Source organism: Harmonia axyridis, chromosome 3 (assembly GCF_914767665.1).
Source record: "Harmonia axyridis chromosome 3, icHarAxyr1.1, whole genome shotgun sequence".
Lineage (NCBI taxonomy): Eukaryota > Metazoa > Arthropoda > Insecta > Coleoptera > Coccinellidae > Harmonia > Harmonia axyridis.
The window spans coordinates 40,663,982-41,641,599 of NC_059503.1; the positions used below are offsets into that span (position 1 = coordinate 40,663,982).

At 35.1% G+C, this 977,618-nt stretch overlaps 16 protein-coding genes, 9 long non-coding RNA genes and 1 pseudogene across 41 annotated transcripts; 13 read left to right on the forward strand and 13 right to left on the reverse strand.

The window, feature by feature from the left end:
• The first annotated feature begins 11,416 nt into the window (after nucleotides 1–11,416).
• On the forward strand, nucleotides 11,417–23,314 carry LOC123675890 (WD repeat-containing protein 46). Its single transcript, XM_045611446.1, has 9 exons — nucleotides 11,417–11,538; nucleotides 11,570–11,587; nucleotides 11,713–12,050; nucleotides 17,641–18,043; nucleotides 18,154–18,389; nucleotides 20,636–20,803; nucleotides 20,868–21,189; nucleotides 22,989–23,099; nucleotides 23,156–23,314. The coding sequence occupies exons 2-9, from the start codon at nucleotides 11,579–11,581 to the stop codon at nucleotides 23,234–23,236; spliced, it is 1,668 nt and encodes a 555-aa protein (XP_045467402.1). The 5' UTR covers nucleotides 11,417–11,538; nucleotides 11,570–11,578; the 3' UTR covers nucleotides 23,237–23,314.
• A 3,521-nt stretch (nucleotides 23,315–26,835) lies between these two features.
• On the reverse strand, nucleotides 26,836–27,783 carry LOC123675313. Its single transcript, XM_045610662.1, has one exon. The coding sequence runs from the start codon at nucleotides 27,781–27,783 to the stop codon at nucleotides 26,836–26,838; it is 948 nt and encodes a 315-aa protein (XP_045466618.1).
• A 3,389-nt stretch (nucleotides 27,784–31,172) lies between these two features.
• LOC123675219 lies at nucleotides 31,173–44,315 on the forward strand. Of its 3 annotated transcripts, none has more exons than XR_006746768.1 (5): nucleotides 31,173–34,798; nucleotides 42,016–42,233; nucleotides 43,858–44,031; nucleotides 44,107–44,190; nucleotides 44,246–44,315. It is a non-coding gene; the product is annotated as an uncharacterized LOC123675219 (long non-coding RNA). The 3 variants fall into 3 exon arrangements; XR_006746769.1 differs by having other exon boundaries at nucleotides 44,250–44,292; XR_006746767.1 differs by lacking the exons at nucleotides 42,016–42,233; nucleotides 43,858–44,031; nucleotides 44,107–44,190; nucleotides 44,246–44,315 and adding an exon at nucleotides 38,197–38,587.
• Nucleotides 38,739–80,375, reverse strand: LOC123675218 (replication factor C subunit 2). Its single transcript, XM_045610541.1, has 7 exons — nucleotides 80,087–80,375; nucleotides 79,921–80,032; nucleotides 79,656–79,864; nucleotides 62,529–62,724; nucleotides 39,163–39,372; nucleotides 38,987–39,100; nucleotides 38,739–38,934 (listed from the first exon to the last, which is right to left on the reverse strand). Exons 1-7 carry the CDS (start codon nucleotides 80,191–80,193, stop codon nucleotides 38,833–38,835), a joined length of 1,050 nt encoding a protein of 349 aa, XP_045466497.1. The 5' UTR covers nucleotides 80,194–80,375; the 3' UTR covers nucleotides 38,739–38,832.
• Nucleotides 80,376–88,070: 7,695 nt separating this feature from the next.
• Nucleotides 88,071–239,494, reverse strand: LOC123674492 (serine/threonine-protein kinase 33-like). 3 transcript variants are annotated; one of them, XM_045609379.1, is made up of 7 exons: nucleotides 239,392–239,494; nucleotides 239,091–239,297; nucleotides 204,161–204,398; nucleotides 181,314–181,646; nucleotides 150,084–150,254; nucleotides 98,939–99,264; nucleotides 88,071–88,276 (listed from the first exon to the last, which is right to left on the reverse strand). In XM_045609379.1, exons 1-7 carry the CDS (start codon nucleotides 239,431–239,433, stop codon nucleotides 88,151–88,153), a joined length of 1,443 nt encoding a protein of 480 aa, XP_045465335.1. In that variant the 5' UTR covers nucleotides 239,434–239,494; the 3' UTR covers nucleotides 88,071–88,150. The 3 variants fall into 3 exon arrangements, with proteins under 3 accessions (XP_045465335.1, XP_045465336.1, XP_045465337.1); XM_045609380.1 differs by having other exon boundaries at nucleotides 239,424–239,478; XM_045609381.1 differs by lacking the exon at nucleotides 181,314–181,646.
• On the forward strand, nucleotides 186,930–188,078 carry LOC123674494. The gene is made up of 3 exons (XR_006746664.1): nucleotides 186,930–187,190; nucleotides 187,298–187,515; nucleotides 187,565–188,078. It is a non-coding gene; the product is annotated as an uncharacterized LOC123674494 (long non-coding RNA).
• LOC123674493 lies at nucleotides 236,394–237,470 on the forward strand. The gene is made up of 2 exons (XM_045609383.1): nucleotides 236,394–236,501; nucleotides 236,834–237,470. Exon 2 carries the CDS (start codon nucleotides 236,847–236,849, stop codon nucleotides 237,453–237,455), a length of 609 nt encoding a protein of 202 aa, XP_045465339.1. The 5' UTR covers nucleotides 236,394–236,501; nucleotides 236,834–236,846; the 3' UTR covers nucleotides 237,456–237,470.
• Nucleotides 239,495–253,366: 13,872 nt separating the features above from the next.
• Nucleotides 253,367–254,745, forward strand: LOC123676127. Its single transcript, XM_045611843.1, has 2 exons — nucleotides 253,367–253,597; nucleotides 253,724–254,745. Exons 1-2 carry the CDS (start codon nucleotides 253,492–253,494, stop codon nucleotides 254,647–254,649), a joined length of 1,032 nt encoding a protein of 343 aa, XP_045467799.1. The 5' UTR covers nucleotides 253,367–253,491; the 3' UTR covers nucleotides 254,650–254,745.
• LOC123675315 lies at nucleotides 254,652–257,047 on the reverse strand. The gene is made up of 3 exons (XM_045610663.1): nucleotides 256,881–257,047; nucleotides 256,373–256,754; nucleotides 254,652–254,658 (listed from the first exon to the last, which is right to left on the reverse strand). Exons 1-3 carry the CDS (start codon nucleotides 256,984–256,986, stop codon nucleotides 254,652–254,654), a joined length of 495 nt encoding a protein of 164 aa, XP_045466619.1. The 5' UTR covers nucleotides 256,987–257,047.
• Nucleotides 257,048–263,382: 6,335 nt separating this feature from the next.
• LOC123676494 (RING finger protein 207-like) lies at nucleotides 263,383–568,393 on the reverse strand. Of its 4 annotated transcripts, none has more exons than XM_045612399.1 (13): nucleotides 568,192–568,393; nucleotides 567,950–568,138; nucleotides 534,317–534,465; nucleotides 483,396–483,499; nucleotides 416,499–416,678; nucleotides 406,769–406,973; nucleotides 358,651–358,792; nucleotides 349,266–349,378; nucleotides 348,600–348,825; nucleotides 347,371–347,693; nucleotides 334,432–334,824; nucleotides 321,410–321,618; nucleotides 263,383–263,986 (listed from the first exon to the last, which is right to left on the reverse strand). In XM_045612399.1, the coding sequence occupies exons 2-13, from the start codon at nucleotides 568,120–568,122 to the stop codon at nucleotides 263,639–263,641; spliced, it is 2,565 nt and encodes an 854-aa protein (XP_045468355.1). In that variant the 5' UTR covers nucleotides 568,123–568,138; nucleotides 568,192–568,393; the 3' UTR covers nucleotides 263,383–263,638. The 4 variants fall into 4 exon arrangements, with proteins under 4 accessions (XP_045468355.1, XP_045468356.1, XP_045468357.1 ...); XM_045612402.1 differs by having other exon boundaries at nucleotides 263,827–263,986; nucleotides 321,457–321,618; XM_045612400.1 differs by lacking the exons at nucleotides 567,950–568,138; nucleotides 568,192–568,393 and adding an exon at nucleotides 563,584–563,715.
• LOC123676495 lies at nucleotides 335,825–336,618 on the forward strand (annotated as a pseudogene).
• Nucleotides 432,250–435,231, reverse strand: LOC123676497. Its single transcript, XR_006746953.1, has 2 exons — nucleotides 435,023–435,231; nucleotides 432,250–433,157 (listed from the first exon to the last, which is right to left on the reverse strand). It is a non-coding gene; the product is annotated as an uncharacterized LOC123676497 (long non-coding RNA).
• Nucleotides 480,284–480,931, reverse strand: LOC123676498. The gene is made up of 2 exons (XR_006746954.1): nucleotides 480,822–480,931; nucleotides 480,284–480,772 (listed from the first exon to the last, which is right to left on the reverse strand). It is a non-coding gene; the product is annotated as an uncharacterized LOC123676498 (long non-coding RNA).
• LOC123676496 lies at nucleotides 530,386–534,308 on the forward strand. 2 transcript variants are annotated; one of them, XR_006746951.1, is made up of 3 exons: nucleotides 530,386–530,686; nucleotides 530,770–531,337; nucleotides 534,176–534,308. It is a non-coding gene; the product is annotated as an uncharacterized LOC123676496 (long non-coding RNA). The 2 variants fall into 2 exon arrangements; XR_006746952.1 differs by having other exon boundaries at nucleotides 530,770–531,002; nucleotides 534,176–534,298.
• A 50,028-nt stretch (nucleotides 568,394–618,421) lies between the features above and the next one.
• Nucleotides 618,422–634,270, reverse strand: LOC123675800 (probable 18S rRNA (guanine-N(7))-methyltransferase). Its single transcript, XM_045611321.1, has 6 exons — nucleotides 634,071–634,270; nucleotides 633,858–633,895; nucleotides 633,622–633,800; nucleotides 628,482–628,675; nucleotides 627,959–628,160; nucleotides 618,422–618,648 (listed from the first exon to the last, which is right to left on the reverse strand). Exons 1-6 carry the CDS (start codon nucleotides 634,104–634,106, stop codon nucleotides 618,485–618,487), a joined length of 813 nt encoding a protein of 270 aa, XP_045467277.1. The 5' UTR covers nucleotides 634,107–634,270; the 3' UTR covers nucleotides 618,422–618,484.
• A 5,392-nt stretch (nucleotides 634,271–639,662) lies between these two features.
• Nucleotides 639,663–640,791, forward strand: LOC123674817. The gene is made up of 2 exons (XM_045609907.1): nucleotides 639,663–639,871; nucleotides 639,926–640,791. Exons 1-2 carry the CDS (start codon nucleotides 639,778–639,780, stop codon nucleotides 640,390–640,392), a joined length of 561 nt encoding a protein of 186 aa, XP_045465863.1. The 5' UTR covers nucleotides 639,663–639,777; the 3' UTR covers nucleotides 640,393–640,791.
• A 3,923-nt stretch (nucleotides 640,792–644,714) lies between these two features.
• On the reverse strand, nucleotides 644,715–649,246 carry LOC123676292. Of its 8 annotated transcripts, none has more exons than XM_045612107.1 (4): nucleotides 648,182–649,246; nucleotides 647,267–647,434; nucleotides 645,826–645,920; nucleotides 644,715–644,822 (listed from the first exon to the last, which is right to left on the reverse strand). In XM_045612107.1, the coding sequence occupies exons 1-4, from the start codon at nucleotides 648,639–648,641 to the stop codon at nucleotides 644,715–644,717; spliced, it is 831 nt and encodes a 276-aa protein (XP_045468063.1). In that variant the 5' UTR covers nucleotides 648,642–649,246. The 8 variants fall into 8 exon arrangements, 3 of the variants coding, with proteins under 3 accessions (XP_045468063.1, XP_045468060.1, XP_045468062.1); XR_006746908.1 differs by adding an exon at nucleotides 646,677–646,732 and having other exon boundaries at nucleotides 644,739–644,822; nucleotides 647,267–649,243; XR_006746907.1 differs by adding an exon at nucleotides 646,677–646,732 and having other exon boundaries at nucleotides 644,739–645,759; nucleotides 647,267–649,243.
• Nucleotides 649,247–652,070: 2,824 nt separating this feature from the next.
• LOC123675843 lies at nucleotides 652,071–654,147 on the forward strand. Its single transcript, XR_006746817.1, has 3 exons — nucleotides 652,071–653,020; nucleotides 653,102–653,310; nucleotides 653,418–654,147. It is a non-coding gene; the product is annotated as an uncharacterized LOC123675843 (long non-coding RNA).
• An 18-nt stretch (nucleotides 654,148–654,165) lies between these two features.
• On the reverse strand, nucleotides 654,166–661,668 carry LOC123675844. The gene is made up of 2 exons (XR_006746818.1): nucleotides 661,003–661,668; nucleotides 654,166–656,224 (listed from the first exon to the last, which is right to left on the reverse strand). It is a non-coding gene; the product is annotated as an uncharacterized LOC123675844 (long non-coding RNA).
• A 5,000-nt stretch (nucleotides 661,669–666,668) lies between these two features.
• On the forward strand, nucleotides 666,669–790,195 carry LOC123676673 (lysophospholipid acyltransferase 5). Of its 2 annotated transcripts, none has more exons than XM_045612773.1 (7): nucleotides 666,669–667,083; nucleotides 714,721–714,951; nucleotides 721,560–721,637; nucleotides 721,690–721,886; nucleotides 746,838–747,078; nucleotides 780,095–780,387; nucleotides 789,788–790,195. In XM_045612773.1, the coding sequence occupies exons 1-7, from the start codon at nucleotides 666,981–666,983 to the stop codon at nucleotides 790,049–790,051; spliced, it is 1,407 nt and encodes a 468-aa protein (XP_045468729.1). In that variant the 5' UTR covers nucleotides 666,669–666,980; the 3' UTR covers nucleotides 790,052–790,195. The 2 variants fall into 2 exon arrangements, with proteins under 2 accessions (XP_045468729.1, XP_045468728.1); XM_045612772.1 differs by having other exon boundaries at nucleotides 666,670–667,083; nucleotides 746,835–747,078.
• LOC123676674 lies at nucleotides 743,089–743,578 on the reverse strand. The gene is made up of 2 exons (XR_006746992.1): nucleotides 743,489–743,578; nucleotides 743,089–743,434 (listed from the first exon to the last, which is right to left on the reverse strand). It is a non-coding gene; the product is annotated as an uncharacterized LOC123676674 (long non-coding RNA).
• Nucleotides 755,215–760,187, forward strand: LOC123676672. Its single transcript, XM_045612771.1, has one exon. The coding sequence runs from the start codon at nucleotides 756,390–756,392 to the stop codon at nucleotides 760,113–760,115; it is 3,726 nt and encodes a 1,241-aa protein (XP_045468727.1). The 5' UTR covers nucleotides 755,215–756,389; the 3' UTR covers nucleotides 760,116–760,187.
• Nucleotides 790,196–808,723: 18,528 nt separating the features above from the next.
• Nucleotides 808,724–903,481, forward strand: LOC123674666 (GDP-Man:Man(3)GlcNAc(2)-PP-Dol alpha-1,2-mannosyltransferase). Its single transcript, XM_045609630.1, has 7 exons — nucleotides 808,724–808,908; nucleotides 808,961–809,188; nucleotides 811,545–811,777; nucleotides 827,422–827,639; nucleotides 859,444–859,722; nucleotides 879,303–879,586; nucleotides 903,228–903,481. Exons 1-7 carry the CDS (start codon nucleotides 808,883–808,885, stop codon nucleotides 903,409–903,411), a joined length of 1,452 nt encoding a protein of 483 aa, XP_045465586.1. The 5' UTR covers nucleotides 808,724–808,882; the 3' UTR covers nucleotides 903,412–903,481.
• LOC123674667 lies at nucleotides 812,555–813,289 on the forward strand. The gene is made up of 2 exons (XM_045609631.1): nucleotides 812,555–812,937; nucleotides 812,971–813,289. The coding sequence occupies exons 1-2, from the start codon at nucleotides 812,777–812,779 to the stop codon at nucleotides 813,269–813,271; spliced, it is 462 nt and encodes a 153-aa protein (XP_045465587.1). The 5' UTR covers nucleotides 812,555–812,776; the 3' UTR covers nucleotides 813,272–813,289.
• On the reverse strand, nucleotides 865,783–866,312 carry LOC123674668. The gene is made up of 3 exons (XR_006746688.1): nucleotides 866,174–866,312; nucleotides 865,986–866,080; nucleotides 865,783–865,921 (listed from the first exon to the last, which is right to left on the reverse strand). It is a non-coding gene; the product is annotated as an uncharacterized LOC123674668 (long non-coding RNA).
• Nucleotides 903,482–911,959: 8,478 nt separating the features above from the next.
• On the reverse strand, nucleotides 911,960–912,919 carry LOC123675316. The gene has a single exon (XM_045610665.1). It carries the CDS (start codon nucleotides 912,917–912,919, stop codon nucleotides 911,960–911,962), a length of 960 nt encoding a protein of 319 aa, XP_045466621.1.
• Nucleotides 912,920–977,618: the final 64,699 nt, after the last annotated feature.

Below are 977,618 nucleotides of genomic sequence, written 5' to 3' on the forward strand. Positions count from 1 at the left end.
CGTTATAACCGGAAATGCTGATTTTATGGTGTTCTTTCAGCCAAGTTTCGGAAAGGAGACATATATCGATGTTGTTTTCATAGATGTAAAGATCAAAATTACCCTTATTTGAGAGAATTGAACGGCAATTCCACTGTAGTATTTTAATTTCGTTATTGTTCATGGAGGAATTTTTTAAGTTCTGAATCTATGAAGCTTCTGCAGGAGTTTTCGTTGAAATTTGTGAAAGAACCGCTGAACTCTTTAATTATTGAAAGAACTATTTCGTTGATTAATCCAGAGAGAGAATTTAATACTGAATCTATTGATTCAATTGAATTTTCTTTGCTAGTTGAATTCAGACACACCATTGCCCTGTGAATTTTTGACTTCTTCTTGGAGGTCATCAACCTTTTTAATTAGCTTTGGTACAAGTCTAATCCCCATCAAACAGTCTTCACAGAGGAATCTCAGGGTTCTCTTTCCTTTTAGGGCCATAACTTTTAATTCACTGGCATTAAGGCCGGAGCATTCAATGTTAGCATGAACTGGGCGCTCAAAGCTATCACATTGTAGAAAAGGATTTTTATCATTAATATTGCATTTAAAACATGACATTATGGAATATTTTTCTGGTACGCCACTGGTCCCACAAACTTAATCGCCGAGAACAACGTTTTATGGGTAATCACTATCTTATCCTTCAACACCGATTTCTCCTTTTTTCACCCTTCCTTGAATGTTTATTATCAGAACAAACAATAATCCAATGAATAAAATTCAAAATGAATTTTGGATCGAGTGGAAGGCAAAACTTTTGCGCGACTTTTGTTATCAAACTCAATTTTAAATCAATGGATAAACCTTTATTTATTTTAGTTAATGTAAGAGAACATTCGACACATGTATAGGTATACTCTGTTAATCGATATTTGTTTGGGAAATAATTTTTGACTAACAATTAATAATAAATAACATACTTCATTATTAATAATTAATTGATAATTGAACAATTCTGTTCATTTAATCATTTCTTCCATCCATAACTTCGATAATTCGAGTAAAAAAGCTCTCACCAGTTGACGATAATTGTTTTTTACAATGTTTACACATCAACATAATTTCTCTTGAACTATCGGTTTCGAAACGAAAAACGAATCAAAACCTCACCAAGTCAAATCCACCAAATCTGGGAACAACGGAGATTCGAAAAAAGAAGAACAATAATCTACCTCCAATTCAAATATTTCGAGGAGCGAACGAAATGCTGTCAGCTGTACGCTCGCGCGACACTTTGAATATGTTCAATTCAATTCTGTTCAATTTGAAAACTTGACCAGTTACAGAAATTCAGACGGTTTTCAAAATCACTTTCGGTAAGCGCCTGGTGCATCTGAATGCGGTAGACATGATACTTATTCTTTTTGAGGATTCTTTGAACTGAACGCTCACTTTTACTACAGGCTACACCAGGCTCCCTTTGGCTTGAGTGTGGATTTTCACACAAAATCTCTACAAATCTGTTTAAAAGCCTCCGAAAACTCAACTCATTTGGATGTCTTCTTTCGGGATATTCGTCTAAATTTTGCAGTTTTTTCTAAATAAGATCCGTACCGTTGGAAAAATATACCTAATATTTTGCATCATGATAGAGGTATTGAAGAGCATTGAAAATATGCAAAAATATAAGGGGTGTTCCATTTGAAAAATCACTCATTTGTTGAATAATTTCATTTGGGAACACCCTGTATATCAGAAAATAATTTCCAGAGATGCAGAATCGAAAGTACAAAACTAAATTTCTAAAACGTCTGGTTTGGCAGCTATGGAAGCCTAACACACTATTCCAGGACCCTGTATATATTTAGTATTCTGTGGTATGGTATACAGGGTGGCCACTTTTTCAATGGGATTGTATTTGTATTGGTAACTTTTAAACCATAACAGTTAGAAGGTCGGTCAACTGGAGAAAAAGTTGCATGCATAGAAGCATTATCAAGCAGTTCTAACAAATCGAGATTATCAGGGCCGGTTATTGAGATATCATAAGAAAAGTGAATTCTATCAATTTGATTTTTCTTTTTTTCCCACTTTATTTCAAATATTATCAAAAAATGTTACAGCAATTTTTTATTCGACAGTAAATTGTTCGCAATTTGACGTAATCAGATTTCGTATCCAACGTTTCGTGCTCTCTGGGCCACCCTCAACCTCATCTCTTTCAATACGGACCTGTATATTTTATAACACTTTTCGAAATAACTTTCAACGCTGAATTCAACGATATATCATATAATGTCATTCAAAGTTGATTTTCAGGTGATTTTGACCCTTATCCAAATTTCTTTGGTCCGAATAAAAAGTTGCTGTAACATTTTTTGATAATATTTGAAATAAAGTGGGAAAAAAGAAAAATCGAAATGACAGAATTTACTTTTCTTATGATATCTCAATAACCGGCCCTGATAATCTCGATTTGTTTGAACTGCTTGATAATGCTTCTATGCATGCAACTTTTTCTCCATTTGACCGACCTTCTAACTTCTTACTCTTATGGTTTAAATGTTACCAATACAATCCCATTGAAAAAGTGGCCACCCTGTATACGGGCGAGTTCGGAAAGTCAGCGCCGACGCTGACTGAACAATGCGTTCGTAAACTATCGATGTTTCAGCGTACGATGGATTCATCGGCAGTGTGACCATCTATAATAGATTTCAGGCCACCCATGGTAGATAAATTTTTATAGTAGATTATAGTAGATTTCTGCTTTGTTTATCTGTTAGGTACTAGCATAATATAAGGAATGGATAGTGAGCATAGACCTATAATAACATAGTTATTATAGGTCTATGATAGTAAGCCAACCGCCGTTTGGCGGCAAGGAACTGTTCACCACAGAATACTAAATATATAAGAAGTGCTAACCACAGAATACTAAATATATAAGAAGTGCTAACGCCGTGTTAAATCAAGGCAACAATATGGCCGATATTTTGTCCGCCATCACTAAGTGTTATATGGCGGGAAAATTTGAATATGAATGTATGACAATTCATTGAAATTGTTGGAATATTATTAGTATTTATTTTAGGTTATGTTGTTATAATTTCGAATTAAAACAAAAAAATATCATTGAAAAGTTTCATTTATCAAAGGAAATTTACATATTTGCTTAAAATAATAATTATTTATAAAAATCATTACATAATATACATTATATTGGGAGATTTACACTATACCTGACTGAAAAAAAAATACCTACATATTTATACCTACTTTATAAAATTATATCTGATGAACAACTGAATTGATACATTTCTGAAGCAATATTCAAATTTCTACACATACATGAAAGATAAAAATCTTCAGTTGGTTTGATCTATCTTCCTGCGTTACAGTGGTCATTTCGTAATTCACTTTAATTATCACAGGACTTCTTTGGTACTTCATTTTCAGCTCATTTGGAGGTTGTAGGTGAATATGAAAAAAAAAAGATTATAAATAGCGATCAATTAGTAGGTAATTCATTTTAATTTGATATGATAATTCTGGATCACGTAGATGGTTATTGTTAGAATCATTAATATTTTCCACACAAGAAACATTTGGGGAAGTTCTACAATCATAGGGCTGATGATTATAAATTTGATACTTCAGTAAATGCCGAGGAACAGAATTTAACTTTAATATAGTTGGTTCTGAAGGATTATTATAATCACAAGTAAGGGTCTCAGATATATTAGAGCATTGAAATACAATATGAGGAAAAATCCGTTCTTATTTTGTTCTAAATTTATTTTCTCATGGATTACCTGACCTTACCTTACCTGAAACCTAAAACACAACTTGTAATAAATAAGTAACAATAAAAACTACTTTATCTGTTCATTGCCACCATACAAGAATTACAAATACAAACACAATTTATTGTTGGTTATAAAATCATATTGAAAAACTCGAACGCTGATTGGCTTATTATGAGAATAAAATTTTTACATCGTGATATGTATGCATGATGTATACCGTGTATTCTGAGTGTATGTGACGTCACATCTGTTGCCAATGCTAGCACTAGCGGTTTCACCCCCCTGCTGTTCACCAAGGGTCTATTTACTATTTACTATTTATTTATGACATGTAGAGATACAAGCATAAAAATGCACCATCTATATTACATGGTAAGTCACAACAGCAGAAATTTACAAATAAGTATATAACATAGGACGTATTTTATACAAACTATTTCATTACATTACAAGATAAAAAATTCCCTCAAGTCGTAAATTGTTTCCTTGAGTAACAAATTTTTCACCTTCCCTTTAAATTGAGCGAATGGAAGCGTTTTAAATTCTTGAGGGAGTCTATTGTAAAGTTTAACCGCAGTGTAGTTTGGACCTTGTTGGGTCCTCTTTATCCTGGAGTGAGGTATCACCAGTGAGCTTTTTCCTCGAGTGTTATATTCATGGTAATTTGAGCCCGCTGGATACTGCTTCAGATGTTGGTGCACATAGCTCACTGAGGCAAGTATATAGGCAGATGTTATGGTGAGCAAGCCCTCCCTTTTAAATACCTCCCGACAGCTTTCTGTACTTTTCATACTGAAAAGTACTCGAATGGCCTTCTTTTGTTGTAGCAGGACTCTTGAAGCATCGCTGCACTGTCCCCAAATTATTATTCCATATAGGGCCTGACTATAGAAACTAGAAAAATATGTGAGTCTTGCCGTCTCCAAATCTGATATCTGCTTCACCCGCCTTATCATGAATATCGCGGTTGACAATTTTTTACACAAGTTATCTATGTGTAATCCCCAACTAAGAGATGACTGGAATTCAAGACCAAGGTAAGTCAATGAACAACTATCACGAGCGTTGTTGTGAAAAATTATCTTTTGTGTTTTCTCCTCATTCATTTGTAGACCGTTTACTTGGAACCAGTTTTTGGCAGAAATTATCGCCCTATCTGTTCTGTCTTCAAGATCTTTCCTTGACTTTGATCTATTCATTAGTCCAGTATCGTCCGCATAGCAAATTATTTTTTCGGTTGCGACGTTGTCATAAATGTCGTTCATATAGAGTATGAACAATATAGGCCCTAATATAGAGCCTTGCGGTACACCAACCTTCAACTACAACACTCGCGAGATGTTATTTCCCCATTTGGTGGCCTGAAATCTATTTGTCAGAAAAGACTTGAATATTGCATAAGCCTTTCCCCTGATGCCGCAACTCTGTAATTTTTGGAGCAGAGATTCATGACAAACACTGTCGAAAGCCTTACTCAGATCCAGGCATGCCAACTCCACAATCTCTCCGCGGTTGAAAGCCTCCAGAACAACCTCCAACACATCAATCATTGCGGTGACCGTAGACTTCCCACGTCGAAAACCATGTTGCGCCTCATGCAGAATATTCTCCTTCGCAATGAAGTCCACCAGTCTATTCTTCAATACAAGTTCGAATACCTTTGAGAACATCGGTAGTATAGATATCGGCCTGTAATTTCCACACTCAGACGAATCCCCTTTTTTAAAAATGGGGGTTATTAGGGCAATTTTTAGTTTATCAGGAAAAACTTCTTGTTCTATACACGCGTTAAAAATTTTACTCAAAGGTGCCTTTATACAGGGTGTTTCCTAAACATGCGGCAAAAATTCAGGGGGTTGTTCCTTGGACTATTCTAAGAATATTTTGTCCTTTGATGATTTTTGAAAAACCTATTTGTTTCGAAGATATAGGGGAAACAAAATTTCAGATAATAACATTTTATTATGAAAAATTACATGAAAATGAATTTCCATCAGCAAGTCCATAAATGAAATGCATGTCAGTCATCTCGGTGTTTGTATAGCGATTCATAATAGTCAAAGATAAAATGTTAATTGCTAATACATCACAAAACGAATTCAAATGAAAACCGTGTTTAATCTGTATTCCTTTACCATCTGCACTTATCAATTTTTAGTCAAAAAACTGGCCGTTTTAGTAATTGGAATGTTGTTAAACAAATTTAAAAATAAATTGTACCTACTTAGTAAACACAGTGCGGTACGCATTTTTATTTAAACTATTATTAATTTTAAAAATATGAAAAATGTTGTTCGCCCTGTATCTTCGAAACAAAGAGGTTTTTCAAAAATCATCCAAGGACAAAACATGCTTAAAATAGTCCAAGGAACAACCCCCTGAATTTTTGCCGCATGTTTAGGAAACACCCTGTATATGTGATGATCTTTTTCATTATTGTAACTGACATACCATATATGTCTTTGCTATTTTTATTTTTCAAGCTCAAAACTATTTTTTCCATCTCTTCTTCTGTGACTGGAGCCAGGTACATAGATTTAAATGTTTTTGAACCGATTTTTTGGAGGGATTCGTTCGGAGAACTCATTTGTGTTGAAACTCCATCTTTCGCCCGACTTCCGATGGATGCAAAGAAATGGTTCAAAGCTTCTGCGGTTATGTTTTCTTCAACAGCTACTGGTTTTAGTTTTTTATTGGTTTCTTTACGTATTATGCTCCATATTGTTTTATATTTATCAGAAGCCCTTTGGATTCTATTGGCATTCCTTTTCCTGACGTTCTGTGTTATCAATTCCCTCAATCTCTTTCTGAGCTGGATATATGCATTTCTGCTTTCGGCGTCGTTTTTTATTTTCATAATGGTTTCCATGGCATCCATTCTATTTTTTAACTCTTGAATTTCCTTTGTTTTTTTATAGTTCTTCTTTCTGACTATGACCACTTGTTTTTCAGGGAAGGATCGTTCATAAATTTTCATAATTTCTTCATGGAAATTACCAAAATAAACTTCAGCATCATCGGAGTGTAAATGCTCCCAATCTAGAAACGGTGAGTATTTTTCCCATTTATTGGTCTAACGATCCTATACTCATTTTGTTTTTCAGATTCACCAATCTCAGGAATCTTCAAGATTTGTGCGCGATGGTCCGACAAGTGTGGTTCACAAGTGACGTGTTGGCATACCTCCTTTGAGACGTTTGTGAACATATTGTCGATACACGTACTTGAGCAGCTGTTTTCTCTGGAGGGAAGTTCAAAAATGTACTTCATATTAAAAGTCTCAAATATACTCATTAGTTTATTTCTGTCCCTCGACGGCTTTATGAGGTCTATATTAAAATCTCCCGAGAATATAATTCTATCTTCGGAGTAATTATTGTAGCAGTTTTCAAGTACTTCATTCAGAACAGAAAAGAAATAGTCAATATCAGACGATGGTGGCCTATAGATCTGTATAAGAGTCAGTCTAAGTTTAGGAAATCGCACAGCTGCTATTTCCGTCACCTTTTCTATAGCTAGACGTGATAGATCCAGAAGTTCTTTGTACTGTAAATCATCTCTTACTATTATTGCTGCCCCACCATGACAAGATGATGTTCGACAGAACTTACCGGCGATATTGTATCCAGGTATATAAATCCTTTCAATCAAGTCCTGCGATAGCCAATGTTCAGAGAGCGCTGCTATATCTACTTTTTGTTCGTGCAAGAAGTCTGAAAAGATTTCAATTTTATTTCGCAACGACTGAATATTCAAGTTCGTCAAAGTCAGGTATCGTGACAACAAGGTTTCATCTGGTGGATGCGCTACTCCCTCGAAAAAATGTGAAACGTCTGATGGTTACACCATTCGGCCAATTCTCGCTCATGTATAACTTCTCTTTCAGATCAAAGTCCCCACCTATTTTGAAGGACAGGCTTTTTGCATCTTGTCTTGCACTGAGTCTTTCGATAATAAAGTTGCGTCCTGGAAACACTAATTCAAGATGTTTTTTTATTGCTTCTTCCGTAGTATGCAACTGCACCCTGCCAACGTGAACCCATATTCTCTGCTCAGTACCGGAGAAAGCATCAGGGTCGGTTTGTGTTTGTCTCGTTCCTTTTATGAATTTGGGGAGGTTCTGCTTGTCCTTTGTTGGTTTTCTGAGTGGAACGATTTTAGTGCCATCTGTCGATTCTTCTTGGCTGATACTACCTTCATTCTTTTGATTTGATATTTTATTGACTGATAGCGAACAGATGTCTTCCGATTCATTTGTACCTCGTTTGTTTTTAAAGGATACAGGTTTCTTCCACATTGTCCCCTGACTTGAAATTGTGTTCGCTGATGTCACTTGTCCCGATGGAAGCGGTGATTTGTTTATTCTCGCTCCCTTGGATTGAATAGAATTTTTTCTATAAGAGTCAAATTTTTCCAAAAGGTCTACTTGTTTTTTTAATATGGAAATCTTGTCACTCAGTTCGGTGATCAGGATATCTTTCTGTTCGATGATTAAATTAAGGTATTTAGATTCTTCCTCTGATTGTTTACTATCATCGTTTTCTCCTATTTTACTCATGTTCATTTCCTCACAACATAATTCTTTCAACGACTTTTCATAGAGAGATTCATTCAAGTTTGTACTTACGCTACTGTAGTTGGATTTGTCGTGTTACGGGTTGCATATATCGAACACTATTGACTACCCAAAGTGAATAAGTAACTCGATAACAGATGGCGCGGAATCATGAGCTATAGATGGCGCAGAATTAATACGATAATTCATTCAGTGGCGTGGTTGAAAAGGGGTCGCATGACATTGCCAACAATTTTTGTTATTATTAAGTTACCACTACATTTGAATATTCGAATAATTGCGTTTTGCATTACGATAAAAGTTTGAATGATCACTTAACTCACTATTCAGGAATAATTAAAACAAATTGATAGATACAATTGAATTAAAATTATTCGAATAATAGTAGAAAGTAGTTTTCATCCGAAGAAATATGAATAGAATTGGGATATAATCAATGAAAAAAATATAAAAAGTGAATATAAGATTCAAACATATGAATTTAGCAATAAAGAGTTCTAATAATAATAATATAAGATTCTACATTCGAAATGTAATGCCGTCTTTTTAATCGTTTGCAGAGTTTTTTCATTTGAAATCTTGCTTTCCTGTTCCCTATGCATTGTGATCTATATAGGGGCGGTGGAAGAGATACTGGAAATTGTTCTGCATCGCAAGACAAGAAAATTCCTTCTAACAAAATTCAGTGAGGAAATGAATAAATTAAATTGCAAAAAAAGACTAAATATCCTTATTTTATAATCTCAAACTTGCAATTTTCTAATCCAGCTTGATGAATCAACATAAGCTAAAAACGATGCACTTATTTACCATTAGTTCGATTTATAATGAGAATTTTCACAAATAATTACTACCTATTTCAACAAAATTGAAAAATAATACAAAGGATGAATAAGAATATTCCTATTCGTAATATAAGACGCTATGATTGTTTTCCAACAATAACGCAAAGAATGTTGATCAAAAAAGTTTTGAGGCAATAGGTCCCTTCTCAAATGCTGGATAAATAACAGATTTAGAAGAGATCTCGCAGAACTGATGTTAACCAGAGAGTTTAAATTAAACACGGATAACAACGATTCTGATTTGAAAAATCATTTTCAGTTCTTTCTTCGTTAATGGTTGAGCTTGGATTTAATAAAGTAGCTTATTTACTTTTTAAAAAACTGCACAGCACTTAGAGTGGCTATTTGCTTATATGTATAGAAGAACTAAAATTCCATCTGTCTCTACCAATTCTTGAACTTTTCTTTATAAAATTTCTTTTATTTGACATTGAAACTGAATTTTCCAATTATCAAGTTTTTTCCTTCATTTTTACCAAAAAAGATTTATTACTAGGAAACCTCTAATATTTCAAGCTTCTGATCTATATAAAAAATCCATTGATATGTTCAATCCACAAACTACAACCCGAAAATATTCATTTCAATTTTAAATATAAGGTAAATATAAAAATAAAACATGATTTTATTTATTTTCCACATAATTGAGATATTTCAATATAATTTGGTTGTTCAAGGTGTACTTTTCTTCAAATATTCATAAAAACATGGGCTGATATTTCGGTCAGAAAAAATTATTACAGACGAATAATAAAATACATAACTCGAAGAATCGTAAAAGGTTGGGAAAAAATGATCGAAACCAACTGTCATAAGCTAAATATAGCTTTTGATAAATTTCATTGGAACTTACGACATTAGGAAATTAATGTTAATAGGAACATACCTATTCTCACTAAATCTGTAACAAAACAATATCAATCGAATATTCTTACAAAAATACATTCAATTGCAATATCGCTATTCCGGAAAATGGAGTTTATTCCATTCATTAATCCTGAAAAAACCTAGAGATGCCATTTCATGACGACTGGACGTGATTAGTGATTTAATGATAACTTGTAGCATTGTACTTGTTTATCCATAGTCTATGTTTATCCATGTTTATATATATAGTATATGTTTATCCATAGTCTATGTTATCCAATGTCTATGTGTTTATCACAACACAAATACCATAGAGTAAGAACATACTAGTTCTATGACATATACTCGCCACTGGCGTAAATGCTTATTACCTCGCATATTACAGAGCAGAAGAAATATCGAAATATAGAAATCTTCTGACCAATCTATTTCAAATATTTCAGTTCTTCAAAATAACACCGATTTTTTCAGAGGGCTCCACTTTACGGACCAATTTTTGACAGTAAAATTCGAGTAAAACGTGAGTACAACTAGATAGCGCTCAACATCAACAAAATCGAAAAAAGCACTACACTGGCTTACTATCCTTTCCTTATACTATGGTCTTAGTTCTTAGGACTGGAGCATCAATCCACCATTATTTAATTATTGATTATTCTACATTTAACGGTTGTGTATTTGAATAATATTGAATTGTGGTGAAAGCTCTTTTACTGGAATTATAGAAGTAATGTATGAAAGAAATCATTGAATGAACAAAATTGTTCAATCATCAATTAATTATTAATAATGATGTATGTTATTTATTATTAATTGTTATTAAAAAAATATTCACAGAACAAATATAATTGTATGAAAAGATTGTTCAAGGAAATTGTTTACATAAAACAATAAAACATATATTTTTCAAATAATTATGTATTTGCTTTTTGATGCAATAAATAAATATATTTTTATGTGAGAAAATAAAATAGATTAACCTAATTATTTATTTGAACTGTCGTTGAAATAGCATAAGAAAATAACATCACGCCATGCAGACAATTATAGTTTTCTTATATTAATTCACAGACATTGAAACCATTATTTCGTTGAAAAAGCGTTCGTAAACTCAACGTAAATCTGTAATTCAGCATAAAATGCAGCGCTCTTTCTCCAACATTTTGCTGGTACAGAGCTGTCAAGCGCATCTCTTTCGGCGCGTTCGACAGCGCTGACTTTCCGAACTCGCCTCACCATGAATTCGGCCCACTCTGATTACAAAAGACATGCCCATTGTAAAGAATAGAAGAAGAAGATAAAGCAAACTTGAAATCTATGGGCAAAGAAGGTTAATCTGTCTTACCCATAGATAAGTTTGTCTATGGTCTTACCCACATACAATATCTAACCTACAAGCTAAAAGCATTTGTTCCAAATAAAGTTCGTCGTGAATAGATTCAATAATTTTTCTTATTGTTATATTTTCATCAAAGATTAATCCCTAATCTTTGATTTTCATCATGGGAAAGGTAACAAATAATAATTCGCTCAATAATATTTCCATTTGTGTTAAAAAAGGATAGTTTTTTCAAGAATCATATTAAACAGTGTTATTTACGTTTATATATGTATATATATATATATTTGTTTTCAGCTTAAGAGATACTTCCCAGATAACGATAGCGGTACAAATCAAGATGTAGTCGTTCACAAGGCAAATTTGAATAAAATTCATGTCCAAAAAAATAAATTTAAGTCTAATGCAAGAAGTTCGAATGAAACAAAAAAGAAACCTAATCCAAACCCAAAATATAAAGGGCGTATCCCTATTCCAGATGCAGTGTTGAAAAAATATGATAAAGGAGAAGGAGTTGATCAATCCAGCATCAAAACTAAGGTACATAGGAATAAAATTGAACGCAAGGAGCAGAATATAAAATTTGCCACTGAATTGGCAGCAAGAACAGAAATATTGTTAACAGAACAAGCAGGGTATGTATTGCAAATTGTTGTAAACCTTAGAATAAAAAACATAGATATAGGGATTCGGTAAGCCATTACTAACAAATAAAATAACAGATGTAGTTAATTTAAAATATTTTTCAGGCCATAACCTATTATACCATATTTGTCTCAATTCATAGGTTTTTCCTAAAAAAGCACACTTCTAATGTCCCATTGTGATTGAATGTTTTGTAATAATTTGTATGTAATTTGTAATTGGTAATTAACGTAAAACGGAATATATATATATATATATATATATAGTCAATAGAATTTTCTTTATTTGGAAGTGTCAGGTTTTTAATGAAGTTATTTATTTAATATAAAAAAAAAATATATAATTATACGTTTCGGAGAGACTCTCCTTCTTCAGTAAAAATGATTCATTTGATAGTTTACAATATAAAATATGAATTAAAATTGAACCTGTAAAAAAACACAAACATTTAAAATAGTATACACAATAATTTACTTCACAAAATAAGTTAATTAAAATAAATGTATCTCACCTTCAATTTCTCGTCAATTTACAATATTGGAACGTGAATGTCAAAGTCAGTCTTCTTTGGTATGTGTCACGTTTTAGGTCTTGTCTTCTTCTTTTTGTTGTGTCGGTTTTTTAAGGAGTGGTACATAAAATTGACTGAGTTGTTTTACGTCTTGTCTATCATTTACTGTTTTTTCCAAGTTTGATTGTATGTGTATCATCTCCCATATTTCTCTCTGTCTTCGTCTTGGCTCTATTGTTAGTATTTTTGTCTCGTCATAGTCGAATTCATGTTTTTTTGTCTTTTTATGTTTGTTTAGTGTAGTAAAAAGACAAAAAAACATGAATTCGACTATGACGAGACAAAAATACTAACAATAGAGCCAAGACGAAGACAGAGAGAAATATGGGAGATGATACACATACAATCAAACTTGGAAAAAACAGTAAATGATAGACAAGACGTAAAACAACTCAGTCAATTTTATGTACCACTCTTCGAAAAACCGACACAACAAAAAGAAGAAGACAAGACCTAAAACGTGACACATACCAAAGAAGACTGACTTTGACATTCACGTTCCAATATTGTAAATTGACGAGAAATTGAAGGTGAGATACATTTATTTTAATTAACTTATTTTGTGAAGTAAATTATTGTGTATACTATTTTAAATGTTTGTGTTTTTTTACAGGTTCAATTTTAATTCATATTTTATATTGTAAACTATCAAATGAATCATTTTTACTGAAGAAGGAGAGTCTCTCCGAAACGTATAATTATATATTTTTTTTTATATTAAATAAATAACTTCATTAAAAACCTGACACTTCCAAATAAAGAAAATTCTATTGACTATTGAAAAGCAGGTAAATAACATAATCAAAATATATATATATATATATATATATATATATATTATAAGTATTTTTTCTTGTATATGTATAAATATAATACATACAGGGTTTTTCAAGTTCGACGGCCTATTAGACATTTTTGGAGAATTTGAAATCTGAAAATTCGGAATATGATATTGTTCATGATGTCCTATTCAGCTAAAATATTTTTGAAGCTTCGGCAGTTCCGGTTATACAAGAAATGAAAAAAATTTTGTTTTCATTTTATGTCTTAAATATTATCAAGATTTCTATTTTCAATTACTCCTTCCAGAAATTATTGCGTTAGTCCTTATATTTTTCATAATATTCAGAAAAAATCGAAAAAAAGAGAGAATTTCTTTAGTCACAATTAAGTGAATTATTTTTACTGGGAATATCCTATGCATATACCCGATTATCTTTCTCGAACTAGAATGATGTAGGAATATCGTGCATATCTTGAACTTGAGAAATATCATCACAGGGTGTTTCAAATATTGTGCCAAAAATTGTGAACAAAATTTGATCATAACTTTCGATTTTCAAATTAGAACCCTATTTTTTTGTGATTTCATTGGATTCTACGGTAAAAAATAAGGGTAGTGTCCAAACATGATTATGCTCCTAAATTCAATAATTCCAGAGTTATTCGAGATTTTATGAATTTATGTATACGTAGGGTCAATTTCATTGAATCTGTTTCTAGAGTGCGTTTCAAAGTAGTATTCTATGATCAGAGAAATCAATAGCGTATTCGACTGCACCAGTTCGAATTAATTCGAGCTAATTATGTCACTTACCTCTACAAAAATTCGAATTAATTTGCACTGGTGCAGCCAGTCAAATACGCTATTAATTATGCAATTATTTCTAAGTGACAGGTGTATTCATTATTAAAGCTGGTAGATAATTCTACCTACCGGCGAACTTCGTATTTCGTAAAAGGCAATGAATGTCATTTTAACTTTAAATCAGGATTTTTATGTTATACAATGAATATTAAAATTTTATTAAGTTCAGTTATTTCAAGAATATTATATAATTAAAAAAATTGTCTCAGCCAAGTTTCAACCCTAAATGTGGAGTGGTAAAATTTAAAAAGTGGAATATATTCTTGTTCTATTTAATGAAATGATGTAACCAGTGGCTAAGTACAATTAAAATCAAACATTTAATGCAAACTAAAAATTAATAAAATATTTATAATTTTAATGGGAGGGATGTACAGGGTGGGCAAATTTCGATGTTTTAGCACTACAACTTTTGAACCAGAGGAGATAGACAAAATCTGATACCCACTTCTCGATCTCTTTTTCTGAGAAACTAAAAAGGGTAGTTTTCGTTTTTGGCCACCTTCTTTTGTTTTCGAGTTATAAGCGAAAATTGGAAAAATGGCGAAATCGAAAAACAGTTATATCTCCGCTAATACTCATGATAGAGCTCTGAAATTAAAACATTATACAAGCACTTTTTTACGTAGAATCCAGTGGCGTGCTTGTATTTTCAAAAGAGTTTTTAATTACGAAGCTATGACCCAAAGTTATGTTTTTTTAAATGGGAACACTAGATTTTTGTGCCATTTTCTGAAAGCTTAATTTTTCCTGATTTCAAAAATATATAACATCGTATGATTCGGATCAATATAAATAATAGAAAATGGCCAAAAACCTCTTTTCACCTAAGAGTCTCAATATTTCTATGGTTTCAACTGTTGATGAACACAGAAAACTTGAGCTTTCTATAACAAGAGCAGTATCCTTCCGTCAATCTGATTATTTTTATGCTTTTCACTTATTTCTACAAAATTCGAATCTAGATATGTTTTATAAATTTTTTATCTAAAAATTGATTTGGAAATAACGGAGAAACCACAAGATCGAATTTTTCAATCGACAGAGTTGTAATGAGATGCATGTATCAGGAGATTATTTACATAGGTCTCCAGAATCAATACGCACAAGTACCAATCCATTTTAAACAGCATATGAAACAATGCATATCTGATTGAACTCAACATTTTAATTACGAAGGGACAAACAAGAAATAATATTTTACCTAATAATGACAACAATTGCACAATGCACAGTCGACACCTCTTCTAGATATTTCAATAGATGAATATTTGAAACTGTGTTCAAGCTACCTAGGAACCTTTTTCCAAGTTCGTTTATCTTTTCGAAACTATTTGTATAAAATGAATATAGATTCGAATTTTGTAGAAATAAGTGAAAAGCATAGAAATAATCAGATTGACGGAAGGACACTGCTCTTGTTATAGGAAGGCTCATCAACAGTTGAAACCATAGAAATATTGAGACTCTTAAGGAAAAAAAGGTTTTTGACCATTTTCTGTTATTCATTTTGATACGAATCATACGATGTTATATATTTTTGAAATCAGAAAAAATTAAGCTTTCAGAAAATGGCACAAAAATCTAGTGTTCCCATTTAAAAAAACATAACTTTGGGTCATAGCTTCGTAATTAAAAACCCTTTTAAAAATACAAGCACTCCACTGGATTCTACGTAAAAAAGTGCCTGTATAATGTTTTAATTTCAGAGCTCTATCATCAGTATTAGCGGAGATATAAATGTTTTTCGATATCGCCATTTTTCCAATTTTCGCTTATAACTCGAAAACAAAAGAAGGTGGCCAAAAATGAATACTACCCTTGTTAGTTTCTCAGAAAAAGAGATCGAGAAGTGGGTATCAGATTTTGTCTATCTCCTCTGGTTCAAAAGTTGTAGTGCTAAAACATCGAAATTTGCCCACCCTGTACTTGATGGGCTGTAAAAAAAAAAAATTTTATATTTGAATTCCGTTTTGTTAGGAATAAACGCAAATCTCCCCGTTTTATGATGTTCAGTCTACTTTTTTTATCAAGGGAAATGATATAAAAAGGAATTTTCCACTTCCCAGGATATTTTACGGGTATTTCTGCTTGCAGCCAAAACGTGATACCCTTCTTTAAATTTCACTTCCAATTCCTTATTAGTACTACTCAAGTAGCTCCTTTTGTAGTGTCACATTCACCACTTCTGTTTCATCAAATGGATTTGTTATCCATTTCGCCTGAACATGTCAGGAACTCCATCTGCTGCCACCGAAATAATCATTTCAGTGAATAGAATGGACACCTCAAAAAAATCACTAACTATATTAAATACTGATTCGTCTTTGGTATCCGTCTCCAGCAGCTCTTCATAGATTTCCTCCTCCATTCCATATTGAACATATGCCATAATAATGCTTCATCACCTGTGAAAGTTGGCTTGAAAAATGTATTGCAGGAAATTACACAAGATGACAAGATGTTTTCCATATCAGAGCTTATTTCATCAAGACATGTTGTACTAAATATCGCATGAGCAAGCTCTTACAGAAATAACGAAAAATTTTGTTTTGAGAAGTATTATTTTACTTACATTGTGTATAAATCCAAGCCAACATTTTCATCTTTACAATTGAAACGTGGACTAATTTTTTTTTCACACCACTGTGTACCCTTGTCAAGTCCTCCGTGACCCCTGGGGTTAACATGTACCACTTTATGAATCACAATTAAATATTACATCTCCATTCTATCATATAATTTCAACCTTATCTTTCTATAGCTATTTGTATAGACTTCAAATTCTATACTTTGGGGGTTCCTGAAAGCACGGTATAATGATATTTTCTGTTTAACTAGCTGGCTTGAATTCTCCAAGTCTTGATTGATTACAGATACAAAAAACTTTTCTTCTTCGCAAAACATTTCCAAATCTATCATTTCTTCAAGATTGAATGAATTATTCTATTACACCTGTAAAACAAATCAAACACAACAAATTCCTACGATCTAATGGCTTTCCCAAATATTGTGGAAATTGTCACAATCAAATCAGTTTAGTCCATTTTTGGTTCATCATAGATTTTCAAACATCAAATTAATTAGTAAACAAAGTTTTGTGAAACCCATTATATGCCTTTAAAAAAAATAATTAGATTATCGCGTACAGGCTCTAAAGCCTCTGCGAATAATGTTTATGATACAATAAACTACATTATTATTATTATTATTATTTGACCTCATAAATTTTAATACATGCACCTTTATGATTTAAGTCTTTCAAGATCAAAAACTTTTTACGCTCACTAAAGGTATCCAAATAACAAATTCCAAAATCAATAAATAGTATCCATTCATTGTATAAAACAAAATTTTTCAGATATCTGGAAGTGGATCCTGGCGAAACCACAGCACTTATTTCACAGAAGCAAATAGCAGAAAATGTTGATATTACATCTCAATGCAAACAATTTGATCTCAAATTGCAATTTGGACCTTATAGAGCTAAGTATACCAGAAATGGGAGACATTTACTTTTGGGAGGCAGAAAAGGACATGTGGCTGCATTTGATTGGGTCACTAAGAAATTACACTGTGAGCTCAATGTCATGGAATCTGTTCATGATGTATGTTTTCTGCACATAGAAACCATGTTTGCTGTTGCTCAGAAAAATTGGGTATATATTTATGATAATCAGGGAGTAGAGCTACACTGTATCAAGAGGTTGAATAAAGTTTCTAGAATGGAGTTTCTACCATATCACTTCCTATTAGCTACTTGTGTAAGTATATGCATTATTTGAACTATACATCGCTAAACTCATTTATAGATTTTGATTGAATTAGATCAGGTTCCCAGTATGATTTTCTTAATATAATATATATTTTTCAGAGTGATGAGGGATATCTCAGCTGGTTAGATGTTTCGATGGGAACATTAGTTAATCAGTTCAATTCAAATTTAGGAAAATTGTCTGTTATGACTCAAAATCCTTGGAATGCTGTTCTCTGTGTAGGACATTCAAAAGGAGTAGTTTCTATGTGGTCCCCTAACTCAAGAGAACCTCTTGCCAAAATATTGTGTCATGGATCTCCAATTTTAGGATTAGATGTAGATCCTAGAGGAAGGTAAGAAATTGATTTTTATTTAATATAAGGATATATGCCAGACATGTGGGTACCAATTAAAAGCAATTATAATAATTCACTATCAATAATTATATGGTATGTCATCATACACATATGACAATTTTGTCCATAATTCAAAATCTAAAAAATTTTAATTATGGACAAAATTGTGAAAATTATCTTTCTCACTAATGCTGAATAACTCACTTGATTGAAATTGTATTCATAATCGATCGTTACATTGTAAAGCCTTTTATATAATTAATATGAAACTTTTATAGCAGAATTTATCCACCCCATACAAGAATATTTGATATTTTAAATGTATGTTTCAATGGAAAATTCTTTTTGAGCAGTTGGTCCTTGAATAGATCGCTCTATCATTTAGTCTTTCATTCTGTGCTACCGTCCAGCCGACCATAAACATGATAACCTTTGAAGAGAACAACAATTGAAATCTTTAGGGTACATTCTAATCTCGGTTCATTAATAGGTGAAATTCTATTAGGGGTTCTGCAAATATTGTTGGAACTTAGTTCTCTTGATACCATAGAACCTCTGGGACTAGGAGTATAGTTGGAACACAAAAAAGATCGGTTAATCCAAAAAGCCAATATTTATTACAATAAATCCACATGTTGTAAAAAAAAAATTAAGATTATCAGTCACCAAAGCATAAAACCGTACAAGATGTGCGACAAAACTCTATCTGGAAGTAAACTGAATTAAAACGATGATATTCGTAAGGAACATAATAAATAGTAAACAACGGCGCTACGAGCGGTAATCGAATATATTTGTAACAATCCCTCCAATTTCATCTTTGATGTGCATAGGTTCTATCTCTATCCTGTTACTACTTCTGTTATCACATCTATAATTGGTAGCCTATCTTTTTTAAAATCTGTGTTAAAGTTTTGGCCTAAATGAAGAACTTTTGTGGTTATTTCAATATCAGTTTTATTTGTCACCCATCCCCAAGATTTCTTTTTGATAAAAGATTTCATCATACCTAATACTCGATCCGAAGACAGCTTGATAGATTGACTGAGTGCACCAGCTTCTAGGTAATTACTGAGAACATAAAGACAATAGCATATATCAGTGATCTCCTTCCATAGCTTGGTGATATGGTCATCACAGTTTAATGATTGATCAACAATCATTCCTAAAAGCTTGAATAGGAGGAGTAGGATCTGTTTAGATTTTTTCCTATGTACAGGAATAATATCTGCAGTCTTACTCTTATTAGAAGAATAGCTCCGTCATCGTTCGGCAAAACACGCACGCACCACTTGCTCCTTGGTCACGTTATCTATCAACCGATCGCACCTTACACCGCACGCTTCTCACCGGTGTGGATTTGCCGAATGCAGTAAATTTTATGTTAGAAAAGAGCGCTCACGCTCAATTTTGAAAATTCTATTACGAAATATTTGTCTTACTTAAATTTTAACATTAAAAATTATGTGAATTTAATGTTTTAATGACTATATTCATACGCCATAAGGTTTGAAGTGCTTTCCAGTCAGGTGCGTCTCACTCCAAGGATTGGCGCTATGCCTGGAACATGCCAAAACCAAACTGTCAAATTAAACGTAAACAAACCACCATTCAACAGTTGTTTCGTACTTTATGCAAAGCTTAGAACATTAATAAGAGGAACGGAAATCGCCTTGTAATTGATGCATTTGTTTTTATGCCAACATTCATCACTCCTTGTCTGACGGGACAATAACGCATAGCGTAACATAATTTGATTTACATATTTCAAAATTATCAATTCATGCTTAAAAATAGTTTTCAATGTGATTCATTCATGAAAATTCTTTCATGTTTCAAGAGGATCAATGATTTTCTCAGTTTAATGATTTAGCTATTGTGGATTGTGTTGGATTCCTGATAAAGCATTCAACAATCAAATCAGGATTATCCACGCCAATGCTCGCACACACAATCGGCTAGCTCGATTGTGATTGGTGACACTAAACCTCCATCACTCTTGTATTCGGGATCAAGCACAAATGTTTTTTCTCTGTTCCTTCTATCTATATTCTAAGATGCGAAGTAACGGTCTTCTTTTTTACTCACAGATGTCATTGCGTCAGGGAAAAGGGGAAGGTAGTGCAAGGGTTTGACGCTCTGCATACTGGAGCAGTAAAAATGCAGACTGGTACTGTTTAGGCAATAACCTTGGGTTTTTAAAATTTCATCATTTTTATCTTACATCATATCTCATTTTTTAGGTACATGGCAACATCAGATAGTAATCGTGAATTGAAATTATGGGATATCAGGCAGTTGAAGGGACCAATCCGTAAAACATATAGACTATCATCGTGTGCTACCAACTTAGCATTTTCCCAAACCGACATGTTGGCTCTTGGTATGGGAAATTTTGTTGAAATATATAGGTAAGTGGAAATAAATAACATGAAATTCTAGTATAAAGAATAAAATGTTGTCTAATTTTCTCAGGAATTTTACTGACTTGAATATATACATGAAAAACCAATTCAATTTTCCCGTGGGAAATATATCATTTTGTCCTTACGAAGATGTTCTCGGGGTTACAACTACAAAAGGTTTTTCAAGTATGCTTATTCCTGGGTCTGGAGAAGCCAACTTTGATGCATTCGAGGCCAATCCCTTCCAAAGTAAATCGCAGAGAAGAGAAGCAGAAGTTAAAGCACTGCTTGAGAAAATTCAACCTGAACTAATTACATTGGATCCTACTGTTATCAGTGAAATTAATGTCCCAACATTAAAGGAGAAGATAGAAGAAAGGTCAAAACTTTTGGTAAGATTACTATGTTTATAATTTTATCAGCTATAGCAATCATCTCTCCACAACACGTTATTTTCAATCCTTTTATCTTTCAAGAATTTCGCATATTTGAGTGAGCATTTTTCGAGGAAAAATTTTCAAATTATAGATAAAAGAATTTTTTCATAAAAGTGATGGCAGCTTCCATTACTATTTTATATGTTTTATATTTCGCTTATAACTCGAAAACAAATGAAGGAAGGTAGCCAAAAATGGATACTACTTTTGTTAGTTTCTCAAAATAAGAAAACGAGAATGGGGTATCACATTTGGTCTATCTCCTCTGGTTTAAAAGGTGTAGTGCTAAAACGTGTAAATTTGCCCACCCTGTACAGTATAGAGTAGATGATAAGGTGCAATGATTCAAGGTTCTAGTCGTTGTGATCAAAAGATGCGACTTTTTTCGATAACCTCAATCTTCACAGAATAGGCGACACATCTATTAAAATAGATAATTGCTCCAAGAATACTTCTTGTTCTTTTTCCGGATTGCAGAGGGATGTAGCATCTATGTTCCGTTGTTGCTCGCTTACGAATCAACTTTGTTATTTTCCTATAGCTAGCTCTGATTGTATTTTTTCGTCTAGATATTGGGTTAGCTACAATTTGACAAATTTTCAGTTGGGAGGAAATGACTGACTCCCGGACTAATAGCATTCATGGTTTTCTCAACTTTTCTCTTCATTGTTATTGGGGTTTCTGCCATTCGGACTTGAGAGGGAAAACCACTACTTGGCTCCTCAGTTTAAAACGAAATTCTTCTTATAGATCATCGAGTTTTATAGGGTTCTCACATAATTTCTTCAAATAATAACATACATTGTAGTGAATCAATATTTTTAATTTGCGAAAGAAAAAAATTTTTTTGGTAACTTCGGTTTTCGCAAAAAAATTGATGTTATGGTATTCCTACAAAGCACTGATGTAAAGGACAAGTACGCACTTCCTTTCAACAAGAGTTGAAAACTCAGAGGAAAGAAAAGATAGAAATGCCCTTAAAAGTAAATAGCGTTGTATTGTAATCAATATCAACAGTATGATGATAAAGTGAGATAGGAAAACAACAAACCTGCAAAATTGACAACTAGAGGTACAGTAAACATTCCAGTGGCGTAGTCAATTATTCCTTAATTTATTTTCCTCTGGAAAAATAGATCACGAGAAAGAAAGTGTTGTTCCCTCTTAATTTCTTATGGTCTTTATTCTCACATCTGGTATAAGTATTTCTCAATATGATCAGGTATTGGTCAACTACTCTTTGTTCAGAAAGTCCAAGTTCGTTGTAGGTCCGGTGAAATTTTCTGAACATTAATTGTCGATAGTGGATTTTATCCTCTTACATTTCTTTGTAACTCCATACTAAATACGCATGATTATTTCATTTATAAAGTTTGCCCATTCCTTGTGTTTTTTTGGAAGATATGCCTGGGTGAGTCGTAGTTGCACTTGCAGTTGGAAAAATTTGTGTTATTCTTCTCCTATAATATTGAATTTGTGGAGTCGTAATGTTTTATTTAACAGAATTCCTACCTCATTAGCACTCTGCCAGCTCCAAAGACTTCCTGATGAATCTCAGATAGCGGCTTTATGTTTCTATCCCTTGAATTAACCATCATTCATAGATTCCTTCATGTCGTGGAGGAGACGACCTTTAATCACTTTTTATGATCCGCAGAACAATACTGCATACTATTCATATATCAAATGCTTTTTATTTTCTTTGTTAATATTTAGTTTAGTTTATAGCCATTCAAAAGATTTTTTTTTTACAGTTCATTAAACCTCCAGTTGTAGAATATGAACCTAGAAGAAAGGCAAGAGGAAAGGGCGGTAGCGCCAAAATTGCGCAAAACAAAAAAATCATAAAGGAACAGGCCATGAAGGTGTGTATATATGAGTGTTTTCTATTATTTCTATTAATATGGATAAATATTTTCAGGATTTCATTAAAGAGAGGAAGAACAGTGTTACCATATTAAAAAAAGGAAAAAAGAAAGTGGATATTTTGGATCGATTTTGATCAAATTAATATAATGTGTTAACTTATTGGTCATTTTTGGAGATTTTGTATATAGTGTATATAAAATGATGATTTTAATCTGAAGGACTTTCATTTTCACTCTTTTCAAAAATAAAATGATAACAGTAAAAACAGTCGAAATCAGTATAACTAATGGAGATAGAGAGAGATTTGTTATATTTCAATCTGATCATGCTGAATACATGAGAAAAAGGTTATGTGCTACTAAGCTCAAGAACCGATAAAGCTAATTTGTATCAATAATAATGTTTATTCACCAAAGTAAACATAATAACATATTATTATATTATTATTATTAGGCATTCATCAATTTTTAATGAAAATCATATTGAAGCAATCAAATAATCATCTGTTTTCTCAATCAATCGCAGCAAGTAGTTACATTAGACTTGACAGGTCCAGAAAAAGTGGAATTTAGTGGCTTAATTCTCAAATAAACTAGTCTAATCTGTTTGTTGGGTATTTTCTCAACTTTATGTTATGATAAAAACGCTATTTGTTAACGAATAATATATTCCCTTCTGTGGTTACATGTATATGCTTATGCTAGTGGACTGTATAATAGACTGAATGACTTGCGTTCCCGCATAGACTCGCAGGGTGTCAAGTGGGGTTGGTTGCACATGGCCGCACAGTTTCTAGAAAAGTGTATGAAACCCATAGGCGGAGCATGATAAGGGTTCAAACTGATTATATTAATTCTAAACATACCGCCCACCTTGAAAGCTTCATCTTTCAAAACAAATGAAAATGTTATCAAATTCATACATATTCAAAATATATACATACATACATAAGGTCATTAATAAACATGGTTAAATAAACAATTTGTACAATGGAAAGAAAAATTTTGATAATGCTTTTGTCAAAGTCAATTTTCTTCCATGGGTAAAGGACATAGTTTTTGGACTGCACGTTTAACTACACCTTTACTTGTTTTCACATTCACTACTCGCACAATGTGGTCTTTGCCAGGAAAAAGTTCGGTTATTCTGCCTAGTTGCCATTTTAATGGTGGAGTATTCTCGTCCCGCATTAGTACCAGAGCACCTTCCTTGATAGTGCTAGGTCCCTGTGTCTTCCATTTGATTCGTTGTTGTTAATTTGCGAGGTATTCTGTGGACCAACGAGTCCAAAAATGCTGCATAATTTGAGTAAGAAGTTGATATCTGCTTGAATTTTTGTTTCTCATATCTTCTTGCGGTAACGATGCGAATGAATCACCAATAAGGAAATGACCAGGTGTTAAGGCATGAAGATCATCAGAATTGTCTGACAAAGGAGATATAGGACGGGAATTTAAACAACATTCAACTTGAACAACCACTGTTTCAAATTCTTCATAAGACAGAATGCGATTTCCTACGACTCTTTTCAAATGAAATTTTTAGCTGATTTCACAGACCTCCAAAATGTGGAGACCTTGCAGGTATAAAGTGCCAGTTGATACCTTCTTGTGCTAGGTAATTCGTGATATTTTGTTTCATTTGAGCGTTATTGATGAATTCAGTAAATGTTTGTATTTCATTTGCGGTTCCAACAAAATTAGTTCCGTTATCGCTGTAAATATCGGAGCATCTACCACGTCTAGCAAAAAATCTTTTAAGACAATTCATGAAAGAATGTGTCGTGAGATCAGATACGACTTCTAAATGTACTGCTCACGTTACAAAACATATGAAGACACACATGTAAGCCTTTACTATTTTGCAACCTCTGAGTTTACCTGATTTGATTTCGAATGGACCGGCGAAGTCAGTACCGCATATGTTGAAAACTTGAGTAGGAGTGACGCGGGATGCAGGTAAATCTCCCATAATTTGTTGGTACGTTTTTGGTTTGACTCGAAAGTATGTCATGCATTTTCTCAATATATTTTTCACTGAAATTGGCCATAAACGAGTTCGTAAGATAGCTAGTAAGGCCTGCGGACCTACATGTAAATGTTTGTAATGTTCGTGTCGAATAATAAGATCAGTTAAAGGATGATTTTTGGGAAGTATTATTGGGTGTTTCTGGTTATCAGCAATATTCTCGTTATTTAATCGACCCCCAACTCTGATGATATCATTTTTGTCGATGAATGGGTTTAGCGAAACTGGATTTGTTTAACGTATGTTCCTTCTTCAATAATTGTATTTCCTGCTTAAATTCATGTGATTGAGCTATTCTAATGAGTAAGTTAAATGATTTTTCGAGTTCATCGACATTAAGGTTTCCTAAAACTCTCTCAGTTCCATTGATTTTAGATAGTGAATTTGTTTTAAAACGCAAAATATGAGCTACTACTCGTTGTAATTTCAAAAATGATGAGTATAATTTAAAAATGTCTTTGTTCGCTGTTTTGTCAGATATGAGATAATGCATGAAACGTATGAGTGATTACCCTTCGGCGTTCTGGTAGAATGGTAGATCTTTAATGTTCTGAGGAAAATGATTAGACCAGGTTGATTGATTTTGCTTTAGAAAAGCATACCACCATAGACAATTTTGATTTAACTCATTCGCATTATTACCTCTGCTAATAATTAATATCTGCAGGATTCATATTTCCACTACAATGTCTCCATATGCGTTAAGGTCTGTATTTCTGAAATGCGATTCGAAATGAATGGTTTCCATTCTCTGGATACACTGGAAATCCAGCCTAATACGATTGTATAATCTGTATAGTAAAATATATCATCTATGGGTAATTTTAAAACCTTTTTGATTTTATCAGACAATTGACTTATCAAGAGTGCACCAGAAAGCTTCAATTTAGATATGGTAATTTGTTTCAGTGGTGCCACTCTGGATTTTGCGCAATAATAATTGAGTGTAATAATTTCCTTCCATATCTTTCGATCTTACATAGATGGCACCTCCGTAAGCCTTTTCAGATGCATCAGAAAAACAATGCAGTTGAATGCTTTTAGAATGCGGATGCGAAACTGTCTTGATATTTTTATTTTATTGATGTCATTGATATTCTGGTAAAAATTATTCCATGTATATGTCTTCTGGAACCGTGGAACCGATTCGTCCCAGTCTAGCTTGATTTGCCAAAGTTGTTGCATGATCATTTTAGCCTTTACTACTATCGGTCCGAGTGGGTCAAATATTTGTGCTATTGTCGAAAGAATTATCCTCTTGGTAACTCTCCTTTGTTCACACTTTTTATTTATTGCGTATTCAAGTTCGTCACTGTCGGAATTCCATGTTATTCCGAGTGTTTTAGCCATTTATTTGCTTTTGGATATGAAATGAGTGATGTCTTGCTGATGTGATTCATGATTATCATTTAATACTTCTTGTTTGTTGGACATCCATTTTCTTAAAACGAAACCATATTCGCCTAATATTTCAATTAAATCTGCCCTTGCCTGCTTGACCTCTTGAACGCTGTTTCCCCCCGATAAAAGGTCATCTACGTAGAAATCGTTCAAGATCATGTTACTGGCTACTGGATAGTTTTTTCTTTTATCTAATCCAACCTGTTGTAAACTCCTTATGACGAGAAATGCTGCTGGTGACGTTCCGTAAGTGACGGTATTGAGCACATATGTATCAATCGGTTTACTGGGTTCAGCCCGCCATTATATTCTTTGCAGATCTCTTTGCTCCTCTTGGACATACACCTGGCGATACATTTTGCAAATGTCCGCTGAGATCACGATATTATGTTGCCGGAATCTAATTAAAATTGTGAAAAGATCATCCTGCAATGTTGGTCCAACATGAAGACAATCATTTAAACTGATTCCTGTATCTGTTTTGCAAGAACCGTCAAACACAATATGTAATTTTGTTGTCTCGCTACCATCCTTGAAGACTCCATGATGTGGCAAATAAAATACGTTTCTTTCGTTGTGATTTTCTTTGTTTTGAGCTAATTTTTTCATATGTCCCAACTCGATATATTCGTTCATGAATTCCGTGTATTGTTTTTTGAAATTTTCGTTTTTTCTGAATATCGCTTCTAACATGTCAAATCGCCGCACTGCAGTTTCATAGGAACTGCCAAGTTCCGATATTTTCTCCCTTGTGGGTAATGTTACCGAGAATCGTCCATCCTCTTCCCGTTTGGTAGATTGAATAAAATTTATTTCGCATTCCCTTTCTTCTTTATTTAGCCTTGGTCTATTGTCGTAATCCTCCATAACCCAAAATTTTTCCAATTGCTGTCCAATGGAATCCGTGGATAAATTACATACCGATACCTCGTCATAATTGGGCTTGGGCGTTGAAAATAAGGATCCCGAAATTATCCATCCCAATTTAGTTTTTTGCATAATAGGATGACCCCTTTGAAAGCGTATTTGTCCCACACACAACAAATCATAAAATACAGTTACCCCAAGTAGCATTTGTATTGGAGCCGGTACATTAAATGAATTGTCAGCTAATGTTAAATTATCGGGAATTTTCAGTTCATTAATGTTTAATTTCTTGATAGGTAAATTGTCTGTGATTTTATCCAAAACAACAAATGTGGTATTTAACTTGAAATGATTGAATTTGGATTTTATTGAACCCTGCGTCATATACGTTGAATTTGTTAATGTTTCATTAATACCAGAAATTGACGAATTGATCTTTTGTTTCGGCCAATGTAATATATTGCACATATCTGATGTTATAAAGTTCTTCATTGAACCTGCACTATCCAGTAAAACTCTCACTTCATGTGGTTGATTGTATTTATCAATTGCGTATACAAGTGCTGTTGAAAGAAGTATTTGAGATTGATTAAATGAACAATGAGTAGATATTGATGATTCTGTTTTTTCCCTTTGGTGGCTTGTAGATGCCTGATCCGCATGAAGGTTTGATTGATTGTCGTTCGATTCTAGATGATTGCTTCGATTAGAATATTTCCTCTCAAAAGATTCTGAATGTAACAATGTATAATGCTTTCTTCCGCACTTTTTGCAGCCGCTTGCATGACAATCAGGACTAAAATGATTTAAACGTAAACAATTGATACATAGTTTGAGTTGTTTGACCTCGTAATGTTTTGATGGTAAGTCAATGAATTTTTGGCATTGATAAAGGTAATGTGCCTGTTTGCAGAAAGGACAAGGGTTCGATTGATTTGTTGAAAGAAATGATTTCGAGAAGTTGTTTTTATTTGTACGCAATTTATATCCTTGTTCTCATGAATTAATGCCTTTGCTTGTTTACAGGATGAAATTGTTTCTAGAATTTGACATCTCTGCGCTAAGAAACCATACAACTGTTCCATCTCTGGGTAAGGTATTTGAAACTATTGTTTTTTCCCATTCCATTTTGGTACTCGGGTCAAATTTATTTGAAATCATATATATGAGAAGTGCATCCCATGATTCAGTTGGTAGATCTAATGACTTTAATGCACGTAAATTCTTTTTGACATCATCCGATAACTTTCGAAGTAAGGTTAATGAATCTTTGGTAAGAGGCTCTAATTCGAAAAGTGATCTAATATGCTTGTGTACAATGAGGCGTTCATTTTCAAATCGTTCTTGTAAAAGTTTCCATGCTGTTTCATAATTTTTATCACATATTTCTAGTGAATGAATAATTTGCGCAGCTTCATCTTTAAGACATGATTGTAAATAATGAAATTTCTGTATATTGCTTGAAGTAGTACTTGTGTGTATTAAAATTAAAGATTTTAATGTATCTCTGAATTGAATCCATTGATCATATGCTCCATTGAAATGTGGTAATTCTAAGGTGGGTAATTTGTACTTGAAACTAATGGTACATGCTCTGATATTGGTTGATTGTTCACCGTTGTTTTTGCATTATGTTGCGTTGAATTAGAGAGTATTTCTTTTGCTCTTGAAACTGTATCATAAAATGAGTCCTCAAATGTTTGCCTTTCATTAGAATCTAATTCTCTTTCATCAATAACTTCAATTTGCGATTGGATTGATTCGAAAACGTCCCATAATTCCTCACATTTTAGAAGTCTGTCGGGTAATTCAGTTATTTTTTTATCTGATATGTTGTTCAAAAATGTTGTAAATCGAGTAAGTTGCGCTTTGATTACACCACGTTTGTTTCTTAACTCTAATGTTGAGTCCATCGTGAAATATGATAGAATTTGAGAATTTTAAAATGCGAAAATATGTAAATGAAGTTGAACGTTGTACAAATGTATGTGAATATAAGGAAGTAGGATTGATAAGGATTTGGTGCTCAACTTGCTGATCTTTTGTACCGCTTTCGTGCTTGTATCAAAAGAGACCTGACTTGACTCGCTGAAGTGGCTTCTCTCTTCTTTCCTAAGTCGACGATGTACGATGTTCCGGTTCCTTCGCTCGTGTTAATAATTGTTGAAAATGATATTTGCGATGTTTCACTTCAGTGACGGCTCGTGCCCTCGACATGTGGGTCGGCCACACACACACACACACACACACACACACACACACACACACACACACACACACGTATATATATATATATATAAATATATATAAATTTTCCCACACCCCTTATCATACTTATAACTATATAAATAAATATATATAAACAAATAGATTTCCACGTCACCCAAGAGGACGCGTTGGTTTTTTGTTTTTAATGGGAACCTCACCTAGAATAGCCCTATTATAACCCAATATAAAAATGTAGTTCTCAAATCAATGAAAACTGAAATAAAATGAAACTCTTGAAAAAACAGAAATAATAAAATATTCAATTATCAACATAAAATATATATTTGAATAAACATAGAGAAAACCTCTCACGAAAACATATAAATAAATGTATAAAATATAAAAAAATCTTATAAAGACCACAAAAAATATTGTGGAAATGACCGCATGTATTCTGGTCGAAAATGTATGAGCTTGCGTACCCTTTATTCATTTTTCAGATCAAATCAATTCGATGATCTTTCTTTGTCGCGAAGTCATCAATTATTTTCTCGAAAAAAAATGTTTCCTCTGGCTAGTTCTTTAACTAAACCTCTTTCGATTGATATCAGTGCCAGGTTATTTAAACGGTCTTGAGACATCATGTTCCTACTAAAGATTTTATTCTTTTGAGCGCTGAAAAACTTCTTTCTACTGACGCGGATGTTGGTGGCAGGGACAAAATCATACAAAATAACTTATATAATTCAGGAACATCGGAAACAATATTATTTGAGAAAATGAATTCCGTAATACCATTCAGCATATTTGAATTGCCGAAGATAGCATTGTCCCAGTACATGATCAGAAAATCAATACCTAACTACTATCGAACGGCATAAATAAGTTCTTTTCTGATTAAGACGTTATATCCCATAATCAACCATTCATTTGAATATATTAATTATATTTTCATGATCTGAAAATGAATAGCTACTATCGAACGGCATAAATAAGTTCTTTTCTGATTAAGACATAATGTCTCATAATTAACCATTCATTTAATTATCAAATATTTGAAATAAACTGTGAAAAGTTGCTGCTTGACGCTCTGCGATAGGATAACCGGCCAGCCGACCCTGTGTATTGGGAAGCGACCTAACATCGAGTTGTTGTGTCGTTCTACTGAGTGGACGTATTCTGGGCGTATGTCGTAGTATCTTTTCCTTTACGTAGCGCTCTCGGTAGCGCTGGTTCCGCCATCGGCTCTTGGCCGACCTAACGTGATGAGATGCTTTCAGTGACATTCCAGGAGTTGCAATTGTATAATTGTAACATTTGTGTTACATTTCAGACCTAATGTTACGGTGTTACGTACAATTCTGGAATAACTTGTTTGGGGTGATGTTACGAAAAGTAACCATTTACGATTGTGGTTTGTTACAATTTATGAAAGGGAATAACAACGCTGGATGCTTTGGAAATCGAATATTAGGTGGGTCCGAAAGAAAATATTGGCCGGTATAAGTTATATTTTCCTGTTCTGAGTGGAAATATTCATTACCGAGGGAATTTGGATATCGAAATCGATAACTCCGATTGAGTTTGAATGAATTGAATATCTAGAACTATTTTCTATTTCCCGATAATTTTTGGGTCGGTCCGGCCGACCCTGACGAGCCGTCACTGTTTCACTTCACTTTCGTTTGCTGCTTGAATCCCGACCAAATATGCGGCTCGAAGGATCAAATTTGTTGGGTATTTTCTCAACTTTATGTTACGATAAAAACGCTATTTGTTAACGAATAATATATTCACTTCTGTGGTTACATTTACATGTATATGCTTATGCTAGTTGACTGTATAATAGACTGAATGACTTGCGTTCCCGCATAGACTCGCAGGGTGTCAAGTGCTTTCAAGTGGGGTTGGTTGCACATGGCCCCACAGTTTCTAGAAAAGTCTATGAAACCCATAGGCGGAGCATGATAAGGGTTCAAACTGATTATATTAATTCTAAACACTGTTTGTGCATCACCTTTCATCGTAATCATCTGCAAGGAAGATGGAAGTAAATAAACTGAAGTTCCCCAATAGGTGATATTGAATTTTCTTGAAATATAAAATTTTTTTATGGTGTAAAATCATTGCCTTTGGGCAATCAGGAATCATAATGATACTTTTCTTTTAGTTAATGAGTATTATAATAATAATATTCGCATGATTTGACAAGCGTAAACATCTCACTCACCCTTTTTTTTAAATGATACTCCCTGTAATTGTTTTGGCAACTATTCATATTACACCCTATATATTTACTTATTTTTATTGAAATACACATTTGATATATGTAGGGGAGACTGGGGAGGGTTGATACACGTTCAAATTTTCCGCCTCGGTTCTTCAAAGAAGGCGTAATCACGTGCAGTGCCTCTATGAGTGTGGAAAATGTGTCAGTTGAAATCTAGCAACGATCGCCTCACGAGTGTTTTTTTTTTAGCTCAAAGTGTGTTTTCTACATATTTGATGTAGGAATTTGCATAACAAACGTAAGGCTTTATCTCTTTATCAACAAAAACTAACGAAATTCATTACTTTATTCTTGATGCACATTGCATTTAGAACATAGGTGCTCCTAGTACAGATCTTCAATCGAATATCATAATATGTTCACGTCCTATATTTTCTAAATTTTTGTCATAGGGAGTAAATCTCTCCTCAAAAGAGAAGTTTTAAACAGAAATGAATAAACAAAAAAAGGGGGTTTGATGACTTGGATCCTGAGGACGCAGAAAATGAAAAAGATCCATGTTCTAATGAAAGCCGAAAATAATTAGTTGCAGTAGATACAAGCTGGATCGTCATCTTCATCAGAAAATGGTGTGCCATTCAGCCTGTGCAAGTATCAGTAGTAAAATAGAAATGTTTACTTTCGAATATAGGAATTAGGTAGTGTTATGATAAAAAAAGATTGATTTATTATTATTGCTTCTTCCTTATTTCTTATTGTATCAAGCCTACCATCTACAGAGAGTTTTGAGACACTTTGCACCGACAATTTCAAGAACTCATAATCAAGGTTGAAATTTCTATTTTCAGTTATTAAATGTTGCTGAACGTTCAAGCGAAGTTCTTGAATTTCACTGTGACATAAATGGATTGGTAAATGTTAAACATACATTTTTTATTAACAATTTTATAAAAAATGTATCAACCCTCCCCAGTCTCCCCTACATATAAAGAGATAACTCCTGAAGATCTAAAAAACCGATCGTTATAAAATTGTATCAAAAATAAGCCGCATTTCACTCAGAAAGAGATGGTACCGTTTGTCGAAGAAATACCGACAAGCTTGATGAAGTGCAAAAAACTCGTGAAAATAGGGGTAATAACACATGCGGCCACTTTGAACATACCAACAGACATGGTATGGCGTTTGAAGCGTAAACACGTATTGTAACTGCTCCGCTTAGTTTCGAATATTATTGAAGTATTTCCAAAGGGGACTTCCATTTGAGTTTCTCAAGTTTCTGACTAAAATGGGTGGTACAAGACGAAACCCTAAGACCGAAGACACACTGAATATCAGTGGTAGAATGGCCGAAATGGAAACCAAATTCCAAAAAGGACTAGACAAACTGCGTAAGGACTACATTGAGTAGACCTCCTCCACGCCGAAACAAGAAAATCCAGCAGATTTTGAAGAAAAGCTGAAACAATTCGAAAACAAAATCAAGGAAGAAATAAAAAATTTGAAGAATGAAATACAATTGATTCATTCCAGAGTGCAGAAGGCTGAACAAAACTTCGAAAAAATTGTTAACGAAAACAACCGTAGGAAAATAATATTGAGGGGCATTCCTGAGAAGGAAAATACGAAGGAAATGACAGGGGAATTGTTAAATATATTCAACAATTACATGAATCTGAACATTCAAAGAACTGAAGTAGTCACCTGTCATCGTCTCCAAAAAAAACGATAACAAACAGAAGGAAAACAAACCGTCACCAGTTGTTGTAGAATTTGTCACCCAGTGGCGGCGAGATGAAGTCTTCTACAATAAAAGACGACTAAAGGATCCAATTTCTCGATCACCGAAGTGCTGAAGAGGAAAGAAATCCAACTCTTCCAGAAGGCGCGAGAGATTTTTGGGAGGAACTCCTGGACAAATAGGGGTAAAGTCTTTATATACCATTATAACAAAAAAATACATGTTCTTGAGGAAAGTCAGTTGCATTTATTTAATTGACAGCGGAGTGGAAGCCTGAACTGTTTATTTGTTTCTCAAATTTTTTTTTAAACTGAGTTTTTTGTATTTTTTGTTGTAAAACTGCGTCTGTGTTCGCTTTTTTTTCTATTTCTGGTTATTTTTTTTTTCTTTTTTTCACACACGGTGAACAATTGAAGCAACTAAACTTCACCGCAAACGAATCATTTGAATCAACAGAATCATAAAATAGTACCTACAATAATTCTTCCTATTACATATTAATGAAAAATCACAACTCCAAACTTGAACATATTAATATAGGGTCTTTACTTCCAAGTCTTGAGGATTTTAAACAGTTCATTACCACAAATGATTTTGACTTTGTAGGAGTATCGGAAACTTGGCTCAGTGACAGTGACAAACTACGAGGACATCAAAATTAACGGTTATGAGAGTATATATCAAAGCAAACATGGTAGAGGTGGAGGCGTGGGATTGGTTGTTAAAAATTGCTATAATTTTACGAGAATAGAAAATGAATATACTAAAAACTCCAACTTTGAGCAAGTTTGGATACATATTAGCGTCGATAAGGCAGATTTCATTCTGGGTTGTATATATAAACCTCCACACTACAACCAGTCTGCCTTTTTTAAGAGACTTCGATGATATTTTGGCCTCGTTCGCACCTTTCTATGACATATGACAGAATTTGTCACCGAAGGATGTTATCACTTTTCCGACTAGAATAACTTCAAAAACTGAAACTTTAATTGATTTCATCATCCTATCTGACAATATAGAAATTGTCAAATGTGACACTATACCGTCAATGTTTTCAGATCACGAATTTATCTTCTGTGAGTTTCAGTCGCCCGCTGTGAGAAAGGAAGTAGTATACAGGGAATGTAGAAGTTATAATGATATCAACATACATCAGTTCGACCAAGATTTGCACTCCATTCCATGGCGCAACATTTACGATATTGATAATGCCGATGGTAAGGTTGATTTCATAAATGAGAATATAAACATACTGCTTGACTTACATGCACCGAAAAAAACGATTAGACTATCAAAACCGAAAAAACAACCTTGGCTTGAAAATGTTAATTATTTAATGAAACGACGCGATAAGGCTTTGAGTAAATATAAAAAGCACCGAACTGAAGAAAATCGAGCCTATTATAAATCTATGAGAAACTTAACTTCCTCAACAATTGAACAGGAAAGAAAAGCTTTTCTACGAGAAAAATTATCAGTCAATAATAACTTCTGGCGAGATCTAAGGTACTTTTGCGGTAATTCTAAAGGGGCCCACGCACGGTTACCAGGCAGTTTGAGAAACCCTAATGGGGTAAACCAGGCATTTGTTTCGTCAATTCCAGATAGTCTGATTGATCTGAGCGATATCATAAGATTCTATTCCCAAAATAGAAAAGAATCGCTGAACTCCTTGCTCAGTCTCAGAACAGTCTCGGAAATTGATGTGCTCAAAATTATTTCACAAATAAAATCCAAGGCGTGTGGTGTTGATGACATCAATATCTATGTGCTGAATTTGTGCACTCCTTTCATCCACCCATATATCACTCACCTCATAAACTATTGCATTACTAACTCGGTATACCCGACAGAATGGAAAAAACCTTAGTAATCCCCAAACCAAAAATAGCTTCTCCTAAAGACTACAGTGACCTGAGGCCTATAAGCATCTTACCTTGTCTGTCGAAAATACTGGAGAAAATAATTTATGAACAACTAATAAAACACATCACAAACAACAGTATTCTTCCTGAAACGCAATCCGGCTTTCGTAAATTTCACAATTGCTCTACTACACTTGCTGATATTACGGACGATATTCTTCGTGCTACTGATTGCAACAAACTCAGTCTACTTGTTTTCCTGGACTATAGCAGAGCCTTCGACACCCTCAATCGTCCACTATTACTAGCAATACTCCACTATATAGGCCTTGACGAAGACGCGGTTTCATTTTTCGACAGTTACTTTGATGGTAGAACTCAGAGAGTTATGATAGACGGGGAATTATCTGAAGAACTGTCAGTGACGAGAGGAGTTGCTCATGGATCCATACTGGGAGCAATTCTATCTGTGGTGTATACTTCTAGGCAGGCTGACTCTTTCAGCAGGTGTAAGGACCATTTCAATGCCGATGATACACAAGTACTAATATCCTTCGACAAAGATGAAACTAATGGGGCTTGTATTTTGTTGAACTCTGAGCTTGGAAAACTTGTAGAATATTCCTCCCTGCACCACCTCCATCTCAAACACGAGAAGTGTGGTGCCAAAAACTACGTGGAACAAGCACGATTATAGACATAAAAATTAGAGATAAAAGTATAAAAATTGAAAACAGCAAACGTAACTTGGGACTCATATTGGACAATAAACTCAGATTTGATGATCACATCTCGAGCTGCATACGTCGCGCCTATTTTAAGATGAGAATGCTGTACCGTTATCGTCATGATATACCACAGAAACAAAAAAAGTTACTACGTGACTATCTTATTTTGTCTACATTTAACTTTGGGGACGTGGTGTATAGAGATTGCTCAACCGAAATTACTAAAAGTAGAATTCAAAAAGTTCAAAATTCTTGTTTACGATTCATATATGGAATCAGAAAATATGAAAGGATCACATACAGGCTGAGGGAGATAGGGTGGTTGAATATGAATTTCCGGAGTAAGATACATTCGGCATGTTTCTACCATAATGTCGTGATGAATAAACTACCTTGCTACCTACATCGAAAAATAATTTATAGGACCGATGTTCACAATATTAATGTGAGAAATAATGGTCTTATCACTCCACCTATTCATAAAACAAGTATTTTTGAGAGGAGCTTTACTTAAAATATAGCCAAGATCTACAACTCTCTTCCTTTCAGCCTTAAGCTCCTGAATATAAAAAATTTCAAGGTGAGCGCTTTCCGATACTACCTCAATGAACAGAATAAATAATGATTTTTCTTTCTGCTGTTTCCTAAGTCTTGTGTGTTTTTTCCTTTTTAAAATAGTGAACACAGAACGCCTTCAAGTAAATATGTATACATGATTTTTTTTGGTTGAGTTTGAGCAGGATATGCATGCGTGCATGACTGGACTCCGCCTTTTTTCACAATCAAGCTACAACTTCACTACTATATCTTTGTTCTTCTATTTGTGGAAATAAAGTTCATTATTATTATTATATAATTATGATTACGGCATGCTTGAACATAGCCATATTTATATTATTTCTTACCTTACATTAAAGTTTTGTTGATCTTGTGATTAGTTTGGGCTTAGTACGCAAATTCTAGGGAAGGCTAGCAATATTTTGTATGCCAGATTCTCGGCATCGCGAGGTGTATATATACATGAAAACCGAGTTCCATCCATACCTAATGACAAGATAGATAAAATGTTGACGGCTTTCAATTCCATACATCCTAGATTGCAATTCACTGTTGAAGTTGAAAGTTGTGGACACTCTTTCCTTGTTACGCTAATGATAAGAAGGGTGTCATCTTGTGTTCAATTGGTACAGTAAACCGACATCTTCTAACATGGTCCTTAATTTTAACTCTCAGCATACTTTCTCTCAAAAGCTTAATATTATTGATAATTTAAAACGTAGAGTACTCATCCGCGAGATACTTCACGAAGAAAATCTAAAAAAGGTAACAGATATTCTAAGAGCAAACGACTATCCATTAAGTTTGTAAAGAAAAATTCTTAGCAATGAGAATTCTTGCTCTAATACATTGACTAATGACAGCAGCAATTTTTTTTATAAAATACCTTATATCGAGAATGTTTCTGAACAGATCCGGAAACTGCTCAAAACAGATCAAATTGATATTGTTTAAAAACCTGAAAATACTGAGGGCAACGATTCCATTCAGTACTGAAGACTAGGACCCCGAAGGACGTCTTGACAGACGTAATATACAGGATTCCATGGTTGACCTGTACAAGGAAATACATAGGACAGACGGGACGTTACTTAAAAACTCGGCTATCGGAACATAAAAGAGATATGATGAATAGCATAAACCCAATGAAATCTAAAAAAAACTGTACAGCTTTGGCAGAATATAGTAGAGATTCTTTGCATATTTTTAACTTTAATGAAGCGGAGGTCATTGGAAAGCAGAAAAATTTGAGAAAGAGATTGTTACTTGAAATGATTGAAATCAAGAATGACTCGAATATTGTTAATAGAAGAACTGACGTTGTAAATTTTCAACATTAAGACTGCTGAAAATGGTTCTACGTATACATATGCATTAATGCCAATACATTCAACCTGACTTCAACCATGCTAGATCATATCCTTCACCCTTTTGAGTGCCCACGCATATTTTTCGATTTTTCAGGGTACATTTTTATAATAATAAGGTCCGCGAAGGGGTCCATAACCCACCCCCCCCCTGTATCCGCCCCTGACGAACGGCGAACGGGAGGCGATGCTAAACATGCTTCGACCGACGAACAATCGATTCGATTTGAGCGGCGAACAATCGTTGTTTCAAACATCAAGAACTACCCAAGGATGAACATGGAAGCCATACCGCCTCTTTACCAGCAAAAGATTGGACATTAACCATACGGGCCAGAAGTGAAGGGGATTAATCACTCTCACCAGATGGAGAAACTATTATGGATGAATAGTTTCAACAGAGAAATCTCTGAAGATGTTTGTAAGCGATAGGCCAGGCGAAAAAATGATTATATCAGCATTACATTAAATCTATTCACTTCAAATTACATTGTATTTCATTCAAATATCTGTAAAGACTATTGAACCAAAAATAATATTATGAAAATTTTGAAAGTTCCATCGATTGAATTAAATTTTTCTTCTCTGTGAATGTAATATGTAGTTAAATTTGGGTGATTTGATTTTTTTGATTTGCGCTCAAAGAAACTTGAAAAATTTCAATGACCACGAATTACCAGTTTGATAAGAGAGTATTATTTGAATTTTTAGGGAAAAAGAAACATGTTTAAAATTAATGACTTTTAGCAGCAGAACATAATCTGGCTAGTAATCCAGACATTTGGATCAAAGTACATAATCCATCTGCAATTCTCATATGAGTCGTGCCAATTTCCTGTAAAAATTATAAGAATAAGTCATTGATATTGTATTTAGTAGATACTCACTTTTATGAAAGATAATTTGAGAGCTTCTTCCAAGTCCATTGTTTTTGTTACTTTGAAAATATTTTTTATTATATCTTCTGCTGCATAACCTAAACCCCATAAGTGTTCAATCACCTTAAAACATTTAAAATTCATGAGACATTGGTGTACAAGAAAGGAAATATAGAATAAATTACCTTATATGCTCTTCTTATATCACCCTCTTTGCAATTTATCAACATATCTTTGATGAGCATGGGATGGGGCTCATCACAAACTTTAAAAACATTTTGAGAATTAACAATTTCAAAACCATTATGTGTTGACTGAAGATTATTTAACGCCTGCCTCATATCACCCTGAGCTGTGAACACTATAGCTTCCAGACCATCTTGTGTATAATTGACCTTGAAATTAATTAATTCAGAAAATAAAAATGAAGAATTGATGATACTATTGTTTCTGCTATGACGGTGGCTCACGAAACATATGCTAAAATTCCATAGCGGGAGTGTAAATTTCTCAACATTTTCGCCCGATTATTTTAGGCGATAATGCAATAATCATTTTGCCCAAATGTCTATAATTTTCAAAAAAGCATAATAATACATCACAATACGTCACAATGTAATTTGCGATATCCCCAAACAGATGATTTTAGATTTTGGGTGTTGATATGAAAAACATACATAAACATAATACAATATATAGATAGATAGATATTTTTATTTCAATAATTGAAAACAACTTCATATTACAAAAATGAAACAAGTCGATTTACCTCAGCTAACTACGAAAATTAAAAAATTCTTCAATATCATAAGGTTCACAATTCATTATAAGTTTATATATCTCCTTTCTGAATACATTATAAACCTGAATATTTTGCAATTTTTTTGGTAACACGTTAAAAACTTTTATTGCCATATACAGGTTGTCCCGGGAAGAATGCGACAAAGTGATACCATAAAACAATGTCATCATGGAGGATTCGTATCAAGAGGTTTCAATCGTCTGAGAGCCTCCGTTTGGGATATACAGGGTGATTTTCGTCGTATGAGTGAAATTTCAAATTTCAATAACTCTTTAACTAATGGACCGAATAATTTCAAATTTTGAAGTTTTGTCGCCCTTTACTATCCCTTTCCTTCAATATTTCTGAAATCGAGTAAATCAGATCCGGACTAGGAAAATTTCAGACTTTTCCTATTTTCGTGAATATTGGATCACCCTGTACGTGAACATCATGATTTTTTTCGTTTTCGTAACCACAAAGAATCAATTCATAATAAAAATTCTAAATCTCTGCTTGGCACGGTCATACAGGGTATACAATAAACATTTCCTTATGAGTGAAATTTTTTTAGTTCAATAACTCTTCTACTAATTCACAGAATAATTTCAATATTTGAAGTTTCGTCACACTTTACTATCACCTTCCTTCAATATTTCTGAAATCGAATAAATCAGACCCGGATTAGGAAACTTTTAGACTTTTTCTATTTTCGTGAATATTGAATCCCGTTAATATCATGATTTTTCTCGTTTTCGTAACCACAAAGAATTAATTCATAATTCTAAGTTTCCTGCTTGGCGCCGTCATACAGGATGATCAGTAAATATTCCCTTATGAGCGGAATTTTGCATTTATGAGAATTTTTAGGAACATAATTTTGTTCGTTAGAAAATATTCCATTGGAACATTGTGGAGCTAATGCCTACTAACCCAAAAAAAGTGCACGAATATATTTGATTGAGGCTTTTGAAAGCAGATGGATTGGCAGAGTGGAATTGTGGCTTGGCCTCCTCGATCCATTTTTCTGACACCATTGGATTATTTATTATGAGAAGGACTATGCGGACTAAAAGTAGGAAGCAACTGCTACAAAGAATTATTGATGTTCAAGAATGTATTGAAATGGAGGGATACCATTCTGAATAATTTCAGCTGAACTGAAAATATTCTATTTATTTTGTTTTTGATTAATTGTTTCAAATATTTTCAATTTATTTTCTGTTTATTCTTAATCCAGTTTGTGGATTAAAAATTAGGAAAGGTATTCGTAAAGGCTGAAAAAACTGCAATTTTTGAAATTCTACCGATAAATTCAAGATATCATGAATTAAAAAATTTCTCTCATAAGGAAATGTTTATTGATCGCCCTGTATGACGGTGCCAAGCAGAGATTTAGAATTTTTATTATGAATTAATTCTTTGTGGTTACGAAAATGAAAAAAATCATGATATCAACGTACAGGGTGATTCAATATTCACGAAAATAGAAAAAGTCTAAAATTTTCCTAGTCCGAATCTGATTTATTTGATTTCAGAAATTTTGAAGGTAGGCGATAGTAAAGGGTGACGAAACTTCAAAAATTGAAATTATTCGTTGAATTAGTAGAAGAGTTATTGAACTGAAAAAATTTCACTCATAAGGAAATGTTTATTGTACACCCTGTATGACCGTGCCAAGCAGAGATTTAGAATTTTTATTATGAATTGATTCTTTGTGGTTACGAAAACGAAAAAAAATCACGATGTTCCCGTACAGGGTGATCCAATATTCACGAAAATAGGAAAAGTCTGAAATTTTTCTAGTTCGGATCTGATTTACTCGATTTCAGAAATATTGAGGGAAAGTGATAGTAAAGGGCGACAAAACTTCAAAATTTGAAATTATTCGGTCGATTAGTTAAAGCGTTATTGAATTGTGATATTTCACGCATACGATAAAAATCACCCTGTATATCCCAAACGAAGGCACTCAGGCGATTGAAACCTTTTGATACAAGACCTACATGATGGCCTTTATTCATGGTATCCGTTTGTCGCATTTTTCCCGGGACACCCTGTATAATTGATGCTTCTCAAAACAAGTTAAAGTATGATCCGGAAAGAACCAAGGAAACATACGTCTTGTATTATTGTGGTTTTTGTACTTGAAAAAATAGTCATTATGCTTATGAAGGAATAACATTAATCGATATATATATATATATTTTTTATATATATATATATATATTTTTTTTTTTTCTTTTTCACCATTTAGGGTATGGCTGTTCATGGAAATGCCGGGTTAGGTTCACCAAGGCATTCTCTCATTCACTGGTTAAGAACCCGCGTATTATACGTGTTGTCCACAAGATGACCTCTCGTTGTGCATCGCTGATTAACCTTTCTTCCAGTCCAAGGCGGTTAGTATTTTCAACCAAGTGCTTCTCAACAAGACCGTTCGTAGTGATTATAAGTGGTATAATTGAAGTGCTGGTGAGTTTATACAGGGTGGCCACTTTTTCAATGGGATTGTATTGGTAACTTTTAAACCATAAGAGTTAGAAGGTCGGTCAAATGGACAAAAAGTTGCATGCATAGAAGCATTATCAAGCAGTTCAAACAAATCGAGATTATCAGGGCCGGTTTTCGAGATATCATAAGAAAAGTAAATTATGCCATTTTGATTTTTCTTTTTTTCCCACTTCATTTCAAATATCATCAAAAAATGTCACAGGAATTTTTTATTTGACAATAAATTATCCTCAATTTGACGTAATCAGATTTCGTATCCAACGTTTCGTACTCTCTGGGCCACCCTCAACCTCATTTTTTTCAATACGGACCTGCATATTTTATGACATTTTTCGAAATAACTTTTAACGCTGAATTCAACGATATATCATACAATGTCATTCAAAGTAGATTTTCAGGTGATTTTGACCCTTATCCAATTTTTTACGGGTCGGATCTGTATTACCTTCATTTAGTTCAATTAACAACATGCAATATGCAATAAATTTCGATAAGAAAATCAACTTACCCATCTTGAACTGAATGAAACATATTAGAATTAAAGCAAAAAACCAGTATACTGGTTTCTTGGTTCTTCTTTTATAATAATCATTTGAATATTTCAATTCATAATAATTAAACGAAAGTATCATTTAATGAAAGAAAAATCAAATGATTATTCGAAAGTAAATGAAAATTAATGAAGTAAGTGTTCGAAATGTCCGCCATTTTGTAAAATGCACTTTACGGTTCTGGAACCCATACTTCTTATACATTTGCTTGTTTGGTCTCCTTGAATACCTTCTAAAACATTCTCAAGTTTCTCGCGAGGTATCACTATTGTTGTATTTGTCATTTGTTCCGTTGAAACAAATTACAGAATCGAAATTTATTTTGAGAGCATTACGATATAATTTTTGCAAGGCTTGGTATTCAAATTTAAAATCATTGTATTCGCGTCTCTTGACTATTTTATTAAGAGCAGTTTTTGAAAAATTCCATTGACTGGCCTCAGTTCTCGATTTTTTTTCTGGGTTCGATTGAATTTGGGTCAGAACATTGATATCGTTAATAGACTTGTTTTTTCTTACATACACACCATTAATTTTGGATGAGGGTCAAAATCTCCTGAAAATCAACTTTGAATGACATTGTATGATATATCGTTGAATTCAGCGTTAAAAGTTATTTCGAAAAATGTCATAAAATATCCAGGTCCGTATTGAAAAAAATGGGGTTGAGGGTGGCCCAGAGAGTACGAAACGTTGGATACGAAATCTTATTACGTCAAATTGAGAATAATTTACTGTCGAATAAAAAATTCCTGAAACATTTTTTGATAATATTTGAAATAAAGTGGGAAAAAAAGAAAAATCAAAATGACAGAATTTACTTTTCTTATGATATCTCAATAACCGGCCCTGATAATCTCGATTTGTTTGAAATGCTTGATAATGCTTCTATGCATGCAACTTTTTGTCCATTTGACCGACCTCCTAACTCTTATGGTTTAAAAGTTACCAATACAATCCCATTGAAAAAGTGGCCACCCTGTATATTTATTTGAGTTCAAATGCTAAGTCGTGATATTTTGTTATTTTTTCAGTATAAGCTCTCTCAGCATTGTCGTCCGCCGGGATAGTGACATCGATTATGGTGGCTCTGTTCCCCGCCTTTTCGAAGATAACTATGTCAGGTCTATTGTGTGGAACAGATCTATCAGTGATGAGTGGAGAGTCCCAATATAGCTTCAGTTTATCATTCTCAAGTAGTTCCTGGGGTGAGTATTCATGGATTTTCTTGAAACTCTTTATTAATCCTGTTTTGATGGCTATGGCTTGGTGGTATACTTTAGCCATGGCATTGTGACGGTCTGTATATTCCCTGGGTGCAAGCACTGGACAGGAGGACGTAACGTGTTGTACTGTTTCAGTTGCACGTGAGCATTTCCTGCATTTATCTGTGAATATGTTCTTACCCACTATATTTTTCAGATAGGCTCTGGTGGGGACCACCTGATCCTGAATGGCCGCCAATCTGCCCTCCGTTTCCGGGAAGAGGTATTCAGCCTTAAGGTAAGAAACTGATTTTTCTTTGTTAAATGTATTTCGTCTCAGGGCAGTAGGATACCTGCCATGGAGTGCTTTACCGTGCCATTCTTCGGACAGACTTGTTATTGTGGAAGGCTCAGCTGGTTGATTAGTTGAGGCCCTGTTCAATGGTGTGATGTTTTCATCCACTTTGAAGAGGGTTTTGAAGAAAGTGGTGTTCTTCTTGAGGAAGTATTGCCTCATTTCTGTAACTGCTTTGTAGTGGGCTGTTTTGATGTTTTGCAGTCCTCTCCCTCCGTCATTTCTAGGAATGTATAATCTGTTTACAGATGCACGTGGGTGATGTATTCCATGTTTTGTTAATAGTGCTCTCACTTGGATGTCAATAGCTTTCAAATCGGTAGGTGACCACTTGATAACTCCGAAGGAGTAAGTTAGAACGGGCATCGCCCACGTATTTATGGATGTGAACATGGCTCTGGCATTTAATTTGCTTTGTAGAACTTTTTTATTCTAGTGAGAAATTTGTTCTTGAATGTGGTCTTTGCCTCTGTGGTGTTTATGTCTAATCCTTATATATATATATATATATATATATATATATAGACCAGGAATTGTTAATATTTTTTTCTTCTTGAAAAGAGTTCTACAACTCTCTCGATATTTTTTACCATTAATTACTCTGATCGCCCATTTTTATTTCAAGAAGATTCTATTCATGACACTGAAATTACCCCAAAATTAGGTGCTGTATGTTGATAACGACTGAAAATTGGCAAAGTATATCGTCCTCAGCACATCATCATCAACCATTCTCTTCAAAACATTCAGTGTATAAATCACTGAGTTCAACTTTTTACCTAGCTGTTCGACATGATCCTTCCATTTCAAATTTCTATCAACTGCAATCCCCAAGAAAGACACCACCTCCTTGACGTTGACATCACCATCTTTGCAACTCAGAGCGTTAGGAAATACTTGTGTACATCTATTCGTACAGAAGTAGGTGCAAACAGTCTTCTGCATATTCAAGATTAGCTTGTTTTCACAACACCAGCTGCTTATCTCATCCAATAAGAATATTGAAAAAGAAATATCCAATAGATCCATGATTACAGATCAGTTACAATAATTAATTGAAAAACGCTGCAAATCGCTAAGGGTTGAAAATTGGTATTTGGAAACGAATTTTTAAGGAAATCATCTGTCGAGTTAAATAAATAATAAGGTATCCGCTTATCTGAAAACCGCATTTTTGAGAAAATTGGGTTACCAAGAAAAGTGAACAACCATAAGTGCTTTCCAGTCAGGTGCGTGTCACCCCAGGGCTCGGCGAAGTAGAGCCTCACCACTGTGACCATCTTTCAAAAAGCGAATCCACTTCGACGATGACAGAAATCTACTAAAATTTAATATCAGCTTTGCGCATGCTCAAAAGCTCAGAGGTCTCCGCATATTTGTAGGCTATAAGTGAACTGTAGTTACTGTCAAATTTTTTTTTATTTTGCTCCTACTCTAATCTATATATTTGGGGAACATGAACGATATTTTTTTTCCAATTTTCAAACTGTTCAAATATCTATCACAAATAAATCTTAATCTGGACTGAAACCAAGGCTTAGATACAGTGACTTGATAAAACAATCAAGTTTTTGTAGGCTCAGATTGCAAATAGTACCATCTCAGACCTAACAGTCAAGCAAGCAGGGACGCCACCAGACATTTTGGTGCCACGGCAAAATAAAATTTCGCTTCCCCGCTTTGTCTAATTTATTTGGATTTTCTTTGAAGGAGCTTTTGTTATTCCTTTCAGGCATCTCTTCATATTAATCAAAGTACGTTTTGTCGATTTCATCAAAATAAGTCCTGAATTGTTTAAATGTACGTCTCTCTACATTAAAAAAAACTTGAAATCTCGGACTAGGTGCATTTTAAAACCTATAAAGTATCTATCAAAAATTTACATGGACTGTCAATTAAACATTAAATATAAGAAAGAAAAAATGCATACATATAAGTTCATATACAAAACGAAACAACTATCACAAACTTTGCAGATCAGCCACACCATCAAAAAACTCCCCCACACTATAAACTCGCCCTGCATCAACAATCTCCTGTTAGAATACTTAAATTTGGCCGAATGAAACCCTCGAATGCTTAATGGCAATGCGTTGTATAGATTGATGCCGTTAGACACGAAACACCTTACCCATAGTGTGGTATTTCCACTAAAAAAATTTTATGTCAAAAAGTATGTATTGTTTAAACTGAGTTTGCGCCCCTAGAATTTGGCACCCCGGCACAATGTCCGGTTTGCCGGTAGCCCTGCAAGCAAGGCAGAAATCTACCAAAATCTACTATGAGAAATTTATCTACCAAAAACGGCCTGATATCTACTCAAAAAGTAGAATTCTACTATAGGTGGTCAAACTGAGCCTCACGCTCTCGCTGTGACTGAAACGCGCCAAAACCAAACTGTCAACAGCTGTCTCGTACTTTAGGCGAAGTAACGGTCTTCTTTCTCTCTCACACCAGTCAGGGCTCGACGCCCCGCAAATGCGGGGAGTTTGTCAGGGGAAAGGGAAAGGCTCGGGGAAAGGTAACGCGAGGGCTCGACGTTTACTGGAACCATAGAGATAGAATAAAGAGAAGATATGAGCTGTTATCGTGCTAGAAGAAGCGTGACCAGTAGGCGGGGCTAATTCTATTACTAAAATTGGAGAAAGATCAGGTTCGGATTAAGTAAACTTTCAATGAAGGAATACAAAAATGAGCCGTGTTCATCACTTTTTGAACAGTTTGTTCATAAACAATTTATTGTTTCAAATAATATACAACATATCCTGCCATATAAATTATAATATATTTAGAGTATGGTGAAGATGGATATGCAGATATGCAAAAATTGTGAATACAGAGATCGGTTCACTACTATGAAATGTTATTGGTCAAAAGTTGACTGAGATCTAAAGGGTGTTTTTTTTACAGCTATAGAACTTTAAATTGCAATAAAACAACGATGAATTATTCGATTGCGGCAGTTTTGTTTGTTTTGACGTAGTCATTCAACCAGAAGTGCGCTTCTCATCGCTTCATCAAACAAAATAAAAAGGACGTAGTGCGCGATACGTATTCTGCACAGAAACATTATTTTCGAAATAAAATTGCACTATTTGCAAGCGTTGTTCAGGCGTGAGTCTATTCATGATGAATTGCCAAACCAAACTGAGAATAAATCACTTGACAGCTGTTAAATCGGTCGCCATCTTGAACAGTAATGCCAACTTATAGTTATATACCTCGAAAAAAACACCCGTTACATCCAAAATGGCGAAGTGGTACCGCTTTAAGTCACGTGATGTCGTATTCCCTCTATTCTATCTCAATGACTGGAACCAACGAGATAGAATAGAGGGGAGACGACATCACGTGACTTAATAACGGCACCACTCCGCCATTTTGGATGTAGATCCAGTGTGACCAGATTTAGTAGAAATCTACTTTTTTAGTAGATTTTTCGCATTTTCATGGAGTTTTTAGTAGGAAGAAATCTTTTGGTAGATTTTAGTAGATTTTGGTAGTTTTAAAAAATATAACCGAGACGGTTGGGAATATGGAAATTCGGATGTCTAGACTGTTCCTATGAATCAATTCATTGTTCATTCTCATTGAGGTTCTACATTCTACGTGTTTCTAGAAGAACGTACCTACTTAAACATAATAAAATCATAAAACTTCTTTGGTGGCTGTCGGCTGAGAATAAATACGAAGAATGATGGAATATCCGAAGGGTGTCTCATTAAAAACAGATGGTGTGTAAACTTCCGTTGAAAATATACCATTATCTCACATTTGGTATTCTATTCAGTAGAAACAAAAAGTCTAACTGGAATTTCATCGACAAATTTGGGTGGCTGCATATTTCAGATTTCGAATGCCAAATGCAAGAGAATAATTTCGGCTGAAAACAAAAAATAGAAACAGCATTATTAAAAAATGCTAAAGAAGGACTTAAAGAGATAGGTGATTGTTGTTGTTTTCAACCTACAAAAAATATCCTCGATTCGATAGATAGTGAAAATTTATATATGGATGTTAAAGACGATGATTTGACTGCAGATTGCTACTGATTTTTCAATTATTTTTTTATGTTCAACTGTAGTATTTCATTTCTTTATTTAATGTTATTTTTATCCGAAAGATTTTAGTTTTTATTTCTATTTATATCCTTTTGTTTATTTAAATATATAAATTTGTTCGTTTATATTTGCTATTTTGATCCTATTTGTTTTTGTTCCGTTTTTTTTTCCTTTTTTTTGTCGTTTAAATTTTGAAATATAATCTTGTTCGATTTTCGACTCTGTACGCATCTGTACTGTTTATCCTATTCATGAAGTTAAATTTAACCAAAAGAGACAGTTAAATAAAGTGTATTCTGAATAATGTTTAAATCTAATGCAGCGGAATCTGTGAAATTTTGTCAAAAATATGTTAGTAGATTTTTAGTAGATTTCTGAACGGTGTTGGTAGATTTTTAGTGGATTTCTGCGGCAAGTTTAGTAGATTCACCATATTTCAATCTGGTCACGCTGTGTAGATCTCAGTCAACTTTTGACCAATAACATTTCATAGGTTTGCATGAGTAGTGAACAGATCCATATCCACAATTTTTGCATATCTGCTTATCCATATGCAGGATTTGTTGTATATTATTTGAAACAAAAAATTGTTTGTGAACAATGTTTAGACTGTTTAGAAAGTGATGAACACGGTTTATTCATGTATTCCCTCATTGCTTTGAATAATAAAAAAAGGCCTGCAATATCCTTCTGAAGAATTCTTCAGTATCTGCATGAAAATAGAGAAAACATTAAAAAATTATGTTTTCTCTGTTGGTTTCAACATCTACCTTGATACCTTGTGCAATAGGATATTGAATGAATTTATAAATAAAAATGTATAATATTATCAGATTGGGTGATACATAGTTCAAACTAATTTGTTTTCAACAATCACTGATATTTAATAATGAAAAGTATTATTCATAAATATTTAAATGTAAGAATGGCGCATTCAACAAAAAATGAAGAAAATGAAACTGTTAGTGTAACAAATTTCTCATAAATAACAAAATTGTTATAAAGAATCCCTGGTGTAATACAAAATCTATACATAAAGTCAAATTTTAAAATTTTTCCAATATAAATATAATTTTTTTTAAAATTTCACAAGGCTGCTTGTTACAATTGTTACAAAACCCTACATCTGATTGAAAGTTTAATTAATCCGACCCTGAGCTTGCTCAAATTTTAGTAATAGAATTAGCCCTACCTTATTCTGGTCACGTTTTTTTCTAGCACGGTAACAGCTCATAGCGTCTCCTCTCTATTCTATCTCGATGACTGGAACAGTACAAATGCGCACTGGTACGCTTCGGAGCTGTACCGAGGAGCTCCGAACGGTGGCTGGAAAGCACCTCATGTACATAAAGTATAGAAAATTCAAACATTACATGCCTCTCAATTCATTTTATAAAGAACACTTTTACCTATAGACATATGTAGAAGTGTTGAGAAAGTAACCAGCGAAAAAGATTCGGCAGAATGTACTTGTTTGAATAAGCGATGTCGGTGGCTAGGAAAGTTAATAAAGGGGGCGCTTTCGTCTTAGTCTAGTTCGAGATGAGCATACATATTTTGTCTACGAATTGAGTGGACGATGCTGGATTCTAATTGATTGATGAAGTGTATTTTCAGTTGAATAGATAAAACATACCTGATAACAAATAAGGAAGTACATATCACAGGTAGGTAGGAAAATAATCTATTATGTTAGAAGTGTTGACAAGGTATCCAGAGGAAAAGGATAAATAGGAGGCGCTAGTGTAGCTAGACGGTAACCAATCCAAGAATGCGAACATACTTTCATCCTTGTTTACTTCTTGATTTATCTCTATCAGTGCTTCATGACTATAATTTTCTGCTCAGTACTATGTACGATAATAGCGCTTTATACGATAATTTCAGAGTAACTAACATTTGAGCTAGAGTGTCCGTGTAAACTGAAAATTTAATGAAACTGTTGAAATGATGATTGCTTTAGGGAATGGAGAGGGAAAGCGTCGAGCCCTCGCGTTACCTTCCAGCTGTAGAACGCTGGTTTGTTCACGTTTTATGTGACAGTATCGTTTTGGCGAGTTTCAGTCAAATCGAGGGCATGAGGCTCTAGTGCGTCGAGCCCTGGGGTGACACGCACCTGACTGGAAAGCACTTTTATATGTACGATTATTTGGAACACGCTATACGATATTTTAGGCTTGTCGACCTGAGAACACTAGTGATGTAAGTAGTTGTTACGTAGTATTCGTTTTTTAGGCTCCTAAAGGGTAAGGAATTCAATCGTTTGCAAGTTTTGAAGAATCTCGAGGTTTGCTTCGGAAGTAAAGACTACGAGGCGAATAATTTTATGGAATACTTCGCCTCAACTCGAGATGCAGTAAAATGGCAGCTTGAATCCATACCAAGAGAAAAATGGCATAATTGAAGAAATACAGTTAGGATCGACTATTATCAGATGGGTTCGGGAAAAAAATGTACATTCTAAATTTATTCAGATTCCTTCATTCTTACGAAAATTCATTTGATTCAAAATAGAAAAAAAAAAACAGACGTTAGAAACTTTTCTCATAAGCGGGTCACATTCATTGAGCCAAATTTTGATATTTTCCTCATTTTGGTTGGCCAAATCAAAATTAACTATCAATACGATTGTTTAGAATTAATATAATCAGTTTGAACCCTTATCATACTCCGCCTACTCATAGATTTTTCTAGAAACTGTAGGGCCGTGTGCAACCAACCCCACTTGAAACCACTTGACACTCTGCGAGTCTATGCAGGATTGCAAGTTATTCAGTCCATTATACAGTCCACTAGCATAAGCACATATATGTAACCATCAGAAGTGAATATAATTATGTAAATTGCACAGAAGAGTAGCTTTTTTAAAAAAGTTTATTTCAGCACAATTACAAAGTATGAGTATTCTCTAGTATAAAACCAAAAAGAACATGACTACAGGGTTGCATTGCTACAGTATTTAAAGTAGGAGGGTTTGATAAGTTTACATGATGTGTTTAAATAGGGATATTACAATCTGTTGAATGATTAACATTTTGGTAAACAATTTCATCTTAAGGGACGGTGTTTTTTTTGGGGTGACAATATTTATGTTAGGCTTGTGGGTTTGATTTGTTTATCAGGAAATGCGTCTGGCGTTTTTATCTTGTGGTGTTTACATTAGAAAAGTTTATGTAGTTAAATATTTGATGATTCATGCAAACCGATCTGTAACAATCTTGCAGTCCTTATTGGGTCCAGTTGTTCATGAGGTTGGTATGTAATTATATATTATTCGTTAACAAATAGCGTTTTTATCGTAACATAAAGTTGAGAAAATACCCAACAACGATGGTTATCCAAATATGATATCGGATAAATTATGGAACATAGGCATGGGAAAGTTATTTCATTTGTTTATTTCCATATTCTTCCCAAACAAAAATTCTGCATATTAGATCGGGAATGGTATACAGATAATTCATGACGAATTTTCATTTCATTTGAAATAGAATTTAAAATAGATAGAACCCGTTCATCTGAAGCTGAAAATATAAGAGCTATTAGCAATATTAGCATGCAATTTATAGCGCATCGATCCTTCGTACTCAGGAAAGGATTCAAATTTAAAAAAAAAATCAGTTGTTATATCACAACATCGCATTGATCCTCCATGCGAAGGATTACGATCCATTAATTTTGACGGCAAAAAAATGGACTCAAATTTTTAGGAAATTATTTACGTACAAAAATCAGTTGTTATATCGCATGCTCAGGATTACGATCCATTTTGAAGGCATAAAAGTAGTCAAATTTCAACAAATTCTAATTTCCAAACTAATCAGAATCAAGAAATTTCAAAACAATAATAAGTAGTACTGTACTTGAATATTCCCTCATAATCATCTACCAATTCAACTGAAATGTTAATTCTTGTTGTTCATAAACATAATCACGTTCCCATATACTGAGAGATACATTGGGATTGAATGAATATCTGCAAAACAAATTATACATGATTAAAAAAGCTAATAGTTGTCATCACCATTAGAATGACCATGCACTAATTAGATTCTTCTTGTTTTCCTGTAGAAATAAAATTTGATAACTTGGTGTGAGAGGAACTGAAGGGAATCTGATTCATAACGGAGCAACGTGCCGGAATTATCAAATTGTGGGTAGTATTGAAGAATATGATAATTATTTTCGAATTTATACCTATACGATGGTCGATTATTGTTTTCACGAAATAATGATTTTACCGCTTTTGAAATGTTTATTTGTTTTTTTTATGAATAATTTCAAAATATATAGTCACATTCCCCATGTCATCAATTCTTTTGCGAAAAACGGAAAGTTACCTAATTTTTTTTCATGCGCAAATTGAAAATAGTCACTCCCATCTAGATTATTGTTTAAGGAAATTATGAGAAAACCCCCTACAATTCGGTGATTCGTAAGAAAAATTATTCATTATTTGATTTTGAACTGAGCAGTGACGTGGTAGTGTTTCCTCTTAATGGTTTTTTCTCGGTATCGATTGGGGTGAGCGATTCAGAGGAACCTGAATGTGGATGGAATGTAGGATGACTTCGTCCGTGTTGTGTCGTCAACCGTTGCAGACTATACTACGTCCAAGATTGTTGGGGAATGTTTCATTTAGGCCCTGGATTGACGTCGATATTCGTAGTATGATCCGACATAAACGAAGATTAAGGCAGTTATATGAGATGTAGGACACAGGATGCTTATGATGAAAACCGAAAATATTCTAACAATATGTCGGCAGCAATCGATGATGCCAAGAGGCGTTTCGGGAACGGAATAGTGTCATCTGGGAGTAGGAAAAAATTCCTCAAGTATTTCCGCTTCTTCTTCAAAACCAAGACATCTACACGATGGTGAGATTTCCGATAGCCCTGGGAGTTCAGCTGATGAAGTCTTTCGCTTCTTCCTTCACAGATGAACCGGTCAGACTATATCTAGATGTCAGGTGTGAACGTTGTCCGTTCGATTTGAATTAGGTTCAGTTCACTCCTGAATCTATAATGAACCATCGATATGATCGATTGATATGACCAACTTCTTATTAGAGAGAAACATTCTTCCTGACGCTCAGTATGAAGTTATTTACTTGGTCGCTTTGTCATCACCAACTTGCCGCAGTATAAATCAGTGGACCAAAGTAATATTCCCAGTGACATCATATACCTCGACTTTTCAAAGGCTTTCGACCTTTCTTCATGGAAGCCTCCTTTGCAAGCTGAGCATTTTGGAGTCAGAGGACATTTGTTGGGGTGGATTGAGGTTTTTCTTCAGGGAAGGAGTTTCTCTTATAGGGTGTTTAACAGTTTCTCTTCGCCTAAACCAGTGACCAACTGTGTGCCCTTCTGGATCCTCTCCTCTTCTTGGTCTACACTGCCGAGGACCTAGGATTAACCATCACCTGATTTTAGGTGGTCTCTTCATTTGATTGTTGAATAGACTAAGGAAATTTCGAGCTTTCGAACATGGTCAGTAAGTTGGATAATACTCCAGTGCCGAGTAACAATCTGACTAAGAAATCTCTGAAAATGCCTACAGCAGTTGTAGGCGATATGTCAGGTGAAAAACCAATAACGCTGCGGCTACTAATTTGAGACTAACAGTTTGAAGTGGGGCACATAAAGTTTACCTATTCAGCGCTCCCCAGCCCCTCTGAGAAGCCATCACTTTTCTTGATGAGTGACGCAATCTCAAACGTTCTTCTAATTTTCCGTCTTTTTCTACCACATGCAAGGATTCAGATACGTTTCACATTATTCAATTCTAACACGTAGTAAACCATAGAGAAGCTGTTTGAACATTTGGCAATGCAGCTTGTTCCGTCCGAACTCGAGCTCTTGTAGGGACTGACCAATATAAATTATGTCAGCTTATTCTGTAAACGTTTACACAAACCAGTCACTACACCGATACGGGGAGACAGAGTTTTTGCTGAGGTTTTTATTTGTTCTCTGGAATCATACGTTGAAATGTATGATGTCCTGTTACATTTCCTCTGCTAATACTGAGATTCATCGGCACATATGCTTGATTGTTTGAAATAATTTGTATTGCTCTTTCTCAAAAGATAATGTTATATATATATATATATATATATATATATATATAATTCGTAAGAAAATTATTGATCGCAATATATCTAATAGATAAGAATGTTAGGATGTTTCGATCTATTATATATATATATATATATATATATATATATATATATATATATATATATATCGGTTTTATTGCCTATGATCGTAAAAAGTGAGTTATTTAATATTTATTTCAGAACATGTTATGTATATATATATATATATATATTTATATATATATATATATACATAACATATATATATATATATATATATATATTTTGATCATATTATTTACCTGCTTTTCAATAGTCAATAGTATTTTCTTTATTTGGAAGTGTCAGGTTTTTAATGAAGTTGTTTATTTCATATAAAAAAATATATAATTATACGTTTCGGAGAGACTCTCCTTCTTCAGTAAAAATGATTCATCTGATTGTTTACAATATAAAAAATTAATTAAAATTGAGCCTGTAAAAAAACACAAACATTTAAAATAGTATACACAATAGTTTACTTCACAAAATAAGTTAATTAAAATAAATGTATCCCACCTTTTTTTACAGGCTCAATTTTAATTAATTTTTTATATTGTAAACAATCAGATGAATCATTTTTACTGAAGAAGGAGAGTCTCTCCGAAACGTATAATTATATATTTTTTTATATGAAATAAACAACCTAACCTGACACAAAAACCTGACACTTCCAAATAAAGAAAATACTATTGACTATGACTATATATATATATATATATATATATATATACATAACATGTTCCGAAATAAATATTAAATAACTCACTTTTTACGATCATAGGCAATAAAACCGATTTCAGAGAGGAAGGCGAAATTGTGAGAAATATCAGTTAGGATCGACTATCATCACATGGGTCCGGAAAAAAAGTATATTCTGAATTTATTCAGATTCCTTCTTACTTACGAAAATTTATTTGATTCTACATCGTATTCAGTGATATAATAAAAAAAATCAAAACAGACGTAACGAAACTTTTCACATAAGCGGGCCACATTCATTGAGCTAAATATTAATTTTGCTCAATTTGGTTGGCCAAATCAAAATTAACAATCAATATGACGGTAATCCAAATATGATATTGGATAAAGGGAATGGGAAATGGGAAAATGAAAAAACGTTTATGGATCAATTTTTAGTACCTACTCGAAAACTAGAAGTTCTTTATTTCAAACGATTGAAATCGCTAGATAAAAGACAAAATTTGACAATTTACGTATAGAGTAATAATATTTATTAGTTAAAATCCGTTCGTTTGAAGCTTTTCTGGGAAAATATGAGAGAGTAAAAAATCAGTTGTTATATCACTTTAGCGCATTGATTCTTCATACTCAGGATTACGATCCATTAATTTTGAAGGCTGTAAAAAGGACTCAATTTTTTTTCGAAAATTCTCATTTTCAGAAATTGAATATATGTACCTACTCACAAAAATCAGTTGTTATATCACAATATCACATTGATTCTCCATGCGCAGGATTACGATCCATTAATTTTAAAGGCAAAAAAGGACTCACATCTTTTGAAAATACTCATTTTCAGAAATTGACTACGTACAAAAATCCGTTGTTATATCGCAATATCGCATTGATTGTCCTTGCTCAGGATTACGATCCATTCATTTTGAAGGCAATAAAAGGTTCTCAAATTCCAAAAAGATCTCATTTTCAGGAATTGACTAACATAGTAGTACCATAGTATAAGGAAAGGATAGTAAGCCAACCGCCGTTTGACGGCAAGGAAATAGTCACCAGGGGTCGCTACTGTAGTTGGATTTGGAGAAGTAACTCGATAATAGATAGCGCTGAATCATGAGCTATAGATGGCGCAGAAATAATACAATAATTCATACAGTGGCGTGGTTGAAAAGGGGTCGCATGACATTGCCAACAATTTTTATGTTATTATTAAGTTACCACTACATTTGAATATTCGAATATTCATTGAATATTTATTCGAATAATTGCGTTTTACATTACGATAAAAGTATGAATGATCACGTAACTCTCTATTCAGGAATAATTAAAACAAATTGATAGATACTATTGAATTAAAATTATTCATACAATAGTAGAAAGGGGTTTTCATCCGAAGAAATATGAATAGAATTGGGATATTATCAATGAAAAAAATTTAAAATTGAATATAAGATTCAAACATATGAATTTAGCAGTAAAGAGTTCTTTCTAATAATAATATAAGATTCCGCATTCGAAAATATTCATTTCAATTTTAAATATAAGGTAAATATAAAAATAAAACATGATTTTATTTATTTTCAACATAATTGAGATATTTCAATATAATTTGGTTGTTCAAGGTGTGCTTTTCTTCAAATATTCATAAAAACATGGGCTGATATTTCGGTCAGAAAAAATTATTACAGTCGAATAATAAAATACATAACTCGAAGAATCGTAAAAGGTTGGGAAAAAATGATCGAAACCAACTGTCATAGCTTTTGAGAAATTTCATTGGAACTTACGACATTAGGAACTTAATGTTGATAGAAACTTTACCTATTCTCACTCAATCTATAACAAAATAATATCAATCGAATATTCTTCAAATGCATTCAATTGCAATATCGATATTCCGGAAAATGGAGTTTATTCCATTCATAAATCCTGAAAAACCCTAGAGATATCATTTCATGACGACTGGACGTGATTAGTGTTTTCATGATAACTTGTAGCATTGTACTTTTTTATCACAAATACACGCCACTGGCGTAAATGCTTATTACAGAGCTGAAAAAATATCAAAATATAGAAATCTTCTGACCACTCTATTTCAAATATTTTAGTTCTTCAAAATAACACCGATTTTTTCAGAGGGCTCCACTTTACGGACCAATTTTCATAGACCTATAATAACATGGACTGGGCGTTAGAGAGAGACCATTGATATCGGTGTATTGTGACAAGGATGAAAGTTTAAAGGCATAACATTGGTTTTCTGAACTGATTGTATGTGTTTTCTTGTGGTGATTACTAATTTTTAAACAATTTTCTGAGTGTTTGTTGGTGTTCTGGTGCTTATCTTAGTACTAATGAACAATTTTAAGTAACTCTGCTTCGTGTGTAGCTTATAATTGTGTTGTTATATCCAAAAAAGGGTTGGACGTGACATTTCATAGGTAAGAAAACAAGAAGGGATTTTTCGTTTATTTTATTGAATATTTTCACAGGTTTCCGAGAAATTAAATTGAATGGGTGATGGAAATATGGAGTAAAGACAAAAAACCTTCTGCCACAACCGTAATATGTAGTAATCACTTCAAAACATAGGACTAATATGTCAATCTCTATATGGAACCAAAGTTTTGAAGAAAGGAGCCATACAATTTTGATTTTGAGAACATGTGTTACTATAATAATAATGAATACTATACAGCAAATTCCTGCTCTTCATAGATACGGAGTTATGAATTTTTGACCATTTTATTCCAGTTTCGAAGCCCTGATTCGAATCTCTTCGTCGGATGTTAATCATAATTTTTTTTATATTGATATTTATTATATGTTTTTTTTTCATATGTGCTTGCATATTTGATGATAAAAGGTAATATAATAAATCCATGTATAAAATTTGCAGTACTTTTTTAAACCGTTAGAGTAGAGGAAGATGTATACTTTTGGAACGTAAGACTGAATTTGTCCTTTGATAGGAAAAATATGGCACTTCCATCCCAATAACACTCACTATTTCATTTCCTCAGTCTATTCCTAAAAATATTTGGGCTATTTTTTCAGAAGATAACATATAAAATTTTAAAAATTTCATAAATTTTCTGTAGTGTTTTTACTTATCACAAATTTTGAATTTCCCAAAGCTCAGTTACACTTCTAGCTACATTATATCGAATATTAATTTAATTATCTATAATATTATTGATATACTGAACTATCTAAAAACTCTGGAATAGAAATTAAAAAATATTTTCTTTCAGGTAGCAATCAATAAAATTCACCTTTTTCTGAAAGAAATTTTAGATAACATGAAAATCTGTACCATACAATTCTTAAATGTGATTCATTTAACTATTTCAATACTGTTCTCATCCGAATAACTCAATATTTCTTTGTAAAAAAAATTAAAAGCGCGTTATTCCCATAGCCATATTAAGCTATTTCATTACTATTTCCATCCGAATAACTCAATATTTCTCATTAAAAAAATTAAAAACGCTTCATTCCCATAGCCATTTAGCTATTTCAATAATCAACTAATGCGAAAAACTCGATATTTCTCCAAAAAAAATTAAAAACGCGCTATTCCCTTAGTGAATTCGCCTTTTCTGCCTTTCTACTTCCATCCTTCACAACACCTCTCTCTCTTCGATAGTCCGCAGAGCGAAGCAAGTAGAAGCCACGTGAGGGCCAGTCCATGTTATTATAGGTCTATGCCAATTTTTGACAGTAAAATTTGAGTAAAACGTGAGTACAACTAGAAGGCGCTCAACATCAACAAAATCGAAAAAAGCACTACACTGGCTTACTATCCTTTCCTTATACTATGGTAGTACTGAACTTCAATATTTCCATATAATTATCAACAGTTCAACTGAAATGTTAATTCTTGTTGTGCATGAACATAATCTCGTTCCCATACACTGAAAGATAAATTGGTATTGAATGAATATTTACAAAACAGATTATGCACGATTAAAAAACTAATAGTTGTCATCATAATAAGAATGACCATGCACTAATAAGATTCTTCTTGTTTTCCTGTAGAAATCAAATTTGATAATTTTACATGATACTCCCAACAACCAAGAGAGTAATAGGGTCAAAATAAATAGATCCTTGAATCTCTTGTTACCCATATCGAAAAGAATTGACAGCTAACTAAACTGAATAAAGGTATGAACAGACCGACGGCGACGCGGGAGCGGGTAATAAACTTCTGCGGTATGGAAATCAACGACGTTGAGCAGTAAAACTTCTTCCTCCGAAAAACTGTAATTTTCATACATAATTTTAGATTCATACTAATAATCGTGTCTCATTATTTTACCGCAGTCCCGCGTCGGTCGTTCATACCTTCAAGCGTTGGAAAAGGAACGAACAAGCTCGAAATCTTTCTATTTACCTAATACCGTTTACGACTCTAACTGAGAACTGATTCATAACGCAGCAACGTTGTCGGAATTATCAAATTGTAAGTAGTATTGAAGAAAATGATAATTATTTGCGAATTTATACACTAGGGGCAGCACTATACGACGATCGATTATTCTTTTCATTACAAAGTGATTTTAGCTCTTTTGAAATGTTTGTTTGTAGTTTTTTTTTACGAATAATTTTAAAATATATCAGTGATAGTTACCAATTTTTGTTTGTTTTTTTCATTCGCAAATTAAAAATAGCCAGTCCCTCACTTTCATATCATTGTTTGAAGAAATTATCAGAAAACCCCATACAAATCGTTGATCTGCAAGAATAGTTATTCCCTTTTAAGTTTTGAACTGAGCAGTCAAGTGGTATCATTTCCTCTTCAGGATGAGAGGTGTTTTCTCTTCGCAATCGGGGGTAGACAGACGGGATACGGGAAGATAGCCAACAAAAAAAACCATCTGAAGGTTAAGGTAGTACGGGGAAGGGGAAAAGGCCATGTGCACAAAGAGGTTGATTAAAAACATAGAACCTTGTGTAGAGAGCACACAGAACAACGAACTATTACTTTATCCATTTCATCAAAGGGCATGGATCCTTCGGAACCTACACCAAAAGAGTAGGAAAGTCCCCAGAAGACAAATGTAGGAAATGCAGATTCCAAGAAAACGAGTACCATGTGTGTAGAAGGTAGAGGAAGGAAAGATTAGAGGTAAAAAGAGCACTGGGTTTCTTTCCCTCGGTAGACGTAGTGATAGAGAGAATGTCGGAGAACACGGGTGCTGGAAAGTATTATATTATATACTACCTATACAGTGTGTTTCATTTTATACCGGACAAACCTTTATAGTCATGTAGATGACACCGGGATAATCATTTTTGCCTTATGACATATACCTCGTTTTCGAAGCATAAGTGAGATACAGGGTGTGCAACGTCATTTCTGACCAATATTCTATTGCGTGTGGTCAGTAATGTATAACCTTTGAAGTTACGGTTTTTAATCAAATCAGAGTATTTTTGAGTGCTCAATTCAGAAAAGGTAAAGAACCTTGAAAAAAAATCAAAATGGCAGAAAACCTTCAACGTTTGATTTTTTTTTCCTCGGTGACATTCCTGATGGTAGTATAAAAATATAATAACAATAATATTATAATTCATTGATCCTGTTGGACCCAATGTTGGGTATAGGACAAGTCATTCTTATTATCATAAAATTTTGCTGTAATTTCAATGAATCTCTTTAGGGAGTCGAACTCTCGACCTCTCGAGGTATTACCCAGAATGTAAATTTGAACTGATCCAACAATATCAATTACTCAATATTGAGATATGTTTTTATCATTGGAAACTAAGACAGATCTAGCATAATATTGAAATCATAAAATCAAAACTTAGAAATGAAATAGCAGAAGATATATTTTTTCTTTCTCTGTTAGACAAAATAAATTTTACAATTTCAAATTCCAACAAAAAATATATAAGCAAATGAGCAAATTCAATAACTTAATGAATGTGCAAGTGCCTTCCCATCTCAAGTCCACACCTGACAAGTGGATTATGAATTGTTCTGATTTCTCCATACCCAATAATGTAGAGTGTTTTCTTAGCTTGGGTCATCACTAATCAGTTTAATCTTCCTTACACCAACTATTATGTATGTATTTATGACTTCCCATGTAATTTTGATGGGTTAACATTGTGAGATCTTTGTAAATTTACATTGATTACTATACAAATAAACAATAAACAACTCAATACCGGTGATGAACATAATTGTTGACTGTGAGAGAGTTATCGGTAGACATGATTTTGAGAATAGAGATTCAGTCAGGGGAAGAGTTGTTAACAGTATCATAAATTTTTTAAATTCGAACCAATATTCCAAATCTTTCAGTCTCTCCTTGTATCGGGATATGAGAGATGCTCGAGCGTTCCTCTCGAACAACAAAGTTGATTTAGAAAATGAAATTCAATTTGATCACCTAGGAAAAAAAATTCAAACGTTGAAAGTTTTCCGCCATTTTGATTATTTTTTCAAGGTTCTTTACCTTTTCTGAATGGAGCACTCAAAAATACTATGATTTGATCAAAAATTGTATTTCAAAGGTTATACATAACTGACCACATTCAATAAAATATTGGTCAGAAATGACGTTTTACACTCTGTATTTCGCTTATACTTCGAAAACGAGGTATATGTCATAAGGCAAAAATTATTCTCCCGGTGTCATCTACATGACTATATATGTTTGTCCGGTATAAAATGAAACACCCTGTATATATCACGGGGATAATAAAGAGGAAGATAGGGAAAGAGAGAGAAGGGGGATTGAGGAAACATGAAAAATGTAAATTTTTATTTATTCATTTTAGATGTAAATATTAATTCATTATTTTATCTTTACTAACGTGAACCGTTTACATCCGCAGTGTTGGTCTTAATTTGAAGGAGCGTTTTGAGAGAGGTAGCTGTTGTTTTACCGTTCTGTCGCATTAGGTGGAAGAAGGTGTATTCAGAAAAGGGTGATTACTCGAACGGATCCAATATGGTATCCATTTCCGGGTAAGTCACCTGAACACAGAGAAGGGAGGTTTAGTGAGTGGGAGCTTCACACAAACCGGCAGCATTGGACCCGCTCAACTGCCGGAAAGGCTAGTAGCAGTTCCTCCCCACCTCTTAAGCAAAATAAAAGGATAATCAGTTTGTCTGAGGAATGAGATGGAAAACAACTATGATTTGATCTGGTTTATCATTCGTATCTTCTACCACAGTAAACTAGAAACAGAGCCACCAATAACAACTTTAATAAGTAGGACTTACATTTTCCTTTTGACAAATCTGCAACGTTCTAGCTAATACTTGAGCATCTGATAATTTGGAATACCTCAGAACAGCACATCTTGATTGTATGGGTTCTATAACTTTCTCACTATAATTGCAAGCTAGAGCAAATCTTGTTGTATTACTGTAAATCTCCATGGTTCGCCTCAATGCTTGCTGAGCCCCATCTGTCATACTGGGCAGTAGAAAAACATTTATGTCATGGTTGTATATCATGCGTTAGTAAGTAAGTTGTACAAATTTTTTTACAGTGTGATTTGTTCATAGAAAGTCAAATGGTAATGATGGCTAGAAGAAATCTTATCTGCCAGAATGTCTAGAATATTTATTTTAAGTATCAGAGTGTTTGTTCTGTTAGTTCCAGAATGGTATAATATTAGTATCAGTGTTTCTATTTTAAGCAACTTTGAAAGCCCTATTACTCTCTATATCCTCAACAGCATCTACTTTAAGTGAGCCAAATGATTTGATAGCAAATTTTAGAGGCTTTCAATAATGATAGTTGATATTCAAATCAGTTGTGCTGTACCCGAAGATGACTAGTGAGAAAATTCTCAATGAAATATTTCCTGAGAGATAGAAAAATAGAAGAAAAACAACAGAACGACCCACTGGTCGTTCTGTTGTTTCTCTTCTATTTTTCCTAGTTAGGTCTCCAATTTGAACTCCACTTGATTTATTTCTCTGGGGAATGATGATTAGAATAAATGAAATTTATACTAAGTATAGTCTAATGGAAACATTTTGAAATGGATGCCATTTGGCTCTAACACTGCCACTAACAGATTCTGAAAATTGAAATTAATATTTAGTCTTAAACATTCCACTATATTTTAATTGGAAGGAGGGAAACTTTATGGATGCACAGTATATACAGGGTCTTTATGAATGATTGTAACATCGTAGTTGCCTATGAAATATTCTTTGTTGCGTTTAACTAATACTGGCAACATTTCTATATGATGAAATCATTTGAAACATCTCTGTATTTAAATATATAGTTCAAAAGGAACCAAATTTCAGGACTTTCTTTCTTCTTACACCACGAAAAGATAATTTTTGAATACTCATGCACACTTGTCTACTAAATTAGATAAGCTGAGTTTGATCAAATGTATTGTGATTGTTAGAAAAGCAGAGATTTTCTTGACTACACAAAAAATTTAATGGAAGAAAAATCATCAAGCAGCTCCTGAAGTATGGCATTTTTCTTAGTGAATATAACTCTGTAGATAACATGCAGAAATAAGCAAAAAGATAAAAAAAAATATGCTCATATTACCCCTCTGCCTGAAAAATTATGATGGTTACAGCCAAAATTTCCTACAATATGGGTAACATCTGAAAGTACCAGAAGGCTGGCGCTTCTGTTGTATTCTGCAGATATCTTTCATTGTGTAAGATCATGTTCTGATATCTTCTGATAGATGAGTTCATATGAAACAGTCTAGTGATAGAAAGAATCATTTTGTTCTGTTATATACAAACACGAGAAATAATTGTGATTCTAATGGCTTGGGTTTCTAAAATTAAACAAATCAAACAAGTTTTATCTGAGTTTGGATCGGGTGTTTCGATGAATGATCGGAGTCAATTTAGCTGTACTTATGATCACTTATGTTTCTTTCAATAAAGAGATTTACTGGGCAGAGGGTCAATACAATTATTTATATATTTCTCAAACTAAAAATTTTAACACACCTACAAATTTGACACTCTTAAAGAAATTAAGGTAAACATGATGATAGATCCTATGACCTTGAACCAAAACGGAAAATCAGGTAATTTAAATATTTCATAGATTATTCTCTTCATGTAATTTTTGTTCAATAAAACGTTCAATTCAGTTAAGTTTCCTTGTATATAAATTCCATAATACCTGATTATACATAGAAACTCTTAAAATTTCACAAATATGTTATTTCCATAGTAACCACAACATCGATTATAATAATACAAAAACTAACCATACCGCCAAATAGGGTCGGCATGAGTAATTCTGGCGCCTGAAGCAAAGAATTTTTTGGCGCCCCTGAAGAAAAAGCATCAATAGCAACATGACCTCCATCATAACCACTTTAACCCCTCCCCAAAAAAAAAGCACCTACTCTGATGATAATACAGAACTTTCTTCTTCCGATGTATGACATCGGAACCTTACAATGGTGAGTAACAAAAATTGAATTCTAGTGAATGAAAAATATTGCTGTTGTTTTAATATACAGGGTGATTCACCGCGATGGCCTATTAGAAATTCATAGAAAACTAAGCATAATTTTGTGCTGAAAATTTGAATGTTGGAGTTGAAGACAATGATCTCCCTCTCTAAAATATTTTCAGATCTCTACAACTTCCGGTTATAACGTAAACAGACTACTACTTTCTTAATAGGCACACCCAATATATTATAAGCATCATTAGATAGTTCATTTAATGACAATTTCAGCAAAATGTGCCATGACTTGGGTAAAAAAAATCAACAGTTCGTGAGTTAATGGGGTTATTATGAAAAAAAATGGGGGCGAAGAAGACTTGCCATTTTTGAATATTTCTATTCATTTTGAAATAATCTTTTAGATTTATGATCCTGTCAATACGTACTATTATAAGACTGTTCGCAGTTTGGGCCAAAAATGTATAGGGTGTTTATGAAAAGATCATAAACTTGGACAACTCAAATTCATCAACAGCCGCAAAGAGAGGGGCAAAACCGAATGCCAATAATAAATGGCTTGTACCCAACTATAATAAAGTAAGTCGTTGTCCATTGATAATTCTGGATGAACTAATGATGAAAAGAGGTGAAAACATCAACATTGGTGCAGATAGGTCATTTCTGACAGTAAATCCTAACTGGAGAAATCAAAAAACCCTTGGTTGGTACAAAAATATGCCAATAGGAGTGCAGAAAATTGGTAAATGGACCAAAAAATCTGCAGAATTGACAAAAGTAGAAGTATCAGAACAAGAACATATTAGAACGGGACATGGTAATAGCCATTCTATCAAACCCTAGCTACATTTAGATGAACAACATCAAAAAATACAATAGTTAGTTATTCTTATACCTATTATTATAAAGTCACCGTTCTAATAATAGGTGATAACTATGACTATTCCCTTCAAAAATTTTCAACCAATCATATTAACCCTTATGATACAAATCACTTAGCAATGAACCAATATTTTCAAATATCAATGCAGCGTGAAAATATCCGGGTATTTGCACGTGTGTTTTAGGTGAATATTTTGGTGACGTTTTAAACTATCGATACTTATTGGTATCCTAAGATTCATAGAAAACCTGGTGTGTCTACTTATACCTGTAAAACTTTCAACAAAACGGGAAATTTTTCAGATTTATACCTACTTGATTTCGAGAGATCGCGTCTGTTTCAGGTGGCGCATACATCATTTATATTTGACATTTCTCGCGATTCTTAACTCTTGAGACCTTTGAGAATAATAATATTTCATATTTTATGCTGGTGACAATCTTTTATACTCTGGATAGGCCAAAAGCCGTCTATCATCGAACTGAATGGTAATTTCTCTTATTCAGTATAGTAATGAGTTCATTACAGTTCTTAAAATGGTGCTGTAATGAACTCATTACAGCATCGTTTTCAGTTATATTTTTCGTTTTGTGGTTGTCTCTACTGACTGAATTCTGGTGGTGTTAAATCGATTTCGCCAGACATAATCCACGAATTTAATGCGTATTTGTGAATTATTTCATAATTCGAAACGTACCATTCATATTCAAATTCCGTAATCTGTCAATTTTCGTAACAGTCACACCAACTGCCAAGATACAATACAAAAAGCCACTAGCATATATAATCTGAATTTTTCATTGAATTTCGACAATATTTCACAAAACTTGACTGAAATAGAGAAAATATAGTCTAATACTCGTTGCAGAAGGCAATTCCAACACTCTTGCATTCGTGTTGGAATAGGAGCCCATTCTGCAACTTGATTTAGAATATATTATTATTGTTAAAGTTTGCAGTGTCTCAAATCATTATTTCATTTTTAAACACCGCCAGACAGATTGCAGGAATTTAAACAATTCTGAAGAGGGCCACCTTACAGAACTCTTGTAAGCAGAACACCAATGCAACAGGTGGAATATACCTATAGTGTTAAGATGACGTCGAGTGACAACGAAAAGTATGATTGCTCCGCGAAAAAGTCGAATTCTGTTGAATCAATTACGAATTTATGCAATCATTGCAATAAAAAAGTTGTAGATGCATTGTGTTGTGTGAAGTGCAAAGTACTTCTAGAAAAAATAAAGGTTATGGGTGATAAACCGATTAAAAAATCGGATGAACACAAAGATTCATGTTCCTTTGACAGCTAACGCAGAAACTCCGTTAGCGAATTATGTGTCAGAATATGTGTCAATGTCACTGTCAGAAAATCTGTCACTGTCAGATAAAGTGGTAAACAAAAACAATCCGAAAACAAATGATTCCGCCAACAATTGTTGAAGCCTCAGGAGAGAAATTTCAGTGGAAAATGGTGAATAATAAGAGGTCAAATGAAAGAAAAAATGTTGACAACTCTACTGTAAACATTCCAAGGAGAAAACCCAGGGACTGTATTCTCGACAAGTGATCTTTCAAAACGAATACGTACAGTGCATCCCATTTTGGGTGAGACTGCCAGGTTTCTCGCTTGTTATTTAAGATAGAGCCTTGCGGTTTTCACGTTCCTGTCCTACTTTTTCGTGAAACTCAAGTTGGTCTAATCAGATTGTGCATAACTGTTTCCGTTCAAAAGATACAGGGTGATTTTGGAAAGTGATACTTTTCGGACCCCTTCTTTATCTCCGAAGTTATTAGAAATAATGCTGAGGTGAAAACTACTTCTGAATCAGAATTCTGCGTAGAATCCAGTGGCGTACTCATTATTTTTTTTCGGGGTATGGTTTAGAAGATTCAACACAAACTTATGTTTTTTTAAATGGAACACTATGTGTATCATTACTTCGTTGAATTCGTTATTTTTTTCCCTTCAAAATGATATATGACACTATGTAGGTAGGATGTTCAGAAATGTTAAAAAAACACTAAAACATCAAATAATAATGATTTTTTGTTAATGGGCAATGGATTTCCCATAGAAAAGAAGAATCAATAATGATAACATTAATTTATAGCGATGACAGCTAGATCAGATTGGTTTTTTCCCTCCAATGCCTACTTGATAAAACAATGCTCCTAAATGCATAGTAGCCATAATAACAACAAGGATGTTTGTGTCATCAATGACCTACTACTTTTAAAAATCGAAAGTAAAAATCCTCTTATTGAAACATAGAAAAATCATGGCCCATTTACAAAAAAATCATCATTATTTGACGTTTTAGTGTTTTTTTAACATTTCTGAACATCCTACCTACATAGTATCATATATCATTTTGAAGGGAAAAAAATAACGAATTCAACGAAGTAATGATATATAGGGTGTTCCATTAAAAAAATATAGGTTTGTGTTGAATCTTCAAAACCATAGCCCGAAAAAATATATGGAGTACGCCACTGGATTCTACGCAGAATTCTGATTCAGACGTAGTTTTCAGCTCAACATTATTTCTAATAATTTCGGAGATAAAGAAGGGGTCCGAAAAGTATCAATTTCCAAAATCACCCTGTATCTCTAGAACGGAAACAGTTATGCAAAATCTGATTAGACCAACTTAAGTTTCACGAAAAAGTAGGACAGGAACGTGAAAACCGCAAGGCTCTTTCTTAAATAACAAGCGAGAAAGAAACCTGGCTGTCTCACCCAAAATGGGATGCACTGTACATTCAGTGTTCAGAGTACTGAAAGAACGTATACGTTTTGAAAGATCACTTGTCGAGAATACGGTCCCAGACAAAGTATAACCTGTACGGCAAATGACAAAAACAATTGGTGTTGGCCGTTACGTTAATACACACTGTATGTTGATTTTTATTTTCATGAAACCATTTATAATGGATGCGCAATCGGTAAACACGACCGTATCAGACAGTAGAAGAGTTATTAAGAAATAATGAAAAAAAGTTTCAAATTTTGTTTGTGTACGTTGTTTTCCCGAGTATTTACTAGTTTTCTAGGTGTTTATCAACTGTGAAAATTTCGAAAGTTTAACCAGGTACTGTATATGGTTCTCTTCTACAGAGTGTTGTTATTTGATTCCTATTCACCATCAAGGTAGGAAAACACTTTTGAAAGCAGAATATTCATCGTTCAATTTCTTTTTCTCACGTTCCTCTTGATATCATTCCGATAAGAAATAACAACATGAGCTTCTGCGCCAACTGTTCTAAACAATTTACGTCTGGAGACCGACGAGTTCAGTGCGACTGCTGCAAGCAGCATCTGCACGTCGCATGCACGGACCTTCCTCAAGATGACCGTATCACCCGGAACAAGATAAAATGCATTAAGATCGTATGCAATAAATGTTCTACGAAATTCGATCAATTGTCGGATATAAGAACACTTATTGAATCCTTAAAAACTGATTTTATTAGTAGAGTTGGTACTTTGGAACAGGAGATTCGAGACGTTAATAAAAAGATCGAGAATCTTAATAATATCAATAATTTTCATTCTTCAAAGATGACCGAGGCTGCGGTGTCGGAATCTATTGAGCGAATTCGACGCGGCAAAAATATTATTTTGTGTGGTGTGCCGGTCGTCGAGGGATCTGAACAGGAGCTTAAGCGGGCCGATGCGGATGCGGTTGACGCTGTTTTGAGGGCTGTGGACTCTACAGCCGTGCCACGGCAGATCATTCGGTTGGGAAGAACTTCCTCTGGGGAGCGTCCGCCACTTATGAAGGTGATTTTGGGAGACGAGATGGAGGTCAGAGATGTGCTGCGCAAAAAGGGCAGGATACTAAAGTATCCAGAGCTGCGTAGTGTCAAGATAACAGATGACAAAACGCCCTTTCAATTGAAACACCTTGGGGAACTCAGGGAGGAGATGCAGCGCCGTTCTACTGCTGGCGAATGCGATCTCACCATAAAATACGTTCGAGGATCCCCTGAAATAGTAAAGTCCACGATTCCAAAAAAGTAGTTCATGGATTTTGTAACTGGCGTCTTTTGTATACGAACTTGGCTTCCCTTTTGGCAAAATTTGATGATTTCGTATTAACTGTTGAGGACATTAGACCGTCTTTCATTTTCATATGTGAAACTTGGCTCAGTCCTAGAATTCCTGATTCCCTAGTTGACATCAATGGATACACTATCTTCCGTTCTGATAGAATGAACCGCGCTGGTGGAGGGGTGTGCGTTTATATTAAATCTGAGCTTCTCATTTCGTTCTCGGTCACGCCGCTTTGCCTTGAGTGTCCCAACATCGACACATTAGCGTTAAAATTGAGATCGGGTTCTTTCTCTATAACACTTGCTTGTATATATAGACCCCCACATTCTTCCAGAGTGGATGACCAGATTTTGTGTGAGAATATCTCTCAATTGGCTGCCACTACACCCAATTTAGTTCTGGCTGGAGACTTTAACTTTCCACAGATAAAATGGCCACTGATCGATTCAGCTGATCCTCATAGCTCTGCAACAAATTTCTCCGATATGAAAATGAATTCCAACTTAATTCAAATCGTAACAATACCAACTCGCTTCAGACAAAACCAGATGCCTTCAACTCTTGATTTGATCTTCGCCAGTGACGAGCAGCTTCTGACGGCTCCTCAGTTCCACCCTCCTGTTGCCAGGTCCGACCATGTGGTTTTGACTACTTCCATCCAGGTCAACATTAGCCCGCCAACTAAAGCTAAGATGCTCTCCTATAAAGTGACAGATTTTGAGGCTGTTTCTGGGGATCTGAGTGCGGTGAACTGGGATCTCTCATTCGCCGATAAGAATCCTGACGCAATGTGGGACACATTTCACGAACTGGTCTCATCATCTATATCCAGACATACAATAGTCAAAACAAGACTTCACAACCAATGCAAGCCCTGGATTGATAGTGGTCATTTAAGACTGATCAAACACAAGAACAGTCTTTGGAGGCGTTTCCGTCGCAGTCACAGTCCGGAGGATTACAGAGCTCACAGGGAATTTTCCAACCATCTGTCTTCCAGTTTGAAGCTTGTCCGACGGAGATACGAGGAGTCCGTTGTTGATGGTGAAAACAAAAAGCGGTTGTTCAAACATGTAAGGAACGCACTCAACTCTAAGGTTGCTACTCCACTTCTGCGGCGACCTGATGGATCCACCTGCGCTGATAACGTGGAGGTTGGTGAGTTGTTGGGTATGCACTTCACTTCCGTATTTACCAACGAGCCTAACGATGATGTTTTGCCCCCCATTCTGACCCAGTGAGTTGGCGAAACGCTCCAGTGTTTGAATTTCGACCCGTCAACTGTCGAATCATATATCAACCGTCTCGATTCTTCAACTTCACCTGGTTTGGATGGAATTACTGCGTCCTTTCTGAAAAGCTGTAGCTCTATCGTATCTGCCCCTCTCAGCAGGATCATGACATCATCTATGCAGAGTGGTGTTTTACCTGCATCTTGGCTCGTCGCAAGCATCACACCTATATTCAAGAAAGGTGACAAATTAGACCCTAATAACTATCGTCCGATAAGCCTTGTCTCTGTCGCTGCCAAGCTGATGGAGGCAATGATTAGCCAACACATGACCGAGTTCCTGCTGACAAACAACGTAATCCCTAGAGAGCAGCATGGCTTCGTCCCTGGTCGATCGGTAATAACTAACCTGTTACAGTGCGTGAATGACTGGTCTGCTGCGATCGATTGTGGAAGATCTGTGGATGTAATATATTTGGACTTTTCTAAGGCTTTCGACCGTGTGCCGCGCCGCAGACTTTTACAGAAGCTTGAACATTCCGGTATTCGGGGTAGGCTGCTTCGCTGGATTTCTGCATTTTTGAGCGGTCGATCTTTTCGTGTTCGGGTTGGTGGCGCTTATTCGTCTGGTCGGTCGGTTTTGAGTGGTGTTCCTCAGTGATCCGTACTTGGCCCACTGTTGTTTCTGGTGTACACCGCTGACATCCCTTGCCTTCTGAGGTCGCCGAGTTCTTTCTTCGCTTGATGACGCCAAAATATATGCTGACCCCTGCACTGGTTTTCTACAACTTCAACGTGATCTGGACGAGTTGCGGAGCTGGTGTCGAACCTGGTTGCTCCCTTTGAATATTGCGAAGTGTGTCGTTTTGCATATCGGTAGGTCAAACCCAAAACTCCAGTATAGAATTGATGATATCCTCCTATCCAGTGTCGATTCCCATGTTGATTTGGCAGTGATGGTGACGAGTGATTTGACCTGGTCCAGTCATATAGCTTCGGTGTGCAGACGGGCTAATTCATCCATATACCTTCTGCGTAAATCTTTCTCCCGGTTGTCATTCTCCACGGCGGTCAAACTATACACAACCTACATCAGACCAATTTTGGAGTTCGCGGGTCCAGTGTGGAGTGCCGGGCTAGTGCTCGATCGTCATTTGCTGGAGTCCGTTCAGCGATCTGCCACACGTATGTCGTTCGGCCGGGTAAGGCCTTCGTACGAGCAGCGACTGGCCATCGCAAACCTCGACACTTTCGAACGGCGCAAGCTTCGTGGCGACCTCATTATGACTTTTCGCATTCTTAACAATTTCATCAACGCTGATTTATGCTCCATTTTCTCACTGAACTGTGATACTCGGTTACGCGGTCACAACCTGAAGCTGAAGAAGGAACGATTCAATTCCACTGCGAGGAGAAATTTCCTCCCCAATAGGGTTTTTGAGTACTGGAATTCCCTTCCGCCAAGTGTTGTGAATGCTCCATCTATAAACAGTTTTAAAAATCGATATGACGATATTTAGTTTTTTTTTTATCACGCTGGAATATCTTTGCTTTCATCATTGTTCTTTATTTTTCTTGTTTTTCTTTTCCTACATATTTCGGTTGTTTCTATATGTCTGTTAAACACTGCTATGTACTTCTCTTGTGCCCAACTGCTTGTATGACTGTAATGCTCTTTATGTATATTGAATCTCACAGGACCATGTCCTTGATTCAAATCTAATTATAATAATAATAATAATAATAATAATGGTAAGATCAAGGAGCCATAAAGAAAAAATGGTTATACATTGGAAGAATTGCAGAGAATGATATAACAGAATCAGACATAAAAAAAGAATAACATTTTATCGATTATCTCGAGAACTATTTATTTGCCAGTGCTCTTATTGGAAATATAGCATGAAAACATCATAACGAATCACTATACGAAATATTATCAAAATTGGGGAGGGGGCTTTAAAAAAACTTTCTATTTGATCTTCCCCGTTTCGAAACTATCGAGATAAAGAAATTAGAAACTAAAGGTGTCAACTCTGCATTCAGTATTGGATTACCCGATAATGATCTATATGGAGAATTAAATAACCAACAATTCTGGCCGTGCGGAGTACTATTACGAATTTTTTCCGGAAACCACCGAATCCATTCATGAAAATGTAGAAAAAAGTAAAACCATCTGTCTCTTTAGCAAAATATTCAATCAATTGGGATCTCCTCCTTAAACTAGAACACGCCCTACAGAAACATCAAGTCAATATATTTTGCTTGATGGAACATTGAAAATTAGTGGAGGAACTTATAAGCTACATCCCTGAAGGGTTCTCTATAGGATCATCTTATTGTAGAGAAAAGGTGCACCATGGTGCCTGTGCCATAATAGTTGGAAAAGAGTTACATTCCACGCATCGTACTGATCTTGCTTCTTTTACAGTTCCAGGTTCCTTTGAGTGCTGTTCTACCCAACTAGATATTGATCATAACAGACTTCTCATTATCTGTATTTAGCGACCAAATTCCTTGCCTACAAGCGATATTAAGGTACTCTTTGAACAATTAAGTAAATTATTGGATCAACGTATCTTTGAAAATGTGAACTTTTTGGTAGCAGGTGACTTTAACATTGATATCCTTTCTCCTTCATTTGAGACTTCCATGTTTATGTCAATTCTGGAGACTTGTAATCTCAAAGTCTCCACTAGATCACCTACTCGTATTACCTTGCACACTGCAACATGTATTGATAACATCATAACAAATATTGAAGGAACAACAACAGTTATTGAGGAACATCTTTCGGACCACTCTGGTTTGAAATTCAAATTTCATAATGAAAGGGCACCAGGAGACAGTGTACTCAAAAAAAAGATCACAGTTTTCAATGACAAAATCATACAAATTTTAATGAACAGCTCAAGAGATGTGACTGGTCAGATATTTATAACTGCCCCCAGAATAATCCTGATGAAATATGGAATGCTATGTCGAATTCTATAGTTTCTATATTCTACAGAGCTTTTCCATTCAAAACTATAAACATTTGTCAGAGGAGGAGATTTAGAACCACTCAGGAGATTGAAGAAAAGAAAAAATTACTAGATATTCTGTTCATATTATCCAGATTCAATACAAATATGTTAAACAAATATAAACAAGTCAAACTCAGCTATGATATGGCTCTGGAAAATAACAAAAAATCTTTCTACAGAAATATAATTGAAAATGCCATGAATAAGTCTAGAGCAGTTTGGAGGATCATTAAAGAAAGAAACGAGAGTTCCAATGCTCCAGTGAATACTTACCCTGCTCTCTGAAGTAATTACCGAAATATGTTCGAGTTAGCTGATGAATTTAATAAGTTCTTCACCACTTCATCTCTGAGCAAGTCAGATAACACCGCAAATTTGAATCTACCTACTGAACGAGTATCCAATGCTCGTCCTGCAAACATGGAGCTTGAACAAGGTAACATCCAAGTTAGTTCCAATACTAATCTTCTAGGAATTTCGATAGATCAGCTGGGGTTTACACTGTGAAGCCTTGGTTCCTCGCCTTAATTCAGTCATCTATACTATGAAAGCCCTCAGAAGTCAAATCGATGAAGCCACATTGAAGACAGCCTACTATGCCAACTTCCAGTCAATACTGAGCTATGGAATTGTTTTCTGGGGGAACTCCTCTAACTCAGAACAAGTTTTTATCACTCAGAAGGTAGCCCTTAGGGTGATGTTTTGGTTGGAGTATAGAGAGACCTGCAGAGGCATCTTCAGAGACAACAACATACTCACACTTCCAGGACTTTTCATATACCGAATTATATTATTTTTCAAAAGAACATCCATTATTTTGAAGAATACAAAAATGTAAATGTTAGAACTAGAAGAATATGCCAGTACTTTTTTCCCGCCCATAAGCACAATTTAAGTGAACAAAGCACATTATATATGGCAATTAAATTGTACAATTATTTGCCTGTCACAATTAAGAGTATATCTGATCTCCGAGCGTTTAGAAAGAGTATATTTCTTATGATCATTAAGTGTGAACCATATTCATTAACTGAATTCAAGACCTTCTGTACTTCATATTCATTGTAGATGGATCTTTTTGGTAATGATTATTATTTATGTATAATGTGTATGAACTTTGACTTGTTTTCACCTTATTGTTGTTTGATAATAATTCTGAAAATAAACACATCTATCTATCTATATCTCAAAAAGTCTGAGACAAAATCGAATAATAATAATGTAGTTTATTGTAGCATAAACATTAATCGCAGAGGCTTTAGAGCCTGTACGCTCTAACCTCTAATAAGTACACACACCAGGGATTCTATGCATCTTAATTCATCCATAATTAATAATTTTCTGTTTTGTATCATTTCTGCCCTACAATTAAATTTGAGTGAAAGTTTTTCGGAGAATAGTCCTTCATATCCTCCTCGTGCTTGCCAAATTATTGAATATTTGGCAAGCACTCAAACTATAACTACTTAGACTATTCCCCTCAAAAAATTTTAACCAATCATATAAACGCATATGATAATAATCTTTAAGCAACGAATCAATATTTTTGAATATCAATAAAGCTTGAAAATATCCAGGTACTTGTGCTTTAGATGAATATTTTTGTGACGTTTTAAACCATCGAAAACATTCGGGATGATTGTCAAAGTGATTTTATTCATTTAAATTGCAGATAGTATTCGAACAATAAATTGAGTGAAATTTTTCTCAGGAAATAGTCCTTCATATACCCCTCGAGCTTGCCAAATTATCAAATATTCTACCTTCTACACTACAGTCGGAAAAATATTTGGTATTGGAGTATTTGGCAAGCATTCAAGATATAACTACTGTATATTCATTCTGAATAGGACTGTTACAGATACAATTAGAGATGTTTATCTTGAATTTGGTAATTAAATTGCATTTTTGGAGATGATCAAACAGATCACATGAAACTAAGTAGGTGAATTTTGAAAATTCATCCACTTGGATGAATTTTCCCACTTGAAGATGTTTATGGAGACTCTTCAAAAGGAATACTTATGGAAACTTGATTATTCTATTATTATAGATTTATGAATATATCCTTGATTTATACAATGTAAATTTTCAAACTGAAATGTGATTATGAATATATGGATGCTTGTTAGCGAGAGGAAGAATTTCTTTGTTTAATTATTTCCTTTTAAAGAACTACAAACCAAGCGCGTAAAATACTCAAATAAATGTTCTTAAACGAATATTTGTTTCCATATAAAAAAATATATCTTTCAGGAATAAACTTAGTTCTGGAGTCGATGGCATTGCTATAACTGTTATTAAATCCACACTCGACGAGATTATCACTACACTGACCTTCATTGTCAATAGTTCAATAAAATCCAGTATTTTCCCAGATTGTCTGAAGCTGGTCAAGCCCATTTTTAAGAAAGGAGATAGATCTGAAGTTGAAAACTATGGATGAATCTCATTGCTACCAAGCTTTTCCAAGGTTCTAGAGGAGGTGATTGCAAGAAGACTGACTAGCTTTCAGAAGCAAATAACGTCCAATTCCCAACACGGTTTTATACAGGGTAAATCAACAAAGACTGCTATACAGTTTCCTTCACAATATATACCTAGCTCTTGAAAATGGCAATACCACTACTGGTCTATTCCTGGATCTATTTAAAGCCTTCGACTCACTCTGTCACAAATACATACTAAAAAAGCTGGAGGCTTATGGAATAAGAGGACCAGGATTGAATTGGTTTCGATCTTAGTTGGCTAACAGACGACAAATGACCACACTAACAAGAGATGGTGATACTGAAATGTCTGATATAATAAATGTGAAACTTGGAATACCACAAGGTATTGGGACCAATACTCTTTGTTCTGTTTACTAACAATTTTGATGACATCAAAAAAGATATTATAAATAAATAAATAATAAAAAAATAAAAAAGATATGGAGAATGTTGAAACTGTCACATATGCTGATGACACAAATATTACTATTGAGGCCAAATCATTCCTGGATGCTGTTACAAAATCAAATTTGGTTATGGGTCAAGCAAGTCACTGGTTCAGGACTAATGGATTATTACTGAACAAGGAGAAAACAGTAGCTGTACAGGGTGGGCAAATTTCGATGTTTTAGCACTACAACTTTTGAACCAGATGAGATAGACAAAATCTGATACCCTATTCTCGGTCTCTTTTTCTGAGAAACTAAGGAGAGTAGTATTAATTTTTGGCCACCTTCTTTTATTTTCGAGTTATAAGCGAAAATTGGAAAAATGGCGAAATTGAAAAACATTTATATCTCCGCTAATACTGATGATAGAGCTCTGAAATTAAAACATTATACAGGCACTTTTTTACGTAGAATCCAGTGGCGTGCTCGTATTTTCAAAAGGGTTTTTAATTACGAAGCTATGACCCAAAGTTATGTTTTTTCGAATGGGAACACTAGATTTTTGTGCCATTTTCTGAAAGCTCAATTTTTCCTGATTTCAAAAATATATAACATCGTATGATTCGTATTAAAATAAATAACAGAAAATGGTCAAAAACCTTTTTTTACTCAAGACTTTCAATATTTCTACGGTTTCAACTGGTGATGAGCATAGAAAAATTGAGCTTTCTATAACAAGAGCAGTGTCCTTCTGCCAATCTGATTATTTCTATGCTTTTCACTTATTCCTACAAAATTCGAATCTATATTTATTTTATACAAATAGTTTCGAAAAGATAAACAAACTTGGAAAAAGTTTCCTAGGTAGCTTGAACACACTTTCAAATATTCATCTATTGAAATATCGAGAAGAGGTCTCGACTGTGCTTTGTGCAATTGTTGTCATTATTAGGTTAAATATTATTTCTTGTTTGTCCCTTCGTAATTAAATTGTTGAGTTCAATCATATATGCATTGTTTCATACGCTGTTTAAAATGGATTGGTACTTGTGCGTATTGATTCTGGAGACCTATGTAAATAATCTCCTGATACATGCAACTTAATACAACTCTTTCGATTGAAAAATTCGATTTTGTGGTTTCTCCGTTATTTCCAAATCAATTTTTAGATAAAAAATTTATAAAACATATCTTGATTCGAATTTTGTAGAAATAAGTGAAAATCATAGAAATAATCAGATTGACAGAAGGACACTGCTCTTGTTACAGAAAGCTCAATTTTTCTGTGTTCATCAACAGTTGAAACCATAGAAATATTGAAACTCTTAGGTGAAAAGAGGTTTTTGGCCATTTTCTATTATTTATATTGATCCGAATCATACAATGTTATATATTTTTGAAATCAGGAAGAATTAAGCTTTCAGAAAATGGCACAAAAATCTAGTGTTCCCATTTGAAAAACATAACTTTGGGTGGTCATAGCTTCGTAATTAAAAACCCTTTTGAAAATACGAGCACGCCACTGGATTCTACGTAAAAAAGTGCCTGTATAATGTTTTAATTTCAGAGCTCTATCATCAGTATTAGCGGAGATATAAATGTTTTTCGATATCGCCATTTTTCCAATTTTCGCTTAGAACTCGAAAACAAAAGAAGGTGGCCAAAAATGAATACTAAACTTCTTATTTTCTCAGAAAAAGAGACCGAGAATGGGGTATCAGATTTTGTCTTTCTCATCTGGTTTAAAAGTTGTAGTGCTAAAACATCGAAATTTGCCCACCCTATACAATTCAAAATGAGGTACTCTAGTTTTATTATACCTGAAACAATAAACTTAGAGTCAACCACCATAAAATTGTGTCCATCTACAAAGTTTTTTTGGAATTCACTTGGATGACACATTAAGTTGGTTGAAACATATAGACTAGTTATGTAGATCATTAACCTCTGTGTGCTTTTCCATGGGAGTGTTGTAGAAGTACTAAGATTTTTCTACAATGAAAACGTTATAGTATGGAGTTTTTAAATCAAGAATTCGTTATGGGATTGTATTTTATGGAACATCAAGGAGACTCAGTGACATCATGATTCTGCAGAAGCGAGTACTAAGGCTCATGCTCAAGATAAATACTACTGAATCATGTAGAGGCAAATTCAAGAACAATCGTATTCTTACAGTACCAGCCATCCATATTCAAGAGTGTCTCTTAGACCTTCATAAAAATAGAAAGTATTTATCAGTTCCCAACCTAGAATCCATAATACACGAGCATTGAAGATATTCTACCCAAAACACCATCTATCTTCCACAGAGAAAAGTGCAGAATATTGTAGTATCAAATACATCAATAGATTGCCATTAACACTTAGGAGAGAACTGAACTTCAGGGTATTCAAGTAGAATATATTTTCTCATCTTCTGGAATTGAAACCATATTCAGTTGAAGGATTAATGAACTTTCTAGTGTTTTGACCATATTTTGTTCATGTTTCACTTTGTGAAATTTCATGATTTTGAAATGAAGGGTATTATTATAATGAGAACTCCCAGAAAGACAAACTTTTCAAGAAGTTGATTACAAACTCAGCTCTAAATTGAAAGATAGTCGAATATAATATTGAAAAACTATTCAATTTCATTATCAACATTTTAATGAAGGATAAAGTATGAATTATAGTTCCTGTAAAGTGAAAAGATTTTCAAAAACCCTGATGTCTTTACTCAGATTTGCTGTACAACAGTAAAAATATTAATTATTAAACAAGAACAGATAGATATGTCATAGGATCTATGTAGACTTTTACCAAAATTTCGTTAAGATGAAGCCAAAACTATTTAAAATTCATACCTGTCTACTTCATCCAAAATAACAATCTTATGTCGTCCAGGGGGAAGAGTTACTTTTTGTTGAGCAAACATTTTCACTTTATTTCTGATAATATCGATTCCTCTATCATTTGATGCATTCAATTCCAAAACTGCATCTCTGAATGAATTTCCTAATAATATTTTGGCAAGACATAATATGGTTGTTGTTTTACCAACTCCTGGAGGACCCTGGTCACAAGTCATCAAATCAATAATTGTAATTAATTCAAGTTCCTTCAACTTACAGCAACAATAATATTCGGAACATTTCCTTTTTTAGCGAAAATCGAAAGTCTATGGACTGTATCTTCGTTTCCCACTATTTCCTGAAAGGTTTGCGGTCTATATTTTTCTATCCTAAAATCAATAATTTGAATAATGATTATTGCTTATTTGATTATGTCGTATTACCATGGAACGGTTTTGTTTTTTCTTATATCAGCAGAGGAACTTGAACTAGTACTTGGTTGATCGTCGGTTAAAACAATGTCCATTTCTTCCGTTTCAGTTGTTGACATTTTTTATTATGATTTCTCAATACTTTTATATCCCAACGTAATATAACAAGATCGATAAACGATAAAAATGTTTGATTACAATTTTATTGGTGAGGTTATATTATTTTATTTTTTGCGGGAAAAATTGTAATCATAAGAACTAAGAAGCATAGATTAGATATTAACAACTTTATTTTATTTCAACTCGTGTAAACTTCTCCACTGGATAAGTGCTTATATGTATTCCTGGAAAATCTCCAGATTAGTTCGATTACTATCTCTCTTATTTAGATTAGTTAATATTATATTTAAATTTCAGAGCAGTAAATAGGCAAATCAACATAAGCGCTACGTCATCTGGTGACAATCAGAGTAACTGAAAATCTTGACATAGTTCCATAGAAATAGAATATAACTAGAATGCTAACCCGTAAACAAAAAGTGTTGCAAAAAGTTGAAGATGGATTATATAGTTGATTTATTTAAATTAGTTAAGTATTTTAGGACAACTTGTACATTTATTTTTAGGAAATGAATACTATAATTCATAATACCGGTTTTGAATTGTATTACATGCTTTGATCAGTTCTCTGAAAATATACTCAGTTTTCACTGTGATATCTCTAAAATATTCAAGATGAGCTGTGTAAAGTATTGTTTGATTCACCTGAAACATGGGAAAAAAATTGTCACAAAGCATCAGCAGAGTGGGAAGGTATGTTTTTTTAAATAAAATGAGTAGATGGATTTGATTCGTTTTATTAATTTATTTATTACAGATAAGGAATACAACAGACTATTTAAAGTCCACTACTGCATTTACAAATATCTACATAATTCGAGGTTTTATTATATCAAACTTAATCATGATAAGTCATGATTGAGATGTCATATTTGATTTAATTTATTTATGAAATATCGACATTTGTATTGATTCAGGTTTGTAGTTTGTTAGAGTTATTAATTGTTACTTATTGTAAATACTTCTTCCGTTACAGTTATTAAAACTACATCAATACATATTGTTTTAATCTGGATATCTTCGCCAAAGATAGCCCCACATTGTAAGTCTTTGAATTCGAGACTATAAATCAATACAAATGTCGATATTTCATAAATAAATAAAATCAAATATGACATCTCAATCATGACTTATCATGATTAAGTTTGACATCAATATTCAAACTTACAGATATAATAATCAAAAGAAGAAAAACGATTTCATTGAACCCAATTCAAAAATGAGAGTTCGAATGAAATGAAAAAAAAAACAATAAGATATAGTATAAAAAATTGAAGAAAACAAGAGAAAGTAAACATACTTACTTAAATATGGCGGAAGAGAGAAGAGAAGGTCGTGTCTGATGCGCTCTGCAAATATTGTCGCAGAAATGTGGTAAAACCAGTAAAATGTGCAAAATGTGAAAGCACATATCATCCATCGTGCATTTCGCGAATGAAAGGTGCCGGAAGTAGTGCTGAAACAGCCCTAATTTGTTGCAATTCAGAAAAAGACGACGAAAAAGTGTCAGAAGATTTTGTTATCAGTACTACAAACTTCATTCCAACAGAGACGAAAAAGGTGATAACAATTGATTCAACGAAATTGGAGTTAATTATGAAGATCATTCAGGAACTAGAAGATAAAAATCAAATTTTGAGTGAGAATAATCAATTACTCAGATATAAAAATGCAATATTGGAAAAAAATTTATCAGAATATAAACGTGATTCAGAGCAGGCTCTGAAAAAAACATATAAGGGGTTGTCCATTAATCACGTGATGCTTGAAAGGGGGGGAGGGGTTTGATAAAAATCACGAAAATATCACAAGCGGGAGGGGGGGTGTAGTAAGATATCACGTGTATTTATTTTTTCGTCCAACGCGCGATTTGTAAACAAATATTAAGCGGCACGGCGCGGCGTGTAGTGACCTTGACTACATTAAATATATTCATATACTAGTACAATACATGTTTTTCCTATGATTACACTCTTCGTTTATTATCATTGCAACCTAGTGTAGACATTTTTACTCGCTCTGCTCGCCGAAGGGGCTCCGCCCCTTGGACCCCGTCACTATGCCGGTAGATCCTTCACTGGGTATCCGTCTAGAAAATAAAAGATTTTTTTCGGAAACCTTGTATCGTTAGCTGATTTCAGACGATTCACTCGGTATACTATGCTGATTCTAGGGTGGAATTCAATATAATTTTTTTTCCTAGAACATACCGTTTGGCCCTTGCTCACATGAAAATATTTGATGCAAATAACTTTCCATGTTGACAAATCAAGGGCGGTCCTAGCCTTAAATTTTGAGGGGGTTCGCCGTTATGGGCTCTGAGTATTTCTATGGGACAAAATCCCAGATTATACCGATATCAAGCCTTACCTCTCAAAAATATTTATATTTAGATGTTCATATGAATTTTTATATAAGGCGTACAACTTTGCGTCCGCCGTTTTGCAATAGATGGCTGTAACGGTAAGTGGTAGTAGAAATAAATATATCGTAGATGTCATACAATAAGTTTAGGTATTTGTGAACATAACGCCATTGACATGTTAGTCGATTTGTGTCTGCATCATAAAGTAATTCACGATTAACCATGTTAGCTTACGAGCCAAATTCTCCTCATTTGCGGGAGGTTTCAATTTTCTACTAAAATATGAAAAAATCCGCGGCTGAGGTTCATCGAATGCTTTCAAATACCTATAGTGAGAACGATATTGGTGGAAGAAGGTACCAACGATATTGTTTATGTCTAGGTTTAGTTATTTTCTGGTACATCTGTAAAATGGCTTGTTCCGTTCGATTAAATAAATAAATGGAAGAGTGGTTTCAACGCTTCAAGAATGGTGAATTTGATGTCGAAGACCAGCATCGCGGTGGAAGAGAGAAGTTTTTTGAAGATGCAGAATTGAAGGCAATAATTGATCAAGACTCATGTCAAACGCAACAATAATTGTAGGATCAATAGGAGTGACACTAAAAGCCATTTCAAAACGCCTGAAAGTCATAGGAATGACTCAGAAACAAGTAAATTGGGTGCGGTACGAGTTGAAGCCGCGAGGTATTTGAAGGGCTCTTATTTACTTGTGAACAGCTGCTTGCAAGACAAAGACGGAAGGGGTTTCTGCATCGGATTGGGACTGGAGACGAAAAATGGGTTCATTACGTTAATCCCAAGCGCATAAATCATGAGGATATCCCGACCATGCTTCCACATCGACGGCCAAACCGAAGATTCACGGTTCTAAGTTTATGCTCAGTATTTGGTGGGACCAGCTCGGCGTAGTGTATTATGACTGAAAGAATCACAGGCGATCGTTATCGAACGCAATTAATGCGTTTATACCGAGCATTGAAAAACAAACCGGGACTTGAAAATAGGCAGATTTTATGTCTAGGGAGGATAGATATCGAGCATTCCTGAGTTTGTCTAAGGTAGCCGAGACAAAAGGGATAGGATAAGCATCCTTGACTGTAACTTTATTCAACTTACGATAATCGACACAGAAACGATACGTATTATCTTTCTTCTTCACCAACAATATAGGCGAAGACCACGGGCTATTGGAGGCTTCCACAACATCATCGGCAATAAATTTCTCTAGTTCCTTATCGATGTGAGCCTGCATTACTGGATTCACAGGATAATGCCTTTGTTTAGTTGGAGGCGAGTCAGTTTCGATGACGTGTTCAACGAAGTTAGTACACCCTAGTTTATCTCCCATCCTTTCGAAAGCCTCAGAGATCACCAACTGTAGCTGACGAGCCTGTGATACAGACAAATCTGTATTGGTTTGTAAAGCACTTACGGGTGCCAATACAGGGTCACACTCAAAAGTGAAATGCCATCCACCCCTGCGCAGATCTGGGACGATACCCATGAGCTTCCAGAAATCAGCTCCCAATATCAAAGTATGCGGTAGAGAGGGAACAACCAACACACTCAAAATTCTCACCTTCCCCTGTAACTCGAAGAGAACACTTACAGAGCCCTGCAAAAGACATTTTTCTCCATTAGCTACCATACAACTGATTGGTTATCATTCATTCCACGGTAACCCCAGACTCTTGAGAATACTCCAACCCTTCTTACCAATAATAGTACGAGAAGCACGGGAATCTAAAAGTCCCAACATTTTTACGTGCAGAAAAGTGACCTCCAAGTATGGACGCTCATCCCCAACTGTGTTGGACAAAATAAAATCTAAGACAGCCTTTTGACTGTCCCAAATCCCACTCCCTTGGGTTTGGTCAATCGGAACAGATATCGGAACGTTGGAGGGAAGTAGCCGATTACCTACTGCCTCCGCGGTCCGTTTCCCTGACTCTCACTTCACTTAGGACAATTTTTAACGGTAAATCCACTCAAGCCACACCGATAACAATAATAACTGGTCTGGGCTTGCGGACAAGCTGCTTTTAAATGACCAACTTCCTGACAGTTCCAACAAACTAGAGCCGAAGCACCTTTAACCGTAGGTGCAATGGAACTATAAGAGGGTGAATTTTCCGACACATAAGCGAGATCTGTCTCAATCCATTTCTTATTTCTAGGTGGTGGACTATATTTATCTATTGCTTCCTTACGAATCTCTAATTTGCGACACAAACCCAATAACTCTTTCACTGAGTTGACCGATACCAAACCTAACTGACTTTGAGAAAAGTAAGAGTTAGAATGTTATTCATCAGAACCTGTACCCTAAGCTTCTCCTTAACCGGAATAGTGAGTTTATTGAACATATATTGCATTCGAGCGATATAGATACCGATGGGTTCATCCACCCCTTGCGTTCGGCGCTTTATCTGTTCGAACAATTCCTCATCATAATTAGGAGATTGAAATTGTTCCCTTAAAGCCTTCACCATTTCAGACCACGATTTTATCTCTTTTCTGACCGATAGATACCATTGATGGGCGTCATCAACGAAAAAATCCCCTGCGGAGCAAAGAAGTTCTGCCTTGGAGACACTACAAGTTACACAAAGCTCTTTAACTTCGTCTAAGAAGGCACTTAATGACAACGTATTCTTTTTTCCACTGAACTTCAGATTCCACTTGTAGACAGGACCGACCTGACATCTTTTTGCCTTGAAGAGGAAGAGTAATGATTCGTTTTATCCAAAATATCATCTTCATCAGAATCTGAGGACGACTCGCATGAGGAATTGACATAGATATGTCACCCGGTATGACAGAACTCTGTCGCCTTTGATACCTCTTTGCTTTTCTGTTCAAATCTGCCTGCATATTTAGTAATTGCGCACAAATATTGGATTTCAATGAAATCTCTTCAGGGGTCTGAGGCATGGACCTATTTATTCTGCCTAAGCAGTGACTGATTTTAGATGACAATTTAAGGAATCGAGAATCTACTTTATCCCCATCGAAATGTTCGATAGCAGATTGCATGGTGTTAATCTTATCACTCACATAAGCACTATCCTCACCAAACTTAAAAGGATAATCAGGGTAACTGAGAGATGATCCTTTTCTTTCATATTTAAGAATATTCCTAAGGGTCTTGCGCATTTCAGCAACAGTAGTGGGGTTGGTAATACCTCGAAACCCTAACTCATAAGTTAACTCATCTCTTTCTAACCGATTAATCTCCATCTCATTATCCATCATAGACAAGATAAACAGAAGAAAGGTCAAAAAAAAAGAGAAAGATACAATAAAACGATATCCGGTACGATAATCGAAACGATGATTGTAACGATAAATGAAAACGAGAATCGAGATTACGAAAACGAGAAACGATATTCCAAAGCGAAAAACGATAAGAATTGAATTCAGTCGATAATTAATCGGAACGATAATCTGTAACAGTAGCAGCACTATAGGGCCTCACGTTGGGCGCCAAAATTTGTAACCTCAAAATTTTGTTATCTCAAAATTGAGGGTTTTACCTGAACTGAGGTATACTTAGGTATACGCGGCTTGCCTCAGTGGAGACGGGGGGGATTCTTCAAGATGGTAAGATATAATAGTTAATAAAATGGGCGCCAGGTAAATTTCTTCCCGAAAATACCCGCTAGTCAGAACAAACAAAGATTCATTGATCTAATAAAAAAACTAGTGATCACCAACAACTCTAAAATTTACCAAAAGAGTGTAATGATAGAAAGGTTCATACAAGTAGCACAAGATACAGCTGCTAATTGGCGTTGATAAGAAATAAAAGCAAATTGGTCGCAATTGAACGATAAGGAGGGGGTCACTGATACACAACAGTGAGAAAGAGGAAATGAAATTGAGGAAATCAAATATCAACCGCGTCGCTTGAGCTCAGGCGCATGCGCGTAGTATGGTAACAATTTATGCGGAATTATTCTTTACAAAAAAAAAAAAAAAATACGTTCAATCTGTACCCTACAAATGAAATAATCGTCGGTATATATAGGCGATATGTTGCCAGACAATGAGGATTGTAATCCTACTAATGATCTAATAATGATAAGTTTCTCTATAATATTTGCATGAAAAATAACCTTACTTGTAAATATGAAATATGAAAATAACCTAAATTGTAAATGGTATATCGACAAAGGTAACGAAATAATCTTATGTTTATGAAACTGAAACTCTTCGCAGTTTGAACCTGCGTGGTGATAAAGTTCTTCACAAATAGTATATCAGTAGAAAATAATTAGGAATAGGTAAGTTTCATAAAAACATATATTTCAACAGTCCAGAACTTGCGTTAAAATCCTCAATAGTCCTCAACTTGATGGTTCTCCTCCCAGGAACTACTCTACTCTATACTTCCCCAATCTCCTCGATTCCAAGTTGGCTGTCCCTTGAAATCGATCTCCAGAGTTGTAGATAACTCAGCGAAAATCTCACAGGACTACGCAGAAACGTGGTGCTCCACCAAGACGTTATGACACAATGACAATGACGTTCCACTAATACCCTGTAGATAAGGAGTGCAAATGAGGTTTCGACAAAGTTAAAGGGTTTAATCTTTATCACGTAGAATAAAAATTGACCAATATCAAACAATAAAAAGAACGAGGAACTTTTCAATACATACCCAGTTGTTCAGGGGCAGTCAATGAGACTTCTTTTCCCCTGAGTGGAATTTTTCAGTGAATTCCAACCAAATTTTACCAAATGCAATACGTCAATAACTATTAAAAAGGAAATAGTGAAAAGCATTGCAGAAAGTGTATACCACGAAACATACCTGATTGACGGAAATTCCAAATTCCAATTCACCACATGCAATTAGAGCAGTAGAATATTCAAATAAGTTTCCTTCGAGAAAAACACGGAAAATACCAGTCACTCCAAAACGAAAAAAAGGCTTGGGTTGTGAATAATGCACAAAATACGATAACCGAAATAAATCCCATAATGGATGACTCTAAGTCAAGAAATCGAGAAATCGCAAAAAATACCATCAGCTCCTAACCAAAATTTTCCATAATCACAGAGTACCTGGCCCGTCAATTTTTCTCACTCGAATAATTATGATCGACAGTTGACACCAGTAGCGCTAATGCACGCAGTACGAAACATAAACAATAACATTAACCTATAAATTACGGAAAATTACAAAACAAATTTGAGCACGTAACAAAGTAGAAAGTAGATATAATACTATGCCAAGGGCGGCCCTAGCCTAGCCATAAATTTTGCGAGGAAACAACGTTATGGGCTTCAAGTTTTTTGATGGAACCATTTATTTTCTCTCTGCTTGAAATGCATATTAAGATGCATAGGTATTAGATGGTTCCATTTTGGGGGGGAGGGGGTTGGGGTTTGGTAATGCCTCCCGTGACCCCACCCCTCCTTGGGACCGCGCTTGTACTATACTACATACAAATGTTCATACTGAATTGGGTGTAGGTCTGCGTTATGAAATCAAAATTCATATTTAGTTTTCATTTTATTTTTTATTGAGTCACATAACAGAATGTTTCATCTAGATCTTTAGATTAGCTTAATTTCACTTATTATGTATTGGTCAAGGGATTGGATGGTCTTTTCAAAGGAATTGGTTTATCACCACTATATGAATGCATTCTTATTGTCCTCGTCTCTGCCATTGACACCCAATCACTCTCTTCTCCCATAGGAGCCTTCAAAAATATAATTATTAGAAGTTTCTTACGAGATTAGGTTAATGTTCGTTGAAACAAAAATATTATTTTGAAAATAAACAATGTCATGTTGAAACATCGAAAATGAAAGCCTTAACGAACTCAAGATCTTTGTCTCTGCTTTTTCATATTAGTATTTACCCGCAAATTCATATATCAATCAAATCAACAATCACATATTCAAATGTGATTGTTGATTTGATTTGATTAACCTTATATACAAGTTTTTAATTCATGATTAAATCAACATTTAAATAAAATTAAAGATATACAATATTTCTATGAATGTATTATGTACCTGAAAGGGCCAAAAAAGGTTATTTTTACAAAAGGCTCAATATTTTTTCTTGTAGACAAAATATTAGCAGCGAATTCTGCGAAGGAAGATATTGTACACAGATTTTAGAAGAGCTTTAAGAGCTGTATCTAGATACAAAAAAAAATTTTTTTCGTTATTCCTATTCTTCGTCGCGGCGAGAATTTTGAAATTTTATATTTTAGAAGTTTGGGGGATCATCACCAGGTTCAAATCATGAATTAGGGTCAGTTGCATCATTTGTCTAAACATTGATTAAAATTTATACATTGATTCATTTCTGATTTCTCTTGAGAAATCATAGAGTAATCAACGTTTGAATTTTTAATCAATGTTTAGGCAAATGGTGCAACTGGCCCTTAGAATTCCGTTCAACACCAACTGCAGGAAGGAGTACGCACAAAAAATAGATAAAAGCAGTTTCTGGTCTTACGACGAGAGTACCAAGAAGCTTTACCAGACCATGGTAAAGCTATCAGAACCACTTTCGAATTTTCAATTTTTTTTGGTCACGATTTCAGGCTAATTTTAGCCAATTAGCCGATTCAAGGCTAATTTATTACCCAATTCAAACGTTTTTTGCTCTCGGAGAAATCGCGGGTTCTGCTAGTTTAACGTTAAGAAATAGAACCACCCAGCTAATTGATTTCTGAGGGACAATATTTTTCCATTACTTACTGAGGAATCAAGTCAGATCAGTAGGACATTTTCGTTAAGTAACAGAACGTAGAAGTGAAATAAAAGGAGAGATAGCTTTGTTGATTAATGATTAATTATATCATTTTTGTTTTGGTAGAAAACTAATTAGGTTAGAAGTTATGAGCAAAAAACCGAAAAAAGTCCGAAAATGTTGAGGTTCTTTGGTCCTCCTCAAGTTAACATAGGGTCCTTGTGTTCGATAACTTGACATTGTCATCTCACATCACATTTTCAAGATTTTTTGGAATGATAAAGAAAATAATCGAATGATTTCAGTTTGAGATGTACAAGAAGTATCTAGTTTAGTTCGTATTTCAGTAATATTGACTGATTCCTTTTGATATTTTATCCGCCCTGAACAAAAACATGGTTGATTACTTGAAATTATCTATTGCAGATATTGTTTATTTCAAGTTTTCTAAGATTTGTGTTGTTTCAGCTGGCAAATAGTTAGGGAGCTTTTGTCATTCATTTTAGATACTTACAATGATTACTTGTTTCGAACAAATATAGTATAGGATAACTCATAGTAAACTGAATACAGCAAAACAGTTGCATTACATTTGTTTCGGTAATGAAGGCGAACCTAGAAAGGTAAAAAAGGCTATCCGTGGTTTCTCTGGCTTTGGTTTCGTCAAGGGTTCAAATTCATACGAGGAAAAATTAGTGGACGTCAAGAAGGAGTTCAATTACACGATTTAATATAGCCATTTGCTACATTTTCGATAGACGTTCATTTTGAAACTGAGGATTCAGCTTATCGCATTTGTTGGTACTCAACAGATATTGAAGGTGATGTGACTGAAGACGAAGAAGACGAAAGTGATGACGTCGCTGTAAAGAAAACTAACGAAAGCAGTATGAAAAAAATACTAAGAAGAGAAATATAAGACACAATAAAAGAGACGAACATAGATCCTCGAGTCCTACAGTTCAACACAGACGAAGAAAACCCGATGCGTTTTTTTTTGACGTTCAGAGATATCGAAGATAGTATATAAACTTTTGACGGGAAAGACATGCAAAGAGGTGAATTCATGATTTTGAAAAAATTGCATAAATTACAAGTTAGAATGAACTCCAAAAATTGATTTTTGATAAGAAGAGCCGTAGAGGGTTGGCAAAGCTTTTTTTTCAATCTGAACGAGGTATCACAACGTGGGCGATACTGTGAACTTATGATCGAAGAATTCGAAGTTGAAGCAAGCAGTGCACAAATTCATAAGTTGCTGATGACGAGAACGAAAAAACATGATGAAAGTATATTTTGGTAACAAGAGAATTAGTTAACAGTGCGAATATTGAAAATGAAGCTTTAATCCAGTACATCATAGGAGGCTCACTGTTTGAGAGCAATATATGCGTCTTATATGATTAACTTTTTTATTGAATTTTATATTGACAATCGTAGATAGAAATCAGTAGATTTCAGGCCTTTTTCATCGTTTTTTTTTGACTTTCTTGATTTCTGATTATATCATTTGGTACTAATTCAGCTTTCATTTTGGAATCATTAATAGGTAATTTTGATCTCAAAATTCTGCTACATAACAACTGAGAGGGTGAATATTTCAACTTCGCAACTGGGGCATTTCTATTATTCAATAAATATCTATAATTCAAGATATCTTTTCGATTCTTAACTTTTCTTCAACATATTTTTCACGATGCCAACTGCTTTTTCTGCTTAATCGTTTGACTGCGGATGATGGGGACTTGACGTTATCACATTAAAATTCCAATCACATGCAAATTGTTTGAATTAAAAACTATTGAACGGCACATTGTCAGCAATGAAATCTTTTGGTATACCGAAACAAGCAAATGTAGTAAATCGGAAATTTGGAAATTATTGAAATTATCGTAGTAAATCGAAAATTTGGAATTTATTGAAACTATTGAAATTATTGGGATATTTATTCAGAAAGAATATACGTTAAATTCAAAAGAGCGATCGCGACTTGTGATCTTATCTTAGAAGCAGGATGTTTTATTTCTCAATTATTGCTTTTCTTAGTTATCGTCTCACTCCGTTGGTGAAATCGATATATTTTTCACGGATAAGAAAAATAATTTAGATACGGGGAAATCTTGAATTATCTCAGTTCGATACATGCGACGAACCGTTAGGATCGTTCCCAGATGACACAGCAAAAAGTTCGTTAGAAAAAATCGAAGTATGGTTCTTGCTGAGATCGACAGAAAAATCTAGTTTGAAGTCGAGGTGGGGTCGGTTGACGAAAAATTGAAGAAGGATAAAAAATTTTCTAACCAATGATCCAATTGGCATGGTAACTTGGGCAATTGTTGGGGCGGTCTAAGATAAGTACGATGTTACGATTTTGTTGAGGTCGAAAGAAGAAGTCAGTTTCGCTTAGGGTCTCTTATTGAGAAGGGTTGAGAATTCGAACGTCGGTCGCGAAACCGGACTTAGAGCAAAACAATTTTTTTCAAGATCAGAATAATATTTAATGAGGATAAATTGAATAATGAGTTTTCGAGATTTTAAGTATTCAAGAAAAGGGATTATTTTGGCTCTGAGAAAGAAAGAATTAGGTCAGAAATAGTAAAACAGGGATTATTTATTTTGGGATGAAGTTTTAGAATTTGTTTTGGTATAAATTAGATTAGCTCGGAGTGCGCGAATCGGGAGTGGAGTTATTAAAAAGGAATTTCACGTTTCGAGTGGAAAGTTTGTAGAATTTAAACTAGGTTTAGGCAGGGCCTAATTATTCACCTAGCACCGCGGGATAAGGGCAAGTTAACAATCTTTTGGCTATTTAATTTTTATTTTTATTCGATGATTTTTGAATACTTTTTTCGATGAAAATAAGTTTATTTGAGTAGTCCCGATTCTCCCAAGTTCAAAGTTGGTTATTTTGTTTCTTGTTTGAATAATAGATTATTCGAGACATTTTTTTCAATCATTAAGTTTTGGCCGTTGAGCCAGAAATATTAACATTTCGTGGATATTGTAATTTTGGATATTTTTATTTTTCTTTATTATATTTAAGTGTAAAATTTTAATCGACTTTTATTAACCCAGAATACTAATCCTGTCCCTAGAGAAAGAAAGTCAATTAAAAAGACCTGTCCATTGAAGCGACGGGCCGGACTCACACATAACATCTTTGTGAAATTTACATAATTATTTATTCTCCGAGACCTCTGGAAAGCCGCTCTTCCAGGGGTTGAAAGAACATCTCAACCGGAGATAAGTGAACGTTGGTCAACATTCCCTGACCAACCCGTTCATGACACAAATATTTTTTTGCACTTTGAGATGATTGTCGAAGCAGTTTTATTATTTATTAGAGAAACTTCGATCCATCTTGAATAATAGTCAACTAAAACAAAATAATTTTTACCAGCCCATTCTGCAATATCTGTACCCACTTTGAAAAACGGTATGTTAGGAATTTTATGGCTTAACAAAGTTTCCCGTTTTTTTGATCTCATGAATTTATTACATATAGAACAATTTAAAACTGAATTCTTCAAATCACTAGTTATAGCTGGCCAATAGAAAAAATTTTGAACAATTCCATTCATTTTCTTGAATCCTGTATGTGTTTCATGTAATAATTCCAAAACAAATTTTCGTAACTTTTTTGGAACTATTAATCTTATCATAATATAAGAAGTTTTCACTGATTTCAATTTCATCCTTAATTTTGAAAAAATTACTGATCTCATTGAATGTTTGTGTTGGTTTTTTAGGCCACCCTGTCTTACAATATTCAATTATTAGTTTCAAACTTTCGTCATCAAGTGTGTCGATCATTTTTTGATTAGATATTTTTAATTCCTTTTTGCCAATACAATGAACTACATCTTTCATTGAGTCATCGGGTTGTTCTTTGATGTGGACTCCACATCTCGAGAGAATATCTGCGATGAAAATTTTTTTACCAGGAACATAATTGAGGGTAAACTGGTAAGACATCAGTTTTAATCTCAGCCTTCTCAAAGTATTGTTCTGAACCTTACATAATGGTTTCAAAATTAACGAAACTAATGGCATGTGATCTGAATTAATAATAATACTTTCGTGGCCATAAATGTAATTATGAAATTTTGAGCATGAAAAAGTTATCACTAGTAATTCCTTGGCTACTTGTGGATATTCTGATTCAGCATCATTCAAACTTCGAGATGAAAAACACACAGGTCGATTATTTTGTAAGAGACAACATCCTAAAGCATCTTTGGATGCATCACATTGTATGATTATGGGTAATATGGGATCAAAGGGAACTAATACCTCATAACTACATATTATTTTCTTTATTTCGTCAAGTGCTTCAGTGTGTGCACACGTCCATACCCCTGCATTATTTTTTTTTAAGGTCACGTAGAGGTGACATAATACTAGATAGATTAGGAATAAACATTCTCAAATAGTTAATCATTCCCATAATTCTCTGCAATTCTATTTTATTTTCTGAATTTTGAATTTTTTTTATAATTTCAACTTTCGAAGGATCTGGGAGCATGCGATTTTCATTAAATATGAATCCCAAGTATTTTATTTGTTGTAAATAATATTTGAATTTATCAGGTTTGAATGTAATATTGAATTCGCGAGCTCTTTTCAAAACTACTTTGATAATATCATCGTTTTCTTCTTTAGTATCAGTCGCTATGCAAATATCGCTTCGATCATTTAATTGGTCGTCTAGGAATGGTATCTGCAGGTCTTCATGTATCCGTACGTTGCTGGTTCATTTACGGCTCGTCACAGTATCGTATTCTGCACGACTAGAAGTCTCTGCAGGTGCGTCTTTGCGGGGTATCCCCACGCCTGGCGTGCGTAAGGGTTGACCGCCGAATGGTGGACTTGAAGAGAAGAAGCTTGTTGGAAAGAGACATTTTGCTGCTTTTGTAAAGTAGCGGTCGCAACACTGCCGCTGCTGCCTTTCCCTTGGTCACAGCTGATGTGACGTGTTGATTTCAAGTGAGTTTCTTGTCAAGTATCACTCACAGATACTTGACTTCGTTTTTCCATTCGATCCTCTTACCGAACATTACGACGTGTCCTTTGGGATCTTTTTTCATTCTGCTGAAAAAACGGCTTCGGTCTTTTCTGGGTTTACTTCAATTCTCCATTGAGCAGACCACGGTTGAAGTCTGTAGATGGCTTCTTGTAGGTATTTCGTTGGCATTTCGGGACACCAAGAACTGGCAAGAATGGCGGTGTCGTCAGCGTACAGTGCCATGGAGGTTTTCACTGGTTTTGGCATGTCGGATACATATATTGTTATCAATATTGGAAATAACAGAGATCCTTGCGGAACTCCGGCTAAAAGAGACCTCTCTGAAGACAGTACTCCGTCAACTCTGGCTCTAAACTTGCAAGAATGCTTGTAAGAACTAAGCGTTAGACCATGGAGAGTGATAAACCTGCTGCAAGCAGTTTGTATAGCAGTCCTTTCTGCCATACTTTATCAAACACTTTGGCTATATCCAAGAACACAGCCCCTGTGACTTGTTTGTGGTTATATCCATCCGTGATTTGTTCCACTACTCGGAGCACTTGTTGCACAGTGGAGTGTTGGCTTTGAAAACCGAACTTTTTCAACTGTATGATCTTCCCTTCTTCCGTTATTGTCTTCAATCTTTTCAAAATGAACGCTTCTGTAATCTTCCCTACGCACGAGAGAAGACTGATCGGACGGTAGTTCCCACCTTGCGGTTGACGTCTTCAATGTGGTCCAAATCCGCATCGGTGTAGCTACAGCTGCATCGTCTTTCGAGGTTATCTGCGAAAGCTTCAGCCTTTCTTCTAGACTGTATACCATTCCTTGCAAACCGTGAATCGGTGGGGTTGGTTCCCTATGTGAGCGCAGTGTTTTGGCCATCTGCCAAATACTGTTGTCTTCTGTGGAAAGAGAAATTAGTTTCTCTTCCCAACAATCATTCCGGACATTTCTGAGATCCTCCTTGAGTCTAGCGTTGAGCTGATTGAACAATCGACGGTCCTCAGGGCTGAGTGTGTTCTGAGCGTCGCCTCGCTGTGTGCTTCTCCTTGATGAGCTTTTTGATATCCTTTGGGGTCGAGTTCTTCTGACTAGGCAAAGAAATAATTCGTGACGTCCAATGACGTTTTGATGTTCTTCGTTAAGACCTCGACCGCTGAGTCCAGTTCCTTGGAGTGATATATGAGTTTGAATGGGCCCATATTTGTCGTCATCTAGTGCTTGAAAATCTGCCAATCTATCCATGACTTTTTTTTTTCGGAGGATCCTCATCGAATTCATCTCTAAGATGAACCAAAAAAGGATTATGATCGGAACTCAGCTCAGATATGGCTGTGATTTGATAGGATGGCCTTAAACATCGCGATGTCCAATACATCCGGGTGATCTATCGGCCCGTAGTGAGTTGGCTCATTCGGTGCGGTAACGATTTCTTGGTAGTTGTCCGCAAAATCGTTCAGAGTTCTTCCGCTAGTATTGGTGGTTCTACTATGCCATGCTGGATATCTGGCATTCAGATCACCTGCCATCATTGTCGGAGTTCTGGGATCAAAAATACGCCTCAAGTCCTCTTTGAGTAGTTTTCGACCTGGTCTATTATAAGCGCCAATCAGTCTTATGTCACCAGAGTTGGTGTACACAGTAATTGCGTTGGCTTCCAAATGCTCAGGTAAATCTATTTCCGAGTGAGCAATGGACTTCTTGATCAAGATGGCTGTTCCACCTTTTCTCTCGTCATTTCTGTCCTTACGATAAGTCTGGTAGTTGCAGATTTTAAGAGAGAGGCATGGTTTGAAGTGGGTTTCACACACCAGTGCTACCTCCACCTCATGTCTATTCAAGAAGTCTTCGAACTCGTCCTTTTTATTGGTGATACCGTCTGCATTGCAGACAGCTATCTCCAGTGATTTGGATCTTCTTTTTCCCCCCATTTCTATTCCAGTAATTCAATCATCTGGGACATCATGGTCTATAATGTGGCCATAGTTTCCTGGATTTCCCCCTTTTTTAGGGTTTTCTTTTTGGGCACTTCCTTCGCTGTCTTTTTTGTTTTGACCTCTACCAGATTCCTTTCTTTCATGGTCGTATCAGTTGATGAATCGTTGAATGCTCTTCACGAAACCCAAACTGGTGATCTGGAATTATTTTCTTTTCTTCTACGAAATCTGTCAGTCTTTTATGGAATAATTTCTCTACCACTTTACTAATTGCCGATAATAGGCTTATGGGTCGATAATTAATTGGGTCTTTTTTGTATTTTCCCTTCTTCCAAATTAATATTGTATCCGCCGTTTTCCATTTGTTTGGATAATATCCGGTTTTCAGTACGAATCTGGCTATTTCAACGATTTCATCTCGAGCTTCTGCTGGTAAGTTTTTAATTGCTGGATTGAGTATTCCGTCTATTCTGGGTGCTTTCCTATTTTTAATGTTTTGATAAGTTCTTCAATTTCTTCTTTAGTCACTTCTGTTGAATCTTCTTCCATTTCGTTGTGATCGTGTGTTATATTTCCGTGTATTTCGACTGATTCTGCAAACATTTCTGCCTTTTCTTCATTTGTGATAGCTACTTGTTTTCCCTTCTTCAATGCTGGTATCTTCGCTTTCGTTTTTCTTCCAGTTAGTGCTGTCGTCATTTTTCACAGTGATTGGTCTCCCGTATCTAGTTCTTCTAACTTCTCGTCCCAGTCTTCGTTGAACACTTGTCTGACTCTGTTTTTCACATCGTTCAGCAGTTTCTTCAGTATGTATGTATCGCTGATATATTTTTCATTAATGCTATGTCCAGTATGTCCATCGTACCTGTGGTTTCGTGGATATGAGTGGGATCTTCTGGCCCTAGTACTAACAGATTACATTTGTCTGCTATAGCTCTCAGTTAAGTTCCTTGGAGATTTGTGTTTCTGCTATTCCAATCAGGATGCTTCGCATTTAAGTCTCCCGCAATTATCGAGTTTTTTTTTATTTCGTGAGAAGTTATTTATATCGGCTTCGTCTAATCCATTGTTTGGGGAACGGTACACAGAGTAATTGTTTATTTCACCTGTTTTCGCCTCAACATTTACCCCTTTTTCTTCGATATTTGCACTTAGAACTTCTGGTAGTTCGTGATGTTCGAGATTCCTCTTTTCACTAAAACGGCTGTACCTCCTCCTCTACCTTGTTCTCTGTCCTTTCAATACACTTCATAATTTCTTATTTTCATTTATTTGGTTGGCTTCAAATGGGTTTCACCCAAGAAAAGAGTTAATTCCTGTCTTTTTTGGAAGACTGAATTTGCTTTCCAGTTCGCAATTGCAAAATCTTTGTGAATGTCCATATGGTTGGCATCGGTAGCACTAGATTACTTTCGACCTTACCCTCAGACTCTCTACTTGGATTGAAATTCCGCAGCATTCTTTCAACTTTGTGAATATTCGCTTGTATGCTTTTTCTATTTGGACAAGCACTAAGGGGATGGGATGTCCTTTCTTTCATCCTCGTTATTTTCGTAACAGGATAACCCTGATTAGCTAGGTCAATCTATATTACTTCCTCGGTGGATTTTAATAATACTCCACGGAGGATTACTTTTAATTTCTTTTCACTTTTGAATCCGAACGTGTGAAATTGTTCATCTCCTTCTTTTAATATTCTATATAGTGCCCTGGAGTCATTTTCGCTTTTAGGTTCGATCTGAACCCCCTGCGCTACTAGTTTTATTTTTTTACACTTAACTTGTTCTTTTTTGATCTCCTTGTTTACTTTATTCCATCTTCTTTTATTTATTAGAATCAACTGTGCGATTCTTTCACTCTTTATATTTTTTATTGTTTTCCCATTTTCATCAATGTTTTTGGATCTTGCTTCTTTTGGTGTGTCGTTTTCTTTATTTGCCTTCTCTTTTGTGTCCATCTTCGTTTCTTTCGTAGTAATTCCTTATCGTCGTCAATTTTCATCTCATCCTCACCGAGTATTTCGAATGAGTTCGACGTTTAAACTGTATTTATCTTTTCTTCTTGGGGGGACTTTGGGGTCGTTTTTTTGTTGGCTGGTACGCCTACTGCTTCCTCTAATTTGTCTTCATTTTTCCTGACATTATTTTCCTCTTTTCTCACATGTCTTTGCAATTGTCCACATAAATCCTCAATATCCACTCTGTTCTTGAGCAAATAATTGCCCAAGGCCACAAAATCCTGAATGGTTTTATCCATTTCAGATAACCACTCACCTTATCACTTTTTTAAATCGCTCAGAAACTTATTCACTCGTAATAATAGATAATGATAGGTCATTACCACTAATCACCTCACTTTCTCTTCAGATAGGGGGATTACATGGTCATGCGCACTAGTAACTACGTCTTACTCTCACAAGTTTTCGCCGCTGAATAAATTTGCAGTAGAACGGTTATATTTATATCCCAAGCTATCCCTATCTTCTGAGGGATGTATAGCCCACGACGTTATCTCTTGGATAAGCAAAGTGTCACTATGTTCGGTTACTCATGAACATTATTCATTAATGAGAAATCGTGCACATTAAAAGGGATTTTAAATGGATGATTTCGTGTACGTTAAACTGTGTTGTTACTATTATTGAAAAAATATATAAAATTGTATCTAGGACAAGCATACACAGGCTGGTGAGAATAATATTCAAACCTACCATTATTTCATCTCTCCATTCCTTCATCATGTCCATCATATTATTTCCTCTTCCACTTCCTCCGGCCAACCATTTAGAATCTAACATTTCCGCTGACGTGATTCTATAGGCCGGATCTTTTTTGAGTGCTTGCTTTATGAGTTCCACTGCGTCAGTAGAAATTTTCGAAAGCGGGTAGGTGACTTCATCTTTCATTATTTTTCGTGCTAATTCCTTCTCATTGGAAGAGAAAAATGGGTAAACGCCATAAAGCAACAGGTATATAATTACTCCGATTGCCCAAACATCGCACTGATGACTGTATGATCCAGATAGCATTTCTGGGGCTGAAAATTATTAATTACTCTTTGAACAAATTGAAGCAATACTTATAAAGCAAAAATAATTTGAAGAAGTTTTCAGGGTTACGGTAATCTTGCTAATTTTGTTTTTCGACTCAATTACTACAAGAATGCGAAATGGATTCAGGGAGACCGAGTGAGTCGTCCCAAATTTCCAAGGTAAATACTTGTGATTATACAGGGTGTTCCTAAATTGAACGTACAAACGAAAAGGGGAGATTCCTTAAGTGAGTTTAAGAAAAAAAGTCCCATGAACATGGGGTCGCAAACGTTTCGTTTTCGAGATACAGAGTGTTGAAGTTTGATTTTTTTTCAAGTTTTTTTCTCATAGTATCTACACTTTACACGATATTCAACTGAAATTTGGCATAGATATTACATTTGAGAGTTCTCACCACGTGACATGGTAATTTCGATAGAAGATCTACAGGGTGATATTTTTTCTGGAACACTGCCACCTGTTCTTCTGCAGAACTTTTTTTTTGTGAGCAACTGTCAATTTGAAAAAATGTCAAAAGAAGCTTTGTTCTTATACTAAACTTTTCGGTCTCTTGTAGTTTTGTCGTATCTACCAACGATTTCGAGAAAAAAAATTTTGAACGATTCTCTTGAAATCCTCGTGAAAATCCAAATTATGATAGGAAGGCCACTTTGTAAGCTGTGGTGAATGAATTCAGTGTCAGTTTTTATGGAAATTTTCCTGATCTGTAGCGATGATTCATAAATATTCGATAAACTCGTATAATCAACACAAAAATGTATTACAACAAGAAACGTAAAACTAAAAAAAAAATCATAACAAGAAAACTAAGTAACCGCAAAAAAATAAATAGCCACAAATGCAACCACCTTCACTTTTTAAAAAAACAAACGTTCAATAATTTGATGTGTCAAAACTGGCACTGAATTCATTCAACACAGATTACAAACTGGCCTTCCTATCATAGTTACGAGGATTTCGAGAGAATCGTTGAAAATTTTTTTTCTCGAAATCGTTAGTAGATACGACAAAACTACAAGAGACCGAAAAGTTTAGTATAAGAACAAAGCTTCTTTTTACATTTTTTCAAATTGACAGTTGCTCACCAAAAAAAAGTTCTGCAGAAGAACAGGTGGCAGTGTTCCAGAAAAAATATCACCCTGTAGATCTTCTATCGAAATTGCCATGTCACGTGGTGAGAACTCTCAAATGTAATATCTATGCCAAATTTCAGTTGAATATCGTGTAAAGTGTAGATACTATGAGAAAAAAACTTGAAAAAAAATCAAACTTCAACACTCTGTATCTCGAAAACGAAACGTTTGCGACCCCATGTTTATAGGACTTTTTTTTCTTAAACTCACTTAAGGAATCTTTCCTTTTCGTTTGTACGTTCAATTTAGGAACACCCTGTATAGATTTTTTAATAAATCAGCAACATTTTTCTAGTCATTCCTATTAGGATAAATTATACATAATTAAATAAGTAAAGCGACCTGTTCCAGGCCTAAGTAAATGTCTTGTGTTTATGGGTGAGTTCGAAAAATAAAATTGGGGGTTTCAAAAATACATGGTATGAAAAATACGATTGGCTTCGGCTTGCTGGGAGGATTCAAAACTTTGAATAAATTATTTTCTGTCCGTGCATTTGTAATGATATTGAAAGTAGATTAGTTTTTCTTGGTAAGTACAAATAAAATTGATCTATTTGGTTGCTTTTGTTGTGAATAAAAAAATCGAAGAAATCACGTTTTATGCACGTGTGTGGGGTTTTTGAGAGAGATTCTGTATCATAAATTGTTTTTCTTGGAATTATTACATTTCTTCATTTTGCTAAATGTGAATGATAAATTTTTTATATCCCTGAAGATGGTCGAAATAATCGACCGACAGCTAGAATAAATAGATAGTGCTAAATTGTTGGATTATTATACCCGATATTTCCTTACAATTAAAGTAGTTATAATCGATATTCTTGCATGGTCATGGTACTGATTCACTTAATGATCTCATCATTGAATTAAAGAAAACAGTGTTAATTCTGAAGAACTGCGGTTGAAATATAAGTGATGTTGAAATGATCACTCACATACTGTCTAGCATGCCAATACTATTTCAAACGGTGGCTACATCAATTGATATTTATTTCTGTCAAAATTAAAACAATTTTACATTGCATTTCGTGAAATATAAGCTTTAACAAAAATACAAATTGATTCAAGATGGTTGAAGTGAATGTTATGTAACATCAAACCTAATTGAATAAATGGAAAAAAGATAACTTAATTGAGTACATAATTTTCGAAAAGTTACCAGAAAGTGCCAAAATTGGTTGACTAGTGTTGGTGGCCCGCTCCAAATTAAGGAAAGGGAAAAATTTAAGAATGGAAAATTCACGAGACAAAAAATTGGAAAACTCCTTGGACAGGAAGCATACCAGGATGAATCAAACTCTGAGCGAGGAACTAATTACCCAATTAGAAAAATATGAGAAAGACCAATAATTAATAATTCATTTAATGAGAATGGAAGATGCTAGAAGAAGTCAGGTTATATCAGAAAATAACAAAAAAAGATAACACAAATTTTAAACAAATGTACAGTCGTACAGGTTGGGCAAATTCCGATGTTTTAGCACTACAACTTTTAAACTACTTTAATATTATCTCAATTGTGATCTTGAAATGTACTACGAATGGTTGTGCTACAATAAACTAAGTATTAATATAGATAGATAAAACCGTGTATATGTTGGTCAATAAAAAAAAAACAAAATAACCTGTGATATAAACATTATAATTAATAGGATAAAAATCAAGTCTGTGATGAAATTTAGATATTTGGGTCTAATTCTAGATAATAATTATAATAATAAAAACATTTATTCTTCTACAAGATCGCTCCAATTAAAATAAACTTTCTGAAGTATGCAATGTGCAACTGGAGAACGAACATCGAACTCTCTACGGCAAACATAACTACTAAAGAGATTCCAATAACTAGGGGAATTTTCCAAGGAGATTCATTGAGTCCCTTATGGTTCTATTTGGCGCTGAACCCCCTTTCTAAATAACTGAATGCTACTGAAAAAGGTTTCAATGTCGAAGGAAATACAAATACTATTGCACTCAATCATTCGCTATACATGGATGACCTAAACTTATAACAGGCAACAAAAACCACTTGCAAATTATGGTCAAACCGGTGAAAAATTTTTCGAAAGACGTGGGGATGAAATTCGGATTGGACAAGTGTCGTACGATTAGCGTAGTGCGTGGAAAAATCCAAGATGAACCGATAGCTCTCTCCAATGGACAGGAGATAGAAGCAATGAAATCGGACGATCTTTATAAATACCTAGGAATGAAACAAAACCGCCGAATAAACCATCAAAGAATGAAGGAAGACTTAACAACTGAGTTCATTAGGAGAATCAACAAAATTTTAAAAACAAACCTCAACAGCAAGAACATGACGAGAGCCATCAACACATATGCATGTTCAATTCTTACATACTCTTTCGTTATCATTCCATGGAGCAAAACAGATATGGAAAACCTGCAATGCAAAATGAGAACCTTGATGACGAAAGCACACAAGCACCATCCAAAAAGTAGCATTGAGAGGACGACACTGCCGAGGAATAAAGGAGGCAGAGGTCTGTTAGACATCATGGAACTTGCCCATGGTCAAATTGAATGCCTACGAACATACTTCAAAGACAAATCAGGCACGCCAGAGATCTAAAAAGTACTGTGTGAAGCAGACGAATCAACACCTTTACAACTGCACAATGAGCAATTGTCATACAACCACCAGACAATCCAAGAAAAACTGCAAAGTTGGAGAGAAAAGCACCTACATGGACGACATTTCAACGAGGTAAACTAGGATCATGTCGATAATAATAATAATAATTTTTTTTTTTTAATAATTTTTTTATACATGTTATAACTACAGAAACACATGTACAAATATTTGCCATTAAAATATTATATGGCCTGTCAAAAAAGATGATAAATATATACACAAATATATAGATATACTACCATAAAATGCAAAAGACGTGAACACAGCAATAAATATATAACACTCAATGACAAACAATCAGTTTAAAAATTCGGTCAAGTTATAAATCGTGTTTTCTAAAAGCAAATTCTTCACCTTTCTAATGAACGCAGAAAGATTCGACGTTTTTATATCATTGGGAAGCTTATTGTAAAGTTTTAAGCAGGTATGATTTGGACCTTGTTGCGTTTTCTTTATTCTCGAGTACGGAAGAGCATAATTATTTTTTTCCCGGGTATTGCAGTTATGATAGAAAGAATTTTTTGGGAATTTGTTCCGGTGTTGGTGAACATATTTAACGCAGGTAAGTATAAAATATGATGTGATGGTAAGTATTCTCTCCCTCTTGAAAATTTCTCTACAGCTGTCTGTGGTCTTCATCTGATATATAGCCCTTATGGCACTTTTCTGCTTCAACAGAATTTTTTGAGAATCTGCACATTGCCCCCAAAGCAGAATACCATATGTAGCCACACTGTGGAAACTTGAATAATAAGTCAGCTTCGCGATTTTGGTGTCTGTTATTTGACTCATTCTTCTGATTAGGAAGATAGAAGTAGACAATTTTTTGCATATGTTGTCTATATGCTTGCTCCAGTTTAATGACGGTTGGAATTCGAGTCCCAAATATAATAACGATGAATCAGTTTGCTCTCCGTTTGTGAGCACCAGCTTCTGAGTTTTGTTCGAATTCAGTAATCCATTGGCAGAAAACCACTTTTGTGCGTCTACTTCACTAACACTCGTTCTGTCATTGAGATCACTTCTACTGTATGACCTATTCAGAATCACTATATCATCAGCATAACTGCTGCTCATACCAGAATTTATGTTGTAAAATATGTCATTCATAAACAATATGAAAAATATCGTACCCAAAATTGATCCCTGGGGGACACCACACTCCACTTTACTGACTGGTACCGATTCGTCAAATAGGATTGAATAAGTTTGTGTATCAATCCTCGTATACCATAATAATGGAGTTTCTCCAGCAGTAGTTCGTGACAGACACTATCGAACGCTTTACTTAGGTCTACAGATGTCATTTCTACTTCTTCTGAATCATTGTATGCATCTAATATTGTATCGAGAACCTCAAGCATTGCAGTTATTGTAGACCTATACTGCCTGAAGCCATGTTGAGCCGTGTGAAGTAGTGAATTATTTTCGAAGTAGTCGACCAGGCGTTTCCTCAGTGCTATTTCAAACACCTTCGAAAATACCGGCAGCACAGAAATTGGTCTGTAATTCGAGTGGTCTTCAGTATCTCCCCCTTTGTGAAGTGGTGTCACAATTGCGATTTTAAGTTCTGCTGGAAAAACTCCTTGAATGAAGCAATCATTAACAATTTTGCAGAACGGTGTTTTGATATACGGAATGATGCATTTCAATAACTGAATTGTCATTCCGTAGTAATCTTTAGCTGTTTTATTCTTCATTTTCATTATTGAATCGACTATTTCATCTTCGGTCACCGGAGAAAGATACATGGAATCTGGATTATTCAATTTACTTCTGTGAAGCAGACTAGATGATTCTTGCAAGTTCGGTCCAACACTTCTTGCCATTTCTCTGCCTATATTAGTGAAGTATTTATTCATTTCATCTGCTGTCACAACTTCATCTGATGAACTCGAGTTATTTTTCTTCTGTGTTTGCTGTTTTATCAGCTTCCACATGACCTGGGTCTTATTCTCGGCTTCTTCAATTTGTTTTGAATTTTTTGTTCTAACAGAGTCATTTATCACTCTCTTCAGCTTGGTTTTCAACATTCTACAGAGTTTTTCACTGTTTTCATCTCTCTTTCTATCAGCAATAATCTTCGCAGCTTCCAGTTTGTTTTTCAGATCTTTTATTCCTTTAGATGATTTGTATTTTTTATGTTTATTCATTTTAATTTTTTTTCAGGAAAAGAGATATTGAAAATATGCATCAGTTTTCTGTGGAATATATTATATTGAGTCTTCGCGTCCTCGGCATACACAAGGGTCCAATCTTCATCACACATTTTTTGTATGAAGAGGTGAGTATTTTTGTCATTTATCGGTCTGACTGCCTCAAAAGTTTCTTTTTCAGGATTAAAGTGAGTGCACGAGATCTTCAGAATTTGGGCAAAGTGGTCTGACAGATGAGGTTCATATGTGAAAGCCGTGGAATCTTCAGCAGACACATATTATCTATACAACTTGTTGAACTTTTTGTTTCATGTGACGGATCAGAAAACATGTAATTCATATTAAACGATTTGAAGAGCTCGATTGTTTTACTTTTCTCTTTAGTTTGCGCTCGAAAGTTCACGTTGTAGTCACCTGCGAACACAAGATGATCCCTAGGAAACTTCTGTAGGCATATTTCAAGAGCCTGATTCATGATTCTTTCAAAAGTTTCAAAATCACCTGATGGTGGTCGGTACACGGCCACGACCGTCAAGTTTCTTTTCGCTATTCTAACAGCCGTCATCTCTATTATTCTATCCACCGACAAATCTTTTATTTCACTTAACTCTTTGAATGGGATATCATTCCTCAAAATAATAGCTGCACCGCCATGTCTCGATGATCTCCGGCAATAAGCACTTGCCACGACATAGTTTTCTATGAAAAGTCTATCAAGTATACCGGAGGAGAGCCAATGTTCTGTTATGCACCCAATATTCACGTTCTGGTCATTTAGGAAATGAGTAAAGTTGTCAATTTTATTACCTAAAGATTGTACATTAATGTTGGCAATAGTCAAAAATATTTTATCTGTTTTTGTCAAACATGAATCGACCTGTTCAAACTTTTTCATTGGTTCAGTTAATTTGCTATCAGTTTATTTCTGTTGTAGCGGAAAAAATTATACCTTCTTACCACAACTCCCCTGGGCCAGATGTCATGTTGGGTCAAATTTTCCAAAATTTTAAAACTGAAACCTACTTTAAAAGATTTATTTTTACTTTGGTTAGTTTCATGTTTCTTTATTTCTTCTATTAAAAAAGTTTCATTATTAAACTGATTTTCTAAAAATTTCCGTATGTTTTCTTCCGTCGTGTTCCTGTTTACATTGCCAACGTATAGCCAAGCAAGACGTTCAGCTCCTTTGAACTCTTCCCCATCATCCCTGCTGCCTGTAATTATTTGACCACCTGTAGATTTTCTTTCGTTAGTTCTTCTTCTGCGCTTTTCATTGCTTCTCAGATACGTGGCACCATCTATATCCACTTCCCCCAATTTTTCATCGATCTTATCGATATTGCTGGTTGTTACAGAAGTTTGCTTGACCTCTGGATCGCATATGTTGACCGGTTGTGTTATTATTGGGTCTCTGATTTTATCCTTTTTCTTACTTGTTACAGATTTCACCTTATTCGTTACAGGTTTCTCCATATTAGCATGATTGTTTGTTTTGACATTCAACAATGGCGCCTCTTAAGACACTTGCGATATGGATTGTTTTGAACTTTTTTTCCCATTCTCAAACTGGAGTGTATCTAAAAGACCTATATGTTTTTTGAGTAGATCTATTTTATCCCGAAGTTCCGAAATAAGGATATCTTTCTGTTGGATAATAATTTCCAGGTATTTTGAACTGTCTTTTTTCGCCTCTTCCTCTCCCATGTCAACTCTGTCACAACTAACATCCGTATTGAGTTCAGCCAATTTCACGCCTTCATCGTCATTTAATTCCTTTGTTATTGATATTTCATACAAGGATTCATTTATGTTTGATAGTCTTTTCTTAAGAGTATTAATTTCTTCATTTTGGCTCTCATATGCACAAAGTTTCTTGTTCAGGTCCTCACAGCAGATTACCACACCCTCAGAGCTTACGTATGTACCACAACTGGGGTGATATGAAGACGAACATTTTCCACAAACAATATACACTTTCACATCTTTTGAGCACTTTTTACAACTCACTCCAGAAACAACATTACTTCTTGACGCCATCTTGTAATCATTGTCGACATTGAAGCGTCGAACTATTGGCTCACATCAGGTGAGATGTATCCTGAAACGGAAGGATTTCTTTTAGCCATCCAAGATCAAGTGATCTCAACAAGAAATTACTGCAAGCATATCATAAAGAATCGAACTATTACTGACGATCGATGCCGTTATGGGTGTCCAACGAATGAGACAATCCAACATATCACGGGAGGATGTCAAATGTTTGCAGGAAATGAATATAAAGAGAGACACGATGCAGTAGGAAAGATACTACACCAAGAAATGGCAACTAAATTAACACTAATTAATTCTGAAAAAGTGCCATACTACAAATACCGACCGGAAACCATCCTGGAAAACGAACGCTATAAACTGTACTGGGATCGCACAGTTTTGACTGATAAAACAGTCCCTCACAACAGACCAAATATATTGCTAGTTGATAAACATCAAAAGGCAGCAATACTCATCGACGTAGCAATACCCAATAACAACAACATGCGTCAAAAAGAGGTCGAAAAAATTTCAAAATATAGGAACCTCGAATTTCAGATAAAGCGCCAGTGGGGAATGATATCAACGAGAACTATTCCAATTATCATCTCAACAACAGGAATAGTACCCAAAAATCTCAAGAGAAATATCAAGCAACTAGGACTTAGTGAGTATATATGTTATATAATGCAAAAAGCTTTTCTTTTAGGTACTGCAAGGACGGTGAGAAAATTCCTAGGAAGCGAAGGACAGGTCCAAGAATCGCGTGTAAGAGGACCAGAAGTTCGACGAAAACCAGAGGGACCACAAGGACCGGACACGACCGAGCTCTGCCCTTCTGATATTTTAAATATCTGGGATTGAGTGAATGTTCCTCTTAGCGAGGAGTGAGAAGCCGACGCGACGGCGAGGAGAAATCCTACGCGTATAGGCAGAAGTCGGGGACATATATTCATCATCAATGTTTACAGATACATGACTTAAACAAAAAGAGATAATAAGTTAAGTTGGAGGTCTCAAATAGAATATCTATCAAAAAAGATATCTCCAATGGTAGGAGCTGTGAAAAGATGTACTTATCTATTAGACAACTCATCAAGAGAATTACTTTAAAGAAGTTTCATAGAATCTCAACTGAGATATTCAATTCCCAGTTCGGGAAATGCTCCAAGATATTTATTAGAGAAAATTCAGAAATTACAGAACAAGTCTATTAAGTTTATCTACAATTTGGACTTCTTTACACCAACGGCTCAACTGTATTCTGGTACTTCGATATTAAACCTAAATGAACTGAAAGAAATGGAACAGACGAAATTGGTTTACAAAATGAAGAATAATTTATTGAGAACACAAGTCACGTAATGAAAAGCATGATTATAACGTCAGAAGTAAAAATGAAATGAGTAAAATATGCAAGAACATGTATCGGACAGAATTATTCAATGTTTCGGGCTGCTGATGTTTTCAATTCTATTCCTGTGGAAATAACAATCAGTGGTAATATTGGAAAAATGTGCCATGACCTCAAGGAGTTTCTTAAACTTCGATAATTTCTTTATATAATATTATTGTATATGGAGAATCAATGTTTTTTTTTGTTTATAAAGGCTGATATGAATTATATTTGAGAAATATTGATATGAATTATATTTGAGAAATACTGTTGTTTATGAAAAATATAATGTAAATGTAGGCTCTGATACCAGCTTTTAGCTGTTTAAGGGTCAGGAATAAATAAATAAATGAATAAACGAGAGAAGATAGATAAAATCTGGTACCCCCTCTCGGTCTCTTTTTCTGAGAAACTAGTGAGGTAGTATTCATTTTTGGCCAACTTCTTTTGTTTTCGAGTTATAGAAAAACATTTATATCTCCGCTAATACTGATGATAGAGCTCTGAAATCAAAACATCCTAGAGGCAGTTTTTTACGTAGAATGCAATGGCGCTTTTCGAAAGAGTTTTTAATTACAAAGCTATGATCCAAAGTTATGTTTTTTCAAATGGGAAAACTAGATTTCTGTGTCATTTTTGGAAAGCTCAATTTTTCTGTTTTCAGAAATATATATCATCGTATGGTTTGTATCGAAATAAATAATAGAAAATGGTCAAAAACCTTTTTTCATCTGAGAGTCCCAATATTTCTATGATATCAACTCTTGATGTACACAGAAAAATTGAGCTTCCTATAACAAGAGAAGTGTCCTTCCGTCAATCTGATTATTTCTATGATTTTTACTAATTTCTCGAAAACAAAAGAAGTTGGTCAAAACTGAATACTACCCTTGTTAGTTTCTCAGAAAAAGAGACCGAGAAGGGGTATCAGATTTTGTCTATCTTCTCTGGTGTGAAAGTTGTAGTGCTAAAACATCGAAATTTGCCCACCCGGTACGACTGTACAGGGTGGGCAAATTTCGCTGTTTTAGCACTACAACACGATCTCGGACGTGGAAAAGGGGAAGGTAACGCGAGGGCTCGAGGCCCTATACGCTCTGTTAGTGTGACGTCACACACCGCCATTTTTGGTTCTCATTCGAGTATTCGGAATCCAAACAAATAAATTGTCATTCAAATTAGTACGGTGTCGTTGAATGAATTGGCTTATTTTCATAAATAAAAGTATTTGAGGAACGATTTCAGTATTAATTGATAGACAGAAGGAACGAGGTTAATACCAGTAAGTTTGAATCCTGTATCATTCCCCAGATTTTGTAAAAAGCCCTGTTCATTAGTTGAACTTACTGGTATTAATCTCGTGCCTTCTGTCTATCAATTAATAGTGAAATCGTTCCTTAAATAATCTTATTTATTAAAATAAGCAAATTTCTTCAACGACAATGAACTAATTTGAGTGTTTGGATTCCGAACACTGACAGGAGAACTAAAATGGCGGTGTGTGACGTCATCACTAATAAAGCGTATTGCCCCTGTTTACTGGAACAGTACAAGTGCGCTTCGGTACGCTTCGGATCTGTACCGAGGAGCTCCTAACTGTGGCTGGAAAGCACTATAATAACATGGACTGGGCGTTATGGGGCCCACAGACGAGCAACTTAGTCGCCAACCAAGTTGACAACTTCTCAAGTTGACGAATAAGTTGCTCGTGTGTGGGCGTGTTGGTGGTTGATAATCCAAGTTGCCAACTTAGTTGTCATTTTGGTTGACGTATAGGTGGAAGATTAGTTGACTAGGCTTTTCGAAAACAAGGTTTCTTGTTAAATGTTAGGAATAATTTCCCAGCAGATATATTAATTGACTTGGTTGTAACAAATTTGCCAATTTTTGTACAGGATAGAATTAATCGTTCAGATGTAAATACTTTTGAGATATTATTGAGTGAGTTACGAAAGTAAGAAGGCTTAACAAAAAATGCGAAAATGAACAAACCTACTGAACAAATTTCTGCAAAAAAAAAGAACCTATAGCATTCGTAACTTCAGGTGAAAAGAAACCATGTTCATTTTGTGATAGGAGTGGTTATCCAGGCAGATTTCATCCAGAGGCTTTATGTCGCCTAAAAAAAAGAAATAATAATTCTAGACAAGACAACATATCTGGAAACATAAGAACAGTGAACAATGTTGGGGTGCTGGATACATTGAATGAGACTATATCCAATAAAAAAACTAGATCTGCAGCCATTGATTGAATTGAAGGAGTTTCTGAATAATAATGAATTTTGTGGAATTTATGATTCAGGCTCGAATGTTACTTTTCTGAATTCGAAAAGTTTGAATTCCGTGATTGAACATATGCGCCTGTAACTATTTGTAAATCTCGACTAACAATTTATAATTTGAAATAGAAAGGATATCGGGTGTGTAGTCAAACTTGAACAATTTTATCTCTTTATTGCTTCAGCCAAGCTTTCGGACAATAACTTGTCCTTCTTTAGGACTACTGAAAATAACATAAAGTTGTAAAAAACACACAGAAATCAATACAGCATAACTTACATCAATATGAGTCTTAAATGTTAAAATTATTACAATGTTCATATATAATATGTAATTTGGCAGGAATAACTATATTTTACTCAATCTTAACAACAGAATCAAACTAGTCAAATCTTAAAAGACATATGAACGAATAATGTCAAAGGTTAAAAACATAGAAAAAACACAAAGACAAGAGACACAGAGAGGAACGACAACAGAGGACGAGTGACGTCACACAATGAGGAATCATAAGGCATTTTATAGTGAGGGAATCATCTGTAATGCATAATCATCTAATTTGACTCATATTAATCAATTGAACGATGTTGCAATCAAGGGAATTAATACCATTAAAATCTGAGTAGATATTTAAATTTGTTTCATGGCTCATGATTTCAACCGCCTCTAAAAACTCTCGTTTATATTTGTTTCGCTCAGATCTTAAGCACCTAGCCTCTGAGAACTTCATAGTATGTCCCGTTTCATGTTTTTAGATAATCCGGTGGTTTGTCTCCCTTTTTTCACATTTTCACGTTGTAAAATACCCAATGATGGAATATTTTCAACTGAAATTTACACCATCTGTTTTTAATGCCATACCTTCGTAGATTCACCGTTTGCGGTTGTTCTCAGCCAACGGACACCAAAGGAGTTTTATGATTTTATTATGTTTGCGGAGATTTTTCTAGAATCACGCAGAACCTCAATGAACAACGAATTGATTCTTGGATGAAAGTCTAGGCATCCCAATTCCCAACCAAATTAAAAAAAGAATATGAAAAATTTAAACATTGTGCTTTTCTAAAGTGGGGGTAAACGACCCTCCATGAGTCAATTCTAGTTACGCCACTGCTGGAGATCGTTTCAGTCATCTCGGAGCTCAGGGAACGCCCTTATTTTGTCTGAGCGCCCACGAGCCTTCAGAAATATACGACGTGAGACTCGTGTGTGTCAAGTAGCTGGATATCAAGTCAAGCAATAAATATCTCATATCAATTCAAGTCAAGTTCAAGTATGTATGTAATATTTCACGATCTTGATTTTCAAGTCAAGTAGTTGGTTAAAATATCAAGCTATTTGGTTTGATGAATCCCAAACTGAGTTGTGATCTTTCGAATTATTTCGCCTGGTGCTTCAATATATATTTTTTTGTTGATATTTTTGGGCGCCCCTACGGACCTTGCGCCCGTGGCAAGTGCCACCTTTGCCACGTCCTAGAAACGGCACTGCTTCTAGAAATGGGTGAAGGGCTTTTACCGAACTACTGTTTCGTCGAAATTTTGCAGTTTTTTTTGAATAAGATCCGTACCGTTGGAAAAATATCCCTAATATCATGATGGAGGATTTGAAGAGCATTGAAAATATGCAAAAATATAAGGGGTGTTTCATTTAAAAAATCACTCATTTGTTGAATAATTTTATTTGGGAACACCCTGTATATCAGAAAACAACAATAACAATAACAATAGTTTATTAATCCTGTAAAACAAACGAGTGCATAGGACAAGTCAGTGAAAAACATAATCAAACAGTTTCAAATGAGTCACAGAGATAATCATTTACACAATAATAAAATTTTTTCAACATCAATGCTTTAACAACTTTCTTAAATCTATTTACATTAAGAGATTTTATAGAATTTGGCAAATGGTTATACAATGTGATACACTGATACAATGGCGATTTTTCAAATTTACTGGTTTTATGCTTAGGGATAAATAATATTCCCTCATTCCTTGTATGGTAACCATGAAAACTAGATAATTTTTTTATTTTATTTTCACTCTCCTTAGTATAGGTAAGACATTTGAGAACGAAAATTGAAGGCAATGTAAGAATATCATTTTCTAGGAATAAAGTCTTGCAAGAAGTGCGTGAACCCACTCTAAAAATCATGCGCAAGATTCTCTTCTGCAATATAAAAACTCTACTGGCTCCAGAAGAGTTCCCCCACAGAAGAATATTGTAAGACAAGTGGGTATAAACAAGGCTGTAGTAAACATTAAGTAGTGACCCTAGAGTTAAGGAATCTCTGACTCTACAAATTGCAAAGAAAGAACTATTAAGCTTTTTGCACAGAACATCAACGTGCAAACCCCACCCCAAATTTTCGTCAATGTGGATGACCAGAAACTTAGTGCAATTTTTTGCAGTGATGGTAGCATCCAGATGACGAATGACCAAACTACGATCACTTTCACCGATCGAAAAATGTATAACAACGGTTTTGTCAACATTGACCATCAAATTATTGGTACGACACCACGTTACAAAACATCCCAGTAAAAGCTCGCACAATCCATGCAGCTCCCGAAATGTGGGGGCCGAGATGGCCACTGAGGTGTCATCAGCAAATAGAGCCAATTTGATTTTATCCACCGATGACAGTAGACCATGATAGGTACACAAGTTAACCACCATTTCCCTTAAATTTACCGGTAGGTCATTGACAAATATTAAAAACAGATCCTTGAGGTACTCCCATACCTAACTCATGCTCACTAGACAAATGATCCTGAACCCTCACACACATAGATCTACCCTGCAGATAAGTGCGGAGCCAGTCCAAAAATATTCCCCTGAAACCTAGATTATAGCATTTATCAATAATAAATCCAAAAGGCAGACTATCAAAAGCTCGAGACAAGTCAAAAAATATACCAGCGACAAATAAGCCAGTGTCGAGGCATTCGTAAACAAATTCAATAAAATGAATCGCTGCCGTCTGTGTCGACCGGCCAGAGATGCAGAATCGAAAGTACAAAGGAGATGCTTTTCAACTAAATTTCTAAAACGTCTGGTTTGGCAGCTATGGCAGCCTTACACACTATTGCAGGACCCTGTATAAATACAAGGAACCGTCAGGATGCGATGTTCAATAAAGAGCGGCCTGCAGGAGGAAAGTGTGCTGACATTGAAAATCATATGCATTATTCTTTTTTGAGCTATAAATATTCTGTTTACGTCGATAGAAGCTTCCCATAATAAGATGTTTTATTGTAAACTAGCTGAACCGGCGAACTTCGTACCGCCCTATAATCAAGAAATATCTGTTACCTTTTTATCTGAATTAAGTTAATTTCTTCATTAAGTATTGCTGTTGGTATATTAATAAATCAAAATTATTCCAAAAACTAAGTGTTTAATACTCTAATGCTTTATGATACACAATATTCTTAGTTTTATTTTCTGGCGCCTATATGAATAGTGTTGTTGCTGCAGGCGTCTTATCGGCTTTGATAACTATTTTGTAGTTATCAGATGGCATGCGATCTAATGCGATCTTGAATAATACAACCAATGCGTTGTGTTGTGAAAAATAATTGGAGCTGTTCCACAACTGGTCTTTTCACAGAATTGTTGTGTGCACAACTCTGATCGACTTGTCTTGCTGAATCGCTCATGCAATAAATTTGTAAAAATTTATAGTCACTATCCGTGATTGGCAATAAGGAACCTGTTCGATGATATATTTGTGTTTGAATCTGCAAGGGTAAACATTCCTGTATTACATATACATATTGTAAAGTGAATTGTATTGTGAAGTGAATTGTTCAAACCACCAAGTGACTCTCAAAATACTTTGTTAGCACAATCATTTCCCCATCAACTTTTTTAACACAATTACTTCTGGCTACTTAAAGCAATTCACAGAGCTACATATGTACTCTAAGATATTTCAAATGATACACCAATACAATTGAAAACTGTCAACAATAGTGGTAAAAGTTTTATTTGTTTCTCATTTGTAAACGTCAGTTTCCAAAAACACAATATTAATCAAGAAAGTTTATTTTATCAAGTCACTAACTTGTAAAACTGACAGTTGACTTGCAAAATTTTTACAAGTTAGTTGTATTATTTACATTAGAAAATTTTGTTTTATCGTCATATATGTTGAAAATCATGGTACAATTGTTATTTCCAGTAACACAGATTTTTGATGATGAAAGAGTTGATACTGATGATGATGAACCATCTGTTGACTCAGAAACTGCTGAACACGAGGACTGCAGAACATTTGTACTCTCCGTACTACCAAATAATTTGCTAGACATTTCGATTTTTTTGTTGACCGAATCATCTACATAACTCATCGCAATTTCGGTGCTCTTCCACCCTCCTGCACGCTTTAGTGCTAAAATATCTCCACCCGAATCCGCAACCATAGTGGCTCCAGTTCTGCGGAAAGAGTGGCCGGAGTATAACTCTGGGTCTTTCAAACCTAAATATTTCGCTATTTGCTTTGGGATACCACCAATAGTGTGCTGGCCAGCATTGAGGGAAATGCACTTTCCATGTCGGTATGTCACATCGACAACATCCAAAAATCCCAAATATTGTTACAATTTTCGCCAGCAACCACTGGTCATCAGGAGCATGTAAAAGAAATTGTTCAGCCTCTTCTTTACTTAATACCTTGGCCTTTTTTGGCGTATAACGCTCATTTTTTCGTTTCAGAAACGCTATTAACTTTTGAAATCTGCAAATGACAACTAAACGTCATATTTTTCAATAAATTTTCAGAGGAAAACAAACCTGCGAACAGGTGCATTTTCTTTCATTTCCAAGCAGCTTTTCAGCATAGACCATTTCCCCCATAAAGTATTAGGGCTGAATCTAGCTGATAGTTGATTCAAGTAGACCAACAAAACATCTTCAGTTACCCCAATCACACTATTTTTGTTTTGCCACTTTTTGAAGTCGTCGTATTCTCGCTCGTACCTTGAAGCTGATTTTGCAGGTAATAAACTTGAAGCTACACTACTGGCTGCCTCAATAATTTCTTTTGGTACATTCATTCTCGTTTTCGCCAAAACAAATGTAAAGAAAAATAAACAGACATGTTCATGGCAACGCTTCCATAGCTTACATAGACTTATGTCTATGATAGCTTACGACACTTGAGACAAATTATTTAGATTTTTTTGGAATTTATCTAACCTTTTTACAAATGAGAAACAAATAAAATATAAAACAATACACGCGAGGTAACGGGTTTTACAGGCTCAAGGAGGTAACTGACTCGCCTGCGGCTCGTCAATTATATCCTCCATTCGCCAGTAAAAAACCCTCTTAGCTTGCTAGTAATGTTATATACTATTTCAATACATTTACTTTAAAATTTGGCATAAAATTTTCTTGAATAACTTTCGTACCGCCAAATTATGTCATTTGAAAGCAATTATTGTATTGCTGGATATTATATGAAAAATGTCTGGAATCAGGCCCATTTCCGGAAACCTATAAATGTAATGGCTTTGGTGGCGGTACCAACGGCGCGGCGTCAGTTTGACTTGACCGTTCGAACAACACAATGCAGGGGCTTTATTTTTGAACTTAAATGCCTTGCAAAATTGACAAACAACGTTCATTGGTCCAATAGCAACGATATGAAGTGTACTGTAGTCAATTTCTTTGTTATAATTAAATGCAGCTCTATAGGGGTTGAACGTGTGGCGGCTTCTCATAAAGCTCCACATAGCAACAGTAAACAAAGCACTCGGTGGCCTAGAGGTTAAGAGTGTAGACTCACTCACCGGGATGCGACAAGGTGCCGGGTTCGAGTCCCGGCGGCTCCCGATAATAATAAATTCCCCAAGCGCCTGTGACACAGCACACACAAATATACCAAAGTCACACTGATGAGTCCGGTGTGTGTGCCAGGGACGAAACGCATAAGTAGGCATATGTGAAATCCTACAAAGGCAACACTTCTATTTTGTTGGTTCCGGTTCCATCGATTCCGTTCAACTTCATTCCGCGTTTCACGTTGCTCATCAGTTTGACTTGCTCTTGTATTTCTTTGACTTGCAGCATTACGGGTTCTGCGAATTGAGTTTGTACGTCTAATTGCCGCCATTTTCAGAAACAAAAATTCAACTGAAAATAAAAGAAAAACTATAGTGCCTATTCTTTTGTAAAAGTATGAAAATGGTCTATCAAAACTTTCCAACACTATATTAATTTTACTAACCTTGTTGAACGAACACTTCAGAAAAAACACACACTACAAAATATCCTCTACAAACCAATGTGAAAAGTACACTGAGAAATGGTAAATGAATTATGTAGGTATTCTGTTATTACAAGATTAACAAAGCAAAGAACGAACTATGGGATAATAAATGCCGAGAAATAGATACATACATAGGAGGAAGGAAATCTACGGAAGTGTGGAAGTTTATAAAAAATGTAAAATCGACAGGAAAGGAAAAATGCAACATGAGCGTCATCCGACAACAACAATGGATACAGCACTATACAGAATTACTGCAAGAACGACGTCCACAATACGAAGAAATGGAAAACCCAGTAAGCGTCCAAGGTGAGAACATCGAAATTGATTTGAAATTGGTGGTGGAAAATATAAAAGGTCTTAAAGTGGGTAGATCCTGCGGACCAGAAGGAGTATATGCAGAGCTCATCAAGAACGGCACCAAAAAACTTTTCCATTTGCTTGCTACAATATTCAACCGATACATCAACGGGGAAGATGTTCCAGATACTCGGAAAGTGGCTTATTTATCTTCAATCCATAAAAAAGGGAGAAATGACGTATGCTCGAACTACAGAGGCATATCAGTTACAAGTACGCTTAGTAGACTGTACGGAAGAATATTAAGAACCCTTATTGAAAAAGAATTTGACGAAGAGGAGGAGCAATGCGGTTTCAGTGCTGGGAGGTCTTGTACCGACAATGTATTTTGTATGAAACAAATAATTGAAAAAAGAAGTTCAGTAAACCTAGCAACACATATTTTATTCGTAGATCTAACCAAGGCTTATGACTCAATACCTTGGTGTAGACTATGGGAAACACTACAGAACACAAATATAAACCCGACTTTGATTGGAACATTGAAAAATCTATATTATGGATCAACATCTAAAATTAAAAATAGGGAACAGATTGTCACTTCCATTTTATGTAAATAAGGGATTACGACAGGGATGCACTATATTACTCACTTTATTTAAAATCTATATAAAGCATGCTTTAATGCAATGGAAACGAAAATGTTCTGGGATGGGCATACCTTTGAATGATACGAACATCTACACCCTACAGTTTGCGAATGATCAGGTAATAATCGCAGGAGACCAAGAAGATCTACAATACATGACACGTAAACTGAAAAATACATATGAGTATTGGGGATTAGAAATGAATCTAGAAAAGACTAAATATCTTTGTATTGGAGACCAATTGAGTGAACTGGATATTGGTACAGAAAGCATACAACCTTGCAAAGAATACAAGTATTTGGGAGTGAAGTTCGACACAAGCGGTACAAATGACAATGAGATAAGATCACGAGTAACAGAGGCAAGAAAAGTGATTGGCTGTTTAAATGGAATACCCTGGAGCAAAAAAATAGCCAGATCACGAAAGTTCAACATCTAAAATACAATGATCAAAAGCCAATTAACGTATGGATCTGAGACATGGAGACTGACAGAAAGAAATAAGAGGAGGATAGAGGCTGCAGAGATGGATGCGTTGAGGATATCGGCTAGAATATCTAGAATGCAAAGAATAAGAAACCAGGAAGTACGTAATCAAATGGGAGTAGAAGGCACAATCATGGATGATATAGAGAGAAAACAGCTGATCTGGTATGGACATGTTCAACGAATGGGACAATCACGACTGCCAAAAATGACAATGGAGTGGATACCAAATATGAGAAGACGAAGAGGGAGACCAAGAAAGAACTGGATGGAGGGAATACGAAAAGCAATGAGAGATCGAAACTTACAAGCAGGGCAATGGGAAGATCGAAAACAATGGATTCTAGGCATCGGACAACGTCGTCGCACGTTTTAAACCGATATATATATATATATATATATATATATATATATATATATATATATATATATATATATATATACAGGGTGTTTCATCATAAACTGGACAAACATATATATTCGTGTAGAGGACATCGGGAGAATCATTTTTGCCTTATACAATATATCCCGTTTTCGACGCATAAGCGAGATACAGGGTGTTAAACGTCAATTTTGAGCAAGATTCTTATGGGTGTGGTCAGTTTTGTATAACACTCATAGAAACGGTTTTTGGTCAAATCTCAGTATTTTTGGGTCCTCCATTCAGAAAAGTTGATGAAATCCGAAAAAAGGATTACAAAATGGCGGAAAACCTGCAACGCTCCTAATTTTTTTTTCCGGTGGTCAAATTGAATTTTAGTTTCTGAATGAACACAATTTTCTAAGAATTTCTGTGCAAAAATTTTTTCAAAAATCGAACACAAATTTTTTTTTACATGTCTACAGCGATAAAAAAATTTCACCCGAAATGGATGAAATTTTGTACAATTGTACTCCTTCAATTATCAATCACGAATATGAAAACAGAATTGCAAAATATCAAACGGTTTCGTTACTACAGCCATTCAAATGTTTCGTTCAAACCTCCAAAAAAAATTTAGAATGGCTTCTTAGAGTCAAAATTATTAAATTATTCCTATTTCCAAAAATTCCGGATGCTAAAATGTATTTATACAAAAAAAAAAATTCGGTGAAACTTAGTTGGGAGTCGAACCCTCGATTCCAACGTAAGTATTAATGAAGAAATTAAGACAGTTCTAAGGATATTAATATTCGTTGCTAAGCAACGGAAGTTTGCCAAACTTCAAAACATTTTATGAAACAGTACGCAAATTACGTGAAGAAGGAAGTTTACACCGGAAAAAGAAGGAAACAATAAGAACAAACGATGATCGCATCCTTAATTTAGTAGGAGATAACCCAATGATTTCAACAATAACTCTTTCGAACCACCCTTCAGTGAATAAAAGTAAAACTACTGTTTGGAGAGTACTCAAAAGGAACAGCTTCCATTCGTTCCATTTCCAACTCTGCCAAACTTTAGAAGACGGTGATTTTCATAGAAGAAAAGAATTCTGTCAGTTTATTTTGAGAAGAGTACGTGGAAATAGGGATTTTCTCCATCAAATTTTATTTACGGATGAAGCTACTTTTCATAGGGATGGTTTCTTCAACAGAAAAAATAATATTTTATGGCATAGAGAAAATCCGCATGCCACGGTATCAAAAAATAACCAGAGGAGGTTTTCAGTTAATGTTTGGGCGGGAATAAAAGATAAATTCATTATCGGACCATACATTCTTCCTCAAACATTGACTGGAAACGGCTATTATCACTTCCTGACGGAGATTCTGCCAGATCTTGAAGATATTCCGCTGAGTCAGATTCAGGGCATTTGGTACCAGCATGATGGTTGCCCTACCCACACAACTCGAGATGTAAGAGGGTATCTAGATGAAGAATACCCACGCCGATGGATTGGCCGAGTAGGACCTATCGCATGGCCTCCTCGTTCGCCGGATCTCACACTACTTGATTTTTATTTCTGGGGACATCTCAAAAGTCTTGTTTATGATAAGAGAGCTCCATTAAACTCAAAGGAGGAACTTATTCAACGAATTGAATCAGCTGCCGAGGAGATCCGACAAAACCCCGAAATGATACGTTCAGCGGTCGATAGTGTTGCGAAAAGGGCGAGAATGTGTATTCTTAAAAATGGAAACATCTTCGAAAACGATTTATAAATTGATTTTTCCACTAATCTTCTTTTTGTGTTTATAAAATGTAGAATTATTAGTAAAAAATTCAGGTTTATTCCTTGAATAATTCGTTTAATAATAAGCATGAACCATGACATTTTTTCCAAAAGAGAATATTTCATTTTCGTTTCCAAACAAATTCGTGTCACGATACTTGCGAAATTTAATTCAGTGAAATTCAAATAACCAGTAGAATTCTATGAGCTACGAAATTCCGTTGCTTAGCAACGAATATTAATATCCTTAGAACTGTCTTAATTTCTTCATTAATACTTACGTTGGAATCGAGGGTTCGACTCCCAACTAAGTTTCATCGAATTTTTTTTTTTTGTATAAATACATTTTAGCATCCGGAATTTTTGGAAATAGGAATAATTTAATAATTTTGACTCTAAGAAGCCATTCTAAATTTTTTTTGGAGGTTTGAACGAAACATTTGAATGGCTGTAGTAACGAAACCGTTTGATATTTTGCAATTCTGTTTTCATATTCGTGATTGATAATTGAAGGAGTACAATTGTACAAAATTTCATCCATTTCGGGTGAAATTTTTTTATCGCTGTAGACATGTAAAAAAAATTTTTGCACAGAAATTCTTAGAAAATTGTGTTCATTCAGAAACTAAAATTCAATTTGACCACCGGAAAAAAAAATTAGGGACGTTGCAGGTTTTCCGCCATTTTGTAATTCTTTTTTCGGATTTCATCAACTTTTCTGAATAGAGGACCCAAAAATACTGAGATTTGACCAAAAACCGTTTCTTTGAGTGTTATACAAAACTGACCACACCCATAAGAATCTTGCTCAAAATTGACGTTTAACACCCTGTATCTCGCTTATGCGTCGAAAACGGGATATATTGTATAAGGCAAAAATGATTCTCCCGATGTCCTCTACACGAATATATATGTTTGTCCAGTTTATGATGAAACACCCTGTATATATATATATATATATATATATATATATATATAACCTGGTCGAGACCCTTAGAAAAGCAACTTATATATATATATATATATATATAATGGATAAGAATGTTGGGATGTTTCGATCTAGGAAATTCAGTGATACACTTAGATCGAAACATCCCAACATTCTTATCCATTAGATATATTGCGATCAATAATTTTCTTACGAATTATATATATATATATATATATATATATATATATATATAATTATCGTCCTATAAGCATTCAAACCAATTTTTCAAGATCTTCGAAAAAATGTTGTTCGGCAGATTATTGAATTTCTTCAAGAAATTCAATATCATCAATGAAAGACAGCACGGTTACGTCAAAGACAGAAACACGGAGACTGCAATGTTTGAGGTTTTTGAGAATATCATCGACTCCTTTGAGGATGAATCTATTCCATTGGGCATATTTATAGATTTCTCAAAAGCTTTCGATTCAGTTGTACATGAAGTTTTACTTACTAAGTTAGAAAATTATGGCATTAGAGATAAACAACTTGATCTTCTCAGAAGTTATTTGAAGGATCGATTACAGATAGTTTCGGTGTCTATTGATGGAAAAACATATCGCTCATCGAGTGTCACTACAAATCAGGGTGTTCCGCAGGGAAGCATTCTTGGACCCTTTTGTTTTTAACTTATCTCAATGATCTGCCTAATGTCATTCCCTGTTGGCAAGAATTCTTCACCAATTTTGTAGACGATACTAATGTCTTGATAAAGGCCAAATCTTCAGATTCATTGAAGATTCTTGCCAAGATATCATTTTCTTAATAGATGAGTGGTGAGTGCTCATAATTTGCAGATCAACACTACAAAGACCAACCGAATTTTGTTTTTTCATTGCCGTTCTCGATCTGTTGACTTTAGTGCTTTTTCCCCTGGGGTACTTACTAAACAGACCAAGTTTTTGGGCCTAACTCTCGACTCACAGCTAAGTTGGCAGCCACAAACGGAGAATGTAGTTGTCAGACTTAGATAAGTGATTTATGCTCTAAGGGTATTGAAAAATGGCACTTCGAAATCGTTTCTGATGGCTGTTTATCTGTCTTTAAGTTCTGACAGAAATAGAAATCCCATCAAATTTGTATGAAAAAATCAGAAGGTCGGCAGGCGTTCTGGAGTTTTGGCCAAAAAAAGATGCACTGAAAAACCAAATTGTGTTTTCTTTCGGCCATAACTCCAGAAAGCCTGAAGCTATCGCTTTGCGACCTTCATGTTTTTTTATGCAAATTTGATGGATCTTCTGTTTCTGTTGAGAAAATCCTATCATTACATTTGAAATTCCGGAGTAAAATGAACAAAACAATGAATTTCTGACTTAGCAACCCCTATCGAAAGCACCAAAAACAAATTTATAATGAGTATATTTTGTCCTCAATCAACAAGATATTATCTTTCAGACGAGATCTAATTTGCTCAAAAATGTTGAGCCGAACTGAAGTTACAGGCATTTCAATCAGTCAGATTTCTCCCTTTCCCCTACCCTTATTTGATGTCGTAAAATCGAAAGTGACAATTCAAAAAGATAGAGAATTTTCCAAGGATTACAGTGATGATATTTTTTCTTCAATATCATATGGAACATTTTCGAGTTAAATCCATTTTTCTACTCGACGATAGCTATTACGCCACCTAGCGGTAGAGGTATGAACTTCAAAATAATTTCCAGTGTGTTTTCTTGTACAAATCATAATCTTGTTTTAATTGGAAATTCAAAATACAATATTATCCGAGTAGAGTTTCAAACTGAAAGGTATTATCATATATATATAAGTATCGGGTCAAAACGTTCTACGAAGTCTTCCGATTTCTAATCGCCATTATCATCAACTACAAAAAACAACTACAAAAAGTCTTTTTCAATATTATTGATTTTCATTTTTGTAGTTAGTTATCCTGAAAAATTTGCCCTGCCATTGACTGTTCTGAATGTGTTTCTATCATGTTGGATGTGTAATCTCAACTTATCGAATTCGATTACTCAATTTGAAAAAACGGTACCTAGTTATTTATAAATTATCTTGAATATTTTTCTGTAGTTTTTTATTTTTTAGATTGAATAACTAACCGTAATAGAGCATCGCAATCACACCAATGGTGGAACAGCCTGTATGAAAAAATTGTCCCAATTTATTTCATAAAATATGAGCCATTTTATAATTATGATTTTCCAACAAAGCTTATTAATTTTAGTGTTATCAAAATAAACTAGGAAATATTTTGCAGACGTGCCTTATCGGCATTGGAAACAGGCCTGATTGAAAAAAAAAAATTTTTGTTCATTCATTTACACATTTTTTGTACAACCTATGTATTTAGAAACAACTAGATAATGTAGCTCTGATGGTTCCTAATGATACTATGAAAATTTCAGCCCTTCACCGTAAAGAACATCGCCATCACGCCAATGGTGGAACAGCCTGTATGAAAGAACTGTCTCATTTCAATTCATAAGATATAAGCCATCGTTTGATTCCTATGATTCTCCAACAAAGCTCAATAATTTTTGTGTTAGCAAAATAAAATAGGATATATTTTGCAGACGTGCCTTATCGGCAACAGAAACAGGCCTGATTTTATTCAAACGATTAATTTCATAATTGTCTATTTTATTGCCTTCCGTTCCCAGAGTATGCATAATGAACATTGAATTAGGTAATTGAATACTTCGTTAGACTCGAATAACAATGTTAGATAATGTTAAGGGGTATAAACGTTAAATAAATTTTCGACGTCTTATGATGTTTCTTCCGATAAGTGAAAAAAATTCGATCAGGAATTTTTGTGGATACATTTATATTTCGGGATTCTAAAAATACATGCCCGGATGAAATGAACCCGTTTCGCATCTCGGAGAAAAAATCCTAAAATAATTTGTGCACTCGGGTCTACCAATTACAAAGAACGGTAATAAAATCATCAAACGTGTCGACAGGCAACAGAAACAGCGGACAGCCGTATTTACATCTGAAATGCAGTTGAAATATTTTTATCTATACTCAGGGCCGTCGCTAGCCAAACTGCCACCCTAGGCAGAGACCCATTTAGCTGCCCTAATGCCTGCCACTCACGAGGCATTTTCTCGAGCATTTGGCAGCCAGCCACCTAAATGCCTAGATTCAAAATGACAGCCAGGCACCTACATCCTGGCTTCCACCCTCGAGAGGTTGTAAAACATCGGACCCTTTTAAGGTTTATGAGTTTATTATCGCTTTCAAGATGAGTACATTTCTTGCACTACCAGCACGTCTATGTCCGAGGTTTATTATTTTCCTTCATCTATCCGCTTTGTAACTTGAATTGGCATAGATATTCCAAATAAAAATTTTCATCTTGTGATATGCTAATTTTGAATGCAAATCTACAAGGTGATATTTTTTCTGGAACGCTTCTTTTCTCCAGAACTATTTTTTTGTGAACCCGAAACTCTGATCCAGAACTTTACTTTTTGGTTTGTTGTGGTTTTGTCGTATCCGTTATTCAAATTATTATAAACATCCAGTTAGTAAGCGGTGATAAATAAATTCATTATACTTATTTACCCTCTCTGTAGCAAAGATCAATAAAGATTCGATAAACTGATATAAGAAACATCCCTTATCTCGAAAACATAGCGTTTGCGGGCTCATGTTTATGAAACGTTTTATTATAAAAATTATCCAAGGAATCTCTCATTTTCCTTCGTAACTGCATTTTATTGAATCCCAGTATAAGGTAGTAATCGAATTGGTAATAAAATAAATTATACTGAGTAATTTGGTTCGAACTTATCAAACCTCATTTTCTCACATTACAGGCATGAGTACAAGTTGTTGCAAAAATAATTTTTTTCGATTAGGCTTTCAAATTGGTGAAAATACTAATTGACTAGGAACACTACCTTCAAATGCGACATTTCATGGAAGAAAGATCCCTTCATGAAAAGAGACAAATTTTGGAATGCCAGACAAAGCCTGAAAGTAAATATCCAAACCCTCTAATTGGATTATTATTTTCAATAATAATCCTTTGGTACCGGTAAAAGAGAGTACATACCTGTTTAAACTAGCCTGGAATTTTTTTTTTACGTATCGAATGAAGAATCCGAAAGTCGTATCAAAAAATATGTCTGAAAATATAAATGTTATTATCTAATTTGAAATGAAATTAGCTGAAATATAAGTTTTTATACTGAAGGGGTTTTCCGAAAAGAGCTTTCATTTTGATATTGAAGAAAACGAGTTTATTTTAAGAGAAAATAATGAATGTTTATTTCAATGTAGAGAAAGATACTCGGAAAGATATGCCAATAACGATGGAAAACGATATTAGCCGAATAGAAATTTACATCTACTCTTTCATTCTGTAATTTTCCTTCGGAATATTCTACTAGTTCCCCATAGGCTTTATTTTTGATATTCCCTTTTGCGTATGATGAACTTTTTACTTTCCATCGACAGGTTTCCTGCCTATATATTTCGATGAAACCTATAAAAAATTCTTCAATTTTGCACAAGAATTTGGTACGCTACGAAGTTCCGGCGGTACCTAAATTGCCAGCTGTCTGTGACCATCTGAAGTCCGACCCGGATACTCAATAAAACAACCTCTTGAGTGGCAGGTTTCGATGGCACCCTGGGATGGCAGTCAGTGTAGACTGGCTGCCATTTGGAATCTAGGCATTTAGGTGCCTGGCTGCCAAATGCTCGAGAAAATGCCTCGTGAGTGGCGGGCGTAACAGAAGCTAACTCTGCAGAATGTTGAAAATTAATATTGGATAATCGGGGTCCAGCGCCTGCTCAAGCTTTTCTACCGCCCAGGCAAAAATGCAAATCGTAACCCTTTCGGGTTTGGGATTTTGTGCTAAGCAAAAGAAGGGGGGACAATTATTTTAAATTCGAATAGATGTCACTGATATTCACGATGCAAAGATGTTTAAGATTAGTAATTTCGATAAAAAAATTTAAATTAAAAAAAAATATTTAATTCGTTCTTCCAGATTTCCTAGAAATAATAGATAACGCCGCCCTCCATTATTTGCCGCCCCTCTAGAGTAGGCCCTGCAGTTTCAGGTTTTAGAAAAAGTTGAGGATGAACCATTAATTAATCCGAATGCGCCCACGCCCAACAATTCATTTTTTCTACCTTCATGCAAAAAGCAAAATTTCATTGAACTATATTTAGTGGAAAAAGAAGTTCTTTATTGCACTAGTGCAATAAAATTTTTATTGCACTCATCTGTCATTCTACTTCAACGTGCTGTCACCAATTGTTCATTCAGTTTCAACATTGAGGGTAAAAATAAAGTTTGAGTTAAATTGTTCGTAACGTATTAGTTCCTGTTTCAATGCAAATCGATATTAATAATAAAGTATTCAAGTTGCGCTCTTCATTTTCCAACACCTAGTGCAGCACCTCAATAAATCATTTTTTGCTTTTTGCATGAACGTAGAAAAAATGTTGTATGCAACTCGTGCAAAAATTGTTTATTGCACTCGAAGTGAAATTGTCCGACGAGGCCGTCAGGCCGAGTTGGACAACATAAACATTCACTTTTTGCACTTGTTGCATAAATAACTATATAATTTGATATAAAATGAAAATTGTTATAAAATAATGGAATGTGATATGAAATAATAAAACTCTTATATTTCTTAAGAAGGATCAGTTGGAAGTGATGGAATGGAGTAGTTTTCTTATATTTTGCATTCCATTCTTAGGAATCAACATTCTGATTAGGGAATTGAAAAGAAAATAATCCAGAACCCCAAGTGGCAATGAAATTCGGCAACGTGAAGCGAACGCCGACAAGCCTGATGGGTTGTTATTGTATTTTTTTTAAGAACAATAACTCGTAAACACTACTATGAAGGAATCACGCCACATCTGGATATTTATGAGTATGCATAATGAACCTTTGATGGTTTTCGATGTCAATTAAATTTGTCGGGATTCCTTCCTGTTGTTGCTGCCTGAATTAAATTCAATTTGTACTTTGAATTACTACACATGTGATTTTTGTTCATCGAGCTTGAAATGCCGCCCTTGAATTTTGCCGCCCTAGGCGACCGCCTATCCTGCCTACCCCCTAGCGACGGCCCTGCCTATACTGAATTGAAGATAGAAACTCGTCAAGATGGAAATTCTTCGGAGTAATAATAAAGAAATTGAGAAATTTATAACATTCATCAATATATTATATCTAAATCATTCTTATCTTTGAAATCCTGAAAGTAGAATCACATCAATATATGAATATGACGTGCAATTCCGGATTTCAAAAATTTCATCAAAGGTTGTTTAAAATATCAGGTCAAACACTGTAAAAAAATTACAGATTATATATTTATTTCTATGAAACCACTTCACAGAACTATTTTCGGACTTAATTTCGTGAAAACCTGTGAGAGATAACAGGTTTCGGTGGTGCTCCAAGATTATTCGATTTATTCAGAGTGTTTTATGGTAAGATAATTTCATTTTCTGTTCTATGTTATTTACAAACTTCCACATTTTTTGATCGTACATAATTTGTATTGATTCTTTTAGGTATTATCTGTTGATGTTGCTTTAATATGAATTATATTGTTTATTTTGAATCCTCGTTACCTCCGTTTTTAATTGATTCAGGCCTGGAGCTCTGCATATGTTTCTTGAGATAATCTCGAGCACATTCTAAAGGGAGCCATACCCGATCTGACTTAATGTTAATTTTCACCTGTGTTTTTGATCCTCTGTTTTCTTTTATCCTATTCTCATCCTAGGCCCACCTTGTATGTTTATTTGAGTCTCACCGATCGGCCTCGGCTAAGTGAAGCGTGTATCCTTTGTTTTTTTATTATTCAAAGTTCGATTATCCTAATAATGTCCAGCCAGCAAAGCAATAATTCCCATCCGCTTCGGAGTAAGACAGGTGTAGCGGAGTCCCAAACCGCTGGTTCATCGAATCAGTTGGACATGGTTTTCTCCAGATTGTCTATCCTCGACGGTATCGCTGGAGATATTGCTGAAAGTAAGCAGGCACAGAAAGAACTTTCAGATAAACTGAGCAGCTGTGTAAGAAGTGTAGAGGCACATGGAAAAATGTTGAATCATTGCAGCAATGTAGTGGTGAGCTCATTGTCCTTAAAGCTTCCCATTCAGTTTTGAGGGAGGTATTAAATACAGAAAGGAAATCCCTTCGATAATAATCAAAATACCGTCCTCAAAAAATTGAGGTCTAACTTGATTACGTTGCCACTCATTTATACGAATCTTGCTTCTCTGAAGTCCAAATTCGATGCGTCATCTGTCCTCGCTTGTGATCGTCAACCTGTTTGGTTTTCTTCCGAGTTTTCGTCTGTTGGGATCAACTAACGCATGATTTTGTTGGAGCTGCGTCGGTGAACGTGTTAAAGAATGGGTTCGACATCTGGTGGACAAGAGTTCTTGAATAAAGTCAAATATATTTTCATATATCGGATGTTTCAATTTGTGTTGTTTTTCCTGAATTGTTTTGGTGTTATTTTTCCACATTAGTTTTTATTTTGTTAAGAATTTTATAGTTTTATACTCAACTCTGTATCCAATATAATAATAATAATAAATTTATTAAAATAAAAATAGTTGCAAGACATCTATCATTCATATACAGGGAGTCCCGGGAAGAATGCGACAAACAGATACTCTGAATGAGGGTCATCATAGATAACTCGTATCAAGAGGTTTCAATCGCCTGACTCTGAGACCCTTAGTTTTAGATATACAGGGTGATGTTCATCTCATGAATTAAATTTGACAGTTCGATAACTCTTTAACTAATCGACCGAATAATTTCAAATTTTGAAGTTTTATCACCTTTTACTAGCGCATTACTTCATTATTTATGAAAATCGAATAAATCAGATCCAGACTAAGAAAATTTCAGACATTTTCTATTTTCGTGAATATTGGATTACCCTGCACGTGAACAGTATGATTTTTTTCTGTTTCTGTAACCACAAAGAATAAATTCATAATGACCATTCTAAATCTCTGTTTGGCACGGTCATATAGGGCGATCAATAAACATTCACTAAAGAGTGAAAATTTTCATAAATCCTATAAATTAAATTCCGACTAGGAAAATTTCAGACATTTCTATTTTTGTGGATATTGGATCACCCTGTATGTTAATATCATGATTATTATTAAGGGAAGGCATTCGTGAAGGGCGACAAAACTGCAATTTTCGAAATAATTCTACCGATAAATTCAAGATTTCTGGACCTATGAATTTTGTTTCATAAGGGAATGTTTATTGATCACCCTGTATCACCATGCCAAGCAGAGATTTAAAATTTTTATTATAAATTGAGTCTTTGTGGTTGAGAAAACGAAAAAGAAATTATTATATTAACGTACAGCTTGCTCCAATATTCACAAAAAGAGGAAAAGTCTGAAATTTTCCTATTACAGAGATCTGATTTATATGATTTCAGAAATATTGAAGGAAGGCGGTAGTAAAGGGTGATTAAACTTCAAAAATTGAAATTATTCGGTGGATTATTTGAATAATTATTGAACTGAAGAAATTTCACTCATAAAGGAATGTTTATTGATCACTCTGTAATGTATGACCGTGTCAAGCAGAGATTTAGAATTTTTATCATGAATTATTTCTTTGTGCTCACTAAAACAAGCAACAAACATAAAGTTGACGTACAGTGTGATCCAATATTCACAAAACTAGGAAAAGTCTGAAATTTTCCTAGTTCGGATCTAATTTACTCGATTTCAGCAATAAGGGAGGCGTTAGTAAAGGGTGACAAAAGATTAGTTAAAGAGTTATCGAACTGTCAAATTTAATTCATGAGATGAACATCACCCTGTATATCTCAAAGTAAGGGTCTCAGAGTCAGGCGATTGAAACCTCTTGATACGAGTTATCTATGATGACCTTCATTCAGAGTATCTGTTTGTCGCATTCTTCCCGGGACTCCCTGTATATGAATGATAGATGTCTTGCAACTATTTTTATTTGAATAAATTTATTATTATTATTATATTGGATACAGAGTTGAGTATAAAACTATGAAATTCTTAACAAAATAAAAACTAATGTGAAAAAATAACACCAAAACAATTCAGGAAAAACAACACAAATTGAAACATCCGATATATGAAAGAAAAAAAGAGTGATTGAACTGTGAAATTTCACACATAATAATAATAATTAACCGACGAATAAACCATCAAAGAATGAAGGAAGACTTAACAACTGAGTTCATTAGGAGAATCAACAAAATTTTGAAAACAAACCTCAACAGCAAGAACATGACGAGAGCTATCAATACATATGCATGTTCAATTCTTACATAGGTACTCTTTCGGTATTATTCCATGGACCAAAACAGATATGGAAAACCTTCAACGCAAAATGAGAACCTTGATGACGAAAGCACACAAGCACCATCCGAAAAGTAGCATTGAGAGGACGACACTGCCAAAGAATAAAGGAGGCAGAGGTCTGCTAGACATCATGGAACTTGCTCATTGTCAAATTGAATGCCTACGAACATACTTCAAAGACAAATCAGGCACGTCAGAGATCTACAAAGTACTGTGTGAAGCAGACGAATCAACACCTTTACAACTGCACAAAGAGCAATTGTCATACAACCACCAGACAATCCAAGAAAAACTGCAAAGATGGAGAGAAAAGCCCCTTCATGGACGACATTTCAACGAGGTGAACCAGGATCATGTCGACATTGAAGCGTCGAACTATTGGCTCACATCAGGTGCGATGTATCCAGAAACGGAAGGATTTCTTTTAGCCATCCAAGATCAAGTGATCTCAACAAAAAATTACTGCAAACATATCATAAAGGATCGAACTATTACTGACGATCGATGCCGTTATGGGTGTCCAACGAACGAGACAATCCAACATATCACGGGAGGATGTCAAATGTTTGCAGGAAATGAATATAAAGAGAGACACGATGCAGTAGGAAAGATACTACACCAAGAAATGGCAACTAAATTAACACTAATTAATTCTGAAAAAGTGCCATACTACAAGTACCGACCGGAAACCATCCTGGAAAACGAACGCTATAAACTGTACTGGGATCGTACAGTTTTGACTGATAAAACAGTCCCTCACAACAGGCCAGATATATTGCTAGTTGATAAACAACAAAAGGCAGCAATACTCATCGACGTAGCAATACCTAATAACAACAACATGCGTCAAAAAGAGGTCGAAAAAATTTCAAAATATAGGGACCTCGAATTTCAGATAAAGCGCCAGTGGGGAATGATATCAACGAGAACTATTCCAATTATCATCTCAACAACAGGAATAGTACCCAAAAATCTCAAGAGAAATATCAAGCAACTAGGACTTAGTGAGTATATATGTAATATAATGCAAAAAGCTGTTCTTTTAGGTACTGCAAGGACGGTGAGAAAATTCCTAGGAAGCGAAGGACAGGTCCAAGGATCGCGTGTAAGAGGACATGAAGTTCGACGAGAACCAGGTGGACCACAAGGACCGGACACGACCGAGCTCTGCCCTTCTGATATTTTAAATATCTGGGATTGAGTGAATGTTCCTCTTAGCGAGGAGTGAGAAGCCGACGGCGCACAGTGGGGCAAGATACCCAGAAAGTTGGCAAAAAATCAAAAAATTAAAATCAGTATCGAGGATTTTTTTTGTTTAGAATACGTAGTAAACAATCCTACGGATTAGATAATACCCTTATTTCAGCGACCGAACTTTTCAATGACTTGTTAGTTGGCTATTATTTTCACTGTATCAAAATATTTTATAAGCTGTTTACTTTAGTTCATTGTGTACTCAACTTTTGAATAGTTAGTTTGTTATTATTTCGTAATAATTCTTGAAAACCAAATATGTAAGCTTCAACCTCAGGTAAGTGACGACAATTTTACTATTTGAATGTTATAATATTCTTAAATATAGTAGGTCAATGAGGCATTTTTAAATAAGATGTACAAGTGTCGAAATTTTTGCATGTCACGCATATATTTTGGACTTATTGTTATGGAGCTCCACCAGATACCGCTTTCATTTTATATTCAATCGAAAGCTTGAAGAGTCCTCTTTGAAATATACTTGTCTTTGTTTGCCTTTTGTTGCCTTTTAACTCAATAGGACATCAATTTTATGAGTAGTTTTGATACATAATGGTAATGCAACGTAACCCGCCCCGAACTCCATATCTACATCTAGCTTGTTTATATTTATTTGTTTAATTCATTTGTATGTTGAGAAAGTTGTATGGAATAAAAAATTAAGTCTTATGTACTAATAATAATAATTAGCAGCCCAAAATGTGGCCCGAAAAATATTTTAATTTAAGAAAGGTATCGATACCACGATTTAAAATATGTTTTCAATCGAAGGAACTGAGTGAAGTCTACAGTTCACGAACTAATAAGTGTCTTTTCGTTTCCCTTATAGGATCATGTCTTCTGCACTATTACCTATTGGACAGTTGAGTGAGGAAGCTCAGGAAGCACAGAATAAGGATTTCAAAAGATACATAATTGCAGAAAGTGTAGTAGATCCAAAAGAAATGAAGATATTTTGAACTAATTTTTGATTAGTAGCGATCCAGTAATTACAAGCAAAAGGAAAATGAAAAAAAGAAACAAGAAAAAATTCCAAGGGAAGCTTTGCAATTGTTGAAAGTTTCATCCCCATTTGATTCATCATCAGAAGAAGAGGAGGAAGAACAAATTTATAATGATACCAATTCTGATTTCTAAATAATCAAAATTCAAAATATGTATCAAAGTTGTTTTTTTCGTTTTTCATTGGAGAAAATGATTCATTAAAATTCTTAATTTTTAGTTGTCCCGAATTCTTTTCTGCCTGAAATCGAACCTCTACCCGTGGTTTTTTTACAATTTTATTTCTTAATGGGCTTCATTGTACCTTATAAATGAATAAATAAATCATTTCGTAATTTAAAAACAGTTTTCTGATTTTTTGCCAACATTCTGGGTATCTTGCCCCACTGTGCGGCGAGGAGAAATCCTACGCGTATAGGCAAAAGTCGGAATTATAATAATAGGGTTTATTATTTTAACATGAACATCACCCAATATATACCAAACAAAGGCTCTCAGGAGATTGAAACCTCTTGATGCGAGTCCTTCATGATGTCCTCAATTCATGGTATCTATTTGTCGCATTCTTACCGGGACAGCCAGTATAATCTAATATTTCATGGTTGGAATCGCAAAATGTTCGAAAATATCTTATTTCAAGAGACTAAAATAACTTATACCTGGTAGTAAATGTACTAAGAGAGCATATAATGCACAAAAATCTTAAAATACATAATATAAATATTTTGTTCCATAAATCCTGAAATAGATGGCAGCCAAAGGAAATCAAGGAAAACCGTTGGTGGATTATCATAGCGATTCCACCATTTCCGTAAGTGCAGAAGATATAGGTTTCATGCATTACGAGGAAAGAGAGAATTGTCAAAACCAATGTAAGTTTTTCATGCAATTAATAATTGCCCATTTCCTTGATTTTAGCTGACTAGAGAAGTATCAACGAGTGATACGTAAGAGACTAGATGAGAGATGCTAGAGAAATTTTAGAGTTATTACAAAAAACCCCCTTTTGAGAAATTAGAGATCTGAGAGAGGAGAAATTGTCGACAATAGAGAGAGTACAATAGAGAGAGTAGAGAAGAGAATTTTAGAGTATGAGAAAACCCAGGTATATAAAAATTAATCCATGTTACAGAGGTAATTAGAGTGATGAGAATATTTTGATTAAATTTTAGAGATTGAGAGTATGAAAAACCCAGTTAAATAAAAATTAATTCATGTTACAGAGTTAATTAGAGTTATGAGAATATTTTTGAGGTTAAATTTTAGAGATTTTGGAGTACGAGAAAACCCAGCTATATTTAAAATTTATTCATGTCACAGAGGTAATTAGAGATATGAGAATATTTTTGAGGTTAAATTTTAGAATTTGAGAAAACCCAGGTATTCAAAAATTAATTCATTTTACAGAGGTAATTAGAGTTGAAAGAATAATTTTTTGGGGTTAAATTCTAGAGTATGGGAAAACCCAGGTATTTAAAATTGATCCATGTTACAGAACAGAATTCAAATTTTAAGATCTGGATGGACAGTCTATGATCAGAGCTTTTTGACAAACTATTTGTTGGACGTCATAGTGCCAAGTACGAGTAACCAAACTTTTTCAGAGGCCAACAAATCCAAGAGAAGTAATTGAGTATGAGACATTATTATAAACAGAATTGAGGAGAATTATTAAAAGGAAACTTTCAATATCCGAAACCCTGTTGAAGTAAGTAGAGGTTTGAGGTTCTCCAGGAAGTGCAAGTCAAATGCGACACACACTTCAGGTAAGAGCATGTGAGGTGTGATTGAGCTAACTGTTCAAAAGATAAGATCTGCACTTTATCAGGCTGTATTACCAGTCATATCCAAGTTACGAGATGCAGATCTGACCAGGAGACAGACCCTAAACCAAGAAGGTAATTTAGATGAGATCAAGAACTTCATCAGAGAGACCAGAGAGATTGGAGGTTGAGAAGAGGTCTGAAATTGAAGAGGAGATTCCAAAAGTTCAACGGGTACATAAATAAAAATCCTTCCGTTGTAACAAAGAAAGACACTGGTCAACTGATTGAAATTTGAGGCAACAGAGTAAGTAAGTGATACTGCTTCGGTTGTGGGACAATCAAGTAAGAGGATTGCATTAACAATGGTGGCACGAACGAAACGTTCAAATTTAGAGGATCAAGTAAAGGTAGGTTGAACAAGCCAAGTTTCAACACTAAGAGACGAAGCCATGTAAACCAGAGGAGAATGAGAGAGAGTAAGAGATTCAACAAAGAGGGTCGCTCCAAGGCAAGAAGGGTTGGAAGTATAGAACATAGAGAAACTGAAACAGGTAAACTTGATCCAATCATTAATTTCTTTGCAGATTCTGGAGCAACAGACCATATCGTAAATGGTTTTCTGATTCTGAGAAACTTTGAGAGATGTCAAAATATGAGTATAGAGAGCGAATAAAACGAGATAGCAGTCATTGTAATCGATGAGGACAATTCCAAATCCTAAGAGTTTACAATAAGGTTAATAATGAGATTGTGTTAGAGAGTCAAGCAACGATAAGCGAAGAAGATGAGATGAGCTTGCAATCGCAGACACATTCCAATAACGAGTTATTAGGTTCGGAGGGAGAACCGAAATCTGCGATTGGGAGGGAGAAAGAGTAAGATCTCATCTTTTCACCTAAAGAGAAAGTTCACAAGTTTCAACTGACAAAACAGATGAAACACAATCTGAGCAACAAGAAAAATTGGGATTGCAGTCATATCAGTAGAGAGGTAATTTAGATCGATAACTTGGAATAAATTCAAAACTTAAAACGTGAAGTATGTATCATATCGACAATGGAGAAATTACACTTTAAAGAGACAGAATGAAAGCTGAGAAACAACCAGTTGACACACACTAGCACGATGGGACTTATTAAACCACCATCTCATCCAGGTCAGTAAAGATTAATTAATGTCTACATAGAAGACTATTGGAGACTTGCTAAAGCATATTCATTAAAACAGAAGATGAGTTGGCTGAAGCATTAAAGAAATTCTTAATATCAACAAGAAACTTGTTGGAGAAAAATGAGTAGGTATATTATATCAGGTCAGATCAAGGTACAGATTTACCGAAAGGAAATTCCCAGAAGTACTGAGTAGAGAAAATATAGAGAACGAGAGAGCGGAGAGGTTTAACTCAATGATCCAAAAGAAGGTTTGTACATACATGTTTGATTCCAGACTACCTAAGAGTATGTGGGAGATTGATGTTGATGCATTCATAGATGTGTACAACAGAACACACAAGTCTATCAGATATCAAACACCATTGACAAAGTTTGCACCAAATGCAAAATGCCACTTTGATCAAATTGACAGATGTGGATGTATTGGATGTATTTGTAAGTATTATTATGTATTGTGATGTTCGCATACATTAAGATTCCAAAACCCCGCTTGAAATTTGGAGAATGTGCCCTGAAAGATGTCCCAGTGGGTTATACCGTGGATACTTGACGTAGCATTCAAGCTCGGAAAAAGTACTTTGAATCTCAACATGTGAGATTTAACAAGAAACTTGCCTACAAAGATGTTTATAGAAATAAACAACTTGATGACACTAGAGAAAAATTAGAGACCCAGGAAAATATAATTGACTGCTATTGGATGAAAAACTCGAAAGAGCCAAAATAAGGGAACTGTCGATAAAAAGGCCAGTACCCTGCTACACTTAGAGAAAACTGTAGAGGACGTGAGCTATGCAAGGTTTTTAATTACTCAGAATGGTATTTTAGAAAGTGGGCTGAACGACCTCGGTCGATTGCCTTTGGATAACTAGTTATCAATAAAGATCAGCTATTAATATTATTATTTTAGGTAAATAAGAGAAAACCGATAAAGAAGAAGATGTGAGGCTTTGTCTTATTTCTTCATTAAATAGAGAACCAAAAATTTGGAGGAAGCTATAAAAGAAGAAATTGATTCCATGATACAAAATAAGGTTTGGATCTTCAAATATCTGTAAAACTGGCTACCATTACAGACCCAAAATGGTATTCGAGAGAAAATTAGAGGCAAATGGTCTTATACGATACAAAGTAAGATTAGTCATACGAGGCTTTAAGGTCAAAAATATCTATGACACTAGACTTCCAGTAATTAGAGCTACATTTGCAATAATCAATAAGTATGATTTACATGCTTGTCAATCAGAAGTAAAAATCTGCCTTTTTTAAATGGCACTATAGAGGAGATCTATATGGAGATTCTTGATGGAGTAGACATTGACAATGAAATCAAACGATCTTATGTATATAAACTCCAGAAAGCCCTATATGGAGTGAAGATAAGTCCAAAGAGATGTAATAAGAGATTCACTGAAGAGATCTAGAAACTTGGTTCAGAGAATGATATACATGGACCTTGTTTATATACTTGGAGGAGAAATTATATAAATATAAAGAGAAACCGAGAAGAGAGGTATATAAATCGATCAATAAAATTATACCATTAATATGTTAGAGAGATTAGATATGAATGACTACAATGCTCAAAATACTCCTATGGTAACCAGACAGGTAGAAAACAGGATTAAGAGAAATCAATCGGAGAATCTACAAGATAACTCAGATAAACTAGAGATGAAAAGAGTTCCGTATAGAGATGAGAAGAGTTCCTTATAGAGATGAAAAGAGTTCCTTATAGAGAAGCGATTGGTAGCTTGATGTATCCATCAAATGGTAGACACGACGTTTGCTGTTAACTGTTTAACGAGAAAACAAATGAAGCCGATCGAAGCTGATTGGAAAGGTGTAAAGAGAATCTTCAGGTATTTGAAAGGTACTGTGAATTTAAGTCTTAAATTCACCGCTCAAACTTAATACTTAGAGGCATTTACCGATGCAACATTTAGAGACCTTACCGACTTTTCATCAACTGAAAAGTATGTTATTAGATTGTTTGAAGATGTAATAGCTTGGAGAAGCCATAAACAAACATATGTCACATTGTCCACTTGTCAAGCCGAACATCTAATGAGTGATGCTTGTCAAGAATTAATATCTCTTGATAAGGCACTTAGATTTGTGGTAGGAAAACTGATGTTTCCTATAACAGTCTGGTGTGATAACAAATCCGCTGGAGACTGCACCAAGAAAGATGGTAGTCACAAACTAAAAGTATTTGATGATCATTTAGAGGTAATAAATGACGACCTACTACATAGAGAGAAATCTGGACTTAGAAGACATATGGTTAAAACACATGGTGATTTCAAACAATGTGTTGAGTATAAGAGAACCACAGTGAGGTGGACTCCAACGAAAGAGAATGTGTCAGAGATACCATCAGACGGTCATAAGAGATTAACTCAAAAACTAATGATTTAATAATCTTGGAATACTAACTCATTGAATTTTTGTTTTCAGAGTATTTCTAGAGACTAGAGTATAAACTAATTGAGTTCTGTTTATAGATTAGACTTAGAGTGGAGAATGCTGCTTGTAGTTCGATGAAGGGAGGGAGTGTTAGAATATTACTTCATCCGAACAAATTTCGAGAGAGACAACCAACCCTACACTTGAAGTTTTACTTCAACGTCGTACGGTGGCGCTGCGAGTCTGCACGTGGCGCGGCCATCGAGAGAGAAAACAAGAATAGATCTTCGATGATCGAGAGCAAACGTCAGTGACATAACCTGAGTGTTTTAGTCCTTCTGTCACGTCTTCTGTTCTGACATCTGAACTGGGTTGAGCCCCCTTCTGGGTTGAACTCCCTTGCGTTCAGACAGCTGAACTGGGTTGAGCCCCCTTCTGGGTTGAACTCCCTTGCGTTCAGACAGCTGAACTGGGTTGAGCCCCCTTCTGGGTTGGGCTCCCTTGCGTTCAGACAGCTGAACTGGGTTGAGCTCCCTTCTGGGTTAGGGCTCCCTTCCGTTCAGCCTTCTAGAACTTGCTTAGAGAAAGAGTAAGACTTACGAGAGTGTTTTGAGAATAAACGATTAAAACCATTATCTGTGTATTAGTGAATACTCTATTTAAACCCAATTATCCAAAAGATTTCAAGTTGCAGGAAATAAAATCAATTTTAGCCTGTAGGTCTGCAGCGTATACAGGGTGGTTAAGAAAAATCGACTAAAATAACGAAATTTTATTTTCAAAATTCAAGCATTTTAAGACTATCAATACAATGTATGCCCTCCACGGGCATCAATAACAGCTTGACATCTTCTTTGCATACTACACACGAAGTTGTTGAACATTTCTTGAGTAATTTGGTTCCATAAACATGGCAGAAGCTCTCTCAGATCATTTAAGTATTCTGGGGTAGGTTGATGATTATCTAATCTTCTTTGGAGCATATCCCATGCATGTTCTATGCAATTCAAATATGGCGAGTGCGGAGGTATTGGTAAATGTGGAATACCAAGCTCCTCGCGCGCATTCTCAATAATGGCTCCACGGTGCGGTCTAGCGTTATCGTCTAGAAATTGAAAAGTTTCACCAATAGCAGCGTGAAAATTTGACACAACATTGTCAATGACATGCACCCTATAGTGTAGGCGGTCATATTCTCAAATGTGTAGATCTGTGCGCCCGTTGAAACATATCCCGGCCCATACCATAACACTACCCCCTCGGAATGGATGGACTTCTTGGACATACCGACGATTACGGGGTATGCGTAGGATTGTCCATACCCTTATTCTTCTAGAATCTGAAAATCCTACATATCAGGATTCATCAGTGAAAAGGACACTAGGCCAATGATCGTTCCAATTGATATGTTGCCTTGCCCATTCCATTCTTTGACGCCTATGACCACGTGTTAATGGAACTCCTCTTAATGGACGTCTATAACCAAGATTCACCTCTCTCAAACGTGATCTGATGGTTTCGATGGAAACTTGGACCCCCATCTGCATTTTGAAGAGTGTTCCGTAGCATTCTACACGTAGATTTAGGGTTTCTTCTCGCCGAAACGGTGATGAAACGATCCTGAGCCTCGTCCTGAGCAGGTGTTGTTGTTCGTCACCCACCAAGCCTTGGTCTTTCCAAAACGGAACGTGTCTCCCTGAACCTATTCCAAAGTCGAGATACTACACTTTGGCTGACTTGGAGCCTTTCCGCTACAACAACTTGAGTTAGGCCACCCTGTAGCATTCCGATAGCCCTATTAGCCTCAGCGTTTGTTAATTTACGTCTTGGCATTTTCAGAAAACTCGTTTCAAATCGAAGCCATTGATAAACTGACTCCATTTCAAAATAAGAACATTCATGAAGCATATGCAAAGTACCAAACTTCAGAAAAAAGGCGACCAGATTGACGAAATGTCTCATACTTTCGTTGGATCGATTCAAGTTGTTATTGAGTTTTGAATGATTTTGTAGTAAAGCGGATATTTGAAAATTACCGAAATTATTAGAATTATTATGCCGAGGAAATACGTTAAATTCAAAGAGTGATCGCGCCTTAAGTAAACTGATCTTATCTTAGCATAAGGATGTTTTGTTTTCCAATCAATGCTTTTCTTAGTTACCGTCTCCAGACGTCTCGACACTACGTTGGTGAAATCGATATATCTTTCACGGATAAGAAGAATACATTTAGATACGGGGAAATCTTGGCTTATCTGAGTTCAGTAAATACTTTTTGGTCACATTGACACAGCAGAAAATCCGTCCGGCTGTAGGCAAAATCGAAGTATGGTTCTTGCTGAGACTGCATAAAAATCTAGTTTGAACTGAGGTTGAAGGTCTGTTGGCGAAAAATGAAGAAGGATAAAAAATCTTTTAACCAATGATCTAATTGGCATGGTATCTTGTGGAATTGTTGGGGCGGTCTTAAGAGAAGTACGAGGTTACGATTTTTGTGGAGGAAAAGAAGAAGTTAGGATCGCTTAGGGTCTCTTATTGAGAGAGGTTGAGAATTAGAACGTCGGTCGCGAAACCAGACTTAGATTAAAACAATTTCTTTTGAAGATCAGAGTAATTTTTTTGAAAGGTTGAATCAAGAATAAAGGAAATTTAGTAGATGATAGAGAGTTAAAGGAATTTTAAGTTTTTTTGGAAGAAGGAATTGTTTTAATTCTAAGAACGGTTGACATAGGTCAGAAACAGTAAAATAGGAATTTTTGGGATAAAGTTAGAATTTGTTTTTTGAATCTCTTTGGAATAAATTAGGTTAGATCGGAGTTCGCGGATCGGGAGTGAAGTGTTATATAAGGAATTACACGTTTTCGAGTGAACAGTTTGAAAAAGAATTAAAAACTAGGTTTAGGCAGGGCCTAAAATACTTACCTAGCATCGTGGGATAAGGGCAAGTTTTTGGCTATTTATTTTTTGGTTTATTTGTTGATGTTTGAATGTTTTTTTTTATGAAAAATAAGTTCATTTGAGTAGTCCTGATTCTCCCAAATTCAAAGTTGGTATATTGTTTTGTTTGTTTGAATAACAGATTATTTGAGACCTTTTTTTGTTTTTATCAAATTTTTGGCCGTTGAGTCAACATTTCAAGGGATATTGTAACTTTGGTTATTTTTTATTTTTCTTTATTATATTTAGTTTAAAAATTTAAATCGATTTTCATTGACCCAATAAACTAATTCCTGTCCCTAGAGAAAGAAATTCAACTAATAAGACCTGTCCATTAAAGCGACAGGCCGGACTCACATAACATCTTAGTGAATTTATATAATTTATTAATTCTCCGAGACCTCTGGAAAACCGCTCTTCCAGGGGTTAAAAGAACATCTCAACCGGAGATAAGTGAACGATTGGTCAACATTCTCTGACCAACCCGTTCATGACAAATTGGTGACAGCTTAAGGGATATTAGTTGATTTTTATTTCTCTGGGATGATATGACAAATTGGTGATAGCTTAAAAGATAATACTTGATTTTTTTTTCTGTCTGGAATTGGATATTTTTCAAAAAAGTAATTTTTGGTAGTTAAAATTTTGAGGGCTGATAACATTGAAGTATTAGAATAAAGTTTAAGATTGGAAATGTTGAATTGGGAGACTTTCGGATGAATAGACCTTGTATTTTTTGTGTATGATCGATATTTTGGAATTTGACCGTATTGTTATTTTTCATATCAGGGGTGAAAATATATAATTTTTGTTGAGGTGGAGGAGTGTGTCGGATTCTGATAATTTTATATTTAGGTATGTTATTTAGGAAGTTGCAGAAAATCAGCTGTTGGGCCTGAATCATATTTTAGTTAATTTATTTCGTTGAACGTTAATTTTCTAAATCTAGAAGTGGAAGTGAATAAATAATTTTCATAATCAATTAGAGGTATTTGTTTTGAGACATTTTTTTAATTTTCGAAATTTGATAAAGAGTTTCAAGTAGACATTGAAGTCAGATTTGTGCTAGTTTTGGAATTTACAGTTTTCGGTGTTAGAAAGAAATTTTAGGGAATTTCAGGTAAAGGTCAGACAGTTGATCAACGTGGGATACCAAATATATAAGGGTAAAGGTAAATTATTGTATTGGTTGTATCATTTGTATTATTTTTTTGATATTCAAATTTAATTAAAAAAAATGTCGATTACACCTCCTCTACCTGGTACTGTTAATAGCGCTACTTCAGTTAATGCGCCAGGCGGAAATCCACCTGTGAATCCGGCAATAGTAAATTTGCAACGTTATTCGCTAGGAATGATGTCGACTACCTTAGAAAATTTTTCAGGAAAAGAAGTTTTAAGATATTTTGATAAATTGGAACTAAGGGCAAAATTAGAAGGATGGAGTGAGGACGAAACCCTCACTCTATTGAAACTAAAGTTAGTAGGCGAAGCATACAGCTATTTTAAATCGGATATTACTTTAAATTCATTAACTTATGTAGAACTAAAATTGAGACTAATTGAAAAATTTACGTCGCAAAAATTACCGGGAGAATGTCAGTGGAATTTGAGTAGATGTATACAAAGACAAGATGAGGATGTATCTTCATTTTGTACCAGATTAAAAACTATTGGCGCAGAATTATTAAATGAAGATTTAGCCGGGGCAAAAGCGGATGAGGAAATAGGATTGCGAAAGAAAAATAAAGATTTGATTCTGAATCAGTTCAAAATAGGATTACGGAAAGACGTAATGAGGGAGATTGGAATATTGTTATTACGGGAAAAAGATTTAAATTTGGAAAAAGCGGAAGAATTGGTCATTTTGCATGAGACAACAAATAGAATGTTACAGGGAAGATTAGCTAATATGAAAATATCGACAATAAAATCAGAAGAAGTGTGTCAGTTTTGCGAAAAGAAAGGTCATTCAGCGAAAGTATGTAGAAGTATTCGAATAAATCGGGAGAACGGAGGACAAAATTTTCAAAAAAGATGTTTTGCGTGTGGCAGATTAGGCCATCTTTCGAGAGATTGTAGGGATAATGATAAATCAAGGAAACAAATTCAAAGTGCTTGTTTTCAGTGTAATAAGTTGGGACATTGGGCGAGAGAATGTCCCGGAAATGCCCGAAAAGTTGAGCTTAGTAAACGACAAAATTTGAACAATGAAAATAGAAGAGATGAAAATGAAAATAGAAGTGTTGAAAATGAAAGTAAAAAGCCTCAAGGGGCTGAGGGAAGGGACCAGCGATATTCTTTTGGAAATAATTATTTTAATAGGTCAAATAATAGTTCGTCAACGGGTGCGATCCCAAAACAAAAATTTTCACCTTTTCCTCAAAGAAAGAATTTAAACTCCAATGGCCAAAGTCCTTCCGCCGGGACGGAGGCTGCAAATATGTAAATAGGCAGAACGGATTGCGTTCGCCAAAAGGGCGGCTACCTAGTAGAGAATTTAGGGAACGTACGGTCATGGTAATTCCGGAAGTAAATTCGGCAAGAATGCATGACGTACCCCACTTGATTAGATTAAGTATCAACGGAAATATAGGTGTTTGTTTGATAGATACAGGGGCAGCGGTGTCTCTCGTAAAAAGGGGATTGATCTCAAGAGACGAGGTCAATGAATACGGTGTTGACTGCGAGCTAACTAGCGTATCGGGTCACAATGTACGTACCTGGGGTACGGCGAATATTGCGGTGAGTCCAATAGGAGAAGGATTGAAGATAGATTGTACGGTCATATTAGTGGATGATGAAACATTAGGAAACGTTGATATAATACTAGGTAGGGATTTTCTTAAGGAAAATCAAGCGCATATTAAGTATGAACACGAACCATCGGTAATTATGTGGGGAAGAGAGTTTAAATTTCTGAATAAAGATTTGAATGAAGGTATAGATACAGGGGATAGATATACAGAGGAGAAGAAAGAGGAAATACAAGTTAATCACTTGAGGGTTAGGCAGGTTAGTTTGGAAGAACAAGGTGAAAGAGAGAAATTGCAGGTTAAAACGGAAGTCGGTACTCAAACGGAAAATTACGAGGAGAAAAGAAATTTGGCGATGAGAGATATGGGTATTCAAGTGGAAAATATAGCGGAATTTGAAACAAAGGGTTTTTCAAAACGAGAAGAGATTAATCAGTCAGATAGTGATATTGAAGAAATAAAGGTGTTTCCAAAGCGAAAACGAAAAAATCAATCAGATAGCGATGTTGAAGAATTATTGGCCGATGAAGCAACGGGGATGTTGAAAATAGATGAGAGAAAATTCCGCGGAAAAGGAAAAATTTCGAAGCAAAATATTACAAGTACGAAATCTCGGGAATTAAATGAGCCAATAAAAAAGGTAAAATCTTATAGTGTTGAGAAATTTGACGAAAATACAGTGGTTCCTCAATTTGACGTAGGAGAATTAGTTTATTTGAAAAAAATGTCGGCGAAACAAGGTATATCAAAAAAGTTAATGGAGCCTTGGGTAGGACCTTGTAGGATCGTGGAATTGCTTGGTCCGATGACCTATAGAATTAGGAAATGTGGGGGTAGAGAGGAACAAGTCGTTCATGTAGATAGGTTAAAACCGTATACCGCGAGAAATCGAGAGTTTGGGATTGATATAGAAGAATCCGACGGTTCGGAGAAATTAGATACGGACGGTAGCGAGACTGAATCTGATGATGAACGGACTGAGATACGAAAATTTTCGCCGATGAGGATGATTATGAGGTTGAATCGAGCGCAATTTGAAAATGAGGAAATAGAGGAGGAGGAAATCCCTCTAGGTAGATCGACTAGAGTACGTCGCCCACCGGATCGATGGGGTTGGGACTAATAGATAACGGTACATACAGATAAATCCATTGTAATATAGATTATTCATATTTTGGTAAATTTTCGACATTTTGGATAGGTAATGGAAATTTTGGTGATTTTTTTTTATAGGTTTGACGAATTATGGAAAATTTGTTTTTTTTTTTGAGATTTTTGATAATTGCAAATGATTGATAATGGATAATATTGGTAAAATTTGATTAATTTTATTTCAGATTAAGGAACTTGAGAAGTATAGCGAAGTGAAATCAGAATAAGTTTTTTTGGGATTTATGATAGTTTGATTCTCGAAATAGTTGAAGAGACATATAAGTAATTTGGGTATTATAAAATTATTTAAGGAATCAATTTATGGAATCAAGACACTTAAGGAGTAATGATGATAGTTTTTTTTGAGTAGGTTTTGGAATTTCAATAAAAGTTTTGTATGAGGAAACATTAGTAGTTTTTTTCATTTTAGGATTTTATTGAGATGATTCTGAATACGAATATTTTGAGTTTAGGAAAAAGTTGACTCCAGGAAAAATAAATAAGGATTTTTTTTTAGTTTTGACAATGGAAGGCTTAAAAAGACAATGAAGTAGATAAATAGTTTGATTTTGAACCCAGAGAAAGAGGGAGAATAGGCATTTCGAATTATAACTACAGTTTCAGTTTTTGGGAAACATTGTACTAAAATTATTCTAGAATTATGTGGAACTCAGGATATTGAGTAAGAACTAGTAGAAGTGAGGTATATAGAGAGTTGCCAATTTTACGTTGATTTATTCTGTTTTTGAATTCCATTTTTATAAATATTGAGGTGAAGAGTTAATAAACTGTAGGTTAGGTGGAGTGTAGGCTGTTCGGGAGATAAGATAATTTTTTTTTTTTTTTGCAATTTTTTATGATATAAAACCGAGTTTGCTTTCAATTTCGAAATTTTGACGGGTAACGTGGGACACAGGTCCCTCAGGGAATTGAGTCGACCCTGCCCAACGTGAGATTCTAGTGGCTCCTTCTTACAAGAAAGCCACTACCGGATATAGGGTCCCCGTTTTGGGATATGGATGTCTCATTTTTTTGTTGATGTTTTTTTTTTATTATGTTAGACTTCAGAAAAAAAAAGAAATTTTACACAGTTTTATTTGGAAATCAGAATAGATAATTTGAGATAATATAAAGGAGACATTCAACCCAAGGGTTTGACAGTAAAATATATGGAATATTTTTTTTTCTTTTTTTTTTGGTAAATTCAATGAACGTTTATGGTGGTTATGTTCATATAATTAGTTGGTTTGAGATTTTTTCAAATTTTTTTTTGATTGATTATGAAATTTTAAGGGATATAATGATATTTAGTTAGAGCGAAATAATGCACAGAATTTTTTGTTTTGTAATATTTTATGGAAAATTGCAAATTCAAGAGTCTACAACGAAAGAGGGAAATAACTTCAGGAAGATGTATGGATCGAATCCGAGTTAACGGAATAACCTTACTTCCAATTATGTGTGTTGATGTCCAAAACTGAAATGCTATCATGACTTCAGACAATACAGATCAATGTGGATTATAACTGAACATTACCTGAGAAGTGATGATCACCTTTTCGATAAACTGGTTAGAGAGTAAATCAATCAATATGCTGTAGATAAAGAGGAGCTTTAGAGAAAAGCTGAGAAGAAGACGTGGAAAAAGATATGTTGACTGAAGAAGATTATATTATGGAGGAAGAAGAAGATGGGATTACGATGAAACTGAGGATGAAGAAGATGCTCAGAGAATCCTGAATCTTGAAACCAAGATGTAATGGTTGAAGTATGCTAGTGGATTAGCAGTACAGTAGACGTCGTTGGACGACGAGTATGTTCAATTTGGGAGAAATGGCTCCCTCACAGATAGTCGAGTATTCATGAATGGACTTCAATGGTATTCAACGTTGTATTTCGCATGATTAAATATGGCATTGGAATTATATGACCGACAGTCCTTATTTGAAAGTTTGTATGGAAAAATAAAGCTAGCCAGTCTATGAAGTATAAGTCCTATGAGAGAAATGAATCGTCATCAAGCAGAAGAAGAGCAGATCACCAGAACTTTGATGGATGTCGAAGTAAAAGGTTATTTCCGTGACGAAGATGAGATCCAAAGAAGAAATATAGTACCATTCCACCAGACAATCCTATGAAGCAGTATAATGGAACCAGAAAGTGCCGCGATAGTGAAATTTTGAAATCCCGAAAAGTGAACAAACTCCATGCAGGAGTTAGTGAAGTGCATAAGAGAAAAATATTTCGAATTGATTTGATTGTTTTTGATTTTTTTTGTTTTATTACATATTAGGATTTGGATTTTATCTTTTTCATTTTATTTGAGTAAATAATATTTGATATGAATTATTGAATAATGTCGGAAAACATACCACCATAGACTTTAAGACCTTAGGGTAGGTAGAGATGATATAGTTCCTCTTTATGATTAGCTTCTGAAAAGTTTGGTTAATAGGTTTTTGTTTTATTTAGTATCTGTTAGTAAGCAGTTTGATATTGGATATTGATGAGTTTTTAGTTTAAGAATGAAAAATTTAAATTACTTTGAGCCAGTATCATTTTGATATAGGAGTTACAGTTATTGTGATTATTGGAGAGGAAGGACTATTAAATTAATAAGGATGAAAGTGAGGGAAAAGTTATGGAATCCGATGCCACAACTTTTTCGGATAAGGGTGTGATGTAGTAAAGCGGATATTTGAAAATTACCGAAATTATTAGAATTATTATGCCGAGGAAATACGTTAAATTCAAAGAGTGATCGCGCCTTAAGTAAACTGATCTTATCTTAGCATAAGGATGTTTTGTTTTCCAATCAATGCTTTTCTTAGTTACCGTCTCCAGACGTCTCGACACTACGTTGGTGAAATCGATATATCTTTCACGGATAAGAAGAATACATTTAGATACGGGGAAATCTTGGCTTATCTGAGTTCAGTAAATACTTTTTGGTCACATTGACACAGCAGAAAATCCGTCCGGCTGTAGGCAAAATCGAAGTATGGTTCTTGCTGAGACTGCATAAAAATCTAGTTTGAACTGAGGTTGAAGGTCTGTTGGCGAAAAATGAAGAAGGATAAAAAATCTTTTAACCAATGATCTAATTGGCATGGTATCTTGTGGAATTGTTGGGGCGGTCTTAAGAGAAGTACGAGGTTACGATTTTTGTGGAGGAAAAGAAGAAGTTAGGATCGCTTAGGGTCTCTTATTGAGAGAGGTTGAGAATTAGAACGTCGGTCGCGAAACCAGACTTAGATTAAAACAATTTCTTTTGAAGATCAGAGTAATTTTTTTGAAAGGTTGAATCAAGAATAAAGGAAATTTAGTAGATGATAGAGAGTTAAAGGAATTTTAAGTTTTTTTGGAAGAAGGAATTGTTTTAATTCTAAGAACGGTTGACATAGGTCAGAAACAGTAAAATAGGAATTTTTGGGATAAAGTTAGAATTTGTTTTTTGAATCTCTTTGGAATAAATTAGGTTAGATCGGAGTTCGCGGATCGGGAGTGAAGTGTTATATAAGGAATTACACGTTTTCGAGTGAACAGTTTGAAAAAGAATTAAAAACTAGGTTTAGGCAGGGCCTAAAATACTTACCTAGCATCGTGGGATAAGGGCAAGTTTTTGGCTATTTATTTTTTGGTTTATTTGTTGATGTTTGAATGTTTTTTTTTATGAAAAATAAGTTCATTTGAGTAGTCCTGATTCTCCCAAATTCAAAGTTGGTATATTGTTTTGTTTGTTTGAATAACAGATTATTTGAGACCTTTTTTTGTTTTTATCAAATTTTTGGCCGTTGAGTCAACATTTCAAGGGATATTGTAACTTTGGTTATTTTTTATTTTTCTTTATTATATTTAGTTTAAAAATTTAAATCGATTTTCATTGACCCAATAAACTAATTCCTGTCCCTAGAGAAAGAAATTCAACTAATAAGACCTGTCCATTAAAGCGACAGGCCGGACTCACATAACATCTTAGTGAATTTATATAATTTATTAATTCTCCGAGACCTCTGGAAAACCGCTCTTCCAGGGGTTAAAAGAACATCTCAACCGGAGATAAGTGAACGATTGGTCAACATTCTCTGACCAACCCGTTCATGACAATTTGACAGCGATTTTCACGAAGATTACATACTTTTCGAAACGATTGAATACGATATCCCTAACTCTTGTGGAACAGTATATTTTAAACATCAGATAAGTGGATGTGTTGCAAACAGTGAAAAAGACGACTACGATGATGGTTTTTCTCCAGGCGGATAACAATTATTAATTACAAAAATTATAACATTACGTTTTCAATTTCAGAAAAAAAATTGAACTTATTTGAATTATGAATAGAAGCTATATTCCACCTATATTCTTTTCCATTTAGAAAAGTCTCATCATATCATTACTTCTCTAAGTGAATATGTCGTGAAAAAATAGGAAATTGTTTGTATTTGTGAATTGAAGATGCATTTCCAACCAAAAAAAAATTAAACATATTTACCCATATAGAGGGCTGTTCCACAGCAATCGTGAAGCATGCTTTCGATGCCAGTACCAGTTTTAATGACACTCAAACCAAAATCAGACAGTTTGATGAAATATTCATCTGAAGGGTCATTTGGATTTTTCGCAAGCAAGATATTCTCAAGCTTTATATCTCTGTGGACGATATCTAAAAAAAAAAAGAAAAAATTAATATTTTTGCATCAGCTACATTATAATAATAATAATAATAATAAAATGGTTTATTCTGTAAGCTACAGGGTATAAACATATAGTCACAGAGGCGTGAGCCTGTACGTGACTTCTAAATAAACAAAATATAATGCAGTAGCCAGTCGACATATAATATCAAATATCAGTTGAACTAATCCTAAAATCAACGCTCTGCAATTTCTATAATTACAATAATTCTAATGATCTCAACCATATTCGTTAATCCGAAATACATAGCTGATTTCAATCTTATACAAATATCACCGGCCACAGCTGATTTTCTTCAATATACAGGGTGGCCATTTGAAAACGAAACAGACGAGATTACAGACGAAATAAAGTTTTTCGATAGAAATGCTCGGACAGGTCGATTTCTGTTTCGAGGGGGACAACTTAAGATGTAGGTTACGGACGCATAGCGCTTCAACCCTTGCTACTACAACCCTCACCCCCAAATTTTGAATAGGGAAGATGGGGTGAGTGATACCTCATTTGAAAGGTATTTTTATACTGATTTTAGCACAGTAATTGTTTTTTCATTTTATGCATTAGTTCTCGAAATATTCTTAACTAAGTATTTGAAAATGAAGTAGTGTTTTCATGGCACTTGTAGTGTTTTGTGAAAAATCGACATTTTGAGCTTCAAAACAACCATGACTGTGGCTTCCTTCCTAACTAACTAACGCATGAATATTTCGAGAACTAATGCATAAAATGAAAAAACAATTACTGTGCTGAAATCAGTATAAAAATACCTTTAAATTGAGGTATCACTCACCCCATCTTCCCTATTCAAAAATTGGGGGTGGGGGTTGTAGCAGCAAGGGTTGAAGCGCTATGCGTCCGTAACCTACATCTTAAATTGTCCCCCTCGAAACAGAAATCGACCTGTCCGAGCATTTCTATCGAAAAACTTTATTTCGTCTGTAATTTCGTCTGTTTCGTTTTCAAATGGCCACCCTGTATATTTCCTTGAATTGAAATCCTGCATTTTTGACAAATCCACATTCAGCCCAACTGTGAGTACTTTTTAAACCAATAAAGTGTTGAGATCTTCATTTATAAAGTTTCATTCAACTTGCAATGTTTTTACACGATTGCAACTCTGAATTTTGAAGCAGATATCCTTGTGACCGATCTCGATGAAATTTTGCAATCATGATAGATTATTGAAGAAAAGAAGCACCAGAATCGAACCTTGACAAGTATAGTCAATGCTATGCTACGACTAAGGTAATTTCCTAAGGAATGGAAGAAAGCCCAAGTGGTTTCAATTCACAAGGCCACCAAAATCGCTAAATTCCTGCAGAACAACCGTCCGATCAGTCCTCTTTCTTGCATAGGGAAGATATCGGATGCGGTCATTCTGAAAAGATTAAAGCAATAACGGACGAAAAGAAGATAATTCAGCTGAAACTGTTCGATTTTAAAAGCCAACACACACAGCGTTTGATGAAGTATGGCACAAAGGTCTGCTCTACAAACTGCTGGCAGCCGATTTTCCACTCTCCATGGTTCAACTTGTAGCCTCTTATACCTGCATTTTCATAAGTTTAGAGCGAAAGTCGAAGGAGTACTATCTTCAGACAAGGCACTTTCAGCTTTATATGTATCTGACATGCCGAAAACGAAGAAAACCTCAATGGCAATGTACACTGACTATACCGCCATTCTTGCCAGTTCGTGGTGTCCTGAAATGGCAACGAAATACTTTCCAGAAGCCATTTTGAGACTTCATTCATGGTTCGCTAGATGGAAAATTGAAGTGAATTCGGAGAAGAGTGAGGGTGTTTTTTCAAGAAAGATCCCTAAGGACACGTCGTAATGTTTGGTAGGAGGATCGAATGGAAAAACGAGGCCAAGTATCTGGGAGTGATACTTGACAAGAAGCTTACTTGGAATCAACAGAACACTACATTCACAATACATCTCGCTTTTCACCTGTTCTTTCACCACGTGTTCACTCTCCTACACTTTGCGCATCTCGCTGCGCATCTTTCACTCTACAACGGAATTATGTGAAAGTCAAAATTAGGGATGTCGAAAATCGCCAGATGAGGAAGAATTATTTAAATATTATTCAATATTCAACACTAGTTTATGGTATTATACTGAAAAAGAAATGAACAACATAGAGGAATTTAAATTGAAGTATCGGAATTAGTTTTGGGGGATATAAATGTTAGATAAGAATTATTAGAGGTAGTGCAAAAGACTGGATAGCTTCATATCTTTCCGAGCGTTCGCAGAGAGTGTCTATTGTTAAAAATGGCAAAGATGTAAAATCAGATATAATTGAATCAAATTATGGGGCACCTCAAGGCAATGTTATACGACCCATCCTATTCATGATTTTTATAATAGATATATGTGATGTTATTGAAGACATCCTAAAATTGTTAACTTCTTTTGTTGATGACACAAATTTGATGATTGGTGGAAATGATTTTGATGATATCAAGGCAAAAACACTCTCAATATATAATACATTAAAATCGTGGTTTACAAAGAACAAATTATTAATGAATGAAAGTAAAACATCAGCTGTGCTATTAAGCACAAGCAGATCGCAGAAAATGAGGGAAAATGTGTTGGATTTAAATGGTTGTAATGTCAAGATTGAAGAGTCAATTAAATTTTTGGGGGTATATTTGGATGGCTTCCTTAAATGGTCGTATCACATAGATTACCTGTCAGGGAAGCTATGTCGTGTAGGATTTGGAATCAGAACATTATCAAGGTATTTGAGTCTAAATAATTTAGAAACAGTTCATTTTGCAAATTTTGAATGCCTTTTAAGATATGGAATTATATTTTGGGGATCAAGCTCAGAGGTCAATAAATTGTTTGTGTTACAAAAAAAGGTGATGAGGTATATTTTCAAAATGACTTCAATTCAATCATGTAGGGGATTATTTAAGAGAAATAAACTGTTAACAATTTTTGGTATTTATGTATTAGAATTATATTGAAGTTCAAAAAAGAATATTTAATAGACATAATAATTACCAGAAAAGTTCCCGAAGGGGTGAATGTGACTCCGGGATTGCGTAAATTTATTGAAGAAAACTCCGAAGAAAATTTAGGTGAACCTGCTAATATTTGCCCGGATCCAAACAATGATAACCTTCAGAGCAAATCATCCCCGAACAATTTATATAAGGGTGATAGAACACCACAATTGATGGAATTGGAGATAGGTTACTTGAAGAGGGCATTAAACACACTGGAACAAATGGTTAGTGACAAGAACTTGATCATTGAGTTACTGAAAGGGAATCAACTGAATTTGAAAACGTTATCTCTTAATGACAAAGGCGACGTTGCCGTTGTTAACAAACAGGTGTTAGGTTTGACAAATGTCCCAGATAAGAAGGAGAAGCAAAATAGATCGCAACAATTAAGTGACCACAAACGCAAGGAACTGACAAGCAATAAGTCTATCGAAAAGGAAGTAAATGCTGAAAAACAAAAAAAGGGATCAAAATATCCAGTTGTACAAGGAACGGCCAAGTCGTCGTCTTTCAGTGGTGCTCCAAAATATGCCTGGATACATGTTGGTAGAGCTGGTCTGGAAACGGACGAGAACAGTGTCGAGAAGCATCTGAAGTTGAAATTTCCTGATAAGAAATTTATTGTAGCAGCGCTGCCACAGAGGGATGGTGCAACTAGCCGCTCATTTAAGGTAGGTGGTAGCTTGGACATTGTTGACGAACTGTACAAGAGTGAAAATTGGCCTGAAAATATATCAATAAAAAGGTATCATTTTTTTCGAAACAGAGATGAGACCGAGAACAAATAAAGATATGGTAAACATGTTACAGAAAAAAGTAATATTTTCAATTGCGAACATTAACTTGCGATCCATAAAAAATAAAATTGATCATTTCTCGAGTTTTCTCAATGATAATAAGTATGATTTGTGCTGTGTTACTGAGCATTGGGCATCAGAGGATATTTTGGGTCGCATCAATATTGCAAATTATACAGTTGCGGACTCTTATTCGCGCTCGAGTGGCAACTACGGTGGAGTAGCAACTTTAATAAAAAAGACTGTACATTATAATAAATTACAGAGAATAAAAGAGATGAGTATTGAAGATCATTTTGAGGTATCCGCAATAAGAATTCCTAGTAAACATTTAGTAAGTGTAACCTTATACAGACCACCTTCAGGCAAGTTAGATTTATTTATATCAGGGTTGTCCTCATGTTTGGATGAAATAACGAAAGGAACGTTAGAGAAAATTTGTGTTGCAGGAGATTTCAATATTAATTTCCTGGAAAGTAATAAGAATTCAAATGAAATCTTGGAGTTGTTCGAGTCGTACGGTTTGTTTCCGGCTTTCAATGAGGCTAGCAGAATTAATTTAAATACAGAAACTTGTATTGATAACATTTTCACGAACATATACAAGGAATCTTACAAATGTAGAACATACGACCCACACTTATCGGATCATTCAGTACAGGAATTGAAATTGATTGATGAGACACCTGTAACAAAAAGAAAATATATAACTAAATATAAAATAACGGAAGAAAATATATCTAAATTCGAAGAGAAACTGAACGATATTGACTGGGATTCTATTAAATTCGAAAGTGCAGAGGAAACATTTGATGAATTTCACTTAGTATTGAAAGGATGCTTTGATACTTCTTTTCCTTTGATCACCGTTAATGTGAAAAGGGATGAGAAATGTGTCAAAAAAACTGCTTCGAATGTTGCTCTGAAGAAAGCGGTAGATGCGGCGCTGACAATTCATGAAGTTCGCCAGAGTGAGTACTCCAAAAAATTATTGGAAATGTTGAAACGCAGTATGAGAGAAAGTTACACATCTGAAAAGAAGAGAGTTCACCGAGAGTATATAAACTCATCAGAAGATAAAACGAAAGCCATATGGAAAGTTATAAAACAAGAAACTGCTAGATCAAAGTTGAATAGAGAAGACGGGAGTAAATTAACCCCAGATGAGCTAAATTATTTCTTTTCTAGCATAGGACAGATGATTTCAAAGCAGTGCACACCTTCTGCTGATGGGGCAATAAATTTGATGAGAACAACTCCTTCTAGGATACCCGTGTCTTCGAGCTCAATGTTCAACTATCCAGTAACGATCGATGAGCTGAATCAGATTATCAAAAGATTCAAAAATAAAAAAACTGAGGATATCTACGGAATGAATGTGGTACTGATGAAAAGAATCTACCCAAGGATCGCTAAAGTTATGTGTGATATGTTCAATCAATGTCTTGAGCAGGGGATTTTTCCTGAGGTCCTTAAGTTCGCAAGAGTAATTCCCGTCTATAAAAATGGCAATGAAGACGAATGCACAAATTACAGACCAATATCTATCCTGCCCACCATTTCTAAGATATTAGAGGAAATATTGAAGCGAAGATTGTTAGAGTTTCTGGATAGGTCTCGGGTGCTCGATCAAAGTCAACATGGTTTTAGATCTGGAAAATCAACTATGACAGCACTGGTTGCGTTGATGGAAAACATTGTCGAGGCAGTGGATGAAGGAAGATTAGTTGAAGTATTGACATGTGACCTGTCGAAGGCATTTGATAGTGTCGAAAGGGATATACTTCTTCAAAAGATGGAAATTTATGGAGTAAGAGGGAAAGCGTTGGCTATTTTCGAGTCATATCTGAAAAATAGGACACAGGTGGTCTCGTGGAACAACGAGGTATCGAAAGTGAATATTTTGAAATATGGAGTGCCGCAGGGATCTATTTTAGGTCCCTTACTGTTTTTAATATACGTCAACGACTTACCGAATAATGTGTCGTGCTCCCTGACCTCAATGTATGCAGATGATGCGAGCTTTGTGAATGACTCGTTTAGGAGAACAGATCTTGAAATCAAAGGGGCCGAGACCTTGGCCAGTGCTGAAAAATGGTTTAGCACGAATGGATTGAAGCTCAATGTGGATAAGTCTTGCCGTATGATAGTAGCAGGTAGTGAACGTCCTCAGTCTGTCAAAGTGTTGGGTATGACTTTGGATAACCGGCTTACTTGGAACCCCTATACAACACCACTCTTGAAAAGGCTTTCAACGGCAATTTTCACAATACGTAGGATGAGGGAGGTTGCAGGTTCGGACATATCTGTATTGACCTATTATGCCAATTTCCACCAAACTGCAACATACGGCATAATATTATGGGGTCATAGTCCCGGATTGATGAGTGTTCTCTTGAAACAAAAAGAAGCTGTCAGAGCCATTTTTGGAGTCCCGAGAACGATATCGTGCAGAGAGTTGTTCCGTTCATTGGGTATACTCACCGTTACCTCTGTATATATACTTACCTGTATACTGCATGTCTACGACAATAGAAATAAATTCAGACAAAATAACGACCATCATCACTATACTACAAGACACAGAAATGAACTTAGCATTGAGTTTCATCGACTCAAAAAAACCCAAACAGGTACTAACCATTTTGGGGTTAAATTTTATAATAGACTTCCCTCGAAACTGCAGATACTTCCAAGACATTTATTTCGGAAGAGGATAAAGGGTGCATTGGTGGAGAATGCTGTGTATAGTTTTGCAGAATTCTGGGACATTAAGTTTGAATGAGTATACGTTGTGTTAACTAGTCTTTACCTTATTGGTCTTTACCTTATTTGTGTGTAGATTTTACCATTTTATTTCTGTTTATATATATATAACTTATTAATTCAATTTTATGAACTATTTATATGTTTTTTGACCTGCCATGTAATTAAATTGATGGTGAATAAATGATGATGATGATGATGATGATGAGAATGTTTGCTTTTCTTTTTCAAGAACAAAGATATTTTTTCAGTTCACACAATTAAAAGTAATTACCCTTTAAGATCGCAGAACTTACATTATCCTATACATAGGTTATCTCTATCAGAAAAGCACCCATCTAACATGTGTATTAAATTGTACAATAAACTACCTGATAGTTGAATGATTTTAAGAATTTTAAGAAAAATGTCAGAGAATATTTGATTTGTTTGGAACCATATTCTCTTAATGATTATTTTTTATTATTATTAGTATTATTTATGGGACAGTTTGATAATTTTGAAGAATTCATGAGTGATTATAAAAACAGAAGAAGAAATTATATATTGTGTTTATGAGCAAACATTACGGCCAAACAAAAAATTAGTGAGATAATTGATATAGAGAGAAGTAAATGGTAGGTAAACAAGAGGAAAGAAATGGGGAAAAAGAAAAATATGATAAGGAAAACTAAGACATAAATTTGAGACAAGATGATATATTCGGGAATTCATTATTATGAGATAGTAAGCTATCCAGTAAAAAAATCGAAGATAGAAAAGTTTCCGAATGAATGAGAGGAAGATAAAATTAGTTTCTGGTTGCAGCAAATTTTGAATTTTATTCAAACATCAACAAATATTCCGCGAATTGTTCTGGTTTTTTAAGAATAAATATTGAAATAGATGTGACAAACCTATACATTACTTTTCAATATCAAATTGAAGTACCTAATGATCGAATACATCTCTTCCAAAACTAGGATCATGTTTCTAAATGATCATAAATTCAACATTAGAATTATATTTCATCAAAGTTGAAATTTTTGTAATATAATTTAGAATTAAGTTTGGGTTCGAAGTCAATTGAGTAGAATAATAGAAGAAAAATATTTGAATGATGAAAGTTCATAGATAAACCACAGACATGACACAGACGAAGATAGTATCATCGAAGGCTGGAAGCAGGATTTTTTGGATTGACGATTGCGGCTAGAACATTCGAAAGAAAGAACGTCAAGTAGAAAAATTTAAAGGAAAGGTGAATGGAGTTTTTATCGGATTCCAAGATTAAGAATCAGATGATCAAACGATAACTTCACACTACAATAATTATTGGCTTGAATAAGTTCAAGTATTCAATAATAATTGAAAACTGCTGATACTGATATTATATTTGGAAACTGAAAGCAAAAACGAGAGAATATAAGACAATCTATGAGTTTTCTAATAGTTTATTTCCTTCACAAAAATTTCAAGAATAAATCTATCTATGGTAAGTATGTAGTTTGTGAAATGAAAATAAACAAAAATCTATAATCCCACAAAGATGAAATCTTGTAGTGGGAAAAAAAATCTACATAATCTTGCTGAAGCAGAGGGTTTTATGTGTGATGATATAAAAACAAATGATAACAGACATGTGATTTTTTTAAATTATTACTACTACCATCTCTGGTGATTTGTGCTCCATTGCTAAATAAACATCTGTACAAAAGTTCTTTGATTTCGCAATATCCACCTGAGAACTAGTCGAGCGATTTCATCGGCCAACTCTAACTTTTCCTATTATTACTAGATTTATTGAGTAATAAAATCATTATTCAATGTGTCAACACTCGTATGATATGAACGTGTTTATGTTCGCTCTCCAGTAATATAGAGTTTAGGACAGCAAATTGATTTTTAAAAACTCATATTTTTCATTTATTGATCAAGAAGTTCTGGTTCCGTCGTTTTCACAGATTCGAATAATTGTTTGCACGGGTTTCACTTCAGGATTTTGATAATTAATTCATCCATTTCAATATTCGGAGTATTGTGAAATTATCACCGCCAACGAAGAATGCCCACCATCTGTGTGACTTGCGATAACCTGTGTGGAGAATGTACGGAAAATTCGAAGCTGTCCAGCTCAAATAAGAGTATCGAAAGCAAATTGGACAGAATTATGTCGGAATTGTCGTCTATTGTGAATCAACAGAATTAATTTTCTAAAGCGATGAATTTCTATGGTGATAAGATTGATGATTTCGAGAAAAAACTTAAATTAGTTGAAACCCTCGAAAAAAATATTTCCTTATTTGATTCGAAAGTTAGTAATCTCAAATAGGAAAATAAAAAAATGAGGGAGGAAATTGGTGTGATTCAGCAGGGTATGAAGATGAATGAGCTTGAGGTTGTCGGGGTTCCTGAGTCGAAGAACGACAACGTGATGCAAATTTTCAAGTATATATCAGCCAAAATAAACTACCCAGAGCTCAGACATGTTGAAAACGCTTATAGGGTCCACCTTATGGCGAAGAATCGCGATAAGCCTCGACCTGTTGTTCTGAAATTCATGAATGAACCGGCGAGAAATGAGTTTTTGAGAGCTTATAAGCGCGGAGGAGGTCTGAAATGCAGCAAAATTTGATTCAGGGATATTGATAGCCCTATTTACGTTAATGAAAGCCTCACGTCTCAGAATCGAAAACTATTTTACTTTTCAAAAACATTCTCCAAAGAAAACAATTTTAAGTATTGTTGGTTACGTGATGGTAGAATTCTGGTGGGGAAGGATGACTCATCTAAGGTGTTGCATGTGACCTCTGAGGGGGACCTTCAGAGGTTCAGCGTGTGATATGTGCCTCCTGTTCGCGTCTTTCCTTCTTTTTTCTTCTGTATATAATATATTAATTACAACTGATGATTGATAAAACTATTAGACTATATTATCAAAACTGCCGGGATCTTCGTACGAAGACTCATGAATTCTTTACTGCATGCTCCAATAGTGATCATGATATCATTTGCATAACCGAATCTTGGCTGCAGCCGCATATTAACTCCTCGGAATTGTTCTGTCATGATAATTTCAATGTCTTTCGAAGGGATAGATGTGAATCTAGAAGCCGAAAAAGGGAGGGTGGATGAGTCCTTGTTGGTGTATCTAAGAAATTCGAAGTCGAATTAATTTCTGGTATTGTTAACACTACAATTGTGGAGGATCTATGGATACGGGTGTCGATTTCAAAAAATAAGAAACTTTATATATGTGCGAGCTATTTTCCGCTGGATATTAGTAGTGACGAAGTTTTGAACTATCTCGACTCGGTTACTTCTTTCATGGACATGATACCTTCGTCTTCGTCGGTGATTTTAACCTAAGTGATTACGTGTGGTCTCTGGATAGTATGCCAACGGCGATTTTAAACCATATGTACTGAGTAGAAGCCCGTACACAGTTTTTTCTAACTTTTGCTTCTACAACTCACTATCTAAGTTTAACGGAGTTTGTAACAGCAATGGTAAAATTTTGGACTTGGTTCTTGGGAATACGAAGTCGATTGGTGTATGTCGCAGTGACTTGCCTTTTATTGTGGAGTATCTACACCATCCTGCGCTGGAGGTGTATATCATATGTGAGTTTGGCATTATAGCACCTAATAATTCTCGTTCGCTTTATGAATATTTTAAGGCTGATTATGAATCAATTGAGGCTGATTTATCTAAAGTTTGCTGGGAAGATATATTGGTCAGTCAAGACACTAATGAATACGTTGAAGTACTGTACTCAGTATTAGATGATATTATAAGCAAAAACGTTACCCAGAGATCGTCTAAAAATGAGAAGTTCCCTGTTTGGTTTTCAAAGCAGACTATCAATGTGATTAGGGATAAGAGAAGGTTTCATGTCAGATATAAAATATTCGGGGAAGTAAGGGTTTATCAACGATTTCCAGAATTGAGATATCAGTGTAAAATATGTATAACAGAAGACTATAATAAACACATATCCACCATTGAAGACAACATAATTGAAAACCCCAAGAACTTCTGGTCTTTTATGGGATCATTTAAGAAGGCCCTACACTATCAAGCGGCTTGATCAAATGCTTGAGCAAATTGATTGTATCAAGCGTGATTGATAGTGCAGAAGCCCATTTGACGCTTGAAGCAAGCGTTGACGGTGATTGATAGAAAATTTGAATGACTCAAGCGGTTTATCAAGCGGCTTGATAGTGTAGGGCAGTTTTCGTCAAGCATTGAGTCAGTCACTCTTTGGAAACCATGGCGTCAACATCCTGTAGTCCACTGGTTCCGAATAGAACAGGAAATTTAGGAGATATTCAAGAGTGAAGCGGTTTCTCATTTTGTACCACTCCTTAGACCACCTTATTTTCTTCTTTTCCTTCTTTTTCTGCTTCACGGCAACCAATGTTGTGATTAGGAAGGCCAAATCTGAATTCGTAACCATTGTAACGCAGCACGATCGTAAAACTCACTGTTCCACTTCTCTGCTTCGACTGACAAGAGAGTTTTGATCAAAAGATTGAAGTGTTGATTGAAGCACGCTTGAAGTTCCCATCAATCGGAGGTTCAAGCATTTGATCAAGCCGCTTGATAGTGTAGGGCCTCCTTTAGAATAATTGAAACAATTCCGCACGTAATGGAACACAACAACAAAACTCTCAACGATGACATTGTAAAAGCAAATGAATTTAGTGGATTCTTCTCATCCTTTTCTGAAGATCCTTATATGTCGGTCGTTTACAAAAAAAAAGATTAATAATAACTCTACCATATTTTTCAACGACATTTCTGAGGCAGAGATAAAGGCAAAAATAACATCTTTTAATGTCAGCAAGGGCTCCGGTCCTGATTTGATTCCACCTTTTTTTTATAAAAACCTGTGGTGCCAGCCTGGTGAAACCTTTGCACATAATCTATAATAGATCCCTCAAGGAAGGATTGTTTCCAGACAGGTGGAAGTTGGCCAAGGTGGTTTCTATACATAAGTCTGACAATAAGAAGAATATCAACAATTATAGACCTGTTTCCATTCTCGACTAGTTTGGCAGAATGTTCGAATCCTTGGTTACAGACAGACTATTTCATTTGTCGAACAGTAAAATTTCCAAAGATCAACATGGTTTCTTCAGGGGTCGTTCAGTGTTGACCAATTTGTCGCCATATGTTGATTACCTATCGAAGTCAATGGATGATGGTTTTCAAGTAGAAGCCGTTTACACAGATATGGCAAAGGCTTTTGATAAGGTGCACCATAATACTCTAATGTCGATATTGGGGTCGCATCTTACTTGGATGGGAGAAGACAGTACGTGGTCGTTAATGGTCAATCATCCGAGCAGGTGGATGTCACGTCAGGAGTCCCGCAGGGTTCCCATCTTGGACCGCTTCTTTTTTTAATTTATTTCAATGATGTCTCAGAATGTTTTCTTAATGCCCACCATAGCTTATATGCCGATGATTTAAAAATTTATCAAAATATTGTTGATATGGGAGATGTTGTCGCCTTCCATGAAGATCTGGACCGTTTATTCGTTTTCTGCTCAGAGAGATATTTTACGTTCAATGTAAAAAAATGTCAGCATATAACTTTTACAAGGAACCTTAATGTTATCAGATCGTCTTTTTTTCTTGAAGGGCTTGAGTTGGAAAGAGTAGATATTGTTAGAGATCTCGGGGTTTTATTGGATAGAAAGTTGTCTTTCGAATTTCATATAGATACTGTAGTCAAAAAAAGTTTCGGGATGCTTGGTTTTGTTTTGAGAATAACAAAAGATTTCAAAAACGCGAACACATTGAAAACCCTGTATATTTCCCTCGTAAGAAGAAGCTAGAGTACGCTACCCAAATCTGGAACCCTCATTACCATAAGTACATTGACCGAATTGAACCAGTCCAAAAAAAATTCTTCAAAAGTTTAAATTATAGATTCAATCCAACCAGCTCACCTACAGACTGTAAAGGTTTATTAATTGAACATAAATTTTTGAGCCTGAAGGGGAGGAGGGCGCTGCTTGATGCTATGTTCTTGTACAAGATAACAAATAATTTTTTCAGTTATCCGTTAATATGCTCACTTATGATAAATGTACCACAGTATCCTGGTCGTACCAGAGCTTTATTTTGGATTCCTAAATCTAGAACTAATCTCTATTATAATTCAATTTTCCCCAGAATAATGCGATTTTGCAACTGGCATATTAATGATCTTGACCTTTTCAATCTTGGTTTGGAAACTTTCAGAAGAAGGCTGTCAACATATCTGTTCAGAAGTTACATGACTTGATTCCGAATTACATTAATATTTGTTTTTTATATTTTCAACTTTTATGAAATATTAAAATTTTGGCTGTTGGTGTTTTGCTCGATGCTTTATATTTCATTTTTCAATGATTTTCTCATAGAGTGTGAAATTTTTTTTATATATTGTAATCATTGTGAACCTCTGTTATTGGATTTTTTGTTGATATAAATAAAAATGCGCAATTTCTACAAATACCTTGATCTTCTTAGTTTTTTCTCCTTAATTCGAATATCCTATCAAATTCAAGAAATTTTGATAAACAGGGTGTTTTTTGGGTTGAATCTTATTTATCAATTTTACCTAGGTCGGACCTGAAAAAATAATTCAGTTGGTATGCCTGTATGAAGTGGTTGTTGCAGAGAATAAATGTTCCAAATATCATGAGAATATATAGGGTGATTCGGAAGTAATAGGGTAATTGAAAAAATTGACAAAATCAATGTTTAAAGGGTCTATCTCACTTTATAATCAAGATACATAGTGAAGTTTCTTGATTATAAAGAGAGATAGACCTTTCAAATATAAGTTATTCTGACTCGCCTCAGTGTCCTAAATCTTCCCTGAGCTTCCGCTCATTTTCCAATGAATCACCCTCTATAATATACTTACAAGACTGGAAAAGCAGTGCAGTAGTGCGATCTTGACGTAACCATTAGCCTCATTTCCCTATTGAATACTCATTCATATTTCCCTTGAGGAAATATTGTTTGCAATATCATGAATGCTGTTCATCAATTTCCGTACTTTGAGACAATGTAATTTTCATTGTTCCAACGAACAGATTCGTTGAAGTTCGAATTCAAGTTACGCATAGTTTCGTTGTCCCAATGGACTGGCGTTCGTTGACGGTTTCAATGCTTACTATGCACATCAGAGGATATACAGCAGGGGGGTGAAACCGCTAGTGCTAGCATTGGCAACAGATGTGACGTCACAAACACTCAGTATACACGGTATACATCATGCATACATATCAAGATGTAAAAATTTTATTCTCATAATAAGCCAATCAGCGTTCGAGTGTTTCAATATGATTTTATAACCAACAATAAATTGGGTTTGTATTTGTAATTCTTGTATGGTGGCAATGAACAGATAAAGTAGTTTTTATTATGACTTATTTATTACAAGTTCTGTTTTAGGTTTCAGGTAAGGTAAGGTCAGGTAATCCATGAGAAAATAAATTTAGGACAAAATAAGACCGGGTTTTTCCTCATATTGTATTTCGATGTTCTAATATATCTGAGATCCTTACTTGTGATTATAATAATCCTTCAGAATCAACTATATTAAAGTTAAATTCTGTTCCTCGGCATTTACTGAAGTATCAAATTTATAATCATCAGCCCTATGATTGTAGAACTTCCCCAAATGTTTCTTGTATGGAAAATATTAATGATTCTAACAATAACCATCTACGTGATCCAGAATTATTATATCAAATTAAAATGAATTACCTACTAATTGATCGCTATTTATAATCTTTTTTTTTCATATCCACCTACAACCTCCAAATGAGCTGAAAATGAAGTACGAAAGAAGACCTGTGATAATTAAAGTGAATTACGAAATGAGCACTTAACGCAGGAAGATAGATTAAACCAACTGAAGATTTTTATCTTTCATGTATGTGTAGAAATTTGAATATTGCTTCAGAAATGTAGCAATTCAGTTGTTCATCAGATATAATTTTATAAAGTAGGTATAAATAGGTATTTTTTTTCAGTCAGGTATAGTGTAAATCTCCAAATATAATGTATATTATGTATTGATTTTCATAAATAATTATTATTGTAAGCAAATATGTAAATTTCCTTTGATAAATAAAACTTTTCAATTACATTTTTTTGTTTTAATTCGAAATTATAACAACATAACCTAAAATAAATACTCATATTATTCCAACAATTTCAATGAATTGTCATACCTTCATATTCAAATTTTCCCGCCATATAACACTTAGTGATAGCGGACAAAATATCGGCCATATTGTTGCCTTGATTTAACACGGCGTTAGCACTTCTTATATATTTAGTATTCTGTGATATACAGTGCGTCCCATTTTGGGTGAGACAGCCAGGTTTCTCGCTTGTTATTTAAGATAGAGCCTTGCGGTTTTCACGTTCCTGTCCTACTTTTTCGTGAAACTCAAGTTGGTCTAATCAGATTTTGCATAACTGTTTCCGTTCAAGACAGGGTGATTTTGGAAATTTTTCCTTTATCTCCGAAGTTATTAGAAATAATGCTGAGCTAAAAACTACATCTGAATCAGAATTCTGTGTAGCATACAGTGGCGTACTAATTTTTTTTTCGGGGTATGATTTTGAAGATTCCGCACAAACCTATATTTTTTTAATGGAACACTCTGTATGTCATTACTTCGTTGAATTCGTTATTTTTTTCATATTGTGACTCATTTTCAAATTACGTAATCTCTAAATTTTCGTAACCGTCACACCAACTGCAAAGATACAATACAAAAGTCATTAGGATGTATAATCTGAATTTTTCATTGAATTCCGACAATATTCAAATTGACTGAAATAAACACACTCCTTAGTCGATTCGAACTTGTTTCTGAATATACTCTTTTTGCAAGATTCCTTCTCATTTCTTCATTTTTTAAGCCGAGCCAACGGGCTTGAATACCATTCAACTGTGAATCTCTTATCAGAAATGAAAAAAATTGTTTATAAGATTTTTTTTTTGAGAAATCACTCGAAAAACGCATTCCTCTTGACATATAATTCTAGAACGCCCTCTATTTTTATTAATGAAACACCCTGTTGAATTCGTTATTTTTTCCCTTCAAAGTGATGCATGATACTATGTAGGTAATGGGTTAATGGGCAAAGGATTTCCCATATAAAAAAAATCAACGAATTCAACGAAGTAATGACATATAGAGTGTTCCTTTAAAAAAAATTAAGGTTTGTGTTGAATCTTCAAAACCATACCCCGAAAAAAAAATTGAGTTGGGGAGAGTGGGGCTGGAAGTTCCCGGGGTAACGAAAATAGATATCAAGACATGTGAATTAGGCTTCTAAAGCACCAAGCAGAGCGCAAATTTGGCAGTTATTTTTATTGCTCTGGCGACGGTGGTTGAGTGGCTGTGTGCACAAGCTCTCGAAACGTCACGTTAGTGTAAGTTTGCATGTTTGGTCTATCTTTGTTAATTATGAACCTATTCATGCGTAAATTTTCCAAATTGTAGTTACATAAGTAAGGAATCTTATTGTTTCAGTATTTTTTCAATTGATTTTGTTAGTTTGCCAGTATGTCAATGTTCGTATATAGAGGTGATTTGGGGTCATAAGTTCCTTTCTGGCGGGGCTGGTTGTTCCGCGGAAAAACTCACCCAATCGACATTCAATCGTATTTAAAATTCTCATGACACATTTTTTCATTGTAAGATAGATAGATAGATAGATAATTTTCTTTATTTCAAGTTTTACACAACAAAAGCTACATAAAAGATGAAATGACGTCAGAATAAAGAACTTAAATACACAAGTTTTCAGAAACAAAATAATCCCCACAATTGTAAGGTTCCAAATGAATTAACATTCTCTTAACAATTTTCTTAAATCTATATAAACTATCACAGCATTTAATATAATTAGGTAGTCTATTGAATATTTTAATACACATGTAATAAGGACCTTTTTCACTCAAGGTTAATCTATGATAAGGATATAATAAATCTTGAGTTCTTGTATTATAATTATGACTAACTCCCATATCAAACTTATCTCTATTTTTAAAAACAAACAACAAACATTCATAAATATACAAAGCATATACCGTCATTATATTCATATTTCTGAATTTACCTCTGCATGAATCCCTGTACTTCATTTTGCATATAGTTCTAATAATTCTTTTCTGAGCTATGAATATTGATTGGACTCTAGAGTTGCCACCCCAGAAAATGATTCCAAATCTAATGATCGATTCACAATTTGCATGATACAAAATTTTCAAAGTACCCTCATTCATATACTGAGCAACAACCCTGATTCCATACCCAACACTGGCTAATCTTAAACAAAGTTTATTTATATGTATCTCCCAATCCAGAAATTCATCTATTTGTATGCCAAGGAATTTTGTACTTGATACAGGTTCCATTATATTATTTTCAAGATTAATACTGCTTGGTGTAGATGTTTGTGATTGTTTAGTACGAAAGAATACCAAACTTGTTTTTGAAGTATTTATCACTAGCCTATTCATAGAAAACCAACTATCAACCTCATTGTAGCAATTCTTTGTTTGTTCAATTATTTCATTGGAACTATTTCCATGTAATAAAATGTTGGTGTCATCAACGTAATTAGTGATGAGATATTTATTCAATGACAATGGCAAATCATTTATGTAGATTATAAACAGAATAGGTCCGGCAAGACTACCCTGAGCTATACCCACATCAATAAAAGAAACTTCAGATTTAACTTTATTATCAACAACGATCTGTTGACACCTATCTGAGAGGAACGACCGTATCCAATCATTAGCCCTACCCCTAAGACCATACCTATCAAGTTTCTGCAATAAAATATCGTGATCCACACAATCATAAGCTTTTTTCAGATCTATAAAAAGACCCAAAGCTAAATTTTTGTTTTCTAAATGATCTATAATTGCATTTATGAACTGATAAATAGCAGTATCAGTCGATCTCCCTCGCAAATATCCATGCTGACATTGGGAAAAAAGATTACACTCATTCATAAAACTGAGCAGTCTTGAACACATCACTAATTCAAAAATTCTGGAAAAAGCGGGTAATAAACTTATCGGTCTATAGTTGTCAAGATCATTTGGATCACCCTTTTTGAAAAGTGGTTTTATCAGAGCATGCTTCAACCTATTTGGGAAGATTGAGAATTTCATTGAGTTATTCAATATGTAACAAAGTATAGTGGAAATAACTGTAATTGATGATTTAACGATACTAACTGGTATATCATCATAACCACTGCAGTGTTTATTTTTCAAATGATTCGATAATTCAACCAACTCAGCAACACTTACAGGTTTCAGAAACATTGACCTATCATTTTCTGGGATAATATTAACAAAAGGGGTATCTTCCCGACCTAATTGAATATCCTGAATAACTTTCACTAGGTATTTATTGAAGTCATTAGCTAACTTTGATGGATCTTCACAAAAATTCTGTTCTTGTGTTATGTTCTTTCCTGTTATTTCTCTACAAATAGCCCACATAGATTTTATTTTGCAGTCAGATTTTCCGATTCTTTCATCATATGATTTGCGTTTTTCTAACTTCAACAATTCATCATACTCTCTTTTACATTGATTATATCGTATTTTATATGAAACATGTAAACATGTAAGTATGTGAAACTACAAGACAGAGAGAATGAAGACCTCCTGGAGAATTGTTACGTCAAGCTTCCCCTGCTGTTACCAACGACGGAAAGTCTGTTGAAACTGAGGCAAGAGGAATTGAATTTTCCGCATGACCTTACATCGACTTCTAGAAAACGATGTTTACAACAAACGACTATTTTAACAGACATGCCAGAATACTGGACTGGAAGACTGGATGATACCTGGGGAGTAGGCAGATTGAAACCCCGGCGTAAAGTCAACAGTTCTTGAGAATGGCTCCAAAATCGGAGCCGAAACGTCGAACACGACAAAATATTAGACGCGGTCCAATCCGGAACACAAAGTTCAAATATTTCCTACCGCTGAAACCTTTCCCAACATTAATATATATGTTTATATGGATGTTAATAGTTATGTTTTTTATTTTGAAAATATATTTAGACAGATAGATAAGATTTGAAGATTCTAAGAACTTAAATTTTATTCTAACTGAATAAATTGCTCAAAAAAATTTATATAAACCAGTAACATAATATTTTGTTGTTGTTTTTTAGTGTAGATTTGCATAAAATAAACTCAACATATGCAGGTTAATATAAATGATTGTTTTATTTATACATACCTTCATTATTTTGAGAATATTGTCAGAATCTAAGAGGAACAATTTTCCTCAAAGGTGGAACAACTCGCCCCAAAGCGGGGTTGAATTTTCCGCTCCGAACTTTTACAGACATTTGCTTCTGTAAAAAAAAACTATTGAGATATCAATAAAAACGAATAGATATAAGATTTCCAAAAAGGATAAATATCCGTTCGATATTATCCCAAGTTGAAAATGAAATCCTTCATGATGAAAATTCGTATTATTTAAAAATCGGAAGGTCCAGCCCCGCTCTCCCCTACGCCACTGGATTCTACGCAGAATTCTGATTAAGACGTAGTTTTAAGAACAGCATTATTTCTAATAACTTCGCCCTGTATCTCCTCTTGAACGGAAACAGTTATGTAAAATCTGATTAGACCAACTTGAGTCACGAAAAAGTAGGACAAGAACGTGAAAACCGCAAGGCCCTATCTTAAATTACAAGCGAGAAACCTTACTGTCTCACCCAAAATGGGATGCACTGTACAGGGTGGGCAAATTTCGATGTTTTAGCACTACAACTTTTAAACCTGAGGTGATAAACAAAATCTGATACCCTATTCTCGGTCTCTTTCTCTGAGAAACTAACAAGGGAAGTATTCATTTTTGGCCACCTTCTTTTGTTTTCCAGTTATAAGCGAAAATTGGAAAAATGACGATATCGAAAAACTTTTTTATCTCCTCTATTACTGATACTAGAGCTCTGATATTAAAACATTATACAGGCATTTTTTTACGTAGAATCCAGTGGCCTGTTCGTATTTTCAATAAAGTTTTCAATTACGCAGCTTTGACCCAAAGTTATGTTTTTTCAAATGGGAACACTGAATTTATGGGCCATTTTTTTAAAGTTCAATTTTTCCTTATTTGAAAAATATATAACATCGTATGGTTTGTATTGAAATAAATAACAGACAATGGTCAAAAACCTTTTTTTACCTAAGAGTCTCATTATTTCTATGGTTTCAACAGTTGATGAGCACATAAGAATTCAGCTTTCTATAACAAGAGTAGTGTTCTTCCGTCAATCTGATTATTTCTATGCTTTTTACTCATTTCTACAAAATTCGAATCTAGATATATTTTATAAAATTAGTTTCAAAAATATAAATGAACTCGGAGAAAATTTCTTAGGTTGCTTGAACACAGTTTCAAATATTCATCTATTGAATTCGGTGCGAAATATCGAGAAGATGTGTCGACTGTGCATTGTTGTCATTATTAAGTTAAATATTAATTCTTGTTTGTTCCCTTCATAATTATGTTGTTGAGTATATCGGCTAAGGTTACTGAGGAATAATACCAAGTAATAGAAGCAACTTTAAAAAATCCAAAAGTACCAATAAGATGGGTTGAAAAGAGATATATGGAACAGAGCGATGACAGTATATTAAAAGCATTATTGAACAAAATGAATTGAAACAAAGTGATGACAATATAATGAATAAATTGAAGATTGTGCAGAAATATGAAATAAAGTCGAAGAAAAATTGTTGTAATGTTATTTTGGAAATTGAAGGTTCACTGTACAATATAATAAAATCAAGAGGTAAATTGAATTTAGGATGGATAAAATGTTTAACAACTGATTACTATGGTATTGTAGGATGCTTCAATTGTGCAGGATTCAACCATTTCGCTAAAGAATGTACAAAAAATAGAGCTTGCTTCAAGTGCACGAAAAATCATAATACTAATGAATGTAACTCTGAAGAATTGAAATGTATTAATTGCGTCAGAAAGGTAGAAAAACCGAAAATAAATCTCGATATAAATCATCACGTTTCCGATCCAAACTGTCCATGCTACAAAAGAATTGTTGAGAATTTTTGTAGGAAAACTAATTTCGGAGATAAATAGCAACTATTGAGTCAAAAATTGGTATATCTCAATTGTCAAGGATACTTGAACAATAAGAATAACCTAGAAGTACTTATATTGAAATGGAGACCTATTATTTTTTGTTTGTCAGAAACACATATTACAGAGGATATAAACGCAAGTGAATTGAAAATACATGGATATAAAACAATAAATTGTATTTCCGAAAACAAGCGTACTGGAGGGGTTTTGGTTTTTATAAAAGAATCTTTAAATTACAAATTGAAACATATTGAAAACAAAGGCAATAACTTATGGATAATAATAATTGAAGTTGAAATCGGATCGCAAAGATATCTCATTTCCACTTTGTATCATCCTCCTGCAACTCAGATGAAGGATTTTATGAATGATCTGAAACAGTGGTTCCCAAACTTTTTTTTTCGTGGACCCCTTCCATAGCTTAACTGGTTTCGGTGAACCCCCGCAATATTTATAGGTGTCTACAACCTTTTTCTAGTTGGAGAATGGCTTGAAAAAACCAAGAAAAGGCTAGTAAAATAAATTAATTAAATAAATAAAGACGGATAACATTTTCGTCCATTATGCAAATTCCAAGTAGGTATTACTTGAAAACGTTGAATATTTTGTATTAACATTATAAAATTGGATATTAACAATTTGAGGATGTTATTTACTATCGAACCCAGAAGACTTCTCGTAGACTCCCATAAACCACTTGTGGACCCCCATTTATTCTTCACAACACCCCGGTCCCCCTACGAGTACCCTGTGGACCCCTAGGGGTCCACCCGGACCACTTTGGGAATCACTGATCTAGAAGAATTGTTAGATCAGATGTGTGAATTTGATGGAGTGATTATATGTACTGGAGATTTCAATTTGGATTGGAGGAAAGACTCATTTTACACCAATAAATGTAAAAATATAATATATCAATGGGGATTAAGTCAGATAGTGAAGGACTTCACAAGAATCACAAAAGATAGTTCAACTTTAATAGATTACATAGTGACAAATGACCAAGGATTGGAGCACAAAGTATGGCATTCTCCCAAAATTTCGGACCATTCCATTTTAACCGTTAATTTCAATTTTGAAGAAGATCAGAAAAAGAAAATAAGAATACTGCGAACTTATAAAAATTATGATATGAACTTATTGCAAGATAAATTAATGAGTATCGAATGGAAAAATGATAGCACCAATGTGAATGATTTACTTTCCAGTTTTATTGAACCGATAATAACTGTACTAGATCAAATGTGTCCTATGGTTGGAATACAACCTGAAAGAAGTATTGTTTCCAGATGGCTGAATGGGGAAATATTAAAACTAATGAGGGAAAGAGATACAAAATATCAACAAGTTTGACAGGGTCGGATCAAATATGGCAAGAATATAAGCAACTCAGAAATTTCACCACCTACAAAATACGAGAAGCTGAAAGGAGATATAATGTTGAAGTTACACATACAGAGAACAGTTGGAATATATGGAAGAAGCTCAAATACTTATTACCTGGTAAAGAGAAAGAATCTTTACATAGAATTAAATTCAAAAATCAACTAATTGAAAATGAATCCGAAATAGCTGATAAATTCAATGATTTCTTTATCGATAGTATAAAAAATATAGTAATGAATATCAAGAAGTATAACAATTATGACAGATATCTATCTAATATTGAAAAATATGAAAACTTTACAAATTTCAAATTGCCCGGTATGAAAGAGTTGAAGCACATTATGATGTCTCTCAAAAACACATCAGGACAAGATTGTATAAATACAATGGTTGCTAGGGATGTGTTTCAAGCAGTGGGAAATAGGTTGCTGGATGTCGTCAATACGTCATTGGAAAGTGGAACTTTTCCGGAGAACTGGAAAACATCGACAGTGATACCAATACAAAAGGTCAATGGGACGTTTGTTTGTGAAGAATTCCGAGGAATAAATACGGTGCCAGTGTTAGAGAAGGTGCTTGAAATTGCGGTGAAATAACAACTCCTAGAATATTGTGATCGAAATAAAATTCTCACTAAAAACCAATCAGGTTTTCGAGTGGCTCATTCTCGTGAAACTACATTGTTGAATAGTTGTGACAAGTGGATGGGGGATATTGACAGTGGTAAGATGATATTGGTAGTGTTTTTGGACTTTCAAAGAGCATTTGAGACAATTGATAGGAAATTACTGTTACTTAAAATAAAAAAACTTGACAGGAAGGACGCAAAAAGTAAAATTCGGAAATTTTGTGTCATCAATTGGGAAAAATGAATTTGGGGTACCTCAGGGTACAAATTTGGGAACAATTTTATTTCTATTGTATATAAATGATGTAGTGAAAAATGTATGGAATTGTAAGATAACTTTGTTTGCGGATGATACTATGATATATGTTTCTGGATATGATGTTGACATTTTGTTCAAATTAGTTAACGAGGATTTGGATAGGTTGTTCATTTGGCTTTGCGACAATAACTTGAAAGTCAATATAAAAAAATCGAAGTATATGTTAATAGGTAGTGAATATAGGACACGTAGTACCGACATAAGTAATTTCAGAATTAATATTGATAAAGATGAAATAGAGAGGGTTACTAAAATGAAATAATTAGGATTGATTTTAGACGAGAATTTAAAGTTTCAGTTTCACGTGGATTATATCGCAAATAAAATGTCCAAAAAGGTTGGTTTCATATCTAGAATAAGGAGTAAATTTGATATGAATACGTCACTGATGTTGTTCAGATCATTGGTACTTCCTCATGTGGATTATTGCTCGTCAGTTATGTTTAATTTAAATAAAGGTAGTATAGATAGGTTACAAAAAGTACAAAATAGAGGTATGAGACTTATTTTGAAATGTAATGAAAGAACTCCCATAAGAAATATGTTAAATTGTTTGAAATTGATGAGTGTAGATCAGAGGATTATTTATAGAACATTAGATTTAATATTCAAAGCAAGGAATGAATATTTGAGTGAAAACCTATAATTTGCTAATGAGATACATAATTATAAGACACGACGTCGAGATGATTTTTACATAGAAAAAGTTAATACTACATTAATGAATAAATTCACATTTAGCAGGGGATTAGTTATCTTCAATAAACTACCTGAAAAGATCAAATATTGTAATAATTATAGAGAATTCAAAAAATGTTTAATGAGTTATATTTATGAAGAATTTAATTAAGTTAGTGGATTACATTTGTATTGTTTTCAATAGCCGAGTGCTAAATAAAGTTTATTATTATTATTATCATTAGTTCAATCATATATGCGTTGTTTCATATTCTATTTGAAATGGTGCGTATTCATTCTGAAGACCTATGAAAATAATCTTCTGATACATCCATCCCATTCAAACTCTTTCTATTGGAACATTCGATCTTGTGGTTTTTTTTGTTACTTCCAAATCAATTGTCAGATGAAAAATTTACAAAATATATCTAGATTCGAATTTTGTAGAAATAAGTGAAAAGCAGAGAAAAAATCAGATTGGCGGAAGAACACTGCTCTTGTTATAGAAAGCTCAATTTTTCTGGGCTCATCAAAGTTGAAACCATAGAAATATTGGGACTCTTAAATAAAAAAACGTTTTTGACCATTTTCTATTATTTATATTGATACAAACCATGCGATGTTGTATATTTTTGAAATCAGCAAAAATTAAGCTTTCCAAAAATGGCAGTAGTATTATTTTTGAGGGATTCTGTTTTATTTCTATGAAGGTATAGAAGGCACTCGAGCAGGTACAAACCATAAACTGTTAGAACGCCCAATTCCCTGAATCTACCTCTGCAGGAATTCCTAAACCCCATATTCAATAATACTCGGATTATGCGCTTCTGAATGACAAATATGGACTGTACAGATGAACTTATTCCCCAGAATATTATTGTGTATCTCAGTAGCGATTCGAAATTAGCATAGTATAGCACTTTTTTTACATTTTCATTTATATATTTATGTATAATTCTGAAGGCATAAATGACTTTGTTGAGTTTTTTTGAAAGATAATTAATATGTGTGTTCCACTTCAAGAATTCATCTATAATAATGATTCCCAGGAACTTGGTACTCTCAAAAGTTTTAATGTGCTGGTTGCTCAGATAGACCTCTGAGGGTTTTCTTTTTGAATTACTTGCTCTGAATATTATTACGTTTGTTTTGTCAGTGTTGATAGTGAAATTATTCTTTTTGAACCAATCCTCAACGCAGCTATACAGGTTGTTACATCTTTCTTTTAATACAATACTATTTTTTCCAGCTATTAAGACATCAGTATCATCTACAAAATTTGTAAGTTCTGAATCTTCTATTGCATTTGTTTCTTGGTCCAGATCATTTATAATTATCAAGAAGAGGACAACCCCTAAAATACTGCCTTGAGGTACACCAAACTCATTTTGCAGCCATGAGGAAAAGTGTGTTTCATTATTTTTCGTTATCTTGACCCGTTTCCACCGTTCTGATAGATAAGAAGCAAGCCAGCTCAAGGCACTACCAACTATACCATACTGTTCCAACTTTTTCAATAAGTGTTCTCTATTCAAACAGTCAAATGCTTTAGTTAGATCTATAAATAGACCTGCTACAAGTTTATTTTCTTCTAAGAATTTCAAGATGTTAGATGTGAACTGGAAAATTGCGGTTTGAACTGACCTACCTCTTAAATAGCCATGCTGAGAAGGACTGAAAAGATTACAGTTGTTAAAATATTCTAGAATACGAGTAGACATAGCTAACTCAAAAACTTTTGAGAAACTGTTTAGTAGACTAATTGGTCTGTAATTCTCTAATTTGTCAGGATCCCCTGACTCAAAAATTGGTTTGATAATTGTAAGTTTAAGTGGGTCTGGAAATATGCCGAATTTGAGAGAAGTGTTCACAATATGACACCAAACATCCCTGACAGTATCTATGCTGAGCTTTACAATGCAAACTGGAATTTCATCAATACCACTACTCATTTTGTTCTTCAATTTATTACCCAGCTCTGAAATTTCTGAGGGTGAAAAGGATCTTAGATACATGGAAGTATCTATTTTGACATTACACCAAAAGTTACAACCGGTATTGTTCTGTAATATGTTAGGAACTATGTTTCGCAAAAAGTTATTATATGTTTCTGAAATGTACTTAGGTGTTCCATTCAATTGACACTCATCCTCATATAAAAAATTTCCCTGAATTTCCTTACAAACATTCCACATGGTTTTATTTTTATTATCAGATGCTAAAATTTTGCTCTTTTTTGAGTTCAATCAAAATGTTATCATATCTCTTTTTTTCTTTCTTGTACAAGCTCTTATACTCCCTATCCTGATTACTTAAACTGAATAATAAGTCTAATTTTTTTTTGCATTGTATAAATTCCGGATTGTCACGAAAAATTTCTTTTAGGTTCGGTTTTCCTAAAACTATTTTTCTTTTCGGGAAATGTTTCTCAAAGATATTTAAAAATATTCTTGCAAAGTATTCCCATTGTTCGTTGACACAATGAGTTTCGACAGAGTAAACCTGCAACCAATTCTGCTCACCCAATTCAATTTCTTAAATGTTTTATAATTCATTCAAGAAATCTTGCTTTGCCTGATCTGTGAAGAGCCTAATTGGCCTTGTTTTGAGTGATCTATTAGTTTTCACATTAAAAGATATTTTCTGGGCACTGTGATCAGAGATATGGTTGAAGATAATGCTAATAACGATAATAATTCAAACAGTATAAAAAATAAGAATTACGAAAATGAACAACTAACTGAAAGAATCCAGAGAAAAATTCCTCAGTACTATAAAAGCATTTTTCAATTAATATTAACTTGATCTTCTTCTTAAATGTTTTATAATCGAACGATTTCAATCCGTTAGGTAAATGATTGTACAACTGAACACCGGCAAAAGTGGGAGATGTTTCATATTTACTAGTATTGTGTCGTGGAATGCATAAAATACCATCATGTCGAGTCTGGTAGTGATGAAAGTCAGAACATTTCATCAACTTGCACAGTTTAGATTGCACATGCATAAGACAGTTCAATATGTGAATACAAGGAACTGACAAAATATCAAAGTTCCTGAATGTTGATCTACATGACTCTTGAGGTCTTAAGCCGAAAATCAGGCGAATGATCTTTTTTTGTGCGATGAAAGCACGACTACTTCCAGAGGACGCACCCGATATTATGACGCCATAGTTGAGGTGACAATTCACCATGCCGTAGTAAATCCCCACGAGCGCATCAACTGGAAGTGAGTGTTTGAGACGATGTATAGCGTAAAAAGACTGATTCAACCTCTTACATAGATGGTCGATATGAAGGTGCCACCTCAAATGTTTATCAACGTGCAGTCCAAGAAGTCTGACGCATTCAACAGACTCCAGACCACCCCCTTGTGTGCTAAGAACAAATGGTACAATTGAACCTGAATCACGACTACCAAATTTGAGGACTTTAGTTTTATTCGCATTAGCAATGAGTGAATTTTTCCAACACCAGTCATCAAAAATCCGAATGAGTAGTTTACACTCTGCCCTCAATTCTTCCAAACTATCAGTTTTTACAGCCAATGAAGTATCGTCCGCAAACAGAATTGTTATACACTCAACAAGACGCTCTGGCAAGTCGTTGACGAACAGTATAAAAAGTAGTGGTCCAAGGACTGAACCCCCCAGGGTTCAGTCCTTGGACCACATTTGGCACACATTTTTCATGGATAAACTCTATAAGATGGGTTTCATAGGTATATTTCTTAAGTGGATTCGGAGTTGCCTCTCTGATCGCTTCATATTCGTGCAAAACGACGACTATGTGTCCAAGCAATATTACAATAAGTTAGGCGTCCCCCAGGAAGAAATATACCTATGAAACCCATCTTATAGAGTTTATCCATAAAAAATGTGTGCTGGAGGTAGTCGAACGCACGGGAAAGGTCAAAAAAGACACCTGCCACATGCGTACCTGCATCCAAGCCATCATACATGAACTCCAAAGCAATCAGGGGTCGATCAGGGTCGATCTACCAATCCTGAAACCATTTTGTTGATTCGATAAAATAGAAAATTTCATGAGAAATTAGCTCATACGATGGTGAACAATCTTCTCAAAAATCTTTGACAATTGGCTCAATATTTAAATTGGTCTATAGTTAGCTATATTGTCTTCAGCATCCTTTTTATGAACAGGTATCACCCTAGCTAGTTTAAGTAAAGATGGAAAGTAATCAGAGGAAACTGACGAGTTGATGAGGTAAGCTACATTTTCTGCTATTAGATGCGCAATTGATTCAAGAATTCTTGCCGAGATCAAATCTATGCCCTCACTTCCACCACTCTTTAAACCATGAATGACAGTCAAGACCTCATTTGGCATAACGGGAAATAAATAAAAATTGCAATTAAGCAATTTATGCGAGGTGTAAGCCCTAGAAATAGAGGCTCCAAAGAAATTGTACACAGACTGTTCATTTACTTCCGTAAAATGTTTTCCGAATGCTTCTGCTACAAGTTTTGGTCAAGAAATTGATTTACCGTTCATGGTGAGAGATAAAGGTTTTTCTCCTTTATTCCCTTTACAAAGTTCATCCACGACAAGTCTCCAGACCGCCTTGTTGAGGTTATTGGATGTAATAATAATATTTTTGTTATACTCTAGTTTCGTTTGTTTGATCAACTGAGAATATTCAGATTTGGCTCTTTTATACAAATTTGAAGTGTTTGGTGATGTTAGATTTTGTGCAAGTCAATAAAGGTTTTGCACGCGCTCTTTGGCCTCAAGAATGGTAGAGTTAATCCATCTTGGTCTTTTTCCGGAAGGATGGTGTATTATCTTTATTGGACAAGCTGAATTGATAAGTGACATAAGCAAATCGACAAATTTTTGAAATTTATCATCGATCGAAGAATAGTAACGAATTGCTTCAAAATCAGTTTCAGCAACAAGAGAAGAAATATATTTTAAATTTTCAGATGATACAATCCTTGAAACTTGGACACGATTATTATCAGTGCGTAAATCACTCTGAGAAATATATTCAAGAATTACTGCTTTATGATGGTCATTCAGGTGATTCAGAAACAGATATATTAACACTGTTTGGATTACCATTCGTGATAATATAATCAACTTTAGTAGTCGTTGTATAACCTCGCTTATAAGTAAATACTCTTGTAGGCTCAGAAGGCCCAATATATTAGTTATAGCTTAAGAGTAAATCATCTAAAAGTTTTTTCCTGATGTCTCCAGCATGTCATAATTCATTCATAATTAGATACATATGTGCTGATCGGAAACAGTGGTTCGAATCGTGTGTTCCAGATAAACCCCGAGTCTAAATTACGTACGTTTTCAAAATTTCTGAAAGTATGTGAAACGAATAATTACGTGAAAACCTGTTGAACTCCTGGAAAAAACTTTATGATATATCGTGAAATATCGATATTACCTTGGTTCTCTTCAGGGAAACAGAGTGAATCGATAATTGTAAAAAAAAACACAAATCCGTGTTTTCGTTCGTGAATGAACACCAGATGCGTAGCTTCCTACTCTAAAGGAAAACATAGATATACCTACAGATGGATATGCCGCAGCAAAATGAAGAATTTACTATGAAAAGGCTTTTTGAAGAAATTTTATCATCAAAGAACGAAGTGAAGAATACAATTGCAGCAAGTGAATCTCGACTTTTGTTGGAGAAATAGACATTGAAAAATAAAGTCGCAAGCTTATCAGAAGAAAACGAAAAGCTAAAGAGAATAGTGGAATCGGCGGAACAAAAGAACAGAAGAAATAATTTGGTTATATTCGGATTGAGGAAACCACCAGCAGGAAATCTTCTTGATTATATTGGTGAACAGATACATCAACTTCTAGGGGTTACTATTGCGGAATCGGATGTAAACCGTCGGCTAAGAGTGTAAATCTGCTATGTCCATAATGAACAATTTTACATGGGATCAAAAAAACCGTACAGTACAGTGTTATTATAATAATAATAATAAGAGAGTTTATTCATGAAAATACATGCAATAGAGTTTATTGAATGTATTTTCATGAATAAACTCTCTTATTATTATTATTATAACACAGTACTGTACGGTTTTTTTGGTCCCATGTAAAATTGTTCATTATGGACATAGCAGATTTACACTCTTAGCCGACGAAACGATTATTACACACTAGGCAACTCCGATATCAGATACATAAAAATTGAGTTTCTCTCCAATTTGAAAAAAAAAACAAATCCTTTCGAATGCCAAAAAACTGAAGGGGACAGGAGTTTCAATAGCACATGATCTGACGATAGCTCAACGCGGCGAATAGAGAATTTTGAGGAAATTCTTATTTCAAGCTCGAGCAAACAGTACCAAAAAATCTTATATAAAGGGAAATACTCTGCTCTTGGGATTGAAAACATGAACCTTGGAATAATTGGAAGAATCCACAGGAATCACTGCATCAAATAGCGCCCCATCGACTCCCAATCCATCTGCCAAGAATCAAAGCGATAGTTCTGAGAGTGAAATCGAGATAAACTTTGGGGATTCAGCTTTGACGGAACAGACAACATCAGGAAACCAGGAGAAAAATGGCGTAGGAACACCAAGAGATAACAAAGTGAAAGCTAAAAAGATCCCTAATAAAACTATTGCAAAACTGGGGATGAAACTAAGAGGTGGATCAAATGGTTGTTAATAATATCCCAATGTGAGTGTACATAGTATATATTATACAAAATATTTTACTAACTGTCAATATTGAATATTATTTACTGTTTCAAAAATACGCATTCTAAATTCCGCCAGGATACCTACCTACTCCAAAGCTAAGTCAGAAATCTGTAGTGCATGATAATGAATAATTTTATAAAAATATATAAAGCTGAGAATTACAACACAAAAATCATTGAAGATGTCACTGAGCTGAAAAATGCAAATCTTCCTTACAAATTTAAAATTTTACATATGAATATCAGAAGTATCGCAAAGAACTTTGATGAATTTAAATTGTTTTTGTTTGTTTTGTTTTTCTCAAAGCTATGATATAATCGTCTTGACTGAGACTTTTCAAATATTTGATTCACAGTTCTTTAATATTCAAGGATATGATTCTCTATACAATAATGGAAATTATAACAGAAATGATATTAATATAAGTTATTAGACCCTTAATATCACAGTTTGTATGTGTAGAATTCATTTTGGTAAAGTCATGATTTACAGTATTCACTTGATCTTGGCTGAAGGTTGGTGGGATTTCCAAAAAAACTTATCTATATAATACCTTTAGGCCAAAACGATGGTTTCAGTACAAAAATTTTCTTTAAGTCCTCGGCAGATGTTGAGGGACCGAGCCTAGACACATGAACATGAGACAGCTTCATTTTAGGTACACTTGCAAGTGCCTTAGAATCCAAGGAGCCAATTATTGGCTTGCCGAACTTCCTGGGTTCTTTTACATTTGAGTCAGATGGTGTTTCGTTGACCTTTTTGATTATGACATTTGATTCCGATTTTCTTCGCTTTCCCACTATCTTCCAGTCTTCAGCATTAGTAACGGGTTGGGGTGTTACACCTTCATCAATGGTAATCACGGCAGCGATTGATTTAGGTGAACCTGGAAGTGGAATAGGTACTTCATCCATAGATTTTGGAAGAACCGTAGTCATTAGATCGGTAGAATAACTAGTTTCAGGACCTGTCGTCTTATCAACGGAATTCCCATCTAGTAGGAGAGCTGGCACGAATTTTTGGGTAGGTATTTGAGGCAAGCTGAAAACTTGTCAGATACCTCTCCTATTATATCCCAACTCGGAATTGCAGACCTGGCTGGTGAGTAGTGGGGCTAAATCAACCCCTAAATTTTCAAAAATAGAATTTTTTTTTCCTAGAAAATATATTTGAGGCACTACGCAATTTATATATGTTGGAGTAAAATACTTAATGAATACGAAAAAAAATAAGCCAGATAATTTAATCGGGGTTTTAACATTGCCAGACGCGTGCAAAAATATTTTGCAAAAAATTATAAAAAATGTTTTTGAGGCAGCTTGAAATTTTAATAGAGTGTTATTTATAACTAAAAAATAAGATTCCCAAAAATACAGATCATTTCAGTGGGGCTTTCTACCTGCCAGTTGATCAAAAAAATAATGAATCTCTACCACCCAATCACACGATGGCTTGATTCGGTTTACGTCGTATAGTCGTAGATCGGTCAACTCGGGCCAGCCACAGCTCGAGTTGCAACGGGAACGAACGGGGATTCACGATTTACTGAATCGTATGGTTTCTTCCTTAGGCTAGGAACATAGTGAAGTAGGGATGTGTGGTTCGTTCAATTTCGACGAACCGGGTCGAACCAGATCCATTGCTGAGACGACCCGGTTCAAAAAACCCGTTCATTTGACCCAATGGTTCTTTTCAGCTCACTAGCTCAGATCGAATCATGTACGATTTGCGCATGATTCAAAGATCCGTAGATCTGGTTCTTTCGTTCTTTGTTTTTTTTTCTTGGTAAAGAATTTTAAATTAATATCAGCTTTGTATTTATTAGTCGGTATGTTTTTAATCGGATCGTGAATTCGTGATAATGATTTTTTTGAGACATAATCATAAACATAAATGAGATCCATTATCATAAAGTTATAAGTTACTGAGATGGCAGAATATAATAAATTGATATCTGGTTCATGAGATGATTATAGACCTTTCGAAAAAATTTCAAAATCTAATATATATTCCTCGTTCAAATTGATGATTTTGGAATATTTAAATTACTAATGAAGAAGTAGAAGCAAATCATGAATGTACTTTGTACAGAACACTAAATTCATGAGGTCTTGAATTATTAATTTTAACGAAAACTATACCTAATGATCATTACCTGTATCTATTCCAACCAAATAAATACAGAAGATCTGAAATCCCTTAAACCTATATTAACCCTAATTAATATATCTTGTTCCAGAAAAATATTCATTTTGATAAACTTTACAAAGTGAGGTTTCAATATATTATTATTATTATTATTATTACATGGAATAAGAGCTGAGGTTGGTAACCTATAAAAGCTCAGAAATGGAGAAAAAAAAATAAAAATAAAAATTAAATTAAACAGAAGTACATTACTAAACTAAACTAAAGTAAACCAAAAAGCACAAAGGTAAATTTACAAAGTCACCGCCTAGTACACCATCCATCGTATAATATATATAATTGGTAATTCGGAATAAGGACTACAGAATCAGAAATATCAGTATGCAACCAAGATTCAGTAATGAAAATGAGCGATGGACCATGCACTCTAACAAATGAGAGAAGTTCATGATATTTCGAATGGAGAGATTGAATGTAAGTATAAATAAAACTCTTTTCCTGCATGGCACCACTACCACTCAGTTTTCCGGAGTCTGGGATACAATTGTTGGCTCTCCCCTGACGTACTTTATTGTCAAGTCCCTTTCTCCTGACGTTTCGCGTTCCTTCAGATCAAGGCGAAGCTGACTCAGAGTTGCTAACTGGTGAGGAGTCTTGTCATCAGAAACTAGTACGCGCTTGAAATCTCCAGAATTGAGAAGCTTCTTCTTGTTTCTCAGCAATGTTCCCACAACCCCGTTGTTCGAAAAGGAAACCCTCAGCAGACGTGGGTGGGATGGATTACGTTTTCCAATACGGGAAATCTTGACAATCGCGCTTTGTATAGAGTTATCAATCGATTCCAGTATCTTGACAGCCACGTCGGTGTCACCCTCCTCTGGGTCAGATTCAGGTACATTTTTAAGCAAAATGTTATAAGAACGTTTGACTCGCTCTAAAATCTCAGCGGAATCCAAAGAACATAGAGATGGTAGTCTATCGGGAGCAGCGGATAGAGTAGATTTAATCTTTACTATATCGTAAGTCATCTCATCAACTCTCGAAACCACAGCGTTCTGTGATGACTCTATTTGAGACAACTTATTTTGACACTCGTCAATAATGGAGCTATGGCTACTTAACTGCGAGGTATGTTCATCGAGAGTTGTTTTGCATTCACGCAGCTCGGCCAAAATTAGAGACTGATCGGATTTTATTGATTTTATATCCTCAGATACTGAACTCATTTTACTCATTAGGAGAGAAAAATGTTCGAGTGTTACAGGCTGATCAGATTGCGAGTTACTCCGTAGCAATCGTTTGCTACTCAGGCACGGCGGACAGCTCCACTTACCCTTCGACTCCCTCATAAACTCAGAGTCAACGGGCGATATATCAACACACGAAGCATGATAGAATATGCGGCAGGTAGAGCATTTTAACACATTTTTATCTGATTCGGTGGCTTTTTTCGAGCATTTAAAGCAGTACGAGGGCATGATTAGTAGAAAAATATTAATTTAAATAGGAAAGGAGAGGCAAGTAAACTTTTCACTCTTGTGGGTCGATACAAGAGACTTTCACAGAGAGGGAAGACCACGGAATGATAGGAAATGGTGATCAGGCCGCGAAATAATTTGCTACGATTATCGGTCTGCTGAATTTAAATATTATGATCCAGTGCGGTCCAAGCGGTTCCCACGACAGAGCCGAGAGAATGAAATATGTAAAGATTGTGAAATGTGGGGATCAAAAACCGAAAACCAATGAGCGTTCAACGAAGGGGGGGAAAGAACGCCAGGATCAACAATTATCTGCGCGGGTGGGATGCTAATATCGACCTTAGAGATGTAAACAAAGATCAGTGATGAAAAAATCGACAGAATTAAGACAAAGATTTACCAAAGTGAATTGGAAAATTATATTATCCTACCTGAGGAAATACTGAAAACTGTATCATTCAACACTAAAATATCAATGTAGAACACAGATAACCATCTATTAACTAAAGTTGATTGAGAGCTACAGCAAAACGCGTATAGACGAGGCAGAACTTCGATGAACTCTGATATAGTTAAAAAAATTCTCAAAAAATAATGAACAATATTTAAGACCATAACATTTTCAGTAATAATAATTGGTGCATCTAAGAGAGTGCAATTACAGAGCCCAGTTTCTTTTAGATACTATCTATCACATTTCTTCAAAATCGGGTGCCAAGCCAAGTGCCGAGCCGATGATTCATTTGCGAAATGGATGTATTTTATTACAACCATATGTTCCCTTAAGATCAGTCCAAACCGAAACCCATCTACCTAGGCTCGGATAACGAACCATTTTTTCTATGGATCTTTGGGTCCTAAAAGATCCTCAGATTGAATGAACTGAATGTGAAAGTTCGGCTCATTCGGATCGGTTCGAACGAACGAATCATTTTCAGAGAGACGACCTGATCGAACCATTCGTTCTGAAGACCCGGGTCTTTTGATTCGTTCGTTCGTGAACGACACATCCCTATAGTGAAGCGACCAAGAGGTGCGAAGAGGATAGTTGAGAGGATATAGGCGAATTCAAACAAATATATTCTAATAGCCAATAGGGTAGTACATAGTGCAGCGTTACCGAGTGCGGTTGCGCGGGGCGGTTAGGCGAGGATAGAGGCAAGATCGGGGAAGTTTGTTCTCGTTCATCGCCGCGCGGCTGCGCAATTAATAAATAAAATTGGATATTGACGCATTCATAAGTTCGATATTTGTGAAAAGTAATTTGTGGAATCAGAGAGATGCTCAACATCATAATTGATATATTTTGGACAAGTTATGGGATGCTGTAGCGGATGAAATGAAACAAACAAGTAATTAATCCGTGGGAGTGATAGGGTCGCGAATGAAATTAGTCCAGTTTTTCATTAATTTAGATTCACTTTTTTCCAGAATGTAGTCGTTGCAATATTCATATGGAAATATGAAAGAAATTTCTCTGGATGATCGCTTAATTCTTTATACAAGTGATGAAATTCACTTTGTACTTTCCTAGATTTATTAATTTCGTGAACACTACAAGTTCTTCTATTTTCATCATTTTTCATTACAGACCAGAGTTTCAAGAACGAATTTTCTAACAGTATAAATCTATTTTTCGGAAACGCGGCTCCTCTGTAATAATCAAACTTGATTATCGCCTTGATTTCTTGTTCGTCTCACTATGAGATGACACCTCGTCATCGCCGCTACTATCGGGAACCGCTATCCTTTCTGCTACCCTCTTCGCACCTCTTGGTCGCTTCACTATGTTCCTAGCCTTAGAATATAGATAGAAGGAACGGAAAATGAACATTTGAACCCGATCCCGAATAGAAGAGAGATGAAAGCTTAGACGCGCCAATCACAATTGAGATTGCCGAATTGAAAACGTTACCAGCTCTATTTTCAGTACGAAGGAATGAACGAAGAAGAATATAAAAATTTTTCCGACAATTCAGATAAATTGTCGATGTGGCAACGTGCATTCGGGAATTCTGTCATTTTGTTCTGGCTTTAGACCACCTCAGTTAGCTAAATCTTCATAATTCCTTGTTTTAATTATTTTGTATTTCCATTTATAACCATTAGAAGTGATATTAGATATGCCTAGCAAGTGTTTTTTGTGTGGTTTCACTTATATTGTAGGAGGTGAAATTAGTCTTCACACGTGAGTTCCATCCCATAGGCGTGCAGAATCCTGATTTTTTTTCCTTAAAGCATATATTCAGTTATAATTAAAAACAATCCGAAACTAATTTATAGGACTAATTATTTTTTTTTCAAGACTTCCATCGAATCAACTTGAAGGAGAAAAATGGTTGCAGAAAATTTCTTGGAACCGACCGATGTTGGAAAAAAAAATTTTTTCTTTGCTCAAATCACTTTCCTGAAGATTGCTTCCGACTAATGATCCTATGAAAGAGGCTTATACCAGGAGGTTTGCCTTCTCCTTCTGAAATCAAATTGGAAATATGTACCTCTGTAAGTTGTAACGAGAACTTATTTTCATAATTTTTCGTATTTATTATAATTCCATGCAATGAAAATCTTCCTCAGAATATCATCATATAATATAAAAAAATTTGTAGGACCTAATCAGAAGGGAATGGAACTATTGAAGCAGAGGACTTTACAGAATCTGATTCTAAAACACAAGAGAGATTTGAGACTTCAGCTTTTAACTCTCCTTCAAAATGTGCATCTTCTAGCTCTAGTGACACTAAGAACCTAATGCTTATCCAAGGAGGTTTGCCTTCGGAAATTAAATTGGAAATACCTCTGTAAGTTGTAACGAAAACTTTTTTTCATAATTTGTCATATTTCTTATAATTCCTTTCATTGAAAATCTTCCTCAGAATATTACCATATAACATAAAGAAATTTGCAGGACTTACTCAGAAGGGAATGGAATATTGAAGAACAAGACTCTACGGAATCTCTATATGATTCTAAAATACAATCTCCATAAAAAAAGCAATTGAGATTTGACACTCCAATTACCAATGATCCAGATCAAACACTGACTTTAACCTCTCCTTCAAAATGTGCATCATTTAGCTCTAGTGCCACTTCTTTCTATGGGAAATTAAGAATAACCAAAATGAAGTAAGATATATCATAAAAGAAAACTCCATTTCAAATTCTGCTTTTCTAGGTCAAGACGGTTTTTTCCGAATCCCCGCTATATTGGAGACTATTCACACATTCTCATTTGGAAAACCCTATGCTGCGAAAGAAATACTTTAGGTTGTCTCAAAGAATCCTGTCCAATTTCAAGGTCAAAAATAAAATATTGTGTGCGTCCATCCTGAAGTCAAACAGCACTGAGTCAAAACTACAGTTTAGGAAAATCTTGGGGTATCTTTCCAATGCCTATCAATTTGTAGTTGATATCTATACTCAGGCTGAAAAGACTTTAGGTGGACAGAAAGAGTTTTTTATATATTCGATAAAAATTATTCGAACTTGTTATTCCGTCTGGTTCTCACTACATTGAACAGTGTAGATCCAAAATTGTTCAATGTTTTCAATCAGCATCTGTTTGATGATGAACCAGAGATAATCCATGGTCCTGCTATAACGAAAATGATTCTAAATGATTCTGGAAACTTATTTCAATTTGAGGATTCACCAAAATCGACAGAGTGCAAAATTAGATTTGAATCGGTTCAGAAGTAGATTGACAAAAACTATATTTGAAAATCAATAGAATTCTCTGATAATGTTTGAAACCAATAATTTTATTTATACTGTATTTCTGTGATAAATATATTCTGTTGTTTTTTCTAATGTCTTTTCTCTCTATTGCTACATTCATGACCTGTTTTCATATGATTAAATAATATATAATATTAATCATATAAAGTTATCGCTATACATAAATCAGTTGGCCCCTGTTCCACAAATTCTCAACAGTTAAAATATTATTTCCCTTCTCTGTGAGGGGCTGCCCTTATTATTTTTATTTTATTATTTCAGTAGTAAATCTAGTGCTTAATCGAATATTTTTTTCTGAAAATACAAAATGGGGCCTAAGACAATTTAACTCAAATTTTCAGTAAATCATTGTTCATGAAAAATAGTTTTCACTAGTTTATTATGTTTTGAAAAAGTTGAATGAATTCAATTAAAATCCACCAGCCTATCCTGCCATTCATTGTTGAATAAATCTTGAAATCAGATTCTTGAGAAATTTACAGAAAATATTTTATATGAGAAAATGCAACAGAAAAAAAGATTTCCTGCGAATTCCGGCTGCCCTTCATCTAACATCTTAAGAAATGTTAAGGAAAGAATGTTCCATAAAAAATATTGGAATTCTATACACAGAGGTGGACACTACAAACACTGAGGTTAGATGATATCTTTTCATTGCTCATTTATTGATCTAGAATTTTCTTTCATTGTAAAACTAGTAGGTATAATATGGTATAGTATATACAAAGTCACAAAGCTGAATATTTCGATTATATAAGGGTTGGCCAAGTTTCCAGAAATTCTTTTGGGACCAGTGAATTTATCGCCTAACAATACTTTCAAATAAATCCCAGTATTTAGCGGATCGCGGTATCCACTTCAAAGGGACATCCAAAGCGTTTTTATGGACTAAATCAAGTGACTTTGGACATACTATATAACAACATACACGATTGCACGAATTTTGAATGAGGTCTTTTTTTAGAATAGATGACGCATTGATGACTGTTGTTGATAACTAATTCATTTTCCCACTTGAATTACCTATCCATTTGTTGGAATATTTGATTTTGTCATATCATAGTTGAAGTCATATTAAAGTATATAAACGATTTTTTTATTTGAATAATGAACTACGTGGCGCCCAATTATAAAGAATTGAATTCTAACCCCATTGAACTTACCCCTACTCTTCGACTGGGGTCATTTCTCTTCAATATCACCATAAAATTAGTTTAGCTAATTGCCCAACTCAATTTATTTCCCATTCAATATTTTCAATTACGTTGAGAACAACTTAAAATACTAGGAACTGTGATACATGAATAATCTGTAAATTGATTTCAATGTTTTATTTACATCCACAATTGAATATTTCATATGAATTTTACATACGTTACCCTCTATTTCAAATGATAGGGTGGGTCTTTCAAATAAACTTTTTTTTCAAGCTACCTCCCGCTTAGTTACGGCCCCTAAAGATGGCGCCCGAAAAGTAGTTTTTAATTTGTGAAAAGTTAATTATTGTTTTTTTTTGTTACATTTATTTTATATTTGTACCAGTTTGCAATGAAAATATCATTTTGACATAATTTTTCTCTTGAAAACCAAAAAATTCACAAACATGAAGTTGAGCTGACATTTCATGCGAGCGAGGAGGCATTCGAAAAATTGTTGGTGGTGTTCCTCTATGACTCCAAGGGATAGAAAAAGCCACCTCCTAAATTTGTTTCGCAATAACTTTTTCTTTATTCATATTTTACAATGAGTGACTTAACAAATAAGGTCTCTTGTAGTTTTTTGCTATTATTCACAGTTTTTGAGAAAGAAAAACATCAACAGATAATACGCCTGAGTTGTGGAGGTTGGAATTATTTTCGATCTCAAATTTATCCAATAGGCGGATGTCAAAACGATATTTTTATTGAGAAATGGTACAAATATAAAATGTTTTAAACAAAAAAAAAACAATTATAAACTTTTCACAAATTGAAAACTACTTTTCGAGAGCCATCTTTAGGGGGCTGTAGCTAAGGAGAGGGAGACGCAAAAAAAAAGTTGATGGGGAAGACCCACCCTATTTTTTGACAAGGAATTGCTCCTGAATTTTTTTGCAACTATTTATTTACACTCGGTATCATAAAAATTCATTATTTTGAAACTTCAACGAAAGTATATGACTTGAATTATGAATAAAAAAATACTATAAGAAAATGGGGGCGCTGTCGAACATATTGCCACAGGCGCAATAGTACCTAGATACGGCTCTGATTAAGAAATTATGTTAAAGTAGGTTTGCATCTCTGAAATTTTCATATTTCGACTAAAAATCAAACAATTTATCAGGAGTCCCTGTCCTATGCTTAGGAAAATTTAAGTATAGGGTGTTTCACGTAAGCAGGTCACTGGATTTTGTGGCGTATCCTTTGAGCAATATTGAAAAGTGACCCATACAATGATAGTATTTTTCACAGGCTATCCAAATATGTTATCGAACCAAGGCATGGAAAGTTATTGAAGAAACATCGTTTTCCCAAAAGACATTTTTTTTCAAATATGACTGGTTTTCAAAATAAGAAGGTCTAGAGACGATTTATCACCAATCTCTTCTTCATTTAAACTTTTTTTTTTTTAAAAGTACCAAGGGTAAACTGTGCTATATATATATATATATATATATATATATATTCACACTTTCGTGGGGTTATTTCCCAGTTTACCCGGGCCAGTAGGCCAAGGGTAAGCTGTGCTATATATATATATATATATATATATATATATATATATACAGGGTGTCTGGTGAGGAATGGGACAACGTTTAGGTGGTGATGAGGGATGTCTCAAGGAGTGAGAAAATGCCATTTGAAATCATCTGAGGTATATGGTTCCTGATATACAGGGGATTTTAGAAAAAATGAGGAAATTTCAAATGACCATAATTTAGGAAATATGAGAGCTAATCCGATTATTTTTCGTATGAACAATGATAGAGTGAGTACGAATATGTTTGAATGAAAAATTCGAAATAAAATCAGATCCGGACTCAGAAATTTTAGTTTTTCTGAAATTAGGTAAAAACAACACCCTGTATGCGGTTTTCAATTTTTTTGACTTCAGATTCTGAGAGAGCAGGAAAAATACTTTCGAACTCAACTGTCATCCCGAATGGCACAAATTTTTCCTCCTTTCTATGACCCTTCGAATGTCAATCTTCCGATTTTCGCTCCTTACATATTATTTTCTCGACATTTCAGAAACATGAGATCTTAGATAGTTACTCATAAGTAAAAAAAAAGATCATAAACGAATCAAAACTTTCATAAAAACTATCAAAAATGCGAAAAACAGTTAACATTTGGAAAATTAATGACTAATTCTTCAAATATTGTTCGAAATGAAAACCGCCAACTTCTACACATTTATCTGCTCTTTTCATTAAGTTCAAAACTGCTTTCTTTATCACATTCGGGTTGTTTCGTATCTCGTCACATGCGTCTATTATTCGCTGAATTAATTGTTCCCTTGTATTCATTTCTCGCCCGTACACCATAGTTTTAAGGTGTCCCCAAAGGAAATAATATAATGGTGTCATGTCGGGGGACCGAGGTGGCCATGCTCTTGGACCACCACGACCTATCCATCTATTTGGATATACCTCGTTCAAATGATTTCTCACTAAAATTGAGAAATGGGTGCTCCATCATGCTGGAAGATAAGTCCTCTCTGATTAATATTCCCTAATAAATTAGGAAGAACATTCATGAGGAAATCTCTATAAATTTCTCCGGTGAGTCTTTCTTCGAAAAAATGAGGACCTATGAAATTATTCTCAAAAACTGCGCACCACACATTAACACTGAAACGTCTCTGTGATTGTCTTTGTACGACAGCGAAAGGATTCTGTTGATGCCAAAGATGATTATTTCGAGCATTGTTTATTCCATCGCGAGTAAATTGAGCTTCATCTGTGAATAATATTCTTTGGACATTTCTTCTACGACTTCTTATCCACCTGGAAAATTGAAGCCGTGCGATCTCATCGCCAGGTTCCAACTGCTGGACAACTTGAGGGTGATATGGGTGATATTTTTCACTCTTCAGAGTATTCCAAACGTACCATTTCGATACTTCATGAATTGAAGCCAATCGTCTGATACTTACCCCGGATCGTTTTGCACAGTTTTTAAAATATTTTCACGGATATTCTCTTCTATTGTATGTGGTCTTTCAGAAACTGTTTTGCTGGGAAAAGTACCATATTGTTTCGTATGCGCAACAAGGCGGGCAAAAATTTTGTGATTTGGAACCCGACGATTGGGAAAACGTCTACGATACTCCCTTTCAGCTGCTCTTCTGTTCATATCACATTTACCATACACCAAAAGCATGTCAACATACTCTTCATTAAAAAATGTGTGCGGCATGATTTTCAACAAATTGAAGTAAGATTGTATCAACAATTAAATCACTAGTTTGACAGATAACTAAATGCTCTATCTTTTCTCATCATAAATGATAGCACACAATAGAATTGACATAACTGGCAACTAAATTCAAGACTAATGATAGAAATATGTACATGACGAATGAAACTTTGGATATTACAGGAAAAAATGATCCAAACTCATCTGAAAGATCGACTAAGAGAAAAGAAATTGACGGTTTTCATTTTGAACAATATTTGAAGAATTAATCATTAATCTTGTTCCTACTGAATCATCAATTAGTACTTCAGAAATAGTTCGTAAATTTTCCAAATGTTAACTGTTTTCCGCTTTTTGGATAATTTTTATGAAATTTTTGATTCTTTTATGACCCTTCTTTTCTTATGAGTAACTATCTGAGATCTCATTATTCTGAAATGTCGAGAAAATAATAATATGTAAGGAGCGAAAATCGGAAGATTGACATTCGAAGGATCATAGAAAGCAGGAAAAATTTGTGCCATTCGGGATGACAGTTGAGTTCGAAAGTATTTTTCCTGCTCTCTCAGAATCTGAAGTCAAAAAAATTGAAAACCGCATACAGGGTGTTGTTTTTACCTAATTTCAGAAAAACTGAAATTTCTGAGTCCGGATCTGATTTTATTTCGAATTTTTCGTTCAAACAGATTCGTACTGACTCTATCATTGTTCATACGAAAAATCATCGGATTAGCTCTCACATTTCCTGAATTATGGTCATTTGAAATTTCCACATTTTTTCTAAAACCCCCTGTATATCAGGAACCATGTACCTCAGATGATTTCAAATGGCATTTTCTCACTCCTTGAGACATCCCTCATCACCGCCTAAACGTTGTCCCATTCCTCACCAGACACCCTGTATATATATATATATATATATATATATATATATATATATATATATATATATATATATATATATATATATATATATATATATATATATATATATATATATATATATATAGCACAGCTTACCCTTGGCCTACTGGCCCGGGTAAACTGGGAAATAACCCCACGAAAGTGTGAAGCAAAAAAAAAATATATATATATATTCGGTTCAATGTTATTTAGTAACTATATATATATATATATATTTATATATAAATATATATATTTCCATATTTTCTGAATGCTCAATCGATTCTGAATCCGCATATGTGAATATAGTGGTAGTTCTATATGTATTTCAAGAAATTCCATCCATAATCAACCTGAGGAAATTCAGACTTCATATTCGAGAAATGTATCCATGTTGTCTGTCGTTCAATAAATATTTGATTGTCAAATTTCGAAGTTTTTAATCTGGGTTATAATAAAAGCTATAATATGAATCCTGAATTTTCATTCAAAGCTGTTTACTCTTTAAGAAATATGTGATATTTTGGAAATATATATCAAAACCAACAGAAACACTGCTTCCAGATTGATAAAATATTCCACATTGAATGTTTTTTCATAAACTTCATGAGCAATGAAGAAAAACAGGAAAGATATGGAATCGTAGACATCAAATTCAAATTTTCAATAGGTCGAGATTGAAACAATTCAAAGTTTGATTCTGAAGAGGCAAAAAGAAGTTTTAAATTCCAAGCTCCTCAATGATGATTTTTCAAAAGGGCAAATAATTCCCAATTGTCTTTTAGTTAATACTGTTTTTATTTGATATCTTATATTTGAAACATTTCACATTTGAAATGATCTCTGAATAACTTGTGTTGCCAAAAACTGAATGTTTAGACCTTTTAGAGTAGGAGGAGATTTCTGTTCACTTTAGTAGTATATCAAAGGATGTTGTATATCATTCAGCTTCTCATCATGGGCGCCCGCAGGGAGGGGGTGCAGGTTGGACTATGGTGAGATTTTGATTCATTTTTCAGCACAACTCCTTCAATAATACTTTCTCAATCCAAATGGCAAGGAAAAAGATGGATTCACAACAATTTTCCGGTTAAACATATAGTAGAGCATATAGCAGAGGTATTTTTTTAATTGAAAACTTTTTTAGACGCGTTGAGCACTTTTTGGGTGAAGAAATAACATGGAACCGAACGCACTCCATGCGTGTCAATTTTTTCATAAATTCATGTTATATATACTCTGTAGCGTGCTACATTTCAAATTTTATATATTCAACTGAGTCAGACAGTTGATGGAAATCTGGGCGTACGCCAATGCGTATCTTCGTGCATATGTACTCGATACTTCGAAATTATGATATCATTTTCTTCTCTAGTTTCTTCGAACGTACATATATCGATAATTATCGCTGCAAAATAGTTATAATTGTTTTTCTCTAGTTCATTCATAAAACCCTGAAAAAAGGGGTAAGTTGTATATTTTTCTTATCGTCATTATTTGATTGTTGTATACGTAATATATATGAAAATTTTTGATATTCAGATTTAATTTGATAAAGAAATGCATCCGCCATTTTAACATTTCATCATTTTACGTGAAATGAAAATTTTTATTCTTTATTTAAATATAATTTATTATAATCAAATATTTTTTAATACCTATTATTGATGTTTAAATGTAACTTCGTTTTAACTATCGTGAATTTTTATCTTAAATGAAGCATAATAAGTTATAACTCAGTTTATGAGTATTTTCACAAAACTTTTATGTAGAGGATGTTTTTCGTATCTATTATTTTTTACATTTTTCGTTTGTTACATTTTTGAAAGAGATCTTTTCTGAAACAATCTACATATGATTGCCTTGAGATCATCCTTTTAGTTTCTTATCTCATTTGGCAGTCATTTTGTTCAAGCGATAAAATAAGTACATGAGTATTAATATCTTTTATGTAAACTTTGGTTGTTTCAGAAACAGAAAAGCCATCACCTTAATTTGGCTTCTTATTAATTTCTGTTCTCTGATTTTCAGTTTTTTTTGGTATATTTTCTTTGCTGAATTCCTGATTGGTTCTTGATAAACGTTGAAAGTTGGATAATTACATTGAGAGTTCTTCGTCTAAAGACAGCCCATCATTGTCAATTGTCAACTTACAAGTCAGATTATTTACTCTCCTTACAATTGAAGAACTGCCAGACCTAAGTTCTTATCAACTTCGGTGGAGGAAGATTGGCTCAGTATAGAGCTAGGACTTTTACCTCTTCAGGAAAGTAATTTAGGATCTTAGAAAATTTCATTCTTTTTTTATACAATTATAAATTTCGGATTCACTTGTATATATTTCCATTTTATAAATATCGTATGTAAATTTTTCTGGTACCAGATATTTTAAAGATTCGGATTGTGAAATACTTATGTAATTATAAGAGGTGTTTGATCGACCTGGGTTTTTGTCCCTTCCATTTGGTAGATTCAGGGATCTGAACCACGACTCAAACAAACGACTGTTCTCGGGCATTTTGAGTTGTAACGAAGAGGTTACACATAATTTTGGCGCCCAACGTGGGGCCGTTAAGGTCTTTTTGGCCATTCGATCACTAGATCTCTCAGTTTGCCTGGTGGGGGTGACTGTTTATTTGGGGTTGATCATTATCCTCGTTCCGGATAGTTCAGGTTATTATTTTTGGGATCATCTCTCGGCAATTATATCTGATTTTTCAGTCGGGATTTATTTTTTGTTTGTTTTTTTTTGATAAGCTTTCAATTTTTCTCTTCTACCTTATCTGATTCCTTTGAATTTTCTATCGTGGAAAATGTCTCTCAACCCAAATTATCTAAAACAAAATGAACTCGCTTATGAGATTGCGATTCGAGGTATTGAGATCCCGTCATCAGTGGATGACAAACGTAAAATTTTGAGAGGTTTACTTTCACAAGAATCCTCAGATCGTAGTTTCACTGTCTTGTCTGATCCTTTTTCCTTCAAAGAAAATGTTGAAGGCATTAAAGAGAGTTTAACAGATTTGAAGGAGATTTGCGCTAAGTTCAATTCAAATTCTCCTCAAATTGATCACAAACGTATACTCACTCGTTTAACTCATGTAACTGGTAGAATTCAACGGCTATCGGTTGATAAAGATGATGAATCTGCTATCAGACAGAATCTTTATAAAGAAGTCCTTATGTTGGAGTCTGATATAGCAGAAAAGGTGTCCCCTTCTGAAGCTCATTTTCCTTCCACCTCAACACCTGTGAAGTCTGCAGGTTTGCATCATCCTCTGTCTCCTGTCAACGCTCCAACTAATTCTAAATGTATACCTGTTTATAAGTGGGGTTTAAAAAAGTTTTCGGGAAAGGAACCATTAATTCCATTCTTGGAGGTGGTTGAGTCCCTTAAGGTTTCTAGAGGTTGTACAGATTCGGACCTATTCGACTCTGCTGGGGATTTGTTTGAAAAGGATGCGTGGACTTGGTGGCATAACAACCACATCAAGAATCGTTTCCTGAACTGGAACGAACTCGTTGATGCCCTGAAATCCACATTTTTGCATAGTAATTATGACTCAATGTTATTGCAGGATATCAAATCTCGTAAGCAGAATCCTCGAGAGTCAGTTGCGCTGTATATCACTTTTATGGAGGCACAATTTTATAGATTAAATAAATGTCCTTCAGAGATTGAAATGGTTAATATTATAAGGAATAATTTACTTCCTGACTATGTAAAAGCCCTTGTTTTACAGGATATTGCATCAGTATCTCAGCTGACATCTCTTTGTAGGAGAGTTGAGGATGCTCTCTGTTTAAGCGTTTCAAATCAGTTGGGAGAGCTCCAGGTGTCTGAAACTCGATCTAATGTCAGATGTTGGAACTGTGGTGAGGAAAACCATCGTTACAACGAATGTAGGAAGTTGAGAACGCGCTTCTGCTTTGGTTGCGGTCAGAGGAACGTTATCAAGTCCAACTGTCCTCGGTGTTCAAAAAACGAACAGAGGGTCCACAATCCCGCAGGTATTGGAGGCCCCTCAAGTCAAAAACCTGCTCCAAAACCGAAACAGAAATCGAATCAGAAGAAGAATTAATTTCTTCGTCACCCATAGTTATGGAGAACTCCGATTTATCTGTTCCTGAAGCGGTAAGAAAGGTTGAAAAGAACCATAGTGTCTTGAGAGAGACCAATCCCTTATTAGAACTTCGTCAGAAGGACAATCGTCCTTATCTAATAGTTCAGGTAGGAGGTGAGCTTATATCTTCCTTGGTAGATAGTGGTAGCAACGTCACAATTTTAGGTTCTTCTTCTATTCACCTTTTACGGAAGATGAATCTAGGCCTCCACTCCGACGTATCGGTTAACCTTACAACGGCCGATGGAAAGCCTCAGAATACTTTGGGGTATGTCAACCTTCCCATAAGTTTGAACGAGGTGACCAAGGTACTCAGGGTACTTGTCGTACCCTCAATAACTCACGACCTTATTTTGGGTATGGATTTCATACATGATTTTAATCTGACTCTTGATTTCAGAGATTTTTCCTATGGTTCCTCTTGTTTATCTTCGGATAACTCTGTAGCTGTGGTTCGAGCTATACTCGAATCTGATTCATTGACAGAGCCTCAAAAGTACGAATTGGACTTCGTTATAGATTTATTTAAACAAATTGCGCCCTCTGATAGATTAGGTAGGACTCATTTGTATCGGCATCATATCGATACAGGAGATGCCAAGCCAGTTAGACAAAGACAGTATCCACTTTCTCCAGCAATGCAGAAAGTTTTGAATGTGGAAATTGATAAGATGTTGGAGCTCAACATTATCAAACCTATCTCCGGGTGTAGCCCATGGTTGTCTCCACTTTGGTTGGTCCCCAAGAAGGATGGTACACACAGGGTTGTATTTGATGCCAGGAAGTTGAATTCCATCACCCTACCTGACAGTTATCCTATGCCTCCAATTGATTCTGTTCTGAGTAAGGTACGTGATGCATGTTATCTTAGCTCAATAGATTTAAAACAAGCATTTTTCCAAATTCCGTTGGATGAAGAATCCAAAATAAAAACAACTTTCGCTATTTCAGGCAGAGGCTTGTTCTGTTTCAATGTATTACCGTTTGGTTTAAATTGTGCTTGTCAAGCGATGGTGAGACTTATGGATATGGTCATTGGACCTTCTTTGGAGCCCTATGTATTCTATTATGTCGATGACATAATCGTTTGTACCCCTACTTTTGAAATGCATCTCGCTGTCCTCAGAAAACTATTTCACTGTCTAAAAGAGGCAAATTTGACAATAAACTTTGATAAATGTAAGTTTTGTAGACTCTCATTAAATTTTTTGGGATTTGTTGTAGATGAGAATGGTCTAAGAACGGATCCATCTAAAGTTCAAGATATTTTGGATTATCCCATTCCCAAAAATACCACACAAATTCGTCAGTTGATTGGTTTAATCGGTTATTATCGCAGATTTTTAAGAGATTTTGCTTCAGTGTGTAGTCCAATAACTGATTTATTAAAGGGTAGGAAGAAAGGTCAACCAGTTGTGTGGACAGATGATGCAAATAATGCTTTCCTCAAGATAAAATCATTGTTAACTTCAGCCCCTATTTTGGCGAGTCCAGATTTTTCAAGACCATTTAGTCTTGCTTGTGATGCAAGTGATAGTGGTGTTGGAGCAGTTTTGTTTCAGGAGGAAGATGGACTAGAACATCCAGTCGCCTACTTCAGTAAGGTTTTGAATAAGAGTTAACGTAACTACTCAACCACAGAGAAAGAACTACTGGCTATCGTACTGTCTATTGAGAAATTCAGACCATATATTGAAGGCACCGAGTTTACTGTCATAACGGATCACTCTTCGTTGGTGTGGCTTAATTCGATGAAGAATCCAAATCAACGAATCTCTAGATGGATTATGAGATTATCTTCTTATCGTTTCAAAATAGTGCATCGAAGTGGATCCCTCAACACTGTTGCTGATTCACTCTCTCGTATGTCGACTGACAGTATACAGGTTTCAATTTTGAATCTTTCTCAGTTGAAGGTTGATAAATGGTATAGCAATTTGCTGACAAAAGTTAGTAATAGTCCAGATCTGTATCCCGAATTTAAAATAGAAAATCGTGTCTTATATAAACATATTTTGCCTAGGTATCGCTTAGTAAATGACTCTCCCGAATGGAAAATTGTTGTGCCCACTCCTCATCGGTTGGAAATTATGAAGGAATTTCATGACGAGCCAACAGCTGGACATTTTGGTGTTTACGAGACATTACACCGTGTCTCGTCTCTATATTACTGGCCCAGGATGAAAAACTCTATTGTAAAGTATGTTAAGAGTTGCAAGGTATGTGCTTCTTGTAAACCTGGAAACCTACCTCAGGCTGGATTAATGGGCAAGTATCGGAATATTAACTTCCCATTTCAGTTCTTAAGTGCCGATTTGTTGGGACCTTATACAAGATCTAGAGCAGGTAATCAGTATGTTTTAGTTGTAACTGACTGGTTCACCAAATTTGTTTTTGTTCAGCCACTTTCTAAGGCCACTAGCAGGTCCATTGTGAAATTTATCGAGAATCAAATTTTCCTGATTTTCGGTGTTCCTCAAATTTTTGCTGTGGATAATGGTTCACAGTTTGTTTCTGCTGAATTTAAAAACCTAATGAAAAAGTATAAGGTCCAGAAAATCTTCTATAATGCTCGTTTCCATCCCCAAATCAATCCTACAGAGCGTGTGAACAAGACGATCGTCACCGCCATCAGATCATATATTGATGGTGATCATAAACTTTGGGACCAGAATATTCTGGAAATCGCTCAAGCAATTAGACTTGCTAGGAGTGAAACTTTGAAATATAGTCCCTCATTTTTAGTTTTTCTAAGGAATGTAGCTACAGATGGATCATTTTATGGTCTTATTTCTGATAATGCCAATAACGCCGTCACTGTAGGAAATAAAGTTTTGGATTCCGATATTGTTCAACAACTGCCTGAACTTTATGAAGACATTCGAAAACGTTTGAAGCATTCTTACGAGATCAACGCTCGTAGATACAACCTCAGAAGACGAGATTTACGGCTGAAGGTTGGAGATAGAGTGTGGAAGCGGAATTTTGTGCTTTCTGATGCTTCTAAGAATTTCACCGCCAAGCTTGCTCCAAGGTTTGTCCCATGTATTGTGAATAAGGCGATTTCTTCGCTTGTCTACAATCTCGTTGATTTGTCTGGTAGAGACCTCGGAAATTTCCATATCAAGGACATTAAGCCCGATTTAAGTAGAGAAGATGATCCTACTGATTTCTCAGATGTTCAATCCGAATGACCTGAATGTTTTGTGTTTTGTTAGTATTAGGTATTGGTTTGTATCGCCTGGAATAACAAATGCCGTTTTTCATTCCTCCTTTCCTTTTATCCTTTCCTTTTCAGTATTCGATTGAATTGATTGAATTGAGACAAAAATTATAAATTGAAGCATTTAAGGCACTTATCTTTATTTCTATCTCTCATTTATCTTTATCTCTTATTTATCTCTCTTTGTACTACGAGCAATTATCTTCTTGTAATGGAAAGTAGTCTTGGCCATTGCAATTATCTTTATCTTTTCTGCTCTAGTATAATTACTTTTCAGCCTTTATTATATGCTTCTACCTCTGTTCGAATCAACGTGCAGTTATACAGTATCTAATGTGCATTGCATAAATCTTTGGTGTAACTGTTTTGTTGTTTTGAAGTAACTAAGTCTTTTGTGTCTTTTCAGATGCAGTTCTATGTCTCTATGAAGTCAATTTCCTTGATATACCATGTGATCCCTGGATCACTGGCGCCCATCATTTTCTCGTTCAGTTAACTTTGTGGATAAAAAAAAAGCTCATTGTGAGCAAAGACCTTTTTTTTTTGGGGGGGAATGAGGAGTGTGTAGCGTGCTACATTTCAAATTTTATATATTCAACTGAGTCAGACAGTTGATGGAAATCTGGGCGTACGCCAATGCGTATCTTCGTGCATATGTACTCGATACTTCGAAATTATGATATCATTTTCTTTTCTAGTTTCTTCGAACGTACATATATCGATAATTATCGCTGCAAAATAGTTATAATTGTTTTTCTCTAGTTCATTCATAAAACCCTGAAAAAAGGGGTAAGTTGTATATTTTTCTTATCGTCATTATTTGATTGTTGTATACGTAATATATATGAAAATTTTTGATATTCAGATTTAATTTGATAAAGGAATGCATCCGCCATTTTAACATTTCATCATTTTACGTGAAATGAAAATTTTTATTCTTTATTTAAATATAATTTATTATAATCAAATATTTTTTAATACCTATTATTGATGTTTAAATGTAACTTCGTTTTAACTATCGTGAATTTTTATCTTAAATGAAGCATAATAAGTTATAACTCAGTTTATGAGTATTTTCACAAAACTTTTATGTAGAGGATGTTTTTCGTATCTTTTATTTTTTACATTTTTCGTTTGTTACATTTTTGAAAGAGATCTTTTCTGAAACAATCTACATATGATTGCCTTGAGATCATCCTTTTAGTTTCTTATCTCATTTGGCAGTCATTTTGTTCAAGCGATAAAATAAGTACCTGAGTATTAATATCTTTTATGTAAACTTTGGTTGTTTCAGAAACAGAAAAGCCATCACCTTAATTTGGCTTCTTATTAATTTCTGTTCTCTGATTTTCAGTTTTTTTTGGTATATTTTCTTTGCTGAATTCCTGATTGGTTCTTGATAAACGTTGAAAGTTGGATAATTACATTGAGAGTTCTTCGTCTAAAGACAGCCCATCATTGTCAATTGTCAACTTACAAGTCAGATTATTTACTCTCCTTACAATTGAAGAACTGCCAGACCTAAGTTCTTATCAACTTCGGTGGAGGAAGATTGGCTCAGTATAGAGCTAGGACTTTTACCTCTTCAGGAAAGTAATTTAGGATCTTAGAAAATTTCATTCTTTTTTTATACAATTATAAATTTCGGATTCACTTGTATATATTTCCATTTTATAAATATCGTATGTAAATTTTTCTGGTACCAGATATTTTAAAGATTCGGATTGTGAAATACTTATGTAATTATAAGAGGTGTTTGATCGACCTGGGTTTTTGTCCCTTCCATTTGGTAGATTCAGGGATCTGAACCACGACTCAAACAAACGACTGTTCTCGGGCATTTTGAGTTGTAACGAAGAGGTTACAACTCTCCTATTGTCTTTAATAGATGAAGGTAAGAAAAAAAGTGTTGCAGAAAAAAAAAAAAATTTAACCGATTATAAAAACAATAGTTTTTTGCGGAACTCACGATATGCCTATAGGAGAGAGCACCAAGAACTCTGGCAATTTTAGTGATCTTTTGAAATTCAGACCAGTCGCGGGTGATAAAGATTTCGAGATCCATTTATTCAACGCAGCTATTAACTCAAACTATACTTCTCACATAATTCAAAATGAGATCATTTCGGTAGCTGGGCATGTACCAATGACAAATATTGTAGAAGAAGCAAAATCTTCGAAGTATTTCAGTGTAATGGCTGACGAGTCGGCTGATATTTCTGGACATGAGCAGTTATCTATTGGAATACGATATGTATACATGAGCAAAATGAAAATTTTACAGTGAATGAAGAGTTTCTTGGATTCGTACAATTAAACAAATTGAATGCTGATTGCATAGCTGCTTCAATCCTTGAGTTTATAGAAAAATCTGGTTTGAATTTGGACAAACTTGTAGCACAAGGATGGATGCTCAACAATGGCTGGTGAAATTCACGGGGTTCTAAAGATCATAAGAGATAAGTACAAGAAAGTAATTTATTTCCATTGTGCCTACCAAAGGTTGAATTTAGTAATAAATGACATCAGTAAAATTACTGAAATTCGTAATAGCATTGGCACCGTTAAGGACATTATAGTCTTTTTTCGAGAGAGTACTTCAAGAAGAAATCTGATTCCAAATATTCCTTTGTTTTGTGAAATTCGTTGGTCAGCTGAATATAAATCTTTGCGAGTTTTCTCTGAAAACTCTTCTCAAAACTATTTCTGCTATAAAATCTGGAGAAATTTCAATGAATTCTTCAACAACAAAAAGAGCTGCTCAGTTATGGACTGCAATAAACTCTTTCACTTTTGTGGTTTGTTTGACGGTAGCAAGTAAATATTCAAATATATTGGAACCAATAGCAAATACACTACAAGGTGTTTCTATTAATTTTGTGGATGTTCACCGTCATATAAATTTAATTATTGAAATATGTGGAAAACATCGCTCCGATGATGCATGCTTCATAGAATTTTTTCCAAAGCTTCATCTATTGCTCAGTCTCAATATAGAGATTTGAAAACCACGAATTTGCGGTAGACAAATGTACAGATCTAATTATTAAGCAGATTCAGCTGAAGATTACTTCGCATATTTAAATCATTTGATTCCTGTCCTTGAAACGAGCTTCTCGAAAGAACATGTAATGCTTTTTTTCTTTGTTCAATTTTTTGCCAAAGAATTCAAAATTACTAGATATTGAATCTTTTTTTTTGCATAGCCCTACCCCCTCTTATGAATATAAATACAGAAATAGAAAAAAACGGAATACTGATGTCGCCTATACAATCATGGACGTTTTTCAATAATTTTCATTTTGCCCCCCCGAGAAAAATTTCTGCGGGCGCCCATGCTTCTCATTGATAATATTCCAGTAGTCAAAAATGACACTTACCATTTTTATGTAAGTATGCAACAGCGCTTACAAGGTCTGTAGTTATTCTTTTCGAAATACTTTCAGAAAATGGTTTTCTTTCCTTGAATAGAACCCACAGCTCTCCATTACACAATTCCATGATCAGGTATATCTTTTTAGTACTTTCGTAAACTCTGTCTAAATAAACGATGTGGGGATGATTTACCATTTTTAAGATCTGTATTTCTCTTTGTAAGAAAACTAGCTTGAGACCAGACTGAAAACATTTTTCAATGAAAAATTCTCTAGGTTTTGGAGGCAAAAATCATCAGACTTAAAATAATATTTGATTAATTTTCAAGAATTTATTTTCACGTAATGGTTTCGAACAAAAAAAAGTAAATTCTGTTAATTGAATGACTGCATATGTGACTAGATATTTAACACATATCCAATATCACACCACGGAATCCCAATATTCTCAATGAGATATAATCTTTTGAAATTCAAATCGGAACTGTTTAGAACTTGGTATTCACATGAACTGTGTTTTGCCTACTCTCTTGAGGTTTTGCGGTGAACAAGTTGGGAAATACAGGTTATAAAAATACCTTCTAACAAGGATACTTGAAATAGGAGGTTAAGTACAAAAAAGAGCTCGTACTGCCATAGAGTAACCACAAATTAATTAATGGATCACTGGGTGCAATCAATATAACTAACAAGGGCCAATGTATATTTAGCACAAAAAAGTTAGGTAATTCAGCAGTCTCGAAATAGATTCTTCTTCTGCAGTTTCGACAGACGTGGCAACTTTTCCATGACAGAGATTTTCAAAAAAAAAACGAAATCGGAAGTTAAAATTTCAGGAGATCTCGGATACTTCTAGAACCACCTGTTTGTGGTTCTCGAACACTATTGCATGAATTCATTCAGCACTATTTTGAAACAATTTTCTCTAGAAAAAGAGGGAGCAAATTCGAATAATAAATAAATGCTCGAGAGTGAGGATTCGAGAACCACCTATTGGTGGTGCTCGAATTCATTCAACACTTTTTGAAACGATTTTGTCTATAAAAATAAGCGATTTCGAAATAAATAAATGCTTGAATGTTAAGATTTTTTTCTCGATATATACCAATATGAAAAAATAGACAGATAGAATTTATTCATATCTATCTCTATTATCAGATGGCATAAGACAAGTCAGAACAGGAAGAAATTAAAAATTGAAACTATAATTTACCTTTAAATATCAGAATCAAGGAATTATTTTAGTTATCAAATACAGTAACGTAATAAATATACAGAAAATATTACAAATCACTAGAAACTCATAGGTAAGTCAATATTTAAAATCAAGCAAAGTGCATGTTGCATAATTCAATAAGTTCTCTCATAATAGTCTTCAGCATAATATAGGGATACATGTCAACAAGATAGTTCTTTGTTTTCATTTTGAATTTATGTGCTAACGTGATATCTTCAAAACTTCGAAGAAGCCTATTAAAAAATTTTATTCCCACTACTAAATGTAATTTCTTACAGATTCCTATACGCTGGTAAGGTATAGAGAAGTTTGAGATATATCTTGTGTCATGAGCATGAATAGAAATCACTATTCCTTAAATAGCTGTTCTTATTTCCAGGCACCAATGTGATTAAATCCAATATATAAACGCCATACACAGTTAAAATTCTCAGGTTGACAAAAACCGGTCGACAGGAGTCTACAAATGAGACATCTGAAATAAACCTTAGAATTCTCTTCTGTGACAAAAAAAAATTCAAGCAATACGAATCCCAAAACTAATCCTAGATTGTATTTCACTGAAATAAAGTAAAACGAATGTGATTTACATTGAGTGTTTTCCTCAAATTTCTAATTTGAAAACGTTTCGGATTAAACAACTTTGATAAACTTCAACAGTGAGGACAAATCCTAATAAAAAAATAGGTACTCCCATAAATTTCACATTTTCAGTTTTTGTTATGTTTGAGTTGCTAACCAATATATCAAAGTTGAGGGAAAAGTATTTTGGCGAGAATGAAATTCGTTTTAGTTCTATATTAAATAACAAAGATTGATCACATGACCAGGCAGAAAATTCCAATGAAAACTTAATAATTTTGGCCTTAAGGTACCTCATTAATATATAGAATAAACAAAAGAGGTCCAAGTATAGATCCCTGTGGAACTCCTTATGCATTTACCATAAGATCAGACAAGTATGTATTTCCTTCATCAACTATTTTAACGGATTGTAACCTATTATTTAGGTACAGGGATAACCATTCGTACGTTTTTCCCCTAATACCATATTTATGAAGCTTGTCTTTCAAAATACTATGTTCAAAACAGTCAAAAATCCGACTGACGTTACAAAATAACCCGATCGAGCGCTCGCCCTAGTTGACCTAATTTAGAACTTCGTTATAGAACGATTCCAAGGCTGTTGAAGTTTAAATGTTGCTCGGAAACCATGTTAACGATCAGTAACACGAGAATAGCCTAGAGAAATACACCCACTACTCAACCCAATTCGTGCTTGTAGTAGTAGGTTCAAACCCTGCCATTACTGGGTTGAGGAATCATTAAATCTTAGTGATAACACAAACTTATAATATGGTGGTGTGAGAACGCATTTCTCTAGGACAAAACTCTTCTGCCCTTTAAGTCAATCAAAATTGACCTCAAAAGTAATTACTTCATGAACTTCTAAGAATTTCAACATCTGCCCTAGCATGGCATACTCAAATATTTTTGACAAAACTGGTTAATTCTTAATTTTATCCTTGATTATTTCAAGAACATTTTTTGTTGTGATATATGAAAGGAATATGCAGTTAGAAACAAAATTATTTATCTTTTGCATTACGAAAACATTTAAGCAGAACTGCAATTTCCCCACAATAAAACATTATAATTTAGAAAACTGTAAACTAAACTATAATAAACATTCATAACAGATTAAATTGGTAGTAATGCCTAAATTCTATTGATCGCATAAAAGGACGTACTTAACGTCATACTGACTGATAACCCCATTTCTGTAAATGATCCAAATGAATGAACACCCATTGGCTCATTTTAACTTTTGGGTTGTATCTGGTCAGTTTCTTTATTTCTTGCCAGTAGTTTCTGCCTTTCATTTCATTAATCCTTTCACATGTTTCGATCCAAATATATATATATATATATATATATATATATATATATATAAATATATATATATATATATATATATATATAATTTTATCGATATAAATAGTCCTAACCAAATGAAAGAGAGAGAGAGAGAGTTATTGTGAATATTATATAATTATATATTATATAATATTATATTATATATAAATTTTCTAATAAATAATATAATAATAATAAAATTAGACCGTCTAAGGTTGTTTTATACCAATGAAATTTATTATATTTTGTTTAGGTTGAGTTGAACAGGAGATGTACTTAGGTGCATTACTGGACTCCGCCTATTCTCACATTTCCGAGGTTATTTTTTTTTTCTTTGTAAAATTATTTGTATTGATCTTGTATTGTGGGAGTAAAGTCAATCCCCGACTTTTGCCTATACGCGTAGGATTTCTCCTCGCCGTCGGCTTCTCACTCCTCGCTAAGAGGAACATTCACTCAATCCCAGATATTTAAAATATCATCAGAAGGGTAGAGCTCGGTCGTGTCCGGTTCTGGTGGTCCCCCTGGTTCTCGTCGAACTTCTGGTCCTCTTACACGTGATCCTTGGACCTGTCCTTCGCTTCCTTGCCCTAGTTTCCTCAATGTTCTTTGGAAATGTATTGAAAAGTAAAGGTGCCAGGAAGGTTTGTGATTTTAAACCAATAGTTTTTTTCGGCATAGGTAAAGGGATGTTTGGAGATCTCATATCTTTCCTAGTTTTTGTAGGTACCTGTAGCTGATGTTGATGCATAAAAAGGGCAGGGGCGTATAGTTGACGCACAGTAAACATGTTTGACAACTCATATAGACTTTCTGTTCTGTAAGTAATAGGTTTACAATATACAGGGTGAGTCTTTGACTTGTACATATATTTTAACCGTAGATTCTTGAGGTCAAAAGAAACACTTTCTTCATTTACTATTTTTTCCGATTCGGCTCGGTTGAAAAGATATGGCCATTTTAATTTTCATAATGAGCTATGCCGATCCTGGAAATCAGCCCACTGAAGTTTTCCCAAGCATATTTTTATACCATTTGAACTTTGGAAATGGGTTACTATATTAGCAAAACAAGCATTAATTCACTTTTTCCATTCCCTTTGGTGACCGAAGTATTATTTTCAATATAATAAATGAGTATAGCAAATTCGTGGGACATAGATATGTTGATTATTTTTCTCTTGATTTCTATTTTATATTCGATAATAATAAAAAATTAAGCTTGCAACCACCCATATTAAATCTGATATTCATATCCAATCATTTATTTTCGCTTTTTCACTTCGTTTCGTACGTGAGTTACGTATTCATATAACCTTTCATTTTCATATGGGTAAATAAACATAGATGATAATCATCTGTGGACTTCCCACGTTGCCAAGTTAACAATTACAAAACACTATAATGACAAAAAACCTACCGAATAATAAGCTAAATCTATGTACCTATGAATACTAATCATCTCGCATCTGTAATGTTATGTTTAAAGGTTATGTTATGTTTTATCAATAAAATTCAAGAAACCCAAATGTGGTATTCAAACCAGTGTTCAATTTGAATTCTTATTATCATGGAATCAGTGAGAAAAGTTTTAAATTTTTAAGGTAGCAAGAAGTGTAAAAACGCTTGCATTTTGGATTGAATGAACCCAGAATACTTTATCTAAGTGCCTACACAATAACTTAGCCCGAAAATGAAAAGGCAGTTTCATGAATGGATTTATGTGGAAGATAGAATCACCTCTGTATCACACAGAGGTAATTTTGTGATGGAAAAATTCCGATTTTATCTTGTTAAAAATAACAGTAGTATGAGGAGGAATAAATAATTTCCAGAAGGAATTGAATTTTTTTCCTTTTTCATCCTAGGAGCTTATAAGTTTCATGAATCTTCAATATTCCATTATTGATTAATTATTGATCTTGATTTTTGTATTAAAAATGAAATGGTGGTATTCAATATGAATATCCACCATTGAATATTCTGCTTCTATCAACTCACTGAAGTTTTTTATTTATTCTCACGTTGAAACAATTTTGGCCCTCTTAAAAGTATGTCAGTCAAATGTTCTAGGATGAAATTATCGAATAGCAAATGGATAGAAGCATTCAATCACGTAAAAATGAAATTTTAGGATGTATTGTTATGAATCGATGAAAGCTCAGAAGACTGGAAGAAGATTATAGTAATGTTTGGTAGCAGCAGTTTTTAATGGGATTTCAGATCTTGATTGGTGTTATTTTATAGGGAGCCTAATTTGTGAAAATTCATTTGAAAATGAGTTTCGATCAGAATAATTCAAAATAGAATATTAAATTTAATGAAATATCTTCATATTATAGGGCTGTGCCAAAGCTCAGTAATTTGTTACCATGAAAATATTTGAAATCCTTTTCTTCTTAGTGTTCACTAATGCCAATATTCTGTCTGAAAATTTGATACCCAAAAAATGCTCTCGAGTACTTTCGATAATAAAGAAGCAATTAGTCTTTCCTTAATATTATCAATGTTATAATCAACATCTTCGAAAATTTTATTTTCCTGAAGATGGTAAAATGGTATTCGGCTAGAAAAGAGGGAGTACAACGTACTAGTAAATTTACTTGTTTGTTATCGAACAGATAAACTGAAAATATTATGAAACTTCCCAACAATTATGTAATCTTTTTTTTTTGTTTTCACATATCAACTACATGTAAAATAAATTTTGAATTCTTGTAAGGTATACCTTTTTTTCAAAAGTACTCAATAAACTGAAGCTTTTGATAAACTTATCGAAAGATTAACAGTGACTTGAAATCATGTATTATTGCCAAATCCACTTTTTCAATATAAATCCAGTATTCAAATCAAAATAGAAAAATATTTCTCTTGTGCCCCACAGTAGGTATACAACATTCAAAGCAATTTGAAATAAAGATTTTTCATTACTGAAACAAAAAAATGCATATCAAAAAGCAGGAATTGAAGTACAAACTACCATAATAATAAATTGTCTTTATTTTCATTTAATTTATAAATAACCAGGTTTAACATTTTTCACTCTAATACTTCTTACGTAGATTCATTTAGCCTCAGATGGATTGTGCGAATTAAAAAACATTCAATATTTAGCCATAGTCTAAGATCCCGATAAAGAACGACCTTCACCGAGATGCTTATTGGATAAAACGTATTTTATATTTAATTTAACATGTCAATGAATATATCACATATGGGTTGCCTAACAAATTTTAGTCCAGAGTAGGTTTAATTAATAATTGAAAAAAATTTTTTTTTCGAACATTTCACCGGTTTGCTCATTAGATAAATTCTATACCAATCGAATGTATGAAGCCCATAGAATGTGCAAACGTTAGGTTGCCTATTTTTTTCCGGTCACAACTCTCGGTTGCCAGGTATGAACAGGTCAATCTATACTAGCATTTTGCAACGGTCTGACTATTTAATCAAAATCAATATGATTAAAGATTATTTTATTATGAGCACGGTGGTATAGGGTTGCCTGCGAAAAATCAGTCCAGAATCCCGGTTGTCGAATTTCAAAAAGTTAAATATTGCTGCGAGTGAGGACACAGCATAGCAGCTGTTTGAAGTCCGTCCAGTGAAAGAAAGAGAGTGCGCATGCTATTTGTTCTTGGAAATGAAAAGGATAGCGATAGACTCGTATACAGTGTGACCAGATTTAGTAGAAATCTACTTTTTTAGTAGATTTTTCGCATTTTCATGGAGTTTTTAGTAGGAAGAAATCCTTTGGTAGATTTCAGTAGATTTTGGTAGTTTTAAAAATATAACCGAGGCGATTGGGAATATGGAAATTCGGATGTCTAGACTGTTTCTATGAATCAATTCATTGTTCATTCTCGTGTTTCTAGAAGAACGTACCTACTTAAACATAATAAAATCATAAAACTTCTGTCGGCTGAGAATAAATACGAAGAATGATGGAATATCCGAAGGGTGCCTCATTGAAAACAGGTGGTGTGTAAACTTCCGTTGAAAATATACCATTATCTCACATTTGGTATTTTATTCAGTGGAAAAAATATGTCTAACTGGAATTTATTTCATCGACAAATTTGGGTGGCTGCATATTTCAGATTTCGAATGCCGAATGCAAGAGAATATTTTCGGCTATTAACCGCATCAAAACAAAAAATAGAAACTGATTTCTAAATAAAAATATAGCATTATTATAACATGCTAAAGAAGGACTTAAAGAGATAGGTGATTGTTGTCGTTTTCAACCTACAAAAAATATGCTCGATTCGATGGATAGTGAAAATTTATGTATGGATGTTAAAGACGATGATTTGACTGCAGATTGATACTGATTTTTCAATAATTTTTTTTTGTTCAACTGTAGTAATTCATTTCTTTATTTAATGTTATTTTTATCTGAAAGATTTTATTTTTTATTTCTATTTATATCCTTTTGTTCATTTAAATATATAAATTTGTTTGTTTATATTTGCTATTTTGATCCTATTTGTTTCTGTTCGTTTTTTTTTCTCCTTTTTTTTGTCGTTCAAATTTTGAAATAAAATCTTGTTTCACTTTCGCATGAGATATCGCATTTTTGGGAAAAATTATTCTGTCAAAGAAGACAGTGAGCACTTCTTAGAAAAAATAAAAGGCTTCGACTCCAACTCCATTCCACCATGCTGGATATCATTAATTCAAAAAATTTCACGAACTATTTTTGTAAATTCCATGTGGCTTAATGCAGCGGATCCAATATGCGTGAAACTTCAGCCTGAGAACTGCGGTTGGTTCTTAGATGAATATTTTAAACCAGTAGGATTCATTGGGGATCATACACCTTTGAAGACAGAAGACATTGTCGAAAGAACTGAAACGGAGAGTGATGATGACGAAGAAGATTCAGAAGTTGGAGATCATAGTTATATGTCCGATGACTCGGAACCTAAATAATTTCAAAAAATTTTTGTATTTATAATTTTCAATGAAAAACAGAAGTATTTTTTTAATTGTTGTTTTTCATTTTGTCGTCTAATAATAAAGATGAAATTTGCAAGATAAGTATTATATATGTATTACTATAACCTTCTTTTTTGGTAAAGATTCTTTAGTGTCACATGAAAAATATACACACATAAATAATTAATTGACTATTCCTCTATTTCAAAAATTATCTACTCCAAAATGATGCACGCATACACGAGTCTATCGCTATCCTTTTCATTTAGTGTCCCATAAAAAATATACACACATAAATAATTAATTGATTGAAAAAAAAATTAAATAACTATTCATCTATTTTCATAATTATCTGCTCCAAAATAATGCACGCATATATCCTTTTCATTTCCACGAACAAATAGCATGCGCACTCTCTTTCTTTCACTGGACGGACTTCAAACAGCTGCTATGCTGTGTCCTCACTCGCAGCAATATTTAACTTTTTAAAATTCGACAACCGGGATTCTGGACTAATTTTTCGCAGGCAACCCTTTACCACCGTGTTCATAATAAAATAATCTTTAATCATATTGATTTTGATTAAATAGTCAGACCGTTGCAAAATGCTAGTATAGATTGACCTGTTTATACCTGGCAACCGAGAGTTGTGACCGGAAAAAATAGGCAACCTAACGTTTGCACATTCTATAGGCTTCATACTTTCGATTGGTATAGAATTTATCTAATAAGCAAACCGGTGAAATGTTCGAAAAAAAAAAATTTTAATTATTAATTAAACCTACTCTGGACTAAAATTTGTTAGGCAATCCATATGTGATATATTCATTGACATGTTAAATTAAATATAAAATACGTTTTATCAAATAAGCATCTCGGTGAAGGTCGTTCTATATCGGGATCCTATACTACCAAAAATCATTAAATTAGGCCTGCCATTATTCGAATTAATTCTCAATGATTCCTGATCTCAGATGTATTCATTATATTATTATAATATCTATAAACCAAGGACAGTAACTACAAACTATGTGTATGCCTTAAAATATCAATAGCTATTGATTCTGAAACATATGGATTGGATCAGTACATGTACTAGATAACAAGATAGGATCTGCGTTAATGGTGAAATCAGTGACTTTGAAATCATTTTTCAGTACATCGATGAGTATGAAGTTTGAATAAATATTCATTACAGAACTAGTGCTTCACTTATTCAAGTAGTTGAATTTATCAACAGAATCATTGTATTGTAGATTTTTGGTTATTTCAATTAATCAATTTACTTTTCCATTCATTATATGGAAAAATTATCCTTATTAAATCATGAACACCTCACAGCAAACTGTTGCCGGTTGGATTTAATTTGAAGGGGTTCAAGATTCTCTTTAAATACAGGTCATCTGAAACTTCTCTGTATCTAGTGGGCAATCATCTTCACGAAATAAATCACGAAGGAAAATCGTCGTCCAATTAAATTTATTATGGTGTTTTTCTGAATGATCCGATGAATTATTAGGAGATCTGAAGAAATACAATAATTATTCAATATATTATTTATATTATATAACTTAGTAACTTACTTACGCCGAACTATGTTGTTTCTTATTGAAACATAAAATATTTTCGAATCAAATATCGAATTATTTCATTTGTTTGCCAAACAACCACAATTCTTCGAGATTTCTCAAATTTTCAGTTTGGCCATGCGCATAGAGTAATAAACTCTGAGGCCATGCGCAATAGTTCAAATCGTTCATATTATACGGTAATCTAGCATATTATGACTTATTTTATTATACAAAATTCGATTTAACATTTCGGATGATACTAATTATTACATTTAATGTAATTCATAATAAAATAAATTTATTATTCATAAATTTGATGGTTTGTTTAAAAAATTATTCGAGATTCTTCTATGTTGATCTGTCTTGCGCATAGAATGATCCGAAAACAATTGAAATTCGAATTTATGGTATCATGATTTCTGTTGCTTTGTTTAATGTAAATGATAAGTATTAAGTGTATTTAGTTTGTTAAGTGTTACCTAAGTGCGTTCAACTTGTTAAGTGTTAAGTGTGTTTAGTTTGTTTAGTGTGAAGTGTTTGTTTGTGAAGTTCTTTAAGTGTGTTAAGTGGAAATTATCAGAATGTATTCTAACCAGGAGATGGTAGATATGTTGGAATGCTATTTCACAAATGGAAAAATAGCGAGAAGAGCTAAAGAAGCTTATGGAAGGCTGTTTCCAAATAGGAGACAGCCAAATGAGAGAACTTTCGTAAGGATTGTTCAAAGATTGCGTGATCATGGAACCGTCGCTATCAACATAGTGGATAATGGCCGAATGCGATCGAGAGCACTGGATGAGACAATGGATGATGTTCTAGATGACGTGCAACAGCACCCCGAAACAAGTACGAGACGTCTCGCATTGCGATATAACATATCGCAATCTACGGTGGATCGCAGCTTGAGAGATCAAGGATTGTACCCATACCATATTCAAAAGGTACAAGCTTTATTGCCGACAGATTTACCAAAAAGAATTGAATTTTCTCAATGGGTGAGCTTATTCAAATCACTTTATTTTCAAACTAAGTCGGCTGGTTCCCTCACTTGTCAATGCAAATTCAGTGTTTCAATCCATGATTTTTGACCTGACAACGTAGCAAATATTAATTTCTGTGAGTCTTTTCTATCAGAGTTGCAATTAGCTAAAGTACCCAATTTTTTGAATTTCACAGATTTTTTTTTTTTTTAAACATATTACTCGAAAACGGCTCAATATACGAGAAAATATGAAGAATACTTTTATTTTTCAAATTAGCTGAATATCCTTCAATGAACGTCCTAGTTACTTTTAAGAGTTCGGTTCTTTGAATTTCTGGTATTTTTATGGGATGAAGTGTTCATAATGAAGAAACGGGGAGATGTGGATAAAATTTTGTGTACGGAGAAGATTCATCACATACATGAAAAACTATATCCCGGAATTCATTTTTTTCTATACAACTATTTCCGAGATATGACGGAAAATGACATTTTTTATCGATTTTCAACAGCCTGTATCTTTTTAACAGGGCCGAATCGGAAAAAAGGTAAATGAAAAAAGGGTTTCTATTGACCTCAGGAATCTTCGGTTGAAATATATGTACAAGTCAAAGACTCACCCTGTATAATTTTCAACACCCATTTTTGAGCTACTTCTATTTTTTTATAATAAGAGTTTGCTATCCCTCCCCATGATTGTATAGCATAATTCAAATGCGGTTCAACCAGTACTTGATACACCCTCGCCAGTTCGTTTTGCTCACATATTTCTCTTAAACTTTGCGTTTACCTAATAGTGATTTTTGCATTTTCCATATTTGAACCAATAAAAATGATGTTATAATAATCTTACTAATATAAACTGCTCTCTGCTTCCACACAGCACCGCGTTATATAACGATGTAAGGGAACAGGGTAAATGATTGAAATGGAACAAAATGGGATTTATACAATGCAAACTGTCCTTCTAATGAACTGTAATCCTAATATATTTAAAATGTCCGTGAATTAAACCAAAACCGTTATATTAAACACCGAAAACTTTATTCTAAAAAACTTCAACTTTTCTTTCCGATAACCGATACATCTCATTTATAATCATATATAATATAATCATATAACAAAACATACGTCTCGATATTCCTAAAACACGCGACGTTGCCAAAACTAAACATCATAATAACTTAAAAAGGGCTAAAACAGTGATCTTATTCTTTTCATTACAAGATTCGCTTGTTCATTCCATCGTAGATAACTGTCCATCATTATCCCTAAATATTTAATATATTCTGTACTTTTCTTTTGAAAAGAATGTCCTTTAGTTTTCATGCATAACGTATCAAATGGAGGTTTTGTAGTTCTAAGACTCGTAAATGTCATAAATTTAGTTTTATTCATGTTAACTGTCAACTTTCTTCTTTCAAAAAGTTTAATTATCTCAGCAAAATTTTTTTCAGTTTTTAACTTCAATTGGTTCCATGTCGACGCGGTAAAGTAGACTACTGTGTCATCCGCAAAACTCACAATTTCATTGCCTGGCTTCAAGGCAAATAATGCATCTATATAAAACAGAAAGAGGATTGGGCCCAAAATTGTCACCTGGGGCACTCAGCATGTATTTGTTTCTTCTATACTTAAGACTTTTCCTATTTTGACTTTCTTCCTCTTAGATAGCTCTTGATAAAATCAAATGATACTCCTCTCCACCCCATACTTTCTAAAGTCTGCAACAATATTTCGTGATTGACCGTATCAAAGGCCTTCGAGAGGTCAACGAATATGCATATCGCTGGTACATTATTATCCATGGCTTCAGTGATCAACTCTACTAGAGAATTGATGGCATCTTGTGTTGATCTCTTTTTTTGGAATCCATATTGATTCTTGGCCAATATCTTGTACGTGTGCATTTGTATAAAATTTTTTCGAATATTTTCGCAGTTGATGAGATTAAGGATATAGGTCTATAATTCTTCGGCTCCGTCCGTTCTGACGACTTATATAGTGGTATTACCACGGCGGTTTTTAGGATATGTAGGAATATTCGTTTTCTGATACTATTGTTGATAAGATAGGTTAATGGTTTTTCAATGCGAGTAGATATGATTTTTAAGGTTTCTGCTTTGATGGAGTTATTATTTTTTAATTCCTTAATTACTTTTTTCCCTTCTGCTTCATCCGTGTCAAAATAAACAATGGAGGTGCAATGTTTATGGGTTGTTTGCAGTACGTGATCTTGATGTGAAGTGAATTTTTCTGCTACTCTCGTTGCAACGTTTATAGAATATTCATTAAATTGCTCTGCTATATCACCGTCTCCCTTCAATATCTCGCCATTTTCATTCTTTTTACTTGGAATCATATTTTCTTGTTTTTTTATTATTCACTATTTTCCAGAGTACTCTTGAATAATTTTGATTTTTTCTATTTCCTTTCGATAATAAAATTTTTTGCCCATTTCAGTAATTCTTCTAACTTATTTTTGTGTGGTTTGAATTTCTCCAAAAGTTCAGGGTTGTTGGGGTTGTATATGAATTTTTATACAATTGATCTTTAGTTTTAATCGATACTATATAAAACCGTTCGTAATATTTCGGCATCTAGAGCAAAAATGACAAGAATAAGACCCCCCCCTCGAAATCGTCCCGAGATCCCGGGAAAAATCCCAAACCTTGGATTCTCCTCGCAGTTTTCGAGTATATGGGGTGTTTCGGATTATTTTGTCATTTCAAGTCCCATATTTCTGTGGTATCTGTGGACAATTCGACTGTCAGTGTCATGTTATAATATAATGATAAATATTCCATTTCGATATACTTTCTTGAAAGTTCTTGAGAAAGTTTGCAGTTTCCAAAATTGTTATTTAATATTTAAATTAATGCCGACAGATATAATGCAAAGTCTCCGGGAATCAAAAATTCGATAGATATTTGTCAAAATTTGGAAATGAACATTGATATCATCGAATGCATTTTCCTCAGTTCAGGTTCGTTTGAAGGGTTTGTATTATTGATTCAATTGGATGAATGTTTATTTATTTCAGGAATTTTCCCTTTATTTTCCACAAACTATAAAACTACATTCTCATTCGAGAATTTGAATCTATTGCGACAGAAGATGGAACTACAAAAGAGAACAGAAGCTTCATCTGATCATCAATAGGAATACCGATATTAGTAAATTGTAAACTTCAAATGAACATGAATCACCCATAGAGCCAGAAAATACATAAATGAATGAATGAATCAATTTGTAATTCAATTCAGTCTTAGATTGGAGTAAAAGTTGTGCTACTATGAAACAGTATCAAACAGATAGAAAAACTCCTTATAGATAATTCACAATTGGCTTTATTACTGGAAAAAAGAGCCAAGTTAGTCAGATGACATTAAAAAATTTCCATGTGTTTTTTGAATATCTAAAATATACACTTTTGCGACAGAAGAGTGCAAAAATATAAGTGACCAATCCGTTTTTGAAGAATTTGAGTGCAGTGCTGTTGAATTCATAATGAATAAGTCAAATCGTTGTGAAATCTTTCATAAGCATAATTTCAACTATATATACCCTGTTATATTATCCTAATATTATTTGCCGCTCAACTGAAACATGTATTAATAAACTTTGGAAATTAGACTCTCAAACTTTTAACCTGATTTGACAAGTAGGTTCCACCTATATATATGATATAACAATTGCTTATGAGGTAACATAAGCCATGGGTATTTGAAAGGCAAGTCTATTCATTCTGTCTCTCTTTAAGTTGTTTATTTATAGCTCTACTGAATAATTCTTAAGAAAAAATTCATTTTAGATGTGAATGAATTAAATTTGGACTTATGCATCATATATGACTATAAATTTGAGGAAGATATATCCTTCTTCTTCTTGACGTGCCCTATCCGTTCCGGACGTTGGCAATCAACATGGCAAGTTTTATCTTGTTCGCTGCGTTTCTAAATAGTTGTATGGATGTCTGGCCAAACCACTTCCTGAGATTGTGCAACCATGAATGTCTTCTTCTACCCGGTCCCCTCTTGCCTTCCACTTTTCCCTGTATTATCAACTGCAGAACTTGGTATTTGCTATTCCTCATGACGTGTCCGAAGTATTGAAGCTTTCGTTGTTTGATGGTTAGCACAACTTCCTTGTTCTTTTTCATTCTTCTCAATACTTTTCCATCCATCATTCTAAATTCCATTATTAGTCTTTTGAATAGTACTTTGAAGATATTGATTTCAATAATGTATGGAATATATTCACTGGTCTTCCTTCAGTTGAAGTTTGGCATTCAGCTTTTCTTAAAATGAATATCTTTTCTCCATTTTCTTGTAAAACAATCAAATTCTTCATCGATGCCGAAGATATATATATATATATATATATATATATATATATATATATATATATATATATGCTGGGTCTACAAAAAGAGTTGATAAGTACTGCACAGAAACAGGTTATTCTTGCTACCACAAGGATAGTGCGAAAGTTCCTTTCTACCTCCTGAACACCTTGTCCGCTAAGCGGACCGGTGTAGTTGGCGAACCATCCCCATCGTGGTGAAGTTAAAAAAAAAAAAAAAAAAAAAAATATATATACTGAATGATCCTTTAAATTATATTTCAGTTGTAACATTTTGACTAGTATTTCAAGTGAACAATTTAAACTGATTTTATATATATATATATATATATATATATATATATATATACAGGGTGAGTCTTTGACTTGTACATATATTTTAACCGAAGGTTCTTGAGGTCAAAAGAAACACTTTTTTCATTTACCATTTTTTCCGATTCGGCCCTGTTAAAAAGATATAGCCATTTTAAATTTTCAAAATGAGCTAATTCACCCCTGAAAACCGGAACACTGAAGTTTTCTCAAGCATAAGATATACCTCTTGAACCTTGGAAATAAGCTACTAAATTAGAAAAACCATCATAAACTCACGTTTAACATTCCATTTGTTGAACAAAGTAGTGTTTATAATCAAATAAATGAGTTATTCCAAATTCGTTGACGCTAAAGATTAAATATTCTTCTCTTGATTTCTATTTCATTTTCGATAATTATAACGAATTGAGCTCGCTACCACCCATATTAGCTCTGATACTCATATCCATTCATTCATTATATTTCATTTATATGATATCGTTGTTTATTTTTCGTGCAAGAATTAACCTTAAAATCTCAAATAAATAATATTCATCTATGAAAGATCTAACACAGACTATAGTAATCTGTGGTTTTAAGTTTGAATTTCAAATTTCGAGTGATGCCAAATATAAACACAGCAGTTCGGTTCGAATAATCTATGTTCTAAGTTCTAACCTAAAATTTTCATTTACAGTTTACACTGTTATTGTTATAAGATATTTGTTATGAAATGAAGCATTTGATTTGTTCCAACTATCTCATAAAAATATTGAAATGCATCAATATTTTTGAAACCATCAGTATGAAAATATGGAAATATGTAAAATATTCTGGCTCTGTAATCAATGGAAAATGTTAGACTCCACTTGTAATCAAATTTGTTGTTAATGTGTACCTACATTATAGCCAACTTTACTACTTAATTCATCTTGATTTTGGCATTGAAAATAAATGAGAAGTATTCAATGTAAATATCAACAATAGAATATTTGGTTTCTTTCAACTCACCTAATTTGTTTTCACATTAAAACAATTATGGCCCTCTTGGAAGTATGTCAATCATAAGCTCTTAGGATGAATTTATGGAATAGCAAAAGAATAAAAGTATTCAATCTCAATCACATGAAAATTTGTCTAGTATGTACCTAGTCCTAGTGATATGTTTCGATGTGAGTTTGAATGAGCCGAAGAAGAATACAGTATTGTTCGATAGCAGCAGTCTTTAGTGATATATTGATTGTTGTCATTATAATGGGACTATTTTGTGAAAACTTTTTTAAACATGGGTTTTATGAATAATCTGGACTTTTCAAAAAGAATGTTGATTTTAGTGAAGTATCTTCTTATTATCAGAGCTGTGCCAAAGCTCAGTGATTTTTAATCAAATCGAGGAGTTGAGGTGAGCTTATTCAAATAACTTCATTTTCAAACTAAGTTGGCTAGTACTTCAATTCTTAAATCTGAGACATGACTTCATAGTAAATATTCATTTCTGTGGTTTGTTTTTCCACAATAGAACAGAGTTGCATTCAGCCAAAGTACCCAATTTTTTGAATTTCACAGATAATTTTTTTTTTTTAAGATCAAGTTATTCGAAAACGGCGCTTTGTACGAGAAAATATGAAGAATACTTTTATTTTTCAAATTAGCCAAATATTCTTCAATGAACGTTCAAATTACTATTAAGAGTTGGTTTCTTCGAATTTCTGGTATTTTTATGGTATGTTATGTTCATAACAAAGAAACAGAAGAATGTGTATGGAATCTGGTGTTCGGAGAAGATGTATCACATCAAAAAAAAGCTATATTTCAAAAATCATTTCCTTCGATACAACCATTTACGAGATATAGCCGAAAATCACATTTTTTTAACGATTTTCAACAGCCTGTATCTTTTTAACCGGGCCGAATCGGAAAAAATGGTAAAGGAAAAAAGTGTTTCTTTTGACCTCAGGAATCTTGGGTTAAAATATATGTACAAGTCAAAGACTCACCCTGTATATATATATATATATATATATATATATATATATATATATATATATATATATATATATATATATATATATATATAAAATCAGTTTAAATTGTTCACTTGAAATACTAGTCAAAATGTTACAACTGAAATATAATTTAAAGGATCATTCAGTATATGAAAAATTTCAACATGGCTGTTACTTTCGAAATTGGTATCGATTTTCCAGGAATTCAATGAAGGTATAAAATACTATAAAAAGCAACTATTTATTGAAAATCTCCATGTCATGAATGAATGATCAAACTTGTATAAAAATGTAGATACCTATTTGTTCACTAAAGTTTCCAAACTTTTAATCGTTATAGGAATAGGTGCTCTATACCAGTTCAAAAATGCTATCCTACTGATTTATTCATTGATTTTCATTTTGGTAAAAATTAAATTATTAATTGATTCAGATCCAAAGTTAACATTTGAAAAAAATCAAGTCAGTGTAGTTATCGAACCCACTAACATGGGTCAATAGTAATATTGGCCGATACAATTTTAGTACCGAGGCAGTCATTTTAAATACTGAACTCAGGTCCTATTGACTGAAGTAGAAATTGAACAATGATCTGTTTTTGCTTGTATCTTGAAATGAGTTTTGCACTTTTCTAGTGTTCAACAATGAGATAATTATTAAATTAACTCAAGTAATTAACAGAGTATGCTATATCAGGACTAGTTAATACTGCTAAAGACGTTAATGAACCTATCAATTTCTTATATGGATCATCATTACAACTATCTTTTGTTGAATCAAAATTCAATTTAGTTTTCAAAGGAGTTTTCACATGTTTACAATCAGACATGTTGAATTATTGCAATACATATTTGAAGAATATAATCGATAGCTTTACTACCTTTTTCATTATTTCTAGTGATATTCATCCCTAAACATTTTTTAGCTTCCCCTTAATTCTTTATCATAAAATTTTTACTTAAATTTTCTATCAGAAAATTCATTCAGAATTAACATTAGTTAAAACAAAAAAGTCATCCACGTACAATGCAACAATAGTAAGAAAGTTATTTTTTGATTTCATGTAAATACTATGCTCAATTGTTGATCTTTTGTAACTAATATCTCTCAAAATTTTATTTATTATTTAGGACATAACTTGCCCTATTCAATTTACTTCTGAGTAAAACCCAGAGCTACAAGCTTGCTCTATAACGTAGCGAACCATCACTATTAAGCTGTATCTCAAACACCCAGTAATAGTGCATTACACTGGCACCTTCAGGTTCAGTTCTGCAATTTCTCAGGCATTTTTCCTGATGAACGAATCATATTCTTCCTCCATCGCTGCCTTCCATTATTCTCCATCCCATCTAGATAAGTCTTCGTCAACAGTAACTAGATCTTCTATGATCTCCTATCTTCTCAATTTTCTGAAACATACTTGTACGCTATGTGATCTTGAACTCTCTTTCATTCTCATTTCGATCTTCTCAAATCCTGATTAGTACTGGTGACTGGTATTTGGACATCTGATATATAGTCATTATCATGATTCATTTCTTCACTAGCCCACCACTCAATCAGGATTATCTAGTGGTATTTCTATATCGTCCCTTTTCTATCTCGACTGGTACTAATGACATTTTTACCTATATTCTGTATCCCTTTGATCGTTCTCCAGAACCCACAAATATCATTTTTGTCCATATTCCTTCAAGAATTATACAACAGAAGAGTATGCAAAATACATCGATACAATTTTCAGATTCTAAAAACGCCTTAGCTCTTCAGTAATGTCCACTTGGTCCTTCGAATTGTTGCAATTATTAATTGTATATTGCGTTCCTTTATAAATTATGAAGAATACCTTCTATTCAATAGGGGGCTCTCTCAAGAAATCACTATTTGGTATTTTAAATCTATGCAACCTATATAATTGCAAATTATATATTGTATTATTCTATAAATTATGAAAAATAACCTACTATCAACCAAATTTTTAGATTTCAAAAGGTGTACTTCCTTGTTTTCTAAATATAAACACCCTATATAATTGATATATATTGATCATATATTTCTTAACAAATTATGGAATAGAAAAATAATTTGCTGCTCAACTGAAAAAAAGTATTGACAAACCTTGGAAATGAAGGACTTCTCAGAACCTGATTCTTCAAAAATGTTACACCTAGATATGATATTACGATTACTTATGATGCAACATAAGCCATGGGTATTTGAAGGTGAATATATTATTCATTCTGCCTCTTTTCAGTTTGTTTATTATAGCTACAGTGAATATTCCTAAAACAAAAATTTCACTGTGGGTCTTTTCATAGATCTTATCGAATAATTATGTAAATTCAATATTTGTCAAAACTGAAAATAAACATAGAATGCAGTTTTTTTTATTTCAGGTAGTATTTCTATTATGGATTCAATTGAATAAATGTAACTTCATTTCAGAGCTCACAAGTAAATATCCAATGGAATGATAGCCCTTAATATATATATATTATTCATTTTGAATTGACTTACAAGAATATCAATATTTTCATCGACAAGACATAAAATGATAAATTTTCTTTCAATGTTGAAATTCAGAGAAAAATATGCTAATACTTGTGTATTGTAACTATTAATAAACAAAAAAAAAGGAACTATGAAAAGGATTACAACTTGACTAACAAACAGAAACTTTTTGTCAATTCTTCCCACCCAATCATCAATTAAATTTGGACTTATGCATCATACATGTCTCTATAAAGAAGAAATGTGCTAATTCAAAATCTTGATATTGCGATTATATTATTATTCAATATTCTCTAAAATTTGTTTACAAACCTATAAGCATGAATAACCTTCTTGAAAGACTGATAATAACACTCACATTCTGATTATGCAGTTTTTCCCAAATTTTTCAAAGAAAGAAATTGCCATTTCTGGAGAAATGAGATCTGAGAATATGGTTAATATCGGTTATTCTTTATTCATTATTAAAGAATACAATATACGATTTATATTTCAACAATTTGAGTTATATATTCTTGAAAAACCTAGGCCTTTTTGAAATCTGAAAATTGGATTTCAGGTTATTCTTTATAATCTAAGCAGAAATACAATATTTGATCAACAATTCTACAATGTATATATTAAGCGTACCAATTAATTGACTATTACTGGAAAAACCGATGAAATTTTTTATTGCGATTAAAATATTTCTTTTTTTCTGAAAAATTTGAGGTGAAACGCACAGTTAGAATGTGAGCTTTATTACCACTGCCTTTCATGAAGGTTAATTAGACTCATAGGTTTGCATAAAAAGTTTTAAAGAATATTGAATAATATTATAATACCATCATTCAAATTAGCCTTATTCTTCATAATCGACTTCTTGTTACTCAAAATAATGTGCATCCTCTATAAACTCAATTTTCAGATTTCAAACCATCTCAATTCTTCACAATCAACTAATTTATACTTAAAAATTGTGCATCCTGAGTAATTATTAATTGTATATTATATTTCTCAATAAATTGTGGAATAAAAGAAGAATTTGAAGCTTTAATCGCAATTTTCAGATTTGAAATGTTCCCACATTTCTAGAGACCCCTAATTGATATTGATAGAAACCTCTAATTGATATTGATGAAGGCACAAGAAAGAATAATTTGAAGCTCAAATCTCAGTTTTCTGATTAGAAATAATCTCACTACTCTACAATTTGAATCAATTTTTCACATTTCAAAATGTCTAATTTCTCCAAAAATGACTAATTGCTACTTCGAATATACTATACACCTTGTATAATTGTTAATCGAATATTGTATTTCTTTACAAATTAGTTAATAATTTGAGACTTTAATTTCAATTTTCTGATTTGAATCGGTCCAACATCTCTAGATACCTACTTCTAATTGATATTCGACAAATGAATATCCTGTATAATTATCCATCCAAACTAAAATAATCCATCTTCTGGTAAAAAAAAACAATAGTAAACATTTACCTTCCAGTTTTAAAAAATATTCTCTACTTACGTTGTACATTTTGAATGAGTGAATTAAATGTCTGAAATTATCATCAAAGACGATTCATGAAATATTTCTGTAATCGTTCAATTCGATTTCGTTCTATTTTTTGAATAAGTTTGTATATCATTATCAGAGCTGATAAACATGTGATCAATGTACGATTTCGTATTGACTGTTATTTGAGTAAAGTCATTTATCATCGATATATATCCGTATTCCCCCATAGTATTCAGATATTCTTCTGTATATGCCTGATTTTTTTAAATGTTCATGTTGATAACGCCATAAAGAATGATATATTATTTTCATTATTCTTTTTGCAGGATTCCAGTAGCATTGGAAGATTCCTATTGAATTAATCTACAGCTGAACTTGAGGATCTGTAGATAGCGATAATCTGTATGTTTTCATTAAATTTTGTTAAATTGATAACTACAACTTTCATTTCTCCTACCTGTACTATGCCAAAATAATATTGTAAATTATTTTTTAGAAATATAACCACTCCACCATTCTGATTTAATTCCCCAAAATTGTATATCATGTTATACACTTCCATTTCATACTGATTGGGATCCATTATTTTCAATGTTCAATGAGAAAACTATGCAATCTATATCAAAATTTAGCCGCGATAAAACAACATCGAATTTACTAAAATTTTTATCTATCCTCCTTATATTATTGTGTAAAATTCTAAAATTACTATGGTTTTCTTTATATGTAAATTGATTTCCTCCGTGATTTGAAAATTTCTGGTATATGTTTGCTTCAATTGATAGTCCCTCACAAAATCATCCATGCGGTATTAATGAATATGTTTAATTCAAATTTGTTTTCTTCATTTCTTAAACTTGGTTAATATTTTGAATATGAATTATTTTCGTGTACTCACCCCTCCTACAGAAAACCTTTGTTTCCTTCGACCAAATGTACCTGTATCCTGAATTTTTCAGCTCTTTCGCTTTTTTTAGTAAGTCTTGTATTCCTTTAGGTAAATGTTCATTTATGTATATCCTTCTGTCCTATGCTCTTTGTACAGGGTGGGCAAATTTCGATGTTTTAGCACTACAACTTTTGAACCAGAGGAGATAGACAAAATCTGATACCCACTTCTCGATCTCTTTTTCTGAGAAACTAACAAGGGTAGTATTCATTTTTGGTCACCTTCTTTTGTTTTCGAGTTATAAGCGAAAATTGGAAAAATGGCGATATCGAAAAACATTTATATCTCCGCTAATACTAATGATAGAGCTCGGAAATTAAAACATTATACAGGCACTTTTTTACGTAGAATCCAGTGGCGTGCTCGTATTTCCAAAAGGGTTTTTAATTACGAAGCTATGACCCAAAGTTATGTTTTTTTAAATGGGAACACTGGACTTTTGTGCCATTTTCTGAAAGCTTAATTTTTCCTGATTTCAAAAATATATAACATCGTATGATTTGTTTCAATATGAATAATAGAAAATGGTCAAAAACCTTTTTTTACTTAAGAGTCAATATTTCTATGGTTTCAACTGTTGATGAGCCTTCCTATAACAAGAGCAGTGTCCTTCCGTCAATCTGATTATTTCTATGCTTTTCACTTATTTCTACAAAATTCGAATCTATATTTATTTTATACAAATAGTTCCGAAAAGATAAACGAACTTGGAAAGAGTTTCCTAGGTAGCTTGAACACAGTTTCAAATATTCATCTATTGAAATATCGAGAAGAGTTGTCGACTGTGCATTGTGCAATTGTTGTCATTATTAGGTTAAATATTATTTCTTGTTTGTCCCTTCGTAATTAAAATGTTGAGTTCAATCAGATATGCATTGTTTCATATGCTGTTTAAAATGGATTGGTACTTGTGCGTATTGATTCTGGAGACCTATGTAAATAATCTCCTGATACATGCATCTCAATACAACTCTTTCGATTGAAAAATTCGATCTTGTGGTTTCTCCGTTATTTTCAAATCAATTTTTAGATAAAAAATTTATAAAACATATCTAGATTCGAATTTTGTAGAAATATGTGAAAAGCATAGAAATAATCAGATTTACGGAAGGACACTGCTCTTGATATAGAAAGCTCAATTTTTCTGTGTTCATCAACAGTTGAAACCATAGAAATATTGAGACTCTTAGGTGAAAAGAGGTTTTTGGCCATTTTCTATTATTTATATTGATCCGAATCATACGATGTTATATATTTTTGAAATCAGGAAAAATTAAGCTTTCAGAAAATGGCATAAAAATCTAGTGTTCCCATTTAAAAAAACATAACTTTGGGTCATAGCTTCGTAATTAAAAACCCTTTTAGAAATACGAGCACGCCACTGGATTCTACGTAAAAAAGTGCCTGTATAATGTTTTAATTTCAGAGCTCTATCATCAGTATTAGCGGAGATATAACTGTTTTTCGATTTCGCCATTTTTCCAATTTTCGCTTATAACTCGAAAACAAAAGAAGGTGGCCAAAAACGAAAACTACCCTTTTTAGTTTCTCAGAAAAAGAGATCGAGAAGTGGGTATCAGATTTTGTCTATGTCCTCTGGTTCAAAAGTTGTAGTGCTAAAACATCGAAATTTGCCCACCCTGTACTCAAAACTCCCATTACCTTTCGCTGTTGTATTACCATGTTCTTGGTCTTTTCTTCTACAAAAGAGATAAAAATTGTTTTTATCGGATTCTTCGATGGTAACTGTTTTATTTTCATTTCATTCTCTGGGACTTTGACCTCGAGCTTGTTGAAGATTGTAGCAATTTCTTATTTAGTCCTATAACTATAATATTATTTTTTTTTCTATTTTGGCCATCTGATGTAGCAGCGTTTTGTAAGACCTGATCTCTCGAGCTATTTAATTCTTTTCCCATTTCTTCTATAGTGGTCTCCATGTTTTGTTGTTTTTTTCTGAGGTCTTTGTTTTCTCGTTTCATTTCCTCCATAGCGTTTAATATTTCATCCATTGTCTTGCTATTGAAGGTAACTTCGAGAGTTCCAATCTTTTTCGGGATCTGCTTGAGCATTCTTCCTATGTTGCCTTCTCCTTCTTCTTTCTTCATTTTATTGAAACTTTTCCTCTTTCTTTTCAATTTTTCAGTTAGCTCCTCCAGGGATTCATCCACCGTATCCTCTTCCTCTTCTAGCAATTCGCAGTTCTTACACGTCCAGTCTATTTTCCTTTCACCGGCAATATCCTCTTTCGCAATATCTATACACCTGAAATGGGTCCACCCCTTGCATATTCCGCAACATTGAATCTTATCCTAAAGTTTTTTACACTTTTTCCTATAGTTTTTGTGCATATTATACACATTAGACTTTCAGCCATTTCAATTATTCGCCTCGGTGTGTTATTTATTCGAAAAGCCGCAGTCCTTCGCCTCACAATCAATTGTTAACTATCACAATTTATCTCCGTTTTTTATCTTGCCACAGAATTCTCGGTTTCTTAGTTATTTCCTTTCACTTTATTATTGAAATTTCACCGATATTTCACAATAATAAGTTCACTTTCGTATAACTTTTATCAATTCAATTCAATTCAATTCTTTATTGATCCCTAAGACACAGAATAATGTATAGGACAAGTCAACATCAGGAAAAAAAAATAGCATAGTTACAAACTTTGAGATGCAAAATTTGACATTAAGAAACAATATAAAGGATTAAATCAATGAGTCAGAAAGAAACTCCTGAGTGCTGTAAAAGCATTTATCAGCTAATATACATCTGATCTTTTTTTTTGAAAGTTTTGATATCTAGCGATTTCAGCTCGTTCGGAAGATGATTGTAAAACTTTATTCCCGCAAAAGTAGGCGAGGTCTCATATTTGCTTGTGTTATGTCGTGGTATGCAGACGATGCTACTATGTCTTGTCTGATATTCGTGAAAGTCAGAACATTTCATAAGGTTTTTAATGTTACATTTTACATGCAGGAGACAGTTCAAGATGTAAAGAGATGGAAATGTCAGGATTCCAAAATTCTTAAATGTCGGTCTACAGGACTCTTGAGGACGCAGATTGAAAATTAATCTAATTATTTTCTTCTGGGCAATGAAAACTCGGTCGCTACCAGAAGACCCTCCCCATAAAACTATATTATAACAAAGGTGACAGTTAACAATACCGTAGTATATATTTATTAATGCATTCATGGGTAGTGAGTGTTTTAAACGATGAATGGTGTAAAAAGACCGGTTCAATTTTTTTGCTAGATGTTCAATATGGAAATTCCATCTCAGAAACTCGTCTACATACAACCCAAGGAATCTGATGCATTCGAGAGATCTCAGAGCTCCCCCCTGAGTACTGAGAACCAACGGCGAAACTGATGACGAATCCCGTAAGCGGAATCGGATCACTTGGGTCTTATCCACATTCATGATGAGTGAATTAGTTCTGCACCACCTATTGAAGAGATGGATCACCATCTCACATTTAGATATTAATTCGATTTGGCTATTAGCCTTGATAGCAAAAGAGGTGTCATCTGCGAAGAGAATCAGAATGCACTCTACACGATATTCAACAAGATATTCAGGCAAGTCATTCATGAACAAAATGAAAATAAGTGGCCCAAGAATTGATCCCTGAGGGACACCAAGATTGTTCTCATACTCGGTAGAAACGTGTTCCCCTACATGGACATATATGGAACGATTAGAGAGGTAGCTCAGAATCCAATCCAGGATTATGCCTCTAAAACCTATTTGGTATAATTTATCAGCGATGAATTTATGTTGAAGACAGTCGAACGCACGTGAAAGATCAAAAAAGATCCCTGCGACATGAGCACCCCCATCCAGACTACCGTACACAAATTCCACGAATTCAGTGCATGCCGTCTGAGTGGACCTACCAACTCTAAAGCCATGTTGTCTCCCAGACAGCACTGTAAATCTGGTCAGGAATTCACTCATACGATGGTGCATTATTCTTTCAAAAACTTTCGATAATTGACTCAAAATGGATATAGGTCGATAGTTAGCAATGTTGTCCTCGGCGTTCTTCTTGTGTACAGGAATGACCTTGGCCTGCTTCAGTATAGATGGGAAAATTCCAGCCGACACAGACGAATTTATAAGATGTGCCACATGTTCTGAGATGGAATGCGCCACTGATTTGAGAATTCTCGCCGAGATATAATCTAGCCCTGGGCTCTTGCTGTTCTTGAGACTTCTTATAATTGACACTACCTCATCCGCTGTCACCGGAAAGAAATAAAAGCTACAGTTGAGCAATTTCTGAGTGGTACAATTTTTCGAGATATCGTTCCCGTAGAAGTCAAGAATGGACTGTTTATTAACTTCTGTGAAATATTTTCCAAATGCTTCTGCCAGAAGCTTTGGGCACGAAACGCGTTCTCCATTCTGGATGATGGATAAAGATTTGAATTTTCCACTATCTTTTCCAAGCTCATGACCAACCATATGCCAGACAGTTTTGTTCAAATTCTCGGATGTGAGAATGATGTTTTTGTTAAAATTCGATTTAGTTCTTCTTATTAACTGGGAATATTCGGATTTTGCAGTTTTGTAGACTTCTCTCGAATCAGATGTTCTCAAATTTTTAGTGAGCCAGTGAAGGTTTTTCAGGCTCTCCCTGGCCTCCAGAACATCGAGATTTATCCATGTGGGTCTCTTACAAACTGAATAATGATTCCTCCTTAAAGGACAAGCTAAGTCAATAAGCGTTTTAAGTATATAAATAAAATGTTCAAACTTAGTGTCAATCGATTGATGACCATATATGATCCCAAAATCTGCCTGCCCAACAAGCAAAGAAAGGTACTCTAGGTTATCCGGCGAGACACATCTGGAGACCCTGGTATAGTCATTATCAAGGTCGAACCCGCTTTGTGAGCAATAGTCAAGAATCACAGCTCTGTGGTCACTGATAAACGATTCCCTGACATCTACACAGACATTTCCCTGTAAAGAATTATTAACAATGTAGTCCACCTTAGTGGACGATGTATTACCCCATTTATCAGTAAATACCCTCGTGGGCTCAAGAGATTCTACATTTAAATTAAAGCTTAAAAACAAATCTTTCAAGAGCTTCTTCCTGGTATCATCAACAAGATAATCTACATTCAGATCGCCACAAAGAAAGATAACATCAGAGATAGTAGCACAGTAATTTAGAACATACTCTATAGTTCTCAGAAATAAATGGTAGTCACCTGAAGGTGGTCTATATACACTGAGCACAATGAAGAGGAGCTCACCAGATCTTATCTTGATTCCGCACACTTCGCAATGCATTTCGATGGAGAAGCTGTCCACATTTAGGGGTAGTATCTGGAGACTGGATCGCACAAACAAAGAACTTCCACCATGCTCTCGCTTGGGCCTGCAGTAATGGGCAGCAATTCGATATCCAACCGGAGCCATAAAACCTATTCTCTCTCTCGAACACCAGTGCTCCACTAAACTCACACAATCCGGCCGAATAGAATCAACAAAGACCTCAAGACGAGCCACTTTATTAGCAATGCTTTGGGCATTTATTTGGATGATCTTCAGATTTGTACCAACACTAAGGCCAGATTTAACGTTGTTTTTCGTCAATTTTAACTGCTGTTTGGTTGGATCGACGAAAAAACTTATTCACCATGATGCCCTCCGGCCAAAAGGATGGTGCCATAATCTGTGTTAGGAATTCAGCTGGAAATGATAGCTTGAATGATGCATAAATTTCGGGCTGCTTAGAATTCAATTTTTCACACGACAGATCAGGAATACCATTATTGAAAAATTTTATCAAGTCCTCAACTGTCGTTGAGGGACTCAGCCGGGAGACATGAATATGGGACAATCTCCTCTTCGGAACACCTACAAGTGCACTCGAATTCAAGGAGCCAACAATTGGTTTGTTCAATTTGTTTGATGTTCGATCTTTCAGTTCTGTTTTAGCAGCAGTTCTCTCCTTACTTTTTATTTTAGAATTAGATTTCCTTCCATAATTGACGATCTTCCAATCTCCTGCACCAGAAGAGGCTTGAGTTGACTCCAGTCCCCCATCGACGTGTACAACCGGAATTGGTCCGGCCGATACAGGAATGTAAGAAGTTACCCGCTCTGTAGGTTGGATCATTGGAGGTACTCGGTCTATAGAATCTTTTCTCGAGTCATCGGTTGACTCAGGAACGTCAGAAGTTTCCCGTGCTGTAGGTGGGATCACTGGAGATACTCGGTCTATAGAATAATCCGTACGGTGTTCATTCGAATCGTTGACGGTATTCCCTTCAGATGTTTCATTTACCAGATAATTTTTTTTATATTCCTTTAATATGTGGATTTCCTCGATAAGATCGTTTATTTGTTTATTTTGAGAAATAATCAAACTTTTCAACTCAACAATTTCGGAATACAAGGGAGAAACTATTCTTTCCAAAGCCTCCAGAACAGCATTCTCAATCGGATTTTTTGCTTTCCCAATTTCCTCCCGGTCACCAGTCAAGGAAGAGCTCGAATTACTCGGCAGTGAACACTTTTCACAGATCCAACTTCCACCAGATCCATTTTCACGCATTTGATTGAATACTTCGATAGAAATATTCACACATTTGATATGAAAACTATTTTCACATTTCTGGCACAAAATTGTATCGTCATATCGATCAATTTTATTTAAACAACGGAAGCAACTTATACCACGTACTCGCGACATCTTCGTCGTATTACAGAAAGATCCAATTATATGAAGTTTTTCACCATTTACAGAAATATTTATCGAGCCGAATTTATTCGTTTATTCACGCACACATGATAAATGAATGAATTGCCTTGGATAGGACCAAGAACATCCCCAAACTTCTCTTTTACAATTGTTCAAAAATTGTTCGACTAAAATCAAATATAGCTGTGAGTTGTTCTTTAGTGACCCATGTTGATTTGGATTCAAGATGCTACAGCTAATAAAAAAAACTATAGTAATTCAGAAAGGACCACCATCTCAAATATTTTAGAAAAACTCTGCAATAAAATTATCGGACGATAATTCTCAAGTTTACAAGGATCGCCCTTTTTGAAAAGAGGATTAATCATCGCCAATTTAAGCGCTCTGGGAAAACACCGTTTTTCAAAGAATTATTCATAATATAGAATAAAATGTCCTGAATATCCTGAATGCATGTTTTTATTGAAAATGTAAGAATACCGTCTTGTCCACTAGTTTTTTTTATTTTTAAGTTTCAAGCTATAATTTATGAGTTCCGTAGTAAGTGGTTTGAAATAAACGGATTGATCGTTTTCATCAATAGAGCACTGTATATATAATATAGGCAATGGAATGACAAGTATATTCTTCCAATCTTGCTGTCGGAGATTGGACTTAAAAACTATAATATCTTCGTTTTTGAAAAAACGCTGGTATTTGATGGGTGATTCTATTCTATCAACCTCAAAATTGACTTTTTGAGCCGTATGATCGGACATGTTCATCAAAAATTTCAGTTTCTAAAATTTCATGATTAGTGAAAATGTTATCGATACAATTTTTCTTCCATGTACAATCGAAAAAAGTTTGTTTGAGCCCATAAGTATTCATAAGGACAATCAAGTCAACACTAGGGCTATCGTTCGACTTAAGATTAATATTGAAGTCACCTGAGATAAATACACTTCTTTTACAGTCATAAATGATCTCACACATCTTCTCCAACCTTTCAAAGAATACATCTAAGGGTTTACCTGAAGGTCTATATACTGAACAAATAACAAAAGGTTTGTTTCCTATTTTGGTAGTTATTGCAGCACAGTCGAAAACACCTGTAACTCAAACATTATTCAATTTACAATATACAATGTAATGAATATTGTGGCGCCACCGTGCTTTTTTTCGTTCCTACAAAAACTGGAAGCTAGCTTGAAATTAGGAACCACCATCACTTCCAATTGTTGAGCACTTAACCAGTGTTCAGTTACGCACAGAAACAAGCACTCTGGACTTCTGCACAATACTTAATAATCTTCTCAATGGAATTTCCAAAAGATTTAAGGTCATGGTGAATTAAGCTACCCAGGTAGCCACTCTTAGTATTGTTTATGTTTCTGCTTGTGCTTTCCGGTTGTCTTCTAAAAAATGTTACCAACTTCTGAAGTCGAATCTTGAAAATCTTATGCCCTCCGGCCAAACGTCAGTTCCATATACATTATAGAGACTCTTTAGATTTCAGGGGTACTCCCATCAGGAAACTCTTGTACCAATAATTATGAGGGATTTATTAACCAATTCTTTGACATGTACATCTTCTTTCTCGATATTGCCCCTCTCAGTGATATACTCAGCAACGTCTTTTTCCATTTCCGAATTTCGAACTTTCGAAATGAACAACCACAGCTCCTTCTCACTTGCTAGTTTACTTGGCTGAAAACTATTTTTCGATATATCTCCAGTACCTACCTTCACACTCTTGCGACTTCTTTTAAGTTTAGAATTTTCATTTTTTTTTCTATGAGAAACTACTTTCCACTGTGATTCCGATTGAGTGATCTTCGACAACCCCCGACTATTGGACTCATTCACTTCAGAAAAAGTTCAGAGGAGTTTGTGTTTACTTTTGCTTTTTTGGTATTTGACGTTTGAAGTCCTTGGCATTTGTTTTGTGATCGGTATTGTTTCCAACCCTAGAAGTATCGGTACGAACTTGATTAGAAATGGCCGCAATTGATTGCTGGTCATACATATCGACATCGGCGCCATCGGCTGGTACCTGTGATGGGGCCTGACCTTGTTTACTTTTGGATTCTTTATTTTTTTTCATTTTCCAGCTGCGTGATTTTCTCTTCAAATAAAACATTATTTTCAAGCAGGAGTCTGTTGTTTCGCATTAGTATGTTATTATTTGATCTTATTTCTTCGATGAGATCTTGGCAGAGACCAAACTGAATTTTCAAAACTTAAATTCATATTAATAATCAATAGATTTCACTTCCACCGCTGTACAGCACTCAACGACTATTTCACCGGCACTTTTAATGTTTTTATTTCTTATCACGCAACTGTTGTGAAACATAGAGATGAAGTTTTTACAAACGCACGTTTTTGTTGGCTTTGAGCAACATTTCAATAATTTTACAGTATTATTCTTACCTCTATTAGCGAAATCTTCGTAATCACGGTCTGACACGTCCGTATCAGTCGCCGCCATATTTACCACATTTACTAGTACTAGGGCCAGAAGCAATTCAACCAATCAGTCGAAATACACGGAAAAATAACAGACGAAGGTCACAATGAAATTGAATAAGATTCAACAGAAGTGACTAAAGGAGACATTGAAGAAGTTATCAAAACATTAAAAATAGAAAAGCACCCGGAATAGACAGAATACTCAATCAAGCAATAAAAAACTTACCAGGAGAAGCTCGAGATAAAATCGTCTTAAAACAGAATTTTATCCAAATAAATGGAAAACGGCGGATACAATATTAATTTGAAAGAAAGAAAAAGACAAAAAGACACAACGAATGATTGACCCATAAGCCTATTATAGGCAATTAGTAAAGTGATAGAGAAATTAATCCACAGAAGACTGACACATTTCGTAGAAGAAAACAAAATAATTCCAGATCACCAGTTTGAGTTTCGTAAACAGCATTCGAAAAATTCATCAGTTGGTACGACTAACGGAAAATATTAAGGAACAAATTAACCTCTCCACAGATACTGGTTCAATTTTCTTGGAAATAGAAAAGGCATTGGATAAAATGTGTCATCGGGGTCTGATATACAAAATGAGATTGATGAAATTTCCAATAAACTTACGAGATTGATACAATCGTACCTGGCAAATAAAAATTTAGGGTGAATATCGATAGTACCAGGTCAACGATCAGAGAAATAGGAGCCGGAGTTCCGTAAGGATCGGTGATGGGACCGCTGCTGTTCAACTTATACCAGGTGCGGCACGGAGGGCGGACGTTTTTCAGATGGGCATAACTTTCCCCCACTGAGGACGAGAGAAGTGGGGAAGGTGCCGTTAGACTCGTGTGTTCCTAGCATTTATTTACCAGTTGTCGTCATGGAGCCTTGGACGGTGGAGCATCGTGTTTTCGCCTATGATAGTTTCGTCCGAAATAATGAGTCAGTCACGGTCGTGCAGCGTGAGTTTCGTCGCCATTTCCACATTCATCGGAATAGAGCTATTCCCTCTCGAAACACCATCCTTCGTTGGGTTGAATCACTTCGCAGACGTGGTGAACTGATCAACAGAAGACCAAGAGGACCTGTGCGAACAGTTCGAACGCCTGAAAATGTTGAACGCGTTCGACAAGCCATTCTTCGCAGTCCGTCGAGATCTGCTCGGAAACATGCTGCTGCACTTCGCCTCAGTGATCGTTCGGTGAGGCGAATTTTGCATATGGATCTTCGCTTTCACCCCTACAAATTGGCCATTGTGCAACAGTTACACCCCGGAGATTATGCACAACGAATGAACTTCGCACGTGAGATGGAAGCACTGATCGATCAAAATGAGAACCTCATTTTGTTCATGAGTGACGAAGCCCACTTTCACCTCAACGGCATGGTTAACCGGCAGAATTGCCGTTATTGGGCTAATGAAAATCCGCAACACTTACACGAAAGACCGCTGCACAGCCCAAAAGTTACGGTTTGGTGCGCTGTATCGCAAACTCGCATCATTGGCCCTTACTTCTTCGAAGACGTTAATGGTCGTGCTGTTACCGTGAACTCAGAGCGGTACGTCGAAATGATCAACAACTTCTTTATCCCCGAATTACGACGGCAACGTGTTCCAATCCGACGTGTGTGGTTCCAACAGGATGGGGCGACCGCCCACACAGCCAGAGCATCAATGGACGTTATTCGCCCTCTCTTCCCTGGTCGCCTTATTTCCAGGTTTGGCGATGTTCATTGGCCTCCCCGGTCCCCAGATTTATCCATATGCGATTTTTTCTTATGGGGACACCTCAAGGCTAGAGTATACGAGACCAAGCCCCGAACTTGAATTGAACGAATTGAAAAGGGCTATTCGCGTGGAAGTTGCCCAAGTTGAGAGAGCGATGTTGGAGAGAGTCTACGCGAACTTCCAAGAGCGCCTTCAGCACTGCATCACCGATTTCGGCCACCACATGCCTGATGTGATTTTCCACACTTGACTGTCTCAAATGCTATTTCCTTGAGAATCTGATTCCGTCAATAAATGTGTTTTTGAGTAAAAATTAACGCTTTTATTATTTTTTTAAAACCATCCATCCTCCGTGCCGCACCCTGTACACGGCAGACATACAGAAAATGTATAGATGCAAGATAGCCAAGTTTGCAGATGACACTGTCATATACTAAAGCAGTCGAATGCGGAAAACAATCACTAGGCAGTTACAGGTAGACCTAGATAAACTGATGAAATACTTCAACAAATGGAGATTCAAAGTGAATACATCGAAAACAGTTGCAATTTACTTCGGAGGAACAACAGTAAAGACAGAGAAAGCAGGAAACGTCAAAATAGAAAACCAGAAGGTAGAATGGAAAAAGTAAGCAAAATTTCTGGGAGTAATACTAGATGAAAAAATGAATTTCAACAAACACATAGATGAAAACAGAAAAAGGCAAGGCAATTGCACGGGAGGCTGTACCCGCTGCTCAACTCTAAAAGCAAACTTTCCTTACAAAACAAGTTGAAGATAATAAAAATAGTGCTAATATCAAGCCTTACGTATGCAGGAGTAACCTGGTACAATATGAATGACACTAATAAGGATCAGTTGCAAAGTACGCTAAATTTGGTAATCAGAACAGCGGCCCCATGGTATATAACCAACCAACAAATCAGAGAAGAACTGAAACTATTGATAATAGTATACCTACAAACAAAGAAAGAAGGCAATAGAGACACTGCAAGAGCATGAGAATAAGGAATTGAGAAAGATTCTACAAATCGAAATAAGAATGACAGATAAGAGGAAATACCTATTCCTAAGAACTAAATACAAGAAAGAAGTGACATGAAGTAAGGAGGAAAATCTCCCGATCAGACAACAGTAGAAAATAGGAGAAATTAAATTAGAGGCTTTTAATGTAAATTCCGGACCATAAACAAAAAGAAGATCTGAGGAGGGGAAAAAGTCTTTATATTTCATAAAATTCTATCTTTATGAAATGATATTGAGGTATTTCGAGAGTTTACTTATTGCCAGTAAATTTTTACCTTCCTATATCGGTTAATTAACAGTGTCAGTCAAATGAAAATGAAGGTCACATAACGATTGTTTTCGTCTTTAGAATTGTGTTCTTGCATCTATCAGTTCATTCAATTAAAAAGCATAACCCGGATATAACCTCAGATCTAAGTCTCAAACTCAACTCATTTTGTTAGGGGAAATATGTTTCAAAATAGAATTTTTTGGGGAAAAGCTTTTTTACAAATTGCCAATGAAGTTATATTTGCTTATGTTGATTTCATCACAGTATCTCATGTTTGTGTTAATACTATATAGAAACAGCACGGGTTTTTGAAAATCTCAACCAGTACTTTTCATTTCAGTAATTCATTATCGAAAGAAGGTTACCCTACTCTAATTATCTTCAATATAAATTTACAGTCTCATTCTTACTTAATAATAGTGCATGTTTTACTCACCAAAGATTTAGATATACTTTTCATAGCCCATTTAGCATTCGTATTCTTCTCTTTAACTGCTATCACTTTCCCGAATCCTCCTTCGCCTATTTCAGTTCCCATTTGAAAAACTTGTTCCAGATCGTTCGAATCCTTTATTTTTATATGTCTCACGATTCTCTCTGGACTCTTCATTAGTAAATTGGGTGTTCTACTGTTCTGAGTTTTCTAAAAAGCATTGGAAGTTTTCAGAAATAACATCTGATGCAGAAGAATTCATCTAGGTCTGCTGATATAGTCAAAAATTATTTTCTATTCTTACTTCTTCAAATAGACTCAATATTGAATGTCTACCTTGGAACATATCATAAATACACGAACGTCATTTTTGCAGATTATGTGACTTTGAAATTTTGATTCCGGATCATAGAGTTATGTTTGGAATTGTAAGGAATGAAGTAAATAGATGAGGATTTGTTCAATTTTTGAATATTATGTGAGTAAATATGTTACAATATGTATGTTGAATATTATGTGAGTAAATATGTAACAAAATATGTTAATGTGAGTTATATGAAACATTTCGGTATGAATGCATTATCTTGGCTTCTTTCCTTTTATAATGATGCATTGAGTTCAGATAATTTTTCAAATGAATTTCGTGAAGCGAAAGTAACAAGAGTTCATTTAAATTCGTGGTCAAAAATACTGGGAAAAAATTAGTATTGATATTCTGTGAATACGAGTAGCGCTTAGCTTGAACAATATCACTAACATTTGTTCACATACTTCAAATCTGGGAACCATATATGGTACAAGTTGAGCGCTACTTGTAATCATAGAAAACCAACTCTAATTTCTCCACGACATTCTTGACCGCGAATTTGAATAAACGTTCGTTATTTGCAATTTTGTGTCTATATAAGTCTTCTGAGTGTTTCTTTCAATGTTTTGGAAAGGTTGATTTCATTAAGGATTGAATTATATCATTAGGAAATGATATAATGACATACAGAAAAATTTTAATTCCGGGAAAAGTAACTTCTCGAGCAGGTCTCGAACCCACAACATCTGAATCATTTGTCCTTTGCTTTTCCAACCGGGCTACCTAAGAAGTTGATAGTTTCAGACGCATATAGGGACCGCTTCTCCCAAAATCAAATGTAGGTAATAGCCTAGTATAAGGAATGGATGAAAGGACAGTGTAGTGCTTCATTCAAGTTTGTTGATGTTGAGCGCCATCTAGTTGTACTCAAGTTTCCTAAAAAAAAATGGTCTGTGAAGTGGAGCCCTCTGAAAAACACGATGTTATTTCGAAGAACTAAAATATTTGAAATAGCGTGGTCAGAAGATTAAAACAATTATTAGGTACCGAGACCTCATAGTTTTGATGGCTTCATTGTCATTATAAATAAAATCTGTGTAGCAACTTGCAATGGATGAAAAAAAGGGGTTTTAAAATTTATTCACAGTAAGGCTTATTAAAGATCTACTCGAGAATCGAATATCTATATAATACAGAGAAAACAAAACCCACAATAAGTATTTAAAATTAATATTGTTAGAAATTGCATCTGCAACAATCTTCCTGCAAGGTAATCAGCCAGATGGTAATGAAAATATTTTGGTAGTATGGCAACAATTCCGTTTATGATATGTTGAAACTCGATGAAAGCCTGTTGTGCAAATAATCGAATTGCTCGAACTGAAGTGACATTAGAAAAATTTTCTGTTTTATCTTGATTTGATTCATATGTTTCGTGTGTGGAAAGTCGCACTGAATCCGAGCTTCTGCAGATTTTAAGTTTCAAGGATACATCTTGAATTTGAAGTGAATATTTCACTAGAATCTCGAATAGTATCGGTTGATCTCCTGCTCTGTGCAGATTTTTCTGTTGTTCGTCAATATGTTCTGAACCGGTTTGATACGAACAAGTAAGAGCATCCCTTAACTTCAGGCTGAAGATAGAAACAAACAAGCTTACCCATGCTCGCAGATTCCCAACCTCTAAAGAACTACAAGTAAGCAAAGGCGAATATCAGAGAGAACTAGGGAAAAGACTTGAACCAACTAGTGAGTTAGAAAAAATGAACATCAATGATCTAAATCACAAGGTAACCACTGACATATACACCGCTACCAAGAAAGTATGCACGAGAGCAAAAACAAAAAACAACCCTAAAATACATCCAGATACGCTCAAACTGTTAGAAGAGAGAAGAAGAACACCAAGAGATGCATCAGGATATGGAGAATTGAATGAGAAGATACAAAAACAAGTCAGAAAAGACATTCATATCAAAAGAGTATTCAACAAGAATCCCAGGATCGCTGTGTTATTAAAGGAAATAAATTGATGATTGGAGAAAAAACTTATACAATAGCAGATTTGGAGAATTTACAATTGGTGAATAAGCATACTGGGAATATTAGTGTATTGTCTAATACAAACACGGAGAAACCTAACAATTCAATTGGTCAGCAACAGCCCAAAACTTCATCAAAAGGTCATATTACCTCCGCTAACACCCAAGCATCACAATCTCTGACTATAAGCAAGTCAGGAAATATGGGTACCAGATCTCGACCAAAACATACATCCAAGTAAGTGTAATCAACAAATTTATGCTTATTATAATTACATTTCCTTTACAATAATTCAAAATAATTAGAAAAATCAAAGCAAACAAAAATCACTCAATTAAAAATCAAAAAAAAAAAAAGTAATAGTTAATTAAATAGACAGTATGGATCCCCTTATCAGAGATATAGAAGAGGTCTTACCCAACAACATTATAGTTGATAATTTAGCAGGATTAAATGCGCAATCAATGGATCAAGCCATAAAGATTCTACATATGAATATACGCAGTATTCGCAAAAATGGTGACGAATTCTTTTTGATGCTCGAACAAACTACAGAAAAATTTGATATTTTGGTCTTAACAGAAACTTTTACAGTCGATGACCTGTATATGTTCAGAAAACCAGGTTATAATTTGGCCTACAGCAATGGTGGCATCAACAAAAATGATGGAGTCATTGTGTATATAAATGATGAACTAGAGGCAACCCATGAAATAGTAAACATTGATCAGTTGAAAGCTATTGAAATTAAATTCATCAGAAACAAAGAATCATTTCTCCTAACGGCAATATATAGGCCACCATGTACCAGTGTAGTAGACTTCAACGGGGCAATGGAGAGATATTTAAAAACCATGAAAAACAGGTATACATATCACATTATTGTAGGCGACATGAATATAGATACTCTTTCCCATACAGAATTTACGGATGAATATAAAAACATGTTATCGATGTACAATTATATATCTTATATTAATAGTTATACAAGACCAATTAGTGAAACATGCCTGGACCACTTTTATGTAAAGATAGGAAAGAAAATTCTCGAAAATGTCATATCATCCTTCGTAATTAGAGAAGGAATCACAGATCACTTTCCCATTGCCTTGTTCATCAAAACTGAATCACTCGATCAGAAACATCATCGAAAATATACAACTAGAGTAATAAACTATCATTCATTACGTACGGATCTCAAAAACGAAAACTGGGATGTAATTTATACAGCTCATGATTCAAATAGAGATGTTGACAATTTCTTAAAAAAATTAATTTATTATATTGACAAGAATACATCTGTATACAATAAACATAAATCTCCTAGAAAAAAATGGATTACACCAAAAATATTCAAAGAAGTATCGGCAAAGAATAAACTTTACTTAGAGATCTTAAAGAAACCCACTGATGTTGTGCTGAACTCAAGATATAATACATTAAAAATTAATTTGCGCAAGGCAATGAACCTTTCTAAAAAAGAACATCTCGCATCATATACAGGGTGGCCACTTTTTCAATGGGATTGTATTGGTAACTTTTAAACCATAAGAATTAGAAGGTCGGTCAAATGGAGAAAAAGTTGCATGCATAGAAGCTTTATCAAGCAGTTCAAACAAATCGAGATTATCAGGGCCGGTTTTCGAGATATCATAAAAAAAGTAAATTCTGTTAATTTGATTTTTCTTTTTTTCCCACTTTATTTCAAATATTATCAAAAAATGTTACAGGAATTTTTTATTCGACAATAAATTGTTCTCAATTTGACGTAATCAGATTTCTTATTCAACGTTTCGTGCTCTCTGGGCCACCCTCAACCTCATTTTTTTCAGTACGGACCTGTATATTTTATGACACTTTTCGAAATAACTTTCAACGCTGAATTCAACGATATATCATACAATGTCATTCAAAGTTGATTTTCAGGTGATTTTGACCCTTATCCAATTTTCTTCGAGTCGGATCTGTAGTGATTGCAATTTATCAAAAACTGCTGTTAATAAAATAGTCAAGAGACGTGAATACAATGATTTCAAATTTGAATACCAAGCCTTGCAAAACTTATATCGTAATGATATCAAAATAAAGTTCGATTCTGGAACAAATGACAAATCAAACAATAGTGATTTCTCGCGAGAAGAGAATGTATTGGAAGGTATTCAAGAAGACGAAAGAAGCAAATGTATAAGAAGTATGGGTTCTAGAACCGTTAAGTGCATTTTACAAAATGGTGGACATTTCGAACACTTACTTCATTCATTTTCATTTACCTTCGAATAATCATTCGATTTTTCTTTCATTAAATGATAATTCGTTTAATTATTATGAATTGAAATATGTGAATAATGATTACTTGTTTCTTGATTTGATTCTGATATGTTTCATTTAGTTCAAGATGAGTAAGTTGATTTTCTCATCGAAATGTATTGCTTGTGGTTAATTAAACTAAAGGTACCGAAATGTAATACAGATCCGACCCAAAGAAATTTGGATAAGGGTCAAAATCACCTGAAAATCAACTTTGAATGACATTATATGGTATATCGTTGAATTCAGCGTTAAAAGTTATTTCGAAAAGTGTCATAAAATATGCAGGTCCGTATTGAAAAAAATGAGGTTGAGGGTGGCCCAGAGAGCACGAAACGTTGGATACGAAATCTGATTACGTCAAATTAAGAACAATTTACTGTCGAATAAAAAATTCCTGTAACATTTTTTGATAATATTCGAAATAAAGTGGAAAAAAAAGAAAAATCAAAATGACAGAATTTACTTTTCTTATGATATCTCAATAACTGGCCCTGATAATCTCGATTTGTTTGAACTGCTTGACAATGCTTCTATGCATGCAACTTTTTCTCCATTTGACCGACCTTCTAACTCTTATGGTTCAAAAGTTACCAATACAATCTCATTGAAAAAGTGGCCACCCTGTATACAGAATAATAGATCTTCAGCCAAGGCGTTGTGGAGCTTCGTGGATGACCTGAAAACAAAAAGAAAGATATAAAAAAAATAATTTTAGAAAATGGAGAAATAATCGAAAACAAGAATAGAATATCTAATCTGTTTAATGAACGATATAGTCTTTTAGGAGAAAAATATGCGAATAAAATAATTCCTCCAAAAACTTTTATAGATAGAGATAATTTTGTAGATAAAACGATATTCTTACACCCTACTGATAGATTAGAGGTTGAAAAGATTATTAATGGTCTCAAAAATGGAAAATCCGCTGGTAATGATGGTATAAAGGCTGAAACACTGAAGGAAATCTGCAAAGAAATTTCAGACCCTCTGTCACAACTAATTAACAACTGCATGTCAAGCGGATGCTTTCCCAACATACTAAAAACAGGTGTCATAAAACCACTTTATAAGAGTGGCTCTACATTCAAAATGGAGAATTATAGACCTGTTACAATAATATCCAACATTGCGAAAATATTTGAGAAGATAATAGCAAATAGAGTTGTGTCATTCTTCGAAAAAAATAATATTATCTCGGATTGTCAGTTCGGATTCCGTCCCAAGAGGAGTACTGAGGATGCAATTAAAAAGTTGACAAATCATATTTACGGCAGCTTAGAAAGAAAACTCCCATGCTTAAGTCTGTTCATTGACCTCTGTAAGGCATTCGACACTGTGTGTCATGAAACTTTATTACATAAGCTTTATCGGTATGGCTTGAGAGGAATATGCTACGATCTATTAAAGGACTATTTATACAACCAGGAACAATATGTCGATTTGAATGGCGTCAAGAGTGAAAAAAGGAATATTACATATGGGGTGCCCCAAGGTACTGTTTTGGGTCCCATATTGTTCAACATTTATTTGAATTCCCTGTTAAGTTTGGAGTTGCAAGGCGAAGTTATTTGTTATGCAGACGATGCAGCGATATTTTATAGCTCGAGTTCGTGGTTTGAACTGAAGAACAAGGCAGAACAAGATTTGCATCAGATACAACAGTGGTTCAGATCTAACAAACTAACATTAAATGTAGCCAAAACAAAATACTTGACGTTTAGCTCCTACTCCTCCGGTATTCCTAATATGGGACCCTTGAGAGAAGCCGATGGAGTAGAGATCGAAGAAGCAGATCATATTAAGTACCTAGGAATAATCATAGACCGTCACCTAAAATGGGATCTTCAAGTGGACAATGTAGTACGAAAGATACGATTCATGCTGGGCCGTTTTAGAAGGATGGCCGAAATTTTGGACTTCAAGCAAATGAAGACTCTCTATCACGCATTAATTGAGTCCAATCTATCGTACGGCATTCTGGGTTGGGGTGCAGCATATGATTGCCACCTCAACAGGCTGAAAATAATACAAAAATCATTCTTAAAAATTATCCTAAGAAAAAGCAAGAAAAAGCAGAACGTACAGCAGTGAATGGACGTATAAAGAAGCGGAAGTTATGGATCTGGCACAACTATATGCATTTAAGACTCTGATGGATAATCATAAAAATAAAAATGATATAACACACTCTACTCATACATATCCCACGAGAATAAAAGGTACTCGTCCCACTACTATAAGAGCTGAAAAGACAATTAGCCAAAGATGCAACCAATACTTGGCTCCAAGAATATTCAGCATTCTACCTGAAGATATAAGGAACATCCAAAATTGTTATCAGTTTAGATATAAGCTAAAAATATGGATAAAAAACACCGAAAGAACACTGCTCTACAATATTATGAACTCTAAATAAATAATAAAATAAATGTGTGTATATATGTATGTATATATATATATATATATATATATATATATATATATGTATATGTGTGTATATATTACTTACCCCAATCTTGACCAACTACTCGATAACTGAGAATTTACCCGAATTGTGACATAATACACGGATATGGATATGGATCACCGAATTGCGACACTGAACCTGAATTGGACTATTCACACTGGATTGAGAAAAGACCGAAAATGGAATGATACTCTGCATCTACTTACCTACGCATTAAGGCTAATGTAAAATTTTGTAATATTTGTGATTTTACTCACAGAAAACCATTTATTTTGGTTTTCTCTATTTTTTGAATATTCATTAGTCCCTCATATGTATGTTTATGTATATGTAAACTTTGATGATGAATATATGTTATTATTATTATTATTCGCAACTACAACACTAGAATGATCGAGGACGCAATCAAAGACAATGCGAATATGAAGGTCTTAAGATCAAAGCAATCCACTGGTAAACAAAGAATATCGCAGATGAAAGATCAGAGTGAAAGTGTGGTGTCAGACAGCAACATAATTACTGAACACATAAGAGATTTTTACACCCGTCTTCATACTTCTACCAGGCCCAATCCAAGAACTACAAAATCCATTGTATGCAATGTGGGATCGGAAGACATCCCTGAGATAACAAGAGAAGAAATAAGAGCTGCTCTCAAGCAAATGAAAAATGGGAAATGCGGTGGAGAAGACAAGATCACCTGTGAAATGCTGAGAGAGGGAGGAGACGTCATAGAACAATCATTGAGAATCCTCTTGAACAAATGCTTGGAAGAGGGTAGATTTCCAGACGCTTGGAAGAATGCGGAAGTTATACTGCTCTTTAAAAAAAGGGATAAATTAAAATTAGAGGATCCTATCAGCCTTCTCTCTCACCTATATAAACTCCTCACTAAAGTAATTACGAACAGACCCACCCATAAATTTGACACATACCAACCAGTAGAGCAAGCAGGATTTCGTAAAGGTTTTGGAACAATGGATCATCTTCAGAGCATAAGAACACTTACAGAGAAAACGTCAGAATACAACGTTCCCTTACACTTGGCATTCATAGATTTCCACAAGGCATTCGACTCTATCGAAACATGGGCATTTCTAGAAGCAATGGTCGACGCTAGGATAGATTCTCGATACACAAATCAATTGAAATATATATACGAAAATGCCACTTTCCACGTCAAGGTAAATGAAGAATTGAAAACACATAAAATTCTATTGAATAGGGGTGTACGTCAGGGCGATACCATATTTCCAAAGTTATTCACCCTCGCTCTGGAGAACATCTTCAAATCGTTGCACTGGGAAACAAAAGGTGTTAATATCGATGGATCGTACCTGAACCATCACCGGTTTGCGGATGATATTGTCCTCATCATCAGTGATGCCCAAGAACTGTTAGAAATGCTAGAAGAACTGGCGGACGCTGCGGCAAAGGTTGGCTTGAAGATGAACATCGCGAAGACCAAGATAATGAGTAACATCGAGGAAGACATCTATTTGCATTCTACAAAGCTGGAGAATGTAATAGAATATATTTATCTTGGACATGCAATAAGATTGGGTAGAGAGAATCAGACAGCGGAGCTGAGCAGGGAATAAGACTGACATGGATAGCTTTTGGAAAACTGAAATATATATTCAAGAACAGCAACATCCCCATAAACCTGAAAAAAAGAGTTTTTGATGCCTGTATACTGCCAGTGGCGACATATGGCCTTGAAACAATGGCACTCACAAAAAAGTCTACAACTGAATTGAGGGTAATGCAGAGAGCTATGGAACGCGCGATGCTCGGGTTGAGTTTGAGAGATAAGGTGCGAAACGAAGAAATACGACAAAGAACAAAAGTTGTAGATATAATACAGCGCGTGGCAGACCTTAAATGGCAATGGGTGGGACACGTGGCTCGTCAAGATCCTAACAGGTAGACGAATAAGCTAACACACTGGCGACCAAGACAGACAAAACGCAGTGTAGGAAGACCGCAACGGAGATGATTAGACGACATTAAGGATCGAGCGGGTAATGGATGGCATCGGGTGGCACAGAACAGATCGGATTGGAGTCATTTGAAGGAGGCCTACGTCCAGGAGTGGATGAAGAATGGCTGAGGAAGAAGAATAAGAAGAAGATTTCCTGCTCGAAATTTAGAAATGGTTATTACACGAGAGAATAAGGAAGAAATTATAACGGCAGTCAAAATAGTTGTTGGAGAATTGTATATTACTCACAATTCTCCAATATGTATTTTGGGTTGCCTATCCAAATATCTTCACTTTTATTATTTTGCTCTGTTTGTATAATTATTTACGTTTATCTTATTCCTCTGATACTATCTATCACTTTGCTATATTTATTACATTTATTTCTTTACTATTATATAATTTTGTATAATAATATATGATTTTCTATATATGCAAGGACAAAAATTGAGAATGAAGCGGTCGAGGTTTTATGGCCGAACTTAACCTATGTTAACGTTCATGTCTTGTATATTCTCTGTTCTGTATTAACCTTGTGTTCCACGTGTACTCTGTTCTGTATTAACCTAGTATTCCACGTGCTCTCTGTTTTGTATTCACCTTGTGTTACACGTGTATTCAACGAAAGTATTCAATATATTTTCTACCTCACAGAAAATAAACCTATTACCGAGTAAGTTGTTTTTATTTATAACTGTTACCCTTTGCAATAATTCAAGCGGAAATTATTCACATATAAAGTGCGTAAATTAGTTCAAGCTAGAGACTATTAGTTATTACAACTTACTTGGAGTTGAAATCTAGACAATTAGGTCTGCTCAAGTGTTGACGAAAGGACCAAGAATTTACCCATCATTTTATTGTCCTTCGAGCCTGATAATTTACCCATCATTTTTTGATCCTCCGAGCCGGTTATATTACCCAACATTTTTTGGTCCTTCGAACGTATATAACCGTATACTAGAAGCAATGGAAAAATACAGTCTGTTCAAATCCAGGAGAGCGATTGTGAAGCGATCCATTACTAGGATCCAAAACTGGTTAAATGGAAAACCAGATGAAAAAGATGAAGTGATGCTGTTCAAAAAGTATAAGGCATTATTAGCAGCAGGAAAAGAATACAAGAGAGGCAATACTTCATTGAAGAAATGGAAGAATTTGAAACCTTCGATAGCGAAGACCGAGACACAAAGGAAAATAACATTGAAGAATTGGAGGTAAGATTCGAAAAGTTATTAAAGAAATCAAAATCAAAACTATGAAGTATTTCAATTGAAAATGAAGGAAGAAAAATCTTTATCAGAAAACATTGACAACCTTTTTAATTCTGAACCCCAAGAATTTGAGGAAGATGATGATACACATTGTCTAAGTGCTAAAGTTTTCACTCCAGATAGTGAAGACAATGCAGAAAATCTTACCAATCGAATGGAATATAGAGATTCGGATGACGAAAATGAAATTGAACAAGGAAGTGATGTTTCATACAGTTCAGATGTAGAAAGTAATGATAATGAAAACTCAAATAACGTTGATCTGAACAAAGCTTACAACCTCAATCGTATATCATTAGATAATGATAATATATATATATATAATGATAATATATATATATATATATATATATATATATATATATATATATATATATATATATATATATACGGGATACGGGGACGCTTTATACTTACCAACCATGCAGCGTCCTGGAAAACGATGTCTACAAACTGTACTGGGACTAAGATGCATAGAATACCTGGTGTGTTTACTGATTCGATTTTGTTTCAGACTTTTTGAGAGACCCACCTGTTGCTTTGGTGGTGTGCTTCACCAGAGTGCTGTAAGGTGGCGCTCTTTAAAATTTTTCGAATTCCCGCATCTGCCTGGTGCCGTTTAAAAAGGAAATACTGATTTTAGACACTGCAAACATTCACAATAAATTACAATTCAGTTCATATCGAATTTTTACTCAAATGAATGGAATATAATGACAGACCATAGAATATAAAATATTATTGATCTATACTCAAAGTTCACGACAAGAGCGTAGAAATAGGGGGATACTAGGGGTAATTACGCGGTGCTCCTAAATTGGAGATACAAATGAAAATGACAGATTTCCGGATCATTTTAAGAAAAAAAGTCCTATAGCATGAGTCCCCAAACATTTTGTTTTGAGATACATGTGTTGAAGTTCAAGTTATTTTCTCGTATAACCTTCCCTTCACAAGATATTTAATATGAATTGGCCATAGATATTCCAGTTTAAAGTTTTCACTATGTGATATGCTAATTTTAAATGCAAATCTACAGGGTGATATATTTTCTGGAAGGATGCCTGCTTCCATCCTCCAAAACTATATTTTGGTGAATGGCTGTTAGTTTAGAAAAATGTAGAAAAAAAACTCTGGTCCAGTACTATTCTTTTTGGTTTGTTATAGTTTTGTCGTATCTGCTATCGATTTCGAGAAAAATCTCTAGTAATCCTCAGGAAAATCCAAATTATTATGAAGATCCAGCTAGTAAGCTCTAATGAATGCATTAATTATAAGTTTTGGTATTTATTTACCTAATCTGTAGCGAAGATTAATAAATATTTGATAAACTGTACGACACACTAGAAACAACCTGTATATTGAAAGCAAAGCCTTTGTGGGCTCATATTCATGAAACTTTTTTTTCTCAAAATTATCCAAGTAATTTCTCATTTTCCTTCGTAACTCTTATTTGAGAACAAGGTAAGCACAACTGAATTAGTAACAACAAAAATTATTTCGAGTAATTTGGTTCAAACTTCATTATCAAACTTATTTTTCTAACATTACAGATATGAATAAAAGTTGTCATCAAAAATTTTTTTTCGATTATCCCTCCCCAAGAAAAAAAAAGATCTACGCCCTTGTTTCACAAGAGTCGAGAAATGTCAAATATAAACGATGTATGCGCCATCTGAAAAGCCCGCGATCCCTCGAAATCAAGTAGGTATAAATCTCCCGTTTTGTCTGAAAGTTTTACAGGTATAAGTAGACACACCAGGTATTCTATGCATCTTAACTGGGACACAACTATGGTCACGGACAGGGCAATATCGCATAACCGGCCGGACATAGTTCTGTTTAATAAGACCGAAAAATTAGTGCAGATAGTAGACATAACGGTACCCGCCGATGATAATATTGCCCGAGCGTACACTGAGAAACTCACCAAATATCATGACCTCGCGTTTGAGCTGAAAGAAATGTACGGTCTGAAGAAAACATCAATTCTCCCACTCATAATATCGGTAAATGGCCTGGTGGAGACACACATGATTGAAAACACGAAACGTCTACAATAAGATACTTACCTGATTAGCCAAGCACAGAAAGAGGTCATCCTAGGTACCACGCGGACAGTCAGAAGATTTCTTACTAGCTCCTGAGTACAACCTTGGTCGCTGTGGTGACCCGGTTGTCTTGGATCCATCCCGCTTGTCGGTGAATTAAAAAAAAAAAAAAAAAAATATATATATATATATATATAAAAAAATATATATATTTTTTTATATATATATATATATATATAATTCGTAAGCAAATTATTGATCGCAATATATCTAATAGATAAGAATGTTAGGATGTTTCGATCTAGGAAATTCAGTGATACACTTTTATATCATCCAAGCTTTCGGTAAGACTTCTTACCTTTCTCAAGGATCTGCAATATATATTAAATATAAACATTACAAAAAGCAAGTTCACAAAACTAACGTACATATATTGTGGTTTTATTCCTTCCTGTTGATCTTATTTCAAAATATTCAAAAAACAAAATAGTTCAACCCAACTACTCTCTCACAGTAATAAAGATTAAACAAGTAACTAATATTATTGATAACACTCATATATTCTGTCAGACATCAATACGTGTAAGGTAAACAAACCATGACACCATCCGTCAAAGAGAGATATAAATGACAACTGTTTGCTTCCACAGAATTATATTCACTTTCTTAATTTTGTTTATTATTTTCAGGTGTTGAAACTACGAATTGGTGGATGCGAAATTTTTAGATAATTCTATCAAGTAGGAGTAGATGTTATTAAGATTGTTAGTATCTTGTTTTGTATTCATAGTATTGTCAGTCACTGCTATTGATAACATCTCCAAGAATAATCTTTTATGGTAATGGGGTTCCTTAAAGAGTAGTTTTGTGTTAGAATAATCTATTACATGGTCATTGTTGTTCGCATGTATAGCCAAGGCACAAGTTCTTAAATTTCTTCTTGCATCACTCTTATGAGATGTTATTCTTTCTTTGATCCATCTGGAAGTCTGTCCTATGTATGTTCTCTCACAACTGCCACAAGGTATACTATACACGACTCCAGATTCATATTCTTCTTTTTCTTTGTCTTTCAAGCGGCTGAATACTAGCTTAAATAATGGATGTTTCATAGTTTTAACAATCTTGATATGTTTGTAGTCTTTGAAAATCAGGGAAATCTTATTAGAGAGTACTGGTATGTATGGTATAGTGGCGTAAACGATGTCTGCTCGGTCTATCATGGCATCGGTGTTTAGTGACATGGTGACTTCGACTGGGGGTGAAGATGATGTATTGCAAAGTAACTTATTAAGTAATTTTATCGGGTATCCATTCATTACAAATAGCTTTTTCAGTTTGAAAATACATTGACTATGAAATGTTGGATGTGTCAACCTTAAGACTCTAGTTTTCATCTGTGTGACTAGATTTAGCTTCATATTTTGTGGATGGCAAGATCTATAATGCAAATACCTGCCAGAGCTACTAGGCTTGTTATACCAATCAGTCCTCAACACTTCTCCCATTCTTATCACCCTGATGTCTAAAAAAGGTATGGAGTTGTCAACCTCTTCTTCTGCCGTGAATTGTAGGTGGGTGTTATAACTGTTGAAATGTTCCAGAACTGTAGCAAGTGATCCCTCTGGAATCATACATATCAAATCGTCGACATACTTTTTTAAAAAGGGCATAACAAAAGGCAAACCGGGCAGTACCGAAGTCAAAAGATCGTCCAGCACTTTTTTAAAAAGGGCATAACAAAAGGCAAACCGGGCAGTACCGAAGTCAAAAGATCGTCCAGCACGTATTGTGCCAAAATAGGGGAAAGTTTACCTCCCATTTTCAGACTTCATAAATAACTTCAAATGCCCCCCTGATTTCGTGCTGGTCAGTTTAGATGTGGTCTCCTTGTTTACCAACATACCTTTTGAATTAGTAGAGCTGAGCGTTGTCAGACATTGGAATGAAATTTCTCGGCATACTCAGATGTCACAGAGCGACCTGTTGGAATTAGTAAGGTTCATCTTCGACAACACCTATTTCACATATCAAGGAAGATATTACAGGCAGACCTTAGGTGCTCCAATGGGAGGTAAACTTTCCCCTATTTTGGCACAATACGTGCTGGACGATCTTTTGACTTCGGTACTGCCCGGTTTGCCTTTTGTTATGCCCTTTTTAAAAAAGTATGTCGACGATCTGATATGTATGATTCCAGAGGGATCACTTGCTACAGTTCTGGAACATTTCAACAGTTATAACACCCACCTACAATTCACGGCAGAAGAAGAGGTTGACAACTCCATACCTTTTTTAGACATCAGGGTGATAAGAATGGGAGAAGTGTTGAGGACTGATTGGTATAACAAGCCTAGTAGCTCTGGCAGGTATTTGCATTATAGATCTTGCCATCCACAAAATATGAAGCTAAATCTAGTCACACAGATGAAAACTAGAGTCTTAAGGTTGACACATCCAACATTTCATAGTCAATGTATTTTCAAACTGAAAAAGCTATTTGTAATGAATGGATACCCGATAAAATTACTTAATAAGTTACTTTGCAATACATCATCTTCACCCCCAGTCGAAGTCACCATGTCACTAAACACCGATGCCATGATAGACCGAGCAGACATCGTTTACGCCACTATACCATACATACCAGTACTCTCTAATAAGATTTCCCTGATTTTCAAAGACTACAAACATATCAAGATTGTTAAAACTATGAAACATCCATTATTTAAGCTAGTATTCAGCCGCTTGAAAGACAAAGAAAAAGAAGAATATGAATCTGGAGTCGTGTATAGTATACCTTGTGGCAGTTGTGAGAGAACATACATAGGACAGACTTCCAGATGGATCAAAGAAAGAATAACATCTCATAAGAGTGATGCAAGAAGAAATTTAAGAACTTGTGCCTTAGCTATACATGCGAACAACAATGACCATGTAATAGATTATTCTAACACAAAAATACTCTTTAAGGAACCCCATTACCATAAAAGATTATTCTTGGAGATGTTATCAATAGCAGTGACTGACAATACAATGAATACAAAACAAGATACTAACAATCTTAATAACATCTACTCCTACTTGATAGAATTATCTAAAAATTTCGCATCCACCAATTCGTAGTTTCAACACCTGAAAATAATAAACAAAATTAAGAAAGTGAATATAATTCTGTGGAACCAAACAGTTGTCATTTATATCTCTCTTCGACGGATGGTGTCATGGTTTGTTTACCTTACACGTATTGATGTCTGACAGAATATATGAGTGTTATCAATAATATTAGTTACTTGTTTAATCTTTATAACTGTGAGAGAGTAGTTGGGTTGAACTATTTTGTTTTTTGAATATTTTGAAATAAGATCAACAGGAAGGAATAAAACCACAATATATGTACGTTAGTTTTGTGAACTTGCTTTTTGTAATGTTTATATTTAATATATATTGCAGATCCTTGAGAAAGGTAAGAAGTCTTACCGAAAGCTTGGATGATATAAAAGTGTATCACTGAATTTCCTAGATCGAAACATCCTAACATTCTTATCTATTATATATATATATATATATTTTTATATATATATATATATATATATATATATATATATATATATATATATATATATATATATATATATATATATATATATATATATATATATAGGGCTTTCGGCCCTCATCAGTACGGTGAAAAAGTGTTAGGATGAGCAACACTTGTTGACTCTGTTTGTTTGTTGTTTATTTCAAGTGTTGCTCATCCATATATATATATGTATATATATATATATATATATATATATATATATATATATATATATATATATATATATATATATATATATATATAATTCGTAAGAAAATTATTGATCGCAATATATCTAATAGATAACAATGTTAGGATGTTTCGATCTAGGAAATTCAGTGATACACTTTTATATCATCCAAGCTTTCGGTAAGACTTCTTACCTTTCTCAAGGATCTGCAATATATATTAAATATAAACATTACAAATAGCAAGTTCACAAAACTAACGCACATATATTGTGGTTTTATTCCTTCCTTATTTCAAAATATTCAAAAAACAAAATAGTTCAACCCAACTACTCTCTCACAGTAATAAAGATTAAACAAGTAAATAATATCATTGATAACACTCATATATTCTGTCAGACATCAATTCATGTAAGGTAAACAAACCATGACACCATCCGCCAAAGAGAGATATAAATGACAACTGTTTGGTTCCACAGAATTATATTCACTTTCTTAATTTTGTTTATTATTTTAAGGTGTTTAAACTACGAAATGGTGGATGCGAAATTTTTTTTTTTTTGATAATTCTATCAAGTAGGAGTAGATGTTATTAAGATTGTTAGTATCTTGTTTTGTATTCATAGTATTGTCAGTCACTGCTATTGATAACATCTCTAAGAATAATCTTTTATGGTAATGGGGTTCCTTAAAGAGTATTTTTGTGTTAGAATAATCTATTACATGGTCATTGTTGTTCGCATGTATAGCTAAGGCACAAGTTCTTAAATTTCTTCTTGCATCACTTTTATGAGATGTTATTCTTTCTTTGATCCATCTGGAAGTCTGTCCTATGTATGTTCTCTCACAACTGCCACAAGGTATACTATACACGACTCCAGATTCATATTCTTCTTTTTCTTTGTCTTTCAAGCGGCTGAATACTAACTTAAATAATGGATGTTTCATAGTTTTAACAATCTTGATATTTTTGTAGTTTTTGAAAATCAGGGAAATCTTATTAGAGAGTACTGGTATGTAAGGTATAGTGGCGTAAACGATGTCAGCTCGGTCTATCATGGCATCAGTGTTTAATGACATGGTTACTTCGACTGGGGGTGAAGATGATGTATTGCAAAGTAACTTATTGAGTAATTTTATCGGGTATCCATTCATTACAAATAGCTTTTTCAGTTTGACAATACATTGACTATGAAAAGTTGGATGTGTCAACCTTAAGACTCTAGTTTTCATCTGTGTGACTAGATTTAGCTTCATATTTTGAGGATGGCAAGATCTATAATGCAAATATCTGCCAGAGCTACTAGGCTTGTTATACCAATCAGTCCTCAACACTTCTCCCATTCTTATCACCCTGATGTCTAAAAAAGGTATGGAGTTGTCAACCTCTTCTTCTGCCGTGAATTGTAGGTGGGTGTTATAACTGTTAAAATGTTCCAGAACTGTAGCAAGTGATCCCTCTGGAATCATACATATCAGATCGTCGACATACTTCTTTAAAAAGGGCATAACAAAAGGCAAACCGGGCAGTACCGAAGTCAAAAGATCATCTAGCACATATTGTGCCAAAATAGGGGAAAGTTTACCTCCCATTGGAGCACCTAAGGTCTGCCTGTAATATCTTCCTTGATATGTGAAATAGGTGTTGTCGAAGATGAACCTTACTAATTCCAACAGGTCGTTCTGTGACATCTGAGTATGCCGAGAAATTTCATTCCAATGTCTGACAACGCTCAGCTCTACTAATTCAAAAGGTATGTTAAGAATAATATATAGGTGGTACATCAACTTCTGTGCCTGAATAAGAACCTCATACAGCATTTCACACCCCACCACTTGTACGTCCCAACAGCAGTGATGGAAAATAACGAAACGAAGATATACTGGACCTCACGATACTTACCGACATAGGAACAGAACACAATAGACCGGACATGGTGGTATGGGACAAAAAGAATAGAACGGCAGTAATTATCGACTTTGCCGTTCCGCAAGATCAAAATATGATGAAAACCTATGCAGAGAAGATAAGGAAGTACGAACCACTGTCAAGGCAGATGAGAGACATGTGGAAGTTGAGAAGGGTGGAAATAATCCCACTTAAAATCAGTGTCAATGGACTGGTACTAAAGAAAACTGTCCAGCATATCAAAGATCTAGAAATGCAAAATAATACCATTACATGGATGCAAAAAGCCGTTTTGCTTGGCACTGTGAATATCATCAGACAGGTCATCTATCCACACTGAGGAGCAGATCTTCTCTTGGTAGAAATACCCGGGAAGCCCTGTAAGAAGTACCACTAAAGTGTGAAATTAAAAAAAAAAAAAAAAAAAAAAAAATATATATATATATATATATATATATATATATATATATATATATATATATATACAGGGTGGCCACTTTTTCAATGGGATTGTATTGGTAACTTTTAAACCATAAGAGTTAGAAGGTCGGTCAAATGGAGAAAAAGTTGCATGCATAGAAGCATTATCAAGAAGTTCAAACAAATCGAGATTATCAGGGCCGGGTTTCGAGATATCATAAGAAAAGTAAATTATGTCATTTTGATTTTTCTTTTTTTCCCACTTTATTTCAAATGTTATCAAAAAATGTTAAAGGAATTTTTTATTCGACAATAAATTGTTCTCAATTTGACGTAATCAGATTTCGTATCCAACGTTTCGTGCTCTCTGGGCCACCCTCAACCTCATTTTTTTCAATACGGACCTGTATATTTTATGATACTTTTCGAAATAACTTTTAACGCTGAATTCAACGATATATCATACAATGTCATTCAAAGTTGATTTTCAGCTGATTTTGACCCTTATCCAATTTTCTTTGGGTCTGATCTGTAGTGAATGCAATTTATCAAAAACTGCTGTTAATAAAATAGTCAAGAGATGCGAATACAATGATTTTAAATTTAAATACCAAGCCTTGCAAAACTTATATCGTGATAATATAAAAATAAAGTTCGATTCTGGAACAAATGACAAATTCAACAATAGTGATATCTCGCGAGAAGATTGAGAATGTATTGGAAGGTATTCAAGAAGACGAAATAGGCAAATGTATAAGAAGTATGGGTTCCAGAACCGTTAAGTGCATTTTACAGAATGGTGGACATTTCGAACACTTACTTCATTAATATTCATTTACTTTCGAATAATCATTCGATTTTTCTTTCATTAAATGATAATTCGTTTAATTATTATGAATTGACATATGCAAATAATTATTACTTGTTTCTTGAGTTGATTCTGATATGTTCCATTTAGTTCAAGTTGATTTTCTCATCTTGTATTGCTTATTGTTAATTAAACTAAAGGTACCGAAATGTAATACCGATCCGACCCAAAGAAATTTGGATAAGGGTCAAAATCACCTGAAAATCAACTTTGAATGACATTGTATGATATATCGTTGAATTCAGCGTTAAAAATTATTTCGAAAAGTGTCATAAAATATACAGGTCCGTATTGAAAAAAATGAGGTTGAAGGTGGCCCAGAGAGCACAAAACGTTGGATACGAAATCTGATTACGTCAAATTGAGAACAATTTATTGTCGAATAAAAAATTCCTGTAACATTTTTTGATAATATTTGAAATAAAGTGGGAAAAAAAGAAAAATCAAAATGACATAATTCACTTTTCTTATGATATCTCGAAAACCGGCCCTGATAATCTCGATTTGTTTGAACTGCTTAATAATGCTTCTATGCATGCAACTTTTTCTCCATTTGACCGACCTTCTAACTCTTATGGTTTAAAAGTTACCAATACAATCCCATTGAAAAAGTGGCCACCCTGTATATATATATATATATATATATATATATATATATATATATATATATATATATATGTATTAATGAAGTTACGAGAAAGGGGAGTTTTTCAGCCTCTATTATTGACCATATATTCTTCAAAAAAGATAACTGTTCACAATCTAAAACAATTGCAAGCCCTTCTATCATGCATGGTGGCGTTTCGGAGCATTTTACCTTGCTTTTGTATATGACAGAGTTGAAAGTTTCGCAATCAAACCTCCATGAAGTGAAAATGTATAAGAAAGTAAATTTAAAAAATAAATTACATTTTTTAGGTTAAAAAACTGGAGGGAGGTTTTATCAATTAATGAGTGTCAAGAGTCATATAACATATTTATTGCTAAATTTGAACACTTTACAGAGAATGCATTTGAAAATTATACGAGGAAAAACAATAAAGTGGTCAAAACTGAAATCTTGGATACCTCTGGGTTCAATAAAATCTATCAAGATAAGAGATAAAATGAAGAAAAAACATTCACATACAGATGAACTATAACAGAAATATAAGAAATACCGTAATCATCTCAATAGTTTAATAAGGAGGACAAAAAAATGATTATTATAGAGATAAATTTTGTGGAATTAAGGAAAATATCAAACAAACGTGGAGGATAGATAATACACTGATCAACAATTGCTAGGGATCACTTATGAACTTCTCTTCATTTGTATTTTTTTCAAGTTATCTCGTGAATATCTGTACATTATATGTTCTCTAAGGAAAAAGTAAGATGTTTTGAGTTGATTATATAAAAGTCTTCCTCACTTCATCGGCTTTTGTTCACAAAATCGATTATTATCTGTAGGCTGTTACAGGTGGAGTGAAAAGCAATGTGGTATTTGTTATTAAATCTGTTTTTTTCTCTCGTTCAAACACATAAGGTGACAATAATTGAAGAAATGAGAACAATATCAGCTTATCAGTCATGCCGAGAAGAAGTTTGGCTCCTGTGCAACTGGACCAAATCATACGGTGGATACAGGAAGGTTTGTCCCAGCGAGAAGTGTCCCGGCGGTTGAATGTTGAATGTTTCGCAAAGTGTCGTGAGTCGGGCTTGGAATAGGTTCATCCAAAACGACTCAGTAGCTTATGTTCATGGGGGAGGTCGGCAGCGCAGTACAACAGCTGCCCAAGATCGTCTTTTGATCCTCAATGCTATGAGAAATCCCACTTACCTGGCGTCGCGGCTCAATAGATCACTGAGAGTTGCAACAGGAGTTCTAATTTCGAACCAGACTGTGAGACGACGACTACATGTTCGTGGTTTGAGAGCACGTAGGAGGGTACAACATCCCCGTTTGAATAGGGAACACCGGGTTCATCGACGGCAATGGGCTGAGGAGCACCGCAATTGGACACTTGAAGATTGGAGCCGATGTTTATTTACGGATGAGTCTAGATTTCGTTTGGTCAACTCCGATGGACGTATTCTTGCTTGAAGGGAAAGAGGTCGAAGGTATGCAGAACAGTTTATGGTACCCACAACAGCTTTTGGCGGAGGTTCTATATGTGTATGGGGAGGCATTTGTTTGAACCAACGCACAGAGTTGGTTGTTCTGCAGAATACCACCATGACCAGCCAGAGATATCACGATATCATTATTGAACCCGTAATTGTTCCGTTTGCGACTGCCGTGAGCGAGAATTTCATTTTAATTGACGATAATGCCCGTCCACACCGTAGTCGTCTGGTTAATGAAGCGCTAGAAACTCATGCTATTGATAGGATGGACTGGCCAGCTCGCTCTCCAGACATGAATTGCATCGAACATATCTGGTCTGAGATGTATAGACAATTGTCAACCTTAGAGCAACCGATCAATTACCTGGAGGACCTTTCTAACGCTTTACGGGATATTTGGACGAATTTGCCCCAAAATTTTATAAATCGTTTGATCGAAAGTATGCCTCGTAGGGTAGAATGCTTGGGACGAGCTCGTGGGGGACCAACTAGGTACTAGCTTAACCGAAACTTCAGCCTTCTTGTGGTTTCATCATAAAATTTTTATGTTATTCAAACACAGAATTTTGAGTGTTCCTAATAAAGTCTTTTTTTCTCTCCAACTTTCCATTTTTTCATTCTTTTCTCAAGTGAACCATATTATCAACTGAAAATACTCTGAAATCTGACTAAATTTATAGTCTTGGAGCGAATATTTCAGAAATAAATTTAGAACAAGTAAGTGATCCCCATCAATTGTTGAGCAGTGTAGATGATATTTTCAATTACAGTTCATATACAGTCGCCGCCAAATAAGTTGGCAAGAACTTGGTTGCGCACAAAACTGAAGGAGGAGCTAATGACTGACTATGAGTACCTAATAAACCGAAGCGTTCCATTCAGTAGCGTACATATAAAACCAGTTCAATGTCATACTCTCGTACTACCTGTATATCTTATTTTCTCAAATGAAAGTACCTGTTATAATTGTTAACTTTTTCTATCTTTTTTTATAATGAATGGTTTTACTCTCAATGTCAAAAATTATCCTCCGATATTTTTTTTCGTTATCTCGAATAATTCATTGCCGATTCAATTTATTTACCACGCCACTGAGTTGAGCAGTCTCGAAATCGGCAACACTCCAGAACCAATGCCGTGATAGTGCGAAGGAGATAGCATCATGAACTCTGCGCCTTAGATTTGCCATCTTATTTGGCGGCGACTGTAAAGCCTCTTTAGGAAACACAACTACCAACAGAGTAAATGGCGAGGCAGTGGTGAAAAATGGAGAAAAGGCAGATTTATTTAATGAATATTTCATTGGCGTAGGTGGTGATATGGCAAGGGGTATCAAACGGTGTAGATTGTCTCGAGATTTTTTGGATGAAACTTCCCAGTTATCAAACTTATTTTTAAAACCTGTGAATGCAAATGAAATCACTGTATTGATTTCAAACCTGAAAAACAACTGTTCACCGGGTCCAGATGGCTTCACCTTGGAACTAGTTAAAGATGTTCTGTTGCCTCTCGTGCACATCATAAATGTTACAGTGAGGCTATAACACTATACCAGTGGCAAGACTTGAGAGTGGTGCCACTTTTCAAATCAGGTTGTCGAAATGAGATAGCAAACTATCGACCAATTTCTGTTATCAGTACTTTCGCGAAGAGTTTTGAACACTCTTTAAAAGCAAGAATTACAACATTTCTGGATAGGAATAATCATGACCAATCGACAATTTGACTTCATTAAAAACTCAAACACTGAAAATGCAATATTAGATCTTACTAAACAGATAGTTGATTCCCTCGACAAGTGTTTGACAGTCACTCAAGTAGCTCACTCAATTTCATAACTATGTATTGCTCATACTGTGGGAAATATTATTTCTCACGGCTTTTGTGTCGTTTCTATGGAAACGCAATACTGTCAACGAAGGCCAGTTTGATTTGAATCAAGTACATTACTTGAATTATTGAAATTTGTGCAGATGTAGGGAATTATAGTGTGCAATATGTGGAGAAAGTATTTTTTTTCTCGCCTTTCAGGCTCGTGTCACAAATTTCCACACTCGCGAGGAAAGTTGGACTTTCCTCACTTGTTGCACAATATACTATTGTCGAAAAATTTTCGTGAAATTTTTCAGTAGAAAATTGAAAAGAAATAAAAGTTCCTTCATGGAAATATTGTAGAGATCATCTGATTGATTGATTCGACTATGTTTGATTAGTACAGTATTTCAAAAATTATAGGTGAAAATCAGAAATTTTCGAAAAAAAACTTGATAATATTCCCGAGATGGGCTAGACATTGTATTGATAACAATATTTCTCTAATTCTGTGGTTATTCCGTTCATTCTTCCACATCTTGTAGAACAAAATCGTGCGAGAATATATCAGAAACGCACAGTTTTCATGGTTATATTTTATTATTCTATGTTGGCACTCCGAACTTTCCGCTACGGCTTTATCTGTCAATTCATCAAATTGCCTTAAAGAAATCAGTTCTGCCAACCAACATTTTTCAATGCAAAAATCACTAAATTATATTTATGGAAATTTCATTAATTTCAATGAAAATGCAATGAATTAGAGAAAATAATGTATAATACTCGTACAGAAGGCTCATTCTAACACTCGTTCATTCCAAAACTCGCCATTTCGTGGCTCGTTTTTGAATTTTGAACTCGTGGAAGAATATCAATGCCTTCTGCACTTGTATTATAAATAACTATTTTATTTCTAGATTTTCATTGAAAGCACTCATTCTGTGAGAGGATGGTTTATAAATAACAGTAGTCAATAATAAACACACACTAGTTTACTTTTTCGTCGGACAGTATAAATCAACATCTTGTTGATATAATTTATATTTCACTAATATAATTATATGTACTATAATTAAATGTATTCTACAGCTTTCGAACTACGTTGGAATTAAATGAAATGTTCGTTATAACAAAATGCATAAAATTGAACGGTGAATACATCAATTGAATCATATTTGCATTTGCTTTGTCCTCTATAGTGTAACAAAGCAAAGCATCAATTGCGATTAATATCCGCTAGAACATTTTGGTTTACGTCTGGTTTCTTGAACTGCTGCAACAATACTCTTCACAGCTTCTTCATGTCCCTCGAAACTATCTGCTTTCCGCAAGGGCAAAGGGTTGGGAGCAGATAACTTAGGACAGACGTGATGCCTTCTTTTGGGAGGAAATGTTTCCCAAGATCGCTGTTTTTGCGCCATTGATATATTTTTGCTACGACGGTTTATTACAACAACTAATGTCTTGTCTGGATCTCCATCATAACTAGAACGACGGCTTGAAGTACTTAGAGAATCTGCAGAATCATGGAGGGAATAAAATATATTGTCTTCCCCGTCACTGTATGGATAAACCTGAAAACAAAATTCTTCTGAAATGGTGGAATGATACAACTGATTCTATTCTTTGGTTGATTTACAACCTAGTTTTTGTGATGACTTCGTTTACTAAACATAAATTTCAAATGGTAACAGTATGAATATTCTGTTAGAGTAATGTATATTTCAATTAATAGAATTGGGCACTCTATTTCTATATTGGTTATCACATCTATCTTGTCAAATATGTCATGTCGGCGCAAAGATAAAGTGGTTGAACAGAAACGTTTTCGTTTATCTGAATATTGAAAATCATTGAGATTATAATCCATTGTTCGAAAGACAAGACTTTCAATAGGTTCTATTTTCTTTTATTGTAATCGTACGTCCTCCTCCGAACGAATGAATCCAATAACCCATATCTAATCAATAATTTTTCTGAAATAATAATATTGCATGTTGAAGAAGAATATGTCATTCAATGATTACTTCATTCATTATTCTATGATCAGAGGTTATAAATTTAGGTTAACCAATGTTCTAGATTATTCGGAAATATAAAGTTGTAGAATGTAAAAGGGAAATAAAGTTTGTAGCCAGCTAAAGTATCTCATTGCATTCAGTCATTCATTTTTATAAGATTATCAGTGGTAGCAGAGCGTGGTTCTTAAAAATAAGAACAGGATTTAAAAGAAGACCAGGTACCAAAGAAGGAAGTCGATCTAATGGTCAAAAGGGAGTTCATTCCATCACGATTGAAGAAGATTTAGAGGATTCAATCAAGATTCAAGATGTCGCTGAAAGAGAAATACCACCTAGTTCAGTTTGCTGGAGAAGATTTCAGCAACTGGTGTTTCCGGATGAAGAGTACTTATATTAAAAGACGCCAAGGTGTTGAAGGTAATAGAAGACCAGGATTATGCAAGTTCAAGTGAGAAAGGGGAAGCCAAGGCACAGGCACTGCTCATAGCTGGCGTGAGTAATAGCCATCAAGAATGAATCGAACGCTTATAAAATGTTTAAGAATATAGAAGAGAGCTTCAAGAAGAAAGGGGTCAGAAGCCGACTATTCTTAAGAAGAGTTTTAAATGATTAGGAAAGAGGGAGAAATGATGGCGGAATGCATTTTAACGCAATGGAAAACATTTTCACCCAACTAAAGGATGCAGACAGTCCTTTGAGTGAATAAGAAAAAATTAACTAAAAAACTCATTATTGTATATACCTAATAGTTACGAAAGCATTGTTACAGCTTTGGAGACAATAGATAATCTAAATTTGAACTTCATAAAGAATCGCCTGCTAGTAGAAGAAGAAAAAGGAAAAAGTCTCTTCAACCAAGCACAAGTCCAGGGGTTGCATTCACTTGCTATAGTTGTGGACGGCCTGGTCACAAGAAGTTCGAATGCAGGAATCTTAAAGAAGGAGGGCATAATCAGAGGCAGAATCAGGTCCAAAACGGTCGACAGTTTCGTGGATCAAGAGGTAGCAACCATCGGCAGTATGAGAGAAGGGGACAACGAGGAGCTTATTTGATGATAATAAAGAACAAGAACAAGTCTCATTCTACCTGGGTGAGTCAAGTCAAAGTGATGATTCTGAAATGATTGAATTTTGTATAGACTCGGGTTGTTCAGATCACATTGTCAATGATCGTAGCTCATTTTCTGAATACTTAACAGAACCCCTCGTAAAATAGATAGTGCCAAGAACGGTGTATGTTTAGAAGCCATAGGGATAGGAAAAATTAAGGTTATTTGTCAAGAAAGTAAAAGGGAAGTTCATTGTACCATAACTAACCTTCATTATGCACCAGATGCTCGAAAGAATTTATTATCTGTTTCTAAAATGGAAGTTAGTGGAATGTGTATAAATTTTTTCAATAATTATGTTAGAGTACTTTCAAGAGAAACTAATTTTCACAGGAGATAAAATAGGCCATATTTACTGGGTTAATATGTATGTTGAAAGGTCCTTATGCAATTATTCTTCTAAAAATTCAACAAGTAAATCAGATATTGTAAAATTATGGCACAAGCGTTCGTCACATTTAGGTTATTCAAATTTGAAGTTTTTATTGAAGGATAATAATATGGTGACAGGAAGAACAGATTTGAATGATTTGAATTTTGATAATGAGCCTTGTATATTAGGAAAAATGTCGAAACAACCATTCCATAAAAAAGGATATCGAGCTAAGATACCATTAGAATTAGTACAAACTGATATTTGCGGGCCTATAACTTCCACTTCATGTGAGTGAAATAAATATTTCGTTACATTTATAGATGATTAAACACGTTTTGTTGCAGTATACTTAATCAAGAATAAATCAGAAGGTTTGAATAGATTCAAGAAATATTATAATTATGCTACTAGACATCTCAATGCTAATATTTTGAAAATTAGGGCTGATAATGGCGGTCACTACACGTCGACTGAATTTCAAAAGTTTTGTGGTGATAAAGGAATCAGAATTCAGTATACAGTTCCATATAACCCACAGCTAAATAGTACTGCTGAGGTATAAAATAGGATATTAGTAGATAAAGCTAGGACAATATTGTTAGATTCAAATTTATCAAATGAAATGTGCAGTAAGGCTGTTTACTTTTCAACTTATGTCACTAATAGATGTCCTTCATCTTCATTGAATAAAACATCATTTAAAATATGGGAAGTTAGAAAACCAAATTCAGACAATTTGCGAGTTTTTGGAAGTACAGCTTATAATCATGTTCCTACTGAACTTCGTAAAAAATTAGATAATAAAGTTACAAAATTAATAATAGTAAGATATGATCCTAGTCGATATCGTCTTTGGAATGAGAATAATAGAAAAATAATAATGGGTAGAAATTTTTGATGAAAACTTGAGTAAAAGTGAAGAAACTGTAACTTTAGAGATTGCTAATAATACTCCTAATAGTAAAAAAATTGAAAATCATGAAAATCTTGATTTTTTTTAAGTTGATGAAATTAATGTTGAAATAAATGAAGGAGATGAGGATTCAAGAGTTTCCAAAACTAGAAGAAAAGTCAATAAAGTTTTGACGATTATGTTGAATTTGACGATTCAGATTCTGAAATCTTACTAGCATTATACACTGTGTCCGTAAAGTATGAAACAAATTCATTTTTAGCTGAACAAACCTTTTAAAAAAATAATCCTGTAACACGTCGATTTTTCATTTCAATTTACCGTAATTTGAAATAATAATATAATATACAGGGTGAATTACTTTCGAGTAATGACGTCACCGTCATTATTTTTTTTAAGAGGAACACCCCCATTTTGTCAATTTGTCTCAATCCGATTACTCTAGCTGAGCAAATTCCAAAAATGTATCATATGTTGATTCCGATTGGTACAGAGTGGACAAAAATACAATAGTTTTGGGTGTGCTCATGAAGTTACGCGTAACATTCTTTATTAGTTAAATTAACAATATTATCAAAAATACTTATTGTCTAGCGGCAATTGATTTGAATGTAACACTCTGTAGTTTGTTACTTTTTCAGATTAATAAAAATGAGCTGTTTCCAAACTTGTTTGGTGCTTGTGGTCTAGCAGACAAAATATGAAAGAAATTATTTCTTATTTTCATACATTTTCATTAATCTAAAAATGTAACAAACTACAGGGTGTTATATTCAAACCAATTGCTGCTAGACAATAAGTATTTTTGGTAATATTTTTAATTTAACTAATGAAGAATGTTACGCGTTACTTTATGAGTAACGATGATGATTTGAAATTGATCGATAGGTACTAAGTGGGTTTTTTTGCAAAAATTAGTTAATGGCTCAGAAATTTTTGGAGCCAGGTTAGTAGCAAGGGGTTCCCCACAAACTGGAGATTTCAATAATATTTATGCTCTGGTAGCAAAATTGCACACCTTAAGAATTCTTCTGTCATTGTCTATTCAAAGAAACTATATATTCATCAGATGGACGTTAAATGTGAATTTTTATATGAAAAAATAGATGAGTTAGTATATCTGAAACCACCTGATGGTATGAAATGCAAACAGGTCATATTTTAAAGCTTGAAAAATCTCTATATGGTTTGAAGAAATCGCCTAAAATTTGGTACGATAATTTTCAGAATTTAATGATGAAAACTAGTTTTAATAGATCCGTTAACGATTATTGCCTCTATGTTAAAAAAACATATATGTATTACTATATATTTATGATGTTTTAATTTTTGGTTCTGATATGTCAAAAATCAATTCTCTGAAACAATTTCTACACTCTGATTTCAAAATGAAGGATATGAAGTATTTGGGTATTACAATTAGGAGAGAGAATGATTGCATATTGATTGATCAAGAAGATTATCTTAAATATGTATTGCGTAAATTTGGAATGTTTGATTGTAGAGAGGTCAGTACTCATATGGATGTTAATTTCGAAATCCCTCAAGATTGTAATATAGACTCTAGACTTGAAGGAAAATGTAGATCATGTATTGGTTCACTCATGTATGCCACTGTCGCTACTAGGCCAGATTTAGCTAATTCTGTTTATTACTTGAGTAGGTTTCAAGACAAGGCTTCAGAATATTTGTGGCAATTCTGAGATATGTTGAAGGTACTCTGAATCTAAAATTAAAATTTGTTAAGTCTAGTCATCCAGATTCAAAGATTTTGATAGGCTATGCAGATGTTAATTTTGCTATGGATTTGATACATTAACTGTGAGACATATGAGAGATTGGACTACCAAATTTTCGAGGTGTTTATTTGCGAGATTTATTGAATTAGAGTTTATCGGAGTTATAACTGTAGTGATCGGTGGATATACATATAAGGACTGTCTTTTTCTTTTCAATTAATTCATTCGCTTTTATTATGATTAAAAATGGTTAATTGTATCGAATGTTTGACTACTATCGGCCGATCTAAATCAGTGATAACTTGTGAATCATGCAAAAACTGTATTCATGCCGCATGTGTATCCAAGACGCTAGATATACTAGCCGCAATAAATGCTGTTCCTGGTTTATTCTCGAGGTGTTAAGATTTTGCGAAATCGTGCATTTCTATCAGGCAATCTGAAATCGGTAACTTTTTAGAAACGAAAGTCGATGCTGCATTTTGCAAAATTGAAGATCATATATCTTCGTTAAAAACCAACTTCGTGAGGAGGCTTCAGGAGCCTAGTGTTGAAGTAAAACCAACTCCGTATGCTGATATTGTCAAGAATAAGACTAAGGCTGCGGTTGTCATTAAGTCAAGGAATGAAAATCAAGCTGTATTACAAACTAAATCGGACTTGCTGCGAAATATTAATCTTGCTGAACATGATTTCCACTTGACAAGAGTGAAGCATTTGAAGGATGGTGGAATCCGTGTGGGCTGCAGATCTGGGGAAGAAAATGATAAGCTGAAGAAACTGGTGGATGGCGAACTCGTAGAAAATCAGAGAATTTGCTGAGGTGGAACCACGGCTTCGAGTGGTGGTACTGTCAGAGGAATATTCTGGTGATGTTTTACTCGATTTAGTTCTCAAATGTAATCCAGAAACTTATTGTGGATCATATACTTGTAAGATTGTCAAAATTTTTCCTACTAAAACAAGTCTTAACATTTATCAAGCTGTTTTTCAGGTTGATAGAATTTGCTATGATAAATTAATGAAAGCAGGTAATTTGTTTGTCGGTTATGATAGTTGCCCGGTTTTTGACGCTAAAGATATACTTCGCTGTTATAACTAACGGATATCACCATTCTTCAGAGGGATGTAAAACAGATGTAACTTGTCCACTTTGTGCCCATAAGCATGAACTCAAAGATTGTAAATCTTCAGAGCGTAAATGTACTAACTGTGTCAAGTTGGTTAGCGCATCTGATTCAGTAGTTTCAGTAAATCATGCAGTTTGGGAAAGAGAAAAATGTACCTCATATAAAGCGGTTTTGAAAAAGTTTAGGGATGATTTATTGGGTCCAGCATAGCATTCGGGTGACTCCACTAATTGTTACTCTTTTGGTAGTGCCTCAAATATTAAATACAGCACTAGTAAAACTCTTAACTTTTATTACCAGAACACCGAAGGCTTGAGATCTAAGACATCACAGTTTTTCAATTCTATCAATCAATATCCAATAGTAGCTTCAACAGAAACTTGGTTGGACAACACAATCAAGAATGATGAGTTATTTTGGATCGATGGAGATAGATTTGAGTCAGTTTTTTTCTCGCGGTCTCTCAGTGTTTGATATAATCATGATCAGAATTGTCACGGACTCGACCTCTCTATATGTGATGAATGTTTACTTGCCATCTTCTTTGACTATTGACCGATTTCGTTCACTCTTCGGAATTCTTGAGACCATACGTTTAACTTACGATGTGAATTTTCTCATTGTTGGTGACTTCAACATTCCTTTATGTGCTTTGCAACGTAGCATACCTGAAATTCTCCTTCGGGAATTTTCGGAGATCGGCAGTCTATCACAACATAACTTTGTTTTTAATGAGTATTGTAGAGTACTGGATTCTTATGGACATCAATATGATTTCAGTAAAGCGAATTTTTTCTTTATGTATGATCTTATTGGAGGTATAGACTGGAGCCCTCTCGGGATCATTGACAGTGCCAAGGAAGCTTGTGTTTTTTTAATGATAAAATTCGTTGGGCCGTATTCATAAAACTAAAGAATATCCTTGTAAGTATAAGGTAGAAGTATAAGGTTTTGAATTGAAGAAAAAGGTAAGAGTATAAGCATTTCCTTTTTTTCGTATTCATAATGATAACCTCATACTCCAAGAATAAGTACCTAAACGGTTGTTGGCATGTTGGCTTGTGACTGTGCCGCGGCAGGTGTCATCATGTTTTCGATGGTTTTTTTATTGACGCTATTTCTTTCGCATCGGTGTTATTTGAGTACAGTACTTCGATCAGAGAAAATGAATTCGTCAAGCAGCGACAGTAAAAGTACAGGAAAAGATAATGCTGCAACCGAACTGCAGTTCATATCAGATGAAATTGCCAATGCCCCCGTGATATTGGAAAAAATGTTCACGAGGGAGAGTTAGCATACTACAATATCTAAGCAATTCTCCAAATTTTCTCGTCAACGTATTATATTGATAGTATTATATTATGTTAGGTACTTATTATTTTTTGTACGACTAGGGGATTCTGAGTTTGTTTAAAAAATTAAGTTGTTATATGTTTGATTTATTATGAATAGTATTGAAAGTTTGTAATACAATAAAATAGAACAATTTGCGTTAGTGAATAAACTTATTAATTATTCGAATTTTGATTTTTAAAACCCAAAATGAACTGATGGCGTAAATAATAAAACTAAATTACATTTGAACTTTTATTTTATACAGTTTTAAACCTAGATTTAATTTTCAAAGTTGTTTATTACAATGCTCAAATTTCTTCTTAACTCTCGACCTTGCTGGCGAAGAGGTAGATCAACTCCGTCATTATTATCATTGTCATCTTCTTCTGGCACTTCTTCAGGTGCTGCAAAATCGATATCTTTCAAAGTTGTTGCCACGTTATGAAGCATAATACAGGCAACAATTATTTTCGGCACATTCTCCAATTTCACTCGGCAAACATGTTGCAAAATAGGAAATCGACGTTTCAGTTGACCAAAACAACGTTCAATTATCACTCTCTCTTTTTTCAAAAGTTTATTATAATTTAGATCAGCACCTGGAGCGGGGTTTCGGAATGGAGTCATGAGCCACGGCTCTATATCATAACAGCAAGTAGCACGACGTTGTTTTTATTTTGTAATTGAACCCTTATTTGAGAATTTCTCCATATTCTTGAATCGTGGACCGAACCAAGCCAACTAACGTCGGTACTAGTGAACATTTCTCTTGCATCACAAGTGGCTTGCACATTCAGTGTAGGATAACCTTTCGGGTTGACATACTCATCGCCATGGCGATTTGGTTTCAGAATTCCTACGTGGGTACAGTCAACTACGCCAATTGCTGTTGGAAACCTATATTTGCTTAGCCATAACTGTTTGGCATCCATAAGTGCATTGTTCGTATACGGAAACTTTATGTAGTAATTTGATTGCGCCACTATGCTGTCAATTACGGCAGTCACTGTACGAGATACTGCAGCTTGACTTACACCCAGTTCTTGACCAATGCCTTTCTGATACTGTAACGAAGTGAAATTCGTTACTAGAATCACCCGGTATAATTTAGCCCAGGTTAAGAATTTAATAATTATTTTACTAGAATCACCTAGTATAATTTACCCCAGGTTTAGAATCCAATAATTATTTTATTAAAATCACCCAGTATAATTTGCCCCAGGTTTAGAATTCCATCATTATTCTATCAGTCATATGAGTAGATGAAAATAAAAATTTAATTGAGAGCAGTGAAGGTATTTTTCGTCCAATTCAGAAATTTTCATTTGGAATAATTTCTGATTTATTTATTTCATGAAAATATAACGATGCAATTTAAAATATCAGCCTATGTATAAAAACTTTCGAGCGACAACGCGATAGACGTTATCTCTTCAATATGTTCTTTTTTACATGTTGTCGTTCGTTTTTCATAGGTATACCGCCGATTTCGAGACTCGAAATTTTCCCCTTCCAACCGAGATTACAAGTGAAGTATTTCGGAAAAGGAGGATTATTCTTGTCGGTGTCTTCGAAGTAGAAAGATATTTTTCCAATTATTCTTGCCGGTGTCTTCGAAGTATTAAGATATTTTCCGATTTACTCCTGTCGGCGTCTTCGAGCTATATATTTTCATAGTCATTGAGCGGATTTTCTTGAGTAACAATTTAGAGTTTAATTTTTAGTTTGCAATTTTTCTTTTGAACGTTGGACGTTTTAGTGCCGTATTTTATATTCGTGAATTTGACACTTAGCCCGTACACGAAAAGAATTTGAGTTCGTGTAGTGAAGTGGGAAATTCTTAGGATTGGTAAGAACCGTTTTATTCCTGTCTGTATTATCGGTGACTTTCCTGTGTTCCATCGATACTTTCCGAGTGTGATTTATTTGTAATTTATTTTATTTCTTAGATCTTTCTTTCTCAAGTGGAGTTTGTCTGTTCGGTTCCTTATTGCGAGCAACTCTTATTTGGAACTACCAGGCAAAGCTCCTTATCTTGAGGAGAGGGGTCGCTAATTTCCGATCTCCGAATCACCGCGGTGTTTTGGGCTAATTACCCTGTCCGATCTGACTCGAGTCGTGAATTGGTGGATGCGCCAGAGTATACCCTGAACGAAATTCATTTCTCAGCTCTTTCTTTCTCAAGTGGAGTTTGTCTGTCCGGTTCCTTATTGCGAGCAACTCTTATTTGGAACTACCAGGCAGAACTCCTTATCTTGAGGAGAGGGGTCGCTAATTTCCGATCTCCGGATCACCGCGGTGTTTTGGGCTAATTACCCTGTCCGATCTGACTCGAGTCGTGAATTGGTGGATGCGCCAAAGTATACCCTGAACGAAATTCATTTCTCAGATCTTTCTTTCTCAAGTGGAGTTTGTCTGTCCGGTTCCTTATTGCGAGCAACTCTTATTTGGAACTACCAGGCAGAACTCCTTATCTTGAGGAGAGGGGTCGCTAATTTCCGATCTCCGGATCACCGCGGTGTTTTGGGCTAATTACCCTGTCCGGTCTGACTCGAGTCGTGAATTGGTGGAGGCGCCGAAGTATACCCTGAGTGAAATTTATTTCTTAGATCTTTCTTTCTCAAGTGGAGTTTGTCTGTCCGGTTCCTTATTGCGAGCAACTCTTATTTGGAACTACCAGGCATAACTCCTTATCTTGGGGAGAGGGGTCGCTTAATTCCGATCTCCGGATCACAGCAGCCTTTTCGGCGAATTACCCTGTCCGGTCTGACTCGAGCCTGGAATTGGTGGATGCGCCAGAATATACCCCGAACGAAATTTATTTCTTAGATTTATTTTGGTGGATGCGCCGACAAATACCCTGATTGAAACCTGTTTCTAAGACCCAACTTTCTCAGGTGGAATCTGTGTGTCGGGTCCCTTATTGCGAGCAACTCTTATTTGGGACCACCAGACAGAATTCCTTATCTTGTGGAGCGGGGTCGCTTATTTCCGATTCACGGATCACCGTGGTCATTTCGGTGAGTAACCTTGCCCAGTCCGACCTGAGATTTATTTTTGGTGGATGCGCCGACAAATACCCTGATTGAAATCTGTTTCTAAGACCCAACTTTCTCAGGTGGAATCTGTGTGTCGGGTCCCTTATTGCGAGCAACTCTTATTTGGGACCACCAGACAGAATTCCTTATCTTGTGGAGCGGGGTCGCGTATTTCCGATTCACTGATCACCTTGGTCATTTCGGTGAATCACCCTGCCCAGTCTGACTTAATATCAATTTTTGGTGGATGCGCCGATACAAGACCTGATTCGAAGATATTGTTCAGGCTTGCTGTTTCTAATAAAGAGGTATCGAACCGGACCGTACGGAACACAGGATAGGTAGTCACATCTGACTTATTAGACTGCATTTCACACGCCAATCTGCATGCTTTCCACGCTTGTCCGCACTTAACCGTTTTTATCATCGCTCAATTTGCTTGCTCACTGCTTACTCATTTCTGCTGCTTGATATACGCCACCTGCTCACCTCGCTTAGTTCTCGTTCCGTACCGTGTTGCATTGTAAATATTTGCTTTTGGTGTTTAGTAGCCTTTTGCATTATTGTATATATAGGATAGTATTGTATATAATTTGGTGTTGTACATAAGGGAACGAATATTGTTAAATATAGTGTGTTTCGTCAGGGTGTCTTTTATTGATCTCATAGACATTTACTGCCATTTAGTGAAAGAAATCACCACTGGTCAATCGCTCTTATCTTAGATTGAATCGAACCCTTCTCCAACTGTTTAAAAGCTACCCAGGGTCGATAATAGTGAGCGACGTAAGGAATTGCGACCTTATAAAACCTATCGCAATTGGCGCCCGAGGTAATATAGAAGGGAAATAGTAAACAATCAACAATCCGAAGAAAGTCGCCGTCACAAATTGGCGCCCGAGCAGGGACCTGATTTTTTTTTGCGATAGGACTGACAGAAGAGCCCTTTAGAGTATTTTTTGTGTAGAATATTTTTCAGAGGATAATGGAGGTGAACAGATTGAGAGCGGAAGAGTTGAGATGGGAGCTGGAGGCTCGTGGCCGTAGAGCCGGCAGAACCGTACAAGAAAACCGGAAGGAACTGAGGAAGGTGTTGGCACAAGATGTACAGTTCTGTCCCATGGAAAGAGACACCGAGGAAGAACTGAACGATGCCAGTCAAATCCTGAGAAGCTTGGTGGAACATGTTCAAGCTTTTGACGAGGAGAACACCGCGAATGAGGAGCCACGTATCAGGAGTAGACTCATACACCTACAGAACCGTCTCAGCCTGGTGAGACCGACTACGATGGAGGAACAGGCCAAGGCCGACGAGCTGTCTGAGTTATGGAAACAAACAGACGAGATGCTGGTGGATGCCGTGGTCTTGGCCAAAGCAAAAGTTGCCCGGAATGGGTTGAGGGATGTTTCGGAAAACCCTGAGCTGGGTGAAGCATCTCAACCGGAAAGAGAAGTAAGTCTTATCTCCTTCGAGGATTCTCCAATGGAAGACCAACAAACCACCGGCGCTGATAACGGAGGCACCTTCAAGGGAGACCAAACGCAGATTTTGCAGCAGGAAAATAGCGACGGAGGTTTCTCATTGAATTTCTTCCGGCGGTTACACAACAGGGCTTGTGAAGCTGTCCGTCGACGATTAAACTTCACTAGTCCCTGGAGAACAGATGAAACTTCTGGACCACTCATGCGAGGGAATAGGCCGGTGGTGGCTGAGTCGACTCGGAGAATTTCGTTCCCATTTTTGGTACCCGAGGATTCGAGAGATACCGAGGAGGATGTAGCCCACACGACGGCTACGGGAGGTCAAGCTGATCTAGGCAGATCAGATAGTTTGGAGCGAGGCAGAACAGGACAGGACAACAGGACTGGAATGGATAGATCATTTAATCAGCCAGCCGTACCTGTTTATAAGTGGAATATACAATTCGATGGATCAACCAGCGTTAACGCATTCCTGCAGGAGGTCGAACATCTAGCCGAAACTCGCAAGGTTACTCGACAGTGCCTCTTCGAATCTATCTTCGAGTTACTACGGAAGGATGCCAGGGATTGGTATATTCCCAGGAGAGGTACATTCAGAGGTTGGGAAGACTTCAAGGAGCAACTGCGTGAAGCTTTCCTCCCCATCGACTACGAGGAAACGCTTCTAGAGGAAATAAGGAAACGAACTCAGGGGGAGGACGAAAAGCTGTTGATGTTCGTCACAAGGATGCAGAACCTGTTCTTGAAGTTGACTACAAAGCGACCTCCTGAAGAAGAACAGGTGAATATGATCAGGAAGCGTCTGTTGCCGACCCTGCAGAAAGCACTGGCTTTTCAAGAGATCAACAATTATGCCCAGCTGTTGTCCAAAGGAAAGGTGTTTGAGTTGGTTCAGTGGCATGCGGACCAATACACCCCACCTCCAGTCCATAAAGGTCTAATCGATGATCCACACCTGGTATATGAAAGACCCCGCCGAAAATTTCCACAGACCTTGACCGTCGAGTTTCCACCGTCCAAGAGGCCGGAAGAAATGAAGCCACCGGAAAATGTACCAAAGTCGACGCCTAAGGCCCGGAATGAAACTCCAAAGAGGGAGTCTACATCCGTTGGAGTCAAACCTGGAGGCCCACCACCCCGTGATGCGAAGGTCGTTCGGTTCGAAGACACCAGGCTCCGAGAACTTCAATGCTGGCGTTGTGGTAAGGTCGGACACTTGAGAAGGGAGTGTCAATCAACGCCGAGGCTGTTTTGTTCCCGATGTGGGAAGCAAGGCGTGATGTCCAGGGATTGCCGATGTTCGGAAAACTAGAGCGGAGCTGCCCCACGGGGAAGAGACAGTTCCGTTCCATGGCATCCCCAATCAAGCAGTCAGCGTACACGCAGGATAACCGGCCAATAGTCGCTGTCCACATCGGAAAACAGTCCGTGGCAGCCCTGCTAGACACTGGTGCGTCTAAGTCTTTTTTGAGCAAAAAGGCAGCAGAGGCATGCAGGAGGATGAGAGTTTTTCCGTCGGAGATCGCAGATATGGTGGCCACAGTGGCCGACGGAAGTTCAATCACCGTGAAAGAGATGTACGAGCCCATAATACGGTTTGGGGAGGAGGAGATCAAATCTCGACTCCATTTGGTGCCCCATCTACCGATGGATCTGGTTCTAGGAATGGACCTGCTGGCTTCGCACGATTTCAAGATTGATTTCCGTACCTCGCAGTGCTTCCTCAAGGGCAAGTTGCTGAAGAGAGCCGTTTCGCCGATCTCCATGCCGTACAACTCGTCGATCAGTTCCTTGCACCGACAGGAAATACGAGTCGTTCAGAAGTTCCCGGAGAAGGAACTTGGAGGTTCCGAAGGAACGAGAATGGCCCAACTAAAGGTTAAACCGAAAAAGCCTAGATACAGTCCGAGTAAGCCCAAGATGCAGAAAATCGAGGAACAGGTCTGTGTGGCCAAGAACACGACCCGATGCCCGTGGTATACTAGGAAATACCAGGAGGTCTCGAAGAAGCCTGCGGATTTTCCAGATTACCGGATACAGGAGGGAAGGTTATACCGACATTTTTGGAGCGCCGACGACTTCACGGAAACGGAGATGGGAACACCGTGGAAACTGTGCATCCCGACAGAGGATCGGCAGTTGATACTGCGGGAGAACCATGATGAGCCGGTGGCTGGTCACTTGGGAATCGCAAAGACCATATCTCGAGTGGCCCAAAGCTACTATTGGCCTGGGATGTTCCGTGAAGCAGCCCAATACGTTCGAAGGTGCAAGCAATGCCAGAGGTACAAGGTTTGCCAACAGAAACCCCCAGGGAAAATGCAACCGTACCACATCACCGAACCATGGCATACGGTCTGCACGGATCTAATAGGCCCATTACCTCGTTCCAAAAGGGGTAATACTTTCCTCGTGATGTTCCAGGACCGTTTCTCGAAGTGGATCGAATGCAAACCACTCCGGGCAGCCACGGGTAAAGGTGTGTTCCAGGCGTTTTACGATCTAGTGTTGCTGAAATTTGGATGTCCAAAGACCGTAATTAGCGACAATGGTTCTCAATACGATGGACGTCTATTTAGGGAAAACCTGAAGAGTTTGGGTATCCAACATAGGTTTGCTCCGGTCTATTCGCCGCAGTGCAACCCCGTAGAAAGAGCTAACCGGACCATCAAAACCATGATAGCACAATTCTGCGAGCAGGATCATCGCTCCTGGGATGAGCGAGTTGGAGAACTGGCTTTCGCGTTGAACTCTGCCAAACATGAGTCCACCGGATTCACACCGGCGTTCCTGAATTTCGGTCGGGAGGTCCACTCCCCAGAAATGAACCGTCGGACATCAGGAACCAAAGGTGACGCAGAGAAATCAACGGAGGAACCACAGGTCCAAGGGGTAGACCAATACGCAAATCGCATCAAGCGACTCCAAGAGACCCGGGAGTTTGTTAAACTCCAGCTGGCTCGTGCATTCAACCAACAGAGTCGGTATTATAATCTCCGAAGGAGAGCGTGGTCGTGCCGGGTAGGTGACAAAGTTTTGCGTCGGGAACATCCGTTGTCGTCGGCGGCAGAAGGCTTTGCATCTAAATTAGCGCCCAAATATTCTGGTCCGTATACCGTTACTAAGGTCATATCTCCAGTGGTTTACGACTTGAAAAGCGCGTCGGGTAAATATCTTCGTCACATCCACGTTAAAGATTTGAAACCATTCTACGAAGGTGAGCAGGGCGTTGAGCACTCGGAAATTTCGGGAAACCCGCGGATACATAGTGGAGAGCATGCATAAGACCGAGGGGTGGAGCCGTGTCAGTCATCCGTCTGTTTCAGGATATGTTGCGATCAGTGGCGGTCGTACCCTCCAACCCCTCTGATGAAGAGCCCACTCCGGAGAGAATAACCAGGATCTCCGGACCCTTCCGGAAGATCCGTACCCTCGGCGAGGGAGGTTTTGGAAAAGTGTTCGAGGTCGAACACGGAGATATAAGATTTGCCCTGAAGGTGGCCCCGAAAGACGAGGTGTCCATGACGGAGCTGAGGATGCTGAAAGCCATGAGACACCCAAACGTGGTCCGCCTATTGGTGGATTACGTAACCGACGAACGGCTCTATCTTGGGATCGAGCTGATGGAGGGAGACCTGTTGGAACTGGTCCAACGACGGGGGCCTCTGCCGGAGGGGGAGTGTTGTGATATGTTGGAGCAGGCTTTCGCTGGGCTGGCGGCCTGCCATGCTCAGCGTATCCTGCACCGGGATATAACACCGGACAATTGTCTCCTCCGGGGTCGGCGGGTCTGCATCGCTGATTTCGGGCTCGCCTGCCGACTTAATCAGAGGTTCCCGACCACGTCGCGGCGAGCTGGTACTCCCCCATTTTGGGCACCGGATTCGGACTCCCCTCGGATGTGTGGGCCATGGGAGTGACGGCCTTATACATGGCAACCGGGAAGCTACCCTTCATGACGCCGAATGGAGAAAAGAAGGTCATGAACTTGATAGGACACTACCGCGGGGAGGAGATGCTCGAGGTGCCAGAGGGATTACGCAGCAGCCTGGTGGAACTTCTGAGGGTTGATCCAGCGCATCGCCCTTCCGCTGCATGGGGCGAGATGACCTTCAGGCAGCTGGCCGTATCAGCCAAAGAGGGGTCCAAAGAGATGGCCTCATCTGAAAGACCGTCAAAATTTGAGGCCATAAAGGTGGGAGAGAGCTTTGTAGAAGCCTTTGAGAGGCAACCAAAGGGTGGCTGGACTCCCCGATTCAGGCAGAGGCTGCTGCGGTTTCGCCCTCCAGGAGTGCGGGGTAGACTCCACCCTAAGTTCGTGTTTCCGAATGGGAGGACGAAGCGAATTTGGGTTCCCCAGGAGTAAGGGCGCCTCTCTGTCCCGCGGACGTCCGTCTGTCCGTCAATGAGTGAAGTAGGTCGTCATTGGTGTTGGTAAGTTTTATACAATGGGTCGCTAATCTTATTGTGTTTTAGAACAAAGATGTCTAGAGGAGAGTGGGACCTCATCGACGCCGTAATAGTGGAATCCATGCCGGCCAGTTTCGACGAGTTAGTGGAGGAAGAAATCGAATTCTGGCAACAGCAACGGAAGGAGACGGCGGCTAGGGGACCACCTACATCTCTACGTCATCACCCAACACCTCCAGCGAGACGACGCCCCTATGACTTACCTCGTGGCCATGCCGGTGGACGACACAAGCCAAAGGCTAGAAAACCCCGCAGGCCTTCCAGAATCCACGTACCAGCCCCAGACCCACACTACCCAAGAGCGCAGAGGGAAGTTCCACGCTTCATCAAACTCATGGAGGGTGCATGTTGGCGGTGTGGACTACTGGGCCACGCCCGGAGAGATTGCCGGAACAACGTCCGATTATTTTGTTCTCGCTGCGGTCGTTTGGGAGTTATGTCTAGGGATTGTCCATGCCCAAGAGAAACTCGAGCCCGGACGAGGCAAGAAGAGGAGCCGTCTAGAGTCGGAGTGGATCAGGGCGTGAGGTCAGGTCAACCCAATCTCCGGTCCATTGGAATCCAGTGTGAGCTACTGCGACCCTCAACGAACCTCCAACTATGGCCGATGGAAATTCACCCAGGGATGATATTGGCCGTCTGCCAATAGATAGTTGAACAGCGGGGTAGCAGGTGGTGACAAAAAAAAACTTTCGTTTTTTTTGGGGAAGTAAGGGGGGTGTGTAACGAAGTGAAATTCGTTACTAGAATCACCCGGTATAATTTAGCCCAGGTTAAGAATTTAATAATTATTTTACTAGAATCACCTAGTATAATTTACCCCAGGTTTAGAATCCAATAATTATTTTATTAAAATCACCCAGTATAATTTGCCCCAGGTTTAGAATTCCATCATTATTCTATCAGTCATATGAGTAGATGAAAATAAAAATTTAATTGAGAGCAGTGAAGGTATTTTTCGTCCAATTCAGAAATTTTCATTTGGAATAATTTCTGATTTATTTATTTCATGAAAATATAACGATGCAATTTAAAATATCAGCCTATGTATAAAAACTTTCGAGCGACAACGCGATAGACGTTATCTCTTCAATATGTTCTTTTTTACATGTTGTCGTTCGTTTTTCATAGGTATACCGCCGATTTCGAGACTCGAAATTTTCCCCTTCCAACCGAGATTACAAGTGAAGTATTTCGGAAAAGGAGGATTATTCTTGTCGGTGTCTTCGAAGTAGAAAGATATTTTTCCAATTATTCTTGCCGGTGTCTTCGAAGTATTAAGATATTTTCCGATTTACTCCTGTCGGCGTCTTCGAGCTATATATTTTCATAGTCATTGAGCGGATTTTCTTGAGTAACAATTTAGAGTTTAATTTTTAGTTTGCAATTTTTCTTTTGAACGTTGGACGTTTTAGTGCCGTATTTTATATTCGTGAATTTGACACTTAGCCCGTACACGAAAAGAATTTGAGTTCGTGTAGTGAAGTGGGAAATTCTTAGGATTGGTAAGAACCGTTTTATTCCTGTCTGTATTATCGGTGACTTTCCTGTGTTCCATCGATACTTTCCGAGTGTGATTTATTTGTAATTTATTTTATTTCTTAGATCTTTCTTTCTCAAGTGGAGTTTGTCTGTTCGGTTCCTTATTGCGAGCAACTCTTATTTGGAACTACCAGGCAAAGCTCCTTATCTTGAGGAGAGGGGTCGCTAATTTCCGATCTCCGGATCACCGCGGTGTTTTGGGCTAATTACCCTGTCCGATCTGACTCGAGTCGTGAATTGGTGGATGCGCCAGAGTATACCCTGAACGAAATTCATTTCTCAGCTCTTTCTTTCTCAAGTGGAGTTTGTCTGTCCGGTTCCTTATTGCGAGCAACTCTTATTTGGAACTACCAGGCAGAACTCCTTATCTTGAGGAGAGGGGTCGCTAATTTCCGATCTCCGGATCACCGCGGTGTTTTGGGCTAATTACCCTGTCCGATCTGACTCGAGTCGTGAATTGGTGGATGCGCCAAAGTATACCCTGAACGAAATTCATTTCTCAGATCTTTCTTTCTCAAGTGGAGTTTGTCTGTCCGGTTCCTTATTGCGAGCAACTCTTATTTGGAACTACCAGGCAGAACTCCTTATCTTGAGGAGAGGGGTCGCTAATTTCCGATCTCCGGATCACCGCGGTGTTTTGGGCTAATTACCCTGTCCGGTCTGACTCGAGTCGTGAATTGGTGGAGGCGCCGAAGTATACCCTGAGTGAAATTTATTTCTTAGATCTTTCTTTCTCAAGTGGAGTTTGTCTGTCCGGTTCCTTATTGCGAGCAACTCTTATTTGGAACTACCAGGCATAACTCCTTATCTTGGGGAGAGGGGTCGCTTAATTCCGATCTCCGGATCACAGCAGCCTTTTCGGCGAATTACCCTGTCCGGTCTGACTCGAGCCTGGAATTGGTGGATGCGCCAGAATATACCCCGAACGAAATTTATTTCTTAGATTTATTTTGGTGGATGCGCCGACAAATACCCTGATTGAAACCTGTTTCTAAGACCCAACTTTCTCAGGTGGAATCTGTGTGTCGGGTCCCTTATTGCGAGCAACTCTTATTTGGGACCACCAGACAGAATTCCTTATCTTGTGGAGCGGGGTCGCTTATTTCCGATTCACGGATCACCGTGGTCATTTCGGTGAGTAACCTTGCCCAGTCCGACCTGAGATTTATTTTTGGTGGATGCGCCGACAAATACCCTGATTGAAATCTGTTTCTAAGACCCAACTTTCTCAGGTGGAATCTGTGTGTCGGGTCCCTTATTGCGAGCAACTCTTATTTGGGACCACCAGACAGAATTCCTTATCTTGTGGAGCGGGGTCGCGTATTTCCGATTCACTGATCACCTTGGTCATTTCGGTGAATCACCCTGCCCAGTCTGACTTAATATCAATTTTTGGTGGATGCGCCGATACAAGACCTGATTCGAAGATATTGTTCAGGCTTGCTGTTTCTAATAAAGAGGTATCGAACCGGACCGTACGGAACACAGGATAGGTAGTCACATCTGACTTATTAGACTGCATTTCACACGCCAATCTGCATGCTTTCCACGCTTGTCCGCACTTAACCGTTTTTATCATCGCTCAATTTGCTTGCTCACTGCTTACTCATTTCTGCTGCTTGATATACGCCACCTGCTCACCTCGCTTAGTTCTCGTTCCGTACCGTGTTGCATTGTAAATATTTGCTTTTGGTGTTTAGTAGCCTTTTGCATTATTGTATATATAGGATAGTATTGTATATAATTTGGTGTTGTACATAAGGGAACGAATATTGTTAAATATAGTGTGTTTCGTCAGGGTGTCTTTTATTGATCTCATAGACATTTACTGCCATTTAGTGAAAGAAATCACCACTGGTCAATCGCTCTTATCTTAGATTGAATCGAACCCTTCTCCAACTGTTTAAAAGCTACCCAGGGTCGATAATAGTGAGCGACGTAAGGAATTGCGACCTTATAAAACCTATCGCAATTGGCGCCCGAGGTAATATAGAAGGGAAATAGTAAACAATCAACAATCCGAAGAAAGTCGCCGTCACAATACCCAGGATCACTGAGATACCTTGAACATATCTGCATTTTTAGGACGGATGATAACCTCCTCGAGTTTCAGAGTTTCAGCATTATTCATTCCCAAAAATCTGTCAGCAAGCCATTGCACAATTTCCTCGTGAAACCGATATAATTCTTTGTAATCACGAACAGGTGTTGATAAACGCTCTTTGTAGTGTTTAATCTTTCTCAGTTCCACAACATCTGCCATCGCTACAACTGATCACTATACGACTGAGTCTGCTACTGACCACACTCGAAATTATTGAAGGATATCCTTTATCATTCAGAGTAAAAGGTAACATTTATGAATAACCAAATACTATTTGTGCAGGATATGCTCATACTGTATTAGTATAAGGTTTTACTCGAAATATTATGAATGCTAGCTGAAGGATATCCTTTATATTCTGCAAGTATAAGCATAACCTTTTTTTTATGAATACGGCCCATAGTGTTTTCGATCGTAGTGTGCCTCTTCGAACTTACGAGAACAAGCGCAGATATCCTCCCTGGTTCAATAGAGAGATCATTCGGTTGATTCGTTTGAAGGCTAAGTATCGGAATTTATTTGAAAGGAACAACAATGCCATTGGCCGTATTCATAAAACTAAAGAATATCCTTGTAAGTATAAGGTAGAAGTATAAGGTTTTGAATTGAAGAAAAAGGTAAGAGTATAAGCATTTCCTTTTTTTTCGTATTCATAATGATAACCTCATACTTGCAAGAATATCATCCAAGAATAAGTAAATGGTTGTTGGCATGTTGGCTTGTGACTGTGCCGCGGCAGGTGTCAACATGTTTATGATTTTTTTTTATTGACGGTATTTCTTTCGCATTGGTGTTATTTGAGTACAGTATTTCGATCAGAGAAAATGAATTCGTCAAGCAGCAACAGTGAAAGTACAGAAAAAGATAATGCTACAACCGAACTGCAGTTCATAGCAGATAAAATTGCCAATGCCCCCGTGATATTCGAAAAATCCCAAATATCAAAAATAAAAGCCAGAAAGGATGAGACTATTAGAAATTTTACCAGGAAGTACGAGGTGACATTTGGTAAAGCACTGGATGCGAAAGGCTGTTTGAAGAAAATAAACAATATGAAAGGAAGGTTGAAGAAAAAAACTGACTTGAAAAAAACTGGAAATGAAGCAATCCAACTGTTGGATTGGGAGAAAACGTTATTGAAGGCTATGGAAGGCGACAGGAATCCTACAATCGCAAGAATCGGAGGCACACTGCAAATTGGTATTGAAGATGGATCTACTCAGCATAGGGTAGGTGAATCTTTTTACACCCAGCTCTTGACCAATGCCTTTCTGATACCCAGGATCACTGAGATAGCGTAAACATATCTGCATTTTTAGGACGGATGATAACGCACCTCCTTGAGTTTCAGCATTATTTATTCCCAAAAATCTGTTAGCAAGCCATTGCACATTTTCCTCTTGAAACCGATATAATTCTTTGTAACCACGAACAGGTGTTGATAAACGCTTTTTGTAGTGTTTAATCTCTCTCAGTTCCACAACATCTTCCATCGCTACAACTGATCACTATACGACTGAGTCTGCTACTGACCACACTCGAAATTATTGAAGGATATCCTTTTCATTTAGAGTAAAAGGTAACGTTTATGAATAACCAAATACTTTTTGTGAAGGATATGCTCATACTCTATTACTATAAGGTTTTACTCGGAATATTATGAATGCAAGCTGAAGGATTTCCTTCATATTCTGCAAGTATAAGCATAACCTTTTTTTTTATGAATACGAATCACGCCTGAGCGGAATTTATCCGTTTGTGAGCGAAAGTCAAATCGGATGTTGATAAGGCCTATAAAAGTTATTAAAGAATATATAAAAATATTACGGAAAACCCTAAAAAATTCTGGTCATTTATCAATAACAAAAAAGGTTCAACTCGTGTTTCTAATGAAATGTTTTATGATGGGCAGTTATTCAATAATCCATTAGACATTCTCAATAGCTTTGCCGATTTTTTCGCGAAATCATACTCTACCAGTACAGCTGGCGTTGAAGTGGCTGATAATGGGAATGTAATAAATCTTAATATTAATTGTTTCCAAGAGAGTGAAGTCCTCATAGCGTTGAAGAGAAACCCACAATGACTATGGGTCCTGATAGTATTCCATCATTAATTTTTAGAGATTGTGCATATGTTTTAGCTTCTCCACTCACATTTTGTTCAATATTTGTTTGAGAACTGGCAGGATTCCTGATTGCTGGAAGCTTTTCAAAGTACGTCCTATTTATAAGAAGGGAAATAAATTTGATATTTACAATTTCCGATCAATATCGATAATCTGTAATTGCAGTAAGATCTTTGAAGTTCTCCTTTATAATAGATGATACTCCCATGTCTGCAATCGAATAACTCCATTTCAGCATGGTTTTGTTAATTTGGCCATTCCTCGGCTCTCATTGGTCTTTTCAGGTCTTACTTGTCCAATAGGCAGCAATATGTCGAGTTCAGGGGAGTCAGGTCTATAGTATTCTCTAGTACTTCTGGAGTGCCTCAAGGAAGTAACCTCGGGCCACTCCTCTTCATAATATTTATTAATGATTTGGCGGAGGTAGTTGATATCGACTGTTTGTTATATGCTGATGACTTCAAAATATACCTGGAGGTAAGCTATGTATCAGACTGCTCACGACACGCTTCTAATTTGCAACGCGTTGAAGAGTGGAGTAAGAGAAACGGGTTACCTTTGAACGCTGAGAAGTGTAATGTTATGTCATTTACGCAAAATAAAAATACTTTTCTTTTTGATTACACAATAGCGTCCAAAGTTCTCCAGCGTCCATCGATGTTAACTGATTTAGGAGTGAATTTTGACTCGAAACTTTCGTTTGTGCCACACAAAGATTCTACCTTGTCTGCTGCGAATGGAATGTACGGGCTCATAGCGCGAATCTCTCGCGATTTCTCTGACATAGTCACATTAAAGATAATGCATATGACAGATCAAAATTAGAATACGCGTCTATAATTTGGTCTCCTTGCTATCAGGTCCATACTGAGAGTTGAGTCTGTGCAGCAGCGTGGTCTAAAACTGTTTTCATAAAGAGCAGATGGTGTCTACCCGCCTATCGGTTTTCCAGAGAACCTGCTTTTGAGCAGACATTGCATGAATAGTTTGAAATGTTGACGAGAATGTCATTCAATTGTATTTACTCACAAACTAATAAACGGAATCATTAAAGATTCTAGCATTCTCGAAAAACTAAATTTTGCTATTCCAAGACCATCCTCTTATCTAGAGTTAGAAATACATTTTATATGCCGACACCTCGTACGAATACATTGAAGTATTCACCTCTTTATAATTTGTGTGATGCCTGTAATACTGTGAGTTCTCACTTGGATATTTTTAATTGTTTCATTTCAAATATCAGATCCCACTATTTTGACTGACTGAGCATTTTTTGTTATCTTTTTTTGTCTTACAATATGTAACATTATTTTTCTTATGCTCCTTGTTATGTAGTTGGGTTTAAACCTGTAGAACATTGTATATGTACTAAATAAATAAATACCAAATCTACCAATGGTTATATCTTTAAATTTTTCGGTAATACTGTAATATAGCGATCTAAAAAAACAATCTGTTGTTGTTTGAAGTACTACTGAAGCTGAGTTTTATGCTCTCTATGATGTTATAATTGAAACAATGTGGATTAAGAAACCTTTTTTAGATTTAGATGTGAATTGTGATATAAGTACCATAAAATCTGCTCCAGAATCCAGAACAAAAGCGTTTAAGACACATGGAAGAAAAGTATGATCTTGTTAGATAAGAAGTTGAAAAAGGTCATTTAGAAATTAAGTACATTTGTTCACAAGATCAGGTTGCTGATATTTTCACCAAACCACTTTTAAAAATTCCTTTATTGAAGGTTTAAGGTTTTGGGTAGGGACTAAGGATTAGTGTATTGATATTAATGAGTAGTTTATTTAGAATAAGTTAACTGAAAGTCTGAATTTATCTTTAAGTAATCATTGGGCGAGGGTGGTGAAGAAGAATATGTCATTCAATGATTACTTCATTTATTAAGAACCTTAATAAGATCCTTAATTATTCAATGGGGTTATAAATTTAGGTTAACCAATGTCCTAGATTATTCGAGAATATAAAGTTTTAGAATTTAAAAAGAGAAATAAAGTTTGTAGCCCGCTGAAATGTCTCATTGCTTTCAGTCTTCAATTATTATAAGATTATTAGATATCATTGCAAACCCACAAAATGAATTTCTTTCGCGAGCAACATTTGAAAATTAATGGGAAGAGCATTGAATAAATAATTAAATTAGTCGGCAGTGGAGGAAATTTGAGAAACCGGTTATCTATCAAAAATTTACTACTTCAATTTTTCGCAGATCAGCGAGATGAAAATTGTTTAGTTATAGACTTAATGCATTTGAGACAGAAAAGTTGTAAAGTCCGGTACATTTTGGTCACAAATGTCAAGATCTTTTGAGTTTATTGCTTCATAAAGTTCAATTGACTGAAAATCATTCAAATACTCTCAAATTAAAGAAGAACTTGTTCGATAAGCAAGCACTGAATTTTTCTAAGAGGTATTTTCTCTAATTTACCGATAAGACTGAAATATCCACAAACTTTAGAACAGGCTATCCCATTTACTTTTACTATTAAAGAACAAAATTTTGCTTATGCTAGACGAAATTTAACATATATCAATTCTATGAAACCTACAAGTCCTCAATTTAGACCTTTGCAAAACAGACAAAATATACACCGTCCTCTTTATTAAAATTTGATGTCTGTTCATCGAATACCGCCCGCACAAATTCGTCAAAACACATAAAATTCAAATCGAAATAATTCAAATGAGAAATTCTAATCAAACACGATCTCATCAACTCGCACACAAAGCCATAAAATAAAATTTTACCCAATGATCCTTTAAATCAAAGAAATTTACGAAAGGAATTTTTTAGCAAAAAATTGATATAGGGATCGATCAATATGATGAAAATGATTATTTCTTTGATTATTTTTATACCGACTTCGATAACGATCCGAATAATCAATATGAGGTCACAGAGTTCTCCAATAATAATCAATAATCATATTCACCGGAGGAAAATTTTCATGTTCCAGTCTCCCACCAAAATCAAACATTATAAATATCAGGAATATTAATAATTCTACTTTGCTCTATACAAAAATTCCTAGAGTCAGCACAAAAACGTTAATTAGTCCCCGAATTGTTGAACAATTTTATTAAAATCATGTCATATAAACTATGCTTTATTCAAAATTAAAAGAGCTCATGAAATTGCTCTTCACGAATACGTTGCGCATATACCTCTCCCGAAGATTTTCAAAACTAAAGAATATTTCAACTTTTATATTTTTTATTTGAGTTGAACGCAGACTTTGATGGATTGATTGAAATGGATTTATTGACACATTTAGGTTAGGGCTATCATAAATTGTTCAGTCGTGAACTACGGTCATATTTCTTCTCGACCGACCCCGGTAGAATCTGATTGCGTATCGGCTGTCAGCGGAGAATCCGAACAGATTTCAATATCGATCGTACGTGCTAATATAGAAAAGTTTCAAAGAGACAAATTAATTAATCTTCTGATAACTCATCATAATTAATTTTAATTTATTTTCATCTATCTTCTTCATCGTCATCTACTAGTGTTAGTGAACAAAATAATATTGAACAACTATTCGTGAAGTGCCCTGAATTTATCATCAGTCAGGTGAAGCCATAGGTACTTAAGGGAGGTAAATTCCCCTGAATTCCCTTCCTTGGAACCTCCTTTTTGGAACCATATTAGCGGTGATTCGCCTAGGTTTCTTCTGCAGCCCGTTGGGGTAAGTTGCATTTCACAATTTTTCGGTTGTTCAATATTAGTAGAAAATTCATCTGAAATTGACCGCAAACCCCTTTTTGCGGACAATTATTGCTGCCGAAACCCGGGAATAGTATCTTAAAACCCCCTAAATTCAGTCTAATTGTCATTTCCGTTCATCTGATTGAATTTGTGATTTGATTGTCATCCATTAATTGGGTAGTTATTGAAAATTCATAACACGGTTATCTTATCGCGCGTCATCTGTTCATTATCTTCAACGATAAACACATCGTCTGTTCTTCTTAGATTTTTCGGAATTAATTTATACCGATATACATACCGGGGTCAGTCGACAATTTAAAATGCCGTCAATGGATGAATTGAAGGCCTCTTTAGCAACATCTGTCATCAAGCGCGAGAATGCATTTTCTGCGGCATCTATCTTCTTAAATTAATAAAGGATTGGACCACAGAAGTCGATGTGGCCAACATGTATCTGACTGAGTTGGTCAAAGTGGAAAAGACTTTCAGAGAGGCTGATGAGTTAGTTGTCCAACTCAATTCTCAGCTAGAGGAGCCTGGTCAGATCGGATCACCATCAAAATTCGAGGCATTTTCTAAAATTTTCCTACATGTACGTGCCCATAGTCGTCTAACCGCATCTACGTCTGTTAAGGCGCCATCATTGTCATCGGCTGAGCTACCTATTCCGCGGGTTGACCTGCCTTGCTTTCAGGGCAAGGTTGAGGAATGGCCCGGATTCATCGCTCTATTCGATGCCTTAGTACATCAGAACAATTCCCTGGCGCCCGTTCAGAAGTTTCACCTCTTGGCATCTGCCATCTCTGGTGAAGCAGCATCTGTCATCTCTGGCTTTCAATTAAATTCGGTGAATTACCCTCTGGCCTATGAAGCCCTTCACTCCCGGTATCAAAACCCTCGTCGGTTGGCGAATCTTTATGTGAATCAGATCTGGGATTCACGGCCCGCATATGTGTCTTCCTTACCACAATTGAAGAAATTCGTCACGACGCATCAGAATGCCATTCATGCCATCAAGGCATTACCCATTTCAGATCTGGCTGACTTCCTCTTGTTTTCTCTAGCTTTGCGCAACCTCGATATACCATCTCGCCATCTCTTGTTTGAGGGGCATTTATCCTCTGATGACTTTCGCACTCTCGCTCAGTTGCTCGAATTCACCAATCGACAGTTGCGAGTGTTGGAAAGCACTTCCGTCACCTCATCCATTGCGCCGAAGGGATCATTAAGACCTCAATCTCCAGCAGGCTCAGCATCTGTTTCCCCATCGTCTGTGCCTTCATCCTCTGGTGTATATCCTCGCCGCCCTGCTTACGCTGGTGCGTGCCCTTCGTCGTCTTCCGCGTGTGTGTTTTGCTCGGCGAATCATTCTGTTCGCCAGTGTCGTGAGTTCAAGGCCATGAACGTTAATCAGCGACGAGCTTTCGTGACTGAAAGGCGACTATGTAGAAATTGCATGTCGTCTTTCCATGCCACCGCTAAGTGCAGTTCGAGTCAGAGCTGTCACACATGCGGGGGACGACACCATACAATTCTCCATCTGGCATCTGCTGCCGCGGCTTCTGCTGCCACTGCATCCCCTTCCGTTTCCTATGCTGGAAGGAAATCCCTTTCAACGGCAGAACGTCCTTCTTCGCCCTCTGTTTCATCAGAGGAGCCAACCCGTGCTGTCACCTCTCGGGGCACCTCAATAAGGGCTCGATCAGCGGGGATCTCGATGATGTCACGCCGGAGCCGTGAGGCGGCAGGTTCAGTGTCGTCTCGAGCCTCGCCAGCTTCACCACCCCTTCATTCTTCCCATTCCTCTGGCAGTGGTTCCGAATGACTGCACTAGTCATCTCGCGGTTGTCTTACTCCGTCAAACAAACATCTGTCTTCGTCTTTCCGTCTGTTCTCTTCTTATCATCTGTCTTCATCTCCGCGGTCTTCTTTGCGTCAGACCAATAATCCTGACTATCTCATGCCTACCGCTTGGATACGTCTTGATAACCGGCGGAATGTCGTGTTCGGCCGTGCTCTCCTGGATTCCGGCTGCCAGCACACCCTCATCACCCGTGAGTGGGCCTCCAAGCTTCGTCTATTCATCCACCCTGAAACCATCCAACTTCGCACCTTGAGTAACGCGGATCAGTTTCGCATTCAGGGGTACGCATACGTCACTCTCTATCACCAAGGGGATCCTCCCAATCTTATCATCAAAGCTTACGTTATTGACAGCCAAATAGATCCTCTTCCTGTCAAAGCATTCAACGGCCGGTGGCCTGAGTTTCAGAAACTCAGCCTGGCTGATCCACTCTTTTTTATTCCTCGTGCCATTGGAATGTTGATCGGCTCGGATGTGCTTCCTCATCTAGTTCTTCCTGGCACCTTGTGCTCATCGTCTGAGCTTCCAGGTGCATTATCTACCACCTTAGGTTGGGTACTTTATGGGCCGTATGCTCGCCATCGGAGGAAGACAAAACACGTGTCCTTTTCACCGGCCATTGTTCATGGTCGCATTCGACCTTCTAGTCAAAACACTTTTCCTTCCTTTTCAGCAGGGTCATCATCTGCTGTGTCTTCTCCATCCCCTTCTCAGCCCAAAGTCCTTCTATCAGAGGCCGCCTGCCATGTTCCTTCGGACAATACTGATTCTTCTGATGCTTCTGCCCGTATCTCATCATCTGATGTGATAAGTTCTCCTGTCGTCACGGACCCTCTGAGCTCCCCGCGTCATTCAGATCAGGAACTTGTCAACATCGTTCGGCGTATTTGGGAACTCGATAAAATACCTGACGTGCTTCCTTCGACCCCTGCCGAGAAGGAGTGTGAAGTTCTGTATCGCGCTGAAGTCACTCGTGACTCAACTGGCAGATACACTGTTGGTTTGCCCTTCTCATCTTATCGTCTGGGTACCTCTGTCAATGTGGCGACTAGGCAGTTTCTTCGATTAGAACATCGTCTAGAAAATAACCCTGATCTTCGTGTCGCCTATCATGAGTTTATGCGAGATTATCTCTTGAGTGGTCACATGGAATTGGTTCCTGAATCATTTGACCATCCTCGATATGAACCTTATTATATTCCTCATCATCCTGTACACCGTCCAGATGATCCTGCTACTAAAATTCGAGTTGTCTTCAACGCCTCTTGCGCATCTGCTAATGGCAAATCCCTAAACGATCTTCTGCTTACCGGCCCGAAGCTGCAAGCGGACATTTCCACTCTTCTGCTTCGTTTTCGTCTACATCAATTTGTTTTTACTGCCGATATCAGACAGATGTATCGACAGATCCTGATACGCCCTGAGCAAAGGGATTACCAACGCATCGTCTGGCGTTTCTCCAAACGGGAACCCCTCCAATATTATCGTCTGAACACAGTCACCTATGGAGTTTCCTCGGCTCCTTATCTAGCACTTAGAACCCTTCATCAGCTAGCTTCGGACGACGGACTCAGGTTTCCTCCGGCAAAGCAAGTCTTGCTGAATGAGATTTATGTCGATGACATCTTGACCGGCTGTTCATCTGAATCTGAAGCTCTTGAATTGCGAAAGCAGGTTCAAGATCTGCTCATGGCGGGTGGTTTTGAGCTGCGCAAATGGGCTACTAATCATCTTTCCCTGCTAGACGGTATCCCATCTAATCATCGTAAGGAATCCTCCTCTATTGACCCCCTTCTTTTTGACCGTGAACCAAGTCTCAAAATTCTGGGACTTGGATGGAATCCTGCATCTGATCACTTCTTTTATTCCGTCCGTTCAAACTCAACGACAGTCACCAAACGGAATGTGCTGAGTCAGATGGCTAGAATCTTCGATCCTTTGGGTTGGCTAACTCCAGTCACTTTCAATGCCAAAATCTTCTTTCGTCAGCTCTGTCTACTTCAACTAGAATGGGATCAACCTCTCTCGAATGAGATTCAAAACCGGTGGTTGCAGTTTCAATCCCAGCTTCCCACTTTGACAGAGCTTCACATACCACGATTCATCCCTGCCGTTTCTTCTTCTGCTCATCGCTTCATCGGCTTCTGTGATGCTTCTGAATCCGGCTATGCTGCAGTCGTTTATCTAAGCACTCCTACATCGTCCGGTCGATTCCACGTGTCTCTTTTAGCGGCCAAATCCAAAATTTCTCCTTGTGAGGCAATGTCCCTGCCTCGTCTAGAACTCTGCGGTGCACATCTTCTCGCAAAACTCATGCATCATTTGTCTACCCGCGTTTTACAGAATCTCAGTGCTGACTATATTGCCTTTTGCGATTCTTCCGTTGCCTTGTCGTGGATCCGTGGTGAGAGTCACAGGTGGAAGACATTTGTTGGCAATCGAGTCGCTGAGATACAGGATTTAATTCCTTCTAATTGCTGGAGGCATGTGATATCTGAAGACAATCCAGCTGATTGCGCCTCTCGAGGATTGATGCCCTCAGATATTCATGACCACCCATTGTGGTGGCGCGGTCCTCCTTGGTTGTTTCTCGACCCATCCTCGTGGCCTCTTTCCTCTGTCGATACATCTCAAACTGAACAGGTGGACGGCGAAGCAAAGCCGATCTCCTCCTTAATGTTAGCGGCCATCTCCAATGAACCCACCTTCATAGAACGTTTCTCTTCGTATCTTCGTCTCAAGCGCGTAACTGCATTTTGTCGACGTTTCATGGTAAATGCTCGTCGTCCATCTTTCCCTCGCTCAGGTTTCCTCTCCTCTATTAAACTTCAAGAAGCTGAAATTTGTTTGATACGTATAGTTCAGTCTCTGCATTTCGCTGAGGAGCTAGCTGAACTTAAAAAACCTTCTTCTCGTCATCGGCTTGTCATGAAACTCCATCTTTTTCGTGACAATCATGAACTTATACGTGTCGGTGGTCGCCTTTCAGCCTCCTTACTACCTTATAAACACAAACATCCTGTTCTTCTACCCAAAAATCATCATCTCACGCATCTGATCATTGATGATGCCCATTATCGTCTACTTCACGCCGGTGCTTTAGCTACGCATTCGTTCATTCGTCGACGGTTCTGGATCTTGGATGGCCGCAACGTAGTTCGTAATCGTCTACGAAAATGTAACCGATGCTTCTCCTGCAAACCTCGTCCTCTCATTCAGCCAATGGGCAATCTTCCGCCTAAGCGTTTATCTTCTGCTATGGCTTTTCTTACCACTGGCGTTGACTACGCCGGTCCATTTTATGTGATGAGTGCGCGACTGCGCGGAGCCGTCAGCACCAAGGCATATCTAGTCGTCTTCATCTGTTTCACTACTAAAGCGGTTCACCTAGAGTTAGCGTCTGAGCTATCCACTTCAGCTTTCATTGCTGCTCATTGTCGCTTTGTTGCACGCCGAGGTCATCCTTCTGTTATCTTTTCGGATAACGGGACCAACTTCGTGGGTGCGCATAATTACCTTCGTGACCTTGGCCGCTTATTGGCTGCTCCACAACATCAGCAAAGTCTGTGTGATGCCGCCTCTTCCTCTGGCACTGACTGGCGATTCATACCTCCTTCCAGCCCTCACTTTGGCGGTCTTTGGGAGGCTGCTGTCAAATCTGCTAAGCATCATCTCACTCGCGTTATCAGCGAGCAAAAACTCATGTACGAGGAGTTTCTCACCGTCTGTACTCAGGTGGAGGCAATTCTCAACTCTCGTCCTCCTTATCTCCCTTCGTCTGATCCTTCTGATTTCGAAGCTCTCACACCAGGGCATTTTTTTGTTTTTCGCTCCCTCACCGCTCCTCCTGATAACGATGTAAGTTCCGTATCAGTAAACCGTCTGTCTCGCTGGCAACTAGTCCAACGCTTCTGGAAGCGTTGGCGTACGGAGTACCTGCACACCTTGCAGCAACGTCACAGATGGTTGCACCCATCTACTTCTATCCTTCCAGGTACCGTGGTCGTCATTCGAGATGACAATCTTCCTCCTCTAAAGTGGTCTATCGGTCGTATATCATCTGTTTTTCCGGGAGCTGATTCCACAAACCGCGTTGCTGATGTTGCCACTGCGTCTGGGACAATTCGGCGACCAGTCGTTAAATTGTGTCCTCTTCCAACTCAGTAGATTGCTCCTGAATTATTTCGTCTGTTCACTTCTTCAGTTCAGTTATCTTACTGAAGGGACACTTCAGGGCGGGCGGCATGTTCAGTCGTGAACTACGGTCTTATTTCTTCTCGAACGACCCCGGTAGAATCTGATTTCTTATCGGCTGTCAGCGGAGAATCAGAACAGATTTCAATATCGATCTTACGTGCTAATATAGAAAAGTTTCAAAGAGACAAATTAATTAATCTTCTGATAACTCATCATAATTAATTTTAATTTATTTTCATCTATCTTCTTCATCGTCATCTACTAGTGTTAGTGAACAAAATAATATTGAACAACTATTCGTGAAGTGCCCTGAATTTATCATCAGTCAGGTGAAGCCATAGGTACTTAAGGGAGGTAAATTCCCCTGAATTCCCTTCCTTGGAACCTCCTTTTTGCAACCATATAAGCGGTGATTCGCCTAGGTTTCTTCTGCAGCCCGTTGGGGTAAGTTGCATTTCACTATTTTTCGGTTGTTCAATATTAGTAGAAAATTCATCTGAAATTTACCGCAAACCCCTTTTTGCGGACAATTATAAATGTTGGAACATCGACCGAGACAAGTGGCATAGAAATAGGTTGAAATACCACAAAAAAATTCCAAACTCATCTGAGAGGACAATATTCATTTAATAATCATCCGAGTTTTCTATCAAAAATGCTTGACTGTTCAGAAATAAAGTATAAAGTTCTGAAAAATAGTCATAAAAATGTCGGTTATAGCTTTTGAGCCCTTTCTTCAGCTACGAATTTTTTTTTTCGATGGCACCTATAGCTTCAGCAAGCGTTCAATAGCTGGAAGTTCTGAAAGCCATCGAATTATAGAATGAGAGAGTACATTAAGATGTTTCTGCATACTCACGAAAACCTTTCATCGTTCGAACCTTACAGTAAATATCGAAAAATATTTGAAAATTTAAAGAGAATTTTGTTATTCTCAAAAATTCGATATTCCAATAATTTTGCACATGTACCTTGTTTAGTATGAATGCCGGCTTTCATTTACATTTATACCTACAGTTGAAATCAAATGTTTTCGAAGTTAACGTGAAATCCAAATACTATTCATTATTTGTACATGAACCAACTGTTCATAAAAGAATAAAATATTAAATTGTGTTGCCAATGTATCGTGGGGAGAAATAAACTACCCAATGATCTAAAGAATTATAAATGCAGAACCTATTTAATGAGATAGCTAAATGAATCCTGATCTCAAGAATAGTATATTCTGAAACAAGTTGCAGAATGGGCCCCTGTTATAACACGAATGCGCTCCTTCGTCGCTCGTTTTCGAACGCATGAGTGTTGGAATGATCTTCTGCAACGAGTTTTAGACGATATTTTCTCTATTTCAGTCAATTTTTGTTGAATATTGTCGAAACTCAATGAAAAATTCAGATTGAACATCCTAGTGACATTTGTAGAAAATTTTTGTGCCATTACTAATTATTGCTTAATTAGTGCCTATTGGTGCTTTCAGAATCATCATAAAAAAATATACTGTTTTCAAGATATTACTGATTATTCCCTTTGGTGCTGACTTCACACTTCACACAACATTTTCATAAAACCCAAAATATTTCTATGCCACCAATTAGTGCTTAATTAGTGGCTATTGGTGCTTTTGGAATGGTCATAAGAAATATACCGTTTTTAAGATATTACTAATTACTTCCTTTGGTGCTGACTTCGAACTTGCAACCAACATTTTTGAATCACTTAAAAATTTCTATACCAAAAATTAGTGCTTAATTAGTGCCTATTGGTGCTTTTGGAACCATTCTCAAAAAATATTTCGTTTTCAAGATATCGTTGATTATTTATTTATTTTTACCATGTCGCCATCTATGGAGTATTATGGGAGTCATTTTTATTAGTTACCTCTTCATGGCCATCTGACACTGTTGCACTATCGTCAGTAGGATCGCATTAGATTTATAACAAACTTAGCGAAAGGTAGAGAGAATAACGAATTCATTATGTAAGTTTTTTATAGTCAGCTTGTAAGCAAACTTATATAAGTAACAAAATTTGAAAGTTGACAGAAATTTCATATAGACTAAAACGTCCCAATAAAATTTACAGGTAGTTTTGCCGCCTAGGATTCAGAAACTGTGGGAAGATATTAAATGATGGATATGAGTATGCATCGGCTGTTTGTTCATTCAAAATTAATTCATCCCCATTGTTTAATATCTTCCGATAGTTTGGAAGTTACCTGTAAATTTTATTGGGTCTTTTAAAGTCTTTGTAGAATTTCTGTCAACTTTAAAATTTTGTTACCTATACAGGTTGTTTCAAAATTCAGTTTCAAGATTTCAGGTTTCTATTTTGCACTAAAAAAGTTAAAGTTTCAAGATTCTTCTTCATACTCGTAGCTCTTTCAGTTTTCGAGTAATTAAGATCAAATTTGAAATATAGGTAGGTTAGGTTTTAATTTTTTAAGTAATGTTCAAGGAAACTTGTAATTTCACGAACCAAATACGTAAATTTTTTTGCTTTGCTTGTGATAATATAGGTTCCTACCTTTTAATGAAAATTTTAAATAAATGGAGCAAATTATAGAAAATAGTTTTTTTCTCGATAACGTTCGCAGATTCTTAAAAATCATAAGGGGCAAAAAGATGTATGAACAAAATAAGGAATTGAATACATTTGACAGCATCCACCAGCGGCGTACTACTAAAGAGTTTATGGGACGAAATAGGGCTTGACCCCTGAAAAATATTTCTCTGTAGTTTGTTACTTACAATCACTCGGCAGATTTGAAGTTTACATTTATAATTGAAACACATTTTTGGAATGATGAATAGTGAATAAATGAGAATACTCACGAAGCAGAGTACATCTGCTAATGTGTAAGAATATATTAAACGTAGCCTATAGTGCGATCAAAATTCAAAAACCACAGAATATATACACGATTGGTTCATCCAAAAATTTCAAACGTGGAAGTATTAAAAAAATATGATACTGGATGATGTAGCCCAAAAAGTAAACTTTATCTTGATATCTCAGAAACTGAGAGCTATGAAGAACATACTAAAAAAATCCTGAAACTTTAACGCTCTTAGTTTGGTAACGGAACGTTTACGGACACATTTTTATGGAAAAAGTCCTGACCTGACCTGAAAAATCCGTCCTTGAAATCTTGATAATAAATTTTCAAAACAGTTTACAGTTCTCACCGCCACTTGACTAGGGACACCTGTGTTTCAACATTCATGATTGTGATAAAAATGAATATACAGTATTTGTACATTGATTGAATGAAAATTCTTATATTACTTTGTTGTCTAAGATTTCATCTTGTGGAATCCAATGAGGAATAGAAATAAGATATAAAGGCTGTCATTTTCACTTTCTACTCAAATGAATGTGGACTGCCAATTCGATTTATCAGAGATACTCGATATACATATTTTTTTATGTTGTTGTATCTTAGCTGAAAATTATCAATTATTTTACTAGATTTTCAAGAAATAAAATATCGGTTGCAATGGAAAAAACGTAAAACTTATTCAGTTGCCATAGTTAAATTTTTCATTGTAACTGATTATATGTTCAGTCTCGTTTCGGTTGAATAATATCATAATAAAGATCAACAGAAGTCGTAGGTGGGTATATTCATATCAGACGTATTCAAACAACGCTAGTACTTAAGAAATGTTCTAGTATGAAAAATGTTCAGAAATACATTGTTCCATAAAATAATCGAAAAATATATTTCGAAAATAATATAGATATTTCTATCAAAAATAACATAATAAATATAATATAAACTTCGAATTAAAATACACATTGAGAAATAAAATTCCAAAAATATTTCATATAAAAAACCTTTGAATGAAATGAACCCCCTCTGAAAACAGATATTAGGAAACCTATAACAAAAATATTCAATATAAAAAATCTATAAATGAAAGTAACTCCCCCTCAAAAACAGACATTGAAAAACATACCTAACGACCAAAAATATTTTTATATAAAAAATCTTCAAGGAAACGAAAATGTTCTGGGATGGGCATACCTTTGAATGATATGAACATCTACACCCTACAGTTTGCGGATGACCAGGTAATAATCGCAGGAGACAAAGAAGATCTACAATACATGACACGTAAACTGAAAGATACATATGAGTATTGGGAATTGGAAATGAATCTGGAAAAGACTAAATTTCTTTGTATTGGAGACCAATTGAGTGAACTGGATATTGGTACAGAAAGCATACAACCTTGCAAAGAATACAAGTATTTGGGAGTGAAGTTCGACACAAGCGGTACAGAGGACAATGAGATAAGATCACGAATAACAGAGGCAAGAAAAGTGATTGGCTGTTTAAATGGAATACTCTGGAGCAAAAATATAACCAGATCACAAAAGTTCAACATCTACAATACAATGATCAAAAGCCAATTAACGTTTGGATCTGAGACATGGAGACTGACAAAAAGAAATAAGAGGAGGATAGAGGCTGCAGAGATGGATGCGTTGAGGAGATCGGCTAGAATATCTAGAATGCAAAGAATAAGAAACCAGGAAGTACGTAATCAAATGGGAGTAGAAGGCACAATCATGGATGATATAGAGAGAAAACAGCTGATCTGGTATGGACATGTTCAACGAATGGGACAATCACGACTGCCAAAAATAGCAATGGAGTGGATACCAAACATGAGAAGACGAAGAGGTAGACCAAGAAAGAACTGGATGGAGGGAATACGAAAAGCAATGAGAGATCGAAACTTACAAGCAGGGCAATGGGAAGATCGCAAACAATGGATTCTAGGCATCGGACAACGTCGTCGCACGTTTTAAACCGATATATATATATATATATATATATATATATATATATCAAATATATATATATATTATATATATATATATATATATATATATATATATATATATATATATATATATATATATATATATATATATATATATCGGTTTAAAACGTGCGACGACGTTGTCCGATGCCTAGAATCCATTGTTTGCGATCTTCCCATTGCCCTGCTTGTAAGTTTCGATCTCTCATTGCTATATATATATATTTTTTTTTTTTCAATCACCATAATGGGTTAGCTCCGTAGAAAAGAGCCGGGTCGACTCACGACCAAGGCTCTCCTAGGTTGTTGTCAAAACCATCCTGACAATCCTTGTTGTCCACAGTATTACCTCCTTTTGAGCTGTGCTGATCAACTCAAGGTCTAGATCAAGGAGTTTTTACATATATATATACAGGGCCCCCGCAACCGCGCGTTCAACGCGTGCACCGCACGCGGGCGCCAAAATCTCTTATAGACCGCATGAAAATCCGAAAGACCAAAGATTTTTGAAAAAGATTTTTTTTATTTTTTCAACAATTTTAAACGTGCTAAGACATCTTTTACTCATCCAAACAAGTTCCCGAACGTCACAATCCCTATAAAATAACCTCGGCCACAGATTGCAATTATACGATTCTTTTCGAGTAAACAAATCATAAATAATCATCCCTTTGTCGGTACGTGATTTCTTTATGGACCACCTTGCACCGGACGGCGGGCACCATTTCTTCGATCATCACTAAAACGCATATGGTACACATAAACAATCATAAATACCGAAGCGATAGCTTTTAGCCAGGGGAATTACTGAAACTTTCGCCACCATCTGTAGGAAAAATACTACATGTTACAGAGAATTTCTGAAACTACCAAAATCTGCTTGCTATGCTATAACAGCAGAAACCTATCCAAAAAATAGTTATTTTGTTTCGAAACGTTTAGGGGTTGAGGTCAAGACGCAAAAAATTAAAATACTCAGATAATTGAAAAAATTTGTATTTTGTGTAATTATGGTTTGTTTTACTGTTTCTTGTTGTGATTAAATTAAATTTTATGAAATGGTAAGTACCTATCCACATACAGTATTAGCATTTCTATTAGTCTATACAATTCGATATTTTTTTTTTCTGTTTAAAATGGTGCACATCCTAAATTAGCCCATACCTATATACTATAATATTATTTTTCGGCAACCGTCCGGGAAGTGCTCACTTCCCGGACGCTTTTTCTCTGAGAAAGTAGCATTTCCCGGCCTAGTCCGGAAAGTACGTACTTCCCGGACTAGGCCGGAAAAGAATCATAGAATCCATAGCAACCGAGATAACGGCTGACAGTTCATATGAAATTAGTTGTCAAAAATTTGCATGTTTTTTTTATCGCAATCGCAATAAAATATGGAAAGCAGCAGCGATAGTGTTATTTTACATGGTTGCCAAAAAAATATTGTACGCAACACGCCCGAAAATGGTTTTTTTGGACTCACAGACTTCCAGGACTCGCTTACGCTCGTCCTGGAATTTTGTCTATTCGTCCGAAAAAAACCCTATTTTCCGGACTTGTTACGTAAATTACTATTTTATTTGCTTCAAATAGGGAAGTATTGTTTGTAATTGTGAAAAAATTGAATCGACTTTGATATTTTGAATTTGTTTCCTGGGGCCACCATCATATTATACTTAATTTTTTTTAATATGCACCCTGGATCTGTATTATTTATTTGATGTTCGTAGCCGTTTGACATTCTAAAAAAAAATTATATTTCACCTTTGCCAAAAATTAATTATTATAACAGGAACAGGGTATGTGCTTCAGATCGGTCTTAACTTATTATTATTATTAATATTAACTCCATTTAGGTTTAAAGGCTCGGATTTAAGGTTTAAATTCATAAAAATGAAAACATACGGGTTATTCTCAAAGGGATGGCGCAAAGTAAATCATGGGTGAATGTCCTTACCAATTTTGGATCAAGTTTTCCTTAAATTCTAGGAGCCATACAAGAGAAAACGACCTTCTGATGCAAAATTTCGAGAGCAAAAAAAAGCTAGACTTCAACAAAGGGAGAAGATGGCTGGGAGTATGGAATAATATTTTATAATTATTAATAATAATATAGTTTATTCTCGATAAACATTAATCACAGAGGCGTGAGCCTGTACGTGATTTTTAATACAACTTATAAAATTAACAATAGCCAATATAATAAAACATACAAACTTAAAAATAATTCTAATGTGACAGGAGTAAAGCTTCATTTAGGATCTTACATATATCTTACATATTTTAAAAAAATATATAACGATCTTTCATTATGGGTTGATAATGGAATTAAAATATTCCCTTCCTTTTTCAATTACCCATTTCTTCAATTCAGTTCTACTTTTTTTAGGATTTACTATCATTTTCAACTCTTTGGGAACCTTAGAGTATAATCGCGGAGCAAGGTAACTGAAACTTCTTTGGCCAATACGTTTTTCTGCTCTTGGTGCAAAGCATCTGCCGGTCTTATTTCTTGTGTCATAAGAGTATTCTCTTGGTTGGATCTGAATTTTGCTCGAACTTATGGCGGATAAGATTTTCAGTACAAATAGCTGATGAGGATTCATAATTTTGGATATCTCATATAAATCATCGGATGGAAACAAAAGTGGTTTTCCATAGATAATACGAAGCAATCACTTCTGGATTACTTCAACTCTTTTCATGTAACAATTATAAGCTCCACCCCATCCCATTATTCCATACTGAATCTGAGACTGACACAAGGCAGTATAAATCAGCTCCAAATTCGAAACGCTCAGGTAATTCTTCAGGTATCTGAACGTTGAGAGTAGATATCTTAGTTTTCCCACCAAGGAATCGATGTGCTTATCCTACCTCAGATGTCTGTCAATTGTAACCCCAAGATATTTAATATGATCCGCCTCAGGAATGGATGTATTGCTATCAACTACTAGTTCACCCATATGTGGAAGACCAGATTTGTAGGATGCAAATGGTAAGTAGAGTGTTTTCTCAATGTTCATTGTGAGTTTATTATCTTCAAACCACTCTTTTATGTGAAAAAGATCTTTTTCAGTCTCTTCCTTGAGTTTTTCCCACGTATCATCCTCATACACTATTACAGTGTCGTCCGCAAAGCTGATAGCTTCCCCCTTATTCCTCATCAACAATAGGCTGTTCACATATACGAGAAACAATACTGGTCCCAATACCGTTCCCTGGGGTACTCCATACGTGACAGTCTTTGGTTTGCTTGTGTGCTCTCCTATCTTCACACACTGGGTCCTATGTGACAAATAACTTTTCATCAACTTGTACGCTTTTCCTCGAAATCCATTCAAGTACAGTTTACGGAGGAGTTTCTGATGTGACACAGTATCAAATGCTTTCTTGAGGTCTATGAAAACGCACAGACCCACCTTGTCTCCATCTAGCCAGCTGTATATTTTCTGCATGAGCTTTTTTATTGCGTACTCCGTAGATTTACCTTTTCCAAATCCAAACTGGTTTTCAGACAAAATTTTATTTTTCTCTAAAAATTTCACGAAACGAACTTTGATCAACTTTTCTATTATCTTGGATATGTTGGAAGTTAAACAAATTGGTCTATAGTTTGATATGGCAGTTTTATCCCCTGATTTGTAAACTGGTTTAATAATGCCTCTTTTCAGAATATCTGGGAATTGTCCAACTTCAAAACAATGATTGGCTAGCAACATCAATGGTTCCGCTATTTCTTCACGAATATTTTTCAAAAGTTCTGCCCTGATACCATCCTCACCCGGAGCCCCACCACTTTTTAATTCCGAAATTATTTCTTTCACTTTCCTTCTACAAGTTGGAAATAGGAAGAGTGTATTGTCACAGAAATACTCTCTACTCTCTCTCTGTGGTACTTCTCTTATTTTATCTGCGAGTTGTTTGCCTATTTCACTGTAATATCTATTGAGTTCCTCCACCATTTGTCTCCCATCTGTTACCTCAAGTCCTTCAGAATTCTTAATCGAATCTATCTTAGTTTCTGGCCTACATCTTCCACAAATATCATCAATGTACGACCACAGGGATTTTGCACTGGAATTATTTTCTGTTATGAAATTATTAATGTGATCTCTCTTTGCATTTTTTATCATCTTTTGTAAAGTATTACGGTATCTAATATAGTTTTGCTTCAATTGTACATTGAATGGATCTTTCATCAATTCCTTGTATAACTTATTTTTATTAATTATAGATTTCAGTAGACCACGAGTTATCCAATCCTTCTTTCCAGATTTACTATATGTATGCTTAATTCTTTTTGTGTGTTTTTCAGTGTAATGATTTATTAATTCAATAAAAGATTCAGCAAATATATTCACGTTTTTGTGTTTAGGAAAGTTGTACCAATTTATCGTTCTCAAATCCTCCCTTAATTTACCATAATCTATATAAGTTTTATATTCATTAATATTTTCTTTTGGTACATCATCAATATTAAGACACAATACTATCGAATAGTGATCGGTTACATCTGTGCGAACAATGAATGACTTATTCTGATTTTCAGTGGGATGGCGACATCTCAGGAAGAAATGATCCAGGCAACTGTTACTAGATGGTCTTGTAACATTGCTAATATATGAATTGTATCCGAAAAAACTGAACAAACTTTTATACTCATCAACATATTCATTCTTAGACAGCAGGTTAACGTTCATGTCACCCACTACCACGTGATAGTCACATATCCTTGGTTTTTCTATATATTCAAACAGACCTTTGTTGAATTCACCTGGACAAGTCTGAGGTGAGCGGTAAATTCCCGTTATTTTAACTATTTTTCCTCTTAATTTCAAATCTACTTCCAATGCTTTTTTATCCCCAATAGTCACTATTTCATGGCTGCATTGCAGATCCTCCCTAATATATATAACTATCCCATCATTTCTGTTATATGTTCCATTGTTGTACAAACATGAGTAACCCCCTATATTGAAAAGATTCAGATCAGAAATCCTGAAAGTTTCCGTCAATACAATTACATGGAATTCCCCTTGATATGTTTTTAATAATACCTTGAATTCATCGAAATTCTTTTCTAAGCTCCTAATATTGTTATGCAGTATCTTAAACTTTTCTCCCACGTCACGATTATTCAAATCCCCCAACTGATCTATATATTCAGACTCATATATTTCCAAATCAAAATCCCTAACAAATTGATCCATATAGAAAATAACAGCGAAAACACAATTACAAAAAGGTTTCAATGAAAATTTGTCTCTTAAAATATAAACAACAACAAAACATAAAACTCAGCCAACCGATTTAGCCTCCCTTCTTCAATTTGCTCACAGGGTTAATAGATTTCTTGATACTACCAGAGGACTGCGACCTGGTTCTTCCCAGCTCCTCTGAATCCTTCAATTTATCCTTGTTGACTTTTAGGTCTTCAATCATCAGCAAGTTCTCGTGATCAGTTACCATCTGCTTCACACAAATTTTGTTGATCCTTCAGTTGCTGGATAGAGAATTTTTCACCATCAACGAATAAGCAACCAGATCGAATATATGCTCTGCAGTTTTTCTGCCTTGCCAGATTCAGGTGTTTCCTCAAGATCTTGGAATCACGGCGGTCTTCTTCACAAAGGTCCTCGTTGATGTAGACTTTAGAGCCCTTTAGTTTGCGCCGTTTCGTGATCACCTTAGTTTTGGTCAAATATGATAAAAATTCAATTTTGACTTCAGGTTTATTCTTTCTCAATCTGTAGATATTATTAATATCTTGTTCACTCAGATTGATATCCAGCAAAAAATTCAGCTGGGAAATTGTAGATTGCACAAGATCCGAACTATCCAGCTTCAACCCAGTCACAATAACATTATTCTTCAAAGCGTTTCTCTTGATCTTCAGCAACTCATGCTCTACTTTAGAAGTCCTCTCCTCATATGCCTCTAGTCGAATTGCCGTGCTCAATCTTAATTTTTGGATCTCCCCCTTCACTTTCTCGAGCTCTTCCTTCAAAGTAGCTGTCTGTCGGTCAAATTCATTTTTCAAAAATTTCGATAATAATTCTTCATTAAATTCCATTCTACTCCTGGATCAAATGTTGACGGTGTATGGAACCCTTTACTATTATGATAAGTAGTATCAGCAGATGTCAAGTGATAACTATTTGATAATCAAATAATTCCGTTTTCCGTCGAGTAAACCCCGATGATTCAGCGTTAATCCGACTCTTCGGAAAATAATTTCAAACTATTATGGTCTCCTAAATTATAGTTCAGCTTCCACTAATTTTCCAAAAAAGAATTCCACTATTTACTTCGAAAACTTAGCAAATTCATGCAGAGGACACCGAAATACGTCAACTCATATGGCTACCATACATTAATTCATTATGAATTTATTATGAATAATTTAAAGAAGAATAAAGCTCAGGTTTTGAAAACTCTGCAGTTTCATTACAAAATTAAAATAAAATGCGGTTTTGATCGAATGCTTGAATAAAATAATGAAACATTTAAAAAATGTATTTTGCAACAACTGACAGCATAAAGTTCTTAAGGCATTCAATAAAGGTTGCTGATAGTTTTTTTAACCCTTCTACAAATGAATTCCTAACAAAAACTCACACATTTTTTGCCGATTATCCTGCGACGTTTTTCTCCACTTTCCCCCCTTAAGGGGCGCCAAAATATAAATAAATAGAAGCCCTGAGGATGGATTGAATAAAATCCGAAAGCTCGGCAAAGAAAACAGAGTATTTTTTTGGTGTAAACCTTGGTCGATTCCCTTAGAAATCATTCTGTATATATATATATATACAGAATGATTTCTAAGGGAATCGACCAAGTTTTACACCAAAAAAATACTCTGTTTTCTTTGCCGAGCTTTCGGATTTTATTCAATCCATCCTCAGGGCTTCTACAAGATATCAACAAAAATTATCAGTTACAATAAAAAGAAAAAATAAACATAAAACTGTCACAGTTTGTGACAGTTTTATGTTTATTTTTTCTTTTTATATATATATATATATATATATATATATATATATATATATATATATATATATATATCATAGTATCATACGACAGATAATATTTCCCCATTGACAACAGAAATCATTCTTGTCCTTCCGGCCCGAATAATCACAATTGAATTACCACGCTAGTGTGAATTTAAAAAAAAAAATATATATATACAGGGTGAGTCTTTGACTTGTACATATATTTTAACCCAAGATTCCTGAGGTCAAAAGAAACACTTTTTTCCTTTACCATTTTTTCCGATTCGGCCCAGTTAAAAAGATACAGGCTGTTGAAAATCGTTAAAAAAATGTGATTTTCGGCTATATCTCGTAAATGGTTGTATCGAAGGAAATGATTTTTGAAATATAGCTTTTTTTTTATGTGATACATCTTCTCCGAACACCAGATTCCATACACATTCTTCTGTTTCTTTGTTATGGACATAACATACCATAAAAATACCAGAAATTCGAAGAAACCAACTCTTAATAGTAATTTGAACGTTCATTGAAGAATATTTGGCTAATTTGAAAAATAAAAGTATTCTTCATATTTTCTCGTACAAAGCGCCGTTTTCGAATAACTTGATCTTAAAAAAAAAAAATTATCTGTGAAATTCAAAAAATTGGGTACTTTGGCTGAATGCATCTCTGTTCTATTGTGGAAAAAAAAACCACAGAAATGAATATTTACTATGAAGTCATGTCTCAGATTTAAGAATTGAAGTACTAGCCAACTTAGTTTGAAAATGAAGTTATTTGAATAAGCTCACCTCAACTCCTCGATTTGATTAAAAATCACTGAGCTTTGGCACAGCTCTGATAATAAAAAGATACTTCACTAAAATCAACATTCTTTTTGAAAGTCCAGATTATTCATAAAACCCATGTTTAAAAAAGTTTTCACAAAATAGTCCCATTATAATGACAACAATCAATATCCCACTAAAGACTGCTGCTATCGAACAATACTGTATTCTTCTTCGGCTCATTCAAACTCACATCGAAACATACCACTAGGACTAGGTACGTACTAGACAAATTTTCATGTGATTGAGATTGAATACTTTTATTCTTTTGCTATTCCATAAATTCATCCTAAGAGCTTATGATTGACATACTTCCAAGAGGGCCATAATTGTTTTAATGTGAAAACAAATTAGGTGAGTTGAAAGAAACCAAATATTCTATTGTGGATATTTACATTGAATACTTCTCATTTATTTTCAATGCCAAAATCAAGATGAATTAAGTAGTAAAGTTGGCTATAATGTAGGTACACATTAACAACAAATTTGATTACAAGTGGAGTCTAACAGTTTCCATTGATTACAGAGCCAGAATATTTTACATATTTCCATATTTTCATACTGATGGTTTCAAAAATATTGATGCATTTCAATATTTTTATGAGATAGTTGGAACAAATCAAATGCTTCATTTCATAACAAATATCTTATAACAATAACAGTGTAAACTGTAAATGAAAATTTTAGGTTAGAACATAGATTATTCGAACCGAACTGCTGTGTTTATATTTGGCATCACTCGAAATTTGAAATTCAAACTTAAAACCACAGATTACTATAGTCTGTGTTAGATCTTTCATAGATGAATATTATTTATTTGAGATTTTAAGGTTAATTCTTGCACGAAAAATAAACAACGATATCATATAAATGAAATATAATGAATGAATGGATATGAGTATCAGAGCTAATATGGGTGGTAGCGAGCTCAATTCGTTATAATTATCGAAAATGAAATAGAAATCAAGAGAAGAATATTTAATCTTTAGCGTCAACGAAATTGGAATAACTCATTTATTTGATTATAAACACTACTTTGTTCAACAAATGGAATGTTAAACGTGAGTTTATGATGGTTTTTCTAATTTAGTAGCTTATTTCCAAGGTTCAAGAGGTATATCTTATGCTTGAGAAAACTTCAGTGTTCCGGTTTTCAGGGGTCAATTAGCTCATTTTGAAAATTTAAAATGGCTATATCTTTTTAACAGGGCCGAATCGGAAAAAATGGTAAATGAAAAAAGTGTTTCTTTTGACCTCAAGAACCTTCGGTTAAAATATATGTACAAGTCAAAGACTCACCCTGTATATATAAATATAAATCTTCAAAGTAAAACTAGTGGCACGAAATATTTTAATAGATGTTCAAATAGTATATAATAATAAATGAGTGTTGACCACAATGTCATTTCTCACGTTGTTATAATCTTTCAACAAGTCGTTGTATTCCTCCCATTGACCATCATTTCGCCTACAGTATGAATTATAATGACCTATTCCAGTGACAATACAGGGAGCTTTAAATTTAGCTACCCCTCTGAGGAAGTAAGTTTTATCATTAATTTTCAAACTCAAGGCGATTTCACTGAGACAGAGAGATTTGGAAATATCAGAATCAATTAGTGAATAATCAGCGTATGTTTTTTCGGAATTCAATGCATTCGAACATTTGGGACATTTTAAATTTGAAGGAGGCAATAAATCAATAGATGTTTGCAACCTTTGGAATCCGGTTCTCTTAAGATGATCAGCAAGTATCAAATTCATATTTTTGGTTTTCACAATTTCAGAACAGTTATCACAGACAGAGGTGTCTATTGCACCAGGACAAGTTTTCAACATATGTGAAGCAATAAACGTAATGTTACAATTAATATCTATCATAACAACACCGTTAAGCATTTTGCTCTCTTCGAATAATTTACTTTCCTCAAGAATTATTATTGATAATTGTAATTATTGTGAGTGTAATTATTGGAGTATTAGACTGAACATGTAGCGCTCTGCGCATGATTTTATATGTAGTCACATGAAACGCATTAAATGACAAACAAAAGACCTACAGCTGCAGCTGTTAGTAAAAAATATCATCAAAGATTACCCATACTTTTCCTAATTATGCCTAACTTCAATAAATTCCCTCAACGGTGCATACCGATTTCGAATGCTAACAAATAGATCATAATTCAATAAATCTGTCGGCGTCCCTATGAAATCGAGTTACATGCCGTCGACTGGGTATTGAGTCGGAAGAAGAATGCAAAACACTCATGCAGCATTTCTTTCGGCATTTCTTATAATTATTTGTCATATTCTGCATATTCATTTCATCACACAAAGAAATATTCTGAAAGTTTTAATGGAAAAGAACGAGTATTTATTCTTCAATCTACTTGCATGATGAAACAGAGAAAACTGGCCAAAAACATGTACAAAAACCTAATCAAATTAGAATACGTTATAATGCTTCGTTTTATTCTCTTCATGAAAAGACCAACATAATAGAATAGAATACTCTATGCTTACAGTTGTTAATGAATCAATTCTTCCTTCTTGAGTGCCACACTCTTGGAGAGAAGATCTGGAAGTCATAAGGGCGAATTCAGAAGTTAAAAATTAAGATCTTTGAGAACATAAAAATTTTTTATATTGTATTATCTTCCTTAATGCAAAATAATTCGTTCAAAAGTCTAGAACTGAACAGTTCCAAAATATCGCAAACGACCAGAGTGAAAGGATCAATCTATCAATCTACTAATCAATTACTATTTTTCAGATCATGTAGTGTGTATGACGCTTTAGGAAATATAATTTAGCACGTCAGTATTCTTGACCTTTCTCTAAATTTGATATGAAACTTATTCAATATATTAGATACTGGCGATAATGGCAGATGGCCAGAAAGAGGTAACTAATAAAAATGACTCCCATAATACTCCATAGATGGCGACATATTAGAAAATAAATAAATAATCAACGATATCTTGGAAACGAAATAGTTTTTGAGAATAGTTCCAAAAGCACCAATAGGCACTAATTAAGCACTTATTGGTGGTATAGAAATTTTTGAGTGATTTAAAAATGTTGGTTGCAAGTGCGGAGTCAGCACCAGAGGAAATAATTAGTAATATATAAAAAACGGTATATTTTTTCATGACCATTCCAGAAGCACCAATAGGCACTAATTAAGCACTAATTGGTGGTATAGGAATCTTTGGGTTTTATGAAAATGTTGGTGCCAAGTGTGAAGTCAGCACCAAAGGGAATAATCAGTAATATCTTGAAAACAGTATATTTTTTTATGACGATTCTGAAAGCACCAATAGGCACTAATTAAGCACTAATTAGTGGCACAAAAATTTTTGGGTAATTAAAAAATGTTGGTGCTAAGTGCGAAGTTGGCACCAAAGGAAATAATCAGCGATATCTTGAAAATAGTTTATTTTTTTATAATGATTCTAAACGCACCAATAGGCACTAATTAAGCACTAATTAGTGGCACAGCAATTTTTTCTCAATTTGAAAATGTGCGAAGTTAGCACCAACCACTTCAAATGCCGATTTCTCAAAAAATACAATGGTGCTTTTAAAACTTTACACTGCACCAATAGGCACTAATTAGGCACTAATTATCTGACATACTTCCAGAATTAGTGCTTTTAACTTTTCGCTAACTTCACGGACTCGAAAAATACTACCGGGACGTACAAATGCCCATATCGATCTTGAAAAAATTTGCTGTATAAAAAAATAGCCTTAATGTATTTATATATCCTTCATATTTCAAACAAAATTCATATTCATACGCTCTAACACCTAGATCTTAAAAAATTATAAAAACACCCATCATATCAAATGAAGTCAATCAAGGTATTATAGAATATTTAGAATTAACAGAAGGCATCAAAATTCGAAATTTGCAAAGGAAAATACATATAAATATTTACACTTTGGAAAACACTAAATTCCTAACTCATGTTGATGCTTTTACGAAATTGTGCCAAACAATCGAAATAAAATCCAAAAATGCTGTAGACATATTTCATGCCTTATTCGACAATTTTTCTTTACACAGAACACCATAACGTATAGAAGTGCAGATGAATGAATGGAATTTTTCGGACATATCACAAAAGAACATTTGGAAACTCATAAAATAAATACACATTTCACGACAGCACATCATCCAGATTCTGATGGAATAATTGAGAGGTTCCGCCCAACAATAGCGAAACATTGTGGAATTTTGATCACGAGACAAAGACCCTATAGGAATCATAATGAAATATGCAATAATAGGTTGAAATAACTGCGTCCATTCATGCTTCCAAAACTTACTCCACTTGAACTCACATTTGGTCATACATTGTCGCAATCCTAGCTCACTCGTTCAACTAGCCTTTACAACTGGTCTGTTCCCAAATAAGCAAGCAATCATTACCCCAATTCACAAGGATTGAGATGGAGGTGACCCTAAGAACTCTAGATCAATATACTTAACTTCTGTCATAGCTGAGATTTTTGAGAAATGTAATACTGTTAAACTCAGTGAATACCTATCAATGAATAACATATTGACGGATCAACAGTTCGGATTTAGAGAAAATCTTTCCAAAGAGGATGCCTTATTCCGCTTGAGTATACATAGAGTACATGAACACCTGAACACCAACAAAAAAGTGCTGCTTGATTTGACGAAGGCGTTCGAAAGCATCTCTCATGAATTACTCATAAAAAAGTTGGAATCTTATGAGATACGTGATGAAGTTTATGAACTATTCAACGGTTACTTGACAGATCACATCTCATTTGTAGAGGTCAATGACCACATCAACGAGCCTCAGAGATAGATATATGATATACTACACGGAAAAATCCTTTGACCACAAATTTTTTTTACTACACATAAATGATACCTATGTTCAAAGTTGAAAGGAGATAAAATCTCACTTTTCTACTTTTCGCCAAAAATACCAGGGAAATCACGAAGTCTTCATCAGAACTGGGCTCATTTCGAGTCGAATGCTGACTGGATATGAATTTGGTAGAATTTCTAAAAAACAAAATTCACCAAATTTTCAAATTTCTTCGTAACCCAACCAAGTATTTCAACAATCAAATACCATTTGAAATGCTCAATACATAAATGTTCTTATAGAAGAGAAATAACAAAGACTTATAAGAGGGGTTCATATCACGTGGCATTCTCGTGATCTGCCAAAGTTCAAATACTCCTTTTTCGTCAGCGTTCTTGAGATTCCTTCACTTTTCAGGATCAGCGGAGCAATCTCGTGTGTTTTTATCACACGTAAGAATGTAAAATACGTTTTTAAGTCTTAAGTCTAGTTTTTTTTCCATTCCAAGAAAAATTAAAGGACTACTCTCAATCACAAACTTTTTGAAATGAATAATAGTAAAAACCTCATATAAATGGATGGTCTCTAGCGTAAAATGAATCGTACTAATTTTTGAACTGTCGTTGAAACGATATAGCCTCCCAATATAAAAAATCTGGCTATAACTATAAACAGCGTTCTAAAGTGAGACAAAGATTCACAGTACTCGACGAACCGAACATTCCATCGAATAGGAGTTTTGAAAATGGCAAATAAAGCTTTGGTAGAATCAATTCTATCATATGAAATAATTATTTGGGGTGGTACCTACGAGTGTCAAATGATGACATAGATTTCAACTCAAAAGTGGATACTCCATGTGATAACCTGAAAACCAAAGAGATTTCCACCAGCCCAGCTCTTTTCCAACCATTAGATGATGGACAATCGGCAGTTGTATGTTTTCAATGTATCTAAGTTTATGTACCGATTCAAAAGATCGAAAACCAAAATATTCTCTGTTCATCTGTGTAATTCACTTTTGCATAGGGTGACTGAACCGGTTTTCGGACACTTAACTACTTTATTGTATTGTAGACTTAATAAAATGGTTAAGTTTTGCTTGAAACAAAATTCTCAGCGTAAATATATTTTTTGAAGTTTGAAGAATGCACTATGGCGAGAAAAAACATTGAAAACGAATTATTAGTTTGATTATGACTAATAAAAGTCAAAAAGTCAATTCAACCAGTTGTCGGAAAACATAGACAAATTTTCCGACGCTGATGCACCAATTTCGGACAACTGGTCGAAAAGCAGTACTTTTCGATAACAAACCTTCGTTGGACAAAAAAAAAGTAATTGGTGAGACAAACAAAGTATTGTGAAATGAAACATTTTTATAATAATCTTCAGAAACTCACAAAAAAAAATTTTACATAGTTAGGTTGTTATTCTACTCGATATATAACAAAAATTAAATTCTTAGTCTGATCGTCGTACGATAAAACACTAAAATAGTTATAATTTTTATTTTTTTTTCATCTTTACGAGTGTAAAAAAAATCTCCATACCGCTGATGATATTGCGCTAGGTATCATAGTTTTTTTCTCACGCGACAACCGTGTTTTTTCTTTAAAGATTCTTCCGAGAATATCAGATGTTTTTGAAAAGGGTGTACACCTCCTTTACTATGGTACTACACTCACTGGCTTCTTTATTGTCGTCCATTAAATCTATAGTTTTTTCGTTATTTTGTGACATTTCATCCACACTATTACCATTTGCACTATCATGTTTTTTAAAGTGTAATATCACAGTTGTGTTACTATCAATCATTTTTTGTGTAAGTTTCGGTCTTAATTTCTTTGTCACTTTCTTGTTGATTTAATCGTTTATTTTCTTTGTAGTTTTTTCTAAGTTTGCTTTTTCATTTTCTTCATCATTTTCAGTTGTAGTCCTTTTTCTTTTATATTTTCTCTTATTGCGTCATTATGCATTTCATTTTCTACCATAATATTTTAAACGAACAGTATTGGTAAAAATTTACCGCAAATGCTCAAAGTGCTCGACATTAAATAGGTAAATTTTTACTAGTACTGTTTGTTGTAAATATTTTTCGTTCAATAGAAATTATACGATCAATTAGAACATCTCCGTTTCATTTAGTTTTATGGGTACCTACTATAATTCCATGAAAAACACCATCTAACTTTGTGAATATTCATTTTATACAACACAAACTGCAAGTTCATACAAATTTGAATCCATGTATACATTTGTGCTACAAAACTACCCATTTTCCCCATTCATATTCCTGATGGGGTTGCAACCCTCTCCAGGGAGTTGCTAGTAGAAACAAGCTTTGTAACCCAGATCATGTCACCCTGTCATCAAAACTCGACCTGTCTGAGTGATTTTACAAATTCTGATTCGTTGTTGAGTTATTGAGGGTGGACACTTTTAAATGAGACACCCTGTATAACTACTGTAAATAATTAAAGGGCTTCTGAAAAGAATCGTTTTTCGGACATTGAGGAACGAGTGCTACGACTACCTAGGTAGCAAGCAAGGGAAAAGGCGTCCGATAACTGGTTACTATTTTCTTGAAAGGGGTGGAGGTCAGGTTGTTGGAACAAAAACCACCTCTCAGAACATTGCCGCCATGTTTCGACTTTATTCTGAAATCTTCTTCAGGGCTCTATAATAAATTACAAGATTTTTTTGAAAACACTAATAAATAAACCATGTTGGAATATACAATGGGACATTACAATTGAATAAATAATTACATGAATATCTGAACAATACAGTGCAAAAAGGAATTTTTTTCAGGCAGAGTTTTAAATTTTAATTCAAAACACGCCATCACACAAAAAATTAATATTGTCAACAATTTGAAAAATAGAGCTCTGAAACTGTCATCTCCAGAATTTCACCAAGATAACTTAAACCAAATAAAATCTATTTTACAGAAAAATGACTATCCCACCAAGATTATAGAAGAAATTATTTACAGAAGAAATCGGGAACGGATTCAAGACGAAATAATCGAAAACAAAAAATTTTACGCCTTGACTTACGTTGAGGGTTTATCTGAGCAGATCAGAGGAACTATTTCATCGCTTGGTTTCGACATAGCTTTTCGATCTGATAACACTAACAGAAAGCTTTTCTCAAGGTTGAAGAGTACAACTCAAAAAGAATTGTTGAGTAATGTTATCTACAAGATTTGTTGCAGGGATTGTCAGTCTACATATATAGGACAAACAGGTCGGTGTCTTAAAGACAGAATCTCTGAACATAAGAGAGATTCCCTCAACATGCTCAACCCTCTGAAAAAGAAAAAGGAGGACAACACCGCTCTAGCTGAACATGTGTGAAATGCACTCCATTCTTTGGATTTTAACATCGATTCAATAAAAATATTGGGACACCAAAAAAATTTCAAAGAAACGCTTACTACATGAAATGATCTCAATAAAACAAGATGAACAATCCATTAACAGGAGAACAGACATTGAAGGTTTGAATACGGCCTATTACTATCTCATCAACAAAATAAAAGGAAAAATAACTTGAACTAATTATTCAAATTGAATGTCAATGTCATTTATGTAGATATAAACATTAGTCATTATTTACTTATAACATATGTATTATCAGAGTGGCCTGTTCCCGTTTTATCATTTCGTTCGTTTTAAATTCTAATTTGATGGTGTCAAAAAGTGATATTTATTTCATATATTTCATGATTCTGACAAAAAAACCGCAAATAGACTGTAAGTAATTGATTTCTCCTTTTGTAAAATCATCAAGTACCTGTATGCTGAGCTGGATTGTTTTCAATGTTTCTCTCACTATTCGTTTTTAAAAAATTCCTTTTTGCATTGTATTGTAAGATATTCATGTAATTATTTATTCAATTGTAATGTCCCATTGTATATTCCAACATGGTTTATTTATTAGTGTTTTTAAAAAAATCTTGTAATTTATTATAGAGCCCTGAAGAAGATTTTAGGATAAAGTCGAAACATGTCGGCAATGGTCCGAGAGGTGGTTTTTGTTCCAACAACCTGACCTTCAACCCTATCAAGAAAATAGTTCATCATTAAAAAAGGTCGCAAACCAATAACTCATAACTGGTTACCTTATTCTTTTCGGACACCGTGTCCGAAAATGCGTCTCACTTCTTTTTCTTCGACCAGATTCCCGGACACCCAATTTCAGAGGTTAAAACCCAAAAAAGTACGATTTTTATTCAAAATATTGATGCTAATCAAAAACTAATTATGCAGATTTGATAAAGCAGAAAGAAATCATCATTTTCACAATATATATTTACTTTTTTTCCCAGCACTTGTCATTACAATTTTTCTTCAATAGGTTGAAAACTGATGCACACGCTAAATTCCGGCCATCTGTGAATTGATTTTTTTTATTTTTCTGTTGTTTATAGTTGTTTGAGAATGGAGTTAGGAGAAAGATAACATATGCAACTCATGATAATTTAAAAAAAGTGACATATATAGGGGGTTTTGCTATTTCATTCCTTGTTTATGGAAAGTGTCCGACAAATGGTATTGTCTGGAATACCGGTTCGACCACCCTATATGTGTATGAGATTCTTGAGAATCTCTTTTTTTGCTGCTCTCTCGACGATTTCGTTTCCTTTCACTCCACAATGCGCTGGCTTCCATATAAATCTTATTGTTTTTTCTTGTTACCTCAACCACGCTATTGTTGCTTGGACCTGACCTGTTAGGAAATCTGAGATGAATGGGTTTTCGAAATTTTTCAGAGAACTAAGAGAATCTGTGATGATAGTGAGAGAATTTTGGTGTTCATATTCGCAGTATCTTAATGCTTGCCATTTCCGACGTGAAAATGCTACTTCCTGAATAGAGACCAGGTATGAGTACATATATATTGCCCTTGCATCCCTATCTTCTATTTTGCATTTGTATGAATGATACAGGATGGGTTTTCATGATGACCAGGAATTTAATTTTTAGAAGTTCTGAGTAAGTTTCTCCTTTCTTGTATTTTGGAAATTCCAAGTGCATTCTAAGAGTTTTAATGTTTTATATTGCCATGATTCTATTTCATGGTAGTGGAGTTGAAACATTTCTGGAGGTGAAAATTGCGTGTTTATTGATGCAAGCTGCGACATCATTGAGTTTTTCTTATATTTTCTGGTTTTTCAAGTTTAAGAATCATGCTATCGTAAAGTGGATTCGTCTAGATATATAATTCATTAATATTTTTTCTCCTTTTTGATGAGGGGCAGTAACTGCTTTCTACAAATACTGACTGCATCGGACTTGTTCGGAATGGACCTATAGCTATTTTCAAGCCAGTGGAAGACAGTTGGAATCAAGTCTTTTCAACCAGCTTCTTCTTGCAAAGCAATATACAATTGATCCGTTATCAAATCTTAATAGAACCATCGACCTCCATATACACATAAGTACATTTCTTTCAGCGCCCCAGCTTATTCCTGTAATATATATTTCATTGGGTTCAAAGTTCGTTAACATTTTCTCTCCAGTTCTCTAACATGTGGTGCTCATGTTAACTTACGGTAGAAGGTTACCCCCAAAAATTTGTTTTCTGATCTGAACATTAAATTGTTTATTCCTACCCTCAAAACGGGGGAATTTATGAGGTTTCGGTTTTCACTGAAAAAATTATCTAAAATATCGAACCCAAAAATGTGTCATTCATTTTTTTTCAGCTCAATGGAGTTCTGAGATCTGTCCACTAGACAACGAATTTGGGACACCCGATACATATATTTTTTTTTTCAGTTCCACCTCTTTTTGGTGTATTTTTTGACTATTTCGTTTTGTCTTTGCCATAAAAAACTTGACGATTATATTCTCTAACTTCTATAGGCTTCATGATCATTATCAGACATCCATTTTAATTCGCAGTTAGTGTTCTGTTCGTTTATTTCTTTTAGATCAATCTCCTCGCGTTCACTCTCATCTCAATAGCAGCTACTCTGTCTTACGCTTCGAAAATATTTATAACTCCATTATTATTATCTGTGGAATTACAATCCTTTCAAAATTGTTCATCTTTAACTGTCTGTAAGATTTCAGCCTCAGTGAGTGGCCTAATCATATTGTAAAATTAAAACAAAATCAATTGTTTGATATCAGTATAAATTTGGAATTATTTATTCATTCAATGGAATATGAAACGAACGTTATGTTTCATTTGACACTACCGTTCAAACTATGCACGGATAAATTTGACCCAAAAACAGCAATATCCACAAACACGAGAACGCACATAGCTCGATCAACACGTCAGAACAAATATGCAAAGATGCAACCGATAAATCTTTATTGCGCAATATAACTCGATCTCCCACTTAAAGGAAAGTGGTCGACTACGAAGGATGTAACGGCGCCTGTTGACCTCACCTCCTATGCCTGCTACAATCGTTTCCGGATATCCTCAAAAAGAGACCGATAGCCAACTTCCTTCATCCCAATATAATCCGAAAGGATTCTAGTTTGGACGGCACCTGAGAATGGTATAAGTCATTCGAGTCACGATATACAAGACGGGAGTACAACCGATGGTTTCCTGACGGCCAGATCGAATAGCAAATTCAACCGCTTGGATATGCTTACTCCAAGATTTATAGTCCTTGACGTAGCAGGAAAACACACTTTTCACTATACTATTGCTACTTTCAGTGGGGTCTGTGGAATAAAATAATTCTTAAGCCTATACTTTTTATCAGGAATTAGTAATCAAAGTACTCCATAAACCAAAAATTCCTGTTGTCTTGAAAGGTTGCAGTCGCAGTAACATGTCTATGAAGGAAAGTCAGTACATATTGGGAGAGATAGTCGGTTATAACCAAGATGTATTATTTATCACCATTAGAAGAGAGTCAGTGTTACCTAGATGTTAACTTTTCACATTCAACATAGGAGAAATTCCGATTCAGAAAATTTACTTCAGAATTTTCCGGCTTCAAATTTCAGACACGAAGAGCCTTCCAATCCTTCAACCTCAGCTACCTGTGAGCAAGGATTTTTGGTTTTCTGGAAAAGGTCTTTTTTGGTTGACTACCTTCCATTCAAAGCCCCTAGTTTCATTAATTTTGACCCTTGCATTAGCTTCAAAACTGGTACCGCTCAACTGCTATGGTAGTTTGAACACTTTGAATTGTTGGAAACAATTCTTGATGCGCGAATTTCACCTTCCTTGAGATGAAAAGAGACAGTTGACGATTCCGAAGTGACGACATCTCTATAGATGTCGTCACTTCGGAATCGTCAACTGTCTCCTTTGCTGCTAATCCTCTGTAAAATTCTGTTACTATTAACAGAATTTTACAGAGGATTAGCAGTTGCAGAACACCCAGAGACTAAAGTACGTTTCACGAACAGCTCCTGTTGACGGTGTTCATGTTGTTTGATTACTTCAGTTTCTTTTATTTTTCTTTCTTTCTCGAGAAAAACAATCTTGAACTTGAACAAGGAATTATTATCCATGAGTAGGCCGTTCTTCGCCCCTAATTCAGAAATGTACTTCAGAAGAAGATTTTTATGAGTAGACTCTTTAATAATGTGTTTAACTCTAGGATCGAGCATTGGAGATGATTCATCGCTTATTTTTTCACACAAAGGATAATAAGAAAATTCCACTACAGTTGAACTTCAACAAGGAATTATTATCCATGAGTTGCCCGTTCTTCTCCACTAATTCAGAAATGTACTTCAGAAGAAGATCTTGATGAGTAGACTCTTTAGTAATGTGTTCAACTCCAGGATCGTGCATTGGAGATGATTCATCGCTTATTTTTTTACACAAAGGGGAATTAGAAGATTTCACTACAGCACTTTTTTATTTTAGCACTACAACCACGATAGGAACTTTTATTGCAAAAAGCACACTTTAAACAACTTTTTATAATTGATTTCATATCAAATCAAATCCACACTTAGGATCAACAATTTTCAATCTGAGACGTCTAAATCATTTGGCGACATATTAAAGAATAAACTTACTATTTGTAATTTGCATGTTTGTGATATACTACCGAGTATATTACTCATACTTGATAAAGGTAACAAAAATTACCGAAATCTTGCATAAAATCACTAAATTTCCTTGATTCAAAATGTTGCTCAAAATGTTTAATATCAGCACAACTTACATTCATTAAGCGCAATCGATATGAAGGTTGTGAAATTGTCCATTAATACTAAATTTTTCAATATTATCCTATTTTGAGGTCGACGAAAAATATTTTTATTGACTAATATAAAGTTTTAATTGATAAGTAATACACCTACTTTTTGGGATTTTCGAATTTTTTGTTGTGCTTTAGCTTTGGTCTTACATTTGGGTGTTACTGGGGTGGATTTGGATTCTGCATGTACTAACGCCTTCGTGTTCTGACTTGTAGCATCTGAAATTCTTTGATAATCTGATTCGGATGTGCATTTCTTGGAGTCGGTTTCAGATTTAGTACAATTAATGTTAATTTTTTCGCAACTTTTACCTGAAAAAAAAAACATCGATCAGATGATGAAATGAACAAATATAGGTGGTATACACCAGCTAAATCGAAGGGAGGGACGAAATGTCAATAAAGTTTTCTGTTGTATAACAAATGTGCAAAAAGAATGAAAAATTAGTTTTTATTCAGAACACCTTTGATGAGTGAATCGTTGAGAGACGTGTTTACGAAAACACAGTTGTTGCTTCATTTTTTTTTCAATTTCATATTTATTTTAGTAATTGTAAATTGTTTCGATACACTGAAAATATTTGTTTCCTATATTAAAGGATGCCAATCAAGTAGACGTCATTGATGCAATGTACAGTGCATCCCATTTTGGGTGAGACTGCCAGGTTTCTCGCTTGTTATTTAAGATAGAGCCTTGCGGTTTTCACGTTCCTGTCTTACTTTTTCGTGAAACTCAAGCTGGTCTAATCAGATTTTGCATAACTGTTTCCGTTCAAGAGATACAGGGCGATTTTGGAAATTGATACTTTTCGGACCCCTCCTTTATCTCCGAAGTTATTAGAAATAATGCTGAGGTAAAAACTACGTCTGAATCAGAATTCTGCGTAGAATCCAGTGGCGTACTCATTTTTTTTCGGGGTTATTGTTTTGAAGATTCAACACAAACCTATATTTTTTTTAATGGAACACCCTATATATAATTATTTCGTTGAATTCGTTATTTTTTTCCCTTCCAAATGATGTATGACAGTATACATATAGCAATGGATTTCCAATATGAAAAAAGGATCAATTGGATAATGTTCATTTGTGATTTTCATTTATAGTAGAGTAAGCAAACAAAGATAATACACTCATCACTAACATGAAAAACAAAACGTACGTACCTACCTGATAGCAACAAATGAATAATACAAAAATTCATAAACATTACATAATATCTTACAGATTAAACTGTTCAAATTGCTGTCCATTTTCCCTAATACATATAATATACTACAGTAAAAGACATAACAGTCCCGAAGAACTTCGTACATCAACAATAATATTAAATGCACTCAGGCGTATTGAAAAGTTTTGTCAATTATGTATTAGAGGAAAATGGACAGCAATTTGAACAGTTTAATCTGTAAGATATTATGAAATGTTTATGAATTTTTGTATTATTCATTTGTTGCTATTAGGTAGGTACCTACGTTTTTTTTTTCATGTTTGTGATGAATGTATTATCTTTGGTTGCTTACTCTACTATAAATAAAAATCACAAATGAAAATTATCCAATTGATCCTTTTTTTCATATGGGAAATCCATTGCTATTAACAAAAAATCATCATTATTTGATGTTTTTTTTAACATTTCTGGCCATCCTACCTACATAGTATCATACATCATTTTGAAGGGAAAAAAATAACGAATTCAATGAAGTAATGATATATAGGGTGTTCCATTAAAAAAAATATAGGTTTGTGTTGAATCTTCAAAACAATACCCCGAAAAAAAAATTGAGTACGCCACTGGATTCTACGCAGAATTCTGATTCAGACGTAGTTTTTACCTCAGCATTATTTCTAATAACTTCGGAGATAAAGGAGGGGTCCGAAAAGTATCAATTTCCAAAATCGCCCTGTATCTCTTGAACGGAAACAGTTATGCAAAAACTTCAGTTTCACGAAAAAGTAAGAGAGGAACGTGAAAACCGCAAAGCTCTATCTTAAATAACAAGCGAGAAACCTGGCAGTCTCACCCAAAATGGGATGCACTGTACTTTTTCATCAATATAAAACATTTACAAGTTGGATGGGACCCAAAAATATGAGTCAAGATGTGGTTGGGGGGCCGTTCATCCGCCTTCCAAAAAGCGAATATTTTGGTTTTCAGTTACAATGGAATAGTGGTCCGTAGAGCACCGCATGTTTGAATAGGATATATATGTTCAAAACGGTGACTCAGCAGTAGTAGAGTTGAGTGGTAGACGTTGTAGAGTGAAGGTTGCGTAGCGAGGTGCGCAAAGTGTGAGAGGGAGAACACGTGGTGAAACACATAGTGAATACTTGGTAAGTGAGACGTATTGTGAATGCATTATTCCGATTCGGCTTTTCTTTTTAGTGGTTCTAGTTTTTTAGTACTTTTCAGTACTGTAGTAGAAGAGAGAAGTTTTTTTTGAGTGTAGTGGTTTCCAATGTTCCATTGCAGCTTGGAATAAAAAGGAGATTTTTGGTAATTATCAATAAACAAAATGAAAATGAAGAATAAGGTCACCATACTAATTAGAAATGAAGATATTCTGGGATTAATGGGTGAAATCAGGGAGCTAAGACAGTAGCTGCCCTCAGCCGTACAAATGCGGAACTTGAAACGATGCTTACGCAATTTTCAAGCATAGGCCACGCCCCCTCAGGAGTAACTTTGACCAATGAGGAGGCGGCAATCGAGATGGAAGTCAACCAACCGACTCAGGAGAGAGGGGGCACGCGGCAAGTAGATGCGTGGCCTGCGCAGAAGACCACAATGGGGTTACGAAGTACCCCTAGGACAAAAAGAGCCCGCCAAAATGCGCTCTATGTAATGGCCCTCATCCGGCCAATTAAAAGGGATGCCTCCACAATCTCCCCAAGGGAAAACCGGCAGTTTCCTTGCCGAAGCCGGTCGTCTCACAGAAAGAACAGGCCAAACCCGTTTCGGCTTCAAAAAGGATGGTTCCTGTCAAAGAAGAGCAGAATCCCGAAAAGAGGACTCCGAAGGAAAACAATCCGGTAGCAGTCAAAACTAAGAAGTGAGTTGAGAGAGCCCAAGAAGAAATCCCCAAAGTAGGCAGAAATCCAGAAAATCATGGCCACATTCCAGACCATGATGTCCCAGATTATTAAATTTCTGGAGTAGAAATTGAGGGCAGAAGAAAACCCAAATCCTTGGAGATAGCCGTCTGGAATGCAGACAGCATCACCAACAAAAAGAAGAGTTCGAGAACTTCTTGAATAGGCATGAGGTGGACGTAGCACTGGTGTGTGAAACTCTCCTCAAACAATACCTCTCTCTTAAAATCCGAAACTACTAGATCTATCGTAAGGACAGAAATGAAGAAATGCGCTCTATGTAATGGCCCTCATCCGGCCAATTATAAGGGATGCCCCCATAATCCCTCCAAGGGAAAACCGACGGTTTCATTCCAAAGCCGGCCGTCTCAAATAAATAACAGGCCAAACCCGTATCTGCTCCAAAAAGGATAGTTCCTGTCAAAGAGGAACAGAAATCCGAAAAGAGGACTCCGAAGGAAAAGAATCCGGTAGCGGTCAAAACTAAGAAGTCAGTTAAGAGAGAGCCCAAGAAGAAATCCCCAAAGAAGGCGGAAATCCAGAAAATCATGGCCACATTCCAGACCATGATGTCACCAACAAAAGAGAAGAGTTCGAGAACTTCTTGAATAGGCATGAGGTGGACGTAGCACTGGTGTGTGAAACCCTCCTTGAAATTCATATAGCTTCTTTTTCTCTCTTTATATGAATGTTGAATTGATTCCAACAATGCCGCATCACCTCTTCGGGCAACCCTCTAAGCAGGATCGGCATACTCCCAGATCGGTCGGACAAAATCTCATATAACAGTTTCGCAGTCTTGATGTCACATCTGCTGAAATTCTTCTGGATCAACCAAGTGACTTTTCTGGCTTTGGCCATGCAGACGCAACATGATCAGTCCAAGTGAGGTTATTGGCAACCAGAAGGCCAAGATCAGAATGGCGCGTGACCGTCCGAATTATCTGTCCACCCAAGCAGTATGAGCTATTTGGGTTGCCATGTCCAATGTGCATCACACGACACTTTTCCAGATTCAGCGGCAGTAGCCAGTTTTCCCACCACCTACTCAACCCGTCCAAATTCCGCTGAAGGACGCCCGGATTGAGCTGCGGCCAACTGTAGATCTTTGTGTCATCAGCATAGAACAGACACGTGGACCGAATGGAGGACGGAAGATCGACAGTGTATAGTATGAAGAGTATCGGCCCAAGAACTGATCCTTTTGGGACTCCACTGGTTACCTTCTTATCTTCCGAAGAAATTGCATTACCAACTCTGACTCGGAAAGAACGATTTGTGAGAAAGGCTCTGATCCAGCTCAGCAGATTCCCACGAATTCCAAAGTGCTCCAACTTACTCAGCAATCGATTGTGGGGTACTCTGTCAAATGCACGAGAACAATCAAAATGAACCACGTCGGTGTTCAATCCTAGATCCCAGGCCCAAGTCCAATCATTAATAGAAGAAATGAGGTTGGTCCAGGTGTAGCGACCAGACACAAAGCCGTGCTGTTCATCAGGTAAAATCTTCTGAGAAAGAGCAATATCTAGTATTTAGTCACTGATAATCTCCAGAATTTTTCAAATTGTAGGCAGCAAACTTATGGCACGATAATTTGAAGGTGAAGATCTGTCACCATTCTTGAAAATAAATGTGACCGTTGCCCTAAGCCAATCTCCTGGTAATGTAGAAGTAGCGAGTGATTGAGAAAACAATTTTAAGAGGGGTTTAGTCAGCTAATTTGCACAACGTGATAGCAGCTCAGTTGTTATTCTATCCAGACCCGGGGAAGATCCTTTCTTAGATTTGAGTAGGTATTTCAATACTGTTTCCTCATCGATGGATATATATTGGAGGTTCTGCGTGACATGGGACGTGGATAGTGAGGGAATTTGTCCATCAGGTTCAACAACGAAGGCAAATGCAAAAACTTGTGATGTACGTTATTTACCAGTCAAATCTTTAACAATAGGAGTGCTCACTTTAGTGTTCATAGTAGAATGAAGATATTTATAAAATTTTCTCTTATTTTTTGAGGTGGCAAGATGTCTTTCGTAATCCGTTTTCGAACTTGAAATGGATGATGACAACGAGTTCGAATACCTTTGGTGTGTGTCGTAATCAGCTTCAACCCGAGAGCGTAAGAACCTCTGCCACAGGGACTTCTCATGGCGAATTATTTTCAAAATATGGTGGTTGATCCACGCTTTCACTGGATTTTGCCTAATTATCTTGTAGGTAGTACTACCAATTAAGGCATTTTCAATAATCCTCAAAAATTGAATCCACATAGAGTCGATACTGCTCAGCTTATTGAGGGATTTCCAAGTATTAGCACCGAGAAGATGAGATAACTTATGGTAATCTAGAATCTTCACTGTCTTGTTGTATTTGCTGGAAACTGTAGTTGAAGACTGGTCAAAAGGAGAAGGTGGTCGGATTTGCCGAGGGGTGGAAGATAATCTATACTCTATATGATGTTCTCATCAGAGGCTATAAAGAGATCCAGAAGAGATTGTGTTTGCCCCACTCGAAATCTTGTAGGCTGGTCAACCAGTTGTTGTGAACAAGTGTTGATCACAACCTCTGCAAAAGAAAAAGATGGAGAGTTTATCGAGGTAAGACTTATAAGAGGCCACTTTATATCAGGACAATTGAAATCTCCCCTGATGAAAATATTATCTTGAGAGGCAGCGCAGCTTGATAAGAAACCAGTGGAGTCTATGTCAGCAGAACATGATCTTGGACTATACACACATCCAACCATCACAGAAGAGTCAACAGTTGATATTCTCAAGAAGAGGTTGTTTTTTCCATTCCGATCATTATGAATAGAAGTGATTGAAAAATTAGCAGTTACATTGTCACTAACATATACACATGCTATGCTATGTCCAATTATTATTCCCGCTTATTATCGTCACGATAAAATTTGTATGAGTCGATATGGTACGAACTATCTGTGAAAGCAAGGTGAAGCCAAGACTCTGTAATGAACATTATATAGGGTCTGTGTAACTCGACAAAGGCGAGAAATTCATTGAATAAAATAGAAGGGAATGATTGGATGCTTGTTTTTTTTAGGAGTGTCATGATGGAGAATAGTAGGAGGGTTGATAATTCGTGGCACACCCTTCACATAATTCATGGTCAGTCCTGTATCGCCTAAAGCCTGTCGTCTAGCAAGTTCCTCCCTTAAAGTCCTCAACTCATCAATCTGGCCTTTAGTTTTATCATATCTGATAATTATCCTACTATAATCCTCTGTACTTTTGAGAACTGCTTTGTTTCGTAGAATATTGGACCCTACCTCCGGATCACTAAAAGTTTCCTTCAGTAGACAAGGACGGGATTTCACCGAAGAAGGTAAACGTCCACTCCTTAAGTCGAAGTCTTACTCTCATTCTCAACCAGATCGTGCACCTTAGAGTTCTCAAGGGATTCAGTCTCCAATTTCGGCAGATTTTGTATTATTAGATTGTGAGATCTCTTGACGCGCTATTCAATTTCTTATACATGAGCAGCATTATTGGGCGTTTCGCGCTCTTTCTTTAATGCTTTCAAGGAATTATAGACACGAGACAGCCTAGCAGAGAGTTTTGTATAAGAACCCTAGAGATCTGACACCTCTCTCTGGCAAAACTGAAAGTGAGTGCCGTGATCAGCGAGGATTCTGGAATTTTCACTTATTTTGGAGTTACAAATTGCGAGCTGACTAAGTACTATAATTTAACCCCCCCTTTAACTTTGGTACTAAAGGAGGTACAAAAAAATGTTTTCTACGAAATTTTCTCGGAATCGACTAGTATTTTTTAAATGATTTCACAAAATGAAATAAATAAGTATAGGGTGGGCAACATATTGATTGCAACTTCATTTTTTTCAAATGGAACCCCTGTACATTTTTCTAGCTCTTTTTCCCCTGACTTCGAATATATAACATATGTTTGGACTATCTCTCTTATTCTGAGTACCACAGAGTTTCAAATTTTAAGAAACACCTGGCAAGCTAAGTAATTAGTTTTTATGTGGAAGGCTGCGATAATTCAAAATACCCTTTTTTGAGTTGGCATATATGTTGTGTCCGGGTAAGAGTAATAATACGCAGATTCGGATAAATTACGTGTATTACAAAAATCTGTTTAGCACATCGCCATTTCTTAACCATAACTAGTGTACAATTAGACATTTCATTTCCAATTGACATTTAACCTAACAATTCTGCTTCTTTATTTGACTTAATACATCACAACATCTCCCTCCTATAAGTTCAACTTATCGGGTGGTTTAATATTGTGTCTAGGTCTTAAATTCATTCTACACACAATATTTTCAGATACATTGTTTTGAACCTTATTGTCTGTTACACATTGTTCATCATATAAAATTATGTTGGAAGAGTTACCATTGGAGTCAACTTCGGAATCCTTTGTATCTACCAACAAAGTTTTTTCTTTAACTAATTCCTGTCTTACAAATCTATTCTCTAACAGCTCATTATTATTTTCCCTCGGAATGATCTTGTCTGGAATGACTTCAGAATCCTCAACAATTTGTTCTGAATATTTTATAATTTGGTCGGCATGACGTTTCCAAACAAGATTTTCCGTTAACAATTTACAAAAGTATACAGAATCTCCAATTAATTCGTCTATTCGTGCCTTTGCCCAACTTTTCTTATTGGGATTCCTCAAATCTCTACAATACACTATTTCCCCCATCTCAAAACTCTTTACACTTTTACCTTCATTACTCTTGTCCTTTCTAAATAATGTCTCAGATGACCTCAATATATCTAATCTAGTTTTGGGTTGAAATTTTAACATTAAACTTGCTGGTGTTACACCTGTAGTCATGTGATTGGAATTTCTATAACTAAAAAAAAAACGAGACAATAATGTTTGAAAACTAACACCCTTATTAGAGCTATCCCTTGTGTTCTTGATTAAACTATTCTTAAAACTTTTAACTAGATTTTCAGCCTGACCATTGCTAGATTGATGTCCCACAGGAGAAGTTAAGAATTTTATACCATTTTTTGCCAAAAATTGTGTGAACTCATAAGATGTAAATTGACTACCATTGTCTGTAACCAGTAATTCAATTAAACCAAATGTTGACATAAAAGTTCTAAACTTTTCAATGGTTTCTTTCGCATCTCCCGACTTATTCATGACATAAGCCTCAGGCCATTTACTGTAAGAATCAATTATAACCAAAACAGTTTTCCCCATAAAAGGACCGAAACAGTCTGCATGAACCCGTTGTAACGGTTTATTTGTTCTTATCCAAGAATTTGAAAAACTTTTGGACGGTTCTGGCCTCTGTTTGATACATATTTCACACGTTTTCACTACCTTTTCTATATCACCATCCAGTGAAGGCCACCAAAAGTAAGACCTTGCCCTCGTCTTCATTTTAACAATCCCTTCATGATTAGCATGCAATTCTTGTAACAACTGTTTTCTCAATGTGAACGGAACAACAACTCTGTATCCCCACATTATTACACCTTTATTCAATGATAGTTCATCTTTTCTACCATAAAATGGTTTCAGTGTATCATCTTCATTTTCTTTTTCAAACCCATATCTTATTAAATTGTAAACTTTTCCCAGAATTACATCCTTGCGCGTTTCAGACCTAACTCGGTTAATATCAACAACATTCAAACCTTCTACAAAATTAACATAATCAAACTCTTCAGAATTTTTTATTGTCATTTGAACTGGCAATCTTGAGAGTGCGTCTGCCTTAACATTTTCCGAACTTTTTATGTACCTGAATGTATAATCAAAATTAGAAAGAAATAATGACCACCGCTGGACACGGCCAGCAGCCATTTGCGGTAAACTTTTATTTTCACCAAATAAAACTTCTAACGTTTTATGATCAGAAACTATTTCGAAATGTCTTCCCGCTAGAAAATGATACAATTTCTTTACTGCCCATACAACACTTAATCCTTCCTTGTGTGTAATACTATAATTTTGCTCTGTTTTTTTTAATACTCGGGAAATATAACAAACGGGCCTTTCATTACCATCGGATTCTACATGCGATAAACAAGCTCCTATACCGTAAAATGATGCATCACAAGCTAACCTCAAAGACTCATCCAAACAATAATGCGTTAAAACTTTATCGGATACTAATTCTTTTTTTATTAACTCAAATGCTTTATTACACTCATAAGACCATTTAAATTGAGTATTTTTCTTGCATAATTCATACATTGGTTTCAAAATAACTGAAATATTTGAAATGAACTTATGATAATAGTTGACCATTCCGCAAAAAGCTTTCACTTCGGTCACATTTTTGGGTTGAGAACATTTAAAAATTCCTGAAACTTTATCAAAATCTTTTGTTAAACCATCAGCTGAAATATGATGACCTAAATAGGTTATACTGTCTTTAAAGAATTCACACTTTTGTTTATTCAACTTAAAACCGAATTTCTCAAGTCTACTCAATAGGTACTTGTTCTAAATTTTGTAAATGTTCTTCTTTCTTTCTACCTGTAACAACAATATCGTCTATAAAAACTACTACTCCCGATATTCCACTTAATACTTTTTCCAAAATTGATTGAAATATTGCACAAGCAGGTTTGGTACCAAATGGTAGGTAACCTTTTCAATTTAAAAATACCTAAATCTGTGCTTCATGCTAAAAGTAACCCTGTTTTTTCGTTCACTTGCAATTGATTATAAGCATCTTTGCAGTCTAACTTAGTGAATTGTTTACCACCCTGTAAAGCAGCAAATATTGTCTGTATCAGTGGTAATGGATGATCACATCAACTAAATATTTGTTGATTGTTGCCTTATAATTAGCGCACAACCGGATATCTTTGCCATTGGGCTTCAATGCAATTACCAATGGAGTACCCCACTCAGCATGATCCACTTTTTCGATCACACCTAATTCTAGTAGTCTGGATAATTCCTCTTTTACTTTTTCTCTATAAGCATAAGGTACTGGCCTTGGTTTACAGAAAATTGGTTTAGTATTTGGACAAATCTCCAATGAGATCTCAGAACCATTATAACAACCAAGTTCATTTTTGAATAAATTTTCAAATCTTTCCAACAACTGAACCAAGTTTCATTTTTTTTCAAGTAAATTGATATCTCTAAACAATGAAATTGAATCTAAATCAAATTTTCTCAATAAATCTCTTCCCAATAGTAGTCTACTTCCATTTTCAACTACCATCAAACTACAATTCTGTTCAATACCCTTAATACCTACCTTCAAATTCAAACAACCCTTAGGAATAATAACCGTTCCATCATACGTCTTCAATTTAACTTGAGTTTCCGACAACGGAATACTGTTGACATGCTTCAGATAAATATTAAATGGCATACAACTCAGACCTGCTCCTGTATCGACTTCCATCTCAAATAATCTACCGTTCAAGCAAACTTTAACAAAAATAGGATTAGAATACTCATTTGTTAAATTAAACATTTCAAAAACATGCACATCTTCTACAGTTTCCTCCACTAAATGTACCTCCCCCTTGCAAGCTTTTTCAATATGTCCTTTTTTCTTACATTTTCTACAAATAAACTTTTTAAACTCACACTTAGCGAAATCATGATCTACACCATCACATGCAAAACACTTCGGACCATTCTTCTTATCTTCGTGCTTCGGTGACACCTTCGTCTTCATTTGATGTACTACTGAATTCTTCCTTTCGTGGTATGGCTTCATTTTGTTAACATCCACTACCCTTGTCTCCTTTAAAGCTGCTTCTTTTCCAACAGCAATTTCATACAACGCCGTTAAGGGCTTATCTTCAGGTTCCTCGCAAAGTCTGTCTAAAATAGGACCACTTCTCAAGCCGGTTACAAACTTGTCCTTGACTCTTTCATTGAGAGAATTTCCAAATTTACATGGGGCAGCAAGTTGTTTAATTTTAACGAACCACTCGCTTATGGATTCTTCCCCTTGTCTCAAATTATTGAATATAATACGTTTACGGAAGACACTCACTCTAGCTTTGTATTGAGTTTCCAATAGCTCGATGAGTTCCTTATAGGTTTTTTGTTTGGGTAATACTGGATCACATAAATTTTTAATCGTTTTATAAACGTTTTCGTCCACCCGAGTAAGTAGAACAGCAGTTTTTCTGTCGTCTCCAACTGCATTGGCAATAAAATATTGTTCCAGTCTTTCTGCAAAAATTTCGAAGTCGTCGCCAACTTTAAAACCATTCAATTGACAAAAATTGTTGCTCACAACCACAATTTCGGATTGATGGGCTTTATCTTGAGACATTGTGGAGCGTGGTCGACACCAGGATCAGTAGAAAATTGCGGAAACGGATTTTTCCAAAAATAACTCGACTGCAGGTTTTATATCCTCGTCGCCAATAACTGTTGTGTCCGGGTAAGAGTAATAATACGCAGATTCGGATAATTTACGTGTATTACAAAAATTGTTTAGCACATCGCCATTTCTTAACCATAACCAGTGTACAATTAGACATTTCATTTCCAATTGACATTTAACCTAACAATTCTTCTTCTTTATTTGATACATCACAATATATGACATACGTTAGTCATTGAATCAAACTATTCATCGAATATGCACTACACAGAAGTGGAAAAATTTGATTTATTTTCACTTAATGTGGAGAACAATAAAAATAAGAAAGCTACAAGGAGAGAATATATAGAGTTGCATCCAAATCATCCAATTCCATTTTTTAATGAGAAACGTATGTCATATTGTTGCCAACGAGATAACTCAAAAAAGGGCATTTTGAATTATCGCAGCCTACCACTTGAAAACTGATTACTGAGTATGCCAGGTGATTCTTGAAATTTGAAACTCCGTAGTACTCAGAATAAGAGAGATAGACCAAACATATATATAATCGAAGTCAGGGGAAAAAGATCTAGTCAAATATAGAAAAATATACAGGGTGTTCCATTTGAAAAAATGAAGTTGCAATCAATATGTTGTCCACTCTGTATATATTTCGTTTTGTGAAGCCATTTTAGAAAACAGTAGTAAATTTCGTGAAACTTTTGTAGAAAATATTTTATTGTACCTCTTCTATTAACAGAGTTGAAGGGGGGGTCAAATTATGGTGAAAAACCCGGTACATCATCTCGCCTTTTTTCCATACGAGTCATGGCGCTATTTAAATTATTCAGTTGATCCATAAGCAGACCTAACTGCTGCATGAGATGGTGAAGAGGCAATGGTGGGTTGCGAGCGACTATTGTACGAGTTATTGAGACCGCTCGGTTGACATACAGACATAGCAATTCCATTTTTCGTTCCTGTTTCTTAAACATCCTATGTCTGACTCGTTTAAATTTACGCATTCAGCGTGAAACGGCCTATTGCACTTTGAGCATGGTAAAGATAAATTATTGGATGTAATACCTTTTGAACAGAAAGAACAATTTCGTGACATCTTTACTTCGCTTAGGGAAATACAAAAAGACAAACTTCACTTTCTTGGGACCGTAGGAAAGACTCAATACAGAAAGGGAAGGCCTCGGTGTTATAGGAAGTCGGGAGAGGAACGAAATCAACAAGGATAGTGACCGCGATCATCAAGCGGGTAAATCCGATATACGTACCACGTCTGAGTCAAACGGGTACTGATAATTTAAAATGGATCACGCGAGGAAGAGTATATAATCGTTGCGCGCAAGGAGCAACTTGAAATGTGTTATATATGATGAGAAAAAAATATGAACAATCAAAGACGAATATCCAACAAAAAGGATATTCAACTCGCAAATTTTTGTAAAAATTTTTGGATGAGACTCTCCAAAGAGTAGTCCGTATAGAGGTAAAACAAAGTTGAAAATCAAACAAAAATTAGAATTAGAATATTAGAATTACCGGAGGAGTTCAGCACGGAACGTGTTTTCGCGATATAACTCTCGATTTGGAAAACGCTTTGAAAATATCTACTTTATATTTTGTTTCAGATCATTTTCAAGCCATGAATCGTACTTATTTTCACATTCTCACATGATGATAAAAAATATTATATTTCCAGCTTACCGATTTTTTTATAAGTTATTTTCTGCTTATTTGTAGAACTTCCAATTTCATTCAATATTTCACTTTTACTGAGATTTTTGTCTATCTTCGACAAATTTTTTTCGGTTTCGGTGTCCGATTTTGATCTCTGAGAAGATGGCCTTCTATACATTTCTTGAATTTTCTCTTTGATTTGTGACTCCAATCCTTGAACACCTAATGCATGTGTATCAGGAAGAAAACTCTTCTTCATTTTCTGGTTTGCTTGATGATTTGGCTTATCTAATGGAGTAACTGATTTCCTACGTTCTTTTTCTTGATAATTGGGCAGCACTTTTTCAAATAATTGTCCAAGGACACGGCTACGAGATCTTGGAATTTTCCCAAATGATGCTTCTGACGACGGCAAAACACCTATGTGGAAAAAGAAGAATTAAATATAGAAGTATAAAATCGAAAGTGAAAAATTATTCACAAAATTGATGTTGAGTGGATGTGATAAACATAAATTAAATTTCTTGTATTCAAGAGTATGTCTGTTTGTTGGTTTCTGTTTTGATATAATTTGATATGGATATCAAGTTATGGTTGACTTGTAGATGATTCCAACGTTTTCGTGATATGAGCAGTGTACGTTGCGAAGCGTAAAATTCGCTAACCATAATATATTATTTTACAGGGTTAGTCTTTGACTTGTACCTGTGTTTTCACAGTAGGTTTCTGAGATCAAAAGAAACACTTTTTGACCATTTCTTCCGATTCAGCTCAGTTAAAAAGATTCAGATACTGTTGAATATCCTTTAAAAAATGATTTTTCAGATATATCTCTCAAATAGTTCTATCGAAGGAAATGATTTTTAGGTTATAGTTTTTAATTCATATGATGAATCTTCTCTCAACACCAAATTTCATCCAAATCTCTTAGGTACTTCATTATAATCATAAAATTCCATGAAAATGCCAGGAATTCAACTTATCCAATTCATGAAAGTAATCTTAATGCCTATTAGGTCATTTTGAAGATTTGAAGTATTCTTCACATTCTCCCATTTAATGGTTTACAAAAAAATTATCTGTGAAATTCAGGAAATTGTGTATTTTGTCTGAATACAGCTGTGTTTTTCTGATATAGTAGCAAAGATTAACAAGCCAAATCACTCTGCCGATTTTAGGCACGTCGTTTGGTTTACCTTTATTTTCACTATGAACTACTATAGTAAAAAATGACAGAGAAAACCGAACTTCTTGATCAAGTACCATGATCTCGCATTCGAGATCAAGGAGATCTATGGATAGAGAGAACCTATATATTGCCCCTCATGATTTCGGTAAATGGATTGGTTGAGTCCCACCTCGTTGAAAACACCACACCAGAGCCGTATCTAGGTACTATTGCGCCTGTGGCAATATCTATATAACGTTGAAATTCAGTGTAGAGAGGAATCATGGGTCGTGTTATCCGTGCCCAGCGTAAAGGTGCTGAATCAGTTTTCAGATCCCATACCAAAAAAAGGAAAGGAGCACCCAAACTTCGTAACCTCGATTTTGCCGAAAGGCATGGTTTCATTAAAGGTGTAGTAAGAGATATAATACATGACCCCGGCCGTGGTGCCTCTTTGGCTGTAGTACATTTTAGAGATCCTTACAAGTTTCAAACTCGTAAGGAACTATTCTTGCTCCTGAAGAAATGTATACTGGCAGTCAGTGTACTGTGGAAAAAAGGCTCAACTTCAAATTGGTAATGTCATACCAGTTGGATCTATGCCAGAAGGTACCATAGTATGTAACTTGGAAGAAAAAACCGGAGATAGGGGTCGTTTGGCTAGGGTTTCAGGAAATTATGCCACTGTTGTTGCCCACAACAATGACACCAAAAAAACTAGAGTGAAGTTGCCTCCTGGTGCTAAAAAGTTATCCCATCCAACAATAGAGCTATGGTTGGTATTGTTGCTGGTGGTGGCAGGATAGACAAACCCATCCTTAAAGCTGGTCGAGCTTATCATAAATACAAAGTTAAGCGTAACTGCTGGCCTAAGGTTCGTGGTGTGGCTATGAACCCTCACGGAGGTGGTTACCATCAACACATTGGTAAAGCTTCTACTGTTAAGAGGGGTACTTCTGCTGGTCGTAAGGTTGGTCTTATTGCTGCCAGAAGGACTGGTAGGATTCGTGGTGGAAAAGGAGATAAGAAGGATGATTAGAATCTTAGACAGTGCCCCCCATTTTCGAAGATTCTTTTTCATCGATTATATTTTCTTATAACTTCTTCATAACTTGAGTCATATATTTTGTAATTATTTCATGCTTAGTATGAAAATTCTAGGAAAGGCTAGCAATATTTTCAATGTTTCCACCAAGGGCGTAGAAATGGGTGGGAACTTATCCCCCCCCCCAATGTTTCCAAAATATAAAATTTACAATTCTCGCAAAGACGAAAAACGAAAATTTTTCCATAAAAAGAACCAATAATTAATCATTTTACTTTCCTCTGAAATAGACACGGAGTACAAAATCGGACCCTTTTACGGTTTATGAGTTTATTATCGCTTTCAAGATGAGTACTTTTACTGCACTACGAGCACATCTATATCCGAGGTTTATTATTTTCCCTTATCTATCCGTTTTGTCGCTGTCGCCCCTTATTTGCCATCTGTAATTTTGGCATTCGTAATCGGTATACACCTAGTCGTTGTTTTCGGTTTTTTGTTTCATTCTCGTCACAAAATTTCAATACTGTAGTTATCAAAGTACTGAACTGAGTAATTCGCATCGAAAAATTGTCTGGGTCGTATTATACAATTCATTGTTATTCATTCAAATTCCAATTAAATTGTGCAGATATCAGTTTTGAATTGATTATATCTAAACGGTGTTCCTAATGTGTACAAATGAAAATGACAGATTTCTCGGATCATTTGGAGAAAAAAGTCCTATGAACATGAATCTGCAAACGCTTTGGTTTTGAGATAACGGTGTTGAAGTTTTTTTTAATAGCACCTTCCCTTCACAAGATATTCAACTTGAATTGGCATAGATCTTCCGATTTAAAGTTTTCATCTTGTGATATGCTTATTTTGTATGCAAATCTACAGGGTGATATTTTTTCTGGAAGGGTACCTGCTTCTTTCCACCAGAACTATTTTTGGTGAAGCACTGGTTCTATAGAAAAATGTGGAAAGAAACTCTGCTCTAGTACAACACTTTTTGTTTTGTTGTAGTTTTGTCGTATCTGCTATCGATTTCGAAAAAAAAATTCGAACAGCTCTCTGGTAATCCTCAGGAAAATCCAAATTATTATAAAAATCCAGTATTTAAGCTGTGGTGAATAAATTAATTATAACTTATGGTACTTATCAACAAATTCTGTAGCGAAGATTGATAAAGATTCGATAAACTAATAAATATAAGTATCACTAAAAAGTATGACAATACAAGAAACACCCTGTATCTCGAGAACAAAACGTTTTACAGGCTCAGGTGTATGGGACTTTTTTTCTTAAAATTATCCAAGGAATAGTTTCCTTCGTAACTCTGTTTTAGGAAAACCCAGTATGTATAAGGTGAGAACAATCGAATTGGTAATAAAATAATGTATTTTTAGTAATTAAGTTCCAACTTCGTTATCAAACCTCTTTTTCTCATATTACAGATATGAGTGAACGTTGTTGTAAAAAAAAATTTTTTTCGAGAACCTCCCCCCAAGCAAGAAGAAAGATCTCCGTCCTTGGTTTCCAGATTCCTCGACATTGCTCTTTGCGAGGCGTATACATGAAAACCGAGTTGTGATCTTTCGAATTATTATCACTGGTGCTCCAATATTTTTTCTCTTGATATTTTGGGGCGCCCCTGCAGACCTTGCGCCCGTGACAAGTGCCACCTTTGCCACGCCCTAGATACGGCACTGCACCACACGATTACAGCAAAACACAAACTTGATCAGCCAAGCTCAGAAGGAGGTAATTTTGGCCACAACACCATATAGTCAGGAAGTTCTTAACTAGCTCCTGAGACAACCTTGGCTTCGTCGGCCCAGTTGGCTCAGGCACCAATCTGTTAAACGGTGATCAAAAAATTATATCTATACAGGGTGTTTCCTAAACATGCGGCAAAAATTCAGGGGGTTGTTCCTTGGACTATTTTAAGCATGTTTTGTCCTTGGATGATTTTTGAAAAACCTCTTTGTTTCGAAGATACAGGGCGAACAACATTTTTCATATTTTTAAAATTAATAATAGTTTGAATAAAAATGCGTACCGCACTGTGTTTACTAAATAGGTACAATTTATTTTTAAATTTGTTTAACAACATTCCAATTACTAAAAACGGCCAGTTTTTTGACTAAAAACTGATAAGTGCAGATGGTAAAGGAATACAGAATACTTGCGAAATCGGATCATTGCTGGGTGTAACTTGATAAGAAATGATCCTGGTGTTTTTGAAAGGGTTCGGCAGTCAATGAGGAGAAGATTGGATGCTTGTATGCTGGCTAGAGGTGGTCATTTTCAACAGTTTTTGTAGGTTGAGTTGAATTTTCATGTAATTTTTCATAATAAAATGTTATTATCTGAAATTTTGTTTCCCCTATATCTTCGAAACAAATAGGTTTTTCAAAAATCATCAGAGGACAAAATATTCTTAGAATAGTCCAAGGAACAACCCCCTGAATTTTTGCCGCATGTTTAGGAAACACCCTGTATATAGTAGCAAATTTAGAGTCTTAGGTATATGGTAGAATCAGTTTATAAGGGTATATCGACTCGATTTTTTGGAGGAAAAAGAAAGTGGACTCTTTATTCTATGTCAAGCTTTCGCATTTATTTATTTATTCAATGCTTCTTCAGGGCTTCTACGGAAAGTACAATTATTTTTAAGTTTGAGAACATTTTCACATGGAACTTACTGAATGTGAGATTTTTAAATGAACTAGCATCATGTTCGAAACATTCGTCATAAAAAACAATTAATAATTAATACATCACAGGTACAGTAGGTAAACAGGAATTAGCCAGATCATACCTATACATATTAAAATAATTTTCATGTCAACATTGTTTGTTTATGGAATTCACAGGTTATGTTTCAGTCCTCTGTGATTTATATTCAACGTGTTTTACTCTTTGTTTTTTCAATCTTCTTGGTTTTTCGGTCATCTAGTCTAGGGAACCATCGTAAAAGTTTTTATATTTTGATATTTCTAATTGATAACTGTATATGGAACTTAAATTGTTCGTATCAGTTTTCTTATTCATTACTTCTTCATTTTTATTTATCTCAATCATTTCATGGATTAGTCTCTTTTGATAATTTTTCTCAGTTTTTAAAACTTTCACACCTTCGAAATCTACACAGTGGTCCATATTATGTGCATGTATAGCTAGAGCACATCTTTCTTGATATTTGGTTTTATCCGATTTGTGTACTGCTACTCTACTTTTATTAACCGTTTGGGAGGTTTGTCCAATGTAATTTCGTTTGCAATCTATACACTCTATTTGGTAGACAACGTTGCTTTTTAGTGGAGTTGGTATGGGGTTTTTGATTCAACTATATAAATTTCTAACTGTTTTTGGATTATACACTGCAATTTTTACAGTCTCATCCTAAAAATATATTTTTCAATTTTGTTGTTAAGTTGTCAATATTTGGGTATGATGCAAAATGTATTGATAAATATCATCAAATAAAATTTTGTATGTAATACGAATCATAAACGATCATGATATCACGTCGTGTTATGGGACTCGGCTACGCCTCGCCCGATAACATTCACGACTTGTAGCATAATGATCGTCTTTATGATCCTATTACATAAATAACTATTATGGGTACCTATTCATAAAGATGGTCGTGTATTTCGAATTTGAAATCATTGTTTATTCTTTCAAAAAGTACATATATTCAGCTTCAATATGCGATATCACTCAAAGTTGTGACATCTTACATTCTCTTCTTATGAGGTTTGAAATTGGAAAAAGTTCGAAAAATTTGATTTATTCAAAAGTGAAGTATCTCGTAAAAGTCGAGAATGAATATAAGTAGTGTAGGTATGATAACGATTTGCTAATATATGAAATAATTCATCAGTGAAACAACAATAAAAAGCAAAAACAAATATGTTCAAAGAAAAAATATGAATTCCTCCAAACCTTTTTTGTGGTCATCTTCTATTCCGAAACACATCCAGTTAAGATACTCGAGGAATAAAATAATTAACTGTGATATATTAAGAAATAATAATAATCCCTAGCGAATCACCTATCAGGAGAGTTGAATCGACTCCTGCCCACCGCAGATTCCAGGAGCTCCCTGACCCGGGAAGCTGAAACCTGTCGAAGGGTCCCTGTCCAGGATAACGGACGAAGCCTTGAGGAAAGCAGCTCAAGAATTCTCCCACCGTAGCTCTGCGGATCGTAAAAAGCAATCAAAGGCTGTCTCCCCCACGACACGGAGGAAACCATGAATGATGGTGAATTTGAGGAATAGGAATATAGAGCCGCTGCCTGAGGTTCGTCAGGGCGTGTCTGGAGCCGGCGCGGGACATGACAATATGCGGGACGTAGGTGACAGAGTGCTAAGGAGACGGGCGTCTGTCGAACAAAATGCTACGGCTCCACAATCTCAACATTCTAGGAGAAGAATAACACGAGTTTCTCCGACCGCTGAAGGTGCTGCGCAGGATCCCCAACCAGCACTCACCCAAGCAGGTCTACCAAGAAGACGCATGAAATGGACAAGTTCGATAAATGAAACGATCATGCGCATTTATTATGAAGTGACTAATATGGAAGAGGATAAAATAGGCTACCGGCAAAAATTATTTGCAGAATTTCACAGAAACTATCCCGAACTCCAAGTTTCTGAGCAAAGAGTAGCCGACCAATACCGGGTCATATTGAGAAATAAACTTGTACCTACCCGATGAGAGACTTAACACCATAAAAAATGAAGTCCAACTGAGGCTACAGAATAGGAGCCTCATTAACAACGTAACGACAATTGAAGAAAACTACGATTGTGCTGAAAACCAACACAACATCAATGCACAAATGAATTCTGAGGAACAAAACAACGCAGATGTGATAGCAATAAGTGATGCTCAACGACGGAATATATATGCAGCATCCGTCGAAAATCCAGAAGAAGACCAAAGAGAACTACTGGAGCGATTATTGGCCACAATGAATAGATGCGTTACAGATTTTGAGGGCACAGATCCATTGAGACGACCGATTCTGCCAAGATTGAGGACATCCAAGAAACTATCCCATCTTCTGGCCATGACTAACAAGGAGATTATACCCAAGTATCTTTCTGACTACCATGATCTCGAATCATTACACCTCATCATATACTGTGCAGCATTTTCAATAGCAACAGTGCTAGGTGTGAAGCCAAAACCCAAAAGTCAGCAACCAGCCAGAGAAAAACAACAAAATAAACCACATTGGCAAAAAAGGCTAGAAGACAAAGTTCATAGCATCCGCCAAGATATTGGGAGGCTCATCCAATTTGCAGAAGGTTCGCCTTCTAGAAAATTACAAAAAATGGTGAATATAATAATGAAACGTCACCGGCAACATCCAACGTATGATCCAAACAATGAAAATGCTCAACAAATTTTAGACACACTGAAACGAAAACTTAGTGTGTACTCCGAAAGACTCAGAAGATACAATGAGAGCTATAGAAGAAAACAGGATAATATGATTTTTGAAAACTCCGAAAGAAAATTCTATAGAATGTTAAACAATAATATGTCAGCAACACCAGGAAGTTATCCAACCGTCGAGGATATTGAGAATTTTTGGACAGATCAACTGGCTACACCAACCCCCTACAACTCCCAGGCTGATTGGATGAGAAGTGAAGAGAAATCCTGTGAGACAATAGAACAAATGCCGCATAACGCAGTGTCTATAGAAGAATTCCATGAAATATTGAAAAACACACACAATTGGAAATCACCCGGCCCAGATGAAATCCACAATTTTTGGTTGAAAAAATTTTGGTGTATACACGGCAGGCTAGTTGAAACCATAAATGGTGTTATAAGTAATCCAACGGAAATGCTCAAATTTTTAACAACAGGGACCACTTACCTCTTACCGAAGGATATGCAACACACAGCGGATCCATCAAAATACAGACCAATTACATGTCTACCAACAATATATAAAATCATCACATCATGTATAGCATCTCGTATCTACAAACATTGCGAAACAGATAATATAATGACAGCACAGCACAAAGGATGTTCCAAGAATGCACTAGGTTCGAAGGAACTGCTGATAATAGATTCCATCATATGCAACCAAGCCTTCAAAAAGCACAGAAATCTTTTTATGACATATTTGGACTAAAAGAAGGCCTTCGACTCTATTCCACATAGGTGGCTGACAAAAATTTTGGAAATAAACTTTCTGAAGTATGCATTGTGCAACTGGAGAACGAATATCGATCTCTCTACGGCGAACATAACTACTTAAGAGATCCCAATAAAAAGGGGAATTTTCCAAGGAGATTCATTGAGTCCCTTATGGTTCTGCTTGGCGCTGAACCCCCTTTCTAAACAACTGAATGCTACTGAAAAAGGTTCCAATGTCAAAGGAAATAGACTAGAGATCATAAAACACGTTAACACGTATGTAAAAGTGGCTCCTCAAAATACAAGATTTTTCTGTACGAATATTTGTGTTTCTAGTGTTTCTACTATTAGTTTTCTTGTGTACTAATATTATACATTCAAGGTAGGAAATTTCCACTTGAAAAGCCCTTTACCTGTGGTTTATTTTTTTTTAATTTTTTTTTTTTTTTGCTTTGGAATTTCATCTTTGTTTACACTTCGGTTGCGTCGATCACCCCTCCATTCCCACCTGTCCTGTGCGTTGTACGTTGATTGCCGCTATCTGACAGTCTGACTTGTTTCAGTATTTCATATATCTTTGATTGCGACGTGTGGCGTTTGAATGCAGGATCCTTTCCGCGTGGTTACGTGATTTTATGATTCCAACTGTACTGCAGATTGCATCCTTCCACCAATTCTTGTTCCTTACCTTTGTTGCTTATCTTCTCTCTTCCGTGGCCTACCCTGTCTGTATTTAAGCCTCTCTTATCGGCCCAAGAGAGTGAAATTCTGTGATTTCCTATTCTATTCCTGTTACAAAAATCTGTCCTTTATACTTTGTTCACAACAAATTTCCTCTACGTTTTGGGATGGAGGGTAGATCTCTTCGTGGTAAATCATCCTCCTCGTCAGCGCAGGTCGATTCTCAACAATTAAAGTCGGCTTCTCTGAGCTCAGATCAGTTTGCTTTACTCATGAGAAAACTGAATGAGATATCTACTGATATTTCCATAATTAAAGCTAATCAACAAATCCTTCAGTCAGATCTTTCTGAGTGTAAATCCATACTCGAGAAGCACTCGTCTGAAATACTTCGCCACAACGATACTTTGGCCACCCATTCTCAAACCATTGATCAGCATGGTTTGGATATTGCCAATTGCTCCTCCAGGATTGATCTTTTGAGAGCCATAGGTCCCTAAAAGACGTTGTAGATTCTACTAATCAAAGGCTATCAAGATTTGAAAAGTCTAAGCTATCCACTAGTACCTGTCCTAATCCAAGCATGCAACCATCCGAACTGCTTGATCGTCTTCGGAGATCCCACAATATTTTGATCCGTGGTGTACCCGAGACGAATTTCAATGAGGATTTCTCTGTTGTTTCGAGGATTCTTGATTGTGTAGCTCCTGATGCAAACTCGCACCGAATCTCAGTTGCAAGAATTGGCGCCCCTTCTACCGATCGTCCTAGGATTTTAAAAGTTTAATTCACTAACCCAATGATTGCTACTAAGATCCTGAAGAATAAAACAATGATTAAAAATAAACCTGATTGCCGAAATTTCAGCATCTCGGACGACAAGACACCTATGCAAATCAAGGAACTTAGCGAGTTACGTGAACAGCACAAGCGCAGAATAAATGCAGGAGAATCTAATATAAACATAAAATATCTTTCTGGTACTCCTGTTATCACTAATATATCAGATACCAAACAGCCAAAAAACTAAATTAGCCTGCTGAATCCTGGCTCCACCCGTGAATCCCGAGGTACGACAGCACATCTACAATTGGTCACGAATTCCTTCTCGATCCAGTCTTCAACACCTTGGCATTCAAGTGAAAGTGTGTAAATTTATTGTGTTATTTTTTTTTTCTCCAGATAATCTTTGTTATTTTTCGCTTTTCTAGCACTTTACCTTGTTTTCCTCTTGAAAAAAATATTTTTTCTGTGAGTTTATAGGCATTGCCTAAACTTTAATCGATGTTTAATAATAATAAAAAAAAATAGAAATACTATTGCACTCAATCATTTGCTATACATGGATGACCTAAAACTTATGACAGGCAACAAGAACCACTTGCAAATTATGGTCAAACTGGTGGAAAATTTTTCGGAAGACGTGGGGATGAAATTCGGATCGAACAAGTGTCGCACTATTGGCGTAGTGCGTGGAAAAATCCGAGATGAACCGATAGCTCTCTTCAATGGACAGGAGATAGAAGCAATGAAATCGGACGATCTTTATAAATACCTAGGAATAAAACAAAACCGACGAATAAACCATCAAAGAATGAAGGAAGACTTAACAACTGAGTTCATTTGGAGAATCAACAAAATTTTGAAAACAAACCTCAACAGCAAGAACATGACGAGATCTATCAATACATATGCATGTTCAATTCTTACATACTCTTTCGGTATCATTCCATGGACCAAAACAGATATAGAAAACCTGCAACGCAAAATGAGAACCTTGATGACGAAAGCACACAAGCACCATACGAAAAGTAGCATTGAGAGGACGACACTGCCGAGGAATAAAGGAGGCAGAGGTCTGCTAGACATCATGGAACTTGCCCATGGGCAAATTGAATGCCTACGAACATACTTCAAAGACAAATCAAGCATGTCAGAGATCTACCAAGTACTGTGTGAATCAGTCGAATCAACACCTTTGCAACTGCACAAGGAGCAATTGCCATACAACCACCAGACAATCCAAGAAAAACTGCAAAGATGGAGAGAAAAACCCCTACATGGACGACATTTCAACGAGGTGAACCGGGATCATGTCGACATTGAAGCGTCGAACTATTGCCTCACATCAGGTGCGATGTATCCAGAAACGGAAGGATTTATTTTAGCCATCCAAGATCAAGTGATCTCAACAAAAAATTACTGCAAACATATCATAAAGGATCGAACTATTACTGACGATCGATGCCGTTATGGGTGTCCAACGAACGAGACAATCCAACATATCACGGGAGGATGTCAAATGTTTGCAGGAAATGAATATAAAGAGAGACGCGATGCAGTAGGAAAGATACTACACCAAGAAATGGCAACTAAATTAACACTAATTCATTCTGAAAAAGTGCCATACTACAAGTACCATCCTGGAAAACCATCCTGGAAAACGAACGCTATAAACTGTACTGGGATCGTACAGTTATGACTGATAAAACAGTCCCTCACAACAGGCCAGATATATTGCTAGTTGATAAACATCAAAAGGCAGCAATACCTAATAACAACAACATGCGTCAAAAAGAGGTCGAAAAAATTTCAAAATATAGGGACCTCTAATTTCAGATAAAGCGCCAGTGGGGAATGATATCAACGAGAACTATTCCACTTATCATCTCAACAACAGGAATAGTACCCAAAAATCTCAGGAGAAATATCAAGCAACTAGGACTTAGTGAGTATATATGTAATATAATGCAAAATGCTGTTCTTTTAGGTACTGCAAGAACGGTGAGAAAATTCCTAGGAAGGACAGGTCCAAGGATCGCGTGTAAGAGGACCAGAAGTTCGACGAGAACCAGGGAGACCACAAGGACCGGACACGACCGAGCTCTACCCTTCTGATATTTTAAATATCTGGGATTGAGTGAATGTTCCTCTTAGCGAGGAATGAGAAGCCGACGGTGAGGAGAAATCCTACGCGTATAGGCAAAAGTCGGGATAATAATAAATTTCTTTATTTGCACAAGTATGGCATAACAGATAAATGTTCAAAGAAAATATAACACTAAAAAAAATAACGTCTGCAAACCGAAGCTTAAGGCAGTAAAAACTGATATGAAATTAAGCTCTACAAAATGGTTTTCAATTTGAACAACTCTGAAAATTTTTTTTTTGGAATTTCCAATATAAAGAATCCATTCGTTTCCTTTTGGTTTCTTATGACGTAAAACTGAAATTCGATGTTTTTTATTTTGTGGTTGTTTCATCATTGAATGCGTTCATTCAAGCTCCTGAACTTCTAAATAATTTTTCAGGAAGAATTTTACGTTTCATGTTCAATCACGTGATATCTCAGTCCATTTTATGTGAATAAATCGAATTTTTCGAACTCTGTCCAATTTCAAAAAGTCATAAAAAAATAATCTTAGATGTGATAACTTTGTGTGATACAGCGCATTGGAGCTAAATTTATTTACTTCTTGAAAATATAAACAATGATCCTAAGTTCGGAAAACAAAGTGATATTTTCAACCTGAACACTTCAAATAAGAAATAATGAGTCTAGTCCTGGAATATTGAAAAGATTAATATCTCTCTGAATCGACCTTGGCATGTGTCAAGAACATCCCAATTTTCAATAAATTCCGCCGGTGAGTTCGGTTCTGATAATGGTTTCATTATTTCCATGAATATGCAAACTCACCCTGTAGCTTTCTTAGGAAAGGCAGAAATCAATTTTTTGCAGTCAATCCGTACTCACCCAGTCCTACTCTACCTCTGGTAAGAGTAGGTACAGTTATTCTCGGGACACCCTATATACGAACAACCCTGATAGAATAAAATATTTCTTCGAGATGCTCCTATATGATTGTCTATATTCATATTTTTATTCTTTCTGAAAAAATGTGACTTACCAATATGTTCAAGAAGCGATTCTAAGTTTTTGGCTTGTTCATTGGAATATGCTTCTTGATGTTGTTGTTTCACATTTTGTTGTAAGCTCAAATTTCTTATAAAAGGTTCTAGTTGTATGGCAGCATGTGTTAAATGTTTCAATTCATTCCGGAGCATTGTCACATCGGCTCTTTGACAACCAAATACTTCTTGCTCAACTCTCAATCTCCATAGTTGTTCTTCCCAAGATGCATCAAAAATTCCAGCCATTCTTTCTAACTCTTTTTGTTGTCTATCTAGGTTGTGATCGAGGTGAAGGCACTCTCGAGTGAGCATTTCATACCTGCAAATTGCGAGCGAATACTTAAAAAATTTTCAGGCAAAACATACATATACTGAGAGCAGTACTTTACATACGTCCAGTACAAAATACTTCGCGCATGCACATGCTATGCTATGTTATTTTTGCATACGCTTATCTATTTCGAATGCTGAGATATTTTTTTTAATTTTTCCATTCAATTCCAAATTCAAAATTATGCAATTTTTCTATAATTGACGAAATTTTGAAGAGCTATAATGATAACAAGCCATCATAAAATTTATCAATATCAACAAAATTTATTTTCTGGTGTTAAAAATATTAATTTGCGTATTCACTTTACCCAAGATTTTAAGGGATAATGTATAACTTTTTTCGTGCTACTTTTGTGACCAATGTCATTTGTTACATTCTAGATTGTTAAGTTTATGTTATAAATGAAATTAAAATCCATGAAAATGAAAATAAAGTTTTTTGATTTATAAATTAATATTTTTATCCGCTTCAGTTTGATATAATAATTTTCATTATTTTTGAAATTGTATTTCCAGCAAACAAATAGGTATAGGTTCAATAAACGATATTATAAAAAGATGACTATTCGGAATTTCCATGTTTTATTCAATATATCTTATGTTACCATATAAATATTACATAAATACACTAGCCTTTTCATTGATTTCAATTGAAAAATGGTTTCAAAAAGAAAATTAAAATTCGAATAGAATATTGGAATAATTCCAAATAGAGTTTAATCGATTTAATCAACAATTTAAAAACAGATATAACGAAATAGTGACTTAATTGTCCCCAAGAGAAAGTGTCCCTTATGGTACATATTGATTTTGACACATTTATCATTTGTGTTAAAGATATTAACTTTAAATTTAAACTATTGAATAGTATCTGAATATTCACTCAACTTACTTAGCTGTTAATGGAGGATTTTGTGCTTTTCTTATTACTGTTATGTCTCTGTGCAAGTCACCAACTTTATCCTTAATCATATCAAATTGTTGATTCAATTCTCTGATTTGTGATTCAAATGATCTACAATGTGCAGAAAATGAACTTTCTCCTTCAAGCAACTTATTCTTTAAACTCGATGAAGGTTTTTTTGTTACTGTTGGGGGTCCTTCATATATTGCGGATGCTGAAAAACTATTATGAAGAAATGTTTGGCTACAATTTGAAATATTTTATCGTGATTATAGTTGAAAACAAAAATGTTTCCATACCTCATAGGAACGTTTTTCGCTACAAGTTGAGATATTTCATTGTAACTACTCAAATTGAAAATGCGAAATTATTTCATGTTTTCGAGTAAAATTAGCTTGATTAAAGCATAATACCTTTATGTCGTTTTCTTTAGGAATCATATGGTATACACAATATCATATTACTTTTGAAAAAATAAGAAAAAAATATTACAATCAACAGATTACAATGAATAACCTTTTCATATATTGATATATTGAATACCAAATAGATTAAGTTCACTAGAATTCAAATATAATTATTATTCGAAATGGAAATATCGATTTTTCAAAACGAGAAAATATGAAAACTAGATGTGAGAAAAGTTATTGTCACCTGCGGCTAGTTCGACCTGATGCTGTCTAACAGCTGCTGGTCCAATCCAAGGATCCAAAGACTGTGCGAACTCGCTTCTGTAGTTCGTTTTCACAATTGATGATTCGAGTGATCTATAAATGCAAATCAAATCAACATGGAGTTAATAGTTATTTATATAGGTAACAAGTTCAAATAGTTCAATGAATGTTTATTCGATCCAAGGGTCCAAAAATTGTGCAAACTCACTTTTGTAGTTCGTTTCGACAATTGATGATTGGAGTGATCTATAAAGGAAGAAACATATTTAGTCGACGCAGAGAAGACCGAAGTTTCACATGAAAATCTGGAGCACTGGTCCCCTATACCTAAGCGAACATACTTGACGCTGGTTGACGACGACCGTCGGCTACCGATCTGAAGGTTCCTGATTTTTATCAATTCGTCGAGGTCATTCACGCGTTGAATGAATCCACATTTTTTTAGGTCTTTTCAAAATATGACCACCATTTCTAAACCACCACCTCGAATATCAAACAAGTTGGTATTGTTCATTCAATCTTTGCAATACTAATAGTTATTTATAATACAAGTGCAGAAGGCATTGATATTCTTCCGCGAGTTCAAAATTCAAAAACGAGCCACGAAGTGGCGAATTTTGGAATGAACGAGTGGTAGAATGAGCCTTCTGTACGAGTATTATACATTATTTTCTCTAATTCATTGCATTTTTAATGAAATTAATGAAATATTTCCATAAATATCATTTAGTGATTTTTGCATTGAAAAATGTTGGTTGGCAGAACTAATTTCTTTAAGGCAAATTGATGAATTGACAGATAAAGCCGTGGCGGAAAGTAGTACAAGTAGTAATTTATCCGATCTAGAGATAAATGGTTTATAGGCTTTATGCCCGAAACCTAAGAAGCAGCAGGTTATGTTTAATGAGTATTCTTGCTCTTGATGAGTCAGGACCCTCACACTTGTTCTTTTGGATAAGGTTCGGCTGTAAATGCCCCTGCTCTGAAAAAAAAGAACTAGAGAAGATGGCACATCTGACCACAACTCCATCGAACCCAGATTAAGGCACGGACCGAAAACAGAAGAATTTCAAACGAAGGTTGAGTTGAATAGAAGATGTACTTAGGTGCATTACTGGACTCTGCCTCTTCTCACACTTTCAAGTTTTGTTTCCTTGTGAAATTGTTTTTATTGATCTTGCATTGTGGGAATAAAGTTAATTATTATTATTATTAAATATTTTGCAGACTTGCAAAAGCTCGATAGATACCACTGACGAAAATTATTAAAATCCCAGAATTCTTTGAGAACCAAAAGACGAAGTTGAAACGCTCGAGAAGAGAATATGAAAAGCCTAAGAGAAACGCACTAACAGAATCAAAAGGCGAGCTTCGAGGCATCCACATGCGGACATTCCAAAAGAGTAAGTAGAGTAAGTAAGATAGCATACTCAACACTGAAGCTGATACAATAGAAGCAAAATCCAGAATCAACTACAGAGAAGACGATGAGAATAAAGACTTGGAAGAAGTATGAGGAAATGAAGAATTTATGTTTGAACCACTGGATTATGACAGCATTCATTATCCAACACCAGCAACAAATTGAACACCAGAAAAGCTTAAGGTAAGAACAAAATAGTAAATTTTATGTTACAAAACATGATCAGAAAATAAATAAAAGCGCTCTTTCCAATTGGGGTGATTCCGAAAAGATGGAAAACTGTAGAAGTTAGTGTATTCAATAAGCTCTTGAAAAATATTAGAGAAGACCAAACGATTTAGAAACCTGCAGAATAATAACTACCTGAGAGACAGAAATTTCTGAGTTAAAACAGATGACCCAATATCTACCAACAGATATGTAGAAGCATGAGTGCCCTAAAAATCTGTTCTAGCACCGCTACTCTACAATAATATGTACATACTGTTATGAAGTTTTATTGGTTGTAAGGATTACATATTGTTTTGACACTACTATCTGTTGGTTATATGGAATGTAAAATTCTAAACAACAGGCTAGTTCCATAACCCAAGGGTCCAGTTTTTTGTTATCTTTGGAAGTACAATCAGTGAGAAAATCAAATAACAGTACTTCGATAAACCACCAGGAAAATATGCCAACCCAATTACAGAATAAAATATTACAAATTCTTCTTGTAGAGGACACAGATTCAGCAAAAACAATGGAATCTGTTATCGATGTGGTGGAGTACATGGAAAAAACCAGTGTCCATCGTTCGGAAAAAAGTGCAACATGAACAGAAAAAGGAAAATACAGTGAATTTAGGTAAAAATGACCTAAAGGAAAATAATGATTATTTACACATAGAAAAAATGTATGATGATAAAAATAATAATTCATGCTATGTTTCGTTTCAAATAAATGTACAGTACATACACGAGGCAATATCCATATCGTATCGAATGATTGACTTAATACAGACGAGTGTTTTCCAAAAATGGTTTAAGACTCTGTCAGATCGCACTGTGAAGTCAGTTGGGCGGCCTTGATGACGGAAATATCCGCAGAAATCTCACTCAGCTTCGCCATGAGTAAGGAATTTATCATCGTTAAAGGAAGCCGACGAAAATGGCTGAGAAGAAGTGGATTTACTAAGAAGAGATCGTCCTTCCCACCTAGTTACAATCAACTTGCATCGATCAAGTTTGATTCTTCAGACGATATGTTCAGCCGTTCAGGCAATCTCAATGAAAGGCGTTGTTTCATTTGGAGTATACAAGGTCTCCCGAGATTAACAGTACATACACTTATCAGAGGTAGAGTAGGACTAGGACATTACGAATTGACTTCAATAAATTAATTTCTGCCTCTCCTCAGAAATATACAGGGTGAGTTTTCATATCCTTAGATAAATGAAAACATCATCAGAATCAAACATATCGGAGAAATTTATTGAAACTTGGGATGTTATTGACATATACCGAGATCGTGTCAGAGAGATATTAATTATTTCAGGACCGGACTCATTATTTCTCATTTAAAATGTCCGAATATAAATCATTGTTTAAATTTCCAGAAAGAGCATAAATTCAGCTTCAATACGCGGTATCACTCCGAACATTTAACATTCCTCTTTTATGAATTTGGAAATTGTTCGGAAAATTTGATTCATAAACATAAACAGGACTGAAATATCTCGTGATTGAACATGGAACATAAAATTCTTTCTGAAAAATCATAAAGAAAGTCAGGAGCTTCAAAAAACTCATTCAATAACAAAATGAAAAATATCGAAATGCAGATTCCTTGATTTAGGATTCATTAAAAATTATTTGAAGAGTTTTTCGAATTGAAAATTTGCTTATATTTATTTCTCTCGTCGAATTTTCAGATTCGATATAGCCGTCCGAATACTATCGCCTTTGTTTCTTAGGATATCATGATATGTAATTATTTTATTCATTAATTAGTCTCTTTACTGGATATGAACAGCATAAGCCATATTCTCCAATTCTCCATACAAGAAATAGGTGGGTTAAGATCTGGAAATCAAGAATCCCAGAAATGGGTACTCCCCGATCTATCCATTTATATAGTAAGTATTGTTAAGGCAATTTGTCACTTCTAAACTGAAATGAGGTCCACTCTATCATGTTGAAAATATATTTCTGTAATAATGATTTGTAGCACGCCGGTTGAAATATTTTGTGAGAAGTCAAAATCGACCGAACTTGCCAACCGACCGTCAGAAATCTGAGTATTGAAAACACCATCATTAGTGAACCGAGCCTCGTCCTTTTTTCTTACACATAACAAATACACGAACATTATATCAGAATGTTCTGTATTTGTCAAATGGGTCATTTTAATAATTCCAAAATTTCATAACAACATGGACCACAACCAATAAATAATAACTTTCTCAAATTCAAATTTTCATCCTATTCTCAGCATAGAAATGAATTCATATTTTGTCTTCGGTCATATTTTTCTTCAGCAGTTTATTGTTGTTTCGATAATGATTTATTTCATGAATGTATTAGCAAATTCTCATCATCTTCTAGATGTTCAATGTGTTTTCAACAAGATTTTTGCTCTTTATATGCATTCACGACAGTCACAAGATACCTCAATCCTGAATACCTTGTCAAATTTAAAAAATTCTGAAAAACCAAGGAATGTTAAATATTTTGTCTTCGGTCATATTTTTCTTCAGCAGTTTATTATTGTTTCGATAATGATTTATTTCATTAATGTATTAGCAAATTCTTATCATCTTCTAGATGTTCAATGTGTTTTCAACAAGATTTTTGCTCTTTATATTCATTTACGACATTCACAAGAATCCTAAATACCTTATCAAATTTAAAAAATTCTGAAAAAACAAGGAATGTTAAATGTGAAAACTTTGAGTGATACCGCGTATTGAAGCTGAATCTATGACTTCTCCGGAAGTCTGAACAATGATTTTCGAAATACAAAGTGATATTTTTAACCTGAACACTTCAAATGAGGAATAATGAGTCCAGTGCTGGAATATTGAATTATTGATATCTTTCCAACTCGACCTCGGCTTACGTCAATAACATCCTAAGTTTCAATAAATTCCGTCGATTAGTTTGGTTCAGATGATAGTTTCATTATTTCCATGAATATGTAAACTCACCCTGTAGCTTTTCGAAGAAAGGCACAAATTAATTTTTTGTAGTCAATCCGTACTCACCTAGTCCTACTTCACCTCTGATAAGAGTATGTACATTAGTAACTTTGTTCCAGGACACCCTGTAAAACTAGCTAGTTAACGTAGGTAATCAGTATTGACAAACGGTTTAGATAAACGGAATGAATTTAAGACGTGGTATCACTATAGAAATAGGAAGTAACAAATTTCACTCTCTTGGGTCGGTAAGAGAGACTCGACAATAATAATAAAATAAAATTTATTTAGCACCCGGCTAGTACAAAAAATAATCAATAATAATAATAAATCAACACAACAATAATATAATCATTCACATTTCTCTCAAGTGGCCTAAAATCTTCCGCAAAATGCACCCAAAGTTGGTGACTTCTTAATTTAATCTGGGAGACCATTATACAAACGAACACCCTCATAGAACAAGGACTTCTGTGAAGAAGTTGTTCTCACTGTGCAGATATTAAAGTTTTTCGCTGACCTAATATTGTAGTCATCAAAATTTCCTCTTCTTTCTAAGAAATCTTTCAGATATCGTGGTACAAGATCATGCTTTATCTTGTAAATTGGGGTTAGATTGGCCTTCTTGATATTTTTTTCTACAGGTAACCAGTTCAATTCATTATGGCTGGTGTGAACTTACTAAATCTTAGGATTATTTTCATGGATTTATTCTGTTGAACGAAGTCTACTTATATCTCCTAGTGTACATGATATCAGCAGTGCGGAACAATAATCAAAATGGGGAATTATTATTATTATTTGAACTTGGGTCGTTTTGGTTCGGTAAGTCTTCCGGGAACTGCGATCATATAGATCTTTTGTTCTCTACCCTACTCATTCATAGGAACCCAAAGAGGTCGTCAATGACGTTAATGAAACTTACAACCGCCTTAGGGGCCTTGGTCGTTAACTCTCTGGTATCCAGGACCGGCTTACCCATATGAATGGTTCTTAAGCCAGCCAGCTGGTACTTGCATACCATGTGTTCGGCTGTTTCTGCTTCTGGTCCACAGAGCCTGCAAATCTCGTCTGCTTACTTTCCCATACGGTACAAATGATGTTTGTACCGAAAGTGCCAGGTCAGCAGTAAAATGGGGCATAATGATTGTATTGAAGACCTGTCTCCTGGTCCACTTCGACAAAAAGGCAGAAATACGAGCAAAAAATGAATTCTTCTTCCCTAATTTCCTGCACATATAGTAGATATATAGTCAATGTGCAGAGAAAAACTCAACTGCGGATCCAATACAACACCCAGATATTTAATCTCTGAGACGTAATCTATATTCACTTCATTAATACATACTTTCAAATTTGATTCAGAAAATTTTTTACAATCTGATTTTGAACCTAAAACCATACATTTTGTTTTGAAAGTATTCAGTTTCAATATATTTTTACAGAGCCAGTCATAGAGTAAGTTCATTTCAGAATTAATTATTTCCATCACCTCCAAAAAGTTCCTTCCTGCCACACATAAAACTGTATCATCAGCAAATAAATTAACAAATGACTTTTTCAACACTGTATTCAAATCATTGACATAAACTATAGAAAGCAGAGGACCCAGAATGCTCCCCTGCGGTACACCTAACCTACTCTCAATTTTTTCTGAACACCTTTTCTCTATTTTTGTACTGTTATATATAAAACTCAATCAAATAATCTTCAATCCGATTTAAAACCAATCCCTTAACATTAAATAAACTTAATTTTTTTACGTGGATTCTTCGATCAACTGTCTCGAACGCTATTTTCAAATCTACAAAGACGCTTATAACAGTATTCTCCTTATTGATTCCATGTCTCCACCTTGCACAAATGTATTGCAAGGCATTCAATAAAGGCAGGTATAAACATTCACAAGAATGTTTATACCTGCATCCAGACTGACCAATGTAAAGTAGGTTGTTTCTCTCAAGATACTTACTAAGCTGCAGATAAACAATTTTTTCAATAATTTTATCAATGACCGTCAATACAATAGATATGATAAGCCACAGAAAGGAGGATAAATGAAGAGAAGGATTAAAAAGGGCGGGGTAGAAAACGGTCTGAAGTGCAGTGCAAAGATGTGGGAAAATGACGCGACTATTTACAAATCAGTTCTTAAGTACTCTTGATATTCGAAATTGATTCCTCGCATATCCCTTGGTGAAACATACTTTCAATATTAATAAAAAAAATAAATAAAAACACTTGACTTAAAAACAGTTTGTGAAAACTGTGTAACGTATAGTCAAGTGTTTTTATTTATTTTCTTTCATTAATATCTTAAGTTCTCGTCGTGAAATAACGTATACCTCACCTTTGATTACAGTATCTAATGATCGCATAGGAGAAATAAATGAATGAGACGAGTTTGGTGACGGTCAATAAATCACAACGTATAGATAGTGGGCGTAGGCTCGGCTATAGATCAGAATCTGGAGAGAAAAAATATACAATTTTGAGACCTAAACTACCACGACCGGAATACAATGATTTAGAAATAAGTAATAGCTTTTTTATTTACCTGTGACATCCAAAGAAAATTTTGGCACAATATCAAAGATAATGGTTCAATATTACACCGTTAAACCACAATAAACCAGAAAGCGCCCAGCGACACGTTTCAATCCTTCGAACAATTTAAATGAACATATTATAAGTATAAAGATGAATTCAGAATAACAAAGAAGATTTTTCGAATGAACAAGTGGAAACAGGTTCGAATAGAAGGAAAAGAAAGATTCAGAATTGAAGTTTTTGATGTAATTTGTGATAATATTCCTCAAGACCTTACAAAAAGAATAAAATGTTACGGAGAGGTAACATCAGTGTTGAAATGTTATTTGGTACTAGATCAGAAGGGATTTGATGAATCAATCAACATTTTGTGTATGAAATGTAAGAATTATATTGATGGAATTAAAGAACATTCAAAGAATGGAATTATTCATTGTCAAGAATTATGTAAAAATTTGAACAAGAACACGATTCATCGGAAATTTGAGTCGTCCAGAAGGAACAACTTTTCCAAATATTTTAACTCTGTTACAAGTTCATTTCCCTATATCTGTTAAATTTCAAAGGCGCAAGGAGAACTGCCTCTAAAATAATTAAAAAGTAGCTAATTTCCAATCTAAACCAAGAAAGCCTTGATGCAATAGCACATTTATAAATAGAATATATCGCACTGGAGAAACTAGATTGTGATTCGGTAAACGACAATTTCCCGAAAAAAAATTAAAAAGAAGAGGAATTTTACTAGTTACAATTTTCTTTATTTTAGAATGTTATTTTCAATTTTTATAATTTTCAATGAAACATTTCATTTTTTTTTACTTTGATATTCATTTTTTTATCAGGTATTCAAATTTTGTTTTATTTTTATTGATTTGTTAGCTATTTCAAAAAATCCACTAGGTTCAAGGCCGCCAAGGGGGCTCATTGATCTTTTTTGCCCAAATCCCAAAAAGACCTTCAACCGATACTATCTGCTCAACATCAACCATCTTGGTTATAGACAAATTCAAATCCTACGAAATTCTCAAAGACTAAGTAATAACATTGAAGGATGCAACTAATCTTACGATTGATGCCTATATGGGTGTCCAACGAACGAAACAATTCAAGATCTTACGGATGAATGTCAAATATTTGCAGGAAAAGAATATAAACACAGATATTATTTAGCATTTAGTAGGCAAGGTATTCCACCAAAATTTGGCAACCATATTATTCATAAGTAATATCATGGTATAAGGAAAGGATAGTAAGCCAACCGCCTTTTGAAGGAAAGGAAATAGTCACCAGGGGTCGCTACTGTAGTTGGATTTCGTGACTACCCAAAGTGGAGAAGTAACTCGATAATAGATGGTGCTGAATCATGAGCTATAGATGCTATAGATAGGTGCAGAAATAATACGATAATTCATTCAGTAGCTTGGTTGAAAAAGGGTCGCATGACATTGCCAACAATTTTTATGTTATTATTAAGTTATCACAAATACACGCCACTGGCGTAAATGCTTATTACAGATCAGAAGAAATATCGACAAATAGAAATCTTCCGACCACTGTATTTCAAAAATTTTAGTTCTTCAAAATAACACCAATTTTGTCAAAGGGCTCCACTTTACGGACCAATTTTTGACAGTAAAATTCGAGTTAAACGTGAGTACAACTAGATGGCGCTCAACATCAACAAAATCGAAAAAAGCACTACACTGGCTTATACTATCCTTTCCTTATACTATGGTAATACATACCTCAAATACCGACCGGAATCTATCCTGAAGGAAGAATGCTTTGAACTGTTATACCTACTGAGATAATATATAGATACATAATATATCTTCTGGTGTATCGGGGATAATTAAATGTTTTGTTCAGCCGATCGCGGTATTTATCTTCTATATTGATAGGTTGAACTCGGAATACCATGAAAGTATTTTAATTAATTTATTATACTATGAATGTTTGCAATAAGGCTACTTTTAGATGTGTTTTCCCTATGCGAATTATTCTTGTGAAATGAATGTTAAATAATAATAATCCTTAAAATAAATGAATATTATTGTTTCTGATAAATTGTTCATACCTTTTCCTGAGTAATTATAATATCCCAAGACAATTAGTCTTCTTGATCTAATTCGATACAGATGATATTTGAGGCGGTAGAATACTTATACCAAATCAACCAAATTTTTCTAATAAAAAGATTTAAAATACACTCACCTTGGAGGCAAACTCAATTTCCCAACAGCTGCTAATCTTTCGATGAAATTGGGACACAATTCTAAAAATTGATATTTATTAGCGGCGGCAGTGAATGTTGTACATAGAACTAAATGTAATTGGAGAACGGGCATAACTGTGCCTAAAAACAAAACAAATATTCGAGTTGCAATAATTCAAATGTGAGAATATATTGATGAATATAATAATAACTGAAAAAAAAATCAGTGTAATGTTTTTCACAATTTTCTATGGTTTTTCAGATTTTAAATATTGAATATGTTCATTTTTCATTCAATATACAAGTTTTTGCACAATTATATTCAGAAAAACACGGAACGGAAGTAAAGTACATCACCATTCATAAATATTGAATTCTTTGAATGCTTCGAAATGTGAATACCTATTTTAAGCTGATAGTTGAGAATACCGGAAAGAGAAAATATTCTTAAACTACCTCATCTATCTTATAAATTTCTTCATCATAGTCTAGCATTCAGTGAATTTCATTTTGTGAGAGTGCTATCCCGTCGCATTCCATACCCTCATTTCAATTTTCAGAATTTATCATATATCAATTATTTCATCTGCATATCAGACTTTGTCGGATATGTTTTATTATGTCTAATTCGATTTTAGATTTGAAAATCAATTATAAGTATGAGGATGAAGATTAATATGAGAAGAACTCTTGTTCATCACAGTTTTCGAGATCTTGTAACTGATCAATATCGGGTAATGCAAACAAACAAATTTGTACATAATGTAATTCAACACCATAAGAAGTGAAGCCAGAATAACAAAACAGGAACCTCGCAAAAAAATAAGTTATTATTGAAGAAAACAGTAAAAGCTACCCAATATTGACACTTATCAAACACCTCTGTTGAAAGTGCCAAAGCTTTTTCGATAACAGTAGGAACCAAAAGTACCTTCATAAAACACTAATTTCTCAAAAGAAGGAGAAGGTTTATTACTAAAGAACACATTTGTTGCAATTAGCAGATCTGTTACAAAATTCCAGGATAGAGATCTACTGAAACGATCTATTTTATCTCACAGCTTTTAGTCGTCATGAATCAGTAGATCATCACCTAATTCCTTTTCAGAACGCCGAAACGAAGCACCCAATAATTCACAAAAGCAAAAATTCAAGACAAAAATAGCCTTCCAACAGATATCGGAAGGCTTAAGCAACATTCAAATGATCCATCTTCAAAAATTATTCGATAAATGGTGAAGGTCCGCGACGATTCGCTAAACGACGGAAGTACTGAACAGTTTTTTTCAGTCTTTCGGAGTCGAAAGACTGGCTCAATTAAAAAAAAAGAACTTGAATAAGATCATTGAGCGACTTTCTACCCGATATATAATTCCTTTGGAGAATACCAAAACTTAAAACACTGCAAATTGCAAAAAGTTCGAACTAGACGTTTTAATTCGACTAGACTGCTGTTTGACCATCTACCTATAGTTTGAACTAGACGTTGCAATTCAGTGTTGACACTGAATTATTCATTATGCACATATCTTTCTATTCTTGCACTGTTCGACTGGACAGTCAGGTTTCAGTTTTGGTTACATTCAGTAGGTATTCCCGATAAAACTCGATCCGAAAACTGTCTATGTTGAAATTTTGCAACAAGCCTAGAAATGCTATTATAAAGGGTTAATACATGTCTTCATCCAGATTTCAAAGCTCTATTTCAATGACATATTTCTAAGGCCCAGTTTCACCAAGCAGCACTTGATCCCAGATTGATTAAACTCCGCTTGTTACTAAAGCAGGCTTAACAGTGTTTTCTGTTTCACCATGCATCAACCCGTCCGAAGATGATCGCGATTAACCAAATCGCGATTAAATAGTCAGACCATTTGGCAACGTTGTGAACAAAGAGTTATATAGTGTTCTGTATCGTATTAGCAGTGATGACCACCATTGGCGCTAGGTGTCAGGTGTCATTCATTCATAACTCATAACATTTCAAATCATTTGTCATCTTGTAAACAAAAAACAAAGTTAATTTTTGCCGAAAATGTCGAGTGATGTGCTTCGAAATGTCGGAAACTTGCAGAAGTTAAAAAAAAATTATCCCATTTCACAAAACCACACATTCTGGAAAAAAAACTATATAAGTAATTTTATTAACTTATTTATTTTTATTAACAAGTTTAACTGCTTCTTAAATAATATTTCAATCAAACATATCAATAAATTATTCTTTGCAATAAATTTCATAAAACACAAAAACAAAGTTTACGTGTATTTTAAATGAGAAATATTGAGCCTATACATATAGTCATATTTTGATAAAATTGACCCAAAAATTAGAAATTTCCGGAAAAATAATTACATAGACAAGAGTTCCATACTGATAAATAATTATTAATCTCAACTTGAAAGGTTATAATCCTCCAAAAATGGCCGATTAGTGCTAAATCGCGATTCGTCGATTAAATGGCGCTTTGGAGTGTGGTGAAACGCTACATTACATTAATCGTGATCTAAGGCCTCACTTAAGAGCCAAGTCAAGATTAAAGCATTTGGTGAAACTGGGCCTAAGATGTCTAAAAACCTGGTGTATGGACTGATTAGATTTTGTTTTGCCGATTCTGAGAATATAAGTTAAGCTTCGTTAAGTCAACTGTAGGTAGCGCTATCAACAAATTAGGATTCTTGTTATTTATTATTTATGAGTTTTGTGCCATTTTGTACCTACATATTCATCATTATTGTTATGACCTGTGTAAGCAATTCTCGAAATTGAAACTAATCAATGAACTCTATATCTATTTCAAATATTTCAATTAATTCTAATAGACGTTTTGTGTTTTGCTTCACGACTTTGCACGATCATACTCGGTTACACATCGCTTCTGATTGGCCAGGATTGGGTTTTAATTAATGTATACTATCAAAATCAACGGAAAAAAATCGAAATGAAGCATCATGTATTTTGAAGGATAGTCATTTCGAAATATGGATGCTGAACATATGAAAACTAACAATAAAAATAATGATTCTGTATTAAGTACGTTTCGTGCATTACAGACAGATTTTGATCAACATAATCGTTCAATTGCTAAAACAGTGAAAAATACGAAGAGAATGGATCTGTTACTCATGTCATGTCTTAAGGGCCATTAATCATCGATATATTCGCTCGACCTGAAATAACGCCGCCGTAAGTAGTAAAAGTATAAATGAACATAAATTTTGATCTTCTTCTATACTTTCACTTATAGCAGAAATATTTTGTGAGCTTAAATATGATGGATAAATTCAGCCATTCCTCGGGATGTATAACATTTGAGCTCTCTTAACGGCAGTTATGGGTTATTTTGCATCTGAATTAGAACCGGCATCCTGATAAGGTTCAACTGACACCAAAACTAAAGCCAGCTAACCAAGGAATGCGTATAATTAATGCCGCTTGGGTGCTTGAACAATGTTTGTATGACGATTTTTAGCATCAAAGCATCAAATTTTCTTCAGTTAAGAAACACACTTTACAATCGGTGGCTATGTAATCAAGCAAAATTGTCACATATGGCGCAGTGAAAGTTCTCATGTAACGGCTGAAACACCATTACAACCACAAAAAATATACATCATGTGCAATTTGGACTGGTGGCCATACAACACGAAGGTGCATCAAGTTGGTGATCCACTCCTCGCAGTTTGGTATCAGATTGTTTTGCGTGTTTTGTGCTCATTTTGTGTCAATTTTAGCCATATATTATGAATTTTGTGCCCATTCAAATTTGGAGATTTTTCGAGTGTTTCCCGTGATTCACCAATTTGACGCTGTGAATTATAGATCGAAATTTGGGATTTCTTTGTGCTCATTTTGTTCCAATTTTTACTGTATATTATGAATTCTGTGCCAGTCAATTTTCAAGATATGTCGAGTTTTTTACGAGAGCCACCAACTTGGCGCTGTGACTCATATATGGAAATTTGGAAATTTTCTTCATAAGATAAATTGTGCTTATTTTCTGCCGTATATCATGAGTTCTGTGCCCATTCACTTTTGGAGATATTTCGAGTTTTCCCTGTGAGATGAACTGAAATAGCGATTGACGAGCGTAATTTGTATGTTATAATGTAATAGTATGGCTATAAAATGTAATGATAATGGCTCCTAGAAGTACTGGAGAAAGCAGAAAATGCCTCAATGTTCTGGTCTCGATGAAGAGAAAATCCCAATCTGCATCTCCAAGAGGTAGCAGTCGGGCAACACTCAACATTCATGCTGAGAGGCTAACGCGTATGACCCAGTGTCTGCCGGAATAAGCAGTCAACGCCACTACTAAGTGACGAAGGGCGCCCTCTTGTCATGGGGGTGAGAAATCGTCCCCGAAGGCGGAAGAACGATGACCTCATAGTGGTCAACGGCATAGGATGCGAAAGGCAAGTGGAAAACCATCGCATTAATTTTCCCAAGCAAATAAATATGGCATTACAAAACGTAAATTAGGTCCCCAATCTCCGGCAGGCTTTGAATCGTCAGGGGGTGCTAAAAATACCCAGGTTGAAAATCAAAATAGTCACGTGGAATGTGGAGACATTGTTTAAAGCAGCTGAGCTCGCGAATGCTGATCGTGAAATGGAGAGGATGGGATGGAATGTGTTGGACATGAGCGAGGTTAGATGGAAAGGAGGTCAAATTGACACCACCAGCGGCAACCGCTTCTATTATCCGGGATGTGACCATACCCTTAATGTTGTGGGCATCTTAGTTTCCAAGGACATAACACCATACATACATCCTACCAGTCAAGGACCGCATAATGAATAAGCGCCAAGCGGTCACCCTTTCGATGTTAATTTAATACAGCTATATACTCCTACTTCGGAAATCACCGAAGATGATATTTTACAAAGCATTTTATTAGGCATTTTATAATGACATTGAACTAGTCAAAGTACACACGAGAAACAATCATGTCAATATACAGGGTGTTTCAAGTTCGACGGCCTATTAGACGTTTTTGGAGAACGGGGCTGATTTGAAATCTGAAAATTCGGAATATGACATTGTTCATGACGCCCTATTCATCTGAAATAATTTCGTAGTTCCGGCACTTCCGGTTATACAAGAAATTAAAAAAAATTCTTCGAAAAACACTTTTTTTTTTCATTTTATATCTCAGATATTATCAAAATCTCCATTCTCAATTACTTTTTTCTAAAATTATTGCGTTAGTCCTAATAGTTTTCAAAATATTAAGAAAAAACCAAAAAAAAGAGAGAATTTCCTCAGTCAGAATTACGTGAATAGTTTTACTGTCAATATCCCATGCAAATACTCAATTCACTTTCTCAAACTAGAATGATGTAGGAATATTGTGTATATCTTGAACTTGAGAAATATCATCACAGGGTGTTTCAAATATTGTGCCAGAAATTGTGAACAAAATTTGATCATAACTTTCGATTTTCAAATTAGAACCCCATTTTTTGTGATTTCGTTGGATTCTACGGTAAAAAATAAGGGTAGTGTCCAAACATGATTATGCTCCCAAATTCAATAATTCAAGAGTTATTCGAGATTTTATGAATTTATGTTATACGTAGGGTCAATTTCATTCCATCTGTTTCCAGACAGACTAGCAATAATACTCTATGACCATAGAAACTCAAATACCTAATTACTTTACATGTGACAGGAGTTTTCATTATCTAAGCTACAGTAATTTGATTTCACGAATTGAATTTCTGATATTCAAAACACAAAATTCTGAATATACTTTTCACTAATTCTGTGGCAAATTAGTTCATTCCGGCACATCTTGTGGAACAAAATACAATAGAACGGATTTATTCATTATCTGTCAAATTTGTATTACAGAAAACTATTTTGCCAACCAACATTTTTCAATGCAAAAATCAATAATAGATACTTATTATGGAAATTTCCGTTTATTTCAATAAAAAGGCAGTGAATTTGGGAAAATAATGTTTAGAACTCGTATAGAAGGCTCATTCCACCAGTTGTTCATTTTGAACTTGTGGAAGAATATCAAAACCTTCTGCACGTGTATTATAATTAATAACATATTATTATTGCATTCATCGTGAATATGGAATTCCATATTCACGATGAATGCAATAGAATTATGTTACTGCTTGCAGCTGAACATTGGCCGGAGGGAACACTGATTCGACCATTTCGCATGGAAAGAAGAGCAAATGTCCCATAGATCATCTACTCATAAGATTTAAGCAGGTAATTTTAAGACCCATTGTTATTACCAGAATGTAAGAGGCTTAAGAACTAAAATGATCAAATTTGCTAATTCAGTGTCAAATGTTAATTTCGATGTAATATTGCTCACAGAAACGTGGTTAAACTCTAGTTTTAATAATGCCGAACTTGGTCTTAACGAATATATCATTTATAGAAAAGATAGAGAGGAAACAAATAATGTCAAACAAAGAGGTGGTGGGGTCTTGATAGCTGTAAAAAGGCATTTTTCTTCCCGGCAAATATTTCTTGGAAGTTCTAACATTGAGCAGTTGTTTGTTATGATTAATATCGCATCGAAATGTTTTTTGTTTACTAATGTATACATCCCACCGAATACAGCAGCATCTCACTATGTTACACACTGCGAAGATCTTGAGAGACTTATAGAACTGTACCCTTCTTCCCAATTTATCAGTTGTGGGGACTACAATATACCTGGGGCTAGTTGGGGTCCGAATATGTTGTGTGTTGGCGGGGGTTCCTCTAATCAGGATATCCTTGGGTCAACTATGGCTACTTTGGAACTATATCAGATGAATCACGTAAAAAATGCTAATGATGTTTCTCTAGATCTCATATTTGCACCACAGTCTGCTGTCAAAATAGAAGAAGCGAACGATATTATTTTACCATGCGATTTACATCATCCAGCCTTATATTTCGCTGTTTTCAGTGAGGCATCTGTGGCGGTTTCAAGGTCAGTAAATACTTTCTATGATTTTAAGAATGCCAATTATGAAAATATAATATTATATTTAGAGGAGGCTGACTGGTCAACCTTGAACACATACCAGGATATCGAGGGTTGTACCGAGAGGTTTTACGAAATTGTTTTAAATGCTATAAAGTTGTACGTTCCTGAAAAGGTTAAAAAGATTTTTACTTTTCCTTGCTGGTTTTCCTGTGAGCTGAGAAAATTGATATCTGAAAAAAAACAGATTCACAAAAAATATAAACAAACCGGTAGTTTAGATGATTATTTGTTGTTTGCGAGTATGAGGGAAAAATGTAAGGTTGAAACTGATAGATGTTATAGAAAATATGTTGAGTCGGTTGAACTGGAAGTTTCCTCTAACCCCGAATATTTCTGGAAATTTATAAATGACAAAAAGACACAGAAAGGATTTCCCAAATCCATGTATTTACGTGATGAAACTGCTAACGATGATGCGGGCATTACCGAACTTTTTGGGAAATACTTTTCTGAAATATATAGAAAATCAAAACCTGATGAATCCCGAGTAATTTATTACGAGGACACCGTCGATATTCATGATTGTCATTTCTCTGAAACTGAGGTTCTGAACGTTCTGGGCAATCTACCAGATAAGAGTGATACTGGTCCCGATCGGATTTCCGCACTGTTTCTGAAGAAGTGCAGACACGTTTTATTAGGACCTTTGGTTTTCTCATTTAACTTATCTGTAAGTTCAGGTAAATATCCAAATAAATGGAAATCGAGTTTTGTTACTCCGGTATTCAAGTCAGGCAATATTAGTGACGTGGGAAATTACAGACCAGTAACGAAAAGTTCCTATATTCCAAAAATTTTGGATACATTAATAACTAATAAAATTACACCCTTACCTAAAAATATTTTTATTGAGGAGCAACACGGATTTATTGCCGGAAGATCTGTAACAACAAATCTGTTATATTTCACAGACTTGATCCTATCAGCGTTTAGCGAGAGATCACAGGTCGATGCAGTCTATACAGACTTTGCTAAGGCTTTTGATAGGTTGCCTCACTGGCTACTTATTATTAAACTCAAAGCATTAGGCTTTCGACCACCCTTACTCGAGTGGATTTCAGATCGTTTGATTGGGTTGACACAGTTCATAAAGATTTCTGATACTCTGTCCGGGGGTATTGAAGTTAGTTCAGGAGTCCCACAAGGATCACCCTTGTCTCCAATTTTATTTTTGTGCTTCATCAATGACATAAAAAGTGTCATAAGATTCTGTCACTTTCTACTGTTCGCAGATGACATGAAACTCTTTCGTCTTATAAGATCCCTGAATGATTGCTTGTTACTTCAGAGAGATATAGAAGACGTTATTAAATGGTGTGTACATAATCAGTTGGAGATTAATGTGACTATTTCCCTCGTCGTAATTTCCACCAATCAGAAACGCGCAATTTTGAATTACAAATGGTTTCTAGGTGGAAAAACTGTTTGGCAGGACCTGTCAGCAGTTTATTCGCGTTTACCCGCGGCAAAACTTGACAGTTGTTGTCACCAAAAATTACAATACCTTTGAAAACAAACGTAATTATAATCTCCAAGGACACCAGAAAACGACGCTCAACAATTTTTTCTGATTTTATTGTCAAGTGCTGTTAGTCAGCTTATATCGTGAAAATGAGTCGCTTTGGAAGCGATTCTTTGTCTAATATTGATCTGGCGATTGAGAAAAGTATACCGTATAATACCCTCAGAACTCATACTTCAATATGGAAACAGTTCATGACATTCTGCAAAGCAAAGAACTATGAGCTTATGGAAAACACAACTTTAGAACAACTAAACCTAATTCTGAAAGATTGGGCGTGGAATATGAAGAAGGAAAACGGTGAAAATTACAAAGAACTATCTAATCTTCAATGAATCAACAAAAGTTTCAAACAATACCCCTACCGTGTACCAAAATTTATATTTTAATTGTACCATAAATAATTAAATTTGTAGTATTTTGGATGAAATAAAATTGAGTATCTGTTTTTCAGTTTTCAAATTAATACCTATACATAGGTAATGCATGCAGAATAATCTGTTACTCAGGAAATAGTCTTGTCAAATACCATTCGGGCATCTAATTTTTCCTGTGAAAAAAATCGAAAAAACACATTGCAAAGTAATATTTTTTGACAAAAAGCATTCGTGCAGGTGCAAAAATCCTCGTCTTCGACTCGGATTTTTGTTGTCACCAGCACTCATGCTTCTTGTCAAAATATTACTTAGCAACGTGTTTTTTCGATTCTTTTCGGAAAAATTAGATGCCCTTATGATATTACTTACGAATAAATGTCATATTATGCGATTTTTTCGGACTAATTCGACGATCTTATTCGATTATTCAGTAGACTCGTGTCTATTGAAATCGGTCAACACGGTGAGGGATCTTGGAGTGTTGCTAGATGCTGGTTTGAGTTTCACAGAGCACATAAATCATATTACATCGAGAGCTTTTAGAATGCTTGGCTTCATCAAAAGACATATGCAGGACTTTAGTGTCTCCTCCATAAAAACAATTTATATAGCTTATGTGAGGAGCATCTTAGAATATTCATGTATAGTATGGTCACATCATTATGCGATACATATACAGGCCGTTGAGAGGGTACAGAACAAATTTTTGAAGTGGATAGGATACAAATGGGGATTAACCTCTGATGCTATCCGTTATGATGAGATTCGAGAAAAATTATGCCTTATATCTCTTGAAGCCAGAAGACATAATTCTGATATTATGCTTATATACAAAATTCTGCATAATTTCATAGACAGCCCTTTCCTTCTTCAAAGGATAAATTTAAACGTTCCTCAAAGGAATTTCAGGACCTGGGAACAATTCAATATAAAATTTAGTAGAACCAATTACGGAATGAACAATCCTCTCGATAGAGCATTGAGGGCTGCTGATTCGGTGGAGGTTGATCTTTTCAATGTATCATTATTTCAACTGAAGAATTATTTCAGATCACTTAATAATTTTCATTAATTTTGTTTTTTCACTTGATTGTGAGTTTTTTTTCATGGATCATTTGTTAATATGTAAAATGGCTTGTCCGTATATAAATAAATAAATAAATAAATTATTGGTAGGACTAGTCGAACATTAAATCAGAAATTTCCTTATCTTCATCATTTAAATGAGAAGATACATATCTTGAAAGGATGTTTCATACTTTGTGAATATCCATTTTACTGGAGTTCCTACAGAAAAAAAATCTGTATAGTATATCCAAAGTCACTTGAACTAGTCTATAAAAACGCTTGGCCAGAGATCATTGCAAAACAGTCATAAACCATAGGCGTACACTTTTCAAACCCTTGAGTTGAAAATAATATTTTTGCGTATGTATGGGACTCACATGTCGATTCCTTCAGAAAATTTGTGACGTGAGTAGCTTTTGCTGTTACATCAAAAATATCAAATATGATACTATATGTCATTCTACGGTGTTATAATTTAATTATTCTTTATTCTCGACCTGTAATATACTATCAAGGAACGTTATCAACGATGATGAACTGATCGTTGCATAGAATTATAAGAGCACGAAAATGTTTGAGATGAATTCGGAAATGTTCTGTCTAGATAAACTAGGGTAGAATAGGTGTATGACCTTGAGATCCTCGAATGACATCCAATTTTCTACGTCAAATTAGCAGCTACGTTGCCGAATTGAATTTATTTCTTCGTTATTGTAAGGCGAAATTTATGTCTCTCAGTGGAAGCAGAAGGCTAAATGATAATAATGTACAGGGTGATTTACCGCGATGGCCTATTGTTTATGGAAAACCGAGTGGAAAACTAATAATAATTTTGTGCTGATAATTTAAACAATTTCCTTTTATACCGGAAACAGATTACTACTTTCTTATTTCAAACGGCACACCCAGTTTATTATTGCATTATCAGATAGCTTGGTTGATGATAATTTCAGCAATATGGCAATACTTGAGTATAAGCTCAACGGTTCATAAGTTGAAGAGATTCCTATAGATATTTTATGAAAAGTTTTTTGGAAAAATCTATATTTTTTATTCATTCAGTCAATTTAACGTAGATATAAAAAGAGAGGGGTCTCAAGCAAATCCTATACTTAAAGTGTTATCGAGGAAAAACTTGAACTAAGGAAAACTGCAATTTCTCATTGAATGTAGTAGTCTATGACTTCCAGAAAACATAAAAAGAAACTAAAACGTCGAAATTTCATGAATTGTAATGAATTATTCTTTAAGATGGTTGAAAATCCATAAACCAATAAAATTTTTGATTACGAATAATAAATGACATTTCCTGAAATGTCAAATTTAGTTATCCAAATTTCGATTTTAGTTTCTATGTTTTCCGGAAGTCATAGACTACTCCACTCAGTTAGAAATTGTAGTATTTCCTCAGTTCAAGTTTTTCCTCGTTAACTCCTAACTCCTTTTTCGTATTCAGAATCAGAATAAATATTCAAAGATATATGTAACCTATTATTAAAACTGTTCCGACTGATGGCAGGATATGGTGAAATATTTCTATTTTCTATAAAATACTTGATTGATTTTTCGATCTGGCTACGTAGCTGCTGATTTGACGTACTAAGAGCCTCAACATCATATGCCTATTCTACATGATTTTTCAAACCAGTAATAACATTGCTATGATATAATCAGAAAAATGTTATGAAAATTTTGTTGGTTAGTCTCATTTAAATCAATTCTTCCTTCAGTGGAATGAAGATATTTAGGATGCGAAATCATTTTCTTCAGATCCCATCATATATCAATTCTGACTTTGAAAGTAAATGGAGGAATTGATTTGATATTCATCTTTTTTTACATAAGCCATAGAATTGTGCCGAACATCATAGTCGAAATCATTAAAAGCATCAGTCACACAACGAACTGAAACTACGTAAGAATGCATTTCAATAATACCCCTATGGACCACACTGGTCTATGCGAATTATTAGAAAGTAATTAAGAAGTGATAGATGCAGCCAATGAGTGTAAACAAAAACGCTCTCAAAGTGGAAAGGGGAATACGAGGGGAAATATTCAGCCAATAAGATCAATCTAATCGGGACATTCTTGTTTCCAAGACGATTTGCTAAATACCGGGGTTTATTTGAGAGTATTGATAGCAATATTTTCATTCCACTTTCTGGACTTATTTGATTATAATCAAATAAGTCCAGAAAGTATTACATTCACGATGCTGAATGGGAAACTAGTGCACATTGAATTGATCCGGCTCCGCAACCACGCCGGTGTAGTATGTAGTGTGCATTGAATAGGTAGGACACCGCAACGGGTGGCGTAACTGCAGAAGTCGGATGTGTGCACCGGGCCTAAAAGAGAACTGTACGACCAACAGATTGACGCACAACTGTCGAAAATGCGATGACACAAAATATAAACAACGGAGTCAACATTGAACAGTCCTGGACAAATCTAAAAGATATGCTTCAAGAAACAACCGTACAAACTTTTGGAACGGAAGGCCGAAAAAACAGGTGACAGATGAAATACTGGAATTAATGGATGAAAAACGCAAATTTAAGAAAATACAAGAACATAAGTATAAAGAGATAGACAAAGAAATCCAGAGAAAAATTACAAAAGCTAAGGACAACTGACTGCAAAAACATTGTGATGAAGTGAAACAACTGAAAGCTCAACATAAAGATAGAGAATTACACCTGAAAATTGAAGAAGTTGCAGGCTTATGGAAAGCTAAACATCTGTCAGTGATCGCAGACGAACAAGGCAGAATAGAACTGGAACCCTGTAGACAACAAATTATATGGAAGAGATACTTAAGAGAAAGAAGGAGATGCGAGAAGAGGGAAGGATCTAAATCCGGATATAAACAAGGGTGACCAGCTACCAATACTGAAGGATGAGGTCATAAAAGCGATAAGAGAAACAAAAAGTATTGAATCACCAAGCGAAGATCAAATAACAACAGAGCACTTCAAACACATTAGTGACGAAGCAATCAATGTGTTGGCCCAGTTCTTGAACTATGAGGCTGGAGTGATACCGGACGATTGGGCAAAGTCCACTTTCATACCAATACCGAAAAAGAAAGGGGCGAAAAAATGCAAAGAGCATAGAAGTATTTGCTTGATGAGCCACGCAGCTAAAATATTTATGCGGATGAATATACAACGAGTGTGATGCATATCTCGGCAGACTGATACATGGAAGTTCAAAGGAAACTTTATGTATGCTATATCGATTATAAGAAGGCCTTCGATCGAATACAACATGAAAAATTAATTGAAGTTCTAACTGAAATAGGGCTCGATAGAAGAGATATTATAATCATACGGAACATATATAAATAAATAAATAAATTTTATTCGATCCTTTCAGACAGTGAATAGGACAGGTCAAAATGAGAACAAAACAATAATCATAAATAACACTATGAATTAAGGAATCAAAAAATCACACAAATATTCTTATACTGAAAAGTAACCTTTAACTAAAAGAAATTTCTTAATTTCTTTCTTGAACATTTTTGAATTGAGAGATTTCAGAGTAGGTGACAAACGATTGAACATCCTGATACTCTGATACATTGGAGAGCATTCAAATCTATAAGTCTTATTACTAGGAAACAATGAAGTTTGTGAATTTCTCGTTTCATAACCATGATAATATGATAATTTCATCCATTTAAATTCATTCTCTTTGGCATACAGCAAACATTTGAAAATATATATATATATATATATATATATATATATATATATATATATATATATATATATATATATATATATATATATATATATATATATATATGTCGGAAGGATAACGAGGGTAATTGTTCATAAAACAAATCATAAGGATAAGGACAGTCCCTCTCAGAGAAATACTAACCGTAGACACGTGTTTCGGGCTTTCGGCCCTCATCAGTACGGTGAACAAGTGTTAGGATGTGCAACACTTGAAAGAAACAACAAACAAACAGAGTCAACAACAGAAGCCAGCAGTCCATTTGTGGTTTCAGCAGGAAGACCCAAAGTTTTTTGGGCAACAACCGACATCACCACGCGGAAAGCTATAGCTAACTGCGTGACATCCGAATCCAGGAATAATAACATGTGGGAAGGATAACGAGGGTAATTGTTCATAAAACAAAGTATAAGGATAAGGACAGTCCCTCTCAGAGAAATACTAACCGTAGACACGTGTTTCGGGCTTTCGGCCCTCATCAGTACGGTGAACAAGTGTTAGGATGTGCAACACTTGAAAGAAACAACAAACAAACAGAGTCAACAACAGAAGCCAGCAGTCAATTTGTGGTTTCAGCAGGAAGACCCAAAGTTTTTTGGCCAACAACCGACATCACCACGCGGAAAGCTATAGCTAACTGCGTGACATCCGAATCCAGGAATAATAACATGTGGGAAGGATAACGAGGGTAATTGTTCATAAAACAAAGTATAAGGATGAGGACAGTCCCTCTCAGAGAAATACTAACCGTAGACACGTGTTTCGGGCTTTCGGCCCTCATCAGTACGGTGAACAAGTGTTAGGATGTGCAACACTTGAAAGAAACAACAAACAAACAGAGTCAACAACAGAAGCCAGCAATCCATTTGTGGTTTCAGCAGGAAGACCAAAATTTATTGGGCAACAACCGACATCACCACGCGGAAAGCTATAGCTAACTGCGTGACATCCGAATCCAGGAATAATAACATGTCGGAAGGATAACGAGGGTAATTGTTCATAAAACAAATCATAAGGATAAGGACAGTCCCTCTCAGAGAAATACTAACCGTAGACACTTGTTTCGGGCTTTCGGCCCTCATCAGTACGGTGAACAAGTGTTAGGATGTGCAACACTTGAAAGAAACAACAAACAAACAGAGTCAACAACAGAAGCCAGCAATCCATTTGTGGTTTCAGCAGGAAGACCCAATGTGTTTTCGGGCAACAACCGACATCACCACGCGGAAAGCTATAGCTAACTGCGTGACATCCGAATCCAGGAATAATAACATGTCGGAAGGATAACGAGGGTAATTGTTCATAAAACAAATCATAAGGATAAGGACAGTCCCTCTCAGAGAAATACTAACCGTAGACGCGTGTTTCGGGCTTTCGGCCCTCATCAGTACGGTGAACAAGTGTTAGGATGTGCAACACTTGAAAGAAACAACAAACAAACAGAGTCAACAACAGAAGCCAGCAATCCATTTGTGGTTTCAGCAGGAAGACCCAATGTGTTTTCGGGCAACAACCGACATCACCACGCGGAAAACTATAGCTAACTGCGTGACATCCGAATCCAGGAATAATAACATGTCGGAAGGATAACGAGGGTAATTGTTCATAAAACAAATCATAAGGATAAGGACAGTCCTTCTCAGAGAAATACTAACCGTAGACACGTGTTTCGGGCTTTCGGCCCTCATCAGTACGGTGAACAAGTGTTAGGATGTGCAACACTTGAAAGAAACAACAAACAAACAGAGTCAACAACAGAAGCCAGCAATCCATGTTTGTTGTTTCTTTCAAGTGTTGCACATCCTAACACTTGTTCACCGTACTGATGAGGGCCGAAAGCCCGAAACACGTGTCTACGGTTAGTATTTCTCTGAGAGGGACTGTCCTTATCCTTATGATTTGTTTTATGAACAAATACCCTCGTTATCCTTCCCACATATTATTATTCCTGGATTCGGATGTCACGCAGTTAGCTATAGCTTTCCGCGTGGTGATGTCGGTTGTTGCCCGAAAACACATTGGGTCTTCCTGCTGAAACCACAAATGGATTGCTGGCTTCTGTTGTTGACTCTGTTTGTTTGTTGTTTCTTTCAAGTGTTGCACATCCTAACACTTGTTCACCGTACTGATGAGGGCCGAAAGCCCGAAACACGTGTCTACGGTTAGTATTTCTCTGAGAGGGACTGTCCTTATCCTTATGATTTGTTTTATGAACAATTACCCTCGTTATCCTTCCGACATGTTATTATTCCTGGATTCGGATGTCACGCAGTTAGCTATAGCTTTCCGCGTGGTGATGTCGGTTGTTGCCCGAAAACACATTGGGTCTTCCTGCTGAAACCACAAATGGATTGCTGGCTTCTGTTGTTGACTCTGTTTGTTTGTTGTTTCTTTCAAGTGTTGCACATCCTAACACTTGTTCACCGTACTGATGAGGGCCGAAAGCCCGAAACACGTGTCTACGGTTAGTATTTCTCTGAGAGGGACTGTCCTTATCCTTATGATTTGTTTTATGAACAATTACCCTCGTTATCCTTCCGACATGTTATTATTCCTGGATTCGGATGTCACGCAGTTAGCTATAGCTTTCCGCGTGGTGATGTCGGTTGTTGCCCGAAAACACATTGGGTCTTCCTGCTGAAACCACAAATGGATTGCTGGCTTCTGTTATTGACTCTGTTTGTTTGTTGTTTCTTTCAAGTGTTGCACATCCTAACACTTGTTCACCGTACTGATGAGGGCCGAAAGCCCGAAACACGTGTCTAAGGTTAGTATTTCTCTGAGAGGGACTGTCCTTATCCTTATGATTTGTTTTATGAACAATTACCCTCGTTATCCTTCCGACATGTTATTATTCCTGGATTCGGATGTCACGCAGTTAGCTATAGCTTTAGCGTGGTGATGTCGGTTGTTGCCCGAAAACACATTGGGTCTTCCTGCTGAAACCACAAATGGATTGCTGGCTTCTGTTGTTGACTCTGTTTGTTTGTTGTTTCTTTCAAGTGTTGCACATCCTAACACTTGTTCACCGTACTGATGAGGGCCGAAAGCCCGAAACACGTGTCTACGGTTAGTATTTCTCTGAGAGGGACTGTCCTTATCCTTATGATTTGTTTCATGAACAATTACCCTCGTTATCCTTCCGACATGTTATTATTCCTGGATTCGGATGTCACGCAGTTAGCTATAGCTTTCCGCGTGGTGATGTCGGTTGTTGCCCGAAAACACATTGGGTCTTCCTGCTGAAACCACAAATGGATTGCTGGCTTCTGTTGTTGACTCTGTTTGTTTGTTGTTTCTTTCAAGTGTTGCACATCCTAACACTTGTTCACCGTACTGATGAGGGCCGAAAGCCCGAAACACGTGTCTACGGTTAGTATTTCTCTGAGAGGGACTGTCCTTATCCTTATGATTTGTTTTATGAACAATTACCCTCGTTATCCTTCCGACATGTTATTATTCCTGGATTCGGATGTCACGCAGTTAGCTATAGCTTTCCGCGTGGTGATGTCGGTTGTTGCCCGAAAACACATTGGGTCTTCCTGCTGAAACCACAAATGGATTGCTGGCTTCTGTTGTTGACTCTGTTTGTTTGTTGTTTCTTTCAAGTGTTGCACATCCTAACACTTGTTCACCGTACTGATGAGGGCCGAAAGCCCGAAACACGTGTCTACGGTTAGTATTTCTCTGAGAGGGACTGTCCTTATCCTTATGATTTATATATATATATATATATATATATATATATATATATATATATATATATATATACATGGCAAAGTTAAAATTTTATTCTCAACAAAAATTGATTTGCAAGAATCCATAGGATTTTAGTTAAATATTGCACGTATGATTCGTTTCTGTGCTACGAATACTCTGGGGAAGTCAGAACATCTTACCCAGAGCAAGATGTTTTACGATAGATGACTATAAATCAGACTAAAATAAACACTCATCAGACAGCTTCTAGGTAGAATGTCTTTGATTCTTTGAATTGCAAAATACGAGCTGTTCAATTTTTCACATAAAACGTCAATGTGAGTCGTCCATCTTGAATTTTTATCCACGTGGATACCAAGGAATTTTGTCGACTCTGATGCCGTGATAAGGTTATCTCCATACCTCATGCTGAATGCATCGACTTCATTATTTCTTAAACAAAATCTAACGCAAACAGTTTTATTTATGTTCGCCATAGGATTATTCCTACGGCACCAATTTAGAAATTCCGCATGCCCCATGGAGTTGCCCAAGACTCCCCGCAGAAACAACTATAGAAGTATCATCAGCGAATAAAGTTAACAAAAAGCAGGCTAACCACACAGGCAGATCATTTATAAATAATATGAATAAAAGAGGTCCCAGCACAGAACCCTGAGGAACTCCAAGGCCAATATAATGACTCTCGGAATAACTTTCGCCTATTCTAACTGACATCGATCTTTCGTTGAGGTAACTACGTAAACATTCCAGGAATACGCTCCTGAAACCCAGATTGTAGCATTTTTCTAGTATGACCTCAAAAGATAGCGAATTAAAAGCGGAGGCAAGGTCAAAAAATACGCCCGCCACAAACAAGATCCTATCCAAACACTCATAGACCGATTCAAAAAAATCAACTGCAGCTGATTGTGTTGAGTGACCGCTTCTGAAACCATGTTGAGCAGGGTTTAATATTTTGAATCCATTGAGATCATTCATTATTCCGGAGAAAACAATTTTCTCGAATACCTTCGAGAGCAAGATGATAATAGATATTGGGAGATATTTTGCTATTTCATTTAGGTTATCACTTTTGAAAATCGGAATAACTATAGACTTCTTTAAAATACGAGGAAAAGTTGCAGATGTTATGGAGAGATTGCTGAGATTGTAACGAAGTGAAATTCGTTACTAGAATCACCCGGTATAATTCACCACAGGTATAGAATTCAGAATTATTTTACTAGAATCACCTAGTATAATTTACCCCAGGTTTAGAATTCAATAATTATTTTATTAGAATCACCCAGTATAATTTGCCCCAGGTTTAGAATTCCATTATTATTCTACCAGTCATCTGAGAAGGTGAAAATAAAATTTTAATTGAGAGCAGTGAAGGTATTTTTCGTCCAATTCAAAAATTTTCATTTGGAATAATTTCTGATTTATTTATTTCATGAAAATATAACGATGCAATTTAAAATATCAGCCTATGTATGAAAACTTTCGAGCGACAACGCGATAGACGTTATCTCTTCAATATGTTCTTTTTTACATGTTGTCGTTCGTTTTTCATAGGTACACCGCCGATTTCGAGACTCGAAATTTTCCCCTTCCAACCGGAGATTACAAGTGAAATATTTCGGAAAAGGAGGATTATTCTTGCCGGTGTCTTCGAAGTATTAAGATATTTTCCGATTTACTCCTGTCGGCGTCTTCGAGCTATATATTTTCTTATAGTTATTGAGCGGATCGTTGTGTGGTTTTTCTTGAGTAACAATTTAGAGTTTAATTTTTAGTTTACAATTTTTCTTTTGAACGTTGGACGTTTTAGTGCCGTATTTTATATTCGTGAATTTGACACTTAGCACGTACACGAAAAGAATTTGAGTTCGTGTGGTGAAGTTGGAAATTCTTAGGATTGGTAAGACCCGTTTTATTCCTGTCTGTATTACCGGTGACTTTCCTGTGTTCCATCGATACTTTCCGAGTGTGATTTATTTGTAATTTATTTTATTTCTTAGATCTTTCTTTCTCAAGTGGAGTTTGTCTGTTCGGTTCCTTATTGCGAGCAACTCTTATTTGGAACTACCAGGCAGAACTCCTTATCTTGGGAAGAGGGGTCGTTTATTTCCGATCTCCGGATCACTGCGGTCTTTAAGGTAAATTACCCTGTCCGGTCCGACTCGAGTCGTTAATTGGTGGATGCGCCGAGGTATACCGTAAGTGAAATTTATTTCTTTGATCTTTCTTTCTCAAGTGGAGTTTGTCTGTCCGGTTCCTTATTGCGAGCAACTCTTATTTGGAACTACCAGGCATAACTCCTTATCTTGGGGAGAGGGGTCGCTAATTTCCGATCTCCGGACCACCGCGGTGTTTTGGGCTAATTACCCTGTCCGGTCTGACTCGAGTCGTGAATTGGTGGATGCGCCGAAGTATACCCTGAGTGAAATTTATTTTTTAGATCTATCTTTCTCAAGTGGAGTTTGTCTGTCCGGTTCCTTATTGCGAGCAACTCTTATTTGGAACTACCAGGCATAACTCTTTATCTTGGGGAGAGGGGTCGCTTAATTCCGATCTCCGGATCACAGCAGCCTTTTCGGCGAATTACCCTGTCCGGTCTGACTCGAGTCTAGAATTGGTGGATGCGCCAAAGTATACCCCGAACGAAATTTATTTCTTAGATTTATTTTGGTGGATGCGCCGACAAATACCCTGATTGAAATCTGTTTCTAAGACCCAACTTTCTCAAGTGGAATCCGTGTGTCGGGTCCCTTATTGCGAGCAACTCTTATTTGGGACCACCAGACGGAATTCCTTATCTTGTGGAGAGGGGTCGCGTATCTCCGATTCACTGATCACCGTGGTCATTTCGGTGAGTCACCCTGCCCAGTCTGACTTAATATCAATTTTTGGTGGATGCGCCGATACAAGACCTGATTCGAAGATATTGTTCAGGCTTGCTGTTTCTAATAAAGAGGTATCGAACCGGACCGTACGGAACACAGGATAGGTAGTCACATCTGACTTATTAGACTGCATTTCACACGCCAATCTGCATGCTTTCCACGCTTGTCCGCACTTAACCGTTTTTATCATCGCTCAATTTGCTTGCTCACTGCTTACTCATTTCTGCTGCTTGATATACGCCACCTGCTCACCTCGCTTATTTCTCGTTCCGTACCGTGTTGCATTGTAAATATTTGCTTTTGGTGTTTAGTAGCCTTTTTCATTATTGTATATATAGGATAGTATTGTATATAATTTGGTGTTGTACATAAAGGAACGGATATTGTTAAATATAGTGTGTTTCGTCAGGGTGTCTTTTATTTATCTCATAGACATTTACTGCCATTTAGCGAAATAAATCACCACTGGTCAATCGCTCTTATCTTAGATTGAATCGAACCCTTCTCCAACTGTTTAAAAGCTACCCAGGGTCGATAATAGTGAGCGACGTAAGGAATTGCGACCTTATAAAACCTATCGCAATTGGCGCCCGAGGTATTATAGAAGGGAAATAGTAAATAATCAACAATCCGAAGAAAGTCGCCGTCACAAATTGGCTCCCGAGCAGGGACCTGATTTTTTTTTGCTATAGGACTGACAGAAGAGCCCTTTAGAGTATTTTTTGTGTAGAATATTTTTCAGAGGATAATGGAGGTGAACAGATTGAGAGCGGAAGAGTTGAGATGGGAGCTGGAGGCTCGTGGCCGTAGAGCCGGCAGAACCGTACAGGAAAACCGAAAGGAACTAAGGAAGGTGTTGGCACAGGATGTACAGTTCTGTCCCATGGAAAGAGACACCGAGGAAGAACTGAACGATGCCAGTCGAATGCTGAGAAGCTTGGTGGAACATGTTCAAGCTTTTGACGAGGAGAACACCGCGAATGAGGAGCCTCGTATAAGGAGTAGACTCATACACCTACAGAACCGTCTCAGCCTGGTGAGACCGACTACGATGGAGGAGCAGGCCAAGGCCGATGAGCTGTCTGAGTTATGGAAGCAAACAGACGAGATGCTGGGAGACGCCGTGGTCTTGGCCAGAGCTAAAGTTACCCGGAACGGGATGGGGGATGTTTCGGAAAACCCTGAGCTGGGTGAAGCATCTCAACCGGAAAGAGAAGTAAGTCTTATCTCCTTCGAGGATCCTCCCATGGAAGACCAACAAACCACCGGCGCTGTTAACGGAGGCACCTTCAAGGGAGACCAAACGCAGATTTTGCAGCAGGAAAATAGCGACAGAGGTTTCTCATTGAATTTCTTCCGGCGGTTACACAACAGGGCTTGTGAAGCTGTCCGTCGACGATTAAACTTCACTAGTCCCTGGAGAACAGATGAAACTTCTGGACCGCTTATGCGAGGGAATAGGCCGGTGGTGGCTGAGTCGACTCGGAGAATTTCGTTCCCATTTTTGGTACCCGAGGATTCGAGAGATACCGAGGAGGATGTAGCCCACAAGACGGCTACGGGAGGACAAGCTGATCTAGGCAGATCAGATAGTTTGGAGCGAGGCAGAACGGAACAGGACAACAGGACTGGAAGTGATAGATCATTCAATCAGCCATCCGTACCCGTGTATAAGTGGAATATACAATTCGACGGATCAACCAGCGTTAACGCATTCCTGCAAGAGGTCGAACAGCTAGCCGAAACTCGCAAAGTTACCCGACAGTACCTCTTTGAATCTATCTTCGAGCTACTGCGGAAGGATGCCAGGGATTGGTATATTCCCAGGAGAGGTACATTCAGAGGTTGGGAAGACTTCAAGGAGCAACTGCGTGAAGCTTTCCTCCCCCTCGACTACGAGGAAACGCTTCTAGAGGAAATAAGGAAACGAACCCAGGGGGAGGACGAAAAGCTGTTGATGTTCGTCACAAGGATGCAGAACCTGTTCCTGAAGCTGACTACAAAGCGACCTCCTGAAGAAGAACAGGTGAATATGATCAGGAAGCGTCTGTTGCCGACCCTGCAGAAGGCACTGGCTTTTCAAGAGATCAACAATTATGCCCAGCTGTTGTCCAAAGGAAAGGTGTTTGAGTTGGTTCAGTGGCATGCGGACCAATACACTCCAGCCCCAGCCCATAAAGGTCTAATCGATGAACCACACCTGGTATATGAAAGACCTCGCCGAAAACTTCCACAGACCTTGACTGTCGAGTTTCCACCGTCCAAGAGGCCGGAAGAAATGAAGCCACCGGAAAATGTACCAAAGTCGACGCCTAAGGCCCAAAAGGAAACACCAAACAGGGAGTCTGCATCAAGTAGAGTCAAACTTGGAGACCCACCACCCCGTGATGCGAAGGTCGTTCGGTTCGAAGACACCAGGCTCCGAGAACTTCAATGTTGGCGTTGTGGTAAGGTCGGACACTTGAGAAGGGAGTGTCAATCAACGCCGAGGCTGTTTTGTTCCCGATGTGGGAAGCAAGGCGTGATGTCCAGGGATTGCCGATGTTCGGAAAACTAGAGCGGAGCTGCCTCGCGGGGAAGAGACAGTTCCTTTCCATGGCATCCCCAATCAAGCAGTCAGCGTACACGCAGGATAACCGGCCAATAGTCGCTGTCCACATCGGAAGACAGTCCGTGGCAGCCCTGCTAGACACTGGTGCGTCTAAGTCCTTTTTGAGTAAAAAGGCAGCAGAGGCATGCAGGAGGATGAGAGTTTTTCCGTCGGAGGTCGCAGATATGGTGGCCACAGTGGCCGACGGAAGTTCAATCACCGTGAAAAAGATGTACGAGCCCATAATACGGTTTGGGGAGGAGGAGATCAAATCTCGACTCCATTTGGTGCCCCATCTACCGATGGATCTGGTTCTGGGAATGGACCTGCTGGCTTCGCACGATTTCAAGATTGATTTCCGTACCTCGCAGTGCTTCCTCAAGGGCAAGTTGCTGAAGAGAGCCGTTTCGCCGATCTCCACGCCGTACAACTCGTCGATCAGTTCCTTGCACCGACAGGAAACACTAGTCGTTCAGAAGTTCCCGGAGAAGGAATTCGGAGGTTCCGAGGGAACAAGGATGGCCCAACCGAAGATTAAACCGAAAAAGCCTAGATACCGTCCGAGTAAGCCCAAGATGCAGAAAATCGAGGAACAGGTCTGTGTGGCCAAGAACACGAACCGATGTTCGTGGTACACCAAGAAATACCAGGAGGTCTTGAAGAATCCTGCGGAGTTTCCAGATTACCGGATACAGGAGGGAAGGTTATATAGATATTTTTGGAGCGCCGACGACTTCACGGAAACGGAGATGGGAACACCGTGGAAACTGTGCATCCCGACCGAGGATCGGCAGTCGATACTGCGGGAGAACCATGATGAGCCGGTGGCTGGTCACTTGGGAATCGCAAAGACCATATCTCGAGTGGCCCAAAGCTACTATTGGCCTGGGATTTTCCGTGAAGCAGCCCAATACGTTCGAAGGTGCAAGCAATGCCAGAGGTACAAGGTTTGCCAACAGAAACCCCCAGGGAAAATGCAACCGTACCACATCACCGAACCATGGCATACTGTCTGCACGGATCTAATAGGCCCATTACCTCGTTCCAAAAGGGGTAATACCTTCCTCGTGATGTTCCAGGACCGTTTCTCGAAGTGGATCGAATGCAAACCACTCCGGGCAGCCACGGGTAAAGGTGTGTTCCAGGCGTTTTACGATCTAGTGTTGCTGAAATTTGGAGTTCCAAAGACCGTAATTAGCGACAATGGTTCTCAATACGATGGACGTCTATTTAAGGAAAACCTGAAGAGTTTGGGTATCCAACATAGGTTTGCTCCGGTCTATTCGCCGCAGTGCAATCCCGTGGAAAGAGCTAACCGGACCATCAAAACCATGATAGCACAATTCTGCGAGCAGGATCATCGTTCCTGGGATGAGCGAGTGGGAGAACTGATTTTCGCGTTGAATTCTGCCAAACATGAGTCCACCGGATTCACACCGGCGTTCCTGAATTTCGGTCGGGAGGTTCACTCCCCAGAAACGAACCGTCGGACATCAGGAACCAAAGGTGACGCAAAGAAATCAACGGAGGAACCTCAGGTCCAAGGTGTAGACCAATACGCAAATCGCATCAAGCGACTTCAAGAGACACGTGAGTTTGTTAGACTCCAGCTGGCTCGTGCATTCAACCAACAGAGTCGGTATTATAATCTCCGGAGGAGAGCGTGATCGTGCCGGGTAGGTGACAAAGTTTTGCGCCGAGAACATCCGTTGTCGTCGGCGGCAGAAGGCTTTGCATCTAAATTAGCGCCTAAATATTCTGGCCCGTATACCGTTACCAAGGTCATATCTCCAGTGGTTTAAGACTTGAAAAGCGCGTCAGGTAAATGCCTCCGTCATATCCACGTGAAAGATTTGAAACCGTTCCACGAGGATGAGCTAGGTAGAGAGCATGCCAATAAGGTGTAACCTTGTTAGCCGCTCGTTTTCTGAGAAGCCCCGATCTTTGGCGGTCACATCATCCGCCTTTTCTGAAGATGTGACCACAATGCGAATTTGGACTCCCAGAGTGTGAGGCCGTCCATCAAGACGTCCTTATGTTGGAGTCCGAAGTGGGTAGTCGTTGGTCGTGGGGGGATCCATACGAATGGTCGCTAATCCTTTTATGTTTCAGAATAGACAGTCTAGAAAGTAGTAGGACCTATTCAATGTCAGGTTGGTGGATTCCATGTTAGCGCGCTTAGACGAGCTGGTGGTAGAAGCATTCGACTACTGGCCAAGACTGCGAGGGGGTAATGTCCAGGGAATACTTGTCCCGAAAGAGTTCCCCCAAGATAGTCGAGTCCAAACGAGGCGACAAGAGGAGCCATCGCGAGCTGAAGGAAACCGCAATCAGCAAGCGAGATCAGACCAGCCCAACCCCGAGTCCATTGAAATCCAATGCGAGCTGCTGCGACCCGCGACGAACCTTCATCAGTGGCCATTGAAGATTCATCCAGGGGTTATATTGGCCGTCTGCCAATAGATTTCTCAACAACGAGGTAGCAGGTGGTGACAAAAAAAAACTGTCGTTTTTTTTCGGGGAAGTAAGGGGGGTGTGTAACGAAGTGAAATTCGTTACTAGAATCACCCGGTGGCCGGTATAATTCACCACAGGTATGGAATTCAGAATTATTTTACTAGAATCACCTAGTATAATTTACCCCAGGTTTAGAATTCAATAATTATTTTATTAGAATCACCCAGTATAATTTGCCCCAGGTTTAGAATTCCATCATTATTCTACCAGTCATCTGAGTAGGTAAAAATAAAATTTTAATTGAGAGCAGTGAAGGTATTTTTCGTCCAATTCAAAAATTTTCATTTGGAATAATTTCTGATTTATTTATTTCATGAAAATATAACGATGCAATTTAAAATATCAGCCTATGTATAAAAACTTTCGAGCGACAACGCGATAGACGTTATCTCTTCAATATGTTCTTTTTTACATGTTGTCGTTCGTTTTTCATAGGTACACCGCCGATTTCGAGACTCGAAATTTTCCCCTTCCAACCGGAGATTACAAGTGAAATATTTCGGAAAAGGAGGATTATTCTTGCCGGTGTCTTCGAAGTATTAAGATATTTTCCGATTTACTCCTGTCGGCGTCTTCGAGCTATATATTTTCTTATAGTTATTGAGCGGATCGTTGTGTGGTTTTTCTTGAGTAACAATTTAGAGTTCAATTTTTAGTTTACAATTTTTCTTTTGAACGTTGGACGTTTTAGTGCCGTATTTTATATTCGTGAATTTGACACTTATCACGTACACGAAAAGAATTTGAGTTCGTGTGGTGAAGTTGGAAATTCTTAGGATTGGTAAGACCCGTTTTATTCCTGTCTGTATTACCGGTGACTTTCCTGTGTTCCATCGATACTTTCCGAGTGTGATTTATTTGTAATTTATTTTATTTCTTAGATCTTTCTTTCTCAAGTGGAGTTTGTCTCTTCGGTTCCTTATTGCGAGCAGTTCTTATTTGGAACTACCAGGCAGAACTCCTTATCTTGGGAAGAGGGGTCGTTTATTTCCCATCTCCGGATCACTGCGGTCTTTAAGGTAAATTACCCTGTCCGGTCCGACTCGAGTCGTGAATTGGTGGATGCGCCGAAGTATACCCTGAGTGAAATTTATTTCTTAGATCTATCTTTCTCAAGTGGAGTTTGTCTGTCCGGTTCCTTATTGCGAGCAACTCTTATTTGGAACTACCAGGCATAACTCTTTATCTTGGGGAGAGGGGTCGCTTAATTCCGATCTCCGGATCACAGCAGCCTTTTCGGCGAATTACCCTGTCCGGTCTGACTCGAGTCTAGAATTGGTGGATGCGCCAAAGTATACCCCGAACGAAATTTATTTCTTAGATTTATTTTGGTGGATGCGCCGACAAATACCCTGATTGAAATCTGTTTCTAAGACCCAACTTTCTCAGGTGGAATCTGTGTGTCGGGTCCCTTATTGCGAGCAACTCTTATTTGGGACCACCAGACAGAATTCCTTATCTTGTGGAGCGGGGTCGCTTATTTCCGATTCACGGATCACCGTGGTCATTTCGGTGAGTCACCCTGCCCAGTCCGACCTGAGATTTATTTCGTGGATGCGCCGACAAATACCCTGATTGAAATCTGTTTCTAAGACCCAACTTTCTCAAGTGGAATCCGTGTGTCGGGTCCCTTATTGCGAGCAACTCTTATTTGGGACCACCAGACGGAATTCCTTATCTTGTGGAGAGGGGTCGCGTATCTCCGATTCACTGATCACCGTGGTCATTTCGGTGAGTCACCCTGCCCAGTCTGACTTAATATCAATTTTTGGTGGATGCGCCGATACAAGACCTGATTCGAAGATATTGTTCAGGCTTGCTGTTTCTAATAAAGAGGTATCGAACCGGACCGTACGGAACACAGGATAGGTAGTCACATCTGACTTATTAGACTGCATTTCACACGCCAATCTGCATGCTTTCCACGCTTGTCCGCACTTAACCGTTTTTATCATCGCTCAATTTGCTTGCTCACTGCTTACTCATTTCTGCTGCTTGATATACGCCACCTGCTCACCTCGCTTATTTCTCGTTCCGTACCGTGTTGCATTGTAAATATTTGCTTTTGGTGTTTAGTAGCCTTTTTCATTATTGTATATATAGGATAGTATTGTATATAATTTGGTGTTGTACATAAGGGAACGGATATTGTTAAATATAGTGTGTTTCGTCAGGGTGTCTTTTATTTATCTCATAGACATTTACTGCCATTTAGCGAAATAAATCACCACTGGTCAATCGCTCTTATCTTAGATTGAATCGAACCCTTCTCCAACTGTTTAAAAGCTACCCAGGGTCGATAATAGTGAGCGACGTAAGGAATTGCGACCTTATAAAACCTATCGCAATTGGCGCCCGAGGTATTATAGAAGGGAAATAGTAAATAATCAACAATCCGAAGAAAGTCGCCGTCACAAGATGTGCAAAATGCTCACCACTTCACCCATTGCCTTTATTATTTTAGTTGATATAGAATCGACTCCAACGGTCTTTTTATTTTTCAATGATTTAATGGTTTCCACGACTTCAGATCCCGTGACAGAAGAAAAAATTTTCGCTTACCATAGGCTTCACTGTGCAAGACTGTGATAAATCATCACCATAGCAAAATTTTAATTTAGAGGTAGTTATGGTAGAAAAATGTTTGGCAAAAATATCAGCTAACAAATTCAGATCACTACATAGTTTTCCATAGGGTTTATTGAATGTATTTTCATGAATAAACTCTCTCATCCCCGACTTTTGCCTATACGCGAGGATTTCTCCTCGCCGTCGGCTTCTCAGTCCGCGCTAAGAGGAACATTCACTCAGTCCCAGATATTTGAAATATCAGAAGGGTAGAGCTCGGTCGTGTCCGGTCCTTGTGGTCCCCCTGGTTCTCGTCGAACTTCTGGTCCTCTTACACGTGATCTTTGGACCTGTCCTTCGCTTCATAGGAATTTTCTCACCGTCCTTGCAATACCTAAAAGAACAGCTTTTTGCATTATATTAGATATATACTCACTAAGTCCCAGTTGCTTGATATTCCTCTTGAGATTTTTGGGCACTATTCCAGTTGTTGAGATGATAATTGGAATAGTTTTCGTTGATATCATTCCCCACTGGCGCTTTATCTGAAATTCGAGGTCCCTATATTTTGAAATTTTTTCGACCTCCTTTTGACGCAGGTTGTTGTTATTTGATATTGCTACGTCAACGAGTAATGCTGTCTTTTGATGTTTATCGACTAGTAATATATCTGGTCTATTGTGAGGGACTGTTTTATCAGTCAAAACTGTACGATCCCAGTACAGCTTATAGCGTTCATTTTCCAGGATGGTCTCCGGTCGGTACTTGTAATATGGCATTTTTTCAGAATGAATTAGTTTTAATATGGTTGCCAATTCTTGGTGTAGTATCTTTCCTACTGCATCGTGTCTCTCTTTATATTCATTTCCTGCAAACATTTGACATCCTCCCGTGATATGTTGTATTGTCTCATTTGTTGGACACCCATATCGGCATCGATCGTCAGTAATAGTTCGATCCTTTATGATATGCCTGCAGTAATTTCTAGTTGAGATCACTTGATCTTGGATGGCTAAAAGAAAACCTTCCGTTTCTGGGTACATTGCACCTGATGTGAGCCAATAGTTCGACGCTTCAATGTCGACATGATCCTGGTTCGCCTCGTTGAAATGTCTTTCATGCAGGGGCTTCTCTCTCCATCTTTCCAGTTTTTCTTTGTTTGTCTGGTGGTTGAATGAAAATTGCTCCTTGTGAAGTTGTAAAAGTGGTGATTCGTCCGCTTCACACAGTATTTTGTAGAACTCTGATGTACTTGCTTGATCTCTGAAGTATTCCCGTAGGCTTTCTATCTGCCCACTAGCAAGTTCCATGATGTCCGTAAGACCTCTGCCTCCTTTATTTCTCGGCAGTGTAGTCCTCTCAATGCTGCCTTTCGGATGGTGCTTGTTTGCTTTTGTCATCAACGTTCTCATTTTACGTTGCAAGTTTTCGATGTCTGTTTTGCTCCATGGAACTATACCGAATGAGTATGTTAGAATTGAACATGCTTATGTGTTGATGGCTCTCGTCATGTTCCTGCTGTTGAGGTTTATTTTTAAGATTTTTTTGATTCTCTTAATGAACTCCGTCGTTAAGTCTTGCTTCATTCTTTGGTGGTTGATTCGTCGGTTCTGTTTCATTCCAAGATATTTATAAAGATCATCCGACTTCATTGCTTCTATTTGCTGTCCATTTGCGAGAGTGATCGGTTCATCTTGTATTCTTCCTCTCACTACGCTGAGAGTACGACATTTGTCCAATCCGAATTCCATACCTACATCTTTCGAAAAATGTTCCACTAGTTTGACCATAATTTCTAGGTGGTTCTTATTGCCTGTTATCAGTTTCAAATCATCCATGTACATCAAATGATTGAGGGTGGTAGTATTATTATTTCCTTTAATGTTGAAACCCTTTTCAGTAGCGTTTAGCTGTTTAGAGAGTGGGTTCAGCGCCAAGCAAAACCATAAAGGGCTCGAGGAGTCTCCTTGGAAAATTCTCTTCTTGATTGGAATCAGTTTGGTTTTTAGAAAGCTCGATGTTCGTTTTCCAATTGTCCATTGCAAGCTTTAGAAAATTGGTTATAATTGAATCGATCTTGTATATCTCCAAAATTTTCTTCAGCCAGCCATGTGGAAGTGAGTCGAAAGCCTTCTTATAATCAAAATAAGTCATGAAAAGATTTCTACGTTTCTTGAAGGCTTGGTTGCATATGATGGAATCTATTACCAGCTGTTCCTTCGATCCTTGTGGATTCTTGGAACATCCTTTCTGCTGTGTTGTAATTATTTTATTTTTCTCGCAATGTTTGTAGATACGAGATGCTAAACATGATGTGATGATTTTGTATATTGTTGGTAGGCATGTTATAGGTCTGTATTTTGATGGATCCACAGTGTTTTGAAAATCCTTCGTTATTAGGTAAGTGATACCTATTGTTAAAAAGATGGCATTTCTGTTGGATTATTTATTATGTTAATATTGTATTCGACTAGCCTACCGTGCAGACACCAAAACTTCTTCAACAAGAAGTTGTGAACTCCATCTGGGCCTGGAGATTTCCAATTGTGAGTGTTCTTCAATATTTCCTGTAGTTCTTCAGACGTTATTACACTATGTGGCACACTTTCTATGGTCTCACATGATTTCTCCTCTCTTCTTATCCAACGCGCTTTGGAGTTAAAAGGAGTTGGTGTTGACAGTTGATCGGTCCAAAAACTCTCCATATCTTCGGCGCTTGGAGGACTCCCTAAATTTGTTGACGTATCTAGAGTTTCTTGAGCACTTTCATTGTTGGCGTCGTAGTTTGCATGTCGCCTAAGGCGATCCATAATTGCATCCACCATTTTTTGTAGTTTTCTCGACGGAGAACCCTTTTCAAATTGTGTCAACCTTCCTATATCTTGTCGGAGGCTATGTACTGTTATGGATCGTATATGCAAACTGCGTTTACTTTTTTGGTGATTTGATTTAAATTTTAAATTGATTCGATCCAATAACTGAAAATTTGATACTATATTTTAAATTTTTTATATCGACTCTTATTCAGGAGAGTTCAATTTAAATTCAAATTGATTTTAAAATTCTAATTGATATTCGAAAAATTAACTATCCAAAATTCCTATTTAATAACTAAATTCTAATTAATCTAGTCTAATAATTACTTATCTAAAACTTCATCGACTTCATCCTTGTTCTCTGATATCGTCCTCTATGCTTCTAACAGTTCTAACCTCAAATTGTAACCTTAATCTTCATGAGTTTGTTTTGGTTTGGAATTATTTTCCATAAATAATACTGCTTCGCACTTTTGCTTGAAACCAGGTTAACCAGGGAACTTTCTTCTTGAAATTGATTTATCGTTTTTCAACTTCCTTATACAATGGTTATTTTTCAGGTACGTATTTGGATTATTTATGTTTTCTTTCAGCTTACGTAAATAACTTCGTTTATAACTTTTCAATTGTTTCAGGTATATTTTCTTGATTCAAGTGATGTGCTCTTTGCAATGGTTTTTCACTGAATGCCTCGCTGTCATTCGGCTGGGCTTTATATAGTTTTTTAATTTTTTCTTGAAATCAACATTGCCTTGGATGTCAAAAAATTTTCCAAATATGATGCTTTCGCAATTTTCTCTTTTGAGGTAAGTTTTCCTTCTTCAATCTTGATCTAGTTAATTTCTTCATTTTTTTCCCCATCTTTTGATACCACATATGTTGCATTCGGTCTATTATAAGTTATAAAATTTTCAAATATTCTATATACAATTTGGAAATTTTTCTAATATTCACTTTCTTTGGCCTAATATTCAAAGATTTTTATCTATAGCTCCTAAAATCTACTACATATTTTTAAATTATACTATAATCTAAAGAATTATATACATTTTTGTATGTTTGAGACATTAATTACTTTGGAATCCCTGATTTATCATTCGATATCCTATCCCTATCCATTTTTTACAATTTTATTAGGAATTTTGGCTAATATTACATTTTTGAGATTGCATCTAGATATAATTCACTAGATCACAAGCTATTTCATGAAAATTAACATGGGAAATATAAAATAAATGATTAATTTTTTATCATTATGAATGAAAATTGAATATTCAGTCTTTTGACTCTTTTAACATTATTTATATGATATATAAATGGTTCCTGATACTTGAGTTGAATACCTTTTGTTGATTTTATCAAATTGAACTTGAATTTTATTAATATTTTTCTTTTGTTTCAGATCCTGAGATGTTTTGAATGAAAATTGTTATAGAAATTTAGAAATATTGGAATGATGTTAATTTTGCAATGTACAAGTGAATGAAATAAATAAATAAAGTTACTCTACTTTCTTTACTTTAAAGTTATTGGAGCATATCAATTTAAAATTTATTATCTATTTGATGAATTTGTTGTAGTTTCCGAAAGATATAATCTGGTAATGTGTTCTAATACTTTTGCTTCTAGCCTATTTTGCCAATGTGTTTGTTATGCTGTTTTTTCTGTGCTGGTTGCTCACTTCTAGGTTTTGGCTTCACGCCGAGCACTGCTGATATTGTAGAGGCTGTTGTTAGTGAGGTTCCTATTCTGTAGCCTCAGTTGGATTTCATTTTTTAAGGTGTTAAGTCTCTCATCGGGTACAAGTTTATTGCTCAATATGACCCGGTATTGGTCGGCTACTCTTCGTTCAGAAACTTGAAGTTCGGGATAGTTTCTGTGGAATTCTGCAAACCGTTTTTGCCGGTAGCCTATTTTTTCCTCTTCCATATTAGTTACTTCATAGTATATGCGCATGATCGTTTCATTTATCGAACTTGTCCATTTCATGCGTCTTCTTGGTAGACCTGCTTGGGTGAGTGCTGGTTGAGGATCCTGCACAGCACTTTCAGCAGTCGGAGAAACACGTGTTATTCTTCTCCTAGAATGTTGAGATTGTGGAGGCGTAGCATTTTGTTCGACAGACGCCCGTCTCCTTAGCACTTTGTCACCGACGTCCCGCATACTGTCATGTCCAGCGCCGGCTCCAGACACGCCCTGACGAACCTCAGGCAGCGGCTCTATATTCCTATTCCTCAAATTCACTATCATTCATGGGTTCCTCCGTGTCGTGAAGGAGACGGCCTTTGATCGTTTTTTACGATCCGCAGAGCTATGGTGGGAGAATTCTTGAGCTGCTTTCCACACGGCTTCGTCCGTTACCCTGGACAGGGACTCTTCGACAGGTTGCAGCTTCCCGGGTCAGGGAGCTCCTGGAATCTGCGGTGGACAGGAGTCGATTCAACCACCTGATAGGTGAATCGCTAGGGATTTCCTACCGCTACCCATTCTCGTATTATTATTATTATACCCCGACTTTTGCCTATACGCGTAGGATTTCTCCTCGCCGTCGGCTTCTCACTCCTCGCAGCGGAACATTTACTCAGTCCCAGATATTTAAAATATCAGAAGGGTAGAGCTCGGTCGTGTCCGGTCCTTGTGGTCCCCCTGGATCTCGTCGAACTTCTGGGCCTCTTACACGCGATCCTTGGACCTGTCCTTCGCTTCCTAGGAATTTTCTCACCGTCCTTGCAGTACCTAAAAGAACAGCTTTTTGCATTATATTACATATATACTCACTAAGTCCTAGTTGCTTGATATTTCTCTTGAGATTTTTGGGTACTATTCCTGTTGTTGAGATGATAATTGGAATAGTTCTCGTTGATATCATTCCCCACTGGCGCTTTATCTGAAATTCGAGGTCCCTATTATATATTTCGAAATTTTTTCGACCTCTTTTTGACGCATGTTGTTGTTATTAGGTATAGCTACGTCGATGAGTATTGCTGCCTTTTGATATTTATCAACTAGCAATATATCTGGCCTGTTGTGAGGGACTGTTTTATCAGTCAAAACTGTACGATCCCAGTACAGTTTATAGCGTTCGTTTTCCAGGATGGTTTCCGGTCGGTACTTGTAGTATGGCACTTTTTCAGAATGAATTAGTGTTAATTTAGTTGCCATTTCTTGGTGTAGTATCTTTTCTACTGCATCGTGTCTCTCTTTATATTCATTTCCTGCAAATATTTGACATCCTCCCGTGATATGTTGGATTGTCTCGTTCGTTGGACACCCATAACGGCATCGATCGTCAGTAATAGTTCGATCCTTTATGATATGTTTGCAGTAATTTTTCGATGGAATCACTTGATCTTGGATGGCTAAAAGAAATCCTTCCGTTTCTGGATACATCTTATTATTTTTATTATTATTATTATTATTATTATCTAAATTTATGGAAATATTACAACAACCACTATGTGTTCTTCCAGTAAGTCCGTTAACTATATTCCAAACTGTTTTAATTATTTCTGTTGGAAGAATTGTCAATAACAGAACTATAAAACTTATATTTTGTGCGTTCTATCAGCGCAATATGCTGACGTTTTGCTATTTTGTAGTTTTCATTAGTATCTATGGGGCCAAAATTTTTATGGAGCCAATGGAGGTTCGACAGGTTCTGTTTACTCTGGATGATATCGGGTGTTATCCATTTGTTACTGAAGGGGTTGAAGTTCGTTTACGCATAGGACAGTTTTCTTCAAGATAATATTGCACAATATTAACGAATGTCTCAAAACACACATCAATATCAGAATTCGAATAAAGTTCAGCAAAATTACACTTAGATAATGAGACTAAGAAATTATCTACATTATTTTGACTATTTAGATTCCTAAATGAATATGCTTCGATCTTTTGCTTGTGTTCCAGTCTGAAATTCACCTGTAGTAAAATAGCCTTATGATCGCTAATATGGGGATCGAAAACTACAACTTTATAGTCATGGATCAATATAAGTAATAATGTAATCAACTTTTGATATACTGGTATGACCGTTTATGTTCGTGAATTCTCTAGTGGAATACTGTGACGTTACACTCAATCCAAAGCAATCTAGCAAATCATTCAACAATTTAGAGTTATTACAGTTTTTCCTTGAGAAATCTATGTTTAAATCTCCACAAAGAAAAATATGATCAACAACGTTAATACATGACTGCAATGCGTAAAACGGTTTATCAAAAAACATTCCTAAACTACCAGAACAGGGCCGATAAACACTGATGATGCCCATACGAAAGCCTTGATCCGAAATTACAACAACACAAATCTCAAAATGTGCATTTCCTCGGAGAATCCGGAAATCTTCAGTTTCTTCACTTGTAAACTCTGCTTCGTATATATATATAGCCGATCCATCATGTTGCCTGAAAGAATTCTTGTTTTGAATTGGGATCCAAAAATTTTCCCCAGGTACTTGATTTTACTAGTTATTTTTATTTTAATACAGTTACAGGATTTTTACTAATGCAACTTGAAACATGAATACTTAGATATTCAGTTTTAGGTTGATCGGCACTTGGTGGAGATATTATCATGAACTTTGGTTTTTAAAAATTTTTGAGTTTAACCTGGTCATTCCTAGCTATCGATATGAATGTAATTTCAATATACTTGCTCTGGTAATACTTTTATCTTTAGCTTATCCTTAGAGATTGTGACGTTTTACAGATGCTCGATCGATAATTGTCATCATTGATTGTGATGCTCCGCACTGAGTAGACACATTTTGTTGAGCTCCCGAGTTTTATAGTTAAATTCAGTGGCGAAAATAAGTTTGGAAGTACATATCTGCCTATTAGGGTAATTCATAGAACTTTTATTTCTTCTACCTACTCTGTAATATTTCGTTCATCAAATTAATAAAGAAAATGCCAATTTCAAAACAACAACAAGAAAATATAAAACAATGCATTCTCGAATGCCTGTCAGATAAGGAATTCTTATCAAACCTGGCGATAAAAGTAGCCGATAAGGTAACATCCACTGTCCAACAACATCTGGACCGCCTTGAAGAACGTGTTCGTGAACTCGAAGGGAAATCCATAGATAATGAAGTAAAGATAAGCGAATTAAATTTAAGACTGAATAAGATGGAACAAAATGGTAAACGTAAACAATTGAGACTGTTGGGGTTGAAGGAGACAACTGAAGAGAGCTTGGAAGATTCGGTGCAGGAAATCTTGGTTTCAAAATTTAAGATGGAAAAGTCAGTAATTTCGAATTGCCATAGAATTGGACAGAAGAATATCAGTCAAGATCGCCCTAGACCTGTTGTTATAAAGTTTACATCGGTATCATCTAAGAATGAAGTTTTCCGTAATAAAAGAAATTTAAAGAATTCCCAACTATTATTAGTCGAAGAACTCAGTAAACTAAACTACGAATTACTCAAAAGTGCTAAAGAAAGAGTAGGAAGAAGGGAAGTTTGGTCTCTTGATGGCAGAATCTTCATTAAATGGAAGGGTAAAAAACACATCGTCGGATCCACTGAAGAAATGGAAGGTATTATAAAAAGTTGAGTATTGTGAGTGGAGTAACTCAACAACCCTTGCTGTATAAAGGGATTATAGAAATTTATTTTTTTGTTTAAATTTTTTTTGCCTTTATTCCAATTTTTGTATTGCTTTATTTATTGAAATGTTAATTGGTTGGATGCATTTATTTTAAATTCTAATTTGATAAGTTCATAGATTATGAGGAGTTTGAGCATAGCGTTTTACAATGTACAATCTTTACTCGCACGTTTTGATGATTTTCGGAGTTTTCTCCATAATAATGATTTTGATATAGTCGGGTTATGCGAGACTTGGCTGGCCGATGGTGTGCCTGCGCGCCTGGTTAACATACCTGGTTATAATTTTATAAGAAAAGACAGAGGATCCAGAGGGGGAGGCATTGGTTTTTTTATACGCGATAGTTTAGGTTATGAGATTTTGCATGGGGGAATTACTAGTTGTCTCGAACAAATGTGGATAAAAATTGGGATTAATGGTAAGTCGGTAATTATCTGCGTTATGTATCGACCTCCATCCGGTAGTTTTTCAGAATTTTTTAGTTCTTTTGAGGACCTTGTTTTAAGATATCATCCTTCGAGTAGTGATATCGTTATCGGTGGTGATGTAAATGTGGACTTTTTAAGAGTTGATGACTTTAGGGTCCGGAGATTGTCTGAACTGTTCGTTCAGTTTAATTTGGCACAAATTATTGATTCTGCCACAAGAATTACGAACAGGTCTGCTACGCTGGTTGATATCATTTTGACTTCATCTGAGAGTGAGGATCTCATCCATGGAGTGGATATTGTGGGACAGTTGTCCGATCATTCTTTGGTTTATGTTAGGTTGAACTTCGATCGGAAAGTACTAGAGAACCGTACTTTGAAATCCAGATCATTACGTAGAGTGGATCGTGATGTTCTTGACCAATTATTTTCGGTCACTCCGTTTGACAGTTTACTTTATGTTGAGGATGTCAATCTGAAGGAAGCAACATTCACCAAACTTCTATGTGATCTTTACGATCACATCGCACCAGAGAAGTTGATAACCATAAACAATAAATTCATCACTGGCATTCGTGTCCTGACTTTTAAGTATTCAACTATGTAGTGGCAGAGAGGACAGGGGAAATAAAAATCCTTAATGAGATGCCGACGTTTCGACCTTTATTTCTGGTCTTTTTCAAGGCTGGAAACAGAACGACATTGAAAACATGGGGCATAACATAGTGCCATAATATAAAGAAAGTAGTATACTCTAGTAGGTGCAGAAACAAAATACAACAGAGCATTACAAAAAACATAATTTAAAACACATACCAATTCATATGAATAATCCCTCACAATATTCTGAGGTGGACATAAAACTGTGTCGTCAATTTTTTAAGAACTCAATATACAATATACAATATACAGGTCCACTGGTCAACAGATGAAACTATCTATAATCTTTTATTATAATTTTAGGGTGTTCAAAAGATTTTTCCACATTAAGTACAATAAACAGCTGAAAACTAGTCTCCGTGTCATCTGTCATATGCAGAACGTCGAGCGTCATATGGTTATCTAATGTCAAAGAAAGGGGTATGTTCCTGAAATTCGTCAAGAACGAATCATCCGTTTGTATCTCTCTAAAATGTTGTGATATATTGTGCTCAAATTCTGTACATCAGTCCTCAAATTTACCGTCTCGTTTAAAGAAATATGAATCATCTCACCGATACATCTCTTTTTATAGTTTTTTTCTTTTTCTAAGATGGTGACGTTCTCGAAATCGAAATTGTTGTCTTCGTTGAAGTGATGAGCGGCTAGAGCGGTTTTTTCATTTTTGTCTTTATTAGTGGGTCTACAATCATATCCGTGCTGGTAGACTCTATTTTTAAGATACTGTTTGGTCATACCTATGTAGCATCTGCTGCAGTCTTTACAAGGGATCTTGTATATTAAATCGGATTGCAAACCATCTGGAGTTTTATCTTTGATTTTCGAGAAAAGGGAACTGACGCATTTCAGTGGATAGAAAGCCAGTCTTGCAGAAGAGTTAGTTTGTTGTAAGGCTCTGCTCATGTTTTCAGATAGACCTTGAATATAAGGAAAACGGTAATATCTGGTTCGTTCATCATTCCTCGAACCTGCATCGTTAGTGAGCACCTTCCTTTTATATTGATTAAGAATACGTTTGACCAAGGTTGTTGGGTAATTATTTCTTGTTAGTAACTCAGTTATCTTCAGTTCATTTTCTCTGTGAAATCTTTCATCACTCAAATGAATAGCACGGAACATCAAGTTTGTTATAGTTGCTATCTTCTGGGATGTGGGGTGTTGTGATCGGTAGTTCAACATTCTACCAGAGGAGGTGGGTTTGGTATACCAATTGGTGCTTATGGTTCCATCTTCATTTCGAATCAACAGTACATCTAAAAATGGTATTGTTGCCTCGGACTCTCGTTCAATGGTGAATTGCAGTTTATGATGAACGTTATTGAATTTTAGGAGTAATTCGTCCGATTTCCCTTTCGGTATAGAGAAAATCGTGTCATCTACATATAGTTTAATGAAATGGACATCAAAGGTTAGCGTTCTTAAGCTTATCGTTATCACTTCATCCATAACTAAGGCGGCTAGTGTGCCGCTAGCCGGATTTCCCATGGCTGCGCCATCAATCTGCATATATATTACACCGTTAAAGGAGAAGTAACTAGAATCAAAAATGTACTCAACCATTTTGCAAAATAAATTTTGTGGAATTGTTGTGTATGCAGATATATATTGCCATCGTTTCTTTATAATGTGCAAAACTAGGGCTTTAGGAATATTGGTATATAACGATATAACGTCGAGTGACACCCATTCACTTTCCTTAGGTACTCTAATTTCCTTGACGAAGTCTACAAAATCTTTGGAATTCGATATATTGTATTCGAATGATGTGGTGACAGGAGATAAAATATCATGAATATATCTGGACAGGTTGTATGATGGAGCACCTATACAACTGACCACAGGTCGAATGGAAATATTTTCCTTGTGAGTTTTTCTAAGGCCATATAGCTTTGGAATAACAGAGTTATGACATTTTAGATGTTTCGCTTTCATTTCATCAATGGCGCCCACATCCCTAAGTTCTTTCACAATTTCATTGGCCAAAGTTTGAAATTTATTTGTTGGGTCACTAGGTGTTATTTTATATGTCTCTGTATCAGACAACAAATTCTCCATATACGAGACATACTCATCTCTATACATGATAACTGTGGAGTTTCCCTTGTCAGCTCGCATAACAACGCAATCAGGATGTTGTTTGAGGAATACACAACAATTCCACAAAATTTATTTTGCAAAATGGTTGAGTACATTTTTGATTCTAGTTACTTCTCCTTTAACGGTGTAATATATATGCAGATTGATGGCGCAGCCATGGGAAATCCGGCTAGCGGCACACTAGCCGCCTTAGTTATGGATGAAGTAATAACGATAAGCTTAAGAACGCTAACCTTTGATGTCCATTTCATTAAACTATATGTAGATGACACGATTTTCTCTATACCGAAAGGGAAATCGGACGAATTACTCCTAAAATTCAATAACGTTCATCATAAACTGCAATTCACCATTGAACGAGAGTCCGAGGCAACAATACCATTTTTAGATGTACTGTTGATTCGAAATGAAGATGGAACCATAAGCACCAATTGGTATACCAAACCCACCTCCTCTGGTAGAATGTTGAACTACCGATCACAACACCCCACATCCCAGAAGATAGCAACTATAACAAACTTGATGTTCCGTGCTATTCATTTGAGTGATGAAAGATTTCACAGAGAAAATGAACTGAAGATAACTGAGTTACTAACAAGAAATAATTACCCAACAACCTTGGTCAAACGTATTCTTAATCAATATAAAAGGAAGGTGCTCACTAACGATGCAGGTTCGAGGAATGATGAACGAACCAGATATTACCGTTTTCCTTATATTCAAGGTCTATCTGAAAACATGAGCAGAGCCTTACAACAAACTAACTCTTCTGCAAGACTGGCTTTCTATCCACTGAAATGCGTCAGTTCCCTTTTCTCGAAAATCAAAGATAAAACTCCAGATGGTTTGCAATCCGATTTAATATACAAGATCCCTTGTAAAGACTGCAGCAGATGCTACATAGGTATGACCAAACAGTATCTTAAAAATAGAGTCTACCAGCACGGATATGATTGTAGACCCACTAATAAAGACAAAAATGAAAAAACCGCTCTAGCCGCTCATCACTTCAACGAAGACCACAATTTCGATTTCGAGAACGTCACCATCTTAGAAAAAGAAAAAAACTATAAAAAGAGATGTATCGGTGAGATGATTCATATTTCTTTAAACGAGACGGTAAATTTGAGGACTGATGTACAGAATTTGAGCACAATATATCACAACATTTTAGAGAGATACAAACGGATGATTCGTTCTTGACGAATTTCAGGAACATACCCCTTTCTTTGACATTAGATAACCATATGACGCTCGACGTTCTGCATATGACAGATGACACGGAGACTAGTTTTCAGCTGTTTATTGTACTTAATGTGGAAAAATCTTTTGAACACCCTAAAATTATAATAAAAGATTATAGATAGTTTCATCTGTTGACCAGTGGACCTGTATATTGTATATTGTATATTGAGTTCTTAAAAAATTGACGACACAGTTTTATGTCCACCTCAGAATATTGTGAGGGATTATTCATATGAATTGGTATGTGTTTTAAATTATGTTTTTTGTAATGCTCTGTTGTATTTTGTTTCTGCACCTACTAGAGTATACTACTTTCTTTATATTATGGCACTATGTTATGCCCCATGTTTTCAATGTCGTTCTGTTTCCAGCCTTGAAAAAGACCAGAAATAAAGGTCGAAACGTCGGCATCTCATTAAGGATTTTTATTTCCCCTGTCCTCTCTGCCACTACATAGTTGAATAAACAATAAATGTAAGCCATGGTTCACTGAGGCTATCAGACTGATGAAAAGGCAGAAGGACAAAGCTTATAAAAAATTCAGGAGGACTAGTTCCCCTCAGGACTGGCAGTTCTACAAGCAGATGAGAAATGCTACTACCAATGCAATAAATGCAGAAAAAAGATCGTACCTCAGCTGCTCCACAATAAAATCCGGTATGAAACATGTTTGGAGGCAATTGAACGAGGTGGGAGTATATAGCAAAAAGACGAGTTCAGCAGCCTTGCCCGAAGCTTTGAATGACCCTACCTCTATCAACAACTTTTTCCTACAATTTCAGAGACTGGGGACTCCTGATCGAGATTTGTTGAACTTTTATTCTACCATGCCCTTGAGACTTGTTGAGGGGGAACTTACTTTCACCCTTGTTGGTGAGGAGGAGGTAATCTCTATAATTTCATCAATGAAATCAAATGCTGTTGGATCAGATCGAGTGAGTATGGAAATGATAAAATTGTGCTGTCCTCGAGTTGTGCCGTTCCTACTCAATATTTTTAATTCGTGTTTACTGAAATCAGTGTTTCCTGACTCTTGGAAAATAGCCCGAGTGATGCCTTTGCCTAAGAAAACTGAAATACACAATCTGAATGATCTCCACCCTGTAGCTATTTTGCCCACTTGCTCTAAGATTTTCGAAAAAATAATTGCTTCTCAAATAAGGGCACATTTGGAGAAATACAACATTCTACCTCAGCGGCAGTCGGGATTTCGCAAGGGTTATAGCTGTGGTACTACACTCCTGGATGTGGTTGATGAGATCTTACGCGCAATTGATTCAGGTAAAACGTGCATTCTTGTTCTGTTAGATTATTCGAAGGCGTTCGATCAAATTGATCACGTTCTCTTATTGGCAATTCTTGGGCATATTGGGTTTGCACCTTCGGCGGTTGAGCTCATTCGCAGCTATTTGATTGGTCGTACTCAATACGTGGAAACAGATAAGGGTTCTTCGACGCCGGAACCAGTTCATTGCGGTGTACCGCAGGGGTCCGTGCTTGGTCCCCTGCTCTTTTGCATTTATACATTCTTCCTCACGAACGGCTTGAAATACTGTATCGATTTCCGTTATGCAGATGACACCCAGATACTCCATACTTTTTTGTCATCAGAGGTGGAAAGCGCATGTGAGAAAGTGAATGATGATCTGAGAGCTCTCGCTTGCTTTTCTCGTCGGCATCACTTGAATTTGAACTCGTCTAAAACCAAGATGATTGTATTTGGCAGACATAAGGAACAGGTTCAATCGCGACTGAGTATTGTATTGGATGATGTTAAGCTGACTTGCGTCAGCTCTGCTAGGAACTTAGGACTTTTGATGGACTCAGAATTGAGATTTAAGGAACATGTAATAATGTGCATTCAAAGGGCTTATGCAAACCTAAAAAGATTATACCCTCACAGGCATTATCTGACAACAAAATTAAAAATTTTGCTGACGGAGTCTCTGGTTCTTAGTCATTTCAACTTTTGCGACGCAGTTTATGGTCCTTGTTTAACCAGAGAGTACAGTAAGAAGATACAGGAGGTACAGAGATCATGCCTGAGGTTTATATATGGGATCCGGAAGTTCGAACCAGTCATTCACAAACTCAAGGACTGTAACTGGATAGATATGGAAGAGCGTAGGAGGCTCCACTCGATGATTCTTTTTCACTCGATCATTCTTTATAAAACTCCACCATATCTTTTCAATAAAATTAAATTGCGCTCGGATGTTCATACTTTGAATCTCAGACACCGTGGTCTCCTCTCCGCGCCCACCCATTCTACAACCACTTTTACTAGGTCGTTCACGTTCAATATTGTTTCTCTCTATAATGGTTTGCCTCTTCCTCTGAAATTCCTTAGTTTATATAAATTCAAAAAGTCATACACACAATTTTTGTTGACAGGTTCACTTTAGGCTTAGGTCCTAAGCTATGTGGACGCAGGCTCGATCTCCGATGGTTTTTTTTTTCTCTTCAAGTTTTCTATTTAAGTTCACTAAATGTACGAAAGAAAATTTTTTTTTCTCAATGTATCCAACTATATGCTCAGTGCTGGAATCTTTTTTTGTTCTTGGTGAACTTTTGGGAGCTTACATATAAACAGTCTTACTGTCGTAAGTCTCCTTTTTGGAGATAAAATTATAGGATATATAGAAGTATGTTTTTTGATTGATTGGTTATTTCTGTTGTATATTATCTGCAAATAAAGTTTATTATTATTATTATTATTATTATAACTCTTGTGGAATACTCAGCTCTACAGGTTGTCTGAAGGTGGTGAAACACAATACTGTTTTTTTTAGATTTTTATATCATACTCATGATCTCCATGAAATTCTGATTTCGAAATACCCCTCTTTTCATCATTTGTCTGTGGTAATTTTCAACGTACCCCTGCACCTTTGACCAAAAATTTCATGGATATAATGAACGGTTTGAACTAGAAATCATATCTTAAAAACGGTTCCAGATAAGTAATTGTAAGTTTTTTTTTATTGAATTCTTGAAAAGTCTTCAAGTCTTCTGAATATTTACCGATCACTTCACAGGTGGTCCGATAAGATAAGATAAGTCAAATAAAAAAAATATGAAAATATTTGGAAACATCCATTTTGAAAATGAAATTGAAACGACTGCATATTTTCAGCTGAAAAAGTTTCATCAATATTTTTCATCGCTTATATAATCTACTCAAACGTCTGCAAACTTTCTGTAAATCAAACTGCACCTCTTTTCAATCGTGTTAAAATTATTACAGAAGTTTGGATACTTCTGAGCAATAACTATTGACGAGACTTCTTCAGCTGAAAATATGCAGTCATTTCGAACTACTTTTTGTTATTTCACGTGGTCTCCATTTCATTCTGTCAAAAAGGATGTTTCCACATATTATGATGATTTCTTCGATTTGACATATCTTTAATTGATATTTTTTTGTGAATATTTATTTCTGATAAAACATAAAATTACTCAAGAATGCACTCTTACTCATTTTGTCAAATATGCATCCGAATATGTAGTCATGCCTTTTCTAAATTCATATTTATCCGATAATTAATAAGGTATATCATACAAATAACGATCGTCAATGAATTCTGCTATATTTATCCATCTCACTGGAATAACTCCAAATATCTCAAAAACTGTACGGGTAAAAACCCATACCATACCTACGGCACAAATCGGCACAAAATGAGCATCATTTATCAGAAGAAGAAAATTTCTATATATGAAGCACAGTGTCAAGTTATTGACTCACAGGAAAACTTGAAATATCTCGAAAAGTGAATCGGTACAAAATTTCTAAAAGATGGCACAAAATAAGCACAATTTATCACAAAAAGATAATTTCCATATATAAATCACAGTATCGAGTTAGTATGTTGGTAACATACAGGAAAAACTCGAAATATCTGGAAAAGTGAATGGCCACAAAATTGATAATACAGTATGGTGCAAATGTATGGAATAATAAAACAAATTTTGTGAAGAATGCTGAAACATGTCAATCTATATTTCTGATTATTCAATTTTCGACATTCATACGAGAGAGATGACGTCATTGGTATGGTCTTGATGACGTCATCGGCTGTTTTTTAAATGGGAACATATGTCATGCGACATGTCAATTCGAAGGTACAAATCATGTAAGGTTCATTCATATAGGGTGGATACAAACCCTCAATTTTTGTAGTCTCTTATTTTCTTTCATTACAGTACTATTATTGATCATGGATATTAAAATTACAATAAATACTCAAACTGATGCCCTTCAGCAATAATGCGATGTGAAAGACGGGATATTACCTCTTTTTCAACACGTCAGGGGTTATTTGTGACATCGCATATCGGATGCGCTCCTTCAGCTGATCTAAATTATCCGGTCGATTTTGGTACACTTTGCTTTTCACATACCCCCATAGGAAAAAGTCCAGCGGAGTCAACTCTGGAGGCCTTGGGGACCATTTAATTGGTCTCCTCCTCCCTATCCACCTATTTGGGAAAACATTATCCAAATATGCCTAAAAAATCTGCATTTGTGTTGTTCATATTCATCAAAGTCTCGCAAAATTCTATACTCCTGTCAAAGTCGTCTTCCATCAGCTCTTGCACCAGATGTACCTTGTAAGGTTGCAGCTTCGCTTTATGTAGAGTTCTAAGGTTGGTGGAATGATGTAAATCATTATCCAGTGCAACATTTCCCGAACTAGTATGAGGATTTTCGTCAAACGCAAGTATAACATCCACTTTTTTGTCCTCAGAAATTGGCTATCTACCAATTTCAAAACGATCTTTGACACTACCTGTTTTTCTGAATTTCTTCTCAATTTTACTACCAGTTGATTGGGAAATGAGTTGGTCTCGGTTTGGATACTTCGCGTTGAATAAATTGCGAACTTTTTTTTGGATTCTCGTTTTTTCCCCATAGCCAATTATAAAACTTCGATTCGTTCTTGTTCTGTCAATCTTATTATCAAATTGAATGATAATCACGATTTGAATCTTGACCGAGATCTTGACTGTTTCTTATTCGGACCGCTAAAATAAAAATGAACAAAACATTTGTGTTGATGTTGTGCATGTTAACAATTTTTCATTTTGAATTTTATTTTGTTGAAAATCCTTCGTTCAAGTATTTATGTCAATTTTAATAATAATAATGAAAGTAACTACTGCAATAAGAAACCATGAGACTACAACAAATAAACATGTTTCTATCCACCCTGTATAAATGGATCTTACAATAATTTGTACCATTGAGTAGGTAATTGATGAACATATTTTCCCATTTAAAAAAAATAACCGACGACGTCATCATTTCAGCATTTTTCACAAAATTTGTTTTTTTGGGAGAAAATGAATGTATTCCATACATTTGCACTATACTGTAAATAACACAAATTGACACAAAATGAGCACAATTTATCGAAAGAACAAAATGTCAAAATTTCCATATATGAGTCACAGCTTCAAGTTTGTTACTAGTTACAAAAACCAGAAATATTTCAAAAAGTGAACAGACACAATACGAATTGGCACAAATGAACACAATTCATAAAAAAAACAGAAAATTTCCATAAATGAGTGGAATCGATGATTCACGGGAAAAACTCGAAATATCTCCAAAAAAGAATGGGCTCAAAATTCATAATAAACGGCACGCATTGGCACAAAATACGCAAAACAATCTGATACCAAAATTCCAGGAGTGGATAAAAACTTGACAGCACGACCCGTTTTAGATTCATTGCAAGAAATATTACCGGATCGCGTAATTTCACATTTTGTTGACGTGAATTGACCGCTAAGATCTTGTGATATTTTGCCTTCGGATTTTTTGGTGGGATTTCACAAAGGATCGTGTTTACTCTGATAAGCCTCAGACTGTTGACGATCTGAAAACCAACATCCGTCAAGTTATTGATGTTATATTGCCCGAAATGTGTAGACGAGTCATAGAAAATTAGCTTGACGGATCTACGTAAGAGATCACGCGGAGGACATGTCCGCCGTATCATGTATTACATAGGTACATTTTGGTCCAAGCATTATTAGAAAAGTTGGTTGATGTCCAAAATTAATTGTAATAGCATAATATTTTGATGCCTAACAAACAATTGTTTAATTCCTCGGCGAGGTACTTTTTCCGGAATTAAACAATTGTCTGTTAGCCATCAAAATATTATGCTGTCTAAGCGTTGTATTGAAATGAAAATTTGATCGATATACTATAGGAAAATGTTTTTTATTAACGTCTTCTTTCGGAATCAGAAAATGGATAACCCTTTAACATCTACACGCAAAATACACTCGGTGGAATCTACTGTTGAAATTTTGGGTTTTTATTATTCTGTTTGAATTTCTATGGTTCTGATGATTTAATCGATATTCATCTTGAGTTTTATCTGATTCTGGTTACGCTATAAGTAGGAAATTCTGTATGAAAGTTGAAAATATTATTTCACATCTAAGGCTCGATGCACATTTAGCAGACCAAAGAAACCAATGGTACGATACACACGTAGATGAAATCGCGGCGTCCTCGCCTCGAGCACTCCACCAGCAGCCGGCGCCGGCAATCACCCAATCAGGGACTGCTTGATCGCCGCGTTCTCGCTGCGAGAAAATCTCGTCAGCGGTTAAGCAGTACACGTGAATGAATTGGGTGGTTCATACAGCCGATATCAAGCCAGATGCATCGATACATGGAGGAGACGAATTAATGAAGATTCGTGTGAATCGAGACTCACATTACTGGACGACGTGCTCGCTGCAAGACGATCACTCGTATGCATCGAGACTAAATCAAATTCGAACGAACCTGTAGTTCTGATATTGTGAGAAAAAAAAATTTCGATGCCTATATTTACGGAATCCCCAGTCAGATTTTCTGTTAATTGATGAACTCAATCCAGCATTCGAGATCCAAACCTACCTTGACATTTTTAAATTTCTTTCGTTCGGTAGTTATCGTGTTTTCGGCCGGCTGGATAAAAACGAATTTGAGGATAGATTCGTCAAGTTGAACATCGTTTGAAGCCATTTTCGGCAGAAAATTTATAAATTGAAAACAAACAACATGACGAAATGCTATTTGATCTTGTCTGGAAACGACAGCTCGAGAACATATTACACTCCTAATGTCATGATTCTTCCAATTAGAAAAGTATAGCGAATAGAAATCGCCTTTAGTCTAAATTTTCATGTAATAACTCATAAAGAACATTATTTGAACAATTCCTGAAATTTTTACCTAATGCTACTAAGTGGCTCCGATATATCCTATCTTTACTTTCGTATTGTCTTTGAGCTTCCATTATCATTGCAGCATGTGTTTTGGCCATAGCTTCCTGCATTCCTTGACAAAAGGTATTCACTGAATGTTTTTCGGCATCCATATTCCTCTTCAATTCATCCATTAAACTCTTGAGAGCAATAATGCTATCCCTCGCCGATGTCTTGAAAAATAAATTAAATCGAATGTAAATTCAGAGTTTGATATAATCATTAATGAAACAGGTCATATCAATTGTTACTAGCTTTACTAAGAAATTAATTTCGCCCAATTTTCCAAAATCGAACCAAAGTAGCAGCTTATGGAAAAATTGTCACCGGTTAATATGAATTTAACGTATGTTGTAGAATATGACCTTCTGAACAAGAAAGGATATGAGTCTACGGTTTCTGAAAGACTGATCAAATCTTTGTTCAACTAATACAACATTCAACTTAACAGCTATGTCAAATCCATTTGGGTTTTTGAAATGTTGTGCAGTGTAAAATTAACTAATGTATGTTATCTGGAACTTGAAAAGAAAAATTTAAAATGCGTTTCAGAAACCCAAAATGACGCTTGACGTACAATTTACGTGTAGGTAATATTTGACCACTGCGTTAACTGGCAGAATGTTAACACATAATAATAAAAGGAGTTAACCTTACTTTCAGCAACCCAAATGACGTTTCACCATAGAATTGACGACTGTTAAGTTGAATTTTACGTTGATTGGCTTCTCAGAAACCGGCCGTAACTATGTGTGATATGGCTAGTTTCAGAGATACAGAATGTCGAAGTTAGAAAATCCCATTTCTTCGAAGTAACATTTCTCGTAGGAAAACATTCTAAATGAGACACTTTTGCGCAACAAATAATGCTTACCTACTCATTAGGTGATAATTTCAGACAGGTATTCAATAAAACTTATTGTTATATACGAGGTGAATCAAACGTTATTCGAAATGAAATTCGTTCAGTTCATTATAATAATAATAAATGTTTATTAGTCCTTTAAGACATAGGTACAATTGTGTATAGGAGAGGTCAAAAATAATAACAGGAAATTCAATATACTCGCATACATATATACAATAAACTCTTCAAACGAGATATAAATATACACTGTGCCCGTAATATATGGAACAACTTCATTTTTCGCTAAACAGACCATTTTGAAAAATAATCCTGAAACACCTCGATTTTCAATTTTAATTTACCGTATTTTAAAATAATGATCTAATAAACAGGGTGAATTACTTTCGAGTAATGACTTCTCCGTCATTTTTTTAAATAGAACACCACCATTTCGTCTCAATTTTTTGATTACTCTAGCTGAGCTGATTCCAAAAATGTATCACATGATGATTCCAATTGGTACAGGGTGGACAAAAATACAATAGTTTTGTGTGTGCTCATAAAGTAACGCGTAATATTTTTTATTAGTTAAATTAACAATATTATAATCAAAAATACTTATTGTCTATTATTCTACTGGTTCGAATCTAACGCCCTGTAGTTTTTTACATTTTAGATTAATAAAAATGATCTGTTTCCAAACATGTTTGGTACTTGTGGTCTAGCAGACAGAATATGAGCACACACAAAACTATTGTATTATTGTCCAGCCTGTGCCAATTGGATTCAACATGTGATACATTTTTGGAATGAGCTAAGCTAGAATAATCGGAGAATTGGGACAAAATGGTAGTGTTCCATTTGACAAAAATGACGATAACGTCATCAGAGCCGTATCTAGGTACTATTGCGCCTGTGGTAATATCTTAGACATCGCCCCCCATTTTCGAAGATTTTTTTTCATCGATTATATTTTCTTATAATATTTTTTTTTCATAACTTAAGTCATATATTTTGTGATTATTTTATGCTTAGTATGCAAATTTTAGGAAAGGCTAGCAATATTTTCAATGTTTCCTCCAAGGGCGTAGAAACGGGTGGGAAATTATCCCCCCCCCCAATTTTTCCAAAATATAAAATTTCACAATTCTCGCAAAGACGAAAAACGAAAATTTTTCCATAAAAAGAACCAATAATCATTTTACTTTTCTCTGAAATCGACACGGAGTAAAAAACCTTTTTACGGTTTATGAGATTATTATCGCTTTCAAGATGAGTACTTTTACTGAACTACGAGCACATCTATGTCCAAGGTTTATTATTTTTCCTTATCTATCCATTTTGTCGGTGTCGCCCCTTATTTGCCATCTGTCATTTTTGCATTCGTAATCGGTTTGCACTTAGTCGTTGTTTTCGGTTTTTTGTTTCATTCTCGTCACAAAATTTCAATACTGTAGTTATCAAAGTACTGAACTGAGTAATTCGCATCGAAAAATTGTCTGGGCCGTATTATACAATTCATTGTTATTCATTCAAATTCCAATTTAATTGTGCAGATATCAGTTTTGAATTGATTATCTCTAAACGGTGTTTCTAATGTGTGCAAATGAAAATGACAGATTTCTCGGATCATTTGGAGAAAAAAGTCCTATGAACATGAATCTGCAAACGCTTTGGTTTGGAGATACCGGTGTTGAAGTTTTTTTCTAATAGCACCTTCCCTTCACAAGATATTCAACTTGAATTAGCATATATCTTCCGATTTAAAGTTTTTATCTTGTGATATGCTTATTTTGTATGCAAATATACAGGGTGATATTTTTTCTGGAAGGGTACCTGCTTCTTTCCACCAGATCTATTTTTGGTGAAGCACTGGTTCTATAGAAAAATGTGGAAAGAAACTCTGCTCTAGTACAACACTTTTTGGTTTGTTGTAGTTTTGTCGTATCTGCTATCGATTTCGAAAATAAAATTCAAACAGCTCTCTGGTAATCCTCAGGAAAATCCAAATTATTATAAAAATCCAGAAAGTAAGCTGTGGTGAATAAATTAATTATAACTTATGGTACTTATCAACAAATTCTGTAGCGGAGATTAATATAGATTCGATAAACTAATAAATATATGATAAGTATCACTAAAGAGTATGACAATACAAGAAACACCCTGTATCTCGAAAACAAGGCGTTTTGCAGGCTCATGTTTATGGGACTTTTTTCTTCGTTTCTTTCGTAACGCCGTTTTAGGAAAACCCAGTATAAGGTGAGAACAATCGAATTGTTAATAAAAAAATGTATTTTTAGTAATTAAGTTCCAACTTCGTTATCAAACCTCTTTTTCACACATTACAGATATGAGTAAATGTTGTTGTAAAAAATCTTTTTTTTCGAGAACCTCCCCCAAGAAAGAAGAAAGATCTCCGTCCTTGGTTTCCAGATTCTTTGACATTGCTCTTTGCGAAGCGTATACATGAAAACCGAGTTGTGATCTTTCGAATTATTATCTCTGGTGCTCCAATATTTTTTCTCTTGATGTTTTGGGGCAGACCTTGCGCCCGTGGCAAGTGCCACCTTTGCCACGCCCTAGATACTCACTGGACGTCATTATTCGAAAGTAATTCACCCTAAAGATTATTATTTTAAAATACGGTAAATTAAAATCAAAAATCGACGAATTCCATACTTTACAGACACAGTATATAACTATGTATCATCAAAAATATCACTGAAATACTGCTCAATTATATAATATGCTTTCTGCAAAAGCATGAATTTCAATTGGCTTCTTTAACTTTTCTCATTTAATCCTTTCACATGAACAGGACAAGTTATTATACAGGGTGAGACTTGTGCATATACATATATATGCACGTATATGCATATATATGAACAAGAACCTATTGTTGAAATATTTCAACAATAGATTCTTGAGGTCAAAAAAACACTTATTTTTCTTTACCATTTTTTCCAATTCGGTCTAGATGAAAGATATAGCCATTTTTTAAATTTTCATATTGAGCTATGCTACCCCTGGAAACCGGCACATTGAAGTTTTTCCAAGCATATGACATACCATTTGAACCTTGGAAATAGGCTAGTATATATAAAAAAAACATCATTTCTTGGTGTAGTATCTTTCCTACTGCATCGTGTCTCTCTTTATATTCATTTCCTGCAAACATTTGACATCCTCCCGTGTCATGTTGGATTGTCTCGTTCGTTGGACACCCATAACGGCATCGATCGTCAGTAATAGTTCGAACCTTTATGATATGTCTGCAGGATTTTTTGTTGAGATCACTTGATCTTGGATGGCTAAAAGAAATCCTTCCGTTTCTGGATACATCGCACCTGATGTGAGCCAATAGTTCGACGCCTCTATGTCGACATGATCCTGGTTCACCTCGTTGAAATGTCGTCCATGTAGGGGCTTTTCTCTCCATCTTTGCAGTTTTTCTTGTATTGTCTGGTGGTTGTATGACAATTGCTCCTTGTGCAGTTGTAAAGGTGTTGATTCATCTGCTTCACACAGTACTTTGTAGATCTCTGACGTGCCTGATTTGTCTTTGAAGTATGTTCGTAGACATTCAATTTGACCTTGAGCAAGTTCCATGATGTCTAGCAGACCTCTGCCTCCTTTATTCCTCGGAAGTGTCGTCCTCTCAATGCTACTTTTCGGATTGTGCTTGTGTGCTTTCGTCATCAAGGTTCTCATTTTGCGTTGCATGTTTTCCATATCTGTTTTGGTCCATGGAATGATACCGAAAGAGTATGTAAGAATTGAACATGCATATGTATTGATAGCTCTCGTCATGTTCTTGCTGTTGAGGTTTGTTTTCAAAATTTTGTTGATTCTCCTAATGAACTCAGTTGTTAAGTCTTCCTTCATTCTTTGATGGTTTATTAAATTGTAAATGCGCCTTCTAAACAAGGTTATATCTTCAATAACCTGTTATTGCTTAGGAAGCAAATTAAATAAACGCATGGCCATATAAAGTGGTCCCCTTTCAAACCTAGCAGTACTGTGAATAAGAAGAAGGAAAGGATGAACTTGCCGAGTATTATTTTTATTGACATATGGCAAAAAATAGCTTTTCCGTAACTTAAGAAAGATAAATAGGCGATAAATATAAATACCAAAGACGGTTTGGATTCCAGTGGATCTGAAAACTCCGCGACAGGACTCACGAAATCCCAACCTACTCATTATTCTCATCACTCTTTTCTGAATGAGAAAAATTTCATCAGCACCAGACGAACTGCCTCAAAAAATAATTCCATATGCCAGCACAGACTGGAAACTAGCAAAGTAGAGAGCTCTCACCACAGTACCCTCCAACTTGTCCCTGATCATGAAAATCAAGTAAGCCGTAGAGTTGAGAGACTTTCCAAACTTAGACACCTGATGATCCCACCGCAGGTGTTTATCTAGAGCAACTCCCAGAAAATTAACAGAATCCTCCAATTTAATTTGACCGTTACCATGACACAAAAAAGGTGGATAGTTCTTCACCGACTGGCTGTCATAAAAGAAAATACCCTGAGTCTTGCCATGATTTAGAATGCGACCACTTTCATTACACCATCTATCAACAGACAAAACCGTATCCATTCCAGCCCTTCTACAGGACTCCACATCACCTGATATAATCAAAAAATTGCTGTCATCGGCATAAAGAATCGACTTACAATTAGCAGAGGTCTTAATATAACAAAGGGAATTTACAAAAACAATAAAAAGCAAAGGGCCCAGTACACTTCCCTGAGGAACGCCCCTAGTAAGATATCGTTCCCCAGAGAAGTGGACTGCACCAGCTAGATTCTAGAGTGAGGGCAACTCTCTGACGTCGATTACTTAGGTAGCTCTCAACAAATTTCAAAGATATCCCTAATCCCACATAACTCCAGTCTAGCCAATAAGGTTCTATGCTCGATGGAATCAAAAGCCTTGGTCAAATCGAACATCAAAGCCAATGGAACTTCATCATTCTCAAGCGCCAAAAGAACAGAATTTAGCAACTCAAATATAGGAGTCTCGGTACCTTTATCTTTCGTGAAACCATGCTGACTATCAGCAAGAACATTAAATTATCGAAAAACACTGATAAGTCTGACGGCAAAAACCTTCTCAAATATCTCAGAAAAACTAGATAAAATACTTATAGGTCGATAGCTATTGAGCTCACAAGTATTTCCCTTCTTGAAGAGTGGTTTGACCAGAGTAACCTTCAGCTCGTCAGGAAAACAACTCTCTCGGAAAGCGCAATTAATAAGGTGAGCAAGAGGGCCTCCTATTATATGGATGGATTTTTTTTATTATAGAAATCGGAATTCCATCATGACCTGAAGAGTTAGAGGTTTTCAGCATCTTAACGGCATCACTCACATCTCTCTCTGTGACATCAAAGAAATAAAAAGACTTTCTCATACCGTGAGAAATTTTTAGGGATGAGATTGGTCCAGAAATCTTAATATTGGTCTGGTTGGCAACGTCTCCCACGAACATATCATTGAAACTGTTGCAAAGATCAACAGGATTTCCTGAATGAAAAGGCAAGTTTTTTTCAGTGCTTTTACCTGATAGTGAATGAATCACCCGCCATGCCGCCTTTGATTTGTTCTGAGAGTTTGCTATGAAGTTGCTGTTATAAGATTTGATTGCTTGGGTAATTGAGTCGTAATATTGTCTCTTAAAAGATCGGTACTGAACTCTGGTCGTGATTCAGAAATAACAAGAAGGTTATCCAGTATTTTCTTTTTTTCGACAATACGCGGACTCAATTTGCAAATATCACTCCGTGATCTGTATTTGACTTCCTTCGGGGGACAATAAGTATTAAAAATGGATTGAAAAATAGAGATGAAAGAAGACCACTTCGTATTGACATCTTTTGATAAATCATAGATGTTATCCCATGAAACAGTTGACAATGCCTCAAGAAAGTCATTTAAAACTTCTTCATTCATTTGTCTCATAGAAAACTTTTGTATCTGACACTTATCAACTAAGATATCAGGAACTGTCAATTTCAAGGCAACATGATCTGAGATATGGTACTGCAATGTTTCACAGATACCGCTAATATCGGATAACATATTATCTAAGCATGAGCCTGATACAGGACGAGTAACACATGCAAAACTTAAGCTAACATTAAACATTTCAATTAAAGAAAGAAATTCTCTAGAGTCGCGGGAGTATGACAGAACGTAAATATTGAAGTCACCAGCAATTATAAACTAACAATTTTCAGATCGAAATTTTACAAGTATACTGTTAAACTTTCCAAGAAAAATATCCATATCAGCTAATGGTTTTGAATTCGGTCTATAAATACAAACAATTACTAAACTACTTTTATTGAGTTTTATTTGGATAGCTGAGCACTCGTCACATTAACTACACTCAGTTTCACATAGTCTGTTCTTTTAAAAGCACATCAGTGGGAACACCAGCGTCCTCAGACCTGGACCCATCAGAACGAGAAGTTAAGAAAGAGTTGATCTACCCGGAAGAAAGACTATTCTCTCGAGAACCTTAGAAACCAAGAACTCGAGTCTGATGGGGCGGAAGTTGGAGGGGGACGTCTTATCCCCACCCTTTTAAATAGGCGTCACATATAATGAATGCCATTGTAGAGGCAGAGCCGAAGAACGCAGAGATCTTTGAAACAGGAGGTAGAGGAGTTCTACGAAAGCGTCACAACATTGTGAAAGAAGACATGTGTCCTCATCACTTCCTGGAGCCACAGTGACGTTCAGGGTGAAAAGACTTTTTCTTATCCTGTCAGAGGCACATCGCTTATGGAACAGGAATATAGAGTAGTCTGAAACGGAGGCATCGCTGACAAATGCTTCACAGTGAAGTGGGAGGAAAAAGTCTCAGCCTTAACATCAGCACATTTAGTACTGTCTCTGTACAGTATTCCAGTTGAATTCTTAAGAAGTGAACAGAGACTCTCCTATCCTACGAACTTCGAACATATTCGAAAAATTTCTCTCTATTCCCATTCGAAACCAAGTCGTTCTCTAAATTAGCCTTGGAAGCTCGCATTGATGACCTCAAGTGATTGCAGTGACTGCCATAGTTGTGGTAATTGGCCTAGTATTCACTTAGAACATAGCGCTGTCATAGGGACTTTTTTACTCTGACGGACTCTGAAAGGCTGCCTGTTAACCATGGTTTTTGTGGGTTTGGCTTAACTGAGACAGATCGTGTGTTGGGGTAGACAGCATCCAGGCCGATAGTCAGGAACCTCTTCCAAAGGATATCGATCCCATCATCGTCAGGGAAGGAGTTAGACCAATTGTAAGATCTCAATATCGATGAAACCCGTTCGTAATCTGTCAACATGGGTTTTTTGATATTTCCCTCAGTTTCACAGGGATAACAGAATTGCAGCTCAGATATCAAGACTATGTGGTTTGATTCACCAAGTACTGGTAGATACAATATATCCGACAGGAGATTGCTATCAGATGTGATGATGAGGTCTGGTGGATCTGCTGGGGTCCAGTATTTAGAATGATGTTGGCCAATGGAAATGATGGTGAATTGGCTGAGGAAAGTCTTGTTAGAGGCCAACATACTCTGAGACATTTAAGGTCACCAGTTATTAAGATATTATGGCGTGAATGTGATATACCTCCAGATACTATTCGAATTTCTTGTCCTCCTTACAAGGACGAGGCCTCTAAATGCATCCTATCGTGAAAAATAAATAACTGTCTGATACGTCCATAAAATGTTATTTATCATTTGCCAGTCTGTAATACACTGATACTTCAAAGGAAGCCACAATATCATTCCTCAAATAGATGCAGACTCCTCCGTGGTCTAGTCCTGAAATTGTCGCAACGAAAAATTGTATAACCTGGGATCTGGCAAGCTATATCAGGAATAGTAGCATGCAACCAAATTTCGGTGCAATATTTGGATGGTAGTGGTCAGTTCCTTGAATTTGGAGAGGAATGTAAGTATAAAAATAGGCCAAGAATTCCGTGAATCGAATTCTGTTTGTCCATGTTATAACCGATCGACCCCTTTTCTCCTGCCTTCTCTGTCCTGTGCACTCATTTCATCAACCTAATTCTTTGTTTTGTCATCTCGTATAATTATGTCGCGATAAAGTGAGTGACCATGCAAAATTTTTTTTACCCTGAGAATTTTTTTGGCATTGTCATTATATTATTATTTTTCATGAATTTACTCGATGAATGATATGTATGCTCTACAATGGCTGATGCTATATCTTCATCACCTCCATTCTGCGGCAAATAAGTTCTCATCACATTATATGATTTGCCACCCGTCAATGATCTCTGGTATGAAGTCAGAAGTGATTTTGTATTATAACTTCCAAACTAATGCCAATAAAAAATGAATTATTATACCAATGGATTCTACTAAGAAAGTGCCTGTAGGATGTTTTTTTTTTACATGTTAATAGCACCAATAATAAAGAAGTTATGTTAACTTTCCATTTCAGACCATTTTCCAATTTTCTTCTATAGCTTCTATAGCAAAAAAATTGATAAGATCAAAAATCAATCAAAAATCAAAAATCAAAAATCGATCCCGAAAAAGTGCCAATCCTTTTTTTTAGCTCAAAGTGGTTCTGAGATCCCCTCACTGTACAACGAATTTGGGATATTCACTACATTCAGCCTAGATATTAAATTAACTCGTTTTATTGTGAACTCATTGTCCTAATACTTATTTCTCGTTCAGATGTTTATTTTCTGGTTTCAAGCGTATATTCAAAATACTCACAAAATAAAGACAATATGAATATTTAATTCTTCCCGAAAGGAGTGGGAGCTCCACAAAGAAACTACAGAAGGGATCTTACCTGTAGATCCATGATAGCAGTTTGACTTCGTTCTAACTTTTTGGTTGCTTGAATATGGGCACTATCAATATCAACACATTGAGTACGAAGTTCGTTTGGTAAGTCCCGGAAACAGTTCACGCAGAGCATCATTTTCTGAATGGGTGAATACATAATGAATTGTTCTCCATGTGTTGTACACTGAAAAAATTGAAATATTTCATTTATTGGTACAAAATGCATTTGAAATATTGTGGTGATATAGATTGTTACATAAGGATTATTTTATGTTGAAGGAAGGTGTCCATTAGGCCGAACGGGCCGGGGTGGAGAAATCCGCCTGCGTTCACTAAAAGGTCAACGGGCCGGGGCGAGGCGAAATAAGCCGACGAATTCATAATTCATATGGCGAGCGAGAAGTAGCTGCATATTGACGAGCTCCGCAAATTATTTAAAATTCAGTTGTAAAATCCAGAGTGAAAGGCTGATTTATTTGTACGTGATAATTAATTACATACTAATTATTACTGTTTCACCAAAATGGTTCTGACAAGGGATATACGAGAAGAAATAGAGTCCTCAGTTAGTCAGGCACTGAACAAGTGTATGAAAAACGACTCGTTTATCAAGACGATTGTAAACAAGGTGACAGAAGCCGTCATAAAAACTATAAACAATAAGTTGTTAAACCTAGAAGAAACTGTGCAAAAATTTCAGAGTAAACAAAGTGAACTTAAATCAGATCTTGAAAAGAAAATAAACAAACTAGAAGATGAAATTCAGGAGGCAAAACTATGTAAACGAGGTATTGAGGCAGATATAGAGAGGATGGATCAGGAAAGTAGAAGACTGAATTTGAGAATTTTCGGTTTTGAAGAGAGAACAAAAGAGGATACCAAAAAGAAGTTAATTAAATTCCTGAATTCTAAAATGTCCACAACGTTGTCTGAAGAGGACATTGAATTTTGTTTCAGAATCGGAAAGAAGATCGCAAATAAAAATAGAGGAATTCTCATAAAATTATTCAATCATGATACCAAACAAGAGATTTATTCCAGGAAAAAATTACTGAAAGGTACTGGACTGGTCATAAGGGAAGATTTGACTAATATAAGCCATTGAGAAGTTTGGTTTGAGGAATGTGTGGAATGAATGGAAAAATATATATTAATGATGAAAAAAATAAAGTTCATGTTGTTAAAAATAAGAATGAGTCATATAGAATTTTTGAGGAAGATTTTCACCATAAATAAACATTTGTCTTTATCTGAACTGTAAATTATAACTTTTTTTTTTTTTTTTTAGTTTCATTATGGATTGTTTATGTTAGTTGGGGCTCTCAAAGTTTGGAATTGACGGTTATGTTGGACTGTCTGAATTTAATTGATCAGGATGTTCAGGTCGACACTGGGTCATATGTAAATTTCCAGGAGTATATACAGGATGGAGTGAGCAGAGATGTGCAGGGTTTTAATATTGTCCATTTTAATATCCGTGGCTTGATGAAACATTATGATGAGCTTTTGATGCAGGTCCAAATGTCGGGAGATATATTTGATGTCATTGTTCTATCGGAAACAAGAAAAATTGCCGATGTGAGTGCATTTTCTATTCCAAATTATACTTTGCATTACAATGAATCAGAAATCACTAAATGCGACGGGGTTGTGGTCTATATAAAAAACAATTTGACTGCGAATGTAACTATTAATCAGGTAAATGAATGTAAGTTTCTCAGGATGATTCTGGCAAACAACTATCTCTCATATCACCATAAGATAGAAATAACTGCTTACTATAGGTCACCAGCAACAAATACAAAAAATTACATAAAAAATTTAGAATTATATCTAAACGGCTTGGAACACCAGAATCTCGAGATATACGTTGGGGATATAAACATAAATTTACTCCATTCTGATTCTGGTGATACTTATGATTATTTGAACATTTTGAATTCGAATGGGTTCACATAATATATATAAAAGACCAATTAGAGTCACACAGAATAGTGTATCAATAATCGCTCATATTTTCATCAAAATAAAAAAGTGTTTACTAGATAAGGTTTATATCGAGCCGGCTGTTATTCACACTGATATGACTGATCATTTCACTACTTTTGTAAGTATAAATAAGAAAAATTCGGAAGAAACATGCGGCCTGAGCGTCAAAAACAAAATTTCGACTAAAATCAATTACGAAAAACTTCTGCGGTTGATGAGCAATGAGAATTGGGAAGACGTATTAATGAATCGTGATTCACAAGAATCGTGTAATCTATTTATGGAAAAACTAAATAACTATATTACTGGAAGTAGTAGCACTGAAATTCTTAAATCAAATAAATACAAAAAAATTAAGCCATGGATTACAACTGGTTTAATAAAATCAATAAATGAACGGAATAAACTTAAGGAAAAATTACGCAAAAATCATACGGTACAGCTGGAGATGGAATATAAATGTTATCGGAACAAACTTAACACTCTCATAAAACGTGTTAAATCTGATTATTATCAGAATGAAATAACCAAGGCTGATGGAAATTATAAAAAAGTTTGGAATATAATAAATGACGTCACAGGTAAACAAAAACGTAGTGCAATAGAAAATATCTTATTAAATAATGGAAAAAACGTTATGGTTGGTGAAAATGAGGAAAAGGCAGACATTTTCAATAGGTATTTTATTGAATTGGGTGTGGATATGGCCAAAAAGATTGAACAAAGTTCTTTACCTGAGAATTTCCAGGAAGAAAATCCCAATAATTCATCAATCTATTTAACACCAGTAACAACTAGCGAAATTATAATTCTCATCTCAAATTTGAAAAACAACTGTACTCCCGGACCCGACGGAATATCATCTAAAATTATTAAACTTATTCACAATTACATTGTTTCTCCCTTAGTACATATAATCAACCTGTGTTTTTCACAGGGTAAAATTCCTAGCCAATGGAAAGAGTCTCTTGTCACCCCGGTTTTCAAAACAGGGGATCAAAGTCAAATGTATAATTACAGGCCTATTTCTGTTATAAACAATATCGCGAAATTATTTGAACATTCCCTCATGAATAGAATGACAAAATTTTTCGATAAACATGGTATAATTACTGACAGACAGTTTGGCTTCGTGAAAAACCTTAATACCGAGGATGCTTTACTTGACTTTTTAGAGAAACCGATAAGAGCTATGGATAACTCAAAAAAATGCCTCGCGGTGTTCCTTGATCTAGCCAAGGCCTTTGATACTATTCCACATAATAAACTACTTCAAAGAGTGGAGGGCTGCGGAATTCGAGGGATTGCCTTAGATCTCATCGGGGATTATCTGTCGGAGAGATCACAACGTGTTGCAATTAGACACGTGAAAAGTTCATATACGGTTGTAAAGGTTGGGGTACCACAGGGAACGGTCTTAGGACCACTGTTATTCCTTATTTATATGAACAATATAACTAAAATAAAGAATTTAGGAGCCCATTTAGTCTGTTATGCTGATGACACAGCTCTAACTTTCTGTGCTGAAACCTGGGATGAGGTAAAAACCATGGCTGAATCTGGATTGAGAAAAATATATTTATGGTTGAACTACAATTTACTAACATTGAACTTAAATAAAACTAAATATATTACTTTCTCCCCATCAATTGTCGACCAGCCCTTGATTGAATTGAAACTACACTCGCCTCCCTGTAATACCCAATTATGTTCTTGCCCAAAGGTGGAAAAAACATCTTCCATAAGGTATCTTGGGGTTATGGTGGATCAACATTTAAGATGGACAGAACACATCAGTCAGGTAACAAAGAGAATTAGATCATTAAGCCATACATTTTATATACTGAGAGACATTCTATCAAAAAAAAATATACTTATATTATATAACAGTCTAGCGGAGTCAATAATCAGGTACTGTATTGTTGCTTGGGGGGGCGCATTTTACACTTCGCTGCAGACGTTACAGACGGCACAGAACACACTTATCAAAGTAATGTTAAAAAAAGAAAGATTGTACTCGACAAGTTTACTTTACGATGAGTCTAAATTATTGAATATAAGAGCTATTTTCATAAATCAGTGTGTTATAAGGGTGTTTAAGAAAAATACGAGTTTCAAGCAAAAGTGTACAGGAGTGACTAGATCAACACATAATTTGGTTTTTCATGTTCAATTTTTCAAGAAGTCGGTCACCCAAAGATCATTTCTATATTTCTGTCAAAAATTGTTTAATGTCATTCCTACTGAACTGAAGCAGAATAAAAGATTGAATGTCTTTAAATCAGAGCTCAGGAGTTTTATATTTGAGAATCCTGAGAGGTTTGCATTCGTATAGTGTAGATTTCTGGACTGCCTGCATGTCCGGATGAGTCCTTACCTGCCGTCACTGCTTTCTCCACTTGTTTTGTTTTTTTTTTTTTGCAGTTTTCTTCTTGTTGCCAATTGTTAGATTGTGTGTACATTTCGACGAACGTGAGGGAGTGCAATAGTAGAAACAGACATTTTGTCTAGGTACTGTTGCACATCTCTCGATGTTTCTGAATGTAATAGATAGAAACTGTAAAATTACTGTACTTTAAATGTAAGAATAAATTTTGAATTTGAATTGCTCAGCGGGTGTATTTACGAAAGTGCGACCCGTCCTGCCTGGTGGACGCGGGACTGAAACAACGCACTGACGGATTTACATATATATAGCATTAAAATAATTCGCACTGTCGGCTAAAATCCGTCGATGCGACCCGGCCCGCTTGAAAATTGAAAAATGTTGGTTGGCAGAACAGTTTTCTGTATCACAAATTTTACAGATAATAGATGAATCCGTTTCAGTATATTTTATTCCACAAGATGTGCCGGAATGAACTGATTTGCCACATAATTAGAAAATAGTATATCCAGAATTTTGTTATTTGAATATCGGAAATTCAATTCGTGAAATCAAATTAGTGTACCTTTGATAATGAAAACACCTGTCACATGTAAGGTGTTACGGATCAATCCAAATTATATTTAAAAGTATTTCTAGTGGACTGTTGTTAGAATATTACTTCATCCGAACAAATTTCGAGAGAGACAACCAACCCTACACTTGAAGTTTTACTTCAACGTCGTACGGTGGCGCTGCGAGTCTGCACGTGGCGCGGCCATCGAGGGCCATCGAGAGAGAAAACAAGAATAGATCTTCGATGATCGAGAGCAAACGTCAGTGACATAACCTGAGTGTTTTTAGTCCTTCTGTCACGTCTTCTGTTCTAACATCTGAACTGGGTTGAGCCCCCTTCTGGGTTGAACTCCCTTGCGTTCAGACAGCTGAACTGGGTTGAGCTCCCTTCTGGGTTAGGGCTCCCTTCCGTTCAGCCTTCTAGAACTTGCTTAGAGAAAGAGTGAGACTTAGCCCCGGTGCACACATACGACTTTTGCAGTCACGACACCGTTGCTGTGTCGTACTTGCGACCTGTGGTACAAAGAATCAAATGGGAGCATGCACACTACCCGCCGTGCAGTTGCGACGTCGTAACTGCCAGCCTACGGTCATTTTTTGGTAGCATGTCCCTCTAGGCCGCAACTGTGCCGCAGTCGTACATGCGATCTCTCAGTACTCTTTTCTATATTGGCCTGTGCACACATACGACTTTTGTCGTGAGATCGCACAATGGCAGAGAGGGAATTGGATATCGATTTCTTCATTGAAGAAACTAAAATGAGATGATGTCATCAGAAAAATTTATTGGGTAGTAGTATGTTGTTCTCATCAATTCTTCGAACAACAGGATTTTCAACAATTCATCTCTATTTCTCATGATCGGTGAGTCCGCTGGTAGCCTATATATTTTCTTCCGAACGATTTTATCATTGTCTATAGTTATTGCGGAAGTAATAAAGTGTCTTATTCAAACTCTTATAAAAATTTAAATTCAATTTTTGAAACAGCTAGAGATTTCAAGATCATATGAGTGACAGTTTCGTAGAAATCATGAAAAACTGAAAAAGTTTTAAATTTTTATGATCCAACAAATACAATGCGCACTAGTTTCCCATTCAGCATCGTGAATGTAATTCTTTCTGGACTTATTTGATTATAATCAAATAAGTATTACATTCACGATGCTGAATGGGAAACTAGTGCGCATTGAATTGATCCGGCTCCGCAACCACGCCGGTGTAGTATGTAGTGTGCATTGAATAGGTACGACACCGCAACGGGTGTCGTAACTGCAAAAGTCGGATGTGTGCACCGGGCCTTAAGTACGAGAGTGTTTTGAGAATGAACGATTAAAACCATTATCTGTGTATTAGTGAATACTCTATTTAAACCCAATTATCTAATAACTGTATTATGTATGTAATTATTAATTGGATTGCTCCGCCACACAAGTTTGTGAATTATCCGATACAAACGAAATGAAATTCGCTCGATTTATGAGATTTGAGAGGAAATACCACCCGGAACAGTCAGCAATACGAAGGAAAATTCTAACAGGAAAGGGACTCACCTGGTCTCCGTCGATTCTCTGACTTTCCACCTTAAACTAAACAATCTTCTTCACTTAACTATGATGTGTCCTCTCACGAAGCTTTTAACGAACTTAAAAACTAATTGAGTTTTTGTGCGAAACTGCGATTTTTTCTTATTTAGGATTAGCGAAAAACCATTGAAAATGACAGTGCGTAACGTCCGTTGTGGATGCGGTAAACCAAGTGTGCTAAAATTGTGGAGGGGATAGGAAAGTCAGGATCTGAAAAAGGATTTCAATATGGAGATAATTCCTCTCAAGTCCTCGCACTCCGTCAATTCAAAAACAACCCGCGAAAATTCGATTCAATATCGAACATAAGGTAATTGGATATTTAAATTTCTATGGTCATAGAGTATTATTGCTAGTCTGTCTGGAAACAGATTGAATGAAATTAACCCTACGTATAACATAAATTCATAAAATCACCAATAAATCTTTAATTATTGAATTTGGGAGCATGATTCATCATATTATCTATCGTTCATGAGATGCACATGTAATAGTGATTGCTCCCGTTTAATTTGATTTTCATGGTGTGAATTCTAGTATTTTTGGTTTGTTTCGAGACAGAAGTGGTGGCAAGTACCTATACAATATATCTGATATTAAACTCAGAATATAATTCACTGCTTATTCCATTTTTGTTTTGTCGAATTCATAATATTTATTTCGTTTCGTTAATATCTAGACTCCGGTGACACGTGTGGTACCTAGCTACAAGTTATTTATCATATCTGTGTCAGCTGGTGTGCGTTTCTCGTTCTTTGTATACGGGGTACGTTCATTTTTGGTATCGTATTATTACTGTTCAAATCTAGTTGCGAAGTTTTCTTTCTATTTTTGTTTTTTATTTAATACTGGTGTAACCTATCCATTCCTGCTTTGTGTTTTCCGTGGCCCTCTTGTGTGTCTGTTAGTCACTGGCTATCGGCCTAGCCGTTGTGAAGGGTGTCCCTGTTTTTCCTTTTTTCACCAGTATATTTTGAATGTTAACTTGATGCCCACTATGGCATGTATAAAGTGTAATGTCCCTATTAAAGTGGAGGTGGATAAGGTTGTCAGGTGCGATGGCTGTAATAGACCTGTACATCTCGCTTGTTCTGAGCTTACTGCGGCAGAATTGAAATGCTTTGACTTACGGTCAACGGGTAAAATACCTCTGTGATGAGTGTGAGCAGGGACTTCATCAGATCCCCAAGATCTTTCAGTTAGTTAATGAGCTGAGGGATGAGATACGCGAGCTGAAACGGGCTGGTGCGGTGGATGTTTCCGTGACACAGTTGCCTGCGCCGGTACCATCGAGGGAGCAGGTGATTGCGGAAGTTGTTGAAAGAACAAAACGTGCTAGTAATGTAGTAATTCATGGCAGCTCTGAGGGGGGCTCCAGCAGGCTGGAACAGGTGAGCGAGGACGTGGCGCTTGTGCAGTCGCTGTTGAAGGAGTGTAATGTTCCTGATCAAGTTGTTACTTCCATTAGACTCGGAAAATTCGATCCCACCAAACAGGTGAATACTAAATTCTTGACTGATCGTGTTCCGCTGATTGATGTGGTTTTGTGTCAGTGTACTTGCCTTACGATTTCATCATATGCGTGGTTTATGTTCCTCCTGATGTTGCTGTCTTTCAGCTCGAGATGAGCTTTCTTGGAAAGACGGTCGTATTAATCGGCGATCTTAATATTGCCAGTTCAGTGTTGGGCCTTCTTGTCCTAAGTCGGTGCTGCTTAGAAATTTTTGTGACCACCTCGAGTTGCAGCAGTTCAACTTCATCTACAACAGAGACCAAAAATTGCTTGACTTGGTCCTTGCAGGAGATACTGTCGAGGTGTCTGTGGCTCATTCTGAGTCGCCCTTTGTCCCGGAGGATCTGTATCATCCCGCGCTGAGCATGATTGTGAGCCGAAGCTCCTTTGAACGCCAAATAAATTTTCCAACACGCAACAATACGTTTTATAACTTCAGGAAAGCTGATTTTCCGGCCTTGCGTTCGTCACTCGGTTCCGTTGATTGGAATATTCTCCAAACATTCAATAATGTTGATGACGCTCTGCGCTATTTTTATGATAAATTGTTCGAAGGCATAAAAGATCATGTACCTACTGGAACTTATGCCTCTGGAAAACGCTGCTTTCCAGTGTGGTTTACTCCTGACTTGAGACGCAACGTCCGATTACAGAATTATTGTCGTTCAAAATGGCGGTCCACAGGAAGAACTAAATATCTCCGAGATTTCAGGCGTTTGCGGTCGTTGGTCAAGTCTGGAATTTCTTCGGTGTACGACGATTACTTGGCTGAGGTGCAAGGCGATTTGGAGTCAAATCATTCCTCTTTCTGGGGATACATCAACCATAGGAAGAGTGGCACAAGAATTCCTGGTGTATTTCATAGCGACGGAATGTCACATAACGATCCAAGAGATATAGTCGATTTGTTCCCAAAGCATTTTTCAAATGTTCGTATGCCAGACGCAATCAGGGATTATAGCGAAACTCAATTTTCCAAATTCCCTCCAGTTGTTTTGCCCTCTATAACTGAAGATGAAATTAGATCTATTATGGATAAATTTCCTGATAAAACAACTGCTGGTGACGATCAGCTACCCTCATTTTTCATCAGAAACTGTGGCTCTGTACTTGCTGAGCCTCTACATCGCATCATCTCTGTCAGCTTGCGTACTTCCATTTTTCCCACCATTTGGAAGAGAGCCCGAGTAGTTCCGATTTTCAAAAAAGGCGATAAATCACAAGTAGGGAACTATGGACCAATTTCTATACTGTGTAACTCTGCAAAAGTATATGAAGAAGCTTTATACGCTAATATCAGTCATAATGTTAGACCACATATATCAGCAATGCAACATGGTTTAATGCTGGGCAGGTCTACGGTCATGAATTTGGCAACATTGTCGCAGTTTATCGCGGAGGTGGATGATGGAGGTCAGGTCGACGTCATTTATACAGACTTATCACGAGACTTCGACTCGGTTGATCACCGTATGTTGCTGAATAAACTTTCTTTTTTTGGCCTCAGTCCCGCGTATGTCGACCTGATGAGATCTTACTTGGAGGGAAGAATGAGTCATGTGTTTTATAATGGCTTCAAGTTTTTCGAATTTTGTCTGTCATCTGGTGTGCCGCAAGGATCTAATCTTGGACCATTGTTATCCATAATTATTTTATCAACGATCTTCTGGCTCTTCTCAGTTGCTTAGCCTTGGCCTATGCCGATGACTTCAAACTTTACCTGTGGATACGCGGAATTGCTGATTTAGAGCTGCTCCAGTCCAGCTTGGACTTAGTTAATGTTTGGTGCTCGCGCAATGGAATCATTTTAAATATACAAAAGTGTTTTAAGGTGACTTTCACGAGAAGCTTACGTCCACTCACCTTCAATTATTCTATTGGTAATTGTCTTATCGCTAGTGGAGATCGGTTTCGCGATTTGGGGGTGTTATTTGATTCGACGTTCAGCTTTGTTCCTCACATCGAGGAGCTTTGTTCTTCGGCTAGTCGATCTTTAGGCTTTGTGTTCCGGTGTTTCAGGGAGTTCCCTGATGTTTCAGTCCTCAGAATTCTCTATTTTTCTCTTGTCGTCAGCAAGTTAGAGTACGCCAACTTGGTTTGGTTTCCGATATACAGTTCCCACCTAACATCACTTGAACGCATTCATAGAAAATTCTTGAAGTGTGATGAATATAGAAAGACCGGCAGGTATCCTGAACGCGGTGCGGATTTGTCGGAGATCATGCGGGAAATGCGAATTTCAACGTTGCAGGAGAGACAGAAGCAACAGTGCGCTAAATTTGCGCAAAAGCTTGTCACTGGAAGAAATGATTCACCTCATCTACTGTCCAGGGTTGACATTCGTGTACCAAGAATTGAAGCAAGGACCACATCAACTTTTCGACTCCCTAAACCTCGGACTAACATACTTGAGCAGGCTCCGGTATATCGATTGTGCAGGGCTGCTGATGAACTTAAGTTTAATTTGTTTTTTTAGTTCTGGGCGGTTATTGTTTATTGTTGTATCATTGAATGTGTAATTTTGTTTGAATAATTGTTCATATTATTCTTTGCCAATATGTTACCCTGTTATTGGGAAATTTCCTGTTGGGTAAAATAAACTATTATTATTATCCCCGACTTTTGCCTATACGCGTACGATTTCTCCTCGCCGTCGGCTTCTCACTCCTCGCTAAGAGGAACATTCATTCAATCCCAGATATTTAAAATATCAGAAGGGCAGAGCTCGGTCGTGTCCGGTCCTTGTGGTCCCCCTGGTTCTCGTCGAACTTCTGGTCCTCTTACACGCGATCCTTGGACCTGTCCTTCGCTTCCTAGGAATTTTCTCACCGTCCTTGCAGTACCTAAAAGAACAGCTTTTTGCATTATATTACATATATACTCACTAAGTTCTAGTTGCTTGATATTTCTCTTGAGATTTTTGGGTACTATTCCTGTTGTTGAGATGATAATTGGAATAATTCTCGTTGATATCATTCCTCACTGGCGCTTTATCTGGAATTCGAGGTCCCTATATTTTAAAATTTTTTCGACCTCTTTTTGACGCATGTTGTTGTTATTGGGTATTGCTACGTCGATGAGTATTGCTGCCTTTTGATGTTTATCAACTAGCAATATATCTGGCCTGTTGTGAGGCACTGTTTTATCAGTCAAAACTGTACGATCCCAGTACAGTTTATAGCGTTCGTTTTCCAGGATGGTTTCCAGTCGGTATTTGTAGTGTGGCACTTTTTCAGAATGAATTAGTGTTAATTTAGTTGCCATTTCTTGGTGTAGTATCTTTCCTACTGCATCGTGTCTCTCTTTATATTTATTTCTTGCAAACATTTGACATCCTCCCGAGATATGTTGGATTGTCTCATTCGTTGGACACCCATAACGGCATCGATTGTCAGTAATAGTTCGATCCTTTATGATATGCTTGCAGTAATTTCTTGTTGAGATAACTTGATCTTGGATGGCTAAAAGAAATCCTTCCGTTTCTGGATACATCGCACCTGATGTGTGCCAATAGTTCGACGCTATGTCGACATGATCCTGGTTCACCTCGTTGAAATGTCGTCCATGTAGGGACTTTTCTCTCCATCTTTGCAGTTTTTCTTGGATTGTCTGGTGGTTGTATGACAATTGCTCCTTGTGCAGTTGTAAAGGTGTTGATTCGTCTGCTTATTATTATTGTTATTATATGGCACGCATCAGGTAGACGTGTTTTCGGTTGTGCTCCGTAAAAAGAAAGGAATCTAATTCATTTGAATGATTCACAGATGAAATAATTAATACAAGTTCATTTGTTATAATTTAATTCAAATCATTATGGGTCCGAAAGTTGTTAACGATATGAAGTTCACAATCAAAGAATCACTGAAAGATATTTTCAATGATGACGAATTTATTGATAAAGTTTTTGTGAAAATCACGGAAAAACTGAATGCGCTGGAAGTTACCATAACTAACCAAAGGAAATACATCGGTCAGCTGGAAAATCAAGTTCAGAGTTTACAACAAAGAATTAAAATTAATAATATCTGCATATAAAACTCAGACGAGGAGCAAGGAGAAAAAGCAACTGATAAAGTACTTAACCTCTTCAACGCGAAATTGGAAACAAACATCAGGAAGGAAGATATAGTGAGAGCTCACACAATGGGAATACTAGACCTATTATTGTGAAATTTGAGAGATATCAGCACAAGGCCCTAGTTTTCAAAAATTGCTCAACTTTGAAAGGAACACAAATTGGAATTATGGAGAACTTGCAGAAGAAACAATTTCAACTATATAGGGAAGCAATTCAGATACACGATAGGAGACTAGTATTCACCAATTTCGGGGATGTTTTTGTGAAAATGAATAACAAAATCAAAAAAAAATCATAACAGTGCAGATTTGTCTCTGTCTAATAACAAGAACTAATTATTTAACATTGTAATTTGAACAATACTAAGTTTAAGAATTAATAATCTTAGCACCTTTATAATTAAGTTCAGATAATTAGGTTATTTTACATATTTGTTGATGATATATTATTTTTTACATTGCGGAGCCAATCTGTTCAATTTGATCTTGTTTTGTTTTTCTTTCGACGATTGGTTGCATTTATATATTGTTTTGAATGTTGTTAGATTATTTCAAAGAAATTGATGGGTATGATAGTATGAGCACAGAGGTTTTCGAGGGAATTCACGAAGTGGAGTACATTTCTGATGATAATAACTTCAATATAATACATTTTAATATTCGTAGTATCCGAAAAAACTTTGAAGAATTGATGATTTATTTGAATCAAGTGAAACTAGATAATATTGGCGCAATTGTGCTATCGGAGACTTTTAATGTTGACAATAAAGATGATTTTGAAATCGATGGATATGATATTTTTCATAATGAATCTTCATTCAATAAAAATGACGGAGTATTAGTATATGTAAGGAGTACACTGTTGGCTAGATGTGAAATTCATAAAATACATGAAACAAATTTATTGAGATGTCTAATGAGAGTTGATGAAAAAACATATGGACTTACAGCTAGTTATAGGTCCCCTCAATCGAATCTAAATATTTTCCTAGAAGACTTTCAAAATTACTTTTCAAGTATAGATATACAAGAAACTGAAGTTTTCATAGGAGATTTGAATATTAATATTGATAACTCTGGTAATTATGAAGTGAATAAATATCTGGATATTTTAGCTGAGAATGGGTTCTTATCATGTATTGATAAACCAACAAGAGCTACTGTAGACTCGGCAACGGTTATAGACCATTTATTTCTAAAGGTGCCAAATTCTCAGGGAGAAAAAGAAGGGATAAAACCTTACATTATTCATACCGCAATAACTGATCACTACTGCATTGGTGTCAGCATACATAATGTTAAAATATGTAATAGAGCGGATACAGTTCAAATAAATAAAATACGTACCCTTCAGCATACAGAAAGTGAATTTCGGTAACTTTCTCCCAATTTTTCAAAAGACCCCAGCAATAAATTTTTCAATACTGCCGGCCACTTCAACTAATTATCTGGGCTTGACTATTGACTGCAACTTGAAATGGAACCATCATATAACAAAACTGTCAGGGAAACTACGAAGTTTACTCTACTTGTTCAGACATTTCAAAACGATGGTAAATATTGACCAGCTGAAGTCTGTCTACTGTGCCTTGGTGGAGTCACAGCTCAGGTATGGTTTGATAGCGTGGGGTGGTGCATATAGTCATCATCTGTCACCAATCGTAATTCGTCAAAAGTGGATTTTGAAAATAATTTATGGAAAAGAAAGAACATTTTCCACAGTGGAACTATTAGACCTTGCGCGAGTCCTGAATATCAAAGAACTTTACTTTCAGTGCATAATAAATAAAGAAAAATTTACAGAAAACAAAAACCCCACAAAGAATAAGTACTCTACAAGAAATCAGCCTCTTGCCGTGTATATTCCAAAAGTGAACAGAACCCTCACGCTGAGAAGTCATGTGTTTCTTGGCCCAAGGTTGTATAACAGAATCCCCTTAGAAATCCGTCGAATAAATTCATCCGTAATGTTCAAGAAAAAAATTGAGAATTGGCTGCGAGCGAACACGGTTCTCTCGCAGCTCCTTTTGACCTAAGATGTTGAGTTCTCTACATTTTTCCCAATTCTGTTTTGAATTTTATTGTATTCATTCTTTAATGCGGCCCGAATATGACTCGTGTGTCTATTGTGCTCTAATATTTTGCTTATAAAACTATTTATATTTTTCACCCAGTGGAAGTGATGACTATACATATCTTATCGTGCGTTGTTTTATATTGTTGTATATTCTTAGAACTCTTGTCGGAGTCTATACTGTTGTTTTTAATGTGTTTTTGGGAAACCTATTGTTCTTCGTCTTATATGTACCAGTGATTTTATATTTTGTTTGTATAATTTTGAATGATTATTGTTAAGAGCAAGTTTTATATAAGTTGTATGGAGCATTTTTTTTTCTGTGCGACAATTTCTTTCTGGTAAATCTGTTGTTCTTTACCTTGCATTTTCCGATGTTTTTTATTCGTATACATTTAAATGATGATTAATTTGAGTGAGTTTATCATGCATTCTTCGTCCATGGTACAGCTTCGTTCATGTCGTATTTTAGGTATTATTTTTATTATTTTCGTACACGACAAATTGTAATGCTTTGGTCGATTTCAATACGCAGACGATCTCAGATGCTGTATTATAGGCATCATGGTAGAATAAGTGCGCCAAATACAAGTAGTTTCCCGCTACTTCCGTGGTGTTTCTTTTTTTTGCGTGTTGTTTATTTATATGTACTTTCATAGCATGGGCGTGGTGCACTGGGGAACATGCAAGCATATATTTTGTATACCATTGTATATTATGATATTAGGGATGACATTTTTCAGAGGTCAACAATTTTTTCACCACAACGATACATTAATTAATATTTCACTAATAGTTGTATTTCGTATTGATCATCTATAGAACTTTTATCAATTAACGTTATATGTTTTATATCCACACACAAGTAGCACTAACTGCTTCTGTGGAATTATTTTATTCACAATCTGTATTTTAGTGGTAATCTGTATCTTCATTGTATGTGAATAAATTATTATTATTATTATTATTATAGTTGATCACGGTAGATTGCTACAAATGCTGAAGAATGAAACGTGGCATGAGGTTCATGAAAATGAGAAAACTGTTGATGAAAATTACCAGGCTTTTATTGGGACTTTCTCATCAATTGTCAATCGGTGTGCTCGGGAAAATTTAGTTAAGAATGACAATAAAAAAAGGAAACCATGGGTAACGCAAGGCATAATCAATTCTATAAAACATAGAGATTCTCTCAAAAAACTATTACTTAAGAATTTTTCACAGGAACTTTCAAACGAATATAAAACAAACAGAAACTTTTTGAATAAATTAATAAAAAAAACTAAGAATATATACTATACAAATAAAATTTCAGAATTTAGGACAGATTATAAACAACTTTGGAAGACTGTGAATTCATTTACTAATATAAATAAAAAAAAAACCTCACCAAGGAAGATTTCCATCATTCAAGATAACAAACTCCTAGAGAATGAGAAAGATGTAGCAGATGCGTTCAACGGTTTCTTCATAGATGTTGGAAAGGAGGTACAAAGAAATATTGACCAGACTTTAAATTTGCAAGCATCCGATAATAGATCTTTCAGACAAAGCAACTCGATTTTTTTAAAACCAATTACTGAAAATGAATTGATCCTGCATATAAGATCTCTTAAACCTCGGTCATCTCCTGGAGATGATGGAGTTACTGCAGATATAATTCAGCGTTATCATAAAATGTTAATAAGTCCATTGCTCCATATATATAATAAATGTATAGAATCGAACTCAATTCCAGATGCATGGGAGGTTTCCATAGTTACGCCAGTTTTTAAGTCAGGAGATAAATGTCTACCAACAAATTATAGGCCCATATCATTAATTAATAACTTTGCCAAAGGGTTCAAAAAGTGTATAAAGATGCGAATTGAAAATGTTTTTGAAAAAAACAAAATTTTAACTAACTGTCAATTTGGATTTAGAAAAAATATGTCTACGGAAGATGCAATTTTTGAATTTATCAGTAGTATTTACAAACAGCATAGTAACAGTAAAAAAACTTTAGCGTTCTTTTTTGATTTATCTAAGGCGTTTGACTCGGTGAAACATGAAATACTATTTGAGAGACTGGAGAATTTGGGTATACGGGGATCTCCACTGCTTCTTTTGAAAAACTATCTAACTGACCGAAAGCAAAGAGTACAAATAAATAATGTTTACAGCGATTATGCCGCCATTAACACTGGAGTCCCACAAGGAACGGTCTTAGGCCCTTTGCTGTTCCTTGTTTATGTTAATGAAATTGGGAACCTAATAAGAGAATGTAAGGTCATTTCATATGCGGATGATACAGTCCTCTTGTTCTCGGCTGATACTTGGAGTGAAGTATATGTGCGAACGGAGCATGGTCTTGGTGATGTGTGTCGATGGCTGACAGGGAGTAAGCTCAGCTTGAATTATAATAAAACAAATTTCATGACATTTTCCCCAACCATAGCAGATCAACCAAGAACTAAATTTTTGTCGATTCATTCATCATCTTGCCTAAAAATTGGATCATGCATCCAGTTCGGAACCTGTAGCCAGGTTCCGAACTAAAGTCAAATACTTTCTGATGTGTAATAATAGGATCAATATTGGTTAATATTGTTTATAATCTGTTGTATGACTTGTGTTGATTCTGTTATTTAGTCCAAATTCTGTGATAAGTATTAACATATCTTAGTCACACCTGTATTTTATAATTTATTAGATACCCTCAAAATTTTACAGGAATTGTATGATAATCTACATCATAATATAAAAAAGTGTATAAATTAGACAATAGTCAATAAATAAATACTTCTAAAATTTACAACAACCAATTATAAAACAAACCATTATACATAGGTACGAACTGAAACACAGAAAGATAATGACTAGAACTGGTAACTCATAAATTCATCCATTGAATAAAATGCACATTTAGTGAGAATGGCTTTAACTTTCCGCTTGAATATTTTTTGATCCAGTGATGTTAGGGATTGTGGAAGTTTGTTGTACATTTTCATTCCATTGAATATATGCGTGTTTTGAGTCTTCTTCAGTCTATGTCTTGAGGCAATAAAGTTGTTCCTAAACCTGGTCTCATGATTGTGAACCGCTGAGTGTTTGTGGAAAGTATCCCGATTTTTGTGTATATACATAAGACTCTTCAGTATATAGCAGCCTAATAAGGTAAGTATACCATATTTTTTGAAAAGAGGTCTACAGCTAGTGGTATAGTCCACTCCCGCTACCAACCTTACAGCTTTTTTTCTGTTTTAGAAACACTCTTTCTGCCTCTGGAGATGCACCCCATGCTGTAGGTCATCCTACTATGAAAATGTGCGTGGTAAGTAAGTAACGCTTCTTTTTCTGTGAGCAGGTTCTTAATTCTTCTTATTGAGAATAATGCCGTAGAGAGTTTCTGACTTAATTCAGTGATGTGTTTTGCCCAAGTTAAATTTCCGCTGATTGAAACCCCAAGTAGATGAATAGTTTCCGGTTCATGACGTTTTGAGCTCACAACCAACTTCTGAGTTTTCTCTTCGTTTACTTTCATATCATTGGAATTGAACCATTGGATAGCATCTCTGACTGTTTCTTGGGATTTATTCAGGAGTTGATTTCTTTCTTTGGCTCTGTTCAAAAATGTTGTATCATCAGCGAAGAGGGTCTCATCATCTGCACCAACGTTACATATCAGATCATCGATGTATATTAGAAATAGGATGGGCTCAATTGTACATTCTGAAAATGGATTTTGGTTGTTTTTTAAGTTTTGGAAAATTTATTGTGTATTTTCTATCACTTCAGAGATTGAGTTGAATAGCTTGCTAGACTTCGCCCTGCTGTGATTATGATCTGCAAATAAAGACCAGCTATCTTGTGTGAAGATAAACAAGGCTAGAGAGGTCAAATACTTGGGGATAATTGTAGACGAAAATTTAAAATGGAATGAACACATAATTTATCTAACATCAAAAATTCGAAAACTATTCTTTAAATTCAGTCAACTAAGACAGATATTAAACAGAAAATTGATTAATTTATTATATGAGTCATTGGTTGAATCGGTTCTGGGATATGGCATTGTCGTTTGGTTCGGTTTGTATGATTCAAATTTGAAGATTTTGTCAACATGTCAGAATCGAATATTGAAAATTTTATCGTTCAAACCATCTAGATATCCAACTCTAAAACTTTATGAAGAACTTAACATTCTAAATATTAGAAATCTCTATATACTGTCAAGCTTGAATTTTGTGCCAAAGATGAATGATTCCTTTGTAGCTGTATCTCACGATCATAGTACTAGAGCTAATATGAATGAGTGTATGCGTATACCCAAGATCAGAAACTCATTTTGTGGTAGATTTGTTACTTACTTTCTACCAAAAATCTATAACGAGCTTCCAGGCTATTTGAAGAAGTTGGTGATAAAAGGAAAAAGTCGAAAATCCATAAAATCCTTCATTGAAGAAAATAAAGTTAAATTCCTGCATCTGTTTTCTAATTGTTGAACATCTATCTATGTGAATATAATAACTTGTTTGACAATCAATACCATCTATCATCTGTGCTCCCGCAGCCCATTATGCCCGATTGCGTATAAATATGTTTTTTCGGCAACCGTCCGGGAAGTGCTCACTTCCCGGACGCTTTTTCTCTGAGAAAGTAGCATTTCCCGGCCTAGTCCGGAAAGTACGTACTTCCCGGACTAGGCCGGAAAAGAATCATAGAATCCATAGCAACCGAGATAACGGCTGACAGTTCATGTGAAATTAGTTGTCAGAAATTTGCATGTTTTTTGATCGCAATCGCAATAAAATATGGAAATTTTGTCTATTCGTCCAAAAAAACCCTGTTTTCCGGACTTGTTACGTAAATTACTATTGTGATAAGAGTGATTAAGGCACACAAGTTTTAACTTAGGCCAAATCGCTCTTCTTAGCTATAATAATGTTTTGGGATTTTGGGATGAATAAATTTATTATTATTATTATAACCATGTTTGGACACTACCCTAATTTGTTACAGTAGGATCCAATGAAATCACAAAAAAATAGGGTTCTCATTTGAAAATCGAAAGTTATGATCAAATTTTGTTCACAATTTTTCGCACAATATTTGAAACACCCTGTGATGATATTTCTCAAGTTCAAGATATTCCTACATCATTTTAGTTTAAGAACGTGAATTGAGTATACGCATGGGATATTCACAGTAAAAATAATTTACGTAATAGTGACTATGGAAATTCTCTCTTTTTTTCGGTTTTTCCTTGATATTTTGGAAACTATGAAGACTAACGCAATAATTTTAGAAAAGAGTAATTGAAAATGGAAATCTTGATGATATCTGAGACAAAAAATGAAGAAAAAAGCTTTTTTCGAAAAATTTTTTTCAATTCTTGTATAACCGGAAGTGCCGGAACTTCGAAAATATTTTAACTGAATAGAGCATCATGAACAATGTCATATTCTGAATTTTCAGATTTCAAATCGGCCCCGTTCTCCAGAAACGTCTAATAGGCCGTCGAACTTGAAACACCCTGTATATATATGAACTGAGCCCTGCGGTACACCACTGGTGACAGACTTAGGAGACAACAAAGGAGTTGCCCACCCTAACCCGGAATGATCGCTCTGAGAGAAAGGTTGTCAACGCCAATTAGCAGCTGTATCTTGTGCTACCTGTATAAACCTTTCTATCATCAAAAGCCACACAGAACATTGAGAGACGGTATGAATTATTAGACCAACAATCAAGAAGGAATAATCTAAGAGTTTTCAATGTGAAGGAAATCGCCAATGAAAATACTAAGCAAGCTATTTTATCACTGATTGGGGAAAAATGAAGATAACTTTAAAACCCGAAGATATAGAAACATGCCACAGAGTGGGAAATGGAAAGGATGGAAAATCAAGGGGTATATTATTGAAGTTGCACGATCACAGAAAAAGAATGGAAATTTTCAACCCCAAGAGAAATTTAAAGGGATCAGGAATAGTTATCAAGGAAGATCTCACCAATACAAGAGTCAAGATATTAGAGGAAGCTGGAAAAAAAATTTCTTTTGCCCATACTCGGACAAAGAATGGCAGAGTATTTGTTAGATCGAACAAACATGTCATAAATATTTTGTCAATTGAACATTTGAATTCAATTTGATTATTTTGAGTGAACCATTTTTGTAAAATCTTCTTCTTTTTATCATTTATTATAGAATTCGTTTTCAGGATGCCCATATGGGTATGAAATTTTTTTTTTTTTTTTAGTTCATTGGAAGAATACAACTGCATTGTGAATATTGAGGAAGTTGAAATTTTGATAGAGAATGAGTGTAGCACGGTCACTTTTGAGCTTGATTCGGTTGATGAATTAAATGAGAATGTTTTGTCGGATGAGGCATGTTATGTAAGTGTATGTCAGTTAAATATAAGGAGTGTATCGAAAAATCTTGACGATTTTCTCATATTACTGAAACAAATAAAATCCAGATATGATATTTTAATTCTATCGGAAACTTGGGAGGTGGATGATTTGAATGTTGTACGTATACCAGGTTATATTGTTTATTATAGTGGTTCAAAATATAACCAAAACGATGGTACTATCGCATTTATCAAAGAAAATATTTCACATACGGTTACATTGATCAAAAAACAACAGATAGTTTTCATGAAAATATCCTGCTCCAAAAAATCATTAAATTATGATATGTTTGCTCTATACAGACCTCCATCAATAGATAGGTATAGATTTGTTTTTTGCCGACTTATCGGAGGTTCTGCGAGAACACCTACAGAAGAGTAACACTACTATTTTCACGGGGGATATTAACATCAACATACTTGACCCTCTTTCGTCGGACACAAATCACTATTTAGGTAAACATCTTGCATACGTACAATTTTGTTTACTATCTTTCCACACCCACTAGGGGTAATGCGTGCCTGGATCACTTTTTTGTAAAATGTTCCAGTGGCAGTTGTGACAAAATCGAATTTGCTGTTCTTAAATATCATATCACGGATCATTTTCCCATATTTTTGAAACTTTATGGGAGCGATTTGCAGGACACGCATGAACTTTTACCGGAACATAAAATAGTTAAGAAGATTAATTATGAATCATTGCGTTCTAAACTGAACTCTCAAAACTGGGAGTGTTTATATAAAAATGAGTCAGTTAATGATTCAACGGAGATTTTCTTGTCAATCTTATTGAAACATATGAATGATTCCACAGTTACAAAAAAAGTCACGATAAAAAAAAACTTAGGTCACTTAAACCCTGGATGTCTTTCGGTCTTGTAGTCTCTATAAAAAAACGTGAAAAAATGTATCGAGAATATAGTCGGGATATTAACAATCTGGAACTTAAGAAGACATTGAGGAAATATAGAAATATGTTGAATGTGTTAATTAGAAATGCAAAAAATTTTTATTATAAGAGCCAATTAGATGAAAGTTTTAACAATGTCGGAAAATTGTGGCGGATTGTGAATCAGGTAGAGAAAGTAAAAGAGAAATGAAGATAGAAAAAGTGGTAAACAATGACGGAGACGAAATTACGGACCATTTTGATATTTCAAACCATTTTAATACTTACTTTTGTGGTATTGGAGCAAATATGGCCGAAAAAATTAAAAAATCTAATAAATCAACATACTCAAATATCAAACATAAATGGGTCAAACATTCATTATTTTTGTCGCCAATAACTGAAAGAGAGATATTTAATCAAATTCAATCGCTTAGAGCCAATGCCGCCCCAGGCCCAGATTCCATTCAGCCAAATACTCTGAAGCAAATAGCCTCTCAAATTTTGAAACCCCTAGAATATATCTTGAATTTGTCTATGATGAAGGGCGAATTTCCGATAGTATTCAAGCAGAGCATTGTTTCTCCAATTTTTAAAAAGGGATCTAAGGTTGATGTCGGAAATTATCGACCCATATCTGTAATATGTATCATAGCTAAGGTTTTTGAAAAATGTCTCAAAACAAGGATTACTGAATTCTTTGATAAACATAGAATACTATCAGATAGACAATTCGGTTTCAGGACTGGAGTTAGTACCAGTGATGCCATCTTTGAAGTCACAAAAACTGTATACTAGTCTATCGATAGAAACAAGAAGGTAATCGCAATGTTTGTAGACTTAGAAAAGGCATTCGATACGGTCTCTCACTACATTTCACTTGAGAAACTTGAGCAGTACGGTGTTAGAGGTATAGCTGCTGACCTAATCAGAACATATTTGAAAGATCGAACTCGGATAGTAAAAGTCAATAATGTGAAGAATAATGCAAAGATAATCAACTACGGTGTTCCTCGGGGTACAGTCCTGGGACCCTTGTTCTTCAATATATATATAATTACAGGATTCCATCCCGTTCTGATCAATTGACGTAATATTGTATTGTTCATTTAGATTCACATATCAATGTGCTGCATTTTGCTTACACCAGCATAATGCAGGTGGTTCGACGCGTGGCGTCAATTAAGATAAGAAAATATAATGTTATAAATAAGAGACAATATGTTATTGTCAGTCAGTCAGTCAGATAGATAGTCAGCTTTAGAATAATCTTAGATTCATCCTATTGTTCATTTCCATATTTCCTTGTAAATAAATTCGTTTTTAAAAACGTGGTTTTCTCAACGAAAAACATAATTGGCGACGAGGATGGGATCTCTTTAAATATTTCGGGAATAATAGCGCGACGGGAATCTCGCGACGTATTATCTGAAATATTGTGCCGGTCGTAGAAGTGAAAAACAAAAACTTTCTTTCGACTATCAGTTTCAACTGTTAAGGTGAGAAGCAACCCCTAAGAAGAAAACCAGAGGCTCGATCACTGGAGTAGCGCCCAGGACAGTTTCAACTTCAAACAAGGAATATCAACGAAGTGAGCAATCCTTTCTAACTGACTCCCAGTTTACCTATTCTGGCCCAAAAATAGTCAACCTTTTCCCAAGTTTTGAGCGTAAAACTTGTATAAAAGTTTTTTCTAGGTTTCTTATAAAAAAAAACCGATCACAAAGTTTTTCCTAGGTTTCTTATTATAAAAAACCGATCACAAAGTTTTTCCTAGGTTTCTTATTATAAAAACCGATCATTAAAATTATCAATATTACTTCTTTTAAACAGTTCCACGGTAAGAAAGAAAAGAAAGTAGCTAGAGTTAAAATGGATTTATCAACTGCAGAAAAGTTTGGATCACTCCTTCCTAAATTTTCAGGAATAGAGAACGAACTCCATTCTTTCATTAAAAACGTAGAAAGTTATTTAAGTATGTTCAGTAACGAAAATGAACTTATTAAAAAATACTGTTTAGCTATAGTTAAATCAAAATTAGTCGGTAGAGCACTTGCTGAAGTTTCTACCTCAGATATACCCGATAATTGGGATCATCTGAAAAGATTTTTGAATAATAAATTTGGCGATCAAATCAATTTAGATGTGTTGATTCACCAATTACAATTCTTAGAAAAGAAATCAGATATGATTAGCTTTATAGATGAAATAACTTCGATGAAAATAAGAATTAACTACAGAATAGATGCTGACACGATGCCAGCTCAAGAAAAACAATTGTATAAGACTAATATATTGAAAATTTGTAAAACGGTGTTAATTTCGAATGCACCAACGGAACTTAGAACTTATTTAATCGCGAATAATGCCTTAACGTTTGACCAGACCATAAACGCAATTAAAGATTATTTGTCAAACATGGAGCAATATGATTTATTAGATAAAAGTAGAAAACATAATTTTTAATCGCGAAGGACGAAAAATAATTTTCAAAATAATAATAATAATAAAAGAAACTATATTCCAAATGATTATAGAAATTTTTACTCAAATAATAGTTACGGAAATAATTATAATCCTAACTCCGTTCCTAACTTTCCTTCACAACCTATTCAGTACACTCAGAGACCAGTAAATAATTATTATTATCCTACAAACAAACAAGTGTTCGGATATCCAAAGACGGAACGATATAATAATCAAAATGTTTTTAAACCAAATCCCAAACAAAGAATTAATACACCACCAGAAAAAATGTCAGTCCAAACTAGGAACTTTGCACAGAAACGCCCGAGTTATTCTACTCAATTTCCCACAAATCCAAATAAGAAATTTTATTCCAATGAACAAACTCCCAATTATACATTTGAGGAATTAACCCAATTAGATTCAAGTCAGAATAAAAAGAATTATTATGAACAAAATGATAGAGGTCGTTGGAAAACCTCAAATTCAAATAAATCAAAACAATTTCCCACGAAATTCGTAATTGGCGACGCTTCGACTTCAAAAAATTTTGAGGAACGAAATTTTTGCGAACTAGCCTCGGGAAACGAATCGACTTAAATAATAGTATTGATCATTCAAATCAACTTCCCTATATCGAATTTAATTATCCTAAATGTAAACTTTTGATTGACAGTGGATGTTCAGTTTGTTTAATAGACCCCAAATTTGCGTATAATAATTGCCCAAATAATATTTATCAAGAAAAAACCACTTTAACCGCGTGTATGAGACAAAACACTTCAAATGAAAAAGTCTTATTGCCTTTATTTTCTGAATTTAACGTAGAAGATACTCATCCATTTGTACTTTATAAATTTCATAGAAATTATGATGGCTTAATAGGAGCAGATTTTTTGAACAAGTATGGAATCAATTTGAACTTTCAAGATCAAATTTTAGAAAATGAATTTTGCAACATTCCTTTCAAATACCAACAAGTATGTCAAAATCCAACCAAAATCCCAGTGGATCTTTCTCATTTAGAATCAAAAAGAAGTAATCAACTTATGAAAATTTTACAAACAAACGAAAATGTATTACAATTACCCAATCAACCTTTATCTTTTTCTAGTAGAATCAAACATAAGATTCGAACAACCGATGATGTTCCGGTTCATTGCAAAATTTATAGATATCCCGAAGTACACAGGGAAGAAGTCAAAAAACAAATAAAAGATTTATTGGATAAAAATATTATTCGACCAAGTATTTCCCCCTGGTCTTTCCCAGTAGTTATAGTCCCAAAGAAAGAGGACCTATCAGGAAAAGTAAAATGGCGAATGGCCATCGATTATAGAAAACTGAATGATAAAACAATTGATGATAAATATCCTTTACCCCAAATTGATAGTATCCTAGATAAATTAGGAAATAAAAAGTATTTTACGACACTTGACCTTGCCTCAGGCTTTCATCAAATCGAAATGGACGAAGAATCAAAAGAAAAAACGGCTTTTACTGTAGATAATGGACATTACGAATTTTTAAGAATGCCATTTGGTTTAAAAAACGCGCCAGCTACATTTCAGCGATTGATGAATAATACTTTGAAAAATTATATAGGAAAAATTTGTCATATTTATATGGATGACATAATTATTTTTTCAGAAACAGTAGAACAGCATTTGGCTGATATTCATACTATATTGGAAACACTTATGAAAGATGATATGAAAATTCAATTAGATAAATGTCATTTCTTCAAAACAGAAATCGAATTTTTAGGTCACATTATAACTCCAGAAGGAATAAAACCTAATCCAAAAAAATTAGAAGCAGTAACTAAATTTCCAATTCCTAAAACACCGAAAGAAATCAAATCTTTCCTTGGTTTAGTAGGATATTATAGAAAATTCATTCCAAATTTTGCAAAGATAGCAAAACCTTTAACTGCGTGTTTAAAAAAAGAAGCGAAAATTAATATTGATGATATAAAATATGTAGAAGCTTTTCAGGTTCTGAAACGAAACCTTTTAAACCATCCAATTCTATGTTATCCTGATTTGAATAAACCTTTCGTGCTTACGACAGATGCATCCGGATATGCAATCGGTTCAGTTCTTTCTCAAGGTACTCCACCAGGTGATTTACCTGTAGCATATGCAAGTCGTACTCTCAGCCAATCGGAAATAAAATATAGCACCATAGAAAAGGAGCTTTTGGCTATTTTATTCAGTTGCAAATTTTTTAGACCCTATTTGTAAGGAAGAAAATTTATAATTTATACGGATCATAAACCATTAACTTGGTTATTTTCATTAAAAGAACCAAATTCTCGCCTTATGCGATGGCGAATTAAATTAGAGGAATTTGACTATGAAATTAGATACAGAAAAGGTTCAATGAATAATGCAGATGCATTGAGCAGAATTGTTATAGAAAATGAAATTAATTTTGAAAATTTTATAAAGCTGAATGAAATAAATGAAATAACGGATTCTCCAAATGTAAAAGAGAAAGAAGGTAATTTATTTAAAGCCCCTAAAAATTATGCATTAGCGCATTGTGTTTCTAAAGACTTCCACATGAGTCGAGGTATAGCCGTCTGTTTTAAAAATAAATACGGAAATATTGAAAAACTGAAATCGCAAAATAAAATGGTAGGTCAAGTTGCCAAGATTCGAAAAGATAATAGGAATATTTATTATTTAATAACGAAAGAAAATTATTATGATAAACCTACGTACGAAAACGTATTTAAATCTCTAATGGAACTCAGAGAAATTTGTGAAATGAATAATGAAAAATATTTAGCAATACCACGTATAAGTAGCGGATTAGATCGATTGAAATGGTCCACAATTTTTAATATGATAAAATATATTTTTCTGAATTTGAATATAAAAATTACTATATTCTATTTACCAAATAAGAATGGTAATGAAATAAATCAAATCGAAGCATCAAATATGCAAATGAACGATTTGAACGAAATCGAAGAAATAAATAATGGTATTGAAGATGACTTAGTGTCAATAATTAATCAAGTTACTGACGAAGAACTTGATGAATGCTTGGAATTACTAAATGCAGGTGAATGCAAAAATGATGATTCCAATGAAAATGAAGATGAAAATATAATTGATTTCGAAACTTCAAACGTGATTATACACGATGATGTAACCATTCACAGTAGTATAGAAAACCCTATCTTTGAAATACCTTATACGGAGAGAAGTATAAACTCCGCGAATTTACAGGTCATATTTAAAAAAGCATCGAATTATGATGTTACGAAAATTAAATTATTCGGATAAAAATTAAGATTTCTTGTATTAGTAAATTCTGTCGGAACAGATTTATGTAGATTTATTCGAGAATATCTACGTCCAAAAAGTCCTTATACAATATACTTCAAATCATTAGAATTAGAAAAACCTCTTATACGAATTTTGCAAGAGAAATTCGATTATAAGAGCCTTGATTTGAAAATATCGAGAACATTAGTAGAAGATGTCGAAGACAAGGAGGAACAACTCCTTAGAATGAAACAATTCCATGAAACCAAAACTTCACATCGCGGATTACGCGAAAATTTATTAAGTTTGAAAAGAAAGTATTATTGGCCGAATATGAATAAAGATATTCAGAATTATATAAATACATGTGAAATTTGTCAAAAATCTAAATATGAAAGAACTCCAGTTCAACTTCAATTTAAACCAAATCCCGTCGGTACAAAACCTTTTACTCATGTCTACTGTGACACGATTAAATTTAATCAAACAAATTGTTTAAGCGTGATAGATTCTTTTTCCAGATTTGGACAATGCTATCCTTTGTTACAAAAGACAGGATCAGAAATTATGGACAAATTATTAATTTATTTTAGTCATTATGGAATCCCTAACAAAATTACTTGTGATAATGGGATCGAATTTAAAAATAATGTAATACAAGATTTTTGCAAAGTCCATAAAATCGAAATACATTATATCACGAATTATAACCCAAATTCATTAGTTGAAAGATTTCATTCTACTCTCATAGAACAATTGAGAACAATTGGAAATAAAAATTTGACTTTCCAAAGTAAATCGGCTCAAGCTTTATTAAGTTATAATAATTCAAATCACTCAAGTTTAGAAATGACCCCCATGCAAATTATTAAGGCAGACTTAAATTACTCATTACCCATTGAACGTACTCATAATGAACAAGTTCAAAATTATGTAGAAAATTATATTGAAAATTTGAATGACATCACGAATCAAATAGAAAAACAGCGAGATAAACAGTTAATCCGCTTAGAAAAAACGAATTATAAGAGACGTGCGAAAGAAGATCACCCTCTTAATAAAAACCCAACTTATATTAAAGCTCCAATTACAAGAAAACTTGATCCTACATTCAAAAAGATAGATGCGAAAGAAATTGATTCACATCGTATACAAGATAATAAGAATAAACATATTTATCATAAGAAAATTATAAAGCAACGAAAGAAGTAACTTTCAAATTTTATTTTCAGATTCAACATGGATCACCATTCATTTACATTGATAATTATGATTTTAATGATAAAAGTAACGAAGATAATTAATTCACTAGAAATTATTCCAATTGAAAATAATGTATTGCCGATTCAATTAGGAAAAGCTTACATAACAAAAAAGAATTTACAACTAATTTATCATATTGATTTAAATAAAATAGAAAATGTCATTTTGGCATACCAGAAAGAAATAGATAAATTTAAGAAGGAACCATTAGGTTTTTCGCAGACTGCAAACTATAGATATTTGCAAGAGTCTAATAAAATAAATATTGAATCGTTCGAAGAAATAGTTAATGACAAAATACGGACTAAGAGAGGATTGATTAATTTAGGAGGCAAAATCTCAAAAATACTCTTTGGAACCTTAGATTCTGACGATGAAGAATTATACAGAAATTATTTTAATAGTATAAAGAAAAATGAGGAAACCCTCATAAGGAATCAAAAGAAGATCGCTACTGTAGTTAATGACTTGAAAAACAAATATATTGATAAATTTCAGAAAATGCATGATAATCTTGAATTATTAAAAATCGTACCAGCACTCGAAGAAGTTCAGCAAATGCATCTTATGACTTTTGAACTTAAAGACATTAAAAATACTTTGGATGAAATTCAAACTGCAATTAGTTTTGCTAGGTTACATTTGTTGCATGAATCCATTTTACCCTATTCAAAGTTCTCAGAAGTAATCAAAAATTCAAGTATCATTCCCTTACATCATATAAAAGACTATTATCAATTATGCCATACTAAGGTAATTTTCAAAAATAAAATTTTACTATTTCTTATATCTATTCCAACCATTTATGAAAAGGGATACGAATTATACAAGTTTTACTTTCTTTCCCAAAATAATGAATCCCTTTCCTTAACCGACTCCTACATGCTCTCACAAGAAGAAGAATTACTATGGAGTACGAGTCAATGTCACCCAGTTGAAGAAGACTTCCTATGCGATCAAGATCTACTATCCAAGCCTCCAGAATGCATCAGAAATTTGTTGAAAAATCACAAAGAAAATTGTTCAAGAATTGTATTAGTCCCACAAGCTAACTTGAAACTTCTAGAAGATGGAAATATCCTCTCAATCAAAAATGAAAAAGTCCAAGAGAAATGCCCACAGCAAACAAAACATTATTTCATACCCCCAACGGCAATCCTTCGTTCAAGATGTGTTGTAGGAAACACACAAAAGGAAATTTTTCCCATTTCTACGATTATGGAAGAAAAATACATTGTCCTGCCCAAGATGGCTCGTCCAATGAAGAACCAGCCCAGTTCGAACTTCAAGAAAGAAGACATCCCTGACATCCAGTTGGAAGACCTAGAAGAATGGCACATCCAACCAGGATATTCATTAATTTTTATTCTTATGTTTATAATAATATTGATTTCGATATTTTTACTTATTTTTAAATATTTGAAAAATAATAGACTTGCTAAAGTCACACCTATTAAAGGTGATAACTTTAACTTAGGTGGGGAGGAATTACAGGATTCCATCCCGTTCTGATCAATTGACGTAATATTGTATTGTTCATTTAGATTCACATATCAATGTGCTGCATTTTGCTTACACCAGCATAATGCAGGTGGTTCGACGCGTGGCGTCAATTAAGATAAGAAAATATAATGTTATAAATAAGAGACAATATGTTATTGTCAGTCAGTCAGTCAGATAGATAGTCAGCTTTTGAATCATCTTAGATTCATCCTATTGTTCATTTCCATATTTCCTTGTAAATAAATTCGTTTTTAAAAACGTGGTTTTCTCAACGAAAAACATAATTATATATACAGGGTGGCCACTTTTTCAATGGGATTGTATTGGTAACTTTTAAACCGTAAGAGTTAGAAGGTCGGTCAAATGGAGAAAAAGTTGCATGCATAGAAGCATTATCGAGCAGTTCAAACAAATCGAGATTATCAGGACCGGTTTTCGAGATATCATAAGAAAAGTAAATTATGTCATTTTGATTTTTCTTTTTTTCCCACTTTATTTCAAATATTATCAAAAAATGTTGCAGGAATTTTTTATTCGACAGTAAATTATCCTCAATTTGAAGCAATCAGATTTCGTATCAAACGTTTCGTGCTTTCTGGGCCACCCTCAACCTCATTTTTTTCAATACGGACCTGCATATTTTATGACATTTTTCGAAATACTTGATTATTATTACTTGTCGTTTTTTCATCCCAAATTCAAATAATTTGAAAAACTTGCGAACATCCGCCGTTTTCAGTAACTGATATAGCACGAAATACATTTGAGAATTTTATAAAGGTAGACAAGATGGTGTTATAGAAGTCTTTATAAGATTATCAGAATGACCATCCGTGTTACTCAACACTTGGGTGTTCGTAATAAATTGAATCATTTAGGGCCTATAAAGGGTATAACGCGATCGCAAGCATTTTTTTGTAACTATGTGATAATGACTATGAATTTTGAAGGGAAGTGTTGAAGAGTGTTTGCGCACCTAAAGAAAATGAAGAATGCTACTTGGGTGGGTTTGTTTTGCAATAACTTTTCGTCCGTTTTTGAGAGCTCCTTCTACTTAAACGATTGCTATATCGTACAGCCCGAATGTCTGGGATTTTCCAATTTCGAGCCAAAAATAGTCTCAAACGATAGGGTTCGACTCCTTGATGACGAATCCGGGGTCAAATTCAATTCTGTTCGTGGGGCCGGCCGTCCGTTTGTCCGTCCGTGAGCACGACAGGTTTGTCCTAGAGACTTGAAAATTTCAGGGTGAGTTTGGCTCCCAAATACCGCGGTTAAGTTCGCTAAAGGCAAAAATCGTACATGTGTTCCATAAAATATGGCTCATTTTTTTTTTCAGATAAGTGTCAATTCGATCAAGCTGATATTCTGTATTTGGATGTTCAATACCGATTCAAAGCAGTACACAAAAGTGTGAATTGTATCATTCAAACCATAGAAATAATTTCAATATTTCCATAAAAACACTTTCGATTGAAATGAAATTGAGTTTGAGAACATTGACGAAGTGAATCTTCATGCAGAACTTCAAAACGATAAATAATGAAATGGGGAACGACAGAAAATTATTTTATCTTGCTGCACCTATATCTTGTTTCGAATCCTGCAAAAAATCAATTCCGAATTTCGTTCTTTCTCATCGTATCCATTGCAGAGTTGAGAACAAAAGTTTTGACGAACAGTTAAGTTTTAAACCAGCATTTTCTGGGATTCATAATTTTTGGTATCTGAAATAATTTTACTCTTGAGTCAATTAAATTTGTATAGCCTAGTTGGATTTTATTCTAGTTTTTGTTTTCCTGAAGCTGCAATTAGGTGAAAATCCTGGACTATGAATATACCTCAGTTAACCACTTAACCAGTGTTCAATGCAAATTAAATTAGGAAGTAGAACATTATTTTTTGTCATTTCATTCCCTGATTTTTTTCTCATGGTAAATTCACACATCTTGACGAAAAACAAACTTTTCGAATTCTATACGGAAATTTTGGGTGAATGGTGAATTAGTTTCTCCTGTGGTTAATGAATTATACGGTCAAGTCGCAAAATCTGGAAAATTTTCCTTCATACGTATTCATTTCTGATTCCATTCGCTTGGGAGAGACTTTTAGCATTAGCCCCTTATCATATTTTTTTTCTTTATATGCATTCATAATTTGTGATTCGCATGGATATAACTTTCGATGTCACCTATAAATTTCAATTTGAGTATCCATCTGTTTTAAAATTTTATATTTTGTACGTTTTTAATTTTCGTGGTCTTCTTTAACTCTCAATTTCACATATCACTCGTAATGACTTCATTCGGGAAAATTTAATATTCTGATTCAATTCATATTTCTTATTTCAACATTCTATTTTTCAATTTCTACAATTATATCGAAAATTTATCATTCAAAATTAAAAGTTTATATTCAATTTCATATTGCTTTACTTCAAATCCAAAATTATTTATTGTCTGTGTTAATTTTTAGGTGATCAAAGTTGACTGGTCTCGATTTTATCCACGCTTCATAAAGTGTGACCAATGTTTTAATGAAAATACTTGTATTTCAGTGGTTTGATTTCTTTAAATTGTCAGTCCTTGTGAAATTTGAAGCGTAAATAAAATTGTGGATTCGATCTGTTCCACGTAGTTCCTCTATAATAAACATTCCATAAATATATCGAATTATTAATTATAATAGTTAGATTAAGGCGTAAGTTATAATTTTTTATAAAGACTTTTAATTACCCATCCCTGATTGGGAATGCTCATCAATAGTATTCAGTCTTGTATTGGCAGAATTATTAATTTTTTAATCAACACAGGATTGAAAAATGAAGAAAAAATAACGCTATAGAAAACTATACAGGGTGAGTACCCTGTAGTATTGCCTTCAGTATTGAATTCGTCCTCTTACGGAAATACAACAGATGGCAAATGAGTTTGAAAATATTTTGCTGTATCTTTTTGGGAAATGTAAAATAAAATCAATAAGATTAGCGAGAATGATAAATTGGCATTAACCTTTTGTGATATGTTTGTTTTTTATCATATGGATAATACAGATGTAGCCGGACTTAAAATTTTTCTGTTTCGCCCTATAACCAAAAGGTGAAACAAATAATAGAGTAAAACATCATCATGTTAGTAAAAGGGGAAGGTAGAATCATTCCACCGTTTCGAATGACTCAAAATATTGAAGAATATTTCGTTTGAGCTCTGATGCAGATATATTCATCAGATAAAATTTTCATTTTTGCAATTTTCACGAAAGTGGAGATCGTGTGCCCTTTCAACATTTTTCTCTTTATCGCTTAGACGTACCAAAAATAGCCAAAATTAAATAAAAAAGTTTTCTTATGATTATTAGTGAAGAGGAAAATCTGACCATCGAAATATTATAATCCACGGGTTCAATGAATGTAGGTATTTCATAAAGAATTCTTCATTATAAGTGTAGAATCAGAAACAGTTTACTTGTTTCGGATCACGCTCGCTATGTTGGATTCCTGCCGTAATATCTTATCGCAGCTGCTCCATTCTATTACGATATAAAAAGCGAGTTGAACCCTTTGAGTTCGTGCCGCGAAACACATACCAGCGTTGCCGGTTGCTCCGGATGTCAGACTATGCGTTGGATGTATAGCCTTAAATATACAGATAATATACAGGAGAATGACGAGAGCGCCACCACACTCGATCAGTGTGAACCTCCAACATACACGACGGTCAAGTTGGGTAAAATTTGGCGTCCAGCCGATTATCATCGCAACGTGTAGGGCATGCCCTAATGAACCATTCTGAATGATTTTTAGCTGTTGGTAAAGTGGCATCCGTATATCGGATGCCACTCTTACCGCGATTTTAACATGGGGGGATGCCAAAAGGTACCCGGTTTAAATATATATATATATATATATATACGATATATATATATATATATATTTTTTTTTTGCCTTCACCATTACTTGGGGTACATTCCGATTCCGATATATATATATATATATATATATATATATATATATATATATACGGTTCAATGTTATTTACCTGCTTTTTAATAATTACTATGGTTTCCTTTATTTGGAATGACATTCGTATTCCAACATTGTAATTTGACGAGAAATTGAAGGCTCAATTTTAATTAATTTGTATATTGTGAACAATCTAATTTTTATTATTATTACTGAAGAAGGAGAGACTCTCCGAAACGTCTAATTAAATATCTTATATGAAACAAATATCATCATTAAAAACCTGACACATCCAAATAAAGGAAACCATAGTAACTATATATATATATATATATATATATATATATATATATATATATATATAATTTTATTCAGCGAACAAAGTGGCATCTTTTCAAAAACGGTAAAGGCTTGCATCCCCGTGTATATTCGTGTATATCACGAAAAAATATTTCCGTACATTTAGACTTCCAGTTATTTTCTGCGCATGGTTTGACATCCGTATATTTTGTTACAACTCGGAAACAGTTTGACCTCTATATATTCTATTTCTAGGATATTTTACTTCCAGCAATGTTGCCATGTTGCCTATTCAGATTAATGCTACTTTTGTGATCGGACTGCATAATATATGATATTCATTCAGAATTTCAGTCGTCATTTTGGGATCAAGCTGATGCGTTGAATGATTGTATTTAATCTTTGGAGGTGCTGATTACAATCTTCCACTGAAAGATAATTTCATTCAGTTATTGTTTTCCAATCGACTATTCAATGAAGATAACATTGAATTCACGTATTACTATAATTTTGTGGTCATCATATTTTTTCAGCAGGGAACATCATTAATGACTGTCGAAAAATTGTGAAGATTTCCCTGATGGTGGTCTATAAATCTTTAATTAACGCAATTTAACTGCCGCTACCTCAGCTATCGTTTCAATGGTCAGATCTCGCAATTAGTTCATTTCTTAATTTGAGATAGCCTGTTTTATATTAACTGTAGCACCACGATGTCGTGATTCTCGTGGACGGTAAGAATTTCCTATCGTATAATTGTCTATGTTTATGCTATTCGGGGCCAGTGCCTTGTAACATAGACAATGTCGATGTTATTTCCATTCAAAATGTCGGCTTATCCATCCATTTCATTATTGAAAGATTGTTCATTCATATTAGCAATAGTAACATTTTAAGGGTTTTTTGGGGTCCTTGTTGAATTCTGATTTTTATATTCACGCAAAAATATTTTTATTTTCACCCCTCTTGGCCAGTTTTCAGGGTTGTTGATTAGGTACGTCTAGTAGATCCATGTCTCCCCCTATTTTGAACGTTTGTTTTTTGTATCTTTCCTTTCCTGGAGCACCAACACAACGAAACATTTGCCAGGAAATATCTGGCTTCAGTGATTCCTTATATTTTCCTCCAAAGTATTGAATTTCACACTTCCTAGATGTATCAATGCCCTCAGTTCAACATCCGAGAAATTATTTTCACTGATAGATTACCTTTTATTAAGTTTTTGATATCCGATTTCCCAAGTAACATTTCAGATCACTCAAAGGTTTATTAATTTGATATTGCAGTTTTTCATTATTTATAATGTTAGTGCCACAAACTTGAAGTATTTCAGTTCATATAAAGAATGCGATAATTATTTTTTCTCGAAATTTTTCATAGAAAGGGGATTATCGAGTGTGCGTAAACACTCCAGGTTATATCACCGAAAGATAATTTAGGTTTAAAATCGAGAAAAATAACGATGGTTCTCCAACAAATCGCATTGAATACAATCCGTTATTCAGTAAAACGTTCCAAGGTGGTTCTAAAAGCTGCACAAGTAGTAAATGGTTGGTTTCCAATAATGAGAGACAAACCTGCCCTGTACGTCTTTCTCATGAAATAATATCAAAGCGAGGCGAAAATATTACCTCACCACGATTATTCTTGAACCCAAATCCATATTGGAAAAATGAAACTGACAAATGGTACGATAATGTACCTGTTGGAAGAAATACCATAAATAAATGGACTAAATATGCTGCCGAAGCAATTGGCTTGAACGTCAAAGACAAAAAGATAACAAATCATTCAAAAGATCAACAGCTGTCAGTCAATTGGCAAAAAGTGGTGTAGAGGAACAACAATTGCTGAAGATTACTGGTCATAGCAATCAAATTTCTATCAAACCATACCTAAACCTCGATCAAGAACACCACAACAAGATAATAAGTATTATGTGTGGAAATAGATCTTCTATACAAGAGAACGGCAACGAATGTAATGTTGAGTTGAATTTAAATAATTGCTCTTTCACTAATTGTACTTTCAATAAATAAATAAATGTCTTGTTGTGTTGAGTTATACATTTTTTCTGTCAAAAATTTTTCTGCTGAATATTCCTCGAACATTGATAAATGCCTCATAATTTTATGACAAATATCTCAAGCTCGTTTAATGAACGATGGTCTAGTTATTTATGTATCAAGGGAGTTATGAGGGTTTTAACCACAGAGGGCAACAGATTTCAATCCCGAGGGACGTAAGTCCCGAGGGATTGTTGCGTTGCCCGAGGTGATTAAAATCCAATAACTCACAAGATAGATAATTAATTTTATTTCATACTGCATGAAATATAAAAACCAAATTGTTTTGGTTTTCAGAACAAAACGAATTATCTTTATTAAGAATTAAGTAGGCATGGTTACCATGGAAATGTCACTGACAACATTGTAGATATTTGTCATATCGTGTTTCTCATCATATTCAAATTAGTGAAAATGAATGCAAACTCAGAGAGAATTGAGATTTCAAGAGATTTGTTGGAAAAGGCTGAAAAAGCTCGTTCCGTACTACTACCAACAAAGTCGGAACTTAAGTACAAAAAGGAATATGACAAATTTCTCTGCTAGTTTTTTGGAATTGCCGAATCCAGAAACATTCACAGGACATTGTCTGCGAAGGACTTCTGCGACTGCCTTGGTCAATGCAGGAGCAAATATGACAACATTGAAGAGACATGATGGATGGCGAAGTTCAACGGTGGCAGAAGGGTATTTGGCCGACAGCATGGAATTGAAGAACAAAACTGCAAGACTGTTAGTTGGCATGTCAGATGAAAGAAGGGAAACAACTTCATGTTTGAATACAGTCATTAACAGTGACAACCGTTTAATAGAAAATCCTTGCAATTCGGGTAACAACTTTAGTGGTAAATTCGACAAATGTCGGTTTGTTTTTGTGAACACTTTAGAGGGAGTTAAAGATCTATAACTGCCCTGTTTAACTCCCAAGGGAGTTATGACAATGTTTATAGTTACGGTAACTAAGCATTTATTCCTTTGTAATGTATCAGTATGAAATAAATAAAATTATCTCGTCTATTAACAAGGTCCTAGGGATATTACAACTGAATATTTCCCTCCTGTCAAAAATTCTATGTATCTGGAGAACAATTATCAAAAATTACAGCGATAATTGCATTGTAGGAAGCAAAACTGCACTGCGATAATTGTTCTGTTCATAGATGCATAGTTTCTATGCATCTTACATAGATCGAATCTATGGCAATTCCATTCTACATCAGTTTGACAAGTAATGTAACAGTTCATTCGGGAAATATTCCTCCGAATTACACTCGTGCATCAAAATGACCGGATAATTTCGCATTCCAGCGTGTTTTCTTTGAAAAACTGCATTCGGTCATTTTCATTTTTGGAGAAAGAGCCCTCCACCTTCGGTGTCGGGCTCTTTCTCCAAAAATGAAAATGAACTCATGCAGTTTTTATGACAACACGCTGTCATGCAAAATTATCGGTAATTTTGATGCACTTGTGCAATTACCTACGAAAATGTGTCTGAGGATTTCAATTGAATTTACCGACTTTTTTTAATCAATCAAACAGGCAATCTTCTGCGAGTGTACACGTTACAATCGACCTTGCCTCTTTTTGTGGCTTGATCAGTTCCATAGTAAATTTCTCAATGAACTGCTTTTCTTGTTGATAATGTTGATATTACTCTTCAAATTTTTCATGATACAGTCCTTGACATAACTTTCAAACAACACATGTCATGTGTAGAGCAAAGACATGTCTATGGTGTAGAGTGAAGTTTAATCTCAGAATCATCGAGTATTCAAATCTACCCATAGAATTGGCATAGTTTTATGTTTAAATTTTGGAGGTTTCTGTTTGTATCTGATAATTCTTGTAGGAAAAATAATGAACAACGTAAATAAATAATTAAATACTGAAGATGAATCTCGAATATTACGGGTGGTTGCAAGCTAAATTTTATGGAAATTCGGAATGGCTTCATCTTTTTAGCTCCGCTAAATCTGGAAAAATGGTAAAGGACAAATCTTATGCAAGTCAAAGACAGTTTGAATTTCAGTGTATATTTAGTACAGTTATCTTATAGTTCATTTAATATTCGTTAATGATTTATGTAACAGCAGCTATGTTGCATTACCAGTAGATATCATTTTACAAGATCCGTTCAATTCACTCTTTAATTCAAAACATTGAAACAAATATCAATAAGTTTGGTTTTTTTGAAAATTTTTTTATCTTGCTGCACCTATATCTTCTTTCGAATCCTGCAAAAAATCAATTCCGAATTTCTTTCTTTCTCATCGTATCCATTGCGGAGTTTAGAAAACAAAAGTTTTGACGAACAGTTAAGTTTTAAACCAGCATTTTCTTGAATTCATAATTTTTGGTATCTGAAATAATTTTACTTTTGAGTCAATTAAATTTGTATAGCCTAGTTGGATTTTATTCTAGTTTTTGTTTTCCTGAGGCTGCAATAAGGTGAAAATCCTGGACAATGAATGTACCTCAGATAAACACTTAACCAGTGTTCAATGCAAATTAAATTAGGAAGTAGAACATTATTTTTTGTCATTTCATTCCCTGATTTTTTTCTCATGGTAAACTCACACATCTTGACGAAAAACAAACTTTTCGAATTCTATACGGAAATTTTGGGTGAATGGTGAATTAGTTCCTCCTGTGGTTAATGGATTATACGGTCAAGTCGCAAAATCTGGAAAATTTTCCTTTATACTTATTCATTTCTGATACCATTCGCTTGGGAGAGACTTTTAACATTAGCCCCTCATCATATTTTTTTCTTTATAAGCATTCATAATTTGTGATTCGCATGGACTTAACTTTCGATGTCACCTATAAATTTCAATTTGAGTATCCATCTGTTTTTAAAATTTTACATTTTGAACGTTTTTAATTTTCGTGGTCTCCTTCAACTCTCAATTTCACATATCTCTCGTAATGACTTCATTCGGGAAAATTTAATATTCTGATTCAATTCATATTTTTGGTTTCAACATTCTTTTTTTCGATTTCTACAATTAAATCAAAAATTTATCATTCAAAATTAAAAGTTTATATTCTATTTCATATTGCTTCACTTCAAATCCAAAATTATTTATTGTCTGTATTAATTATAAGGTGATCAAAGTTGACTGGTCTCGATTTTATGCACGCCTCATCAAGTGTGACCAATGTTTTAATGAAAATACTATGTATTTCAGTGGTTTGATTTCTTTAAATTGTCAGTCCTTGTAAAATTTGAAGCGTAAATAAAATTGTGGATTCGATCTGTGCCACGTAGCTCTTCTAAAATAAACATTCCATAAATAATCGAATTATTAATTATAATTGTTAGATTAAGGCATAAGTTATAATTTTTTATAAAGACTTTTAATTACCCATCCCTGATTGGGAATGCTCATCAATATTATTCAGTCTTGTATTGGCAGATTAAGTTTTTAATCAACACAGGATTGAACAATGAAGAAAAAATAACGCTATAGAAAACTATACAGGGTGAGTACCCTGTAGTATTGCCTTCAGTATTGAATTCGTCCTCTTATCGAAATACACCAGATGACAAATGAGTTTGAAAATATTGTGCTCTATCTTTTTGGGAAATGTAAAATGAAATCAATAAGATGAGCGAGAATGATAAATTGGCATTTACCTCTTGTGATATGTTTGTTTTTTATCATATGGATAATACAGATGTAGCCGGACTAAATTTTTTTCTGTTTCGCCCTATAACCAAAAGGTGAAACAAATAATAGAGTAAAACATCATCATGTTATTAAAAGGCGAAGGTAGAATCATTCCACCGTTTCGAATGACTCAAATTATAGAAGAATATTTCGTTTGAGCTCTGATGCAGATATATTCATCAGATGAGATTTTCATTTTTGCAATTTTCACGAAATTGGATATCGTGTGCCCTTTCAACATTTTTCTCGCTTAGACCTACCAAAAATAGCCAAAATTAAATAAAAAAGTTTTCTTATGATTATTAGTGAAGAGGATAATCTGACCATCGGAATATTATAATTCACGGGTTCAATGAATGTATTTCATAAAGAATTCTTCATTATAAGTGTAGAATCAGAAACAGTTTACTTGTTTCGGATCACGCTCGCTATGTTGGATTCCTGCCGTAATATCTTATCGCAGCTGCTCCATTTTATTACGATATAAAAAGCGAGTTAAACCCTTTGAGTTCGTGCCGCAAAACACATAACAGCGTTGCCGGTTGCTCCGGATGTCAGACTATGCGTTAAATGTATAGCCTTAAATATACAGATAATATACAGGAGAATGATGAGAGCGCCACCAAACTCGATCAGTGTGAACCTCCGACATACACGACGGTCAAGTTGGGTAAAATTTGGCGTCCAGCCGATTATCATCGCAACGTGTAGGGCATGCCCTAATGAACCATTCTGAATGATTTTTAGCTGTTGGTAAAGTGGCATCCGTATATCGGATGCCACATTTCCGCGGATGCCACTCTTACCGCGATTTTAACATGGGGGAATGCCAAAAGGTACCCGGTTTAAATATATATATATATATATATATATATATATATATATATATATATATATATATATATTTAAAAAATAAACGAAATACGTTACAAGATCCGGTCATCGGATCTCATGATCTAGTAGCGTTGATAACTTGGCTGTATACGGATCTCGTATTCGTATATATATATATATATATATATATATATATATATATATATATATACGAATACGAGATCCGTATATATATATATATATATATATATATATATATACGAATACGAGATCCGTATACAGCCAAGTTATCAACGCTACTAGATCATGAGATCCGATGACCGGATCTCGTAACGTATTTCGTTTATTTTCGGTATCCTGAGGTAGTATATATCATTCTGGCGAAGTGTGAGATGGAGCTCATAGCGGTCACTAATTACATGCAAATGAAGTTCGGGAAAATTGGCGCTGGCATCGAAAATGTATATCGTCCTAGAGGTGTCGTGCGTACTTTGAGAGATCCTTGAATTGCAACACTGTGTGGATCTCGGAAAGTCGAAACTCTTTATCAATTTGAATGCGATGAAGAGGTTGTAACTGGCCTCGAAAAGCTGGCGGTTAGGAGACCTAGACTCTCCGGGGCCTTCAGAAAGAGGATGAAGTTCCTCATAAAGAAAGGGATGGCTCCTGACGATGCCAGGAAAGAAGCCTCCAAACCAATTGGTCCCAGGCAGACAACAGGCCACGGGACCAAGAGAAATAGGTCGGAGAACAGCACACCTAAAGGCAAGGAGCCTAAAAGTGCCAAGTGTGAGGCCCCAAAAGCCGCACAGTTCTCAGGAGTTGCCGGGGCTCAGGCTTCGAGGGCTTCTAAAGTCCAATCCTCGGAAACTTTCAGGGCTCAGCCCTCGGGACCTCCCAAGGCTCCTGCATCAAGTGGGCCCACATATAGCCAGGTTACTAATGGATAATGGATAGGAAGTATTCAGAGGTACTTTTGGAAATGGAACAATTGAAGGCCATCAAAAAATCGCTCATGGAGCAAATCATTGCGCTGGTAAAAGAGGACGCTATAACGCCTACTTTCCAGCAATTGCACATGAGGTCAGACTGGCTTGGGCTGACATGCTCTGATAAAGCCACCGTTGAGTGGCTCAGAAGTATACAGCCAAAACTCAAACCCAGGGAGGAAGCTGACCTGAAGATCGCTGAAGAGGCAGAACTGCGTCACCCGGAGATCGTGGTCGGCTATCTACCTGACAGTCATGATCTCTCCACCGAGGAAGTTTTCAAGGTGGTTGAGAATCAAAATGCAGGGTTCAAAACCTCCAGCTGAAGAGTCCTTCGAAGGGGACCATCAGGACCCATGCTCGAGATTGTCATCTCGGCTGATAGAGCATCGGTCGAGACTCAAAGCAGAGAATTGGCGAATAAACTATCTATTCGGCAAAACAAATCTTCACCTTAAGGGACCAAAGGCAACGGTCGAGAGGAGAGAAGCATCTCAGGCCTCAACCTCTGGTCCGGCGCCGAAAAGACCCAAAGGGGAGGTAACAGAGAAGGTGATGAAGCTTCCAGGCAATGAAGAGGCCACAAAACCGACCACCAGCTCTGGGAGGAGGGCTGTTCCACAAAGGCGTGAGAAGGGTGGGTCCGACGGAGTAAAACCTGCGGTCCCTCTGAAGAGCCTTGCGGTCATCCAACCTCATAAGGGGCAGATATCTGACATGCCTTCAGAAAAACCTCCAGCACTCGAAGGCAGCCTGTAGTGCCTTATGCTGGAGAACATCTAGAAGGCATGTTTATATAAGGCTGATACAAGAGCCCTAGATCAATGGAGGCCAAGTAAGAGGCCTACCAAACAAAGTATATCAGACGATATACTGTGATAAGTCAGTAAGTCCAAGAGCCTTAATAATACTCAGAAGGGGACTAACCTGTCTTCCACTTACAGAGTTCCTAACAACTGGCAGCTGGTTATCGTCTCAGGATATTTTCCAGGAGACGCCATCAGCCCACCACCGAAGGAAGTACAACGCCTCATCGAATGGTGCCGCAGGGAGAAGAAACAACTGATTCTGGGCTGCGATGCGAACGCACACCACAAAGTATGGGGCAGCACAGACATAAATCATAGAGGTGAGGATTTGCTAGATATTCTATTTTCTACTAACAGAGATAGTGAATGTGGGTAATAGTCCAACCTTCATGAATGCGATCAGAAGGGAAGTAATTGACCTTACACTGGCGAGACCTTTTATTGCGGGGATGGTCAAGAACTGGAGGGTCTCAGAAGAACCATCCATGTCAGACCATATGGTAATTGAATTCAAGGTTGAAGCAATTGCTTCAGCTGACGTTGAGTGCTGGATACCCAGGAAGACAGACTGGGAACTTTATATAACCCACCTAAGTCCTGAACTGGAGGGCCTGAAATACAACATCAGTTCCAATGAGGATCTGGAGAACGCCTATGCTCACATCACATCATGTCTGAAGAGAGCATTTGAAAACAGTTGTCCACTACGGAAGAAAACGATCTCCAGAGACGTCCCCTGGTGGAACAATCATCTTGAAAACCTCAAGAAAACCTCTAGGAAAGCCTCTAGGCTAAGTGAGAAGGCAGCTGGAATGCCTACAGAATGGCCCTGACTAACTACAACAAAGAGGTCAGGAAAGCCAGAAGGCAGCCCTGGAAAAGTTTCTGCGAGGGAATAGATAAAACAGCCCCAGCAGCTAGACTTCAAAAGGTCTAAGGATCACTCCAACCTAATTGGCCAATTAAAGAAGCCATGTGGGGAATTTACGAATGATCCTCAAGAGAGCCTAAGAGTACTATTAGAGACTCATTTTCCTGGCTCCAGGCAGATTACCAGTGAAGATGGGGCCCCCGCTAGGGAAGTATACAACCCCACCAGGCGGGACTCGCAGAAAGCTGGTAGACTATTCACACCAGAAAGAATTGAATGGGCGATAAGAAGCTTTCAGCCCTTCAAATCAGCAGGCATGGATGGTATTTTTCCAGCCATGCTTCAGAAAGGTGTTGAGTCCTTATGGCCCCGATAACTGAGCTCTTTAAGGCCAGCTCTACAAGGGGCTATATCACGAAATCATGAGGGGAGGCGAGGGTAGTATTCATACCCAAAGAGGGTCGAAAAGGCTTCCCGGTGCCTAAATCCTATCGACCCATATGCCTCACCTCTTTTCTCCTGAAGACCATGGAGGAAATAATGGATAATAATATTAGGGGATGTTTAAAGCTCCACAACAAACAGTTTGTCTATAGGGCGGGCAGATCTACTGTAGACGCCCTTCATCATCTTCAGAGAGGTGGAAGGCACCCTCAACGCAAAAAAAATTCTGCTTCCAATGTTTGGTGATATCGGAGGGACCTTTGACAATACCCTACATATCTCCATATGCAATGCAGCCAAAAGGAAAGGGATAAAACCCTCCACTGTTAAGTGGATATCAGCTATGTTGAAAGGACGAACCGTTACAGCCTATCTGGGAGAAACCGAAGTGACCATGCTGACGTGCAGGGGATGCCCTCAGGGAGGGGTTCTACCACCTTTGCTGTGGAGTTTGGTCATGGATGGCCTCCTGGAGAGGCTTACATCAGGTGGCTTTAACGTCCAGGCTTACGCCGACGACATAGCGGTGATTGTTAGAGGCAAGCATTGGGGGCCCACTGATTAGCCGAATGCAACTTGCTCTCAGAATTATTGAAAATTGGTGTGGAGAAGAGGGGCTTACTCTCAACCCCTCGAAAACATCAATAATTCAGTTCACTAGAAGAAGGAATCTCGACCTCAGAGCTCTGGTCATAAATGGTCAGACTCTGCACTTCTCTAGTGAGTGCAAATATCTGGGTGTTATTCTGGACAGTAAACTGAACTGGGGGAAACACATAGATAAGACACTTTTCAGAGCCACGGCGGCTATGTGGGCATGCAAAAGACTGTAACGTTTTTTTCTTTTTATCATTTTTATTTTAATATTATTTCTGCTTGGAGAATGAATGTACCGCAGAAGTGGAATCGTCAGGTACAATTTCTAATTGTTTTTGTCTGGTTCGCGATTCTGGTATTGAATTGCTAGAAATTGTGTTGGGGTGGTCATTTCAAATAAATATATCATTTCCCGCTCCTCAAGTATAGGCAACCAATATAACATCTTTTCTCGTCAAATTGTCACGTCGCAAAAACTTGTTTTGAATCCCATCTGTGAAATATAGATACATCAATTGGGACTCATTTGTCCGTATTTCTCGAGTGTAGAGCATCTCAGCTAATCCGAATAAAGATTTTCTGTCTTCGACCATTTGAGTTGGATTATTTGGAAAATTGCAGATAATATCATAATTTTGCTGATTATTTTGGATATTTATATCACGTTTTGGAATCAAGCAGAATTTCCGTCTTGTACGAGATAAAAATTCTACATACTCTGATAGAAATTTCTATAAAAGCCGCCCTCCATCTTAGGCTTTCAATTCTTTCAATTCTTCTGAATATTTTACTGATTCGATATATAAGTGGATCAACCTGAATTATTGGCGTGTTGGTTGATGCAAAGACATCCCTTGGACATAGGCACCCCCATTGCCTTATACTGAGGGTTGGAATAACTTCTAACCGGTTGGGAGCGAACCGAATTCAACATTTCCATCAACTGGACTTCTCCCTCGGGATGAGTACAACCCTTTTATTTTCATTAGAGAAAGTTACCAAAATTAATCATTTATTTTGAATATATTGAATAACCATATTGGACCATATATAGACTCTGAAATTTAACTAAAATCCTACAGTTTATTATTTTATTGTGAATACCATTATCTGAATACCATTATCTGTGAAATTCTCTGTAAATGAAAGCCGGCATTCATTCTTTTAAATTATTGTTCATACTTAAGTGCACTCAATTCAAATTCATTAATTACATTTCATATCATAAATATAACGCTTTTCTCTTCAAGTACTTAGTAATTTGGTAGTTTTGGAAATTTTACAGAAAAGTAGGAATCTTGTTTATATTCGATTGATATTATTAAAACTATCTGGCGCCCCCCCCTATTTATTGAGCTGTTCATTTTAAATTAAGAAAAAAATTATAGAATCCACCCCTTCTCCACTAGAGCTAAGCCGCGAGCTTCATTTTACCTTATTTATGTTACATCTAGAGAATATTTGAAAATAATTCACTTGTTGAGAAAAATAACGTAACATAAATAATTGGCGCCCAACGTGGGGCCCCTTTTTTTTTTTTGAATATATGGTCCATAATTCTTCTTGATAAATTAGTTCTGAATTTTATTCCAAAAATATACCTTAGTTTAACTTAATTGATTATTGAAAAACTTCATTTAGTGCAGATTAGATTTGTTTACTTCTTTTTTTTTGCTGCTAACATTTGGTTAGATTCATTATCGCTTCCATTACAACGGGTTTTTGTGTATTCTGATTTCATATTCGGTCAATTCTTGGTTTGCATACACTACACGCCAATAAAGTTGTTTCGAAAATTCTTCGGAATATTTTCGATATTTTTTCATTTTTTGTTCCTGAAGTCCTGACTTCATTTGATTTAGTTAATAATTTGGGCTATAGGTTCAATTTTCTCAATTGGTTTAGTGCAATTCTCTCTTTTTTTTGTGTTTTCATTCAAGTTGTATCGATATGGATTTGCAGTGGGAAAATAATAGGCTATCGAAAGATGAGCTTGAGTATGAGTTGAAAATAAGAGGTTTTGAAGATGTGGGTACAGTGGACAAGATGCGAAGTTGTCTTAGGAATGTTTTGAAATTAGAACGGTCAGGTCAGTCATTAACTTACCCTGCTTATGCGTTGAATTGTGATGAGGAGTTTAAAATTGTTGAGGATAAAATAAAGGAAATAGTTTCTTCGATTGAAATTTTCGAAGGTGATGATAAGACCACGGCGTATAAGAAAATTTCATCAAAAATAGCTCACGTTGTGAAAAGAATAGATAGGACTAATCCAACTGAGTCGGATAAAATTAAACTTAGAAGTAGTCTCCTTTCTCAAGCGTTAACATTGATGCCTAAGTTGAAATTTCGTATTAAAAACTTAAAATTTCAAGAAGCGAGCATATTGAATCCGAGTTTTTTCAATATTGATTTGGAAGACGACTTATCTTCTGAAGAAGAAACAGCAGCACATGGTAATATTTGTAATTCGACACCTAAAAACAAAACGTCACATCCAACTGAGTTTAGCGCATTACATCCAAAATCGATTCCTGTTACTAAATGGAACCTCCAATTTTCTGGAGATAGTAAAGATATGTCGGTATTAGCTTTTCTTGAACGTGTTGACGAACTATCAGTTTCTAGACATATTGGAGAACAAGAACTTTTTGAATCGGCTTTTGACCTTTTTCGTGGTTCAGCTTTAACTTGGTTTAGAGCAAATAAAAAGAAATTCAATAATTGGAATGATATCGGGATGGCCTTGAAGAAACAGTTCCTTCCGCACGACTAAGACGATCGGTTATTTGAAGAAATCAAGAAACGCACACAGGGAGAAAATGAAAACATCGGTATTTATGTGGCTTGTATGACAACTCTATTTTCGCGCCTATCGTATAATGTTCCTGAATCTGTACAGCTTCGCTTAGTTTTGCGGAATATACTTCCCTTCTTCCAGCTCCATCTTGGATTAATTGAGGTGGATTCCTTAGATCATCTCATTGATCTTTGTTCGAAATTAGAAATAAAGAAACATTCTGTAGAAAATTTCTCGAAGCCTTTACGTCGAAAAACTGATCTTGAACCAGATTTAGCATATGTTGAGGCATCTTCGTCGTCTAGTCATATGGGTTCACAGGTATCATCGGTTACATGTTGGAATTGTAGGAAGCTCGGTCATACATCTCGGGTTTGTAGAGCGACCAAAACCAAACATTGTTATAAATGCGGTTTTCCTGGTGTTACTGTTCGAGATTGTAAAACATGTTCACGTACCACTGCGATGTCGGAAAACAATTAAGGGGCTCTTCCGAAGGTAGACGGCAGAACCCCGATGATCATTATGCTTCTACCAAAGAACACATTAGTTTCGATCAAACTTCTCATATCACTTCAGAACAAAAAGTTTTATTGGATTTTATAATTTCTCACTCCGGTCATGATGAAAGACCTTACCTTAAGGTTAAAGTTTTCGGAAGAGAATTTCTTGGTTTGCTAGACTCAGGTGCTACTAGGACTATCATGGGAAATGATAGTTGGGAATTATTGAAGCCTTTTGGAATCAATTTGAATAGTGAGGACGCACCGAATTGTAGTGTGGCAAATGGAAATGTCTGTGAAAGTCTTGGGTCGGTCTGTGTTCCCATGGAGCTTATGGGTAAAATTAAACTTGTGAACGTTTTGATCGTTCCATCGCTGAAACATTCATTAATATTAGGGTTAGATTTTTGGAAATCGATGGAGATAGTACCAAACTTGAATCGGGATTGTTGGGAGTTTTCTTGTGATGAAATAAATGTGCAGAATAAATCCGAAAGTCAAATCACCGATAGTAATGATTTATCTGACGCACAACGTGATACTTTGGATAAATTTATAAATGAAAAGTTTGAATTGCAAGGTGATCGGTTGGGATGTACACATTTCACGGAATTTGAGATACAAACGGATTCTCCTCCTATAAAGCAACGGTATTATCCCGTCTCTCATGTTGTTCAACAGCATATTGATTCTGAACTTCAGAAAATGATTGATTTGGGTATTGTTGAGGAATCTCGTAGTCCGTGGTCATCGCCAATATTATTAGTCCGCAAAAAAGAAGGTGGATATCGGTTTTGTGTGGACTACCGGAAATTGAATAAAGTTACGAAACCAGATGCCTATCCTTTACATTTTGTTTCTGCGATTTTGGACAACCTCAAGGGAGCAAAATATCTCTCTTCCATCGATATAAAGTCAGCTTACTGGCAGATTCCTATGAAAGAATCTTCTAAGGAATATACAGCTTTCACGATTCCTAATAGAGGATTGTATCAATTTAAACGCGTTCCATTTGGTTTAAAGAATGCACCTGCTGCTTGGCAGAGGTTTATTGATCGGGTGATTGGTCCTGATTTGGAACCGTATGCTTTCGTATACCTCGATGATATCATTATAATTTCTGACTCCTTCGAGAAGCATATGGAAATCCTTGAAAAAATATTTTCGAGACTATTTGACGCTGGACTTACAGTTAATAAAGAAAAATGTAAGTTTTGTAGGTCTGAACTTCGCTATTTAGGGTATGTTGTGGATAAATTCGGTCTCAGAGTGGATCCTGAGAAGGTTGAAGCTATTTTAAGGATTCCTCGACCTTCTTGTGTTAAAGAAGTTCGGTCATTTATTGGCATGGCTTCTTGGTATAGGAGGTTTATTCCCGATTTTTCTGCCCGAATAAATCCTCTTTGTCAGCTGCTGCGTAAAAATTCCAAGTGGAATTGGAATTCAGAATGTGAAGCCAGCTTCCATTCTGTGAAGGAATATCTTATTAGTGCTCCATTATTACAGTGTCCTGATTTCAGCTTGCCATTTATTGTGCAGACTGATGCAAGTAACTATGGTCTTGGTGCCGTTCTTTCCCAGGAGTCTGATCAAGGTGAAAGGGTCATTTGTTACCTTAGTCGATCACTGACCAAACAGGAACGTGCATATTCCACAACAGAGAAAGAACTCTTATGTGTTGTATGGGCATTGGAAAAGCTCAGGCCGTACTTGGAAGGTACGTCATTTACTGTTGTGACCGACCATCATTCGTTAATTTGGTTGCACAACTTAAAAGAACCGAATGGGAGACTGTGTAGATGGGCTGTTCGCTTACAGCAATTTGATTTCAAGATTATACATCGTAAGGGCAAGGATCATGTTGTTCCTGATCTTCTATCTCGTTCTGTCCCGGTAATAGATAGTATTACTCCTGAGGAAGATCATTCTGATTTTGATATTAATACCGTTAAAGATAAGTGGTATTTATCAATGAGATCAAAAATTCTTGATAGTCCTTTAAACTTTCCACAATGGAGAGTAGAAAATGATAAAATATTTAAATATGTTAAGTGTGATTTTTCTGTGTTGTCAGGTGATGATTTGAATTGGAAACTTGTTGTACCCAAAGAAAATCGTTCGTCTGTTATTCATGCCATTCACTGTGTTCCGACAAGTGGCCATCCTGGTGTTTTCAAAACATATAAGAAAATTTGTGAAAGATATTTTTGGCCTAAAATGCGTTCTGACGTTAGTTGTTTTGTTAAGAAGTGTAAGATATGTATAGGTCATAAATCAGTTCAAAAAAGTCCAGCAGGTTTATTGGGTAGTCGACCAACTATAACGAAACCTTTTCAGATGCTTAGTATCGATTTGATGGGACCTCTTCCGCGATCTACGAAGGGTTATAGTTTTATATTTGTGATCTCTGATTACTTCTCAAAGTTTGTCTTAACTTTTCCGCTAAGATCGGCGAACGCATTGAAGATATGCGAGCATTTGGAAAATGATGTATTCCTTTTATTTGGTGTGCCAAAGTATATCATAGCTGATAATGGTACTCAATTCAGGGGAAAACACTTTACCGACTTGTGCAATGAATATAAGGTGAAAATGTTGTTCAATGCTCTTTACCACCCCCAACATAATCCTGTAGAGAGAGTTAATAGGGTTGTTAAGACTACTCTATCTTGTTATGTACAAGAAAATCATAGGAAATGGGATTTATTCCTTCCGTCTGCAAGTTGTGCCATTCGCACATTAGTCCATGAAGTCACAGGATTCACTCCGTATTTTATAAATTTTGGGCGTGAACATATTATTCGTGGAGATCTTCATGATATAACGATTCCTGATAAAAATATCAATGTGGTCCGTGATAACGTCGATTTGAATAGGTCTGGTAACTTTTTACATTTATACAATAAAGTTAAAGAAAAATTGGAAAGAGCTTATAGAGCTTCCGAGGGAAGATATAATCTTCGAAGACGTCCCGTAGAATATAATGTTGGTGACATCGTCTGGCATAAAAATCATGCTCTATCAAATAAGTCTAAATTTTTTTCTGCTAAATTGAGCCCTAGATATGTCGGTCCATTTAGGATAAAATCTAAGCTTGGTCGTTGGTCTTATGAACTGGAGGATGATTCGAGTAAGTCTTGTGGAATATGGCACGTGAATGATCTGAAGGAAGGATCTGTTGAAGAGTTTGCTTAACTCTTCATTTTACCTGGGGGGGAGTTGTAACGTTTTTTTCTTTTTATCATTTTTATTTTAATATTATTTCTGCTTGGAGAATGAATGTACCGCTGAAGTGGAATCGTCGGGTACAATTTCTAATTGTTTTTGTCTGGTTCGCGATTCTGGTATTGAATTGCTAGAAATTGTGTTGGGGTGGTCATTTCAAATAAATATATCATTTCCCGCTTCTCAAGTATAGGCAACCAATATAACATCTTTTCTCGTCAAATTGTCACGTCGCAAAAACTTGTTTTGAATCCCATCTGTGAAATATAGATACATCAATTGGGACTCATTTTTCCGTATTTCTCGAGTGTAGAGCATCTCAGCTAATCCGAATAAAGATTTTCTGTCTTCGACCATTTGAGTTGGATTATTTGGAAAATTGCAGATAATATCATAATTTTGCTGATTATTTTGGATATTTATATCACGTTTTGGAATCAAGCAGAATTTCCGTCTTGTACGGGATAAAAATTCTACATACTCTGATAGAAATTTCTATAAAAGCCGCCCTCCATCTTAGGCTTTCAATTCTTTCAATTCTTCTGAATATTTTACTGATTCGATATATAAGTGGATCAACCTGAATTATTGGCGTGTTGGTTGATGCAAAGACATCCCTTGGACATAGGCACCCCCATTGCCTTATACTGAGGGTTGGAATAACTTCTAACCGGTTGGGAGCGAACCGAATTCAACATTTCCATCAACTGGACTTCTCCCTCTGGATGAGTACAACCCTTTTATTTTCATTAGAGAAAGTCACCAAAATTAATCATTTATTTTGAATATATTGAATAACCATATTGGACCATATATAGACTCTGAAATTCAACTAAAATCCTACAGTTTATTATTTTATTGTGAATACCATTATCTGAATACCATTATCTGTGAAATTCTCTGTAAATGAAAGCCGGCATTCATTCTTTTAAATTATTGTTCATACTTAAGTGCACTCAATTCAAATTCATTAATTACATTTCATATCATAAATATAACGCTTTTCTCTTCAAGTACTTAGTAATTTGGTAGTTTTGGAAATTTTACAGAAAAGTAGGAATCTTGTTTATATTCGATTGATATTATTAAAACTATCTGGCGCCCCCCCCTATTTATTGAGCTGTTCATTTTAAATTAAGAAAAAAATTATAGAATCCACCCCTTCTCCACTAGAGCTAAGCCGCGAGCTTCATTTTACCTTATTTATGTTACATCTAGAGAATATTTGAAAATAATTCACTTGTTGAGAAAAATAACGTAACAAGACTCTTTGGAAAGACATGGGGAGTGAAACCGAAAATGGTACTGTGGTTATACACAGCGGTGGAATGCCCTATTGTCACCTATGCATCTCTAGCATGGTGGACAAAAACCGAGGAGGTCACCACACGCATCAGGTTGGAGAAACTGCAAAGGCTGGCGTACTAGATTTGCCTCCCTTACACCTACATATGAGGAAATGTAGCCTGCTCGAAGCAATAAGAATTTTCCTTAATGGAAAGCTCCTTCCTGGAAACTGGGTTGGAGATATGAGGATACTGAATGAACTAGATTCAAACCTCCTCGCAAAACCATCGGATATTATGCCAACCACCTACGATTTTGAAACTCCCTTTGAAACGGTTATAAATGACCGTCCTAGTGCAATTAGTCTCGTAAATCGTCTGGACAAAAAGTCATCCATATGGTTCACAGATGGATCAAAAACAGAGAAGGGCACCGGCATTGGGATATATGGACCTAAACTGAGGATCTCTAAAGCACTAGGAAGTGAGCCCTCGATTTTTCAGACCGAGTAATAGCTGTTTAAGTATGCGCCGAGGAGTGTCTCAAAATGAACCTCAAGGGGGCGCATATCTACATCACCACGGACAGCCAAACCACGCTGAGATTCCTAGAATCGTGGGGTCTCTGCTGACCGTGCCGTAACACCATGAAGCAACTGGCCAGAGGAAATGAGGTGACTCTACTATGGGTACCAGGGCACTGTGGGGTTGAAGGAAATGAAAGAGCTGATGAACTTGCAAAAAGTGCATCAAGGTTAACACCTGCTGGGCCTGAGCCTTTCTGTGGGATAGGAAGAGGCCAATATAAAGCTGCAGTCCAGCTATTGGAATTGAACAGCAGTACAATCCACTAGAGACTAACACTCCTAAACTTGTTCAGGCAAAGAAATTCGTGAAGATTTCACCTACCTACGCCAAAAAGCTCCTGAAGCTGTCGCGAGCCGAGCTTCGGGTGATGGTGGGACTGCTGACGGGGCACTGTCGATACAAACATCATTTGTACCGTATGGGAAAGTCAGCAGACGAGATTTGCAGGCTCTGTGGATCGAAAGCAGAAACCGCCGAACACTTGGTATGCAAGTGTCCGGAGCTGGCTGGCATAAGAACCATTCACATGGGTAAGCCGGTCCTGGATACCGGAGAGGTAACGGCTAAGGCCCCTAAGTAGTTTGTCAATTTTATTAACGACATTGACGACCTGCCTGGGTTTCTATAAATGAGTAGGGTAGAGAACAGTTCAAATAATAATAATAATACATTTTCAGATTAATAAAAATGTATAAAATAAGAAATAATTACTTTCATATTCTGTCTGCTAGACCACAAGTACCACACATGTTTGGAAACAGCTCATTTTTATCAATCTAAAAATCTAACAAACTACAGGGTGTTACATTCAAACCGATTGTGCAGAAACATTATCAGTACTTATTAGGAAATTCGTTCACTTTGTGTTCAGACCACAAACCGCTGTTAGCCCTATTCGGAGAAAATAAAGGCATCCTTCAGATGGCTGCGGGACGTTTACCACGATGGGCGCTTTTCCTCAGTGGATTTAATTACCATTTCCAAGGTTCTGAATATGGAGGATCCGACGGAATTTCTAGATTTCCGATTGAACAGAGGAAAAGGTGAAATATTGGTTGATTATTTTCATTTTTCATTTAAAGTTAAGATTCCGATAAGCGCCAAAGAGATACGTAATGAGACAAGGATTGACAATGTTTTAAGCAAGGTTTAGTTAGGTTGGGTTGGTCTGATAATACTTCGGAAGAGTTGTTACTTTATATAGATAGATAGATAATAATAATAATAATATTAGTTTATTAAACATAAACATTGATCGCAGAGGCAATAGCCTGTACGCGATTAGATATGTTTATTCGTTCTCATTGAAATGAACAAAATCAAGTCACAGAGATAATTACATATATAATTTTCTGTACGTGTACGTTATAAACGGAGGAATTAAGAACTTGGTATTGAAGGCGGAATTTCACTGTGGGGATTTAGAGTGGTAATTCCAAGTTCAGAAAGAAAATATTGAAGGAATTGCACGGAGCTCATAACGGAATTGTAAAAATGAAAGCGTTGGCTAGAAAATATCTATGGTGGCCTAATTTAGATGCATATATTGAGAAATATGTCAAAAATTGTAGTCTCTGTATGACATTGGCTAAAAATCCAAATAAAGCGGTTTTAACGAAGTTTGCGGAAGGAAATCAAGTTTTCGACAGAATTCATATAGATTTTCTAGGGCCAATACAGGGAAAACATTTCTTGATCATCATAGACGCATATTCCAAGTGGCCCGAAGTATACGAAATGGGTAAAATGGATTCACGATCCACAATAGATATGCTAAGGGACTATTTCGCTCGATTTGGTTTACAAAATATTATCTTTCCTGATAACGGGGCTCAATTGACAAGTTTAGGGTTTGAAGATTTTTGTAGATTAACCGGTATTAAACATTCCACTTCACCACCGAACGATCCTGAAACGAATGGTACAGCAGAGAATAGCGTGAAATCTTTCAAAAATGCAATAAAAAAATTACTCATTGACGTTAGAAAGAGGGGTTCATCTCTCAAATATCTGATAAATAAGTTTTTGTTCTCTTATCGCAATACTCCTCATTGCACAACGGGGGAAACTCCATCAAAACTAATGTTCGGTAGACAGGTCAAGACAAGACTTGCTTTTTTAACGAAGTCAGAAGCAAATTCGAATAGGGAGAGACAAATGAAGTGTCACTATGGTAATAGGGAAATTGAATTTGAAGAAGGGGAAGAAATCTATACTAAAGATTATAGAGATAGGACTAGACCACAATGGGTTAGGGCAATCATTTGCAATGAATTGGGTAGAAGAATATATATGTGTACACCGGTAGATAATAAAAATTAAGATGGAAAAGACATTTGGATCAAATGATTAAAATAGGAAGATTTTATGATGATTTAGAAATAGACATTTCTGATAAAAGGGTAAATATGAAACCAATAATCGAAAATGTAGATTCTTGGTTAGATGCAAATGTTGAAAAACAAAATTGTAATAGAAATGATGATAATTTAAATGAGGAAAATATCGAAGAAACGAATGAAAGTAATGATTAAATTAAAAATTGTGTTAGTAATGATAAAATTAAAAATAGTGTTACTAATGATAATATAGAAACTTGTGTTAGTAATGGTAAAACTAAAAATAGTGTTAGTAGGGACAATATTGTATTACCACCAATCTCCAGACCTAAGAGAAACATAAAGGCTCCTGATAGGTTGCATTTGTAAAAAACATTCATTTTTCATTTTTTTCATCTTAGGATGGATGAAATGTAATATATCAACAAAAAGAAGATATATTTTAATGTTAATAAATAAATATTCTATGTCCAGGTAAAATGACATAACCTGTAAACTGTCTGTAAAATCTCTCTCTAGTCTTCAAGAAAACATATTCTTAAATCAAATTATAAGTTGTATATTATATATATTAAATGAAGTTAAAGTAATCAAGTGTTATTTATTTAAAGACATTATATAGGTGATAAATAAACATTAGCTTCTGAGTGATTTTTTCTGGTTAAATAGCTCTTCAACTAATCTACCGAATAATTTCTAATTTTGAAGTTTTGTCGCTCTTTATTATCGCCTTTCTTCAATATTTCTGAAATCGAATAAATCAGATCCGGATCAGGAATATTTTCGCCTTTCTCTATTTTCGTAAATATAGGATCGCCCTATACGTTAATATTATGATTTTCTTCCGATTTAGTAACCACAACGATCGAATTCATAATGATCATTTCAAATCTCTTCTCGGCACCGTGAATAAATATTCCCTCATAAAAGAAATTTCATACTTTAAGAAATCTTAAATTTATCGGTTGAATTATTTCGGAAATTGCAGTCTTTTTTTTACCTTCCTTCAATATTGCTGATATCGAATATATCAAATCCGGACTGGAAAAAAGTTCGGACTTTTTCTATTTTCATGAATATTGGATCTCCCTGTACGTGACACTGAACAATATGTTTTTTTGTCGTTTTGTGAGTAACCACAAAAAAAATTATTCATAATAAAAATTCTTAATCTCTGCTTGGCACCGTCATACAGAGTGATCAATGTAGTTCAAGAAATCTTGAATTTATCGAAAGAATTATTTTCAATTTTGCAGTTCGCCATTTGAATCAACAATTTTCGTGATATTCGGAATAATAATTCAGGATATTCCAAAGTTAGATCGTTTGATTTGCCCTAATATTTTTGAAAATAGGTAAACAGGAGTAATTCGTAAGGTTGACAGGAGAAATTTCAAGAATTTTTCAAAGCATACTTTGCCTGGTTTGTTAGAAAACATTCCAACCGAAACATTGTGGTTGCAACATGACAGAGCTCCTGCGCACTATCCATCAGAAGTGCGCGAATATTTCCTGAGATTTTTTAAAACAGATGGATTGGCAGAGGTGTAGAGATGTGGCTTGGTGCTTGATCTAACACTCTCGGATTATTTATAATGGGGAGGTCTATGCGGCACAGATTATAACAGTAGGGAGCAACTGTTACAAAGAATTATTGATTTTTGCGATATTATTAAATCTCAACCGAATACGATAGCGAGATCTGTGAAACAACTTCATCAACTCGCTAAAAAATGTATTGAAATGGAGAGATACCATCTTGAACAATTCCTGCTGAACTGAAAATATTTTATTCATTTTGTTTTTGGTTCATTGTTTTCGAGTTTGTTCTATTTTTCATCCAGTTGTTTATTAAAAGTTTTCTCAAATAATTCAAGACAAACTCAGGGAAGGCAATCATAAAAAAATTACAATTTTCGAAATAATTCCACCAATGAATTCAAGATTTTTTGAAGTATGAAATTTCTTTCATAAGAAGTTGTTTATTGATCACGCTGTATGATGGTGCCAAGCAAAGATTTATCATTTTTATAATTAATTGATTCTTTGTGGTCACGGAAATGAAAAAAAATTATAATGTTCATGTACAGTGCAGTAATCCAATACACGAAAATAGAAAAAGTCTGAAATTTTCCTAGTCCGGATCTGTTTTAGATGATTTCAGAAATATTGAAGAAAGGCGATAGTAAAGGGTGATAAAACTTCGAAATTTGAAATTATTCGGTCGATTAGTTAGAGAGTTATTGAACTGTGAAATTTCACTCATGAGACGAACATCACCCTGTACATTCCAAAAGAAGGCACTCAGACGATTGAAATCTTTTAATACGAGTCCTCCATGATTACCTTTATTCATGGTACCAGTTTGTCGCATTCTCGGTTCCTCAGAAAATTCTCACAGAATCTCGAATGGAATTTTTCCCTCGCCAATTTCAAATTATGCCCTCTTAGATGATTGGTGTTCAAAGAGGAGCGATAGATCGGCGTCGAATAAACCATTTAATGCTCTCAACGTCACAATCCACGATGCTCACGATCCGCAAATGTGTCAAGACAAATTATAGTCAAGCGATCTTGGTAAGTAGGTCTTTGCACCCCATATGGCAACCGTATGACACGCCGTTGCAGAGACTCAAGCATTTGAGCATCTCGTTGAAGCCATGGATATCAGACTGGAACAGCAAACTCTAGGAGTGGGCGATATGTCTCGTAAAGTGCAGCAACGATATCTAGATCCGGATCATATAACATATCAAGCCGTTGTTTTGCTTTATTACAAACATAAAGAAAGTGAGGACTCCAAGGTAGGTCACCATTCACAACAACACCCAGATCGACGTGGCTCAGGCAACACCATCAATGAAATGATGACTCGGGATTATTGTTGCCTAAATATAAATACATTGGATACATTCAATGGAAGCAACCAGTCAAAGCACCACTTTACCAAGAAATCTGGCTCACTCTGCAGAGATCGAGGACACTCCGACCTATGGTATATATGGTATAGTTTTATCCCATCTGCGTAAGATGCGGAGGGGAATCTTAATTTCAATATGTTCCAATTACAAACTCTTTTCTATCCTTCAAAAAAGACCTGACCAAATACAGTGCTACTCCTCGAAGTCCATACGTCTCCATTTTTCTCAATAGAGTTTCATGGTCCACTCTATCGAAAGCCTTTGATGAATCTAGAAATAAGGCTGCTGTATTATTTCCCCCATTCAATGAGTTCGTAATTCTGCATAGTAGTTGATATATAGCGTTGGTTGTACTGGCTGTGTTCTGAAACTATTCTGATAATCTGTCAAGATCATTTTTTCCTCGAAAAATTTTAATATTCGTTTGAGTAATATACAAGGTGTCCCGGGAGTAATTTTACATACTCATACCAGAGGTAGAGTAGGACTAGGTGAGTACCTACGGATTGACTCCAAAAAATTAATTTCTCCCTTTCTTAATAGAAGGGTGAGTTTGTATATTCAATGGAAATAATGAAACTATCATCAAAACCAATTTATCGACGTAATTTATTGCAACTTGGGATGTAATTGACACATGCCGGGGTCAAATCAGAGACATATTAATTTTTTCAATATTCCAGGACCGGACTCATCATTTCTCATTTGTTCAGGTCGAAAATATCACATTTGAATTTGAATTTATCGTTCATATTTTCAAAGAGTACAGTGCATCCCATTTTGGGTGAGACAGCCAGGTTTCTCGCTTGTTATTTAAGATAGAGCCTTGCGGTTTTCACGTTCCTTTCCTACTTTTTCGTGAAACTTAAGTTGGTCTAATCAGATTTTGCATAACTGTTTCCGTTCAAGAGATACAGGGTGATTTTGGAAATTGATACTTTTCGGACCCCTCCTTTATCTCCGAAGTTATTAGAAATAATGCTGAGGCAAAAACTACGCCTGAATCAGAATTCTGCGTAGAATCCAGTGGCGCACTCAATATTTTTTTTCGGGGTATGGTTTTGAAGATTCAACACAAACTTATGTTTTTTTTAACGGAACACCATGTGTATCATTACTTCGTTGAATTCGTTATTTTTTTCCCTTCAAAATGATATATGACACTTTGTAGGTAGGATGTTCAGAAATGTTTAAAAAACACTATATAGGGCTGAATTCTTGAGGGATTTGATCAAGACCGAAGAAGTTTATAAGGAAATTGAGCAGAAAACACGACTTCAAACTGATTCCGCTGATTGGCATCAGCAGGGGAGGAAATTGTTGACGGCTTCAATATTTGGAAAAATATGCAAAATGCGTGGTACGACAAGTTGTTGCTCAACAGTTGAAAGCATTTTGTATAAACAATTTTCTGCAAAAGCTATAGATTGGGGAAAAAATAATGAAGATCGAGCGAAGCGTCTGTTAGAAAATGAATTATGCTCGAAGATTACAAATAGTGGCCTTTTTATTAATAAAAAATGGCCTTTTCTAGGTGCTTCCCCAGATGGCGTTGTTGAAAGAAATAATCTTTTAGTTGAAATCAAATGCCCTTTTTCAGCAAGAAATAATAAGATAAAAGACGCTATTCAACAAAAACAAATTACATATTTGGAAGAGAATGGAGACCAGGAATATCGATTAAAACAAAGTCATAATTATTATTTTCAAGTTCAGGGACAATTAAATATAGCTGAAAGAGAAAAATGCTACTTTGTCGTGTGGACTTTGAAAGACTTTTTATTTATCGAAGTCAACATCGACAACAAGTTTTTCGAAGAAAAAATGTTACCAAAACTCGAAAAATTTTATTATGACTGTGTTTTACCTGAAATTATTGATCCAAGACATACAAGAGGCTTAAAAATAAGGGATCCTCAATACAAATTAGATCTTCAAGATGAGCAAAAATTGAAGAGAAAAAAGGCAAATTGAAATTGTTCAATTACTGCTCCCCTGTGTATAGCTATTGCTTGGATCAGGACTCCCTTGGTCGAATTCAATGGTTACAGAACAAATGTATAAGATTTATCGTCGGGATTAGAAAATTTGAGTATGTATCTCATAAGCTGGTAGAATTGAGTTGGCTTCCTATGAGACTTCGTTTCAACTATCATGCTCTCTGTACTTTCCATAAATTAGTTGTGAAGAGAAGACCACCTTATCTCTTCAATAAGTTGCAATACAGAGCTAATGTTCACAATGTTCATATCAGACATAGAAATTTGCTTACATGTCCTCATCGTAGAACCTCAACATTTCAAAGAAGATTCAGACACAACATCTGTAAATTGTACAATGTTATACCTTATGAATTGAAACAACTGATCACAGATTCAGGAACAAAATCAAAGAAAACCTGCTCAGTTCCTCCTAACTCACCTTCCATCTCCGAGAGGGTAAAAAAGGAAATTTTTTTTTCAATACTTTATGCTCTATTATTATATATTTTTTAATCAATGTTATTGGATGGATAACACACCATGTATGTATGTATTTAATTTTTTTCATTCATGTATCAACAAGGGTTAAGTGGTAGAACACCTATGGGTGAACTTCCCCTTGAAATTTCTTTAAAGAAATAAAGGCCTTATTATTATTATTATTAAATATATCATTATCAAGCAAGCTTCATTATTTATTTGAGTTATACAAAGTTCTAGTCTCCTATGAATTCCTAACTGTAGATATTTATGAAATAAATTCATCAACATTCTTAAAGAAACTTAACAATTTTGATTCGTTCAAAATTCATTCCATTTAATTCATAAGGGTTTTTAACAATTCAAAAAATGAGAATAACGGTATATCAAAGCTTATTTGGATTCGCAATTTGATATGAAGTAATTATGGAAAATAAAGGGTCATTTTCAAAACCTAAAAAGAGTTCGTATTTCTCAAGTCTATTCTTATTATAAAGAAACCGTCTTTACAACTTTAATCATAGATGACCATTTGACAATCATTCCATTTCATCAAAATGTCAAGAATGCGGCCACATATTCCGACACGCACTAGTAGAACACGAGAAAGAAACGAGATCATCCCAATGCGTTACAAATTCATTCAATCTGGGCTGAGGGCCTAATAGGTTCACGATATATTCACCACAATAGTCAACGCCCACCCGCTCTAGCCCCTTCACGTCGCGACCCCTCTGCTACCCAAGCAGTGTGGTGTAAACAGACTCTTAAGAGTCCGTTCACGCGGCGCAAATTCAGGCGTTTTCTTAACTAATTCGGTCTTGATTTTCTCAGGAACGGTAAACGCTATCGAGATGATTCAAAACAATATTGGAAGGTCTTTATCCCTTGTATGTTCGTTAGGTAATAATTTCACTTTAAGTTGCAAATTAATTGTTTTATTGTAGTAGAAAGTACGATTTTCAATACCAATTTTGAATAATTTATTGTCGCTTCAGTTGACCTTGTTTTTCATTTTCACTGTAATAAAGAAAGAAGAAGAAAGAAAGTTTATTCAGAAGTAGGTAACAGAAAATCATTCAAAATTTGTTACAATGATCCTAATAATCATATATAATAATAATCATAATAATTTCAAAATAAAAGAGTACACAATGAAGTATGTAATGCCTGGGAACAGATAGCGTTGAAATCTATGGAAGAAGCCGCAGCAGAAGAAGTGAACTAAGCGATCGAATGTGGAAGTATCGACATAAATGGTACACCTTCAATAACGGTATTTTGTGATGGTAGTTGGGCTAAACGATCTTATCGAAACTGGGGAAATTATAATTCACTCTCCGGAGTTCCTACAATTGTTGGAATGCAAACTTTTTCAAAACCTAAAAAACAGTTCGTGTTTCTCAACTCTGTTCTTATTATAAAAAAACCGTCTTTACAATTACAACCATAATCATAGGTGACCATTTGACAATCATTTCATTTCATCAAAATGTCGAAAATGCGGCTGCATATTCCGACACGCACCAGTAGAACTCGAGAAAGAAACGAGATCATCCCAATGCGTTACAAATTCATTCAATCTGGGCTGAGGGCCTAATACGTTCTCTATATTTTTACTACGATAGTCGACGCCCACCCGCTCTTGCCCCTTCACGTTGCGACCCCTCTGCTTCCCGAGCAGTGTGGTGTAAACAGACTCTTAAAAGGAAAGTTTTCGATGCCTGCATATTACCGGTAGCGACATATGCCCTGGAAACTATGGCAATAACTAAGAAGACCGCAAACCAGCTGAGGGTGATGCAGAGAGCGATGGAAAGAACTATGCTCAATGTCTGCCTTAGAGACAGTAAAAGGAATGAAGAAATCCGACAAAGAACTAGAGTCGTAGATATTATAGCGCGTGTTGCAGAATTGAAGTGGCAGTGGGCAGGACACGTGGCTCGACAGAAAAAAAAATGTAAATTAAATTCAACACAAACAGCAGCTAGCATACAGTTGTTTAAAGTTTTTCAATAGACTGCCTAATGAAATCAAAGAAATAAATAATTATAAACCATTTAAGAATATAATATTTAATTTATTGTTGAATAATTATAATTAGAACCATATACTTAGTATAGTAGATTTCTGCTGTTAAGTGGTGGGTGAATGTTATTTTGATACTATTTCTCTTCATTTGTATTTGTTCTACGTGTATCTCATGATTTCTAAATAAAGAGCTATTATCATTTTTATGTGGTCACATAATAAATAGTTTTTCTTCATTAGCATCTCCTTCACAGGATATGATGACGAGTTCTTCCCAAGCCCGTCTCCTTGAGTTTTTATCTGAATATACACTACTTGTCATGTCGCATATTACAGGAAAATTCTTAATTTCATCTATGAATAATTTAGGAGCGTCCGGTTCCATTTTGAAATATTTCTGACCGAACGGATCGAAGGAAAATACGTAAATACGTCTCTGGCATCTATCAGCTCGTGCAAGCGCGGTCATCTGAACGGTTACATTAGAAACCTATGATCTCAAACCGCGAGCCAACGCGCGGTTACTACGGGCAAGCTCTAGAACAGCGCTCTACGCGCGGTCCATAAAAACGCGCGGAGGCATGTGTACGCTTCGAAGAAAATTCATGTACTTGTAAACGCGCGGTTTCAAATCGCGCGTAGACCGCTCGTCATGTGAACGGGCTCTAATACTTGTTTTGAATTTGAATTCAAATGGTCTTTGGTTATCGCAGCACCAAATTCCATTTGAATTGCTCAGTACGAGATATTGAACAATTCAAATGGAGTTTGGTGCTGCGATAACCAAAGACCATTTGATTTTTTTTATAAATAATTGGGACCATATGTGATGATATTAAATTTTGTGGGATTAAAAGTCGTAAGTTATAAAAAAATATTTATTGAATTAGCAGTAATTAAAAATGAATAAATTGAGAAAAAATCAACAACAATAAATGAATGAATTAGTTTCGATAATAATATATAACCAATAAACAATATACATATGTATACATGAATTAATAATAAATAAGTATCACCAACAAATAATTAACATGAACAAAAAAATTAATATGAATCATTGAATAATTTTTTTTCTCTTTGTATCCAAGATTCTTTTCGCCTTCAATTTGATGGGATCTACAAATTCTTCACAAGGGGAAGTTTGAAGGAATTTACAAAATTTTGTGTCGGTACCATTCATAATTTCATTTACCTGCTTGCACCACCAGTGCAAGGAACACCTTATAATGGTTTCACATACTTTTTCCCCCAATCCGATTAAATAAATATTTTGAATTCTAAATTTTTCATCAAAAACGATTTTAAATAGAGGGAAATGTTTTTCTTCTCACAAATTCGCGGAATTATATAATTAAATGATACACACTGCCTAGGATTTGTCAACTTTCCATATTTGTACTGCCGTACCTGAATAAAATCCATGTCCCCCAATTCTTGACAATATATTTTTTCACCACTTAATTCTTGCCAATTTTTTGGTTTGATGATTTAGAGCCAGTTATCGAAAATATCCAAATTTCTCTTAGGGAAACGATGTCTTACACTTGTCTCATCGGTACATCCAGGTACACAAAACTTCTTTATTTTCGGCATTCTGATAAAATAAATACATTATTTATTATATTGAAACTTGAAGCACTTACCTTGAAATTTGGAAGTAGGAGGTATATTTCTTTCTTGGAATTAATTTATACGACGTACGGCAATTGTACATACTTCAATGAACAACGTCTTGTTTCAGCTTTTAGTTTGAAATGAAAATGACAACAAATCAAACGTAAAAAAAATGACTAACAAACAGCGCCACATATTTGTATCTGTAATCTGTGAACAGCGCCCACAGTGGTGCCAATCAACCGGTTCCTGAACTAAAACTTAATTTCGAGTTGGGGAAGGCGAGGGTTATATTATCTGTAATCTGTGGCTGTCATTTTCATTTCAAATATCGAACTAAAACCGGAAACTATGTTTTCCTTTGAAGTAAGTACAATTGCATACGTCGTATAAATTAATTCCAAGAAAGAAATATACTTCCAAATTTCAAGGTAAGTGCTTCAATAAAACAAGTTAAAAATAAAAAAATGTTGTGTACCTGGATGTACCGATGCGACAAGTGTAACACATTGTTCCCTTAAGAGGAATTTGGATATTTTCGATAAATGGCTCCAAATAATTGGCAAGAATTAAGTAGGAAGCAAATTCATTGACAAAACCTGGGCAGTGTGTATAATTTTCATTTAGGCATTCTTTAAATTACCTTTTTTATATTATTCCGCGAATTTGTGAAAAGAAAAACATTTCCTCTATTCAACATCGTTTCTAATGAAAAATTCAGAATTCAAAATTTTAAACTGTAATGGACACAGTTTGCGGAAAAAAGAATGTGAAACCACAATGAGGTGTTCCTTGCAGTGGTGGTGTAAGCAGGTAATTGAAATTATGAATGGTACCGACACAAAATTTTGTAAATTCCTTCAAACTTCCCTTTGTGAAGAATTTGTAGATCCCATCAAATTGAAAGCGGAAAGAATCTTTGATACAAAGAGAAAAAAAATTATTTAATGATTCATATTAATTTATTTGTTTATGTTAATTATGTGTTGGTGATACTTATTTATTGTTAATTCATTTATACCTATGTATGCTATTTATTTGTCGTATATTATTGTTGAAACTAATTTATTCATTTTTAATTACTGCTAATTCAATTTTTTTTTTTATAACTAACGACTTTTATTTCTACAAAATTTAATATCATCACATATGGTCCCAGTTATTTATAAAAAAATTCAAATGGTCTTTGGTTATCGCAGCGCCGAACTTCATTCGAATTGCTCAATATCTCGTATTGAGCAATTTGAATGGAGTTTGGTGCTGCGATAACCAAAACCATTTGAATTCAAATTCAAAACAAGTATAGGAAAACCACTCATTTCAAACTTCCCGCGTTTGTCGAGTTTGTTCGAGAACCAGACGCCAGGGGAAGCTATGTTTCAAATAATTCGCTCTAGGGAGGGTAGTGTCCCATCTATGGTATCTGTAATCTGTGATAATTAATTACAACTCAAATCTCAGCTGTCAGCATGTTCTCAGAATAGAAATTGGCCGCAAAAAATGTTTCGACGAATTCATATTTTGTCTGCGAGCATAATTTTTTCTGCTTCTTGTTGTTTCACTGATAAATCATTCCATTTATTAGCAAATTATTATAATATACTGAACATTCACTGGTTTTAAAGAAGATTTTTACTCTTGATATCCATTCACGATTGTTATGTGTGTGAGTGAGACATCTGTCTCACTCACGAATAAATCGAATTTTTCGAAATTTTTGAAAATATGAACGATGAATTCAAATTCAAAATACAAAGTGATATTTTCAACCTGAACACTTCAAATGAGAAATGATGAGACCGGTCCTGGAATATTGAAAAAACTAATATGTCTCTGACTTAACCCCGGCATGTGTCAATTACATCCCAAGTTTCAATAAATTACGCCGATAAGTTTGGTTCTGATGATGGTTTGACTATTTTCATGAATATAAAAACCCACCCTGTAGTTTTTCTTAGGAAAGGCAGAAATTATTTTTGCAGTCAATCCGTACTCACCTAGTCCTACTCTATGTATCTCTGGTATGAATATGTAAAATTACTCCTGGGAAACCTTATATTTTATACAATGCAGTCTACTGACAAAAAGCCTGCAGGATGTTTTTGTTTCATGTTAACAGCATCAATCATAAAGAAGTTATGAAAACATCTCATTTCACGCCATTTTTCAATTTTCTCTCATAGCTGGAAAAGATTTGAATTTATTAGGTTGCGATTTCCACCAGATTCATCCTTCCAAAAATCGACCCCGAAAATATGCCATCAATTTTTTTTTACCTCGTAGGAATTCTGAAATCCCCTCACTAGACAACGAATTTTGGACATCCGATATAAATAGCTCAATATTTTCCAATTTTATTGATTTTAAATGAATATGATGCCATTTTTTGGCGTTAGGGCAAAAATGTTATGTTTGGAATAATGAATTGAGTGGTATCCAAAATTTTTAAAATTATAATAGTTTTATCATTCGTTGGTAAGTAGTTTCTCGAACGTTTCGAATGATGCAATTCTGAAATCATAAGCCATGAATATAATGAAATTATTTGATCGGAAAGAAGTGAGAATTTTTCATGGAAATAAAATTATTGAAAAGTAACTTACGCGTTTGGGCTCTTTTGTACACTTCGCCATATGAAGAATGTCATGGCTAGAAAACATTTTTGCTCTATGAGTATTATCTCTGCACTGTGCACATAATGCCTGACCTGCAAGCAAAGGAAATTGATAAAAATCGTATATATATATATATATATATTTTTTTTTTATTTTTAATCACCGTTGTAGGGTAAGGCTTCGAGGTTGCCGGTTCCTCACAGAACAAGGCAACACTCAATTGCTATATATATATATATATATATATATATATATATATATATATATATATATCAACAATTTTAATTCCCAATATACAACAATAGTTATAAGTATGATAAGGGGTGTGGGAAAATTGATAAGTGTTATAATTTCACTCTTCTTTATTTCATTTAGTCGACGTTTCGATCCCGATGGGGACCTTCTTCAGGACTCTACAATAGCAATAGAAAACAGTCAAAAACATGGCAATCACAAAACATGTAAAAATAGTACATACCGAAATACAGAGTTGTAAAGATCTTATTTGAACACAAATCAATAGCTCTCAAGAAAGCAATGAATAAGAACATCAACAAATTTAGCGAAAAAAGATCTGATATTTCGTTAGCACAAGAGTAGAAATCAATTATCATATGTAAATAAGGTAAACAGAATAATCAACAAAATGAGAGGTTGTCAAAAATGTTGTCAACCAGACTTGCCACAGAATACACGCACATGACAAATGAAACATAGAATAGCATTAAATCACACTTGGTCGCAGTAATTCACTCTCACCGAACTCAGAACAAATGCGATTATTGAAAGACTCCATGAACCGAATCCAATCCCCTCTCACAGAAATAGTCCGGAACATAGATTTCACTATTACGTTATCCCGACTGTAGAACTTGTGGAAATATTCATTCCATTTGATCCATCCAATTCACTGCCACCAAACTGGTCATAATGAATCAAATAAGTATAGATGGAGCTAATATTGTTTACATCCCTTCTGTAATTCATAGAACAAGTGTGGCGTTTAATATGGTACATCTCTAAGAAACATCTTTTCTTTCCACTAACTGCACATTCAAGAATTTTGGTGGAATCATAATCCATTGGGTGATCTTTGTCCCGGGTATGGTCTGCTAGGGCACAAATCTTATTTGGATTCTTGATGTCGCTCTTGTGTTGAGCAATCCTTCTCTTCAAAAGCTGAGATGTCTGACCAATATACACCTCACTACATATTGAACATGGAATACAATACACCACACCACTCATATTATCAACAGTCATCCTATCTTTCACTCGACTGTATAGTCTGTCAATTTTAAAATAAGATTTCGGAATCAATTTAATTTGTGTGGTCTTTAGGAGGTTAATTAATGCATTAGTCATACCATTTATTAGGGGAATAGAAGAGTAAAGAATTCTATCTACGTTCTCAGTGTCCACAGTGGTGGATGCGCCCCTCTCTCCATTCGTTGGCTGTCTCGAAGGAGTGGTATTGTATATCAATCTGGACAACAACCTCTTTGGGTATCCATTCTCTAGCATCAATTGTAACAATAACCTCAGATTCTGCTGCCTTAGACTTGGATGGGCAACTTTTTCGATGCGATTCTTCAATCCTAAAATCATGTTTACCTTTTGTCCATGTGGATGATTGGAAAAATAGTGTAAGTATCTCCCTGAACTTGTTGGCTTTCGGTACCAATCCAGAATCAGCCTATTTTCCGGTGTTCGAATCACCCTTGTATTCAGGAATGGGACACCACTCGCTGTTTCTTCCTCCAACGTAAACTGTATACTTTTATGTTCACTGTTAAACCTGTTTAGAACGAAAGCAACCTGGTCTTTAGGTACAGCACATATTAGATCATCAACATATTTCTTGATGAAAGGAATGTGAAAAGGAATGCTAACAAGAATGCAGTCCAGAAGGAAATCCATTACTACTTCAGCAATGGACGGACTGAAGTTGGAACCCATAGGGGAACCGAGCACCTGTTTGAAGAACCTACCATTAAAAAGAAAATAGTTAGAAGAAAACAGGAACTTAATGGCATATATGAATTCTTCTTTTGGTAGACTAGTGTGGTTTTTGATAGTATCCCACTTGTTCTCAACAGCTGAGACTGCCAACTCTACAGGAATGTTGGTGAAAAGAGATACAACGTCCAGGCTGATCAGGACATAATCAACAGGTAACTGGAAACCATTCACACATTGGGCAAAAGCAAAGGAATCTTCAATAAAATATCTACTTCTGGTGGAAGAAAGATATTTAGACAGGATGTCTGAAACAAAAACTGACAGTTTGGAAGTGGGGGTGTTGACAGATGATATTATTGGTCTCAAGGCAAGAATGGGTTTGTGGATTTTTGGTAAACCGTAGAATCTAGCGGGAACTGAATTATAAATGTACAGTAATTTACCTTGTACTTGTGTTATGTGGCCCCCACTGACCCATCGCTTAATCAATGCATTACATTTACCTTGTATTGTAATGGTTGGATCTCTGTTAGGAAGAAGTTAGTAATATTGTTCATTGAGCAAAATTGTGTTGGAGAGCTCTATGTACTGATCCTTATCCATCAATACCGTAACATTGCCTTTATCAGCCCGTAACACAAGCAATTCTTGATGTTGACTTAGGTACCTCTTACAGTGGTAAAATTCTCTCTGGAAAACATTATTAGTCCTTTTTCCAGGTTTGATGTAGTTGGTTATAATATTAGCAGCTTGGGAACGTTTGATGTTCTTCCCCTCATCTGACAGTCTATCATTAAGGTCTATAATGCTCTTACATCTGCCAACAGTCCCGACATGGAAACCTCCTTCAAAGGAATATCAATGCCGAATCTGGGGCCCAGTGCTAGGAATTTCAATATTCTATCTGGTATAATCACAGAACTAACATTCCTAACCCACCCTTCTTGTGGTTCTACTCTCTTTAGAAGTTCATCCGATAGAGCTCTCACCTTCATCAGATTTCTCTCCTTGATAGCAGCAAATTCTCTTCTGTACCTTCTGGACTGGTAAGATTCAAAACGAATTAGCATCTCTGGTGGAAGCAACCCCTCCAAGATCTGCCACAACCTGGAAGACTCACACTCCATTCTTCCTATCCTGGTCACAGTCACAGTGATCTCAAATTGAAGAACGAGACGCCTTGATTTCTCCAACATAGCTTGAACCTGTCTGGACGAACCTGAATCACTTGCTGAGCTGAACAAATAATTCATATTGCTGGAAATATGTTTGGGAAGTAAACCCTGTCTTTTGCATTCCAAAAGGAACACTCTTCGGTTTCTATAAGATGCCAGTTTCATATTGTACGAAGACCATGACTTCAACGCCTCATATGCTACTCTTCCATAGTTGTTTCTTACTTCTGCATAAAACCCCATGCTTAAATATCAACAATTTTAATTCCCAATATACAACAATAGTTATAAGTATGATAAGGGGTGTGGGAAAATTGATAAGTGTTATAATTTCACTCTTCTTTATTTCATTTAGTCGACGTTTCGATCCCGATGGGGACCTTCTTCAGGACTCTACAATAGCAATAGAAAACAGTCAAAAAAAAATATATATATATATATATATATATATATATATATATATATATATATATATATATATATATATATATATATATATATATATATATATATATATATATATATATATACATTAAACCGCCTTTGGAGAGCCATACATTGTCGTTTTACCATCATTTCGACGTCCTCTTGCAATCCGACGTCCGATATACGGACGTCGAATTGTTTTGCCCAATTCTCAATGTATTATGACTTCATGGCACGTCCTGAGTGCGTATGTCAATTTTTGCCGATGACGTCAGGTATTCTCATCGTGTACAAAATCGTATATTTCAGTTCAAACAACGAACGACCGTAGCGCTGACTACTACCTCTCGCGTATATGTTATATACATCTTCCCCGTTTCATATTGAGAGCATTTGACGACATAAAGTTTGGCAACATAGTCTCATAATAATTCTTATACAGTGCGATCAAGGGACGTCCGTTATACTTTGTTATCTAAAAAAAACTGTTTTCCATGCGTAGCGTCGCTTCTCGATGAAGTGCTTGGAGCTGCATTTATGAATACTCACGAAAATCGTCTATCCACATATCACCGTGTGATGAAGTGATGATGATGTGAGAGACAGAAAGGAGATGATAGTATATAGATTAACTAACTTCGTGAATTTCATAACGACCAACCGTTATGGGATGTTTAATTGATATCTTTGTTTTTTATGGAAATTGTTGATCTGCTATATAAATTATTTTTTTTAAATATTATTGATATTAAATGAAAAATAACAAATAATAAGGGTGTGGTAGAAAAATCTATCACAGAAATTGGAATGACCGTCGATAAAAACAAACAACTCGAATCATTGATTCTCTAGATTGAATGTATGATATTTTCGAAAGTAATATATCCTTTATTCCTGAAGGCTACCTCACACGGTCAATATTATTGAAGCAATATCCATATTCATCAATATAATTAACGTGTGAGGAGTACATAGAAATAATCATATCTATTGATGGCGATAATTTAAAAAAAATAAAGAAGCACTGACCTGAAATCAGAAGCTTTTGCGCGTTTGTCTATATTGGGAAAAAGATAAATCCAATTTGAATACCCTGAGGGCTATTGATTTGATTCTACTCGTTCATGAATTCATCTTTCCTTTTTGAATCTTAATTCTACGCTGAAAGTTTTGAAGTCGTTCCTTCCACCCTGTATACCTCGCGGACTATTTTCATACCTACAAACTACATTTTCATAAAAATTGGTCGAGTCGTTTCGGAAAAGTTCGTAAATTATCACCGTAACACGGAATTTTTACATATAATATTTTCCTCGTTGAAATTTCAAAGTTCATCAACTTCAATGGTTAGTTCGAAAAAAACGTTGTCTCAGAATTAGTATCTCATTATTCTCAACCCACATTGGAATTGATATACATTAATGCTCCGATCGGTCATGAATTATAACACAATATATTAAATTCTATTGCTTATACATATTCACGAAAAAAAAATGTGATACAACTAATTCTTGGAATAACATTAGGCGAAAATATAGGGACCAATATGAATAAATTTCCAATTCAATTTCAATTTGACGACATACATCAATTCAATAATTGCAACCAAATGAGAGATTTAGGGTTTTTTAACAAAACTACAAAGAATCTATAGAGGCACTTGTATAGATCTATATATTAACTTATTTTGATTAATCAGAATTGGGGAAAACATTCTTTTGACTTATTCGTATGTTATTATTTTTTTTATGATATTCCGTTACTAGCGTAACTATACACATATCTTATCACACTATTCCTAATAGTCAAATATATACGGCTTTTTCTGATAACTTTGGATTTACATCTTCCGAACGAATTAAAAAACTCTGCATGCTGAATTTTATCGAATGGAATTTGATGTAAGCAGTATATACTGACATAAGATACTATATTTTCATCCAGAAAAATCTTATCATTTATGAATATTTCAATATTTTAGAAAGTATGCATCCCCACATTCTTTTTTGTTCTTTCACAACCCTCTTATTAATTTGATTGGAATTTACCAGCTCTTGAATGAGTGTATCAACAGGTCCGACTACTGTATATACTCAGTACAGAGTCAGCTTTTTCGACGTCCATTTCATTAGGGTGTATTTTCATGGGTCGCTTTTTGGACGTCCATATATAACAAAATGTTATTATGAATTAATTTATGTTGATGAATTTCTCTGAGAAATATTCGAAAACGGAAACATGATTCAAAACAGAAACTGTTCTTATATTAGAACATTGAACAACAAACCTTAACTAGAACATTTGAAAGAAACAAATACGGCATTGCATCATTTGAATTCTTACGATGATTCCTATTAATTTGGATCGGACTAAACCGGAAAAATGCGAAATTTTAGCGGGAAAAGATCTGGAATTGAGGAGTTCCTATGATATCGTTTCAGTGTTGTTGTGAGAGTGTAGGTATAAGAAAGTGCAAGATGAACCGCCACCTAACCAGAGCACGAAAAATTTTATCGAGCGCATTGGGTAAGTAGCTATTTTATTATAATTTCGGAAAACATATAATAATAACATATAATAGGAGAGTAATATTATGTAATACCAACAGAGACCAAATTCTATAGTCTATACCCAAAGTTTCTCGATTTTAATATGGAAATAGGCAATAAATATTGCTTAGCAATTTCGCGGAAGACGTTTTATCGAAATTTTGAAATATAACAATCGAGAAATTTCACCTGCTGAGATTTTATCTCGAGTGGTATTCGGAAACACTATACATGGAAAAATTATTCGCAAAGTAATATGATCACTTTCGACAAATTTTCATTTCCTAAACTATTTTGAATTTGGAGAAATGACCAAATAATGGCTAAACGAAGTTGTTAGTCTAGCCGGCTTGCATTGTCTTTCATTTTCTAAATAAAAATGGAATGAGAATGTCTAATTACTGAAGAATGAAAGGATAATTTTCACATCATATTTTTCTTTTTCGGAACTTTTTTTTCATTTTGGCTTTTCACTTCTTTAGGAGAACGAGAAGCAGACCTAAAAATGAATGAAGAATTGAAAAACAATTCATGGAGAAAGTTTTGTAATGTTGACCCTAAAGAATCTTTCAAAAACTCTGACTTTGAAGTACCAAAAGAGGTAAGCTTCTTAGAAAATTGCAATTCATTATTCGAAAATGGAACTAAATCGAGAATCAGAACTCAGTTCAATGTGACAGTGTATCAATATTGTCATATCCTCTAGAAAAATTAATCGATCAATTTTGTATTGATCATTTTATATTGATCTATCGATTTTATATGTGAACTGAAAGTCTTCGATTTTCTAGATGAAATTTGTTGAAAAAATCCCAGAGAATGAAAATGAGGCAGATGATGCTGGAGTCCAAGAAAACTTGTCTTATTCTTTATCCTTTTCGGATTTAGACGTTGACTACGTTCCGTCCAGTTTTGAGGTATATGAATATTTTTTGAGATTTTGCAACTTCATACGACTGCTTTCATGTTTCAGATCTCGAATGAGGATAATTGCAATTCCCAGGTTAGTGAAGCATTCTCTGTAGCATGTTACATTTTTTTTTCATTATGGTAATTTTTATTCTCTCATATGCACATATTAATATTTTGAGTATGATTCAACTAGCACTCCTCACTCGAAAAGTGCTAGTTGTATTATGTAAACTTCCATACTGCCATACTGGTAAAATGGGGTGAGTAGAAACAAAATATTTTTTCTGAGGGATCAATGAACGCCAAGAGGTTTTCAAGAACGAAAACAACGGACTATACGAAAACCAAACTTTCTAACAGTCGGTGGAGTGAGGAGCTTTTGAAAAAAACCTGTGTGGTATTTCGAGCTTACAAGATTACTTAGAGCTGATTTCAAAATACAACAAAGAAAAAAATATTGATCAAATTTTCGAAAAATTGTTTTGAAATGTTCATTTGCGGTTTTGTATAGAATAAAGAACGATCTTTTCCAAAAGCTCAATACCCAAAATGTTCAACTCAGAGAAAAAAATAATTGTGTTTTCGCTTTCTGAGTGCTCGTTCTATTTAAATGAGTGCTATAATCGTTTTGCCTAAATGTCTGTAATTTTCGATTTTCGAACCGATAATGGTCTCATCTCAAACAACAAGGTTCGATTCACTGATTAAGAATCCGTAGTCAAATTCAATTTCGCCCGTAGGGCCGTCCGTTTACACGATTACTGTCAAAGGAAATGTCCTAGAGACTGGAAATTTTCAGTTGAGTTCGTTAACGACCAAAATAATCAGGGTGTTCCATGAAAGTGGGCATTCGAAATTTTGTTCCCTCAATATCTTAGACAATACTGAATCCATCAAATTGAAATTTTGAGGTCATTTGTACCATATCCATTTCAAGCTTCATACGAAATTATGTGGCAATCGCTTTACCAGAATCATAGAAAATTCAATTGAAATATCGAAAAAAAATTCAATTTTTTTAACAACTAAAATCAATTGGCACATGCAAAATATCAAAGGGATTGCATGATCAGAACCATAGAATTAAATTTTAATTATCGATTTTTCAGATAATCATAAAATTGTGAATTCGATCATGCTGAAATTTCACAGTCATATATTTAACACCAATCATCAGCCTCATACAAAATTTTGTGGCAATAGTACAATGAACGATTGCTCAAAATTTTCTGCACAGGACTTCTCATAATTTTTTTTAACAACTAGAATTGAACCAAATATTGATAAATTTCCTTTTTTTCTGACTCGTTCACGTGGAATGCCCCCAATTCCAGTTTTCCTTTACTTCATTAGAATCTCCCAAAATGGATTTTTCATCATTAAAACTTTCTGAGTTTCCACAAAATGAATAAAAGTTATATACAGTGTGTCCATTTAATAAAGTGCCACTTTTAATATCTCGGCCATGATGAAAAATCAGAAAAAATGCAAAAAGAACTAGGTTAGGATTTCATGGGAAACATTTTATACGGTAGATTTCAATCCATTTGTATCAACCCTGTGAGCATGCAACAGCTAAAATCTTGAATAGGAAGGGCTTTAAATGTCACTTTATTTCAAAGGTGATCCCGTTTATGGTTAGTAATTCCGAAAAAAAAAATGGAATTTTGAGCAAATTGGATTGGTAGAATGTTCACTACACTCCCCATTTTTACCACCCTTAGAATTCTTTTTCCGGAGACATTTGAAGGTGGTTGGGTATAAAACACATCCCAGAGATGTAAATGAATTCAATGTAAGAAAAGGCACTGCAAGCCGAGGAATTCAAGTTTTTCAAAACCTAAGGTTCGAATTTTTGTCTACAAAATAATGAACAACATTTTCAAAATCTTTTATAGTAATTGCAACTTTTGCTATCGTAACTAGGTATGCTACCGTTTTTATTTTTCGGAAGTTCTGACAAGGAAGGGCCAGTGTTTCGTTTTTGTAAGAAGGCATTATAATTATGGTTGAAACAAGGTGACACGTAACCACCTTTTCATTTAAAATTTTAGGGTTTGATGTCTTCACTTTTGCAGGGCTGATACAAATTGATTGGAAAAATCCCTACGAACTAAACTTTATCTCTTTATGCGTTTTTTCTGTTTTTGCATGGGGATCGAGATATTGACGGTGGTTCTTTTTCAAATTGACACACCTTATCTCATTGGTACTTCTTCCAGGATTCAGATATACTTAATTTCGACACGACCTCTGAAGCAAAGGACTTGGAAATTGTGGAAAAAGAAAAAAATATGAAACAGAAAAAAAAATATAAAAAGAAGGCACCTGAGAGGGACAATTGCTACTTTTGTGAGACTGAGGTTCTTAATTTTAGTAGACACATTGCAAGATGTCACTCAGCTGAGATAGAGGTGCAGCGATTACTTGCGAAGCCTGTGAAGAGTAAGGAAAGAAAAAATCTAATAACGAGCCTAAGAAAAAAAGGAAATTATTTGAGAAATTCCGAGGTTTGTTCCAAGCCGATGAAAAAACCACCAGGTGGAGATACCAGTGAATATTTGCCTAGCCTTTACTGTCTCGGATTTTACTCTCGTAAGCAGTTGTGGCGACACAAGAAGAGGTGCACAGAAAATCCTCACTTGGAGAATAACATAAGCTCCACTTCAGCATTATACTTCAAAAATCATAAAACAGATCCTGATTTACGTGACAAAGTATTTCCTAGAATGAGGCCTGATAAAGTGTCTATAGTTGCCCAACAAGATGCACTTATTTGTGCTTTTGGGTCACGTTATTTGAGGGTTCACCGAAAGAAGCATTTCATAAATGTGACTTCAAGAAAAATGAGGGAACTCTCCCGATTATTAATCGAAGCCAAGAAACTCGATAAATCAATCAACACAATGATGGATATGCTCCAACCTAAATATTATGACACAGTTGTAACAGCTACCAAACTTTGTGCTAAGTATGATAAGTCTACAGAATGTTTTCTGTCGCCAACATTCGCCATGAACATAGCAACTTCATTAAAGCAATGTTGTGACTTGGCAATAGTATTCGCTCTAAAAAGAAAACATATTTATGCAACGGTATCTGCAGCAAACGCTGAATCGGCAATGAAAACTTTCGCACAGCTCATTGAAGCCAACTGGAGGTATTATATCTCAACCGTTGCATCGAATAATCTGCACATAAAAAGATGGAATAAAATAACCATCATACCCTTAGCCAAAGACTTGAAACTGATGAAAAATTACCTGACTACTGAAGCTGATAAAGCCAAACAAAAGTTAAGTAGTGAAAATGAAAACAAATCGGCATACAAAGTTTTAACTGAAACTGTCTATTGTAGGGTGTTATTACTTAATAGAAAGAGGCCAGGAGAATTACAGAGACTATTAATCGATTTATATAATCAATCATCCAAAAGACAAAATTATGAAGAATTTTCCGATGCTATTTCACCTACGGAAAAATTTTTAATGAATCGATTCAAGAGAATTGTTATAAGAGGAAAGAGAAATCGCGGCGTTCCTGTCCTATTCAGCACAGAAGTTCAGAAAGACATCTCAATAATGAATGAAATAAGACACAAATATGTCAGAGAGGAAAACAGATTTTTATTCGCCCTTCCTGACAGCGATTCACATATCGTGGGTTATAAGGTTCTGGCGAAATATGCAAAAGCCTGTGGGGCAGAAAGACACGATGCACTTACATCTACGAGACTAAGGAAGCACCTAGCCACCCTATCACAGATATTCAGCATGACAGATTCGGACTTGGAGCAATTATCAACATTTATGGGACACACTCCTGGAACCCATAAGAATTCTTATAGATTGCCTGATGACGTTTACCAATCATCTAAAATTGTGAAAATTTTGCTCCTCATGGAACAAGGTAATGTATTTGAAACACATAACTCATTGAAAATATTATTGCAACTATTAGTAAGCCAATACTAAATTGGTCAATTATCTTATCATTGCAGTTCAGAAATCACTTACGAAACAATCTCTACGTGGAATTTTATTATTTTATCCCAGAAATAGTATTATATAATACAGTACTTCTCACATGGCAACATGATTGAAGAAGAAATGATGAAAAAGAAAGAATTGATCTATACCTACCATGCATGCATAAGCATATTTGTAAAATAATGATGATTAATATTGTTGGTGGTGAATTAATGTATTTGCTATCAGAATGAAAATAATGAGAGCTTTTCAGAGCAATTTGAATTTCAAAAAAATTTCATGGATTTTTTGTTGTAAGTTGTGTGTACCGTTTATCTTCAATTCCCAAAAAAAAAGCACTAAAAGAGCGCGAATAAACTATTTTCATTCTGAAACCAGGTAAGGTAAACGAGTAGTAACCCAATTTCGAAACAAAATAGTCATATCTGAGATTATTTATTGAATTCTTTTCCTAAGCGAGATATGTCAGACTCAGATTCTGTCCTCTTTTCGATTTTGCTCTGAAGTTCTGTATCTAGTATAGTGTCTACAATTTTGCCAGATTTTCGAAAGATTATCATCCTTCAAATCAGTTAATTTTGTTTATGAATTTGAAATACTCAAACATTTTCGCATTGAAAAAATTTCATTCGGATGATTAAAAACCGATTCAATGGAATTCATTCATTCATTTTGTTAAATCTAGATGCATTAGCCCAGATTAATAAACTTCAGAGCTAAATTCATACAAGAATTATATAGCATGTCATGAAATATTTTCAGGTACATCTGCTTCTTTCAAAGGGAAAACTCTTGATGAAATCGAAGTTGATTTGGAACAGAACCTAGAAGATGAACTAGAACCAGATGAAGATGCCATTCCAAGCGATGTGAATGATGATAGTAATATGGACTACGAAACACTTGAAAGGAGTAGTAGGCAGATTAACATTGAAAGAAGAGAAGAATCTGAGAACGAAAACCAGAAGGATGAGGTTCTGAAAAGAAAGAATAAGAGAAAAAACAACAAAATTCAAAGAACGCCGTGGACAGAGGAACAGAAGAAGGTTGTTAAAGAATTTTTCCAAACCAATATCCGAAATAAAGTAGATACCACCCAAAAGAATCGAGTGTGAAAAACTCATAAGCCAGAATAATGAATTATTGAAGAACAAGGACTGGCTTAAAATTAAGGTTTTCATACAGAATGTATATACCCTTAAATGTAAGGGTTAAAATTGAAAAATTGTATCAATTTCAATAGTTTTTTCTTGAATAAAGGTTCACGAATAGACGAGGTTTAATTTTTTCTTCTTCTTTTTCCTCAGTCAGGATATTGGGGATTCTAGAGCTGACCAGGCATATTATTCTTCTTTTGAATTACATTTGATATTCCTATCCGAATTTTTCTTCGAGAATAAGTATTATTCAATATAAAGCAATCGTTTTTCCACCCCAAGATTAATTTATTCACACTGCCGAAGAATAAACAATATGAGTCGAATGAAAATAAGTGTTATTTTTCCAAAAAACAGATTAGGAAAATACTCGTTCCAGAAGATTAACTATTGATAGATGGGGAATAAAAATGGGGATTATATCATATCAACATCCAATGGTTTTGCATTGTATCGAATAATATATATTATGATATATAGGTATTTATTTTTAGTACTTAGGGCAATTCTTCCTTCTGAATTATTTCACTATAGATCAATGGCGTAACTAGAGTTGACTCATGGGAGGGGTAACCCCACTTTGGAAAAGCAAAATCTTTCTTTCTTTCTTTTTTAAAAAATTTTTGTATTGTTACTTAGAATTTTTTTATTTCTTCTAATCAATGGTGAGGTTATGTCCCCAATAACCACTTCTCGTTACGCCTATGCTATAAATATATACAAATCATCTATCTGAACCTCAACTTGCATAAAAATAATCGTTGAAATTCTGTTGCACTCTCAAATTCTGTGAATTACTTACCGATTCTTGGTAATGAAAATAACTATGGAGGATTTTTTTCTCATTACCAAGCAACGCTAAGTTATTCACAGAATTTGACTGTGTAATCCTATTTTCCTGAAAATTATTATTCAAGTACCTAGAGGTTTTTCGGTCAACTCCATTTTGATTTGATATAAAAAAAAATCGCTAAATGAAAAAATTAAAATTTCGTCAAGTTATTGACAAATCTGACAAAATCGAAGTTCAAGACATTTATGTTTAGGTATGTTGTTATTTTTTGAATATTTCTGTGGAGGGTTCACCTTGGTTATAATTATAGAAAAATTATGCATTAATAGGGGATCGTCGATTTCATATACCTACATGAAATTACCGCATTCCTTTGTGATTATTTCATATCAACATCTGGTATTTTATGACAAATTTTTTCAAAGTCTTGGCCCTATTAACCTAACCAGCCTTGCTTCAAAAAGTAAGTTAGGATTTGTAAGGAGTTATTCGCATGGCTTCGATGGAGAAACCGTTTGATATTTAATGATTCTGTGTACATGTTCCTGTTGGGTAAGAATGAAAGTAAAATCGTGAGGAATATAACAGAAAAATTTTGTGCTGAAGACATTAAAAAAAAATCGTGTTCCATGTTAGAAAAATTTCTTCAAAGAAAATCTCAGAAAAAAATATGAAATTCAAATTGCCAAACAAAAACAAATCATAAACTTTGTAGCTTTTTTTTCATTTCGATTTTGTTTTCAAAAATCCTCACCCTTTCCGTATTGAGTACACAAAAATACTGAGATATGACCTGAATCTGATATTTCTTGAAAGCTTGCACATAACTGACTCCACTCAATTCAATATTTCTCAAGAATGATGTTCAACCCTTGTATCTGGCTTATACTTCGAAAACAAGTCATATGTCATTGGACAAAAAAAATTAGACAGTTGATGGTGAGACACTTATTGTATTTATTCAATAATTTCCTACTGAATATGTTCGATGAAGGTGAACATAAATTTTCTCATTGAAAAATCCAATTTATGCTATTTGTTATTTGAAACACAATTTCATATTCTGTGATCACTTTACATTTTTCAATCCTTCCTAAATCAAAATGTCATCCCTTAAAGCAAAAAAAAAAACGGTGGTCATATGGAACATAAGATTAGATATATGAAACTATTGATTGAATTCTTGTTTTTCTTTACCATACTTCTGAAAATGGATGAAACTTCAATAATACAAACGAGAAGCACCATAATATTCTACCCTATATTTTAGAGAATAAGCATTTCAAATTAGTAGTATTATGTATACTTCTTACACACTAGTTCTCAACATAGATTTTAGCTGACCAATAAAAAAAATGGGTTCTCATTTGAAAAAAATTTTTGGTTGTCTGACTCTGACATTAAAATATAAACAATCTGCATGTTCAATAGAATTTTCAATCAACGTAGGAGAAGCATTGGTATGTCTTCTGATAGAAACTAGAAAATTAGGAATTTTTATGCAAAAATCTGCAAATTGATATCTAACATTGGAATTTTGGAGGTTTTTTTCAGATTTCACACAACTTTTCTGAGAACAATATATAAATAAAATTAAAACAATGTAGAATTCAATGGGTAATCTGATTATCAATGATAAAATGATCAATGAAAGTTAGTATCAATTCCAGTTAAACCGAAAGTCGAACGAATCTGAAATTATTTCCAAGTATTTATCTCTTATAACAGAGCTTAAATATAAGAGTTTATCTTTAGTCTTTCTCTGAAATATTCTAACGAACGGTCTTTGCGAATCACCCTGGAGGTATCGGGTTGTCAGTCAATGAGCTTGATGTTCATATTAACCTCTTCATTGTTACAGCCTGTAATATTTCAATGTTCATTTTTGTGCTCTGAAGAAGGCAAAGTGTTCATCCGAAAGCTAGGCTGGTCAATATGAACATATGAACAAGTTTGAAAGCATATTCCTAATTTCCATGATTCTCAAGTGAGAATTCAATAAAGTCTACTGATTATGAGCTGAAAATGAAAGAAATTCCTGCGATGGACCATAAAATCTATCTGTTATGATTATTCCTAATATTTTCTTAACTGACTTGAGCAAAGGAAGTGGAAATTGAGAGGGAAGAAGACTGAAATCGAGGTTACTCGATAGGTGAAGTCATCTCATTAATTCTTTCTCTCTAAGTCTAGTTGTCATTGAATTACGATTGACTTATGTTTTTCCTATTAATTCATCATAAAGAATGAGAATATTCATAATAAATAATGATCCGAAATTTGTAAATCATGAATCCTTGATGAAAATATGGAGGTTTTGAAGGTTTCGAGAATGAAAAAATTTGAAAAATTAGATGAAATATATTCCCATTTCCTCAAAAAGTAAAAAATTCGATGAACTGATAATAAAAAAGAGGTATTTTAAGTAGATACCAATATCAATAGAATTTTAGAGGGAAAGAAACTTCAATTTTGAGGAAGTTTCACACGGAAAAGCTTTTTTTATGCATTTTCATATTTTGAAAACTTGGTTCTTCATAGGCGGTTATCTCATCACTCATCAATAAAGCAAACTGACAGAAATATAATAATCATTTCATAAAATGTTTACAATACATGATTATTCATAACTGAAACCTCATTTTTTGGAATATGACAATTAGGAACTTTCCAAGTAAATATGACATAACCTGTTAATCAATAATCAATTACAATAATTATTTTCTACCATTCAGAACTGAATTCGTTATAATTCGATGTGAAAATCTCGGCACCGTCCATGTATACTGCATTTCGTTTTCATTTTTGGAGAAAAATATCCTGCATATAAAATCGTATAACGTTACACCCCCCCCCCCCCCCCCCAATATTAATGAAGGATCAGAATAACGAAGCAGGCACCTCTCCGAATGCGTAATACAAATAAAACGTTTGGTCGTCAAATGAACTCATTGAATACAGTTGGGTGCATATACGTATCCGAGTCAATAGAACTTGTGCAGACGCTAAAAGGCAACACTGTGGGACGTCTAAGATACACAGGATGTACGCATTATATACTTTCGGTCGTCAAATTGAAAGAGGATGAAAGGGTATGAGATAGCACTGAAATAACTGAAAAAAAAAAATGGTGTATGAGAAAAACTGAGTACGGTTACTGAACCCACAGGGGCACACTTCATTATATATCTGATGAAATTTACAAAAAGCCGACTATTTCTGATGGACGTTGTAAGCCTAGATTTATACTGGACGTCTATCAGCACCAGGATTTATATATATATATATATCTCTGAACAGATTCGGCATAGTTGCTATTTTGGCCTTAATTCAAGAAGATTTGTCGCTCTGTCAATTTCATGCACATAAATCAAATTTTTCAGATATCCCCAAAGAAAAAAATCATTGGGAGATAAATCTATAGTGACCTGGGAGGCTATTCGATCGTGCCATTTGTAGAAATGACATGGTCAGAAAATGTCGTCCTGAGATATTGTGTGACTGCCCGTGCGTTGTGACTTGGACAGCCATCCTGTTGAAACCAGACAAGATCGAAGTCAATTGGTCGAACTGTCGGAATGATTATATTTTCCAAAAGCTCCAAATATTTTGCGGCGTTTAGGTTACCGTCGATGAAAAATGGCCCAATGATGTAATTCCGCAGTATTCCAGTGGAAAAATTAAGTTTTTTAGGATGCTGGGTAGGCATGGGAATAGTCAGTCGTTTATTCTTTCTAGACCAATATCTTACTACAGATGGGTTATGTTTTCTATTCAAGGAAAACGATGACTCATCAGTAAATAAGACATTGCTCAAAAATGAACTATTTACATTTTCTTTTTTCATCATCGTTTCACAAAATTCCATTCGTTTGATATGGTCTTCTGGAAGAATCTCCTGAGTTGTTTGAACCTTATAAGATCAATAACCATTTCTTTTCAAAATATTCCGAACAGTTCTATCACTCATATCGACTTCTTCGACAATTTGAATTCGAACAAGGTTTCAACAGCACCACACACATCTACCTCTCTATTCAGACGATTTTCATTTATGGTTTTGGTAGGTCTATCAATTCTGCAATGACTACATTGTTGTAAACATCCACATGTCTCGATTTTTTTAATTATTTTCGAAATCGCGGATCTTGAAGGTATCGTCCTACCTTCAAAGGCAACAATGAATGAATTTGTTGTCTCCTGAATTGATTGACCACCAAAATACTATTTTATTATTTGAATTTTCTCTTGTAAACTGAACATAATTAATTTTCAAACCGATATGGTCTAACGCAAATCACTTTTGGATTGCTACTAATTCCATCGCTCACGCAGATCGAGACCGAGAGATTTCAGACCCGACTAACAGATCTCCCACTACGCTTACCAGCGGCCATTCGCGAAGACCAAATTTTTATTTTATATGGCATCGCACTTATGTTTCGATTCTTCCACTATTCCATTGGAACCAGAGCGACTTGCAGATTTATACGCTAAATCCTAGGTTTCCGAGTGAATTTTCCAAATCTGTATACATACTACTATGATACCTAATTTATCTAGTGTAATTGCTTATATCTCGCAGTGGACCTCCCAAAGATAGTAGTTGACGTATGGTATTCAAAGCTGGAAAATCATTGCTACAGGTCGTCGAATTCGTAACTAGAATCATGGAACCTCCTCTCGTCGATTTAGATCTAGACAATGCGTGACCAACTTGCCAACCCCTCATGCAGAATCCTGCAATCTCATCAGAATAGAGCCAGTGTTCAGTCAGGCATATTACATCAAGTATCTTCTTTTGAGAGTAGACATAACATTAAAGAGCATTGATTTTATTTCTTATACCTTGAACATTTAAATGCAACGTCCTATGTTCCGTTCTTTTAGATCTATGGTTTTTGAGATATTTCATATATTCTAAGTTGCAATTGATGTTCCCGTCTTCCTTTGAAAGAAATTTATAATGTACGCTCCCTATGGTCAGATATCGGAGTCACTGGCCAGTTCAAAATTGTTTTTATTTATAATAATTATATAATTATATAATATATTTTGAAGCTTGTGCGTAAGCATATAAAAAAGTGAGTAGAGGCTTTTACATTGAGGACAAATTTTGAATAAAATTTCTGCAATTATAGAACAGAAATAGGATTGTTTATATTTCGTTTGTGTTAATAAGATCGAAATCGGCTAGCTGTTATCACTCGACCAGCAACAGCTGTGACCGGAGTCTGTTCTTGGTAAAAGTGTTCCATACACTTCACGGTTTATTTAAGTGCTGTATAAATTTGTTAATGGTATCCTTCGTGTTTTTTCCTGTGTACTTTACCTTATTTACCCCTGGCCTTCCTGTCTGTGTTCACTTTTGAAGTCTCCCTGATCGGCCACAGTGGAGTGAAGCGCGTGTCCCTTGTATATTTTCCCTCAAACTATCACTTTATCAATAAACTCATCCCAGAAAAACATTTGTAAATATAGGTTTAAAAATTTGTTCGTATAATATTTGATGATGCCAAACGAAGAAACAGATGAGGTCACACTAAAGCAACTTTTAGAAGAAATCCGAGATACCAAAAAAGAGATTAGAAATTGCTTGTCCGCATCGGAGGCGAGGTTACTTTTGGAAATTCAGGCTTTGAAAATTAAAAATGAAATTTTGGAAAAGGAAAATACTGATTTAAAGAAAAGGCTAGAAAAGACGAAACGCTGTTGCAACAAAAAAAATTTAGTGATTTTTGGCCTGAAGAGAAATTCCGAAATTACGAACGAATATATTTGCAACGAAATTACTCGCTTATTGAACGTTGGGATCGAGGCATCTGAAATAAGTGACTGCTATACTTTAGGTAACAGGGAGAATAGTCCTATAAAGGTGGAATTCGTTTCATACCAAACCAAAAAACTTGTTCTCAAATCCGTCAAACTCCTTAAGGGTACCGCTGTATCGATTGCAAACGATCTAACGCCACAACAACGACAGGAAAACCAAAAACTTAGGTCGTTTCTGCTCAAAGCTAGAGCTAATTCAACAGGAATATCTTATATACATGGGCGCCCGCAGGGGGGGGCCAGGGGGGGCCATGGCCCCCCCTGAGATTTTGGTTGCATACTTTTTCAGCACAACACCCTCAATATTACTTTATCAATCCATAGAGCAAGGAAAAAAGGAAAGTAATGGATTCACAACAATTTTCCGGTTTTCAATAGAATTACTAGACATATATTCATAATATACTATGCACATATCCATAATCGGCAGAAGTATTTTTTGAATTGAAAACTTTTTTGGGCTCGTTGAGTACTTCTTGGGTGAAGAAAAATCGTGGAACCGAACGCAATCCATGCGTCTCAATTATTTTAAAAACCATCTTATATATACTCTCCTATTGTCTTTAATAGATGAAGGTAATAAAAAAAGTTGTGCAGAAAATAGAAAAAAAGATATTATATATATATATATATATATATATATATATATATATATATATATATATATATATATATATATATATATATATATATATATATATATATATATATATATATATATATATATATATATCATCAGCACGAATGGACTGGTTGAGGAACATTTAGTTGAAAATACTCACCATCTTGGATTGGAAGAGAGACTCATATCGGATGCACAAAGAGAGGTGATCTTGTGGACGACAAGAATTGTACGCGGATTTTTGACCAGTGAGTAACAATGCCTTGACCAACTCGGCCCGGCATTCTCGCTCCTCAAGCCATACCCTATAAAGGTGGTTAAAAAAAAAAAAAAAAAAAAAAAATATATATATATATATATATATATATATATATATATATATATAATCGGTTTTAAAACGTCCGGCGACGTTGTCCGATGCCTAACTTCCACTCGTTCCTATCGTTCAATTGGTCCTCTCTTAGATTCCTATCACTCATAGCCTTGGTTATTCCTTCCTTCCATGATTTCTTGGGTCTTCCTCGCTTCCTGCGGTTTGGTGGTATCCAGTGCATGGTCATCCTTGGCAGTCTGTCCACATTCATCCTCTGTACATGTCCAAAAAATATTACAGATTATAAAACAATATTCCTTTGTTTTCTTTGCGAGTTTTCGCTGAGAACTTCAATACTATATTCAAAACTCTCTTTGCTATAATATCTGGAGAAATTTCAATGAATTCTTCAACAGCAAAAAGAACTGCTCAGTTATGGCCTGCAATAAACTCTTTCACTTTTGTGATTTGTTTGACGGTAGCAAGTAAATATTCAAATATATTGGAATTTTGTAAATTTTCACCGTCATATAAACTCAATTATAGAAATATGTGGAAAATATCGCTCAGATGATGCATGCTTCACAGAAATTTTTTCCAAAGCATCATCTATTGCTCAGAGTCTCAATATAGAGATTGGAACCACGAATTCGCGGTAGACAAATGTATAGATCTAACTATGAAGCAGATTCAGCTGAAGATTACTTCAAAAATATTCATCCCATATTTAGATCATTTGATTTCAGCCCTTGAAACGGGATTCTCGAAAGAACATGTACCTAATGCTTTTTTCTTTGTTCAATTTTTTGCCAAAGAATCTTTTGCATCTTAAGGTCAGCAATATGTATAATATTGAAAATTTAGAAAGTGAATTGAACATTTGGAATGAATATTTATCTAAATCACAAATGGATGAAAACATATAAATTGAAGATCTTATCGGACAATGTAAATTTTTGTCCTGCTGTCAAAGAATGCCTTATTCTTCTCCTTACATTTCCATGTACTACTTGTACTATAGAGCGTAGTTTCAGCACTTTGCGCAGAATTATATTTCAGTTTAGAATAAAATATACCTACTCTGTTGTATAACGATTAAGTATTTTGTCTGCAGAATTAATATTGTTTTTATGAGTTGTTTTTTGCAATTTATGATTTGTTAATTTTGATAATATACTTATTTGTTGTTTTTACAATCTAGAGCAATTCTGTGTTATTTTGAATCATATTTTAGTATTAAATTTTAAACTTCATTGTTTGCGTGTATATTTCAAGATTTATTATTTTTATAAACATAGTTTTATCGAGCGTTCATGTATATATTTTTTATTTCGTTATTACTCGTTGATTTTCCTTTATTTATCAGCAATTATAATAGTTAATTCATTCCGTTCTCCAAATTTTTTATATTTTATTTTTTTGTGAATTGTTCCGTTGAATGTGACTCGTTTTGAAAAGAGTTACCGTATTATTTTACATCACCCTATGTTGATGTTTTAAAAAAAATGTTGAAGTGGAAAACTTCATAATTTTTATTTTGCACAGTCCTCCCCCCACTTATGAATATAAATACAGGAATAGAAAGAAACGGAATACTAATATCGCCTACGACAATCATGGACGCCTTATCGTTTTTGAATAATTTTCATTTTGCATTTTTGAGAAAAATTTCTGCGGGCGCCCATGCTTATATAAAAGGTAATAGACTTGTGGTGGGACAGAGAATATATGATTTGGAGGAGCTGGAAAGTTCAGAGGAGGAGGGTAGGACGAATAGCGCCCCAAATACACCTACATCAGGAAATTCACGTAGTGCTACAGACGTCTGGCCTGGTTCATCAACCACGAATGAGAATTTCCGTAAAGGAAAATTAATAACACCCCACGTAGCAACTCACAAAAAAGAATATATTAATAAAAGGAGAACACCTCCAAAAGGTACCACTGGTGGCATGAAACTCAGACAAAAAGAGCCAATTAAAAAAAAGAGTGAACAGGCTTGGAGAGCTTGGATAACAAAAAAAAATAATAATAAATAAATAAATAAATTTAAAAAAAAAATAAATAAGCAAAAAAAAAAAAATTAATCATAGGAAATATGTGTATTTGTGATCTTGTAATTAGTTAATCAGGGAAGTTCAGTTGATGTTTTTAACTATAGTCCAACAATTAAGGAAGTAAATATGGACGATTTTATAAAAAATTATCAAAATGAAGACTATGATACTATTGTCATAGATGACCTCAAATCCATTGAGTTCATGAATATAAATAAAGAACTCAAGATTATGCAAATGAATATTCGAAGTATACAAATGAATTTCAACGAATTTGAATTGTTCTTACAGAGTACGAGAGCTGATTTGGATATTATAGGGTTGACGGAGACATTTCAACTGGAAGACCCAAAATTGTTCAGTTTGAATGGATACCATCAGATCTACAATGGGGGCAAATATAATAAAAATGACGGAACTGTAGTTTACATTAAAGAAAATATTGATATTCAACACTCTATAGTTCAGATTGGAAAAATCAAGGCACTGGAATTGGATATTCATTATCAAGAAAGGATTCTCAAACTCACAGCAATGTATAAGTCACCACATTATTCCATCGCGGAGTTTAATGAGGAATTAATGGATTATCTAGAGAGAAATAAAAGAAGTATGAAACATATAATTACAGGTGATATGAACATAAATTTATTGTCACATGATTACAATACAGAGAAATACAAGAATATACTTTCCTCTTTTGGGTTCACTTCACTAGTTAATAAATTCACACGTCCAGATAGTCAAACATGTCTGGATCATTTTTTTGTAAAGGGTATGGAACCTGAAAACACCATTGTAGATGGAATTATTCTGCAAAACTTGATTACGGATCATTACCCTACATTATTGTACGCTAACCTAAAAATTAATGAAAGACCTGCTAAAAGAGAACATTCAAAAAAATACATTAATTACAATAAATTGAAAAATTATTTGAGTAATGAAACATGGAAACAAGTGTATAATTCTAATGACAATAATAAAATAACTGAAAACTTCATTGAGATTCTAAAACGATATATAGAGGATAGTACCTACCACAACAATAAACATTAAAAAAAAGAACGCTTAAGAAAAGAGTGGATGACTACATCGGTACTGAATGAAATAAACAAAAAACAAAACATCTACAAGAAACTGAAGAAGGAACCCCAAAATATTCAGTTAAAAACAGAATATTCTAAATCCAAGGTTCACATACGAGCGCTAATATATGAAGCCAAGCGGAAATATGTGCAAAAATGCATACAAAAAAATCAGAATGAATCAAAAGCTTTATGGGACTGTGTGAACAAAATAACGAACACCACGAAATTAGAAATTAGAAAAGTTCAAAATATATCAAAAATGAAGACAACTCGAAGATAGAGAATTAGCAGGATATGTGCGAACTTTTCAATGATTACTTCAGCGGGATTGGCGAAGCCTATGCAAATGCACTGCCCACGACTGATGACTTCGAAGAGGAAGATTTACAAAAACAGAACTCTTTTTACCTTTTTCCAACAGATGAATATGAAGTAGAAAAGACTATAAGCAGTCTGAAATCGGGCAAGTCGGCAGGTTACGATGGAGTACGATCGGAAACACTAAAAAACATAAAAGAAGAAATATCAAAACCGCTTGTATATTTAATTAACAATTGTTTCGAAAAGGGCTGTTTTCCAGACACACTAAAATTAGGACTAGTAAAGCCATTATTTAAGGGAGGTGATAGATCTCAAATGATCAACTACAGACCGATCACTCTGATATCGAACATTGCCAAGATCATAGAGAAGTTGATCCCCTAGTCCGCATGGATTCATTTATTGCCAAAAATAAATTATTGTCGAGGAACCAATTTGGATTTCACAAGAGTATGTCAACGGAGGATGCTATAAAAAAAGTAACAGATATTATTTACAACAATATAGACCAAAGCATTCCTTCCTTGACAATCGTGATAGATTTGGCAAAGGCGTTTGACACCGTCAGCCATGATAGACTACTTGAGAAGCTGAACAACTATGGATTTCGTGGAAAGATGTTCGATCTTATCAAGAGTTACTTATCTGATCGAAATCAAATTGTGACTTTGAACGGTAAGTTCAGTAAAAAAAAGCGACTCACCTATGGCATACCACAAGGCACTGTTCTGGGACCTTTATTATTTAATTTATATGTAAACGGCTTACTTGAAATGAAGAGTACAGGTGAGATAATAGGTTTTGCAGATGATACGATAGTTCTCTATAAGGATGAAACTTGGGAAGATCTAAAACAGAAAGCGACAGATGATTTGAGGATGTTGACGAAATGGTTTCAATTGAATAAGCTTACCTTGAACTGCAAGAAAACAAAATACTTAACCTTTTCGTCCAACAAATTGGGACAACCAAGACTAGCAGATCTACAAATTAATGATGAACTGCTCATCCCAGCAACACAATCAACTAAATATCTAGGTATTTTAATTGATGAGCACCTTAAATGGGATATGCATGTGTCGTATTTAACAAGAAAACTGAGAGGTATTCTGTGCAGTGACGGCTCGTGCCCTCGAGATGTGGGTCGGCCACACACACACATATATATATATATATATATATTTTTTTTTTAATTCACACTAGCGTGGTTATATATATATATATATATATATATATATATATATATATATATATATATATATATATATATATATATAAATTTTCCCCCACCCCTTATCATACTTATAACTATATAAATAAATATATATAAACAAATAGATTTCCACGTCATCCAAGAGGACGGGTTGGTTTTTTGTTTTTAATGGGAAACCTCACCTAGAATAGCCCTATTATAACCCAATATAAAAATGTAGTTCTCAAATCAATGAAAACTGAAATAAAATGAAACTCTTGAAAAAACAGAAATAATAAAATATTCAATTATCAACATAAAATATATATTTGAATAAACATAGAGAAAACCTCTCACGAAAACATATAAATAAATGTATAAAATATAAAAAAATCTTATAAAGACCACAAAAAATATTGTGGAAATGACCGCATGTATTCTGGTCGAAAATGTATGAGCTTGCTTACCCTTTATTCATTTTTATAGATCAAATCAATTCGACGATCTTTCTTTGTCGCGAAGTCATCAATTATTTTCTCGAAAAAAATGTTTCCTCTGGCTAGTTCTTTAACTAAACCTCTTTCGATTGATATCAGTGCCAGGTTATTTAAACGTTCTTGAGACATCATGTTCCTACTGAAAGATTTTATTCTTTTGAGCGCTGAAAAACTTCTTTCTACTGACGCGGATGTTGGTGGCAGGGACAAAATCATACAAAATAACTTATATAATTCAGGAACATCGGAAACAATATTATTTGAGAAAATGAATTCCGTAATACCATTCAGCATATTTGAATTGCCGAAGATAGCATTGTCCCAGTACATGATCAGAAAATCAATACCTAACTACTATCGAACGGCATAAATAAGTTTTTTTCTGATTAAGACGTTATATCCCATAATCAACCATTCATTTGAATATATTTATTATATTTTCATGATCTGAAAATCAATAGCTACTATCGAACGGCATAAGTAAGTTCTTTTCTGATTAGGACATAATGTCTCATAATTAACCATTCATTTAATTATCAAATATTTGAAATAAACTAAAAAGTTGCTGCTTGACGCTCTGCAATAGGATAACCGGCCAGCCGACCCTGTGTATTGGGAAGCGACCTTACATCGAGTTGTTGTGCCGTTCTACTGAGTGGTCGTATTCTGGGCGTATGTCGTAGTATCTTTTCCTTTACGTAGCGCTCTCGGTAGCGCTGGTTCCGCCATCGGCTCTCGGCCGACCTAACGTGATGAGATGCTTTCAGTGATATTCCAGGAGTTGCAATTGTATAATTGTAACATTTGTGTTACATTTCAGACCTAATGTTACGGTGTTACGTACAATTCTGGAATAACTTGTTTGGGGTGATGTTACGAAAAGTAACCATTTACGATTGTGGTTTGTTACAAGTTATGAAAGGGAATAACAACGCTGGATGCTTTGGAAATCGAATATTAGGTGGGTCCGAAAGAAAATATTGGCCGGTATAAGTTATATTTTCCTGTTCTGAGTAGAAATATTCATTAACGAGGGAATTTGGATATCGAAATCGATAACTCCGATTGAGTTTGAATGAATTGAATATCTAGAACTATTTTCTATTTCCTGATAATTTTTGGGTCGGCCCGGCCGACCCTGCCGACCCTGACGAGCCGTCACTGATTCTGTGTAAATTTAGATATATAAGAAAAAGTATAAACTCTCAAAGACACATGCATACACTATACAACGCACTGGTTCAGTCACAACTTACGTATGGTATTATTGAATGGGGAGGTATTTTGGATGTTCACAAGAGAAGCTTGGATACTCTACAAAAATGTATATTGAAAGTGATGTATGGAAAAAGAATAACCTTTTCGAGTTCCCGAATATATGAAATTTCCAAGGTACTTGATATAAGACAAATTTATGCCCAAAAAATTATTTTAAATGTCTACCAGAACAAAATACTCATCAGATTGAAAGAGCTCGAACATAATACTAGAGAAAAACAAAATAATTATGAAAGAAAAAAAGCGGAAAAAAGAATTGGCCAACGTTGTTGTACCTATATAGCTTCCAGAATTCACCCAATTGTGCCGCAGAAAATCAGGGAACTGAGAAGTGTGACCAGATTCAAAAAAGAAATAAAAACATGGATTATAACAGAGGATCGATACATGTTCCATAGAATGATCAATTCTAGTTGAGATTTAACTGGTCAAATCTAGACAGGAATGAACTGAATGCAGAAAACACCGGCTGAATTAGGATTCTCTATAAATTCCCAAACATGTACCTACCACCGATGAAGACGATACACACCCGATAATGAGAAAAAAAAATACCGATGATGACAAAGAAAATGATGATTAGAATAAGAAATGAAGAGGAATAGATGGTGAAATTGTTCATTTTGGTTTAGTTTTTTGAGTGAATTTAATTTTGATTTAAAATAGCTGTACACAGTTGTCATTGAATAACTCCACAGTATTTTTTAAGTTTATTTGTAGTTTTGGAACAAATAAACTTATTATTATTATTATTATTATTAACAACATTGAAAGGACTACACTTCTCAAGAAACCTTGATGTGACTGATTGGCATTCGGCCTCTGGGAAAGACTGCTTCACCAATGAGGTGAACTGATTTATACTTGTCTCGGTAGAGATTCTAGACACAAAAAGTGCAGTTTTCTCCTCAATTGCTTTCCCAGGATTTATTGTGGAACCACCTGCAATGTTCAAGAATTGATTATTTTCTCTTATCCACCTTTTTTTGGTGGGCTTTGATTTTGGTTTTTCGAAAGATTTTATTTCGCATTCCTTAATTTCATATTCATTTCTCGACCTCTCTTTCCGATATGCGACATATTGCCAGCTATCAGCTTCCAATTCCATATTCTCCACACACGGAGCAGTTGGTATAGGCTGTAATATTTCAGAGAGATCGCTGATATCATCGTTCTTATCTGTTAGCATAGTACAGGATTTCTTTTCTGAATTAATATGTTGGAATTCCCTTTATCATCATTAGATTTATTTTTATTATATTTACTCAATTTCTTTGAATGCTTACGTCGAATATTATCATTCTCAATTCGAGGGACTTCTAACTCCTCTAGAAGATTTATATGCTTTCTGAGAATGTCGACTTTGTCATTTAATTCAGTGATTATGTAATCTTTCTGATCAATAATTATTTTGATTCTCTAAACCATGGGCACATACTTCAAAAAATTAGTTCTCATGTCATAAGGGGCCCCTCACTTAAATGTTTTCTATCTTTCCTGCCGAACCCAACAAATTGTAATCACCGATGGAGAATCAAAAGCTATATCAAAACCACTTCCTGTTGAATTAGGAGTGCCTCAAGGAAGCATTCTAGGACCAATCATTTTCATGATGCTGAAACATCTTGCTGAAATATCTTCAATAATCGAGTGTTCATTAATAAACTATGCCGATGACACAAATGTGTTACTGAAGGAAAAACTTTATCCGATCTGAGGCGCCTCATAGATTCTACCATTTCAAATAAATGTTTAGTTCCTGAAATATTAGTTGTGTCTAAACACTCAGTAAAACAAATGCCATATTATTCCACACCAGCCATGCAAACTTTGAAATTCCTGAACACATTAGAACAAAGGATTTCGAGCTACCACTAGAAAGAAGTAGTAACTTCTTGGGTCTGATAATAGACAGCTGTCTAAAGTAGAACGATCATATATCCAAGTAACGCAAAGAACTTAGTTCCATCTGCTACCCCCTGGGTGTTTTGAGTAAATATCTTGACGAAACGCCTTGAGAGCAATATAACAGGCTACTTTTGAATCTGAGATGAGATATGACATTATCTTTTATAGAGCCTCACCTGGAATGGAGGACATCCTTTCCGTTTTATCATTCACAAACTGGGATTCCGAGAATCCTGCAGAGGAAAATTTCGTCATAATTGCTTACAGCAGTCGTTATCTACATTCAGGAATGTCTTCTATTCGTCTTCAGAAATAAAAAAAGACTTTGAACAAAAAACCACCAGTGAATATCACACAAGAACAACGGAATTGAAGTACCGTAAAATGGGGCGAAGTCGGACAGTAGGGGTGAAAACGGACACTCGGTTCTTGCCGTCGTTTTCGTCAAAGTCACTTTTTACGGTTAGATCAAATTAAAATGTTTTGACTATAACGGGTTAATTAAAGTCTAGCAAAGGTGCTGTGCAGATCGTTTGAAGAAGATAATCATTCTCGTAGCTTGCAGGTACGTCTTATTGAATGTAATCATTTTCCACTTTTTACAAAATTTAAAAAGAAACTCTTGCACACTAGAAATAGTGAGGAGTGCTTGCATGAAACATATTCTTAGTTGTTAAGGAATTAATCGAGAAGAAATAGCTATAAAAATTACTTCTTTCAATAATTCCTTTTTGATAATAAATGAAGAGATTTAAAAAATTTCCCTTTGTAGGGGTGAAGGCGGACAGAATGGGCTATCAATATAAGGCTAAAATTGGCATTTCATTTATGAATTACACCCATGAAAATTTACAAAAGGCTGTGAACGATGTTAAAAGTCATCGAAAAACACTTAGAGAAGCTGCCGAGTGTTACGGTATACCAAAGTCAACGTTATATGATAAGGTGAAAGGAATAAAAACAAAAAAACATGGAGGACAAACAAAACTGTCTGAGTTAGACGAAAAAAATTGGTCGACGAATAATCACATTATCCGAATGGGGTTTTCCAATCCAACTAGAAGCGACATTCGTCTTTTAATAAAGAGCTTTCTTGATAGAAAAGGGGTGAAGATTGATCAATTCAAGGATAACTACCCCGGAATTGATTGGTTTTATAATTTTATGAAACGGCATAATAGAATCTTGACAGAAAGACTAGCCCAAAATATAAAAAAAGCACAGGCAGGCATAACAAATGATACTGTCAAAGACTATTTCGAAAATTTAAAAAAAATCATTGAGATGGTTCCAGCAAGCCACATAATAAACTACGATGAAACCAATTTAACAGATGATCCAGGAAGAAGTAAAGTCCTAAGTCGTCGTGGTTCAAAACGTATAGAAAGGATCACAGACTCGAGTAAATCTAGCGTATCAATAATGTAATGATGGCTATAACTGCGTCAGGGGCTGTATTGCCCCCATATGTTGTTTATAAATCAGTGCATTTATATCCAACGTGGGTCGAAGGAGGACCAATTGGAACAGTTTATAATCGGACCAAGTCTAGCTGGTTCGATTCAGCAACATTTGAGAATTGGTTCGATCGAATTCTTCTGCCATACTTCAAGAAATTATCGGGCAAAAAAGTTCTCATTGGGGATAATTTAGCTAAAGATGTTTTTGTGTCCGTCTTCATCCAATACGAGGCTCGAAGACGTTTTGGAATTGAAATATACGTCTGTCCGCCTTGACCCCACACATAGGGGTGAACGCGGACACTCTTTATCACAAAAAATGGAGAGAAGCTAAAATTTCAGGATAAAGAAATAATCAGATTATATTTGGGGGCATCATGAAATCTTAATATTTTTTTTCAGAATTTTTCTGCTCAGTTTATGAAAGTTATTCACAAAAATATTTGAAAATCGCCCGACTTCGCCCCACTTTACGGTACTCTCGAAATAGACTGACTCGAACCGAACGCAATTCTGAGTACTGCTGCATAATGTTCTTCAACAAACTGCCACCCCAAATAAGAGGAGACTCTACCCTGATCGGTTTTAAGAGACAGATCGTTCAACTGATTCTGAGGCTAGAGCCATATTCAGTGAATGAATTTTCGCTGTAAATTTTAACCCTATTTCACTTCGAGTATTTGCATTGTGCTTTTCTTTACTTGAAATAAAGACATATTATTGTTATCCAACTTTAGCCTATACGCGTAGGATAGAAAAATCTACTCGCCGTCAGCTTCTCACTTTCCGCTAAGAGGAACATTCACTCAATCCCAGATATTCGAAATATCAGAAAGGTAGAGCTCGGTCGTGTCCGGTCCTTGTGGTCCCCTTGGTTCTCGTCAAACTTCTGGTCCTCTTACACGCGATCTCGCCGATCCTTGAACCTGTCCGTCGCCTACTAGGAATTTTCTCACCGTCCTTGCACTACCTAAAAAACAGCTTTTTGCATTATATTACAAATATACTCATTAAGTCCTAATTGCTTTGTTATTTCTCTTGAGATTTTTGGGTACTTTTCCAGTTGTTGAAATCATTCTCCACTGACGCTTTATCTGAAATTCGAGGTCCCTATATTTTGAAATTTTTTCAACCTCCTTTTGACGAAGGTTGTTGTTATTTGGTTGTTATTCTGATGTTTATCAACTAGTAGGATATCTGGTCTGTTGCGAGGGACTGTTTTATCAGTCAAAACTATACGATTCCAGTACAGTTTATAGCGTTCGTTTTCCAGGATGGTCCAGGTTGGTACTTGTAGTATGGCACTTTTTCAGAATGAATTAGTTCTGATATGGTTGCCAATTCTTGGTGTAGTATTTTTCCTACTGCATCGTGACTCTCTTTATATTCATTTCCTGCGAACATTTGACATCCGCTTGTGATATGTTGGATTGTCTCATTCGTTGGAAACCCATATCGGCATCGATCGTCAGTAACAGTTCGATCCTTAATGATATGCTTGCAGTAATTTCTCATTGAAATCACTTGATCTTGGATGACTAAAATAAAACCTTTCGTTTCTGGATACATTGCACCTGATGTGAGCCAATAGTTACACGCTTCTCGTTTAAATGTCTTTCATGCAGGGGTTTCTCTCGCCATCTTTGCAGTTTTTCTTGGTTTGTCTGTTGGTTGTATTAAATTTGCTCCTCGTTAAGTTGTGAATGTGTTGATTCGTCTGCTTCACACAATATTTTGTAGACGTCTGATCTACTTGCTTGATCTGTGAAGTATTCCCGTAGGCTTTCTATCTGCCCATTACCAAGTTCCATTATGTCCTTCAGACCCCTGCCTCCCTTTTTTCTTGGCAATTTAGTTCTCTCAATGCTGCTTAATTGTGTTTGTCATCGGCGTTCTCATTTTGTGCTGCAGGTTATCGATGTCTGTTTTGCTCCATGGAACTATATCGAATGAGTATGTTAGAATTGAACATGCATATGTATTGATTTCTCTCGTCATGTTCTTGCTGTTGAGGTTCGTTCTTAAAATCTTTTAAGATCTCCTAACGAACTCAGTAGTTAAGTCTAGCTTCATTCTTTGATGGTTGATTCGTCGGTTCTGTTTCATTCCAAGGTATTTGCAAAGATCATCCGATTTCATTGCTTCTATTTCCTGTCCATCTTGCAAGAGTAATCGGTTTATCTTGAATTCTTCCTCATACTACGTTGAGAGTACTATTCTTGCCCAATCCGAATTCCATACCTACATCTTTATAAAAACTTTCCACTAGTTTGACCATAATTTCTAGGTGGTTCTTTTGCCTGTTATCAGTTTCAAATCATCCATATACAGAAAATGTTTGAGGGTGGGGGTATTATTATTGCTTCTAATATTGAAACCATTTTCAGTAGCGATCAGTTATTTAGAGAGTGGGTTCAGAGCTAAGGGGAACTACAAAGGCCTCAAGGAGTCTCCTTGGAAAATTCCCCTCTGAATTGGGATCTGCCAGGTTGTTATGTTCGCCGTGGAAAGCTCGATGTTCATTTTCCAATTGCCTATTGCAAACTTCAGAAAATTTATTATTATTGAGTCGATCTTATATATTTCCGAAATTTTCATCAGCCACCCATGTGGAAGGGAGTCGAAGGCATTCTTATAATTAAAAATTGTCAAAAAAAGGTTTCTACGTTTCTTGTGAGCAGCGTTGCATATAAAGGAATCTATTACTAGCTGTTCTTTCGCTCCAAGTGCGTTCTTGGATCATCCTTTCTGCTGTGTAGTCATGATCTTATTTATCTCGCAATGTTTGTAGATACGAGATGCTAAACATGATGTGATGAATTTGTATATTGTTGGTAGACATGTTATAGGTCTGTATTTTGATGGATCCAAAGTGTTTTGAAAATCTCTCGGTATGAGGTGAGTGATATCTGTTGTCAAAAACGTTGGCATATCCCTTGGATTGTGTATTATGTTATTTTTGGATTCTACTAGTCTGCCGTGTAGACACCAAAACTACTTCAACAAGAAGTTGGAAATTCTATCTGCGCCCGGGGATTTTCAGTTGTCAGTGGTCTTCAGTATTTCCTGTAGTTCTTCAGACGTCACTACACTATGCGGCATATTTTCTATGGTTTCACATGATTTCTCCTCTCTTCTTATTCAACACGCTCGGGAGTTACAAGGGGTCGGTGTTGACAGTTGATCCGTCCAAAAACTCTCTATATCTTTGGTGCTGGGAAGACTCCCTGATTCTGTTAACGTCAGCGAACTCTAAAGAGCATACTTGTAAACAATAAGAGTAGGGTTGAAGATGAATGTTGTAGTGATATATACAGGTCACTTGTGGTGAATGTCCTTCTTTTTATATAGGCATGACCACTCGATCGGCCAAGATAAGATATAATGAGCACATTAATAACAGACCTAAATCAGCCATGGGCGAACATTTGTTAGAATGTAAACATAAGACCACAATTGAAAATTTATCACTAATACATAAAGATAATAACTATAATAAATTTGTTCTCTTGGAACAGTTTGAAATTCTTAAAAATAAAACCATGATTTTTTTAAATGATATATAAGAATTTACTGGATGACATATGTTTAAATCTTCATAATAATTGTTATTGCAATAACAAAATTAAATTTTTCTCCAATCATCAAAAATTGTTTTTGTACTATTTTCAGGTGCAAAAGCCATAAATTCCTTACCGTACAAAAAGGACTCCGCACGTTTCTTATGGGAAATGGCTTTCCGTGAATTTGGGTGAATTTGATATGTTGTAGCTCTTGATAAACTGATCAGAAGTGTCCATAGCCACAAAGCTCAAAAATGGACAGTTTTCGAGACATGGAGCTTTGAAAATGGATTTTTTGCAACTTTCGGGGTTTTTGCTCATCAATTGGGGAGCTCTCATTTCTGGTTGGGATAAAATTTGGATATTCGGCGGCCAGAACTCGACTGAGAAATGATTTTCCTTGGTTATATTAGGCACCGCCATCGATAATTTTTTATACACTGCGCCACATTGGCTATGAAATGAGATACAAAATCCAAGATCTTGCATACATCTTTTCATGCCACAAAATAACGCCAGAATAATTCACATAACAGAGAAACGACATATTATAAGATTTTTTCAAGAGAGACCATAATAACTGAATCCTCATATATCTGATGTACAATAATATCAAATATGTTAGCCAAATGTTAATAACCAGGCACCGCGAGCTGTAATGGGGGAAAATGGGAAAATCATAATCATATATATCCACAGGGATAACAATTGTGATCACTATTGATGTCATTTACATATGATATGTGATTTGTTTCTCACAAATCTCGATAATCTGACAATGGGGTGCCAAGACATTTTCCTCAGAATGTCTCGCAATTGATGATAGCATCTCACAGACAAACGAATGCGTGAAAATGTCTGCAGTTTTGATACAATATAGTGCTATCCGGGTAGAATATAGAAGTCCAAGTGCTGGAAGCTAACTATGAATGGAACTTCCGATATTAACCCACGAATTCTTGAAAATACAATTTTTTTTTATGAACTTTTTGAACTTCACACATACAATTCATACGAATGAATACTATCTAATAATATAATCGTTGGCAAAATGAATGAGTAGATCAATCAAAACAAAACAATAATGAGAGTAGCACTCATAATAATAATAACAATAATGATAATAAACAAAAAACAATTTAAAATTATATTAGCAATCGCAAGAAATCATTCAGAATATTATGAATCGAATCGAGGGCAAAATTAATGATTTAGTAACATAAAACTATATCAACGAACGTAATACAATCACGAATCATCTCAAAAATAAGAAGAAAAATCAAGTCTTTCACGCCATGTAAACTCCTATCTAACTACTCGATCTTTGGTTGGGTGGATACTACCTCATCAAATCATAATATCATTGATTCATTCTGTTAGCAGCATCGAGCACATAGTTAAATAAATTGGAATTTGGATATTTGACTCATCGGTTATGGCGAGCAAAACTAAGAAACAATAAAACGTAAGCAACGTGAGCACAACCCGACGATCCTGGCACCCGATTTGCATGTGCAATAATATCCCTGTGTTATTTATAACACCATTTATGATTTCAACTAGCCTGCCGTGTATGCACCAAAATTTCTTCAACCAAAAGTTGTGGATTCCACCTGGGCCAGGTGATTTCCAATTGTGTGTGTTTTTCAATATTTCATGGAATTCTTCTATAGAAACTGCGTTATGCGATATGTGTTCTATTGTCTCACAGGATTTCTCTTCACTTCTTATCCAATCAGCCTGGGAGTTGTAGGGGATTGGTGTAGCCAGTTGATCTGTCCAAAAATTCTCAATATCCTCGACGGTTGGATGATTTCCTGGTGTTGCTGACATATTATTGTTTCACATTCTATAGAATTTTCTTTCGGAGTTTTCAAAAATCATATTATCCTGTTTTGTTCTATAGCTCTCATTGATTCTTCTGAGTCTTTTTGAGTACACACTAAGTTTTTGTTTCAGTGTGTCTAAAATTTGTTGAGCATTTTCATTGTTTGGATCATACGTTGTATGTTGCCGGTGACGATCCATTATTATATTACTTTTGCAAATTGGGTGAGCCTCCCAATATCTTGGCGGATGCTATGAACTTTGTCTTCTAGCCTTTTTTGCCAATGTGGTTTATTTTGTTGTTTTTCTCTGGCTGGTTGCTGACTTTTAGGTTTTGGCTTCACACCTTGCACTGTTGCTATTGAAAATGCTGCACAATATATGATGAGGTGTAATGATTCGAGATCATGGTAGTCAGAAAGATAATTGGGTATAATCTCCTTGTTGGTCATGACCAGAAGATGAGATAGTTTCTTGGGTGTCCTCAATCTTGGCAGAATCGGTCGTCTCAATGGATCTGTGCCCTCAAAATCTATAACGCATCTATTCATTGTGGCAGATAATCGCTCCAGTAGTTCTCTTTGGTCATCTTCTGGATTTTCGACGGGTGCAGCATATATATTCCGTCGTTGAGCATCACTTATTGCTATCACATCTGCGTTGTTTTGTTCCTCAGAGTTCATTTTTGCATTGATATTGTGTTGGTTTTCAGCACAATCGTAGTTTTCTTCAATTGTCGTTTCGTTGTTAGTGAGGTTCCTATTCTGTAGCATCAGTTGGACTTCTTTTATGGTGTTAAGTCTCTCATCGGGTACAAGTTTATTTCTCAATATGACCCGGTATTGGTCGGCTACTCTTTGCTCAGAAACTTGTAGTTCAGGATAGTTTCTGTGGAATTCTGCAAATAATTTTTTGCCGGTAGCCTATTTCATCCTCTTCCATATAAGTCACTTCATAATATATGCGCATGATCGTTTCATTTATCGAACTCGTCCATTTCATGCGTCTTCTTGGTAGACCTGCTTGGGTGAGTGCTGGTTGGAGATCCTGCGCAGCACCTTCAGTGGTTGGAGAAACTCGTGTTATTTTATTACGAATGTTATTATTATTATGAATGTTACTCTCATTATTATATTGTTTTTGAATGATCTACTCATTCCTTTTGCCAACGATCATATTATTATATAGTATTCATTCGTATGAATCGTATGTGTGAAGTTCAAAAAGTTTAAAAAAAAATTGTATTTTCAAGAATTCGTGGGTTAATATCGGAAGTTCCATTTAGCTTCCAACACTTGGATTTCTATATTCTACCCGGATAGTACTATATTGTATCAAAACTGCAGACATTTTCACGGATTCGTTTGTCTGTGAGATGCTATCATCAATTTCGAGACATTCTGAGGAAAATGTCTTGCCACCCCATTGTCAGATTATCGAGATTTATGAGAAACAAATCACATATCATATGTAAATGACATTAATAGTGATCACAATTGTTATACCTGAGGATATATGATTATGATTTTCCCATTTTCCCCCATTACAGCTCGCGGTGCCTGGTTATGAACATTTTGGCTAACATATTTGATATTTACAAATAAAACGGCTGATACTTGGAAATAATTGATGAAAAGAAAAATAAGTACAATATTTAGTACAATTTCCAATAGAATAATAATATCATAAGATATTAACAATTTCTCTGGTTAATGTATCAGCAATAGGAAACAGCCATCAACATAACCATTGTCAGACATAAGGTCTCCACGCCACCACGTAGGAATCATAATCGAAAGCAACCCAAGGAGAATGCGTGTCATCATGGGAGAATAGCGATATACCGGTTTCACCCTTATTAGGGATCATCAGTACCGCATAATTCTACCCAAGATGACAAACAAACGAAATAGCAGGCACCTTATTGAACACTGGCAGACGCTAGTCAGTATGAATTACTGCGGAGCGCCACACAGCGGACAAATAACCTAACTACCTCCTCCATGGGTACCTCGAAAAAGCAGAATCCCACGTCAACAAGGAAAATCTTCCGTTTTTTAGCCTAAGCGACATTCATCGTGTGAAATAACAAATAAAACGGCTGATACTTGGAAATAATTGATGAAAAGAAAAATAAGTTCAATATTTAGTACAATTTCCAATAGAGTAATAATATCATACGATATTAACTATTTATCTGGTTAATGTATCAGCAATAGGAAACTGCCATCAACATAACCATTGTCAGACAGAAGGTCTCCACGCCACCACGTAGGAATCATAATCGAAAGCAACCCAAGGAGAATGCGTGTCATCAAGGGAGAATAGCGATACACGGATTTCACCCTTATTAGGGATCATCTCTAGGGTGTCCGCTGGGTGGCGCTCCGCAGTAATTCATACTGACTAGCGTCTGCCAGCGTTCAATAAGGTGCCTGCTATTTTGTTTGTTTGTCATCTTGGGTAGAATTATGCGGTACTGATGATCCCTAATAAGGGTGAAACCGGTATATCGCTATTCTCCCTTGATGACACGCATTCTCCTTTGGTTGCTTTCGATTATGATTCCTACGTGGTGGCGTGGAGACCTTCTATCTGACAATGGTTATGTTGATGGCAGTTTCCTATTGCTGATACATTAACCAGATAAATAGTTAATATCGTATTATATTATTACTCTATTGGAAATTGTACTAAATATTGTACTTATTTTTTTTATATTTGATATTATTAGACATCAGATATATGAGGATTCAGTTATTATGGTCTCTCTTAAAAAAATCTCACAATATGTCGTTTCTTGGTCATGTGAATTATTTTGCAGTTATCTTGTGGCATGAAAAGATGTATGGAAGATCTTGGATTTTGTATCTCATTTCATAGCCAATGTGGAGCAGTGTATAAAAAATTATCGATGGCGGTGCCTACTATAACCAAGGAAAATCATTTCTCAGTCGGGTTCTGGCCGCCGAATATCCAAATTCTATCCCAACCAAAAATGAGAGCTCCTCGATTGATGAGCAAAAACCGAGATTGATGAGCAAAAACCCCGAAAATTGCAAAAAAATCCATTTTCAAAGGTCCATATCACGAAAACTGTCCATTTTTGAGCTTTGTGGCTATGGACACTTCTGATCAGTTCATCAAGAACTACAACATATCAAAAATTCAGCAAAATTCACGGAAAGCCATTTCCCATAAGAAACGTGCGGGGTCCTTTGCTCGTTGCTTAGCAAGACTTTTAATCCTATGATAAAAAACGCTACTTTTAATCCTAGGACTAAAAGTAATTGCATTTGAGCTCTCTAATTGAAATTTGAAGAATAAAACATTGTCTATTACAAACTTAGTAAAACAAACTAATTGGGCAACTATATATAGGTATTTATTTGTCATTTATTTATTTATTTATTCATTCAATTATTTATTTATTTATTTATTCATCCACAATAATATACAAGTGAATAATTTCAACCCATCAACATATTCCATGGGGTGTCTATACATCAATAAATTCTAGTTCAAAGTAGTTAATATAAGTTTCATCAAATCTATAATAATTAAATGTAAATATAAATGAAGTCAAAATTTAAAATGAATTAACACTGAAATAAATTAAATAAAATCAATAAATTAACGTTCAAAACAGGTTGAATCTTGAGACATTGATAGTCAATAATCGAGTATAAGACAAACATTGCATATATGACAAACTATTCAAAATGGCCAATCCAAAACTAACTCATAGTGTAGAAGGCTTTTTTGTACAACATTTTTTTTATTTCATGTTTCAACTTATATTTGTTCATAACTTTGAAAGCTTCAGGGATCTCATTATATACTTGTATGGCCTCATGGTTAATGCTTAGCTGAGTCGCCGCGACCCTATATGGTGTTAAAAAGTTCTTCGCATTCCTTGTGGTGTAATTGTGGAACTCTCCATTTCGCGTCAGTTTCTCCTTGTTGTTGTGGATGTATAGGATGCAGGAAAGTATGTTCTGTACTGTGTGATTTAACATTTGGAGGTAGGTCGTTCATGTATATCAAAAATAATAGAGGCCCCAGTATGGACCCTTGAGGAACTCCACACTCCACACATCCCCAGTCCGAGTATTTATCCTGAATACAAACTCTTTGATATCTACCTTGCAAGTAACTACTGATCAGCTTCAGCGGGTTACCTCTAATGCCATAGCTCTCCAACTTCTGCAGCAAGATATCATGATTAAGGATATCAAACGCTTTATTCAGATCGCATGCCATAGGCCTGCACTTCTTTCTTGAGTCCAAAGCATCTTCAACCTCAACCAGTACCGAAGTTATTGGTGTAGTTGTGGACTTATTCTCTTGGAAACCATGTTGTTCGTGACATATAATATTGTACTTCGTGAAAAATTCCAGAAGTCTATCCTTCAAAACAATCTCGAATATTTTGGAGAGGCTTGGGCGTATTGAAATAGGCCTGTAGTTTGAAGGTTCAGATTTATCTCCTCCTTTGAATACAGGAATTATTTTGGCACGTTTTAACTGATCAGGAAAATAACCTTCCCTGTAGCATCTCGTTATAATCTCTGCCAAAGGCTCTGCTATACTTGGAATGATCAGCTTCAACATACTCGGTGACATGTCATAGATATCTCTACAGTCTTTACCCTTGAGCTTCTTCGCTATCTTCAGGACATCTATTGCAGTTATTTCTCTTATGAAAAAGGAATTTCTCATGAATTTTCCTGCTTTTTACGTAGGTCTCCAGAACTAACGTCAACTTTTGAGCAGTTTTTCTCAATATCTTTTCTTATTTTCAAAAGATGTTCATGTAAGGTCATCGGATTTATTTCTGCTTCATCATGCTGGTTATTTTTTCCTTGATTACCCCTTATAACCTTCCATATTTCCCTGATTTTCTTTGATGAGTTCTCAATTTTTCTAAGATTTTCTTTCCTCTGTATTTCAACCAATTTTTCCCTGTATAATCTTCTACAAACATTATATACTTTTCCACTATCTGAATCTCCTTTTATATGATGTATCACTGAAAGCGCATCTAACCTGTTCTTCATTTCCTTGATCTCCCTGTTTTTCTTCAGCTTTGACACCCAATATCCTCTCTCAACTTTTAGAACCTTTTGAGGGCAAGTTAACTCATAGCTCTCTAGAATTTGGGTCCAGAACCGGTCAAAGATCTGTCCCGTAGATAAGTCGGAATATACGAAATCCCAGCACTGACTTGTGAGTATCTCAATGAATCGATCTGTATTTTGTTTTCCCAGATTTCTTACTAATTTACTTTTTCTTTTCTTAGGTTCCATTAACATACCAGAACATCGTAACACCTGTCCTCTATGGTCCGAAATATGTGGTTCTATTGTACATGGATCAGAGTCTGTATCACTATTAGAATATATGTATTATCAATTAAAGATGTAGTTTCAATTGATACTCTGGAAGGTTCATTGAATTTAGCATGGAGATTGAACTCACCCATTAGATTCTGCAGGTTTCTTCCATTTGTGTTGCATCTTATGAAGTCACTGTTGAAGTCTCCAGCAACATAGATTCCTTCATACCCCAGATTCATGCACTCCAACTCATCCAAACAGGACCGAAAATTTGTCAGAAACACCTCAAAATCTCCTTGTGGTGATCTATATACCCCAATTATAATTTTTCTATGAAGTCTCTCATAAACTCCTGCCAATTCAATGTGATTTTTCACAGAGTATTTACTCACACACTCCAGTGGCAACATTTTCGAGTCATCTCTGTGAAGGATCAGAACTCCACCATATCCATTTGGTCTAGAATAATGGGCACCCAAGACAAAGTTCTGCACTATTAGTTGTTCAGTATGATTTTCCTCCAACCAGTGTTCAGTCAACACAGCAACATATATATCTTCCTCTTTCAAGACCTTTTCTAGGAGTTCAACTTTATTTGTGATTGATCTTATGTTCAAGTTCAAAATGTTGTATGTCTTATCCTTGATGTCTTCTCTGTCCACGAAAAAATCGGTATCTTCTGACAGTCACTCCTTGAGGCCAAACTCAGGCTTACTAACTTCTTCAGGTAGTTCATAATAATCTATTCCTACTTTGAAGGCTCTGCTTGAACTTCCTTCGTTCGAAATTAATTCCACCTGTGACTTTTCCCCTGGAAATTTATCCGAGAGGAACTTCATGACGTCCTCTGTTGTACATTTCATATTAATTTTCCCTCCATACAGCTGTGGCGGCTTCTCATTAAAAGCTCCACATAGCAACAATAAACACAGCACTCGGTAGCCTAGACGTTAAGAGGTAGACTCACTCACCGAGATACGACAAAGGTGCCGGGTTCGAGTCCCGCCGGTTCCCGATAATAATAAATTCCCCAAGCGTCTGTGAAACGGCACACACAAATATACCAAAGTCACACTGATGAGTCCAGTGTGTTTGCCAGGGACGAAACGCATAAGTAGGCATATGTGAAAGCCTACATTGGTGACCCCGACGTGATGGGAATGGCCGTCTTAACGATGTGTCCTGGAAAGCAGAAGGTTGATGCGTAACTCCCATATATCTGCAATTTCCAAACGAAACTCTAGACGCCCATTCCCATGACGTGCAATACGTGCTCCTTGGTCTGCCGCGGTATAGCGGACCTGAATAGGCGGCATTCACCGTCCGCACGATGCCGCGAGGTGCAGCTCTGATTAGGCGGCAATCACCCGGCTGCACCGATGACCTCGTAACACGCATAAGTTTCGTTCCTCCGTCACTGGGGAGGGAGTCATGTGGCGGCTTCTCATAAAAAGCTCCACATAGCAACAATAAACACAGCACTCGGTAGCCTAGACGTTAAGAGGTAGACTCACTCACCGAGATGCGACAAAGGTGCCGGGTTCGAGTCCCGCCGGCTCCCGATAATAATAAATTCCCCAAGCGTCTGTGACACGGCACACACAAATATACCAAAGTCACACTGATGAGTCCGGTGTGTGTGCCAGGGACGAAACGCATAATTAGGCATATGTGAAAGCCTACACAGCCATCCTTTTTGTTCCGCTGATTGGAGTGCGATGTTTATGTTTTCGTTTGTGATTTCTGTCTTTTGTAGATTTCTGTTTACCGTCTGGTTTTCCTTAGTGACGCTAGATGGTGCTATTTTAGGGATGCCTCTCGTTTCGTCAAATGAGACGGATCTCTGACGTGACATTACCAGTTGACCAAACAACTGTTCATTTGCGCTACTCACGGTTGACGGTTCTGACTTAGAGGCCCCACTGACATCCACTAGTATTTGTTTACAATTTGTGTTATATCTTTTTTTATTGTTTTCTGATATAATCTGACTTTTTCTAGCATCTTCCGTTTTCATTAAATCTATTATCAATTCTTGATCTTTCACTCTTTTTTCCAATTGGGTAATTAGTTTCTCACTTAAAGTTTTATCCATCTTGATATGCTTGCTGTCCAAGGCGCTTTCCGAATTTCGGTCTTGTGAATTTTCCACTTTTGAACTTTTCCCTTCACTTAATTTGGAAAAGGCCACCAATACTACTCCACCAATTTTAGCACTTGCTGGTAACTTTTTGAAAATTATATACTCAATTAAGTCATCTTTTTTCCATTTATTTAATTTGGTTTGAAGTTGCACTACATTCACTTCAGCCATCTTGAATTTTTTATTTATAGTGATATTGAATGTACAGGGTGGGCAAATAAGCGAGGTAAGCGGCTATATCTCAGGATACAGTCATCGTAGAGACTTGCGGTAAAAAATTTTACCACTAAAGTGTACGAGAAAACACACTGGAAATTGTTTTGAAGTTCATACCTCTACCGCTAGGGGGCATAATTGCCATCGTCGAGTAGAAAAATGAATTTTACTCGAAAATGTTTCATATGAAGTTGAAGAAAAAATATCATCACTGTAATCCTTGTAAAATTCTCTATCTTTTTGAATTGTCACTTTCGATTTTACGACATCAAATAAGGGTAGGTGAAAAGGAGTAATCTGACTAAAATTGAAGTGCCTGTAAGTTCAGTTTGGCTCAACATTTTTGAGCAAATTAGATCTCGTCTGAAAGATAATATCTTGTTTATTGAGGACAAAATATACTCATGATGAATTTGTTTTTGCTGCTTTCGATGGGGGGCGCTAAGTCATAAGTTCATTGTTTTGTTCATTCTACTTCGGAATTTCAAATGTAATGATAGGATTTTTTTAACAGAAACAGAAATTCCATCAAATTTGCATGAAGAAACCTGCAGGTCGCAAAGCGAAAGTTTGAGGTGTTCTGAAGTTATGGCCGAAAGAAGATATTCTTCCACTGATGCACGGCGAAAAACCAAATTGTGTCTTTAAGTTCTGACAGAAACAGAAATCCCATCAAATTTGTATGAAAAACCCGAAAGGTCGCAAAGCGATAGCTTCAGGCGTTCTTGAGTTATGGCCTAAAAAAGATATTCTTCAACTGATGCACCAAAAAACTGAGTTGTGTCTTCTTTCGGCCATAACTCCAGAACGCCTGAAGCTATCGCTTTGCGACCTGCAGGTTTTTTCATGCAAGTTTGATGGAATTTCTGTTTCTGTTAAAAAATCCTATAATTACATTTGAAATTTCGAAGTAGAATGAACAAAACAATGACCTTATGACTTAGCGCCCCGTATCGAAAGCAGCAAAAACAAATTTATTATTAGTTGTATCGAAGTTTGTTGAGTGGTCTCCTTATGGGAACATTCGATCCGTGGGAAGAGAAAAACTTGGCAACTACGGAAAAAATCCAAGACGTTCTTTTTGAAGGTACGCCCATCGGGGGCGGGAAATAAGTTACCTTAGGCCAAATCTCACGAGTAAGTTTCGGGGAGTCGAGGACAACTCAAGTTAGAGTTAATCACGGGGAGTTCAGGGAAACTCAAGAATCGGTTCGGTAATTGGTCGCGGAAATTAGGAAGTTAAGAATTAAAGGTAGATCGTTGAAATCTGTAGTTAGTAGAAGGTAGGCGGTATAAGTATTTTGGAAGTTTGAAACGCAGTTAATAGTTTGAAAAATTCATTAATAATTTTTTCTTTTTTGGTTCTGTCACGGGTCGATAGAGGATTTAGTAGATTTAAAGATTAGGCAATAACGGTATCGTTTCGATGAAGTTACATGAAGTTCCAGATACATTTCGCGATAGTGGAGTGTGAGAGTACATTTGAAGGATTAGCCATCGAGGGAATTAAGAGGTAGCAAGTTGAGAAATTCAACATTTTAATTTTTTGTTTGTTTGTTCTGTCCAATGTTCTGAAATCTCCAGTAGTTTTGTGAAGTTTTAAGGGAATAAAAGAGACCTGCCAGTTTGAGGCAAATCCTTCCGAAGATTAATTCTTGTTCAATTTTGTTTCATTTTTTTGTTAGTAAAATTATAAAAGAGCTTATGCCTTTCAGTTACCACTAAACCTGTTCCCAAAGATAGAATCCAGTTTAACACTAAGTCCTGTTCCTAGTGCGGCAGGCCTTACCCACACTTTCTCCCTTAATTAAGGAGAAAGAATTTAATTAACATCTTCAATAAAACTACCACCCCTTGATCAGAGGAAAGCCGCTCTTCCAATGATCACACGAGGCGGTGGATTAGTACACCACTTCCTCCTTTGTAAAAACCTTAGACCTTTTAGGTATATATCTATCACTTTGCCTTTTTAACAATACTCGTAATTTTGAATATTTACTAATATCCACACCATTTTTGATATCCAGTGTGGAACGCAACATTGAATACTGTGACCAAAGATTGGATGCCTTGACGGTCTTCGTTAAATTTGAGAAATACACCATAAGAGCACTCTCCGAATAGTTTTGCACATTTTTTTTCTTTACACCTATCCATGAATCGCTGATATGCAAGTTCATAAACTTGGCGAGATTTGGGTGGCAAAAGATTAAGATTACTGCTTCGGCACTTTCCAATATATCCGCAGGTATATTTTCATCGTGTTCTGGAATCATTTTGAAAGCAGCGTTGAAACTACTACAAAAATTATATGATTAGTACGTCTACTTGAGAATCAATATTTATCAACAATACCAGATATCCATGACTACCGACTTGCTATCGCTGTTATAATTAATAGGTGTTCAAATTTATTACCAAAATTATTAACGATTTTTGAATAAAACTGAATTTATTTTAATTTTGACTTGGTTGGAGAAAAAAAGTATACATCATACCTACTAAAAGTGCCTATTTTTTTCTGTGACGGGAAAAAAATTTGACATTTTATCTCTGTTGACAGGTAACAAAATATGACTTTTCACGAAATTACTTTTTTACCCGGGAAAAAAGTGAGTACTTTTTTCCCGGATATATATTTATCTACATATAGATAAAGGAATAATAATAATTCGACTATACACTGTTGATGGCTTTTGTTGTTGTGCCAGTTCCGAAAAATAAGCCAATAACACTGTCTCCGAGAAAGAACTGCATGTCTTTTTCATTTTCCATTCCATAAATCTTGAATACACGGTTTCGTAAATTTTCCGCGATTTAGCTGGCAATAATTTTCGTGACGCTACTTCCGCTACTTCTATCAACTCCGGTGGAGTCAGAGAAAACTCGGAATCAGACATTTTTTAACTTTATATTATTCAACAAAATAACTACTAAACAATTATTACTGAGTTCGCAATTTTTGAAACAAATCACAAAATTAAATTGACAGATATTTGATTACTTTGGAAGTTTCCCTTAGCAACGCAAGTCTAATTGCAGCTTACTAGTTTAAAATTTCAAATTTCATATCGATAACATTCTGACTTTAATATATTGTAATATGTTATTTCACTATTAAATTGTCGTTTTTCCTGTCACAGAAAAAAATAGTGTATTATACACGGGAAAAATATTAGATTTTAGCTCTCGGTAGCCTCGAGCTAAAATCTAATACTTTTTTCCCTTGTATAATAAATAACTATTTACTCGAAATTTTGCATTCGCTCGGCTGCGCTGCGCTCCACCTCGCAACTGCAAATATTGCTCGTAAAAAAATATGCACTTTTAATCCTTATAATATAATAGACTATTAAATTAAAACAATATTTTTATTATATTGGAGTGATTAAGTCAATATAACACATATCTATGTTCCTGCCCAGTTTGACTTTTGTCACAACCATGTTAGCTTCCCCATATGTCTTACTTTCATTCTAGATATTTCCACCGACTTGTTCGTTAGTAATATTTTATAGTGAAGAATTGCATCTCAAAATTGATCACCTTCAATCTTAGTAATATTTTTGTATTTATTGACTTCTGGGTTAATCTTTACTTTAACGCCCCCTCCCCAATATTGATAATATTTCATATAGTGATTCGTTATGATGTTTTCATGCTATATTTCCAAAAAGAGCACTGGCAAATAAATAGTTCCCGAGATAATCGATGAAGAAAATTGCTGTTTCTAACACTTACTTAATACGGGCCTGATAATTTATTTTTATGTTTCTATGAATATCTATGTTCATATTTTTCTCCATCAAATTTAGCACATAATACACATTCTAATTTAATAAATTCCAACGGTTTCAACACATTTTCATAAGAGAATCACCTTTAAATTATCAAAAAATCATCCCTCTTGAGATATTTTTTTTTCTCGGAGAGTTTCGGCGACTTTACCTTATCAATCGTGGTGAAAGCCTTCGATGTTTCAGGAAATTTCAGGAAATTCACGAGTCTCGGTACATATCCTTCATTGTTTTAGGGAATTCCTCAATCCGTTGTCCTGGCTTGACGGATTAAGTATTGGCGCTTATGCAAACAAGTGCCCATTGTCCAAATTGCCTTCGGTTGAAAGGATCCTGCATATATCAATGGTGTCTTTCATGGGCGATACTTATGCCCGCCACTCACGAAGCGTTTCTTCCAGCGTTTGGTAGCTAGCGTCGAAGAGATTCCAGTCAGACAGCTCGGGACACGGCCGTACGACTGTAAATCAGAGTATGAACTTGACTGCCCGACTGGAATCTCTTCGACGCTAGCTACCAAACGCTGGAAGAAACGCTTCGTGAGTGGCGGGCATTATAGGAATATATATCTCTTCAATGGATGTCCTTGAAATGTTATAGCAGATATGAAACCATGACTGTATGTCTTCTCACGTAATTTCAAAAAATTGGGATTTCAATTTCGGCTTTCATTTTGACATTATAGCTTTTATTGGTTGATGTTATTCTATGGATATATAAAGAAAAAGTTATTGAGTTGGCCATCGCTTAATATTATCATTGCCATGGAAACGTTCTTTTGTAAGTAGCCATTTTTAAAATTGCCTGAAATATATTCACAAGAACACAAGATTTGTGTTTTTGAAGCTATCATTTGAAATGTAAGTAACTTACGAACATTTCTAACTTGAAATATTGTTCTTTCGGAAAAGTTCGCTTGAATTTTTTTTCAAATCATTTGCAGATTACAATGGTTGATCTCCAGCCAGTAGTAAAGAGTTGTGGCTATAACGTCTGCAAAGAGAGTTCTTTCACAAGAATATTGAGTTTAACCAGATGATTTCGAATAAAATTGTGGAGCGGCAATTCCTAATAATAGCTCATGGGCTGTTGTCGTGTCACGCTTTTTGCGAAAAATGCCGGTCAAGAGTATCTGCGGACTTTGAAATCTTTTTAGATGCCGCTATTATTTAAAATGTAAGTAACTTACGAACTTTTATAACTTGAAATATTGTTCTTTCGGAAAAGTTCGCTTGTTTTTTTTTTCAATTCATTTGCAGATTACAATGGTTGATCTCCTGCCAGTAGTAAAGAGTTCTGGCTATAACGTTTGCAAAGAGAGTTCTTTCACGAATATTGAGTTTAACCAGATGATTTTGAATAAAGTTGTGGGGCGGCAATTCCTTATAGCTCATGGGCTGTTGTCGTGTCACGCTTTTTGCGAAAAATGCCGGTCAAGAGTATCTGCGGACTTTGAAATCTTTTTAGATGCCGTAAAGTGATTTTTAAGCCAGAGCATCTTTTGACATAAGGTTTTAAATTTTTTTTTATTTTGATAAATTTATTTGTTTGGGAAAAAGACTAATTTGCTCGTATAGAATGCATTGTTTTTGAGAATAACGTCATCAAACTCTACATGTTAGATATTTTTAAGAGTACACGTGCTTAGAAATCACTATTTTTATAACGTTTCTTCAAAAATTCTTACCCATCCAGCACCCCTGTTCACTCCCTATTCCGTACAACAAATCAGCAAAAATTTTGTTGTTTGCTATCATTGATATTGTATTGGTGCTGGACGGTGAACTGATGTTGTGGGCTTCTTTTATTTTGTTGCTGACTTAAGGTTTAGGAATTATTTTTTGATGGTAATTAATGATTGCGAACTAGTTTTTATGCTGAATTACATTTACTTTAGTTATTTTTTTTTTTTAATTCTTGAATTATTTCGTTTCTGAGAACAACGTCATCAAACTGCAGAATTACAGGTGTGTAGTTATATAAGGTTAGGTTAAGGTTATGTTAGGTTATGGTTATGTTAGGTTACGTTTAAATATTTCCGAATACAAATTTTAGAATTTTTAAAAATTGTTTTTGAGAATGACGTCATCAATTTGCAGAATCACAGGTGTGCAGTTATATAAGGTTTGGTTATGGTTATGTTAGGTTATGTTTATGTTAGGTTACGTTTGAATATTTTTGAATAAAATTTGTAGAATTTTTTGAATTTTTTTGAGAATGACGTCATCAAAATTTACATGTTAGATTTTTTTAAGAGAAAACGTGCATAGAAATCACCATTTTCATAACGTTTCTTCAAAAATTCTTACCCACCCTCACCCTTGTTCACTCCCTATCCCGTTCAACAAATCAGCAAAAATACCTGTTTGCCATCATCGAAAACCATCAAGAATCATTGTAAAATGCACATTTCCAATGAAAAATAACAAAAAAGTGAAAAATACGAGGGGGCGTTAAAGTAAAGAATACCGACTTCTGATATTCTTTATGTTCTATGGTTGATGATATTACGTATTTTGACGGTAAGAGTAATAATTTTCTTATAGAAGTATACTCATCTATACACCTAAAAATGTTAATGAATTAACTGACCAAATGTGTTGTTTATATGTTTGTTTATTGTATTTCAGCTGGCCTGATGATGGCAATATAGCCGAAATCGATCACTAATAGATTTTTTGATGAAGTTTAGTATGTTTTTTCGTTCCTTATTAACCAGTTTCTACTATTGAATGAAATAAAATATATGTACCTACCCCTATTAAAGAGATCGATAAAGCATAAAGCTTTATGATGATGACTAAAGAAATTGATGGAATGAGTAATTTGAATTCAAATGGTATCACATCATTTTCAATAATATGTAATTCTGGTCATTTCAATAGTAATAAAGTGAAATTTTCATTCGTAATTTCACGAATGATGAATTACTCAACTGACTACTCATTGCCAGTCCTGAATAAACGAATATTTTATTTATTTATTTATCTATACTGAATACCATGATGAACTACTCTGAATACTCAAATATTCACTGAAAATTTATGAATAGGAACCTATTCATTGAATATTCAACTATTCAGTGAATACTCAACTATTCACTGAATAGAAAACTATTCAGTTAATATTCATGAATATTTGAATAGTGTAATCCCTAATTATTCGAATAAATATTTAATGAATAATCGAATATTCAAATTATTCACTCATGATTCCCAGCTCTAGTCACGACCCTGCTGCGAAACATCAGTACACACCATCGAGATAGAATAGAAGGAGGCGCTATGAGCAGCAGCTAGAAGAAATATGTCCACTAGGCAGGGCTTATTCTTTTACTAGAGTGGGGGAAAGATCAGGGTCGGATTAAGTAAACTTTCACGAAGGAATACACTCTGTTCATCACTTTTCAAACAGTCCAAGCCTTTTTCAGAAACAATTTTTTGTTTCAAATAATATATACATCATATCCTGCCATAAAATTTCAATATATTTAGAGTATGGTGAATATTGATATGCAGATTTGCAAAACTTGTGAATACGGATCTGTTCACTACTATGACATGTTATTGGTCAAAAGTTAACTGAGATCTACATCCAAAATGGCGTACTGGTACCGCTTTAAGTCACGTGATGTCGACTCCTTCTCTATTCTATCTCGATATTACACACATTACCGACAGCGTCAGCACTACGAGGGACGGCTTGCCAACGACAAATGTTGGCTGTTGACACTATGTAATCTACATGTACATATGTACAATATTTCATATTCAGTTTTGGGAATTATATAATACCCGAAACATGTGTGTCCAGAGAACAGACATGCACCGATATAAGCATAATATTAGGTATATTACATAACAAGAGTTGTAAGAAGCATATTACGCACGACAAGAAAAAGTTAGGCACTAGCCGGCTACGTGGGATGTTATTCGTTTCCGTGAAAACTACTACTGGTTTTCATCTTGTTGCTACCGTATTGGTTGTTGATCGTGCTCTTTGTTTACGGTAAAGTAAATCATAGATAGTAACATAGTTGGCGCGTTGTACACATTTCCTCATTTTCTATATGAGGAGTAGAAAAAAGATTTGTCCTCATGCAAGTAGGTATTTCAGAATAAATAGAATTTTGGCATGTCTATGCACTGTAAGTCTAATTAACCCAAATAATGAGATAACTATGCTAACGACATGCAGAATTATCATTCTATTTTATTTACTATTAGAAAGAAGATGAAGAATTCCCGTATTTGCTTTGTGATCATGTTTGATTCGAGTCAAACAATCATGTTCAATCAGCAAATTGAGGTTAATTATCAATTATTCAAAAGTGTATTTTATTATTTCAGCCGACTCAACAAGGATTGGAAGTTGGTTTCAATGTCGTCACCAATTGCAAGAAAATGATTGAAGTGGTTGGGAGACAGTGAAGAAATGCAAAAAAATTTCATATCTGCTAGACGTAACAATAAAAGAAATTTCATTAATACCACAAGTGTTGCAGTAATACATGTTGAGCCGATCCCTTTTGTCGCAGTTTGAACAGGGTGGATTTTCACTGTTGGCTATATCTATCAATTGCCTCATCAAAGTATCTGGGGGAGGAAGAGTAGATCCATCTTTAAGAAGAGTTGGTTTTCTGAAAAATTAAAACAAATTATTGGCATAAAGGTTTCATGAATTGTAGGCAGTGCTGTGCCAAAGCATTATGCTTAGTGCTTTCGAAAGCCTTTTTGTGCTCCAGAGCACTTTTTAAAAGCAGTACTTGATAATCGAAGCGCTTTCACAAAAGGCTTAGTGCTTAGTAATCCAGGATTACCATAAGCATTAAGCACCAAATTTTTGTCATAACACGAATATGCGCCGACGCTTTGGTACTCTTTGATCCTTTTACATAATCCGATTAGTCTTTGATCGTCTTGGAATTCAATACAATGACAAATATCTGACGCTGGCACTTTTGTATTAATTAAGTGCACAGTTTTATAATTCAGGATAGTATTATTATTTATTATTATTACAGTGAACTCTCGTTAACTCGAAAACCTCGATAACTCAAATTATTTTCAATCCCCTCGAAAAAACCTGTCCAAGCCGAAAAAATTTCCATGCATAACTTGAAATGATTTTACGGATATATTTTACCATTTTTACCTCTATAAGTCGAAGAAAAATTACCTCTATAACTCGAAAACAGTAGTTAATTCCAAACCCCGCCGTCCAAGTCGAAACGTGTCGGTGAATCGAACGTAATTATGCAATAATTGCATCCTGCATTGCAAATTTTGTATACATAATGCAGCGAAGAGAGTGAAAAAGAATCTTAACAGAGAAACTGAAAAAAAGGCGGATAAAGAAAGGAAGACGAAAAAATCAAACCAAAAGAGGAAAAGAAACATAAGAGATTGCACATCTGATGAAGAAGACGACACTGAGTGCTTCTACTACTCTAATATCTTCTCCGAATCAAATGAAGGTTGAGTACAATGCCCGATTTGTCTTTTCTGGGCACATTGTAGTTATGCCTGCGTTGACGACGATGATGAGAACACAACATTTATATGTGAAAGGTGTTCACCAGATTAGAATGATTGAGTCCATTTTGCCCTTTAGCGTAATCCATTTTACCTTCACTTGCAAGTAAAATGGACCCAAAAGGGAATTTTGGAAATCATGAGATATCTTCGATTTCTGTGATTTGATGTACCTGCTTGATAAGAATTATACATTGTTAAGTTATAAGTTAATTCTTTAAAAAAGTTTCTGGAATAAAGTTTCATTTGGTTTATTATGACTACTTTTTCCTCAAGTATACCATTTTGCCTTCAGTTCCTCTATAATGATTTAATATTCCGTTTGAAGATTAATTCAAAACAGGGTGAAAGCGCTGCCAAACGACCAGCTAATATAACGATCGCTGATCGCTGCATTTATTTTAGTTACCTAGAGTTTAATTTAAATATTCAATTTATCAAAATGCTGACAGTGATGCCTGTAGATATTAGACGAGAACATCCATACATAAATTGGACTGGACTGGACACTATTTATTGAAGTAGGTTTATATATACAATTACACAATGTACACTTTACAAGATTCGCTTAACTAGTTATCGAAAACTATGAATCAGTTCCACGCACTTATCCAATTACAATTTACCGACTAGGGTACTAATGAAGATGACCGACTGAAGGGTCTTTTTTAACCACGTGGCGACTAGGCCAATATTTAACTAACTTGAAATGTGCAAGCTGAACACTGTGTCTCAAGGGACGAGAGCAACGACGAACTATACTAAACTGTACTTGACTTGTACTTACTAGACTGTGTTGAATATTACGAAGCTGACTTGAACTCGAATTGATTCAAGTGAAGTTCGATTTCTTACCCCACCTCGACCTTTTTGTCGAACCATCGAAAAGGGTTAAGAACATAGAAGTGCTACAGATAAAACGGACATAGTTAAATTATCATTATAGCCAGCCGTCATTATAAGGACGACTGCGCAGCGCATTCATAAAGTGCTCGGAATTATCTATAACTAACTTCAGGGGTGAATCTTTGGACAATGGCGGCGCTGAGTTCTACGAACCTTGATCAAAACTTAACATACTCCCCGGGCTGAACCGTCCAGGTTAAGGATAAAAGTGAAAATGAATAGAAAAAAAAATTGATGTGATGATAAAGAAAATAATTTCTTGGAACAAATAAAATAAACAAAAAATAAATGAAGAAATAAAAGAAGTAAAGAAAGAAAGAGTCATATTGATAATAATACTTAATTGTCAATGTTTTCCGTGCAGAATGGAAGTGGACATATCTTAGTGATTGTTCTAGTGAATGTTCCTCCTTGAGTTTTAACACGAACAATGCGAACGCGTGAATCTTTTCCGGGAATCAATTCTACTACACGGGCTAAAGGCCATTTAAGCGGCGGTGTTAGATCTAGAGTTGATTGAAGAAGAAAATCGGGACCCTGCCACCATAAATCTGAGACAAGTAATTGTGATGGCAATGACTCTCTCGAAAATATATTTGCAGGATTCAGGTGCGATCGAATATGTCGCCAAGTAGCATCTTTGGAATTGTCCTGAATTTGCACAATTCGATTTGACACAAATACAGACCAACGTGATGGATGTGATCGAATCCATGCTACTACTATTTCCGAATCATACCATAGATTTATAGAATGTATTTTTCGTAAGTGAATTGGTACTAAAGTTGATATTTTTGAAACAAGGCTAGACAGAAGTAGTGCACTTATTAGTTCGTGCTTGGGTATAGTAAATTTTTTCGAAGGTGCAACACGACTTTTAGCTGTAATTAGATTTGAAGTGACTGAATTATTAGCAATCATGATATATTTGAGCTTACTAAACCGAATTAAAATATCGAACAAGTCGGGTCGTACTATATAACCTTTAATAGAAAAGACAGATGAAGATTTCATTGAACCGTCGAAAACTACTCGAAGTTGAGTTGTGAGGATTTGCTCACGCATTATACAATGATGAGGGAAGAAATATTTTGCATGCCCTAGGGATATATAATTCTTTATAATTTCCGAATACTGATGTTTCAGTTCCTGATTATTTTGTAGTCTTCTTTCGAGATTCAAGAATCTTTTCTTCGCTTGCGAATACGAATCACCTAATTTAAATGGTTCGCTTGGAGGTTTGAAGGGTAGGTCAACTTGAAATCTACCCGATGGTAACCGAATGGTTTTGTTTTTGAATATCCGTTCAGCATTCTCTTCTGCTGAAGATAAAATGTGTTGAGATTGATTAGATATCTCCTTGAGGATAGCACAGGAGACCTTAATCTTTCGATGAGGGTATACTAATGGATGAATTGTTAGATCTATCATTCTATTTGACATAGAACAACTTTGTGAGATGCCAGAAATTTGAATAGTTTGATTGTAAGGTTCGAGATGAAGTCTGTTGACCAGATCTTCAGTTATGAAAGACGTTTGACTTGCGGAGTCAGTCAAACAACGAACAATAACTTGATTGTTGTATGAATCATATAATTTTACACAGGCAGTAGCTAAAGGAACTTGGTCATTAGAAGATAGAGATGAAAGACTAGACACGTTTTGACCTGGACTAATATTTTCATTACGAGTTGTAATGAATGGTTGAGCACTAGTAGACAAATGAGAAACTGCTTGAGATTCATTCTGAATTTGTGACAGATTATTTGATCTGGATACTTCGTTGTTGGATCTTGGATTAGGAACTTCATTAGAATAATGGCGAGTTGAAGTCCTATTGAAATGGAGCAAACTATGATGCTTTTCATGGCAATTGAAACATGTGTGTTGACTAGAACACGATTGTACACTATGACCCAACGTAAGACAATTCAGACAAGCATTCTTTTCTTTCACAAGACTGTGACGATCGTTATGAGACAAATTCATGAATTTCCTACACGAATATATCTTATGTTCATCCGTATTACACATAAGACATTTGAAAAATTTATTTTTGTTCGTTCTGTTCGACGTGTTAGCATGATAAGAATTAGGATTTTGACTTTGTGGGTTCTCGAACTGATTCATAGTTCTCGTTGCCATAGATATAACCTTAAAATACTCATTTTCTACAATATCTCTGTCGTCTTCATATGAGGCAGAGTCAAATAACTCCAACTGAGTTTGAACAAGTTCGTAGTCTTTGAAGATTTGCTCTATTTGACATTTTCGAGCACTACATTCTTCTCTATCTTTATTATTATCTTGGCCGAACCAATTGGCCATTCTAGTTAGTTTACTCTTAAGTATGGTTCTTTGTTTAATCAAATTATCGATATTAGACATTTTGAACAAAAGAAATAATCAAGGAAATATATAAAATGAATAAAAATTATATATAAACTAAATAAATATTCTAAAATTGACTTATCACTCTCCAAAACTGCTTGCACTGGAACCAAAATGGATTCTGGACAGGAACGATACGTCTTAGACAGCGACCTCTTGTTGCGAAAGAATTCACCACACTTTGCGCATGCGTTGATAAAGTTAACCTCTAAGTTAACCAATATGTCTGCTTCAGGCACGTGGGTGATACTTCAATTGTGGAAGTTGATAATTTCTTCAGAAATATCTCCAATTTATATACGGCTCCAAGGATCAAATTTATTTCCGGCTCGAAGGATCAAATTTATTTCCGGCTCGAAGGATCAAATTTATTTCCGGCTCGAAGGATCAAATTTATTTCCGGCTCGAAGGATCAAATTTATGTAGATATTAGATGTAGATCATCCATACATAAATTGGACTGTTAGGTGCTGAGTTGTTGGAGTTCGAAGGACCATGAAATTTTCCACACTATTTATTGAAGTAGGTTTATATATACAATTACACAATGTACACTTTACAAGATTCGCTTAACTAGTTATCGAAAACTATGAATCAGTTCCACGCACTTATCCAATTACAATTTACCGACTAGGGTACTAATGAAGATGACCGACTGAAGGGTCTTTTTTAACCACGTGGCGACTAGGCCAATATTTAACTAACTTGAAATGTGCAAGCTGAACACTGTGTCTCAAGGGACGAGAGCAACGACGAACTATACTAAACTGTACTTGACTTGTACTTACTAGACTGTGTTGAATATTACGAAGCTGACTTGAACTCGAATTGATTCAAGTGAAGTTCGATTTCTTACCCCACCTCGACCTTTTTGTCGAACCATCGAAAAGGGTTAAGAACATAGAAGTGCTACAGATAAAACGGACATAGTTAAATTATCATTATAGCCAGCCGTCATTATAAGGACGACTGTGCGCAGCGCATTCATAAAGTGCTCGGAATTATCTATTGTAACGAAGTGAAATTCGTTACTAGAATCACCCGGTATAATTTAGCCCGGGTTAAGAATTCAATAATTATTTTACTAGAATCACCTAGTATAATTTACCCCAGGTTTAGAATTCAATAATTATTTTATTAGAATCGCCCAGTATAATTTGCCCCAGGTTTGGAATTCCATCATTATTCTACCAGTCATATGAGTAGGTGAAAATAAAATTTTAATTGAGAGCAGTGAAGGTATTTTTCGTCCAATTCAGAAATTTTCATTTGGAATAATTTCTGATTTATTTATTTCATGAAAATATAACGATGCAATTTAAAATATCAGCCTATGTATAAAAACTTTCGAGCGACAACGCGATAGACGTTATCTCTTCAATATGTTCTTTTTTACATGTTGTCGTTCGTTTTTCATAGGTACACCGCCGATTTTGAGACTCGAAATTTTCCCCTTCCAACCGAGATTACAAGTGAAATATTTCGGAAAAGGAGGATGATTCTTGCCGGTGTCTTCGAAGTATTAAGATATTTTCCGATTTACTCCTGTCGGCGTCTTCGAGCTATATATTTTCATAGTTATTGAGCGGATTTTCTTGAGTAACAATTTAGAGTTTAATTTTTAGTTTGCAATTTTTCTTTTGAACGTTGGACGTTTTAGTGCCGTATTTTATATTCGTGAATTTGACACTTAGCCCGTACACGAAAAGAATTTGAGTTCGTGTAGTGAAGTGGGAAATTCTTAGGATTGGTAAGAACCGTTTTATTCCTGTCTGTATTATCGGTGACTTTCCTGTGTTCCATCGATACTTTCCGAGTGTGATTTATTTGTAATTTATTTTATTTCTAAGATCTTTCTTTCTCAAGTGGAGTTTGTCTGTTCGGTTCCTTATTGCGAGCAACTCTTATTTGGAACTACCAGGCAGAACTCCTTATCTTGGGGAGAGGGGTCGTTTATTTCCGATCTCCGGATCACTGCGGTCTTTAAGGTTAATTATCCTGTCCGGTCCGACTCGAGTCGTTAATTGGTGGATGCGCCGAGGTATACCGTAAGTGAAATTTATTTCTTTGATATTTCTTTCTCAAGTGGAGTTTGTCTGTTCGGTTCCTTATTGCGAGCAACTCTTATTTGGAACTACCAGGCAAAGCTCCTTATCTTGAGGAGAGGGGTCGCTAATTTCCGATCTCTGGATCACCGTGGTCTTTTGGGCTAATTACCCTGTCCGGTCTGACTCGAGTCGTGAATTGGTGGATGCGCCGGAGTAAACCCTGAGCGAAATTTATTTCTCAGATCTTTCTTTCTCAAGTGGAGTTTGTCTGTCCGGTTCCTTATTGCGAGCAATTCTTATTTGGAACTACCAGGCAGAACTCCTTATCTTGAGGAGAGGGGTCGCTAATTTCCGATCTCCGGATCACCGCGGTGTTTTGGGCTAATTACCCTGTCCGATCTGACTCGAGTCGTGAATTGGTGGATGCGCCAAAGTATACCCTGAACGAAATTCATTTCTCAGATCTTTCTTTCTCAAGTGGAGTTTGTCTGTCCGGTTCCTTATTGCGAGCAACTCTTATTTGGAACTACCAGGCAGAACTCCTTATCTTGAGGAGAGGGGTCGCTAATTTCCGATCTCCGGATCACGGCAGTATTTTGGGCTAATTACCCTGTCCGGTCTGACCCGAGTCTAGAATTGGTGGATGCGCCAGAGTATACCCTGAACGAAATTCATTTCTTAGATCTTTCTTTCTCAAGTGGAGTTTGTCTGTCCGGTTCCTTATTGCGAGCGACTCTTATTTGGAACTACCAGGCAGAACTCCTTATCTTGAGGAGAGGGGTCGCTAATTTCCTATCTCCGGATCACAGCAGTGTTTTGGGCTAATTACCCTGTCCGGTCTGACTCGAGTCGTGAATTGGTGGATGCGCCACAGTATACCCTGAACGAAATTTAATTCTTAGATCCTTCTTTCTCAAGTGGAGTTTGTCTGTCCGGTTCCTTATTGCGAGCAACTCTTATTTGGAACTACCAGGCAGAACTCCTTATCTTGAGGAGAGGGGTCGCTTATTTCCGATCTCCGGATCACGGCAGTGTTTTGGGCTAATTACCCTGTCCGGTCTGACTCGAGTCTAGAATTGGTGGATGCGCCGAAGTATACCCTGAGTGAAATTTATTTCTTAGATCTTTCTTTCTCAAGTGGAGTTTGTCTGTCCGGTTCCTTATTGCGAGCAACTCTTATTTGGAACTACCAGGCATAACTCCTTATCTTGGGGAGAGGGGTCGCTTAATTCCGATCTCCGGATCACAGCAGCCTTTTCGGCGAATTACCCTGTCCGGTCTGACTCGAGTCTGGAATTGGTGGATGCGCCAGAGTATACCCCGAACGAAATTTATTTCTTAGATTTATTTTGGTGGATGCGCCGACAAATACCCTGATTGAAATCTGTTTCTAAGACCCAACTTTCTCAGGTGGAATCTGTGTGTCGGGTCCCTTATTGCGAGCAACTCTTATTTGGGACCACCAGACAGAATTCCTTATCTTGTGGAGCGGGGTCGCTTATTTCCGATTCACGGATCACCGTGGTCATTTCGGTGAGTCACCCTGCCCAGTCTGACTTAATATCAATTTTTGGTGGATGCGCCGATACAAGACCTGATTCGAAGATATTGTTCAGGCTTGCTGTTTCTAATAAAGAGGTATCGAACCGGACCGTACGGAACACAGGATAGGTAGTCACATCTGATTTATTAGACTGCATTTCACACGCCAATCTGCATGCTTTCCACGCTTGTCCGCACTTAACCGTTTTTATCATCGCTCAATTTGCTTGCTCACTGCTTACTCATTTCTGCTGCTTGATATACGCCACCTGCTCACCTCGCTTATTTCTCGTTCCGTACCGTGTTGCATTGTAAATATTTGCTTTTGGTGTTTAGTAGCCTTTTTCATTATTGTATATATAGGATAGTATTGTATATAATTTGGTGTTGTACATAAGGGAACGGATATTGTTAAATATAGTGTGTTTCGTCAGGGTGTCTTTTATTTATCTATAGACATTTACTGCCATTTAGCGAAATAAATCACCACTGGTCAATCGCTCTTACCTTAGATTGAATCGAACCCTTCTCCAACTATTTAAAAGCTACCCAGGGTCGATAATAGTGAGCGACGTAAGGAATTGCGACCTTATAAAACCTATCGCAATTGGCGCCCGAGGTAATATTGAAGGGAAATAGTAAATAATCAACAATCCGAAGAAAGTCGCCGTCACACTATAACTAACTTCAGGGGTGAATCTTTGGACAATGGCGGCGCTGAGTTCTACGAACCTTGATCAAAACTTAACAATGCCCCTGATAGTTTCAGCTAACGGTCTCGACCACAAGAAAACCACCCAACATCTACTTGAGTTGAAGTTGCCGCAAAATACTACTATGTGGATGCAGAAGGCGGTGATACTGGGCACCGTGAACATAATAAGAAAAATGTTATATCCTCACTAACAGCATTACCGGATCACCCTTGACGCCACGTCCGGGTGACCGGAAAGAACCCACGTATATATACAGGGTGATTCACCGAGATGGCCTATTAGACGTTTATGGAAAACTATCCATAATTTTTAGCTGAAAATTCGCATATTGGGGTCTGAGACAATGATCTTTCTCCCTAAATTATTTTCAGATCTCTACAACTTCCGGCCATACCGGAAACAGACTGCTACTTCCCCTTTTCAAATGGCACACCCAGTATATTATTGCATCATTAGATAGCTTTTTTGATGGCAATTTCGGCAATACCCTATACCTTGGGTAAACTCAATAAATAAATAGCGGTTTTTCCTCATTCAAAGTTCTTCCTCGATAACTCTCAAAGTATTCATTTTAGGTAAAGGGTTTGCTTAAGCAACCCCTACTATTTTTGTACGTAGAATCTACTGAAAAAAGAAAAAAATATAGGTTCTGATTTGAAAATCTTGAGTTTTGATGAATTTGTGTTGTCCAAGTTCATGATCTTCTTATGAACACCCTGTACATTTTTGGTTGAAACTCCGAACAGTCTTATAATACTACGTATTTGCAGAATCTAAAAAACAAATATTTCCTCGAAAAAAGCTTTTTCTGCTGAGATATTCGAAAAAATGTGAGTCCTCTTCTCCACCATTTTTTTCATAAGAATCCCAATAACTCATGAACCGTTGAGTTTTCACCCAAGATATGGCATATTGCCGAAATTGGCATCAAAAAAGCTATCTAATGATGCAATATTATACTGGGTGTGCCATTTGAAATAAGGAAGTAGCAGCCTGTTTCCGGTATAACCGGAAGTTGTAGAGATCTGAAAATATTTTAGGGTGAAGTATCATTGTCTCAAATCCCAATATGCAAATTTTCAGCTCAAAATTATAATTGGTTTTCTATAAACGTCTAATAGGTGAATCACCCTGTATATATATATAAAAATATTTTTTTTTTTTTAATCACCGTTTAACGGGTTGGTGCCTGAGCCAACCGGGCCGACGAAGCCAAGGTTGTCTCAGGAGCTAGTTAAGAACTTCCTGACTATATGTGTTGTGGCCAAAATTACCTCCTTCTGAGCTTGGCTGATCAAGCTTGTGTTTAGCTGTAGTCGTGTGGTGTTTTCAACGAGGTGGGACTCAACCAATCCATTCACCGAAATAATGAGGGGCAATATAGAGGTTCTCTCGAGTATATAATAATCGAGTATATAATATATATATATATATATATATATATATATATATATATATATATATATATATATATATATATATATATATATATATATATATATCGGGTGTCCCAAGGTGAGTGGCCTATTAGATTATTATGGAAACTATTGATAGTAAAAATTTCAAATTTTGTGGATAGATATTTGGCCATTTAAGGTACATTTTTAAAATAATTTCACATTTCCAGTGTTGCCGGATGTACGACAATTTGGCAACAACTTTGTTATTTTGAATAGGACATCCGGTATTTCTATTTTTTTTATGATACTCCATAAAATATTAAATCTATTCACTCTTACTTTTCCATCCCTATCTTTAACTATATAACTCGGAATCCAGTTGAGATAGGTATAGGGACGTGAATAGAAAAATTGTAGAGTGTGTTGTACTGATTCCAAAAATTGAAAAATATACTAGGTGTCTAATTTGAAAAAATAGACTTTTTCACAATTTTGTAACTTGGCAAATGATGAATTTTTTTGGTCCGTCCTGTATTATTGACAACCATAATTCAAAAGCAGTGACACAGATCAAATCAATATCTAACGACTTGCAAAATTTCTGACTTAAATCTCAAATATTGAGCGAACTAGAGTCATTTTCGTAATACGCCAATTTGATCTAAAATTTCGAAAAATAATTAATAACTCGAAAACCGTTAAAGATAGGGATGGAAAAATAAGAGTGAATAGATTTAATATTTTATGGAGTATCATAAAAAAAATAGAAATACCGGATGTCCTATTCAAAATAACAAAGTTGTTGCCAAATTGTCGTACATCCGGCAACACTGGAAATGTGAAATTATTTTAAAAATGTACCTTACATGGCCAAATATCTATCCACAAAATTTGAAATCTTTACCATCAATAGTTTCCATAATAATCTAATAGGCCACTCACCTTGGGACACCCGATATATATATATATATATATATATATATATATATATATATATATATATATATATATCTGTTACGGGTGGTATGAGGCTGAACTGTCGTTCAGGTTGTTGTCGGGGGTTGATTTATCGATCGATGTGTTGCCATGAGACGGGTAATTTTTGACCAATTAGGTCGTTTTTCGATCTCGAGTATTTCACGGATTATCCTGAGAGTTTACTCTGCAGAGATGGTCTTGCATCCCTCAAAATCAACGTTATGTCCTGTTTCAGAGTAATGTTTGAATAGGGCAGATGTTGGATCTCCTTGGCGTATTGCGAGTTTGTGTTCATACAGGGTGGCCACTTTTTCAATGGGATTGTATTGGTAACTTTTAAACCATAAGAGTTAGAAGGTCGGTCAAATGGAGAAAAAGTTGCATGCATAGAAGCATTATCAAGCAGTTTAAACAAATCGAGATTATCAGGGTTGGTTATTGAGATATCATGAGAAAAGTAAATTCTGTCATTTTGATTTTTCTTTTTTTCCCACTTTATTTCAAATATTATCAAAAAATGTTACAAGAATTTTTTATTCGACAGTGAATTGTTCTCAATTTGACTTAATCAGATTTCGTATCCAACGTTTCGTGCTCTCTGAGCCACCCTCAACCTCATTTTTTTCAATACGGACCTGTATATTTTATGACACTTTTCGAAATATTTTTTAACGCTGAATTCAACGATATTTCATACAATGTCATTCAAAGTTGATTTACAGGTGATTCTGACCCTTATCCAAATTTCTTTGGGTCGGATCTGTATTACGTTTAGGTACCTTTAGTTTAATTAACAACATGCAATACATTTCGATGAGAAAATCAACTTACTCATCTTGAACTAAATGGAACATATCAGAATCAAATCAAGAAACAAGTAATTATTATTTACATATTTCAATTCATAATAATTAAACGAATTATCATTTAATGAAAGAAAAATCGAATGATTATTCGAAAGTAAATGAAAATGAATGAAGTAAGTGTTCGAAATGTCCACCATTTTGTAAAATGCACTCAACGGTTCTGGAACCCATACTTCTAATACATTTGCTTATTTCGTCTTCTTGAATAACTTCCAAATACATTCTCAATCTTCTCGCGAGAAATCACTATTGTTGGATTTGTCATTTGTTCCGTTGAGACAAATTACAGAATCGAACTTTATTTTGATATCATTACGATATAAGTTTTGCAAGGCTTGGTATTCAAATTTAAAATCAAAGTATTCGCGTCTCTTGACTATGTTATTAACAGCAGTTTTTGATAAATTGCATTCACTACAGATCCCACCCAAAGAAAATTGAATAAGGGTCAAAATCACCTGAAAATCAACTTTGAATGACATTGTATGATATATCGTTGAATTCAGCGTTAAAAGTTATTTCGAAAAGTGTCATAAAATATGCAGGTCCGTATTGAAAAAAATGAGGTTGAAGGTGGCCCAGAGAGCACGAAACGTTGGATACGAAATCTGATTACGTCAAATTGAGATCAATTTACTGTCGAATAAAAAATTCCTGTAACATTTTTTGATAATATTTGAAATAAAGTGGGAAGAAAAGAAAAATCAAAATGACAGAATTCACTTTTCTTATGATATCTCAATAACCGACCCTGATAATCTCGATTTGTTTGAACTGCTTGATAATGCGTCTATGCATGCAACTTTTTCTCCATTTGACCGACCTTCTAACTCTTATGGTTTATAAGTTACCAATACAATCCCATTGAAAAAGTGGCCACCCTGTATACTCTGTTAGTTATACGTCTGTTGGTTTGTCCTATGTATGTTCTAGGACATGCGGAACATGGTATCTCGTATACACCTTGAGACTCGTTGTCGATCGTATCCTTTGGTGTTCGAACAATTTTGGAAATTTTGTTATCGGCTGTGAAAACTGTTTTTATGTCCTGTTTTTGTAGGATGCGGCTGATTTTGTCAATGACACCTTCGATAAAAGGTAGAAAAGCTTTATGAGGGAAATTTTCTGGAGGATTTTTGGGTTGTTGTGTATGGATCTGATGTCGGTTGATGGCTTTCTGAACTTGTTGACTGTTGTAGCCATTCTGTTGTAGGGCGGTTTGGAGGATGTTGATTTATTTTGGAATGTATATGCTATCTGTCAGTTTTATGGATCTATGGATTAAGGAGTTCAATACGGAGTTGATTTGAGACGGATGATGGTGTGAAGTTGCATTCAGGTAGCGGTTTGTATGGGTTGGTTTTCTGTAAATCGTTTGTGTAAAGGAATCGTTGGATTTTGCTTCGAGGATATTTAGAAAAGGGAGTGAGTTGTTGATTTCAACTTCCATAGTGAATTTGATATGGCTGTTTATATTATTCAGATGATCAAAGAAGTCTTGGAGAGTTTCGGGTCCATGTGGCCATATGACGAAGACATCGTCCACATATCGAAGCCAGCAAGTAGGTTTCAGGTGAAACGATTCGATAGCGTTGGTTTCAAAATTCTCCATATAAATATCAGCGATGGCTGGAGCAAGTGGAGATCCCATGAGTGCACCTTTCACTTGTTTGTAAAATGTACCTTGAAAGAGAAAGTACGTGTTCGACATGCAATGGTTTATGAGGGTCAATGTATCCTGGGATATGTGATGTTTGGTTTCCAGTATTTCAAGGGACTCTTTGAGTGGAATATTGGTGAAAAGAGATACGACGTCAAAACTGACAAGAATGTCTGACTCATGGATTTGATACGTTTTTAAGGTTTCGATGAAGTGAAAAGAATTCTTTACATGCGATGATGATTCTTCAGCTAGTGGTTGAAGTGTAGAAGCTAAGTATTTAGCAAGATGATGAGTTGGGGATCCAAAGGCACTGACGATTGGACGAAGAGGGATGTCCGGTTTGTGAACTTTAGGTAGTCCGTAGATTCGAGGGGTTCGAGAAGATTTTTTCCTTTGGGATGAGAGATTTTCTGATTTCTATCGGAAGCTTCGAGGCAGTGATGAGAGCTTTGGTTTTCTTTTCGAGATAGGTTGTAGGGTCTTGCCCATTAACAAAAAATCAACATTATTCGATGTTTTAGTGTTTTTTCAACATTTCTGAACATTCTACCTACATAGTATCATACATCATTTTGAACGAAAAAAAATAACTAATTCAACGAAGTAATGATATACATGGTGTTTCATTAAAAAAAATATAGGTTTGTGTTGAATCTTCAAAACCATACCCCGAAAAAAAAATTGAGTACGCCACTGAATTCTACGCAGAATTCTGATTCAGACGTAGTTTTTACCTCAGTATTATTTCTAATAACTTCGGAGATAAAGGAGGGGTCCGAAAAGTATCAATTTCCAAAATCGCCCTGTATCTCTTGAACGGAAACAGTTATGCAAAATCTGATTAGACTAACTGGAGTTTCACGAAAAAGTAGGACAGGAACGTGAAAACCGCAAGGCTCTATCTTAAATAACAAGCGAGAAACCTGGCTGTCTCACCCAAAATGGGATGCACTGTACAGCAAATGATTAAGGGTGGTAGTATTATTATTTCCTCTAATGTTGAAACCCTTTTCAGTAGCATTCAGCTGTTTAGAGAGTGGGTTCAGCGTCAAGCATTTTGTTTGCCGTTTTCATGTTTGCCGTTGGAAGCTCGATTTTCGTTTTCCAATTGTCCATTGCAAGCTTCAGAAAATTTGTTATAATTGGATCTTGTATATTGCCGATATTTTCGTCACCCAGCCATGTGGAAGTGAGTCGAAAGCCTTCTTAAAATTGAAGTAAATCATGAAAAAGTTTCTATGCTTCTTGAAGGCTTGGTTGCATATGATGGAATCTTTACGCCGAGCACTGCTGATATTGTAGAGGCTGCACAGTATAGGTAATAAGATACAATGACTGGTCATTCCAAAGAAATGGTGGAATTATCTCTCTGTTCATTATGTGCAGAATATGTGAGAGTTTTTTCAATAGTTGCAGTTTGTATGATCCGCCGTTGCTCATCTCTTACTAGTGTCAAATCTCCGCTGTTTTGTTACTCAGTATTAATTTGTGCATTGATGTTGTGTTGGTTTTCAGCACAATCGTAGTTTTCTTCAATTGTCGCTTCGTTGTTAGTGAGGTTTCTATTTTGTAGCCTCAGTTGGACTTCATTTTTTATGGTGTAAAGTCTCTCATCGGGTACAAGTTCATTTCTCAATATGACCCGGTATTGGTCGGCTACTCTGCTCAGAAACTTGAAGTTCGGGACAGTTTCCGTGGAATTCTGCAAACAGCTTTTGCCGGTAGCCCATTTTATCCTCTTCCGTATTAGTCACTTCATAGTAAATGCGCATGATCGTTTCATTTATCGATTGTCCATTTCATGCGTCTTCTTGGTAGACCTGCTTAGGTGAGTGCTGGTTGGGGATCCAGCACAGCACCTTCAGCGTTCGGAGAAACTCGAATTATTCTTCTCCTAGAATGTTGAGATTGTGGAGGCGTAGCATTTTGTTCGACAGACGTCCGTCTCCTTAGCACTCTGTCACCGACGTCCCGCATACTGTCATGTCCAGCGCCGGCTCCAGACACGCTCTGACGAACCTCAGGCAGCGGCTCTATATTCCTATTCCTCAAATTCACCATCATTCATGTGTTCCTCCGTGTCGTGGGGAGACGGCCTTTGATCGCTTCATACGATCCGCAGAGCTACGGTGGGAGAATTCTTGAGCTACTTTCCACACGGCTTCGTCCGTTACCCTGGAAAGGGACCCTTCGACAGGTTTCAGCTTCTCGGTTCAGGGAGATCCTGGAATCTGCGGTGGGCAGGAGTAGATTCAACTCTCCTGATGGGTGAATCCCTAGGGATTTCCTACCGCTACCCTTGAATAAATTATTATTATTATTGTTATCTTCAAGATCCACATCTCGAATGCCTCAAGCTTCTTTGTTGTGGCTTGAATGAGTATCCACGATTCTACACCGTAGAACAAGACGGAAAATACGTAACAACGCAGAAGTCTTATTTTGGTGTTCAGTGTTATATGATGGCTTGTAAACAAATTTTTCATCCTGCCGAACGCTGATCTGGCTTTCTCAATTCTGCAGCGTATTTCCTTCTTCATTCACATTTGTTCCGAGGTAAGTGAAGCTGCGTACTAGTTCTATTTGTTGCTGATTGATGTTAAACTGACAAGTGTTTATGTATTTCATACTGATGATCTTCAGTTTCGTCTTCTTTATGTTTATGTCGAAGCCACATAGTTGGCTCGATGCTGTGAGTTTATCCATCAGCTTCTGCAGTGCCTCCAGACTATCCGCGAAAATCACCGTATCGTCAGCGTATCGGATATTAATAATAATAATAATAATAATAATTTTATTTAATCCTTTAAGACACTACATGGTGTATAGGACAGGTCACAATAAGAAAACTAAACAACTAAGGAGTCACATAAATACTCATTTACAGAATAGAAACCTTTTTTTAAGAGGAGGTTCTTGATTTCTTTTTTGAACAATTTTAAATTCAAAGACTTCACAGATGGTGGCAAATGATTGTATAACTTAATACTTCGGTACAATGGAGAGCATTCAAATTTATGGGTCCTATGTTTAGGTAATAGAAAAATTTGCGTATTTCTAGTTACATAATTATGATGACTTGATAATTTCATCCATTTGTCTTCATTTTCCTTTGCGTATAGTAAGCATTTGAAAATGTATATCGAGGGTAGGGTTAAGATTCCATTCCCAATAAAGACTGGCTTACAAGACGCTAACATATTGAGGTTGAATATTGTACGTAATACTCGTTTCTGAGCTACAAAAACTCTGGAGAAGTCAGGGCTACTTCCCCAGAGCAAAATGTTATAAGACAGATGGCTATATACCAGGCTGTAGTATACACTCATTACAGAGGACCTAGGTAAAACATTCCTAATTCTAGCGATTGCAAACACTGAACTGTTTAATTTTTTACATAACACGTCAATATGAGTAGTCCATCTTAAATTTCTGTCCACATGGATTCCAAGAAATTTAGTTGTTTCTGATGTTGTGATAGTGTTATCCCCACATTTCAAACTAAAGGTACTAACTTCATTATTTTTTATAGAGAAGTAAACGCATACAGTTTTATCAACGTTCACCATCAAATTGTTTGAGCGGCACCAGTTTACAAATTCCCACATAATAAATTCACAGGTACTCCGAAGTTCCTCAGGACTCCCGCCAGAAACCACCACAGACGCATCATCAGCAAATAGCGTTATTAAGAAAGAAGCTAATTTTATAGGCAAATCATTTATAAATAATATAAATAAAAGGGGTCCTAGCACGGATCCCTGAGGAACTCCAAGACCAATATCGTGATTTTCAGAATACGTAGATCCTACTTTAACAGACATAGTTCTTTCATTTAGGTAACTATGCAACCAGTCCAGGAATACGCCCCTAAAGCCCAAATTATAGCACTTTTCGAGTATGAACTCGAAAGAAAGTGTATCAAAAGCCGAAGATAAGTCAAAAAATAGACCTGCCACGGACAAGTTCCTATCCAAACACTCGTAAACGGATTCGAAAAAATTTACAGCAGCTGATTGGGTTGAATGACCGCTCCTGAAACCGTGCTGAGCAGGATGGATTATGTTAAATCTATTCAGAAAACACATCATCCTGGTGAGAACTATCTTTTCGAATACTTTGGAAAACACGCTCAAAATGGATATTGGTCTATAATTCATTATGTCATTCAGATTGCTCTTTTTTAATACTGGGATTACTATGGATTTCTTAAGAACATTTGGGAACCTTCCCGTTGTGATTGAAGCATTGATGAGATATGCGAAGTATTCACTAATAAAATGGCTTGCGACCTTCAAAACTTTAGCAGATATGAAATCGATACCGACGCTTTTTTTATTTTTTAAAACTTTAATGGCATCCTCAACATCGATTTTAGAAACAGGATTGAAGAAAAAACTACTGTTCACCAAAGGAGTCAATGTGCAAGATTGTGATAACTGATCTCCATAACGAACCATCAATTTCGAAGCAGCAATTGTGGAAAAATGTTTAGCAAAAATACTAGCTAACTGACTTGAATCGCTACACATAATCCCATTACGATGTACGGTGACATCATTTTGGCCACCACTTGATCTCCCAGTAAGATTATCCACAATATTCCAAACCGTCTTATTTTTATTTAGGGAAGAATCAATAGTTGAACCATAAAACTTATATTTCGAGGTCTTCATTAGTGCCTTATGTTGATGTTTGGCCTTTTTGTAATTATTAAATGTCAGAGAGGAACCAATATGCCTATGAAGCCAATGAAGATTTGACAAGTTGCATTTACTTTGGACTATCTCAGGTGATATCCATCTTTTCACTGGACTGGCCGACGATAGTTTACATATAGGACAGGATTGTTCAAAATAGTATTGAATATTATCTACAAATGCTTCAAAGCACCTATCAATATCACTATAATAATAGAGATCAGCAAAATTGCATTTAGACAGAGAGGCCGCAAATTTATCTAAATTATCCTGACTAACATTTCTGAATGAGTACGTTTCTAACTTTTTTTTGTTTTTCGGTTTGAAATCTACCTCAAGTAATATTGCTTTATGATCACTAAGATGGGGTTCGAATACCACAACTCTATAGTTATTTGGATAGACATCAGTAAATATGTAATCCACTTTTGAAATACTAGTATGACCATTTATGTTAGTGAACTCTCTAGTAGCATGCTGAGACGTCACCTTCAAACCGAAACAATCTAGTACATCTTTCAATAATTTAAAATTTTTACAATTACCTTTTAAAAAATCTATGTTCAAATCTCCACATAGAAAAATATGATCAACGTTTACAAAACATGACTGTAGTGCAGAAAATAGTCTATCAAGAAACAGTTCCAAGTTACCATTACACGGTCGATAAACACTAATGATACCTAGACGAATGCCTCGATCCGAAATCACAACACCACAAATCTCGACGTGCATTTTCACGGAGAACCTTGAAACTTTCAATTTATTGAATTTTAAATTTTCTTTAATATATAAAACACATCCACCATGTTCCCTGGAGTTGCGACAAAAGCAATCTGCTCGATCATAGCCCTCAATAACCATGGAAACAATACCATCCTCACAACACCAATGCTCGGCTATACTTAATACATCAGTATTTGTTTCCACTAATAATAACTCTAATTCATCCAGTTTGTTAGTAATACACTGGGTATTCAGCTGCATAATTCTTAAAGATTCATTACTAACACCAGAAATCAATCCTCTCGATCCCGATTCATCCCTCTTCGGTGGAAAAAATGATGTACTGTGACCTTATTTGGCCAATTGGAACCATTGAGAGCTTTGTCATATTCAGTACTGGGAATGAGCACTTTGAAAGAAGAATACGAATCAGGGTATCGGGAAGCCAATTTTTCAAATTTGACATTGGAGAACTTGTTTTTTAGAAAATTCTGTAATTCTTCTATAGTTGTGTCCGGTTTCAGATTTGAGACATGAAGCGCTTTGAACTTTTCTAGGCCCTCCACGCCCCCATCACTAGAACCGGTTCCTACAACTAGTGTTTTCCTTGGTTTACGGCTCTTATTTCTCACCACTTTCCATTCCGAACTTGAATTTTGGTCATCACGGGGAGCAGATTTACTTATTTCCTTTACACTATTATTTGACATCTGTACTTTATCAATAGCCTGAGCAACTTCAGTGAGAGTGAATTTCTTCAGGGGCTTAGATTTTACCCTTAAAGGAGCGGCAGTTGAATATTCCGCAACGCATTTTTCTTCTTTCGTAGAATGTGGCTGAAGAGCATCTGTTGCAGCTGATATGGATGTTACAGGTGAATGGGAATCTCCGGAATTCCCCTCACTCACAACACCCGAAATATGTTTCTTATCAGGCCTGATGTTGACAAATTTTTTGTTGAGTTCGTCGATTTCATGCTGCTTGTTTTTAATCTGAATTTCAAGAGATTCGACTTTGTAGTTAAGCAGGGAATTTTTATCCATCAAAAGATTGTTTTTAGATTCCAGCTCATAGATAATTCTGAGTAGAAGATCGTGATGAGTAGATTCCATATTTATGCCTCTAGGTGTTATTTCACATATAGGTGATGAGTTGCCACTCATTTTATCACCTGAAATTTGATTTGATAATTCGATATCACAGCACTTTTTCACTTTTAGACCACAACCGGGGTGAAAAGACTTGTGACAAATATTGCACTTTATACTATTTTTTATAATAGTCTTCTTACAACATCCGCATTGAGGGATATTAACATGTAGATGGATATTCGCTTCGACTTCCTTGCTCGTCGACATACTGAACGTGAATGAATATTATTAATTCTTTCTCCATTGAGCAGAATGCCGAGTTCAGTATCTTCTAAAACTTCCCTAAATATGAATTCTGAATAAAGATTGAATAATAATGGAGAGAGAATGCAACCCTGTCTTACACCCCTGAGTATCTTGGCCTCTTCTTTTCTTTCATTACCGACTCTAACTGATGCAGACTGATTCCAGTACAGATCAGCAATCACTCGAATGTCCCTTCCATCCAAGACAATATCTTCCAGTATCTGTATCATTTTATGGTGTCGAACTCCATCATAAGCCTTCTTATAGTCGACGAAACATGAATAGACAAAGCAGTTCATATCTCTGCATCGTTGAAACAAAACTTGTATATGGCTTCCCTTGTTCCTACTGCATTTCGGAATCCAAACTAAGTTGGAGATATCTGCTCCTCCCACTTTCGGTATATTCTCTTATGGATGACCTTGAGAAACAATTTCAGAAGATGGCTCATTAAAATTATAGTTCTATAGTCCTCACATTTTTTTGTTCCCATCTTTTTCGGAAAGGTGATGAATTCCGATCTGAAACATTCACGAGGAATCTTACCACTTATAGTCCATTCAGGAATTATTGACATCGAAGTAGTCCTTGAACGTCTAGTCGCGGCTTTATTTCTGGTTACAAAAATATCACTAAAAATTGCTGTGGTTCATCATAGAAATAACCAGTTCAAATTTTTTTCATCATTTTTCTATCCGAAAGCCTAAATTTTCGAAATTACGATTATTACGAAGGGACGCATACAGTCATGATTTCATAAATTGGAATTCAGATTATATAACGTAAAAATATAGTGAAATGCTATCTCATTTCAAGAAAATCCGATGAAGAGATATCTATTCATTTAAGAGTCGACCATGAAAGATCCTACTGAAGATCATTAAAATATCCATATTCCTTTTCACCAAAGGCTCTTCAAAAATTGTTGCATTCTTGATGGACACTGGATAACAACCTGCCTGCAAAATTCTTATAATATAACTCTTATTGATCATTTTAACTGTGGTGTCTAAACTGGTAAAAAAAAACAGAAAAAACTGGTTGATAAATTTAAATAGTGTAGCTTAGTGAATGAAAGAGCCATATCGAAAGACAGAAATAAAATTCAAAGAATCCATTTAGTATATGAAGAATTTTGAAATCACAGTTGTACTCTAACTTTCAAAATTGGAACCAATTTATCAGCCGATGTGTCAATTACTTTCCAAAGTCACTATTCATTGAAACTGTTCATGACATGAATGATTGATTAAACTTGTATAAAAAATATAGATACTATTTATACACTTCTATTTTTATTGAAATGCTTTTATACTATTTACTTTTAAATTACAAATCAGGGTAAAAAGAGCTAGTCAAATATAGAAAAATATACAAGGTGTTCCATTTGAAAAAATGAAGTTGCAATCAATATGTTGCGCACTCTGTATGTATTTCGTTTGGTGAAATCATTTTGAAAAACAACAGTCGATTTCGTGACTCTTTTGTAGAAAATATTTTTTTGTACCTCTTTTAGTAACAACTTTAGTAAGTTAAAGGGGGGGTCAAATTATGGTTGAAAATTATGGTGAAAACCCCGGTATATAAGGTGAATTTATTCCGAATGGAAGGAGAAGGAGATAGACAGGAAGTTGTAGCAACAAATACCGATATAATGGACAAGTTCATGGAAATGATGTTATTGATGGAACATAATCGTTTAACCAGTGATGAGCAATTCTTGAAATTGTTGGAGAAGCAGAATGTGTAACCCAAACAAGAACCTACCCAGTTTCATATTATGGCGGATTTCAGTCATAGTATCTATGATTTCAATGGGGAGTGCATGGGAGCAGCAGCAATGGATTGGTTAAAGAGCATCGAAAATTCGGCAGTGTTACATAAATGGCCAGCAGAATTTCAACTCAAAACTGCCAAAGGTCATTTGAAAGGTACGGCAAAGAAATGGTTTATGAAAAGATCAGATAAAATCAAGTTTCATTATGTCAAATTTTTGAATACGATTGTGATGAAATCAAAGAACAGATTTTAATTGGTTTATACCACAAAGAAAATATTTCTGTTTTGATGGCCACCAAAATGACTGATACTGATGAACTATTATATGAAATTTTGCGTTTCGAGAAAATATCAGTTTCTGTTAAGGGTCTATATCCGAGTCCATTACAGAACAATAATCGATTTGGTCAGGGACAATCGTTTAGTAGTAGAAAACATGAGCATTTTCGAGGAAATACTTCGAAACCGAACAATTTTGTAGAAGGTGATGCAACTAGCCTATTACTGAACGATAATACTGAATCTGTACAGAATAATACAGCAAATTTTGGACAAGGTGGTGCTCGGCGTAAATTTTATTGCTATAAATGTAAGAAAGTTGGTCATCTTAAAAGGAATTGTCCTTCTAACCAAAATATTTCTGAAAATTCAACGTCAGGAAAGGTTGTTCATAAATCTACCACAGAAAACTCTAATAATCGTTCTACTGATGCAATTGTGCATACTCAGTCATTATTAGCTGATAAAGGAAATAACTGGGAGATTCAGTCGACAAATTCTTGCGCGATTTAATTATAAATGATCGTTTTCCAGTTACTGGTTTCATTGATCCAGGTAGCGCAGTGTAATCAAGTATTGATTAATAATAACTTGCCATTCACTCTTGTTGATCGGAAATTATATGGTTTTGGAGAAAATCAACCAACACAGTGTACGATGGTGACCAAGGTGAAGCTGACAATAGATGATGTTGAGGAAAAAGTCGACGTACTGATAGTCCCAAATGATGCACAAGCGATGGATTTGATAGTTGGAAGAATTTTTACAGAACTTCCGAATATAGCATATGTTCATGTAGGTTGCAAACTCCATTTAGGATACAAGAATGAATATCCTTTCAGAGACTTGAAGTGGAAGCAAGATAGTCAAAAGATACCTGTTCGAGTCCAGAATACAAGAAATTACAGGAAAATGGGCTTAACTTTATTGAGGTGAACATCGAAAATGAGTCCGGACTTCTCCCACTTCTTTTCAAGAAATATGGTATACTTACCTTATCAGGCTGCTATATACTGGAGAGTCTTATGTATATACACAAAAATCGGGATACTTTCCACAAACACTCAGCGGTTCACAATCATGAGACCAGGTTTAGGAACAACTTTATTGCCCCAAGACATAGACTGAAGAAGACTCAAAACACGCATATATTCAATGGAATGAAAATATACAACAAACTTCCACAATCCCTAACATCACTAGATTATAAAACATTCAAGTGGAAAGTTAAAGCCATACTCACTAAATGTGCATTTTATTCAATGGATGAATTTATGAGGTACCAGTTCTAGTCATTATCTTTCTGTGTTTCAGTTGGTACCTATGTGTTAGATTTGTTTTATAATTGGTTGTTGTAAATTTTAGAAGTATTTATTTATTAGCTATTGTCTGATTTATACATTTTTTATATTATGATGTAGATTATCATACAATTCTTTGACACTCCCTGTAAAATTTTGAGGGTATCTAATAAATTATTATTATTATTATTACTGTTGATATGTTGAACATTGATGGTTCGGTTGTGACTTGCGATTCTAATAGACTTTTAGATCTTATTAATGAATTTCGTGATTGTTTCGCACTCAACATTCATGAGCTAGGATGTACAGATTTTATGAAAGTTAATATTGAAGACAATAATCAACTAGTTAGAGCGAAACCTTATCGTTGTAATTTTGAGGATCTCAAAATAATAAGAAACATTGTCGATGAGTGGCGTGATTGCGGGATTGTTAGGGACACTACAGCGTCTTATGCGTCATCGGTTATTTTGGTTCCACAAAGTTCGGGTGAAAAGAGAACTGTTCTGGACTATCGAAAACTGAACAGTCAGACCGTTGTAAAAATTTTTTCGATTCCTCATATAGACGATTGTTTAGAAATATTAACGGGGTCTGAGATATTTTGTACATTATGCCCGCCACTCACGAGGCGTTTTTTCCAGCGTTTGGAAGCCAGGCTTCCAAATGGCAGCTAGTCTACACTGACTGTCATCCCAGGCTGTCATCGAAACCTGCCACTCAAGAGGTTGTTTTATTGAGTACCTATCCGGGTCGGATTTCAGATGGTCACAGACAGCTGGCAATTCATCAGGTACCGTCGGAACTTCGTAGCGTACCAAATTCTTGTGCAAAATGAAAGAATTTTGATAGGTTTCATCGAAATATTTAGGCAGAAAACCTGTCGATGGAAAATAAAAAGTTCAGCATATGCAAACAGGAATATCAAAAATAAAGCCTATGGGGAACTAGTAGAATAGTCCAAAGGAAAATTACAGAATGAAAGAGTAGATGTAAATTTCTATTTGGCTGATATAGTTTTCCATCGTTATTGACAAATATTCCTTTCATTTAAATAAGCATTCATTAATTTCTCTTAAAATATACTCGTTTTCTTCAATATCAAAATGACAGCTCTCTTTGGAAAACCCCTTCAGTATAACAACTGATATTTTAGCTAATTTCATTTCAAATTAGCTGATAACATTTATAGTTTCCGACATATTTTTTGATACGACTTTCGGACTCTTCATTCGATACGTACAGAAAATTTCTGTTTACGTATCAAATGCAGAATCCGAAATTTACATCTACTCTTTCATTCTGTAATTTTCCTTTGGAATATTCTACTAGTTCCCCACAGGCTTTATTTTTGATATTCCTGTTCGCGTATGCTGAACTTTTTATTTTCCATCGACAGGTTTTCTGCCTATATTTTTCGATGAAACCTATCAAAAATTCTTTCATTTTGCACAAGAATTTGGTACGCTACGAAGTTCCGACGGTACCTGATAAATTGCCAGCTGTCTGTGACCATTTGAAATCCGACCTGGATACTCAATAAAACAACCTCTTGAGTGGCAGGTTTCGATGGCAGCGTGGGATGGCAGTTAGTGTAGACTAGCTGCCATTTGGAAGCCTGGCTTCCAAAGGCTCGAAAAAACGCCTCGTGAGTGGCGAGCATTAGACCTAATGTCGGGATACTTACAGATTTCTTTGGATGAAGAATCAAAGGCAAAAACTGCTTTTATCACGCCGGATAGTACCGCGGAATTTCAAAGGTTGTGCTTTGGACTTGTTAATGCGCCTTTCGAATTTTCCAAACTGATGACTTAAATTTCTAGACCAATTCTCGATTTGACTAAAGTATATGAATATTTTGGCTGGACGGACAAACATCAAGAATCTTTCGAGAAAATGAAAGAAATTTTACAAAAAGCTCCAATTTGGCAGTTGTTCAATCCAAATTCTAAAAATACCGAGTTACACTGTGATGCTTCTAGTTTAGGCGTAGCTGGAATGCTGTTACAGGAGGGGCCAGGAAAGATAATGCATCTTGTTTACTGTGTTTCCAAGAAGACCAGTGAAGCGGGAAAGTTTTATCCTTCCAAATTAGAATTATTAGCGATTGTTTGTTGTGTAGAAAGATTGAGAACAATGCTTTTAGGAATGAAATTTACTATAATAAGCGATTACCAAGTTTTCGTATATCTCAATGCCAAGAGAACAGTCAATCCACAAATTGCAGGTTAGTACACAACATTAAGTGAATACAATTTTGAAATGAAACATCGTAATGGTGATAAAATGCCACATGTGGATAGTTTGAGTCGAGCTGCTGTTGAAGAACCAACTGAAGACGGAATGATAGAAGATGTATACGATGAAAGATTGGTCATGTTTGTTATAATGACAGAAGAACAAATAATTTTGTTAATACATAAAATTATGATTCAAAACTGAAAGAAATTTTAGATAAAGAGCAAACTGAAAGAAGAAAAGAACCGCTCGAAAGATTATTTTCTTGATAATAATCGTTTGTACAAATTGACGAAAGTAAATAAGGAGAGAAAATGGCTTGATGTCATACCTGATTCAATGAGAAAAGCTACTGTGATCGAATATCATGATCAGATGGGTCACTGGTCGGTTGATAAAACAGTAGCAATGATTTCAAAGAAGTTTTGGTTTTGGAGTATGAGAAGATACGTCAAGAGACATATTCAAGGATGTTTTGAATGCTTGATGGAAAAAGTACCGAAGGAAAGAGGCCTGGAAAACTTCATCCAACCAAAATGCCTGAAAGACCTATGCAGAAGATACATGTTGATTTGGGGCTATCTCCTGAGAGTAGTCGTGGAAAAATGTATATTTTTGTCGTCGTGGATGCATTTTCAAGGTTTTTGAGTTTATTTCCTTCGACTGTCGAAGATGGAAATGTTCATCAATCAGTTTGGTACACCACGGACACTAGTAAGCGATAGAGGATCTGATTTTACGAGCGGAGAATTCAGTGATTTCTGCAAGAAATATGACATTGAGCATAAGCTGACCGCTGCTAAGTTTCCTCAAGCCAATGGTTCCTCAAGCCAATGGAATGGCTGAGATTAAAATGAAGTCCATTGTGCCAATAATTGTAACATCTATAGATTTTCAAGATGAAAACTGATGTGAAGATATACATGTAATTGAAAGAAAATTGAATGCTTCAGTTAACAAAACTACAGGATATTCGCCTTTTGAATGTTTATATGGATATACACATAGTTTTGAAAATGCCAAAATGGAAAATTTCGCAGAAAAAAATGAAATTAAACAAGATCATAAGAGAATCAGACTGAGAATGTGTGAAAACGTCGAAAAAGCACAGAAAAAGTATAAGGTGTTATACGATAAGAAGAAATATGAAGGTGTAGAATATGAAATTGGAGATATTGTAGTGAAAAGAAAAAGATATAAGATAGCTACAGGTGAACCGACCAAAACACAGTTGAAGTATTGGGGACCGTTTGTAATTATAGATAAACTTCGTGGCAATACCTACAGACTGGAGAGGTTATATAAAGATGTTGGATCGAGTAAAACGACAGTTGTTTCTCAACTAAAAATGTATAAAAATCATGAAGAAGATAAGGAAATGGATGACATCGATAGTATATGCGAAGAAAAAGATTTTCATGTTCCAGAGATAAATCTCAAGAATGATATAGAAGATGGTCAAACTTCAGATTCATCAAGTATAAGTCAAGAAAGTTGGAAAGCAGATGAGTTAACTAGCAATGAAGGTGATTCTACAGTTGGAATCAGGGATAGACCAAGAAGGAGTATCAGAAGGCCGTCGAAATTTAACTAATAAACTAATATGTTTGAAGACGAACATACCTCAAGGATAGCCGCATGTTGGAGATACTCTATGACCGGTATTTGAGGTGATTAAGGAGTTGGTTTTGAGTGTCATGGTTACGGAAGGAAATTGTAGAAAGTAGTGTAGATTAAGAATATTTGGAGAAATGATATTGTCTGTTTTTTTTTTATATCTATAATGAATTTAAACTGAACTAATTCAGTCTTTCACTTGCCTGAGCCTGACGAAACATTGCTAACACTAGAAAGAAAATTTTACGATCTACGATAGCCGAGTGAGGGGTGGACGTCAAGTAGAATATGAAAAACGAAGATTGAAATAGTTGGTAGATGAAAGAATTGTTTTCTGATTATTGTAAATGGAATAAATGAACCGGCGTGAACTTGGCAGCCACTTTTCAGCAGCCGAATTCATTCCAGCAGCCAAACGACCAGTGGCGTCGGTAGAATTTAAAACTAACGAATCGATCTGTTTTTGGGGTGCAACGCAAGAATTTGCTTTTTGAGTTCACTTGAACGACTTCAGTCAAGTTTTTATGACATTTCAATGTACAAAATAATATTATAGATGAACTTTAATTATGCTGATCAATGAAACGACGAGGTATATGCAAGTATTTTCACGAATGAAACCTTGAAAAATGTTTAGCCAAGCTGATATTTGGAATACTTACTCTTCAATAGAAACAGAATAACATGGCAAAACTTTTTTGACAGGGTCATTTTAAAAAATTTCGAAAAATTCCCCTTAGACGGTCTGCAAATCAATGTGCTTCGGATATGTTATTCTGTAGCTATTTAAGAGTAATAATACCAAATATTAACTTGGCTAAACATTTTTGACAGGGTCATTCTCAAAAATTTCGAAAAATTCACAACTGTGAACTACCCCTTAGACGGTCTGCAAATCAATGTGCTTCGGATATGTTATTCTGTAGCTATTCAAGAGTAATAATACCAAATATCAACTTGGCTAAACATTTTTGACAGGGTCATTCTCAAAAATTTTCAAAAATTCACTGGTGTAAACTACCCCTTAGACGGCCTGCAAATCAATGTGCTTCGGTTATGTTATTATGTTTCTATTGAAGAGTAAGTATTCCAAATATCAGCTTGGCTAAACATTTTTCAAGGTTTCATTCGTGAAAATACTTGCATATACCTCGTCGTTTCATTGATCAGCATAATTCAAGTTCATCTATAATATTATTTTGTGCATTGAAATGTCATAAAAACTTGACTGAAGTCGTTCAAGTGAACTCTAAAAGCAAATTCTTGCGTTGCACCCCAAAAACAGATCGATTCGTCTGTTTTAAATTCTACCGACGCCACTGGTCGTTTGGCTGCTGGAATGAATTCGGCTGCTGAAAAGTGGCTGCCAAGTTCACGCCGGTCCGAAATTATACAATCAAAGCAAGATTATTGATGGAATGAATGAACCTAAGTAATAATCTTATGAGAATATCCTGAGAATATATTTAAATTGGTACTCTTCAACTGTTACCACTTCAAATTCTGAACGGACAGTGAGAAAAAGACATTGATCGCAAGAAACAATTTTAAGTTAAGTGTTCATAGTTAAGTTATTGTTATGTATAAATAATTCAAAATTTTGTGATAGTGATTAGAACCCAGCCCAAATTAATAAAATTTTCAATTATAACTATTAGAATTCATATCAGTACCTATCCTTGTGTTGGTGATCCCTCCGAATAGTTCTCTGAAGTAGTCCCTTAGACAAGATTAGATTCGAATCGATAGAAGATAGAAGACCCACAGAGAAAGTCGGAAGTTTGAGACAACTGGATATGTTCCATGTGTAGATGGCGACCAGCCTGGCACATAATAAAAGATAGAAGAAGAACTGATTATTTCATACACAGCAATCGATATCAGCGTTGTCCGATCTGTTGTTACGGAAATATTCGGAATTACGTTTCAATATTCTGCTTGAATTTTAAATGGGTCTGGTTATTCGATGAAATTTCGCATGAATCTTGAAATTGTTATTATACATTTGCATACAAATTTTCAACTCCTTTCATCATTGCAATATTATGTTTTATTCTTTCATAGCCTCCTTTGAATTTTGCATGTTTCTAATAAAACAAAACAAGAAATTTCCTAACAAGCTTGAAATTGGATTTATTTTCTCATAAACATTGACTGAATTTTTCAAATTGCATTTAATCTGGTTTTGTGATGAAAATGAAATTTTTTATCAAATTCGAAATTAAATTCCAACTATTCTATTCTTCACAACACCTCTCTTTCCTCAAGGAACCCGCTCTTTAAGTCCATAATAATAATAATCAAATTTTATTTATCCATCATTCAAAAATTAAATTGTATTGGACATGTCAATGGCAAAAGAATATTACAAATTTACAAACTGAAACAACAATCCTTTTGAAGAGAATTATGAAAAAAGAAGCACACACACACAAATCCCAAATTCCCTAAGCCATCAAAATTTAATTCATTATAATGTCTGTGAATAAAATTCTGAAAGATCATAAAAATCGCTGAACTAAGTATTTCTGAAAACACTCAAAGAAGTGGCATTTCTTATTTCAAGAGGCAGTAAATTAAAAAAATAACATCCTGCATACTCGGGAGTTTTTTTATGTTTGGTAAGTAAATCTACTCAATTTCAGTTGATTGTCCCTCGAATGTTATATTCCTGTCTATTACCAACTTTTTCAATCTCAATCCTTTTTTTGTACATAGTACAGAGTACTTTCAGCAGATATATACATGGGCGTAACGAGGGGGGGGTTATTGGGGACGTAACCCCCCCCCCATTGATCAGAAGGAAAAAAAATTTTTTGGCAGAACAATACAAAATAACTTGGAAGATTTTGCTTTTTCAAAGTTGTTATTGTGGAATTACAGAAGTATCATTGTGAGAAGAAAAATATTTTTAAATTGTACTACATGAAAAAATGCTTATTTGAAGTGTAAGCAATTTTCTCATTCATCAGCTATTTAAGCAAGATATCAAAATTCCCTCACTTTTCAGTATTATTTCTTACTTTTACAAGTAGAATAGTCTTCTCGCCCAGAACCGCGCCTAACCAAGAGCGAATAATTCTATCATTTTAGGGAATCGGAGCACCGTAAGTGCCCCTCAATACTCGGCGCCTCTGGGCCTAGCAAGTCACGTGACCCGTCTGATTAATTATGTTATTGCTTATTGCAATCATCCAGGGTTGTCATGTTTCATGTTGGGGTATTTTCCCCCAAATTTGGGGGATTTTTTAACACTCTGGGAAAAATTTGAGGGAAAACATCTCTTGGGGTATTTTTTGTGGGTTTCAGTTTTTCACTTGGGTGTTTTTGGGGTAAAAATTACAAATTTCGAGTTCGATATTATATGTATTTCTTCTTTACTTAAGGCTGAAGATTGGTTGAAAACTTATAGGGGTTTGATACCGAATGTCGAGGTGCTACAAAACACAGCTCTGCAGCAACAAATAATTGAAAATAGGAACACAGTCCTACCAATAATTGAAACAGTAATTTTTTGTGGTCGGCAGGGTATACCTTCGAGGCCATCGAGACCACGGGAAGCTTAATTTGGAAATTTGTCCTGTTGAAAATGAGGGAAACTTCAGAGCTCTTCTGAGATTCAGAGCCAATTCTGGAGATGAGGCTCTGAAAAAACATTTAGAAATAGGATCGAAAAATGCACTTTACCTCTCACCAAAAACACAAGATGAAATTATTTTGGCTATTAACGATATAATGTTGAAGAAATTGGTTGAGATGGTCAATTCCGCGAAATGTTTTAATGTTCTTGCAGATGAAACGACAGGCATCTGAACACAAGAACAAGCATCAATCGGCGTTAGATACCTATACAACAATGATATTAAAGAAGATTTCCTTCTGTTTGTACCAGTTTCTGATTAAACTGGTAAAAACCTTTGCGACAGTCATTTTGAAATCATTACGCTAGTTTGGAATTGATACAAAGTATTTGAGGGGGCAAGGATATGATGGGGCCGCTGCAATGAGTGGAAAATTCAACGGAGCACAGGCATATGTAATGGGAGAGCATCCGACTGCAATATATGTCCATTGTGTATCCCATAGCTTGAACCTTGCTATAAGTGCATCATGTTCAATTTCTGAGATCAGAAATTGCTGTGGGACTGCAACAAAACTATGTGTGTTTTTTAACACCCCAAAAAGAATGGAGGTTATTACAAGAGCAATTGATAAACTGTTCCCTGAAGCCAAATCTACTCGTCTAAAACAACTCTGTCCAACTAGGTGGGTTGAGCGCCATGATTCAATATTTTTACTTCAAGAAATGTAACCTGCTGTGGAGGCTCTTGAAGAAGTTTCACAGTGGAAGGATGTAGAATCAGAGTCGATGGCATCGCAGCTTTTATTTGCACTTCAGAGTTCATGCAAGTTTGCCTGTATGATGAAATAATTTTTTTTTTTTTTTCACACAAATATTCGAATGGAAACGATATCATATCTTACCCCCCCCCCTTTTCACTTCAGTTCAGGTCACTCGCTAAAACTTGCCACTACCCATAACCCCCCCCATGAGTCAACTCTAGTTACGCCACTGGATATATAAATGGGAATGTAAGTATGCCCTCCCTCTTGAAAGTTTTCTAGCTACTTAAATGCTCTCCACCAGAAAAATAAAGAGAGAAAAGAATAGTGGAAAGGATAGGTATTGGGAATCAGAAGCCCTAGGACGCTATGAACCTGGATATATTAATATAACCAACATTATTATTATTTATAAATCTATGTAATATATAATATATTCATCTGAATATAAGTCATTTCCCCATATTTCTAATAATTTCAGTTCAAATTCTTTTGAAAGACTTATTCGATAAGCTCAGAAATATGTCAGAACAATTAAAACCACTTCATTCCAAATTAAAAACTTGTACTCATTAATAAATCATACCTTGTGTCACTCACAGAGAGTTGCTTGAAAAAATTCAGTGACTTTCACTGGTTCCCAGATTCTCATAAAATGTCTAATTAGTTGATGAAAATATTAGTGTCCAATAATGAACTTCATATTATGATTGTAATACTTAATATGAGCAGTTGATAAAAAATTCAAGATCAATTCAAGAATTAGATTTGTAGGGGATAGAAAAACCATTGATGTATCAATATATACTTACAAAAACTGAATTGGAAGAACCATGTTTGGATTAAACCCAACTGAAATTCAAGCAACAGCTTTGAATGATCGAAAAAATGAATTGAAATGTAAAATTAGAATTAGTTGATAAATTTAATTTACGTAAAAAATTACTACTAAAAAAATCTATACATGTTATGTAGAAGTAGAGTTAATATCTGCACAATAAACAAATTATTCAAAAAATGGATATGGCCAATAAGAAAAGAGCAATAGAACACAAATCAACATTTTTGTGTCCCTATATTCAGAAGCTAATCTCCAAAACAGATTTAGTTCCATTTCCATAAGTAGTTTGAGCTAAGCTTGTAGCAACATACAGTCTTCATTTGATTGATATCGTTTCAAAGAGAAAATGTTATCTTCAATAGACAATTTTGCAGGTCCAAGCCTGAAGACACAGAGAGATCTAGATGAGGAAATTTGGAAGTTAAGAATATTAAGAAGAAAAGTTGAATTTTACTTGCATAAATTTGAATCATTCGAAGTCGATGAATCGAGGAGTGCACAAAGAAACTTATGTTATCAATCCATAACTAGCTTTGTACATCAGAAGTCTGAAATATTCAGAAAATCATTAAAATCACTTCTTGAAACACAATACCTTTTTTTGGCAAGATCCATATTGTTTGACTTGCAGAAATATTATCGATAGGATTATTGTTCAGCTTAGATTTATTCTCAGAGTAATTGTCTTTTAAAGCATCCAATGAAGGGTATTCATAAAAAGCAAGTAAATATTAATAAAGAAAAAAACAAAATAAATAGGACTATGATTTTAATAACTGATAATTATTACACGTTCACAAACAACAAAACTAAAGATAAACAATTTTACCCAGGAGTAATTGACTCATACAGACCTGCAAAAGGGGCACAGCAGTCTTCTGTCTTGCTCTTTTCCACGAAGACAATTAGCACAAAATGTATGGTAACAGCTCAAGATACAGGGTTCAGTGAAGTAATCGTGGCATATTGGACATAACAGTGGATTTTTCGGTATATTAATTGGAGGATCCATTCCTGAAGGTTCCATTCAAAAATTGCAATATCTAAATCACACAAGAAGTTGATAAACAGAATCAATTTATTTTTCATTCATTACCTTATCAAATGAAGTATCACTATCTTCCTAGTTTATAAAACTATAGACTGAAAATCTTATTTGTTTAATTTCGAAAACTCCACCTAACGTAAAGATTTTTAGATTCACCGAACAGCAATCACTCTTTCTCTATTGACTGTTAAAAAATTCTATTCAAATCAATTGCTTGGGTCGGCTTAGATCTATCAATCTGTCAGGTTCACTTGACCTACTTTTATGATCATTGAAATATTATTGCGCCCTCTGCTACACGCTTTTAGGAACTTCCGTAAGTAGGCAGAGGGTGCCTTTTCATGTTGGATACTCTGTTTTTCCTTAGTGTCTGTTATATTCTTGGCTTCTGAACAGTTATCGTAGGTCTCACAATTAGGTAAATTCAAGTTAAAAAATAGAAATCTCTAATAGCAAAGGGTATAGCAAGGGTTGGCCCGAGTAATATTTGCGCTTGAAGCAAACAATTTTTAGGCACCCCTGCTCAAAAAGAGTCAAGACCAAAAGCATTCGCTCCGATGATAACACAGAACTTTCTTCTTCCGATGAATAATATTGCAATCGTTGCCCAAAAAAAAATGATTCTAGTGAATGGAAAATATTGAACGCCGATGAATAATGTTACTATATCTGATTTTCACATTTCACATCCACATAATACTCCGTACGATCGACGAATGATTATCATTCTATCACATCACAAGATATAGAGGGTGGTAGGACATGCAAAGTTTCAGTATTGTTTCACCCCTAAATGCTGACCTGACCTAACCAACTTCATTCAAGATCCGATGTTTAATCTAAAATTTTAAGGCCATTCTGTTTGAAATTTATCGTGTATACGACTATACGGACAACCCGCGAATCGAATTTGAGTACGAAGTCGTCATCAATGTATAGACCTTATCGTTTGAGGCCATATCCGGCACAAAATTGAAAATATATTGACGAAATTATAGAGCAATGAGTTCAGATACAAACGCTCAAGAAGGAAGTTACAAAAAAAAATTTTACAGGAAAATCATTCTGAATGAGGAATATATTTTATATATTTTACATATTATCATTACCAAGATAGCGGCGAATGAAGGACATGTCATTCAATTCCAGTCAATTAACAGAAATCTGTATAGTATATCCAAAGTCACCTGGAGGAAGGCAGAATTTTTCAATTATACAAGGGTTGTCCAAGTTACCAGAAATTCCTTTGGGGCCAGTAAATTTATTGCCTGTTAATACAATACTTTCAAATAAACTGGTATTTAATGAATCGCTGTATCCACTTCAAAGAGACATCTGTCAAAGCGTTTTTATGGACTAGTTCAAGTGACTTCAAACATCTATATATATAAAAATGAATCCCTTTTTCCCTTGGTCACGGCATCACGCGTGAATGGCTGGACCGATTTCACTAATTCTTTTTTTGTTGTATTTGTTATTATTAGGAGAAGGTTCTTATGTGATAAAAAAATACGAAAGTTGCATAATTCACGTAGTTGACATTGAAACAAAGATACGTAGTTTATAATGTTTATATGCTCTTTGCAACTACATCGGTCAGAGCCGCCTCCGTGGCGTGGTCGGCAGAGACCTCGACTGCGGCACCGAAGGTCCGGGTTCGAATCTCAGTGAGGGCATAGATGTTTAGTGGTTGTTGAAGTCTTTGAGAAAAAATAAAAATCTTATGTTGACATAAGAATGAATGCGAGTGTGAATTATATGTAATACATGTGGAAAAATTAGGAGAAATCCAACAAATGTGTGACTGGGTACACATAACCAAAAGTTGAGCCCAACAAGCGAGAAAGATGAATGAATATCGGTCGGAGTTGGTCTGTGGTAGGGCATGGATGTTTAGTGATTGTTCAAGTCTTTGAGAAAAAATAAAAATTGTATGTTGACATAGGGATGAATGCGAGTGTGAATTATATGTAATACATGTGGGAAAATTAGGAGAAATCCAACAAATTTGTGACTGTGTACATAACCAAAGGTTGAGCCCAACAAGCGAGCAAGAGGAATGAATGAATATCGGTCAGAGTTGATCTGTGGTAGCGCATGGATGTTTAGTGGTTGTTCAAGTCTTTGAGAAAAAATAAAATTTTGTATGTTGACATAAGGATGAATGCGAATGTGAATTATATGTAATACATGTGGGAAAATTAGGAGAAACCCAACAAATTTGTGACTGGGTACATAACAAAAGGTTGAACCCAACAAGCGAGAAAAAAAGAATGAATGAATATAGGTCGGAGTTGGTCTGTAGTCGGAGATACCTACATAATTCATTTACCATTTCTTAGTGTATTTTTCACATTGGTTTTTACAGGATAATTTGTAGTGTGTGTTTTTTTCAGAAGTGTTTGTTCAACAAGGTTAGTCAGGGCCCCCGCAAGGGTCATCAACGCCCGCGTGCCGAAAATATTTTGGCTCCCCTTAAGGGGGGAAAGTGGAGAAAAACGTCGCAGGATAATCGGCAAAAAATGTTTCAGTTTTTGTTAGGAATTTATTTGTAGAAGGGTTAAAAAAACTATCAGCAACCTTTATTGAATGCCTCAAGAACATTATGCTGTCAGTTGTTGCATAATACATTTTTTAAATGTTTCATTATTTTATTCAAGCATTCGATCAAAACCGCATTTTATTTTAATTTTGTAATGAAACTGCAGAGTTTTCAAAACCTGAGCTTTATTCTTCTTTAAATTATTCATAATATTATATTAAAATATTAATATTATTATTAATAATTATTAAATATTATTCCATACTCCCAGCCATCTTCTCCCTTTGTTGAAGTCTAGCTTTTTTTTGCTCTCGAAATTTTGCATCAGAAGGTCGTTTTCTCTTGTATGGCTCCTAGAATTTAAGAAAAACTTGATCCAAAATTGGTAAGGACATTCACCCATGATTTACTTTGCGCCATCCCTTTGAGAATAACCCGTATGTTTTCATTTTTATGAATTTAAACCTTAAATTCGAGCCTTCAAACCTAAACGGAGTTAATATTAATAATAATAATAAGTTAAGACCGATCTGAAGCACATACCCTGTTCCTGTTATAATAATTAATTTTTGGCAAAGGTGAAATATAATTTTTTTAGAATGTCAAACGTCTACGAACATCAAATAAATAATACAGATCCAGGGTGCATATTAAAAAAAAAATTAAGTATAATATGATATGATGGTGGCCCCAGGTAACAAATTCAAAATATCAAAGTCGATTCAATTTTTTCACGATTACAAACAATACTTCCCTATTTGAAGCAAATAAAAATAATATTATAGTATAGGTATGGGCTAATTTAGGATGAGCACCATTTTAAACAGAAAAAAAAAATCGAATTTTATAGACTAATAGAAATGCTAATACTGTATGTGGATAGGTACTTACCATTTCATAAAATTTAATTTAATCACAACAAGAAACAGTAAAACAAACCATAATTACACAAAATACAAGTCTTTCCAATTATCTGAGTATTTTAATTTTTTGCGTCTTGACCTCAACTCAACCCCTAAACGTTTGGAAACAAAATAACTATTCTTTGGATAGGTTTCTGCTGTTATAGCATAGCAAGCAGATTTTGGTAGTTTCAGAAATTCTCTGTAACATGTAGTATTTTTCCTACAGATGGTGGCGAAAGTTTCAGTAATTCCCCTGGCTAAAAGCTATCGCTTCGGTATTTATGATTGTTTATGTGTACCATATGCGTTTTAGTGATGATCGAAGAAATGGTGCCCGCCGTCCGGTGCAAGGTGGTCCATAAAGAAATCCCGTACCGACAAAGGGATGATTATTTATGATTTGTTTACTCGAAAAGAATCGTATAATTGCAATCTGTGGCCGAGGTTATTTTATAGGGATTGTGACGTTCGGGAACTTGTTTGGATGTGTAAAAGATGTCTTTGCACGTTTAAAATTGTTGAAAAAATAAAAAAGATCTTTTTCAAAAACCTTTGGTCTTTCGGATTTTCATGCGGTCTATAAGAGATTTTGGCGCCCCTTAAGAGTGGCGCCCGCGTGCGGTGCACGCGTTGAACGCGCGGTTGCGGGGGCCCTGAGGTTAGTCAAATTAATATAGTGTTGGAAAGTTGATAGACCATTTTCATACTTTTACAAAAGAATAGGTACTATAGTTTTTTTTTTTATTTCAGTTGAATTTTTGTTTCTGAAAATACCGGCAATTAGACGTACAAACTCAAGTCGCAGAACCTGTAATGCTGCAAATCAAAGAAATACAAGAGCAAGTCAAACTGATGAGCAACGTGAAACGCGGAATGAAGTTGAACGGAATCGATGGAACCGGAACCAACAAAATAGAAGTGTTGCGTTCAACCCCTATAGAGCTGCATTTAATTATAACAAAGAAATTGACTACAGTACACTGCATATCGTTGCTATTGGACCAATGAACGTTGTTTTTCAATATTGCAAGGCATTTGAGTTCAAAAATGAAATCTTGAAAATTCATGTTTTTCACATGGCCAGTTATATGTCGCCTCTGTTCCAGTGTCGGAATACCAACAACACTATTTATATACGCGCCAGAAAATAAAACTAAGAATATTGTGCATCATAAAGCATAAGAATAATAAACACTTTGTTTTTGGAATAATTTTGATTTATTAATATTCCAACAGCAATACTTAATAAAGAAATTAACTCAATTCAGATAAAAAGGTAACAGATATTTCTTGATTATAGGGCGGTACGAAGTTCGCCGGGTCAGCTAGTACTATTATATATGTATATGTTATATACTAGGATACGAAATAAACGATAGAAACTCTCTTTTATTTGCTTCTCTAGTTAACAGACTACAACGACTCACTTATCGCAAAGTACATAGTTGACATCACAGAACACAAATATATAAGAAGTTCTAACGCCCAAGGCCGCCGCCAGACATTTTGGTGCTTCCTATTCTGCTTTATTTGTCTGAATTTTCTTTGAAGGAGCATCTGTTATTTATCTCACTCATTAATATGAGATTGTCCTCTTAACTTAAAATCATCTTGTCTAATTCATCAAAGGGCGTTTGGTCGATTTCATAAAAAACGTTCTGAATTGTTCAACACTACGATGTTGTATAGTGAGAGACGATTTTGTTCTTGAAGGTACATTTTAGTACCCATTTGTATTTTCATAACTATAGTTTAGAGCGTCTATTTGATTCGAAAAAAATTGTCTTGTTTTATCAACTGACTTTGCTCCCCTACAATTTGGCGCCCTGACAAAATGTCCGGTATGCCGGTACTGGCGGCGGCCCTGCTATAATGCCGTACACCTATAAAATTAGCAGAGCCACTTTATCAAAAAAAAATTAACCTATTTCAGAATTTGTCTAGTATTTGTCGAGAATTTGTCTTGAAAGAAAAATAAGTGGCGCTCTGATTATTTTTTCTAATCCAACTTAATATTAAGTTAGCAGTGCAACCCAGAAATATTTTTCGAATGCCCCCGAAAAGACTATGAAAATTTGCCGAGAATTTGTCTAAGTCAATCTGAAACAAAAAACCATAAGAAAACTATCTCCTTACTATTGAAATCACAATTTCTAGGATATGTCATTGACGAAATTTCGTAATTTGGCCATGAATTTATTTCTTCCAAAAATGTACTGAACCATTGTCGAAGGGCCGAGTTATATTTTTCGGGAACTCATAACAATTGTCGTGCTCTTAGATGTGCCTCCAAAAAAAAATTTTCGAATGCCTCCGAAAAGGCTATGGGTCGAGTATTTTTCAAAGCCTATCTGAAATTAAATAAAAAAACATAAGAAAACTATCTCATTATTGAAATCGCAATGCAAATTCTAATTTTTAGGTTATGTCATGGACAAAATGTTGTAGTTTGTCCATGACAAATTATTTTCATTTCTTAAAAAATGCACTGAACTTGTTGAAGGACCGAGAAATATTTGTCGTGAACTCCAAACAATTATCCTGCCTCTAATTTTTCAATTATGAATAATGAAAATATTTTATTTTCAAGTTATTTCTGCAAATCTTTATAATACCTTCAGGTAACTTATATGGCCCATATTTCGTCCAAAAATGCACTAAACACATTGCTGAAGGACCGGGATATATTTGTGGTGAACTCAAAACAATTGTCGTACCTTAAATTTTCAATTATGAATAATGAAAATATTTAATTTTTAGGTTTTTGTTTTGAAAATATATATCAGTCCTTCGATAATTGTTCAGTACATTTTTAGACAGAATAAGACTCGTCTAAGTCAATTGGAGAAATTACAAAACTTCGTCAATGACATAACCTGAAAATAACTATTTGCATTGTGATTTCAGTAATAAGGACATGGTATTCTTATGATTCGACTTCGACAAATACTCGAAAAATTTCCATAGAATTTTCGGGGGCATTTGATACTAACTTTTGGGTGGCATTGCTAATTTAATATTAAGTTATAAGTTAGCATCAGAGTTACCCTCTACAACAAAAAAAAACTAAAAGAGCGACAAGTGTTCATCTTTCACGGCAAATTCTGGAATAGGAATTGAATTTTGAGAAAGTGGCTCTGCTTCTGCTAACTTTATAGGGGTTCACGCGGCGCCGCACTAAATCGAAGCAACAATATGGCGGACATTTCATCATAGAGGAAAAATTGGAATATGAGGCCATGGCAATTCATTGAAATTCTTGGAATATTTTTGAAATTTATTTTAGGTTATGTTGCTATAATTTCAACCTAGAATAAAGAATATTATTCAAAAGTTCTATTTATCAGGAGCAATTTTCATATTCGCTTGAAATAGAAATAACTTATAAAAATCAATAATACATAATACTCATTTATCACCAAAAGTTGCCAGTGATGAAGAAGCCAGCCCAATTTGGTAAACGAGTACAGGATTCACCTAGGGAAAAACCAAGAACTCGATCCGATAAACAAAACAGTAACAGACGTTCTGACTGCTGGTTGATATGGTGGATGCGCTCACAATCTGCGCTTATTTATCTCTTGTTGCATTTTTGAAATTTATCAAATAATTCAGCGACTTCACAGTAGATACTGTGAAAACTTTCACCTTGCAGAGCTGTGAAGAGTTCAACAAGATCTTGGAGGTAAATAACCAATTTGATGATTTCAAAATAATACATGGTAACACCATTCTCAATAGTGATGGCCAACGTCGGACAAAACTGACAAGGCACATGAAGAAGAAGAAGACATGGTAACATACGTAGCATTAGTAGATGGGCAAGACCGTGCAAATAACGGCAGTATATAGACCACCTTCGACCAGTACGTATGATTTCAATAAGGGCTTGGAGGGATATATGAGGAATAGCGACGATAGAAGTGACTATTCAGTTTACGTTGGAGATATCAACATAGATATATTGATTGCAACCGACTGCGCCAGTGGGTATACAAGCATCCTCAGTGAATTCGGCTATACATCCGTGATAAATGAACATACCAGAGTACAGGGCGCAACGACTTGTATAGACCACATTTTTGTCAGGTCAAAATATGATATCACGGATAGCATGATGCCGTTTATTATATAAACCAGTATCACTGACCACCATACCATCGCAGTTCAAATTGTACTGGGTTTTAGGAAGAATAGGCCACTTGGTGGTCCCATAAGGGTCCGGATCGACCATAATAAACTGTACAATACAGCTGGAAATGTTTCATGGCAAGCTTTCACTTCGACGCATGATCCAGATGAAGCAACAAACACGTTCCTTGATATTATCATGCGCACCATAGATGAGTGTTCTTATAGAGTACAGGCTAAAAGAAAAGAATCCAAAATAGCTCCATGAATGACAAAAGAACTGGTGAGGTCGGTGCACGAAAAAAACAATCTATTTAGGAAATTTAAGAAGCATCCGGATAGCGACGAACTGAAAACACGGTATAAGAACTGCAGAAATAAACTAGCCAACCTTATAAAGAAAACCAAATATGACTATTATCGGGGACAAATAGCGGTAAGTTCATCTGACACTACAGCATTGTGGAAGATAGTGCAGGAAATCACTCATACTAAGAAAAAGAAACACGAAATATCTACCATAATAAGCGATAAGAACGGAGAATTGACCGATAGGAGACAGGTGGCTCATGAGTTCAACTTGGTGTACTCCCAAATGGGGAGAAAAATGGCTTATGCTATAAGGAGGGATCCTGAGTATATTCCGCGGAGGCCGAGCTCCTCTCATTCCTTCGTCCTACTCCCGATGATGATGGGGTCGGTGATCTAATCGATGGATTGAAATCTGACAGGTCGGCCTGTATCCCGTTGACGCCTTAAAGACACTTTCGCCATTCATCCGAAAGCCTTTAACATACATAATCAATTCGTGCTTAGAAGAAGGTGTTTGGCAGAGGGCATTCAAGGAGTCAATGATTGTACCAATATTTATAATTTAAGGGAGATAATGATAAATTAATAACAAATTATAGACCAATCACTTTAATAACCCATTTAACAAAAATAATGGAGAATATTCTCAAAAAGAGATTATCGGCATACATCCATAAGTACAAGCTTTTGTCTGATAAACAGTTTGGCTTCAGAGATGGGGTATCAACCGAGGATGCCCTGCTGTCCCTAACGTCGAATGTATACACGGCATTGGATCAGGGAAAGCCTAATCTCTGTATGTTTGTCGACCTGTCGAAGGCATTTGACACCGTTAGCCATGAATTACTGTTGCAGACGCTAGAAGATATCGGTATTAGAAGCAATCCACTCAGCTTGTTCAGAAGTTACCTGACATGTAGAACTCAGTCTGTGAGAGTGGGCTCTGTAATGAGCGACAGGAGGGGTGTTGAGTTCGGGATCCCACAAGGTACGGTTTTGGAGCCGATACTCTTTTTTGTATATATGTGAATGGTATGTTCGGTGTGAAATGTGGAGGAGAAATTCTGGGATTTGCAGACGATACAGCAGTTTTTTATAAAGCAGATTCTTGGGAGAAACTTAAGGCCGTTGTGGAAACAGGTTTCCCTCAGCTGAAAAGGTGGCTTGAGCATAAATTATTAACAGTCAATTTGGAAAAAAACGTCTTACCTGCCTTTCCGCTGCTCTAGGTCTAATACACCATAATTTAGTTCTATTAGGATTATCACAACGAAAGAACTGTGCACCATACTGATGGATTGTAATCTGAAATGGAGTGAGCACATACATCTTGCTTGTTGAAGGTTAAGATCAATTCTACATAGATTCAAATACTTAAAGATTCTACTTACTGTCCATCAGTTAAAAATCCTGTATCATGCTCTGGTCGGAACCTATTTGTTGGGGAAATGCTCTGAAGACACATATTCGAAAACTTGAAATCTTACAAAAAAGATTCTTGAAGACAATTCTTGACTTGAGAAATGTGAATGATTATATTATTGTTGTGTTGATTTTCTATTTTTTGTACTAGCCGGGTGCTAAATAAATTTTATTATTATTATTATTATTTTTAAATGAACTGCTCCACATTAGTTAGGGATATTGACTTAAATTGCAAAAAAATTAGTTTGAATAAGATTTTTGTGATGAAAATTCATATTAATATGATTTCAAGTTACAGGAAATAAAATTAATTTTAGCCTGTAGGTCTGCAGCGTATACAGGGCGATTAAGAAAAATCGAGAAAAATAACGAAATTTTATTCTCAGAGAATTCAAACATTTTAAGAATATCAATACAATGTATGGCCTCTACGGGCATCAATAACAGCTTGACATCTTCTTTGCATCCTACACACGAGGTTGTTGAATATTTCTTGAGGAATTTGGTTCCATGAACGGGGCAGAAGCTCTCTCCATTCGGCATTCAAGAACTCTGGGGGTATGTTAATGATTATATAATCTTCTTTGGAGCATATCCCATGTATGTTCTACGCAATTCAAATCTGGAGAGTGGTAATCTTGGTAAATGCGGAATACCAAGCTCCTCGCGCGCATTCTCAACTATGGCTGCACGGTGCGGTCTAGCGTTATCGTCTAGAAATTGAAAAGTTTCACCAATAGCAGCGTGAAAATTTGGCACAACATTGTCAATGACATGCTCCCTATAGTGTAAGGCGGTCATATTCCCAGAACAATATGCAGATCTGTGCGCCCGTTGAAGCATTTCCCGGCCCATACCATAATACTACCCCCTCGGAACGGATGGACTTCTTGGACATTACGGACGATTACGGGGTATACGTGGAATTGTCCATACCCTTATTCTTCGAGAATCTGAAAATTATTCATATCTGGATTCATCAGTGAAAAGGAGGACCGCATGGAAAGGAGAAATAATATTGTGATCTATGGACTACCGGAGGTGCCCAGTGGACTAGCTAGAGAACCAAGGCTAGCTAAGGAGAGTGGAAATGTTGTGAAATTATTGAAGACAATCAACCCGGATTTCTCCGTTGGCGAGTTCAACTTACATCGTCTGGGGAAGTTCAATCCGGCCTCTCCTAGACCCCGCCCAGTTAAGGTCAGGATGGAAAATAGAACACAGATGATCAGCTTTTTGAAAAAGACCAAACAATTGAGGTCATCTTCTGATTACTCTTCAAACAAGTTCAACCTAGTTGCAGTGATTCGTTGTCCTGTTACTACCAGAACGTCCGTGGTTTGAATTCGAAGACTCATCAGTTTCTGTGTGCAATTACTAGTTGTGACTTTGACATTGTTCTTCTTACTGAGACTTGGTTGCAGGATTGCGTTGGTGAGATTGAATTATTTCCTTCTTATTATAATGTCTATAGGCATGTTCTTGATCTGTATATGCTAGTGGATGTAGCACTGGTGGTGGAGTAATGTTGGCTGTTCATGATAGTTATCGGTCGGAGCGTATTGATCTGACTGAGTTGGAGGGTGTTGTTTCTTGTATTGATGTAGTGGGTTGTAGGCTTTTGCTTCCAGGATTCACATATTCTGTAATTGTGCTTTATATCCCACCAGAGCTTGATAAAGACTCTTTTGAAATGTTTTTCGCGTTATTGCAATGTACCTATGGATGCTCTCCTTGGTACAAATTTAATCATTATGGGTGATTTCAATGCTCCTTCGATTATTGATTCAGATTCTATGGATAACAAAAATTTAATAATTAGGTTATAGCTTATATAATAATTAGGTTATAACTAAATTATATAATAATTAGGTTATAACTAATATAATAATTAGGTCATTTTCCAATGTACTTGACTTGAAACAGCTCAATACCATAGTTAATACAAATAGAAGGATGTTGGACTTATTGTTTTCTAACTTGCAGTGTGATGGTCGTAGTGATGATTTCGCAGTTGTTGATATTGACTCCCACCACCCGCTGATACATTTCACTTTCAGTAACAGGAGGCCGATTGGATTTCCTTTGCAGTCCAATATGTGTAGGAGCAACAGAGAATATAACTTCAGGAAAGCTAGCCCGAGACGGAATCCCAGGTACCAGAAGACCAGTCGGCAGACCCCCTAAGCGCTGGAAAGACTCCTGGATATCGTCATCCACCGAGGACTAAAGTGGAATATACAAGCCCTAGGCTTAAATTAAGACGAAGAAGAAGAAGAAAGCTAATTTTCCCCTACTTTACCGCATGGTTTTTGAGGCTGATTGGGAATCGATCTTTTTGGTGATTGATCACCCGGACGCTCAACACTCAATAATGTTTTTGATGAATGTGTACCTCGAAAGCTAATTAAAATGCGTTAGTTTCCATTATGGTTCACACCTGATATAATCAATCATATTCGCTTGAAAGAAAGGACATTCAAAAATTATAAAAAATTCAATACTGATTTCTATTATAGAAGATACAGATCCTTGCGCAGTATTGTGAAATCGAACCTATCATGGTTTCTTTCAGGAATTGGAGCAGATAATTCACGAGGATCCAAAGAGTTTCTGGAATTTTATACAGCCCAAACAGGGTACCTCTAGGCTGCCAGCTCAGATGCGAGATGATTTGCGATGCTATGAGGATACACAGGAAGTTGTGAATTCATTCTCCGAATATTTTATTTCGGTATTTGAGGTGTCTGAAGCCATCAGAAGTCCATCAGATGATCTCCAGCTGGTTTCTTCTTGTGTAACTCTTGACAACCTAACTGAGGCCGATGTTATAAATGCCAGCAGAAAGCTGAAATGTAGACAGACAGTAGGATCAGATGGTGTTCCTAGTTTTTTTGTGGAGGATACTATTGGTAGGTTGGCGAAAACTTTGGCGGTGCTTTTTAATATGGTTGTGAATTCTTCTGTGTATCCGTCGCTCTGGAAGGTGGCAAAAATAATACCTATTTTGAAGACTGGAGATAAAGCCATGATCAAAAATTATCGGCCAATAGCCTTGTTGTCAAATTTCTCCAAGATCCTAGAAATAATTATGTACAACAAAATATTTCCATATGTCAAAAACCAGATAAGTCAGGAGCAGCATGGTTTTATGCCTGAAAAATCATGTGTTACAAATTTGGCTACGTTTTCCCAATTTCTATTTGAAAGTTTGGATGGTTCCGGTCAAGTTGATGTCATCTACACGGATTTTCAGAAGGCCTTCGAAAGAGTAGATCACCAGATTTTGCTGAGGAAGTTGGAGAATCCGTATGGTTTCAGTACGCGGTTAATATGTCTTCTTAGGTCCTATCTGTCGCGTCGCAGGCAGTTTGTTTTTGTTGAGGGTTTTAGTTCTTTCGAGTATTTATCTGAGTCTGGTGTGCCCCAGGAATCTAATTTTGGCCCACATCTATTTTTGCTGTTTGTCGATGATTTGATTTGTGTGGATGATGTGATGAGGCTGCTGTTTGCGGATGATTTCAAGATTTTTCTCGGGGTGACTTGTGTGCAGGACTGCTTCAGATTACAAAGGGGATTAATAGAATTATTTAAATGGTGTGAGGATAATCGTTTGAGGTTGAATTTTTCTAAGCGTAATATCATTTCTTTTACAAGAAAGAAGAACCTCAAATGTACAGTTGTTGAAAGTAAGTAGTGTTAGGGACCTGGGAGTTCTGTTTGATGGTCAGATGTCATTTGTTCTTCACATAAATGACCTACTGAGTGCTGCCTCTAAGTTGTATGGCTTTATAATTCGTAATGCAAGACATTTCCAGAATTACGGAACACTTGTTCTCCTATTTAATACGCTGGCGCTGGAGAGAACTAAGCTCGAGTATGCCTTTATTATATGGCAGCCTATATATTCCTGCCATAGTTAGCGTTTGGAGTCGGTTCAGCGTAGATTTTATAAATTTCTCTCATATAGAGAGGAAGGTGTCTATTCCCCGCGAGGTACTGACCATGCTGTGCTCTTGAGTAGGTTCAATGCTATATCTGTGGCTGATCGGCGGGATTTGCAGGCTCTCATCTTTCTGATTCGAACGCCAATTCAGCATATGTGTAGTCTTATGAACAACTTGTGTGAGACCTGTGATATTTTCTACGACAATTCAACCATTGTAAAACAGAGATTTTTCAATGTAGAAGATAATAATCGTTCATTTTTCAAATTTTAGTCAAAACTTTAATTTGTAAATTTTTCTGTAATTGGGTTTTTACCTGTAGAAAAATGAAGCTGTTTATTATTATTATTCATTACTACGCCAATGATCGTTCCAAATGATATGTTGCCTTGCCATTCCAGTCTTTGACGCTTATGGTCACGTGTTAATGGATCTCGTCTTAATGGACGTCTAGAAACTAGATTCACCTCTCTCAAACGTCGTCTGATGATTTCGATGAAAACTTGGACCCCATCTGCATTTTGAAGATTATTTCGTAGCATTCTACATGTAGGTGTAGGGTTTCTTCTCGCCGAAACGGTAATCCTGAGCAGGTGTTGTTTTTCGTCGCCCACCAAGCCTTGGTCTTTCCAAGGCGGAACCTGACTCCTTGAACCTATTCCAAGAAAAAACCCTACACCTACGTGCAGAATGCTACGAAATAATCTTCAAAATGCAGATGGGGTCCAAGTTTCCATCGAAACCATCAGACAACGTTTGAGAGAGGTGAATCTAGTTTCTAGACGTCCATTAACACGTGACCATAAGCGTCAATAAATAATAATAATAATAAATAAAAATAAACAGCTTTATTTTTCTACAGGTAAAAACCCAATTACAGAAAAATTTACAAATTAAAGTTTTGACTAACATTTGAAAAATAAACAATCATTATCTTCTACAGTTGAGAAATCTCTGTTTTACAATGTTTGAATTGTCAAAGAAAATATCACAGGTCTCACACAAATTGTTCATAATACTACACATATGCTGAATTGGCGTTCGAATCATGCAATTATTCCTACGAGGAACCAAATAAAATAAAGAGTTTATTCGTAGGAATAATTGCATGATTCGAACGCCAATTCAGCATATGTGTAGTATTATGAACAACTTGTGTGAGACCTGTGATATTTTCTTTGACAATTCAAACATTGTAAAACAGAGATTTCTCAACTGTAGAAGATAATGATCGTTTATTTTTCAAATGTTAGTCAAAACTTTAACTTGTAAATTTTTCTGTAATTGGGTTTTTACCTGTGGAAAAATAAAGCTGGCTATATATTTGGCTATCAAGAGAAAAATTATGTCTAAACGATATTTTGATGAGAACTGGTACGAATACCTATAAAATGAATGTAAAAAAAAAACAATTATTAACTTTCCACAAATTGAAAACTACTTTTCGGGCACCATCTTTAAGGATCGTAATTAAGCGGGAGGGAGCTCAAAAAAAATTTATTTGAAAGACCCACCCGATTATTTTAAAAGGAATCTCCTCCTTATCATAAACACCCTGCATATGTACTTATTTCTATTGAAACCATTGAAATTCATATAGGTACATATAAAGAGATAACTCTTGAAGATCTAAAAAACCGATCGTTATAAAATTGTATCAAAGAAAAAGAAGCCGCACTTCACTCAAAAATAGATGGTACCGTTTGTAGAAGAAATACCGACAAGTTTGATGAAGCGCAAAAAACTCGTGAAAATAGGGGTAATAATATATGTCGACGCTCGACCGTAATATTTATGATCTGAATGCGGCACCTTTGAACATGTCGACGCTCAACAGATATTTTTATGAATAGATTACGGCACGCTTGAACATAGCCATATTTATATCATTTCTTCTTTTAAATTGAAGTTTTGTTGATCTTGAGATTACTTTAAACTTAGTACTGAAATTCTATGGAATGCTTGCAATATTTTAAATGTTTTCAGATTCCTCGGCATCGCTCGTTACAAGGCGTATATATATATAAAAACCGAGTTATTATTATTTCGCCTGGAGCTCCAATATTTTTTCTTTTGATATTTTTGGGCACCCCTGTGGACCTCGCGCCCGTGGCAAGTGCCACGCCCTAGATACGACACTGCACAACTCGGATGGTATACTTTAGTACAAATGTTACACTTTGCACTTTTTTAAACTATGATTGTTCGCTTGCAATAGCCACATTCGGGAATAATTACTTGTAGGACTCGCTCGCACCAACCTTCTTGCTCGACGACATCTTGCAGGATTATCTATTGCCCTAATTGAAAGAGGGATGAATGTATTTCACAAAAACGAAAAACAACACTATCTTCGCTTTCGAATTATGTGGAAGTTGTTTACACATTCAATATACGGAAAATTCCTTGGAATGAAATATCGGCATCGACTGCTTGGTCATTAGCCGTTCAGTTTAAAGCATATATACATACAGTTAACAAAATGAAAATACGTATACATCACATGTAAAAGTTAAAATAATTGTAAAGATAAAAATATTATAAAAGTGAAAGAATCGTAAAGATAAAAATATTACAAAAGTAAAATAATTACAAAGTAAAACGAGAGGTCATAAAACCCGAATAAAAACAAGCACGAAATCCAGTATTTAAATTTGATAAAATAAATTGGACAATCTCAGATATTCCATCAGGTCTTCGACATTTTCTTCACAGATCTTTTGGAGATTTGTGGGCAAATTCAGCTGATTTCTTATATTTTGGTATTTAGCGCAGTGCAACAAGACATGTTCAACGGTAATGACTTCCCTACATATTTCACATTGCGGAGGAGGTTCTCCGATGAGTAGATGTGAAGATGTGAGCCTTGTGGGTCCAATTTTAATACGAGTTATATTTATTTGTTCTCTTCTGCTCAAATTCAATGAGACTTTCTGAGGTTGAACTGATGGTTTGACTTTCTTCAATTTGTTGTCTCTACTGTTCCATTCTCTTTGCCATTCTTGCATTGTAACATCCTCAGATCTTTTATTCGCCCTGGTATTCCCTCTTCTTGTCCAAGGGTAGCTGCTGTTCGCGCGGCTGCGTCAGCAGCTTCGTTACCTTCAAGGTCAATATGTCATGGACACCAAACAAAAACTATATATTTATGTTCGGTAATCAATTCGTTGCACGTTAGAAGATTTTTTTGCACAAGAGGATCTGCGTTGAAGACGCCGAGAGTAGATCTCAAGGAACTCAAAGAATCAGAGCAGATGAGGTAAGTACCGAAGTAAGACCTTCTTATGAGCATGTTTAATAGGTGGAGTACAAAGAGTATATTATGTTGTTGACAATCCCGCATTCTTGCGGATTCGCGGGATTGATAATTTTCATCCCGCGGATTTGCGGGATTGGATTCCCTAATCGTAACGAATACTCGAGCATAGACAATATATTTCTATTATTCGAACCTCTTCACTCGATTACGTCTCGTGAATCGGTGTATAATGCCCCAACATGTTTAGATTACATTACCGGATTTTTATATATTTTCAAATCCACAATTTTACTATATCATTGGGAATGTAAATTATATCGAATGAATTAGATTTATCTGAGTCATTCTCAATTAAATATGCAAATTTGAATATTTGGAACCCGATATTTTTCCTAATTGTCGAATTGTATGCAGAATATCATATCATATTTCAATTAATGATAACGACATACATATTTGTTATTGAATGAGAGGAAAAAATGATAATCATAAGAATCCCAGACCGACTCCATTCAACTAGTTCATCGATGGAAACGCAATATGATTTTTAACAACAAAAGTCACCTCAAGGGTTCCGGTGTTGTGATTATGATTTGTGATTTATAACAACAAACTCACCTCAAGGGTTCCGGTATTGTGATAGTGAAAAGTTAGTTCCAAGGCGATTATTCTTGTTCAAAAAATCTCGTGCAGTGTTTGGTTTTACTTCTTGTTGGACTTCGAGAGAAATGATTTATGTTGCTGATGGAATTGGCGTAAGAAAGATTTTTTCTGAAACTGACTTTGATACAAATGTCCCTTAAATTAATAACTGTAATGATGTGATGTGCGGGGTCGCCGGGGTCATTCTAGATTTTGCTTTTGTTTTGCTGAATTTCTGATAGGGAGCTCTTTCGGCATCTTATTTTAGTTAGTTTTATTACTTTGATTCTTTCTTTTCTTCGGTATTGTCGTGGGTGTGGGGGACAATTAGACTTACCTTTGTTAAACTTGTGCGATATATCTCAAATCTTATTCAGCGTAAACTCGACTATAGTTATACCTTATCGAATTAAATATCTTAATTGAAGACTGAGGGTTCTGGTGATATTATTATTATTATTTGAACTGAGGTCGTTCTGGTGATAACTTGCAGATAATTGCTTTGTCTTCACATCTTCATATATTTGGAACTGATTGAATGTAAAAAATTGTGACCTCAGCTCATTCCTCGGGTGAATATCGTGATTCTTATTGAATTTTTATAGTTATATTTCGGTAAATTATGAGTCATTTTCTGAAGGTTGGCCATCTGAATGTTCGTTCGTTATCTCTACATTTTGATCTTTGATGAAACTCGTGAGATTTTGATTTCAAATGAATTCGATATTTTCGGCTTAACTGAAATCTGGCTCAGTTATCATATTTCAAATGAAAATCTTTCAATAGATGGTTTCAGATTAGTACCTACGTGCTGATAGAGGAGGCCCGCTCTGGAGGCTGGCTAATTGGCATTTTGCCGGGGCGGCTAATATTGGAGGGCGATTTCAATTTTTTTTCAGAAATCCGAATTCCAAGATGTGTTTAATTTTTTTTTCAATTTCAAAGAATTTCACACATGGTTTTTTATAAAATTAACTAGTTTTGGGGGTGGGCGCATTCGAATTTGAAATAATGGTTCATCCGAATCATCCGATTGTTACACACTATCATCTCAAAGATAAAAAAAACAAAATGTTCCAAGTCGGAAATCAGCAGAAGAACCTGGAACCGTAGACCCTGTTCTAGAAGGGCGTTAAATATTGGAGGAAGGTATTTTCTACTTTTTACGAGAAATCTACTAGATTCCTAGAAGAATGTATTAAATAGTTTTTTTTACTTTCACCGTGATTTTTTTTTGGATTAATAACTTGATTTTTGTAATGCTTATTGCAAATTGGAATATTATTTCAAATTTTATAAATCAATTACATTTTAAAATAAAGTTAACAAAGCCGTCAAACTCACTTTGTAAGAGTATCTGCAAGATAAGATAATAATAATAATAATAATAATATATATAATAGGGTAGCGGTAGGTGAATCTCTAGCGATTCACCTATCAGGAGAGTTGAATCGACTCCTGCCCACCGCAGATTCCAGGAGCTCTCTGACCCGGGAAGCTGAAACCTGTCGAAGGGTCCCTGTCCAGGGTAACGGACGAAGCCGTGTGGAAAGCAGCTCAAGAATTGTCCCACCGTAGCTCTGCGGATCGTAAAAAGCGATCAAAGGCCGTCTCCCCCACGACACGGAGGAACCCATGAATGATGGTGAATTTAAGGAATAGGAATATAGAGCCGCTGCCTGAGGTTCGTCAGGGCGTGTCTGGAGCCGGCGCTGGACATGACAGTATGCGGGACGTCGGTGACAGAGTGCTAAGGAGACGGGCGTCTGTCGAACAAAATGCTACGCCTCCACAATCTCAACATTCTAGGAGAAGAATAACACGAGTTTCTCCGACCGCTGAAGGTGCTGCGCAGGATCCTCAACCAGCACTCACCCAAGCAGGTCTACCAAGAAGATGCATGAAATGGACAAGTTCGATAAATGAAACGATCATGCGCATATATTATGAAGTGACTAATATGGAAGAGGATAAAATAGGCTACCGTCAAAAATTATTTGCAGAATTCCACAGAAACTATCCCGAACTTCAAGTTTCTGAGCAAAGAGTAGCCGACCAATACCGGGTCATATTGAGAAATAAACTTGTACCCGATGAGAGACTTAACACCATAAAAAATGAAGTCCAACTGAGGCTACAGAATAGGAACCTCACTAACAACGAAACGACAATTGAAGAAAACTACGATTGTGCTGAAAACCAACACAACATCAATGCACAAATGAACTCTGAGGAACAAAACAACGCAGATGTGTTAGCAATAAGTGATGCTCAACGACGGAATATATATGCTGCACCCGTCGTAAATCCAGAAGAAGACCAAAGAGAACTACTGGAGCGATTATTTGCCACAATGAATAGATGCGTTATAGATTTTGAGGGCACAGATCCATTGAGACGACCGATTCTGCCAAGATTGAGGACATCTAAGAAACTATCTCATCTTCTGGTCATGACCAACAAGGAGATTATACCCAAGTATCTTTCTGACTACCATGATCTCGAATCATTACACCTCATCATATACTGTGCAGCATTTTCAATAGCAACAGTGCTAGGTGTGAAGCCAAAACCTAAAAGTCAGCAACCAGCCAGAGAAAAACAACAAAATAGACCACATTGGCAAAAAAGGCTAGAAGACAAAGTTCATAGCATCCGCCAAGAAATTGGGAGGCTCACCCAATTTGCAAAAGGTTCGCCGTCTAGAAGATTACAAAAAATGGTGAATATAATAATGGATCGTCACCGGCAACATACAACGTATGATCCAAACAATGAAAATGCTCAACAAATTTTAGACACACTGAAACAAAAACTTAGTGTGTACTCCGAAAGACTCAGAAGATACAATGAGAGCTATAGAAGAAAACAGGATAATATGATTTTTGAAAACTCCGAAAGAAAATTCTATAGAATGTTAAACAATAATATATCAGCAACACCAGGAAGTTATCCAACCGTCGAGGATATTGAGAATTTTTGGACAGATCAACTGGCTACACCAACACCCTACAACTCCCAGGCTGATTGGATAAGAAATGAAGAGAAATCCTATGAGACAATGGAACAAATGCCGCATAACGTAGTTTCTATAGAAGAATTCCATGAAGTATTGAAAAACACACACAATTGGAAATCACCCGGCCCAGATGGAATCCACAACTTTTGGTTGAAAAAATTTTGGTGTATACACGGCAGGCTAGTTGAAACCATAAATGATGTTATAAGTAATCCAACGGAAATTCCCAAATTTTTAACAACAGGGACCACTTACCTCTTACCGAAAGATACGCAACACACAGCGGATCCATCAAAATACAGACCAATTACATGTCTACCAACAATATATAAAATCATCACATCATGTATAGCATCTCGTATCTACAAACATTGCGAGACAAATAATATAATGACAGCACAGCAGAAAGGATGTTCCAAGAATGCACTAGGATCGAAAGAACTGCTGATAATAGATTCCATCATATGCAACCAACCCTTCAAAAAACACAGAAATCTTTTTATGACATATTTTGACTATAAGAAGGCCTTCGACTCTATTCCACATGGGTGGCTGACAAAAATTTTGGAAATATACAAGATCGATCCAATTACAATAAACTTTCTGAAGTATGCAATGTGCAACTGGAGAACGAATATCGAACTCTCTATAGCGAACATAACTACTAAAGATATTCCAATAAAAAGGGGAATTTTCCAAGGAGATTCGTTGAGTCCCTTATGGTTCTGCTTGGTGCTGAACCCCCTTTCTAAACAACTGAATGCTACTGAAAAAGGTTTCAATGTGAAAGGAAACAGAAATAATATTGCACTCAATCATTTGCTATACATGGATGACCTCAAACTTATAACAGGCAACAAAAACCACTTGCAAATTATGGTCAAACTGGTGGAAAATTTTTCGGAAGACGTGGGGATGAAATTCGGATTGGACAAGTGTCGTACTATTAGCGTAGTGCGTGGAAAAATTCAAGATGAACCGATAGCTCTCTCCAATGGACAGGAGATAGAAGCAATGAAATCGGACGATCTTTATAAATACCTAGGAATGAAACAAAACCGACGAATAAACCATCAAAGAATGAAGGAAGACTTAACAACTGAGTTCATTAGGAGAATCAACAAAATTTTGAAAACAAACCTCAACAGCAAGAACATGACGAGAGCTATCAATACATATGCATGTTCAATTCTTACATACTCTTTCGGTATCATTCCATGGACCAAAACAGATATGGAAAACCTGCAACGCAAAATGAGAACCTTGATGACGAAAGCACACAAGCACCATCCGAAAAGTAGCATTGAGAGGACGACACTGCCGAGGAATAAAGGAGGCAGAGGTCTGCTAGACCTCATGGAACTTGCCCATGCTCAAATTGAATGCCTACGAACATACTTCAAAGACAAATCAGGCACGTCAGAGATCTACAAAGTACTGTGTGAAGCAGACGAATCAACACCTTTACAACTGCACAAGGTCAATTGTCATACAACCACCAGACAATCCAAGAAAAACTGCAAAGATGGAGAGAAAAGCCCCTACATGGACGACATTTCAACGAGGTGAACCAGGATCATGTCGACATTGAAGCGTCGAACTATTGGCTCACATCAGGTGCGATGTATCCAGAAACGGAAGGATTTCTTTTAGCCATCCAAGATCAAGTGATCTCAACAAAAAATTACTGCAAACATATCATAAAGGATCGAACTATTACTGACGATCGATGCCGTTATGGGTGTCCAACGAACGAGACAATCCAACATATCACGGGAGGATGTCAAATGTTTGCAGGAAATGAATATAAAGAGAGACACGATGCAGTAGGAAAGATACTACACCAAGAAATGGCAACTAAATTAACACTAATTAATTCTGAAAAAGTGCCATACTACAAGTACCGACCGGAAACCATCCTGGAAAACGAACGCTATAAACTGTACTGGGATCGTACAGTTTTGACTGATAAAACAGTCCCTCACAACAGGCCAGATATATTGCTAGTTGATAAACAACAAAAGGCAGCAATACTCATCGACGTAGCAATACCTAATAACAACAACATGCGTCAAAAAGAGGTCGAAAAAATTTCAAAATATAGGGACCTCGAATTTCAGATAAAGCGCCAGTGGGGAATGATATCAACGAGAACTATTCCAATTATCATCTCAACAACAGGAATAGTACCCAAAAATCTCAAGAGAAATATCAAGCAACTAGGACTTAGTGAGTATATATGTAATATAATGCAAAAAGCTGTTCTTTTAGGTACTGCAAGGACGGTGAGAAAATTCCTAGGAAGCGAAGGACAGGTCCAAGGATCGCGTGTAAGAGGACCAGAAGTTCGACGAGAACCAGGGGGACCACAAGGACCGGACACGACCGAGCTCTGCCCTTCTGATATTTTAAATATCTGGGATTGAGTGAATGTTCCTCTTAGCGAGGAGTGAGAAGCCGACGGCGAGGAAAAATCCTACGCGTATAGGCAAAAGTCGGATAATAATAATAATAATAATAATATAAATTTATTTTCATAATCAAAGTACATTCCGAATAGAAAACAAGTCAAAGTACAAAAAGACCTTAAGGATGAAACAGAAAAAAAAATTACAGAAGTAAGTCTCAAATATGGAGGTCGTTATCCAGGTACTCACTTATAGAGTACGGTTCAAGGTTCAGTAGTAGCTTTCGAGTAGCATTCTTAAACTCTCTGAAATCAGATAACGTTTTCATTTTTTTTGGTAGCTTATTGAAGAATTTGAGGCACATATATTCAACATTTTTTTGAGTTAACACAAGAGAGCACATGGGAAAATGGAAAGGAAAAATTCGTCGTGTATTATTCAGATTTCTATAGCCCTCGAAGTAGTGATCATATTTCTTCAGGAAAAGGATACATTTGAAGATATAAAGTCCCGTGGTTGTTAGGATTCCTTGGCTTTTGAAATGCCCTCGACAAGATGTTTTGGCGGATAAACCGAGCATGGTTCTCAAGGCTCTCTTCTGAATAACAAAAATTTTTATGATGTCAGAGCTATTGCCCCACATGATAATTCCATAAGACAGTACAGACTGAAAATTGGAAAAATACACTGTTTTGAGTAAATCATAGTCTGCTTGTTGTTTCAAAATTCGTAGTGTATAGAGAACAGAGTTTAATTTACTCCGTATAGAAATTATGTGTTCTGACCAACACAACTGATGGTCTAATATTATTCCCAGAAAATTGGTACTGGTAGATACGTTTATGGACTTTCCCATAAGTTCAATAACTTCTGGTTTTATGATTTTTGAGTGCGATGTACCAAAAATCACACACTGCGTCTTAGCAGAATTTATGTAGAGTTGGTTTTGTAGACACCAATTTGAGACTGTGGAAAAAGATCTTCGGGCCACCTCGTAACTCTCAGCAATATTAGGTGCGGTGATCAGTAGGTTCGTATCGTCTGCGTACATGTAGCACTCTTCGACGATTGGTGCGATGGAAGGAACATCCCGTTGAACTTTTTCATGTGTCATAACGTTCTCCGGCAAGTCATTGATATAAATCAGAAAGAGGAGAGGCCCCATGGTACTTCCCTGGGGAACACCAACCTCCAACAACTCATCAGATGACTCGTAGATAATTCCGTTTACCTCAATGGACACTCTTTGACGCCGGTTTTCTAAGTAACTCCTCATTAGATTTAACTGTTTGTCTCTTATTCCATATTGTTGTAGCTCACGAAGCAAATTATTATGTACCACGCAGTCGAAAGCTCTAGAAAAGTCGATGAACAGCCCCACCGGGACACCACCTCTCTCCACGGCTTGGAGAATTGAGCGCGTTAGTTCAAAGATCGCAGTTTCTGTACTCTTGGTCCTCAAAAACCCATGCTGATATTTCGAAAATATGTGAGACTTATGAAAAAAATTCAAAAGTCTATCTACTAGTATTCTTTCAAATACTTTGGAGAAAGAAGTCAACAAACTTATCGGACGATAATTTTCAAGGTCTTCACTGTTTCCTTTCTTGTAAAAAGGCTTCACCACTGCTATTTTCAGAGATTGTGGAAACACACCTTCTTTAAACGCCATGTAAATTATATGAGCTAAGGGCTCCGCGATGATCCTGATGGATTTTTTTATGACAGTCATCGGTATTCCGTCATAGCCAAAGGAGCTTTTATTTTCCATTTTACTAACAGTTTTGATAACCTCTTCTGCAGAAATTTCGAACAGATAAAAGGATCGTAAGTTTTTACTAATCGGACGAATTTCTGAAACAGAAGTGAAATTAGTGGAACTCTGAGTTTTCAACGTCTTAGATATATCTATGAAATATTTGTTGAATGATTCAGAAAGATGTTGAGGATTGTCAGATGTTATATGTCCATTACTTTTAGTTTTGCGGCCAGTTATTTGGTTGATTAGATTCCAAACTGTTTTATTTTTATTTCTTGAATTTATTATTTGATCTCTGATAAAATTAGTCTTATTATTCTTGAGGCTTTTGTCATACAATTTCTTAGTTTCTCTATATAGACCTGAATATTCTTGGCGAAACAGAGACACTGTGTATAGATAGTCTAGTCGGTGTTTGATATTCATTATCTCTGGAGATCTATCAACATATCTTTTGTGGAAATTCTTAACTTTGATGTTAACAAGGGGAAAAGCTCTATCGAATATAGATACATATCTTTCGAAAAATCTATCCCAAAGATAATCCACATCAATATTGTTTTGAATAATTGAGTGATCGTTCCAATTTTCGGCAGAAAGCAATTCCAGGAACTTTTGCATAGTAAATTCATTGATCAATCGAATTTGTTTTGAGTTAATTTTAGAAGCAGTATCTGGAATTGTGAATGAAAATTGTTGGGAGGTGTGGTCAGACAAATGAGATTGGATTACAGCAGTTTCGTAGTCTTTCAAATTTGTGATTACATTATCAATGCAGGTCGAAGAAATTGGTGTTATACGAGTTGGTTCAAAAATAGTTAGACTGGCATTATAACCTTCCAGAAGTGAAATGAATTTTTGTGTTTCTAAATTACAAGAAAGTATATTGATATTAAAATCACCAGTGATAATATACTGACTATTTTCAGACGTGAGTTTTTGAAGAATTAAGTTCATTCTTTCAAAGAATAAATCAATATCACACCTGGGATAAGTATTTGGTCTATAAATCGACAAAATCACATAATTTTCTTTACGGATAGAAGCCTCAATAGCAGAACACTCGAAAACATAAGGCACACTCCACCTAACAAGATCTGCGCGCTCCTTGCAGACAAATTCATTTTTACAATAAATTGCGCATCCACCATGACTTCCAATCGCTCTGCAGTATTTAGATACTAATTTATATCCTGTCATATGGAGTACATCGAGTTCAGAGTAACTCTGCCAATGTTCTGTGACAGCTACGAAGCATGCGTTATGATTGTTTACAAACTGTTCTAACCTAAGTAAACAATTTCTTAAAGATTGAACATTTTGATGCAAAATTATGCATTTTGTATTGTATTCGGTATTTTGCCTCTGTTGAGACGGAATAAAAAATGATTAAGTCTACTACCTTCAGGCCATAGATCTGGACTTTTTAATGCTTCGAACTTATCAGCTGGAACCGTAATCTTGAAGGATGAGTACTCGCCAGGTCTTTTGGACTCCAACTTCTCGCATAAAATACCAGTGAAACCTTTTTTATTGAGATGTTTTATAATCATTTCGGATTTCAGTGTAGGATCCAATTTACAAACGTGTAAATATCCATATTTTGGAACACCTTTAATAGACATTTCTTCAGCTTTCCCACTTCCAACAATAGTTCTGTCACTACGTCTGGATTTTTTGTTTTTAACAAGAATAAATTCTTTCTCCTTTTCACCTGCTGACTCGATCACATTTGGAAAAGAACCTACATCCGTCTCCACTTGGATTGTAGTTTCCCTTGATTTCGAGGGCGGTTTGATATGTTGAGTTTGTTTATTAATTTTGACTTTAGAATCATCTCTTTTAGTTTTATTGTGTTTCACGCTACTATCCACACTTGATTTAATCACTTCGGAAAATGAGGGTGGAACCTTGATATTGGAGTCTTCAATATATTTCAGAAGTTTGGTATTGACAGATCTTAGACTCAAAACTTCGTCATGAAGATTAGAAATTTCAGATTTTAAACTTTCGAACAAAGGTAAAAATAAACTTCTGAAGGACTTAGCAATTATATCTTCCATACTGCCGAGTGATTCATCGATAGGGAGTTTTCTCGCATCCGATAAACTTTTCTCAATGTTTTCTGTCTTTGAGGGCGTATACGGAGAAATTGTCAAAGTACGCCGATCTTGCCTTTCAACTGCGCGAACTGTACAAGCTCAAGTCGATCAGCATACTCCCGCTGATTATTTCTGTCAACGGACTCGTGGAGGAGCACCTTATTGGAAATACAGATAGACTATGTCTCCCCCGCGAAGTCATCTCAAGCTCGCAGAAACAGGTAATCCTCAGTACAACCAGGATCGTACGAAAATTCCTGCAGGAATCGTAGCTGCCATTCTTGTCTTGACGACCAGTCCGACAAGTATGGGTAAAACCTGTTGCAAACAGTGATTATTAAAAAAAAAAAAAAAAATATATATATATATACGCGGATAGTCAGGAGGTTCTTGACCAGCTCCTGAGAACAATCTTGGCTGAAGAATCAGCCCGGTTGTCTCACGTACCAACCCGACAAATGGTGAAAAAAAAAAATATATATATATATATATATATCTTACATATATAAAACCGCTTGTGACAGTTCGGCAAATTTTAAACGTAAAATCACAGCCCAAACGGGACCATCTAGAGCAAAAATGACAAGAATAAGGCCCCCCTCAAAATCATCTCGAGATCCCAGGAAAAATCCAAAACCTTCGATTCTCCTCGCGGTTTTCGAGTATACGGGGTGTTTCGGATTATTTTGACATTCCAAGTCCCATATTTCTGTGGTATCTGTGGACAATTTGACTGTCAGTGTCATGTTAATAATAAATATTCCATTTCGATATATGAAAGTTCTTGAGAAAGTTTGCAATTTCAAAATTGTTATTTAATATTTAAATAAATGCCGACAGATAAAATGCAAAGTCTTCGGCGAATCAAAAACTCGATAGATATTTGTCAAAATTTGGAAATGAACATTGATATTATCGAATGCATTTTCCTCAGTTCAGGTTCGTTTGAAGGGTTTGTATAATTGGATGAATGGTACTTCATTTCAGGAATTTTTCGTTTATTTTCCACAAACTATAAAACTACATTCTCTTTCGTGAGAATTTGAATCTATTGCGACAGAAGATGGAACTACAAAAGAGAACAGAAGCTCCATCTGATCATGTATTAAACAGATAGAAAAACTCCTTATAGATAATTCACAATTGGCTTTATTACTGGAAAAAGAGCCAAGTCAGTCAGATGACATTCAAAAATTTCCATGTGTTTTTTGAATATCTAAAATATACACTTTTACGACAGAAGAGCAATTCAATGTAGGTATAAAATACTTTAAAAAGTAACTATTCATTAAAACTTTCCATTTCATGAATGAATGATTAAACTCGTATAAACATGTAGATACCTATTTCACTAAAGTTTTCAATCGTTATAGGAATAGTTGCTCTATGGCCATCTATGCTATCCTACTGATTTATTCATTGCTTTTAATTTTGGTAAGAATTAAATTATTAATTGATTCAGATCCAAAGTTAACATTTGAAAAAAATCAAATCAGTGTATTTATCGAACCCACTAACATGGGTCAATAGTATTGGCTGATACAATTTTAGTACCGAGGCAGTCATTTCAAATACTGAACACATCTTCTGACTGAAGTAAAACTTGAACAATGATCTTGTTTTACTTGCATCTTGAAATGAATTTTGCACTTTTTCAGTGTTCAATAATGAGTTAATTATTAAATTGACTCAAGAGATTAACAGAGTATGCTTTATCAGGATTAATTAATAAACCTAATAATTTCTTATATGGTTCATCATTACAACTCTCTTTTGTTGAATCAAATTTCAATTAAGTTTTCAAAGGAGTTTTCATATGTTTACAATTAGACATGTTGAATTATTGCAATACATATTTGAAGAATATAAACAATAACTATACTACCTTTTTCATCATTTCTAGTGATATTCAGCCCTAAACATTTTTTAGCTTTCCCTAAATTATTTATGATAAAATTATCACTTAAATTTTCTATCAGATATATTCATTCAGAATTAACATTTGTTAAAACAAAAAAGTCATCAGTTAGCAAGTTATTTTTTGATTTTATCTAAATACAATGATCAATTGTTGATCTTTTTCAACTAATATCTGTCAAAATTTTATTTACTATATATATTGCAATTTACTTCTGAGTAAAACCCAGAGCTACAAGCTTGCTCTTTAACGTAGCGCTGACCTCCACTGAATCAGAATTATCTAGTGAAATTTCTATATCATCCCTTATCTATGATAACTACATCTCGACTGGTATTAATGAAATTGTTACCTGAATCCCTTTGATCATTCACCAGAACCCATAAAAATCATTTTTGTCCATATATCTTCAAGAAATATGCAACAGAAGAGTATGCAAAATTCATCGATACAATTTTCAGATTCTAAAAACGCCTTAGTTCTTCAGGAATGTCCAATTGGTCTTTTGATATTATAAATTATTGAAAATAACCTACTATTAACCAAATTTTTAGATTTCAAAAGGTGTCCTTCCTTGTATTTTAAATATATACACCCTATATAATTGTTGATCATACATTGTATTTCCTAATAAATTATGGAATAGAAGAATAATTTGTTGCTCAACTGAAAAAAGTATTGATGAACCTTGGAAATGAGGGACTTCTTATAACCTGATTTCTCAAAGATGTTACACCTAAATATGATATTACGATTGCTTGTAAGGCAACATAAGCCATGGGTTTTTGAAAGGTAGATCTATTCATTCTGCCTCTTTTCAGTTTATTATAGCTATACTGAATATTCCTAAAACAAAATTTCACTGTAGGTCTTTTCATAGATCTTATCGAATGATTATGTTAATTCATTATTTGAGTGGAAGAGCAGGGGTGTATGGCTTCATCACCATCTGAACTCCGCCCTGTGATTGATTTTTTCTTATATTTTTTTGGAATAATAAGACATTATTATTATTATTATATTTGTCAAAACTTAAAATAAACATTATTATTATTATTATAACGTGATACAGAGTTGAGGCTTAGCCTATAAACTCTAAAATATGTTAAAATAAGTAATGTTGTCACAAATTACAAGCTTACTTAAATATTGAAAAAAAAATTATAAGAAGAAAGGTATGAAAACAAAATTCGTGCTATTGAATGAAAAAAGATCACAAAAAAAACAATTCAAATTCACAAACACAGTGCATTCTGTGAGGCCCACAAGTCAAGTTTGTTCTTGAAACTGTTCACACTAGGCGCACAAACTATCTCGGTCGGCAATCTGTTCCAAACCTTGAATACTCTGTTGGAGATGAAGTACTGCCTGGTGGTGGTAAAGAATCTCTCACGTGAGAGTTTGAACGTATGTCCTCTGAGATTATTTGAGTTGAGCACAAAAAGATGACTGAGGTCACAACCGAAGAGACTATGTAGCAATCTATAAGTTATTATGAGATCGCCCCTCAACCTCCTCAACGAGAACCTGGAGATATTCATTAGGGCTAACCTACTTCCATAATCTGGACGCACAAAGCCATACGGTATTCGGGTGGCCCTCCGCTGAACCGATTCTAGTAGAGTAGCATCCCTGATGAGGCAGGGATACCAGACAGGACCGGCGAACTCCAGAACTGGACGAATGTATGTCTTGTACAATTGCGCTGCAGTCATAGGATCGCAACCAGCAAAGGACCTCCCGAAGAGATAGAGAAGCTTTCTTGTTCTGCTCGTGCAGTGTGCTATATGCTGACTCCATGACAAATCCTCCGTCACAATCACACCCAGATCGTTGTGAGCGGATACATTTTCAATCAGCTGCCCCTCAACATAATAAGAAAGTTTTGGATTCTTCTTTCCTAAATGTAACACCTTACACTTTTGAACATTTAACGGAAGCAGCCAGTCATCACATCACCTAGCCAGGGTGTTGAGATCCTCCTGTAGGACAGAACGATGGGTTGGACAATTGAACAGCTTTGTATCGTCCGCGTATGAACAACACTGAGAACTCATAGATGCCGGCAAATCCGAAATATATACAAGGAACAGAATGGGGCCCAGTACTGAACCCTGAGGCACGCCACTCAAAACATCCCTCATTGTAGACCTAGCTGAGCCCACTCTGACCGAAAACTTCCTGTTTGAAAGGAAGCTCCCAATCCAAGCGACCACATCGCCCCGAACGCCCACATGCCACAGTTTATGCAACAATCTTCTCAGAGGAACTCGATCGAAGGCACGGGCAAAATCAAGGTATATTACATCAACCGATTCACCAGCATCAACAGCCTTTGTCCACACGTTGAGACATTCCAACAAATTAGTGATTATAGACCTACCTGGAATGAATCCGTGCTGACCCTGAGGTAAGATATTATTGGACATTAAAAAGGGCAGCATAGCATTAGAAATGATCTTCTCCATTACTTCAATGGCTATTGAAGTTAGAGAGATAGGTCTATAATTTTCAGAAGACAGACGATCACCTTTCTTGTATATAGGTGTTACAGATGCCAATGTCCAACAACTTGGTAAGCGGTGAGATGTCAGAGAGGTTTTCATTATATCAGAAAGTGGGCAAGCAAGAGATCTCACGCAACTCTTAAATAGCTTCATAGATAAGCCATCCACACCAGGTGCAGTGCCAGTCTTGAAGGATCCGATGACTTGTTGTACTGCCTCAGGAGTTATATCAACAGACTCAAAAGATAGCTGGGCACTTGGGGTCGCAATCTGTGGAAGAGCACCATCAGGCTCTCTTGAAAAAGCACGAGCGAAAGTATCAGCAAAGGTGTTAGCAGTACTCAAAGGGTCGTCACAAAGATTTTCAGATTCATCACGAATTACCGGAACAGAAACAGTGGTATTAAATGTTTGACGGACATATTTGAAGAAACTTTTCTTGTCACTACCTGACACCAACTTCGACTCGAACATTCCTTTAGCTGATTTTATGGTAAGAGAAAGATTATTTGAGTATCGCCTATGGATATCGAAGTCAGCCTCACGCCCACTCCTAATATAGCGTTGCCACAAAGATTTTTTCAATCTTATTTGACGAATGATTTCCTCGTCGATCCAAGGTTTGACCGTATTCCGCCTCACTGTGACCGAGCGTGTGTGTCTTTCAACAGTCTCTACAATAATATGCTCCAACTTTTTCCACATATCCTCGACATCATTAGCATCCCAGAGTGTGCCCCAGCTAACCAACATTAGTTCCTCATCAACCTTCTGAAAATCGGTGATCTTTATTTTCTTTCTGGACATTGACGACCTATTCTTCACGTAGAATTGTAGTTTTGAGTACAGAACAACATGATCTGATTTGCCCACTGGTGATTCATAGTCCAAGGAGGATACCAAGTTTCTGTCATTCACAAGAATCAAGTCCAAAATTGACGGATTTTGACCTATGCGAAATCTCGTAGGCTGGCTCACAAGCTGCTGGAGATGACATTTATTGATCATGTCAAGGAACCCAGCTGAGGGTGAGGCATTAGATGGTGAATTTATGACGGGCCACCTCAAGTCATTTAACTTGAAATCGCCTGCAATGAAAATATTCTTCTTTGAGTTCGATAAATCCTCAATCGCTTTGAACAAGAAGGAGTCATACGGACATGGTCTAGGACGATAAACACATCCTAATGTAATGGAGAAATCTGACGTAGACAAATCAAGGAAAATATTATCTATACCAGGTGAAGGATAAGAATATGAAACAATGGAGTATTTATTTATAATATTAACACAAATAAATATGCAGCAGCCCCCATGACCTGGAGTTGTAGCACTATCACACCTGTAAATGACATATCCCGGAATATTACACGAAGCATCAGGGATGTTTGAATTTAACCATGTCTCTGTGATCATAACAAAGTCAGGTTTAGCAACATCAACAAGCACCATTAATTCATTCTTCTTTGCCGATAGAGAAGCCAGGTTTGTATACATTATCTTCCATTCTTCAGGTAGTGTTAGTTTTTTGGAGGAGAATTATCAAGTGCAGTAGAGGAAACAATTGTAGGCTCGCCCCTCATATACCTGATTGTTAAATTTTTCTCACCCCCGGAATTGAGTTCATCTCGCATGCGATTAAGAGTTTCAAGCTGTTCGTGTGATTTATCGTCGGAAATGCGGAAACCCTTCAGCACAGGATTGCAGGCGATCACCTTCTTATTTTTCAGAACGTTGAGAAGTATTCAAATTGTTGAAACAAATCTTTACTGGACGGGGAACAGCAGATTTCTTCACCTTACCAACTCTAGATATAGCTGTGATGTTATTATTATTATTATTATTATTATTAAACAAAATTACAGAGTTGAGGTACTTTAAACCTATAAACTCTAACTGAAAATTATCCATAATACAACTGTAGAGAAAGAGAAAAAAAAAACAGAGATAAGTGCAATTCACAAAAAGCTACAAAAATGATATTATCAACAACCAAAAACCTAACAATGTATACATTTCAACTACTTCTCCAGGTGTCAAATTTATTCTTGAACGCATTGACTGATACTGCTTCTACAATTTCACTGGGCAGGCCGTTCCAATGGTTAAACACCCGATTACAAAGGAAATTCTCTCGGCACCTCGTTCGAAATACTTCTCTATTCAACTTGTATCCATGTCCACGAAGTTGATTCGAATTCAAATCATACAGGTGGGACATATAGACGCCGAATAAGCCGTGCAATTATCAGGTCTCCCCTCAAACGACGATCAGCAAAGGAAGAAAGACCCATCATCCGTAGCCGTTCCTGATAACAAGGGCGATTCCATCCAAAGGGAATGCGTGTGACACGACGCTGTAAGTTCTCCAGCAATGCAGCATCACCCGTCAACCACGGATGCCAAACCGGACCGGCAAATTCAAGTATTGGTCGAATATAACTTTTATATACTTGGGAGATAGCCGCCACATTATTGCCACGAAAAACATTCTGGACAACATATATAAGACGTTTGACCTTTTTTGTGATGTGCAATACATGTTCAGTCCACGAAAGATCACTTGAAATCACCACACCCAGGTCCACATGAGATGAACATCCAACAACCTCAACGCCGTCAATGTAATAAGTCAAACCTGGATTGTTTTTACCCAAATGTAGTATTCGACACTTTGAAGGGTTTAGGGGAATCAACCATTTGTCGCACCAACAAACGACCCTGTCCAAGTCTTCCTGCAGGGTTTTATAGTTGTTGAGAGGGCAATTGAAAAATTTAATATCATCGGCAAATGAAGCACTGTCCGACTTGAACTCAACAGCTAGATCGCTCACATACACCAGAAACAGCAACGGTCCCAGAACTGAGCCCTGAGGAACGCCACTGAGCACGCATCTTGGTTCCGATCTGGCCGCACCAACTTTTACCACAAACGATCTGTCAGTTAAGAAGCTCTCAATCCACTTCAAGATCAATCCTCGGATTCCAAAGTGCTCCAGCTTGTACAGAAGCCTATTTATTGGTACCCTATCGAAGGCCCTTGCGAAATCCAGATAGACAACATCTACCGGAAGTCTATTATCCAAAGAATGGGTTCACTTGTTGAGACAGTTGAGGAGGCAGGTGATAATTGATCTTCCCCTGATGAAACCATGCTGGGTATCTGGTATGATGTTATGTTCCAAAAAAAACGAAAGCATCCTGTCGTACATTAACCTTTCCAGAATCTTACATAGAATGGAAGTGAGGCTTATTGGCCTGAAATTATTCGGATCTTGCTTGTCGCCTTTTTTATGTATCGGTGATACAAGTGCACTCTTCCATGATTTCGGCAGTATACCAGAGGTCAAAGATACTGAGAAAATTTTGGATAGGGGTAGACTAAGAGACTGAGAACACTCTTTGAGCAACCTGGCAGAAAACCGTCCGGACCAGGTGACGACGAAACATTCAGAGACCGCAGTTTCTTTTCAACCATCAAGGGATTGATGTCAATGAAAGCCAGAGAAGAATGGTTTCGAGGAGAAGCAGTTGAAGGTATAGGTGCTCCGGGCTCGGATGTGAACGCCATTGAGAAGGTATCAGCCAGAATTTCAGCTGAACACTTATGGTCATCTGCAACTAGTCCATCCTTGTCCTTAACAAGCGGCAAAGATGGTACGGTATTGAAAAAACGTCGTGTGTATTTGAAGAATTTCTTCTTGTCACCCGAAGTAGCTAGATCACTCTCAAATTTGGATTTGGCCTCACGTAATCGGCTTGAAAGAAGGAGAATGCTCTATGCCTCCGAAAGTCACAAACCTTCCTGCCGCGAACATACCTCCGCCACAGCAATTTCTTGAACTTAATCATCCCAAAAATATGACTGTCAATCCAAGGCTTACTGCTATTGACCCTTACAGTTCGTATGAAAGTGTGGTCCTCAACAGTTCCGGTAACATATGCGTTAAATTTAATCCATCTCGACTCGCCGTCCCCAGTGCCCATCACATCATCCCAGTCTGTTTTGAAAAATATTTCATTAATACTCTGGTATCTGACAATTTTGCAAGTTTTAGTCTCGGACTTCATTTTAGAGGAAAGAAAAAATTGTATTTTTGCTGATAAAACCAAGTGATCTGATTTTCCCAGTGGCGGATGGTATTCAAGTTCCGAAAGTAAATTCACATCATTTGTAAGGATTAGATCTGGTGTTGTAGGTTCTTGGTTTACTCTGTAACGGGTGGGTTGGTCAACTAACTGGTGTAAATTGGAGTGGTTCAACATTTCGGTGTATGGAATCGAAGGAGAGTTTGCTGAGGGCGAACGAGATATTGGCCATATTCTAATGTCGCCGAGATTGAAGTCTCCAGCTAATAAAACATGTTTATGTAGGTTAGATAAGTTCGTCAGATGCTCACACAGGTCTTTGTCATATATGGAAGGTCGTGGACGATATATGCAGCCAACACACAAGGCGAAGCCAGATGATTCTATATTCAAAAAGATATTATCGATGCCTGGAGTATTGAGTGAATGTTTAGAGATTTTAAACGAATTAGCAATGGAGTCATGGACATATATACATACCCCAGCATAACCTGGAGTAGTAATACTATCGCAACGGTATATGGTGTAATCAGGTATGTGAGCAACTATATCAGGCTTTTCTGGATGCAGCCACGTTTCCGTGATCATTATGAGAGAAGGCTTATGATATTCGACCAGTAAAAGAAGCTCATTGAACTTTGCAGTTAGGGAAGCTATGTTTGAATATAATACTGGCCATACATTCAAAGGTAATACTAGTTTTTTGAAGAAGAATCCTCTGATACAATTGTAGGAACACCCCTGATATATTTTATGGTGAGGTTGACCTCTCCAGCTCGGCGTCTTCTCTCAAGCACAGCGCGTAGGTCCTGTAGCTGCTTTGCTTGCATAGGGGTTTTATCATCAGTAATGCTGAATTTGCGCCAATCAGGCATACTAGCGATAACTCTTTTGTTCTTTAGGATTCTCGTGACTATTAGTGGATTATTAAAGGATAACTTGAGAATTCTTGGACGGTCACTCAGCGAAGTTCCTATTCTTGAGATGGAAGTGCGTTGTAAATTTGCGTCGGGACATATACAATCAAGCACCCGAGAAACAAGACTCACATCTACATCGGGGCTTGCTTCAGGAACTCCGCGTATTAACAGGCTGTGGGATCTACGTAAGCGTTCGAGCATTTCAGACGGTTCCACATTAGAAGACACAGAAAGTCCTGCGGTGGGTTGTATCCTCGAAGACTCGATTGCTGATATTCTAAAGGCAGCAGAATCTACCGCTTCCGCAAGGCCTCTGTGAGATTCTGCCAAACTCAGCACCTGGGAAGTGCAGGACTGGACCTTAGCATCGTGCTCGCTGATTGACCGGGAATGGCTCACAAGTACGTCATCATGACGCCGCAAATCATCCGAATGCTTAATCAAAATTGATCTACACTCGGATAAATCTGCTTGCAGTGCCATCTGAGTGGATTTAATAGAAGATATATCATTGGATATATCGTCGAGTTTGGCCATAAGGGCGGCAAACTGATCACAACTAAGCGACGATGCAGTCGAGGGATGCAAGTTTCCTGGCATGGCCGATGTACCAGGGCGCTGAGAAGGCGATGAGACCGAACCGCTACGAAGTAAGCGGCCCTCATTTACACAATAGCCACAAGTCCACTTCGCATCGATCAGGCCCAACTCGCTCGGTGACAAATTGAGACAATCAAAATGAAATGCTTTTTTGCATTTGAAACAATTAGCAAATCGAGTGGAGGTCGTCTGCTTCGAGCATATATGACATTTAGTCATCTTCCTCAAACTGTTGCGACACGGTGGAATGGAAAAAAGGAGAGACAAGCTTCACTCTCTTGGGCCGTTAAGAGAGACTCACACAGACTAGGTAGGCCACGGAAGGGGAATAGGGCAAACAATTGGGTTAAGGATCAAGTTGTTATGTCCAGGAATTTAAATAAGTCGCGATGGAAATTACGAAGCTGTAGACGCACTGTATTCCTGCCCACCAGATGTACAAACCGCTCTCGAGGTAGTACAAGTACTGGGAGTATTTGAGTTTCGAGTATTGTAAAATGTGGTGCCGTGTTCGCTCACAATATCGACTGTTACGCGCAACTGGTGGGGAAATCGACGCAAGCGTCAAACGTATGATGATAAACAAAGAATGTAATAGCAGAAACTAATAAAAAAATTGTATACAATATCATCAAAACCAAACAATATCCTTCAAAAATTATTGTTGACCTCCTACCTTCAGATAAAATCAGGCACAACACGAAAATTTGATCTGGAAAAGATAAGTAATCTACGGAGAAAATTTGTCTTGATTATCGAGCCACTCGTAATACGTGTTAACACTCTCTCAGTTGAAGTTATAATGTTATAATTATATTAGAGGCAGATTTTTTCGATCTCGTTCACAAGTTTTTCAATGATTGCGGCATCCTCCGTATCATTCACCTCCGGTATGTTCCTTACAATAATATTGTATGACCTCTTTATCCTCTCAATCATCTCCCGTGCACCACATGGTTCGGGACGGCCCACAGCCATACCGTCGGCAACTACAGCGGAAGCAGCCATTTGACCTCCAATGTCAGAGACCTTCATACGAAGCTCCATCACATCATCCGCTACGGATTCTTGAGCAGTTCTCAAGTCCGTTATATTACACTGACACTCAGCAATCGCAACTCCCTGCGCATGAAGCAGCTCAAAATGATGTTCGATTTTTTCTGAGCACTTTTTCAGCTGCTCACATAAGTCTGACTGAGTATTCTTGATCAATTCAATATCCTGCGCGATTTTGTCAAGTTTATATAGTTTCTCCAGAATGAGTGCCAAGGAACCAGTTTTTCTCTCAACCCCAGCTGACTGAGAACTGCCATCACTACATGAGTTGCTACGCAGTTTTCTGATATTGCCCTGGCACGAGGGACATACAAATTTTTGATTATGCTCTGACATAAATTCTATATCTTCAGATTTTAAGTTGACACATTGTCCATGACATGTACGGCAGCAAATAGTACACGTTATCTTATTATCTTTAGCTCCCACACTCTTTGAGCAAACTGAGCAATAAGTAGGCATCCTGAACAGTGAAGCCAAATCAATATGAAATTGGGATAATTAGAACAAAGGATCAACACTCTTCACTTTCTGAGGCCGACCAGAAAGACTCCGCAACAGACGCACACAGGTAGGCCTAGGAAAAGATGAGGAACAACCCACAGAGGATAATCACAGAGGATGGTACCTTCAACTCTACAGTTCTTTTTTTTATAAGAATATAAATACAATATGAGTACAATGAAATATCAACGTGTATACTTCCCTTTAGGAAATTGTATGATATCTCAACGTGTGTGCTTCTCTTCAGGGAATACCGATTCAATGTGCTTATCAGTACATGTAATGACAACGTATGTTTACTGATATCTAATTGATGTGAAAACAGATCTTATATTCAATCGGAAATAAATATAGAAAAAGGAAAAAATCGGTTATTCAAAAGCGATTCTTCGTAAATTTAACCCAAACTCACGTGTATACACTTATACAGCCGCCAATACAAAATGCAAAAAAAAAAACTTCCAATTTTCACCTCAAAAACTCTCGAAATTAACGCACAAATATTTCTCCGCTGACAACATATGATATCATTGAATGCAGTTTCTTTATTTCAGGTAGTATTTCTTTTAACTCATAATAACTCTCACATTTTGATTATGCATTTTTCCCAATTTTTTTAAAGAAGAAAGAAATGAGAATTTCAGATTTCAAAATGTCTCATCTCTCCAAAAATGACTAATTACTACTTCAAATATATACACCCTATATAATTGTTGATCAAATATTGTGTATTTCTTTACAAATTAGTTAATAATTTGAAGCTTTAATCTCAATTTTCAGACTTGAATTGGTCCAACATCTCTAGATACTTCTAATTGATATTCGACAAATAAATATCCTGTACAATTATCCATCCAAACGAAAATAATCCATCTTCTGAAAAGAAAAACAGGTAAATGTTTACTATATAGAATTGATTTTAATAATGATTCAAAAGTGATGAAATTTTGCAGACTTACTTATTTTGGGTCTTAGATCACGAATCCGCTGTCATAAATTCCTCTCCTCAATCAAGCTAGTTTTTTTTTTGTTGTGAAGTTGGCCTAATGAAGGTGAGGTTATCCACATTAATAGCTAGTTTTCTTGTATTTTATTAACTGATTCTCGTTAGAAATGATTAATTAATCACATTTCAAGTTTTCCCTGAAATGAAAATGCCTTTTTTTCGTCAAAATCGATGGTTTTATCCATTGTTTATATATGGCGGCGGCCATCATGTTTAATACGTAACGTCTGTCAGATGCGAAATAATCTGCAACGTTGCCTGTATGCCAGATCTTCTTGATGGGATCGGTTTTTTCACTTGGTGGAAATTCATATTAATAGATTGTTTGAGATTATGACGTATTATAAAACTGTATGGAAACTCATAATTTTCGCACACCTATTCGAGTAGAAAATTCGGCAAGATTATTATAATTTATATGATCATGTTGAGTGTCTGTGGGGGTATATATTTCGGAAATGTATTTGAAGAATTCATGAAACCTATCGTTGAATTCAGGAAATTTACGATGAAAATAATGCTCGGCCAAGTAAAAAACAAAATGTTGGAAACCCTCATTTTCCAAACAATCATAGGATCTCCAACAATCGGACATAACAGTAACCACTGTTATGTCTGGAAGAATCCACTCCTTGATTAATTCCAACAAAGTATCCTGACTCCTATCAGCAAAGGAACCATGAATACTTTCTTGGATTCTCACTCGATTCCCCCAAAAATCCACTGCCCTTCTATAATTGTACCTCGATTATATTTTCTCCAACCAAATTTCGCTTCATCTATTTCTACAATTTTGCCCGGTCCCCTCAAAGGTTCGGTATCAGTATCAGCTATAGACTGATCTGATTAAAAGAGCGGAAATACTTGTTCAATGAAAACCATAGATAGTTGGAACCAATTAACAAGATCTTCACATATAATACACTTGCCAATTTTTCGAATCCAAAAGGGCCGCGAAAATTCGATCCCTGTTAATGTCATAATCTCATTCAATTTAACTACAAATGTGTCACACTGGCAACGTTGCTGATTATTTCGCTTCTGACAGGTATTACGTATGAAACATAATGGCCGCCACCGTACATAAACAATGAATAAAATAGTAGTTTTTGACGAAAAACAAGGGATTTTTATTTCAGGAAAAGCTTGAAATGGGATTAATTAATCATTTCTATCGGGAATCAGTTAATCAAATACAATAAAACTAGCTATTAATGTGGATAACCTCACCTTCATAAGGGCAACTTTACAATTAAAAAAAAAAACTAGCAGGATTGAGGAATTTATGTCACCGGATTCATGATGTAATACCCAAAATAAGTAAGTCTGCAAAATTTCATAACTTTTGACTCATTATTGAGAGTAATTCTATATAGTAAACATTATGTGAGAAACCTAAAATTATCACATACAATCAAGTTTTAAGTGTTTCTGCATTCAGCTTTCCAATTACATATTGAAAATATTCTCTACTTACGTTGTATATTTTGAATGAGTGAATTAAAAGTCTGAAATTATCATCAAAGACGATTCATGAAATATTTCTGTTTTCGTTTAATTAGATCAAGATTAGATTATGTCAGTATTGAGTATCAAAGCAGATATATCAAAATGAAACTTAACTTAATGTTTATAATTGAAGAGGAAGATGAGATTGGGTTGATATAATAAAAGTGACTTTATGTAGTCCAAAAAATTACTATTACGTGAAATCAGTGAATCAGTGATATTAATTGAAATACAAGTAAAATGAATTGGCTATCATCGAACTTGTAAATGATTTTCGAAATGAATAAATGGTAATTCATATGGTGTTATTCTGGTTTTTTCGATATTGGCATCGGATTCAGTTTAGTCCTCCTGAACATATACAGGGACATTGATGTAGACGAGGACGCTGTGATTAAAAGGTTTTCAAAGGGTTCAAAGACCAAATTAGATTTTGTGTTATAGTTGCCAATTGTCTTCTTTTTTATTCATATTAAACAATAGATTTACTATTTATTTTTTTTTAAATTTGTACCTGAATGGCTAAAACCGTGATAAGTAAATAAATATATTATAATATAACAAATACATAAGCGTACAACTTTTTTTGCGAAATTTGAGGCATTATTGTAAAACACTGGTAATACATTTATGATTCGAAATATTGCCTATCGCTGGCCACTATACTTTCTCCCATCTTCCGGGCAGCGTACGAATTGAAAAAACTGGTCATCTTTTTTTGAAGCGATCCAAGAATCGATCCAAGTTTATAATTCTTCATAAGATAGGAAGTGCTGGTCAGCCAGGCCGTGTGCTATTGATCGAAACAAGTGATAGTCAGAGGGAGCAACGTCTGAAGAATACGTCGGGTGGGGTAGGAATTCCCATTTCTACTTTTTCAAGTACATCTTGACTTTCGCAACATGGAGTCAAGCATTGTCATGCAGTAAAATCAATTCATCTACTCTCTCGTCGTATTGCGGCGGTTTGTCTCTCAATGCTCGACACAAACACATTGATTTCGTTCGATAACGATCGCCTGTGATCGTTTCAGTCGGTTTTAACAACTCATAATACGCTACGCCGAGCTTGTCCCACCAAATACTGAGCATGACCTTAGAACCGAGAATATTCGGTTTGGCCGTCGACGTGGAAGCATGGCCGGGATATCCACATGATTTTATGTGCTTGGGATTATCGTAATGAACCCGTTTTTCGTCTCCAGTCCCAATCCGATGCAGAAATTCCTTCCGTCTTTGCCTTGAAAGCAGCTGTTCACAAACAAACAAATTCCGTTCAAACACCTACCGGCTTCAACTCGTACGGCACCCACTTTTCTTGTTTCTGAATCATTCCTATGACTTTCAGGCGTTTTGAAATGGCTTGTAGTCCTAATTATCCTAAATGAGAAATGAGATGAAAATGAGAAAATGTCAGTGTGTTTATAACAACTTTAGAATCACAATTTCATAAGTTAACTCGTAAAGTATCGGAGAGGGAAATGGTTGATATAATAAGAGCAAATTTACAGTCAGAATTTGTTGGAGCGTTGGTGTTGAGGGATATAGATACGTTGTCAGATTTGAATTCTTTGTGTAAAAGAGTAGAGAGTGTATTAGATTTGAATCGAAGAAAACCTTATTCAGTAGCGCAATTTGAATCAATAACGTGTTGAAATTGTAGAAAATTAGGACATAAATATACCTTTTGTAAGAAACCTAGAAATACCTTTTGCTTCGGTTGCGGAACGGCTGGTGTTATTAAATCAAAATGTTTCAAATGTTCAAAAAACGCCAAACCTGGTCATGTTCTGGCAGAAAACATGAATCAGCCAGGTCCTTCGATAGCTGCCAAGGGCAATATGAACCGAAGAAAGTAAATGTTCTTGTAGATGGTTCGCAATCTCCAAAGCCACCAAAGAAACCACCTGAGCCTCCTGTCACAACCATTCCATCAATTCCTTCAATTCCTCAAGTTTGCCCATTATTGGAAAGACTTAATGACGATGACAGACCGTACCTTAGAATCAGAGTCTTCAATGAAAGTATTTTAGCCCTTCTGGATAGCGGCAGTAATGTCTCAATTCTCGGTTCTCCATCATTGTTTCTTTTAAAAAGATTGAATTTACCTATAAATTATGACGTTTCCTTCCATCTCACTACTGCTGATGGTACATTACAAAGCACTCTAGGAAATGTTGATCTGCCAATAGGGTTGGATAATTTGTCTAAGAACTTTAGGGTATTGGTAGTTCCTTCGATTTCACAACCAATGATTTTGGGAATGGATGTTATACAAGCATTCAATATTAAGCTTGATTTTACGAATTTTTCTTTTAATACCTCCACTTTGTCGACAGCTGCAGTACATGCGATAAAACCAGCTGAAGACTTGACTCCCTTGCAGCAAGATGGATTGAATGAGGTGGTGAAATTATTCCGATCAATAGGACCTGAGAATGAAATTGGCAGGACACACTTATTAACGCATACTATTAAAACTGAAGGTTCGCCCATACGCCAAAGACAATACCCTCTCTCACCTGCTATGCAATCAGTTCTCAATAAGGAGATTGATGAGATGTTAAAACTTGATATAATCAAGCCAGTAACAACCACTTCACCCTGGTTGTCTCCCCTTTGGTTGGTCGGTAAGAAAGATGGTTCATTTAGAGTATGTTTCGATGGAAGAAAGCTAAATTCAGTTACCATACCTGATTCATATCCTATGCCTTTAATAGATTCAATAATTAGTAAAGTATAGTACGTTCTAGTTATTACTGATTGGTTCACGAAATTTGTTTTGGTACATCCTATGGCTAAAGCTACCGCAAAAGGCATCGTCAAGTTTATTGAAAATAATGTGTTTCTAATTTTCGGAGTTCCACAAATAATGGTGGTTGATAATGGAGTCCAGTTCATTTCAAAGGATTTTAAAAACTTAATGAAAAATTATAATGTACAGAAAATTTGGTACAATGCTAGATATTTTCCTCAGATCAACCCTACGGAACGTGTGAATAAGACCATAGTAACAGCAATAAGATCTTTCATTCATGAAAATCACAATACTTGGGATCAAAATATAAATCAGATAGCACAAGCTATTAGATTAGCTAGACATGAGGTAACAGGATTTTCTCCATCCTATTTATGCTTTCTTAGGAACGTTCCTACTGATGGAGCATTTTTTGGTTCAATTTCAGATAATGCTCACAATAATATTGAAATAGGAAATAAAGTTATAGATTCTTCCTTTCAAGCTGACAATCTCCCAGAACTCTATAAAACAGTTCAAAGTAAGCTATTTAAAGCATATCAGAAAAATGCCCATCGTTATAACTTGAGGAAGCGCGATCTTCGTTTCAAGGTAGGAGATAGAGTTTGGAAAAAGAATTTCGTTCTGTCGGACGCTTCAAATAAATTTTCGGCCAAGTTAGCACCGAAATACATCCCCTGTATAGTGAACAAAGTTATTTCTCCGTTGGTTTATAATTTGAGAGGCTTGAACGGGACTGACCTTGGCAATTTCCATGTCAAACACATAAAACTAGATCTGACCCATGATTCTACTGACTTTGACAAAACTGATGACAATGATGAATAATTCCTTTTTGCCTTTAACCTTTACTTCCTAAATTTGCTCCAGATACACAGATTATATGTTTTTCTTTATTTTTGACAATTATTATCGTTTATCTTTGTAGCATAGCTACTATTATCGTATCTTTGTAGCATAGCTACTATTATCGTATCTTTGTAGCGTGGCTACTATTATCGTATTTTTGTAGCGTGGCTACTATTATCGTATCTTTGTAGCATAGCTACTATTATCGCTTATCGTTGTACCACTATTAGTTTATGGTGGCTACTATTTATCTTATCGTTGTAGTATGGATACTACTTATATTTACCTTTGAAGTTGTTGTTAATCTGACTGGAGTGTCTTTTAGATATGCAGAGCAAATTGATTTTGGCGTAACTGAGAGTATACTTTGGAAAAATTATTATTATGGGTCTGAACAGATTCAGTTTTTTTCTTATTTTCTGTGTACTGTTGCAATTTCCCGTTTCCTTATTTTTTCTTCAATTTCCATTTATCTTATCGTTATCGTTGCAAGTTATATACTTGCTGGCGCCCAACTTAACGTTGCTGTGAACTTTCAGTTATATCACTTCAATGGAGAGGGAGGTAGGGAAGTGAATCCTTGAGCTCAGTTGATTCATATACACGTCAGTACAGAACATCTTTGTACACATTATTTGACTATTTTGAGCCATTTATGGCTGATTTTTCACAGACGGCGTTAATTATCTTTTACCTACTTTGTCGAATGTTATCGTATTTTTTCGTGGTCGATAAATATCGATTTTACCTTACCTTTTCATTACCGGATTTGACGTTATATTTGCTAATTTTGGATTTACCTCAATTTAGTTTCATTACCGGATTTGACGTTATATTTGCTAATTTTGGATTTACCTCAATTTAGTTTCATTATCGGATTTGACATCGTTCTATGCAAGAAACATAGAATGATGGAGTCATTTTTGAAAATTTTGGACTCAAACTAAAAATCTTCCATGCCCCCCCTTTCTGGTCCACCTTCGTCTCGGGTGCCAGGAAGATTTTTCTTGTATAAGTGCGACGGCACCTTTTAAATTCATTCACTTTTGTTTAGTTGAGACGTTTTTTTTTAGTTTTCATTTTTATAACCGCAGCACTGTTTACTTTTTAGTAGCAGTGGCTGAAATTTATATTGAGATTTTTGACGATAGGTCGTTTGGGCATGACTTTCCAGAATCGGTAGGATGATGGTATTTCACATCAGTGTGAAGTATCCTCATCCCTCTTTCGTTTTTTAGAGAGAGGCCTTCAGCAACCGACTTCTGTTTCACCTTTTCACTCAACTCTGAGTAATTTAAATATTTAGGGTGTAAAGAAGTTCTCATTGAGCTCCTTTACACTCATCTCTCTTTCGTTTTTTAGAGAGAAGCCTTAGGCAACTGAAGTCTGTTTCACTTTTTCCCTCATTTCCTTTTTCCTTAGTGCTCAGGTCGTTTCTAAATTTGGTTGACTATTTGTTCGATATATATTTTTTCAACTTGCTTTCAGCAATTGGTCATAATATTTGGCATTTCATATTTCAAATTAGTTACATTCGATAGGTTTTGGGTAAGACATGGTACGTTTGCGGAATTCTCCCTTGTAATATATCACACTAATTATAACTTTTACCATTTGCTCCAGTTGACAAGTCGGAGTATGTTTTCTTTTGACGTGCTGTGCTTGATCTGATGCCATCGAGTTTTTGTTTTTGAGATATTCGTACATAAAGAAAAAAAATTTTTTTTTCTTTTTCCTGGTGAGAGGTGTGTGCAACGATTGTGCACGCTTCATTCCATGTTACGCTACTGGAATTTTTGAAGACGCGGTAATTTGTCAATTAATCGTTTCATATCGTGTACTATCGGTCGGAACGCAGATGCGCGTTTCTGGAGAGAATTTTCTGAAAGATTTTGAATGATGATTGAAACTTCAGCAAGAATAAGTACCTCAGATTTAGATTTCAGTCATTATTAATTTAATTTGAGACTCGGAATCTTATTTATCGGCGAGAATTGTGTCGGGATTCTCGCACCTCCCGTGGGATTAGAACGAAGAAACCTCCCGTGGGATTGAAACAAAGAAAACCTTTCTTGGGATTGATAGATATCAAGAACTACTTCCTTGAGAAACAGAATTTGGAATAGTACGTATGTTAGACCACTTTAGTTCCTGAATCTGAGAGAATACCTGCGAAATACCTGGCATTATCACATCAACTTCGTTGAATGGGGATTGGAGTACTATAGCTTCCTGATAGGAATTGGTGTTCAGAAGGCTGAAGATAGTTTACAGAAGAGGTTCCATCCTAGTAGCAGAGTGGCTCATTTAAAATCGTTTTAAGTTAAGTTTCTATTTTATTATTTGTTTGGAGTGAAAACGATCGATCATTGTATATTTTGATTTTATTAAATTTGTAAAAACCTGGGTAGGAGTTTTGTTGCCAAATAAGCCAAACCACCCCTAGAAATTAGTCATTAGAGTCTCATGGGCAATTGTAACGTTACAAGTAAACATCTTGCTCTTTCTACAATCGTCCTATTGAACCTCTCTGCCATACCATTCTGCTCTGGAGTATAACTGTTTGTCCTTTGATGAACAATACCATTGTTTTTGAGATAATTTTGGAAATCTCTACCAATGTACTCCCCTCCATTGTCTGTTCTCAGAATTTTTATTCGTTTATTCCTCTGTTTTTCTACTAGGCATCTGAACTGGTGAAACTTCTACCTTCGATTTTAAAAAATAGATGAAACACATTCTTGAGTAATCATCTATGAATGTGAGAAAATACCTTGAGCCTCCTATAGATAATTTTTCATGAGGTCCACAGACATCACTATGAATAATCTCCAATACGTCACTGGCTCTACTTCCTTTTGCTGGGAACGGTAATCTATTTTGTTTTGCCTCGCAACATACCTCACAATTAGATTTCTGTATTTTTTCTCCAAGTTTGAACGGTGGCATACCTTCAACTACTTCTGGCATTTTTATTAAGAAATCCGAGTTGATGTGCCCTAGTCTCCTGTGCCATAGATCTGGTGTAACCATTGGAGCGGCCAACAATGCTGTTGAATTCTTGTTATTCAATCTCAGCTTGTATACATTGTTCTTCAAATCAGCTACTCTAACAAGAACGTTATTTTTATTAAAAATTTCACATCCTGTGTCATGGAAATTTACTCTGGCTCCGTTTCTAATTAATTGGCTAACAGAGACCAGATTCGTGGTTAGTCCTGGAATGAAGTGTACGTTTTGTAAAAGTACATTAACACTTTTTCCTCTCACCATAGTTTCCATTCTGACATCACCTGCACTTTCGACTGCAAGTTTGGCCTCATTCGCACATAATATTTCTCTTAATTTTGGCTTCCGTTTGTCAATGAGATCGTTATCACTTGCTGTAAGGTGAAAACTGGCACCGCTATCAATATACCAGTCAGTGTTGCTAAAAGAACCATTAGCAAACACGGCACTGAAAGCCGTTACCTTTTTGTTTAGACACTGCGACACATAATGTCCTTTTTCCTTACATTTGAAGCATGTGATATTACTACGATCCTTTTTGTTTACGTTATTCTCAAATCTTTGGTTATTCTCATTGACGTACGACCTACTGTTCGAATCGCTGCTTCTTCCGCCATCTCTGGACCACCTCTGGAACTGTTTCCCTTTTCGTGCGTTATTTTTAGCAGAAAACGCTTCTCCATGCCCCTGGCTACCGCCATCTGCGTGCATATCGAGCAATTTCGATTTAATGGCATCTGTTGTTATTTTAATACCAGAGTGTTCAACAGCCATAATCATCGGTGAATATTTCGGGGGTAAGCCTGCCAAGAGTAATGATCCGACCCATTCATCATCAATGTTGAAGCCCGTTCTTTTCAACTTTTGCGATGTTTCGACGACTTGAGTTATGTAACTCTCCATAGAATCATGGTTCTCCAATCTGGCTGATATTAAAGTCCTTAAAAGCCCGATCTTTCTGGTAAAAACGCTATCGTCGTACAGATTTTTAAGTTTCGTCCATACTTCTTTAGGAGTTTTTGCATCTCTCACGTGGGTGTAAAGCGATGGTTCCATTGTCAATATTAATTTTGCCTTTGCTTTGGCTAATAGAACGGAGTCCAATTCACTGCCATCAACGCACTTATCCAGCCCTTCGAGTACTAGCACGTTTTCAATGGCGAATACCCATTCCTGGTAATTTTCGCGTCCGTTTAGCTTTGGCACACTGGCGAAATAATTAACTGCTGCCATCTTGAATTATTGTTCGTCTGTTTCACAACACTATTTCACAATATATAAATGTACTTACGTAGTGGAACGTTCCCGACCGATAAACTATTATAAAAAGTCTAGATTGCACGCGATGAGAACGCACGTGGGCACATAACCTGTTATAAATTAAACGCACTGTTTAATAATTAAAAGTCTTTAATAAAATATAGGAAATAACTGTGTAGTAAACACACTGACAAATATACAATAATACTCTTCAACAACGGCCAACGAGAAAAAGGAGCGAGCATAGCTTGCACATGGACTATCTAACAATTTACACAGAATAAATATACAACTGCGCATGCCGCGCATAGAAATACTACAAGACAACTTATATTACTTATGTACTGGGTAAATATTTCAACAAAAAAAGGCAGCAGTTCCTTATCTCTTTTACGATAAAATGTAATATTAGTACCTCGACAAAGTAGATTTTTTTCTTTTAATCTGGATGCAAGTAATTCAGCGGATTCCGTTGAGAGATTCAGGTCTCTTATAAGATTTAACCTGTAACGTGTATCTCACAAACTAGAGCTGATAGAAAAAATCTGGTGGCATTTTTGGAATCAGCACATTAAAAACATCTGAAATCAGATGTTAGATTTCTGGCACCAAATTTTTTTTTTCATTTTGTTGGCCTGTGTTATACATGACCTTTCAAACTTGCTTGCAGCTCAATACTCAAGACTGTTGCCATAGTGTTTGGTAAGATAGATAAGGGGATAGATTGGATTTTGAATTGTTTTGACTTAGAATTGCGGTTTACTGATCATATCTCTATGTGCTTGCAGAAAGCATATGGAATGTTAAGAATTATTTATAGACATAGAGAGTTTTTGAGAAGAAAACTTAAAATTCTGTTGTGTCAGACTTTGGTCATCTCCCATATGAATTATGCTGATGCTTTGTATGATCCGTGCTTGAATTTCTGTGATCGGATGCGTGTTCAAAAATTACAGAACTCTTGTTGGAGGACGATTTTCGGGTTAAGAAAGTATGATAGGGTAAGCCACAGACTACGGGATATAAATTGGCTCAATATGGAGAGAAGGCGATTATACAACTCAACCGTTTTATTCTGGAAAATTATAAATCGACGGGCTGCTCCTTACTTATATAACACGATCACTCACCGTTTTGATGTCCTTAATAAAAATATTCGTTTTAAAGGAACACTTACTCCTCCGATTTTTAGTTCACAACAATTTCATCGTTCATTTTCATACATTATTACATCGTGCATGACTCTGAAAAAATGAGATTCACGTCACACAAATAGTTTGTTAAACTAAAACAGTCATTTTTTGTTAAAATTCCAAATCTCGATGAATATTGCGAACTCGTAATTATTAACTCCCCCTAATATGGCTTGAATCATTAAAATATATTATTCCAATCACAAAATAACACAAAAGACTGAGCCAATAGTCAATTTTGATCCATATCAAATTAAAAAAAAGATACATACCAACTCGCCAGTTTCGATTTGGTATCAAGGCTATTTCCGCTATGGCAGCGAGTAAGAGTGAAAAAGCCTTCCAACTTCCAACAATTGCTCTATTTCCCGAACCCACGGGTCCCTTCCATTTCATTCTTCAGTTTAATTGCCAGATTACATCACTACGTTGTCCAATCAATCCCTAAATATGAAATCAGTGGCTACTCCAGCTTTCAAAAACAGGGGTGATCAAGAGGGGGCCGGTTTTTTTTTTGGAGGGGGGGGGGGTTTGCAAAGTAAAGCGAAATTATAGTTCTGCAAATTTTTTAGCCTTAGTTTGTCCAATTTTAGGGGGAACCAACAGAATTTTGGGGGAGGGACGTTTCTTTTTGATAGTAAAAATGTAAATTTGTTTATGATAATTTATTTACATTCCTAAAGATTATGTATACACAATGAAAATTAAAATAGTTAAAATTTTGAACTCCTTTTTCTGCCTGAATATTTCGAATCAGCTCTTGTTTCTTTACCTTGCCTCCTTCTCCTTTCTTTTTTATCCAAGATCCAATCTCGGGTGCTTTTCAAGGACTTTCCTTTAGCATTCTTCAACCTTTCACGTTTTGAAATATTTACATCTGAAATAAACATTGAAAGAATGAAATTGTATAAAATATTCACTCAATATGATTTCAAAGTGAAAAATTTTTTCACATATATTTATTGTTTACACAACAACTCTCAAATTATTTTTTGACTAGATCAGGTGCGTATGGTAACTAACAACTCTAACAATATCGGTCTCGCTAACTACAAATTGAACACAAAAAAAAAGAAGCGCGACAAAAAGGAGGTTTGTTATGGAAATTTCATAAATTTACAGAAAAGGTGAGCTAGATGATCTGTTTAAATCTGTCTGATCATTAAGTAAAATGTGATTTTCATGATGTTGGTTTATTTCTAGTGCTTATAGAAGGTTCAGTCTGCTGGATTTATTTTCTATGTGGAGCACTTCAAAATGATTCTCAAATTTTCTTGAAGGTGCTTGACTTAGGTAGAAGTTGATTCATTTTTAACGAATGAATTTTGATGTTCTATAATCCTATTTTGGCATGCTTCACCTGTTTGGCCAAGTATGGACATGTACCACAGGTTAACTTATATACTTCTGATTTCTTGTCCTTACAAACTGTTTCCTAATTATTTTTTATTGATTCACCTAAAGAGTTTATGATTTTATATGAAATATTGAGATCTAAATGTTTCAATTCAGATTTCCGTCCTATAAGCAAATAAAATTTTCATTTGATTCTAATTTGTGGGTGAACTGAAAACATGGATTGTTTTTGTTGAATTCTAGTTAGTATTTTGTCGATTATTGATGGGTTGTCCTAATCATTTACTGCAATTCGTTTAATTGTATTTCACTCTCTAAATTCTCCTATTACATAGTTAAGTTTACCAGTCCATATAAGATACTATTGTATTCTGCTAACTTATGTGATAGGGGGCGATAGTTCAATTCCATAAAGCAGTGATTCCTAATAAAGAAACCGAATATTTCTATAAAACCGTTCCTTTTGTTCTCCGTAAAAGTCTATGGTACCATCGACCGTGACCCACCCTGTATAATGTAGAATATCTCAATCTTTCATTGCTTTCTGATACAATACGGCACAAAGTCATAGAAGAAGAACAAATCTTCTCAATTAATTTAAATGGGATATGATATAGGATCTAGATAATTGAGGTTATGTGTAAAAAATTTTATTTTCTCTGTAACAAAATGAATTACCTCTGTTAATATCCATAAAAGTAAAAATCTTTCCACCTCTGCTTCATTAATAAATTGATCAAAGAATATTTACTACTAAGCCATCAAATCCCTTACCAGTATATTATGGGATCAGAAAATCAGTTCCACCTCTGCTTCATTAATGAATTCATCAAAGAATATTTATTACTAAGCCATCAAATCCCTTACCAGTATATTATGGGATCAGAAAATCAGCAAAGAGAATAAGCTCCGAATATACAACAAAATAGTTAAAAGTATTGCAACCTATGGTAATGAGTATAGCCATTGAAACAAAGGACAATCAAATGAAATTATGTTCAAATAAATATTATTATTATTAAATGGATTATTGGGGACGAGCAGCAAAGAAATAAGAAACGAGAAAATGAGCGGAATTATGGGTGTAAAACAGAGCATAATCGAAGAAGTGAGAGTGAAGCAGTTCAAATGGTATGGACACCAAAGAATGACACCAGGAAGACTCCTAAAACTAATATCAAACTGGGTATCCTCGGAAGAGGGGAAGACCAAGAAAAATTTGGAGATGAGGTATCGATAAGGAAATGCAGGAAAGAGGGTTGGAAGAAGGCCAATGGAATGACCCAGCCGAACGGAGCTGGGTATCGGAAGACGTCGGAGAACGTTATAAAATTGATTTTTTTTTTCCTTTTTTTTCACACTTTAGTGGTACTTCTTACAGGGCTTCCCGGGTATTTCTACCAAGAGAAGATCTGCTCCTCAGTGTGGATAGATGACCTGTCTGATAATATTCACAGTGCCAAGCAAAACGGCTTTTTGCATCCATGTCATGGCATTATTTTGCATTTCCAGATCTTTGATATGCTGGACAGTTTTCTTTAGTACTAGTCCATTGACACTAATTATAAGTGGGATTATTTCTACCTTTCTCAACTTCCACATGTCTCTCATCTGCCTTGACAGTGGTTCGTACTTCCTTATCTTCTCTACATAGGTTTTCATCATATTTTGATCTTGCGGAACGGCAAAGTCGATAATTACTGCCGTTCTATTCTTTTTGTTCCATACCACCTTGTCCGGTCTATTGTGTTCCGTTCCTATGTCGGTAAGTATCGTGAGGTCCCAGTCTTCGTTTCATCATTTTCCACCACTGCTGCTAGGACGTACAAGTGGTGGGGTGTGAAATGCTGTATCAGGTTCTTATTCAGGCACAGAAGTTGATGTACCACCTTCCCCATGTTTTATCGTGTCGCGACAGATATTTTGTGCTGGCTATAACTGAGCATCCCGATACTAGATGTTGTGTGGTTTCCTCAGCATTGTTGCACAGGCGACATTTCGTGCTTTCTATCTGCTTTTTCAAGATATGCTTGCTGTAATTCCGGGTTGGCACTACTTGGTCTTGAATGGCAAAGATCGTTCCTTCTGTCTGTGGGAAGAGGTAACCCTGGGTCAGGTAGATATTGGAAGCAGCTACATCCACCTCTTCCAGATGCAGACTTGCAGAGAACCTACCGTGCAATTGCTTAGTTTGCCAACTCTGTCAAAGCATTTCTGCTGAGTTTTCTCTGTCCTCTCCGTCTTCGTGTGCCATACTTTCCTGTGCTGTGACGCATTGATGGATTGGTAAGTAGGTATTTTTGAAATATTTTTTGATGTTAACTATTTCTTTTTTACAGGTGTCTTCTAAGGAACTGAGGCCTCGGCCACCCTCCTTCCTAGGTAAGTAAATTCTCTCAATGGCCGAGTTAGGATGCAGCAGGCCGAACTGTGTGATTGTAGTTCTAATTTTTCTATCAATTAGTTGTAGATCCGTTCTCGACCATGTGAGTGCTCCCATAGTGTATGTGAATGACGGAATCGCCCAGATGTTGATGGCCATTATTTTATTTTTTGACGACAGTTGTGATTTTAGTATAAGCTTAACCCTTCTAAATAGTTCTGTTTTAGCATGTTCTTTATTTTCCTGTTGTCGTATTTCAAATGTTTGTTGTATACCCAAATACTTATATTTTTCTTCCGTACCATCCATCACAGCCTTCTGCATCCATGTGATTGTGTTCTTAGGTAGATTTAGCTCTTTGAGATGTTGAGTGCTCTTACGGTGGACGAGACCATTTACAGTTTTACAGTATATATATATATATATATATATATATATATATATATATATATATATATACAGGGTGAGTCTTTGACTTGTACTTATATTTTAACCGAAGATTCTTGAGGTCAAAAGAAACACTTTTTTCATTTACCATTTTTTCCGATTCGGCCGGGTTAAAAAGATATAGCCATTTTAAATTTTCATAATGAGCTAATTCACCCCTGGGAACCGGAGCACTGAAGTTTTTGCAAGTATAAGATATAACATTTGAACCTTGAAAATAAGCTACCAAATTAGAAAAACCATCATAAACTCACTTTTCAACATTCCATTTGTTGAACAAAGTAGTATATTTATAATATAATAAATGAGTTATCCCAATTTCATTGATGTTAAAGATTAAATATTTTTCTCTTGATTTTCTATTTCATTTTCGATAATCATAACGAATTGAGCTCGCTACCACCTTAGCTTAGCTCTGATATTCATAATTCATATCCATTCATTTATTATATCGCATTTATAATACCTATATCGTTGTTTATTTCATTTCGTACAAGAATTACCATTTAACCTAACATTCTAAAATAAATTATATTCATCTGTGAAAGTTCTAACACAGACTAGTAGTCTGTGGTTTTAAGTTTGAACCTCAAATTTCGAGTGTTGCGAATTTAACCAAAGTAGTTCGAATGATCTATGTTCTGACCTAAAATATTCATTATCATTTCCTGTATTTACAGTTTACACTGTTATTGTTAAATGATCTTTGATATTATGTTTGCATAAAATGAAAATCATCGAAGATTTGAAGAAACCCAACAGAATATTGAAGTTCCATACATATTTTCAAGAAATTTAATAACAATTTCCAAAATAATTGTGTGGATACAAAATAAATAAGTGTGCATTCTGATAGAAAGCAATTCCTTCATGAAATGAACCATTTGATTTGTTCCAACTATCTTATAAAAATATTGATTTTGCCATTGAAAATAAATGAGAAGTCTTCAATATAAATATCCACAATTTCTGTTTCCTGTTTCTTTCAACTCACCTATTTGTTTTCACATAAAAACAATTATGGCACTCTTGGAAGTATGTCAATCATATGCTCTAGGATGAAATTATGGAATAGCAAACGAATAAAAGTATTCAATCTCAATCAATTGAAAATTTGTCTAGTATGTACCGGGTTTTTCACCATAATTTGACCCCCCCTTTAACTTAGTTACTAGAAGAGGTACAAAAAAATGTTTTCTACGAAAGTTTCACGAAATCGACTAGTGTTTACTAAAATGATTTCACAGAACGAAATAAATACAGAGTGGGCACCATATTGATAGCCACTTCATTTTTACAAATGGAACACCCTGTATATTTTTCAATATTTAACTAGCTCTTTTTTCCCTGATTTCGAATATATAACATATGTTTAGCCTATCTCTCTTATTCCGAGTACCACAGAGTTTCAAATTTTAAGAACCACCTGGTAAAAGTAATCAATTTTCAAGTGGAAGGCTGCGATAACTCAGAATGCCCTTTTTTGAGTTATCTCGTTGGCAACGATATATAACATACGTTTGTCATTGAATAAAACTATTCCTCGAATATGCACTACACAGAAGCGGAAAAATTTTAAATATTTTCGCTTTATGTGGAGAACAATAAAAATAAAAGAAAGCTACAAGGAGAGAATATATGGAGTTGCATCCAAATGATCCAATTCCAACTTATAGTGAAAAACGTATGTCATATCGTTGCCAACGAGATAACTCAAAAAAGGGCATTTTGAGTTATCGCAGCCTTCCACTTGAAAACTGATTACTTAGCTTGCCAGGTGGTTCTTAAAATTTGAAACTCTGTGTTACTCAGAATAAGAGAGATAGACCAAACTTATGTTATATATCCGAAATCAGGGGAAAAAGAGCTAGTCAAATAAAGAAAAATATACAGGGTGTTCCATTTGAAAAAATGAAGTTGCTATCAATATGTTGCCCACCCTGTATATATTTCATTTTGTGAAATCATTTTAGTAAACACTAGTCGATTTCCTGAAACTTTTGTGAAAAACTTTTTTTTGTACCTATTTTATTAACAAAGTTGAAGGTGGGTCAAATTATAGTGAAAAACCTGGTACATAGTGGTATGTTTCGATGTGAGTTTGAATGACCCGAAGAAGAATAGAGTATTGTTCTATAGCAGCAGTCTTTAGTGGGATATTGATTGTTGTCATTATAATGGGACTATTTTGTGAAAACTTTTTTAAACATAGGCTTAATAGGTAATCTGGACTTTTCAAAAAGAATGTTGATTTTAATGAAGTATCTTCTTATTATCAGAGCTGTGCCAAAGCTCAGTAATTTGTAATCAAATCGAGGAGTTGAGGTGAGCTTATTCAAATAACTTCATTTTCAAACTAAGTTGGCTAGTACTTCAATTCTAAAATCTGAGACATGACATCACAGTAAATATTCATTTCTGTGGTTTTTTTTCCACAACAGAACAGAGTTGCATTTAGCCAAACTACCCAATTTTTTGAATTTCACAGATAATTTTTTTTTAAGATCAAGTTACTCGAAAACGGCGCTTTGTACGAGAAAATATGAAAATACTGTTATTTTTCAAATTAGCCAAATATTCTTCAATGAACGTTCAAATTACTTTTAAGAGTTGGGTTCTTCGAATTTCTGGTATTTTTCTGTGATGTAATGTTCATAATGAAGAAACTGAAAGATGTGTAGGGAACCTTGCGTTCGGAGAAGATGCATCACATCAAGGAAAAGCTATATTCCAAAAATAATTTCCTTCGATAGAACCATTTACGAGATATAGCCAAAAATCACATTTTTTTATCGATTTTCAACCGGGCCGAATCGGAAAAAACTATAAAGGAAAAAAGTGTTTCTCTTGACCTCAGGAATCTTGGGTTAAAATAAATGTACAAGTCAAAGACTCACCCTGTATATCGGGTGTCCCAAGGTGAGTGGCCTATTAGATTATTATGGAAACTATTGATGATAAAGGTTTCAAATTTTGTGGATAGATATTTGGCCATGTAAGGTACATTTTTAAAATAATTTCACATTTCCAGTGTTGCCGGATGTACAAAAATTTGGCAACAACTTTGTTATTTTAAATGGGACATCCGGTATTTCTATTTTTTTATGATACTCCATAAAATATTAAATCTATTCACTCCTTCTTTTCCATCCCTATCTTTAACGGTTTTTGAGTTATTAATTATTTTTCTAAATTTTAGATCAAATTGGAGTATTACGAAAATGACTCTAGTTCGCTCAATATTTGAGATTTAAGTCAGAAATTTTGCAAAGTCGTTAGATATTGATCTGATCTGTGTCACTGCTTTTGAATTATGGTTGTCAATAATACAGGACGGACCCAAAAAAATCATCATTTGCCAAGTTACAAAATTGTAAAAAAGTCTATTTTTTAAAATTAGACACCTAGTATATTTTTCGATTTTTGGAATCAGTACAACACACTCTACAATTTTTCTATTCGCGTCCCTATACCTATCTCAACTGGATTCTGAGTTATATGCGTCAATAAGCGTTAATTTCTTTTATATTGTTATTTTCTCTATGTCATTCATAAATCGATATATCAGTGAATCAGTTCAATCCATAAATGTCAAAATAAACAATTATTGCCTGACAGGTGTTTTGTTCCGAGGTTTTTCTAAAAATAATGGCTCAAGAAAGATATACACATATAACGCATATAACTCGGAATCCAGTTGAGATAGGTATAGGGACGTGAATAGAAAAATTGTAGAGTGTATTGTACTGATTCCAAATATTGAAAAATATACTAGGTGTCTAATTTGAAAAAATAGACTTTTTTACAATTTTGTAACTTGGCAAATGATGATTTTTTTTGGTCCGTCCTGTATTATTGACAACCATAATTCAAAAGCAGTGACACAGATCAGATCAATATCTAACGACTTGCAAAATTTCTGACTTAAATCTCAAATATTGAGCGAACTAGAGTCATTTTCGTAATACTCCAATTTGATCTAAAATTTAGAAAAATAATTAATAACTCAAAAACCGTTAAAGATAGGGATGGAAAAGAAGGAGTGAATAGATTTAATATTTTATGGAGTATCATAAAAAAAATAGAAATACCGGATGTCCCATTTAAAATAACAAAGTTGTTGCCAAATTTTCGTACATCCGGCAACACTGGAAATGTGAAATTATTTTAAAAATGAACCTTACATGGCCAAATATCTATCCACAAAATTTGAAATCTTTACCATCAATAGTTTCCATAATAATCCAATAGGCCACTCACCTTGGGACACCCGATATACAGGGTGTTCTGATTTGTTTCCGACAAACTGAAAAGGGTGATAGATCACATCATTTTAAGCAAAAAATTTCCTATGAACATGGGTCCGGAAATGCTTCCTTGCCAAGATACAGGGTGTTAAAGTTGAAAAAATAATTCGCGTTTTCTTAAATATCTTTCGACTGATTCCAAATAATTGCATGAAAGTTGGTACATAGGGTTTTTTGAGGTGAGAAATTCAAATTTGTGGTCGATTTGGTTGTATTTTCTAGAGGCCGCCACTGGCAATCATTTCGTCCCCTTTAAACCGTAGCAACTTTTCTGTGCTACCCTGTACGTCATTCTGGACTAAAAAAATCGATTCTCCTGACTTTTCTAGTTAAAAAAGGTATAACTCATTAAAGTTGCTAGGGGCAACCGTTTCAGAGAAAAACGCATTTCAAGCCAAATCCATATTTTTGTAATCTCTAAAACATGTAGAAACAAATTTGTAATAATTTTAAATTAAATATTTTTTAGAAGTAACAATTTAGAACAAAACAAAATAACATAATAATTTTTAAAGAAGGTGTTCTAAATGTCCACCGTTCTGTTGAATGCACAAATGACATCTTCGAATGATTGATTGTTTTACATTCAACAATTGTTGCGGCAATAGATTTAAAATGGCTATACACAATGACAGATTTGAAGTGTGTTAGGTTCAGATGTCATTAATTATAATTATAGTTAACTAAGTTAATAGCTTATCAACAAATACAGGAAAATGGTATTGGTTACCAAAGGCCCGAACGAAGCATACAAAGAAGAAATCATCTACAGAGAAATAGGATTTTACAGACCTTAGAAGAAAATAAAAACTCAGTATTCGTAAAGCATCCCAACAACGCAATATTTCAGGAAACAGAATATTCAGAACACTTAAAAACAACAATTACATAGCATACCACTTCTACTTATTAGTGGGCAATAGAAAATCCGCATGCATTTCGCCTTAGAAATTTTCAAAATGAATTTAAATTCAATATTTGAATAGGAATAATTTCATGAAAGGATTTCGAAGCAGTCAAAACATATTAAAGAAAACGCGAATTATTTTTTCAACTTTAACACCCTGTATCTCGGAAACGAAGCATTTCCGGACCCATGTTCATAGGAACTTTTTTGCTTAAAATGATGTGATCTATCACCCATTTCAGTTTGTCGGAAACAAATCAGAACACCCTGTATATACTGCGGGACATTGAAATCTACTGGTCCTCATAGAAAAATGTCTGCTCTTTCCGAATATTCACGTCCAATATTCCACTATACAAGGTGTTGAATCTCAGCTGGTTAAAAGTCCCATATTTTTCTAATACGGACCTGATTTCTTAATTAGTTTAAGGATTAATTGATGGACCTAATGGAATAAATTGTACGTTCCAAATATCAATCAAATATACTGGGTGGTTCAAAAGTTATAAGGAATTGAAAATATTGGTGAATTCATAAACCACCCTGTATCTCGGCTATTAGGAAGATTAGACCTATCATATATAGGTTTTTTTGACTCGTCTAGGGTAGCTCTACCTCAGGTTAACGTATGTACATTTACCAATGAAACACCCTGTATAAGTTAACAGAATTTCATATTTAACTCTATAATGGGATTCAATGCAGGGATTTTACAATAAATCTTGAATGAAACAGGGAATCACCTTGTAAGTGATGTGATTATACATTTTTAAGGATGTGCACTTACCGTTACCACTTCCAAGTGCTTTGGGTAATGCCATGTTTCCACCTGTCATTAATACCAAAAAAAATTTCTTTGCTTTAGTAGAGTTAGGGTAGTCTACCACAACACCTCCATAAAATCCTGCCTTCATAGCTTGTTGTGTTATTAAATCTACCTGGCCACTACTTATAGGGTAAAACTGTAAAACTGCTCTTGCTGATCTGCTCTGTAAACAAAATATTAATTAATATTCACTGAACTGAACAAAATTGGGAAATTCTGGAGTATTTCGGTATGGACTTTTCGCTTACTGCTGCGGTATGCATCTTAAGAGGTTTCTAGGTTGTAGATTGTAACTCAACGCTGGATTCCCCCACTATGAACTGCTTACCGCAGTAGTAAGCGAAACGTCAAGTGAAAAACCGAAACACGGCTAAAAAGTTCAAAATTACAATTCTATTGAACAATCGGGCCGTGAAAACCATCAGCATAATATTTCAATTTTTTTTTTCATTGAGGAACAAAAATATCTGGGCAAAATACTCACAAGACAAGCATATAAGCTACTGAAAAATTTATTCAACCTCTCAACTGGATTGTGTGCTGTTTTATCAGCATTACATAACCATTGGAGGGCAGAGATGCTGACAGCTCCATCAAAAACTCCTGCACGAAAAGGAATTCCTTGACCCATGTCGGCCAACATTAGGTCTCCCTCTACTTCTCTTTCAACGGCAACATCTGAAAAAAAATATTCAATGAGTATTTCAATATTTCTTTTGATCACAAGGTAGTATATTTTTCTCAAACAAATGTGTTGCGTCTATTCAGGGCCGTATCTAGGGCATGGCAAAGGTGGCACTTGCCACAGGCGCAAGGTTATAAAAAAGGAAAAAATTTGGAGCACCAGGCGAAATAATTCGAAAGATAACAACTCGGTTTTCATGTATATATACGCCTCGCAACGAGCGATGCCGAGGAATCTGGATTCTTGAAACATTTAAAATATTGCTAGCCTTCCCTGGAATTTGCGTACTAAGCCTAAAATAATTACAAGATCAACAAAACTTCAATTTAAGGTAAGAAACAATATAAATATGGATATGTTCAAGCCTGCAGTAATTTAGTCATAAATATTTCTGTCGGGTGTCATATTCAAAGGTGCCGCATTCAAATCATAAATATTACGGTCGCGCGTCGACATGTGTGCTCAGCCCTATTTTCACGAGTTTTTTGGGTTTCATCAAGCTTGTCAGTATTTCTTCGACAAACGGTACTATCTATTTTTATGTGAAGTGGGGCTTCTTTTTCCTTGATATAATTTTATAACGATCGGTTTTTTAGATCTTCAGGAGTTATCTCTTCATATGTATATGAATTGTGTATTTCAATGGCCTCAATAAAAATACGTAAATATATACAGGGTGTTTATGAATAGTTGCAAAAAAAAATAGGGGGTGATTTTTTGTCAAGAAATAGGGTGGATCTTTTATATAAACTTTTTTTTCGGGCCCTTTCCGCTAATTATAACCCCCTAAAGATGTCGCACAAAAAGTAGTTTTTGATTTTTTCTTGAAAACCAAAATATTCACAAAAATGAAATCAAGTTGACATTTTATGCGGTGATGTACCGGGTTTTTCACCATAATTTGACCCCCCTTTTAACTTTGTTACTAGGAGAGGTACAAAAAAATGATTTCTACAAAAGTTTCACGAAATCAACTAGTGTTTTTTAAAATGATTTCACAAAACAAAATATATACAGAGTGGGCAACATATTAATAACTACTTCATTTTTTCAAATGGAACACCCTGTATATTTTTATATATTTGACTAGCTCTTTCTCCCCTGATTTCGAATATATAACATATGTTTGGCCTATCTCTCTTATTCTGAGTACCACAGAGTTCCAAAGTTTAAGAACCACCTGGCAAGCTAAGTAATTTCAATTAGAAGGCTGCAATATTCAGAATGCCCTTTTTTGAGTTATCTCGTTGGCAATGATATATAACATCCGTTTGTCATTGAATAAAATTATTCACTGAATATGCACTAGACAGAAGCAGAAAAATTTGAAATATGTTCGCTTTATGTAGAGACCAATAAAAATAAGGAAGCTACAAGGAGAGAATATGTGGAGTTGCATCCAAATGATCCAATTCCAATTTATAGTGAAAAACGTATGTCATATCGTTGCCAACGAGATAACTCAAAAAAGGGCATTTTGAGTTATCGCAGCCTTCCACATTGATTACTTTTGCCAGGTGATTCTTAAAATTTGAAACTCTGTGGTACTCAGAATGAGAGAGATAGACCAAACATATGTTATATATTCGAAATCACGGGAAAAAGAGCTAGTCAAATATATAAAAATATACAGGGTGTTCCATTTGAAAAAATGAAGTTGCTATCAATATGTTGGCCACTCTGTATATATTTCGTTTTGTGATATCATTTTAAAAAACACTAGTCGATTTCGTGAAACTTTTGTAAAAAACATTTTTTTGTACCTCTTCTTGTAACAAAGTTAAGGGGGGGGGGTCAAATTATGGTGAAAAACCCGGTACCTCAATGATTCCAAGGGATAGAAAAAGACATCCCTCAAATTTGTTTTGCAATAACTTTCTCTTTATTCATATTTTACAATAAGAAAATTAATTTTGGATAGACTGGTTGATTCTTAACGAATAATGTAATTTTTAGCTAAAATTCACGGTTTTTGGGAAAAGAGAATCAACAGATAATAAGCCTGAATTGTTAAAGTTGGAATTATTTTCGACCTCAAATTTATCCAAGCATATCCATCTTCACCATACTCTAAATATATTAAAATATATATGGCAGGATATGTTGTATATTACTTGAAACAAAAAATTGTTTGTGACAATGCTTAGATTGTTTAAAAAGTGATGAACACAGTTTATTTTTGTATTCCTTCGTGAAAGTTTACTTAATCCGACCCTGATCTTTATCCAAATTTAGTAATAGAATTAGCCCCGCCTACTAGTCACTTTTTTTCTAGCATGATAACAGCTCATAGCGTCTCCTTCTATTATATTCCGATGTTTAGAATCCTTATCAAATGCGCTACGTTTTTAAAGTCACTCGCCATACTGATATAGTACAATTAGTTAAATTCGGGGGAAAATTTAATACTGAGTACTTGATGCGGCAAAATATGTCATTATCTTTCAAGCTGGAACAGTTGTCATAGAAATAAAGAATACGAGTTACAAAAGCAATATTCAGAATAACACAGCAAAAATATAATTGGAGAAAGGTGAAGATTGGTACAAAAATATTTTTCCTACCCTAAGAATTGATGATGATATCACACCTATAGATCAAAATGAATACTTCGAAGCCCTAAATCATGGTAAAAACACTGCTCCAGGATATGACAATATTCCCAGAAGCATCCTAAAAAGGCTAGATCTATCAATACATCTTGAAATAATCCGAATCTACAACTATTGTATTCAGGAGTCTTGTTTTCACAAAATTTGGAAAAGGGGACTATTAATCACAATCCCTAAATCAAAGGCAGACACCAGGAGGCTCGAAAACTACAGACCAATAACCCTACTCCCAGTAATTGGAAAGAACCTTGAGAAAATAATCAAATCTAGGATGATGAACATACTAAGCCACAAGATTCCCAATTTCCAATTTGGTTTCAAACAGAAAACATCGACTATCCACCCACTGATCATACTCACCCAGAATGTACAATGTAAAAGAAAAGAAGGAAATAGTACGGCAGCAATATTTATGGACATACAGAAAGCGTTCGACAGTGTTTGGCACGCTGGACTGATTTACAAACTACATAATCAGGGCTGTCCCACATATCTCCTAGGGTTGATTAATGCATTTCTCACAGACAGGACAATCCAGGTGAAAGTCAAGAACTCACTTTCCAAAGAGTTCACACCTAGACAAGGCCTTCCACAGGGCTCACCTCTATCTCCAGTACTGTACAACTTGTACTGCTACGATATATATAGCTACAACTATCCAACAGAACAACACATAGAGAAGGAAGCATACTCCCTACAATTTGCTGATGATACACTACTAATTACCCACAGCAAAACACTAAAAAAATGTGTGGAAAGGCTACAAAAACTCACAGATATAACTATAGCATGGATGAGACGTTGGCGGATACAACCTAACCCAAAAAAATCTAAGTTGATAATATTCCACCATAATATAAAGAACAACTCCCCAGGTATAAAAATTGGCAATGATACAATTAGACCAACAACTAAGTGCAAGTATTTGGGAATACACGTGGACAACAAACTCAATTTCAAACACCATATGAATGTACAGAAAAAAGCAGCCATCACACGAGCCGGACACTTCAGATCACTTACGTACAAGAACTTAGGAATCAACATCAAAACAGCCAGTTCAATTTACAAGATGATATGCAGACCGTTACTGGACTATGGTAGCATAATATTCTCGAATGCGACAAAAACCTGTCTTAATAACCTGGAAATAGCAGAAAGAACTTGCCTTAGAAAGATAACAAAATTGAGACATCCCAACAATCCCTTACACAACCCCTCCAACACTCTATTATATGAAACAACAGAAGTGGAGCCAATACTGACGAGACTGCATAGGCTGGGCATGAAATTTATCAAAAACCAAAATAACAGAAATATTATGGAACCACTAGTACACCGCTATAATAGAGAAACCACTGAAAAGGCAAAACTACCAGCGCTCCCACTTTATGAACACTTGCTATCCCTAGAATAGTATTTATATTGCAACTACTACATATATTTTTTATATAAAATGTATTTAATCGAGATGTAAATTACTGGCTGGAAGACTTCGGTCGATAGCCGTTTGATGTGTAGTCAATAAAGTTCTCTCTCTCTCTCTCTCTCGAGTTCAAAAATCATTAGAGGGTGTATATTTTCTAATTTTTTTTTATATTTTTCAGATGACTATTATGACTTAGCCTTATAACTGATTCCAGTTTGACATAAACTTCTGGAACACCTGTATGATATATATGATAAAACTATAGCTTTCAAAACTCGAAAACACAAAATATTTGGGACTTATGCAAATAATGACAAACATTGATAAAACTGACACAATAGTAGCGTTCTTTTATTCAGTGCTTCAACCACCGTTCCATCAAATCATTCGTTTATTCAACTATTGAAACTGTCACTCGTTCTTTTAATCATCAATGCTTGCATCGATGGCTCATCGGATTCATTGACTCCCAGAGCCGATGAATATGATGCAAATGTGATGAATGAAGTGGAAGGGGTCATTTATTTACATTTTCCACACAATGACGGTGGAAGGATATCTGTCTAACCTCAATGTTCTGTGACGTAACACTTCTAAACAGCATAGAACCATAATTTCATTCTTCAATTCTACACCTGATGAGCTATCTAACAGCTCATCTTGCTTCAATCCGGGTGGATCTGATGATGAATAGAAGAACACTACTTATGTTTAATATATCATATCAAAATGAAATGATACTTACAGAGATACTCGGATGTGCAACAAATAGATATCCACCTAAAGGTTCAATCTTCTATCTTTATATCTATTTGTTGCATATCTAAATAACACTATATTGCTATAGCAGAATAACCTGTTCATATCCAGAAAATATAATTTCCTAATGAAAACTCACCTAACATAGCTGAAGAAATATCCATCCCAATCCAAATATGTCCATTATCCTCTAAGACACTTCCAGATAGTCCAGAACCACAACCTATATCCAATAAAAAGCAGGGTTTGTCTTCTGGTAAAAGTAAAAGTTCAATTGCTCTTTCACACATCTGAACTTGAATGTCGATGATACGAGAACTGTAAAAAAATATTTTTGACATGAACTAAATTCCAGAACACAGGCACTTGACTTACTTTTGTGTGTATTTCCTAGCTTCTCTCTCATTATAGAACTGAAATAAAAAACAATTAAAGTTGAATCAACAATAAATCTAGTAGATCGAGGAAAAATTTTGGTTATACCGAAATTTGGTCAACAATAATATACCTAGGTGAATTTCTAATTGCTTAAAAAAGAATCATCAGTTATCTTTCCACCATTCAAAGGAAAAACCAACATTTACTCACAATTTCTGGAGGTGCTGAATATTCTGGTCTCGACATTTTTATAATGATAAATTCTTCTTTGATTCTATAATATTAATTAATGATTGATAAGTATCAAATAAATGTACTTGTTGGAATCATATCGTGGACTATATAGTATCTACTTAACTATATCGTGGACTAAAATTAAGGTTAGTTTTGTTTACTTCAGCATTAAGTTAACCATAGCAGATAAAATTCTATACTCAATTATCATCTGTGGTCCATCTGTCTTCTTTTTATATTAACAAATCAAAGCGTGCACTGCAGTCTGAATTCTCAACTAACAAATTGAGTACTTGTGAATTGAGTTAGATACTATTTAGCCTGATATTTTTGTATGTTCATGCATTAATTCTATTTAAGAGTTTTTGTTGTTTTCTGAACAGAATAATTGAAATGAAGAAAAAAATTTTTTGAGAATATATTTGAATCATTTACTGCGTTCGGTATATGTCCACCGGTGCGGAGCGTGCGGTGTAAGGTGTAAACGGTTGATAGGTCACGTGACCACGGAGCAATAGGTGCGTACTTGATTAGCCGAACGATGACGGAGCTAACGGAGCTGATATCGAAGAATTTTTGAATGTGTTTTGTGAAAAGAAAAAAAGCAATTTCGTCGATTGAAATTATTGGAGACGGCCAGACTAGATCTAATTTGTCTCCTCGTGATATCAGGATGTATTCTACATAATGTGTTCATCTTGAACGAGTTGAAAGGAGATAATCCTGAGGATATTGTTGATGAACCACTTAATGAAAAAGTTGGAAATTTTGTAGACATCGAAAATATGTATCATCAATCAGGAAACCAATTAGAAGAGAGTCATGGATGAATGATTTCTTCGCTGAGATACAATTATGTACTTCGTAAAATAAACCTTCATTTTTAATAATAATATTTGTTTCCTAAATCCCTTTAACATATACAAACATAAGAAAAACTCTAAATATATAAAGAGATTTTGCATAATAAACTTATAATTCATGAATATTGTATTTCCAAAATTCTCAGATTCGTGCATGATGTTCAAAGACAACCAATGCATCAATGCATGTACCTATTTTCAAACCAATCCTTAATTTCTAATTTTCAGGTTCAAAGCTTAATACGATCTACCGGATTTCAAAAGAAAATTAATATAATCAAAAATGGCTTCATTTGTAATATTTGTAATGTCCGGTTTAGTCTTCTCTATAAAAATAAATTTATTTCTTATTGTGAAGCCTCCAATTTTCATTTGTATTGTCTTGAATATAAAACTTATTTGTGTTCAATATAAGATGCATAGAATACCTGGTGTGTCTACTTATACCTGTAAAACTTTCAGACAAAACGGGAGATTTTTCGGATTTATACCTACAATACTTGATTTCGAGGGATCGCGGGCTTTTCAGATGGCGCATACATCGTTTACATTCGACATTTCTCTCAATTCTCGACTCTTGTGAACCAAGGGCGTAGATTTTTTTTTTCATGGGGAGGGATAATCGAAAAAAAAATTTTTGATGACAACTTTTATTCATATCTGTAATGTTAGAAGTTTGATAATGAAGTTTGAACCAAATTACTCGAAATAATTTTTGTTGTTACTAATTCGGTTGTTCTTACCTTGTTCTCAAATAAGAGTTACGAAGGAAAATGAGAAATTACTGGATCTTTATAATAATTTGGATTTTCTTGAGGATAACTAGAGATTTTTCTCGAAATCGATAGCAGATACGACAAAACTATAACAAACCAAAAAGTGTAGTACTGAACCAGAGTATTTTCCTACATTTTTCTAAACTAACAGCCATTCACCAAAATCTAGTTTTGGAGGAAGGAAGCAGGCATCCTTCCAGAAAATATATCACCCTGTAGATTTGCATTCAAAATTAGCATATCACATAGTGAAAACTTCAAACTGGAATATCTATGGCCAATTCATATTAAATATCTTGTGAAGGGAAGGTTATACGAGAAAATAACTTGAACTTCAACACATGTACAATATCTCAAAACAAAATGTTTGGGGACTCATCTTATAGGACTTTTTTTCCCAAAATGATCCGGAAATCTGTCATTTTCATTTGTATCTCCAATTTAGGAGCACCGTGTAATTACACCCAGTATCCCCCATCTCTACGCTCTTGTCGTGAACTTTGAGTATAGAACAATGATATTTTATATTCTATGGTCTGTCATTATATTCCATTCATTCGAGTAAAAATTCGATATGAACTGAATTGTAATTTATTGTGAATGTTTGCAGTGTCTAAAATCAGTATTTCCTTTTTAAACGGCACCAGGCAGATGCGGGAATTCGAAAAATTTTAAAGAGCGCCACCTTACAGCACTCTGGTGAAGCAGACCACCAAAGCAACAGGTGGGTCTCTCAAAAAGTCTGAAACAAAATCGAATCAGTAAACACTCCAGGTATTCTATGCATCTTAGAATTGAGCTAAGACTATGACTTCGTGAAGCTTTGATTTCAACTGCCAAGACAAAAATGAACCAAATATAGGAGCATTATAAAAGTATGAAATGCTTTTTAGCAACTGGTGACCGCTTTGGGCTTTCTCATGAGTAGAATCCCTGTTCTAAGTTTTTAGGTGCAAATATACTTATTGTATTGAACCAAAAGTAATCAAGGAAAAATATAATTTTTTTTTCAAATCATTTATTTCATACTAAAAAACTGACACAGAGGCTTTTAGCTAATACACTCATAAGTAAAGGAACAGACTCGGTTGATGGCTGAAAAGAATAGGTTGACGGCAGAAAGGAATGATATATTAAGGAAATTGTTACCTAACAACTCAAAAGAAAAGAACTAATATAAAAATCAACTCGCAAATTAATTTTATATGGACCACTTGAATTTGCTGTGATAATACGGGAAAGATCCTACAATTGCATAAATTAGATTTCATTTATTGTTGAATTTGAATGAATAAATAAATATTGTTTTTTTTACACTTGTTATGAGTGTATTAGCTGAAAGCCTCTGTGCCAGTTTTGTAGTATGAAATAAATGATTTGAAAAAAAAATATATTTTTCCTTGATTACTTTTGGTTCAATACAATAAGAATATTTGCACCTAAAAACTTAGAACAGGAATTCTAATCATGAGAAAGCCCAAACCACTTGCTAAAAAGCATTCCTGCTTTGCGATCATCTAAAGTGTGAATAACATTTTTTTGTTCCAAAGGAATTTTATGTGGACCGCTCGAATTTGCAGCGATTATATGGGAAAGATCCTAAAATAGCAAAAATTAGAAGATTTCATTTATATATATAATTGTTGCTTTATTTTTTCTTGAAACTGAATTATTTTTGTTTAAAAAATTTTATGTAAACTCAGTCTCTGATACCAGCAGATTTTGCTGTTTGGGAGAGAGGAATGAATGAATAAATAAATAAATATATATATATATATATATATATATATATATATATATGTACATATAAAGTACATACATCAAAAGCTGTTCAGGACATTCTGAAATGTTTTTTGAATAGATCTCCCATGTCAAGAGGAATTGTATTTTCATAAAAATTTTCATTTTTTGGAATAAATGCTCTATTTTCACTTTCCAAATTAGGCAAAGGCTCAGCCAACTCTAGAACAGGTCCAATTATTGTATTGATTATATTTATTTCTTCGTCGTCATCAAAAATGAATGGAATAACTCTCAAATCCATGATCAATGTTTGGAAGGTGTTGCCTTATCTATGGGTGTTGCAATAAAAGAGTAATAGTATCGAAGGGCGAAAGCAAACTTAGAAATTAAAATCTATAATATAACAGAAAGTTATTTTTAATCATAACATAACCTTCAAGAAGGAACCACAGAACTGACAGTCAAAAAAAGGAGCAACCCGTCCAGCAGAGAAAATCAACGTTACCAAACTGATACCTACCTATCAGTAGCGGAGCTACTTACGCTACCGATCTTTCTGCTGAAAGCGCCCATTGTTTAGGCAATATTTATCTATGAAATAAACGATCATACCCATTTTTGTCTCTGTACTGTAGAGATTCTCTCTATGACTTTGAGTCATAAAGTTATATCACAGACAGAGTCATAAAGTTATATCACAGACAGAGTCATAAAGTTATATCACAGACTAGTAATCTGTGGTTATATTCTTTGGTCTATGCATAGAGAAATGAAATGGAAGGCTAGGGATGGGCAAGGAACAGAAAACTATCGATATATATTGTATCGATATTTTCTGGCACTATCGAAATGTATCGAAATATGTTAGAGTAAAAATATCGATATATCGATATTTATCGATATATATCGCTGTAATATTTTAGTGTGGAAAAATTTTGTTGAATTAATAAAGTTTTTCTACCATAGAGGAGAATAATAAGATTCAGATGACGGAATTCAGTTGAAAATATATATTTAGTAGTTTTCATTATTTCGCACTATGATTTCGACCACACGAAACATATTTTGATCTACTTCCATTAGTCGAAATTCCAGATTTTTAGTAGTTTGCTCCCATTTCATGGAATATTTTCGGTATGCAGAATTTCTGTTTTGCGATTTACATTTCGATATTTAGGTATTTCAGAGTTTCAAATTCGATATTTTCAATATGTCGCATTTTGATTCATCGTGACCAGATTCAGTTGAAAACACATTTAGTAGTTTGCTTCCATTTTTATAAAATATTTTCAAAATGAAGTAGGTACTTACTACATATCGAAAATACTCGATATTTATTTGAAAGTGTCAAATTCGATATTTTTTAATATTTTGCATTATAATTTTGACCACACGAAACATATTATGCTCTAATTCCATTAGACGAAAATCCAGTTTCATCGTGACCAGATTCAGTTGAAAACATCATATTTAGTAGTTTTGCCATCTTTCAATATGTAGAATTTCAAAACTGAAAATGCTTCTTATTGTATGGGTTAATATGGGGTAGGTAAAAGGCAAGGTCTATAGATTACACTATATCTATAGACCTTGGGTAAAAGGGATCTTGGAAATTCCAGCAATAACCAATAAATGGTTCAGGACCTTTATGTACAGAAAGAAAGGTATTTAACAACAGCCGTTAAATTTTATTACAATTTCATTGTCTTTTTTTCTTGAGCTTTCAGCAAGATCGAGACATAACTTTTTATTTTCGATGAGTAGAATTCGAAAACTGCTACATATATCGAAAAAATTCGATATTTATTTTATAGTCCGCTAAATCAGGATTTTCGACTATTGGAACTAAAGTATAATATATTTCGTGAGGTCGAAATCATAATGCGAAATATAAAAAAATATCGAATTTGATACTCTGAAATCTATATAAATATATCGATTATATCGGTTGCAAAAATATCAACAATCGATAGTATCGAATTAGAAAATATCGGCGATATTTATCGAAAATTTTCTGAAAAAATATCGATATTTCGATATTTATTGCCCATCCCTTTGGAAGGCCGACCTGGCCGACTCCTTTCGTTGGGTCTTGGGTCTCTATCACCACAGATTACTCTGTCTGTGATATCACAGACTACTATATAGTCTTTGATGATATTCTGTGAATATCAATCGTCAAATTCTAGGTTTAAACTATACATACATTTAATTATACATAACAAAACAGTTCACTAACATTAGTTATATTCATGATATCTTGAAATTTCAAGATTTGCAAACAAAGCTTGAGCAGGAAAGATGTTCTCGGATTCATCTGAAGAGGAAAATTTGGACCGCTTTAAAGAAGCTACAGATATAAATTTCTTCAAAAATTCTCTTTATAAAGTAGAAGGTAAGGTGTTTTTATATTAATTACTTATATTATGTTTAAATGATCTTTTTACAGATAATAACGTGGAAGAAGAAATTAAAGTTGAACCGCTTCCTTCGTTGAGAATAAAAGATGAATGTGACCAATTCAAATTATTTAATGTAACACCACAATTTCAACAATATGTGGCAAATGCTTTAAGTAAGAAAATAGAGAAATATTTGAAAGAAAACTCAACTGTATATTGTGAAAAAAAAAAAAAAAAGAGGAAAACAACTGATTATATTAAATTATTGAGTTCTTCTATATATCCAATTGAGATTGAAAGTGAGAAAGAAAAAGTTTTCAATACTAAGCCAAAAACTGATGAAAAATATACGATAATTAAAAAATCTCTTTTGAAATCAGTAACAATAACAGGAGAAGAAATTTTAAGTAAAAAAGGAACTGAATATTGGTCAAATAGAAGTAAAGCTACTGTATATAATTATAAGGAAAGCAATGAAGGTATTTTATCATTCATATCACCAGAATTCAAGTGAATAAATGAACATGACCTTCTAGACTAGTCTAGTATTGCATCTTCTAATTATATTTTGAACTACATTAGGGAAACTGTGCCATGATTGTGTTTTATCATATCTTTTAAAAGTATTTATATTTCCTTATTTATTAAATTTGTGAATTTCATAAAAATCTTCATTTATTCTGTGAAACTGAGGGATGACATCAAACTTGTAGAAGCAATAATAACTCATTATTGCCGAAGCAAGATTTCAATGAGTGTAGGTATTACATATCAAAATACCATATCTTCCTGCCAACAGTGTAAAATATGGAACAAATCAAATTTATATTCTTGAATTACAATTAATTACATCAAACAAAATTTTACAAAACCAAAATACAACTAGAAAGAAATAAAGGGTATGTGGAAGACATTTCTTCGATTATTTTTTTATCATGTCAAAATCTGACATTTTGGTGATTTCAACTAATAGCAATGCATTATTCCAGCCAATCATTCCGGATTATACTGATAATATTACTTCTTCATTGATAATACCTTGTTTCATTGAAACGTCAAAATTCCACTTTGAATTTGTCATTATTGGAAAATGAACACAAACTGATTCAGTGCCATCACCCAAGAGAATAATAATAATAATAATGCCTTTATTTCTTAATGCAAATTTACAATTCTGCGGTAAGAGTGACGTCATAAAATTTAATTCACTTCTATAAAGATGAAAATAAAAATCAAATTTCTCAACTATTTGTGAAGTCTGCACACTTCATAAAACTCTTGTATGTTATATGGTTCGCAGATTATCAGGAAATCAGCTAGCTCTTTTTTTAAGTCTCTTAAATTTCTTATCTCATGGAATCTCCTTGATAAAGCATTAAAAATTTTTATACACATATACGTACCGTGGAGGAAAAAGTATGATTCATTTCATAATAATTATATAATAAAAAATCGAAAAGAAAATAACCTAATTCCACCTGAATCCTAGTCATTTCTTGTCTTTCACTATTATTGATGATTGTATATAGAAGTATAGTATAAGCCTATAAGACCGTTTTTTAAATGATTTTGTGTATTTTTTTTTTTTTCGTATTGTTGTAACCAGATTGTTCATTTGTCCAATAATTCTTAATAAATACTTTTACAGTCCTGAAGAAGATCCCAAATAGGATCGAAACGTTGACAGTTGAAACTGAGTGTATTATTCACCCTATTAGCAGTCCTGAAGCCAAGATCCCTATTTCCTGAGTTGAATGCAAGGACGAGATTTGTTGGATATACACATATATGTTGGGCTATTTTGTGTCAGGGTCAATTTGTATTTCGGATATATATATATATATATGGGTTTGTTTTTCTTGTGTTGTTGTTATTTTCATACTCCTGGAACAGTTCTCTACGATTGAACAAGAACATAGCACATCTCATTACATATATAGCAGTGACGGTCAGTATTCCCTCTCTCTTGAATACACCCCTGCATGAATCCCTATATCTCATACCACATATGGTTTTTACTGCTCGTTTTTGAGTTGTAAATATTTTGTTCTGTAATACACTATTTCCCCAGAATATTATTCCATATGACATGACAGACTGGAAAGTGGCTGTGTACAGAATGCTTATTGTACTCTTCTGAACATGGTTTTTCATTACATTTAATGTATAAATAACAGAATTTAGTTTTTTGTTGAGGCTCTCTATTTGTTTTTTCCATTTCAAGTTTTTATCTATCCAAAATCCTAGAAATTTTACACTATCAGAAGGAATAATTTCAATATTATTTAGTATTAGCTGTTCAGGTATTGTGTGGCCAGTTCGTTCAGTGTGAAAGATAGTACATTCCGTCTTGATCATGTTTAATCTCAATATATTGACTCTACACCATTTTTCTACCTCGCCTAAGATGGTATCTGCTCTGTTTATTGCTGTCTGTGGTTCCTCGGCTGTTATTACAATGTTTGTGTCATCTGCATAAATAGTGGCATAGGTTTCGCAAGGACGTTTGACGCTTGGTTGAATTTTTTCTGAGCATATTTCTGGAAGGTCATTTATGTATACTATAAAAAGCAGTGGTCCCAAAATACTTCCCTGTGTTACTCCCATCGATACTTCTAGTTCCTTGGATGTGCATGTGTACTCATTTGTTTTCAGTAGGATCTTTTGCTTTCTATTTTGCAGATAACTTTTCATGAGTTTCAGCTGATTATTTCGGATGCCATAATTTTCTAATTTTTCCAGTAGTATCGTATGGTCTACACTGTCAAATGCTTTGGTCAGATCAAGAAATAGGGCTAGTGGTATGTGGCCATTGTCAACAGCGGTCATAATTCCAAGAGTTACTTCATATATTGCTGTTTCCGTACTTTTTTTATTTATGAATCCGTGTTGATGAGCAGACAATACTTTATTTTTGTTGAAGAAAGATAATAACCTATTTGCTAATACCTTCTCAAATAATTTTGACCATGATGATAACATGCTTATTGGACGGTAATTTCCTAGATCATCCTTATCTCCTTTTTTATAAATTGGCATTACTATTGCCATCTTCATTGCTTCCGGAAATACACCTTCTATGAATGATTTATTCATTATATGTGCGATTACTTCCGAAATTAGATGTATTGTTTTCTTGATGACATACATGGGAATTTCATCGTAACCTTTGGAAAAATTTGTTTTTATGGTCTTTATAATTTCTTCAGGTGTCACCTGGAATATAAATATCGACTTCTCTACCCTATTGATTATGGTGGACTTCTTAACCAGCTGATTTGTTGTGTTGTTTGGAGTCATATTTACATAGAACTTGTTGAAGTCATTAGCAAGTCTGATGGGATCCTCTTGTTGTATGGCTGGATAGGTTTCATCCTTATTTTCTGTTGTTAGGTTCTTTATTATTATTATCCGAGTTCACCGGGCTGAGGCGCGGCCGGTTATTTCGGAAGTTGGTCAACTGAATAATACACCGATATTTACCAAAGCGAATACAAAAATAGCTGAAAATACACCAAAAGTTGATAAAGGTCTCGATAAAGATATAAATATAGGAAAGAACACACGGCTGCGCTCAAATTCACAAAGGAAATAATTGTGGGATACGTCTCATCCTTTACCTTATTTGTTTTGTTGCTGTCAAACTGGTGGATGGGGGTTTAGTGTAGTGTATATATATATGGTATTACCTCACATGTGGTCGTAGTTTTGATAATTTGTACGTTAAATTGGTATAATAATCTATAGGATATGGATCGCTTTATTAGGGAATACGAGAGCGAGTATTTCGATACTAAGCTAATACAGATCACAAAAGATTTCGGGAAATGTATTTTAGAAAACGATTTCAGTGTTATGCATATGAATGTGAGAAGTATGTCGATGAATTTTGAGGAGTTTCGTCTGTATCTCTTGTATATGGCAGTGAAATTCGATGTTATAGTCTTGACGGAAACATACAAAGCCGCAAGCTTGGAAATGTTTCATATTGACGGATATACGATTATCTACAATGAGGGAGACTACAATAGGAATGACGGTGTTGTGGTGTATTTGAGACAATATATGAAGTTTAATGCTAAGACAGTGCAAATAGCTGATACAAAGGTGCTGGAAATAGATATTTACGAGAAAGAAAAACTTAAAATTACAGCTGTTTACAGGTCTCCACATAGTTGTCCAAATGTCTTCAATGTTGGTCTTTTAGAATATTCAAAAAAAAATGAAAATGTACAAAGCCATCATGTCATCACAGGGGATATAAATCTTGACCTTTTGTCCGAGGATTCATTTGTTGAAGAATATAAGAACGTATTGAGTACTTTCGGTTTCATGTCGGTGATAAATGGTTGCACTCGACCAGAAAGTGGAAGCTGTTTGGACCACTTTTTTATCAGAAACTGGAGACAGGGTGGAAATATTGATTTAAATGGATATATTTTGCAATATTTGATAACTGATCACTATCCGATAGTTCTTACTTTGAATATGAAAACAAAAATAAAAAAAGAAAACTCAAATCTTAGAAACAAAGAATTCATTGATTATGACTCGTTGAAGACAAAATTGGCAGGTGAAACATGACTTCGGATGTATGAAAAAAATGATGCTGATTCTATAACGGAAACGTTCATTCAAATTTTGAGGGATTATATTACGTCAAGTAAGACTACAGTTCACAAAAGGAAGGAGCAGGTGATCAGGAAGAATTGGATTACGAAAACACTACTCAAAGCAATCAACAAAAAAAAAGAACTTTATTTGAAACTAAAACATGACAGCAAAGATGAACAATTAAAACATCAATATAATCATCACAAAAATGAAGTACATTAATTAATCAAACAAGCTAAAAAAAACTACTTGGAAAAATTTAAAAAAAAGAATCAGTCGGAGTCCAAGGGCATGTGGGACTTTCTGAAGGAAATATGTAATGCTTCTAAACTGGAAAAAAAGAAAGAATTAATATAAAAAATCTAGATGGAAATATCATTGAAAATGAAGAAAAAATTGCCAATATATTCAATAAATACTTCAATACTATCGGAGAAATATACGCAACTCAATTAAATGCACCGGTTGATTATGTTGAGGAAGATGTTCATCAAACAAAAACATTTTATTCAGAACAAACAACACCCAGTGAGATAGAGAAAGCAATTGATGAATTGAAACCACGGAAAGCACCGGGGCATGATGGGCTCAAGGCAGAGACACTAAAAAATATAAAAAAAGAGATCTCCCATCCCTTGGCATATTTAGTCAACCATTGTTTCGAAACTGGATGTTTTCCAAACATACTAAAATTAGCAGTCGTTAAACCACTATACAAAAGAGGAGATAAGTTCCAAGTCAGCAATTATCGACCAATCTCGCTCATATCGAACCTAGCCAAAATCATAGAAAAGATTCTCAAGGTCAGAATTGTGAGATTCCTGGAAAGATATAAGATTATATCGGAGCGACAGTTTGGGTTCAGACAGGGTAGATCAACTGAGGATGCTATAGGAGAATTGACGAAGAACATCTATAAATTCTTGGATGAAGCGGTGCCATTTTTATGTGTATTTCTCGACCTATCAAAGGCATTTGATACGGTTTGTCATGAAAGATTGCTGAGAAAGCTAGAAAATTATGGATTCAGGGGAAGGATACATCAACTTCTAGGGAGTTATCTGAAAGATCGTAAGCATGTAACAGAAATAAATGGAATTAGGAGTCATGAAGACATAGTTTCTTACGGAGTACCCCAGGGCACAGTTCTTGGGCCTGTTTTATTTATATTATATATGAATAGCCTCTTCCATCAAAAAAATGAAGGAAACATCATTAGCTTTGCAGACGATACTGTTGTCCAATACCATGCTGAGTCCTGGGATGCCTTGAAGGAAAAGGTAAAGAGAGAATTTGTCGAAATCAAAAGATGGTTTGATTATAATAGACTCACCTTAAACCTGGACAAAACAAAATATATGCCATTCTCCTCATATAGCTCTGGACTTCCCTCACTGGAGAATATAACTGTGAATGATGTAGAGATCCCTGAAACACATACAATAAAATACCTTGGTATAGAAATAGATGGACACCTGAAATGGAAAGAACATGTAAATAACCTAGTAAAGAAATCCGAGGGTTTCTATATCAGTTTAAAATAATGGCTAGATATGTGACGAGTACGAAGCACCTTAAGATGATATATTGTGCTTTGGTGGAATCGCAGATAAATTACGGGATCATAGGATGGGGCGGTGTTTATAGAAGTCACCTGCAGAAACTTCAAGTGGTGCAAAAATGGATTTTAAAAATTATATTCAAGAAGAATCTAACTTTTCCAACTGAGCGGATATATACCTTGTCGGGTGTGTTTGATCCTAGACAATTATATACTCAGAAGATTCTACATCGTGTGTTCATGAACAAAATTGAAATCAAATTGCCGGAACATGAACACAATACGCGAAATAGGGAAAGAAATTATAGGACAGACAGGGGTCAGAAGAGAATAGGACAAAGAAGTTTCATGTATCTGGCGCCAAGGTTATATAAACGTTTACCTGATGATCTGAGAATTATTGACAAGACAAGAACCTTCAAGATAAAACTTAAAATGTGGATCACTGAGAACAAAGATTTGATAAAAACAATAATAAATTAGTTATGAAAAATGATAAAACAAAGATCTAATAAAAATTAATTGAGTTAATCAATTAATTAATTAGTTAAGAAATAATATAATTGAAAAAGGAAACTTACCTGAGAAGAAAATAAAAATGAAAAAAAATTTTTAAAACTCACCGATTGGGACTAAAACACGATGACGACACTATTTTCACTATTTAAGGATCTGAAACCTATCAAAGAAAGAACTTGAAACCACAGATAGAAAATGGTTACACAGACTACAAAAGAAAAACAAATATTTAATTTATGTAAATAATAATTGCTCATGTAAATTAGAATAAGTTTTGAGTTCGAATGAATGTAGGCACCACGCACAGGTAATTTTTTTAGCAATAAGATATTACCTCTGTGGTAATCATGTTTATTAATGTTACTGTATTGAATCATGAATAAACTTTATTATTATTATTATTTGCCATGTAGTTGTTGTTTTGTTGTCTTAGAAATTAATTTTGTCTGAAAGGTATTTTTGCTTGTATTCCTTTATTTTGTTGTCATATTCCTTCTTAACTTTTTTATAAGTGTTCATTAGTTCTGGTTTTGTTCTAGATGCTGTTATAATATATCTAAATTCATTTTTATTGCTTGGATTTTCTTATCATTTTTATATGGGATTTTTTGTGATGAGCTTATTTTTATATTGATGTGTGGAAAATGCTTTTCAAAAAGGTTGTTGTAAATTGTGGAAAAAAACCTCCACTTACCATCCACCTCATTATCAGTAATTTGATATAATTCCGACCAGTCAACAGTACTTAGTTCTATGCCAAATTTTTCAAGTGATTGTTCGTTCACATTATGTTTTGTTATAATTTTGTATTTAGTTGTTACATCTTCTATCATGTTGAATCTGCAGGTTATGGCAAGATGATCTGAAAGATGAGGTTGTAGTATTGTTACAGTTTCATCTTCGATATTCGAAAAAATATTGTCTATGCAAGTTTTAGAAGTAGGTGTTATTCTTGTGGGTTTGATTACTAAGGGTTTTAGATTGTACATCTCTAGTATTGACGTCATAGTTTGAGTGTTCTTATCTTGTTGATTTAACATGTCTATATTAAAATCACCAGTGATCATGAATTTGATGTTTTTTGTTCTGATAGTAAGTGTCTTTAGTATTAAGTTCATTTTCTCAAAGAAAATATCTACATTTTCAAAGGGATGTGTGTTTGGTCGATAAATGCATATGATAATTAATTTTATATGATTGTTTCCTTCATATTCTAGAGCTGTGCATTCGATCACACGAGGGACATTGAATTTGTCCATTTCTTTTCTTTTTTTGCATTTGTTATGTAGTTGTTCTCTGACATATATTGCACATCCTCCATGCCTATTTATTTCTCTGCAGAAACTTGTTATGAGATTGAAGCCATTTAATTTATAAGCCATTAGTTGTTCATATGACTGCCAGTTTTCAGTTAATGCAAGGAAATCTATTTTATTTTCATTGACAAAAATTTCCAGTCCATTTAGGGATGTTGATAACGATTGGATATTTAGATGTGTCAATGTTAAGTTTTGTTTCTTATCAACTTTTTTATCGTTAGTCTTTGTATTTTTGGTTGGGGTGTGAAGTTCTGACAGTTGTGTTTCTTTTGTTATAAAAAAATCCTTACCTTGCTGTGTGAATTCTTTGTGTTTGGAAAAACTAAATCTTTTTATACCAACACCTGAGGGCCAAAATTCTGGTTTGTACATCTCATCTTTTTTAGCTATTGGAGCTGTTAACACAAATCTCTTCAGGCTGTTTTCTTCAGATGGAATTTCTTTTACCATAATTGTTTGTTTATCAAATCCTTCTTTCGTTAATATATAATCTTCGATCATATTGGTAGTTGTATTTCTGTTTACTCTGTATATGTATAGCCAAACTTTCCTTTCTTGTCCAGAAATTCCTTTATTTTGTTGTCCAGTTCCAATATTCTTTTCAGGGTTTTTGAATCGTCTTTTCCTACCACGATTGACTTCCACGAAATCCTCTTCTTGGTTTCGTCCTGTATTTCGGTGCTTTGTGATTTTAGCAATGTTTTCCTTTCCATAACCCATTGTTGTTTGTTTATCGTCCAAGAATGACATATCATCGGTGGTCTGGGTGATTTGAGGTTTGCTGGTGCTGCCATCTTCTGAACAGTAGCAGAAGTAGCCTTAGCATAGGAAGAGGTTTCTTTATCATTTTCTTGGGCTTTTTCAGTTCTGTCATTGTGAATTAGAATTGGTGATACTTTTTTCTGAATGTTTACTTGCGTTTTTGCTGATTTTTGACTTTTTCCTTCCATATATTGTACTTTTTCCAGTAATAAACCATTATTTTGTTTCAAGATGTTGTTTTTATGTCTTGTCTCTTTTATATATTTAAGTTGCAAAATTAAATTATCTGTTTTCTCTGCACTTCTTGGATTTTCTTGTTGTTGTTTTCCTTGTTTGTTTAAAATTTCATTTAGTTGAATTTTCTTCCTGAATTCTTCAACAAAGTTAATTAATATTCCATTGGTCACATATTCAGGTAATGTAGCACTATATAAAATCTACGAGTTCATTTTTCCGTAATTTATTCAGCTCGACTGCCACGACATCCGCACTTTCCGACATCTTGACCGTATTTTGAATATTGAACATTTATATTGTTGAAGAAAATAATCTTCTCAAATACAACTTGTTCTTCGAATTTATCACATAATTTTTTATTTTAATCCCTAAAACTTGTTTATTTGAGACAAAATAATTCAAACCGAATATAGATTAATCGGTTTATTCTCATATTTTCGCAAAATAAACAAGTTTTGGTGGAAAACTTTATTTTTTTTTGTCTGTACCAGTTCCATCAGTTATGAAATTTCATGTCATAGGTATTGTTGTAGCCTACTCGAATAAACTCTTGTGGGATTCGAAACAAAATAATTTCTCAAAATTTCATTATTTAGTGAAAAATAATCGTCAGAATATCAGGATTTACATCTGAATGGATGTATTCAATTAGCGGAACAAGAAAAGTTTCCAATTTAATCTCAATGTACGATTATTCTGTGAAGGTGTGAAATTCCACCATTGAATTAAATTCAATTAAAAATTAAATTAAATTAAAATCGATGAGTTGAATGACGTGCGGGACATTAAAATCTACTGATCCCCATAGAAAAATTTCTGCTCTTTCCGAATATTTCCATTAAATTCCAATATTTCACTATACAGGGTGTTGAATCTCAGCTTGTTAAAAGTCCCATATTTTCTAATACGGACTCGATTTTTCAAATTAGTTTAAAGATTAATCTATGGACCTAATGGAGTGAAATTATACGTTTCAAATATCAATCGCATATACCGGGTGGTTCAAAAGTTATAAGGAATAAAGCACTTATTTGGAGGTTATTTATTCACAACTATTACAGCAGATTTATATTTAATATATTCATTAATAGTTAAATTATGCATTCAAAAAAGTTTATTAATAGAGAATAAAATATTTGTTTACAAGGTATTTGACAATATTTAATATATTTCGTTGATAAATAATTCATATGAACTTACGTTAACTCCACAAATAACATAAATTCATTGTCCACAAATTTTCAACTGGTAGTTAACGAACATTTGCTATTTATGAATAAACTCTTACAAGAATAGGAATTCAATAATTTATTCACTCAGAATATAGGATTTATTAATAATTAACAAACTAACATAATTCTAGCGATCCAATCTGTGGAAAAGTTTAAGGACACATCCCTCAAAGAGAAGCGCATTTCCTTGAAGGATCTGTCCTTGAACTTTTCCTTTGATTTGAATTTCCTTTTAAAACATAAAATCTGTGTTACCATGGGATTATTGAACGCCGCTTAGCACATCTGTACAGAATTCTGGGTTTACATCGTTTGTACCTGCTTAGTTATTAGTGATGTTGGCGGAACAGTGGTTAGAGTGAACAGATGCAATCAAGATGACTAGGGTTCAAACCCGGATACCCTCAATATGAACTCAAAAAACTTCCCTAGTTAGGCTAACGGTTTTTCTTAGACGCTAACAATCGGATAATAGAAACAACCAAAATAATCATATAAGAAATACGTTAACCATTAATGAATTGAAATGTTTTTTTTATTCAGCATGGACACATATTACATATAAATAAGGTTTATTGATTATTACTCAATGATATATTAACTGTTTTTATTTCCTTCAAATGGATACTTCTTCAGCATTATTAATAAAGAGTGTTTTTTTAGAGCTATAGAACTTTAAATTGCAATAAAACAACGATGGATTATTCGATTGACATGAATTTTATTTATCCGCAAGATAATCTTGTGGCATTACATTTTAAATATGATTTCTGGGATATGACCGCAACGGCTGGCTCGGATGTAGTCCAATCTGGACGTCCAATTTTCGATGACTTTTTCCAACATTTGTGGCCGTATATCGGCAATAACACGGCGAATGTTGTCTTTCAAATGGTCAAGGGTTTGTGGCTTATCCGCATAGCCTAATGACTTTACATATCCTCACTAGCGGCGTTAAATCACAAGATCTTGGAGGCCAATTCACAGGTCCAAAACGTGAAATTAGGCGGTCACCAAACGTGTCTTTCAATAAATCGATTGTGACACGAGCTGTGTGACATGTTGCGCCGTCTTGTTGGACATCATGGTTGTTCAATTCAAGAATGAAAAAGTTAGTAATCATGGCTCTATACCGATTACCATTGACTGGAACGTTCTGGCCATCATCGTTTTTGAAGAAGTACGGACCAATGATTCCACCAGCCCATAAAGCGTACCAAACAATCAGTTTTTCTGGATGTAACGGTGTTTCGACATACACTTGAGGATTAGCTCCACTCCAAATGCGGCAGTTTTGTTTGTTGACGTAGCCATTCAACCAGAAGAGCGCTTCATCGCTAAAATGGACGTAGTGCGCGATACGTATTCCGCACAGAACCATTATTTTCGAAATAAAATTGCACTATTTGCAAGCGTTTTTCAGGCGTGAGTCTATTCATGATGAATTTCCAAACCAAACTGAGAGTAAGTCACTTGACAGCTGTTAAATCGGTCGCCATCTTGAACAGTTATGCCAACTTAAAGTTATATACCTCGAAAAAAACACTCTTTATAAGTTATGCGTAAATAAATGGAGTGTAATAATAAATAATGATCATTGGTGGGATTTCAAATTAATTATTTATTTCTATGAAACTAATATTCTTTTGTCCATATATCCAAGAAATGATTTATTAACTATAATGCATTTTCGATAATATCAAATAAACACTTCTCTCAGTACATATATATAGGTTTTTTGGACTCGTCTAGGATAGCTGTACAGTGCATCCCATTTTGGGTGAGACAGCCAGGTTTCTCGCTTGTTATTTGAGATAGAGCCTTGCGGTTTTCACGTTCCTGTCCTACTTTTTCGTGAAACTCAAGTTGGTCTAATTAGATTTTGCATAACTGTTTCCGTTCAAGAGATACAGGGTGATTTTGAAAATTGATACTTTTCGGACCCCTCCTTTATCTCCGAAGTTATTAGAAATAATGCTGAGCTGAAAACTAAGTCTGAATCAGAATTCTGCGTAGAATCCAATGGCGCACTCAATTTTTTTTTCGGGGTATGGTTTGTTAACTGTTATACAATAGACAAACAATTCTTAATTCCGTAACGCACCCAATTCCTATTGTTCTGTGTCTATGGCATGTGTCATACCACTTCCATCAGTGATCTGTGAACCAATATTGTACGCTTAGAATATAGATAGAAGGAACGGTAAACAAACATTTGAACCCGATCCCGAATACAAGAGAGATGAAAGCTTAGACGCGCCAATCACAACTGAGCTAGCCGAATTGAAAACGTTGCCAGATCTATTTTCAGTACGAAGGAATGAACGAAGGAGAAGATCAAAATTTATCCGACTATTCAGATAAATTGTGGATGTGGCAAGTATACTTGTTTATGGTGGCAACGTGCATTAGGAAATTCTGTCATCTGGTCCTTGCTTTAGACCACCTCAGTTGGCTAAATCTTCGTTATTCCTTGTTTAAATTATTTTGTATTTTCATTTATAACCATTAGAAGTCATATAAGATATGCCTAGCAAGTGTTTTTTGTGTGGTTTCACTTATATTGCGGGAGGTGACATTAGTCTTCTCAGGTGAGTTCCATCCATAGGCGTGCAGAATCCTGATTTTTTTTCCTTAAAGCATATATTCAATTACAATTAAAAACAATCCAAAACTAATTTATACGACTAATAAATGTTTTTTTAAGACTTCCTTCGAATCAACTCGAACGAGAAAAATGGTTGCAGAGAATTTCTTGGAACCGACCGATGTTGGGAAAAAAAATTTTCTTTGCTCAAATCACTTTCCTGAAGATTGCTTTCGACTAATAAACCTAAGAAAGAGGCTTATCCCAGGCAGTTTGCCTTCTCCTTCTGAAAGCAAATTAGAAATACCTCTGTAAGTTGTAACGAAAACTTTTTTTCATAATTTGTCATATTTATTATAACTCCTTGCAATATCATCACATAACATTTGTAGGACCTACTCAGAAGGGAATGGTATTGAAGCACGGGACTGTACAGAATCTTATTCTAAAACACAATCACCACCGAAAAAACGATTGAGATATGAGACTTCAACTATTTTATCTCTCCTTCAAAATGTGCATCTTCTAGCTCTAGTGACACTAAGAACCTAAGGCTTATCCAAGGAGGTTTGCCTTCTGAAATTGAATCTGAAATACCTCTGTAAGTTGTAACGAAAACTTTTTTTCATAATTTGTCATATTTATTATAATGCCTTGCAATGAAAATCTTCCTCAGAATATTACCATATAACATAAATCAATTTGCAGGACTTACTCAGAAGGGATATTGAAGAAACTTATTTCAATTTGAGGATTCACCACGAATTGAGAAATCGACAGAGTGAAAAATTAGATTCGAATCGGTTGAGAAGTAGATTGACAAAAACTATAATATTTGTAAACCAATATATTTTGTTGATAGTATTTGAAACCAATATTTTTATATATACTGTATTTCTGTGATAAATATATTCTGTTGTTTTATTGAACCAATAGATTTTTCTTATAATATTTGTAAACCAATATTTTTATATTGATATTCTGTATTTCTGTGATAAATATAATTCTGTTGTTTTTCCTAATGTCTTTTCTCTCTATTGCTACATTCGTGACCTGTTTTCATATGATTAAATAATATACAGTAATATTTCCCTTAGATCAAATCTAGGAACTCTTCTGGATACATTAGTAATTTTAGTATATAGATATATATATATATATTTGCTGAGAATATTATTGTTCCCATAAAAGCAGAAATGAAAGACATAAAATTGCAAATAATTGATTTTTATCTTTTAGAGAAAGATTGGGGAACTTAAGTCAGGCACGGAAAAATAGAATTTTTTTTTGTCAGTAATTTCATTTATGAAAGAAGTAATACTACATCATTTTGTCATGTTTCAACTTGATTCCAATAAAATAAAATATAGTAATTATATAAAGTTACGCGACACATATATGCGTTGGCCCCTGTTCCACAAATTCTCAACAGTAAAAATATTATTTCCCTTCTCTGTGAGGGAATGCCCTTATTATTTTTCTTTTATTATTTCAGTAGTTAATCTAGTGCTTAATCAAATATTTTTTTCTGAAAATAATCAAAATGGGGCTTTAAGACAATTTACCTCAAATTTTCAGTAAATCATTGTTCATGACAAATAGTTTTCACTAGTTTATTATGTTTTGAAAAAGTTGAATAAATTCAATTCAAATCCACCAGCCGATCCTGCCATTCATTGTTGAATAAATCGTGGAATCAGATTCTCGAGAAATTTTCAGAAAATATTTTATATGAGAAAATGCAATAGCAAAAAAATTTTTCTGCGAATTCCGACTGCCCTTCACCTCTTAAGAAATGTGAAATAATAATATGAGTGTTAAATTGCAATTCGTACAGTGAAAAAGATTTTATCGGTATTTATGTTTAATGTTTTATCAGAAATCTTTTTTTCCTAACTTCATAATGGCTAAAACATAAAACTGAGAAAAACATTGACCTTTTCTAATTACGAAACAATTTTCATAAATAAATCACACTCTAAACTATTTTTGAGCATCAATTGAATATTTCGAAATAAATCAAAATATGTTACGCCACTGCCATAGACGCCGGTCAGACAAGGAGCTACGAATGTTGGCATCAAAACAAATGCTTCAGTTACAAGGCGATTGCCATTCCTCTTATTAATGTTCTAAGATTGTACGACGCCAACTGTCATGTATAGGAATATGTGTAATTGTGCTTTTCCAGATAATTATAATTAATTAAAACAACTCAACAGTGTATCATTGACTCTGCTAAATTACAGGTTTTCGTTAATACTGTTTGCTAAGAGTGAAACCGGCGTGTTTAAATTGAAAAACTGTTGTGCGTAGGTAAGGCAGAATACGGATATACAGACATTGGCGGGAAGCAGGAACGCAAGAAAAGGTGATAAAATGTCGGCTGAAAACCGGGAAAACTTTATCAAAGTGAAGCCTTTCGATGGCACAGGCTACGGGAATTCGGAATTTCGAATGAAATTGTTATTGGAATATAACGAAGTGCTCGATATAATTTCCGAGGAAAAGCCAAGCGATACATCCCTATTGAGTGCGTGGAAAAAGACAGACTTGCGTGCAAGAAATCTTATCGTACAATGCCTGGTAAGGGTACGCTTATCAAAGCACCAACTTTGTGGAATACAAAAGATTGTTCTTATTTCTACCACGGCTTGGGATACCCTTAGATTCTGATAAAACACTTGGGTTTTTATACTTATATTTGAACAATAACAGTATACAACGATGAAAATGAAATAGGTTATGAACCAAAAGTGGACTGTATTTCTATGATATGTCAGCTGAGTGCTGTCTATACAACACTACTATGAAATCAGGGATGTGAAAGAGAGTTTGAGTGACGGTAACGAACGGTTAGGTCGAATTGAGACCACAGAACTTACACATTAATGATTTCTTGTTCCTTTTTAGCTGGCCTCAACCGTCTATTGAAAATTAAATTATAATTCTAATACATAAACTCCGACATACCGCCAACCTTGAAACCTGATGGTTTCGAAATAATGAATAAAACAAAAATATACAAAATATCTTAAAGCTATAAATGACACAAATGAAAAATGCTGAAACCTTGTGATGACAATACTGAACATTTTAATTACTGTCAATGGGAAGCACGCACAATTTTTAAATTGTTCTCATCACTTCACCGTTTTGAACCTTGACTGACACTACTTGTATGAGCCATCTGCACCAAGAAACAACTTCTGAACTCTGCCTAACTTCCACTTCAAAGGGGGGAGGTGATCTTCCTTGAGAATGACCAATGTTCCTGGCTTCAATAGGTTTTTACACTCAGTCTTCCACTTTGCCCGTTGTTGAAGTGTGGAAATGTATTCGATCGACCATCTTGACCAGAATTGTTGCAGCACCTGTGTTGCTCGTTGGTACTGGGTCAATCGGTTACCTTGTATTTCCTCAACCATTTCCAGAACCGAAAGGTTCTGGGATGGCTGTTAAAGTTGCGCCGATGAGGAAATGACCTGGGGTGAGTGCCTGGAGATCTTGTGGGTCTGATGATAAAGGTGTCAAAGGTCTTGAATTGAGACAAGCCTCTATTTGTGCAATTATTGTGTATAGTAATTCAGAGGTTGGAGTGAAATTGGTGTTGAGTGACCTATATAAATGAAACTTGGCTGCCTTTACAGCTGATTCCCATATACCACCTTGATGAGGTGATCTGCTTGGGATGAAGCTAAAAGTTATTGATTCGGAAGCTAATGAATTACCAATTTCACTTTCATTTTCAGTCAGGATTTTTAAAAACTCTTTCAGCGCAGAGTTAGCACCTATAAAGTTTGTGCCATTATCTGAAAATATCTTTACAGGTTTACCTCTCCTACTAATGAAACGTTTTACGGAATTTAAGAATGAGTCAGTGCTCATATCACTAACTAATTCTAAATGAACAGCTTTTGTAGCAAAACACACAAATATGCACAAGTATGTCTTAATGATTTTGGAATTCCTTAATTTATTGGCCTTTATGCTAAACGGACCCGCGAAGTCTGTTCCACAATGTAAAAAAGGACGTGAGGCTGTAATACGCTCCTTGGGTAAATTGCCCATTAATTGTTGCATTGTGATGGGTCTTGCACGGAAACAAACTATACATTTCCTTAAAATGGACTTTATTCTGGCCTTGCCTGCAATGGGCCAGTATTTCTGTCGTATGATCGATAAGAGAGACAATGGACCAGCATGTACTGTTGAATTAGTAAATCTGTCATTGCATGATTTTGAGTAGAAGGATTGGAAATTTTCGATTATATGGCAAGTCTATTGCATTTCCTAGTCTGCCGCCAACCTTGACAATACCTTCCTGATCAATGAATGGATTCAAAGATGAAATTTTACTGCTCTTGGAAATTGATTTTCCTTTTGAAAGTGCAGTAATTTCTTCCGGAAATGCCTCAATTTGGGCCCTTTTTATTAAAAGGTTGAGTGATTGATCCAGTTCCTTTACTGACAAATGTCCATTGTACCTTTCGTTGATCTTGCAATTTTCAGTGAATCTAAATATGTAAGCTATGACTCGTTGCAGTTTTGTCAATGATGAATACCTTGTAAAAAGATCAAACCGTTGAGTGGCTGATACTAAATTAATAAAATTAGCTTTCTGCTCTGGCATTTCATCAGGGAATTTTACGTCATGTTTTGGCCAAAACTGTTCATCCATTGAAATCCAGGGAGAAGCATTCCACAAAACTCACAATTGGCTAGCTCGTCAGGTTGGAGACACCTAGATATGATGTCTGCTGGATTCTCCTTACTTGCCACATGCCTCCATTGATTAGGTCTTGTTAACTGCTGTATTTCTGCAACTCTATTTGATATGAAGGTTTTCCACTTGTATGGTTCCCCTGCTATCCAAGCTAGTGTGATCTGTGAATCACACCAGTATGTGATTTTCTGAAGGTTCATGTCTAGTGCCTTTACCACTGAATTCACTAGTCTAGCTAGAAGTAGTGCTCCACATAACTCCAGTTTGGGCAATGAAATGCATTTCAAGGGAGATACTTTCGACTTGGCACAAATGAGTCTGACAAGGTGATTACCAGTCGAATGAGTAGACCGAGCGTAGACACAAGCACTATAAGCTTGTTCGGATGCGTCACAATATCTATGGATTTGTATTCTCTTTGCTGTAGCACTTATTACTTGTCTTGGCATTTTGACCTTGTTGATCAATTCAAATTTATTTTGAAACCTTAACCACTCAGTATGAACGTTATTGGGGACTGATTCATCCCAAGATAGATTTAGTTTCCACAATTTCTGCATTATCAATTTGGCCTTGATGATGCATGGACCCACTAATCCTAAGGGATCAAAGGTTTTTGAAATTGATGATAGGATGATTCGTTTTGTGACCCTGTTATTTGTTGGAATGACTCTTGTTGTGAAATATAAAATATCTTGTTTTGAATTCCAGAGTAAACCTAATGTTTTGCTGATTCCATCATCCGATATCAAATGTCCAATCGATGCCACATTTTCCTTATGAATAACTTCCTGTGAGTTGGAAGTCCACTTCCTCAAGTTGAAATGAACCTTTCCCAAAGTTTCTTGTAATTGTCCCTTGAGTTGTTTTGCCTCCTTAACCGAGTTTGCTCCTGTCAATAGGTCATCAACGTAAAAGTCCTTGATGATGACTTTTGCGAGCATTGGATTTTTCTCCATTGTGTCCAAACCAACTTGATGCAGGCAACGTACTGCTAAATATGGAGCTATTGACGTGCTGTAGGTTACAGTTGTCAATCTGAACTGTTTGATTTCTTTCATGATGTTTGGTCTCCAGAGAATTCTTTGCAAGTCGTGATACTCATCTTGAACAAGAACTTGCCGGTACATTTTTTCAATGTCTGCGGTTAAAGGAATGTTATGTTTCCGAAAGCGAACAAGAATTGTAAAAATGTCTTGTTGAATGGTGGGACCGACTTTCAATCGGTCGTTCAGTGAGATTCCTGAAGTCGAAGTACACGACCCATCGAAAACCACTCTCAGTTTGGTCGTTGAACTATCTTCCTTCCAAACTCCATGGTGAGGCAAATAGTTGACCATGTTGGCCTGTTTTTCTTCGGTTACCGGTGTCATGTGCCCTAATGATTCATATTCCTGCATGAACTTGATGTAGTGGTCTTTGAAATTGGGATTTCTTGATAACTTCCCTTCAAGACTTTGGAACCGTTGAAGAGCAGTTTCATATGTGTCACCTAGATCTTCAATGTTCCCTTTTATCATTAAAGGTACTATGAACCGTCCAGTTGCATCTATTTGTAGCCTGTCCTTGAACTCCTTCTCACACTCTTCTTCTTCTCGACTTGCAAATGTCTCCTTAGAACACTCCTCAAGTTCCCAAAATTTTTGTAATTGGAATTTGATATCAGGTTCTCTTACCAGATTGCATATCCTGTGAGACTTCTGTACCATTTGATTAATGTTCCCTGAAACTATCCATCCTAATTTAGTTTTTTGCAAGGTTGGGTGATTGCTGTTGCCTTTGATCTGACCGATGCACATGAGATCATAAAACAGGGAAGCTCCGAGTAATATGTCAATTTTGCCTGGTCTGTGGAACATATTATCTGCTAGTTGGATATTTTTAGGTATTTTCAGATTGATCCTTGCTGTTGGCATGTTTTCTGTGATTTTATCTAAAATCAAGAATGTCAAATCTACTTGAAAGGGATTTACCTTAGATTTGAGTTTGGCTCTAGTTGTTTCCGTGATGTGTGTGAGTCCTTGATTGATGCCCACTACTGGAATATCGACCTTGTCTGTTGGCAACTTCAACCTTTCTGCAAGTTCCGTTGTCATCAAATTGGACTGGGATCCTGAGTCCAATATTCCTCTAGCCTGTATGTGCTTTCCTTCATGATCAACAATGTCAACAATCACTGTTGCCAGCAAAACTTCTGTGGAATCCGTGGATGACATAATCGAAACGAGACTGCTTTGGTTATCCACAGGCTTGACTTCTTCACTCTTGATAACAATCTCAGTGTGTTTTGTGTCCTTTCCATTTTCCTCGGGTGTGGTATTCATGTGTAACAGGGAATTATGCTTCTGTCCACAATTCTTACAACCTCTCGATGCGCATGATCCTACCTGGTGATTGAGTTTGAGACAATTAAAACATAGTCTCAACCTTTTCACTTCATTGCGTCTTGGTTTGATGGACAATTTCAGGAATTCTGTACAATAAAAGAGTAAATGTCCCTGATTGCAAAAAAGACATTTATTATTACTGTTTCCACTCGAGGTGACAAACGTCTTGCGGTTATGTCTATACTCAATAGGTTTATGTTCCGTTTTGCTCGAACATTTGTTTGAAGTTAATGTTTCCAAGAGAGCACACCGGTCCTGAATGAATCTAATAAATTCTTCCATTGTTGGCAATTTTGATGAAATATTTGCAGATTCCCATGCCTTCCTAGTTTGATAGTCCAGCTTGGACGATATGAGATGAATGAGCAGAAGATCCCACTGATCTACTGGCTGCTTGAAATTGTCTAAAACTCCCAATATCCTTTTAATGTCATCCAGCATTTTTCGTAGCATGCTACATGATTCTTTGGTTATGGAGGGCAAATCAAAAAGTTCTTGTACGTGGCTGTTAATAATGAGTTTATCATTTTGAAATGTTTCTTTCAATAAATTCCATGCTATCGGATAATTGTCATTTGTTACCTTTAACGCGAGTATTACCGCCTCAGCATCCTTTTATAAACATGACTTGAGATAGTAGAATTTTTGAATGTTGTTAAGACTTTCATTGTTATCAATAAACGATAAGAATGTGTCATGGAACTCTAACCACTGATTGGTATCTCCTGAAAATGTAGGGAGATCTATTTGCGGAAGATTGATTGATTGAAACGAGGAATTTGCTTGACACAATACTTGTGCATACTGTGTATTGTTCTGAATTGACGATTCTAATAAATCTGTGGCTGAAGATACTAATTGGAAATATGATTCCTCAAATTCTTCTAACTCTAATAAATATGATTCTTTATTGTCAGGATCTAGCTTAATGAGACTAATGTGATAGTCTCCATAAATGTTCAATATTGGTCGAATTGTTTCTATTCTGATTTTCAATCCACTAATCAGATTATTATTCTGAATGACTTGGTCAATAAATTTCTTGAATCTAGCTAGTTGGCTGAAAGATTTTCTCTAGATAGTATGATAGACTGAATTTTATCTGATTGACACATGGTTAATACTATATAATATTACACACAATAATGACAAAATAAAACTTGCTTTAAACAAGACTGACCTTATAGACTTCTTGTTGCTCTTTCACTCAAGTGGTCGCCAATTTCGTCACGTTCCTGAATGCTCCTTCAATGCTTCTGATATTGAATGATTCTTCACGTGCTGCTTCGTGTATTTTCTCTGGATTCTGGTCCCTAATTGATTGTTTATCACTGGCGTGAATCCGACTCGAAGGACCAAATGGTAAGGGTACGCTTATCAAAGCACCAACTTTGTGGAATACAAAAGATTGTTCTTATTTCTACCACGGCTTGGGATACCCTTAGATTCTGATAAAACACTTGGGTTTTTATACTTATATTTGAACAATAACAGTATACAACGATGAAAATGAAATAGGTTATGAACCAAAAGTGGACTGTATTTCTATGATATGTCAGCTGAGTGCTGTCTATACAACACTACTATGAAATCAGGGATGTGAAAGAGAGTTTGAGTGACGGTAACGAACGGTTAGGTCGAATTGAGACCACAGAACTTACACATTAATGATTTCTTGTTCCTTTTTAGCTGGCCTCAACCGTCTATTGAAAATTGAATTATAATTCTAATACATAAACTCCGACATACCGCCAACCTTGAAACCTGATGGTTTCGAAATAATGAATAAAACAAAAATATACAAAATATCTTAAAGCTATAAATGACACAAATGAAAAATGCTGAAACCTTGTGATGAGAAGAGCTAAAGAAGCTTATGGAAGGCTGTTTCCAAATAGGAGTCAGCCAAATGAGAGAACTTTCGTAAGGATTGTTCAAAGATTGCGTGATCATGGAACCCTCGCTATCAACATGGTGGATAATGGCCGAATGCGATCAAGAGCAATGGATGATGTTCTAGATGACGTGCAACAGCACCCCGAAACAAGTACGAGACGTCTCGCATTGCCCATACCATATTCAAAAGGTACAAGCTTTATTGCCGACGGATTTACCAAAAAGAAATTTGAATTTTCTCAATGGGTGAGCTTATTCAAATCACTTTATTTTCAAACTAAGTCGGCTGGTTCCCTCACTTGTCAATGCAAATTCAGTGTTTCAATCCATGATTTTTGACCTGACAACGTGGCAAATATTCATTTCTGTGAGTCTTTTCTATCAGAGTTGCAATTAGCCAAAGCACCCAATTTTTTGAATTTCACAGATTTTTTTTTTTTTTTAAACACATATTACTCGAAAACGGCTCAATATACGAGAAAATATGAAGAATGCTTTTATTTTTCAAATGAGCTAAATATCCTTCAATGAACGTCCTAGTTACTTTTAAGAGTTCGGTTCTTTGAATTTCTGGTATTTTTATGGGATGAAGTGTTCATAATGAAGAAACGGGGAGATGTGGATAAAATTTTGTGCACGGAGAAGATTCATCACATACATGAAAAACTATATCCCGAAATTCATTTTTTTCTATACAACCATTTCCGAGATATAACGGAAAATGACATTTTTTTATCGATTTTCAACAGCCTGTATCTTTTTAACCGGGCCGAATCGGAAAAAATGGTAAATGAAAAAAGGGTTTCTATTGACCTCAGGAATCTTCGGTTGAAATATATGTACAAGTCAAAGACTCACCCTGTATACATATATATATATTTTTTTTTTTTTTAAATTCACACTAGCGTGGTTATATATATATATATATATATATAAATATATATAAATTTTCCCACACCCCTTATCATACTTATAACTATATAAATAAATATATATAAACAAATAGATTTCCACGTCACCCAAGAGGACGGGTTGGTTTTTTGTTTTTAAAGGGAAACCTCACCTAGAATAGCCCTATTATAACCCAATATAAAAATGTAGTTCTCAAATCAATGAAAACTGAAATAAAATGAAACTCTTGAAAAAACAGAAATAATAAAATATTCAATTATCAACATAAAATATATATTTGAATAAACATAGAGAAAACCTCTCACGAAAACATATAAATCAATGTATAAAATATAAAAAAATCTTATAAAGACCACAAAAAATATTGTGGAAATGACCGCATGTATTCTGGTCGAAAATGTATGAGCTTGCTTACCCTTTATTCATTTTTATAGATCAAATCAATTCGACGATCTTTCTTTGTCGCGAAGTCATCAATTATTTTCTCGAAAAAAATGTTTCCTCTGGCTAGTTCTTTAACTAAACCTCTTTCGATTGATATCAGTGCCAGGTTATTTAAACGGTCTTGAGACATCATGTTCCTACTGAAAGATTTTATTCTTTTGAGCGCTGAAAAACTTCTTTCTACTGACGCGGATGTTGGTGGCAGGGACAAAATCATACAAAATAACTTATATAATTCAGGAACATCGGAAACAATATTATTTGAGAAAATGAATTCCGTAATACCATTCAGCATATTTGAATTGCTGAAGATAGCATTGTCCCAGTACATGATCAGAAATTCAATACCTAACTACTATCGAACGGCATAAATAAGTTTTTTTCTGATTAAGACGTTATATCCCATAATCAACCATTCATTTGAATATATTTATTATATTTTCATGATCTGAAAATCAATAGCTACTATCGAACGGCATAAATAAGTTCTTTTCTGATTAGGACATAATGTCTCATAATTAACCATTCATTTAATTATCAAATATTCGAAATAAACTGTAAAAAGTTGCTGCTTGACGCTCTGCAATAGGATAACCGGCCAGCCGACCCTGTGTATTGGGAAGCGACCTTACATCGAGTTGTTGTGCCGTTCTACTGAGTGGTCGTATTCTGGGCGTATGTCGTAGTATCTTTTCCTTTACGTAGCGCTCTCGGTAGCGCTGGTTCCGCCATCGGCTCTCGGCCGACCTAACATGATGAGATGCTTTCAGTGATATTCCAGGAGTTGCAATTGTATAATTGTAACATTTGTGTTACATTTCAGACCTAATGTTACGGTGTTACGTACAATTCTGGAATAACTTGTTTGGGGTGATGTTACGAAAAGTAACCATTTACGATTGTGGTTTGTTACAATTTATGAAAGGGAATAACAACGCTGGATGCTTTGGAAATCGAATATTAGGTGGGTCCGAAAGAAAATATTTGCCGGTATAAGTTATATTTTCCTGTTCTGAGTGGAAATATTCATTACCGAGGGAATTTGGATATCGAAATCGATAACTCCGATTGAGTTTGAATGAATTGAATATCTAGAACGATTTGAAGTTAGCGACGCATTTTGAAAAAGAATCTGAAACTGAATGGATAGCTTGGAAACCACCATGAAATTTATAAATTGGGTAATTATTTACCAAGTGGTCAATGGTTTCTTCCACACCACACTTACATAGTGGACTATCAATAGAATGCCATTTGGAGAGCGTACTATTACAACGACCGTGACCAGTCCTAAGTCGATTTAAAATACACCAAATTTTCCTAGGAAGATTGAAACCTAGAACATTTTCTGAAAGATCAACGATAAGACTTTTGTTGAAGACGTTAGAAGAAGTCCATTCCGAACGCCAAATTTCCTTATCACTTTCATTAGATTATTTAAAACTACTAAAATCTACTGAATGATTTATTCCTACTAAAAACTCTATGCAAATGCGAAAAATCTCCTAAAAAAGTACTGAAGGTACCTTCCTGCGCCGCAGCTAGTATCGCGGTTCGTTCGATATCCACATTTTCATTGGAGTCATCCCTTCCTTCTCTGTGATGCGCCGTGCTCTTATTTTCGTTAGACGTTGGTTTGTCTTCGCCAGCGTTGCCGTTCGTACGCTAATTATCGTTTTGTACGATAATTAGCTGCTCAGTACTACGTACGATACCGCATGTAAGATAATAGCGTTTTGTACGATAATTTCAATGTACCTATCATTTGAGCTAAAGTGTCCATAGATACTAAAAATATAATGAAACTCAGTATGGCCAGATTTAGTAGAAATCTACTTTTTCAGTAGATTTTTCGCATTTTCATGAAGTTTTTAGTAGGAAGAAATCATTTGGTAAATTTTAGTAGTTTTAAAAAATCTAACCGAGACGGTTGGGAATGTCTAGACTCTAGAATGTTCCGATGAATCAATTCATCGTTCATTGGGGTTCTACGTTCTACGTGGATATAGAAGAACGAACCTACTTGAACATAATAAAATCATAAAACTTCTTTGGTGGCTGTCGGCTGAAAATAAATACAAAGAATCATGGAATATCCGAAGGGTAGGTGCCTCATTAAAAACAGATGGTGTTCAAACTTCAGTTGGAAATATCTCATATTTGGTATTCTATTTAGTGAAAAAAAAATTGTTGTAACAGGAATTTCATTGACATATTTGAGTGGCTGATTATTTCAGGTTTGAATACCTATATTCATTTCACACAACAAAATCGTTTTTTTGATGACCCTTATTTTATAGAGAATTTTTACCAAGATATTTCTTCGTATTTCCAATCAATTCAATTATTTAGAATCATATTATTTTATAATATATGGCTATGGGAGCCAATGTTCAATTGTTGAAAGCACATAAAAAAGACCATCAAAAATATACTCCCATTTCAATTGAAAAGGGCGTATCTGCAAAAAAGCACACTAGAGATATTTAATTGAATTAATATGAAAAAGAAATACATGACAATGCATGTTAATTAAATTCATTAATTTTAATTCAGAAAGACTATTGAAGTCAAATATAATTATCAAAATAAATTTGTTACTTGAAATCGTACTTACAAACTTCAATCCTTAGTTTATGTATAGGTATCATTAAATAATAGGATCCTTGAATTATTTCCGAAAAACTTATTTTTGATTAGTATTTCAGATTCAATTTCGAAACGTATCTAGTACCTCGAACACTCATATTCAAAGAATTTTGTATTTGGGTATTTTTTATTCGGTTTCTTTTACATCTTTGTCGACGATTGCATGTTGTTTGCAATATTCTAACTTATTTGGGAAAAGAACTTCTATGGAAATGAGCAATTTCTGAAAAAAAAACAAAAATAACAGAAACAATTTTCACGATATCATAAGTGAAATTTGATCCATTCTTTCACGATTTCCTTAAGAAATTTCTTGTTTTATTTTCTAATCTGTTCGCATCTCTACTATCTATCCTATTCATGAAGTAAAATTTAACCATAAATGACATTAGAATAAGGTGTATTCTGAACAAAGTGTAGGATAATACAGGTTCTCTGATCTTGTCTGATAATTAATTAATTCTTCATTAACCGTTTCGTCTAAATAAAAATATATTATTTATTCTATACATTGCTTGTTTTTTCATCCTTGTCCACGAATTATCATATTCTCGCAAATATTTCCTTTATTTCGAATGTGTACGATAAAAATCAGTGGGATATGATAATATGTACGATAAAATACGATAATTTTAAACACGCGGTACGATATTTTAGGCTTGTCGACCGGGCAACGCTGGTCTTCGATGATCGCTCTGTTCATTCAATGTCGTATTTGTCTATTATTGCGGACTGTGTCAAAGAATCATCTTTCTTATTCATATTCTCCCGTTTTTCAACCTAGATTAATGAGGATCTGAGCTATTCCGAAGAAAATATGGCAAAAGCCGTATTATCATAATTCATTCTATCGCATGTAAAAACATACGATATAATGAATTATCGAAATGAACCTTAATCCGACTCTGTGTACCGTCGCCTGTTTGATAATCACTTCCTCGTTTCTATAGTTACACTACGACGCCGCAACACATTAGTACGATGCGTCACGATGCACCTTTTGTCGTGTATAAGGGGGAAGGTTTCCTGGTAAATAAGATAACTGGATTTTGATTTTGTCGACATCGAGTCTACGCCATTCTTACTAGTGAAAAAGTGGTTTTTTATTCACAAATAGTGCTGAACATCCTCATTTCTTACGAGGTCATCACAGTGAAGCAGGTAGAAATATCGGTTCGATTTAGAACTAGGGTGCTTGTGATGTAGCTGTGAAGGTTTATTCGACAATCTAGTGTCTACAGCTTTAGATTTTTAAACATGTTCGGTTTGGCTATTATTATTCGAGATGCCTTAAAGCCCTTAAGTGTTATCTTAGGAACAGATATCGCAGCGCTTTTGTTGTTGTTATCGATTTTATCAGGTGAGTTCGTTAGCTCGAATCCTTGAATTTACATTCATATTTGTTTCGTGTCTTACATAATACCTATTTCAGTTTATTATTTTTGAATACCTATATAATTCTTCATTATAAACTCGATTAAAATACAATTCTCCGTTAATTTCACAGTTCACGTTTTAGGTTGTGTAAAATCTGAATAAGGAATATTATTAAATTACCTATTGTCATAGTTTCAATATAATTTATTCCGTTTATTTAACAGTCCAAATATGTGATAATAATGGCGTGGAGTAAAAAAATACCTATTGTATGTCTGTCAGTAGAATGAGCACAGATAAATTAATATTTGTTAGTTTTTCTGACCGAATATATCTACCTATTTTCTATGATATAATACCAGTGCTGATACAACAACGGATTCTAGCACGATTATAGTTCATCACTTCTTGGAACAATTTTTTTCTTTGAAATCGATACCCTTCCTTTCAAGTAGGTAACCGTAACTGAAAAACAAAATATTTGATTATGTGGATCGTGTTCAGAGGACGTCCAGTAATAATTCAAAATCGTCAACAATGAACATTTGAAATTTTTGCTGGACTGGATTACTGAATACAATTGTAAGCAACCTACATTTTTTTCAGCAAACACAACGGTTCATTCCGCACATTATTATAGATATGAAATCCGGGATGAAATCGTTTCTGGAATCCGATGCTGTTTTTACATCGGCAAATTCTTCGAAAGATATCAAGTGAGCAGAATCACATTCACATTTTTTCGGCCATAATTCTAGTTTAATTTAATACCCAAGTGAAAAATTTTTTGCTATCAAATTGTCGGAGAAATAACAGGTTCTGCTAGCTTAACGTTAAGCTATATAACGTATTGCTCTATCTCAAAAGTATAATGTTACTGAATGAACCCTGTGCTATGATGATATTTCTCAAATTCAAGATATGCACGATATTCCTTCATCATTCCAGTTTGAGGAAGTGAATCGATAGGACATTCACAGTACCTAAAAATAATTCACGTATTAGTGACAAATGAAATTCTCTTTTTTTTTTTGGATTTTCTCAATATTTTGAAAACAATAAGGATATAATACTCATACAGAAGGCTCATTCTACCTCTTGTTCATTTTGAACTTGTGGAAGAATATCAATACCTCCTGCATTTGTATTATAAATAACTTAGAAATGAAATTATTGGTAGAACTCATCGAACATTAAATCAGAAATTTCCTCATCTTCATCATCTACATGAGAAGATACATATCTTGGAAGGATGTTTCATACTTTGTGAATATCCATTATATCTACTGGAGTTCCTACCTAAAAAAAAATCTATACCATATGAGATAAAATCATCAAATCAAGTTGATGAATATTCTATACATATAAAAAAGCGGTGGAAAACATTTTATACTTCCGAAATATCTTCTCGTTAATTGGTGCTAAATATGGATATAGTCCATTCAGGAATTATTGTCATCGAAGTAGGCTGAACGTCTAGTCGCGGCTTTATTTCTGGTTACAAAAATATCACTAAAAATTGCTGTGGTTCATCATAGAAATAACCAGTTTAAATTATTTTCATCATTTTTGTATCAAAAAGATCCTAAATTTTCGAAATACGATTATTACGAAGGGACGCAGACAGTCATGATTTCATAAATCGGAATTCAGATTATATAACGTAAAAATATAGTGAAATGCTATCTCATTTCAAGGAAATCCAAAGAAGAGATATCTATTCATTTAAGAGTCGCCCATGAAAGATCCAGTCGAATATCATTAAAATATGCATTTTTACCAGATGCTCTTAAAAAATTGTTGCATTCTTGATGGACACTGGATACCAACCTGCTTGCAAAATTATTATCATATAACTCTTATGGATCATTTTAACTGTGGTGTCTAAACTGGTGAAGAAAACAGAAAAAACTGGTTGATAAATTTAAATAGTGTAGCTTAGTGAATGGAAGAGCTATATCATAATAAGACATAAATGAAATTCAAAGAATCCATTTACTTAGTATGATATATGAAGAATTTTAACATCACAGTTGTATTGTAACTTTCAAAATTTAGAACCAATTTATCAGCCGATGTGTAAATTACTTTCTAAAGTCACTAATTGTTGAAACTGTTCATGACATGAATGATCCATTAAACTTGTATGAAAAATATAGATGCTATATGTACACTCAAGTTTTTTATTTCCTTATTGAAATGCTTTTATACTATTTACTATTAAATTACATAGAATATTTTGCCCATAACGGCTTTGATTCACTCACTAAAAGCATTTTTGCATTGAATTATTTTTAATTTGTGAATTTTGAAATTTATTGCATTCTGTTATTATCTTTGAGTGGTTAAGAAATTTTTAAATTTACTCTTCTGAATATATTTTTTGATTAAATACTCAGTAGAAATTCTATAAAGCAACAAGAATTTATTAGATTTTTGGATTACTTATTGAAGAGCAAAAAACAGATATAACAATACTTAATTTCGAAATAAAATATAAATAAACTATAGATGCAATGCCAAGACTTTGTTTACAGATCTTTTCCATATAGCTTGATATAATATAACTTCGGTCATGCTTCATGAATTTTTGAAATTCATCATTTGAGCTGTGAACACATTATTCCAATCATCTGCAGAAAAGGTATTAATTCAGCAACCCAATTATAAAATAATTCTCCCTTCATAGATTAATATAATCCCCATGATCACCACTGTCAAAACAAATCATCAAGGTAAAAATCCATCAATCCAGTATTCAAAATAGTGCTCCTTCTACTTTTACCCATTAATATACTTAATATACAAATAACCAAGTTTCCTCCAGATAAATTAATTTCATATTTTGTTGCAAATATTCTTTGTATCATCATAAAATCGTTCTCAACTTATTATATTTTTCTGTTTATCAATAAGAATTTTCCTTTTATTAACTGTTTTGAACTTGTAACCAATTAATTTTATGTAATTTTGTCTTTGATTGCACAGGTTTTTTTCCACTAATAATCCAGGCTGTAACGACTTGCCTTCTTCTTTTTTCAAACAGTACTGTGAGAAATACTCAAATCAATGTGTGTTTGAAATTGATACAAGATTTAAGTTTCAAAATTTCTTGGATCAAAACCAATAACACAAACAAACTGAAATCTAGCCTCCTGTTAATGACATTTCCAATACCAACCCGAAATCTGCAATTCAAAATGTTACTGAATGAGCCAGTACCAACTTAATTTCGATTTTCCACAGCCACCCGGGATGTCAATAATTCCTGAACGGACTATACATCTGTCTCTTTGAAATAATTGCTCATTTTAATTTCTATGATCATAGAATACTGCTTCGAAACGTACTCTAGAAACAGATTAAATGAAATTGACCCTACGTACACATGAATTCATGAAATCTCGAATAATTCTTGAATTTTGAATTTGGGAGCATAGCAAAAAAGGTCTCCACCTGAAAAAAGAAACAACATTATGGCCTGGGAGCAAAATGGTTGCAAAAGCAAAGGCAGGGGAAGCAAGGAGGTCCTGATAATTGATGAAGCAGTGACCAGGCAAGCAAAATTGAGGAAGAAGAACATCTCTGTGGCGTGGAAGAAAGCCTACGACTCGGTCCTTCACTCGTGACTGCTAAAGGTCCTAGAGATATATAAAGTGGATAGACAGATCATTGACCTGCTCAGCTTCCTTATGGCTTCTTGGAGAACAGCTATCTCAATGACTGAAGGGTTGAGAATAAGAAGAGGCATCTTCCAGGGGTCGGCTTCAGCCCGCGATGGTTCTGCCTGGCCCTGAACATACTTAGCAAACTCCTCAATAGATCCGCATATGGTTATTCCATCAATGATGTCAAAACTAAGCCACTTATTTTATATGGATGATCTGAAGCTATATGATCGAGGGTGTAAACTACTAGAGGGAGAATTGGAACTCGTCAGGAAGTTCAGTGAGATCATTGGAATGACGTTCGGGCTGAAAAAGTGTGCAGTGGTTGAGGTCAGATGGGGAAAAATGGTGCAAGGAGGAACTATCAAGATGGCAGATGGATGGGAGATAGTGAAGTGGAGAAAAGATATAAATATCTGAGTATCCAACAGACGTATGAAATTGAACAAAAAGAAAACAAAGAGGGAGTGAAAAACGAGCTGGTGAGGAGAGTGCGGAAAATCGTAAAAACACAACTTTCAGCTAGACACAAATTCGAGGCTCTGAACTTCTGTCATACCTTCTTTCACATATACGGCTGGTGTACTTACCTGGTCCAAAACAGATTTATAGCAAATAGACAGAAGTATTCGAACAACGCTGACAGAATTCGGCATGCTGCACTGCCTCTGGACTGCAACTTGAACAAGTCTTATAATGAAAAGATCAACCAATACGAGGCATTGTCCCGACAGATGAGGGACATGTGGAGGCTCAACAGAAAGGACATAAAACCTCTGATAATAAGAACGAACGGACTAGTGTACAGAAAAACTACCAAACATTCATAAGAGCTGAAATTACCGCACAGTGCCATTACGTGGATGTAAAAGGCTGTCATTTTGGGAACGGTGAACATAGTAAGACAGGTTATATATTCAAATTAGAGACAGGAAGAAAATACTCTTTTCGTGAGCGCCCAGGTATAATCTGAGAAACTCCACACGAAAAAAATATATATTGTATACAGGGCGAGTCTTTGACTTGTACATATAGTTTAACCGAAGATTCCTGAGGTCAAAAGAAACACTTTTTTCCCTTAACGTTTTTTCAGATTCGGCCCGGTTCAAAAGATACAGGCTGTTGAAAATCGATAAAAAATTGTGATTTTCGGCTATATCTCGTAAATGGTTCTATCGAAGGAAATGATTTTTGGAATATAGTTTTTCCTGGATGTGATACATTTTCTCCAAACACAAAATTCCCTACACATCTTTCACACTTAGATTGAAAATGAAGTTTTTTGAATAAGCTCACCTCAACTCCTCGATTTGATTACAAATTACTGAGCTTTGGCACAGCTCTGATAATAAGAAGATTAAAATCAACATTCTATTTTGAAAAATCCAGATCACCCATAAAGCCCATGTTCAAAAAGTTTTCACAGAATAGTCCCATTATAATGACAACAATCAATATCCCACTAAAGACTGCTGCTATCGAACATTACTGTATTCTTCTTCAGGTCATTCAAACTTACATCGAAACATACCACTAGGTACACACTAGACAAATTTTCATGTGATTGAGATTGAATACTTTTATTCTTTTGCTATTCCATAAATTCATCCTAAAGCATATGATTGACATACTTCCAAAAGTGCCATAATTGTTTTAATGTGAAAACAAATTAGGTGAGTTCAAAGAAACAGGATATTCAATTGTGGATATTTATATTGAATACTCCTCATTTATTTTCAATGCCAAAATCAAGATGAATAATTAAGTAGTAGAGTTGGCTATAATGCAGGTACACATTAAGAACAAAGTTGATTACAAGTGGAGTCCAAAATTTTCTATTGATTACAGAGCCATAACATTTTATATATTTCCATACTGATGGCTTCAAAAATATTGATGCAGATCATTATTTTTATGAGATAGTTGGAACAAATCAAATGCTTCATTTCATAAAGGAATTGCTTTCTATCAGAATGCACAGTGATTTATTTTGTATCCACACAATTATTTTGGAAGATGTTTTCAAAATTCTTGAGAATATGTACGGAACTTCAATATTCTGTTGGGTTTCTTCAAATCTTCGATGATTTTCATTTCATGCTAACATAATATCAAATACCATATAGGCATATAACAATAACAGAGTGAACTGTAAATGAAAATGTTAGGTTAGAACATAGATTATTCGAACCGAACTGCTGTGTTATATTTGGCAACACTCGAAAGTTGAATTTCAAACTTAAAACCACTGATTCCTAGTTTGTGCATAGACCTAATATCAAATTGATAAATACCTACTAACCTAATATCAAATGATATTAGGTCGATGAGTTTGTGTTAGAACTTTCACAGATGAATATTATTTATTTGATATTGTAAGGTTAAATGGCAATTCTTATACGAAATGAAATAAACAACGATATAATATAAATGCGATATAAAAAATGAATGGATATGAATATCAAAGCTAAAATGGGTGCTATCGAGCTCAATTCGTTATAATTATCGAAAATGAAATAGAAAATAAAGAGAAGAATATTTAATCTTTAGCGTCAACGAAATTGGGATACCTCATTATTTTATTATAAACACTGGTAAATGTTTACTATATAGAATTAAGTTTGATAACGATTCAAAAGTCATGAAATTTTGCAGACTTACTTCTTTTGGGTTTTAGATCACGAATCCGGTGACATAAATACCTAAATCCAGCTAGTTTTTAAAAAAAAAATTGTAAAGTTGGCCTAATGAAGGTGAGGTTATCCACATTAATAGCTAGTTTTCTTGTATTTTATTAACTGATTCTCGTTAGAAATGATTAATTGATCAAATTTCAAACTTTTCCTGAAATAAAAATGCCTTTTTTTCATCAAAATCGATGGTTTTATTCATTGTTTATGTACGGTGGCGGCCATCATGTTTAATACGTAACGTCTGTCAGATGCGAAATAATCTGCAACGTATGCCAGATCTTCTTGATGGGATCGGTCCTTACTTGGTGGAAATTCATATTAATACATTGTTTGAGATAATGACGTATTATAAAACTTTATGGAAACTAATAATTTTCGCACACCTATTCGATAGAAAATTCGGCAAGTTTATTATAATTTCTCTATTTCTGTATCGTTATGAGTTCATTACAGTTCTAAAAAACAATGCTGTAATGAACTCATTACAGCATCGTTTACAGATATATTTTCCGTTTTGTGGTAGTCTATGCTGACTTCCAATCCTATCAATTTTCAACAAACGTCAATAATTGTCAATATAATATAATTTGGGGATATAGAGAAATTATTTGCTACATATTCGCAAATTCTCATAATTCTGGTAGTGTTCAATCGATTTCGTCAGACATAATTCACGGATTTAATGTGTAATTGTAAATTATGTCTAAATTCGAAACATACGATTCATATTCAAATTCCGTAATCTGTCAATTTCCGTAACAGTCACACCAACTGCCAAGATACAATACAAAAGTCACTAGGATATATAATCTGAATTTTTCATTGAATTTCGACAAAACTTGACTGAAATAGAGAAAATATCGTTTAATACTCGTTGCAAAAGGCAATTCCAACACTCATGCGTTCCAAAACTCGCTCCTTCGTCGCTCGTTTTCGAATTTCGCATTCGTGTTGGAATAGGAGCCCATTTTGCAACTTGTTTTAGAATATACTATTATATGTTCATGTTGAGTGTCTGTGGGGGGATATACCTACTTCGGAAATGTATTTGAAGAATTCATGAAACCTATCGGTGAACTCCAAATCTAGGAATATCATACCTGATATCCCTTCAAAGCCTCTCAAGATTCTGGGTATGAGCTCCAGTGCCAGGGTCCACAAAGTTCAACGAGTGGTTAACCTTCAGATGTTGGAAACCCTCATTTTCCAAACAATCATAGGATCTCCAACAATCGGACATAACAGTGGTTTTTGGAAGAATCCACTCCTTGATTAATTCCAACAAAGTATCATGACTCCTATCAGGAACTGGAACCATGAATACTTTCTTGGATTCCCCCAAAAATCCCCTGCCCCTCTATAATTCTACCTCGATTATATTTTCTCCAACCAAATTTCGCTTCATCTATTTCTACAATTAACTAATACAACTAATATTCTCAAAATAGGCAAAACAAAAGCTAATCAGTCCATACACCAGGTTTCTAGACATCTTAGGTATTTTGTATTAAACATAATGGCCGCCACCGTTCATAAACAATGAATAAAATAGTAGTTTTTGACGAAAAACAAGGAATTGTTATTTCAGGAAAAGCTTGAAATGTGATTAATTAAGCATTTCTTACGAGAATCAGTTGATAAAATACAAGAAAACTAGCTATTAACGTGGATAACCTCACCTTCATTAGGCCAACTTTACTATTTAAAAAGAAAAAGACAGGATTGAGGAATTTATCTTATGCTTGAGAAAACTTCAGTGTTCCGGTTTTCAGGGGTGCATTAGCTCATTTTGAAAATTTAAAATGGCTATATCTTTTTAACAGGGCCGAATCGGAAAAAATGGTGAATGAAAAAAGTGTTTCTTTTGACCTCAAGAATCTTCGGTTAAAATATATGTACAAGTCAGAGGCTCACCCTGTATATAATATATACAGGGTGTTTCAAGTTCGACGGCCTATTAGACGTTTCTGGATAACGGGACCGATTAGAAATGTACAAATTCAGAATATGACATTTTTCATGATGCCCTATTCAGCTTTCAAAAAAAACTTTTTTTTTTCATTTAATGTCTAAGATATTATCAAGTTTTCCACTTTCAATTACTCTTTGATAAAATGATTGCGTTAGTCCTCATAGTTTTCAAAATATTAAGAAAAAACCGTAAAAAATAGAGAATTTCCTTAGTCACAATTACGTGAATTATTTTTACTGTGAATATCCTATGTGTATACTCAATTCACTTTATCAAACTAGAATGATCTTGGAATATCGTGCATATTTTGAATTTGAGAAATATCACAGGGTGTTTCAAATATTGTGCCAAAAATTGTGAACAAAAGTTGATCATAACTTTCGATTTTCAAATTAGAACCCAATTTTTTTGTGATTTCGTTGGATTCTACGGTGAAAAATAAGGGTAGTGCCCAAACATGATTATGCCCTCAAATTCAATAATTCAAGAGTTATTCGAGATTTTATGAATTTATGTTATACGTAGGGTCAATTTCATTCGATCTGTTTCCAGACAGACTAGCAATAGTACTCTATGACCATATAGAAATTCAAATATCTAATGACTTTACATTTTTATTTTTTTTTATTCATTCAATATATTGAACTTGAATAGGTATACGATCAATTTCTTTTTCTAATAAAATAGAACACCTTGAGCATATCATAGAAGAAAAGAAAATATGAATATTGCTGTTATAACAGAACGTTGGATGAAAGAAATACATGTTGAACAATAATGATACAAAATTTTGGTTTGGATGCCCATTATTCCAGACAAAATGGATATGGTGGAGTTCTTATACTTCATAGAAATAATTTGAAAATACTGCCGCTGGATAATGTTAAAAAATACTCCGTGAGAGATCATATTGAGATGGCTGGGATATATGAAAGAGTACAGAACAGGATTATAATAGGTATCTACAGACCGCCAAGCGGTTCATTTGAGGTGTTCTTGACAAATCTTAGGTCTTGTCTAGATGAACTGGATGACTTGAAGTTACAATATAGGGAAATACCTATATGTTGCTGGAGACTTTAATAAGGATTTGAATAGATGTAGTAAGAACAGTAGAGATTTACAGGAGATAATGGATTATTTCGATCTTCGAGCTTCATTGGATGAACTTTCGAGAGTATCAAATAAAACAACATTCTTGATAGATAATATTTATCTCAATAGTACAACAAAACCTGTCTGCATATACAATAGAACCACACATCTCTGATCATAGAGGGCAGGTGGTGCAGTGCTTTGGTAGAACAGTGGAATCTGAAAAGAAACAAACAAAATTGGTTATAAACTTAGGAAAGCAGAACATAAAAAGTTTCAGAGAAACTGAACGATTTTATGCTTGTTTGAATTACCAAAATGATATTCTCGCTCGAAGTACCATTAACGAATGTATGCTTGCTATGTGGAAGAAGGAAAATAGATACGTAATGATTTTTACCTGTTTAATATGTTAACACAAACACTGAATATAACTGTAATGTTATAATAGTAATAACTTGTGAATACCAAGTGAATGAACACTTGTTGAATACTTGAATGTGAAATGAATGAATACTGAATTATTAACTGATGAATACTGAATTATTAACTGATGAATACTGAATTATTAAAAGCACCCGCTAGAGGTGGGACCATGGTGCGAGAAAGCATCAAGTAGAATCACAGGAGTTCTTCTTCTTCTTCTGTAAGCCTTAACAGAAACTCTACAAAGACAGTCTTGAAATTTTCGATGAATTTTGGACAATATTTTTGGAGACCTTTCAATCAACTTGACCACAAAAGCTCGTGAACATTAGAGAAGAAAATCAAAAACCGAGCCTCAGAATGAATAAGGAGGTGAAGGAATTAAGGAACATGTTAGATGCACTGTCGGTTATATTACATAACAGGAAGGATGCAGACAGCAGAAGGGCCTATAACGCTTGCAAAGAACTATATAGAGAAAAAATTCTGGAAATAAAAAGAAAAAATAACCTCAAAAAAATGGAGAAAGCTGCAAATAAAAAGAAAATAATATGGAAAATAATTCAGGATAACTCGAAAAGAAAACAAAAAAAAAATGAAACAGAAATAAATCCAGCAGAATTGAATGAATATCTACTCGAAGTGAAATAGAACAAAAATGCCCACCAGTAAAAGTGGATTCACTGAACCTGCATAAAAAAGGAAATAGATTTGTTGGAAATTCTTTATTTTTGGGAGAAACAACTGAAGCAGATATATTGAATATTGCAAAAGGGCTCAAGGCAAAAGACTGCAGAGATATTTATGATATGTCCCCAAACATCATAAAACAGGTCATTTTAAGCATCGCAGAACTCCTAGCGTGCTGCAATGAAAGCTATCCAGAACAGTTGAAAATGGCCAAAATAATACCTCTATTTAAAAGTGGAGATAAGGCAGAACTTTCAAATTATAGACCAATTCCAATTCTGCCAAGCCTCTCTAAGGTGTTCGAAATGGCTATCAGAGATAAATTAATTAGTTTTTCTCATAAATTTCATGTTGTGTGTAACGAACAGCACGGGTTTCAACAAAATAAATCCTCAGATACAGCAATATCATCTGTACTAATTAAGGTGGCAAAAGCTCTCGACTCAAGAAGAAAATGTAAGCTGATAGCCTGTGACCTAATTAAGGCATTTGACTCCCTTAATCACAAAATTTTACTGCAGAAGCTATATCGATATGGAATCAGAAGAGAAGTACTCAAGCTAATGGAGAACTACTTAAGCAATATATTTCAGAAGGTTTCCGTTCAGGGGTAATGTTCATAATGGGGGAGCGTTGAGAGTGGTGTCCCTCAGGGATCAATTCTGGGGCCGTTGCTGCTTAAATTTATATCAATGACTTACCACCAAATATAGATTCACACAGCACGGTTCTTTTTGTTGACGACACCTCTTTCCTCAGTGTTGCTCCTACCGAGGAAGAACTTTTCGAAAAATCGCAGCGAGTCCTAAAAAAAGCTGAGTTGTGGTTCCATGCAAACAAGTTCAAAATGAATTAAGAAAAGACTCAAAGCATTGTATTCGATGCCTGACCCAGAGAGGAGACTTTGAAATTCTTGGGTTCATATCAGGAACCAAATTTGAAGTTTTGGCAGCATACAGAAGTTCTGAAGAGAAAGTTGTCCATCACTACTTACAGGGTGGGCAAATAAGCGAGGTAAGCGGCTATATCTCAGGTTCCACTCATTGTAGAAACTTGCGGTAAAAATTTTTACCACTAAAGTGTACAAGAAAACACACTGGAAATTGTTTTGAAGTTCATACCTCTACCGCTAGGGGGCATAATAACTATCGTCGAGTAGAAAAATGAATTTCACTCGAGAATATTTCATATAAAGTTGAAGAACAAAATCATCACTGTAATCCTTGGAAAATTCTCTATCTTTTTGAATTGTCACTTTCGATTTTACGACATCAAATAAGGGAAGGGGAAAGAGGGAAATCTGACTGATTGGAATGCCTGTAACTTTTTGAGTTTGGCTCAACATTTTTGAGCAAATCGTCTAAGAGATAATATTTCGTTGATTGAGGACAAAATATACTCATGATAAATTTGTTTTTTCTGCATTCGATAGTGGGCGCTAAGTCATAAGTTCATTGTTTTGTTCATTTTACTTCGAAATGAATAGTTTCATTCAATGACAAATGTATGTCATATATCATTGCCCAAAAACCCAAAAAAAGGCATTTATCGCAACCCACCACTTGAAAACCGACCACTGAGCACGCTAGGTGGCTCCTAAAACCCGAAACCCTGTGATACTCAGAATACAAGTATTAACAATAACAATAATAATTTATTCATACTTATCTCACAAAATACATGTAAAACAGTATATAAAACAGTATATAAACATGTATAAACAATAATAAAAACAATAACAATATTTATCCAGCATTTTGTTACATACAATTCTAGGTTCTAATTTCAAACACTACAAGCAAACAAAATAAATAGAATAAAACCAATAAACAACAATCTATGATCTCGAGATTGCAGTATAACATATAAACGGTTGGGATTCACAGATATACAGAATCACAGAAGATGAAAAATGGAAACATGAACTCACTTAAGTTCATTGAAAAACTTGTCCGTGAGCACACCTCCATTCTCCATCTCTTCCCATGGTTTCAAGATTTTCCAGGGGATACAGTATGCCATTAAGGCTTTGTTCAAAATTTTTCAACGGAAACACTTCTGTTTAAAAAAGAACAAAAAAAAAATGTATATACATATATACGATCATAAGTAACGTCACAAACGAAATTACAGGATATCGGCCAGTTTCACAGTCCTCAACAAGAAAACATGATAACAATTTTTTCCTCTTTATGTAGACACATTCGGAAGGGTTTCGATAAAGTGGATACAAGGGAGATAGCAAATATATAGAATCAGCAGTTGATAATGCTATGAATTCTTGCTTTATCGGTATTCAGAAGCCAACGTTTCAGTCTTTTCTTAAATAATGATTTTGAATTGATTCCTTGAAGTTCATCAGGCAACAAGCGGAGTAAACGAGGAGCAAGGTAGGAGAAACATCTCTGGCCAACTGACTTATTTGCTTTGGGCATGAACATATTGGTTCCTTTGTTGTTTCTGGTGGGATATTTATGGTTCGCTGAATGGATATATGTTTTTTTTTCAGAAATGAACTGAAGAATATTCTTACAGAACAATTGTCTGAAATCGAGTAGTTGGGATTCAGAAAACAGTTGGTCGCTTGGATAAGTTCTCGAATTTAATCATCATCATTTAATCATTACATTCGAAAATTTCGAATGGAGAATACCATAACTATACAACGAGGAATGCAGGGAAATTCTCAACTTCATACAACTGGCTGTTAGCAACTCAGCTGAGCATAAATCATGAAGCTAACCGGTGTGAATTTGGCAGACCGTTTCCAGCAGACTGTTTGACGGAAACACCCGAAGGTGGTGACCAGTGGCGTGCGGCAAAAAAACGATTAATTATGGAACTGAAAGATATTATAAATGTTATCGCGGAACCTCTCACTATCATCATCAACAGATGTTTCGAAGAAGGTGTTTTCCCGGAATCCCAAAAGAAAGCGAAAATCGTTCCTGTTTATAAACAAAGCGGCAAAAAGAACATGCCACATAACTACAGGCCGATTTCTATTCTTCCAGCATTATCAAAAATCATGGAGAGTTTGATAAAGAATAGATTAATGAAATACATGGAAACACATAAATATTTAACCAATAAACAGCATGGATATAGAGAGAAAAAGTCGACTATTACAGCACTGATGGAAGTCATAGAAAAAATTACGGAAGGTCTTGATGACGGCAACAAGGTAGAACTGAGCTTATGCGATCTGTCGAAGGCTTTCGATATTGTTTCTCACAAAATCCTCCTGAGAAAATTAGAACATTATGGGATACGAGGCCTGCCATTTAAGCTGATCGCTTCATATATGGAAAATAGACAACAATATGTTCTAGTCAATAAAAAATCAACAACTTGTATGAAAATCAGCAAGGGTGTACCCCAAGGTTCTATTTTGGGGCCTCTCCTCTTCATTGTATATATGAACGATCTACCCTGCAATATAACATGTGAAAATGTTTGTAATTATGCGGATGACACATCATTCTTGAACGCCTGTAAAAACTCAGAGTCACTCAGAACAAAGACACATAAAACTCTTCAAGAAGCTAAGTCTTGGTTCAATTCCAACGGTCTCCTCTTGAACCTAAAAAAAACTAAAATATTGGAAATAGACATGAGGCCGAGAACTACACAGAGTGTCGCAAGGCCGAAATTTCTTTGAATAGAAATTCAAGAAAACTTCAAATTCAGTTGTCACATAGAAAAGGTGGTTAAAAAGTTATCGTCTACAATATTTCTGCTCTCCAGGCTGAAAAAAATTACCCAAGAGAACATTTTGGTAAATACTTATTTCGCTCTATTCCATAGCTGTATGTTTTATGCAATAATTATATGGGGCGATGCGTCGGAGGCAGATCTGGTTTTCCTGAAGCAGAAGAGAGCCATAAGAACAATTGCGGGTATTAATAACACCACTTCCTGCAGAGAATATTTCAAAAAATTTAGAATACTTACCTTCTATTCCCAGTTCATTTTTTCATGTCTAAATTACATTAATGAAAATAAACACAAATATTTCACGACGCGACGGGCGAATTCCATCAATACGCTACTCGCAATAGAAATGATCTCTGTATTCCATATCATAGGATCAAAAATGCACAAAAAGCCACTAACTATTTAGGTATAAAGTTATATAACCATCTTCCTACGCAGTTCAAAACTCAAGATGGTTTCAAGAGACGTCTCCGAAATTTGATGATTTCGAAGGCCTATTATTCTATTGAGGAGTTTCTGTCCGATGTACTTCAATGAAATTCTCAATACTCGCAATCAATATAATAATACATGTGTATTCATTTTTGATACTGTTTTCTATTTCAAATGTTTTGGTATATATATTTTTTTTGACTATTAATTGTTACCTTTGGCTTTGTAACTATTTGTGAAATAAATTTGATTTGATTTGAACTATTCACTAGATCGGATAGAAATTTAGGAAGTGGGTTCCGTATAGTATTCAGAGTATCCGTTGGAGGAAATATTGATTTTCTATAGATCTCGGGATATTTTAGAAACGTTTTTATTCAAATTATCATCAGTCTAACTTGAAAAATTCATAACTACGGAAGTACGCGTCGGAGCATAACCATTTTTGGAATGAAGATTACTATTAGCGATGTGAATGAACTGTGAAAAGATGATTGACTTGCCTAGGGATCCAGGGGTAGTTTTTCCAACCCTCAAACTTCGAAAATTCGTATCTCCGAAAGAACGCGTCGGAGCATATCAAAAAGAAAAAAAAATACATAAATATATATATATATATATATACATATATATATATATATATATATATATATATATATATATATATATATATATATATCTATATATATATATATATACATATATATATATATCTATATAATCTATATATATATATACATATATATATATATATATATATAGATTATATAGATATATATATATATCTATATATATATATATATATACAGGGTGTCCGGGGAATAACTGTACATACTCTTACCAGAGATAGAGTTGGACTAGCTGATTACTGATTGACTGTAAAAAATTAATTTCTGGATTTCCCTAGAAAGATACAGGGTGATTTTCCAACTTCATGGAAATACTTAGACCATCATAAAATCCAAACTTATTGACGAATAGTATTGAAACTTGGGAGATTATTGGTACATGCTAAGGTCGAGTCAGAACGATATCAATTATTTCATTATTCCAGGGCCGGACTCATTAATCTTCATTTAAAAAGTTCAGGGTAAAAAAAACACTTTGTATTTCGAATTACAAATAATTGATTCGCTTTTTAGAAAGAAGCTAAATTATGCTTCGATTTGCGGTATCGCTCAAAGTTATCACATCAACAATTATTTTTTTATGAATTTTTGAATTTGGATGAAGTTCGAAAAATTGAATTTTTCACCATGAAGAGAACTGAAAATCTCATGTTTGAATATAAAATGCGAAAGTATTAGTATAAAATTTTCAAAAAAGTTCAGAGCTTTAAAAAGCACAATCGATAACGAAACAATAACAAATGAAACAAACTAAAATACATTGAAGAGTACCTAATAAAAACGAAAATAGGAACGAATGAATTGCAGGGTCAACGTTATTTCAGAAGTGGTTCGAAATGAAAACCATTAGCTTGTATACATTTCTCTTGCCGAATGTTCAAATTGGATACAGCCTTGCGAATCATATCGCCATTATTTCTTAAAATATCGCAACAGTTGATAATTCTGTTCATCAGTTGTTCTCTTGACTGGATTTCTTCAGAATATACCATATCCTTCAATTTTCCCCATAAAAAATAATCTAGCGGGTTGAAATCTGGAGATCGAGGAGGCCATGGAATAGGTCCTCCTCGACCTATCCACCTATTTGGATAGGTATTGTCGAGGTAACTTCTCACTTCCAAACCAAAATGAGGTCCAGCTCCATCATGCTGGAAATAAATTCCTCTAATATTTATTCCCTGTAACATGCCGGGTAAAATATTTTGTAAGAAATCTAGATAAATCGCACTTGTAAGGCGACCGTCAAAAAGATGAGGCCTAATCAAATGTTTGTTTATCACAGCACACCAAACATTTACTGAAAATTTATGTTGTGAATTTCTCAGTCTTATACTGTGTGGATTATTTTCGGCCCAAATATGCGAATTATGAATATTGAACCGTCTCTGGTGAATTGAGCCTCATCACTGAATATTGTTCTGTACAAAGTGACTCTGTGATTTGCTATCCAATGTGCAAAATTCAGTCTTAAGACATTATCGCCAGGTTCCAATCGTTGTACCTGTTGTATGTGGTATGGGTACATATTTTCCTCTTTGATTATTCTGTGCACCTTATGCTTCGGCAAATGTAATTGTGCACTTACTCTCCTTATACTAGTTGAAGGGTGTGCTTGAATTAATTGGAGTACTTCATCACTTCTTTCTAGATTCCTTTGGCGATCCTTCTTCCTATCTGGCACTCTACCATATTGCGCTATACAACTAAATACTGCAGAAAATGTTTGGTGATTGGGAATTCTGCGCGACGGAAATCTCAGACGATACTCTCTCACAGCAGCTCGACTATTTCCCTCACATTTACCATACACGAACATCATATCAGCATATTCTCTATTTGTGAAATTGGCCATTTTGATAATTTCACTATTTTATAATAATCAAAGCACAAGCAACAAACAACAATCTCAAATTTCAGTTGTCAAAATGTTTCAAGTTTATCACAGAATATTTTTTAGGAATTCATATTTTATCTTGTAGGAAATTTTATTTCTGTTCATTTTCGATCTTGAATCTTTGAATCTAGTAAGATATTTTGTAACATTCTCCCAAACTGAAAATCATATATCCTCTTTCTCAGAGTACTTCTGGGGTGGCCACCCAGTATATCAATAAATTATTATAGTCTTCTTCATCTACAGTGACTTTTTAAGAAAATCTATTATTCATTTTCGAACTCCGCAAGATGAAAAATCCTGTTCAGGTAAATAAATTAAAATTTTCGAACTTTATCCAAATTCAAAAATTCATAAAAAAATAATTGTTGATGTGACAACTTTAAGCGATACCGCAAATTGAAGCATAATTTAGCTTCTTTCTAAAAAGCGAATCAATTATTTGTAATTCGAAATACAAAGTGTTTTTTTTACCCTGAACACTTTAAATGAAGATTTAATGAGGCCGGGCCTGGAATAATGAAATAATTGATATCGTTCTGACTCGACCTTAGCATGTACCAATAATCTCCCAAGTTTCAATACTATTCGTCAATAAGTTTGGATTTTATGATGGTCTAAGTATTTCCATGAAGTTGGAAAATCACCCTGTATCTTTCTAGGGAAATCCAGAAATTAATTTTTTACAGTCAATCAGTAATCAGCTAGTCCAACTCTATCTCTGGTAAAAGTATGTACAGTTATTCCCCGGACACCCTGTATATATACATATATATATATATATATCTATATAATCTATATATATATACAGGGTCTTTCACGAGGAACCTCACCCATATTTATACGGGAAACTACTGAACGTATTTTCATGAAATTCAGCACTCATAAGTATTTCACGATGCTGATGAAATCTAAAATATTTTCAAGGCATGAGCACCTCCGGTTTTTCCGGAAATGACGTCAACTTCCGTTTTTCAAATTAGAACACCATTTTTTTATTGCAGAAATAGATTCCTTAGAAAATTTCAAGTTATTTTGATGTAACATTTTTCAGTTTTGGTTGGAAAATTCTCTCTGAGCGGGAAAATTCGAAAAAAAATCGAAAATAGAGCTCCGCTGAAACAAGAATAACTTCGAGGTTTTTGGATGAAAAATTTTCATTTTTGGGATTTTTCAAGATGTAAGATTGATGTATCCACCTTAAGAATCGAAATCGCGATTCATGATACAGGGGGTGAAAAAATCGCTTTCAAAGTTAGGGATGACAAAATCGTGAAAAATCAATTTTTTCAAATTAGAACCCCATTTTTTTATGGCAGATATTGAATCTACGTTAAAAAATAATGTGAGTGTATGCATCACACCCTTGCCCTAAAATGGATATTTTCTGAGTTATTCACAAAAAACTGTTTTTCGTCTTGAATTTTCAGCTATTTCTTTTCCCTTCACGCCAAAAAGATGAAATTTTCAGGAACTGTTATTTGAACCATGCTGTAGATTTTTCACCCCTTCTTGAAACCGACTTCAAGTTACTATAAGGAGAACCATGGCAAACTCTCGCAGTTATAACTAGAGAAGATGCTCAAAGTTTTGACCGTTAATTTCTAGACATTTATATGGAAGATCGTCAATTATGGAGGGAAATCTAATTCTAAAATAAAAAGTAAAGAGAGAACTGCAGCTAAAACAGAACTGAAAGATCGAACATCAAAAAAATTGAACAAACCAATTATTGGCTCCTTGAGTTCGAGTGCACTTGTGGGTGTTCCGAAGAGGAGATTGTCCCATATTCATGTCTCCCGGCTCAGTCCCTCAACGACAGTTGAGGACTTGATAAAATTTTTCAGTAATGGTATTCCTGATCTGTCGTGTGAAAAATTGAATTCTAAGCAGCCCGAAATTTATGCATCATTCAAGCTGTCATTTCCAGCTGAATTTCAAACACAGATTATGGCGCCATCCTTTTGGCCGGAGGGTATCATGGTGAACAAGTTTTTTCGTCGATCCAACCAAACACCAGTTAAAATTGACAAAAAACAACGTTAAATCTGACCTTAGTGTTAGTACAAATCTGAAGATCATCCAAATAAATGCCCAAAGCATTGCTAATAAAGTGGCTCGTCTTGAAGTCTTTGTTGATTCTATTCGGCCGGATTGTGTGAGTTTAGTGGAGCATTGGTGTTCGAGTGAGAGGATAGGTTTTATGGCTCCGGTTGGATATCGAATTGCTGCCCATTACTGCAGGTCCAAGCGAGAGCATGGTGGAAGTTCTTTGTTTGTGCGATCCAGTCTCCAGATACTACCCCTAAATGTGGACAGCTTCTCCATCGAAATGCATTGCGAAGTGTGCGGAATCAAGATAAGATCTGGTGAGCTCCTCTTCATTGTGCTCAGTGTATATAGACCACCTTCAGGTGACTACCATTTATTTCTGAGAACTATAGAGTATGTTCTAAATTACTGTGCTACTATCTCTGATGTTATCTTTCTTTGTGGCGATCTGAATGTAGATTATCTTGTTGATGATACCAGGAAGAAGCTCTTGAAAGATTTGTTTTCAAGCTTTAATTCAAATGTAGAATCTCTTGAGCCCACAAGGGTATTTACTGATAAATGGGGTAATACATCGTCCATTAAGGTGGACTACATTGTTAATAATTCTTTACAGGGAAATGTCTGTGTAGATGTCAGGGAATCGTTTATCAGTGACCACAGAGCTGTGATTCTTGACTATTGCTCACAAAGCGGGTTCGACCTTGATAATGACTATGCCAGGGTCTCCAGATGTGTCTCGCCGGACAACCTAGAGTACCTCTCTTTGCTTGTTGGGCAGGCAGATTTTGTGATCATATATGGTCACCAATCGATTGACACTAAGTTTGAACATTTTATTTACATACTCAAAACGCTTATTGACTTAGCTTGTCCTTTAAGGAGGAATCATTATTCAGTTTGTAAGAGACCCACATGGATAAATCTCGATGTTCTGGAGGCCAGGGAGCGCCTGAAAAACCTTCACTGGCTCACTAAAAATTTGAGAACATCAGATTCGAGAGAAGTCTACAAAACTGCAAAATCCGAATATTCCCAGTTAATAAGAAGAACTAAATCGAATTTTAACAAAAACATCATTCTCACATCCGAGAATTTAAACAAAACTGTTTGGCATATGGTTGGTCATGAGCTTGGAAAAGATAGTGGAAAATTCAAGTCTTTATCCATCATTCAGAATGGAGAACGCGTTTCGTGCCCAAAGCTTCTGGCAGAAGCATTTGGGAAATATTTCACAGAAGTTAATAAACAGTCCATTCTTGACTTCTACGGGAACGATATCTCGAAAAATTGTACCACTCAGAAATTGCTCAACTGTAGCTTTTATTTCTTTCCTGTGACAGCGGATGAGGTACTGACAATTATAAGAAGTCTCAAGAACAGCAAAAGCCCAGGGCTAGATTATATCTCGGCAAGAATTCTCAAATCAGTGGCGCATTCTATCTCAGAACATGTGGCACATCTTATAAATTCGTCTGTGTCGGCTGGAATTTTCCCATCTATACTGAAGCAGGCCAAGGTCATTCCTGTACACAAGAAAAACGCCGAGGACAACATTGCTAACTACCGACCTATATCCATTTTGAGTCAATTATCGAAAGTTTTTGAAAGAATAATGCACCATCGTATGAGTGAATTCCTGACCAGATTTACAGTGCTGTCTGAGAAACAACATGGCTTTAGAGTTGGTAGGTCCACTCAGACGGCATGCACTGAATTCGTGGAATTTGTGTACGATAGTCTGGACGGGGGTGCTCATGTCGCAGGGATCTTTTTTGATCTTTCACGTGCGTTCGACTGTCTTCAACATAAATTCATCGCTGATAAATTATACCAAATAGGTTTTAGAGGCATAATCCTGGATTGGATTCTGAGCTACCTCTCTAATCGTTCCATATATGTCCATGTAGGGGAACACGTTTCTACCGTGTATGAGAACAATCTTGGTGTCCCTCAGGGATCAATTCTTGGGCCACTTGTTTTTATTCTGTTCATGAATGACTTGCCTGAATATATGGTTGAATATCTTGTAGAGTGCATTCTGATTCTCTTCGCAGATGACACCTCTTTTGCTATCAAGGCTAATAGCCTAATCGAATTAATATCTAAATGTGAGATGGTGATCCATCTCTTCAATAAGTGGTGCAGAACTAATTCACTCATCATGAATGTGGATAAGACTCAAGTGATCCGATTCCGCTTACGAGATTCGTCAACAGTTTCGCCGTTGGTTCTCAGTACTCAGGGGGGAGCTCTGAGATCTCTCGAATGCATCAGATTCCTTGGGTTGTATGTAGACGAGTTTCTGAGATGGAATTTCCATATTGAACATCTAGTAAAAAAATTGAACCGGTCTTTTTACGCCATTCATCGTCTAAAACATTCACTACCCATGGATGCATTGATAAATATACAGGGTGGCCATTTGAAAACGAAACAGACGAGATTACAGACGAAATAAAGTTTTTCGATAGAAATGCTCGGACAGGTCGATTTCTGTTTCGAGGGGGACAACTTAAGATGTAGGTTACGGACGCATAGCGCTTCAACCCTTGCTACTACAACCCTCACCCCCAAATTTTGAATAGGGAAGATGGGGTGAGTGATACCTCATTTGAAAGGTATTTTTATACTGATTTCAGCACAGTAATTGTTTTTTCATTTTATGCATTAGTTCTCGAAATATTCTTAACTAAGTATTTGAAAATGAAGTAGTGTTTTCATGGCACTTGTAGTGTTTTGTGAAAAATCGACATTTTGAGCTTCAAAACAACCATGACTGTGGCTTCCTTCCTAACTAACTAACGCATGAATATTTCGAGAATTAATGCATAAAATGAAAAAACAATTACTGTGCTGAAATCAGTATAAAAATACCTTTAAATTGAGGTATCACTCACCCCATCTTCCCTATTCAAAAATTGGGGGTGGGGGTTGTAGCAGCAAGGGTTGAAGCGCTTTGCGTCCGTAACCTACATCTTAAGTTGTCCCCCTCGAAACAGAAATCGATCTGTCCGAGCATTTCTATCGAAAAACTTTATTTCGTCTGTAATCTCGTCTGTTTCGTTTTCAAATGGCCACCCTGTATACTACGGTATGGTAAACTGTCACCTTTGTTATAATATAGTTTTATGGGGAGGGTCTTCTGGTAGCGACCGAGTTTTCATTGCCCAGAAGAAAATCATTAGATTAATTTTCAATCTGCGTCCTCAAGAGTCCTGTAGACCGACATTTAAGAATTTTGGAATCCTGACATTTCCATCTCTTTACATCTTGAACTGTCTCCTGCATGTAAAACGTAACATTAACAACCTTATGAAGTGTTCTGACTTTCACGAATATCAGACAAGACATAGTAGCATCGTCTGCATACCACGACATAACACAAGCAAATATGAGACCTCGCCTACTTTTGCGGGAATCAAGTTCTACAATCACCTTCCGAACGAGCTGAAATCGCTAGATATCAAAACTTTCAAAAAAAAGATCAGATGTATATTAGCTGATAAATGCTTTTACAGCACTCAGGACTTTCTTTCTGACTCATTGATTTAATCCTTTATATTGTTTCTTGTAATGTCAAATTTTGCATCTCAAAGTTTGTAACTATGCTATTTTTTTTCCTGATGTTGACTTGTCCTATACATTATTCTGTGTCTTAGGGATCTTTTCAAAATAAAACAGTGGTTTGAGATGAATGAATTAACAATGAACGTAAAAAAAACAAAGTACTTACCGTTTACTTCCTATGAGTCAGGTCTTCCGAACTTGGGTCCTCTGAAAGTCAACGATTGCACAATTATACCCGAAACTGACTCCATCAAGTATCTCGGCATTACCATCGATAGACATCTAAAATGGAACTTACATATAGACAATTTGGTAAGAAAACTTAGATGCCTTCTATCAAAGTTTAGATACCTTAAAAAGTATTTGGAAATAGAAAGGCTAATGCAGATATATAATGCTCTATGCCAATCGCTGATAAAGTATGGAATTATTGCCTGGGGTGGAGCGTACGAATGTCATATAAAAAGAGTAGAAGTGGTCCAGAAATGGTTGCTCCGTGTAATCTACGGAAAGCCCCATTTGTTTCCTTCAGACGAATTATACTTCTTATCGCGGGCAATGAATCCTCAACAGTTATTTGTATCCCAGATATTAACGGCCATCTGTTCTAGAAGAATACAACTCACATTAAGACAAACCGATTGCAGTTATGAAACAAGAAGTAAGATAATTCACGTGATTCCTAGAGCTGAAAAGCGAATTGGACAAAGATGCTTCACATACCTGGCTCCACGCATTTATAGTATGATCCCGAAGAACCTGAAAGACATAAGACACAATAAGAAGCAACAAATTATGATAAAGAAATGGATTTTTGAAAAAGGAAGAAAATATATTCAATCCATAATCAATGGTTGAATCATGGATGAAACCTCATATCCAAGGATTCCTGCCTACCTTAGATCGGCCTCTAGATGATGCACCGGTAATCCTCAACTGCATGTCACCAAGGTTACAACACTAAAGAGTCATCACTGAGTTCTCGACACTTCAAGTTATCCTCATTTTGATCAATTCCATTGTTTATTCAGTTTTTATTCAGAGTTAGATTTATTTCAAATGTGGCTATTGTAATATTGTTCATATGTTAATTGTATATCGCGTACAGGCTTCAGCCTCTGCGATTTATGTTTATGTCACAATAAACTATTATTATTATTATTATTATTATTAATAAAGAATTGAATTGAATTGAATTGAATATACGTCTCAGGAATGCTTCGTGCGTTGCTCTTCTTATTTCATCGGGAGGAAGAAATCTGCAAAAGTGTTTAAAAACCAAATTGAGTTTCAAAACTATGAATCTAAAAATCTAAACAAACCTGAACGCATTTCTGACTCGTTCTATGCAGTCCTCTTTATCAGTCAGGGGAGTTGAGTAGACAATATTTTTATCCTACCCCAAACATAATAGTCTAAAGGAGTTAAATCGGGAGAACGTGGTGGCCAAAGATGTGGACCATTGTTCGCCAACCATCGATCTTCAAATAGCCTGTAGAGGATATTTGACACATTGGGTGAATTGTGTGGAGGCGCGCCATCTTGTTGATACCATAAGTCATTATGGTTCTGTACTAGCGGCTCAATTATTTGAGTCAATATGTCAGAATATCTATCTCCTAAGGGAGAACATTCCTTAAATAATGCAAACATGTGTAGTGTTCCTGAAAATTTCATCTTTTTGGCGTGAAGGGAAAACAAATAGCTGAAAATTCAAGACGAACAACAGTTTTTTGTGAATAACTCATAAAATATCCATTTTAGGGCAAGGGTGTGATGCATACACTCACATTATTTTTTAACGTAGATTCAATATCTGCCTTAAAAAAATGGGGTTCTAATTTGAAAAAATTGATTTTTCACGATTTTGTCATCCCTAACTTTGAAAGCGATTTTTCACCCCCTGTATCATGAATCGCGATTTCGATTTTTAAAGTGGATACATCAATCTTACATCTTGAAAAATCCCAAAAATGAAAATTTTCCATCCAAAAACCTCGAAGTTATTCTTGTTTCAGCGGAGCTCTATTTTCGATTTTTTTTTCGAATTTTCCCGCTCAGAGAGAATTTTCCAACCAAAACTGAAAAATGTTACATCAAAATAACTTGAAATTTTCTAAGGAATCTATTTCTGCAATAAAAAAATGGTGTTCTAATTTGAAAAACGGAAGTTGACGTCATTTCCGGAAAAACCGGAGGTGCTCATGCCTTGAAAATATTTTAGATTTCATCAGCATCGTGAAATACTTATAAGTGCTGAATTTCATGAATATACGTTCAGTAGTGTCCCGTATAAATATGGGTGAGGTTCCTCGTGAAAGACCCTGTATATATATATATATTTTTTTTTTTTAATTTCACACTTCTCGTGGTAGCCGTGATACCCGGGCGCACGCGCCAAGAGTACCTCCGTGATATATATATATATATATATATATATATATATATATATATATATATATATATATATATATATATATATATATATATATATATATATATATATATATATATATATATATATAAAAAAAAATATATAAAATATAAATATATATATATATATATATATATATATATATATATATATATATATATATATATATAGCACAAAAGGATAAGGACAGTCCCTCACAGAGAAATGCTAACCGTAGACACGTGTTTCGGGCTTTAGGCCCTCATCAGTACGGTGCAAAAGTGTTAGGATGAGCAACACCTGAAACAAACAACAAACAAACAGAGTCAACAACAGAAGCCAGCCGTCCATTTGTGGTTTCAGCAGGAAGACCCAATGGGTTTTCGGGAAACAACCAACATCACCACGTAGGAAGCTATAGCTACCTGCGTGACATCCGAGTCCCGGGATAATCACATGTGTTAAGGATAACGAGGGTTTTTGTTCATAAAACAAAGCACAAAAGGATAAGGACAGTCCCTCACAGAGAATTGCTAACCGTAGACACGTGTTTCGGGCTTTAGGCCCTCATCAGTACGGTGCAAAAGTGTTAGGATGAGCAACACCTGAAACAAACAACAAACAAACAGAGTCAACAACAGAAGCCAGCCGTCCATTTGTGGTTTCAGCAGGAAGACCCAATGGGTTTTTAGGGAAACAACCAACATCACCACGCAGGTAGCTATAGCTTCCTACGTGACATCCGAGTCCCGGGATTATCACATGTGTTAAGGATAACGAGGGTTTTTGTTCATAAAACAAAGCACAAAAGGATAAGGACAGTCCCTCACAGAGAAATGCTAACCGTAGACACGTGTTTCGGGCTTTAGGCCCTCATCAGTACGGTGCAAAAGTGTTAGGATGAGCAACACCTGAAACAAACAACAAACAAACAGAGTCAACAACAGAAGCCAGCCGTCCATTTGTGGTTTCAGCAGGAAGACCCAATGGGTTTTCGGGAAACAACCAACATCACCACGTAGGAAGCTATAGCTACCTGCGTGACATCCGAGTCCCGGGATTATCACATGTGTTAAGGATAACGAGGGTTTTTGTTCATAAAACAAAGCACAAAAGGATAAGGACAGTCCCTCACAGAGAAATGCTAACCGTAGACACGTGTTTCGGGCTTTAGGCCCTCATCAGTACGGTGCAAAAGTGTTAGGATGAGCAACACCTGAAACAAACAACAAACAAACAGAGTCAACAACAGAAGCCAGCCGTCCATTTGTGGTTTCAGATAATCCCGGGACTCGGATGTCACGCAGGTAGCTATAGCTTCCTACGTGGTGATGTTGGTTGTTTCCCGAAAACCCATTGGGTCTTCCTGCTGAAACCACAAATGGACGGCTGGCTTCTGTTGTTGACTCTGTTTGTTTGTTGTTTGTTTCAGGTGTTGCTCATCCTAACACTTTTGCACCGTACTGATGAGGGCCTAAAGCCCGAAACACGTGTCTACGGTTAGCATTTCTCTGTGAGGGACTGTCCTTATCCTTTTGTGCTTTGTTTTATGAACAAAAACCCTCGTTATCCTTAACACATGTGATTATCCCGGGACTCGGATGTCACGCAGGTAGCTATAGCTTCCTACGTGGTGATGTTGGTTGTTTCCCGAAAACCCATTGGGTCTTCCTGCTGAAACCACAAATGGACGGCTGGCTTCTGTTGTTGACTCTGTTTGTTTGTTGTTTGTTTCAGGTGTTGCTCATCCTAACACTTTTGCACCGTACTGATGAGGGCCTAAAGCCCGAAACACGTGTCTACGGTTAGCATTTCTCTGTGAGGGACTGTCCTTATCCTTTTGTGCTTTGTTTTATGAACAAAAACCCTCGTTATCCTTAACACATGTGATAATCCCGGGACTCGGATGTCACGCAGGTAGCTATAGCTTCCTACGTGGTGATGTTGGTTGTTTCCCGAAAACCCATTGGGTCTTCCTGCTGAAACCACAAATGGACGGCTGGCTTCTGTTGTTGACTCTGTTTGTTTGTTGTTTGTTTCAGGTGTTGCTCATCCTAACACTTTTGCACCGTACTGATGAGGGCCTAAAGCCCGAAACACGTGTCTACGGTTAGCATTTCTCTGTGAGGGACTGTCCTTATCCTTTTGTGCTTTGTTTTATGAACAAAAACCCTCGTTATCCTTAACACATGTGATAATCCCGGGACTCGGATGTCACGCAGGTAGCTATAGCTTCCTACGTGGTGATGTTGGTTGTTTCCCGAAAACCCATTGGGTCTTCCTGCTGAAACCACAAATGGACGGCTGGCTTCTGTTGTTGACTCTGTTTGTTTGTTGTTTGTTTCAGGTGTTGCTCATCCTAACACTTTTGCACCGTACTGATGAGGGCCTAAAGCCCGAAACACGTGTCTACGGTTAGCATTTCTCTGTGAGGGACTGTCCTTATCCTTTTGTGCTTTGTTTTATGAACAAAAACCCTCGTTATCCTTAACACATATATATATATATATATATATATATATATATATATATATATATATATATATATATATTTACTGAAGAAGGAGAGTGTTCTCCGAAACGTATAATTATATATTTTTTTATATGAACTAAACAACTTAAACACTTGACACTTCCAAATAAAGAAAATACTATTGACTATTAAAAAGCAGGTAAATAACATGATCAAAATATATATATATATATATATATATATATATATATATATATATATATATATTTTTTTTCAAATCACCATATAGGGCAGGTAACTCCTAGTGCCGGGCATTTTTGTTGCCAAAGCGCTTCAGAGGGACGTTAAGAACTTTCTCACTATACAGGGTGTCCCGTAAAGACCACGTCAAACCGAGGGAGAATGTAGATCAAAGGATAACCCACCTGCTATGACAAAATTCCCATTATAAAAGTCTTACCGTTTTCGAGATATTTTTTTTTTTTGAAAATAATGAATTTTTGCCCTTTTCAATAGTTTTGTCCTTACGGTTGGTACAATTTTACATGTTTTTGGTTAATTTTTTCAGTAAAATATTGCTGAAGAATGATTTCAACGTGTACATTAAAAACATCCTCCTAACATTTCAAAGGGAGGCTATGAGAAATATTTTTATTGGAAATTTTGGTAGTGGATTATTTTGTTCATGAAGTTTAGCCCATCGTAGTGGAAAAAAAATGTTCCGAGCTACTGCTGCACATTACACCAATAAATTGTCTATTTTATAGTGATTTCAAAGAGGTATCACACAAGTCATTTGTTATTCAAAGAAAAAAGATATGGCTGTTTTTATCCAAAAGGGGACGTTTCTGACAAAATCAAGTTTGTCGATTTTGTTAAGAAATCTTCGATATTGCATTACTTAGTGAACAATGGCAATTGTTTACGTGCGAAAATATTACTCGCATAATTATTCACCTCAACGAAATTCAATTTTGCCGGCAAATTTTGCGAAAACATCATGCAGATCCAGATTTTTTTAATAAGATCATTAGGAGCGACGAGTCTTCCTGTACCAAGGATGGGTACATGAATCTCCACAATTTGCATGGCTGGAATATCATAAATCCACACGAGGTGAGAGAAGATAGATCACAATATCGATTCAAAATCAATTTATGGACTGGTATATTAATGGTGCAATTTTGGGCCCGATCGAACTGCCGCCATCACTGAACGCAATCAATTATTTGGATTTTCAACCAACCAGCTGCCCATTTTATTGGAAGATGTGCCACTGGCGCTGCGACGTAGTCTGTGGTTTCAACATGATGGATCCGAACACATTACGGACTCGAAGTTACCGCTCATTTAAATAGAACTTATCCCCACCGGTTGATTGGAAGAGAAGGTGAAATTTTGTGGCCTCCTCGTTCACCTGACCTGAATCCTATGGACTTTTATTATTGGGGCTGCCTAAAAGACAAAGTATACGCAACACCCATGCGTGATGAAGACGAATTGAAAGAACGCATCCGCAATTCGGCTTCATCACGTATGGGTGTTGCGTATACTTTGTCTTTCAGGCAGCCCCAATATTAAAAGTCCAGAGGATTTAGGTCTTGATGAACCCATCCTTGGTACAGGGAGACTCTTCGCTCCAAATGATCTTATTGAAAAAATCTGGATCTGCATGATGTTTTCGAAAAATTTGCCGGCAAAATTGAATTTCGTTGAGGTGAATAATTATGCGAGTAATATTTTCGCACGTAAACAATTGCCATTGTTCACCAAGGACTTCCTAGGCTGCTGTCAGGAACATTCGGACTATTCTCGTTGTCCAGAGTATCACCTCCTTTTGCGCTTTGCTAATTAGCTCTTGTTCCAGTTCCAAGAGCTCAGTGTTCTCCGCCAGGTGGCTTTCCACCAAACCGTTCGTAGAAATTATCAGAGGCAGAACCTTCACCATTCTCATCTGGTATATCTCTTTCACCTCAATAGCTAAGTCGTGATACTTCGTTAACTTTTCAGTGTATGCTTTGCTAATGTTGTCATCCGCCGGGACAGTTACATCTATGATTGTTACTTTGCTGTTTATTTTATCGAAGATCACGATGTCGGGCCTGTTGTGCTGCACCGCTCTGTCTGTTACTATCAGATTGTCCCAGTAAAGTTTGCACTTGTCATTCTCCAGTATAGTCTTGGGTGAGTATTTGTGCACCCTCCGAGTGGTAAGTAAAAGTCCCGTTCTGATAGCAATTGCCTGATGGAACACCTTTGCCATAGCATTATGCCGTTGGGTATACTCACGAGGTGCCAAGATCGAGCAAGAAGATGTTACATGCTGTATGGTTTCCGTGGCCTGAGAACACTTCCTGCATCTATCGGTTGGAATGTTTTTCTTTGCTATGTGCTTCATATATGGTACGACTTGATCCTGATATATATATATATATATATATATATATATATATATATATATATTATATATATATATATGGTTCCCGGAAACGGAGGGACGTCTCATTGCTATCCAGGATCAAGTCGTACCATATATGAAGCACATAGCAAAGAAAATATATATATATATATATATATATATATATATATATATATATATATATATATATATATATATATATATATATATATATATATATATATATATATATATATATATATATATATATATATATATATATATATATATATATATATATATATATATATATATATATATATATATATATATATATAAAGCACAAAAGTATAAGGACAGTCCCTCACAGAGAAATGCTAACCGTAGACACGTGTTTCGGGCTTTCGGCCCTCATCAGTACGGTGAAAAAGTGTTAGGATGAGCAACACTTGAAACAAACAACAAACAAACAGAGTCAACAACAGAAGCCAGCCGTCCATTTGTGGTTTCAGCAGGAAGACCCAATGGGTTTTCGGGAAACAACCAACATCACCACGTAGGAAGCTATAGCTACCTGCGTGACATCCGAGTCCAGGGATAATCACATGTGTAAAGGATAACGAGGGTTTTTGTTCATAAAACAAAGCACAAAAGGATAAGGACAGTCCCTCACAGAGAAATGCTAACCGTAGACACGTGTTTCGGGCTTTCGGCCCTCATCAGTACGGTGAAAAAGTGTTAGGATGAGCAACACTTGAAACAAACAACAAACAAACAGAGTCAACAACAGAAGCCAGCCGTCCATTTGTGGTTTCAGCAGGAAGACCCAATGGGTTTTCGGGAAACAACCAACATCACCACGTAGGAAGCTATAGCTACCTGCGTGACATCCGAGTCCAGGGATAATCACATGTGTAAAGGATAACGAGGGTTTTTGTTCATAAAACAAAGCACAAAAGGATAAGGACAGTCCCTCACAGAGAAATGCTAACCGTAGACACGTGTTTCGGGCTTTCGGCCCTCATCAGTACGGTGAAAGGGTGATGAGGGCCGAAAGCCCGAAACACGTGTCTACGGTTAGCATTTCTCTGTGAGGGACTGTCCTTATCCTTTTGTGCTTTGTTTTATGAACAAAAACCCTCGTTATCCTTTACACATATATATATATATAAAAAAAAAAAATATTTATATATATATATATATTTTTTTTTACCTTATAGGGTTGGTATCTCTTAGTGCCGGGCAGAATTTGCCAAGGCATTTCAGATAGATGTATATATATATATATATTTCAGATAGATTATATATATATATATATATATATATATATATATATATATATATATATATAGTAAGTAAGTGTAATGGTTGGTTTGGAAAATTTTGGTGTTTGATATTGAAAACATTCTAGTGTATGGATTTTGTTACCTTTAATAATTTCCACCATTGTATGTTTCGTTCACTTTACTTTTACTTCTAAAATATTGTCAAATTTAATTTCTCATATGCAGGTATTATGTATATATATATATATATATATATATATATATATATATATATATATATATAGATATAAACAATGGTTTAAGGGGTGTTGGAAAACTTCAATTGTTACTAACTTCTTTATTTCATCAGTCGACGTTTCGATCCTTGGTTGGGATCTTCTTCAGGACTTCTATAAAACAAACAACATACAAATATAACAAACATTGCAGAAAAGACAACATGTTAAAACGCACCGAAATGCGAAGAGTTACCAGATCTTAAGTTGCACTGAATCTTATACAGATTTGGAGGAAAAATTATTAATTAACTTGAACACAAAATAGTCTCTAATACAATAACGTCTCTTTTTTATATCACACACTTCCTTATTCTGTTACTAACTTCTTTATTTCATCAGTCGACGTTTCGATCCTTGGTTGGGATCTTCTTCAGGACTTCTATAAAACAAACAACATACAAATATAACAAACATTGCAGAAAAGACAACATGTTAAAACGCACCGAAATGCGAAGAGTTACCAGATCTTAAGTTGCACTGAATCTTATACAGATTTGGAGGAAAAATTATTAATTAACTTGAACACAAAATAGTCTCTAATACAATAACGTCTCTTTTTTATATCACACACTTCCTTATTCAGAATAAGGAAGTGTGTGATATAAAAAAGAGACGTTATTGTATTAGAGACTATTTTGTGTTCAAGTTAATTAATAATTTTTCCTCCAAATCTGTATAAGATTCAGTGCAACTTAAGATCTGGTAACTCTTCGCATTTCGGTGCGTTTTAACATGTTGTCTTTTCTGCAATGTTTGTTATATTTGTATGTTGTTTGTTTTATAGAAGTCCTGAAGAAGATCCCAACCAAGGATCGAAACGTCGACTGATGAAATAAAGAAGTTAGTAACAATTGAAGTTTTCCAACACCCCTTAAACCATTGTTTATTAATTACTTTAGGAAATTATCACATTTTGTATATAGATATATATATATATATATATATATATATATATATATATATATATACATAATACCTGCATATGAGAAATTAAATTTGACAATACTTTAGAAGTAAAAGTAAAGTGAACGAAACATACAATGGTGGAAATTATTAAAGGTAACAAAATCCATACACTAGAATGTTTTCAATATCAAACACCAAAATTTTCCAAACCAACCATTACACTTACTTACTATATATATATATACATTTGACAATATTTTAGAAGTAAAAGTAAAGTGAACGAAACATACAATGGTGGAAATTATTAAAGGTAACAAAATCCATACACTAGAATGTTTTCAATATCAAACACCAAAATTTTCCAAACCAACCATTACACTTCATTTAAACCAAGTAAATAAACCAAAAACGTTCCTTTAAGAAAAGCAGAACTATCACAATTTGTATCACAACAACCAGAAATATCATTGAACAACGATGCCTTATTGATCAGAATAATCTATGTTACCATGCAAAAGGCTGTGAAGAAACTTCAAGGATAATAGCTTAATATAGTAGGGGAGCCCAAGAGGGGATTTGAAGAGTTAGGCTAGAAACATAGTGAAGCGACCAAGAGGTGCGAAGAGGATAGCAGAGAGGATAGCGGTTCCCGAGAGTAGCGGCGATGACGAGGTGCCATCTCATAGTGAGGCGAACAAGAAATCAAGGCGATAGTCGAGTTTGATTATTATAGAGGAGGCGCGTTTCCGAAAAATGGATTTATACTGTTAGAAAATTCGTTATTGAAACTCCGGTATGTAATGAAAAATGATGAAAATAGAAGAACTTATTGTATTCACGAAATTAATAAATCTAGGAAAGTACATGGTGAATTTCATCACTTGTATAAAGAATTACATGATCATCCAGAGAAATTTCTTTTATATTTCCGTATGAATATTGCAACGACTACATTCTGGAAAAAATTGAATCTTAATTAATGAAAAACTGGACTAATTTCATTCGCGACCCTATCACTCCCACAGATTAATTACTTGTTTGTTTCATTTCATCCGCTACAGCATCCTATAACTTGTCCAAAATATATCAATTATGATGTTGAGCATCTCTCTGATTCCACAAATTATTTTTCACAAACATCGAACTTATGAATGCCTCCTTTTCCAATTTTATTTATTACTTGCGCAGCTGCGCGGCGATCAAAGAAAACAAACTTCCCCGATCGCGCCTCTATCCTCGCTTAACCGCCTAGCGCAACCGCAGTCGGGATCGCTGCACTATGTACTACCCTATTAGAATATATTCGTTTGAATTCGCCTCTATCCTCTCTACTATCCTCTTCGCTCCTCTTGGTCGCTTCACTATGTTCCTAGCCTTACTCGAGCGCGTCAGAAAACTATATGAGGAGAAACCTTATTCCTTGTATTGTACTCCTACCATATATAAACTCTTCATTTATATGAAGGCCTGCTCCGAGGACAGCCCGTCATATTAGTAAAAAAAAATCAATTCTCAGAAAAACTCGAGCGTGTCAGATTAAGGCTAGGTAAGTTAAATACATACAGAACAGAATATATTTCAATAATCTGATGATTGTAGCGTGGCATAAGGAAATGGGTGAGTGGCAAAATTGTAAAAAAAAACGTCACTGTGAAATACTCGAGCGCAATTTATTTATTTTTTATTTTGAAGGAAATCCTGTGAGCTTAACAGAATAAAAATAATCTGATGATTTTCATGGGGCGATGTAGCTTAAACCATAAATAAAGTGTGATGCGTACAGCACCACACTTTCTTTCAAATTTCCAGATTAAGAATATTCCTTCATATATTTGTCAGATTATCATTTGGGACGACTAGAACATCAAGTTTAACCGTTTGTGTAAAAATCTGATGCGCTCGAGTATTTCAAGGTCACTTTTTTTTTACATTTTCAAAAATCTACCATGACTTTTGATCACATCCAAATCGTCAGATATTTTAATAGGACACTTTTTTGAGTCTTCTAAATATTCCCTTTGAATATCTGACACGCTCGAATAACTTTTCGTTTTTTTCTACCCTTTTCTCGTCAGAATAATATCTCTCGGTTGTTAGAAAAACAAAGCGGGTAAACACCGTGAATGTCTGAGTATTTTTATGTGAATGATTTTTTCAACATTTTTGAAAATTAGCACACGCTCTCCTCCTCACTAAAATGGCAAAATGAACATAAATTATTTTTCGTTTTAGGCCCAAATCTTCACAATCTAATTGGTCCCCATGACGCTTTAGTAACAGAAAATTTAGCGTACCGGGCTCCCCTACTAATAATATAATAATAATATTTATTCACACATGTTACAAATTAATGATTACATGTATAAATATTCGCCATTAAAAATTATATGGCCTGTCAAAAAAAATATATAACGGAACACTAATATTTAGGTAGACACTACAGTTACACAATATGAAGTATATAAACATATCACAGATATGCAACATTAACTGACAGAAAAGGTGAGTTCAAAAAACTCAGTCATATTATAAATTGTATCTTCGAGAAGCAAACTTTTTACCCGTCTCGTGAATGCAGGTAGGCTTAATGTTTTTACATCGCTGGGGAGCTTGTTATAGAGTTTCAGGCATGTATGATTCGGACCTTGTTGTGTTCTCTTTATTCTTGCATATGGGACAGCATAATGATTTTTTCCCCGAGTATTATAATTATGATAGTTTTCATTTCTCGGGAATTTGTTCTGGTGTTGATGAACATATTTAACGCAAGCCAGTATGAAGAATGAAGTGATGGTAAGTATTTTTTCCCTCTTAAATATTTCTCTACAGTTGTCTAATAGTATTTTCAAGCGATACGACCTCGAACCTATCCAACAAGAGGATGAGGGGCCTCGGCCCCTCATCGGGTAAACACCATCCTCCCTCCAAACTAAATATTTTAGAAATTTCCGCTGCACAGATTCTAAATGGTGACGATGGATGCTATAGATAGGGTGCCAAATAATACAGCCAAAAATCATTCTGCTTGTAACCAATGATTCAAAAAATTTTAGAAGTGTTCCAGTGTTCACAAAACATCTAGCATTTCGCACAATAAAACCAAACACCCTGAATGCAGAAGTTAGAGCCGAGTTTATATGAGGGAAGAAAGTTAAACGCTGGTCAAATATAATGCCAAGATCCCGAATCTCGTCAACTCTAATCAAAACAGATTCACCAATGATATATTCAAAGTAAATATTATGGGTCTCCCTACTAAATGTAACGACATTGCACTTCTCAACATTCAAGCTCAATCTACTCAACGCACACCAACCTGAAATAGCACTGAGTCCCATCTGCAAGTTGATACAATCCTCAATGGTCTTTATTTCACTAAATATCTTCAAATCATTGGCATACATGAGTTTACGAGCATCAATGGAGTCCATCACATCATTTAATTCAAATGAGAATTAAAATGTATATGAAAGAAATGTGTGGTCTCATTGATTTGTTATTCAAGAAAGCATCAGCGATAGTGTTATTCTACACGGTTGCCGAGAAAATATTGTACGCAACACGCCCCAAAATGGTTTTTTTTGGAATCATAGACTTGTTTTTGTCTATTCGTCCAAAAAAACCCTATTTTCCTGACTTGTTACGTAAATTACTATTTTGGTTGGTTATTCATTTTTAGAATTGGAATTGTATTCCAAGACAAAAATAAACCAAATACATATATCATAAAGATATATTTTTGTGAAAGGAATGAACACAAAATTGTCAATTTTTTGATATTTATAATTCATACTTGTTTTGTTGTATTATTTTTCTTCGAATGATTCCACAGGCTTTTTCTTGAAGATATTGATAATAATAAAATATCTATGTAATTACCATGTAATAATTTTTTGAAACAATTCAAATAAATAATATACAATTTTGTCATGATAAGAAAATTATGACCGTGAAGGAAATTATATGAGATTTGGTATTCAGATTTCAGCTGATTCCCAATTTTCAAATATTCATGTAGGTATTATTAAAATTATGTCAGGCATGAAATCTTATAATTACATCTTTCGGCCATGAAAATTGATTGTGAATATAATTTTACAGACACGGTCGAAATAGAGAGATAGAACCCTATATCGTTTTATTGATATTAGTTGCTACCAATAGAAATAAAGCAATTCGTTTGAAAATATTTGTATTCCTTTGAAAAGTATACCTATATTGAATTCGTTTTAACAGCAGTGGCGGGGCAAAACCTCAATTTGATGTGAATAAGATAGCATAGTTTATGGTTAAAACTAGGGCGGTATCTGATCTTTGCTCTGATAAAGGAACCTATAAACTGAAGGCAGCAAACCGCAAGGCTTGGTTATATTTTGATAGAGTTGAAAAAAAATGCACTGCAATAGACCTATTAGAATTCCCCAACAAAAAATTGCCGAACAGAAAATTTGAGATGAATAAGATATCAAGTGACAACAGTCTCAACTCATCATTCAGAGTAGGATTGGACTTTGATCTGCTGAAGGAATTGAATCAAAGAAAATTCTGGCCCCAAAGTATAAAAATTGAAAAATATCATTTTTTCGAGATCAAAGAAGATACAGTAAATCACCGGGACATCAGATGCAAACTACTCAATATTAACATCCGCTTGATAAATGGAAATTTTGAGCAATTTAGCAAGAGATCTTAGTTCAAGAGAACGTTCAGGTTGCCATCGGTGTGAATTTGGCAGACCGTTTCCAGCAGACTGTTTGACGGAAACACCCGAAGGCGTTGACCAGTGGCGTGCGGCAAAAAGACGATTTATTATGGAACTATTCACTAGATCGGATAGAAATTCAGGAAGTGGGTTCCGTATAGTATTCAGAGTATCCGTTGGAGGAAATATTGATTTTCTATAGATCTCGGGATATTTCAGCAACGTTTTTATTCAAATTATCATCAGTCTAACTTCAAAAATTCATATCTACGAAAATACGCATCGGAGCATAACCATATTTGAAATGTAGATAACTATTAGCGATGTGAATGAATTGTGAAAAGATGATTGACTTTCCTTGGGATCCAGGGGTAGTTTTTTAAACCCATAAATTTAAAAAATTCGTAACTTCGGAAATACGCGTGGGAGCATAATCATATTTGAAATGTAGATAACTATTAGCGATGTGAATAAGCTGTGAAAGAATGATCGAATTCCCTAGGGTAACAGGGGTAGTTTTTCCAACCCTTATATTTGGAAAATTCGTAACTTCGGAAATACGTGTCGGAGCATAACCATATTCGGATTGTAGATTACTATTGGCGATGTTAATGAACTGTGAAAAAATCATTGACTTCCCTAGGGATCCAGAGGTAGTTTTTTCATCCCCTATATTTCGAAAATTGGTAACTTCGGAATTACGCGTCGGTGCATAATCATATTTGAAATGTGGATAACTATTAGCGATGTGAATAAACTGTGAAAAAATCATTGACTGCCCTAGGGATCCAGGGGTAGTTTTTTCAACCCTTAAATCTCGAAAATTCGTAACTTCGGAAATACGCGTCGCAGCATAACCATATTTGGAATGTAGATAACTATTGGCGATGTGAATGAACTGTGAAGAAATCATTGACTTCCCTAGAGATCCAGGGGTAGTTTTTCCAACCCTTATATTTCGAAAATTCGTAACTTCGGAAATACGCGTCGGAGCATAATCATATTTGGAATGTAGATAACTATTAGCGATGTGAATAAACTGTGAAAAGATGATTGACTTCCCTAGGGATCCAGGGGTAGTTTTTCCAACCCTTATATTTCGAAATTTGTAACTTCGTAAATACGCGTCGGAGCATAACCATATTTGGAATGTAGATTACCATTAACGATGTGAATAAACTGATTGACTTCCCTTGGGATCTAGGGGTAGTTTTTCCAACCCTTATATTTCGAAAATTCGAGATAGTGGTTTGAATGAAATTTGTTGCACTTGTTGAAATTAGCTATTTACTATGTATATATATTCCATAGGGTGTTCTATGTAATAGTTTTGTCTCTGTTTTCTCCTTCCACCCACATAGGCCCATCCCACTTTTACCTGTTAAATATGATAACCAATAGAAAACCCATATTTCCCACTTTACGAATTAATGGATGATACAATGTATATTTGTAGATATTTAAGTCTGCTGCAATCACTGTTAGATTCATTATCTGTTCACTAGTTAGTGTGCGTACTTCTAGTTGAAGAGGGTAATTCCTTCAAACAAAAAAGGTCATATTTACTTTTCATATACTTAACAGTGTATAAACCTGTAACAAGTTCTTGTTATCAAATTGAAAAACAAGAGAATAAACTCAGTGTGAGAAACAGTTTCAATGTTATCCTAGATCAACCCTTCTTCACTACGGTAATCTCCGCAGAGATGATCACAGAATCTGTGTTTTTACAGATTATCGATTATATTTGGGTTGTGGCCGTACTAATTGGTTACAGCAGGATTTATCCCAAAGATTAAGTTGAAAAACCACGATAAACTGATCATGGTACGAAAACTACCCCTGGATCCCAAGGAAAGTCAATGATTTTTTCACAGTTTATTCACATCGTTAATTGTAACCTACATTCCAAATATGGTTATGCTCTGACGCGTACTTTCGGAGATACGATTTTCGAAATATAAGGGTTGGAAAAACTACCCCTGGATCCCTAGCGAAGTCAATCATCTTTTCACAGTTTATTAACATCGTTAGTAGTAATCTACATTCCAAATATGGTTATGCTCCGACGCGTATTTACGAAGTTACGAATTTTCGAAATATAAGAGTTGGAAAAACTACCCCTGGATCCCAAGGGAAGTCAATCGTTTTTTCACAGTTTATTAACATCGCCAAAAGTAATCTACATTCCAAATATGGTTATGCTCCGAAGCGTATTTACGAAGTTACGAATTTTCGAAATATAAGGGTTGAAAAAACTACCCCTGGATCCCTAGGGAAGTCAATCATCTTTTCACAGTTTATTTACATCGTTTATAGTAATTTACATTCCAAATATGGTTCTGCTCCGACGCGTATTTACGAAGTTACGAATTTTCGAAATATAAGGGTTGGAAAAATTCCCCCTGGATTCCTAGGGAAGTCAATCATTTCTTCAAAGTTTATTGACATCGTTAATATTAATCTACATTCCAAATATGGTTATGCTCCGAAGCGTACTTTCGGAGATATGAATTTTCGAAATATGAGGGTTGAAAAAACTACCCCTGGATCCCAAGGGAAGTCAATCATTTTTTCACAGTTTATTTACATCGTTAATAGTAATCTACATTCCAAATGTGGTTATGCTCCGAAGCGTACTTTCGGAGATAAGAATTTTCGAAATATAAGGGTTGGAAAATCTTCCCCTGGATCCCAAGGGAAGTCAATCATCTTTCCACAGTTTATTCACATCGTTAATAGTAATCTACATTCCAAATATGGTTATGCTTCGACGCATACTTCCGGAGATACGAATTTTCGTCATATAAGGGTTGGAAAAACTACCGTTGGATCCCAAGGGAAGTCAATAATTTTTTCACAGTTCATTCACATCACTAATAGTAATCTATATTTCAAATATGGTTATGCTTCGACGCGTACTTCCTTAGATATGAATTTTTCAGGTTAGACTGATGATAATTTGAATAAAAACGTTGCTAAAATATCCCGAGATCTATAGAAAATCAATATTTCCTCCACCGGATACTCTGAACACTATACGGAACCCACTTCCTAAATTTTTATCCAATCTAGAGAATACTTCCATAATAAATAGTTTTTTTGCCGCAAGCCACTGGTCACCGCCTTCGGGTGTTTCCGTCAAACAGTCTGCTGGAAACGGTCTGCCAAATTCACACCGGTTGGTTTTACAAAAGTGTTTAACCACATCTGCCTAAATATGGTTGGTTTTCAGAAGTTGAAAGCAATCGCCAATTCATTAGAACAATATCCTGCCTTAGAAGTGGTCGCAATATCTACATAAAATTAAAATGAGAGACCTATGTGATTGTCGTGAAGTTCGTAGCCCCAATCATTTATTGTTTTTTTGCAGTACTCATAGGTTTAAGGCCAGTTGCACCGTTTGCCTAAACATTGATTAAAAATTTAAACGTTGATTACTCTATGATTTCTCAAGAGAAATCAGAAATTAATCAATGTTTAAATTTCAATCAATGTTTAGGCAAATGGTGCAACTGGCCCTTAAGGTTGCAAAATTGACTTTAGACATATCACGAATAATTAGTTATTATCAACCCTTCAATCTACCTTTTTTGTTGTGTCTAAATGATATGAATGTGAATGAAATTATATATAACCATGCCAGAGGTGCGTCAAGTTGGTGATCCACTCCCAGAATTTTGGTATCAAATTGTTTTGGGTATTTTGTGCCAATTTCTGCCGTATAAAAAAAATTTTGTGCCCATTCGGTTTTCGAGATATTTCGAGTTTTTCCCGTGAGTCATCAACTTGACGCTGTGACTCATACATGGAAATTTTCGAATTTTTTTATTTGGTTATTTTGTGCCCATTTTGTGCCAATTTTTGCCGTATAAAAAAAAATTTTGTGCTCATTCAGTTTTCGAGATATTTCGAGTTTTTCCTGTGAGTCACCAACTTGACGCTGTTTACATGGAAATTTTCAAATTTTTTATTTGGGTATTTTGTGCCCATTTTGTGCTAATTTTTGCCGTATAAAAAAATTTTTGTGCCCATTCAGTTTTCGAGATATTTCGAGTTTTTCCCGTGAGTCACCAACTTGACGCTGTGACTCATACATGAAAACTTTTTTCATTTGAGTATTTGGTGCATATTTTGTGCCAATTTTTGCCGTATTAAAAAAATTTTGTGCCAATTCAGTTTTCGAGATATTTTGAGTTTTTTCTGTCAGTCACCTACTTGTCGGACGTAAATTTTCTTATTTAGATAAATTGTGCTCATTTTGTGGCGTATGGTATGGATTTTGTTCCCCTTCAGTTTTCGAAATATGATATTTGTACTTATTCCAGTGCGATGGTTGAATGTAGCACACTTCATCGACGAGCATTGTATTATAAAATTATGCTTTGGATAAATCTGCATTTGCTTAATTTGCTTAACCTCATATGCTAATGCGTATGAATTTGTGTCTCAAATGAGATATTTTTGCCTTGCAGTGCATATTTACTAATTTTCGGTTTTATTTGCATATTTTCAAGATAAAATTTGTTCTCAAACCAATAGAAACAAACCGGCGTGAACTTGGCAGCCACTTTTCAGCAGCCGAATTTATTCCAGCAGCCAAACCACCAATGGCGTCGGTAGAATTTAAAACTAACGAATCGATCTGTTTTTGGGGTGCAACGCAAGAATTTGCTTTTTAAGTTTACTTGAACGACTTCAGCTAAGTTTTCATGACATTTCAATGCACAAAATAATATTATAGATGAACTTGAATTATGCTGATCAATGAAACGACGGGGTATATGCAAGTATTTTCACGAATGAAACCTTGAAAAACGTTTAGCCAAGTTGATATTCGGAATACTTACTCTTCAATAGAAACAGAATAACATATCCGAAGCACATTGATTTGCAGGCCGTCTAAGGGGTAGTTTACACTTGTGAATTTTTCAATATTTTCAAAAATGACCCTGTCAAAAATGTTTAGCCAAGTTCATATTTGGTATTATTACTCTTAAATAGCTATATAATAACATATCCGAAGCACATTGATTTGCAGGCCGTCTAAAGGGTAGTTTACAATTGTGAATTTTTCGAAATTTTCAAAAATGACCCTGTCAAAAATGTTTAGCCAAGTTCATATATGTTATTCTGTAGCTATTTAAGAGTGATAATACCAAATTTGAACTTGGCTAAACATTTCTGACAGGGTCATTTTTGAAAATTTCTGAAAATTCATGAGTGTAAACTACCCCTTAGACGGCCTGCAAATCAATGTGCTTCGGATATGTTATTCTGTAGCTATTTAAGAGTGATAATACCAAATATGAACTTGGCTAAACATTTTTGACATGGTCATTTTTGAAAATTTCCAAAAATTCACAAGTGTAAACTACCCCTTAGACGGCCTGCAAATCAATGTGCTTCGGATATGTTATTCTGTAGCTATTTAAGAGTAATAATGCCAAATATGAACTTGGCAAAACATTTTTGACAGGGTCATTTTTGAAAATTTCGAAAAATTCACAAGTGTAAACTACCCCTTAGACGGTCTGCAAATCAATGTGCTTCGGATATGTTATTCTGTAGCTATTTAAGAGTGATAATACCAAATATGAACTTGGCTAAACATTTTTGACATGGTCATTTTTGAAAATTTCGAAAAATTCACAAGTGTAAACTACCCCTTAGACGGCCTGCAAATCAATGTGCTTCGGATATGTTATTCTGTAGCTATTTAAGAGTAATAATACCAAATATGAACTTGGCAAAACATTTTTGACAGGGTCATTTTTGAAAATTTCGAAAAATTCACAAGTGTAAACTACCCCTTAGACGGTCTGCAAATCAATGTGCTTCGGATACGTTATTCTGTTTCTAATGAAGAGTAAGTATTCCAAATATCAACTCGGCTAAACGTTTTTCAAGGTAACATTCGTGAAAATACTTGTATATACCCCGTCGTTTCATTGATCAGCACAATTCAAGTTCATCTATAATATTATTTTGTGCATTGAAATGTCATAAAAACTTGACTGAAGTCGTTCAAGTGAACTCAAAAAGCAAATTTTTGCTTTGCACCCCAAAAACAGATCGATTCGTTAGTTTTAAATTCTACCGCCGCCACTGGTCGTTTGGCTGCTGGAATGAATTCGGCTGCTGAAAAGTGGCTGCTAAGTTCACGCCGGTCTGTGGCATCCGGTGACTTGGCTACTGTGCTGAAGGGAAGGGCTGCTGCGCTATTCGACGCTATTGACTGGTTTACGTCAAATGGACTAGTTGCAAATGACCAGAAGACTGTTAAGTTGCTCTTCTTGATCCAGTCTATATGGGCAGTACAAAGTTTTTCGGACTTACTGTCGATTCTTGTCTCCGTTGGGATTTCAACGTTGGCCAGCTGGCTATCAAGGTTTCAAGGAATATTTTCCTATTAAGATCAATGTCTCGAAGATTATCGAATGAAGTTTCAAAAGAAGCTTATTTCTCATTGGTTGAGGCGGTACTGCGTTATGGACTATTGGCTTGGGGAAACTGCTCTTCAAGTGGTAGAATTTTTGCTTTGCAAAGAAGAGCTATTAGATTTGTTACAGGATTGTTATAAGTATAGGGAAAATTGCAGAACTGCATTCATTTATTATGAAATATTGACTTTCTCTGGTCTCTATATTTTTATTGCATTGATCTATGCGCATGCTTATAAAAATGATTATAACCAGAATGGAAGTTATCATGAGTATCCTACTAGGGGAAGGGATCTCATCAGGGCAAATTTCTGCAGATTAACTTCATCTCAAAAAGGATAATTTCATATGTCGGTTAAACTATATATGTAATAAAATCCCTTCTCAAACTAGAAACTTGCCTGTAAATAGTTTCAACGAAATAACAAAAAATTTTTTAGCAAAGAATGCATTCTATAGTATCGCGGAATTTTTAGACTTCAACCTTGTGGGCTGTGATGTTCAATTTATTGAATGTTTTATATGTATGTAATTTTATATACTACCTATTTGTTAAATCATTTGAATTTTATATGACGTGTACAAGCAATAATTGATTATAAGGAATGAAAAACTTACTTACTACTTATTTACTATTTGTAAAAATAACTAAAAATGCATTGAAAAAAGTGATTTCGGATGATGAAACCGATATAGCATTAGCTCTCAAGATTTTATTTATCGCAATTCTGTTCATTCAACTACAGGTGTTTCTCCTGCTGAATTGATTTTTCATCATAAAATACGGAACAAGTTCAGTTTGTTAATACCCTCAAATCAAATAATATATATTGAGTTATTGTATATTGGGTATAGGTCACCTATACCCAATAACTCAATATATATTATCCTAAATAAGGTGCAGAACTTGCTCAAGAACTCAAATCAAATAGTTAGAAGGAAAGTGTTCCTTAACCAAGGAAAAAAGAAAAATTGTTTCTGGGGGAAAAGCCAGGTAGCGTTTCAAAATTCAGAAAAGGTTTTAGTATGAGGTTTCGCAAATGATAGGAATATTGAGAAAAGTTGAGATCATATCGACAATAGGGAAAAGTATTTATTTAATATGTATTACTAATAAAAACAGTTTATGGAAAGGTCACAAAAATCAAAGAAAAGAATATCATATAAACCCTCTACCTATAATTGAAAATGAGATTAGTAACGATGAATAGTATATTCTAAAACAAATTGCCGAATAGGCTCCTATTCCAACACGAACGCGAAATTCAAAAACGAGGGACGAAGGAGCGACTGTTGGAATTGCCTTCTGCAACGAGTATTAGACGATATTTTCTCTATTTCAGTCAAGTTTTGGCAAAATTAAATGAAAAATTCAGATTATATATCCTAGTAACTTTTGTATTGTATCTTGGCAGTTGGTGTGACTGTTACGCAAATTGACAGATTACGGCATTTGAATATGAATCGTACCTTTCGAATTTTGAAATAATTTACAATTACGCATTAAATTCGTTAATTATGTCGGACGAAATCGATTTATCACCACAGGAATTAAGAGAAATTGCAAATAATGTTGCAGATCATTTCACTATATCCAAATTATATCATATTGACAATTATTGACGTTTGTTGAAAATTGATAATATCTATTGGACGAAAAATATAACTGAAAACGATGCTGTAATGAGTTCATTACAGCACTGTTTTTAGAACTGTAATGAACTAACTCATTACAATACTGAAATAGAGAAAATAATTCACCTATTGCTCTAAGAAAACAAAAAAAATGTATCAGGGCATAGATATGATATGATATCATGATATGATATAATGTAAATTTGTGAATAAAAAATTAGTTGATTTGCGTTGATTATTGTATTGGACGCGCAATTAAAAAAATTAACATCTTACAAAAATATTTCCTGAAACTTATGTACACAAAAAAGGAACTATCCTACCGACCATCTCTATTCTGAATCGAGGATATTTGATATGAGATAGATAAACTTTACAATGTTATGATGTATATTCACAAGCGGAGAATTGAAATAATTGACTCATTAGTCCACACCCAACAAACGAGACATAAGACTCAACTCCATATAAGGTAAATGCCCTAACGAAAAGTATTGGACAGAGAAGCCATATTTATTTATGTAAGAAATTATTTAACTTGATTCCGGAATTTCTTAGGAGGGATATAATCGCGATAAACTCTGTAGGTCTCATGAAAAAAATAAGATTATATATCCACACATTAAATAGAAGAGATATTCATGATTTCTCGAATGTGGGATGCTGATCGATAGAGCTCTTTTCTGTTTGTTTTTTTCTTTTATTCCTTGCTTTTTTATGCGGGTCTGTACTTTGTATGGGTTATTAGGGTATAAAATAGGATAGTCAGTATAGATAGAATGTTTTTCGAATAGATTGTTTGTGACGATGTTTTATTTTTGTTTTTGATAACACTGTGATAATGTGAACCCCATGCACAATTTCGTGTTTCTATGAATGATACATGTTTATTTGCTGGTTTTATTATTATTATATTAACTATTATTTATATGGTTCATAATATTTATCTTGGTTTTGTATTTTCGAATTGAGCGAATAAACTTATTGTTATTATTATTTAAGCTGAAGGAGAGTTTGTAGAGTTCGTATTCGTATATGTTTGAATTAAATTCACTATTATATATTCTTTGTATATTAAATTTGATTGTTTGAATTTGTTAAAAAATTGAAAATGAATATGTAGTTTGATTATTTAGTAGGTACTTGTGAAGATTTAAATTTTTAGGGGAGAAAACTGTTAGATACCTATTTGATTATTTTTATACCTTATCATACATGTTAAAATAATATGTTGTACTGCATCACTGTGTGAATGAAAAAAGAATTTATCTGATCGAATTAGATTTTACAGAAAAATTTTTGAAATAATTTTGTCCTACATGAACTGTGGAATTCGAAAGTTACAGGCAGATGGATTGATTAGATACCAACTTTCAAATTATACTAATTCTTTTTCAATACATAATACAGCATTTTTTTGCTTTTTTTCATACAAATAATATTTTTTCTTGATGAAAATAATCCAAAATTATAATCAAACTTGGTCAACGTAGAAAAAATTGACGAAAAATGGAGTAAGATGGGAAATCTTCTGAAAAACATAAGAACTCAAAACGGGTGTGAACCTAGCAGATCGTTTAACGGAAACACCCGAACGAGGCCACCAGTGGCGTTTGGACTGAAGTTGAAATATATATTGAAATAACGTTACAGCATGCAATAGAGCACTAGCAAAGGGATACAGGGGTTGCAGGACCGCCGCCAGACATTTTGGCGCTCCGTCTTAATAACATTTCGCCGCCCTGCTTTGCCTTATAAGTCTGAATTTTCTTTGAAGGAGCCTCTGTTATTCTTCTCACACATTAATATATGATTGTCTTTTCAACTTGAAATCACCTTGTCAAATTCATCAAAGGACTTTTTGTTGATTTCATTAAAAAACGTGCATTTTAGTACCTCTATATTTGTATTTTCATAACTATAGTTGAGGGCGCCTTTTTGATTTAAAAAAAAATTGTCTCTTGGAAATGTTATTATTTTACTACTAAGAGAACATTTTTGTGTCAAAAAGTATGTCTTGTTTTATACACGTTTTTTTCTATGTTACTTAGTCTATATGCTTTGCTTCCTTGTGTTATTACTATATTGAGTTATTTTTTCTTTTTTGCCATTGTTTACATTATTATTTATGTAAGTAATGGTTTTCACGTCTGCGAGTTTAAAAATATGAAATTAAAAAGAATTATCTGATAAGACGTGAAATCAATTCCATATATTATTATTTATATCAAATCATTATTTTCAGCATATCCTTTTGCGATATTTTATCGAAAATTCATCTATGGGAGGGAGAAGATTATCCAACATTTGTATTTCGTAACTACTGGTTTGATTCTCGGATACGTCAACTATGGAAATGACATGATACATCCTTTGGCCGCCATGGCCGCTTCCTATGCCTTCCTAGCATTCCTAGGTGGAACCTCTTTGGCAGTGGCAGCAGTTTTCATATTTAACATGTTATATTTATTGATAGGTAAGTATATTTTTGTTTAATAACCTACACTGAGAGAAGTGTTTATTTGATATTATCGAAAATGCATTATAGTTAATAAATAATTTATTTGAAATCCCACCAATAGTCATCATTTGTTATTACACTTCATTTATTTACGCATAACTTATATTAATAATGCTGAAGAAATATCCATTTGAAGGAAATAAATATAGTTGAGGTTAATATATCATTGAGTAATAATTAATAAACCTTATTTAAGTGTGATGAATAAAAATAATATTTCAATTCAGTAAGTTATTTCTTAGATAATTATTTTGGTTGTTTCTATTATCCGATTGTTAGGGTCTGTGAAGAATCGTTTGCCAAACTAGGTAATTTTTTTAGAGTTCATATTGAGTGTACCCGGGTTTGAACCCTATAGTCATCTTGATTACGTCTGTTCACTCTAACCACTGTTTTGCCAATATCACTAATAACTGAGCAGGTACAAACGATCTAAACCCAAAATTCAGTACAGATGTGCTAAACGGCGCACATAGGTCAATTTTAACGATAATAATAATAATAAAGGTCTTTATTCAATTAAATTAATGAAAAATAATAACAAACTCTCACAACTATAGAAATAATTGAAAAGGCGAGATCCAGCACACTGCATTGAGCGTACTGTTCAATCTAACCCTCTGATTCATTGACAAAAAAAATAGAAAAATACTCATCGTAACAACTAAGCTCATACCAAACCCTCAAAAATATCTTAACCACCCAAAACATGACATAACTTGAAATAAAATCATATTACAATTGTATGAAAAATCAAAATATATGCACACTCAAAAGTACAAATACATATCCACATAAATATCAATCAGATAGAATAGCCATCTGCTCATTCTTAAGCTTGCTGAATATTAAGGCCCGTAGACGTTTTATATTACCAACTCCTCTGATGCCCACAGTTAAACTATTTATACAAAGCGTGACATAATATGAAAAAGATCTACGAAATAATTGTGTTGTAAATCCAGGCGGTGTAAGGGTACCTTTAAAACGTATGTTCAAATTATGGACATCAGAACGAAATGTTATTTTATTATATAGGTACGGAGGAGTTCGGTTGATTAATAATTTCATGAACAATAATGAAGCATGAAGAGATCTTCTTCTTTCCATCCATTGAGCCAATCGACAACGCGTAAGGTATGACTTATTCTCTCAAATTTTCTGATCCCGAAGATCAGGCGCAGATAAGAGTTCTGTAGTCTTTGTACCCGTTGCTTATCAGAAAAGTTCAGACGGGGACCGTAAACACAATCGGCATAATTAAGGTGAGACAGAACTACCGATTCACATAGCAATTGACTTTTTGGGATAATGCTTTTCTGTTTCTATAAAGAACCCTTAACATGCCATAGGCCTTTTGTAAACAGGCAGATACATGGTCTGTGAAACGCAAGTCAACATCTATCCAAACTCCCAAATTTTTAACTTTGTCACACATCCTAACAACATCAGACCCGACTTTAATGGCATTACCGTCTTCTAAAAATTTTATTTTGCCACCTCTCCGACCGAATAACATGGCAACAGTCTTATTTTTATTTAACTGCAAACAATGCTTAGTGGATATATCATAGATAATATTCAAGTCTACATTCAATGCGGCTATAGCCTGAGCAGACTCATTCGAAAAGAAAGAGATATACATACAGCTGAGTATCATCTACGCGGCCAAAAATATTTTCTCACTTTTATCATTCATATTCGGTATTTATCGTTTCTATGCAATATTATATGTCTGATTAAAGATTTTTTAATTAGTTCATCTCGTAAAATGTAAAAAAAAAGACATTGGAATAGAAAAAAAACAGTCGTCTTGGGAGATTCCGTAAATGAAAAGCCGCGATATTCAAAACAAATGTTGGATTTATTTCATTTTCAAGTTGAGTGAAACAATTTCTTCGCAAAACAACATAAAAAATACATATAATTATCTTTGTGCAGTAATAATATTTTTATTCAATTAAAGAGTCATCTTCCTCGCAATCTGAATCGGGTTCGAGTTAGAATCTGCCGGCAATAGCATTTCTATTGTTTCGGGACAAAAACTTTTTGATATTGAGGTTTTTTTGGGCCTCAGACTGCTTATCAATGGATCCGAAGTCAAAAGTAATCTGTGATATACATCAAGGTTGCATTGTTCTCTAGAAAACTTATAATATACGCGGAAATGTTTATTACGCGCTTCTGCAGCCTCCTCCGACAATTGACCTATTGGTAGCAAAGCTTTTTCAATTATAGTTTCTCCATGTATTAAAATCGTTGTTTAATTGTTCTCAAATTATCATCACTAGTGCCATAGTTCGATAGTGAGTGATTTTCCCGATAATCGAGTTTTGCTTCAAAATTTGGTGAATTTTTGTCTTTCATTATTCCATAAAGGTAACTCCGGGTAACAGTTTTCACACCTGATGTTCCGGCAGTTTCTAAAATAACGAAAAACAATGATTAGCGAAATAATAAAAAAATTGAAATTTTTGTTGAAAAAAACTATGTCGTTAAAAATCGCCCTATTTTTATCATTTGCAAATTTCTGCAGGAAATTTTTGTAACATTTACTAAGGAAAAAATGGTACTTCATGATAAAAAAAGAATAATCACGGGGTTTAACGGAGTATTAATTAACTTTTGAACCTTAAAGTTACTTCAAAATTTGTTTAAGAAAACACTCTTTGTTATGTACAGTGCATCCCATTTTGGGTGAGACAGCCAGGTTTCTCGCTTGTTATTTAAGATAGAGCCTTGCGGTTTTCACGTTCCTGTCCTATTTTTTTGTGAAACTCAAGTTGGTCTAATCAGTTTTTCCATAACTGTTTCCGTTCAAGAGATACAGGGCGATTTCGGAAATTGATACTTTTCGGACCCCACCTTTATCTCCGACATTATTAGAAATAATGCTGAGGTAAAAACTACGTCTGAATCAGAATTCTGCGTAGAAACCAGTGGCGTACTCAATTTTTTTTTTCGGGGTATGGTTTTGAAGATTGAACACAAACCTATATTTTCTTAGATGAAATGCCCTATATATCATTACTTCGTTGAATTCGTTATTTTTTTCCCTTCAAAATGATGTATGATACTATGTAGTTAGGATGTTCAGAAATGTTGAAAAAAGACTAAAACATCAAGTAATGATAATTTTTTTGTTAATGGGCAATGGATTTTATATATAGAAAAGAATCAATTGGATGATTTTCATTTGTGATTTTTATTTATAGTAGAGTAAGATAATACACTCATCACTAACATGAAAAACAAAACGTATGTACCTACCTAATAGCAACAAATAAATAACACAAAAATTCATAAACATTGCACAATATCTTACAGATTAAACTGTTCAAATTGCTGTCCATTTTTTCCTAATAATAACTGACAAAACTTTTCAATACGCCTGAGTGCATTCAATATTATAAAAGGGCGGTTTTGTAAATCCTGGAAAACTGCCTCTGTTGATGCACGAAGTTCTTCGGGACTGTTGAGTTTTTACTGTAGTATATTATATGTATTAGGGAAAATGGACAGCAATTTGAACAGTTTAATCTGTAAGATATTATGCAATGTTTATGAATTTTTGTATTATTCATTTGTTGCTATTAGGTAGGTACCTACGTTTTGTTTTTCATGTTAGTGATGAGTGTATTATCTTTGTTTGGTCATTCTACTATAAATAAAAATCACAAATGAAAATTATGCAATTGATCCTTTTTTCATATGGGAAATCCATTGCTCATTAACAAAAAATCATCATTATTTGATGTTTCAGTGTTTTTTTAACATTTCTGAACATTCTACCTACATAGTATCATACATCATTTTGAAGGGAAAAAAATAAAGAATTCAACGAAGTAATGATATATAGGGTGTTCCATTAAAAAAAAATATAGGTTTGTGTTGAATCTTCAAAACCATATCCCGAAAACAAAAATTGAGTACGCCACTGGATTCTACGCAGAATTCTGATTCAGACGTAGTTTTTACCTCAGCATTATTTCTAATAACTTCGGAGATAAAGGAGGGGTCCGAAAAGTATCAATTTCCAAAATCACCCTGTATCTCTTGAACGGAAACAGTTATGCAAAATCTGATTAGACCAACTTGAGTTTCGCGAAAAAGTAGAACAGGAACGTGAAAACCGCAAGGCTCTATCTTAAATAACAAGCGAGAAACCTGGCTGTCTCACCCAAAATGGGATGCACTGTACTACGTAAATATACTAATTTTGCATTGAGGCCAAGTAAATTATATTAGAAATGAAGAATATTACCAGGGTTATCGAAATCCATCACTTTCACTCCAAAAACAGACACCGGTAAAGAAATATTTATGTTCAAATTTGTTGTTGTTTCAAACTCTGTGATCTCGAAGAAGAGCGCACTGGTTGATGGTCAAGTTCCAACTATCTGTGCACGCTCAGGATGTACCTGGTGTGGTTATAATGAGTGATTTAGGATTACTTGGAATGTTTTCTAATCGACGATAATTTGTTTTAAATGATTATCCTTAGTTTTTAAAATCCAATTTTGGCCGCGTAGATGGTTAAAATTGACCTATGTGCGACGTGTTGAAACACTTAATTCACTATCCGACGAGCTTCATAATCACCAGAATTCGGGTGATATTTGATGCATATGGTATGTCACTACTTTTCATCAGAAATCCGGCAGGGGCGGATCCAGGCGATGTCTGAGGGGGGGGCCATAGAAAGTCACGGCTGATATCGATTAGCAAAATAGCGGAGTTTTTTGTTGGTGCCTATCAAGACACGTGTTTTTTTATAGAAAGATGTATTTTAGTAAATCATATCATATTCAGTTTCCAAAATATTTGTAGTACAAAAACAAGTTCGAACAATTTCATGAATATATGTAGATGTATTTCATGAGAAAACTCGGCCACAAGAAAGTATGAGGTATAGAAAAAAATCATTATTTTTGCATAAAAATCAAGATTTAATTACCACAGTTAGAATGATCCGTTTCCTTTCGAATATGCGCCGTTTTGTTCTGTAACTTGTTGCTTTTTTGAAGGTTTGTGTATGCCTCCCTCATAGAAGCCCTAGTCGATATTGGCGAAAAATTGAGACAGTCGAATTTCACAAGCCTCTGTTAAAACGAATTTTTCACCAGCAAAATTGTTCGCCATGGACAGCAAGATATGATAATCCCTTGGTGCCAGGTCCGGATTATAAGGTGGATGCATAAGAACTTCTGGCGAGTCACTATTGATGTGTGTGGCCTTACGTTGTCCCCAAGGAACACAATTCCTCTCCTGGTGGTTGCTTCTGGGCAATTGCTTCCTTCAGAAGGTCTAAATGTTGACAGTACAGATCCGAGTCAATATTTGTGCCTTAGCGGAGCAGCTTATGTAGATAATTCCCTGCCAATCCCACCAAATACACAGCAAAACCTTCCTGACCGTTTCCGACAGCTCACCGCTTTTTTACTAGGACCGTTTTCACTTGACGTTGTCGTAAGTCATTCACATTTCATCACCAGCCACCAACCATTTCCAAAATGGGGTTATTTTGTTGCGATTCAGCAGCGATTCGCAGATGGAAATTCGGTCCAAGAGGTTTTTTGCAGTAACTCGTGTGGTACCCATACATCTAGCTTCTTCTTGAGACCAGCCTTTTGCAAATGGTTCAAAAAGGTTTTTTACGCAATCTTCAACTCTTGAGCAATGGAAACAGGACCCGAAAATGTCCTTGATTTTGTCGATATTTTAGACAATTGGTCTCCAGCATCAAGCATCTTTGACATAAAAATTACCGGAACGGAATCGACGAAAACAAAATTGCGCGTAATTGGCTATTACAGTATCAAGAACATAAACACTATTTAAATTTTCAGCCGCATGGCTCGCATTTTCGCCTTTATCGAAGAAAAACTCAAATATAACGTATTTTTTCTTTGTTATTTTGTCCATCTTCAACGCGCGCTGAGTAAACTCATCACAAAACTGTCGCAAAAGATTATGTAGTACAAAATCTCATCTTTCTAACGCCATGTTGTGGAACCCGATCGGACTTATTAAACGCGTAATACAGATAATTAAAGCTATCTATTGGAAAAAAAAAATTTAAAACTTAATGAGTGCATATTTTTCGGGAATTCAGGATACACTTTTATAGTTATAAGGTCCGCGAGGGGGGGGCCATGGCCCCCATGGCCCCCCCCCTGGATCCGCCCCTGAAATCCGGTGCTACTTTCAGGAATTTATTGAACCTTATTTGATTCAACAGTATCATATATATGTTTTAACAATATATTACCAGACTGTATGCAACCAGAAAAATTATAGCTTGACAGATTACATGATAATCAGATAATCTGACTATAAAACATGTTCGGAACATAAATGGTAGCACTGGTAGCAGGTATAATATACAGCACCCTGCACAGACATTTCACATGAAGTTGGGGTACCTACCTGGAATGAGATACTTCCTCGCTTACTCATGGAAGACTTCGGTCGCCTCAATTCTTTTTTCATTAGTCAGAATGTGTAATGTTAGGTTATTATGAAATAAAACTTTTCAAATATACACCAATTATTTCTTACAGGATATTACATAATGAGTACAGATTCCTATGATATCAACTGGACGATGCCCCATTGCGTCTTAGTTTTGAGACTAATCGGTGCGTATACATTTTCAATTTGAGGAACTATTATTTTTGATCGAATTTTCAGGTGTTGCTTTCGATTATTATGATGGACAACAGAACGAAGAAAAGTTGGGGACTGATAGCAAGAAATACATGTTAAAATATCTTCCCAATCCTCTCGAATTTTTAGGATTTGCCTGTTTTCCAGCCAGTTTTATGGTTGGACCACAGTTTCCAATGAAAAGATACCAAAATTTCATTGATGGACAATTTGGCGACAAGGTAAAACAATATAAGGAATATCAATTTCTAAGTGAATACTTCCGATTGGGAATATTTCTAATTTCATGAACGTTTTGTTGTGTTCTATGCAGAAAGATCTTATTATTTATATCGTAGCATAGTACATTCGGTTTATTACTCACAAACTTCGTCATTACTCATCTTTAGAAAAGTAAAATCATCGTAAATTTGGAAGGGTTTCGTTGAAGCCTTTTTGACATATTAAACTCATTTTGAAAGTCGTTCACCCTTCGAGTCATACAATAAATCCAAAACTCGACGCAAAATTGAACGCAGATAGTCACTTTTTTTCTTATGGACGCCATATTGGGTCATCCTTATGGGGTAAAGAAAAGAATTACGAATTCAAAAATGTATCACACTCTACAAAAATATCGAGTCTAGCTACTCAAATTTGAACTTCGTTTTTATTGTTTTCTATAAGTAGTATGCGGGTGCCGGAATTGTCAAATAACTTGTTAATTTGTTCAGTTGTTATGTGAAATCATCACATAATTTTTGTAAAAACCTATATCCTGTCTAATAAGTAAGTCCTATTAATAATATTATCATGCTGATGCCAACACCCTATATAGCGTTCAACTGGAAATGATTGTAGAAATTGTTCTACATAATTTAAAAAACTCAAGTGATGGTGTCACATACCAACTGTCAACTGAGTTATTTTGCAATAATTCTAATACTTATGGGAACGCACTGACTAGGGATTCACGGCTTTGCTTGATATTCAAGCTTCTTCGGATTGTTGATTATATACTTTTTCCCTTCTATATTACCTCAGGAGCCAATTGCGATGGGTTTTATGAGGTCGCAATTCCTTACGTCGCTCACTATTATCGACCCTGGGTAGCTTTTAAACAGTTGGAGAAGGGTTCGATTCAATCTAAGATAAGAGCGATTGACCAGTGGTGATTTCTTTCACTAGATGGAGGTAAATGTCTATGAGACAAATAAAAGACACTCTGACGATACACACTATATTAAACACTATTCGTTCCCTTATGTACAACACCAAATTATATACAATACTATCCTATATATACAATAATGCAAAAGGCTACTAAACACCAAAAGCAAATATTTACAAAGAAACAAGGTACGGAACGAGAACTAAGCGAGGTGAGCAGATGGCGTATATCAAGCAGCAGAAATGAGTAAGCAGTGAGCAGGCAAATTGAGCAATAATAAAAACGGTTAAGTGCGGACAAGCGTGGAATGCATGCAGATTGGTGTGTGAAGTGCAGTCTAATAAGTCAGATGTGACAACCTATCCTGTGTTCCGTACGGTCTGGTTTGATACCTGTTTATTCGAGAAAACAAGCCTGAACAACATATTTCAATCAGGTCTTGTATCAGCGCATCCACCAAAATGGATATCAAGGGAATCAGGGCAAAATACTCTGTCGAAAATGCGACTGTGATCCGGAGATCAAAATAAACGACCCCTCTCCCCAAGATAAAGAGTTCTGCCTGGTGGTCTCAAATAAGAGTTGCTCGCAATAAGGGACCCGACAAACAGACTCTACTCGAGAAAGTTGGATCTAAGGAATAAACCTCAATCAGGGTATACAGACTGGACAGGATGACTCACCGAAATGACCCCGGTTATCCGTGAATCGGAAATAAACGACCCCTCTCCACAAGATGAGGAATTCTGTCTGGTGTTCCCAAATAAGAGTTGTTCGCAATAAGGGACCCGACACACAGATTCCACTTGAGAAAGTTGGATCTTAGAAACAGATTTCAATCAGGGTATTCGTCGGCGCATCCACCGAAATAAATCTCAAGTCAGACCGGACAAGATGACTCACCGAAATGACAACGGTGATCCGTAAATTGGAACTAAGCGACCCCTCTCCACAAGATGAGGAGTTCTGCCTGGTGGTCCCAAATAACAATTGCTCGCAATAAGGGACCCGACACACAGACTCCACTTGAGAAAGACGGATCTAAGAAATACATTTCAAGCAGCGTATTTGTCGGCGCATCCACCAAATCACGACTCGAGTCAGACCGGACAGGGTAAGTCGCCGAAAAGGTGGCTGTGATCCGAAGATCGGAATTGAGCGACCCCTCCCCCCAAGATAAGGAGTTTTGCCTGGTGGTTCCAAATGAGAGTTGCTCGCAATAAGGCACCCGACAGACCGACTCCACTTGAGAAAGAAAGATCTAAGAAATAAATTTCGTTCAGGGTATACCTCGGCGCATCCACCAATTCACAACTCGAGTTAGACCGGACAGGGTAATTCGCCGAAAAGGCTGCTGTGATCCGGAGATCGGAATTAAGCGACCCCTCTCCCCAAGATAAGGAGTTTTGCCTGATAGTTCCAAATAAGAGTTGCTCGCAATAAGGAACCGGACAGACAAACTCGACTTGAGAAAGAAATAAATTTCGCTCAGGGTATACTTCGGCGCATCCACCAATTCACGACTCTAGTCAGGCCGGACAGGGTAATTAGCCGAAAAGGCCGCGGTGATCCGGAGATCGGAAATAAGCGACCCCTCTCCCCAAGATAAGAAGTTTTGCCTGGTAGTTCCAAATAAAAAATGCTCGCAATAAGGAACCTGACAGACAAACTCCACTTGAGAAAGAAAGATCAAAGAAATAAATTTCACTCAGGGTATACCTCGGCGCATCCAGCAATTCACGACTCGGGTCAGACCGGACAGGGTAATTAACCTAAAACACCGCAGCGATCCGGAGATCAGAAATTAGCGACCTCTCTCCAAATAAGAGTTGCTCGCAATAAGGAACCTGACAGACAAACTCCACTTGAGAAAGAAAGATCAAAGAAATAAATTTCACCCAGGGTATACTTCGGCGCATGTCAACGGAGGAGTTGTGAAACTATTCTCGAAACGGACGGTTTCGCAGCCGGCACGAACGTAAAATGGGATATCAAACGTGTTAGATATTTAACGTGTTTCGTGGTCTTTGAGCGACCATGGTGGAAGAAGACAAGGGTTATTTTCGATTTTTTTTACTGAATTGTGCTGTACTAGGTTTGTGATACTTTGTAACTTTTTTTTTGTTACATACGACTTTGAAACTATTTCCCAAAATATGTTTATTGGGTTTCAACGGATGAAATAAATTTTTAGTACATATACTAAATATCCCAAAATTCAATTAAAAGCCAGGCCAGCACCGAAGTCATAAATTTTTTGTCTTTCACAGGAATTCTCAAAAATTAGAAAAAAAACTCATCCCAGCACATCTGTATTTCGATTTTGTGCTGCACTTATGGAAAGTTGTGCCCTTGACATTTTCGTAAAAAAAAATTGCACTTTTTTCTTCGGCCAAAATTGCTTTTGCTACATTTGTAGAGTTGCCTTGTTCGGGTCAGATTTTCAGAAATAACTCTCTACTTTTTCTTCAAGGATGGTAATCAGTAAATTGTTTGAAAATCTGACAGACATTAGTCAGCTGAAATATATAGCCCAACTATACAGGGTGAATCTTTGCTTGTACATGCCCGATTCCATTCCATATGCGAGATATAACTAAAAATTATTTTTTTTTATGGATTTCCAACATCCCATATCTTCTCAACCGAGCCGATTCGGAAAAAATGGTAAAGGAAAAAGGTATTTCCTTTGACGTCAGGAATGGCGATCTGCAAATTTCGAATTTAATTCTACTGATAAGTTTATCGCACAATGAAATTCCACTCATAAGGCAATGTTTATTGATCACCCTGTATGACAGTGCCAAAAATGATTTTTGAATTTTCTCTATGAATTAATTATTTGTGGTTACGAATTCGAGATAAAATCATAAAGCACATACAGGGTGATCCAATATTTCCAAAAATAGAAAAAGTCCGGATCTGATTTGTTCCCGATTTCAGAAATATTGAAGGAAGGCGATAGTAGAGTGACTACACTTCATAATTTGAAATTATCCTATCGATTAGTTAAAGAGTTATTGAACTATGAAATTTCACCTATAACGTTAACATCACCCTGTATATATCAAACGGCGATCTTGATACGAGTCCTTCATGATGACCTTTATTTATCATCCATTTGTCGCATTCTTCCCGGGATACTCTGTCTATAGCCTAACTATAAAAAAATATTCTCAGACGAAAATTTTTGTGAAAATATTAACGGCAAGAGAAAACGAAAAAGCGAGATTCCTTGGATAAAAACAGTCCTATGAAAATAGACCCACAAACGTTTTGCGATTGATCAACAAAAATCACATGTTTAGAAATTCGGAATGAGATTTAATTCGGTCATAAACAACAGGCAGGAATACCGACAAAGTTAATTCCCATCAAAAAGGAGCCGCATCATAGTAATAAATATCTAGATTGACGCAGAAAGACATGTGCAGTCATCAGGGCTGGTCGGCATCCCTTTGTGCCGACGAAGAAACAACATAAATTTGCCAAATAGGTTATGGCGATACGAATATACGTCGTTTCATCGCCCGTGAATAAGGAGTAAAATCATAGGTCGCAATGCACTACCCATGTCAACCTAGCTTTAGCCATCTTCCACGAAGCGGTCAGGTTACACATGTCTTCCCTTCCTTATGCCCGCCACTCACGAAGCGTTTCTTCCAGCGTTTGGTAGCTAGCGTCGAAGAGATTCCAGTCAGACAGCTCGGGACACGGCCGTACGACTGTAAATCAGAGTATGAACTTGACTGCCCGACTGGAATCAGCTACCAAACGCTGGAAGAAACGCTTCGTGAGTGGCGGGCATTAGTCTGCTTATCTTGTTGCTATGGTCTTAGAACTACATATATAACTCCTCCATCCTCAGAGTATCGTCTACGGGATGATGAATGTCCTTGGACTGTTGGTGTCTTCAGCTGAGGTGGATCTATTGGTAGCCCTTCACAATAAAATAGAAACATAATGGGATAATTAGTAAATAGATGATAAGGATCCAATATTTTGTTGATTTTGTTTCTTGAAATTTTGGTATTAGGGGTTTTATCTGCTCCTGTTGTTTTTGAAGTTCATGTACTTTGTCTAAGCGAATTTTGTTTAGATGTATCCTGGTGTAGAGTTCTTCAATTCTGAAATTATTTGTGGCAGGAACATTGGTTGATTCTTAATCATATGTTTATCATTTCTGTATCGATTGTTTTCAGTTTCGAATAGGCATCCGGAAGGAATGTCTACTAAGAAGGTACCTTTCAGAGTAGCAAAATCGGTTCTTTCACAGGTTGTTAGAATTTTCATTTCTTTTGGTGCTACTACAATGTATTTCGAGTTGTCTACTTGTTCGATGAAATTTTCTGATAATGATATAGGGATGTGTTGACAATCCTTGTAGGTATCTTGGAGTTGTAGTAATTGGAATGTGCAATCTGAATGTTTCGTACCATCGGTGAGTTTGTTTTGGGTACAATAGTATCCTGGGTGCAAATCTATGCATGGTGTTTCGTAATCACGAAATATATACGAGAATATATTGTTTGTTTTTCATTATGAGGGACTTCTCACAAGTTTTTTCTTTATTTTTAAATTCAAGTTTTGAATATTCTGCCAACGAGTTGCGTACAGCTACCTCTTTTTGTTGGCGCATGTGCGTAGTTGTTAAGCAGAAGACAGGAAGACAATTCTTAAGAAACCGCCACGCAGTTAAATTCAATTTTTTTCTATTTTCGCTATTTTCCAAAAGTTTGGACGCATTTCAACTATTTAACTTGTGATCAAGCCGCTATAGTTCGTGAATACACACCAAAGGACATAGTGTTGTGTTAATCTCCAGAAAGAAGGGCCCTTCAAGCAGCAGCAGAACCATGCTTTTAAGGGTAAGTCGTAAAACGTTGGTTTTGTTTCAATATTTATTTAATTTATTGATTTGTGAGGGGTCCTATTCGCTATTATTGAATTTTCAGCGGAAATCTCGAGGATTGAGGTCCAATCGTCCACTTTAATTCTCTCCGGCCTTTAACAACTTAAAATTCTTAAAGCATCTTATTTTGAGCTTTGTAACATGGTCCTTCGAGCCGGATCTAAGGCCCTTCGTCCTCTTTGATTTTTGTTGAAAATATACTCTAAATACCAATTTTGATTTTTTTCAAAATTTGATTACATCTCTTTTTGCTGGTCATTTCAGGCCAGTCGCTTCTAAATAACATTTTGAATGATTTTAATATGTTGTTCAGTACATTCGTTTTGATTTACCGCAAAATTTCGAAAATTTTTCATTTCCTGAAAATTCGATTTAATTCATTATTCGACCATCTTGAAGATAATTTATCTCCTGAAATCATATGCTCAGTTCAGCCGTTATCAGTGGTCATCCTTCAACGTCATATTTTCAGCAGTCATTGTCAAACTAGTTTCAGGTTAATATTTGTTCAGAGGTTCGCATTGTTTACAAACACAATATTATAGTTGCGAATTGAATTCACTCCTTTTATTATTGATACAAACTTCTAAAAATGTCTGATAAATTTCGTAAACAGGTCGCTCTGAGGCAGAGTTGTGTAAAGGAGATGGAAATAATTAACAATTTAGCTATATCAGTTAAAAAGGATCACAAGCTACAAACGAAATTCAAAGTTCGTTATACTTCTCTTGATTTTCTGAATGAAGAATTTCAAAAATATCATAGTGGCATCCTATCTTTGTTATCAGCTGATAAAGACTCAGATTTGAACGGCGAAGATGATCTCAAGCGTAAGTTTCTTGAAATGTTTTATGATGTCAAATCGATTTATGCCGAATTATTTGAAAACGATGCAATGTCTCCTTTGAATGCGACTGTTGCCGCAGATAAAACCATTTCTGAAATTGCGCACGTGAGATTACCTCAAATTGATTTGAAACGGTTTTCAGGCGATATTAGAGAATTTCCTGCATACAAAGATATGTTCGATGCCTTAGTTCATTCAAATTCAAATCTCAAACCAGTTGAGAAATTTAATTATTTGATCTCTTCGCTAAATGGTACGCCATTAGATCTCATCAAACACCTCAAAGCAACTAATGAAAACTACCAGTCAGCTTATGATACCTTGATAAAACGTTTCAAAAATCCTCGAGCCCAAGCTCGAGCTTATTGGCTCCCTATTGAAAACTTCGCTCCTTTAAAAACTGAAAATCCTTTTTTACTCCGCAAACTATTGGACACTTTCTCTATAAATTTACAAAGTTTGAAAAATATGAACGTAGATATCAAATGTGATTTTGTCCTGACTCATATGTTATTATCCCGACTTGATCCGGATACTGCTAGAGCTTTTGAGAATGAATACGGTTCAACAGAAATTCCGGAATATAAAACTTTGTTTGAATTTCTTGAAAGGTACTGCAATGGTTTGAACAATATTTCTGGAAGCAATACTCAAAAACCCATTTCTAGATCCACTAAACCATTAGCAAATAAATCTTCAAATAATTTTCTTGCACGCCGAGATTCTAAAGCCGCACAGTGTTCATTATGTAATGAAAATCATAATCTCTACAATTGTGAACAATATTTGAATAAAACGCCCCGCGACCGGTTTTCATACGCCAAGAGTAAATTTCTTTATTTTGCTTGTTTGAGTGAAATGCATATGTTGAATAAATGTAAATCAAAGTCATCATGCCGAAAATGTGGAAGCAGAAAACATCATACAACTTTGCATTTTAAAAATGAACATTTTGAAAAATCTGTTCCTATAAATTCGAATCGATACCGGAATGAAACGGCGACGCCCGGTGCTGACATTGCCGCACCTTCTTCGATTGCGTTCGATAATAATAATTCGTTCGCTGCGCAACAACGATCCGGTACTGTTATGCTGGGTACTGCATTGATTGAAGTGCGAGCTCGTGATGGTACGCACAAGAAATTTCGTGCGTTACTGGATTCTGGTTCAGAAATTTCGATTATATCGCAAAAAAGTTTTAACGTTTTGAATCTTCCGAAAATTAATTCAGACGTAGTCATTAACGGCATCGGCAATACTCAAGCTGCGAATAATGGGATTGCTCAACTTTTTTTGAATCCCATTGGGAATTCTGATATTTGTTTAACTGTTGACGCCCTTATTTTGCCCAAAATTTGTGACAAAATACCCGCTTATCCTTTAGATTCCAAATCTTGGAAATATTTACTCGGTTTACCTCTCGCTGATCCGCATTTTTATATTCCTAATGAAATCGATGTTTTGTTAGGATAAGATATATTCGCAAATATTTTATCAAATGACCTCATTTATGGAAAAGATGGAGGTCCAAACGCGCTTCGCACCATTTTTGGGTATGTTTTACTTGGAAAAATTGAGAAAAGCCCAGTAGAAATGAAATGCAATTCTTTTATTAGTACACTTTCAGAAAATAATTTGGACGATACAATGAGAATGTTTTTCGAAATTGAAACTGTACCTGGAATTAATTTAGATATGCATAACACTTGCGAGGATATTTTCAAAAATAACGTTTCTCGCTCACCTTCTGGAAGATATACTGTTCCTCTTCCATTTAAAGAACTGAATCCAGCTTTTCCACAAAGTCGTACGATAGCAATTCAACGTTTTCTCGCTTTAGAAAGGCGTCTTCTTCGCCAACCTAATTTACATGAACAATATTGTTCTGTAATTAAAGAATATCTCCAATTGTCACAAATGGAAATTGTTGATCCACCACAAGAAAATACAAACTTTTTCTATTTACCCCATCACGCCGTTCTACGACCAGATCATTCCACTACGAAGTTGCGTATGGTTTTTAACGCTTCCGCAAAAATGCCTAATAATAAATCACTTAACGATTGTTTATTTATTGGTAATAAGTTACAGAATGACATAAGCACAATATTATTGAAATTCCGGTTACACTCAGTATGTTTCACTGCAGATATAAAGCAGATGTATCGCCAAATTTTGGTAGATCCTTCATATACAGATTATCAGCGTTTAATTTTCCGCTTTTCCCCTAATGAAAAATTATTAGATTTACGTATAAAAACATTATGTTTTGGCTTCAATTGTGCCCCATATCTGGCGATGCGAACCATTCACCAATTAGTAGAAGATGAAGGTAGAAATATGCCTTCAGCCTCGGTTGCGTTAATTGGGGAGACTTACATAGACGACGTTTGTAGCGGTGGTGATTCTCTAGAAAACGCTTTAAAACTCAAAGACAATATAAATGATATTTTGAATAAGGGTGGATTTCACCTTCGCAAGTGGTCTAGTAACAGAATTTTTGTCTAGCATACCTGCAGATCAGATATCTTCAGGCACGCATTCACTTGATTTGCAAGATAATTGTTCAATCAAGATATTGGGACTCATTTGGGAACCAAAAAATGACTCCTTTCAATTCAACGTTGAAACAATTGATCGCAGTTGTACCAAACGCAATATTCTGTCCGAGCTGGCCAGAATATTTGACCCTCTAGGGTTTCTTGCACCTATTACTTTTTTGTGCAAATACCTAATTCAAAAGATGTTATTGGAAAAAGTAGATTGGGATGAATGAATATTATTATGAATATTTCCTGATGAAATATTACGAGTTTGGACAAAATATAAGAATGAATTGACATTATTGTCCAACTTACGTATTCCGCGCTTTATAAAAATTCCTCAACATTGTATTGCACAATTACATGGGTTCTGTGATGCTAGTGAACGAGGTTACAGTGCTGTTATTTATTGTAGAGTCACAGACAGTGTTGAAACTATTAATACCTTTTTTTTATGTAGTAAATCTAAAGTGGCCCCTTGTTCCAAAAAATTAAGTATTCCTCGATTGGAACTATGCGGTGCAGTACTTTTGGCGAAAGTTTTAGAATGGGTTACAATCACTTACCGCGATAAGATTTGTTTCGATTCCATTCACGCTTACACCGATTCTGAAATTGTACTAGCCTGGTTGAATTCGTCACCCCACAGATGGCAGGTTTTCGTTGGAAACAGGGTTTCTTTCATACAAGAAAGGGTATCTGCTTCATCCTGGTCACATGTCCGATTCACAGAAAATACTGCGGACCTAGCTTCACGTGGTATGTTTCCCTCGGAAATCATCACTAATGAAGTATGGTTTTAAGGACCTAAACATCTCCGTTCCATCCACCAGAAGTTCGATATCGTTAATAATTTCGAAACGCAAGAAGAACTTCGAAAGTCTGTTTTATTAGCACTTGAAGAAAAACATTTTATTGACGATTTATTGATAAAATATTCAAATTTTTCTGTTCTTCAACGTATCTTGTGCTATGTTTTACGATTCGTTTTTCGCTCCACTGAGCATATACATAAAGATCATGCTTTATCCCTATGGGAATTAAATCGTGCTAACTTGACATTTATTAAGAGAACCCAACAGTTATATTTCAATGAAATATTTGAAACACAAATTTTCCCTAAACCTTTTAAGAAATTAAATGCATTTATAGATTCTCAAGGAATCATAAGAGTTGGCGGTAGACTCACTTATTCAAAATTATCTTTTGATAAAAGGCATCCGGTATTATTGCCCCAGCGGTGCAGACTTGTTGAATTATTAATTGATTCCTACCACAAAAAATATCTGCATGCAGGATCAGGAACGCTTCATTTTTTAATTTCGCAAAAATATTGGATTTTATCTGCACGAAGGGCTATACGCTCAGTCCTATCAAAATGCTTAAAATGTTGGAAAACAAACCCTGTTACGTCGCAACCAATAATGGGAAATTTACCGAATATCAGAATCTCTCCAGCCAAACCGTTTTCTCACTCAGGAGTAGATTTTTGCGGTCCCTTTCTAGTCACAATGAGTAGGCACCGAGGAGTTAAATCTTCTAAGGCTTATGTCTGCGTTTTTGTGTGTATGTCCACCAAGGCGATTCACCTAGAATTGGCGTCCGACATGAGTAGTGACGTGTTTATAGCTCCCCTACGCAGATTTGTGGCACGACGTGGAAAATGTTCATATTTATACTCTGACAGTGGGACAAATTTCGTCGGTGCTAATAGGGAGCTAGTAGCTTTAGCTAAAAAATGCGCTGAATGTGAGTTAATCACTCATCATTTTCTGCCAGGCAATGCCCCTCACATGGGCGGATTATGGGAAGCGGGCGTACGGTCAGTAAAAACTCACCTCAAAAGAGTGATAGGTGATCAAGTATTAAGCTATGAAGAGTTTTATACGCTTTTAGTACAAATTGAGGCGGTACTCAATTCTCGACCTCTTACTCCGATGAGCTCAGACCCGAATGATTTAGCGGTATTAACCCCAGGACATTTTTTAACCTTGGAACCATTAGGTTCTGTTCCGGATGAAAATTATCAGGACATAAATATAAGCCACTTGAAACGGTGGCAACTTATTCAACGAATGCAACAACACTTTTGGCGCAGGTGGAAAAACGAATACTTGCATACTCTCCAGCAAAGAAATAAATGGTTAAAATCTTCTCATATGCCAAAGGAAGGTTCTTTAGTTTTAATAAAGAATGATAACCTGTCTCCTTTAAAATGGGATATGGGACGAATACTCAAGCTTACACCCGGTTTAGATGGTGTTGCACGAGTTGCTGATGTTAAAACCAAGTCGGGTACTATAAAACGACCTCTGAACAAATTATGTCCTTTGCCTGTTGAATAATTTTCAACACAAATGATATCTGCTGAACAAGCATATGCTACATTTTTTTCTTTTTTATTATTCGTGGGTATTAAATTTTTCATTATATCTCCACCTTGTAAAGATTTAATTTTTTAATTAATTAATAATTTTAAGAGCAAAAGGCTCATTACAGTCGCCTTTGGAGGCGGGAGTATGTTTCGTAATCACGAAATATATACGAGAATATATTGTTTGTTTTTCATTATGAGGGACTTCTCACAAGTTTATTCTTTATTTTTAAATTCAAGTTTTGAATATTCTGCCAACGAGTTGCGTACAGCTACCTCTTTTTGTTGGCGCATGTGCGTAGTGGTTAAGCAGAAGACAGGAAGACAATTCTTAAGAAACCGCCACGCAGTTAAATTCTATTTTTTTTTATTTTCGCTATTTTCGCTATTTTCCAAAAGTTTGGACGCATTTCAACTATTTAACTTGTGATCAAGCCGCTATAGTTCGTGAATACACACCAAAGGACATAGTGTTGTGTTCATCTCCAGAAAGAAGGGCCCTTCAAGCAGCAGCAGAACCATCCTTTTAAGGGTAAGTCGTAAATCGTTGGTTTTGTTTCAGTATTTATTTAATTTATTGATTTGTGGGGGTCCTATTCGCTATTATTGAATTTTCAGCGGAAATCTCGAGGATTGAGATTCAATCGTCCACTTTAATTCTCTCCGGCCTTTAACAACTTAAAATTCTTAAAGCATCTTATTTTGAGCTTTGTAACACATGGTGTTGGAGTGTATTGAAAATACTTCTCGTTCATTGTCAGATATGAGTTGGCAGGAATTATGGTTGTATTTTTTTTTTTTTTTGGTATCGAATAAAGGTGGTAATGTGAAAATTTTGTGGGATATATTATTGGAAAATATAGGATGAAAACAATTCTGTTGCCAGAAATATATGCATCTACGTCTATAACGTTATAATATTTGTGAATCTCTGCTTCCTCAACGAAAAGGAGGTTTTCTGGTTTATTATGTTTTAGAACGAATTTCGTAATCGTGTGTAGCTCTGATGGTTTTATTATGCTATGGTGAAGTATTCTTTGCTTTGCAAAGTTTATAGCGTTTTCGATATCATTAAGTAATTGTAATATTATATTTGAACATACATTTATTCGATCTAAGACGTTTCTTGCTTGGAGGTAGTTAAAGAAGTTGAAATTTAGTTCTTTTAATTGGAATACTGCCTAAGAGTGCAGATTTAATGTCTTCCTGATTTTGTCTTAAGAATGAAACTGTATCATTGAAATTTTTTATTATTTCGGTGGTTATTGAAATTTCGGTATTTAATTTAGTGACAATCTCCTGTTGGTTATTTTTCAAATCGTCAAGAATTTGGTCGTAGTGAACTGCATCATTTGCATCTAAATTGCCTGAAATGCCTTTAATTACTGTGCCTAAACCGTTAATGAGACCACGTCTGACTCTTGTTTTGGGAAAAATTATGTTTAATTTTTGTTCTGCCATGTTTAATTGGTAACTCAAAGCTCTGTCGAAATTTTGTAATTCGAAATAATATGGGTTCTTTTTATTATTTAGAATTGTTTCAGTAATTTTGTCGAAATGACTTCTTATCATATTCAACTCAGTGTGTATGGGTAGGAGATTGTAATAGTGGATGAAATTGTGGGATTTCAATTTTACTTTGGCGTTGCCTAGGTCAATTGGAAGAATTCCTGGGTTGTCTTTGAGGTTAGTTATTGTTATCTTCTGATCTGCTGTCGTCGCTATTGCGATTAGGCTCGTCCTGTAAAGATTCATTTTGTTTAGTCTTTGGTCTTCTTAAGTTCTGTTTGTGGAGGGTTTTTCGATGGGTCGTGATTTTAATTTTTCTGTTTTGGATTACTTGATCTTTTGAGAACTTTGGTGTTAGTTTATTTCGATTGTTAGATGTAATTTTGCGATAAATTGTAGTTCCGGGTTTGTATGTCAATGGTTCGTGTCGTTTTTCGTTGTGTTTCTCGATTGTAGCTTGTTTTTTCTTGGCCAAATTTTCATTTAGGTTTTTGTATATTTCGAGTGTTTTATCACGATGATTTTCGATGTAGTTGTTTATGAATTTTTCGTTGATATCAATATTAAGGGGGTCTTTTGTGTTCAAGTGTCCGTTGATTACGTCTATTGGTTTCTGCTTTGTCGCAGAATGAACAGAGTATAGCGTAAGGCATTTGGTTTAGAATGTTGGTTGAATTTTTGTCTTTTTCTTTTATGATACGAAATAGTTCTATTAAAGTAGAATGAAGTCTTTCGATTGATCCGTTTGATTGACTATTGTTCACAGTAATGTAATGGGGATGAATTTGATGGAGTTTTAAAAATTCTTGAACAACCGAATTTTTCAATTCGCTTCCTTTATCCATTACAATGGTAGTCGGTGCTCCATGATGGGTCATAAAAGTCAATAGAGATCGGACAACTTCAATACCTGATAGGGAAATTAATGGATATGCTTGTGCGTATTTGGAAAATGTATCTATCAAAGTAAGGAATTTTTGTCCTTGTGTCTGGAAAGTATCGATGTGGATTATTTCAAAAGGTTTGATTGGGGTCGGTGTTAGCATTAATTTTTGTTTTGGAGGGTTTCTGTCGTATTTATTGACTTGGCAAATGTCGCAAAAATTTATGTAGTTACTTACGTCGGTTTTGATTCCTGGCCAATAATATGTTTGTTTTATACGGTTTTCTGTTTCTAATATTCCTCTATGATTGGTTTTTGTTTCATGGAGAAATTTGATGAGTTCTTGTTGTCTTTCTTTATCTTCTACATCTTTTAAAACGGTATTACATTTGATCAATTTGAATGCAGAGTTTTTGAACGTATTTCTCAAGAATTCGCAAATTTTTGGGACATACTCATCATTTTTGAAATTTATCGCATATATTGAGTTTGGTTTTATGTAATTTTTGAATAATTTTATGGTATCACTTTCTAAGTTGTTCACGGAGAGTTGACAATAAATTCTACGCTTTGTTGAAAAGAGATTTTCTATTTTTGTTTTTGCTGGTGAGTGGTAAACGAAATCTAGGATAATTTGATGTTTGAAAATGTTAAGTGCTTTTTCTGTTATTGGGATTCTTTGTATTGGTTCTTCAGAACTTGAATGAACTGTATCGTCATCGTCGGAATCTGGAGGATTGTCTGATGGGTGAGATGGGCTTGTCGTCGCATCCTCCCCTTCGAGAGGTCGAGATACCGATGGACCTGCTTCGGGTTCCGGTATTTCGTTAACTTTCGGTGTTTCGCTTACGTTCGCTAACATAGAAAAATTGTCGTTGTCTTTATCATTATCGTTCGATTTTGAAAATGATTCATTGAATTTTTGCATATATTCAAAAAGTTCTTTATTGTGTAGTTCGTCTCGAGAAAGTGCGTCAGCATTACTGTTTGAGCTGCCTTTCTTGTACAGAATTTCGAATTGGAATTCTGATAGTTTTAATCTCCATCTTAAGAGTTTGCTGTTTGGTTCCTTCAGTGACATTACCCACTGAAGTGGACGATGATCGGATAATATTTTAAATTTTCTACCGAATAAATAGGGGCGGAAGTATTTATTTGCCCAGACTATGGCTAAAAGCTCTCTCTCTCTATTGTGCTATAGTTTCGTTCGCTATCGTTTAGTGTTCTCGATGCGTATGCAACTGGTCTATCTGATCCAATGGGGCCTTGTGAAAGTACGGCTCCTATGGCCACATTACTTGCATCGGTTGTAAGAAGAAATTCTTTTTCGAAGTCGGGATATTGAAGAATGGGGTCGTTTGTAAGGAGATTTTTGCAGTATTCGAAACATTCTATAAATTGTGGTGTGTGTTCAATTGTTGCACCTTTTTTTTAGACATTGAGTAAGGGGTTTAATAATTTTAGCAAAGTCCTTGATAAATTTTCGATAGTATCCGAGAAGTCCTAAGAAGCCTTTTATTTCTTTAGGTGTTCTAGGGATTGGATATTTTTTGATAGCTTTGATTTTATCTGGATAAGGTTTGACGCCGTCAGGGGTGACGATATGACCTAAGTAAGCTACTTCTTTTCTTAAAAATTCTGATTTGTCGAGTTGAATTTTGAAATTAGTTTCGCGGAGTCTCTGAAAAACTTTTTCAAGATTGACGATATGCTCTTGGAGTGATGTTGAATAGACGATTATGTCATCGAGATATACAAGACATATTTCGTTTTGTAATCCCCTAAGCATATTATCCATTACTCGTTGAAAGGTTGCACTGGCACTTTTCAATCCGAAGGGCATTCTGAGATATTCGTAATGACCGTTCTCGACGCTAAATGCGGTTTTAGGAATGTCATCAGGGTTCATTTCAATTTGGTGATAACCACTGGCTAAATCGATGGTTGAAAAATAGTTGCATTTCCCGAGTTTATCGAGAACATCGGTGATGTTCGGAAGAGGATATTTGTCATCAATACTTTTTTCGTTTAGTTTCCGAAAGTCTACCACGATTCTAAATTTTTTCTTTAGGGATGAGTCGTTCTTTTTGGGTACGATCCAAATTGGAGAAGACCAGGGTGAATTACTTGGCCTAATTATGCCTTGTTCTAGCATGGAATTAATTTGTCGCCTTACTTCGTCTTTGTGTACAAATGGATACATACCTATAGGATCTAGTATAAATAGGAATTTCGTCTTTTGTTTTTATTGAATGTTTGATCTGATTTGTGAAGGTGAGACGTTGGCCTTCGATGTGGAAAATATCGGAATATTTATTGCATAATTTTAGGATATAGTATTTTTCTTCTTCGTTCATGTGCGAGGTTCTGATTAATTTTTCTGCGTTGAATTTAGTATTGCCGGTTTTTTGTGAGTCTAAGTGATAAAATTCGTAGTTGCTTTCTATAAACGGGAATGAGTTAATTGGTTGTGTTAAATTCATAATGATATCTTCGTCTGTTTTGTTAGAGATTTGAATTTTTGCAAAACCGTTTTGAGCTTTCGAAAGTGTTGCCGGTATTTCGCATTTTTGAATAATCTGATGTGGTACAAGAACATCGCCGTTGTTTTGTTTTACGGGTACATTCGAAATAACTTGGGTATGAGGATTAATTCTTAATTTGAAAATTTGGTTTACTTGGCTTGGTTGATATTTAATGGGAATAGTAGTTACAGGGGTAATTAATTTGGAGTTTATTAAGTCGATTTGAGCGTTCAATAACTTTAGGTTATCTAATCCTATGAGTCCGTCAAAAATATTATGAAATTTGAAAAGGTAAAATTTAAGGTTGACATTTTGTTTGAATTCTGGAAAGATTGGGATGTCGGCACAATGTTGATGTGTTTTTGATTGAAAAACTGTAGCAACTGTGAATGGTTCTAGTAAAATTTGATTTGGATAATTTTCATGAGCGATTTTTGGGTTAATGAAAGATTTTGTTGATCCAGTGTCTAGTAGTTTCAAAGGAGGGTTTTTTATCTGAATATACGGTAGTTCTCTTTTATCCGATGATATACAGGGTGGCCACTTTTTCAATGGGATTGTATTGGTAACTTTTAAACCATAAGAGTTAGAAGGTCGGTCAAATGGAGAAAAAGTTGCATGCATAGAAGCATTATCAAGTAGTTCAAACAAATCGAGATTATCAGGGCCGGTTTTCGAGATATCATAAGAAAAGTAAATTATGTCATTTTGATTTTTCCTTTTTTCCCACTTTATTTCAAATATTATCAAAAAATGTTACAGAAACTTTTTATTCGACAGTAAATTATCCTCAATTTGACGTAATCAGATTTCGTATCCAACGTTTCGTACTCTCTGGGCCACCCTCAACCTCATTTTTTTCAATACGGACCTGCATATTTTATGACACCTTTCGAAATAACTTTTAACGCTGAATTCAACGATATATCATACAATGTCATTCAAAGTAGATTTTCAGGTGATTTTGACCCTTATCCAATTTTCTTCGGGTCGGATCTGTATTACCTTCGTTTAGTTTAATTAACAATATGCAATATGCAATAAATTTCGATAAGAAAATCAGCTTACCCATCTTGAACTAAATGGAACATATTAGAATCAAAGCAAGAAACCAGAATACTGGTTTCTTGGTTCTTCTTTTATAATAATCATTTGAATACTTCAATTCATAATAATTAAACGAAAGTATCATTTAATGAAAGAAAAATCAAATGATTATTCGAAAGTAAATGAAAATTAATGAAGTAAGTGTTCGAAAAGTCCACCATTTTATAAAATGCACTTTACGGTTCTGGAACCCATACTTCTTATACATTTGCTTGTTTGGTCTCCTTGAATAACTTCCAAAACATTCTCAATTTTCTCGCGAGGTATCACTATTGTTGTATTTGTAATTTGAATCGTTGAAACAAATTACAAATTCGAACTTTATTTTGAGATCATTACGATATAATTTTTGCAAGGCTTGGTATTAAAATTTAAAATCATTGTATTCGCGTCTCTTGACTATTTTATTACCAGCAGTTTTTGAAAAATTTCATTCACTGGCCACAGTTCTCGATTTTTTTTCTGGGTTCGATTGAATTTGGGTCAGAACATTGATATCGTTAATAGACTTGTTATTTCTTACATAAACACCATTAAATTTGGATGAGAGTCAAAATCACTTCAAAATCAACTTTGAATGACATTGTATGATATATCGTTGAATTCAGCGTTAAAAGTTATTTCGAAAAATGTCATAAAATATGCAGGTCCGTATTGAAAAAAATGAGGTTGAGGGTGGCCCAGAGAGTACGAAACGTTGGATACGAAATCTGATTACGTCAAATTGAGGATAATTTACTGTCGAATAAAAAGTTCCTGTAACATTTTTTGATAATATTTGAAACAAAGTGGGAAAAAAAGAAAAATCAAAATGACATAATTTACTTTTCTTATGATATCTCGAAATCCGGCCCTGATAATCTCGATTTGTTTGAACTGCTTGATAATGCTTCTATGCATGCAACTTTTTCTCCATTTGACCGACCTTCTAACTCTTATGATTTAAAAGTTACCAATACAATCCCATTGAAAAAGTGGCCACCCTGTATATGTTTCAATTAAGTCTCTTGTTCCGAGAAAGCGTCCGTCTGAAAATTTTCGGGGGAATCATAATTTGGGAAATCTTCTTCGGGGTTGTCAATTTCAATGTTTTCGTCGAATTCTATGTTTTCTTGTCCATTATCGTAATGTTCAGTATTGAAAAGTTCTTCGCTAATAAAATCTGGTTTTTGAGAGGTATTTTGGAAGGATATATTTTGGAAATTTCTTTGAGTTCGCTGCTTACTATTAAGAGAACTGCTAATGCTCATTGGTGTAGGTTTATTCTGTTGATAATTTTGGGATCGTTTGAAAACTTGGGAGTTGGTTGGGAATCGTTGCGGAACGAAATTTGGATTCCTCTGGAGATTTATGGGGACACTAGGAAATTGCTGGTATTTGAAGTTAGAATTATTTTGTGAATTTGTTTGGCTGTTTTGGGGATGAATGTATTGTTGGGTCAGAATTGGTCTATTCTGTGATCGGTAAAATTGCTGATGTGTCGAAAAATTTTGTGGATTCGGTTTTCTCAAATTTTGGAAATTATTTGGACTTTGATAATGTTTTATATTATCTTCTTCAATGATGAATTGAAGTGAAGTCTTAATATCTCCAATAAATTTTGTATTCCCTCCTGTATGTAAGACTCATGACATATTCTTCTTATTCTATTTTTCATTGTCGTTTTAATGTCCAAAGGATCAATGTGAATTGAATTAAGACAGATGTTTTGTAGTTTTGCAAGTTTCCTAAACATAACCTCACATTCTGTAAGTGAATTATTAACTAAGTTATTGTTAAACTGAATATGTGAAGGATTTGTATTGTATTTCAGAAGCCCTGAAGAAGAATTAAATAAATTCGAAAGCTTGGCAAGGAATAAAGAGTTTTCTTTTATTCTCCAAAATAATCGAGTCGTTTGACCCTTATCAATAGTTCACAGTTATACACTAAAGACTCTTAAAAATAAGTTTGAAGTTTATATATATATATATATATATATATATATATATATATATATATATATATATATCAACAATTTTAATTTCCAATTTACAACAATAGTTATAAGTTAGATAAGGGGTGTGGGAAAATTGATAAGTGTTTCAATGTAACTCTTCTTTATTTCATTTAGTCGACGTTTCGATCCCGATGGGGACCTTCTTCAGGACTCTACAATAGCAATAGAAAACAGTCAAAATAATGCAATCACAAAACATGTAAAAATAGTACATACCGAAATACAGAGTTGTAAAGATCTTATTTGAACACAAATCAATATCAATAGCTCTCAAAAAAACAACTAACAAGAACATCAACAACTTCAGCGAAAAAAGATCTGATACTTACGTTAGTGAAGGAGTAGTAATTAATTATAATAAGTAAATAAGGTAAACAGAATAATCAACAAAATGAGTGGTTGTCAAAAATGTTGTCAACCAGACTTGCCACAGAATACACGCACATGACAGATGAAACATAGAATAGCATTAAATCACATTGGTCGCAGTAATTCACTCTCACCGAACTCAGAACAAATGCGATTGTTAAAAGATTCCATGAACCGAATCCAATCCCCTCTCACAGAAATGGTCTAGAACACAGAATTCATTTTTACGTTATCCCTATGACTGCTGAACTTGTGGAAATTCTCTAAACTGGTCATAATGAATCAAATAAGAATAGGTGGAGCTAATATTATTTACATCCCTTCTGTAGTTCATCGAACAGGTTTGGCGTTTAATATGATATATCTCTAAGAAACATCTTTTTCTTCCACTAACTTCAATTTCTAGGATTTTGGTGGAATTACAATTCATTGGATGATCTTTGTCCCGGGTATGGTCTGCTAGGGCACAAATCTTATTTGAATTCATGATGTCGCTCTTGTGTTGAGCAATCCTTCTCTTCAAAAGCTGAGACGTCTGACCAATATACACCTCACTGCATATTGAACAAGGAATACAATATACCACACCATTCATATTATCAACAGTCATCCTATCTTTCACTCGACTGTATAATCTGTCAATTTTAAAATAAGATTTCTGAATCAACATAATTTTTGTGGTCTTTAGGAGGTTAATTGATGCGTTAGTCATACCACTAATTGGGGGAATAGACGAGTAAAGAATTCTACCCGTGTTCTCAGTGTCCACAGTGGTGGATGCGCTCCTCTCTCCATTCGTTGGCCGTGTCGAAGGAGTGGTATTATAAATCAATCTGGACAACAACCTTTTTGGGTATCCATTCTCTAGCATCAACTGTACCAACAACGTACGTGGGACGACCTCAACAATTTTCTGATTTTGCTTAACTCTTTCAATCCAAGAATCCAGTTCACTATGGAAGTGGAATCAGACAATAAATTACCTTTCCTTGATCTAATGATTCACAAATTACATACCCTTGAATTTTCTATTCACAGAAAACCCACCAATACGGATAATATCATACCTTTTCACTCCAACCATCCATACAGTCACAAATCTGCATCCTTTCATCCTCTTTTTAGCCGTCTGTTTACTATTCCACTGAATAATTCCAATTTCTTGAATGAACTTAATATAATTAAACAAATCGCTTACAACAATGGTTTTCCAATACATTTAATTAATAGGTTATATTGCAGATATGTAAACAAATTTTCAAACCATAGATTAACTCAACGCAATCCACAGAACAAATATTTTTCTCTAACCTATTTTGGTCCTATATCATTAAAATTAAAAAACACATTACTTAATAAACTTAATACCAATAATATTTCACAATTCTCCATTTCATTCAAGACTTCAAATAATTTAAAACATTCCTTGGTAAATTCAAAAGACAAAATCCCAATGTTGGACAAGTCGGGAGTTTATATGGGGTGGATCTCCAGAGGCTCGTAGGGTTTTTCTTAAACAAAAAGGAGCGATGCGGGTTCTGGCTGGCCTACCTAAAACAGAAAGCTGTAGAGGATTATTCCGGAGATATGGCATACTAACCATACCATCGTGCTACATTCTTGCCTGTTTGTGCTTCATCCATGATAATAGGAGGGAATATGCCCGGCAGTCTGATTTTCACGAACACAATACCCACAGAAAAGATAACATAAGGCAGCCGAAAATTCGAACCGCGGCAGTGCAAAGGTGTTTCGTGTCTAACGGCATCAATCTGTACAACACATTACCACTAAGCATTAGAGGGTTTCATTCGGCCAAATTTAAATATTCTACCAGGAGATTGTTGATGCAGGGCGAGTTTTATAGTGTGAGGGAGTTTTTTGATGGTGTGGCTGACCTGCAAAGTTTGTGATGGTTGTTTCGTTTTGTGTATGTACTTATATGTATGCATTTTTGTTTTTTTCTTTCTTATATTTAATATTTAATTGACAGTCCATGTAAATTTTTGATGGAAAAATAAATGACTATGACTATGACTATAGGTTGAACTGCTCTAATCCTGATTGTAGAGTTTGTTATATTGGCCAGACTGGTCGCAAGATTAAAACTCGGTTATCGGAACACGTTAGATTAATAGAATCCAATTCTGGCAAGGATGAGATCAACTCTAACTCAGTTTTTTCCAATCACATTATTAATGAAAAACATAATTTTGTTCCTAACTCCGATGTTGAGATTTTACATGTTTGTGATAAAGGGAAGAAACTCAATTTACTTGAGACCCTAGAGATAAATAAAGCAATGAAAAATTCAGAAGTTCAATGCATAAATGAGCAAACCAACTTTGACAGCTTAAAACTGTTCAATTCCTTATTGTTTTGATTGATTGATTTTTTGACGGTTTTCTTTTCTATATTGAATTTACTTCGCACTCGCTCAACAACCATGGTTGCACATTGCCATTTTATCTGGTTCAGCCCCTTTTTTAGAAGATTTTTGCGGTCAGTTTATGTTATACGATTGACTATTGCTCCCTTTACCATAGTTCCATTGGACAGTAGCTCTGTCGCCTTGACTCGTGACGTCTCGCTCGGTGTATGACGGATATTAAACTTCATGTCCTGTCAAGAGTCACTTCCTTGTCATGACCCTTTTCAAGAACAACACGTGCATGGTCACAATTTTCATTAATTGACACTGTATGGACAGGAATGTTATTTTCACCATAACATTGGGGGACCCGCAAGGTTTTGCGGTTAAATTCCTTTTTATAGTTTTTTAATATTTACATGTATTCTTGGTTGTTATTTTTTCCACCACATATGGTAGGTTAAAAATTTAATTTTGATCACTATACTGACATTTCTTATTTCTGTAGACCTTTTTCTGGCTGAAGATGAAGGATTGTTCCTTCGAAACATATCCCTTTTGATATTACACTCAATAAAGTTTGTATTTGGTGGAGTTTGACTGAAAGTTTTTTCACCTACCCAAAATCATCACCTCCACTGTATGTTATTTGTCCATGTGGATGATTAGAAAAATAGTGTAAGTATCTCCCTGAACTTGTTGGTTTTCGGTACCAATCCAGAATCATCAGATTTCTCTCCCTGATAGCAGCAAATTCTCTTCTAAGTCGTTTCAGGGAGAGAAATCTGATGAAGGTGAGAGCTCTATCGGATGAACTTCTTAAGAGAGTAGAACCACAAAAAAGGTGGATTAAGAATGTTAGTTCTGTTATTGTACCAGATAGAATATTGAAATTTCTAGAACTGGGCCCCAAATTCGGCATTGATATTCCTTTAAAGGAGGTTTACATGTCGGGGCTGTTGTCAGATGTAGAGAGCATTATTGATCTTAATGATAGACTGTCAGATGAGGGAAAGAACTTCAAACGTTCCCAAGCTGTTAATATTATCACAAACTACATCAAACCTGGAAAAAGGACTAATAATGTTTTCCAGAGAGAATTTTACCACTGTAAGAGGTACCTAAGTGAACATCAAGAATTGCTTGTGTTACGGGCTGATAAAGGAAATGTTACGGTTTGGATGGATAAGGATCAGTACATAGAGCTCTCCAACAAAATTTTGCTCAATGAACAATATTACCTACTTCTTACTAACAGAGATCCAACCATTACAATACAAGGTAAATGTAATGCATTGATTAAACAATGGGTCAGTGAGGGCCACATAACACAAATACAAGGTAAATCACTGTACATTTACAATTCAGTTCCAGCTAGATTCTACGGTTTACCAAAAATCCACAAACCCATTCTTGCCTTGAGACCAATAATATCATCTGCTAACACCCCCCACATCCAAACTGTCAGTTTTTGTTTCAGACATCCTGTCTAAATATCTTTCTTCTACCAGAAGTAGATATTTTATTGAAGATTCCTTTGCTTTTGCCCAATATGTGAATGATTTCCAGTTACCTGTTGATTATGTCCTGATCAGCCTGGACGTTGTATCCCTTTTCACCAACATTCCTGTCGAGTGGGCAGTTTCAGCTGTTGAGAACAAGTGGGATACTATCAAAAACCACACAAGTCTACCAAAAGAAGAATTCATCCATGCCATCAAGTTCCTGTTTTCTTCAAACTATTTTCTTTTCAATGGTGGGTTCTTCAAGCAGGTGCTCAGTTCCCCTATGGGTTCCAACTTCAGTCCATCCATTGCTGAATTAGTAATGGATTTCCTTCTGGACTGCATTCTTGTTAGTATTCCTTTTCACATTCCTTTCATCAAGAAATATGTTGATGATCTAATATGTGCTGTAACTAAAGACCAGGTTGCTTTCGTTCTAGACAGGTTTAACAGTGAACATGAAAGTATACAGTTTACTTTGGAGGAAGAAACAGCGAATGGAGTCCCATTCCTGGATACAAGGGTGATTCGAACACTGGAAAATAGGCTGATTCTTTCTAGATTGGTACCGAAAAGCAACAAGTTCAGGGAGATACTTACACTATTTTTCTAATCATCCACATGGACAAAAGGTAAACATGATTTTAGGATTGAAGAATCGCATCGAAAAGGTTGCCCATCCAAGTCTAAGGCGGCAGAATCTGGGGTTGTTGGTACAGTTGATGCTAGAGAATGGATACCCAAAAAGGTTGTTGTCCAGATTGATTTATAATACCACTCCACAAGTTCAGCAGTCGTAGGGATAACGTAAAAATGAATTATGTGTTCTAGACCATTTCTGTGAGAGGGGATTGGATTCGGTTCATGGAATCTTTTAACAATCGCATTTGTTCTGAGTTCGGTGAGAGTGAATTATCGGAAGTTATTTGAAACTTTACCGATGTTGCCAGTTGCCATATGGCTAATAGGTTAAATGAGTAATTGGTAAAGTTTGTCTGCTGAAAGTTGAATTACCCTGTATGATTATAAAATTGAGTGTGTTAATTTTTGTCCTAAGAATATTTTTGTCTTTCAGAAGGACCCTTTGAAAGCACCGGAGAGCGAAATAGCTGCATTGAGGAGGTTTGGCCTTGGATTATTGTACCTATTACTTTTTCAATTATTAGGGATGCTTGTATCCGACGACTTCATTATCTCCGAGGGATTCGAAAGGAATTCTTTCTTTTGGAAGCATATTCTGCTAGGTGTTTGGGGACGATATACCTTGTACAGATACATAAGCTGTTGGTTACTAGCCGAAGGAGGTTGTATTTTATTTGGTAAGAAAATCTGGCATCTCAGTGTATTATTATTTGTATTTAAAAAAGATGAAGGATAAAAATCTGTGGTGGCTAAATGAAGTAATTATCAAAATGAATTCTAAACATTCAGAAAACTTTAAACTGCTTACCGCGAAATCTGAGGTGTAAGTCCTAGCACTACCAACGGTCCAAATTATTCTTGAAAAATTTTAATACTCTCCCAACTGAATGGAAACCTCAGATTGATTCCAATAACAAAAACACTGCACTATGATTCATTATCCCCTTAACGCAAAATGTTTGTACGCGTGAAGAAAAATTATATCAATTTGAAGAATCAATGAATATCCATTCAGTGGCTGCAATAGCCGGGCACAAATTTCAAATATTCAAAATTCTGAAAATATTCTAGGCAATTGCTCTTAATGAAAAATCTTCAATTATATCAGAAGCTTTGGGCGCTGGTTCATTCATATTTGTTTTGATATATTAAAATTCGGTATATATATATATATATATATATATATATATATATATATATATATATATATATATATATATATATATATATATACTTTCAATAATTCATTTGTAACCATTTTTTCACAATAAAGGCTCGGAATTTGAAAAAAAAACGGGAAAGACTTATTCACACACCTTATATATATATATATATATATATATATATATATATATATATATATATATATATATATATATATATATATATATATATAATTACATAATACGACCCCATTCTGATCATACGACCTATTTTCGAATCTTCATTTATTACTTTATATTTCATGATAGAATATTGTTAACTCATCAATCTCAAACACGGGATAATGTGGGTGGAATGAATGCCTATTGTAACTATAATACATCCTTTGTTCTTACAATGTAATTTTGCTATTTTAGCTATTCTTTGTGTGACGCTTAGGATCACGCCACATTTTGCATTAGAGATAAGTAATGTTATAAATTCTCAGATGCATTGTTTTTTAGTCAGTCAATAGTCAATAGCCAGTCAATAATAAGTCGTTTTGATTGTACCTTTCGTCTTTTTCTTGTAAATAAAGTTTTTTTTAAAAACAAGGTTTTCCATCTCAAAAACATAATTGGCGACGAGGATGGGATCTCTTTAAATATTTCGGAAATAATAGCGCGACGAGAAAAACGCGACGTATTATCTTAAATATTGTGCCGGTCGTAGAAGTGACAAAACAAAAACTTTCTTTCGACTATCAGTTTCAACTGTTAAGGTGAGAAGCAACCCTGAGAAGGAAGCCAAGAAGCCCTGATCTTTGGAGTAGCGCCCAAGACGACTTCACTACAAGGAATACGAAACAAAAAAGGTTAGCAATCCTTTCTAATTGACTCCCAGTTTACCTATTCTGGCCCAAAAATAGTCAACCTTTTCCCAAAGTTTTGAGTGTAAAACTTGTAGAACAGTTTTTCCTAGGTTTCTTTAAAAAACCGACATAAGAGTTTTTTCTAGGTTACTCATTTAAAAAAACCGATTACCAATTTTAATTCAAGATTACTTCAATAAAACATTTTAAAGGCCGTAAAGCGAAAACAGTAAAAATGGCATTAGAAAATATAAACTTAACATTACCGGAAAAGTTCGGGATGCTTTTGCCAAGATTTTCAGGAGTGGAGAATGAATTACATTCTTTTATAAAAAGTACAGAAGAATATTTAAGGATGTTCACAAATGAACAAAATATAGTAAAAAGTTATTGTTTATCAGTTGTTAAAAGTAAATTAGTAGGAAGAGCGTTAGCTGAGGTAGCAACTTCCGATATTCCTGATGATTGGAATTCTCTAAAGAGATTCTTACAGATTAAATTTGGCGATCAAATCAATTTAGATGTATTGATACACAAATTACAATTTTTGAATAAATCACATAATGAAGATATAATAGATTTTATTGATAAGATAATTTCCTTAAAGATAAGAATAAATTATAGAATTGACGCGGATCCCATGCCAGATCCAGAAAAACAATTATATAAAACTAATATTTTAAAGATTTGTAAAACAGTTCTTATATCAAATGCCCCAATAGAATTGAGGACTTATTTAATAACAAATAATGCTTTGAATTTTGACGGAACAGTGAATGCAGTTAAAGATTATATATCGAATTTAGCTCAATATGATTTACTCGATAAAAGCAGAAGACACAAATTTCAAACACGCCCTGAAAAAAATAATTTCAGAAATAATCCCAATACGAGAACAAATAATTATAGATCAAATTATATTCCTAATAATTATCATTTTAGATCGAATAATAATTATAATTCGAATTCAAATTCAAATTTCCCCTCACAACCTATTCAGTTTAATCAAAGACCTGTGAATAGATACTATCCCTCAAACAAACAAGTTTTTGGATATACTAATACTAATACTAATGTTTTCAAACCAAATCCTAATCAAAGAATTAATACACCACCAGAAAAAATGTCAGTACAAACAAGAGTTTACCCCCAAAAACGTCCAAATTATTCGACGCAATTCCCAACGAATCCCCAAAAGAAATTTTTTAATGAACGCGTTTCTAATGAACCACATTTTACTTTTGAAGAATTAACTCAAATAGGATCAAATCGTAATAATAAATCCTTTGATAGATTTAATTATAATAATAATGATAGAGATTTTTATTCGAAACCATCGACTTCCAAACAAAATTTTCGGGACCCTACTTTAGAAAACGAATTGACATGAAGCATACCCTAGATAATACAAATCAAAATCCTATTAAATTACCAGTAGACCTTAATCATCTAGAAACTAAAAAGAAAGATTTATCACAAAAACAAAAATGGCGTATAGCAATTGACTACAGAAAATTAAATGAAAAAACTATTGATGATAAATACCCTTTACCGCAAATCGATGCAATTTTAGATAAGTTAGGAAAAAAGAAATATTTTACAACGCTCGATTTAGCGTCCGGTTTTCATCAAATTGAATTAGATAGTGACTCTATAGAAAAGACCGCCTTTACAATTGAAAATGGTCATTATGAATTTTTACGAATGCCATTCGGATTAAAAAATGCCCCTGCTTCTTTTCAAAGATTAATGAATATAGTATTGAGAAATTATATTGGAAAAAATTGTTATGTTTATATGGATGATGTTGTTATTTTCTCAGATTCAATAGAACAACACTTAGCAGACATCCATAATATTCTCGAAGTATTTAAAGAAGATAATTTGAAAATACAATTGGACAAATGTCATTTTTTCAAAACTGAAATAGAATTCCTAGGTCATATTATAACTCCAGAAGGAATTAAACCTAACCCTAATAAATTAACTGTTGTGAATAAATTCCCAATTCCAAAAACTCAAAAAGAAATCAAATCATTTCTTGGTTTAGTCGGATATTATAGGAAATTTATACCTAACTTTGCAAAAATTACCAAACCTCTTACAAATTGCTTGAAGAAAAATTCTAAAATCAATATAAATGATCCAAAATATGTTGAAGCCTTTGAAGTATGTAAACAAAATTTATTAAACCATCCTATATTGCGATATCCTGATTTCAAAGAACCCTTTGTTTTAACTACAGATGCATCCGGATATGCAGTAGGTTCAGTATTATCTCAAGGTCAACCGCCCAATGATCTTCCGATTGCTTTCGCGAGTAGAACTTTAAATGAGGCTGAATCTCGATACAGTGTGATCGAAAAAGAATTATTATCGATTGTATGGTCGTGTAAACATTTCAGGCCATATTTATACGGAAGAAAATTTACAATTTATACAGATCATAAACCTTTAATTTGGCTATTTTCTCTAAAAGAACCTAATTCGAGACTAATGAGATGGCGAATAAAACTTGAAGAATTTGATTATGAAATAAAATATAGAAAAGGCTCGCAGAACAATGCAGATGCATTAAGTAGAATAGTTATGGAAGATGACCTAACTTACGAAAATTTTATAAAGGCGCAAGAAAATAACGATATCAAAGATTCACCAAACATTAAAGAAAAAGAAGGAAATTTATTCAATTCTCAAAAGAATTTTGCATTAGCACATTGTGTTTCACGAGATTTCCATATGAATAAAGGAATAGCTTTAAGTTTCAAAAATAAATATGGCGAAATTGAAAATTTAAAATCTCAAAATAAATCTATAGGCGAAGTTGCCGCGATCCGAAAAAATAATCGAAATATTTACTATTTAATCACAAAAGAATTTTATTATGATAAACCTAAGTATGAAGATGTATTTCAAGCGATTTTGAATCTCGAAAGATTATGTAAACAAAATAATGAAAAATGTTTAGCATTACCGCGCATTGCCAGCGGCTTGGACCGATTAAAATGGTCAACGATATTCAATATGATAAAGTATATTTTTTTCAATTCAACTATGAAAGTGATTGTATATTATTTACCCAGAGAAGATAATAATGAAATAAATCAAATTGAAACATTGAATTCCCAAATAAATGATTTTAATGGTATTGAAGATTTAAATAATATTGAACAAAAATATGATAAATTTTTGATTCATAAATTGATAGAAGATGTAAATGATCATAATTATACGGATATTTCCAGTGAGCCAAAACGAAAATACTTAAAGACGAAAATAAATAAAGAATTTTCGAAAGATATAAATTACCATAAATTTCCCCATGATATTTGTCGAAAAAGCAAATTCAAAAGACCTCCCATACAATTTCAATCAAGCTACGTAGGTCACGAACCGTTCAATTACTCCTATTGTAATACAAACCCAACTCATATCAAAGCTCCAATTACAAGAAAACTTGATCCTGCATTCAAAAAGATAGATGCGAAAGAAATTGATTCACATCGTATACAAGATAATAAGAATAAACATATTTATCATAAAAAAATTCTGAAACAACGGAAAAAGTAAATTTTAATTTTTATTTCAGATTGAAAATGAATTATTTCATCGTGACACTCACACTACTTGAGATTATCATAGAATCATTTACCTTAGAAATTATTCCTATTGAAAACAATATTTTACCTATACAACTTGGAAGAGCATTTATTACAAATAGAAATTTGCAGTTAATATATCATATTGATTTAAGTAAGATTGAAAAAGTAATTAGCGATTATCAGAAAGAAATTGAGAATATTAGAAAAGAACCATTAGGTTTTGCACAAACAACGAATTTTAAATATTTACGACATTCCAATGAATTGAATATCAAGGCCCTTGAAGAATTATTAAATGAAAATATAAAAACAAAAAGAGGACTTATTAATCTCGGTGGAAAAATATCAAAGATTTTATTCGGAACTTTAGATTCAGATGATGAGGAATTATTTAAGAATTATTTTGATGGCATAAAGAAAAATGAGAAAATACTCATGAGGAATCAAAAGAATATTGCTACTGTAGTTAATGACTTAAAGAACAAATATTACGATAAATTTCAAAAAATAACTGAAAATTTGAAATTATTACAAATTGTACCTGCACTCCAAGAAGTCGAACAAATGCATCTTATGACATTTCAAATTAAAGATATTAAAAATACTATTGATGAAATTCAAACGGCAGTCAGTTTTGCTAGATTACATCTTTTACACGAATCTATTCTGCCTTACAATCAATTTTCTGAATTAATCAAAAATGTTACGATAATCCCTGTTCATCATTTGAAGGATTATTATCAACTTTGTTATACGAAAGTTATTTTCAAAAACAAGATGTTATTGTTCTTAATATCGATTCCAACTATTTATGAAAAGGAATACGAGTTGTATAAGTTTTACTTCCTATCACAAAATAATGAAACCCTTCCTTACACCGATTCCTATTTGCTATCTCAAGAAGAAATATTACAATGGTCGACAAGTGAATGTCATCCAGTTGAAAAGGACTTCCTATGTAATCAAGAATCCATGAAGAAACCTCCAAGATGCCTCATCAACGTTTTGAAAACCCATAAAGAAAATTTTACCAGAACAACATCAGTTCCCTATTCAGATTTGAAATTATTAGAAGATGGAAATATTTTATCTCTAGACAATAGAAAAGTCATAGAGAAATGCCCTCACCAAATCAAACATTATTTTATTCCGCCAATGGCCCTGTTGCATTCTAAATGTACTATAAGTAATTCACAAAAAGAAATTTTTCCTCTAACCATCATAAATGAAGAAAAATATATTATTCTACCCAAGCAGACCCATTTTATCAAGAATGATTCTCAAGAAGAACTTATCAAGAATGAAGATATTCCAGACATCGTTTTAGAAGAATTAGAGCAGTGGAATCTTCAACCTATTGGAATAACATTTGCATTTATTTTGACAATACTTATAATTATTATTGTTATTGCTTTTGCTTGTAGATATTTCAGAAAAAATGTATCTTTAAAAGCTACACCTCAGCAAGGTGATACCTTTTTCCAAGAAGGGGAGGAATTACATAATACGACCCCATTCTGATCATACGACCTATTTTCGAATCTTCATTTATTACTTTATATTTCATGATAGAATATTGTTAACTCATCAATCTCAAACACGGGATAATGTGGGTGGAATGAATGCCTATTGTAACTATAATACATCCTTTGTTCTTACAATGTAATTTTGCTATTTTAGCTATTCTTTGTGTGACGCTTAGGATCACGCCACATTTTGCATTAGAGATAAGTAATGTTATAAATTCTCAGATGCATTGTTTTTTAGTCAGTCAATAGTCAATAGCCAGTCAATAATAAGTCGTTTTGATTGTACCTTTCGTCTTTTTCTTGTAAATAAAGTTTTTTTTAAAAACAAGGTTTTCCATCTCAAAAACATAATTATATATATATATATATACATATATATATATATATATATATATATATATATATATATATATATATATATATATATAAGGTGTGTGAATAAGTCTTTCCCGTTTTTTTTTCAAATTCTGAGCCTTTATTGTGAAAAAATGGTTACAAATGAATTATTGAAAGTATTGGCCATCGCTAGCTACAACTTTTCCCCATCTTTCTGGCAACATACGAATCCCGTTGCGAAAAAATTCGACCGCATAATATATATATATATATATATATATATATATATATATATATATATATATATATATATATATATATATAATTACAGGATTCCATCCCGTTCTGATCAATTGACGTAATATTGTATTGTTCATTTGGATTCACATATCAGTGTGCTGCATTTTGCTTACATCAGCATAATGCAGGTGGTTCGACGCGTGGCGTCAATTAAGATAAGAAAATATAATGTTATAAATAGGAGACAATATGTTATTGTCAGTCAGTCAGTCAGATAGATAATCAGCTTTAGAATCATCTTAGATTCATCCTATTGTTCATTTCCATATTTCCTTTTAAATAAATTCGTTTTTAAAAACGTGGTTTTCTCAACGAAAAACATAATTGGCGACGAGGATGGGATCTCTTTAAATATTTCGGAAATAATAGCGCGACGAGAAAAACGCGACGTATTATCTGAAATATTGTGCCGGTCGTAGAAGTGAAAACTAAAAACTTTCTTTCGACTATCAGTTTCAACTGTTAAGGTGAGAAGCAACCCCTAAGAAGAAAACCAGAGGCTCGATCATTGGAGTAGCGCCCAGGACAGTTTCAACTTCAAACAAGGAATATCAACGAGGTGAGCAATCCTTTCTAACTGACTCCCAGTTTACCTATTCTGGCCCAAAAATAGTCAACCTTTTCCCAAGTTTTGAGCGTAAAACTTGTATAAAAGTTTTTTCTAGGTTTCTTATAAAAAACCGATCACAAAGTTTTTCCTAGGTTTCTTATCATAAAAAACCGATCACAAAGTTTTTCCTAGGTTTCTTATTATAAAAACCGATCATTAAAATTATCAATATTACTTCTTTTAAACAGTTCCACGGTAAGAAAGAAAAGAAAGTAGCTAGAGTTAAAATGGATTTATCAACTGCAGAAAAGTTTGGATCACTCCTTCCTAAATTTTCAGGAATGGAGAACGAACTCCATTCTTTTATTAAAAACGTAGAAAGTTATTTAAGTATGTTCAGTAACGAAAATGAACTTATTAAAAAATACTGTTTAGCTTTAGTTAAATCAAAATTAGTCGGTAGAGCACTTGCTGAAGTTTCTACCTCAGATATACCCGATAATTGGGATCATCTGAAAAGATTTTTGAATAATAAATTTGGCGATCAAATCAATTTAGATGTGTTGATTCACCAATTACAATTCTTAGAAAAGAAATCAGATATGATTAGCTTTATAGATGAAATAATTTCGATGAAAATAAGAATTAACTACAGAATAGATGCTGACACGATGCCAGCTCAAGAAAAACAATTGTATAAGACTAATATATTGAAAATTTGTAAAACGGTGTTAATTTCGAATGCACCAACGGAACTTAGAACTTATTTAATCGCTAATAATGCCTTAACGTTTGACCAAACCATAAATGCAATTAAAGATTATTTGTCAAACATGGAGCAATATGATTTATTAGATAAAAGTAGAAAACATAATTTTCAATCGCGAAGGACGAAAAATAATTTTCAAAATAATAATAATAATAAAAGACACTATATTCCAAATAATTATAGATCAAATTATATTCCCAATAATTATCATTTTAGATCGAATAATAATTATAATTCAAATCTAAATTCAAATTTCCCCTCACAACCTATTCAGTTTAATCAAAGACCTGTGAATAATTATTATCCTACAAACAAACAAGTGTTCGGATATCCAAAGACGGAACGATATAATAATCAAAATGTTTTTAAACCAAATCCCAACCAACGAATTAATACACCACCAGAAAAAATGTCAGTCCAAACTAGAAACTTTGCACAAAAACGTCCAAATTATTCGACGCAATTCCCAACAAATCCAAATAAGAAATTTTATTCCGATGAACAAACCCCCAATTATACATTTGAGGAATTAACCCAATTAGATTCGAGTCAGAATAAAAAGAATTATTATGAACAAAATGATAGAGGTCGTTGGAAAACCAAGAATTCAAATAAATCAAAACAATTTCCCACGAAATTCGTAATTGGCGACGCTTCGACTTCAAAAAATTTTGAAGAACGAAATTTTTGCGAACTAGCCTCGGGAAACGAATCGACTTAAATAATAGTATTGATCATTCAAATCAACTTCCCTATATCGAATTCAATTATCCTAAATGTAAACTTTTGATTGACAGTGGATGTTCAGTTTGTTTAATAGACCCCAAATTTGCGTATAATAATTGCCCAAGTAATATTTATCAAGAAAAAACCACTTTAACCGCGTGTATGAGACAAAACACTTCAAATGAAAAAGTCTTATTGCCTTTATTTTCTGAATTTAACGTAGAAGATACTCATCCATTTGTACTTTATAAATTTCATAGAAATTATGATGGCTTAATAGGAGCAGATTTTTTGAACAAGTATGGAATCAATTTGAACTTTCAAGATCAAATTTTAGAAAATGAATTTTGCAACATTCCTTTTAAATACCAACAAGTATGTCAAAATCCAACGAAAATCCCAGTGGATCTTTCTCATTTAGAATCAAAAATAAGTAATCAACTTATGAAAATTTTACAAACAAACGAAAATGTATTACAATTACCCAATCAACCTTTATCTTTTTCTAGTAGAATCAAACATAAGATTCGAACAACCGATGATGTTCCGGTTCATTGCAAAATTTATAGATATCCCGAAGTACACAGGGAAGAAGTCAAAAAACAAATAAAAGATTTATTAGATAAAAATATTATTCGACCAAGTATTTCCCCCTGGTCTTTCCCAGTAGTTATAGTCCCAAAGAAAGAGGACTTATCAGGAAAAGTAAAATGGCGAATGGCCATCGATTATAGAAAACTGAATGATAAAACAATTGATGATAAATATCCTTTACCCCAAATTGATAGTATCCTAGATAAATTAGGAAATAAAAAGTATTTTACGACACTTGACCTTGCCTCAGGCTTTCATCAAATCGAAATGGACGAAGAATCAATAGAAAAAACGGCTTTTACTGTAGATAATGGACATTACGAATTTTTAAGAATGCCATTTGGTTTAAAAAACGCGCCTGCTACATTTCAGCGATTGATGAATAATATTTTGAAAGATTATATAGGAAAAATTTGTCATATTTATATGGATGACATAATTATTTTTTCAGAAACAGTAGAACAGCATTTGGCTGATATTCATACTATATTGGAAACGCTTATGAAAGATGATATGAAAATTCAATTAGATAAATGTCATTTCTTCAAAACAGAAATCGAATTTTTAGGTCACATTATAACTCCAGAAGGAATAAAACCTAATCCAAAAAAATTAGAAGCAGTAACTAAATTTCCAATTCCTAAAACACCGAAAGAAATCAAATCTTTCCTTGGTTTAGTAGGATATTATAGAAAATTCATTCCAAATTTTGCAAAGATAGCAAAACCTTTGACTGCGTGTTTAAAAAAAGAAGCGAAAATTGATATTGATGATATAAAATATGTAGAAGCTTTTCAGGTTCTGAAACGTAACCTTTTAAACCATCCAATCCTATGTTATCCTGATTTTAATAAACCTTTCGTGCTTACTACAGATGCATCCGGATATGCAATCGGTTCAGTCCTTTCTCAAGGTACTCCACCAGGTGATTTACCTGTAGCGTATGCTAGTCGTACTCTCAGCCAATCGGAAATAAAATATAGCACCATAGAAAAGGAGCTTTTGGCTATTTTATTCAGTTGCAAATTTTTTAGACCCTATTTGTACGGAAAAAAATTTATAATTTATACGGATCATAAACCATTAACTTGGTTATTTTCATTAAAAGAACCAAATTCTCGCCTTATGCGATGGCGAATTAAATTAGAGGAATTTGACTATGAAATTAGATACAGAAAAGGTTCAACGAATAATGCAGATGCATTGAGCAGAATTGTTATAGAAAATGAAATTAATTTTGAAAATTTTATAAAGCTGAATGAAATCAATGAAATAACGGATTCTCCAAATGTAAAAGAGAAAGAAGGTAATTTATTTAAAGCCCCTAAAAATTATGCATTAGCGCATTGTGTTTCTAAAGACTTCCACATGAGTCGAGGTATAGCCGTCTGTTTTAAAAATAAATACGGAAATATTGAAAAACTGAAATCGCAAAATAAAATGGTAGGTCAAGTTGCCAAGATTCGAAAAGATAATAGAAATATTTATTATTTAATAACGAAAGAAAATTATTATGATAAACCTACGTACGAAAACGTATTTAAATCTCTAATGGAACTTAGAGAAATTTGTGAAATGAATAATGAAAAATATTTAGCAATACCACGTATAAGTAGCGGATTAGACCGATTGAAATGGTCCACAATTTTTAATATGATAAAATATATTTTTCTGAATTTGAATATGAAAATTACTATATTCTATTTACCAAATAAGAATGGTAATGAAATAAATCAAATCAAAGCATCAAATATGCAAATGAACGATTTGAACGAAATCGAAGAAATAAATAATGGTATTGAAGATGACTTAGTGTCAATAATTAATCAAGTTACTGACGAAGAACTTGATGAATGCTTGGAATTACTAAATGCAGGTGAATGCGAAAATGATGATTCCAATGAAAATGAAGATGAAAATATAATTGATTTCGAAACTTCAAACGTGATTATACACGATGATGTAACCATTCACAGTAGTATAGAAAACCCTATCTTTGAAATACCTTATACGGAGAGAAGTATAAACTCCGCGAATTTGCAGGTCATATTTAAAAAAGCATCGAATTATGATGTTACGAAAATTAAATTGTTCGGAGAAAAATTAAGATTTCTTGTATCAGTAAATTCTGTCGAAACAGATTTATGTAGATTTATTCGAGAATATCTACGTCCAAAAAGTCCTTATACAATATACTTCAAATCATTAGAATTAGAAAAACCTCTTATACGAATTTTGCAAGAGAAATTCGATTATAAGAGCCTTGATTTGAAAATATCGAGAACATTAGTAGAAGATGTCGAAGACAAGGAGGAACAACTCCTTAGAATGAAACAATTCCATGAAACCAAAACTTCACATCGTGGATTACGCGAAAATTTATTAAGTTTGAAAAGAAAGTATTATTGGCCGAATATGAATAAAGATATTCAGAATTATATAAATACATGTGAAATTTGTCAAAAATCTAAATATGAAAGAACTCCAGTTCAACTTCAATTTAAACCAAATCCCGTCGGTACGAAACCTTTTACTCATGTCTACTGTGACACGATTAAATTTAATCAAACAAATTGTTTAAGCGTGATAGATTCTTTTTCCAGATTTGGACAATGCTATCCTTTGTTACAAAAGACAGGATCAGAAATTATGGACAAATTATTAATTTATTTTAGTCATTATGGAATCCCTAACAAAATTACTTGTGATAATGGGATCGAATTTAAAAATAATGTAATACAAGATTTTTGCAAAGTCCATAAAATCGAAATACATTATATCACGAATTATAACCCAAATTCAAACGCATTAGTTGAAAGATTTCATTCTACTCTCATAGAACAATTGAGAACAATTGAAAATAAAAATTTGACTTTTCAAAATAAATTAGCTCAAGCCTTATTAAGTTATAATAATTCAAATCATTCGAGTCTAGAGATGACTCCAATGCAAATCATCAAAGCCGATTTAAATTATTCTTTACCCATTGAAAGAACTCATAATGAACAAATTCAAAATTATGTTGAAAATTACTTAGAAAATTTCAACGATATTTCAAAACATTTAGAAAAACGACAAGAGAAAAACTTGGCCCGTTTAGAAAAAACAAATAAGAAAAGATCTGCTGATCGTCCCTTAAATGAAAATCCAACGTATATTAAAAATCCGAAAACAAGAAAACTCGACCCAGCGTTCAAAAGAATCGATGCAAGTGAAATAGACTCACATCGTATTCAAGATTCGAAAAATAAACATATTTATCATAAGAAAATTATGAAGCAACGAAAGAAGTAACTTTCAAATTTTATTTTCAGATTCAACATGGATCACCATTCATTTACATTGATAATTATGATTTTAATGATAACGAAGATAATTAATTCACTAGAAATTATTCCAATTGAAAATAATGTATTGCCCATTCAATTAGGAAAAGCTTACATAACAAAAAAGAATTTACAACTAATTTATCATATTGATTTAAATAAAATAGAAAATGTAATTTTGGCATACCAGAAAGAAATAGATAAATTTAAGAAGGAACCATTAGGTTTTTCGCAGACTGCAAACTATAGATATTTGCAAGAGTCTAATAAAATAAATATTGAATCGTTCGAAGAAATAGTTAATGAAAAAATACGGACTAAGAGAGGATTGATTAATTTAGGAGGCAAAATCTCAAAAATACTCTTTGGAACCTTAGATTCTGACGATGAAGAATTATACAGAAATTATTTTAATAGCATAAAGAAAAATGAGGAAACCCTCATAAGGAATCAAAAGAAGATCGCTACTGTAGTTAATGACTTGAAAAACAAATATATTGATAAATTTCAGAAAATGCATGATAATCTTGAATTATTAAAAATTGTACCAGCACTCGAAGAAGTTCAGCAAATGCATCTTATGACTTTTGAACTCAAAGACATTAAAAATACTTTGGATGAAATTCAAACTGCAATTAGTTTTGCTAGGTTACATTTGTTGCATGAATCCATTTTACCCTATTCAAAGTTCTCAGAAGTAATCAAAAATTCAAGTATCATTCCCTTACATCATATAAAAGACTATTATCAATTATGCCATACTAAGGTAATTTTCAAAAATAAAATTTTACTATTTCTTATATCTATTCCAACCATTTATGAAAAGGGATACGAATTATACAAGTTTTACTTTCTTTCCCAAAATAATGAATCCCTTTCCTTATCCGACTCCTACATGCTCTCACAAGAAGAAGAATTACTATGGAGTACGAGTCAATGTCACCCAGTTGAAGAAGACTTCCTATGCGATCAAGATCTACTATCCAAGCCTCCAGAATGCATCAGAAATTTGTTGAAAAATCACAAAGAAAATTGTTCAAGAATTGTATCAGTCCCACAAGCTAACTTGAAACTTCTAGAAGATGGAAATATCCTCTCAATAAAAAATGAAAAAGTCCAAGAGAAATGCCCACAGCAAACAAAACATTATTTCATACCCCCAACGGCAATCCTTCGTTCTAAATGTGTTGTAGGAAACACACAAAAAGAAATTTTTCCCATTTCTACGATTATGGAAGAAAAATACATTGTCCTGCCCAAGATGGCTCATCCAATGAAGAACCAGCCCAGTTCGAACTTCAAGAAAAAAGACATCCCTGACATCCAGTTGGAAGACCTAGAAGAATGGCACATCCAACCAGGATATTCATTAATTTTTATTCTTATGTTTATAATAATATTGATTTTGATATTTTTTCTTATTTTTAAATATTTGAAAAATAATAGACTTGCTAAAGTCACACCTATTAAAGGTGATAACTTTAACTTAGGTGGGGAGGAATTACAGGATTCCATCCCGTTCTGATCAATTGACGTAATATTGTATTGTTCATTTGGATTCACATATCAGTGTGCTGCATTTTGCTTACATCAGCATAATGCAGGTGGTTCGACGCGTGGCGTCAATTAAGATAAGAAAATATAATGTTATAAATAGGAGACAATATGTTATTGTCAGTCAGTCAGTCAGATAGATAATCAGCTTTAGAATCATCTTAGATTCATCCTATTGTTCATTTCCATATTTCCTTTTAAATAAATTCGTTTTTAAAAACGTGGTTTTCTCAACGAAAAACATAATTATATATATTATGCAAGGGGGGCTACGGTCCTCGGGAAGTGACGACCCCGCGTACCTGAGTCAACCAGTGTGAGGGTTAGCACCCCTTCTACTGTGAATAATGAGCTTTCGACACTCAAGAAGCCTCGGAACCCGCCCCTGGTGTTGGGATCGCGCCTAGGGGAAGATCTTCACGGTCCCTAGTAGAATCGAGTGGAGCAAGTGGCACTCCTCTACGAACTGGCACCACAAGGCCAAGAAGATTGTTCAGGAACTCTAGGATTAATGGCTTGGACACGTCTGAAATAGGCGGTCTCGCTGGAACCCAGGAACAGGAAAGGCAGCATTGGACAAGAGAAATGAACCGCAGTCTGATCAATGCTTATTATTTGGTTACTGAAGGTGGAAAGAACACAAAGAAATACGCCGAAAAACTGGCTGAACGATGGGAGGAGATCTATCCCGACAAGAAGTTCACCGGAAAACACTTGATAGCCCAAATTCGGAACATAAGAACTCGCAAGCTACTCTCACCGGCTGAGCTTGAGGCAATGAAGGCGGCTGCTCAAAATTCTCCAGTGATGAGGATAAATAACATACGAAGGAGCATACATAGATTAAGCTTTCTCCCAGAACGGGACAGCACAGATGATGGGGTTGATGGACTACAGCTAACGGTGGAGGCAGAGCCGGACGGGACTATACGTGAGATACGCGAAATCTTCCAAGAGGAATGCCTAAGGTGGAATGGAATCCAAATGGCAGATAGACATCGAATTCCTAAGATAAAGAAAAATAAGGATTCCAAAACAACAATGTCCACCGTAAATACTGCACTGAGTGAAATATTGAATAGCACAAAGAACCTAGAAGATATTTGCCACAAGGTCTACTGCGCTGCAATGGTTGTTAACAATATACTGCAAACACCGACAGTAACGGAAACACAAAGGACACACCAACAGAGAAAACCCCCGTGGGAGGAAAGATTGGAAAAGAAAATCAAAATCCTACGGAAGGAAATAGGAATCCTTCATTCTTACCTGAAGGAGGAGGAAGTTAGCAAAAAGGTAATCAGACAAGTGCAGTGCTATTCAAGAAGATTAAAACTGAAAAGGAAAGATGCTCAGTACAAACAAGAGCTAGTGATTCATATGGAGACCTTAAAGCAAAAACTGGCAATCCTGGGCAGCAGATTGAGAAGATACCATAAAAGAACTAAGAGATACCATCAAAATAATCAATTCAACACCAATCAAAAAAGTTTCTTCAAAGATCTGGGAGATCACCATAGAACCCAGCAAGAATCTCCGAAAGCAGCTGATCCTGAACTGAAGGAATTCGAAAAATAGGGGTCTAACATATGGTCAGAAAGGAAAAGTCACAACACCAAAGCCACATGGATAGAAAGTGAAAAAGAAATACATGCAAGTCTATCTGAAATGCATTCGGTCGTCATCACCGAGGAAGATGTAGCGATGACAGTCAAAAGAATGAAAAACTGGACAACGGCTGGAATAGACAATATTCATAATTATTGGTGGAAATACTTACCGTCCACTCATGGGGTTTTGGCGCGGCTTTTGAATGCAGCTTTGGAAAACCCGGAAAAGATCCCAAAATTCCCACACAAGGCACGACGTACATGATCTTCAAAAAGGGAGATCCTACCAAACCTGAAAACTACAGGCCGATCACGTGCCTTTCTTCTGCTTATAAAATACTTACCTCAATGGTCGGTCACAAGGTCCGGATTAGTTGGGTGTTAATGTTTAAGAAAAGGAACTTATTAGAAGAGCGGCTTTCTATAATTCCAGCCAGTACAGTTATTTTGAAATTAACACAATTTCTCTTTTATGAAAGAACCTTTCGTGCGTCCGGCTTATGCACTAGGATAAGTCTTATATTTGATCTTTTTCTGGGAGGTGTTTCACTGAATGAGACCAAGTATTTTTGAATAACAAAGTTTAATAATGGATTGAAATAATTAATGAAAAAAATACAATCAATGAAATTTGCACATCACTAGCCTATGGCAAACACCTTAAGAGTAAATAAGAAAAAATTATAACCTTCGACAATCTTGGACTATTTTGGTAAATCTTTTATAAGGAGAAAAAAATCATCAAACAATATATATAAGATTAAATTAAATATCCTTACCCTGGATATCACAATCACTGTTCAAGTAAACCTTTCAACAAATTCCCTATTTGTAACTTTCCTGAAAACCGTTCCCGCAAACCGACTTGAACTTTATTCAACTTAGGATCGAACTTGAACTGTCTACTGAATTGAAAAGTATTGTTTTTATAGTTGAATAATCGTCATCCTCCTTCTACCAAATTTTTCTAAGCGTCTATCTTCTTTTTCCTTTCGTCCAATCAGAGTGATTGTCCTTATGTACCTAGATTATTGGTTCCACCCCATGTTATGTACTATTGACATGGGGTTGTTCCGTTGGTACCGCCTAAATTGGAAACCATTTTGTTGGACGCGGACCACCGTTGGTGGTCCCCTCCGAATAGAACAGATTTTTATGTTCGGAGTTTTGGGCCATTTAAACCTCCCTAGAGTTTTTACGACTACATTTTTATTGCCTTGAAATCCTGTACTAATCTTGTGAAATTGGAACCTACTTGTTTTATCGTGGGATATCGACAGTGCCAACTACCCTGGGGTGTTTATCTTAAGCCAGGATGAAGGATTTAATGCCTAATAAATGTGAGGGGTGACAACGACTTCGTTTGCGTTCACTCTACTGGGATAGAACCGGGAATTTGTTGAATATCCTTTTAATGAGCCTGTACTCATTGCGAATTATCATTCACATTCATTACATTACTCTCCTCTTTGAAAAAGTTTTGGCATCGGTTGCCATAACTTTTCCTTTACTACCATTAATAGTCCAAATTCATCTTAGTTCATGTAACTCCTCAACTTAACAAATTTATCTTTTCAAAACAAAAAATTGAATAGGTAATAAATGAACCTTTAAACTACTATTTTAATCTAACCTAAAATAACACGATGAGATAGCTTTTGAGTATGACAGAGGAAGAAAAATTTTTTTTTTTTGTTTTTCATTACTTCCATCGCACTTCCACTTTGTTTTATATGGAGGCCGTTCAATTGACATGATTTTGGAATCACTTCTCTCGCGGACAACATCCTGGTTCATCAGCATATCCATACCTCAAGAAGTCTTGAGCCTAACCCTCGCCTTGGGGGATAACCTTTATTTGGGGGGGAGGGGGATGATAGTTCATTCGAACACCGCGTACTTAATGATCGTTTCGAAAAAGTTTTGGGGTTTCGCGAACAGTTCCTCATGCACTGCATACTTCGGGTGCATGCTCTGTAGTTGCGCATTGATTCGATACTTCAGTCCAATGAGGCGCGGTCGCACTTAATGTTGGGTATATTGTCGTGGTTAATTCTTCTCCTCGCATGGCCTGTTCTTGATTTCTTCTTGACGTTTCTAGTTTTGTCAATTGACGGTTGGTAACCCACATGGTGAGGGTGTTCCATAAGCTAGCCAGTATCATTACTCCGCAACCAAAGTTTTCGTATAGGTGGAGTCCGTTTAGTATGACTCCAAGGCTGTAAGCTATCATTCTGAAGATCGCATAGAATCCCATAAGTCCACTCATAAATATCCCTACATCAGTGAACCATCCCCACACTTGACGTATGGTGTTATGGGCTAATTCTTTCATCTCTTCAGGGTTAAACATACTTAATGTCGAAAATCCTTGGTTCGATGTATCTAGGCCGGCTACTCGTCTGGTTATGATGTTTTCTACCGCTTTCCTTTCGGTTCCGAACGTTAAGATTCTTTGGGCATTACTGATCTCTTCTTGAGTATAAATCCCAAGTGCTCCAATAGGTCGTATGGGTGAAAATTTCAACTTAGGGTTTGAGTCGGGTGACAATATTTCTGGTGTCTTTTTTGTAGTTGGGTACGGGCTGAATCCCATCCAGTAGTCATCTATTTTATATAATGGGGGCATTAGGCAATCCACTTCCTCCGCGTAATTCTGAATAATCCTCGTAACTGGGGCCATAAATTTTGACTGGTTGTTCACTATAATGGGTAATTCATTATAGCATTTTTCCGTTCGTCGTATCATCACATTACGGGGTACACATCTCATTATGTACAGGACCTCTCCTAGTACTCTTCCTACATATCCTCCTCTTTCCTTCACAAGTTGGCTCAAAGTATTGGGTACCAGTGGAGCCATCAGTAGTCGGTTTCGAAGTATTTCTCGTTGTAAGAGACATCTTCTATGGACGGTATCTGTATATAGTTGGTCCAGTTTCCTTGCGTAGGCCTGTTCTACATATAAAAACTTACTGTTGACGTAAGCCATCAAATCAGCATTGTGAGGAAGAATATTCATTTTGAGATGTATATCATTTCGTTGTTTTTCCTCCATCACTAAGATTCTTGGATGTTCGGTTTGCCATATTTCTATTTGGCACAGTGTGACTCTCTTCATCAGCGTTACTGCGAAGACCTTTGTACCATCTTCTATAACTAGGATCCGTTCGGTCGTAAATTGATTTGAAATTATTTCCGCCTGACCTTGGAATAGCAAACTCAGGGATTCTCCGCAGTGAGAGAGTGCTTCGTTTTCCCATGTGACCTCTCCCAATGTTGTGTCAAAGCAATAGCCTTTTAAGTAGGGACATACTACACCTCCTAATAGACTTATCTCATTTTCGTCTATTTTTACCCTTGCTTCATAGTCCGCTACTCGTATTTTTATAGAGGCTACTACGACAACATCCTGCCATGTCTGACCATTTTCTTGGTAGGTTGTCCCTTTGCAGGTTCCATCGTTGTTTACTGCTCCTCCGATCGTAATTGAAGCTGAAGTAGTACCATTCATATTTATTCCAGCAATCACCTGATGGTAGAGATGCAGTGTCTGATACCGATGGACCGCCCGACATTCTTCCGCACCTAACCGGTGTATAAAGTTCGATACACCTCCGGAAACAATCGAACTATGGCTGTGCATTCCGCAGTGAGTTATCTTCTTCTTCTCTTCTTCTTCCTTTAGCTAGGGAGTTCCCTGTTTGCTTGGCCTTGGTCTATTCTATTTATTCATTTATTCAAACTTGGTCTATTCTGCAGATGAGGAAAACCAGCTTTGAGCCCATCTTTTCGGTGGTCTACCCGGCTTTCTCCTTCCTCTGGGTTGTTCATTCTTGCAGATGTATGCTATTCTATCTGACTCCATCCTATCAACGTGGTCTCTCCAATCCCTTCTTCTCTGTCTACTCCACTTGACAACATCCTGTACACCAGTTCTCTGTCTTATTGACTTGTTGGTCTGTCTATCCCTCAATGTCACCCCTGAAATTCTTCTCAGGATCCTCATTTCCATCGTTCTGAGCTTTTGTTTGGTTCTCTCTGTTTCCGCACGGGTTTCTACGGCGTAGTTCATAATTGGGCGCACCATTGCTTTGTAAAGCCTCACCTTTGTTTCCTGGAGCATGTACTTGTTCTGCCACACCATTGTGTTCAGATATCCAGTTATCTGTGCCGCCTTAGTGGCCTGCTGTTGGACTTCCGAATAGAGATCTCTGTGACTGGTGATTTCAACTCCGAGATATTTGAAGCTCATTGTCTGCTGAATGACGACACCCTCTAGTTCTAATTTACATCGAACAGGTTCCTTACTTATCACCATGCATTTAGTTTTGTCACTGGATATCTTCATGTTGTGTTGTTTGCTGGCAATATTGAACAGATGTAGCAGCCTCTGGGGGTCATCCTCACAACCCGCCAAAAGAAGCGTATCATCAGCATAGCAGACGATGTTTATATTGCGGCTCCCTATGCTGAATCCCTTCTTCCCTCTCAGAGCGTATATCATGCGGTCCATTATCAGACTAAACAGGAAGGGGCTCAGCGAATCTCCCTGTCGAATACCCATATTCGCGGTGATAGGCTCTGTGAAACCATCTGCTGTTTTTATTTCAATTGATGTATCCGAATACATATCGTAGATCAGCTCGATCAGATTGTGTGGGACATGGTGTTCGTCCAATACTTTTAGCACATCGTTTCTTTGTACCCGGTCAAAAGCCTTAGTGAAATCGACGAAGCACATATATAGGGGACAGTAGAATTCAATGGATTTCTCCACCAGTTGTCGGACAATAAAGATAGCATCAGTTGTGCTCCGATTTTTTCTGAACCCCTGCTGTTCCTCCGAGATTGGTATTAGCTCCTCCATTATACTCCTTATTGCAGATGTGAAAAGCTTAAGAACAGTATTGAGCAGAGAAATTCCTCGATAGTTGTCTGGCGTTTTCTTATCTCCCTTTTTGTGTACTGGAATGGTGTAGCTGTTTTTCCACTCTTTTGGAATTTTCTTCGTGTCCAGCACATGGGAAAACAACTCGTGTATGCGCACTACCATGGATTCGCCACCGTGTTTGAAAAACTCATTATATACTCCATCGGGCCCGGGAGATTTTCGTGTCTTCAGTTTTCTTATGGAATCTCTCACTGCATCTAAAGACAGCTTTGCAGTGTTTCTATTGAGCCATTTTCGTTCTGCCTCTCCCAAGTTTTCCTCCTGCAGGCTGTATAGTTCACTAAAGTATTCATGCCATTTTCTACTTTTTATTGATGGTATCTGAACGTATTCTGTTATTTCCTTTTTTTGATTTCGCAACGTTCTCCAGATATTTCTTTGGACTCCATATAGGTCGTGTTCCATGTCTTTAACATACTTTTCCCAGTAATCTTCTTTGATCTTTCTTATTGACTGATTGTTACTGTTACGGACTGTTTTGTAGGCTGCATATTCTTGTGATGTTGGGTTCCTCTTATATTGTAAAAATGCCTGTTTCTTTTCCTGTGCCAATTTTCTTACTCTCTCATCAAACCAGGGAGTTCTGTTTCTTTTGCCGATAGTGCTGGCAGTTCTCCTTCCTAGCACCTCCTCTGCTGTTATGAGCATGGCGTTCTTGAGCTCTCTCCATTCGTCATCTACTTCCTGGCTGTCATATTTGCCCGCCTGAAGTCTCTGCGATAGTCTTGACGCATATAGATGTTTGGTTGTTGGATCGTCAATCTTTTCAATACACAATTTCTCGGATTTTTTATGAAACGTCCTTTTGCGTGCAAGATCCAGATTCAACCTGCATAGTACCAGCCCATGATCGGAACCAATATTGGCAGATGAAAGGGTTCTAACGTCCAAAATTTGTTTTGGGTGAATCTCTCTATTGGTTAGAATAAAGTCAATCATGGATGTTTGCCCTCTGGTGTTACTCCACGTGATCTTATGCTGCAGCCGATGATCGAAAAAGGTGTTATTTAACCTGAGCTGGTTCAAACAACAGAACTCTATTAAATCTTCTCCAGTTATAATCCGGGTTAATTCGACACAACAAGTCCATACATGTTTCAATCTTATTTCGTCCTTCTGTAGCACTTTAATGTCAACCGGCTCGCTTTTATATGTTGTGTCTAACGTCGGACATTCCGCGACATCACGAATAGATACCGCCGTTATCTCGGAATTTTTATCCGCACAGTCATACGCTATTAGGGCTTGGACGCTTGCACACGTCATAAGGAAGAAGGTTATCCCGTTAACTAAGGCTTGTGGTTTCTTCATGGTACTTGTCGTCTAGTAGGTTTTCGCAATTTTTTTCTGGGTGGGATGATCCTCCCGGAAACCGTCTTGTCCTGTGGAACCCTGCAATTCACCCTTATACAGGAAAATAGTTGACAACAAGAAAAACCTAAATAATGTCCTACATAACATATGATGAGGTTAACTCTACATAAACTACAAGAATGAGGTGAGATACATATTGATAATACTAATTAGTCATACAATGTTTTTTTTTTTTTTTTTTTTTTTATGGTGGTTTAGGCAAACCATAATACCATAACATATACATATATATTTGTTCAATTGAACAATAATCTGAAAAAAAAAATTAAAATACAGATCGTGTCTGATGACGCGTATGCTCAATTAGGTGGAAAAAAAATAAAAGAATGGACGAAATAAATTAATATAGAATCAGGGATGGGGTTGAAATTAAAATGCTATTGATTCAGGAGTGTGAGCATGTATGCTTGAAGCAGAATAGTATCAGGTAGGGTTTACCCGACGTACAATTGAATGCGTCTTCTGAAATCGACATTAGGGTAAGAGTTTATTTTACCCACCTGGATGCTTGCTATGAGTTACTCAGAATAGTTACTCGAAATGGCTTCGTGGGGCTAGGTGGACTTTGGTAACAGAAAAGTTGGGTATTCACTTACAATCAATATAATGAAAGTTTAAGCATAGGGAAAAGGGTCAATCCTACTTAGAATACATAAGAGGATCTCAACGAACAACGCTTAGGCGTGTTACTTAAGTCAGAGAAAAATAAAAGAAGGTCCATTATATTAATGAACAGAAACTCGGTCATAATATTGTAAGTGAACCCTTATAGAATCTACGAAGAAAAGATCGACTCGTCCCTAAAGGTTTGTCCTTTTTAAACCCCCCACTGGTTAATCGAATCCATATCGGACCGGTGGGCGCCTCAATCTAGTTGAGCGTCTTGCAGGAATTTCTACTTCTTCTTCCTCGTCAACCTCCTCACTCTCTACCGATTCATCATCTTCCATATCACTGTCAATTGAGCTCTCAGGTGTCCGCCATCTCGACGTACTATGCTCTGCGGGGATTATTGAAGGCGGGATTTTCAATACATTCTCCTGTACATCATCTGTATCTAGTACATCTGCTTCTGTGTACTCGTTGAGCTCTTCTATGGGCATCTTCCCACTTTGTCTACTATCTGTTTCCCTTGGGACGTATTTTTTCAGTCTGTTTATATGGACTATTTGTTCCTTTTTACCGCCACATTTCCTTATTTTATATGTGACTGGGCCGATTATTCCTATAATCTTGTATAGTCCGTCCCAGCGTTTCAATAGTTTTTTCGATAAGCCCTGTTTTGTACTCATGTCTTTCAAGTATACTTTGTCTCCTATTTGGAAATATGTTTCGGCCGTATTCTTATTGAATCTTTCGATTCGATCAGTCTTGTCTTTTTCCGTACTTTGGTGTACTTCTGTATACACCCTTCTAAGTCGTTCTACTAATTCCGATACATAGTTATCATCATAGTCGTATCTGACTCTTCCAGATCCGATAAAACTATCAATTGGGAGACTTTGTTCCCTTCCGTGTAATAAGAAGTATGGGCTATATCCGGTTGCAACGTGAATGCTACCTCGATATGCCATCAACACGAATGGTATCCACTCGTCCCAATCTCGTTGATCATTACTGACGTACTGAGATAACATATCTTTCAGTACTCGGTGCATCCTTTCGATCTGTCCATTCGAGGTAGGGGCATAGCTTGACGTTTGTATTTTTTTAATACCAAGAATCCTACATACTTCTTTAAATAATGTTGAGGTAAAATTAGGCCCCCTATCTGTAAGCAGCCTTTTTGGTGTTCCGTGTCTAACGATTATAGTTTCCACAAATGCTCGTGCGATTGTATCGGCCTTCTGATCATGAATTGGTATCGCTTCCACATATTTTGTGAAGTAATCCTGAAAAGTGAGGAGATATCGATTGCCCTTCATTGTATGAACTAAGGGTCCTACGATATCCATAGATGTAAGTTCCCAGGGTTCTGTGGTAGCTGTAAATCTTTGAAGTGGTGCCTTTTTCAGGTGAGGTGAGGTTTTTCTCTTGTTACACGCATCACAGCTTACACAGTACTTTATAACGTCAGATCGCATGTTTGGCCAAAAGAATCTTCGTTTAAGACTGAATAGAGTTTTCTGTTGTCCTGGATGCCCTGCCATTGGAGAATGATGAAAGTCATTCAGCACCTTCATCACGTAAACTTGTGGTACCACTAACTTATCTTGCTCTTTATCGAAGTGATATAAGATACCATCATTGGATAAGTAATAGGCCGTATCTTCGGAATCTATTTGAGTGCCTAACCTTTCGAAAATCGATTGACAGTAAGGGTCATTATGTTGTGCCTCTTTCAAGGCCTGTCTGTCCCACTCAGGTTCCATACGGACTGCCTCTCCTTCTTGAAGTTTTATTGCTGATATCGGTGTCGACCCTGTTTCGTAAACTATAATTTCGATATTAGAATTATGGAATATGAACTTTATCATCTCCAAAATTCTTCTCCAGTCGAACTCATCTGAGACACATTCGATTTTTGTTATGGCCAGCGACTTATCCCCATTTCTTTCGCAACATGTTCTTAAATTCTTCAGGACGTTCCATATGCTTCTATACGAGGGTTTATCATGTTCCCAAATTGTAGTAATCAAGTAATAAATATTTCTTTCCGGTAGATTTAGTTCGGCTACCTCTCCTACATGTTTGTTTTGTTAGCGTAATTTGTCTACTGAACCGTAAATTTTTCTAAATTGTGAGGCTATTCCGCTTCCCATAGTGACGTCCTGTGATACACAATGGGCCAAGGCCCACGATTCGGGTGCTGAAAATAGGTTCCCCTTCTTTAATTGTAATTTTTGCATTTCCGGCATTTGATGTTTGCGTTTATATTCTTGAAATTCATCGAAATTGACATCGATGAAATGATCCTCTTTGTTATACATCCTACTCAATGCGTCGGCGTTTCCATGTAGTCTCCCTTTTCGATGGATCACGGTAAAATCATAGTCTGCCAATGTCATTGCCCATCTAGCTAATCTTGATCCTGGGTCCTTCAAACTTAACAACCATTTGAGTGGTCGATGATCTGATATAACAGTGAATTTCTTTCCGTAAAGATAACATCTGAATGCTTGTATTCCATAAACTACTCCCAATAGTTCTTTCTCTGTGGTTGAATAATTTAATTCTGCATTATTGAAATTACGGCTAGCGTATGCTATCGGTCGTTCGTACCCATCCCTAACTTGACTAAGTACCGCCCCGATTCCCAATCCAGAGGCGTCGGTCGCGACCACAAAGGGTTGACTAAAATCCGGGTATATAAGTACCATGTCTGATGTAAGAACATTTTTCAGGTGAGCAATCGAGTTTAATACTTCTGGCGTGATTTCAAATTTCACTTCCTTCTTCGTCAGATTTGACAATGGGGCTATCAGTTCCGCGGCGTTTGGAATAAACCTCCTATACCAGTTTACTAATCCTAGAAATGATCGAACTCCTTTCACATTTTTCTGGTATAGGAAAACTTTGGATAATTTCAATTTTTTCTGGGTCTGGAAGTACCCCTTGTTGCGTTATCATATGTCCTAGATATTTAACCTTTTTCAGCATGAAGTTACATTTTTTCGGTTTAAGTTTTACGTTAACGGACCTTAATCGATCAAAAACTTGTCGTAATCTTCCTATGTGGTCCTCATTTCCTTCTGAATTAAATATTATGATATCGTCCAAGTATACCATGCATAATTCCCCGGTAAGTCCAGTCATCGTGATATTCATGAACCGTTGGAATGTTGACGGTGCGTTTTTCAATCCGAATGGCATTTTAGTGTACTCGTAATGTCCTTGGAAGGTACTGAATCCTGTCAGAGGTATATCTTTTTCTTCCATATCAATTTGATGGTAAGCCTCTGCTACATCGATTACTGAAAATAGTACTTCATTTCCGGAGCTATATCCTTGAATCAAATCTGATATGTTGGGAAGGGGATAATATTCCGTTTTAGTGACATTATTGAGTCCCCGATAAAATCAATACACATCCTCACTTTGTCTTCTCTCGTAGATAATTTCTTTGTAACGAGAACCACAGGCGCCGACCACGGGCTAAATGATGGACGAATAACGCCTGCCTTTAATAACCTATCAATTTCTTTCTGTAAAATTTCCCTCTGATGATAAGGAATTCGGTACGGGGCTTTACAAATTGGTTGTGTTCCTGGTTCTAATGTTATGTTATGCTTAACCATTGTTGTACTGGTTAATGCTTCGTCATCCTTAATAAACAAATCAGCATATTCTTTAATTAACTTTTTCAATTTGAATTGAGTATTCCCATCTAAATGCTCCAAATTAAATCCACTGGCTGCCCAATTATCTTTTTCTTCGAGACTGATTTTCCCAATCAAATGTGACCTGTTTTTCTCTTCTATTATGCAAGTCATGGCTTTTGCTAATTTTTGCTTTTTCTGTAATCTAACCTCCTTTTTTGATACGTTTACTACGCGAATCCATAATTTATCTCGTTTAACCATTAAACAATTGGCGACATACGCTTGACCAATACCTAATTCTATTGGTTCGCAGACTATGTTTGTTCCCTCTATATCTTTTCTCAATTTAGCTTCTACCAGAGCCTCTGAACGAGCTGGGATTGTGACCCCTGCGACTAAAATAATGTCCGTTCCCAACGTTCTTCCCTGTTTTCATATGTGACCGGCTCCTTTTCCGTTTCCTCAAAACTCCTTCGGTCCTCCTTGCTATTTTTTTCTTCGGTCACTTCATATTTTGGTGAGTCATTGTTTTTGAAAGGTCGAACACTTTCCTCATTTCCTACTGCCTCCTTGGATCCGTTTTTTGATATCCTTATAGTCGAGTTCCCATTTATTTCGGTACTCTCCACCTGTATTCCTATTTCCCTAACATTTCGTACGCTTAATGGCGTATTTTCCTCAACGCGTCTTATGCCCGCCGGCACATTTTCCCTTATACGTTTTACGCCCGCCGGCGAATTTTCCCTAATACGTTTTACGCCCGCCGGCGTAAATTCCTCTCTGTTCTTCAAAGAAATTCCCTTATAACCTGTTTTATTGTTATAATAATCCTCTTCGATCCCCTGGATCACAGCCATATCCCTTCTTTCTCCAATAATTTGATCCTCACATTCTCCTTTAGTTAAAAGTTCGAAAGTCCTACCCCACATCATCATGATGGGTTTTCCTTCGTAGCTAATGAGCGCTTGATTCGCGCTGAGAAAATCCCTACCCAAAATAACTTGCACATTTCCTAATGTGCTATCATCGCATAGGATAGTGGTCCAATTTGTGCCCAACTTTTCACCTTCCGGTCTTATTGAAATTTCAGTCGTACCCCAGGTACGTAAACTATGGCCTGATACGCTGGTCAGATGAAAATTAACTTCATCTTCATTTCGCCTATCGATCGGTATTAGACCTTTTTGGATGAGCGTCACCGCCGCTCCCGTATCTACCAGACAAAAACTCGTCCTTCCATTTATATTAAGTTTTACTATATATGCTATATCCTGTAGTTCCCCGGAGTTTATCTCCGGAATTACCATAACTTGCTGTTTCCCCAATTTTCCCTTGTTTGTGCCCCCCAATGTTTCTTCTGAATTAGTCTGCCTTGTTACATATTTTGGGCCGCCGTCCGTGCAGAAGGAGTTTGGCCTCTGGAGTTTAAATTTTCTCTTCGGAAGAAAGATGATGGTCTCGATTGTCTTGGATTTGCGCCTGTTCCTCTATTATTTTCCGAGGTTATTCCTTCGTCCCTCCTGGGATTCCATCGATTTCCTTCTTCCCTTCTGGACTGCCATTGATATCCTTCTACCCTATTTGGAGTTCTAAAATTTTGTTCTTTGCCAGGGCCTCTCGCTGCGTTATTTTTGGGACATTCCCTAGCCCAATGTCCTGTTTGATTGCAGAAAAAACATGTTCCCGCATTCCTTCGTCCTATTCTGTCGTTATTACGACATTCTTTTGCGAAGTGCCCGGATCTGCCACAGGAATAGCAAGTTTTCCCGGTATTTTGGCTTGAGCTCTCTTGATTCCTCCAACCTTTTCTGCACTCCTTCGCCAAATGTCCCTCCTTCTCACATAGTTGGCACACCTTATTAGTGTCAGCGACAGATATTTTTGTGTTTGTTGACCTCCCTTGCATCATCCTATTCGTCGTCTCCTGTAATCTGACTAATTCCTCTGCTTTTTCGAGTGTCAGATTTTCCTCCCTTAGAAGTAAAATTCCCGTGTCTCTCATTACGTCTTTTCTGAGGCCCGCCTTAAACTGATTCAAAATTGAATCCCTGTTCTTCTTTCTTATTCCTGCCTCCTCTCCGATTTCCGCACCGTCTAAATTAAAGTAGTTGAGCTCCTATGGTCCGTAATCTGGAGCAAAATGACGATACGTCCTCTTCATGTCTTTGAAAACATTGGCTGAGGTTCCATTGACATTCGCCTGGCAAATGAGATGTGGTAAATTTTTTAATAAACCGATTCCTCAACTGCTTATAGTCTAATGAATCAAACGAAACGTCCGACTTGAAAAAATTATATGCCTCCCCTGCCAATTTTAATTTCAACAAAATATTTGTTTCTTCCTCGGTCCATTGTTCCAATTTAGCCCTCAATTCCAATTTCTCGAAATATCTGATAACGTCAGAATGGTCTCCAATATCCGATAACGGATTGGCACTATCAAGAAGAAGAATCTGATAACGTCCTTCCCTGTGAAATTTTCCAACGTTGACGATATCATTCCTAGAGGATATTTGAAGGGAATCTGAACGGGGTTGATAGTAGCTGGTTGTGTCATTTTTTTCAAAACAAAAACTGTTAGTAAAAAAAAATTCAACGGGAATTCGTCCTTAAAAAATAAATACAAGTATCCTGAAAATAAATAGTTATTTATTCACTTTAACGAAACCTAGAATCAACAAATCAATCTTTCCTGAAAATAATCATATATTATTCACTGAAATATTGCAAAAAATCAACAGAACTATCAATCACTTAGGAATCAAATTTCCTGAAAATAAATCTGTATTATTAATTTACTCAAAAAAAAATACCAAACGTGAGTCCTCAGAGTTTTTTTTTTTTCAGAAAAAGATCAAAATAGATCGCACCGCTGTCACCATTGTAATAAACTGGCCTGTAGTTGGGTGTTAATGTTTAAGAAAAGGAACTTATAAGAAGAGCGGCTTTCTATAATTCCAGCCAGTACAGTTATTTTGAAATTAACACAATTTCTCTTTTATGAAAGAACCTTTCGTGCGTCCGGCTTATGCACTAGGATAAGTCTTATATTTGATCTTTTTCTGGGAGGTGTTTCACTGAATGAGACCAAGTATTTTTGAATAACAAAGTTTAATAATGGATTGAAATAATTAATGAAAAAAAATACAATCAATAAAATTTGCACATCACTAGCCTATGGCAAACACCTTAAGAGTAAATAAGAAAAAATTATAACCTTCGACAATCTTGGACTATTTTGGTAAATCTTTTATAAGGAGAAAAAAATCATCAAACAATATATATAAGATGAAATTAAATATCCTTACCCTGGATATCACAATCACTGTTCAAATAAACCTTTCAACAAATTCCCTATTTGTAACTTTCCTGAAAACCGTTCCCGCAAACCGACTTGAACTTTATTCAACTTAGGATCGAACTTGAACTGTCTACTGAATTGAAAAGTATTGTTTTTATAGTTGAATAATCGTCATCCTCCTTCTACCAAATTTTTCTAAGCGTCTATCTTCTTTTTCCTTTCGTCCAATCAGAGTGATTGTCCTTATGTACCTAGATTATTGGTTCCACCCCATGTTATTTAATATTGACATGGGGTTGTTCCGTTGGTACCGCCTAAATTGGAAACCATTTTGTTGGACGCGGACCACCGTTGGTGGTCCCCTCCGAATAGAACAGATTTTTATGTTCGGAGTTTTGGGCCATTTAAACCTCCCTAGAGTTTTTACGACTACATTTTTATTGCCTTGATATCCTGTACTAATCTTGTGAAATTGGAACCTACTTGTTTTATCGTGGGATATCGACAGTGCCAACTACCCTGGGGTGTTTATCTTAAGCCAGGATGAAGGATTTAATGCCTAATAAATGTGAGGGGTGACAACGACTTCGTTTGCGTTCACTCTACTGGGATAGAACCGGGAATTTGTTGAATATCCTTTCAATGAGCCTGTACTCATTGCGAATTATCATTCACATTCATTACAGCTCACTGGAGAACGTCTATCTGAAAGAGGAAAGCAGAATTAAAACCTTCTTTCTGCAGAGCAACTTACCAGTGCACCAGTGGGTAGCTAGCCAGCGCTATGTGTCCACGCCGACAGGAGGCGATGACGGGCAGGAACCTGAAACAGAGAACATTTTCGAAAAATGGAAAAATAAATGGAGATCAAAGCCCTTGCATGGACGGTTCTATGCCAGTCTGCAGCAGCCAGAAGTCGACTTGCCCAGCACGAACACCTACCTAACTCAGGGTTATCTCTATCCTCAGACTGAGGGAACCCTGATGGCAATACAGGATCAAGTTGTTCCTCCACGAGCCTACGCAAAGTACATAATGAAACAAAACATCGAAAACACAAAATGTAGGCTCTGCAATAACGTTGAGGAAACTGTGCAGCATTTGTCATCTGGATGCTCGACAATAGCTAACACAAAATACTTGTCTCGCCATAACAACATGGGCAAAGTTGTACAGGGTGGGCCATAACTAGAGAACCCCTGAAGCTATCGCTTTGCGACCTTTTGGTTTTTTCATACAAATTTGATGGGATTTCTGTTTCTGTTAGAACTTGAAGACTCAATTTGGTTTTTCGCAGTGCATTAGTTGAAGAATATCTTCTTTCGGTCATAACTTCAGAACGCCTGAAATTATCGCTTTGCGACCTTCAGGTTTTTTCATGCAAATTCAATGAAATTTTTGTTTCTGTTAAGAAAATCCTATCATTACATTTGAAATTTCAGAGAAAAATGAACAAAACAATGAACTTCTGACTCAGCGCTCCCTATCGGAAGCAGCTGAATCAAATTCATCATGAGTATATTTTTTCCTTAATCAACAAGATGTTGTCTCTCAAATAAGATCTAATTTGCTCAAAAATGTTGAGCCAAACTGAAGTTACAGACATTTCAATCAGTCAGATTTCTATCTTTCCCCCACCCTTATTTGATGTCGCAAAATCGAAAGTGACAATTCAAACCGATAGAGAATTTTCCAAGGTTTTCAGTGATGATATTTTTTTCCAACTTGATGATATGAAAATTTTTCGAGTAAAATGCATTTTTCTACTCGACGGTAGCTATTACGCCCCCTAGCGGTGAAGGTATGAACTTCAAAACAATTTCCAGTGTTTTCTTTTGTTTACTTTAGTGGTAAAATTTTTTACCGCAAGTCTCTACGATGAGTGGATCCTGAGATATAGCCGCTTACCTCGCTTATTTGCCCACCCTGTACACCAGTTTATGTGTCTCAAGGAACTGCTACTCCAAGAATTCGTCCCTCATCACATTTACGAACCGACGACTGTCCGGGAAGGCAACGAAATCAAGATCTATTGGGACCTAACAGTGCAAACAGACCTTGGTGCTGAACATAATCGACCTGATATGGTCGTATGGAATAAACGTAGGAAAACGGTGCCGTTAGACCAAAACCTTGCTAAAGCCTACGGAGAGAAGATCGCCAAATAAGAAATACTATCAAGGCAGATGAAGCAAACTTATGGGCTGGAAAAAGTGGAAATAAAGCCATTGGTGATTAGCTGCAATGGGCTGGTACATAGAAAAACCGTTGAGCACTTGCGTGAGATGGATCTGCCTTCGAACACCATAACTTGGATGCAGAAGGCCGTAATTTTGGCAACCGTCAGCATAATACGACAAGTACTCTTTCCACACTAATCAGTCGGATTGTTCTTTTTTTTTTATATATATATATATATATATATATATATATATATATATATATATATATATATATATTCTATCGAGAAAGAGCAATACAAATTATTTATTTCAAAACAATCAAGCATATGTGTCGATGAATATCAGTATTAGCAGAGGAAATGCTGGATCTTGCATTGTTGGCATTGCTGCCATTGCTGCCAGAGCAGGCACTAAATTAAATCACAAAGACGTCATAAGTAAAATTTTTATGCCATAAGGTGCTTACTAATAACTGAAATTGACTTGTCCTAGTGTTTTGCCTCAAAATATTCACTTTTGTTCCTTACTATATCCACACCTCGATCCCCACACTGCTTAAATTTCCGATTGAATTTCCATATATGTATCCTATGATAATATTTACCTAAAGTGAAAACGTTACAAAGTAATGAGAATATAGATGAATTTTTTTAATTTTGCTGTATTATATCTCAACGATGTATTGTAAAAGGCAGTTTGTTATTTTCAGGTATCACCTATAATGGCATCGATGAAAATGGCAAAAAAGAGTGGAATGGCCTCCAAAATATCAAGCTTTCCCTCATAGAGAATACAAAAGAATTTGGGGACTACATTAAATCGTTTAATATCAATACAAACCACTGGGTAGCGCATTACATCTTCAAGAGATTGAAATTCTTAGGAAATAGAAACCTGAGCCAGCTGGGAGCTTTGTTTTTCTTAGCAGTATGGCACGGGTACCATAGTGGATACTTTCTCACGTTTTTCGTCGAATTTTTAGTGATATACATGGAAAGAGACGTAAGTTAATGTTATTTTGGCCTTCATCTTAATTCTTCGAAACACAGATTTATACTGCTATTGAAGAACCTGTGTTTTATAACTCAATATAATAAAGAACTTCAGTCTTATACAATGACCTAATAAGACACAGGGCTCAAACATCAGATGTTTTGATTGGTTAAACATATTGAACCGATCGATCATTGAGCCCTTTTGTATCACGTGATTTGGATTCCCTTATCTCTGGTTGAAATTCAAACATCTTCATTCTATTCTTCGTGGTCATATGACCCAGAGCTTGATCTTTTTCTCTTTAATATTACACTGCACAAAGAAATATCTTCAATTCAGAAAGATTTTCATTAAGCGGAAAATTTTATCTGAGGTACCATTATTGACAAAAAAGGAGAATATATAGAAGCCGTTTTCACTAAAACTAAGAAAAGAAAGTTATATATGTATATATATATATAATATATATAATATATAATATATATATATATATATATATATATATATATATATATATATATATATATAATATATATATATATATGGAACGCCACAACGCCATGGCCAGAGTGTACCACAGGGAAATCGCGACGAAAACAGGTCTACTGCAAAGTAATGACGGTTTTTATAGTTACCAACCACGAGATGTGCTGGAGAATGACATCTTCAAGCTGTACTGGGACACTGCCATGGTCACAGATAGGTCTATAGCACACAATCGCCCTGACATTGTGTTGTTCAATAAAACCGAAAAGTCTGTACAGATAATAGACGTATCGGTTCCCGCTGACGACAACATCACCAAAGCCTATACGGAGAAGGTCAGTAAGTATCACGACCTGGCCTTTGAACTGAAGGAGATCTATGGCCTCAGAAAGACATCTATAGTGCCACTCATAATATCGGTGAACGGCTTGATGGAGGCCCACATGCTAGAAAATACAAAGAGGCTGCAACTTGATACTTACTTGATTAGTCAAGCCCAAAAGCAAGTGATTTTGGGCACTACGCGGATAGTCAGGAGGTTCTTGACCAGCTCCTGAGAACAATCTTGGCTGAAGAATCAGCCCGGTTGTCTCACGTACCAACCCGATAAATGGTGAAGAAAAAAAAAAATATATATATATATATATATATATATATATATATATATATATATATATATATATATATATATATATATATATATATATTATGAGATCCACATCGACCGAAACAGCACAAGTCAACATAATAGAAGAAGCTCGGCCAACGCCGTTCTTGGAAATGTGCGCGATAGTGCTGAAAGTGCAAATTCTCTCTGTGAACTCATAAAGCTTTCTTTGTAGATTTCAGGACAGACTTTAGTTAGTTATGAATCAGATTTAGAACATCAAGCTTCGTTTTGTAACTCACGTTTTTCCCAAATCTTAATCTGTAGAATTATTAATTATTTATCCAAGTGTTGTAATTCTTAATTCAAAATAGAATAAATCCTTTTTAAAAACAGACTTTAAGATACGGAAAACATAATTGGCGCTGCGAACAGGATATCGCAACGGGGTTTTAGTTCGAAACTGAAATAAGTGTCCGCTACGGATTGTGTCCAAGGAACTCCCATTGAGTTTCAACTCTTGATGTGATATCCAGAACCATCATCAACCACCCCTTCAACCCAGAAGGAAGCCAACCACTTCGATCCAGAAGGAAGCACCACCCTTTCAACCCAGAAGGAAACCAACCACTTCGATCCAGAAGGAAGCACCACCCCTTCAACACAGAAGGAAGCCAACCACTTCGATCCAGAAGGAAGGACCAACCACTATGGGATGCAAATCTTGGTGTAAGTCCATCAACCCCTTTTTCCCTCATTTTTTCCACATCAGTCCTAATTTCAAATGACAGATAACTCATCTCAAGAATTAGAAATTATCGCTGAAGACTCAGAAATTCTAGAGCTAGGAGCAAATTTTTTACAAAATCAATCGTTTAGAAATAATAGATTTCAACCTTATCGTAGAAGAACTTTAACACATTCCGAAATGAATAACCAAACTTCTTCTAACGTTATACCTACCGAAGTAACTAACGTTATACCTACCGAAGTAATGTCCAGACAGGACTTACAATTACTATTGAATTCCATACCAGAATATTCACCTGGTCAAAATCTATCGATATTCATCAATGAAGTCGATAATTTACTACTACATGTGCAAGGAAGATTAAATCCTGACTTGAACTATGCGTTTAATTTTTCTATAAGATCAAAATTGAAAAATGAAGCCAGAGATTTCATTGCTTTCCAAAATGCCTCTGATTGGCCTACAATCAGAAGAGTTCTCTTGCAAAGGTACGGAGACCAACGTAACGAAGATTTATTAATTTCATCATTAAGTCAATGCGTACAACATAGAAGTGAAAATTATTTAGATTTTTACAGTAGGCTATCAAAAAATTTAAATGATCTCCTTCAATATCTGACCTTAAATATTCAAGACCCAAATTATCTCTTGTACAAAAAGCAGGACATTCAAAAGTTAGCCCTCAAAACATTTCAAATTGGAATTCTAGAACCTTATCGATCCTATCTAAGTAATTTCGATTCAAATACCATCGAAGAATGTATAAATAGATGTAAATTTTTTGATAATAGAAAACAAGAATGGAAATATTGTGAATTCCTACGAAAATCACAAGAAACGCCTAAAAAACCAATACGCCCACAACCATCAAATTATCCAAATCGTTCAAATCATTACTATAATTTTACTCCAAATTATTTTAATAACCCACCAAATTTTACTAATCCAGCAGCAAATTCTCAATTTAATAACAATTCTAGAAACCCACCAGGTTTCCCTCACTCAATAAATAAACCGATTTCAAACAATCAAAGATTCCCCACGAATCGCGAAGTTTTTGGAATCAAACCCGGTTCAAATATTTACAAAAATCAACCAAAACCCACGCCTATGTCAATTTCGACTAGGAATACTTCTAAACAACCACAACAAACACCCATGTCAATATCAACCAGAACATTCCAAAGAAATCCAAATCAATCACAACAATCAAAATTTTATTCGGAAGAATTATTTAATGTTCAAACCGAGAATGATGATCCAGAATGTTATGAAACGGAATATTATAATGCGGAAATTGAACAACAACCTGATTGTGAGAATTATTACGAGGATGACGTAAATTTTCAGATGAATGCCTCGGAATCCCAAGAAATTTAGACTTAAATTGTGTAAAAATTAAGTCAAAATTGATCTTAAAATTTTAATTGATTCGGGAGCAACAAACTCCGTCATTAATTCGAAACCTGCCTTCGAAAAATTTTTTGAATATTTATACAAAGAAGAATTCAGTGTTTCAGGCTTAGGAAATACTATTAAAGCTGACAATAATTTGAGCATTCCACTTTTATACGAACTAGGAATCTTCGATAATATCCATCTACATGTAGTTGATTGGCATCAGAAATTCGACGCTTTATTAGGTACATCAGATCTACAAAAATTAGGTGCAAACATCGACTATAAAACACATACTTTAGAAATTAATAACATGAAAATTCCATTCAACCTTGCATATTCTTCCAAAAAATTAAAACCGAAAAAATTCGAAGCAAATAATTTTGTTAAAGTACCTGTCACTATAGAAAACGGTGATGTTTTATTACCAGAATTGAATTTTCAAGAATTTTCAACTCCAGAATGCATTGCTCATGCGAAAAACGGATTTTGTTTTATACCAACTTCAAAACCAAATCAAAATAACATAGAAATAAATTTTTCTGAAAGAATACCTGTGACATCTCTTTTAGAGACTGAAATATCTACACCTCCATTAGAAAGCCAAAATTTTAGAATTGCTAAAAATATTAGAACCTCACACATGAATTCTGAAGAAAAACGAGAAATTTTGAAACTCTGTAGTAAATTCAAAAATATTTTTTATAATGAAAATTCTGATCTTTCATTCAACAATAATGTAAAACACAAAATTCGAACAAAAGATGAAGAACCAGTTTATGTTAAATCTTTTAGACACCCCCATCACATGAAAAAAATTATTCAGGAACAAATTCAAAAATTATTAGATGACAAAATTATACGTCCATCGATTTCACCCTACAGTGCCCCAGTTTGGATTGTTGATAAGAAAAAAGACGCATCTGGACAAAAGAAATACAGAATGGTCATTGATTATCGACGTCTTAATGAAAAAACCGTAGATGATAAATACCCTTTACCGCGTATCGAAGAAATTTTAGATAACTTAGGAAAAAGTTGTTATTTCACAACAATCGACATGGCAAAAGCATTTCATCAAATTGAAATGGACCCCGAATCGATCGAAAAAACCGCGTTTACAGTGAATAATGGCCACTTTGAATATGTTAGAATGCCTTATGGTTTGAAAAACAGCCCAAGTACATTTCAACGTTGTATGGATAACGTACTCAAAGAATATCTCCATAAATTCTGTTTTGTATACATGGACGACGTTGTCGTATTTTCCAAATCCTTACAAGAACACATTAATCACTTAAAATTAATATTTCAAATTTTTTTCGAATTTTTAAGCAAAAATGTAGAATTTTTGGGACATGTGATAACCCCGGAAGGAGTATCCCCAACCCCTCAAAATTAAACACTATAGAAAATTACCCAATACCTCGTACAGTGAAAGAAATCAAATCATTTCTAGGTTTGGTAGGTTACTACCGCAGATTTATTCAAAATTTCGCACATATTGTCTCACCTTTTACTAAATGCTTGAAAAAAGGCGCAAAAATAAACCCTGATGATCCTGATTACGTACATGCATTCCACTTATGCAAAGAATTATTGACAAATGCCCCAATTTTAGTATATCCAGATTTCGAGAAACCATTTAAATTAACCACCGATGCTTCAAATGTTGCTGTTGTAGCTTACTATTCAAGAACTCTAAATTCAGCTGAAAGAAATTATTCGACTATCGAAAAAGAATTACTTTCAATCCTAGATTCTACACAACATTTTAGGCCTTATCTTATGGACAACATTTCACAATTGAAACCGATCATAATCCCCTCGTATGGCTCTCTAAAATCAAAGAACCAAATTCTCGACTCATACGTTGGAAACTGAAATTAGAAGAATTTGATTTTAAAATAATTCACACCAAAGGCAAAGAAAATAAAGTTGCCGATGCTCTTTCTCGTATAGAAATACATAATCGAGAAAATGAACCACTTCTATCTGATGTTGATTTAAATGTAGAACTATCCTCTATTTTACCAAATGTGAGTGAACTCCCTGAATTAGGCGATGAAGAATTAGAAAATATTCTCAATCCCCAAAACGATGAATTATCTATTCCAAATAATAGTGAACAACAAAATTTAAATGATGATCAAAATTCTGATACTGATGCTACCATTCATTCTACCCAAGAAGATAATGGAAAAGTCATTCCAATTACAGAAAAATCAGTCAATATCTATCCCAATCGAGTTATTTTAAACATCGGTGAACAATTCAATTTGAAATTTAGTAAACCCTTCGGAAGAAACACGTATAGCGTATCAATACGACAAAATTGTATTACAGATGATTTTTCTAAACTTTTCAAAGAAATCCTCAGACCAAATGAATCTTACGGAATTTATTTTAGAAACAATAAGCTGCGTTTACCTCTCGTTAGATTTTGTAAAGAATCATTTAACTACTCTGCCAAACTTTTTATTAGCAATATCTACTTATTGGATGTAATTTGCTAGGAAAATCAAAAAGAAATTATTTCCGAATGTCACGACAAAAATCATAATGGAATTTCAGAAAGTCACAAATGTTTATCAAAAAAGTATTATTGGCCGAAAATGAAAAACAAAATCACTGAAATCATAAATAAATGTGAACTATGTCTTCAGTCAAAATACGAAAGACACCCTTATAGATTGAAATTTTCTGGCCCTCTTCTTGCAAAGAGACCATTTGAAGTAATACACATCGATACTTTTTCTTTTCTTTATTCCAAATTTTTGACAATAATAGACCTCTTTTCTAAATACGCCCAGTCGTATCTCGTTAAAGATGGTACAGCATTAACAATCCTCAACAAATTACGCCATTATTTGGCACATCATAATATTCCTCAAAAAATTGTTTGTGACGAAGGAAGAGAATTTCATAATAAAACCTTTTTAGAGTATTGTAAGTTGAATAAAATTGATTTACACTTTACTACTGTGAATAACCCAAGTTCAAACTCTCCTATTGAGAGATTTCATTCAACACTATTAGAAAAACTCAGAATTTTGAAATTGAAAAATCCAAATGAAAATCCTTCAAATCTTATGATCACTGCAACTTTGATCTATAATCAATCAATACATTCAACGACCGGATATTCTCCATTTCATTTACTTTACGGTCCGTACGACAAATTACCAGAATTTGACTTGAACATGACAGTTTACGAGCAATACAACGAAAAAAGAAAGAAAGAAATATTACCATTTTTTGACCATATTTACGAACGGAATAAAGAAAAAGGGCAGAAAAATTTGAATAGAATAAATGAGGATAGAAACGATCCCCCAAATCTAGCAAAAAGAGAAGTCTACGTTGAAAGAAATAGACCCAGAAAAACTGACCCGCCTTTTGAAAAAGTTACAGTTGAACGACAACAACAAAATAAAATTAGTGGTTTAACTCAAAAATCTAGAGAAACCACAGCTCATATCAAAAAAGTCAAACGACTAAGAAAAAATGTTTGTTCTTTTCAGGATACCAATGATCCTCCTGATACAGACCCAAATCAACCAGGCCCTTCAGGTCAACAAAATAATCAGTAATGGATACTTTGAAGAACCCTTAAGTCAGGCAAAAATTCTTGATCATTACCATAATTTTCTCTTTTTTATAAACATCACGAATTTACAAATCAATTATGATCAACTTAATTACAACTTTAATGCACTGCAGAAAAATCGAACTATTGATGAATTATCTCATAGAATTTACCTTCAATTAAAATCGAATTTAGCCCAAATTGAACAAATACTACATAAATTCATTAACAAAAAAGTTAAAAGAGGTTTGGCTAATTTTATTGGCAAAGGCATAAAATTTATCACAGGAAATCTAGACGACGATGATCTGAAAACTATTAACGAGAACATAGAAAGTCTCCATCAAATTAAAAACTCTGAAATTGAAAGAATTAATAAATTAACTTCTTTTGCAAATCATTTAACACAAAGGTACTCAGAAGATTTAGCTTTAGTGAATGATAATATTCAACATACTAAATTACTTTTTCAAAACATAAAATCAACGGAACAATTCAGATTGACTGTTGAATATCAAATACTTGAAGCAGAAGATCTATTGAATACTTTCTTGATGCTTGAAAGAACTAGATATCAGTTTTGCAATGAAAGGAATACCAAATTTAGAACTCATAAAAATCGATGAACTTCTTTTGATTGGAAAGTATCTCGAAAAAATTTATAAACCACAACAATTATCTCCAATCGATCATGTTCATCTCTATAAAACTAAAATATCTGTCATAGGAACGGATGAATCCATCACCTTTCTCCTCAAAATTCCTATTCTCAAACAGATCACCACAAACTATTCCCGAGTGTACCCTCTATCTAACCACCAAGATATTGCTGTAATACCTCCGAAAAAGTATTTGGTCAGAATCAACTACGAAGAATACTGGACCAATGAAGCCTGTATTTCCACATTAGGCAGTTCCATTGTCTTATGTCTTCAACCACCAGTCAAAGAAGCCTGCATCCTGTCATCACCAGACCAGTGTCAAAAAGTGCTCATCAAAAACAACTATAAGATAATCCATACACTTCAGAACAAACAGCTTCTCACCCTGTTTAAGAATACGCAGACAATACTAGAAGATTGCCATGGTATAATTATGAAAAAATCCATACAAGGAATAAACCTGCTACATTCAGATTGTACCATCATCATCGACAATTCAATATTTGACAACACTGAACCAATTTTTGAGATGAAATTTGAAAACATTTCGAAACTCCCATTGGGTTACGATTATAAAATGGAACTTCAGTTAAAACACTTAAGAGAACCTACATCAATCCTGCAAGAAGCTGAGAAACTTCAAAATCAACCAATTTATCTACACCCAATAACTCAGCTCACGCATTATACCATAAGCGGAATTTTACTCTGTTTCATAATCATTGGAACAATCACTGTCATGATAAACAGAGTAAGAATTAGAGACCTGTTATACAATCCGAGGAAAATCATTCGCATCGACCTCGAGAACAACCCAGGTGATCCCACTGATAACGAGGACGTTATCTGAACTGAGGGGAGAGGTATTATGAGATCCACATCGACCGAAACAGCACAAGTCAACATAATAGAAGAAGCTCGGCCAACGCCGTTCTTGGAAATGTGCGCGATAGTGCTGAAAGTGCAAATTCTCTCTGTGAACTCATAAAGCTTTCTTTGTAGATTTCAGGACAGACTTTAGTTAGTTATGAATCAGATTTAGAACATCAAGCTTCGTTTTGTAACTCACGTTTTTCCCAAATCTTAATCTGTAGAATTATTAATTATTTATCCAAGTGTTGTAATTCTTAATTCAAAATAGAATAAATCCTTTTTAAAAACAGACTTTAAGATACGGAAAACATAATTATATATATATTTCTTTTCCTAGTTTTAATGAAAACGGCTTCTTTATATGCTCCTTTTTGGTCAATAATATATATATATATATATATATATATATATATATATATATATATATATATATATATATATATCATATGTATCATATTCTTTCACATACGTGAAATTTGATAATTATTATTAGATTTGGTAGAAGTTACTTTTGAAATGTTTCATTCAAACACATATCGTACAAAAGGAATACTGCATTGATCATAATTATACTATCCACCTGAGTAAAATACTTGAGAGGGTGGCTTTCTCGTGATCTCTCAAAGTTTAACTACTCCTCTCTCCTTAGCGTTTTTGAGATCCCACCACTTTTCAGGATTAGTGAGGCTATCCTAAATGTTCCTCTGACTTACCGTTATTTTCTACATGCCAGAATTCAAAATACGTTTTTTCGTCTTCATTTTCAATTTTGTAATAACTGTTTTTTCTGCCTTTGACAAGATTTTTTGTATATTATTTTATGTGAAAATTCATAAAAAATGAATGTTCAGAAGGTTATATCATGCAGATATTTATTCTTCAATAAAAAGAATTTTTTTCAATGTATCACTCCGCATGTCTGAAGGTAAAAAGTATATTATTTCTCAATATTGAAAACGAATGAATGATAAACAATTACTCAAAAAAAATAATATTAAAATATTTATTTATGTGTAACTCCTGCAAATTTATTTTTACAGATAAAATACATCATAAAAGCAAACCAAAACCTGTCACAGTTCTTCGATCAGGCAGCTGTTGATATAGTTGTCAGCTTCATCTTGAGAATATACAGCTTCATCTTTATGGGTTTCTGTCTCATTCCTTTTGTATTTTTAACTTTTGAGAAGTACTGGGTGGTTTTGGGACATATAAATTACTCGGGGTTAATAATGTTTGGATTGTATCCAGTCATATGGGGTCCAATCTTGAGAGCTATAGTGGTCGATAAGAGAAGAGACTGAAACCTTGAATTGTTAAAATGAATAATATCTCAATTTGTAGTTTATGTTTATTAATGTTTTTTAATTGTTATCATTTATAACTACAGCAATTCGTATCGTGATACAATGAAACAAAACCTTATTGGATATAAATAATGAAGAATTTTTGTTTTATTTTTTCCTTATATGTACTCAATTTCAGAATTTTTCCTGCCCAATTTTCGCGGGTAAAGAAATCCTGAAGTGGAATTCAAACATTGTTTATGCCATCCAAAGATTTGTGGAATGTCAAACGTAATTTATTTATATGACGATGACCAAATGAAGATCTCTTCACCTTTTATTGAAGATCCCCAATTCTAGATTGCTCATTTTTTTTTGACAACTGCACCCGATGTACTTACTAACGCACTTCGATAAGAGTGCTATCTTTAGAATATCAATGGGTGATGAAATCGATATGTTTTCCACTCAGATGTGATTTTGGAATGAGGGCCCCTCCTGATAGAAGGATAAGAGGAATATGAATATACCGTCAAATCTTAACCCAACCCCCGAAATTTCAAATTGTATTTACCTACTGGATTACAGATTTCAATTTTTTCAGAGTGTAATTTGTTAAGAAATTCAAATGGTAATGGTGGTTTTAGGTAATCTAATGGGCGAGAATATCTGAAAACTACATGTTCATTTGGAGTTTCAGTGTTTCCATTATAATTCGAATAAATATGAGGTATATGTATATTTTCAAATTTGAAAAAATACATATATATATATATATATATATATATATATATTTTTTTTTTCCCTTCACACTTTCGTGGTTATATAGGATCAACCGGGTGGGAGCACCAAGGTAAAAATCCTGTCGTCACCTTCAATAGGAGTAAAGCACCTGGCGGATGATGTTAACCGTCCCCAGTACAACGGCCTTCTGCATCCAACAGATAGCATTGTTGGGAAGCTGGAGTTCCTGCAGATGCTGCACGGTTTTCTTATGGACGAGCCCATTACAGCTTATGATGAGAGGTTTTATTTCCACTCTCTGCAAATTCCACATTATCTTAATTTGCCTTGCCAGTGTCTCGTATTTTGCCACTTTTTCTCTATAGGATTTTCCGAGATTTTGATCTAGAGGCACTGCAAAGTCTATGATTATGGCACTATTTTTCTTTTAATCCCATACCACCACGTCAGGTCTGTTGTTTTCCACACTCTGATCGGTTATTATTGGGATATCCCAATAGATCTTGGTGTCGTTGTTCTCCAGCAGGGCCTGTGGACTGTACACATGGTGCGGAGTGAAATGTGGGACAAGTCGTTCTTTCAGGCATATGAGTTGGTGTACCACCTTGCCCATGTTGTTGTGCCTATTATATATATATATATATATATATATATATATATATATATATATATATATATATATATATATATATATGTATTTTTTCAAATTTGAAAATATAAACAAAATATAATGCAGTAGCCAGTATTCAAATAAATTCATGAATCAAGATCAATTTCTTTTAACATATTTCAATAAAAATATTAAAATCAACAAAAACTCAAGAGCACAGTAATGATCCCAGATGAGTGCCCATTCTATACATACAATATATCATAAACACAGGGGGCGGACTCATTCGGTCAGGTCCACTATAGTTACCTGGCCATCAAATAATACTGCATCAAAAAATTCATTCTTTATTTCAAGTTATGTCAACATATTTATATAGAGGAAGGTAGCATCCGGTAAGTATGTTATTCATTCCCTTTCTAGCAAAAATCGGTGAAAATGGTGAGCGTTATTGAGGATTTATTATTGAATAGAAATATCTTCTGCCCTTGTTAATTACCCAATTGTTCAATTTTGTCTTCTTTTGAATGAGAGTTCCGATGTTTGTCAAGTCCTTTGAAACAGCGGAATTTATTCCTGGAGCCAGATAGGCGAAACATCTTTGGCCTAGCCTAGAGGAGAATGTTCCACAATCAGACATGTTCCACAATCAGATAAAGCATGTAATTTTTAAATTCCCCGCGCGATTTTGATGTTTTTCGTTCTGACAGTAGGGTTACACACGCAGTTTTGGTGAACAAAGTTGGAACGCTATTCTTTTGAATTTGTGCATTTTTCAATAAAATAATCATTCTCCTAGGTAAGTTTTCTCTATCCTTGATTTGATATTATAAGCCTTAATTTTTCTTTTGGAACTAGTTGTACAAAAACAATCTGTTGATCGGATTTTGTGCTATTTTATTGGCATTTTATGAGCGAGTTTACTTCTGTAGGTTATGTATGGAGTTCACAGTTGAATTTAATTTTGTATTGCAACTTAAGTTCCACCTTCAGACAGCATGTCTGTTCCACAATTGGACGCTGTCTGATTGTGGAACACAATTCGTGTCGTTACAAAAGTTCATTTTTTTGAGAAAATTTAAATTATATTCCAGAAAATATGGCTCTGGGACGTCAGCGAAAAAGCACTAAAAGCCAATTTGATGAACAATATATGAGAGCTGCTGTTAGAGCACTCACCGAAGAGAAGATATCTTTAAGACAAGCAGCTGAAAGATATAATTTAAAATTTCAAACGGTTTATGAATATGTGAAAAGACAAAAACAGAATCCCACCAAGGGGATTAAAATGGCTCCGAATTATGCATGTAGAAAGGACTTAGATATTTCGTATTCAACACCATTAACTATACTTTCTTTTTAACCAGATTCATCGAAAAACACGTGAGTTACATCCACCACTTTCAGTCATCGAATGAAACATGGAAATTTCACGTAACGGTCATTAACCGTTCCTTTACCACTAGGTGGACTAGTTGTCCTCTATGACTGTTTGTCTATAGGCCGCTAGAAGGACTCATCGTCCTTCATACGCTAGTTCGTCTGTTCACCGCTAGATGAACCAATTGTCCTCTATAATCTAGTTCATCTAGCTGCCGCTAGATGGACTAATCGATTTGTTGTAGGCATGTTTAAAAAAGAGTTACACAGGGTGAACTCTAACAAAAGGTTTTTTCTGAAAAACAAGAAAAAGCCCTAGCCGATTACATATTAACTTGCTCAAAAATGTGTTAGGGCAAACGGTCGTTAATATAAGAAAACTGGCTTATGAAATGGCTATCATTAATGATTGTAAAATTCCGGAAAATTGGCAAACAAACAAGGAAGCTGGACGCGAATGGTTACTTGGATTTATGTCCAGACATGCAGAATTAAGTCTTCGTCAGCCGGAAGGTTGTAGACTCTCCGGAGCGACATCATTCAACAAGCACAATGTTGGACTTTTTTTCAACAACTTGGAAAAAGTGTTCAAGAAGTATGGAAATTTTTGTAGCGGTACAAGAATTTATAATTTAGATGAAACAGCCACTACAACCGTCCAAAAACCGAACAAGATTGTTGCCCAGAAAGGGATCAAGCAGGTCTCTTCCTGCACGAGCGCCGAACGAGGTTTATTGGTCACCACTTGTTGTGTTATATCAGCATCAGAGAATACAATACCACCAGTCATGGTTTTTCCACGAAAAAAGTTTAATCCTCGAATGACTTATGGGGCACCGTGTGGTACTTTGGGATTGGTTTCCGATTCTGGATGGATGACTCGTGAATTGTTTCCAAGCGTTTTAAGGGACTTCTCTCCGAATTTTTGATCATCACGAAAGTCACCTGACCATAGAAGGAATAAATCTAGCAAGGGAAAATGGAGTGATCATTTTGACCTTACCACCGCATACTTTCACCAGGCTGTAACCATTAGTTGTCTCGGTGTTTTTTTCGTTCAAATCATTCTACAATACTGCCTTACAAACATGGCTTTTAAAACACCCTGGGATACCCGTTTATATTTTTGATATCGCTGGCTGTGTTAATTATGCATTTGATAAATCGATGACTCCAGCTAATATAAAATCCGGATTTCGAAAAACTGGGATTTATCCTTTCGATAAATACATATTTACAGATGACGACTTCGCAATTAGTAGCAATAGGAATGTGGATCAAAACAATGAAGAAGCCCGACCACTTATAGATCCAAATCAACCATCAACATCAAGCTTCATTGAAGAAAATATGTCAGTGTCCTTACTTTCAGCATCAGTAAATTTACACACAACTTCCACGCGAAATCAAAGTACATTAAATTTCGTAAGTCCGCAAGAATTCAAAGGATACCCGAAAGCTGAAGAACGAAAATATCAGAGGAAGAAGAGAGAAAAAGCTAAAAGTATTATCGCCACGGACACTCCAGAAAAGATCGCGCTGGAAGCTAAACAGATGGAGAGAGAAAGAAAAAAAAGTTGAAAGAAGAAATATATCGCGAAAAAAAAGTAGGATTCGATAAAGACTCAACATACGAAGAAAATGAGAACTCGGCGATGCTTGTAACTGAGGATTCTGATGATGATATTGATTTTGTAGGAGAAATCGATTCACTACCTCTTCTAGACAAGCTTAATAAAGAGCCAGAAGTTGCCGATTTTATTTTGATAGGATTTATAGACAGAAAGAAAGAAATTTATTACATAGCTGAAGTATAATGTAGAAGAGATGTGAGGAATGTGAGGTAAAATTTCTTAGAAAGTCCGTTAAGTATGATAACAGCTTCATTTACCCCGAAATCGAAGACGTCTCTTTGGTATGCTTGGAAAATGTTAAGATGATGTTACCAAAACCATCACACGTGGGAACAACAAAACGGCAACAATCATATTTGAAGTTTGAAGTGAATTTTTCAGCCTTAGAAGTTCGTTAAAACATTATTAAAAATTTTGTCCTGTTGTGAAACATGTAGTGTCTGGATGTGGAACATGTATGTTCCACAATTAGACAATTGTCCTTTCATTTTTAAACAGAAATTTTTTGAATTATTTTTTGATTTCTTATTTATGTTCTACCATAGAAACCTATGCTCAGCCTTAGAGCACGTTCACATGACAAGCGCTCAACGCACGTTGAATGAGCGCTGGATAATTGGATACCGTTCACATGGTACGCGCTTGCCAAGCGCTGAACGCGCGTTGCCACAACGGCCTGTATTCAGTTTGAATTCTACATTTTGGTTTGATTGATTCAGTATCAGATTAAGGTGAAGATTGAACTTTTTTATTCAGATCGCTAAAAGTAATTTACATACTAAATATGGTTATGCTCCGACGCGTACTGCCGGAAATACAAATGAATTTTCGAAGTTTAAGGGCCAGTTGCACCATTTGCCTAAACATTGATTAAAAATCAGAAATTTATCAATGTTCAAATTTTAATCAATGTTTAGGCAAATGGTGCAACTGGCCCTAAGTGTTGAAAAAACTACCCCTGGATCCCAAGGGAAGTCAATAATTTTTCCACAGTTTATTATATCGCTAATAGTAATCTACATGCCAAATATGGTTATGCTCTGACGCGTACCTCCGGAGATACGAATTTTTCAAATTAGACAGATGATAATTCGAATAAAAACGTTGCTAAAATATCCCGATGTCTCTAGAAAATCAATATTTCCTTCAACGGATACTCTGAATACTATACGGAACCCACTTCCTAAATTTATATCCGATCGATCTAGCGAATATTTCCATAAAAAATCGTTTTTTTGCCGCACGCCACTGGTCACCGCCTTCGGGCGTTTCCGTCAAACAGTCTGCTGGAAACGGTCTGCTAAGTTTACACCGGTTTATTTTCAAACGACGCAAAATAACATCATAATATATGTAGAAAAATTATTTGTCTACTATTTATGCAAAAAATAAATGTTTTTTCCTTCCATTTCAAAATATCAAAAATAAATATAACACAAGGACAATATCATATAATTTTCCAAAATGTAAATTAAATTCAACACAAAAAGCAGCTTGAATACAGTTGTTTAAAGTTCTTCAATAGACTGCCTAATGAAATCAAAGAAATAAATAATTATAAACCATTTAAGAAAAAGATGTTTAAGTTATTGTTGAATTTAAAACCATATAGTATAGAAGATTTCTGGTAGGTGAATGTTATTTCGATACTATTTCTCTTCATTTGTATTTGTTCTACGTGTATCTAATGATTTCTAAATAAAGAGCTATTATCATTTTTATGTGTTCACATAATACATTTTTTTCTTCATTAGCATCTCTTTCCCAGGATATGATGACGAGTTCTTTCCAAATCCGTCTCCTTGAGTTTTTATCTGAATATACACTACTTGTCATGTCGCATATTACAAGACAATTCTCAATTTCATCTATGAATAATTCAGTATTAGGAGCGTCCGGTTCCATTTTGAAATATTTCTGACCGAACGGATCGAAGGAAAATACGTCTCTGGCATCTATCAGCTCGTGCAAGCGCTCTCATCTGAACGGTTACATTAGAAACCTATGGGATTTGTGTTTACCATCTGTGAGTTGTGCTATTCGAACTTTGGTTCATGAGGTTACTGGTTACACACCCTATTTTGTAATGTTTGGAAGAGATCACATTGTTTCGGGTGATTATCACAAAGAGCTCGAAGTGGATGAAACCAATTTAAATGTTGACAGACCTGCAGTGGATCCTTTGCGATCTGTAGGACTGAATAAAGTTTTTGAATCCGTCAAAAAAAGACTTGAAGACGCCTACTCTAAGGTTAGTAAAAGGTATAATTTGAGAAGAAGACCTGTTACTTATGCGGTAGGAGATACTGTGTGGCACAGAAACCATACCCTTTCTAACAAATATAATTTTTTTGCGTCTAAGTTGAGTGCTAAATATGTCGGACCTTACAGGGTTAGGAAAAAGACTGGTTCTTGTGCCTATGACCTTATTGACGAATAGGGAAATTCAGTTGGAATAGGGTACGTTAATGATTTAAAACCAGGCGCAGATTTCAAGTTAGATGCCTAACTCTACCTCTACGTGGGGAGAGTTTTGTGACAGTAATTTGGCGGATGCGAGTTTCAAAAAATGTATTACATTATTTCGAAGATTCCTGCGTAGGCTTCCCACAATACATATTTTCTTTTTTTTGCGAAGTTGTTTGATGCGCCATGTGCTCGAAAATTTCATTCCCCCTCATTCTTATGGTAGAACGATTGCGTTTAGCACAGCGAAACAAATATTGAAGTTTTTCAATCAGATATCAGATGCTGGATTATAGTTTCAAATTGTGTTTCTTGCTATTTTCACTTTTCTTTATGGTTTTGGTATTTTGAGAGGAAATTGTGAAATTTCCGTCTAAACGGGATCAAATAGCATCGTTCTTAGCAGAGTTCTTCAAAAGCCACTTAACATCCAAGGTAAATGAATATATTATTTATCAGTTCATTCCAAATTTTATGAATTTTCAGGATTCTTCTTTTCCGTTACAATATTGTTGAAGTCAGTACAGAATACAGGCTTTTTATCAATCACTCTTGGAACAACTTTTTCCTGAGCTAAGGGAATTATCCCTTATTGGAGTCAACTGGGACTGCGAGAATCTGGATGAGTAAAACTGAACTATTAATTTTCACCAATATTTGACTTATATGAAACATCCTACTTTACTGAGACATTTTTGTATATTTTCCAATGTGAATGAATGCCGGCAATCACACAGTTTAATAATAATAATAATAATAATAATAATAAATCGTACTTTATTTCAAATCAGATTACATAACAAAATCATGAAAATGAAGTGAAACAGTGTCATATACATATATATATATATATATATATATATATATATATATATATATATATATATATATATATATATATATATATATATATATATATATATATATATATATATATATATATATATATATATATTAGTCTATGTAAGCTATGGAAGCGTTGCCATGAACAGGTCTGTTTATTTTTCTTTACATTTGTTCTGGCGAAAGCGAGAATGAATGTACCAAGAGAAATTATTGAGGCAGCCAGTAGTGTAGCTTCAAGTTTATTACCTACAAAATCAGCTTCAAGGTACGAGCGAGAATACGACGACTTCAAAAAGTGGCAAAACAAAAATAGTGTGATTAGGGTAACTGAAGATGTTTTGTTGGTCTACTTGAATCAACTATCAGCTAGATTCAGCCCTAATACTTTATGGGCAAAATGGTCTATGCTGAAAAGCTGCTTGTAAATGAAAGAAAATGCCCCTGTTCGAAGGTTTGTTGTCTTAAAAAAATTTATTGAAAAATATGACGTTTAGTTGTCATTTGCAGATTTCAAAAGAGAATAGTGTTTCTGAAACGAAAAAATGAGCGTTATACGCCAAAAAAGGCCAAGGTATTAAGTAAAGAAGAGGCTGAACAATTTCTTTTACATGCTCCTGATGACCAGTGGTTGCTGGCGAAAATTGTAACAATATTTGGGATTTTTGGATGTTGTCGATGTGACGAAATTCTCTCCTTAAACATAAATGATGTAGAAGATATGGGAAAATACGTTATTGTGACATTGCGGCAAACAAAAAATTTACCAACAAGAAGATTCACCATAACCGATGATGGCTGCAGCTTCAAGCCTTGCATGTTATACAGAAAATATGTAAATCTTCGGCCTCCTGGAACAGAAAGCCTAAGATTTTTTTTGACATACCGACATGGAAAGTGCATTTCCCTTAATGCTGGCCAGCACACTATTGGTGGTATCCCAAAGCAAATAGCGAAATATTTAGGTTTCAAAGACCCAGAGTTATACACCGACCACTCTTTTCGCAGAACTGGAGCCACTATGGTTGCGGATTCGAGTGGAGATATTTTAGCACTAAAGCGTGCAGGAGGGTGGAAGAGCACCGAAATTGCGATGAGTTATGTAGATGATTCGGTCAACAAAAAAATCGAAATGTCTAGCAAATTATTTGGTAGTGAGGAGAGTACAAATGTTCTGCAGTCCTCGAGTTCAGCAGTTTCTGAGTCAACAGATGGTTCATCATCATCAGTATCAACTCTTCCATCATCAAAAATCTGTGTTACTGGAAATAACAATTGTACCATGTTTTTCAACATATATGACGATAAAACAAAATTTTCTAATGTAAATAATACTACTAACTTGTAAAAATTTTGCAAGTTATCTGTCACTTTTACAAGTTAGTGACTTTATAAAATAAACTTTCTTGATTAATATTGTGTTTTTGGAAACTGACGTTTACAAATGAAAAACAAATAATAGTATATAACATTACTAGCAAGGTAAGAGGGTTTTTACTGGCGAATGGAGGATATAATTGGCGAGCCGCAGGCGAGTCAGTTACCTCCTTGAGCCAGTAAAACCCGTTACCTTGCGTATATTATTTTATAATTTATTTGTTTCTCATTTGGGTTAATCTTTACTTTAACGCCCCCTCCCCAATTTTGATAATATTTCGTATAGTGATTCGTTATGATGTTTTCATACTATATTTCCAATAAGAGCACTGGCAAATAAATAGTTCCCGAGATAATCGATGAAGAAAATTGCAGCTTCAAGCCTTGCATGTTATACAGAAAATATGTAAATCTTCGGCCTCCTGGAACAGAAAGCCTAAGATTTTTTTTGACATACCGACATGGAAAGTGCATTTCCCTTAATGCTGGCCTACTTAATACCCTACTTAATACGGGCCTGATAATTTCTTTTTATGTTTCTATGAATATCTATGTTCATATTTTTCTCCATCAAATTTAGCACATAAAACACATTCTAATTTACTAAATTCCAACGGTTTCAACACATTTTCACAAGAGAATCACCTTTAAATTGAAAAAAAATCATCCCTCTTGAGATATTTCTTTCTTGGACAGTTTCGGCAACATTATCTTATCAATCGTGGTGAAAGACTTCGATGTTTTTTCAGGAAATTCACGAGTCTCGGTACATATTCTTCGTTGTTTTAGGGAATTCCTCAATCCGTTGTCCTGGCTTGACGGATTGAGTATTGGCGCTTATGCAAACAAGTGCCCATTGTCCAAATTGCCTTCGGTTGAAAGGATCCTGCATATATCATTGGTGTCTTTCATGGGCAACACTTATAGGAATATATATCTCTTAATTGGATGTCCTTGAAATGTGATAGCAGATATGAAACCATGACTGTATGTCTTCTCACGTAATTTCAAAAAATTGGGATTTCAATTTCGGCTTTCATTTTGACATTATAGCTTTTATTGGTTATGGGTTGATGTTATTCTATGAATATATATGAAGAAAAAGATATTGAGTTGGCTATATTTTACGATGCAGAACGGCTATATTAAAATCTGAACAATACCGAAAAAGCGAAAAGGAAAAAACGCATGAAGAGCAAATCAATCTTTTGAAGATGGATATTATTAACAGCGTCAGTCATATATTTGGTGAACATAAGAATTGTGCCAAATTAGGCTACTTTTGTGAGAAAAAATAAGCTGATCAAGACAACTTTATGCAGGATTTGCGACAGTTCGATATAGAGGAAAAAATTATGCAGGCTGTGAGATATCTAGCACAACATGCCACAAGTCTCATAGAAAATGTAACAACGAACATTGTGGAACAATTCAATGCTATGATCGCTCAAAGAGTAGGAGGTAAAAGGATCAATTACGCTTTGAGAAGGTGCTACAAAAGTCGTTGTTGCGCAGCAGTTATTGCAAAGAACAAAAAAAAAACACTGTACTACATACACAAATATATGACAGGTCGTAGTCCAGGACAAACGGTGAAGAGAATGGAACGAAGTAGAGTGTCTTCAAAAAGGAGAAGAAAAGGGGGCCGGAAGTTACAGTTCTCTGCTGGGCCTGATAATAATTATGGAGGAAACTGTAAAAAACCTGACATGGATGAGGAAACATTCCAACTATATAGGGCTGAATTCTTGAGGGATTTGATCAAGACCGAAGAAGTTTATAAGGAAATTGAGCAGAAAACACGGCTTCAAACTGATTCCGCTGATTGGCATCAGCAGAGGAGGAAATTGTTGACGGCTTCAATATTTGGAAAAATATGCAAAATGCGTGGTACGACAAGTTGTTGCTCAACAGTTGAAAGCATTGTAATAATCTGGCCTGTAGTTGGGTGTTAATGTTTAAAAAAGGAACTTATTAGAAGAGCGGCTTTCTATAGTTCCGGCCAGTACAGTTATTTTGAAATTAACACCATTTCTCTTTTATGAATGAACCTTTCGTGCGTCCGGCTTATGCCGGATAAGTCTTATATTTGATCTTTTTCTAGGAGGTATTTCACTGAATGAGACCAAGTATTCTTGAATAACAAAGTTTAATAATTGATTGAAATAATTAAGGAGAAAATACAGTCAATAAAATTTGCACATTACTAGCCTATGGCAAACACCTTAAAAGTAAATAAGAAAAATAATAACACTCAACAATCTTGGACTATTTGGTAAATCTTTTATAAGGAGAAAAATCAAACAACAATATATATAAAATTAAATTAAATATTTTTACCCTGGATATCACAATCACTTCCAAACTGTTCGAATAAACCTTTCAACAAATTCCCTATTTGTACCTTTCCGGAAACCGTTCCCGAAAACCGACTTGAACTTTATTCAACTTAGAATCGAACTTGAACCCAGGGCCAAATTCCCCTTTTGGTCCCAACTTCCGAACCGAAACCGAACTTCCACTTGAACTCCCTACCGAATTGAAAACTATTGTTTTTATAGTTGAATAATCGTCACCCTCCTTCTATCAAATTTTTCTTAGCGTCTATCTTCTTTTCCCTTTTGTCCAATCAGAGTGATTGTCCTTATGTACCTAGATTATTGGTTCCACCCTATGTTATGTACTATTGACATGGGGTTGTACCGTTAGTCCCGCCTAAAATCAGGAACCATTTCAAACGTACCGCTGGTGGTACCTCCGAATAAAACAGATTTTTATGTTCTAAGTTTTGGGCCATTTAATCCTCCCTAGAGTTTTTACGACTGAATTTTTATTACTTTGACATCCTGTACAAATCTCTGAAATTTGCGCCTGATTTTTTTATCGTGGGATACCGATATGTGCCAACCACCCTGGGGTGTTTATCTTAAGCCAGGATGAAGGAATTAATGCCTAATAAATGTGAGGGGTGACAACGACTTCGTTTGCGTTCACTCTACTGAGATAGAAACGGGAATTTGTTGAATATCTTTTCAATGAGCCTGTAGTTATTGCGAATTATCATTCACATTCATTACAGCATTTTGTATAAACAATTTTCTGCAAAATCTATAGATTGGGGAAAAATAATGAAGATCGAGCGAAGCGTTTATTAGAAAATGAATTATGTTCGAAGATTACAAATAGTGGCCTTTTTATTAATAAAAAATGTCCTTTTCTAGGTGCTTCCCCAGATGGCGTTGTTGAAAGAAATAATCTTTTAGTTGAAATCAAATGCCCTTTTTCAGCAAGAAATAATAAGATAATAGACGCTATTGAACAAAAACAAATTACATATTTGAAAGAGAATGGAGACCAGGAATATCGATTAAAACAAAGTCATAATTATTATTTTCAAGTTCAGGGACAATTAAATATAGCTGAAAGAGAAGAAATTTTGTAGACATCGAAAATATGTATCATCAATCAGGGAACCATGCAATTAGAAGAGAGTAAAAGGAATTTTCTAATCTATTCTTTGAACATGGATGAAAGATTTCTTTGCTGAGATACAATTATGTACTTCGTAAAATAAACCTTTATTTTTAATAATAATATTTGTTTCCTAAATGCCTTTAACATATACAAACATAAGAAAAAACTCTGAATATATAAAGAGATTTTGCATAATAAGCTTATAATTCATGAATATTGTATTTCCAAAATTCTCAGATTCGTGCATGATGTTCAAAGACAACCAATGCATGTACTTATTTTCAAACCAATCCTTAATTTCTAATTTTTAGGTTCAAAGCTTAATACGATCTACCGGATTTCAAGAGAAAATTAATATAATCAAAAAAGGCATCAATTGTAATATTTGTAATGCCCGGTTTAGTCTCCTCTATAAAAATAAATTTATTTCTTATTGTGAAGTCTCCAATTTTTATTTGTATTGTCCTGAATATAAAACTTATTTGTGTATATAACCCCTTGAAATCAAAAATTCCTTTCTCACAGAATTAGGCGTACTTCTTTTCTTCATTTTTATGATAATATTATTGTAATCTATGGCCCACAGTTCGCACCCTTTTCTCCGTCTACCTAGGCGGTGCAAAAGGTTAAGCACCGGTGCATTCGGTTGACATTTACCGAACGCAGAAAAGTGCAGACGGTGCGAAAGGTGTAATTTGCCGAAAGCTTAGGGAGCTTACGATGGGAATGGTGCGAACGGTGTGACATATACCGAACGCTTTTAGCGCGTTCGGCAATAGCATCCGAGAGCGGACAGATTTTTTAGTCACGTGACCACAGATTTTACAAATAATCAAGATTTATCTGAAATAAACGAACGGTACAGAGCATGTAACCTCTTTGTTACTACTCAAAATACCCGAGAACAGTCGTTTGTTTGAGTCGTGGTTCAGATCTCTGAATCTACCAAATGGAAGGGACAAAAACCCAGGTCGATCAAACACCTCTTATAATTACATAAGTATTTCACAATCCGAATCTTTAAAATATCTGGTACCAGAAGAATTGACATACAATATTTATAAAATGAAAACATATACAAGTGAATCCGAAATTTATAATTGTATAAAAAAAAAGAATGAAATTTTCTAAGATCCCAAATTACTTTCCTGAAGAGGTGAAAGTCCTAGCTCTACACTGAGCCAATCTTCCTCCACCGAAGTTGATAAGAACTTAGATCTGGCAGTTCTTCAATTGGAAGGAGAGTAAATACTTCGGCTTGTGAGTTGAAAATTGACAATGATGGGCTGTCTTTAGACGAAGGACTCTCAATGTAATTATCCAACTTTCAACGTTGATCAGGAACCAATCAGGAATTCAGTAAAGAAAATATACCAAAAAAAACTGAAAATCAGAGAACAGAAATTAATAATAAGCCGAATTAAGGTGATGGCTTTTCTGTTTCTGAAACAACCAGAGTTTACATAAAAGATATCAATACTCATGTCACGGGCGTAGCCAGGTTTCAGTTTCGGGGGGGGTTTTACATATTATAAAAAAAATCTTATGTTTTTCTCTTTAAATATATCAACTTTGAAAGAGCCAACCCATTCAGTCTATTTTCACTAGTTTTATTCTTCAAGTATGTTTTGAGAAAAAAAAACATTTTCAAAATCGCTTTTTGAAATTCAGTTTATTTCTTTATATCGATAAATATATTTAGGAAAAAAATACCGTCGTAGTATTTATACAACAGAGTACTCAAATTCAAATTTATGAGTAGAAAGTTTATATGCAAAAAACCGGTAAAAAATGATAGTAATCACCTTTTTTGCATTTTTTTCAATGTTTTATCATGGAATTTTGGTGGCAAATTTCAGATTCGAATTCTGTACCCCAGGAACAGAGATAATAAATGTAAGAAATTAAAACTACCCCATCAACTGAGTTTTAGCAGAGATAGATATAATACGCCAATTTTGAACTATCGTTTGAGCCAGGTTTTTCGGACAAAAAACTTTATGGAAGAAAACGTCAGAAGATTAAATTTTTTTTGTATTTTCTTTTAATGTTCCGTCACAGAATTTTGGAGCTAAACCTCAGATTCGGATTCAGAACTCAAAAAAATAAAGGGTGTTTTTTTAGAGCTATAGAACTTTAAATTGCAATAAAACAACGATGGATTATTCGATTGATATGAATTTTATTTATCCGCAAGATAATCTTGTGGCATTACATTTTGAATATGATTTCTGGCATATGACCGCCACGGCTGGTTCGGATATAGTCCCATCTGGACGTCCAATTTTCGATGACTTTTTCCAACATTTGTGGTCGTATATCGGCAATAACACTTTGAATGTTGTCTTCCAAATGGTCAAGGGTTTGTGGCTTATCCGCATAGACCAATGACTTTACACAGCCCTACAGAAAGTAGTCTAGCGGTGTTAAATCACAAGATCTTGGAGGCCAATTGGTCCAAAACGTGAAATTAGGCGGTCATCAAACGTGTCTTCCAATAAATCGATTGTGGCACGAGCTGTGTGACATGTTGCGCCGTCTTGTTGGAACCACAGCTTCTGGACATCATAGTTGTTCAATTCAGGAATGAAAAAGTTAGTAATCATGGCTCTATACCGATCACCATTGACTTAAACGTTCTGGCCATCATCGTTTTTGAAGAAGTACGGACCAATGATTCCACCAGGGCATAAAGCGCACCAAACAGTCAGTTTTTCTGGATGTAACGGTGTTTCGACATACACTTGTGGATTAGCTTCACTCCAAATGCGGCAGTTTTGTTTGTTGACGTAGCCATTCAACCAGAAGTGCGCTTCATCGCTAATGGACGTAGTGCGCGATACGTATTCCGCACAGAACCATTATTTTCGAAATAAAATTGCACTATTTTCAAGCGTTGTTCAGGCGTGAGTCTATTCAAGATGAATTGCCAAACCGAACTGGGAATAAATCACTTGACAGCTGTTAAATCGGTCGCCATCTTGAACAGTAATGCTAACTTAAAGTTATATACCTCGAAAAAAAACACCCGTTACATACGATCGAAAAAATCTAACTAACCCATAACTTTCCTTTGAGGGGCACATGTGAGCTCAAATTGATTGGATTAAGTAGAGGTAATTTAATTCAAATTTCACATTACAAATTAATTGAACTGAGAGTGATAATTTCATTCACTTTTTACAAATTCCATTAAAAAATATTTTCGAGATTTTGAAAAAAAAAAAGTTTTTTTGACATCTTCAACATTTCGGGGGGGGTTTGAACCCCCAAAACCCCCCCCCTGGCTACGCCCGTGACTCATGTACTTATTTTATCGCTTGAACAAAATGACTGCCAAATGAGATAAGAAACTAAAAGGAGGATCTCAAGGCAATAATATGTAGATTGTTTCAGAAAAGATCTCTTTCAAAAATGTAACAAACGAAAAATTTAAAAAAAATAATAGATACGAAAAACATCCTCTACATAAAAGTTTTTTTGAAAATACTCATAAACTGAGTTATAACTTATTATGCTTCATTTAAGATAAAAATTCACGATAGTTAAAACGAAGTTACATTTAAACATCAATAATAGGTATTAAAAAATATTTGATTGTAATAAATTATATTTAAATAAAGAATAAAAATTTTTATTTCACATAAAATGATGGAATGTTAAAATGGCGGATGCATTCCTTTGTCAGATTAAATCTGAATATCAAGAATTTTCATATATATATATATATCGTATACAACAATCAAATAATGACCCAAAAATTCCCCCCAAAAAAAAAAGGTCTTTGCTCACAATGAGCTTTATTTTTTCCACAAAGTTAACTGAACGAGAAAATGATGGGCGCCAGTGATCCAGGGATCACAAGGTATATCAAGGAAATTGACTTCATAGAGACATAGAACTGCATCTGAAAAGACACAAAAGACTTAGTTACTTCAAAACAACTAAACAGTTACACAAAAGATTTATCACATTTAGCACATTAGATACTGTATAACTGCACGTTGATTCGAACAGAGGTAGAAGCATATAATAAAGGCTGAAAAGTAATTATACTAGAGCAGAAAAGATAAAGATAATTGCAATGGCAAAGACTACTTTCCATTATAAGAAGATAATTGCTCGTAGTACAAAGAGAGATAAATAAGAGATAAAGATAAATGACAGATAGAAATAAAGATAAGTGCCTTAAATGCTTCAATTTATAATTTTTGTCTCAATCCAATCAATTCAATCGAATACTGAAAAGGAAAGGATAAGAGGAAAGGAGCAATGAAAAAAAGCATTTGTTATTCCAGGCGATACAAACCAATACCTAATACAAACAAAACACAAAACATTCAGGTCATTCGGATTGAACATCTGAGAAATTATCAGGATCATCTTCTCTACTTAAATCGGGCTTAATGTCCTTGATATGGAAATTCCCAAGGTCTCTACCAGACAAATCAACGAGATTGTAGACAAGCGAAGAAATCGCCTTATTCACAATACATGGGACAAACCTTGGAGCAAGCTTGGCGGTGAAATTCTTAGAAGCATCAGAAAGCACAAAATTCCGCTTCCACACTCTATCTCCAACCTTCAGCCGTAAATCTCGTCTTCTGAGGTTGTATCTACGAGCGTTGATCTCGTAGGAATGCTTCAAACGTTTTCGAATGTCTTTATCCTAAAGTATCTTCTTTATGTGACCTGACAACAACAGATAGTGCTCTAAACAGTTTTACTGGTCTCAATAATATGGAACTATTAGATACAATAGTAGAAGCAGTACAATATATTTACAGTGATCAAAGATCACATCGTTTAACAATCAAGCAGCGTATTGTTTCAGTTTTAACAAAATTGAAATGTGATCTTTCATATGTGACATTATCTGTTTTATTTGGCATTTCAGAAATATTTGGACATGTACTCTGAAATTCTATGTTTATTTCTCAGGGCACACTGATGATACTTCTCTACAACATCTTAATTAGTTTAGAATAGTCGTATAATATGCCGAATATAATAATAATAATAACTGATCTTCATTGATAACCAGTTATCATAGGGCCATCGATTCAAAATAAATACATTCCATAAGTGAAATATTTTCAATTGAATTCTCATTATTTTCGATGATTCATTAGTCAAGCAAAAATATATATCGATAAATAGGTATCAATATGAGTAGTTTTAAGTGACCTAGTTATATAAATTTATTTTTAGAAACATTTTATGTAAATTCAGTTATCTCTTAATAAATAAATAAAAATGGATATGCGACTTTCTGTAGTATTCCTAAAAATATTCAATACATTAGCATTTGTAATATTTTGTTGGGACTGTATGATTGAAGGGTAACGTGAAATGATCAATTCGGATAAGTAAAAAAACCTTTCAACTGAAATTCATTAGTCATGCAAATAACATGTAACATTTTTATTATGTGACCAGCATTTGAAATTTCTTCACTTTCATAAACACTTCTAGAAGTGTATGTGCCTTTAAGATACCCTAAGTATTCTACTAAACTCAGACTTGCCATTTGGACCTGAAAAAGGTACTATTAGAATCCTGTAGTATAATAATGTTGAATGAACCGTTCACATATTATATGCACACGATTGTTATTCGTCATTTTTCGAAGTCTTCCATCCTTGCATAACTGTCAATATCACTAGACTGAACTGAAACAAATGATGATATCTACCGCCTTTACCTAAAATGAAAATATTATATACACAGTAACATACTTGTTCACTATAGAAAACTGAAAAGTTTTTATATTTATTGTAAAATCAAATTTTAATAACGCAAATACACACACAACTAATACAACAAAACACTCCAATGTCAACATTTATAGTTCTACGTTTGCTCACCTTAGCGCTGCATTCTTAATCTCAGTGTCTGTATTGCCATTAGCCATCATTAATAGATATTTTATCGTAGCTATTTTATGATTGGAGATATTAAAGACTATTTAGGATAAGCTACAAACGATAAACGCGATCAAACTAATAAGGAAATCCGTGAAAACCCACGATTTGATTGAAATCAAATGTTATTTATTTGAATGTGTAAACCGAGTAACGTCACGAATGGTTGACGCTGATTAGTTGAAAGTTGCGAGACAACCTGTCTAAATCTATAAACCTTGGTCTATGGCTGTAACATAAAACATAACACATAACATAACCTACTATATTTCAAACTGTTCAAAGTTCTGAGAGTTATATAGTGAATAAAAATTGAGCTATAAACTAGATATATTCATTCAATTCTTCAGTTCTTCAAATGTATTTTCTGGAGTAATACATTTTTACTTTCGGAGATATGTCTGGATTGTTTACAGATTATATGTAATTGTTGATTTTATTATAGGAAACGATGAATTGAATTTCTTAATTTTAGGACACCAGTTTTACTGGAATTGGAAGTTCTTTGGATAATATGCTCCATTTGTATCATTCTAATCATTGTAGCACTCATTGTGACTGTTCACTATCACAAAAGAAAATTTTCAAAGATTAGATTCAATAATCACAAAAATTTGAAAGTTGGTATCTTTCATCCATATTGTAATGCTGGTGGAGGAGGGGAACGAGTTCTTTGGGTGGCTCTAGAGGCTTTACAGAAAAGGTAAATTAGAGACGAAAAATGTAATGATGGAATGCATGTTCAAATTTCTATGAAAATATGTTAGCCAGAAGTAGAATGAACTTATAATGAATTAACTAGATATCAGTGCTATAATTCCAGTACAATATAATGCTCTGAAATAGAATTTTTTGTAGCTTCTAGTGTTACTGCGTTTGGTATATGCCACACCGTTTGCAACATTCACTCTGTAAGTTCCCTCACTGTTCTACATTCGGTAAATGTCAACTGAAGACACCAGTGCTCAACCTTTCACACTGTCTAGATAGACAGAGAAAACAGTGCAAACTGTGGACCATAGATTACAATAAATTATAAATGGCATAAAAATCAAGAAACGGATGAGATTGGTTGATTCTGATACAATAAAATCATAGTACAGTGAAATCTCCCATAACGGACAACCCTATTCAGCGAATACCTCTTTCAAACATACACTTTTGTTTGGTCCCGGCAGACGTCCATTGAAATAACATTGAGGGTGCTCTCTTTTGGACGGACACGGACACCGATAATACAATATTATGGCTTCATCTTCTTTTGAACGGACAATTTGTGACGAATTACCTTTTGAATTTGTATTACTTTGTGTATTTGTGATGAATTTCAATTTGGATGAATTACCTATTACCTGGAGATTCAATGTGATGGCCTGGATAACAATAATAAGAGATTGGTTAAAGAAATTTGACAGGAAAATGGGTCTTGTTAAAAAAATCTGCTATTCTTAAATAATGTTGGGTCTCATTACGGAAATTTTTTTCCGGTCTGTCTAAGAGAGATTTTATGGTATATTGAACACTAATTAGTTTTATTTTATATTTAGGATAATATACAGGGTGTTTCAAGTTCGACGGCCTATTAGACGTTTCTGGAAAACGGGGCCTATTTGAAATCTGAAAATTCGGAATATGACATTGTTCATGATGCCCTATTCAGCTAAAATATTTTCGAAGTTCCGGCACTTCCGGTTATACAAGAATTAAAAAAAAAATTTTCAAAAAAAATCGAGAGTAAACATATTGAGACCTTTGAATGAAAATTCAGGCTTAATATTTTTGCCTCTATTATAATCAAAAATGAAAACTTTCAAACTTTGACAATCAAATATTTATAGAACCATAGACAACATGGATATATTTTCCGAATATGGAATCTGAATTTTTTCAGTTTGATTTCAAATGGAATAAGTAGCTTGAAATGAATATAAACCTACCACATAAAATATTATGAAGTATATTTTGCAAAAAAAAATTTCGTTTTCTAGAAATTCGGAAGCTCAAATAAAGAAACAATTGGTGAGAAATTATCTCTAGACCTTCTTAATTTGAAAATCAGTCAAATTTGCAAAAATATGTTTTTGGAAAAACGGTTTTTCTTCAATAACTTTTTTTGCCTTGATACAATAGTTTTTCCAATAACATATTTGGATAGCCCGTTGAAATTACTATCATATGGATCACTTTTTAATTTTGCTCGAAGGATAAGCCACAAAATCCAGTTACCTGCTTACGTGAAACACCCGTAGCCTTTTCTACATGGACTTCTTTATTAATTAGCAATTTGGGACTAAAGCAATATTTATCGATATCTGATAATACCGAATAAATAAATGCTTTTTTCAATATGGCAATGTCTTTCAAGGGTATCAAGGTCTTATATCTATTCTATATGATTTCCCTAGAGTAGTATAATATGAAGGGTTTTTCCTAATGTAAAATGTAAAGAACCATGGAAAATTACCATTAGGTAATGAAAACTTACTGGAACTTGTGAATACGGCCAGGCAGTAATAAACAACTGCCTTATTTTATTACTGCATCACCTTCATTTTGTCAATGAAATGGAAATTTATTGGAATTCTTTTATGAAAGCTTTAATCCCAGCTGGGTGCCCAATCACAGTTTTTTTTTCTATACTTATGAAAAAATGGTTTCATGTGTGGTATAATTTTCATGAGAACATTAACACTTAGTTTTTATTTTGTAATCATTTAATTAATCCAAAAATTGTTACATCAATTATAGAACCAAATATCTCTGATCAAACTTTCGAAAATTGCCTTCTATCAATTTAAGGTAAAATTAAAGTAAGGCAATATTTCTTGAACTGAGGATAAACTTTATTAGGGGAAATCATGAAATTCACATGAAAAATTCTAAATAATACTGAATTATTACTTTTTAGTTTCCAATAACTGTCTATATCTTTAATCCAGACTTAAAACTTAACTGTTATATGTAGTATCCCATAAAACATTCATTTTCACATCAATTGTTTTAGTCAATTTCATTTGAAAGTAAAAAAGTCATTCTTATCAACATTTTTTACATTACAGATATCCCTCTGCTCAATTCTACATTTATACGGGTGATATAAGTGTAGCGGAACATGATATATTGATGAATGTTAAGAATGTGATGAATATTGATATCCAAGAAAATATCACATTTATCTATTTGAAGAACCGATCTTGGATTGAGGCATCGAAATACCCATGTTTTACTCTATTGGGGCAGGCTTTGGGTTCTATGTACTTAGGATTTGAAGCTTTGCAATTAGTTGTACCAGGTGAGAGTATTATTATTGCTTCCATTATTTTTGTACTTTGAATGTTTGGATTGAATGAGATTACTAAATGATAGCTAATTACGAAAGGAATAATAACACTAACTCAGTTCACTATCAAAACCATAGACAAAGGAAAGAGAAGACTGACAATTGTGTAGAGTTGTTTGGATTGTTGATGCTGGCGACCCGAGGGGCAGGATTTGAAACTAATGTATCGCAATTTTACACAAAAACATATTTCATCGAGTTACGGTTCATCCTTCATGGTGACTACATGTGCATTTTTCGTTCCGTGAGTTTTGCGATATTCTAGCTGAAATTTCGTGCAAATACGAACAATTTGACAACAACAATTCTCGGATAATGTAGGCCAGCTCTCACTTTCACATTTCTTTTCGCATATAGACACTATGAGGTGACTGCAAAGTACACTAAATATTCAGAGTTCAGAATAACTTTGTGTTTATTATTGTTATTTATCTGGAAATAACTCGGCCAGGGACCCTATTCACGACGAGTGATGTTTCAAAACGTATACGAACTTTTCGAATGTCCCACGTTTTGGTATTCTTGACTCATGAACTTGAAAACGTACACGTTCTCAGGGTCCGTATGCTTGACAAGTGATCTTTTTGACGTACACGTTTCAGGAACGCGTGGTACACGTGCGAGCGGTTTTCCAAAATGGTATTCTTGACAACCGTTCGTTCCATTAAACGTACATGTTCAAAAATATGTACTCCCAAGAGCCGGCATCATTGTAAAATTTCACAGATGAAATTAAATGTCATCAATTTATGTTCTGTCAATTCAAATTGGAAAAAGATTTCGAAGAGAAATTGTTCTCTAATATATTCCGCGATAAAGAACAGATGTGCGTTAGGTGCGCTGTGTTTACGGTAATAGATAAAAATATTTCCATATAAAATATGTTGAATCAAAATTGCTAAAAGAATTACGGCCAGCGCCGCGGAATTTGAGATTTTCTACGAATCAGAAATGTCTCAAGTCGGCGACACTTCTACTTCAGGAGAAGAAGAACAAAAAGATCCGCCTTCTCAAGAAGCAACTCAGAAAAAAAAGCGGAAGAAAGAGCCAACCAATAATACTTCATCCACAAAAAAGAAAAACGAAAATAAATCCCCTGATATTGTTTTCAAACCACCACAACTTTTGATAAATCCAACAATGAACGCACAAAGAGAAAACGATAAACAATCAGCATCTGTTTCCAATAAATCCCAAACATCAATAAATACAACACATAATCAATCTGTCCCTGATCCAGTAGAAACTGATGAGGAAGATAATGGACGAACATTATATGATAATACCACAAATAATACACAACAACAAACAATGAAAACTAAAGTATATTTTCCTACGAAAACAATGAAGAGAAACTTCTCTGATAAGATGAATGAGTTAAAAATGATTGAATATGCAAATTTATTTTACATAAATACTGAAAATGTTGAAATGGACAGAATATAGATGTCAACTATTTGGTAATGCTGTCATTTGATGTTTATCGACTAGTAATATGTCTCGTCTATTGTGAGGGACTGTTTTATCAGTCAAAACTGTACGATCCCAGTACAGCTTATAGCGTTCGTTTTCCAGGATGGTCTCCGGTTGGTACTTGTAATATGGCATTTTTTCAGAATGAATTAGTTTTAATATGGTTGCCAATTCTTGGTGTAGTATCTTTCCTACTGCATCGTGTCTCTCTTTATATTCAGTTCCTGCAAACATTTGACATCCTCCCGTGATATGATGGATTGTCTCATTCGTTGGACACCCATATCGGCATCGATCCTTTATGATATGCCTGCAGTAATTTCTAGTTGAGATCACTTGATCGTGGATGGCTAAAAGAAATCCTTCCGTTCCTGGGTACATTGCACCTGATGTGATTCAATAGTTCGACGCTTCAATGTCGACATGATCCTGGTTCACCTAGTTGAAATGTCTTCCATGGAGGGGCTTCTATCTCCATCTTTCCAGTTTTTCTTGGTTTGTCTGGTGGTTGTATGAAAATTGCTCCTTGTAAAGGTGTTGATTCGTCTGCTTCACACAGTATTTTGTAGAACTCTGATGTACTTGCTTGATCTCTGAAGTATTCCCGAAGGCTTTCTATCTGCCCACTAGCAAGTTCCATGATGTCCGTTAGACCCCTGCCTCCTTTATTTCTCGGCAGTGTAGTCCTCTCAATGCTGCATTTCGGATGGTGCTTGTTTGCTTTTGTCATCAACGTTCTCATTTTACGTTGCAAGTTTTCGATGTCTGTTTTTCTCCATGGAACTATACCGAATGATTATGTTAGAATTGAACATGCATATGTGTTGATGGCTCTCGTCATGTTCCTGCTGTTGAGGTTTGTTTTTAAGATTTTTTTGGTCCTCCTAATGAACTCAGACGTTAAGTCTTGCTTCATTCTTTGGTGGTTGATTCGTCGGTTCTGTTTCATTCCAAGGTATTTATAAAGATCATCCGACTTCATTGCTTCTATTTGCTGTCCATTTGCGAGAGTGATCGGTTCATCTTGAATTCTTCCTCTCACTACGCTGAGAGTACAATATTTGTCCAATCCGAATTTCATACCTACATCTTTCGAAAAATGTTCCACTAGTTTGACCATAATTTCTAGGTGGTTCTCATTGCCTGTTATCAGTTTCAAATCATCCATGTACAGCAAATTATTGAGGGTGGAAGTATTATTATTTCCTTTAATGTTGAAACACTTTTCAGTAGTATTCAGCTTTTTAGAGAGTGGGTTCAGCGCCAAGCAGAACTATAAAGGGCTCAAGGAGTCTCCTTGGAAAATTTCCTTCTTAATTTGATTCAGCTTGGTTTTTATGTTTGCCGTGGAAAGCTCGATGTTCGTTTTCCAATTGTCCATTGCAAGCTTTAGAAAATTGGATATAATTGGATCGATCTTGTATATTTCCAAAATTTTCTTCAGCCAGCCATGTGGAAGTGAGCCGAAAGCCTTCTTATAATCAAAATTAGTCATGAAAAGGTTTCTATGTTTCTTGAAGGCTTGGTTGCATATGATGGAATCTATTACCAGCTGTTCCTTCGATCTTTGTGCATTCTTGGAACACCCTTTCTGCTGTGTTGTAATTATTTTATTTTTCTCGCAATGTTTGTAGAAACGAGATGCTAAACATGATGTGATGATTTTGTATATTGTTGGTAGGCATGTTATCGGTCTGTATTTTGATGGATCCATAGTGTTTTGAAAATCCTTCGGTATTAGGTAAGTGATACCTGTTGTTGAAAATGTTGGCATTTCTGTTGGATTATGTATTATGTTATTTATGTATTCGACTAGCCTGCCGTGCAGACACCAAAACTTCTTCAACCAGAAGTTGTGAATTCCATCTGGGCCTGGAGGTTTCCAAGTGTGAGTGTTCTTCAATATTTCCTGTAGTTCTTCAGACGTTATTACACTATGTGGCATACTTTCTATGGTCTCACATGATTTCTCTTTCTTCTTATCCAACGCGCTTGGGAGTTGAAGGGAATCGGTGTTGACAGTTGATCGGTCCAAAAACTCTCCATATCTTCGGCGCTTGAAGTACTCCCTAATTTTGTTGACGTTTGTTCATTAAGCATTCTATAAAATTTCTTTTCGGAGTTTTTAAATATCATATTGTCATGTTTTCGTTTATAGCTCTCATTGTATCTTCTCAGTCGTTCAGAGTATACATTCAATTTTTGTTTGAGTGTATCTGGAGTTTCTTGAGCACTTTTATTGTTGGCGTCGTAGTTTGCATGTCGTCTATGGCGATCCATAACTGCATTCACTATTTTTTTAGTTTTCTCGACGGAGAACCTTTTTCAAATTGTGTCAACCTTCCTATATCTTGTCGGAGTCTATGTACTTTTGCTTCTAGCCTATTTTGCCAATGCGGTTTGTGATGCTGTTTTTTCTGTGCTGGTTGCTAACTTCTAGGTTTTGGCTTCACGCCGAGCACTGCTGATATTGTAGAGGCTGCACAGTAGGTAATCAGATGCAATGTCTCGAGGTTTTGGTCATTCGAAAGAAACGGTGGAATTATCTCTTTGTTCCTTATGTGCAGAATATGTGAGAGTTTTTTCGATGTCTTAGCTCTAGGAAGAATTGGTCGTTTGAGAGGATCAGTACCTTCGAATTATATGAAATATCTATTCATTGTAACGGATAATTGCCCTAATAGATCTCTTCGACCTTCCTCTCGGTTTTCCATAGTTGCAGTTTGTATATTCTGCCGTTATTCATCTCTTACTGGTGTCAAATATCCGCTGTTTTGTTCCTCAGTATTAATTTGTGCATTGATGTTGTGTTGGTTTTCAGCACAATCGTAGTTTTCTTGGCTACTCTTTGCTCAGAAACTTGAAGTTCGGGATAGTTTCTGTGGAATTCTGCAAAAAGCTTTTGCCGGTAGCCTATTTTATCCTCTTCCATATTAGTTACTTCATAGTATATGCGCATGATCGTTTCATTTATCGAACTTGTCCATTTCATGCGTCTTCTTGGTAGACCTGCTTGGGTAAGTGCTGGTTGGGGATCCTGCACAGCACCTTCAGCAGTCGGAGAAACTCGTGTTATTCTTCTCCTAGAATGTTGAGATTGTGGAGACGTAGCATTTTGTTCGACAGACGCCCGTCTCCTTAGGACTCTGTCACTGACGTCCCGCATACTGTCATGTCCAGCGCCGGCTCCAGACACGCCTTGACGAACCTCAGACAGCGGCTCGTTATTTCTATTCCTTAAAATGACCATCATTCATGGGTTCCTCCGTGTCGTGGGGGAGACAGCCTTTGATCGCTTTTTATGATCCGCAGAGCTACGGTGGGAGAATTCTTGAGCTGCTTTCCACACGGCTTCGTCCGTTACCCTGGACAGCGACCCTTCGACAGGTTACAGCTTCCCGGTTCAGGGAGCTCCTGGAATCTGCAGTGGGAGGAGTCGATTCAACTTTGATTCAAGTTGAACTTTGGCAGATCACGAGAAAGTCAGTTGATATAAAACACTCTTAAAGTAATCACAAATCTTTCCTCAGGATATACAGGGTGTTTCATTGGTAAATGTACATACGTTACCCTGAGGTAGAGCTGCCCTAGACGAGTCCAAAAAACCTATATAGATGATAGGTCTAATCTTCCCCATTGCCGAGATACAGGGTGTACTTGTCCGCAAAAAGGGGTTTGCGGTAAATTTCAGATGAATTTTTGCTAATAATATTGAACAACCGAAAATTTGTGAAATGCAAACTACCTCAACGGGCTGCAGAAGAAACCTAGGCGAATCACCGCTAAGCTGGCTCCAAAAAGGAGGTTCCAAGGAAGGGAATTCAGGGGAATTTACCTCCCTTAAGTACCTTTGGCTTCACCTGGTTGATGATACATTCAGGGCACAGTTGTTCAATATTATTTTGTTCACTAACACTAGTAGATGACGATGCAGAAGATAGATGAAAATAAATTAAAATTAATTATGATGATTTATCAGAAGATTAATTGATTTGTCTCTTTTGAAACTTTTCTATATATATTAGCACGAACGATCGATATAAAATCTGTTCTGATTCTCATTTTTTCATTCTACCGGGCTCGGTCGAGAAGAAATACGACCGCAGACCAACTAGATAGTTCACGACTGAACAGGGTGGTTTATGAAATCAGTAATCACCAATATTTTTAATTCCTTATAACTTTTGAACCACCCAGTATATTTGATTGATAATTGCAACAAACAATTTACTCTTATCAGGTCCTTCGATTGATCTTCAAACTAATTGAAAAAATCAGCTCCGTATTAGAAAAATATGGGACTTTTCACAAGCTGACATTCAACGCCCTGTATAGTGGAATATTGGAATTTGATGGAAATATTCGGAAAAAGCAGAAATTTTTCAATAGGGATCAGTAGATTTTAATGTCCCGCACGTCATTCAAGTCATCGAAAATTTCTGCCAAATATTGAGTTCAATAGCGGAATTTCACTAACTTCTCAGAAAAATCGTACATTGAGATTAAATTGGACAATTTTATTGTTCCACTGATTGAATACATCAATTCAGTTGCATATCATGATATTCTGACAATTGTTTTTCATTAAATAATAAAATTTTGAGAAATTATGTTGTGTCAAATACCACAAGAGTTTATTCGAGTACGCTACAACAATATCTGACATTGTGGTTTGTTCTCGATATTGAAATCGAAAATAATGATGCCTCATGAATTCTCAAATCGAGAATATGCTGATATGTTGTTCAGGTATGGTTTTTGTGACGGTAATGGTAGAGCGTCTGTACGGGAATTCCAATCGAGATTCCCTATTAGAAGATCAGCATATCACGAAACTTTTTCTTCAGTTTAAGATTATATTCGTGCGAATGGTCAGGTTTCAACATCAAAATTATTTCCAAGAAAGTAGGCACCTTGATATCAATGAAGATATTGTTGAAATAATACGTCCAGAAAATAGCACTAGGAGGATTGTTCATGCTATGAATGTACGGCATGTGACTGTATGGCTTAGATTGAAGAAAAATAACCTTTACCTTTTTCAACTCCAGAAAATCCGATTGGAGTCGATGGATTTTAAGGAATGAGAAATAATGAATAGAATTTCATTTACTGATGAAGAGCCATTTTCACGAGGAATGGCGTCTTCAATCTGAAGAATTCGCATATGAGGGCTGAAGAAAATATGGGCATTCCAGGGATGTATTTTCAGCATGATGGGACTTCACCTCAATATATCAGTAACGACAGGAACTTTTTGGACCAGAACTTTTCAAATAAGTGGATAGGCAAAGGTGGACCTCATACATGGCCCGCTAGATCGCCAGATTTCAATCCTGTCGATTATTTCGTTTGGGGATATTTGAAATCCTTTGTATATTACTCTGAGATATGAAGTGAGGAAATTCTCTTACAACGTATCGAAGTTGCATGCAATAAGATCCGTAATAATCCAGACATGATAAAAAAGGTTATTCGAAATAATTTGAAAAGAGCGAGAATATGTATCAAGCAAAACGATACGATTGTCCTTTCGAACAACATCTGCGATTATTTTAGAATATTTTTTTTGTTCATTTATTTGTGTTCAGTCATTTATTCATTGTTGCTAACTTGTCACAACACAAGCCATGCGTTTCTGGAAAATTTGTCACAATATCAAGAAATACAAATATTCATTCAGCGAAACAAAAAAATTTTTTAATTTAATCTCAATGTAGATACGAATTTCTTGAGAAGTTAGTAAAATTCCACTATTGAACTAAATTTTTGGCAGAAATTTTCGATTAATAATAATAATAATAATAATAATAAAGGTCTTTATTCCTTCAGTTACAGTTTACAAATATGATATTACAGAAAAAAAAAACAAGCTAGGAAAAGGCGAGATTCAGTTCACTCAAGAAGTGCCCTGTTCAATCCAACCTTTACTTAAATGACGTGCGGGACATTAAAATCTACTTATCCCCATTGAAAAATTTCTGCTCTTTCCGAATATTTCCATCAAATTTCAAGATTCCACTATACAGGGTGTTGAATCTCAGCTTGTGAAAAGTCCCATATTTTCCTAATACGGACCTGATTTTCTCAATTAGTTTAAAGATCAATCGAAGGACCTAATGGAGTAAATTATTCTATCCAAATATCAATCAAATACACTGGGTGGTTCAAAAGTTATAAGGAATTGAAAATTTTGGTGATTTCATAAACCACCCTGTATCTCGGCTATGGGGAAGATTAGACCTATTATATATAGGTATATATTAGGACTCGTCTAAGGCAGCTATACCTCAGGTTAACGTATTAACATTTACCTATGAAACACCCTGTGTTACGGATCAATCCAAATTACATTTAAAAGTTATTCTAGTGGACTGTATTATGTATGTAATTATTAATTGGATTGCTCCGCCACACAAGTTTGTGAATTATCCGATATAAAAGAAATGAAATTCGCTTAATTTCTGAGATTTGAGAGGAAATACCACCCGGAACAGTGAGCAATAAGAAGGAAAATTCTAACAGGAAAGGGACTCACCTGGTCTCCGTTGATTCTCTGACTTTCCACCTTGAAAACTTAAACTAAAAAATCTTCTTCACTTAACTATGATGTGTCCTCTCAAGAAGCTGTTAACGAACTTAGAACTAATTGAGTTTTTGTGCGGAACTGCGATTTTCTCCTTATTTAGGATTACCGAAAAAACCATTAAATATGGCTGTGCGTAACGTCCGTTGTGGATGCGGAAAACCAAGTGTGCTAGAATTGTGGAGGGGATGGGAAAGTCAGGATCTGAGAAGGGATTTCAATATGGAGATAATTCCTCTCAAATCCTCGTACTCCGCCAATTCAAAAACAACCCGCGAAAATCCGATTCAATATCGAACATACCCCCCACCCAAAATAGTTATTTTGTGAACAACAAATAGAAAATAGTTATTTATAATACAAGTGCAGAAGGCATTGATATTCTTCCACGAGTTTAAAATTCAAAAACGAGCCACGAAGTGGCGAGTTTTGCAATGAACGAGTGGTAGAATGGGCCTTCTGTACGAGTATTATACATTATTTTCTCTAATTCTTTGCATTTCTGTTGAAATTAATGAAATATTTCCATAAATATTATTTAGTGATTTTTGCATTGAAAAATGTTGGTTGGCAGAACTGATTTCTTTAAGGCAAATTGATGAATTGACAGATAAAGCCGTGGCGGAAAGTTCGGAGTACCAACATAGAATAATAAAATATAACCATGAAAACTGTGCGTTTCTGATATATTCTCGCACGATTTTGTTCTACAAGATGTGGAAGAATGGACGGAATAACCACGGAATTAGAGAAAAGTATATTTTTACATTGAAAATAAAAAAAACTAAAATCAAGACCCTGGCGCCGAATTAATCGAAAACGTATAATCGAAAAAAAAAATATTGTGGAATACAATCCTTCCTCTGAATCCTGGAATTATTCAGAAAGAAAAAACATTTAGGCATCTACTGGGAGTAGAATAACCTTGTTAGTGGGTCTTGTTACAATACCCTTACACGAATGTATCTTCAGCACCCGCGGCACGTTATCCCTACCCAAAATGAGTTCCCGAATAATACCCAATGGCCATTCAGCCATAGGACGACCAGGCTCATACCAAAGCACGACATCGCCCACCTTCAACGGAGGAGACGGGGTTGTCCATTTTTTCCGCTTCAGGTTTTCCTCGATGCACTCTCAACCCCATCGTCTCCAGAATCCCTGAACGATCTGCTGCGTAAGTTGCCATCTATCTAACAACTTTATTGGTACTTCAGTTAAGTCTACTTCCGGGCGACAGAGGAGTTCCGTCCAAATCAAAAAATGCCCCGGAGTGAGCGCTTGAATATCATTTGGAGTACTCCAATAGGGCGTGAATTTAAAATTCCTTCCACGCGAATGGTGACCGTTTGAAATTCCTCAAGCGAAAGAATCTGAGCGCCAATTAATCTTTTGAGATGATGTTTTACCGACTTTATGCCTGCCTCCCAAATGCCGCCGAAGTTCGGAGCATAAGGTGGATTGAAGATCCACCGTATCGATCTCTGAGCCAAATGACCCTTTATTTCATCATTTTTTTGACTGAAGAAACTGCGTCAGCTCTGAAATCTCCCGTGCTGCGCCGCTGAAGTTTCGACCCTGATCCGAATATATACATGAAGGAATACCTCTGCGAGCGATAAATCGGTCAAGAGAAGCTAAAAAAGTGGCTGTGGATAGACTCACAACTACCTCAATGTGAACTGCGCGCGTGGCGAAGCATACGAATAAAACTATGTATGTTTTCTCCGTTTTAGCATTTCTTCTGGTGGTATATTTCGTAAGGAAAGGACCACCGACATCTACACCGCATTGCATAAAACACCTTGAGGGTGTAACACGCGATGGGGGAAAGATCAGCCATCGGAGGCTGTAAGGGAACCGCCTGGAACCTGTAACACGGCAAGCAGCGGAATATTCTATTTCGAATGAGACTCTTTGCCGAAAGAATATAATATTCTCTCTGTAGGAGAGACTGGACCAACTTTGGACCACCATGACCAGAAAAAATGTGATAGTAATCACACAATAAACGTGCTAAGTGAGAATCTCGAGGAATAAAATAAGGATGTTTCGTGTGATAAGGAAGACAGGCTCTTTTTAACCTGCCCCCCACCAGCAAAAACCCGGAAGAATCCAAAAACGGGGAGAGTGCACGTAATTTCGGCGAACATAATTTTCCCGTTTTCAAAGAGATGATTTCAGAACCCAAGTAATGATCTTGGGTGAGACGAATGAAAAGCTTTAAGGTATTCCGATATTCTGATGCCGAAATACTCCCTGTCATTTCCGAAGGGACAGAAGACTTATAAATCCTGGTTTTCAACCTATTAAAAAATCGGTATACATACGAAAACACTCTTTGTGCCCGTAATAATGAAGAAAACCGTTCGAAAAAGTTCAGTAAATAATCTCTTTCCACCGCAGCCACGTATGAAACTGGAGGTATGACCTTCGTTTCCGGTAGATCCTGATCTACAATAGTGTTCCCTTCAGGCCACGTATTAATCGAAGTTTCAAGAAAGGATGGACCGGTCCACCATGTCCGGTTAAAGAGAAGCTGAGATGGTTTTAGTCCCCTGCTCGCTGAGTCCGCTACATTGTGTTCTCCGGGTATATGCCTCCAGATCGCACTCGGGCATGCTTCGGAAATCTGAATGACTCGATTTGATACAAATGTCTTCAACTTATAAGGAGGAGTTCGAATCCAAGCCAAAGTGGTTGTGGAATCCGAAAAACAAATTATTTCTAATTCGGACAGAGGTGGGGGAGTGGCAGTAGCGAACGAAGACGTTTACTGAGTAGGACAGCGGATCCCAACTCGAGACGATTTATAGTCCAGCTTTTAAGTGGGGCAACCTTAGTTTTTGAACAAAGTAAATTGGAAAATATTCCCTGCTCATTTTCAACACGCAAGTATACAACCGCTGCCATTCCCAGAATACTAGTATCGCAAAACCCAATGACTTGTGCCCTCAACGGAGTACTAGGCCCCACACACCGAGGAATAGAAATGCCCTCCAACCTCTTGAATTCCTTTTCGAGAGGATTCCATAGTTCAATAATTTCAGGAGGTAAGGGCTCATCCCATTCCGTCTTCAGCAGCCAAAGCCTTTGAAGAATAACCTTCATAGCAAAAGTAACCGGAGATAGATACCCATTATAATCATAAATTCGTGCGACTCGTTATAAAATACCGCGTTTTGTCAGAGTCGTCTGAGTATCATCCACATTGAAGCAAAACTTATCTCCTATTGGATCCCATGTCAAACCTAAAACTTTAATTGGAGAAGTGCCGGCAATAGAAATATCCTTGGATTCGATCGAACAATTTTCTCGAATTGAAGTACAAGAACTTGTCCACTTTCCCAGTTCAAACCCGCCGAGCCGAAGCAGCGCGACCAACTCCTGACACAATTCGCTAGCCGCGGTTGTGCTGAAGGCACCAAAGAGAATATCATCCATAAATCGGTAGGATTCCAGTATTTGAGCCGCTCGCGGAAATCTCGCACCCTCATCCAATATGAGTTGTTTGAGGGTTCGCTGTGCCAAAAACGGACTACTTGAAATGCCAAATGTTAACGTGCGCAATTCCCACTCGGTGAGAGGATCATCGAAAGAAAACCGCCAAAAAATGTGCTGGTTCTCGCAATCTTCCGGATGCAGCCAAATGGTTCGATACATTTGCTTGATATCACAAGCCACAGCGATGGGAAAAAGGCGAAATTGAGTAACTATTTGTCCAATGTCGCTTTGCAATTTCGGGCCCGTACACAATTTTTCATTTAGACTCACACCCAATAAAGTCTTCTCTGCTGGAGAAAACACCACCCTCAATTTAGATTTCCCCGCCGACGATTTCAGAACACCGTGATGCGTCATCACATAGTCGGAACTTTGAGGAGCTGGGACCATATGTCCCTGTTCGACATATTCCCTTAAATTTTCTTTATATAACCTGTAATACTCCGGATCGCGTTTGAACCTACACTCCAGCTTATGAAACCGCGCCAATGATCGCTGTCGATTTGTGCCTAACTTAGGACGAGAATTATTTTTGAAGGGTAGTCTAGTTATGTACCGTCCTGTCAAGTCTCGTGATACCGTAGAAGAGAAATATTCCTCGCAAAAGGTATCCTCTGGAGAGATTCGCGCCCGGATTTGATATATCTTCCGATTCCCAGAACATTTTCAAAGTGTCATTGAGTGACTCTTCCTCGGATATCACAAACAATGACTGAACAATTGGGGAAATCGCTGACGACACACCTCCCATTATAACCCAGCCTAATCTCGTGGATATCGCACTTGGTTTACCGATTATATGCTGCGGTTCGTCCGTCAGAATATCGAAGTATGATTGAACCCCTAATAAGATATCAACCGGAGCAGGGTAACAAAATTCAGGATCGGCGAGTCGTAGATTAGAAAAGCGATCTCTCATTGTAGGTGGGAGATTCCCTGTCGGAAGATCCGAAGTTATCTTATCCACAATAGCCGCTTCAAAACAGACTAATGTATCATCATTGAACATCGAAGTAAGTGAACAAGAAATCAAACCGCGTACCGAAAAGAGCGGGTTATTACCAACCCCGGAAATCTAAAGTTTACACTTTTTTCTCGCAATTCCAATCCTCAATGCAAAATTTGAGGTGACGAAATTCATCTGGCTACCAGGATCCAAGACCAACCTACAGGTTTGCCATATTCCGTTTATATCTCGAACCCTAGCGCGAGCCTTTCCAAGAAGACATGTTGTATCCATAGCCGAATAAGAACAAGTATTTACAATTTTTAAACCTTTCGAAGTGGGAGGTGCATCAATTGTTTGAACCGGGTCAACTTGGACCTTCCCTCGTGAACTAACTCCGGAAAATGAAACACCCTCGATATTCGATTTCTGAAAACATATCAACGTATTATGTTTTCTACTTCCGCATTTGCGACAACAATTTTTAGAATTACAATTCGAAATTGAATGCCAACCCAAACATGCATAACATCTTCTATGTAGTTGTATGAGCTTTTTCCGTGAATCAAGCGAAGATTGCAAACATTCAGGACACTGCGCAAATTTATGTCGACCCTCACAACACGGACACAATGAATCATTTTGTTCATTCGGTGTAGAAGTGGATTCTTCCCGTGTCGTAACTAGAACCCTCTTATTTTTTATTGTAACCGGAGAGTTAGCTTGAATTTTGGCTTTGAGTGTATCTGAACTCAAGTCATTAACCGCGCAACGATCTCTAAGAAACTTAATCAGATCAGTAAATTTTGGAAAATCCGTATTCAGAAATCTTGATTCAAAGTCCCAACGTGTATGGGAAACAAGAAGTTTCAAACTCCAAAATAACAGCATAACCTGTCCCAAATCTGGAATTTCGAGTTTACTCAAACAATTGACATTAGCTTGTAAAGTGTCACAAAACTCTTTCAAGGAATTCTGATTGGCCGATTTGATTGGTTGCAATGAAAATACCTGATTCAAGTAGTGAGATGCCACAACTCTAACATTTGAAAACTCGTTTTTAAGGAGATCATATACGGTTTCGTAGTTATTCGGATCAAAAACTACCGTTTGTGCAAGAGTTAAGGCTCTTCCATCTAAATACGAAAGCAGAAATGCAAATTTTTCTATGTCAGACAAATCCTTGTTGGTATGGATCACTTTATCATAAAGTGCAATAAAACCCGGAGAACTTTCGAGTTCACCATTGAATCGTGGTAACTGAATTTGCAGCATATAATTTGGTATGGATTTGGACGCCGATTTTTCATCCGAACCCTGAGCAGTTGAATATTGAATTTGGTGAGCAGCTCTAACCTCTAATATTTTGTAATATAAGTCATCGAATGCCTTTGATAATCCGCTCGTATCCTTCCTTAAATCTCGATGACGTATACCGGTCGCGTCTAACTCGGAAAGACAACTTTCATATTCCTCAGCTGTTTGTTCGATCTTTTCGGAACGAATCATAAACGAATTCAGAGAAGAAGGAAGTTTCCCAATTAAATCATTCGTTTGTTGTAATCTTACCCACATTCTATCCAAACGCCCTTTTGCCTGCGTGAAAACAAGAATATCCTCCGCGCTTGGTGCCGGTGCCTTAGAATCTGATTTTTCTCCTTTTTCCTTTCCCATTGTTGAAGTTATTGAAAACAACTAAAAGAAACTCTAACCTCTTTATGTTTGTTTATAAACAGTCCCCGCTACAAGTAGGCAAGTGAATCGATACAATACGTCGATTGCTATATCGAACCTGCGCGCCCACCGATTGATAAAATCTGACGGACTTATCTTATGTTCCCCGTGAGAAAAAAAAAAACAATTAAACCCTTTTCTAAAGACCCCTGAATATAAATCCGGCCCGAATGGATCAATTATGTTACGGATCAATCCAAATTACATTTAAAAGTTATTCTAGTGGACTGTATTATGTATATAATTATTGATTGGATTGCTCCGCCACACAAGTTTGTGAATTATCCGATATAGAAGAAATGAAATTCGCTTAATTTCTGAGATTTGAGAGGAAATACCACCCGAAACAGTCAGCAATAAGAAGGAAAATTCTAACAGGAAAGGGACTCACCTGGTCTCCGTTGATTCTCTGACTTTCCACCTTGAAAACTTAAACTAAACAATCTTCTTCACTTAACTATGATGTGTCCTCTCAAGAAGCTGTTAACGAACTTAAAACTAATTGAGTTTTTGTGCGGAACTGCGATTTTCTCCTTATTTAGGATTAGCGAAAAAACCATTAAATATGACTGTGCGTAACGTCCGTTGTGGATGCGGAAAACCAAGTGTGCTAGAATTGTGGAGGGGATGGGAAAGTCAGGATCTGAGAAGGGATTTCAATATGGAGATAATTCCTCTCAAATCCTCGTATTCCGTCAATTCAAAAACAACCCGCGAAAATCCGATTCAATATCGAACACCCTGTATAGGCTGTTTATGAAAATGACACCAATTTAGGGTTAGACGGTGCTCAATCTTATTCAAAATATATTTGAATGTTTCCTGGCTCATTCGGGTGTATTGAAAGAACCTTTCGTCATAATTTTTAATTTTAAAAATAAGTGATGATATTCACCTTAACTAAATCTCAAACGATTTATTGGACGGATACCGACTTTAGTTCTTGCCAGTTTAAAAACTACTGAATTTATAGCAATCATATCATCAGATGATGACGATGAAATATTTCACCCTCGATGTTTCGAACAGAACTACCAGTTTCAGCCGGCAATTACTCTGTCCTCCATAGGCGCGAGAAAACAGAACCTATCGTAGCCGGCCGCCGGTAAGCGGTATACCCGCTTTTACTCTGTAGCTGCTCTAAGTTGGGTTGGGCTACGGTCAGTTCAATTTTACTTTTGTAATACCGGCCTCTAATCTGATGAGGTTAGATTACACCGGGTTCGTGAAATTGAGCGTGTCTAGCTAGAACTTCGACATACTTAGTAGTTTGAAAAATTACAAAAGTTAATGATTGTAAATAATAATTTGAGAATTGACAATAAATATTACTATAAAATTTGGTTTCCTCAGATATCATGATAGATACCATTGGGCTAACGTTTGCCATGGTGATATTCAAATATATTGGTGGCTGCCGAACTGGAAGTTATATTCACTACCCAGTCATCACTAAAGAAATGACAAAAAGAGTTTCAAATAGGGAAACAGCGTTCAACAATTCTGGTCGTATAGCAAGAAGTCCTCTTCTCACATTTGGAAAAATCATTTACTATAAGTTTCTTGCAATGGTAAGTAACATTTTTTCCATAATCTCATAGTACTTGTAGGTTTAGTTAGTTGAATAAAAAGCATGATGACTTGTGATCTAATAACAATAATAATAATATAATTCATTTTCCCAATCTGAATACATTCGAAACGGAAACAAGTCAAACCAAACATAGAATTAAATATAGTAATGAAATGAGAAATGACAGAAAGAGACCGATCAGAGTGTTTACAAAAGTCCCACTGTTGTAATTATTCCCTGAGCTTTGAACATCCCACGACATGAAACTCTATAAGATAGTCTTAGCATCACTCTCAATGCAAGTTTTTGTATGATGAATATCTTATTAATATCAGAGCTGTTTCCCCAAATAATAATACCGTATGATAAAATAGAGGAGAATTGGAAAAATATACCGTCTTAAGCAGGTTTAGGTCAGCTTGTTGAGATACAACTCGTAGAGTATATAGTACAGAATTCAATCTGCGCTGTTATATTTTAATATGGTCGGACCAACATAGATGCTGATCCAAAACCACACTCAAATATTTTGTATTATTGCTTATATCTAAGTTATTGTGAAGAAGAGTGATCGTTTCAGGTTTCGACCTTTTTGAATGTGAGGTAGAAAAGAACACACATTCAGTTTTGTCCACATTTATCGTTAATTTATTTTGCGCACACCAGTTAGTAATAGTAGACAGGGTGTTTTGTGTCGTTATGATTCCTTGGGGTATATGGGAGGCAGATATTAAGGTATTTGCATCATCTGCATACAAAAACGTTTCTACTTTATCAGGAACGATATCTGGCAGGTCATTGACATATATCAGAAGTACCGGTGCAGCAATACCTCCCTGTGATACACCAACCTGTATCTGCATATCAGACGATATATAATTCTTCCCATCTACATCAAGAATCACTCGCTGTACCCGATTCTCCAGATAATATCTTACTTTATTGCTAGTATTCATATCCTGGAACAGAACATATTCTTTTTTGATTTACAGTTTATTACAATTGACAGACAGTCTTGACAGCTACGTTTGTGCGACCATAGAACAAAAAAAAGGTAGGTTTACATAATTGCCTTTCTACACACCCATCCAATTATGCAATACTACAGTCCATTCAGGAATTATTGACATCGAAGTAGGCCATGAACGTCTAGTCGCGGCTTTATTTCTGGTTACAAAAATATCACTAAAAATTGCTATGGTTCATCATAGAAATATCCAGTTTAAATTGTTTTCATCATTTTTGTATCCGAAAGATCCTGAATTTTCGAAATTACGATTATTACGAAGGGACGCATACAGTCATGATTTCATAAATTGAAATTCAGATTAGATAACGTAAAAATATAGTGAAATGCTATCCCATTTCAAGGAAATCCAATGAAGAGATATCTATTCATTTAAGAGTCGCCAATGGAAGATCCCATTGAATATCATTTGAATATGCATATTCCTTTTCACCAAAGGCTCTTCAAAAATTGTTGCATTACTGATGGACACTGGATACCAACCTGCTTGCAAAATTCTTATCAAATAACTCTTATGGATCATTTTAACTGTGGTGTCTAGACTGGTGAAGAAAACAGAAAAAACTGGTTGATAAATTCAAATAGTGTAGCTTAGTGAATGGAAGAGCCATATTATAATAAGACAGAAATGAAATTCAAAGAATCCATTCAGTATATGAAAAATTTTGACATCACAGTTGTACTGTAACTTTCAAAATTGGAACCAATTTATCAGCCGATGTGTAAATTACTTTCTGAAGTCACTATTTATTGAAACTGTTCATGACATGAATGATTGATTTAACTTGTATGAAAAATATAGGTACTATTTGTACTCGAGTTTTCTGTTTTTTATTGAAATGCTTTTATAATAGTTACTATTAAATTACATAAAGTATTTTGCCCAATGCCCATAACAGTTTTAACTCACTCACTAAAAGCATTTTTGCATGAAATTATTTTTAATTTGTGAATTTTAAAATTTTATTGCATTCTATTATTATCTGCAAGTGGATAAGAGGTGAAGAAATTCTTGAAGTTACTCTTCGGAATATATTTTTCGATTAAATACTCAGTAAAAATTCTAAAAAGCAATTGGAATTTATTAGATTGAAGAACAAGAAACAGATATAACAATACTTAATTTCAATATAGAATATAAATAAACTATAGATACAATGCCAAGACTTTGTTTAGCAATCCAATTATAAAATAATTCTCTCTTTAGATTTATATAATCCTCATGATCACCACTGTCAAAACAAAACATCCAGGTGAAAATCCAAATATCCAGCATTCAAAATAGTGCTCCTTTTACTTTTACCCTTGAATATAATAATAATAATAAGAAATGCCAACATTTTTAACAACAGGTATCACTTACCTAATACCGAAGGATTTTCAAAACACTATGGATCCATCAAAATACAGACCTATAACATGCCTACCAACAATATACAAAATCATCACATCATGTTTAGCATCTCGTATCTACAAACATTGCGAGAAAAATAAAATAATTACAACACAGCAGAAAGGATGTTCCAAGAATGCACAAGGATCGAAGGAACAGCTGGTAATAGATTCCATCATACGCAACCAAGCCTTCAAGAAACAGAAACCTTTTCATGACTTATTTTGATTATAAGAAAGCTTTCGACTCACTTCCACATGGCTGGCTGAAGAAAATTTTGGAGATATACAAGATCGATCCAATTTTAACCAATTTTCTAAAGCTTGCAATGGACAATTGGAAAACGAACATCGAGCTTTCCACGGCGAACATAAGAACCAAACTGATTCCACTTAAAAAGGGAATTTTCCAAGGAGACTCCTTGAGCCCTTTATGGTTCTGCTTGGCGCTGAACCCACTCTCTAAACAGATAAACGCTACTGAAAAGGGTTTCAACATCAAAGGAAATAATAATACTACCACCCTCAATCATTTGCTGTACATGGATGATTTGAAACTGATAACAGGCAATGAGAACCACCTAGAAATTATGGTCAAACTAGTGGAACATTTTTCGAAAGATGTGGCTATGGAATTCGAATTGGACAAATGTCGTGCTCTCAGCGTAGTGAGAGGAAGAATACAAGATGAACCGATCACTCTCGCAAATGGACAGCAAATAGAAGCAATGAAGTCGGATGATCTTTATAAATATCTTGGAATGAAACAGAATCGACGAATCAACCACCAAAGAATGAAGCAAGACTTAACGACTGAGTTCATTAGGAGAACCAAAAAAATCTTAAAAACAAACCTCAACAGCAGGAACATGACGAGAGCCATCAACACATATGCATGTTCATTTCTAACACACTCATTCGGTATAGTTCCATGGAGCAAAACAGACATCGAAAACTTGCAACGTAAAATGAGAACGTTGATGACAAAAGCAAACAAGCACCATCCGAAAAGCAGCATTGAGAGGACTACACTGCCGAGAAATAAAGGAGGCAGGGGTCTTACGGACATCATGGAACTTGCTAGTGGGCAGATAGAAAGCCTACGGGAATACTTCAGAGATCAATCAAGTACATCAGAGTTCTACAAAATTCTGTGTGAAGCAGACGAATCAACACCTTTACAACTTCACAAGGAGCAATTTTCATACATCCACCAGACAAACCAAGAAAAACTGGAAAGATGGAGAGAGAAGCCCCTGCATGGAAGACATTTCAACGAGGTGAACCAGGATCATGTCGACATTGAAGCATCGAACTATTGGCTCACATCAGGTGCAATGTACCCAGAAACAGAAGGTTTTCTTTTTGCCATCCAAGATCAAGTGATCTCAACTAGAAATTACTGCAGGCATATCATAAAGGATCGAACTATTACTGACGATCGATGCCGATATGGGTGTCCAACAATACAATATAAATACAATACAACATATCACAGGTGGATGTCAAATGTTTGCAGGAAATGAATATAAAGAGAGACACGATGCAGTAGGAAAGATACTACACCAAGAATTGGCAACCATATTAAAACTTGTTCATTCTGAAAAAATGCCATATTACAAGTACCGACCGGAGACCAACCTGCAAAACGAACGCTATAAGCTGTACTGGGATCGTACAGTTTTGACTGATAAAACAGTCCCTCACAATAGACCAGATATATTACTAGTCGATAAACATCAAAAGACAGCATTACTCGTTGACGTTGCAATACCAAATAACAACAACCTGCGTCAAAAGGAGGTCGAAAAAATTTCAAAATATAGGGACCTCGAATTTCAGATAAAGCGTCAGTGGGGAATAATATCAACGAAAACTATTCCAATTATCATCTCAACAACTGGAATAGTGCCCAAAAATCTCAAGAGGAATATCAAGCAACTGGGACTTAGTGAGTATATATGTAATATAATGCAAAAAGCTGTTCTTTTAGGTACTGCAAGGACGGTGAGAAAATTCCTAGGAAGCGAAGGACAGGTCCAAGGATCACGTGTAAGAGGACCAGAAGTTCGACGAGAACCAGGGAGACCACAAGGACCGGACACGACCGAGCTCTACCCTTCTGATATTTTAAAAATCTGGGATTGAGTGAATGTTCCTCTTAGCGAGGAGTGAGAAGCCGACGGCGAGTAGAAATCCTACGCGTATAGGCGAAAGTCGAAAATAATAATAACTAAGCGGGTAGAGGTGAACCTCTAGCGACTCACCTATTAGGAGAGTTGAATCGACTCCTGCCCACCGCAGATTCCAGGAGCTCTCTGACCCGGGAAGCTGAAGGGTCCCTGTCCAGGGTAACGGACGAAGCCGTGTGGAAAGCAGCTCAAGAATTCTCCCACCGTAGCTCTGCGGATCGTAAAAAGCGATCAAAGGCCGTCTCCCCCAAGACACGGAGGAACCAATGAATGATGGTGAATTTGAGGAATAGGAATATAGAGCCGCTGCTTGAGGTTCGTCAGGGCGTGTCTGGAGCCGGCGCTGGACATGACAGTATGCGGGACGTCAGTGACAGAGTCCTAAGGAGACGGGCGTCTGTCGAACAAAAAGCTACGCCTCCACAATCTCAACATTCTAGGAGAAGAATAACACGAGTTTCTCCGACCGCTGAAGGTGCTGCGCAGGATCCCCAACCAGCACTCACCCAAGCAGGTCTACCAAGAAGACGCATGAAATGGACAAGTTCGATAAATGAAACGATCATGCGCATTTATTATGAAGTGACTAATATGGAAGAGGATAAAATAGGCTACCGTCAAAAATTATTTGCAGAATTCCACAGAAACTATCCCGAGCTTCAAGTTTCTGAGCAAAGAGTAGCCGACCAATACCGGGGCTACAGAATAGGAACCTCACTAACAAGGAAACGACAATTGAAGAAAACTACGATTGTGCTGAAAACCAACACAACATCAATGCACAAATGAACTCTGAGGAACAAAACAACGCAGATGTGTTAGCAATAACGACGTTAGCTCAACGACGGAATATATATGCTGCACCCGTCGAAAATCCAGAAGAAGACCAAAGAGAACTACTGGATCGATTATTTGCCACAATGAATAGATGCGTTATAGATTTCGAGGGCACAGATCCATTGAGACGACCGAATCTGCCAAGATTGAGGACATCCAAGAAACTATCTCATCTTCTGGTCATGACCAACAAGGAGATTATACCCAAGTATCTTTCTGACTACCATGATAGATAGATAGATAGATAGATATTTATTCTCAAAATTGCTATAAATAACAAAATGAAAACAGGTCATAATTAGGAAAAAAAATCAACTAAATAATACAACAACAGAAAAGAAGATATTCTATCCATAAAAAACATATTCTAAATTTTATTTTTCAATACACTTCAAATTCTAATATCGAACATGGTTCACAGTCAATTAAAATTGAAGAAACAGTTTTCTTGAACAAAGTAAAATCAGAAATATCTCTTATTCTTCTAGGAAGATAATTATAAATCTTAATGCTACAATAAAATGTACTATATTCAGTAGCTGACAATTTATGAGGAGGATAAAAGTACTCATACATCCTCCTAGTAGCATTTGTATTCACACATTTAAGAAAATAAAATCTATTTTTACGAAAAAATCACAAAATTCTGTATACATATAAACCTATTGTGGTCATAATATTACATTTTTTGAAAATATTCCGACATGATGATCTATATGCCATCTGATTCATTGGCCTTATAGCTAGTTTCTGTGCTATGAACACTAGCTTAGCCTGAGTACTACCTCCCCAAAAAATTATTCCATACGAGAGTAAAGATTGGAAGTTCGCAAAGTATATAGTTTTCAGACAATCTAGATCAACTTGATTTCTTACCACCTTTAACATGTATATTACTGAATTAAGCCTACTTATGAGGGAGTTACAGTGCATTTCCCAATTCAGATATTTGTCTATTGTAACTCCCAATAATTTAGTCTGTGAGCTAACATGAATTTCATCACTATTGAACAAGATGTTATCTGGATAAGTCAGGTTAGATCGAACATTCGAGAAAATCATTACATTAGTTTTACTCGTATTTAGAAACAGACAATTATTTGTACACCAGTTCTCGATCTCTGACATAGCATTCAAAAGGTTATTCTCAACTGTGAGAATACTTGGGCAAGATATCAAAACATTCGTGTCATCGGCATATATGATCGTATCCATGGTTTTTCTTACTGTTATTTCACGCCTAGGGTGCTCAATTGTCTTGTACGATTGAAATACATTAGGAAGATCATTGATATAAACCGTAAACAGAAGTGGACTCATTATTGTTCCCTGCGGTACACCCATGATTACCTCTCTGTCAGATGAAATGAAATTTTTATTACCGTTGTTTATTACAACCATCTGTTTCCTATTATTCAGATAGCTTTGAATCAGTTTAAATGCAACCCCTCTGATACCATATCTTTCGAGCTTTGATAAAAGAATAGTATGATCAACAGTGTCAAAGGCTTTGGAGAAATCCACGAAAAGACCTGCTGGTATTTCACCTTTTTCAAGAGAAACTACAATTCGATGGTGGGGAATATCAGTCACAAGGAACAGTTGTACACAATTTATTCAATGGCAACGTTTCTGAGCATTTAGCTCCTTCATCAGGCTAAAAACAAAAACCAATTTATAAACAACGGCATGGATCATACTATTGGTGTAGCAATAAAGATAAAAAATACATAAAATGACTATAACGCTATACAATAATAAATATGAAATATAAACTAGATGACAAAATAACAATGAATATAAATATAAAGCAAAACAACATAAAACAATTCACGCCAGGTCGGCCAAGGAAACAATAAGATTACAAGAAAAAGCGATCTCACCCTATGAATAACGGTTATAAATCATTCGAATACATCGAAATCATCAAATAAATGTCCATACAATAAAATGGCATTATCAGGATAGCATAAAAAACCACATCAAATAAGACGTATAAGTATAAACTAAGGTATCAGGCAAGACAGACTGCATTAAAATGTGTGAGACATACACCCGATTCAAAAGGAAACACGAACTACCGCGCAATAAAACTATCTACATTAACCTTATTAATTAAGTTAAAATACACCGAACTCAAACTACCAATATCGGTGCGTGTATTCACAGAATCTTTTATTCTCTTGATAAAAACCATTTCTTTAAATGTTCGTTTAAACCAATTCTTTTCTTTATTTAAAATTTTTACATTATTAAAATCAAAGGAGTGGTCATTAATTTTTGCATGCTGTGATAATGCTGTTGCTTCACTACGATTTTTGCAATCTCTCTCATGTTGTTTCAACCTCGACCCTATATACTGTTTTGTTTGGCCTATGTAACTGCCAGCACAATCTGAACAATCTATTTTGTACACTAAATTAGAATGTCTCATCAAAGGATTGCCATCCTTTAGTCGACTGAACAATTTGCCCACAGTTTTATTATAATAAAAAACTACTTTGTTTGAGAGATTGCTCATTATTCTTGCCAATTGTTGAGAGCATCCCGGTATATAGATTAATTTGCAATAATGTGTCGTTTGATCGACATCACTGGATGATCGAGAATCACCTGCACTAATAGACGAATAAAAAATCTTATATATTAAATTACAAGGATAACCATTCTTGACCAGCAGAGCAGCCTGTTCACGGAAATTTTTTTCATGGAATGACTCATGAGAGAGGTTTAGAATTTTATATTTTACATTCTTTATTATAGCGATTTTTTGTGTGAGTGAATGCAAAGAATTAAAATGTAACAATCGCTCAGAAGAAACTGGCTTCGAGTACAAATCAGTTAGTACCTTATTATCACGACGGATCAATAACAAATCCAAAAATGGAATTTTTTTATCATTTTCTAATTCATATGTGAAATTCAAGTCATTATGATAATTGTTGAAGGCATTCATAACGAAATCAATACTGTCTTTAGGTATATATATATATATATCAACAATTTTAATTCCCAATATACAACAATAGTTATAAGTATGATAAGGGGTGTGGGAAAATTGATAAGTGTTATAATTTCACTCTTCTTTATTTCATTTAGTCGACGTTTCGATCCCGATGGGGACCTTCTTCAGGACTCTACAATAGCAATAGAAAACAGTCAAAAATATGGCAATCACAAAACATGTAAAAATAGTACATACCGAAATACAGAGTTGTAAAGATCTTATTTGAACACAAATCAATAGCTCTCAAGAAAGCAATGAACAAGAACATCAACAAATTTAGCGAAAAAAGATCTGATATTTCGTTAGCACAAGAGTAGAAATCAATTATCATATGTAAATAAGGTAAACAGAAAAATCAACAAAATGAGAGGTTGTCAAAAATGTTGTCAACCAGACTTGCCACAGAATACACGCACATGACAAATGAAACATAGAATAGCATTAAATCACACTTGGTCGCAGTAATTCACTCTCACCGAACTCAGAACAAATGCGATTATTGAAAGACTCCATGAACCGAATCCAATCCCCTCTCACAGAAATAGTCCGGAACACAGATTTCATTATTACGTTATCCCGACTGTAGAACTTGTGAAAATATTCATTCCATTTGATCCGTCCAATTCTCTGCCACCAAACTGGTCATAATGAATCAAATAAGTATAGATGGAGCTAATATTGTTTACATCCCTTCTGTAATTCATAGAACAAGTGTGTCGTTTAATATGGTACATCTCTAAGAAACATCTTTTCTTTCCACTAACTGCACATTCAAGAATTTTGGTGGAATCATAATCCATTGGGTGATCTTTGTCCCGGGTATGGTCTGCTAGGGCACAAATCTTATTTGGATTCTTGATGTCGCTCTTGTGTTGAGCAATCCTTCTCTTCAAAAGCTGAGATGTCGATACAGTCGAGTGAAAGATAGGATGACTGTTGATAATATGAGTGGTGTGGTGTATTGTATTCCATGTTCAATATGTAGTGAGGTGTATATTGGTCAGACATCTCAGCTTTTGAAGAGAAGGATTGCTCAACACAAGAGCGACATCAAGAATCCAAATAAGATTTGTGCCCTAGCAGACCATACCCGGGACAAAGATCACCCAATGGATTATGATTCCACCAAAATTCTTGAATGTGCAGTTAGTGGAAAGAAAAGATGTTTCTTAGAGATGTACCATATTAAACGACACACTTGTTCTATGAATTACAGAAGGGATGTAAACAATATTAGCTCCATCTATACTTATTTGATTCATTATGACCAGTTTGGTGGCAGAGAATTGGACGGATCAAATGGAATGAATATTTTCACAAGTTCTACAGTCGGGATAACGTAATAATGAAATCTGTGTTCCGGACTATTTCTGTGAGAGGGGATTGGATTCGGTTCATGGAGTCTTTCAATAATCGCATTTGTTCTGAGTTCGATGAGAGTGAATTACTGCGACCAAGTGTGATTTAATGCTATTCTATGTTTCATTTGTCATGTGCGTGTATTCTGTGGCAAGTCTGGTTGACAACATTTTTGACAACCTCTCATTTTGTTGATTTTTCTGTTTACCTTATTTACATATGATAATTGATTTCTACTCTTGTGCTAACGAAATATCAGATCTTTTTTCGCTAAATTTGTTGATGTTCTTGTTCATTGCTTTCTTGAGAGCTATTGATTTGTGTTCAAATAAGATCTTTACAACTCTGTATTTCGGTATGTACTATTTTTACATGTTTTGTGATTGCCATATTTTTGACTGTTTTCTATTGCTATTGTAGAGTCCTGAAGAAGGTCCCCATCGGGATCGAAACGTCGACTAAATGAAATAAAGAAGAGTGAAATTATAACACTTATCAATTTTCCCACACCCCTTATCATACTTATAACTATTGTTATATATATATATATATATATATATATATATATATATATATATATATATATATATATATATATATATATGTATATATATATATATATATATATATATATACAGGGTGAGTCTTTGACTTGTACATATATTTTAACCGAAGGTTCTTGAGGTCAAAAGAAACACTTTTTTCATTTACCATTTTTTCCGATTCGGCCCTGTTAAAAAGATATAGCCATTTTAAATTTTCAAAATGAGCTAATTCACCCCTGAAAACCGGAACACTGAAGTTTTCTCAAGCATAAGATATACCTCTTGAACCTTGGAAATAAGCTACTAAATTAGAAAAACCATCATAAACTCACGTTTAACATTCCATTTGTTGAACAAAGTAGTGTTTATAATCAAATAAATGAGTTATTCCAATTTCGTTGACGCTAAAGATTAAATATTCTTCTCTTGATTTTTATTTCATTTTCGATAATTATAACGAATTGAGCAATGAGCTCGCTACCACCCATATTAGCTCTGATACTCATATCCATTCATTCATTATATTTCATTTATATGATATCGTTGTTTATTTTTCGTGCAAGAATTAACCTTAAAATCTCAAATAAATAATATTCATCTATGAAAGATTTAACACAGACTATAGTAATCTGTGGTTTTAAGTTTGAATTTCAAATTTCGAGTGATGCCAAATATAAACACAGCAGTTCGGTTCGAATAATCTATGTTCTAACCTAAAATTTAATTTACAGTTTACACTATTATTGTTATAAGATATTTGTTATGAAATGAAGCATTTGATTTGTTCCAACTATCTCATAAAAATATTCAAATGCATCAATATTTTTGAAACCATCAGTATGAAAATATGGAAATATGTAAAATGTTCTGGCTCTGTAATCAATGGAAAATGTTAGACTCCACTTGTAATCAAATTTGTTGTTGATGTGTACCTACATTATAGCCAACTTTACTACTTAATTCATCTTGATTTTGGCATTAAAATAAATGAGAAGTATTCAATGTAAATATCCACAATAGAATATTTGGTTTCTTTCAACTCACCTAATTTGTTTTCACATTAAAACAATTATGGCCCTCTTGGAAGTATGTCAATCATAAGCTCTTAGGATGAATTTATGGAATAGCAAAAGAATAAAAGTATTCAATCTCAATCACATGAAAATTTGTCTAGTATGTACCTAGGCCTAGTAGTATGTTTCGATGTGAGTTTGAATGAGCCGAAGAAGAATACAGTATTGTTCGATAGCAGCAGTCTTTAGTGGGATATTGATTGTTGTCATTATAATGGGACTATTTTGTGAAAACTTTTTTAAACATGGGTTTTATGAATAATCTGGACTTTTCAAAAAGAATGTTGATTTTAGTGAAGTATCTTCTTATTATCAGAGCTGTGCCAAAGCTCAGTGATTTTTAATCAAATCGAGGAGTTGAGGTGAGCTTATTCAAATAACTTCATTTTCAAACTAAGTTGGCTAGTACTTCAATTCTTAAATCTGAGACATGACTTCATAGTAAATATTCATTTCTGTGGTTTTTTTTCCACAATAGAACAGAGTTGCATTCAGCCAAAGTACCCAATTTTTTGAATTTCACAGATAATTTTTTTTTTTTAAGATCAAGTTATTCGAAAACGGCGCTTTGTACGAGAAAATATGAAGAATACTTTTATTTTTCAAATTAGCCAAATATTCTTCAATGAACGTTCAAATTACTATTAAGAGTTGGTTTCTTCGAATTTCTGGTATTTTTATGGTATGTTATGTTCATAACAAAGAAACAGAAGAATGTGTATGGAATCTGGTGTTCGGAGAAGATGTATCACATCAAAAAAAAGCTATATTTCAAAAATCATTTCCTTCGATACAACCATTTACGAGATATAGCCGAAAATCACATTTTTTTAACGATTTTCAACAGCCTGTATCTTTTTAACCGGGCCGAATCGGAAAAAATGGTAAAGGAAAAAAGTGTTTCTTTTGACCTCAGGAATCTTGGGTTAAAATATATGTACAAGTCAAAGACTCACCCTGTATATATGGAATGATTTAAACGCATGTGCAAATACCACCATCTTATTTCATTCTATATTCCACATTAAAATATTGACCTTTATCGACATAAGATGCCCAGTTGTCACTTTGAGATTCCTGAAATATTTTTATTTTTGTTAGATTTATGAATTACTTAATGATTAGTTTATATTTGTTGACACCTTAACCTCGATTTCAGTGAGTATGTTTTCAATTGTTTTTGTTTTTCATTTTAATCAAGTTTTATCGATGACTGTATGTACAATTGTGACAGTTTTATGTTTATTTTTTCTTTTTATTGTAACTGATAAATTTTGTTGATATCTTGTAGAAGCCCTGAGGATGGATTGAATAAAATCCGAAAGCTCGGCAAAGAAAACAGAGTATTTTTTTGGTGTAAAACTTGGTCGATTCCCTTAGAAATCATTCTGTATATATATATATATATATATATATATATATATATATATATATATATATATATATATATATAACTGTGAACTATTGATAAGGGTCAAACGACTCGATTATTTTGGAGAATAAAAGAAAACTCTTTATTCCTTGCCAAGCTTTCGAATTTATTTAATTCTTCTTCAGGGCTTCTGAAATACAATACAAATCCTTCACATATTCAGTTTAACAATAACTTCGTTAATAATTCACTTACAGAATGTGAGGTTATGTTTAGGCAACTTGCAAAACTACAAAACATTTGTCTTAATTCAATTCACATTGATCCTTTGGACATTAAAACGACAATAATTTTCTTCAATTTGAAACGTCAACAAAATAAAAACATTTTTTTCACAACCAAAATATATTACTTAAAATATTTAATTTATTTATTTTTTCTCCTTTGTGTCAACTGGCTAGATAGGTATATTGTTTTGTTTGTTTTTGACACTTTCGTAATCTGCCTTCTTCCTTTCACTCGTCAACTGAAGAACTGAAGAAGGCAGATTACGAAAGTGTCAAAAACAAACAAAACAATATACCTATCTAGCCAGTTGACACAAAGGAGAAAAAATAAATAAATTAAATATTTTAAGTAATATATTTTGGTTGTGAAAAAAATGTTTTTATTTTGTTGACGTTTCAAATTGAAGAAAATTATTGTCGTTTTAATGTCCAAAGGATCAATGTGAATTGAATTAAGACAAATGTTTTGTAGTTTTGCAAGTTTCCTAAACATAACCTCACATTCTGTAAGTGAATTATTAACGAAGTTATTGTTAAACTGAATATGTGAAGGATTTGTATTGTATTTCAGAAGCCCTGAAGAAGAATTAAATAAATTCGAAAGCTTGGCAAGGAATGAAGAGTTTTCTTTTATTCTCCAAAATAATCGAGTCGTTTGACCCTTATCAATAGTTCACAGTTATACACTAAAGACTCTTAAAAATAAGTTTGAAGTTTATATATATATATATATATATATATAGAATGATTTCTAAGGGAATCGACCAAGGTTTACACCAAAAAAATACTCTGTTTTCTTTGCCGAGCTTTCGGATTTTATTCAATCCATCCTCAGGGCTTCTACAAGATATCAACAAAAATTATCAGTTACAATAAAAAGAAAAAATAAACATAAAACTGTCACAATGGTACATACAGTCATCGATAAAACTTGATTAAAATGAAAAACAAAAACAATTGAAAACATACTCACTGAAATCGAGGTTAAGGTGTCAACAAATATAAATTAATCACTAAGTAATTCATAAATCTAACAAAAATAAAAATATTTCAGGAATCTCAAAGTGACAACTGGGTATCTTATGTCGATAAAGGTCAATATTTTAATGTGGAATATAGAATGAAATAAGATGGTGGTATTTGCACATGCGTTTAAATCATTCAATTTAGACAGAAGATAAAAATCAATGAGACAAGGCATCAAACAATGGGTACAAGAGAGATGGTGGGTTTTGTTCACAAATTTTATTATTCATCAATAGGTCCATCATAGAAATTTTTCTCTCGGTTTGGGTATGTTAACAAATATGTGTAGATATTACTAAGATTTTGCGTGTCAGATTTACTGTTAATTGCTTCTTCTTCCTCATTGATATGGATCATCTCTAATATAATTCTTTTATTGTAATTCCGTTCTTTATCTCTACATTGTCAAAAAGAAATTTATGATTTTGTTCTAATGAGTGCTTTGTTAGGGCACACCTTTTGTTCTTTTTATTTATGTCGCTCTTGTGAAGTGATATTCGATTTTTCAACAATTGAGATGTCTGACCTACAAAACCACGCGAACAATCTTCACACTGTATTCTATAAATTACATTTGAATGCAACATAGTTGGAATGGTATCTTTCAGCCTACTATACAGTCTCTTAACAGTTTTGTAATTATATACTGCTATTTTCACATCTTCTCTACTCAAACATTTTTTTATTTTACAAGTTAAACCTTTAATATTAACAATACTACCAAACTTAATTTCAACCCCATCTGTGTCCGTAGATCTAAGTACCTGGGGAGGGCGGTCGTTGTCGTCTATATGGTTAACATTCGCTGACGAATAGAGTAGCTTGGAAATCATTTTTCTTGGGTACCCATTTTCAACAAAAATATTAAAAAGTTTGTCAATGGAGCGTTTCAAAAATCTGGGATGGCATATTTTGTTCACCCTATTTTTCATTTCTTTAATACAATTTAGGTACTTAGATCTACGGACACAGATGGGGTTGAAATTAAGTTTGGTAGTATTGTTAATATTAAAAGTTTAACTTGTAAAATAAAAAAATGTTTGAGTAGAGAAGATGTGAAAATAGCAGTATATAATTACAAAACTGTTAAGAGACTGTATAGTAGGCTGAAAGATACCATTCCAACTATGTTGCATTCAAATGTAATTTATAGAATACAGTGTGAAGATTGTTCGCGTGGTTTTGTAGGTCAGACATCTCAATTGTTGAAAAATCGAATATCACTTCACAAGAGCGACATAAATAAAAAGAACAAAAGGTGTGCCCTAACAAAGCACTCATTAGAACAAAATCATAAATTTCTTTTTGACAATGTAGAGATAATTGATAAAGAACGGAATTACAATAAAAGAATTATATTAGAGATGATCCATATCAATGAGGAAGAAGAAGCAATTAACAGTGAATCTGACACGCAAAATCTTAGTAATATCTACACATATTTGTTAACATACCCAAACCGAGAGAAAAATTTCTATGATGGACCTATTGATGAATAATAAAATTTGTGAACAAAACCCACCATCTCTCTTGTACCCATTGTTTGATGCCTTGTCTCATTGATTTTTATCTTCTGTCTAAATTGAATGATTTAAACGCATGTGCAAATACCACCATCTTATTTCATTCTATATTCCACATTAAAATATTGACCTTTATCGACATAAGATACCCAGTTGTCACTTTGAGATTCCTGAAATATTTTTATTTTTGTTAGATTTATGAATTACTTAGTGATTAATTTATATTTGTTGACACCTTAACCTCGATTTCAGTGAGTATGTTTTCAATTGTTTTTGTTTTTCATTTTAATCAAGTTTTATCGATGACTGTATGTACCATTGTGACAGTTTTATGGTTATTTTTTCTTTTTATTGTAACTGATAATTTTTGTTGATATCTTGTAGAAGCCCTGAGGATGGATTGAATAAAATCCGAAAGCTCGGCAAAGAAAACAGAGTATTTTTTTGGTGTAAACCTTGGTCGATTCCCTTAGAAATCATTCTGTATAAATCACGACCATGACCGCATCTAAGTTATGTATATATATATATATATATATGAATATATATATATATATATATATATATATATATATATATATATATATATATATATATATATATATTCGGTTCAATGTTATTTACCTGCTTTTTATATATATATATTTATATATATATATATATATATATATATATATATATATATATATATATATATATATATATATATATATATATATATATATATATATATATATATATATATATATATATTAAGTTTCGAAATGACAAACTTGATCAAATTATTCATTATAATTTCCGCCAAGATGGGGGAGGCAGGATTGCCCATCGCTGAACCTCTAATCTGCTTATAAAACCTCTGCTTATACTGACAATAACTACTATCAAATATGAAACTAACAATATTTCTGATAACATTTTGAGGAATTTGGATTACATCTGCATAGTCACTCCAGTTATCTGATAATATCTTCTCAACCAATTCCTGAGGTATATTAGTAAATAGGGACTCAACATCAACACTTACAAGAACATAATCATCAGGAATACTAATGTGTGGGAGTCGATCAATAAGATCCCTAGAATTCCTGATGGAATAAACGAAAGTATGTTTAACATTTGACAATAACTTGCATAAATATTTTGACACATTATGACACAACAGGTCTAAGTGGATTATTAATTTTGTGTATTTTAACCAATCCATATATTTTGGGGGATACAGCGTTATAACATTTCATTATTTTAGATTCACTATCTGAAATATAACCATCTACCCTCAAGTTTTCGATCAAAGAATTAGCGGCAGTTTGAATTCTTATACTTGGATCAGATTTAAGGACACTATAAGTGGTGGAATCAGACAATAAATCACGCATCTTAACATCATAGTCAGTATCATTCATAACAACAGTCTTTTTACCTTTATCAGAATTAAGAACAATTAGAGATGGATTAACACTAAGAAAACGTTTAGTCTTTTGAAACAATTTCAACAAATATTTATTAAAAGGATCTGGGGTGACCATAGACTTGAATTTATCTAAGTATATATAAAACCGCTTGCACATATACGTCAAACTTTAAACGTAAAATCACAGCCCAAACGGGACCATCTAGAGCAAAAATGACAAGAATAAGACCCCCCTCAAAATCGTCTGGAGATCCCGGGAAAAATCCCAAACCTTCGATTCTCCCCGCGGTTTTCGAGTATACGGGGTGTTTCGGATCATTTTGACATTTCAAGTCCCATATTTCTGTGGTATCTGTGGACAATTTGGCTGTCAGTGTCATGTTAATAATAAATATTCCATTTCGATATATGAAAGTTCTTGAAAAAGTTTGCAGTTTCCAAAATTGTTATTCAATATTTGAATAAATGCCGACAGATAAAATGCAAAGTCTTCGGCGAATCAAAAATTCGATAGATATTTGTCAAAATTTGGAAATGAACATTTATATCATCGAATGCATTTTCCTCAATTCAGGTTTGTTTGAAGAGTTTGTATTATTTGGAATTAATTGGATGAATGTTACTTTATTTCAGGAATTTTTCGTTTATTTTCCACAATCTATAAAACTACATTTCCTTTCGTGAGAATTTGAATTTATTGCGACAGAAGATGGAACTACCAAAGAGAACAGAAGCTTCATTCATCAATTCAGTCTTGGATTGGAGTAAAAGTTATGCTACTATGAAACAGTATTAAACAGATAGAAAGACTCCTTATAGATAATTCACAATTGGCTTTATTACTGGAAAAAAAGAGCCAAGTTAGTCAGATAACAGTCAAAAGTTTCCATGAGTTTTTTGAATATCTAAAATATACACTTTTACGACAGAGGAGTGCAAAAATATAAGTGACCACTCCGTTTTTGAAGAATTTGAGTGCAGTGCTGTTGAATTTATAATGAATAAGTCAAATCTTTCATACTAATAATTTCAACTATATATACCGTTATATTATATTCCGCTCAACTGGAACATGTATTAATAAGCCTTGGAAATTGGAGACTCTCAAACTTATCACCTGATTTCTCAAAAAGGTTTCACCAAGATAAGATATTGTAGGTAATTGCTTATGAGGTAACATAGGCCATGGGTATTTGAAAGGCAAGTCTATTCATTATGTCTCTTTTTAGTTGGTTTATTATAGCTATACTGAATATTTCTAAAAATAACATTCACTTTAGATGTGAATTAATTAAATTTGGACTTATGCATCATATCATATATGACTATGAAATTGAGAAAGACATATTTTTCTAAATTCCATTATAAGTCTTTCGAATGGTACTTTGAAGATATTGATTTCAATGACGTATGGAATATATCAGTTGAAATACTAGTCAAAATGTTAAGACAGAAATAAATTTTGAAGGATCATTCAGTATATGAAGAATTTAACATGGCAGTCACTTTCGAAATTGGTATCAATTTTCCAGCAATTCAATGAAGGTATAAAATACTTTAAAAAGCAACTATTTATTGAAAATTTCCATGTCATGAATGAATGATCAAATTTGTATAAAAATGTTGATACCTACCTATTTGTTCACTAAAGTTTCCAATCTTTTAATCGTTATAGGAATAGGTGCTATATGGCCATTTCAAAAATGCTATCCTACTGATTTATTCATTGCTTTTCATTTTGGTAAGAATTAAATTATTCATTGTTTCAGATCCAAAGTTAACATTTGAAAAAATCAAGTCAATGTAGTTATTGACCCATATGGGTCAATAGTATTGGCCGATACAATTTTAGTACCGATTTCAAATACTCAGTTCCTTTTGACTGAAGTAAAAATTGAACAATGATCTTTGTATCTTGAAATGAGTTTTGCACTTTTCCAGTGTTCAACAATGAGATAATTATTAAATTGACTCAAGAAATTAACAGAGTATGCTATATCAGGACTAGTTAATACTGCTGAAGATATTAATAAACCTATTAATTTCTTATATGGTTCATCATTACAACTCTCTTTTGTTGAATCAAAATTCAATTTAGTTTTCAGATGTTCACAATCAGACATGTTGAATTATTGCAATACATATTTGAAGAATATAATCGATAGCTTTACTACCTTTTCCATAATTTCTAGTAATATTCATCCCTAATCATTTTTTAGCTTCCCGTAATTTCTTTATCATAAAATTTTCTATCAGAAAATTCATTCAGAATTAACATTAGTTAAAACAAAAAAGTCATCCATGTACAATGCAACAATAGTAAGCCAGTTATTTTTTGATTTATGTAAATACTATGATCAATTGTTGATCTTTTGAAACTTTTATCTATCAAAATTTTATTTACTATATAGGACATAAATTGCCCTGTTTAATTCACTTCTGAGTAAAACCCAGAGCCACAAGTCTCGTTCTATAACATAGCATCAATACAATCTTCAGATACTAAAAAACTCCTTAGTTCGTCAGGAATTTCCAATAGGTCCTTCAAATTGTTGCAATTATATTGTATTTCTTCACAAAATATGGAATAGAAGAATAATTTGCTGCTCAACAGAAAAATGTATTGATAAACCTTGGAAATGAGGGACTTCTTATAACCTGATTTCTCAGATATGGGTATCCGAAAGGTAGATCTATTATTCATTCTGCCTCTTTTCAGTTTGTTTATTACAGCTATACTGAATATTCCTAAAACAAAAATCTAACTGTAGGTCTTTTCATAGATCTTATCGAACGATTATGTAAATTCAATATTTGTCAAAACTGAAAATAAACATTGAATGCAATTTCTTTATTTCAGGTAGTATTTCTATTAATGAGTCAATTGAATAAATGTAACTTCATATTAGGGCCCACAAGTAAATATCTAATGGAATGATAGCCCTTAAAATATATCTATTATTCATTTTGAATTGACTTACAAGAATATCAATATTTTCATCGGCAAGACATAAAACTACAAATTTTCTTTCAAAGTTGAAATTCAGAGAAAAATATGCTAATAATTGTCTATTGTAACTATTAAATAAACAAAAAAAGGACCATAAAAAGGATTACAACTTAACTAACAAACATAAACTTTTTTTGTCAATTTTTCCCACCCAATCATCAATTAAATTTGGACTTATGCATCATACATGTCTCTATAAAGAAGAAATGTGCTAATTTGAAATCTTAATGTTGGAATTATATTATTATTCAATATTCTCTAAAAATTTTTTACAAACCTATAAGCATGAATAACTTTCTTGAAAGACTGACGCTCACATTTTGATTATTCATTTCTCCCAAATGCTTCAAAGAAAGAAATTGCCATTTCTGGAAAAATGAGATCTGAGAATTTGGTTGATATCGGTTATTTTTTATTCATTATTAAAAAATACAATATACGATTCATATTTCAACAAAATTTTAAGACATGCGTGTGACTGACAATTATGATCATAGAGAAATCTTTGTTTATGGTTATGACTGCGTTCGGCAAATCCACACTAGGGATGGGCAAAGGTCAGAAAACTATCGATAATCGATATCTATATATTGTATCGATATTTTCTGACACTATCGAAATATGTAAGAGTAAAATATCAATATATACCGCTGTGATATTTTGGTGTGAGAAAATTCTGTTGATTTGAATAAAGTTTTTCTATCATAGAGGATAATAATAAGATTCAGTAGTTTGCTTCCATTTTTATGGAGTATTTTGTCCTCCTGAACATTTATAGGGACATTGATGTTGACGAGGACGCCGTGATTACAAGGTTTTCAAAGGGTTCAAAGTTTTAAAGACCAAATTAGATTTTGTGATGTAGTTGCCAATTGTCTTCTTTTTTTCTTATTAAACAATGTAATTTTTTTTAAATTTCTACCTGAATGGTTGAAACCCTGATAAGTAAATAATGGTATTATAATACAACAAATACATAAGGGTACAACTTTTTTTGCGAAATTCGAGGCTTTATTGTAAAAAACTGGTTATACATTTATAATTCAAAGTATTGCCCATCGCTGGTCACTACTTTCTCCCATCTTTCGGACAGCGTACGAATTGAAAAAACTGGTCATCTTTTGAAGCGATCCACGAATCGATTCAAGTTTTTACTTCTTCATAAGATCGGAAGTGTTGGTCAGCCAGGCCGTGTGCTATTAATTGAAACAAGTGATAGTCCGTGGGAGCAACGTCTGGAGAATACGTCGGGTAGGGTTGTGGGGTAGGAATTCCCATTTCAACGTTTCCAAGTATATCTTGACTACTTTCGCAACATGGGGTCGAGCATTGTCATGCAGTGAAATCAATTCATCTTCTCTCTCGTTGTATTGCGACGGTTTGTTTTTCAATGCTCGGTACAAACGCATTAATTGCGTTCGATAACGATCGCCTGTGATTCTTTCAGTCATGATACACTACGCCGAGCTGGTCCCACCAAATACTGAGCATGACCTTAGACCCGTGAATATTCGATTTGGCCGTCGATGTGGAAGCATTGTCAGGATATCCTCATGATTTTATGCGCTTGGGATTATCGTTATGAATCCATTTTTCGTCTCCAGTCCCAATCCGATGCAGAAACCCCTTCCGTTATTGTCTTGCAAGCAGCTGTTCACAAGTAAATAAACGTCGTTCAAACACCTCGCGGCTTTAACTCGTACCGCACCCAATTTCCTTGTTTCTGAGTCATTCCTATGACTTTCAGGCGTTTTGAAATGGCTTTTAGTGACACTCCTATTGATCCTACAATTATTGTTGCGTTTGACATGAGTCTTGATCAATTATTGCCTCCAATTCTGCATCTTCAAAAAACTTCTCTCTTTCACCGCGATGCTGGTCTTCGACATCAAAATCACCATTCTTGAAGCGTTGAAACCACTCATCTATTTCTTTATTCATTTAATCAAACGGAACAAGCCATTTTACTGATGTACCAGAAAATAAGTAAACCTAAACATAAACAATATCGTTGGTACGTTCTTCCACCAATATCGTTCTGACTATATATTTTAGTAGAAAATTGAAACCTCCCGCAAATGACGAGAATTTGGCTCGTAAGCTAACATGGTTGATCGCGAATAACTTTATGATGCAGACACAAATCGACTAACATGTCAATGGCGTTATGTTCACAAATAGCTAAACTTATTGTATGACATCTACGATATATTTATTTCTACTACCACTTACCGTTACAGCCATCTATTGCAAAACGGCGGACGCAAAGTTGTACGCCTTATATAAATATTCATATGAATATCTAAATATAAATATTTTTGAGAGGTAAGGCTTGATATCGGTATAATCTGGGATTTGGTCCCATAGAAATACTCGAAGCTCATAACGGCGAACCCCCTCAAAATTTAAGGCTAGGACCGCCCTTGATTTGTCGTCATGGAAAGTTATTTGCATCAAATATTTTCATGTGAGCAAGGGCAAAACGGTATGTTCTAGGAAAAAAAATCATATAGAATTCCACCCTAGAATCAGCATAGTATACCGAGTGAATCGTCTGAAATCAGCTAACGATACAAGGTTTCCGAAAAAAATCTTTTATTTTCTAGAGGGATACCCAGTGAAGGATCTACCGGCATAGTGACGGGGTCCAAGGGGCGGAGCCCCTTCGGCGAGCAGAGCGAGTTATAAAAATTAAGAACGACATTACATAACGTAGCTCTCAATCCGTTCTTCCCCTCAGTATCCAATGTCTCCTGAACTCTTACATAATTCTCTATATCAGATAAAAGATCCAACCATGGAAAATCTTTCAGTTCATATGGTAAAGAAAACTTAGACCTCAAAGATAAAATTTTTGATACAAACCACGGTAGTTCAACATTTGTGAGGTTAACCAACCAATTAGGCTGTGTAACCACATCGGGGCGATCAGCAAGTGAAAACAAAGAATGATACTTACGAACATTGGCCGACCTAACAGAATTCAATGTTCGCTGAAAAAAGTTCTCCTGTCTCATCGCAAAATCACTAATTAATTTATCAGGCACACGATTCTTCAATGAACTTCTATGGTAAACAATACTCTTACGCAACCTGGTGATCCTCCAATTGACAATTTTAATTTCAAGATTTAGAATATCTCTTTTGAGTTTATTTACCATTGTACATATTTTTCTATTATACGGATGTTTTTCTTGGAATAAAGAATAAACACATTTGACTTCATTAACAATGTGCTTTGGGTATATACCATCATGTCTGCACCTCAACAGGAATATCCTATTGTTGATCGAGTTTGCCAGCTTCTTGTTATCTTTAGCCCATTCTTTGAAATGCACAACCAAGTTGATACCAAATACCGTCATGATGTAGTTGAAAAATCCCATGTCAACTAATTAAGAGACCAATATAATTATTTCAGATAAAATTATCGTTCCGAAGATTTAATTCGATGGTGGGGAATATCAGTCACAAGGAACAGTTGTACACAATTTATTCAAAAAGAAAAACTACAAAAAAAGAAACTACAATATGCTGTAAGAATTCAAATATTGCCGTTTCTGTACCCCTACCCTGCATAAAACCATGCTGTTTGGTAGATAAAACATTAAATTTACAAAAGAACTTCAGAAGGAGATTCGACAAAACTTTTTCGAAAATTTTTGCAAACGATGATATCAAACTGATGGGTCTATAATTTGAAAGATCATCTTCATTTCCCTTTTTGTGACATGGTTTGATTAACGATATCTTAAGTGCATCAGGGAAATTTCCCTCTCTAAAAGTACTATTTATTAGGAAGCAAAGGGGTTTGAGAATACTCATAATGTGCTGCTTAATCACATTCATGTCTCGAGGAACTTTTGTTTTTCATCTGCTTAAGAACGGCCAGTAATTCGGACTCTTGCAGCTCAAATAAACAAAATGAATTAGCAACTCGTTGAACTGAATTATAATTCAATGCTTCAACAACATTTGTTCCACGAGAAGATATGGACGGGACATTTACAAAAAATTCATTGAATTTCTCCACCATTTGTTGCATGCTGAAATCGCTATCTGTACATCCCGAAGGAAGCTTGTTATGAAATGTTCGTTTTTTATTTGTAACCTCTCTAATTACGTTCCAGACTGCTTTGGACTTATTTTGTGAGTTGTTAATAATAGACGAATAAAAATACCTACTCTTAGAGCTCAAAGCAGCTTCATATTGACATTTTACATCCTTATATATTTTAATGAATTCTGAATTATATCTAGATAAAACAAATAATATGTCCAGTTGTTCTTTCAAACGGACAATTTCTGGTGTCAGCCTGATTCTGGTCTTTCTGGACACATCAACAGTAACGAGAGGAAATGCACTATGAAACTGTTCAATGTACTTATTTAAAAAACAGTCCCACAATTCATCAATCTTTTCATTAGGTATACTATAAAGCCACGACCAATCAACTCCCTGCAAAAGTTCACTAAAATTCTGGTGATTTTGTTGGTTATAAATTCTAATCATTTTTTTTGGTGGAGACTTAATGTAGCATTTATCACTATGAAAATTAAATTTCTGACCTGAATGATCTGACAAATGTTCTTCAACAATAGTAGCAATTCCATTGATATTTGAAATAATGTTGTCAAGACAAGTAGCAGTACCAAAAGTTTAGAAATTGAAATGTCTAGGAAGTTTATTAGTAGTAGAAGAAGAAATGAATAGTAGAATAAACTTCCTAGACATTTCAATTTCTAAACTGAACGACACACATAACTTCAGTATATTTCACAAACCTACCCATACTGATACCACCATTCACATCACTTCTAATCATCCATATAGTCACAAGATGGCCGCTTACAATTCTATGATCCATAGACTAATAACTATACCTATGAATCACGATCATTTCAACACAGAATTAAACTTAATCAAACAAATAGCAATCAATAACGGTTATAACCCTACCATCATAGATAAAATCCTGTTCAATAAACAAATAAAACATACTTTGCTGTTAGCGTACCCTTCCCACATAAAAGATGACACCAAAAAGTACATATCTTTAACCTACGTTAATCGAACTTCCGAGCGTATTGCTAAGTATTTCAAAGATAAATTCAATCTCAAAGTATCCTTCAAGACAAACAATAATTTGGGAACTTTCGTCAGAAATAATAAAGATAAAACAAACAAAGATAATAAATCTGGAGTCTACAAGTTAAAATGTGGGGATTGTCACATGGTTTATATAGGCCAAACCGGAAGATCCTTCAAAAAGAGAATACATGAACATCAGAAGAGTTTCACATCCAACACCACCCATTCTACATACGCCAACCACCTAAAAGAATGCCGACATGAGTTCAACAATAATTACCAGATCCTCCATACAGAAAACAAGAGTTCTAGACTCACACTCTTAGAATCTCTAGAAATAAACAGGTACAATTCCAAGAAGGTCCTTCTGAATGAACAAACAGATGTAAATAGATCACCGCTACTTAACATCTTTATACAACCCTGCAATAACCAGCAGCACCCTCCAATATAATGTTAATTACCTCATTTAAATCACATTTTCTCATTATCTCATTTAAAACACATTTTTCTTCTCAACTATGTTGCCAATTACCTATTTAAATGAATGTTATACTTTGGGAATGCTCAGTTCAGCACCCGACTTGAAAAAGCTACAGTGTAGCGAAACAATTGTCGTCATTTAAACATCAATAAATTTTGTGGAAATCAGCAGTGTATTATTATTTATTTAAAATGAATTTCCATCAAGTGAAGACCGAATCAATCAAATATTTATTATACTTTAAATGAAGAGTAGCTCTCCGGAAAACGGGACTTCAGTTTTTCGCAATTTACACTGTCTGAAAACTTTAGTTTCAAAAACATCAAAAGATCCTCCACCTTTGTGTCTGGTTTCAGATTTGATACGTGAAGAAATTTCATCCTTTCAACTCCCTGAACCACAGATGATCCGGCGCAATTGCCCACAATCAGCATGCGGTCCTTTTTCTGTTTTGGTCTCCTATGGGTAACTTTTGTCCAATCTTCACTATTCTTACTCTGAATCGTACTATCATTATTCGGATCAACATTGACAGATGTTTCAATCGGTGCAGGTGAAGTAGAGTTATTCACTTTATCCGTCATCTGTTTGTTTACATTTTCATCATTTATAACACCTTCTGTACGAAGAATGACAGATGTGGAATTCCCATCATGATAACTCGGAGACGTATCTTGCACTAGATTATGAGCGTTTTTAATATTCTTATTGACACTTTTTTGTTGATTCATTTGTTGTTTCTGGTTCTTTTGAGGAATAACCTTATCAGAATGATTTTTAGTCATTAATAGGTTGTTCTGATTTCGTAATGAATCAATGGCTATGGCCTGATTGGTAATTACTAGGTCTTTATGAACTAGAATTTCCTTTAAATACTTCATCTCGATTTGGCATATTTCACTCGAAACGGTCCCAACACAATTTTCCGAATCACTTTTATTGATTTTTTCACTGAATTTTTTCACAAATTCTATAAGTGTAACGTTCATTACTGAATCCGGTAACGTACCGAACAAAATAAAATCAATCAAATCCTTTTTAAGCAGTTTATTCAATTCACTTGACACAACATCCGTATTCTCTGACATCTTGACGAGTATCTCGAATCATTACACCTCATCATATACTGTGCAGCATTTTCAATAGCAACAGTGCTAGGTGTGAAGCCAAAACCTAAAAGTCAGCAACCAGCCAGAGAAAAACAACAAAATAAACCACATTGGCAAAAAAAGCTAGAAGACAAAGTTCATAGCATCCGCCAAGAAATTGGGAGGCTCACGCAATTTGCAAAAGGTTCGCCGTCTAGAAGATTACAAAAAATGGTGAATATAATAATGGATCGTCACCGGCAACATACAACGTATGATCCAAACAATGAAAATGCTTAACAAATTTTAGACACACTGAAACAAAAACTTAGTGTGTACTCCGAAAGACTCAGAAGATACAATGAGAGCTATAGAAGAAAACAGGATAATATGAATTTTGAAAATTCCGAAAGAAAATTCTATAGAATGTTAAACAATAATATGTCAGCAATACCAGGAAGTTATCCAACCGTCGAGGATATTGAGAATTTTTGGACAGATCAACTGGCTACACCAACCCCCTACAACTCCCAGGCTGATTGGATAAGAAGTGAAGAGAAATCCTGTGAGACAATGGAACAAATGCCGCATAACGCAGTTTCTATAGAAGAATTCCATGAAATATTGAAAAACACACACAATTGGAAATCACCCGGCCCAGATGGAATCCACAACTTTTGGTTGAAAAAATTTTGGTGTATACACGGCAGGCTAGTTGAAACCATAAATGATGTTATAAGTAATCCAACGGAAATGCCCAAATTTTTAACAACAGGGACCACTAACCTCTTACTGAAGGATATGCAACACACAGCGGATCCATCAAAATACAGACCAATTACATGTCTACCAACAAAATATAAAATCATCACATCATGTATAGCATTTCTTATCTACAAACATTGCGAGACAAATAATATAATGACAACACAGCAGAAAGGATGTTCCAAGAATGCACTAGGATCGAAGGAACTGCTGATAATAGATTCCATCATATGCAACCAAGCCTTCAAAAAACACAGAAATCTTTTTATGACATATTTTGACTATAAGAAGGCCACATGGGTGGCTGACAAAAATTTTGGAAATATACAAGATCGATCCAATTACAATAAACTTTCTGAAGTATGCAATGTGCAACTGGAGAACGAATATCGAACTCTCTACGGCGAACATAACTACTAAAGATATTCCAATAAAAAGGGGAATTTTCCAAGGAGATTCGTTGAGTCCCTCATGGTTCTACTTGGCGCTGAACCCCCTTTCTAAACAACTGAATGCTACTGAAAAAGGTTTCAATGTCAAAGGAAACAGAAATACTATTGCACTCAATCATTTGCTATACATGGATGACCTAAAACTTATAACAGGCAACAAAAACCACTTGCAAATTATGGTCAAACTGGTGGAAAATTTTTCGGAAGACGTGGGGATGAAATTCGGATTGGACAAGTATCATACTATTGGCGTAGTGCGTGGAAAAATCCAAGATGAACCGATAGCTCTCTCCAATGGACAGGAGATAGAAGCAATGAAATCGGACGATCTTTATAAATACCTAGGAATGAAACAAAACCGACGAATAAACCATCAAAGAATGAAGGAAGACTTAACAACTGAGTTCATTAGGAGAATCAACAAAATTTTGAAAACAAACCTCAACAGCAAGAACATGACGAGAGCTATCAATACATATGCATGTTCAATTCTTACATACTCTTTCGGTATCATTCCATGGACCAAAACAGATATAGAAAACCTGCAACGCAAAATGAGAACCTTGATGACGAAAGCACACAAGCACCATCCGAAAAGTAGCATTGAGAGGACGACACTGCCGAGGAATGAAGGAGGCAGAGGTCTGCTAGACATCATGGAACTTGCCCATGGGCAAATTGAATGCCTACGAACATACTTCAAAGACAAATCACAACTGCACAAGGAGCAATTGTCATATAACCACCAGACAATCCAAGAAAAACTGCAAAGATGGAGAGAGAAACCCCTGCATGGAAGACATTTCAACGAGGTGAACCAGGATCATGTCGACATTGAAGCGTCGAACTATTGGCTCACATCAGGTGCGATGTATCCAGGAACGGAAGGATTTCTTTTAGCCATCCAAGAGCAAGTGATCTCAACAAAAAATTACTGCAATCATATCATAAAGGATCGAACTATTACTGACGATCGATGCCGTTATAGGTGTCCAACGAACGAGACAATCCAACATATCACGGGAGGATGTCAAATGTTTGCAGGAAATGAATATAAAGAGAGACACGATGCAGTAGGAAAGATACTACACCAAGAAATGGCAACTAAATTAACACTAATTAATTCTGAAAAAGTGCGATACTACAAGTACCGACCGGAAACCATCCTGGAAAACGAACGCTATAAACTGTACTGGGATTGTGATTGCCTTATTTTGACTGTTTTCTATTGCTATTGTAGAGTCCTGAAGAAGGTCCCCATCGGGATCGAAACGTCGACTAAATGAAATAAAGAAGAGTGACATTATAACACTTATCAATTTTCCCAATATATATATATATATATATATATATATATATTATATATATATATATAATTGGAAAATTATTGATCGCAATTAATCTACTAGACAAAAATGTTTCCACCATTTCTTAGTTTCAACACCTGCTAATAATAAACAAAATCAAGAAAGTGAATATAATTCTGTGGAACCGGACGTCATTTGTGTCTATCTTTGACGGGTGGTGTCATGGTTTATTTACCTCAAATGAATTGATGTCTGATAGAATATATGAGTTTTATTTATTGATTATAAGTTCTTTGTTAAATCTTTATTACTGTGAGAGAGTAGTTGGGTTGAACTATTTTGTTTTTCAATATTTTGAAATAAGATTAACAGGAAGGAATAAAACCACAATATATGTACGTTAGATATGTGAACTTGCTAATTGTTATGTTTATATTTAATATATATTATTATAATCAACGATATTTGATTTTAATATATGTATATATATATATATATATATATATATATATATATATATATATATATATATATATATATATATATATATATATATATATATATATATATATATATATATATATATATATATATATATATATATATATATAAACAAAGGTTTAAGGGGTGTTGGAAAACTTCAATTGTTACTATCTTCTTTATTTCATCAGTCGACGTTTCGATCCTTGGTTGGGATCTTCTTCAGGACTTCTATAAAACAAACAACATACAAATATAACACAAACATTGCAGAAAAGACAACATGTTAAAACGCACCGAAATGCGAAGAGTTACCAGATCTTAAGTTGCACTGAATCTTATACAGATTTGGAGGAAAAATTATTAATTATCTTGAACACAAAATAGTCTCTAATACAATAACGTCTTTTTTTTTTTTTTTTTTTTTAATCACACACTTCCTTATTCTCTTGAAAACTTCTTTTTACAAAACTTTCTTCATCCATCTGACAACTGCGTAAAAAACGAAAGGGGTTAGGTCGGGATTCATAGAACATCATAGATCTTCAACTGACATTCGAGAACATAGAACTTGAGATCAACAACTCACTCTCACTAAGTTGGTTTGAATGTATCAGATATGAATAAATGTTGCTTATATTCTCTATATCCTTTCTGTAGTTCATGGAATTTTCATGTCGCTTAATGTGAATCATCTCCAGGAAACATCTTTTTCTCATATTCTCCTCGCACTCCAAGACTGTCACCGAATCATAGTCCATACGATGGTCAACTGATCTTACATGTTCTGCCAGTGCACATATCTTTCTAGGATTCTTAATGTCGCTAATATGTTGGGTTATTCTTCTTTTAAGTTGTTGGGATGTTTGTCCGATATACACCTCATCACAATTTTGACAGGGTATTCTGTATACAACACAGCTTTTCTTATCAGTTTCTATCCTATCTTTCAAATTACTATAAAGTCTCTTTAATTTAAATTCTGTTCTAGGTATCACTTTGATATTATCAGTTTTTAATAAGTTTATTAAGGATTTTGTCATTACATTAATCAGTGGAATGGAAGTAAATATAATTCTCTGATCTAAATTGGTGGATGCGATTTCATCGTTATTCTGTGGCAGTCCAGAATTCGATGAATTGTGTATCAATTTCTTTAAAAGGTTCTTGGGGTAACCATTCTCAAGCATCAACTGATATAATAGTTTCATATTCTTCTCCTTCAGAGTGGGGTGTGATATTCTTTGTATGCGATTCTTCAATCCTGTAACCATATTGATTTTTTGTCTCTGAGGGTGGTTGGAAAAATAATGCAAGTATCTACCTGAGCTAGAGGGCTTTCTATACCAATCAAGAATCAGTGTATTGTCAGGTCTTCTAATGACTAGGGTATCTAGGAAGGGGACACTATTATTATTTTCTAATTCTATGGTAAATTTTATAGACTCACTCTGTCTGTTGAACCTTTCAAGAGTGTAAGATGTCTTATCACTGGGAACTGCACAAATGATGTCATCTACATATTTTTTAATAAAAGGCATCTCAAAGGGGATATCTGTTAGGATGCCATCTAGGAGGAAATCCATCACTACCTCTGCAATGGAAGGGCTGAATTTAGACCCCATTGGGGAACCTAGTATTTGGTTGTAAAAATTACCTTGGAAGATGAAATAGTTAGAGTTGAAAAGAAATCTGATGATGTTGATGAAATCTTCCTTTGGTATGGTGGTGTGGAAGATTTCATCAACATCATCGGATTTCTTTTCAACTCTAACTATTTCATCTTCCAAGGTAATTTTTACAGATGCTCGAGAAAATGCCTCGTGAGTGGCGGGCATTAGTCTTTGATTGAACGATTGGTTCGGAGACGAGCGCTTAAAGGAATATTCAATTTCCGAGATGAATCTTTGCCCTGTCATTACCAATGCCATAAGTGAATCTTCACATGTTCTATTAATTTCAATTGAAATAGCATATTTTAGTTACTTTACCGCTCCTTGCTAGTGACACATTAGAATAAGGCAATAAAAAAATCCTATTTTTTTAAGTCCAAAATAATTATTATTTCAGATGTATTCTTGTATGGGAAAATTCTCAGACATTACCATAGTCAATTCGACCTTCACCTTGGAACATCTTTCTGCACTGTGGAACACCCCTTTGCATTTAGTGTACCCCCCCTGCGACATCCGATGTTTGAAGGAGATCAAAAAAAGTAACAAACCTAAAAATATCAGGATATTATCAGTTGCTCAATTTCGACCAGAAAAAAACCATGCTTTGCAGTTGCAATCACTCTATGAACTAAGGGAGATAGTGGCTGAAGAAATATTCGAGCGTATTACTTTGGTGAGTATATATATGCAGAGCCGTACTACTATTGCGCCTGTGGCAATATATTTGACAGTACCTCCCAGTTATCGAAGATTTTTCTTCATTCATTATATTTTCTCATAGTATTTTTTGTTGTTAATTTAAGTCATATATTTTCGTTGAAGTTTTGAAATAATGCACATATATATATATATATATATATATATATATATATATATATATATATATATAGCACAAAAGGATAAGGACAGTCCCTCACAGAGAAATGCTAACCGTAGACACGTGTTTCGGGCTTTAGGCCCTCATCAGTACGGTGCAAAAGTGTTAGGATGAGCAACACCTGAAACAAACAACAAACAAACAGAGTCAACAACAGAAGCCAGCCGTCCATTTGTGGTTTCAGCAGGAAGACCCAATGGGTTTTCGGGAAACAACCAACATCACCACGTAGGAAGCTATAGCTACCTGCGTGACATCCGAGTCCCGGGATAATCACATTATTATATATTATATTTATATATATATATATTATATACAGGGTGTTTCATCATAAACTGGACAAACATATATATTCGTGTAGAGGACATCGGGAGAATCATTTTTGCCTTATACAATATATCCCGTTTTCTACGCATAAGCGAGATACAGGGTGTTAAACGTCAATTTTGAGCAAGATTCTTATGGGTGTGGTCAGTTTTGTATAACACTCAAAGAAACGGTTTTTGGTCAAAACTCAGTATTTTTGGGTCCTCTATTCAGAAAAGTTGATGAAATCCGAAAAAAGAATTACAAAATGGCGGAAAACCTGCAACGTTCCTAATTTTTTTTTCCGGTGGTCAAATTGAATTTTAGTTTCTGAATGAACACAATTTTCTAAGAATTTCTGTGCAAAAATTTTTTCAAAAATCGAACACAAATTTTTTTTTACATGTCTACAGCGATAAAAAAATTTCACCCGAAATGGATGAAATTTTATACAATTGTACTCCTTCAATTATCAATCACGAATATGAAAACAGAATTGCAAAATATCAAACGGTTTCGTTACTACAGCCATTCAAATGTTTCGTTCAAACCTCCAAAAAAAAAATAGAATGGCTTCTTAGAGTCAAAATTATTAAATTATTGCTATTTCCAAAAATTCCGGATGCTAAAATGTATTTATACAAAAAAAATTCGGTGAAACTTAGTTGGGAGTCGAACCCTCGATTCCAACGTAAGTATTAATGAAGAAATTAAGACAGTTCTAAGGATATTAATATTCGTTGCTAAGCAACGGAAGTTCGAAGCTCATAGAATTCTACTGGTTTTTGAATTTCACTAAATATAATTTCGCAAGTATCGTGACACGAATTTGTTTGGAAACGAAAATGAAATATTCTCTTTTGGAAAAAAATGATATTGTGCAGGCTTATTATGAAGCGAATTGCTCAGGCAGAAAAGCAAGGGAAATTTACTCCCGCAGATTTCCAAGCAGAAATTTGCCAAACTTCAAAACTTTTTATGAGACAGTACGCAAATTACGTGAAGAAGGAAGTTTGAACCGGAAAAAGAAGGAAACAATAAAAACAAACGATGATCGCATCCTTAATTTAGTAGGAGATAACCCAATGATTTCAACAAGAACTCTTTCGAACCACCCTTCAATGAATAAAAGTAAAACTACTGTTTGGAGAGTACTCAAAAGGAACAGCTTCCATTCGTTCCATTTCCAACTCTGCCAAACTTTAGAAGACGGTGATTTTCATAGAAGAAAAGAATTCTGTCAGTTTATTTTGAGAAGAGTACGTGGAAATAGAGATTTTCTCCATCAAATTTTATTTACGGATGAAGCTACTTTTCATAGGGATGGTTTCTTCAACAGAAAAAATAATATTTTATGGCATAGAGAAAATCCGCATGCCACGGTATCAAAAAATAGCCAGAAGAGGTTTTCAGTTAATATTTGGGCGGGAATAAAAGATAAATTCATTATCGGACCATACATTCTTCCTCAAACATTGACTGGAAACGGCTATTATCACTTCCTGACGGAGATTCTGCCAGATCTTGAAGATATTCCGCTGAGTCAGATTCAGGGCATTTGGTAACAGCATGATGGTTGCCCTGCGCACACAACTCGAGATGTAAGAGGGTATCTAGATGAAGAATACCCACGCCGATGGATTGGCCGATTAGGACCTATCGCATGGCCTCCTCGTTCGCCGGATCTCACACCACTTGATTTTTATTTCTGGGGACATCTCAAAAGTCTTGTTTATGATAAGAGAGCTCCATTAAACTCAAAGGAAGAACTTATTCAACGAATTGAATCAGCTGCCGAGTAGATCCGGCAAAACCCCGAAATGATACGTTCAGCGGTCGATAGTGTGAAAAGGGCGAGAATGTGTATTCTTAAAAATGGAAATATCTTCGAAAACGATTTATGAATTGATTTTTCCACTAATCTGTTTTTTTTGTGTTTATAAAATGTAGAATTATTAGTAAAAAATTCAGGTTTATTCCTTGAATAATTCGTTTAATAATAAGCATGAACCATGACATTTTTTCCAAAAGAGAATATTTCATTTTCGTTTCCAAACAAATTCGTGTCACGATACTTGCGAAATTATATTTAGTGAAATTCAAAAACCAGTAGAATTCTATGAGCTACGAACTTCCGTTGCTTAGCAACGAATATTAATATCCTTAGAACTGTCTTAATTTCTTCATTAATACTTACGTTGGAATCGAGGGTTCGACTCCCAACTAAGTTTCACCGAATTTTTTTTGTATAAATACATTTTAGCATCCGGAATTTTTGGAAATAGCAATAATTTAATAATTTTGACTCTAAGAAGCCATTCTATTTTTTTTTTGGAGGTTTGAACGAAACATTTGAATGGCTGTAGTAACGAAACCGTTTGATATTTTGCAATTCTGTTTTCATATTCGTGATTGATAATTGAAGGAGTACAATTGTATAAAATTTCATCCATTTCGGGTGAAATTTTTTTATCGCTGTAGACATGTAAAAAAAAATTTGTGTTCGATTTTTGAAAAAATTTTTGCACAGAAATTCTTAGAAAATTGTGTTCATTCAGAAACTAAAATTCAATTCGACCACCGGAAAAAAAAATTAGGAACGTTGCAGGTTTTCCGCCATTTTGTAATTCTTTTTTCGGATTTCATCAACTTTTCTGAATAGAGGACCCAAAAATACTGAGTTTTGACCAAAAACCGTTTCTTTGAGTGTTATACAAAACTGACCACACCCATAAGAATCTTGCTCAAAATTGACGTTTAGCACCCTGTATCTCGCTTATGCGTCGAAAACGGGATATATTGTATAAGGCAAAAATGATTCTCCCGATGTCCTCTACACGAATATATATGTTTGTCCAGTTTATGATGAAACACCCTGTATATATTATATATTATCCTTTTGTGCTTTGTTTTATGAACAAAAACCCTCGTTATCCTTAACACATATATATATATATATATATATATATATATATATATATATATATATATACGCAGGGGGAGCTTCGGCTTTCGGGGAGTGACGACCACGCGTACCCTAGTCGACCACCGATCTAGGATAGCAACCTGGATCGTGTGTGGAATTAGAAATGCTCTCGCAAGTCATAGTAATACTCAGGACGGCGGGGAGCTGCGGGCTGGCTCCCTTCGGAACCGTCCAGAGGATCAGCTCGACGGAGGATCAGGTGGGGTGAGCGGCGCCTACCTCCGTTCTGGTACCGTAAGGCAACGTCCTGCTCAAACAAGTGAAGGTGAAGATGGTTTGGCCGTATCTTTGGATCGTCCCACCACTAGCCAACAACAACAAACGCACCAGGACAGGCGTATGCGCTAGACACACGTCGACAACTCGACTGCAATACGCGCACACTTTATAGCTATGAGGATAGTAGGCGGCAGAGGAAAGACCTATATGCGTACTCTGAATGAAATATGGAACAACATGAGACCGGATAGAAGAACATACGCCCAACACATAGCAAACAGAGTGCGTTGGATATTAGACGAAGAAAAACTACCGAGGACAGAACTTAGGATGATAGAAAGAACGTGCTGGCCGGACAGAATTTTGAGAGAAGATAACACCGAGATCCCCCCAGTATGCGACCATCATGAAGAACAGGAAACCACAGAGGACAACGAAAATGTGCTGGGAGAAGACACTGACCCTCAGGATCAGATTAGAACAATTTTCAACAGAAACCTGATTAAGTTCAGTGGAATGGATCCAAAAAGCAGACAAAAAATACCACGACTTAAACCAAATAAAAAGCTCATTGAAGACGTTAGAGCATTAGATAATATTTTGTCTAAACTTTTGAGGAGGGACGACACTTTAATAGAGGTGGTGGAATTGGTCTATGCCGGTGCTATTACTGTTGCTGAACTTCAGGGTAAAACAACATCTAACAACCCAGAACGACCCAGTGGCGATCCACCATGGAAGAAGCGCCTAGAAAGAAATATTAATCAACACAGGAGTAAACTGGGTATTATACAAACCTACCTTTCCACGCAGCAGCCGTCCAGAAAAGTCTTGAGGTCCGTGGGGGTGATAGCCAGAGAGTGTAAACTCAGATTCACGGCGGATGACTTCCGTAGTAAGATCAAGGTAACTGCAGATAACCTAAAACAAAAAATAAAGGCCTTAGGATCAAGATTGAGGCGCTATAATGAAAGAACTAAGAGGTACAAGAACAACCGTCTATATTACGCTAACCAAAAGGAATTTTTTCGCAATCTGGAGGGGAAAGTGAACACTGCAGGCCCACCACCCACACGGGAGGCAATGGAGGGCTTCTGGAAGGGGATATGGAGCGAGGAGGTCAATCACGATGAGGGTGCTGATTGGCTGCGTGAGATTGAGGATCAGTCGAGGGTAGAGATGATGCGAGAAATTCAAATAGATGTGGCGGACGTAGAATGGGTTTTGAAGTCCACGAACAACTGGGCCGCACCGGGTGTTGACAACATCCACAATTTCTGGTGGAAACACTTCAGGTCTGTCCACTCTAGCCTAGCTCGCCTATTCCAACAACTTCTAGAGAAACCTGAGCTGGTCCCAGGCTTTATGACTGCTGGACTGACATATATGTTGACCAAAGGAGCCGAATCAAAAGATCCAAAAAACTACAGACCGGTTACATGCTTGCCGACCATTTACAAACTCCTCACAGGAGTACTCACCCGGCACATCAACAACCACGTGAGAAGCCACAACATCTTGGCAACTGAACAAAACGGATGCAAATCCAAAGCAATGGGTGCCAAAGAACTGTTGATAACGGATGTTATCATCACGAAACACGCAAGAAAAAAGCTACGTAACATCTCGGTAGCGTGGGTGGACTATAAAAAAGCGTTTGACTCGGTACCCCACACTTGGCTGCTCAAGGTTCTGAGTATGTACGGAGTATGTGGCTCAGTAATAAATCTCCTAAAACACCTAATGGGCGAATGGCGAACCTCGCTGATTCTGAAAACTGGGGCTACTATAATTAAAACAGCTGACATCGCAATCAGACGGGGTCTATTTCAAGGGGACTCACTTAGCCCCTTATGGTTTTGCCTAGCATTAAATCCTCTCAGCACGCTCATCAATGAACAGAAATATGGATACATCCTAGACAAAAACAGAAAGATCAAAATAACCCATCAACTATATATTGATGATCTCAAATTATATGCGTCCAATGAAGAACAACTTGAAAAAATGTTAGAGATCGTGGCAACATTTAGTGAGACCATAAGAATGGAGATGGGGCTAGACAAGTGCGCAAGGCTAAAGGTCAAAAGGGGAAAAATATCTGAAAATGATTCCAACATCTTGAATCCAAATGCCATTCAGAACCTCGGCATGGATGAAACCTATAAGTATCTAGGTATACAGCAAGCTCTAGAAATTAAAAACGCTGAAATGAAGGAAGCCTTTAGTAAGAAACTATTTCATCGGGTGAACCAAGTGCTCAAGTCCAAACTGAATTCGAAATCATTGTTTCTAGCCTTGAACACATGGGCATTGCCCATAATGACGTACACCTTCGGGGTACTTACATGGTCGACTACAGAACTGCAGGCTTTGGACACGAAGATCCGCACCATTTTGACGAAATACGGAGTACATCACCCTCACTCATCCGTGGCAAGACTCTATCTCCAAAGACATCTAGGGGGAAGAGGGATGCTTAACCTAGAAACATCACATAACAAATCCGTAATAAAACTAAGGGAATACTTCATGAAGCAGAACTTACCCTTTGTCAGAGCCCTTCGTTCGTTAGATGTAGGATGCTCCCCATTACGGCTATCGGATTCCGACTTCGCGCTGCCGATTCGCACTCAGCAAAACCTGCAGGAGGAATGGAAAGCTAAGGTATTACATGGTAGATACCCTAATAATTTAGACAACAGCAATGTGAAAAAAAAAGAATCCTTAACTTACCTTAAGGCGGGCTACCTGTTTCCTGAAACTGAGGGCAGGCTGCTTGCAATACAGGATCAGGTGATTCCTACCAGGTCTTACCTCAAAAACATAGCGGGGCAACAACTTACCTCTGATCTATGTAGAAAATGCAAGCTGGGACGTGAACACATCCAACATGTTACGTCTGGTTGCTCCATCCTCGCTCCGAGAGAATACACGGATAGACACAACCAAATGGCAAAAGTTTACCATCAGGCCATGGCACTGAAATTAAAACTAATCAAAACTAAGAGAAAAAATCATCTATACTCACCTGAGAATGTCCTCGAGAACGAAGAATTTAAATTATATTGGGACACCACGATGGTGACGGACAGGCCAGTGGCAAATAATCGACCGGATATCGTCTTACTGAACAAAACTGAAAAAAGCTGTGAGATCATCGATATTACGGTTCCTTCAGACGACAATATTTCAAGGGCATACACTGAAAAAATTACAAAATACTTCGATCTGTCGTTCGAACTAAAGGAAATGTATAAGCTCAAGAAAATATTTATTATCCCACTGGTGATGTCGGTCAACGGACTCGTAGAGGAACATCTTGTTGATAACACAAAGATGTTGGAACTTGACATCTATGTTGTTTCGAGTGCCCAGAAGGAAGTCATACTGGGCACTACACGTATCGTAAGGCGCTTCTTTCATAGCTCTTGATTACACTTTGGCTCTGAGAGTTCGGTGGTATCTCGTAATTCCCGGAAAGGTGATTGAAAAAAAAAAAAAAATATATATATATATATATATATATATATATATATATATATATATATATATATATATATATATATATATATATATATGTATATATATATATATATATATATATATATATATATATATATATATATATATATATTACTGCTTTCTGCATCCACGTGATGGTGTTGTGCGGCAGGTCCAGTTCATTTAGATGTTGAGTGGTCTTTCGGTGTACGAGGCCATTCACGCTTATTATTAGGGGCATTATAGTCACTCTCAGAGGAAAGAAAAGATAGAGGTGCCCTTAGAAGTAAATAGCGTTGTATTGTAATCAATTGCAACAGTATGATGATAAAGTGAGATAGGACAACAACAAACCTGCAAAATTGACAACTAGAGGAGCGGTAAACATTTCAGTGGCGTAGTCAATGGTTCTCTTACTGCCTCTTACTAAATTTTCGGTGCTGAAATGTTTGGAACAAACATATGCATATTTCGGCAAATTGTTCATTTGCAATATTAATACGTGGCACCATATTTTGCTAAATTCTCTATTTGAAGGAAACCTACAAATGTTAGCATTGAATTAAGTTTTCGATATCTCACAAATACTACGCCATAGACGAGATATATTCTACGCCTATGGACTCAAAACGTGAACTTACCTATGATAGGTTAGGTTTTCATTTCCGATGTTTTACACACTATACATGTTTTTCGAGTATTTACCATGACTAAAATTAACAATATGTTACTTAAAATTCACAAACTTGTATGAAATAACGCCGATTACAAACGTGAAATTAAAATGAACAGTTAACCCTTAACGCACCTCTAGTTGACACGTGCAATAACAACAACAGAATCGTGTTGCCAAATCCTCATAATATTCGCAAAACATCTATGCCACAGAACGGAGAAAAGATTACTTCTTCCTCAGAATGGCAACCCAGTACATTATAACTGTTTGTAAACAAAAATGTTATATCGATGTCAACAAATGCTATAAGGCACCTCTATCTTTTCTTTCCTCTGAGTAGTCACTGCTTTGAGCCTCCACATGTCCCTCATTTGCTGTGCTAGTGCCTCATATTTGGATATTTTTTCGGCATAGCTTTTCGCTAGGTTGTTATCTTGCGGCACAGCAAAGTCAATAATAATGACGATCTTCTTTTTCTTATTCCATACCACCATGTCCGGTCTATTGTGTTCCACACCTCTGTCTGTTGTGACTGCCAGATCCCAGTATATTTTGTGCTGTTCGTTCTCTACTATAGTTTGTGGTTTATATATGTGGTGTGGTGTGAAGTGTTGGACTATATATATAGTCCAACACTTCACACCACACCACATATATATATATATATATATATATATATATATATATATATATATATATATATATATATATATATATACAGGGTGAGTCTTTGACTTGTACATATATTTCAACCGAAGATTCCTGAGGTCAAAAGAAACACTTTTTTCCTTTATAGTTTTTTCCGATTCGGCCCGGTTACAAAGATACAGGCTGTTGAAAATCGATAAAAAAATGTGATTTTCAGCTATATCTCGTAAATGGTTCTATTGAAGGAAATGATTTTTGAAATATAGCTTTTCCTTGATGTGATACATCTTCTCCGAACACAAGATTCCCTACACATCTTTTAGTTTCTTCATTATGAACATTACATCACATAAAAATACCAGAAATTCGAAGAACCCAACTCTTAAAAGTAATTTGAACGTTCATTGAACAATATTTGGCCAATTTGGAAAATAAAAATACTCTCCATATTTTCTCCTACAAAGCGCCGTTTTCGAGTAACTTGATCTTAAAAAAAAAAAATTATCTGTGAAATTCGAAAAATTGGGTACTTTGGCTAAATGCAACTCTGTTCTGTTGTGGAAAAAAAACCACAGAAATGAATATTTACTATGATGACATGTCTCAGATTTTAGAATTGAAGTACTAGCCAACTTGGTTTGAAAATGAAGTTATTTGAATAAGCTCACCTCAACTCTTCTATTTGATTACAAATTACTGAGCTTTGACACAGCTCTTATAATAAGTAGATACTTCATTAAAATCAACATCCTATTTTGAAAAGTCCAGATTTCCCATAAAGCCCATGTTTAAAAAAGTTTTCACAAAATAGTCCCATTATAATGACAACAGTCAATATCCCACTAAAGACTGCTGCTATCGAACAATACTGTATTCTTCGAGGGTCATTCAAACTCACATCGAAACATACCACTAAGTACATACTAGACAAATTTTCATGTGATTGAGATTAAATACTTTTATTCTTTTGCTATTCCATAAATTCATCCTAGAGCATATGATTGACATACTTCCAAGAGTGCCATAATTGTTTTAATATGAAAACAAATAGGCGAGTTGAAAGAAACAGGATATTCAACTGTGGATATTTATATTGAATACTTCTCATTTATTTTCAATGGCAAAATCAAGAAGAATCAAGTAGTAGAGTTGGCTATAATGTAGGTACATATTATAGAACAAATTTGATTACAAGTGGAGTCTAACATTTTCCATTGATTACAGAGCCATAAAACTTCATTTCCATATTTTCACACTGATGGCTCCAAAAATATTGAAGCAGATCATTATTTTTATTTTTATGAGATAGTTGGAACATATCAAATGCTTCATTTCATAAAGGAATTACTTTCTATCAGAATGCACACTTATTTATTTTGTATCCACACAATTATTTTGGAAATTGTTTTTAAATTTCTTGAAAATATGTATGGAACTTCAATATTCTGTTGGGTTTCTTCAAATCTTCGATGATTTTCATTTTATGCAAATATCATAAGACAATAACAGTGTAAACTGTAAATGAATATTTTACATTTTAGGTTAGAAGTTAGAACATAGATAATTCGAACTGCTGTGTTTAAATTTGCAACACTCGAAATTTGAGGTTCAAACTTAAAGCCACAGACTACTAGTCTGTGTTAGAACTGTCACAGATGAATATTATTTATTTGAGAATGTAAGGTTAAATTGCAATTCTACGAAATTGAAATAAACAACGATATATTATAAATGCGATATAATAAATGAATGGATATGAATTATGAATATCAGAGCTAAGCTAATATGGGTGGTAGCGAGCTCAATTCGTTATGATTATCGAAAATGAAATAGAAAATCAAGAGAAAAATATTTAATCTTTATCGTCAGTGAAATTGGAATAACTCATTTATTGTATTATAAATACTACTTTCTCAACAAATGGAATGTTAAAAGTGAGTTTATGATGGTTTTTCCAATTTAGTAGCTTATTTCCAAGTTTCAAATTGTAGATCTTATAATTGCGAAAACTTCGGTGTTCCGGTTACCAGGGGTGAATTAGCTCATTATGAAAATTTAAAATGGCTATATCTTTTTAACAGGGCCGAATCGGAAAAAATGGTAAATGAAAAAAGTGTTTCTTTTGACCTCAAGAATCTTCGGTTAAAATATATGTACAAGTCAAAGACTGTATATATATATATATTTTTTTTTTAATAATCACTGTTTGCAACAGGTTTTACCCATACTTGATGGACTGGTCGTCAAGACAAGAATGGCAGCTACGATTCCTGCAGGATATATATATATATATATATATATATATATATATATATATATATATATATCGGGTGTCCCAAGGTGAGTGGCCTATTAGATTATCATGGAAACTATTGATGAAAAAGATTTCAAATTTTGGGAATAGATATTTGGCCATGTAAGGTACATTTTTAAAATAATTTCACATTTCCAGTGTTGCCGGATGTACGACAATTTGGCAACAACTTTGTTATTTTAAATGGGACATCCGGTATTTCTATTTTTTTATGATACTCCATAAAATATTAAATTTATTCACTCTTAGTTTTCCATCCCTATCTTTAACGGTTTTTGAGTTATTAATTATTTTTCGAAATTTTAGATCATATTGGCGTATTACGAAAATGACTCTAGTTCGCTCAATATTTGAGATTTAAGTCAGAAATTTTGCAAGTCGTTAGATATTGATCTGATCTGTGTCACTGCTCTTGAATTATGGTTGTCAATAATACAGGACGGACCAAAAAAAAATCATCATTTGCCAGTTACAAAATTGTAAAAAAGTTTATTTTTTCAAATTAGACACCTAGTATATTTTTCAATTTTTGGAATCAGTACAACACACTCTACAATTTTTATTTTCACGTCCCTATACCTATCTCAACTGGATTCCGAGTTATATGCGTTTATTAGATTTCACATTGATTCAATAAGCGTTAATTTCTTTTGTATTGTTATTGTCTCTATGTCGTTCATAGATCGATATATCAATGAATCAGTTCAATCCATAAATGTCAAAATAAATAATTATTGCCTAACAGGTGTTTTGTTCCGAGGTTTTTCTATAAATAATGGCTCAAGAAAGATATACACATATAACGCATATAACTCGGAATCCAGTTGAGATAGGTATAGGACGTGAATAGAAAAATTGTAGTGTGTTGTACTGATTCCAAAAATTGAAAAATATACTGAGTGTCTAATTTGAAAGAATAGACTTTTTTACAATTTTGTAACTTGGCGAATGATGATTTTTTTTGGTCCGTCCTGTATTATTGACGACCATAATTCAAAAGCAGTGACACAGATCAGATCAATATCTAACGACTTGCAAAATTTCTGACTTAAATCACAAATATTGAGCGAACTAGAGTCATTTTCGTAATACGCCAATTTGATCTAAAATTTCGAAAAATAATTAATAACTCAAAAACCGTTAAAGATAGGGATGGAAGAGTAAAAGTGAATAGATTTAATATTTTATGGAGTATCATAAAAAAAATAGAAATACCGGATGTCCCATTCAAAATAACAAAGTTGTTGCCAAATTGTCATACATCCGGCAACACTGGAAATGTGAAATTATTTTGAAAATGTACCTTACATGGCCAAATATCTATCAACAAAATTTGAAATCTTTACCATCAATAGTTTCCATAATAATCTAATAGGCCACTCACCTTGGGACACCCGATATACAGGGTGTTTCCTAAACATGCGGCAAAAATTCAGGGGGTTGTTCCTTGGACTATTTTAAGCATGTTTTGTCCTTGGATGATTTTTGAAAAACCTCTTTGTTTCGAAGATACAGGGCGAACAACATTTTTCATATTTTTAAAATTAATAATAGTTTAAATAAGAATGCGTACCGCACTGTGTTTACTAAGTAGTTACAATTTATTTTTAAATTTGTTTAACAACATTCCAATTACTAAAAACGGCCAGTTTTTTGACTAAAAATTGATAAGTGCAGATGGTAAAGGAATACAGATTAAACACGGTTTTCATTTGAATTAATAAGAAATGATCCTGGTGTTTTTGAAAGGGTTTGGCAGTCAATGAGGAGAAGATTGGATGCTATGCTGGCTAGAGGTGGTCATTTTCAACAGTTTTTGTAGGTTGAGTTGAATTTTCATGTAATTTTTCATAATAAAATGTTATTATCTGAAATTTTGTTTCCCCTATATCTTCGAAACAAATAGGTTTTTCATTAATCATCAAAGGACAAAATATTCTTAGAATAGTCCAAGGAACAACCCCCTGAATTTTTGCCGCATGTTTAGGAAACACCCTGTATATATATTGATATAATACTATCAACAAGAAATCTGATACAAAAAAACTCAGCAATATTCACAGCTATTTGTTAGAAAAAGAAAAAGAATATGAATTTTACGACGGTCCATTAGATGAATGATAAGAAAATCACGATTAAAAACTTATCAATCTGACTTGTAATCGAGTCATATTGACAACTAATTAAAAAGACGAAATAACCCAAATCAAAACAGATCACATCGTTGTTTTTAAAATGTATTCGTGTAAATTTATTTTTATATCAAATTAGTTTTATACCTGTTATATGCAATGTCGAGCCCACAACTCAATAAGTTTTAATACATAACCCCAATTTCGGTAATAACAAACAGATTATAGTAGACAAATTTTATTTATATAAACTATATCTGTAATTTTAGAAACCCTGAGGATGCAATAAATAAATTGCGAAAGCTTGGTGAAGAAAAAAGAGTACACTTTTTACCTAAATGATACATGAGTCTCAATACCCTTAAACAAATATTTATATTTCTAGAAGGCTCTTAATCTAGATATCTTATATACATATATATATATATATATATATATATATATATATATATATATATATATATATATATATATATACAGGGTGAGTCTTTGACTTGTACATATATTTCAACCGAAGATTCCTGAGGTCAATAGAAACCCTTTTTTCATTTACCATTTTTTCCGATTCGGCCCGGTTAAAAAGATACAGGCTGTTGAAAATCGATAAAAAAATGTCATTTTCCGTTATATCTCGGAAATGGTTGTATAGAAAAAAATGAATTTCGGGATATAGTTTTTCATGTATGTGATGAATCTTCTCCGTACACAAAATTTTATCCACATCTCCCCGTTTCTTCATTATGAACACTTCATTCCATAAAAATACCAGAAATTCAAAGAACCGAACTCTTAAAAGTAACTAGGACGTTCATTGAAGGATATTTAGCTAATTTGAAAAATAAAAGTATTCTTCATATTTTCTCGTATATTGAGCCGTTTTCGAGTAATATGTGTTTAAAAAAAAAAAAAAATCTGTGAAATTCAAAAAATTGGGTACTTTGGCTAATTGCAACTCTGATAGAAAAAACTCACAGAAATGAATATTTGCTACGTTGTCAGGTCAAAAATCATGGATTGAAACACTGAATTTGCATTGACAAGTGAGGGAACCAGCCGACTTAGTTTGAAAATAAAGTGATTTGAATAAGCTCACCCATTGAGAAAATTCAATTCCATGATCACGCAATCTTTGAACAATCCTTACGAAAGTTCTCTCATTTGGCTGTCTCCTATTTGGAAACAGCCTTCCATAAGCTTCTTTAGCTCTTCTCGCTATTTATCCATTTGTGAAATAGCATTCCAACATATCTACCATCTCCTGGTTGGAATACATTCTGCTAATTTCCACTTAACACACTTAAAGAACTTCACAAACAAACACTTTACACTAAACAAACACCTTACACTAAACAAACTAAACACACTTAACAAGTTAAACGCACTTAGGTAACACTTAACAAACTAAATACACTTAATACTTATCACTTACATTAAACAAAGCAACAGAAATCATGATACTATAAATTCGAATTTCAATTGTTTTCGGATCATTCTATGCGCATGACCGATCAACATAAAAGAATCTCGAATAATTTTTTAAACAAATCATCAAATTTATGAATTAATAAATTTATTTTATTATGAATTTCATTAAATGTAATAATTAGTATCATCCGAAATGTTAAATCGAATTTTGTATAATAAAATAAGTCATAATATGCTAGATTACCGTATGTTATGAACGATTTGAACTATTGCGCATGGCCTCAGAGTTTATTACTCTATGCGCATGGCCAAACTGAGAATTTGAGAAATCTCGAAGAATTGTGGTTATGTTTGGCAAACAAATAGGATAATTCGATATTTGATTCGAAAATATTTTATGTTTCAATAAGAAACAACACAGTTCGGCGTAAGTAAGTTACTAAGTTATATAATATAAATAATATATTGAATAATTATTGTATTTTTTCAGATCTCCTAATAATTCATCGAATCATTCAGAAAAACACCATAATGAATTTAATTGGACGACGATTTTCCTTCGTGATTTATTTCGTGAAGATGATTGCCCACTAGATACAGAGAAGTTTCAGATGACCTCTATTTGAAGAGAATCTTGAACCCCTTCAAATTAAATCCAACCGGAAAAAGTTTGCTGTGAGGTGTTCATGATTTCATAAGGATAATTTTTCCATATAATGAATGGAAAAGTAAATTGATTAATTGAAATAACCAAAAATCTACAATACAATGATTCTGTTGATAAATTCAACTACTTGAATAAGTGAAGCACTAGTTCTGTAATGAATACTTATTCAAACTTCATACTCATTGATGTACTGAAAAATAATTTAAAAGTCACTGATTTCACCATTAACCCAGATCCTATCCTATTATCTAGTACATGTACTGATCCAATCCATATGTTTCAGAATCAATAGCTATTGATATTTTAAGGCATATACATAGTTTGTAGTTACTGTCCTTGGTTTATAGATATTATAATAATATAATGAATACATCTGAGATCAGGAATCATTGAGAATTAATTCGAATAATGGCAGGCCTAATTTAATAATTATTGGCTAAATATTGAATGTTTTTTATTTCGCACAATACATCTGCTGAATGAATCTACGTAAGAAGTTTAAAGGTAAAAAATGTTAAACCTGGTTATTTATAAATTAAATGAAAATAAAGACAATTTATTATTATGGTAGTTTGTACTTCAATTCTTGTTTTTTGATATGCATTTTTTTGTTTCAGTAATGAAAAATGTTTATTTCAAATTGTTTTGAATGTTGTATACCCACTGTGGGCACTGGATTTATAGTAAAAGAGTGGATTTGGCAATAATACATGATTTCAAGTCACTGTTAATCTTTCGATAAGTTTATCAAAAGCTTAAGTTTATTGAGTTCTTTTGAAAAAAAGGTATACCTTACAAGAATTCAAAATTTATTTTACATGTAGTTGATATGTGAAAACAAAAAAAAAAGATTACATATTTGTTGGGAAGTTTCATAATATTTTCAGTTTATCTGTTCGATAACAAACAAGTAAATTTACTTGTACGTTGTACTTCCTTTTTTCTAGCCGAATACCATTTTACCATCTTCAGGAAAATAAAATTTTCGAAGATGTTGATTATAACATTGATAATATTAAGGAAAGACTAATTGCTTCTTTATTATCGAAAGTACTCGAGAGCATTTTTTGGAGTTACCTATTGGGTATCAAATTTTCAGACAGAATATTGGCATTAGTGAACACTAAGAAGAAAAGGATTTCAAATATTTTCATGATAACAAATTACTGAGCTTTGGCACAGCCCTATAATATGAAGATATTTCATTAAAGTTAATATTCTATTTTGAATCATTTTGATCGAAACTCATTTTCAAGTGAATTTTCACAAACTAGGCTCCTTATAAAATAACACCAATCAAGATATGAAATCCCATTAAAAACTGCTGCTGCCAAACATTACTATAATCTTCTTCCAGTCTTCTGAGCTTTCATCGATACATAACAATACATCCTAAAATTTCATTTTTACGTGATTGAATACTTCTATCCATTTGCTATTCGATAATTTCATCCTAGAACATTTGATTGACATACTTTTAAGAAGGCCAAAATTGTTTCAACGTGAAAATAAATAAAAAACTTCAGTGAGTTGAAAGAAGCAGAATATTCAATAGTGGATATTCATATTGAATACCACCATTTCATTTTTAATACAAAAATCAAGATCAATAATGGAATATTGAAGATTCATGAAACTTATAAGCTTCTAGGATGAAAAAGGAAAAAAAATTCATTTCCTTCTGGAAATTATTTATTCCTTCTCATACTACTGTTATTTTTAACAAGATAAAATCGGAATTTTTCCATCACAAAATTACCTCTGTGTGATACAGAGGTGATTGCATCTTCCACATAAATCCATTCATGAAACTGCCTTTTATTTTCGAGCTAAGTTATTGTGTAGGTACTTAGATAAAGTATTCTGGGTTCATTCAATCCAAAATGCAAGCGTTCTTACACTTCTTGCTACCCTAAAAATTTAAAACTTTTCTCACTGATTCCATGATAATAAGAATTCAAATTGAACACTGGTTTGAATACCACTTTTTTGCTGACCTCTAGATAACAAAATATACTCAATTAGCCCAAATTTCTAGTAATGTACAAAACTTCAACCGTTTGTTGGGTTTCTTGAATTTTATTGACAAAACATAACATAACCTTTAAACATAACATTACAGATGCGAGATGATTAGTATTCATAGGTACATAGATTTAGCTTATTATTCTGTAGGTTTTTTGTCATTATAGTGTTTTGTGACTGTAAACTTGGCAACGTGGAAAGTCCACAGATGATTATCATTATGTTTATTTACCTTTATGAAAATTAAAGGTTATATGAATTGTTAACTCTTGTACTAAAAGAGGTGAAAAAGCGAAAATAAATGATGGGATATGAATATCAGATTCAATATGGGTGGTTGCAAGCTGAATTTTTTATTATTATCGAATATAAAATAGAAATCAAGAGAAAAATAATCAACATATTTATCTCCCACGAAATTGCTATAACTCATTTATTATATTGAAAATAATACTTCGGTCACCAAAGGAATTGGAAAAAGTGAGTTTATGCTTGTTTTGCTAATATAGTAACCCATTTCCAAAGTTCAAATGGTATAAATTTATGCTTGGAAAAACTTCAGTGGGCTGATTTCCAGGTTCGGCATAGCTCATTATGAAAACTTAAAATGGCCATATCTTTTCAACCGAGCCGAATCGGAAAAAATGGTAAATGAAAAAAGTGTTTCTTTTGACCTCAAGAATCTACGGTTAAAATATATGTACAAGTCAAAGACTCACCCTGTATATATATATATCAGGTATCTGACCCTGTTGTCTCGGCATGACTTGAGGAATGTTAAGTCACAAAGAAGTTTGGATCTGCGGATTAGAGGGGATGAATACATTCTCGAAGATTTCAAAATGTCCTCTCCGTAGAGGCGTGAAATATGTTCGGATAGGTTTCCGCGGTAGGAAATATTTGAACTTTGTGTGTTCCGGATTGGACCGCGTCTAATATTTTGTCGTGTTCGACGTTTCGGCTCCGATTTTGGAGCCATTCTCAAGAACCGTTGACTTTACGCCGGGGTCTCAATCTGCCTACTCCCCAGGTATCATCAACAAGAGCATTCTCGTAGGTGTGGTTATCTTCCGTCCTTCGAGGCAACTGAACGTTAACCACGAGAGGTCCTGTATTCATAGTAGAAGGAGGTGACCCACGTGATGGAGGTTGCGCAGGAGCCCGTTGCGCAGCTGTTAGGCAGCCTTCATTCATTGATCGAGTTGTTATTGATCGAGTTGTTTTCGATCGGTTTGTTGTCGATCGAGTTGTTATCGATTGTGCAGGAACCGATGGTGATGTCACGTGACTTCGAATCATCGATCGTGTTGTTATCGAACGGGTGGCAACTGGGAGCCTGGTACGGGTGGTATGAAGGTGAACTGTCGATCGGGTTGTTGTCGGGGGCTGAGTTATCGATCGATGTGTTGCCATGAGATGGGAAATCAAAGGTTTCCAAGTGTTGGGTAATCTTTGACCATCATCCCGTTTGTTGAGACAATTGGGTCGTTTTTCGATCTCGAGTGCTTCACGGATTATCCTACATGTGAGGGTTCTCTCTGTAGAGATGGTCTTACATCCCTCAAAATCAACGTTATGTCCTGTTTCAGAGTAGTGTTTGAATAGGGCAGATGTTGGATCTCCTTGGCGTATTGCGAGTTGGTGCTCATATATTCTGTTAGTTATACGTCTGTTGGTTTGTCCTATGTATGTTCTAGGACATGCGGAACATGGTATCTCGTACTCCTTGAGACTCGTTATCGATCGTATCCTTTGGTGTTCGAAGAAATTTGGAAATTTTGTTATCGGCTGTGAAAACTGTTTTTATATCCTGTTTTCGTAGTATGCGACTGATTTTGTCAGTGACACCTTTGATAAAAGGTAGAAAAGCTTTATGAGGGAAATTTTCTGGAGGATTTTTGGGTTGTTGTGTATGGGTCTGATGTCGGTTGATGGCTTTCTGAACTGAATTCGTTGTTAATTAGTAGTTCAAAGCATTAACTTGCTTCCGAAGATTTCTTTAGTTTTTTCAAAAACGTGATTTGAAAGTGGAACAAAATAATTATATACATAGCACGTATGTTTTATACTTGAACCTATTTTCCACAATCCTTGTTTGTGGTATTCACACTTTTAGGACTATTGGTTAGTATGTCCCATAAAACTTTCAGCGTCAAACTCATTCTCATGGCAAATTTCCATGATGCTTTGTAGTTGTGTCCCTCTAATTTGTCTATATTTGAAACATAAGTGGAGACTACTGAAACAGTAGTGAATGTGAAATGGAATTGGTATTCTTAGTAGTTTGGGTCACGATACAGATGGTTTGCACACAATTAAAAATTTCAAACAAATTTTTCAAATTCTTCCGCTGTTAATCATTGCCGCTGGGCCCATAACCAGTTATTTTATTATATTATAGTGGTGATTTTCTTGTCTTAGTCTGTTCATCAAGCGAAATAATCAAATGAAATCATAACTGAAAATGCTTTTAGGTTCTCATTGGTAGTTGTCGCAATGCTGAAGATGAATCGCGAGTCAAGGATCTGAAGGATCTGTCCAAATATCTCAGTTTAGATCATAACGTTCAGTTCAGAGTGAACGTTACCTTTAATGAACTACTCAGAGAGTTTGAAGATGCATTTATTGGTATTCATACGATGCAAGATGAGCATTTTGGTATTAGTATCGTCGAACAGATGGCGGCAGGGTTGATAGTTGTAGCACACAAGTCTGGAGGACCACTTCTTGATATAATTGAAACTTGCGAAGGATCGAGGTGAGTAAACATTAGAGTGAATTCGGTATATTACAAATTCTATATTGCAATGCTTTCGATTAGACCTTACTTTCAGCGAGGTGAGCAGGTGGCGTATATCAAGCAGAAGAATTGAGTAAGCAGTGAGCATGCAAATTGAGCAATGGTAAAAACGGTCAAGTGCGGACAAGTGTGGAAAGCATGCAGAATGGCGTGTGAAATGCAGTCTAATAATCAGATGTGACAACCTATTCTGTGTTCCGTACGGTCTGGTTTGATACCTCTTTATTCGAGAAAACAAGTCTGAACAATATATTCGAATCAGGTCTTATATCGGCGTATCCATCAAAATGGATATCAAGAGAGTTAGGGCAAAATACTCTGTGGATAATGCGACTGTGATCCGGATACCAAAAATGATCGACCCCTCTCCACAAGATAAAGAGTTCTGCCTGGTGGTCCCAAATAAGAGTTGCTCGCAATAAGGGACCCGACACACAGACTCTACTTGAGAAAGTTGCATCTAGGAAATGAATTCCAATCAGGGTATTCTTCGGCGCATCCACCAAAATAAATCTCAAGTCAGACAGGACAGGGTGAGTCACCGGAATGACCACGATGATCCGTAAAACGGAAATAAGCGACCCCTCCACAAGATAAGGAGTTCTGCCTGGTGGTCCCAAATAATAATAATAATAATAAAGGTTCTTTATTTTCTACAGGTATATACCCAGTTACAGAAAATCTTACAACTCATTACATTTCACCATATAATTGATATAAAATATATATATATATATATATATATATATATATTGCGCAAAGCTAGAGAAAACAAGAGGAAGTCAGCCAGATCTGAAATGGTTAATGCCTTAATGGCATGAATGGCATTCTGATGCGTCGTGACGAATTTCTTCAACTGTGGCAAGGAAGACACAGATGCGGGCCGTGAATCCAAGATCTGATTCACATAAAGATTCGCCAACCGACGAGGGTTTTGATACCGGGAGTCAAGGGCTTGATAGGCCAGAGGGTAATTCACCGAATTTAATTGAAAGCAAGAGATGACATATGCTGCTTCACCACAGATGGCAGATGCCAAGAGGTGAAACTTCTGAACGGGCGCCAGGGAATTTTTCTGATACACTAAGGCATCGAATAGAGCGATGAATCCGGGCCATTCCTCAGCCTTGCTCTGAAAGCAAGGCAGGTCAACCCGCGGAATAGGTAGCTCAGCCGATGACAATGATGGCACCTTAACAGAAGTAGATGCGGTTATACGACTATGGGCGGCACGTACATGTAGGCAAATTTCAATAAATGCCTCGAATTTTGATGGTGATCCGATCTGACCAGGCTCCTCTAGCTGAGAATTGAGTTGGACAACCAACTCATCAGCCTCCCTGAAAGTCTTTTTCACTTTGACCAACTCAGCCAGACACATGTTGGCCACATAGACTTCTGTGGTCAAATCCTTTATTAATATAAGAAGAGTAGATGCCGCAGAAAAGGCATTCTCGCGCTTAATGACAGATGTTGCCAAAGAGGCCTTCAATTTATCCATTGACGGCATTTTAAATTGTCGAATGACCCCGGTATGTATATTGGTATAAATTGATTCCGAAAAATCTAAAGAAGAACAGACGATGTGTTCATCGTTGAAGATAATGAACAGATGACGCGCGATAAGATAACCGTTTTATGAATGTTCAATAACTACCCAATTGATGAATGACAATCAAATCACGAATTCAATCAGATGATCGGAAATGACAATTAGACTGAATTTAGGGTGTTTTAAGATATTTTCTCGGGTTTCGGCACCAATAATTGTCCGCAAAAAGGGGTTTGCGGTCAATTTCAAATGGATTTTCCTACTAATAACCGAAAAACGGTGGAAAAATGGTGGAATGCAACTTACCCCAAACGGGCTGCAGAAGAAACCTAGGAGAATCACCGCTAAGCTGGTTCCAAAAAGGAGGTCCCAAGGAAGTGAATTCAGGGGAATTTATCTCCCTTAATTACCTATGGCTTCGCCTGGTTGATGATAAATTCAGGGCACTTGACGAATAGTTGTTCAATATTATTTTGTTCACTAACACTAGTAGAGGACGATGCAGAAGATGAAAATAAATTAAAATTTATTAAGATGAGTTATCAGAAGATTAATTAATTTGCATCTTTTGAAACTTTTCTATATTAGCACGTACGGTCTACAGGGTGGCCACTTTTTCAATGGGATTGTATTGGTAACTTTTAAACCATAAGAGTTAGAAGGTCGGTCAAATGGAGGAAAAGTTGCATGCATAGAAGCATTATCAAGCAGTTCAAACTGATTTTTCTTTTTTTCCCACTTTATTTCAAATATTACCAAAAATGTTTCAGGAATTTTTTACTCGACAGTAAATTGTTCTCAATTTGACGTAATCAGATTTCGTATCCAACGTTTCGTGCTCTCTGGGCCACCCTCAACCTCATTTCTTTCAATACGGGCCTGTATATTTTATGACACTTTTCGAAATAACTTATAACGATGAATTCAACGATATATCATACAATGTCATTCAAAGTTGATTTTCAAGTGATTTTGACCCTTATCCAAATTTCTTTGGGTCGGATCTGTAGTGAATGCAATTTATCAAAAACTGCTGTTAATAAAATAGTCAAGAGACGCGAATACAATGATTTTAAATTTGAATACCAAGCCTTCAAAACTTATATCGTAATGATATCAAAATAAAGTTCGATTCTGGAACAAATGACAAATCCAAAAATAGTGATTTCTCGCGAGAAGATTGAGAATGTATTGGAAGGTATTCAAGAAGAAATAAGCAAATGTATAAGAAGTATGGGTTCCAGAACCGTTAAGTGCATTTTACAAAATGGTGGACATTTCGAACACTTCATTCATTTTCATTTACTTTCGAATAATCATTCGATTTTTCTTTCATTAAATGATAATTCCTTTAATTATTATGAATTGAAATATGTAAATAATTATTACTTGTTTCTTGATTTGATTCTGATGTGTTCCATTTAGTTCAAGATGAGTAAGTTGATTTTCTCATCGAAATGTATTGCTTGTTGTTAATTGAACTAAAGGTACCGAAATGTAATACAGATCCGACCCAAAGAAATTTGGATAAGGGTCAAAATCACCTGAAAATCAACTTTGAATGACATTGTATGATATATCGTTGAATTCAGCGTTAAAAGTTATTTCGAAAAGTGTCATAAAATATACAGGTCCGTATTGAAAAAAATGAGGCTGAGGGTGGCCCAGAGAGCACGAAACGTTGGATACGAAATCTGATTACGTCAAATAGAGAACAATTTACTGTCGAATAAAAAATTCCTGTAACATTTTTTGATAATATTTGAAATAAAGTGGGAAAAAAAGAAAAATCAAAATGACAGAATTTACTTTTTTTATGATATCTCAATAACCGGCCCTGATAATCTTGATTTGTTTGAACTGCTTGATAATGCTTCTATGCATGCAACTTTTTCTTCATTTGACCGACCTTCTAACTCTTATGGTTTAAAAGTTACCAATACAAAACCATTGAAAAAGTGGCCACCCTGTATATTAAAATCTGTTCTGATTCTCCGCTGACAGGCGAAGTTCAAATATTTCCTACCGCGGAAACCTATCCGAACATATATCAGGGTGTCCCATAAGTGGCAGGTCACAGTGACACCGGAGGTAGGTCAGCTAAAGAGGGACCTAACCAGCCTAACATGACCCCAGTAAAAGTTGCATGGTTTTCGAGTTATTACCAAATTACGTTTTTTAGTGAATTTTCACCTTTTTTAACATTGTCAGGGTCAGAATTCTGCTGGAAAGCTCTCGAAGCTTATTTTTTTTGTTGTAATGGAATCTTAAATAGTTATTTAAGATGACATGAGTATGATTCTGTCAAAAAGTTATGTGGATTTCCGTAAATTAATGGATAAATCTTGATTTCAATTGCTAGCAAAACGAGAACTTCGACTTTGGACACCTGCTGTGAAAAAAAAATCCTTGAAACAAAACGAGCAAGTAACATCAAAAAATTGGGCATTTTAGACAGATTTAGAAATGGTACAACTCGCTCTGCTCGCCGAAGGGGCTCCGCCCCTTGGACCCCGTCACTATGCCGGTAGATCCTTCACTGGGTATCCCTCTAGAAAATAAAAGATTTTTTTCGGAAACCTTGTATCGTTAGCTGATTTTAGACGATTCACTCGGTATCCTATGCTGATTCTAGGGTAGAATTCTATAAGACTTCTTGCCTAGAACATATCGTTTCGCCCTTGCTCACATGAAAATATTTGATGCAAATAACTTTCCATGACGACAAACCAAGGGCGGTCCTAGCCTTAAATTTTGAGGGGGTTCGCCGTTAAGGGTTTCGAGTTTTTCTATGGGGCCAAATCCCAGATTACACCGATATCGAGCTTAACCTCTCAAAAATATTTATATTTAGATATTTATATGAATATTTATACAGGGTGTTTCAAGTTCGAAGGCCTATTAGACGTTTCTGGAGAACGGGGCCGATTTGAAATCTGAAAATTCAGAATATGACATTGTTCATGATGCCCTATTCAGCTAAAATATTTTAGAAGTTCTGGCACTTCCGGTTATACAAGAATTAAAAAAAAATTCTTCGAAAAAACAATTTTTTTTCATTTCATGTCTCAGATATTATAAAGATTTCCATTCTCAATTACTCTCTGCTAAAATTATTGCGTTAGTTCTCATAGTTTTCAAAATATCAAAAAACAACCGTAAAAAAGAGAGAATTTCCATAGTCACTATCACGTGAATTATTTTCACTGTGAATATCCTATGCGTATACTCAATTCACTTTCACAAACTAGAATGATGTTGGAATATCGTGCATATCTTGAATTTGAAAAATATCATCACAGGGTGTTTCAAATATTGTGCCAAAAATTGTGAACAGAATTTGATCATAACTTTCGATTTTCAAATCACAACCCTATTTTTTTGTGATTTCGTTGAATTCTACGGTAAAAATAAGGGTAGTGTTCAAACATGATTATGCTCTCAAATTCAATAATTCAAGAGTTATTCCAGATTTTATGAATTTATGTTATACGTAGGGTCAATTTCATTCAATCTGTTTCTAGAATGCGTTTCAAATATTCAATTATTTCAAAGTGACAGGTGTACTCATTATTGAATCTAGTAGATTATAATTTGATGATATGAATCCCCGTTTTTCAAATAATGAAATTCTGGATCTATTCCATATCCACGGTGAATGCAACAGAATTGTTTCGAGAACTTGTCGAGCATTCAATCAGAAATATCCACATTTACCACCAATTGACGAGAAGATAATTCGGAAGGATGTTTCAAACTTTCTGTTACTCCCTTTTCATCACCACGCTGATTTTTTTTTTTTGGCACACAGGAGTCCTGCATGATTTTATTTCATTTGGTAGGTAGAGGTTTTTTTCTTCTAGGTAGGTACTCCATCCAGTATAATGGATATTCATGAAGTATGCAACATCCTTTCAAGAAGATGAGGAAATTTCTGATTTAAAATTTGATGAGTTCTACCAATAATTCTATTGCATTCATCGTGAATATGGAATTAGATATTTATAATACAAGTGCAGAACTTATCGATATTCTTCCAAGAGTTCAGAATGACCGAGTGGTAGAATGAGCCTTCTGTACGAGTTTTAAACATTATGTTCCCGAATTCACTGCCTTTTTATTGAAATTGACGGAAATTTCCATAAATATCTATTAGTGATTTTTCCATTGAAAAATGTTGGTTGGTAGAACAGTTTTCTGTATCACAAATTTGACAAATAATAGATAAATCCGTTCCAGTCTATTTTGTTCCACAAAATGTGCCGGAAAGAACTGATTTGCCACATAATTAGAGAAAAGTATATCCAGAATTTTGTCATTTGAATATCGGAAATTCAATTCGTGAAATCAAATTAGTGAAGCTTTGATAATGAAAATACCTGTCACATGTAAAGTAATTAGTTATTTAACTTTCTATGGTCATAGAGTATTATTGCTAGTCTGTCTGGAAACAGATCGAATAAAATTGACCCTACGTATAACATAAATTCATAAAATCTCAAATAACTCTTGAATTATTGAATTTGAGAGCATAATCACGTTTGGACACTACCCTTATTTTTTACCGTAGAATCCAGCGAAATCACAAAAATATAGGGTTCTGATTTGAAAATCGAAAGTTATGATCAAATTTTGTTCACAATTTTTGGCACCCTGTGATGATATTTCTTAAATTCAAGATATGCACGATGTTCCAACATCATTTTAGTTTGAGAAAGTGAATTGAAATAGGCATAGGATATTCACAGTAAAAATAATTCAGGTAATTGTGAATAAGGAAATTCTCTCTTTTTTACGGTTTTTCCTTGATATTTTGAAAACTATGAGGACTAACACAATAATTTTAGCAAAGAGTAATTGAGAATGGAAATCTCGATAATATCTGAGACATAAAATGAAAAAAAGTTTGTTTTGAAAAAAAAATTTTTAATTCTTATATAACCGGAAGCGCCTGAACTTCGAAAATATTTTAGCTGAACAATGTCATATTCCGAAATTTTAGATTTAGGCGTACAACTTTGCTCTTGCCGTTTTGCAATAGCTGGCTGTAACGGTAAGTGGTAGTCGAAATAAATATATCGTAGATGTCATACAATAAGTTTAGTTATTTGTGAACATAACGCCATCGACATGTTAGTCGATTTGTGTCTGCATCATAGAGATATTCACGATTAACCATGTCAGCTTACGAGTCAAATTCTCGTCATTTGAGGGAGGTTTTAATTTTCTACGGAAATATGAATAAATCTGCGGCTGAGGCTCATCGAATGCTTTCAAATACCTATGGTGAGGCCGCTATTAGTGAAAGAACGTGCCGAGAGTGGTTACAACGCTTCAAGAATGGTGATTTTGATGTCGAAGACCAGCATCGCGGTGGAAGAGAGAAGGTTTTTGAAGATGCAGAATTGGAGGCAATACTTGATCAAGACTCATTTCAAACGCAACAATAATTGACAGGATCATTAGGACTACAAGCCATTTCAAAACGCCTGAAAGTCATAGGAATGATTCAGAAACAAGAAAAGTGGGTGCCGTACGAGTTGAAGCCGGGAGGTGTTTGAACGGAGTTTGTTTGTTTGTGAACAGCTGCTTTCGAGGCAAAGACGGAAGGAATTTCTGCATCGGATTGGGACTGGAGACGAAAAACGGGTTCATTACGATAATCCCAAGCACATAAAATCATGTGGATATCCCGGCCATGCTTCCACGTCGACGGCTAAACCGAATATTCTCGGTTCTAAAGTCATGCTCAGTATTTGGTGGGACCAGCTCGGCGTAGTGTATTATGAGTTAAAACCGACTGAAACGATCACAGGCGATCGTTATCGAACGCAATCAATGCGTTTGTGTCGAGCATTGAGAGACAAACCGCCGCAATACGACGAGAGAGTAGATGAATGGATTTTACTGCATGACAATGCTCGACTCCATGTTGCGAAAGTCAAGATATACTTGAAAAAGTTGAAATGTGAATTCCTATCCCACCCGACGTATTCTCCAGACGTTGCTCCCTCGGACTATCACTTGTTTCGATCAATAGCACACAGCCTGGCTGACCAGCACTTCCTATCTTATGAAGAATTAAAAACTTGGATCGATTCGTGGATCGCTTCAAAAGATGACCAGTTTTTTCAATTCGTACGCTGCCCGAAAGATGTGAGAAAGTATAGTGACCAGCGATGGGCAATATTTCAAATCATAAATGTATAATCAGTGTTTTACAATAAAGCCTCAAATTTCGGTAAAAAAATTTGTACGCTTATGTATTTGTTATATTATGATATATTTATTTACTTATCACGGTTTTAGCCATTCAGGTAGAAATTAAAAAAAAAATAGTAAATCTATTGTTTCATATGAAAAAAAAAAGAAGACAATTGGCAAGTATAACACAAAATCTAATTTGGTCTGTGAACCCTTTGAAAACCTTGTAATCACAGCGTCCTCGTCAACATCAATGTCCCTGTATATGTTCAGGAGGACTAAACTGAATCCGATGCCAATATCGAAAAAACCAGAATAACACCATATGAAATACCATTTATTCATTTCGAAAATAAACTTGCCGAATTTTCTGCTCGAATAGCTGTGCGAAAATTATGAGTTCCCATACAGTTTTATAATACGTCATAATCTCAAACAATCTATTAATATGAATTTCCACCAAGTAAAAAACCGATCCCATCAAGAAGATCTGGCATACAGGCAACGTTGCAGATTATTTCGCATCTGACCATAGACCTAATATTCAGTGACGGCTCGTGCCCTCGAGATGTGGGTCGGCCACACACATATATATATATATATATATATATATATATATATATATATATATATATATATATATATATATATATATATATAAATTTTCCCCATACTTATAACTATATAAATAAATATATATATAAACAAATAGATTTCCACGTCACCCAAGAGGACGCGTTGGTTTTTTGTTTTTAATGGGAAACCTCACCTAGAATAGCCCTATTATAACCCAATATAAAAATGTAGTTCTCAAATCAATGAAAACTGAAATAAAATGAAACTCTTGAAAAAACAGAAATAATAAAATATTCAATTATCAACATAAAATATATATATATATTTGAATAAACATAGAGAAAACCTCTCACGAAAACATATAAATAAATGTATAAAATATAAAAAAATCTTATAAAGACCACAAAAAATATTGTGGAAATGACCGCATGTATTCTGGTCGAAAATGTATGAGCTTGCGTACCCTTTATTCATTTTTATAGATCAAATCAATTCGACGATCTTTCTTTGTCGCGAAGTCATCAATAATTTTCTCGAAAAAAAAGTTTCCTCTGGCTAGTTCTTTAACTATAAACCTCTTTCGATTGATATCAGTGCCAGGTTATTTAAACGGTCTTGAGACATCATGTTCCTACTGAAAGATTTTATTCTTTTGAGCGCTGAAAAACGTCTTTCTACTGACGCGGATGTTGGTGGCAGGGACAAAATCATACAAAATAACTTATATAATTCAGGAACATCGGAAACAACATTATTTGAGAAAATGAATTCCGTAATACCATTCAGCATATTTGAATTGCCGAAGATAGCATTGTCCCAGTACATGATCAGAAAATCAATACCTAACTACTATCGAACGGCATAAATAAGTTTTTTTCTGATTAAGACGTTATATCCCATAATCAACCATTCATTTGAATATATTAATTATATTTTCATGATCTGAAAATCAATAAGATAAGATAAGATAAGATAAGATATTTATTGGTGATTAATACAAATAATACATTGTTTTCACACGTCATTAAGGGTAATTTACAGACAGCAGTATAAATAGTATATTAAATCTCGGCTCCAGAACAATATTATGCTAAAATAAATAAATATATAATAGAAATAAATGCTATAAATAGTATATTAAATCTCAGCTCCAGAACAATTTTATGCTCAATCAGTTTCATCCAGAGTCATATTATAAAATTCGTCAATTGAATAAAATACCTTCAATGTCAATATCTTTTTCATTTTTATCTTGAAAACGTTCATTCGCAGATTTTTCAGCCCACCAGGAAGTTTGTTGTACAAAGACACCGCTCGGAATCCAGGAGCGCGCTGGGATTTACTCAATCTTAGGAAATCTTTCCTAATGAGTGATTTGTTCCGTGTACCATATCCATGTATGTCAGATTGTAGCACATATTTATCCTTGTTTTTATGAATATATATAACACTCTCCAATATGAATAGCGATGGGAATGTAAGAATACCCAAATCTTTAAAGGCATTTCTACAGCAGTCACGGTAGCCCAGCCCTCCCAAAACTCTTATCGCTCGCCTCTGCAGTCTGAAAACAGCCTCACGACCCGCACTGTCCCCCCACAGCAGGACGCCATATTTCAGATGTGATTCTACCAGGGCAAAATATACTGAACGTAACATGTCCGGTGTCAGGGAAAAGGATAGAGTTCTCAGGGCAAAAATATTTCGACTCAGCCTGGCCAGTAGGTTGTCAATGTGGCTACTCCACGTGAGCGCCGAGTCCACATGAACACCGAGGAACTTTACTGAATGAACCATGTCGTCTTCCCCATCAAACGGTCTCAAGGTCATAATCATATTGTATGTTTTCTCCTCATTCACACTGAGGCCGTTTGCCGTGAACCACTCCACGAGCCTCACTCGCTCTTTACGTGAACGCTCAAGCAATGTCTGTGAGTTCACGTCCCTTATTGCGACTGTAGTATCATCTACAAATAATGTAGCTTCAACTTCAGGTATATAATCTGGTAGATCGTTAATATACACCAGAAATAGCACTGGTCCCAAAACTGAACCCTGTACCACTCCCATATTAATGGGGCTCATCTGAGAGCGTGTTCCGTCCGAGCTGACTATTTGATACCTCTCGCTCAAAAAAGAAGCCATCATGTCCATCGCCCTGTCGTCGAAACCATATCTTTTCAATTTTTCGAGGAGCTTGTCGTGGGGTACACAATCAAAGGCCTTTGTAAGATCGACAAATGAGGCCAGACGGTGATCCTTATTCTCAAAGCTTTCGACAGTAGAGTTGACAAAATCGATGATCGCCTCAACTGTATTCCTCCCCTCGCGGAAGCCAAACTGACGATCAGTTAGCAAGTTGTTGCACTCGAGATATGCAACAATCTGTGTAGACATAACTTTTTCTAACACTTTCGAGAAGACAGGCACGAGAGAAATCGGACGGTAGTTGTTGACATCATTCTTGTCGCCCTTTTTAAATACAGGGATCACCTTGGAGACCTTTAAGCATTTAGGGAACTTGCCGGTGATCAACCCCTCGTTAATCAACTTGGTAAGCGGAGATATGATAGAATTGATGTTTTTTTTCACTACTTTAATTGAAAGCCCATAGTAATCGGCAGAGTTACTATTTTTAATATTTCGTACTATATCTCTCACTACATTTTGTCCAACTTCCTGGAAACTGAATGTTTTCCCCGGTGGAATCTGTTTTCGGAAGGTCTCGTCGAAGCGCACGTTGGTTTGGGGTAGACCACGCAGATCCTTCTGCGCAACAGTTGCAAAATGCGCACCGAAGCTGTCAGCATCAATGTTGGCTAATTCCCGTTTGCTGACGTCTTTGATATAACCATTTATTATGCGCCAGGCCGCTTTTGACTTGTTATCTGAAGATTCGATTTTGCTGTTGTAATAACATAATTTTGCTCTCTTTATTGCTTTTCTATACTCCAGACGTAGTTTGTTTCTGTGTTCGCGTAGATCAGACGATGCATAGTACTGATACATCGAGTTTATGAGCAACAAGTTTTCTCTCATGTCTCTTATTTCGCGGGTGAACCAACCGATATCAGCTCGTGTATCCTGGACTCTCAATTTTTTTTCCGGGAATGACATCACAAAATCTTCAACGATGTTCTGATGAAACATACTGAAGCGTGCCTCAAAACCCAAAGTATTGTCATAAATAAAACCCCAATCTCTTCTTTGGAGAGCACCATGCATCTCGAAAAAACCCTCGGCAGTAAGAGGTCGCAATTTTATGTACTTATATGGTTTAAGCTTACTGGGAATCCTCGCACTAAGGAACTGCGCATCATGGTCCGAGAACGCTGTCGGTATCACGTCCGCATACTCATCCTGTGCGTCAAAATTTGTGAAGATGTTGTCGAGACAATTATTGTTCCTGGTAGGCTGAAAAATTTTCTGCTTGAACCCGAAGGATGTCAAAAGATTTAGAAACGTTTTAGCCTCCCTATCTGGAACGAAGCTTGTGCCGGTATCGAATCTAATATTAAGATCACCACATAAAAAAACATTTTCATTATATACACTAATAATATCTAGTAAAGTCTCCAAATTGTCTATGAATATTCTGAAATTTCTGGAGGGCGCGGAGTATATACATACTACAAGAAAATTAATTTTATTTAATTTCAACTTAATGGCAGATATCTCACAGTGAATCTCTAAAGACAGATCGCGAATTTTCATTATTGTTGGGGAATCGATGATAGTTCCACTCTGATTTACCAGTATCATAGATCCTCCATTTGATAGGTTCGTCCTTGTATATGCGTGACCCATGTACCAGCCATCCAGGCACATCCCTTCTGCCTCTGACTTGGTTAGCCAATGTTCAGTTAGGCACAACACATCTGGCTTATTGTACTGGGAGTATATCATGCACTCAAGGTCATTCATCTTATTTCGGACACTCTGTATGTTTAAATGCATCAAATTAATACTGGTTTTTCCATTTTTCTGTGCATCCCGGTAGACTAATCTATTTTCGGTCTCTCCCCCATAGCTACTATCGAACGGCATAAATAAGTTCTTTTTTGATTAAGACATAATGTCTCATAATTAACCATTCATTTAATTATCAAATATTTGAAATAAACTGTGAAAAGTTGCTGCTTGACGCTCTGCAATAGGATAACCGGCCAGCCGACCCTGTGTATTGGGAAGCGACCTAACATCGAGTTGTTGTGCCGTTCTACTGAGTGGACGTATTCTGGGCGTATGTCGTAGTATCTTTTCCTTTACGTAGCGCTCTCGGTAGCGCTGGTTCCGCCATCGGCTCTTGGCCGACCTAACGTGATGATATGCTTTCAGTGACATTCCAGGAGTTGCAATTGTATAATTGTAACATTTGTGTTACATTTCAGACCTTATGTTACGGTGTTACGTACAATTCTGGAATAACTTGTTTGGGGTGATGTTACGAAAAGTTACCATTTACGATTGTGGTTTGTTACAATTTATGAAAGGGAATAACAACGCTGGATGCTTTGGAAATCGAATATTAGGTGGGTCCGAAAGAAAATATTGGCCGGTATAAGTTATATTTTCCTGTTCTGAGTGGAAATATTCATTACCGAGGGAATTTGGATATCGAAATCGATAACTCCGATTGAGTTTGAATGAATTGAATATCTAGAACTATTTTCTATTTCCCGATAATTTTTGGGTCGGCCCGGCCGACCCTGCCGACCCCGACGAGCCGTCACTGCTAATATTAGGTCTATGCATCTGACAGACGTTACGTATTAAACATGATGGCCGCCGCCATATATAAACAATGGATGAAACCATCGATTTTGACGAAAAAAAGGCATTTTTATTTCAGGGAAAGCTTGAAATGTGATTAATTAATCATTTCTAACGAGAATCAGTTAATAAAATACAAGAAAACTAGTTATTAATGTGGATAACCTCACCTTCATTAGGCCAATTTCACAATTAAAAAAAAAAACTAGCTGGATTAAGGAATTTATGATAGCGGATTCGTGATCTAAGACCCAAAATAAGTAAGTCTGCAAAATTTCATCACTTTTGAATCATTATTCAAATTAATTCTATATAGTAAACATTGTTTTTCTTTTTAGAAGATGGATTATTCTCGTTTGGATGGATAATTATACAGGATATTTATTTGTCGAATATCAATTAGAAGTATCTAGAGATGTTGGACCAATTTAAGTCTGAAAATTGAGATTAAAGCTTCAAATTATTAGCTTATTTGTAAAGAAATACACAATATTTGATCAACAATTATATAGGGTGTATATATATTTGAAGTAGTAATTAGACATTTTGAAATCTGAAATTCTCATTTCTCTAGAAATGGCAATTTCTTTCTTCTTTAAAAAATTTGGGAAAAATGCATAAGCAAAATGTGAGAGTTATTATCAGTCAATAGAAATACTACCTGAAAAAGAAACTGCATTCAATGTTTATTTTCAGTTTTGACAAATATTGAATTTTCTTAATCATTCGATAAGATCTATGAAAAGACCTACAGTGAAATTTTTGTTTTAGGAATATTCAGTATAGCTATAATAAACTGAAAAGCAGCAGAATGAATAGATCTACCCCAAAAACCCATGGCTTATGTTGCCTCACAAGCAATCGTAACATTTTTGAGAAATCAGGTTATAAGAAGTCCCTCATTTCCAAGGTTCATCAATACTTTTTTCAGTTGAGCAACAAATTATTCTTCTATTCCATAATTTATTAAGAAATACAATATATGATCAACAATTATATAGGGTGTATATATTTAGAATACAAGGAAGGACACCTTTTGAAATCTAAAAATTTGGTTAATAGTAGGTTATTTTTCATAATTTATAAACTAATACAATATATAATTTGCAATTATAAAGGTAGGTTGCATAGATTTAGAATACCAAATAGTGATTTCTATTTTGCTTACTCTTCTGTTGCATATTTCTTGAAGGTATATGGACAAAAATGATTCTTGTGGGTTCTGGTGAACGATCAAAGGGATACAGAATACAGGTAACAATGTCATCAGTCGAGATGTAGTTATTATAGATAAGGGATGATATAGAAATTTCACTAGATAATTCTGATTCAGTGGAGGACAGCTTGTAGCTCTGGGTTTTACTCAGAAGTAAATTGAACAGGGCAATTTACGTCCTATATAGTAAATAAAATTTTGACAGATATTGGTAGAAAAAGATCAACAATTGAGCATTGTATTTACAATCCAAAAATAACTTGCTAACTGTTGTTGCATTGTACGTGGATGATTTCTTTGTTTTAACTAATGTTTATTCTGAATGAATATATCTGATAGAAAATTTAAGTGATAATTTTATCATAAAGAATTAAGGGAACGCTAAAAAATGTTTAGAGATGAATATCCCTAGAAATTATGAAAAAGGTAGTATAGTAATTGTTTATATTCTTCAAATATGTATTGTAATGATTCAACATGTCTGATTGTAAACACATGAAAACTCCTTTGAAAACTTAATTGAAAATTGATTCAACATAAGAGAGTTGTAATGATGAACCATATAAAAAATTAATAGGTTTATCAACGTCTTTAGCAGTATTAACTAATCCTGATAAAGCACACTTTGTTAATCTCTTGATTCAATTTAATAATTATCTCATTATTGAACACAGGAAAAGTGCAAAACTCATTTCAAGATGCAAGTAAAGAAAGATCATCGTTCAATGTTTACTTCAGGACCTGTGTTCAGTATTTGAAATGACTGCCTCGGTACTAAAATAAATCTGGATCTGAATCAATTAATAATTTAATTTTCACCAAAATCGAAAGCAATATGAATAAATCAGTAGGATAGCATTTTCGAACTGGCCATAGAGAACCTATTCCTATAACGATTGAAAGATTGGAAACTTTAGTGAACAAATAAGTATCTACATTTTTAAACGAGTTTAATCATTCATTCATGACATGGAAAGTTTTAATAAATAGTCACTTTTTAAAGTATTTTATACCTACATTGAATTGCTGGAAAATTTATACCAATTTCGAAAGTAACTGCCATGTCAAAATTTTTCATATACTGAATGATCCTTCAAATTTTATTTCTGTCGTAACATTTTGACTAGTAATTCAAGTGAAAAATTTGAACTGATTTTATATATGTATATAGTATAGCTATGAATGAACAACCTGAAAAGAGACAGAATGAATAGACTTGCCTTTCGAATACCCATGGCTTATGTTACCTCATAAGCAAATTTAATATCTAGATAGAACCTTTTTGAGAAATCAGGTTATAAGTTTGAAAGTCTCTTAATTTCCAAGGTTTCAGTTGAACGACAAATAATATTATGATAATATAACAGGGTATATATGGTTGAAATTATTCGTATGAAAGATTACACAACGATTTGATTTCTTCATTATAAATTCAACAGCACTGCACTCAAATTCTTCAAAAACTGATAGGTCACTTATATTTTTGCACTCTTGAGTAGTAAAAGTGTATATTTTAGATATTCAAAGAACACATGGAAATTTTTGAATGTCATCTGACTAACTTGGCTCTTTTTCCAGTAATAAAGCCAATTGTGAATTATCTATAAGGAGTTTTTCTATCTGTTTAATACATGATCAGATGAAGCTTCTGTTCTCTTTGGTAGTTCCATCTTCTGTCGCAATAAATTCAAATTCTCACGAAAGAGAATGTAGTTTTATAGTTTGTGGAAAATAAACGAAAAATTCCTGAAATAAAGTAACATTCATATCCAATTGAATGATACAAACACTTAAAACAAACCTGAATTGAGGAAAATGCATTCGATGATATAAATGTTCATTTCTAAATTTTGACAATTTTTGATTCGCCGAAGACTTTGCATTTTATCTGTCGGCATTTATTTAAATATTGAATAACAATTTTGGAAACTGCAAACTTTTTCAAGAACTTTCATATATGGAAATGGAATATTTATTATTAACATGACACTGACAGTCAAATTGTCCACAGATACCACAGAAATATGGGACTTGAAATGTCAAAATGATCCGAAACACCCCGTATACTCGAAAACCGCGAGGAGAATCGAAGGTTTGGGATTTTTCCCGGGATCTCCAGACGATTTTGAGGGGGGTCTTATTCTTGTCATTTTTGCTCTAGATGGTCCCGTTTGGGCTGTGATTTTACGTTTAAAGTTTGACGTATATGTGCAAGCGGTTTTATATATACTTAGATACACGAATCTTATGCCCATAAAACTAGGTATTTTCATCATTTTACCGATGCCCTATGTAACTAAGTTGAAACTAGGAACCCCGCTATCAGGTAATTTTGCCGCTTGCTAAGACATTACATTTGATACCGGGCTTTGTTATTATTTGTTAAAGTCACAATAGGGAAAAAGATGGATTAGGGGAAGCGAAAAAGGAATATTATTGAAAAAAAAAGGTAAATTAATTAAAAACAGACTTAACTTTCGATTATTTATTTAATATATTTTTTTTTAATATTTATTTAAATCCAACTTACAGTAAATGTTCAAACTGTTTCCCTCGGACTCTAATGCATAAATGACACCGTTTTATAAAATTACGATTGAATTTTCTTAAACTAATTTCCGATATGGTCCGGGCTGCGTCGAATACGCGTTCACGCAATTCTTCCTCGCTTCTTATTGGTTTTGCATACACTTTGTCCTTTAAACATCCCCAATAAAAAAAATCCAGTGGATTCAAATCCGGGGATCGCGGTGGCCACAGTATGGGTCCTAATCGCCCAATCCACCTGTCGGGGAATGTGTTGCTGAGGTGCTCGCGAACCCGCCGGGCGTAGTGTGCCGGGCAGCCATCTTGCTGGAACCACATCCTCTGCCTGAGTGCCAAGTCTTCCAATAATCCTGGCAGGTCATTTTGAAGCATTTCCAGGTAGTTTGCCCCGTTTAAAATAGCTGGCAACTCGACCGGTCCTATTATTAGGCCGTTAAAAATTCCCGTCCACAAATTGATTTTGAATTGGTATTGGGACCGGTCTTCTCTTGTTTCGTGCGGGTTTTCTAGTTGCCAGCTATGGATATTATGTAAGTTGGTGTATCCGTCCCTTCTGCAGGCCGATTCATCGCTCCACAACACTTCATTAAAAAAGTTGGGATTTTCTCTCCTTTGTATCATTTTTCGACAAAATTCAACACGCAGTGCATAATCAGTCGGCTGTAGAGTTTGTACGCGTTGAATGTGGAAGGGATGGTATTTGTTCCTGTTCAAAATTCGTTGTGCCGAGGATTTGGGGACTCCAGTACGGCGTTCAATATTTCGCACTGAAGTTCCTGGCTCCGCTCGCACTTCTTCTAAAACGACGTTGTCGTCAATCGTTCGAGGTCTTCCAGATCGGCTATTCGTCCCTGGTAGTCTGCCCTCGCGATAAGCATTTGCAGTTCTCAAAATGACTTCGTAGTTGGTAGGATTACGATTCGGATATCGTTCCAAGTACAACCTTGCAGCCAATATTGCATTGTAACTCACATTGCCTCGATTTGAAACACGCCTGGTTTCGCCGTAGATTAAATGCATGTCAGCGTACTCACTATGAGTAAACTTGTGATTCGCCATGGTTGCATACACAAATCAGTGTCCGATAGAGTGCCGAGTTGTCACTTTATTCCACAAATAAAGAGTAAATCAGAGTCCAGAGAAATGCCAAGTCGATTTTAGTTAAGGAACACACGAAAACAGAGACACGGAGAACACGGGGATCGCACGAAACGCAAGGTAACGAACTGATTTGGTTTGCAGGGCCATCGCTGCTCGTGCTACATGATCGAACAAAGCACTCTATCCATCCCTTTCTTTACCAAGTAGATAAAGAGAGACAGAACAAGTCTCTCTCTAGGGACGGCTAGCGAGGTGCATAGTTTTAAATTAGTTACGCATCGGTAAAATGATGAAAATACCTAGTTTTATGGGCATAAGATTCGTGTATTGTACCATTTCTAAATCTGTCTAAAATGCCCAATTTTTTGATGTTACTTGCTCGTTTTGTTTCAAGGATTTTTTTTTTCACAGCAGGTGTCCAAAGTCGAAGTTCTCGTTTTGCTAGCAATTGAAATCAAGATTTATCCATTAATTTACGGAAATCCACATAACTTTTTGACAGAATCATACTCATGTCATCTTAAATAACTATTTAAGATTCCATTACAACAAAAAAAATAAGCTTCGAGAGCTTTCCAGCAGAATTCTGACCCTGACAATGTTAAAAAAGGTGAAAATTTACTAAAAAACGTAATTTGGTAATAACTCGAAAACCATGCAACTTTTACTGGGGTCATGTGAGGCTGGTTAGGTCCCTCTTTAGCTGACCTACCTCCGGTGTCACTGTGACGTGCCACTTATGGGACACCCTGTATTTTTTGTAATTGGCTGCATTCAATTAGAATTTTTACTAAAGATGAGAACCTAACATTGAAAACAAAAACCTTTTGGTTTATGAGCAAATCACAAGTTTCCTTGGACATTAACTAAAAATAAGAATTTTAACGCTTTTTGGTTCGGTAACTAAGTGTTTGCGGACACATGTTCATAGGATAAAAGTCTTATTTTGACCTGATAAATACGCCCCTGAAATGTTGATACTGAATTTAAAATCACCCCCACAATAATTATCTCATGCAAATACCTAGTGGTTCAAAAACAATCTATTTTCATCATGAAATTTTGTTTTAATTTTTGAACGATCTAGGGCTCCCTTGAAATACGCCCCGAGGAAAGCTCAACTTTCTTCCCACCTGGTCGCTAATGTCCTGGGTGTGTTAGTTCTGTGTGTTCGATTCTTAGACGGTGTGTTTTGGCTAGGTATGTTGTTTTGACACATCGTTTGAATTCTCTTAATTTACTTCCAGTTTCGATCCATCCATCTGCTCTGCCATTGTTCAACTATTTTGTTTTTGGAGTTGACAAAGTTAACATCGATTATGTGTTGTAATGCTTACCAGATGTTAGTCAAATTAGCAATCGGGATATATATTTTCTCCAAACCCTTCATTACTTAGGGGTTGAGTAGACAATAGCTCATAAAAGTTGTTTATTCTCGACGTACGGTTCTATTTGGCTTGTTTCTATTTGTTTGAAAATAAATTCGTAAAAATAAGACTGTTATTTTTAGGGAAAACAACTTTATAACTTCTATGTTCTATGTTCTATGATCTATGTTCTATGATCTACGTTCTATGTCTGAGATTCTAACCTAAGACTAGTTCATATGGTATTTGTGAGTTATTTTAGAATCCCGAAGAAGTGGCATTGTTTTTGATTTCTTACAGGTTAGTAAGCTATTTCTTTTTATTTGTTTTTATTTATTTTTATTTTATTTCTTTGTATTACTTTGTATAATATTATTTCTTTTTTGTATGTTATTATGTTATATTTTAAACTAAACAAAATAAATCTTACAGATTCAAGACATCAAATCGTCTATTTCTTTGATTATAAAAATAAGAATTGATAACATTCTTATAAATTTTATCTTGAAAATATGCAGATAAAACAGAAAATTAGTAAATATGCACTGCAAGGCAAATATATCTCATTTGAGACACAAACAATGCATATTTATACGCATTAGCATATGTAAGCAATATAATACAATGCTCGTCGATGAATTGTGCTACATTTATCCATCTCACTGGAATAACTACAAATTTCTCGAAAACTGTAGGGGCACAAAATCCATACCATACGCCACAAAATGACTACAATTTATCTAAAGAAGAAATTTTCCGTCCGAAAAGTAAGTGATTTTTTATACGCAAAAATTGGCACAAAACACCCAAATAAAAAAATTGTGCATTTCCATGTATGAGTCACAGCGTCAAGTTGGTGACTCACGGAGAAAACTCGAAATATCTAGAAAACTGAATGGGCACAAAAAATTTTTTATACGGCAAAAATTGGCACAAAATACCCAAATAAAAAATTTGAAAACTTCCATGTATGAGTCACAGCGACAAGCTAGATTGACATGGGTAGTGCATTGCGTTCGATGATTTCACTCCTTTTTCACGGGAACGAAATGACGTATATTTAGAGATGAGCGATACCGTGATTTCTAGATCACGTTGTGAAACGTGAACGTTTTTTAATGATATCAGTGAAATTAAAGCATGACGTGATCACTGTTTAGGTATCGGATTCGCTTAGCCGTGCAGCACGGACCCTAACCTAACTCACTGATATCATAAAAGAGCTAAGCACGGACCGTGCTTGTTATTATTATTTGTATGAATCACCCAAACCTTAGCTCTTTTGTCTTTCTGTTAATTCTTTAGAGGTAACAGATTTGTTGAATATGGATATGAATAATTTTGGACGTCGAAAAATAAATAATACCTACACATACAATAATTCACATGTGAATATATATTGATGATATTAAGTGGGTGATACTGCATCAAATAAAATAAGAGAAAAACAGAAAAAGTAACAATCAGAAATGAACCAGAAAATGTACAGAAAATATTGTAAAACTAGTTATATAAATAATTAAATTTCTTAGACATATTTGATATTTTCTATTAATTTCTGAGCTAATCAAAGAATTGTGAAATCTCTAAATGAAAAGGTATGACTTTTAGGACATCAAATAATAAATAATAAGCCATATGGATATATTCAGACGTTTATTTATTTATTTAATAATGATGATGAGTAATCAACCTCCAAACAAAATACACTCATTTTATAATTTCATATATCAAAATAGTTAAGTGGCTAATACTGTAACAAAAAAATAAGAGAAAAATTAAAAATTTTACAACAGAAAACTCAGAAATGGGTAGTAAAAACAGTCTCTAAATAATCGAATTTCCTAACTATCTTTGACAAATTTTTCGAGAAAAAAATACAATTATTCCTATTTATTCTCCACCAACGACATATCATAATTGAGGAATATAATCATTTGAGTTTTTTTATTAGTTAGCCTGCTTCGACGTTCTGTTAATATTCGTCCGGCTTTCGAAAACAATCTTTCGCACGGAATTGATGTTGCTATAGTGTATAAGTAAGTGTAAGTAAGTTCAATAACTCTTTAACTAATCGACCGAATAATTTCAAATTTGAAGTGTAGTCACTCTACTATCGCCTTCCTTCAATATTTCTGAAATCGCGAACAAATCAGATCCGAAGGTTTTCTATTTTCGGAAATATTGGATCACCCTGTATGTGCTTTATGATTTTATCTCGAATTCGTAACCACAAATAATTAATTCATAGAGAAATTTCAAAAATCATTATTAGCACTGTCATACAGGTTGATCAATAAACATTGCCTTATGAGCGAAATTTCATTGTGCGATAAACTTATCAGTAGAATTAAATTCGAAATTTGCAGATCGCAATTCCTGACGTCAAAGGAAATACTTTTTTCTTTTACCTTTTTTTTCGAATCGGCTCGCTTGAAAAGATGGGCTGTTGGAAATCCATTAAAAAAATGTAATTTTTAGTTATATCTCGCAAATGGAATGGAATCGGACAATCGGACGGCAAAGACTCATCCTGTATAGTTGGGCTATATATTTCAGCTGACTGATGTCTGTCAGATTCTCAAACAATTAACTGATTTCCATTATTTGAAAAAGTAGAGAGTTATTTCTGAAAATCTGACCAGAACAAGGATACTGCACAAATGTAGCAAAAATATCTGAAGCAATTTTGGCCGAAGAAAAACGAAAGTGCACTACTAACTTTCTTCAAATTTTTTTTAGGGAAATGTCAGGGCCGCAATTTCCCATAAGTGCAGCACAAAATCGAAATACAGAGTTTTTTTTTCTAATTTTTGGGTAATCCTGTGAAACCTACAAAATTTATGACATAGGTGCTGGCCTGGCTTTTAATTGAATTTTGTGATATTTAGTACTTGTACAAAAATTTTCATCGTTGAAACCCAATAAAAATATTTTGGGAAATTTTTTCGAAGTCATATGTAACAAAAAAAAATGTTACAAAGTATCACGAACCTAGTACAGCACAATTCAGTAAAAAAAAATCGAAAATAACCCTTGTCTTCTTCCACTATGGTCGCTCAAAGACCACGAAACACGTTAAATATCTAACGTGTTTGATATCCCATTTTACGTTCGTGCCGCCTTCGAAACCGTCCGTTTCGAGAATCGTTTCACAACTCCTCCGTTGACACGAGTCGATCTCCACACATAACTAACCTCGCTTGTGCTTAACTACCCGTGTCAACTAGGATAAATCATTCATTTCGTGAATATTCGCTCGACTCTTCCGTTGACACGCGTCGTTTTCCATGTATTCTTGAACCACAGCTGTGATCCACTAGCCATGTCAACTTAGCTTTATGCTGTGGGCACAAATTTTTTTTATACGGCAAAAATTGGCACAAATTACCCAACTTAATTCGATACCAAAATTCTAAGAGTGGATCACCAACTTGACGCACCTTGCTAGAGAATACTTCTGGGCTACTTCAAGAATAAGAACAACAAAATTTTAATTTCTCACGGTCACAATACTAGGCTAGGCAAACCATACAAAGTTATACTGTACCGTTCGTATACAACAGACGGGAAAGAGATACGAAACATTTTTGGCTCCCAGAACCTTTAATGCGCTCCCGGCTCCTTCCTTCTAGAATTCCTTCTAGTTTGAATTCCCTCAATGTTCAGTGAAAGTGTGAAAAAGTGGATATCTCTCCTTCTCCGGTCCCATGTGGCGGAATTTATAGATCTCAAAAATGTCCATTGAAAATCTATGTGTAAGAAAGGAAAAAAAAGTTCCAAGTTTATATAAAAAAAAACTTAATTATGTATTTTTTTTATACAAACTTGGAACTTTGCATTCACTTGAGCCCAAATTGTTTCTTTCAACGATCATTGTAATACAGTGCTCTGCACGTCTGTTGGGTTTTTAGTATATTTTTATTCCCACACAAGAAATTTCCTTTCCATGGGAAAATCTAGTGCCTATGTGTAATAAGTTATTGATTGTTTACATGATCGTTAGGTTCAATTCATATGTAGTGTTATATATTTGGATGATTTGTATCATGAAGTGTGCACCTGTTATATATAAATAATTCTAACATATAGTCCATCATCAATATCAAGACAACAATTGAGTTTTCATTATTTGTGATATTGTATATTTACCATTTTTCCTACAGTTTATTGAATTTTATTGAGATATTTGAATTTGAGACTAATTGTATTTTATTTATTAATTTTTTACAATAAACTGATTATTATTATTATGCATTTCAGGCTTGGATTTCTCGCATTTACCCCCCAGGACTATTCTTACTGCTTAAATTACATCATTAATGCTGAAGAGGATGAGATCAATGCTATCCGTGGAAGAGCGAGATCTTCTGTTGATAGATTTAGTTCAGAAAAATTCTGTGACGAATTTTTGAGAGCCATAGATCCTCTATTCAAATATAATTGATGATAGTACAAAACTATATCTGAAAAAAAAAATTTTTTATTTATCAATAAACAATTGGAGTGAATAATCAGTTGACATTCTTTTTCACCTCATTTATGTTGTAGTACATATATTGTTTTGTTGAATTCATATCATCATTCGAGTAGAATATAATAGAGAATTCAAATAAAATGTTTAATCTCTATGAATTATTCACAAAAAATTGATCTCAAATTACCCTATATCCTCCCTTTCGATAGAGGAATAAGGATATAAGGCGTTGAAAAATAGAATTAAATAAATTACTGATAAGGATCGAAAAATATTGATAATAATAATAATAAATACTCTTTATTTCAGAATCGTCTCAAGTTTACAAGATGAAATGAAATGAAATAGTGTCAAAAATAAATAGTATAATTTTTAGTTATTTCCTAAATAGTCTTCTTAAATATTTTGTAGTTTGTGATGTTCTTTGTGTCATTTGGTAGATGATTGTATAATATTAGACATCTGTATTCTGCTTGTTGTTGCGTTGTTGTTAGTCTATATTTGGGATAGTTATAATTCTGGGTTCTTGTTTCATATCTTTCTTTCAGATTCTTGTATTGTTCAAATAATTCATTGTTCCTATGTATAAATAGAATGCATTCCTGTATGTATAAGCAGTATAATGTTAATATCCTTTTTTGTCGGAAAAATCCCCTGCATGATTGGTTGTATTTCAAGTTGCATATTATTCTTACAGCTTTTTTTGGAGCCTGAAAAGAGATTGTATGTTTCCAGATCCGTAAAATATCAGTCCATATCTCAATTTCGACTCTATCATTGCATAATATACGGTTTTTGCTACTTCAGCATTCAGATATTTAGCTGTTACTCTGAATGCATATAATGATGATGCCATTTTGTCTTCTAAGTTTGCTACATGTGTTTTCCATTTCATATCACCATCAATGTGTATACCTAGAAATTTTGTATGTTCTGATATCTTGAATTCTTGATTTTTTATGTTGATTTTTCCAGGGTTTTCTATATTGGAATGTATTGGATGGAATAATATCATCTTCGTTCTTGTTTTGTTGAGTATTAAGTTTTTATTTTTCAACCATTCTTCAGTGTAGTGCATTATGTTCTCAGTTAGACTTTTGAGATCAGGCCATAATGGTTGTACTGCTAGGAGGTTTGTATCATCTACATAGTGAACATTTGTTATTTCTTTCCGGTTCTCGATCGGAGAAATATGACCAAAGTCGTTAATATAAATTAGAAACATTACTGTCCCTGCTACGCTGCCTTGTGGTATACCCATCTTGATTTGCTGTTCTTCAGATTTAATATCTGATCCATTTATCCGAATTTTTACCTTTTGCGTACGTCCATAGAAATAAGATTTAATCCATCTTAATGAGTTTCCCTGTATTCCGTAGTGCTCTAGTTTTTGGTAGAGGATTTCTGGGTCAAGACAATCATATGCTTTGGATAGGTCCAGGAATATTCCCAATGCCAGTTCACAATCTTCGAAGGCTTCCATTATTCTTTTTATAAATTGGAATATTGCTGTTTGTGTTGATTTTCCTTTCAGGCATCCATGTTGGTTTGGGCTAAGTAATCTTTTTGATATGAAGAATTCCATTATTTGCTGACAGAATGCCTGTTCGAACAATTTTGCAAATGATGAGATTATGCTAATGGGCCTGTAGTTTCCATACTCTTCAGGGTCACCAGTTTTGTATTTCGGTCGTATTTCTGCTATTTTAAGTTCTGATGGGAAAGATCCTTCTGTGAGAGAGTTATTAATAATCTATGTAATTACCTGAATTATTTCGTCTTTGGTATGTTTAATTGTTTTATTTAAAATTCCATCTATTCCACTTGAGGTTTTATTTTTCAACCTTTTTATAATATCCATTATATTTTTGACTTTACATGGTGAATCTTCATTAATCCTTTAGAATGAGAACATTCAATATAGGACAAGTCATTAAACAATTATATTATAGGTGGTACACAATTAATTCAATTCACTGTCATTACTAATCTTGTATCGTGTGTCCAAATTCATTGTCTTGTGAGGGGATATCAGTATCCCTTTGAGCTAGAAAAAAATTAGTGACACATTTTTCACCATAAAGCAACTGGCCAGAGGAAATAAGGTGACTCTACTATGGGTACCAGGGCACTGTGGGGTTGAAGGAAATGAGAGAGCGGACGAGCTTGCAAAAAGTGCATCAAGGTTAAGACCTGCTGGACCTGAGCCTTTCTGTGGGATAGGAAAAGACCAATACAAAGCTGCGGTCCAGCTATGGGAGTTGAACAGTAGGACAATCCACTGGACTAACACTCCTAGACTTGCTCAGGCAAAGAAATTCGTGAAGATTTCACCTACTTACACCAGAAAAATCCTGAAGCTGTCACGAACGGAGCTTCGGGTGATGGTGGGACTGCTGACGGGGCACTGTCGGTACAAACATCATTTGTACCGTATGGGTAAGTCAGCAGACGAGATTTGCAGGCTCTGTGGATTGGAAGTAGAAACTTCTGAACACTTGATATGCAAGTGTCCAGAGCTGGCTGGCCTAAGAACCATTCACATGGGCAAGCCGGTCCTGGATACCAGAGAGGTAATGGCCAAGGCCCCTACGGAGGTTGTCAATTTTATTAACGTCGTTGACGACCTCCCTGGGTTTCTATGAATGAGTAGGGTAGTGAACAAAAGATCTGCATGGTCGCAGTTCCCGGAAGGCTCACCGAAGCAAAACGACCCCAGTTCAAATAATAATAATAGTGACACATTTTCGGTATGATTAACTTTCATGTTCAGATTATATTAGATTTAGAGCCAATTGCACCATTCAAAAAATAAACACTGTTTACGTAATCAATGTTCAGTACTTATTTATTTATTTATTTATTTATATACGGACAAGCCATTTTACATATTAAAAAAATGAACCATGAAAAAAAACTCACAATCAAGTGAAAAAACAAAATTAATGAAAATTATTAAGTGATCTGAAATAATTCTTCAGTTGAAATAATGATACATTGAAAAGATCAACCTCCACCGAATCAGCAGCCCTCAATGCTCTATCGAGAGGATTGTTCATTCCGTAATTGGTTCTACTAAATTTTATATTGAATTGTTCCCAGGTCCTGAAATTCCTTTGAGGAACGTTTAAATTTATCCTTTGAAGAAGGAAAGGGCTGTCGATGAAATTATGCAAAATTTTGTATACAAGCATAATATCAAAATTATGTCTTCTGGCTTCAAGAGATATAAGGCATAATTTTTCTCGAATCTCATCATAACGGATAGCATCAGAGGTTAATCCCCATTTGTATCCTATCCACTTCAAAAATTTGTTCTGTACCCTCTCAACGGCCTGTATATGTATCGCATAATGAGGTGACCATACTATACATGAATATTCTAAGATGCTCCTCACATAAGCTATATAAATTGTTTTTATGGAGGAGACACTAAAGTCCTGCATATGTCTTTTGATGAAGCCAAGCATTCTAAAAGCTCTCGATGTAATATGATTTATGTGCTCTGTGAAACTCAAACCAGCATCCAGCAACACTCCAAGATCCCTCACCGTGTTGACCGATTTCAATAGACACGAGTCTACTGAATAATCGAATAAGATTGTCGAATTAGTCCGAAAAAATCGCATTATATGACATTTATTCACATTAATCTCCAACTGATTATGTACACACCATTTAATAACGTCTTCTATATCTCTCTGAAGTAACAAGCAATCATTCAGGGATCTTATAAGACGAAAGAGTTTCATGTCATCTGCGAACAGTAAAAAGTGACAGAATCTTATGACACTTTTTATGTCATTGATAAAGCACAAAAATAAAATTGGAGACAAGGGTGATCCTTGTGGGACTCCTGAACTAACTTCAATACCCCCGGACAGAGTATCAGAAATCTTTATGAATTGTGTCAACCCAATCAAACGATCTGAAATCCACTCGAGTAAGGGTGGTCGAAAGCCTAATGCTTTGAGTTTAATAATAAGTAGCCAGTGAGGCAACCTATCAAAAGCCTTAGCAAAGTCTGTATAAACTGCATCGACCTGTGATCTCTCGCTAAACGCTGATAGGATCAAGTCTGTGAAATATAACAGATTTGTTGTTACAGATCTTCCGGCAATAAATCCGTGTTGCTCCTCAATTAAAATATTTTTAAGTAAGGGTGTAATTTTATTAGTTATTAATGTATCCAAAATTTTTGGAATATAGGAACTTTTCGTTACTGGTCTGTAATTTCCCACGTCACTAATATTGCCTGACTTGAATACCGGAGTAACATAACTCGATTTCCATTTATTTGGATATTTACCTGAACTTACAGATAAGTTAAATAAGAAAACCAAAGGTCCTAATAAAACGTGTCTGCACTCCTTCAGAAACAGTGCGGAAATCCGATCGGGACCAGTATCACTCTTATCTGGTAGATTGCCGAGAACATTCAGAACCTCAGTTTCAGAGAAATGACAATCATGAACATCGACGGTGTCCTCGTAATGAATTACTCGGGATTCATCAGGTTTTGATTTTCTATATATTTCAGAAAAGTATTTCCTAAAAAGTTCGGAAATGCCCGCATCATCGTTAGCAGTTTCATCACGTAAATACATGGATTTGGGAAATCCTTTCTGTGTCTTTTTGTCATTTATAAATTTCCAGAAATATTCGGGGTTAGAGGAAACTTCCAGTTCAACCGACTCAACATATTTTCTATAACATCTATCAGTTTCAACCTTACATTTTTCCCTCATACTTGCAAACAACAAATAATCATCTAAGCTACCGGTTTGTTTATATTTTTTGTGAATCTGTTTTTTTTTAGATATCATTTTTCTCAGCTCACAGGAAAACCAGCAAGGAAAAGTAAAAATCTTTTTAACCTTTTCAGGAACGTACAACTTTATAGCATTTAAGACAATTTCGTAAAACCTCTCGGTACAACCCTCGATATCCTGGTATGTGTTCAAGGTTGACCAGTCAGCCTCCTCTAAATATAATATAATATTTTCATAATTGGCATTCTTAAAATCATAGAAAGTATTCACTGACCTTGAAACCGCCACAGATGCCTCACTTAAAACAGCGAAATATAAGGCTGGATGATGTAAATCGCATGGTAAAATAATATCGTTCGCTTCTTCTATTTTGACAGCAGACTGTGGTGCAAATATGAGATCTAGAGAAACATCATTAACATTTTTTACGTGATTCATCTGATATAGTTCCAAAGTAGCCATAGTTGACCCAAGGATATCCTGATTAGAGGAACTCCCGCCAACACACAACATATTCGGACCCCAACTAGCCCCAGGTATATTGTAGTCCCCACAACAGATAAATTGGGAAGAAGGGTACAGTTCTATAATTCTTTCAAGATCTTCGCAGTGTGTAACATAGTGAGATGCTGCTGTATTCGGTGGGATATATACATTAGTAAACAAAAAACATTTCGATGCGATATTAATCATTACAAACAACTGCTCAATGTTGGAGCTTCCAAGAAATATTTGCCGGGAAGAAAAATGCCTTTTTACAGCTATCAAGACCCCACCACCTCTTTGTTTGACATTATTTGTTTCCTCTCTATCTTTTCTATAAATGATGTATTCGTTAAGACCAAGTTCGGCATTATTAAAACTAGAGTTTAACCACGTTTCTGTGAGCAATATTACATCGAAATTAACATTTGACACTGAATTAGCAAATTTGATCATTTTCGTTCTTAAACCTCTTACATTCTGGTAATAACAATGGATCTTAAAATTACCTGCTTGAATCTTATGAGTAGATGATTTATGGGACATTTGCTCTTCTTTCCATGCGAAATGGTCGAATCAGTGTTCCCTCCGGCCAATGTTCAGCTGCAAGCAGTACTGCAAGGTCCAAATCTCTACTCCCCAGCTTGAAAGACTTCTTTGCACGCTTAGATTTGAGATCAAAACACAGAATATCCTTTTCTGGCCATATTTCATTGGCATACGCTATGATGTTCTCAGCGGTTGTAGTAACATTCAGGCCTCCCACCCAAATCCAATTTCTTCCTTTTGGTGCCGGTTGGATCAATGAACTGGGTTGAGACGTACCTTTTTTGGTCATTACGGAACGTTTATTATGATGCTCTGGGTTTTTATTATGATTTGTCCCAGTCAGAGGTTTGACCTTAGAATTAGCATTGGATTTTTCAGCTGGCCTAGTAGATTTCTGGTCACTCCCCTTATCCAGCTTGACCGATGTGGTCTTTACTCTGTTCTTCGACAAGCTGTTTACCTCTGGCACTTTCTTTTTAGGTTCTAGAGGTGGCACATCTCTTTCGATGTGCTCAACCAATACAACATCTTCTTCCCCTAATGTCTTATGTTTCTCGTCGGAAGTTAGTAGCCTAACCAAATCGATGTTGCTTTCCTTCAAAACACGGACTTCTGTCCGTAACTCAGATATTTCAGTAGCAAATTTTTGTAACATCGATTCTGTTGCCCTGGATATCAAATTCTCCAGATCTGCAATAAGGGCTTGATTGTCGACTTTTTGAGATGGTCCCGATAATTTGGAATCAACGACCAGAATACAAGTATCGCAGTAAAACCTCAAATTTCTGGACTCCGACAATGTTTTCACCACCGGATCTTTGATACGCAAACACTGTACATGCGATTGGGACGAGCACAATTCGCATTTTATGAACTTATTGTTAACGATGAAATTATCTTTACAGATCGGGCAACTCCGATCACAATAATTATTTGCCGACGACATGATATTGCAGCAGGTGGCCCCCTTTAGACAACAAACTCTCCTGTTATCTGAGAGATAAACATCTGGTAACTTTCCTATTGTAACAATGGAAATTGTTTCACCGGTTCAGAAATATAGCGTTAATTTTCTAATTTTCTCCTCAATATTTTAGGGGAACAACTGGTGAATCACTAGTACTATGTAAATAATTTAAAACTGTGAAATTTCGAAATTTGAATCCACTGTTTACTAATGAAAAGCCGAATTTATAAGAGCGATAAAACATACGTCTGCCACAAGTGAATTTTCATACAATGTACTATTCGATGATTAAAATTTCTACCTATCGCACCGATTATTATTGATAATAATCGATGTTTAGCTAAACAGAAGAGATGTTTGGCAATATTTCAAAATATCGTCGGTGATCATAGTTAAATGTGACTCATACATGAAAATTTTCAAATTTTTTTGATTTGGGAATTTTGTGCCAATTTTTGCCGTATAAAAATTTTTTTGCATTCATTCAGTTTTCGAGATATTCCGAGTTTTCCCTGTGAGTCCCTTACTTGTCGGACGGAAATTTTCTTCTTTAGATAAATTGTGCTCATCTTGTTGCGTATGGCAGAGCTGTGCCAAAGCATTGTGCTTAGTGCTTTCGAAAGCACTTGAAGCCTTTTTGTGCTCCCGAGTACTGTGCTTCCGAGCACTTTTTAAAATCAGTGCTTAGTGCTTAATAATCGAAGCACTTTCACAAAAGGCTTAGTGCTTAGTAATTCTAAAAGGGCTCCCGAGCAATGCAGTGCTCGCGAGCACTTTGGCGGATTACTAAGCACTAAGCATTTCTGAATTTTTGTCATAACACAAATATGCGCCGACGTTTTGGTAGCTTTTAATCGTTTTACATTAAAGTAACAAACATCTGACGCTGGCACTTCTGTGTGAATTTAATGCACAGTTGTATAGATCAGATCAGTTTTATTATGTACCTTGAAACATATAAATAATACGTATTATGTTTATATTTATTTAATTCTATAAAAAATTAATACATTTGTTTAGAAGAAAGAGAATATGAAATTGAATTTTAAATCATTATTATCAAGATTTTGACAATTTACATCTCATTACAAATCTTAGAGGAAATTTGAGGAAAGTCTATTAGAGTTCGATCAATACAGCGTAGTTAGCCAGAATGTAAACTATAAATGTTTCGGGAATTATATAATACTTGGTCATAATTCCTTTATCTAAATCATATACTTTTTATGCTTGCGTTGTATTAAACAATGAAACATAATACCTATATTCTACCTTTCAGTTTTTTATGAACATTATTTTCATATTTTAATGAATTATAATTCTTTCAAGATCTTCGCAGTGTGTAACATAGTGAGATGCTGCTGTATTCGGTGGGATATATACATTAGTAAACAAAAAACATTTCGATGCGATATTAATCATTACAAACAACTGCTCAATGTTGGAGCTTCCAAGAAATATTTGCCGGGAAGAAAAATGCCTTTTTACAGCTATCAAGACCCCACCACCTCTTTGTTTGACATTATTTGTTTCCTCTCTATCTTTTCTATAAATGATGTATTCGTTAAGACCAAGTTCGGCATTATTAAAACTAGAGTTTAACCACGTTTCTGTGAGCAATATTACATCGAAATTAACATTTGACACTGAATTAGCAAATTTGATCATTTTCGTTCTTAAACCTCTTACATTCTGGTAATAACAATGGATCTTAAAATTACCTGCTTGAATCTTATGAGTAGATGATTTATGGGACATTTGCTCTTCTTTCCATGCGAAATGGTCGAATCAGTGTTCCCTCCGGCCAATGTTCAGCTGCAAGCAGTACTGCAAGGTCCAAATCTCTACTCCCCAGCTTGAAAGACTTCTTTGCACGCTTAGATTTGAGATCAAAACACAGAATATCCTTTTCTGGCCATATTTCATTGGCATACGCTATGATGTTCTCAGCGGTTGTAGTAACATTCAGGCCTCCCACCCAAATCCAATTTCTTCCTTTTGGTGCCGGTTGGATCAATGAACTGGGTTGAGACGTACCTTTTTTGGTCATTACGGAACGTTTATTATGATGCTCTGGGTTTTTATTATGATTTGTCCCAGTCAGAGGTTTGACCTTAGAATTAGCATTGGATTTTTCAGCTGGCCTAGTAGATTTCTGGTCACTCCCCTTATCCAGCTTGACCGATGTGGTCTTTACTCTGTTCTTCGACAAGCTGTTTACCTCTGGCACTTTCTTTTTAGGTTCTAGAGGTGGCACATCTCTTTCGATGTGCTCAACCAATACAACATCTTCTTCCCCTAATGTCTTATGTTTCTCGTCGGAAGTTAGTAGCCTAACCAAATCGATGTTGCTTTCCTTCAAAACACGGACTTCTGTCCGTAACTCAGATATTTCAGTAGCAAATTTTTGTAACATCGATTCTGTTGCCCTGGATATCAAATTCTCCAGATCTGCAATAAGGGCTTGATTGTCGACTTTTTGAGATGGTCCCGATAATTTGGAATCAACGACCAGAATACAAGTATCGCAGTAAAACCTCAAATTTCTGGACTCCGACAATGTTTTCACCACCGGATCTTTGATACGCAAACACTGTACATGCGATTGGGACGAGCACAATTCGCATTTTATGAACTTATTGTTAACGATGAAATTATCTTTACAGATCGGGCAACTCCGATCACAATAATTATTTGCCGACGACATGATATTGCAGCAGGTGGCCCCCTTTAGACAACAAACTCTCCTGTTATCTGAGAGATAAACATCTGGTAACTTTCCTATTGTAACAATGGAAATTGTTTCACCGGTTCAGAAATATAGCGTTAATTTTCTAATTTTCTCCTCAATATTTTAGGGGAACAACTGGTGAATCACTAGTACTATGTAAATAATTTAAAACTGTGAAATTTCGAAATTTGAATCCACTGTTTACTAATGAAAAGCCGAATTTATAAGAGCGATAAAACATACGTCTGCCACAAGTGAATTTTCATACAATGTACTATTCGATGATTAAAATTTCTACCTATCGCACCGATTATTATTGATAATAATCGATGTTTAGCTAAACAGAAGAGATGTTTGGCAATATTTCAAAATATCGTCGGTGATCATAGTTAAATGTGACTCATACATGAAAATTTTCAAATTTTTTTGATTTGGGAATTTTGTGCCAATTTTTGCCGTATAAAAATTTTTTTGCATTCATTCAGTTTTCGAGATATTCCGAGTTTTCCCTGTGAGTCCCTTACTTGTCGGACGGAAATTTTCTTCTTTAGATAAATTGTGCTCATCTTGTTGCGTATGGCAGAGCTGTGCCAAAGCATTGTGCTTAGTGCTTTCGAAAGCACTTGAAGCCTTTTTGTGCTCCCGAGTACTGTGCTTCCGAGCACTTTTTAAAATCAGTGCTTAGTGCTTAATAATCGAAGCACTTTCACAAAAGGCTTAGTGCTTAGTAATTCTAAAAGGGCTCCCGAGCAATGCAGTGCTCGCGAGCACTTTGGCGGATTACTAAGCACTAAGCATTTCTGAATTTTTGTCATAACACAAATATGCGCCGACGTTTTGGTAGCTTTTAATCGTTTTACATTAAAGTAACAAACATCTGACGCTGGCACTTCTGTGTGAATTTAATGCACAGTTGTATAGATCAGATCAGTTTTATTATGTACCTTGAAACATATAAATAATACGTATTATGTTTATATTTATTTAATTCTATAAAAAATTAATACATTTGTTTAGAAGAAAGAGAATATGAAATTGAATTTTAAATCATTATTATCAAGATTTTGACAATTTACATCTCATTACAAATCTTAGAGGAAATTTGAGGAAAGTCTATTAGAGTTCGATCAATACAGCGTAGTTAGCCAGAATGTAAACTATAAATGTTTCGGGAATTATATAATACTTGGTCATAATTCCTTTATCTAAATCATATACTTTTTATGCTTGCGTTGTATTAAACAATGAAACATAATACCTATATTCTACCTTTCAGTTTTTTATGAACATTATTTTCATATTTTAATGAAGTTATTTTTATCTCTTGAAATAACATATTTTTTAACATTTTGCGATTCCAAACATGAAATATTTGATTATATATGAATAATAGATGTCTTACTGGTATTTTTATTGAAATATATTTGATTAAATCAAGTCCGAAAATAGTTGTGTGAAGTGTTTTCATAGACATAAATATAAAATCTGATTTTTTTTTACAGTGTTTGACCTGGTATTTCAGATAAAGGGTGTTTTTGATATGACTGTAGACCTTTCGGACTTCAACCTGAGGTCATCGGCATATGTCAGGTTTTAAACAACCTTTGATAAAATTTTTGAAATCCGAAATTGTATATTAAATTCATATATTGATGAGATTCTACGTTCAGGATTTTAAAAATAAGAATGATTTAAATATTTTGATGAATATGATAAATTTTTCAATTTCTTTATTATTACATTTATTACTTCGAAGAATTTACATCTTGGGAAGTTTCTATCTTCAATTCAATATAGGTAAAAATATTTCAACTGCATTTCAGATGTAAATATGGCTGTCCGCTGTTACTGTTGCCTGTCGGCACGTTTGATGGTTTTATTATACCCCTCTTTGTTATTGGTGAACCCGGTTGCACAAATTCTTCTAGGTTTTTTTCTATCTGAAGACATAGATAGAAGAATATAGATACATACACACAAAATTCCAGAGTTAATTTTTCTTTCAATTATCTCATGAAACATCATAAGACGTCGAAAATTTATTTGACGTTTATACCCCTTAAAATTATCTAACTCTGTTATTCGAGTCTAACGATGTATTCAGTTACTGAATCCAATGTTTATTATGCATACTCTAGGAACGGAAGGCAATAAAAATAGACAATAATGAAATTAATTGTTTAAATAAAATCAGGCCTGTTTCCGATGCCGATAAGGCACGTCTTCAAAATATATCCTCTTTTATTTTGGTGAAACAAAAATTATAGAGCTTCGTTGGAGAATCATAGAAAAAAAAACGATGGCTTATTTCTTATAAATTGAAATGAGACAGGCTGTTCCACCATCCGCGATGAAGATGTTATTATTGGGCTTATTCCAAATGGCATAACATGTATTATATTTTCAGGTAGCAAATTTTAGTAGTAGCAAATTTTAAAAGTTGTGTACTGAATGAGAAGATAAATTATAGAGTGTACCAGTTGAAATAGTCAAATATTAAGTTTTTAATGCGTCATCAATGAATTTTATCATTTTGAACACCCAGTAGAATTCTGAATGATTTTCTTTCGAAATCTCATTCAAATGAATTCATTCATTACGAAATTTCAGCGCTTAATAATTTTGTTAAGACTATCTACAGTCGCCGCCAAATATGTTGGCAAGAACTTGGTTGCGCACAAAACCGAAGGAGGAGCGAATGACGGACTATGAGTACCTAATAAACCGAAGCGTTCCATTCAGTAGCGTACATATAAAGCATAACGATTTTTAAAGTGCATCATTTTCCGACAAACTGAAATGGTTGATACATCACATCATTCTAAGCAAAAAAGTTCCTATGAACATGTGCTTCGTTTCCGAGATACAGGGTGTTAAAGTTGAAAAAATAATTCGCGTTTTCTTTAATATGTTTTGACCAGTGACGGCTCGTGCCCTCGAGATGTGGGTCGGCCACACACACACACACACACATATATATATATATATATATATATATATATATATATATATATATATATATATATTTTTTTTTTTTCGAATTCAGAAACATACTCATGAATAACCAGCACTGCTTCTTATATACAGAGTGTAATTGAATGTCAATATCAATGGGGGTGATTTTGGTGCCCATTTTAAGAAAAAAACTTCATATGAACATATGTCCTAACCTTTCCAGGGTGGTAAAGGTTTCGAAAATAATTCATTCATTTTTAATATCTCCAGTAACACTTCCGATATTTATTGAAATATCGGAAGTGTTATTGGGGATATTAAAAATGAATGAATTATGACAACTCTCATTGGAGAGTTGTCATTCATGTACTATGAATCAAGAGGCATTCTTCAATCTATCACCTTTTTTTTATTTCCACCAGTGGGTAAATAGGCCGGAAATAGGCAGGTCAAATGACATTTTTAATTCTGATTGATAAGTGAGAGGAACTATTCGATCTATAATGTTCCTTGAAACTCAAAATGTTGAATTTTCACCTAAATTCAATACTGAAATTCGATTCAAACCAAAATTATTGAATTAATCAAACTACAATTCAGTTATTGGCTAAACCTACATATAAGTGTTGGCAAGAAATCGTGGAGGAAAAACTTCTTTTATCAATTAATCTTCAAATTAATTTAAATGAGTATGACTACTTCAAACCTTATTCTAGCAAGGCACTCGAAATTTTGCAACAAGCTTGAAATGCTTATTTCTTATATATGCGTAAAAATGCAACCCGTTCGAAAGATCAATTACAGAAATTTTCATTATGGCATCTTCCATATTTGTCTTGAATTATCCTTGGTCTATATTTAATTATACAGATGATATGATCAGCTTTATATTTCGCACAGTTCCAGGCTGTGTTTTTTTTAAAGCCTCTGAAAACTCGATCCTATCGGTTCTGTGGTATCGGAGATATTTGATAGTCGCCTTTCGATATCCTTTTCAATTGCTCTATGGTTCTGGTTCACTGAGGAACATGCAATTTCACGGAAGGCTTCAAATTGTCGTAGTTCAAGTGAGTGCGTAATTTCATTCAAGTCAAACTCATAGTTTTGAAATAAATAGAAACTCAACATTTCTAAAAGACATATTCACTAAAATCTTGGTCAGATTTTACCAGTTAACGAACTTCGCGATACGAAACCACCCAAGTACACTGTCCTTCATCTCGAATGTTTCGTGTATACGAACACGCAAACAGATTTACATTTGAAGACGAATTCATCAACAGGGAGTCGAAACTTTAATTTCGATCACTCAAAAATCGGTAAGATTATGACAGAGTTTAGCCCTAAAAATGATGAAATAGGAACACTTGCTACAATGATCGACTCTGGCGTTGGCATAAATACATATTCCAAGTACACGACATGTTCTGCATCTCACGAGATCCGACGAATATGCGATTTTGACCCTTATTGATATACAAAGATTTTGATACTTATCTCGCATCTTACGAGATTCGTCTTAGTGGCAACGTTGAACGGATCTCATTGCCACGCGGTATACAATGTATATAGGGTATATAGGAAAGGATCTCGGATTGTTGGTTTATAAGACATGGACCTCGTAGCGTTGAAATTTTACAGGGATCTCGTAATCACATTTTCGAAGTATATATATATTTTTTTTCTTTCAAATCACCATATAGGGCAGGTAACTCCTAGTGCCGGGCATTTTTTTTTGCCAAAGCGCTTCATATATATATATATATATATATATATATATATATATATATATATATATATATATATATATATATATATATATATATATATATATATCACCATATATATAGCACCTCTCATCGGGATGCTCAGCGATAGCGGGGACTAAATATCTCAGCCGACACAATAACATGGGCAAGGTGGTGCACCAGCTGCTGGGATTGAAAGAACTCCTCATAAAAAACTTTACTCCACATCATTTGTACAACCCACAGGCACTTCTAGAAAATAGCGATGTCAAAATATACTGGGACATTCCAATTGCGACGGATCAAGGGGTGGAGCACAACAGGCCTGATCTCGTTATTTGGGATAAAAAGAAAAACGAGGCTACCATAATCGATTTCGCGGTGCCTTTTGACCAGAACCTCATGAAGGCTTACAAAGACAAAATAAGCAAATACGAGGCACTAGCGAGACAAATGAAGAGCATGTGGAGGCTGCAGAAGGTGGAAATAAAGCCGATGATAATAAGCTGCAATGGACTCGTCCACAGAAAAACCGTACAACACATACGAGAACTTCAACTCCCCATCAACGCATTATGTTGGATGCAGAAAGCCGTAATACTGGGGACGGTCAACATCATTCGGCAGGTGGTCTATCCTCATTAGGACTCAGAGGATCTCGCCTTGGTGCTAGCACCCGGCGAATCTAATTGAACCCACGAGAGTGTGAAAAAAAAAAAAAAAAAAAAAAAAAAAAAATATATATATATATGGATGAATTGATCACCTACAATCACAACTATAAGACCCGCCATAAATAAAGTATTATAATACCAGTCATGCACAAGTCGAAGCAGTCAAAACCAGTGACGGCTCGTCAGGGTCGGCAGGGTCGGCCGGGCCGACCCAAAAATTATCAGGAAATAGAAAATAGTTCTAGATATTCAATTCATTCAAACTCAATCGGAGTTATCGATTTCGATATCCAAATTCCCTCGGTAATGAATATTTCCACTCAGAACAGGAAAATATAACTTATACCGGCCAATATTTTCTTTCGGACCCACCTAATATTCGATTTCCAAAGCATCCAGCGTTGTTATTTCCTTTCATAAATTGTAACAAACCACAATCGTAAATGGTTACTTTTCGTAACATCACCCCAAACAAGTTATTCCAGAATTGTACGTAACACCGTAACATTAGGTCTGAAATGTAACACAAATGTTACAATTATACAATTGCAACTCCTGGAATATCACTGAAAGCATCTCATCACGTTAGGTCGGCCGAGAGCCGATGGCGGAACCAGCGCTACCGAGAGCGCTACGTAAAGGAAAAGATACTACGACATACGCCCAGAATACGACCACTCAGTAGAACGGCACAACAACTCGATGTAAGGTCGCTTCCCAATACACAGGGTCGGCTGGCCGGTTATCCTATTGCAGAGCGTCAAGCAGCAACTTTTTACAGTTTATTTCAAATATTTGATAATTAAATGAATGGTTAATTATGAGACATTATGTCCTAATCAGAAAAGAACTTATTTATGCCGTTCGATAGTAGCTATTGATTTTCAGATCATGAAAATATAATAAATACATATATACAAATGAATGGTTGATTATGGGATATAACGTCTTAATCAGAAAAAAACTTATTTATGCCGTTCGATAGTAGTTAGGTATTGATTTTCTGATCATGTACTGGGACAATGCTATCTTCGGCAATTCAAATATGCTGAATGGTATTACGGAATTCATTTTCTCAAATAATATTGTTTCCGATGTTCCTGAATTATATAAGTTATTTTGTATGATTTTGTCCCTGCCACCAACATCCGCGTCAGTAGAAAGAAGTTTTTCAGCGCTCAAAAGAATAAAATCTTTCAGTAGGAACATGATGTCTCAAGACCGTTTAAATAACCTGGCACTGATATCAATCGAAAGAGGTTTAGTTAAAGAACTAGCCAGAGGAAACATTTTTTTCGAGAAAATAATTGATGACTTCGCGACAAAGAAAGATCGTCGAATTGATTTGATCTATAAAAATAAATAAAGGGTAAGCAAGCTCATACATTTTCGACCAGAATACATGCGGTCATTTCCACAATATTTTTTGTGGTCTTTATAAGATTTTTTTATATTTTATACATTTATTTATATGTTTTCGTGAGAGGTTTTCTCTATGTTTATTCAAATATATATTTTATGTTGATAATTGAATATTTTATTATTTCTGTTTTTTCAAGAGTTTCATTTTATTTCAGTTTTCATTGATTTGAGAACTACATTTTTATATTGGGTTATAATAGGGCTATTCTAGGTGAGGTTTCCCATTAAAAACAAAAAACCAACCCGTCCTCTTGGGTGACGTGGAAATCTATTTGTTTATATATATTTATTTATATAGTTATAAGTATGATAAGGGGTTTGGGAAAATTTATATATATTTATATTTATATATATATATATATATATATATATATATATATATATATATATATATATATATATATATATTTTTTTTTAATTCACACTAGCGTGGTTATATATATATATATATATATATATATATATATATATATATATATATATATATATATATATATATATATAAATATAAATATATATAAATTTTCCCAAACCCCTTATCATACTTATAACTATATAAATAAATATATATAAACAAATAGATTTCCACGTCACCCAAGAGGACGGGTTGGTTTTTTGTTTTTAATGGGAAACCTCACCTAGAATAGCCCTATTATAACCCAATATAAAAATGTAGTTCTCAAATCAATGAAAACTGAAATAAAATGAAACTCTTGAAAAAACAGAAATAATAAAATATTCAATTATCAACATAAAATATATATTTGAATAAACATAGAGAAAACCTCTCACGAAAACATATAAATAAATGTATAAAATATAAAAAAATCTTATAAAGACCACAAAAAATATTGTGGAAATGACCGCATGTATTCTGGTCGAAAATGTATGAGCTTGCTTACCCTTTATTTATTTTTATAGATCAAATCAATTCGACGATCTTTCTTTGTCGCGAAGTCATCAATTATTTTCTCGAAAAAAATGTTTCCTCTGGCTAGTTCTTTAACTAAACCTCTTTCGATTGATATCAGTGCCAGGTTATTTAAACGGTCTTGAGACATCATGTTCCTACTGAAAGATTTTATTCTTTTGAGCGCTGAAAAACTTCTTTCTACTGACGCGGATGTTGGTGGCAGGGACAAAATCATACAAAATAACTTATATAATTCAGGAACATCGGAAACAATATTATTTGAGAAAATGAATTCCGTAATACCATTCAGCATATTTGAATTGCCGAAGATAGCATTGTCCCAGTACATGATCAGAAAATCAATACCTAACTACTATCGAACGGCATAAATAAGTTTTTTTCTGATTAAGACGTTATATCCCATAATCAACCATTCATTTGTATATATGTATTTATTATATTTTCATGATCTGAAAATCAATAGCTACTATCGAACGGCATAAATAAGTTCTTTTCTGATTAGGACATAATGTCTCATAATTAACCATTCATTTAATTATCAAATATTTGAAATAAACTGTAAAAAGTTGCTGCTTGACGCTCTGCAATAGGATAACCGGCCAGCCGACCCTGTGTATTGGGAAGCGACCTTACATCGAGTTGTTGTGCCGTTCTACTGAGTGGTCGTATTCTGGGCGTATGTCGTAGTATCTTTTCCTTTACGTAGCGCTCTCGGTAGCGCTGGTTCCGCCATCGGCTCTCGGCCGACCTAACGTGATGAGATGCTTTCAGTGATATTCCAGGAGTTGCAATTGTATAATTGTAACATTTGTGTTACATTTCAGACCTAATGTTACGGTGTTACGTACAATTCTGGAATAACTTGTTTGGGGTGATGTTACGAAAAGTAACCATTTACGATTGTGGTTTGTTACAATTTATGAAAGGAAATAACAACGCTGGATGCTTTGGAAATCGAATATTAGGTGGGTCCGAAAGAAAATATTGGCCGGTATAAGTTATATTTTCCTGTTCTGAGTGGAAATATTCATTACCGAGGGAATTTGGATATCGAAATCGATAACTCCGATTGAGTTTGAATGAATTGAATATCTAGAACTATTTTCTATTTCCTGATAATTTTTGGGTCGGCCCGGCCGACCCTGCCGACCCTGACGAGCCGTCACTGGTTTTGACTGCTTCGACTTGTGCATGACTGGTATTATAATACTTTATTTATGGCGGGTCTTATAGTTGTGATTGTAGGTGATCAATTCATCCATATATATATATATATTTTTTTTTTTTTTTTTTTTTTTTTTTTTCACACTCTCGTGGGTTCAATTAGATTCGCCGGGTGCTAGCACCAAGGCGAGATCCTCTGAGTCCTAATGAGGATAGACCACCTGCCGAATGATGTTGACCGTCCCCAGTATTACGGCTTTCTGCATCCAACATAATGCGTTGATGGGGAGTTGAAGTTCTCGTATGTGTTGTACGGTTTTTCTGTGGACGAGTCCATTGCAGCTTATTATCATCGGCTTTATTTCCACCTTCTGCAGCCTCCACATGCTCTTCATTTGTCTCGCTAGTGCCTCGTATTTGCTTATTTTGTCTTTGTAAGCCTTCATGAGGTTCTGGTCAAAAGGCACCGCGAAATCGATTATGGTAGCCTCGTTTTTCTTTTTATCCCAAATAACGAGATCAGGCCTGTTGTGCTCCACCCCTTGATCCGTCGCAATTGGAATGTCCCAGTATATTTTGACATCGCTATTTTCTAGAAGTGCCTGTGGGTTGTACAAATGATGTGGAGTAAAGTTTTTTATGAGGAGTTCTTTCAATCCCAGCAGCTGGTGCACCACCTTGCCCATGTTATTGTGTCGGCTGAGATATTTAGTCCCCGCTATCGCTGAGCATCCCGATGAGAGGTGCTATATATATGGTGATATATATATATATATATATATATATATATATATATATATATATATATATATATGAAGCGCTTTGGCAAAAAAAAATGCCCGGCACTAGGAGTTACCTGCCCTATATGGTGATTTGAAAGAAAAAAAATATATATATACTTCGAAAATGTGATTACGAGATCCCTGTAAAATTTCAACGCTACGAGGTCCATGTCTTATAAACCAACAATCCGAGATCCTTTCCTATATACCCTATATACATTGTATACCGCGTGGCAATGAGATCCGTTCAACGTTGCCACTAAGACGAATCTCGTAAGATGCGAGATAAGTATCAAAATCTTTGTATATCAATAAGGGTCAAAATCGCATATTCGTCGGATCTCGTGAGATGCAGAACATGTCGTGTACTTGGAATATGTATTTATGCCAACGCCAGAGTCGATCATTGTAGCAAGTGTTCCTATTTCATCATTTTTAGGGCTAAACTCTGTCATAATCTTACCGATTTTTGAGTGATCGAAATTAAAGTTTCGACTCCCTGTTGATGAATTCGTCTTCAAATGTAAATCTGTTTGCGTGTTCGTATACACGAAACATTCGAGATGAAGGACAGTGTACTTGGGTGGTTTCGTATCGCGAAGTTCGTTAACTGGTAAAATCTGACCAAGATTTTAGTGAATATGTCTTTTAGAAATGTTGAGTTTCTATTTATTTCAAAACTATGAGTTTGACTTGAATGAAATTACGCACTCACTTGAACTACGACAATTTGAAGCCTTCCGTGAAATTGCATGTTCCTCAGTGAACCAGAACCATAGAGCAATTGAAAAGGATATCGAAAGGCGACTATCAAATATCTCCGATACCACAGAACCGATAGGATCGAGTTTTCAGAGGCTTTAAAAAAAACACAGCCTGGAACTGTGCGAAATATAAAGCTGATCATATCATCTGTATAATTAAATATAGACCAAGGATAATTCAAGACAAATATGGAAGATGCCATAATGAAAATTTCTGTAATTGATCTTTCGAACGGGTTGCATTTTTACGCATATATAAGAAATAAGCATTTCAAGCTTGTTGCAAAATTTCGAGTGCCTTGCTAGAATAAGGTTTGAAGTAGTCATACTCATTTAAATTAATTTGAAGATTAATTGATAAAAGAAGTTTTTCCTCCACGATTTCTTGCCAACACTTATATGTAGGTTTAGCCAATAACTGAATTGTAGTTTGATTAATTCAATAATTTTGGTTTGAATCGAATTTCAGTATTGAATTTAGGTGAAAATTCAACATTTTGAGTTTCAAGGAACATTATAGATCGAATAGTTCCTCTCACTTATCAATCAGAATTAAAAATGTCATTTGACCTGCCTATTTCCGGCCTATTTACCCACTGGTGGAAATAAAAAAAAGGTGATAGATTAAAGAATGCCTCTTGATTCATAGTACATGAATGACAACTCTCCAATGAGAGTTGTCATAATTCATTCATTTTTAATATCCCCAATAACACTTCCGATATTTCAATAAATATCGGAAGTGTTACTGGAGATATTAAAAATGAATGAATTATTTTCGAAACCTTTACCACCCTGGAAAGGTTAGGACATATGTTCATATGAAGTTTTTTTCTTAAAATGGGCACCAAAATCACCCCCATTGATATTGACATTCAATTACACTCTGTATATAAGAAGCAGTGCTGGTTATTCATGAGTATGTTTCTGAATTCGTTCATTTCGTGATGAATTGCCTGATTAGTATTCTTACGCAACGCAAATGAACCACAATTATTGGCATTAGAGCTTCAAAATCAAGCAGTCGTGGATGATAGTTATTTACTATACAAGTGGGATAAAATTATCATTATTATATGAGTGTGTATGTTGAAAACGAGTGCGTAGCACGAGTTATTTAAGCAGACGAATATATCAATAATGATGCATTATCAAACATTTATATAGTACGACGATTAATCTACGACTGTCTATAATGAACAAAATATAACACAACATTGTACTGTTTTTTATATCATTTCCCTCGAAATCATAAGAATATGTTTATTACATTGATGACTACTTGACGTCAATCAAGTTGGTTTGCAAACAACGCCTTTTTAGAAAAATATTCAGCTGGTATTCAATGTGTTTGGTCGAAATGAGTTATTCAAAAAGACTTCCACATTATACAGGGTGTTTCATTGGAAAACGGAAATACTTCACAGGTGCATAGGTGGCACCAAGGCGGTTCTGGGGATACCCCATTTATTGGGTCTTACTGTCTTCGTAGTCGAGATACAGGGTGTTTTATGAATTTCACCCGTTTCTTTCTGAAGCCATATCGAACGAACCACCCGGTATATTTTTTTCATATTTGGCAAATATGTTCCTGATTGAGAGCCCAAACGTATCATGCAATAACCGCCTTGAAAATCTAGGTCTGGGTTAACAAAAAATTATGAATCGTTTGAATCCTCGTAACAACACCCTGTAGATCGGAATTTTGAAAATCTGTTTCAATATTCGGAAACACCACTAAAAACTAAACTGAGAGGTGTACTTCAAATTTTAGCGCAGACAGTTTTACTGCACAAATTTTCAACGTAAAAGTGAAGTTTTTAAACTTCGATACCTGAAAGTGGTTTGAAATGACTTCTAACAATAAATCATGAAGAATATTGAATTCATAATTATTTCAAGATTACTTTGTAATTCATTTCTACATTGGTTGTGTGTGTCACCTATGCACCTGTGAAATATTTCTGTTGCCCAATGAAACACCCTTTATAAAAAAAGCAGTTAAGGCTATTGGTAGAGTTTAAGTTCTTTAGAGTGAATTTTTTTCCGAAAAATATGTAACTTAATGAAGTTTGAGTTGTGTAGTGAATTCTACTACGGAACGCAAATGGATCAAATTATGTGGTCCAATAGCTCAAAAATGAGGAGGTCGTAAAACATAAAGTACATTTACTGCAATTCGATTGAACATCGCTATTTTCTTTTTAGTTCAAATTATGTGTCAAGACAGCGTTGAACACAAAAATTTTACAGACTCATATTGATACAGTGTTGGTTTAGAAAACTGATATGAATGCGTTAAGAATTATCTTCGTCTGGGCAAATTATACCTGTCAACGCTTGAAGTGCCCCCTGCATATCGGTCTCCTCTTCCAGATGAAGGAACGTCGATATTATGCATAACTCTAACTTTTGTTTCTTTTTCTAAAACGGTCATATACAGAGCGTTCATCAATTTTTCAGTATCGCTTGAAATAACAGAATAGCTCTTAGGAACCAATACAATTAATATTACTTCCGAACGAACCATCAAACGTTTTGTTTATTTTTTGTTCCGAAGATGCAGGATATTCTCCGGCAAATACGGAAATATTGAAAAGCAATAACTTTCAAGCCACAGGATGATTATTATGGTTTGATATTCTATTACTATTACATAACCTTCGACTAACTAACTAACATATTTCTAAGATAATGTGAAAAAATATTTTTCTCTAATTCTGTGGTTATTCCGTTCATTCTTCCACATCTTGTAGAACAAAATCGTGCGAGAATATATCAGAAACGCACAGTTTTCATGGTTATATTTTATTATTCCATGTTGGCACTCCGAACTTTCCGCTACGGCTTTATCTGTCAATTCATCAAATTGCCTTAAAGAAATCAGTTCTGCCAACCAACATTTTTCAATGCAAAAATCACTAAATTATATTTATGGAAATATTTCATTAATTTCAATGAAAATGCAATAAATTAGAGAAAATAATGTATAATACTCGTACAGAAGGTTCATTCTACCACTCGTTCATTCCAAAACTCGCCACTTCGTGGCTCGTTTTTGAATTTTGAACTCGTGGAAGAATATCAATGCCTTCTGCACTTGTATTATAAATAACTATTATCAATTAGTCGTGAAGACAAGGAAAATTTTTCATTTCGAGTGGAACAAATTTGATTACCCAAACTAACGATGGTTTTAATATACAATGTGTCCCGAAACTATGATGCCAAAACAGAACATTTCTCTTGAAAAATCAATAAGACTTCATTTTTTTCCCAAAAATCATTCGTTGCAGAGATTATAAAAAATTGAATGTAATTTTTATTCGTTAATTCCACAATTTCCGAAATTGTTCAAATAAGTTCGTTCTTTTTCAATTCGGCGTAATAGTTTCCGGACACTCTGTATGTACAGAATGATCCAAATTCGATGCTCACTGAACGTATCTCGAGACTCATAAGACTGGATGAAAAAATCTTCAAGGACTCCTGAGCTCTTCTTTCGAAATAATCCAAGATCAGAAAGCTGATCATAGATTGTAAAGTGAAATCATACGTATGCCTGTCGGCTGCTCAGTTGATACGGTGAGGGTGTGGGCACCAAATGAACTTGTTAACTTGACTATAATTAATTGTTGGGCGCCAGGCTTACTAAAGTAAACCAAATTTCATAAAAATGAAATTTCTCAAAAAAAAAATATTAATAGAGGTGATAAAAAAAAAATGAAGTTAAGTAAGAGAAACGGGAGATAGATAAGAGAGATCTTGCTCAGTGGTAAGAAATAAAACTAATTAAATTTTACAAATATATTAAAACTATTTAAAAAAAATATTGCTGAAGGCTGAGAAAAAAAATAAACTCAGAACATTTACAAATGATAAAAATTTCACTGATCTTACAATTCGGATATTAGGTCTCCAGACAGAATTTGGAATAAGTAGGTTATCGAAAGATGAATTTTGATATCTCACTTGGTAGATCTTGTTTCTCAATTTTGATAATTGCTTGATATCAGAATATTGCTCTTGGATCGAAGTGGTGAAAATAAATTCAAATCTCGGGTTCCAATTTGGTGGATGCTCGCCTGAAGTGAAACTCAACGGCACTTGCAGTATTTCGTCCAAATATTAGATGAAGGTTTCTGTGTAACCTTGATCAGGATGAAGATTCAGTGCAGCCTGGTTAGGAACTTGTACAGGAATTGTGGAATCTTCTTCGTATCAAAATGGATGCTTGAGCATGCGTGGAGAGAAAAATTCAGGAAATTAGATTTGTACAATTATCGAAGATAAAAATGTTCTGGTTGAATTTGGAAAAATAGTATCAAAAGTATTGTATAAAATTTGGAATTGACAGAAATTATAAACTATTATATAAAAATGAGTTACTTATTGAATACTTTCCGGAAAGTGAAAAAAAACTTATGTTATAAGAAACAATGAAATACAAAAATAAAAAAAAGTACATATGATCCGAGAGTTATTATAAGAAGGAAATTTATTTAATTTGAATGAAATTTATAGTTGATTACAGCAAGAAAGGGAATATGTACTTCCTGGCGGCTCTCAAAAGAAAGAAGGAAAAAAAAATGCTTACACACTACTGTGTTAAGAGAAAAAAAAGAAAAGAGACAATGGAATATCAAATTAAACTATCAGATATCAAATCGTTAGATAGAATTACTGTTATTCAAAGAAATAATTAGGTAATATTCAATATTTAATATTAAGGTACTCAACCACACGTAAAGCCACCAAAAAATATCACACTCACTCTCCACCTGTTTTCAATCAGTCGTCAAATCAATAGTAATCCTCTTTCAGCTGAAATCTGAAAAATTTCCACATTGAACGACAATCTCCGCGCACTCTCTGTATCAAATATGAGAATCGATAGTGTTCGATAAATTACATCGGGGATCAGTGGCGTTTCTTAAACATGAGCTGGGCAAAATTATATACGGTCCGTTGAATCGTTACACACCACCCCAACTGGGCAAAATTATATACGGTCCGTTGAATCGTTACACACCACCCCAACTGGGCGAAAAAAATTTGGAAACTTTAGAAGTTTACAATATTTTTTTTTTTATTTTTTAATTCGCTATACAGCAAAGGAAATGACTTAAGAAGCAACAAATTTAAATCAGACTCAATATTCATATTATATGAAAAGATACGATGCAAGGAAAACTTTGAGAGATACAGATAGCTAAGATAAATAAGGCATGTAACATAAATCAAAATGATATGAAAAATGCATTGATTCCCAAATATCATAAATACCGAAGTAATTCAGAATCAACACAACACATCCCTGCTGAATAGTTCACATCATGAAAGCACAAATTTTCCATAAAGGAGCTACCAAAGATAGATTCTTTCATAACATTTCACCATCCAACAGTAATTCATTATGTATTCACGCATAATACTTGCAATAGAGAAAAATAGAGAAAATATTTATGAGTCATCCGAATCTGCGCTAAAATACTCCTCCTCAGCCGAATCCGAATCATCATCATAAGATGATTTAAGATCTTTAATGTGCCAACGACGCAAATCGTTACCATCCACGTCCTTAAGCTCGTATGCCAAATCTGAAACAACCCTAGTAATAATGCAAGGCAAATATTTAGGAGCTAATTTCGCAGAATAATTATTAGCCGCTGAAGACAAAGTTACATTTCTTTTCCAGACTTTATCGCCGACATAAAATCTTACTTTTCGTTTTCTTAAATTGTATTGATGAGCATTTCTAAGATAGGCCTGATGTAATTTCTTGCGAATATCTACAAATAATTCGGGCAGTTTCTGCACATCATCAATGCGTTGAGACTTCTCAGATATAGAAATTGTATTATTTTGATTATCAGAAATTTTTCCATAGAAATCTCCAGTAACGGGAATATTTCTAGCGAAATTAAGGAAAGCCGGAGAATAACCCGTGACATCATGTTTTGCCAACCTGATGGCCTGAGCCACTTTAAATATAGAAGAATCCCAGGTTTTATGATTTTCATGAATATAACACCGAATCGAGGTTACAATAACTTTGTTGACTCTTTCCGTGAAATTAACTTGGGGATGATATTTAGCATTATACCAAATTTTCTGAACACGATAAGTTTCCATCAACTTCTTGAACTCTTTACTGACAAATTGACTTCCATTATCGACAATAAAAATCTGCGGTACACCGTAAATAAGAAATACATTATTTTCTATGAACTTGAGAATACTCTTAGAGGTAGCCTTTGACATGGGGTGTACTAACACGAATTTGGTGAACCAATCGACAACTACTAAGACATATTGATTACCATTTTTAGATCTTGGGTATGGACCTAACAAATCAGCAGAGATACACTGAAATGGGAAATTAATGTTCTTGTAAGAACCCATGTGACCAGCTTGGGGTAAATTTGAACTTTTACACGCAGCACAAACAGGACATTTTCTTACATACTTATACACATCTTTCCTAATTTTTGGCCAGTAATATAATTCAGATATTCGAGCTAGCGTTTTAGATATCCCTAAATGACCTGAAGTTTCTTTATCATGATAAAATTGAAGAATCTCATGTCGATTGGCTGAAGGCACAACAATTTTCCAATCGGTCAAATTACTGACAATAGTATTTCGGGATATAATATGCTTATAAAGTATTCCATTCTCGACACGAAATGAAGGATAAAGTTCGGGATTCTTTTGAACATTCTTAACCATCGATTTATACCATTTATCTGGTTGAAAATGAGAAACATCAATAACAGAGATATCAGCTACCGAACGAGACAATGCATCGGCCACTACGTTTAAAGAACCTTTTCGATGTTTAATAGTGAAATCAAATTGAGAAAGTTTAACTGCCCATCTAGTCAAACGTCCTGATGGGTTTGAAAGGTTATGAAGATATATAAGAGAAGCATGATCCGTTTCTATCGTGAATTTCGTACCTTCTACATAACTTCGAAATTTTTCGATACCAAAAATGACCGCTAGGAGTTCTTTTTCTGTGACGGTATATTTACGTTGACAAGATGTAAGTGTCTTACTAGCGTAAGCTACTGGATGTTCTACGCCATCACATTCTTGGTATAAAATTGCACCTACACCGGTATCAGAAGCATCACACTGAATGACGAAGGGTTTTGAAAAATTAGGGCTGGCTAATATTGGTGCAGAAACTAGGCGAGACTTTATTTCGTTGAAAGCTACTTCGGCTTCCGGAGTCCAGACTATCGGTTGTCCTTTCTTCCTCCATGTAAGAGATCTGAAATTGGGGAACAAATAGATGAAAAATCCCTAATGAAACGACGGTACCAACTGACAAGACCTATTAAACGTTTAATTTCAGTTGTATTTTTAGGAGTTGGATAATTTACTATCGCGGAAACCTTTTCTGGATCAGTTCGTAAACCATGTTCATCAACTACAAAACCGAGATAGACAAGAGATGGACGACAAAATTCACATTTATCTAAGTTTACAGTAAGATTAGCATTCTTAAGTCGCTGATATACTTCCTCCAAAACTTTGATGTGGAGTTCAAATGTAGGAGTAGCTATAATTATATCGTCGAGATAAACGAAACAATACGGCGCTAAATCAGGTCCTATTACCTTATCCATTAAACGAGTCATTGCTTTTGGACTATACTTCAATCCAAACGGACAAACGACAAATTCAAACAAACCACGTCCATGCACTGCAAAAGCGGTTTTCGCACAGGAAGATCTATCTAACGGAATTTGGAAAAAAGCTTTCGTTAAGTCAATTGATGAGAGATATTTAGCATCCCTTAGTTTATTAAGTATACCATCTATTAGAGGCATAGGATACGTATCATCCACCGTTACTTCATTTAACTTTCTACCGTCAAAACATACACGATATTCCCCCGAACGTTTTGGAATCAACCATAAAGGGCTACACCAAGGAGATTGAGAAGGTTGAATTACTTTAAGTTTTAACATTTCGTCGATTTCTTTATTTAAATGAGTCTGCATAGCAGGAGATAAGGGATATTGTCGTTGGACAATAGGTTTAGCATTTCCGGTGTCGATATGATGAGTTATTAAGGGAGTACGACCTATCCTATCTTTAGGAGCGATATATTCGAAACATTTTATTATATTCTGAAGATCATTTTTCTGAGAGGGTGTTAATTTAGAAAATGGTTGAATGGCATTGATTGTACACACGGAGGAATCGAGAGAATAGGAAAGATCAGAAAACTTAACTTCAATACCGAACAATTTGAAGAAATCCATTCCTAAAATGAGATTATGTGTAACAGATGGAATTATTAAAATTTTTAACTGCCTCACGACACCTTCAAGTAAAATAGGAACCAAAATATACCCTAGGAAATCTTGAGGTTTACCATCAGCAGTTATAACATTAATTGGGGACTCATACTGTATCGGAATATTATATCTTTGAAGAAGATCAAACCCTGTGGAACCTAAAATAGAAGATGTGCTGCCAGTATCGGCGAGAGCGAGAATTTTCTGATCAAAGACTTCGACATTGAGATAAGGGCGGTTATCGTTAGGTTTCATGACAAAAAGAGGACTCAGATTTACAGAGGATGGGCGAGATGATGAAAGTTCTACTGGTTCTGAGTGTTTTTTCTCCCCTTCGATTGGGTTGAAGTGTGACTGGCTGATGGCCGATTTACTGAACTTTTGGTTTCTCGACTGGTGACGACGTTCAGTTTTTCGCCACCCCGATTCACGTTTTTTGAATTGCAACTATTACACCTAGATTTAACGGTATTTTTTAGACCACAACCATAACAAAAAACAGTTCTAGGTTTTCGACATTGAGGATAATTATGACCAGTTAAACCACAGTTCCAACATCGAAAATTAGATACTATAGATATATTAGTGGAGATATTATTTTTTCGGAAATTTGGTCGGTGACTTGGGGATGAAAAGTTTGATTCAGGCAAGGGTCTACTGAGATCTGGTTCCAATAGGCCAGCATCATGATTCGAAGGGGCTCTGTAGCGATCAGCCCATATTCGAGACTCTTCCAACTTCTTGCAAAGTTCAGACAACTCACTCACAGTCTTAGGACTATACAACGCTAAACCTGAAATATAAAAAGGCAACAAATTTCGGCGAATTTTCCTAACCCTGATCTCCTCATCTGGCTTGACAGTTAACCTGTTAAAAAGACCCTCCATTGAAGAAATATACAAAGAAACTCGCTCATTACAACCTTGAGTTCTGGAATTGATTTCTTGCTCCAAATCTTCTTCATAAAAGTATGGAAGGAAATCTTTTTTCAACTCCTTGACCAATTCACCCCAACTTTGAAACTTGCATCTATTATTCACAAACCACGTCCACGCAGAACCTCTGAACAGATCGCAAGCAGACTGAAATAACTCCTGTTCGGACACACCTCTAGCTTGTCTCAATAGTTCCACCTTTTCCAAGAATGAAGTAACTGACTCATCCTTAACAGAACCTGTGAAATAAATATTCCATTTATAGGGAGGAACGAACCTACTATTCGAAGGACTAGCATAGTTGACAGGAGCATTCTTCTCAGTTGGAGTAGAAGTTCTAGCTGGAGAAATTTTTAAATCGAGATCTGCCTCTAACTCTAACACCTCATACTGAATTTCCTTCTTTACCAAGATTTCGGCATCCTCCTCAGCAACAAGCATGGCCAAACGATTCGACAAGTGAGCTAAACGACTCGATACTCTATGAAAGATAGGATCATCTTTAGTTCCACCGAATTTAGAAATAATATCTTTAAGATCTTTAATAGTTTCTTTCATTTCAGTTACATCCTGGTCATGAGTATAGGGATTTGTTACGATATAAAAACTACGATTTGCCTTTTCTTGGCTCAAAAGCCCTCTCAAAACTTTCCTCTTACTTTCAACATCGGCAGTTGGTTCAACGCCGCGAATTTTAATTTCATAGACCAATTCATAGGCCTTCAAATGATTGGGATTCATACTTTATCAAATTATAGAAATCAGTAACGAAATTAGTGTAAAAAAACGAAAATATAAAATAAGAAAAGTGAATTTAAAGAGAAAGATGGTCGTTCAATATGGTATAGAAATGTGAATACGAAAAAATATTAATACTGAATAACAATGTACCAAATTCTGTCGGATCAAATGTATAACAAAAAACTTCCACTCAGCAAGATTTAGAAAAGAAAAAATATTATGTCAAGCCAACGCACCCTTTGAGGGCCCCACGTTGGGCGCCAATTGTGTAAAGTGAAATCGCACGTATGCCTGTCGGCTGCTCAGTTGATACGGTGAGGGTGTGGGCACCAAATGAACTTGTTAACTTGACTAATTAATTGTTGGGCGCCAGGCTTACTAAAGTAAACCAAATTTCATAAAAATGAAATTTCTCAAAAAAAAAATATTAATAGAGGTGATAAAAAAAAATGAAGTTAAGTAAGAGAAACGGGAGATAGATAAGAGAGATCTTGCTCAGTGGTAAGAAATAAAACTAATTAAATTTTACAAATATATTAAAACTATTTAAAAAAAATATTGCTGAAGGCTGAGAAAAAAAATAAACTCAGAACATTTACAAATGATGAAAATTTCACTGATCTTACAATTCGGATATTAGGTCTCCAGACAGAATTTGGAATAAGTAGGTTATCGAAAGATGAATTTTGATATCTCACTTGGTAGATCTTGTTTCTCAATTTTGATAATTGCTTGATATCAGAATATTGCTCTTGGATCGAAGTGGTGAAAATAAATTCAAATCTCGGGTTCCAATTTGGTGGATGCTCGCCTGAAGTGAAACTCAACGGCACTTGCAGTATTTCGTCCAAATATTAGATGAAGGTTTCTGTGTAACCTTGATCAGGATGAAGATTCAGTGCAGCCTGGTTAGGAACTTGTACAGGAATTGTGGAATCTTTTTCGTATCAAAATGGATGCTTGAGCATGCGTGGAGAGAAAAATTCAGGAAATTAGATTTGTACAATTATCGAAGATAAAAATGTTCTGGTTGAATTTGAAAAAATAGTATCAAAAGTATTGTATAAAATTTGGAATTGACAGAAATTATAAACTATTATATAAAAATGAGTTACTTATTGAATACTTTCCGGAAAGTGAGAAAAAACTTATGTTATAAGAAACAATGAAATACAAAAATAAAAAAAGGTACATATGATCCGAGAGTTATTATAAGAAGGAAATTTATTTAATTTGAATGAAATTTATAGTTGATTACAGCAAGAAAGGGAATATGTACTTCCTGGCGGCTCTCAAAAGAAAGAAGGAAAAAAAAAATGCTTACACACTACTGTGTGTTAAGAGAAAAAAAAGAAAAGAGACAATGGAATATCAAATTAAACTATCAGATATCAAATCGTTAGATAGAATTACTGTTATTCAAAGGAATAATTAGGTAATATTCAATATTTAATATTAAGGTACTCAACCACACGTAAAGCCACCAAAAAATATCACACTCACTCTCCACCTGTTTTCAATCAGTCGTCAAATCAATAGTAATCCTCTTTCAGCTGAAATCTGAAAAATTTCCACATTGAACGACAATCTCCGCGCACTCTCTGTATCAAATATGAGAATCGATAGTGTTCGATAAATTACATCGGGGATCAGTGGCGTTTCTTAAACATGAGCTGGGCAAAATTATATACGGTCCGTTGAATCGTTACAAGATATCTTGCTCAGTTCTCAAGTTACAAGACATTCATGAAAAATTACTGTTTCAAATATTTCAATATATATATTTTCTATTCAAGATATTCAATACATTCTAAAATACTGTCTTCAGTAATTTTTATGTTTCATATGATACTGATAACACATCATAGAAATCAATTACCTACCGTTAAAAAAATAAAGAGGAAAATTGATTTTTCTCAAATGGTACACCATATATTTTTCGACGCAGTTTTTTGTCCGCAGATTTGTCGAAAAGCATCCCGTTATCGCTTCTTAAAAATTGTTATGTTTCAAAGATATTGATTTTTTGACTTTGTTGTTTTGTTGGGACACCTCGTATATAAATATTTTTCATTTATCTTGAGATTCAATTTATTTCCCGTTATTCCAGTAATTTTAATGGTTAATATGTTATGAATAAAACAGCATACGAATTAATAATCGTTTTAGAAATATAGACGGGAATTGGTCTTATTTAAATGGGACACCCTACATTAGATTCGATTAAAATTAAACAATGGACACAACATTTTGTGTAAAAATGTTTCATTTATTTCGAGATCTAATTCATCAGTTAGATCTCGAAAGAAATGAAACATATTTAAATCTATCCAATCAAAAAGAAATGTCTGTTATCCGTTTCAGACATGGGACACCGTTTTGATGGCACACCTCATATATACATATTTTTTATCAATTTCGAGATCAATTCATTTTGTATTCTTCGTATTATTGTAATTGAGTAATATATAGGGTGTTCCCACTTAATTAGAAATTAAATATCGATTCAGAGTAATAGAGGAGTGTTGGTATTTTGAAAATTGGACACTTCAATGACTGGATTACAATTCTACGATGAACACAAAATGAATGAAATGTGCAGATAAATGAGAAATATTAAGTGTTTGATTGTCTCAGTCTTTACTTGTCGGAAATTCATCTTGATGATAAAAAAGTAAAATAACTTATTTCCGCTTTATATAATAAAATATAAGTTATTTCACTTTTTAATCATCGAGAAATATTTATATATAGGGCGTCCCATCAAATAATAAAAACAAATTACTCAATCTTTGAAACAGATGACATTTTTGAAAAATCGATAACGGTACACTTTTCGACAAATCTGAGTTCAACGCAGTTTCTTGTTTTTTAAATCGAACTCTATATATTTAGAGTGTCCCATTTATGAAACACCAACTTTGCTTTGTGTCTCTGACACGTTAATTAATTTCTATGATCTGTTAAGAGTATTCTTTAAACCATAAAAACTACTGAAAAAAATCGTTTAAGAATTTTTCGAATTCCGAAGGAATTCCTATTATATATTATGTAAACTTTCCACATCAAATTTCCTTAATATTAAATGAAATTTTGTGGTTTATTTTTCGTGTAAAATCTTTTTTGTAAAGGATCTATTCTAGAAAACACAAATGTGCGGTGCAATTCGATGGAAAATAAATTGGAATCATAAAAAACCTTTTTGTTAAACTCGCATATTAACTAGTGGAATCTGAGGTGGAATTTAATGTCAGCTTAGAGCTACGGGATTTAGAGTGGAATGGTGTGAGGAACACACAAGCAAAAGCATATTTCTTATTACTTCATTCTTAGTAGATTCCAATATAAATCTCTTCAATCAGCAGATTCAATTTGAGACGTTTGGTGCAAAAATCGGTTTTAATTTAAAATTTTCGAAATTGAGTTGTAGGTGTAGTATTTTTTGATATACAATAATTTTATTCGACTTATTATTCATAAGTACTAACCAATTTTCATTTATCATAGTTTATCCTGCTATTTCATGTTAAAAAATAATATTCGCATTGAAACTCAAATTGTTCATTTAATAAATAATTTGTTATAAATAATTGGATACCTTCCTCATGTTTGTTCCCACTGAAAAAATAACAAGCAGGTGCTACCTTTTAAATAACTAACAGTTATTAAATCGCAAAAATATGTAAGCACTCTTGTATTATGGTAACAAAATAGCTTCGCCTCTTTTATATCACAATTTGAAAAACGGTACTCATCATCGAAGGCTCTGAACTTATCCATTTTCGAGAGAATAATCAACAGAAATTTTAAGATTTGATTCTTTCTGAAATTGGAATTCAAGCAATTCGAAGAAGATGTTCTAATTAAAAATGATGTTTGAGATAGGAGTATTCACCTCAAATTCATAGTTACTTGTTAGAAATGTTTTCATTTAGTAAAAAGAGTTAGCACCTATGTTTGCAATGAATTAAGTTATATTATCTTCTAGCAAAAAATTCATTTTTCAAAAGAAAAAGAGAGTTTTCGGGGAATACCCAATAAGAAGAAATCTTCTTCTCTTACATATTACTGATTGACAAATACAACAAAGCAATGGAAATTACATTCAACAATACCTAAGTTTTTCCAAAAAAAGCCATAGACGAATATTCGGTATATACGAGAAATTGTAGAAAATATTGAAGCTTGTCAATGATACCTACAATCCGCCTAGTATAATTCGAAATCATTCGGTACGTGTCCCAGATATGATATTTTGCATTCCACCCTACATTAATCTTCAGTAGGTACTTCTGTTGATTGTTGGATACAAAATCCGATTCAATAGGCTGGTGTAACATATCAACTTTCATAGAAAATTTTTCTTGGGAAAATGTAACGAAACTTTTCCTCCAACAATTTTTTTTTTAATTATTCAGCGACGTCACTTTCAGCCTAAAACTAATTGATCTGCGATCCGACATAATGATATCCGTTCTTAGAATTATAAATTGACAATAACAAAATTCCAAAGAAATATCTATTGACAGATTTTCAAAAAGATACTCCAAAAGTTTCCATGAATTTATTTATGGTTTATAAAATCAATTCAACATATTGGCTCTTGAATTTGAGCTCTATCAATAAATATTTTATGATCAAAGCCTAGAACAACATTATGCAAAGGTACGAGTACTCAATATTTTTCTGTCTCGAGTACATTAAATTAGGAAAGGAAACGTACGTTTCGAATGATTTCATTTATAGTATTGAAGAAGAGATAAATTTTTCCTCATAAATATGAAGTACTTCGATGAATATCATTTATTAATTAGATAAAACTCGCTCTTATTCATTTCGTTCAATTTTACTTATGTATATTCGAACACCTACATTAAAAAGTTGAAAATTTCCAACAAAGACCATCCTATACACTTATCGGAATAACAGTTCAAACTGTCCTAGCTAGACTTTCAAGCGTTGTCAGGAATTTTAGTATCAGGAAGCGAAATAAATGCATTCCCAAACCCTTCTCGTCATTCCACTTAGACAAATCACCACGAGTCATGACATGAATAATAGGTATGTATTTAATTCATCAAATTGATAAAAAGTTTCGACTTTCCGCGATCCACACAGTGTTGCAATTCAAGGATCTCTCAAAGTACGCACGACACCTCTAGGACGATATACATTTTCGATGCCAGCGCCAATTATCCCGAACTTCATTTGTACAATTTGCATGTAATTAGTGACCGCTATGAGCTCCATCTCAAACTTCGCCAGAATGATATATACTACCTCAGGATACCGAAAATACAAGAATCAAATCATGAAGTTATTTTCCTTCCTTACATACATCACCTGCATATAATGTAAATAGCTGAAATATATGATTTACGAGCTGCGTACAGAAAATTCCAAATGAGTATTTCTCATGACGACGGCCGTATTTACTGGGCTTGTATAAGTAGCCAAGTGTTACTTTCAGGTTCATATACAGAAAGGATGAAATATCTAATATAGAAATAGTTGCCTTTCATTTTCGACCTACCACATCTTGTTTAATCGATATAAAAAAGGCGCGAAATTTTCGTGTTATTGTAGCATCGTTGCAGCATCTTTTTGCTGCTTGTTACAGGAGAGCTGCATGCGATCATTTATCTCAAAATACTTTGATCTTCGGATTTTGGAAAAAAAATATTATCAAGCAATTGAATTCGATCAATTGATGAGTAAGTGTCGTTCAAAATCGATTCTGTCGGGCGCAGCCATGATGAGTATAAAATCAAGTTCAATGATTTATGACTACCTATGATAATACTTTATTTTATATTGTTTTGTAAGTGACATATATAAACAATGGAAATAATATATAAATGAACCGAATAAGAACCATGCTTCACAATCAAAACCAGGTTGAAAATGATGGCCAAACATTAAAAGAACGGTTTGAATTCAATCAATTAGGAGTGTTAAGGAGGAATGAATCCCATACACTCATGTCTTCTGGGAGGATTCTTATTCCTCACATGATTCTGTGAAGTGTATTAGTACTAACTGCTTCTCCTCTCCTGACCATATATGGCTTTTTACTTCTTTGAGTGACCACGTCAGTTGAAGAGCCTTGAAATATAAGTATCAAATATAAGATTATTCTTGAAACTTTCTGGGCTTTTCACGGCCATTATCTGAAACAGAACCTATATAAAACATTCAATATTCCTGCCTATTTAGAAGGTGTACACTCTGTTTGTGAGGTGCGAATCAAATTTTGCCTCAGATATAAACATTAACTATTGAACTGTTCAAAATAATCATCATACGTTCTTCATTGCAATAACTATTTGAAGTCATAACACAAACATGTATTTTGTTAGATGTAAATCAGAAAATTTTTTTATGGAAAATAACGATTCTTTTTCCTTCTGAAACATATATAACACTAAATATAAATTATTCATCAAACTTGAAGAATCATCGAAAGTTTTACTTTCACATGGCAAATATCTTATTAAAATCTGTGTACTTCAGATAAGGGAAATTGTCCATGGCCACCAGGATTTAACAACGTTAGATTTGTTCCTTTGGTCACATTTAAAGAGTATCATTCATCAGTTGAAAAATTTCGAAATAAAATATCCGGCACTGTTGAATTCAGAGAACTTGGTGGCCACCTAATATATCTGAAGTTCACAGATTATAATGGATAGGGTTTAGGGTGATTTGCTATGTGGAACTGAATTTTTTGACTATTTATTCAGTTTAATGAACAGTTTATATCCCATGTTATCATTATGAAAAGGAAATAAAAAGCGATTTCATTTCTCATAGGAATTTTTTCGATTTACATTCAAAAAACACAAGACTGTATCACATCTATAATAACTTATAGCAATAACAAATGATTACACCAATAGATTCTACTGAAAAAAGCGCCTGTAGAATGTTTTGGGAACTTTTCTTTATACTCCATTTTCAACTTTTTTTTTGTAACTTGAACAGATATACAGAAAGGCATACCAAGAAACAGATGAATGGACGGACATACAGACGTACGAAAAGAGAATCAGACATTCAGATGGAATGTCATAAATACATACAGACAAACAGGCATACGGACGGAAGGACAGACAATGAATTTGACCTATGATTTTTCATCAGGGATTCGCAACTCTATCGTTTGAGATAATTTTCGGCTTCGTACTTCTGTATATCCGTCCATTCATATGTTTCTTGGTCTGCCTTTCTGTATATCTGTTTTCAAGCTACTTGAAGAAACTTGAAAATGGAGTATGAAGAATATTTCCCATAAAATTTTCATCATTGGTGCTATTGTAATGAAACAAAACCATTCTACAGGCGCTTTTTTCAGTAGAATCTATTGGTGTAATCATTTTTTTATTGCAATTAGTTATTTACAATCTTGTGATCTTAGTTATGATACAATCTTGTGATTTTTAAATGTATATCATCAAAATTTCTATGAGAAATAAAATAGCTTTTTATTTTCTTTTCATAATATTAACATGATATTATATAAATTGCTCATCAAACTATATGAAAAGTCGAAAAGTTCAGTTTCACATAGCACATGTGAAAGTAAAACTTTCGATGATTTTTGAAGTTTGATAAATAAACAATATTTAAGTGTTTTATATGTTTCAGAAGGAAAAGAATCATTTAGCTAGAAATTTTTCAGATTTACCTCTAAAAAAACATACGTTTGTATCATGCTTTCAAAACTTAATTGCAATGAAAAATAAATGATGACTATTTTGAGCAGTTCAATAGTTAATTTATGTTTTATATCTGAGGCAAAATTTGATTTGCTCCTCACAAACATAGTATAGAGGGTGGGCAAATTTCGATGTTTTAGCACTACAACCTTTAAACCTGAAGTGAGAGACAAAATCTGATACCCTATTCTCGGTCTCTTTTTATGAGAAACTAACAAGGGTTGTTTTCATTTTTGGCCACCTTCTTTTGTTTTCGAATTATAAACGAAAATGGGAAAAATGGCGATATCGAAAAACTTTTGTATTTCCGGTAATACTGATGCTAGAGCTTCAAAATTAAAACATTATACAGGCACTTTTTTACGTAGAATTCAGTTTGTATTGTATTGTAAATTTGTAATTGTATCTTCAAAAGGGTTTTTAATTACGAAGATATGACTCAAAGTTATGTTTTTTCAAATGGGAACACTAAATTTCTGTGTCATTTTTGGAAAGCTTAATTTTTCCTGATTTCAAAAATATATGACATCGTATGGTTTGTATTAAAATAAATAACAGAAAATGGTCAAAAACCTTTTTTCACCTAAAAGTCTCAATATTTAACTTCAACTTTGGGTGGTAGCTTCGAAATAAATGACCCTTTTGAAAAAACAAGCACTCTACTGGATTCTACGTAAAAAGTGTCTCTATAATGTTTTAATTTCAGAGCTCTATCATTAGTATTTTTCCTATTTTCGCTTTTAACTCGAAAACAAAAGAAGGTGACCAAAAATGAAGACTACTCTCGTTACTGTCTCAGAAAAAGAGACCGATAATGGGTTTCAGATGTTGTCCATGTCCTTTAGTTTAAAAGTTGTAGTGCTAAGACATCGAAATTTGCCCACCCTGTACACCTTCTGAAGCAGGCAGGGATATTGAATGTTTTATATAGGTTCTGTTTCAGATAATGGCCGTGAAAAGCCCAGAAAGTTTCAAGAAAAATCTAATATTTGATACTTATATTTCAAGGTTCTTCAACTGACGTGGTCACTCAAAGTGAAGAAGTAAAACAGAAACGCCATATATGGCCAGAAGAGGAGAAGAATTTAGTACTTCAAACACTGAGAATCATGTAAGGAATAAGAAGCCTCCCAGCAAACATAAATGTATGGAATTCATTTCCATGCATTCACCAAGTTTCCAGAATGATGATTGAGTTAGAATTAAAATCCTAGTATATAGAATTCCAGCAAAAACAGATTGTTATTGAAAATGTTTCATTGAGACGTAAAAGTATTTATTTTATTCTTGTTATTTTCAAACCTTGTTTGTAGACTTACAGTTATGTGATATTTTGAGTTTTTATTATAATTATATTTTAATTTTTTTTAATCAAGTACCCGATCACAATATCTATTTCACTCACACATTCTTATTTTTTCAGATGATTTCAGTTCTGAGACAAATTCTAAGAATGTTTATCTCATTCAATTTAGTTGAATTATTAATATTAAACGTATTAAGAAATTGACAAAATCATAATATCTATTTTGCCATCTATTTTTTCTCGATGTTTTCTCGCTATAAATTCCACACCATTTGATTGTTCGTCCTGCTTTTTATGTACGCAGTCAAAAAATGGTCGATCAAATACAACATCTCACAAAAGTTTCGCTGCGGTCTCATCAACTCATATACAAAATTTCAGATAACTTATTTCATCAACTACCTCCAGATACAAACATAAAATAATCGTGATGTGGCGGATATTCTGGAAGATATCGATATTTTCTGAATTTATTATTATTCTAAGAGACAAATTTATATTCGATTCGGAGTTCAATCGATTAGATTTGATGCATAATGGTTACCAAAACGAAATTCGAGACAAGCCATCTGACTTATCACCTTATACCTATAAACCTAAAATTCCATGGACATCTGACAGATATTTTCTGATATTTCAACTTTTATCTAATAAGTATTCTTGATTCATACTTATTCTGCCCATTTAATTGATTCATTGTGGTACCCGATTCATTGTGGTGCAAGTGATTTCCAAATTTCAACTCATTGAATTGGTAGCATTCTGATCACTGAGGAAATAAAATTTCAGACGGCTTTATCTTCGAAATCACGCGAGGATTTCGTATTATCAAGCTACTCAAAAAGTACCGAGACTGTAGTTCTTTTCGTAAGTTATTGCATGTAAAGACAGAATCGGTTTTATCTCAGATTTTTTATGAAGGAATCAATTACAATCGTTTGAGATCATTTCTACTCGATATTCGAAAATTACGGACATTCTAGCAAATTCTCATTCATTCAAAGTAACAGTTGAGATTATTCCATAAACATATTCCATGAAATAGCTGAATCATGCGGAAAATGCAATATTATCTTCACTTGTTCAGTTCTCAACGCCACTTATATAATTATAACAATATCGTATATCGAATAGACGCGATAAGACCCTGTGATCTGACAACACCGCTGGGATCGAGAAGGTTGGCCGTACATGTCAGTCGAGTATATGTGGGAATGAAAAGTCGGCGGAACGTGACAGGTCTCAAAAAGAGAACCGAATGTATAACTTTCTTGAGTGAAAAAAAAATTTTCCCCTCTATGGATGCCTAAGGAGTTATATTTTCAAACAGCTGATTTTTCACATATACACTCCAAGAAAACACTCGGATTACATGGGTCTGAGGTAGCCTGCCAAGTATAACGGGACTGAATACGTCGGTTGGATAAATATATATATATATATCTATTTTTTTTTTCACCATATAGGGCAGGTAGTATATATATATATATATATATATATATATATATATGGATGAATTAATCACCTACAATCACAACTATAAGACCCGCCATAAAGAAAGTATTGTAATACCAGTCATGCACAAGTCGAAGCAGTCAAAACATATTAAAGAAAACGCGAATTATTTTTTCAACTTTAACACTCTGTATCTCGGAAACGAAGCATTTCCGGACCTATGTTCATAGGAACTTTTTTGCTTAGAATGATGTGATCTATCAACCATTTCAGTTTGTCGGAAACAAATCAGAACACTCTGTATATCGATAATCGATGAATGATGCACTTTAAAAATCGTTATGCTTTATATGTACGCTACTGAATGGAACGCTTCGGTTTATTAGGTACTCATAGTTCGTCATTCGCTCCTCCTTCGGTTTTGTGCGCAACCAAGTTCTTGCCAACATATTTGGCGGCGACTGTAGATAGTCTTAACAAAATTATTAAGCGCTGAAATTTCGTAATAATATATTGTTATGGAATGGTATTATCAACTTATAAAATCAATGAGAATACATTACCAGACTCTATCTTTCGGAAACTACAGCAAATTCATCAAATAGATAATAAATTTTAACTTGATATGATCCAATAATTTTAAAGAAAAGTAGAGTAACTTTATTCATTTATTTCATACACTTGCACATTATAAAAGTAGCATAAATCCAATATTTCTAAAGTACTATATCAATATTCATTCAAAACATCTCAGGATCTGAAACAAAATGAAAATATTAATAAAATTCAAGTTCAATTTGATAAAATCAACAAAAGATATTCAACTCAAGTATCAAGAACCATTTATATATCATGTAAATAATGTTAAAAGAGTCAAAAGACTGAATATTCAATTTTCATTCAAAATGATAAAAAATAATCATTTATTTTATATTTCCTATGTTAATTTTCATGAAATAGCTTGTGATCTAGTGAATTACATCTAGATGCAATCTCAAAAATGTAATATTAGCTGAAATTCCTAATAAAATTGTAAAAAATGGATAGGGATAGGATATCGAATGATAAATCAGGGATTCCAAAGTAATTAATGTCTCAAACATACAAAAATGTATATATTTCATTAGATTATAGTATAATTTAAAAATATGTAGTAGATTTTAGGAGTTATAGATAGAAATCTTTGAATATTAGGCCAAAGAAAGTGAATATTAGAAAAATTTCCAAATTGTATATAGAATATTTGAGAATTTTGTAACTTCGAATCGACCGAATGCAACATATGTGGTACCAAAAGATAAAAAAAAAAATGAAGAAATTAACTAGATCAAGATTGAAGAAGGAAAACTTACCTCAAAAGAGAAAATTGCGAAAGCATCATATTTGGAAAATTTTTTGACATCCAAGGCAATCTTGATTTCAAGAAAAAATTGAAAATCTATATAAAGCCCAGCTGAATGACAGCTAATCAGTCAGTAAAAAACCATTGTTGAGAGCACGTCACCTGACTCAAGAAATTTACCTGAAATAATTGATAAACGAAAGAATTTATTTACGAAAATTTGCAAGATATTAAAATTGATAAATACGTACCTGAAAGTCATTGTGAGAAGAAGTGGAAAATTATTTAATCAATTTCAAGAAGAAATTTCCTTGGATTCAAGCAAGTTGAAGCAATATTAAATGGAAAATGGATTCAAAACAATGCAACTGAATTAATACGAATTAAGGTTATAATCCATTCGAGGTTAGGAGCATAGAAGACGATACCATACCATAACATAGAACACTGATGAGGTCGATGAAGATTTAAATACGTAAATATAAGATTAGATTAATATAAATTTAGTTATTAGATAAGAATTTTTTTATAGTTAGTGAATTTTGAAAATATTAATTAAATTAAAAAATATATATAATTGAATTTGAATGAACCCTCCTGAGATATATATAGTCGGCGCAAAATTATAAAAGATATAGTATCAAATTTAGTTATTGGATCGAATCAATTTAATTTATATCAACAACAACATAATCTCAGCTTGAATATATATACGATCCATAACAAATGGCGCCCAACGCGTGGCTTATATTAATTCAATTACAGCATTATTATATTAATTCAATTACAGCATTATTATATTAATTCAATTACAGCATTCTTATATTAAAAAAAAAAAAAAATTTTCAAATTAATACATAATTGTTGGAATCATATCATTGATTATATATAAAAAAAATGGAAACAAGAAGTAAAACGAAAATTGGAGAAAAAGGGGATGAAGAAGAAAATGCAAGAGGAAATATGGAAATAAATGAAGAAAATAGAAAAGAACTGAATTTATGGGATATAATGAATGCATTAAAAAAATTTGAAGAAAATATGAGTAAAAAATTTGAAGATCAGTCAAAAAAATTTGAAGATCAGTCAAAAAAATTGGAAGATCAGTCGAAAAAATTGGAAGATCAGTCGAAAATACTGAATAAAAATTTTAAAGAAATTAAGGAAGAAATGAAAATTAATTTGGCAGATAAGATAATTGAAATGGAAAAGAATCTTGGGAATGTATTAATGATTTGCAAGGAAAGGTTATATACCAAAAGAAATAAAGTACAAAAGGAATCTTCAGCTGAATTAGATACAGAAAGTAAAATATATGAAGAGAATTTGGAGATTTGTGAAACTGAAGTTCACAATCGAACAGAAGGAAATCTGAGTATTATATATAATGATATCGAAAAACAAAATGAGCAACTAGAAATCAATAAGATTGAGATGTATAAAATTGCAAGAATTCAAAATGAGAAGTCGAATGAAAAATTGAAAATTTTAGGAGAGACTAACATGAATTTCAATGAAAAACTATTAAATCAGTATACAGCACCTTCAATAGAATTTTCAGAAAATAAAAACAAGATTGACCAAAATATATATGAGCTAGGAAATCCACAAAATTCAATAGAAGACAAATATTATGAAAATAAAGAGATAATTCTGAATTATAACAGTATAAGTGATACTCAAACAAACCCATCAGAACGATACATTCAAGAAGTAGTGAAATATTCAAGAAAACTTGTCAATAGAGAACAAAACAAATGGGATATACAATTAAACAGAGTGGAATTTTTGTTGAATACAATGCATAATACAGTTAGAGAAGATACAAATTTATATTCAATGAAACAAGAAAGAAATTGTTACAAAACAAGTCATATAAATAATGAAGACATCATGAAAAAGGTAAAAGTAAGGTTGAAAAAGAATAGAAAAACATACAGAAAGAAAATGGAGAGAAGGAATAGAAGGAAATATGTGAAGTTTAAAAAAAAAGGAGATTTGGTTATTGTACGATCCCACAGGGTAACAGACGAGCGGAATAAGATTTGTGCGAAATTAAAAACTCCATTCGAGGGACCATATATAATAGATAATGAGAATGGTTTGAACAGTTATGTATTAAAAGAATTAGAAACAGAAAGAATAAGAGGAATTTTTCATATTAATGATTTATATGAATTCATCCAGACAACGAATGAAAGTTAATTTAAATTTCAATCAAATTTCAAAATTTTGGAGAAATTTTAATATTTTAAATTTTATATTGAAAATAAAAATTATCAAATATTAAATTTGGGGAATTGTTATGGAATGGTATTATCAACTTATAAAATCAATGAGAATACATTACCAGACTCTATCTTTCGGAAACTACAGCAAATTCATCAAATAGATAATAAATTTTAACTTGATATGATCCAATAATTTTAAAGAAAAGTAGAGTAACTTTATTCATTTATTTCATACACTTGCACATTATAAAAGTAGCATAAATCCAATATTTCTAAAGTACTATATCAATATTCATTCAAAACATCTCAGGATCTGAAACAAAATGAAAATATTAATAAAATTCAAGTTCAATTTGATAAAATCAACAAAAGATATTCAACTCAAGTATCAAGAACCATTTATATATCATGTAAATAATGTTAAAAGAGTCAAAAGACTGAATATTCAATTTTCATTCAAAATGATAAAAAATAATCATTTATTTTATATTTCCTATGTTAATTTTCATGAAATAGCTTGTGATCTAGTGAATTACATCTAGATGCAATCTCAAAAATGTAATATTAGCTGAAATTCCTAATAAAATTGTAAAAAATGGATAGGGATAGGATATCGAATGATAAATCAGGGATTCCAAAGTAATTAATGTCTCAAACATACAAAAATGTATATATTTCATTAGATTATAGTATAATTTAAAAATATGTAGTAGATTTTAGGAGTTATAGATAGAAATCTTTGAATATTAGGCCAAAGAAAGTGAATATTAGAAAAATTTCCAAATTGTATATAGAATATTTGAGAATTTTGTAACTTCGAATCGACCGAATGCAACATATGTGGTACCAAAAGATAAAAAAAAAATGAAGAAATTAACTAGATCAAGATTGAAGAAGGAAAACTTACCTCAAAAGAGAAAATTGCGAAAGCATCATATTTGGAAAATTTTTTGACATCCAAGGCAATCTTGATTTCAAGAAAAAATTGAAAATCTATATAAAGCCCAGCTGAATGACAGCTAATCAGTCAGTAAAAAACCATTGTTGAGAGCACGTCACCTGACTCAAGAAATTTACCTGAAATAATTGATAAACGAAAGAATTTATTTACAAAAAATTGCAAGATATTAAAATTGATAAATACGTACCTGAAAGTCATTGTGAGAAGAAGTGGAAAATTATTTAATCAATTTCAAGAAGAAATTTCCCTGGATTCAAGCAAGTTGAAGCAATATTAAATGGAAAATGGATTCAAAACAATGCAACTGAATTAATACGAATTAAGGTTATAATCTATTCGAGGTTAGGAGCATAGAAGACGATACCATACCATAACATAGAACACTGATGAGGTCGATGAAGTTTTAAATACGTAAATATAAGATTAGATTAATATAAATTTAGTTATTAGATAAGAATTTCTTTATAGTTAGTGAATTTCGAAAATATTAATTAAATTAAAAAAAAATATAATTGAATTTGAATGAACCCTCCTGAGATATATATAGTCGGCGCAAAATTATAAAAGATATAGTATCAAATTTAGTTATTGGATCGAATCAATTTAAATCAAATCAATAACAACATAATCTCAGCTTGAATATATACGATCCATAACAATATATATATATATATTTTTTTTTTTCCTTCTCACCGCTCTGTTACGGGTGGCAAGCCACACATCCGGGCTTTCGCCAAGGCAAATGCCACCGCTAAGGACCTTGAAGAAACTTCCTAACTGTCCTCGCCGTGCCCAACAAAACCTGTTTCTGTGAGCTTGATATTACGTTGCGGTCTAAGCACAGTCTCTTGGTGGTCTCAGGCAAATGCTTCTCCACCAAACCGTTCACAGAGATCACTATTGGGAAAACGTTTACCGATTTCAGTTCGTGAATCTCACGCAGTTGGTAGGCCAGTTCGGAATATTTCGCGATCTTCTCAGAATAAACTCGGGCCAAATTTTCGTCAGCAGGGACCGCAAAATCCAGCAGCAGACATGTTTCCTTTTGCTTGTCGAAGAGAGTAACGTCCGGTCTATTATGCGCCACTCCTCTGTCAGTTACGAGAGTTGTGTCCCAGTATAGTTTGTAGCGCTGGTTCTCCAATAGCGCTCTTGGCTGGTATAGATGTTGTTCAGTCTCCGTCTTGAGCAATCCGAGTTTTAGCGATCTGTTGATGATATATCTTTCCCATGGCGTCATGCCTGTCGAGGTAGTCACGGGGAGCCAGAATCGAACATGATGAGGTAATGTGCTGAATGGACTCCGCAGCTTGTGAGCACTTTCGGCATCTATCGGATGGAATGTCCTGCTTGGCGATATGCTTCATGTACATCCTAGTTGGTACCACCTGGTCCTGTATCGCCAAGAGTCTTCCCTCAGTTTCAGGAAAAAGGTACCCCGCGCGCAGGTAAGTAAGAGACTCGATCTTATATATCTCTTTACTTTTCAGGTGGCCTGGATATCTGCCATGCAGGGCCTTGGCACTCCACTCTTCCATGCGACTTTCCATAGTACGCCTCGGAGCCCGATGATCCGGATCAGATAGCCTCAACATGGATATTCCGTTGTCAGCTTCACGGACAGCCCTGAACACAGGCGAGTTGTTCTTCATAAAGTGCTCTCTTAAGTCATTCACGCACTTTGCATGCAAGTCTTCCAAATTCATCAACCCTCTTCCACCCTGGTTTCTTGGGAGATAAAGTCGCATAATTGAAGAATGGAGGTGGTGCACTCCATACTTTGTTAAAAGGGATCGCACCTTCCCATCCAGATCACGGAGCTCAGTCGCGGACCAGCTGACGACACCGAATGAGTAGGCCACGCTCGGGATCGCCCAGATGTTGACGGCCGTAAAGAGAGATTTAGAATTCAACTTGGCTCTAAGAAGTAAACGAACCCTAGTCATGAGCTTCTTTCGAAAAGATTCTTTCATCTCTGGTGTTTTCACTTCAAATGCTTGCTTTATCCCTAAATATCTGTACGGAATATCCTTTTCCAGGGCAGGTATCGTTATGTTATTGATCAATGTGGCTCCCTCTGCCCTATCTTGAATTTTTCCTCTTCGGACATCCAAAACCGCACATTTATCAAGTCCCATCTCCATCCCTATGGACTCACTGAAGGCTGCCACTATTTCCAGCATCCTTCTCAATTGTTCACAGTTTGTCCCATACAGTTTCAGGTCGTCCATAAAAAAGCGGTGGGTGATCGCAACTTGTCTGGTCTTACTGATAACATACCCATACTTGGTGTTCTTGAGTATGAGACTGAGAGGGTTAAGCGCCAAGCAAAACCATACAGGACTCAGTGTATCACCCTGAAATATCCCACGTTTTATTTTTATTTGCTCAGATCTTATGGCAGAATTCCCCGATCGCATAGAGAGTGTGGTCCTCCAGGTTTTCATGAGGTGTTTCAACAGCCCTATTACTTTTTGAGATATTCCGTGCATCTCAAGCACCTTCAGCAGCCATGCGTGGAGGACAGAATCAAATGCCTTCTTGTAGTCCACCCAGGCAACGGAAATGTTCCTCAGCTTCTTTCGCGCCTGCTTGGTGATAATGTTGTCTATCACAAGAAGCTCCTTGCAGCCCTTAGTTTTAATTCGGCACCCGCCCTGCTCCTCAGCCATCATGTTATGCTCTTTGAGGTGTCTGTTGATGTATTTCGCGAGCACTCCTGTAAATATTTTGTATACTGATGGCAAACACGTTATTGGTCTGTAGTCCCCAGGCCCTTCACTATTTTCACTCTTTGGGATAAGGTATGTGATCCCCATCGTGAAGAATTCTGGTACCGTGGAAGGATTGTTCAATGCTTCCTGAAGAAGTGCTGCCAGTTTCTCATGCACACTCGTGAAGTACTTCCACCAATAATTGTGAAGTTTATCGGGTCCCGGAGACGCCCAGTTACCACAGTGCCGCAGCACGTCGCTCACATCCGATCGTTGTACCCCAATGTCGTCCATCATCTCACCGGGCATCCTCGACTGCGCCTCCTCTATCCAGTATGCCCCCTCATCATACACACTTTCCCTAGACCATACATCAGACCAAAAACTGTGCGCAGTCTCCGGTTTTAACTGACCATCGCCCACCTTTTCTCCTTCCTCCAAGTCACGAAAGAACTGCTTTTGATTTTTGAAGAATGAGTTATTATTTCTGTGGCGCTTGACTCTTTCGTTGTATCTCCTGATTCGGTTACCTAACGCTTTAATTTTCTGTTGCAGCTGGTCAGAAACAACAGCTACTTTCTCCCTAAAGGAAGGGTCCCTTCGCCTGATCCGAGCTTCAGATGCCACCTTCCTAACAGCTTTAAGGACTTTAGCGCTTGGTGTTACAGAGTTGAGGTAAGTATGAATCACCCCAATTTTTTTTCTCAAACCAGTGATATTTTTTTCCAGGCGCAGCCGCCAGGGAGGCATATTTGTTGTTCTGGGGGTATCTTGATATTGACCGATCCGCTGCCCGAGTAACTCGCAGACCGTAACAGCGCCCGCATAAACCGCGTCAACCAGCTCCTCCAGCGATCCCACACTCGCTGCGCGCTCCAGCAGGCCCGAATTAACCTTCTGAACCGCCTTAGAGAACTTCAGCCGCGGAATCTTACATATATATATATATATATATATATATCAACAATTTTAATTCCCAATATACAACAATAGTTATAAGTATGATAAGGGGTGTGGGAAAATTGATAAGTGTTATAATTTCACTCTTCTTTATTTCATTTAGTCGACGTTTCGATCCCGATGGGGACCTTCTTCAGGACTCTACAATAGCAATAGAAAACAGTCAAAAAAATGGCAATCACAAAACATGTAAAAATAGTACATACCGAAATACAGAGTTGTAAAGATCTTATTTGAACACAAATCAATAGCTCTCAAGAAAGCAATGAACAAGAACATCAACAAATTTAGCGAAAAAAGATCTGATATTTCGTTAGCACAAGAGTAGAAATCAATTATCATATGTAAATAAGGTAAACAGAATAATCAACAAAATGAGAGGTTGTCAAAAATGTTGTCAACCAGACTTGCCACAGAATACACGCACATGACAAATGAAACATAGAATAGCATTAAATCACACTTGGTCGCAGTAATTCACTCTCACCGAACTCAGAACAAATGCGATTATTGAAAGACCCCATGAACCGAATCCAATCCCCTCTCACAGAAATAGTCCGGAACACAGAATTCATTATTACGTTATTCCGACTGTAGAACTTGTGGGAATATTCATTCCATTTGATCCATCCAATTCACTGCCACCAAACTGGTCATAATGAATCAAATAAGTATAGATGGAGCTAATATTGTTTACATCCCTTCTGTAATTCATAGAACAAGTGTGGCGTTTAATATGGTACATCTCTTTTAATGGTAGGTTCTTCAAACAGGTGCTCGGTTCCCCTATGGGTTCCAACTTCAGTCCGTCCATTGCTGAAGTAGTAATGGATTTCCTTCTGGACTGCATTCTTAATAGCATTCCTTTTCACATTCCTTTCATCAAGAAATATGTTGATGATCTAATATGTGCTGTACCTAAAGACCAGGTTGCTTTCGTTCTAAACAGGTTCAACAGTGAACATGAAAGTATACAGTTTACGTTGGAGGAAGAAACAGCGAGTGGTGTCTCATTCCTGGATACAAGGGTGATTCGAACTCTGGAAAATAGGCTGATTCTGGATTGGTACCGAAAGCCAACAAGTTCAGGGAGATACTTACACTATTTTTCCAATCATCCACATGGACAAAAGGTAAACATGATTTTAGGATTGAAGAATCGCATCGAAAAAGTTGCCCATCCAAGTCTAAGGCAGCAGAATCTGAGGTTATTGTTACAATTGATGCTAGAGAATGGATACCCAAAGAGGTTGTTGTCCAGATTAATATACAGTACCACTCCTTTGAGACAGCCAACGAATGGAGAGAGGGGCGCATCCACCACTGTGGACACTGAGAACGTAGATAGAATTCTTTACTCTTCTATTCCCCTAATAAATGGTATGACTAATGCATTAATTAACCTCCTAAAGACCACACAAATTAAATTGATTCCGAAATCTTATTTTAAAATTGACAGACTATACAGTCGAGTGAAAGACAGGATGACTGTTGATAATATGAGTGGTGTGGTATATTGTATTCCATGTTCAATATGTAGTGAGGTGTATATTGGTCAGACATCTCAGCTTTTGAAGAGAAGGATTGCTCAACACAAGAGCGACATCAAGAATCCAAATAAGATTTGTGCCCTAGCAGAGCATACCCGGGAGAAAGATCACCCAATGAATTATGATTCCACCAAAATTCTTGAATGTGCAGTTAGTGGAAAGAAAAGATGTTTCTTAGAGATGTACCATATTAAATGCCACACTTGTTCTATGAATTACAGAAGGGATGTAAACAATATTAGCTCCATCTATACTTATTTGATTCATTATGACCAGTTTGGTGGCAGTGAATTGGATGGATAAAATGGAATGAATATTTCCACAAGTTCTACAGTCGGAATAACGTAATAATGAATTCTGTGTTCCGGACTATTTCTGTGAGAGGGGATTGGATTCGGTTCATGGGGTCTTTCAATAATCGCATTTGTTCTGAGTTCGGTGAGAGTGAATTACTGCGACCAAGTGTGATTTGATGCTATTCTATGTTTCATTTGTCATGTGCGTGTATTCTGTGGCAAGTCTGGTTGACAACATTTTTGACAACCTCTCATTTTGTTGATTATTCTGTTTACCTTATTTACATATGATAATTGATTTCTACTCTTGTGCTAACGAAATATCAGATCTTTTTTCGCTAAATTGTTGATGTTCTTGTTCATTGCTTTCTTGAGAGCTATTGATTTGTGTTCAAATAAGATCTTTACAACTCTGTATTTCGGTATGTACTATTTTTACATGTTTTGTGATTGCCATGTTTTTTGACTGTTTTCTATTGCTATTGTAGAGTCCTGAAGAAGGTCTCCATCGGGATCGAAACGTCGACTAAATGAAATAAAGAAGAGTGAAATTATAACACTTATCAATTTTCCCACACCCCTTATCATACTTATAACTATTGTTGTATATTGGGAATTAAAATTGTTGATATATATATATATATATATATATATATATATATATATATATATATATACAGGGTGAGTCTTTGACTTGTACATATATTTCAACCCAAGATTCCTGAGGTCAAAAGAAACACTTTTTTCCTTTACCATTTTTTCCGATTCGGCCCGGTTAAAAAGATACAGGCTGTTGAAAATCGATAAAAAAATGTGATTTTCGGCTATATCTCGTAAATGGTTGTATCGAAGGAAATGATTTTTGAAATATAGCTTTTTTTTGATGTGATACATCTTCTCCGAACACCAGATTCCATACACATTCTTCTGTTTCTTTGTTATGAACATAACATACCATAAAAATACCACAAATTCGAAGAAACCAACTCTTAATAGTAATTTGAACGTTCATTGAAGAATATTTGGCTAATTTGAAAAATAAAAGTATGTATTCTTCATATTTTCTCGTACAAAGCGCCGTTTTCGAATAACTTGATCTTAAAAAAAAAAAATTATCTGTGAAATTCAAAAAATTGGGTATTTTGGCTGAATGCAACTCTGTTCTATTGTGGAAAAAAAAACCACAGAAATGAATATTTACTATGAAGTCATGTCTCAGATTTAAGAATTGAAGTACTAGCCAACTTAGTTTGAAAATGAAGTTATTTGAATAAGCTCACCTCAACTCCTCGATTTGATTAAAAATCACTGAGCTTTGGCACAGCTCTGATAATAAGAAGATACTTCACTAAAATCAACATTCTTTTTGAAAAGTCCAGATTATTCATAAAACCCATGTTTAAAAAAGTTTTCACAAAATAGTCCCATTATAATGACAACAATCAATATCCCACTAAAGACTGCTGCTATCGAACAATACTGTATTCTTCTTCGGCTCATTCAAACTCACATCGAAACATACCACTAGGACTAGGTACATACTAGACAAATTTTCATGTGATTGAGATTGAATACTTTTATTCTTTTGCTATTCCATAAATTCATCTTAAGAGCTTATGATTGACATACTTCCAAGAGGGCCATAATTGTTTTAATGTGAAAACAAATTAGGTGAGTTAAAAGAAACCAAATATTCTATTGTGGATATTTACATTGAATACTTCTCATTTATTTTCAATGCCAAAATCAAGATGAATTAAGTAGTAAAGTTGGCTTTAATGTAGGTACACATTAACAACAAATTTGATTACAAGTGGATTCTAACATTTTCCATTGATTACAGAGCCAGAATATTTTACATATTTCCATATTTTCATACTGATGGTTTCAAAAATATTGATGCATTTCAATATTTTTATGAGATAGTTGGAACAAATCAAATGCTTCATTTCATAACAAATATCTTATAACAATAACAGTGTAAACTGTAAATGAAAATTTTAGGTTAGAACATAGATTATTCGAACCGAACTGCTGTGTTTATATTTGGCATCACTCGAAATTTGAAATTCAAACTTAAAACCACAGATTTCTATAGTCTGTGTTAGATCTTTCATAGATGAATATTATTTATTTGAGATTTTAAGGTTAATTCTTGCACGAAAAATAAACAACGATATCATATAAATGAAATATAATGAATGAATGGATATGAGTATCAGAGCTAATATGGGTGGTAGCGAGCTAAATTCGTTATAATTATCGAAAATGAAATAGAAATCAAGAGAAGAATATTTAATCTTTAGCGTCAACGAAATTGGAATAACTCATTTATTTGATTATAAACACTACTTTGTTCAACAAATGGAATGTTAAACGTGAGTTTATGATGGTTTTTCTAATTTAGTAGCTTATTTTCAAGGTTCAAGAGGTATATCTTATGCTTGAGAAAACTTCAGAGCCCGTTCCCACTTATCCGATCAGTCTTTTTGCCCTGAAACCGGACGCCGGACGTGGGTGTTCACATTATATCCGATCAGTCTGTTTTGCCGGAAGGTCGGTGGTTCGACTCGCCGCCAGTTTACGTTTGTATTTTGTACGCGATGGACGGCGACGATGATGTTCTTATATTGTGGTGGTATTTGAGGCGAATGAGACGAAAAAGATGTAGAAAACGAAGACAACATTGGGTGCATCCTATACTTCGAGACCGATTTTCCACAGGGACATTTGAAACATTGATGGGAGAATTAAGGAATGATGAGGCGAAGTTCTTTAACTACTTTCGAATGTCTTTTTCCTCTTTCGACGATCTCTTGGGAAGAATTTCAATGGACATAAAATTACAAGACACAAGATTTAGAGAGTGCATTTGTCCACAACAAAGGCTGTCCATATGTTTAAGGTACGACCTTTTTTTCTCTTCAAATATTTATATAGGAAATGCTCTTCCAAGGTGGCTAGTTGGATTGGAAAATACTTTTAGGAGTTAAATAAAATACAGATATGTAATTATTGAAATATTTTTATGGAAAACAGTCACAAAGTTTTATCCCACAATACGGGTTTATTTTCGACTAGCGATATTAACGCGCAAGCGTCCACGTCCATTTTCCACTAGCACTAACAACTAATGAGACTAGCGACGCGAGAAAGAGCGGGCTCGTCTTCAGTCTTGACCATAGATTCATCTATGGTCTTGACGGAACGTTCGTTCACACTCATCCGATCCGGGCGTTTTGACTGATCATCGCAGTGGCAAAATGTCCGTCAAATAAATCGGATCAGTCTTTATTCCCGGATCAGTCATAATGTGAACAGCTCCTATGGAGCTGTTCACAAATTGTACTGCCACTGGCACATCCGTCTATTTAGACGGACCGGGAAAATAGACTGATCGGATAAGTGGGAACGGGCTCTCAGTGTTCCGGTTTTCAGGGGTGAATTAGCTCATTTTGAAAATTTAAAATGGCTATATCTTTTTAACAGGGCCGAATCGGAAAAAATGGTAAATGAAAAAAGTGTTTCTTTTGACCTCAAGAACCTTCGGTTAAAATATATGTACAAGTCAAAGACTCACCCTGTATATATATATATATATATATATATATATATATATATATATATATATATATATATATATATATATATATATATGGGGAGGAGTCTCTAAAACGCATCTGCGTTCCCTTGAGGTAATTCAAAGACGTTTTTTGAGATGTATTTCTGCAGAGGAGATACGACTATCCTAGCAACCTGCTATACTCGGAGACTGAAATATTTGACCCAAGACAACTATTCTTCATAAGTGTGGCTACAGTTCAATACAAGTACAAAAATGAATTAATCACCTACAATCACAACTATAAGACCCGCCATAAAGAAAGTATTGTAATACCAGTCATGCACAAGTCGGTCGGCCAAAGGAACTATAATTATTTGGGTCCCAAACTTTTTAGCAGTCTACCAGAAGAACTAAAATGTGAGCTCAACGTTGAAAAATTCAAGAATAAACTTAAACGTTATGTTCGACATGCTTCCCGTTCTGAAATGCACGAGATGATCGAGAACTGAAAGTGACTTGTTGCAACAAATGGGTTAAACAGTAATTTTGTATTTTGTCGTCTTTTGTCTCTTCGGCATATTTGTTTTTATCATGTGACAATTGTATGCTCGATGTATTTTAATGCTTTTATATTTATATATTTTACTTTTGAAATTTTTGTTCATGTGTATCCTTTTTGGATTTTTATATTTTTGATCACACTATATGCTAGGTTATATACAGGGTGAGTCTTTGACTTGTACATATATTTTAACCCAAGATTCCTGAGGTCAAAAGAAACACTTTTTTTCTTTACCATTTTTTCCGATTCGGCCCGGTTAAAAAGATACAGGCTGTTGAAAATCGTTAAAAAAATGTGATTTTCGGCTATATCTCGTAAATGGTTGTATCGAAGGAAATAATTTTTGAAATATAGCTTTTTTTTGATGTGATACATCTTCTCCGAACACCAGATTCCATACACATTCTTCTGTTTCTTTGTTATGAACATAACATACCATAAAAATACCAGAAATTCGAAGAAACCAACTCTTAATAGTAATTTGAACGTTCATTGAAGAATATTTGGCTAATTTGAAAAATAAAAGTATTCTTCATATTTTCTCGTACAAAGCGCCGTTTTCGAATAACTTGATCTTAAAAAAAAAAAATTATCTGTGAAATTCAAAAAATTGGGTACTTTGGCTGAATGCAACTCTGTTCTATTGTGGAAAAAAAAACCACAGAAATTAATATTTACTATGAAGTCATGTCTCAGATTTAAGAATTGAAGTACTAGCCAACTTAGTTTGAAAATGAAGTTATTTGAATAAGCTCACCTCAACTCCTCGATTTGATTAAAAATCACTGAGCTTTGGCACAGCTCTGATAATAAGAAGATACTTCACTAAAATCAACATTCTTTTTGAAAAGTCCAGATTATTCATAAAACCCATGTTTAAAAAAGTTTTCACAAAATAGTCCCATTATAATGACAACAATCAATATCCCACTAAAGACTGCTGCTATCGAACAATACTGTGTTCTTCTTCGGCTCATTCAAACTCACATCGAAACATATCACTAGGACTAGGTACATACTAGACAAATTTTCATGTGATTGAGATTGAATACTTTTATTCTTTTGCTATTCCATAAATTCATCCTAAGAGCTTATGATTGACATACTTCCAAGAGGGCCATAATTGTTTTAATGTGAAAACAAATTAGGTGAGTTGAAAGAAACCAAATATTCTATTGTGGATATTTACATTGAATACTTCTCATTTATTTTCAATGCCAAAATCAAGATGAATTAAGTAGTAAAGTTGGCTATAATGTAGGTACACATTAACAACAAATTTGATTACAAGTGGAGTCTAACATTTTCCATTGATTACAGAGCCAGAATATTTTACATATTTCCATATTTTCATACTGATGGTTTCAAAAATATTGATGCATTTCAATATTTTTATGAGATAGTTGGAACAAATCAAATGCTTCATTTCATAACAAATATCTTATAACAATAACAGTGTAAACTGTAAATGAAAATTTTAGGTTAGAACTTAGAACATAGATTATTCGAACTGAACTGCTGTGTTTATATTTGGCATCACTCGAAATTTGAAATTCAAACTTAAAACCACAGATTACTATAGTCTGTGTTAGATCTTTCATAGATGAATATTATTTATTTGAGATTTTAAGGTTAATTCTTGCACGAAAAATAAACAACGATATCATATAAATGAAATATAATGAATGAATGGATATGAGTATCAGAGCTAATATGGGTGGTAGCGAGCTCAATTCGTTATAATTATCGAAAATGAAATAGAAATCAAGAGAAGAATATTTAATCTTTAGCGTCAACGAAATTGGAATAACTCATTTATTTGATTATAAACACTACTTTGTTCAACAAATGGAATGTTAAACGTGAGTTTATGATGGTTTTTCTAATTTAGTAGCTTATTTCCAAGGTTCAAGAGGTATATCTTATGCTTGAGAAAACTTCAGTGTTCCGGTTTTCAGGGGTGAATTAGCTCATTTTGAAAATTTAAAATGGCTATATCTTTTTAACAGGGCCGAATCGGAAAAAATGGTAAATGAAAAAAGTGTTTCTTTTGACCTCAAGAACCTTCGGTTAAAATATATGTACAAGTCAAAGACTCACCCTGTATATATATATATATATATATATATATATATATATTCTTACACACAAGCAGACGTGCTCTGCTTCGTAAGTATGCTCATTTATTCACCATTCCAAGAATGTAATTACTTCTAGATGTATACTTTAATTGAATAAATGATATTATTATTATTATTATATATCGATAATCGATGAATGATGCACTTCAAAAATCGTTATGCTTTATATGTACGCTACTGAATGGAACGCTTTGGTTTATTAGGTACTCATAGTCCGTCATTCGCTCCTCCTTCGGTTTTGTGCGCAACCAAGTTCTTGCCAACATATTTGGCGGCGACTGTAGATAGTCTTAACAAAATTATTAAGCGCTGAAATTTCGTTTTGAATTAATTAATTTGAATGAGATTTCAAAAGAAAATCATTCAGAACTCTACTGGGTGTTCAAAATGATAAAATTCATTGATGACGCATTAAAAACTTAATATTTGACTATTTCAACTGGTACACTCTATAATTCATTTTCTCATTCAGTACACAACTTTTAAAATTTTCTACTACTAAAATTTGCTACCTGATAAGAAAATATAATACATGTTATGCCATTTGGAATAAGTCCGATAATAACTTTTGAATGAGTCATCAATGAATTGTCTCAGTAGAGTTCCCAAGGATTATAAAAAGTAAGTACTAACCTCCAATTGTCGAGAATTCAATTTGAAATCTTAATGAATTCATTAATTTTGAAAACCTCAGTTCTTCCAAAGCCTGTTCCCTTTATGAGAAATTGAAATATTTCAAAAAAAGGAAGTTTTAAGCATATAAAATCTTGGGTTGATTTATTCCATTCAATCTGGAAATTCAATAAAAACAGGTTGTCCTATCAAAAAAATCATTTTGTTCATTCATTTACACATTTTTTGTAAACCCTATGTATTTCGAAACAATTATTTACTGTAGATCTAATGGAGCCTAATGATACTGTAAAAATTTGAACATTTCAGCCCTTCACCGTAAAGAGCATCTTTATCGCGCCCATGGTGGAACAGCCTGTCTCATTTCAATTTATAAGAAATAAGCCATCGTTTTTTTTCTATGATTCTCCAACATACTCAATAATTTTTGTGTTAGCAAAATAAAAGAGGATATATGTTGACGTGCCTTATCGGCATCGGAAACAGGCCTGATTTTATTTAAACAATTAATTTCATAATTGACTATTTTTATTGCCTTCCGTTCCTAGAGTATGCATAATAAACATTGGATTCAGTAACTGAATACATCGTTAGACTCGAATAACAGAGTTATATAATTTTAAGGGGTATAAACGTCAAATAAATTTTCGACGTCTTATGATGTTTCATGAGATAATTGAAAGAAAAATTCACTCGGGAATTTTGTGTGTATGTATTTATATTCTTCTATCTATGTCTTCAGATAGAAAAAAACCTAGAAGAATTTGTGCAACCGGGTTCACCAATAACAAAGAGGGGTATAATAAAACCATCAAACGTGCCGACAGGCAACAGTAACAGCGGACAGCCATATTTACATCTGAAATGCAGTTGAAATATTTTTACCTATACTGAATTGAAGATAGAAACTTCCCAAGATGTAAATTCTTCGAAGTAATAAATGTAATAATAAAGAAATTGAAAAATTCATCATATTCATCAATATATTTAAATCATTCTTATTTTTAAAATCCTGAACGTAGAATCTCATCAATATATGAATTTAATATGCAATTTCGGATTTCAAAAATTTTATCAAAGGTTGTTTAAAACCTGACATATTCCGATGACCTCAGGTTGAAGTCCGAAAGGTCTACAGTCATATCAAGAACACCCTTTATCTGAAATACCAGGTCAAACACTGTAAAAAAAAATCAGATTTTATATTTATGTCTATGAAAACACTTCACACAACTATTTTCGGACTTGATTTAATCAAATATATTTCAATAAAAATACCAGTAAGACATCTATTATTCATATATAATCAAATATTTCATGTTTGGAATCGCAAAATGTTAAAAAATATGTTATTTCAAGAGATAAAAATAACTTCATTAAAATATGAAAATAATGTTCATAAAAAACTGAAAGGTAGAATATAGGTATTATGTTTCATTGTTTAATACAACGCAAGCATAAAAAGTATATGATTTAGATAAAGGAATTGTGACCAAGTATTATATAATTCCCGAAACATTTATAGTTTACATTCTGGCTAACTACGCTGTATTGATCGAACTCTAATAGACTTTCCTCAAATTTCCTCTAAGAATTGTAATGAGATGTAAATTTTCAAAATCTTGATAATAATGATTTAAAATTCAATTTCATATTCTCTTTCTTCTAAACAAATGTATTAATTTTTTATAGAATTAAATAAATATAAACATAATACGTATTATTTATATGTTTCAAGGTACATAATAAAACTGATCTGATCTATACAACTATGCATTAAATTCACACAGAAGTGCCAGCGTCAGATGTTTGTTACTGTATTGAATTTAATGTAAAACGATTAAAGGCTACCAAAACGTCGGCGCATATTTGTGTTATGACAAAAATTCAGAAATGCTTAGTGCTTAGTAATTCGCCAAAGTGCTCGCGAGCACTGCATTGCTCGGGAGAAATACATCTCAAAAAACGTCTTTGAATTACCTCAAGGGAACGCAGATGCGTTTTAGAGACTCCTTCTCATATATATATATATATATATATGAGAAGGAGTCTCTAAAACGCATCTGCGTTCTTCACCATTAGGGGAGTTTTTGCTAGAAAGTCCGGGTTCCAATAAACCAAGGACTTCCTAGGCTGCTGTCAGGAACATTCGGACTATTCTCGCTGTCCAGAGCATCACCTCCTTTTGCGCTTTGCTAATTAGTTCTTGTTCCAGTTCCAAGAGCTCAGTGTTCTCCGCCAGGTGGCTTTCCACCAAACCGTTCGTGGAAATTATCAGAGGCAGAACCTTCACCATTCTCAGCTGGTATATCTCTTTCATCTCAAAAGCTAAGTCGTGATACTTCGTTAACTTTTCAGTGTATGCTTTGCTGATGTTGTCATCCGCCGGGACAGTTACATCTATGATTGTTACTTTGCTGTCGGGCCTGTTGTGCTGCACCGCTCTGTCTGTTACTATCGGATTGTCCCAGTAAAGTTTGCACTCGTCATTCTCCAGTATAGTCTTGGGTGAGAATTCGTGCACCCTCCGAGTGGTAAGTAAAAGTCCCGTTCTGATAGCAATTGCCTGATGGAACACCTTTGCCATAGCATTATGCCGTTGGGTTTACTCACGAGGTGCCAAGATCGAGCAAGAAGATGTTACATGCTGTATGGTTTCCGTGGCCTGAGAACACTTCCTGCATCTATCGGTTGGAATGTTTTTCTTTGCTATGTGCTTCATATATGCCCTCGTTGGTACGACTTGATCCTGGATAGCAATGAGACGTCCCTCCGTTTCCGGGAACAAATATCCAGATTTGAGATAAGTGAGTGACAGATCTTTATAAAATTTTTTATTCTTTCAGAGCTTCCGGATATCTACCATGAAGAGGTTTGCTGTGCCATTCCTCCATTAGACTGTCATGGGTTGGCGTATGTGGTGGGCTACTTCTGCATGAGGTAAAGAAACAAAGAAGAATTAGAAGAAATGGAGCAAAAACTCTCAACTGGCGTAAAATTAAATGATGCAAATTGGGTAGTATGGAAATTCCATACTTCTGTGATGCTGAAAGGAGAAGGAGTTTTCGATTTCGTCTCCGGTGAGAAGTTGAAACCCACAAGCGGAGAAAAGGAGACCGCTGCGTGGGAGAAAAATGACGCCAAAGCCCAACAACTTATCATAACAAGGATGGAAGAAGGACCCTTGACGCACATTCTGTCTTGCGAATCCGCATGTGAAATGTGGTCAAAATTGAAATCTGTATATGACAAGGAATCCGTTGTAAGTATACATTTATTACAACAAAAATTTTTTCTTATGGATTTTCAAGGAGAATCTGTGTCATCATACATATCGAAAATTGAAGAAATCAGAAATAAATTAAAGCAAGCAGGGGAAAAGTTATCAGACAGAATGATAATGACCAAAATATTGATGTCACTTCCTGAGAAGTATAAGCACTTCACGTCCGCTTGGGAATCAGTCCCTGAAGATAAGCAGACACTTGGAGAACTCACATCAAGATTGCTGATAGAAGAGGAACGAGCAATGTCTCACGAAAGTGATACAGCACTGACAACTTCTTTAAACAAATCTAAGGACAGCAGACAGAAAGGGGGTGCCAAAAATACTGCTAAGTACAACTATTGCAATAAGGTAGGACATTTTGCAAGAAATTGCTTCAAGAAAGGTAAAGCAGACAAAAAATGTACCATCTGCAAAAAAACTGGCCATGAAGCGGAGAACTGTTGGTTCCGAAAAAATAATGAAGATAGAAGGAATGTCGAATGCATTTATTGGATGTTCTGGTACCATAGAAGTCGATGATTGGTGTATGGATACAGGTGCAACTGAGCATATGTGTTGGAACAGGAAACTGTTCAATACCATCGATAAACTGAAGAACTTTGGAATTGGTCCATGCCGATGTATGTGGTCCAATGGAAACTTCGTCAATTGGAGGTGCCAGATATTTTTTGGTATTTAAAGATGATTTGACTTGTTATAGGATTGTGTATTTCATGAAGAATAAGTCTGAAGTCGAAAGATTATTATCAAAATTTATCTCTATGGCAGAAAGAGAGACAAACAACAAAATGAATGTGTTGAGAACAGACAATGGCCTAGAATTCATTAACAAGGAAATAACAGAGTTATTGGAAAAGCAGGGCATCCAACATCAAAGATCCGTACCTTACACTCCCCAACAAAATGGAAGAGCGGAACGAGAAATGAGAATTCTTTTAGAAGCAGCTCGATCTATGATTGATGGTAAAGAGAAGAAGTTTTGGGCAGAAGCAGTCAATACTGCAGCCTATATTATAAATCGAACTGGAAAAAGCTCTGTCAGGAACAAAACGCCCTATGAAGTATGGTGTGGTAAGAAGGTCAATTTTGAAATATTTCAAGATTTTGGTTTAAGGGTATCGGTTCATATTCCAAAAGAAAAACGACTGAAATGGGATCCTAAAAACAAAATAGGTGTATTCACTGGGTATTGTGATGAAACAAAAGGTTTTGGAATCTTTTTTGAAGAAGAAAATAAAGTAGAATTCCATAGGGATGTCATATTTCTACCCGAGAAGGCACAGGATCAAGAAAATGAATCAAGAGAAGAAGAGTACATAGTTCTCTCAGAAAATCGTGAAGTAGAATCTGAGACCGAAGAGGAAATATCTGCAGAAAATGAAGGTAACTCTAATTCTGATATTTCTCAACTTGAACAAGTTCCAGGTGAAATACCAAGATACAATCTGAGAGAAAATAGGAGACCACCACGAAGACTCGAGGACTATGAACTGTACAGGGTGGGCAAATAAGCGAGGTAAGCGGCTATATCTCAGGATCCACTCATCGTAGAGACTTGCGGTGAAAAATTTTACCACTAAAGTGAACAAGAGAACACACTGGAAATTGTTTTGAAGTTCATACCTCTACCGCTAGTGGGCGTAATAGCTACCGTCGAGTAGAAAAATTAATTTTCCTCGAAAATGTTTCATATAAATTCGAAGAGAAAATATCATCACTGTAATCCTTGGAAAATTCTCCATCTTTTTAAATTATCACTTTCGATTATACGACATCAAATAAGGGTAGGTGAAAGGGAGAAATCTGACTGATTGAAACGCATGTAACTTCAGTTTGGCTCAACATTTTTGAGCAAATTAGATCTCGTCTGAAAGATAATGTCTTGTCGATTGAGGACGAAAAATACCCATGATAAATTTGTTTTTGCTGCTTTCGATAGAGGGCGCTAAGCCAGGAGTTCATTGTTTTGTTCATTTTACTCCGAAATTTCAAATGTAATGATACGATTTTCTTAACAGAAACAGAAATTCCATCAAATTTGCATGAAAAAACCTCAAGGCCGCAAAGCGATAATTTCAGGCGTTCTGAAGTTATTGCCGAAAGAAGATATTCTTCAACTGATGCACTGCGAAAAACCAAATTGTGTCTTTAGTTGCTGACAGAAACAGAAATCTCATCAAATTTGTATGAAAAAACCAAAAGGTCGCAAAGCGATAGCTTCAGGCGTTCTGGAGTTATGGCCGAAAGAAGACACAATTTAGTTTTTCGGTGCATCAGATGAAGCATATCTTTTTTCGGCCATAACTCCAGAACGCCTAAAGCTATCGCTCTGCAACCTTTTGGGTTTTTCATACAAATTTGATGGGATTTCTGTTTCTGTCAGCAACTAAAGACACAATTTGGTTTTTCGCAGTGCATCAGTTGAAGAATATTTTCTTTCGGCCATAACTTCAGAACGCCTGAAATTATCGCTTTGCGGCCTTCAGGTTTTTTCATGCAAATTTGATGGAATTTCTGTTTCTGTTAAGAAAATCGTATCATTACATTTGAAATTTCGGAGTAAAATGAACAAAACAATGAACTCCTGGCTTAGCGCCCTCTATCGAAAGCAGCAAAAACAAATTTATCATGGGTATTTTTCGTCCTCAATCGACAAGACATTATCTTTCAGACGAGATCTAATTTGCTCAAAAATGTTGAGCCAAACTGAAGTTACATGAGTTTCAATCAGTCAGATTTCTCCCTTTCACCTACCCTTATTTGATGTCGTAAAATCGAAAGTGATAATTTAAAAAGATAGAGAATTTTCCAAGGATTACAGTGATGATATTTTCTCTTCAAATTTATATGAAACATTTTCGAGGAAAATTCATTTTTCTACTCGACGGTAGCTATTACGCCCACTAGTGGTAGAGGTATGAACTTCAAAACAATTTCCAGTGTTCTCTTGTTCACTTTAGTGGTAAAATTTTTCACCGCAAGTCTCTACGATGAGTGGATCCTGAGATATAGCCGCTTACCTCGATTATTTGCCCACCCTGTACATGGATGATACGTTATTGGCATGCATTTTGGATGAAGATGATCCAGTCTCGTACGATGAAGCTATGTCGAGCGAAAACAAAGCAAAATGGACAGAAGCCATCGAAAGTGAGATCAAAGCTCTTGAAGAAAATGATACATGGATAGTGGAGAAGAATCCCAACAACGCTGAAGTGATAGACTCCAAATGTGTATTCAAAGGAAAAAAGGATGAAGCAGGAAATATATCAAAATTCAAAGCCAGGCTTGTCGCTAGAGGTTTCAAACAGAGTGAGTGTATTTCAGACATTTATTCACCTGTAGCAAAATTACCTTCAGTGAGATTTTTCTTCAGTGTTTGTAACTATTTAAAAATACCCATTTATCAAATGGATGTGTGTAGTGCTTTTCTTAATGGAGACATTAAGGGAAACGTTTATATTTCTCTACCTAAAGGTTTTAAACAGAAAGAGGGAACCATCTGCAAATTAAGAAAATCATTGTATGGTTTGAAAACTTCACCCAAAAGTTGGAATGAAAAATTCCATAGTGTTATGATGTCATTATCGTTTTTAAGATCTGAAAATGAATATTGTTTGTATACCAAAGCCACAAATTCATATAAAATTTTTATGTTGATGATGTTCTGATTGCTGGAACAAAAGAATTTGAAGTCACAAATATAAAAAAATTGCTCTGTCAAAATTTCAAAATGCTTGATATGGGGAAAATTCATAGATTTTTAGGCATGATTGTAAAACAGGATATTCAAGGAAATCAAATAATAATAAATCAAACCCATTATTTGAAAAATGTATTGGATAAATATAAAATGTTTGATTGTAATCCTTTCAAAACGCCAATGGAAGTGAATTTTAATCATGAAATTTTAAAAAGAGACAAATCTGAGAGTTTGGAGTTAGAGCAAAGATGTAGATCTGTAATAGGTTCAATCATGTATTCGATGCTCTGCACAAGACCTGATAAATGTATATCTATTAGCATCTTAAGCAGATATCAAACTTGTGCTAGTCAAGATCTTTGGCAAGCTCTAAAAAGTGTATTAAGATATATAAAGGGGACAATTCATTTAAGTCTTATTTTTAAATGTGAAGATATTGCTAATATTATTGTAGGATCTGCAGATGCAGATTGGGATGGTGACAGGACAGACCGTAAATCGACAACAGGTTATATATTCAAATTATTTGGAAATCCCATTTCTTGGAGATCTCAAAAACAATCTACTGTTGCTCTGTCATCAACCGAAGCTGAGTACATAGCTTTGAGTCAGTCAGTTAGCGAAGCATGTTGGCTTCGATATTTGTTGCATGATTTTGAAATTTTTGATCGATATGTATGTGTTATGATTTTTGAAGATAATCAGTCGGCTATAAAGGTTAGCAAAAATCCTGAATTTCATAAAAGACTGAAGCATGTTGACATAAAGGTTCATTTTATTCGTGACAAAATCAAGAAAAATATTGTTAATATAGAGTATATAAATCCAAGCGATCAAATCGCAGAGATATTTACAAAGCCTGTAGGCTCAACTCTGTTCGAAAAATTTTGTGGTAGTTTAGGACTTGAAAGGTTTAATTATGTTAGTTAATTTACCATTGAGGGGGTGTGTTGAGACCAATGGCAAATAATAAATAAATAAAGATAAATAATGTTCTATGTTCTGTGAACAGCTGTGAATACTGCTACAATACTGCTGTAAGTAAAAATATTCACTCTCTTTTTTCTGTGTAAGTTTCTGTCAAGGTTAACCTAACCTATATTATATTTCTTCGTTAAAAATAAAGTTAAGTGTTACAAAAGTTATTTTAGTTTCTTTATCAAGAAAAACTGTGCGATATCACCAAATTTTATTAATATTTTCCTTTTGTTTCAGATCCTGAGATGTTTCAAATGAAAATTGATATAGAACTTTAGAAATATTGGATTTATGCTACTTTTATAATGTGCAAGTGAATGGAATAAATGAATAAAGTAACTCTACTTTCTTCAAAGTTATTGGATCATATCAAGTTAAATTTTAATATTTATTTGATGAATTTGCTGTAGTTTCCGAAAGATAGAGTCTGGTAATGTATTCTCATTGATTTTATAAGTTGATAATACCATTCCATAACAATTCCCCAAATTTAATATTCGATAATTTTTATTTTCAATATAAAATTTAAAATATTAAAATTTCTCCAAAATTTTGAAATTTGATTGAAATTTAAATTAACTTTCATTCGTTGTCTGGATGAATTCATATAAATCATTAATATGAAAAATTCCTCTTATTCTTTCTGTTTCTAATTCTTTTAATACATAACTATTCAAACCATTCTCATTATCTTTTATATATGGTCCCTCGAATGGAGTTTTTAATTTCGCACAAGTCTTATTCCGCTTGTCTGTTACCCTGTGGGATCGTACAATAACCAAATCTCCTTTTTTTAAACTTCACATATTTTCACATATTTCCTTCTCTCCATTTTCTTTCTGTATCTTTTTCTATTCTTTTTCAATCTTACTTTTACCTTCTTTATGATGTCTTCATTATTTATATGACTTGTTTGGTAATAATTTCTTTCTTGTTTCATTGAATATAAATTTGTTTCTTCTTTAACTGTATTATGCATTGTATTCAACAAAAATTCCACATTGTTTAATTGTATATCCCATTTGCTTTGTTCTCTATTGACAAGTTTTCTTGAATATTTCACTGCTTCTTGAATGTATCGTTCTGATGGTTTTGCTTGAGGATTCATTATACTGTTATAATTCAGAATTATCTCTTTATTTTAATAATATTTGTCTTCTATTGAATTTTTTGGATTTCCTAGCTCATATATATTTTTGTCAATCTTGTTTTTATTTTCTGAAAATTCTATTAAAGGTGCTGTATACTGATTTATTAATTTTTCATTGAAATTCATGTTAGTCTCTCCCAAAATATTCAATTTTTCATTCGACTTCTCAATTTTCTCATTTTGAATTCTTGTAATTTTATACATCTCAACCTTATTGCTTTCTAGTTGCTCATTTTGTTTTTCGATATCATTCTGTATAATACTCAGCTTTCTTTCTATAATATTGTGAACTTCTGTCTTGACTCTATTTTCACTAATTTCTAAATTCTTTTTACATATTTTGCTTTTCTCTTCTAATTTTGAAGTAAATTCTTCTTCAACTTCATTTATTCTGGCACTAAACATATCATTGAATGCCATTAAACTATTCCCAAGTTTTTTATCCATTTCAGTTATATTATCTGCCAAATGAGTTTTCATTTCTTCTTTAAATTCTTTCAAATTTTCATCCAATTTTTTTATTGCATTCATTATATCTAAGAAATTCAATTTTTTCTGTTTTCTTCATCTATTTCCATATTTCCTCTTGCATTTTCTTCTTCATCCCCTTTTTCTCCAATTTTCGTTTTACTTCTTGTTTTCATTTTTTATTGAATAATCGATGATATGATTCCAACAATTATGTATTAATTTGAAATTTTTTTAAAATAATGCTGTAATTGAATTAATATAAGCCACGCGTTGGGCGACAATTGTTATAGATCGTATATTCAATCTGCGATTATTTTGTTGTTGATTTTAATTAAATTTTGAATGATTTGATCCAATAACAAAAAAATTTGAAACTATATTTTTATAATTCTATTTCATAATTCGCTGATACATTTTTCATTACTGCTATGTCCAATACGTCCATCGTTCCTGTGGTTTTGTGGATATGAGTGGGATCTTCTGGCCCCATTACTAACAGATTGGATTTGTCTGCTATAGCTCTCAGTTTGGTTCCTTGGGGATTTGTCTTCCTGCTATTCCAAACAGGATGCTTTGCATTTAAATCTCCCGCAATTATCGTAGGTTTTTAATTTCGGAAGAAGTTTTTTATATCGGCTTCATCTAATCCATTGTTTGCGAACGGTACACAGAGTAAATGTTTATTTCACCTGCCTTCGTTTTAACACTTACCCCTGTTTCTTCGATATTTGCAGTTTGAACTTCTGGTAGTTCGTTGTGTACAATTCCTCTTTTCACTTAGACGGCTGTACCTCCTCCTCTACCTCGTTCTCTGTCTTTTCTATATACTTCATAATTTCTTATTTTGAATTCTTCGGTTGGCTTCAAATAGGTTTCACCCAAGAGAAGTATATCAATTTCATTTTCTTCAAGAAAAGAGTTAATTCCTGTCTTTTTTGGAAGACTAAATTTGCGTTCCAGAACGCAATTGTAAGACTTTTATTATTGGTGTGGTTCATTTCTTCTCGAAAAGCTTAATAAGTTTTTTCTGCTCTTCTAAGAAGGCGATCTTTTATTTAATTGTCCCATTGGTAGCTCAAAATTGTAGAGTCATTCTTCCTTACTTGGCAGCTAGATTGTCATCGTTTTCAATAGATTTTTTCCCTTCTTTAGGTTGCTTTTCCTCTTTGCTTTCTAGGTTTTTTTCTCCATTCTTTTTAGCTTCATCCTTTTTAGCTTCTTCCTTTTAAGCATCCATACTTTTTCTGTATTCCATTATTTTGGTCCACGGATTTTCTTTAGGTAGTGGAGCATATTTATAACTGGGTTTTTGATTATTAGGGTTCTTAGGATTTTTTGTACATTTGATAAAAGTCGAAAGATGGTCTCCATAATTCGCACATTTCGGTTGTGTTGTGATCGGTTTGGGGCACTCCGCTGTCACGTGTCCTTCTCCGCACTTCATACATTTGTATGCTGCATGGCAAAATCTCTGTGAATGTCCGTATAACTGGCATCGGTAACATTGGATGACTTCCGCCCTTACCCTGAGACTTTCTACCTGAATAGAAATTCCACAGCACTCTTTTAACTTAGAAAATATTCCCTTGTGAGCCTTGTCGATTTCTACAAGCACTAGGGGGATGGGATGTCCTTCCTTTCCTTTCATCCTCGTTATTTTTGTAACAGGGTAACCCTGATCTTCTCTTCTGCACCAATCTTCTTTTCTTCCTTAGTAATTTCCGATTTTTCGTCGATTTCCATTTCATCCTCGCTCAGTTATTCGAACGAGTTCGATGTTTTCACAGCTTCTATCTTCTGTTCTTGGGGGGGCTTTGAGGTCGTTTTCTTAGGTTTTTTGTGAACTGTTCGCCTACTGCTTCCTCGATTTCGTTTCTATTTTTCCTTTCATTATTTTCTTCTTTCCTCACTCGTCTGTGCAATTGTTCACAGATATCTTCTACCTTGCAAATCTTGAGCAAATAATTGCCCAAGGCTTCAAAATCTTGTGTGGTTTTATCCATATCGGTTAACTCCAACAAGTCAATAACTCACTACAGTACTGAAAAGTACTAAAAAAGAATTAATCGCCTTGAAATGCCGAGTTTTATGGGCATTCAGGCTGTGTTCCATTCGACCGTTCGCAACGCTTTTCTACGGATCATGTTGGTATTTTCTCAACTTTATGATACGATAAAAAACGCTATTTGTTAAAGAATAATATATTAATTTCTGATGCTTACATATATATGCTTATGCTAGTTGACTGTATAATGGACTAAATAACTTGTGTTCCTGCATAGACTCGCAGGGTTTCAAGTGGGGTTGGTTGCACACGGCCCTACAGTTTGTTGTTAAAAATTTTGGCATTTCCTTTGGATTACTTATAACACCATTTATGGTTTCAACAAGCCTGCCGTGAATACACCAACATTTTTTTCAACCAAAAGTTGTGGATTCCATCTGGGCCGGGTGATTTCCAATTGTGGTTGTTATTATTATTATTTGAACTGGGGTCGTTTTGGTTCGGTTAGTCTTCCGGGAACTGCGTCTATGCCAAACTTTCGTTCTCTACCCTACTCATTCATAAAAACCCAAGGAGGTCGTCAATGACGTTAATAAAACTGACAACCTACTTAGGGGCATTGGCCGTTACCTCTCTGGTATCCAGGACCCGATTACCCATGTGGATGGTTCTAAGGCCAGCCAGCTCCGGACACTTGTGTTCGGCTGTTTCTGCTTCCGATCCATAGAGCCTGCAAATCTCGTCTGCAGACTTTCCCTTACGGTACAAATAATGTTTGTACCGATAGTGCCCCGTCAGCAGTCGCACCATCACCCGAAGCTCGACTCGTGACAGCTTCAAGAGCTTTTTGGCGTAGGTAGGTGAAATCGTTACGAACTTCTTTGCCTGAACAAGTCTAGGAGTGTTAGTCCAGTGGATTATCCTATTGTCCAACTCCCATAGCTGGACTGCAGCATTATATTGCTCTTTGTCTAGCCCACAGAAAAGCTCAGGTCCAGCAGGTGTTAACCTTGATGCATTTCTTGTAAGTTCATCAGCTTTTTCATTTCCTTCAACCCCACAGTACCCTGGTACCCATAGTAGAGTCACCTTGTTTCCTCTGGCCAGTTGCTTTATGGTGTTACGGCACTCCCAAGTCAGCAGAGACCCCTGGCAACACGATTCCAGGGATCTCAGCGTGGTTTGGCTGTCCGTGGTGATGTAGATATGCGCCCCCTTGAGGTTCATGTTGAGACACTCCTGAGCGCATACATAAACAGCCATTATCTCGGTCTTTAGAATCGAGGGCTCACTTCCCAGGGCTTTAGAGATCCTCATTTTAGGTCCACATATCCCAATGCCGGTGGCCTTCTCCGATTTTGATTAATCTATAAATCATATGAATGTCTTTTTGTCCAGACGATTCACAAGACTTGTTACACTAGGATGGTCATTCATAACCGTTTCAAAGGGCCTTTCAAAATCGTAGGTGGTTGCCATAATATCCGATGGTTTTGCAAGGAGGTTCGAATCTAATTGATTCAGTATCCTCATATGTCCAACCCCGTTTCCAGAAAGGAGCTTTCCATTAAGGGAAATTCTTATTGCTTCCAGCAGGCTACATTTCCTCACATGTAGATGTAAGGGAGGCAAGTCCAGTATGATCTCCAGCGCTGCTGTGGGAGCTGTGCGCATAGCTCCTGTGACACCAATGCACGCCAGCCTTTGCAGTTTCCTCAACCGGTTACGTGTGGTGGCCTCCTCGGTTTTTGTCCTCCATGCTAGAGATGGATAGGTGACAATAGGGCGTACCACCGCTGTGTATACCCACAGTTCCATTTTCGGTTTCACTCCCCATGTCTTCCCTTAGAGTCTTTTGCAAGCCCACATAGCCGCCGTGGCTCTGGAAAGAGTCTTATCTATATTTCCCCCAGTTCAGTTCACTGTCCAGGATAACACCTAGATATTTGCACTCACTAGAGAAGTGCAGAGTCTGACCATTTAGTACCAGAGCTCTGAGGTCGAGATTCCTCCTTCTGGTGAACGGAATTATTGATGTTTTTGAGTGATTGACAGTAAGCCCCTCTTCCTCGCACCAGTTTTCAATAATTCTGAGAGCAAGTTGCATTCGGCTACTTAGTGAGCCCCTATGCTTGACCCTAACAGTCACCACTATGTCGTCGGCGTAAGCCTGGACGTTAAAGCCACCTGCTGTAAGCCTTTCCAGGAGGAGGCAATCCATGACCAAGCTCCACAGCAAGGGTGATAAAACCCCTCCCTAAGGGCATCCCCAGTTCGTCAGCACGGTCACTTCGATTTCTCCTAGATAGGCCGTACTGGTTCGTCCTTTCAACATAGCTGATATCCACTTAACAGTGCAGGGCTCTATCTCTTTACTTTTGGCTGCATTGCAGATGAAGGCATGTAGGGTATTATCAAAGGCCCCTCTGATATCCCCAAACATTGCAAGCAGAATCTCTTTTGCGTTGGGGGTGCCTTCCACCTCTCTGAGGAGGTGATGAAGGGCGTCTACAGTAGATCTGCCCGCCCTATAGGCAAACTGTTTGTTGTGGAGCTTTAAACTTCCCCTTATATTGGTCTTCAGGAGAAAAGAGGTGAGGTATATGGGTCGATAGGATTTAGGCTCTGGGGAGCCTTTTCGACCCTCTTTGGGTAAGAATACTACCCTCGCCTCCCTCCATGATTTCGGGATATAACCTCTCGTAGAGCTGGCCTTGAAGAGCTCAGTTATCGGGACCATAAGGACTTCAAGACCTTTCTGAAGTATGGCTGGAAAGATCATCCATGCCTGCTGATTTGAAGGGCTGAAAACTCTTTATCGCCCATTCATTTCCTTCTGGTGTGAATAGTACTTTTCTGAGAATCCTGCCTGGTGGAATTGAATACTTCTTCAGCGGTGGCTCCATCTTTTTGAAGTCTAGCTGCCATCATTTTGAAGGAAAAAAAATTACGAATCCAACAAAGTAATAATATACAGGGTGTTTCATTAAAAAAAATATAGGTTTGTGTTGAATCTTCAAAACCATACCTCGAAAAAAAAAATTGAGTACGCCACTGGATTCTATGGAGAATTCTGATTCAGATGTAGTTTTTACCTCAGCATTATTTCTACTAACTTCGGAGATAAAGGAGAGGTCCGAAAAGTATCAATTTCCAAAATCGCCCTGTATCTCTTGAACGGAAACAGTTATGCAAAATCTGATTAGACCAACTTGAGTTTCACGAAAGAGTAAGACAGTAATTGTAAACACTTTCTACTTTCCACAGTGTGGAAAATAGTAAGTGATTTGGTGAAAAATAATTGTAAAGTGTTTACAATTATTTTTCACCAAATCAGTATGCAGAGTGATATGCAGAACTAAATGTTCAGCCTATACAAAAAAAATATATATTCAAATCTCAGTGACCTTATGGAAATTCATAAAGAACAAAAAAAAAACAAAAAATAATCCTCAGTATCCAAAAAATGACAGCAAAATCTTACTTCACAAACTCGTGTTCCACCCAGTGAAATATCCCTTCTCTATTTAGATCCTTTATTCAACAAAAAATCATCTAATTCTGCAGCAGATTGAATTCTTCTTATTCTACCATTTCGTTCCGCAAAAATTCATTATTTTATTTTATTATTATTTATTTTTTTCAGTATTATTAACATTGAGCAAAGTTAGTTTGAGACGAGGTGTGAAATATAAACTAATATTGGTAACTATTAGGGTCTTTAGGGGGCTGTAACTGAGTTTAATTCTGTAGTGTTAATTTATTCCCCTATCTCTGTGATCGACGTAATCTTCTTGTCAGTTGTAAGTAACCTAACCATATACACGTTGTAGTAATATAACATAAATTCTTGTTGAAATATCAAATATATTCTTATAGAAATATTTGTAAGCTTACTTTGAATATTGAATACGAAGGTTGAATTAATTAGTTGCTCGAATAATATTATAGATGAGGACATAGCCGTATCTAGGTACTTTTGCGCCGGTGGCAATATATTAGACAGCGCCCCCCATTTTCTAAGATCTTCTAAGATTTTCATCGATTATATTTTCTTGAAATATTTTTTTTCATAATTCAAGTCATATATTTTCGTTAAAGTTTTGAAATAATTCACAATATTATACAGAGTGTATATGAATAGTTGCGAAAACATTCATTTTTTTTTTCATAATTCAAGTCATATATTTTCGTTAAAGTTTTGAAATAATTCACAATATTATACAGAGTGTATATGAATAGTTGCAAAAACATTCAGGGACCGATTCCTTGTCAAAATATTGGGTGGATCTTTCGTATAATCTCATAAAATCCGATTTCGAAGTGTTGAGTACAAAGTTGAAGGAAAAGTCTGTCCAGGGAAGGTCGACTGTAACTAACTTAGCCACAGTTTCGCAAGTCATAGCAGAGTCCCTTGATGATGGAGGTCAGGTTGATGTGATCTATACAGATTTCTCACGTGCCTTTGACATCGTTGACCATAATTTGCTTTTGAACAAGCTAGCATCACTTGGTTTGGCGCCTTACTTTGTGAGGTTGATTCGTTCGTATTTAAGGGGAAGAACTAATTATGTTTTCTACAATGTATTCAGATCTTTTGAGTATGAGCTCAAGTTTGGCGTTCCTCAGGATTTAACCTCGGGCCGTTGCTGTTCACAATATTCATTGGAAGCTTTTATGCTCTCTCAATTCTGAGGCTCTAGCCTATGCTGATGATCTGAAGCTGTTCATGAGAATACGTGGAATCAATGACCAATTACTTCTTCAGTCAAGTTTGGAGTTGGTTCGAGGTTGGTACTTGCGCAATGGACTTATTTTAAATTTGAAGAAGTGTTTTAAAGTTACTTTCACCAGGAAGAAGCAGCCACTAGCTTTCGATTATCACATTGGTGATGATTTTATTGCGGCTGGAGATCGCTTTCGTGACCTAGGAGTTTGGTTGACAGTGAGCTGAGTTTTGTTCCACATGTTGAGGATATATGTTCATCTGCCTGTAAATCTTTGGGTTTCCTGTTCAGAAGCTTTAGTGAGCTAGATGATCTGTCTGCTCTCAGAAATGTCTACTTTTCACTTGTTCTCAGTAGGTTGGAGTACGCTAACATGATTTGGTTCCCAATTTATGCAACGCATCTTACTCCAATTGAGCGAGTTCAGAGGAAGTTCCTGAAATACGTCGTATATAGGAAAACAGGCATATATCCGGAGCGTGGT

Coding starts and splice junctions, on each gene's coding strand:
- LOC123675800 (XM_045611321.1), bottom strand. CDS start 634,106: ATGTCGAGACCAGAATATTCAGCACCTCCAGAAATT. Junction 633,801..633,857: donor GCTAGGAAATACACACAAAA/GTAAGTCAAGTG, acceptor ATTTTTTTACAG/TTCTCGTATCATCGACATTC. Junction 618,649..627,958: donor AGCACTTGGAAGTGGTAACG/GTAAGTGCACAT, acceptor TGTTTATTTCAG/ATGTAAATATTTCAAAACGT.
- LOC123676494 (XM_045612399.1), bottom strand. CDS start 568,122: ATGGAACCTTCAGGAATGGATCCTCCAATTAATATACCGAAAAATCCA. Junction 321,619..334,431: donor AATAACTTATAAAAAAATCG/GTAAGCTGGAAA, acceptor TTTTTTTTTCAG/GTAAAAGTTGCGAAAAAATT. Junction 263,987..321,409: donor AAATTCGAAAATCCCAAAAA/GTAGGTGTATTA, acceptor TTTTGTTTTCAG/GTTTATCCATACAGTGACGG.
- LOC123674492 (XM_045609379.1), bottom strand. CDS start 239,433: ATGTTCCAAGGTAGACATTCAATATTGAGTCTATTTGAAGAA. Junction 150,255..181,313: donor ACCATCGTTTTGGCCTAAAG/GTATTATATAGA, acceptor TTTTTTTTTTAG/ATATCGTCCACAGAGATATA. Junction 88,277..98,938: donor AATGGAGAGATGAAATAATG/GTAGGTTTGAAT, acceptor ATATTTTTGAAG/GCTCCTATGGGAGAAGAGAG.
- LOC123675890 (XM_045611446.1), top strand. Junction 21,190..22,988: donor AAGAAAGGTCAAAACTTTTG/GTAAGATTACTA, acceptor TTTTTTTTACAG/TTCATTAAACCTCCAGTTGT. Junction 23,100..23,155: donor TAAAGGAACAGGCCATGAAG/GTGTGTATATAT, acceptor AAATATTTTCAG/GATTTCATTAAAGAGAGGAA.
- LOC123676673 (XM_045612772.1), top strand. CDS start 666,981: ATGTTCGGTTTGGCTATTATTATTCGAGATGCCTTAAAGCCCTTAAGT. Junction 721,638..721,689: donor CTTAGTTTTGAGACTAATCG/GTGCGTATACAT, acceptor TCGAATTTTCAG/GTGTTGCTTTCGATTATTAT. Junction 747,079..780,094: donor AGGAGGTTGTATTTTATTTG/GTAAGAAAATCT, acceptor TGTTATTTTCAG/GTATCACCTATAATGGCATC.
- LOC123674667 (XM_045609631.1), top strand. CDS start 812,777: ATGTCTCAAGTCGGCGACACTTCTACTTCAGGAGAAGAAGAACAAAAA. Junction 812,938..812,970: donor TCCCCTGATATTGTTTTCAA/ACCACCACAACT, acceptor TCCAACAATGAA/CGCACAAAGAGAAAACGATA.
- LOC123675316 (XM_045610665.1), bottom strand. CDS start 912,919: ATGTCGTCGGCAAATAATTATTGTGATCGGAGTTGCCCGATCTGTAAA.
- LOC123675313 (XM_045610662.1), bottom strand. CDS start 27,783: ATGACGCAGGGTTCAATAAAATCCAAATTCAATCATTTCAAGTTAAAT.
- LOC123675218 (XM_045610541.1), bottom strand. CDS start 80,193: ATGTCAACAACTGAAACGGAAGAAATGGACATTGTTTTAACCGACGAT. Junction 62,725..79,655: donor ATTTTGGATGAAGTAGACAG/GTATGAATTTTA, acceptor TCTACTGCCCAG/TATGACAGATGGGGCTCAGC. Junction 39,373..62,528: donor AGATTTGTCAAAAGGAAAAT/GTAAGTCCTACT, acceptor ATTAATTTCAAG/GTCAATTATACACAAGATGG.
- LOC123675315 (XM_045610663.1), bottom strand. CDS start 256,986: ATGTCACAGAACGACCTGTTGGAATTAGTAAGGTTCATCTTCGACAAC. Junction 256,755..256,880: donor CTTAGGTGCTCCAATGGGAG/GTAAACTTTCCC, acceptor GTATGATTCCAG/AGGGATCACTTGCTACAGTT.
- LOC123674493 (XM_045609383.1), top strand. CDS start 236,847: ATGGATCTTCGCTTTCACCCCTACAAATTGGCCATTGTGCAACAGTTA.
- LOC123674817 (XM_045609907.1), top strand. CDS start 639,778: ATGTTCTCGGATTCATCTGAAGAGGAAAATTTGGACCGCTTTAAAGAA. Junction 639,872..639,925: donor TTCTCTTTATAAAGTAGAAG/GTAAGGTGTTTT, acceptor ATCTTTTTACAG/ATAATAACGTGGAAGAAGAA.
- LOC123676292 (XM_045612104.1), bottom strand. CDS start 648,641: ATGTCATTCTTGGACGATAAACAAACAACAATGGGTTATGGAAAGGAA. Junction 645,921..647,266: donor TACTGATAATGAGGTGGATG/GTAAGTGGAGGT, acceptor TATGTGTTTCAG/GGATCTCTACATCATTCACA. Junction 644,823..645,825: donor TTGTTTTGTCCAGGTTTAAG/GTGAGTCTATTA, acceptor CTTTTTTTCCAG/TTTAGAAGCATTACATATTT.
- LOC123676672 (XM_045612771.1), top strand. CDS start 756,390: ATGAGACAAAACACTTCAAATGAAAAAGTCTTATTGCCTTTATTTTCT.
- LOC123674666 (XM_045609630.1), top strand. CDS start 808,883: ATGTCTGGATTGTTTACAGATTATAT. Junction 808,909..808,960: donor GGATTGTTTACAGATTATAT/GTAATTGTTGAT, acceptor TCTTAATTTTAG/GACACCAGTTTTACTGGAAT. Junction 879,587..903,227: donor GAAACTTGCGAAGGATCGAG/GTGAGTAAACAT, acceptor TATGCATTTCAG/GCTTGGATTTCTCGCATTTA.
- LOC123676127 (XM_045611843.1), top strand. CDS start 253,492: ATGTCACAGAGCGACCTGTTGGAATTAGTAAGGTTCATCTTCGACAAC. Junction 253,598..253,723: donor CTTAGGTGCTCCAATGGGAG/GTAAACTTTCCC, acceptor GTATGATTCCAG/AGGGATCACTTGCTACAGTT.